This window comes from Chroicocephalus ridibundus, chromosome 1, assembly GCF_963924245.1.
Source record: "Chroicocephalus ridibundus chromosome 1, bChrRid1.1, whole genome shotgun sequence".
Taxonomy (NCBI): domain Eukaryota; kingdom Metazoa; phylum Chordata; class Aves; order Charadriiformes; family Laridae; genus Chroicocephalus; species Chroicocephalus ridibundus.
This window is the reverse complement of record NC_086284.1, coordinates 91,325,366-92,478,798: the sequence shown is the minus strand read 5'-3', so window position 1 is coordinate 92,478,798 and position 1,153,433 is coordinate 91,325,366. Positions and strand designations below refer to the sequence as shown.

General features: G+C 37.6%; 3 protein-coding genes and 1 long non-coding RNA gene across 5 annotated transcripts; 2 read left to right on the top strand and 2 right to left on the bottom strand.

Annotated features, from left to right (window-relative positions):
* Nucleotides 1–5,286: 5,286 nt before the first annotated feature.
* TASL (TLR adaptor interacting with endolysosomal SLC15A4) lies at nucleotides 5,287–14,504 on the top strand. Its single transcript, XM_063353105.1, has 2 exons — nucleotides 5,287–5,472; nucleotides 12,474–14,504. Exon 2 carries the CDS (start codon nucleotides 12,475–12,477, stop codon nucleotides 13,351–13,353), a length of 879 nt encoding a protein of 292 aa, XP_063209175.1. The 5' UTR covers nucleotides 5,287–5,472; nucleotide 12,474; the 3' UTR covers nucleotides 13,354–14,504.
* Nucleotides 14,505–55,202: 40,698 nt separating this feature from the next.
* LOC134519389 (uncharacterized) lies at nucleotides 55,203–133,774 on the bottom strand. Of its 2 annotated transcripts, XR_010072206.1 has the most exons (6): nucleotides 132,443–133,774; nucleotides 81,325–81,464; nucleotides 78,948–79,030; nucleotides 61,471–61,666; nucleotides 59,104–59,396; nucleotides 55,203–56,274 (listed from the first exon to the last, which is right to left on the bottom strand). It is a non-coding gene; the product is annotated as an uncharacterized LOC134519389 (long non-coding RNA). The 2 variants fall into 2 exon arrangements; XR_010072205.1 differs by having other exon boundaries at nucleotides 59,104–61,666.
* Nucleotides 131,555–134,289, top strand: NR0B1 (nuclear receptor subfamily 0 group B member 1). Its single transcript, XM_063343486.1, has 2 exons — nucleotides 131,555–132,470; nucleotides 133,784–134,289. Exons 1-2 carry the CDS (start codon nucleotides 131,852–131,854, stop codon nucleotides 134,026–134,028), a joined length of 864 nt encoding a protein of 287 aa, XP_063199556.1. The 5' UTR covers nucleotides 131,555–131,851; the 3' UTR covers nucleotides 134,029–134,289.
* A 127,480-nt stretch (nucleotides 134,290–261,769) lies between these two features.
* On the bottom strand, nucleotides 261,770–1,019,960 carry IL1RAPL1 (interleukin 1 receptor accessory protein like 1). Its single transcript, XM_063343473.1, has 11 exons — nucleotides 1,019,486–1,019,960; nucleotides 928,803–928,908; nucleotides 607,305–607,584; nucleotides 543,575–543,761; nucleotides 541,809–541,962; nucleotides 430,032–430,106; nucleotides 291,034–291,166; nucleotides 289,557–289,702; nucleotides 278,529–278,672; nucleotides 265,135–265,305; nucleotides 261,770–263,840 (listed from the first exon to the last, which is right to left on the bottom strand). The coding sequence occupies exons 2-11, from the start codon at nucleotides 928,882–928,884 to the stop codon at nucleotides 263,122–263,124; spliced, it is 2,091 nt and encodes a 696-aa protein (XP_063199543.1). The 5' UTR covers nucleotides 928,885–928,908; nucleotides 1,019,486–1,019,960; the 3' UTR covers nucleotides 261,770–263,121.
* Between the last annotated feature and the right edge of the window lie 133,473 nt (nucleotides 1,019,961–1,153,433).

The following is a 1,153,433-nucleotide window of genomic DNA, read 5'->3' as shown; positions in this document are numbered from 1 at the left end:
CCAGAGGTTGACAATGGAAAGAGGGCAGCCCGCCCAGCACACTGATGCTTGACAGGCCACTCGTGATTCACGCACTGCAGGCTAAGTAACAGTGCTTATATGCTTATGTGCCCATATGTGGTTATGCACGGAAACCACAGTATGCTCTCTGCCATCCATGGGATCACTTGAACAGTAAGGTACTTTATTCAGAATACATTGCTGCAGCAGTATTTATGACCTTCATTAAAAAAAAAAACAACTATGGGCAGAACAGTTTGACCAGTAAAGGTAAATGAAGGATTGTGAATGAAGAGAGGCTGAGATTGAAGGGAAAGATTTCTGAACAGTGACAAGACCTGGTTCGTGTAAATTAGTGAGAGGAGAAAAGAACATGCACTGAAAAGACTTCATTAACTGTCTATTCATGACCAGAAAAGACTAATGCTGGGAACATAATGTAGAACAGCTTCAATATGCTACATCCAATAATGCTGTCTTTTCTCATAGAAAGCTCCATTTGGCCTTGGAGATTTTAGCAGAGTGTGCAATGGTCTTGATTATAATTTTCTCATAGCAAAGGCCTTGCTTTTTGGTCTTGATTTTCACATAGATTGAACCTGGAGAGATGGCTGGATATAACTAAAATATTTATGTCAGCCACAAAAGAGAAACGAAATCTAACACGAGAATAAATTGTATATTTTGTTGACTAGAAGGATCATGTAAGGCAGCAAACGTTCCCTATTACATTGTCACTTGAAGTACAAAACGCATATTATAATGCAACAAGAAATCAGGAAATGCCTCTGTAGGTAACGAAAAGATTTAGTGGTAATTTGTATGATGAAATTGACTATTTCATTTTGAAGTATCAGACTCTGGGTGCACAACTTGATCGATTTAGCCACATGGAAGGTGCTGTGCTCCCTGACTCGGGTTCCTGGAGGAAAGCCCAAGCACAGCCAGGCTTCTTGGTGCCGTGTGGGCAGTCGCTGGCCATGGGCAGCTGCAAACAGTAAATACAGGTGGCCACCAAAAGTCCCCTGCCTTTTGCAGAGTGATAAGGCCCTCTGTGCATCTATGCCCTTTCTTTCCTCCTGGGAAGCGCATGGCCAAGAGGAGAATGATGCCATATCCACCTTTCTTCCACATAACGGGTGGAAGGCTGGAGTAATTAATCCAGGAAACTTCCTTCAGACTGAGGTATCTCAAAACCAGACTTGCCTGGCACTCATTTGAAAGAGGGGAATCCTCACATTTTAGGTAGAAAACTATATTGATCTGTTTTCTACTACCAGCAATGAAGAAAGAGGAAAGAAAAATGTCTATGATGGAGGCTTCTTCCCTGTTTAAAGACTGATATTTTACTGAAATAATTGATTATACTCGTGTAAGTAATGCATTGGAAACTGAGTTTCAGGCTGTAATCAAGTGTGGAATACTGGGAAGCTTGAAATATGACTGATGTTGCTGCTGTAAGGAACACAAATCATTCATGATTATTCTTTATGATGAAGTAATGGATAACGTGCTTACCTCCTTCCCATAGCCTCTTCCCTTCCAGAGACCAAAAGGATTCAAAATATCCCCTTTGTCATATTGCACGAAGTAATTATAACTAGGTGATAATCTTAAGGTGTTTCAAAATTCCTGGTTAATGGTATAGACATACCAAATGGGGAAAGTGCTAAAATTGTTTGATAACCTGATAGAGCTTACTGTGTACATACCTGCTTGAATATATGTACAGGAAAATAGATTTATTTTCTGCACTTATTTTCTATTACTTTTAACAAAAAGCTATGGAATATTGGTTCTCTCAAAGACTCCAAATTTATGATTCCTAGAATACAAACATTTCACCTACAAAGTGACAGGCAGCTGCCTTTGCAGTGTTTGAGAAAACAGGCCCAGGCTAAGCAGAGATTTGTTTATACTGAACCTCTGTGCTGGAGCCTGTAGCTGTACAGAAGGAACTTCACCCGTTTCTTGTGTTTATGGCAGTGTAGCGTTATCACAACCTATTGAGACACGCTAGCTGAATGGCATCGGTGGGCAAGGGTTACTCAGTGAAAAAATGACAAACTGTCTAGTACTATCCTGTAGATGGGTCCCTTGACAGCATTTTTCTGTTCGCTTACACCAGCCAATAATCATAGAATCATAGAATGGTTTGGGTTGGAAGGGACGTTAAAGATCATCTAGTCCCAACCCCCCTGCCATGGGCAGGGACACCTCCCACTAGACCAGGCTGCTCAAAGCCCCATCCAGCCTGGCCTTGAACACTTCCAGGGATGGGGCAGCCACAGCTTCTCTGGGCAACCTGTTCCAGTGTCTCACCACCCTCACAGTGAAGAATTCCTTCCTGATATCTGATCTAAATCTTCCCTCTTTCAGTTTAAAACTGTTACCCCTTGTCCTATCGCTGCACTGCATGATAAAGTGTCCCTCCCCATCTTTCCTGTAGGCCTTCTTTAGGTACTGGAAGGCTGCTATAAGGTCTCCCCGAAGCCTTCTCTTCTCCAGGCTGAACAACCCCAGCTCTCTCAGCCTGTCTTCATAGGGGAGGGGCTCTAGCCCTCTGAGCATCTTCGTGGCCCTCCACCACACCCATTCCAAGAGGTCCATGTCCTTCTTCTGTTGGGGACTCCAAAGCTGGACACAGTACTCAAGGTGGGGTCTCACGAGAGCAGAGTAGAGGGGCAGAATCACCTCCCTTGACCTGCAGACAACATTCAGAGCAGATGTCGACAGTGAAACAGTGCTGAAGCCCCACCGCCATGGTAGGTATGTTCTGGTGAGATTATTTTGGACTAGCTCCACTGTGGTCCCATGAAAGCCCATTGGGAAACTTGCCCATGGCAAATTTCAAGTATGGTCCTGGTATGTGTCCTCCTGCTGAGTTTCATCCCAAAGGAATCTGCTTCATGTGCTTCAGGAGGCAAACCCAAGCACAGTGAGGGCATACAACTGGCAGATTTGTTTTGAAAGTAAACTTTTGAATTGAAATAAAAGCTAAGATAGAGGTACTTGGGGTCAAAATTAAAGCAGTTTCCTAGAGGAAACTCTCTGCGAGTAGAAGGAACATCGTAGAGAAGGAAACAGGGAACTGTGCAACTTGAAATGTTTTTCTTTTTTTTGGGGGGAGTGGGGATAACACATTCTTGATGCATTGGACCTGCCATAGCGAAGTACACTGACAAAAATCAGTTGGTGTGGCCTCGGACAAATGAGCTACATTTACAGAAGAGACTGACTGAATGACTCCCTATGGTGCGAAAGCTTTCCCTTTCCTCCCACACCTATTCCTGGGTGCGGGAGGCACAGCCCATGCGGGGCACTTTGCGAAAGGGGTCAGGTGCCGCTGTGTTGTATAGTCTCCCACCTCATTCAGCTCTGAGTCTGGCCCTCAGAGTGCTGCGCTCGGAGCAGTTGATAAGCCACAACGTAAAAATCCATGTTGGACAAATGCTTCTTTGCTGAGGACAGCCCCTCCAAGGTCATGAATGAATGTGGAGAAGGGAGTGAATTCATGATTCATGAATGAATGTGGAGACTGGGAAAAAAATAAAGGCCACTTATTTTTTTCTAAATATAGGTGTCGGAAGGTAAGTCTTAAATCCATATTTAGGTATCTCTGTGAAAGAAGATTGATTTTTCAAGTGGTTCTGGATAGCTGTGCTTTTCTGGCTGTGGAAGCACTTTTTACTTTCAGAAATCTGTCTGTTTGTATCTTGCTGTTTTTACATGGATTTAGATGATTTAAAATAGGTTTTGAAAACTCTCTGAGGACTTTTACAGAAATGCTTTTTTATACTACCAAAGTTATTTCCCAACAGTCTAACTAGAAATATTGATCTCCTGCATATATAGATCTCTCTGGACCTACAGAAGAGGTAAAACTTCCTAGTGATTTATTTCTTGCTCCCCTCAATGCTATTTCAACCAGATATGGAAACACCAAAAAAAGTGTTGGACCAGTATAAATTTGACAAGGCCTGAGACTGGTCCATATTACCGATGAGAGATCAGAGAAAAAAATACAATGATGTTAATATTAATGTTAATGTTAATCACAGAAGAGTTGTCTGTTACTACAGTAGCTTTGTTTTCACAGGGAGCATTTTTACAGCAAAGATACCTGTTGAGATTTGCATTAAACTGCCAATTTTGTCCAGTTTTTTTGCTTTTAAATGCCGTTGATCCCAGCATAGCATATGATTTGGTACAGTATTATTTGATTAAACTGTTGTATAAATTAACTAGGGATGTGTAGGTAGAGCCAGACTGACATACGTATTTTTTCCATGCCTATGGCTAAGAAAACTTTGGATACTAGTTCTGATCATATGTCATATTGCAGCAAATATTTAGAAAAATTATGTTAATAGAAGCATTGTACTACAACGTATTTTCTGGCTGGCAGAGTTGGAGGCTTCTGAGAAAAAAAACATAAAATATCCTCAGTAAGGAAGTTAAAATACACTGAAAACGAAAAGAAATTTCTCTTATTGTTGCTATGTATGGATACCTGATGATGCCTTTTTAAGCAAATTCTGTACATCTTATTGGGATCAGTTCAAACAGACCAGTTACATCCTTCAAACAGTATTTGTCCTCTATCCGTTGAGGAATACTCCACCACCAGTCTCAAAGCCATATTCACTGCCCATACACCTCAGGCTTGGAGGGTGAACTCCCGCTTGCCCAAGGCATTTTTATACGCTGCCCCTGCCAAGACCAGCTGCCTGCCTGGGAATGGCAGGCACTGAGGCACTGACTGCGCCTCGAGTCCAACTTTCCTCGCAACAGATTTTGCAGATACCAAGCAAAACCCGATAAACCAGCTGAGCTGTGCAAGTTGGTGGAAGATGAGATGTATGAGGGTCTGCAGGCAGCAATGTGGGCCTGCTGTGAAATGCATTTCTGCTTTGGCATCTCACTCTTCCTACCTATTTGGGATAATAATCTTGACGTTTCTAGGTGTCTTGCCGTGTCCATTACAAGGAGAATGGTAGATAGTGGTTGAAATAGGGTACACTGTAAGTTGCCAACAAATGAGCAGTTTCTCTAAGATTGCCCTAGCTGTTCAATTCACCAGTTTGTTTTTTTTTTGTTTGTTTGGTTTTTTTGTATAATAGTTAATAAGGAGAAGTCCATCTGCCTGGACTGAGTGTGTTGCAATCAGCTATTTTAACAGTACACAGTTTCACAACGAAGTTTCATTTAGACATAAAAGAGGAAGCAAGTTCAGCGTGTTGCAGTTCAGTCAGTTATAAAATCCCCCGATCTCCTAAGGGACTTTCTTTCTATACTTCTGTGCTATAGAGAACTAGAAATAAAACGCATGTCCTCTTAGAAGTGTATTTGAAAAGGAAATACAAACAGAGCATTGCATTTTGGGGTAGGACAGACTCAAAGGAAGCTTTAAACTGGTTAGAAGACAACAAATTTTCTGTACCTGCTGTACCAGCTGCTGTATGTTTGGAGGTAAGAATTAAAATACATTATATAAATGTATGAAAATGTTGCTCTTGCTTATCAAAGTGGCTCGGTTCTCTTTGGGTGGGATCACAGCTGCAAGATGTACTTTTTCTGGTTTCAATGCGTGTGCGTGTTTGCAGAGTCTCGGCCGCTGTCCATGTGCAGTTTCTGTTGCCTTAAGAAGTGATGAGAACATTTCAAAAGTGCTATCTTCACAACTGTGACTGACCGTGATTGCAATGCAACTTCAAAATGCAAAAAATAATTGTTTCTCTCGCACTTCCAAAGTCTTCCATAAAATCATACTAAAAAATGTTTTTCAGAATACTTTTAAGGGAGTCTTATGAAGTGTGTTCCTTTCATCGTAATTACGGTATTTTTGTTGATCTTTCTGTGCATGTCAGTGTACTGTCAAAATAATGTCTTGTAAGTGGAGTACTCTATGTGTAGACTAGAAATAAAAATAGGCACCATGATAGATAAACATGGTCATCACATAAAAAAAAGGTTCATAGAAAAAAAGCTGAGAATTCTGTGAAAAAAGGATGATGTTAAAAAGTATAAACAAAGAAGCTTTATCATTGTATTTTCCTGATTCACAGTGAATTTCCTGGTTCGCTGCAAATTCACAGCTTGACATGGGTGTAGACACACAACGTGCACCCTCCCCCCTCTTCTTCGTACTCTACAGCAGATGTGGCTAACGTTGCAATGCTCGTTAGTGCACCGTTTCCCTCACTCCTCCTGGGAAACCCCTTCAGGCTTTCTGTCTTTCTTGCTTTACCTTTTATTCTTTTCACTTCTAGAAAGTGTATTCTCTTCTATAAGAGTGCACAGGAACTTATTTCCCCTTTACTTCAACTTCCTAGACACAAAGTATTGCAGCCCATATAGTTTAGTCATGACAACAACAAACAGCTCATTAAAATAAACACAGAATACAGAAACATTAAATGATTGCCACCCCAGAGAGACATAAAAGCACAGTGTAGAAATATCACGTACTCAAGTCATCCTTACGAATGTGGACCCCGATCCTTTCCTGCCTTATATTTCATGTTGCTTACAGCTATGGACATGAGATGTAAAATGCTATCAAACCAGATTGATGGTGTCCTAAAGCAACTCTATATGGGTATAGAAGATTAAGAAAAGTGTGTAAAATGATGAATCAGGCTCTGTACAAGGTTTCAAGGAACTTGAACTGAAAAAACAGACTTGGATGGGAAATTATTTGAGAGTTCAAGAAGCTACGTTTTCCCACATACTGTTTTCATTGTATTTTTATGGAAGCCCGTCCCTCTAAACTCCACTTAAAGATACAACAGCACTTAAACACAGTAAGAATGTATTTTTTTTTCCAGATGAAAGAAACCAGGTGCTCTTGAAGCTCACTGCCATCCATTTAGCATGATTAGAAATAGGTAGACGCTTGTATAACAAGAGTACATTAGACATATAAAGTATAATGTGCTCCTGGGGAAGATGTGTCTCTTCACTTTCTTTCTTCAGCCCGTCCTTCAACTCTGCTTGCTCCCCCCAAGACAGCCCATATTCCCCTGTGGGAGAGGTACTCCTAGCTTTCCTGCATCTCTTGAACTGTTGACATGTCGATAAAGAACATGAGCAGGGCTCATGTTTTCTTCTATGGGAAGACCAAAAGATCAGAGCAAAGAGAGCTGTGGGGAGGGGACAAGAGGGGTTTGGCTCTTGACCGCTGCTGAAGGAGCCTCACAGTGCAGTCCCACAGCTCCCAGATCTTCCAGAGCAGCATCAGGGAGAGGAAGTTACACATGCAGCAGGTAGCGTTTGGCTGCTTGTGCAAAAGCACCTCTTAGCTATTCCTCTTCTCTTCTGCCATGGGCAAAATGGGCTAACTCCTACCTCAAATAGCAGCCACTGTCATCATCGAATCATAGAACAGTCCAAGGTGGAAGGGACCTCAGCCTGGGTTGGAAAGATCATCTGGTCCAACATTTTGTGGGAAAGGGAGCCTAGATGAGATTATGTAGCACCCTGTCCAATCGCATCTTGAAAACCTCCAGTGATGGGGACGTCACCATGACCCTGGGGAGGTTGTTCCAGTCATTGGTTGTTCTCACTGTAAAAATATTTCTTTCTTATATTGAGATGAAACCTCTCCCAATTAGACTTGCACCCATTGCCCCTTGTCTTCTCCATGTGGCTCCTTGTGAAGCGAGAGCCTTTGTCTTCTTTGTAGCTTCCCTTTGAGTACTGAAACACTCTGATGAGGTCTCCCCATCCAGCCTTTTCTCCAGGGAGAAGCATACCAACTCCTCCAATCTTTCTTCATAGGGCAGGTTCTCCACCCCTTTGATCATCTTCATGGCCCTCCATTAGACCCTCTCCAGTCTGTCCACATCTTTCTTGAATATTGAGGACCAGAACTGGGTACTCCAGATGTGGCCTGACAAGTGCTTGAGTGCAGCAGGATGATCACATCTGTGTTGCTGCCAGTAGTGCTCCTGCGGATGCAGCCCACGGACCAATTTGGCTTTGTCGGTGCTGCGGTGCACTGCTGATCCACATTCAGCTTGTTGTCCACCAGGACCCCCAGGTCCCTCTCAGCAAGGCTGCTCCCCATCCACGCAGATCCTAGCCTGTACTGGGCTCTGTGGTGATGTCAAACCAGGTGCAGGGCCCTGCACTTTGTTAAACCTCATATTGTTATTGCTAGCCCGCTCTTCCAGCCTGTCCAGGTCTCTCTGTAATACCTCTCTCCCTTCTGACGCGTCCACCTCACCACGCAGTTTCATTTCATCAGCATTACCTTCACCCAAGCCAGCCCTTACAATTGGGGTTCAGATCCCAAAGATCTGTGGGTTTCAGGCATTAAGAAAGGCTGTATTCATCCATATGCACAGCTCGTTGTATTAGAATCTTTGTTCTCCTGATTTCCGTAGGGTGGCTGCACTGAGGCTTCCTGGGAGCTGTTTCACACCAGCCCCAGTGGAAGGTGAGATATGGGTCATGCAACATAGGCAGGCTTGCTCTCCAGCCTGTCCTGCTTGCCAGGTGAACTCTTGCATTCACATCCTGCAATCTGAGATAGATCCCAAACCTCACTGAAGGGATCTGTCTGTATCTCCACAGCGTGGAAAAGTATCTCTTAAAATGGGGAAAAATTACTACAGATGGATCCACAGGATTTGAGTTCCCCCAAGACAGGGAGACTTTGTCATCTGGGGTCCCATCTAGTAAGTCAGCTAGAACTTAAAGTATCATAGGTGTACCCTAGGATAAAACCTGAACTCCAGCTCCCAGCAGCACAACTTTAGTGCCATTCAGAGCCTTGCTTGGGGATCTGAAAGCCAGACATATTCAAAACAAGCTTGTCTCTTCTATGAGTTTCCATCCCCTCCTTTTGCAATGCAAAAGAATGTCCCTTTCCCCACCGAGCTGTGATCCCAGCTGGCACCGTGTTCTTTCCGTTCTCCCTAGCAACTTTTCATCTTGCTCGGGTTTTTATATAGGACACAATTTATCATATCTCTGTGTACACTTCTCAGGCTTTCCTTAAGCGTTTTGCTTATCCTGAGCCAAGAACTCCCGTTCTGTTTGCCTGCTCCCAGATTCTAATCTGAGGTCTTTCTGTACACATTGGCACCATCTCCAAGCATTATAACCCAGCAAATTTGCTGCCACTCAGAAAATCCTGGCAGTACCACTGGATTCTCCACGTGGCTTTAAACATTCATCCTGCCTTTAGGCTTTTCTTCCACTGAAGAACTGAACAAAAACCCCGGGCAAGACATATGAGTTTTTAAGATCATCTGGCAGTAATAAAGACTATGTCAGATAGAAAAGATAGTGTAAACCAGGCAGCCGTCTCCCTCTGTCTCCACTGGGATCTAGGCTTAGACAGAATGTAGTCAGCTGCCATTGCCAGGCCAGTAGCCACGCAAGGGAAAATCTCTTTGTTCGCCTCACTTGCAAGATGAATCAGATCAGAATTGTAAAAGGGACCGTTCCTTATGCAACGGAAGTCATGCAATTATTTTCAGGAAGAGGGAAGTGAAATCTGAATTTAAGGACCATGAAACCCAAAATATTGAAAAGCCTTAGATATAATCCCTGTGCACTTGGAATCCTGGTGTATATGTGTGTCTGTGGCATGGAAGGGCGATAAAGAGAAGGGGCAGGAGAAAGCAGAGTTAATGAAAGCTGTCATCCTTATCAGATGTAACATGCAAGAATTAAAGGCAACTCAATTGCGTGACCAGCCATCGGTAGTGATGGAATAACAACTTGACAGGGGTATATATTATATTAAGTACGAGCACCAGCAATATATGCACCTCTTTCTTGCATTCAGGCTGTCACCACTGCCCATCAAAACTTCAATCAGATTTCCTTGCAGAGCTGGGAACAGTCAGATTAGTGTGACAGCCCTCGCCAGCTTCAGAGGGTAAGCTTGTAACTCATTCAGCAAAGCACACAGCTCCTGAGCACCATACAGCTTAGTCTTTTTGCACTTGCCAGTTCTTTTGTTTCCACTCCTGTCTCAGACAGTGGGCTCTAAAACTCTTAAAATAAGCGTGGCAGAATGCAGCGCGAAGAAATGAAACCAGCGGTTTCGTTTCCCTAACGTATCACCTTATGGCAGAAACAACAGACATCTGGGCAGTAGGAACGGCAGAAGTGTCACATGCTACCTGAACACAACGGGTCTGGCGTACGTTGGCTGAGCAGCCAACGGGCCATATGTTCTATTTCCACCCATTTCTCAGAACCCGCATTAAAAATAAGCATAGGAATAAGTGTCTTAACAATTCCAGATTCACGCTAGCCGAAGTTAGCGGTGGCTTTGCAATAAAGCCATCAGGGCTGTGGACGGCTGGGGGAAGGGAGCAGCCTTTGCACTGTGAAAGGGGGGAACAGAAGCAGAAGAGAGTGTGGGGGTGAGTTGATAACCTGAGTAGCTCTAGTTTGGCTAAGATTTTGGTGGTGGCACCTTAATCACAGCTAAAACCTAAAGCAAGACAACAGCAGCATGCTGCGAGGAATGCCAAGCCCCAAACATTATTTTTTGCCCCGTTTGTATAAATAGATCACTTTTCATTAAATGTTACCTGCCTGTGGGAAATCTCACACAACTGGCAGGAGCAGAGAGGATCCAGGGTCCAAAGCAAGTGTTTGGACACATTTAATTTCCATGAATATTTCCTTCTGAAGGAAGTGTACTTTCCCTCCAACCTTCTTCTTCATAGCGTAGAAGTGATTTTTTTTGCCCCCCCCCGAGGAAAATCTTTTCTCACGCTGCCTCCTTCCTAACATCTGCTTAAAGTCTATATGCATGCTTAGACAGGATTTAGCCAACATTTATCATTACTGCAGCATTTTGCACTAGCATCTGTGACACACGAAATACTTTACTAAGAAATGAGAGTCCGTTCACTCTGGGAAAAGATAAGTCGAGCAGCTGACAGCAGCATGGGGAAGTGGAGCGTGTGCCAGAGAGATGCCACCTCCCCATTCACAGTTTGTGGGAAGATGTTCCCATTCTGGTGCTCCAGCACAGCGGGTGTTTTGAAATAGACAGGCAAACTGTCAAATAACTGGGACATATGTTCATATCTGCAGGGACAGTATCCGTTAAGGATTAAAATGATATAATTGGATTAAATTGTAAATGAAGAAAAGTACTTGCTATTGAAACAAAGGCAAGTTATTTTTTCCTCTATCACACAAGGTGTTTTGTACTACAGAAAGCAAAACACACACACATATATATAAATATTTATTTTTACTTAAAATATACTTTCTCTTTGTTGGACCACACACAATTCCTTTAGGACATCTTTCCCATTGATCGTCTCCTTGACATCTGTTAAAAAAAAAAAGACACAGAGGTGGACTTAAGGACAATTATGTGGTAGTGGAGACCACATAATTGGGCAGAAGATTTAGTGATGTACAGGTGCGTGTGTGTCCTTGCCAGTGAGTCCTGTCTTTCATTACCAACATGTCTACGCGGTTTTTGAGACTGAGCTGCCTGCTCAGAGAGCGGAGAGAGTGAGTGACCGCTGGAACCTGATTGTGCCTTTGTAGAAACGTGATGGAAACCGATTTCAGAGCTGGTGGTGCTCGCGACTAATCCCACACTGAAGGAGCCGGAGCGCTTCTGAAATATGAACTTTCCTATGCATTGCACTGAAATACGTCTCTTCAAAAGTACACCGCCGATTTCTTTTTTTCATCTAGGGTAGTCAGTTTAAGATCTTTTTATAGTAACTGGAGAGTGACAAGCAAATCTAGGGCACAATTCGTCTCATTTCGATTTAGGTGTCTAAAACAGGCCAGATGAGTCATGCTTCCAAAAAGCCTTGCTTTTGCCACTGACATTTACATGTATAAAAGTTAGAGACAATTAATTTCATCCTGCTTGCCATGCAGAAGTGCAAAGTGCTAATTTAATGATCTGAGATTTTTTTTTTTAATGAAAAAGTAACCACACCTGCAGTCATTGATCAGTCTGGAAGAGAAGGGGTGATACTCTCAATATGAATCTCAAATCAACATAGTTCAGAGGCAGCTGACAAACCACACACAACAAAAGTTGCTTCAAAGCATATGAAGAAAAGGGGGAAACCCCTTGGCTTCTTACTGACGTCAAGGGCAAAAATATACATATTGAAGTGTAAGCTATTGCAGCGCCTATTATCATAACAAATCACTTCTTGTTCCTCTCTTCCCAACTCATTTGTCGTTGGATGTATTGCACAGGCCATACGTTATGTTATACAGAATATGCTTTGATGTGATTGAGTTTAGAGCACAAAAGGGAGACTAGCTGATCACTTCACTCCTTGACCCAGGTCCTCTAGAAAGAGAGAGACGCTCTTGTTCATGTCCAGATTGTAAACATCTCTCTGCAGCTAGTAACAGACTTGCGAGTGTAATCACCCCTCAAGGAGCATGTGATGAACTAATGGTTTCTTCTTGTCTTTTCCCTGTCTGCTGGTGGTTCCTTTACTTTGGTGAAGGATGCTGTCAGAAGGTTACCTTTACACAATCGCCTACCTTTGTGAAGACCTGAGCCCTGAGCTCTACAGCAAGAGTTCGGCTGAGGAAATGGTGTACGAAATGAGGTCCATTAATTATTCTTCCATGGACGAAGCACAAGGGAAAAGTCTCCTTCAGAGATGCAGATCTGCTGGCAAGTGCATTTCCTCTGTCTGCTCTAGAGGCAGCAAGCACAGCAGAAGGCAGAAGGATAATCTCCTACAGCCTACACAGCAGCCTGTCCCCGCAGGGCAGCCGTCTCCAGCCGTGCATGTCTGCGAGGGGCTGGCAAGGAAAGACACCTACCTGGTTCCCTCTTCCTGCAAAAGCATTTGCAAAAACTACAATGACTTGCACATAGCCGGGGACTACGTGGTGCCCATTAGCTCAGTCACGACGGATTTTACCTGCGACAGCGGCATAGGCCCCTTCTTGGAGTCCTCGGAGATTCCTCCCCCCATGGAGTCCGTGAGGGTCCCTCCCTCCAGCGACAGCAGCCGCAAGCCGGCCCAAGGCTACTCCTCGTGCTGGCGGCTGGCCAGCTTAGTGCCCCACCAGCAGCCCCTCTCCGACTCAGCCCTGAATGACTACCTCGAGCAGAAGCTGCTGGAACTGTATAAGCAGTACATCATGGACAGCACGGCAAACAGGGCATCCCCCACTCAGATCCTGGCCTCAGAGCTTATCATGACTAACGTAGATCAAATCAGCATGCAGATATCACGGGAGAGGAACATGGAGACCACCAAGGCCAAAGACATTGTCATTAGCCGCTTCTTACAAATAGCCAGTGAAAGAATATCTTCAGAAATGAGCACACCTAGTCTGCATATTTCCCCATGTAGCCACACTAATGCGTAGTGTTTGAATGTCTGCCATTAGAAAGCTTTTATGTTCTGCAAAGTCAAGTTTTAGTTTCTTAAGACATTTTTCTGCCTCATAAAAATGCATTTACCATCTACCATTTAAATGAAACCTTCCAGTACATATTAAATAGGTAAAAATATCTGTACTGTGCAGCCTCTATTGTGGATCAGATGATTTATTGGCTTTTTCGTGTTTTTTTTTTTTGTCTTTTTAAAGACATTAAAAAAATTTTGTGGAAAATGACTAAGAGCATACGACATTCTTCCAGGTGCTCAGGTGTTCGCTTTCTTCCCCGCGTGCTTGACATATTTCAACTTTCCTCTGTCTGGAGTCTGCCATCCTGCCCCTGGGTCTGTGTGAAGCAAAGGCTTACCCCCACGCAAGCACAAGAACAGTGATGTCAGAGACAAAGAAATATGGGCTTTAGGATGTCATCTAGTTCATCCCCCTGCCCCAAATGGCTTTACTTATGACATTCCTCATGGAAATTTTTGTAATTTGTTCTGTAAGATATCAAGTGATAGACATTTATGCTTTCTTCCATACTAACCTTAAATATTTAATTGCTGTCTTCCTGTTTGAAAGTTACCATCCCTTTTTGCGAAGCAAAAGCTGTTTCCAAACAGGCTCCATCGGTAGGAGCGTGCGTGTGTTCCTGTGTGTTTTGCACTGAACTGAACTATTCCAATGGACGCTGGTGACCTGGGATGACAGACAGACACCACCTCTGCCAGCTGCTTACAGACCTGCAGCTGTGAAGTGGTCGTGCAGGGCCAGTGATGATAATAAAGAGGGAAGAGGAAGAAAAATTCACCTTTGTTAAGAGAGCTGCACATTGAAAAATAAAGGCTCATCCAAAGCCCATTTGATTAATGCGAACAGTGCCTTTAAACGCAGAAGGAAAGCTGAAGCGGATCGCTCAGCAGCATGGCTAACCATGTCTTTTTGTTGGGATCGTTGCTGTGTATCATAGGTCAAGGTCGTTTGAACCTGATGTATTTCTAATAGGAAGGTCCTTTTTTGTAAAATTTCACTAAGTCTTAACAAAGAAGAAATTAAAAAAAAAAAAACAAACAAAAAAGAGCTGCCTTGTGCCAAGGATGGGTACCTACTTTGAGTCTGTACAATGTGTAATATATTGTCAATGCCAGTCCTTCATTGGTTGAGTTTCTAGGTATCAATGTAATATAAATACTAATTTATAATAAATATTCATAAAATGTTTTAATGTTATTGATTCTACAGTGTCATTTTGGCCTTTGCATTCTTTTTATTTTCTTTATACGCAAGGCATGCCTTTGTGGATATTTCAAAACCAAACGTAAAGTAATATCAATCACATCAGTTTATTCTATTGCTGCTGTCTTTCCAGAGATTACTGGGATAGCTCAGTATATTTTCCTGCTTGTGCAATGAAGGGGTATCCAAAAAACAGTCGCCATAAGAACCTTTGATGTGTGAATCCAGAGACTGTGTATCTGTTGCCATAGCAACCTACCCAAATACTATTATTCAGCAATTCAAGACAGATAATAGCTGGCGTATCATATTTCTCGACTGTGATCAAAAGCAATTTACAAATAGAAAAAAATGCTATTTCTAAGAGAAAATAGCATTCATGGTAATGCATAGGCACACGTGTGTTCTGCATGCAAAATCCATTACCAGTTATCTCTCAAATCTCTTGAAACTCTCCCAGAATAAAAGGATACACTAGAACCTGTGAGAGTGGCTTGCAGAGGACAGCAAAAGCGAGCAAATGTAGTAGTTTTTATGTCCTACAGATACCCGCTCAGGCTTTTCAAAGCGCGGGGGTTTTGTTCACGCCTATTGATGCTCACATCACCGAATTTCAGTAGCAGAAAGCAGCTTGCAGAGTGGAGCGCATAAATCAATACCCGTGCCGAAAGATCTAGCACCTTCATCAGAGAACATAATCAATCCTTACACCCAACTCTGCCCACGCCACAGACCGTGTCCTGCGCAAACAAAACCGCGTTTTATCCTCTGATAAGTCAGAAATCCAGATCTTGATTTTCCTGGCAGGGCTGTGACCCGGCCCCGCTGCCCGTGCAGATCCCAGGCAGGAAACAGCCGGGGACAGGTGGAGAAGAGAAGAAGAGGGGCTGGGGCCTCTGCCCAAACCCAGCCGAACCCCTCACGCCACGGATGCTGTGCTGGGGGCTGGGGGCAGCCAGAACTGGGGGCTTGGCACTTGGGGGACGGTGCTTGTCACAGCAGCCCACCAGAGAATTGACAAGGCTCAGGCGCACAAAGGCACGTCTCGTGCGCGTAGAGGGATGTTTGATACTTACATTTGATTAATCGATCACCTACAAATCGTGCCATTCTCATGCAGCTTTCTTCCAAGCGAATCCCTTAACATAATCATACCTACTTTCAAATAAAGGTCTCACTTTGTGTTGCCAGATGGACGTTTATGAATTTTATTCATGGAAGGGTCGTAATCATTACAGAAGCTGATTTATCCCAGAAAGACAGCCTCAAACACTTCTTCCCAACGTATGGGTATTTTCTTTTCCCTGCCTAAATATGAATCCCCGTTTCATTTTGAGCCCCGTAGCATACCCGCTTCTCACATGAATTACATACCAGCCGCATCCCATTATCCAAAGCACACAAAGTACCTCTTGGATTTCAGGCAGTTTCTACGTAAACAAACAACTACTTACTTTCCACTGTGCATTTATATCTCTGTCCTTCCTCCATTTAAAACTAATCTTCCTTTGCACAGGTGCCTCTCCAGGTGTGGCTGTTTCCTGCTAAAAGCACTTGGATAGCAATTTGGCTGCTATTGCCATGAGTCAGGTTGTTATCTAAAGCGATTATCATCTCTCTCCTTCTCCTCCCCTCCTCTCCTCTTCTGCCTCAGGGTTAAACGTTTAAAGAGAGAGATCCCAATTTTTTAGTGTCTCTGTTAAATACAACTAATTTTTAGCTAGGGGTGCATCATTTCTTGACACGAGCTTACCAAAATGCTGATGGAGTGCCGGTGGCTGGGGAGCGCGTGCTGGAGAGGAGAGTTTGAACTCTGCCCTCACAATACTTCCTAGTAATATGGCTATTTTAATATGAATAAGATCACTTCAGAAGGCAAAGAAAATTATAGTGAATATTTCAGTAACTGTTTGGTTGTTATTTTGACCAACTGTCAAGTAACTCGTCTCAGAAGGGTAGTTTATAACCACCTGCAGCATACTCTAGCAGCTTCCTTAGGCATTTTTTTACAGGCATTTTTTACAGAACATATTACTCATGGCTGATAACATGCTTATAGCAGCAAGGAGTTTTATTGTTTATATGTAGCGTGACTGTGCCCCCAAGAGGCCAAGCCCAGCCCCATGGCAGATGATGAACATTATGTGTGTGTCCAGAAAGGCTGGATGTCCAATGTGAGGAGAAAAATCCTGGGCAGGAGGAGAAAAGAGGAGAAAAAAGTTGTCAGGTTTATTGCAATCTGTAGCTCCTGCATTTGGGATTAACCCCTTTGCTGGCTCTGATTTCTTGTCCGTACCAAGAAGCGGTGGGGGGAAGAAAAAGGGATATAAAATGCAGGCTGGGCTTTTTGCTGAACATGAAACCAAGCATTTCATGTTCCAATTGCTGCATCCAGATGCATGCAAAAAGCTAAGCACCTAAACCTGAAATAAATGGAGTTCTACAGCGCTGAGCCTGGCCAGGACTATTGCCGGGGTTTCACCATGGGGAAGCTGCTGCAGGGCAGGAGCAGGCTGGGACCCCCCAGCACCGGTAGGTTCAATGGAGCACCCTGAGGTTCATCTTGTTCCCCTTCTACTGTCCTTTCAAGGCCTGAAGCAATGGGGAGTTATTTAGGACTATCCCTTCCCTCAGCTTCTTTCTACCATGGCTTTCTCTTGGAGATAGGACCTGCTGAGGATGCAACCAGCTGCCAGTATACATGACTATGGGGTATAAATGGAGAGGGGTAAAGGGACTGCAGGTTTTGTTACCCTGTTTATCAGAATTGCTGTAAAATATCTTTTTTACTGGTGTGGACAGGGGAGACATCCCTTGTTCTCCCAGATGCAGGAGGAAGGATTACCAATTTAGGGATATCACCATGTTACCATGAGGACTTACTACAGATTTTAAACCAATATCGAGGTATGAAAGGCCTGCTGCACTTTTGCTAATTGATGCAGTTAACCTAGTTAAATGCAGCCTGTGTGGCTGCGACAGCCGGTGTGTGTCCACTTGGCATCTCTATGTTCACAGGGGCAACCCGTCTCTGACAGATGGATACGACGGCTACGGACGGTGCTCAGAAGGGGCAGGAATTTGGGGTGGTGAGGCACTGGAACAGGTTGCCCAGAGAAGCTGTGGCTGCCCCATCCCTGGAAGTGTTCAAGGCCAGGCTGGATGGGGCTTTGAGCAGCCTGGTCTAGTGGGAGGTGTCCCTGCCCATGGCAGGGGGTTGGAGCTAGATGATCTTTAAGGTCTCTTCTAACCCGAACCATTCTATGATTCTATGAGTTTCTCCAGCTGCATTAATTACACCCAGCGTGGACAAAGCAGGCAGCTTAAATCGGTGTGTTGACATCCACCGGTGCAAATGAGCAGGGCTGGTCTGTGGTCGGTGGAGCCGTGGCAGCTAACAGGGACCAAGACCCGGCTCCCGAGTTGTGTTGTGCTGGGTAAAACCATCGCTGCCTTGGAAGACCATTTACAGTTTAGAAATGTATAGCAAAAAATGACAAACATGTAAAGGAACAGAAGTTCAGGTCAAACCAGAATTATTCTGTGCACTGCAGCATTACTTCTGCTGCTGCGGTACCGGGAAGAGCTGGCTTGCCGACTCCCCAGCATTAATGCCAACAGGATTAGGGTGACTTTTCAGAATATTAAGCAGGCTTTCTAAAGGCTGAAGGGAACAGTGTTCCCAAGCCTCATTCTCAGACCTTCTTACGTCTCTTTCAAAGCAAATGTTGGATGAACTACCTTGCCTGAAGTGGAAATCCCCTCAAGGAACATTAGCAGTGCCTCATTTTGAATTAGCATCTGATTATTACTGAACTCAGTGCTGCTCTTCCCCCCAGCGCTCCCCTCCTGCTTTATCTTTCCACAGGGCAGGTCACTGTGGGCTCCTGCGCTTCTGCCACATTAAAACCTCCAGGACTCCCCCGGGGTTTCCCTCCCTCCTCCTGCCGTGCCACCCCCTGTTCCGTGGTTTTCCACACCCCACTTGCCCCGCTCCTGTGCTCTCTAACCTCCCCTCACCCCTAGAACCCACCTCACAGGAGGTGATCCTGGTTCCCCTGACAGCCAGGAGAAGGACCTGGCGCAGCCGGATGGATTCTGAGCATCTGGAGGGAAGCGCTGGCCAAGGGTGAGGGTGATGGGGTGACATCAGGAGGGCTGGGGGGTGGCCACAGAGTCCCTGTGGCAGAGGCGGGGGACCCCTGCAGAGGCAGAGGAAGGTTTGTGAAAATGTGCTCGGAGGCAGCGGGGAGCTGAGGAAAGAGGTTTCACAATTTTCCCCGTGAAGTCAAGTCTGAGGGGCGGCAGCGTCTCCAAGCCCCTCCCTGGCTGGAAGGAGCACCTCTGTATTTAAAAGTCAACATACTTGCCAGCTCCACCCATGGCATTTTTCAGCCTTAAAGAGTTGTAGCCTCCAATATGGGGGTTCATTCACTCCTTCGGCAGACCAGCGTCCTTCCAGCTGCACCCCACGGCCATGTGCCAGCACCGGCCCCCACCTCCGGGGGTGGCAGCAGGGATGGACCCCCGCCCCGGCTGGCTCCGCGCTGACCGCCAAATATTTTGCTCCTTTGCTGAACTTTGCTCACTAAGCATGAAGGGGAATAGGAGAGGTCTCTTCAGAGCAAAGGAGGGGACTGGGAAAGGTGTGAGGCACAGAGCCAGGCCCTGCAGTGGCTTTTTTCAGGATTAATTTTTGTGTAACTGGAGCTAGAACTATGATAATGAAATCATAGAATGCAGAGCTGATTTAGGTATTTTCATTGATACAGTTCTCCAGTTTTTGTCCTTGCATCCAAAATCCCTTGCCTAAAAGCAGATCCTGTTTGGAGGGAGGGGTAGAACAGAAAAAAACACAGTAATCATTTGAACAGCACCATTCTAACGCAGGTGACAAATTCCAATACATTTCTAAACAAAAACTATTTCTCGAAAGAAAGAAACATATTAAACATGTTAGAGATAAGCTTAGCAGCCAGTTTTAAGAAAGAGAGGTTAGAGGCTGTCTGTTCTGGCGGTTTAAACCAACTGATCTCAAGGTGTTACTGACCTATTCAGCAAAAGCTGGCTGAAGTGTCACTTCAGAAGCACAATGCTTGACTAAAGACGTACAGCTGAGAAGTTAAAAAAAAATAAATCTACCGAGCAGTCAGTTTTTCCATTAATAAGGTCATATTAAAAATGCACAGCCATGTTCTTTAAAGTCTGTAGAAAGCAAGCAGAAATTTGATTATTTGATTATGTGCACTTAGAATTTATTATTTCAAAAAAGCATAATCTAACAGGTGGGGAAAGGTTAGTCTATCAAAAGACATTTTCCAAAAATCAGCCCAGAAAGGACCAACAACTGACCCTGAAAGTGTCTAGGCAATCAATGTTAATTAGGGGCTAAGCATCAGAAAGTACGTGGCATAGTTTCAAAAGTGGCCCTTGTTTTTGCATCCATCCTTGGGAGAGAAAAGCGAATCGGGAGCTGGCAGAGCGGGTAACAGCTCTTACTGCGCTGGAGGGATTAATTTTTCCTGTCTCACGGATGAGAAACATCTAGAAGCACCCATCCCTAACTTCTAACTGCTTTAAGAAATGGACCAAAGATTCCTTATTTTGGCAGAGCGTGGCAGCCAACATCCCTTTGGTGTTCACAGACAGCAGCCAGTTTTGGGTGCCGAGCCCCTGCCGCTGCTGGCTCACTCAAGCACGTCTCGCAGGGAGTCCTCCCGGGGTGCCGTGCCCTCCCTTCTCTCTGTGCGTCACTGGAAGCCCTTGTGGAGACCCCGCTGCTCCGTGCCTGCTCCTCTCACACACCATCCTTCCTCCTGGCTGCCCTGCCCCGTTTGCACAGAGCCTTTCCCTCAAGAGAAAGTCCCTTTGCTGCCTTAGCAGTCCCAGGCGCTGAGAAATACTGATGGCTGCGGTTCTTAGTCCCAGCAATCCTGAACCTTTTCAAAAAAAACCAAACCCCAGCAATCGCTCCAAGATTCATGGTATGTTCCTGCGAAGCAGCATTACGTTCGTTGCCTGTGGCTCCCAAGCTGAGAGATGGGCTTAATGATAAATAGGGAAGGAATGGGCAGCAGTAGCCCAGAGGCAGGATGAGCTGGCAGATGCAAACAGCTGCGGACACAAAAACTCATGTGGACCTAATCAGCATTACTGCTGCATTCTCTCCAGCATATTCTGACTCTCTTACTATCCTGCCTTTCGGCTAGCTATCCAATGTCCCCAAATCCTCTTCTTTATGAGTTGGTTCATGATCCTAGTTAAATTCCGTAAATACGTCCAGTGCCTCTTCCCAGATGACACTTACCCATCTTCTAGACATCAGCATCTTCCAAACTCAAGGAGAAATTTCCATACTTCACGTAACCATGGCTCAGGACAATTTCTCTCTAATATTCACAGTTCACGTTTGCCAGGCACTGCACATATCGCTACTACATCCCCTTATCCTTGCTACTCCGTACACGTATCAGAAATGCTTCAGCTTCCTTCTGCAGGACCTCCCCAACTTCATTCTCACAGTAGCCAAATTTTATCCAGACCTATTCCAGCCCATGACACAAAAACTGTACGCTCAAGGCCATATGCAAATTATTTGGAAGTATGCAACTCAAATTGCTATTAAGACATTCGATTTCATTATGAAGCTGCACAGTTTGTAACAGACAGCTATGAGTCTAAGGTTGGGTGGAATGGTAGACAGCTATTTATTAGTAGAAAAAAGAACTAGGGGAGGTTGGTTTTAATTCACACAAGTGCTTTTGGTTTTTTTTTTCAAACTATGTTCTAAAACCCATAGTGACAAGTTTATAGTTTTAAATCCAATGAGTCTTCCAGCTCATAGTAAACATTTGCTTTATCGACTTCTCTTAACAGCCTTGATCTGTGAGATTTATTTAATTTAATTTTATTTCCTCTGGTCTTGCCATTTTCTTCTTCTTTGACTTTGCCCTTTGGATATATTCCTTTGGCCTTGGCGAGTTTTAATGTGCTCTTCTTTGAAATAAGGATATCACAAGTACGTTAGACAATTGACTTAATGATGATATACTGAGCAGCCCTAAGGTAGCTTTTTTTTTCCTTCTTCCTTCTTTTAATCTAGACCTTTACAAGCTGAACTTAGAAAAGAAGCTAGAGATTTAGTCACTGGAAAACCAATTAAAATGAATCAATTAGAACAACATACAGTTTTTAGAATACATATGGCAAAGTTTCTTTATTTCTCTTAGCCTATGGTCTATTGCAAAAAAATAATTAATTCCGGACAGGACACAGAGTCCACAGAACCACTATGGAAAACAGAAGGTCTGGTAATACCTATACTTCTGGAGACTGGAGCAAAGGAGAGTGGTACCTGCTAGAATCACATTCATTAAATCAACTTGAAACAATTAAAATAATAGATTTATCCCTTTGTGAAATAATATATTACCTTCCAGGCAGGAACATGATTATTTCCTAATGATTTCGTCATTATTCTAAGGCACTTGTGTAAAAGTCAATTAATCTGTTGTCAGTTGTCGTTACGTACACTATAACTGTTATTGAACCATTTATGTATACAAAATATTCTATTGTGTTTAAAGATCAAAAGCAGTTGTAAAAAGATAAAACAGTTACATTCAGTTTGCATGCCAGTTGTTGTATACTGTGAAGTGAAGTTCATTAGTGACCTTTTTCTTTATTCGTCTCACAACATGATCAGCAGCCTATTGGAAAAATCCGTGATACATATTCTTTTTTCTAATGAAGTCATACAGCCTCTGATCCTTGTCAATTAGATGTGACTAACGTACTTTAAACTGCAGTAAAGCAAAACAAGAGGAAAAAGAATGCGTGATCTTTCAAACACAAATTAAAAAAATTAATATTTTAAATACAAGGTTTTTTATGGGCAAGTTGTATCATCTTTACCACAATTAAATAGCACTTTTCTTTGCAAGTCATTAGCTCAATGAACTGAGTCATGGAACAAAGTATTATTCAGTTTAAGCAAGGGCATCAGATTCTAGCCTTTAATAAACAGAGAAATAAAATGTCTCCAAAATATATGAACAGTAACTTCAGTGACGTGATTGTAACTTGGAGAGAAGTTATGTGTTCAGGTGCTCCTACTTAGGTTGAAGTTCCCAACATGAGACATGCAAATCTGATAATTTTGGAGGGTAATCTGAAAATTTGTGTGTTTTCCATGCATCTGCTGTTGTTGTTGTTGTTATTTCTATTATTTATTTATTTATTTATTTATTTATTTATTTTGCTTTTGGTAGACGGGATATGGTTAGGCTGTGAGGAAATGTAACCCTATTTCTTTTATTTGTCTTTGATGACATGGAGGTGGGATAGCAATGGAGAAATGAAAAGAGAAGAATGATGTGGTCAAAACAAGGAATTAGTAAAACAATCTCCATAGAAGGTTAGGGAAGACAAGACTGAATTTGTCAAGGATGTTGTAGTGCTTAAGAATGCAGAAGCTGAGAACTTGGACAAGACCCATCTGTACCCATTCACGGACAGCTATTGTAAATGGCATGCAGAATAAACAGGGTAAAAGGAGAAGCGAAAGATGTAGTTATTGGGAAAACAAATAGAATTGAAAGTTTTTTTAATTGTTGTTTGGACAGAAGAGAATAAAACATCTTTATACTGTGAAGGTGAAGATGCAGGGGAGTGCAGGAGAAATGCAAACTAAATGACACTGGGGACATGAAGCCATGGAGAAAAACAGAGGAGATCAAATTAAAAAAGGAGGAAAAATTGTAGGAGAACAATGAGAACAAGAAAAGGTACAGTGGCCTGAAGGAAAAAATGGACGGGTAAACAGGAAGAAGTGTGATGGCAAGTAGAAGATGTGAAAGGGTCTGGAGCTGTGGTTAACGGAGTTGCAAAAGTAGAGTTATTTATCTAGGAAGACTGAGGAGTCATGACCGGAGCACAAGGAAAATCAACAATTATGCTCATAGGAGAAAGCAGAGAGGGTCGGAAGGGGATCTCTTAAGATGAAAAAATGTCGTTGCAGTTCAACGAACTGTGTGGCGATAGAAAAGGTCATGGTACTGTTGGCTAGCAACAAATGGGAAAGAAGCCCAGGCAATGACTAGATTGGAAAAACATAAACAGTGAGGGATCAGAAGAGGAGCAGTGTTTGGTGAAAGCAGCCCTGGAGAGCTGACTGGTGTGGTGAAACAGTGCCAAACGGTGTGGTCAAAAATACAGCAAAGGGGTTGTGTGGATAATTATCACCAGAGCTGTAGGCAGGGATGAGACTGTTGACAGAAAAAAGTGAAACTAGAATGAAATTAGAGAAAAAGACTGATGGGTTCAGATCACAGGAATCTGGAAGTATGAGGAGACAAGAGCTTAAAAAGTTGCATTCAGATAAGGAGAAAGAGCACAAAGAAAGAGACTGGAACTGTTGAATCAAAGAGAGAAGCCCAAGAAGCGCTTTGATCCAGGATGCACAATGTAAATCTGATACATGAGTACTACCAATTTTAAAGACATAATTCCTTGAGACAGCTAAGAGCTGAAGGAAATGTCTAGAGGCTCCAGATGCACACTAATTTTAATAAATGGAATGGTCCTTCCACAGATGGTAGGAGAATGGGAGGAAATAGAAATGAAGAGATATAATGGTTTTGATGTAACTTGTCATTCCTCACATACAGCTTCCACTTTTTGGCTAAAATGCAGATTACCACATTTCAGTATTTCCTCTAGAGATTTTCCTACCATGGGGTCCAAATGTCAGAGACACTTATAGCAAGTAAAGAGGTCATGATACCATGCCAAAATTCTTCTGAGCTATCTAGGACATGATGTCATACTTTTAATTTTATATTAGTATGCCAAGTTTGTTTTACAGGGTGAAATAATAATAAATAGAAAATAATCATAAAGAGAAAGGAATGCAGTTGGGAAGTATACTAATATTACGTGGAAAAGGCTTGATATTCTGGGATGGGGATTTTCTGCAAACTTTAAGTGAATCTTTGGATCAGAGCAATGGTTTGACAATGGAAGTGTGCCTAACCCCAGCAGCTGACTCTCCCAGCTCCCCGGGTGGGCAGGGAGAGCTGGCAACTTTCCTGCCGGCCTCCTTTTCCTGCATCCCTCCTCCCCTTCCTATTAAAAATGAAGATGGAGAAGAGAACATAAATAGCTAGTCATTTCTCATTCCTTACTTGCACTCGAAAGGGAACAGTCACGCTGATGGGAAAGCTTTTCCTAGGCAGAATGCCCTGGGGACTATTTTTAACAACTTGGAGTTAGTTAAATTTCTTTTACGTGTGCTACATACCGTGTCTGACTTCTCCGCTTCCCAATTTTCTCACCCTGGCCTGTGTGACCTGACGTGTCCCACATGAACACAGCTGCAGTGTTGCTTGCATCTGCTGTGGTGGGAGCCAGAAACACAAATGCTTTTGAAAACCAGGCCTCTAGATTTCATCTGGCTGGGGGAGTGGGGCACGGAGAAACAAACAAACACACAAAAGTGCTTCAGACCAGCTTGTCCTGGTTAAAGGCACGCTACCACAGAGGCCTTGGCATCCAATTTCATGGAACCTAATCCCACACACACGGTCCTTACAGCCTACTGCGACTGCATGCTAGTTTGCAGCCTTTGAAGGAATAGATTTATCTAAAGCATATATATTTTGTATGTGTCTTCATTTCCACATTATGGACAGCTGTAGCAATGCAGTCTGGAGGCAACAAAACGAAACGCACTATGTCCAGATCCATTTGCAAAAGGGAGAATGCTTATAGAGAGGACTGAAGACTCTTTGACACGATATTCTTTGATTGTTCAGACTGAGTGATGAGTTAACCTATTTTTGAGTTTTCACAGCACTTGATAAATAAAGATCAGTATCTTTCACAGAAGGAAAGGTCACAATTTTGGTGCTCTTTGCATGGCAAGCCTTCTAAGGGGAACAGGTATTCAGCTGAGTACTTCTGAATTTTAATACAACTAGAAGCCGTGGTTGCTCCCTACCTTGACAAATCCCTCATATAGATACTGAAGGAAGAAAACACGGTAGCTCATTGCCTTCACTGCCTTCTAAGGGAAAAGAATAGGTATGCAGCACTGTAGGCAGAAAGCATGTAGAAGTCATTGAATCTTACCATTTTTTCTCCCTGATCTGAATTTGCAGCTGGCTGTATTTTTATGTAAGCCCCAGAGAAGCTGTATAATATGAACAACATTTTGAAGCCATATTTAGTACTGTTTCTTCTCCATGTCTTGACCTAAGGCTTAGTTTTGAAGTATTACTAATGCACATCCTTAGAACTAATTTGAATCACTTTTTATCTCCCTGTTCAGTTTGTCTGTAAATTAACAGAAGAAAGGCATACTACATCTATCATGACATATTTTGATGAATGTAAAATGTCAGCTGGAAAGCTTCTCATTCCTTCAAAGTTGAGTGAACTGTTAAAAAATATTCTTTAGAAACAGAAGACCTATTAGAGTGTCTATAGAAACAAGTAGGAACTCAGACTGATCCATAGCACCTTGGGGAATAAAAAGATTTTGGATCACTGAACTGTCATCTCTTAACTGTATATTCGTGTTCCTGATGTTCCTATGAAAAAAAGAATAGATAACTCATAAAAAAATAACTATTTGAGAGGACTCAATTAATTTCTTTATCCAAGTGAAATACAAGATGGTATGGGAATGGAAGAGCACTTTGACAGTCTTCCATTCTGTTAAACGGTTCTTCAAAAGCGTATTGCAGTATGGAAAAGCAAATAATTTAAATTGACCAATGTCCACATTTTTTTCTGCATATCATTAAATTCAATTGGGAGGGCGGTTTTTTTTTACAAGAAACAATGATGGACAAAAAATTAAAAAAATTATTATAAGGTCAAGATGGTGGGTGTGCAATAACCACTAAGCATTTTTTGTGCCTAATCACAGGGATGAAAACAGGCACAAAGTGCTCAAATGAAACTAAAAGTGAGTGATATTTAAGTAAAGCAAAGGAAACATAGTCGGAAAAAAACCCTACCAACCTGCCATCAGAACCCTTCCACATTAAGCAAAAACTCCTCTTTCTTCCTTATCTTCCCTTTCATAATCTTAAATGTTGAATTTATCTCCCATTCTTAATATGGAAAATGTGGATTCTACAGTTATTTGCAAACAGCTGGACTAATTGTGAAGCTTATGTGCAAAGGATACTTGAAAGCATAATAAATATTTTGTTGATGAGTATTTATTCACAGATGAGTCTGCACAATAAACCGTGTATATACCTTGCGCGGCTTTTGATTCAGCTCTGGGTGAAATTTGAAACAAATATTGCCAATGAAATGCGACACAGAAGCTGAATTTTATATCTACTACAAGCATACAAGGAAGGAGTAAAATAACCTGTCTGTGAAGATTAGACCTTTAAATTGTGATTATATGAGTAAAGAGTTTTTAGAAAAGTACAGACGCTTCCTTTTTACAGCAGTCAGTAGCTGAACCAACAAAAATGTGTCACATAATCACCATAAATAATTAGCCTGACAATTCATGTTTCTGTTTAGGCTTGCAGAAAATACAGGGAGGATAATGTTGGTTTCTTGCATTTATTAATTTGAAAATATAAAAATAAATACCTATTGGCCTATTATTGCATTATGAATTGACTCTGAAGAGTGCCCTTTGAGTACTCAGCTGAAATTCAAGCTGTCTGTGCTGATTTGCCACATAAACAGAGTCAGATAGCATTGATTTCTTTCCTGATTGGAGGCTTTCCATAAGCTACCAGGACATAAAATCACTCAGAAAGAGGTAGCAGCTAGATTGGATTAGGCAACTTCAGAAAATTTTAAACCTCTCCTGGCCACGTGAGCCTTGTGTGAAGCATCTTCGCTAGACAGAAACAAATTAGAGTCAAGATTTATTGCTTGGATGCAGAGTTTAGGTTTAATTTTCCCCTGCCCCTTCCACCCAAACGTAAGTAATTCCCATAGCGGTGGCTCCCAGAGAGCTCTGGGCTCTCCGGCTTCAACAACACCTTAAACTCAGTGAACCGACTCAAACTCTTCAATGATACAGGCATGCGAGGCTGGGCTAAATGGAGCATGATTTAACCATCCAGGGCTTTGGGGGGGTTCAAAACTGTCCTAAGCAGTGTCCCATATCCTACCAATTGTGTTCTTTCTTATGGGAATGGTTGAAATTAGAAAGCTGAGCAAATACGAGCTTTTGCTGTTAAGTTTTCCCTCTTCTAGGAGCTAGCTATTAACCCTGGAATAAATTCTTTATAAAGATTATATCTTTATAAGATATAATCATCTTTAATGATGATTTTAGTTACTAGTGAACAACTACATGCTAATAAATCTATAAATGGAAAATATAGTGCTAAATATGAAGTCATGGTGCAGAAACTAAATAGTATGAGTGAACTTTGAAAGACTGGCAATTCCAATGGACAACCTCTTCTGCTTCCTTTTCATGGCAGCTGTTGTCTATAAGCTGCAGAGCAAGTCTTCACCTGATATACACCTGCTTCATCTGCAAGTAAAAAAAACCCCAAATTTGCATCAGAAAAGCTGGTTTTGGATCGTGTTTTAATTCAGTGTACACACTGCTGCAATGGTAGAGATATCATTGCACACAAGACATTCTGTGCAAAAAATCTAGATAACAATAATTAAAAGAAATACAAAAGCAAAACAAAGTTATTTATCTTCTCCATTTTATGAGACTTACCCTTCTTGAAAGACTCAACAGTGACTGGAGAACTAGTGAGCATTTAATCTGTGAAAGACTGAAGGTTAAGCAAAGCAAAATGAAAACCCTTTTTATTCAGGTTTGGGGGATTTCTTTATTTGATCTTTTCACTTTCATGCCTGGTGAACACATTGAACAAAGGGCATTAATATTAATAAGGAACAGAGGTATCTGGGTACTTCTCAGAAATGGAAAAAAAGTATTTAAGGGATTTTAGCATTAATATATGCAACAGACACAATTGAATTTGAGAGCCAAATGACTAATTTTGAGGAAATATGTAAATAGTCTTCCTCACATTAACAGTCTGATGTAATACTGTGGTTATATTTAGGATAGTGAAAGTATATCTAAATGCATAGCTAAAAATGTATTAATTTTCATGGCTCAGCCAATTTGGTTTTAAATTCTTTTTATAAGGTTTAAGCTATAATGCATTTAGAAACATGTTAACTAAATTGACCCGTGCAGTGGTAATGTTAGTCCACAGCTCCTGTAATTGAAACACATTGCATAACATGGTTTTAAAGATGAAATATTTGTTGGCTTAAATGTGTCCTGATTGTAAGGTCTGATTCAAAGCAATTTCCTTTGGGAGCTTTAGTCTCAAATGGTTCACAGTTTTAAACCAAACCTCTCATCCTCCTGAAGAGCCGTGTGAATTTGACGTGTCTTTTCATTATCCACAAGTTCATAAAGTACGGAAATGGGCATGCTGCTATGATTTATTTATCGATCAATGTGCAAGCTTGACTGAGGCTAAAATAAGTGTTTGAAAATCAGCAGTGAATGGTTGAAGTGAACATAGAGATAGAGACACAGGGACACATCTCAGCTTCTGATGGGATCATGCAAGAATTACAGCTAGCTAATTGAAAAAGTAATTTTTCATACAAAATGGTTGTGAAGGAATGTTTAGAACTTCATGTGATCATAACCAGTATTTTCTTATCTGTCTGAGTCTGCAGAGAGCCTGAAACAATGGCTCCGAGCAAAGAGACCGGCGTTAACACAAGTGTAACCAGTAAGTGCAAGCCATTTTCAAAGCTTGTTTTTGATGTGTGGACCAGAAAAAGAGAGGAAGGGAGAGGCCAAGCAAAACTAAATCTCCTCTGTTGGTGTTTCAAACGCGGGGAAGCCAGCCCAGCTTCCCCGCTGCGGGAGGGGGTTCAGGAGTACCTCTGCCGGCTGCCCCGATCCGTGTTTCCCACCTCTTCAGCAGCGGACCTGCTGTTGTTTCTCACTGGTTTCACCTCAAGAAGGGTCGAGTGACTCACAGCATTCCTTATTTCACCACCAGCCAAAGGGTGGTCACCCTTCCACTGGTTGCGCGTGGCCGCCTTGGTGTGACAGGCAAGGTGAGGGTGTAAACAGGGATGACAGGTTGGATGTAAGGGTGTGGGAATGGAGGGGAAAAAAAAAAAAAAAAAGAAAAGTGCTCATTATGTTTTGAACAATTTTTCTGTCCCACTTCAGGATGGGAAATCTGAGCCCATGCCATCTGGTTACCTGCCAGATGCTAATTTCACCCAGGATAATTTTCCAGAGCTTTTCCTGTGGCTGTATTTTGATGTGAGGATTTCTGAGCTCTAGCAGCTCTTAATTCCAGTTCAAATATTAGTGCCAGGCAGCCCATGGAGAGGAAAGATCTCGTTATTTTTCTTTAGGATACGGCATTTGGCAGGAGCTGTAGCAAATGAAATGTAAAAGGCTGGTGAAAGGGCGGATCATCATCCTGACGTGCAGTTCACACATTGCTTATGTTAAAATGCCACTACTTCTCAAAGGGGTTTTACTAGGCAGACAGATTTTGGAGGCTTTCTGAGAGGATGACATACAGACTCACTGTTGCCTGAAGCTTGCAGGTCCCAGATATTTCCAAAACCAGACCTCCCTGAACCCCCGCTTTTATGTGATGGAGCACTACCTTTAGGATTGAAGTGTCTGCAAATCAAAATACAGGGACCCAAGGAAGTAAAAGGTCAGAAGAAACAGAGGTACTCGGCTACTTCTCAGAAATGGGAAAAAATATATTTGCGGGATTTTAGCAGATTCAAGATTTCTTTATCTACTCTTGTTTTTAAGGTGGCAAAACATTAAAAATGCCACAGATGTAGTTCTCAGCAGGGCCAAAAGGAGGTTAAATTAATCTCCAAACTCACAACAGGGACGGTTAATTCTCATTTGTGAGCTGTTAAAGTGCCAGGTTTTATTCATTCCTAGGACTTTACAAACAGAAGGGGAGAACAAAGGAAGAATGGAAGACTCATTTGTTTTTTTCTTTCTGATGTAGAAATTAACGTTCATCAACTCACTTTCTCTAATTGCCTCATTGAGACAGCAAGAGAGTAAAAGCATCTCATTTTCTCTGCAGATCAGGACATAAATATTCTATCTCCATGCCACTGTAAGAAAGAGGCATTGCATGTCTCTTTTTTTTGGAGTTGCCTGGCTGTTTTACAGTGCATAAGCATAATAACTGTTATTTTCTGTCATTTTCCAGCATTCTCTTAAACATGCGTGCAGGCAGTTGAGCTCCGTGCAAACCCAGAAATCTCCATTGAAGTCAGTGACCCGGTGTAAACCAAGATGAATACAGAGCATTAACAGCATAAAGACTTAAGATACAGGGTGCTACAAAATGGCCATAAAGCACGTGTATGATGATTGTGGGAAAAAACCCCTTTCCTGCCTGTCAGCCTCACAGCACTGCTGGATGCAAGAAATATTCCAGCACCTGGGCGAGCTGGAATGCCGGTGGGGCGAGACTGGACATAAAAAAGCGGGAGGCGAGAAGAGGCTGTGGTGAACTTGACCTTGGCTCTTCTGGACCTACACGAGAGCTGGCAAAGCAGGGACATGACTGAGGGCTGGTTTAGTCTCTGTAGAATCATAGAATGTGTTGGGTTGGAAGGGACCTTTAAAGGCCACCTAGTCCAACCCCCCTGCAGTCAGCAGGGACAGCTTCAACTAGATGAGGTTGCTCAGAGCCTCATCAAGCTGGCCTTGAATGTCCCCAGGGATGGGGCCTCCACCACCTCTCTGGGCAACCTGTTCCAGTGTTTCACCACCCTCATTGTAAAGGGCTTCTTCCTAATGTCTCATCTAAACCTACCCTGCTCTCATTTAACACCATTGCCCCTCGTCCTATCGCTACATGCCCTTGCAAACAGCCCCTCCCCAGCTTTCCTGTAGGCCCCCTTCAGGTGCTGGAGGGCTGCTATAAGGTCTCCCTGGAGCCTTCTCTTCTCCAGGCTGAACAACCCCAACTGTCTCAGCCTGTCTTCATAGGAGAGGTACTCCAGCCCTCGGATCGTCTTTGTGGCCCTCCTCTGGACCCGCTCCAAAGGTCCATGTCCTTCTTGAGCTGAGGGCTCCAGAGCTGGACACAGTACTCCAGTGGGGGTGTCTCAGGAGAGCAGAGTAGAGGGGGAGAATCACCTCTCTGGATCTGCTGGTCATGGTTCTTTTGATGCAGCCCAGGATGTGATTGGCCTTCTATATGGGGGGCAAGTTCCCCGGGACTGAAAATGGGAGCTGTAAATTGTCACATCTTCTCCTCACTGACCGGCAGCACCGCTCGTGTCAGACAAGAAACCTCCCGGCAATGCTCTACCCACAGACCCAGGTTGAAGATGAAGTATTGAATGCCCCATGGCTGGCTGTGAAGTTTGGAAGGTGGGAGAGGTGGCTGAGCACGTGGTAAGACCTATCCTGCGGTCCTGAGCACTGCGCGAGGGAGGTGTTTCTGGTTTAAGGTGTGTTAGACAAGCTCTGTGATTTTTTGGATGTGCACCGCCCACAGCAGCAATCACTTAATGCATCATTAGATTTTGCAATAATTGGCTAGTATGGGCTCCTTTACAGGAGGAGAAGTGATTTTCCTGGCATCACATTTTATAGAAGTGCGCTATTAGTCATGTGCCGTTGCTGGTATATTTGCCTTGTTTGTTGTGTAATGTTTGAGGTGAATACTATCTAAGATTTATTTTGTAATTTTCACTATGCCAATGTAAAACATATAGTTTGTTGCCATCAGATTGGAAAAAAATTACCTCCTGATGCAAAAAGGGTGTCAAGATTTGAAACTTCCCTGTGATAAATGACAGAGACACCAAATATACCTTGTTCCTCTATATCGCTTCTTTGACTAGGATGTGCTTTTTATATAACACTGTGGGTTTCATTCGTGTCCCCAGAATACCCTTGGAACCGAGGAGTGCTGTCCCAGCAATGTTATTATGCTGACAAAAAGATTTTAATTTTTAGACAGTTATAAAATATATGAATGCAGGCATAATGTTTCGGTTGCATAATGTAACACCAGGAATAGCTCACCAGTCATGTTAATCAGATCATCATTCACTCAAAATCCCAATAATTTGCAGTATACCTTGTCTAAATGGAGGTCAGAGAAGACACTGGTAAGGTCAGCAATAAAAGCTGATATGGAAAGCTGGCACTCAGTAGATGGGACAGTAATTACAAACTGTATAAAACTCAAAATATTTTACATGAGAGGCTGCTACAGTCTTGAGGTCTTTTTTGGTTCCTATGAATTCTTATCTACTTGCAGTCATTAATGCTTTCTGATTTGAACACATCCACAAATTAAAGGAAGAGCTGTCTTCAAATCATTAGTTCTCCAGTCTTTTTGAGTTAATCCAGTTAATATAAAGTCACTGTTTTCAAACCTTCCAAAATCTGATCAGAGCTCTAAAATGACATTGCGCCACATCTGTTCCATTCAGTTATGCCTATTTAAAATAATTATAACAGAAATTCCTCCTTGCTGAGAAAACTCTGGACATCTGGAGTCTTCCCTTTAATCCACATAAAACTAACAGGCATCACTTCTTTCCTGTTAGCAATTCCGCATAATATTTCTCCTGCCAATTCAATTTAAAGCACCTGAAGTAAGGTCAGGAAGATTGAAAAGATGAACAAGTATGCTGTGTGCTTTTTTAATAATAAGAATATATTAAAAAAGTGAAAATATTTATTTCTTCATTGCAAGAGTAATTACAGAACTAACTTGGAGAATTGCTGTCTTCTTGAATAACGATTGTCTACATTATTCCCATCATTGGAAAGATGCTTACAAACTTCGGAAACATCAAGAAAAATTTTAGGTTATAGATCTAAGAAAAAACTGGTCGCTGAAAAGTTAGTTTATCAATAGTTCAAAGTAGTTCTGGGGAACATAATCTGTTGATTGGTGATGCTTTATCTACAGCTGTGTGGCTGGATGGGTTTGATTGCTCGTCTGTGCCACAAGGTGTCATTGTTTTACCAATATCAGCTTCTGAAATCCACACTAAAGGAAAATATGCAAAAATTCCTTCGCCTGGCGTTTTAAGAACTTGGAAACATACACAGATAATTATCTAGTTTTTAGCAGAATGAGGAACGTAGAAAATGGCAACTTGTCAAAGACCGAATCAAAAAGATCTCCTTGACACCTATTAATGTACGAGGGAGCTTTCAAGGTCTTCAGGCTGGTTTGTTTTCCCTTCCTTGCGTAAAGGCATGCTGCGTGGCCATTCGATTCCCTTACCTCGCTACGTGGTAAGGAATTTTATTTTAATTCTCTTTCAATGGCTTGGAGGATGACACGTGGCATTTTGACAGGCCCAGGTTTGTGTCCCACTCAGGTGAAGGCCAGGTTCACGGTGGCTGGCTTCATCCCCGCCTGGCTGCTTGCCCTGGGAGGGCTGCCCCGACGCTTGCGTGATGCCAGGACTTGTGCAGTCGTACTCCTATAATTGACGCAGTGCTTCGTATGACACTGAGCCTGTCACACAGGCACCAGGTAGGACAGACATGGCAAAGAAGAAACTCTACAGTTAAGCATCTATGGGAAACAAATGGGCTCGAGCATTAGTGCTATGACATTTTCTGCAAGTACATCAACCAAATAAAACCCCAGGATTATTTATCCACTTTCCAGATGATAGAGAACTAGTTGGTAAAACGTTTCTCAGAGAAAGCCTGTGGGATGTGCCCATCGCTTCTACGGGGCTTGTCTGGTGCTGTGCTGGCAGCTGGCTGCGCGGCCAGGGTTTCCCCTCTCCTCTGAAAGGCAACCACAAAAGGAGCTGCTCAGCCATGGCCCTGTTTGCTCTGTCCTCCAGGCGGCCAGAAACGCTATTTCAAAACGAGTTCATTATGCAAAAACCTTCAGAAAAGCTCAGGGATGAAACAGAGAGGGGAAAGGAGGGAGCAAGATGCTCTGTTGGCTCACAGATGCAGCGGGAGAGACCTGGCATTTACTTGCAAAGCTGGAAGAAGCGCTGGGAAAGGGGACGTAGCAAGGGAGTTGTAAGGGAATGTTGTGCGGTGGATGAGGAGGTATTGCTTGGGATTTTCTGCCCAGGTGCTTGTGACCTTGGAGAGAACATCTGAGTTCCCCACCAAGAGGTGGTTGAAGAGGAAACTTTGATGTGTTAATAGGAACCTGTTGGTATATCACGCAGGCATTCACTGTTGTTAAGAAGGCCAGATACGGCCATCCTATGCGTACCCATAGATTATAAAGCTAGCAACCTATTGCTGTCATAGAATAAAATAAAATAATAAAAAATAAAAATAAAATAAAATAAAATGTTAAAACAGATATCCTAGGCATTAGATCATATCACTGTCAGCTGAAAATGGATGTTAAAGACAGGGAGTAGATCCTTCATTTTGTAATTGGTCTTGGAAATCTCAGTGGACCTTCCAAAACTTCAAAACTATTGGAAATGTTTGTTCATCCTGGGATGAAGATTACTGACAGCAAGCTTTTCACTACATGTGAGAAGCTTGCTGGAATTTGCGGTCTAAATTACTACCTTTTCCGTGCATAAACACTGACCCTCGCTGAAGAGTGTTCAAGTATAGAAAAGAAGAAATTTATGTCCAGGAGTTTGCTGGATTACAGAAAGACATTAGGCTATGTTCTCAATATCACTCACATCGCCTTAGGGAGACGAAAATATGGCCCTGATGCCTCAACTTTTCTTGTGAATTTTAGCCCTGGTTGGTTAGACATACATTTTATTGAGCAGCCAGAGAGCTAAGCTCTTCCTGAGGATCCTTTCTGTAATTCAATATTGATTGTAAAAAAGTCAGTGGTACAAAAGCACACAGATTCTTCTCCCTGGGACTCTGGGCTTTTCTTTACTTAGCAGTGAATGTACCAAACATTTTTTTTTTTTTTTTGTCTTTGATTTCATACACACAATAAACCGCATTTCTTTACGCACTGTCTCTTATCGGGAGCTTCTGCGGCTGTTGTCACAGAGTGTTGGCTGTCAGCAGCAGTGAGCGGTCTGGCACCCATCGCACCTGGTCCTGCTTTCAGCTCGCAGGGGGGCACATCCTCTCAGGCAGGTTTCCGTGTGTCCAGCTTTCATCCTTCTTTTATTTCTGCTTTCATTGGGTTTCATTATCCAACATACGTATACTAGATATACTACTAAGCGTTTAACTGAAAATCAGTCTTCACAAAACCAGTGTTTACAGTAGCAATAATTTTAAATCTCTTACTGGCAGACGGAGCATGACTCAGAGTAACGTAGGATCTTTCTGAGCTGTGTAAAGCCTTTTCCCCAGGCTGCCAAGGGTGCCTATCACCTTTGCTAATGATTCCCCAAATGCCACTGTGTTAATGATCTCTTTTCAGCTCAAACCGTAAGCAACGGCCATCAATTTCCCAGGAGACAGGTGGCTTTCTTTGAGTGTAGACTGCACCTCGAACCAAATGGAAAATAATAAACAGTAACAACAATCCAGATGGAAACCGCCTTTCGCAAAAAGGCTCAAAATATCATGTAATGGTTACAAAGGTAATGTCTCACCCACTACAAAAAAAATAATACCAAACCAGGTGCTTTTACCACGCGCTTTATTTGTTCAGCCTAGGAAGAGGTGAAACTCCAGCCTTCTCTTTTGCCTCCTCGTCTGCCTGTGCCGCAGCGGTGGCCCTGGCCACCGTTTGCAGCTGTGGCTGTGACGGCGTGGTGGGGATTTGTGGAGCGGGACCTCAGAGAGCCGCACGGTCGCACCCTTCCCGGTGACACCCTCTGCTGCTGGCCGAGGGTCACGGCGCGGCTCCTTTTTATCTGCGACCCTGAGGAGAACAGCCCAAGCACTGCTTCGGCCTCACTGGAAACCTTTCTCTGGCATTGGGAAACGAAAAAAGAAATGCTCATCCTCCTTTTCAGGGCTTGACAAGCCTCATTTCGTAAAGGCTTTTTTGCATTCGCCAGATTTACAGTAGCTGATCAGGAGCTGTTTATGCAGGCGCAGCTTGGTCCCTGAATACCTTCCAGGCAGTGTGTTATCGTGTACTGGGTTTGTATGGCCTGCTTTTTACACAGTGGGTATTCAGTAGATTCACTGAGTACAGTCAAGCTGTCACGCATCAAAGAAAGGGACCAAAAAAATCAAAGTATTATTTGTCTTTTCAGACTCCTTCCAGGCTAAACAGGCTGTCCCCAGTAGCACAGGACAACAGCAACGCTCCATGCTCAGTCACATCTTGCTCTTGAAATACATATCCGTGTGCAATTACCACCGACCGCGGCAAGGGCTGGCGTGAGTTGCGGTGACACAGCGACAGAAATACTGAGGCAGCGAGTCTGCCCGATTTTGGTACTCCCTTCATCACGTCACGTAACGTAAAATGTTAGGAAAGATCTGAGTGCAGAAACAGGTGAGATACAAATTAACTTCAATGTGGGGAAGAGAAAGTCGATAACATTAGAGGGGACTGCACTGATAGTCAGATTTTGCAATCTCTAGGTTTAACCTGCTTTTTCAGCTCCAACCAGACTGTATTGCTTAACCAGACAGGTGAGTCAAGTGGATGATTTCAACCTGTGGAAAAGATAAAGAGAAAATGAGGTGACCCCTTAAAATAACTCGTCTCAGTATAAAGAGGCTGTTTCTGAAGACTGCTTAAAAACAGGTGTCTAATGACCAAATTATTTTTCATTCCTTCCCACTGTCATTATGTTAATCAAAAGAGATGCAGATGCTCATCTACCAGCTTCTCAGTAGTGTTCAAAGGAACTTAACTCCTATTTTTGCCTTTGAAAATTCCCCCCCATGATAGCTAATACATTTCCAGCAGTCCTTCATGCTCGGCATTTATCACATGCCCAGTAATCCCTGTCTTCTCCAGCTTCTGTGCTGACAAGTGTTAGCCCTATATTTCAAAAAATTAATAACCACAGGGACACATTTCAACTTAACAGAAGCTCAGGATTGTCTTGGTTTCCCAGAGCAACCATCAGGAATCCTGGAAAAAAATGGGTCAAATGAAAACATTATATGGCAAAATAGTAGGCAGAAGTATCATAGTCTTATTTCTGGAAAATGTCTGCGTAGTTGTTAAAATGGGATGTGTTTTAGACACCAATTCCTATAAATTATTCTAATTAAAAAAAAAATTGTACTGGAGGAATACTTGAATCATTTTGGATAGAGAGCAAAATTAATGGGTCAAAGGAAAGCAGCACCTACTTACAGTATTTGCTAGAAACTTATGCACAAAACTAAATCTGATTTTCCTGATTGGGGCATTGTCATAAAGATTATAAACCTGACAGTTAAAAACAACCCGCAGTGCAGATAACAGCAAAATATTGATATAGGAACAACAGGAATTTAATTTCAGGCCAGCCTTCTTTAACAGTATCCTTGGTTAGTAACTTGTGAATATCTTACAACTTTTCTTGCTGCTATTTGATATTTCATCACAGCAGCATTTGGGAGAATCTGTAATGCTCTAGAGAACTATGGTATGGAATACAGAGAGCAGAGAAGATTTTTTAAGATCCTTATGGTCTTTCCCCGGAGACAATCTGTTCTTTGCAAAGGGTAAGCTAAATATGCTAGTGAATGATGCTAACTTTTGAGAAAGTGTGAAACCAAACAAACAGGGTTTAAATAGATCAGGTACTTGGACAGAAAATAAAGTAGGACTAAATTTAGTTTGGTTTGGACTTTGGTTAATAAATTAAGGGAAAATCCCAAATTTTCAACCAAGTAGATCAAGCTTGAGAAAATATACAGGTTTAACATTACCACCGTATTTTGAGTAGGGATTGATCGCAATCTATTGAATTCAATGAAGAGCGTAAATGTTCCTCTCGATAAGGTGACAGATGATTGAATTTCAGTACACTTTGTAAGCTCAGGAGAGCAAAACTCTTCTCTGCATATAGTATAGAGCTTCGGTTTTCTTCAAAACACTTCCCATGGCTGAACACAATCAAATGCCCTCTGCAGAGTTTCTCATTTTTGAAACGTTAGATGCTTCTGCATTCACTGGACTGAATAGCGTGAAGCTTTATCAAAGAATGGTTTTATTTTGTTTTCTTTCTTTTCTTTTTTGCCTGGAAAGCATCGTCATACCCAAGACTTTTATTTCCAGTTGCATGCATCACGAAACAAAGCCAAAGATGACCTCTTTCCTCTCCTGGTTCTGTTCAAAATCGTTGCAGGAGAAAAGTGACATTGAACTTCTAATTTGTTTATTTTGGTTTTGCTAAATGCTTCCTCTGTCCTTTCTAGACCTCTCTGTCCTCTGATGACAAACACTGCTTACTGCCTACAGAGTTCTCCCTCTTCCCCTTTGGCTGAGTCCTGGCTTAAAACGTATTTCCCACCAAGGGCCATGTCCCCCTCCATGACCGGGACCTGCTCAACCACCATCCCGACTCCATAGAAATTCTCCCATGGGTCTGAGTGGAGCTGGGTGAAACCTCCTGCTTCTCACAGACCCTCATCCGGACTCTCCTCATATCCTCTATCGCAAACAGGGATCTTTGTTCTGATTCATGTCTTACAAGCATATGAACTTGAGGTTATTTTCTATGCATAATTTAATTCAAAGAGTATGGTATTCTGCTTTTACAAATAAACAGGAAAGAAATTAAGCACTAGGTACTGGCTGTTGAGCTTACCGTCAGCTATTTTTGGAACAAACTGTGACTAAAACTATGTAACAAGGGAATTTGCATAATAAAATTTACTTTATTCTGCATTATAATGTAAATTTCTTTGTCCTATGACTCCAGCCACAGTATTTTATAACAAAATAGCTGATGATGCAAACCAGATTTCACTATTGCTGAGACCTTGCTCTCTGATCTTTCTTCCATTCATTTGGGGAAAAAAATGCATTTTCCTTCCAAATGTCTCCCCCAAAAGCTTTTAAGAGATAAACATTCCCCCCCCCCCGCCTTTATTCTAATGTAAACTTGAACCCATAAAATTTCGTTAAAAGAGTGTAAATCTTTCCCCTCCAGAAGTTATCTGCCATGTTTCTTCTTATCCTTTGGATGACTGCAGTAATTTTTATACTGTGCTGTCGGGAGTGTAATGTTAAGTGCTTCATTAATGATGATTTGTGCCATCGAAAAGTTTAAAATGGGCAGATCCTGGCAAGGGCCTGACATTATTTATTTTCGTTCTTTGCATTAAACTCGGCAAAGAACATTTTAAGAGCAGTTTTGCTTCTACTTGGGGATGCTATAAGCAGTATTTCACATGCCATTGCCTCAGAGACAGCATTAATCAGGAGAACAATAATAATGGCTGCGCACATTGCTAATAAATATTTGCATTTATTTGTAATAAAAGGGATACATTTCATTGAGTGAAAGGAAAGAGAGAAGTAGAAAGATGCTTGTCTGCATTTGGAAATGATGACAATTCCAGCGATTTGCTGCTTGAAGGGTTAAGAAATACTAATTGGACCTCAAGGACCCAGGCCCCGCAGAGCGTGGTACGGCAGTGCAGAAGAAAGGAAATATATCTGGAAGCTGGGGAGTGCCCTGGGGGACAGGCTGGGGCTCCCTGGGGTACCTCGCTTCACAAGAAAGCCGTGGGATCACACTTCACTTTGGCGGTGGGGAGAGACAGGGAGGAGCAGGAGGTGGGAGCGGACGGCTCGACGCTCTGACGTGCTGATGGATTTAGCCCCTGAGCTGGCTCCTGGCTTGGGACCTGCTCCTGGATTTGGGGGTGTCCAGCTTGTTACTCACCTGGAGAGTGAACCAGGGGGCAGAACTCATGTTAAAATACAGGGCGGGTAAAATAGTCACAGCACAACTTAATGTATTGAAACTCAAAGACTTTTTTAACATTTCACTGTCTGTTTGAATATTAACTTTTTCTTTTTTTTTTTTCTTTCTCCCTGCAGTATATTATAATATAAGAGGAAACAGAGGCTCATTTGCTAAGCAAAATTAAATATTAAGAGCAATGCAGGGTGGTACAAAATGCATATCTTTTTGTTACTTAACTACAATTTTTGCATGATGTTGTAAAAATAAGAAATTCATTGGAAACAAATCTGGAGGAAATGTAACTTTTTGTCTGTTTGATATATAAATAGACTTTTTACTGCAGCTTAAATTTCACATGACCTCATTTAAACATCAGGCATAAGGAATGTCAAATGGCAGGAAATTTCATTTGTATGTTTCAGTTCACTCAGACTATATTTCTCTAGGCAGACTGGGGCTTAAGTATGTGCATTAGTAAACTGGAGAGAATTACTTCTGAAGATTTGAGACTCTTGTTTGTGAACTCCATGATGGCTTCTGGAAACAAAGAATGAGAATAACATGCTTTTCACAGTGAGAAAAAAAAATAGTAAAAAGTGCAGTGTCCCAAAGATCAGTTTTAGGAGCAGCATTAAATAACTTTGTAGGCAAGGAAAGGTCAAAGACAGTATTAAAAAGCTCTGAATTAAATGCCCTAGAGAAATTAAATTGTTAATAAAGACTCTTACAGCCCCTTTATGATTAGTGTTTCTTGGACCTTCGAAGAGACCAGATTGCCTGTGCAATGTAAAATGTCACTGGAAAAATATTTATAATCATGGATTATAAATATTTTAATGGATTAAATATATGAATATTTGCCTGGCTTAACTCAACTGCAATAATTTTCCAGTACACGTCTGCAGCAATCAGATACCAGCCTAGCTGGGTCTGTGGTTCACAGTTCAGTCCTTTGTTGTTTCCCCTGTACTGGAAAAATCCAGGAATATCTGATTTAGAGAGTGAAATTCTACAGAAAATACAGTTCCCACAATAGAAATAATAACACAAAGCTAGATGTAAGGGCCCCTCACCGACTTCAGTAGCCAGACTGCTATTTATTTCAGTACAACTGGGAAAAAATGTTCCCCACAAATGGGCTAACGGCAGGCATTATTTACTACAGATTGTATTTAATTTTACACTTAATCAACAGGCATAATTTAATTTAGCAGTAGAGAAACAGAGCAGGCGAGGAGGTACTTGCCGCAGGGGGAGGAAGCGACCCCGGGAGGAGAGGGGTCTGCAGGAGGGAAGAGGAAGGAGGGAAGTCCAGCTGGAAGAGCACACCAGCGCCGGAGCCCGCCAAGGGGATCCAAGCTGGGATCCCTCACAGCTACCACACTTCTCCTGACAAGAAAGAGATTAACTTCTCACTCTCTTTGCAGGACGCAGCAACCTTGACACGCTGCTAGTCCGTGGAATGATATGAAAGACAATAAAGGCAAGGAATGCGTTCACTCTGATTGTCAGGGAGAAAAATTAACAAAGGAGCAGCAAGGAAATTTTTATGAACTAAAGCATGCCAGGAGACAGGCCCACCTTAAGAGTTGTCCAAGCGCTGCTGTTCCCAGTAAATCCAATTAATGTGAAGTATTGACATTTATATCCAGGATTCTGATGACCTCACGTCAGCGACAATTTGCTGGCAGTGTTAACAACGGCAGAGCCGATACTCAGAAACCCCCAAAACATTTAAAGCAACGCAGATGTCATATGTCTACTCCCAGTTAGCAGTACAAGACATTAACAAGCTCAATGATCAGTTTAAAAAAGTTTTATAAAGCCTATATACATCCATTTGCCTTTTGACTAATGAAACTGCGTTGTGGGTTCATTTTCCCCTCCTATTTTCTCCACCTAAAAGTAGCAGTTTATAAGTCTTATTTCCATTACAGATGCTGTTGGTGCATAAAAGGAGAACGCCTGTGGAGAAAGCTCCGGATTAGACGTGCTCCCTGTGGAGCGCTGAAAAACCATTTCTGATAAAACATGCTATTTGAGTTATTTTTCCTTTGTAAAGAATCTTGCGCAAAACCGGGCTGCGGTTTGGTCACAGTATATGAAGTCTGCGGTGCCCAGCGCTTGGCGCACTAAGAGAAGCTACAGCAGCGCTGGGTAAAGGCCCAAGTACGGGGTCGGCTCAGGAAACTGCCCAATCACAAATAGATCTGTGAGGCATTTTTCAAACTAATTCATTACTCTCTTGAAATGTATCTATAGATAAATCAAAATCATTTGTCAATGTGTGCCAAATTTCATAAGTAGTTTAGCCTTCCACACCTTCCCTCCTCCCCAACTAGCATGCCAAATTGCAATTTTTTTTTAAACCTATTTTTACCTGGTTCTTCTTCCACCGTAAACATGGATCTGTTGGCATATTTCAGCCTGACCATGCTGTGGAAATCTCAGTTGTTATATTTTAACATATTAGGGAGCTGGGTAGATAAGGAAAATCGTGGACGGGTCCACTTTCAAAAGAGGCCGAAGTAAATGTTCAGTTTGAGTAAAGCATCCGAGGCTCCGCACAGAGAGAAAACAGGTTACACGTCCCAGAGGAGGGAAACACTGCAGGGGGAGTTGATGCCTCATCACCTTAGTCATCAGAGACTCAGCTATAAGAAATTAGTCCTTTGGAAACCGAATTTCATTAATTCCAGCCCTCGTGGCACTAGAATCTAAATAAAACTTCCAGACTTTTGTGTATCAAATGTTTTGAGATTAAATGGATCTCTCCCTCTCCCTTCCCAGCCCCCTACCCCCCCCCCCCCCCATATGCACCACAGGTAAATACCCTGAAAATTAAAGAAAATGTGTAATCTCCAATGCAGTCTTCCTTACTTTAGGAAGAATACCGAAAAGTGTTTCCTTAGGGTTACCCAAATCTGTTATTTTCCATTTTTTATTTCTTTACCATGATTTAGAGTATCTTATTTTCAGAGTTGCAACCAGAAACTGGAGTCCCATCTGCTTTGCCATGGTTACTGCAGAACAGCACGAGTGGTAAAACTTGTATTTTATTTTGTGCAGTGTCTGTAAAAAAATACCCATTTCCTCCCGTGACACCAGACTAGAACTGCTCCTTCTTTCCAAATCCCACGATCCAGAAGATGTGGGGAACACTGCGTTACTTCACGTGCAGTCTCCAAACTTGGGCAGGACTGGGATTGCTTATAGCTCTGCTGCCAGATCCGCCTCCTGTTGTCTGGCAGAGAATGTGATGCACTTCAAAACTGTGCTGTGGGACCAGACAAATAGAAAGGGGCTGAAGGAAGACAAAAACCTCTGCCTTTAACTCTTGGGTGAAAAAGAGAAAGTAAAACACAAGCAGTATTGGTGACATGCTGTTTTAAACCCCTTCAGAGGCTAGTAACAGACAACATAGTGGCCCTTTTGATTCCTGCATTTTTTGCAGATAACACATCATGGCCTTCTACTGGTAGACGTAAGGATGTGCTGAAAATGTGCTCCGTAGTCTGCGAACTGTGTGGCTACAGTAGGTCCAGCAGTGTCCTTAAACTAACAAGCCTGCCTGCTGGAAGGGTCACTGCCACACTGATGGCTGCATGAAGGTGACAGATGATACAGCTTTTGGCTTATGACAAAAAATGGGCAAAGTTACATCATGCCTGCCTGCAAAAACTGTGTCCTTTGTCGCCTTCATGCAGGCTTCATATATCAATCTTAAAAATAATGAGGGGTTTTTGTCCTTATCAACCATGGGAACATTATGCCAGGGTCTCCCCGCCCTGGAAAAGTGGGAAGAAAGCAAGCAGCAAACAAGTAGAGCAGAAAAAAGCGGGAAGCAATCATGAAAACAAAGGGGGGGAAAAATGTCATGCTCGTCTGAGATGAAGAATTTGCAGATACTGAGAAAGATACTAAAGGATGGCACAGTGCTGAATGGTGGGCAAATGTAGATGTAGGTTTTTCTCTTGTAGAAGGAGAAACTTTGGGAGGTGACCCTTATCTCACAAAGTTGTTTAGAGGGGACCAGACAATAAAGGAACAAAAAGCAGTGTACATGTGGCCTAAATTGGGTAATTCGGTATCCTTTTTTTTTTTTTAAGGTATTTCTGAATTTTTATTTCCTAATCATGAAATGTCATGGTTCCCCAGCAAATCCATGAAATATGAGTTTGCCACAATCAGTGATGATTTTGATAGATGGACTGAAAGCTTTTCATCTTACCTTAAAGAAGGGAAGTTTATTAATGGAATTTTTCTTCCAACTTCTTTACTTAGTCAACATATATTCAATGTTTTCTGGCAGTTTGCATAAAAACCCCATATACTGTATTAATCAAACTCATTTTCTCTTTCAAACACTGTTTTTCTTATGAAAAGTATCTGTATCTATGAAGCCTGAATACTTTCCATACTTTGACTACAGAAAATACAGATCCAGTATACCAACATGCCATGCTCATGAAATGACCGTGTGTCTACTTCAGTACTTTAGTTTGAACCAGGATTGCATTTTTGTCTCCACTTACTGCACCTCACGGCAGACAATTCTCTTGGAGGACATGAACTAGTTTCCTTGATGAAAGTGAACTGGCAGATACTGTCCTGGTGTGTACGTAAGGCACTTCAGCTGCTAATGACCAATTAATCCATAAAGCCAGAGTAAAGCTAGTCTGGCATAACCCCCTCTGAAATGCTTAGGGAACGTATGACAGCTACTTGGTGTAAACTGCTTCAGTCAGCAGATCCACTCTCATTCATTTGCATGACTTCTTAATGTAGACATAGCTAAAACGTGCCAGCACCTGGTGTTTGAGGGAACAGCTAACCCATGGGGCTGAAGTGCATTTCCCAGTTCAGGGCTTGGTATGCCCGTCCTGGCCCTGTTTGGTCTGTGTGCCACGGTGAGACCTCTGCGCAACGTAGCAGGGAGATCTGGACCCATAGGCAGGGGCTGAAGTATGGTGTACCTCAACACATACCTGGGTTGGAAAACTCAGGAGTCAATATGGTTGGGTATACTATGCTAATAGAGACCACCTGTCCAGGAGCATAGCCCCAGCTGGTGAGAAATAACTGCTCCTATGCTGAGTTGGAGGCACAGAGGATGAGTTATCTGGGGACAGAAGGTTTGTCTTTATGTGAAAATATTTCTCCTGAGAGTCCCACGTGTCATTCTGCGTGGTTTCTGTCTGACAAATGTAAAGCTCTGGGCGTGCTGCTTTTCAGAAGTCGCAGCTGCCTTAGACAAATAGGATATGTGTTCTAAACATACGTTAACCATTCCTATAAACTCTGCTTTACATTCAAATTAAACAGATAATGTAAGAGACGCCATAAGTTACTGGTGATGTGTACCAGAATGTTGTACCTTTTCAAGGCCATCACAAAAATTAAGGAAAAACACAACAGGGAATACAGGGAAGGCCCCAATTTACTAAAATAGTCTTTTCTTTTTTTTTTTTTTTCCCTCAGAAAAAATGTCTGCCTTCTCAGGTGTAAGGCCTCATTCCAAGGGCTTTATTTTTAATGAAAAGAAACCACCTCAAGGTTAGCCTTGAAAAAACACATAGTAGTATATAATCGTACTAGACAGACAGCTTTGTTAAATGATTTTTCCCTTCGTAGATTTCTCAGGTTTCTTACGCTGTATGTGTGAGCAATATAGCACGTACAGAAAACAATTTCTACCTGGACACAGAAAAAAAGGTAGAAATACATATCACCTTATAGACATTTGTACTCACTCATAAACATACATGTATACTCACGTGCACTCACAAAGAATCTTAAGCATCTTTTGCCATTCTGGTGTGCATACGGCTACAGAAGTACCTGCATCTATATCATTTTGCCCATCTATATTTCTTTCTATGAATGATAAATAATTAGTGGCGTAGCTATAAAGCTTATATATTTCTAGCCAATGACACCTTCAAGGTCCCTCTGCTGCCTACTGCTTGACCTTGGCTTAAAAGCACATAGAATGGAAACCTTGAAACCAAGATCAGCAGGATTCATTCTGACAGAAAACAGATGCAGTACAATAGAGAAAAATACACATTTAATTTTAATCTTTTTTTAAACAGTCTGACTATTACCAGTTCTTAAAAAAAATCCTAAGGTACAGGCTGTCCTTCACACAAGTAGCATACATTTTAATGCTTGAATTACATTTGGATTGGATAACATTATAACTACAATAATTATAGCAATGTCTACATTATTCCTGCCTTTAGAGACTGTAGCAGGAGAATACATATGTACCTGCAGAAGTAAATAACAAAGGGCTATGGCCTTAAAATGAGTCTTCTTAATGAAAGATTCCTGACTTCATAAAAGTACAATAAGAAGCATTTTATTTCATAATATTTGGACAGGGAGGTTATGAGGCTGCAATGTTGACAGATGACACGCCGTGATGTGACCTTAAAGATACTGCTTTTGTCTTACCTTACTTTTCAATTTTATGTTCTGTCTCAAGCCAGCTAATCTTAGATAGGGCTTAATAGGCTTCTTACTTGCGTTCTGAAAGGGAATGAAAACAATATCTTTACAAAGTGAGGGACAGAATTTGAGATCGTGTCACATAGCACTGACGCGAGTCCATATGAACAGGACAAAACCATGCCTGGCTCTCCAGCTGTACTTGTCCATGGGAAATGATCATGGAACAGAAGTCCGTCTCAGGTCTTCCCACTAGCATGACTGCTTTTATTGGGAAGAATATACAAACCTTTGCTGATATTAATTGTCAATGTCACAAAGATGAAAGTGGTGCTTAAATAAAAAAAAGAGGCAGATCACTCGTACAAAGCTGCCTGGATTGCTTCAGCTGCTCGTGACCAAAGAAGGAATGTCTTAATACCGCTAGAGCATAGGAACAAAGAATACAGGACAATGTTTATGAGGTTATCCTGGAAAGCAGCAACACTTTAAAGAATTAACTTAGAATGAAGGTAAAAAGGACTAGCATTGTATTTGGATGAAAAAAGAGGGACATACTAAAAGAGTAGAAAAAGATACTTATAATGGCATCTGTATGAACAATACTAGAAGACAGTGTACATATCCGAAGTCTCTTCTTCACAAGAGTATGTGGAGATGGTTTGTTAGGATAGGAACGTCCTGGAAACCTTTCTAATGGCTTGGGTAATTTAAAGAATCATAATGTGAGCATCTGACTTTTGGAGGCACGTGAAAACTAATTACATTCCACAAATGGCTGAAGACTCAATATAAGAATAATTATTAAACCTACTTTGATAAAGTAAATGATAGCTAACAAAATAAAAAAGTGGGTGGAATGGATTGCTGTGACAATTGAATCTTTCTTTCTGACATGCCACAATACCTTTCTGCAACAGAAAGGACTATTCCTTGATTTTACAACTGTAAGCATTGTAGACTCTGGTAATCCATGACTCAACCTTTCTCAATTTGTGGACATAAAACCATTTTTCAGAGCACATGCACCTTTTAGAAATTTCACATATGCAGATGGTTAAAGAATTTCTGAACTTGTCCCCTTCTGTGAATTACATAGAAGCAGCACACAGGCTTCCAGAGGTTTCTTCATCACATGTTAAATATCACACCATTCTCTTTTCTGTAATGGAGATCTCTATGGACCTCAAATCACTGATGTAGTCTCTTTCCAAACCCTTTCTCAGTTTCTCTGTTTATCCAATTCAGTGCTAGCCCGATGACGGTCTTAGCCCTATAATTCATCCCAATACTTTCAAATTCAAGAATTGCTTGATGTTTCATGCTTTCCTCTGGTGTTTTCAGGCGTTACTATGTCATGGCTGGTCTCCCAGTTCAGTACAGAACAAGCTTATCTTTTTGCCTTTTAATAGGAAACCAGAAACTTTAATTCTCCATTTCCTTAGGGATCACTGTCTTCAGGTATAGCCAGAGAGTCTTTGTCATACCTATTTTAGTCAGCTGTTTTTCCTCATTGTTTCCATTCCTGCGTACACACATACACAACATACATTCACACCCATACCTGGATATTTCTGAAGCTCAAAAAAGTTTGATTGTAAAGCTGAGTAAAATTTAGGAAAGAGGTGCTTCATTTATCCTAGGAATATAGTTACGTATAGCTGAATAGGAGGCTTGTCTGCTGTGTTACTGTACACAGCCTTTTTTTTTTCTTTCTCTTTTCTTCTTTATAAATTGAACTTTTCTGTGGGAAAAAGTGCAGATAATAATGAGAGCTTTAAGCACAGAATGTCTGATAACGACAAGAACAATGAGAAGAAGAGCAAGACGGATAAGAGAATAAAGACACTGGAAGAAAGGCAGAAAAAATCCTGTAAATCTGCACACAGGCCTGGGAGCATATTATTGAATCTGAACCATAAACTGTATTTCATGTAATTTTATCCACTGCACCTAACTACAAGGGTGAACGCAGGCAGAGGTAGGAAATATTGCTTCGGATTGTTATGCTTACTGTTTCTCTCTTGTATTTGTTTTTATTGTTAACCACTTTAAACTAAACTAATTTTTGTTAAGACCATTTTGTCTGTGAAACTATAAATGCCCTATAGCATGTTTTTGAAGGCAAAATAAGCTCCTAACCTGAGAGATGAGCAAGAGGAGCCTGAGGTCTTTTCATCAAAGCAGCCTAAGAAATGGTGCATTGCGGACTTCAGCTAAGATAGTGCAGTTAAAGGGAAAGTCAATTGATCAAGGGAGAGAAGAACAAAGATCCACATTTTTTATAAATTAGATTTCTAAATTATTGTGTGGGATTCATAGTTCACAGTTTTGGGAAAAGGTTAAAGCAAGAGATTTTGTTATGCAAGAACAAATACCTCTTGGGAAATCCATTGCTGTTTAAAGGATCCTCTGACCACTTTTCCACCATTAAGTAGCTGGAACAAAGCCTGGGGACCAGACTTCTCACCAGTGGTTACTGTCATGCTGGTTAGGATATGTTGTTACTTCTGCCTGTAATGAAGCACCATAAATTAGCTTGCACATGATGTATTTCACCCTTTAAAACAATTAAATCAGGTAGAGATATTATTTTTTTTTTGCATGAACTGTCCTTCACAGACTTATGAACTTGGCAAAACCTTTGTTTTATATTTCAGTTTTAGAGTGCTTCTTTAAGCTGCTTAATCACAAGTAGAAATTTCCCCTCAGAAGCTGATTATGTTGTTTTTGAAGAACTATTCATGGATGGGGCAAGTGTCAACTTCTTATCTTTTGAAGCGGTGTATCTCGGGGAGTCTGTTTCAGCTTTGAATTAACCTACAGCTCTTGTAGGCAAACACAAAGCACTGACAGCTCTATAAATAAAGATAACTCTATAAATAAAGAAAGACCAACTATGCATACACTCCAAAACGTAAACTGATCGCTGGGAAATAAGAAATGGACTTCAGCATATTGAAATGCATGAAAGACAGTGTCTTAATTAGATTCCTCTACCAATTTGGAGCTTAGAAGAATGTTCTCAGAAGGCTTGATTCAAAAGGAAAAAAACAGTACCTCTGGTTTTCTAAATAGCAGCCAACAGTTTCATTTTACTGTGTAGTGGTTTGGGCTGGACTGGCCACTGAAATGAACGACATCTTCTAGATTATATTTTGTCTTTTTTAAATGAAGGTCTGTAATAAGCCCTACATTACAGTGAAATAAAATAAGGCTTCAGCTTTGGCTTTGTTCAAGATCTTAAGCCAGAAATGGAATTTTTTATAACATTTATAATTTATCTTGAAATTAATATATTCAAACTACTGTTTAAACATTAATTAATATTAACTTTGCTTCCAAAATAATACAATTTATGTAATACTTGAAAATATGGAGCAGAGTGTGAGGCTCCTCCTTATCAGCTGAGTTAAGCTCTTCAGTGCATTTAGAAATTTTTAAGAAATTAACAACTTGAATCTATAATTCCCAGTCAACATGCGTATATGGACTTTGCCACATCTCTTTACTCACAGTGCAACTGTGTTGAAATGGTAACGGCAGCTGAGTTAGAAAGTGCTGGCTGAAAGCTACCGAGCCGCCTTTTCGCAGAGAATGGAGTCCCCTTCCCTCCTTCTCTCCGCCTGGCTCATGCTGGCATCTCTGCTGGTCCTTGCCAGGCAGCTCCTGGGATTCCAGCATGGGAATCATACTGTGGAGCCCTTTCACTGCTTGAGAGCTTTATTGGTTGGGTCTCCAGTAAGCTTTATTACAGTGTAAGACAGGCCTCTGGACATCCCTAGCCATGAAGCACTACCTATTCAGTTTCCAAAGCTGTTGTATATAATACTGGTCCGAGACAGAGCCAGCATTACAGAGCTTCAGAGACCTCAGGCAGCTGCCTTCCTTGTTGGTACTTACCTCCAACCAGGGAATAAAGAGACGTGAGATCTGAGAATCCATAGTTAACTGTAGCGCTACATTTGTTCTACATTTATGCAATAATCATAAGTCACTTTGGGCAGTCCATTTTCAGGAGATGACTGCCTTGCTCCCCGCACCGAAATCTCTATTCCCTCAGCCTTGTGACTCATAATGCACCTTTAGTCATATTTTAACCTTCAGCGCTGTACTCTCTGTCACATCTTATTGCTTAATACATGCTGTTGAGCACAGCAACATCACACCACCAGATAAACCTCAGTGACTTCTGGATGAAAGGCAAGTTCACTTGCCTGGTTTTTAATAAGAATTCCCCTTTAATATGAATGCTTAATATGAACGTCGCCCTTTAATGCGAATGCACGCCCTTGACATACTTGCTAGATAATAACAACAATAATGTCTGTATACACAAGGGTAAAACAGGATATTTTTTGGCATGCTGTAAATCCATGATGGCTTATTTGGTTTCATCTCATAAGATTTAATAATTATTTTTTCCGAGTCAATTGAGCTGTAAAACACAATAGATTTGGGGATGTTTCAAGAATGAATATAATCTCTTTACATTCACAAACACCTTTTCTACCTTCTGTGTATTTTATATGAAGTAGCGGTAGCTGTGGTGAGGTAAAGGAGCTCTGAAATGCAGTTGGTATTTCAGATGCATCAATAGTTTATTCTACGGCTTTACAAACCATATGACTTTACAAAACCATAGTCTGTGGCAAACAAAATGCCCTACGCTATTTCAAAAAAGAGAAGCTCTTGAGGAATATCATATGGGGTTGTTATTCTTCACAGGTCAAACATCACATTAAAAAAAAGATAATGGGAATTTACCTTATATAATCTTTAAAGGCAATTTTTTTTTTCCAGTTTGTCTTTTGTCTGTTTTCACACTTTGGAAGGAACCCATTTGTTTTCAGAAGGGTATAAAAATCCTAGGATCCCTATTCAGACTCTACCATGCACAGGAAATAGAGACCTTGCTATTTATTACTTGGTGAGATAACCCTTTTCTTTCCCTGTTTCCTGGTGTGTGAGGAGCTGTGATTTTCATTACCTGCTGTCCCTCTGGCCAGGATGCAGAGACGACCCATTCTGAGATTTTTCTTGGAGATCTTGTTTTGCCACATACCTTGCCGCTACATTTGCTTGTCATCATCCCAGCGCTGTCAGGGAGCTTCTGGCTCCCACCGGCTCCTTCATGCCAGCAGCTGCTGCTCACTGTCCCTGGCAAGCGCTGCCCATCACTGCTCATTCCCCTTTCTGCACAGCTCTGCTGTGGACGCTTCCAAATTCCTCTGACCCCCCATTTGATCTTGTATGGTCACGAAGAGGATTTTTCACATCAACTAATGTCAGGCTCCTCTGAGAGTGACAGCCACTTCATCTACAGAGATTAAGGAGCTGTGCCTCCAGTGCAGCTGGGTATAGAAGGTGCCTAAAACTAGTTAGAAGGAACAGTTGTCTTTGTTTGTTTCTCAGATCTTAGACGACATTCTTTTTCACTTCTCCAAGACATGAACATTGCTTTTATTGCTATTATGTCTGCAATTACATTGTTCATAATAACTGTATAATTGTACTTATTGTAATTGTAAGATAGCATACAGCAATAACAACATGATTGGTTATTTTACCCATTTAAGTGAAAGACTTGATATTCCAAATATGGTAACGTTTACTTTTCTAACACAGAAGAATGGATTGTTTTCAATATAGGCCAAGACTTTTTCCGAAAGGCCCCTCTAGTTAAAACTCCTCAATCCATTTTTAGGAAGTCAGTTACAGATTCTTGCTACCCTTAACTTTTGACAATGGCATTACTTACATGCTTGCAAGGAGAAAATTTTTCTAAATTTTAATTTTCATTTTTAATTATGTTATAAATATATTAGATTCATCACAGGCATTTAAAACACTATTTGCTATTTAGAAAGTGTAAGCCATGCATTTTCCTCGAGGGAACATTGAATGCATTGCAGTTTTTACTGAAATGGGACAGAATGCAACTCTACAGTAAAATTTATGGTTAAATTAATATCAAACAGCACTGGATAGAGGAAAAACAGCAACATGATCCAAATGCTTCATTCCAGGGACGCTGCTTTTGTTTCTACATAAGAATTTCTTATACTTCCTACTGATAATCTTAATGCAAAATATTTCACTAATGCAAAGATAAAGAGATTAGAAAATGTCTTTCAACCTGCCTTAACCTCCTTTCACTACGTGAGGAAACTGTATATCATATTTAAAAAAGCAGCAGAGGATACTGTTAGCCAAAGACCCATTCAGATCTTCAGATTATTAATAAAGGAGAGATACAGATCCAGTAACAAGTTAAAAGTTAACAGAGTCTGCCTTGCCCCTTTTTAAATACTTAGTTTTAGGCATTCCTAATGGAGAATAAAAAAAACCTATTGTATTTGTTTCATCTGTTGTATGCTGGAGAGGCTGTGGCAAGACTGGGAATTTGGGAGGAATATTCAGTGACAAACACAATCCTAGCAGGTGTCCAGTGCAGTCCAACTTTCAGCCTTTTGGAAGATAATGGTAGGGCCAAATTCTCGACGCTTCCCCATATTCTTTCAGAGAAGATGCTGCTTTGTTCAGTGTTCACCTCAAGTTCAGAGTCTGCTTATAAGGATCTAGGGAAATTCACTGGAAAACTTTCTCCTTGCGAGATGATGGCAGTGAAGACCTCACTGAGGTGATAAGCTTTATTCATACCCTAGTGAAAGACAAGGAGAGGCTGAGTGGGGTACTAGCAAGCACAGACTTATCTCTGCAACTGCAGCCAAGGAAAAGTATCATTAAGTTCTCTAGTCTTTGCTTCATTAGTAGGTACTACTTGTTATGGCCTTATTTTCTCACCAGAATAATCAGGAATGGGATCAGGGCCAAACCTCTGTAGAAGTGGGCTGTGGCGTGGGAGGCACGGATTACATTTCTGCTCCTTGGGTTACCAGTCAGATGCTGCTCCCTCAGATGCATTTTGTTTCAGTGGTGTCTCCTTCAAGTCCAAATGACAGGATCCTGATGAAAATGGTGATAGAGACAAAGAACAGATTTCCTGCTAACTCAGACAAGTTGTATCTTGGCTTGAACCACAGTCTCCGGCCATTGAAGTGATAACCAAGTGGCTGGCAGACACGGCTCCATCCCTTTTTGATGGGCTACAGCACGATTACATATGCCTAAACTGAGTTACTATAACCTTCTTAGTAGCCCTTCAATTAGTCAGAAGGTTTGCAAATAGCCTTCTTAGCTTTAATGTGCTTGCTTTTATCCTTTTCCTGCTGCTTTGATGGATTGCCCAGACAGAGTAAGCAAGTGACAAGACAAATACTTTCAGAGGTGGGAAAGTAACAAGTTCGCAGTCCAGAAAGTGCACGTCCTCTAATGCTGAGGTCTAAATTTTAATTTAGGAACTCCTATTTCTGGTAAAGAGTAAAAAGGTGTCACATTTCATCCAGCTTACTGGATGTGTTTGAATTAGCGTTTTAATTTGGATCTGGAGCACACTTTTGAAGTGAGTCTCTCAACCCTTCTTGCTCGTGGTGTTTTGGTGTGCATCGCAGGACAGCCTCAGAGCGTGTGGACTGGATTCCTTTCAGCTGAAACCAAACCCAAAGGAGTGATCCAGGAGAACACCTACTGTGCGCCAACCACTAATGGGCATTAATGGGCTACGCTGCGGTTTCTCTGAAGAAAGCATGCTCTGCGCTCAGAGGGTGAACACCAAGTCTCCAGCTGTAATGGTTTCACTCTATGGATCTGTTCCTACTGCCCTATTTGACTTGCTATGTGGCTGTAAGCAGACATAACAATTGTGAACTGTTCAAAGCTCAAACAGAGTAAGCAGTTCTTATTTATGCTGCAATAGAGCTGTCATGCTGCTTAGGTGTATATATACAGAGTGAATATATAGAGGCACCTCAGGCTGGAGTTGCTTCTATCAAAGGCAGACTTCTGTAAGACAAAAAAATTCTGAAACAAAGAGGAAAGTCAGGATTCCTGCATGGGGAAAGAAAATCTACTTTGCTTTCCATGTTTGGAAGCCAGAAACATAATTATCAGTGAGACAAATGGGCCCGTGCTATTTTCTAGGTGTTTCCAAAGACTGCATATAGGCACCTACAAAAAGATCACATTGTTATGTGAATATGGTTAATGGGGCAAATGGGTACTGTATGCAAAAATTTCATTTGCATGCTTCCTGAGAAGGTGGTAGCAAGATCAGCCCGCATGTCTTGTGCCATCAAAGAAGAGATTGTGCAAAGTATGTCTAGTTCCTCTTTAGATCACAAGACGTGTGAGTGCTCAGCACTTCTCTGAAGTCCAGAGGGGAATGACACAACCTGCAATAGACTTCTGGTGATTAAATACAAATATGTAAAGTAGCTCTAAGATGCTTCCCAAAATGTACTTTTACAAGCTTAGTAATTCTATTCAAAGCTGAAAATAACTTTTTCATTTGAAATTCATTAAGATGCTAATTAACAAATCAAGCACAGCTCGTTAAACAAGGACATAGTAAATGTTATTTTATTCAAAGCTTCACCTTGGAAAAAACCAACAAGCTCCTCAAATCACACAGGACTTGCAAGTACTGGAGAATACAATAAGAGAGAACTCATGAAAATCACACAGGTATACAGTTTCACCACATGCCTTCCCTAACTGGAAAAAAGAGGGCAGAAATGAAGAGTCCTGTTTTCTCTGACAGTTTTAAACAAAGACTGATGACAAATATTATTGAACCGGATAACAAATAATACTCTCTGTAATCTTAAAAATATCCTCTACGATGCCGTAGAACATTGTAGCTCATTAAAGAATTATTAGAATTTGCTATTAATTCTATGGGATTTTTCTAAAAGGTGAAACTATTTTAATACTATTTAATACACTTTAGTGAAAAATTATTCTTTCTCAGTAGAATTTTCAGGGGTTTAAAAGCTATCCAAACATTAATCTTTCATATCATGCATCATTAGCAGAACTAAAAACCCTCATAGTCTACAAGGTTTTGGAGCACAGCTGTAGAATACCCACAGCACACCTTCCAGCAGCAGAAATTAAGTAAGCGGTTGCATGGTTTCAGATGGACCTTGGCTCTATTATTCAAAAAGATTGCTAAATAGAAGAGAAATTTCATCCTTTCTGCTCCAGACACCAGCAAACCAGGTAAGCAGATGACACTCACTTTAAACCCGTACTTATGTTGTTTGCCGTATCAGGACCGCAGTTGGGGTTCTTGATCTTCAGCAGAGGATTATTGCTCAGAGGCACGTGGAGATTCAGACGGGAAGACTAGTGCCATAAAAGCCTGTCCCAGGTAGAAGAGATTTCAGGGGAAATGGCTTCAGAAACACCGTGGTGAGAGAATCAATGGACGACTGCACGCTGCCCCCGACTCAGCTAATGGTGGTTTGGTAGTGAGAAAGAGGGAAGCTGTGCCATGGTCACAAGTTCAGGTTACTGTGGATTGAGAAAAAGCAAGAGAAAGCAAGCAGCAATGTACACAACACGCAAACTCTCTTCACTCAGCTTAAAAGTTTAACAAAATCCTACAAATTCTAAAAAAAACAAGCTCACTTTTTGCACTACTTAGCAGAAGAGAACATTATCCTTCCCTAACGAAGAGTTAATTCTAAAACTTCCTCAGTTGGAAAGATGATAAACTCCCCAAATAAAAAAAAAATAAAAAAATTAATAAATGACGCAGTTCCTGGAACCAGCAATGACATGAAAATAACAACTACAAATTTTAAATGATAGTTTGACAAAGCACGAGAAGGTGCAGCTCACGATTTTAAAGACAGAATGTCTGTTTTCAGCACAATGTGGGGTTTTATTTGTAGAAATGCCCTTTTTTGTAAGTAATGCTCTTTCTGAAGTTTTTTTTTTTTGCATTTCTGCCATCGGTAAGGAGAATAGTGCACCTAAAAGCTTTATATGAAGGGCATGGCACTGTCAGAACAGCGCTGTTGCTGTGAAGATAGCTGGATACAAGAGCATGCTGCTATATATTTCAAATATAAAGAAGTAAACTGGTTTTTTAGCTGTTTTATAAAATTGTTTGCTACAGCGCAAGGGGCTCCGAGGAGTTCAGCCTTCAGGAAAGGTGGCGTTCCAAGATGCCTACAGTGAAACACTGTGAGAGCAGTGTGACTCCCTACAATCCTATTAAACTACAGCGTATCACTTACAGACTAAGCCATGTTTTCACATTTCTGCGGAAAACCACAGCAAATAGGAATTAGTGCAAATTCCAATCTACGTTGTGCTACCCTTAATATCTCACCCACTGCAGCACAACTGGATGCCTCTCAAAGCACAGCCATACTGTTACACAGAAGAAAATAAATGTAAATTAAAAAGGAAAACCTTTTGATTTTGTGAATAGCAACAAACTACCTGCAGTTACAAGATGAGGTGGATGCCAGTGAAGTAGTATCGAACTTGTAGTAGCTATATTTATTAAAAAAAAAAAAGCTGTTAAATTCTTTTGTGATCTTTGAAAAAAAATAACCCAAGAAACAACTCTTAAGAGCATTTTTCTTGGTAGCCCTGAGTGCTGTGATTTGAAATACAGCTTCAGTAATGTACTCAGCATAGAAAATTCTGAGTATTCCACTGGACATAAATAAATAGACCAAAAGGTTACTGTTAAACAATGAGATTCTTAAAGATATGAAGAGCATTCAGGACTTGTTTATGAGGCTGAGGAAGAAATATGTGAAGGAAAATGCTTACAATGTAACTGGTTTTTTAATCATCAAGGTCATAATAATCTCCTGAGCCTTAAATAATTGCATGCACATCGGTGTAGCCTGCTTACGATGGAGGAGAGAGGAAGATGACGGAACTAGCTGACTGCCTCCTTTCTTCCTCTAGAACTGGCTCACTACACAGTCTTAAAACAAGCTAAGCCGCAAGGGACCTCTGGAGGCCACCTGGACCAAAATCCTGCTTGAAGCAGACTAATTTTGATGTTAGATCAAGTTGCTCAAGCCTTGTCCGGTCCAGTTGTGAGTACCTTTTTCACCATGTTCCTGGGCACCTGCCTTCCAGCAGCACCAGAGAAGGAGGCAACCACTTGGCCTCTCTTAACCATAGCTGCAGGCTGTCTCTGAAGGAGCCTCTCAGGAAATGCATATCCCCTTTCCTTAAAGAGGTTTAAGTCCAATTCTCCATCCCTCACAGCTCTGTATAGGATATTTCGTCTGCCTCTGCTGGCCATATGAAATAGAGAGATTGGAGCTCCTCATCCTCATTCCGCCTGATACAGCAGAGAACCCTGTTCTGCCACCTGAACACAGACATTTTCTGGCTATGTAGCCCAGTTGGAAGCGGTAAAAAAAATGTGATCTCCAATGCAGTCATGTCAGCAGGACTTCCTAGTGAGTTATGCTTATAGTGCCAAAACTGAGGTTTAAAAATATAGCTTCTTTTACTGAGAATTCATGGCTCTACTGTGCTGGCTGTTCTAATAGAAACAATCCACAGACCAACCAGTATAACTGCAACTGTTTTCTTCCAGGGAAAGCAGCTCCTAAGATAGCTTCCCTAAGATAAACAAGATAATTTATTCTAGGAAAAGAGTGCCTACACCAAAAATTACACTGATGTAACTGTACAGATGGAGCAATAAGTTTCCTCAAGATTGATTCTTCACTGTACTTTCAAGACTGGTTGCCTGAAGTTAGATCCCTAAATCTATTTTCTGGCACAGAGGCAAGTGACCTGATTTTCAGGAGTGCTCAGTGCTCGGCAGATTGCCCCAGGAAACAGTTTACTTTTTAGTCACTACTGCCACTTTCAGAAATACTGCAAGACAGACAAATCTGGGTTGCAGGGATTCCTCCAACTATTTATATATGGTAATTTTTTTTTCTGCTCATCTTGCCTAAAAATAGAATAAATGCTACCAATTTAATTAATTTTCATTCCTTTAACTAAAAAAACCCCTACGCTTTAATAAACAGCATCTCACATTATGAGTCTTCTCTGTCGTCTGGGAAATGGTACAATCAAAATGATGTTCTTATCCCATGTGATGTATTATTCCTTCAGGGAAAGAAAGTCGAGACCACAGATAATACATTCTCCCTTTCTAGCTATTATAGACATTAGTTAGTACTGCGTACAACCTTTTGTCCAAGTATTTATAAATGTCTTCAATGAACTTTAACCCAGAATGCTTTAATATGAAAGATACAATTGTTATGGCTAGGTAATGGAGAGAAGATTAATAGTCACAGATGAAGAAAAACATGATTTATGATTTGTTGGTTGTTAACTAACCAGTACAGACAGGCCCACTCTCAAGCGGGAAGGGTGGCTCAAGAGGGGCCGCAGTGTGGGAAGTGCTGCCTTCTGGTTTCTTTCCCACTGTGGGGCACCAGCGGGATCAGGGAAGCTGCTGTGGGAAGGGAGGTATTTGGGAAGTTGAGACTGTTTTCCTGGAGCGGCAGTGGGTGATGCCATTGCTGCTTTGACATGGTTGGGGTCACCGATTTGCTCTTCAGTTGCTAACGTGATAGTGCTAATACATGTTGCTCTTCATTTAGGATTTTTGGCGTCATCACAGCCGAGTCCTAATAAAATATAAAACAGTGCACTGTAGATTGTTACTGTGCTGAGATTTTCAGAACGGTACATTCGTATCTTTTTATGTAGTTTTACTTGCTGCTATTTGAACACAATGAAGAAGTTTGTCTGCCTGCTTCAGTTACCATTTGTTGTGGGCTTTTTTTTAAAGTCATATCTGACCTTGTTCATATTGTTTTCTTTAGTGTCCTTGAGCTTAGCTTTAATCTTAAATAAAAGCACAAGAAATGCTACGTTTTCAAAGACAGAACTAAAAAGCCATTGACAACAAACGTTGTAATATTTTTATTCCACTTTACTAAACTCTTCCACTTGTTAGGAGCTCTGATTCAAGCAAGCTAACAAGGTTATCAGATTATATGTCTAGTGTCTTGTTATGACTTCCTTGGCTGAGTTCCTGCAGTAAACAATGCTGATGTGATGCTTTAACTGGAGGGAGCTGGAGGGAGGGAACGGTGCGGGGATGAGGGTCATGGAGCTGTCAAGGCCTCCACAGCGGTGGTGGGGCGGGGAGCGCTACCTGCAGTCAATATTAATCAGTCTCTTGCTACGTGTGCTCTAGGTAGTCACTGCCGGTCTGTGACAGCCGAGGAGCCAGGTCTGGGAAACTGCAAAACATCCTCGCAGGATAACAAGAGATGCAAGCAAGCAGTACATTGCAGACATTATTTATCCAAGCTGACATGCAAAAAAAAAACCTTTAAAGGGAGGTAATTAAAAACATTTAAAGGCATTAAACCTATGCATTAACTTAAAAATATAAATTTCCACTTGCCTCATGGTATGCCAGAGTGCCCAAGTTACAAGAGTAACTGTTTAAATTACCAGTAAAAAGGCAATGTGTGCAAATCATTGCACACTACCTTTTCTGCTCTTCTGTGTAAATGCCACCTGCATTCAGATTTCCTCTAAGTGCTGTCATAAACTTGCGGTCTCCCTGCTGGCATAATTAATACATACAGCTCTTGCTATCTAAATAACAGAGGATGCCAGGGCAGCAGCTGCACAGTTGGAGAACTCGCATTAGCATCATGCCAGTTGGCTAGTAATTCTGATCACTTTTTTGACTGTCCCTATACTTTGAGAAACAGAAAAGATATTGCCTCTTTCTACAGTATCAGTTAGTCATCCAGAAGTAACAGGAGAACCTCACAGGACTATGGCAGGATTTACAGCTTTCAGTATTTCATTTTTTTCTGGAATGGTGTACATGGAAGTACACGAGACATCATGGAAACTCTTGATTCTTTCCCCTCCTACTTCCTGCTCCTTGCCACTTTCAAGCAGCTGATGTAACTGTTCATGTTCTCGCCAATAACTAGTAACTACTTGAAGACTCCCATGGGTCTCTTTGCAGGTACCAAATAGAGATAGGAGACCTTGAAAAATTTTAGGGGTTTTATTCAACACCGATGAATGCTAAAATATGGGGTGTTTCTTTGAACTTTTTATGACAGAATGGTAAGAATACTCCCTGTGTTCAGCTCCACACTGACAATAAAGTTGTGGCCAGCATCCTGCTTCTGGACAGGACTGTTCAAACATTGTATTCAAACACGGTCACAGCTTTAACACACTCAAATTATTGCTGCCTGTGGGAAAAATGGGTGCGGACTAGTATCGACAGCAGTGTTGCTTGAGCTGTGTGTGAAGCCATGTCCTTCGGCGGGATTTTAGCAGCTGCCAGGACAGTGCCTGGCCCAGCGCCGCGTCCCATAGCTGTGTGGGCCTCCTCCCTGTCCCCAGCACCGTCCACTCCACCCATCTACCCCATTTCTCCTCCCCTGGAGGCTGCCGTTTGCCCCAGGGATGCCTGCCTGGCCCTGTGTGCTCCTGGGCGGCCACCGGCCATCCCTGCGGGTCTTGGAGCTGGCTGGAACCGTCTGGAGCCAGCTGGAACCAGTACAGGGCAGCTCATGGCCTCCTCCCGCCTGGGCGCCCTGCAGCCCCTTGGCCTGCCCCGCTGCCCCGCAGGCACATGCAAACTGCGCCATGTGCCCTCGCGTTTTAGCTCCTCTTTCCACTTTCTTCTTACATATGTGGTGATTTCCCGCAAGTTACCAGAGTGTTTCTTCAGGGGCCTCATTCTCTGAAGGATCTCTGTCCCTTTGGTAAGTGCTTTTTCCAGGGGACGCTGCCTCAGCTTGGGCTCGTGACTGCCGAAGTCTCTGTGTCCACCATGGACACTCTTCCTCACTCTTTCAGGCAGATTGTGGCTCAGATCCTGCTCAGTCTCTCACATCACCATAGCTCTTGGCTTCATTTTAAAAAAAAAAGCAAACCACAAATGAAACAACACAAAAACCCAACAAACAACCCCCTGATGTTTTATTTTGGTTGGGTGCCTGCCGGAAAAGGCAGGGAGCATGGGGCAGCCCTGCTGCGTACTGCCCCCAGGTCTCCACGTGTGCTGACGTTCCTCGGAGCTGCTGTCAGAGCGCCCGAATTACCAGAGATTCACCAAAATCAATCAGTCCAGTGCCTTCAAAACTGGGGGCAAACCAGCACACTCTGCACCCTTTCTGCTCCTCTCTGGTGTGGTAACGCTGGAAGCCGAAGGCGGAGCGGAGCCGAAGGAAAGGATGGGTGATTCCCGTCTTCCATCCACCCCCTGGGGCGGCACCTGGCCCTTCTCACCACCTCCCCCTGTCTCCTACCCTTGCTCTTCTCTCCCCGCGCCTGGGAAAGGGTCAGACACGCTGGAACGGTGCGTGTCCTCACCCAGGCACCACCCTTGGTAGGACAAGAGCTTCTCCAGTCAGTATTTAAAGAAAGCCTGCTGTAAAATGCTATCGAGGGTGCTTCCAGACTGCCTTTTTGGGTAGCAAGGTTCTCGCACTGTGTGCGAATTACGCACAAGAATAGCTTTATCATTTCAAAAAAAGTTCTCTCGCTCCCGACAAAGCCTCATTGAGTCACATTCATTTCAGGCCATTGTAGTAAGGAATTTAACTCTCAGGCTGTTTGATGTCGCTTGCTTCCTAATTTCAAAATCTATTTCACTTTCAGGTCAAACACAAACAGGGCACTTACTATTCATTACAACTAGGCATGTGTTACTAGCATTCACAGTGAGTCAAATGTGACTCTTTCAAAGGAAAATGTCAGAGGATCCTGAAGGTTTTGTGTATGTATTTTTCTTTTAAATGCTGTTTTTCATCTGACTTTCACCTTTGGCAATTCTCTTAGTGCCAGTAAAGTTACAGTGAATAGAGCTGAAAACAACTCACATGGGGACTTCACCAAAATGTCTTATCCCTATAGGAGCAGATAACTGAGTCCAGTCTTTGTGATTGAGGAATGGTGAGCTACACAAAGGGCACCAAATGCTTCAGCAGAGCTTTTGAGTCTCCAGACTCTTTGAAGATTTTATTTTCAAAACACAGCAAAATCGTGGTGTGAGAAAGGCATTACAGTTACAGACACCTGGGTGCGTAATTCATGACTGGCAAGTACAGAGGCGTCTTAGTCATTTGGGTTCCACAGCCTGAAATCCCTCTTGAAGAACTGCACTTCTAATCTTTCAAATCAAACACTCTGGCATCCCCTACGACCACCCATGAGACACTCCCCCCCCCCGCAAACACCCCCCCCCTCAAAAAAGGTGGGGGAGAGAGGGGGAAAAAGAGAAAAGATCATGTTTCACATCGGGAACACCTGGCTAGTAGCAGTCCTTCAAAAAGGATCTGTGAACTACAAATTGAATGTGAGTCAACAATGTCCTGTTGTTGTGAAAAAGGCATGCTACAGATTAGGGTGCATAAACAAGGCTATTGGTTTTTAAGGCAAGTCAAAGACTCTCCTCTTTGCACAGCATAGTGAGGACTTCGCTGTATCCAGCTCTGGACACTGTGCTAAAAGCATAGAGAGTGTGCGCAGAAAAGTACCAGGATGATCAGTATGGTACTTACATTGCTGGTAAGGCAAAACACAGCAATTGGGTGCATTATTCTCCATTCTGGAAATGACAAGAAGTCACAAGCTTAAATTGTCACAAAAAGGTGAAAAGACAAGATGGAGAACTGTGCAGCAGTAAAGCAAATTGCCCTGGGAAGTTGAGGGAAATCCGTCCATGTAGGTTTTTAAGAACAGGATAGGCATGCCTCTGGTTGGAGTGACATATACAGCTTTAGTTTCCTCAGGCAGAAGAGGAAAACTAATCTGTGTAATTCCCATTTTGCACAGAAGTCTTAATCATCAAACTTCCAGGTGAAAGGGAACGAGCCATGTTTTGTGAAGTCTGCTTCACATGCTCAATTGCGTCTGGAAAGGGAGGTACAGTTGGGACATTATTTGGGACATTATTTGTTTGTTGAAGTGAGTTCTTATTTTTCTGCTTGGCACTATACAAGCGGGTTTTTTTCAGCACATCCTGAAGTGTCTTCTATGTTCCTGTGAATGAAAGCGGGTAGTTTTAGATGTCCTCAAAGGTAAGGTGAAAGCAAGTCAGAATTTTGGAGATCTGCACTTTGGATGTAGATACTTAGCAGCTTTTGGTCTCCCTGCATCTTTTAGAGCAGACTGTTTTGGAAGGATAGTGGGCAAGAAGAAGATCCAGGGAACTACAGGCTGCTCAGCCTGATCTCCGTCCTTGGAAAGCCTGGGGAAATCTTCCTGGAAGTCATTTCCAGCCATATAAAGGACAAGAAAGTGATTGGGAGCAGCCAGTATGGATTTACTAAAGGCAGGTTGTGCCTGACCAACCCGATTGCCTTCTCTCAGGAGATGACTGACAGCACGGATGAGAAGTAGATGTTGTTTAACTTGCCTTTAGCAAGGCCTTTTACATGGTCTTCTATAGTATCCCTGTAGTTAAATTGGTGAGTTATAGACTGGATGTTGAGTTGAAAATCGTCTGGACTGTTGGGCTTAAAAGTTTGTGATCAGCAGTAGAAAGTCCAACTGATAGCAGGTTAATAGGTGCCACCCTCAGGGTTCATAATGGGGACAATACTGTTCAACATCTTTATTAATGATCTGGACGTCTGACTCGGGGAGCAGTCAGTATGAAGGAGGAGGGCAGGTTCGTTCAGAGGAACCCAGACAGGCTGGGGAACTTCATGAAGTTCAGCAAAGGCAAAAACAATGTGCTGCACCTGGCGGGGAATAACCCTATGCAGCAGTACAGGCTGTGGGCCGACAGGAAAGGACCTGGCGGACGAGAAGTTGAACGTGAACCAGCAGCAGGTCCCTGAAGCAGAGAAAACCAACAGCATCCTGGGGTGCAGCAAGCAGCTGTAGCGAGATGATCCTTCTCCTGTCTCTGGGCACTGCTGAGCCCACAGCTGAAGTCCTATGGATGGTTTTGTGGAGTACAAGGACAAGAAGGCGCCAGTACAAGAAGGACACTGGAGCCAGCCCAGCTCAGAGGTATTATATCAGACAGGGGGCTGAAGCACACAGCGTGTGATGAGTGGCTGACAGATGTGTGTTTGTTCAGCCTGGAGAAGAGATGGCTCAGGGGCGATCCCACTGCTACCTACAACTAATTGATCAGAAAAGATGGAGCCAGACTCTTCTCAGAAGTGCACAGTGGGAGCACGAAATGGCAAAAAGGGAAATTCTGACATGACGTAAGGATGTTTCCATTATAAGGGCAGTCAGACAGCGGAACAGGGGCCCAGGCAGGTTCTGAATTCTCCATCCTCAGAGAGATGCAAAATACGGCAGGACATGGCCCTGAGCTACCTGTATAACCAGACCCGCTTTGAGCAGCAGGTTGGGCCAGATGGCCTCCAGAGGTCCCTTCCAGCCCACAGGGTCCTGTTGTTCTATCAAAATCACTGGACTGGAGTTTCCTTAAACAGTTTACTTAACACGGGGTTGTGTTTTGTACATCAGGATGAGTAAAGGACAGCAATATCCATGTAATCCTTCTGTTTGAAACTAGTATTTAAATGAAAACTAAATGGTCAGGCAATTGGGGATTAAGACGTTTTTCCAGTATTGAGGCTGCTGTCATGTGGTATAAATGAGCAAAGAATCTACCAGCAAACCCCGATGATACATCCATCTTAATGACATTCACGCTCATATCTGCTCCCTAGCTGTTTGCCTGAGAGGTACGAGGAGAGAGAAAAGATCTCTGACATTAGATGTTTTCCTTTGATATTTGATTAGGCATGCTCGAATTTCTTAGCCTTTTCTATCCTGGGAGCACGTTGGTGTGCATCCTGTTTTGCAGGAGGCGATATATGCCTGCTAAATGTGCATCTGCTCCTCTGCCTCCCTTCCCTCTCTCACTTCTAGTATAGAATCAGGAATACACAGCATGAGTCCATAAATTTTTTAATATTATTGCATATGTTTCACAACGCAATCTGGCTGGCTTTTCACAGCTAAAAGACCAATCTTCAGGTTTCAGCAACATTAAAGTGTATCTTTTACTTGAAACAAGTTTTAATTTGAATCACAAATTCTTTCATGTCTGATTTATCAACAGTGTGTTGTACAGTAAGGGTATCCAGAAGAGAATCAGTTTCCAATTCAAGCTCTACAATACTATCAGCTTATTGAAACTATGTATATCACACCCTTTAGGCATTTCAAGTGCACTGCTAAAATTTCAGTAGACAATTCCACAGCATGCACTATTAAGATGAGCTGGTGCTTTATTTGAAGTTCATGCCTATCAGCCATAAGGCTGTGCCTGGCGCATGGCTCCGAATGCAAAAAGATTTTTAAAATATTCCTTTTAAAAGTTTTTGAAGGAGGACTACCAGACTGAGTCATTTGCAGCTGGACATAGATGACATGCCATGACCTGATCGGTGAAGGTAACTTCTTCAAACACACACTATAGAGCCCAACGTAATCTCAACTGGGATAAACAAAGCTTTAGGAGCCATCCCATGCAGGGTTTATAAACTGATTAGGAATGAGCTGACAGACTCAGGAGCTCCTGTCACATCTTAACTCAAACTCAAACAAAAAAAAAACCAAAAAACCCATAATTCGTGACACTAGAGTTTGGTACATTTTTTAAATTCTCCAGCATAGTTTCCTAGCAAAACGAAGATTTTTGTGAGTTTTCCATCTCCCTGTTAGTCCCTGTTAAACATTTTTTGAATGTTGGACAATTTCAGCAACAGTGATAGAGATTTAATAGCCTCAGAGAGGTTGCGTTTCTGTCTCTGGGCCACATATTTTATCGTCCAAAGCTATTATTTTTGATTGGTCTCATGCAGGATGTGCTTCCTGGGCCAAGAAATGAAAGAGTAGAAATTCCATAAGAAATGACATTCCTATAACATTTCTGAGACAGAAAAAAAAAGTCCCACATATATGCTATTCTGTAAGACTCTCAGCATAATTTTTTAGATTTCTGACCTTCATCCACACAAAACCACATACACAAACACACAGATATTTCTACTTACTTTCAGTGTTCAGTCAAACGTAAAATATAAGATTTAATTATCAGTATTCTTGGTTTTAGATCAGAGCTGCTGTGGGGAGTAGATACCAATAAATATAATAATTGAACACTATAAAAAATTCTGCAAAACTCTGGGCAAATAAGTCTTTATTGGCAGACCTCCCCTTCCAATTTCTGTCTTGTCTACTTAAATGGTAAGCTTTTCTAGAAAGGGACTGTCTCAAAATACATTTTTGGACAACCCTTAGCATCTTGATCTTGTCCCTCTGGGCATTAAAATAATAACAAAAAAACCCAATAATATTTTTTCACATTATTATGTGGGGAAAAAAGACAAATCACTTATATAGCTAGGATTAATGTTCTGTTAGGGTGGTAGACTCATAGCTTTGTCTTGCATGTGGCTGACTCGAATGATGTGTTTTCTCTACAGAACATAAATAGACCTTTGTAAAACGAACAAAATAGAAATCTTAATTTAAATCTCAGAAAAAACCCAACTTCTTATTTCACCCATCTATTCTCCCATTTTATTACAATTCAAGTCTTTAGGAAAACCTAAATATTTCCAGGCAGTCGAGATTTTTTTACTTAGTGCTTTTACAAAAAATAAAAATGTAGAAACAAGAAAATGAAGAAGAAAATAATTTAATGAGGATTATCTCTATGAAATCAAAGTGCTTTCATGAATATGTTTAAACCTTTTCAGTCATTAACTGTAAGAGAGGCATGAGTTTTGCAACAATTATTAATTTTAATTTTAGGGACGTGACACGTATAGGTTTGACCCAATCATTTCATGGTTTTTCTTTAATAAATTACTTGCTCTTAGCCTGCGGACTCTTTGGGATGAGAGCTGTTTTGGAGTCTGGTGTTTGCAGAGCCTAGCAATAAGCAATATAAATAATCATAATTTAGCCTAATCTATCCAGTTAAAATAAAGGTGATATTTGGGTCATCCTGTCCCAGAAACATTTTTCTTACCACTGCTGATTTAAAGCATTTTTGGCATTCCACTTCCTTTTTTTCTGTTTTTGTTGGGAGTCATTTGCCTGGGAAAGATTTCTTGAGGCTTGACTGCTGGGCGTTGTGAATGACTTCTTTTTCCTATCAGGGAAATAAAGGAATGGGACAATATGATTCCACATCATCTCAGTTTTGTGGGACCAGGGCTTGGAAGTGCAATATTCAGGTGACCTTCCATAACAGGTCAGGAAATAGCAATGTGCTCTTTCACTCTCTCAAGTGCCTAGGAAATTAAATAGTCTCTCTAACTTTGTGTAAGATACTAAGATATCTTTGGCAGTTATCATGAATTAAAATATAGTCCCCATGCGTACTTTCTGACTTTGGCCTTTTTTCTTTGGGATTTGACATGTTGGACCACGAATCAGACTGAGTCTAAGGCATAACTTGAGGTTGTTTTACTTCAGCCCTCATGCCCTCCCGGAGAAATGTTTAACATGCTTCAATGCAAAGACTATTTTATTTCTGGATCTGAAGGTCTCTCCTGCAGCATTCTGGAAAAGAAATCTCTGAAGTGCTTCCCTGTCTTCAAGGTATATCCAACAAGAACCAAAACAAAGTACTGAAGTACCCGAGGAAGCAGCAATTTTTTATATTTGTCTGTCTGCTGAGTTGAATCTCCTTCTTAGCAGCAGACAAAGTCAAAGGTTGGAGGACCTGTGTACATTTTAAAAGGTGTGGAAAATGCCCGTGATGTCACTGCATGAGTGGGATGCATTTTTCTGAGATAACATGCTGTGGGTCGTGCCGCACTGTTATTCTCTCATAGATGTATGTTCTCCTCTTTGCGATACACTCTGTAATATCCTGTCCTGTCCTTTGTCACTCTGATTATCACGTAGGCCAGTAGAGGCAGGTGGGAGGCTGAGTGTATAGTTAGATAATAACAAAATGTTCTTTCTAATTTTTCTGTGTGTCCAGTCTTTCTCTGGACAGAAATATGGTGATGAATTAAGGGTTTGGTTTTTGTTTGGATTTTTTTTTCCTTTTCTTGTCTGTTTTGCACTTTTAGCTATATACTTTTATAAAGAAGCATAGCCAGAGATGGACCTGAAACCCTTTCTCTTTTTCCCAGGTCCAACAATCCTGAATTTTGTGCATGTTTAAAATAAAGTCTGTATGTAAGGATGATAAATAATCCCTATTTTTACAAAAAACGCAAATAAAAAGAAGCCTTAAGCTGGAACTGTGCACACCACTGATGTTGGAAAGGATGGAGTTGGGGGTGAGCAAAGCTGCCGTATACTATCTGAGGGCCTTGATCCTGTGCTGAAATCCATCAGATTGCACCTTGAAATCCAGATTCATATACCGTGGCTTGCATTTATCTTATGCTTTGTGCGAGTAGAAGTTTTAAAGAACAGAAAGATAGCACCTGGCTATTTAGACCACAAATTTCTTCAGTTTCCTGTCTATTATTAAACTGAGCACTGACAGGGATCTTGTTAGATGCAAAGAAATGCTACATTTTACAATTCAATCCTGAAAGAAGCTGAACACAAGCAGACTGTGTGTTCTTCATGTCAATAGCTATACAGGTTTGCGTAGCTCCCCTCACCTTATGGCAGGTTAACAGCAGCTTCACAGTGTCTTAGTACTGGCAGCAAAATGAGATTGATGTTAGATTGTCTTTCCTCTTTTATTTATTTATTTTTTTAATTTAGTGACCTTAAAATTCCTTCAGAATAACAGTTACTTTGGTTTAAACTGTGAAAGGTTAATGCATTATCAGCTCATTCTACTGCTTATGCTAAGCGTTTCAGTTTTAATTATCTCCTGCTTCTTACAAGATTAACCACAAATGAATGAATAGAAATGCCAAAGCGGAGTGGATAACTGTGTTAATCAGCTGACTTTTTTGTTTTTTCTGCTTCACAATTTTTATTCATCCTAAGAGAGGACAAAAAATCATACAGATGCAAACGTTTAAGGCACGAGGCTAGTCTGCAATCTGGACACTCATTCAGCTGCTTGCTTTGAAACACACTGCTTGAATGACCTTAGGCTCTTGTAAAATGAAGATGATAGCACTCTGTAGCTCACAGAATATTGTGAAAATGAATACATTCAATTTTTTGAGATGCTTCAAATAGATGGGGATTAGATGGGCAATGAAGGTAAACCGTCAGGTGAATTTATATCTTGTTTTCTAAGGAGGAAACAAACTCTTTAAGAGCACTGAGGGGATTACCTAATAAATCAGTAAACCTCTGTTTCACAGTTTCATGTAAAGAAACTGGGATCAGAAATTCCATCAAAAGATGACAGGTTTAAGTTTTCAAACCTGTGGAAAAATATACCTTTTTTCTTTCCCTTGTCCCTATAAAATGTGAAAGATGACTTTATCACAATGTAAAAAAAAGTACATCAAGATTCAGAAGGAGCTTAATGCAATTTCAGTTTTCTCCAATAAGTTTTTCTGTAACACCACAGGTAATTTAAAATGTATTTGGACTTGTGTCCTGATAAAATAAACTTGTGCGTATTAGAAGGTAAACCCTGGGTCAGATGAATGTGCAGAATGGAATACAAAAGTCAGTTTATTTGTCCCTTCACGTACTGAACAGCAAAGTTTGGAGTATCAGAGGAGATTAATGAACCGCAGATTACATAAAAATGAGAGCTCAATGCAGAAGCATAAAACAAATGACACAATATACTGAAGAATCACGATTTGTTTTAGAGACAATTTCATTTGAGGAGTTCTGCTAGTACTTGTAATTGATTAAGTACGGCCTCAGCATATTTGTCAGGAGGAAAAAATAATAAGCTTGTTTTCATGGTATCTAGGTGAACAAGGTCAAACCAAAGCATGAAATTAGATAGTACCAATCCTACTGTAAATATGAGAACACTTTAGAGGCTAGTTAAAATATTATAATGACTTTTCCAAACGCTCCCCTCCTATGAGAGGTTTGACTGATATTTCTCTGCTATCTTTAAGGGTATGTGTTATCCACAATAAAACCTTGAAATTGTCCATAATAAAACCAAGATGTTGTAGTTTTAAGCATAATCAATATTTATTATTTAAGTAATCAAACCTAGCTTCTCTTCCTTGGAAGGGAGAAATGCTGTCTATTTCAAACCCTTCGAATTCCTTACTAAACAATGCTGCTGATGATACTGTTGCAGGATGTGCCTACTGCTATTAACAAACAAAATAAGAAAGGGCGTGGTCTTCCCTAAAATTTGCTGTTGAGTACTGCTGACGATGAGGATGGCAGCTGAACGACAGGAACTGCAAAGCGTGGCAAGGCGCAGCTCTCCCCTTCATTACCAGCGTGCTGGCTCTGGTGATAGCTCACTCCAGAAGTGCTTCAGGTGAAGGTCCAGTGCTTTATTCTGTAATATGGCTAATGTTAGCCTATAATAGGTCATAGTGAGAAGACTGACTTTTTTGATCATGGCAATTAGTTTATTCTCCAAAGCATTAAGATGAGTAGTTACCGAAATTGCTGTTTCTGCTCTGGCAATTGCAGATGCTGTTCTTTGCACGTTGTAGCCTTTTAAAAATCTAAGTCATTTGCCTCAAGTGTTTTCTATTTTCTGTTTGTTACCTTGTGTTTTTATAAAGTGCCCTCTTGTCCTTCAAAACAGGAAGGCTCGGTTGGCCCTCTCTGTTCTCTTCATTCTGTTGTATAACTGGCTCGTGTCTTTTTTGTGCTTTCTTTTCCCAACCTGAGTAATTAATCTTTTTTATCTTGTTTTAAATGGGAAAACATGCCCCCTTCATTTCTGTTCATCTTCCCACACTCTCATTTTGCTTTTGTTTTGTTTTTAGCTTGGTTTCCTAAGGCTTGTATGTGCACTCTCTTTCTCTGTAGATGCGTATATACCCTTATATGTCAATTTATAACGGCATTCATTTCACTGACCAATTTTATCTCAATGTGTCAGGGGACAGAGGTCTCAAAGACAATTAGTTTCCTATAAATAACTTTTAACCAAATGGTTAAGAAAAGGTAGCAATGTGACCTCACTTTATCAGACATTAGAGAATTCACACCTGACGGGGCTTGAGATTGCTCCTGGGGAAAGTGTCATTCAGAGGAGCTCGGATGCCCACCTGCAGACAGTCACCAGGACCTCATGGAAGTACCTGTTTTTAATGACGGGCTTAACTGAGAAAGAATGAGGAGCAGCCAGTGTATAGTGGAAAAATACTTGTATTTTCGCTCTTCTTCACCTTAAACAGCTTTTGAAGTTTTGACTTTTAGCTCTCTGCTGTGCAGTAAGGGGTCAAATCCACCTATCATCCAGTTCCTTGTGAATTCCTTTAACAAGACGACCCAGCTGTAGCAGCCCCACATGGCCAACCTCCTTGCCTCTAGCAGAAAGTGAGACCAGTGCAGCTCTCAGGGGCACTGGATACCTCTGGAACCCAGCCAGTAATGGTGACAGCTGTGAGCAATTCACAGCTGCACTTTGTCACTGTGCCTGCTCCTCAGTTTGCTCCTTGGTAGTGCCAGAATCAGGAACCTGGCAGTCATATAAAAACAGACTAGCAGTCATATAAAACCTGGTGGCTGCGATGGGGACAGTGTCAGTGCAGCAGAAGTGCTGTGTTATGAAATCAGTGCACGTCTGATGTCTAAGTGTAAGTCTAAGTGTAAGCCAAACAAAAAATAGGAGGTCGAAGAGGATGATAATGCTCGCTGTGTTGTCTGTATGCATCCTTAAGGAATATTTTGCACTTATTTTTTATTTTTTATACCTTTTGTCTTTTGTTCTTGCTACTACGAAATTTCAGCTTAGGCAATATACTTGATTATTCCTGGTACTGCTACATGCTTCTTTGTGTTAACCTTCGAGAAGAGATGACTCTAGTAAAAAATAATGCAAAGACAGGGCTTGTGAAACTGAATAAGCCTTACCCATGTGAGCAGTCTCAGCGAAGACAATTTTTCTAACAGTGACTATTCAAGTACTTTTTGCTTTGTATCAATTATCTTGTTTGCTTACTTTTTTTTCATACAAAACCTGTTCTAACTGCATGTGCTGTTTGACAAGTAACTTGATGCTTATTGAGAAAGGCTAATCCCCACAATATAAGCTGATCGTAGCAAAGAAGATGCTATTTTTCTATAATTGGAAAAAAAAAGGTTGCCTACTTCTACTTGAAACACACTAACTGCTTTCACCTCTTCAGTCACTAATACTCATAAGGCAACGTTATCAGTTACTAAGGTAACGTGGATGAGGAAATATATTTACTTATCTTCCAAGGCCAGTAGGTTTTATCATAGTTAGGAGAAAATGTTCCATTAACCAAAAATTTGTGCTGTATGTAACAGAAAACAATCTGAATTGTTTTGAATGTTTATTATTAATTATACATGACAATACAGCTTTTATTCTAATGACATCGGCGGTGATGAGGACTTGTAGCAGTGGGTGTATTTAAAACTATTCCACCCATTTGTATATATTTATCATCGATTTTTCTTTAACATTAAATGGCTTTTAAAAACACATTATTCTGGTGTGCATTCAATTCCTTTTGTGCAAAATTTGCCAGACAGGGCCCCTCCTCAAATGCCTAGGGAGGTTTCGGACTGGTCTGGCAGCCCCTGCAAATGGGAAGGGTAGAGCTGTCAGCCACGGCACCAGTTTACCCTTTGTGCAGATGATTTGCTATCTGCAGGGGCCCCGCTGGGTTCCCAAAGAAGTCAGTCTTACCAGCCTGCTTAAGCAGGTGAGAGTGGCCGTGCTAGGAAAAAGAAGACAGGTTTGACTTCTCTAGCAGTAAAATTGAGACAATTTTCAACATTATTTTTTTTATTTTGACAGCTCCAATAAATGTCTTGCCTTCCTCACAGAGATGCTTCTGGAGCAGCATTCCCTTGAAAAACCATTAGAATGACTATACCCATCAGGGTACTGTGTAAATCTTCCCAAGCAAGTAACATTCGTAGAAATAAATATAATATAATCATGTCAACATCTTTAAAGGGCTCAACAAATCAAAGGCATTTTCTTTGGAAAATAACATTAGGGTCATAGGGTCATTCAAGCAATATTTTCACAATCAGGGAAATTTGAATGTATGCTTTTTTTCTGTACCTCAAACAATTTAAGTGATTTTGCCTTTTCTCCACAGAATTTAGAAGAGAGTCGCATATAAAAACCATCATAGAGCAACAGATTTCTTTGGACCTGTTTCCATAACATGTTTTCATTTAATGTAGTTTTGTAGAGACAAATTCCCTGCTGCTAAAAAAGTCATAGCTCTCCTAAAGCCAGTGCTTCTGCAGTTGACTCCTGTTGAGGAAATGCATAAGATTCTGCGCATCTTCCACACACAGGTAGTAGCTACCTATATGGAGTCCAAAAGGCATGCAGTCCTGACGCTTTCCTCTGAACAGGAAAACCGTTTGTCTGAAGCCTGTCTAAATGAATCAGACAAATTCAGATCTATTAGGAAGAGCTTATATTTCAAAATGTGGCCATGTGCTTTTTTTGAAATGTATGAATTCAGCATAATTTTATGTTGTAATGATTTAATTATTTCTATTCCAGAATTTTTTCTTCAAAAATAAAAAAAAAATGTTTTAAAAGTTGCTGTAACAGAAAGACGGTCCCTTTCCAGAGACTCAGTGGTAATGCTCATCTGGTCACTGGGTCAACTTTTCTTCTGGCAAGTTAGAAGTTTTTGCATTAGTCAAAGATCTAGGGAAGTAGAGCAGGGAAGAACAGCGGAGTGGTGATACTGTTCAGAATGTCAATGACTGAGCAACAATGTGGGTGGATCATCTGGCAGAAATTCCAGTAAGGCTGCAGCTGGCCTGCCGAGCGGGCTGGGAATGTGAGCCTCCTGCCCCCAGAACAAGGTCTAGGCCTACCAGCAGCAACATGGCTCCAAGAAGAACATCTGCAAGACTCTTGTATTGCCAGGGGGAAGCTGTCCAAGTCACTAGAGAAGCCACAGAAGGAACAAGGTGAAATACCTAGAAATGGGAAGTCTTGATCCAATGGCTAGAAAGACCATTTAGGAATCTGTTGTCACTAGAAAATGTTGCTGTTTTATGAGAGGAGGCAAAGTCTGGGATGCTCCATGGACCAACGCTCAGATGTTGTGCTTAGAAGTGCCTGAAAACCACTGTTGGTGTTAGCTGTGCTTGCTTACCTGAGTATGTGATTTTTCCCTCTGACGTTCAGAATTTGACAGTGTTGGGAGTATTATGGACAGCGTGTGTTGTGGATCACACCCAGCCAGGGGGCTGTAAATGCAGACGGATGCATTTGGGCATTGGTCACAGTAAATGGGTATTCAAACTGAAGGAGGGTAGATTTAGATTGGATATTAGGAAGAAACTCTTTACTGTGAGGGTGGTGAGACACTGGAACAGGTTGCCCAGAGAAGCTGTGGATGCCCCATCCCTGGAGGTGTTCAAGGCCAGGTTGGATGAGGCTTTGAGCAGCCTGGTCTAGTGGGAGGTGTCCCAGCCCATGGCAGGGGGATTGGAACTAGATGGTCTTTAACGTCCCTTCCAACCCGAACCATTCTATGATCCTATGATTCCTTATTTGATATTCATATGACCTATATTTTTAAAAGGATGAAAAGAAACACAGGTGATTCACAGAGCCACACAAAGATTTCCTCTCGGGGCTTCCTGTGAGCACAGTGACAGGAGCCTGCGTCCTGGAGCACTTTTTGGGGGAAGAGTCACAGTCCTCAATTAATTGTGAAATGTTCATAGCAGTCAGCCCTCCACCGCCCACCTTGTATGGTTCCAGGTGTGTCATGGGTGGCTCCTGAGGTGGAAGGGTAAATCTGAGATTTGGTATTACCCATTCTGCTTCTGACACTTGAACTGGCTTAATATCACTGCCTACAGTGGATTGCAATCGTGCACGCCCAGCCTCAGGCACTGAGTTCAGGCCGCTTTTCCTGAGGGGATAGAAGTATCTTTCACCATGAAGAAGCCTGACACCTAGACTGTTCACACCCATGATTCTGCTAGAGAAGGCCTGCAGGAGGGTGTCACAGCGTACCGAATGCTCTCTGTTCTCCAGGAATAGCTAGTGTGAACCAAACAGCTCTGGTGTCCTACATGCTGTGCCAGTGAATATGATCTTCCTGCCTGTCCTCAGGAACCGCTTAGGGGGACGGTTGTGCTACATGAAGTACTAAGCACAAAACTTACTTGTGTCCAGATTTTGCACTTCAAGCAGTACCTTCATGAACTAAAAATCCCCGTGTTTTCTCTGGAGAACCTGAGGTCATCCAGAAATGATTTCCACTCTTACTGCTTTTGTGACCACAGTTACATCTAAGTTTTGACTTCTAGTCCATGTATTATTATTTTAATGTAGAATTTATTGAAATTCAGCTGTGGTTACACCCAAAGGGATACTATTTTTTTTTTCTGTCTACCTTTCACACGTGTTGCCAAAGGGAAATTAAGAGTGCTCAGTATAGGGAGCACAGACAGAAAATCTATGGCACATGTGTAAGAGCTTACTCTAGGAGACTACAGTGGTTCGTTTTAGCTTCTGTGAACATATGAAGCTATTACTTACCGTTGTAGTACTTGGTAAGACATCCTTATATTTTCTCTCATTAGCTGTTTTTCAATAAATATCAATGGTCTCATGATGGATGTTACCTTCCCTCCCCTCCGAAGAATTAACCATTAGATTTCAGTACAAAAGTCAGGGAAGAGAAAAAGCATACTGTTATGGCTATATTAAAATACTTTTACAGCTGTTTACTTGAGAAGATTTATTGTTTGGGTCTTAGAACAGTCACTTTAAACAGGGCTGGAGGGCAGCTCTGCTGCCGAGGCTCTGCCTATCATGTATAGCATTCCCCAATCTGGGTAAGTTTAAACAAAAAAGAAATCACATGTGTATGTGTTTCAAAGACGTGTTAGCCACATTGACTTTGTTAGAGATTATCAGAGTCTAAAATTTTTATTTTTTTTTAGTTTTCTTTGCACATGGGACACTCTGCTGCTCAGAGATTAGAGCACAGGCCTTCCTGATAGTGGTTGCCTCTGGCTGCAAGCATCCTTCTGCTCTGGATAACAGAACTGGGAAGAGGGTGTATGTCTCCATTATGTACTCATCCTTCCCCCTGGCAGGACTTGAGCAACAGGGAGGAAAAGAAAGAAGACGTTCCTCATTTTGCGATGTTCGACTTCAACTTATACAAAGATGCAAGCAAAAGATAACATTTAAAGTAAGAAACACTGGAAAGGCTTAAAGTTATGAGAAGGTAAGCTATCACCATTCCTTCTTTTTGTTTTTGTCTTTTACCGGAAAGCAGTAGCAAAGTGCTTCTTGGTTGGTGATATTGCTCATCAATCGCTATTGAAAGTCTGATCAGGTGGTGAAGATACCCTTCAGCCTGCAAGAAGGATTACAGTGACAATGACTGCTTTTGGGACACAAAGTAAAATTAACTTCTAGGTTATCCCCGTCAAGGACCATTAAGTCCTGAACTATGAGGGACACTGTGAACAAGTCATATTTTAACCTCCCGTGAGCACAAAAGCAGCAGGTTCTTCTCCTCCCCCCAACAAATCTGACCTTCGCTGATATTTATGGGAAAATGAAAAAATAAAAGAAGGCTGTAGCCCTGCCAAACTCTGATGATGTGACTCATTTTAATTACTGGTATTTGGGAATTAAATGGCCTGAGTTTCATTCGGTAGTTTGTTTCAGGAAGAATGATTTAAGCAAGCTCCAGAGTTGCAGCACCTTTTACAGCAGGTGTGAAGCAAGGCATTCATTTTTCTTTTAGCAGTGTCCTTGTAAGCATAATAACAATTAGGAAGCTAGGTCTTCATATCAGAATCTCCTGTGTGCTCTGACATTACCTTCTTGGGCTGTTTCATCACTTCTCATTTTCTCAACAAGTTTATCAAGTACCAGTTTCAGTAAAATGACATTGAACAACATTAGACGCACATGATTTCTCTAAAGGCAAAACATGTAAGAGACATAGACAGCTAGAACACATGCACTGTTAATGTAAGCTTTTTAATTAACTGAACTTCTTTCCCTTTGAATGCTTTCCCTTTATCAGCTTCGTTAAACCAGAATATCCACTACACCAAAATAGCAATTCTTCATTCTATGTATAGAAGAGCTGAGGAAACAAGAGTTGCCTTATGAGAGCAGTGGTGGGTTTCTTGCTATTGTTATTGCTTTTTTTTACATAGTTTTCTTCAAACATATGGAAAAAGAGAAAGAAAGGAACAGAGGAATATATAGTAGCAATAGTAACACAACCAACTAATTCTTACAGAAGTCACAATACATTTGTTCTTTTTAAAGCTAATCTGCCTATATTTTAAGAGTGACTTTTCATACATCTAGCCTGTCATTAAAATAGCACAAATCAGCTTCAAAAGATACATGAGTTTGCAGTGCTATCTCAAAGAGAGATGATGGACTCTCTTGGAGAGAATTTTCCAGTAGTTTTTACTGTTTCTTACAATTCTTTTGCAGAAATATAAATTCACACTTTCAAGAATATAAGAAAATGAGGCACAGCTTTCAGATTTAGGGTGGGGAGGAGGGTGTTAAATGTTAATTAGCTTGCGATTCTTATGTTTATTAAGGATGCTGGAATTATTTTGAATATTTTAAATACATTTAGACTATAATTTACACTGATGTTTTCAAATATGATGGTAATGATTTCTACTATTTTTATTACTGAGGAAATTGCACCAATTCAGATTGTTAAACACATCTTGTTGTCAGCTTTTGAAACTGTATTCTGTACATCATCCAACAACAGTAGGGGATAATCAAGGTATTTCTAATTGTTTGTTTTGTAAACTATGCTTTCAAAATGATAGGAGAAGTGAAATGTGTACTTTTTATTAAAAGTCATGCTTTCCTCATTGCATATCAGACTGAAGGACAAGACCAAAGGACTGAAGCACATTTTTAGACTGTTCACTAAAAAAGCTTCTTAAAAAGAAACAAACAACAAATCAGATTTATGAATACAAACAATGAAGAAATAATAAGAATCTTTAGATATGAGGCAGAAGTGAATGTGTATGTCTGATGTGTGTTGTTATTTCATTTTAGGAATCTGCTAATGTGAAAAGAACAGCATATATCGCAACAACAAAGGATATATATTTTGATATGACTCTGTACATACAGGTTTTGCAAAATAAACTCATTTCCTCATTTTCCTGCATCCTCATTTCCATGAGAACAGGAGGTGAAAAAATGTCATACAACCTAAAAAACAGGGAAAGAATTACAAATGGGCTTTGTAAAGAGAGGTAATGAAATAATTTCAGGGAGACATCATTGTAATATATTAGTCTGTATGTTCCTAAGCTTACGCCTGAAGACTAATTAGGAATTATTTATGAAATGAAAGATTTTATGGAAAATCAAACACATTTTACTGACAATACATAATTATCTCATTATAAAGAAGGACCTTTCATCCTCAGTTCCATACAGATTAAAACTTATTTTCTTTAAATGTTCTTCAATACTCTTGCACCATTTCAAGTTTAATTCTAAAGAAGAGTTTATGAGGGTCATGCTGGCTAAGTAGAAGCCGTGGAATAGTACACATTGCACATGAGTCCAGCAAACTGCAGAATCCTCAAGCATCTCCCTTCAAAATAATTTTTGTTCACAAGTTTTAAAAATATTTTAAGCAATATATTGCCAATAGTGGCTGGCTGAGATACGTACTCCCTTCCCTGGCATTTCTTCATAGTAAGGTCTGAGGAACTGGAGTTGTACTTTTGAGCAACAGCAGCTCAAGACAGGATTTGAAATGGAAATACATGGCTAACAGTTTCTAACAGAGCAAAGATCTCTACTTCTCTGTAGAATGGTTATTTGCACTGTTATCACTATATTCACATTTCCATTCCTGCATTTTTGGAGGGCTGATATTTTCCTGGTGTACAGTACGAATTTTTGGGAAGGTTAGCAGATAAGCACAGAGGAATACACCAACAAAATGAGGTGAGTCTGTTATATGGTAGACCTTATGTTGGGTTGATGGCTCTCGAGTCTCAGCGAGCACCTGGTCTGCTCCCCATCACTACTGGGCTTTGGAAAAAAAACCCCAGAGGGCATTATTTGATAATCCCTTGGGATGGAAACTGATTAAGTAGGAGCATAATTTCCTTTATACAAAGGATAGCTTAATCATAGTTCTGGTGACTCTACTTTGACAGCTACATCCTCCATTGATTCGTATTTTACTTGTATTCTTTGGCAGAAAGAATTTGATAATCAGTTTTGAGTTGAGTCTATAGTTCGGAAAAAGAGTACTGAGCTAGGTCTGATGACTTTGTTCAGCTAGAGATTCATTAGTGTCAGGGGTCTTGTGATGCACACACCTGTCCTCTAAAGCTGTAACTCTGCTCTCAAATTGAATAACTGCATAATTCATTAAAAGCCACTAATACAAGTATCAATGGAGATTATTTCTCCTTTGGTGACATATGAATTAAGGTATTCTATTAAAAATCATGCCACCGTGTTTCCTAGCACTGGGAATGTCAAAAGACTGATAAATTTCGCTTTTTCCACATTTTCTGTTGACTTTTGAAAAATACCTAATTCAGTTCTTGCAATGCAAACTGCATCAGGAAGAAAAGGTAGGGAAGAGGACCAGCCTGTGTTTATTGACATAGTGCTGTGATGAGATATAGCCTGTCAATCTTAGGTGCATACTTATATGGCCATTCTGATGACATGCACATGAAAAGAATGATTTTTCACATGAGGTAATCACCTTGAATTATTCAAAGTGCAGGTTCTTCCTTCCATATCTATCATATATTACTGCTGGGTCAGATAAGTCAGTGTTAGATGGTGGTGACATATTTCAGTCCAAAGTGGGCTTTTAAAGATGAATTATAAACCCCTAAAAATAAAATAGGAGTTTATCATGGGACCTTCAACTACAGAAGCACTAGTAAGCATAATTAATACTGAGCTCAAGAATGGGCAATCTGCTGCAGTCCTCCACTGGAGAAGGAACGTTACGTGAATTAGAATGCCTCATGTAATGAAGAGAAAGAGATCTATTATTACTATAAACTCTTTCTGGTTCCATTATCTTCACCTCCAAATCTGTACCAACTACCACAGTGGTATCTATGGAAGGAATATGATAATTGCCTCAGGAATTCTGAAATAAGTACAATCTGTGCTAAAGCTACAATATGTAGTGAGATACCAGCCTTTAGTTAACGTTCAAAAAAGATACAAGCACCAGAAATTAATGAAAGGTTAACATCAAGGATGAAACTGGGATAATTCTACCTGTGGTATAGCTTTATGGAGGGATAAAATTGGACTGGCCTTGCCACTCAAGCTACAAGGACTCTGATTAGACAAGCTGAGAGCAGGTAACAGGAGAAGTGCTCTTAAGATCAGGCTGAATCATAGCTCTTTGGAAAAAGCACTTTTAACAATGAAGAACTCTGTACAGCAGGATTTATAAAAGAGAAGCATCTTTTGTTTGGCAACATTGAAACACTGAATGTCAAACCTACCTTGAGCCTCATCCATGGATTCCTGAATAGTGGATTCCAGTCATACTTGACCCATCAAAACACAGCTCTCAGTTTTTCACACACCTTGCATTATTCTTGTATTCGTATCTATAGTTCTATGTGCACCATCACATATATTTCTAAATAAAGAGAAGCACAGATAAAGTTTACTGACTATTGTATTTAAGCCAACTGTAGATCTTTATTACCGTTCACAAATATCAGCACAGGCTATCTGAAATATCTGGCTAAAATGTGGGTAATTTTTCTTTGGAAAACAGCATGCGCAAAATAAGAAATATATATTTTTTAACACGGCTACACCTGTTTCCTCTTTTCTTCTAAGTTGCCTCTAAAAATTAAGCACAGGGAGAAGGAAAAGTGAATCTTACTATTTGGAAAAAAATGATAATACAAAAAATGTTTTCATTCTTTTTTAAAAAGATCCCCACCAGCCTCTTCTTGCCTCTTCTGTAATCTCCGCTTTACGTGGAGCATGTGATCTAGCTGTCCCTCACTTCCATGTATTTTTTATTTTAAGTTGTTGCGTGAAAGGGGCCAAGCAGTTTTGGCAGAAGATAAACCCCCTTGCATTCTAACACTCCTCACTGAGGTGGGAGGCCAGGTGCGGCTGGGTTTAAATTCTGAGTGATGCCCAATTGACCACTATCAGTCCAATTGCGTTTAATATGTATTAAATTATTACGATTTGGATACACTAATAGTGGAATGCACCTTCAGTCTAGTCGTGCTCCTGAACTAGCACGGCCTCTCTTGAGTCTTTGGTTGCGTTCAGTGAGAAACTAGCTACTTAAACAGTGCAGTTTATTTAAACAACAGATATACAGGTTCTTAGGTTTGCCGGTGATAAATACACTGTCTGCAAAGCACGTGCAAATAAAGATATTGTTAAGTATACAAAACACGCAACAAAGTTATAAACAGTACAGCCTGGCTATAAATGTAGGAAAGAGATTCTCTAGAGAGATTTCTAAGTTTCCCGAGGAAGGTGTCCAAAGGCGTCCCTATGGGGGGGAAGAGAGACTCAGCCCATCGGCTGATCTTGGAAGTCAGTGATGGAGTTCTTTGCGATGGTGTCTTCCCTGGGTATCCCCCCTCTCTCGGGCTATTTTTATACTATTTGTTCAAGGTGGAGTTTGAGTGACTTTAGTCATACATACTTTTATTATGATTGGTGTAAAACTCTCTCGCTTCACAATTAAAGGTACAGTTTACGAGAAATTCAGGGCGCAGACTCAAGAAGGAGTGGTCACACCTTGAAGGCGGGTAGCCTTCGGGATGGAGGTGTGTTTTGGTATTATAATGACATTATAATGAGCAAAGTTTGCACAAAGGACAGCATTTCATCAAAATTTGACAAAATGTTGGCTCTGAGTATTGAGCAGGCAGCTAATTGGCAGCTTATCTGTTTCATGGTATCATCCCATTCCCATATCTGCCATACATCATAAGGTAAAGCTGCGGAATAATTGCATCCCGTCCCGCACCTCATGTAGCTTCACAAGCATCCTTATCGGGGAAACACAGGTGTTGTATTCTTCATGCCAGCTGTGGCTGTTTTCTACCTCAGAAGCCTCTTGATTTTATACTTTTCCTTAATGTGTGAACAATGCTGTACTTTTGTATTTTTAGCCAACTTAACTTAGTAATTACTCCACATAAGTGTCCTTCATTCTTTTTTTTTTTTTCCTCATTTATACTTTCCTTGGCCACAAAGCACCAGGATTGTCTCCACTGCACCATATGAAATATATAGCTTGTTTTGTGTTTTTTTTGCTGCAGTTGATAGCTATAAGTACTAACTTTTTAAGTACAACTTGTTTTGCTATACTCTTGTAGTAGGGAAGATGCAAGGTTTACAGGAGAGAGATATCTTTTACTAGGAAAGCTGGAAAAAGTGTATGTATTTTCAAAAATAAAATTCTCAAATGTAACCTAATCGCAGAAAATTTCCTTAGATCATTACAGCTGCAGCAACATTACAACTGCAAAATTGCAAACATGGAAGTACAAGAATATGCATAAAGGACAAAGAATCTGAATCAAGTGTCATATTTCTGAAGGACATATTTTATATTTATGTTATACTTATTTTTCCAGACATCCCAGTCGGTTTTAGTTAAAAAATTTCCTTTAGTACTTATAGTATGCCTTGCTTTTATCCATTGCGTCTGCATCAATTCTACTACTTTTTTTAATATAGCCTTTACTTTAACTGATCTTAATTTCATTGTTCCTCATTTTCTATATTTTATATCTCTTACTATACCAGTAACTTTGTAATGTGTTATAGCTATTTCACCTTTCTAAAGCATCTACATTTTTTTTTCCTCTTTTTTTAAGCCACCCAGCACTTGAATGTATAAAAGCTGAAGCTTGAATTTTGGTACAGTTTAGTACAGTGCCCTTTTATCAGAAAAGCATAACATAGCTATAGGCTTATGCAACTGTATTATTGCTGTAATAATTTCTATTTGTCCACAAAAACACTGAAATCTCTGCAATCCCTGGAAAAGGCTGAATGCCAAAGGGTGATTTTGAACATTTAAACACTTTGAAATGTTTAAAAGCTCCATTTAGCAGTATTGCTCACCTTGCACCTTGGCACCTTGGAGAAGAGGGACTTGGGTCAGAATGATCTTATTTTAGATCTATTATTACCTCCTAAAATGTCTTAAAAGTTCAATTTAAAAAAAAAAAAAACCAACCTCAAGCATTATTATTCTGCTTGTGGTTTATTGTGTTAGGATGCCCTATTGCAGGCCTTAGAAACAAACAAGGAAGAAAAGACAGATGCATGTTTGGTTCTATCTGCCATTTCATGTCAAAGTGAACTAATCCCATGAAAAGCAGTAATTTCTCGTCTCTGCAGATAACATGATCACTGAAATCTCAGCCAGTGCAAAACTTCGGTACTGGCCAGAAATTTCATCTGTCTTTGGAGTTTTAATATCACTGTCACCAAGTCCCTAGAACTGCCACTCTGCAACACCTCTGTTGTTAACATCAGCAGCAAATTGAGTTTGTTCAAAGCCTACTGAAGATATCACACTGAGAGAGGTGCTGCCCCAGGTGCTCCATCACAAGACAGTTCAGCCAAAAACTGTTCTGTTTCCTGAACAGGTTCTATAAATCTCTTCTATTGGACAAAATGTCTTTTTACCTGTTTTTAAGAACTGTTTAAGTCTGTGTTGGACAATAAGAACATTTATTAAATTGCTGCACTGGAAACTTAAAAAATCTCTTCTCCTTGATGAGATACATGAAGCAATTGCTCATACCCCGTTACTGTTGGTCAGACGAGATCTGCAGGAGTGACCCTGTGAACTGCAGTAGCAGCTACACCAGCTCAGTTGCCTCTACGAAACAACAGACATTACTTCTCAGGCCACCACGTCCTTCTCAGAGGCAGTACAAAAATGTAGGGAACAAAAACACTTACAGAATGAAGGAATGCTACCAGAACAGGAATACAATACATGAGAAGACAAGCTCCTAGGATGGGAAGGGGGACTGCCTAAACATGAGACCAGGAAGCACATCCAATTTGGCAGGGATAGGGTAGGGGCTTGAAGTGAATTCTTATGATAGAGGGGAGATAGGGGCTTTTAACCTGGCCGTCTCAGAGGTTGTGGATCTCTGTCCTTGGAGACACAGTTTGTCTTTAAAGACCCAACTGTACAAAGCCCTGAAAAACCTGGTCTGAACTCAGTGTTGAACCTAATTTGAGCAGGAGATTGGACTAGAGGTGTCTCAAGGCTCCTTCCAAAATGAATGTTGCTGTAAGTCAATGACAGCTGTACGCGTGCGGGTCTGCAGTGGGAGTGCTGTAGCAGCAATAGGCCAGGGCAGGCTGGACTGCCTGTGTGGATTAATCTGTTAAAGCAAATGGAGTCCTACCCTTACCACAATTATCCAGATGGTAGTGAGACTGCCTACACAGTTAGAAAGGAGACTGTTGTGGCACAGGAAACTGAGTATTCAACATGTGCTATATGTATGCAAGGCATTTGACCTATAGAAGCAACAGAATACACAATTTTCCACTTAGGAACACACATTTAATATCACCTGGGATCTTGGAGGGGTTCTGCCCTTTGCTTCCTGTCTCTCTGGTGCCTGAGTTTGAGAGATGCTGGACTGACAGACCACCCTCTGCACCTCTGATGCAGCCAATGAACTTATGTATGTTATTACTCTACAGACCCAGCTGTGGACCATTTTCCTATTATCTACTGCTTTTCCCAACATTTTTGTGCCGAAGCTACTGGCGCTCTTTTATTTGATGTCATGTTTATATTTCTTGACACATTTGTCAACTTCTGGCTACTGTTCCATTTTCTCCACCTAACCCATTCTCTCCTCCACCAACCAATGTGTTAGTATTTACGTGAGTTGTATATTTTCCCCCTTCTAAATATTTTTGTTATTTTGAATCAGTTAAAGTTTGTTTAGCTTTCTTTCAAGGATTTCCTCTTTTCCTTTCACCTTTTCTCAGTAATTTTTCAGTCACATCAGACTGACACAAAGCCAGTTACAAGTAAGGGTTACAAATGTAAGAAAGCTGTTTAACTTGCCACCCTTCTGAAAGCATATCACCACCTGTGAGAACATATTGTGGGGACCATATATGGCTGCAATACTGCTTAAATTTTATCGTATTGCAGGTAAGATACTGTAGACCACAGCCTTGACTAGAACATTCATAATGAAATGTGACGGAGGAGATGGAGAACCCTGTCATCCTTGTATTCTATATTACACATTGTCATCCTGTCAAGTCAAATCTAATATAAATGAATCACATTAATCAGAAAATGTGAATTTCTATTTGACAAGCTAAAGGAGCATAACATCTTCAATTAGACCGGCTACCTAAAATTAGCTACTGACACAAGCAAGTATACATGGTCAATTTGCCTGCCTGAAACTGAAAATCGAGTAAGACATATTAGATAATAGATAGCCCCAGAGGGAATGCAAGGCTGTAACTCATCCAACAGGCCATGCTGACGTCACATGAAACCAAAATTAATTCCTCTATACATTCAGTTTGGGGTCATATGTTGGTGCATGATTTATAGTACATATTTTAACCTTAAATGCTTCAGGCTCTGTTCATCAATAATTCAGTTCTTTGGTTAGAAAAGATGCTAGAAGGTGAGCTCCATCTTGCAGGTGTATTCTTAAATCTTGTGCTGCTCTAGGATCCCAACTATGGAAAAATGATAACAGGCTGGATAGGCATTCTATTTATGCAGTTCAGTGCACAGTAGAAACATATTTTCCACAAGTTTATTAGGGTGAAATAAATGGAGAAAAGAGAAATAGGGGGAATACACTGCAGATATACATGAGCAAGGGCATAAGAGGCTTGAATGCAGAAGATAAGGAAGAATGGTTTCTAGATGCACTCACCCCGAAGCCGAGGCTAGAAATTGTGGACAACCTCACAAGGCAGGGTGCTAGCTCATGATCAGATGATTGCCCTGTGGCTGCCAAGTATTCTTCAGACCCCTGTCCTTGGAGAGCTGTGGGTATCTGTTCCCTTTTCAAATGGACAACACAAGACCAGTTCTCGGCACCTCTGTGCTCCACAGGTATCAACGTTTAGACTGTCATTAGCTAATTACTGACTTAGAGGTGTGTAAATCAACTTCTCAAGGCTAAGTTAGCTCTTATTATCAGTGTGGCAGAAAGAAATTAAACATACACTAGACTCTTAGCAAAGATTATCAGATATTTCTAACCTACATTCAGAGGATAGATTAATTGCTTTTCTTACCACTTGCCTGCTGAATCTTCAGAAACTAAATGTGTATAAGGCTAAAAATCTCTAACATTTCCAGGTTGATAATAATTATAGAAATAATAATTACAGAAATAATAAATATAAATTAAAAACCAAATAATAGTCCTGTACTTGCAACATCAACTTGCTTTACACTTATGCAGCCATGACTGAGTCTGATGGACACAGAGAGCTCTGTACCACAGCTAAATAAATATCTGCCCTCTCCCTTTTCCAGTTCTCTTTCTTGTCAGGCTTCTTTTCCCTCTCCTTCATGTATTCCTGGTGGCTCACTGTTTTTCACATATTTCTTCTCTTTCTTTCTGAGAGTAAATTCCTACAAGCTGTGACAATCACTTTGATCCAATATAGGCTACTTCCATTTCCAGTAACAGCTCAAACTCCTTGATTAACCTAAACCTCAGTTAGTCTGGCAGCTTAATCACTGCTAGAGAAATCCACTTCCAATAGAGAAGAATAAGCAGAATAAAGATGTATAGATTTTGAGCCCTTAAGGGACTACAATGATCATGTAGTTTGACCTGCTGCACAATGTAAAACATCACCTACTGATTGCTGCATCAGGTTCCTCACCAAGCTTCAAATCCCTCACTGTAGTCATGTGTTATAGAGTGAAGAGTTTTCTCTCTAGTTAGCTTTTCTAGTATGTCAACAGCTCTTCTCATTGTGTGAATAGCTACTCATCTGCACTTTAAAAGGGAGTTTGATAAATATCAGAACTTGTCCTGTGAATAATACATTAGGAAAAAAGAATGGCCACAGGCAAAGATTAAATACTTTGGGCATAAGGTGGGCAGGCAAAACATTGTTTTCCTTATTGTAATTGGACAAGGAAAACAGATGAATCAAGAGACCGAAGTTCAATACAAGCTGAGACAGTACATGTGTAGATGACCATGCCCTTTCAAATGTCTGTCTGCATCTACCATTTGACAGAAATGCAAGAATTTTGGTCGTGTAACATGGCAGAGGACAACAGGAAGCAACTTCAGACGCCAGAAATAACTCATTAAGCTGCCTCTGTCCACTCCAATACAACGTTGAAGGGAAACTTGGAGAACAGAGTATCAGTCCAGTTGTATGACAGAGGAGTTCTTCTCCATCCTGCAGGCTGCAGGCCAGTTTGAAGAACTGCTTCAGGGTTCAGGCCCATGAATGACTTACAGTAGCCCACCATGAAATTTTCCAGATTAAGTTTATCACGCTTATCCTAGGACATCAGTCTAGGATAGGATGAATGATGACAAAGGTGCCTCTCTCTCTGCACTGAATGGCGCCTAAATTACTTTGATTAAATCTGCCTTTTATTTGAGATGAATTCCACTTCATGCTCACATGAGGTGTGAGCTCATCCCTGTTGTAGTTCTCAATTTAAGTATCAGAGATTTGCCCTGAATAAAGGAAGGGTATCATGCAGTTACATTAACCCAGATGATGAGCAGTAATATAATAGGAAGCTACAATCTGACTGTCAGATCCTTACCAAATGGAGTTCTTACAACCCTTTGAGAAGAATTTGGACTTTTGTCTGCCGTGTCATCTTTTCTTTGAGAGCAGCAGTTCTTTATAGATAACATTTTCTGCCATAATTCGTTTGAGCAGTGTACTAGCAAAACAGATAATGAAGAGCTTCAAAACTGTACTTGTGATCTAAACCCATAAGACCTCTAATAACAATATCATTTATGCTTTTCTTGGCAGGGATATGCAGTATCTTTGGAAAGTTGCAGAAAATCCCACAACTTGGACGCAGCTTGGATCCCATAGTTAAATCATTCAGTGGGGTTCAGGGGAGACTGAAAATCTCACTGGAAAGTTTGCTTTAATATTTAATATTTTTTTCATGTACTTTACTGAGGAAAAAAAGATTAATTAACATTAATTGCACACGTAAAAAGGAGAGCTATCATTTTCCATTTCAGTATCTTTACAGTTTTTAATCAAATCCCTCTAGCATCTTCTGTCAGTTTTGTTTATGGTTTTTAACAAGTTAATTGAAGACAGAAACAAGCTTAAACAATTTTTTTACTCCTTTAGACTTTCTCTTTTGTACTTTCTTCTCTCTGTATCTCTCATAAATATATAATTGTGGGTTGTCGGGACAACCCTCGTTATCAATACAGGCTGGGGGATGATGTGATAGACAGCAGCCCTGTGGAAAAGGACTTGGGGATACCGGTGGATGAAAAGCTGGACATAAGCCAACAATGGCATTTGCAGCCCAGGAGGCCAGTGGCATCCTGGGCTGCATCAAAAGAACCATGACCAGCAGATCCAGAGAGGTGATTCTCTCCCTCTACTCTGCTCTCCTGAGACCCCCGCCCTGGAGTACTGTGTCCAGCTCTGGAGCCCTCAGCACAAGAAGGACGTGTTGGAGCGAGTCCAGAGGATGACCATGAGGATGACCCGAGGGCTGGAGCACCTCTCCTATGAAGACAGGCTGAGAGAGTTGGGGTTGTTCAGCCTGGAGAAGAGAAGGCTCCAGGGAGACCTTATAGCAGCCTTCCAGTACCTGACGGGGGCCTACAGGAAAGCTGGGGATAGGGGCTGTTTGCAAGGGCATGTAGCGATAGGACGAGGGGCAATGGTGTTAAATGAGAGCAGGGTAGGTTTAGATGAGACATTAGGAAGAAGCCCTTTACAATGAGGGTGGTGAAACACTGGAACGGGGTGCCCAGAGAGGTGGTGGAGGCCCCATCCCTGGAGACATTCAAGGCCAGGCTTGATGAGGCTCTGAGCAACCTGATCTAGTTGAAGCTGTCCCTGCTGACTGCAGGGGGGTTGGACTAGATGGCCTTTAAAGGTCCCTTCCAACCCAACACATTCTATGATTCTATGATAATACCATTATTACTTCTTATTATTACTTCTTATTTCTTCTATTACTTACTTAATTATTACAATTATTACTTCTTATTTCTAGTGCCTCCTTGGCTGACTGCTCCTCTCTTAGTTTCACTGAAGTTACAAGAAACCCTTGACATTGCTAGAAAAACAACATAATTTATTTGAACTACTTGTGAGTGATGCCGTTTACTTCTGAGCTATATAGCAGCTCACTTGAAGAGCAGACTGTTCAGGAGTTCACTGTTGTACTCCATTCTACTACAAAAAATCAGTTCTGGCCAAAAGTCTGGGATATTGTCCAGAATCTTAATTACCTGCATTGTTAGCAACTAATAGGGATTTCTACTGTTTTTATATTAATTTCTATAAGTAGCAGAAGAACTTTGTCATGCCTGTTTTCTGACTGACAATGTAATAGCCAGCTGTAAACATTTGCAATTCTATGCTGTTTGCATCTGTCAAATGATTGCACCTAATTGCATTTACATACTTTTCTGAAAATGGGATAATATATATGTCAACGTAAACAGGACGCTTTACAAGTTTTCTTGCACTCTTCATAACAGCCATTTTATCTTTCATTAAAATAAACCAGACATAATTGTTGTTGTAATATCTTCCTACTTTTTATTTTCATATTCCTTAGACTGATAGCGCAATTAAATTTGTATTAAGAAAAGGAACAGTTAACATGAATCAAAGCCAAATGATGCTTGTGGCTCAGTTGTTTGATTGTTATTACACATAGAAAGGAGAGGATACTGTCTATACAATAATTCATGGTATTATTAGCATGGATCATTATAATACACATTCATCACACAATCTTCACAAACTTCATTTACATCAACAAAAAGAATTCCCTATACCAAAGTCAAAATAACATCATCACGACACTGACAACGGTAGTGGTGTAAAGCTATTCTTGTTTTTTTGGCAAGTTGAATTCTCCACGACAGGAAAGTCAAAGATATTCATAAGCTAGCAAACGATGAGAAAATCATAAAGGCTCTTGCAATAGGGATCTTCGTATTTTCAGCACCCTCAGATTTACCCACTTCTGATTCTTCACAGAACTGGCAATAATAAGAAAAAAATGACTATGATGTAAGGTTAATTGCAAATATCTAAAGTGAACATTAAAAAAAAATCAGAAAATATTATTTTGAGAATATAGCTTATCAGTGGTGTCATTTCATGTAGTTGCTAGGGCTACTATGAAGACTGGGTGATGGGTCTGTAGAATATCACACTAAAGAATAAAAAACTCCATAGAATTTCAGCCTCTTATGTGATACAATCTCATCTGTACACAGTGTGGAGGATCTACTACTTCTGCTGAAATCAAGAGGAATCCAAGGCACGAGCACCTTCCCAGATAAAGTCCCCAAGTCTATACCTTGTTTACTTATAAGGAGAAATGGACAGGCCTGCCCTGTTCCAGTCAGCTCCCTACAATTTTAGCTCATGTTTTAGAAACCTCCCTCTCCTGGAGTCTGTGTGGAAGGATTGCTCTACTATGGATTGCCTAGGTTTCAGAACACTAGGCTTCTGTTGTAGTAAAAAATGAATTTTCCACTGTATTAAGACAGCTGTTAACATTCAACTTTGTCTTCACAAGTATGGGTTTTTACAACCTTGAGAATAAATGCATCAGACTGGAAACAATTAAACATACATTCCTTTAAAATTGGTAATGACTGTACTGCTCAGAAGGAAAAAAAAAAAGCACTTTAACTGCCTTTATGCCAGTTACGGTTTTGAGAAAAAAATAAATACAAGAAAAATTATATTTACTTGACTAGTATTATCAGGCACTGAGGACAAAGGAAGTTTATAGGCTCATTTGAGGATACAAGAAAGTTTGAAGAATTTGAACTACTATTTCCATGACCAGTTTGTTAGATTCTGAGTGCATGGTATTGTGCCAATATCTGGTCTGAATGAGAGACAACACAGCTATAAAATATATTAATTGGAGATGTCTGAGTGAGTCAGGAAAATCTCATATTTAAAAAGTACTTCTATCACGATAAACAAAATATCTTTAAGTGCATTGAAACACTATGCTTTCCTTCTCCTTTTTTCTTCTGGAAATTCATCTGGCCTGTATCTCAAATTCCAGGGTTGAAGAAAAAAAAATGTTTGGAGAGGAGAACTCAATATATTCTTTCCCCAGAATTTTCTGATAAGAGTTAATCAGATACAGTCTCTGATTTTAATCAAATAGTTCAAAAGATGAGCCCCAATATTTTCAACATCCAAAAAAATTTAAATAATTCAAATAAGACATTAAGAAATAAGATTTTAAGTAATTTTATCTCTTACACTTATGCATGACTGTGCCCTAGACTTTCACAGCTGTTTTGTGAGTTCCCTCACCTAAAGAGAGAAACACCCAAGGAAAGTGCTAGGTAGCCCTCCAGATCAGCAGTTCTTCCTGTTTTCCTGACTGTTTTAATTCCGTTCATATTCTTTTTCACTCCTACCCAATTAAGCAGCCTATGCTTCAATTCCTTTAATTCAAAGGGATTTTCATTACAGCTGTATGCGTCTGAGGATCTTCAATTCTCACACAAACTCTGGAATCCATTGCCATGTCAATAATGTCATGGATTAAATAAAGAAAAACCAAGACTGACAAACCAAAAAGCCAACCAGCAACAGCCATCAATATCAAAATAAACTGTGACACAAACAAAGGAATTGCAAGCCTCTGAGCTGGAGCCCACAGAAAGCTTCAGAGCTCATATGGAACTGAAAAATTAATAAAACTCAGTGGATATTTCAAAAAGGATGATGCACTTTTCACCTAAGACATCCGCGACCTTAATGATGTGACCATTGATTTTATCTTCATTACTGCTGGATCTCTGATTGCAGTGCATAAAACCAGGAAATATTCTGATGGCTAGTTCTTTTCCACAAGTTTCTCTCCTCTGCAATACTACCCACAACTGTAAAAAGTTTAAACCTCCTCGGCCTCAGTTCCTTGAGTGTACGGTTCCAGCTGTGACCTGTTCATTCATCACCACAGCTTTCCTCTCAGCCTTTACACTTTGGCAATAAATTTTGTTACGCAATTTTTGCCTTTTTTTCAGGAACCTTTTGTACCTATTTAACTAGGCTTACAACAGGGCAAGGGTTGGAGGGCCAAAGCTAAAAGCAGGCATAAAAATCCATCCAAAGTCAGAGGAACCCTAGAACACTGCATAGTGATGAAAGATTACAAAGTGAGCTTCACAGACTGGATGCATCTCAGCCACTGATAATGCAGAAAAGATCCTGTGCCTGTTTGCTGAATAAACATCACATGGAAGTCATAGAAAACCCTGATATGGCTTATGCAAACACGTTTATTTAGTTCACCTTGCCCAGGGATTTTCCACAGTGGGTTTGACAGGAAATAGATTCATTTAATGAGCTTTCCATTCATTTACAATGTGATTATTAAGGGCAAATGAATGTTTCATTTTCTCAGTCTATGTACTTCAGGTAACATACCACAGAATAGCTGTCAGCTCCACTTAGAATATAATCTTTAATTCATAGGAGAACAAATAATGGAGGAGAGGTGTAGGTAACAGGTATAAATTATTTTTGCAACTGACAGTTTTTCTGTCTCAGACACTGGAACTTCTCTCTCCTCTTCACCCCCAGAAAACCAATATATTCTTCAGTCGAGCCTCAGTTTTCTCTTGCTACCTTTCAGAATAGAGGGCTGCTCAACAATGGTTCTTCACAGGAGAACATTTCTGCATCTGCCCTACTGCTTGCTCAAGCTGTGGTTTCACTTACCTTTAAAATTTCTAATAAAATTTCTGCCACCACTCATAGGATCTCAGCTACAGGAGGAGAAGCCAAATAATGCTGATTATGATTTTCTCTGCTTTGAGGGAATTCTTGCAAAATATAGAATTGCTGAAGCTCAACTTCTGCTTTCACTTTGATAAAAGCACCAGGTCAGTGATCTTTCCTAATGTCGAGGATATAATTAAAAATCATAAAAAAATTTATTTACCTGAGATTAATGGGATTTTTTTTGGTAGCCATTCTCTTTATTCTCTCCAATGGCTATGAATGTCTATACAAATAATTTTGATATTGATAGAATTTATTGAGTCTCGCAAAAGCAAAGTAATGAAGTTAAACCACCTCGTTAAAACACATCCTTTCATCTGACCACAACACATGGTTTATCTTAGAAAATAATAATCTACATATAGTCTTATCTCTCCTTACTCAGCCTTCTCATCATACAAGCTATTCTCATCACTTGCTGAGGAATCTGGCACAGAAGCGTGTTGACCTGAGAGAAGACTGAATGGGAGAGGAAATGACATGAATTTAATGGTCATATTAAGACTAGTATTAGTGTGTGAAGAAAACCTGCTGTTGTGAAACTTTGGCATTACTGCTCTGTGCAGGCAGGTTCTGTGTCAGTAATTTTGAAAGCTTCAAAATATAGTTTTCCATATATTAATTTTTAGACATTTTTTAATGCTTGATAAAGACTTCAGACCTACTGATGTGAATGGATAAAGCAGATGTTGTGAGTAGCTTGGAAAAAAAAGAGCAACGGCTGTCTGGAGATATATGGACCGATAATAGTTGCATATAAAGTCTCCATGAAGTATTTAAAATACTGTTCTGTTATTTCTATCCAATGCCATAATTCTATGTGAAAATTCACAAAAATGATTTTTCAAAAAGAGAACTAGATCTATGTTTCACAGAAAGCCTATGCTGAAATGCAACCTTAGCTGTAGAATCACTCTCAGAACATTCTGCTACCTACATATCTTTGTCAGTCATCCTCCTCAGCATATTGAAGAACACACAGTCAATCCCTTTATCTTAAATAGGATTGTACAAGTTCTCACCTTTTTTTCTTCCTTTGAAGAAGTTTGGTTCAGAGAAGACAGCAGAGGTTCAGCTGCCTTCTCAGAGGAAGTTACACAAAGAAATTTAAGAAAAGATTTTCTAACTAAAACTGAGCTGTTATTTTGTTTCGTACTTATTACTGAAACAGTGTTCAGCATTCATTTTCAAAGACCAAACAGGATTTTTACAATCTATTTAAGATTTTCCATCTTGTTTCTAACATTTTTTTCTTTTTTTTTTTTTTAAAAAAAAAGAACCCTTCAGATTTCACTAGATTTTACTTACATTTTACTTTCCCTGTTCATCATTAGGTCTGGCTCTGACAATAAAATATGTACTGTACTGAGAATATAAGAACTTTAGTGTTCAAATATGGCAATGTAAAGAAAAGATCCTAATTTGTTTGTAAACTGATGTACCTCCACTGAAATCAATGAAGCTATGTGAGCTTCCTGTTAATCCTAAAGAGTTTTCAACTGAAATTTAGAATGAAATGAGATTACATACAAACTGGAAAAAATAATGTGATGTCATTTTGTGATGTTATTTCGTGATGTTATTTCTTTCAAATAAATTGTATTACCTATCCTTAAAATGGAATGTAGTCTGCTTTTATACCCTACGACAGCAGAGAAAGACTTATTTTAAGGTCATTAACAACAGGCAGTACCTGATATAACACAAATTAATCAGGCTAGCACCGTGAGAATGCTACGACCCTGGGAAAATGCACCCTATAGTGTTTGTTGACACTATATGTGTGAGTAACGGAAGTAGGGACGCATAACTTTTGAAGGACACTGCTGCTTGCAGGAATAGTTCATCATATATATATATATATATATATCCATCTCACATATAACCGACTGAAAGATAAGAATATGCAGCCTCTCACAGCAAAATATAGGAGCTATTTTGATTAAGGCCTGGGCAAGGTAAAATTACTTCATTATTTACTCATTGAAAGAAAATCAATGGCTGCAACATAATCCTATTGACAAAACCTGCATGGACACATGGCCTATCAACAATATAAACAATTACAACACTAAAATAAATAAGCATTCAGACCTTGAAAAAGACAAACTAGTCATTTTGGTTTTAGCATTAAAACTATCACACTACTATGTCAAACAGCCACCAGGTTAACAAGCATTTATTTCAATTAATTCCTGAGAATGAAAAGAATTCTGATTCATCTCTGCTGTCCTTCAGAAGTACTCCAAGCTATGACCAAAGGACTCTTAACACTGGTTCCTCCTAAAAGGAATACTATTGTTGGTGTCTGTAGTATGTATCACAGAAAAGAGAAAAGGCTATTTTAATTGAATGTGTGCTGAAATAACTAGCGCTTTCCACATCAGACCTGTCATGATCAGCTTCTAGAGTGGATAATCCAAACCAGCTTGGCAACACACAAATTTTTTAAGCAACACAGGACTTGGACATTACTGTAACATGCTTTAAAGCAGAATCATTTTGGCTATAATCCAAGGACAGAGATGTGTGAAATATATGGTAGTCCATTATCAACTGTCACGCCACCTGCATTTTAATCTGCTTCCCTAAGGAAAAAAATAATAATTAGGCGATCACCCTAAATTTGCTCATAGTCTAGTTGGCAGTAGCCCATCTTAGTAACTTTTAACTGTTTGTCCAATTTCAACCAAAGTTGACGCAAGTCACAAACCCACTACATTCCTATAATATGTGAAATAAGAAGGTGGGAGCAGCAGGAAGGAACTGTGTTAACCATCCTGCTTCAAAAAGGGCTGTTTATGTGTTTTTCTCTCTTTAGACCTCAGAATAATCTGTACTAGTACTTACTCAGGAGACCCAAAGGCAGACCTTGTTTTATTTTTAGCTCACACTGAGAACACTGTGTGGGATGCATGTTTGCGCCACAAACAGGAAGTATTTAAACACTTATTCTGGGGGCTTTTGCCTTTCTGAACATTTCAGAAATGCCTCGCTCTCTGATAATCCTGAAAATGCTTTTGCAGTATCTGGATGTCCTCCAAGAAACTCTTCAGGCAGTCTTTGAAGAAGTAATCTAGAATTTCATTTTGCAAGACAGATTCACTATGCTACTGAAGAAGTTTTTTAATGCATGCATTTAGCAGTTCCCAAACCTGGCAATTTCAGAAATACACCCACAGTATTAGAGAAGTTAAGAGGCAACACTGTAACTTCATCCTCCAAAGTATAAGATGACTGGAGCAGCACTTTGGGAACTCCATCATCACAGCCCCCTGGAACACATTTGCACTGTATAGCACCTATACAAAGATCAAGCATGTATGGATTTCAAAACTGTCTTCACTATAGAATTCTTGTTTGAATCCTTGACAACAATTAAAACGTTTCTTGCCTTCAATACAAAGGTCACAATTCTTGGTAAGGTTTCACTTTGCTTTTTAAAGGCTTTTGAAAGGGAGTGGCATTAGTTTTGGTCATGTAAAAATGAATAAAAAAATTAATAGAAGTCCATCAGATTTGGAAAAATGATGTGAAGGAATCAGAAACTCAGTCAGCTGTGAGGGATTCTTCAAAAGCCTCGTGAGCCATTAAGTGCTATCACAAAGGCATATTTCTTACAAACAGTAGATTCTAAGCATAATTATATTATATTACAGAATTTACTCTAGATCTAATCCATTTTCTTGTACTACCTGTTCAATGACTACATTTCCTGGATAATTCAAGAAAGTACCTCTGCATTTTTCACACCATGAAGGGTTTTTGGAATATTATACATATGTTCATCTTGCAATTAAGTATAACAGCTAAGGGAAAGAATTGTACTTAAATAGAAATTGGATGTTGATGTTGCATCCATCAGAGATCTCTACAGCATCAATGAGAAATATAAAACGATGAGTAGGACAGCTGAGAATGCATGAGCACATGTACAGTGTTGGATATCAGAAGTTTCAAAGAAGTAATGGTGTGGGTAGTGTAAGGGTGACTTTGGGAGTTAACTTTCTTATTAACTTTTAAAATTAAGGCCTGCTAAAGTTATTAACAGAAAAGTTTTTAATGACTCACAAGTTTAACTAAATTACTTCAATGTGCTATAATACCAATTCACTTTGTTGTGATTTATTTCACATAAGAAGCCTTTATAACAAAGACTGTTACTGTCTGTTGATCGATCATTGGAGGAATAATATAATTTAGGAGAAGAATCCAGTTAGAGAAAATACTAAGTGACATGAAAATCTGTGCTTCAGACTCTTAAGGCTGTCCTGAATTTTGAATGCAGCTAGAGTCGCAACTGCTGTCCTCTCCAGAGCTGAACCTAAACTTGCATGCTACCCAATAATATGAGAAAAGAAGGATGGAGATGAAATTTAGGAAAAATTAAAACAAATTTTAAGCTGTACACTGTGGTTGGAATTCTTCAAACCGCCTGGGCTAACCAAACTGGGCTAATTCTGTTCTCATCATCATAAGGAAACCTGGGGATAATGACTGGAAGGGATTACTCAGGCAGTGAGCACTGTTCACTTCTGTTGCAGAAGACATTGTTATACAGCCCTATATGTATCTGTTAATGGATACAGTTTAGGCCAATTCCAATGTGAAGGAAACCATTCCTAATGCAGATTCTATATGAATCGTGAAGGAGAAGATTATGCATGTGATTGTTCTGGTTCTTCGTGGATTTGCTAATTTTGTTAAGGCTTTTCACAGTGTCTTTTGTTGACTCCATACATTAGGGTTGTCACATACCTGTCAATTCAGTAAGCTACTCAAGAAACAGTATAACTCCCATATATGTGTTTGTCATTGTGTGCAGATTCCTTAGGGACAAGTAGTAACTGTTCATCTTCTTATCTATATTTGTGTAAAATGTGGCTTCAATAGGTGGGTTACAAAATATTATATAAATATATGGCAACTGAAAAAGATTAATTTTCAGGTCAGGAGCAGGAAGAATTTATTTGTGGAAGATACATTTTTGTTATGATAGTCCAAATTAGAATACCATTACTTTTTTCATTAGCATCAAGTGAAGGCTAATGAAAGACCTCATCGGAGGTCATCTTGGGTTTAGTGATCATGAAATGGTCAAGTTTTCAATTTGTAGTGATGTAAGGAGGGGGGTTAGCAAAACCTCCACCTTGCACTTCCAGAGGGAGGACTTTGGCCTGTTCAGAACACTGGTTGAGAGAGTCCCTTGGGAGATAGTCCTGACGGCCAAAGGGGTCCAGGAAGGCTGGACGCTCTTCAAGAAGGAAATCTTAAAGGCCCAGGAGCACGCTGTCCCCAAGTGTCGCAAGTTTAAAGAGCAGGGAAAATGTCCAGCCGGGATGAATAAGGAACCTCTGATGGGATTTAGGAATAAAAGGAGGGTTTACCACCTTTGGAAGAAGGGACAGGCAACTCAGGAGGAGTACAGAGATCCCATTAGGTGACACAGAGAGAAAATTAGGAAGGCAAAAGCCCAGCTGGAGCTCAACTTGGCCACTAACATTAAGGACAACAAAAGAAGTTTTTACAAATACATCGACAAAAAGAGAGACAGGGAGAATCTCCATCCCTTACTGCATGCGGGGGGGAAAGTTGCAACCAAGAACGAGGAGAAGGCTGAGATACTTAATGCTTTCTTTGCCTCCGCCTTCAATAGTCAGACCAGCTATCCCCAGGGTGTTCAGCCTCCTGAGCTGGAAGATAATCCAGGAGGAAGTAGTCAATAATCTTATTCTGCACCTAGATGCACATAAGTCTATGGGGGTGGATGGGATTCACCCAAGAGTACTCAGCGAGCTGGCGGGAGAGCTCACCAAGCCTCTCTCCATCATTTATCAACAATCTTGGTCAACAGGGGAGGTACCAGGTGACTGGAGGGTGGCTAATGTGACGCCCATCTACAAGAAGGGTCGGAAGGAGGATCCGGGGAACTACAGGCCTGTCAGCCTGACCTCGGTACCAGGAAAGATCATGGAGAGGATCATCTTGAGTGAGCTCTCACAGCAAGGGCAGGGCAGCCAAGGGATCAGGGCCAGCCAGCATGGGTTTAGGAAAGGGAGGTCCTGCTTAACCAACCTGATCTCTTTCTATGACCATGTGACCCGCCTTCTGAACACGGGGAAGGCTGTGGACATTGTCTATCTGGACTTTGGTAAGGCCTTTGATACCGTCCACCACAGCATTCTCCTGGAGAAGCTGGCGAATCATGGCATAGACAAGTGTACTCTTTGCTGAGTTAAAAACTGGCTGGATGGCCGTGCCCAGAGAGTTGTGATTAATGGGGTGAAATCCTCTTGGCGGCCGGTCACCAGTGGTGTCCCTCAGGGCTCAGTTTTGGGGCCAGTTTTGTTTAATATCTTTATCAATGATCTGGATGAGGGGATTGAGTGCACCCTCAGTGAGTTTGCAAATGACACCAAACTAGGTGGGAGTGTTGATCTGCTTGAGGGTAGGAAGGCTCTACAGAAGGACCTGGACAGGCTGGATCGATGGGCCAAGGCCAACTGTATGAGGTTTAATAAGGCCAAGTGCTGGGTCCTGCATTTTGGTAACAACAACCCCAAGCAACGCTACAGGCTTGGGGAAGAGTGGCTAGAAGGCTGCCCAGCAGAAAAAGACCTGGGGGTGTTGGTAAACAAGCAGCTTAACATGATCCAGCAGTGTGCCCAGGTGGCCAAGAAGGCCTACAGCATTCTGGCTTGTATCAGGAATAGCGTGGCCAGCAGGTGCAGGGAAGCGATCGTGCCTCTGTACTCGGCACTGGTGAGGCCCAGCTCGAGTCCTGTGTTCAGTTCTGGGCCCCTCTGGACAAGAGGGACATTGAAGTGCTGGAGCGTGTCCAGAGGAGAGCTACCAGGCTGGTGAGGGGTCTGGAGACCAGGTCATGTGAGGAGAGGCTGAGGGAGCTGGGCACGTTTAGCTTGGAGAAGAGGAGGCTGAGGGGAGACCTCATTGCCCTCTACAACTACCTGAAAGGAGGTTGCAGAGAGGTGGGTGTTGGTCTCTTCTCCCAGGTGAAAAACAACAGGACCAGAGGAAATGGTCTGAAGCTGCACCGGGGGAGGTTTAGATTAGATATCAGGAAGAATTACTTTCCTGAAAGCGTGGTCAGGCACTGGAACAGCCTGCCCAGGGAGGTGGTTGAGTCACCATCCCTAGAGGTGTTTAAGAAACGTCTAAATGTGGCACTTCAGGGCATGCTCTAGTGGCAGAGATTGTAGGGGTGGTTTTTTCTGTGTGTATGGTTGGACTCAATGATCTCAAAGGTCCTTTCCAAGCATGAAGATTCTATGATTCTATGAAGTAAAAGTATGTTTACCATTACCTAGATACTGTATTTAGTTGAGTCTGTCTAGCAGAAAAGAGCATTTTATCTTTTTATGTAACAGACATCCCCAGTATTACAGGATAAAGGAACTGAGACATGAGCCGATGACCTGATGAAATCAGTTATCAGATCTAAATAAAGGAAAGTCTATAGGTGTAACTTTATCTTAAAAAGACCCTCTCAAGACAGGGGTACTGAAAAAGGTGCCACATCATGTCCTTTCAGGTAAGAAGGAGGATTTTAAGTATTTTCAGGATTTTCTACCATTAAACACTGAGCTCTTATGACCCTCTGGTAAGATACAAGTGCATCACCCAAGCAGAAGCAAATCAAGCCTCTTTCACCTGGCCCTCCTTGAGGGACACCAATCATTACTGGTTTCTACTTGGACATTAAGCTGTTAACTGTAACTCTCTGGATGCAGCCACCCAGCCAATTCCTTATCTATTTAATAGTCCACCCATCAAATCCATCTCTCTCCAAATTAGAGGTAAGAATGTTGTGGTGGACCAAAGGCCATTTAACCACAAAGGCTCCATTCACATAGTTCCAAAACACCATTAACTTTATCTATGAATAGGAGCACTACCAAAAAGAGTAATCTTCATATTGATCATTCTGTATCTTCAAAATTTACTGCACTTACTGCAGAAACATCCAAAGAAAGAGAAGTGTTAGGTTTCACACTGCAGTCAGTTGATGATATTGTGAAGGTCTTAGTGATGTTGACTTTGCTCTCCTGGGGAACTGTTCCATGTTTGTTTTTGCCGTGAGCCTCTTGGGTATAGTACAAGTGCTCTGTGACTGGGCTACAAGCATTTCAGCATATGTGATATCTGTGGCTTGGCAGGTCACCACACAGACTGATTCTGTGTCTGCAAATCGTGATACTTTTTTTCTAGCCTTCAATTCAAAATCTTGCTCAACACCAAGTAAGTTATTTTTATAACACATTGAACAAATATATGAGAAACTATGCATGATGATTGATGCTGCTGAGAAAAACTGCATGCAGAGGAAGAAGCAGTGCCCTTCTATGACTGTCTATTTCCTCTAACAACTTTATTCTTTCAAAAATCAAAACAGAAAGTATCAGAGAAAGCAAAAATATTGCTGGCTTCTGCCTGCATCTATGCTTTTTCTTTTCAACCGGTTCTTGAACCCTGTCCTCGTTACATAAAAATGCTCCTTTTCTGAAGAGTTGTCTCCTACTGCTGATTCATGTCTCTCATAGGAATCCAGTTTACTCTCTTTTTCTCTCTGGATCCTCTATAGAATAGAGTTCCAAGAGCATCTTCTACACTGAGCAATTTAATTCTAATTGTTGAAATGTAGCCTTAACCTTCCTCCCCCTGGAAGGATTTTCTTTCTCATCTACCTCATACTGGGATCTACTACAAGAGCAGTCAGGCAACAGCTGTGTATGAGGGATGGATAGACAGTATTATATAAAGTAGGAATAGAATCACGCTATATCTACAGTAGCAAGTACTGCAGTGTAGCACAGTGGAAGACAGTGTGTAGAATCAAACAGTGCTGAGGATTTGGCATAGATACTATATGCGTTTCAGGGGTTTTACTTTGGGCTAGCTCCAGTTTGGTGTGTAGAACCAATCACATTAGCAGTTGGAGAGCATCAGGTACATTTCTGGGGGAAATCTTTCAGTTTAGCTTCACCCAGAAGAATCTAGTTTGCACAATTCAAAACCACTCTGCAATGCAAACTAAAACATAGTCTGTGGGGATATTGAGGAGATGCATTTTGACAATGTTGTTCTGAGCTAAACTACTGACTGGACTGCTGTATTAAGTTCCTTCCTTGAACTTCCTTTCTTCTTCCTTCTTCCCTTCTTTTTATCCTTCAGAACTGGGTGTTAAACAAACTGTCTAAGATAAATCAATACAGCGTTCTCTTTAGCAATAGCACCTGTGATGGTGGAAGGAACAGCTGAGGTAACATTATTTTCATCTCTATTATACTTCTCTTGATTTTCTGCTTAATATTTGCGAAGCACATAGTACAGCACTGTCTTGAAGAACATTGTTTTAAAAAAAGTGTCATGCAAAGACACGCATCACAAAAGACTAGAAGAAAACAGCTAAATCATTGTGAAAGAATATGTATACAGGAAAGCAAAATATATTTCAAATACCATCCTTAAATTTGACATTTATTGTGCCTATATCCTATTTTGAATATTTCTGAACTGTTAGACATGCCTTGTTCATTGGTATCAGAGAATTAGCTGTTTCTTAAGAAACGTGATTAATAAATTCAAGTAAACTGTCAGAGCTGTCTAACTTAAAAAGAAAGGAAAATAGTCGACCCATAACTGTCACCAACATTAAGTTAACATGGAATGGCATAGCATTAGCTATTAAATGAAGCTAAATTTTTTAAGAAGGAAAACAAGGCAAGGATAGTAGATATGTATTCGTACTCGTTTACCATCCTGGGCAAGGCAAATGAAGCAAAATTCACATTTAAGCTGACACACACAGTAAGAAGGAAGTAGAAAAGTGAGTGTGACTTGAAACTTGTTACCTAAAAGTTCAGGAAACCAGGTACATCAATTAATAAGCAGACAAAGGTAATTTTAAAAGTAACAGTCTGTAGACATGTAGGAAAACTTATTCCCGTTAAAAGCAGACTGATCTGTAGCCTCAGGCTGAAGGCTGTTTGCTGTTCGCACTGGAAGTATCGCTTTTACTTTTCATTTCACTTGCACTCAACCACGGATGAACCCAATAGGGAGGATGGCACAAGAAAATCCCAGGACATACCACAACTAAAGTGTCCATGTTTCACCTCAAGTCACTGGAAGAAATTATGAACAAATCAATCCATTAAAAATTAAGTTGATGACTTTTTTCCCCTTATAAATGTCACTGGCTTTATTACAATGTTTTTTTTTAAATTGATAATGCCATTTATTGAAAGATAGCTAATCTAGACACTGACCTGATTATCTCTGATAGCACTACACTGGGCAGTATGATTGTATTGTTATGGCTCAGCCAAGCAGCAGACTGGAAAGCCACACTGGCAAAACTATTATGGATTTCACTTAGAGCTATTTGGGGTATATCTGTGCATAGCACTTCATTCTCCTGTGAGAATAAAATAATCAAATAAAATATAAATAAAATATAAAATAAAATATAAAAATAAAATAATCAAAGCTAAACCAAAACAACCTTCACTCTGACCAACTCTGCTAGCTAGTCATTAAAGAGATAAGCTTTATAATGCCCATGAAGTGCCTGCTGCAGAAAGAGAATGAAAAGGCAGAAGCATTTTCCATAAGGAAAAATAACTCTCTTCATACACCTGGTTGCAACTATGTCAGCTACCTACTGCCGCCTGTTCCTTCTTCCAGGTTATTGCCCGCAGTAGCCTGGGGGCTCAGCTACTTATCCAATCCCTTCTTCCACTGTTTCAGTCAAGCTGAGTTGAAGTAGTAAGGATCACACATTTGTATTTTATGGGGGAAATAACACATCATGAGGTGGTACTGCAGTAAACTGCCTTGTCCTGGGCATCAAATTTGCAACCCCCTGCCCCTTACTCTTCCCTCCAAAAAACATGGATATTCAGTGCAAGACCTCCTTTGGATCACGTAAAAGACACATCAGAAGAGAAGAAGAGATATATTATTGAATGTATGCCCAATATCTAAAACTATATGAAGCCAGTAGGGCTTCACAGTTCAGGAGATTTGATACTTCCCTTATGATTTTTCTGCTCTCCATTACCTTTCCTTTTTTAAAATACATATAAAATCCATGATTTCCAAACAAAAGTTTAGAATACAAAAATTACACGGTATCATGGTTTAAACATGTAAAAGACAACTCAGGTTTCAAAATTTTGAAAACCTCATTAAAGCTTTACATGCATGTTTACTGCTACACTTTTTTATGTGCATAAATACAGGCTGAGATAAGCATGCCCATGACAGACTGTGCTAAGGAAGTAAAGGGATTCAAAACACAGATGTTGGAAAAAAGGCAAAATCAGATTCACAATGCACCAGTGCACATGCATTTCTCAAACAGATAAAAAGTATAAATTGCCAACAAATTTTCAGAAGAAAGATGAGGTCAGCTTGCCCTCATGTGCTATTAAATGCTCTCAGTCATGTAAGGCTAAGAATACTCTAATAGGTTGAACTTGTTGGGTGAAAAACTTTTTCCCTTGATGGATTCAGATTAAGATTTTCCTGGCCTTGACAGAAAGAGGCAATTAACTAGGAGTTTTTGCTCATCTACAGCCAAATTAAGGTTGGTCAGGCATGCTATTTTAGTGTCTTTGTGAAGCAAACATAGCAACAGTAGACTAACTCTTGAACAAAAAATTATGTTAGGAAACTGGCTGTGTAATTCCAAGACCTAGGCCTTGCCACAATTAATTTTTTTGTCTGCATAAAATTTCATAGTTAAAACCAAAAGATCCTAAAACTGCATTTGACCCAAATAATGGCAAGTTTTTTTTCTGTGTATCAATGTGCTCTATAAATTCCCTAAAGAAATGAAGATTTCATATTCCTAATCTTTTATCATAATTACTTTTGAAATAGAGAGAATTAACCACAATCCAGAAAAAATTTAGAAAACATAACTCCTTATCTACAAAAGAACTGGGCGATTTACTGATTTAATCACCTAAAAAGTAATTTCCCTCAGCAGTTTTTAGACATTTTCACTAGTGCAAACATTAATCCATATATCCCTGTATTTTGAGGAGAAATGTGGTGAAACTCTTCAGAAATGCTAAAGCACAGGAGGATGAAGTACTATGCATAGATATACCCCAGATAACTCTAAGTGAACTACCTTATACAGGGAAATTGGTAATAGCTTTGGTGGCGTGGCTTTCCAACCTGCTGCTTGGCTGAGCCATGCCAATACAATTCTATTGCTCAGTGTAGAGCTATCGGAGATAATCAAGTCAGTGCCCAGATTAGCTCTGCTTGTGTTAAGTTGTGCTATGTAGACTATTTCACATTGAGAACCTTAACTCTGTTATTTGAAGCAGATGGAACCCCAGATTCAAATTTTGCCCAGTTCTGGCAAATTTCTAAAGTAAATTCTGAAACCAAGGTGGATTCAGGCAGACTCCATCTGGATTTTCCATAAAATCTTATTCACTTAATTGTTTTCATTGTTTTGTATTTTGCTCAAAGCCTGGTACTCCCTGCTAAACTTTTTTTTTTTCTTTTTTACTTAGGTCTATACCTTTTTTTATGAAACAACAATATTTTTAACACTGCCACATAACAGTTTGCTGTGCAAATACTCCCATCTTTTAACACATTTTGATGCGAGTCAAAAGGCGTGAATCGTGAGACTGATAGCAAGAATTTAGGGAATGCCTAGGGCTATTAAAGTAGTAGTAGGTCTCATACTCTCTGTCAGGTATGCAACTCGGAAAGCACTACTAGGAGCAAAAGGCAGTACTGGATTAAGGTTAGTATTCAGCTCTGCAGCTGTGATTAAATGCACATAGAATTGAGCTGCTGAGTGCACTTATTTTTAACGTAGTCTTTCATTATAGCAGACTCTCACCTTGAACTATGCTTCCTCCAGAAAGCCTAATGAATGGTTTTCTCATTATAAGCACAGAGTCTAAGGGGAAAATGCCCATAAATTCCATCCAGTCACAGTATGCAAATATTAAACAGCAGAAATTCTTAACATACCCACTTAAAATATTTCTCTCCAACCTCTTCCTATGTCCTACTGGAAGCTCATGAGCAATATAAACCACAGATATCATAGTGACCCATGACATCTTTTGCCTAATTACTAATGAAAAAAACCTGTGGCTTACAGATAGGAGAAAAATTTACAATAATAAGAAAAAGCTATGAAGCAAGGGATCTGGTGAGGTTATCCATTGTCAGCTACATTTAGAGACATCTTAAGTGTTTGGCCACATTATCTTTTACCTTTGTCTATCACAAGATATGTACTCCACATAGATTTGCTTGCAATCCTTAAAAGGAAAGGTTAGTGAAAATCAAAGGTTTGTAGAGATTGGTAACTGAATTTTCTATAATTAATGCATCTTTTTCTTTAGAAATTACTAGTGCATAGTTTGGAATCATAGTTCCTGTTAGAAACCCACTATGAAACCTGTGAATTTCAGCCTTCAGACAAAGTCCCAGCTGCGAACAAACTTTATAGTTTTGAGTCTGAAACATTTGATAGAAAAGACTGTAACTGTTCATATCTACCATCCACAAAGTGGAAAATATCTTGAAAAAGATGCATTTCCTTCCTTCCCTACTTCCTTCCTTCTACTGGGGGTGATTTCTGACCCATACTGACAGACCAGCGTGTCTTAGTAGTAAGAGATGATTATTCATCACTGTTTGGAGGCGATCCTTAATCAAGCACAAAGTATACCACTTTGCAGTTCCTGTCTGGAGTGTACTCTCCAAAGACATGCTTTTATATTTTGAAGTCCATACATGAACCGCTACCACAAGATAATGCTAACAGTTGCCCTTTTATGTTCTTTTAAATATAATGCAAATCCTTACCCTATTTTGGATTATTTTGGTGATCAGAAGCTAGTAAGACAGCCTGAAAATAAATGAACTTTTGAAGTACCATCTAATGCTGCAGTGTGTTAATATTCATTTTTATAATTGGTCTTTGTATAGAACACCTGTTTAAGATGGTACAGTACCAGCTAAGGCCTATATTAGTCTGACCGTTTACATTTTATACACCACTGCAACTTTCTTATTGCCAACAACAGCATCTCTCATCCTCTTGCAGCTCTTGATCTACAAGATGCCGGCCACCTAAAACATGAAGAAACGCAAACAGAGCTGCCAGAAGATGGACTCTGCATAACAGCTAAAAACTTTGCGGTGCTTAGAGAACTGCTCTGAAAACAGAAGAGAAACCCTGCATGTTAAAAGAAGCCATGAAGTTCAGAGATCAAAATTGCTGACCGATGCCTATTAAAAGGCTGAGAAATACCTACTCCAAAGTCTATTTTTAGTCACTTGCATTAGCCACCACTGTCTTTCATGTATTTCAGGAGCTGGGTGTGAATTAACGTCAAAGCCTTAATACCGTCTGACCAGCTTCTTTTAGATATTCCTCACATGGAGAGTGTAATGTTTCATATCAAATTTACTTATTGAAAGATTATGTTAAATGGGATTTCTGGTTTAGCAGAGTGATACAAAACATATTGCATAACACAATATAAATGTAAGTTACGCTTAGCAAAATGCACATATAGCAATTGCAACACACAGTTCAATCACAATACCAATGTGATTCCCATTACTGGTCTCTATGTGTTCACCATCATGATGCTGGTATCCCCTCTCACCAGGAAAGCATACATCAGTTGAAGCCCATTGCTCTCTTCGAAATTCTTTTGTTAGTTGTTCAGGTTTTATACCCTATGTTTGGCTGAGCCAGGTATTCCCACTCCCCACACTGGTCTGGCTGGTGCTGGTCTGGCTAACTCAGAGAGACATTCACACTCTTCTAGTGAACTCAGGGAGAAACATTTACACCACCAGTTGATCCACTCAACTATATCAAGCTGTTTACCTAAAACAAAGGCCACTCTCTGGCCCCCTTGTTGTTGAGATAAGTCAGCTTCTTTGCAACGGCTGTGGTCAGTCAAACACTGAATTATCGTCTGAGCTTCATGGGCTCATCTCCTTGCCCCTCTTCTCTGAGCCTTCCTCCATCGTAGGTGTTTATTGGTCAGTCATAATTAGTCTTAATTTGTAGACTTAAAAAAAAAATCAGGGAGAGGAAATTCAAATACAACTGAAAAACATGGAACAGAAAGTGTGAGAGTCAGTGGATAAGGAAAAAGAAACAACATAGTATGCATATAAAGATGATAAAGCTGGAATTTAGCCATGCACTGAGGTGATGTACAGGACCAACCTGCTCTAGTAGGTGGAATACCTCCTTCCAAGGCATGCTATTCATTACCTGAGTCACCGCCTGGCATTACAGCTGGTGAAACTATCTAGTATCTATATAAACCTCACTGAGTAACAGTCTCAGTGTCATGAATAGACATTATTTTCAAAACATGCCTCTCTGGTAAGAAGATATTAGTCCCCCCTCACAGATGTGAAATTGAAGTCTGAGACAGACTGTTTTATCCAAGGTCAGTCACAGTATCTGCTGTCCGAGCTGGGAAACGAACAGACATCTCCACTGTCTTACACCAATACTCTGCCAACATCCCATCTAATTCTATCATTATGTTTATATTGAATATGACCTTAATTGAGACTTGCTATCGGCTTAAAATAAGCTGCTGCTTGCAAGCCTCCTTGCAAGCTTGTAAGGAGTTAACACGGTTGAAGCTAAAATTTTCAGTAAGTGTGAGTTATTTTAATTACAGCCCACAACAGTCTGATATTTTTTCTCCAAACAACAAGGACATATGTCTCTACACAATAACTTTTTCAAATAATTAAAGAGAAAACTAGGTCAATGTCAAGGATTAAGCGGTACAGCAACACGAAGTTAATCAAAGTTAATATTTAATTCACCAGGAGAATAATCCCATTTTGTTGTGTTCCAGACTATACTTTTAAACAAAGTGCTAAAAAGGAAATATAATAGTGTTTCACTTTATTTCTTTTCAATTCTTAGCAATTCTAACATGAGCTCTGTAATGTCACATCTTCCAGTGCTGTTAACGCACATAATACCACAGGGATCCATGATTCCTGTAGCACAGTAGAATGTATTAGATTTAAAATTTCAAATTTATAGTGCCAAATTCATGTCATTAAGCCAACTATATGGACCTTTATAATCAACATAACTGTTATAACACTTTCAGATTGTATATCCATAATTTTGACCTTCCTTGCATGAAGAAAAAACTTCAGAAATAACTATAGATAAAATCTCTTACTTTATGTTTTAAGATGGTGATTATCTAGACAGCCATTAACACATGGGAAAAAAGTACATCACCTAATGACAAGCAGGTGAAATAGCTGGTAAATAGAAATGAATAAAGGTGTCGTTAGGAAAGGACAATAGGCAAATTTAAGTCACTATTATATTATTGTGAATTTCTTTAATTCCTTCAATGCAGTGCCAGGATTTTTGTTAAATGGTGTCTTTCTTTTCCCTCTCTGAGGAACATTATATTTCTAATGTCCTTGGTATCTCTTCAGATTTTGTTATTATGAAATCATTTCAGAAGAGTGTTTCTAGTGAAAAGAACACTTGGCTTGTCACTGTTCTTTGTTTTTTGAATAATGTACATCATGTTTTTAAAGGTCATAGATGGAGCTTCTAGTAAGCAAACTTTTATTTAGACAAAATCCCCTTACTTAGGTGTACAAAGTCAGAAACATTTTTTGGTTTTCACTTTTCTTTACTAGACAGTCAAAGCGTAGACACTGAGATAGAAGATGAGCTTTTCCGACCATAACCATTTTAAATCTGAGAAAAATAAACTCAAAAAGCTCTCAATACAATCCCTAAGTCAAGGAAATAAAGGAAAGTGAACAATAAAAGAAATGGATAAAAGATGCCATTTTTCATTGCTGAGTTACAAGGAATAAGGCAAATCACAATATTACCATCGAAGTCCTAGTCTCTGTTGTTGCTGTATGTTATGATGATGTAGCTAATGAAAGTCATAGGAACTTAGGAACTGTTACGCACAACGTCCAAGCAAAGCTCCATTAATGCTACTGGAGCTCCGAGTAGCCTGGCACACCTGTAACAGATGCTATAAACCCCTCTGGACAGCGGCCTACGCTTTTACAATTCTGTGAATTACCACATAAATTTATAACATATTGCAAATTATCATATCATATTTTAAATACAAAATGCCTCTGCTTTGAGTGATTGCTTTTCCATAAAGAAAACATATCAGTCTGTCGTGCACTCTAAATCTCCGGACCTTTGCTCTTTTACCTTCATGGCACATCACGGTATAATTGCATATGACAGTATGTGTCTGTGTGCTATACTTGAAACCATTAGATTGACAACCAGGTACCATAAACTGCAGTCTAAAAATATCATTGTTAATGTGCTAAAACATTATCTTGTTGATGTTATTCAGAGCTATAATGTTTCCCTTCACCTTCCCTGTCTCTAAGCTCTGTGGTGCAGTTCTCAAGCACTGTATTTCTATTGTCCAATGATTGTCACAAAAGCGGGCATACAAAAAGGTGAATTTCAAGTAAACAGAAATGAAAAATTCACTCAAAGAACTGTGTCATAAAAACAATAGATGTGGTGCAATAGATATTTATGTGATTCAACAAGGAGTTGTGCAAGCTAATCAGAAAAAAATAGTGATTTTACGCACATTTCATGCAGTATGGATCAACATAAAATTGAAGAAGTGGCTCTAACAAGTAATAAGAATTTATTTGCCTATTCTGTTGCTTAAATTCTGTTTCCTGAGCTGATGGATGAATTTGGTTTTAATGCCATTCTACAGCAGATACAGTTTAAATGATCTGCTATTATTTTCCAAAGCCAAAAGAGACTATAGTCTTAGCAGTGCAAGATTTGGCATACTTAAGACTTTAATGTTCTACTCTGAGACAGTATTTGTGAGTTTCTGGAGGGTTTAATGCACTGAGAAACATGAAACTCTGCTGTATCCTTAATTCTGTTGTTGTCTTGCTCAGAATGGTAGATAAACCACAGGTACCTATTTCTCTTTCTGTAATTTGTTATAAACAATAATGAAAAGGACAGGCTTTGCCTGTCCCTAATTTACAACTTGTAAATAAGGAATGACAAGCAATACCAAAATGAGGCACTGATTTACAGTGAAAAAAACCCCCAACAAATAAAACCCAATAAAAAAACAGAGAGGTAAAATTCCAGGACATGTTGGTTTGAGTAAGGAGAGACTGATGTTGTGTCATCTTTATACAGACACTAGCTATTTACCCTCTACTGGCAATGCTGAATATTTTTCCTAAATATTACTAGCTTCATCACTAAGACTGCAAGTTGCTCATTGTTTTTTAGGAGACATAATCCTCTAATGAATCAGCTGCAGTTTTCATTGGAGCATGGACAAATTCTCTACAAATGGAATTTCAACAGGTAATTTACAGACAATAAGTATAGAAGACTGGGTACTCAGAAAAGGTGCAAGTCACCTACAGTTGCCTATATGCTAGCGCCATGCAGTTTGGCAGCGTTGTTTTTTGCACTTAGGTACATAGAATTTGCCCTTCCTTTGCTGATGTTATGAGAAAAGTTTCATAGGCTTGTATGAGAAGTAAGAGAAAGCCAGCACATTTTCATAATGTGCTGCTGATAAGAACGTCTGAACTATTACAGTCTAGTTGAAAATGTCCTTGGAGCTTTAACTTAAGCTTCTCAGGGGGAAAGAAAAGTCCTAATAGATCATTCTTCTAATAGTAATGATACCAAATAGAACTGATATCAGTCAGCTGTTGTATATCAGGAAAAATTGCCTCCTGTTTATTTTAAAATTACACAGTCAAACCACATCTGCACTGTCTCATCTCACACATGTTCTGGAGAAAGGGCTTCTCCTGCTCATTATTTAGTAAGAGAACAATAACAATAAGAAAAAGTCAGTGGAAAATGGGCACTAGAAATAACATGTGGAGATTCATAGTCTCTCTGCCTACGGGAACACTAAGTTATTTGAGACAGTAAGTGAAACACACACTATAGTCCTGCTTCAATGGTGATGCACGATGTAGTCTGCATTTCTCTTTACCCAGTAATGACAGGAACATATTACTGTCTACTAACTGAAAAATGGCCCAGGCATTTTTGTTTACAGATGAAATTTTTTTAAGGAGTAAAAAAAAGTTCTCCGTATTGTGGTAAAACAAATGGTTTTGAGTTAGGTTGAGTTAGGCCTGGCTGGAGATAAGTAGGGAAAAGCAAGCTTGAATAGTGAAAGCTACAGAGAACCCTGAACTAGGAATCATGAGGGAAGAGAAAGCTGAAGATAGGGTTACTGTCTTGCTTTGTTTTCTGATTATCACTAGATATTTCAAGTCAAAATGCATGAAGCAAACGTGTCTGACACAAGAAAATGTGGGTCTTTTTCACAATCCATGAGAAAAGCGATCAACAGCATCATTAACACAACAGTCCCTGCTCAGAACACAACAGAACTCTGGGACAGAGTCAAATCCCTCCTTGTGTGGAGATACAGAGGAAAAGAAATACTCTTTGTTATTGAAAAATCACATAACAGTATTTTTGGCCAGTGACATGCAACAATCTTGCCCAGAGATTTATATCCAGTGAGAAAAAAGAGAAGCTAGTTCATTTGCTCTTTGCATGGAGACTGACTAAAGTATATGGCCTTTTTTCTCCCCAAACCTGAATGCAGGAGCAATCTGGTTTTACTCTTTACATACTTCATGGCAAAGTCTTGTTCATGTCAGTACACTTCAGAGGAAAGGCTAAAAGGGGAAAAAAATATAAACCAAGAGGACAAAAAAGTAGTGAATTTGCCTCATGAATCCTCTTGGTACAATTTAACCATCAGCTGATCAAAACTAATTGTATGTGTAGACATAAAAGCTAAAGACTAATGATACAGTATGAAACTGCATAAACAGATTCTGGGGTACCTTCTGCCTCCCTTAGGTCCCTATCAGTACGAGTAGTATTACAGATTTCAGAAGAAAGATATGGAGCAAATGTTACTAGATGTGAGAAAATTCACCCTTAAAAATGAGAACAGTAAGTTAAGTTTTGAAATATGAGAATTCTGCGGGACAAAAAGTACACTCAAATGGAATGGATTTCATCTAGACACATTTACAAAATATGCATATCTATACATCTCTCTCTATATAATTATGTACAAACTATATGAACATATTTCAGAAAACTGAAAATAAAGTCCAGCCAAAAAATCACCTAAGAAGAACAAAGTGCTGCGAAGACAGAATGGGAGCAGGAGAAGCAAGACTGAACCCTGAAGAGTACAAAACATGCAAATAGGACAGTTACATTGCCTTCAATAACAATAAGTTGTAACAGCACAGAACACAGAGAAACCTGTAAGCTTTTTCGCCTGAACTTTGAGATGCCAAGAGTGTTTTCAAGGTCCTCAGTTTGGATACATACTCCAGCTGCACCCTGAATCCAAAATATGATGTGATTGTATCAAAACACATTTCGATCCTCAATCATGCCCTCATCCTCAGTGCCCAGGCTCGGTGCTCGGTGGCACCAGAACTTGAGGACACAGAGAAGTTTGTACTTGCTGCTGAAGCTATCATCATGTTCTTATTTCTAATCAGTCCAATGTGTGGCAATTTATGTCAGACTTTCTGTAACTGCAGGCCTGAACATCGTATGGATGATAAACTTAAGTAGTAAAAGAAGTATGTGCATGAAACCAGGCTCTGCCAGCAATGATGCAGCCTGTCAGCTATGGAAATGGATCTATTAACAGTTAAAAATCAATACTGCCAACCATCAGGGTGGAGAGCATCCAATTAAAACAAGTGAGAACATATAAGAAAGTACTTTATTTAATTTTAGTAAATCACTCTTTCCTTAAAAATGAAATTACTACTCTGATCAGAGCAAAGATGAACATTGATTATTTAGTATATTATAGACACAGCCTAGTGCCACATAAATACGGGCTGGAGGAGAAAGCAAAATTGAGTAGAACTCTAGCTTATCTATTAGTGATCTTGGATTTTTTCATACACAACATATTGTAGTGTTTCTACAGTTTTGAATTCTAAGCAACAGAATGGTCTAATGCTGTAATGAATACGCAAACTATCACAGAATCACACAATCACACAATCACAGAATGGCAGGGGTTGGAAGAGAACTCTGGGGATCGTCTAGTCCAACACCCCCGCCAGAGCAGGGTCACCCAGAGCAGGTTGCACAGGAACGTGTCCAGGTGGGTTTTGAATGTCTCCAGAGACGGAGACTCCACCACCTCTCTGGGCAGCCTGGTCCAGTGCTCTGCCATCCTCACAGTGAAGAAGTTCCTTCTCATGTTGAGATGGAACTTCCTATGTTCAAGTTCGTGCCCATTATGTCTTGTCCTGAAAACTATGCATCTTTTGCATTCTTTTGCTAGAGCTTCTTTTGCTCTAAGATCCTCTTTGTACCATTCCCATCTGCTCACAGTGATTGAACCCAGGGTAGAAAAAGCCCAATAGGACAGGTAGGTTTCCTCTGTTACACTGGTGAAAATGTCTCTAAGCAGAAGCACAGCCAAGAAATTAGGAATAAACCAAGTCAAATATCCAAATTTGTTTGAATCATTTGGTTTGAATTTAGGTATTACAGGACTAAGTTGCAAGGCTATGATAAAGAGGTGAACTGAGAGAGAGAGGTTTAATTTAATTAAATTAAGTCACAAAGGCTCGTTCTCCAACATTCTAAGTTTTCAAACATTATGCTGAGACCAGATTTGTTGAATTCATGGAAAATAATCATATGCCTAACGTTAAACACTGACAGAACTTTCCAAGGGTCTGGGCCTTAAGTAATACACTTAATAAACATGATAAAACACAGAGTGTGAAACGGAAAATTAAGGACTAACTTGACCCCATAAAGGTAGGATGCAATTTATATGAACACTGGTCAAGCTTCTGCTCCCCCCGATTACTGCCTGAGCATCTTCTAGGACTTGGCTCACCTATGAACCTTTTTGTACTGTACAGACTCTGAATAAATCAATAAAAAAACTCACCTTAACTACAGGATTAAGTAGAAACTAATTCAAAGACATCAAAAATATTAGCCATAAAATAAAATACTAGTTATTGAGGGAAAGGAATGGATGGATGCATGGATGCATGGGTGGCTCTCAGAGTCAAAGTAAAATGAGCTACAGGGCAAATCTAGGTGTTCACAACCTCTTAGAACAATTTTCTGATACAACTATTTGTCTGAATCACACTGCAGGTCATGAATTGTTTTTCAGTCACTCTTGTTATCCTGATGTTTTTTTGTCACCTCATAATCTGTTTTCTGGGTGGATGGGTTTGGGGAGGGTTTTATTTCTTTGTTTGTTTGTTTGTGTTTGGCCTTTTTTCCCCACCCATCCACCCCCATTTGAACATTGAGCTACAGGTTCAAACCATTTACCTATTCATTTTCAAAAATCCTACTCCTGTAACCACTGGGAAATGGATTTGTATTGTTATTACACACTTCCGTGATCTAAATAAAAAGAAAACCAAAGCTGGCACAGAAGGTTCTATGAAAAACTTTAAATCTGATAATGAATCAAATTAATCTGTGTTGCTCTGTGATCTTCACTCTAATTGATTAGAGTGTTTTAAAAAGCAATCAACTTTTCAGCAGTCATCAGATCTTGAACTTTTCAATTCATTAATACAGTCATGATCTGCTTCAGAAACATATGCATTGTTTCAGAATGGATAAAGTACATCCATATGGTGATATGTATGAATACATATTTTTGAGGCATATTTAATATCATCCCTGGCATATAAATCTGAAATTTATGGAAATTGCTTCTTTTGCCTTGGCATAAGCAAAAACCAAAAAGCTGGTTTGCTTCTTGAATGAGATTTTCTCCACTGCCCAGAGTTAGTCACTTAATTCTCAGCACCAGAAAAAAGGACTAAGCGCGTACGACCATATGACCATAGAGGTAATAAAGCTGCTTAAAGTAGAATATAAGTGTACTAGTTTATGGAAAAAAAGTCAAAAGAAGAATTCAGTCAGAAGCAACCATTTAAGGGTGAACTTAATGAAAATAAAAATATGCATAGATTTTTCTATTTGGTGTTTAATTAAAAAAAATCACATATCTCTTACACAAAATTAAACACTAAACAAATCTTTTGATATTCAGCAAACAGTCTTCTCTAGTGGGAAACTATAGATATGCTTTGACTATACAAATGTTGCTCTGCCTACTTATTCTATCCATCTTGTTTCCATTCCCTTCTGCATGGCTCTTGGCCTGTAATGAAGAAGCTAAACAAATGTAAAGCTGCTAAAGCAAAGAGCAATGTTGTTTCTCCAGGGCTCATTATTTTTATACCTGTTTACATCGGTTCACTATGGGACTGTTAAACTGTACTGTTTCACTGACCAAAATTGTTAGGCTGAGCAAAGTTACATGCCCTGACAGTAGATATGCGGTATGCAACAAGGTTATCATGCAGGTACAGCTTTAAAATGGGAAAATAAAGTCACTCCTTCTTCATTAAACACACTATTTATCACCAAGTTAAAACACTGAAGTTTTCACTCATTTTTTGACACTCAAATAAAGGATAATAGCATGCAAATTGTGTGTATTAAGTTGGAGTCTCACAATGTTGGCTTTTTTTTCCAAATAGTATCCTTGAGGATATTAAGCATATGCTTAATTTCACCATTATGCTAGGTTTCTGCATTAGAAAATCTCTGTCGCTTGATCTTCTTCCTGTTTGTTTATGCTTTCATTTAACATAAACAATTTAAGACGAACTAAAATACCACTCTGATGGCTTTAGATGATTATGAAAGAATAGGACCACCTATCCAGCTTTTCTAATCATATTTTCTTCTCCCCTGCCCCTCTTCCCCAGGAACAGTGCATGTTTTCAGGACATGTGACACAGATGAGAGATCGCATCTTCTATGTTTTGGAGAAACTACAAATATGACCGGATCCTGAAGTTAGGTACCCTGTAACGCTACACAAGCATTTTCAGAGAAGAACTCAGGCTTTTGAGAATGAACATCCGCATGAAACCACCATACAAAAAAATAAAGAAGATTCAGGAAAGTGGAAGGGGAAGTTTTGCAGAATTTAATCTGCCCTGGAATATTTACTGCGTGCAAAAGGGCTCTGGCACATCATTAGCGGAGGACAAATAGGCCAATGTTCCCGACGGTACTAGAAATGCTGATTACTCCATTGATGTTAACTTCCACTACTTCTTTGAAAGTGGTACTTTGATCCAGAACATTTAATAGCCAGCATGATTCAGACCTTTGTGAATAGTGCTCACATTTCTCAATGCTTCATTGATGAGGAAATTGGCTGACCTCTGTTTCAGCTGATTAGACAATCAACTTTCCAATTTGTTTTTGTATGTTCAGTCAAATGAACATACCGTATTGAATATGGCCTGCGATATTTTAAAATTAAGGTGTATGCTAGGCCTGGTGTAGAATGGGGAATGAAGCAAGGAAGCCATAATATGTGGGAAGAATCTTAGCCTTATTGAATCTAGGGGAAAATTTGCTGCTGGCTTAAGCAAAGCCATAATTCCACTGGTAGATTTGTTTCTCAATTCTGTTTTTGATTTGTTAAATAACCTCAGGCAAATAATTTCACCTCTTTGTTGCTTGTCCTCTCTGGCTTTGATCCTCTTCAGTCAACCGTGATAATTGCTGTGCCAAACTGTTGACAGTCCCTTACTACTAGCTACTGAGTTCCTAAGCACAATGGCACCCTTACCTCAGTCTTCAGTTATCATCATCCTGCTTAAATGACAGTATAAAAGCAGACTGCATCAGGAAATCCATGAGCACTCTGTATTTTCACTGGGGCCAGTTGCAGAATTGCTGGGGATAATGATGACTACTTACACACGAACACTCACTGAAGTCAGTCTTTTGATAGCTACAGACAGCAGCAAACACCTAACAGAAAACTGCAGTACTCTGAGATGCACAGCATTGAAAACTGTATTGATACAGAGTACCTATAAACCAGACAAGGTGAGAGAATTTAGAATAGGCTCTCTCATTACATTCTTTCCCTTGCACTTATAGCACAGATTACAGATGACATGTCTGTTTCTGTGTCACAAAGCCTACTGCATGTCAACACTTACTCAGAGCAGGGCAATTTAGGGTGACAAGTACTACTTGAAATATGTCCTTTAACTTTCCTTAATTGTCAAACTTTAAGAGTTATCTTAAATTTAATTTTGTTGCATTTAAGGTCTAGCTTTACGATGATATAATTTATTTTGGACATTACCGGTGACATTGTTCTGCCTGTCAATGGAAACATGAAAGAATATCAGTATAATGAATATCCATGGACTCACATAAATCACTCAAAATACTTCAGATATGCATGGAGATTTTCCATTGACCCTGTAATGACTTTAATAAAACTGTTTCAACATGAGCTGTGTCAGCAACAGAGATGTGAAATGATGGTGTTTCAGCAACATCACCTCAGCTTTTAAATGTTTCGGAAAAACACTGTTAATTTTCTTTTAGGAGTGTATCATCCTTCCCAAATTACAGTCTCACAGTACAGCATAGACACCATATGCCAGGAACACATGGGATTTCCGTTTTATGTTGCTTCATAACATCAGGGAGCTGTAGTTATTACTTGGATCAAACCAAAGATATTAGGAGTATGTCTACTTATCAAAATGAAGATGCGAAACCACTATCACTTTAATTTAGCCATAGGAATGAAGGTGATATAACTGAGAGCCTGGAGGACTTGGTCAGTGACTATCATTTCCAGCATGTTATAGCCACTCCCTCTAGACTTACTAAAACTAACCTTGTTTATTTTTGTGGGGTGGATAAAACCTTAGAGGATGGACTTTGAACAGTCAGAGGCACTGCAATTTTACATCAGCCCTAACACTGGTGTAATTCCAGTAATCTGAGAAGAATGCCATGAATCAGGGTGCAGTTCAGCATCTACCACGGAAGGGAATCTGACTCTTCATATCCTTTGGTGAGCAAGACCTTTGAAAAAAAAAGCAACCACCACTCACCCAGTTTCAGTTACAGTAAGGTAATTTTTCTCTGTCTTCTTTCCACATTTTTATTATAGACTGACCTGCTTCAGAGTGAACTGCTCTTTGTTACCAGGAAAGACTGGCAAAGAGTCACGATGGATATGACGTAGAAACTTTTATAAGAACTGAACTGCTATGGGATTTGAAGGTGGAAGGGAAGAAGACACTTGAGAGGAACAGGAGGTTTCCAGGGAACTTCTGGGATTTGTGTGTGTAAAGAACTAACCCTTGTCAAGTTTAGTAAAGAAAATCACACAAGTTTGCTTTAGAATAATTAAAATGAAGCTACAAAATAACAGATTAAGTTTTGTATGCTTTATGTGGTAACTAGTATTGTAAGGACAGAACATAGCTAATTAAGAGTCATACTTCAAATCAAAAGTAAACATGGCTGTTTTACTCCAAACTATCCCTCATGTAATTGCTAAAAATTTTAGATATTAACATCTACAATCAGCAACATCCTCATTTCACATTCTCAGACCATGCTCCTGAAGTTCTGAGATTAAGAGTCCAAGGTAATGATGTGATTTACTGCATTACAGGTGTATGGAGAAAACTTGTCCTTGAAAAGAGTGAAAGATTTAAACTGAATATGTTTCTGAATACAAGAAAGAGACAATAAAGTGTCAACGATGACATTTTAGGTTTTGTTTTTTTTTTTTTCTTTCTGATGTGGATCCCCTGCATGGTGCATACTGGTAAGCAAAATAAATAATGAAGGTGTGAAAGAAGGAATTCCCAATCTTCCTCTTCTAAGGTAACCACATTTTCAAAGCCAAAACCTGGAAAGACAGGCCTGGAGGTGATAGCAAAATTAGTGAAATAGTGAAATAGCCATATATTGGTGAAATTTCACTAGAAATAGAGGGGTACATCAAGCATGATTTCCACAGGTTGGAAGGAGAAAAAAAGGATACTTTCCTTCTCTAAATCTAACTCCCTATCCTGTTTCTAAACCGGAAAGAAAACAGGTTACCCTAACAGCAGGTTACCAAAAAGCAGAATAAAGGGAAATATATTTATCAATCTTTCTTATTTCTATGGACCAACTATCTTTATTCCGTCTGTCCTTAAAAGGTCTCTTCCTCTTGCAAGCTCTATTGTATTTTCAGTTCTTTTTTCTTTTCCTTTCTTTATTTCTCCTCACTTCAAAATTTTCCACTTCTAGTTTTCTAAGCTAAAGTTTTCCTCAACATGCCCACTTACTGTCCTTCATTTCTATTTCACGTATACATTTTATGGCTACTCTATCACCATCCAGTAGCAGTGCCTTTCATTCTGCTTTGCAGTGACCTATTCTTTTGCTCATTCACACATTTCTCCTCCATCATCAATGTCTCTCACCCAGCAACAACATGCACGTGTTTCACTGTACCTCGTCCCTCTGAACTAAAGCTGCTAGTATGGACATTGGAGACTAGCAATTTTTTGCTCAGTAACTTTTCTGTTCAATGTTTTGTATTTTCCAAGATATCCAGGAAAAAAAAAAAAAAAGCCTTCAGTAATGATAAACAAGGTCCCTCCTCTTTTAATTCAACATTCAGTATCTCTACCTTCTCCTTGTCATGGTCACTGAAAAAACCATAAACCCTTCATATTCACCAAATGTAGGAGTATAACTCTAGTCATTAATATTAATTTAAAGCTAATTAAATCATAAGAACATTTTTTTATTTCTGTTCCCTGAATCAAATTGAAATGAGAAAGGGATATATATACATCAATACCATAGGCTCTTTTTCATCATTGCTTCTAAATGAACCCAAAAAAGATAACACATAACATGTGTTATCTAAAAGTTAACACAATAAAAATGGCATTCTCTCATGGAAACACACTAATTTCTAGTTCTAAATTAAGTTCCTTTATTGCTTGATTAGTATTCATGGCAGAACAATCTAAACATGGCAGGGGGGTTGGAACTAGACTATCTTTAATGTCCCTTCTAACCTGAACCATTCTGTGATTCTATGATGATTCTATGATTCAAACTCTCACAATTTTTTCTTTTTTTTTCTTTGGTGTTTTTTTTTTTTTTTCATAATACTGTGTGCATCTTTCTAGCACAATGCATTGCATGCAATTTTTCAGTTATGAGGTGCCCAAATAAATTTTCTTCCTATTCTCTCCAAGGAACTACTTGCAACCTTTCTGCAAAGACAATAGCGTAGAGATATGGTGAGGTTAAACCCTCTCCACTGGAAAGTTTTTTTGCAGAAGATAGATGAGATGGCAGGTACAAGAACTTGTAGCAAAGATTCTACAATGAACAAACTGCCCTTACTACAAAAAATAATGTAAGAATTTTCTGCTTTACTCATTATTTAGAGAAACTAGAGAATTAGTGCTAAGCAACTCCGCTTTCATCTTCTGTCTTCTAGAAGCATAAACCACTGTCTTTTTAGGTGAGTTCATGATTATTGCTCAGCTAAGCCAACTGTGTGGATAAAGACACCAAAAAAAGATTTGACATGAGAGAGACACTAAAGAAATGCACACTCGTGAAAGTATAATACTTCAGTACTACTCCTTCAACAGAAGTTGTTTACAGAATCAAATAGCTTCAGCACACGCCCTTCTTTAAATTGACTGTTTAAGAAGTCTGAGCTTGGTAAGCCAGGCACAGATCTTTCTCCTGTACTCTATTGCCAGTCTCACTCAAAAACATAATCCTTGTAATTAAATATAAAGTACCATGAACAAGCCACAGCTTACTCGCATATCTACCACTCTTAAAGGAGATACTGCAGTGTAATTAAAAATGGCAAAACTTTTGAGACTAAAAAGATAACAAAATGAAAAGATCTTAAAGTATCAGTGTATCACTCCCGATGTTTAATTAATACCAAACAGTAGAGAAAAGAGGATGCACACAGTCCAACATGAAAACAGGACATGAATAAACAGAGACTTCTAGGTCCTGCCATTTTCTCCTGTCTTGTTTTTGCAGCTAGTAATAATAAGAAAGGAAATTATCTGTCCATATGACTCTGCTGGCTTGGCTAATATTTTTTCCTCCGAAGTAGTGCTTATGATGTTCACTAATGATGCAAGGTCACAGAGTAAGCATTGCAAGGTAGTATTAGCGCAAACCTTGGGGTGAACATCTGAGATGGAAGTGCCTGGTGCAATAATATCTACAACCACACATACTAGCAGCTACACAGTAGAAGACACACAATGCTTTTTAACAGCTCAGGAGATGCAAGAGGAATTACACTAAAATCAATGTACTACTGGAAAAGTGAAAGAGGGTATCTGAGAAATAACACGTTTAGAGCTATTGGCAAGAAGTTTTACAAATGTGGTGGTAATAGTTTAAAAAATAAAGGATATAAGTCAAACAATTAAAGGATTTGAAATAATGAAAGTTACTGTAAAATAAGACATACATTTGACTACTATACTGAGTTACTGTGTTCTAGCCAAACCATAAAGGTATTTTTAAAAATAACTGGCAAGTGTTGAGTCGGTGTTAATAGTTTCGCAATACTATCCACAGTATCTTAATAGTTATCTGCCTTTTAGACAGTTGATGATTACCACTTTAAGGTTCTGAAATGGCTTGAGTAGCCACATCTTAACGCCCAGCACAAAGTGGGACGAAGTTTGCAGCTTTGCCTGCATTCTATACCAACCAAGGCGGATTTATAACAATTCAAGTGATTCACTATAAGCTTGCAGCTCTGCTTGTCATTACATTTCTTAGTCACACTCTAGCTGCAGATCTACACAATTGTATCTTAGTTTAGCTGATTCTGAGAATGCTTAAATTGTCAGAGCCAAGAGTTCTTCTGAGATCTTTGACAAAAATGTCCAGCTCTTGATTTGGGTCAACCCCAAGCATGCAGCACTTCTTCCTCTTCCCTTCTTATTCCTGCACCTTGGCATCCATGGGAAGTAGCCTTGTTTCAGGAAGCAGAAGGAGCAGCCTTCTCTGCAAGGGAAGGTGAGCCGGAGACTGGGATCACAATGAGGTGGACAGGGGCTGTCTCCTCATCGACAAGGTGTGCATTCCCACAGTACCCCAACAAGTAGAGCGGAGCAGGTCCAGCGATGATGACCAGGGTCAGCTGTAGTCTGATGGTCACTCAGCAAACTTGTAGCAGGTCCATGGTCAAGCCAGGAAGTCAAGGCAGAGGGGTCAAAGTCAGGATCAGCAAGGTACGTGGCCAGACACAGGCGTATCTACAACATAGCTCAGACAAGGAACAGAGGTCTGAGCACAAAAGCAGCTCCTGAACAAAGTGGCTTCTTACAGCTCTGATCTAAGGTTACACAACTGCACGTATCAGAGCTCTCTTTGAGCACAGGCAGCTATACCCTAAGGGGGGGGGGGAAGATCTTGCAGAACCTCTTCACCTCACTAAGGGCCATGACACCTTGCATGCATGGATTAAAAGAAAAATACAGGGTGTTGTGGCCAAGTTCCTGATCTGGATAATGTGAACAAGGAGATCATAGAGCACACTATAATATACCACTCTGTCTAGGTCCAGCCAAAAGTAACCCCTCAGATACAACATTCTTTAGATTTCTGGTAAGGCATTTTCCTGAGTGACGTGACATACCATTGTAAAACATCAGCACTATGCAATACACCGATAAAGGACTTAAAGTCAAAAATTAAATGGACGAAACACACTTATCTAGAAGAATATTTCCATCTGTAACTCAAAGGATGCCTAGACATTCTTGGATGATGACGATCAATAGTGATGAGAAGAAGTAATCCTAGGCCAAAAAACCTCTCCTCTTGGATTGCTAGACCTGTTTATATGAAATGCATTACAATGCAGCCAAATGAAAAACTGAAACAAGAAAGGCATCCTACCTCTGTTAATAAACAGCTCTCCTGCGGAAAGAAGGAGATCGGAAAACTATTTAGGGAGTTGCAGCAGACAAGCAATCTAACATGAGTTCCCAGTGCAATAATGACTTAAAAAGGCTAATATGATCCTTTAATGTGTGAGGCCTAGAGTAATGAATGTGAGTTGGGGAATAACTGTATCTCTCTACAACACTGGTGAGAACAGTATAATTGGAATACTCCGTGCACTTCTGATGTTCACACTTCAAAGGGTGTTAGAAAGTGGCAGAAGTGTTGCAATGGCCACAAAGGTTATCAATGGAGTAGCTAAAATCTGTTTTACTTATTAAAAAAGGAGTTACTATTGGCAGGGATAATTCCTGTGTTCTTAAATTAGTATGGAAAGGTGTATCAGGAGCCTAGAAGTTATAAACTGAATCTGGAAAGTAGTAGCACATTGTTAATTTTATATAGCAAGAGTTTCCTGCAGAGGCACAGAGATAAGCAAAAGTTGCACTTCAGTCAGCAAAAGCTCAGTGTTTAACAGTGCCTTTAGGAAGTCCAACAAGGGGAGCTGATGGTTCCAGCCAGCCTTAAATTCTCTGAATCTCAGACTTGCCAAGGATGTTGTCTGGCTGCAGCTGAGATAGATTAAGATGTTAGCACTTCTCACTGTACTTTGGGTTATCAATGACTGCAAGTACACTAGATGTACCAGCATAACTGCTGGGTCACTCCCTAATCTAGTTTTGTTGAAATGATCTAGGTTAGCAAAATCCTTTCTTTAAAGATGGTAAGCTAACTGGATTATTTTGACAAAACTGAAGATGTAGTCTATCTCATCCGCCAGCAGAACAGAATGCCAAATGACTTTCCTGTTAGCTACAGAATGTGTACAGATTTAGAAACCTAGTGAATTGTGATTGAAGCAAAGAATGTAGCCAAAGAGATGCATATGCTATTTGAAGATCACAAAGATTTGAAATATAGATTTTAGGGTGAACCTATAAATCATTTATGCACCTGTCAAACTCATATATGAAGAAAAGTAAAAAGGAAATGAATATATCTTCTAATACCATAACATCAATCTGATTTAATGAGAAATTATATCACTGATTCACAAGAAGGACAGTATTTTTAAATATCCAACTTGGGTGAAATATATCTGAATTAAAACCTATGGAAAGATGTATGGATTTTAGAAGCCCTCACATTGATTTTCAGATAAAATGCATGCTAACTTATAAGCCTATTTGAATGTAAATTTTTTATTAGCAGCATATCCTATGATATTACTCACAAATGTAGGTCTATTTTTGAACTTCTTAGTCTCAGTCAATCAGCTGCAATGACATACATATTTATACAGAAATTTCAACTTAAGAATTGATGTAATGGATACATAGTGTCCTATTGCCACAGTACTGCTAGAATGTGTTTTATTCTTTATGTCACAACCTTGAACAGTGTATTGAAAAGCTTAATTTTCCAGCTTTTTGACTGCTATTCCTCTGTTGTTCTGTATCAGCAATGTACTCCTCAAGGCAAATGAATGTAATAAGCTCAATAATTGAAAGTTATTTCTACACTTATATTTTATAACACAATTCCCTTATCCAAGTGTCATTAGCAAGAGTACAGATCAATTTCAGATGGTATTTAAGAGATTAATTTAAAAAAAAAGATTGCACTTGCCCTCTCTCTCCTACCCCTAGTTTTTCTGCTCTCAAACTTTAGGTTTTTAACCTCCCTGAGGGAGCAGTTCCACATGAGGCTGAGTGGAATAACAGCTTGTAGCAGTGGTCCTGCTCTTTCCCCTTTCTCCTCCCACTCCTGGAAGGGAGGACAGGCCACTCCTTTCCACCTGCTCTGGCACTCATCTGATCCTTAGCTGAATGAGTTCAGTTCAGTAAACTGGAAGAAAACCACATGTTTTCTCTTGATGGGTTAGTTTTTTGCTGATTCATCCAAACAGAATTCTGCCATATCACATGAGTGTTACAGATTCTCAGGTTGGGCAGAAACTTCAAAAGCATCACTGGGGAAAATAAAGCAAGGAGAGCACATTTGAAGGTATCTCATTTCTCTCCTACCTTTCTTGTAATTACTGTTACAGAAGTGTTGCCAGCTTAGTAAAAGGATTTGGCTCACCAAGGAGTCAGGTGAGTATCAGAGCTGGCACAAGGAAAGCAGTGGCAGCAAGTGCCTATGCGGGAGTCACCTCTTTCAGCTCCAACGAGCTACTAGATTGGCTCAGCCAGTCTTACGGGACTGCATCTTTAAGCATGCCACACTGGCAGATGTTTGGGAACCATATGAACTCCCTTTGGACAAAAAAAAGAAATGATTACTTATATTTAAACACTGAGGTGTTCAACCCTCAGCAGCATAATTAAATGTATAGTTTTAGATTGCTGGGAGCCACAGCTCTTCTTTACAGCAGAGGTGCAAAGGACCCCTGTTAATGCTAACCTGTTAGAGCCCAAAGACTGATTGATCTTTTTTAATGGTAAGGAGCTGAGTGCCTTTAACTGGAAAAAGTTTACAATGTTGCTTCTCTTTCCCTAGTTTTGACTCCCCCAAAACCTAGTTGCATTAGATACTGTGAATTAGCATATGGATGTCAGAAAAAAAGGTCTGGGGTGTGTGAAGGCCTCCTTAAATTGGCTATTTGCCAGTGGAAATATGACAGTGAAGTCCAGTAACAGTAAATTTAAATTCAGAGTTCCTACCTCTGTATCCAAAATTCCATGGCCACATGATGCAGAGCACTGATATGACCAATAAAATAAAATAAATTACAAAGAAAAATCACTTTAGCAGGTTCAGACTTGTTTAAGATATGTTGAAGGGTTGTTTTTGCATCACTACAGTTTGTACCAGACTAGATATCACCTACTTTCAAGCAGCTGACACAAAGATCTAAATCTGGTGTAAACGCTTTTTTTAATATACTCTGGCTAATTCCATAAAAATGTCACCATATGCTCATCCTGATCCAGAATAAACACATACCACTAGCTGAGCTGGTGGTGGGATAGAGTAACGCAGTCAAATCACAACCTTAGGGCAGCTGTAAAAGCTCTGTAAATTCAGGTCAGAATCCCTTGACCAAGTGCACATCAACTGTCTTTGGCTCAGGCAGCATCAATCAGGCTTTCAATATGACCCTCCCAAAGAATCCACTTCCCATCAAGGAAGGAGGCAACAGTGCAATCAGGAATACATGGTACAGCGTATAGGTAGAACGTTGCTTATCGTGAGACTTCTTCCTTAATGCCCGCTTATTTTCAAGTAAACATCCCAGTAAAATAGGGAAACTATGACTGGTGGTCAATCTAACAAATGGACACTCACAATGAGAAATGCATGAAACACAACAACACAGCTAAAATCCAAACCCTTGTTTTAATGGAGTATTTCTCTTATACAAAAGACCTCTTGCTAATCATATCCTCATAACAATATTCCACAATCAACTCTTTTTTCTCCAGAGAAAAAATTAATTTATCTTGTGCTAATCACCAAATTGAGCCTTAGTTCTACATTTGATCTTAAGATCAAACTTTATTTTTTAGCACTTATACTGGGAAGAATACTAGGTATTTAGAGGATATGAGCATCCAATTCCTCACTGGAAAAAAGCTCCCTCTCAAGCTACTAAAGCACTGACAGCATAAAAACAAATGCTTGTTTGGTCTTGTTCTGAAACCGAAGTCTTGCCCTCTGGCCAAGAACCAAATGTGCTACCAGATGAGTGATATGGAGACAATGAAGAGCAACACCAAACAGTAAGACTGCCAAGACTGCACTGTATCACCTTCATATCCAAGGCTTTTGTTTGAGTTTAAAAAAAAGCACACAAAACCACACACACAAAAACCCACCCAAACAAAAACAACCAAAAAAGACACAAACAAGTAATCCTTTGTCTGGAAGCACGTAAATCTATTCAGGACCGTACCACAAGAAGCTTGGTAATACTCACATAACCTTAGAACTTTCAGCAGAAACTGGACACATCTGCTTTTTGCTAAAAGTGTTTTCACGGATTTTCCATCAAAACACAATTACCTGTCTGAGAGGGGTTTTATTTTCTTTTTGGTTTTAAACAGAAAGCTTTGCTGCCTTTAATTTAGCTTGAATGCTATGGAAAGGCTTGAAAATAAAGACTGTTCAAATTGTTAAATATCAATGTGAAAACCACTAACAAATATTTCTAGGACATTCTTGATGTTTTAGCTGGGAAAGAGATGATCTACCCTTAATAAAATGTCATGTGCATTAGGATACGTTAAGATACATTAAGAGTTAGAAAGAGAGAAATGAGTGCTTACCTGCACTTATGAGAGAGAGAGATACACTTACAACTACCGTAATGTGATTTGTGGCACTGCATAGTAAATCAAGTTTCAGTTTCAGTATGGGATACTCATTCTGACATAGTTATCAAAGGCAAAGACTTTCTGTGTTAGTTGGTTTAGCAAATGAACTGTGTCAGCAAAATCATTTTACGACAGTAGAATTGCATCTACATTTGAGACTTGGTTGAAAGAGAAATGCCTTGAAAAATTAAACACCTGCAACCAATATTGCTACATCAGGAAAAATTTCTATTGTAGACCTGGTAGAAAAGTTAAATATTGCCTTTGCTGCAAGCAGCATCCTCCCATCAGAAACTGAAAGTTCCCACAATTGGGAGTCCAAGGTTGAAACTGCAAAGGCAATGATCCGAGTCTTGAGTGTACAATGCTTTCCCACAGATACTTTCCAAGTTACAAACTCATAAAAACCACAGTTAGATCCCACAGTCAGTCTAGTAATGTGTACCTCATAGGAAAAGTGCTACTGAAGCCAACTAAAAGTTTAAAGATGCTCATTTTCTAAAACTTGGCAGGATTTATCTCTGAAGTTAGTGGAACACACCCTCCCCCCCAAAAGAAACCCCCCACAACAACAAACCACACACACTAAGAAGGAAAAAGACTAAAATCCTGTAAAATCCTAACATAACAATGTTGAGAAAACACTGATGAATATAACAATCTACAATGGTAGATTGGAAATGTTCTAGACAAATAAATGAGTTTTTTCCTATTACCAGGGATACTAATGAAATGAAAAATTTGGTAAAATTTGATATTATTGAAATTGTTTTGGAATTCTAAGCATTTTTTTTAAAAGGATGTTCAGTGAAACATCATTGTTTCCTACTCCAGGGACCCAACTGACCTGCCTGCAAGCTGTAGTCATCATTTCACTGGTGCAATGTAAGAGTTCTCCACTACTGCAAAGCCAATAAAGGGCTCTATCATATTTGGGTTTGCGGAAAAAAATGCATTTCATAGGTAAAACCAAAGGTACAATAATTTTGACTTTGGACAACCTGCATTTGGAAAAGAAGATTTACCTGGGACAGCTAACCCACCAGAGCTTTATATAGCTTTATATAAAAGTGACTTCTGTGTTGTTCGTAAATAATATCCCTTCTGAGTCCTATTGCGAAGAAATACTTAAAGAGAAAGGACTATATGACTCTATACCTATGTAAGCTGATAGGGTAGGACTGACTTCACAGGGAAAAGAAATTGCTGAGATCCAGTTTAAAGTTATTTTGTCTCTAAGAAACCCAAAGCGCTCAATGGTATTTGCTTAAAAAACACGTATACTTTCATTGAGAGAAAATACAGCTTTCCAGGAGTGATTTAGATATCCCTTAGTAGCAGATACTGATGGAGCAGGTACAGAAGGTTGCTTGCAACTGGCTATTTTCTCTAAACCTGTGCCAAGGTTCTTCCAGATGACAAGAAACATAAAATGTTTCTGGTTTAGCCCATATGCAGCAGGCAGAAGTAACTCTAAGCACTCTCTCTAAGCACTCCTCTCTGCTGCATCCACTTTTAGTTTGTCCAATTGAGAAAGTAAATGTCCTTATTTTTCATTCAAGAGTAAAATCACATTTGGGCAATCACTGTTCCCCTATCCCTCCTGTGTAAGCATCAAGGCCTGGAAGGATTATTTTCTTGCTTTGGAGTCAGAGGAGACGGGTCTCAGAAAAGTGGGTAGGTAAGTCTAGGAGGAAAGATTCACTTTGGGACAAGCAAAGCCTGAAAGGAAAATGGAAAAGTTAAACTGATGGATGGAACAACGTGAGATCAGAAACGTGGGCCACACATTGCGAAACAGAGGAAGGGAATTACTCACGGGGGATGGTTTCATAGGAGATCGACATTGATGCTGCAGGGGCACCAGCCCCAGGGCACCCTGATGGAGCCTTGCTTCCACCGCAACCTCACAGAGCCACCCTAGCTTGGTCAGGAACATGTCTGCTTCTCCTTCCCCAAACAACAGCCCAAAGGTGTTAATTAGCCACATGGGGCATCACTCCTTAGGACAGGCATATGCAAAAGCCCTTGGTATCATTAGCTGCATCTCCGTTTTCCCCTCCTGCGGGAATTTTATTCCGTCCCCCCCTCCCCGGCCTTTTCTCTCTCCTGCCTCATACCGGCCACACACCGGGAGGGCAGCGGGGCCGGTAGCCATTTAGCAAGGAAGCCCCGCAGGGGTCTCGGGGGGCGGCGGCGGCGGGAGCTGCCCTGTACGGTGGCGGCACCCGGCGGGGGCCCGCCCTGCCCAAAGAGGCCCGGGATCATATAAACCGGGACGGGGACCCGGGAAGAGGGGGAGAGAAGGGGCGAGGAGGGGGCGTTTGGCCGCTCCTCACGCCGCAGCCTATAGGCAGGGGCGGCAGGGCTCAGCGGCTCCCTCTAGGCATCGCTGCTTCGGGAGAGGAGAAGGAGGGTTTTCTTTATTCATATTGTTTTTTTTTTTTTTCTTCCCCTCCTCTCTCTCTCTCTTTTCCAGCCAGTAAAGAGTGTGTGCCCCTTTGAACCACACACACACACACACGCACGCACGCACACTGCCGGCGGCTATAAATCAGTTCGGAGCCGGGCAGAGGGCGAGCAGTGCGTGTCTCCCCGCGGGACGAGGCGGCAGGAAGCGCCGCCGAGCCTGCCAGGCGGCTCAGCCCGGCCGCTGGGTGCCCGTACCCCCGGGGCGCCATGGCCTGCGTGGAGCGCTGCTGCCGCTGCTGTGCGGACGGACGGCGGCACAGCAGCATCCTCTACAACATCCTCAGGAGCCAGGAGCGGGCGGCGGCGTCGCCGGCGGGGCAGGGGTCGAGGCCGAGGCGGGGGCCGGGGCAGGCGTCCCGCGGCTGCCCGTGCGGCGGGTGGCGGCGGCGGCGGGTGGCCCTGAGGAGCCCGCAGGTGGCCTGCAAGGCGGCCTCGGCCGTGCTGGTGAAGACGCTGCGCTTCGTCCAGAACGTGCCCTGCTTCCAGGAGCTGCCCCTGGACGAGCAGCTCCTGCTGGTCCGCAGCTGCTGGGCGCCGCTGCTGGTGCTGGGGCTGGCGCAGGACCGGGTCCACTTCGAGACGGTGGAGAGCGCGGAGCCCAGCATGCTGCAGAGGATCCTCACCACCCGCCGGCAGGGTGAGCAGCCCCCGCCGCGGGGACCGGCGCCGGGCCGGCCGCACCACGGCCCCGCCGGCGGTGGCGGCCCGCAGCTGCCCTCGGCCGGCGAGATTCAGGCCATCAAGGGCTTCCTGGCCAAGTGCTGGAGCCTGGATATCAGCACCAAAGAGTACGCTTACCTCAAGGGGACGGTGCTCTTCAACCCGGGTGAGTGACCGGACGGGGGCGGCGGGGGGCTCTCTCTCACGGGGCGTCGGGCGGCGAGCGCGCTGGCCCGAGGGCGCCCGCCTGTATCCCCAGCGACGCGGGGCCGACCCGGGCTTTTCCCTCAGGAGGGAAGAGGTGGTGGAAGGGGGCGGGGGGGCGCGGAGCAAGGTTTCACCCCGCTGTCCCCTCCTCAGGGCCCCGGCTGGCAGGCGGGCAGCCGTTAACGGCCGCCCCGGCTGCCGTTACCGCCGGGAGGGGGTCCGGCTGCGGGTAGGTCGGGGGTCCCGGGGGCCGGCGCCTTCCGCAGAAGTTTTCCGCCAACAGAACAAACCCGAGGCGATGGCTGAGGGGAAGTTAGGGGACGGCAGCCGTGCCCTGCTCGTTTCCGAGCCTGGCGGCCTCTCCTCAGAGCGGGACCCTTCCCGCCGCCGCCGGGCACCGGCCCTCCGAGGGTGGCGGGTCGGAGGCGTGCGCTCCCCGGGGGGTTTACCCGCCGCGGAAAGCAAGCCAGGCGAGACTCAGGGCTTCCAGGAACAAACTGCCGTTTCGCCTTTGTGTCTACCATTTATGAGGGTTTGGGGTTTTTTTGCCATCGCGTTACTTTATGGAGACTTGCATACGTGCAGCTCTGACAAGTGATTGCGTATCATGTCGGCGACTGACCTGAAAGGTAGCTGCCAGGTTGGAAGCGGCGCTTCCTAAATATCCCACTACTGTGTGAAAGTGGGTTATGGCTCTTCCTGCACTCCCACTGGCAAACTGTTAGACCGAAAAGGGCAACTTCTGCACTCTCCGTCCTTCAGTATCTTTACTATAGTTCACCAGGAAACTTTCCCTCATACGTTGCAGTTAATGCTTCTTGCCACTTGTAACCTGGAGCTACTCAGAAACAGTTGTCAAAAGATGCCTTAAATGTGAGCTTTGCGGAAGTGAACACATTAACAAGTTTTTTTTATTGCCTTCCCCACTGTTTACAGATTGCATTTGTCACTCTAAAGGTGTTTTGGAGAGCATTCTTCAATCAAAGTTTTTGTTTTATCAGCTGATTTATTTAACACTTAAGTGAATGTTGGCAAACATTGTATTTCAAGTTTGTGGAGTGAAGAAGAGTATTGAATGTCCAGAACACCAACATGATAAAATTTTGAACTGGCCTATGTGTTGATTTTGCATACAAGAAGTCTTCCAGCAATTGCATTTGCTTCGTATCTTGAGTGATAAATAGAATCTGTAAGCTGATAGTACTTGTTCTGTAAGCACGTTGTTTTATAGACAAAACCTATGTAAACGGAAGAATTTATTTTTCTTTTCAGATCTACCTGGACTGCAGTGTACACAGTACATTGAAGGACTGCAGAGGGAAGCACAACAAGCTCTAAATGAACATGTCAGACTCATTCACAGAGGTGATGAAGCCAGATTTGCCAAGCTGAATGTTGTTCTATCCTTGTTAAGATCTATTAATGCTAATGTGATTGCTGAACTATTCTTTAGGCCTATCATTGGAGCAGTGAACATGGATGACATGCTTTTGGAAATGCTTTGTGCAAAATTATAAAGGCGTGTAAAAGAATGAAAATAAATCCAATGCAAAGGAAGCCCTAGAGCAGAATAGTGTAAAGTACTGTAAATAAACTAACTTATTGTTTTTACATAGATAGTATTTTTGTATTCCATAATAAAATATTCTTCAAGTTCTGAAATTTAATTTTTATTAAACACAGTGTTTTTGGAATAAGATTACACCAAAACAAGCTTTAAGGTTGTGGAGAATGTTCGTATCTGAAGTCGACTGGCTTTTCTTTTACCATGTCTCTGAATAAAGATCACACTTACTATATTGTACTTTCAAGGTGACTAATCCCTCCTCTTTCAAAACAAGAAACAGTCTAGGTTTACATTTTAAACATAGTTGGCACATAGAAGGGGGAATGAACAAGCCGTTTACTTTGCATATTTCAGTAATATTGAACTAGGGTACTACAGTCAGTTCTGCTCATAGTTCACATACTGGCTGTATGAAGGGCTTACTGCAGCCAGTGAACTACTTCCATTGACTTTAACAGAGTTGAAGTCTACAAAGAATATTAAAGAAAATATTCACCTAAGGTTTTCGTCCGTATGAGAAAAATGTGTTGGGAATATTTTGAGACTTAAAGTAGCTTGCTCAACTCTAACACTTGCAGTAAAACATTTAATTTAAGACTTTGGGCTTCAGGAGAATAAAGTAACTCTATCCTCCAAAACAACAAGCAAACAAGAACACCTCTAAAAATACCCAAACAGCAAATGCTGAAGAGGATCAGGAGAACTACTGGTGTGGACTCCACACGTTTTTTTTTGCTTTCCATCTAGGTAATTGCTAGCTAGGTTTTCAAAAGGCAGATTCTTCAGACTATTTATTCCTATAGAAACACAAAATTATTATGCTTAAATAGTGTTTACCACTGGTACATCCATCAGAATTTGTCAGCTGGCATGAAGACATTTTAATTAAGCATCCAGTTTACACATTTTTTTTTTTTTGTCTTGGACTTGATCCTTTCTCCCAAAGCAGTTGTGTTTTTATTGAAAAAAAATCCTGTTTCGGAAGGGTAAATCAGTGATTTAAGGGGAATTTTTTTCATGGTTTTCCTTTTTCTGGGTGCAGTTTTCTAGCCTTTCCCCTGGGGAATACTGGTAAAAAATTGAGAGAGAAGTGTGACAGTGTTCCCAAAGTAAAAAAGATCAGTAACTTTAGGTATCATTCACATAGATATTAACTACTAGCAATAAGAGGTGTTTTTTAAAACACAATTAATGAAGCTGAGGCAGTTACTCTCCCTAATAGGAGGTGTGCAGGGGAGAGAGGCGCGAGTTTGAAGAGCTTTCTTTTGCTGCCACCTTGCGCGGAGGATAATCACAGCTCCTGCACTCAGGTAAGGAGCAGGGGGGACTCCTGTTGTCTTGTACCTACCCTACCTTTGGAGAGGTAGCCAAACATTTCTAGGGGGACAAGTTTGTCCATAAGTATTCTCATGGAGATCTGTATTGCCATGGCAATAAGAACCTTATCATGGATTAGGCTACTGTCGTTGAGCAAACAAAGGAAGAAACACAGCCTCCATCCTGAAAAGCAATGGTATAGCTTAAACACACACTCTTCTGGTGCTCACGTAACTCTAGGTAGTGTTGTGTGCCCTGAGGAGGTCCCCAAAAATTCCAAAGAACAAAAAGTATGTAAGTAAAGTGCTCGTCACTACTGGTCCAGACTTCAGTTCAGGCCATAATAGAGCAGGCTTAGTCTTTATGTTAAGTTGATGCTTTTATACGTACACACACATGCATGTAAACATAGATAGCAAATATAAACATTTGCATATGGAGAATATTTACTGTGTATGTATAAATATTCTCTGAGTTTGCAGTAGCTTCTGAGCTTATCTAACATCTCTGTAACATAAATATATGTATATGTTTGTCTCTTTCTCTGTAAACAGCATATGAGCTTACAATAGTTAGCTTTCAAGGGTGCCTGACAAAGAAATGTCTTCACAAAAGCACAAAGCATGATGATAAAACATTTAAGTAGTGATTAGTGGCAGAAGATGAATCCTGGGTAAGGACTAAAAATAATGAGACAGCGTCAGATTACAACAACTTCATGGCCACCAAGAATTTGTTAGTACATACACTAGCGTTTGGATTTTCTGCTGAGTGGCAGAAGAGTCTTGTTGGCAGTACCCCTAACAATGAATCGTAATAGCTGAACCTTGGTCACAGGCAAGGATTTTCAGCTGAACAGTCACCTTGAGACAGTTTGGACCTATTGTGCCACTAAATGCAAAAGTTTTCATGACTTGGGTGGACCTGCTTTCATCTCCAGAGTTGATAAGCAGAAATACCCCACTCTGAACAAATTCTGTATTCTGCTCAGTTTTCTGAAGCTGTCATGAAAAATATGGCTTCTGTGTGCAATGAATCCACCTTGAACTTGCCGTACTCTATCATATTTCTCTTGGACCAGCAACACTGTTAGTCATTTAGCTGTTGTCTATTTAAATGGAACCACCTGGGAACAGTAAGTAGGAAATCTGAACAGGAAAACCAATTTATGAAGGCTTTCTGCAGAGAACTGGTGAAAAAAGTGTCTCTTCATAGGTCAGAGCAAGAAATTAAAAAAAGATGTAGGAGGAACAAAGCTGAAGACTTGGAGAACCATGCAGGAATGGGAGAGATTAGACCAGTATGGTTCTGGAACAGAATGGGGAAGGGTCTGATTTTTAGTGTGGGGACAATGTGCCAAGAGCTGACTGGAATCAGGTGAAGAGACTGTAACTCACAAGACAAGCCAGAGCTTGGGCAAAAGGGTATCTGTGGGAGGACTCTGTGTCAAGTCCAGAAAATACTGCAGAGCAAAGAAGAACCAACCCCAGAAGCTGACACAGAGGAGGACACAGGCATCCTCACCAACCTGCTGGGACTGGGTGGCCTGTTCTGCCCTCCACTGGTGCCACTGCTGAAGAAGGGGCCATAGCGGCAGCTGTGCAGGTGCGAAGAGCAAGCTGCTCAGCAGTTGTGAGCATCTGGTGCTCACAGAAGTAAGCAAAAGCACACTGTTGCTCCAGACCTTTAACCCTGGGTGCTCTACGCAGCTTTCTACTGGGTAGGAGAAGTATTGGGCTAGATCCTTTTCTGCCCCAACTCTGTCCTGTGCAGGGTGTGTGAACTCTGAATTGGGTAGCCTACGTGTCCACTGCCACTGCTGTGACACAAGAGGTGATGTCTCTGGGTATCCCTGTCAGCAGGGGCAGGACAACCTGAGGGAGCCTTCAGGCAGGCAGGGAGAAAGGAAGGCTGGGCAAGGGATGCTTCCATGGTGATGTAGCCTTTACGGGAAGGAGGGGGGATCAAGACCCTCCTGCTTCAGGCGCCCAAAAGGGTAGTGGATGAGACCTCTCGCTGTCAGCTCCCTGGGACTCCTGGGGAGGTGAAAGCCTGCCTCCAGCCCCGTCTTCTGCTCAGCAGTGCTGCGCTGTGCTGTGAGCTCTGCGCTCTTAGGTGCAGCATTAACATTTCTCCTCATGCCCTTAAATGTACCAGTAAAGATTACTTTCCAGTTCAGGTTTTAACACGATTTCTGAGGATTTTAAAGCATTTTCTCTGTTTGCTTTGTCCCTGGCACTCTGGGCATGAATTTTTTTCATAAGCACATTTTTATTTATTTTTTTTTCAGCCCTCCAGGGTGTTAGAGATGTTTTAACTAAGAGCAGCCTCCTGGGCAATTTAATCCTGCAATTCCCACAGTGACTGTCTCAGCTAGAGAGAAGCAGCGCTGTACGAAATGCCATCCCCACCATTCCTCAAAGTAGATGCCCGTTGCTTGTGGTCAGGACAGCGACACCAGCAGTCCAGACACCGGCTTCTAATCACAAAGCACCATTCAGCAGAGGTTACTGCTGGGCGATATCCTTTTCTCTGAAGAGATCCGAGAAAGGATAATTTAGAAACCAACTTGCATTTTTTAGTTAATATGGTTGTGAGTGTTTCTTTCAGATAAGGAAAAGCATGGCATTTATTTATAATCTTACTTTTCCAAGTTTAATATATAACCTTTGTTTGGGTATAGACTTTCTAATAGTTTATTTTAAACTTTGCAGCAGTTTGCTGTTGTGGATAGACTATGAATGTTGTTAATGCCCAATAAGGAGTAACTTTGCTCCCAAAGGTGTGATTCTGCAACTTAAATTTTCTTGTTTTGAAGTGGCATCATATACTGGCTTGAATACATTACACTGTCAGTCATTTTCATTTCTCTTCAAAGACAGAATTTATTCCTCTAGTGGACGCTACGGACATTGCAATATATGGCAAAAATTAAAAGAAAAGAAATTAAAATAAACTAAAACAAAATGTCAGAGAGCCGCTTGGTGATCTGTTTTGAAAAAAAGTCCCAAGCAGTGTAAGCAAACATTCTATCAAAACATTTTGAAATTTTGAGATGCAGCTTGAGATCTGCATGCACACATAGCCGTAGCACTCTTACTTTAAATTATGGAGGTCTAGTATTTCAAATCTGAAATGTACACCAGTAAGATTCCATAGCTGAAACCACTAGAGACTGGCAGAGGAACTTTGACAAAAATGTCCTTAAATCAACAAGCACTGTGAGGACACAGGGCTATAACCTGTTAGACGGCACTGTGTGCAAATCCACAAATCATTCATGTTGCTGATATAAATCAGTAGTCGTTTCACTGCTTATGTCAGCAATCAAATTGGCCCAACTTCTTTTAGATATTCACACCATGTCTAGATGTAGGTAAATAACCACACAAGTGTTTATACAAGCACACATGGATACACAGACACCTTTTCTTCTGTGTATACTTATGTTATTTACTTATTTTACATAAGGAAAATGACACTAGTTTCAGGTTCAGAAAAAAACAACCCTGTCCTTTCATTTTATATTACCGCTCACTATTTTGTCACGTGGGATGAATTTCACCTTGCTTAAACTGAGCTGTTGGAAAATTTGACATCCAGCCTAGTCGGGACATCTAGGCTCTGCCTGGAGTGGATGGAAAGGCACAAAAGACCTCCAGATGGCGTTTGATCCCAGCATACCTATTTTAGGGTGGAATGGTTGGTTTGTACTTGGCAGACCAGGGCTAGATTCAGGTCGTACACTGAATTGTCAGGCACTGCAGTTCGGCAAAGTGGAACTTGGAGGCTTTGGAGTCACCCTCACCTCTGGAAAAGTGTTAGCCGTCTCCTTTCAGCTGAGACTGCCCTCCAGCTTCTCACATATGCACGTGCCTGTATGCACATAGATGTACATAGCAAAATATAGCAGGACAATTCATACCTTCTTTTTCTAATGAGGCTGGGATAAGAGAAAATACAAAGAAGTCAGCAAAGCCTGCAAGAGTAGAAGAGAGAGGTATTTAGAAAGGAAACTTCGATGTACATAACTACATTGATGCCAGGAGCCAGCATCTTCCAGGTTTTAAGTACACAATGAATATCTGCCAACTTTAAATAAGAACTAGCTAAAGAAAATTAATCAATTTCTCAAAGAAAGAGAGAATCCAGTTTATTTTGTCTCAGTTCACAGATCTTTTTCTTATTTTTAAAAATGAAATAAGCAGTTAGGACTGAGTGACCAAATGGCCAAAATGATCAGTACTGGAGTGAGGATGCTTTTTATTCTTTTTTTTTTTTTTTTTTCTTTTTTCCCATCTTATCATTACCAGGTCGGGAAGCCAGCCATAGGAACAGATATATGACTCTGTGTTCAAAAGGTCACAACTTAGTAGGCTGCAGTCATCCAGTGTGCTACTCCTTTGTCAAGGACTCTGGTGTCCTGATGAACCAGAGCTGGAGGTGATCTTTAGGGAGGACTTCTGGGAAGCTGAGGGGCAGTGTTGCATTTCTACTGTCTGGAACGATTAGGTGGAAACCCTCCTTCTCTATCAGTTGACTCTCAAATAAGGTAAAGAGAGCAAAATCCTGTTGCAGGTGGTATCTCAGCTGATCTGAGCTGGGAACAGCTCAGCTCTTCACCAAACAAGGTGAAATTAGTGAGGGAGCATTTATGACTTTGTACTGTATAAGTTATTTCTATCTAATTTCCAGACAAGCTAGATTGTGCAGAAACTGAGGGATGTAAGAATGACAGCTGAGTGGGCTCTGATAAAAGAAGTCCCAAAGCTCAAGAAGTTGCCACTTTTAAGCTGATTTGCAACACTTCTTTCTATCACTTCTGTGATATCTGAGTTGCAAATAGAAAACTTTTACTGGCATTTGCTATGGACAAATTATCACAGCCCAGTTAACATGCAGTAACTTTAAATTCAGCTAAGTGGATCATACAGATGAACTCTAAGACACTTAATGGGAATCAGTTGGAACTAGTTATTCTATGCAAAAATCCTGCTCAGAAACAGCTCAGACATTAAGACTCCAGCTCAGTCAGAAGAGCTGCGGGTGTTTCTGGGCTCCTGTGCCTGGATGCACATGCTGACTACAGTCCAGCTGTTCTCTGGGGAGAAACCACAGCGTGTGTGCCAGCAGTTTCCTCTCAGTTCTCTATGTCCTACTTGCTACCAGTAGTACAGTGCCTTGGTTTTGTAGGAAGGACATCAGATGTGTGGGCTGAAAGTAAGCTGTGACTCTTTCTGGTTAGGTTGTTGAGCTGGACAACCAGGAAACTGGACCCTTGGAGCACGCTGCAACCTGCACTTCTTCCTCAAGATGCATCGTGGAAGGGGCAGGTGACGGCTCTTTTCAGTATTGAGCAATACATTATTCTGTTCTGCGTATCTTTCCCTTTTTGTCACTTCCTCACATGTTGGGACAAACATTTGAGAGTATTTGCTACCTTATTTATGGGACAGACCCGGAGCCTTTATAAGAGTAAAGCAGTTACTGATAGCATGAAGTAGGCACTTGAAGTTTTGCCTGGCTCCCAGAAAATTCAGTATGCTTGGACTTGGTATGCTGTCAATGTTTCCTTAATATAAACTATAGAAGGGTAGTTCAACAAAGAAACCCTTTTTCTATCAGTTATTTTATTGCAGAACGGTAAAGGTGACAAGAAAAAAAAATGAAGAGAAGCAGTAAAGCTGAAACAGGTTATAAATTATAGTGGGTATACGTTCTGTTCTTCTGAATAGTCATATGGCTGGAAGGGATTTCAGGTGATCTTCTAATCCATCCTCCTGTCCTGACAGGATGAATTATTTACCATGTCATACCCGACAAGAGCTTGTCTAACCTGTCTTTAAAAGTTTCAGTGATGGGGTCTCTAAGACACCCCCACTCAGTCTGTTTCTGTGTCACTACCCTTAAAATTCGAAAGTTGTCCAGGCATCTAAGATGACCCTTTTTGCACTGTAACATAATACCCTATTTTCGTAATTTATTCACCAACCACATGGATAAACTTTATGGCAGAAAACCCTCGCATATTTGAAGGCTATTAATCTTAAGCATAATTTTGTAGAAAGCTACTTGCCTGGATTCTTTCAACCACCAATGTTTTCTAGACCTCTTACCTCCTCTGGACACCCATTTGGCCAACATCATTCCTGAACTACAACTTCTAGATTTTCTATTGGAATGGAAAAAAACCCAACAAAACACTTAGGAATTATATTCCTCTACAATTGATTTACACTATTTTGTCCTCTTTTTTTTAAACAGCACAGTGAATTCTTTATAAATATTTTATACTCATTTATTTTGTATCAGTCTAGCACTTTCTGATAGTCAATAACCAGGGTTAAAACATATTTTCCAGCTGCAGTTCTAAACATTCTGCATGGATATATATTGCATTTTGGTAAATCAGAGCACTTTTCTAACCTCATGGTTGTAGTACTTGATGTTAAAGGGAGATATATTTGAAATATCTCTTGGATTTTCTTTTTTCAAAGTGATCTTGACACTTGTGACATTTAAAAACTAGACTGGTCAAAACACTTAGAAATACCCTAGAGAGACTGTTCTTAAACTGTCAGTGTAGGGGGGTAAACTCAGTGGATGGGTAATTTTCAGTGCCTAATTGCCCCAAGTCTGTGAAATGCAGTGCATGACATCAGTTAATTACAATATCAGCATGTGCCATTGTCTCAATGACCATTATTATGTTTTCCTGAGAGAAACTGCTTCCACTTAACAGTGGATTTTAATTCACTTCCTCAAACTGTCTTAAACAATAGAAGGGAAAGAAAAGGAGAAAAGAAACCAAGTGCTTGTGTAACATAGCTGTTCCGCTGGAATTAGTATGCAGAGAATATGAAAGGAAAACAGCTAATCTCATTTGCAACATGCCCAAAGAAGAATGCTTCACATCAAAAGTTAAACACTATCATTACTGCAGACCTTTTACTTCACAAATAACATAGGCTGTTGTACATCAGAAATTTTGCTAGAGTTGAGGAAAAATGAAATTAAATAAAAAGCAAGCAGAAAGATTAAAGGAGCATATGACGGCTGCTATAGAGCCTGGCAAAATCTGCAACACAGCAGGTCCCTCTGTGTCTGCTCTGCCGTACTCTGTCAAAAGCAGCTCCCAAATGTGGTGAAGGAAATGTTAACATTTCTAATCTTGGAAGCGTTCAGTGGTGCCATCTCAGTTTCATCAAAAACCTGTAATAAAAAGCATCCAGAACGCTTTCTCTTGTGAGAGCTCAGCGAAACACAGATGTTGCTGCTCCATATTTTCCCAGAGACCCTCACTGACTCCTTTCACAGAGAGTCTGGGCTTCCCATAACCTCATCACCGCAGCTTGCCATTTCCATCAACATTTTGCTCTGCAGAACTGCTGACATCGTGCAACACCATGCTTTTCTGCACATTAAACTGGTTAAAACTAAGGCAGTAGTAACATATCATTGCTATTGCAGGGGAAGAAAGCAGATACTGTTCGTATGCATTCTAAGAAATGAGAAAAAAACCCAACCCCTAACTGAAGCCTGTTTCAGAACTTCCTTACAGAAATGTAAAAAAGCAGAGCCCAAAAGGCAAGAAAATTACACTAATCAATATTCACCTTATGGCTGTGAAAGAGCGATTGGGATCCGTGCTGACATTATCAAAAGCTTGCTTTCTTGCTCACGTACTTTTCACTATCAGGCTTATTTTCCTTCTCTCTTGAGACTGGAATAGCCAATTAAGGTTTTTAAACATCTATGGATTTTTCCAGTAATCTGCACAGTGAATATTAATCATCTTCTATATCTTACTGTGCTGTTTCATGAAAGTCAGAATTTTTAGCTATTATGTTCTGTGACATCTTTCAGTTTTTCTTGAAAACTGATTTTTTTTAATCTCTATTGAAGTATTATTTTTATCTTAGTTTAAATAGTTTTCTCCCTCAAAATATTTTGCATATGAATATAACGCAATGATTCCTATTGAGCAACATTTTCCAATATTATATGCAATTACACAAATTTTGGGTATCTAAGCAAGTTATTAATTTAGAAGAGCAATCACTGCTTACAGAAAGTGTTTTGAAAGGTACAAGTACAAGGCGTACCTTGAAGAACCTTCTTCCATTTGTAACTGAGCTCTGTCTGACCTTTCATAATCTAACCCTTAAATGGCAGGATGTACTAAGATGTGTTATTGTACTTGGGTAGCTTTAATGAGGAATTTAAAACCTGCACATTATGGTTGCCAGCACTGATTGAGGATGTCATGGCTATCATGGTGACCAGTGGACTCTCAGGGCAGACATTACTTCCGACAAGTGAAATAAATCTGTCTTGTCAAAGGAAAAGACTGCATGCAGGAAGCTAAGCAGCAGACCTGCTCAGATTTATTAAAAAATGGTGTCTGTTCTGTTAGAGGAATTTGGAATTGGAAATTCCCAATATATCATGATAAAGTATGTCATGCCAGATCTGATAGCTCGAGGCAGGCAAGGCTGCTGCCACTCTGGGTCCTCAGGCCCAACTGGTGGTGAGGCTGAAAACGTATTCCCAGCAGGCACCCGGACACAGAGCACCCACATGCACCACACATACACATATACAGACAGACGGCTGGCCGTGCACGTCACAGGCAGACACTCAGGGCATTCACAAAACACAGGCAGCACCAACGGCCTCATCCTGCTTCCCTCTCTGGCTGAGCAGGACAGAGGACCATTAGTGGGAGTATATATACATACACACCAGGTGCATCCATCCAGCAGCAAGGTTTATTCTCCCCAGCTGATGGCACCTGGACGTAGGAGCTCACAAGACTGCAGTCCCATTCTAGTTGCTGGCACCACAGTCCCCAGACAGATAGACAGACAGACAGACAGACACATACACACACACACACACAGAGTAAAGAGCCCCTTACTGGAAAACAGCTCTTGCTTACTTGCAAAAGGACCTTTTTACTCCCTTATCCCTCCATTTGTTCCTCCGCAAATTGCCTAAATCCTTTCCTTTTCCTCACCTTTCATTCCTCCTTTAAACATCCCACAGTAAATCCTGTGCAATCCTAAAATGTTCTTCCCTGCATCCCATAATGTGTCCCACCCCTAGACAGCAACCACCCTTAGTCCAAAAGGTGATCCATAGAGCTGTTCCCAATGACTCATGGTGATGGGTTTCACATCTGGACACTGGGACCGAGGCTCCGCTGGGGCAGCCCTGGAATGGGCCCAGGCAGGGTGTCCTTCCCTTTGAGTCTTCAATTCAAGTTCCCCCCTGCCTGCTGTTGTGCCCCTGTGCTCCTCTGGGCTTTGATGGGCTGGTGGCTCCTGGGATGGGTCTGGCACTGACTGGGCAAGGTTTTATTTGGACTACCCTCCACTGTGCCTCTGAGCCCCTTTGTGGGTGTACAGATGAGCTTATATCAGATAATCCAACACATTCAGTTTGTTTTTTAACTACAGTGACCAAAAATTCACTAAGACTGAAAAAATAGCTCTGCTGCAAGACAATAAAAGAGATAGGCCATCCTAACCACCTGCCTTCTGAGACAGATATGGTATCCCGTGGGCATTTGTTTTAGTGATAGATGATAACTATGATTATTCTATTATGGATATAATTTGCATGTTAGGCTAGTTTAATTCTTGTGTTTCAAAATTGTGGAATCACAGAATGGGTTGGGTTGGAAGGGACCTTAAAGACCACCTAGTTGAAAACCCCCTGCCATGGGCAGGGACACCTCCCACTAGACCAGGTTACTCAAATTCCCATCCAGCCTGGCCTTGAGCATCTCCAGGGATGGGGCATCCGCGGCTTCTCTGGGCAACCTGTTCCAGAGTCTCACCACCCTCACAGTAAAGAATTTCTTCCTGATATCTGATCTAAATCTTCCCTCTTTCAGTTTAAAACCGTTACCCCTCATCCTGTCACTACACTCCCTGATAAAGAGTCCCTCCCCATCTTTCCTGTAGGCCCCCTTGGAAAGCTGCAATAAGGTCTCCCTGGAGAGATGCGCTCCCACCACCACAGAAAATATTTTTTTCTTTATTTCTTTGAAAGGATGCAGGATGACAACATCTCTTGAATAAATTTTGGTAGATCATAGATAATTTCATCACCAAATTACATCAGTTATCATCCTGTCTACATTTGTTAGTTTTGGGGGCGACTTACTGAGGAGATGTGATGATGGTGTGTCAAAGTGTGCAAAGGCAGCTTTTGATTCCTCAGTACTTCTTAAAAGTAATGTTCCTCCATGTAACTTCACAGCGTCATTCTTACCACCTCCATTATACTTTGTCCAGCTCATTTTTACTGCAAACAATGTGAAGAAGAAAAAATTCAATGATCCACTGCGTAATTTCAACGCGATGTCAGTAGGTTAGCAAATGCAGGCTAAGACCCTTAGTTAGTATACATTCATGCAACTCCAATGATTTTTCTACAGGCAGGAGAGGTAACTTGAGCAGAACTTGGCCCAGTGCATGACTGACATTTCACACAGCCATGGTGCCACATCGCCCACCCCCCAGCCCCAGCGGTATTTCAGCATAGCTTCTGAGCACCTAACTCACTTTCCAGCTTCCATGCACAGTTGTGGTGTGAGAGAACTCAGTAAAAACCTCCTTCATGTTTGAAGAGTTTAACAGTTTCCTAAGAGGCAAATGCGTTAGAAGTGGATCTGAAAGACACCTATCCCGGCTTGCAAAGTACTGTTAAAACCAATGGGTACGACATGCTATCAAGCACCTGAAAAATGGCCTTTTCTACTCTGCCCCAGAGCAGTCCATAGTAGTTCTTGTTTAACATTGTGTCTAGCGGGTGTGCAAATGCTTCATAGAAGAGTAAGCTGTAAGTCATGTTATATGCTGACAGTATTCCCAGCTGCAGTGCAGCTTGAACTTGTGATTGAGGTCCTCTGGCACAACTGAAGTCACGGTTCAAAAAATAAAGCTTGATTTGAACAGCAAGACGCAGGATAATTTGAAGAGATTGTAGAGATTATACTAAGAAAGTAACAGTCCTAAAGTTAAGAGTTTCTCAACGGACATGTATAAAAGTGAGCTTTTGCAGTTGGTCATGACTCGTGCCCAGAACAAAATCCCCTTTCTTCTAATACAGATAGCCTCAACTAATTCTCTGAAAAATGCAGTCATAGCTGTTTTATATTGACAGCAGTTCTAATTTGCTCCTTTTGAAAATGAAATGGGAAAAAACAGACAGAAAAATAATATAATATAATGCAATTTCTTGAGCTGGAAGCTAGACATACTATCAAGGCTAGTACTGGAGAACATATAATAGGATTTTTGACTGATAAGGAACCAGTCTTATCTCTTATCTTCAAAGGAAATACCTCTAGCAAGCTGGCGTTTGCTACCACTGTGAAAGGCATGGATATAAGGAGCAGACCTGAGGGAAGCATACTGCCTAGTGAGTTACCAACACCTACACATTGCAGCATTTAGATTTTTTTGGAAGCTTCTCACCCAGATACTATCCAGCCCCATCTGTGCTCAGCTTGAGAGCTCTGCTGTAGCCAGAGCTCAAAGCTGCAGGCCAAATTGGAGATGCATGAACTGATCAAAATTTCCTCTAATCCCACCTCAAGAATAAGTGACTGAAATGAATTCCATCAACTCTATACATTTGCAGCAGTGCCACTGGCGCATTCAAGCTGATTGGCTTATTGCCATAATGGTTTCAGAAATATACTGCACTACAAATGCATGAGTTCTTCACAGGAGCGCATTACAATCAAAATTCCTGCACATCTACACCTGCTATCATTTAAATCGTTCACTGCAACTCCATTGAACATGGCACTTTATTACAATGGATGCTTAGCAAGAAAATCAAATAGGAGAGGACAAAGGGATAAAATTGCAAGAGAATGAGAGCACATAATCAAAGAAAAAAATATATAATGCTTTGGGATCTCCACTTTTATCTTCACAATATTAAATCATTCTCTTCTAGTCAGTAGGGGAGAATCTGAATGACTAAGAAGGCTAAATGCAAGTTTGCAATGCTGAAATAGACACTAACGGGGGAAAGAAACCATGTCTACTTAAAAATCATGATCAAGCCTCCCAGCAAATTCAGCATATCTAGGATTTCATCCCAAGTGACTAGAAGTGTCCAAAAAGGATTCCAAATAAGTTTAATACATTTTCTTACTCATAACTTGTAACACTATGCAAATCATACCCTGCTCCTAAAGAGGGAGAATAGATTCAAAAATATCATATGTATCTACTGTATTTTCCAGGGCTACACAGAGAAAATGTCTCTAGGGGGCCCATTCAGCAATCCAGCTGCCTGAAGTCTTCTGCATTTATAGGTAGCACAGGCCTGTGATTCCATTGCTACTTTTGTTTTTTCCTAATATATGGGCCCTAGTGGCTACCTTTCTTAAGACGGAACTTTTCAATCAGAAGAGCTAAAACCTCTGAGAACGCAGAGTTCTATCAATACTGAAGTTTCAAGAATTGTGTACGTTTGATGGTAATTTTATTTGAAAAGAAATCCATGAATTTTTTTTGATAGTCAAACATCCTTCTCAATATCACTGAAACAGGAGATCCATTTTTGTTTTCAAACCTTTTGTCTAGTTTTGTCTTTAACTTTATATTTTAATTGTGATGAGCACCAATATGAAGTAGCAAGAAGTAGGTTTGATTGATTCTTTCCCTCCCCCCTCAATGAGCTCTTTTACAGATTGTATTATAAAATGCTGTATTTCATTCCAGTTCAAAACAAAGACAATTTTGAAATTCCCAGTGAAACAGAATTTCCATATCTTGTACAGCTTTATCATTAGACTTCTCTTTCACTGATTCTCTAAATATCCAGTTTTGGTGCTCTCCTTACACCAACTAGCAGAGAACTGCATGTTTGTGTAATAACCTGCTGTATGCCTCTTCCTTTGCTACATTCATTCCCCTCTTTTAGGAATCCATCTGTGTTCTCCGATATGTAAAATGAACATATCAGTTTGTCACTATTACATTTCCACGGCATTTTCATTGCTGACTGTTGTTGAAGACTCAAGGGCCAGAATCACTTTATGCCTGTATTATAATTCTTAGACTGAAAAGACTAAAGCTCAAGTTTTTGTATATTAAGGAAAACATTTTGTTCCTATCTGTGTATCAAATGCAAACAGCAGAATATGTCAGACTCTTTCTTGATTACTAAATGTAAACTCTTTCTATATCGTATACAAATAGATTTATATCTCAACCCTTTCCAACTCCTTCTCTATAGGCAATCTCTCTGGTATTGTTTTTCACAGCTTAAATTGCAGGCATTTATGTCTCAATAATGTTCAAGTAATCAACTTGAAAACTGGAGTTCTTCTCAGTTTTAGTGTAAGTCTCTCCAGGAGCTGAAGTTATGCTGAAGTTATATTGAAAAAAAAATTATGTGAAAAGTTGCCCTTCTCTTTGTATTCAGTAAAATTTTCGCTGCATCAATTTGCCCCCAGGCCTGCCCCCTGTTTGTAAAGCACTCGTGGGCAAATCAAATACTTGATGTCTGAATTGTTTAAACTTTTTCATGAAAAAAGTGACATTATTACTTGAACAAATATACTTTGTGACTTGGCAATAAAAAGGGGCTATAACTGAGATCTATGAATTGCTAAACATCATTTGAATTATGCATGCAAACTTTATGGAACAGCCTATCAACTGATCATCTCCTTTTTGTCATTTGATGCATATTAATTTTATGCTCTACTGCTCCAGCTGCTATTTCATTAGAATGTTTACTGCTGTTTAAGGTATATTACTTCACTACAGAAATAAAAGTTGTTGTTACATGCAAATATTCTTTTCCCCTTCAGCATTGTAACCTGTGTAAAATTTATTTCCTTCAAAATTAAATACAAGAAGATAATGGCTACAATGATGTAAATTTTGTGATTATGCAGGTATATTTTTTTCTTTTCTTCCAAGTTTTTTAAAATTAATTTAGAAATCAACAATGGGAAAAATCCAGGACCTCCTTCTTAGGTTAAGTTCTGAATAATTTTTTTTTAAAGACGGGAGGTAATGGCAAAGTTGGGAACCAACAGAATTGACTTGAACCTGGCAACACATAGACAGATTACATAAATATTTCACTCAGAGATCCTGGATTTTTTAGGCCTAAAGGAGAATTAAATTAGACATGTGGAATTCATATATATAGATATACCCTACCCAAACACAGTCTGCCTCCAATCCATCCTCAGACTAGTTTAAAATATCTTCAGTTTTCAAAGTGATATTGCAAGAAACAAGTAATTTTGTTTTGCACCTAAAAATAACAAATTTCTCTCAATATGGTGCTTGATGTGCAGTCCTATTTTCAAAAAAAGAATTTATCTGAATGTCCCTGTGCCTTCACATATGAGCGGTCAACATTAGCCGTATCATTTCCATTGGGAGTGTACTTTTGAAGTGAGTTCAAAGTAAAGTATCTTTAAGGCCTATAGCACGAACAATAGGTCTTGAGCACAGTGTTTCACTCTACAGGTCCTCCTGTGCTGCTCTACTTCTAGCGTAGGCTTGGTCTTTGACCCTGTCTTAGCTTCTACCACAAGGTTTTGCTGCAGTCCTGGAGGCTTCATTCTTTCCTGACACGCTCTTGTCATCCCCCCCCCAGCAATAATCTTAGAGAGCTGGTGGAGAAAACCAAACAAAACTGAACCTGGTGATAATTGGTTAGGTTAATGCTTTACTAAATCTGTTTTGGAGAAAACAGCATTTCACTTAGTCATAGGTCGAAGAGATTATTTCCCTCTCTCAGCTCTGATTTTGATGCTATACCAAGGAAAAGGAGAATGAAAGATCCTTTGATCTTTGTTATGCCCATTTTGTGAGGAAGGGAAGACACTCTTTGCCTCTTTCTTTTCCCATTGCCTTCTCTGAGTGCGTGCACTGAACAGTCCTTCCTGTTGATACCTTGGATAATCTTCATGACAGTCTATCTGGCTTCATAAACAGGCTGGGTCAAAGCACTTGCAAATTTGTTCCTTTAGTGTAGGTATGATCTCCTCCATTTTGTTATATCCTTAGACTGATGGATGGAAGCTGATGCTTCCAACTAAAAAACCTACATGCCCAGAGCGAAATGCAATTACAAAGTCTGCATAATGAGATGACATCTACATTTGCATGATTGCCATAAGAAATTAAAAGAGATAGCTACCATCTACAGAAAGTACATAAACAAGGTATGTAACCTGGAAAGCTGAGATGTCTTGGGGAAAGGAGGGAAGGGAATGCAGCTTTCGGTAATTGAGCACCACAAGTTCTGGTGGTTACAGGGCAGATGTGTGTGTGGACCAGGTCAGTGGCCACCTGCAGATCACCCCACGTTGGCCAAAGTGGCTGGGTCACAATGGTTCCCTCCCCAGGAGGTCCACTGAAGGTCACACAGGCTCCCAAACCAATGGAAAGTGACATTTGTATGGCATGCTGAGGCTAAAGGTCCTAGGAGAAGTTAAAAAAACCCCAAAGAAACCTTATGAAAACTGTTTTCTTTTGATAGTTATGCCTAAAACTAGCAGTTCTCCGTATTGCATATACTTCTCTTAGAATATTAGGCATATTCCTGTAAGTGGAAGAAGATATGCTGCTGCCATCAAAAGATACAAAAGAAACGAGGACCATCTTGTTAAATACAATCACTACCCTCAGAGGAAATTTGTGGTATTTTACTGTCAGTGTTTAAACCAAGAAGAACATGGCTTCTCCTCAAGCGGTGCAATTTGTCACAAGGGAGTTTAACTTTTTATTTTGTTTTCTCACGCAGTATTTCATGACCGCTGTTTCTCTTGCTTCAGTTGGAACACTAAATTTCATGGAAGTGTGCCTTTTCCTTTCCAGTTGAAATACTAGGCAATGTGCATCACAGTCTGTTTCACAAAAATAAGCAAGCCAAAGAGCTCAGAATGTATTGTTTTAAATATAATATTTTCAATTTTTAAAACAAAACTTGTATTTTTAATTTCTAAAGGAAAAAGTTGTCTGAGTTTTCTGTTGTGAGAAAAAATCTTCTTGAAATGTTCCTTTTTATTCCAGTAATGTTAATGCAAATGGGAACCACAAAAGGCATGAAAGACAGTGAATCATCTGCATACCTGAATTAGGAATACTTCGGTTTTAATTCTGTATTCTATAGTAAATTGCCCAAATGATCAAACCTGACATGAAATAGTTCTGTCATGGCTGCTTCTAATACAGGGAAATACTTCAAATACAGTTCATTAGATGAGTGTCCTATGGAGTATTGTTTTTTAAAGTATATGGAAAACATAGCTCTGAAATTTCAAGAAGTTATTTCAAGATAAGCATTTATATTTGTATACTTATATTTACTTTTTCTAAATAAAAATATGTAATGTATTTATGTAAAAATAGCTGTATTAAATTAAATTTGTATAAAGTGATGTGTTTGCCTACGTTTACATTTATATGATACTCTTGTAGTGGTATTTTATTCTAGACTCGGTTTGGACTGTAATGCCTTATAAATAGCAAGCGGCAGGACTAGGAAAACAACTGAGCTTTTTGTTTTGGCCTTTGCAGCCCTGGCCACGTGCTGCTGCACTGTGATGAGAAGGTCTGGCCCCTCACAAGTGTGTAGTTGCAGCACGTCCCATGCACCTCTCTTAATTGCTGAGGATATGCCAGGTCCTGTCCACTCACTCTCTTTAAGGTCCAAGACCTCTGTTTTAGCTGCAGTGTAAATTTGGCTTTGATTTCTTACTGGAGCATCATCTGTATTTTAGTTCCGCGAAACAGTGATGCAGGATAATGTCACTGAACACTTACTCAGCAAGTAAAACTAGAACAAAACTTATCGCCTGCTTTGGAAAAGTGAAGCCACGCGTTTTGTACACCCACACCTGAAATTTTCTACAAAAAATGTAGAAATGAGCTGACTGCATTCAGGTGTTTGCTGTTTAATTTTACCTGAAGGGTAGAATAACCCGGCTTCATAACACGATTGTACTACGTCGTTCTGGTAAGGATCTGTCAAACGGCACCTGCCTGCAGACAGGCTGCTGAGGAGCAGGGAACTCGAGTGTGTGTGGGAAGGGGTTAGAGGAGGTGGTTGGAGGATGCCTTTGACATCTATGTCTAAATTGTCTGAGGACTCATTCTTGTTTGGCGTCCATTTATTACCATTAGCAAAGCCTCCCTGATTATGGGACACTGCCCTCTCAAGTCCCAGGCCTAAATTCCATTGTCTTGCCCCCTTGCCAGATTTCAGACACTAATATACCACTAAGACACATTTAAGACAGTAATTGTCTTGTAAGCTCTCTGTAGCCTACTGAGAAAGTACAATGATCTTTGCTGCACTCGTAGTAAAGAAAATAAACATGCATTAAGAAGGTGGCAGGGGAGAGAACAGATCACTGATTTTGTGAAGCACAATTAAACAGATTTTCTTCTCTTCTGCTTCAATGTGGCAGATGTGAAATGGGCAAAAAGCAGGTTTTGTACCTTAGGCAGTGCTTTGAAGAGTGAGGAGGTGAAAGAGTCAACGCTACGCTGCTAAAATAGTGGAACATGGGGCAAGAAGTGGGAGGATTTGCGGTATCGACATGTGAATGTACTTGAAGGCCCTGTAAGTACAATTTTGAGACAAACTAACAAATAAAGAAATATATCCCGAAATATGACATTTGCAGGGGACTGACAAGAAATGCTCATTGGCATATGGAAATGAGAATTTTGCAGACGTGGGAACAAGAGCGACAGTAAATGGTATTATTAAATGGATTGTTTATCCATCACCTCCTCTCCTGTTCACCTTCCTCGATGTTTTTGGACGGCTTATTACAGCAATAAACAAGAGTTCTGTATGCTCAGGAGGATACAAAATGAGCCTTTGACTTCCAAATCTTAAGGATGTTATTTAGTGTATGCAATAGTATTCGGGTGCTATTATTTCTCAAGCATCAGTAAAATATTTCACTCCTCACAGGTAACTCTCCAGATTTTATGCTCATTATTGACTTTAATCTATCTTGTAGGGTAGGCAGGACAATTTTTGCTTTTCATTAGCTTCCTAAATCCTCAGTATTTTTTTTCCCACTTGATCAATTATTCTCATATTTTTTACAGATTTTATAAGAAACAGTTACTGCAAATTATTACAAGTTATTTTATGGTCTTCTTTATCATTTTGTTAGGGTAGATGAATACTTTTATTACTTTACCACAAAGCCATCCTGTTTATACTAGTTAGCTCTCCTTCCCCTAAGATAATATTGTTTCCATATCTACTTTCTAAGTCTATAATTTTTATTTTTTAAAAAAGCAGAATTTGCACATATCAGCAACATTTTCAGAACACAGTAAGCAAGTACTTCAGAGCAGTGAGGGAAAACGTCAAAATGTAACAGAAACTTAAAAATAGCGTACCATTTCAAAGGACAGAGAAGCAACCCAACCTATAGCAACCACACAAGGCAATCACCTTGCTGGCTGTTAGATTTAAAAGACACCCATGAGAACAGCAGGCTGGGAAAATCCCTGTCAGAATACAAAGCCATACTGAAACATTCAGTGATACCTGCAGGGAAAAATAATTAAAGATATGTTACTGGGTTATAGACAATCTAAGTTTGGCAAATTGAAAAATTTGAGATGATTACGTCACTTTGTTTCTAGGTGCTATTATGATTGTATGGTAATAAAATTTAGATTATTTTAAACGTCTTTTTTGTACTTAAAATTCAGGAGCATAGTATATCTCTTGCTTTAGTATATGAAACTTGCATTCAAATACAGGATGTATCAAAGTCCTTACTTCACTATATGCTCAAATATAGCATAAAAATATCTACTTAAATACTGTATCTACTTGAATACATCGTAAAATTGGATTTGTTTTCTTGTTTCTCCAAGAATCTTAAAAGAATATTTAAAAGACTGAGCAAAAATAATTTACTCCATTCTAATTAATTAAAATTTTATCATTAAAAGTCATCTCTCTCTCTCTCTCTAATTTACCATAATTAATAACTTTAAAACCCAATTTCATCAGTTGTAGCCATGATCCTGGGGATCTACACAGATGAGTCTAAAAATTTGGAAGCATATTTGAAGAAATATTTTGGTAAAAAAGTAAGCTAAATAAAACTGAATCTTGTCATAGCAAGCTTACTTTTTTCCCCAGTAACAACAGAATTGTAAAGTAAATTAACATTTCTTCCACCATCTGATCTTTGAACTTTTGTTCCTAAATATTTCACTGTTGGTTAATTATGATGGTATTGTTTTTATAGACTGTAGTGAACTAAAGTTTTTTATTATCCATTACTCCATACATTTAATGAATTTCTGTCTTTTGGCAACTGTAGACTCTCTAGCTTTTCAGTTTTATAGGTTCACTATACTTTGGCAAATTACTGTCAAATACCTAATCTTCCAGAGAAAAACATAAACAGCCAACACTGTATAATATCATTATCATAACAAGACTTCTATTTACCAGTTGACCTATTACACAGGCTTACAAGATTCATTGGTAAGTCTTTTCATACTGTAAATTACAAAAAAAAAAAAAGGGAAAAAAGAGGAAAGCTATCAGCAATGTAGATTTATTGTAGATTGAAAAAGATATAAATTATAGCCTACTAAGCTATCCAGAAAGATTGCTATATAGGAATATGTAATTTAACAATAAAGATATGTGATAATAAGGGGAAGCGTTGTCTCTATGACCCTCTATGACCCTTTTTGATTTCATCTTCAGTCAATTCCTTATGCACGTCTCCTTAGTGCATTCGAAACCTCTTCATGGCTGGCAAGGTTTCACACTACTTTCTGATTCAGAGCGGCCCAGCTTCTAGCCTGTGAACCACAATCGGCGTATGAAACTGCACCCTTCAACCCATACATAGTTTCAGTTTTCAAGGGATGTATAGGCACATGCCAGGGAATAGTTATCCATTGCTCAGGTGGTGCCTAAAACCTACTTTTTGGACAGCCTCCATTCCTGAGCTCTGTTAGTACGTGGGGCACCACTGCATCCATATGAGAAGAACGGATGGTAAGGATAGTGTGTCTTGAAGGTGTTCCTAAAAATGTTTGTACTAGTTGTAGTTCCTAATAGTTCATACTGGGTGTTGTTCCTAAAAATGGCACCTAGTTCCTACTAGGTGTAGGTAATTACTAACGAATGACATCGACTTCTGTAGCCCAGAATCCACAGTATGCCTCATAAAATACAAATAGTTGCTTGTTCGTTCCTTCGTATCTTTATGTTTCCAGCACAAGGAGGCAAAAACCTGATGCTGTTGAAGCCAAATAGCTGTTTTGCTTTTGCTCCAGCAGTGCCAGCTGTTAGGCTCCCTATTTCCCTTAGGAATGCAGCTGCATTCCTGCCTGGAACCAAAGCACAGATTTTCAATTTAAACTTTGAGATGAAATTTCAGAAAGAACATGCATTCACCCACACGCACACTGCAAACGCCCCCACAAAACTAGTGTATATTAAGCGTGATGGTGGTGTCATTTATTTCTGGATAATGAACAATATTTTAAAGAGGGAGATTTTCTGCTGTAAAAATGGAATTATAATAATGACAGGGGAATGGAAGTAAAAATTGATGACTAGTCAGGAACATATTTGGGTGTGGTGAAAAGATATTCAACTACCATTTATTTCAAGGTTAAACTATCAAATGTTCAAATATGACTGCAACTGACTCAACAGCATTATAGATGAACAGACACTATGTGATCAGAATACATTATATACCTACAGAGGAAGCCCAGGAGGAATAATGCTGATAAACATGCCCAGATTAAGAGGAGTGGCAGAAAGACTAAAAATAAAGGTTTACGGCAACGTAAAAGTGCATTTTTCTAAGTGTCTTATTGAAAAAGGCCGCATTGCATCTGCCAGCATAAAAGATTATATAAAATTAATGGATTTCAGCTCCTGCTTCTTGTTCTGACAAAGCATCTGACTAAATTACAGCACCAAGCAAGTATTTCAGGGCAGAAATCAGGCCTCAAAAAATCTTAAGTTGTCCTGCAACGCTTGGTGTGATTCTTCTCACTCTTCCCCCACTCTTCCACTCGTTCCCAGGGAGGTTCCAGAGAAGGCTGTGCAAGGTTTCTTCAGTTGACTGTAGGCAGCCTCCATACGCTCAGGTTTTCTTTCAGTTCAGGCTTCCCTCAATGACACCTTGTGCTGCAAAGGCTCAGGAGGGGCAGAACCAACTTCTAAATTTTCACGTTTTCTGAGGCAGATTCAATAGTGTTGTCTCTAGCCTGACAGAGAGGATAAAATGAAATATTTATAGGTAGGATAATTTTTGGCTAGTGTTAACTTGTCTGGAAAGTGCAGCAGGAGGAATGTAAACTCCGTAAATTTTGTGTGGTTTTTGTTCACTCCTTTTCTCTTCTGCTATAGTTTAGTGTCTCATAGTTCACTCATGCAAATTTTACATAAACCAAAATGGTATTACAGTTAATTTGATAATTGAAAAAAAATTAAAAATGGAAAGGTATTAGATGAGAATGACTAGAGCAAAATAACCAGAACATCAGTGAATTTATAAACTCATCTCGGGATTACATTCTTGTTCTTCAGCGTCTGAGCTCTGGGGCTCACATAACAAACACCTTTGCCCCATTCCAGTTTGGATTCAGTTGTGACTGCAACTGTTTTTTAGTTTCAGTTCCAGTATAAACCCATCAGAACTTTGAAATAGGGTTTGGCCTTGTTCTGGTTCAAGACAAAAAGGAAAAAGAAAAAAAGACTGCTGTTTGCTCAACTCCCTGTTAGTCATTGCTCTGAAATTTGACTTTTTTAAACACGCATATTTTTAGGTAGAATAGGTGGTAGGACACCTTACTGTTACTTTAAAATTTGTGTCTGTGGATTGTGTACTTCCAAAGAATACTTTGGGTGAGAGCCAGTGTGTCCCAGCATGGATGAGATGACTAGATAAGTAAAAAACTCTTCCATAAAGTAAGTTTTATCATATTTGAAAGTGGACGGCATATTTGTCAACTTAGATAATAGAACATCCATTCCCAGCTTCTGTTTATATCTCAGATTTTTATTCCTGCAGTAGATTGAAACACGTCCCCGATTCATCAATACAAAGTGTAGTTTACACAATTTATTTACTGTCAGTCATAATATTAGGGATTTACCTTTGCACAACACCGACAGCTTATAGTGGTACACATGCTACTATGAACCTGGAAGGATATAAGCAATATTGAGGGAAAACACTGAGCTTTAGTTTGATCAAATTCAGCAGGCTATTAATCATCTACTTCTGCCCCCACAGTCTGATGTCTGAATAGTTGGTTCTCCTGCATATCTCCATGTTTTAGCTGTCTTCGGTTAGCATTCCCATCCAGAATGGTTGCTATGCTGTCATTCGTAGCAGCCGGCGAATATGTGAACAACATTAAGGACAGCAGCAGGAAATGCAGAAATGGTCCTAAACAGAATGTAGACTGAGCACCTTCCTTGAAAAGCAGCGTTATTTTTTCAGTAACCAGAAACATGCATTAAGAATTGAACAAGTCCATACACAGCAAACATTGAGGTCCATCGTCTTTACTGATTACTACTTCCAGACCAGATATATGTAGTTCACAATAGAAAACATACCCTGCGTTACATTTCAATTTGCTCCTAAAGTCCCTAGCAGGGACAAAACAGTTAGGGAAGAGGATATATATAGTCTTTGTAATAAAAATGGCCATTCAGTACTTCTACTGTGCAATCTAATGATAATGTTGAGTCAAACATGAACATTATCGGTGATGAAGATAATGAGGAAGGGAAATAGGGTGGCAACTTACAAACAGAATAAAGCTATGAAATATTTCTACCCTGGCAGAACAAGCTGAGCATAACCCTTGTCCCTAAGTAGTAATCAGCCCTGCTGATGTCAAACCGAGATAGGGCAGTAAAATTTGCATTCTTTTGATTAAGAGCACGGAGATTAACATTGGAAGTCTCCTCTGATTATATCTGAGAAGAGGGGAAGTCAGATGAGAACTCCAGAGGGAATGTGATAGCCTTTAAATGAACACATTTTAAATGGAAGCGATCGGGTCTCTCACTCCTTTGAAGGCAGGAAAAAGAATAGCTTCAGAGTGGTAGCAAGCAAATCTCATGCAGCTCATCTGATGTTCACTAACTATTTCAGGGCTGCTGCCATTCTAAAGGCCAAAGGACAATGTGATAGTAAGAAGCAAAACAAAGTGGAAAACACTGGTGGTGGGCAGCACACCCTTGTCTGCTCAGAATATGGAAGAATCCTGAACTGAATAAGAGAAAAATAGAAAGTCACTTTTATGATTAGTTTTGCTGATGTATTTCATGAGTAACAATGAGAATTTGCTTTTAGGCATAAAATGAAATGAAAGGAAATGAAAGAAAATATATAAATCCTATCCAACAACTTTTGATGAGAGAGGGTGTCTACATTTCTATCTCTTACAAAGCCAATTACAGACTCCTCACAACTTTAGAGTTGGGGTAAATGTAGGAAGACATCTATTTTGGTTTCCCAAAAAAGAGGTAATAGACTTATTAATGCAATTGCTTTTATCAGTTCTTTTTATCACTCTGCAATAGAAATTCAGAGTGACAAAATCTCTTTACTCATGTTCTGATATCTTCTATTGCAACAGTCTTCTCAGCCTCCAAGCCTGCACGCCAATCTTTTCAGTTTTTTTGGGAGAAATAACCAGCAAGATAAACTGTTTCTTCCTGCACATAGAATCACAGAATGGTTTGGGTTAGAAGGGACCTTAAAGATCATCTAGCTCCAACTCCCTGCCATGGGCAGGGACACCTCCCACTAGACGTGGTTGCTCAAAGCCATGTTACAGTGGAGAAAGTTCCATGCGTAGTCCATTATTTTGCTTAACATTAATTATAATTTACTAGACCTTTATTGGCCTTTTTTTATTCCTTTGCATTTGAGATTTTAGTATTGTATTAGGATTAGTTCCTGCAAGTATGCTCTGCTTTTCCTACAAATACAAGTGTAATGGATGCACTGTTAGGAGAAAGTCCACTGTACTTGGTTATCATATCCTTGTTAGCAGCAAATACGGATGTCTAGAGAACAAATACAAGAAATGGTGCACAAGAAGTCACAAAGAAGCTCAGAAATTTAGGGATTTCCTTGAAAAATTGCATCTAGACTATTCTCTTTAATAGCGTTTAAGGACCAGCTGCTCCCATCTGTGAAGCGGCCTAACTGTTTTCTGAAACCATATAACCCTGGCTTCACAGGACCCTGTGGCAGTAAGTTCCACAAATCAGTTGTACTTTTTGTTTATTTAAATAGTCTTCTTAATTATCACTTTGGTGCCTACCAGGGACTTTTTTTCTGCTGGTAGGAAATCCTGGATGCATGTTACTGATTTGACATCTCCTCACCACTGAAGATTTTTATTTTTTTTTAATTTGTGTTATGGAAAGAATTATTTTCCTTTCAGCATTGAAAACTCTTCCTTTCGGAGCACTGTGCAGCTCTTCAAACAACTCAATTCGAAAGTGCAAAATAAAATGCTCTTCCTTCTTCAGAGAAACCCTCAGATTGCTGGGCATGCTAGAAAAAGCCCATAGTCAGAAGAAATAATGCAAACCACAAAATTTATTCTGCGCACCCCCAACAGGTATTCAGGTGCATACTGCAGACTGCTGAGAGACACTGTTTTAGTTAGACATGGCTCTGCCTGAAGGAGACGACCGCGGTAACCAGCCCTGTTGAGGGATACAGGAACACAGCCTGTAGATGGCACTGCTCCCTCACTATTTCTCCTCTCCAGTGAGCCATGACTCACAGTTTGTACTGAAGATACTATTTTTTTTTTTTTTTCTCCTAGGGAGATGTTTACTTTGTGCATTCCGAGCCACAAACAGAAAAATGAGCTCTCCTTCAATGTGATATTAGAAATGAAAATCCCGTTAAACCTTTAAAGATCTGTATGGGCCATGTTTCCCTTACCTTTTGCATCGGGCTGCTCATACAGTTTTAATAGAATTGCTCTCCCTGGTTCAATGGACTAAAGCCCTTGCTTTCTGTGCAGTTTAGTGTGGAATTCCTTTGTTTCTTAAAAAAGGAAAAAAAGGCTTGGAGGAATCCACTTAAAAAGCTTACAAACCTTGCAGTAACATGAAGAATCGAGTGTTCCTTTAAGACAAGTAAAAATAATCTTTCAATTGATGAGCAAATAGGTGCATTAATGAAGGAATAAATTTACACACAGACAAAAAAAATAAGTAAAACTAAACCAACGTGTCCTACTTAAAGCAGCAGCTCGTGTTTGATCAGGCTTTCACTGGAGATACAAAGCTAGCAAGCATCCAGTAAATTGGACAAGGAAGAGTTTTCTTCTCTGTTCTCTGCAGTGTGGCACCTCAGTAAACAACACTGGGTAAAATTTAACACTTGATTGTGGCAAGGGAACCAGCATACTGTAGTAATATGGTGGCTGCATGCTCTCCTTTTATTTATCATAAGCAGGGATAGCAGTAATGCTTGCTGCTAACATTTCATCATGTTTTCAACACTAACATTAGATAAAGAGATGGTTTGCCTAAGTTACGGTATCTCCAGTTGCTTCTTCAGAAAGCCCTATTGTCTCTGTTTTTTAGACAGTGGATTTCTATTTTCGCAGAGGACTAATCTTGAGGACATAAAGGTGGCCATTACTTCTGCTTGATTATTTACACTGATTTGACCAGCTTATAAAGCCTTTCAAAAACCGTGTTCTTACATGCTTAGTAGAACTCTTTAGAGACTTGTTGTAAAGATCTTGGAGCATTCAATTTGCAGGTGGCATACACTCAGCTCTACAGCAGGCTCCGCAGGTCATCTATCTTGAGCATAGCTTAAAAAACAGGACAGAAGCTTGCCGATTCAAGTGCAGCTCCTAACACTGCACAGACAAAATTGCAAAAGCTGACTGCCTTAAGTGAACATGCACCGGGAAGGGTACCAGGAGGGGATTTTTACACCATATCCAGATCCCAAGGAGCTGATACAAATAGTTGCATTTAAGGGCTCCTAATAAGGCAGTGACAGGTAACCCATTTTATAAGGAGCCATAACTGGAGAGGTATGTGCACTTTTCGGTCCTTATTACCCAGTAGTCAGTGCTGACGCTGTTGCTGCTTTACCATGCTGCTTATCACAAGCTGTTTGCCAAGTTCAGGCAAATCCATCACCGCTTCTGCTCCTTCCCGTACCCAGAAGAAGAAGGGGAAACCCAAATTCATGACTCCTCGCATTTCTTTCATGTCCAGTAAGTTGTAAACCACTGGCAAGTTAGGGGGCCTGTCTCCTGTCGAAGACAGAAACTCTAATGGTTAATTTGCCCGGCATTTAGCCAACCACAACTGCAGTTGAAGTTATACTAGCAGAGTAAAGATGAAAGCAGATTGAATCTGAGATATTCCTGCGGAGCTGCTGAATATTTCCATCCTTTGCCTTTTCCCCTCACGCTCCTGTTACTCTTTTTCTGCTCCCTGCTTGATTTCCTTTTTCCTTGTGTTTGCCTAATGATGGCTGCCATTTCCCCTCTCCCCACTCCTCACCATGAACAAACAAGCTTACCATTTTCTTTAATGTTCCTATTTGAATTCTCTCTGCGTAAATTCACCAGGATGATAGAAGTGTTATTTTGCTATCCACCCCAACTGTGAGTCTTGCTGATTTAAACCCAAATACACTAAAATGAGTTTTAGATGATGATTCTTTGTTCTATCATCTCTACAGAATTCACTGTTCTAAATGTATTACTTTGGGAGGAAAAAAATAATTAATATTCTGTGCATGAGGCACTCTTGGAAGAAGCCAGTGCCTCATGTGTATAACAGGGAGATACTAATCCAAATGAAAATATGTCTGTTAGACATATGAAGACATTCTCTGCGCATTCTCCTTTGAAAAGCTGTCCTAGTCTCCTCCACCCCACCTCGTTTGCCTCTGCCTCATTCTAGTTTGACTCCTCTGAAGTTTCCTTGACCCTCCCTTACTATGCTCTCTTGACTTTTCCATTTCACGTCTTTATATACCGTAGATGAACAGTTTTCTTTGTACCTCTGACATCTTTTTTTATAGCCATCCCTGTGGTTTTGAACAGCATTTATCTCTGGGAAAAATGGCTTTTAACTGGATTATTTAAACACAGAAAAACAACAAAACAATTGATATGATGTTGCAAACTGAGGTTTTTAAGCAAGGAAAAGGAAAATATTTAGCAGGGCTGAAAGGTAAGCACTTCAGATAATGAAAGCAGATTGAAAATTACTGTTGTCTTTAGAGGGAACAATTGGACTGAGGTATTGGGAACTTAACTGATGCACTCACAAAGGTAAGTGCTAATTACCTTTTGAAATGAGTAGGTTTTAATACAGAGCAAAAGCAAGTTGACAGAGGACTTGACAAACTAGGACATGCACAGAACTATACATACATTGTTTTGTTAATGGTGTATCTAGGGTTGGCTTCAAGCGTACAGAAAAAAGGCAGTGGAGTGGGTCAGCAGACTAAGAGTAGGGAAAAAAAAGAATGGCGAAGTGTCCGTGCCCCACTGACCACTTTGCCTTGGTCAAGGTCTTGCAAAGACAAGGTGACTTCTACTGTGACTGTGAGAAAGCCTGCAGGATGCAAGGCTGTAAATATGGCTGTGAAGAAGTAAAATTCCTCTTGGAAGTATCAGTTTTTCTTTCCGTCTCTCCTGCCCTACCTCTGGTTGCAGCAGAAGCAGCAAAACTAGTTCTCCAGGATCCATTCGAATCTGCTGCTTCCAGAAAGTAAAAAGTTTTTCCTTCTGCCCTCCTCTGAGACCACCCTCATAGCTCTGCCTCTTCCTCCGGCTTCCTCTGTCCCTCTGGCAAATCAGCCCAGGTTTGACTCCGCCGCCTTGCAGAAGCACACCATCAATTCAACTTGACTCTGGATTTATATCTTTGCAACTGCTGTGAATGCATTACACGCTATATAGAAACAGATTATCAGAACTACCAAATCATAGGCTGTCAAATGTCGTAGGGAAAGTTGTTAGCAATTTTTTGACATGAATCGTTGCATGTTAAAGTCCAGAGCTTTCTGTAGAATGGGGTTTGTCTCCTTCTCATCTCAGCCACCACTGCGATGATGTGAACACAGTAACTGTCAGGCACTGAGATGCTGTAATGCAGATAGCTATAGAAAACCCTGTAAGGAAAATAATAATGCTTTATTTTCATAGAAAGGATTTAATAACATGCGGTAAACAAAACACAAGGCCATCATTAAACAGTAAAGAGAAATATATAATATATAAATACACACAAATACACACACAGCACTCATAAATAAATACATAAATACATCTATAAAATAGTTGATTCAGTTAAAGACCACCAGTCACCTATTGCTGTTAGTGAGAATGGGTTCCTGTGGAAAAAAAGAAAGTGTGTGCAACATGTAAATAAAGATAATCATAGCTGCAATATCCACATGCAGTAGGCAAATTAAAGTCATACATGGTACCCAATTCTTACCCAATCATTAACAATGGTCTTTTGCATTTTTTAGTTTCTTGAGTTGAAATTGGCATTTTATAAAAAGAAACAAAAAAGAAAAATAATCATCTGGCTATTGCAGTCTGTATCTCCATTACAGAGACCTAGGCCCTCTGAGCTGACAGAATTTTGGATAGAAGAGTTATCCCCTCCTCGGCAGAGCAGCACTCAGCTTGGGGCAAGATCCTTTACAGCGGGTTTCACAGTTATCAGCTGACAGCAGAGGAACCTAAAACTGGAGTCCTGTTTTCTGTTCCAAGCTATGGGCATATGTTCTGCTGGATATGTGTTCCTCTGCTTGTTTTTCTCTAGTACCATCACCTCTCCCCTGCCGCCTTCAAAATTTCCCTCCCCTAGTCCTGTCTCCTGAGATGCCTCAGCCTCCCCCTCCAAGGATTGCTCACCTTTCCCCTGCTGCCCTGGGCTTTCCCTCCCATCCCACATCCTGTGGGACCCTTCCTTGGTCCAGCCTCGGACTGCTCCCTCCTTCCTGCATGAGACCATTCTGCACCTGACTCCGTCACAGCACTTGTCAGGCAAGAGAAGGTTTAGGGGAAGAAAGCGCAGGTTTTTATATCACTCTCACGAAGCATGAGAGAGAAACAAGAGGGTAAGTTTTCCACATTTAATTTCATAACCTGAGTTTCCTCCAGCACACCTGGGAACAGTCCCTGCAGGAAAGATGTCCTCAAATCCTCATAGTCCTTTGCTGCAAGCTGCTTCTCTTCCTGCAGAGATGGTGCAGTCACTGTCTCCTCATCCGTGTGGGTTGAGAGGGGACGAAGTTATTTCCAGCTGAACAACATAAGTAATTCTTCATATTTTCAAAAGCTTATGTTAGTCCAGATGTCAGCATATTTTCAGGAGAAGGCTTGTACAAATCACAAAAGCCACTCCTGATATTGTCAGTTATGAAACCACAGCATTTCAAATAAAATATTTCTGCATTTTTTAACATTTGCTAAATAATGCGTTTTCCCTAGCTGGGAATAGATCAAATTTAGAAAGAACACTACAAGCACTTGAAAAAGGGAATTCTTATAGGGAATAGTGAACAATTTTAACAGTAGAAGTTTCTACCTTCCCTGTTTTTGTTAATTAAATGATGATATATTGATTATCTTTACCTTCGTATCCTTCAATATTTTCTTTGGATTTGGAAGGCATATTTCTAAGCAGAGCACTAAAGCTATGCACTGGTGCTGTCCCATGGAAAGAAGAGGATCACTTTGTAGGTAAAGAACTGTAAAGGATCACAGAAAATTAAGTTTTTCAGCTCCCACAAATATAAACTTAAGGATGTCCTTTAATCTTTCCAATCTTTGTTGCCAAAATACAAACTTTCTTGTATTTACATCTTATACTATTCTTCTAAAATAAAGCCCCCCTGCTGATAAAGGAAAGAAAAGAGAAGTCATTGAAAACTGAGCTTGCTAGCCACAGTTAGATGTTAGGCACCTCATTCCTTTAGGCTGCTTTTGAACTTATAGATCTAATTTGCAAGCTTTTAACAGGAATTACGTTTGCATTTACTTGTATTTATTTTTTTGGTTTTACTGTCCGCTACTTTTTGCATTCCCAGTAGTAGAGGAATGCTAAGCTAAGCTTAGACTGACTCCTATTGCAAAATAAACAACAGACAACTTGCAAGTGCAAATGAGCATTTTGATGCACGCCTATATAAAATCCACCTAAAAATGGAGTTGTATATTTTCCCACAAGAATATGTATCTCTTCAAATCGCTGTCACAATTTTAGACAGTCTGCTTGTAGTTGTCCTCAATATCTCAGGTCTTTCAGTCTTCCATGTTTCAAAATATCTTGCTTTTCTATCTTAAATTACAGTATGAAAGTGAACTGTACAGCATACCAACTAAGAAGGAAACTTTGCAAATTACAAATCAAATCACAATCTGACAAGATTGTAGGATTTAAAACACCTGACTTCCATGTTTATCTACCTGTACTTCTGTATGCCACACTAGGTAATATCTGAGTTCCAAAACATTTCTATCACCTATTCAGTCAATTATACAATGTCCAATATTGTGATGTTGTCCTTTGTAGTTGTATTTCTGTATTATCAGCAAATTACTTTCTTTGCTGTGCCTTTAATAAACCCAGTACCAATAATGACACATACTGTTTCTCTGAGACAGGCTGAGGCTGAGAAATATGCAGAGCATGATTAATTAGCCAAGTGAAAGAAACTACCCAGCTGACAAAAGTAATCATTGGCCTAAATGACCTTTGATGTCTCAGTGCTTTTGGCCAGAGGGTTTGGCAACTGCATGAGGGGGAATGCTAAAATAATCTACAACTAGCGCACGTATTAACATTCTGAAGACAGGCTATTTTCACTGCAGAAACAGAGTGTTTTCAGAGAAGCCAGTTCAGTTGTTATAAAGCCTGGTGGATTTAGTATTCTGGAAAAAGAAAGAGGAATTGGTACCTTAGTTTTTAAAAATATATTCTCCATTTCTACCGTAAAAAAGAAGGACCTAGACTTTTTATGACAGTCAATATATTTTCAGGCTCTGACACAATGTTAAGCCTGTGTGATGGTAAAATCCCACCATGTAGTAGTCAACTGTGAGAGTGATGCTCTTTAATAATGATAAACCAGTTTGCACCGAACTGAAATACCACATACTTCTAGAAACGATAAAGTTGAAAGACGGGATCTTCAAAAATGTATATAGTCAAGATACTGATCATTAGCTTCTATGGTTGATGAAACAAAGAAGCATTTCTGGAGAGTGTTTTGATGTACCTGTCTTAGACATAGATTTAAGGATGGACTGAGCACACTTCTGGCGGTGTTTCTTTTCCTCTCCACTGATACGGAGAGAGTAGATGTCTCACCAAGACTAGCTACCTGACTTGTAGGCGTAAAGTTTGGTGGGATGAATTCACCCAGAATTGCATTGGGGCAAGGGTCTGTAATGTATACGTGTGTATATACACGCTATATATAATTAGTGTATTGAATTGTTATTGCAGAAGGCCCTATGCAATGGAGTCATGACTCTTCGTTGGATCTCTTGTCACCACAGTAAAATGAACAGGACAAAAATATGTAGCATGTAGCGGGGCTAATATTGTGTCAGAACATCTTGAAAGAGTTTGCGGGAATAATGCTGGGAAATTGGCTGCTATTACCACTACAGGCACCTCAAACCACTACTGCGTGCTTCTCACTGGAGTTCAGTATTGGTTCGGGAGTGTGCTTTTGACTTGAATCTCATGACCATCCCCACCCACTGCGCTTTTTTTTATAGCGCAGAGCTGTCTTGTCGCATGAATTGGGCTCCTTTGGGATGAAATTAAACAGGAAGGTGTGCTCCAGGACTGCACCCCATGTGCTCCGGCCATTACGGGGTGTTTATTCCATGGAGCTAGAATAGAGCTAGCCTGAAGTAAAACTGAAAAGCACATTCTGTGTGGATGCCATCCAGCTGTTTTTGCTCTTTTGCGCAATAGTTCTGCTCTTGTAGGGCTGAGCAAGCTGATAATGTAGGCACAGCCATAACTTACTGCAGATCATGCTTGTTCAGTCATGCCCATCCAAAAAAGGTTTACTCAGCACTGCATGTGTCACTCAAGCTTGTTTCATTGGAGGAAAGGTGATGTGTAGGAAGGTTATCATTCCAGTGATCAAAAAAGAGCCAGTTTGTAGAGCTGAACCAGTCACTGGGAGGCAAAGATCCTGCTTGCCTATAGAAGCATACCTGGTTATCTCAATTTAATCCTGACGTGCATTCAGTGCTTGGCTATCAGCTCCTCTCAAGTATTAGTTATTTATTTCTTAATAAAGTATTTTACTCAGTAATTGGCTTAGCATGCCGCCCAACTAACACCATGTGTTTAGTCACGCACATGCCGTGATGCTCTGAATGAAACACTTTGGTCATTCCCTGGTCTGCACATTTGCCTTTAAGCCCTACTCTTTCCATGGCTGAGAAAAGACATTTACAGGCAGGCATCCTTATGGGATTGGTACCGACTCATCAGTTTGCTGTGCTCAGTGCCTTCCCTCCTCTGTCAGTCAGCTTTAAGGAGTTAACCACATAGATGACTTAAATCCTTTTCCACCCAACGTGTTAAGTCTCATCTCCTTTCTGCCAGTTCTCTGTTAAATCACAGTTGTGAGCGTAAAGTGCCCTGGGCCGCTGTGAGTCTGTGTAACTCACCCACCGTATTAAATGAGAGTCTTGGCTTTTGTGTTGCTACTGGCCTTTGCCTTCTAGCCTGCATGGTGTAATGGAGCGACATCCTAATCTGTAAGTATTGAAAGATGAGAAAATGGTAACGTTTGTGACAAGTGAGATAGATAAAAAGTGCATCTAGCTTAGATTTGGACTGTGAGAAACAGGTGGCCACTGTTAGTACTCCAGCATCTCCTCCTGTATAAAATTGGTCCAGGAATGCATGTACCTAAGTGTATATATAATGACATTTGCAAAGTTCAACAGAGTTAACCTCATATTTCTTAGGAATGGCTGACTTACAAAGTGCAGCTCAGCATCATCCTTCCCTGTGACAGCTTAGAAACCTTTCTGCTAAAATAAAATTTAGCCCAAGCGTCTAAATCAAGCCTTGCTGAGGCAAATGGCAGACTTTGAGAGAAGTCAGGCAGTATTTTTACTACAACAAGTAGTATCAAAAGACTACAGCAAATATCAGCTTTAAACTTTGCATAATGTACTGAAGGACTACATCACTGCAGTGCCCCCATTAAAGAGTCCAATGCCACAATTATATACCCTGTGTCATCTTTGTTTTACCTTCCCCAAGGATATAGATGCTGTCTCAAGGCCAGCAGGTCCTGAAGATACGCAGTGCAGGAAAGGGTGCCCATTAGCATGCAGCAAAGAGCAACGACTCTTTTACTTGCTTTGTTGCAGAAGTCACAACTCATTAAGACTGAAATGTAAGTGTCGTATTAGGGATTTGCCAATAAACAGGATGTATATTGTTGCTAAAATCCCGAGTAGATCTGCAGGTATAAAAATCAGATGGCATGACTTGTGGATGTTGTAATAAATCATGATCTGAGAAATTCTGTCTTACTTTAATATCATTAACTGACATTTTGTCTAAGGAGGATTTTTAATTAAGAAATCAGAGAAACTGAAAAAGCAGGGCACCAACTATTACTGTCCAACACAGACATCTCTGATTCTTTGGAAGCTGACCTTTTTTTGATGACTTATGCCTCTCATTTGCTACCAGGAATGACATAGTGACCTCCTTGGTATTTAGATAAAGGCAAAGCATTTCCGTTTATGTGAAGAAGGTCTTCTCAAGACTATAACATTTTCATCAGTACTGTTGAAACTTGTGGCATAGCTGGCAGATCATCACTGTTAAGCTAACAAAGCTATTTTCTTCTCGCAACTTGTGTTGTCTTAGAACCACAGCCCTTTTATACTGCCCGGTTGGCCTTGCTCCTTTTTTCCTTCTTAGAAAATACCTGAAATTCTTTAAATATTGAGGGTCAGAGAAAAGCCATTATTTCACTTACCTTAATTGCGTCTCTGAATGCCTATTAATTCCTTCCCTAAACAAACTGACCCACCTCAACCTACTGCTCAGATTTTTTATTTTTTTTTAAGTTGTGAGAAGGTTCTGCAGAACATTTGATATTTTGCTAGTTAACCAGAGCAATACCTTGGACATACTTCATAATATACCTACAAAGTATCTACCTTGTGAAGCAAGTGAAAGAGCAGAAGGATAATTAGGGTATAAAGAATTGCACTATGCCGGTGTTATTCCAGACAGCAATGTCTAATGAATGAGAACACAAAGGCATGCAGCAGCTGTCAGTTGAATGCATGCCACAGTGTAGAGCAGCTCCATAAATGCTTCTGAAAGATTTATAGACTTCTATTTCTATTCTGGTATTCTGTGAGCGTATTTTATTTGGAGGATAATGCAGGGGGAGATGGGATAAGGGTGGAAGAAAATGAGATCCCAAATTAGATCACAGATTAAGATGAGGGGTAGAACTGCTCGTGAATTATCATGGGCTTCATAATAGAGCTACTGTCTATTCCACACCCCAGAGAAGCACTTAATACCTTCTACTCAGTGCCAGGGTGATTTTGGCCAAAAAATTAAAAATTAGATGGAAATCCAGCTTGCCTTAGCTAAGTACACATTCAGTAATTAATGCATATTTGGAAGTGTTGCTCAGGGCTTCGTTACACTTGTGAAGCTGTTGGGCTGTTGTCCTGGAAGCCCATATACTGGGATACACATACATGTCACAGTATGTGCTCTCAAAGATCAGAACAGGTGTCTGTGCATGAAGCTGTGTCTGCAGGATGATTAAGGCAGTGACTACGATTGGAGCATATGGCTATGGAAAGATGTACGTGCTTCTTTTCAATTTTTGTTCTCATTTCTGTCTGGCATTCTCTGTCAGGTTTCCGTGCTTAGCTTTGTCAGTCTTCATTTCCCTATTAAGGCTCGCTGGGAGGAATTCAGCTCTGGGAATCAATCTCTGAAACTTGCTAAATCAGAGCTCAACTAAGCCACGTTCATCTGTACCTCATCCTTTTCGTGACAATCACCAAAATAATATCTTAGGAAAGGTTAGCAGGAGTTATTTAGTTTATCCCTCTGCACTAGGACAAGATTTGCTCTCAGGATTAAACCTGTACATGTTTTATCTAGTCTAATCTAGAGTATTCCTAGTGGTGGTCCCCCAATTACTCCTTTTGGCAAACCTTTCCATTGTCTAATTGGCTTTGCTTTTAATATTTTTATTCCTTACATGCAACCTAAATTAATTTTTGTTCTTCAAGTTTCAACCTGTTACTCCTTATTACATTAACCTTAATCACTTGAAGTAATTCCTCCCCATATCTTATGTTACTTCTCCTGAAGTAGTTAAATACAGTTATCATATCTGCTCTTTGCCATTCTTTTCTCAGCTGTACACATTACTTTCCTTTCCTGTCACTTCATAGATCATGCCTACTGAACTATTTATTGTTTTTTGCTTCCTTTCTTGCCATTTTCTCTAATTTATTCCTGTCTTTTTATAGTCAGGAAACCCAACACACGTAGCCAAACTAAAACCTGTTAAACAAAGGAAAAGTGAACGTGGAATCTCATTTCGTAGCAGCCATTTTAAGAAACTGTTTTGAAGGTTTATCAAGGTATTCTGTACCTAATTGCTCACTTTTACGAGTACTAAATCACTGTGTTCTGTGTCAGTGTAATTAACTTATGTTAATGAATCTAATAAGTAGTCTGAATAATCAACCTTCTTAAAAGTAAATATATCATTTAAGACGAAGTTTTTGTTTGGAAGTTGCTGGGTTTGTAATTATTCGGAGTTACGCAAATAGTCTTGGAAAGAACAGAAATTTCTGAATTAAGGAGGCTGTAGATGACACTCAACAGGAAGAGAGAAAATTCACAGGTGACAGAAGTCAGCTGGCGCCAGTAGAGATAACTGCACCTATGGCAGTGGGGAAGCAGCCCTCATTTATGTTGAGAGTGTCTTTCATGCAGCTTCAACTTGAGAGGGAGTCATATGTCAGAGAAGTCTCTATTAAAAAATAAATGTTATATAAAAGTAAAGCTTTGATAATCTTATTTTGTATGACCTTATTTTGTCCCGAGGCGGGTAATTTCAGAAACCTGCTTCATATTTCAGAACTGGTAGTCGTGTTTTAAATCCACACCAGCACTCTAGTCAACAAGGTATCTGATAAGCAGCAGTTTAGACGGGGCCCGTAGCGGCACAGAGAGGCTCTGGAGATCAGGCAATTGTCTCTAATGCTGCTTGAGCAGTTTTGTATAATCCAGAGTGAAGCTGGGAAGGTTTCATTAGGAAAGCTGCAGCAATTAGGAGCCCTTTGATGTTACTGCTGGACACTAGCATCAGGACAATCTCTTCATTGATGAGTTTATAACCGAAATATAAGACAAGGGAAGATGTTCAGGAGGACATTTGGAGAAACTGCTCATTACATCTACTTTGTGTTCCCAGGTTCCTGTGCATGTTGGATTATGTCTCTATGATGTGGGAGGAAAGACAGGTGAGTGTGCATCTCTTCCACTTATAATTTTCATTTCTACTGTCAGAGAGGGGCCATGGTATACTCACAGTATCCTGGTGCTGGAGCCTGACAGACACCATCCAGAGCAGGAGATGTGGCCTGTCATCTAGGAGAGTTCAGAACTGCTGCCGTGCCATTGCAAAGAGCACTTGCTAAATACTTCTTCACTTCCTGTAAATGGCAGTGAAATTTGTAAAAGAGACTTCAGGGATTTATTTTTCTTGTATTCCAGGAACAAGAATTATAAGAATGAATCATAGCTTTACCCCAAACTGTAGGTTCTAGTGACGGGCTCCAGGATGCTTCATTGCATGGCTCCGATCAGAAGAATGACTGTGTTTTATATTTTAAAGAAACAAAACCAGCAAGACATACTAAAGTCAGGCTGAGTTGTATGAATTTGCATTTTGATAAAAATAGATTGTGTCTTCATAAAAATCTTTTCAATGAAAGTAGATTTTGTTTTGGGTGTTCTGGTTGTGTGGTTTTGGGGTTTTTTTTTGTTTGTTCGTTTGTTTAGTTTGTTTTTATTTTAGAGCTAATGCTCATGGAGACTTCCACATTGTCTTTCTTTCAGTGGAGTCATGCCTTAAACAACATCACTTAAATAGGCACCTCTTATAGACCGGTGCAATTACATGGTCAGTCTTGCAGCTCAGAGAATTTGTATGTCCTCATTAGAAAATAAATTGTAGCTTTGCTCTCAGGGCCATTTAATACTGCATTAGTTACTCTCCCCAACCGTTGGAAGGTGCCAACTGTATGTGACAATATGCGATTTCTTAATTGAAATCTAGAATATAGCGTTTGCAAATGCTACGCATGGCATTATAGCACATTATTTCACTGCTGTTGAAGCAGTTCATTCAAGAGACACGTGCCTGTTTGGCTGCTCACTGGAGCTGGCCTGACCTGAAGCATATGCTACATGGACGAGGGAAACAGGATGAGAATGTGTGGGTGGGAGACCAGACTGAGATTTCCCCAGATTCAGGTCCTTCAGAGAAGCAGGGAGGCCATTTCATCTAATTTAATGGCAGTGTACCATGCTGGCAGCTTGCAGTCATTTCAGAAAACACAGTTGTGAGAAATGAAAAATCAACAAATATTATTGTCCATTTGAAAGCAACTATAATTCAGACAGAGCTCAGCAAATGGATTGCTGTTATTTAAGGTCTGGGGAGAGCTGCTCATAATGGAGAGCTGAGCTATACAGGCTGTTACTCCACAATAGCTGATGTGTTTCACACCTGGCCAGATCCAGATTTACTTTCCAGACCAGATAATTTTATCTAGAACCATCAGTCTGATTCTTCTTGCACATATACCATCAAAAAAGCAATGCATCTCATCATTTCCATTGGAAACCTTCTGATTCGACTCAGAAATTTAGGTTACAATAATAATGGCCTAAGAACATGCCTGATAGTTCAAGTGGGCATTCCCAATTAGTCTGAAAGAGAAAAGCTTAAAAGAGGAGCAATAACTCCAATATTCAGCAAATAGCATCAGTGGAATTTTAATCCACATTAAAGTCAAGTTTCAGTAGTAGTAGTAGTATGGATAGAACAGAATGACTATGCCATCACACTGTTTTGAAAAAAATTCTCTACGTATTCCTCTATGTGTGAGTGTGAGATGGAAGAGTCTGAAGGAAAAATCCATAGTGGAAAGGAACACAGTGTTTATCTGACCAAGAAATGCTGACAATACTTGGCCTCCTCTCTGTTAAAAATAACTCATTTGGATAACTGCTTCATAAACTCGATACATGAGAAAGTTTTTAATAAAATATATTTGTAGTTTCATAATTTATGTGAATAATTTTACATGAGAGAACAGATAATAACTTCTGGATTAAGAGAAAGAGAGGAAGCATGTCTTACTGGATAATGTTCTCAATACTTCTCAAATTATTACAGTTAATTCCTTCTGTCATTGTCATCATATTGTCACGTATTTAACAGTGTTTCATTGTTTAATTTCTATGGCATTGGCCCATGTGTATTTAAAACATATCAAGCATATTTCAAAAATTTTTTATTTCGTCGTGGTTTAAAAATCATTTTACTGTTGATCATGACACAGTTTTTCTAAAATTTGTCCTATTTGGAGGTCCAAACTCAATATAAACAGTGTTTGGATATTTGAAAAATTTAGATGATGCTGTCTTTTCACTGGTATCAATAAAGCCTCATTGGCATTGGCTTCTTCCAAATCTTTATATTTATATTTTTATATTTATTTACCTTGTAGTCAACTGCTGTAGTTCTGATAAGTAACTAAATTTGAGTTTAAAATAATCCTTGATGAAGGCCTTGAGTTGGCAAATGCCTTTTATATAAAGTAGCAACTGCTTCAACTTAGGTTTTCATTATTTCTGATGGAAAAGAATTAGTAATACACTGGAACTATGATATTCCAAATTGAACAGATGGAATTGGATGAAAATGACATAAAATTCTGTTTAATTGTATTTATTCCTTTTTTCTCTTTTACTTTGAAAGAGTTTAGTTGTCCGTCCTTTAAATGAAAACAATAAAGAGGATTTTGTAGGAGATAATAAAATTTAATCATATTTAATATGAAATAAGGCATTGCAAGTAACTCAGATATTACTGAGAATAACTTGATAGGGAAGTCCTCCACTGTACTTTCCCTCAAGAATACAAATAGAGTATAAAAGCAGCAGTCTGTATTCTTGTGAAGTTTGTTGATATTTCCACAATAAATGTTAATATGTTCATCAGTCTCAGAATGAAGTCTCTCTTGTTTTCTTTTTCATGTTCCACAAACTTGAAAACATCAATAAACAGAATCATATTTTGATAGTAAACTCTTTCAGAATGATTAAGTCATGATTGTGCTCTCATTTGTGCCTTTATAACTGCAAATTTATAAATCCAGATATCCCAGTGTGCATTATTCCCAGCTTACATTACAGAAGAAAAATTAAAAAGATCTTTTACAGTTCTTCTTCATACCGCATTAAGTAGAAGCCTTAATGATCTATTCCACGGTAACATCTGTAAGTCTCAATTAGATAAAATGCTGTTCTGTTAGGTCTTCTACAAACACACGGTTGGAAAAAGTCCAACTCCGAAAGAGCTCTCACTCTCAGAAATGCTTGAGGAAGGAAAAATAATGATTCACTTTTGGTAGCTGCAGATACGAATCACAGAAAGGTGATGTGACTTGCCCAGGGATATACATGCAGCCTCTGGCAGAGCTGGGATTTACGCTTTCATCTTGCTGCTCAGTGCCTTAATCAGAAAAACCTTCATTCCTCTTGCAGCCTGAAAGTGACACAGCTTTGCTGAAAAACATTTCTGTTTTTGAGGAAATAGCGTTGTCCAGCCCTTCTGAGCCCTAGTGTTCCTCGCGATCTGTCCGCGTGAGTTCCCAGTCTCAAAATCTCCCTAGCTGAATTGGGCAGAATGTAAATTTGAAGGTCGATTTGCGGGATTCACAATACACATTATTAGAGACAGAGGGGCTTTAGCCCAACTGTGAGAATATGTTTACAGCTGCCATCACATACATTAGCTGTAGGCACTGTCTGAGATCTCTCAATCTTTAAATTAGAAAAAGTGACTGAGTTCATTTTAAAAGCATTTCTTTGTTTATCTGCACTTGTATAGCTCTTACTCTGTGTTCTTGGCAAACTATCTTGTTCTTTTGTAATTAATAAATTTGTATTCTATGGAATATAGCAGCTGGGTTTAGCTCTTGTTATTACAGTATTTCCATTGATTACCAGCCATTGTCCTACAATGAGGTTTGATATCATATCAGGGCAAGGGGGCTGAATTTCTCTGTGGTTGACATGCTAACAGCAAGGTTTGAAAGGGCAGATTTTTAAAACAGTGAGCAAAATGATTAACACGAGACTGAAGGGCAAAGTAATAAAACTTTAAAACCACTAACTAAGCCTGGAGGCCATGTAAGAACACTGTAGTAGAGGCACAGATGGTGTGCATACCGATGAGCGGGAAAACATAAAAGAGAGAGCAAAACTGTATGGCTAAATGGAGAATTACGTAACTTTTACTGGGGCAACAGATGCATTATTTTCTAAAGCAAAACCCCACTGCAGACAGCAAAGAGAAACTCAGATGGAAAGCTATAGTAGATTGACTACCAAAAGAAAATCAGGGAATGTAGCTGTGGAAAGAACAAAGAACAAAGTAATGAAGTGACAACAGGAGATTTTGAGACACAGAATGGAGTTATGCTCCCGGGAGCATACCTCTGAGATTTTGGAATCTCCATTGATGTTGTTGACTCTGTCTATAGTCACCTTGTTGGGTTGTCTTGGCTGAATGCTGAAGTATTGCAGACATCAGCCCATGATCTCTTTTCTTCTAATCTTCTGAAGGTAGTGAGCTGCTTGGCTTCTGCCTTTGGCTCTGAGCTGTATGTGTTGGTCAACTAATGACACAGTAATCACTCTGGGAGGGAAATTTCTAAATCATTCCTTTATTGTCAGTCCAACTAAAAAATGCACAACTCCATCCATGTTATAACAGTAACAAAACATTCTGCCCTCCTACTCTCCTAATAGTGGTATCTTCTCTATTTTAAGATGATAGCTCTTGCCATCTACAGAGATGAAACTAATTACAGAAGGTAAAGATGCAAATTTCTGGAATTGCCTTGTAATAACTGCCACTGAGCCTGGTCTTTCATTCCAAAAATCTAAAGATATCTGCAACATTTACCATCATAAATATTCTCAGGTGATTAATAAAATGGTATTTATTCTGAATCTATGCTGCCAGGAAGTCCTGAGAGCCACATTATTATGGGACACACTTTTCTACTTGAAAGGCTCAGGTCTGGACGGGAGTACACCCCTGGGAGTCTCAGCTGTACATGTGGGAAGCAGAGCAAGGGGGAAGGTCAGTCAGCTACAGATATTACTGATCCAGCATTTCCCTTGTTTCCAGCAGATCTTCTGAAGCACCTGACAAGCCTCTATTCATTGGTTAAACTCTTAAGTGGCTACTGTCTCCAGGGAGCACCATCAACAGACGTTAATTGCAACTCTTGGGTTACTAGTACTTTATCTAGCCTATCAAAGGGCCTGCTTCACAACAATAGAAAAAGGTTTTCCATAGAAATGGAGAAAGTATCCCAGTCCTTCTGTACAACTTTATAGATACAGCGTGGCTTGCTTCACAGGCTTTCTTTGAGGCATCTCATTCTAGTCACCAGCTGTGTTCAGATCCTCAAAGCCAGTTCCTAAGTTTCCTTCATTTTTAAGCTTATTGCTAATCTCTGCTAAAATTTAATCAGTTCTTTCATCTCTCTCTTCACAGTTCAGTGCCTACACATGTGGAGCTCTTTTTGCATCTCCAATTTAGAAAACATTAAACATTAGCAATGTTACTCCTTCTGTTCTCAAGCTGACACAGTCAGTACTCCTTGACCCATGGGCATTTTCTGAGCTTCTCAGCTCTGCATCTGAACTCAGCACGGGGAAGTGCCAAGCACAATGGGAGAAGTAAGGAAAGGTGAAGTTAATGCAATTTCACATTTGTCTAATATTATACTGGTAATAATTGATCCGTGTCCTTGTGGATGATGCACTTGGGATCTGCAACTGGATTGTTACCTTATAAAGATGACTCCTGTTTTATTATCCCTTATCTATCTATGGATGCAAAATAAATTATCTAACTATATGTATGTGTTGTGATTTAACCCCAGATGGACCACGCAGCCACTTGTGCGGTTCTTCCCCTTTCCCCAGAAGCGCAGGGAGAAACGGGAGAAAAAGAGGGGAAAGGGAAAAGGAAAAAACCTCTCAGGCTGAGACAAAGACAGTTTAATAGAATAATAACAGAAAAGGAAAAATAACAATGAGGATAATAATAATAGTAGTAATCATCATAATAATGGTAAAAGAATATACAAGACACAAGTCACTCTCACCACCTGGTAAACTGGTGAATTAGCATAGTCCCAAGCAGTGATTGTGAGTACCCCCCTCCCCTGGATATCCCCATTTGTATACTGAGCATGACATCTATGGTACGGAATATTCCATTGACCATTCCATCATTCTGTCTATGCTCCTTACCAGCTTCTACGGGAAGCTGAAAAAAAGTCCTTGAAAACTATAAACATCACCTGGCACCAACTAAAACAATATGCATTATTGACATTCCTTTCATACCAAATCTGAAACACAGCAACCACTAGAAAAGAATTATTAACTCTATCCCAGCTGAAACCAGGACACTAAGTGATAAACAGTACTGCTGAAATGATGCAAAAGCTTTAGAGATGTCATTACGATCTTTGTTAATGGACATGTTTTCAGTAGAATTTTATTTTTATGTGTGGCTTCAAATTTCACAACACTTTAAAACAGATAAACAATGTTAGTAGCATGGGTGAAATATACTTAATGAGGCTATTCTGTGCCAAGTTACTCTGGCTGTAGCTTCTGCATGCTTTCCATGTTTTAGGCAGGAGGGATGAGACCCAGTGCTACGACTTGGCCAGTGGCATTTATGGAACTTTCTGCTATTTTGAAGCCATGTGCTAGTGTCTGAGCTCTGAACATACTCTCTGATCCCTGTGCTGAGAAAGTCCAATTATCTATAGTCCTCTACTTTCTTATAGTCCTCTACCTTCCACATACAGTACAGCTCACTGGACTGTGGCATCAGTACCATTCTGGATGTTGTGGAGGGCTTTCAGCAAAACCAGAGCATATTACCAGAAGTCTGCTGTGGAATATGGTAGAGAGCAGCATGAGTTGGGCTTAAATAGTGGAGATAATTATTAACAGTATAAACTTAACTACATAGCTTGCTTGGTCCTTCCACACAACATTTCTGAATTCACTAAATTATACTCATTGGGTGCCTTTTAATAGGCAATACAGCTCTGTTCATAAGCACTTACTTCTAAAAGGAAATACAAAAAACTTTCTTAGGAGACAAAAGTAGCAACAGTATACCTGAATGATTGCTAGGTGAATCACTCCTCTACCATAATACTGACAACAGTCTTTTCACGTGTTTCTCCACCTTATCACAGGCTTTCTCTGTTCCATTTATAAATCACCACATGCAAGCCTATCTCAGATGTCTACCACCTCAGCACCTAGTAATACATTAGGGCAATCCTGCTCTGTTAGAGCTCACTTACGTGCAGCGTGCAGCTTAGCGTGAGAGCCTCCTCCCTGCCGTCCTCCGACAGACAGCCTTCTCGCTGTTGCAAGGCCATTAACGCAGGGAGAGAGCAGTGAGCAGGATACTCAGTTACTAAAAGTCTCTTTCTTGCCACTTCATTTTTTCCTTCCCAATGCATTTTACTCTCTGACCAGTATACGGTGATTTACCTTGGCTCCTGAAGTGGTTTTGAGAAATCCTGGGTCAATCCTGTATGCACTGAGATGTGGGAGTAGTTCTTGGTGTGACCTGTCACTATCCCTGGCCCAGTTCTGCTCTTCACAGCAGGACAAGGCTTCGAGGGAAGGTCCCTGCTGCGGTCTGTCCCATGGCTCTCGCTGCTACCTGCCCTGGCCATGCTGTACCTCGACAGAACAGTCATGGGTTGCAGGCAGGAATCCAGAGTGGACACTGGCAGTTCTGTGCTGCTCATGCACCGTGAGGCTCTGTTCACAGTGGGTCAGAAGAATGGCCTGTGAGACAGTCATATAGATTTGCTTTGTCTTAGCCTTCCTTTCAGAATTGCTCCTTATGGTGACAGGATGGTCTAAGCAGGCTAGCTATCCACACACAGAATAGCACACAGAAAAAATACCACACAGAAAGAAGAGAAAAGCATTGGGGGCATGGAGGCCGGTGGATATTTATGGCAAAGGAATGGCATTTTAGAGTGGATTTTGCTGCTTAGTTCATCCAGCTCATAACCTTCTTTCCCTGCGTATCTTTCCCAAGAGCTCCTCAAATACCATCTGCAGGCATGACAAACTGCTCTGCTGGCACTGATACCTCATTTTCTGTCTTCAGTTTTTCCTGGGGTCTTGTGATTGCTCTTGATCATATGACATGCCCAGACAGGTAGTCATAAAGGAGAAAGGAATAAAGGGTTTTTGGAAAGATAAAATCTAGGAAGGAACTGCCTCTACCATTGCTAAAACAATTATTCTGGGTCTTCCTTGCATTGTGTCTCTGAGTAGTTCCCAGGACAGAGAGGTGCTTGCTGCAGATCATGTGGATTGCTCTGCTGGCTGCAGCTTATTTTTGGTTGCTCTCTACTCTGGTGCACCTCAGACATGGGCATGGATGGATACCAGGATGAGTGGACCTTGTATGGAAGCTCTGGAAATGTTAGGGGGTTCCTGTGCACAGGGTTGTCCATGGAAAATGGTCTGTGGCTCTTTCAGATGAAAATTGAGCACGCTCACCTCTAGCAGCCCCTAAGAACTACCTTCTGTTTAGACCTCTGCAGTGTCAGGTCCCAAAGACACAGCCCAAATTCAGCATTTTCTCAATTTGTGAGGGGTCTGCTAAACACTTCATGTTGATTTCCCTACCTGAAAAGAAACTGCACCCTAAAATGTTTATCTGCCATAATTTACTTCTCATTGCTTAACTATTTCCCAAGTACTTTTTGTTTCTGGAAAATAACTATTAGATTCCTACCAGTTTGGGGTGTTTCACTTTTATGAAAGTGATGGTTACTTTGCTTTCATAGATTGGCTAAGTGCTGAACCTTACTTGTTAATACAGGTGTTATTTAGTATATATAAAATTAATTTAAATGTAACTATAGTAAAAGATGTATCTTGCTGGTGTGTGTCTGTGTATCATGTATGCACCTTGTTACCTTACAGCAGGTTGTATAGTTTAATATGCAGATACTTTATAGAGGTCTCATATTCATCATTTTCTGTTTAAAGAGAAATTAGTGAGCCAAATAATAATCATTGTAAACACATACAGCAAAACATCTCAACAAAAGAGGTTTTCATGACTAGAGCTGATGAAAACGCAGGACTGTGTGGCTTTGGGAAAAAGGAAAAAAATAAAAAAAGACTTGGAGGGAAAAATATTCCTGGATCAGAAAAAAGGCACAAGGAAACATGCTGATTAAAAAACGAAGCGTGCCTGCCTTTTGATTGTTCCAAATTCTTTATCAGCCAAAAAAAAATTACATGCCTAAAAATTCTAAATATTCCGCATTAGATAACATTATCTTCTGCAGAACACAGCTACTGTTTCCAGCTGGTGCATACTAGGACTTCCTACATCTTCATTTTTTCCCTGGATGAACTTGATGAAGTATAGTGAATAAATAGAGTTAATATTTCAAATATTTTAAGCTAAGTAAACTAATTACCTTTGCTTAGTCAGAGTCTAGATATCGATACATAAAGATGTAATTTTTGGAACCAATATGAGGAGTGGTGCCAGGTGGTATATCTTGGAAAGCGCTTTCCTTAAATTTTATAGGTAACATTATGGAATTGCTTACTGAATATGTTACAATTACCTAAATATTCTGCAGCTGTAGAACCGAGAGCCTGAGCCTTCTCAGTTCTTGTTTTCCTTTGAACAGTGTATCTCTGCTTAAAATCTTCTAAGATTTTGAAACAGCAGAATAAAATATTCAGTAGAAAAAAATCTTGAAAAATATTGGTTTATGATAACGATATTAATAATTCCAATACTAAACCAGATCTTTTCATCTCTTCATAAAGAATTTATAGGTGAAAACAGCCTTTTTGATTATGCAGTAGTTCTTAGTCCTGCCAATGAAAAATCAGTTTGTGCTTTCATGTTTTTACAAGGTACATGCTGTGTATCCAAATATTTGAATACATCTCTTCATCCTTTATCTGCATCGTTATTATCTTTATATTTATTTTCAGCCTTCACCCGGCACTCCTTTTTTATTTTAAACATTGGGGAACTAATAAAAAATGTTAGCTTCTTCTATATGCTTAAGGACATTGTTGCTAACTTCATTAATATAATTCATAAAATCTTTAGCGTTTTGCCAAGAAGTTAATTGTTTAATTAATTCAGAAGCATTCAGGGAAGAGGAATTGCTTTTCTTTTAAAGTTGATGCAGAAATTCAAGCTCCATTTGCAAAAAGTTGGTCATTGTTGTCTGAAATTTTTCATTATCCCTACTTTTAAGTCTTGTAATTAGAAAAATCAAACTCTTCTCACACTTCACAAGCCAAAATATTATCATCTTCTGTTTTTTGTGATTATTGTGAAAAATATCTTCTATCCACTTCAAAAAGATAATGTAAAGCCACAGCAGGATTGTTGAACAACTCAAAAATCTTGGACACCTATCCTGCAAGGGGGAAAAATATTACTTACGTCAGTATGTTTTTTGACTATTAGTTGCAGAGATAACCATCCCTCTTTATATTTTTCGAGCCACAGGGGGAACTGGTTTATAGCAGTTAACGGAGCTGTGGGGTTTGGGGAAGGAGTACCTATTGCCACACTTCCTTGCAGCTGATGGGAGCGACCCAGAAGACTGGCTCAAACTTGGCCTGTCTTGCTCAGCTACCGCCACAGCAACCTCCCAGCAATGGTTTTGGCAGTGGGAGGTTAAAAACGCAGCCGGCAACTGACCTGTTTGCATTGAAGGTTTGACACAACAAAAGGATGGGCTTGGTGAGGTTACATCCTACTGGACCATGGCTTTCAGACAGACTGTGTCTCTCGTTCCGTGTATCTTGCAACGACTGAAAGACTTATCCCAGCCCTGGCTGAAGACGGAAACTGGTGGTGTTTCCTGGGTTACAGACTTAATAGACTATTATAATTTCTGCAGATGCTTCCACCTGGGGATGGAGACTGTATCCAGTGACAGAGCCCATACTGTTATTTGAAATGGCGTATTGCATGTAAAGATTTGTCAGCGCTCAACCTGCCATGCGCTGAGGCAGGAGCTGAGCAGCATGTCTGGCTGAGTGGGTACAGCAGGAAGCAGCATCAGCTGCCAGGCTTGAAAAATACTTCTAGGAGTATCCAGTCTTTGTCTCCTTTGAAAGCGTGTGCCTTCTGAGGTAGGATTGTCTCTAGGGAAATGATTCTGAGCAGGTTTATGCAGTCCAAAGCAGGCCTTTCTAGCATATGGAATTTCATTTAGCAGTGAAAGCTCCAGATAACGGCGGATATTTTTGCCTGAGGATTCCAGAAGCAGACATTGATGGCCAAAATAATGCCTTGTGTGGATCTTATGATGTCCTAAAGACGTGAATCTAGCCAGGACTCTCTATTATGAAATGAACAACTGTGCTGCATACTGCAGGACGTCCAGGCCAAGCAAACTGTGGGATGCTTTCAGAAAAAAACTGATGAAGGCCTGTTATCACCCATATTCCTGTGTGTTTTTAAATGTGGGAAATAACAAAATAGAGCTGAAGCACAGGGCTGAACAGAAATTCCTCTGGTTCGTATTTACAGTCTTGCAGGCTTGTGCTGCTCAGGAAGACCAGTTACAGCTGCACAAGAGGGACTATTCATAAAACAGAATGAACAAGCTTTGATACCAGTGGCAGCTGCCACACAGGTTTTTTGATCTTGTCAGGTGACATTTCTTTGACCCAATGTCAAACTGAAACTAAATAACCCCATCTGTGAGGTCCTCAGAAGGTCAGTGGGCTCTCAGAAGTATTTTTGGAAAAGAAATGAGAGCAGTGCTGCACACGGTGGTGACAGAAGAGTTGGCTAGTGAATGGCAGGGATGACTGATGCCAGGACAGTGCGGTACAGCTCAGTCCCAGCTGAATGCCGATGACACCAGTCCACACCTCACAAAATCAAAAAATGCATTCAGGTTAGAAGGGACCTCTGCAGGTCATCTAATCCAAACACCCTGCTCAAAGCATGCCTCAGGATAGGCTGAGGGATTGAGGCAGAGCAGTGACCCTGCTCTGGCAGGGGGGTTGGACTAGATGATCTCCAGAGGTCCCTTCCAACCCTATGATTCTATGATTCTATGATTCTATGATTCTATGATAGACGTCATATAAACATATGACTGCAGTGAAGATAGTTTATATGCTGAGCTTCCTAAGGAATACCTCCTCCTGTATTTTGTTACACACTACAAGTCTCAAAACAATTTTTACCCTACCTGTGGCTGTCTTGCAGGCAGTAACGGGCACAAACTTGAGCATAGGAATTTCCACCTAAACATGAGAAGGAACTTCTTTACTTTGAGGGTGGCAGAGCACTGGAACGGGCTGCCCAGAGAGGTGGTGGAGTCTCCGTCTCTGGAGACATTCCAAACCCACCTGGATGTGTTCCTGTGCAACCTGCTCTAGGTGACCCTGCTCTGGCAGGGGGGTGGGACTAGGTGATCTCCGGAGGTCCCTTCCAACCCTTGTCATTCTGTAATTCTGTGATTCTGTGATTCTGTGAAGTGGCATGGCACCATGCCAGGAAGTGGGCTGAGAAATAGATTGCATGTTATGATGGTCAGAAGCTATTTCTACCTGACAGCAAAACTAGTTACATGATCTCCCAAGTAATACATCCGTGCTGATCAGATATTTTGCATGATGTTGGTGGCTGGATTGCACGAAGGATGTGAATGACAAAATTATGAGTCGGCATATTCATTTATGGTCTGTCAGCAGGCAGCGCAGGCAAACCAGCACACTCATTATAGTAATTTTTCCTTAGAAGAGTGAACCTGACAACCACATCTGAATGGAGAGTCTGAGTCTTTGAGAGACAAGCCACATAACTCCATGCTTCTCATTCAAATGTTGCTGGATGGATAGCAATTCAGGCTGCAGGTGGTCGGCTGGGCATACAGCAGGTGACCCTGCTTACAGCATCCCCCAGCTAGGGGGGAGCAGCTTCCACCTGAAATGGACTGACGATGTTCAGAGCAGGGAAAGGGCTGTTCAACTGAAAGGAGAAGTTCTGGCAGTTCTTATAAAAGGTTCCATACCAGGATACTAGGTTTCAAGTTCTTGTTTAGTTTTGCCAACATGCCTGTTGTGTTCTTTCTTCCTGACCTGTGGAAAACTGGGTTGAGATTGTCATCTTAAAAGGCAGAAATAAAATCTGTCAAATAGCTTTCTTTCCAAATTTCTGTAGCATACCTTTTGCATTCTCACAGTTCAAATCTGAAAAGTAAAAACAACTCAAACAAACGCACTTGTTTCCCAGGAGTACAGCACCTGAGTAGGTAAGCTGATGCAAAAATATCTGAACTTGAGTTGAAGCAACATCTGAGAGAGGAGCGTATTTCATAACACAAATCATCCCAAACTTCTTGCATAGCGTACAGAATTAGTATGCTTATGTCTACACTTTCAGTTTTAGACTGAGGTCTTTCATCACCCTTCTGATGCAGGTAAAATCTTTATTGTGTGTTAGGACCTAAAGTATGCCAGAGTTTTGAGGTGAGTCCATGCAGATCTTTCCCACAGAGAGCTATTTTGTGTTCTAGTAAAATAAAGTATTTTCCTTTATGTTAGAGGATGATTAGAATGATTAGCTAAAATGATTAAATTAGAACGATTAGCTTTCTGAACAGAGAAAACTAAAACTAACTAGTAAGAAAAAGCAGTGAGAAATGTCTTAAACATGATTATTCCTCTATCCATTGTGTCCTTGCTTCTAGTCTTATTTTCAGTCAGCTCATTGTCTTGCTGAGTTTCAAGAAGCTCTACACACACAAGCTTCCTTCATGCCTTGAGAAATTTGACCTCGAGACCTGGTTTGTTTGCTTCTTGCTGAGAATTTTATTCTCCTGCCACACTCTGCAGCATCTAGAACGGTTTCTCTCCTGAGCAAGTTCATCTAACCTCCAGGGTATACCAGCTGCTGATTTTTTTTTCTCTTCTTTAAGGGAACCGAAAGCAAACAATCCAGACTCTGTTCTTCCCAGTCACATTTTTTAGGAATAGAATTAATTTAACGATGACTGCTGAGTTTATTTATGTTGCATTAGGTCCAAGTGACTTCCCTATTAAAACAAAAATATTCCTATTTCATTTAAGTCTAAAACTACCAAAACAAAATTTCAGCAACTAAGATTCCAGTAAATTATCACATTATGGTTTATCTGTGTTGTACTTAAAAAGTTATAATAAACTGACAAACATACAACTAGGAGTCAAGTAAGGCCCAGGCCCTCAAAACCACTTACAAAAAGCTGCAGAAGAAAGAGCAAATGAAGCAAGGCAAAACCTTCATTACAACACTCCGGGTCTGAATACAAGCATAAAACCCAATCATCCTGCGTTTTAAATCTGTAGATTTTGGTATCATGCCAAGATAATTGAGATAATTGCCAGCTTATTTTTTTCTAACGTTAAAATAAAATCGTTCAGCAAGCTTCTTCATGGTAATCAGGAGCACCTCACATCTGCATTATGAAATGGACAATTTAAAATATTTAGCTTAAAGCCACAATGCAAGGCAAATGGCATCCTGTATTTCACTCATTGAAACAACAGGACACCTGACTGCAAAAAAGAAGATATCATCATATCCAACGAGACAGCTGGCCATCTTACTCTATCATTTGAATTGCAGATATGCTTCTCAGCTTCAATTTTATCAGGTAAAGGCCAGGAATGCCTTCTCTTCCTTACTTTAGTTTTGGAAAAGAGAAGGCTTTTCCAAATTTCTGAGAAGAAATATTTCTTGATATCCCCTTTAGGGATGCTTCAGGATATCGTGTGCTTGTGGCTGTGTGGAGGCAGAGAGTGTCTGTTTCTACAGAAAGACCAGGGGCAGGCTCTCAAAATGAGGGCACCTCCTCCCAGTTGGAAGCCGCCATCCCAAGTTGAGATGAAATCTCTAACCTTCTCCTGGCCAAAGGGGCTTTCCTTTGTATTATCAGATAATGTTAGCTCTTGTTGAGACATTACCCAAGTCCTGTTTCTGGAGTTGGAGAGTGGTGTCCGGGATTTTGTGCTCATCCAGATCCCCTGTCACTAAAGGACATATGAAAGCTCCACCTGTGCAGGAAGGTGGTAAAGTCCCTTTGGCACTTTTCCATGCTGCCTAAATAATTATTTCTTGGGTTTGAGAGGAGCTTTTAGTTACTCACTCCATATCCTGATACACAAAATAACCCCTGGATGTGGATGATCTGGGTTCAAATCAGCATTCCAGACCAGAAAGAAGGATTCAGTCCCAGCCCGTGTCTTTTACATGAATGAGTGAGAGCCAGTTGTCAGCCACGCCGGAGTTGCCTGAAGGCTTTTTTGACAAATGTTCATCACACCTGTACCTTTCTCATGGAAAATTTTAACTGTTAAAAGTCTCCACATTTAAGAGGCTATCAGCGTACAGCATGGCTGGGACGAACAGTGGTGCGGTAGTGGGGCAGGGACCTCCTGCAGTGGCCCCATCCCACCAGAGGTAGCGAGCAGAGTTGGTTCAGGGATGGTGACCAGGGCAGGTGAGGCAGGGGCAGGCAAAGGACTGGGCTGAGTATAGGGTTGACAGTGTCGTAGCTCAGGCCAGGACCCGAGAAAGGCCTGAACTTAGAGGCAGCTCCTGGGCAAACAGGACAAAGGAGCATGAGAGGAGGCCACTGGTGAGGCTGCTCAGGGTCATCAAGACCAATTAGTGTGCTCAGGATCCTGACAATAAACTTGGTTTAGAAATATTCGTTGAAGTCAGCACCAGACTAAACATCCTTTCGTCTCCTACCAAAAGATGATGGTGTCAGTCAAAGGAAGAGTGCAGAAGAAAGACTGGGACCTCTTGGCATAAATGCAAATTAAAATATGTTCAAAGCAAAACATGTGCATTAATAAAACATATCCTACTGAGATAATTCAGCATATGAGATTATCTGTACAATAATGCAGCGAACAAACTGTCGTCTTCATTTTCATGTAAAAAGAAATAAACTAAAATCTTTTCAGACCAGTATGTAAATCAAAACCTAAATAAAATCATGGAATTGTTGGCCATCTGCTTGCAGAGGACGTTTTTGACTGTGATAAGCTATTTAATGATGTTGCCCATGCTAACAATGCCTATGAATTAAAGGAGTCACGTGCCTTGCAACAGTTTGCCCTTAAGTGTCTTTTCCTAAATACCTTTATTGTCGCTGTTAGACCTGACACTGGAATTTATCCAAAGTAGGGTGTAATTAAAGCTGGCTGAGAGCTCGGTTCTCAGAGCAGAATGTCAAGCTTGGTCAGATGAATGCTGTTTCAAGCTCTGCCAATGACCACTGGCTGATATTTCAGCAAAAGGCAATATTTAAAGTAATATAATGTACCTGGTCATGTTTTGCGGTACTGTCCATGGCTTATAAATTCTTACTTGAACCCAATGTGGTTTACTTTATCCTCTGTCACATAGAGTTTGACTATTCAGCTTACCACATGCAGCTGCAAACATTGCTCATAAGATTATCCGCTTCTTTTTAAACTCAGCTGTAGCATATGAAGGCTTGAGCTCCTCTAGCAGTGGATTGTGGAAAGCCTATCTGAAAATCGTAAGTTATATTCACTTTAAATACACACACTTGTTATTAAATGTATAGCATGGCTTACATGATTGCAAGAGAAACTGAATAAGAGATTTTTGTATTTTCATTTCAGGACACAACATCAAAGAAGGTGATATTACTGCCAACACATGGCAGCAGCTGAAGCGAGCCCTAGGCTCAGGGACCTAACTCCCAGGGAAAAAGAGGAATGTCGACTCAACAAAGCAGGATTTCTGAACTTGTGGATAGTACATAGGATGACGTTCTCCAGACTTACCTCTAATCTTCCTAGTATACTTGAGTTTTTACCTGTGGAAGTCAAATTAGTGGGTTTTATTAAAGGGCTGCTTCAGTCACCACATTACTAACAATGGGGAAACAAAACAAAAAGGAAGGATCCAGCAAAACTCATCTCCAAAAGGGTTCTGGGCCTAACACCGTCTCATGCATGCTGCGGTCAAGTCCGGTTGTTAATTACTTGCTTGGCTTGCAGCAGAGCTGAACAAAATGTTCCCAGTAATACTCCAAATGATGTGAAATATGCGTGTTTCTTAGGTTTCATTGCAAATGAAATCATTACAGTGGTTTTGTTGAGATTCACAAAAACCTTTTGAGTGAAAATGCGTCTTTGTTGAGAAAAGAGGAATTGATATTTATAGCAAAAGCACTGAAAAAATGCTAGTCTGCCGTTCTGATATGAAAGACAGTAAAACTTGCCTGAGCTTTATTTTGTACTCTCTGATCCTTCAGATGAACCTCAGGAGTTATAAACATAGGTGGAAAAATGAAACATGAGACTTTAAATCATAATTTATCACATTTCACCTTGCTTTATTCCTACTACTTATAACTAAATTAGTAAGAGAAGAGAATTAACTCATTAAAGGGGTAGAGATGATGCCTTACAGAACTTGAAAAATCTCATTACTTGCATGCAAGATAGACTGGGCTTAATTTGCATTTATGTAAATCCGCTGGAAGAAATGCAATTATACTAGCATAACTTAATGGGAAGATGAATCAAACTTGATGTCTTTCTTTATAGCTTTGGGGAAAAAAGCTGGGTTTCACAAAGACCCTTTAAGGTGAAACAGGGTTTCTAGTTGATGGGTTATTTCAATGTTTCTGCCTCAGGAAAACAATTTAAAAATCCTCTTTTTTTTTTTTTTTTAAAGGTAAAATGGGGGATTTACTGGGAATTACTTTTAGGTTACGTGCATATTGGTCATGTATATTTTGTAACTGAGCTAGCTGGTCAGCAAAGCTCAGGTTTGGTTGGGCTACCCTGCAAATTCTGCCCTTTGCAGCCAGTGACATTGGGCTCTTTTTCGCAAGGCCTGAGAGATATCTGGCCTGCCTGAAAACCACCACATGGTGTCACCTCAAAGTCCGATCAGAGACTGCACAATGCTGGGACTCATCCCCACAGCAAATGAGTGACGCACGCATAAAGCAGGGATCACAACCACAGTTACCCTCACATACTGCCTATGGCTTAACTGGACCAAACGTCACCTCTGAAGGGAAATAACCAAGGACCTGAGTCCACCCTTGGGCTGCTGCAGCCTAGCAGTTGAGCTGCAGCCTTTTTCGGGGATGATAATGCCTGGAAGACAGGGCAGTGCCGTGCCAGTGCGGGGACCCAGAGCCAAGGGTCCTGGCTCCAGGCTGGGTCCTGCAGAGCTGCCTTGTTTCCCACAGCTGATCACAAAAGCAAAGCAGTCAAGGTTTTGGGGGACTAGGGGAAGGAGAAAGAAGGACTATCTAGTACCCACTAGCAATTAGTGGGTAGGTAAATGTGCTCACCCTCTGATAGGATGAGGGGCAGTGGTTTTAAACTAGAGCAGGGTAGGTTTAGTTTAGACATTAGGGTGAAGTTCTTTACAATGAGGGTGGTGAAACACCGGAACAGGTTGCCCAGAGAGGTGGTGGAGGCCCCATCTCTGGACACATTCAAGGCCAGGCTTGATGAGGCTCTGAGCAATCTGATCTAGTTAAAGATGTCCCTGCTTACTGCAGTGGGGTTGGACTAGATGACCTTTAAAGGTCCCTTCCAACCCAACACATTCTATGATTCTATGATATTAGAGTCCCTGTTTGACAGACTTACTCACCAGGAATAGGCAAAGATGGACAGATGCTACCACAAATGCCCTTGATCCCTCACCCAGCACTCCCTCCCTCCTTACAGCCCCATTTATCCCTCTGCCCAGAGTACCTTCTCTGTTGGGCTCTCCGAGCATCCTCTCTGAAGCCCTTTGCACCCAGAGACCAGATAACTATTCATTTCTGTCATTCTGCTTATCCCACCACTGCTTCTACCACCCCTCTCCACTCACAGGGTTTTCTGGTGGTCTCCTGGCCCAATTCAGTGGCTCACCCACATTACATGTCACTTGACTAGATAAGCCCTTCTATCCTGGAGGAGTTTACAAAGGTCATAACACAGGTAATTATGCAAAGTCTTCACAAATAAGACAAGAAAAAAAAAGTTTCCCTCACCATCATTAGTAATTATATCAATGCATGGATGGACAACTATCCATGCAATTTTTTTTTCCCAAGTAAGAACACATGTTCTATATGCCTAAAATAAATTTTTTGAGAACAGATGTTTGAAAACACCAATCTAGGGAGGTGCCTCTCTCTTCCCTAAATTATCATTGTTAGGGAACAGAAACATGGAAACCTTAGTCCCTGTTTACTGTTCTAAATCTTATAGAAGACTAGTTCTTTAAAAGAGGAGCTCTTCAGGACATTCCTCCATATTTTTTGCTCGCTGGAGTCATTATATGATGTTCTTAGTTACAACCAGTACTCAAGGGAATTTTTGAGATGGGGGCAGAATTGAAAGAGCTGTCAGTCATTGAAATGACTCCTTAGAGTCAGCAAGGAAGTAGTTATCTGGAGATATATTATTTTCTTCATTTCAGACCAGACTTCTAAACCATCATTTTGCAGAACAACTATGTCATCACTCTATGTAAGAAGCAAACATTTCAGTAAGTAAATTGGGCATACTGTATTCTAGAAATTAGGGTCAGGAAAAGAATGAATTGTCTCCAATAGACCTAGCCTGAAGTCACACTGATGTGTATCTGTCTGCCTTTTATATATATGTCTAATCTTTATTTAGATACATATAATATATATATATATAAATGTATGAAGAGAGACATATCAACATATATCAACAATCAAATACATCAACATTTATATATATGTGCCTATATCAATATATCAACAGAGATACAATAGTATAAGTGAGAATAGAATCAGCTTCTTGGAGCTGGTTATTTTACTCAAACAGAAATTCTAATGTTTCATTGATTTTACGACCAGAAAGAAAGGCTGTTAAATAATCTCCAGCATAACACAAGAACATTCAGAAGCCACCTGTGAAGCTCAGAAAACATGATTGCAACAACAAGCACTAAGAGGCTACTTCTATGTTTCAGTGTAGTCAGCTTTATATTAGTTTAGCTCAGGTACCAGAAACAATCTCTTTGTAAGATACCGATCACACTTTGGGGTTTCCTCAAGGTTTGTGTTGATGAAGAGACACTATTTTTATGACTCATATTGGTGTGTTTATAACTACCTCAGTTGTCTCTAGGTGAGGGTGAGGTGTGGACAGGTTCCATCCTTTGATATACTTGGTTTAATGCATTAAGCCAAGAAAAAGGAAACCTAACGACCACTCCATCCCAATCACCACAACACTGCAACAGCATCCTTGAAGGTGCTGCAGAATCCAATTAGAACTTTCTTGTCTATGTATACTAATTGAGCCTCATTTTTTTCAGGAAAATTTTAACAGGTAGGTAATGGTAATCCTGTACAGGGTTCGTATATAATGTCAGAGACATAATAATGTGTACAACCATAACTAGAAGAGTACTGTAGCTTGTTGCAGTCTGAGAACTAAATGATGATTAAATTAAGTAACAACAAAAAACTCAACAATAGGAATGTACGAGTCACCTGATCATAAATTGAGTTTCTTACTACATTACCTCTCAGCATAATCCATACACAAAATGCCATATTTAATCAAGTTAGACTAGTTTAAAACCTCTATCCATTTTATATGTCCTCTTAAACTCATTTACTACTCAAATATAGCAAACATGGTTATGAAATTTTCATAGACTTTCATGTACTGCCTTATACAAGTAAACACTGTCTCATTGTTTTGACTGGTGAAATAAGAAAATGCAGTGCAGAAATCATGGTGGGAGAATAAATGTAATATCCTGCAATGCCATTTTTACTGCCACTTTTCTATTACTGAGCTTTAAAGATGCCCTGGTTTTGATCTGTGACAGAAGAACTATTTTAAAAACAAACTTTATTTCCCCAATGAAATTACAGGTTTCAGGCAATTCTCCTCTGGCTGCCATTCTGGCTGTCCATATGTAATAACATGTGATTAAGGTAACCTGGAAAACCTGTATTAGCAGATGTAAAGGTCTACTGTTTTTCATCTTTTCCCATTTCTTGTTTCATCTCATCTCAGAACCATTGATATAGTATGTAATACAATTCTTGCTATTGAACCAACAAATATAAATGTGTTATAATACTCAGGCTGTTGGGGCAGAAAGGTTCCTTCTCCAGGTGTGCAGAGAAGATATGAAATGCACAGGGGATTCAGAACACACACATCTATACAGCTGTCTCAGGAATGAATAAGGAAGGTGTTTTTAGGATAGCTGCAATCAATGACAGTTCCAGCTACAACTAAAATGCTGAAAGCAGGGAACAGAAAATGATTTTATATAGCTATACTACAAGAGACTGCGTATAGGCTGATTGGGTTGATCATCACACACTAACCTTGTGTGTGGATGAAAACACCTTCCTGTTGATACAAAGACAAGACTCTGTGGTATGCAAGTTAAGAGCCGACCAGAACATTGATTCAAATACAGCTGCTCTTTTCTAAATAGCTCCACCAAGTTGCCGTGGTCAAAGAAACAACTTGGAAGTTTGATTGGGGGACCTCTTGCTTTCAAGGGCAGGTGGAGGGAAGGGAAGCTGACAAATCTACTGTTCTCCCACTCCCCACAGAATGAGTTGTTCAAGAGGAGAATAGATAGCTACCAATTTCCTGACTTAGTGTCCCCTCTTAGTGACAGTGTGTATGCAGAAGGAACGTTACGTGTCCCACTGTGAGAAGTCTCTGGAAGCCACTGCATCTCCATAGCTGTAGAGCTGACTACTATATCTGTACTTCTACTTACTTAATAATTACTGTACAACCAGGCATTGACAATTTACAGCTCAATCTCAACAGCAGACTAAGCAATTGCTTTTGCAAACAGATATTTTTAGTGAAATTACTGTTTCAAACTGCCTATTCAGTCTTCAGTTTGAACTGAAGTGTGGGATATTAGATGGCACATTAATAAGCAGTTGACCAATATTGGCTCCAAAACTTAACACAAAATTAAGTTAAATATAATAAAGAAGGAAAGAAAATGAAATTTTCTAGAAGTAAATATAATTTTCTAAGTGTATCTGATATCTGTGGCATTGAGTTACATTTTTTCCAAGTATAGTTTGTTGCAAATTTGAGTCTTCTTGAGTAGGTGTGCAAGAATTATATAGAATTTCATTGAATTATCCAGGCCTACTAAAGTATGGCTCTTCCTACAGGTAATTTCCTAGTGACAAAGAGTACGTGCTACTTCTCAAGGCAGTAGGAAAAGATTAATATAGCCTGTCTATGGCCATGATTCCTGTGTGGATTTGATCTCTGAAGAATCCCTACAGGCCTGTCAATATCTTAGAGTGAAGCACCACTGAGACTTAATTTATAATTAAACACGTGCATTCCAGTAGTAGCTTTGACCCGAGATCTATCATACCAAAAGCTGTACAAACACAATTTGAAACAATTAATGGAAGAGGTAAACTGAACATACAATGACGGAGTGTGAACTGCATGGTAACATGGTGGGTTTGAGGGCTTTCTTCTCCACGATTCCCAGGGCTCTGCCACTAGCCCAAGTATGAACCTTTCTTAAATTCAGTGTCAGTTGGGGATGTTTGTTCAATTTGATATTCCTCCTTCCCTCACTCACCCATTGTCTGGGTGATTTAAACGCCTAGTTCTCCCTTGCTAGCTTTTCCGTTTCTCCTCCTGCCACCTAATTTCCTCAGCTCCTCCTCCCTCCTGCAACCTTAGCTTTCTCAGAAGTTTGAAGCACACATAGCTGAGGAAAACAGAAAGGGAAAATGGAGGTAGGAAACACTAATTTAATATCATCTTTTGTCAACTTCATCATTTTAGAAACTCATCAGGGAAAATCATATTGCTTAGGCAGAGATTAACATAATTGAACTAAACTACCCTAGCATAAGTGAGCTGCATGATTTATTCTAATATCTCCAGAGCCAGAAAGAACCCAGAAAAATTAAAGGCCCAGATGGAGACCATGGCTTGGTCTCGAGATGGCTGTGCTTTGAAATGTGGATCTTCACAAATTTCGGATCTTTTCTTCGGCCTGAAACTTGATAAGAAGGACACCCACCAGCATACTGTTTGTATCCCAGAAAAGATTTGAACTTTCCTTGCATCCCACCAGGAAGCTGCGCTGCTCCAAAAAACCTGGATTCCCAAGATATTCAGTTCACCTTAGGAGAATATACTAGTCAGGAGGAAAACCTGAGTTCATACCACAGTATAATACAAACCCCTGGTGCTTTCAAGTTAAGAGTCTGATCACAAATATTTGCTGCTCCCTACCTACAGAGTTGACCATTGAGATTTGTTAGATGAAGGAGAGATAGCACAGGCAGAAAGCTATAGAACTCATGGTACTCCTTCACAGGAGGAACAAATGGCCAGCACTGTTTTTTTTTTGCTGCAAAGGATGCTGAAATACCATTTCTGCTCCTCCAGAAATCCTCCAGCAGACTCCTGCTCAGCAGAGCAGAAGAGAGTTTCTCTTTTTTGGTAAGCAGGAACCAAGCAATGAAGTACTGTTGGAGTACTTTGTTTGACAAGGCAAAAAACCTCTAGGGAACCTTGTAGTACAGTGCCAGAAGACAAGCGGGAACTAGCTTCAGAATAACTTTCTCTGCCCTCCATCTCAAAAAAACCTATCCCACAATCCAGTAAGAGGAGACTGTGGGAGGAAGGAAAGGTCTGACTCACAGCAGAAACAAAAAAGTAATGCAAAAAGAACAGCCTCCATATGCCATAATAAAGAGACCTCATATGTCTTTAATTAGCTCATTATAGAAGGGTGTAAAGCAGATAAAGGAACACAGTATGGAATTATTAAATCAAATGGTATTTAAAAAGCAGGGAGGAAAGAAGTTGTTCATGAAACAAGTTGTAGTGTTACTGTGATCTTTTAAGCAGAAGGGAAAAAGAAGCGATCTGTAAAGGGTAAGGAAGAAGAAGGATGAAATGGAATAAAACAGTTTGGACATAATCTGATGTACTGGAAGTGTCCATAGGAAGTGAATGGGGAGATTATATTACTGCCACCATAATTTCGCATGCATGTCTGTATCCCTGAAGAGGACTTCTCTTTCCATACCCATATTCGCTTTCAGCTTTCCAAACGCCGTAATACCACAGGTTAAAGAAATGTTAAAAAATAATGTGGTGTAGCACGATGCGTCAGAATGTAGACATCAAGAATGTAACATTATCCTGACATTTAAAGATAAATGACACTAATTTCATGCTGTATCTACCTAGCCTCTGCTGTTGTATGATCTGCAATTCTGTAGCAAATGAAAGGAGATGAGCACTTTATGTACTGTAAGCGTTCTGGCTGCAGCACACAATCAGCATAAGTTATACTTTTCAGCTCTACTCTCACAGAAATGACCTGCTAGATATTTTGGCACATGCATGCTTCGTGCTACTTTATATTACTTCGAGTTGCCAAAACAAAGCAATAAGGAAAATAGGCTTTAGAGAGCATGGAATAATGCATTTAGACAAGTTCAGCAGCTTTTGCAAAAACAAGCAATCACAGAATAGTATAAGAAATGCAAAGAGCTGCCTTTGAACTTACTCGTCTCTACTCAATGCAGATGGAGTGGGAGGGTGGTGTAGTAACCTCCTCTGTGCCTCTCGATATGAGCTATGCTAGATAGTAGTTGGCTTAACTTGTATCCGAGATGGTAGGTATTTACTGCTTTGATCCTTTCGTGGCTACATAAGGGACTCCAGGGTTTGTACTGTTTTACTCCTTTGGCCTGCTGAGCTCCTGCACAGGGGAGAAATGCAGGAGTTCCTTCTTCCAGGCAGGAATGTCCTACTCATGAGTACGTATAGGACTTCTTACAATACTTCTACTATGTAGTACTCCCTGCTGCCTTCATTAGCAAATTACAAACAATACTGAAAAAAATTACCTAAAAAGGGGAAGATGTAAACTCTTAGTCTAAGGCAAGGGAAAGCAGGGGAAAAATTACAATTCTCAGCTGGCAGCATAGCCCTGGGTGCACCAGATCAAGATGGATGACACAATGCTAATCTGTCCCTGTTGTACCCTTTACTAGCTAAATTACAATGCTGACATCCTACTGGAAGGAAACATAGAGCTTTCCACTCATTTTGGGTGTGCGCTTTAAAATAAATAAATGCTGAGGACATTAGTACCTCAGAGAGTGACTTGTGAGGGCCATCTCCTACCTTTCAGCATCTGTGACCCTGTCCCTGTGATGCATCCCATCTTGCAAAGGGGCAATTTCTGGTTAGTTATTGAGAGATTAAGCTACGTGTGAGCCAAGTGGTATCTGATGAACGTACGGTATCCATATCAGTAGCGCAGGGACTTGGTATGCACATAGATCTGAAAGTATGCGACAGCCTAACACTTCACGTAGATCTCCAAGTACCCTACAGGCTACTAACCCTTCACACTTGCTCTGCACTGACTGGAAGGAGCTGGATAGTGAATAGGCAGTTGCTGAGAAACGGTGCACTTGATGTTACCCATACATAAATAAGTGAAAGGATGCAGTGCAGATGAGAACAGGATCTCACAGTCCACATTCAGGACTCGTGAGTCCCTTGCTGCTCTCTACACATTGTGTATCTAAAGAATTAAGATAGGCAAAGCACTGCTTACCTCTTAGCTTCATCTCTATGTTGGTGACTCTCTTTCCACACTCCCTGGTCTCATTAGACAGTTTAACCAACTGTAAGAAGACCCAAAAGAGGCAAATTCACCCTAACATAAAAACCAGACAAATTTCACACTGCACATAAAGCAGTTATTTAAATTGTGTGTGCAGCAAAGTATTTTAAAACCAATTCCAGTTACGAATTCAAAGTGTTGTGATTAAAAAAAGCATGGGTATTATATTTCAGAATTGAAACAGGATCCATTTGATTTACACTAATTTACTAAAATTTTAGATCACTGTATTTTGAATACTGAATTTGAAAGCTATTATATCTTAAAGTTCCTGTCTCTCTTTATTTGGATAAATTTTTCTGATGCTGCCTGGATAAATCTGGAACTTTTTATTCATTCCTCGCATAAGCAATTTAATTTAGCTTTTAACTAAACTGGTTACACATACTTCATGACTCTCAAGAGAGAAGAAACTCTTCAAACAGGAAAACATAATCTGTGCAGCTGCCTATGAACATGACTTTTTGCTCCCTTCTTTTTCTCCACTCTTCTATCTGTCAGAAAATGGAGACGAAAGGGACTTCCAGTTTCTTCTGTCACTGGGAACTAGTGTTTAACCTGTGTCCAGCCATGGCTGAGAGTTTCACTACTGGTGGTTTCACATCTAATTACTAGATTGGCCCGTCACCCCTCAATTCCCCCCATTCATCTTAGTGCAGTCAAAACCACCAGCTCTTCTTATATAGAACACTATAAATCATTGCCCCCAATTATTGCAGCTATAGGACTTGAAAAACATACATGTATTTATTCACACGGTTCGGTGCCAACAGTGAAGACCCAGCTTTGCTGCAGCCCACTGCCAGTGGGCAGTGAGAGAGCCCCATTTCCACATGAATGAGTGGGGGCACAGCCCCATACCTACACATCTTATAGGTGCTAACTTGCATCCTCTTCGTTTGGAGCCTTATTAATGCTAGCGTGAAACTGTCTACACATGCCTTTAGGGAAGAAGCTTGTTACGCTTCAGTGGCTCTTACCAATATTTGTGGCTTGTTCTTCCTCCCGTCAAACAGCATCACAGACCTCAAGGTCGGAGTAGCCCGTAGGAGGGTACCTTGCTCACTTCTCACCTGTCCCAGGCTATAAGTCAATATCTCATGAATGTTACAAAAAAAAAAGAAAAAAAGAAAGAAAGAGAGAAAGAGGCATAACTACTTCAGAACAAGAAAAAAGCCCAGATACTTTTAGACATCCAGGAAAAAAAGAAAAAAACATGCTTTGGTATGTCAACTTCTAAAAGAGCTCTTCTTTAAAACGTGCATATCCTGGGGAAATGCTAGGAATTTGTAGTGTCTTTCGAAACCACGGCACACAGATATACTATTTAACTACATGTGACATTCACAACAGCAATATGGAAAATGTGAGATAAATATCAAGGGCTTGATCCTGCCCTTTGGAATAGCAGCTGAGCATCATTTCCAGTTGTTCAAAGTCAGATTCTGACTGTATATGCCCTCAAAATGTGGGAGGCAAAACTGGAAAAACTCCTTTGGCTGTGCATATCTCAGCACAAAAGGTGATGGCATTTTATTCGGGAATTGCTGCAAGTGATTTTACCTTATTTTGTTATGTGAGAAATGTGATATTCAGTTTTAATTTACACTGCCAACACAGAGCAGTAATGCCACCACAGCAAAAATGTAAGAACAGGCTTTGTAAAGAAAACAAATCCAACCAGCCAAATGAACACTGCCCACACAACACAGTATCTCTCAAAACCACTGGCATTGTGCTTATTTTCTCCCCAGCATTTTTCAGAGATGTTGGTTAGGCTTTTTTTTTTTTTTTTTTTTTTTTTTTAACATGATGATCATTCCTGGCACCACTGAGCTTCACAAAGGTCTGTATTTTCAGAAAAATAGTTTTAAAATAACTCATAAGCACAGTTTGGGTGCAAAACAGATTTATCCTTATGCCTGGAGCTTCCGTCTGTGTCTGACTCTATTCTCCAAAAAAACTCCAGAAAATTACGTTTTTCCTACATGTGGCCAAGAATCCATAATATCTCTTGTAATGGAAGAAATATAAAGGGAGGGAGGAAAAAGGAATGAGTGAAAGGAGAAGTGAGACAGGACAGATTCAGACAAGTAACACTAATAAAATACCTAAAGAAAATGTAGGGGAACGGGATGAACAGAATAGTGAGTAGAACAAATGACGTACTGAAACAAGCTAAGCAAAGGAGTTAAAAATCTGATACGGGAACAGAGGTGACAGAAACAGAAAAGAAAAATGAAAGAATTAAGTAAAAAAAATCCCAGAGGAGAAGCAGAAATCCAAGTGCCTGTTCGTTCATTTGTGACACAAGCACTATTTTTCCACTTACTTTGATGAGAATGAGATAAGACTCTTAATGAAAAGTAGAGAAATAGAAAGTTTTCTTGAAGATGAAGGAAAGACAAGAAGAAAATATTCCTAGAGAAAAATAATAAGAATTAATTCAACATTTTGAAGATGAAAAGTACTCTAAACCTGATATATATTTTTATTGGGAATTGTAAAACACAAAACTTGGGAAACAGAGTTTATCACTCTATTTTAACAACTTACAGTGGTTTCTCTTTCTGTCATAGAAAAAGGTCTCTCAAGAAGAGCTGAAGTGAAAGGATTGCAGCTTACAGTTCTACCTCTTGTAAAGTTTTTGCCTTTTGCGTCTTCTTTCCTCTCCCTCTCCCTGATTAAGATCGACGGAAAATGGGTATCACTCTATGGAATTCACCTGGTACGTTGATCAACAGGGTATGTGTCCTTTTTATGCTCTTAAAGTATACTCAGAGGGCACAGGAGAAAAACTTGCCAGTTAAAGCTGCTTCCCTGTAGCAAACCTGGAAAAAAGACCAGTCCCTGACACGCCTCCTGAGCTGAAAATACTGTTTTTATGATTACCCTCCTATAAAACAGTGAGGCATGTGAACGTGATGAGGAAAAGGTGTTTTGTTGCTGTTACTGTACAGGCGCTCCAAGTGTCAGTGATCCAAACATAAGGGACAGTGTAAGAATAGGAGAGAGAAGAAGTAAAGGGATACATCCAATTCAGTCGTGGAGTTCAAAACACACCCAAGCACAATCCTTCCACTGACTCATGGATGTATTTGTATATGTACGTTTATTTATATTTTTGTATTTTATATATTTATATGTGTATGTTCTTATATGCATATGAAACTTCTGTCCTGCCCTTCCCATTGACTTTGCCTCTCCATAATCAGGGTTTTCTCTTTTTTCATCTTTTGTAACTACTTTATTTCCATCATAACGGGTGACAGACCCCCAGGAGTAACGGGGGATATAGCTATCTGACCACACTGGGGAAAACACAACAACCTGAGAAGCCCTGCAGGATTGCCTTGAGAGGGGAGGAAAGCAATGGACATTAGCTGAAAAGGCAGAAGCATGAAATGCGGCAGGGTCTGAGTTGCAGAACGAGACAGAGAAGACAAAGAGGAGTTTGGATCAAATCCCTTTGCTGAGAGGAATGACTATGAGCTGGGTTTAATGACAACACTATTAAGTGAAGTGTTTCTGCTGCAGCAAAGAAGCAAAATGTTGTGGGAACACATGTTTTGCTGGTAGGGACAGAGAGGAATGACTGGATTTCTCAGATGTATAAGAAATAGCAGCAGGATTTAATGGCAATACTGAGGGGAAAAGAAATGAAGAGAGAAGTTAAAAAAAAAAAACACCAACTTTGTGACACTGATGACTACAGGAGATGAGAGAGTTGCCAGCGGTGACAAACAAAGCTGAGGATTTATGTGAAAAATATGTAAGTTAACCTCCAGCAAACTGTGAAGTATCAGCAAAATCTGGGAAAGGAGGTATCTATTGGATGATTTATCTTGCCGAGGATCATCTAGACGTTGTGGTAATTAACTTCTGAGGTCCTTAGCTTCAAAACGTTTTAGACACCTACATTCCTGGGTTTTGCATTATTCCCTGATTAACCAACAAATCTGTAACTTGACTAATTTTGGTTTTATCTGTGTGACTTCCTGGGTGCCAAGTGAATTGATGAAAGGAAAACAACATCACAGAAGGTTGAACTTGAGAAAGTTCAGTCTCGTAGTGAAAGCAATAATTTTAAAATAACTCCCACTGTTTTCAGTACTTTTTAGCCTAACTTCTCCTTACTGACTCAGTTTTGCTATGTTTCAAGTGCTCCTTTTTGTCTTTCAGCTGCCATTATTCCTATACGAACTGCTGTCTCGTGATAGGAGGGAAAAGCAGCGATATGGGAATGTCTCAACATGGCATTCGCCTTACTTCAAGAAGCATTTGTGAGAGGGACTTTGTGTTCAGTTTGGGTAACTAGAGTCTCACATAACGAAACGACCTCAGATGTGACCAGTGCTCTGGGCTCCGGTCCCTTTTGTAGTATGCAGTGCTGGAGAGGTGTGAAAACAGTCTAAAATATTATAATCCTTCCTGGGTAAGATCCCCCTAGAGCAGCTAGAAAGAAATAGCAGCTCGGTGGAATCAGAAGTTTTAATGACTCCTTCTGCCTCAGTTTACCATTTGAAAAAAAAAGAATGCTAATTTACTGGCACTTTAGAGATACTGTGGGAGGTGACCTACTTGAAGTTTGCAAACCATTTTCCTTTATAATTTTTAAACAGTGTTATTTAGCTACGGGGAGGGCACTTGTGAACAATTGCAACCATAGGCTTGAAATCATAATTGTAAGGTATCTTTTGTTTAATAAATTCACACTGAGAGCATTTGTATCACCTTCACTGTTTTCAAGTACCTTAGTGAAGGCTTCAAACCAAATATATGCTCCCATCTTAGAGAAAGACCCTTCTCCTCTCATTGGTAGCCTAAAACATGAACAATAAAAATAGTAATAGTAATAGTGATAGCAATAGCTGTAGCAATAGCCATAGTAGTGATAAGAATAATAGTGACAATAATAATAATCATTATCATAATAATGAAGGACTGCTTTTGGTGACCAAAAAGCTTCCCATTGGTTTCAATGGATACTAGATATAAGCTCAAGTAATCTAAATTTAACCTCCTTGACTGGATCTTTGTATAAAACTTTGTGTAGTACTGTTGATGTCACTATTGTAGCAGGAATTCACAAAATATATTTTTCAAAGTCTAATGACCTCTAATGATACTAAAAGCCATAGATTCAATTGAGATATTGGTTTTGTGGCACACTGCAGTTTTTCCCAAGCCGTTTCCTCATACCTCGGTATTCCATAGGTGATAATTGCTGATTTCTCTTTTCATCCCACAGGAGCTGATGACCTTATAAACTCTTCCTTTCCTAACAGCCCCTTTTTCCTCACTGGTGCCCTCTACGTTTTTCTCTCAGATTGTCTAATTGAGTAGCATAATTAAATTAAACTCAAACCAGTTATTTCCACTCTAGAATTGCTTTGAAATTGCTACTTCTATTCCAGACCTAAAAAATACCTATTCTTTTCCTCTGCTTTTTTTTTTCCCCTTCAAATTTAGCTATGTGGTAGTTCAGATACAGTTATCATCTTTCTTAAAAATCTTGACTCGCTGAAGTCATTATCATCGTAACAGTGTAAAAGAAGAAAAAAAAAAGTATCTATCCATGTTTTCGACTGTATACTTTTTCAAAATGTTTTCTATAGTCCCAGTTGCATTCTGAGCAGTGTTATTCCGGAGAAGGATGGGAAGGCCCTGTTCTGTAAGTAGTCAGACTTTATATAATGCTGACAAAAAAATGAAAATGGAAATGCCTGGAGATGGTCAATCAGGGCACCCAGTTTCTGTGGAAACCTTCAAAACTCTATATCTCAGTGGAGGGGTTTTTCCCTATAGACAAGTACAGTTGTAGAAAGAAAGAAAAATTAGGACACAGATCTAACCCAAAAATGTAATGACATTAAATTTAAGTCCAATGAGCACTTCTGATAGAAGTCTAACATGTATAAATGGAGGTATCATATTATTATTATGCTCTATTACATTACTTGTTGTGACCTGAAATAAACATTTGTGAAACTGTCTACTCTGGCTCAAGGACAGGACAAAATGAGAAAGCAGGGAAATGTTAAGTCTTGTAAAGGAAAACCATGTTTTGGACTAACAACTATTTTCTTGTTTGTTTGTTTTCTCTAAATCACATAGCATTACAATTTTTTTGCTACTATCGTATATCAATTTCTGAGTTAGTAAGTGATCTGGTTTCCAAGCTATGACATTTACATTATTGGTCGTCCTGGTTTCCAGGAAATATTCTTTCTCTACTGTTCCTCAGGGAAGTTAAAGAGCAGTAAAAAGAGAAGCCGCAGTTACACTTTCTTTCTCCCTGCAGCTGGTGGAAGGAGCCTGGCTTGAAGTGAACCTCTGGGAGCAGCACTGGGCCCCAGAGGAGGAATTGCCCAGACCCTGTTTATGCCCTGGGCTTGGAGCGGTTTCACGGCAGCTCGGCACTGCTGCCATCCTGGCAGTTTCTGCTGTCAGCAGATCTCTCAAGACTGAAATACAGCCCCATGATTGCTCTCATTATATCTGTTATCCCAGATCCAACCAGATCAACACAGGAATAGAAAAAACACGGTGCTAATTACTCCCTAGTTATGACTGTGGTGGGGTAACAGATTCTTTCACATAAAAAGCTGTATCAGGAAAGCTGGTGAAAGTTTATGGGAATATAAATAAAGTGCTGACTTCCTTAGCAAAAAAAAAAATATGTCTCATTCCGCTTTTTAAAGAGAAAAATTAGCAAGAGTAGAGAATATCTCCCATGAGTCTTATGCCAACCCCATTTATTTACTTTTCTGTCACTGTTGAATGTCCACTAACCCTGCTTCTGAAAGATGTTTTATTTTGGAATCAGACTCTAGATCAAAAACTTCATAATAATTTTTCCAGTGTACCATGAAGTATGGGCTTGATATGCTAACAGGTTAATTCAGACACTGGTAAGCCCACCTATATCAGCTAGGTAATGATTGCCTTCTCCCTTTTAATTTTATTAAATTAACATAAGAAAGAAACTGCGATGCAGAGGCATGGGCATGTGCAAAACATGCTACGGTGTATGAATTTACAGACAAGTAATTAATCTATAGTAACTGCCCTGGGCAGACTCCTCTCCCAAAATGTATTTTGGGGTGGCAAATATATTCACTCAAAGGCCAGCAACTTAACATGAATTTGCAATTAGCACTGAATAATTGTGCAAACGACCCGACTTTGTGAATTCACTCTCTAGCTTGCTTTGTGATAGATTGTTCATAATTTCACATGCTAAAGCCTGACTACGAATGAACCTCCACATCTTCATCTCTCTTAGCAACACAAAAAGTTGCTTATATCGGGAAAGTTTGTACGAGAAAGTGGGCAAGTCATGACAGTAGGAAGCACAGGTACACTGGTATAACTGCATTTTCACTGGAATTGTAGCACAGTATTACTAGCCCTTTTCATGTTGCAATCAATGCAGACTAATGCGAAACTTGTCCATAGATCGGCACTAATATATATGCTAATGTACAATAGAAAACTTCCCCTCCTCTGCTTAAAATGATGAAATAATAAGCACACAGATCACCTCTCTAAGCAAACCCCCTCCCCGCATTTGGCTTTTGAGTGAAGTAATGATGACCAGAACTAAGATGGATCAAAGTTCATTTGCACCTTGTCACCTTCATAAAACTGACTGCTTGTATTTTTCACATGCCAAATTTTTTTTTGTAGATTGAAATACAGTTTAATTTCAAAAAAATTGATCCACAATGTATGACAGTAAATGAAGAAACAACTAATGAGCAGGTCATTTTTCCTCATTGAAAAGCAAACAAAGACCAAATAAATATTTTCTTCATTATTTGAAGAGTCACTAACGAACCAGTTCCCCTCAGCTTATTTGAAATGCAAACAAACAGTTTTACTTTACATGCACCAAGTACCAGCAATTTAATGGTATACACAGTCTTAATTTCAGCCCTGGTGTTTTGTCAGTCTAGCACAACATTCTCAAATGCAGGATTATAACTTTTTCTGGCACCAAGTAAAAATGCGGAGAGCTGCAAAATGTTAGAAAAAGCAGTACTTTTCTATTTGCCTAACGCCTACTTATACCACAAAGAGGAGATGCTGCTGTCGTTACTAGCTACAAATATTTACATAAAGATATATCAAGGGTACTGCAAAGTGCCTTGGAGTGCTGCCCCTAGTACAGATCCCATAGGGCAGGGGAATGAGCATTTACACCCACGCTGAATATCTGCAGAGAGTTCTCACTTTCCTGCCCTGGGGAAGCTGATTTCCAACCATCCCAGAGATTAGCTGAGAAGGGACTGCACTTCTGGAGAAGTCAGAGATGTTCTAGTACATCCAGTGTAGCCTGACACTCAAAAAAAGTCAGGTGCATGTAAGAACAAAAAGTCAATGGCAGTGGCAGGTACTTAGGACCTTGGGCAATCAGACCAGAAGGCGTTCAGCTTCTCTTAATCTTCCCACAGGGAGATCAAGTGGGTCAGAGGCCATGAATGGTTCAAAGCTCTTAGAGGAATGGGTGTACTTTGTCACTTTTTCGGTTCTGCACTCTCCCTCACCTCGCATTTCTGACATCTTTTCTAACTAAAACAGCAAGGGAAACAGCCTGCCCTGTAGCTGGTCTCTCTAGTTTAATTAAAAGCTTTATTTCTGCTTTGTACAGATTGTGCTAACTGGCATCAGTTTCAGCAAAGGAGAATACTGTCTTCGGTCCCACCAGTCATCTCCAGGTCAGCAGCAGAGGTACAGTCCAGTGGAGGAACAAGGACAGCTGAGATTACTTTCCATACTCACATACTTCTGTTTCATCTTCGTTTCACTTCTTCCTTCTCCCTTTCTGTGGAGGGTAAAATCTTTTGCTCTGCACGTTTTTTAACAAGTGTAGTGCTTTCTATATGAATAAACACTCATTTCCCTTGTCGCTGCCCAACAACATGTTCTCTTTAGCATGAAAATGATGCAGTGGTTAAGTAGAATTACTTCTCCGAAGTCTCTCAAATGGCTTGGAGTGGTTACAGTCTTTGATGACTCTACAGCTGTTTCATACTCACCGTAACTCTGGCATGCAAAGGTGCTTCTTCCTCTTCTGCATCTCTGAAGGTTTAAAAATAAATTTACCAGGAGCAAATATATATATAAAAAAAGCCCTCAATTGTCTTACCATCGTAAATTCTGTTGCATCCTAATGGAAGCTAACTGGCGTGAGACAATGCCTCACATGGACTGCATGTGTTAAGAATATCTGAAATATTTGCAACAATAATATCACAAATGCCAATGACAGTTTCACGTTTCAGCCCCTTGCCTTCAATCCATGCTCCATTGCAGCTCCATTTTTTTCTGGGCCATGCCAAAGCGCTCATTTTGCCTTTCCTAAAGCAGGATGCCAAGTATCATGGACTGGCTTTCTGCTTGGATTTGATATTTTCTCTCTCATAAACATTCAATGTTCACTGCTAGCTTTGAACAGTAAATTCAATATAAAATGATAATTCTTTTTTGGGTCCAAAAGCTGTTTACTTTCTTAGTTTTAAATATGCAAATTTGGCCTCAATCCCACAGATTAATTTGAATAGCATTATCTTCAGGTTGAACTTCCAGTATGCAAAAAGACTTTTACGATACATAATAGATTTTACAACAGGTTCATGTAGATTAAAAATGAATATTTTTTGCTGGACTAAGAATAAAATCAATAATGTGTTAGCTATTCAAGTCTCTCTGTTTCGTAATCCATTCAAAAGTCATCTAGACATGGTCCTAGGCAACCAGCTCTAGGCAGCCCTGCTTGAGCAGGTGGGTTGGACCAGATGACCCTCCCAGAAGGGACCAGATGAGGTCCCTTCAAACCTCAACCATCCTGTGATTCTGTTATTTTTAAGGATTAAAAGGCAGCACAAGAAACGAAGGGAACATCTCAGTATTCTGAAGATTTTTTAAAAGAAATTGTCAAGACCACAAAAATAGTTGGTTGTTAAAACAGAATTACAATTTTTGTTGGTGGTACCCAGATATTGATGGGTTTTGTGAAGAAGAATGATGTTAAAAACAGGCAGATTAGGGTACTTTTTCTATTCAATGAGGATTTTTAATATCATGACTGTTTCTGTTCTTATCTCAAAAAAATCTTTTGAAGATTTTCTCCCAGACAACCAGAAAGAGAGAGACAAAGTAAAGATCCTACTGCTTAGGATTTTCAGCTGACATACAAGCACATGTAAGTTCTATGCCATATTAGGACTTCCCACTTCCCACCTTTCTTATAAATTGATATACTGAGGGCTTCTTTTGGGTTAGCGATTTCTTTTGCATGATGCAGAGTACACTGAAGCGGACTCTTTCTTGTGATGCAAGGTTAACTGCAGGTAATGGTTCACAGAATCACAGAATGATAGGGGTTGGAAGGGACCTCTGGAGACCATCTAGTCCAAGCCCCTGCTAGAGCAGGTTCACCTAGAGCAAGCTGCACAGGAACGCATCCAGGAGGGTTTTGAATGTCTCCAGAGTTGGAGACCACCACCTCTCTGGGCAGCCTGTTCCAGTGCTCTGCCACCCTCAAAGTAAAGTTCCTCCTCATGTTTAGGTGGAATTTCCTATGTTCAAGTTTGTGCCTGTTACCCCTTGTCCTCTCCCTGGGCACCACTGAAAAGAGCCTGGCCCCATCCTCCTGACACCCACCCTTTAAGTATTTATAAGTGTTGACAAGATCCCCCCTCAATCGTCTTTTTTCAAGACTGAAAAGACCCAAATCCCTCAGCTTTTCTTCATAAGAAAGAGAGGTGTTCCAGTCCCCTAATCATCTTTGTAGCCCTCTGCTGTACCCTCTCCAGCAGTTCCCTGTCCTTCTTGAGCTGTGGAGCCCAGAACTGGACACAGTACTCCAGGTACGGCCTCACCACGGCAGAGTAGAGGGGGCAGATAACCTCCTATTCATCCTGTTGTTTCCTCACATCCTTTCTTTCCACTGAAGATATATGGCTGATGTACAAAGAGTTCCAGCCAAGAAAGTCTTTGATTTTTGTCTCCTGAAAAAGTGAATGGGATTTCTCACTAGCAAAATTGGGTCTTGCCCCTAAAGGCTTTGGGGACATGGGGCACTTTATCATGGGGCACTTGAGAACTGAAGGCTGCTCCCGGATTTAGTTAGGTTAAAAAAACACGGATGGAGGACACTGAGGTTCAAGACCCTGGTTTGAATGACAGAATTGATTTGCAATGTCAAACCGTTGGTTTCCTCTCTTATCACTAACCTACTGACTACTATGGAGGTGTCTACTGGTGGGTGGTTTGGTGGGGTGGAATTCCAGGAGTTCAAGATCCAAATTGTGACTATTTTTCATGTACTTTGAAAACAGCTAGATTGTTTTTGACACATCAGCATTTTCTGATTAAAGATTTATTCAATGTTTTCTAATTTCTTCCAAAGCTAAACATTTGGGACTTATGGGATATTCATATTAGGAGATTTTTACAGTGATCATCAGTGTTAATTACTGTTCTAAAAAATAAATGTATGCGATTACCGTTCAAAACTGAGACAAACAGGGCATTTCCTACCAGTACATGATATTTATTTTAGACACCAAACAGGTAACTTTCATAAGGTATTTGAAAGGATGTTCTTTCTAAAGATAAATTCTGCAGTAATCAAGAACAAAGAAAAGGATTCTCTCACAAAGAACAGATTTTACGGCAGCTGCAAAATCACTAAGGACAGGGGTAGACACACATTGCAAAATTAAACAATTAACAGTAATTATTTAGAATAACTTTGGAGTACTCTTTTCTGATTTCTGACTTCACTAGTGATTTTGTCTGGGAAAAAAAAAAGCAAATAAGGACTGAAGAATCTCAACCACCTGCCGCCAAAACTGCAGACACAAAGACTCCATAATGAGTTGCATCTTACTCGCATCTTCTTCAATGAAACTGCTGTAGCTGAAAGCCCTGACTGCAACAGGTCAGCAATCCTATCCATTTAGCCTTACTGGCAATAGCTGAAGAAAATCCATGGTGAATACCTCAAAAAAGGTCATCTCTTGTGCTTTTGATGAGCTGGTTTATCCAAGTCTTACCTATGCTGAATAAAAATTTATGTTAACTATGTCTGGAGAAATCTTGCTGACCACTCAAACAGTGCTGGTACATGTAGTAGAATATGGCTATGTTGGTATGTGCAGCTCCTTGCAGAGCACAGGGACCATGACAGACTCTGCCTTAACTAAAAAAAATAAAAAAGTAATGTCTGCAGCTGCATATGAAAAACAGATATGTTTCTTAGGTAACAGAGCGAAGGGCAAAAAAAATATAAAAACATGTTTGTGACTGAGATTGTACCTAACCTCAATAAATTTAGTCACAGATGTATAGATATGTTTCAGAGAAGTCAGAAAACCAAAAGCTGACATTACAGCTCGTTCTGTCTCCCAGTCAGCCATCTGTCCTCGGCCTTTGTTTCTGCTGAAGCCTTGTTGTCAGGCCCCATTTTGCCACTTGAGCTGTGATAATCTGTTTTAGTTCTACATCCAAGACAGCGTTATTTCTTCAGTTTCAATATCTCCAGGTAAGCGAGTCAGTATTTCTGTTCCTACTTATCTTCTGTCTGTCCCTAATACTAGCTGGAAGCTACCTTGATAGCAGTTTTCATCCAGGGCTTGGAAAGCAATTTTCTCAGCACATGGGCCTCTTCAGGGCCGTAAGAATTTTAACTGTGAAAGCTTTTTACCTCCTGTTGGCTTTTTCTCCCTAATGAAGTCCTGAGAACATTTATGTGGTGTCCCAGAATGACGCACCTATTTCATGAGATGGATGGGGGTGAGGAAACTACTGAAGTCCTCTCTTGTTGGCCCCTGCTCTGCACTACTGGCATAATCAGATGGGCATGGTGACAAGTGCACTCCCTCCCTCCTTACAGCACATTTGGTCCCAACATCCCTGTCTTTTATGGGGGAAAAGTTCAGTAAACAGGGGATCTACTCCTGGAAGAAGAGCAGCATGGAGATGGCCCTCAGCCGAACCTGTGGAAGCCAGTCAAGGAATGGGGAAGGAGGGTGGCAAGACTGATGGCCTCGATGCATCATTTCCAGGGAAGTCCGTTTGGGGACACTCTGACTCTATGAGCATACAGATGCTGATGTAATCGGTGACAAATGAAGGCTGATAATAATGATTATAATTGCATTCAGTACTGTTTTGCTCAGGTGCAGAAGCTTTTAACTTCCCAAAACAATTGTAAATGACTTTATTTAATTAAGTGATTAAAAAAGCCCTGAAAAGATCTGCACATAATGTGAAGCTGTGTGCAGCGTGTGCTGGTTTGGAGGGCTGCCTGCAATCACAGACGGGTTCAGTCCAAGACAAATCATACTGAAAAGTCATTCTGATGTCATCTGATACTTCTCACAGTGTTTGGGGAGACAGAAATGACTTTGGGCATTGAAATAGACATTTTTTCTCCCTTTGCAATATAATTTATTATTCTCAGCACATAATCAATCTAAAGGCTCGTTTGAATACAGGGAGACGTGCCATTGCTCTGCATCAGGAAAAATTTCTTAGGCTGAAACATTCCCCCTTGCTACTCCCCTGCCTGAAGGAAAAAGTGGGTAGAGCAGCCTTCGCATGCCTTCTTTCTCTCTCTCCAGCCAATTATTTCACATAAACCTGCAGAAAAATGTTCTGTCTCTTTTCTCTCCTCTCCTTTCCTCCATTTGTTTTTGCTCTGGACTGTATTTGGTGCCTGAATTACACAAAGAGCCCGAGGATGGGGGAGGAAACACATCCTGCTGTGGGGCTGCCCAAAGTCCTGGGTCTGCTCTCATCACGGGTCCAGAGTCCACGCACCACATGTGCTCCAAAAGCAAATTAGCTTTGGGAGTGGAAATGCAGTGGTTTTGTCAAAATGGTACTGCGCTGACGAGCCCTGCACACTGGGGCAGGGCTTTTTGTCTCATGGTTATGCTGCTTCTCTGGCTAATATTTCTGCTTGAGCACCAACAAGACTGCCCTTACAGGGAATTTCCAATGCAATCTGTGTTGGTATGCAAATGCTGTTAGTGATCATAATTGTGATCACTGCAAATAAATATATATATATAGTATATGGATAAATTCATGCGGATCTATATCTACACTTATATGTACGTACATATGTACACATTCCTACACACATGTACTCGCATCCTCCCTATCAGTTGTGCTGACACAAGCAAACCAACTTTATGATCAGTGACACAGATTAACCATATATTACATGAACAGAGGCATTTGCCTGATCGAGTGGAGCAAGGAATAAAGGTAAATTTGCCAATTTGAGGAGAGCATCTTGCTGCACTTAGTATATTAGATAGGTATTTTGTTCCACCATCTCTTCTATAATGCAGTTAAGTCTCTCATTGATTTGTACTTGGAAGTGTCAGAGTTCATCTAAATAATAGTATAGAAGTTGCGGGGGGGGGGGAATCTTTTCAGAGATGGTATTTAAAAGCATTTACAGGATTGATTCAAGGAGGGTTTGTTGGTGATCAGGATCTTCTACAAAGAACAGTAATTTCAGTTCAAACAACAACTCCCATAATTGTGAAAAGAGACCACTTTACAGAGGGAAAGCTTTTCTACAGTCCACAAAATCAGTTTTTAAAACTGACTCTAAGAAGTTGAGTGTTTTGTTCTGGGGAAGTTGCTTAGTAATGTTTGAGGTTTCCCTGACCTTTACTTGCCTAAGGGAAACTTGAACTGGAATAAGCACCAACTGTGCATGTGTGCATCGCCATATATTATGAAATAAAAGCTTCCTTTTATCCTTTTATTTGTGCTTGTGAATTAAACATTTATGAAAATATATGCTACTTGATCTGAGGTGTGATTTGTGTTTTGTTTCATGAAAAAGACTGCAGCTCAATTCATCCTCCATAAAGCTGCCAGATTTGTTAATAGAATCAGCAAATATAAGAACCTGGTACACACCAGCAGGTATTTTTTATAGTGGCACAGGAATTTGAATGATAAACCCCAAAGAAATCCTCCTGTCCTGCAGATTGAGTAGATACTGCAAACAAGCTCCTTAAATGTGAAGACCTGCTTCTCCCAGGAGAACTGGTGGAATCCCCAGTGGTCAACCCACATCAGACATGGTCAGCAAAACACTGGAAAAGGTTGTAGTGTAGGGAGGAAGTCTGCACAGGCCAGGGAATAGACTGGTGGACTGAATAGTCTTTTGCAACTCTTCTTTGATGAGGTACCATCAAAAATCTGCTGGAGAAATCATGATGGAATTGGTACCAAGATATAATTTTAAAGAAGTTTTAATGAAGAAAAATGTAACAATGGAGTCCTTAAATACTCTTTACCTTCTTGGCCTATGGATGAAAATTCAGTGTAACAAATTAAAGTCTTCCATTGGACAAGAAGTATCTTTGAGAAGCACGTTTTGGGGAAAAGAATAAGAATTTCAGATTCTATCTTTGATTTGAGATATGTGCCTTGGGTTGCATCTAATGACTATTGTAGTCTAAAGGAATAGTTTTATTCCATAATGTTTAGTCATTCCAAAAGCTATATGTTAAATTTTCAATCTTTTATGCTTCAGGTTGCATATCATATCACTTGATTTCTATGAAGATGAGGGTTTTTTTTCCACTTTGCTCATTGCTTGGTGAAGGAATGAGAGGGGTGAAGTTTACATACAAGTACTCGATGAAATTAAGACTATGCACATGAAAAATAATTACCCAGATACAGAAATGTTCGTGATGACTGCTGGTACTACAGTGTTATGAAGGTGTGACTAATGTAACAGCCACCAACCTGACCAGCAGAATCACAACTGGGAGAACCACATGTCCAAGAGGAAGGATAAGAGGTCTCAGGAATAGGGTAGGGGATAGCAATATAAGCCTGGTAGCGGAGGTAAGGGAAAGAGTGTCAGGCTGTGTTTCTGCCATGAAAATAACCTCTTTGTTAACATGCCCAGGTGGGAGCGGGAATGCTCCTTTTGCCCCAGAGCAACCCCTGCTCCTACATCCAGCCCTCCTCCTGCTACCACCTAAAAAGCCCATAACCCTTTCCAAAACACCCTAGACCAGCACCCCTTCCCCCTAGAAACTGCCTGCATGACCTGAGCTTGGTCATACCCTCACGGTGCCAGGGGACCTATCACATACTGTCCTGCCCTCTTCCCAAAATCTCCCACACTTTCTGTGCCAGTGCCACCATCTGGAGAGCCCCCTCTGTAACTGTTGGCCGGTGTCAGACCTCAGTGCAACACATAACGTCATGGATGTGTGGTCTTCCCTGTTTTATAACAACACACACGCAGAGACACAGAGACTGACGGGGTGAACTGGAGGCTGGGAAAAGGAAGTGGTCCAAGTAACATGGGATGTGTGCTGGCTCTGCTCTCACTGATGCTACAAGGCTGCAGACCAGACTCTGTTTTAGTATGCTCAGTGTCGTGGCTTTTAACATTCTGTTATGCTTTTGAAAACTTTCAGTCATGAAGAATATTAATCTGCATTTTCAGACTTTGGTCTGAGAGTCCAATGCAGTTAGACAGAGGGAAGGGAGAGGAGGGGAACTGTGAAGCATCAGACACAGTCAATCACCGTATAATGTGTGACACAGTCCACTGGAGAGGGAACGATAAATTACAGCTCTGTGAGCACCTCCACACCTTGCAGTAAGTTTGTGCCTGCTTCCTGATGAATTGGCACAGCTGCTTTGTACCAGGCTTGAAAAAACCACGCGACCTAGTCCCAGGATATTTTTCCTCATAATCCAAAGGAATTATCATATAAATTCCACTCTAAGGGTAGGGATTATATCCTCACGTAATGTCACCCTTTTCCTTTGGGATTCCCCTGAGTCACTGAAAGGATGTTAAGTATTTTCTAGTAATACCTTTCAAAATAAAAGTAAAATTTTCTTGAAAGAAGCTTGCTTTTCTAAAAAACATGGTGGAATATCTGGGTCAAAACAGCCAAAACCCCCTACTTTCTCCTCTGCCTTAAATCTTTGTACTCCAATTCTTTCAATTCTTCACCTTTTGAAATTAAATTAAAATAAATAAAATAAAGACATGGTAAAATAAGTAAATAAAGACAATAACAATCAGGAAATAACGAGTTGGAAAAGTTTGAATTAAAAAGCATCGAAGCATTATTTTTTAGTTTGCTTCATTTCTCTTACAAAACTGACATTAAATCTTTCTACTGTAAAGGGAAAATCACTACAAATAGTGAAATTTTCAGCATGTTTGAAAAGTTATTTTCCAGCAAAGAAAGCATTGGTGGAAAAGCTATAAACTATAGTCTATACCACTTAGTTTGTACCACAACATGAATTCTACAGATTAGCTGTAAATTGTCTAAAATAAACATTTCCTTTCACCAGTTTAGAATCTGAAGCTTTGCAGTTGCATAAGTTGGAATAAAGAGTTACAAAATGATTCATTTTATTTACTAAATACATACATTTTTATCTTGTTCGGTTCATTTCCACAGTAAACAGTCCTGATCTTCTTAATTAATCTGTTTGTGACTTTTTTATGCTTATATAATTCTTATTGTTTGTCACTGAACAGTCTCAATTTCTACTATGTTATATTTAATTTGGATAACCGGAGCCAAATACAGCATTCAGTGTGTGGTTGTACAATTTTATCTGAAGACTTTATGGCTTCAGGATTATTTCTATACCACTATTTATGCTTCTTGCAGATTTCCAGGTGCATGCATGTGATTTTACTGCCACAGCCACAACTGGACTGAGGTTTATTTTGAATGTGAAATGGTCCTTTACATTTATCTTAGAGGTTTGTTAACTTAGACTTCACCAAATCTACTGGGGTATGTCCAATTATTGTCTTGCATTTACCGATATGGAACTACAGCTGCCTCCATACTCTCTACGAGATCTAGCCAAGCAGCTTGGGGGTGACTATTTTTTCTGCTTTGTTTTCTGTCTTTAGCTTTTCCTAATCCCTGACAGTACTTTATCTTTCATATCATGACAAGTTAAGTTCCTTAATAGCTTCTTGTAATGTACTTTTTCAGAAGCTTATGAATAATATCTGATGAATCACAGATTCAAACTGCTCTCTGAACGTGCAGGGGCCAGGAAACAAAAAGGGAATCAGTAGATGAAAGTAATTTTGAATTGTGCCAGTAAATCCAAAACTGACTAGGCTGCTTCCTTAAGGAAATACTCTGTCCACTGCAGAAAAGACATAGGCTCTGAAACATGAAATGGAGTCTGAGGATTTTATTTTGTCATGGGCACTAATGCACCAAATTGTTGATCTCTTTAAAAGCCAATTGAAAAATATTCCACCTAACTGTCTAAGTCGTGTCTCTGGTTTTAACGTGGCAGACCTAGGTCTGTGTGTCTGATGGGTGATGCTGGGAAGGGCATGGAAACAGCATGGGAAATTGAAGAAGGGAGATGAAACACAGTCCTCATACTATCTAAAGCTTAGGTCCACAGATATTAGTGACTGAAAGCCTTTGACAGGAGGGGATTTGTAGAAACACAATGGGAAATATGATTACTGCTAAGGGCAGTTATTCATGTTATTGCAGTGCTTGGGGGGGTCCATTTAGAAGCCAAGTGTGTATTTTGCTCTGTGCCTGCACATAGAAAACAGGTGTCTTGAGGAATGGGTCAGCCACCTGAGGTTTGGAGACAAACCTGGCACAGAAATGGGAGCCAGGAAATGGGAGCTATGTACACCACCGGGTTCATCAGGAAGCTGAGGGTCACCAGAAACTAGAGTGACAAATCAGACTGATTAGGAAACAGTTATGTCCTTCCTTCATCCTCTTCTTCCACAGGTCAGAGAAACTATGACCTTTTGCTAAAAAACCAAACACTTAACAAATCCATGAGGAAGCAAGCGTATTTTACCTTAAGATGATATCACCACGTAATCTGAAAGTTGTAGTTCATGGGCTTGAAAGCCTAGGTGTCCCTCAAGGGATCAGTCAAATATTAAGCTATATGTACCCAAATCCACTGTTGTTTCCTTACCGTGATGGCCTCTGAGACATTGTCAGCCCTGGGGTCCTACAGCCAGCGTGTGGGAAGGAGCGGGAAACCCAACCCAGAAGAATTTGTTCTGGGAATACACTCGTCTTTCTTCTATTTATACCTCAGGGCAATTTAAAATTTCTTTTAAGCCTTGAAAATGGTATTCATCTCCCTTTCACTGTTCCTTTTTCTTTTTAATGTTAATTCTGTAATGAGATCTTTTAATGCTCCAGCTCTCCTTGAAGATTTTTTTCCCCTGGTTTCCCGAGTATTTATCAATGCAAACTACTAAATGAGAAAAATACAGATATGGCTGCCAAAATAACGTCTGCAGTAGAGACCCTACAGTAGCTGCAGATTACATAGGCATACCCAAAGTAGCTCTAAAATTTGCAAGTTTGGATGGTAATAACAGCTGCTTCAGCTGCTGAGTCTTACTGAGCAGCTTTTATAACCCCTGCAGAATCCGCTGCTGCTGCTGCAGACTCACCCTTGCCCAGTGCTAAAACCGTAATCAGTATTCACTTGGCCGCTGTGACTACACTTCTAGGAGGTGCAATGGTACCTTTGACTACAGTGTAGACATAACCGAGAGAGAGGACAAATCACCACAAGTAGTAAAATTCTCCATAAGTTAAGAATACAGAATAAAGCTGTTCTCACCTGCAAATTTCCATTAGAAGGATGAGAGCTTTTCTAAAACATAATCTTCTTGAAGGATAAAAAGACAGTGGTTCGCATGGTGATGAGAAGAAGGATATTAGAATGAAAATGTGGAGGTCTCTTGAAATAACTAGCAAACAAATGATCAGTAACGTTGATGTGAGTAAACACAGAACTACGGAAATGTATAGTTGAATCCAAAAAACAGGCACAAGACATGGGCTGCTCTGAGGGTCAGGAAACAGTTTATTTTGTGCTGGTTAGATATATATGACTTCTTTTTGTGTGGAAAAGCTATGTTAAGTTTAAAATAAAAAACATAAACCTCATTTTTATTGCTAGATAGGAATGTATATTTTTTACTTCCAAGTATATTTATCCTGAATTGTTTTGGTTTTAAAGAAAAAAAATCTTAAATTTACATGAAAGTAGTTTATATTATTCTATTAAAGTCCTCTTTTAAAAACCTTTCAGCAATTGCCATAATTATATTGCCTTTTCAAAGGTCATCAAATATATCGAGTCTGAATTTACACATTTGGGATTTCTCGAGATCGTAGTAGTGGTATAAAGTTTAAGATCAATTCTTGAATCTGCTAAAATTTTCAATATAGTTCATCCTGTAAATGTCTGTAAGCAGACATGTTGTTAACAGAATATTTGTGTAACATTTCTCCCCCCGGTTCTGCCCAAGGAGTTAGTGCATATTAGAGATTGTATGTATTTGGACTTTTAAATCATTTGGCTGCAGCACGGTAAATCACGACCTAAGTTTCAACTTTTCAGATATGTTCAATGACCAGATTTGAGGCATAACGAAAGAATGTGATTTTGGCAGAGAATTCAGACAAATCAAATATAGATACAAAATAATTTGGTAGAAGGAAAAATGTCTTTTAAAGGAAATATAAAATCCCTTCCAGTGTAGGTGAGAATGTGACTGAGAAAAAAACCCAGGGAGCTAGAAGAGAAGAGCAACCTGAGATCACATATCCATATCCCTAACTGGTCAAAAACTTCATGGATTAATCTGGCTTTCGACAACATGAAAGAGAAGTGTTAAAAACATGCATCCTTTCTTTGAGTCTCCAATAACCTGGGGAGAGCACTGCAGGGATTTGGGTTATCAAGGGTGACTGCAGCCTCTTTAAAATATTAGCTGCTTCCTTGCTTGCCTTATCGTTCCTCTCCTATGAAAAATCCACCTGATTTTGTCTTGGACTCTGTCAGCTGTTGATGTATTTAACCAGCCAGCCTTATTCACATCTTCCTGCTTGTCTGTTCTCCAGCTTTTAGGACCTCATGCAATTCCTGAGAGGCAGTATTTAGAACTAAATCTATCAAATGACCTCACACAGGAAATAATCCATTTTATTCAATTTCCTTTGCCATGGATTTAGCTTGCAGACTTGATATACAGAATCCTCATTTTGGTGTACTAAACAAGATCAAAGGTGACTCTGACTATTCCAAATTCCTTTGAAAAGCTAATCTAAATCATTATGCTTTAGACAACTTCTCTCCTAGAAGCCTTTTCTTTAAAGAACCATTATTCTGCATAGCACAGGATCCGCTCAACTAAAATAAACTGAAACATCTTAGAATTTTACAGCTGCTGCAATTAAAGAGACATTGTCAGTCCAAACTTTTCTAAATCCATGGAGCAGAATATTTTTTGTTAGATTTTTATATATATATATATACACACATATAAAATTTAGTGGATCAGTCAAGAACATCTTCAGAAATATTTTAAATCCAGATATCATTGTCTGTTGCCATATGCAAAAACTGAATAAGGAACCTAATTCAGTGTTCATTATGACTAAAAGCACTTTCGAGTTCATTGCTTTGTTCAAGCAGAATGCAAGAAACAGTCTTATGAAATTATAGGCCCTGATCCAGTGGATCTGAATTAAATTGAATTGACAATTAAAGTGAATTGAAATCTTTAAGCTCTTTGTCTTTCAGCAGGTGATGCTGCAGGTAGTAGTAGCATTAAGAGCATCTGATTTCTTCTGAAAATATCTCTGGGTAAGAATATCTCTTTAGTACTCCAAACATGGTAGCCGTAGGTACTAAAACATTCAAAGTATTGTCATGAAAATATTCATAAGACTAGTGCTTGAAAAGACAAGAATCCATTTTCCATAAGAGAGGCTGATTCCATTATCTGATTTCCTTTAAGAAAATACATGGATAAGTTTTCATGTTTATTTATAGCTGTTGCTTTCATTATATCTTGCCTTCTTATGTGCTATTTCATGCATTATGCAGGAGTGAAAATGAAACACAACCCAATGAAAATTTGACTGCAGAATAGCCCTGAATTTCACCAACTTAAATCTCCTGAAAGTGCCCTGTCTTTGAAAAAGGGTGTACTTTCTGTGGCTGGTGAGAGAGGTATGGGCTGAGCCAGGGCGGTACCCAGGAGCTGGCTGGGCTTCCCGTCGGCAGAGAAGGCCACCAGTGCCCCGTCCTCTGGGGAGCACACTGAAGAGGCACCACTCGGGGGTTTCAGACAGAGCAAACCCATGTCTCTGTGGCAATAAACAGAGAGACATGTCTGAAATATGTCTGTTTTTCCATACACGAGGGACACATAGCATAGTGGTTTTCTCTCTTGTTACCCAGATAACCTTCAAGTATTACTGCATCTAAACCGATGTATAGAATTTCCAGTGGTGGGTAGTTGATGCCTCCTTGGGCACGCCATTCATGCGGTGCCACTGACAGGACGTCTTCGCAGATTAACAGTGCTGGATATGAGTGACCAACTCTTACATCCCCTTTAAGAGTCTAGGGATACCCTTTGTTTTTAACAACTTTTAAAATATACATTTTTCTCCATTTTTTACTTAGCTGGACTTCCAGGAATTTAAAAAAAAACCACAAAAACATAAATCACACCCCCTAATTCACTTGACTATTTCTAATCCTTTTTAATCTGGCCAGACTTCAACCATGAGAAAGAGAATTTTATTCTTTTAACATTTGGTTTCACCAGTCTTCTGTAACTTTTCTGTTAGCTGAGAAAGCTCCATAAGGCATTTTATTACAGGTATTAATATGACATCTGACTAATACAGTCACCATTATAATTACAAAACCCTTGTTCCGAGAAGATAATTACATTTCATTTTCTTTTGATTCAATTATATTAGTATATTACACTTGCATATTAATTTTCCATTTTAAAGTGTTACATTACGATAAGAAAGTTTTATTTCTTTGCAATTTTGAATGTTTTTAAAGATTATATTTGATTTCAGTAATTAGATAATCAACAGAAAACATATAGCTGTATATAGAACCTGCTGTTACTGATATTAATATATTTTTTTCTGTAATTTTTTACTTCCAGACTTTGGCCAAAATCCATGAGAGTAAATGAAGTGCCCAATAAAATGTTAAAAATGAGTCACTTTCTGCTATGTGGCAACTGATATTGAGCTGGCCAAGAGACTGTCTGAAGTTATGGCAACCTTCGGTGTAGGTTCTGGGAACAGAATAGGTCTAAATAATCATTTGGGTAACTTTCTGTTAAATACAAGAACATTATCATTAACATTTTAACCTAAGCAAAACAATAAAAGTTACTGAGAATAATGTCTCTCATCTTCAGCTGATGTCTTCGCACCGTAGTTACATGTTTGGGTAGAAGAATGATGCTAGTCTTGAAAAGGCACATGCAGACACAAGAAATTTGGGGAGAATCCTTTACATAAATAACCTCCCACGAAACACGTCAAACATACAACCTTCACTTAAATCTCAATATCAGGCACTTCTGGCTGTGGCAAAGCTTTAAAAGCCAAAGACCTCATGAGAATTTCTCTGGGCAGAATTAACGATGTCAAGATTTATTTAAAGTAGCAGAATAGTTAGAAGATTGATGAAATCAAGGTTGTAAGCATCATATGCAAGTTAGGTATTTTTTTAATAACTTGAAGGCTTTTCCTTTTCCTTCCTGCCCACACAATAATTTTTGTTAAAACCCTTCCATAGGGTGTTCTGGATAAACGCCAAATTGACATTTTGGAGACATTATGGTCTCTGCATCTGCACAGAACAAGAAACAGCACAGAAACAAAAGTACAAATATCAATGTACTGCCCCAGAAATGAAGTGTCGGTCTGACTCTGAACATTTATAAATCAAAGAAGTGCGAGATTACTATCCAGTTGGAGGTTTCCCCTCCAGGGTACCCAAAAGCATGCCAATTAGTGCCAGTTGTGCTGACAGCTATTCATTAAGTCTATCAGGAAACCGCTCTGAGATTTAGGGCTTTCATTAATTCCTCTAAAAGCATCAGAGCGGGTGCTTTATCCATAGTGGGAAACCCGAATGCTTCTTTTTAAGATAGCTCATGTATCAGTGTAGTCGATAGCAATTTTGGTGAGGGTCATAAATGGCAGAATATGCTGCTTGACTTGCTCTTGCCTGCTGAACTAAAGCAACTGGCACTTACTGGCAGTTCAGGCCCTGACAGCGAGTCCTCTCTTTGTCTGAACTTCATAGCAGAATCTCACCATGCACACACTGCGCCCCAGCATGGGATGCGATCTGTAGTTTTCAGGCATAAGTTCAGATCATTCAGACAAGCAAGAAGAGTGACAGGAAGGAAATTTCCACTTTTAAGTGTTTTCCTATACTCCAGGGAAAAGTAGCTGGGATTTTCCTCCCTCCCCGCTTCCCAGATGGGTGCCCTTAGCACCAGCTGGCTCACCCTACAGAGCCTCTTCTCTCGTGAGGCAGCATTCATCAGTGCAGACCTCGACTACTTTGTGTTCTGGGATTCAGCTGGCTAAATTCTCCTTAGCAACAGAAATTACTATGGATGATTTTCCTCTTTAGCTTATGACATGAAGGATGAAAGTTTAACACTCGACGCTTTTTCCTGGCTGACACAGTATGGATGCTATCATTATCCACATAAAGCTCAAAGTTTCTTCTATGCCAAAGTTTTGAGCTTTGAGTCCCAATGATTGCATTCTTCTCTAGAAGTAAAGAAACTCTGAACACTGTATCCAATTTTTACTTATTATCTTTCCATTTTTTTGTCACCACTTTCTCTGTTTTATGGAATGTGTAAATTTGCAATGGCATCTGCTATTTTATGTGTCTCCATCAATGTATATGCCTTGTATGTATCTCTATCATATAGCCTTTGTCACATAAGCACATTAAACAGTCTTGGCCCTTGAAATCCTCACAAATAATTAATTTTTAAAAATTATTTTTATTTATTTTCTCTTAATTACTTCTTTTTCTGTGCTATGGCTTAAGGCAGGATGGTAGAACTGAAAATACTACCGGTACTAGGAAAGCAACAATAACAGATAAAATCTAAGCATATTCATCTAAGATCATCTCTATTTTTCTTCTTTCTTTCTTCAGGTTTGCAGAAAATTTGAGTTAAGACTTGAGAAACAGAGAATAAAGTTTGCCTCAATGGGAAACAATGTATGTATGGGTGATAATTTTTTCTTCTCATTTTTTTTTCCTTTTTAACAAAGACATTTCAATTTACTTTTATTCATTCAAATCCCAAGAAATATGTATTAGACAAAATGATTTCCATATTGTAGTTTTATATTCTCATATTTCAAATCTTTCTAAAAAGAACCAGCATATTTATTATTAATAACGCTAACTTCACAGGCTCCCCATTTGCACATTGCCATGGTCTTACATAGCTTTAACTGAAATAAGTGTATGTATACACATATACACATATGGATTACATGAACTCAAGAACTACTTAAGAAAGATGGGCTGCTTCCCCGCCCCCCTCCTCCCCTGCCCCAAAAGCATTAGATAGAAGTATCTACTTTGATGCCATAGTTTCAAAAGCCATTGTGTAACTCTTCAGGATACACTGTGAAGTTCCCGTTAACACTAATGGAAGCAGAATTAGTTTCATGAACCAACACTTCTGAAAACTTTGTGAAGAATCCACGTGTACAAATGCTTGCATGAACTCTAGAAGGGACCCAGGGCTTTTATTTTCTCCATCTACAAGTTGTTAACGCATTAGGCTGTAATAACTTTGACTTTTTTTTCCTCTTTCTTGATGTTTATGACATTTTTCTGTAATTTTTCCTCAGCACTGGAAAAATAGACGACTTGAGAAATCATTTAACATTCAGGCAAGTGTAATTGATATCTCTTTTTGTCTAGAATTTAAAAAAAGCTTTCGGTTGAGCTGCTTAGCTCCTTCTTTCTTTTCTTTGTTATTTTGTAATTGTTTATGCCCTTACTTCTTTTAAGTGATTCAGAAAATGACCTTGAAAATTAAGAGAATAAGGATTTTTAAAGAAATAAAAGCACTATATAAGCAGTAAAGCCTTGTATTACTATTTTGAAACTGTGTAACCACCTTACTGTCAGAGATCTAGACTGGCCCGTGGGGACTGGATGCCAGGGAGAGCTCAGCCACTGAGGGTGCATTCTCCAGGGACCACTGCTTTAACTCTTTATTACCTCTGAATCAGATTGTCCTCACAGGCTGCAAATAACCTTGCTCAGGAAGGACTCCCGGGGCAATGTCTTTGACTTTCTCTATGTCTAAGGCCAATTAGGGTCTGTTAACGACATTTCATGCCTTCTGGTCTCCCGTCCCCAAGAGCGTTACCAAAGTGTGAAGTTAGGGACAATTACACACAGAATTCATCCCTTGCTTCTTTGTTTTCATAGAATCATAAAATAGTTTGGGGTGGAAGGGACCTTTAAAGGTCATCTAGTCCAACCTCCCTGCAATGAGAAGGGACATCTTTAATGCGATGAGGTTTCTCGGAGCCCCGTCCAACCTGACCTTGAATGTCCCCAGGAATGGGGCATCTACCACCTCGCTGGGAAACCTGTGCCAGTGTTTCACCACCCACATTGTAAAAAATTGTTTCCTTATATCTAGTCTAAATCCACCCTCTTTAGTTTAAAGCCATCACTCCTTGTCCTATCGCAACAGGCTCTGCTAAAAAGTTTGTCCCCATCTTTCCTGTAGGCCCTCTTTAGGTACTGGAAGGCTGCTATGAGGCCTCCACAGAGCCTTCTCTTCTCCAGGCTGAACAACCCCAACTCTGTCAGCCTGTCCTCATAGGAGAGGTGCTCCAGCTCTCTGATCATTTTTGTGGTCCTCCTCTGGACCTGCTCCAACAGGCCCATGTCTTTGCTGTCTGGTCAGTAAGACCTAAGTAGATGTAGTCCAGGGCACACTTTCCTGAGTGGTGGTTTCGGGTAGGCTTTTCCACATAGCAAATGCCTAAAAGGATTTGGAATGGGACTGTGGCCGTTTTTGTCTAACTAAAGGTAATTTATGTCCATTTCTTGCTGGCTTTTGTTCAATTGTATCTGTGTACTCAGGTGACACCACGTATCCACAAAAGACCTCTTTATTCTTAGATGAAAACTGCTTTACTATTGAGAAATATAAAAGCAGAAACTAGCTGTGGGTCTGGTAATATTTTGTTATAACCCTGTTCTTTTCCACCATAGAACAGTGAATTTCAGCTGATCAATTTATTTGTGAAATGCTTCCTTATGCCATAAAGTAGTATAGGGGAGGATGGACTCTTTTCAAGATATGCATGGAAACTGCTGCCAAAATGTCTTTTACTTAAATAGAATTAGAGTCCGCTTTTAATAATTAAAGTGCTTACATGTGACAAAAGGGCATCTATAGTTGCACTGCCTTTCTGATTAATGCTTCCCAGCTACAAACCTAGCTGACCAAAATTATTATAAAAGATAAGATTTACAGTGCTGTAAATCTTTCCCCTTCTCCTAAAAGAATGAAACACTTTGTCTAAAATACTAAAAGCAATAATTTCTTAAGTTCAGTTGATAATGGGCATTTGAACAAAACGTAACCAGAAAAAAAAATTAAAAAAAAGAAAAAGAAGAAAGTTCCCATGAGAGATGTAGGTTTCCATTCTTCTAGGAACCACAGTTCTGCCTCAGATGTCCACATCCTGAGGCCCCCTTGCCACAAAGGGTAAAGGAACAAGCAGAGCTGCCCAAGACAGCTATTAAGAGATTTTGAAAAGCAGGCATCTCATTCTGACTGTGGTTCTTGCTCTTGAATCTGGTTTGAGCTTATGAGCTTGTGTTGCCCTTGTCCTGTAATATATGGAGAGCTGCGTATCTTTTGAGGTAGAGAGAGCAGAAGTGGAGACGGGCAGAAGAATGACAAATTTAGGAACCCACACCGCCATGGTGCTGTTTACTCAAACAGGGACGCCTTGCCTACCTGTGTGCACGTGCCTGACTAAGTCATTTAAGAATAGTCGAAGTCTCGGCCCCTTCGCAGCCTATGGGAGTTTATGCACTACTTTAATGGAAATGGGTTTTCAGTCAGAACTAGGGAACTTTCTTCACAAGGACATTTATTAGATTGGAATATAGTTTCCCATAGGAAGTGTCAAAGGCAATAATACTAATTCACTTCAAAAGCTTTTTTCCATTCAGCTTCTGTGATCCTATGAATATTTTGGTTTCCATTTCACTTACACTAATATATTTTTAACTCCAGCTTTGAGTCTGAGAAATTACATGTATTATATGCCCTATTTGGAGACACTCTTCCTTACTAAATACCACCAGATTAAACGGAGCAACATTTTGTTTAATAATCATGTGAGAAAATCCATAGTGTATATGGTTAAATATATAGCTAGAGCACTAGACCCAGCTCATAGTAGAATATAGTAAAATGGCATTTAAATTCTCAGTCTTATAGCGAATTGTGGTGACATTGCTCAATAGTTGTTACTAAATGAAGAATTTCAATTTACACTCAAAAAAAAAAATCAAAACTTTCTGTAGAGGAAGTAATAGGTCCAATTTTCCAACTAGCACTGCTTCAGAAAACTTCAATTATGAAGACCATTAGCCTGACCTCATTTACCATTACAGAACTCACATAAAACTGATTATAGTAGCAACTTATCTGTCATGCTCTTTTTAAATACAAAGAACAAGAAAAATCGAATCAATGTAGCAATTATACTAAAATATCTTCATTTTTCATAGTTGTTTCTATACATTAACAAGAAAGAACAATGTAACCAATGAAGTAATTACTTGTTTTTATCTGATCCCCATTTTTGTAAGAAAAAAATTAAACCCCTGAACTAATTATTTTAAAATTCTTCTTTTACCCTGCCTTACTTTTTATATCCTGGAGGAGAACAAAAATTGATGTGTTCAGTGAAATAGGTAACCTAAATGCTCCTCTTTTCTGCATGTATTCTTGTAACGTGTGTTGAAGAGAGGAAACAACAAACAAGTCAATGAACGGACTACTGTTGGAATTGAAATCTTTCTATTCTTTCCCTCTTGGATGACTTATCCTAGGCTGAAAGGAAGTGCAATTTGATGCCTTTTGTAACACAGTTTTAGATAGGGTTGCAGCTGGGCCTCACCAGCAAGGCACTTAGAGGTGTTTGCATTCTGCTCCCTTCCTCCTCCTATGAGCTGGTCTGAGAAGAGCAGTACTCTGCAGACAGTGCTTAGACACCCATGTGGGCATCCACACAAATACTGCTCAAAAGAAGTATCCCCCTGAGCTGGAATGGCTGCAATTTTATAGGCCAACATTGATTTAAGCTGAGTTTAAAGTCAGGATTTTCATTAGATGTAGGTTAAGGGAAGTAACCTGTTTCAGGAGGATGCGATGCGCAGGGCAGGATCGAAGTTGGCGCTTGTGTTCACTGGTTTGTTGAACGTTGCAGTTCTCTTCTGCAGTGAACACAAGTCTCCAGCTATGGCTAAAGGTGGTGCTGAATTTTACTGAATGTACAGCTGCAGATACATGTCTCTAGCTGAGTGCTGTGCAAGTCAATGTCAGAACCAGGGGATCCCTCTTTGGCTTCCGAAGTGTATGTAACCTGTTTCTGTCTCAGAGACACGGTAGGACTTTCAGAATCCAGCAACAAGTCCATGTTCTGTGAAGGCTGCCAGCTTGAGTCCTACTTCCGCACTTAATAACACAGCCCACCTCAAAACCACTCCTCCCTTCAAGAATTTAAGGAATTACAGATATGATACTCACTTATTCATCTCCTTCAGTTTGGAACTGTTCCTGAAACTTAACTTATATTCAGTCCTAAGTCAAGATTTAACTGTGTGAATGCATACATACATGTGTATATAGACATTTATTTTACACATACATATGTCTTTACATATGCACACACACGGAAACACACTCATGCAGCACAGTGACCACTATTACCCTGGGAATGACAACAAAGTATTCAACTTACTGACAGTTGCCCTCATCCAGTCAGGAGCAGCAATGAGCCTAACTCATCAGTCCCTAGTCCTCCAAAATGAATCCTTAATGCTGAATTTACTGCCATAGCCTTGTCACCCACATGTCCCTCCCTTAAATATTCCTGTTGTCACTAATCCTCATTCTAGTATTAGAATTTAGAGTATTATCCATGTAGGCACTTCTGGCTCCAAGCTTGACTATAGTACACACTACAGTAAAATTACCATTATAGTAGAGGACCTCGTTATCCCCTTAGTTAATGGTAATACATCTTTACAAACCCTTACTCTTGTCCTGTGGTACTTGGGTAAGAAATCAAGCATTTCAGGTTCTGCTGAGTTCTAACCCTCGAGTCTAATACCAAGATCAGTATGAAACTCGATTTTTCCAGAGATGCAGTAAATCCTACCTGCTGTCAGCACTATGCCACAACTTTTTTCACTTTCCAATGATGGGCTTCACGTGAGCCCTCAAGTCCTTGCACTTCCCAAAAGGAGAATGATGTCTCTTGCCTTAAACTCGAGCCTCATCCGTAATGTAACTTTAAATATAATCAGTCTCTAACTTTCCATAGGTTACTACCATACCCCTTGGAATCGGAACAGATTTGAAATTATTTGGTCCTGCTGATGTCCCTGATCCTCGTATTATCAGCTTGAGAGGATCTAGAAATTAATGTGCCTGACCAGCTGCTGCTTTCAGCCTGAGATCTGACCCATGACACTCCAAAATCACAGTCTAGTTGCACCAATGCAAGCTAGAACCATAAATCGTAATCTCAGCCCCTGCTGACACCCAGATTCTCAACTCTATAAATTTAGAAAGATACAGAAAAGAACCTAACTCCTAAACTGTAACCTATGTCTGAATGCCGAGTACCATCCTTTGCTTATTCATAATCCAGCAACCCTTTCTTGTTCAGGACTACCCTTCAAGATGCAACTACACCACTGCAGCTCGGCCCAACCCTGCAAGCCTTCTACCTTGCTTCTATCAAGAAGAAAACACTTTTTCATCTAACCTCTGCCTTTACACCTAAGATTATCATATTCCTTGTTACTAAATGTAAGCCTTTGTTTGACCACAGCAATAATCCTAGCTATTCATTCTTTCCTGACCTGAACCCTAAACTGAAGCTGAGCCACATCTTCCTCATCCAGAAATCATTAGTGATGCATTAATTTTTTCTGTACATTTTCATCATCTTAACCACAATAATATGATTTAAGCAGTAAAACTATTTCTTTAGACACTACCGCCTCAAAGTTTCACTCTGATATGCTTTGCTGACAAGGGGACATTTCCTGGTCCAGACAACAATATGACAGCTATTCCTCTCAACCAGAGCCTTCTCACCAGCCTAGCATGACCCTGTTTATTCACTATTCTTCTTTCTTTGGATTGTATTCAAGACACAAATCTAACTGCAATGTTTAATGTAGCCCAGTGACCAAAACTCTCCTAAAATATAAACCTAGGGTAATCCTCACCCAGAAACAATTGCACGTCTTAAACCAGTAATTTTCTTTCACATCTATGAATGCTCTTCCTTCCTGCTTTGGCCCTAACCTTCAAGCTAACCAACATCAGAGCCTATCTTAGCCAGTGATGGTTACTTGACTACTACCTCTAATAAATATGCTTGGCTCCTGCTTTTATGAATGCTAGCTGGGTCTTCCCTGAAACTGTGAAACTGAAAGCACATGTTTCTGATTCTGGTAACCTGTTTAATTCTATAAAGCCGGTATGACTGCCTCTGGGCTAGCTGAGGGCTGTGGCAAACAAGAAGTCTGAGGATTGATAGAGAACTGGAGATATTAACAGTAATGCTAGGATTTCATCGGGCAGAATTTCTGTTAGAGTTCATTATTAAGACGGGGGTGCTCATGACTGCTGCCCCTCATGAGAGCAAAAGCTGGTTTTCCCCTTGGGGTCTTTAAGAGCTATGGGAAGGGACTGGTGCTATAAGCATATAAAAATTATATCCTGACTCTGTGTGTCTGGCATGATATAGAAACACTTGGTTCTTTAAATCCTGTTACTTCTAGTCTTAACCCTAATGAAATTACAGTGCCACCACCCATCAGTTCCTGACAGTGTCTTAAAACATTCACTTGTGAAAAACTCCTACCCCAACCTCACAGGAGTGAGCAATAAATCTCCCAGTGCCTTCTTGCTCTCCTGTCCCCTAATTCTGTCTTAATCTATCTGTGACAGTATACAGCAGAAACTGTCACTAGCTCAAGAATTAACATTAAGCCACCCATGTTAGTGCCATGACTGACTTCTGTGAAAAAGCCCGAATACTTTTTGTCAGGCCAGGACCTGGAAGGAGATATCTGCTACTGCTGTCAGAGCTGCAATAAGATTTAGAACAGCAGAGCCGGCTGTATATTTTGGTGCTGCTAAGATCAATAAAGTTTGTTGCCGACATGGGCAAATACCTTACGCAGGAGGATGAATTAGAGTGGTTTTCATTATGGCTGGGGTTAGGTGTGGAACAATCCCATGCTTCTGCCTCCAAATGCTGCACGTCTAACTACGATGAGCAATCCTGTAGCAGGGAAGTTAATCCTGGGGTGTTTGAGGACTTCCAGATCATCCCTGGAAGGGGAAGGAAGGCTGGCCTTAATCCTGCAGGACACATGGAGAGATTTTTTTAACCCGGGGTTAAAACTAAGGATAGCAGAGGCTGAAGAACTAGATTAATTCCTGGATTATTGCTGCCAGATTGAGTTTATAATTGAATCTGAGACTGTAAGGGGTAAGTGCTTCATTGCGTTAAGGCTATGATTAGGCCTGTAGTTGGGGTTTGGGGCAGCTGAAGTAAGAGAATTAATGTTAAGTATGAATCCTGCCTAGCACACAGAGCTGGTAATTTTAGAAATATTTCGTGGTAAGGTCTGGGTAAAATGGAGCTAATAGACTACTATATTAAATGTAGGTTTGGTATTAGGCTTTAGGATCAGAGGGAACAAAAATTATTGTATTGTATTGGGCTAAGTAGCAGTGAATGCCTACGGAGGTAAACGCACTGTGATTTCTGCCAAGGGGAGGGTCGCTGGTCAACTTTGTTGAAGGCAGGGTTACATTAGAGTCAGACTTAATGTCAGTCTTTAGGAAAACAGGCTGAATTTAACTAGGGGTTAGATAATTGCTTGACTGTATGGGAATAAGCTAGCATCTAGTGAAAAACACGTTTGATCTTAAGATCCAGATGACTGCCACTGGAAGAAGAGTATGACTGGAAAGTACGGAATAAAGGGGAGCTGTGTGTTTGTGATTACTCTTTGGCTTAATCAAGGTCATTAAAGTATTATGTTCTTATACTAATGTCAGAGGACAGGCATCAAGTCTGACCATTGTGGTTCACTAACAGATCCTACAAAGCCCACAGAGCTAAGATGAAGGCCAGTGTCAGCCGTGGCATTTGGCTTTTGATTGATGCTGGGGCTCAGGAAGGTCACTGCACTTGTGTGTTAATGGTTGTGTTAGGACAGGCATTTGAAACAGCAGAGCTAGGTTTATTGATCGAATTCGTAAGATGACCAGGGCTAGGGTAGGTCATACTTAGTGCAGGGACTAACAAGAATTGCTGTTTGCTTTTTAAGTTGAATGTTAAGTTTGTAATTAGAATTTACTGTGTCAAGGACTAAAGAGCTGAGGCCAGCAGGCTGGAGAGGAATCAAACTGAGAAGATAGGTTTGTTGTTTGTTCTGGACGTAATTATCCCTGGGCTGTGGGATACCTGATAGGATAACTATGTGGATAAGTCTCCATTAAAAAAAAAAAAAAAAAAAAAAATAGGTGGGGTGGGATAGTCCAGGTGATGGAAAAATTCTGATAATACCCATGCCCCGAAACTGATTGCATAACCTTACTTCTAGTCTATTACAATTTATAAAGCTCAGACTACCCTGAATCGCTTTCACTTCAGAGCTGGAAATGTTGCCTAGCTCAAGTATAGTGTAGCAAAACCACATTTATCCTGCTCAGGTACAGCTCTGAATTCTAGCTAATAAGCCTTCTGAAATTCAGAGCAGTGGACAGCTCTGGCTGGGCACAGGCTCGTTCTGCACCTGAGGCACATCAGGACTTATTATTTCAGATGTAGCTGAGATTGCCCTGAAATACTTTTCTGTTCTAAAGCCTAAAGTTCTGGTGAGTTCTGGAGCATATCTTGGGGAAAAACAAAACAACACAAACCACCCAGCCTGTCCCGCCTCCCTCCCTGCCCCCCAAAAAACCCCCCCACCACCCAAACCCACAAAAAAACCTTGAGAACAATTTTTCAAGTAATTTAAGAATAGGTTACTTTGCAACCATAGTGTAACTGTTCTAACTAAAATACTACACCTGTGCAGTACTCAGAGTTGCCTTCTACACATATGGATTTGAAAGAGGATTTCTTTCCTAATGGTTTTTGTGAAGGTAAAATAATAAACAAGAAGAATAAATGATATTCATAATTCCATTACTGGAAACACTAATAAAATATTACTCCCTGGTTTTGTTTCAAAATGAACTTGCACTTTAAAAAAATAAAATAGATATTGCTAAAAGCCTAGAAACTTTTAATTTTGCTTCATCATTAATACGCAATTTGTAGCCATATAGCAGTTGAAAGGATCTGAATTAAACTGTGAAATCAGAGAGGGAAAAAAAGGTCCCAAATACTTTGCAAAATATTTTTAAACACTTGTTTTAAAGAGAGGCAAACAATTAAGATGAACTACTTGCTATTTCTCTCCACTGAAACAAAAACAATTGCTCTACATTAAGAAATAAGGTGATGTAATTTTGGGAAGGTTTTGCTGCCTTTTACATACGGTCAGTAGCTGAAGCCACACTTCCAAACCAGAAAAATTCAGATGGTTAACCAGTAGGGATTCTTCGCCTTTGATTCTGTGACAAGTGACAATGTACATTTGTACCAAAGCAGCACAGAAAACCCTCATTCCCCTCCATGGTGAAATGATAAAAATAATGGATGATCTCATGTTTAACATTCCAGGTGGGGCAATGAGGTTCAGTACGATGTCCAAGGCAGCAGTTATTATGCTGGTTTTATCTTTTCCCTTTACCATTGGTACCTATGGTGTTGCAAGGGAATTAGTAGAGCAATGAACGTCATGCAATGATCTGAGGATTATAACACCGTAAAAGACACTGCCACCTGATGGTCCACTAGTAGCCCAGAATACCCTGGTTCTTCACTGACTCTGGTCTCATCTGAGCATCAGAGAGCAGCTGACGTGAGCATTTCCAAGCAGCTCAGTCAGATTATGAAACAGCATTGATAATCATGTTTAGTTAATGAGGTTTGGGCTCGTTCTAGCTGTAAATTACAGGGATGAGGCTGGGAAGGAAAGAAAGCCAATGGTTAATGGTGAACGGCATTGACCTGAGCACAGAAATCTGGCCAAATGCCCGTTCAAGTCAATGGAGTGATATCATATACTTGCGTCCCTTATAAGTGAAAAAGAGGAAAGAATTTGGACTGGAAAACAGAAGTTAGCACTGATAGTAAATTTTTAAGGAAATTTTTTCACCTGCCACAAAAAATTTAAGTAGATGCTGAGAATGCGAATTTTCTTACTGAACTATGGTTGCCTATCTATTCAGCATATATTACAAGTTATGCCCCCTTTTCAACTAGAAGAGAGAGATAGGCATCCTCAGAAGGGGATTAATTCTTCATGTTTTAGCTATTGCATTACATTTGGACAGATTACTCTCTGGAGACACCTTAGCCTCCCAAATTTGTTTAAAGTAATAATGGAATAGGGAAGACAGTGTGTATGTTTTTACTTGGAATTGCCTGTTTGATTGCTGGAGTTGAACCATAATGTTGCAGTTGCAAGCACCCCAATATTAGCATCGTAACAAGTTCAAAGAGGTCATAATCCTGTCTCAGACATTTGGATAGTTTCCAAATTAAAAAAAAAAAAAAATCATCTGAGGAACAGGATATATTGTTTTGATCTTTAGTGTAGCTAGATCTTCTGCAGCATGCTCCCTTTCTTGCATTATTAGTGCATTCATCATCTTACAAGTGCATGCAAGTACTTTTGAAAATAACATATGAGGGTTGATGGGGTCTGCTGCCTCTATAAAACCGTTTTGTCTGACATTTTTATAAAACCTGCATCAAAAGCTCTCCCATTACGCTGTACCCATTTAGGTGAGGTCAGTATGTTCCTGTGGCTGTATGGTAAACCTACTCATCTTTCCAAACATGAAATGATTTTCTAAAAAAAGTCAATTGTAAAACAATCTTAACTGAGGTAGTGCAGGGCATGGTAATGGCGGCTGTTCTCCAAAAGAATTTGTGTCATCTTGTTCACTTACGTGAAAAGTAACAGGTACATATATCGGCTATAATCCTGATGTTTCAAAAATACCAGTCCAGCAGATATTAAACAGTACCCAGTCCCACTAATTTTATGAACATACATTTCATGTGTATGAACTGTATTTTATTGCACTTATGTTAGTGTAGAACGGTTGGCACTGGCTTTTTCCAGAGTTCATGTTTGCAGGCAATTTCATTTCCATTTCGTAACAACTTTATTTTTTAAGTACAAAGAAGGAAAAGGAGCGGTTATGTCTTTGTTTCCCAATCAGGTGTATCAATGCAAGCAGACTTGGAGAGCAAACCAGCTGATGCTGAGCTCCCCATGGCCACGGTATACATAGTTCAGGCAGGGGGAGGGGCAGGTTTCAGGCCAAGTCTTCTCTGGTTCCATGGACTGACCTCCCACTCGCATGTGGGGCGCTTCATGTGAACTCCTGGAGAGTTCACTGATGTTAAGTTATATCCAAAGGGAATTCAGATCAAGTGCTCTGAGCCACCTCTGTGATGGGCATCAAAGCATAATAAACAGGGAATGTTGGAGGAACACTTTGAAAGAGTACTCCTGACCCAAGTTAAATGTTAATGGAGACCCTCAATGAGAACAGGCCTCAGGAAAGTACTAATGAGAATAAAACAAACATTGTTTTCACCCACTTTCAATTTTGGAGACATAAGAGTCAATTTACCTCTCACCGTCACCAGCTGGCAAGTGAGATGAAGCAGACAGATTCCTTGCCTGTTTGCCTATAAACATCGAATTATCTTAATCTTCTTCTTAAATTCCGCTCCCTGGGATTATCATAGAAGATTTTGAGGCTCAGACTAACACTTCTAATTGCAGGCATAATACCAAAACATATCCAGATGTGGAAAAACAGTCCTTATTAGGTAGACAGCTGTAGAAATAGTCACTTTCTTATTGAGAAAATTGCTGATGCAGAGAGTCAGGTTATCCTCTTCTTTGTTTATCATCATGAGAAGAGCTAGGCGTAGCAAGGCACTCTGGTACTCAGGTACTCAAGGCAAGGTTTTTCCATTGTGAACTATTGAAATGCTAATGCTTCCTATTCTATCTGTTCTCACAAGTCTTTGGTGAAATCATCAAACTGGTAGTAACTGAAGAAATGTGTGTTATAAGAAGCAAAATGTCATTTGAGTTGGGTATATAACATCTGACCTGAGGACAAAATAAAATATGAAAAAATGAATTAAAAATATGTTAAGCAGAATAAATAGAAACCATGGAAGATATCTATATGGAAAAGTCTTTTTCTGATTAAAAATTTAATTGAATTTCAAAATGTTCCTCTCCAGCCAAATGCTGAGGAAGCTCTGTTGTGTATTCAAAATTTCCTGGATGCCCTAGAACTGATTGATGACAAGCATGTTATCATTTTGTCACAAAAGATGGTTATATATGAAAAGAAAAAGGAAACATTTTCTCAGCATGAAAACTGCAGGTGTATTTAGCAAGAAACTTGTTTTTAATATAGTGCCATTGCATTTTCTTAATAGGTAAGAAAGACATCTGTAATCAATCACTTTGGCCTGAACACTCAGATAGATTTTGAAATGCTCACATTCAGCAGACTAGCCCGTAATTACACTGGGGATATGAGTTTAAATGCTCTCATTTAGTTAATAGTAACATATTATGGTGTAATCAATACACAGAAGCAATTGTTTACTGTTTGTGATAGCTAATGATGTTTAATTCTGAGAACTAATGACTTGGATAAAATGAAGAGTAAAAGCAGAAATCTAATTTGTGAGTAAAGCAAGTTCCAGTTTCATAAAACTACAAACTTCAGAGAGTGAAAGACAAGAAAATGCCACTTCAATCACTACACATACATAATTTCAAATTAGAGGCCTTTAAGTACTGCAATAAGCAGCAAAGAATGATGAAAAGAATATTTATGTTAGCCAGAGCACAAACCAGGTTTTTAACAAAGTGTAACTAAGTCTCATAGAAGCCACTGGAAGGTTGTTTAAAATGTACAGTTTTGCTTAATGAAATTTACAGCTGTCAAGGACATTTGTTTTAAAGGACTTCATGTGACTTGCAAGTCACGCAGCCAGACATAGTCCATCATGAAATCTGAAGTATAAGCATCTTTACCTGATTTGAGACAGAATCAGGGGGTTTATCATCAGCTCCCTTATTTTTTTGTAGGCGGGTTTGTTTGTTTCTTTTTTCTGCTTTGGGAAGATATGCTGAACAGACCATAACCTCAAATGAAGAAGCAAACAATAGTATTGTTTTTATAGTTACTAAATCATACTTGCTATTCCTCCCGCGTCAACTTCCATTTTCTTTCCCACAATCTACTGCATTCACTTGTGATTTGCTATGAACTTGGTTAGCTATCAAAATAAATCAAATGTGTAACTTATTGGCACTAGATTGTCATTGTAAATATCAGTTAGATGTGCACTATTTTTAATTTTAAAGGGATAAGTCAATAAAAGCCAACTTCATATGCTACAGCATGTCCAGAAATATAGGCAAAACAACAACTTTTTCTCTCTAATGCAGAAGAAAAATGTAGGGTGCCATTGTGGTTAGTGACTACTGATACACTCTGTGCCTGTGCTTTTCGGGAACTAGTAGATCTGAACCTTTTTGCTATTTTAGGTTTAAACTTTGGAAAAATAAAATCTAAGGGACCATAAACAAACACCAAAATGAGCACGATTCTGATTAACTTTCTCTTTAATAAAGACGTTAACGTCTCTTTACAACAAGCGCACCATTGGAACTTGTCAAGTCAGCTTCCTGTCAGGAAAAAACACAATCAGTGACATGGTACTGGGGTATGTTCTCAGTGTCACTTGTTTCATCTAGATGCTGTGCGCGTCCTTTGTAATGTGGATGGTCATAAATGTCAAATTCCACTGTAGGTTGCCTCCCAGGTTGGGTAGGCTGCAGAGGAGGACGGGTGGCTGTGGGCAGCCCGGCCGTGCCTGCCAATTTGCCGAGATGCACACGGAGCGTTCTTCAGAGTCCTCAGCTTTGACAAAATACCCAAGGACTGAAAATAAATACCTCTGAAATTCCCTGTGTTCTAGGAAATTAAAGCAGGTAGCTTTCCATCTTCCCATATCTACCTTAAAGAACTAACTATACAAAATCTAGTAAGGAGAAACATTTTTTTTTCCCGAAACCTTACATGTAAATGCTACGTGCTTTCATGTAAAAGCTATATAACTATTGCCATCACAGTTCTGTCTTCAGGAGGAAGAAGGAAGTTGTGAAAATGAGTAGCAATCACATGACTGCATGATGGCTTTCACGATAACCAGCTTATTCGTGCTTTTAGAGACTAGTTTTATCCACAGTGAACACAAATCTAAGCTGAAAATGACCATGGACAAGAGGAGAGAAGGGAGGGGAGAGCAGCACTGTCCCCACTGCTCTTCCCAGCAGCTTCCCACATCCCACCAGTGGCAGAAACGTGTCTCGTGCCTCTCCATTACCCTCGGGCGGATATGTACTGCCTTGGCATGCAGAGAGAGCAATCAGACTTCAAGACCTTCAGGGACACCAAGGCAATCTATGCAGGCTTCTGTGCTTTCATATTCGGATGCTTCTGCTCTAATTCATAAGGATGAAGGCAATGGGTTAAAAGCATCCTTCTTGTAACTGCTCTGAAGTAGAAGCAAATCCTTAGCCAAGGATTTGAAATTACAAATATTTATCCTTTATTCATAGTCTAAGTTCCTCCAAAAATTTGGAAAGTTATTTTTTACCAAAGATTAAAGAGAAGCTAGTCCTGGTGACAAAAAGAAAACAGAGGAGGCAGACTGAAAGGGGCAAAAAAAAATGAAGATTGGCATGGAACTGGAGCTTCCATCCTCTGCAACATGTATTTGTGCCTCATCTTATTTTTAGTTGGTTTTTCCATTACTTATCTAGATGTTCCTGTTATTCCTAGCAAAACCAGAAATAATACCTTTGCCTCAGCTGCATACTTACCATTAGGCGTTCTTGAGGGATAATTCTCTCTCTGAGCTCTCCATAGCGTATAATGGAAAGGCGCTGCCACTGAAGCTTAATTATCTTCTATTTTAAAAAAAGTAACATATTTAATCCAATTATATCCATGATATACTAGGATACATAAATTAACCAGCTTTATATACAGGCTCATTTTCAAACAGATTAAAGAAAGTACTGATGTATGCCCACTGTTGTTGGGATTGTTCCCCAAAAGACCTGTCACATTAGATCATCGGTCCATGGCATGCAGCCTGAGTTCAGCTGAGTTCCAGCTGCTGACTGGCCCAATGTTGCTGCAGCTGATATCAGGGGGTTTCTAGGAAAGGATATAACAGTCTTCTGTGTTGGATGCATCACTGCAAGGGCATTTGGAGGTTTCATGAAGGGTCAGGAAAATCCATTTGTTAAGCGCGTGCTGGAAAACATCCTGAAGGGGACAGAATACAGTGGAGGTTTTCCCAAGGAGTTACTAGCAGGGGTTACTCCAGAATGCAGCTCAAGAGCACTTGTGAACAAACCTGGTAGCTAGCCTGCCTGGAAGGCAAGTCACAGCATTTCCAAAGTATGACCATTAAAATAATAATAATAACAGCCAACCCCCTCCACACACTAGAGACTGCTTGTTTTAGAGCCCACGTTATTCCATTTCACCTAATGCACTGGCATATGGAAACCATAGGCAAGACATGATAAAAAATTAGTCTATGGAATTATGTGCATATTTCACCTGAACTATACTCCCCGACAGTTCACCTGCGTGTTAGGTTGGACCCTGAATGGCTGCATAAGAAGTAAGGCAGTTTATAATCAGACCCACTGTGTTTTATACATAGTACAATTTTTGTTATTGTTTTATATAGCACAACAGGTGCATCTGATGCTTGACAAGGAGGGAAAGAGCTACTCTGTTAAACCTGTCAGCACGTTCCATACAGCTCTTTTAAAAATTGTGTGGAATTAAGCCACTAAAAAGCAGAAGTTTCAGAGACTTGGTGGTGGGTACAGCCTCGTGCTGAAGATGGCATCCCATTCCGGATCCTTTGAGTGCTTCTGGAATGGCCCATAACCAGGCTGCTCACAGCCCTCCCTTTATTTCTCCCAGACCGAGACCACAGTGTTTTAATCTAGATGGTGACATGGTTTATGGTAATAGTCTATCATGATGTTCATTGCTTTTCTGAATTTAGGCTCTCATCTAAGTTATGCCATTAGGGTCTAGCGAATGTATATCACATTTCCTAGTAAGGATCATGTCTAGGGCATTACAGTGACTAAAAGGGATGGGAATGCCTGTTCTGTTGCCTCTCTCTGAATACAAACGAAATGACAACCGCAAAATATAGTTTAGTTTTGTTGCTGTTTTTTAAAGGATTACATGCACGTAAATAGATAACATCTAATACCCCTGGCTACTTAAAGGTAATAATTTTTAGAAATATTCTATGTCAGTAACATTTAAATTCAGTCTGGCTTTAGTTCCATTTTCAGCACTGCTGAACTGAAATTTGGATTCTTTATTTTTATTGAAGACAGATACAAACTCTGACAGAAAGTGATTAAGCTATTTGTCTAGGGTAATTTAACATTTTGGAATTTTAGAGGGTTCAGGTTTTAAATAACTATAACGACTTCAATTCTTCTTAAAGTTATATACTTTTACATTTGAACTTCTACCAGTGCTTAAGTTTAAAATTGTGAAAGCAATTAAGTTTTATTAATTTATTAAATGGATTAAAATGTTATATTGTAAAAGATAATCTTCTAAATAAACTCTAAAACCATGAAGTTTGCTCTTCAGTTAGTTAAGTGGGACTACTGAAAATTGCTTAGGTCACGTATGCGTTATAATTTAGTAATTACTGCAAAATTAGTTTGAGACATTGTATTAAAGATGCTTCAGAAACACAATGTACTGGCCATTCATGTGAACACAAGAATGATCACGGAAAGAACTTATGGCTTTGTTTATACTGCTTATGAGGGTGATGAGTAAGGTTATGCTTTCTGTTGGCCTGAGAATCACTCTCCCTCTGTTACCAAAATGGAGTTTTTCCTACCTGCAAGCAGATGACATTGGCAAATATGGAATAGTGAGGGGGCAACAAGGGACAGATCAGTGTTATATAAAAAATCATCCATCTGAAAAAGGAATGAACACAGTTCTCAACAATAGTCTCCTCTGAATTACCTTCAAAGTACATAATCTCTTGTGAAATTTCACTCTGACCGTCCTAATTGGCAGACTCCAACGCCAAGCGTGCTCCTGGGAGGTGCGTTCATATTCATTACAGCTGCAGCAAGAACTGTCAGAAAGAAGAGGGAATGTGGACGCTGAGGCTGAATGTGAACCATGAGGACTAGAAAAACAAAATCATTTAAATACACGTACACATGCATTTTCAGATTTAGTTTTGTTGCTGACTTTATCTAACAAGAAATTATGTGTCCATACATAATGCTACTTAGAGCTACTTTGTAGAGTTCTTTTTGATATTTGGACACTTACCAAATGATCGTTTCATGCTTACAGTGCTTTAGGTTGATGCTGCATTTGCTCAAATCAGGGTCTGTTCTTTTATTCCCTTGGATTTTGTCATTCTTTCTGTGAACCTTTCATATTTGTGCTACAATAAGCTACTCCTTTACAAGGTATGCCATGTATTCTGCACCCGATAGATGCCAGAGAGCTCCAGCTGAAGGATGCTGTTCTTGGTGTAAACACTGCTGAAATCACTGTGCCTTACTCATGCCAGATAGCTGTCAGATCTGAGCTTGCTTGATAGCACAGAGCTTGGGCAGAGTGTGTTTTACAAGGCTGTGTACAAAAGATATGCAAAACCTAACATAAGAAACATAAGTCTGAATGCAGACTTTATTTGATTTTCAGTTCTCTATTTGTAGGACCAGTACTGTGGTCACCATTAGTGTCAGTACAGTATTACCCAAGAAAACAAGAAGCTAAGCGTGGTAAAAATTAGGGGTTTTCTGAAGACAAATATGAAGTCAGAAGCAAGACTTTTTGTCCTATTCTTACAGTCCATACCATTGTCTTCTTTAGTGCTTTTGCATCTGTGTCACAGTAAGCCTTAATAAGTTATTTCTTCACGTATCTGAACCTAATAACAATGAAAAGCTCATTAAAATATTTATCTGACTCACAGCAAATTACAAATTATTATGTAGTCATCTCCCTCCAGTTTAATATATCAGTTCTTGTGTTTGTTTGCATTATTATTCCTGTCACATACTTATAAATTCTTTGTTCCTGTTGAACATACTTTTTGCTGTTTAATCTTTCAGGAAATTCAGGAAGGGAAAAAAATCCAACACTAAAACTAAGTCACTTCTATTCAGAGAAAACAGCTAGCAAGAGATTCAGAGGCATTAGAGGCAAAAGGCAGGTATGTCAATAAATGTGAAACGTTCTTTAAGGTAGGTAGTCTCAGTATATGTATATTTTTTTTTAATGCCTGAACTACAGAATTTTTCTCAACTCTAAGGACACTAAATTAATGAATAAGTAAATTTGCTAGGTTTTTATGAAAACCCTCTACCTTTTCATAACAACAAATAAATCAAATGGAAGAAAGCACAATAAAGTAGTATGAGCAGAGAAGAAGGACTCTTGGGAGTTTGTAACCTTTAATCAAGGCTGTAAGAAATCCCTTCTGTTTGAGACAGCTTCTCAGACATGCTTCTGAAGAGGTAAAAAGTCCCACCTGTGGGATTTTCTGTATCCTTACCTCCCTCTGAAATCTTTGCATGCTTAAGTATCTCTTCTCAGCTATTAATCTCGTAAGTTGTCCCGTTCAGGTATATATTGCATGGATTTACAATGAAGTTATGAGGATCTTTTGGTAACTCAGCAGTAATCTGGTGTCAAATCATTAAAGTAATTGTGTCTAGGTGTCTTAAACTCCAGACAGAAACAAATTAGGGAAAAAAAACACCAACCCAGCAGTATTTATCATCTTGTCTTACAGAGCTAAAATTTAATGTTACTAATTTACTTAATTGTTTAGGAAAAGTACATGTTTTCCTATGAAACAATAAGTGGACGAAACAAAGAACATTGCAAAAAAATCCATTTACAAAACAAAATGAAGGCTAAATTCACTGAAAAAACCCCCAGTATATACTGCGATACAATGCCTCTTGGCATTGTCCCATGTTGCTTGAGAAAAAACTAATAGTTAATTTGCTAGGGAGGGTGAACCTGCAGACTTTAAGCAAAGTGGGAATGGAATGAAGGGAGAAGGTATATGAATTTAGACATAAACAAGCTCCTTACCCATAGGCTACAACCCCATTTTTCTTATGCTTTCTTTGGACTAGCGTATATTTAATTACTGTATGTGAAGTAGAACAGCTTCAATCGAAGGGATTTACCCTGCCTCAAAAATCCTTACCTGATAATGCTTAAATGAGTCCCATCACCCTAGGCAGGAACGGAGGAGGAAGAGAACGAAGCCTTCACAACCCTTGTTCCAGTCTGAGTTTGAGAAGTTTTCACAGACGCTCTGCTCAGGGGCTGAATTTCTGTTGAGGTCAGACAACCTGTGCTGGCCTGAAGGGAAATGTCTAACTCTGAGAGAAAAGTACACTATATTACTTGTGTTTGTTCTGATTGTTTCGTATCCTCTGGCGTAGATGTTCATTACTCCATGTTCTATTTTCTGTGATTCGCCTTCTTAAACACAAGGTTTTCTTCCTGCACGGTGCAAAGAACATAAACCCTCAGGAAGGGCTGTGAATGTCAGTAGGTAACTGTGTACCGTAAAGATGGGCAGTGTATTGTCAGTCTGCACTCTGAGACTAACTTCTCTTGAGCAGTCTCAAATTCCTCCATAAGGACACGATGTACACCTGTGTTTTGACAGGTGGCAGTGACCCTGGCACTGAAAGATCCAGTGATGGGCAGAGCATGCTAACAAAATTATACTTCTGTTTTTCCTTCTCCGTCCAACTTGAGGTATCAAAATCAATCTTTTCCGACCTCTTTCTTCATTCTTTGTAGTAAGTGTTCTGCAGGTCACATCATACCCCTGTGTATATTTTTGCAACCCTGCTGATTTCCCCATTCCCTTGGTGACAGCTGTGTAGTCACATTACCTTCATTTTATGTCAGCTGTGGCACCTAGGCGACCCGAGGACATCAGTAAATTGGATCATTGCCTCAGATTGTCTTAGACTCCAGCCAGTGATACTTTGGTTATTTCTGTGGAGAAGCCTCCACTTGTACCCAGCTATAGCTGGCTCTGTAGGACTGATAACAGCAGAAGCAATAACTACTACATTTGTTACCACATTTAACAGGTATTATTCTGAATAAGCATCAGAAATGATCCTGCTTCATAGGAAAAAAAAAACATTTTTAATTTAGGCACTTTGCAGAGCCACCTCCCTGTTCTCCGCCCCAGTACATTTCAAGAATTTGATTTAAGCTGACAGAAGATAAGAAGATTTAAAATAATGCCTGACACTTCATCCATAATCCTCACTGTGGTGCCATCTTCTTGCCCTCTTTTAATTTAGTTTAATACAGTGGCAGGTGGCAAGGACATGTTAGGTGCCTTCACTTTAGATTTCCTGATTCTGTTAGACCGCTGCGGTCATTTGCATGTCATTGGTACACTTCATAACAAGAAACATACTTCCTCCTGTGTGGAAAGACAATAAACATCGCCACACAGAGCAAATAAATCAATTCTAAACTGTGGGTATGGTGTTAAGATAAGTAGGAAATTAGGTAGTTGAAAGTTGCTTTACCCAGGTGAAGCAAAACAAGATAAAGTTGTATGACCTGTGCACAGATTTTGCAAGAGAAGTATTGAAGAGTTAAAATTCACTTAAAAGTACTTTAACTGATATTTCTTTGCCTGTGATTATTTGGTCAATATAAAACCTAGATAACCAGAGTAGGCACATTTTCTGCTTTCTAGAGAACAGCAATCATCTTTCAACATGATTCTGACTATATAACAACTGAACCTCTGTAAATTGGCACTGTTTTCCTTGATAAATACACAATGACAGTTTAGAAAAGAAAAAGGAAAGCTTCCAAACAAATGATCAGATGGTGTCATTGCAGATCACACTAATGGAATGTATTGGGTGTACCTGGCAAGGTCTTGGTAGCAGGGGGGCTGCGGGAGGGGTGGCTTCTGTGAGAAGATGCAGAACCTGCCCCTATGTCAGACAGAGACAGTTCCAGCAGGCTCTAAGACGGACCCACCACTGGCCAAAGCTGAGCCCATCAGTGATGGTGGTAGCGGCTCCGTGATAACATATTTTAGAAGGGTAAAAACTGCTGTGCAAGAGCCTGTGAGAGACAAGTGAGAATATGTGAGAGAAACAGCCCTGCAGGCACCAACGTCAGTGAAGAGGTGCTCCAGGTGCTGGAGCAGAGGTTCCCCTGCAGCCCCATGGTGAAGACTGTGGTAAGGCGGGCTGTGCCCCTGCAGCCCATGGAGGACCTCAGGGCCGAGTGAGTGGATGTGCCCTGAAGGAAGCAGTGACCCTGTGGAGTGCCTGTGTTGGAGCAGGCTCCTGGCAGGACCTGTGAACCTGCGGAGAGAGAAGCCCACACTGGAGCAGGTATTCTGACAGGACCTGTGACCCAATGGGGGACCCATGCTGGAGCAGTCTGTTTCTGAACCTTCTTAAGAAGCTCAAAATTCTTTTCAACATAATCAAATGGTATTTTTATGTAATGGGAAGCAGAGAGGCCACTCATGTCTTGGAAAAGCTTGTTGGATAGAACAAAGGAAAAACCAACCCCAAAACCCTGCTGACTGTTTTTTCAAATACAAAGTGCAAGATTTACTAACATGTGACAGCTTTTTATCTCTTTTTCTCATATTATACTGCTAATAATATATCTTTGTTTCAATCTGTGAATTAGCAGAGTCTGAATTTTAGATAAAATAAATCCCTTGTTTGGCTTTCCAGTTTTTTTTGGTTGTAGTTGGCTGTTCTTTGAAACCCAAGAAAAACATATTTCACAATATTATTTGTGTTGTTGCTTTGTGCTTTCAGTTAATCCATAACCTGTCACAGTCTGATATTTCACATCAGAAGATGCTGCAGGCTTTGAGAAGTATATGGGCTGGTTCATGTCCTAGTTCAGTTTTCTCTGTAAAAAGCTGAAGATTATAGTTAAATTAGGTCAGTAGTTGCACTGAAAATGCAGAAGAAACTACTGAAAACACTTTTCTTGTTTCTTTGGTCTTGATTCAGTCCACTGGCATAGAAATTAGGAGAAAATAACAAGCAGAGTTCAGAATACCATTCATGGAAAGTTTTGTGTGTATGTAGTAAGTGATAATTCTTTTTCTCCACTGGTAAATTTAAAAAATAACCAGCCTATCAATGATATCATACCGTTGAGCTGGAGGCAGCTACTTTCTGTATACTTTTGAATATAACATAACATTAATTCTTTCCATCAAATCAAAATATGTTGAAATTTTATTGCAATACGATTTCAGCTCTTATAAACAAGGAGAGTGCCAAGGGTTCTCTAGGCTGTTCCAAATTCCTTGCTACCTATTTGGGGACAGAAGATACTACGGCCTTCGTACTTGACCCCTACATACAAAAGAAGGTTGACTGTCGAAGAACTCATCTGAAATCTGCTTGGTTGCAAGATGGATGATGCTTAGCAATGTTGAAGTTTTATGAAGTCTGTAGTCTCAAGTGGTTTACAGTCTCAAGTATTCAAAGTTGTAAATTAGACCCCTCTCATCAAATTCACAAGGCTTTTACTATTATAATGGGAAATATTTCAGTCTCTAAACCTTCAGTATGTTGGTACTTAGTGTTTTCCAGATAATTTTTGAAATCATGAAGTTTGGGCATTTTTTTCTAAAAAGGATAGTAAAATTATCCCAAAATATTTCTTCCTGAGTGTTTAAGCTTTAAAATATACTCCAAAATGTGTGAAGCTCATTATAAGATTGTGAGAATTAACAACTTTCTGCCCTCGTTTGCAGTGAACATGAAGGAAGACCTGGGGAACACAATGACTCATCTGCACGACTTAATTAAACATTGCCTGTGGTGCTCTATTATCTCACTCTCACATTGTTAAAAGGTTCTCTGGCATGATTTTGCTCTGGGCCACCAAGGGCCTCTCCCAGTCAGTGCCTGAGCAAGTCTGCGTGACCATTCCTAGTAGACAATTTGGATAAGGCACCTCTTTTGCATGCCAAAAGAGTTTGAGTATTGATGCACCCATTGGCCCCAGGGCCAAAGAATGGGCCCAGTCACTCTTCAATTTGCTAGTTTCAAGGTGACCAACATGAGGAAGACTTGTGAAAACATATGTGGAAAAAGTATAGGGAAGAGCAGTAGGCTCATTGGGAAAATCCCTTCCTCAAAAAGAATAAACAAAAACCTCACTAAGGAATGGAAAAAAGACCTACATACTTGCAAAGTAAACTTAGAGGTCTCTACGGCCAGATAAAATCAACACTGGCAAGAGTCAATCTGAGTTAGAACTTGCAGATGAACTTATACAATAAAAATAGTAATATAAATAAACAAGAATGAGACATCCCACCCCCACCTCTGCTACACAGTAAGGATGGAGTAAAGATTAAAGGCAGTGTTGGCAAGAATTCAAATGCAAATCAAAGCTTTTCCTTTTTTCTGGTATGATTGATGAAAGTGACTAGCCAACTATCCCAAAAGATAATAGGAAAGACAGTAGGCAAATGGAATTGCTAAATCCAAGACTGAAGTAAAACTCAATTAGAAGATCTCCATCCCAGAGGTCTAAAAAACCTGCGCTTTAAATCAAGGTCAAATAGTAAGAGTTGTTAATACAGTCGAGAACTGTACCTCTTGGCTAAAGAATTGGAATTGGACTACCTACATTTAAAAAATGGAGAAAAAGTGACAAACGCATACAGACTCCTTTATCTGACTTCAGCAGTAGGCAGGATTTTGAAATATTTTAGAAAAGACTACTGAAAGTTATGGAGGCAAATAAAAAGGAAGTTGAATAATGTGGGTCTATCATCTATGCATTGTGCAACACTGTCCAGGTAAGGCCTCAGTTTTTTCTAGAAAATGGAAAGAAAATAAATCTCATCAATCCAGATTTCAGTAAAACAGTTAGCATGATGCTGTGTGGGAAATTATTGGTCAATAAAGATAAACTGATAAAAGAATGGATAAATGAGATTATGTTAGATTATGTTGAAAAGCAAATCTTTCTGTCAGGAGAGGCTGGTAATGGAGCTTTTAGATCAGTTTTGTGGACAGTCATCAACAGTGGCTTTGCTCTTAGCTGCGCTAAGGAAAAGTTCTGATTCACAACTTTGGGATGCATTTTCAATAAATAAGTCTAACAATAACCTGCATAAGCAACAGAAGACTTAACTAAAAGCTGGAAATTGATGAGGGATTATAACAACTCCCTCCAAAAAAAAGCAATGCCCAAAACCAACCCGTAACCCCAAACCCCACTGTAAATTCATTTGTAGTTCTGGAAAGAGGGTGAAGTTCTTCCCCTCCTACAGTTAAGTCACCTAAAAGTAGGAGTCAAGAGGAAAACCAAATTCTTTTCTGCTGTTTCTGAGTGGATTTTTTTTTAATGAAGACTAATATAAGGATGAACAGTTGCATAAGTTCCTGATCTGTGAACATAATCTCTCCAGGAACAGAGCTCTCTCTTTCCACTTTGGAATAAAAACTCCGTAACACTATCACTTGTGCTCCAGATTCTGCTGATGTACAAAGCATATTAGATGGAAAAGCTTAAAAAGTATCAACTTAAAGTTAATTCAGCTTCAGACCACAATAGTTTTTGTAAAGTTTTTCCTGTAAGTTTGAAGGCCAGACCTCATTTCTCAGCCCCACAGGACAAACTCTGAAGGGAACCTCCAGCAAACGGCATTTTATTTTAGCAAGAAAACAGAAATCAAGGATGGAATACCCTTCTGTTTTTTAAGTCTGATGGCTTTTGTCACTTTTGAATAAAATTCTTGATGATATTTAAGTACTTATTTAAAAGAATTTCCACTTCCATTTTTAATTTAAAATTATAAAATGCATTATTTACTCAGGAGATTAGATCAGAGCCATTCCATCCTATTTACAACAAAGAGAGCCTGTAATAAGTCCTTGAAACCCCTTCTAATGTATTATATAAATATTTATTTAATCAGTTTAAAAATGCTAATTATTTACCAGAGAGACCGAGGCAACTTCTACAAAGTTACTATGGCTGAAAAGAGTTTTTGAGGGTTTTTTGAATGTATCATGTACTTAATAGCTTGAAACTGTTCCTTTACAAGATGTTAAAATCTTTTTGGCAAATGCATATTTAGGTTGCTATCTTTTTATTGTGTAGCTATAATCTAAGGAGATTTTTTTTCCAGGCATCTATTGTTTACGTTAATTGCTAATTAACTATTTGCTTATAAGTGTATGTTCTGTGATTTCAATCATCAGAGGAAATGCTGCTCTTCACTGTTACTTATATTGCAAACTAGCCTCTGCTTTCGTACCACCACACCCTCACTTTTGTATACTCAAACAAATGTACAGTCCTTAACTTTACAACCAGTTTTCCATGATGAGAATGTCCTTGTAGATGTATTAAAACAAGCAGGATATCAAAAGCAAAAACCATCCTCCCAGAAGAAAGCAAAGTAATGCAGTATATTTTTAGTACACGAAATGCTGTGGCCAAGTGGAGTGTATCGTTAGGAGGTACATTCAGATGAGTTTTGGAAGTTAACTTGGAAGAGGTCACCTCTTGTGGTAGGGAGTGTAGGGGTGGCTGAGCTAGCACTGTGTGGAGGAGTTCAAATGGTGTGGCTTGGCATTGTCTCTGTCTCTCATCTCTCTGGGGCCAGAAACCTGGACCAAGCAAGGCCAGGTAGAGGCAATGAGGAATTTATCACGTGGGATGAGATGTCAACAAGCATAGGAGGAATAGCTCTTTTTCTTGCATCCCCTTTTGTGGTATATTCCTCCTTTCGTGCTTTGGTATTCAATCCAGTACATGTGGTGCTACTGTAGGGTGCAGGATGACACTAGCTGGAGTACAAAAAGCCTGTGGTTGTTGTTGGCAGCGTACCCAGTGCTGCTGACAGAGAAGCCACAGTGTATTCCCACATCAAATATCCGGGCTATGTTGCTTTTGACAGCTGTCTCCACCATAGCCAATACTAAATCTGATGATAGTCAACACCTAATTTCTCAAGACAGAAATGAGAGTGCCATATAAAGTAATCATAAAGGGCACAGGTTTTGTCCTAGATTCACCTTGCTCAGTGCATATTCCTCTGCAATATAAGTAGGAAGAGCATACTAAATTGGTTAAGTTTCATCAGCGTTCATAGCCTAGAAGAACAGTTATTTGATTTTGTGGCATGCATATTGATTTAAAGGAACGAACTGGATGTAACTGGAAGTAAATCACTTTAAACACCTCTGACATTTTCTGGAGCCTATTTTTCAATCTCTAGACAATGCATTTAGACATCACTCCTATGTTACTGTTTTATCTCCTCTGCTAGCATTATTCTCAGTACTGTAGCTCCTGTTCTGTTGAAAAATATGCTTACTGTTCATTTTACTTGTGACATTTGCTTTCACTGAGATTTAAAACTAACCTGTGTGTAATCCATGAGCCTGTTTCAGGTGAGGATGTGTTTCGCAGATATTTTGGAGAGATTTTGAAAACCTAAACTGCAATTACAGATCAGTTTGCATTGTAACGTTTCTTTTTCTTATTCTCAGCATCACCTTTGGTAGTATATGACTATCAGGCTGTCTTTTATGATTCTTAGCAGGTTGTTTAACAGAAGACCTTGTATATAGTCCTCCGGTTGAAATAAAACAGCTCTTTACTTACAAACAGCAGCTTTATTTGCACTTCAGTGGATATGTTAAATACCTGAGGATTCAATTTTCAGTTATGTACGTATTACTTCGAATGACATTCTGAGGTCCCTGATGCAGTAATTAACACAGGCTCGCAAGCGTGTGAATAGTTGCATTTCAGATCTCTGTTCAAGAACCCGTTTCAATTGCAGATAACGCACTGAATTCTTAAGAAGGCAAACCTAGTACTTAAAAGATGCATATTTTTTCATTTATTACCAAATTCAATTATCTATGCAAAATAAAGTAAATATGAAAAAAAAGCATGTCGGGAAAAATACAGTGGGGAAATAAGTACTCGTAAAGTAGAAGGAAAATCTATAATCCTATCAATGAATGAAATTGATTATAATAATAATTTGGTGATCCAAAAGACCCTTGAAAGCAGAGGTAGTTTCCTATGCTCCAGAACTTTGTTTCCAGTATTTGAGTTACAGCATGCTGAAGAGGAAGACTGTGAGAGGATGAGAGCTCATAGCAGAAGAAAAGAAAATAAGAATGACTCTATGTTTTTGTCAGGAAAAAGCTAACATGAAATGTAGAGCTCCAGGTAACCACTCTACGTGGTGCAGCTCAGGAGTTTCCAAGAAAGTTTTCCAGATGTACTCGAAGTATTTTGATCAGTACTGCAGCTTGTTGGTGCTTTTTCTCTTTCTGTTTGTTTGCCTCTTTCTCTGCCTTTTTCTCTCTTTATTTATTTATCTTTTGGAACCAGGACTCTTGAGTCCTTTTCCAAGCAATCTTCTTGTTTACTTACTTTTTCCTGTGGTTGTGTCTCTTCAAGCATGCAGCCCTATGTGGCTTCCCAGTATGTTTACATATGCATAATTTTGGGAAGGAATACCAGCAACTAATAAAATTTTTGCATTCATACTTGTCTCAGTCACGAGTCTAAGAAATGCAAGGAATGCAGAATAATGCAGTAAAGAATAGAGCCCTTTGTCTTCTTGATTTTTTTTTTATTAATGTGTATTCAATAGCAATATTTAAAAAACACAACTAAATATTCATAAGTAGTTTTTAAGTAGATACTATATTTCTGTGCACTTGACATGCTGGTAGTTGAGTAATCATAACTCTTATGATGTCTAACAGAATGCCAAATGCATTTTCTGCCACCATACCAGGCCAATGAATCGTGTCGATATTGGCGAAACCATGGTCATTTAATCAGATGATCTTACTGGTATTTCGTATCACAATGATAAAAATCTCATGAGAAACAGGGCAGCACACAGCTTCAAAGTTCAAAAAAGTGGCTGTCTGTAGAAACAATATTTTGTAATATAGGTCATCTTGACTCCAGGCTCCAGACTCCAGGTACAAAATACAGTGGTTGTATTAAAAATCTATTTAAATATGAGTCACTGCAGGTAAACTGATCCATTTGTCATGTCTTAAAAATCTTGTGATGCTCATGAGCTACAAAGACACAGGGTGGTCTATGGCCTGAGCCTCCAGGGAAGAAGATCACTACCTCTTCTGCCAACTTAACCTCTAGCTATGGCATGTGATCAGCCTTTGTAACAGCTGCTGTGCCCTGGTGCCTGTGTCTTATTGCAATGTCCCAGATTCTTGTGTCACAGAGGTTCAAATTTGGAGCAATTTCCCTGGAATCTGAGGGGATACACAATTAAAAAAAAATAATGAAAGAGTGGAAACATGTTAAGTGTTTCTCGCTTCTTTCAAGGAGTTGAGGAGATGAGGGTCTTGATAGAAAAGCGAAAAAGAAGGTGATTGCAATTCATGTGACTGGTACAACACGTGTATAAACCCATTGCCTTGGATAATGACACTTCTGATTTATGACGCTGCAGTTGAGAACCACAGAGCTTACACTCCATTCAGAAAACCAAGGATGGAATTTGTCCTGACCCAGGCATGATGTCATATTCAACAAACTTAGAAAAGAAAAGCATTCATACAGGTTTTCAATAATGCCTTTCTGCACATTTTCTTGTTAGCTTTCATGTGTACAGTGATAACATTACTGTGATTTGAGCTACTTCTGTTCCACTACAGTTCCTGTACCAGTCGGTGTCTTCCACTCTGCTCACACACAGCACACACACATGTTGCTAAAAAAAATTACTCATTACCATGTTACTCTATTCCCCTGTCACCCTGTGGTTCCAGTGGAGCTAAACAGTCATAAAACTGGAGCAATACAATAGTAAATCAAACACACACGCGTGCACCCGCACACGCACACAAAATCTTTCCCTCAGAGAGTTACGAGACTGCACTACTTGCTTTCCTATGAGTAAATCCAAAACACTTCATATTTTTAAAAGAAAAATAATATGAATAGAATACATATGTCCTAAAGAAATATTCTTAAGACACTAGACAGCAGAATAAGAGGAACAACAAGAAAGACAATATTAATAGAGGGATATTTACTGTTAAAAGTATTCTTAAGGAGAAGGTCAGGTTCTCAGCTGGTGTAAGCTGGAGCAGCTCCATTGCCACCAGTGGAGCTGTGCCAGTTTATCCAATGCGTATGCTCTGGCCCAGTAGGTCCTGAAGGTCAAATCACTGAACTGGAATCTTCAAAGCCTTCTCTACCATGCTATTAAATTTTTATTGCTATTAGCAACAATTTCTCTTAAAAAAAGTTTGCATACGCAAATTATTCACATTGCTTTATTTTTTCTTTGTCAGTTCACAAAAAAAGTATTTCAAGTTGTCATAACCTTGCATTTAGCCAGTGAAAGAGTAATTTGAAAGGAGAACATTTTTTTACAAACTGGACACATACCCTGTTTATTACTCTCTAAAATTTGCACACCATAAAGCAAGTAGGGTTTTTTGTTTTGTTTTAAAACTTTCTTCAGATATTATTATACAAAAATATTCATATGCAAGTAATAAAGATTTTTTTTAAACATCCAACTTTTTTAAACCTAAAGCAAAGTCACACCAAAAGGTTTTTTTGTTGTTGTTTTTGTGTTTTTTTAATCTAGACAAAGTACACCTTGTGCTTTAACAAACCTACGGCATCATGTGCTCTTTACAAGTATTGTGAATATGCTCATGTGTCATTATTCATTAAATAACGCAAAACTTGCCTATTTTGTGGATTTTATTTCCCTTAATCTTCTTTTTTTCCCCTATGTGTGTCATTTGTGTTTGTATATATGTGTGGAAAAGTTAAGGCAAGTGCAATCAAAGTTACAAAAATCAATATTTCTATTGCTAACATGTGCAGCATTCGTATTTAGTGAGCGATGTCTTTTCTCCTGTAACAATAAAAATTGATGAAAATACAAAAATGTTTAATATGTTATAGTCGTTACAATAAGCTGTTCAGTTTTATATACCAGGCTTGGTGATTTTTTCAAAGGTTAGGATAACATAAAACATATTCTTTTTAAAGTAACATACACTGAAACTAGGTAACATTTTGATCACGACTCTCTTGTTTCTCAGCAATGTGTATAGTATTACTACAAAAATGCAGTTGCTTTTAGCTATGACCCATCTAATTTTTTTTAAAAAATAAATATAAGTTAATCTCTTTAGGTAAAATATTTAATATATAGTAGGCATAAATATAGGCTGATGCATCTCTACTTAATTCCAGTGCTTATATTTTAACTTCAGTGATTTTGCACAAAGTGTATAAATGAAGAGGCATATTTTCCAGTTTTCAGTCATATCTGTAACCTTAAAGAAAGCCTTGATAAGAATGCATATGTTAATCTGTGGATTATACGCCAATAGTAATGAACATTTGGAAAAGGTAATGATGCTGGATCTTCAATTATAGAATAACCAGAAATCCATATTCACAAATTCTGGGCCTGATTCTGCTCTTTTTTGCACCAGTTATGCACAGCATTAATGATGCTGACTTGAGTTGAATTATTTTTGAATTTTATCAACCATTAAGCAAACTAAGAAGAATGATCCCAAAGCCTAGCTAGCATGGCACTTGTTTGCTTCATTCCATCAATGCAAAATGTTTTAGACTTGGTAAGTATACATTTATATCATCTGTGTGTGTGCACGTAGTCGATAGGAGCTACAGAGCGTTGCAGATAGGGTTGTTCCCAGAATAACAGATGAGAGTTTTCGTAACAAAGCGCTTTATCGAGATTCTTATCCAGCTATTAACTTTGAAAAGCAGGCTCCCAAGAAGGGAATACTGCTACTTGAGTTGTGCTGTGCGCTCTGCTCATGGACAGCCAGCTCCTCCTCAGCTGAGTAAAGGAACTGAATAACGTTAAAGCAACTAAATCCCCTAGACAAATTGTGGCTGGTAAGAAGAGGCTGCAGTTGACAGTAAATCAAACATTTCTTCACAGGTGCTTATTTCTTTCTTTGTATTACCTTTGCAGCGTTTTTGTAAAAGTGAAGGCAGTGAAATTTTTCTTCTACTATTGCAAGTAGGCACATGTCCTTTCTTGTAAAGGTCTTTTTGGTCATTTTGTTTTCTTATCTTCTGAATAAAGTGCAGTTATGTACAGTTAATAAAAATATTTATCTATGAAATGGTGCATAAGTTTAAGTCTATATATTACAAATAGTCACAGGACACTAGCAACTGCACAGACTTAATAGTGTGCTTTTCTTGCAAAATTCAAATGTGACACAAAATTGCTGAATCACAGCAGTGGATTTTAGATGTAATGCTGGGAAGATAATTTAATTCCATTTTACTGTAAAAGCTACGAAGAATATTTTGTCTTTTAGGTTCCTTAACTCACTAAATGTGTTGGCTCTTTCACCACTGCCCAGCACTGGGCAGCTGCCTACTTTAATTTTATTTGCTGCTGAACAGGGATAAAATAAAAGTGATTAACAAGTCTGCAAACTTTTATGATGAAGCCAAGATGTTATATTAAACTATTTCTGAGTTTGCTGACTAACATAATAATAGAAAACCTAGATTCTATCTTTACAGAACATTTAGAGTAAGTTATAGCTGGTGACTGACTAGGGCAGAAGGACAGGAGGAAAAAGAGGAAAAAGGGGCAGATTTGTGTGTTCTAGGCAGCTACTTGAAACAATCAACGATTGAAACAATCAGTGATTGAAACAATCCATTGATTTACCTTGGCTTTGAAATAGCCGATTTTATTTTATTTTTTGAGTCTTAGGAGAATATTAGCAAGCCAACAGATGTCAATCAGAAGGCCAAAATGAGAAGGAAACCTCAGAACCTCTCACAGAAACCTGGTCTCTCAGTGAGCATGTGGCATCAGACTCACTGTGTCTGAGACTCCATGTATTATGGCACCTGAAAGCACCATTTTCCCTTTCCAAAGCTCTTTGTTGGAGGGTCTATGAAGTGGAGAACTGACTGAAGTGGGAGCTAAGAAAATCCAGTAGCTCTTTGAACAGGTGCAATAGGGACAGGTAGGAGATTTATTCCTCATGTCTCTTTCTTTATGAAAACAAACAAACAAAAAAACCAACCAAACAAAAAACCAAACCAAAGCAGTATGAGGAGCTACAAGAAACAAAAACATCCTTGAAAATAATATGCACATGCAGTTCAGTCTGTCTCCAACCCTTTATACTCTAGATTGCCTTTTACCAGGGTCTTGAAAGAAGCATGGCAGGTGCGGTGCTGAACAGGGAAATTTTCTGCAAAATTCCATAAAGAACAACTTGACAGGTAGTGTCTTTGCCGCTGTTTCTCACTCTTCAAATATCTAACAGTAAAAAAGAAAAGTGTACGAATGCTGTTTGCTACATGGCACTGAAAGCTTTTCACAATCTCTTTTGTTTAGGAGAGTGAAAAGGTAAGCAGAGAAAACAGATGAACTGTACTGACACTAATTGTTATTTACAATGATAGGAACTCTGGCAGATATTCCTATGATTCAGGTAGATCCTGTCATCTAGAAAAAACATTTCCTACCTCTAACAAGGTTATACAAATGGCTTCAGATAGCACCCAGCAGGTGAAGGAAGTACCCGGTAAATTCGGCTATCTAGTGTCCTACAGGCAAAGGATGTCTCTAATCTCCTGTGGCAGCAGGACTAGCAGAGTGCTAGTCATGTAACACCTACCTGGTTGTGACGTGACCAGGAAACATCTTATCCATACTTCCACTCCATGTCACCCCTAGCTACCTACCTGTGTCACAGTGCCACCTAGCAATGGCCTGCTTGCAAGTTTGTCTTCTTGCAGCAGATGGAAAATATGGTCCTGCGAACTAACCCAGGTTTTTGGGACTTCCTTGAACTTTGTGAGACTGCTAATTATTTTATTTTGTTGTAATGTTCTACGATTAAATGATTACAAGTTGAAGTATCTATATATAGGTATTAAAAATATATAAAGTGCTTTTTGTAATGAAACTAAAATTTGAGAGTGCTTATTGCAACAGTTTTTCCCCAGATACCTGCACATTTTGCAAAGATTTGTGTGTTTTGCTGGGGAAGGCATAGGTGAGTGATCTCAAAGAAGGAGCCTGATGCCACTGAACCGTTTTGCTAAAATAGATGGAGAGACAGTTGTGTCACTGTTTTCCTCTCTGCTTTGTATTTACATAATTGTTCCATTTGACGCTGCCTGGGTTTTAAGAAGACAAATGTACAACCTTCTAATGTGATGCTGAAGGTACCTGTCTAATACTAATTGCTTAAATTTTCTACAGAAATGTCCCTAAGAACTTAATTAGGGCTGCAGTGAGCTGTTCACCAGAGAATATAAACTCTGGCAAACAATTTCTTCTAAGTCTGTAAAGTCATTGCCATTTGTGTTTTAAACTTGCAATGAAGAATGGGACTTTCTAAAAAAACATAAATAAAATCTCCCTGTGATTTACCTGTCATGCAAAGAACGAAAAGAAATTCTAAAACAGCGTCTCAAGTAATTTCCTACAAAACAGCAGGAGAAAATAACCTTCCCTGAAAAAAAAGATGTTTTAAATAGGTTTTAGTAATTGCATTGCTATTTTGCCTTTCTTTGTTTATTTTTGCTTTTCAAGTGTATGTGCAGGCCCTGCAGTTTAATGGCAGATGCACGAGTGAAGGTACTTTGAGCTCATGACTGATCTTTTTAAGACTTTCTTTTTGCTTCAGAGAAGGTAGAGGACAGTATCGGGATGTTGCCTTACACGAGCATTCTACAGGGATGTGAAAATGGTGTGTGAACTGAGAATAAAAATAAAATAGTTTTACCAACTAAAGCTTTGCTCCTGTAAGTCTCTTCTCAGGAGAGGAGACATCTACTCACCCTAAACACCTCTGCAAAGAGTTTTCACATGTACCCCAACCTGAGGGATCACAGGAAGCTTTGCGTGCTTGTACTTTTAATACAGCCTGCAAGGTAAATGGAGAGGAGAGGATGGGACGGGACGGGACGGGACGGGACGGGATAGGATGGGATGGGGTGGGGTGGGCTGGAAGCTGCTGTGAGGGAGCTCAGGTGGAGTGCTAGTTGATCAAGATGGCCATTTTCTGTAAATGTCATTTAGTGGATTGCACACTAGCCCAGCTAAGCTAAGCTAACCTCTTTCTATGCCCAGTGCTGGCTTTTGCTTTGCATACCAAACAAATGGGAAACATTGTCAGCTGTTTCTACTTTTCTGTCTGCTTTGCAATAGGGTATCTGTGCTCAGCCAGCTGATGGCACTCACGTTTACTGCCACTAACATCAAGGCTCACTGCCCACCTTCTCTGCGTGTTGCCTACAGCAGGTAGAAGAGTGATGGTGTATTGAGCCTATAGTTCCTTTTGCACCCACCTGACATAGGAGTAACTAAACACGAAGGCCAAAGGGCCCTGTGCTCCCCCTGCACGGGTGCAGGTGGTCTGCCCACTGTAGAGCTTCTCAGTCGTAGCCATGTAGTGCAGCACCTTCCTTTGGCTTGCACTTCTTTATCTGCCACCAAACGTGTTTGAGAGTATGGGCTTGGTAGGTATTCTTTTTTCCTGGATGATTTTTTATTTTTGAGGAGGATAGAGAGAGAGCTAATATTTGGGTAAACAGAGATAGAGAAAGGTAAAAAGCACATCCATTTTATTTTTGGAGTAATTTGTGTGTTCCTTCTGTCATGCCTTGATGGTTAAAAAAGATATCTTTATAAAAAGAATCAAGAATACCTCCATCAAATTCTTAGCTCTCAAATTTTGCTTCAAATTCTTTTCCTAATACTTTTGACCCAGCAAAGAGATGTTTGTACTTTCTGTAAGTTCAGTTCTAGGTAAAGATTATCTATTTTATTTAACATTTCAATCCTAGAGAATCATGTTACTCTTAATCCATCAAAATAAAAATCTTTTAATTGACTAATAAATGTTTCTGAAACTACATTATCTAGGATATTGGCTATTTAATGTAAGAATGCTGATAAGCTTTTGGAATGTGACTGGTTGTAATAACAAACAGAATACTTTCCTTCAGCAACCCTCAATCTCAATTTACTCATCTTTTAGTAATCTGAGCATCTTCATAATTTATACATTTTCCAAATAAGGCATCAGGCCTGCTTTTGTAATTTCTGCTCTAACTACTTCATGACTCTGTGGACTCTTAAACTCCCACCCGCAGAGCTTATTAGTCCAGAGCAAAGCTCAAACTTTGTCTTAAATAGAATTTAAACAAACAAAAAAGCATAGGAAAACTCTTATTAGTTGAAACATTCCTATTAGTTTCACTCCCCAGGGCAAGAATTCCAAGTTCTGGATCTTCAACCCCAGGCCAGCTGGAGAAGTGCGGTGCTGCCAACAGTCTTCTTGGAGGATGTAGCCAGAGTCGATGGGAAATCGCCCAGCAAAATTACATCACAAATGAAAACTCAGTATCCATACTAAATTCAGTGAATCTCAAAATGAAAGACATAATGGTGTTCTCCAACCTACAATCAATGGACTATTTAGGACGTGAAGAGTTGTGATTATACAGAAAAACGCAAGGGAACTTGCAGCATTTATTACACGAAGAGACTCACTGCTATGAAATTGCTTGCATTTTTTCTGATGCCAGTCACATTAGTCTCTTGCTCAGCTGAGAAATGGATTAAAAAAAGTGTTCTAATAACAGCAAACCAGACAAGGGGTGGGTGTGAAGGAATATAGTTACTCTGGATAATAAACTAAACCTGTTATGGAGAATTTTTTTTAGTGCTGACAGATTTCTGCCATCCTCTGTATCACAATAGAAGACACATCAAAAGTTCCCTGTGCTCGACTACCAAGTACAAAACCATTCGGCAGTGTATTAGACATACAGGGACATATTTGTGTTGCTGATCTGTCTGGATGGCCCCCAAAAATCCCAGTTGCTCCATGTAGGTCAGCCAGAGTACAGAGCTTTGCATGACAAAAAAAGCCACAATACAGTCAAAAACCAGGTGATTATTTTGACCTTTCTTCTCCATTGGCCTTTATCCTATTTTTGAGCTTACTTAACTGCTGTGATTTTTTTTCTTCTTTGGATTTTAATTAACCTCTCCTTAGGCTTGCTAGCTTGACATTTTCTTCTTTTTTTTTTTTTTTTTTTTTTCAATTTAAGAATGGAGGAAGCCTGTTACCAGGCCAGTTTTCCCCAAATCTCACTGCTTTATCTATAATTTACATGTGTCATTAATGCACAATATCCGAGTAAAATTTTTTGAATTTTAATCAGGCGGGTATAACAAGCTTCCCAATTATTTTGAAGCTGATTATCACCCATTATGTAACATACACATGGTTTTCACAGCTGTGCAGTAATAGAAAAATCTTACTTTGCATCTAAGCCTCACAGTATTTAGCTCTGAACCAGATCATATTGAAAGTGTTTGATGTTGGCTGCCAGGTGAGAACTGGGTCCGTACTAAAATGCAGAAGATATTTTGCTGCTGCTTTCCTTGCAGCCAAGATTTCAGCTTGTCACAGACTGCAAATATGAATTCCTTTTCTCTTTTCCAATTTTCTTCTCCCACAGAAATCAATCCTGCACTCATTCACCTTTATTAGATTTACTCTCAAATCATACTGCTGCAACTGAGAACAGAATCAGACCCAGCAATGCACTTTGCCTTCAAGATAATTAGCTGCATACTATACAGTCCCCTATTTCTGTCCAGCTATATGTGCTGTCCGGAGAACCTATATACTGAATTTCCACAGGTTGTGCAACAGAGTCCTTCAGTTTTATATCAAGGACTACCCTGATTGGAGAGAGCCTTATAAAGACTAAGCACCACACTTGGATAATTCATGTGCATAGAATCCACACACAGACCCGAAGTTATTGACCAGGCAGGGTAAGTTTTTCCGATCATCACGCTGTGCAGTTTTTAAAATAAAGTGCTATCTGCTTATGGCTAAACCTTATATGTGGCTATTGCATGCACACTTCAGGCTGCATTGTCAAAAAACTGGAACACCTTCACCAGAAAAGGATGGAGCCTAAGCACTAGGGCAATGACAGGTTTAGTTGTGGTTTGTTTTTTTTTTTTTAAATTTTATTTTGCGTTCCAACAGAACTTTTGTCAAACATAGAGCACGTGAACACACAACAGTTTCCTTCACTGTTTCCCACACAGCTGTTCATAGAGGAGGAAGAGTAAGGAGGAATGTTTCTAAAGCCTTAGACAGCTTCTGCATTTATTTCAGGTTTTGTTTTGTGGTTTGTTTCTCTTTTTTTTTTGTTTGTTTTTCTTTTTTTTTAATATTGTGACAAAACATTATAAGAAAAACTTTTTTTTAAGTAGTGTGAATATCAAATAGTATCCATCAATCCCTGAATCATGCTATTCAAAGTGCTTAAATCTACACTAAAAATAGAACAACAGAAAAGTACTCCCCATGTGGCTAAGGAAACACCTACCAATCGTCTAAATGTGACTGCGGTCAGACAGTTGCATTCTACATTTATTCCACATCCCAGTCTTTACTCCAGGGCATGTAAAGGGAAGGGAAAGGGGAAAAAAGAATGCATTGCTTTCAGAGGGTACTGGGGTATTTGGCATCCAGTTGAATGAAGTTGAATGCCATCAGTGCATCCAGTCGAATGAAGTTAAATGCCATCAGTGCCTGACAGGTGTCTGTAGGAGCAAATAAATAAGAGCGTTCTTACACTATGAAGATAACCAAATGTGCAAAGCCCTCTTAAATGTTTATCATCTGGCCTGGCAGCTTCATTTCCATTTTGTGGATGTTTTTGGCACATGTCCAGAGGGAGACACCATAATAAAGAAGAGATTGTAGAAAAGGACTTGAGCAAATTGTCAGAGGAATAAACATTTTTAAGCAAATAAAAATCAGTGCACATCCCAAAGCTCTATTAGCTTGTTATGCAGATACTGAGATTTCTTTACTTTCACAACAGGAGCATAGTCATTTCCTCCCACACTGTCGGTTCTGGATTACTCCCACAAACATCCCCCAAACTGCTGTTTACGCACTCTCTACCCATCACTTCTCATTTAGAATACCAAAATTTTATAAGCTGTACTTCATTGTGACAATCAGGATGAACAAACCCCACACATCCATTATATTGGCCAATATCATTCAGCTACCATAAAAATACCTAAAGTTAATTAATTACATAAATAGACTATAAAGGCTGTTTGCCAGGATACCAGTTACATTTCTGCCAGGGTAAATCAAACCCATGACTATATGACAGTGTGCTGCAACCAGTAACTCTACCCCAGCTCCTCTGCTTCTGCTAGCAGAGACTAGCAGAGAGCTTGGCCTGAATATGTTGTAGAGCTACAACACCAGTCCTGTCTCTTTCTAAAACCAAAAGGGACTTCTCCATTATTTAAAACATAAGAGTAAGATGCTTATTTCATTTGTCTTAAAGATGTCCAGATGTAAACATAATGGGTTGTTTTTTTTCTTCCCTGGCAGCCATGGTACACGCATTATTTGCAACTTCTCAAAGATAGAATCATACATAAAAAATAAAACTAATTTATTTATTCATTAAAGTGAATAAATTGTTTGTAATACTTCCAGGTCTGATTTAAATATTAATTTTGTATAAATAAAGTTTATTCTGAAAACAATTATATTTGTTGGCAATCATGTCATTTTTTTCTGCCTGAGTTCTTACTGAAATCATGTTGAAATTAATAAAGTTTTACTTATTGTTACAAGCTAAAACCAAATGAAAGACGACTTCTTAATCCTGAATATAGCATTTTAAAGCAAATACAGGTTTTGGAACATTAAAATACAAGGGGACTCTGTAATCCACAGCAAAATAATGTTTTGCTATTCCTTTTTAGAAAATAACACTTTCTATAATACAAAGTGACAAACCATCTACAATATTGTCTTTTTATTCCCCTTTGGTTTGGAAGTCATCACTGTAAATATCAGCAGGACTCTCTGCACTTCAGTGCCTATTGCCTCACTTGTCTTACTTGCCTGATGATTGCAAATGATCTTATTTGCAGGATTTTGAAAGGGGGAGAAGAAAAAGTTAAATGCTTAAAAATAAAATCCACAACCACATTAATACTTTTCCAGGAAGTGTTAAAAATAGGGTTTGCTTTTATATTTATAAAAGGGATACAATCAACTCATTCCTAAAATAATAATTGAAAAAAAAACCAAAACAAAAAAACCCAAACAAACCCAAGAAAGCAAAAACCAAACCATCTCTAGTTTCTACACACTCTGTAGTGACTACTGTGAAGCAACTGATACAGATTGGGTATATTCTGTTGTTCGACAGGTATCTACCACGTTACATGTTAGATGATCAGACTGTAGTGTTACCCCAAATGGGGGTCATTGTAAGGGCAGGGAAGGAGCAGTGCACATTACGGGAGTAGAAATGAAACTGGAGCTCTCAGTGAGGGATGGGGTCCTTCTAAGAACAAATATTCTCCAAAAGAGGTGAACTGCAGCAGGCATGGCCTTCAGGAATCAGGCTAGGCAGGCCAACAAAATGGATGGTGCTTCTGATATCAACATAGCTTTGTCCAAGCATTCCCAAGAGAGGTTAAAAACAAACAAACAAAAAGTCTAAAACTATACTAATGAAGCAAAAATGTTTCCTATCTATACAGCAGTCTCTTCATTTAAAAAAATGTAAATATACAAACTCCAATGACATATAAAACAAAGTCGAAAATGTGAATGGGAAGAAACATGGGTAAAACAGGAAGACTGATGCTACAAAGAAATTGCAAAAAACATATGTACAAGACCCTGTTTTTCCTCGTATGTTATCGATTGTAATGCATGTTTAACAGCAGCAGTCGAGGATGTAGTTCCAGGCACCGGACTGCAGACTCAGCTCCTACTCAAGGGGGTTGATGGCCCCTTGCATTTCGGTCACCAAATGACACTTGATATACTGGTCTCCCGTGGCAAGAGGGGCAGTATCGCACTGTTTGTGTGAGCCTCTTCCGGATTCTGCTCCCTGTTAGTTTTTGTCTGTGGCCGCTGCCCGTTTATAAGTGTCATAGGGATGTTGCAGTAGGTATGCTGGTTACCTATTGAGGTAAGCGGCAGGGTGCCAGTAGGAGGTACATCGTATTCATAGCTTCGATAATAGTGTTTCTGGCGCATCTGTGAATGATATGTGTTATGAAAGGTGGAGCGCAGGTCTGGATGGGCAGTGGCAAGAGCAGTGGAGGTGGCAGCAGCCATGGAAATTGCGGAGACTGTCTGCAGTTCCCCAAAGGGCCCCTGCTCACTGACATCTAAAACCTGCTCGTGTGTGATGGGTTCAATCCTCTTAAAAGGCATTTCGTACTGTAAACGTTTCCAGAACTTGGAATTCAACTTGTTGCATTTTGGTCCGTGCCATTTAATGACAGTGAGGAGCTTGATGGTATGTTTTAGGGCCTCCACCTCCTGGTAGTTCATAACTCCCCGTAGTTCACTGCATTCAATCAGTATCACTTTGATTTCGCCCGTGACTAACATGTTTCGAAGCCTTGTTTCCAGTTCAAAGATGCTCCATCCTCTTCTCACCACATAATTTGGAGTCATGACGATGATCAGTCGCTTGCTTTGGTCTACACATCTCGCCACGTCTTCAATGTAGGCTACAAAATAAGACAATTGCTCAAAATCCAATCTAAGAAAACACTCTGCTTCCCATAGACTGGGGAGAAACAACAGAGGCAAATCCCTGCTCCCAGAAGAGCTCACTGAAATACGCAAAAACATCACGTGCAAATGTGCCAGGTTGGTTAGCCAGGATGCGGTCCTGGGCAAATTGCTCTAGGTGGCACTGCTTGAGCAGGGGGACTGGACAAGGTGACCTCCAGAGGTCCCTTCCAATCTCAACCACCCTGGGATCCTGCAAAACAGCTATTCCTGCATGCACTATGGATTGTGAGTGTTTGTTCATGAGCTGTGGTTTTGTATCAATATCTATATCTTTATTGGAACAAGTGTGTCCATCATCATTTTTTCCTTTAAAAAGGCGAAGTAACCCAGGTAGGCAACAGAGAAGCAACTATGCGCTTCAGGGGCTCAGTCTGAAACCCAAATGATACTCTAAGGTATACTATAGGCTTGGATTCTTCTTTTCCTTTCATGTCCCCACCACACATGTTCACAAAAACAGTGTTGGCTCCTGCAAATTAGCGTTTAGCTTGCTGTAGATTTTAAAAATATCCATGTGATTGTTTGATGTTGTGCTTTGCCTACACCAAGCATCCTTTCTTATCATTAGTCAAAGATATTGATCTTAGCGGCTGTATATATGGTTACACCGAAGTTATGAAGAATACTGCAGCAACTTACAAAAAATTATTGTACGTAGGTTGGAATATGTGAAAGAAATAAGAAAAAGATCTACTTGTACCAGCTGGAATCAATTCTTGTTTTCAGCCTCTGAGAATGATCCAGTACCTCCATTACACATTTATCTGCAGCGGACACTAACAGCTCTGCTGTAAATATTATTACTCAACCTTTGCCTTAGTCCAAACACAACTTTTTCCTTCCTGTCTGAATTTCTGTAATACATACTTAGAATCATGGATATCTTTCTGGGAAAACTCTATGGAATAGAAAAGAAAGATCTCTGTATTCATTCCTAGATATGCAAGCTCTCAAAAAAATCTGTGTAAAAATGCTAGTCTCATTCATTTCCTTTCCTTATGCATGTCCTTTCTGCACTGTCTCACTTTCGATCAATATAATACAATTACTAAAAAATAATCCTCTTATCTGAGAAATGCATATTAAGTGTGTTTGGTGGCTTATCTTCACCATAATGGAGGAAAGATGAAATTCTGAAGGAGCAGGTATAGAAATGATACTAAAACAATCACTGCAATCATTGCATTTGCTGTTTAGAAAACACACAAGAATAAAGACATGACTCACTTCCTGTGGGAATCAAATCTCTGTCTGGTATGAACAACTTGTATCCATAATGCTTTTCAAGCATATCTGGTAGGATCTCAAGAGCAAATCTTTCTTCTTCTCCGGTTTCTTGATTCCACTGGTCAGGATCCACTTTGGTATAAGATAGATATGCATCGTAGTCTTTGTTGTCTAAGGAAAGAGAGGAAGAAAGTAAGTTCATTTATTCATTATTCTTGCAGATTTCCTAGATAATTCTTCAGGAATTATTTCTGGGAGAATTCCCCAGGAATAGGAAATTGTTTAGATAAAATGGCAAGCTTTCACCCAATCTCCAGATATGAATCCATTCACCTTTCCTCTTTCACCTGGTAGAGGTAATCCTTATTTACACATATGCAATAGAGAAGGGATCCCCTATCCATAAACCGAAGTCAGTTTGTGCATAAACATTTGTGTAAGAGGAAATCCACTCAACTATGGGGTGACAGCTTGTGAGCACAAAAGAAAAAAGTCACCGAAAAGAATTTGAATTCTTCTCTAGCTTTAAAAGGGAAAATAAAAGCATGGAAATATCTAAGCTAATGTGCAATTATCTCTGTTGCACAGCAAAAACATTTCAGTCTTGCCAGATCTTTACTATAAATTTAGGGCCTGGGGCTGAAGTGTTCTAAGCGTATGTGTAGCTTTACTTGTAAAACTTATTGGCTTTCCAGGTCTGAAATTATTGCCAAGCTTAAATCTTTGCGGCATCAGCTCCTGATAATGCAGTTTAAATCTCTTGAATTAGGTGCACTTAAATTTGCAAATTTAATGTTGCATTAATGTACATTTCGTTACTTAACAGTGTGTTATTTCATTTCAATATGAGAAATAAATGTGCCTGTTTCTTAAATGTACTTGGTGTGCCTATTTGAAAGACTGAATCAAAAGAGCCATCATTAATTTTCATTAGGAGGTCAATAATGCCAAGTGCTCTGGAACTAATTCAGTGGAATAAGAGGTCACGTTTTGACTTTTGTTGTGAAGAAAGCAGAAAAAAATCAATGGCAAGAGTAATGAAATGTTAACATTCTTCTAACTCTCTCGACAACATTATGCACAGGCTACGGAGAATATCAATTGATTGTAAAAGAGACCTGATTGAATACTCGACTGTGTGTCATATGTAACGTTCTATTCAGTCAATGCTGACTTCACTTATTTACTGACCCACTCCTTTCCTCATTTTACACCTTCTTGTACTCTGGTAGCATTATTTAGAAAAGCCTGCCAAAAGTAGGGTGGGTGCAAAAAATATGTATGAAATTAATGAAACGGTGTTAACCTTGAACAGTCCACTCTTCCTTCCGAGGAACCATACATACTATGCTCATTAACATTTGCAGATGACAAAATTAAAATTGGTTATACTGTTACTACTTTCAAACTTTCCAAACCCGTGAAATCACCGTGTGCTCATTCTCTCCCCTGCATGCTTTTTGTGCGATATTACCTATTGAATTGTTATATCTACAGAAAACAAAACAAACAAAAACTACAACAACAAAGAAAAATAAGAAAAAGAGCAGAAATGCTTTCTATGGTTGGTTCACTTTCCATTACTTTTCTTTGGAGTATTTGTGGAATCATGATCTTTAACAACAGACAAGGACCTAATGCCTTTGACAATGCCTTGAAATAACACTGAATGGATCAAGTATGAGATAGAGGGAGATTAAATAGCATAATTTTGCTTCTACAGTAGGACACTGTTAACCCAGCAACTGAGTTAACACACAGAGAGGTCAAGAAATATATGGGGAAATAATGACAACCGACAAAATAATGATGTGCTAATGCCATTTTCTCTTTCACCTTAGTAATGGTCATAACCATAGTACATGCTTGAGAGCACTATTGCTCTGTTGAAAGACTTTGAGTAAAGATGAGAATGTATCATTTCTCAAAGGGATAAATAATAAGAAATAATGCAGTATTCAAACTGTTTTAAAGGCTCAGGGTATTGTCTGTTAAGATGGTTTGCACATTCTTACTTAGAGGGAAAATTATTCATGCTATGCACTGTGTTCTTGCATATGTAAATATTGCACTAATGCATTTATTTGAAATACACATTTTTCATAACATGGAGGCTCCAGCATTTCCACTGACTACAACTCCATTATCCTGTATTGTAGGGAACACTTATTTCCACCCTAGTTCCCTAGTTTTAATAGCATTTGAAGGGCAAAGAATGTCCAGGATCTAGGGTATGTCTACACAGATGGGTTCAGGCATTCATGAATTTACTGAAACTCCAATCCAGCAAGATGTGTAGTCCAGTTTGGGAAACTGTTAGATGCATTAGCATTGTGGTTTCCCTGAGCTATTATACTCCCCATCTGTCCGTTGTTGTTTGTTTTTTTTTTTTCATTTTGTTTGATGAAAAGTAAAAAGTTCAGTTTTCAGCAGAATTACCTTATGTGGTAATTTTGTTATCCGATGGTCTCACATACTGACATGAGTGGACAAGTTGCAAAATTGAAAATGCTTGAGATACACAGGGGATGATCACATATGCCTTTGTTTTAGTTCTATGATATTTATGTATTAGTCTGCTTTTAGTTAATTAAATCTATTTGGGTTGCATTGTCAACTCTGTGAAACATTTTAAGAACTACAACAGGCAGATAGCTATGCAGCTATCTTTTCTGTGATGTGATCAAAGGGCTATGGCATTATTTACTGTTTTCTCTAATTGTTTGGGCAGTCAAATAATATAGAGCTTCAGCTGTAATGAAAAATGGGAAAACCCATAAGGTTTTTGAAATCTCCCATCTCGGGGAAAATATTTAAATACACAGTAGATTAGCGTCTCTGCCTGTGTTTCTTCTCAGTTAAATGGTCCCACCTACTCCTGCTTGTAATGGGTGGGACTGATGCCTACGTTCTAAAGAACACTTCTGATCTTAATTCATGTTTTTTGATGTGCTGTCCCAGTGGACTGAGAGGGAGAGATGGGAACCTGCAGACGTCCGTATCTTACGGCTGGGAGCTGGGGTTCGTGTCTTGCCAGTCTTTTGGCCATGTCACATGGAAGCAGGAGGCTCTCAGCTTTGCTCTCAAGCTCTTTGCTCTCAGGCTGTTTTCCACATAAGCCTTCCTTCGAGCAACGCATCCAGGAGTCCCCAGACTTACAGCAAACATGCAGGAATTCCACCACAGATCTGTGTTTTCTTGATCATTCAGTGGAGCTGATATTTTACCCATGAAAATATTTGGTGTCAGCGCATCTGTCTTCTCCAAGAAAAAAGCCACTCTGCCAGAAAAAACTTTCTAATCTGCTCCTAATCACAAATCAATTCATAAGGGACTTGATATTACTACTTATATTATTATGTAGTATGATAATTACATATTTGACTATGCAATAAGTTCAGATACTGGCTGGATCTAATAGTGTCAGAAAAAAAGGACAAAAATCCAAATTGAAAACTAAAAAAGCTGGTAACAAACTAAGCTTTTCTTTAAAATGAATATTTCCCTATTTCCCTTCATCAGCAAACAATTAAGTCTTCTATCTGAGAATCCTCGGAATGAAAATGTGATTGACTGTTGTTTGCACTTTGGCTTCAGATATAGATTATGCCATTTCAAAGATTTGTTTTTTCAGGCTCCTGTGCATTAGCAATAAACCGGAATATAGTTACTCACTACCTGTTTCCTCCCACACTTAGGAAGAAAAATACCTGCTAATAACCAAAGGCAGCGATGTTGATCATTTAATCTGAAACTTTTTTTCTTTCCCATGAAGATTGAAAGCAATTATCTACATATACTTTGGTACCTGAAAGCACTCTTATTCCCTTAACCATTTCAGGATTCTTTTTTAGAAACATACCAGAATAAGTTCATCTCACATTGCCTCCAGGTACGTTGCAGAGCTGTATTATGTAATGGCTGTCCTTTAATTTAGCGAACACAGCCGAGTGTGACATACAATATCATGCAACAGCAGCATTTTGAAACATTTTAGTGTAATAAGTTTCCTCTTCCCATTCTTTGTGGATAGACAAGTAATCCTTTTCAGTTATGTGGCTTGTAGTTGCTTTCTGCTGACTACAGGTAGTGTGCAGCTAGGATGGAGCTCTTCAACTCAACGGCCTCCAGTTCTGTGAAGTTTTATTGCATACATTAATTGAAAATATTGCAACAAAACCTAAACCAGACCTTGCATGGCCAAATTCAACCAGACTTGGTGCAAAAAAATGTCTTTGTTATTGTACTGTAGACAACCATGAGAGCTGGAATAGTTCATCACAATGGGGTCAAATACAGCCTGTGCTCAAGGTATGATGCATCCAGTCCACAAACTTTTCAGTCAGCCTAAAATTACTCATACTGCAAGGCTTTGGTCAAAACAGACTGTGAGGTACAAACTTTGCCATATGATTTTGACCATTCTGTACCATTAAAACCATTGAAAGCAAGGACACTGAGTATTGGTCATGGAGCTGCGCTCTGCCATAGGTCTGACAAAATTGTTTGGATCCCTCTTAGGGGTAAAAATTGAGGGTGAAATCCCAGCTTCATTAATAATACATGGAAACATTACTTCACTTAGTAGCCCAGGATTTTAGCCGAAACACCTGTTGCATCATTGCATCATGAATTCTTTAATGCTGTCCATTCCTTTCGGTACTCATCTAAATGTGGAATATGGTATCGTACTTCCTCTAACTTTCTACAGTGTTAATCCAGCAGAAGGGATATAAACTTTTAGGGGATGAAGTTGCAAATGCTGCTTGTTATTCCAAGGATGCGCTTAGCAGCAGCCACTTAAAGGCTCGATATAACCATAAAATGAAATCCAGACTCTATACGCATCTACTTTGTCACATGCAAATGGGATCTTTGGGTAAGTAAATTGCTATCAGACATCTAAGAACTCATCTGTATGCATGCTCTTTTAACAGCTACACATGAAGAAATGGTAAGCTGGTGCCTACAGAAACATAGATAAAACTTCCTCTTCTGCAGGGACCAGCAAACCGATTCAACTTTGAATTTGTATTATAGATGTACATGTTTCCTAATGATTTCCATGTTGTCCTTTGAGAAGCCAGCAGTTTGGGCCTTTGAGGGTTTATTAAGCCTTAAACATTGCAGATATTTATGCTAACGGGGGACAGAAAAAATATATATGGATGAAAAATTAAAAATTAAAGAAAAACTTCATAGAGTTGTTTTTTTCTTATCAGCCATGTTCAACTAGATGGAAAACTCTGATTTTCAGCTGGCACGATACGCTTTACCGCAAGACAGATTAATAGATCAAAACAAAGAGAAATCCCACAATGTCGTATTTCATAGTGAATCTTACTTTAATGAAGCTGTAAGACCTAGACACCAGGGCCAACCCATGCCTCTGTGCATCCTGAAATCCTCCAGAGTAATTAGCAGTGCCTTCAGAAACACTCAGTGCACTGAAGGCAGCTGACCATACGCAGGCTGCTCTGCAGCTAGGCGTAGCCAGCAACACATCTGGCTTGATCTGGCTTTATCTTCCATTTCTAGATGTCCTGGTTTGAGGGCAGATCTTCCCCCTATGGGGAACTGGACAGCTGATTCCCCTCCTTTGCCAGAGCACATGCCAGCCTAGTAAAGACTCAGATATTCATTACTGGAGTCCAGGAGCAATGAGCTGATTTAACTTGGAGTTTCAGGATTTCAAGTGGGTTCTTAGAACTGACAGGCTGACTGGATCCTCCCAGTGCTGCAGGGAGCTGGAGTCAAGCTGACGCAGGAGGCCTTCCTCTTTAAAAAACGTGCTGTGTTCAGGACAGTTTGCAAAGTACTGGGCTTTCAAAATTTCCCAGACTGTCATTGCTTCAAAATTACAATGACTATGGCATTTCATAATCTGTATTTGTTTCATTACTTGTGGGGCGACATTTAATGTACACATTGCAATAGCATTCATCATCCCTAATGTAATGAAAAATGTAATTTAAATCCTTAGTTAAGTAAAATGCCCAAATCCTAAGACTTTCAAAATGCTTATACTTTTTCTCACACTATTTACTGTTGCTTATGAAGCTCACCTTAACATTTTCTTTTACTTTTAAATGTCAAGCCCTTTTACTGTTAATAAAAATTAAGAACTAACAGCCCTAGCTTCTTCTACGGCGAGGTATTTGTTAAGTGTAGCATTCCTAATGATAGTTCATATCCTTGTGCAGAGTGGGTAATGGTGAATTGAAGGGAGGTTTTGTAAATGCAACACTGGGGAAGAGGTTAAAGAAACGTAATCAATCCCAAATAGATTCTGGAGTATTCTCAGCACAGTGTAGACCGGAAAAAAAAAAAGGTCCTTTGCTCGTAGTAGGCATATTTATTAAAAAAAAAAAAAAAAAGCAATGGACGTGTTTCTTTCCCCCCCCCTCCTTTTCCCCCCTTTTTTCCTTCTCTCCGCCCACCCTCCGGCCCCCAATAAGCCATATTAAATTTTGGAAGCCTAAAGACCATTAAAAAATAAAAGAAATACCAATTTAAAAGTTGATTTAAAAAGACTATTATTTAAAAAGAGTATTTATGAAAACCCCAAGATATCAATGCTGCATTTGACATTTCATGAAATTTGAGAGTGGTTCCTGGCAGATAAAAATTCATCCAAAATATAATTCAATGGCATGATTTCAAGTGTAAAATAAATTCTCTCTGTAAGCTATATTTTCCCTGGTTTTCTATAATTACGGGTAAAATTTGTCATTGATAGATACATAAGATAGAATATTACTTATTTAAACTGAATAACCTATTATTAAAGTTAATTTTTTGTCTTATATTTAGTTTGATTTTGTATTCCCAACTAAATGAAGAGTGCACTTCAAATGTTTCTCAGTCGTTCTCATCAACATGGAGGTTTAAATTTATTACTACTATTGAAGCCATTCTACTTTCAATATAAAAAACTGATGAAGCATTTATCTTAGAAGTTGCTCTTGACAGATATGAAATGTCAGAAGTCCTTATAAGAGTTTCAGCATATTAAAAAATTATGAAATTTAAAAAATAGTGATAGAAATTATTCTCTTGGTTGCTATGAGTTATTTGCAGGTCAAACACCAAACGAAGAAAAAATGTATTATTAGTAGACATTGAAAGACTGAATGGTGACTACCTAGCTGAAAACATAGCGTAGCATAGTAGTTATCTATGAAAGACTGGAAGAAACTAGCTACTATTTAAAAAAGAAGAAAGTATAAAGAGGCACTAATAAAGAGTGTCTTGTAAACCCTGAAAATGGAAGAGTACAATTCTTTTCTGTACTAAAGAAATTTCTTAAATAAAAAGTGTCAAGAAGTGATGGTATCATTATGGTCCTAATTCAACAAAGCAAGTAGTTACCTGTATAAAATACATGTTTATTTTTTGTATATTACTTAGTTCTGTTGAACTCTGATGGTACCTATATCTTATCACTAGGTTAAATATTTGGAAAACTGGAGTTAAGACGGCCTTGATCTAGACAAAAGCAGTGAAAAGTTAAGTAAATCATTATAAATACAAGCAAAACTCAAGGGAGAAATGGTTTGGAAACTGACTTTCAATCTAAGAGTCTTGACATCAGATGCAAATAAGCTGTGTTCATCTCACCTACCTCAGAAACCTGCAATGTGCCTTGGGCTTTGATAAAAAAAACTTCAAAGCTTAAAATGATTTGACAGAGCTGCTGGTTGAGGAACAGGAGATACCTCAGTCTTCATTGTTTTGTATATGGTAGTCTCTTTTTTTTCTACTTTACATCTGGACTTTCTAACCCATAACAATCTTTTAGTTTGGAATCTAAAGATGTTCTTGGTGATATTTTATTTTTTAATATATATATATTACACACGTACTCTAGATGCTATAAAATAGGAAGAGAGAAAAAAACCCAACAGGATTTTTTCTTTGAATTAATAAGTTTCAAGGACAGGATCTAGAAAATCCCATATTCAGTGGAGACATAAATTGAGATTTTGTTGTTTAATTGCAGTTCAAACGTAAATAAATAGCATAAACAAGAAGAGTTAAGAGAAGCAGTTCTCCAACAATAAAACTGTAATTAAGTAAGAGGAAAATCCCTTTTGTAACCAGTAATATTTAAAAAGATCAATGCTGCATTTTTCTAAAGGTAGTTTTAATAGAATTTGAAATTTGTATTCATAGAGCAGGATTTCTTATTGCCATGATTTGCCAATAAGAATACATATGCAGTGGTGAGGCTGCTATTGCAAACTTATTCTATGGGTCCCCAGGGAAGATTCTGTAATTGCGAAGTCACTAACTTCAGCAGTAATTTCAGTCTAGCTATACCTGCATAGCATAATCATTAACACAAGTGCTTTGGCAGTGCCTAAACCATTGGTAAAAGTTATATTTGAAATTATCAACTAAGTCACACTGAAACATAAAGAATCTCAAAGTGTTGCCTTTCCTTGCTGTGTAAGAGGTTTACTGGGACGAAACTCAGGAAACCACTAAGAGGTTTGTATTACCTGCTCTTGTAGAGTTAATAAGATATTATGTGGGCAATCCCATAGGTCTGTCCATGAACCCTGCTAGTGTTTTGCAGCTAACTAATAGTAAGGACAAAAATCAGTATTACCTCAGGGCTCCCAGGTGCAACAGAGACTTCAAGGCAGAAACTGTTTCATCAATCTCCTAATCTGAGCATTGATTTGCTTCCCCTCAGCAAACAGTAGAAACTCATCTCTTAAGAAAGCGCAACAAGCACAGCCAAGAAACTGCCACTATAGACATCATGTACCAAATCCAAACAAGATTTCCTGAATTTAGAGAGCCCAGCAGTGACACATTTTAATCAAGTTAGGAGCACTTTGTTTTATTTCAGGTGCCTTCCCTGCCTGCCCCGCAGCTGCACAGAGGCTGTGTCTTCCCTCAATTCACCAAGGTTTCCTTGGCAAGGAAAGCTGCGAATAAGATTGAGGACACCACGCAGAGCTCCTGTCCCACATTGCAGAAACAGCTGATGGGACCTACAGGCATCAAGGGTCATTGTGAAGGTCATCATATCAGCTACTCAGCAAAGCTCTCACTTTCTAGTTATCAGCTGCCTATGGGGCTTTTTTGTTCTTGAGCCTAGAGCTTACCTTCTCGTCAGCCTAGCTGTGAGAAAGGGTATTTATGTAAATTTCATTAGAACTCTATTTACAGCATATTTGTTCAGACTTTCTCTTTAATTGATAAATTAGATTTTTTTTCTTATCAATTTTAATGCTAGCCTTTTAATTCTACCTTTCTTCTTTTTTATGATAGTGTTCACCCCTTGCTTATTAATTCCTCCATACAAAAGCTTCAATCAGTTTAAAGGGTTACTAATGTACCCAGGTAATGGTAGGGGCTGGTGCCTGCAAAGTGTTTCTACTGCTAACTATACCATGTGGTCTTTTCTCTGAAACTGGGATTTGGAATATAAACGCATATATAAGTTCATGATTTTGAGTAATTTTGCCCATCCGATTATGTCCAATGATTTTCAGCCTTTTATCCACAGACTTCTGGGTTTATCCTTAGTATACCTTAAAGCTGAAATACAGACACCTGCACATCCAATCCCAGGTCTTGAAATGTCAAGAAAAAGTGGAAAATAGCTGTTTTGGTGACTTTGAGCCTCCTGGCCACTTTAAGGCAGCATCATAAATGGTGCTGCTTAGAGAAGTGCTCTGACTCCCCTCTCCACCCTCCCTGTGTCTGCTGGTGAGGAGGAGCAGTAGTCTCACAAAGGAGAAAGTTGGCCCAGGTGAAATCCTGGGAAAATTTCCTTAGATTTTAGGGGGCCTGGAAGTCAGCTTGTATGTAGGCAAAGAGCAGATTTCTATATAGTAGTACTTTCTCCTCTGATACAAACAGCCTTTTAAGGTGCAAGGTAGAAAAAAGTTGGGGCATGTGTTGATCACGGGTACTTGTAAATGTCTACTTGCATTTTTACTCTTCTTTGTTAGTTAAAGTACGATACCTGGTTTGTTCACCAAGTCATCTAAAAACTGGGAAAGGCAGCAAGAGGAGATCCTTGGAAAATAAAAATTCATAAACAGTAACTGCTAAAACACTCCTCAGAGGGTGAAGGTGATATAAAATATCTTGTATTGGAACAAAATAGAAGATATCATCACTTCTAAAAGTGGCCTTCACTAATAATGTGTTAGTTCATAAAGTGCACTTTATGGACAAGGCTTTTTAAAATAAGCTTTTAAGTTTAAAGTTGCAAACCTAAAAAGGTTGACAGACATTTAACAATGATCAGCTCTCAGAATTTCTTTTTGTTTGTCAACTTTGATGTTTTCAGAATAATACTGGACATTTCTTTGTTTGCATACCACTTCAAGGTACCATCTTCATTGTGTATGTGGAGAGAGATTGAACTGAAATGCTCCAGTTAAACATACTTGGGATTTTCTGCCCACAAAACTGGTAGGGGCAAGTTATATCTCTGAGATGCAAGGTCTGGCCAAACACCTTCTTTTCTTGTCCCTGTGCTCCAGCTCACAGGGGAATCTGTCAGACTTTCACAGCGAGGTCCCCTGACTGAACACCAGCACGTTGTGTTGCTCCACGCTGAAGGACACAACATGGTGTCCATCACGCAGTCCCCTGGGATGGAGTCAGCTCCCAGGCGGCTGGAAAGCAGGGCCACTGAGAGGGAGGAAAAGTGGTAAAATGTGAGCTGGGTTTGATTATATTCCCATTTAGTAGGAAGGGAATTAACCATGAAAATGAAAAAGGGGGCTTCAATGCCCATTCCCAGGAAACAATAAAGGCAACACTGAGCTAAAGTGCTTGCAGGAGAAAGAAGAAGAAAAAACAGAAGGATAGTCTAGTCCCCAGGATGAGAGTAAAGATGGGGAAATTCAAAGCTGCAAGTTAGAGAAATGAGGAATCAGCAGCTGTGATCACTTGCTTAATCTGCAGTACCCATAAAGAAAGTAATAAATTAAGTTGCATTAGCTGTAAGGGTTAAATGCTTTGTTTTCAAATATTTCTCACAATTTACCCATGCCTCCCAAAGAAATGCTTATGTTAGCCTGAGAAAAACTGATGTGTTTAGGGCTTGGAAAGGAAAGAGGAATTGTGATGAGATTTGACATCCTGAAGGGCTTGTTCTCTGATCAGGGAAGAAATGAAGCGTTGCATTTTAAAAGAGATTTTCAACTGAAAATTTTAATTGGACCTCACTTTTAAAGTGTTTCAAATCCTCTCTGGGTACAATACAGTGCACACAAAAAAGCCTGTGATATTTTGATGTTTGCTTATCTACATGCTGTCCCGAAGTATGACAGAACACGGTGTAAATTATGAATAGCGTGTGGGCGCTCTGCTGTTGCACTGCAGGAGATGCGGTTAGGAGAAGATTTTAGAGTTCAGCATTTTGTGTCTGTCAATAACAAACTAAGCCAAAGGAAAGAATCTGGATGTATGTCCGCAATTTATTTCTGCACAAGCCTTGTCTTGGTCTTCTGTGGGGCCTTTTCTCTCTGTTTTCTTGCTTTTGCAAGTGTGTAAGTGAAAGAGAGCGTAAAAAGTCCAGCTGCAGTAACTTCATTGGCACAATGGGTTTTATCCATGTTGCTAGTATACTGAATACAGTAGATGCTACAGGGTTCCATTAGGAATCTGCAAGTAGTATTTTTCTTCATATATTACTGCGGATAAGTACTCAAGCTATCAGTGTTTGCATTGGTCATCTAAGGAGAATCCATTCTTTATCTTCTTTAACAATGATCACTGGAGGATGAAGGATAAACTAAATGGATATTGGTTTTCCTCCTTTTGAATCCCACAACAGTATCCTTTAGAGGTCACTTTTGTTGTTTCAAATGCGTGATTGAAGTACGGTTGTTCCCAGGTGACCAGTGTTTGGGATGGGAGGAGGAGAGGCAAACGTGTAACACCTGGTAGAGTAAGTTTGCAAATGAATTGAAATTATTTGAGATAACAATAAATGCAATAAATGACGGCCGCAAAAGTAAGAATTACTGATCCCTGAGAGTGCATTGAATTGCGTCTATTTAAACAACTATTAATGAAACTGACTTTTTCTGTGTAATGTAATACGACTATTATTAAATTCACACAATTTATGCAGGTAAGCATGAGCTTTAAACCGGGCACAGCTTTGTGGAGAAGTGAGGATCTCAGCTCCTAAAAAAAGAGGTGTATGCCAAAATCTTCCATGAGTCACAGTCCCTCTGGGCCTCAGTTTCTTCCTCTGTAAAATAAGTAGAATAATCTGATTTTTTCCCCCACTGAGCTGCTATATTAATGCATCCTTTTTGTAAACCCAATAGAAGGATACAAAATGTTCTGGGGCTTGTTGTTCTGAGCATTTTCTATTTTGAATCCTTGTGCATTTTTAGATGGGAGGCAGAAGTGGGTCATTCCCGAGTGATCTTATTATGGAAGTCTTTCCCTTATATAAGGACCTCTAATTCTGCTGCCGCTGTTCTCCCTTATCGGTGACAAATTTGGCCAGCGCTTGTTTATCAGTCCGCATTTATTTTAATGTCACAGTGGCTTCTGCCCATAGGCTATTACCTTGAACTGTAAAATAACTTTTATTAGTATTTCAGTAAAAAAGAAGGTCCTGTCACCAAAGACGTAGGGGTAGCACAGAACATCAGGAACTCTGACCCAAGAAACCAAACCTAATTAATCAGCGCCTGCAGCTCAACCCAGTTCGCTGTTCAACAGCAGTTTTGATTAGTAGGGCTAGAGGCAAAGAAGACTTTTTCCTTCAGTGCTTAAAAAAGAGAAGAAAAGAAAATGCACGTATACCTTTGAAACAAGCTGGTGCATACTGTAAGGATTACTTTTGTTTAGGCTCGCTGGCCTTGAATCACAGAACAACTGTAATGGCCATTAGCCGCTTTCTCAGTGATTAAGTAAATGAACTCAAGAACATGAACTGCTGGGTACATTCCCAAACACTCGGTACAGTTTATTGAAACTGATAAGTTTAAACAAGCAGTAAATTGAGATTCACTTCAACCTCTACCTGCTTGGCGAATACAATTAGGGAAGACACTCCCTAGCTTACGGAGAAGTGAAGCTGGCTCTCAGTACTGACAGAAAGCAAAAACCTTTAATGCATCAATATTGGTAATTTACATTCAGTGTCAGGAATAAAAATCTAAAAGACACGTGTGTCTTCTGGAGCTCCAGAGAGCAGCATTCACATCAGCTCAGCAATTGCTGCTGCTAATGTGCTGCGTGAGGATCGCGTATTCAAGTCAGTGCCTAACGCAGTGAGAAATAAAAATTGCAGTTGTTAACACATCTTGAACTGAAATGAAATTTGGCCCTTAGTGGAGAGAAATAAAAGACAGGCATACTTTGAAAGCAGGAAACATACCAAGAAGCTGCCTTACCTCCGTCTAGTTCTTCAGCTCCAAAATGATTCCTGTAGAAGAGCATAATCTCTATCTTGTAACACTTGTAGATAGTCACTAAACAAACAAGCAGCAGCAGAATAGCACCAAGCCCACCAGCAAGCTCAACTGTGTACATCAGCTCTGCAAAGAATTACAAAACGCAATAACAACCACATTCCAAACCAGCGAAAGATTAGCAGCCGACCTCGCGCTTAAGTTAAACATTAAAATAAAATAATGAATGATAGGTTGTTTATGTATTTATTTAGTTATTGGGCCCTTGAGGAAATATCTAATTAATAGATTTTTTTTTCATTAATAAACTAGTGTTTCCTCTAGTACGCCATCTGAATTGCTCATTTAAAAAATAACAATCACTGGGGAGGGGTGTGGGGCTGTGTATGTGTATGAGTATGTGCATATATCTAAGAGATATTTGATAACTCTGTTTTCCTCTCTGTAGATAGATCATAGTTTGCTTTAAACAGATAAAAGTTGACATTCTACTTACTTACAATAAAAGCAGAGGTGAATGTTTCTTTTTTGGGGACTATAATGCAAACAAAACTCCTCCCTTATTCCACACACACATAAGATGAGTTTCAGTCTACTGGATAAGTTTACACTAAGGGGTTTTATTTTTTCCAAAATAAAAATATTTAAAACAAAACCCAAAAACTGAAGAGATATGAAGACAAATTATCCAAGGAACCTCACAGTCTCACATCTCCGTTATGTGTTAATATCTTTCATACAGTTTCCCAATGATCTGCAATTCGTCTTTATTCTCCCCTTTTGCCCATTGGGCTCAGCTTATGTGAAGTCACAGCAAACCACTCCGATTTGCCCATTCTGACATTCCCCTTCAGACCATGACCCCCTGGTGTCTCTGCTCCACTCTGACACTAGAGACTCACATGATGGATTGAGATCGTCGCCATGTAGCTCCGTTCCTGAGGATGAGGACTCCAGTCAAATGTGGCCACAACACACCACAAGTGTGGCCACAACTGTGTCTACCACCAGCAGTGTCTTCTGTGGGGCCACTTACCAGTGCATAAGTAATATGCCGTCATGAGCTTTCACCTCCCCCAGCTCAAGGAAGCTCACACAGGTATGTGGCATCCATTTTGTTGTTACTTTTCATTTGCTTATTGACTGAAAACAGGCAACGTTAAAAAAAGGAGGGTGGGAGGAGGAAGAGCGTTACTAACAATTTTGTAATTTGAAATGAATAATAGATGGCAAATCTTAAGACCACCCATACATTTCCATTATCGCTCCATTTTGAGGAATGCCAAGAAATCAAGTCTTCGAAATCTAAGACATACAGTTTGTTTCTGTAAAAAATCTGTACTGGAGAAAGCTCAGTTCCATGTTATTTTCACAATACCCTCTTACAGTGGGCAGCTTCTGTCGGAGTGCAGCAGGGTAGCCCTGAAGTAACCTTTTTTTTGTGTGTGTGGTTATGCAGATATGATACTCCAGCACAACAGAATTCAATTAGAGGAATAAAAGGTTAGAGGAAAAAGTGACAATTCCATTTATTTTGACTGTGTCTACTGAGAATCGCATACTTTTTTTATTATTTTGAGGCAACTGTAAGAAGATTTCATTGCTCTCTGGAAGACACTAAAAGTGTAATAAAATAAAATAAGGCGGCATTTATATTCCATGTCATTCTCTCCAAAACTGTGCTGGAAACTCCTTTGTGTTAGATATTTTTAAGACCGACATGGTTATTTCAGACTTTCCATACTTTTCTGGTTCAGAGAGGGGAATGTTATTAAAAACACCCAACAAAAATTTGTTTGCATAGACAAGTAATACAGTATTTTAGAATATAAGTGGAAATGGAAATTACTCTGCACTGGCTTACTATACCCTGTTTGTCATTTTGTACTGCAGGTGATGCAGCTGTTCAATGGTTACTAGAAGAAAGGCTTTAATATTTCGGGTTGCTAGGCACAAAATACTCTATTTATGTGCCTGATGTTATGACTCATTAAAGGCAAGGAAAAACTTTACAGCTGGAAAACGAAAGTTTTTCCTAAATTAATGATTTTGAGATTAAAAGGAAAAAATAACTGCAGGTAGTCATCTGTTCTCTGTCACTGTGCATGAAATCAGACTAATGCACTGCATCGCTTTACCATCAGTCCCTCTTAGTTATCTTTTTCCCCTTAAAATAGTTCAAAATTATGCCTATATTTTTTACTTCAGTAACGTCAGTCTGAACACGCATAAAACTGTCCTGAATTAGTCAACCAAAGGAAACAACTAAATTCTCTAAGTCACCCTGAAACCTACTAGAAATTACCTTTTCACGTGCTGCTGCTGAGCCCACCATGATCACCTATGAGCACAAGGATAAGATGGTTCTTTCTTACAGCAGATCTGTTTGCACAGTAAGTTTCACGCCCTATCCACCTAGCACAGCAAGCCTGTATTTTCCTCTGTGCTGAGCAACGTCTACCAGCACATGTCCGCTCTCCGTCTGGGGTGCTATTAGCCAGGGTTCAGAGGCAGAGGGGAGCAGTGAGGAGCCCGGCAGACTGCTGCATCCTTACCCCGGGCCCCGCAGACGCCCGAGGTAACCCCCGGAGTGCTGGCAGGGGGACGGCCACATCCGTGCAGCGCGGCGGAAGGCGGGAGAGGTTGGCCTGGGCACGGCGCCCTGCCAAGCCCGTTGCTTTCAGGCCCAGCGTCAGTGTTCCTGCAGGATGCTGAAGAGCGGGCAGGGGCTGGCTTCAAGCCGCCAGCGGGGATTTGGTGAAGAGCCTTGCCCTGTGTTGGGCCAAACCGGAGGTGCGAGGAGCGGAAGGCTGGGTCCTGCTGCCGCTGTCGGCCCCTGGGGTGACCGAAGCCATTCACATTTCTGTGCCTCCATTTTCCCAATGGGAAGAGGGGAAGGTGCTTCTGACTCCTTGGTAGGAGAGGTTACTCCTGAAGGTGCTCTGCGAATGCTGAGGGCATTGGTGACGTGTACGTCAACAATGACGTAGTGACTGCTAAAGCTAAGCTGAAGTGTAACAGCAAGGTTGGAGTGTAAGGTTACGTTCACAAAAACAGTTTTTCCTGCTGCTTTATTCTGCCTTTTGCACTGGGATTTGAGCACCGTTGCTGCGGCGGGCATTACACTCCCTTTGAAGTGTGATATGTTTTTCCTGCTGAAATTCAAGTTTCCTGTGGTGGCTCTACACTAAAAAGATTCAATTTCAGCACAATTCCACATCAGAGGGGAGAGACGAAAAGTGCAAACCTTTTAAAATCTATTTAGACCTTGTGTGAGCGTTGCTCAAATTACAGACCTGGCCCTCCTTAAGGAGCTGAAGCTGAATGTAGAAAATAGTAGAGGAAAATTACTCGTCTAACCCTTAGGGGGACAGGCATTCTGTTAAACACAACAAATGAGCGAGTGCCAGGGAGTTACATCCAGAAGCACAGCAATCATTTAGTTACAGGCAATTAACAATAGTTCTCCAGTAGCACAGGAACAGTTCTACTCCAAGGAAAAACACATTGATTACTGCTGCAGTAGTAGATTGGTTTCTGAATAAATAGCTTCAACTTAAAACAAGATTTGTTACAAGCATTTTGACCAATGGCTACAATTTTTATTTTTTTTTCCTTATCGGGAGGCTTTGTCCAAGCAACCCAGTGAAAGAGACAGCTAATTAAAACAAAGTACGCGTCCTCTCCAAATATCCGGCACGATATGGCTGGTAATAAGCGCACTCCTTTTATACTGATTCTATCCTAATTATTGGGCATATTTGTAGGATATGTCTTTGATCTTCACCTGGCTTCAATATTTGATAAACTTCCTTTCTCAGTGTCATGCAGGTAATTCACTTGTTGTAGCTGGAGTTGTAACAGGAAAGTAAACAAAAGGGTGCCTTCAAAGATTCATATCTTTTGACTTATAAGACATGCTTCAGGGACTTTACATTTAATGATCTGTGATAATTTAAAATTAATCTTATTCTATTCATTAGTCCACACACAGCTGAGCTACTAAGAAAAAAAATTATGTTTCAAACATTCATTTTTTGTGATTTATAACTCTTCGAGGATGTGTGATTTATATCTGTGTATTCAATGTCTGAGCCTTTTTCAAAATCCAATTACAGTCTATCTAAGGTTTCAATTTTGCAATCACTTACGCAGATTGCTTAACTTCACAGACTATAAGTAATCCCTCTGAAGTCAACAGGACTATTCACAGAGCTTCAGGTTAGTGCATACATAAATCTTTGCAACTTTGTGGTCTACAATCTTTCCCATTCTCTGCTTGTCTTGGACGATTTAACTCACAAGGCTACAAGGTTTGGTTAGAGACAGTTCTCAGTTTGTCTAGGTATACTTTCATAGACTTAAAACATTAAATGAAACATAAAGGTAATGAATATAATTTGGAAGGAGGGCAGTTGAAGACAACACTAAAGCTCTCGTGACAACACCTGAGAGAAGGTAAAGAAGGCAGATACTGACAGCCAACACGTCATAACATGCAGCTTTGGTTATAAAAGGGTGTGTTTCTTCTAAAGAAAGAAGGAGTCTGTCTAACACAGCATTCCTCATCTGAGTCTCATTTCAGACATCAGCAGTAAACCGTAGCCAGAGTTGAGGTTAGGAAGAAAGAAATCTATACGCACAGTTTAAAAATGGAGGAGTATGTGCTTTTTTTCTCTTCCCCCACCCGCCCCCCGCACCCCCTTAATACAGTATTCATTATGGCATGGCTGTAAAACAATTTGTCTTTCCAAAGTATAGCATATGGAACCACAGCTTTATACAGCATATGCATATCTAATATGCATATATAGATATATATGAAATCTATTCTCTATTTTTTAGGATTTGTATTTGTTTGTTTCAATGTGCCAAACAAAATCTGTTTGTATTTAAGGTGTCTTTATGGATGCTGTTGCAGACAATTACCGATTGATATTGCAGGACAATAATACTTCTGATACCAGTAGAAACAAATCTGGGATGTTCATTAGCTTGATTATGAAGCCATTTCTTAGCACAAAGTATATGCTTCCTGCCAGCATAGGCCACGCATGCCTGTAGATGTCTGCAGAATTGACTTAAAGTGGTTAAATTTAGTTACAGTTTTTAATATGGTTTTTAATGTGGTAGTTTCGTTTTATTTATAAGAACTATTGACACTTAGTTATCTCATTTTATTTTTTAGATCAATATGTAATATATATTCCCAATTCATCTTTGAAAAACAACTAGTCGGCTTCAGGATTCTGTGTACATAGTTGTGCAAATACTAGAAAGGGAACTTGTTAATCTGTTCATTAGTATGTCAGGCAGTATATCTGAGCCTTGGTGCTGTTGGATTTCTCAGTGTTATTAGAATAGAGATAGTAAATTATTGTAATAGAAGTATATTCTTACGAATGACATTTTTATTTCTTCTGAGAAGTGTGGGATACCCGTTTCCAGCAGGTGAATAATTACACCATCCCCAACAGTATGTTAGCTCAAAAGAGGATAAGTTGAAAAAAATATAGACGCTGCAATGTTACTGTAGTTTACCACACTTAAATACAGAACACTGCATTTTTAAGGCAGTTTATATTTCAGGTTGAAGGAAAAATGTCATCATGGTGCAGAATTGCATTAATCTCTGGTTAGCTTCCCTAAATAAGTGAATTGTGTGTGACTTAAAACCTTACTGATTAGGAGAACTTCTATTTGCTTATTGCACTACAGAAATCAGACAGCCCACACAATTACTTCTTTTAGATCTTCTGAAAGAAATGAATGTAAGAAGAACTGGGAGGTGCTAAAATGTTGGAAAAAATGGAGTACCAAGTTCCAAGGATGTAAGATCATCAAACATACTGTTTACATTTTTTCTGAGGATAGCATTAATGAATAATTTAGCTCTGCATGGATTATGGGAACAATTTGTGACATTTTATTTTAAAATATTTTCATCCCTGCCAATCAAGGTTAGAATTGCACTTAGACATTATATAAAGAGAAAAACTATGATAAAAGTGGTACAAAACCTGTTTTAAAAAGGAATCTGTTAAACAAACCAACTTGTTTGACACTTTGTCAGAGGAATGTTAGATTTAGGCACCTGCTAAGCAATCTGACTAACCTTTGTACTGGAGATGTCTTTGTCCATTTTTCTAAAAGATGAGAAAAACTTCATTGATGAGGAAAATGGCCTTATCAAGAGTTTCTGTCAGGCAATAGTCTTTAGTATTCTACAAATTTACTGATTTTTAGATGAGATTGAGTGTAAAAAGAACAGTCTCTTTTGGTTAGGTTTGGTTCAGGAAGGGAGGTGATATAAGACTTTTGTCCCAATGTCATAAACCTCTTGGGTGACTGAACCTTTGCACTGCCCAGCCCAGTGACAACCTCAAGGCTTCTTCAATGGCCACAGGGGGATGAAAAATTGATTTCCATCAAATCAAATAAAATTTCAATTTCAATTCTAAAACCTGGTTAGGAACTCAGAAAAGCTTTTTCTGCAGTGCAGAATAAAAACTGAATGCTTTATACACTGGAAGATATACATGTGTAAGGTCTTAACTGACCAAGTGGGTCAGAGTTTTACAACAGGTTTGTTTCCACTGAGACCCAGAGATTTGCTGGGAATGTTCAGGTAATTAGGACCAATTAACAGAAGTTGAAATATAGCTCATTGATCTCATTTCTCATTTGATCTCATTTCTCACATGACGAGCTCCCATTCAGAAACTTCAGAAGCATCGTGAAGCTTTGTGGCAAAGGGAGCTATAACACCTGCAGTTTCTTTGCAGAGGTTAGAAAAGAACTAGTGTCTTTTCTCTTTTAAGTCTCAGTTGTCACTCATCGGTATACCACTGATGGAAATCGTGTCCTAATGACTGAAAATGCTCATGAGATCAAAAACTTAACTTAATCAAGTCCTTAAGTAATAAAACAGATTTACACTATTATGTGAATTTCACTGTAATTTAAGGTGCTTGTCAGCAATTCCGTTATTGTTAATAACTGTATGAAGAAAATTCAGAATTACTTGCTATTCAGAATTTGCTATTAAATTGTACAGGAAATAAAAATATGATGTTTTTGCGTTAATAAATTATGAGTTTAAAGTATGCCTACTCAGTTGTATGTTTCCTCAAGATGCACTTGCTATAGGAAATATTAACTTTTTTCTTTTTCAAACATATATTCTCATGGGCAATTTCAAACAGAATAAATCTCTTCCTCTAAACAACTTATTTCAGTGAAAGTCTTTTTTTGTAGCAACAGAAAAAAAAGTTGTTTTAACCATCTCTCATTAGCTTATAGTCAACAAGACCCATATACGTCCATTAAGAACACCTATGACAGAGGAAAACAAACTCCAAACATAAAAGAGGCCCAGGACAGGAAATTAGACAGCACTGAGAAAATGGGAAGAAAGGGAAGGAGATACTTTGAAAAACGCATAAAGTATGTTACCTGCTCTTAGTTCTGGTGTCTGTCCCATTAAAAATACAGGTATATTATTAAGCTTTCAAAATCATATCACTAACATTAAAAAAATAATGCCAAGATAAAATTTGAGCATTCTTTCTCCTTATGCATTACATTTTTGTCTGCTACATTGATAGACCATGGGCTTGTCTTCTTGCATTAAAAACCTGTGAAAAAAATGGGATTATAGTGTGTGATCCACCCCTTATATCATCTGCAATTTGTGGTCTGTCGTTAATAAATTTGTGCTTAGCTGCTGCCAGTACCACTCTCAAAAATTAATTTCTATAAGATGCCTCTACCTGGCTGGAGATTAACCTGTAACTGCAACAGATGATCAATGATAGCTATCACCAATAAGTAACAAAATCAGCCTTGGATTATAACAAGTAGATTTCTCTTTCCTCACACAAAAGAGAAAATAACTTGATTATTGTAAAGGTGATAGAAAGAGATTGGGCCAACAGATGGAAGAAGAGAATGAAAGTTAAATCTCCTGGGTTCTGATCCCTCTCTTTTTCTGATTATTTATGGATAAATTTTGTAGGAATGGACCAGAAAAGGAAACAGCATTGGCATTGTCATGCTTAAAATGCTCTACTGCCTTTAGCTCTGAGTTAAATGCTCCCTACGCACAGCGACTTAGGAAAGTTAGCAGCCTAAAAATGGTTCGCTGGCTGCACAAAAACATAGATCATAGGTTTTCTCCGCTGGCAGTCAGAAAGTAGAAGAAGCTCAGAAGAAAATGGGGGCTCAGCTTCCCGAGATGCAGAGTGTTAGCTTCTGGGCTAGAAGGAGGTGCCAGTGGCTCCAGCTTTCTCCTGGTGCTGGATGCCCAAACTGGGTTCACTATTCGTGCAAGAGTAGCGTTGGAGTCTGAGGGAGCAGTGTTCTGCTCCCCTCCCAAAGTTCCTCTCAGGAAAGGGCAGGCTCTGGGTTGCCATTCATGTGCCATGTCAGGGAAGGCGCAGAAGCCCCCTCTCCCTGGCAGAGTGCACCAGGCACTGGTTTGTGGTGGGGACAACCATCGGATGGACCCGGCTTGTGTTTTCTGTGAGGTGAGTGTGTGTCCCTGTTGGGCTGACCGGCGGGAAGAGTGAGGAAGACACATCCAGGTTTTTGCTGATGATTTAGACTCTGAACTTCTTGCCCTTTCAAGGCCTATGTCACTGCAGGCATATCCAAAAGCTCCCCCTGGAAGTTTAAGTTTACAGAGAACATATTGACCCGGGCGAAGCAGCAACTGCAAGGGTGTTTGAAAGGATTAAATTGTGTACCTGAATCCCCACTGCAGCGTTTAGCCCCAAATACCTCTTTTCCCAGGAATGCTCTTTGTTCAGTAACAGAGCTTTCTGCTTTCTTGTCCCTTCTGAGATCCTGGTGATCACGGACCACATGTGAAGTTTAAGAAGGATTATAATTTCTTTTTCAGGTATCCAGTGAACATTTGAGATTCAGCATTTTTGTTGGCTTATACTGCTGGAAAAAAAGATCACCACCTAGAAAACCAGCCAAAACTAATACGTCTGCAAATGCCTCAGTGTTCAGGAAGAAAATTTACCTAACTGTTAGGTCCCAATTGTTCTAAGTGAGCCAATAATCAGAAATTAATAAACAGCTAGCTCATTCCTAGCAGAGACTAAATGTGGATCTAAACAAGGAAACCTAAAATGAAATGTTGTCATGGTGATATACAGGAGACTAAGCAAGTGGTGCAAAGCTCCTCTTCCTAGGAGACCTGAGAGACTAGCTCAAATTTTTCTCTGTCATGGTTAATTTATCATTTCACTGAAACAGTAGTCAACGTGCAAAGTATGTAGAAGGCCTGTAACAAGTACATTTTGTTTTTTGAGGGCACAACAGATTTTGTTTCCAAATCACAATTTCAGATTCAGCCTTATTTAAAGAGGAAGAAAAAATATTTGGGGGGGTGGGGTGTTTGCTATTTTTAGCTTTTTGCCATTTGTAAGGGCAATTAAATATTGAGATTACTTCCTCTTAAGCATGTCATCATGAGGCCACATACTGTGGTGTGTTTGACATACTGATTTCTCTAAGAAAGGAGGCAAGGAACGTAGACCCTTGCAAAATTTATGCATGCACGCTGTTAGATTAAAAAGCTGTTGGTCACAGAACAGAAAAGACTTACGTGCTGGCAGTCTTGGAGCTACTGCTTCTATGGAAGGGAAAATAAGGACTCACCATCAGCATGTGACTTAGTACATGCCGGTTAATTAAGTATTGGGTTTAAAGCATTTTAAGCCTTAAAAAAAATCTTTATTCTCAGTGTTCCATGCACTAATTTCATTATTAAAAAACAAGACATTAGATTTCAGTGTTTGTGCATTTAAGCTCTGGGTTCAAACATCTCTGAATTAGGAGTATATGACTACTAGCTGGTAAGTTGTTGAGGTTCAATTACTTAGTAAGTCAATTTCCCATCTCAGTAAATTCTGGAAAATATGGCAAATGCCAGGCTAAGCAGAACATCTGGTTATTTACATCTGCATGTCTTAAGAAGCAATGATAAGAGTTCAGAAAAATGTCTAAAAATTAGTTCTCTTAAATTAATTGGAGGTAGACAAAATACATTTAAATAAATGAGTCACACTACCTTGATTTACAGTTTCCTTTTAAACTTAGCCCAGCTTTGCATGCTACAAGACTAAAACTAGGGAAGATATAACCGCTTTGATGTAAATTGATATGCCACAAGTAGTTCAGCACCACAGTAAGAACCTGGTTTGCTCACCTTTGCAAACAGTCTAAAAAAAGCACAGTAATGACAGCGAAGTACAGACCCTACTCCTGATTATTCTTTGCTCTCTTAAGCCAGCAGGATGCTGCGTGAGGGTGGGGAGCATCAAGCCGCGGCATGTGGAGCACCCTCTGGGAGGTAAAGTGAACAAAGTGGATCCGGGAACCTTGCTTTGCAAGAGATTCTCCACCTCTCCATAATTATCTCCGTGGGAGATGGCTGTGGCCGTTAGGCAGGCTGGAATCACAGGATGTGAGTGGTGAGTAGAAACAGGAATGTCCTTAGAAGTTTCTGTTGTGATACTTCACTTCAGAAACGTTGGTGTTAAACAAATGTGTTAGAAGGAAAATGCCCCTAGTCAGACTATGCAGGAGCTCCCCTGGCATGGGGTTTAGGTGGCATTTCTGATAGGAGTGCATTTTGGTTGGTTTTTCTAATGTTCGATTTTATTTCTTACAGAAAATTTTTACAGTTTTATTACCTGTGGCTTCCTATTTTTTTTTTCTCTATTGAGCCTTTATGAGCTTTAAAGTTCATGAATTATTAAATGCATCTTTTATATAAATATAATTAAAAGGTATTACTCTATTTTTCCCAGTGACAGCCATAGTTAACAACAACCTTTCTGTTTTATTTTGGAAGTTGTACAAATGCTTGGGGGAAAATAATCATTACATATTAATATCTCAGGAAGTCAAATTGCCTGCTTGTATCAGAAGGAAGCTCTACAAACTGACCACCCCTATAATGTACCGTTTCATGGAGAAAAGCTGAATATTTACCCCTTTTATGTAGAAGAATACTGGCATGTCGGCGTCCATTCCCATTCTCAACGTAGCATGAGTAATTCCCCAGGTCTGCCTCTTCCACAGAGTCAAGGATCAATGAGATGGAAACCTCCTGTTCCCCAAGATGTTCCTTGAGAACCCTGAGAATAAAGCAACCAAAGCTATTCTGCTTGTATCATAGCAGAGCATTAGATAATCATGACATAATAATGCTACTTACAATTCACAACTCTCTGTCTTCAAATTTGGCTATGGTTTGATGAAATCTTAATTAAATTATATCATGCCCTTTTCTTCCTCACTTCTAATGAGGAGATTTGGCTTTGTAAATGTTAATGAGAGCTTCAGTTAATTGTCTTTAAGCAAGATGATGTGCACACTGATAATATATTATTGCACACTCTGATGGAGACCTTCATCAGTAGTGTGTGAAGTCTTGAAATGTTAGAAAAGAAAAAAGTGCAAACAGTTATTTTGGGTGACACTAGGCGTCTGGGCCAAACTATTTTGTGCACTATTTGTGCACTTTCTGAGGCTTTTCAACATGTCACTCAGAAACAGTGTGTTCATGCCAGGGTCTGAAAAATTATTTTGAATGTATTATAAAATTTGACTGTGCATTATAAATCATAGGAAGAACTGCAGAATCCCTGCAGATAACACATCTGTGATTATTTAGCTTCCTTTGTAACGCACACTTAGATTTGCCTTCATTTCTGGGTTTATCCATGATATATAGGCACAGTGATACACACACATGCAGAATTATAAATGAAAAAGGAATCTCTTCAGATCCAAGTAGATACTTCATATTGGAAAGGAGTTGGTGCACTATGTCAAGCATGTAATTCCCAATACAAAACCACTTCTTTCTTAATTTGTAAATGAGGCAGCACTTTCAGGAACAGTAAAAGTACATGGTGTGAATTGCCAGATCCTCTCCAAAACAAGAATTTCAGCAGATATAAGCAGCCCACGTAACAGGATGCTTGGCTCTCACAGGCCACATAACATCCCAGGGAACTCAGTTTTTTCCTTGAAGAAAAGAAATCAAAACATTTCAAAAAAGAAGCCAGACTTCAGCGTTTATTTAGGGCTCCATGTTTTAAAAGGCTTCTTTTGAGCTGTTTCCCTTGATGTATTTATTTTTCTTTGTTTCATCTCAGTAGCTGTCTTAATGGTTCTTATTGTAGATTGCCACAGCTGGAAAAAGTCACTATGCAAATTCCAGTCGGTTACACTACGGTACTTGTCGAGCAGCTATTCTGCTTTTGCAGCTCTCTAACATCAGGTGTGGCTGAGGCGTGCATTTTTCTGTTCTCTGCTGGTGGAGTTGAAAAGGTAAATAATGTATTTTGCAAAACCAGGGATCAGACCCAAAGTGTTCCTGAGTTAGTCCGTGACAACAAGTATTACATTAACTATGAAAAAAAGATATTGACTGAAAAAACCAGAATATTTTTTCTTTTACCTGATGTCACTTTCCCAGACTCGACTGTCATCCAAATCTTCAATAAACTTCTCCCCTTTCATCCAGTAGATTAAAGGACTGACATCTCCACTATATCCAAAGAAAGCTCGGCAGGTTAGATTAGCAGAACCGCCTGTTACAAAGAATGTAAGAAAAGATGTTATATTAAAATTTATAACAAAAGTTTCAGTTTTGAATCAGTTGCTTTTGTTGATTTAAAAAAAAAATTATATCTGTAGAGACCCTCAATTTCCAGCTCCTGTTGGAAACATCCAAAAGTATCTATTGTCTTGCCACTAGTGTTAAATATATTTTCTGAAAATAAATACAATAAAAATGAAATTAAATGTTGCATAAGGATTCAACTTTGTATGGTTTCACCAAGTTTCTATGCTTGGTAAGGAAATTAAAGACACTGTTTTTTCAAAAAAAAAGCTAACTTAACCAAAGATTTCCATGTTTTCTCTGAAAACAGATAAAGGTTAGGTAAAATAGACATGCAATCGCATCTGTGATAGTTCAACCTCGCAATGGTTTCTGCAAAGTGGTCGGTAGATTCCTGTGGGGTAACATTGCCATGGGACAGCCAGTAGAAGGATGTGCGCTCATGGCTACATTACCTTTGCAGAAAAGTATTAAACACTGAAACCTGAAAAAAGAACACACGCGAGCTCATTCTGTACGTTGTGGGACATGTGTGTGTCTCGCTGTGCGAATGGGAATAACCATTAGGTACATGCAGCAAGGAGCAGAAATTCTGTATATGTGCAGCATTACTTATTTAATTGTTATAGTGAAAATTAAAAATGCAATACGCCTTCACTCTGGTTTATTTTCATTGCGTAGTCTTATATTGTGTTAGTACCACTTGGCTTTGGGGTTTCAGCACATACAGGGATCGAAACGTTACTTCGCACATGTTTTGTGTGTTGGTTAGATCAGATAAAACTAACTAGAGGACAGCCTCATAGTTAAAGATCTGCCACTCACTGCTGTAAAGATGTTTTTCTCAACATGCACTAACTCTTCTACACTGCTATGTGTGTTTCTTTAGTGGATAATTACGCAGTGATTTAAGGAAGTGTTGTGATTTAAGGAGTGTATTTTTTCCCCCCTGAGGAGTGTATTTTCATGGAGTTTATATTACTGCTGAGACCAAACTCATATTTTATTTACACTTTCAATTTTTTTGATGTTAGGATTTTAAAGCTTACTGACCACAGCTCCTGGGGAAAAAAAAAAAAAAAGGCAGAAAAAAAGCGCTGGTGACACTACTTCATTCTGTACTGAGATGACATGACAAGTCCACGTGGGTTCAATGAATTTCCTCAAAAATACACCGCTTTGGGTCAGGACCTGGTCCTTCTCAAACATATGACATTAATATTTGCAAATTCTATTTACTTTTTAATACAGAAATAAATGCAGGATGCTGTATAAAAAGAAGTTGAGAATTATTAAATAAATGTATTATTTATCTGAAATGCTTTTTGGGTTTCTGTAAAAGCATCTGACTCCTCTATCTGGCTTGAACTCTCACATCCATGCCATAAAGTGTGCAGAACCAAATATTCTGTAATCAAAATGTGCAACATCAAGGCAAGTACCACCTATGTTGCTTTCACAAGCTGTTTAGGAACTGAGTTGCTTTTCGTCATTTCATGAACTTTTGGTTGGTGCCACACTCTGCCAGCAGCGCCCGCTAGAGAGACAGGAGTAGCCCAGAATTTGAAACTAGGATGGAGAGGACAGTCTTATTTGTAATTAAAAGGTATGAAATTGAATCTCTGACTAATGAGACATTTTGATAACCTCATCTCATTTAGGCCAAAGTCACCAAATGGAAGCTGAAAATTCTCAGTGAGAGGGCAAAAACTCTCTTTCTAAAGACAAGCACAGCTCCTGTTTCCACACCCTGGGGAGAAATGGCCAGGACACCTCCCTGGAAACCGCCTCCTCAAGCTCTACACAGCTGAAGAAGTGCCATTTAGAAGCACTGGAGAGAAAAATTTTTGCGATCTTGAAGCCATTTGCAAGGAATAACATGAGCATTGGGACACTGCTTAATGTGGGTCAAGTGCATGAAAACCTGTAATGGAATATGGTAAACTTCCTGGTTGTGCCCAGGACATCTTAACAGATGCAACCCCATTTTCTGACAGTGGGTGCATAGCAGATAAAAATGAAATAATTTTTTTTTCTTTTTTTTTTTTTGGTTTTGCATCATAATTATGGTAGATGAGCAAGTGAAAATGAAAATACAAAACGTTATAGGATTATGAATATCTCAACCACAGTCATCCAATCTAGCATGTATTCAGGGCTGTGAAATGCCTAGTAACTGCAGAATTGATGGACTCTGATCACTCTTGAAACAGGAGAAGGTATCTAACGCAAAAGCAGGCTCCTGTGAGAATTGGATAACCCCTATGCCATTATCTACCAATCTCAGAGAAAAGAGTGCTACCTAATACATCACTGTCACTTCTTAGGCTTTTTCTGGAGCTTTCCCACCAAGTCAAGGCCCAGTTGAAACTTTTTAGCTTTTAAGAGCTGGCAAGATCACAGGTAGAGGGACTGTAGCTTCTGGCCAACTTATCCAAGAATCACAGAGATTAGGCACCACAGGTGCTGAACCATCAAAGCTCTCCCGGCTCCTGCAGCTAACAGGCATCCACTGAGAGCTGATTTTTGCACTGTGCAGGCCTCTGAGCCTTTTACAGCTGAATATTAATGTGCACATGTTTTTTTTATTTAAAAATAAACATCTTTTGTTAAGGGCAAAAAATGCCAGAAAAAACAGAGTTTGTAAGATTAAGGTTTTTTTCCTCATTAAATTCTTAAGTTTCCCGCTCAATAAAATATGTAATCATATTTTTAAACACAGAATCCAAATTTTCCATTCAACATGAAATATTTACACCTAAGAAATAAATTAGGAAGGATGTAATGCCTCTTAGTAGTACTGTGTCGATTGCGGTCGCTGAGCAAAGGCCATTAGCACGCTGGGTTTTCAGCTATAAATTACCTATAGTGTCTACCTTGACCAATCTTCACAATAAGCCAATGGGAAGTTCATTAGCGGGTCATCAAGAAAGATTCAGTGACCAGCTAATGACCAACTGTGACCATTAATGAGGAGGTCTGTTACTCCAGAGCTCACAGCTCTTTGCGGAGGGCAGCGGAGCTCCTTTGGTGAAGGAGAGATGCTCACAGCTGCAGGCACATGTAAGTAATGGGCAAAGGCTGACTGAAGGGCAATATTATGAGTGGACAGAGTAGTTTGGGAGCGCAACTTGATCTCTGCTCCAGAGCTGCCCTCATATGAGTGAGCGTACTCTGTAGGGTGGGCTGTATTTTTCCCTAGAAGTGCACCTTTGAATCGAGCAGAGAGGATGCCCAGTTTGGCACAGAGCGGCTGCTCTGCATGGGCTGTCTGTTTTTAAGAAGTCTGCAGATTTTTAGAAAGCATGCAAAATTTAAGTACATAAATACAACAGCTGCTTTGCTTCATGTTTAAGCTGATGTGTAAAACAACGTGTCAGCCAATTAGTAGAAATCACTCACAATTAACCCTACAGAACTACATCCCTCCATGTGTTTTCTGTGCTGAGAAAAACTACCAAAGTGATATGAAAACTGTAAAAGTTTGATGAATGGATATGTAATGCTTTCTATGCCATTAATTTAAATTTTCCTGTAAATGCTGGATTATTACAGTTTTATAGTCTGTCTTTGAAGGACTTTAAATACACATTTTAGATTAACTACATGTTTTAAATTAAATTACTAGCGAAATACATCTCTCTCTCTCTGTCCCCTTTGCTGTGAGGTGTCGTAAATTCTTGAGAATGTTCTATCTCAAGTTATGTCCTGGGTAAACTGATTTTTTATGGACCCTGGAAAAGTCCAAAGGCACGAGATAATTCTAATCTAATTAAGTGAAACTCATAGTGTTGGTGTTTTTATTAACACCTACCCCCAGAAAAAAAACCCACCCCAAAACACACTCAAGAAAGGATAAAAATAAAAATGACGCTTTTGACTTTTCTTAATAATTATCATATTTTACTGTGAAATAATGCAATAGACACATAGAAGAACACTGAAATGCATATTTCTCCATCCCCCTCATTTCTGAAGTTGAATATGCTATCATTGCATTGAGCCAATTTTTGTAAAAATTGGAATATACATATTCCTGCTGCTCGCTGTGATAAAGTCGCACTGTCAACTCTTCCCAACTGGGTTCAAGTTAAATTAATAAAAAGCTCTTTGCCATCTAAACTGACAACAATTTTTGTTACACAGTGCGCTTTCAAGTAGAGCAGAATGCAAGGAGGGACCACAACAAAGTGTACTTCCTCGAAATCAGCAAATCCCTTCAGCAGAGCAACACAGCGTTTCTGTGTCCATTTTCTCTAATTGGCCACATTTGGGGCACTTTGCAAACTACTGCTATGGGAGCCTACGTCCAGGAGAGGGCACTGTCTAACTTCCAAACATTTTTAAAAAAAAGACAAAACAAAAACCAAACAAACACCTCAAGTAAACTCCTAGTGCATAAGCTCTAATTAAAAACATCAGCCTGCTAAGAACCTGCTAGTTGTAATTAGGAAATAGTGAATGTTTTGTGGTTAGTGAAATGTCATCTTGTACGGGCAGTCTAAATTACACTTGCACCGTTAGTCATACAAGTTAGCACACACCATGATGGCACCTGTTCTAGCCTTTGGTTTGACAGATTCTTCAGTGAAGGACGACCATTTTTGTTGGAAGCAATGATAAGTATCAGACGTCTTCTGCAACTGCTTTTTAGAAGAATCCTCCAAGAGATATTATGGTAGTGAAGCGCTTGAGACCCACGCTCAGCATCCGGTAATATTGAGGGCCAAGAGAGGGGAAAGGCTGCGTACTGAAATATGGGACTTTCTTTTACTGCACAGTGTAAACCATATTATGCACAGACAATACCTACACACTTATGAGTATGCCATTTATTTGTAATGTCAACACCTCAAAATGAAATTATAAAAGGCTGAGGCAAACACAGTCAAAACCTCTCACACACAAATTAAATACCAGTTTTTCCATTCACATTAGAGAAAAAGCACTGAAAAAATGTCAGTCTTCCAAGTGGAGGGGTGTAAAAGCTGTTAGCTTCCTAGATGTGACGGATAGGTCGTAATTCCTCATAAAGTCAATGACCCACTTGCTTTGCCAATGTCATCTGCCGAGTCCAGTGGGCAGATAGGTAGATGCTGCTCATGTTTTCCTAAAACAGTTTTAACAGTTCTTGAAAACCTTCTTGTAAACATGATTAAGAAAAAAAAAAAAAAAGGAAAATAAGGTACCAGGTAGTTTTAGCCATGACTCTTGGTCATATGATCATATACTCGGAATCTGTAAATCTTCCCTTAGCGAAGGATGAACCACAGAGATTCCTCTTGATTCCTTCCTTGCCTACGCAAAGCATAACCTACTGCTATGCTACCTTCCAGTTTACATACATATTTTCACATCTTGATATCTTGTACGCTCTTACCAGATTGCAACTGTCTTGCTGCATGTTTCATATAGCAGGTAAGGCCAAATTACAATAAATAAATGCTGTTTTCAGAAATATAACTGCAAGCTGGGAAAGGCTAAATTCTAGTCTCATTACTGAGCAGCAAGTTGTGAAGTCTTTGGCGAGGCATCAGGTCTTGCATCCATACTATTGTGAAGACACAATGTGGAAATTCCCTCTACTTTGAATTCAGTGGGTGTAGGTTTGAAAGGGCTGGGTATTATCATTCCGCTAAATATTATCATGCAAGCATCATACAAAGTGGTTCAATGTGATTACACAGCTATATTTCTTCATTAATAGACCTGTCCATATTTTGCTGTGCTGCAGAGCTGAATGTTGATTGCACAGGACTCTGAATCACATATCGAACCAGTTCTTCAGGCCATAAACGTGTAAATTTAGAGTATACACAACCATTCCTCCACCAAAAAAAAAAAAAAAAGAAAACCAGACATCAGCAGAAGGTTTGTAACAAGATCAGGGAGATATTGTAGCTTTTGAACTTTCACTGAGTTTGTAAATATCACTATTTATTGGAGAGGTTAAAAAATTACTTTCTTGAATTTCTGATTTATATTTTTAGTTGGGAAAAAAAGCCTAATTCTGCTTTGTTAGGGTTTTTTTTGTTGTATTTTTACTTAGAAAATAACCCTCCTTCACCACAGGGCTAAACTCCCTTGCCCACTCATAGCCATTCACTGCCGTATGGCATATGAAGAGCCCTTTATCCTGCAAGGCTTCCAGCTGCTGAATTGCAGTTCAACAGCGGGACACTTAATGGAGGTGTCTGTATGTTGCTGCTTACATGTTCCCTGCTATCAGCCCTGAGATATTTGAGTCTGCAACACTTACTAAGGTGCTATACTGAAACATACATCATAAGATCGAAGATTAACCCAAGAATATTAAAATTTTTTGGTAGACTGCTTCATAGCTTGTGAAGGAAAAGAAACCCAAATCCTTTCTGCTTTGAACGGGCTCTTTAGCAGCAGGGCTGTCGGAGAGAGTCAATGAAGACAGCAACCACTACAGCAGACTGCAGAAAAAGAAGTGATGTATGGGACTTTGGGCTCAAAATGCCCAGGACATCTCTCAGGTATGGATATTGTTAAACTAACCTTCATTTCACAAGAGGTAACAAAACCCCTGAACCAATAATCTTGATTTTCCTAACAGCGGGCCTCTCTTCTTGATAGATGGTAATGTCAGGCTGATAAATTAGTTGTTCAGCAAGTATTTTTCATTCTTTCCTCTTCAGAAGTACAGGCTGGAGTGGGAGACGACAACTAGCACAAAGCATAAAGCAAGAGTTGCTAAAGAAAGGAAAGTCACTGCAATTGTTTTACAAGCTTGACTTAACTTTTACTCTAGAAGCTCATATTTTCTCATGGGTTTTCTTAGACAAATGCATTTCTCAAACACTTTTTTCCTGTGCCCTCTCTGTCAGATCAAAACCTAATATCTGTTTTAAAAGTCTAGCTGCTTTTAGATATAAGTCACAAGAAAATATCCTAGGTAACAAAATAACTCCAATGGAAAAAAAAAAAAAGAAAAAAAAAAGAGGTGGATCTAAATGTCAAACTTCACATGGTTTTTGTCTCTTTTAGACTTATGACTTGGGAGCTTTAAATTTGTCCACACAGTGCCTAGCTTAATAATGTTCAGTGTTTTGTTTCGGGATTCTTTTTTCAACCACACTGCCTTTGACTATGGTGCTGTGGCTTTTGCATTTTAATGATGCTACATGGTAAAAAACCAAGCTTAGCTAGCAGCCTGAAGTTCCCTTTGCCAAAAGGAGTCCAGTAAGGAGTCCCATATGGGAGACCATGCTCCTTATGGTCTCTCTCTATGCCTCAAAAGCGAGGCAGGTAGGTCACGCACCCAGGGATGCCACTGCCCCTCAGCAGACTCTGAGCCCCAGAACTGCCTCTCGTGGCTTTAGCTTTGTGAAGTTCTGCTCTGGGTCACGTTTTGGGAAACTCCTAGAAAAGCAGGAGGGGGTTTCCTGTTTATCTTTTTACACTTCAGGAAGGTTAGATTAGGAAAAAAATTAAACTAATTCAATGTGTGTGTCTGTGGTAAAGAATATTTGTTAATAATAAATATATTAAGAACGGTAAACTCCTGAAGTTCTGCAGATGACCCTGGGCCCCAAGCAAAGCTGGAATAATATCTTTATTAGTTAAGGAAGACAGTTTCAAGCCATTGCAGTTCTCAACATTTTCCTCCTTCCCATACAAAATCCAGAGGCAAAGCAGCAGCAGACTGAAAGTGGGATTTAGGCATCTCCTCTGAGTTATAATGCAGCTGTTGCTAAACTTGTTTTGCTAAATGTAATGATAAATCCAGTCCACCCATGCCTACAATGACAATAATTTTCTAATACAGTATACTTGCAATAGCACAGCTCCCTTTTCATTTTGCTGTCTTTTACCTGTGCAAGCTATAGAAATAACTGGCCTTTTATTTTATTTTTTTAACCTAAAGAGTGTTGGCCCAACGGATGAAAACATTCAAATCTCTTGCCACAGAGGTTTTGTTATAAATCTTGTTTTCCCGTTCTTTCTGAACAGAATATAGTGGGTTTACAAGTGGGTCTCTTGTGGGTGCTAGTGCGCGTCAAAAAACCCTGCACACAAATCATGGCAACCAGCTGGAGTCCCAGTACCTTTTCCCAGCCTCCCCCTCAGGTGCACCACACAACACTTTCTGTACAAGGGAAATGCAGACTATGTCCTCGATTCCAGATAATGACAAATAACACACTTTTTTTTTTTTCCCAAAGAGGTTAACTCTGGGGAGCTTTAGCAAACGACTTACTGTGTCAGATCACATTTAAACGAAAAATTCAATAATCATAAAGAACAGATTCGGCAATTCAGTTTACATACAAATTAACGGCTATTCAACCTCTTGTGGTTATTTCAGCCCCTAACTGTTCAGCCAGTTTATTTCTTCAGACATAGCACTTAATAAGCAGTGTTAGAAACTGTGTTTTACAAGAATGTCTCGTAATACCTGCTCTTTAACTGCTTTGGGAAGAGGGATTGTAGTGTTTGTGCAATCATTAGATAATTCGAGTACATATAGCAAATTCTCAGCTTTGGAGTCACGCATATATATTAAATAATAAGTTCTGGTTTTATTTTCCATTGGCCAGCCTGACTAATCCTTTCCCCCTTTTTCTCTTTCTTCATAAACAAGCCTACCATGGATTGACTAGGTTGCTGGGAATTATTCAGGCAAGGAAGTATTCTGAAAAATACTGTAGAGATGGGATGCATATGGAAGAGTTTTTATTGAAGTAGAGCTTTTGGAAAGTAGCACACACAATGTCACCTACACCTGCTAGGTAGGTGTTAAGGAAATTGAGACTCCAAATAACGAACAACAAATAGTTAAACACTATATCTTCCTCTGGTGATCTTTACTCTTGATCACACACTGGAAACATTATCAGTTTCATGATTTTCATGAACTAACCAGTTTTATCAGCTCCTACCATATGATGGAAAATGTCATTTGGAAAGGACCCAGACTAGTTTGTCAAGCACATGGATGGGAAAACTGCCACTCTCATGAAGCAATATGACACAATAGGATAAACACAATTGAAATAAAATGCATCTTTTACATGAACCAAAATATTTCAATTTGGTTCAAAATTATGTGAAACTACTTTTCTGTTTATATTTTCACTAGGAAAGCCATTAAGCACCACTGAAAATTGGAGCCCTGATGAACTGAACCTGTTGATTATTGATAAAACAGATGAATAAAATCAAGGCCAACTTTCCTTTTTACTGCAAGAAAGCCTCTGAGGGTAGGAAGGCAGTTCATGCTTATTCATACTGGGTTTTTCTATGTAAACAGAAGAATGATGTAAATGTAGTTTAGATGTGCTTCTGCTTTAAATCGTGGTGTTCCCACCTTATGTCAGGAAGATATTGCAAAGGACAGAGAAAATGCTCTTAGCATATCCTCAGAAATAGCTTGTGCTTGCTATTTAATTAAGTATCACATGAACTAATATCTGCTTATATAATTTAAAAGTCCTAACACATCAAATATTTCTATTGCATAAACACGCGAATGCATGCTGTTTCGAACAGCACTAGGTTTTCCATTTTTATATCGCAGTCATTACACCATGTAGTCTTGCTATTTCTCTTGCATGTGTGAGTTAGTCCGCTGTTTTCCAGAGAAACCTTGAAACAAAATCCATGAAAACAAAACCCTCTCATTCACAAAGATGCAAATGGAGAAATTCAATTGCTTGTCTGTGACAAATACGCTATACTCTTGGACTATACACGTGCTGGAATCTACTGCTATTGATCAGCTTCCTTTCCACATGAAAGCCGACAGCCTTTTTCAGTGTATACCTCTATGTAATTGCATATTCATAGATAACACTTACTGAGAGCAGCTACAAAAATGCCACCAATGGAATAAAAAGAATCCAGCTAGCACTGCACATGGGCTACTTGACTTTAAAGTGAAAAAGTATAGAAATGGCAGCAAGCTTGATTTCTTGATGTTGGACCCTGCTTTCTGACCTTCAGGCTCACAAGTGGAGTTGAGGACCTGTGTTATAGTCAGAATTCCCACAGGAAAAGAGATGGATCTGTCCAAAAGCAAGATTACTGCCATGCTCTCCTGGCCACATAGCACCTTCTCCCTCCAGGTCCTTGCTCTGCATGAGCTTCTGCTCCATGGCAGGGCCTGCCCGCTGCTCCCAGCCCCAGAATCCTGCCATCTCTCGCTCTGATTTTGGGGTGGGTGAAGACCTGTGATCTCCATCACCCTCTACATATAGTAGCTGTTCTTGCACCACATGGCTAAGAGTGGGAGCGTTGTTCTTGCAGTCCTTGTCCTCGTAGGAATTAATCATAGAATTGCTTTGGTTTCTTGGTTCTTTGGTTTCTTGCACATATTTGTCAAAAGGAGATGTTCTTGAGTACTCAGGAGTCTGGACTACAGCAAGGCTTAAATGATTTGTCATCTTGCAGCAGCCATGTGGGCCTCATTTCTGTGGTCCACCTTCATCCTTCTCTAGTTGTAATTTCCATAGTTGCACTGTACAGGTTCCTACCAGCAAAACTCCTGAGAGATTTAGGGCTCCTGTATCTGAAGCCAAATACCTGAGGTCAGCAAGGAGAATATCAACCCTCATTACTAGCATAATCGTGAATTTCCTGATCAATTTACATGACCTACCCTCCCCCTACTGCACGCCCACCAATACTGTAATCTTTGTTTTAATTTTCTAAGTGTTCTGAGAGGCACGGGAGTTGTGACATTTCTTAAAAGCGTAAGAAAGTGAAGGGAAATTTCACCTTTCTTCATTCAAGCCCCAGCAATGCAGAACGTTGTCTACAATGTTGTTTGTGTTTTTTAACAGTTTTTGCAGGTCTCAAAGCAAGGACTAAAAGCAGAGTTTGAGTGACAATAGAAATACAAGGTACGACAGCTGCTGGTTACGGGAACAGAGACAAATATTCGTTATGCAATATTTATGATACAAACTGTGCAAGGAGAGAGGTGACAGGCTGGTGTTTCTGACAGCCCAGCTCTCTGCAGAGGTGTGGGGTGCCACCCCCAGCAGCAGCCCCACTGCTCACACAGTCCTCTGCCCCTCCACAGTTGAGGCTGCCAGTCACCCCAAGGTGCACAATGGCTTTTTAATGTGGACCCCTTTTCCCTTATGTCTTGGAGCTAGAATTTTTAATCCAGGTCTGGGGAAGATGAGGAGGGTGTGTTAACCCTTACACTACGTAGCCCATCATCATCAGATCCAAAGAATACCATTGCAGCTACAGGCTTTGATTTTTATTGATGCAATAATTTGTAAATGCTGTTAAAAATTACTGTGTAATAAAACAATGATGGATTTTCAGAAAGTGCTTAGCACAGTGTTTACTTTCAGTCCTTTGGCATCTAAATGGCATCTCTTTAAAAATGTGTTATAATTGCAGACATATGAAAATGAATATTGTTTATAAAACAGTACAAAATGAATGCCCTTAGGCATTAATTATTGCATGATTACATATCCAGCCAGTTTCCTAAATGTATAGTGTACACTCACAATAGAGTTTAAATCCATACTTATTTTAAATGAAGTCATATGGATTATCTAAAGTGAGAACAGTGGGGCGGGGGGAAAACCACTTTAAAATCCTCCGTTACAAAAATTATTTTTAAATGTTAATTGGGGATCATTAATATTCAAACACAAAAAGTGGGAAAGAGTAAAACAGCCATCCATACTGAATCAGAGAAAGGTCCACTCTCCCAGCATCCTGTACCTGACAGTATTCAATAGCAGGAGGGCAAATGTCTAGATACAAGAATCATAGTCCCTGAAAGCAGCCTTAATTTTTATGATGAAAACGTTGTCAGACTTTAAGCTACAGCAATGCCAATAATAAAAAGCAAAATCATATGGCTGTCTTCTGTAGGCAATTAATCTGTTCTAACAGGATGCACATATAAAACAGGACTAGTAATCAGCTTCATTAGGAGACAAGAACGGATAGAAGTTCAACAATGTGTTTTCCAACAAAAGCATGTGCATTTATGTGACAAGTTAAAAGATGGAAATGTATTGGTATGATAAAAAGCAGCTAGGTGAACTTATCCAGTTGAATGCTTTGCCCCCAACTTGCTATCTTTTATTTTCTCCAGGTTTCAGGATAATCAGAGATAGTTATGACTAAAGCTTGTTTGTCTTGTTTTGTTTTGTTTTGTCTTGTTTTGTTTTTTATTTCATTAGATTTTGGCTAACAAGTATATTAAACTTTATTTTACATAAATTATTCTCCTAAACCACTTTGTAGTGTGAGATGATAAAGTTCAGGTGTTAAATAAGAGAGAATTCAAGAGGTGTGAAAAAACAGGAGAAAATAATAAAAGGCAAAGGGAAAAAAGCAAAGTTGTTTCTACTCTAGGTGGTCATTTGAAGATGAAGTGAGGATTTTTTTCAGGACTTTGACGGCAGGTAGTGTTTCCTTGGTGTCCAAAGCAGGTAATGGGATGACATGGAGTGGCTGGTCCTGTAACTTTTCTATTTTCTCTGAGTCAGTGTCCAAAATGAATACCTGTCCTGATGAGTGTGAGAGAAAAGCTAACTCAATGGGAACCCTCGTAACTTTTAAATGTCCTCATGAGTTGTATCCCCTTATACTACAATAAGGGATTCTTGTAAAATCTATTTCCATCTTTAATGTTTAAGTCAGTATTGTGTGAAAGGAGTAGCTGGGAAGCAGAAAAAAACTGTTGCTGTTGAGACTAGGCCATGACCTCTTTGAGGGTGTGTATATGGGAAGCCAGAATATGGTAATGAGAAGATATCCTCTTAGAAATGGGTGGCTGGCACCTATCCAGTGACACTGCCATAGCCGAAAAGCAGGCTGCAGTAAAAGGCTGAGATGAAACAGGTGGATATAGTTTTTCCTCCTCAAAACAAAAGCCCACAACACTCCTGTTGCCCTGTGTTTACACAGTCACCCTTTCTCATTCCATCTCCTCCTCCTCATCCTAAGACATCTCCTGCAATCGCCAGCACCTTCCGGCCTGGAGACAACTCCAAGACCTAGATCAGGCGAGAGGCAGCCTGAACACTGTTAACATCAAGATACATCTTACACCTCTGTCTTCACACATAAAGTTATGACGGCTGGAATCTGCTAGGCCCCTAACATAAAAGATCATCAAATATTACGAAATTACTTTGTCTGAGGATTGATCAGGAAGGAAAAAAAACCACCCAACAAAATAAAGCAGAACATTGCAAAAGAGATGTGGGAGAACTGGCTGACGGCAGCTACTTTCCTTCATCCATGAGAAAGATTCTTCTGCTGTAGGTTTAAGAGTGGCATTACGAACAAGAACTAGCTAAGAGAAGCAGTTTGCCATCCTGAACAAAATGAATCATTCCTAATATGATTAGCACATGTTACATATTAGAAAGAAACTGAAATGTAAGCTTGAAAAGAGCATTTGTTGAAAAGGTAGAAGAAAAAGGTTGACATGACATTTTCTTCATCATAAATGAAGACTTTGAAGGAAAATAAAATCTACTTTTTATGTTCATTTTAGAGATATTTCTATTAAAAAGCTATTAGTTACTCAAATGTCACTTTTATGAATAAAAACTTATCTTGGTGACATGGGAGATATTGCAGATGAGCTGTTGTTTGTGTAAAGAGCTGCAAACCCCCAGGTTTTCACTAAGAAAAAAAATGCAGAGCTATTAGCTCACTCTTTCACTAAGTGGGAACATAAAAAGCTACGATAGATGATTTAAAATTACCAAGGCAAATTGTTAGACTGGTTAGACAGGAACAAAACCATATGTCCCATGTAATTTTTACAGTTTTATTTATGAAATGACCATAAATGAATGAATGATTCATATACTGGACACACTGGGTTAAATAGGATTAAGTTTCTGTAGTTTAGACAGTGGGATGGAAAAGCAGAGGTTTCCAGGAGACAGGATTTCTCATAAAAAACACTTGCCATTCTGTCTTCTTGGATTTTTTTTCTGTCTGTTTATTTAATTTGAATAGACTAGCACTTCAGAACTGCTAGCCCAGGATAGTCCCAAGAGCAAGGCTGGCCTCTTAAGCCAAGATGCTGGGATCTCTCCCAGGACTTGAAGGTTCTGAATTCAAATGCTGCAGGAGGAGGCTGGGAAACCCTGTTGGACCTTGGCTCATCTATGTTCCAAAAATTTTTAAACTCTCTGTTAAGGAGAGTAACTTAGTTGGGGCTGGGGATCCAAAGGCTTTACTGTTATCATGGTTCACTTCAATGTTCTTGAAAATTCTGTGTCTTTCTGCCTGGGAACATGGACCTTGGAAGTCCAGCTCGAGCTTCTTGAAGCTGTAGCTTCTAGGCTGCCTCCTTGTTGATCATCTCAAGACCAGGGATGCAGCAAGATCAGTGGCATACCAGTCATGTTGCACAGTAAGTCTGCTTCTGAGATGACAGTCATAGCCCACAGGAAATTCAGACTTCCAGCCTTACTGATCTGGTGTGAAAGGTCCCACGTGACTGTCGATATTAAAGACTGGGGCATTGTAAGCTTGGGGATCTCCACTGACTTGACATAAATCTAAGATGTTTGATTTGCCAAAATGCTGTGAAGCCCATTTGTTCTTGATAAGACTATTTTTTACCAAAAAATTTCTCACCTTGACATTTAGATGCAATTCCAGTGCTGCTACATGTGTTCTGTATGACTTTGGGATAGTTACTGACACTTTCTATTCTAATTTACCTGCCACCAGGGCTCATAGAAATTTGTCCTCCCATCCTCTCTTTTGTTTTTTGTTTAATTAAACTGCAAGGGCAGCAAGTCAATGAGATTCCACAATCGAGACTCCCCAGCATCAGCTGAATGAATGAGTAGGCCTCGTTAAATTACATAGTGAAACAATATGCAGATATAACAGCTGAAGTCCTGAAAGAAATATAGCTGTAAAAAGCTGTATTAGATCGTCCATACTGCTTCTGTACCAGATATCACTCATTCCAAACCACATCAGTGTTATAACTGTAGGATGCATTGCATATTGGGGATGTTTGGCATGGAGAAAAGGAGGCTGAGGGCAGATCTTATCGCTGTCTACAACTACCTGACAGGAGGGTGTAGCGAGGTGAAGGTCGGTCTCTTCTCCCAAGTAACAGGTGATAGGACAAGAGAAAACACCCTCAAGTTGCATCAGGGGAGGTTTAGATTGGATATTAGGAAAAATTTCTTCCCTGAAAGGGTTATCAAGCATTGGAACAGGCTGCCCAGGAAAGTGGTGGAGTCACCATCCCTGCAGGTTTTTAAAAGCTGTGTAGATGTGGTGCTAAGGGACATGGTTTAGTGGTGGACTTGGCAGTTAACGGTTGGACTTGATAATCTTAAAGATCTTTTCCAACATAAATGATTCTATGATTCTGTGATTCTATACTGTGGATCTATCATTACTCTTTATTCTGTAGGAACAGATTAAAATGGCAATGGGTCCTCCTTCTGGCGGAGGTCAGTAAATGTCACTGTGATAACAAGTATGGCTAGTTACATCTGTGATTGTTCATTTCCTCATCCACTATTTCTTCATCTGTTCCTCAAAGAGGTTACTTGTTTTGGCAGGCTATGTAAAGAAGTGTGAAGAAAGGGGAAGATTTATTAATGCATTTATATAAAGTGTGTCAAGTTTAATTCAGTATAATCTGCAGGGCAATATTACTTGCAATTTATTAGGAAAAGAAGAAATAAAGCTTGAATGGCTAGGCACTGGAAAGAGCTCTAAACAAATTGCTAGTGAAACCTTACCAAAAAGCACCCTTGTTATCCCTGTGGTCTAGGCTACACTTCTGCACTGAGGAAACTGCTTAACACTCTGTATGCTAGGAGATGACTCATATGCTTCAAATTAAGCATTTACATAACTGTTTATAGGCTGGGGGCGTTGGATCATAAGCTTCATGGGGGAAGAGAATAATTTCTCTCATGCTCATCACACACCTAAAACTTCATTCCTTTTCTAGAAATCTTCCTGCTTCTAGTGGGAATATCTTTGCAATATCTAACATCCCAGATACCTTTTTATGTCCTTTCCTTTTCAGTATTTACTTGTAGCAAACATAGTGCTTTCTGGATGCTTTTGGACTAGAAAGAAAGGCTTGGGTAAAAAGAAAAAAGGCAAAGTAGTAAAGATAAAAATCAGCGAAAACATTTTGTCATTTAATTCAACGTGCTAGAGAAGGAATTATATGTGGAATAAAAAAAAAAGTGTGCTGGTAACTAGTCTGTTAATCTTATAGTGATACTCTATGTTATTAACCTACAATCAAGATGAAAAATATAGTTGCATGTGATATAGAAATAGGCATACATTCTTATATGGGTGTTCACGTACTATTCAATGGTCCAGGTACTATGATTCCAAGTTTCTTCAGTCATTACTTGTGTAAGTCTTTTAAAATACAGCCTGGAAGCATAATTACTGCTGTGAGTGGTATTACAATAGGGATGAATTTGGACCCTAATGATATAATCTGATGGAGTTTTACTGGTTAGAGACAGTATTTGCTAAAAGATGCAGATGTGAAGAAATTGGAACATTCATCACAAAGTTAGAACAGATATTTGTGTGCTCCATATATTAATTCATAGAATCATAGAGTAGTTTGTGTTGGAAGGGACCTCCCAAGTTCATCTCATCCAATCCCCCTGCAATGAGCAGGGGGTTTTCCTATTTTTTCCTGGTTTTCCTTTTTTCCTGTTTCTGCAATCCATCTGGAAAATCTGGGACACCCAAATTACATGAACTTTGACCTGTTTCTTTTCACAAAAAAATTCATTTAATCTCTGCTTTTATGGATAGCATTTTGTATTTCTACACTGCCTTTGTACGGACCATCCAAGGTATGCTACAGTGCTCTTAAACAGCACAACAAGTTCTCTGATACAAATGGCTGGCTTTCTGTTTTCTGCCCAGTAGAACATAATTAATACACTTTTATGATTGCTAGCATGATGAGAAACCAATTGCTGAAGTACTGCCCAGGCTGACAGCAAAACTCCCATCCTAGTCTGGGATTTCACCTACTGTCTTCACAGCACCGCAGCATTTTGCACAGTAATATGCCATCTGTTGATGGCTGGCAAAATAACCCTCATCATTACCACTGCCCAGCTCAACAGCTGTAGTAGTGTAATGAAATATAAAACCATTTAAGGCTCCTATTGCTGTGAGATAAATGCATGAGGACAGTCCATATTACTCCTTCCATGCAAAAGTGTATCATCTTGCAGTCTTTTATTATGGGTGAGCAGCAGGCAAATGGAATTTGAGTGTTTATGTGAACTAAAAAGAAGGGGTTTAGTCAGTCTTTCATGCATGGGTCACTGAACAATTTTCACTGCTCGCAACAGTTAGTGATGTGCTTCTTTTATTTTTTTCTCGTGTTATCAAGGAGAGCCCTGTCAAATGCTACCTGTCTTCTACCCCTAAATGCATTTTTGATGACGGCACAAAAAAAGAGCGTGGTCAACTGGGAAGAGTAGCTCTATTGAGAACAGACTAAATCTTAGTCAGCTGGAGAAAGTGACTAATTGTGAGGAAAAAAGAACAAAATCAACCCATACCTTTCAAGAAAGTATTTTATTTCTGGTGTTAAGGGGTGAACACTTACTGTTAATCTGAAAGTAGTCATGGAAACACGGTGGTTGCAGCAGAGACCTTTCAGACCACTGAGCCCACATCCTTACTGCAGGATTCATACTTCTAACCTACTTAGTAGATATTAAACTGATGTTTCACTGGAGCTTAGCCAAAAGACCATCAAGAAAGTTGCATAATTATGTGAGAGATTTGGACAAAAGCCAAGTCAAGTGCTTTTGGATTAAATACTATATAATTAGTTTTTATTCACTATAATGCTTTAAAATTCTCTGGACTGTATCTCCTTTATTGGTAGATTGAAATATATCCCCTTTGGGAGAATACTGGAGGGAATATTTGCCCTCATGAAGTAAATACTTAGTCTATTCTCAGCTGCCTGATAACACAGTTGTGGATTGGTTCGTTTGCCAGCTTTTCCACTAATCTCCGTGGTTTTCTTGGATTCAAGCTGTATCTTCTTGGAGGGGTACGGATAATAATTCAGTTTAAATATTAATTCTTTCTGTGTCTTCTTCTGAATTCACAGAGAACATAAGGTTTCTACACATTAAAGATGAGGTAATAAAATCCTTTGTTTTTTAATGCATAAAAAGGAGGACTATCTAGAGACTATAACATCATGAGAATTGACCTATTTAGTATCCTCCTAAGAAAAACATCTTAAGTGGGTTAGAAGGTTCATGTATATAGATTGCCTGGAACCATTCAAGGATGATGATAAAAATAAGATGAAATTTGTAATTCTGTTGGTAGAGAGGGGAACATTTTTACAGATGGGAGAGACCAGAGTTGGTAGAAGGAAGAAATACCTACTAGTCATGAAAGGTAAGACTAAAGCTCATTCAGAAACAGAGAGAGGCAAGGTTTGTCCAAATGCTAAGCAGGGTGCATTAGCTCTCATTCAGAATTTTGAGAGTTCCGGTTACTCAGGAGACCGCAAAGAACAAAATTCCCAGTAAAAGACCATATAGACCATGACTAGGCCTCCTTCCTTGGATGTACACAAAGGTTTTATCCAATTCACTTTGCCTTGACCAAGGCAATGTGTTTTCAGTGAATATCCAGTTTTAGAAAACAAAGGAAGAAAGATGCAAAATTGTTTGTAAACTCAGATGGGTTTTAGCTGATAGACTAGAGAAAGGTAGAAAATATCAATAGTGTTCTTTTGACATTTTCAAATAAACTTAGTCAATATTTCTTATTATAATTTATTTTATTTTGAGAAATTACCTAGCCTAACAAATGAAAGATTTTTCAAAGGGGATTAAAAACTGTAAAGGAAATGCAACTTATTGTTTTGTGTTGAATGAAAGAGTTGGCTATTCCAAAATGTAATTCTGCATGACATCGTTGTCGCACCAAATATTCCTGAAAAGATTATTTAATTTCAACCCTAAAAACTGCACTTTTATTTCTTATCCATGTATTGAACCTTGACAGATTGATATCAAGAGGGCTGAACTGTGCTCACTAAGGTGTTAAGCCCCTGTATCTAATTTGTCCTTTCACCATCTCCTAGACTTTCAGGCAAATGGTATTTGGGAGAGCAAGAGGGAAGGGAGAGGTATTGTGTCTCTAGATGTTTGAGTTCTGTCAAGAGATGAAATATGTAAGCAAAACGTAACACTCCACGTGCTTTCAAGTGCCTTAGACTTGTACAGAAACATGAAGAACTTTACTAAAAAACTGTATGGGATTTTTTTCTGCCAGCCTTCATATCTCCAGATGTGACAGAATGGAAGTGGTATATACCTTAATCTTGCTCAGAATACACTTACTGGAAAGACCCCAATCTGACAGTCGAGAAATCTGCAGAGCAAGGTTTGTCTGGCAAAACCATCATCTCGGAGTTCAAATTGGCTTTAAAATATGCCATGCAAGTGATTCATAACAGATAACACGTTTGTATGGACATTTTCGTGCTGCTGGGATGAAGCGCAGCATGTGGACATTAAATTACACAGAGCCTAAGAAATCATAGAGGAGCCTGCATGGATTTTACTTGACTGCTCAGTATTCTAAAACAAGAGACTGAACCAAAGGACTTGGAAAGACAATATGGAAAGATTTTCTGCAGGTCCTGGTTTTGTCTGGGCAATGTATCACCAGAACAACAAAAATTTTACATTATTTTAAGCAAGAGAATATTGTCTGTTGCTATCTATAACACAAAAAAAAACCACATGAGAAAAAAGCATTTTGGTGATGTATCAAAAGCGAATTGGACTATGAATCCTTAGGCTTGGAGCAAAGCGTGCCCTCACAGAACATTTTCTATACAGCTTACTGTGCTTTCAACACTCAAGCAGAGGTCATTTTGACCTTTGTTTTAGCACTTCTATTCTAATAAAAAGCCAGGAGAATTACTTGTAAATACCGTAAGAACAGACCAAAGGTGCTAAAATTTCCTGAGCCATTGAGACAATGGTTTGTATATGGAGTTTGACTTGCATTTCAAATAAAAAATTGTTTTCTGACCTATTCCATGCACCTCTGTCATTCAGATTTAACCATGTCAATCAGAGTATTAACTGGCATGAATGACTAATGCTCACCATGTGGATCATTCTATCTGTTTGTGCCCTATGTACCTACACTATATGAGCTAGATGATAGAATGATATTTTTAATAAAGTTTTGCTTGGAGATTTTTTTTTTAATGTTCAGACTACTTTGGATTCATATTACAGAAGATGGGTTGAAGAATTGTCCTAGGCACTTGGAGTGCGATGCTGGGATTTCTGCCCTGTCACTCATCAGAAAAGTCTCCACCACAAAATGAGGTTACTAAGAAGTTTTCCGTGTAACTGTCGAACTAACGAAGAGCTTATCAAAATTCTCACATAATCACATAAACAAAGAGATAATTACTAAAACATGCAGCTGATTTTTTCCTGATTCCAAGGTGCTATAAGGATAACCCAGTGATGTGGTGAAACTGGCAAACAGCCATAATTAATCACAGATGTAGGACACTACCTTTCACACTGATCAAGTCTAAATACTCTGGAGATGAATTCTTGTTTTACAGCTGATCAAGGTTTTGATCCAAAGATGTAAGGAACATGCTTTTCTTTAAACATCTCCCTCCCATCCCTTCTGTACTCACACGTATGAAATAAATTAGGCAAAAATCACAGTTTATAAAAGAAAGTATATAATTAGGAGTTAAATTGAACTGTTAGCAAACTACCATTATCTAAGGGGAAAAGGTCATTTCCATCCACATCTCACTGTTGGTGTAATAAACATTGTAACAACACTACAGAATTATTAAAAATACATTTCACATTTTTGTTGTTGCTTGTAACAGTCCTTATTAAAGATGTTAAACTCATTCATCAAAAGGTTAGAAGTAAATTATAGAAACATATTAAAAGATGTACACAGATGTATGTGTTTGCTTAAATTTAAGTACCCGGCTGCCCCTACTGAATTATTCAGATTCTTTAGATTGAACAATGTTTTATTTTGTTGGTCAGCTATCTCACAGTTTTGAATTCTCCCAGTAGAGACTCTCTATAATTAAAGCTACACTGGGCTTTTCAAATTCAGTTGTTCTTAACTTCTGGAAAAATCCTTTCATCCATTTTTAAAATCTTCCAACAGTGGTCTCAGTCCCGCTCATGACCATTACCATTGCCTAATTAAGAACAAATGAACTTTATACATTAAGACAAAAAAAGTTAATCCAATAGAAAATTATACTTGGTAAAAATAATTATAGGCTATTTCTAGCATCATGAGAAGAAAACACTGTTTTTAAATCAAACTGAAAATTTTCATTCATGACCATTTCAACACTTTTCACTGTGACTTGAATTCATATAGTGAGAACATAGCCGTGGAAAACAAATTTTAAGCATAGTTTACTGTATTAGACATACCACATATCTGAGTATAGCAAAGTAGCACAATCTTTCAAAAAGAATGAATGTCAAATATTTGGTAAAAGTTACCATTTTAATGATGCTCAGGTTAACTAAAAGTGTTTCAGATAATCAAAATACATAGGATTAAGTATGTAATGTAGGGTAGACTCCACTGTTCTTTCATTAAGGATATTTAGGTCGTTCATGTCAAGGAAATACAGAGAAATACAGTTTTATGTTCTAAGCATTGGCTTATTTAATAAAGATTTTCATAATAACAGGAGACTGTCCTTGCTAATCATGAATTCCCTCCAAATCTGTAGTCTAATAATGTTCTTTTTTTCTTGAATGGAGAATAATTAACAACAAAAACATACCTCATATAGCACAGTAAGACTTCAATTTTAGAGATCCCAAAGACAGGAACTTAAAAATAGTAGGCTCAGCTGCGCTTACATGCCTACCCCTTGGTTTCAAATGGAAGTTGTAGGTGAAGAGAGAAAGACAGAGTCTGCTCACATGCAAGTTACTCTGAAATTTTTAATTTGTATAGTTCTGGCTTTCAGTGACTAAAGGCTAAATCTTCGGGTTATTAGTATGTCTGTATTTAATGTGTCCTTTATTAAAATGTGAATCATTTCAAATGACTGAAAAAAGTGTTATAAAAAGCCATTTAATCCTCCTCTATCTTTCCATCACATCCTGAAAGGTATGAGTCTATTCAGATACTATTCACATATGACACCATCTCTGAAAATAGACAGCATTAGGCTTGAGGGGTACTGTCATTAATAAAATTCTGAGCAGAAGGTGATATGTACCCTATAAAAAGGGGATTTCAGGCAAATACATCTGAAAATTTTCCATTGCTTGGAAGTTATTAGCTTTGTTGTTGCTCTGTTAGAAAAAAATAAATAGTTGATTTCTTCATGACCACAATCTGTGTATGACATTGGTTTTATATTGTTATAACAGGAAGTTTGAAATAGATTGACATACTGTGGTAGATACTACCACAATCTTCCTGGCACCAAACACTTGCAGAAATGGTTCTGTTGCTAATGCATGCCATAATTTCATCTGAACACTGGGTACCGTTTAAGCAGGCATGCACTCACTGGTTCCTTTTGACTCCTTATCTGTTTTTTCTGAGTAACTTCATAAAAGAGTTTCCCAGGGAAGAAAGACTACAGGCAGCAGCCCAGAAAAACAGGCAAGAAAATAACTACCTACCTACAGTGGTCAGATACTGTATAGCTCATGGAAAGAAATAAAAAAGAAATCTACTAGTACGGAGGAGAATTTTATTCAAAGTAAATTCTACATGGCCACAGCTTCAACAGTCTTCATTAAAAACCATGCTACTTAAAAATAAAGCACCTCACATGGACTTAAAAAACATGGGCTTAAGAGCAGAGCAGCTCTCTTCCATAGATGTCTACGCAATCATGGTCAACTAAAGAGAGACTCCATAACAATTTGAAATCAATTTACGTTACAAGAGCCATTGGACATCACTGTCTCATCATTTGTCACTAAATGAAGAGATCTGCTCTGTTCCTATTATTGAACATAAATTGCAAATCCTTTGCTAGTCCTAGACTTCCTTAGAAGTATGATTTAGGAAGAACAGTGATCTCTAGTACCCTGGGATCTGATCTCTTTGAATTAGAATGCTGTAAACACACTGCTCATAAAAATGAAGAAAAAGAAGACTCCACAGAGGGTAGATGACGGGGAGAGTAAAAGGGGAAATTACATTAAAGAAGTCAAAGGGAAATAGCTTAACACCTTTAAAGATTTGAATGTTTAGACATTTCTAAAAATTGGGAAGTCAAAAGTGAAAGAACTGGGTGGAAATACCATTTGCTTTCTGCGCCCACCTAAGGGAAAAGAAAGCATAATATGTCCCTTGACTGATGGCAGTTGCTTGTGTGTGACAGAAGGAAAGCAATTGTGAACAGATCCAGCTCTTGCTTTCTCATGCCGTGAATGTAGAATGAGTCTAAATCTTGTTATTTTCTTCCATGGCATTTGTGATATCTGCCCTTTCCTAACATCCCTAACCTCTGAAGATCCACAACATCTCGTCTAATTTTTACAACAGCTTTCTCTCCAGCAGTCCTGTAAAACGTTCTCACCCATTGCCATAAAAACCCGACTACTAAAAATAGCTTCTTTGAAAGCAGCGTTGACTATCAAAATCCTTCATGTCCCCACCTGCAGGGCCATTCAAAAGCACTTCCATTTTCTCCTTATTTAATCTTAGCATTTATTTTATTATCTAAACAGTTTGCCACTCTTAAATTGCCCCAAATAATAAAGTCCAGCAAAATCTTTTAATAAGGTAAACCTTTTGCTGGAAAAAGAAATAGATGTTTTGTTTAAAAATGAAAACAAAATTTTAAAAGGATGAAATCAAGATTATCTTGAAAAGCTTTGACTGTCTGACATATCTTGAGGTTTCAGTTCTTAAAAGCTTTTTTGATTTTGATTTTTTTTTATTCCAGTTGAATAATTTTTGAGGGAAAAAATCATTGTAGGACAAGAAAACTGCCTCTTAGCCAGTTATGGCTCCTTGTATAGATACTTGATTTTAAGTGGATATGTACACTTCCACTTGACAGAAAGCGCTTTTACTACTTCGTTTTCGTCTTAATCCTTTCCATTAACCAAGTTAAGAGGGGTTACACTGGCAGAACAGAAATGATTGATGTATTACCATGGTTTCAATAGATTCAGGATAAAAGTATAAATATCTAGTTCATAGCTTTAATTCCCTCCCTCCTGCCTCATGTTGCTGGTCTAAGGATTTGTAGTATCAAGTAGAACTGCCATTTTTGTCAGACTGTGGTGGTGTAATGTTGCAGGCTCATTGTGCCTTCCAGTCTCTAGGTCAAGCAGGGCACTTTGAAAATAAATGTTTTTTACCCAAATTTCCAGTGCTCCAAACTCACAGTGGGATCCACTACACCGCTTTCACATGCTTACTCTTCAAAGTGGAACAGTGTTTTAAAGGTAGTTTCATGAACTGAAAATTTGACATATCAGGAAAACTTCAGCGTAAGTCCCCAGCTGGATAGTATTTATCTCTGTCACACCAAATATTTGATGTCTCAGTATTCAGCTTCATGCCAGCATCCCTTCACCCACCATGGCCCCTTAAATTAAAATTCATATTTGAACTGCTTAGCTATATTGGTATCTGAGTAGAAATAGATGATATTTTCATTTTTTCCTTCAAAGGATAGCTGTATTGGCACACTATGGAGTTAATCTTACACAAGTTTATCATATGCAAGATAAAATTGGAATTATTTAGACCAGTAGTTTTAAAACTGTACGGTTTTAGTTATCCTGAAATATTTTTTTTTCCTTCATAACAAAACTCACTCAAGGGATATTAATATTGTCAACTTTTTTAACATCCACTTGCAGTTTGAATAAGATGCAAATAGTTACACCCTGAGAAATGAAGAAAACTAGGTTGCCTTTATATTTTACAGCACAAGGTTGAAATTAAACGTGCCATTTTTCACCAAAATATTGTTTCCCATTACTGAAGAGAAGTGATGGGCCTGAGGGCCTCATGCATTACAAATCTCATGTGCTTTAAATTGCTAGTAAATCACTTGCAGTTTTGCCTTTAGTAGTTTCTGCAGAGCTCAGCGTTTATTGCTTACAGCTGAATACAGCCACCTAAATCATCCATCATATTTTTATAACCTACTGTAGCTTTCCATTTCATACACCAAGGAACTGGCACATCTTCAGAATGGGAATAGGTGAACACACTCGATATACACTGGAGAGTACTGCACGTGCAGTTCGATGCAGTGTGTTTAATAGTACGGGGCAAAAAAAAAACCCTGGAGTTTGAGCCATCAGCAGCCGCGGGCGTTTGTGGTCACCTGCAGGGATAGAGATCCAGCGCCTGACTCTCCAGCACAGACCCTTCCCCACAGGTTGAAGTTCACACCTCTCGTGCTTGCTGGCATCACGTTGCTTAACTGTACATGAACACTTCTCGGCCTCAGTGGCCCCACACAGGAAATAAGACGAAACTTCACCCAGTGGTGCCAGAGATGCCAATGACCATGGAATACCAAGCAAACACACTTGGACCTGGTTTGCATGATAGGCCAAGATTTTGCCTGGTTTAAACTTCAGATTACCTTGGCAGGCCAAAGTCTCTCACTGGTTGTAAAGTTTCTTGTAGCTGGAGGCAGGAAAATGTCTGTCGTTAGCATTTAAGTCTCCCAACAGGAGAGGTTCAGAGGCTATGGTTTTCTGAGGCCTAATAAATTGGTAGATAGCAAAAATTCAAAAGTTTCAGTAGAACCAGTGTTTTACCAGGTCCAAAGTTGATGCCACTATGTAGTGCTCGTAGATCTAATTTAGCTTCATCACTTGCTGTTGAAGGCTCTCTTGCCATATATGTATTTTCTTGGGATGCTGGCATATTAACTCAACCACAGCCAGTTTATGGGCTTATGGCAAAAAGGTCTGATCCGAGTTCCTAAAATTATTTTTTTCCTCCTCAAATTGCACACCATCCTTGCATAACAGCAGTTGAGTTCAAAACTCTGAGGTTACACCTTATTACTCCAACTCTGAATTTTTCGATGGACAAAACAGGCTGTTGAATTTTTCAGAAAATTTTGCTACAAACATCATTGTAAAGTCTCATCTATCACAGGCTTTAAAAGCTGCCTTTTCATACTGTGTTGAACTGACCTTTTTTCATGAATGGGAAATTAAATGCATAACTTAATGGACATTTCCACACTTCTATTTTAAAATATTACTTTAGATTATTGCAAGTACTTTGCCTGAACAGCAGAATCACATCCTGTTTGCTTAGAGTTGGTAAAAAATTCCAACAGGAATTACAGAGACTTGATATCCAAATGGATATTGCAGTCAAACCAAAGATTCCATCCATTTACCCAACAATTGTAAAGTCATTTAGACACATTCTTAAAGAGAATAAGGGGTTTACTTCCCTGTAATTTGATTAATCTGTCCTTTAGATGCTACAGGTATAGATACTTACTGGTAAGGGATAAATAGTTTTACTGCAGATACACTATAAGTGGAATTTATAATTATCATCAATAATAATTAATAACTGCTATTAATCATTACTCAGTTACTAATCAGTAATAACCAATCATTTTTAGCAATTAATCACATTCACCTAAGTATTAATTATTCATTAATTGATCAGTATTAACCAATTAATAGTTTGTAATAAATTATTATTAACTACTTAAAAGCAATAAACTCTTCCTTCACAAAGGGATGTTCTTCACATTTTTCAAAACTTCTTTCACATTTATTTTCTTCATCATACTTTTAAAGGGGGTACCCCTGCTCCCAACGATAAGTCCTCTGATCCTTTTGGGTGCACAGTCTGTGTTTGGGTCAGTACCAGCCTATCACAAAAAGCCCTATATCCTTAATTTGTCCTGGTGAATTAACACACTCCAATAGACAGTGATGCATTGAAAAAAACGTTAAAAAGTAAAAAAAAAAAAAAAAAAGTAAAAAAACCAAACACAGTCACTGAGTCAGTACTTCAGTATTTCAATATAGCTTTTGGCATACTCCAAATAACCAAGTGTCACTTTAGGAAATTCCAAGACATCTTCAATCAAAGCCCTTTGGAATTCTTTGTTTTTTAGTGTTCTGACATACACTTTTAGCTTTCTTAATTCCGACTGTCAAAGTAATATCTACAGTGGTGCTAATGGGATATGCCACCCAGAATGCCCCTTTCAATGTGCTATCCAGACAGAGGCAATCTGATGCTTAACAGACCTTGCAGATTAGTTTGTGGAGAAGTGAAGACTAGCGTATCTGTTTCTTCTAAGTATTTATATAGCTTTGCATGTATATCCCAGTGTGCAGAGAGTCTATCAGGAAATACTACCTCATTTTCTCCGGGCATGATAGAAAAATGTTAAAATTGTGGGAGTCACGCTGAGCATTCAGGCTGTACAATGCCTACAGAAATACACGAGTCTTGATCAAGAAGACTTTACTAAGGAATAATAATATTGAGGTTTTGTTAAGGAAAAATAATATTGACATTCATTTCCATTCTTTAGTTCAAGCTGCTTCTGCTCACTAAATTCATATAAACCAGGATGCAAACAAAAGGAAAATGGATGTAATAGAACTTGGAACTCTGATTTCAGAAACCAACATGTATTACCCAAGGTACCCAAGGTTAGACTAGGCTCATAAATGTAATAATACAATTTATTGATACTGAAAAAAATTTACATTTCAAAAACCAACACAGGAATGCAGGCTGGTATATGACGACCCATTGATTTAGGGATGAATAAAACCCAAACCAAAACAAAAAAAAAACCCGCACAGAACTAAACACACAAGAATGAAATTTGCTCAGAAAAAAATTCAAATTTTCAATTGGTTTTCTACAAATAAAATTAAGGTTTAAATGATCCTGATTTGCATGTACCTGCTTATATGGCAGATGGTTAATGACACATAGCATGAGGGAGATCTCTGAATCTCCGATTAACTGACTTTCAGTTGTAGTTTGGGTCTTATCTTTTTCTTCAAGTAATATAAATGCTATAGCCATGCTGGATCTGTTTCAAACTATGTTTATTCAACTGCTTTTTAGACCGTAGTAGCTTTTCTGGCTATACGTTCATCCAAATATTGGAAAAAAAAATAGAAGGAATAAACAAGCCTGGTCCACAGCTGGTATAAATCAGCGCAGCTTCTCTGTCTTCAGTGGAATGACACCAATTTATAGCAGCTGAGGATTTGGCTCTTGGAGCCAAATTATGAGCCAGATGAGCACAATGGGATGAAAAAAGAAGGCATAATGTGACCATAAATTTGCTCAAAGGCTCTTCACATTTCAATGATAGTCTCTTTGTAGAATTCAATTAGCATTGCTGTTTCTACTCATAAAATATATGCCCTTCCTGAATCATTTTTTCTTGTTCTTCTACACTAAGCAGAGGCCAAATCTTACAGCTGCTACTGAGGCTAAGTTCTATTGATTTCACATGATGCCTTCAGTACATAGGCTGGACTGTTAGAATATCTATGTTAAACATTATAAACTTAGAAAGCAGTCTGTAAAGATTCTTTGGAGAGCAGAACCTAACATTTGTCAGATGTCTCAGTCCCTCACAGGTTCAACCCACAGTGATGTCTTATTGCAGTAATTTTATTTTTGCAATTTATCAATTACGTTTTATGTCGCGTTAGATTTTATGTGCTGTTTTCCTGATGTTGTTTTAAAAGTGTTTTTGTGTGTGTGAAGCATATGCTATAAATCAATAAATAACATAAAAAAGAGTCAGAACCAAGTATCTTATTTACTGTGTTGTGATATTGTAAAAAATTGAGAAAAAACTACAGGACTAGCTTTTTTAATCTTGTTTGTTGTACAGCAAGTGAGAAAGTCATTAAAAACAACCAGTTTCTGTTAGTATGCTGTTCGCAAACACCGCTGCCTTTAATGGTTTATTAGAATTTTCAATATATGTAATGTTCAAAACAGAGACAAAACCCAGCAATACATCATTACTGTTTTCATGTATTTTCCTGCCTATTTAATCTTAATAGCTAGTTTAAGCCTTTTGACTGAGTCTACAGCCTAGGAGGAGCAGTAATTGTGACCGAATTACAGTCCCTTCCTTGTCCTTCCTGGGCTGAAAAGTCATAGCAACTGCAAAGGTCAGATTGTTATCCTCCTCCTACTCTGCCATTAGCTGCATTATTTAGGTGCTAAATCAAGACTCCCTTTCCTGTCCACCAAAGAATGAAATCCCCAAAGTGGCTGATTTTCTCTGGCCTCTTCTATATACCACCCAGAAAGTTTTGCAAAACTGTACTGTAGGAAGGAGACAAAGCCACCATTCCTTGTGATACCCTAATATTCCATTTAGGGTACATTGTATGTTTGTCCTTTTTCCAAGCACAGCTTAAATTTCATCTTTCAACTTTTCCTGTCCAACTTTCTCTTTCCGTCCACTTTTTCACACACTTGCTAATGCAATGTGTGCCCGGTCTCTCCCCTCTCCTTTCAAATTCCTCCTCAACAACCCTTCTTAGACATCATCCATAAATTCTAGCCAGATGTTTTAATGGTATTACTAAGGAACTGACATGAATTATAAAAATAGTAGGCTAGCATAGTCCTCTGGATATGAACCTTTCTAAGAGCACTAGGAAAGAAGACTTATCAGCATTTCTGTGTGTAACGCGTACGTCCAGTCATTGCCTAGCTACTTTATCTGTAAGTTTTTAGGGTAAGAGCTCTGTCTTCTTTTCTGTTCTACAGAATGTGGAGCTGGTTGTGAGTGCTTCCTGAAGACAGACAATCACAATAAATGACAAACAATGCTCAGACTCCTAAGCAGTCCTTGGGCTGGGAACACACAAAACTTAAGAACATTCCAAAAGAAACTGCAAGATCTGGAGGATGTGACTAAACCACTACAACACAGGCCACCAAACTGTTGAAGAGAGAATAGATCACAGGGTGTAACATTTAGGAAACATACATCCATTAATTTATATAATATAAATATATTATAAATAAATTTATATATAAATTTATATAGATTTTTATAAATTTATTTAAATCACAGAATCACAGAATGGTAGGGGTTGGAAGGAACCTCTGGAGACCATCTAGTTCTACCCCTCTGCCAGAGCAGGGTCACCTAGAGCAGGTTGCACAGGAATACGTCCAGGTGGGTTTTGAATGTCTCCAGAGACAGAGACTCCACCACCTCTCTGGGCAGCCTGTTCCAGTGCTCTGCCACCCTCAAAGTAAAGAAGTTCCTCCTCATGTTTAGGTGGAACTTCCTATGGTAAAGTTTGTGCCCATTACCTATAAATAAAAATTTATAGTGGATTGGAAAATACTTGCCCAACACAGAAAACTTCAGAAAGCTAATTTTATAACCAAACCTAAAAAGTATGAAAAAAATATTGGAAAGAAAACCAAATATTAATTATGACAGAATTAACAATATTCTAACAGTTAAAATAATGACAAAATTAATAGTGCAAGAAGTCATAGTGAGTTCTAAGATGAACTCCACAAGACTTTCTGTTCAATTTTATCTGGGCAACAGAAGCTTCTCAGAAATATTTTAATCAATGAACTTCCCTTCCAAAAAAATGCTCTGGTTTGAAGGAGCGAAGCTGCCATTTGCTTTTGTGGTTTGTAGTTTTTCATTATGTCACCCAGTCTTACAATTCTTCAAACACACAAACAACTTGCAGATTTTGCATGTTGATTTATGTTAAACCAGTATTCAAAGTGAACCGCTGTTTTTGTTTGGTGCTATTGACTTTGGAACTGGCCAGGCAGCTCAAAATGAATTGCAGCAAGTTTTGGATGGTTTTATCTGGTCAGATAAATTCCAATCTGCCTCTTTAGACATATATATCGGAAATGGTATTTTTATTCTCTTCTCTGACAAGGGCTGTTACATACATGAGCAAAGAGCTACTTTAGCAAACAAAATTGGTTATGTACATGTGATCTTACTCTGGCCTTCATTCTTCATTGCTTGTGGCCATTTAAGTCTCTATAAAATGAACATAATGAGACTGTTTCATCTTGGCAGTATTTTATTCCCATACTGCTCTGTGAGCAGCCTTTAAGCAACAGGGATATGAGCACATCCCTTCCTTTCACCCCATTTGTGCAGCTAGGGTGCTACTCTCAGTATTTTTCCTCTTCAACAAACACAAAGACAATCCTTTTAAAAAAACCCTGTCAGAATAGGAGCTAAATTTCAGTTTCCATTTCTTTTTATGTTCAGTGATACCAGTTAGGCTCAGAAAATCCAAACAAAAAAATACTATACTTCCGTTTCCCGTACTTAAAGCTTTAATCGTGTGCCAGATTCTAAGTGAATTTGTTCTACTGGCACTGCCTAGATGCCTGAAAAGAAATCACAGGAGAACCTAAGTATTTTCTCTTCATCAGGCAGAAAAAGAAAAATTATCTCTTTCCCTCTCATCTTAACTTGAACTCCCTAAACTACATTTGGCAAAGAATGTCCTCCAATCCATTCGATTTTTGAATCTGATATTACTAATTAACTAAATTAAATAAAGAGTGAAGAGACTAAGAGTGGAAAATAAATTATTCGCAAAAACATCAGTCAGGTGAAGATCTGTCTTTTATATTTCATTGGAGGCTAACGAAGGCTATAAATAACATATGGTTAAAAAATATTCAAATGAACATAGTAAATAATTGGGATTCACCAGTAATATGTACTTATGGCAGTTTTCCATGGGTCTGGATTTTGGTTATATGGCAATTTTAAAACAGGAATTTCTCTTATTTTACCAGTTTACTTCCCATTACAAGCTTATACATGAGATTAAATCCAGATTGTGAGTGAAGCTGTCAATTTTCATGTCCAAATTATTAATGTTTGATTAAGAGGAAATATTGATACATAGTTGTGACCTTCTTTTACTAGGCTAATTATGGCTATATCCTGGAGTCCCACAACTGACTATAAAAATAAAATGATGATATTTTAATGAATCTTTCACAGAAATGTTAAAATAAAAATTTCCTTTTCTTTTCTTAGAAAAGCCATTAGAGATTTGTCTTTTCTAATGAATCAGGTTATGAAGGTTTTTAAAAATTCTTTTTAACTTAAAGGTATATATAATGAAAGCATTGACAAAGTCAGAGTCCATCATTGTTACATGAGATTTTTTAAAAGAATTCAAGTATGGACTGCTATACAATTACTACTCTCTCTCAGACATTAGAAAGAAATAAATGAAAAGCAAAAATTGAAAGCTTTTGAGAAACAGTTGCCACTTAATCATTTCTATCTGCTCATTATCATCTTGGTGTCTCAACCTCTGACCTGAAGGTAATGCTTTACATCTTTTCTTCAGGTTTTCCCAAGAGACCAGCATTTGGAATAGAATACAGATTCTAAAACCACCACCTTCTGAAGCTCACACGAGTGCTTTGATTCCTCTGCAAGGCTTGGAAACAGGAGAAAATCATTCCCTGGATATCAGAGGCTCTGCCTGGCACCACTGAAATCGGGGTGCCATGATGAACCCCCAGGTCCATGAAAAGTCACCCTGTGAAATCTGCAGAGAATTGGCGTCCCCCTTCCCTGGCTCTAACAAGATTTGGACCTGTGTGTTTGCAGAACAGTTTATGCATTCAAAACTGCTTCCCTCTAAGTTGTTTTAATAAGTAAGTCAAGGATGACCTTTATATTACCAGTCTTGGTTCATTTTCTGTTGTTTGAGTGGTATTATTCCGTGAAGTTTCAAAATAGTTATACACCTAATGCAATTAATTTCTTCACGCGGAAACCTTATTTGTCAAGGGACGTTTCTGTGAACAAGAAGACCCTTGTTCCTGAGGTATACATCATTTTGTATTGTGTGAGATGTGAAAGGAGAACACCATAGGTCATGTGCATGCTTAAAAACGTGCTGCTAAACACATATTGAGGTGTTCTGCTAGATGGCATCTGAAATTCCTGTGGCTATAGTAACATGGTATAAACATAAAGGGATAACTAAAGAATATTGGCAAATATTATGCCTTTTAAACAATTTCTAACTTACAAAAATGAAGGAGTTAAACACTGAATTTGCATAGTGACATTTGAGATCCTTACAATAACATTTTAAGTAATAATTTAATGTAAATACAGATTAGGCAATAGTTGGCTAAACTACAAGTTTGATGAGTTTACTAGATTAATAACTGCTTTAGGGGATTTTCTTCATTTTTCACTTTACATTTTTATGTTCTTGAAGTTTTTGTATCCAGTTCCACAAAACAATGTTACTGCCATGCCAGTGAAATCACTCGTATGTTTAAGGCTAGGTATAAGCTTAAGTGCTTTTCTTCATCAAAGCATGTCACATATTGTAACGGTCACACATCCCTGTACTTCCTGTACTTCTTTTGTGCCTTCTTTTTCTGTTTTTACTCATACATCTGTGACGTATTCTGAGATCTGCTCAGTGACTAAGCTCCCTGTATCTGCTTGTTGTCTTATTTTACACTCTAAGCTTTCCTGGGGAATGGTAATATCTCTGTAATGTACTTGTCTGTTGACTAGTACAATTGCCCCAGGGCACTAACACAATGCAAAGAAATACGCAAATAAAAAACAAATACAATGTTGCAAGTCTGTTCAGACCTTTTTGATATGCCCCATTTTTTTTAAATCTTGTAGACAACTGGGACTAATAATCTGTTGCTGAAGTTTTGCTTCAAAAATTCAGAGAAATATTCCTGTGCATTGAATTATACATATACATCATTTTTTATTCTTAGTTTTGACTCTTGTGCTAATGTCATGCTGTCTTTTCTTTTCAAACAGATCACCAGGATGAGAACACTTCTTCTCTAACTCCATGTGTCAGTGTGATTATTTCCAGTCACTGAGTGCCACATAAACTCTGTCATCTTGGTGCATTGGACTCACCAAATATTTAGGACCCCTGTGTTGAAAATCTGTCTCAGAACAGCTGTATTCTATCCACAGGCCACCGATTTCAAACATGTTTCAGACAAACTCTACTATTTTTCATCTTTGTCATTATATGACACTTATCTGCATGAAACACTAGGGACTCTTCCTTACAAGCTATTTCATAACTACTTTGGCTACTTTAAGCATGAATGATGTTCTAGCAGTATTTTTCAACTATAAAAGTAACCTAATTAAAAGACCTATGAAACTTTTCTTGTCTCTGATTGATTGAACTTTTTGGAGGTAACTTAAGGTAAAAGGATATATCTCAGATGCTTACGAAGAGCCTTAAAATCATCTTGGTTCCTTTCATTATGGTGTTAAATTTTTTAGTTTCAGGGACCTGAACGTTTGAAACCATGCTATTTTGGATGTGGGAGCGTTGGATAAACTTTTGTCTGTAATAAGCCAAGATGTTTTTAGGGAGCTATAGACTGGCAATGAAGATTTTTTCTTTTTTAATAAATATTTATTAATCTCCTACATAAAGCTATTGATGGATCCTCAAGTGATGCAAGCTGTCTGATCTTTACAGGAGGAATCACATGGTGAAGATATGACAAGATTGAGCAACTGGAAATATGTCCTCCTGACATATTCTCATTTATAATACCTCTGATAGCAAGGGTAGGAAAAAATGATGTTAATAAGATAGAAAATGCTGTTGTTCAGTGAATAATTCCTAAAAGTCTGTAAATTTTACCATTTTTTTTGTGTGTCACTGCTATTTCTAATAAGAGATATTGCTTCTTACCCCCGACCTCGTTTAGCGCTCAATCAGTGCACTGTGAACGCTGTCACACGGGGTCCCGTATCCTGAAGGACTCTGCATGCCGGTAATGCTTGACTGAAAACAGCAAAAATGCTACTTTGGGGCCAGAGCGGTGGGCTTGTGAAGAAGGATGATATTCTTGCCTAAGCAGCAAACTTCTGCCTGGCTGTTCCTGGACCACTGGGGAGCTGTGGTACCCCACTTGCTGCAGGCAGGTAGAGCTACACACTGCCACAAGTAACAAACATATCCATGCCCCAGCGCTAATTATTCCAAATTATTATAGAGCTTTGCCCAAGCTAAAAATCTCTAATTCCCAGCATGGCTACTTCTGCTGCCTGTCCCGGGCGGTGCTGTGACAGCATGCTTGTTTGTCTTCCATATCAACTGTGAAACACCTCTTGCCTGCTTTTCATCTGTCACATCACTAAAATCTTCATCTTGAGTTCATCTTTTAAGGCCATTATAGTAACAACCAACCTGAGATAGTCATTAAAGATACAGTTTTACACCCTTTCTACAGGGGGGAGGAAAGAACAGATTGGTATTTTACCCCAACAATTTCGGAACTGCGAGTTCTCTTTTGGAAGACGTCTTTACCTTGCTCCATAAAATCACTGGTTTTGGTAATACAGGTTTTAAATTCAGCTCTCACTGTGGATGATTGATAACTAGAATGAGTATGCAAAACAGAAGGATTATGGAGAAAAATACTGAAATGTGTAAGAGGTCTGAAGGGATTGACGTACAAGAATAGATTAAAATTTTAATATGTGTAGAGTAGCTAAACAAAAACTAAGAAGGGATTGATAGTCATGCAGGGAGTAAACACAATAACTGGAGGCAACTGAAGGAAATTAATCAGAAGAAAAATTAGTCAGAAAAAAATTAGGAAAAGTAGAATCGATTAATTTCCCAGAACAAAAGGGGAATTCCCAACACTTCAAGTCTTAAGTCTGATATAGAGGAAAAACATAATAGGATGTTCTCTTGGGAGAATTCCTGCATTGCAAGGAGATATTACTTTCTGAACTACTAGGTCCTTTTTATCGCTAATTTGTCTGTATATGTAATTAACTTTTGGAAGAATGCCAGAGAGAATACTGCAGCAAGTTCTGTAGAATACTTTCTCCTAATTTTCATATGGGCAAAGGTGATAGATATTAACTGTGACATACTATGGGAAACATGTACTGATTCTGTGATTTTTAATAAAATGATGGTAGACTGTAAGCCAGGCTGAAGACTTCATGAATATTTGAATTAAATTATCTTTTTTTCTTATCCTCCCTACTTTGCCACCTGTACATTGTAATGTCTGTTGCTCAAGAGGTTACCTAAATACAAGCTTTGGGAATATATTGTCCCTTGAGAAATGTAATTAATTACTATTGTTTCCCCCAAAGGATTTCACTTTCAGATCATTTATTTTCTGTAGTCACTGATGAGCTGACTGGGAAAATGAAACACTTGAGTTTAATTACCAGTTAAACTTACAGCTTTCTAAGCAGGTACTTCATCTCATACCCTTTTTATAATTGTCTCTTCTTATGATATAATATGCAGCTATATCTGCTGCCTTTCGCACTGTTAACAATGTCTTACTACCGCTTTCAAGGCAAAATGAATATAAGATGATTGTAAGATGACTTAAGTGTGGCTTTAGAGCTACTAAGCATAGCACAGTTTAATCTCTCACAGATGCTTACAAATTTTCCCAAGACTGGTGCAGAAATGAAGAAAGGAAATGAAAAAGTAAATTACCTGAAATGACATATTGACATTAAAACTTTAAGGTCTTTTCAAATTTTAGTTTACAAGATCTAATGCAAATGAGACAATGGATATAAATTGCATTATTAATTTCAGTGATATACTCAGTGACCACTGAATGTAGCACTTGAAGCCAGATTCCCAGTGGAGAGAGTGTGCCCTCAGGACCTGACCTTGCTCTGCAGTGTGAACATCTTCAAGGTAGGGTCATTTATAACAAAACATGTATCAACACTGTTAACTGCAAAAAGACTAAATATGTCAAGGAGTAATATTTTATTCACCCCTGGTTTTATAAGATCTAATTTTCTTCCTAAAGAAGAATAGCTTTCTTCTTCCTTGCTAGCTTGCTCAGGTATTTACAGACATGTTATTCTTTACATTGCTTATGCCAGATGATTAAATGGAGTTGCAGCTGATTAATTAGCTGAACTAATAGTTCTGCAGTCTTTTGACTTCCATCTTCTCATGTTGACAGCCTGATATTCTCTGGTATGACCTTTGGAGCATTATTCCTTCTCCTAGGAGATGGGAGAGAGGAATTCAGTGCGGATGAAACTGTTAAAATCAAATTCAGGAATGGAGCACACCAGAAGCCCAGTTTAAAATGCAACATTTCATCTACTCCAAGTAAGAAAATGTGTATTGCTATGAACTATACCTTATGATTAATTCTGGTATGTATCTAAACATACTTCAGGAGTCTTAGCCAGCTATTTTATTTTATTTTACATGTTTAGTTATGAATTAGAATTACTGGAGCTAAGCAAGCTGCTAATAGGATGGAGTTATCATACAGCTAATTGCATACCTTTAAGATGATAAACATTTTTCAGGCATGGATAAAATTTATTCTTATTAATTGCAGATGTGAATTAATGAGACAAATATTATGATTTGAAACCATGTTGTCTTTTCATTTGTGTTATGTGTTGCCTAGGGAGAGCAACATCTAAGAGAAAGACATAAGACCGTGTAAGTGTAAGGTCAATCCTTCGGATGTTTACAAACCATTGGATAATGCGCAGTTTACCAAGCTCTAACAGATGCACTCATAAATCAGAACTGAATATCTCCAATAGCATTACTGTTCATCTAACTGGCTTCCAAAAAACAGTCATTTCAAATTATTGTAATCCTTCTACAAATAAGAAAAACCTATGATGCTCAGTTGTTTGCTTATGTACCACTGACTACATATCACTTTACCTCTGTCTCCAACAAGAAAATTATATGTGCTTTTATTCCTCCAGAATTCTCTCTCCTCCACTGAGAAAAACTCTGCCCAAATCCACAAAGGACACAGATGTCTCTCCAACGTACTGTCCATTGCTGCACATTTCTTATTATGCACTACTTCTAGCTAATGTACGTGGTCATAGGCCTGTCTCAGGTAACCTCTTGAGTTTTGCTTTTGTTGGTTTTGGGCTAATAGAAAAAAAACCCCAAACCAACAACCCCCCCAAAAGATGACAAAATGCTGAAGTCAGCTGTAGAGACCACCCAGAGGAAAAAAGTAACTCACACACACATTCTCTGCCCCATCTCTCCTTGGTTCTAGGGTGTTTATTCCTTTTATTTTGATGGTGTAAATTTACCAGGATTTTTTTCAGTTGGGATTTTTTGGTTTTTCTTTGGTTTTGGGGTAGGGTTTTTTTGTGTGTCTCACACACACGATATTTCTTAAAGTTTTTCACATATAAAGCTGTTTATTTGATTTGCTAGATTTGAAAGAGTGTACAAGAGTTTCAAGTGAGCAAATGCTCAGAACAAAGAATTTCTTATGGTGAGTAAGGGATGTTCTGGGTAGTTTTGTTTGTCAACCTCTCCAGCCTCCCTGGTCTCCCCTTTAGTTTTCATTATACTATGCTTTCAGATTTCTCATTTTTTTTATTTGACTTGACTATGAATATTTTTGAAGGCAAAAGTAACTTTTTCACTAGCTTTTATATTGTTTTACTTTCAGAAGACAGGAGAGATAACATTATCTTAGCCACCAGGAAGGATACTAAAATCCTAAATATTCAAGGATCCAAATTAGGATGACAAGAAGCAGCACATTACATGTGAATGTGTTAAATTAAATAGAACCCTCTGAAACATAAGGTCATAACATATGATCTATCTTTTAGAATATTTTGCACAAAGAATGGGTTATATATCTATTATTCAAGTTCTTTATAGACTCCAGATAGATCAGCGAGGACTTAAGTAGGAGTCAAAGTGCTCAAGAGAAAACTCCACTTAAGATTTCGATCAGGAGTAATTTGTGAACAGAAAAACAGAAGAAACATCTTAGGTCACCAAATTTAATTCTCTCATCTTGTTGGCAAATAAAGCCAATAGCCAAAATTCAGCACAGTTTCCACAGTTCCAGCATCTATACCTTCAGGTTTAGATTAAAAACTTCACTAAACAGTGGAGACTCAAGAATTCACAGCATTTAACTAAGAGGCAGAAAGGAAAGAACTGGAAATGTGATTGCTATCTGCTTCCAGTTATGATAAGAGAATGGTTTTGTCTCAATAGATCATTAATAACCCTTGCAAAATGGAATATCACTCCTTCAGAAAGCAAGAAATTAGGCTTTAGAAAGCCTAATTTCCAAAGCAACTTCTCCCCCTTTCCCACTTCCATTACACCTACAGTGGTTGAGTACTAACCTTACGGATAGTTTAAAAAATTTTAAAAAACATTTCCAGTCATTGCAGACACAGCAAGCTGGAAAATCTTGTCAACCTTTTTTGTACGAAGATGCAACAATGTCACTTGTTAGGCCGAGCTAGAATTGGATATTTCACATTCACCAAATGAGGAATACCTAACTGTGAGGAATTTTGACCTGCCTCAGGCATTTTCCAGTGTTTGCTCAGAACCCTAAATCTGTTTGATTTTTTTTATTAGTCGTAAAATGTGCCAGACAGTAATGCAGCTGTTTATATTAAAAAAGTGTGTTTTTTCTTTTTTATCCTGCCATAATAATGGAAAACAGGGTAACAGCAATTTTATCATTATTATTTTTACTGTGGCAGCATTATTATTTTTACTGTGGCAGGACGACTGCCACATTTCTGTTGGCAGTGCATAAGCCCAGAGACACCAGAGACAGACATATTCCCTACCCTACAATGTCTAACGTCACGTGCCATTAAGTGGTAATCAGATACAGCAGCTTCCCATTTTGAAATCATGGGAATTTCAAATCTTAGGTAAGGGATTCTTTGGCAAACTTAGACCTAACAAAGCTTTCCTTTGCCTCCTGTTTTCAGGAAGGCAAACTCCCACCTGCTGCCATGTATTTCTGACCTAACACGGTTCCTGCATGGCTCACAGAGGGCTGCATTTTCCTCATCCCAACCTACCTCATTTGAATATGCTTGTTGGCACGATAATATACCATTGTCATTAATAATTAATTGAGGTGGAGTGAGTCAGTGACTTTTCTGTGTTATTCTTTTCAGCTCAGATCTTGCCCTGCAGAGGCAGCTAGTGAGCCATCAAAGGCAGCAAGATGTTACGAGACCCGTAATGCCCCATAACTTTGATATGCAGCTCTCACTGACACCTCATTCAGGCGATAAATATTTTAGAAGGGAAGCAGACAGATAAGTGAATAAGTGAATTACTTCACAGATTCTTATTTATGAAATACTTGCTCCCAGATTCTGTTAAAAATTTACTTAGAGAAATGGAAATTTGCTTTCATGAGATGACCATAAGCCTCTCCCCACCACAGACCCGGTGCTGCAAACGGCACGCAGGCTAGGGCACGATGTCCTTTTGAAGGCAGAATGCTCGCCCTGCATCAGAGATCGAAAGCCCTGACAAAATTGTTCCAGTCTCATCACATGATTTGTGTAAGCAGATATGCCTACGATTTAAGAATAAAAAAAAGTAACTTATTTTATTTATGGCTCATTCTCCTTGGACTTTAATTAACTTATAGAGGGTCAGAAATCCCGTTTATGCTTCAAAGAAAGCTGCTTTCCCCCTCTGAGATAGTTGGTCTCTTTCAACTTGTTCCCTGATAAACATATGGTTGTGTTGAGGCCACCCTTGTATGAAATACTCTTTCTTCTTTGTCTATCTGAGAGTTCCCTCGCTTGGAAGATATTTTTTTCTGCAAAATGTTTATCTATCCCTTCGTTACTGGTTTTGATCTGTCATGGAAACTGAATATATTTCCATTTCTCAAAACATTTACCAGTGAGACCTAATAAAAGATCCTTATTAGAAGCCAAGAGTAATGTATTTTAGACCATTCTGTTACATGAACTGAGTAGGAAAGTCTTCCCCTGACCCAAAGCAACAGGTTCACCTGCACCATCCCATACAGGAATATATCGTTACTTCCAAGCAAGAGGACCTATCTGTACCACGCAGCTGTGCAGGGATGGCAGCTCTTGTACTAAAAGTGTTATAGGCGTGCTGGCAGTTTGTGTATGAAGCCTTCTACCCTGAATGCAGTTGCTAACGCTACCACCAGTTTTTGGGCTAGTCCAGGTCTGTACATGCAGATGCTGCAGCACATGGTGCAGGTCTGCTCAGAGAAATGCCTTTCCTTCCAGCCAGGACTATTTGCCTGAGTGGTAAGTGGTAGTAGCATAAGCAACATGTCTCAACGTTTTGACTGATTTTTTTTTTTCCCTTTTTTTCTTCTCCTTCTTTGACTTCGGATATTTTTAAATTCTTTCTAATGGATATTTCCCACTACTGCTTCCCGTTTCTGAGCTGTGACTCGCTGTGTCAGCTTTAGTCTGTGCCCTGTAACATCTGTCTGTTATTAGCTGTCCCATGGTCCCTCTGTTCCATAGATAATTTTTCCTACTTTATATTGTCCTTGGGAATCTAGCATCTCCCCCATCTCTCGCCACCTTCCCACAACTGCAATAAATGGACAGTACGTGAAATACAATCAGTAGTCTTGGGAGCCAGAGCTGCTCATCAGGATTTCTCCCTTTGAGGTCAGTGCCCTCATCGCAGGCCAGAGAATCATGCTCTTTCATTTGCCCTCTTTCTGGCGCATTAAATAGTGCATTATTTCTTGACAAGGGCATATAGTTCCTAGGAACTTGCAGCTAAAATCCAGCAATCTTTTGGAGATAAAGGCAAATTTGGACGCCTGGAGTCCGCCCCTACTCCTTCCAGCATGCAGCAGGAGAGGTAACAGCAGAAATGGTCCCACCTGCATGTTTCAAAAGAAAAGACTGGTCCTCCACTCCATTTTTTTAAGAGAACGGCTTCAGTTTCAAACTCTGTGAAAGAGTTTAGGTGCATGAATCCCAATCTGACAGGAGTGCTTCTCTGCAGACCTGAGTTAAGCACCAAAGCCTCTGAGAAGAGTGACATTTAAGTTAAATCCTGCTCTTCAGTATTCATATTAGGTACTTGAAGTGGCTCTCTGCTGCTATGAAGCTTATTACAAATGTCTCTTTTTCCTCAGATGGGCAGTTTATGAGACGGTGTTTTCCACTTTGGATTCTAGTAACTACAAAATTGGATGTGGTAATGTTTATCTCTGCAGTGTTTAATACACTTTTTGAATTATTTTTGTGTGTTCTTTACATTCTTTAATCTTCATACTACAATCTTAATGTTTTCACCGATTGGTGCCACAGTGGTTTGGAAAATCTCTTCATTCAGTTGAGCTGCACTTTATTTTCCAAATCAAAATACATACCACTGTAGACAGACTGATTAATACAAATAATTCACCAAAAGAAACACCTATAGAGCTCTAATTGGTTTAGTGATTAGGACCATACACTCTAAAAATAAGAATAAAGATGGAGGGCTAACAAGCAGATAATAAACTTAACAAATTTTTAGATGAATTACAGTTCATTTATGTTTTTCTCTGTACAAAGCTGAAGACGATAAATTAATTTTCCATTTACTTTTAACATTTTGCAGCAGAGTGATGTTAAAGTAAATACACAAGCATTATTTCTGTGAGCATAAGTCTGTAATTAAAAGTTTGCATTATTTTATTTGTGATCACATGGACTGTGAATAACCCTACAATGTACAGGGTGCGTAATATTTCCCTATGAGCAAATGTCCCATGGCAAATCTTCTGTCCCTACAGTATCCCTTCAGCTTCAAAATAGAAACAACTGGGAACGGAGAACCTGAAGCTGAAAAAGTCTAAATTCTGAGAAAATTAGGATTTGGGGTTGGGTCTCTGGAAAGTATGGCTCACCTTCTCCAAGTAGGTATTTCAACTGTCCTTTGCTTTCGGAGAAGGAATCGAAGAACTTCCTTAACAGTTGTTCTCACTTTTCAGTCCTGTTTATTTTGTTTTTAGTAAGCCAGTAACATTGAGAAATACTGGTTCATTGTAGCCATCACTCCTTGATCAGTCAAGAACTTTTCATACTTCATCTGTAACCTTCTTTCTTCTTAGGCTGCCTTCAGTTTGCAGCATGGGCAACAAACACATATATTTTTATGTGAATTCTGTAGTTGAGACTTTCTTTTTCTGAACTAACTTAATAGGAACCGTCAGAATGATACAGCGAAGATTTCTGATATTACCTTCATCATGCTTGAGGCCTTTCTTTCACATCCCATGAGGTATAAACCGACATTACAATTTAAAAAGAAAATAGCAGCCAGGATTAAAATTTGTCAGCAGGAAGAAGCAGAAAGCATTGCATGTTTGTAAAGTTTAGCTGGGACAGGGATCTTTGTTTCAGTGATATGAAAAGACAGCAGCTGGACTGATATTGTAAGAGAGAGTAAATGAGAGAATTCTTAGCCAGATTAAATTATTTGATTTTATTTGAAAAGCAGGACCATGAACTCATAGCTACTATGACCAAAACAGAAGAACACCCACATTTTTAGGATAAATTCTCATTCCTTTTAGCAATATATTGTTATTTAAGTGCATGTCAGTCAAATCAGGTAGGCACTACCCTCAGCTGAATGAATCTGGGCACAAAGACTGTTCTGCTATGTCAAAAGCAGAACTATTTACCTCTCCTTTTCCTCCACCTTTATAAGTCTCCACTTGAAACTGTAATGACAGTATCACACATTTTACGTATTTAAAAAAAAATAAATTCTGCAGATTCCAAATGTATAATGCATACGTACTCCAAAAACCCTGCATGTCAGCTGAATTTTTAGTGCAGACTATCTGTACTTTTAAAACAAACCTTTGGAAAAAGCTCTGTTTTCTGGTAATACTACAAAGCAAAATAAGCAAGACACAGTACAATGACAAAAGGGGAAAATGCCACCTAAAAGTATATAAAAGGCAAAAAATACATCATTGTGAATTCACAGCAATATTTCATTTCAAACAATCTCCCATTCTTGAGTGCTATAAATGACCCATTGTTGAAAACGTATGTGATTTGTGACAGTGTAGTGTGAGAGTTCAATGTAGGAATCTGTAAACACACTTCAATTCCATTTCAGTAATTGCTGAAATGAGTATAGAAGACCATTTTTAAAGATTTGGGATTTTTAAAAATCTTTTTCTGTTTCTTAAATCCAAATTTAAGCAAGCCACAAAAATCCTTACTTTTCATCCTCATGTGGCACTCCTCACAAATGACACCACTCTTCAGGAGAGCATTAAATTGACAAGTTGCAACTAAAGCTCCCCAAAAATAAACACATTGCAATTTATTCAGGGATACAAGCATGTCTCACCTTGGCAGCTTTCAGACTGTTGTGCTGAGAAAAATAGGTGCAACTTTCCATTAAAGGTCTGCTTTAAGCCTAGTCATTAAGAACATAAAAATGGTACCTTAAAAATGGTTCTTAAATCCTAACTATGAACTGCTTAGAGCATTGATTTTCTAAAGTGCTGAGCACTCTGCAGTTCCCTTTAAAGTCATAGCTTGGTCAGGGCAAGATAACTGCCTAGTGATTTCTGGGTGTCCAGCTTTAGATGCCCATATATATGAGTGCTTTTGGTATTTAGGCTACATGCATAGGTGCTTAACTAAAGACATTCCTCCCTTCTTACTAAAGTTGTTCTATGGGGATTTGTAGGCTACAATCTGGCTTTCCCAGCTTTTCAAGGTGTCGGTGTGGTCAGCTAAAAAGCCCTGTTAAAAATTTTCAGATGTGAATTCCGTGAGCGTAATCAAGATGAAAACATGCAATAGAAGGATAATGGAGAATGACTGCAATTTGTTTCTCTTGTTTACCTGGTGGGCCTTGAGCCTGCTGATATTCACAGTGGACCTAGCTGTTTACAGGCAATTTTCTGGGTAAGCTGTAATACCTACATAGTGTGCTTGGTGTTTACACAACATTTTACAAATATATTGCAAAGCATTTTCTTAAAGAGCTTGCAGTGATAGTCAACTCCAAATACTGGGCAATACTAGGTGGGACGGTTATTCGTGATAACAAGGAATGACCGACTGAAGGAAGCTTGGGGGTCATCTCTGAATACTGGGAAAGAATAGCTGGAAGCAGATGACTGAGTTAGCCAGGGGACGAGAGGATGATAGGAAGTTAAGCCAAGAGAAGAAGAAAAAGAAACCAAGGGATAAGAAGGAGTAGGGAATGTGCAGATTAAAAGAAACTAGAAATAGAGGTATTAGCAAAGGGTTTTGTCATCAAGAATTAATAGCTTTACCATGATACAAAGGAGAAAAACAGTCAATAAATGGATTCAGAAAGGAGGGTGACAGAGCAAGAGAGGAAAAGAAGATTCCACATAAAAATGAGAGTGGCAGGCAGTGGGAGTGGATAACTTTGGGTTATCAAATCCAACCATGCTCAGCTCATAGATACATGGATTTCAGCAAAGCAATATAGTGGAACCAGCGGCTCCCGGAGATGTTAGAGGGGAAGAAATCACATATTCTAAGTGTCTGAGTATGTTTGGGTTTTAAAAACACATTGTAAACATACCACCAGTGGGTCCATACTTCACTGGAAGACACGTTTACATTGTAACATTAAATTTCTTCCAAGAACTTTGAATCAGGGACATACTGCAGTCTGTCATCTTGAACTCTAGCCCTCATTACCTTAATGGATTTAACTTAGACCCTTAATTGCATATAAAACTGTCCATTGCTGTAATGATATTCCTCAGTCATAGAAAGAAGATATATGGTCGTCAGCCTGCTAACAGTACCAATGGCCACAGCAGGCTGTTTCAGCTGGTGCCATGGCATGGGGTCAGGGGGACACAGCCCCGCTCACAAGTCCTTCTGTTCAGCAAAGATGATAACAAGGAAGCTACACTCTGTTTGGTGGCCTGGAACCTCATTTTTCTATTTGCAAATTCTTTAAGACTGGGTTAGGGAAGCTCTGGGAGAGTTGTAGCTCTTATCTGCAGGAGGTGATGCTGCTGCTGCTGCTGCTGCTCCTGTTTTCTGAGTGAGTGAGTCCCGGGTAACTGCCATCCGCCTTCACGCCCCAGATACCTGCAGGCTTGTATCGCTACTATGGTGGGATTTTCCACAACGGGAAAAAGCATCAGGGGAAAGAGGTTAATTAGGCAGAGAAGACTTCTGTCCCTAAACAGTGCCATAATGAAAGTCAATGTAATGAGGCAAGTAGGATGGACTTTGACACAGTGATCATGTCAGGTGGGTAAAATTACCCTGCTTTCCTTTGTACATAATAAAATATAATTTTAACTAACAAAAGCCTTAGCTCAATGTAGATCTTCCTAAATATAGATAACAAAGTCGTTCCTTTCCCTTTTTATTAATTTTTAAAATGTTCTCTCCTGTGCTCTGAGGCTATGGGCCACAGGTGAAAGGACGACTGCCGTTTATTCACATCACCTGGTAAAAGACTTGGCTGTTAATAGCGGTGTACAGTCCTTCCTATTGGTGGTGTGGATAGTTATGTTCCAGCTGACAGTTTATGTTTGGGAAACCTTACCTAACTGAAACCATTTGGCTCAGGTGAATTGTCTCTTTTAGCTCTGCTGCTGTCTATAGACGACTTTTCTGTGAAAGTATTACATGTAACTTAGCAATATGGTTTAAATTCAGAGAATCTTTTCCACCTCAGAAATGTCTCTGTTATCCCTACAGTGAATATTATTGATTGTTCCAGTACTCAAAATAAAGTCAGTAAACTATGTAAGTATGTTATTATTTATTTTGTTGAAACAGACTGACTAATTTTTGAGGGCAAAATTAGCAAAGCATGACAAAGTAATAAAGCAATCAAATCCCACCCTTTTTTAAAAAGAAATGGGAGGAGTCATTTTAGTGTAAAAGTAAATGGGGGGGGGGGGTAAGTATCTGAAGTATCTGAGGTAACTGGCAGTAAAATCAGGTACAAAAGCATAAAACCAAAGTCTCAGAAGAATCTGGCCTTCAGGTGTTGTACCAGTCAATTCAAGAAATCACAGAACTTGCTGTGACAAAGCATTGGTACAACATGACAGCTTCTGCTGTATCTGAACCCCAGTCAGGTTTCAAGGTTAAAGCCATATTTGTGTTTTCAGAGTTTTTCTTCGTAATTGGTAAGGTTATATCTATGAATATTATAATATCTAATCTGAAAATTTCGAAAAGGTTAAAAGGCAATCTATCATCATCTTTAAAACGTGATGTTAACAGCTTTATAGTTAAATTAGGCCATGAAAAATGGCTAAAGGTTGTCTGTGAAAAAGCTCTTTTTTATGACAAAGATAATTGAACCCATATAGAGGAAAGTATAAGCTGAAAATGATTTAGAAAATTCATCATGAAAGTGTGTCGTTATATTAATTTAGAGAGAAAATAACTTTTTTTTTTTTATTTACCTATCTCTAATGAATTCATCTTTATCCGTACAGACAGGCTAAGAGAATGTCAAAATGTTAATGATGAACATGTCAAAAGTTAGACTTTAACCTTGTCACATTCTGCGTAAGACTGAGCAGTTAAAAACAGTATTTCTGACGTGCTTGTAATGCAACATGAGATGAATCCATGGGCCTTTTTTTTAAGCATAAGAGAAAGATGTTTGGGAAAAATTGAATTCAGTCAATTAGTTAGCTTTTCTTTTTTCTCATTTCAATGTATTATGCAATGAAAGTGTTCTAAGAGCACTGAAAATTTCACTTCAGCCTGCATATAAAATAACTTAAATTATTCTCAAAGTGTGGTTTTTTATCACCACAACATAATGAAGATGACAGAACAGAATACGAAGAAGGGCATTTCAAGTCCTGTTACTGTTTTTTAGCTCTGAATATTACTTGCAGTGCACACTGACTCAAAATTTTTCCATTTTATCTGTGTTTGTCGAGTAATTTGTAGTCAGCACTATTAATTGCCCCAGTAATGAAACCACCGAGCATACCTCTACAATGAACAATAATGAGGCAGAACATCCAAAGAACTAGATGATAACTAAGCTGTATCAGACCCTGGAACACGTAACTTCTTTTTAAAATGAGTGTTCAAATATAATTTAATTGTTCCCTTAGACATTTTTCATAATGAACCTTCATTTTAGTTCTTCATTTTCTTAGTGTTCAAAGATAAAAACCATTTTGAGTACCTCCATCTAGTGTTAGGACTCCAAAGAATTTTGTGACTTCTCATAAGAAACAGTCATTTTCTTGTCATGACAAATGAGGGGTTCTAAACAATGAGCATGGGTAATATCTCATTTGTTAAAAAAAAAAAAAAAGAGAGAGAAGAAACTAAAAATTTTATTGAACCTAATGGATATTTTAATGTTAAAAATGTTGCTATTATTTCTTATTTCTATTTTACTGAAGTACTAGTTCAACCAGGAAAGAAGTTCTCCTCCTGAAAAAGTAGACATATATCTGGGGGCATTTAAATTTGACCTTGTATACCTCAAATACTCCATAAATATTGCAGTGTATTACGATGAACTGCTGACACTTAACAGTAGAAAACTGAGGCTGTTTCTGCTCTCATTTACATTGATTTCATATGTGCTTTTACTTCTGTTAAATCTATTTTAATTTAAATGAGAGTATGTGAACGTGAAAAGGGTCCATTTAGGTTATTTTTTTTTCCCCATTATGTGCAAATTTCTATACCTTTCATTTTAATCAAATCACATCTGAGGAGGTGTTATAATGCACTTGGTCGAAGTTCAGGACTGTTATGCCTCTGCCCCCTCCTCCCCCAGTTTGCTAAATTGAACAGACCAAAAAATATCTGTTCAGAAAAGTGCAGGAAAATAAAATACGTTGTTCTGCTTATGCTTCTGTGTCAGTAGCTGAATGTATTGTAAAGGAATTGCTGTGGTGATCCTGTAACATCTAAGCTTTTCTCCACAGAGAGAAAATCAATACTTGGATCACATCAGTTATTAGGACAGCAGAGAACAAGTTCCCAAGATACAAGGAAGAAAATTTTTGTGATGAAGGTGTTGAAGCACTGGCACAAGTTGCCCAGTAAATGCCCCATCCCTGAAAACGTTCAAGGTCAGGTTGGATGGGACTCTGATCAACATGATCTAGTTGAAGATGTCCCTGCTCGCTGCAGGGGAGGTTGGTCTAGATGACCTTTAACGTTAACGGTCCCTTCCAACCCAAACTATTCTATGATTCTGTGAAAATAACTTGGTCTGCAAAAATGGTTACACTTATGCATTGCCTCATTTTTGGTGTGGATGGAATTGCGTATACAGGGACACAAAAGTATGTCTTCCATGCACAGTTGATTTAAATCTAATGTTTGTCACTGGGGTACCTAATTAAAAATACATTTGTAACCAAGTTCAAGTTCATACAGAAGGAAGTCTATAGAACAGTACTCAAAACTCTGTCAAATCCCTTTATATAAGTATGTAAAAAAATATGAGCTTGCTTACTTCAAAGACAAAATAGTTCAATGAAAGATTTTAATTCATTATTTTTTTTCATAGATGATAAAATTTTGCCATAAACGGAGGGTCAGATGAGCCAAAGATATTATCACAAGTATAATCTGGGAATACCTTCGATTTATTTCCATAACAAAGAACTATGTATTAGAGATAAATGAGATGTTGCACCTCACACTTTTAGATGACACTACCTGTGGTGGAGAGCTAGCTGCAGATACTGAATCAATAGCCCACTGCTCTGTGAAGCTGAGTTCTAAGTTAATACAGACATATATTTTGACATCTCGATGTAAGCACAAAAAAACACATTTCAAAATAATAAGGTGTTTATCATTATCAGATAGAAAACAAAAATATCACTGTTAAAAATGAACAACTTGTGAAGTGCTAGTGATGAAAAAGGGACCCATGCCCCCAAATTTAAATCCACAAAAAATGGTATAACGCAATAGAAAGGAGAATCTAGTAATTTACAGTAATTCTCTCAAATATGTTGTTCCAGAGACATAGAATGTTAAACCTGGTTTTTATTATTTTGCTTTTTAATTAATAAGTAAATAACCTTATTAAATAATGTTCTTCAACCATTCAAACTAGTTTTCTCCAAGAAACACAATTGCTGAAGTCTCCGCATGAGTTACAGAGACAATTCCACCAATCAAAAAGCAAAGAAAATGTCATCTTTTATGTTTCATTTTAGGCATACTTTATCAGTCAGTACTGTTAAATTACTTTTCTGTGGATTAAATTCCTGGTAACTGGTTGATTTTTGCATTTCATTAACTCGGATCATTATTAATGTCATGATAAGCGCTAATGAAATACAGCTTCTTTCACTAATAGACTGTCACAGTAATGCTCAGATAGATCTTTTCCTTGTTAATCTTTCTCTGAAGTAAGCCTGAAATGAGGAAAAGCCTGAACATGAACATGCTAAGGTAATCAGAATGTATCTCTTAAAGCTATGCTTTCTTTCATAAAGATCGATTCATAGAAGAGCAGGAAAGCTGTAACTTCACTGGTCCTCGAGAAAGTGGAGATAGTACACAACCTCTCCTTCCTGGGTACAATTTTGCTTCTAACAGGGAATGACTTGAGGTACTTCAATCTTTACGTTTCTGTGTTTTTTCCAAAGATGCTTTTAAGTGGATAAACTTCATGTTTTGGAATGTAAAGAAGTTATACCGACAGAGTGGTCATCCTCCCTCAGACGGTCAGTGTCGTAAGCATCTATGTGTATTTTGGGTGTCATGGATCTCTCTGAAAGGCAACATTGTATGTACATATATATCCTCTTATGAATTTTAGACTTGTTAGCATACCTACTAGGAATTACCCCATATCTAACTACCTTTTTAAGATTTTCTTGAATACTTCAGCCACGAAACATGGTTATTTAGTCTTCTTTGCATCTGGCCATAAGCACAAAAGGTCTCACTGGGTGTCTCAGAATGTTGTATTGAAAGAAAAATGGCTACAGAAGCTTAGCTTGAAATGTGTCAGTATGGGTAAGCTTCTAATGAGCCCATGACATGTTTACCTTTCATAGACAAAGGAACTGATCACGTACAACTGTTTCTCTGAGTCAGGAAAAAGGCAAAAGATATAACTAGTTTTTACCGGTGTCTAATTAAGAATGAGATGAATAATTCCCTGGAGTCCGCTGTGTTGACTATACTTGTATTGACTACAACAGGAATGTAGGAGCTTGGCTCACATCTAGGCGCTCACAGGTAGTTATCTTACTCTGTCAATTCAATATCAATAATGAAATTGCAATGTCTGAAGAATTATTATGAGTGATTTTACGATTTATGAGGAGATGCTGAGCAAAAATTATTAAGCTGTGTAAGTACTCAGAGAACGAGGTAGTGGGCATAGCATCAGAACTTAAGCAGAATATTCATTTCTGAACCTTTTATATCTCAGGTATTTTGTCACAAAAAGTAGGGAAATAAAATGCACGTGCATCCTTATAGTCTTCCAGCTTTTAACTAAAAAAACTCAATGTGGAATAAATTGTTTATTTTTCGCAGGAAAGACAAACTGAGTCCATGCCCAGGATAGTCCCAAGAAACGTATGGAAGAAATCACAACCTATAGCATTTCAAACAACTTATTTAGAAGCACTGCATGTTTATCAAAAATTAATTAGTGACAGAAAAAAATAATAGTAATAGTTAATTCATGTTCAGTCTAATAAATGCACATATCCTGTGCCCTTGTAAAACTATCCCCAAACCTGCTTCTCAGAGGAAGCATTTGGACATTTTGCTTATGAAGATACCTGGAAACTCCCAGATTATTAAAAGATGTAGTTTCAAGACATGTTTTAAAAGCAAGATGGAGTCAAAAAAAAACCAAAGTTTTTTTTAAATATTATTTTCTTTCCTTTCCTTTCTTTTTTCCCTCTACTTTTTCACCACCACACCCCCCCCTCCCCCTTCCGACATCCTCTTCCCACCTGCCTTTTTCATTAACTGGAAAAAATGCAGGAAAGTTGAATATTATGTTAACTGCAATTAACAATTTTTCTCAAAGTTGTTGTTATTTGAACTCCTTCAATTACACCTGAAATCATTGTAATCACAGCTGTCCCATGGGCCTTGCCTTTTTGTCTTCTCTTACTCAGATCTCATTGTGACAGTCTAGATAGAGGACGCATTTTGTAGCATTTTTTCGAGCTTTTTCTTCTGCTCTATCTCCTACTGCTCCAAGGGCAGCTTTACCAGTGTATCCCAGCAACACAAGTGACACTGTTTCTTATGGATTTAATTCAGTCTTTCTCTTTGCTTCAGATTCCTCTTCCCCAATCTTACTAAGTCTTCAGATGATCCATTTTATTGCCTGCATTTCAGATTTCAGACCCTTGGGTCTGTTGTTCCAACCAAAGACCAGTCATAAAGGTTTCTATGCAACCAAATCCTAAAATGCAAATCCTATTTCTAATTGGGGTAAATTAAGAGGAATTAGAGTGAAGTACTATGGACCTCAGCCAAAGTGTCTTTTGTTTTCCACTTGAGATTTTAAGAACTCAGTTCTCCATATCAGTTCTATATGGCTGGAGTGATGTTGACCTGAGATAAAAATGTGTTCTGCAGAACAGGGGTTTGAGCACCAAATTTCTTCTAAATCCTATATTTCCTACACCCTTCTTACAGCCGTGTGGACATTGGAGACATCTAATTCTTTCTGCAGGTGACTATGTTTAACCATGCATGACACAAGAGAGTCATGTTCTCATTCTGCCTTTCCCCTTTTTTTGTGCATGGGTCACTCCAAAGCTTTTATAATCGTGACATCCTTATGAAGCTTGTCTGACAAAAGAAGGCACATTTTTTTGACACAGTTACACACTCCAATTAAACAAGTTTAAGCAGGATGTTTTACTGAATGGCACCATTCTACCACAGAACAACTCTAGCCAAGTGAAGATGACTTTAAGTAAGTGAATACAAATAAAGTTTCCCAAACAGAAATATTTAGTACTTTTTTGGTGCATTTCATTTACTGTAACTATTCCATGTAAAATATTTAAGAAAAAAATATTTAGACTAAAATAAATCCTAACATAAGTGGTTATTGAAACAGTCTTTTTACTGTTGTGTTCACATGGTTCAGACTGAGAAAGCATTGGGAGCCCTATACAGAATCACAGAATCTTCATGGTTGGAAAGGACCCTTAAGATCATCGAGTCCAACCAAACAACCTACAATCTCTGCCACTAGAGCATGCCCTGAAGTGCCACATCTAGATGTTTCTTAAATACTGCTAGGGATGGTGACTCAACCACCTCCCTGGGCAGGCTGTTCCAGTGCCTGACCACTCTTTCAGTAAAGTAATTCTTCCTAATATCCTATCTAAACCTCCCCCGCCACAGCTTCAGACCATTTCCTCTGGTCCTGTCATTATTCACCTGGGAGAAGAGGCCAACACCCACCTCTCTGCAACCTCCTTTCAGGTAGTTGTAGAGGGCAATGAGGTCTCCCCTCAGCCTCCTCCAAGCTAAACGTGCCCAGCTCCCTCAGCCTCTCCTCATATGACCTGGTCTCCAGACCCCTCACCAGCCTGGTAGCTCTCCTCTGGACACGCTCCAGCACTTCAATGTCCCTCGTGTCCAGAGGGGCCCAGAACTGAACACAGGACTCGAGCTGGGCCTCACCAGTGCCGAGTACAGAGGCACGATCGCTTCCCTGCTCCTGCTGGCCGTGCTGTCCCTGATACAAGCCAGAATGCTGTTGGCCTTCTTGGCCACCTGGGCACACTGCTGGCTCACGTTAAGCTGGCCGTGCACCAGCACCCCCAGGTCCTTTTCTGCTGGGCAGCTTTACAGCCACTCTTCTCCAAGCCTGTAGTGTTGCTTGGGGTTGTTGTGACCGAAATGCAGGACCCGGCACTTGGCCTTATTAAACCTCATACAGTTGGCCTTGGCCCATCGATCCAGCCTGTCCAGGTCCCTCTGTAGAGCCTTCCTACCCTCAAGCAGATCAACTCTCCCACCTAGTTTGGTGTTGTCTGCAAATACATAACCTTGTGCGTGCTTAAATGAAGTGATCCTTCTTGAGTCACTAGCTAAACCACTTCTGTGACTTAAGTGAAAGTTTGCTCTTTTTCACATTCATGTTTTACTCATATTTCTACTTCATGATCAGCACTTGACCTTAGCGCATTTGCTGTCTGACTGCAGAGTAATGTTAATTGAATAAAGGAGGATCTGGCAATCACACGTTGATGAGAAGTATCTGTACACAACAATTAGTGCTTTGCTCTTTTCAGTGTTTGATCATTCCATCATGGCAAGAGATACTGCCTATGATTCAGTTTGGATGTTAATGCTTGTGCATGGAGTGCCATTTCAGTTGCACTTCCACGAGACACTTTGTGGAATGTGTGTGCTTGATGCAAGAGGTTTGGGAGATCTGTGTCCTTGTAGCTGCAGAATGGATGGGATACCCTAGTCTGTCTAAAAAGTTGATTGAATCCTTCCCTACCTACCTTATAGGACCATTCACCACCCACAATTTCCCCTTAGTCAAAAGTTAGAATTTTAAGTTGGTTCTTCTGTTTATATTGCAGTAATACTTTGTTAGTTTAAAAAATGGACTGTTGTTTAAACCTTTTTTTAATGGAGATTTTAAAACTCACCACCACCTTTCTCTTCAAGGAAAACGTTCTCCACAATAAGCTAGAGCAGTGGTTTTGGTTTTGTGGGGTTTTGTTTTGTTTTGTTTGGTTTTGTTTTTAATGTTTTGTTTGTTTTGTTTCTGAGATACACGAACTAGAGTATGCTGGAAAAGACATCAGTCATTTCTGGAACTTTAGTCACAATGTAAGGACTATGAAAACAGTACCACTGCCTTCACTGTAAAGGATTACATAGTCAGTAATGAGCTCAGGACACAAATTATGCACATCCTATAGTCTGGCAAGCTTTGGCGCTTCTGATGAAGTTCCAAATTTGCAAAACACGATACTAGTGAGTCTTTCAGTGATACCTGTGACTCTCCACACACAATCATTTTCAAAATGTCTGGTTTAAAGGTCACCATGATTGACTAGGGCTGAGACTCCTCATACTAGATCAGATCGAAGTTCCCTCTACCCCAGTGCTGAGGCCCCACTGGGGGTAAATAGGAAGTACAGAGGTCAAAGCTACAGCAGAAACTATGCTTGTTCTGAGATTAAGAAGATCTCACAGTGCATGTCAGGGCATGTAGATTCTTGCTTGACCCTGCTCTCTATTTAAGCTTGTGAAAGTCTCCTCTTCCCTTAGCATTTAAATCTGAGTTATTCTGTTTTAGCTCTTCCTCTGCTATTTTCTGTATGGTGAATTAATACAAGGAGGGCCATATTAATAAACCATTAATCTATACCCCATTAGAAAGATTCTTCTTACAGATTTCATGAAGCTGTTCAGAGCTGCAGTGCAGTTCTGCGGGTAATCCTCTGCTCTGCTATATTTAGCATGTATAGACAAAGTTTTCAGAGGAGTCTTGATGTGGACTAAACTCCTTTTAAAGAAAATCCCACATGTGTCCCAAAACTGCTCCCTTTTGGCAGCTTTGAGCCACATACATGGAGGAGACATGCAGTCACAGGGAGTGGTCTAAATCTATTCTGAAGTAAAACTCCAAAATGCAAGCACTGCCAAAATTCAGGCCCCAACACACACCAGGTCAGTCTATAGGACTGCTGATATTACCCCAAATTGTTTATCAAGGTAGGGATGCTCACTGCCTCCAAGCTTCTGATTTCACTTTATAAAAGTGAAAGGGATTTTCAGCTTCTTAAATCTCAGAATTCCCCACACTGAAAGAGGATTGCATATATTGTATCTATCTTTCAGCTGTCAGTATTATTAAACCATTCAGGGGCACAAATACGGCTTTATATTTGAGATAAGAAAACAAAGCAGATAAAAGTGACCCTTGATGGCAAGTTGTATGCTAATAAAAACTCAAAAGATGATTTATGATTTGAAGTCCTTCCCAAACACCTTTCAGATTACTGAATTCACTCTCCATTTTTCAGCTTTCATTTGAGCACAAAACACAGTATAATTGTATGGAGGCTATCAAAGTTGTACTGGAACAGAACATTAGCTACAGATATAATATCTTTAATGGAAACTGGATCAAGATAAAATTGATACATAGGAGACACAAGGGCACTTGAGAAAGCCAGCAGTTTAAAAGCCTACATGTGAACTGGTCTATGAAGTTTTGAGAGGAAAAAGAATATGTAATACTCTTCTATGGGGAAAAGATGGAAAATGTAGTCAGATCATTGGAGAAGACAATTTTCCTCTGTAGGAAAAAAACATTTGCAAGAATGGTGGTTCACAGGAACTATTTATTCTTTTTTAATTCTCCAGTTCCTATAATTATATTAGGATTGGGAAGTTATGGAAACATCGGTTACCAGCTTGCTGAGTGGCACGGTGTATTCCAGTAATAGCTATAATGCATTTTCCTTTATAAAATTAATTAAGCTTTCTTAAACCCAAAGTAATTTATTTCAGAAAAAGACATATGGTATCTTGTGAAAGAAATCCATATAAATGCTGGAGGAGCTGCAATTGTGAACAATTATATCCAGTTTAGAACAGAATATCAATATCCTGTGGACACTCTCTGATAGCATGAAGAGGCTTGCATTCCCACCGTTTTGTCTGGTGCTACTTCACAGGGCAATAGAGCAAGAGACATTGCAAGAGGAACTTCACATGCCAGGAGGAAAAAAAAATCGATATAAAAGTGACAGAGCAAAAGGTCACCAAAGAGTGGCAGTTATACAATGGCTTTTAAATCTTAAGTAGCAGCACAAAGGATTAAAAAACCAGGCTATTGCAGTCCTCAGTCTCAGATTTCATCAGTAATGGAGAAACAGGGAAAGTCAGTAAAACTGAAAAAAATGAACAGCACTTTTCTTGGCACCATTCAGATTGAATTAAATGGTATCAATGCAAAGCTGTTTGCTTGTTTATCTTGTTTGTGCTTTGCAGAAAATGTTCAGAAGCAATTCATTGTCATGTTAAGAATTTGCAATTTAAGATTTACTGTGTAATATAGCCAGTGAGATAATGGTTTATCTCTAACCTGAACATCTTAAAGCTTGAAAAGATTTTTCATACTTTTTTTCTCAGAAGAACTCTTTCTTTATTTCTCTCCCTTTCCTTTTACTTTCTGGTTTAGACCACTTCCTATACTGTACTTGGAAAAAAGAGAGTGTTATAAGGTCTCTTAAAGACAAAAGCTGGATTCTGTTACATAAATGTGACCATCACCTCAGAGACACTAATCTGCAATCAGATCTGGTCTCAGCTGTGAGCCCGTAATGAAGTGAAGTATTAATCTCCTTTATTTGTATAAATGAAGTTTGAAAAAAATCATATCTGTTGTTTTATACCTTTCCGTAAAATATGACTTTTGACAAATGGAAATAATTTCCAATTGAAATATCCATATTGCTGTACTAGGTAAGAAAGAACATTTTACTAATAGGACTTGCTAATTGTTTAAGGAAGAGAGAGAAGATGCCTGAACCAACCCTGTCTAAAGGATATTAGCATTTAAAGAGAAATAAGAGCAACTGGTAGTCCAGGAAGGAAACTTCTTCCTGGTAAATTGTCTGTCAATATTTTCAAAGACAAGAAGAGATTCTTAAGTTAAATAAAAACATAAGCAATGGCATAAGTATGCAAGTTAGCATTCTCTTCTGTCCAAAAGACCTTTGGTATGAATGTGGTCTGAAGACGTATGGCAGGAAAATGTTCCTGACCATGCAGGGTAAGTACGTGTCTACAGTTTAGCACTAGTCCTAGGGAGGACTTCACCTAGCGTTACAGATATTTGATTCTGAAATAATCCAAATACTTTCTTTTCTGACACTTCTGTCTTTATATCCTTTGCTGATCATTTTTTTGCTTTTGTAAATTAATTTGTTTTCCTAATGGCATGGCTTTTATTTAGAATGCTTTCAAGATACATGGGTAACATATACCTGTAGGATATTGTATACTTCTAAGACATTCCTATGGGACACCAAATTTCTGCAGAGAATCCACAGCATACTTCTGCATAGATGAGTTTGAGAGTCAGTAGTGCAATGTCTAAATGGATGAAACATGAACTGGCAACTATTCTCAGCTAAGAAATTTCTCTGTTCTGAAGGAAGTTACATTTAAGGAGTACACTTAACTCTTGATAGGACTAATGGAGTTTATAATACAAGTATGCAAAATAAAAACTAAGATGAAGGAGTCTCATCAAGATTGGATTTTTCAAACTTGCTGGATTTCTCCAGCTAAGTCAGAGGACAAAGATGTCATTTTATACTTCTGAAATTACATATTGCTAGAGAGGAATAACAGCTACTTTTCAGCTATATAAAATAATGAATCTTCCATACTGATACTAATGTTTTCTTCTGCAAAGGTTTTGTAATGCTTTCTTTTGGATTGCAGTGTTGTTAAAGATGACATGGTAAAACCAATAGTTCTGGGGAAAAAAATATTAGAGGCAAAAGTTGTATTTCTACAAAGACATGTCAGGTACATGAGTGTAAGATATTTCAGAAAGAATGAATAACATAGAAGAAACACTGATTTTTTTTTTTTAATAGGAACAAAATAATAATTAAAAATAATTTTGGAGGGGAATGTTTGTAGCTTACATTAGATGTATCAAAGTTAAGTGTACATAGATGAATGAATTCTTCACTTTTGTATTTTTATTATTATTATTATTTTTCATCTTATAAGGAAACAGAGCAGTGCAATTGCCCTGCTAAGTAAGCAAATATTTACATTAGGCTATCGAAAGATAGAACAAGTGCATAAGAGAAAGAATAAGAAAGAGCAGTGATATTACTGTCTGTACTGACTGCAAAGTTATGGGAGGTTGTATGAGTGACTGCTTTGGAGACACAGTGTGATTTTTCTCTGCAGAGGAACTGGTCAAGGTGGAGCCAGCTGGGCTGCCTTGTACATGCAACACAGCTAAACCGCAATGTAGATCATCCACCCACAGATAACTGAGAGTTAACTGCTTTATACATCCTCGTTATCACTACAGCTATCTCACTTTCTTTTATATTTAGTATGAGCTAAATATGGGCAAAGAACAGTTTGGCATTCAGAAGATTTAAATTAGGCTGTATTGCTGATTTGTCTATGACTGTCTAATGCATGGGATGAGAGTGGGTTTATAACAATCACGCTCAGAATATGACTAAGAATTAAGACACTTTTAGTTAGGAAACCCTGTGCATTGTGTCCCTAGATATTTTTAGGCTTCTGCTGTTTGATACAAAGGGAAGTACTGAATGTATATGGGATGAGGCAGATCTATTATTGTAAAAAAATTGATGTTTAAAAGCACTAGATAGTTTGAATGCCTACACGTTTGCATATCTAACTTGCTATCAGTTTTTCTAAAGGGCACCTTGTCAAGATTTTGTGTAAGCTGTTCTACCCTTCCCTTAAGTTACCTTAGAAGCACCTTAGTGTAGACAAAGAGCACTTAAGTGCTCCAGGCCATAATCTATATGGATTCTGAAGCATAGGAGTGAGTAGGGAGGATGGCTCTAAACTCACCAAATTAATGCTATGAAATCAAATGTCCTTTTCTTTCTTTTTATTTTTCCCCCCAGAGCTCCCAGTCTCCTAAGGGTGAAGACAATGGAAAAATAATAGGTCACTTCTAATCAGAGTAAACAGGGAAGAACATATGCAAAATTTCATGTCATAAAGAGATAAAAAAATAAGTTACAAAAAAACCCATTATTAAATTAACAGCGGCTTCTCATTGCTTCAGATTGCTCTCAGTCTCAGTTAAAACTACCACTAGGAGGAGACACCACAAAAGAACAAGAAAATACAAGGACAAGAAGAAAGACAGGTAGAAGTCCTAGAGCAAAAGGCACTGTATGTAAGAACCAATGTCTCAGACAACAGAAATAATCATTATTATTAGCGCAGATTTCCCAGCAGCATCAAGCTCTAAAGCAGATGAATTTGGAAAAGTGACAGTAGTAAATGGCCTGCAAAAATGCTACTGACAGGAGGTCTTCCAGGCTGGTGTCCAAATGTTGGATGATGCCACATCAAAATAAACATTATATATTAAGAATTTCTATTTCAGAGATCTCCAACTTGTAAATTTTAACATGAACCTTCTGTATATACATAAATCTTACCTAATCTCATGTACCAGTACTGAGCTCACAATTTCTTGAGCCTCAGTCATGTCTTGCTCTTTTGTAGCGCTGTGTAAAAGATGTGGGCAAATCTCACCTTCGCATCCCCACAGCTGAGATTTGAGCCAAGGCCTGCAGTGGAGCCCAGTCACCATTACTTCTTGATCCAAAAGACTCAAAGGATCTTCAAAAAAACACCTGAAACTGTGTTTTATAAGACAACTACTTCTCTGGATCAGAACCAACCTTGAGTAAGAATAAGTAATGTGTAAAGCATTACTATCCACCTGTAATTCCAGTTTCTAAATCTCAACAGTTTAGAAAATTCCTGAAATAGTTCTTGCATCTGTTGAGGAGCCCTTCCATGAATTTCCTTCTCCTTTTTTGAAATCATTTGTATTTTTGCTCTGAGTCACATCCCAACGCACTAATCTTACAGCTGTTGAGAGCTGGTCAAAAGGAAGTAGTGGGGACAGAAGTATGTTATAGTATCCACCAGCATGCAGATATTAACTATGTGCTGTGATTTTTTCCCTCACAGTACCCAAAAATTGGTTATGTTTGCTTTTTTTTTTAAAAAAAAGCAACTTAAAAACAGACACAGCAACACCCCTTCCTCCCCACCCCTATTTTCTTGTCTTTAAAAACAAGGACACTATAAAATATTTAGAAATTAGATGAGACCATAGCTCAAACCACTCAATTCCAAATCACATCTTTTGTCTTTCTTTTTGTCTCCTTGATATGTAGGCTAAACCACTACCAATTTGCTGTCTTGAAAAAAACTCCAGGTACAGGAAAAAAATAAAATTCCTTGGATGTTTACTTGAAAATTTTGCAGGTGGGCGAGAGGGGAGAGGAAACTCCTGAGTTTAAGTTAATCTTGCTTGTGACCCCTTCATGAAAAACACTGTAAAAAGCCAGGGCATTTCAATTCCTTTTATAGTAAAGGAATAATTAATACAGGATCTTACTTTTTTAACATTTCCAAATCTATATTTCCAGTCTACCTTGAAGCAAGCTGGCCCTTTGTCAATGGAATTAAATAAGCCCTTGTAAGATGCAATTCATCTGACCTATTTTGGACACCACTTGTGTGTTTCTGTTTACTCCAAAGAACATCCAGATTAATATATCAGAAGAAAATATCTACACTGCAGATTCCGTCATTTGTTTAGATGACTTTCACCCTTTCTTTGGACCCTGAAGAACTTTACTTCACTGTATGGCAGAGATGGTTCTGAGCACGTGTGGAGTTACAGATGTGACTGGTAACCAAAACAAATAACTGCTCCCAGATAAAGCTGAGACATGCACACTTGAGGTAGCAATGAATTGCTATTTCAAAGATTACAATCGTCAACATAGAAGGCCTGAAGATTCCCTACACCTTTTAGTGCCTAAATTCTTGTATCTGAGTGTCTTTTGTAGGAGGCAGAAATAGGGTTTAGGATGCTTTTTTGTTTATTACACCTTGTTCTCAACCTCAGTGTCAGGAATGGACACTACTGGAGACAATCAAGTTTGGCAATGTGTCGATACATGGAAGGTGAAATACTCAGAGGTTAATGATTTGACCCTTTCTCCATCCCAAATTATCTCCTGAGGCTGTTATACAAGCATGGTTTTTGTTATTTCAACTACTTCTAAAAACTATATTGTTTAGCTTTAAGAGCCAAGATGAAGAAGAACTATAACAATCCTTCAGCAACCTGTGTATTTCCTGTTATTGGGCAAAACTCCATTTTTTATTATTTTAATTTTAATACGTAATAAAGGTTAGAAAACCATATTCCCACAGAGATGAGCATACTCTAAAATTGGCACAGCTAGGGTTTGCTGTAGGTTCCAAATAAGACAGAACTGCCTCATTTGGTTTTAAAATGGATACATTGAATACAGCACATGTAGGGAAGAATTAACTAACTGTAGCAAAATGTTTTTCTCAATTGCTTCTCTCTGCTGGAAATCCCGCTATCACACTTAAAATTGAAGATAATGAGAAAGCCTCTAAGCTGAAAAAGGACTACCTCCAATCATTTCAATCTTAGTTTAATATACAATTTTATAATACAGAAGAGCCTTCCTTACCCCAAATTCAGATTGAAATATTTTCTCTTCAAATTTTATTATATTATTTTGTTCCAGATTCTTGCAACACATTGGTACCCACACCGGCATCTGAGTAACAGCAAACAGAGTCTTGCTATTCTTGGGAGACAAAAGTGAACATGAATCATAGAATTGCTTAGGTTGGAAAAGACCTTCAAGATCATCGAGTCCAACCATCAACCTAACACTGCCAATTCCACCACTAAACAATGTCCCTCAGCACGACATCTCCATGGCTTGTAAATACCTCCAGGGATGGTGACTCAACCACTTCCCTGGGCAGCCTGTTACAATGCTTGATAATGTTTCTGGGGAAGAAATTTTTCCTAATATCTAATCTAAACCTTCCCTGGTGCAACTTTAGGCCATTTCCTCTTGTCAAGTGTACAAGAGCTCAGTGAAAAAAAAAGCTGGAGGTAAGACATGGGGTACACTTTGAGGTGTGACAACAAACAATACAACATGCCAGCAAAAGGCAATGAAAAGATCACGTGGATAAACACATTAGCAGGACTTAGTCTGAAATAGCTGGGGTAAGTGAGAAATACTGCCAACTCCAATGAGAGTTCTACTTAGTTGAGAGGAATACTCCAGTATTGCAGAGGTGGTGACCTTCCTTTTCTGTTTATGGCATCAGGGGGCACTAGGGACAAGCACAGAGCACAGAAGTATAGGATTTTCCAAGTATGCTACGTATAGTGTCTAACGTTAGCCATTTAAAGATAGGGTGTCCAGTTTAAAAAAATCTAGGTTTCTTCTGTTATCATAAGTAAACACTTGCTCCTTGGGGGGAACTTAGCCTTTCCAGGTTCATGTTTAAGGTGTGGTAATCCTCCTTTGGGAGATGTTCCTCCCTTGCCCTTAATTGCTATATATTAGCAATTCTAGATGCTTAACTTTCAGATAGTCAAAGCTAGGAAACTGAGCCCTGTCAGGTTTGGGGGCGGGGACCAGGAAAGCAGAAGAAGGGATGGAAGAGAAAAGGAAACATCTTTATATTCTTTTCATCTAGTATCTGATACTCAACTAGTAAATATTAATATTAATTCCAGCTAATAGCACATATGGCACATGAAATAAATAGTACCCCCAAACATACTGAGAAACATTAGTATTTTGACGTCATGAAGAAGTGAAGAAGTTCTGCATTCCTGAAAAACCTGGAAGCCACTTTACTTCACAGTCTATTGACTGAAAGTAAAAATAACTTTCAAAATCCATTTCTGTTCCACGCATTTTGTCCTATGAAGTGGCAAAATGGAAGACAGAGTGTATTTCAATAATGCAGATGAAGTTTCTGAGTAAATCCAAGCCTTTCTGCACACTGTGCCTTCCTGATGTCCCGGACCACTGTGAGATAGCATGCCAGGAGTCTGACTGCCATACTGGGATATGGACTGGAAATTTATTTATATGTTAAGTAGATCAACCTGACTTTCCGACAGATGTGAAATCACTTCTAAACCACTTTCAATGTAGCTGAAGAGAGTACTGAATGCTAGACATTTTGGTCTTCATTGGTGGGCTTGAAGGATATAGCTTTCATAGCCTGATAGCATAATAACTTTTAAAAAAAAACCCAAACTTTTTTCTCACCAAGGGGCCAGTGTTTATAAAAGTTTATTTTCACACTGTATTTGCAGAAACTGCATTACTGATCTGGATTATTTCATTATTGTAAAGTTAGACAAAACCATGTTTTCTCCTTGTTTTGGTTGGGATAGAGTTAATTTTCTTCTTAGGGGCCCATAAATTGCTGTGTTTTGGATTTGTGATGAAAACAGTGTTGATAACATAGGGATGTTTTAGTTATTGCTGAGCAGTGCTTACACAGTGTCAAGGCCTCCTCTGTCTCTCACACTGCCCCACCAGTGAGTGGTCTGGGGGTGCACAAAAAGCTGAGAGGGGACACAGCCGGGGCAGCTGACCCCAACTGGCCAAAGGGATATCCCACACTGTATGACGTCGTGCTCAGCAACAAAATCGTGGGAAAGAAGGAGGAAGGGGGGATGTGGAGTTATGGAATTTGTCTTCCCAAGTCACCGTTACGTACGATGGACCCCTGGTTTCTTGGAAATTGCTGAACACCTGCCTGCCAATGGGAAGCAGTGAATGAATTCCTTGTTTTGCTTTGCTTGTGTGTGTGGCTTTTGCTTTACCTAGCTTTATCTCAAACCACGGGCTTTCTCACTTTTATCCTTCTGTCCCACTGCAGGGGGAGTGAGGGAGCAGCTGTGCGGTGCTTATCTGCCTACCAGGGTTTAACTGTATGCTGTCTCATTACCGTCTTTACAGAGGCAGAAGTTTTACATCCAAACATGCTTTATGGAGTGCAATATCTAGCGTGAATCTAGCCAAGCTTTTGATGGATAGATTCTTGTAGTCACTTGTTTGCAGAACATTCAGACACAAGTTGATATAATTTTATATAATTATGTAATAATATCCAAATCTGAGGGTATTATTATTGAATTGCATAACAAACGTTTAATAAGATCAAATCTTTATGTAATAATTTGACTCTTCATATTTAGAAAATAAAATAAGGAATAATTAAGTAAACTTAAATTAAAATAATGATTTAAGTTAAGAATAAAAGAGATATCATCTGCACATATTAATATATTGTATACATATGAATTGGGCTAAACATTACATGCTTTAGATAGAGCAGCATTATAATGCAAGCATAAAACAGGGAGACAAGTTAATAACATTTGTGCAGTATATTCTTTTAGAAAAAAGTGTATGAGCTATTTCAAAAACATGTTGGCGGTTTGCTAGTTATTGCTTCTGGAAATAGTCCCATAAAATGAGTGCAAGCTGCCCTCTAAATTATAATGTAATTTTCTTATTTTAGTGAAAGGTAAGCATTTGGAATACCATCTTGTTTATCACAAACAGGGAGCACCACATTTGCTCAATGGAAAATTTTAATCAGTTAAGTGAAGTTTGTGGATTCAATTTAACCTTTGTTAGGATTCTATTCCAAATATTATACTACAGAATACACTCCCGTTCAATTGATGAAAGTGACCCGTCCGTAGAATTATCATTATTGCAAATGTGAAGCTATGCGCTGCATGAGAATTTTTGTACACTGTAGTATCAACTCTGCCTACTGGACTTATTTTAACCAGTTACAAAGAGAACATTCCAGAGTATAATAAAATAGGCTCCCAGAAAGGTTAAATAGTATCCTCAGATCCAACACATAGCCTTGTCTTTCATCTAGTTTCCCTAGAGGGGGAGAAGCAGGGATCTGGCCATTTCTCCAGTTACTGCACATTTGAATACTTACTTGTCTAAGATGTTACTAAGGTATGTTGGACCTACTGTCCTTGTATGACACTGAATAATAATTATAATTATTCGTATGCAGTTAATCCAATATATTTGCCCAGGCAAATTTAATGAGCATGCTAAGATCACTTTCTTTGAGAATGAACAGCTACAAATCCCCCCAGATATATCAAAGCCCTCTTCACTATAGAGCCCTCTTTATTTTGTACTTGTGTTGCACATAAGAACTAGGTCTTTTTTGTCCCAGCGTACAAGCTCATTGTATATCCGCTACTATATTCAAGTATAGAAGCTCAAGGCAGAAATATGTTAATCCTATCTGGAGAAGTTCTGGGCCCCTCTATACAGTTCTGGGGGAGCGTGTCCAGAGGAGAGCTACCAGGCTGGTGAGGGGTCTGGAGACCACGTCATATAAGGAGAGGCTGAGGTAGCTGGGCATGTTTACCTTGGAGAAGAGGAGGCTGAGGGGAGACCTCATTGCCCTCTACAACTACCTGAAAGGAGGTTGCAGAGAGGTGGGTGTTGGCCTCTTCTCCCAGGTGAATAATGACAGGACCAGAGGAAATGGTCTGAAGTTGCGGCAGGGGAGGTTTAGATTAGATATGAGGAAGAATTACTTTACTGAAAGAGTGGTCAGGCACTGGAACAGCCTGCCCAGGGAGGTGGTTGAGTCACCATCCCTAGAGGTGTTTAAGAAATGTCTAGATGTGGCACTTCAGGGCATGCTCTAGTGGCAGAGATTGTAAGTTGTTTGGTTGGACTCGATGATCTCAAAGGTCCTTTCCAACCATGAATATTCTATGATTCTATGATTCTAAGCTGAATCTCTACTCTGGACAGTCATATTTGGGTCCAATGTAAGTGAACCACAGAAGGTGCCACTATGCAGCTCTTGTAGCACTGAAGTCCAGAGTGAAGGAAAGATTTCCCTGTAAAAGGAACATTCCAGTGGCTTCATTGGGTGGTACTCAAGATGGCTCGGTGGCTTAAGTAATCCTGGGTAATCAGGGCTAAAAAAATCTCCAAGGGCTTTCTTCTCAGTGAGCAGTGGTCAAAGATTACCTTGCCCAAAGGTGTGCAATGTATGCAGGCAAATAATGAACTAACACTAGGGACAGTGCAACGATTTCAGTCACAATCATAATACACGTGAGGACTATGTGTTTTACAAATTTTAATGTTATCTATCTTCCTTACTAGTGCTAAAACAGAATGAGTTTGCAAAGCAGTATTCCTGAGAGTCAGAATCTGTTACACACATTGGACATGCAGTGCCAATGGCTTCAAAAGAGATTAATTGCAAAGGAAGATAATGTTCAGTATGCGAAAGGACAACAGAAATAAACCTCAGAAGTTTACCAGGTTTTTATCCAGAGGGAACCATTATGATCGTCCAAATTTGATTCCCAGCAAAACAGACCTAAAAGCTTCAACCACTAATTCCTTCACTGAGCCCACAATTCTGGTGGAGTTTGGGCATATCTTTTAAAAAGACAGGTAATCTTAATTTAAAGACTTTAAATGATGGAAAGTACACCACAACCCTCAGCAAATTGTTACACAGTTTAATTACGTTTTACTGCTGAAGAAGTCTACCTCATTTCAACTCTGAATTTATTAAACTTCTAATTCCAGCCACTGGGTCTCATTCTCCCTTCATCTGTAAGATTAAAGAGCCTTCTACTACCAGAAAACTTTCCTCATGTGGGCAGCTGCAGACTACAAACAATTCACCTCTTAACCTTCTTTTTGTTTAGTTAAATACATTAACTTTTTTTAGTCTTTTACAGTTGAGACAGGTTTTTCAACCTTACATTATTCTTTGAGTTCTTTTCTAAATAATTTCCCAACTGCTGACATCCCTTTTACACTCTTGAAATGAGAACTGTGCAAAGAATTTCAATAAGCTCTCATTAATATCGTTGATGGCGCTAACCACCTTACGCCTACTTGTTACTCTCACCTTTATAAAAACAAAGTCTGTGTTTGGCTTCAGAGCCACAAAATCACTTATGACCTCAGGTTCAGATGCTTGTGCCCTGTGGCCTCCAACTGCTCTGTTGGAACGGCTAATGGTCCTTTTGAAATTCTTTCATTTTAGATAGAGATCCTGTTAAGCTACACTTCTAAATAACTTTCAAATAGAACCATATTAAGAAATGCTTATATATATATAAAACTGGCAGACATGGAAAAAGCCATCTGCTCTTATGCATGTATTATCCCAGGAATAAAACCATTCATTAGCTGAATAGACAAAAATACAGTGCTAGATATAATTAATATATTTATTAATTATAAAACTTTACTTAATTAATCAGAAAAAAAATCAACTGGTTATAAATCATTGTTTACTATAAACAGTTTCCACTTGCATAACGTTAAAGCTAAAACCAGGGCATTTAGCTGAAGTTCTTATCCATTAAATGGATAAAGAACTTTATGTATCTTGAATAGTTCTGATGAACAGAGGTTTTAAACTACAAACGCCAGTCCAAGAAGTCAATTTATGTTTTTAAATATCTTCTCTGTATCTAGAAATTTTCCACTTACACTCAAACTGAAAGGAAAGCATTACTCCTCCTCCAAGTGATAAGCAAGCCAAAAGGAAAGCAGGTATTTTCAATTTTCTCTTTTACATTTATACCACCCATGCTTTGGTCCCTAAGCAGCAGAGAGTTGCTAGTTATAGTGGTTACTCACAGCAGGGCTGTTTAGAGCAGAGTTTCTGTCTTCACAGAATTTTTATGATTTATGCTACAAGACAACTTCTTAAATATGAATTAAAGTTTGAATCAGTGGCCGAATCAGTTTTGTTCCAATGCAAACAACTTTAAATGTGATTTTGCAGTTGTTATTTCTAGAGATAATGAAAAATTGGTCTTGGCTTCTACTACCATGATTGTCCATTTTCCTGAGGGCCAGACTGATCCTCTCCTCAGCAACATTTTGGTGTTTACTTCTTGTGAATGAGAATCTAGGGAACATATTTTCCTCTGTATCATACTTCTCCCAAATTCCTTCTCACTCTGCTGCACTGTGTCTTGGAGGGATGGGCAAAGGGCAGTAGTTAGTTCCTGCTACTGATTTTTAGCCTACAAATTCTCCCTCAACTAAGTTTGTCCAGAACTTGGAAAGAGAGTCATCTCCCTTACGTTTTTTTTTCAGATTCCTTATGGACGCACACCCACACAAAGTTCAGTACAAGAGCCACCAGGAAGGAACGTTATTACTTTCCTATTCCTACTTTCCCTCTTATTGTAGACATCCTAGGAGAACCTACAGGTTAGAAAAGCCAGGCTTGTGCTGCCCCATCCTCCACATGTCTGGTCTGGTCCTTAGAAAGCAATACTATGGTTGTTCAGCAGCTTGTATTTCTTCAATGTAATTACTGACATTTTGATATTCTGAGATATCCTCTTATTTTCACAGGGGTGAGAGAAACTGCTGCCTGTCTAGGGACTAGCGACATTTGGTAAATGAGCTGTGTTTTTTCTGTTCTGTTTCTAAAGAAATTAATAGAAATTGCTTCAATGCCACAAAACTGGGGACATTTTCCTTCCCTTCCCCATGACTTCTGTCAAATATTTAGAAAAAATATTAGCTGCTTTCTCAGCATTTTGTAGAGCTGTGTGAAACTGAATTCCTCACTTGCTGGAAAGAGTGTATTCAGGGTTTGGGTTTTTTTTTATTTTTTACTTTTTCATTCATGTTCTGCTTGTGCACGTTGAGATCTTCCGTGAAAGCCAGATTATAACAGATCCTAAACCTCAAACAGAATTGACAAATTTCAGTTGTCTTTGCATATATAACTATGTAAAGCCCTGAACTCCTCGCGGAATTGCAAACAGCATCTTAGTACACGGCTCACAGGCTTTGCAGAGCAGAGCCAAATATGGATGAATTCCCAGGGTCTGGACAGCCCTCCAGCTCGCCTGTAACTTTGTGAAATTACACTTGTCATATAAAGTTCTGCATGGTGCCAACAGGTAACCCTTTTCATAGACAAATATGAGATTTGCAAACCTGTAGAGTTTTAAGGTACTCCCTGTGGGGCCTATTTTGAAAATATCAATTGCAATCGATTAAATAAAAAATAATTATAAGCAATGCCGTAGTTAGAAAGATATCTTGATCTTGGGTCCTGGTTTTAGTAATAGAAAACAAAGCATTTCTGTTAAGAAACATTCAAAACCACTCAATGAATTCCGAGTATAAATATTTTCTGCTATTTCTAAGGATTACTTATCAAAACACCAAAGGATGCTCATCTCAGAGCAGTATCCTAGACTGAATGCATGTTCTGCACTGCTCCATGCTGATATATATATATATATATATATATATATATATAATGCCTGTCAGGCTCAGAATAAAGCTTTGTTTGCCTTCTGAACACTTGTATTACATGGTAGATTGATTTCACCCGCTGTCCATCATTAAGGTCTCTGGAATAAATTTTGGAATATTGCTAGTCTGATTCCTGTCCTTAACTGATAATGTGTTATTTTGCTGGAAGTGTATTTGTTCAATTTTTTTTTCAAGTTCATATTTTTAGGCTAAATTTCTAATCTCCATACATATACTAAATCTCAATATAAATTTTATTATTTCTTCGTAGTAATGTTACCACTGATATTAATTCTCTCTCTTGTTTTATATATCATCAGTAAAGACCGTTCATGTGAGAATCATTCCAACTTCCACAGCAAAAATTAAGTTATTAATCAAGATGGATAATAAAATCTATTCCTGTGGAAAGCCACTAGGCACCTCCAGTCAACAAAATGCTATTTATCCTAACAATTAGCTTAGCTGTCTTCTGAATAACGTAAAGCAATTTGTTGGCATTTCCTGCACAGAATCTTGCACTCCATAAAACAACCAGCATCTGCTGTCAGGAAAGGAAAAGGAAAAAATCATTTGTGAGAGTACCACAATCAGCTATTTATAGTTACTATGGAAACAAAGCAGAATCAAATAAGCAGCAGAGCTTGTGTGATCACACTTTCGTTCATTTGACAGTGTATTGAACCATAGGCCTGCTTCTAATAGCATTTTCTTTCAAATATTAATATAATATAGTGTGATGGATTTCACATTCAGGAGCACCTTATTTGATGATAGTAAGTGGAAAGATAGAAGATAGGAAGGTTTAAATTCTGCTAACCTATAAACACGAGCAATGTGCAATGTAGGAAGTTTTATGTGTCTAAAAGAACAAATCCCAAAGTAGGTTGTAGAACAGAAAATGTTGCTCCTCTTTGCCAGATGTTCTTTGTTACAATGAAAAAAAGATCATGTTTTTCAATTTATGAAGATGATTTCACTATCATGAAAAAAAAGCATTTATGCAGACCTTATTAAGCTGCATGGATTAACTGTGTCACAGATGAGAAGTTGGAAGCTTCTCAAGCTATGCTGAATCTGAAGAATATTTTTATGAATGGAAGAACTTAATCAAAATGCTTCGTCCATTTTAGCTTCTTTTTGCTAATAATACAAACATCATAAAGACAGTGATATGTGGTGGAAAGATTCCACACAATACTTTTGTTCCAGAATATGTTTTTGCTTGATAATGAATACTAATCTGATCATTGTCAAGCCTTATTGCAGATGCTCATGAAATTAACTCTTTAACTGTGTAACAAATTGACTGAGAAAATTAACTCCTTAACTGTGTGAGAAATTTATAGCAACACTATAAAAAATTGCTTTCTTTGTCATACCTACCTATCTACACACTTTTAAACTAAAATAAAGTCAGTTTTAGCTTTTCACATGGTTTTCAGACAAAAGACAATATACAAAGTGTATAAACACATACAAATAAAAATTGCATATATAATATAAAGATTGCTTTGTAGTCCAGTTTTCAAATAATTCTTCCTTTCTCAGTTTATATTCTTTGCTTGTACTATATTTTTGTACTATATTTTTATACTATAGTAATATATTATGTGATATCATACTATTTGCGTACATAACTTGTGTGCAGTAATAATGTGTGTGGAAGTAACCAAAGAAAAGTTTATAGAGTAGTTCTGTCACTAGTACAACTATTTGTCTCTGATCCCTCTGGCCTCTGTTGATTGTTTGACAGGAGACTTATTGAATGATAGAATTTTGAACAGTAGTACTTCTAAAACTGTGAAGGATACTAGTGAGATTCGTACACAGGAGTCTTTCCTGTAAACTGCAGAAATTGTTACCTAGTAAGGAAATTAGGGATTTTTGATTTGGATTTTTTGCATACATTAATTTCTCTGTCAGAATTTTAGGACTATCATTGCCTATCATGCAGGATTCATGAAGAAGTTAGATTGCATCATTTCTGGTTTGATTCTTGAAAGATTACAAACATCACGTTAGTGAAATAAGGCCATAAAGAATACCTAAATCTTTTTGTCTAATGGAAATATTTTGTGATATAATGTTTTCACCAATACTTTAGGAAGGAATTTGCCTTCTAATAACTTCACAATTTTTTAATATTCTGGTAACAACTATGATCTTAATTTCAACCAACTATGTAAAATGTAGCAGCAATATGATAGTAATTTGATTTTTGGATTAACTTTTTTCGCCAACTGAACATTGTCTGAACAATGCATGGATATTTTACTTAAATATAACAAAAGATTGTGGGTTCACTTCCACAATAATCAATGGTCTGGTTTTTTTAATTCAAAACCCTCATATAGCTCTTGGAAAAAGTGACCCCACAAAGAACGAAGAAGACTGGAACTCTTCCAAAAAATTAACATTGATCATGAGCAGCTGCTACCTATTGTAAATGTTAGCTCAAGCCCTGGAATATGGCATTAACTTGAAAGGGAAGTTATGTGTAAAAAAAACATCTTAACATCAGTATAGAAAAGGTTTTCTTAAGTGTGGGAGGAGGGCTTAAAATTTCATACTTCCTGACACCTCAAATACATTTGCTTTTTTTGCACTGAACAATTTAAGTTGATTCATAATTTAGATTATGTATTTTAAAAATTTCTAAAATTTTACATTGTGCCTTTGTTCATATTTTTCTAAGCTCAAGATAGGCAAAGGATGTGGCATGGATTTTTATTTTGGGACAGGGGCAGGTGTGTCCAAATAAAAGGCTTGGAAAAATACTGATGTGTGAGGTAACCTAAAACACGTGGTGCTAATGCTATGTAAATGAGTTACCAATTGTTGAGGAATCCAGTGTTGTTCCTCACGTAGCATTACACCCTGTCACTGATATGGCCCATGTAATTAGTACATCTCCTCCTTGGGCCTGAACAAGAGTATCCAGTTCATGGAAAACAAGGAGAATGCCATTCTGTTTCTTTGTGTTTCAGGATATTTACATTGTATGCACTTCGTGTACTAGGCTTCTGCAAAGCATAAACTCCAGGATTAATGCTTAGGGGGGAAAAAAAGTACATGCTTTAACTATTTGTGTTATGGTACAGGTGAAAGTATGGGTTTACATATACAATTGATGCACCCAGTCATGTCACTAAAGATAAACCAAGCGGCAGATTAAAGGGAAGATGTACTTGGTGACGTCTACGAAACATTAAAAAAAAATGTTAAGAACACAATTTAAATGTATGAAAGTAATTGCAGTATTTTACACGGTCCTTAGATGCAACTAATTTTAAATATATGAATTATTTGGGAAATTATCTCAATTTAAGGGAATTCAAATATGAAAAAGACATTACTGTCAACTTACTGCAATTCATATGTCCAGGCAGGCACAGGAGTGTCCCTGATATTCAGCACAGATTCAGATGTATTACATGTATTTACTGCTTTCACTGTTGTTACTGCTCATGGGCATTACCATGGCAGTAACCCCTGGGGATCTGTATCATGAAGGACAGTCAGCAACAGTTTGCTGTCTCACACATATGCTATCCATCATCCTGCTTTCCTGAGACTCATTCTAGCACCTTAAGTAGCTTCTGATTTTTCTCAGTTTTATCTTTACTCCCTTACTTGCAAAAGGAGGGAGTTCATCTCCCCACTACTGACAGAGAAACACCAGGATGCTGCTGCTGCACTGCTTCACTGCTCCTTCCACAAAAGATCACAGTAATAAAATGCTCTAAAGGAAAGACCACGTTATGGATCAAAAATGGTGCCCCCACACACAGAGGCCATGAGTTGTAATTGTAATGGCAGCTTTATGGCAAGAAGAAACAGAAGGTCTTGGTTGCTAGAGTCCAACTTGCTCCCACACTCAGAAAGATTCTGACTACAGCCTTTTCTGTATTTCAACTAATCACCAGTTTGAAGATCTCTTTCAGACACGTAAAGTGAATTACAGTGATGGCAACACCTAACTTTTCTAATTACAAGGGACTTGTATGTACTAAGATTGTAATCAAAGTTTTCAAAAATATTTTGACAGCATATACAGTGCACACATTACTGTGGTGTGGTGTACCACTTTTATTGTTATGACTTTGGAGAGCATCCTATCTCCCTTCCCTCCCTTCATGGTGATAAAAACATACTAACTCAGATTTCTTTTTCTTTACCACAGCTCTTGGTTCTAGTTGTCAACTGGGCTTGTGAAAAGGTCTGTATTTAAATCAGCTTTTCTATTAAGAAGGAAATTACTTTATGGATGACATCCTGGTTCAATTTACATCAATAGCAATATTCCTCTCCCTTCACTGGAGCCAGAATTTCATAATACAAGCTCAAATTAATTTTAAAATTATTACTGTAAGAAATGCAGCTTCCAGAGGCAGAATTTGTCTTGTTTCCAAATTCTTTTAATAACATAATGATGCACAATTCTTCACACTTTCACATAAGTAAAGCATATAGTTGTCCAGAAAAAAAAAGGACAATGAAAGACAAAAAAATTCTCAATTTTCTATGGTGATACCATAAAAAGGGGAAAAACAATTATTTAAAGAATAAATTTAGAATAATTGTGTACCACAAATGCTATACCACACTGGTCAATCTGATGTTTTTCTTGTAATGCTATTTCAGAAGAATGCTATGGTTTTATCTATGACATATTTCTGTATGTCCTGGTTTTCCATATTTTAATACATTGGATTCATTTTCACTATGATTAGAACTCCTGAATTTCCTCACTTTGGAAGTGTCATAAAATCCTTGTGATGTACTTTCCAAAGAACAACAGCTTTTGGAAGCCCTACTTGAATTCTTTTTTGGAAAACATACTTTTATATGTTTTAATGTTACCAAATGTTGACATCAGTCAAATCCATGCTTGAAAAATATTCCTATCATTTTGGTGATGAAATTGCTTTGGAAGTGTTGCTAATACCTTAATAAATAAATCACTTAATATCAGATTATTTTAATATTTTTTTTTCCAAACTGGAACTGACATGCACACAAAGGTCTTTGAAGGCCTGAAATTCAATAAAAATAACTGCATTTCTTCACCTCTCTTTCAGGTCTTTTTCACATTTGATTCTCATTTTTCTGTCATCTTTCTCCTCTAATTTCTGACAACATCATGTTTGATGAAAGTGAGTGAATCAGTAAGAAAGAATGTGTTGCAGAGTTCTGTTTATAACCCAACATCTGACTGATTTATAATATTAGAACATCTTGTCAGCTATGGAAGAAAGTATACATAATGTGTTTGTTAGCTGGATTCTTCATTTAAAGTGTTTCTGGTTTTGTTGATAAAAATCATTATTTTTCCAAATACTGTATCATCAGGGAAAGGAAAGAGAAATGTTTCCTCATCCTATTACAATTAAAGAAGGCCTTCTACTGCCAACAAATGTACATGTGTTTGCTTCTAAAGGCACAGTTCTTATGAAAGAATTACAATAAATATATTTTGGTTGGTTTAAACAACAGATGGGTGACATGTTTTACGCTTTCATTTTTCCATGGTATTTTACCACCATCTGAAAAGCTTGAATTGTAGCACTTCTTGCGTTTTTGTTGATTTTGCAATAGGAACCAATCTGGGAGTAATGACATCTCTGTGAAGGGTAAATGTTTTGCAGCAGTTTTCTGCACGTAAAGTCTGAGACAGTGAAAAAGAATAGGTAATCTGAAGGGTTTAGCTTTAGTTATGAAGCTCAGCTGGTGAGAAACGGGAGCGAAGAAAAACTAAGTTGGTAGGAAATTTCTAGAAATGGCAGTGTGCCTCTTTTCTCCTTATTGAAAAATGTGAGAAATTGCTGTAAATGTCCAGTTCTTATTGCTACACCAAGACCTTTGACTTTGGAAATAATTGACACTGTAAAAGCTCCTTTTTTCCTCTCTAAGCAATTTAGAAAGCGGAAAATGTGATGGAAAGCAGAATAGGGATGGAAAAACTGAAAGGTTTTTCGATGAAACAGAAACGTTTGGTCTGAACTCAGAAAGTCCTTAGGCGTGGAGTCCCCAGTGAAAGCGTTCGGATCAATCAGTAGAAGTAAAAATCTAAAACTTTTTCATAGTAAACAAGTGTTAGTCTGACAGACCTTCCTGTGAAAGGAAGTCATGCTACACATGACTACTTTCATCTCATGCTTCGAGTCAGGCAGTGTTGTGCTCAAGCGTAGCTCCGCAGCAAGCAGAGCTCATGTGTCACCACGAAACATTGGCAGCAGAGAGAGGCTGGGCCAAGCTGCCTCCACAGGCAGGAGAAGGCACCCCACCGTCACCATGTCCTCCCACCCCTTACCTTCTTCTTCCTCTCCACCACACCCCAAGCACCTTTCACACTTCTGTAGGCTTTAATCTGTCACAGTTTATGGACCCTGGCGAGGCTTACACAGAGTACATCATTGGCAAAAGCAGAATAAGTTGCTTTAAAGCAGAGTTAGTAAAAAATTTTTGGCAAGTGAAATTCCATCAAAATGTTGTTTTTTACAAAGCTGTAAAGCTGCCCAGAGATGTGTCAGTTTAGACAAAGATGAAATTTTTTAATAAGAAGCGTGTGAATAGAGACAGAGAGACAGAAACGATTCAAGGTACAGGCATAAATGTACCCACATTCTCACCCAAAATGCTCAGACAGTATAATTCTGTCCTTTGAAAGTGTTCAGGGAATTTGTTTACCTTCCAACAAGCAATTTCAAAAGAAAGAAAAAAACAAAACCAAAAACCCCCAACACCTTAAAATTTGATACAAAATAGAATTGAGACTGCTCAATTTTGAACAACTCTTCTTAAGGTGAGACAACTGAAAAGAAAAAACAAGAATTTTTTTGGCATCTTGCAAAAAATCCTGTAGTAATTTACCTGCAGCAGTATTCAAACAGAAATTTTTAAGCTCAATTACTACAACCTTTAAAACTTTAAAGATTTCTCTCATAATTAAGAGAGGAATCTTAATTATATTATTTTCTTACAAATACAGGGGAAAATATCCAAGTATTACCTCCCTGTAAGTGAAAATTAATTTAAGATTGTGATAATTTGAAAAATCATGTAAAGGAGTAGGATGAAATAATATTGCATTTGAACATATTGACATGTAGCTGCTTTCTTTTCTGGTTCTTTCCCCTGTTTCTTCAGCATTGCTCCTTATCAAAAGTATATCATGTTATCTGAGCTAAAGAACAAGCTGGAAAGGAGCTACATATATATCATACTCTTTATAAGTTGTCATCTTTGGGGCAAGGAAAACAAGAAGATCGAAGCACTGCAAAGTGCTTCAGTATCCAAAATATCCATATTGATTCAATGTAAAGATGTGTTAGGAGCTATGGTAAGTGATGTGAATTTACAACTCACTCAGCAAAGGAAGAAGTATCTTGGAGCTGAACATTTCCACTGCTCATTTCTCCACTGCTCTGAGATGTATAGTGACATTTTTTAATGGAAATCAATTGGCTTTAAAGACATTGGATAAAGGAGAGCAATATGGTGCACTAATCTCTCAGAAATACAACATTTTGCAGAAGCTTTTGGGAAAAGAAGTCAGCCATATTGATTTGGAAGGCAAAGAAAGGAACTTCCCAGTAGGAAGAAAGGATAAAGAATATGTACACAACTCAGAGACCAGGGTAGAATCTGGGCTGCCCTATACCTATGCATAGTCATGGATATACACTGTTTTTCCAGTGAGAATTCAAGGTAGCTCCTAATGTTTAGTTAAAACAGAGATAAATACTCTTTCAGCATTATTTTGGTTTTGTGCTATATTGTGTAAAGCTGGCTTGCCTCCCTTCTTGACAGAAATTAAGAGAATGAATAGCAACGGTTGTAGAAACCCTCTACAGGTACACCCTGAGAGAGGCTTGGTGCAGTGGCAACTAAGACAGCGACAAAGAGATCGCAAAAAGAGTCTGTCTTCATAACAGATGAGCTGTACCAATGTGAATTGGCCATCACAGTGATGGCAAAATGAAACAAAGAGGGACACGCTCTTTCCATGGCATACAGAACACAAGCCACTTTGGAAGGCCCTAACTGAAACTCCAAAGCAGACCCATTCTCCTCTTTTCTGTAGGAGACAGATGCTACTCCAGATGCAGACCTACACATGCCCAATGGAGGGGGAGGATCACTTCCATGAACATGCTGGCTCCACCACTGCCAATACAGCTCAGAGTGCTGAGGCTGCCTTTGCTGTGGGGCTCACTGCTGGCTCATGTTACACTTGATTAACACCTGGGCTCTCTGGACCTTTCCTTCAGAGCAGTTTCCAAGCAGTCAGCCCACACCTTGCGCTGCACCATGATGTTATTCCATTCCAGCTGCAATGTTTTGCATTTTGCTTTGTTGAAATTCCCAAGATTTTCTCCTGCTTATTTCCCCAGCCTCTCAAGTGCCACCTCCCAGCCCTGCCCTCCAGCAGATCAACTGCTCCCCAAAAGAGAGATGGAGGTAACAAGACTTCAAGCCTGACAACCATGTGTTTTCCAGACCAGGGCCTGACATTGATGGCTATGTGCTTGTGCTGTAGTAAACACTGCAGATAAAAGGTGTTTCTTTATTAGCTGTTAAACTTAAAAATAATTCTGCCTTTCCAAATCAAACCATAAAAGGATTCACGCTTTGCCCATATAAACCGTCTTTCAGTGCAGTACCTTCAGCTTTTCCTTCTCACCTTAAGAAGGGTCCATAGGTCACATGAAAGTAGGATATGAGAAAAAGCAGGAGGCACAGCCTCTTTAATACACAGAGCACAGAATGGATTCTGCAAATAGTTAGATGAAAGGCTGTCTGATGGTACCTTTCACCCAACATCTTTCCACACAGCTCTGGGAAAATGCATTTTGTTCTGCAAAACATGGCCTTACAGGTACTGGGGGGTACTTGCCTCCATAGATCCAAACTTTTATCCTTGGGATCAGTGAGCAGTGAACAATGGTTTGAATTCATTGTACTGCTATTTGTGCATGAAACTGTGACTACATGAGAGAATGGGCATGTGCAAAGCATTTTCATTGCTTCTTGTTAAAGCTCAGGACTGTCTCTATTTCTGTCCCTCCTAAAAAGATACTGGATAGAAATTCCAAATGTAATATGTTCTCCACAGCTAGAATAAATTAATCATAAAGATATACCTGTTTTTAGCAACTTTTTCATACTGAGGTAGTATTCCTATAAATGTTTGTTTTAAAGTGTGGGAAATAATGGAGTACTTTTATTTAATTAAGTGTCTGGATTTATTCAACAAAAATATACAAATTAAAAAGAGAAAACAAGAAACAATATGAAGTCTTGATGAATATAATGCAAAGGAATATTTTGATTTAGAACTTTAAAAATGAACTACTTCAGTACTCTAGTGTACTGAAGTTATCAAAATTATTAATAATGACACACAACTACTATTGTAATTGCTGTACAAATCATAGGGACATTATGCAAAATTCTTTAACAGGAACAACATCATTTACATGAGTGCTATTGCTAATTAGTTTGATGCTTTCTGCTAGCAGAATGATCACACACTACGAGCATATATTTAGAGTATTTTAACAAGGAATTTACTTAAGTATAATCTTCTATGTTTGGTTATGATGGAAGACTTGGGAACTTTGTTGAACACTGAATACTGTCATTGCCCTTTCCCGACTATGATAAAGGAGGGCAATGCATTCTCTGTAGTGACTGATGCAAAGTGGTGACAAGAGCCATTTATGCAGTTAGGAGAAAATAACCCCTAGCACTTTGTAAAAATTACATTAAGCAAACAAACATAGAAAACAATGACAGCCACAGGCTGTTCAAATTCATATCAATAATATCCTTGTTTTCCCTAGCAACTAAGAAATAAAGAAGAAACACAGTAAATTGGATTACAGAAAAGGTCCTTCTAAACCTTTGGTTCTAGGGAAAGACACCATTACCGGGAGGGTGAATTTGGGTTGGTATATTCAAGACATTCCTCCAGATGTAGGCTACATCCAGATAACTATTTAAAAATGTTAAGAAGATATACAAAAACATCATGCTGCCATTAAAGAGTTTTCAATCTACTTTCAGTTTTGCAGAAAGCAGGGTAACATTAAATTAAACATACATGCTTACAGTTACTTTGAATAAGGAATTGATTGTTGTTGCATTGAATATTTTAATAACTTTCATGAAGTAAACACTGCAAAGAACATTATAGCAGTCTCATTCACTTTAATTAGTCATATTATAAATTATGCGAGTGACACTGCTCAGCTGCCTAGCAGTAAGTTAAATGCCATTTCTGTATTCACATGTAAATAACTGTGGGTGACAATTAAGAAAATGTTGATAAAGGAGTATGTAATTACTGCTATTAACATCACACCTTGAAAACAATTGAGGACTGAGTTATACCTGTTAAAATAGAAAGGTCCTTTGAAGACAAAACCCAAAAGATTCTTTTCACATGCTTGTTTTAATCCAGTTGATTATTATATGTTTAATGAATGCACAATACAAACCAGTATGGAAGACAAAGCAATAAGGAACAAAGAAAAATATTTTCATTTTCCTGATGACTGCATAGAATGAAGTCTAACTTACTGTAATACAGATTTTAATAAGTCTATGTCTGATACAAAATGTGGATGAGAGGCAACTGCCTTTTATTTAGGTTTTGCTTTTCTGTTGACATATTTGATTTGGTAATTGTAGAAGCTTGTGAATAGATACGGACCAAATTTCCGTAACCAAGAAATATTTTGTTAATCCATTAATGAGAGACACATGCTATCTACTGATTTTCCCCAACCCTCCCTCCTCCAAAAAATCAGAATAGGATGAAGCCACAGTTCTTTGCCAAGCACGCTAAGCCCATCTGCATCTAGGACATCCTAATTGCTTCTTACCATACCAACAATGCTATCATGACTCACATGTTATTTATACTCCAACAGTTCTGCCCTGAACTTCTGCCAAATTTTCTTCATCACATCAAGTCACAAAAACACACTGAGATATTTCTCTTGATGTGTAGCAAGGATACATTCAGCTATGTTGTACATAGAACTATAGAATCATAGAATGATTTGGGTTGGAAGGGACCTTAAAGATCATCCAGTTCCAATACCCCTGCCATAGACCAAGTTCCACTAGACCAGGTTGGTCAAAGCCCCATCCAACCTGGCCTTGAACACTTCCAGGGATGGGGCAACCACAACATCTCTGGGCAACCTGTTCCAGTGCCTCACCACTCCCACAGTAAAAAATTTCTTCTTAATATCTAATCTAAATCTACCCTCTTTCTGTTTAAAACCATTACCCCTCCTCCTATCGCTACACTCCTTGATAAAAAGTCCCTCTCCACCTTTTCTGTAGGCCCCCTTTAAGTGCTGAAAGACTGCTTGCTATAAGGTCTCCCTGGAGCCTTCTCTTCTCCAGACTGAACAACCCCAATGTGCTCAGCCTGTCTCATAGGAGAGGTGCTCCAGCCCTCTGGTCATCTTCGTGGTCCTCCTCTGGACCCGCTCCCCAGGGTCCAGAGCCGGACACAGTACTCCAGGTGGGGTCTCACGAGAGCACAGTAGAGGGTCAGAATCACCTCCCTTGGCCTGGGGGCCATGCTTCTTTTGATGCAGCCCAGGATGTGGTGTTCTCTCTGGGTTGTGAGCACACATTGCCAGCTCATGTTGAGCTTCTCATCCACCAACACCCCCAGGTCCTTCTCCTCAGGGCTGCTCACAAGCCATTCTCTGCCCGGCCTGCATTTCTGCTTGGGATTGCCCTGACCCGTGTGCAGGACCCTGCACTTGGCCTTGTTGAATTTTGTGAGGTTCACACGGTGCCACTTCTCAAGCCTGTCAGGGTCCCTCTGGATGGCATACCATCCCTCCAGCATGTCGACCATGCCACACAGCTTGGTGTCTTCAGCAAACTTGCTGAGGGTGCACTCAATTCCACTGTCCACTGTGTCAACACAGATGTCGAACACCAGTCCCAGTACTGACCCCTGTGAAATGCCACTCATCATTGGTCTACACTTGGACATTGAGCCGTTGACCGCAAGTCTTTTAGTGCGGCCATCTAGCCAATTTCTTGTCCACTGGGTGGTCCATCTAACAAACACATGACTCTCTAATTTAGAGACCAGGGTGTCATATGGGATGCATGACATTGTGAAGGATGGAACACTCTGTACCACTACTGCATTTCACTCATCTCTTAGCATATGGTATGCTGAACTAGTCTAGTTGGTATGGGTCCACACTCAATTATGGGACATGAAGCTATGCCCAATCACCACATTAAACCTGATCTGTAACTATTCCTGAATGCTTAAGGTGTTCTATCTGAAATATATTTAGAAATACAGTAATTCACTCTTTTTCAAATTGCCCTACATTTATTTAGTTGTCCTTAAAAATCTGATATCAAATTGCCATTACTAATAGAAGTGTAGAGGAAGAAAATCTGTAGCAATTCCAAATGGAAGCACTTCAAGTAGAAAGATATGGGAGCCGCTGGGAGTACTTGCAGCAGTGACTGATGGGTAGAGATTGATCTCTTCTGTGCAAACCAAGCCTGCTGTCAGCAATAGCTTGTCTCTTTTTTGGCTGATTTCAAAAGCATTGCACAGAAAATTAGGTAACATGAAAGGTGATACTTCTCTCTTCTATATCCCACACCATGCACGATATAGAGCTTTATGTGATCTGGAAAATGAATGCAAAGCAATGAACTTGCAGGTAAAATTTGAGTGCACAATGGTTTCTAGCTGGGGAGCAGCATTAGAATTTACAGTATCTGTAGAGACAAAACAGGGTTGCCTGTGTCCCCTGGAAATATGGGAGTAGTTCAGGTAGGGCTACAGTAGTCCCTGGAGTAATTAATGATGACCAAGTAAAAAGAAATGCAGGAAAGATAGTTGAATATCTGATTTTGAGGACAGAGTGACAATGCCAATATCCTTGTGGATCATTAAGCTCCCAATCCAAGTATCAATGGCAGTGGCAGCAGACTTTTATTAGCCTTATCTTACTTTTTGACATATAAAACCCAAGTTTTTTGGAAGACTTTGTTGGAAAATTATTTATCTTAGGTGTTCCTTCATATTCCTTTATTTTGGTGGAATTCAAAATCTTTGGGAGTGGGCATGAATAACAAAGTAAATAAGTAATTTGGTCAGTAATTTGACACCTTTTCTTTGCTAACAAATGGTACGAACAGTAACACCAAGACATATATTGCAGCACTATACTAACCAACTTAATTTTGGATTCAAATGAAATCGAAAAGAAAATCAGTATAAATTCTACTTGTAAACTTTCTGCAAAAAGCAGATGAGATGTCATCCTAAAAAGTATTATTTCCATGTTCTTTCTTTTCTACAGAGATGGAAAGGGATCATTAGGAATATATATAACCCAGCAAGCAAGGGACTGTTATACACCTCTGCAAATAGCACATAATAAATCAGTGAACAAAACCCATGAAGACTCCACTGTTCGAAATATTTTTTTTTTTAAAATACCTACCCCTGCTATGACAGATATGACTGGGTGGTCTAGCTTAAAAAAATATCCCAAACAAATGAAAAAGGTTCTTCCCAGCAGCAGAGTCCTCTCATTACTTCAGAACTCAGGTTTGAGGCTTGAAGAAGCAGCAGTAGGGTTATTATCCTCTGTAAGATTCAGTCTCCTGTGACAATTTTGTGACAAACTCTAACAGGATAACAAGGTATGCAGGGCTAACACAGGAGGATGATAATGCACTTGAGATTGCCTTTTGAGTAATTATGTGATCCCAATTAAATTATTCTAGTTTAGAAAGTCTTAAAAGGCAGGTCAAAATTTGGTATTCATTGTCCATCTTTCTCTAGGAGTTGAAGTCCTGCTCAATACACTGCATAATTGCCATGAAAGTAATGATTACAGCCTCATTGTCAGGCTTCATTACTGAGCTTCCTTTGCAGCACTCACAGCTTAGGTTGCTCCCCAGTTTTTCTCACATTCGAATGCATCAGGTTCTGGTAATAAATGTCATTTAGGATATATAGAAAGTTACTGCCACACCAGAGATAATTCAATCCTAATTAAGCACTTGCAGTATTTCTAAAAAAAAAAAAAAGGGTTACTATTTATGCTGGTCTTTTAATAACTTATGAGTCTGGACTCTACACAGTCAGATACACCTTCTGATCATAATCAGAATGTGGATGCACTTTGGGAAAAGATATCCTTTGGTTAAAAAGGAATTGCTTTGCCAATTTTGTCTCAGAAGAGTTTTCGCACTAGTATTCCAGAAGTAATCTTTCAAAGAAGCACATTTCATCATGCAGGCATTTTTGATTACTTTTCTATACAAAGTACATAGAATATTTGTCCTAAAGGACTGCAACTGACAGTAAAGAGACTGTTTCATTTACTTTAAAGAAAAGGATTAGCATTCAAAGTATCATGGGATCTTGGATGCTCTCTTTTTTTAGTGAGAGAGCAAATGACTTGTATTTGAATATATGCATATCTGCTATCTAATTATTTTGATCAGTGAAAAATAACTAATCGGGTCTACAAGAAATGTAGGCCAGAAATGGTCAGTTAATTTGTTTTCGCAATTAACTGTACCCTCCTATGGTTCTCCAATTTTGCTACTAGAGCCCAAAAATATCCTTTTATTTAGCATCAGTTATATAGTTTATCATTCAAGTAGAAGAAATCGGTCCCTCTAACCGCGGTGCATTTTCAGCTCAGATGTCAGACAATGAGATGGCACCCAGCTATTCAATAGCAAATTGGATGCAACTCCCACTAGGCATGCAGTGTCAAATTGGTCAAGGTCCACAATTCGAACTTCACTTAAATGATGCCTTTCTATAATTTGAATTCAAAATATCAAAAGCTTCATCAGCCTGCTTGTATGGTGAACAATGTTTACCTCTCAGAAAACCCTCAAACCATTCCTCAGATAACAAGACAGAAATGTGAAAAGGTCACTGACAAAAACCTATGAGGGGCAATCGAAAAGTATTTATTAACATTTGCATTAAATAATAACTTCTTCTGGAAGGAAGAGCTGCTGACCCTTTTTGCGAATAACATTGTAAAACTGACTATTTAAAAATACTAGCTTCTCGCAAAATAAATCTCAGCAATTTCTTTTTTGTATATGGGTGTATATATAATCTTACATTAAAAACATAATTTGGCAGTGTGCTATACTGTTTAAGCAATAACTATCTACAACAGTTCACACTTCTTAAAAAGTTTTCATAATCCTAAGTATCCTGTTAGATGAAACAAAACAATCACAACATTGTTTAACCAAAAGCTTTTCTGAGTACATATACCTGGGCTGCACAACCTGAAGCTTACATCAAACTCAGAGGCAGTGATGGAAAGGGCTCCATGGGCTCGGGATATGGCTTGGTACAACCCTTGAAAATGAATTGCTACCACTGATTTCATAACTCACTTGTGAGTTGAAATCCAGAGGTGAAGCTAAGGGCATCTTCTAACCCCAAAGACTGGAAAGCCAAGTTTGGTACGCTATTGTTATTTCCTTAAATAATTTTTCAATTCTATTAAAAATAAATAAAATCCATCTTTTTTTTGGAGCATGTCCAGTGTGTGCAGCTGGAATTTTGTGATGGAAAAAGTATGGTGTAACATTTGAGTTGATACAAGATTGGCCTTTCCCCAAGAGAAAATTATAGATTTTTCCACCAATCACAATGTAACACACAGTTTGCCAGGCTTAAAGTGCTTAGCAATATTCTTGGCAAAGGCTGATATATAATCATCTGTCAATTACACTACTGCTGTGTGTGGGAAAAAGAATTCATTTTGACTACATTAAAATCTGAGCTCCTTAATCCAGGCCTTGATATCTTTGTTCTACAGGAATACATTTTTCTATGCAACATAAGACAGAGATTTCAAGCTTTTCAGATTATTCCCACCATGTATTACCTGGAGTAAAAATGAAAAGCGAGGGGAATACTTTGCCATTCAGGTTACAATAAAGCAAACTACTAGAAGCATAATTTAAATTTTTTTTTGACAGAAAAATGCATCAGTTTTAGTCCTAGCCTGTCCCAAAGAAGGAAATTCAAGATCCAAAGCTTAAGGGAAAAAAGCTGTTGTTCGCAGTATCACTTCGCAGGCAACAGAAAGTAGCCTATTGCAACAATAAAACACATTTGTGCCAGAAACAGAGCTTTTTTCCTCTTAGAATTAAATAATGTTTCCTTAATGTGATTTATGTCCATTGTTATCTGTGGAAAGCTTTGTGTTTTTCTGGTTTTGTGCCTACATATGCAAGCACCCCTCTGTACTCATCTCTAATAAACTAAACCTGTTCCTACTCCATGCTTGAGTTTCACACAGTTGAAGAGCTTGTGAATCCGCCATGGTGGTTGCATGTTAAACTTCTGATCCAACTTTCTGCATTGAAAAATATTAATGTGTCCTCAATATAATGTCATTGAGGAATTCTGAACTCTCCTGAGCCTCCTTTTTTTCAAGATTCAGATTTGCCTCTTATAATCTAACATACCAGTCCTTGGAGTTTTAAATTTGCTTTCTTTAAGCTTGTTGTCTCTGCTGTGGTGTCCTTTCTCCTTTTTTCTTTGAGAATCATGAAGCCTCTTGAGTCCGTGGTCAGTAGTCAACCAATTCATTTCAGTGATCAGAGTCAAACTGAAAAGGTCTTCCTGTCCCTCCCTTCTGCAATAAAAACCCAACAATTTCAAGCACTGTCAGACACTTTGTGCTTTGCTGCATTCTCCATCTGGTAGCTGCCTGAGTATGTCAAGTCCCCTCTTACTACTTAATCACGGATTTCTTTAATTGCTGGGAAATATCACCTTCATCTGTAAGACTCCTCCCTCCATAGGATTCTCCATTTTAGCATAAACACACATCTTTCTGTTGTACTAATGAAATGAGAATTCAGTGTTACTTCGGGGGGGGGGGTGTTGGTGCACACAAAAAAATAAATCAATAGGTAATTAGGAGATCAAAAGATTTTAAGTAAACTTTAAATGGAAACCTCAAATATTTACCTTAGCACTGGAAAGAAGAAAACATAAGTTGGGGAAAAAAATGTCTTGCTCACTCATTACACTGAAAGAGTATGTTTAATAGTCTATTTCATTTTAATCTTGCAGAATGTTAATAGTCTTTGCATACATACTACCTTAAATCCTACCTTATTTGCTTGAACACTATTCATATAGTGCTGAGTTACACAGACTATTTACATGTTGTATAAGGTAGAACATCTCATTTTAAACATGTTGCATTTTAATTTTGAACAGCCTCTTCTTCTGGTACTGAAAAGGGTTAATAGAATTTAGTCTATATCATTCATGATTTTATATATCACATCATGTAAAGATTTGCTTTTCTTACCACCGTAAATAGGATTAGTCTACATAATCTCATAAAATAAAAGCTTCTGCTGTTCCTGCCTCCAGACATATTTTTGCAGTACTTTTCTGAACTTTTCAATTCTATTTCTTTGTGAAATTAACTAAAATCAAACATGTTTTGCTATCAAGACTTGCTGTATTTTAGAAGAGGCCATCCTACTAGTTGAACGATGTTTCTGACTGTTGTTTGTTCAAGGTCGGTTATTTTGGAAAATTGTGCTAGTAATAATTTTCATCTATAACTTCATGACAAAAAGTCATTTTTTGTGACGGTTATTTAACGGACTGACTTATAAGTGTAAATCCCATTGCAAATCACTGAGACTAGGGATTAATGAAACTGCTGCCTCAGATATTCCTCTCCTTGCAAGGTGAATATTGTCTAGCATCTATTGTCATGGACTAATGAACTTAATTTCACCACTAGCATGTTAATTTCAACTGCCTTCTTGCTATTAGCCTGTCTCTTTTGAAAGGAAAGAAAATTTAGGATTTTTAGAAAAACAGGAGATGGGGTACTGGACTTCAGGAGATTGAGGTCCAAATCACAGATGCAACTTGAAGAAGGAAAACATATTTCAAACTCTACTTCTTTTATTTGCCAATTTCTCTAAACAGCTTAAAAGGTCCCTGCTTGCCCTTTCAGTCTATTCTTTCCAGGATGGCATATAGTCAGTCCCTTCACCTGAACCTTATTTCCTCCTCACTAACTGTGAAGAAGGATCTGTCCCTTCCTTTTCTGTAAGCTTTCTTTTTTGTCTTGAAGAGAGGGCCTCTTTGAACTCTCACCTGCATGCTCAGGTCTCTGTGCCACGCTATACAGGACTGAGGACCTGCAGGAGACCCATGCGTATCCAAACAGTACGTGCTGTTACAATAGAAGCATAGAATTGCCCAGGTTGGAAAGGACCTTTCAGATCATCTGGTCCAACCATCCACCTAACTCTGACAGAAACCATCACTAAACCATATGCTTAAGCGCTATGTCTACCCATCTTTGAAATACCTCCAAGGACAGTGCCTCAACCATTTCCCTGGGCAGCCTGTTCCAATGCTTAACAACACTTTCAGTGTAAAAAATTTTCCTAATATCCAGTCTAAACCACCCCTGGTGCAACTTGAGGCCATCTCCTCCTGTCCTGTTGCCAGACTCCATGGTGTATCATGGTATTTACAGTTGTACTCAATGATCTTAAGGGTCTTTTGTTTTTGTAGTTCAATTCCTTCTTGAAGCTTTCATCAGATGTGCATATTAGCTCCCTCCTAAGAATAAGTAAACTATATAATAATAGACAACAAATGTACATCATTCAAGTATCAGTAAAAGGAATAGAAATAACATATTAAGCAATCCCTTCCTTCACACACATGAGCACAAACACGCACAAACTGCACTGAAAATCTTGGTTTCCCCTTACAAGTAAACCTCACATGAAATCTCCAGGACAAATTCCTGGATGAGTGACTGTCTATATTTTCCCGAGCCACTTTGTTAAAATATAATAAAAATAATAATTATTTGGATTTAAGTAACTCAGAAAAGCTGCTCATTGTTTAATATTCTGTCATCACTAATGTTATCTTTCAATTAATTTTCTGCCATACGGTTATATGAGAAAAATATTTGTATGAAGTCATCTTTTTAAAATTCATTTCATTTTCCTAGCTGAAACAGACCATCTGCACAAACACGCTGAGAAAATGAAAGGAAAACTTCACATATTTAATTTTATAAATCAGAATTATTCATACGATTAAGCTTTGTTGAGTTTAAATAACAAGCTGATTTGACATGCCCCTAATCAATTTGCATAACTGTTATCTCAGGAAAGTAACTGAGATGCAGACTGCCCGACTGTACATGGAATTAAGCATAGGAAGCCTCGCCGGAGGAGAAGAGGGGTGGAGGGAGAGAGGGAGGGAGGGAGAGGGCCTCCACTCTTTCTCATTGCACAGGATTTTATATTTCCAAGGTGGGTGGTTGCCAGGAAACAGTAAATACAACCGAAGAAATGGATTCATTTGACGTGATTCCCATGAGTGGGGCGAGGGAGCAGAACAGCATGCAATGACTAAGCTGAGGATCAGTTCGAGAAATCCACATTTGTTCAGGTGATTAAGGAGCAAGCTACCCACAATAATTTATTTTCACATCCTTTCCTATTCTGTGTCCGTCTCCCGCAAAAAAGCAAGATGAGTGTAGTGCTGGAAGCCTCGTGGATTTTGAGGGCAGCTTTTCTGGGGCAGCTTTGCCTGGCACCCAAGAAGCGCCTTGATTGCTCTCACATGCCAGCGGGGACCTGGGGAGAGAGGAGCTGCCTGGCAGTGCCGATGGGGCAGCAGGGAGCTCCCCAAAGCCCCAGCTTCACTCCCACCCCTCTGACTCCTCTCCTGCCTACCCTGCTCTTCCCTTCTCCCTCATCTCTTCCTCCTTCCCACACTTAAAACTATGGAATTAACATCACATTTGCTTCCAGCTCTGCTTACACAACATTCATTTCCCATGTGTGTGTTTCATCCAGACTGAAATCTGCTGGATACAAAGCCCATATCCTTCTTGATATTTGGTTTTTTGGGTTTTTTTTATCTGGTACAATCAGGCGCTATTCTTATTTGTTTCCATGCATCATCACTGCAATAAACGTAAATAATAACAGTATGTGCACAAATTATCCATGATTAACTGTTTCTGGGGTGAGATTATCAGTTCTCTGGGCTACACTCCTCCCATAAGAAGTCTGTAATCTTATAGTAATATTAAATCATTGAAATGATTCAGAAATGTTAAAGCAGGAAGACTTCAGCAAGGGAAGCTGAAATCTGCAACTCCCTAATAACTGCTGTGACGTTTTTATGTAAAATTATGATGATAACTGGTGAGAAAATCTTGTGTCATGGCTCATATTTCTTATTTGTCTTTATTGTAATGTTGTAGACATAATATCCTAGGAAAGATGTTTTGAGTTGGGTAAAAGTATATCTCTATCTCAGCAGCTAAAATTACAACTACTTTTGCTCCCAGAGTTACCATATTTTATTCAAACACTCTCAAAAGTTTAGTTAGTAACTTTGACCTAAGTAGGGATAATATCCTTTATGTATTCAACACTTACCTGTAATTTACACAGACTGAGGACAGTAGGATCTTCTTGACCTTGAATTATTTAATCTCAGGAATATCAGGTTTAAGGAGTAGTAAAAGAGATTTTTCTCTAGTTAAAAGCTATATTACACCTATAAGAAACCAAGTTTTTCAGAGAAATTGGAAATTGAAAAGTGTAAATATATTTTGCACTGCGTAAACAACATTACATCAGTTTTAACATTAATGCATGCCCTCTTTTACTGCACACATTTTGCAGAGTTTAAGACTTGGAAAGGAGGATCAAAGCATAAAATCTACTCAGTATTTATACAACCCAGGCCCATGAGAAAGGGGGAAAAAAAAGCATAACTTCTCGTGAAGTCTGGATAAGAACTGCTTGTATGTCTTTGGTGGCTCACAGACCTGAAAAAGACACCATTTCCTGGAAGTGGTACCTGCCTTGCCGCCATAGGACTCTGAGCTATGGAAATCTGGCATATGCTCATACCCTGACTAATGTGGATGTCTACCAAAATAGAGAGATGTCATAGATGTATGACTTACCCCAAGTGACTTCCCTCATGTCAACGCATATACTGACAGGAGCACAATGACCAGAAATCAAAATTTCCTGAATTGCAACCCTGTATTACTTCTCTCAAATCACATTGCCAAAAGTGTTTACAGTCTTTACAGTAAGATTTGCCATAGGGAACTACTATCAAGGTAGGTCACACTTCAAGCCTAGCAATTTTGACAGTATCCTTTCAGTATGTTTCTTTTTTCAAAGGATCAGTGTGAGCGACTGCCACTTTTTATCATGTAAGAGCACTTGCTGATTTTACTAGAACCAGCTTCTTCATTGCCTGCCTTACTGAAAACGTGGTGACAAGGTAGAGCTGTCAGGAAACCATGTCCTGTAAAAATAGCTGACTTTAGCAAAGTACTAATTCATACTACTTCCATACTCTATTCGTATTCTATAAATATATATGTTCCAATGCATGCTTAATATACAAAACTATTATTTATACAATACAAACCACCATGGAAAAATTGTTAAAGTTTCATGATGTATATACATAGTTGCACAAATTACATCTCTATAGTGTTCTGTTATTGTTATTTTTGTTGGTGGTTTTGTTGTTCTTATTGTTATGAAATCTTACTTTGCAAATTGCTTGTAAATTGTCTCTTTAGTGTATGCACATGTGTGCATATACACAAATCCCTGGAATTACAAGGACAAGAACCTAAGAATAAAGCACCTTTTTGGTACCTTTGATGTTGTCCTCTGTTTATCATTGTGCTCATCAGGCTTTTCAGAATACCACTCATATTTTATTTCATTTTTTATTTAATTTTTAATCTTTACACATGAAAGTACTTCAAAAAAGAGCTCACCGTTATTGCCATTTAGTTGATAGGAAAAACGAGGCAAAGGAAGATAAACTGATCTATTAATGGTCATACAATGTCAAGCATGGCATTTGTCATGCCAGAGGTTCACCTTTCACTCTTCCACACATGTCAAGGTGATGCCCTCCTCCCTAGCTCTGTCCTCAAGAGTTCAGCATCTTTTCTGGACTGTCTAGTAGACTAAGTTCTTAAAAATTGTTTAGGACAAGAATCATGCAGAAAATCCTGGTCTAAGCCAATTCCATGGGAGTTTTGCTGATGACTCTGATGTCTTATTTTATTTTTTTTTAACCTGTTTATAATGTCCAGATGCCTTCTAAAAACGTTCAATAGCTATTTAAAACAGGGAAGGTGTTTCCTTCCAGGGAAGAGAATTCATTCATATTTGTATGTGTTTTCTTGTTCAGTTAGGCATTAGGCAGCTAGAATTTCATTGATTCCTTGGTTCCTGATAGTGCTCTTTTCCTAGCATATGTCACAAGAACAAGGCTGTGCATTCTTTCACTCATTTTTTTGTCCCTGCAATATAGGAAATACAGTGTCACAGCTGTGGAAAATAATTTCAACCGCCTGCCTGTAGTGGAAAAGCCTGGATAGATTTGACTTCAATAATTTGGAGATGTGAGCGTGCTGAAGTGAAGCAGATGTGGGATGGTTGAAATGCATTGGAAGGAATGTGAAGGGAATGAAGCAGAGGAAACGGGGACCCCCATTTACTCTGGCACTTTCTTCTAGCTGCTAAACCAAGGATACAGATGTCAATAGCATTCTTCGACAGTTCAAGCCATAAACCTATTAACTGCTGCCCTGCCAGAGACACTTAGATCCAGGACAATATGTTCCTATAGTTATTCCCAGTGGTAATTAAAATCAGATGCCATGGAGCTTGATGGTGGTAGTTTCTTTTACTATTGGTATAACCTAAGGCTTATTTGGTAAAATAAAAATAAAAAAGCTAGTATTTGCAATTTTGTATTATTTCAGAATACACTTTGAGAAAAAGATACTTCTGCTTAAAAAGAAACTAAACACAGCCATATGCTAACTTAAAAAAGGAATCAGTTTGGGGTTTTTTTTCCAACTTCCCTTTACAAATTTTTGAATCTCTTTGTATTTTGGAACACATGTGTCAAATCAAGAGTGTCTCTAGGTCAGGACATCCACATTTGTATGTGTATCCACATGTGTATCTAATATAAAGAAGAGTAACCTCAGTCTACGTACATTTTATGTTCGTGTACCTTTTCTGTAGTTAAACTGTCACTTGCTCTTACTTCAAAGACCTTCATAGAAAAGCCAGATGATGTCATCCTCTGCTGAAATTTGGCATAAACATCAAATGTTTCTGATAGCACATGCTGACCTTGCATGTTACTTTTACTTTTTCTTAATGTAGTATATAATCAATGGCTGTAGCATGGTTCCAAAGCAATTTAAACTACATCCCGATTTTTATTAACCCGGGAAAAGAAAAACATACAAAATTCTTTCAACAATTATTTTTTTTTGGTTTAAATGATCAATTTCTGTCTCAGTAATAAGGGATGGGAAGTTAAAATAATTCGATTATTTTAAATATTTATGGAAAATTAGGAGGTAAAATTTGCTTGCTTTAAATGAACACTTGACACAAAATTACAGAAAAAAATAACTGGTCTCTGGGCTAAATATAAATACTCAGATAAATACATTTGCATATATTTCAAAACATCTGTAAAAGCATCAGTAAATGTGTAACCTTAGCTTTCCAGAAACATACCCAGTAAGGAAAGTGGGGTCCTTTTATGAACAACTTTCCTCTGTATTATGGGCTTAAACTGCTTATGATACTGTAATGTAATGTGCAGTGAAAGCAGAGAAAATATAAACCAGCAAGACTACTAGAAAAAAATATGTTTTTCTTCTGAAGTCTGCTGAAAATTTATTCTGGAAAGGAGGTTGCAGGCTGACCTTTTGCAGTACCATACTATCAGCTTGATGTAAGGGATGTAAGTCAAATTCATGATCTCACTGGTATACATGTTTGTGTCTCACCCATTGAAACCAGTATTGGAAAACCTCAAATAAAAATCATGCTGATATAAATCTGGGAAGTGACATTGGTTTCACTGTTATCTATATGGTGTGAAACAAAAAATACAATGACAATCTTTTTTGGTATCAGTCGAGTTTAAAGGATTGGCTCACGTGGTGTGTTGATCCCAGCCAGCAGCTAATCACTCACATAAGTGCTCACTCACTCCTCCCCCATGGTAGATGGAGAGAGAATAGGGACACAAAAAGCAAGAAAAGTTGTGAGTCGAGATAAAGACAGTTTGATGAGCCAAGGAAAGAGAAAAACATTAGCATTGCAAACTGCAAAAGCTGAAAGGAGCCGCTAACAATCCCTGGAATAGAATGTACAGTAAGAAAGGGAGTGAGCAACGGATGAGGTAAAGGAGCAGATAGGTCAACATCGGGACCAGCAACAGAAAGTAGTAGCATGCCAAGTCACAGCTAAACAGATATAACAGCTATACATTCAGTCTAGCACACTTTGATCAGGTCAGTCATTTTCTTGAACCCCTTGAGCAGCACTTAGGGCACCAAAAAGAATTGTGGTGGGTTGACCCTAACCAGCAGCCAAGAACCCACACAACTATTCATTCACTCCACACTCCATCCGAACAGGGTAGAGAAAATGAAGAAAAAACAGGAAAAAAAAAATTGTGGGTCAAGACAAGACAGTTTATCAAGCGAAGGAAAGAGAAAAAAACATAAGCAATGCAAAGGAAATTGCTCACCATCTCCCATAAGCAGTCTGATACCCAACCAGTTCTGAGCAAAGGCCACCTTGGAAGCCAAACCAAAAATCCATTTTCCTCTACCTCAATTTTTGTTGCTGAGCATGATGTTATATGGCATTGAATATCCCTTTGACCAGTCTGGAACAGTGGTTCAGGCTGTGCCCCTTCCCAACTTCTCACCCACCCCCAGCTTGCCTACTAGCCTCAGGGGGAAGGGGTCAGAGCGGGAGAAAGAGAAGGCCTTGATGTTGTGCAAGCACAGTTCAGTGAGAGACAAAACATTTGTTACGAATACTGCTTTAGTCACAAATCCAAAACATAGCACCATACCAGTTGCTATGAAGAAAGTTAACTCCATCCCAGCCAGAGCAAGTACAACTTGCTGCAGATGACACTTAATCACTTATATTGCAAAATGAACAAAAAGATTAGCAATTAGCAATAGGGGACTGTTATATATGTCTATCAATGCAACAGGGTTTGTAAGCAAAGAGGGCCAAAGCAAGATCTTCCTAGGCCCTGGACAGGTCCCAGGAGGTTCTTGGACAAGTCCTGAAGGCCCCATCACCTGCAAAGGAGGGGGTTGTTTGAAGGAAGTACTTCCCCATGTGGCAGGTGCTTGGATGACTACAGCATTAGTTGACCAGACCTCGCTCACATCCTGCTACATAAATATCTGACTTGATACAGAGTCTGGATTCTGGGCTTTCTTGAATTTGAGTGAATTACACTAGACTCTTTCAATGGGAAATGCAGTGCTAACGTCACCTGACTTTAAGTGCCATCTTCAAGCTAGCATATCAAGGACCCCTCTGTAGTCATTGAAGGGTATAATGTATTTCCTTAGGGAATTCAGCCAATTACTTCACAGAGCTGTCTTAGGATGGGATGAATCACCCACTTTAGGTACTTATTGCTCTCCAGGTATTGAGGTTAAGTGCCAAAAAGCAGTATCAGAAAGAGAAACCGTGAATATCACTAATTGAAGAACTATCTTGAAAAAAGGTACAGCTCCAAAATATAACATTTAGCAAATCTGCCCAACGTAATCACAGTTTATGATTGATTAGGGTTTATTTGCTTTTGCTGGCTGACCTTAATGCTTTATTTTATTTATTTCTCCAAAGGGGAAATAAAACCCAAAGAACAACAACAACTCAACAATCAGCCAACAAAACCAGGTCAAATCCATGATCAAGAAAGATATATATAAATGCAAAACCAGAAGGCAGTTGAACTTTTCCAACTATAAAGTAAATTTTGGCCACCATTTTCTGTCACTTGAATGTGGTTTTGCAACACTAGCAAAATGTAGACCAGTCCTTTGTATATTGTGAATTTACTTCCAACAAACTGAATTGAGAAATTGTACAAAATGAACTGTTATCAAAACCAGGTGAAAAAGAATACTTTTAGGCTTATTACCCAAGACATAACATTTCAAAAATTGAGTTAACATTTCTAAAAATGGATTAACTCATTTTGCATAAAGAAATAGATGACAAAAAGTATTTCGATGGTTCTTATCAGATTCCTTTATTCCAAACACCTCAGTGCATTTATTGCCACTAATTAGTATGCTGCAATACTGTCAGAATAGCAACTAACTTACACAAAATACAAGCAAGTTGGTAAATAAAATCACTGGCTATGACAATGCTATAATCATTAAAGGTGAGCTGGCAAACAAAGTTATGAAATTTTCATCCACTTAAGTAATGCATACTCACACGGGCCTGGTGAAGACAGCTGTCCAAGCACATAACTGAGACAGACTGTTCTTTCCTCAGGTTTAGAAGATTTTTTGTTTTCGCTACATTAAACCCCTGTTCTGTTTGGAATTAACAGTATCACATGATTGTAAAAATAATTTGAATTATTCTAAAGGATGTAGCATAGGGCTGGGACTGAAAGAGGATAGGGAATAACGCCTAAAAGTTTATGAATATTACCTCAGTGACCACTCCTTAAAACCATGGGCAACTTTAACCTGGCTCCAGTCTCCTTTCTTAATTCGAGATAGCACGGAAATGCTCACAGGTATATACAGTGAGGGGATGCACCAAGGCTAAATGGAAGCATAAACTTTTGCAGTCAGCCTGTACAACAGGGGAGAGCACCTATCTGCAAGCTGTGATGCCGGAGCCATGCAGATTTGCCTTCTGGCCCGCGCTGCTCTTCCATTTAGTTTATATCTTGCTAACCTGAACTGGGACTGACGATAGAAATTACAGGTATGGGCAAGGTTTCTTCTACCAGTTGTGTTTTTTATATCAATAATATTAAAATCCTTATTCACAATTAACCTGGATTGTTTTTCTGGTAATTTCTTGGTTTTGAAGAAAATGAATAATTAATAGTCACAATTATAGCTAATAAAATAGCATTAAAAAGGGATAACAACATTTTTACAAATTAGAGCTGAAAATTTTTCAGATGACAATGACAACATAGATGCTTTACTGCTTGTAAAACATAAAAATAAATCACAGCATAGAAATAAGATAGTTTTTTTCTTAAGTGAAAGATTTTTCATAGTATTGTTTTCAATTATAACCTCATCAGTTTTATTTTTATTTTCATTCTTGGCATTATTTTTGGGGGAAAAATATTCGGTAAAATGTACAATGAAGGAAAGAACAAGTCACGGTTACATTAATATGTACTGCTGTAAATACGTAACTCTGGAAAAACAGTCTGTAGTCACAAAAGAGACAATGAGGAAAATAGACAAAATATAATCTATACTGTTTCTGTAATATTTTCCACAGTTCTTTCAGAAGTGTTACATGGTCTGTGAGAACCTGCAAAAGTTGCAGACAAAGCGTAAATGGTCTAGTAAATCCCAAACCTTTCATTTCACAGACTATCAATTGTCAAATGCGTGGGCTGAAATATAAGCTTTACAAGGCACTAATTCCATTGCAGTTTTTTTTGGAAATGTGACATTATCACCTGTCTCCCTTTTTTTGCTTTGGGTAAATTGAATAAAAACTCAAAGCTTTTTCCATGGTGCAGCCTTTATGAGAACTGTTTTCCATAAAGTGGTTAGTACTATATCTAAAATTAATGGTTCTCTTCTATGCAAATATGCAAATGATGTTATTATAATGAGAGTAGAAGATAATAAAACACTTAAAAATGATGTGACTGAGAAACTACACAAGGCTCATCATACTCCCAGAGAAGCTGTTCAGCAACTACTAAAATGAAAATCAATCCTCTCCATCTTGAAATTTATGGCCTGCTGCTTCTGCTGTCTTTGAAGATACCATCCTCAAGGGTCAATGTATTTCCATGCAATGTTGGCACTTGTTTGAGAATAGGCTATACTGCAACTCCTAAACCAGGCAGCCACCCCACGTGAGCTCCAATCTTTCCTGTGTTCTTCACTTTTCGCTACCTGGAGAACCCAGACAGAATTTAGGATTTTAATTTAGACTGTTTGGTAGTTATGTGTGACAAAAGAGATAAGTTTTGCTAATTAAATTTACTTTATTTTCAAGGGCAGGTTTCTGAAAGATGTTATGGATGTTCTTCCTTTTCATAAAATTTGTAGATAAAACAAATCCAGGCCTAAACTAAGGCCATCTTTAAATTGCTGGTCTCTTTCCTCACCTTTTGAGATTTACAGGACAAGATCAGATTTACATTCCGAAAAAGAACAGTAATTAGTATTTCAGTGACTATTCATTCTCTTCCAATGAAGGATACAGCTCAACCCCAGTCAGTCTAGACAAAATATGAAGTGGATTGTACATGAACAAGCAAATTTATTCCTAGCCAGTCAGAAAGAAACCAAGAAGATTCTACGGGAAATTAACAAACCACTACCAGTTCACCTAGGATTGATATCCTCTGCATAGAATTTCTGAATCATCCTATAGAGAGCATACATAACTACAAAAAGGCTGTAATTTTTAAATGAATGTGACAGGATCATCAAAAAAGTTTAAACTACTATTAAAAATCTTTTGGATGTCCGTTGGGCTTTTACATGGAATAACACAGCTCATCGAATTTGTGAATTTGGGTCCAATTATTTCAGTACAATTAATGAACATTACCTTGTTTTACACCCTATTAGTATTTAGGCTATCAGAATATATTTGGTACTGCTCTGCAAAAAAGACACATGCAGGACATTCTGGTGGGGGTGCGTGCAGAGCCCTATGTTCTCTTCATCTTTCTCATTAAAACAAAACAGGACAAATGAAACTAATTGACGCAGGCATCATGAGATCACTGCACTGGTTTTATACATTTCCTAGGTATTAAAAGAGAAAAACAGTGGATCATTAAGCTACTGCTTTTGATAAGACCAGTAAAGTCTTATCTGTTGTTTTCATCTAGAAGAGCTTTATTATTTCAGTAAAGGTATTAGATACCTTCCAAAATGAAGTTGTTATTCTCACCCTTGAACTCAAAAAACCACATAAAACTGCAACAACAAGTTTCTTGGCAAGATTTGTCTTAAATTTACATATAATGTAAACACCACAGACACCTTAGTTTTCCAAAACTCAAAATTTCCTTAGTATCTCACATTGACCTCTGAGCTTATTGTTCCAGACTCTCACAGCTTTTGCAGTTCCTGTCATGCCACATTCACAAGACTGAGGAGCTGAAGGTTTTCTAGGAACATGATTCTAAATGTTCATCCCTTACAAATAGGATTTCCAAACCTCAGCACGTTCCTGAATGTATCAAAACATTGAGAACTTTGCAAAGGAAAGGGAATCGGAGCTGTAAGCCGGTAATATTGGCATCATCCTGGCTGACAGGATAGTGAAGTGCTTATGAGATAAGAAAAGCAAAATAGTATGTTTTTAAACTAAATTCAGGATTCCACAGCAGGGAATGAGTGGTGGAGTCCTGCATCTGCAAATATCAGTGGCCTGGGCCCCTGCAATGGCTCTAGGTAAACTCTGCAGTCATGAAACTTGGAGAAAGAAGAAAGGGTCCAGGAACCATAGTAGAGTCTCTGGGAGAAAGACATATGTCTACACGTCAGGGAGATCCAGATAGTCACCAGTCCTGACTGTTATCCACTTACCAAGTTGGAACAAAACATTGGCTCAAAGTAAAACAGAGGAGTTCTGTTCAGGAAACAAAAGCTGAGGTTAATGTTATCTAACATTAGATGGGCACACTACAGACATTTACAGCTGAGCTGATAATCCTATTTTGTCTCTACAGTGAATCAAAATAATCACATTTAGACTGTCAGTCATCTGACTTCTTTTAGTCATCGATATTAGGATGAAACATGTATTTCTTTCTGTTGGTCATACAGAGTCCACACAAGTCAAAACTCTGCTTTGCAGCAGTCCATATTTGGCCAAATGAATGACCTTCATTTCTAAGGTCACTTTCTATTTGGTGCAGCATGGAATAATTACTAAAATAGCCAAAAATACAGCATTGTTCACACACTAAGGAAAGGTATAAAATCAAAAGGCTTCTAAGGTAGAATACAGCCGCAGCTGTCATGCAAAGAATTCAGCATCTGCGATTCCCTGTACAATATTGCTTGCAAAGCTACACGGGGGATGGAACGGAATGTGACCTTCTGTGGCCTTGCCCTGTGACGTATAGCAGATATGGGAATGAGCTGGTACTATGGAACCAATAAGCTGCCTATTTGCTACCCTGAGACAACATTTTGTCAAATTTTGACGAAATGCTGTCCTTTGTGCGAACTTTGCTCATTATAATGTCATTATAATACCAAAACACACCTCCATCCTGAAGGCTATCCGCCTCCAAGGTGCGACCACTCCTCCTTGAGTCTGCGCCCTGAATTTTTTGTAAACTATACCTTTAAATGTGAAGCGAGAGAATTTTACACCAATCATAATATATATTAAATGCGACTGGACTGATAGTGGTCAATTGGGCATCACTCAGAATTTAAACCTAGCCGCACCTAGCCTGCCACCTCGGTGGGGAGTGTTAGAAAGCAAGGAGGTTTATTTTCTGCCAAAACTGCTTGGCCCCTTTCACGCAATATGCTGTTACAGGAACTAGAGGGATACAAAGTTCAGAATCTTCCATAGGCAAAGTCATTTCCTTATAGAAGAAAATCAAGAAAGAACATTTGTAGCGAGACATGTCTCAAACTCAACAGAAATGTAAACAGTTAGGGAATACAGTAATTTTTTCATATTTTGACTTTTGAACAACATATTGAACATGTTGAGATTCTTGTTCAGACTCCAGCTGTAGTTCCTAGAGTCATTTTGCAAACTTCAGAATTTTTCACTAATATTTCTCTGCTTGTATATGTTTACTTTTCTTTATGCTTTTCATTATATATTCAGTTTATATGCATTTATAAAAATAGGTTTCATCACATAATTTTCTGGGTTTAACATATGTCTCAGCTGTATTTCCTCCTTTGTCAAATATACTGATTGATATAAAGTCCCAGCATTCACCAACAATTAAGGATGTTCACGCAGTTTGTAAGAAACCAATATTATATATTTCAGACACCTGAAACAGAAGTCATAGATTAGGACACAAAAATGTATCTGAGTAATATGCGTATTAATCCTTCTTTACTTCATGTGAGTCCTGGGAGTCTTCAGTACTTAGAAAACATTAGGATTCTTGAGTAAGTAGCAAGACAGCAGTGTAAAGCATTTATCCTAACCAGAATAATGTGACAAATGAGCTACTCTTTAGAGTATTTTAACAGTTTCAGTGAACTGCAACAGAAGGTGAAGAGACACCCCATTGTCCAACCTGTATATCTCAGGGATAGACATCAGCATGATTTATTGCAAGAGCTTGAACTGAGCCTGCAGCAACGGAGCAGCAGTTTCTGATCAGTAGGGAGGGCTGGGCTGGGATGACTAACAACTTCACTGAAGTCGATCACTCTTACACAAAGCATCTGTCAGGACTCTGCTACGAGACATTTACAAATCGCGGATCATGACAAGTACAGAATGTTCTGTGCTTCTACTTCTGTTTTTTGCCTGGCTGAAGTTAGCAGTAAGATGATTTGTATTCAGTACTCTTGTTTTTCACTATGTTACACCCTATTTTGCTTTAAGTACAGTTCAAAATTTCTCACCACAGCATAGCCAAATTAACCCAAATTAGCCAAATTAACTCAAGTTCTTTCCTGATTTTGCTTATGTAAAGGTATTATAGGAGGGACCACTGGGAACAGACACACTGCACATGTGCAAAAGTTTTTTCCTCTGCCACCTTTGCCCTGTAAACTGATTTCGGTGGATCTCCTGAAGCCAAAGTCTGCCTTCATAGGTCGTGGTTAGGGGAAAAACATACTATATGGTACCAGTTACTTAGCTTCTCCCTAAAAAATATCACCATTTTAACATCCACATTTAACATCCACATTTACCAAATCCTCTGTGTTCCTCTGTGCTTTTATCTAGTTTTCTTTTTTTTTCAGCAACTTCTGAATGTGATGAAGTATAATTATACATAATGAGATACAAAGTATAGCACTATTACTTTATGATGGTTGTCAAAATTGCATTTAGAAAACCATATGGGCTGCACTTCCATTGCTGCCCCAGTGAATTTGGCACTAAATTTTGCTAGTGATGCTTTAATGGAAAATCAGGAGATTAGGTATCAAAATATAAGAACTTGTATGACCCTCAGGTGTTTTTAAATGAAAGATGGCGACCCGGCCAGAGATTTTCATGGCTAAAGTTAAAAAAACCACTTCATAATTAATCCATTTAAACTGTGCTATACTTCTAGTATTTCACCTTTTTTTTTTCTTCTGTTTATTTGAACGACAAACAGTAGGAAGAGAATTGGTATGGCACTTCCATTATCATTCAAAATGCGGTACATATTTTATAAGGCAATGTACCATTTATTTGGTATGATAAATGAGTGATAAATGCCTATAATAATGTAGAATGAATCATGCTCGTTATCATATTCTTGATGTAAGAAATAAGAATGTTTTAACAACTACTAAAGCAACAAAAACAGATTACATTTTCTAAAAGCATATATTTACCCCAGAAAGAGGATAAGAAGGACAGTTAATTTCTACTGTTCTTATACTGGGCCATAAAAAAGAACTGGAAAATTAGGTATGAAAGAGTTTTATATTCTTGATGGTTTCATGAATAGTAAACAATTCTGAACCTGGCTGAATTACAGAATACAGACCACAGTTCCTTCAGTGTGGATGATAGCACCTTTACTCACTCTGAGTCTGTAAGGACAGGAAAAGGCGACAACTGTCAGTACTTATGCAACACTGTCAAACATTAAATGTGCTCCCTGCCAGGATTTGTCTTTTCAGTATAACCTCAAAATGTCAAAATCTCTCTGTTTCCCAAGTTTCCTGATCACCCCTTTTCCCAGTGAAGCCTGTTCCTAGCAGAAGAAAGGAAAGAAGAGTTTTAGTCTGAAGCAGAATGTGCCTAAGAATAAATATTCTAACACTCATTTCAAGAGCTTAGTTCTTGTCTCCTTTACACCGATTTTATAGTCCCGTGGTACTTTCAGCAGTGATCTTTGGGCCATTAAGTATAAGAACATCGCAGCTTGAAATATATATAGTTGCTAAAAAGTAAGCTAATGGACAGAATATAGTATATTTCTTGCCCAAAAGATGATAAAGAAGAGCTGAAGGTTTTGGTGGTTTTGTGCTCTAATTGGCAAAAGCGCAAAGTGTGCACTCGAATTTTAAGAACTGCATCCTGATTTCAACTAAGACATCACATTAGTTTGAGACAATTACCTAATTGACCTTCTCCCGGTGTCGCCAACAGATGAAGTATTCATCCCAAACTTAGACACAGGGAAAAAGATTGACAGCCAATAATGCTGTTTAAGGGTTTTCTTTTGTACTGTTTTTTGTCCTTAGTAATAAGACTAGCTTGCTTTCTATTCAATCTTTAGTACACAGGTTACATTGCAGTTAATATTCTGCGCTGGCAGATTGAAAGAATAAGAACTACAAGAACTATGTTCTCAGGGGTAATCCCAGATTTCATTCTACATAAGATCTTAATTAGAAATAAATAAAAATGATGGGCATTTCAACAGCTGAAACAGCTTTTCTAAGTTGTTTGGATTTACCTACATTAAACAAAGACAGAGTATATTATTCCTTGTGAAAAACGGAACACGTTGAAAGAATTTGCTTTTGTTCATCCCTCACGCACAAGCTTTGGAATGAACATAGCAGAAAGAGAGGTAATTCTATAGAGAAGGTTTGGATTTTTCTACTGCAAACCTAATGCCAATAGGGACACAGTAAAATATAACCAGGTTATCAATAATCAGTTTTGTACAATGGAGCCAAACTTTTTTGCTCTACACTAGAAAACAGGCTGCAGCACTGAAATCACTGCAGTCGCACAGATTTATACCAGCTAGAAATATCTACCAGCTTTTATTAGGCTGCTAATATTACAGCTTTCAATATGTGCCTTTTAGGCTCGAATCTGTGTTTTACAAAGAAAAACCTTCCCTAAATCTGCTCCCAAACTGATGTTTTTTAATAGGATTTTTTAAAGACTTTTGCATGGGGGAAACATCATGCATATTTTTCCCAATGGGATATTTGTAGAATGGCCTATATTGGCTGATACACCATATAGCATTATTATTAGTAATGTATTATTAATGATAATAGTTGTAGCACCACTGATGTATATTTGTAAATCATAGAATCATAGAATTCATAGTATATTTGTAAATGTTTGTATTTATTTACACATACAAACATATATGCAAATATACATACCATATATATACATACATATATGTATACATATGTATGCATGTGTATGTCTACGTATATGCACTTATATTTATATAGCTAGAAAAGCAACTATATGTTTAACCATATATATGTAGACAGATCTCAGGACCCTCAAAGTCCTTAATATGAGGAAATGTGTAAAAGCAGACACATAATTCCTGTGGCAGCCTAAATTATACACTACTCATGATAAGAGAGTCAGTATTACATGCATCTGCGACATGACAGATCACAGCTTCCTGGGGCTTTTACAAGCCTTTCTTATTTTTTGTGTTCACTGTATTTAAGTGTAAGTGTATAGTATTTCTCAGAAATGTGTCAATATTAGAAACTAAAAGAATCTGCTGAATTTTATGGAAGAAACTTATTACTAACACTAAAATATTTCATTTTCTTCCATTTTGATTTCTAAATGAATAATACCATAAAATAGTTACTTCCAACATAACCATAATACTGACATGCAATATAAACTCTGGTAGAAAAATACATAGTATATATGAAATTTCCCATCAGAGAGACTTTAAATCTTACATAAATGACTAATCTTACATTTTGTCTTTTAATGTGATTTGTGACAATCATTTTTCTTACAGAAATAAAAACATTATTAACTGAAAATGAATTTATGTTAATAAACACTGGTTTGAGTAAATGTTCTGACTCTATTATAATTTATACATATGTGCTTATCTGAGAATTTAATAAGTACTTTCTTCACTATTAATTAAATATTATATGAAAAGATAAAAAGCCGTAATAATAATAATAATAAAAAAAACTGAATGAAAATATTATATAATTCTTTATTTAAAATTGTACTTGAATAATAAGAATATACTAGATACCTCATTCTGTTTCTTTATAAATTGGCTTTTATGTCCAAGGAGATGGAAACTATAGCACAGTGGGGGGAAAAAAAAAAAAAAGCAAAACAAAGGATGCATCTTCAAACATAATTTCCTTAAACTGAATTCCAAAAGGTATCTCTTTTTCCACAACTTCATAAACTCTAGTAAGAACATAAAACTGGCCAGAAACCATTTCAGTGGTTTCTCTTCCTCCTAACAAATTGAATTTCCTTTGTGGGCAATGGCTGCTAAAGGAGTCCCACTTGCTGTCTTGAAAAACAGGACACCTCAGTAAAGAGCTAATCCTGGCTTCCACCAAACCTCTGGGGGAACTGAGAACCAGCTCTGTCAGTAGTGAGTAAGATGGAAAAGATGGCAGATAACAGTCATATTCTGAACAGAAAATCCTTGACGTCGCTATCATGGAATCATAGAATCATAGAATGGTCTGGGTTGGAAGGGACCTTAAAGATCACCTAGTTCCAACCCCCCTGCCATGGGCAGGGACACCTCCCACTAGACCAGGCTGCTCAGAGCCCCATCCAGCCTGGCCTTGAACACTTCCAGGGACGGGGCATCCACAACCTCCCTGGGCAACCTGTTCCAGTGCCTCACCACCCTCACAGGAAAGAATTTCTTCCTAAATAAATCTCCCCTCTTCCAGTTTAAAACCATTACCCCTCATCCTATCATTACACTCCCTGATAAAGAGTCCCTCCCCATCTTTCCTGTAGGCCCCCTTCAGGTACTGGAAGGCCACTATAAGGTCTCCCTGGAGCCTTCTCTTCTCCAGGCTGAACAACCCCAACTCTCTCAGCCTGTTTTCATAGTACAGGCACTCCAGCCCTCTGATCATCTTTGTGGCCCTCCTCTGGACCCGCTCCAACAGGTCCATGTCCTTCTTGTGCTGAGAACTCCTCCAGAGCTGGACACCGTACTCCAGGTGGGGTCTGATGAGAGTGGAGTAGAGGGGCAGAACCACCTCCCTAGACCTGCTGGCCACGCTTCTTTGGATGCAGCCCAGGATGCGGTTGGCTTTCAGGGCTGCAAGCATACATTGCTGGCTCATGTTGAGCTTCTCGTCCACCAACACCCCCAAGTCCTTCTCCTCAGGGCTGCTCTCAAGCCATTCTCTGCCCATCCTGTATTTGTGCCTGGGATTGCCATGGCCCAGATGCAGGACCTTGCATTTGGCCTGGTTGAACTTCATGAGGCTTGCACAGACAAACCATTACGTTACACTATATAGTGCTACAATCTGTAATATCACATCAGGGATTGCGTACTGAGGGGAAGTGGAAGGAGGATGTCGGTCACTGCAAAGAAAGTTACCTCAGAGGTGCTTTTGTGTCTGGCAAATCTCTTGTTCTTACATTATTGATAAACTATTTTTGTCCATTCTGACAAACTTTAAGTAATGGTTCTTAGTTTTAAAGGAACAAATTTGTTCTCCGCAGAAGCACAGAGTTCATAAATTGAGGGAGAAAGTGTTGCAACAAGTAGTTCTCTACTTCTTTTCAGAGTTGCTTATTTTTATTTGACAAGAGTACTGAACTGAAGTAAATAAATAAAATTTTCCTTCACACACAATAACAATCAGTTCTGGAGAGATTAGGTGCTTGAGGTTAAAACCATATACAAATATTCCTTATTGTACCCTAGGAAGCATCTTATATCCACATTATAGAGCCGAGCACTTGGCCTAGGGATGCTGAGGTGGAGGTTTTATAGGCTTCAGAATTACCTTCCTTAAGGTTATGAATTTGGCTTTGGGAACAATCATGAACACTAAGAAATACTTCCTGAATCCTATAGAATCAGGAGCATCTCAGAGGATGCTCCATGGCAAAGGTGAAAGGAAACTTTCTCATTCCTCTGGAAGGCAAGAGTGAGGAAATTAGAGGGATTTGTAACTCAGAGAAGATACCTGTTTTCTTGCCTAATCCTGAGACTAACTCTTTTTGTTCAGAGCACGTTGTAGTGTTGTGAAGTATCCCTAATACGTTTTCTTATGCAGCAGCAATATAAGGAAGCCTCTTGTTCTGGATGATGGTTATAACAGGAATGCAAACAGGGATGCTATGGTTATTATGAGAATGACCTATCTTTCAAAAAGAAAAAAATGTTGGAGGTGTTTCATTTAAACTTCTTGACATGTTTCAGAAATGCACAGTTGTTTTTCTGAAACAAAAATATACAAATTTCCTTATTGACTATTAAACACTAGTCTGCTCCAAATGCTTCAGGGAAAGACTATTAAATATGTTAGTTATTTGAGAGATCATCTGCTATACAATAGACATGTTTCATATCTTTTTGTGAATGAGTGGTTTGATACCTGAAGCATAAGATTAACAACTTCTTTTCTAAAATTCAACTTCTCCAAAATTCAAATTACCATTTAACTACAGCAACTCTGGATATTTTATTTCATAATAATTTCCCATTGCTTTTCAGTTACACAGCATTAATTTTTACAGATCTACATCATTCTAACCTGCATGTTTTGATTAAACTGGATTTCAGTTTGTGAGCTGTCTCAAATGTTTGATTTTCCTCTAGTGTTTAATTCGCTGTCTTTGGATCTTGTCTTTTACTTGAATCAATATGTTTATATTCCTCTTCCTGATCAGAGCTGCTAATTGATACATCGTTTTTCAACTATTAGCTCCTCAAAAGGCAAGTGTTTAAGGAATAAATAAAACTGATCATTATATTTATCTAAAAGAGGAGGCTTCTTTGCTGTGGGAAATGTGTCAAGCACCCTGTGTGGACAATGAGTGTGAATGTAAAGAGGGACCCTGAGGTTGGAGAGAGCAAATTCCTTCCTGCTCTTCAGGATACAGGTAGATGCCAGCCTTTCCTCCTTGAAGGGGCAAGCACCTCCCAAGCACAGGGAAAGCAGTCACCAGCACTGTCAGGACTTGCTTCCTAAATTGTCATGTCAACTTGTAGATACTATCTTTTAGGAGCTTCTTATGTCTAGGTTAACAATTTACAGTTAAAAGCCAAAATTTCTGATTTGATTACAGACCTTCTATAAACATGACCTGATAGTAAAATATAGAAAATTAAAAAGATTTTTCAAGCAATTTAAACTGAACATTCACATTAGTTATCTGTGCATGAACATTAGAGTATCTATTCTGCAATAATTATTTGAAAAAAAACCAACAAATTGTACATAGGAAAGTTTGCAGATAAGAAGAAAAATACAAACATAAGTTTTTAACTGAACATGTGTTCATGCCTTTTTTCCCCCCTCAATATTCATTGAACTCTGCTGGCAAGCTTTAGAAAACCTTGCAGAAATATAAACAGAAACAAAACCAATTCCTCTGTGTAATTTTGTATACATCCCTTACATCTCTGTACACTGTGTAAAAGCATGTTGCTGGAGGGTTTTCTGTAGCTCTTTTTAAACTGAGAACCTTTCAAAACACAGTGAAACATTTCCAGACGGCTGGGTTGCAAAATTTGTTGATTTTGGAATATATTATATATTCTTATACTTAATTTATATAGCCATGAAAACCATAATAAAATAATAAAACCCCTGTTATTTTGCAGTTATTAAAATATTTTAATATTAAGTATATGTCTTTTTAAAAGGTTGAGTGCATGTGATTTTGGTATATTCTGCCTGAGGCTCTTTAAGTGCTTTTCAGACAATGATTCTTTCTCACAACACTGCAACAGAGATGACAGCAAATTATTTTCCTCATTTTGTCACAAAGCAAACACATTAAAAAAAAACAGATACGTTTTATTAGATGACGGAACCATTGTATAAATTTGTGATGAAAGATTTCTATATCAGAACAGAAGCTTTTTATTTAAATTGTTAATTTTAACTTTTTTAAATCTTTTTATCGTCTGTTTTTTTTCTTGACTGGGAAGGATGGAATTCTGGCCAAATAAACTTCTGGTATTCTATAGGTCTGCATATAGAAATAGCATAGATAGATATAGCTTCATGCTTCTGTTTGAATCTGTCTCCCTCCTCATGTCTCTTTTAAAGATATTTTGCTGTGTGTGAATAAAAATACCTTTTTTTTCTTTCTTTTTTTTTTTAAACTAGAATCCGCCCCCCACATCACACAAGACTTTTCAGAATGAGGCAACTGTGATGAGGCATGATCCTTCCTCGTTGCTGTCTTTTCCACAAGGTTATAAACAGCTTTCCTCCCCAGTGATGAAACCTTAAAACATTTTATGAAACAGAATTCTCATTTTATATATTCCAGCTTTCAGCTGTAAATGCAGGGGAAAAAAAAGTCCCGGAAAAAAAATCTCTGGACTTTGACAAATGATGATAATTGGCATTACCATAATGTCTAAGAATTCCAGCCATGTAGCAGAGCATTATCATGGCAGACACTCTACAACACTCATAGATGGTTTTAAGCTTGGTGATCTTAAATCTATAATCTACATTTAAGATGAGAAGCAACAGATTGAAATAGGCAGATGGAAAAATGCAAGGGAAAATGAGGCGATGGCATTAAAAACAGCAGTTTTCACAGACTAGTAATCTATTTTCCAGATTTCATCCTAGCATCATAGTAAAGAAGAGTTTTAAGGAGGAATTTGAAAGAGAATGATAACGTAGCTCTGTGGAAAACCTCCTTAGCAGCAGCGACACCAAAAAAAAAAAAAAGGCAGAAAATATGTTCTTGATAATTTGCACCAGGGAAGTGAAGCATTCAGCTGAGGGAAGAAGAAAAGGTCTGAAGTCAGGGCATTACCCATGGTCTTCACCAGCCAGATGAAAACCTACACTGATTTGAAAGGCAAGATACATTAACTTACTCACTGTGCCAAGTGCAGCTGCATTTCTGGCTAAGCTGACATTCAGGCAAGTAATGTTGGCCTCCATTTAGAGGATGGAGGACATGGCATTATGTTTCTTGTGAAAAGACCTTATAGATGTGTTATAAAAGTCCTGATTGTCTAATGTCCAGACTACATTCTTTGTGTTTGGTATTTGATTTCCCTCACAAAACAGTTGAATAGCACCTAACACTAGCACACAAACAAAAAAATTTTTTTTTTCTTCAATGTAACTGTCAGCACTTGGCAGAAAGGTGCAGGGTTTGACTTGACCTAGGGTGATGGATCACTGCAGGTGAATCACCGCTACTTCTCCTTAGTAGGTGGCAAGGTACTTCTTTGACTCCCTATGGGCTTAACAGTTTCATCTGAACACAGGAGAGGAGCCATCTGCCAAAAGGTAACTAGTCGTTTCCATAGAATATACTGTATGTCCTACTTGATAGCTGAAAAAGCATTTACTTTTCATTTTCACAGCACTAATAAATACACTTTGTACTTATTTCCCTCTTTCACCCTTTTTCACTTAGTTCATCAGTGCAAAGTTTATGAATATACTTTTTCAAATACTGAGTATATGATTTAATTGTAATTACAAAGTACATATTTGGTAGAAATATTGGTAGAATTGACTTAAAGCAGAAAACATGAAGCAAAGTTTAAAAAAATGTTTAATTAATCATTATCACTGCCACTGAGATCCTTATTTACATTGGCACTTGCATTATCATTCAAATGAAATTAATTCTAATATAAAGCAAAGCAAAGGATATATATGGCTAATACTAAACATTCATGATACTGCTAATATTTAAAAGGCCTCACCAGCCCAAATGCTTGACTAACTTCCAATTTTTCTTGCTTTTCCTGGAAATTCTATTAGATGTTAGGGAAAACAGAAGCATAATCCATTAACTCACACTATGGTACTCTGACTAATTCAGTGAACACAAAAAATGTCTGTGCTTTTTTCCATCTAGTTCCACTTGTATCTTAAAAAGATGGAATTATTATTGTACTCCAGAGGGTCATGGATGTTAAGGAATGCTTTCTTGTTTTTTCTTTACTGAAACTTTTAGTCAGCAAACTTTAACGGAATTGAAGATTTTACAATTTGAGTTATGAAAATTTAGGTTCTGAAAGGAAAAATAAATGCTTTGTTACTGTGTTTGTTCCTTTGAATAATAAACCTGGACCCCCTGAATTCTTCTTTAAAATGGCAAACTTGATTATTTGGAGCTGGAAGGAGTCTATTACTGCCTTGCTGTGCAAGTGAAGGTCCTGTAAATGTGAAGTGCGTGTATCAAGGTGAGAACAGATTCTTCTTACATGTGGAGCGATGAAGCAAATTACATATACCATCTTGCATCAATACTGATAGGAGAAATATATGAAATGTATAATTGAAGGTTGCAGGTGAAGCTGAAGAAATCATAGGAGTTCAAAGGTGCAATTTATGTGAACAGCTTGCTCTTGATACTAAAGCGAGAGTTTGTCATCCACTCCCACAGACTCCTACTAAGAAAAGTGGCTTGATTTAAGCTTATCTCCTATCAGCATTATTCTGTATTCCTACACACTGGACTTCTTCCATCTCCTTTTCTAGCATTTCAAAGCTGACATCAACCCTTCTTGATAAAAGATGCTCTACTGGATCCTTACATGTGCCTCATTTTCCACCCTTTTCTACCCTGTGCTCCTTATCTCCCTTTCACAGTATGAGACTGTGTCTTCTGAAAGAACTGGATTTTACCTTGAGTTAGTCCCTTCTAGTATAAAGGGATGTTAACCTTACTGTAGGGCTTATCTATGGGCAGCTACACTCCACTGTGAGAATGTGCTAATCTTTTCACACTGCCTGCAACATTGCTCTGTTCACAGGCACACTTCCAGCCTCTGCCATCCGGGGCCAAATTCCAGTCCACGGTTTCCTAGTATAAGGTTTACTTTCCCATTGCCGCCTTGCTTAACCTTTACTTCACAAGGCCGGCTGAAGAAGGAGGCAAGGTGTCTGCACAGCCTTTCTCATGGATCTAGCCTCTATCTGTGAGCCTCACCCAGACAGGGATAAATTCCCTCTAACGGGTTACATTCCTTCATCCCACAGGACACCATGTGGCGTGTAGAGGGTGGACAGCTAACATGGAAAGGAGTAAATCTACAGATTATTAACATAAGAAAGACAAATAGCTATGCAGTTTATGGGCGTAATCTAGACAACCTAAATAAGTACTGGAGAGGTATTTCCAGAGAGCGATGGAGAGTAAGAAGCTACTCAAAATGCTCTGTGCTACTTTTTGAAAGTTTTTGGCTCTCAAGGGAGACGAGGCACCTAAAGAGCTGCACAGAGGAGCGAAGAACAAATATCCAAAATCCTTCTGAACTGTGAAGAAACAGCCCATAGCATATCCATGGGTGACAGAGATGGGTGAAAAGGTCATATATAAAGTACTGGGTAAAAGAGCTTTGGGCTTTCCTTATAATAATGCAGTTCATTACTGACCGAGAAAGAACCATGCTCTGTCACCTTCCCTAAGGACCAGACACTAATGTGTGACATGAATCCATACATTATGAAAAGAAGGTAGATAGGCAGCCAGGGCTTGTGGGCTGTTTTGACAGCTGTGCTGATGTTGCTGGCTTTTTTCTGAACTGTGAAAGAAGTAATGCCCCCTGCAGTGTCAGCATGTCCCATAAAACTCAGTATAGAAAGTTTATGTTCCTGAACATTGAGCATGAAAAATCATTTAACTGCTAAAAAACAATGGAATTTGACCGCAAAGTTAAAAAATCACTTTAAAGTACAGTGTTTATCATTTGTCAAAATACTGCATGTTCTCAGTGGTAAAACGATAGTATTCTCTAATTGACATAAGTTAAGAATTTTTATTGATGATTGAAATTTATAAAGCAAACTCCCATGAAAGCGAATTCCAAGCCCTAGTTAACAGATAAAATGAAATCTGAAACCTATCTTGGTTATGTTATCACAGTAGCAAGCAGGGATTTTTCTTTTGTCATTCTGTGTTGTGTTGCAGGGCAATGCATCATGTAGCCTAGAGCTGAGGAAAGAACAACCACAAAGCAAGAAACTGTGTTTTGTTGTAACCTCCAGTCTGTATGTCTCTTCTAGTTTCATTGTTGGTTTCCAGAGTACAAGGCATTCTTATTCTTCCTCCCTGAAAGGTAACAGTGTCATTTCTTGATAGTATATCAAATATGCTCTCGTAAAATCTATTTTAGTTTTGCTGGCCTTCTTTTCAGACTTGAAGGCTGCAGGTTTGTCAACTCTTTCCAACCCCTCTGCAGGAAACAGAGAAAGGGTGATCGAAACATTTCTACTGCCCTTTTTGTTCTGTCAAGGGAAAAAAAATCTTTAGCATTCCAAAATGTTCAGGTAGACCTATTCACTGATCTCATGTTCTCTGAAATGCAGCAGCAGCACAGTACAAAGATTCAAGCAGACATTGATCTTGTTTCATTACTATCCTGCTCTGATAACTCTGGGTCAGAATAAATTCCAGAGGGATTTGAACATACACTTTCATTTGCATCTTCCAGCTCTGTAACTTCCGCAATACTCTACTCATGTAAGGCCAGAAACTATGCATTGAAATCAACAGCGTTGTGTGAAGAACAGTGGAATTGGCCTATAAGTCGTCCTCATTTAAGGTTTGTTGGTTAAGGAGATCATCTTCAGCTGGGTGACTCCTATGGCCTACAGTGCTAATACTGAGGTGGAATATGTAAAGGCCCCTGTGATGTTCGTACATGGCGAAAGGCTTGCTTTTACCAGTGGAGGTACAGTCACTAATACTATGGAGACTATAGCTACAATGTGAACATGTGTACAAAATACTTGTGTGATTCAAAGAATACTCTGTCTCTTACAGTTTGCGCTGAATGACTTAAATTCAATTGATGGATCACATAATCTGCTCAGTTTTTTGCATTTGTGTCTACATTAGAATAACTCATTGTCTGTAAGTTTCATTTATAAATGTATTACATTAATACTGAAATAACTGTATAACAGTTTGCTCAACAAGGGCACACCTGAACTTTGAAAATTCCATTTCTATTAGCCAATAGATAGTACTTCAGTCTCAAAAACAAGGCACAAAAGAGTGCCTATGAAGGCAATTGGCCACAAAAAGTAGTTACACAAAAGTGGTTACGTATTTTGCCTACGTCTAAACCTAGGAAAACCGAAACTTTTCCTTAATCTATTAATGCTAGTCAGATAATATAATCGTGCCTATCTCATTGTTGCATGTCTAACTAAATAACAATAAATCAAAGAAATATCTTTCAAAGAATGCAAAGAAACCGCTTTCAATTACTCCGCAAAAAGAATTAGGTATTGCTGACTTAGTTTTCAAATCTACTGTCTTAAGCAGGGAAAGATTCATTAATATTGCATTCTAACTTAACAGATTTTAAATTAATTTTTCAATTATCTTCATGCATTGAGAGCACGGGAAGAGCTTACAAAAAAGAAGACCCCTTAGGACAATAAACCTAACATACTTAAAGGATGTATCCGAGAGCTACATTCAATTTTTTCAATTCATGCTTGTGATATGTGTTATTACATCTGCTTAGGCAGCAATTAAAGTCTAATTAATCTGTCATTGCAATTATACAGAGAAATTAGAAAATTTAACCTGTTTAGCCAATGGTGGCTTTCTGTCAACTTTAGGTATGAGTCCATTTTTAATAGCTTTGTTGTTGTTTACTTAATCTGTTGCTCTGTTCTTTCCCTTGAAAAATTATCTCAACCTCTGAATAACGCAAGTCCCTCTTCTTTTCTTTCCTGTCTTTTAGTTACATTGGTGCTGCTAGCAAATACATATGGACTATATACAGGTAGGAGCCTTCTCTGATGTTGTTAAAGACTCTTCATGGCACAGAACAAAGGAAACAAGCAGTTACCCAGAATAATCTGCATTTTCTTGTTATCCACTGAGACAATGTGTTTAATTTTCATGACACTTCTGATTTGAAGTAAAATCTGTTGTTATATCCTCATCCATTCTTCATTTTTCCCCCCAGTTTTAAATTCAAATGGATTTTGATTTTAAAGTGAAAGGACACAGTACTTGAAAATGGTTAAATATTTTTTGGGGTGGTGTGATATTTTACATCATCGTAACAGAACGCATAGGAAAAAGAGCCCAAACGATCAATAGCCCAGTGAGAAACATTACTGTCCCATTATGGAAATGAACTTTCAAGTGTGTACTTATATTTTTTAAATTTGTGCATTAATATGTACAAAACAACCACAGTTCTCTCTTTTGTCAACCTGATTTAGTTTTTGCTTTTTTCTTTGAGTTATCCAAAACAGGGAAAGCTCATCACAGCCACCACTGGCAGGTAGACAGAGATGTTCCTACCTGCGCTTGGTGCTGACCCTCAGCCCATATGGCCTTTAACAGCATCACAGTGGTATCATCTAGCATCTTCTGTTTCCTGCTCACCCCATGATTGCACAGGCCACTAAACACCGTGTCTTTACAGTGACCGAAGACTATGGATTAGTGAAGATACAGTCCTCAGAAACACATTTGCACATCTTATACCACAAGATAAGGCTGAGCACCATGCCTCTCCATTGGGCTAGCAGAGGAGACTTGTTCTTGCCTCCTGGCCCTGAAAAATGCATGGCTTTTAGAGAGACTTCCCAAGATGGACACCTTAAAAGCAGCTTTTCCTGAGCTGAAAACCAGGACTCTGCAAAGAAAGCCAACATCATATACACTTAGAAATGTGAGATCTGCTTTTCGGGATTTCAGTGAGTTGGTTGTAAATCACAAAGCTCCAGCTTCCTGACAGGGCTGTTCAATGCCTCGTGCAAGATCCTCCAAACCTCAGCCTTAGTACAGGCTGTCCAGTACAGCATGGAACCTGAACAACCACAAAAAGCCTCAGCAGCCTCTTGGTCATTTTTAAGTCCCTTTTTGCTTGCTGATGGACAGTCCGAGGGTACACACACGTAGTCACTAGAGTATAAGCACAAGTCTATCGTTAAATGTGCTCAGGGTAGTGATAGGATGTCACCACTGAGATGTTTCTTGACTTTCATATCCTCCCAAACACCCATGACTACAACCACTGATGCTATCAACATTATTTCTTGTTGAACTTCTTGCACAAAGTACTAAGCTAGGTCAGGGAATGATGGTGTACTGTGGCCAAGGCCATGTCAGTCTCATCCCTAATGTCCTTAAGAGTAGAACATGCTCCAGGGGTAAATTTCTCCCATAGCCTATGATGGCACTGGGGGTCCCTCCTTTCCCACCCTTTGTTCAAGTTATTGAACTCTACACAAACCATCCTCAGGACCCAGAATCTCCCCTGTTTGTGCAGCAGCTCCAGGATTTTGATGAGGAGGAGCATTATTGCAGCAAAGGGGAAACAGCAAATGTAGCTTCTGCATCCCCAACTCCTGGTACGGGGTGGGAGTGAGAGGGTTATTGCTCTAGATCTGGGGAAAGAGAAGAGGCACAGGGCAAGGTTAGCCTATGTGGCAGAGCATGGGACAAAAGCTGAGTGGGACACAAACTTTCTTTATCAAAGAGCAAATTGGGTGTCTTTCAGCTAATTCAAATTTAAAATCACCTTGTCGGTAGATTGCTTGTCACTAGTTTAACAGCTCTTTGAGACAAACCATAAAACAAATAATAAAAGAACAGCTTAAGAAGCAGCCATAAAGCCAAAGAAAGTAATAGGAGAGCAAATAGGAAAAGAAAAGAAATCTCTCCAGGATGGTGACAAAACATGGTATGAATATAGTGGAAGCATCCACCACCTCACTGTTACTGAGCAGCTTGTATAAATAGAGCATGTGGCTACAGCATTCTATTAGAGGAAGCCAGTAACTATTCAGCTGACACAAACACTCAGAGATGCAAATGGAGCAGGCAGAAGTATTAAATAGTTGTGAAGAAAAAAACGACTGCAACACAAGCGTTGATTCTATTAATTTACAATATGAAATTATTGAATACTTTGAATGCTTATCTCCTCTATAAAAATAGAAAGACATTGTTATAGTGTGAACTACTGAATTATGATTTGTTGACCCTTTTAGAGTGACAGGCAGTTCCTGTAGCTGTTATCCATGAATGGCCACATTGGACTTCTCTTCCGCAGGCCACTCTGACACATGAAACTGCAGACAAATCCTTTGGACCTTGGATACGAAGGAGCAGATGGAAGTTATTTGCTAGTATAAGAGAAACACTGACATCAGGTTCAATGAGAGCATCAGCATGTGGGCTTGCATAGGTAGAGCTGGCGTGGTTCAAAAAAATACATCTGCTACTCCAAAATGCAGAAATGTAGGCATTAGCATGCCGCATGTGGTAACCGAAACTAAGGAGTGTGAGCCGTGTTTACCAATGCAGGTGGCAACCTGAGCTAAGCAATAGGAAGAATCAGATTAAGGTAGATCTACAAGGCATTTTTTTTCCCCATGTTTTCCAGCTACTTTCTTTCACTCCTTCATCTGGAATTAGGCATAGATTTCAAGAAAATATTTCGATTGTAAAGTCTAGAAATATCTATGGTGTTTAAGAAAATCCAGGTGCACACAATACATGCAACCGATTCTTCAAATGAAACTGCTTGATTTAGATTCTGTAGGGAAAATTTGGCTAAAAGTTGGAAGACTTTAAGGTTTTATTTAACTTTAAAAACAAGGACCTAATATAAAAGATTTATCTTTGCTACACTAGTATGTGCAAAAAGTAATTTATATCCCCATAATTCAGGACATAGGAATTGGAAAATCCCTAAACTTTTCTGCTATAAAGGAAGGAATTTTGTCAATGCATCTGGGGAAGCATTGTTTCAAATGCTGAGGACAAAAGTGAATAGTGGTCTATTTTTCCATGGGGAGGCAGCATGCCCATAGCTTCTCTAATGTCTTTCCATGCTGCGTGCACAATAGAGCTTCATGTCCCAAGTTTTCCCAGCACCAGCATGACAAGTGAGCTTTCTATCTCCTTTTAACTCAGATTTTTACTCTGTGTAAAGAAGGACACATCTTTCACATACTGTAAATCAACAGAGAGAATGCTATTGCCCCCATTTGGGTCTTTTTTGACCTTAGATCACGTTTTAAGAATTCATTCTTCATCCTCTGAAAATCATGAAAGATCACAGAAAATATAGCATATGGACAAACTAGTTGATAGTTATTCCACCTACAGACAGGCACAGAAACCCATAAAAGCCTTGTGTTAAAAATGAAAAGAATTTGTAAATATTTAATTGAAGTTTATTTTCTAATTGCATTTTTAAAAGAACTTTTTACTGTCTGAGGACATCCTACAATAAGTAGCCACACTAATATAACTGAGGCTTCCCATTGTGCTTCTGCACTGTACTTCTCTGATGTTAGCCCTTTATCCCTGTAATGGAAAAGAGGTGAGTTGTTAAATATGTAGCTTTTATGTCTTACATTCTCCTGACAGAGATCTGTAAAAGCCACACAGATTACAAAACCCTTTGAAATGTTGCATTTATAAAATCATTTTCTAAACATTTTAGCAATTAAAAATGGGAAAAAAACCCAGTAGTTTTATATACTGTGAATATTTATTAAATTATGTTTAAATCAGGAGGATAGAGTGTTGCCAGTAAATATAATATGGCCAACACTATCTCCTATAGCTTTTAATGGACAAAAATTTCCCAGCTATCAAACCCTGCAGGTATAAGAGGAAACAACTACTTAAACATGATTTTCTAGTATTTTTTTTCTTTCCTCCTCTTTTAAAATATGTGTTTTTATTTTAAAAGTATGATTGTCCATTAAAACTATATTTATCCTATTTAACCACTTAGACACAAGCATCAGTGTTTCTCTTTCTGACATATCTCTTCCATTGTGTCTCACAAAGGTATCACCGCAACCAAACCTAGTGCTACAGGGCACTTTTTCATCAGGATTTTTCAAAATAGATTATTACGGGGAAACTGAAGAATGACACCACTAACCTTAAAGAGCAGCACCATGCAAGGAATTAGTCATCAGAAGCTCTGCAGCGGGTCTTTTCTGCTCTATCCTCTTTTCTAAGAAGGGGATAGCCCTGTATTTGTACAATGGAAGTGGGACTGTGGTAGGAAAGGGAAAGTCGCTTGCAGTCCACCACCAGCCTTGCTGCGGAAGTGTCTGCAGCTCCTGACCCTAGCCCATCTTGGTAGGTGACAGTAATTAATTTTCTCTAACTAACCTAAGTCTTTGCCTTTCTGTGAGGACTGCAAAATGAGTGCTGATGGCTCACAGTTAGACCCCATGTAAAAGCCTTCAGTTATTGCCTGTTGATTTACTGAGTTGGATTCATACAAATGACTCCCAGTAAAAGTACGTCATGTATTTCTCAACTGTTCCAGTCAGATGGACCGAACCTTTAATGAAGAATTAGCTCCTGGAAATTCCAGGACTCAGGTTATCAAAGCTTTGCTTAAGTGAGGATTAACATGACAAATCTGCTGACACAATTCCTCTTTATTTAAGAATTGTTTGTGTGTGTCAGTGGGTGAATACATACATACAAAGGGGCAGGGATGGATACTGAAATGTTAGTAATGGACTCCCTATTGCCCTCTAAAGACATTCCTGGACTGCATGGATTTGACGTTTGCACAGATTTTGCTAGCAAATACAGAAAAAGTGTGAGTAACACAGATTATCCAGTAAAGACTATCACAGTTCCATACAATATCAAATGCAATTTCCCATGGTCAATGTAATCCAAAGAGGTACACAGTCACTAGAAGGCAAGCATACCCTTTTGTAAAGGCTAGTGCGGAGTTCTCCTGGGCAGGGTCTACATCATCCTGCATAGTTGATTTTACTCGTGAGCAGCCATTCTTACAAATCTTACATGACAGTAATAAGCTTAAAACTGAAAATGCATAGTTAAGATAAAAGTATATGGAAATGCTAGTGCTTCAAAGGCCAAATGAAGAGTGCCCTATCAATCATTCTCAAAAGACAGAGCACTTGCTGACTGTCTTTTCCATCTTTTTTCCTCTTTTTCATCTCTCTTTTTTTTTTTTCTTTTTTTTTTCCCTGGCCAGGAAATAGAAGAATCATACTTTCTGATACATGCATCATATTTTCTGATACTTATACTTACTGAAATATGCTTTTATGTATAAATATTCATCAGAAACACAACTGGATAATTATAACCCAGCATGGTCTAATATAATTAGAAAATGAGTATACTTCATCCAGCAGAATTTGTTTACATTTCTTTCAGTTTTCATTTAACAAACAGAAGGAATCAGTATTAGCCTTGCAGGCTGGCATTAACCCAATTAGAAGATTATTAAGGAATCTCTTACATGATATCTATTGTAATCCTGGCAGCATGAGCAAGAGAGATTTTATTCTGATATGACCTTATGCCCTTCCATTACAGGCATCATGCAGTCCCCCAATACATATCCTCCTTCCCTTCTGCATTTTGCTGCTTCTTGTGGCACCCTACACCACCTCAATGAGGCAGTCTGGGGATTTTCCTTTCCTCTGTCACACAATGGGGACCATGTGTTGTCCTAATGATATTCTCCGTAAAGGGCTGTGGCTATGTTTTACATCACAATTCCCTCCTCTTGTTCTGCTCTTTCACAGTCTTTGCTTGTTTTTCCTCAACCCCTGTGAGGACTGTTTTCCTTGTTAGCAGAGGGTTTGTGTTCTTGCATTCTCACTGCCTGATGCCTGAACTTTTGGTTTTGAATAGCTTTGATTTTTCATTCTCCTGGAGGCTCTCTGTTTATGCCCGTTATACCTAGTCTCCCAATCTACTTATTTCCTACACTAATTACCAGACACATCTTTTTTGCTTTCTCAGAGCCAACTGTTTGGTTAGAGGTCTTTGAAGGATACCTTGATTATCTTTGAAGTTATTTCTAAAGTTCAGGCTGTTTACTGAAATTTGGACAGAACTCCAGACATAATATATTGCAAGATTTCAATTCTAAATATCATAGCTATAATTAGAAATCAATGTCTGATAACAGAGATAAGGAATACACGAAGTACTCAGGGGAAAAATCTGCCATGAATATGGAACACAGCAAAAGATGCTGTGAGCATATAAAAAGCGCTCACATGTTTCATTAAGCATTTCTACACAATGTTTCTTTCCATAACTACGTAAACTGCTAATGAGGAAGTTTGTGTGTGATGTCTCACAAGTTCATGCATGCATAGCTCATTAAGTCACAGAAACTACATTGCTGATACAACGTGGTCTAACAAAAGGCAAGCAGGTGCGCTGAATTCAATAGTATGCATTTTAGCATTTCTTATCAGTTTAGTCCATTCCAGAAGTGAGGTAGTGCCAGAGATGGGAAGACATTCTCTGTGTTGGCGAAATATGAATAGGCTTCTGCCTGCACATAATGATCATTTGGGATCAGTGTGGAGAAGAGTACTAATAAATACTGCCTTGAAATCTGTAATCACTACATGTATGCATGAAAAAGATTTTCTTTACATTTTATTTCCCATGAAAAATGGTAGTTTGGATAGATGATGGATGCACCCAAACACATGGTCTGATTCCTTGCAAAGCTGTTGAAATAATAAATGCAAGCTATGCTAAACAGCATATTTTTGTATCTTAGTGCAAGGACTCCTTAGTTTTGTATCTTAGTGCAAAGACTTACGCTATGACCTGACAGAGTTTTCAGTAGCCAGAAATGTCAAATGAACACTGCAAAGGATCACTGGTGGCTTCTCTTTTCATGGAGTCCTGTGGGGTGACTGGCACTGCAACATGCCTTCTAATAAGAAGGTTATTGAATAGATCATGTAGATTTTTTTATTTATCTAGTATCATTTCCAGAAATATTTGTACTGTATGGAATAAATTTTGCCCTTTTCTTCTTTGCCTTTCTGTTCTTGACTGGGAAGATAGTAGTGAAGGAAGAAGGAGAAGACAGCGTCCTTTACAGTGTTGAGACCTTTATAGGGTTCATGGAAAGGTGAGCACAGTGGAGAAGAGATTGAGGAGCAATAACTGTAATCTAAATCTCTTTGCCAGGAAAGAGCAAAACAATTATTGCTATTGTGATAACAGCTACTATGACCAGGTGTCACTAGTTGGGCATTGCTGTAGACAGTCCATACACAGTAGAATAGAAGTCTTTCCTCCAAAAGCTCACAGTTTTTGTTTGTGACAAACCAAACATATGTAAAAATATGTGGAGACTGTGAACCCAGAAAGTTTTAATTATTTCAGTTATAGTTTGCTCTTCCTGGCAGTCACTGGTAAATGTATTTCAGCAACGAGTAGTCTGAAAGAGGATGATACTTGCATTAGCTTTTTTTTTTGCCATGTATGAAATGTACAGGTATCTGAGTGTTGGAGGATTTTTGATGCTCCTCTGGTGAGTTCAGGTAAGGATGTGCAAAGATGAAGAGGCTTCTGAGAAAATGACTTCCTCTCGTTCAATGATTTATCTGTCACTTTTATGGAGGATCCTGGAGAAGGCGAAAGTCTCTTCTACTCTCAGGGTATTTGGGTGAAACGTCAGCAGGAGAGGAAGCCCCTTTCATTACAGGAACTACCATTTATGAAGCTTTTGCTGTTCCAAAAAATGTTCTTTCACGCAAATCTTTCTTGCTTTACTGCTGCCTGTCCCAGCTCTGCTAGTGGTATAGCGAAAGACTAATTGGAAACTGAATAGTTGTCTTTTAAATGTCTCTCAGATAGACAAGTGGAGAGCAGTCCATCACTGGCAGGTATGCTAGGAGTGCAAAAGGCACAGTGCTTGAATCCCAGATAATCCTTTGCAGTTACACTAGAATAACTCTCGGGAAATAAGAGTAATAAGTAAGAGAAGGAAGAGCCCAGACTAGAAAATCATCATTATTCAGCACAGGAGAAAAAAATTTATGATAATAAAATTGATTGAAAATAAATTATAGTTTCTGTGATAAGGAGGAGGTAGGCACTGCCGTAATAGAGAAAGCCAACTATTTGCAAAGAGAAATGTAAGAAACAGAACTGACAGAAAATTTGGTGGCTTTGGCCTTTATGTCAAGGATGCATATGTCAGCAGTATTGTATGTAAAAGTCTCTATTTCCAGCATGCAGGGAAGATTACCAAAGAGAAAAGAGTACAATGCCCTAGAGGGTGAAGCCTGGCAAGGAGAGAAGCCATACTTTATATATAGATCGAATAAAATATTGACAGTGCTTTTTAAGTCTTTTTAAAGAAACAATTATATTGTTTTTCCAGTACAGAATTGATTCATTTGTCCTCAGGCTTCTGAATCATTTACATCCGTAGAGAGATGCAAAATCTTAAATCTCTATGTATCTTATGTAATTGGAAAGGCTTTAAATTGCAAAGATATCTGAAGTTGATTGGCTAAAGAGAATCAGAGAAGTTAGGGACTGGAGAAACTCTTAGAATTCCTTTCAGTGCAGTACTTCTGAAATTAGTTTTATCATTACTTACATATGCTAGACGTCCACCTCACTTCTTTATTTTCAAACTTATTACTGCAACCAGTATGTTTTTAAAAAGTGAAGTTTTACAAGAAACATATATAATTTAAATATCCTTAAAAATATTATCTACTTTAATCAAAATTCTTGCAAAGATTCTGCCAGAGACACTTTCTCACAGCATTAGTCACTATTAGAAAAAAACCCTAACATCAATGCAAAAAAATTATTTCCTTTAACTGCATGTAAGAGATTGTCCCTCAAGCCACCTACTTTCAGTTTATTTCTGTTATCGTCTTTGATTTAGAGAGACAACACAGATCTTTACATCTTGACCTTTACTAATGATTAACTGATTCTTGATTCTTTTTCTTTCTTTCTTTTTTTTACCTTCTCCAATCTTTACTTAGAGCAAAATAAACATTCTTTCGATCAATGTTTTAAGTAGGCAGAACTCAGTAGCACAGGTGCATAAGGAAGAATGAAACCTGTTGTAAAAAATTTCCTTTTATTGTCTTTCCCCAGTTTAAGTTCCCATATTAAACTCCATATTTAACAGTAATGTATTTATCTTTTTTCTTATTTATTAGAAAACAGCCAGTTGATAAAATCCAACTTCTTCTTGTCTCTTAAAACATTTTTGTTGCTTACTACCATAAGGACAATGATGCAGGATGTGATTTCTCATCTGTGTGTAAGATAACATGTATTTTATGGATTTCTTGCTATTCCACACAGCCCGTAAAATCTAGAATTACTGTAATCTGCTCCTACTTGTGCCTTGAATCTACACTGGCAACATGTGGATGCCAGAATTCAACATTTTACCTTTAAAAAGCTACATTTAAAGGTAGACTGCTGGCTTTAAAACAATATATCCTTCTATATCCTTCATAAAAAGAATAAAAAATATTCTTATGTATAGAATTTACTAGGGAATAAAACTGATGACACTTACATATCATGTTGGCTTTTCATTATTTAGACTGTATAGTTTTACATTTCTTCTAGTTTGAACTGTAAAATTATAACAAAATACCAGTTTTACTTTTATTCAGATTTTGTTACTTTTATCTTCTGATCTAGTAGAATATATTTCAGTGCTGCAAAATATGACCTACAAAACCGCCCTGATGGGATGCACCTGAGAGTGCTGAGGGAGCTGGCAGAAGTCATTGCTGGGTTGCTCTCCATCATCTTTGAAAGGTCCTGGAGAACAGGTGAGGTGCCTGAGGACTGGAGGAAAGCCAACGTCACTCCAGTCTTCAAAAAAGGCAAGAAGGAGGAGCTTGGGAACTACAGGCTAGTCAGCCTCACCTCCATCCCTGGAAAGATGATGGAACAGCTCCTTCTGCGCATCATCTCAAGGCATGTGGAGGAAAAGAAAGCTATCAGAAGTACTCAACATGGATTCACCAAGGGGAAGTCACGTCTGACTAATCTGATAGCCTTCTATAATGGCTTGGCTGGATGGACAGATGAGGGGAAGGCGATAGATGTGGTCTACCTTGACTTAAGCAAGGCGTTTGACACGGTCTCCCACAGCATCCTCATTGGGAAGCTTAGGAAGAGTGGGCTTGATGAACGGACAGTAAGGTGGATAGATAACTGGTTGAAAGACAGAGCTCAGAGGGTCGTGATTAGGGGCACAGAGTCCAGTTGGAGGTCAGTGATGAGTGGTGTTCCCCAGGGGTCAGTACTGGGTCCAGTCCTCTTCAATATATTCATCAATGACCTGGGTGAGGGGATAGAGTGCACCCCCAGCAAGTTTGCCGATGACACAAAGCTGGTGAGGAGTGGCTGACACACCAGAAGGCTGTGCTGCCATACAGAGAGACCTGGACAGGCTGGAGAACTGGGCAGAGAGGAACCTTATGAAATTCAATAAGGGCAAGTGTAGGGTGCTGCACCTGGGGAGGAATAACCCCATGCACCAGTACAGGTTGGGGGCTGGCCTGCTGGAGAGCAGCTCAGCTGGAAGAGACCTGGGAGTCCTGGTGGACAACGGGATGACCATGAACCAGCAATGTGCCCTTGTGGCCAAGAAGGCCAATGGCATCCTGGGGTGCATCAAGAAGGGTGTGGCCAGCAGGTCGAGGGAGGTCATCCTCCCACTCTACTCTGCCTTGGTGAGGCCGCACCTGGAATACTGTGTCCAGTTCTGCGCTCCCCGGTTCAAGAGGGACAGGGAACTGCTGGAGAGGGTACAGCAGAGAGCTACCAAGATGATTAGGGGACTCGAACACCTCTCTTATGAAGAAAGGCTGAGGGATTTGGGTCTCTTCAGTCTGGAAAAAAGGCAGCTGAGGAGGGACCTTATCAACACTTACAAATACTTAAAGGGTGGGTGTCAGGAGGATGGGGCCAGGCTCTTTTCAGTGGTGCCCGGGGACAGGACAAGAGGTAATGGGCACAAACTTGAGCATAGGAACTTCCACCTAAACATGAGAAGGAACTTCTTTCCTTTGAGTCTGGCAGAGCACTGGAACAGGCTGCCCAGGCAGGTGGTGGAGTCTCCAACTCTGGAGACATTCAAAACCCACCTGGATGCGTTCCTGTGCAACCTGCTCTACGTGACCCTGCTCTGGCAGGGGCTTGGACTAGATGGTCTCCAGAGGTCCCTTCCAACCCTATGATTCTATGATTCTATGATTATTGTGTTTGGTTGGGTTTTTTTCTAATTAACTTGAAAATAAAGCCAAAAGTTTAATTCAAATACAATATCATGTTATATTTTAATAAACAAAGTAAATTTATGTGCACATTATTTACCCGTATGATATATAATGCATTTGGGGGTAGGTAAATTACAAATGTTTACGGTATGGAAATACACCCTTCAAATCTGACATATAAGTTATCATTGTGTATGCAAAAGTCATAAAAAATACATATAAATAGCCTCCTCTATTGAATGCATTTTTAAGATAGAAAGACTTAATGGTATGACTCTGCTTTAAGAAGAGCTAAGAAAAAAAAAGGAACTTCCTAGAAATCTCATTCATGTATGATAAATTGCTGTACTGCTAGCAGATAACAGAAATGAATATGAAAAAGATTTTGAGGTTTCAAAGTAGAATATAACATCTGATGTACTTTTGATGTACACAGCAGCGTGTGTGCACTTAAAATTCAGTGCTTTCCAACAGAAGTAAAAATGGCCCAGTCATTTCAACTATTTATCTTTACTGATTGTGAAGGAGCTGTATCTTGTTACATTCTGAATAGACAAAATAGATATTAAGAAAAATAATTCAGTAAGGATTCAGTATTATTCTTTAACTCATAAATGTGTTATCACAGTTTAAGGCATTGCATAACATCTTCTGTGCCACCGTAAGTGATAATGTGTACTGTTACCCATTTGAAAAGCATAAAAAATCCTGCTGTCTTAAACTTCATCAATGCTTTAGCTTGTATTTACAACGTACTAAATACATATTTCAGGAAATGCTGCTTGGGGTCAGTTACTGAGGCTCAGTTGATCTACAACAACTCAGTCACTTTTGAGACCCTGATTAAGTGACTTGGAAATAACCAGCAATTATACATATGCCACAGTTTCCATCTTCAGCCATGTCTAACTAATGAAGTCCTACTTTTCATCCGTGATTTGCTTGTAAACTGCTACTGGCAGTCCAACGCTTTTCTCTGTGTGTGTGGGTTGAGGAGTTGTAGAAGTAACACCTAACACACCAGGCACTTGTACTGAAGTAGAATCAGCTCCACTCCCAAATCTCTTTGGTTTATTCCTTACCTACATCTACCTGGGATCAAGATTACCAAGGAATCTTACAGTCGCTAACCACCACTGTCAGCAGTCTGATAATTAAGGCTTTTCTTATGGCGCATTAGATTGGTCTGCTGTCTCTCTCAGCTTTGTCTTTCTACTCTCTTCTCCATCTGCCTGAAACCTCTACTGTCCTGAGGATTTGGACAACTCCTTGAAAAGCTCAAACATGCTGAATACAGACCTAGAAACCTGCTTTAAATTCTCTTCTTTCCAAGAAGTTATGCTCATTTCAACCCTAAAGCATGGGCTGCCATCTGGAGGGTAATCCAGCCCCCAGATTAATATGGCCTTTTTATAAACCATGCTCCAGTGGACCCTCCTCCACTGTGGCAGTTGAGAGCTGCCTCCAGGCACAGCCTCAGCAGTGAAATATCCGCCCAGTGGGGTGACGGCCCACACAGATCCCCTCATCCATTAGGCTAATTCTGAACGAAGCATACTGAATTTAGGACATAAAACCTCATGAATTACATTTCATGCCTTGGGATATTATGACAGCTCAGAGGAGTTGGTCCACACCCACACTTGTTAACAGATTGCCACAAAGCAAAAAAGGAGATAGGGGCAGGGATACTGCAGAATACTAAGTGATAGATCGGTCAGTGGCACCATCTTGCCATAATAAGGCTAACAGTTCTAAATGACAAGCAAAGTTCAAAGGAGGAGATGTTCAAGCTCTGAGAGATACTGACTTCTCTTGGTACAGTCTTCTCTTTTGATCTACTTCAGGCTGGAACTCTACTTCTAATTACACAAAAAGCTTAAGCAAAATGGAGTTGAGAAAAAGCATGTGTGCAAACACTCGCTGAAGGCAGTGAGGGTGGGGGTTTGATAGTTTGGCACGTACGATGCAGACCACAGCAGCTCACTATTCTTACAGAACACTCTGGTTTCCAGTATAAAGAAAAAAAGGGAAGAATTTCAAAAGCAAAGTGACTTGCTTTTAAAATGATTAATTTGGAACCCTTTTCACTGATGATTGCCTATAACATAAAGTCAGACAAAGTAAAAATAAGATAACCCACAATCCTCAGATTAGTCATACGATAACTTTTCAGTGTATTGTACAGATAAAATAGAGCCAATAACCTTATTTGTGCATGTTGTATTAAAGTCAGTATATTTTTTTCCCATAACAAAGGAATATTTTAAAGACAGGAACAATCTTGAGATTATTTTTTTCATGCCACTAAGAGGAGCAACTAAAAAAAAGTCTGAAAAATAAATCTTCTGACATGACAATATTAAAAGACTGAAAGTTTACCAGTGAAAATATCATCTGCTAAAATTAAAATTGTCTTTGAAGTTTGATGAGCTATATATGACTAAAATCAACTCTTAAAAAGTATTTGCTATGTTGTTCCCAGTATCACTAATTTATCATGTATATTTCTGCTGAAAAACAAAAACCATCAACTAGTATGCTTTTTACTTATATACAAAGTACAAAGTACAAAGAAGATGAAGCAAGAACAACTGATAAACAAAATTAACTGAATATCTAATTAAAGAGTTTATATGACTAATATACTTTTTTCTTTTATCACAGTAAAATGTGCTCGTTGCTCTCAAGTTTCTGTAACTGGATACCAGATAGCCAATTAAGCAACACTGTGATTCATGTATAGCTTTAAATTACATCAAAATAATAATGGAATTATCCGTTGTGTTTGGTCATGGTAAATCATTAACATATCTCTGTTTATGGAGTTACATTTCAATGAATTTATCAGTCAAAAATACAAACATGCTAAAAGACCTGGGCTATAAATTTCTACGATATACCTTACCTATGACATTTCCAGTTACAAAATTCATGGTGTTCAAACCTCTATTTAAAATATTTTTGAAAGCCTAGCATTCACCTGCAATGTATAGGTATCATGAAGGAAGATATTCACAAACTGCAACTTCAGGTATGTCATCCCAGATGTTTAAACAGAGTCTAAAATCCTATGCAGTGAATGGAGTGAGTTCTCAGTGTGCCAGAGTCCAGACAAAAGCCACCTTGATGGGAAGACAGGTAGCTGCAGAGCAGTTCCACTCTGATGTGACACGATTTATGCCACACAGGTGCCTCTTGATTTATACCAACCATGTGGGGAACCTATTGTGACCAACTATTGAGTGATGTTTCATAATCAGTTTGGGCCAAAATACCTTTACATTATCTTCTCCCCACTTTTCTTCTGGCTGTGCACTCCCTCTCTCACCATGTCTTGTCACTAAGGTTTGTTGCACCCCTGTCACCATCAGCATAGCGAGCCACGTAGCAAAAATTGTTTTGTTTTGTTTTGTTTTTTTCCTTTGGGATTACTTTTCAGCCTTCTCATAATCCCTGTGAGGATGAGTGCTGAAGCTGGCTGAAAGAAGAGGAGAGTGACAGGGGGCAGGACTCAGGGCAGCACAGATTTACACCCCATTAAAGCAATGGTGAAACATCACACCATTACTGGCTAACCTAGCTGCCAGGTAAAGTTGTGTGCCCTCGAGAGGTTCCACTGACCAATTCAAGAACCTTTCGAGCCAGAAGTCTCAGGCTGGACAAAGTGAACAGTCTTCATAACATATAAATAGCAGGAACACAAAGGTATTGACAGCAATGGAAGTTAGGCATCTAAATATTTTTTTTGTGCATCTGACCCTAAATGGTTTTTTATGTTTTTGATAACTTCATCTTTCATGGTGACTGTGTCAGAAGCATTTTAAACAGGAAAAAAAAAAGAACAAAAAAAACAACAACAAAAAAAAACACCAAAAGAAGGAGTTTTCACGTCCAGAGATTCCAGGAAACAGTACCAAAATGCGCCTCTTTCCCAGACTTCTCTCTTCTGTAAAAATAGAAGTTTGTATAGTCCCTTTTCTGTTGAACTGTTGGTGTGTTGGGTCAGGCTGCCCTGGAAGCCAAACACCATTTTCTGATTACCCTGTTCTCCAAACCTCAAGGAGAGACTGATATAAGGAACTCCCAGAATAAAATAACTCTGAAAAAGGATGCAGTATCCATACAACTAAAACAGCAGTCAGGGTACCAATGCTTATAGAAAAGTCTTTCAAATATACTGAGTTATTCTTTGTATGTGCCAATCCAGTATATAATACAACAGCATTTTAATCCTTATTTTAATTTTTGACTTAAACTAGGTTGAACTGTAATTGTTGGCAATGCATTTGCATATATGTCTACTATAGTAACTAAATTATTCTGGACACTCTAGGCCAACTAAAGATTTTTCATTCCTCAACAGTAATTCCAAATAGTTTCAGTTTTGGACTTTGCCCTTTTTGTTTGTTTATTTGTTTGTTTTTACAACTAAGAATAAACTCACTGATTTGTGTACTCCCATGATGGGAGGTATTCATGTTTATAATAAGTCTCTTGTTTCCAGTGATATTTTACTTTCTTGTGTGGAAAAAAGAAAAAGTAACTAAGTAGTCCATTGTCAGAATTATACCTTAGGCAAAAGTATAAGAAATTAGAAGAGGACAGATTGTGGAAAATACTGTTGTGTAATCTTTTTCTTATAGCTGTCCAGTGCATTCTGAGAAGGATCTAGGGCACAAGTTATGATTGGATGTAAGTGTTAACACATTGCTGTTAATTTTTTGTCAAATATGAAATTTGGGCGAATGAACATATGTATCCTGTTATTCTCAAGCCTAACCCAAAGCAAAGGAGTTCACTGACCTATAGTTCTTAGTCATGCATTCGTCATTAGCAAAGTGTTACATGAAGGTTTACAATACATACCATAAATAAACTATTGCTGAAATTCTTTTTTTTTTAATCAATTATGCTATGTAGCATGAGTCTTTTTTTCATTATTTACAAGTTCTTCAGATATTAAATATAATATAAAATTAAATAGCTAGTGAATTGGCCACTATACGGCCACAGATTGAGTATGTCTGGGGGTACTATATCCTGTGTATTCATCCATAATATGCTACGTAAACAGACAAGAATAACACCTAGATATGAACAATATGAACTTTAAGTGTTACACATCTGTTAGTAAATATAAAAAGGATCCTGTTTAATTGATTGTTTCAGAATATTCATACTACTATGATGTTCTAAACTGTAAGAATTTATCACAAGTATTTAAGTCCCTCAGTGTTCCTTCAAATAACTTTCCATTTTGTATTGACATGGCATACTCTCAAATCCCCAATAATTATTACCGTTAAGAATGCATGCAGATATAGATGGATTTTTCAGAATGAAACCTGTGTACAGCACTAAACCTTAATACAATCTACAAAGCTATGGTACATCTAAGACAAAAACAATGTTCAGAGCAGCTTCTTGTAAAACCACTCCTAATTTGGAATGCATGAGCACATGCTTACTTCACCAATAATGCTGGAAAGCACTTACTCTAGAACTGGAAAGCAGACTAATTCTTGGGGAAAAAAATCTGTACTAGCATTTGTTGTTACACCACTAGCCCAAAGACACCTTTACTGAGATCAGCTTTATATGCGAAGACCATTGCGGCTCACAAGAGATCTGTATCTCTAAAGCAGAATATTCTGAAGGACTTCATTAGTTTAAAATTGTTATCAATCATTAACTTAAAATAGATATCAATGATAAGTACTTAGGACACAGTATTAAATTTTGATTTTGATATTCACTAATTAACATTTTAATGTTTTTCCACAGTACCATTAAGCGTTGTTTGTTTTGTCTGCAAGGAAACACTTGGGTGTCTTTCAACATTAGATATGATGAAGCGCCTACATATAATTTAGAAACACAAAGTGTAGCTTGAAGCCAAAACTCTGGCAAAAATGATCGCAGAATAATGTGACTCCTGATGTTTCAAATTTATGCAATTACAGTCTTTTTAGGACTATAGTTTCACACGGTGTAAATCATATACAGTATGCACCTACTTCTAAACTGCATTTCTTGGTATATACTACTTTGTATTTATTATGATTTTGGTTTCAAGAAGTTGTATCCTGCTGTCTCCCACAGAGAGTTATTGTAAAAGTTTTGCTGTACCTGACTATGTTTTATTCTGCTAGTAAGAGACATACGATTTTTGACTGTTTAAGAAAGTCTTTTCCAATCATCCAAACTTTTGGATGATTATCCAACTGATATGGAAAATCTTTTGAGGTTGCACAGTTTTCTCTCACATTATAAAAATAACTGGATGTTTACCACTTTAATGGGAAATGTGAAAAATTGCACAAACAGTCTGAAATAGAAAATTCTCATATATCTAATCTGTACGTAAAGAATGAAACATACATAGTTGCAGAGAAACTGAACAGACACTTTTTATTGCATTAAATCTTATTTAGATGCTTAACACAGAAAGTACCTCAGATAAGTATGGTGTATAGTCCCCTGTAGAGCTGACAATTCTCAATGGATTATAATCTAACATGAATAAAGAAGTTTTATTATTCCATCATTAATTCAGATAAAAGTTTTCTAAAAAAAGCATTAATAAAGTGAGATAGAATTTGTACAAATGCACTGTCAAGTTTTATCTATATGGGAATATATATATGTTACATATATATGGAGAGATTACGTATAGATGTATATGTATTTATTCTCAGATGTACATAGAGATGGAGAAAGAGAGAAAAATAAACATTTTAAATACACAGATATGCTATTTCTAATTATCTTAACTACGATCTTTTAGGGTTTGATTAAATTAGGAAAAAGAGTGGAAGGAAAAACTGTTGACAAGTTGTCACTGAGCTGTAACTGCAAACTTTTCATTTAGTGCATTTTAATGTCTCTGACTCGCTTATTCTCTGTTTTTTTGTAAACTATGTTTGGCCATTCATGGACAGCCTCACCTACAGAATAGTTGGATTAACGTAATCTGAAGGTTGAAAGTCTAAAGAAGGGTCTGTAGGGTTCCTAGGAAACATATTTCTTTTTTTTTAATAATAATCAGATCTTAGTGATTACATTCTCCCTTATTATTTTCTTCCACACTAGATTTTTTTCTTTTCTTTCCCCCTGAGCCAAAAACTTTGGAAGTCCTTGGTCCATTTTTACTTTGGGAACATACTTCTATGCTGTGCTTCTCCAATTGGAAAGCTCAGCTGAAAATGCCAAGAAAAAATTTGAAAATTATATTCTGTCTTTCCAGTAGATTGTGTAAAACGGTAGGGACCTGGAAGAAGTGCTCACGACGCCATTTTCCATCAGCAGTCCTGGCTAACCAGGGAGGTCCCAGCTGACTGGAAGATAGCAGATGTGACCCCCAACCACAAGAAGGGCCAGAAGGAGGATCCAGCGAACTTACAGGCCCCATCAGTCTGACCTCGGTGCTGAGGAAGGTTATGGAGCAGATCATCTTTAGTGCCATCACGTGGCACACACAGGACAAACAGCCCATCAGGCCCAGTCAGCATGGGTTTATGAAGCGCAGGTCCTGCTTGACTAACCTGATCTTCTTCTATGACAAGGTGACCCACTTTCTGGATGAGGGAAAGGAAAACCCCAATAAAACAAAAAAATATTTGATATGTTTGAAGTAAATTTTGAATTTACAGTTTTGATTATTCCCACGTGAAACTGTTGTCCATATTATGTTAATCTAATCATAGAATATATCAAAGAACTAAAGCATCCAACTGAATCACATGATTGAAAACAAGATCAATTTGGTTTAAAGAATGTGTGTAATCAAATAGATAAACTTAAAAATCCCTATATCATAATGAAAAAAATTCTATTCCTGTTACAGAGTGAATACAGTGTTTAGATGAAATATGTAGAGACAAAAATTAATAATTTTAGATATTATTTAATTTTAATTCTTATCGTGAATTGAGGCAGAGATTGCTAGTTCTTTCATATCACTTTAGTTAATTTACTTATACAGCTACTGATTAAGCTAGGTAAGAAGGGCTTTTATCATTAACAAGGCCAATTTGTAAGGAAGATTTTTTTGACAACATAGTGCTATAAATGAAGTAGCATTCTATTCTCCCTGATGATTTACCTCTGGAACGTCTTTGTATTCTTACTTTTGAAATAATACATTAAAAGCTATTTTAGTGATATTTTTTTCTTGAATATGTGTGGGGAAGGGGAAGAAAGAAGGAAGCTCCAATTCACTAAGTAACAGTCAATTTAATTTTATTGAAATAATGCACTAAAATCACATAGAAAAAAGCATCCACTACATATTTGGTCACAAGAATAATTTTCTCACGTTGGATGAAATTCAGGAAAATTCATTTCATTCAGATGACAGAATAAGTGCTTAGGTGCCTGTCCAAACTTATCTTTTATGTCCATTCATATAGTGTTGGAAATCCTTTACTTTTTAGTTTTCTCTAACATCAAGCCTAGCTAAAAATAATTCAACAATTGCTTTATTTTTCTAGGTGAATTTTGGCATTTCACATTACAGCCTTGTGCACAACCAGGAAACACATTGAAAAACGGGGAGGACAAAGGCTGATAAACTTGTTAGGTGTTTAAAATAATTATTGAGTTTGCTTGATTGTCTTTCTGTTGTGTTTTTTTTTTTTTTTTTTTAATTCAGATCCATTACTGTCTGTTGTGGAGACACACCTGTCTTCTTTAGGAACATGAAGATGGACCAACTGGGTACTAAAATCAAATTTTCTTGAGTCAGACTAAAAGTGTTCTTCCTGTTTCCTTGAGGAGGACAGATATTTCACAGTGCTGATGGGAAAAACAATGTTGCCTGAAAAACAGGTGAACCTGAAAAGACTCAGAATTTACCAATATAGAAAAACAGAACATAATTTTTATATAAATATACATATCATGGATATGATATATTTATATCATAAATATGTAACATCTACACTAGTCTACAATTAAAAATAAACTTATCTGAAGTTTTAGGATTTTTCATATGTAAGAAAAAATATTAGTTGATTCCTTTCTGAACAGGTCTGAACTGAAATTTTTGTATTTTTATTATTATTATGAGGGGGTTTTATATTAGAAGGGACCTGTTCATTTGAGTTTTTTAGAGTGTTGAGGGTAAGAGGAAGAATATTGTGGAATGCAGTTCCTTTGGTCATTATGTGGTTCTTTACCTGTGCCTTGCTTCCCCTTGCCTCTTGTTCCTTGCCTGCTTTTCTCCCCTCCCCAGCATACGCTGCTGCCAGCCCACAGAGCGTCTCAGAGCTGAGTGGGAAACACTCCTCATCTCTTTATAGCTCCAAGCTTCTTGTAGCCTGCATACTTCTGAATACGGTATTTGACATAATATTTTATCTGGGGTCATTATTTCCAGGGAAGCAGTTTATATTGAGGTCACCACAGCTACGTAAGAACCCTTTTAACAGGAGAATAGCTTAAAAAGAAAACAGTACTTTAACCCTTACAACGGGATTAAGTTATTGATTAAAAAACTGGAAATGAAGTTACACACAAAAAACATTAAATGCAGAACAGGATAAGTGGGGAACAAATCTTTCGTTCCTCATCTAGGGTTCTTCTGCTTTGTGTCTTGGCTGTGTCATGCTGTCTTTTAAGAAAAGCCTTTGAGAAATGAATTTCTCCTTCAGTTTCTACCCTGTGCTTCCACCTTCTGCTTTTCTGGTTACTATTCAATGTGATAAAAAGATATTTCAGATGAGCTCTCAAGATTTCTGTGACTCTCTAAGGTTGCTTGTTGCAGTGCAGCCATTCTTAACACTCTCCCAAACATCAGGTGAACAGCAGGACGCCTTTCCCAGGACTGACTGCAGATAGCAGCAGTCTGATGGGAGCCTGTAGGTTCATGAGACTGAGGAGTGCAGATTCTATGGCTTTAGTTTCTTTCCTTTTGTCTTAGCAAGTCAAACTGCATTTGCTTGTGCCATAGCACTCTTATCAGTCACCGCTTAGAGAAAAACATTCCTTCCTCTGATGCTGTTCTATGGAAGCCATGCAACACAATAATGCAACAAGTACTTGGTCCCATGACATTAGTTTTAATTGCTGGTGTATAGAAGAGACTAATGTACCTCAACAATAAATATCAGATATCTCTGTCGCTCAGCAGTGCTGGAGCCAAATGAATGAGATATGCCTGGAACCTTCCCACCTTGCCTTAGACACCGCATGGAAGTACCCTGTTTAAGAACTGAACTCCAGTAGCTCCTTCAGCAGCAAACACACCGGAATTACTGAGGATTTCCTCAAAAGTGTGCCCAGCACCATTCCCCAGAGGCCTGCCAGCAGGGGAAAATTTTGAGGTGAACCACCACTATTGACATTTCAGCACACCATGTACACCTGCGGAAGCACATCCCTGTAAATCATGTATCCACCCCCAAGGGCATGCCCTGACACTTGCAACCTGCTTCATTTCCAACTCAAGGTGGAGGACTGTGAGGTGAGAAGCAGAGAAATGTGGGGGTGAACGGGGATTGCCCCAGCTCCCCACCGCACTGACTGGTGACCTGCTAATGAAAACCCAAACTACCTCAAGCTTGGTTCCTTGCCCTCCCTTTTCTGTGCCACCCATTCCACTTTTCCCCTTTCCACCAACACGTTTATTATCCAAATAAAGACAAACACATCATCCCAAATGCATTATGGAGGACCAGCATGTTTTTTGGCAGTGTCTAGACCAGTCTGCAACATGTGGTCACCCCTAGCCTCTATTGAGTAGGAGGCTGCTGGCTTAGGTTACTGTCTAAGGTTTGGCTAAGTGAATCTTGATATCTTTCCAACATTAAAATATTTTGCATTTTTTGCAGGGTATGAACTGGCCCCTGGAAATGAACACTAGTTTTCTTCAGTGAAAATGAAACGTAGACCTTTCAAATGTTATCCAGCAGAACCAAGACATTAAGTCTAAGAGCGGAACAACATGATTTTCTTGTCAGGGAACTATCACTTTTTTGCACTTGCTTCAGTTCTCACAGGCTTTTTTACAGGCTTTTAATCAACAAATTAATATATTCTTGTAGCTTCTTGATATAAAGCTAAATATTATAGCTTCACATTCATTTACGGTCAGACCTTACCATCTGTATCTGAAAGTCATGTTTGCAAATTAACTCTTTCATATTCTTCAATAGCTATTTAGTTTTCTGAAATGTGTCTGTTACAAACCATGCACTTCTCAAATTATTTAATCTGTTTCTTAGAACTATGAGAAATCAAATATATGCTTGATTCTAAAAATCATAAATAAAAAGCCTCTAGTTAGCCATTAATACTTGCACTCTTATTGAAATATTCTCATGCATACAGTATATTTAGCAAGACAACATCAAACCCTAAAAAGGTTCTGCCTTTTGTTTTCTTCATCAAAAATATCTCAGTAAGCAACAGTAGTTCAGAATAAAATGTGTAGAGTCACTTCGCTTTCTGTTCCCCAGGCTTGTGTGCAAATGAAAAGGTAAAATCATCTAGGATTGTCATACAGGAAAAGTTTTCTGAGTTGGTATTTCAGAAAAAATACTTCAGAAGAACGTCAGAAATTAGCTCCAGAAGGAAATATGTTACATCTCTCCTTTTATATAATTGTTTCTGAAAACATGTATAACAGGATCTCAGAATATTGCTTCAACAGAATGAATCATTTTAAGTAATATTTTATGAACATAAAAAAAAAATAATGATGTATTATTCTCTGGCCACTATTGGCCATAGGCTGGCAAGCAGCATAAAATGTTCTGCCAATGACTGTCAGAATTAATTTGCAAGCCTTCTGCTTTTTCTGGTGTTGTGCTGCACAACGTACTGAGTTTTGCTTGCTTTATTTCTTTTTTTTTTTTTTTCCTATGAGATTTAGACAACCACCAGATTTTCTTCCATTTGTTTCTGTAGCTAACATGCTAGAAGATCTATCAACAGGTTACTGTTCTGACACCAAAGCCTAATTCCAGTGCAACCTACCGAGGATTGTTTGTTTCTTACAAGTTGCCCTCTGTGTCAATCCACAAAGGAGATGGATTGTTATACCCTGCAAACTCATGCACTTAGCTTTGGAGCCTTAATTACCTGTACAGCAGCAGGAGACCAAAGTGACAAAACATAACCACCATCAACTAGGCTAGAAAAAGTGAAACAAAATGTTCTTCGTGCGTCAGTTTCTCTCCACTCATCTTTGCATATATATTTGTACATTCAGAATAATCAGATGCTATTATGTTAACTTCTGAATGTTTGCTGGATGGTTTTAGACCAGCATAACGTTTATAATTACAGAACATCTTTGCAATTCCGTAAGTAATCGCCAAAGTAAAATTTAAACCACAAAATCCCACAGTAAATATATATATATATAAAAATGTACAGAAAAGGGGAAGTTTACAAAGAAAGTTCAGGTACACTTATAACTATAGGTTTTCAGCAAAGGTAAAAACCAGTATCAGTAATATTAAAAAGCTTAGTATTCAGTGTTAATTACTACCATTTTTTTGTGAACAACAATCATCTAGATATTATATGATACCTGTCTGCATGGAAATAAAGTATGTTTAATGCCTTTTCAATTAAATTATTAATGCCAACATACCATCACATTACCATCATACATTAACGTATCAAATACCTTCATACAATTTGAATAGAAATGATGTGTTTGCTACTTACCTAACTGGGTCTCCTGAATTGTTAGCTTAGTCTCCAAGGGGTGTAAAAGCTTTGGTGGTTTATCTGTTAGTGGTGCTAGAAAAGAAAGAAATTCACATATATAGTTTTCTGATTATTATTGGGTAGAATAAGACTTGATTTTATACCTAATGTTTCAGGAATGCTTCAGTTTTTCTTTTTTTTCAATAATGTTCATGCCTTCAGTAGCTGTAAATGTTTTTGCTTAGAGAGTAAATATAGCACCAAAATTTAGTGTCTTTCACATGCTAAGGTATTGAAGGCATTTTTGTTAAAAAAAGTAATCTCTTTAAACCTTCACAAAAACCATGCATTGACATGTTACAATTTTGTCTTTTCATAAATATTATCCAGCATTTCCTAGTTTGTTATTTAATTACTTTTTTATCAAATATAGTAATTAATTGAGAAATAATATAAACTAAATTGCTGTCAAAAAAACTGAATCTTTGATAAAATTTTTATTTAAAAAGATATTAGTCACTGAAACTTTTGAAAGTGGAGTACTACAAAAAAGCTCAGTTTTCAAAATCCAAAGGATGGATATAGTGAAATAATGTCAAGATTCCTAACAAGATGACTTCCTTCCTCCCTTTTGATCTACCCTGAAATGATATTAGTAGACTTAAGCAAATTGGAAAATAGGAGTTTTGTAGTGGTCAAAAATCTTCTGAAGATTTGATTGAAGCATGTTCAAACCATACAGCTAAATAGTGCAACTATTCTACTAGATTCATCATCTGTATACTTAATTCATAGAAGTGACATTGATTATTACTACTTTTGTTGTTGTCAGCAAGCATACTCTTTACTGATCTCTGACAGATGAGTGTATACTATATGAAAAAAGGACATTCATTTATTTTTTCTTTAAAATTGATAGTAAATGTTCATGGGAAAGCTCCAACTTTTGTAGTCACCTGGAACATTTTGATATTTTGCTTTTCAACATTAATTTGTACTTCAATCTTTAACACAGATTATGGGCTGTCAGAGATTTAAAGTACATTTGACATTTTGATATAACTCTATAATATTTGTTCCCTCCAACTTGTCAAAATCACTGTTTCCTTTCTTACTCACACACACACATCCACGTGTGTATGGGTTTAATCTACTAAACACTCTCGTCTCCTGTCAATTGAATTGCAGAAGAGGTTTAGTTCTCTTTACTACGTTTCCTATGCTCTTTGATTGAATTATCAGTGCCCTTCAAAATCTACAGTATTAATTTCAACTCTGCAGCAATTACAGAATGGATCCATTATCAACTCATATGTTTCTGCTATACAGAGGTTCTCCTTTTTCTCACCAGAGCATAAACCCACCCAATTGGTGTCTGGGATGTTGATCCATCAGATCTAGGACTGAATCAACATATCTCTTCAAGCATGGGAAAAGGACTGGATTTGATCCACAGACCCTCTTTCAGTTCATTTTTCCAACAACAGCTTCTACTCTCTACAGGAAATCATTCTGCACTACACACTTTGGAGAGAGGCACAGCTGTGAAAGACTTTTCGGCAACATCTCTGGGCTGTTACTTCTCTTTACAACAATTTGAATGCTTTTTAGCTTTCTTTGTCTCTTTTTTTTAATGTTTCTTTTTCTTGGAGGCTAAAGTGGGTGGAAGGGAAAAGGATTCAAAATATACTTTTTCTTAAACTGCAAAATTAGTCATTCCCATTTCTTAACTTCTCTGTAAAGGCTCATAATTTATCAGCACATTGCCATATTTTAAACACCATCCACTATGAATTTAAATTTAGTTTTGCAGTTCTGTCATTCTCAACTCAATTACCATTCATCAGATAATGTCTTCTGAGTCACTGTTGTTCTAAATCTGTTTTGAAACTCTTCGAGCAAACAAAGTTCTCTCATTGTAAGTAAAGATATAGTAACTGATGATATTATAGTAACTATAGTAATCCAAGTGTAACAAATAAGTAGATTATAAAACAGTATTTTCCTCAATTTAAGCAAAGATCGACATTATTTTTGTGGTCCTGTACTTCAGGTCTCTAAGAGGCTTCCTACTTTTAAACGAATAGGCACAGGATATTAATGTATGTATTATGAAGTTATTATAAAATTTGTGCCCAATTTAATTTTCCCATAACTTGTGAGATTCAATAGATAATATAACAGAGAAAATGTTACTGAAAATAATAAATTACACGCATAACTGATGTATCAGAATCACAGGAGCATGTAGGTCAGAAAGACCCTCTGGAGGCCAAGTGGTCCAACCTTCCCCTCAAAGCAGGTCCAATAGAGCAGGTTGTGAGCACCTCATCCAGTCATATTTTGAACATCTCTGTGAATGGATATTTCTCCACTTCAGGCATTCCAGCCCCCAACCACCTTGTGGCCCTGAACTAGACTCCATCCACTATGTCCATGTCTTTTTGTACAGCAGGGAGCCCAAAATTTGACACAGCATTCCAGATGTGCCCTCACAGATGCTAAATACATGTGAAGGATCATCCTCCTGGACCTGCTAAATTCTTGCCAAGAGCTGTGCAGTTGGCCTTTGCCAACTCATGTTCAACTTACTGTCCACCTGGCTGCCAGGACCTTTCCTGCAAAGCTTTTTCCTATTCAGTCACTCCCTGGTTCTACACTGTGCGCAGGGTTATTCCAATTCTAGAGCAAGACGTGTCATTAGGCTTTGTTGGACTCCATGACTTTCTGCAGTTTGTCAAACTCTCCCTAAACAGCAGCCCTACCCTTCACTTTGTCACCCATTCCTCCCATTTTGCTGAGACTGCACTCTGTCCCATCATCCATGAGTACGTGAAAATTCTAATCAACATTAAACCAAGATACACCAGAGATTAACTCTGTTGTGTACTTATTTTATAGTGATAGTTACCAATATTTGTGGCCAGGAAGAATAATTCTTAATACAGCAGTGCATCTCTAAGCTCTCTAAATTGGGGCAAATATCAGTATTTCAGTGTTGCATTCCCTATTGATGCCTACCAACCTAACAGCGTTGTGGGTATATCTATACTACAAGCAATCATATCCCCCAGAGCCAACTCCTTCACCCATCTGGAAAAGCAAAAGCATCCCTGGGTATTCTGCATTCCAGAGTTTTAGGCTGTAGAGGAATACTGTGAATGGGAGTAATATAGGCAAGGAAAATAATTTTAATAACTCGGTACTTTTAAAATATCAGATTTTCAAAGGAAATGTGTCCTCAGTCAATCAACACCTTTAGTGTCTGTTATTTTATTTTTTTTATTAGCCTGCAAATGTATGTATATGGACTGAGGCAGAGGTGGGAATTTTGCCAGCTCCCTTTTAAGTTTACACTCTCCACAGATAGCAACATTAATGGACAGCACAGAGTTTCTGTAATCCTCATGTTGTTTAGAAACTCTGAAGCAGACTTATGTGTCTCCTACAAGCTGTTTCATATCCTTCAAACCATGGGGTGTGACTTCTTGACTTGGTCAACCAATGCAACAGGCTATTCAAAATTAATATAATTTTCCAATGGGTATATAGAGGCACAGTTATCTACTAAACTGAACAGCAAAAACAGCTTTTAATCCTTTCTTCCTAAACTTCTATGAAATAGCAAGAATCCAACAAAAATTACAAAACTCACAATTGGTCTCTTAAACAGTTACAGATGGTCTCTTAAACAAGTTAAATACCTTTTTTTCTTTTTTATGAATAGGTGTAGGAAGGCAATAATTTTCACATCCTACAAAAATATCCGTGATATAAAAGCACTTCCTGTTCTGTACTGTATGCAAAGAACCAGAACTCTTTTGAATGTATTGAAAAAAATAAAGAGAGGGTCCTCTTCCCACCAGGTAGTAGTTATCAACATGGTTGTCATACAGGAGGAACAGTGTGTTCAGGTTCCTATTCTCAAGGGAATTCTCAAGTGTCTTGGCAACAATCTTAGTTTCTGGATGTTATTATCTACTGATGCATGCGTGCACTTCTCCCTCCTTCTCTTCCCATGCCCCCTCCCCTTTTCCTTTCTCTTTCTCTCTTTCCCTATTTTTTTTTTCCTTTCCCGCTTAAGAGTCAAGAACCTTATCCAAGAAAAAGCTAACAAAAACTGGTATATTCCTTTCAAAAAAATGGGGTTTGACAGGTCAGATTCTTTCAAAGAAAAGCTGTTGGATCATAAATCAAGTTTGCAGCCCATCTTATGTTTGATTACTGAACCTTCACTGATGAATGGTTTGAGAACAAATATGTGTCAAACTTGTTTTTCATTAGAAACAAACTACAGTAAAAAAAGCCAACAAGCATAAGTGAAGTAACCAATTCTGAGGCCATATTAACAATTAATATTTAACTTCAGAGATACCGTTCAGCTGCAGAAATATTGATCTTCCTCAAAGAGAAAGTGCCTAAATTCACATTCCATGTCTATCAGATTGGATGTACACTTAAAACACATTCAACAATTTGTCTTGCGGTGATGAAATTGAGAGCCACCACAATCAGTCACCCACTGGAAACTAGCCAGAAGGCAGTATTTTTACATCAGCCACCTACTTCCATACATTTGCTCTATGCAAAATTCTGTTATTTGAAGAGACCAGCCACCTGTTAGAATTTAACACAGCTAATGAAGAAAAGCTTAATCCAAACTGTACCTCAAAATATCACTAATCTGGACATCAAAAAATGGAACTGCCTCAAAACCCACAAGCTTTATAATAGAAAAATTATAATTCCAAAGATCTATGTTTATGTCTCTTCTACAAAGTGCTCTCAGATTCCTCTTTGCAAATTGTAATGATTACAAATAGTCTAAGTTTCTTACAGGTAGACAGGGCTGAGTGGAATTGTCTGCAACTCAGAAAGGCAGTTTATTGGCTGGACACTTCCTGCAAGGACAAAAATTCACAGAAATGGCTCCCTTACCTGGCCAGTCTGCATTATTTATATTTTTAGAACATTTCTTCAACTTTTTATTGAAGTAAAACTTACTTTCTGAGGATGAAAACCCTTCTGATCTCTCTGAGACTTGAGATGATACAATGAGATTAAACTTCTTATGTTTATGAACTTAGGCCATTTTTAGAACAAATGAATGACATCTCCCTGGAAGACACTGCAACTATAGCACAGGTTAAATAGGGGAAAGAATTAATTACTATGATAAGGTAAAATATTCCTACATTTTGAAATCAAGGGAAACCAGAGAGATGGAGTTCTTTTCTTGAAGTCCACACTGTTTGTTTGAATTCACCCCACAGTTCAGAAAGATCCCCCATCTCTTAGCTTGCCTCTAGAAACTGAGAGAATTCCTCATTACAATTTAATTTCCTGCTGATTTTCTGAGCCTGGGTTTCCTTTTGTCCTTTCTTATTCTGCTATTTTTGGCACAGGCAAATGACCTCAGGGGACAAGGCAGCTCTGTCAGAGGAGGGTTATTAGGTCTGATTGACTAAAAAGCTGAACCTTCAGGCACTTCTCAGCATAGTGCCTGGCACTGCTGCCTGCCCCTCGTGCCCTCAGAGTTGGCCAGTGCCTGGCTATGAAGCATATGTGGTGTGCTCACCCCTCTAACCACTGCATCTCAACATTTAACCAAGCATTGTCAAGCATGATGAACTCATACCAAGGGCAGTGGAGAGGATTTGAAAGGAGTTTAAGGCAACAGATTTTATTTTTTGGTATGTTAAAATGTCCGCTCCATGCGAGGGCTCTTGAAATAAAGCACTGTCATTGGAAAGCCATCATTTATGAAAAGCTGCCGTAGATGGCAATATTTAGCAATCACAGGTAAATTTAGAGAATAGGAGGAAAAAATATAGCTTTTCAGCTGATAACTGCAGTACCTTGGAAAACACTGGTGTATGTTTTTGGGTTTGATTTCTTTTTTTTTTTTTTCTTTAATAGTGATGTCTGTAAAAGAAATAATGCAGTAGCGGTAGTCTATACTAGGTTGCAATAAAATTAATTATGCGCAGCCTGAACCTGCAGTCTTGAAACATTAATATACACAGTCACTATCCAGATGAATATTAATATTGAGATCTCTGAGGTTTCTCAGAGCAATTGTGAGCAGAGCAAAACTGAAGTTATGCAATGCAAGGATGTTGAGTTTTTCTTTATTTCTCCTAACACAGGTATAGCCCTACATATTCAGATATATCACTAGAGAAATCGTTGCCTTTTAAAAAATAAATCTATGGCAAAGTCTTTCATAAAAAGGAAATTCTTTGTACCTGCTTGAGACTTCTAACAACGTTAAATCTTATTTCTCAGTTACAATCAGATTAGTTTTCATCCACAAGGGCATAATTTAAAATCACATACGCCATGAATCACACATCAGCCCGGTAAGAATATTCTGCCTCACAGTGTGAACAAGCCTGGTTATACCCTGAATCAAGCAGTTCAAACTGAGGGCAGACACATATAAGGATACTAAAGATACGTGTGTGAAGCCATAGGCGTATGACTGTAAATGAGCTGCTTAATGTGACTTAGTTATCACTATGACTGATTGAAGATCAGCTTTTATCTTCTGAAATGTTCCCATAAATCTTGCACTGAGAGACAAAAAATCTGCCCTCTTCTTTCAGTTTATGTCTTTCTTATTGTCTTCTCCTTACCACATTGATGTCCCTGCCCACGGCAGGGGGTTGGAACTAGACGATCTTTGAGGTCCCTTCTAACCCAAACCATTCTATGATTCTGTGATACATATTAAAAAAAAAAAAAAACACCAACCCTACAGCTCTGGGCATACAAATGAAAAAGGTCTTTATTTCTCATACCTAATCCTCTCTTCTAATGTTTTTCACAAACTGAAGTTATAATCCTCAATTCTTTTTACCTAAGAAAATTTTCCTAAAATAAGTATATAATGCAGTAAATAGAATATTATCACTTCCTAGGAGAAGGTGCAGAAGCAGTTAAAATGTTAACTAATAAAGAGGCCATTGTTATGTAAAAGCTTCAGTGGTGCATATTGACAAAAGAAGAGGCATTGCTAAAATGAAATCTTAGAAATCTTAGAAGATGGGAATAATATTTCCAAGAAGCCTTTTAAAAAGTTTTAAGCTTTGAGTCCCCTGTGATTAAAACCAGGTTGTGTACTGGAGGAGAAGAGCAAATACAACCAGATGCTGGGGTTTTCATTATCTGCTCATCTCTAATTGAATCTGACGCGACATTTGTGCTACACCTAGGACTTCAGAGAAGATGTATATATTGCTCTTTTGCTTTTTTCCTGTTAGTTTTGTTGAACACACAGTGGCAGTTCCCAGTGGTCTCCAAGGAAAAAGTACAAATAAGCAAAATGCTGTCATCACAGATGCTAATGCAGTCTTGAAATACAAAAAAAACCAACAACCAACAAACCAGTATATGCAGTTAAAACTATTGTGTGAAATATCAGTCGAACATCTTGACAGTATCAGTCTCTTTGTGTGGCAGATTTAGAATTTATATTTCGATCTTACAAAGAGGAAAGGAAGGAATAAAGCAAGGCTTTGATCCTAGAAGACTTTTTATTATAGGGACAGGACTCCTTCTCCCCCACAAAAAAGAGGAGACACAAAATACAAAAAGACAAATAAAAATATTAAAGGATCAAAAATATCCAAAATTTTTTTTTTTATCTCTTGCATAAAGTTCCTCTGCATTACACCATTGTTTCTGTACAAAACTAATCCCTGAAGCAAGACAATGGAAATCAGATTTCCTGGGTAGGTCTCTGAAAAGCATGTCATGCTGAAACTTGGTCTGCCTGCTTGCTCTGTTAAATTTGTTCCTTCACTTCCATCTAAGACACATCAGATCATCTGAAAAAAAACCTGAAAAATGGTGAAAAAGATGGTTGCTGCTGTTTTGCTATAAACAAGCATGTGATATATTATCTGTGCATTTAATTAAAATAAATACTCTTGTTAGCAAAAGAATGAAACTATGCATCCAGGGGCACTTCCACCAGGAGATGCTCTGATGTTTCAGCTTAATAGTGAAGCTCACCACCATTTCATTCAGCGGGATTTTTTTTTCTGTTTTGTCATGTTTATATTAATGGCTCATGTGAGTCCTCTAGGCTAAAATAGCCACGTGTCTTCCTGCCAGAGTGCCATAAGTGGATGCTTTGTGTGACCATTTTTATACTCATTGAGGAGGGCACCCACACCTGTTGCTTGTCACATGTAACAGGGCACTCTTATAAAACGTGTCAATGGAGTCTGACATTTTGTGTGGTCTCTACCTTCTCCCCTTGTAGTGGCAACACCTCATAGAACAAAATAGGACAAGGACAGAGAAGACCACTACAGTTGGCATATTTTAGTTCTTGTGCACTGTGCTCTTGGTTCAGGTTCAACTTATTGTACAATTTTATCTACATGGACCTTTGCCTAAAACATCCTTGTCTTTACCACTGTGCGAGAACAGGATTAAGCTAATCCAGTTCACCTCAGTTAAACTGTATATGCTGCAGTTTCTGCTGCTGCTCTATTCCAAGACAAATGAAAAATTTGGGGAGGTTGTTTCCTAGTACTTATTAAGTCTGGAAGCCCATGCTAATGATTTTTGGAGGGATCTACATGAACCATGACCTTTACTGTGACTACTTGTAGACATATTTATTTGCAGTTAGAACCCATAAGAGTATTTTTTTGCTCCTATACCTACATGTTAGGTTATGCCTTTGTTTAGAAGAGTCTTCGGTGAAGTGGTGTGTTGTATGAATCTTGTATAAGGCTTGTAAAATAAATAGAAACATACGCAGTGTTCTTAACAACTGGGCTACCTGAATAGATTACATATTCATGAAGCAAAACAGAGAGTTATATAAATCATGAGGTTCGGGCAAACATGTAAGAAAAGCCAGACTCACACATTTCACAGCAAGCAAGCGTTCTGCAATACACACTATTAAAATTTCTCTGCATATCATTATAGATTCCCTTTTCACATCATTCGCCTTCCTCTGTTCTCTTTCCTTTTCTCTATAGGTTAAAATATAGGAAATATAGGGGGGGCAGGGGGAGTATCACAGGGTTATATTCTCTGTGACTAGCCCAAACACACATTTTCTAAAGAATTACTCTATTATTCGTACTGGATGACTCCCAGAAAATCTCATTTGTATTGTCTGATTAATTACGTATACCTAGATTTTCTTGTTCAGCTTCACTTTCATGTTTGCCAGTTGAATTTTACTATTCACTGTTATTTCTATTCTTCAATCTTTTCACAATCATTAAAATTTTCCCCTGCATTTTATCATTAGTTTCCACTTTTGGCCTATTACTTTGTATACCCTGCCTCAGATTTAGGTTTTAAACCCAACTAACCGGAGTGTACTTTCCCTCATTTAAAGTCATCTATTGTAAGACACTGATTTAAGGAAGCGAATAGTAATACGTGTGAATCTCTTCCTGCCTTGCTTTTATTATTCTCTTTTTTTTGAGAGTTAGGGCAGATAGTTCTTGGAAATACTGTAGCTCATGACCTTTGAACACAAATTCTAGATATTCTATGCTTTTTTTTCATAACTAAATCTTTCTGCTGATAATGCTGACATTTCAGAATAAGATTTCTCAGCCTCTGAGGAGGCCTTTTAAAGGAAATAGGACCCTATGCACCCTGACCACTTCAACCCTTCCAAAGAGCTGACATTTAAAGGCTTTGCAATTAAAGTTTTTAAACATTGCATAGAGTTTCCTCTTTCTGGATTTGCAGTCAACCTTTTAATTCTGTTGCTTTGTTTCAAAATCCTCCGATATAAAAGGCAACCTGTTCTCATTCTCTCTGTTCTGGTTCTGTCATCAACCTGCACACCTCTTTCTCCAAGTAATTTCAGTGTTTTAGTCTTATGAATCATCAAGGAAGACCAACAGCACCCTGGGCTGCATTAAGCAGAGAATGGCCAGCAGGTTGAAGGAGGTGATCCTTTGCCTTCACTCAGCTGTGATGAAACACATCTGGAGTGCTGGGTCCTGCGCTGGACTCTTCTATACAAGAGAGATGTAGACATACTGTGAAAAGGACAGTGAAGGACCACCATGATGATTAAGGGATTGGAGCATTTCATACAAGAAGAGGCTGAGAGATCTGGGACTGCTAATCTTGGAGAAGAGGTGGTCTAGTGGGAGATGTCCCTTCCAATGGCAGGGGTGTTGGAACTAGATGATCTTTAACGTCCCTTCTAACCTAAACCATTCTATGATTCTATGATTCTATGGCTCAGGGGGATCTAATCCATGTGTAAAAAATATTGATGGGGGAAGTAAAGACAACAGAGCCAGACTCTTATCAGTGCTGCCCAGTGACAGAACAGGAGGCAATGGGCACAACCTGAAATACTGGAAATTCCACATAAACGTAAGAAAAAACTTCTTGTTTCTTGGTCACACACAGGAACAAGTTGCCCAGAGACATTGTAGATTCTCCATCCTTGGAGATATTCAAAAGCCAATTGCACACGACTCTCAGCAACCTGCCCTCACTGACCTTGCTCTGAGCAGGGGATTGGATCAAATAATCTCCAGCAGGTCTCCACTTGCTTTTTCAATTTTAGCAAGTATTTGCACTTACAATCAGGTTTAGAAAGTCTGGAGAATTATCAGGGTGTCCTGGGTGGTTAGTGACTATGCAGTAGACAGGATGGGGATGGAGTTGGGGGACACGCTGTGCAAATTGCACTGCACAACTCTACAGTTTATCATACAGATCACAGAATCACAGAATGATAGGGGTTGGAAGGGACCTCTGGAGACCATCTAGTCCAAGCCCCTGCTAGAGCAGGTTCACCTAGAGCAAGCTGCACAGGAACGCATCCAGGAGGGTTCTGAATGTCTCCAGAGACGGAGACTCCACCACCTCTCTGGGCAGCCTGTTCCAGTGCTCTGCCACACTCAAAGGAAAGAAGTTCCTCCTCATGTTTAGATGGAATTTCCTATGCTCAAGTTTGTGCCCATTACCTCTTGTCCTGTCCCCGGGCACCACTGAAAAGAGCCTGGCCCCATCCTCCTGACACCCACCCTTTAAGTATTTATAAGTGTTGATAAGGTCACCCCTCAGCCATCTTTTTTCCAGACTGAAAAGACCCAAGTCCCACAGCCTTTCCTCATAAGAGAGGTGTTCCGGTCCCCTAATCATCTTGGTAGCCCTTTGCTGTGCCTTCTCCAGCAGTTCCCTGTCCTTCTTGAACCAGGGAGCCCAGAACTGAACACAGTACTCTAGATGAGGCCTCACCAGGGCAGAGTAGAGGGGGAGGATGACCTCCCTTGACCTGCTGGCAACACTCTTCTTGATGCACCCCAGGATGCCATTGGCCTTTTTGGCCACAGGGGCACATTGCTGGTTCATGGTCATCCTGTTGTCCACCAGGACTCCCAGGTCTCTTTCCACAGAGCTGCTCTCCAGCAGGTCAGCCCCCAACCTGTACTGGTGCATGGGGTTGTTCCTCCCCAGGTGCAGCACCCTACACTTGCCCTTGCTGAATTTCAGGTTTCTCTCTGCCCAGTTCCCCAGCCTGTCCAGGTCTCTCTGTATGGCGGCACAGCCTTCTGCTGTGTCAGCCACTCCTCAGTTTTGCATCATCAGCAAACTTGATGTTCTGCCTGGTTCTGTACTGTGTGTACAGACTCTCCCAATGTAACGGCAGACATCCTGGCACAGGGGACTTCAGGTTTGCATTATTTTTATACAAATCTTGTCTGGAGTCTAAGCCCTGAAGTTATAGTTTCCATAGCTTTTCTGTTTTGTAACATATTAAGAAATCAAGGTCTACCATAGGACATTGAAACCAAAAAATTTGCACAGTTCCTGTAAGGAGAGGGAGGGAAACATGCCTGAGAACAATAATATCTGGCACTTATTGTCCATTTGATGTACTAAGCTTTAAATAAGCCTGGCTAAACAAACCCAGTATGGCAGATGTTATATTAGCACATATCACATGGTTACTTGGCAACAAACAGAGATTAGACATCATAAACATTTGGTCTGCAGAAATGTTACCAGAGCTGGTGGTTACACAACCATAATTTAATGTTTGGTGCATAAAAATACCCGAACCCTAGTTGTAAATATCTGTATATACTCATAAACTAAAATATCTGTAAAATATTTTTTTTTAAATAAACACAGTACAACCCCCCCCCCCCCTTTTAATTACAAACAAGTTGATAAAAAGCACCATTGCTGGCAAACAATGTATATCACATTGGATTGCTTGTTTTTCAGATACTGCAACTGGGAAATGATGACAGACTTCTATCTCTTTAGTTGACTTTTTTTTTTTTTTAAAGAAATCTTCTCTTACTTTCCTTTGGAAACAGAAAGCAGTGTTCGGACAAAGTTCATTTTATGAATTAAGGCAATTAATGCTTATTAAAGGATCTGCATGTCAGTTTTCTTTGGCCAGAAACTTATATGTTTTCTTTGCTGTCCTATTTCTTTGCAGAATCACTAGCATCATGCATTCTCAATAAGTCTTTTGATTGCCATTACTCACTCTTCAGAATCAAACATCTTAGGCCAGAGGAAGTGGGAATGGAAAGCTTCCCCTTAGTTTTCCCCAAACCTGTTATTTCTTCTGAACGTCAGGAGGACTTTGTAATGAAATGTACGGATTGTTTACACAGAAAAGGAAGGGTTATTCAGAAATTTTCTAATTCTGAAATTTTCAGTGGACATGTCTACTTTTCTTGACAGAAATATCTAAAAAAAAAAATAAATCTCATTACACATTATTTTGGGGTCTCTGGGGTTAAAATAGAAGTGTTCATTTTGCATACAACATTTAGAGTAAACTCTCCTTGATACTGCTCTTCATCTGCCAAGGCTTCTGCTTCTTGGTTCTTGTGGTACAAGCCTTTCATATTTCATAGTATTTTGGTTTGAATCAAGGCCAAAGCTAAAAGACCAGAAATACTATAAACACAAATTTAAACTGAGGGACTACCTACCTATGTTAGAATTTCCTAATCTATCTTGGAGTTTTTCAACAAGGCACTATTCAGTGTCATAGAGAGATGTATATGCACCATTAGAAAAAACATATTAGGACACCATTGTGTCTGGACTAAAATACTCTATTTCAGAAATTCAATAATCTGTGCTGGTGTGCAAGGGAAGAGTGCCCTGCTAACAAAACTATGCTGCTTCTAGCGTGCGAGCTACTTGCAGGTGTACAATACTTCACTGTAACGTATCATTAGTGATTTACGAGTCTTAATTCAGTTTTCAAAATTGTATAGGTAATTAGGAGCCTAAGTGTCATGCCAGTTCTCAAAAACTCTTGACTTGATACGGATCCTGTTTGTATAATTCCTGTGCTTTTATAAATCACACTTGGTACCATAATCCCTGTATATATCTAGAAGCAGGAACCTAAATAGCTGGAAAGCAAGTGAATTGGCTGAAAAGCATTCTTTGGCTGAAAACCCAGCAAACTAGACTCTTTCCCAATGAATTAAAAATCTGTAATACAGAGTCTGTGTAGAAAGTATCAGCATAACTCATTTTGCACACAAATATTCTTTGCTTTTGGTTTATATGGCTGACTTCCTTTGCATGTTCAAATAAGTGCATAACCTGGCCATGCTGGAGAAATGAGAAAAATAGTTGTCACTTCATCCACAAGATAATCAAACCAAACCTATTTATAACCTAAAAACGTAGAGCTGTAGCAACCTCTTAACAATTGAAATTGTTTTTACTGGAAACAGAGAAAGAAAAAGATTGAACCAGAAATATTGTACATTTTACAGATGCCAAACAAAATTGTAGAGAGAATAGGAAAAGTTTTTTATCATGAAAAAAATCCTCATTCTTATATTGATCAGAAGATTGTTCCTTGGAAATATTTCATTCTTGTGGCTTCTGCGTTCAGTTTTGATAGCAAGGAAATTTTCATCCCACAAACAGCTGTGAGAAGTAGATATTACATTACATGGCTCCAGCTCCTGTAGGCAGAGAAAGGCAGCAAATAACATTTACTATCCAGCTGTAATAGCCATACCTTTGCTATGCAGTGCACTGGCTAGGAGCAGTCTGACCAAAAGACTGGCATCTCAGAAATCAAAGAGACTCTATGTTACTATTAATATTTAGGCAGTAAACATTAGGACACAGCACTTCCCCAGACAGGACAGCAAGCTACTACATCGGAGGAAGAGAAGAGGATCTTCTGAGTCAAATGAACAACAGATGATATCTTCTGCTCCTACATTACATTCCAAGACAAAGGAAAATGAATTCAGAAAGAAGTAATGCAGCCAACAAAACCAGAAGACTAGCCTGCCCACTTTTTCTTATACTTTAAATAAAAAGAGATATACTCTAAGCATGACTTTATGGATGTTTTATATTCATAGTAATTATATTAGCAACTTCATGTACTGACAAGGGTGAGGGAAAAGAAATAAGCATTTTAAAGGTGTATGTTTCAATTACTAAAGTATGCATACAGACACCTAGGTGGATTCTCAAAGTCTCTGGATATCACATTCCCACTGTAGCCCACAGGTACTGGGTGTTTAGGAAAACTAGGCACTCTGTATCATGTACAAATGGTCAGAATATGTGTCAAAAGCATAAAGACTGTTCTAACATTTCCTTTCTGACTCAGTTATATCTCAGTTATGTATAGTCACAATATTTGTTGTTTTCTTCCATGTAACTTCTCCCACAGAGGATCCAGAAATTATTGCCTCCGTCAGAAGTTTAATTTACCTGTAACACTTGTTGGTGGCACATATGGATGTTTTCTCCTGTATTGTGTCATACTACCATCCATATCAGATGGGATAGTTTTTACTATTACAAGTGGGTTTCACTTCGACTTCAAAAGCTATCACAGGCCCTTCTCATGACTGATTCATAACATATAACCCTGGGAAGAAACACTGAAAGTATCAAATCAGTGCCAAAAGTAAATAAAGACACTATTTTTCAAAACAACTAAAAAAGGTAATTACTGTTACTTTATTTTTTTAGCTGTTTGAGAAGTGCCATGCTTACAGTGTTCATCTCTGCTTCCTTCCCCTCTGCTCAGCTTCCTTTTTTAACTCTGTTAAAGCCTCATTATAGTTGTTTAATGCTGATCACTGGGGAACACACAATAAAAGGTGATGTAACAAGGAATGATACCTCAGCTAGGATGGTGGCAAGCTTAATGGGCTGTAGTGCACTAACTTAAATTAGTCACTGGGTGGACTAATCACAAATCGAAAATGTAGAGACTGCCACAATGGAGTCTCAAAAGATAGTAAAAAAACACGAGTATACTTTCTGTGTTACAAATATGTATCTTTTTCAAGCATACTCAGTGACAGAGAGTAAGAGAATGAGAATGGAAAGCAAATCACTCCCAAATTCACTTTGCATAAGGAAGAGTGGAAGAAAGCATGATAACATCACACACTTCTGCTGAAATTAGCTGCTTCGTGTATAAATGCAAAGCTTCAAATTCTTGCGTCACTTGAAGCTTTCTCCCCTATCATTACTTTGCCACTTATTTTGATACAACCAAATTTATCAAGTGTTTGTGGCATCCCAAACCAATTCCGTATGTATATATTTATCCTTCACATGTATTTAAAAAAAATTCATCAATATGCTATAAGTTAAGCATTGTTCAGCCAGACTCACTTCTGATAAATTTGAAATGAATACTTTTCATGTATGCCAGCAACAGAAAAGCAAGTAAAGAAACAGATAACAAAAATGGTATGAAGCCAGATATATTATTCCGTGTTTCAGTTCTGGAAGTACAACTAGTTTTGAAGAAGTACAAGGTGGATTCAAGCTATCAGAAATCAATAAGCAAGAAATTGGAAAAATTTGTGGTGTGGAAGAACCCTGGAGCCGTGCCATAGTCATTTTCTTGGGGAAAACCTTATGCTAGGAAGCAATGTGGAAGGCAAAAGAAGTCACAGTGAATGTGTGTCCCTTGATGTACGCACAGCTTTCCTGCTCTCCTCCATCTCCTTCTTTTTTAAAGGGAAAGGTGAGAAAGGAGGAGAATTAGACTTAGTACATACTTCAAAGCAAACCAAACCGTATACACCAGAAAACAAAAAATGCAGTTGAAGGCAAAGCAAGGATGAGTATATAGCAAATCTTGCTAGGAAATTATCATGTGCAACATTGGACAGATTTAAAAAAAACACATTTCACAAACAAATATTGTAAAGATATTAAAAGCAGGCTGCAATAAGTCTTTTTGAACAGAAAGTGTTACTGAAAGATTTGCAATTTTTGCAAGTATATGGTACCTTATTTATATATTAATCAGAATGCCTCATCAATATGTGGATATTTCAAAGAGGGTTTCTAAGAGTGTGTTCATTATGTGAAATATCAGAATCACAGAATGGCTGAGGTTGGAAAGGAGCTTAACCTGGTGGTCATCTAGTCCAAAACCCCTGCTGAAAGCAGGGTAAAATAACCAGCTCACTTTCAAGGGACCTTAAAGAAATAATCTTTGTTGTATTAAAAATTTGTTATCTTCCTAATCGCCTTGCTGTATTTTCTATAATACAGATGTTTTGGGTGAAGAAGGGAGGCCGTTTTGTTCCCGTTCACCTCTGCTTTGCCCATGCCAGAACACCCTCGCATTGGAGTTCTGACACAAGAGCTCACACCAGAATGAGACTCTTTCAAACTTTTCTAAAACAGGTTTTTGACTGCTAAACTTTTTGCAAACAAAATAGGAGCCAATTTCCCTGCCAAGTATTGTCATTTTTTGAAAAAACAGACATACTAAAAGCTGCTTGTAAGTGATAGCCAAGTTATTAATAGCTGAGCTATTGGCAGTGGGACTTAGGAACATCTAAAATACGTTTTTAAACTCAAAAAATACTTCACACAATAGACTTTCTTAATTTTATGAATCAACACCAGAAAAAGGTACTTTGAAGCTAAGAACAATCAGATATTCATTCAGACAATCATTTGCATGCATCTTAGCATTTTTATTATTGTAAATGCACCTTAAAATGCACTTACTAAAATGGATTTACCTCATTAATAGGCATTTGCACTTTTATACTCTTCTGTATAAACCGCTTTCTTCACAGTCTGCGGATATGTTTTTGCTTCTCCATTACCAGATATTTAGGTAGCTATAATATGCATTTTTATGGTGTTTTGTAAATACACAAATGGAAAAAGACAGGAGTTGAACATAGAAAAGATAGACAGATGTCTATGTGCTGATTCTAAAATAAATATTAAGCTGTTAAAATAAAAGACGGTCAGATGAGGTTAGCAACTACAATGCCACATTTCTGTAATACCAGGAAGGCTAACAGTTGGAAGAATTAGTAGACAAATCCTACCGACCTCTAATGAAAGTAAGCAACTCAAGGAAATAAAATAGATTTTCTAATTGCTTCTTTCTATTAGCAGAAAGAACAGTTGTTTATGAGAAGTGAAATTTAAAATGTGCAAAATATCCATCATCCTTCTATCTGCTGAGAATTATTTGCTTATAGAACTATGAAACTACTCTGTCATAATGTAACTACTTAAATACATTCATTTTTCTTAAAGATTTTCCTGCTGCTCAGCACTTTTGTCTGTATTTTATATTCAACACTATAAATATTCATAGCAGTCCATACTGAACTCCTCAGCAGAAATAATTTACACAGATTTTTACAGTGGAGCCATATGCAGGACCCACAGCCCTACCCGTGGCTCTTTAGACCTAGAGAACTTTGTACTAAAATCATGAGCAGTGCTTACAACTTCCCTACTGATGCACAGAGAACAAGTCCTGCCTCTGGGCCAGTTGGTCCAGGCTGAGACCACTCTCACAATGTGTTAGCTGTTGCGAACCCAGTGGTCTGGTCTTCCTCTGTATCATCTGTGGGTAACAGGTCCACTGAGCAAACTAACTCTTCAGCATGGAGCTCTTCTTAAGTTGGTTGTTTCACTAGGAATGGAAGTCCAAGGTCCCAGAACAAAACAAAAAGGTAAATACAATGTTAAGAGATAGAGATGCACACTCAAAACTTATTTTCCTAACCATACTACAGGGGCAAAAGTTGAGGGCAGAGAGGAACCTAATGAAATTCAACAAGGGCAAGTGTACTGTACCTAGGGAGGAATAACCCCATGCACCAGTACAGGTTGGGGGCTGACCTACTGGAGAGCAGCTCAGCTGAAAGAGACCTGGGAGTCCTGGTGGACAACAGGATGACCATGAGGCAGCAATGCGCCCTTGTGGCCAAGAAGGCCAACAGTCTCCTGGGGTGCATTTAAAAGAGTGTTGCCAGCAGGTCGAGGGAGGTCATCCTCCCCCGCTACTGTGCCCTGGTGAGGCCTCATCTGGAGTACTGTGTCCAGTTTGGGACTCACCCATTCAAGACAGACAAGGAACTACTGGAGAGTCCAGTGGAGGGCTGTGAAGATGATCAAGGGACTGGAGTACCTCTCTTATGAGGAAAGGCTGAGAGACCTGTGTCTGTTTAGCCTGGAGAAGAAAAGACTGAGAGGGGATCTTGTCAATGCTTGTAAATATCTAAAGGGCAGGTGTCAAGACGATGGGGTCAGGGTCTTCTCAGTGGTGCCCAGCGACAGGACAAGGGGCAATGGGCACAAGCTGGAACACAGGAAATCCAATCTCAACATGAGGAGGAACTTCTGTACTTTGAGGGTGGCAGAGCACTGGAACAGGCTGCCCAGAGAGGTTGTGGGGTCTCCTTCTCTGGAGATATTCAAAACCCACCTGGATGCATTCCTGTGCAACCTGCTCTAGGTGACCCTGCTCTGGCAGGGGGTTTGGACTAGGTGATCCCTGAAGGTCCCTTCCAACCCTTACAATTCTCTGATTCTGTGAGGGGATGGATTGAGGAGGAGAAAAGTCTTAAAACCACCTCAGTGAAATCAGAAGTGATTGCCAGAAGTTAGCCCCATTTTTTTTTTTTCTGGTAGGCATCACTGGCTTAGGCATTTTGAAAAAAACATACATAACAAATGAAAACCAAATCCTAAATTGGAATTTGGACTGATGAAGAATCATCAAGAGATCCACATTTCCAAAAACTGGGAACAATACGGGGCTCAAAGCTGAAAAAAAAAAGTTCCCAGTTTGGACTCACAGTGAGAATATGGGAAATACTTTATAGGTCTTTTCTACAAATTTCTGGATCTTTTTATTCAAGCAATTAACATGATTAAGTACAGTTTTCCCATTTGATTTAATTAACTGTAATCATACCAAACTATTGTAAGTTGGGCACCAAAGATGTATGACACATCTTTCCAAATACGTGTACAATTATTGTGAAAATGAGTGTAATAGTAGCATTCACTAGCCCAAGGCAATTACGAGAAGTGCTTGTTTGGTAAAAGGTCACAATGGGATGTCTTGCATTTGCCTGAAATAGTCTTGTCACTGCTCAAGCTCTAACAATGAAAGCATAATTTTAAGAACCACGATTTAATAATTTAACTTTAGAACTAATTCCACGTGTTTCTGAATATTTTAACAGTGAAAATTTGCAATATATTATCTTGAAAGAAATGATGGATTAAACTTTTAAACTGTTTTTTATTTTTGTACTCAAGCAGTTTATACCTTTACCTATAGGCATATTGCAGAATAAAGTATGCCAGTTTTATGAAACAGCAACGCTATGACAATAATTCCTTAACGCTATGTGAATTGCTAAGAACTTTTTTAACGTCTCTTTCAAAAACACATTCATCTTCAAGTTTCTCCCCACCGTCTCCTGATTAATTCACTTGCATTTTGCTGGAGGCTGCTTGCATAGAGCCTTTGCCTTCAGTGGAAAGGCTGGGGAGGCTGTTTTCCGTACAGTTCACATCACATCAATCAAGTACCAGCGCTCTTCCTCCACCCAGCCACTGTGTATTAGTGACCTGGTTCTTGAAGCCAGGACTCTGCCAGAAACCAGTTTTCTAGCCTGCGCTGTAACACACTACAGCTGCAGAGGATGTAGCGCAATTAGTCACTTTAACATTTGCTGCCAGCAAGTTGTCAAACAGCATTTGGGGAGAGAGGAAGAGGAATAGTATAGAAATTGAGAGAAATCTTAATGTAGATTATTATGAAGATAATTATTTTTTAAGCATCATGTGCCTCAAGAAAGAAATGGAATGAAAATGGAAACTAAGCTGCCTCCTGTTTGAAAATCATGCATAAAATGACAATCCATAAAGTTCCTGTTTCACATAATGAATTAACCACAATAAACCCAACAAACACATTCAATATGTAAAGTCTAATGGGGGGGGGGAGGTGTTTATGATAAAATGATACTAAATTGATGAAGCATCCTTACTACAGCAAATGCTGGTTATTTGTAGTTGATTTTGCCAAATCTGTAGTAAACTACAAACTCCTTAGGAGACGGTTTCATTGCTTGCGCTTTTTCCCTTTTGATTTATGAATAAAAAGCCAAATAATATGCATAATTTAAAGATGTCATTACAAGCTGCTAGCAAAAAGTGCTGCAATATAAGTGCATACTGCAAAAATATGCTTTACCGCTTGCTGACTACACATACAGGTGAAATACAACACGCAGTGCTGTGTTTAAACAAGGCGTAGTCTACTAAGGCACAGTACAGATATTTGGGGTGACAATGTATCCTAACTGCACAAATAAGCAGAAGAGAAGAAAGAGAATACAATTACAGAATTTACATATTGGACAAAAGAAGGGAATCTACAACTTACTGAATTAAAAGTTTATTACCTTGAATAACATATCACAGGTGGTGACCCGTGTCATTATTTTAAGGACATTGTTTCATCTGTTTCACCTCCTCTTTCATTTTTCTTTCCATGTAACTAGTATATTTGACGCCACCTGCCTTCCTATGAAATCCTGGATCCTTTCAAAGTTCTGTTTTGATGAAAACCCATACACTTCATTTTCCTTTGGAAGAACGATTCCTCACTATCTTAAACACCTCTGTAGTCTTAAAACCTAAATATATCCAACATTTAATACACAAAATGCTTTAACCTGTGTATCAGAACAAGCAGCAAAATATATAAACCCTCATATTTTAAATTTTTCCAGATATTGCCCACATATGTCCCCTTTTTCAATGGGATTTTTCACACAAAGGAAGAAGCAACAAAACCAATCTGGGGATTTTGTTTACATCTACATTTTCTGAAATACAACCAAAATGTAGACTATTTGCCATTAAACTAATATAAATGTCTGGCTAATTTTCTTTGTGATCGAACTATTTATTGATTCACAGACAGACACACTGTAACTAATAATAGCCTTCTACTTCCCTCTGTACTTTCCTGTAAGTAAAAATAACATCAGGAAAAGTATTTAATCTTTCTATAAAAACAATTGGCAATGACATCTGAATGCTTTACTACCTCAACAAAAACAAAAAAAAATCATCTTTTTCGAAAGGATATGTTCTTCTGCATAAGAATCTATAATCTCTGTTTTCACTAAAAAATAGGCTTAATTCATGCATGATTTATAAAACTGTTTTTGTATTTTGAAATCATTTATCTTGCTTAGACACCCCGGACAAACAGTGATTAGTGTTAATGCACTTCCTATTCATAAACATGAATGACAAGTATTACAGGGGTATGTAAGTGAGAGCAAATTCATGAGGAATACAGGAACATCAGAGCAAAGCTACACCAAGTAAATTATTTTACCAACTTCTTTATGTGATATCCAAACACCTGGTCTCATCTGGAATTGCTGGAACTGGAGCTGTTCAAAATTTTATTTGAATTAAAAGCAGTTGTAGTTCGTCTATGTATTTGAAACCTTTCCTTAGTCATATTTACTTTTCTGAGCTCAATATTCACAAGATTGCGCCTTAAGCCTACACATTTGTTCACTAATTCAAGTTAAGCAATCGTTGAAGATGTGATTCTCCCATCTTTACCAGGTAATCAATCTGAGCACAAATGAATCCTTTCCAAACAAATTTTAGATACAACAAATATTATCAGATTGACCTGTCTTCTAAATAGCCAGGTTACAATCTTGAACATGAGGTTGCCTTTATTCTGTCACTCAGAGAAGAAAGACAAAGCTGTCACTCAAGAGTTTTTTCTTTTCTTCTTGGGAAAAAAACCAAACCAAAACAAAAATCTCCTGACAAATAATGTTTTTTCTAACACTGAAATGTCAAAGCTTATCAGAGTGCTGCTTATCAGTATTAAAACTTTGAATTTATTTTCATAGGTATAACAGATAGGAATGTCAAATGTAAATGTAAAAGTAAGTCAAACAAAGTAAGCAACAAAACAGCAAACAATGGAGGACAAAAATCCTAATATACTTCCTGTTCCACACACTATCCAAGTTCCATATTAGTGTTGAAATCTATATCAATGACAGTGCTGAAAAATATCATCAGCACATGCACAAACACGTGTTCTTGGGGCAGATGAAAAATTTGGTAAAAAAGCCATAGATGATTAGTAACAACCACGTGATTATAAAATGGAAAGGACTCGTGAATCCTTATCGTAGACAACTACCCTTACCTGATGTGCAGCGAGCCTTTTTGGGGAGTTATATTTTTAGCATAATTTTATTTTACTGCTAGATAATTAAAAACCAGACAAATATATATTTCAAAACCAAAATATACTATGTAGATTTCAGGAGCTCTGTTGCCTGAATGTAAGCCCTGTTTTTCTTTAAAGAGACTCTAATTGAGAGGAGACCATGACGTTAGAAAAAACAAAACAAACCCAATACTTTAAGTACCAACACTGGGAGCATCTTTTCCATGGAGTGGTGGGGAAGCAAAGACCAGGAATTGTTGTAAGGAAATATGTAGGCACACACACACCTGCTCCTAAATCAGACATTTTTAGGGCGGGATGTGAGAAGCAGGTTGCTGGCAGGTTCCGAAAGATGGTTAAAGACAAGTTCTAGAACTAATGTTGCTTTCTATCATCGGCCACAGATTTTGAAATGCAATCACTACAGACAGGAACTGTCCGTCACATGGGTGAGCAGGAATCTATGAAGATTTGTTCCACTGCACAATATATATAAACACTCAGGTATGTATATATATATGTATATGTATAGATATATATGTATATATATGTATACAGGTTCAAAAGCACATTTGCACAGGAAGTTCACTGCAACTCAGATAACCCATTTTTTGAACAACTGAAGATCAGAGAGATTTCTGAGCACTGGAACTACTCTGGATTAAGTCCCAAACAAGGTATACTCCAAATTTCTGACCATGTGAGAGGCACAAAGCTCATTTTTAAAATATGGCTTTTCTTTCCAAAGAAGATTATAGAACTAAGGTTGGGATACCTGGCACAAGGCTTTTTCAATACATATCTCTCTACAAATTTTCCTCCATGCATCACCATCCCTTGAAATAAACAAGCTCCTAAAGTATAAGATTTCTTTTAGAATAAGAAAAAGAGCATTCTCTCTTTTGCAATTCTGAAATAACATACAATATGAATCAGAAGTAAACAGAGCAACAAAAGCAGTCACGCCTCTAACAGCCTGAAATCATAAATGCTGAAAGTATGTGCTCTGATTCATCGCAATGAATTTCACCAGGAATTTGAAAAAGGTCATTCAAATATTAAACACGCTACTATTTCACTGAAGACAGACAGCCTCAACTCAAAGCACGCCGTGCCTCTATTCAATAATCCTAAAATGGTATCTCAGCCGACAAATGCCGCCTATACTCCCAGTTGCAGTTTAACTAATGCTAAGCCAATGAAACTTAGTTTTCTTCACTACTGCCTAAACTACAGCTAAACGTTATGAGACTGCCAGTGGTTAATATGCCTGACAGGAACAATTTATGCATTTAAATCTGGGGAGTTATTTGTAACTGAGAACTAGAAACGCATAGGCTGAGGTGCACCTTCCTCCCTTCAGGGCCAGGAGGGTGAGCCTCTAGAGCAGCAATCTCTGGCATGGCTCACTCCCCACAAACTGACCACGGGTCACCCTGTATAAACAGAAATTAAATATGCTCTGGGCTAAGGAAGCTTGTTCCAAGTTTTATAGGATTATGATATTCGAAACCATACGTGGTGCAATAGATGTCTGGTGGCAGGACTCCCCCTGTCCTCTCTGCCCAGGGACTGCAGGCTGCACACGGGCATGTGGAAAGGTCAGGCGCCTTTCCAGCTTTGAGCAGGTCTGCCTGAAGACACTGGCCACACGGACCTGAAGTGTCCTGTTGATCAGGTTGAGTTGTCTGTTACTGTCTTAGACAGATGACTGATTTCTAATCACAGTCGCACTGTATTAAACTTTTAAAAGGTTCAATAGATGAGCTTGAGTAGTTTTAACTTGATGAGACATTCTCAGATCATTACATCCTCATCAAAAAGCCAGGGAGCATTATACTGTCATTCACTCATCAACAGGTTGGGATGGAGACAATAGGAAACGTCTTGAATACAATTTCCTTGATTGCTTTCAAATCTGCTGCCATATACTACACACAGATCACATTCATTTAATCAGCTAATTAGATGCCAGCAACCTTTGATCTTTGCTACAGATTACAAATTATTAAAAATATATTTGTTAGTGAAAGCTGTCTTTAATAGAGCTCTTTGGATCTAAAAGACCATGATGTTTTTATCAAGTTTACCATGGAGACTGAATTTCTACAGTTGTAACACTACTATGTCCTATATTAAAGTCCAACTGATAACTGTTGCCATGGTAACCAAAAAGCTTCAGCGAGCTTTAAGAGTTTTCATACAAGACTTTCATAATAACAACTTTTTACTTCGTTTGGTTTTTTTTCCCCAAAGACAATCAGCTCTAAGCAAATGGTTGTTTTATATAAGTATATATATTTATAAATATATTAAAATAGGAAAGTGTCTTGCCAAATTAATTCTGTTCATTTATTTATTGGTAAAGTAGGTAGTTATGTAAATTCTTATTTGCAACGAAGTTAAAAAGATGTATTGTCTCATTTAGTCCAATAGGAAGGTACTTATAATTAGCTCAAAGCTAATCTTCCACCATTTGTCGCAGACAGTTAATAATATAAATATTATGCAATGATATTTGACTTAAGTGGTTGTACTGTTTGTCATCAATTACATCAGCAGACTGGGGATTTTTTAGGTTATCAAAAATTATTTAGGCATGCAGTACAAAACCAAACGGGATGAAGGTGTATGTCTTTGCTGCAAACACTTAGCTTCCCATCACTTTTCTGTTTAATGTGACCCCAGTTGGGAAGAAGAAAAGTTTAATAATTTGATGTAAAGTTAACTACCTCTATAAATCATGAAATTCATTATTTAACATTTCCTATTGGCGCATTTTCAGACTCTCAGCTATTATAATAAAGGAATAGACTGGTTCCAGCTTCTATTTAACTTCAGAAAATACGTAAGCCATAGATATATTTTCAACATTTTTTTTCTCCTCCATGAGTCACTGTAACATATATTCTAGACTTCACAAGGTTAATCTCCTTTTTAAAAAATCAGCAACAATAAACATCTATACATTATATATAAAGTCGAGTATTGTAGCTAAAACCAACCTTGCATTTTTTATCTATCATGTTCACAGCTTTAATAATACGCCTCCTGTAAAGCACGTATAATACATTGTATGCATTATATTTATATCCCACACAAGATTCCCCATACATACAACTATACATTCCTAAATTTGATATATTCTGTTTCAAAATTGTAAGCATCAAGGCATAATAATTTATATTAAAGCTCAAATGAATACAATAAAAAATTCAGTGTCGTACAGTGGTTCTAGATTATTTTATCAAAAGCCCATAAAATGCAATGTTATTATGCATGGGTAAAGAAATTGAGTAGAATAAAATATGGAATTCGCCTTGAATGACCAACCAATGTTCAAAATGATTGAATAGAATTTTAAAAAATAATTCCTTTCATATTTTCAATTCTTCCTTGTTCTGCTTCTCCTTGTTCCAGTTTAATGAGAAGTGAAGGGAAAATTGTTCTTGAAGGATTTTCACATTCATGCTGCAAAAGCAGTGGTTTAGAGTAACATCCAATAAACATTCTATATTTTAGATGTGCATTGAATCAGAAAGATATCTAACTCTGTGAAAAGCAGACTAACAATAATTTCTAGATATGCAATAACTTACCTGATGCAGATGAATACAGAAACTTTACTTTCTTTTTTTCTGAAGTCAACACTGTCACTCAACAGTGTTAAAAGAGTTGATACAGGCAAAAATCATTTAACTACTCGATTCCTGTACTTCAAGCTCTTCATACAGGTTAAAAATAAGAGCTATTTCAATGACGTGGTTTTGATGACATTTTAGACAAACAGTTGAACACTCATGGTCTAAAATGATATGGTAAAAAACATAATGAAATGCTGAAGTATTACAAAATTATGACTCATTTAAAGAGCAATAAGCTGAAATCATACCATCATGCATGGCAACCATATCTAGAGATTTCCTGTATTTTGCTTATAAAAAACTATTGCTGCGTAACATTAGGAGTCTAATATAAATGAGCTCCTTGCATGTTCATTAACTATCATATATGCAAGTGGAAATGAAAAGAATTTAAAAAATATGACCATCTATCATTTTCTATCAGAAACCCACAGAGATTTCCCTCCAAAGTAGACATGGAGGATTAACTGGTTCTTGGCCTCGTGACTCCCCCCCGTAAAAATCTCTCAGCTACCAAATCATGATTGCCAATGAAACCTTGGTCCACCTCAGAATAAAGTTTACCGGGGGGCTGTCTTCACATCAGACAAGACACAGGGAATATTTTTTTCCAAACTTGCCCCCTCCATTCATCTTGCGTGCATCTGACTGCAAGAAGCCTCAGTGCTTAACATGGACACTCAATACAGATGTCAGTGCTTAGGGCCTATTTTTGGGTGTAGGAAGACCTGAGTTAGCTGCTCAAATCAGCTACTGTCTGACAGAACTGTCTGTGCAAAACCCAAAGTCAGTAAGGTGCCTTCTTCTAACAGAAATGAAACACAGTCCTTAAGATTCGTTCTTTCTCAGGTCATGCGCGCGACAGGTCCACAAACAGGCTAACTCAGAAAGGCAGTCAAAGGAAAGACGAGAGAAAACAAAAGCAAATAGAAATCCAGTTTTCTTTAGTTTGGGGAGATGTTACAAATACGCAATCAAACATCAAGCAAACAAGCAAAAGATAATTTTATTTTTTTTTCCAGAAATGGCTGAACCAAATAGAGTATTAAAAGCTGTATGTTAAAAGTGGACCGATTACCAGAGTATATGTTCTTAAGTCAATATATGTTTATCTTGTGCCAAAAAGCAAAACATCCCTGAGCGGCTCAACACACTCACTACATTTGTGTAGTTTGGTCTTTGTAAGTACTCTGTTAATTAGCTAATGATTCTGAATTATTTTTAAGTGTTATGAAAGAGCCAATTACCCGTACGGTTATATTATTATATTATGGATCACTTAAAATACACATGTATACATGGTTTTCTTTGTTTAAAATTTTCTAGTGGATTAATTTTCTGGTTCTGATTTGCAACAGGAGAACGACAGGAAGTTGAATTCCCTCTGAAAACTAGTGAACCCAGTTCTGTTCTGACAACAAACCTAATGATGCTTTTCCCATTATATTTGTTTAGCCAGTTTGTTGGAATAGATATATTTGAAGGAGAATGATATCCTTTTCTACTATGTCCTGTACAAGGCTGAAATCACTACTATATTTGAAATTTTACATGATAATAATGCTTATACTAACAGCAAAGATACATAGTTAGACCTATTTGAAGAGTAATGTATTTAATAACTAATACCATGTATAATAAAGGATGGCAGACAACAGTTAAAAAGAGGGCATTCTAGTTCTAAACTCTATCCTGCTAGAAGCAGATTTCTCCCTTATACCTCCAGTCATCACGGAACGTGGGTTATTAATTACTCTTCACTATAATTCCCAAAATAATCGACTTCTACACACTGGTATCTTTGGTCTTATCAAAATATCATTGCTATTAGGCTCTTAAAAGTGTGAAACTGTCTTTGACCACGTGATTTAACGTATCTGAAATGAGAGAAGTTACTTGTACTGAAGTATTTGAAAAATCAGATGTTTTACACTTATTGGAATGCTAATGTCAGAGTTGCTGAAACTAGATCAGGGTACGGGACTGTATGTGGCTATGCACAATGTCCAAAGATGTATCAGTATGGTGTCTAACCCAAAGAAAACAGGAATTTTTCTGATACCAAACAGTTGTAATCAATAAAATCCCTGCCACCACGAGACTAACTCTCCATGTTAGAGACCAGAATAGATAAATTCCCCAGATTTTTCTCCAACCACATTACACCGAAAGTTACTACCAGTATGAAATCAGATAGCATATTATTTTTATTTTTTATTTATTCTAATTTTAGTTCTAGGCAGAGTAAATGACAGAACTTATTTTTGCTCTATGGCTTTTCAATTTGCATCCTTTTTTCAAACTAGTTCTACTCATGAGCATTGCCTGTCAGAGTTCAATTGAACATCATTAATCGTAGAAACATCAATCTTATGTTTTAGATTTTCACTAAGTTATCAATCCACTTTTAATGCTGCTTGGAAGAAACATTCTGCTTTTGAAAAACATAAAAAATTGAAAACATGATGACAGTCATAATCATGGCAATCTGTACTTTTTTTTTTTTCCAATTAATTATTTAAGGAACTTTTCTTGCACCACTGTAATTGGTGATCACACAGTGCTGTTAGCATATCACCTACCTTGTTCTGAATACCCTGCAGCAGATTTTCTATGTATCATCTGCTGAGGTGATCAAGCCGGGACTTTTACTTCTTTCTCCTAGACTTTCCAGCATATGTGTAAAATCAAACTGGCTCAAACAGCAGGAAAAGAACAGGATTTTTCTCCTGTTTGAGCCAGTTTGATCTTAATCCCTTAAATTGTTCGTGAAATCCACAATGAAAAAAGAACAAAGCTAGCTTTTTCATGCTGGAGGATCACTGGTACATTAAGGGCAGCCATCAGGATCATCTCTCATCATCTCTCAGCATAAGCAGCAACGTTGCTTCCACTTCCTTCCCGGTTCTTTCACAATTTCTGGTCTTCCCGTCCCGATGCCCAGAATTGTTCCTTTCCTACTGTGAAAGAACTTGCTCTAAAAGATTCAGCTGTGTACTTTGAAACACAACCAACTGCTCAGCAATCCTCTCTGAGTTTGGAAAGATAAATATATAAAATATTCCTTAAAAAGGGTCACTCGCTATATGAACAGTTCATTATTCTCCTCCCAGACAAAAGTAAAACTGTAAATACCACACCAACCACTTCTCTACACTATTTTACAGTTTGAAGGCATACGTAAGCTCTGTCCAGAAGCAAAAAACATGGACATTTACAAAAACTGTGAAAAGAAATGTTCCAGTGTTGGCTTTCAACATCTAAATGAAATATGTATTATATTTAAATAAAGCTTTAATAAAGGATTTGTGCTGAAGAAGGGCATCTAACAATAATATTTGCTACTCAGACAAATGTTATAGGTGAAGATGTTTCATTAGAGAACTCATATGCCATTTCCTGTTTCCTACTCACATGGCCAAATCAATCCTACTTAATAAAAGTCTTTTCTGGAAGTCTGGGAGAAAGGCTAAAATGATACTCTTTCACGGGTGGTTTCTCCACAATTAAGTAGAAGTGATGCTCTGTGCAACAGCTGTTTTAAAGCACAGTATGTGCTTACATTAAATGGAACAAATAACCCATTTGGGGGGATTTTTTTAAGTTGCCAGTGGCCAGTAAAAATTGTATAATATAACTACAATCATTTTACAGATGTGGTTTACATTGAAGAAAAGTGCATTAGAAATACATCTAATTAAATACTTTCGTTTATTAAAACAATTTTTTTTTGCACTAACAGAATAGTATTTCCTTAGTTGCTCAAAAATTATTTGACATTTCATTTAGATATCATTGTGAATGATTTGGCACAATGAGATATGAGCTGAAAGTAATAATTTGGAGGTCAAAGGTAAAACCTTTTATACAGCAGCATTGCTGGATATTCTTTGTGCAGAAACAATACTGAAAATAGGATATACAGCTAGGATATATCTCAAACCTCCTATGAAATATTCATATTTTGTTTCTTACAGCTTATAGTGACAGGAGCTTGTGTCATGAACCACATATTCTGCTTGCTAAAAGTCTATATAACTTGTCTGTTGTTGTCTCCTAGATGCAACTGTCTCCCATGTCAAGTACTCAATAAATCTGATGAAGTATTTTCAGAGTGTAGTATTCATCCTGTGGAAGTTCTGCAGAAAATAAATAGTAATTTCTGAATTGTTTTTCTAGCTCTCTGATGCAAAGGAGCTCTAAATTGATTTTGTACAGCTTTTCCTATTTACTTGGATTGGACCTATTGTTGCCAACTGTGTATTAATAGTTCCAGGAGACACAGGATAGCTACTTGTAAAGTTCATCACAAGGCAGGTATTTCAACTGTACCAGTGTCCTGTTGGTTGTTCATCAATGGCGGCTATTCTTAAGTAAACGTAACCCTGCAAGACCAGTAGGAAAGTTGCAGAAGAAATTCTTCACAGCAGTTTTTCTGAGGAAAGGAATAATGTCTGCCAGCATGACAGATATAATGGCAACATTACTTTTATCTGCCATTTGTGTCTGAACTCATTATTTTTTTATTCAAGAACTTGCTGAACACTGCTTGGTTTTTTTGATTACATACATTAAGCAAAAACAGTGAATTCCAGCCTTTGAGTAACTGAAGACAAATATTAAAAAACCCTCGACTTTATGACAAATTTATGAATAAAAATCTCACCAATACTGTGCTGGAAGAGATTATGTTGGCAATCTAACCATTTTTACTCACTGTGAATCAGTTAAAAGAAGGGAAACAATAAATCAGAAACACAAGAGACTGTCCCCATCATCACAAAATCTAATGCTGCGTAAGCTGCAGCACTCTAAAATGAGTGGTAAAAAGATTAAAGATGAACAATAAGCAAACAGCCAAACACAGTGATATGGCAGAAAAATGTGTACAGTAACAAGTTGCTTAAAAAGGCTAGCTGGAAATAGAAGAACAAAATCTGAGCATTGCCTGTGTTTTCTACTTACATTCCTAGGTGAGCTTCTAAACAACCTCAGACTTTTCTTTCTGACCCATGCATTTCACTCAGCAGTATGCAATATGAGTAAACCAGGTCTACGTACTCCTTCTTTCATGAAACAGTAAAAAAAAAAACACGTTATGATGTTTTCAGAGAATGAAAAATCATTGTAAAAATAAGTATCTGACATTCCAGATTGGGAATGTTTCTGTGCTCTTCTCGGTTTTCTTCAAGTAGGTTGATTTTCACAGGATGATCATCACAGAGGAGAGATATTTTAAAAGCTTTCTGAGAGCCAAATCTTGCCCCTTTGCCTGCATTGACTTTTGGGTACATTTGCCATGCAGAAAATGCAAAGGAAAATAGCGCCCACAATTTTTGTTGAGGGAGGTAATATAACCCCACAAACATAAATGAGAAAGTCTGCTTGAGACTCTTCCTTAAAGAATATATTTAGGTTACTTTGCTTCTGGAGAACTCCTAAAATTGAATGCTCTCACTGAGACTTGTGTAAGGGATGCTCATTTATGCCATAATTTTAAAGATTCAAATACACATTACAAATGTGGGCTGAGTTTAGGCATCCAATTTTAATTTATCTGTGACCCTGTCATACCTGGACTTTGTTACAATCTGTATTCAGACATACAGCATAGCTGATGTATCGGAGAGAAATCAGGGAAGACGCAGGTCACAATTTTATTCAGTTGATGTGACACATTTTGCAGAAATTTGTCCATGATGATCCCATGGAATTTTGTACCATTTTACTTCTTTTTTTTTCTCATGTCTGTGCCAACAACAAAAGGAATGAGACTGCCTAGAAAAACTGTTATAATAGCAACAGAAAAATCCCTCAGGTATTATGGTACATTGGAACTAAAGCAGAAAGTAATCACTCTGTGTGCACAAGTCTGTATACATTTATGCATATGGTACTTTGCCCCATGGACTTCAGACTTATTTTGCTTTCTATAAAAAAAAAAACCAACCTATAATTTTACTTTAATTTTCATGTGTGAATTCACTGCAGTGTGTTATTACAGAAACTATGTAATAGAATTTTTAAAATGCTATCAGTTCTATCTATCCTATTTTCCATCTGTAGCCTGTTCCTACAACCCTCTCCAGATGAAGGCTTGCTGGGGAATTGAGGGGAATAGAGTGACTAATTTCAAAACCGTAAGCGATAAACAAAGGACATCACACTCACAGCTCTCTGCTCCTGTTACAGCTAAACGATAAAATTTTATGCTAATAACTGATGGTGCTAGTATGACAAAATTTTACCACATAATAAGTTTATTTTGATAGTATTTTTTTTTTATTTTAGTTTGTCTAGATAAAACTATGCTGTAAGGCTCCCCAGCTCCTGTACCATAAAACAACCTTCACCAAGCGTTGCAGGACAGAATCTTTGGATAATCTGTTCTAGAGTATGCATACCAAATACATCCTTTTCAAGTTGTATTACCACATTATTAGTAAAATCTCACAGCCATGTTGTGCTGTAATCAACTTTGCTGTGATGTGCTGCTATTAAACAATGGTATTATGCCTGCTTTCTTTGTTTCATCTCTGAAGTCATTTACACCACCAGGATACTTAAGTGCAGCTCACAGTTCATCAAAGCTTTCCATTTAGATTAAAGTAGTTGCAAGACCTGAATGTGACCAGCGTGGAAATCCGTGGAAAAAATATGCAACTTAATAGTGTTTCTCTGTTAGAGCCAATGAAGCTGTTATCAAGAAGCGTCACATTACACACACACACCAGGTATTTTTTTGGTTATCGGTTTCTGGGGTGTTTCAAAATTACTTTCTCAGAATTGAGAGGGCTTACTGCAGTACAGAGAGGAGCAGGGGAGGCTGAAAAGAACTGTGAAGAGAGGAAATCGAAGACTGAGAGGTCTCCTTCTGAGTCTGTAGAACCTGCTAAGCCCTACTGAAGTACAGGTGGGAACATAAAAGGAAAATTGCCAGGTGGGGAGAGACAAAGAAGCTGTCCTACACATTAAAGAGGATGTATTTCATTTCTAACCAGTATAATATTTATTTAGCCAGTATTGACCCTTATAGAGGAATAATGTGTGTGAAGTCATGGGGACACAGGGTGTATATGAAAATGTAAAAAAAAGGTTTCTTTTTAAACAAAATTATTTTACAAGGCAAAATCCACCTGCTGCTGCCAGACTAAGGCATTCATCTTGTGGATCTGCACCTCACCAGTTTGTTAATCTCTGGAGAAAGAAAACACAGTGGACACTTTCTGTTGCGATGGGCTGACTGAAATCACAAGAACTCATGTTCTCTGTTTTCGCAGATCCTGGAATCACGGAATCACGGAATCTTCAGAGTTGGAAGGGACCTCTAGAGATCATCTAGTCCAACTCCCCTGCTAAAGCAGGATTGCCTAAAGCGCATCCCTCAGGGCTGCATCCAGGCAGGTCTTGAAAATCTCCAGAGAAGGGGACTCCACACCCTCCCTGGGCAGCCTGTTCCAGTGCTCTGTCACCCTCAGTGTAAAGAAGTTTTTCCGTGTATTTGAACGGAACTTCCTATGTTCTAGCTTGTGCCCATTGCCCCTTGTCCTGTCACTGGGAACTATTGAAAAGAGCCTGGCTCCGTCCTCCTTAAACCCACCCTTTAGGTACTTGTAAACATTAATCAGGTCCCCCCTCAACCTTCTCTTCTCCAGGCTAAAGAGTCCCAGCTCTTTCAGCCTTTCCTCAAAAGGGAGGTGCTCCAGTCCCATAATCATCTTGGTTGCCCTTCACTGGACTCGCTCCAGTAGTTCCCTGTCCCTCTTGAACTGGGGAGTTGAAGAAAATCTCCATCTGTACATTTCCAAAAAATCAAGCTTAAATTACATATATTTTCAGAATGTAATCACACACTACGGGTTTATCAGCACCAGATAGAGGGTTCTGCACCAGGTATCTCCTAAAAGTAGGCAAAATAGAAAAGCGAGTTATCTAACATCGTGCATTGACACGTAGGGACAAAGTGGCGCTTTGATTACGCTCTGTGTTGCAGTATGGAACTAGAAAAATCAGAGATTGTATGCCGAAAACAGCAGTCTGGTATGTCCAGTAAGGATGCTTCATTAAGGTATTGATGGAAACATAATGAGATAATGAGTATGCAACCTCCATAGCAGGATCAATGACTGTCCACACGCTAGCTTGTGTGCTAATCATCAGTGAAGAAAGATGGATCCAGACACAGTGCTGTAGGTTCTCTTTGTAATGACAATAAGCTATTAATTCAGTTTTAGATGAGAAATAAATTATACTGGTACAAGCTATCTGAGAAAATTAAAATAATCAAGCATAGTATCAAGATTTATATAATCTTCAGTGAAATGAAAAAGGAACCAAAATGCTATGACGTTTTTTCCTCACAGAGGAAGCAAAGAACACAAAATATGGTTTATATGATTTTAAAAAAATAAAATTAAAAGAACCTGAGATGCCCTGAATTCTGCATTTTGCAAGTCCTTCAGCAAATAAACAAATTTGGTCCTCAACAAAATTACTCAAGTATATTTGGATAACACATGAGCTTACGGACAAAAGTGATGACTCTCTGTTTCCACTTTGACAACAACTCACACAATGTACATTTGAAACACTCTGATCACACAAATAAGCATATATGTTATACAAGCACACAGCGTATCATAAAATGTAGCAGATGAGCTTGACAGCTGCATTACTTCCTCTTTGTAATGGCAACATGAAATAAATACACAATTATGATTAGTGCATAAACAAAGGCCCCAGATTCATTAAATTGATTGTTAATGGCAAATTTCTTCATTTTCCTCTCTGATGGGCACTGAGAGGAGTTTTCCTCACTGCAGGGCAGAATTTAAATACATCTCTATTCCTTCACATACTTTAGATTTTGTTTCCACTTAATCTAAGCAATGGATTTTCCTCAACTTACAAGTAGAGTTCTACTAATAACTACTTTATGGGTTTCCCTTTTCATTCACGAGCAGTTCCATCCGTAAAACAAAGGAGATGGAGATGTTGTGTAGCCCAATATGCATAGCAGTCATAAAGACAGTGTCAGGATGAGAAGGATTCCAGGCACTGTGATTGGAACATCTGGCGTGGGCTGGAGGACATCAGGATCCCAAACCCTGTTCATGTTAATAACCGGACACTGCTAACAGCTAGTCTGCATCAGTGACAGGTAGTTTAAACTGAAGAAAGTTTTGCCCCACAGTATTGGGGAAATTGCTATTGACAACTACTTTAATGTGTATTGTAGATCTAGATTGATAACTAGATTTATTTTTTTTAATATTTCAATTAATTAAATAATTTAATTAATATGAAAATTATTTTTAATATTTTAGGAATCCCTAGATGACATTTAATAGCCTGAAAACAATTAGGAGGAGTGCAGTCATGACAGTTATATAATTTTTTTTTTTCAGTAACCAGTACTTAAACATGAATAAGTAATTAAGTAAAGTTTCTACTAGTCAGTATTTTCGAAGAATTGTTTGTTCACACACATATCACTTTTAAATGCTTGATTTAAGTAGAATTGAAACTACTGATACATGATTTCAAATCAAACTTTGTCTTCATAGCATTTTTTTCTTTAAATATACTGTAAGACTACTGAATATATTTGCAATCGATATAAAGTGGAAACAAACGCTAAACCTTCCCTCAGAAGACATGCACTCAAGTGAATAAATAGATTTTTATGAACTCTTTGGACATTAGTCAATTATTTTAAAATTACTTAAGTGTATGTTCAAAATTCCTAATCACTTTATTTTAAAGACCTATTTCTAGCTGTCAGAATTGATGAATTTGTAACTTCTGTCTAAATGTAGAGTTACACTTCCTTATTTAATAACGTAACAAATTTCCCGCTGAATAGGAAGTAAACTGTCGTATGCAAGAATAACGAACTAATGCAATATGAAAGTGATGAGAGACATCAGTTGCTTTACTCTGTTTATAATCAGCTTCAAGGCTTCAGGTTTTCTATAGCGGTACTTCATCTGTTTTCTACTTTTTATACATTAATTGAAACAGACATATCTGGACGTGCATCTCAGGATGAACAGAAGTGTGAAAATTGAAATAAAAGCTTCATTTTGGTCTTTTAAAAACAGCAAATCCTTTCAGGAGACTTAATCAATATTAAGAACGATATGAAAATCGTAATACCTTGACTGAGAGTAATGGATTGATAGCTAAAGCAGGATAAAAAGGAAATTTCTCTTTCAGTTTGAGTTGTGGGTATGGTATACACCCAGCTGCAGAAAATAAGAACATTGATTTACATTTGCTTGGGTGAACTAATGGAAATTCTGATCAAGGCAGTGATATTACCATCTTCTGTTTGACAATACACCTTTACATTTGTCAAGAAGGCCTGGAAACAGGAAAATAAAAATGATTGCATGTTCAGAGCCAGACATAAACTGTAAAATCTTTGTACCTATATAATTAAATGAGAAAGTTCCCTTTTAGGCTAATTGCTGAAAAACACCGCTGTTTTTTACCACCTTCCAAAGGCTGAGATTACCATGCGCGTTAGTCTCTAGAGGATAGATGTCCAATTTTTACAAGACACTGACAAATTCCTCTGTTCCTGTAGTATTCATAGCAAATCAATCCCTATAGCAATTGGGATGAACACTTGCCACTCAGTTTCTCTGAGGCAAGGAAATAAGATATCAATTAAAGGCTTAAGGAACAAAAAATAAAAAACAGAAGATTTTGAAGACGATTATGGCTAACAGACATAAGCAAAGATAATTCATACCTTGGTGGAATTAGCTTATAACATATTGTCTAAATTCCACAAAATGCTGTAGTTCATTTAACAGGACTTAGAAAAGTTGAATGCAAAGACTGGTGGGCCAATGTAACACGAAAGTCGATGAATGAACCTGGCATGTTACACGTCTTCAGTTATTAGGTCCTTCCAACTTTTTAATTTGTGTGTGAACAAATGTCTTGATACAGACTAGAAAGAACCAAATTAGAAAGAACAGAAAACACTTAATTCTTTATGAAAATTCTGTCCCAATCAATTAAACCAATTCGAGATTGTCTGCTTTAATCATGGAGCCCTTTTTTGGACCTGACCAAAATAAAGGTAGTAGAACAGACAAAAAGAGAAAGATACACAAAATCAAGCTAAAAGGAAAAGATAAAATAGGTGTACAAGTAAATTGATTTTTCCATTTAATAAAATAAGAATTTAATCCTAATACAGGTTTTACTGCCAAAACCCTAACTGATTCATTACACACTCACATGGCAAGTGTTTTTTTGTTTCACTGCTAGTCATGATGGAGGTGCTTGGAAGCATGTGAACACAATAATTTTCTTAAATGAAAAGCCACAGTCTGATAGGATAGATTCAACTGCACCTTTAAATAAAGATTATACTATTATACATATACACACATACTCCCTGCACACATTACACTGTCACAATGCTACAATAAGTAACATGATAGAGACCTCATTTGCATATATTTCAGATTTGTTCAGTACAATCAAATATTCCTCTGTTGCATTGTCCTACACTGCAACACACCAAAATAACTAGCAACAAGAAGGTACCCACTTGGATGATTTCGAACCTATCATTTTCAGCATGTTTCACTCAGTGTTTACCAGACGTGAGTATTCATCAGACAGTATTGTTCTTTGTCCTATCTTGTATACAATACGTGGATTTTCTATCACAATTGCATAATCTGGAAAAACATATTTTGCAACAAAAAAAAATGTTTATGTTGAAACACAGTAGCCTTCTTTCAGCCTTTCTTCTACATTCATTACTACCAGAACTCAGTATTCCTAAACATTCCTATATTTTAATAGCACACTTTCTTTTTATAAGATGTCCAGCATGAAAAATCTAAGAGTTACCAGAAAAGGTGGAGATTGCCTTTGCACATTGTTACTGTGCCAGCCTGCAAGAAAATGAAAAGGGGATGGCAATACACACATTCCTGCATGAAAAAGACAGTAAGACAATCTAAAGAGGTAAAGAATAATTGAAAGACCCAGTCATGTGAAACTATAATAAAATTAAAACTCTGAAAACAATCCTTCCTCTACCTTCTCAGGTTGAAATATAATTCCAAGAACAAATGCTAGGATCAAATAAAATTATTTTGTCTAGAGTTCAAATTGTGTAAGAAAGTTTTCTAAAAAATAATAGGAAAATGAAGATTAAGATCAAGATCCTGATTATTTTCTTCACACGTAGACCCAGATTTTAGTAGGCAGTAGTTTTATAGCATCAAATACCATTTAAATGCGATATCATAATTTCTAAAAGAAACAAGCAATATGAGAATTCTCAGATTTAAGTAATTAGGTAATTAGATTTTTACAAAAATAGAAATACTTTGTTCGTTGTGTTTGGATGCAGTATTTTTATTCCATTATCCTAATCAAGTATTCTCCCTGGAGCTAAAGGAATAATAGTGCAGTGCATTTTTTTTAGATTTCTCACTTAAAAATGTTTTTAACACACACATCTTGATGATTTATTAGAAACATGATTCATGATTCCCTTAGACTGGTACTGGGATTGGTATGATATGGATACCATCAGATACAACTAATTATAAAGCCTGTACATAATCTTGGATCATTCTGTGATACTCTCATTAATATAGTTATAACACACAAAAAAAAAATCTCACATGAATAGTGTGAGGTGCCCACACCACCTCAGGGTGTGTCCAGCAAGACCAAATTTCTACCTTGGCAGAGTGGTGAGATCAGTGTGTGCTACAGTACTCAACCATTTGATCTCTCCTGCTGATTCATGTAGAGGAAGAAGTTTTGCATTTGTTTAGAACTTATAGTCTTTTCTCCTTTGCAGCTGTGCAGTTTGGGAAGTTGTATTACAAAAGAAATCTGACAACAAAATACATATTAGAAGTATAAATTAAAAGTGAAGAACAAACATCATATTTTAAGTGGAATAATCAGAGCACTCATAAAGTCATATTGTCTAAATAACTGTCCTTTAAGAAATGTTTTAGGTGTTTTTTTATTAGTTTGTTTTTTTCCCTCCTTTAACTTGATAAATATTGATAAACAGTCTCACACCTTATTTACAATTACATTGAATTCTCCAGTTTAATAGCTGGATTTTGGACTCATATCTTGGAGTTACCTTTATAATACATTTATACTTTTCAAATCTATCTCATTTTTTGCAGATGGAGTAATTCAGTTCAAATAAGACACGGCCTGGACATAAGAATTCTCCTGAGACTTCTCTCATCCCAGTTTCTCGTGGGCAGAACCCTAAGTCACTACATTTAAACACGGTTCAGTACTATATGTTTTGAAGTATCTTGTCTCAGGAGAGACAAGGCTAAAGTGGCATGAAAATAGGATTGTGGCTCAATAGTATCTGTAACTTGTCTGCTTCGCTTCCTCAGAACTGTGATCCCAGGACACAAAATCTAAAGGTGCTCACCCCTAACTAATCAGAACAAAATAAATAGCAACAGAATATTTTTGCCATTTTCATGCTTTAGTCTTTGAAAATAAAATTGTTTGTACATAATACAAAAGTCATGGAAAACCAAACTGTAGTATTTGTCTGCTCAGAATTGTGAAGAAAAGACATAAATGAAACACAGGACTTAATACAGGAAGAACAGCGTATAGTAACTTATGTGGATTTAATTTCTCCAATTCAAGTTTTTTACTTATTGAACATCTGCTGTCCACAAATTCTAAAATGAATCTTTTTTCAGTGCACCTGCAGGATGACTCTCTCTTAAATAATGATTTGTTTGGAAACATATGAAAGGGAAGTAGGATTTAAGAGAGTATACACAAAATGTTCCGAACCAAGATTTCTGGATAATTAAAGAGAACAGAAATGTCACTGAAGGATTTTTGCACTATGAATAAGTGGAAATATTCCAAGACATAAATCTCACAGGTTTTTTGACATGAACTGTAATTTTTCAAGTTCTAGTCTAATTTATCTTGTGATAATTATACATTGTTCTGGTAAATAACAACCATTAAATTCTCCTACAAGATAGTGACGTTGCTATGCTCTCGGTAGAACATCATAACGCCTTCAAACAGTTAAATTTGATGGATCTTGCTGAAAAGTTAGTTACATGCCCATATATAACCATGGTAACAATGAACATGTTTATCTAGCTAACAGGTTCAGAATTAGAAAACTGTCTTCAGGAATGAAAATTTTACTCTTAACCCACTAGCTTGATGTTTTATAGGAATAAGCTAATTAGGAAAACGTTAATATTCAAATTAGAACATGATTTGCATATGCATTCCATAGATAAAAATGTCAAAAAACTAATTGTTTAAGGTGTTAAAAGATAATTGCAAATTATCTTGTAGGAAGTGAAGATAAAACACAAAACAGAAGAAAATGCAGAATGATATGTTTACGGTGCAGAGCTTTCAGAAATTAACTTTAAAAGATTGTCAGTGTTTTTCCCCCTCAATATGCCAGCTTCTTTGTAGCAAACATAGAGGAATGAATGGCTCATCTATCCTTCACATTTCTTATTGATTCATTAGCATTAAACATGAATGGTTGTGACACAGTAGCAGTTAAAGACTATTTTACAAGGACACAATCAACATTTTATGTAGTAGAAAGACACTAATAGAATAGATGCTGGTTTGTTCAAGTCATTTCACTACTACTGTTTTTATAGTAAAACATGAAAATACGGTACAAGATTTACATATTTGCTACAATGAGTTTATTAGTTCAACAAGTACTTTCCCAGGTCATTTTTATATACAATGGACATATAAAAATATTTTTTCGGCTTGCCTTAAGGAAATTTACTTTCTTTTTTTTTTAAAAAAAAAAGCAAAACAGAACAAAAAACCCAAACAAATCTTGGACTGTACAAGTTGTACAAGACGAACAAAAATAATTTCCACACTGTAAACTTAACCATACAGGTATTTAAAGATAGTCACCCTTACAGGGATAATTTCAGCTACATAAATGTCACTCAAATTCATTTAAAAATGGGAGTATCTTAATTAAATTTATGCAAACATCAAAGTATTTTTCTATTGAGCAAATATTTTGTTTTCGTAGGAAAACATATAGTTCATCTGTGCCATAATAAATAACATTTTATGGTCAGAGTAACCATCAGTTCAAGAAAGGTTCAAAATAATGCCATATTCAGGTCTACAAGTTAGAAGAATTTAAAAAAATATATATTTATTTTAAAAGTTTTTTCAATAAAACTATTTTACAGTATAGTAGTATTTTATAGTATAGAAGTATTTTTATACTTTAAAGTACTTTTAAAAAGTATTTTACTTTAATAAATGAAATAGTAGCCATAAAATTAATACTAAAATATTGAAAAGCACTAGTCAAGGCAACAAGATCTTACCCTTATGTTATTAAGCTCAAGAAGGCATTTCAGTGCTCTGAATTCATAACTTCCTTTTACTATTGAGGTATGTAGGGAGTTGTGGTAAAATAAATTTGCTGTTCTGTTTAGTCCTTAAATTTTCCTGAGTCTTTTTCAATGGAAATTATGGAAGTGAAACTGGTCTCAGTAGTTTATTACCCTTCTATGATGAATAAAATGTTAGACAACTATGATGATTTCACATCTGTCAGAGATTTCCATAAATTTTTAATAAAATAGCATCAATATGATGAGTCTTCCACAGTTAGACGGTATTTCTCCATTCTTTTCTCCAATAAGATCTTGGAGGATAACAATGATCACTTGCTCAGAAGCAATGATATCTCCTGAAGTTTGGGAGCTGTAGAGATTGCATCACCTTTCTGTTTATTTCCTGTATGAGGCCGTTATTTTTCTAATGCCCCTGTGTGTTGGCTAAATTTGGGTGGGCCTTCTTAAGAGTTGAACTGGGATGGATTCTGAACTGAATGATAAACCAGTGAACTGTGATGAAAACATAGAGGAAAGTTGTTTTGGCCATTTTTTTCAAAAGGACCATCCTCCTTTTGAACACATCAAATGTAGTGTTAGATTTTGGTATGCGCCTTTTGGCATCTGTGGACATCTACCTCTTTTATCAGTTTTGAAATTGCTTGAAAAATTTGCTTATGTTGAAGGCTTTTTACCAAAGCCTGCTAATACAAACATGGCAAAGCAGACATGATAATACAACTCAGTGTCATGGCTGTGTCTACCAATAACCAGGGAACCAGTGTGAAGCAAAGCTGCTCCAAGAAAGATTTCAAATACAAGTAATGAACTTCAGCTATTCCAAATCTGAGAGAAGTTATAAAAGCACCTTGCCTGGCTGCAATCCCTGAGTCAAATGTGCAAAGCACACAGTGGAGAGATGAGATCAAGCAAATCTCGCAAAACAATAGTATTCTCATGGTAGACCAGCAAAACTCCCTTTGGTTAGAAGGCTTCACTTCAGACCTCCAGGGTTCTCGATGGGTGATGCACTCTTCCACTTATTCCCCAGTCTCAAATACATAGATTGCATCTAATTACTAATTTTCCAATACCAAAACTCCTGTCAGATCCTTCCAAAGTTTGCTTTGATCAACATCACTTTCTGCATCCTACAATACAAGAGATACTGGCAAAGAAGGAAAGGATTACCTCTTTTTTTGCCTATTACTACAGAACACAGCTGATCATGATCTGAAGCACTGACCAGCTAGATTTTCATGATTTCCCACTGACATAGACAAAAGAAGTCACTGGAACATATTCCCATCCCTGTACACATTTGGAAGGAAATGGGAAAGGAATGAGAAAAGAGGGAAGGACAGTGTGGGCAGAGCTGTGGTAGTACTGGCACATTATTTCCTGCCTGAGTGTCCCTCTCTTACACATCATCCATTTAAAGGAGAGGAGAGGTTATCAAAGACTTACTAAGGACAAACAGCAATTACTGTTTTGACAAAACCCAAACACTTCTGATAATTCCACTCAAAGGGCTATGCTGGGTCCGGTTCACGTTTTTTTCCTAATAAAATCTACCACAATCAAACAACACAGAAGTATCCCATGAAAAGAAGGATCTACAGGGGGACCAATCCTCTCCTAAGTATAAAATAACAACTGATTCAAGAAAACATAGCAAATCTCAAAATTATGTGTACATTTACACATTTACAGTAGACTGAAAGAATTTGGAATTTGCCCAGCCATCCAAAGAACAGTGCTGCTTCCCTTTGTTTAGCAAAGATTTGTATACTTAAGTTGAACCTAGTGGAATGACCTTTCCTAGATAACCGACAACATGAGAATAGTAAGAGGTGAATAGCGTGGAAAACAAACTTTCCTATCAGTCCCAAGTCATAAAAACCATAAGTATCTCTGTTACGGTGCTGCATGCAGGCAGGAAAGTCTCCCATGGTCCGCTCTCCAAGCGCAGAGCAAAGAGAAGGTCACATTTATTCATGTACCCTGGCATTAAAAAGGAACAAAAGAAAGGCAGGAGGCACCTGTGAAAGCATAAGGAGTTGGCAGGAGTGCAGCAGCAAATCATCATGTATGTCTGCAAGGCTGAATGGCAGGGAATATATCCCCCCTGTTTGTGGGGCTGCGCATCCATCACGGACAGCTGGGGACAGGTGGGACTGGGACAGCAGCGGCGGAGGGTGGGACACCCTCAGTGGTCAGAAACACTGTGAGACACTGTGAAAGAGAAATGCACGGGGGACATAAGGATAAAGGGGAGAGAATGTGCAACCTAAGAAATGGAAAAGAAGGAGGCAGAGAGTTCTTCTAAAAATGACAGTTCTGGTATGTAAACAGGTTTAGCGCTGCCTGTACGGTTTGTACAACCCCCAGCTATAGACGACTAAATGACAGCACCAGGTACTCGCCAGTATTCTCTCCAGATTGGATTTCAGTGCAGAGCTACCACTACAATGCTTTTAGCCCATCAGACTCAGAAAATGGATGAACAGTTCATATTTAAAACAGAATCAGATACTAATGTCATTCTATGTCCAGGGAACTTCACAACGCAATATTTGTTTATCTCAGACATGAGGTAGGAAATTCTCCGACTGAGTTTCAGAGACTTTAACTCATGTACCTAAGGTGCTACAGGAAGTCTTTGGTAATGCCGGAAAGCAAGATACAAGATATGTCACGCTCCTAGGCTAGTGTCCTAACTACACACCAAGCATTCAGGACAGACATGGTGTAAACTCAGTCAAGCACTCTCTAATCTATTTGTGGCTTTTCCTCCATGCTGTGGAGACATGTATTTTACTTTCTTCATTTAGGTCATAATGTAATGCAAAGCACACAAATCTTAAATGGAAATTTGTCAAGTATAATTTGAAGGAAGAAAAGGAAAAAAAAAAAAAAGTTATACTCTCATGGAATTGGCTTGCACTTAAGTTGACCTTATTGTTTATATGTCAGAAAAAAATCAGTGAGTAGGAATTTTCTGACAAGACATTTTATAATGAAGCCCTTGGTGGAAAACACTTGTCCTATCAAATGCCTGGTAATAAGTTCTGCAGCCAGAAACAAGCACAAATTTGTCACTAATCAAAGGTATCAGAGATGCTGTTTGAACTGCCAGTAGATTTTATCAGAAGAGGAATATTAAAAAAAAAAAAAACAAAAACAAAACCAAACAAACCCAACATTACAAACTAATTGTAAAATTCAGTGAGGATGGTCTCCAGAATTCATTCTCATGTTCTCTTGTCACAGACATGGGCAGATAAGACCTGGACCACAAAAGTTTACGCTTCTTTCTCCAGCTGCAAGGTTGTATGCAACACAGTGCTACGTACCTATGCAGCTCATGGAACTGCTGTGAGGAAAGGTGGACTGGGGATACGAGACGACATCAGCAGGCAGAATAAAATGACAGAAGGAAAAGGATCTTACTGTCACATTGAATCAGGATTAAACTGTGGCATATGGAGTTGTACCCTCTTGGCATGGACCCTGGATACAGAAGTGGAAAGGGAGAGTCTGTGTTTAGTTATTGCGCCTTGCTCTGTATCAGGGAAAGAGAACTGGGTTGGAAAAAAATAACTAGCAGAAGATTGAAGTATTTTTAAATCACTTGTCAGAAAAACCTGAAGAACTTGAAAAAAATCCCTCTCTATTTCCTTTTTATTTCAACTGAGGAAAATTTTACTATTGGACTCTCCCAGCCATCCCACCTCATTAGAGTTTGAAAAGGGAAAGAAAAAAAAAAAAAGTCATTTTTTGCTCTGCTTTCCCCAGGGGAGTGTCCGTACGAACAGCTTTTGCAGGCAGGGTATCGCTGCACCTGAGACTCCTGAAATTAGGCACAGCTGGGTGACTGAAGCCAGCTTTCAGGAAGTGGCTGGCAGAGTGCGTCTCTCTAGGCTAAGGAGGGAAGGAGCAAGTGAGATGAGAGTGAACTAAACCAAAGTTGCGCTGGAAAGCCTGACTTCTCCATCTGTCTTTTGCTTAGCTACAGCTACACTTTCATGTTCACTTCAGTAGTTATGGACACAAATAATCATTCCGTTTAGAAATAACTCCAGTCTCTTTAGCGGTACTAAGTTTCTAGCAAGCTTATCTTATTTCCAGTGGCCTGTGTGTTATTCCTTTTTGGCACGTGTTTAATATAGGATGTTCAAGATTCACATTAACAAAGTAATTAAAAAAAGTTCAAAAACAAAAAATAAAACAAACCTGGAAAATGGATCAAAACCATCTTAGTAATATCAAATATCTGAAGATAAAAGAAATAACAAATTTAGGTAGTAAGAACGCAATTAGTACTATGTGACATGTGGTGAGATTTCTGGTTTTGATTGTTAGTATTCCTACGGCTTTGTCAGCTCAGGAATAACAAGCATAATGGGGTGTTTTTCTCTGACTGCAGTCACAAGGTATGGAAATTAAAGAATTCTCTACAAAGTCTGAAATCTGAAACTACAAATAACCATGGAAGTCCTTCTGGACCCTGGAATTAACTAATGACGCATGCACTTTTTCTGAGAGGAAAACAAGCTTGCTAAGTGTCTTGCTACTGGTGTGTAAAACACTCTCCAGCTCCCATTCTCACTCTGACTATGGAACGAGCAAAAGGTTTTACATGGCAAGTCTATCTAGTTCATATTTTCTGCCTCACGATTTTTTTTTCCCGTTTTCCTGTATAGGTCATTTGAACTAAGGGTCTCAGCTCTACAGGAAGATGGACATAAAAGCATGGACCCAAAAGGTAATTCTGAACATGGTGTAAATGTGAGAAGAGGGCGCTACTGAAACCTCTCCTTAATTCTCTGAGGTGTGATGACTCATTAAGGAATCATTTCAAGATTAGGTTGAGAGCAGGGAAGAGGCACCTGTGGCTCATTGTCAGGAAGAACGGAGAGATTCTAATAAGACCTTGGGTTGGAGACTGTGAAGATAACAACCTTTCTGATGCACAATGTAATTTTTCTATTTCTTTTCTGGGAATTTCAACAGCTGTCTTCCCAGAACTGTTATACACCATATATTTTAAAACACCTTTTCATTTCTGAATTGAATTATTTGCTATAAAAGACTCTTTAATGACATTTTTGGATCCCTCTGTAAGAAATAAGGCAAACATATTATTGCATTCATGACATATAAAATGTAATTCTCACTGGACTTTTGGAGTTTCTTCATCTGCCTATTATCTTTTCCTATGAACGATAGCAGGAATTTAACACTTTCTCACCAAGATTCTTATGCAAACCATTTTTAAACGTGTCTTTTCAGACAAAAATAAAAGAAAATAAGGGGATTCTAAAACAATTACATAAACAGCTTCCCTTTTCTACTTTTTCCTTAACAAAGAGGTAGAATCAAAAAGTACCCTTCAGTCAACAGTAAGATTCTAAAGGTGTTTTTAGTGGAGAGATTTTTGGGAAAACCCTTACTTGCAGAGATAGAAAGGATGGAAAACAGGCACCTCACTGAATGCACTTTTTGCTCTTTTACTTTCTAATGTCTAGGGAATGCTTATAAATCAAATGAACATCATACTTGGTCATCTAACATTATTCCTTATCATTTGAATTTTGAATATTGCCTCGATTCATATATATTTCACAAGACCCAGCTCGCTCTAACAAGGCTAAGCAGTCATCCGAAAAACTCGTAAACAGTAATTGGAAGTAATTTTTTAAAGAGTAAAATTAGCTTAAATACACAATTCCCAATGAGTATTTGAGAAAATAACCCATTGGGCTCGTAACTTTTGCACAGCTTTGATTTTGGACAGCAGCACAAAGAATTCCCCCATTACACTCAGGAGTCTCAGACTTTTTGTGGAAGTGTCCTCTGTAAATATAATATATATATGCTCAGAAAAAAAACCCTAGTGCAACAGGACAGAATATGAGGTAAAAACTGTAACTGGAAGCAGTAAACCATGTGGCGGCTTGCCCACTGGGAACCCTGGGGAAACCATTCACCTGATTCCACGCATGGCTAATGCATCTCTGCAAAGGTTCCCCAAACTAATTGGTGTGTGGGCATTTTGATTGCAAGTATAGTTTTTAGCAAACCTGCACTTTTACAGAGTTTCTGTTTAAATAGCTCTTAAAACAGGACACCTAATTTGTCCATTTTTTGTAACCTTGTTTAAAAAAGTTTGTGTCAGTAGTGGAGGGAGTGCAAAAAGCCAGTGAAATAATAAGATAATATAGAAAAAACCTTGTAAGGATTACAAGACAGGAATACCTCTGAAATACCTCTAATGAATGACTATCGCTCTAAAGGACAAGTTATGTTTTGGACCAGTGCACCATTTCAATTCACAGCTGCAAAACAAAAAATAAAGTAGGAGCAAATACTTCGGTGTACATTTATGTGTAACTGATTCACAACAGATACATAACTATATGTACACATAACTACATAGATACATAACTATGAGCTCAATTCTGACAACCAGTCACCTTGACCTCTTTTTCTCTGATTTTACTCTCATCACAAATCATCTTATATTAGTAGAATCAGACATATTAAGCATATACCTCAAACTAAATTGAATGCATTTCATCTTAGGTGTGTACATTGCTTTAGTTTATGTTTGTATACGTACATCCTCAAAAGAATTAAACGTCGCAATATTAAGATTTTTAAAAACTACTGGAAATAATGTGATTCCAATTAAAAAATCAGAGAATGACAGAGTTGTAATTGGGCATGTGCACAAGGTGTAGATGAAATGGAACAGTTTTCATTATTATTTTATTTTTTAATTTGCACTTATTTATTCTATCCCCTATCTTCACTTTTCAAATTGTGGAGTGTTTGGACAGTAATCATTGATTTCAGAAGTCTGGACAATAGGGTTACATTTAGGCTGCATCTTCTAACTTTATTGACTAAAAATAATCAGGATATTCTGAAAATACATACTTAATCTAAAATATATTTTTATATGGCTGTTGAAAATTCATGAAAAAGTATAAATTATTAGGAAGCACTGTTTGATACTGAAGAACAGACAATGGAAAGCAAGTTTGATAATTATTACAACGCTAATGGAAGGAAGGTTTTCCACTTAATTTCTGGTTTGATAAGGAATGGAAATAAAGATGGTGCCTTTGAATATACTACAGATGAAGCAAATTTAACAGATACTAAAAAATTTTGAAGTTTTGTCTTAGTTTGACCTTTCTCTTGACTGCCTTCATGGTATTATCTTTGTGAATCAAATAATTCACACAAGTTCAGGAAGAGGATTACTTTTGTGTAACAAGGATTTAATCATGTAATTTCACTGAATTGGAACTAAGTTGGTTAAAAAATATATATAGCATAGAGAAACAGAAAGAAGGCAGAATGAAAGAGAAAATTAATCTTTTCTGTGGAGGTGATGTACAATATTATCATAAATGCAAAAAATACTGTTTTGCTGCAATAATAATTCCTATTAATCACCTGATAAGCATTTAGAAAGTTCAGAATATTTCTATATACCATCTAAGTTATCCTCTACTGATACAAAACATGAAAATGTTATTTGGCATGTTGTTTTCTCAAGAGTTAACATTTGCAACCATTTCGAACCATTTAGAATAACATACCTTGTCTGAGGCATCCAACGATACCTTCACTGAGCCTAGTACTTTCAAAGTTGAGTGTAAAAGTGGCCAAGAAAGGATACAACAAAGGATACACAATAGATGTGTAATTATTATTAAAATTTGAATGACACAGGTAAAGACATGGTAGGTAGACAGTGTAACGACACCTAGTGGATTGAGTTAAAAGAAAAACCTTGTCACCCAGAGGAGATACCTAATTCAATATCATTCAAAGTAGTCCCATGACTCTATTACGTAGATACACTGTTTGGAAAGCTGGTTGATAAGGTTGCTATATCTACCACAGCAATTTAAACCTGAAATCCATAACAAAGTCCTTGGACTCATTCTGGAGATAGTTTGTCTTAAATGGACAAAATCCATAACTACAAAGCAACTAACAACTGCTTAACAGACAAGACAAAAATCTTTTGACAGGAGAGCTGGGTGGCTCTGCCAGAAATTCTTTGCTGCGTGTCCTAAAAGTGCATTGGTACCATTTAAACTTTAAAAAGAAGTTTAAAAATTATATAAAATATCATTACCTTTAATTCAGTTCAACTGTTCAGCCCATGTATGGGTTGTTGGGTTTTATTTAATATATTTCAGTATTTCAGTTACTTGATTTTATCATGTTTGTAGTTTTGATTTTGTTTTATTTTTTATTTTGTTGACAGTTTTTAGCATGACAAAGCATGCCCCTGCTGTATGTGGGTTTTCCTACAGTGCGGAAGGGACTGAAGTGTGTTTCAGAAAGTGGTGGAACTAGTATGATGTAGGTGGCTTCAGTGGTAGGGCAGTCTAAAAACGGCTGTGCGGAACTCACTGTGGGCAGCAGAATTTTCCTTCTGAAATTAGTGCAGTGATATAAGGAGGTTTAACTGAGCTGGGAACAATTTGTCTTTGCCTGAGCATACAAAGGGAAATTCCTGAAGGTACATGGCTTTGTCTTCAGATGCCAAAACACGTTAACAATTCAATTCTAGCAGACTATTGCAGGACATCTGACAGAAAGCTTACAGCAGACAATGGCATTGTGCCCCAACCCTTCATACAATTTTCTTGTTTGTCCATCTGCTGGAAATTCTTCTTGAAGTTACGGGTTTCTATGGGTTAAGAAGGCTTTGTACATTTTATCAAAACTATTGCATAAGGTAACACTTAGTGATCTAGACGTGTGTGTCTTCACAGCCATATAAATATAGTTGTCTATGAGCAAATATAGAATATTCCTCATATTCAGACTCTTGATTGACTACATGAATCAGTGCTAAAAATACAGTTAATCACTTTCTACTCTTCTGCAACTGACAGACCAAATGTGGCAAAGATTACCCCATCATAATGTGTTAAACATGCTCTAAAGTTCCCACTGAAATGTATGATTCAGCTGCTTTGATATGCACATTTTGCTGAAACAGCACAATTAGTTATCTTCAGAAAAGTGTACAATTGAAAGAGCAAAGTCTGCTTTTGATCACCACTTTGAAAGCTTCATTAGCACAATTTTATTCAGAGCTGCAGCTGCTTCTTTTTGGTGGTGGAAACTAATCAATCAAACTGCAAACTTATACTTCTGAAAGACTACAAAGCAGCATCCAAGTATCAGTATATTTTTGGTGTGGCTTTAAAGCACACTAATAAGGATCAGAATATGTAATTCTCTTTATACTAAATACACTATTCACAGCAATGACAGTTAATTAGCAAGTAAAACACAAAAGTAAATATTTGGCAAGATTACAACTTTTAAGAAAAGGAGTATCAATGAACTGCTGGGGCAAGTAACAGATGTTTCCATATTGTGTACCTGACAGGAGGGCTTTTTAAATGAGGTCAGTGACAAATCCTTTAAATTATGGGTTTTGTTTTCAGTAAGGTCAGAAAGGATTACTAACTTGTCCCCTGTGATAGTCTGTAATTTATTAACTGGAAGCTGCTCTATGGTTGTTGGTTTTTATCTCTTGACTGCCTCAGGCTATAGGCATAATTGAGACTGCCAAAACCCAGAATTAACAGGAAGGAAGTTTTGAAGAAATTTGTCTGGGTTTTCGTCAGTGCATGTCTATGTACTAGCATGATCAAAAATTCTAGTGTGATCTTTGGCTGGACAAAGTTGACTTCCATCACTTATAAGGAAGATGATAACCCTTTATACAACATTGATGAGGATTTACAAATATATAGCAAGCAGCAAATTCTATTTTGGATACTTCTTTGCATGAAAATGTTATATAATCCCAATTAGTTCAATGGAACAGTGCAGATGTCAACTCTAGCTATGTATTAACTGGTTATGATTTAGATATGGGACAGGTACAGGTTTCTCTATATGGCCAGGTGGTGCACAGTGGAAACATAGTCCTTGCTAGACAGAATAGGGCTGGAAGTAGAGACACATTTTGCAGGACACAGCATCCTCAGAAAAGGGAATTATAAATTATTCAGGAGGGGAAAGTATTGTAATTTTGAAATAATTAAGAGGGGCAGAACTAGCTTGATCAATCAGGCTTCAGCTAACTCTTCTGCAGCACTCAGTAAACACTATTTCACCAGTAGAAAGGCAAACACAGCCACAAAGGGAATTCAGTTTGATACAGATCCCAGCCTGCACCTGGCTGTGAATAGAACAAGCTTGGCTGGGCCTGCTGGCTGTCCTGCGATGCAGGGCGTACCATCACCCAGGGCCCTGCAGCCAAAAAGGCCCATGGAGTCTAGGTTGATTCCATGATGACTTCCTTGGGATGCCACTGCAATACACCTAGCCATTTCACCTGGGCGTCTCAGCCCTCTGACTTTATACAGCCAGATTCGAAGTAATGAAAAACAGCAATAGGAAGGAAACTTCACAATGCTAACCAAGTATCAAACACTGTAGATAATCAGTGCAAAACCATGGTTGCATAGAAATTTTGGATAATGTAGATGTCTCCTTGTTTTCATTATGAGCGTTTAAAATAGTTACGGTAAGACTGAAGACAGCTGAGACTGCAGACATTATATTCCTTGCTCTAAAGCATATTTAAAGATGCGAAAGAAGCAGGTATAGAAATTCATAATTTTTAGGCTGGTCACTGAGAAGTTGCAGTGATTTTAGCAAAATTTTTAACATTCTGCAGTCACTGAGCAAGTTGATAGCATGCACTATGAAATCATGTGACATGGCAATAAATTCTTTTGCAGATCTGCAGGTCAAAATCCTTGTGTATCCTCGCCTCTATTCTCTGAAAACAAACCGTGCACTGATGAGATTTCCTTTATGGTAATCTGCTTTACCGTACCAAACCCACAAACTGGTAGTGATTTGTGGTATTCTTTTCTCAACTTCAGCAAAGAAGAAATAATACATCACCTGAAACTAAAAACTGTGGCCTGCACATATCAGGAAGTTACAAGGCACTGAAAAAAGCCTTTCAAAATGAAAACAGGCAACATGAAATCCAATAATACTTTCTTGAAAGAACATATGCAAGTGAATAACCCTTGTTCCGATATGTAGTTCAGCTAGCCCCTGGGATAAGTAAATGCTATGTGAATGAAGAAAAATTTGTAGCATCTGAAATAGTGGTTTTTATTAATATAATAGGCATATGAATAATGAGATAAAGCCCTCCCTTCTATTTCCCTCTTCAGGACTGTTTTCAAACAGTGATTTGGTTCTGTCATAGGCAATCTAATAAAAGAAGATATATTTTTCTTTAGATAATATTAAAGTAGCCTGTATAATTTTTTAAAGCAATTTGCATCAGACATTTTATTGTTCCAGAATTTTCATAGATGCCAGCTACTATAAAATAATGGTCATGTTACTCACAAATACAGGCTGCAGACAAACAGTTTTTCCAGAAATCCTGATCTCATTCTGTCATTCAGAAAGAACTCCCATTTTTCTAATATGTAGAAATCTTCACATTTAGCACAACGTGTACACCTATGATCAGAAGATGTGTTAATTTAAATGAACAGCAAGAGGTCCAGCAGACTTTGACCCTTTTCACTGATATTCCTTTGAGGATAACATAAGTAATGAACGGGGGGAGATTTAATTAAAAAAATGAACTCTTCCTGGTTATGCATGATTAAGTTCAGAGACCAATAAAGATTAACACTTAACATTTGCTTGTTTTAACAATGCTCCACGGGTCTGTAGAACCGTGTGAGGACAGCATTTTCTCCTGTAAGAGCTAACAGTATTACAGTGGTGAATCCAGGCTGATTCTGAAAATGGCTGGTAGAAGACTTTTAAGGTGAAAAGTTATCACGGGCATTCAAAATCATTCTAAGATTTTAGAAAATTTATTTTCAGTTTTGAAATAAGGAAAAAAAGAACCACAACAAAAAAACAAACAAGCAAACAAAACCAGTCAGGCTTTTGATGTCATCCTTCCCATAACACATCTCACCACCAAAGTTACAGCAGATAGAACTGTGTCAATGGGGCAGGGTTCCTTAATCTTTCCTATTTATGTGCAATTTCATATATATGCTATCAAGTCTGTATTTACAAACGAAAACCCCATTTTTTTGGTGTATATTCATTGTATGTGATCCGGATATAATTTCCAGCAATAGGGACAATCCAAATTAGATTTGGATTTTTTTTTTAAACATATATAAGGCTAGGTAATGCTGTCGTCAACACATGCAAATAAGAAAAACATTCTTTCCATGTGAAATTAAATAGTGTTTACAACCTCATGAAATGCTACATTGACACAGAACTCTAAAGCTGTAGCAAAAAACCCTAAAATTAATGCATTTTTTGTGCCCTTCAGCTTCAGGGATATAAAAGGTAACCAACTAAATTAATGTAATCAGAAGGTTTTCTACTGGAGTTCCTAGCATCTTAACATCCTAACAACCTACTACAGGTGTAGCAGTTAGATATTATTAAGGCCTTGTAGAGATGCCTGTCTGCGTCTTGTGAATATCGCAGGATTTATACACCAGATGCGTTCAACTCCCATCACAAAAACATAGTCCTTAAGACTCCTCAAACATATTAGACTATTAGACTTTCAAACATATTAGACTATTAGACTTTCAAACATATTTTACTACATATCAGACTATAATACACTAATAAATAAAATTTGCATAGCTTACAGATTCTATGGAAAGCCTTACTGTTCCCAATCTAAAGATCGTTTCTGAGTATGAAACCATTGTTGAAAAACAATTAAAACTGCTAAATTATGCTGTCTCTAAAGAGGCTCAGAAAGTTTGTCCCATCATAAGGAAACCTGAAGAGATTAGCAAACATCTGAAAAAGTCACAGTTGTGACTCAGCAGCTTCCGCAGGAAATTTCAAAGTACATAAAGTACAGCAATAATTCAGGAATACACTGCAATATTTGACCATCTTGAAAAGTCTCTGCTGCCTCAGGTGATGGAGAAGCTCAGGAAGGAAACTTGCATGTAGCCCATATAGCTCCAGACCAACCAGATCTTTCACAGTAAACAGGCTTTTCTGGCAGTTGGTGAGTGCACGGCATTCAGCTTCAGAAAGTATTTTGCTTTCCGGTGAACCGAAGCTAGACCTACAAACAAATTATATGCTTACTGGAGGATTTTCCATACTGGACTTTAAAATTGTACCATCCATTTCACGCACTTTAAATGAAGAACAAAATGTACACTAAGTACTTGTGAGGAGTTCAGTTCTAGCTGAAGCCTTATCAGGATTACAGAGCTCCTTGCAGCACTAATGACAGAAATATTTGTGTAGGAAGGGGCTTCTCCCCAGTAAGCTGCTCTCAGGATTCATTTCCATCGTATTCTGCCAATGATAATTTTACCAATGCAACCTTCCTTGGTAACATGATCTATTGCCAAAGTGTTCTTATTGTTATGAAGACATTCTTAATATTATATCTAACATTTGATCTGCAGCTCAACCGTATTACTTCTTCAATGTATTCATTGGAAAATTAGAATGACTGATCACTCACCCATTTTTTAAGAATCTTTTAGGCATATCATCCCTGAAGGGAATTAGTTCCTTTAACCATCCCCAAAAGTGTTTTTTTTTTTTTCCTTTATTCAGATGTTATACCATTTTGCTGCTAAACTCCCTTTTTTTTACACGCCTGAAATGTGGCAATCAGAATTGGATATAGTGATATAGTGGATGTTTGATATAAAAAATAGAGAAGTACACAACACAGAAAGCTATTTAGATGTTGAGTTTTAGAATCAAACATATTTTTCTGAGTATGGTGATCCTGAGAAAAAAAACCCAACAAAATACTAATGAACCTGAAATTCAGTGCAACTTACGGAAAATCTGTGTGAAAATGATACTACAATTAGACTAAAATGTAGAATTTTTCAAATGCTGTCATATAACTTCTTTTTAAACCAGACAAAAGAAACCAATATATCAAGAAAAAGGAATGATTTCATAGAATCATAGAATCATAGAATCGCTTAGGTTGGAAAAGACTTTCAAGGTCATCAACTCCAACCATAAACCTAACACTGCCAAAACCACCACTAAACCATGTCCCTCAGCACCACATCTACACGGCTTTTAAATACCTCCAGGGATGGTGACTCAACCACTTCCCTGGGCAGCCTGTTCCAATGCTTGACAGCCCTTTCATTCAATAATTTTTTCCTAATACCCAATCTAAACCTCCCCTGGCGCAACTTGAGGCCATTTCCTCTCATCATATCACTTGTTACCTGGGAAAAGACACCGACACCTACAACAACATTTCACAAAATTTTCATATCCCTGTCTTTGAACTACATCAGCATGGCAGAGATTTCATTTTTATAGGCTGAACATCTCTATCCGCACAACTTCAGTGGAATAATGCTAGGTTAACTGGGATAGACCAATTTACACATACTGAGTATCTTGCTACATTCATGCTGATCAGGCATGAATTTTGAACTCTAAACCTTCCTAACCTAATACAAAAAGAGGTCTATAACTGTTTTTATCTAACAATCACAAAAGGTACCACATGGTCATCAATTGCTTGTTTGCTTGCCTATCTGGTGAAACGAAGTGTGATCCTAAAGTTATATATCAGAAATCCATAATACCTCTGAGCTGCTGTGGCCACTTCTGTTAGCTTCTGGTATTTTTGTTAGCTTCTTGCCTAACTGGATTACAGTTAGGCACATTATGCACTTGCTTGACAGTGAAAGTATTTTCAACGGTAATCTCAATAGAGGTTGGTAATCAATGGAGACATCTCCACATATTTAAATAAGCAGCACAACCCTGACCGTGTAATGCTGTTAGCATGGACAGTCCTCTGTCTCCTTTCTTCACTGCTTGATGTTATAGTGATTCAAAGGTGTATGTTGTTAAAGTCAGACAAGGAAGGCAAGGGACAACCACGACCAAGGTTGACCCTCTGTTCTTCTGCAGATTTTTTTATGTTTAATATACTGGTCCATCTTTGAGTTTGAATTTTAAAAAAGCTGCCAAATTTGATATGCCACTAAGTGAAAGTTCTGAAGTACTGCAAATTCCTACTAACAATAGAAGACGTAGCTACAGAACCCTAGTGGGAAACCCAAACGAAGGCAAGTTATCCCAGTGTCAGAGACCCAGAAGCCTGCAGGATGGAGATGGGTTCCTCTGGACAGGGAGAACTCAGAGGAACCCAAACAGGAGCCTAAGCCTCACTTGCTGAGCTTTGTCCTGACACATCAGCTGAGCTGAGCTGCTAGCAATGTCTGGGGGAAGCAGATCATAAGAAGCTGGGCTACAAATGGTTTTTCAAGAAATCAGCAAATCAAGTATCTTACCTAGGTTCTGATGAGCTAGGAAGAAATCAAGTACTCTAGGAAAGCTCAAAGAAGACTCAAATACTTAAGATTAGTTTAAAATAATATTTAACAAGAATTAGCATCCAAATTTTTACAGATTATGCTATTTAGAGAGTCATCTATGTATCATCTATATACCATGCATACAAACAAAGATTGTTGTATACCTAAGTTCACCACACTCTCTTTCATTGATTCACGTGCTCATTGATAAAGTGTGTGTGGGGGGGAAATGGCTAACGACTAATCTAAGTTTTGATAGAGACATAAGAATTATATTTAAAGATTTCATCAGAGTTCCTGCTTCCTCACAAGAAGAGATCCCACAGCAACAGCAGTCTAAAGTTTTGCTGACTTGGCAGAAAATTCAGGAAAACGTTTTGCTGCAATACAATTAATAGTTGTGACAGCAAAGTTGACAAGCCCAGTTACACTTACAGCCTCCCTCTACTTTGTGTGTTGAGAGAATGAAAGGAACTATTACTTTCCAAATAAACTAATAAATATTAAAGTTACAACATTAAAACAGAACTTTCACTTCTCTAACTTAGACCCATTTACAGAAAGAAAAAAGTATAAATTGGTACAAAGTTGCTTATAAAGGTTAAAAAGTGTACAAGAGGACCAACACTAAACACAGTGATGGGACTATTTTCTTTTCCCTCTGATTTGGGATGCTATAATTTTGGGATGCTATAATGGCTGCTATAATTTTAATTTGCTCCAGATTTATTATTTATGGTGCCAAAAGATGATTCAGAAGCCCTTTTAATCTCTTGCTACAGTGCCTTTACAAATAAAGTTAAAATTCTGCAGATTTAAAATTGACCGAAATTTAAAACAATAGATATTAACCATTCACTTATTTTTTTAATATAATTTTTTTTAGGATTTTTTTCAGGGGATCAGACCATTGTTACCAAAATGTCTTGTTCAAAAGAATATGCCACTTTTTTGATTAAGCCCAAACAAATTACTGAAAGCACAGAGTATTCATTACATATCTGAAATAAATTTTAAAAAAGCAAAACTCTTCCCAATAAAATAACTAAAACAGCCAACTGATGTATATCTCCAGAGGATGTCTTTCTGTGAATTAATTTGACAACTGCTCTTATGATGAGGGAAGACATTCTGTTCATGTAGGTACAGATTTTACGTACTTAACAAGAAAATTTTCACTTTTCGCTTGCTCTTCCACTGGGAATATTGAAGCTGATGGGGAAAAAATGTGGTGAAAAAAAAATAAAATCCCTGTAGGAAAAATGAAAGAAGTTTCACTGCCTGCAATATTTAACAACTGCAGAGGGCACAACACTAAAAACTACAACCAAAATAACCCTCTCTATACATGATTTTGATCTTGCATTCCTTTAAATAAGTGTCTACTGACTGAGGAAAAAAAAACTTGCTATCTCAAGCCAATATTCAGCAAGGTGATTACACAAACAAGCGAACACATTTTTACACTATACAGATCCCATAGAGATTTGTATCTACTTACCATCTTATACAAAATTGTACCTTTATCTTCCTCTCAGATTCTAAGATGACTCTAGGAAATTAACTAGCAGAAGAACATTTGTTCAAACCTAGACAAGCTGTGATCGTATTGGTGTTTATGGAAAGATTAGGAAACATCTTCTAAGACAATGGCAATGGCCTAACTTTCGAAGATGGTTATGGCTACACCTGCCCTGTGACATCTTCAGGATAAGTTGAAAGTTTTGCGTCTCAGTTCTGCACTGCTAAAGGCTACTCAGGCATCAAAGACAGCAAAGCAACAGCCCAGGCCTGGACAAGACTTCACCCCTTCTCGTATCAAAGTCCTGAGCAGACCACGTATTTTGTGCCACAAGGCTTGATTACTGCAGCTCAGCACACCCAGGTACAAAAGCACCCATCTAGAAGAAAAGCCATAATTAGCACAAATGCAAAAGGCCATCTGCTATAGCAACCATGAGAACACATTATCCCTCCTTCTGTACACTTTCTCCCAGATGAATTGAGAGATCAACTCAAACTATCTGTTCCGATATCTAAAGCCATCTGTAGTAGTTGCCTCCCCATGGCAGCTATCAGCTCTCCCCTTGTAACCTGCTGCATTCTCCCATAATAATCAAGCTGTTGACCCACACAAAAGCCCCGTGAGCGCAAGGGGCAACCTTTGTATTTCAGATGGAGCGGCGTATGACATTTCTGTTGCTAAGATGCAAAGAGGACACAAAGTCGCACAACTCCCAGAACCAAAAATTCAATATTTCCAAAATTCAACTGTCCTTTCAAAATCTTTACATAGAAAAAAACCCAAACAAGCCTCATCGTGCCTGACATAAAAGATCAAACAGTGAACTAATAAAGCTAATTTTATAGGCTAGAGAAATTTCTATTATAAATCCAGGCAGCAGAACTTTGTATAATATAATCTGACCTCTCGCACAATACAGGCCAGGAGACTTCATTGTATTTCCTTCCACTTGAAATAAAAATTATCTTCTGCACATATTAAAAAATCAAATCCTCATTTAAATGGTATTAAAAAAAAATTAAAAAGCTCTAATCACTATTCTTTCCAGTCAAAAATTCATACATATTACAGGAATTCAATACTCTGATAGATTCACTTTATTCTCCATTGCACTGCTCTTACGTAAAATATTATCTGCCAATTAAGAGAAGTATTAAAAAATGACTACTTTGTAAAATCAATTTTGTATATGCTAGACTTCTAATCTACACCCCTCCTGAACTGGAGGTTCAGAAAGCACGTGGAAACAATATTAAGCTAGTTGCAAAATAAGTTTACTTATTTACCAGACAAAGAACATAATTGTTAATTAGATGTGTCTGTTCAAATGGAATGATGCAGCAAATCTGAAAACATTTTAACTTAAAAACAGGAAGGTGAGGACTATGTCTGTCCTAACGAAAACTTCTAAATAATAAATAAATAGATTATAGTAAATGACTGGACCCAAATACATTAAGATCTCAAAAAAACAGACACCTGCCCCCGCTCCGGTCCTCCATCCAACGCCCCTTGTTTTTCAACTCAGAAGTGCTTTGCTTTATTAGATTAAAGCTAGAAGGTTTAGTTATTTTCAAATAGAAACTTAAAGTCATTAGAGAAGACAGAGCTGCAGCAAGCGGTTTTCGTCCTTCTGTGCCTTTCTGCATGCTAGAAAGCCCCGATTTCCCTGTCTTAGTCAAAGGAAACTTCTCTTGACACCTGGGGATGGATGTCCTGCTCTCCGCAGCCCTGGGCTGTGCTGGTGGCTGCCCTGGGCATGGTTTGGCCGCTTCCTCTGCCATCTGCAGCAAGGACCACAGCAAACCCACCAGAAGCTCCCCAGACTTTTCAGACAGAAGTGAAAATACACACCCATCCACCGTCATTTTAATGATAAATAAAAGTCTGATCTTATATTCCACACCAGTCTTTTAGCTTGTCATTTTTGAAATACCGTGCTACTCAGAATTAAAGCCAATCTTTCATATTATTTATTTTTCTGCGGATTTTTTTCAGAACACAAATATACGGTGTAGCTCAATCTAAGTATATTAGGATAAACATAAATAGACGACAAAATAAAACTTTCTAGATTTTCACTGTGAGGATCTAAAAGTATGGAAACATTTACTCAAGTGAAGAAGTCTTACAACCTTAGTATCTGTATTGGTACTGATTTCTTGTCCTACGAAGACATTAACCATGAATAAAAATGGGCCATGCTATTAATGATTTACTGAAGCTGTTTTTTATTATCTTATTCCTGTTTTCGTTTTGAGGAGCTTCATGACTCATTAAATCAGCCAACAGTGCGAACACAATAGAATGTCAAGAGGAAATTATTTAAAAGAGATACAGATTTGTTAATAACAACAACAACAGAAAACTCACTATAAATGTTAACTTCTCATTAAAAATTGTTTTTGTCTTTATGATGACTGTTAAATCTTTTTCTATGCACTGCATAGTCACTTCTCCATGTCAACATAGGATGTTGTACATCTGATTGTTGGACCGTTTGCAATACACACTGTACTAAAATGTAATCACATTTTAACTTGTAAGGAAACAATTTTAAAGCAAATGCAGAAATATTGTGCCAACCTGAGAATATTTTTATTTAATTCTTTAGACAATTAATCTGCATGATATAAGTATCAGCATTTTGATGTAATAAAGATTATAAATAAAAACTGCTTAGGTTAATGCAAAGCCTGGATGGTGGCAGTGCAATTATCTTTTGCAATGAACTGTCATTCTTGTTTCATTCAAGATAAGTAGTAGAACTTCTAATACTTTTGATTTCCATACAGAATTTTAGAAGAAAAAAGGCAAGAGCAAAGTCAACAAAATGCACAAATAAATCTGTTGTATTAATAGTAGTGATTATTTCTTTTCTCAAAAATTTTACCAACATTTGGCATTGCAGATACTGATGTTAATATATGAATACCAGAACTCAGTAGTTTGTTTATTTAATTGTATATACATTTTAAATAAAAATGGGGGAAAAAAATGTTATTAGGTATTCAGAGGGATACATTCCTAAAACAGTTTTAGTGTTAAATATCCAACTCTCCATTGAGTATTATATACAATTATTTGAGAGTCCTTTCAACATTTCCTGGAGGTTACGTTAAAAACTCCTTGTGCTTTTATAATTCACTCTTCATTTAATTCATATAATTCATTCTCTCCTACAGAAATAAGAATTTGGCATGCATACTAAGATGTAGAAATGTAAAACAGATCACTCCTAGTAGGAATTTATGCAGAGCAATAAGTGTAATATGGGCTTGGGGAAAACTTTGCAGGGTAATAGATAAAACCACAGAGATATTCACCAAAGACTAAAATCATTGTTATATGTAAAGATGCGTTTATTGTCATTAATGCAGCCTCAAAAAAGTGGGTATTAAATAGAAGCACGCTCGTGTAAATTAGCTTAGGAAAAACATTCTGTATGCAGGGGATGACTTGGAAGAAAGCGTTTCGTATTTCCAGACTGATGCTGTGCCTAGAATTCAGAAAAGGGGATAAATGATACTGTGAGACATAAGCTAAGTGCTTTTTTCCAATTGTTTCCAATTAAAATATCTTTAAAAAAAGATAAAATGAAGTGTTAGATATGACTATTATGTGTGGCAGACAACTGAAGTTAGAGTGGATTTGTTTATAATAGATTAATTTCTGTTTAAATGGTAAATGGAGGCGTTTGTGTAGATCATAGCCTTGTTTAATCCCTCTTTTTTTTTTCCTAATGGAAAAATCTGGATTTATCTGGATGTAAATTCTCAATTTGGTAGTAAATATCTGAGATATAACCAAATACTCCATAATAATTTTCAGTCTGCGTAGTTTGGTCTAACTTTTTAGACTTTTCAGGTCTTAACTTTAACTTGATTAATAACATGAATCAAGATCTTAGAGACTACAGATATTTTCCCCAATATATTTACATTATCATGTAAAAAATCAATGTGTAATTTATGTATGTTGATCAAAATTAACAGAAGCAGTCATTACATCCATACTACAACAAATTTTACAAACAGATGAGAGAAGAGCTGTCAAATAAAACAGCTGGTGCTGAAGACCTGACTTGCGCACACACACCCGCATTTCAGGGTTCTGTTTTGTGTGTGTGGATGACTGCCTTTTTTAAAAAACAAACAAACCCCCTCAGATTAGCCGTATTCTGATCCCATAGATTAAATTACCATTAATAGCTTTAACAGCTGCAGTGCATTAACATGTGCGATGCAATGCGAGAATTAATGTTCATTGGTTGAAAGAAGACTTAAAGTTCCTCAGGTATTTTTTGTAATCTTTTTTTCATGGGTGTAGCATTTAAACTAGGTAGATAATGTCAGAATTCTTTTTTGGCTTGTTTGGACTAAGATGTTTTGGACATTTTTGTCATAAATCTGTATGATGTCCCAGACTTCAAGGTTACTGCTTGATCAGTCACTGTTTAACAACTGTTTAACAACCCCAGCATAAAAACAGTCATGGCAATATGTATTGTGAAACATGGTGAGCACAGTGTCACTGCTTCTTCAGAGTTATACAGATGATAAAGAGTTATTAACAATTTTTAGGGTACTGTAGTCTAAATATGGAAATCTGCTATGGCATTTGTAGTTACATGACACTTTTAGTCCAGTGCATATTTAGTGATATTATCAACATGTGAATTTCTACTTTTGATATTTTTACATTTCACAAGAATAAAAGAGATAATTTTAGTTTACTATGATTATTGCATAATAGTACTGCAGTAATGTAGGTTTGAATCCAAAGAAATTACCAAACTTAAGAGTTAATTTAAAATTAAAAAGTGAAGAATACTCTAAACAAATTGTTACAGAACAAAGTAACAGAATAAATAAAAAAAACCCCAGTTTTTTATAAATAACTAACAACTATTTAAATGTAAGCTGCAGACAATAGTTAAAAAATGTATAAGAAATACCACTCTATAACATGTGAAACATACTTATGGAGAAAATTACCCCTAAACCCACTGTTTTAATTGTAATATATTTGAACTGTAGTGAGTATTAATTAGTTTCCACTAAATGTAAAACTAACATTTTTTTTAAATAAAGAAATAAATGGAAACATTATTTTGCACTATATCTATGTAACTATTCTATGTCTATATTCTATATTTTTTGTGCATATTGGATAATATAGGCACACAGCCAAATAACAAGTAATACTGATCTAAAAGCCAGAACACAATACTTTAAACCACTTTCCCTCCCTTCTTTCCAAAGAGACTATTTTAATGTAGTGTCTAAATCTTCCCTCCATCTCATCTAAAACCCTTAGGTTAATCCAGCAGACAGTTATGTTGAAGCTGATAGTATGTTCTGCTCTGGATTTACGGGGCACTAGCAGTCTGTTTTGTTGAAAAGGAAGAAAAAGAGAGATTTATCAAATGTGATATTTTGAAATGGCACTGATTGCTTACCTAGTGAGAGCTGCACTAGAAGCATAAATGTTATAACACATACATAACATCAGTTCCACGAAACCAAATAGTTTTCTGAATACATAAATAAAACTACTGGACTGATGTAGACAAGTTTAAGAAAAGCCACATATGAGGAAAAAAGGTCAAAAACTCTGACTTATGAGAGAAAACATCTGAAAGATCATCGAATACAATATTCTGCTGACAAACAGAATTTCCCCCCTTCCCTCCAATCCACTTCCCCAGCAGCCACATCTCTGGCTTTCATCACATTTGTACTCAGAGTGGCAGTGACTGCCCACTGGTCCTGTGAGATCTCTATCGCACCATCAGAAGAAAAGATTTTGCTCAGTGATTTTCGCATTCTAAATTATTTTGCTCTAAATTCATTGTAATACTTGTGCTGGACAATGAATGGACAGGGTCCATGCATTCTGGCACTTGATTTAAAATCTTAATAGAAATGAACACAATAAATAGGAATAAAATATTTTAAAGCACTATTTCAAAACAGTGAAACTTCTCCAAAAGCTACTGAAAGAAGATATTTGAGATGCAGTTTCCTCTTACAATTTTTTTTAATATTCAAGTTTTAAAATTTAATTATTTACATTGACTATATCACTGAATATCCCTGTTATGACCAGATGTGACTACTATTGTCACTAAATATCACTGAAATATCATTATTTCAGATAACTTAATTAGAATAAATTAAATCATATTAGTTTGTCATTTGGGGAATAGTGTGGACTGGATTTTATTTTCTAATCCTGACTACATATAATAAATATTTTATGCCAAAATGAAAATGTGACTCTATCTTATCTCATTACAAGCTGTATTGTCACAGAAGTGACTGCTTACAACCTCTTCCAAATTGGATCTATTCAGAAAGTGATCAAATCTGACATCTCAAGAATCACAATATGTTAGCAGCACAGTCCAAAATTATTCTTGCTGCAATTTCTGAAGGTTATTGCAACCAGCTACAACTTTTAGTACTGCACATCAGTACCTAGGAAAATGACAAAAGCAATGATAATCATACTTTACAAACCCAAAAATATTTTTGAAAATTATTAAATGTTTATACTTAATGTTAACTTCATCTATTTCACTATAAATGTGCTCGTCATTAGTTAAGAAAAACTATATACTTAGTTTTGCAAAAATTGAATGAAAATTCAAGTGTACATTTTAAGACTTGAAGTATAGCAGAAACTATCCTTCAAACTTTATGAACCTGGATGAGCTTTTTTGCAGTTTCCTGACTGAATCAAATAAAGCACTTAGCCAAGAGCAGATGTGTAATGCTGCCATGGCAGTGGGGGCAGGAGAGCTGAGAAGTAACATTATTTAGTCGGTTTTCTCGTTCATAGTCTAAAGAATAAAGTCTTTCATTGACTGCAGTACTCATGACTCCTTCAGAATTTCCAAGGCTAATTATTTAACAAATAAGTTATAATAAGTTATTCAGACATTAGGCTGTACAATAGATGCAAACCCCAAGGGTGGAAGAAACTAAGTATTCTATAAGACAGAAAAATTTCTAAGTAATAACATCACAGTTTCAGTGTGACTCCATGAAGATGTGTTTTTTATTTGTACATTTAGGAAACTGTGTCCAGAGAAATACAACAGTCCTCATTAAAAAAAATCACACCAAATCTGCATATATTGCAAATTTTATTCTCGAGATAGTAGCTTACCAAAGCATTGCACAGAAATTGTTCTAGAAAAAAAAACATCAGCATCCTCGCCTTAAGTATGAGCATTTGAAATTTAACTTTAAGGGTAACAGAGCCTCCATTCAGGGTTACAATAATTCATCCACCAGCAGGTGTTATCTATTTAACAGGATGCTTATACTGCAAACACAACTGCTAGAGAGAGTGAGAGAATACACAGTGCTTTAGTGCATCTGAAAACTGGAAACCAAATGATATTCATATGGGTTCATGCCCTATTTAGGAGATGCATTTTTAAAGGCTACTTGGAAATAACTAACAGAATCTTGGAAGACAAAAAACATCCACTGTATGGCACCACTGAATAATGAATTATCTGATAACATGATACTCTAAAAGACCGCAACTTATATAGCCTGGATGAAGCTTGAGCTGCAGGGCGTTTTGGACTGCCCTGTGTGGGTGTGTGTCCAGGAGGGAAGTGGGGAGATCCCAGCAAAGGCTCACATTGAAACCCTATGCCACAGTGTGTCAAATTCTAATAGGCTTTCCAGGAAGAATTCATCTTTCCATTTCTACTTTTCCGGTGAAAGCAAGAAAGGGAGAGAATTACAAACAACCTTGGAAAACAAAATAAGTGGGTTTGGGTTTGGGTTTGGTTTTCTTGGTTTTCTTTTCTCCAACAAACAACTGTGGATAAAACACGGAAGACATTAAATCCCACTGTGCCTGGCACACCTTACATGACTCTATCTGGGTCTGCCAGAGCACAAGTTCGTGCTGTTCCCCACACAGCTCATTGATGGATTTTTGAGGGATTTTTTTAATGCGAGTTTTTGGGGGTTTTTTTGGTCAAAGTTTTTAAGAACTATTCATATTAGTAAGTTTGCTGGGCAAGAAAAAGGGAGACCTATAATTTGCTGGCTAAGATACCTCACTAAAGAAGATACTATATCAAGTAACTACCCTACTTTTTAAATATATATATATTACCATTTAAGAAGGAATGAGAGACACCCATTCCAGAACAGCAAATCTCTTGTGTTTACTGTAGGAAGTTTAAGTTCAGCTCTTTGATATGAATTTCTAACGTGTCTTTTAGTCAAACAATTTTTTTCAGGAAACTTTGTCCTGCTCCTGGGTTCCACTAGCACAGTTACTTTCCAGGTTGTACTAAACAGAAATAAAATATTTTCAGCCTCTCCAGGTTTAATTTTCTAATCCTTTCGTGATGTGTTTCTAACTTTCCCATCTGTCTTGAAGCATAGACCGTCTCCTGGACTTAGTCTGTTCTTTTTTCTTCCCTGTCTACTTTTAAAAGAACGCAAAGGCAGCAGACAGTAATACTTTCATTACCTGTCCATATTCTTGTGCTCCTGAGAAAGCTTTTCTGGCTCCCATTAACCTTTCCTTTCCCAGTGTGGGGATTAAGCACTCAATCTCTTTCACTCTAACACATATTGCTTCTGCTCTGACAAAGGAAAATGTTGCAACCTTATTATTTTTTTTTTTTTAACATTTGCTAACAGCAGAATCGATAAAAAATGGCCACAGAAAAGGTTCTAAAATAGCTGGGTTTAAACAAATTTGTACATACCATCTTTAACTTTTGGAGGTGTAAAGCCTATAATAAACATAACTGCAGCCTTGGTAAAATGCTGAGATTACAAACTGTTTATGATGATGACTTATTATACAAAATGCATTTTGCCATCACTCCTTGTAAACAGTACCATGCTGATTCATTAGTCTTTTTGTCTAACTTTCATATCAGGAAAAAAACATTTTGGTAATTGTATGTTCTCTGAGGTGCTTTCCAGAATAAATGTACTCTGTTGAAACAAGAATATGCTAGAAGATCAGTGAACTACAGTGGAGGAACAGGAAATAAAGCAAGTTTGACTAAACGTTGCTGCTTAGTCAGAGTCTCGTGTCTTCTAGAAAGGTGACTGGAAAATAAGGGAAATGTACACTGTAATCTCAACACATCTGTAATGTGAAGAGAGTTACATGTTTTGTACACTTAAACGTACCTCCAATAAATTATTCAAATACGTTCTTTCCACTTAAAACTTTTCAAAAATATGTCTATGCAGAAACTTAGCGGTTTAGACTAGGTGGCACTAAAGCCAGACCAAGCCAGCCAGAATTTCTGGGCCCATCAAGTGTATCAAATTACATTTCAGAAAGATGATGGTCAGCAGTAAGCTACTAATGCTAATTCTTCCAATTTTGATTATAGATTAGATAAGAATATTTCTTAGGTGAATCATTATTGTTATATTTTTCAATTATTTTTTTTAATATGAAGACAGAAGGCAGTTGAGACAAGCTGCATATATATACTGCATATATGTTTACATCAACTGTCGTTATGACTGCCACTCGTGTCAATCAGAATCTCTCCTATTTTTCTGCTAGTTCCATCCGGCAAACTTGTTTCTTGCCTGTTTCCACTTTTCATTGTAATCTCCAATTCACCTTTACTGCATGTTTCTTTGTCCTCAGAATGTGTTTCAGTTAGCCTACCTGCCTCAAGAACCTTAATGAAACTGGATCTTAACCTTTAATCTTTCTATAGCTTCTATAGCCTCAGTCTTGAAAAAAATCTTCTCTACTGCAACAACCTTTCCATGGCAAGATATACTTTCCCAAGTGTCAGCTTTGTCTCTCCTTTCTCCTGCTCTCACATCATACTCTCTTTAAAGAGCATGACTCCTTTACATGCCATTTGCATATATTGTGGCCCAATAAAGTGGCAGCTATGTTCGTGCAGTAATTTAGCAAGCAATGGTTAGCTTCTGTCTTGTCATGATCATTCTCACTTTGTGCTGAGTTGACAATTTGTTTGCAGACCCTCCTCACTTCAGCAGCTGCCATTTCCCTAAGTATGGGTCAGAGGCCTTTCCCAACATCAAAGTAGATTTAAATTTCCTATTGCCACTTATGCCAAATCTAAATTCCTCCCCTCCTCTCCTTTAATTTTCACTCTCCTTAATTGCGTCTTACTCTAAGAGTATAAGAGATGTCCAACTGTGTCAGAACAATGTTGCATCTAGCTCAGCAGCCTGGTTGCTTCTAGCTCGGCGGCAGCAACAGGAGATGTTTTTCAGAGCCTTGCCACTTTCTACAAACCATTCTCCCACAGAGATTATCCCTTTGTCCCCTTTCACATCACAGCACAAACATGCTCAAGTCCCCTCCACTTTCTAAAGAAAAAGGCATTCAACTTTCCTCTCCGGCAACTTTTTTTGTGTACTTTCTTTTCAATTTTTACAGCCACAGAATATTACAATGTCTACCCCTAACTGAGTTTCCACATGTTCTCCAGAAACTATTAAAACAAAGTCCTTATGATTGTCTGTATATTCTAATATTGACAATTGGTGCATTTTCCTTCTTTCATTTACTAGCTTCCTTAAGCCAACATTATTCTCCTGGTTTTGTGTTTCTTTTGCTTTTCTATCCTTTTTGAATTTTCTTTTTACCTCACCTGAATCACTATTTCAGTCTATCCTAAACACAAAAATATGAGCTCAAATCCTGTGGCAATTTTCTCCATGGTTACCAGAGTCCTCTTGGCCTTGTACATTTTCTCTTTACATTATTTCTTTCATGAAATCTCTCCAGAGTAAACAAATTTACCTTCTATTGTTACATGGCAACACATCCCAGCGCTGTATTCTTGCTGAAAATTTATGACGCGTAATTTCAGGTATCTGCAGTTTACATATCTTATACTTGTATTAGTAAACCACATCTCTCCTTACAGTCATTTCAGAAAAACCACGTTTTTAGGCACTGATCTGTTTTAATTGACTGTTTTGGAAGGAATGGTTTCCTAGTTTTTTCTTATTACTGCCAGCTATAAAAGAGTTTGGGTGGTTAGCTCAGATATTAATGTCAGATAGCCCCACTCAGATTATCAAAGCTAAGAACTCTGTTTGACTTTTTGATACTTGTTTTGCTGGATGCCTGGCTGTAAGCTTAAGTTCAGTTGCCTAAAACAAACTTTCCCACTGTTCCTCCTTGCTACCTTGTTCTCATCACCAAAAATCTCTCCCTATCTCCATCAATCCAGGCTTTTAACTTGGATATCATCTTCAAATCATATTCCTTACCTGATTCATCACATTGAGTCTATCTATGTCTTGACAAGTTTTATTTTTACAACCAAGACAATTTTGAATTTTTATCATTGTAATCTTTCTTAGCATAAAGCTGTCTTTTCCTTCTCAAATGCAAAGATATTCAAGATGCTTGTGCCAAATTCATAATTCACTCTTCTAACTTTGACAATATGAATTCCCTTTTTTATTTCTCTGTAGAATTCCCCTCTCTATCATATCATAAATGAAAGTGGAGAAAAAAGGATTCACAGTATATTGACAGTCTTATCATTTCTCCTTCACTATCAAGGATTCACCTTGCACTTCCCACTTATTTACAAGGTACTTCCTGCTCTGTCTCCCCAAGGGCAGTTAACCATTTATAGTTAACAATATCTTATTGTTTCCTTCTGACCTATTATGTATTAAACATAATACTATTATGGATGTTTTTTCACCCTTATGTGGCAGGATACTTAGGGAAAGAAGAGCTTTTCTTCATTATACAAACACCTGTTAAGTAGATCTGGACAAAACCTTCTTCTAATGTGAGAAGTACAAAATTATATAATTATATAATTAAAATATATCCCATTTTGATGCCTAATTTTTGGGTGCATACTTTGTATAACAGGAAAGATTCGTACCAAAAGGTCATTCCAAGACAAGGGGAGCCATTAGCTCTCTTCCAGCATGCCCAGAGGAGAGCTACCAGGCTGGTGAGGGGTCTGGAGACCAGGTCATATGAGGAGAGGCTGAGGGAGCTGGGCATGTTTAGCTTGGAGAAGAGGAGGCTGAGGGGAGACCTCATTGCCCTCTACAACTACCTGAAAGGAGGTTGGAGAGAGATGGGTGTTGACCTCTTCTCCCAGGTGAATAATGACAGGACCAGAGGAAATGGTCTGAAGTTGTGGCAGGGGAGGTTTAGATTAGATATTAGGAAGAATTACTTTACTGAAAGAGTGGTCAGGCACAGGAGCAGCCTGCCCGGGGAGGTGGTTGAGTCACCATCCCTAGAGGTGTTTAAGAAACGTCTAGATGTGGCACTTCAGGGCATGCTCTAGTAGCAGAGATTGTAGGGGTTTGGGGTTTTGTGTGTGTGTATGGTTGGACTCAATGATCTCAAAGGTCCTTTCCAACCATGAAGATTCTATGATTCTATGATGCCTCAATGGATGTTCCATGGCCCATGGCTAAGTGGATTAGCTTCACTCAATTGATATTGCCCAGCCCTAAATTCTCAGTTGCTATTGGAAAATTACTTTAGTTTTAGTAACACTTACAAAATACAATGCACAGGTATTCTGTGAGTTTTACTACTATATTATGGCAATTACTTCCATATAGATATTACATATTAATATAGTATTGAAAACGAATTAATAATCTTCTCACATGAATGCAGCATTTTAACTTTCTAGGGTTCTTCTCATTTGCAGGAAATTAAATCATTCCAGTATTCTGAGAGTGAAATGAAATACAAGTTCTTTTTGGTTTCTTTTTCCAATAATTGTGACGTAATTTTGAATACTAAAGTAAAGGGTAAAATAAGTGGAAAACACTTAATTGTTTGATTAATTTAATGAAATTAGAGAAAACAGTCCAGAAGGGAAAAAATGCTATCTCAGAGTGAAGAAACTTGTTATAATCTGTGTTTCTTTCCTATCATTGGAAGGGTACAGTAAAAGAGTGTGGGATCAATAGGCTGAAATCATGGGAAGGTTTGAAACTATTGCACAGGGAGATTATATGAAACACTTGTTTGGGGAATAACTCTACCTTGGTATGATGCAATACATGGATTTGCATGCAAAAACACAGAAAGGGCAAGTCACTGTACACTTAGATCACCTCTCGCCAAATTCACTCCCTTGACGGCTGACATCAAAGAGCTGTCATATGCAGGTCAATTATTGACATTCTGAGTGGAACTTTATTTCTGGTAACTACCTTTAAATTAAAAAATTCACAACTGGATTTAGTTTCAAGGCAGTTAATACAGCTTACGAAGAAATAACCGCAAGATTGCCAGCCTGGCCATCACTATGATGGAGGAACCGTTCATATATGACTAGTGTCATATAGTTGCATGAGGCACATAAGGAACATGTACGTGAAGCACAGCCATGTTTTGCAGCAACAGAGTGGGAAAATAAGTTTTAACTAAGAGCTCAGGAACCATTCTTGAACGGCAATCTTGACGGCTGCTTCTAATTTCTGAATCCTGGTTAAAAAAAAAATCTGCTAAGAGCTGAAGAAGGGGGCACCTATGCAAATCAGATCAATCTCTATACTTAACGTTCTGTGGGAGATATCAGTAATGAATCAATTGATATTTCCCCCTACAATTTCCTGAGTAGGTCATATAATGTACAAAAGCTGGCTCTGGGGATAGGAGGTAGGGACAGGAGGTATATCAACTTTAATATACAAGTTTCTGAGTTTTCAGAAAAACTGAAAAATAAAACTGATGATTGATTACAGATATTTTCTTGCAACTTGCAGGTTGAAACATCTCAGTATATTAAAACTATGAGTACATTCCTTAAAACTTATGCCTGTTATCAACCTAAGGTTGAAATTAAGAAAATTATTACTTTCTTTAGAATGTTTTTCACATATACATATAAATTAACTTTTATCCCCATCACAGTTTGTTTTCACAGCTGGTCTCTTGACTTCTAATCCTCAATTTGGCTCCTGAACAGAATACACACATCAGGTTTTTTATTTAATATTCAATCCCCTTCTCTAGCCCCTGTCAGAAACCAACTTTTGAAAACTAGGATTGGATAGTATATAAAAGAGTATTTTAATTGTTCATTAAAAGCTTTCTGTGCAATTTTTTGAGTACTAAGAGGCCAGCAAGAAAAACCTGTGCAGTCATACCCCCTTCCATGAACTTGTGGATTCTCACACAAAAGTAATTTTGCAATCTTTTCTACTAACCGTAATAGTCTATTCTTAAGACAACATATAAATGAAAGGTTTTCTTCTTAAGTACTTCATTTATATAAACTGTGTCTTTCACAAGATGGATTAATGAGTAGACTATCGAGAGATGATGAAATACTCTCAACAATATTTATACAAAAAGTTCATTAAACAAAGAAAGATGCACAACAGATTTTGATATTTTTTTTTCTTTTTATCAGAGCCCAGCTATCAATATTTATAAACAATTAAACTCTAATAATAGCCATTCTGTAAAAGCCTGTTGTGGTATTGCAAGGCAAAGAACTTTAAAATTTCAGATTTCAAAATAAAAAATAGCTTTAATTATAAAAATTCTCTGTTAGTGGCAAAAAGACTCCTGAGAAATAAAATAAGAACAATGGTTGCGAGATTATTTGATTCACAGACTTATCAAATATCACTTTTAATTATACAGAATATACCAATAAATCCATACTTACAAGATAATGCATTATTACTTTAATGACTTATTGTAATAATCACTTTTGATAAGACACATGAACTTTATTTATGTTCTTTGTTTCAATTTTTTAGTTCTTCCTTTTCATCAGCAATTACCAAAGTAGAGCAATAATACAAATGCATCATGTTACTTTACCCTATATGAAATACATTACTTATGTAACTTGTCAACTTCTTTCAGATGATGAAGAGAGATCCAGAAGTTGTTAATATTTTCCTTAGTTATTTTAATGGATAATTTTTCTCTTCTACCAGCTAAAAAAAAAGTTTTAATTTTCATGATGCAGTTCTTAAATTGCTCTTTGTTTGAACCAGAAACTAGGAATTGAAGAAAAATTGCCCATTCTTTGAGAGTCAACATCTGATCAACTTCAAAAATGATACCATGTAGAGAAAAAAATTATTTGGTTTTTAAGTATATATTCTTCCATCATTATTTTCCAGTTTTTTTGTTTAGTTTTTTTGTTTTGGTTTGTTTTTTTTCTTAAGTATAGCTATGCCTACAGCATTTCTGCTTTGCTCCTCCAAAGGCAGTATGGGAGCTGAAACTCATTAATCATGAAGGGGCTGTGCTTTACATCGTGACATTGGACATGCTAGCCCCTAATCAACCAAAAGCACTGGAGGGGCATTTAACTCAGTTGGAGGTCTAGAAAGGAAAACCATACATTATTCGGAGATGTCTGGAACTCAAGGGTCAGGAAGATAGATTGCACGAAGAAATACAAAATTAAAATAGTCTTAGGTTTTGGACATGGATGCAGTAACTTCAGAGTAGATGAAAAGTGTGGAATAACAGTAATGGAAACTTTATTTATTGACCAAAATCACTGTAGTACAAGTTTCCTATCTTAGTGAGCTATCAGATAATAATGATCTTCAGATGCAATTGACCTGAGCAAATTTAAACTTGTGACCTGAAGGTGACAGACCATATATCCCACTATGACTTCTTGAAGACAGCAATTTGACTTTGGGGATTACTTTTTTGAAATAGATAAAAGCATAATAAACTTTGCGTGGCATAAACAGGGATCACACAATAAATGCTAAAAGGTTGATTTTCGGCAACTGTTTTTGATAAAGATAAAAGATTAACAAATTGAGAAGCGGCAATTGTATAACAGAACTATTAGATGTTTGGTCATGTGAATTATGAGGACACAAGTTGAGAAGCATTCATAAAGCCATCAGATAAATTCCAATTATTTGTTTTATACAGCTACTTAGAAATACTTTAAAAATTCAAAGAAAAAAAAAGATCCATGGAAGAAGGTTATCTCCCTTTTTTTTTTTTTTTTTTTTTTAAATCTCTCTTTTTACCTTTTCGTTACCATTATTTCCTGGATTTTCCGGGCTGCAAGTCTGTGGAGGCACCTGGTCCACCCGTGTTACAGCTATATCATTCTGTTTTTATTCTACTCAAAAAAATTGTACAGATTATAAGAAAATAAGCAAATTGGTATTTCTGTTTGAACGGAATTATAGGAGTGGCATTTGTTACCGTATTGGACAAATAAAGATATTTTTCCCAAATGTCTTTAATATGATGTAGAAAAAGTGGCAAATGGAGACAAAAAATCCCCAACAAAACCTCCAACTACCATCCATTCATTCTATCTACTTCTATAAAAATCTACATAGAAGTACTAATGAATATGTTATATAGCTATTTTAATAAGTAAAAGTAATTATATTAATAGAGTGATTCCAGCACCTAGGCAGTGTCTTACAAAGGCTGTCAAGATATTCAGGTCACTGCTGCTCCCTTGTAAGGTATAGCAATACCTTGACCAGTGTTGCCAAAATCACAGAATCTTAGAATGATTTGGGTTGTAAGGGACCTTGAAGATCATCTTGTTCCAAGCTTCCTGCCGTGGTCAGGGTCACCTTCCACTAGATCCAGCTGTTCAAAGCCCCATCCAACCTTGAACACTTCCAGGCACAGGGCATCCACAACTGGGCAACATTTTCCAGTGCCTCACTGCCCTCACAGTAAATAATTTCTTCCTAATATCTAATCTAGATTTACCCTCTTTCAGTTTAAAAACCATTACCCCTTCTCCTATCACTACACTGCCTGATAAAGAGTCCCTCCCCAGCTTTCCTATAGGCCCCCTTTAGGTACTGGAAGGCTGCCATAAAGTCTCCATGGAGCCTTCTCTTCTCCAGGCTGAACAACTCCAACTCTCTCAGCCTGCTTTCATAGGGGATGGGCTCCAGCCCTCTGATCATCTTCATTACAGATCCTCTGGTTACATGTAGTTATGAGAATACTTTTTGTGGGACTGATTCGTGCCTGTTATCTGCCACACCACTAATGGGAGGCCCTGCAAAAACAGGGCACAGAACAGAGAGTTAGAGGGTGGTTGCTTGCCAGGATTCACATCTGAGGGGCCCCTGGGAGGGCAGGTGGCCAGGTGGGCACAGCCAACATGACGAAACACTCTGATGGGTCTTGCAGGGCCAAGCCATTGCCATGCCAGACACTCAATGCAGGTCACACCAGTGTAATATCCCTCTTGCAAGGCAGGTTTCAAAATCAAGATTCATTTAAAGTATAACTCCATAATGGCATTAGGTAACTTGTCCAACTTGAAAGCACAAACAAGATCGATGCATTACAAAAGAGTTTTGGGTCCTCTACAGTTTTAGTGAGTAAAGAAAAACAACATAACCCATTTTATGTAATTTTGCCTGATGAGTGTTCTCTAGATTTGTGTTTAAAAAAGGCCACTAAAATATAACTAGTAAGTTTATATATATAACCAAAAATCTAGGTCTTTCCTCATCTTTCTCATCACCCTTTTTCATTTACCAGGCCCCTTCTTATAACTATATCTCACTATGCTACACATCCAAATGAGCTTCACAGAAGCAGTTTTATAAAAGTAACTAACTCTATATTTCAGACTCCTTGGCTGTTGCATAGTACAGAAATTTCCACCAGTGCAAACAAGTATTTCAGAACGCCGTGTTGCTATCTTCCTTCCAAGATTAAAGCTGATAATTTTCTCTTCTTGTACAAAGCTCTTTCTTTACCAAATTTCAGTGCTTGACCTCTCGTGTTATGGCTGACAAGCTTGCCAAAACTTTTTTAATGTGTTTTATTGAAGGGTACCTGAGGTGATCATTATCTTGGTCTGATTATATTGAATTAGTCTACTTCAGCATGAACAACCATTCTGCTATTCCAGTTATTCTATTCCTATATGCAATTTCTTTAATTGGCAAAAATGGACAGAAATTGACCTTTTCAGCCTCCAGAGAACATTCAGCACTCCAAATGACTTAGTCTGCTTTCTTACTGAAAAATTGATGGTACCAGCTGACCAGTCATCTCTGATCAGGTAGCCCATATTTAAACAAACAAACAAACAAACAAACAATCTCTCTTCAGGAAGATTTGCATGTACAACAAATAAGAATATGAGATAAATCTGAAATGAAAACATGCACATGGTAAACATTTAAGACATAAGAAGTTATATCTCTCAATTTGTCTTTAGAAAAATTTTACTAATTCCTTTGCATATGTTAGAAAATGACTACTTAGCCTCTCCAGATTTTCTCAGCTAGTCTGCTTGTTCTCATTTATTTATTTGTGTCTGTATTACTATTGTTCATTGATAAACAAGTAAAACATCCTTTTCTACACGTTTCAAGGTCACCAGCAGCACTTAAAAAGCATGGATACCAAACTGTTCTTCTATCCTTCAAGTATACAGGTTGTTCTACTACAGATTTTTAATAGAAACTTCAGTTGAAAAAACTCAGGTCTTTATTTTAATCTCATTTCATTTCTAGTTGCTTGGTTTCTTGTTTCAGTTTATTTGACAGACAATGACTGATTTTGTTGACTGTTAAAAACCCTGATCAAATCTTATCCAAGAGAGCTGGACCTCTTTCTCTTCCTGAGACGCAGAATTATGCATAAGACGACAAATCTTGATGCCTTCCAGAATTTTCCTGTAACCCATTCTTTTCATTTGCTCTCAGAAATGGTGTTGGTAATGAATTGTCACTCTTCCAATTTACAAAACAGTAAAATAGCAAGTGGTTTTTTTTGTTGGTCACTATAGGTGAAATCCCACCCTAGGATGATCCAAAGTTTTCATTGACTGCTTCTGATACAACTTAAATGAGAAACAGATATTTGGGTAGGCCTTTCAGCAACCATTTCATTTGACCAACCAGTAAACTCTCTCCCACGAAATCATCATTCCCTATTCATATCCTCAAATGAAAATCAGTGGGCTTTTCAGCCAGCTTTCAAAGCACATTATCACTCAATATATACTGTGGCTTTACCAAAGCTCTGAAAGTCACCCAAGGTACCTCTAGGTATCCTCTGCTCTGCCTGTGCTTTACAAGCACCAAACACTCGTTCAGTGCCCAGTAAAACCACTGTAAAAGACAAAAGTTAGAAACGGCCACACGGTTGGCACTTCTTTTTCTAGTCTGCGTTTCCAGTATTTGGAAAGTTTCACAAAAGTTTAATAACCCCACCATTAAACCAGGCCCTCTATAGTAGCACAATATTTCTCTGCCAGAATTTCTTGCAGCTTGGAAGATGTCTCCAAAATTCCTGTAAGTGAATTTCCATTTAAATCAATGTTATTTACATCCTTAGGATATAGAGATGCAAATACTGAGAAAACCTCTTTCTTAAATAAAGTATCTTTACATGATAAATTGATGAACATTTACAGAGTTCAGACAAAGCTCAACAATATTAACATTTGTGAACTAAACTGCGCTAAAAATTAGTAACTGCTTCACCTTTCAAGTCTTGGGAGATTTTTCATGAAGCAAAGTCTCATATATGTATGGAATATATCCATGAATATATCCCTCATATATACAGAATATATCACTGAATTAATTCCGAAGTTAAAATCTTTCAGCAACTGCTCCCATAAATACAAAGATTTACTTAATGATTACTGTCACATTAATGCATTTACAAACTACCAACAAAGGAGCCGCACTGGCATACAGAGAGAGAAAACATGTTCCTTTAGTCATTACTAATGAAAGGTCAAATGAAGTGCATGTCCAAGTTCTTGTTTGTGCAGTACTGAAGAATATGGGATGTGTTTCTCCATTTGTTATAGTGGGTGCCCTATAATGCATTTGTTGATTTATTCCATCTTTGTTTAAAAAACATGTGTTTCTTAAAAAAGACATTACATGATATTTTATTATTTAAAGGGTTCTAGTACAGAGAACATGAATGGTACTAAACTCGTCAGTGCCCTCCTATCATCTTTAAGCAGAAGGATTATAGCAAAGAAATATTTTTTTTCTGTGCCTTATCTGCAGTCTCACAGGGAGAGGACCATGGCAGACCTAATTATATTCACAATGAACTCAGAGGAAAGTGGTTCAGAGGTGAAATTTTCATTAAAACAATTACTCATATCTCCATATGCTAATTCACATACAGATGCTGAACTGTAGAACAAGGAGTTTCTAAAATATGTATCAACTGTATTTGAGTGTTAATGAGCTTTCTGAATACTTGTCATGAGAAGTCATGTACTAAGAAATTTGATAAATCCCAGTGACTGAGAGGAATAGACTCATTCAGACAGCGAACCTTCAAATTACATTCAAAGCATGACATTTTCCTCTATGACGTATCCAAATTACCCCTTAACCAAGGTAAGTGGAAACAATCTGACACCAAATGTCACCAGCAACATGCATAAAGGTCATTAGCTTGTTAATGTTGTACTAAGCATTAGTGCAACATAGGATGCTATCGCTTGCATTATATGCCACAAGAAGGGTATGTTTTTTTAAAAAATGTTTTCTCTGAAGTGACAGAGAACAATAAAATATCAGGAGAAGGAGAGTTGCAAGTGAGTGTTCAATAGTAGAAAAGAGAATGATAATTGTACTTCACATTCAGAAGTTAAAATTGAAGACACAATTTTTTACATAAAAAACCTCCGCAACTTCAAGTTAAGAGTTTGTTAGCATTTTCTTCATGGTTATCTTGAATGGTATTTAGTGATATCTAATATTGCATGGCAACACACATATTTTTTATCACATTTGAAACTCAGGTCTAATAGTTATTTCTCATTGACATGACTAGGACATTACAAAGTTTTGCATCTCTCTTCAAATGAAGTAATCCCTTCAGCCTAGATGATATTGCAAAATCTGCTCCAGGCATTTTCTTTTTAGCACCATAAATGAGACAGTATTCAGCTCTCTTGCATACTTATGCTGCATATGAAAGTGAGGAATGCTTATAACATGCTGAAATAAAGTGATGCTAAAAAGTTTAAATTTAACCTTAGAAAAGTGAAAATCAATACATCTATTTCTTGATTTGCACTCAGACTAAAGATGCTTACAAAATACAGAGGATCTGCAAATGTCTGGGTGAGTTCAAAGAAGGATTAAGGAGTCCTGATGTCCTTAGCTGTATGTCTATGACCAAAATCATAAATGGGATTAGGTTACCAAGAGACAGGGAAATAAGTTGTTCCTACATTTGTAAAGTTTTTTGTTATTGTCAAATGCATATAAAATAATTGAAAAATATGCCATTTCTTTAAAAAAAAAAAAACAGCTTATAAGTTTTATTTCTTATATAATCATTTAGGGTCAGATCCTCAAATGCAATAGGCATCTAATATTAAACTCGGTTTAAGCAACTGACTCACAGTAAATATAGACCGCAGTGGAAGTTAGGCATTTTGGTATCTTTGGGGATTTGAGTCATGGTAAACAATAACAAAGCAAATTAAATGAGGTTCACAACATCAATCAGAGACAGCTATTTCAGAGGAATTAAAAAAAACCAAACACTGTGGATTGTGATAAATACTGTTATTTTTTCCACCAAAATCAGCATTCTTACTTTAGGGACTCTATTGTGAGCACTTAAGCACAAGCTTAAGCCAAAACATGCGGTTCCTGAGTGATTTATATCTTTGGGAGGAAGCACACAGACAAATTTCAGAACAGGCTCAATATACGTAATAAACTTTCTCTATACTCATCTGTGTTGGAAGTATATAGTTTTGGTCTTGTTTAAAAAGATAAATTTCTTTTCCCCACCAACCTCCCCTACATTTACCCCTGCAAATCAGTGGTTGATATCTATGTCCTCTCTGCTATTTAGATTTAATTTTATCTTATATTAAAAATGTACTTTGTCTAAAAGTGTTCTATATAGGTATAGAGGTATTGTAGTTTACTGCAGTATGGCTAAGGTTGTGTCCTCTAAATATCAGTTTCATCAGCATAGAATGAAAAGACTTTGAAGTGGCCGGTGAGATACACAGATGATGCAAAACATTACTTGCATTTTTCAACAACGCTGCTATAATTGTGACACAGCTAAGGCATACCACTCGTATCATTGAATATAACTAAAACATGCCATGCTTTCCGCTGCTGGAGAGCTGAGATATTGCCTATTCCACTGCCTGCTCTCTAATTCTCTTTGATATACTCGGCAAAGCAGTGAATCTGAAAATTATCAAACTATGTATCCTAAATAACTGATAAGCTATATAACATTTTTTATTTACCAATAGCTTGTAATAAGAGTAGCCAATTATGTTAATAAATATACACACATGTACATCCAGAGGGAGAGGAGAGGGCAAAGGGAGGAAGGGAGGGAAGAATCATTTCGTTTTCTACTTCAGTAGAAAATACAGATTTCTCTGGAATGAAACGAAACAATTAACAACCGTTCGCAAAACTGTATAAGACCGGAAGTAAATAACACACCAAATTAAAAGTGCAGGGGATAATTACACTTGGCAGACTGTAATTACCCCTACCGGAACCTGTCCAGAGCACAGCGTCCAACCCAGCAGCTCAGTTGGCCTGAAATCTGGCAGCAAAGAGGAAGTGCCCAGGGTGACTGTGCTCAACACCAACTTTCAGGCAGGCAGCTACTGACTCCTGAGCTCAGAGACAGCCCCATAAAGCCTGGCCAGTAAAGCCTGTGACCAGAACGGTGCAGCAAAAAGAGACCATCAGCTTCTATAAGGCAATGATAAAACCTCGTCTTTTTATTTTTTTCAGGCACACCCTTTCCGTGCAGCAGCTAACTAAATGATAACTATCACAATTAAAAATTGCTTCAGTTAATAGACATTGCATCTGTTTGATAATTTCAGTCAAGTTACAAAAAGCTGCCACTGACATAACTTCCTCTTTTTCCAACTGGTATCACCAAATTCTGGAAGCTATTATATTTACAACCAAGTTTAACCTAATATTTTTTGAGTGCAGCTGTCAGACATTTATTTTTTGTTATAACATTTACATCTTATTTGCTCTGTGTATGGCTACCTAATGTCTGTAAAGAACTTACCAAGAGAAAAGGAACATAAAAAGTTCAGACATAACCTAAAGTCAGAACTTTTTGTGCTTTTCTACCTGCTTTTGTATTTGCTTGGCCCTGACCTCAGCAGCCTCTCATTAAATAAATGAAAAGGATGAGGCAAGAAGCAAGGCACAGGGCAATGCTCAACAAAGTCAGGATTTTTGCATTGAAACTTGTGATCCACATCTATTCATTTTGCCATTTTTGGCTCATTAATAGATTTTCAAAGATTCACAGGCCAGATGAGCCCGGGAGCCACCTCTGGAGATTGCCTGGTCCAAGCCTCTGCTCAGAGCAGGGACCATGACAGCAGGTTGCTTAAGGCCATGTCCAGTTGAGTTTTGAATACCTCCAAGGACAGAGACTCCACAGTATCTCTAGGCAACCTGTACCTGTGGGTGACCACCTGTGCAGTGAAGAAGCTTTTTATGTTTAAGTGGGATTTCCCGTGTTTCAGTTTGTGTCCACCACTGAGAAGAGTCTGGCTCTATTGTCTTTACCTCTCAAACAGGTATTTATGCCCACGGATAAATCCCCCTGAGCCCTCTCTCCTCCAGGCTGAGCAGTCCCAGCTCTCTCAGCCTCTCTTCATATGTCAGATGCTCCAGATGCTTAATCATTGTGGCCCTTCACTGGGCTTGCTCCAGTAAGTCCATGTCTCCCTTGTACTGGCGAGCCCAGCACTAGCTTTATTTTCTAAGGAAAGAAGTAAAGCTGCTCTGTCATAGCCATCTGAGAAGTAGCTACAACTTAATGTTATGGTCTGAAAACTGCAACAACAAACCTAAAATACTGGTGCTGAAATTCCTTCATACTGTAAGTAAAAACACCATAATATTTTACTAAGGATTTTTCTAAATAAATGTATGAACATATTTTGTATGTAACTAAGTTTTTTAACAAAGTTTCTATTTTTGTTATCCACAGTTACTCATTTTATTGTGAATCTCTCTTAATTTTGTAACTTTCTTCTGGTTTGCTCCTTAATGGGACAGGTACTTTTGGTACTGCCGATTTTGTATATGCCACTACGTATGTAATAAGTTATTCAAACCTCCCTGATTAATTTTATTTTCATAGAAAAAAAACTTTACAAAAGAAAAGGCTTAAAGGGTATTCAGTCTCAAGGTATGTTAAACTGTGACAGCTTTATGAGTTTTCCTCCAGTTTATTGCTGAGGTAAAAGAGTATTTGTAATGAACAATGAATGGGCTTGGCACTGTAAAAATATATTGATTATATGATACCTGAAGTTTTATTAATATGTTTCAAGTTTGGATTTACTAAAAAAAATCATAGAAGTATCTACATAATTTTCTCATGTAAGCCCCGGTGTTTTGTTTGCCTTTTGCCTGGAAGTTTCAATGTTTCCAGAGAAAGAAAGTGATTTGAGGAGGAATAAGAAAGGTAAAGGGATAAAAATGCTTGTTATAAAATAACCATATTGATGTATTCTAAAGTATGTAAGAACAATATAATTATAGCCATGTCTCTTTTTTATCATGTTTATTCAAAAAGCATTGCCAGAATTAATTACCATAAGACCTATAAGTGCTGGTAAGAAGTACCATAAGTGCCGATAAGAAATTAGGTCGTTAATTGAGTCAACTATGGGAAGCTTTTCTTTCCGTTCCAGGACGGATCTAGCAGAGTATTTTGGAAAATGCAATAGGTATAAGGGTATGTACTGCCCTATGTGAACCCCTTTGACATACATATGGGAATATATTTATGAGAAGATGCAGTGTTGCAGAACTGGAGCAACAGTGTCCCTTTCATGCCCTTCTGAATGTCATCATTGGTATGACAAAGCATAAGGAAAGACATTTCCACCGAAGGATTTCAGACACTTTCAGTCATCAGCCTCAGGGAGAGATGCTGCAGACTGGAATTCCTCCGTGAAAGGGAGTTAAGTGAGAAAGATGAAGAAAAAATGGGGTGGGGGGAAGGAAAAAAGCACACAAGGGAAAAATAAAGGAAGAGTTTGAAAACTAGTATTAGGAATTTTACTGCTAAACACATCTGTAACATTTATCGGAAATTTCATTGCTGCAGTTAAAATTATTTCATATAGCAAATTCAAGCAGGACTTTATGTAACGTTTCAGGATGGCATGGAAACATTTTAAAAATATGTTAGAGAGCTTGTAGATTTCACCCTACTGTGTTTTGTGACTACCTGGGAGGTGTTGCTAGTATTTATGAAGTCATCATACCAACTACAGACCCCTACTGGAGACTATATGCCCTCTGTGAGAGCAGGAACAGAGCTACGTTGCTCTGTACAAACAAGAACCCATTTTCTGTGGGTGATTCTAGAGTATCACCAAAAACAGGTCACAACTTCCATCTAAAAATGCCAATAAAACTCATGTTCTTAAACACATATTACAATGGATCCATACAAATAAAATGTTGTTACTACATAACCTATTGAATTCACTGTTACCTTCTCTGAAAATCACGTACAACTCCATTTGGTTTTGCTAATTTGATCATATTTTCAGTTGCCCGGTAATTCAACTTTCTCATAAAGGTTAACAAGGACATAAATTGTAATCCTAATGATAAATCAGCCGTTAGGAAAAATATTTGTACTATCTTCAAGATAGCACTAGTATAATGGAAATACTTTGTAATTCATGCACTTTTACTTAAAATTATTTCATAATTTCATTTGAGTAATTAATGAGAGTAGGGAAGTTGTAGATTAGGACTTTAACAATATGAAATATATTGTACTTTGAAAAAAATAATAGTATCTCTCCAATCCCATTTTCTTGTCTTTCTGTAAAGTTATTGGAGAAAGAGGACCATCTTGACAGCATTCAAACCCTTCACAGGCTCTTCATTCTTAAAATGTACTTGTTGCTCAGTACTTTGCAGTTCAGTCAGAAGATGCTCCTCCTACCCACTTAAACAGTAAAAAGCACTGGGAATGTACAGAATATATTTTCTATTTCCTTTAACATGCAGCTAAATCCTTAAGAAATCTTACTCATCTCACATCAGAAACTATACATGCAGAGATGACAGTTTGGAAATCTGGACGTTGGATTGCAAGCACCTCTAGACTGCTGCATGTTAATCGGCACAGTGAGTTTAAAAAGATGCTGCACAGAAATTTACCAGGGATCTTGTGTGGGAAGCAGAGGAGTCATGTGGAATTCTGACATTGGTCTGTTATTGTATTGCAAGTTAGGAGCGCCTAAGCTAATTATTTCATCCCGTGGAGCCCAGTTGATAATATCCACTTTGTTTTCAAATATTACAATGGAGAAACCAAATAAGAGACCTCAAAACATTTTTTTTTCCTGACAATGTTTTGTACTTTGTTGGGAAAAATGAACCTGCGTCTACTATTTAACTGATTTCAACACATAAGAGTTCAAAAGAATTCATCAAATGACTAACAGTTGCTCTAAACCTGTAAGACAGTCTTTTTCTTATACGCATGACACTCTTAAACATTCATGCCAGCACCTGAACTCAGTTTTTGCAATTTGATTGATCCCACTAAGAGATATACACTGTTTAGTGTTCCAGGAGATAGATATACAGGAGGCAACAGTTGAAAATATGACATAGGCATTCAGTGGTTAACCACAGAAACTAAACATAACTAGATAAAATTAAAACTTTTGTGCTCATACGATTGTCACCAGATGACTATTAAGGAGTAATGACTAAAATTCAGCTTGTTTGTGAACTGTCTTTATTGTACTGAATTTTATTCTACTAAAAAAAAAATAAAATCAAAGTTTTTGTATATCATGCAGTTATTATAAAAGATGATAAATTGCATTTGAATAAAAAATAGTGCATATTGGTAAACTCTATCTAAACACCTTTAAGAGTGACAAAGGTAAACAGCAGGGTTCACAATAAAGATACTTTGAAATCTTCATAGATACTTGATTTTCTACTCCTAGCAAATCTTCAAAGCCACTTCTCCATCAACTGCTTTATGAATGAAAAATTCCATCCCCTGCAAATAACCACAGCAAAGGAAAATGGTGAAGAGAGAGATGGATTTGAGCACTGTTGTTAACACCACCTTTGATTTTTGAAAGCTACTGCATTTCCAAGAAGTCTGCATGCTTCAGTATAGTTTACAATTTTGTATCTGGAAAACACTGAGAGGAATAGCGTTATAGTCTGAAAGGATGATCAGTGAGAGCTGGTAGGAAAATATACATTCTTTGGTCCCAACTGCATTTTTTATCCTTTATGCCATATGAATTAATCAGCCAAACCAATACGATAAATTCATTAGGAATGTCAAGAATTAAAATATGTCACAGTTGTAATCCTTGAAATTCTTATTATTGTCTCTGCTTTTACTTGGAACAGATTTAAGGTTTCCATTACAGAAATTCTCCAATATTAGTTGCAACAAGTAGCATCTTTTGTAGGCATCAGTATTTAATTTTCAGACATAAGCCTGAGCTCCATTCATTGAGTGTTTAATGAGGTTAAGATACATATTACCAGATGGGAGTATTTCTTATTAGTGTTCTCCTCATAATAACAGTGTCATACAACAGCAACACTGTAAATTGTTGATCAGTTTCAAATCCTGGGCTAATATATTCTCTTTGAGTAGTCATCTTACGGGACAAGATCTCAAAAAACCTTTAATTCCTATATCCCATGGCATCCCTACATGGGAAGTACACGGCCTACATCTCTCCAGGGTGCTACTACATTTATTTTATGCTGGTCTAGGTATATGAATGAGAGTAAGAGTAGAGCAGGAAAAGGAGGAAACTGCTAAAATAGAAAAGCTTGTTCCAGTTTTGCCATATGCTGGACCTCTTTTGTCTTGCTTAGTGACAGTTGTACATTGGTCACTTTTAATGAATAAAAAAAAAGGTGCTTCATTTTTCTTCATTTGATGCTAACTCCTGTGAAATCCTTTCACAAAAGCAGCATCGAAAACTCAGATTATTTTGTGGATTTGGACATTCAGATATCTGAATAATTCGCTGTGAGCAACTTGATATTTAGTTTCTGGGTTGGGAGCAACAAGGAAGAGGGTTAGATGAAATATTGATGATTTCTGAGGAAGGTGATGTATCTTCAATCCATCGTGTCTGATAGGGAAGACTGTCACTTAGTACTTATGTTGCAGAACTTGCAAGAAACCTCAAACACAATAAAAAAGTAGAGAGATATACTGTCTGACAAGCAGGAGAATGAAACTACAATTGTGTCCTTTTTTCAAAGAGAAACAGAGGTATAAGAAAGGTAAATGTCAGAATGAAAAACAGTAGCAGAAAGCCGAGAATACCTGGGTACTTCAGCCATGAGTATGCTCTTCATCTTATAAACAAGAATTGAGTTGCCATCAGTTCTAAATGACTGATGATTTCTGCTTACCCCGAATGGATATAATTGCACTAACTGCAGCCATGTAAAGTGTATACAGTCTCCCCTATCTGAGGTAAGAGAGAAATGGATGCCTCTAAGTGGGAATCAATCACAAGATATTCCCCATGATCCTTTGTTGCTCTCCACTGTCTATGGCAAGAAGCTAGATGACTGCCTCAGACTAAGTACCTAGTGTTTTTCTAGCCTAGTGGCTAGAAAAAGGTGAGACAAAACTACACGTTGACTACCACCATACACATTATGTGTGTTTGTCTGTACTTTTGTGGAGTTTATTTCTCCTGAAAGTCTTCAAGATAACTTCAGCCTTTGGGAGCATATCTAGGTGACTGACATATTACTGGTATTTTAAATTGATCACTGTCTTATCTGTATGCTTTAACTTCTGTGGCTCTAAAAATAATGAAAATTTTAAGTAAACCTGGGCATAAATGCTGACAGATTGAAAAAATCCAAACCTGACAAACAAATACTGCCTTCACTTCCTTCTTGAGCACATTTAAAAACCCAGGATACAGACTTCTTGAGAGATAGTTTATAACTCACAGAATTATAAAGCATTTTAATTGGTTTCAGCATGCTGTGCACTAACATTTAGTTGAAGACATTTGAAATCACACACTTTTAGATCTGAGAACCAGAATATTCTATAACATCAGATGCATCTCTTTGAAGCCTCTGTTACAACTACAAAATCAACTTTGTTCTTGATTTTCAGCAATGTAAATTAGAATACAATCATTCGCTGTCGATAACTATTGACAAATTTCCTCAGAATGGCTTGTACTGATCATAAATATCAGTTTTACAACTAGCATGCCTTCAACAAGTGTCTTAAACTTTAAGAACTAAAACTGACCTGTCAAGATATTCAGCTAGACAGAATAGGCACTTAGGACCATATATACATACTATATTATTATCTTATTCTATCCTAAAGATGATATTGGAATCTCTCATGATGAGAAGAAAAAAGTTTTAGGTTTTTCCACATGAATTATTTTCACCATCAAAAAATCCTCAGCTACACAAAACGTGAAAAAATATATTAAGAAACAGTTCAGAAATAACTTAAAGTATTAATTTGATCACTGAAAGATTAAGGTAATATAGAAAATTAAAAAGAAAAAGAAGGCACAGGTAATGGAAGAAATGGCAAATCTCAAGTAACATGTTTGATCTTGTATAATACCTTACTCAAATATTCATTTTCAAATTTTTATACCTGAATATTGTTTTACAAAAATATATTCTTATATTCTAACATTCTCTTCAACATAAGAAGCAATGTTCATATGAGGAATGAGTAAATAATCTGAGATTTTTCACTCAGAGAAGAGATGGCTGAAGGCAGACATTAGAGAGGGCTACAATAAAATCATGAATGGCCAGAACAGCTGGGAAAGAACATTCACTAGCTTTTCTTATAGAAGAACTGAAGAGCATCAACCAAAACTAACAGAACAAAGTTTCAAAACAAACAAAAATATCATTTTTCACAAGATGCTTCATTAAAATAGTGGGATTCCTTCCTGCAAGATATTGTGGAGGCTTAAAGGGTACATAGGACTGGACAACTAAGTGAAACAGATTGGAAAGACTATTAGGTACAGTGAGCAGTGAAAGAATTCCCTGAACTTCAAGTAAGAGGAAACTGGAAGATATTCTCAGGGAATATCCTGGTCATACTTACTCTGTTCTTTCATTTCTCCTTATACAACTACTATACTCCACATGTGAAGATATGGGTTGATTCAGAGCAGAATTAATATCTTTAAGAAAAGCTTCTGAAGAGTTCTGTAATTAAATCCCAGAATCCTCTAACAGAAAAACCTTTTCCCAAGACTAAAAATGAGAAGAAAGCCTACTTCCATGAGCTACAGTACATGATAAAAGGAGTTTTAAATATTAAATGATATATGCAACCAAGCATAAACAAATTCTTTAGGAATATGTGCCCTATTTAAATTTCTCAGCATTTGCCTTCAATGCAGAATTCAGTAGCTACTTCATTTGTCTTAGACAAAGCTTAAACACACACTGTAACTGTTTTCTTATTACTTCAATGAAAAATTCATGCCTTAGACTACAAATCTATGTTTTGTTCACTAAGTTTGTTATCTATTGGGAACTTAGAATGTTGCAACTCTGCATATTGAATATATTTTGGTATTCAGGGAGAAGGTTAAGTGAGAACGCGAAGGAAAGATGATTATTCATCTCATTTTACATACATTTAATCCAATACCACTCATACATACTATTTCTCTATAGCTCTATGGGCAGTATCTCTGGTCAATACTGCCAGTTTTAATATGAAATCACATATTATTTAGTTACCACTGAAATACAAGGTATCCTTTTTTTTTTTTTTTGTAATCAAAATGTTCAGAGTTATTCAAAGATTCTTAACCATGCTAAAAATACAGCAATCAGGACTTCTGTCTAATTAGAAAGTGAAAGAGGTGCACATGAAAACTTAAAAAATCAGTTACATCCCTTGAAACACTATTATGTTAGAGCGATAAATAAACCAGGAAGACTTTATAAAAATAAAACCAAAACTTGAATAAATAAGTTTCTGGCATTGCTATGAATTAGTATCTTAGCATTAAATATATATTTGCTTTTGTATTAGAATATATTGTCTCTCTAAGTCATGTCATACCTGCTGGTCCAGAAGCTCCTAATTTAATACAGATGGTCAGTATTAAAATATATCAATTTTTTCCCTATAAATTATTTATTTAAAAGTAAAAGGCAGGCTAGCTTCCTTGTATTTCTCTTTTTCACTACTTTATACACTACTACCAATTCACAAGCAGAACACATCCATATTGTTATTACAATAAGTCTAAATTTACACTTTGGTTCTTATTTAACTGAAAGAATAAAGTGGATGGCAACAGGGAAAATAAGGAAAGTAAAAAAGATGAATATACAATGCATATAGTAAATACAAATATTATGCACCATTAAAAGTTATACTGCACATCTATTCAAACAAGTGGTTGCAGTTTTACAAAAGCTCACATAAAGATCGTTAATGCTTTTTCTTCCTTAACAAAGTTATCTAAGAGCCCTTTCATACTTTATGATCTGTACTAAAATTACTAATATATCTCTATGTGTTACACATCTTCTGGTTGAACTAAAAAACTAAAAATCAGTAACAGCTCAAATTCATGCCAGCTATTGGCAGCAGACTTTGTGATAACAGGGGCTTCTACTCAGTTGGATCATAGATTTATCTCCCCAGTGAGGATCAAACTATGCTGGAAGTAACTGATAGATGCAAATATCAGTCAATTCCAGGGCCAACTAACAAATAAAACAGTATCACATCAATACAAACCTTTAAAGGTTCTTTTGCACAAAAATATTTTTTTTCTAATGGAAGTTTAACAGAGTACAGAGTTTCTGATGAACTTAAACACCTCATGAAGGATGCTGGTAATTGTAGCACGGATATCAGTATAAACAGGCAATTATGAGGTGGTTTTTTTCCCTTCTTATAGCTAAACCTTATAAAAAATCACAATTAGGGCCCAGCTAGAGATCTTACAGTTTGAAACATAATTATGATACATACAAGGTAGTAAGTTCAGTGCTTATAAGGAAGCAGCCACCAATCAGTTATGCCAGTGAGATTTGGCTTGTCAAACCATGGCCCTACTGTCTAAAATTGACTCCATAAATTCCTCCATAAAATATGCTGTTGATACTAACATATACTCATCTGAGGAGCAGTAACTTTTCAGAGAGGAAATGCCCTACTGACTTCCATCTCTCACTATGAGGAAAGAACTATCATTTCTCAGACACTGTGAAACAGTAACAGGGAGAAAGCTGTTGTCAAAGGGACCTTTAATGCCACCCTGTTTTTGGCAGCATAAATTTCTCTTCTTTGAGAATACAGGTAAGATAATACACAAACTCATGCTCCTTTTTTCCCCCCTCTCTGTAGACCACTATCATTACTACTTTAACATCTATACCTCAAACAAAGCAATGAGAAAGAAACTGCTTGGAAAACTTACTGTATAGTCTCCTAACAAAAATAATAGTCCAAATTCAAAATGATTTATATATTAAAAAAAAACACAAAACCCAAAACAAAAGAACAACAAATGAAAAAAGAATCACAAACCAACAAACTTCCTTGGAATTTCAGTTGTGATGGTTATTTTTAGAAATAACAATTTCAGCAGCAGTTTAGTATCTCTAGTTAGCTGTAGCCTATCATATTAGAAAAGTATTTTGCCTATCTGAGACTTGTTTTAAATACCAAATACAGAGGAAATAGCCCTTCTACTTTCAAGAAGTTCAAGGAGTTCTGCTTCATATTTTCAGTTAATTACATTTTACTACAATTTTTGTGTAGAGACCAGAAAGAAAAATGTACGTTCTTTAAGGAATAGAAGAAAATGGTGAAGAAAATGTATTTAGCCTAACATCATGCCATTTTTCCCATTTCACTCTATTTTTGGATTTTTTTTTTGGTTGGTTGGTTGGTTGGTTGGTTTTTGTGAGGAACTGGAAAATATTGCAGACAGAAAAAAGATGCACTGTTTTGAAAAGATAGGACTGACATTCTACTTTGCTGCATCGCCGCTTTCCAAGGTTTATTTTTTTAAATAACTTCCTTCTATGTTTATAAAGCTTATTTATTTAGTTATTTATTGTAAAGCAAATTTTAAAAGATCAATCCCTTTTTCAATGTAATGGATAATGCTACTCCCCTTTGATTATGTTCTGCTCTTTTATGTGAAGACAGTTCTAAACCAATTCCATGAAAATTTATTTAAACGAAATCATAAGAGAATACAGTGAACCAATTTTATTTTTTTTAAATTTTTATTTTGCTGGTAGGTTATTCTAAACAAACCAGCAGTGCCGTAGTGAAGGGAAGGACTAGAACCAACTGGGTATTTAGAGTTATTATATTAAATGTGAGAATGATTGACAATTAAAAAATGTTTGCTAAGAGCCCAAATTAACATGACTAGCACCAGAGATGACCAGGAAAGATGTAGTCTTTTCAGTTTGGGTCAAAACTACGGGAAAAAATTGGGTTCATAGGAAGTACAGGTTCAAACAACTGTATTATTTATTCTTGCTGTCTTGTATAGGAGTGCGTGTCTTTGAATGCATACATGGATCTATGAATCTTGTGCCTGTTTTTCACTTTATAAGGTATCTAGTTCATTGATAAGCAAAAGTCAGAGAGGAAAGTATTACCTGAAGAAAAGTCAGAGTTTACAGACATCTTGTTCCTGATCCAAGGGCCATCTTTTGCTTACCCCAAAGCAGCACTAGTGGCAGAGAGAGAGGTATTTTTTTTAATGCTAAGCCTTGACCTCCTGGGGAAGCACCATGACAGTTGCATTTGGCCAGCCTTTTCATTGCTGTGTGAGAGGAAGGGAATGTAGTTCTAGAAATCGTCTGAGGGTCAGCGAGGGGCTAAGGGTTTTCCATGAAGGATGATGAACCAGAAAGGAACTGTAGCATCCAGGCAATGCCTACTGAGTAAATAAATCTGTAACTAACTGTCCTGTAGCTCTTCATATTTCTTATCTCTCCTTTTCTATGCCTGCAGTTCTGAAACTAAGAGTAGTATATTAATTAAAGATCCTTTATTTTTTTAACTAGTTGGTTCAACTTTTAAAAATAAAAGGTCTTTCTATAAATCATTCAGGGTGAATGCTACATTACTTTGATGCCCACATCCTGTTTGGAACATAATAAAGTTATGAACCTAGCTGGACTTACAGAATCTGAAGTAAGTATCTGGAGAATTTTCTTTCCCTCAGAATCCGATCAGAAGAATTTGTGACTGGAAAGACAAGCACACAAAGAAGCGTTGCATGTCTCTATTTGTAATAAAGCAATTGAAAGATGCTTCAGAGAAAATTTTCTGCATTTTACTGAGTACAAAGCTAGTGGTCAGTCCTAGCACTGTCGCATCCAACCTGTGTCCATGAAAGCCTGCAGCTGGCTAGAAAAATCTAGATTAGCTAGAAATGAGTGTCTCTTTCCTGCCAACACCACTCCTTGAGGTTTACCTGTTGCATCAACTGCAAAAGGTTTGACAGCTGCAGGCAACTGTGTATTGTACAGTTTGACATGTTGCTTGTCTAGAAGCACTGGCATCTTTAGACAGAGAAACAATTACCAAGTAGGTGCTGCCGGGAAGCAATTTGCAGAGCTCGCCTCAGAGGAGCGGGGCTGTGGGCAGCCTGAGATCCAGCAGGGAGAGAGACTGCAGCGGCACAGGAATATTTCGGCTGACCTTTCTGGAAAATTTCGATGCCTGTCTCAGCTCTCACAGCAAAGTTCAGTGTTTCGTCTTGCAGTAGTGTTGATGAGATAGGAGCAGTAGAAGTGTAATGCAGTCGTGAACTTTAAGGCAAAGACTTTACATTTGGGCAGAACACTGACAGCAGAGTACAAATGTTCTACCTTCCCTTCACATTTTGGGATAGGCAGGACTGGCTATCAGTAACAGTTATTCTGTTAGTTGGTGGGGTTTTCTTGGCTTCTTTGTTTGTTTTGAAGTAATGTTGCCTTTCTGAATGCTAATACTGAGTTTCACCCTATAAATTGCTATTTGAAAACAATTATCTAAAAACTGTGTAAAAGGACTAACAATTAAACCCGTTTAATACCATGAAAAATATATATATACCCACACTGATCTCATAACTGTCTCCAACTTAATTTTAAACCTGCAAAATTATTTTGTGAAACAACACCTCACAGAGCCTCCAGAGTATACCAAGTGAACTTCAGAATTCTGATTACAGCAATGATGAGTTTCAAATGCAGATAGCAAAGACCGATCAGCTCTTCAGGTCATTGTCAAGAGTCAGTTCACAAACTAATTCCTACGGTCAGCTGCTGAACTATGTGGCTGCAAAGCACAGCTGGGCTGAAGGATCGCCTAGTGACATAAGGGAATACCACAACTATTTTCTTCCTTTCTCTGTGAAAAAAAGATAATTTGAACCTAGGCAACACTTTAATAAACATCTCGATTTGACATTTGAGAGTTATTTTTTCAATTTCTGTAACAGCCACAGGCAAACTATTGAAAAAGTTTAGAAACAGGACACAGCCCATTTAATTGTAAATGAAGTTATTCGTCCTAAGTAGTGAATGATCACGATATTGCCAACCGAATTATTTTATTTATCTACAAACCAGAGCATAAGAGAAGGTTTCTCCATTCCTCCATGGCTAATGTACATTTGGGAGTCTGCCTCATAGAGAGGCTGGTAGCATAGCCCCCAAATCTATTCAAGTTTCATCTTCTCTGCTGAGATTACCAATGAGGCTGCCAATTATTGCTGACTGTAATGGTGTTTTCTGTGATGTAGACATTAGTCATACAAGAATCACAATGAGACAAGCCTGTTTATTTATAAACAGAAATGTAGCATCCTTTGCTCTCTCTCCTTATGAATCTGCTACAGATGACTGAGACATTAAGAGAGATTTTGAGTTTTGAGTCTGGATTCATCAGCAGTGAACTTAAAGAAAATTTTTTGAAAGATCTCCAAACCTGGAACTGTCTAGACACATCCAGAAAGCTCCTGCCTATTACTGCTCTTGTGATGCAGTATTATACCAGCTGCTTAGAACACGTTATTTATTTGTTTCGTTGGTAAAAAACCACTGTTTTTCAACAATAATTGCCAGACAGGGGTGACACTTCACCGACTTTAGCAGTGTCACAAAAGTCATCATTTGATGGAACCACTGTACAAGTAACAGAATTCTGTCACTCAGAACAAAGACTTTGTGAACAGTGTGATCTTTCAAGCAGCACATCCTAATAATTAATCACCAGTAGTATTACTAAAATTTTTTGAGCCTCATTTGCTGCAGTATCTGCCTTCTCTAACATATGACCTCCTCCCAAATTTCCTCACTTCCACACAGTTTAAGATCTTGATTATAATTTTTTCCATTTACTTCTGCATTCATGTTTCATTGACCATTAAGACTTGACTCATGATTCTGAAAAAAATGACATTAAATAATTTTACCTAATTTTTCCTGCTGTGTTAGGCAGAAATAAATCTCCTAGAAAGAAAACAAGGTATTAGCAAGGGATATTTAAAAGCCTGATTTATAATGTAAGCATTCACTTTCTTACAGATGAAACGTGAAAAAAAGATTAGAAGAATTCTAAGTGCTTGTCTAGTCGTCGAGCTGCTTCGGACTCACATTTACAATTTTTGCATCTTGCAATCTAACCCCTATAACAATGCCTGAGTGGAGTACCAGACATGTGGACTGAAATTCCAAAGGCCAGGCAAGGTTATTTTAAAACAATGTGATATGTGGACGCAAAAATACCACCTTACTTTTATCAGACAAAGTAAAAAATATTTCTCATTTTGCCTAGCTAAAGTGTTGGGCTCTTTTTTCAGTGTAGCAGGGGGAGGATGGAGGATGGCTTACAGGCTGTGACAGGTTATTTGTATAATAAAGCCACATTAAACATTAATTTCATCTTTTAAAAACCTGCTCTGATATTCTTTATGCATTTACATTTCTATTTTATTCAACATTTGTGTGTAAGATGCACTGGTATTTCTCAAATGTCTGTATAGGTAGCCAACAAAACCTTAGGGAGGGAGAAAAATAGGTTCATATATTTGACAGTGGTGTATGTTTTGCCATAATGCCATTTCTAGATTAAAAGCAACTAAGCAAGTAAACCAAAATCATGCAGTACGTTACATAGTAACAGTTTCAAAGGCCATTTGGAGCTTCTCACTTCTTATGTTACTTTGATTGAGGACAACAATTATAAAGCTTTTCAAACAGGAAAATGCTGCATAATGCAGTTGAAATATTTCATGATGACAGGTAAAGGCAAAGCTGACAGGTAAAGGCAAAACTCCAATGGATTTCACATAAATTCTAAAATGATTGTGAAAACTACCCTTTGGGAGGGAAAAATCATTATTTATTAAATAAGTAAATGATCCTAGCCCTGCTTTTAGCTGATGCTTTCACTGGATCAATCTATACAAACCTTGGGCAGTAAAATTACATGGAAGCATCATTTCAGTGAGATTCAGGTAGAGTACATTCTTCACCAGCTGAATGCAGAAATACATAACAAAGAAACTTAACTAAATATCCATCCCCTTTGAACTGCTCCCAGAATCTAAATAGTCATAATTCAACTGATAAAATCTTGTAAAATACTTGTCATAGAGCCTGTTGGTACTAAAACAAGAAATTAAAAGCCTAACATAACCTTTTTTTTTTTTTTAAACAGAAATTGGAATCAAAACTCAGTGTGATATCTCTGATAATCACAACAGTATCTCAATATACAACCTTCAAAACCAAAATCCATTTAATAGTTTAAAGAATGCCAAATAGTCTTCACTGTAGCTGTAGCAGTAATTTACTCTTCCCAAGTATTCATATCTTTAATTACTTTTCACAGCAGTTTGCCCTCTTGTTTTTCTCTCTGCTCTTTCTTTTATAAATCAGTTGTACAGAGTTAAAAGAAATCTAAGCATATGCATTCCACTTGTATTGTTTTCTTTAATGGAATGTGGACAACTATTGTAATTCTGGAGAGTTCCATTGTACCATGGACTGTTGAAAACTACAATGGGTTTTAGAAGCTGTGATTACAGCAGCCATTCACGATGGCAGATACAACTGTATTCACTTAAATGTATTCCCAACTTCTGGCTAGTTCACCACGGTCTTCGGTGTCAATACTGTCTTGTGAAAAATGGTAAAGATTTCCACAGTAGGGAAAATCATAAACACATTTACAGTAGGCCTCCTTCGGAAAAAAAGTCTTCTCTATGTGTATTTTTCTCATCCCTACCAGTGGAAGCTTCTTACTCCTTCCATCTTTGCATATTCATTTTCTCCCATAACCACTAAACCTTTCATGATGTATTGTTAAACTCTCCCGAGCTCCTTTTCCATGGTAGAAGGAAAGATATGTTTGTCTCAAACAAATACGCTGTTTATCCATTCTTGTATTACTGTCTTGCTTTGAATTCACAGCAACACTTTCCCCTGCCAACAGCAAAACTGTCATCTTATTCAGGAAAAGGAGTTTGTGCATCACTGTAGGCATGAAAATATGGTTCTTATCTCATAGAAGAGCTTTCTAATAATATATTTTAAGCAAGATTTTTAAAGGATCTTTCTCCTGTTAAAAGTGTCTTTTCCTTCCAGGACAGAAAGTCCCATATATTTCTTCAAAGACATTTTACTCAAAATTTGGTAAAGGTTAAATACAGCTAAATACTGTTAAAAATATAAACAAACACACACAAGCAACTTATTGTCCTGTCCTGTCCTGTCCTGTCCTGTCCTGTCCTGTCCTGTCCTCTCCTCTCCTCTCCTCTCCTCTCCTCTCCTCTCCTCTCCTCTTCTCCCAGGTAAAAAAAGTTTACAAAGATTTTGGAGAAAGAAAAGAGGACTTGTTTGAACCGGGAATGTTTTCTGTTGACTGGTAATCAATAAACTCCATCCAGATTGAGTCAATGGGTATGTGCATGTGTTTAATTCTGAACACTTAAATATTTTTAATTAAAATTACAACTGGTAAAATTAATTCTGAAAGTCATGTGATTTTGAAAGTCATGTGACTATGCTTTATATTTGAATAAGTAAAAAATCATCAAATGTCTCTTAGTTGTAGAAGAATGCACTTTTCAACCTCTTTCAAACCTTTTAACACAACAGCCCCCCCCTGCAGTGCGAATGACTTTATTTTTTATTTCAAAATCCTACCAGATTTTGAAATAGACTACAAGACTACAGAATACAATAAAGCAAGAAAATGCATATAGTGTCAATGCTCACCCACCTTAGTATTTTTATTCTATGACAGACCTATTCCAGCACTGGCCTAGCTTCTCTTTTAATGCCTGAAATTTCAGAAAACAACTTTTTTCTATCCTAACATGCTGATAATGCTAAAAGGCCTCTAACAAAATAAATATCCTTTTGCTATGCATGGTGAAGAAACAATCCAAAAATTTAACAGTATTTCAGTTAATTTAACTTGATGCTATCAACTGACATAAACAAGAACTAAGACCTCCTCCAATGCACTTCTTGAGTCAGAATTGCAGTTTGCACTCTACTCATTTCATTTGCTCTTCCATAATGTACATGAATAGGAACTATAAGGACTTTCTACACAGGTAGCTATTCATTCTGTAACAATTTACTTATTAAAAAAGTCTCCTTTCTGCTCACAAAATCCTTTTAAAAATCCCAAGAGTAGATTCATCATTTTCCTATTGACTCAGTATAGTATTTTTAATCAAGTTAATGCAAGTTTTCTGTCCTTTGATACTACGAAGCACTCAGTTTAATAAGGAAACTAGGTCAGCTGGCATGTTTTTATAGAAGAGTTACTTTGCCATACATTCAAAAACGGAAATAAAATTTTCAAGTCATGAAAGTCTTCTAATTTGGCCTGGAAGACCTAAGAGCATCATTTATATTGTCTGGGTTTATATTATCATTGCTGAATTAAGTAACATTTTTCAGAATTGTTGTTTTAAAAAGATATGTCATAAAAAAAACAAGTAACACTGATGACTAAAAGAAATTATCAAGTTTCTTATGGAATTATTAAGTAATAACAGGACCCTGAACTTGTATTTAAAGATAATATTTTCTTCCAACTTAGATAAACTACAGCATAAAGTGAGACATTTTCAGTGCTTTATGTTTTCAGTCCACCTCATAGCAGGCATATATACCTGTTTAGCTTCCTGAGTGGAGTTTATAAATTGCTGTACCCTCAGCTTTATGTGCATATCAAATCTATTATGACAGATCATGAGGATGTTCATGAACCACATAGACAAGAAGACACGTAGAGCAGAACAGTACAGAAATTACCTTTTGAAAATATGAGATGTAATCTGTCAACTAGCATTTATAATACATTAAAATAAGGCATTACAGAGGACATGCAAAAATATTTTGAAATGTCCTTGACTTTTCAGAAGCCAGAATAGCTCTTTCAAATATTTTTCTTCTTCAATCTTTTGAGCCTGCCTTTGTCAGAACAATAGCTGTATAAGATTACTTCTTATTAAGTGTACAGCTTATTTGTGCACAAGAGTAGAGAAAAATAAATGCTTTTCCTGTTATGATCACATAATTTCCAGTAAATGTCACATTATCCATATTTTTCAAGTGTCTTTTCTTCCTTAATCTCTGTTCCTGTCCTCTCATTCATCCTAAGAAACTGTCATTCCTCAAACGTGACCAAAAAGTCTAGATAGCGCTAGCTGTACAAAAATGACAAACGGTTCACCTAGCCTTATTTTCCTTTTTTCCTGAAGGTGTCGGAGTAGCTCCTCAGAAAACTGAATTTGCTCATAAAAATCTAGATATTTTTTTTTAAAGCACATGCAACCCACACAAAGGAATGAACCTATTTCTATTTAAATTAGCTTATCACAATGCATTTTTTGCCCTTTGCCAAGTTATTCATGAGTGACTTCTTGAATTCTGAATGCTAGCTCAAAAATTCAAAAAAACTAATGGAACTGTTTTGAAGGAACAAAACACCTGAAAAATCAAAATACGATTTCAGCAATGCTCTACCACTGCATGGAGGGGTGATTGCTCAGCCAGAGACTGTGGCTCCTCTGTTTCTCAGATAGGGGTGCATGGGTGTTCACTTCAGCCCGGCAGAAGCAGTGGTCCCTGAGGTCTCCATCTGGAGTGGATTATTTTTGCGCTGCCTTCCTACTAACCCTTGGCTTGTCCACTGTCGCTGTTTGAGTTTCACACAGGGGCAGAGTCCCAGAGGAGTGGTTTGCAGGAGGGCAGAAACAACCATAGCAGTGTTTGTAGTGAGGCAAGGTGGCCCCTGCGGAGGTCCCCACTGGTGCTGCTACTGAAACACGTCTCGGAAGCAACACCAAGACCCAAAGTGCTTTCAAAGGGCAGGCTTGGCAATGCGAGAGATGCCCATTTTGGTCATTGAAATCACAAACTGTGTCAGATTCAGAGGGGCTGTCATATTAGGACAAGTCCAGCACGGGATGCTATAAGGCAGCTGATGCTTGGGCTCTAGCGCCAGGCACAAAGCCGTGGAGGAAGTAGGAGGAAGTTCATGGCAAGTGATGCTTGCCTCCCATGCTGAGTGTGGAAGAGACAAGGTTTCCTGGCAGAGCTATATGACAGCAGAATTAAAATCACACCTCTCTCCAGGTTCTTCACACACCTAGGCATTAATGCCAATTGACAACGACATTAAAAATGCCCTGTTAGAAGACACACGTAAGTAGTGAACGGAAGTAGTAGTTTAAAATAAATTTACCATGTCTGCTCTGAAACATCGTAACCCACCTACTTACTAATAAAACACTTATTCTGTTCACTGCTGCTCTGAAATCAAAACCTTTGCTTTCAGAGAGGACTCAATTTTCTTTATGTTTGGTTTGAGTTGTATTCAGAATAGTGAAACATAAAAGGAAAGCTTTCAGTTGTTTTGTAACCACAATCATCACTTTCAAAGAAAGCACAGAATGGAGAAGGGTTGCATGTGAAGCACAGTTTATTCTAGCTGCCAAAAGGAATCAAAACAATAATATTCTAATAAAACCCCCTATACTTATTTTGCACAATGCAGCTAGCTTAAAGAAATACATGCTGTGATTCCATCCTAAGAAAACTTAAATACCATGAAAAACAATAATAGTAATGTTGTTGTAGACAGGATGGCTTAGAAAAAACAAGGTAGAAGCAATATATTTTATTAGACCAGCTGGTGTATTAAGCCCATGAGATCTGAAGACAGCCCTGTGCACCCAAAAGCTTACTTATATTTTTCAGCTGTACATCTATGTCGAAAAAAAAATAACATTTCTACTACAGATTTGTTCTTGTCTGCTTCAAAAAGCTGTCATTAATTTTTAGGCTTGTTTTATAACAACAAAAATATTATGTAGAGCCCGCTTACCTTTTCCAAAGATTATAAACATACCAACTGTGAAACCTTAAAGTAGGATTTATGTAATTTAGATACCTATATTATAAATCCACCTTTGAGTTTCTCACCTAAAGTTCCTTTGAGAGTCAAGAGATGGAAGTGGGACTTTGTGTAACACAACTCACCTGGTATTTTGTGCATTGGCATTAGGAGGAGACAAGTCATTCCACGGAATTGCTACGAAGAGCAACTAGCTCTTGGTAGATGCAGATGGGTGGAAGTATTAAAGTTAGGTGAGAGGAATCTTACCTCTAGAGAAAAAACACACAACAGATCATACACTCACCATAAATAAACCTCCCACAGCTTGAGTAGAATTATGCTGTGGGACCGTTAACTCCATAAAGGTCTTATTAAGGACTGTGTCTGGAGAAATATGTTTGTCTTGTTTAACATAGGAAGGATGCAGTGAGGAGAGACAGAATGATTTAAAAAAGGGAGAAAACTCACAGGCATCTTTCTATTCTGGTTCCTCCCTCTCCAATTTACTTAAAGAATATGGAGGAAATCCACTGATTTATATCACTCCTCAATCTTGTTTCTATAAAGTTATATCTCATATTTTTAAATTAATGCAGTTCTGGATGTGAATATAATACTCCAAAGTGAAAGGAAAAACTGTATTAAAGAAATTAAAAATGTCATTGCTAGTTCCAATTTCTTTCTCATATCCAAACAATTACCGTGTGTTATCAACTTCCCACAGAAAAAAAAAAAAAAAGCTGGTGAAATTGTTTTCCTATATTAAGCTCTCACACAGATAAGTAAAACATCAGAAGTTAAATTATGATATAATTTTGATTTACTCATTCCTGTTCCTTTTCACATATCATTCAGTTTTAAACTTTTTCAGATAAAGTACCCTAGAATGGAAAATTTGTTCTCTTGGCTGATTTATTTTATCCCTGTACTTTTTCCAGTAAGCCAGTAGGTATTTTATCCATACTGATTCCCGTAAGAATAGGATTAAACTATTCACCAAGTAAGTAAATTAAGAAGAACTATAGTTTCAGCCAGATCCAAAATTAAAACCTGTATTTCAGAGTCATGTAGAAATAGATGGGCAGGTTTCCCCCTTTTACTGTGGTAAAAAATATTTCATCTACTGTTCTTTCTGTTTTGGATGGTCACTATGCAGCTATTGTGCCTTTTTTCTTGTTAATAAAACATAATGAAGGTATTCTTAAATTTTGTTTTTAAAAGTAATTGATTAATTAACTAAAAGAAATTGCATAAGAGAATAACCAGTAAAACATCAAGGTGATTTGCAGAGTTGGATTTTTTTAAAATCTGATTTCACTTTTCTAAATGAGCTGGAGTTCTGATCTTTCTTAACAAAAAAGTCAAAAGATTAAATATTGGCTCTGTTAAGTCAGTGGGCAAATTACCACTGACCTCAAAGAAACCAAGATTTCACTCTTGATTCACACTTGTAAGTAAGACTTGCATTTGAGATGCACTGTTTTGCATCATGTATATACTGTGATGTTTTAGATGGCTAATCAATACTGTGAGGCAACAACATGAAAAAAAGCCTGAGCACTTATTTCTCTTGGGTGTGGTGAAGAGGAGAGGGCAATATTTCCAAGGTTATCTCAAGACATGAATACTATAAGTGTACTTTTGATACAGTGGGATACATCTCAGATACTTTCTACATGATTTTGAGGCTACTATTCTCTTAATGCTGTACCCAAGCAGGTAATGCTGCAGTAAAAGTGAGATGTCTTTCTTCTTCTTTAAACAAAGATGTTCTGCCTGTAATAACAATTGCAATGGTTTCAGATACACGTATTATCTGGAATTTCTTGATGAACATATGTACTACCAATACTGTTTCACTTAGTAGCTCTGAGTTAAGAATTTGACTTACCTAATTAAAAGATACTGAAAGCAATGGAAAATTGCCCTCGAATTTAAAGCTAAATATTCAGCTAGTGTAATTGTGTACATATTGTTTTTAAGGATATGTACACTTTTTTTTAAGGCTGGAGTCAACATAAGGTCTATATGTTATTGTACTTACACATTTTATACTCTAGTTTATTAAAATACCACCCTGGAAGATCCACTGTACACATAAATTATTTAAAGCTTTCAAAGAAAAGCTAGGGAAATGATAAATGCTTGGTTAGGACAATATTGTTGGATTTAACATACTCTAGGGGAACGTAAAAGTAAAATGAAGTCTTCTGATTCCATAGCAATAATACGAAACATTAACATTGAATGTCATTTAACTACATTTTAAAAGGTTGCTTAACAAGCACCTTGGGTGCCTTAAGAACAGATTTATTTAATTTTTGTAAGATCATATTGAACTAAGGGTTTATAAGTCTTTTATGTCTTTAGTAGTCACTAAAACAGTTTTGTGATGAACATTTTTGCCTACAGTTTCTTTCTCCTTACAGAATGGAGCTCATCTTAACTCCACCACACTGAACTGAAACAATGGGAAGCAGCACCATGGTAACAACATCCACTCAAAATGTTTATATTTCAATATTCTGATATGACTCATGAAGAAAGGGAAACTGACTCACACAAACAACCTCCCATCTCACCAGGAAATAGCATTTCCCTAAATTTTTCTCAACTGATGTAAAAATCACATTTGTTTGGAGGTGTTTGGGTTTTTAAGGAAGTTTTTAACCTTACACACATAGCCACAATTGAAAAAAAAGTATAACATAAATTTAAAAAGTCATCAGGTTTATAATAACAATGCTGCAAATAGAAATAAGCAAAAATGTCATAATTTAAACAACAGTATACACAGCAACACACTGAACTTGTTACATAATATCTAATTTAAGTGGAATTTTTCATTTTCGTCAGAGAATAAGAAGATTTCTTCTCCTGATTACCAGATGTTAAAACAACCCCTTAACTTTTACCGACACCATATTTCAAGAGGGAGTACAGGACTCCAAAAGAAGTCATGACTGCACCACCAATTACAGTGTTTTGTAGCATCTGCCCAAGTAACTATCACAAGTTAGACATGTTTTCTTCTATTTGTTAACATAATATGAGATAAGCAGAAGCATCAATGGGCATGACACACAGTGCAAAAGGATGATTAAAATAAGTTTTTAAATACTGAAATTTACTGTAACATACTAAACCTAAAACTTTCTAATATATCTTAGGATTTTATAACTAATATTCTATTTTTACATTATCCACATAAAAAGCCACAAGAGACTGATCACTTCTCCTCTTCTGAACATACATTATCAAGTAGAGAGGAAGATCTAAATTATAGCAAAGGAAGTGCAAAATAAGGTGTACTTGTATAAAAAGCATTAGTAAAATAAGAAAAGTCAGCAATAGCGGCCATGTCCTAAGGGATTTTTTGATAAATAGCAGAAAAAGATAGCAAGTAAGAAGGAAAGAATGTTATAGAAGGTATACTGTGCATGAATTAGGACTTCGTCCAGACTGACAAGCATGTAAATGTATCACCCAAAAGGAACAAGTTATTCATCAGATCTAATTTTAAGCAGAGGAAACTCTACTCCTCCTAAAGCCCACAGAGACTGACTTCTAAAATAAGTTCTGACCACCCAACTCTGACTACATCTCTGAATTACTGTCTAGAGGAGCTTCTCTCTCTCCAGTGACCATGGATGGGAATGATCTCCAATTATTGAAGCTGGCCTTTGTGAGCACCCCGATTTAGCATATCACAAAGGTAGAAATGTCAGAAGGTCACCAGCAGCAAGGTTCAAAATAGAGCTGGGAGGCTTTCTCCCTTTAACTTTTGCATCCATTCTTTCGTTAAGTTGCTGAAGTTGGCTTTCTAATTCGTAACTTCAACCTATCACATAAAGTACATATGACATGATTTGCACTAACTTTGAATTAAAACACATAAAGCTTTGCTCATTGCTGTCTTCACATAAGGCTGATTTTGAATAACCCACTAAACCCATTTACAATAAATATGTTAAATGACCATTTATAGAGAATGTTTTAATCAAATCTCTACATAACATTCTGATTATTATTACTCAAATGCACACGGGAGATTAATTTAGACCCTTGTTTTCAGCCACACAAAAATGATTGCACTGTAAAAGAAGATCACTCATTTCTAATTAAAAAAAAACCTTCCAACACACTCTTCAGCCATGAATTTGTTAAACCTACAGGATTTTATGTGTTATAAAAATGCTAGGTTGGTATTTTGAACATTCTGCTTTCATAATGAGTCTATTGTTTGCTTTATATTTTATTAGTCTTTGCACAGAATAATGGTAAATAGAATTTCGATCTGAATATGTTCTGGAGTTGAATTAAATTCATGATGAACAAAAGGAATGAGCATCAGCTCTGATAATTATTAGGATCAGCTGAAGCAAGGAGGGGCTGGGTGCATTCAAAATGGTTCATCCCTGTCATTAACTGCAGAAACCAAGCGGAATCTGTTCTCAACCTCTAAATGCTTGGAAAACAACTCCCTTTGTTCTTTAACACTTTTCTCGCTTAGCACCTGCTAAAAATAAAGAGGTACATGCTTATTGCAGCACCTTTCTGCATTCCAATGTACTGAGTGAGAAAGAGCAGCAGAACTGGAAAGATTTAAAGCCAACATTTTTGGGGAAAAAAAAAGGTGCACGTTTTAATTAACACGGTCAGAATACAGACTACTTAAAGCCAGCTAAAACCTTCAAAGTTGTCCACCCCCCTTTTAATTTTCTTCAAAAAATATGGTGACCGGCCATGAATACGAGTTCCGAAAGTAGTGAGCTGTGAGGCTAGGTATATAATTTAATTATAATTATTTCTTCACACTATTTCTCTTCACAGTCGACTTTTCAGCACTAAAAATACATACGTACATATAGTCATTTAAGATTTCCTACTATGATAATGAAGATTAATTCCATCAGAAATCAAAAGAGACAAAGTTTATTCAACAAATCCCAACCTTTAAGCAACACTAACAGAGTCAACAACTGTATAACTGTGAAACAGACAAATTGCATTCCTTTTTTTGCCTAAAAATCTAAAGATGAAAAAAGTCTTGGGTAGCAGACAGAAAAGAATAAACTGTCACTTTCAAGATTATTGCATAAATAATTTAACCAAGTAGGCTAAATTGAAATAATAAAAAGACTTGTATCAATTTACATTAAATTTCATATTGCTGTGGCTTGATTTTGAACACGCTCAAATCTCTAAATCTAAACCCGTGCTAATTCCAGCAGGAGTTGTTTTTAAGGAAACTAATCAATGAATAAAGACAATAAGGGGGATCTCTGAGGAAAGGCTTCAGGAGTAAGAACCTACTGATTAGCTCTGATTCCACCTGCGAGGTACAAGGGCTTCTGACTTTTAACAGAATGGAATAAAGATTTTAATATTTAAAACTAAAAAACTCATGCAGAAATTGAATAAGCAATGCTCCGACTGCAAGACTGATGGATTCTGTTTGCTTTATGATGTTCATCATGGAAAACTATTTGGTATTGCAGTGGGGACACATATACTCTCTCTCAGAGCCAAGCTGGATGTCAATTGACCTGAATGACATTCTGCAAAAGTGGAAAGAGTTTGTGCTTGCAAATGTCTTGGTACTGTAAGTAACAAAAAGATTATTAAACCTAACATTTAATTAAAAGAAATCACTGCTGGAAAATATTTTTGACCCATGTTGTGCACTATGACTAAATTAATACTATGCTGTTAAAATATGATTCTTTCTCAAGTCTGAACATACACTTAATTAACTATGTCACGGAGAGCAGGTATGCCTTAATTAAAATCCTACATATAAAAAGACCCCTGCTAATCTGACCAATGTGAAGGCATAAATGTCTACAAATGCCTTTGTAAATTGCAGGACTTTTTATAACATATAATTACATAACCACAAACAAACAACTATCAATTATGCTGTTTATGTGAATATTTTCATTAGTTACAAGCTAGAATAATCAGTGCATAGTTTGCATTTTGCAAAGCAGAAAAATTCTAAGTCAGATCTCAGAACAATAAGGAAATTTATTCAAATCACTTTGGTGATAAAATATTTTCAGTGTGAGATACAGATATTCTAAACAACATTAGAATCAAAGCAAAAAGAATTACCCTAATAAAAACCTGAAAGATACATCCATATTATAAGAAGAAATCATACTCTGGAAAAGAAGTACATACTTATTCTTGGTAAGGAATAGGTACATAACATTTGAAGATTTTGTGTATTATTTACAAATGTTAGTACAATGTTGCTGCCATTAACAAGACATTTTTCATAAAACCAAAAATGTGAGCAGTAAATATGGTTGTCACTTTAAAGGTGTACCTAAGGTGGCATTCAGTGCTTATAATTTAAACTAAGAAAGGGCAATTTGTTTTCTCATTCTTTAAAAGGAGGGAAAATGATCTTTTTCCATGGCTTAGGGATTTTCAACAGCTGTACTTACATGAGATGGATACCATTTATAAAGTGAGTTTGGCCTTTTTCAAAATGTGTGAATTTCCTTCTCTTTTTTCTTTTTTTTTTCAAGTTTAATTCTAAATCAGAACATGAACCATTCAATATTTCACTATGAGGCGCATAGGTATGTAAGGTGTAAAGCACTGAGGTTATCATAACAAGCATACATAAGATCAATATTGAAAATAATGTGTGTATGTAATTATATCCATAGTTTAATGGTCTGCAATAGCAAAAATGGTTTCCCTATAAGAGGCAGCAGGGCTGCCAAAGTGCATTGTGTGGAAAAATAAAGGGGATCCTGAAGTTAGCGATCTTCCACAGTTGTCCGGAGAGAAGGAGAGGAGAAGCGAGGAAGGCAGGCTGCTGCCTCGTCCCACCAATGCCGTAGCTGGCTCACCCTGCCTGCCTGAAGTAACACAGGAGCTCCTACTTAATTTACAGTATTGCAGTTGCTTATACATATGGCCCTGTTCTTCCAACAAACTCTTGCGAAGATGTTCTACCTTCTGCTCTAATTCCTATGCGTAATACTAGAGAGAGAGCTTTTTATGACTGTTTATAAGGTCAAGAAAAACATTTCTATCCTTTCTTATATTGTCTGAAGACATCCTATCTTTTCTTCTTCAGTAAGATTTATGTTATTCTTCCTTTTTTATTAAGGCAGCAAACCACTCCGGTCTTACCAATCACAAGGAACTTCAGGTTACTCTGAACGTCAGTGTACTTTCAACATACTTACAAGATACTTTCCTCGTATGTAGTTATGTGTGCATAGCACCTCAGTATTAGGTCTGCCATTCTAATTCAGGTAGATCCATGGTGCCCATGACTTTAGAATTGGAGATTCAAACTTGTGCATATTTGAAACAAAGAACAGGTGTATTATCTGCATAAAGTAGCACAAGTAGTCTGTGAGAGAAAGTTTTAGCATCTCTCCTACCCCACAAATTCAGCAAGGGACCATTCTCAGGAGGTCTCAATAGCTTTTTATTTCATTTGTAGAACACCTAAATTATCACTTGCAAAAAAGACTGTTTACAACATCTTTGAGACATTTGTACAAATGACCGCCTGGGCCCAAACTTAGTTTCCAATTGGAAGGAAAGTCTTCAGTAAAAATTGTTCAGAAATAGGCTATCCACTGAAATAATGCTACTTTCCAAAATCATCATTTTTATGTTTATTCCAATCTGAGTTTTCCAGACCCAAAGGAAGAGGAAGAGTACCCCTATAATTGTGTAACTCTGTGGATATTCTGCCTGTTTCTCCTTGCCTCTGCTAGGTAGAAGGAAGGATGAGAATGCTGCTTTAATCCATTTCTATGCTCTGCTTAACACACTGAACCCTGGTACGTCAACAACCAGATACTTATGATTTCTTAGCAAAATAATTAACCATTTCATTTCTTACTAGTCAACAGTAATTAATTTCTTGCAGCAGAGGTGGGTTTTTTTCTGTTCCTAGAGGAAAGGTAGTATATTCCAGGGGAGAAATGTAGAAAGTCCAAATTCCAATCTTAAACACATACATAGCACACAGAAAATGGAAAAAAATAAGTGACTGTGTTTTCTAGTGATGGGTGTATGATGGTGGCACACCCACCATTACCATACAAGATCATGCTAACAAATACAGAGAGCTATTTTTCACAAATTCCATTTTGATAAGCACATTACAAGTTGATAAAGACACTACAACTTTCCATATGTTCTGAGAAGTCTGAGGCAAATTGGTAGTTCTTACTCATATTTTTTAATTTCTTTTATTCTAACTAAAAAGTACGTTTGGCAGAGAAATTTCAAATGTGTCAGAAATAATTTTTTCACTCCTTGTGGAGCTGGGATTTATTGATGGAATTTGTCCTTAGCAATGGTTCACACAAATGTCATCATTTATTGATACTGCCTGGAAACACGTTGGAGACTATGTCAGAAAGACACATAATTCTTTTGTTTCAATTAATTGTTTTCATTAATACAGTAAAGCAATCAAATATCAATTTAATATTCTACTTTTAATTTTCCATTTGCAACATTTATTTTTCAGTTCCTGAATTAAAGTTTCATTCCTTTTTCAAAACAAAAAAAACCAGACCCTTTCATCCCCTATTTATTCTATAAATTCCTGAATGTATGTCCAGGGCAGCTCAAACTCTTTTCCAGCTCACAAAGAAAGCATAAGACAGGTACCAAAAACGTGAATCTCTTCCTATAGGTCTTATCAAGACATCAATACAGATGTAGTATAAAATTAGTAGTACTATGAGTAATTCTGTTTGTTCTGCTTAGCCACATAATACTATAAAGATGATATGAAGACCTAGAGTACTACCCAAGCAGTTTACTAATATGGAGGTTGTCCTTACATCTGCTGGTTTTGCAGAGGTGGAAAATGAATAATTCCCTCTGTATGTATTCATTCATTTTTAGCACATCAAAATCAGCCAAGTGTCTTTCTGTCTCCGTCTAGTTAAACATTAACTACTGAACTCCTACCTACACCACAAGTGATGAATTACATTTTTTGAACTATTACTACAAATAGTAACATGCATTTGGTTCCAATGCCTTTTTCTTTCTCCTTTCTGTCAATCCGAGTCTGTTTGAAATACTGCTGCGCAGTGGAGCACCAACCATAGGGGCAGAAGGGATCGCCTGAGGATTGAGGGAATATGCACTCTTCGAATTCATACATCACATACTGCAAAAGATATTTGACAACATCCTTCTGGTATAAATCAAATTTCTGAAGACTCTGTCTCTACTTTCTTCATATAAGAGTCAATCAAACAGAGTATATGGATGTTTACTGTGAGGTTAATCACTAGACAGTAATTGCCTGTCTGTAGAGACCAAATAAATCAATTCCCTACCAAAAAAAAATTATTAAGTGATCGTGGATATTGAGCTTAAACAAATATGATTGATTACTTGAATTGTCTCAAAACAACATAAACAATATGATTTCCAGACTAATCTACTGGAAGAAAATTACAAACCATAATTCACTGTAATTTCTGTTAATGTGGAGGGCAAATGGGGTACATCAAAATAGAAAGCAAACTTTTCACCATAAAGGAAACTGTTGCAATTCAGCCTAATGCACAACATAAGTGCTGTTACTAATCGTCGATGTGCAATAGATTTATATATTGGATACTAAAAAGGAACATGAAAAGCCCACAAAACTCCTTCTCTAAGATTTGTTTCTTGGTTTATTAAGTATTTTGAAGGTGCAAGAACTTATACATGCAAGACTCTTTGCCAAACATATGGATCTAGTTCACCTCCAGCTTGCCAGGAAAATACTGTTTCTGTCTTCTTTCAGGGAATGTACTGTGGAACTACACTGCATTACATAGATCATAATTCTAGAGGCTAATTTTCTGCCTTAGGTATATATTCAGCTGTATGCTTTACATGCTTGTAAAACAGAGGTTCGAGGTCTGGTGAGGAATTGAAAATTTAATGCACCAATCTTCATACTGTTCTGCCACTGCGGACATCACTATTACAGTATGCATTTTGTTTTCATCTATGATGGATTTTACATATTGACATGGCAGTTTTAAACGCAGATTATATTAAACGCATCTTCTTCAACTGCTGTTTGCTAAATTACAGACTTTATGTGACACAATTACTCTGTGGAATTTGATACTTCAAAAGGTTTTTGAAGCCAAGAATAAATGGATTAAAAAAATAATCAGACTAATGGAAAATACGTTAATTTGTAACCACGGCACATGACAATTGAGATCAGGAAGTTCTTGAACTATAAACTACAGAATGCTGGGAGAGAATAGCAGAGGAAGAATGCTACCATCCTACAGTCATGCGCTGCTCAAACACTAACCCTTGCATACTTGTCACCTACTTGTCTCACAGGGCGACAGCTACTGCTATTGGTTCTAGCTACAGCTATTCTCATGTCCAAAAGCAATTAGAGCTACTGCTATTGAGCTATAGCTGCAGCTATTTTTATGTCCCAAAGCATTTAGCCACATGAAGAAATATGATAGACTTAATGATCTTATTATCTGTTAGAGGTCGCGCTTGCTGAAGTTACCTGTTACTTGACCACATTTTCCATTCAAAAACAAGACCTACACACAAGCTTTTGCAATAGACCAAAACTCAGACTTGTTCGAAATGTTACACATACTACTGTCAAGTATTCAGGACAGTTTTAATTTATCAGCCATTGACACCTAGGCACACAGCAAACTTTTGCACGAAAGTGGTTTATGTAAGTACGACTCAAATATGCACAACTCAAATCACAATATTCAAGGTTTTTTTCTAAATATAAGAGATAGCAAGAGCCTGTAATTACCTGTAACTGTTAATTCCGTAGTTCTTCTGACAACAAAGAATCCATATTTTAACTCACAAGTGTAATTTCCAATGTCATCCTCTCTAACTTCCCGAATGACAAGAGTGTCCTTTTTAAACACAATACTTGATCTCCACGTCTTTGACTTGCATTCCTGTTTAAAGATAATATAACACTTCAGTGACTGTTTTCTTGCACTTAAATTAGACCACTGTTGACAATGCTACTCAAAGCCAAAGCAGCTAGGCAAGAGCCCAGGCTAGTTATGAACTTTGCATACACTAAATACCTAAAAATCCAGTTCCCTTAAGCGCTGATTAAAAAGAAAAAAAGACTATAGAACTTTATCAGCTGGCTTAATACTTGCCCTCTGACAAGAAAAAGAAGAGGAGCTGATTCCTTTGATGGTTTTCTTTTGACATTAGTTTGCTAAGGGGCTCCTATTTATTTTAGTTATTTGCCATTACTCTTATGTCTGTGATCCATGACTGTTATATTACCAGAAGCTACAGGTTGCAGGGGAGATTTTTTTAAAATCTAATCTAATTTAAAAAAAAATCATAATTAAAAATGTAGAGAAATGGAAAAATATGAGAATGAGGAGAAATGAGGATAAGTTATATATCTCTTTGTAAAAACATCTTAGAATAGAAGTTCTCTGAATTCTTAGTGAAAGGTATCTACAAAATAATATTTCAGTTATTACCACCAAAACATTACATTTTATGCTACAATAGAAAATATACATTTTTCCATGCATGTTTCTTAGGTCCCTAAAATGATTAACTTGTTTTTACTTATTAGTAAAATGGTTTTTTACTTACATGTTTTTACTTATTAGATAGCATGGTCTTGTGTACAATATTTAAAAGCATTTATGTTATCAGGTAAATTATCAGACTTTTAAAAAATAATTAGAATGCATACCAGCACATACTTAAACTAGGACTTCTATATACACAGACATCTACAGATTTTGTAGACAAAATACACAGAATCTAAATTTTACATTTCCTGAACTGTTTGGGGACTTAAAATTGTGTGCATTACTGTACTGAAGTACTGAGTATTTCCTGCAGACGGTAAGAAACCCAGAACTCAAGCTGCTGTTCATGGGAGCTCTAGAGCACTGCCCACAGGCATCACCTTTTGCAAGAACTTGTCCCTTAAGTAATGATCTAGAAATCGCTACACAATATTGAAATAAAGTTACTGATAAAAACAATGAAATGATATTTGCAAGAAAAGCTCATATGTAAAGACCAAAGTTTTGGAAGTCTATGCTGAATTTTATGCTGCAAAATTAAGCCATTAATTTAGATAGTAGCACGCATAGTTATCCTATGCATAGGTATCTAATTATATTTTTCCAGATAGATTTTATGCCTGAGTTTTTAGAAATAGATTCTTTAGCCTGGTATAGCACAAGCAGTTGCTGCACAAGCAGCTCACATGGCTTTACCTTAGCATATCAAACTGGCCCAGACTGCTAGCACTTTTCCTTTTTAGCCCTCTTGTTAGCAGAAAGCTGCCAATTTTTTGTGACATCCATAAATGGATATTAAGAAAATACCAGCACTGAAGTTTACCAGAGGAAGCATTTGCATTTCTCTCACACTTAGTTCATTCTTTGCTGTCTTTTATTCTGTTGCTTGTTCTTAACAAATTTTAAAACAACCTAAGCTTCATACCATATTTAGATCATGAAAATCATAAGAACATTGCATAATATCTTGTTGAAGGTGAAAATCTTTTGCATTCCTTACCTTATACCACAGAATTTCAGGCTCCCTAAATGGAAATAAAAAATCCTCAATTTCAGGGCATGAGATTTCCTTGCTTTTGCTAAGTTCAGCTTTTTCAAAATATTTCATCTTTGAATTGTAGCAGAGTCCAGTGTCATTTTCACCCACCGTCAGCGAAATGGACACTTTCATACAGTAAGTTGAGTTTCTGTAATGCAATAAAAATAGAAATAAAAGTCTAATATGAAAAAAAAAAAATAAATGCCAATGTACATGACATTGTTTTTAAGTCATTATTTTCATTTCAGGCAAAAGATATAAAATCAGACATTGTATTTTGTGTATGTTTTATAGCTATTCATGACAATTTTTCTTCTTTCTCAGCCACTAATTACAATATTTAGAATGTGTTTGTTGTCCTTACTCTATGACTAAAGGCTCATCTCTCCCTTTTGTCAAACTCCTCCTAACACCACTGTATTTGAGAAAAATTTCACCAAAAGAAAATGCACAATAAAAGCTCCATGTATTCAACAGTGACACTAGACAACCAACTTGCTGACAGATACCACTGTGACAGCTCTCAGGGGGGAACAGATCACGTTGCAGTACCGCGGGCAAATGCCAAATTGGAACCATGTGAAGAGCCACCTATTCATCAGATCTGAGCATGCTTTAAAGTGGAAGTGGTAGATTTTTTGCAGCCTTTAATTAAAATGAGTCTTGTGACCCTTCCAATTATAGTATAAAGGATGTTTTATCCTAACGGACCGCTAACTCGTTTACCCTAGCCTTCAATCCCCATACTCCTAGGCCAAAACATTGCTTCTGCATTACCTACAGCCTTTATTAGTTTCAGCTCTCTCCTGAAACTTGTTACTTCCTCTGCTGCTGGATGCTGATGTGCCAGGCAGCCAGAGACTAGGGAACATTGTCTTCCTTCCCACATTTCACTATGCAGTTTAATTAGGCTCAAAGACAAAATTACTTGAAATGATTATTTTTTTTTTTCATTTGAGTTTCCAGGTGGGCAGCAAATGAATGTGTAAAGTTGAGTACTCCCCAGGAACACACTGTGACAATGCAAGATTTCTCTCCTACTGTTTTGTAAATGCATTTGACCCCTGATCCGCTGAAAGAGGATCCTGCAGAGAGCACTGAGGAAACATTCATTTTCTTATCTCCTTTCTCAGACTCTATGAGCTGATTGCTGATTTGCAACAGTCTTATGTGTATCGGACATGGCAGATTCTGAAAGATGGCTACATTTTCTCATTGTCTTTAGATTTCTTCATATCTGTTTCATTTTCCTATTCAAGAAGAGGGGACAGAAATGCTTAAGGACAAAGAAGAGGAGCTTCATTCAAAGAACTCTATTGTCCAATTTTCTAGAGAAAATGTAAACCTGAAAAGGAAGCTACATAAGTACCCATCAAATTAGAGAATATTCTTAGAAATGTAAATTCTGGAACAAAATGACCCTTAGCTATCCAGCGATTTCATGGATTTAAAACAAACACAAAATTACTCCCTTATAAGGAAACTGTAAGTATAATTTATTACCCCATTCAAGAATCTGGCTGTATAAAGCAAATAAAGTTGTTTGAACTTTATGCAAAGCAAAGAGTGCATCTACTGAATATGGGTCACTCTTGCTGCTTTTAAGCTGTTTAAGAGCCAATCACCATTCTTACCTGTACATGCAATTTAAAATCATTCATTTTTTTATAGAACATATTTTCATTACTGTACATTATTCCTCAGTTAAGGAGCTACTTGGAATACTTATTTATTATGTGGCTTTAAAACATCATAAAAAGTCATCTAAGACAGTTTTTCCAAATTTGTAAAATTCTCTTTTTCTGTTCTTGAAAGACCTATACCTTGGAAATAGGGAGAAAGTGTAACAATTCATCTAGCTCTGACGGTCAAGGGTACACTAACCAGTGTAACTAATTCTGTTATTGAATGACAGGGAGCAATAAATAGGGAGGTAGTGGCTATTAATTTGCACATTTAGATATTCTCTTTTATTCCTTTCCAAGTGTTTGAGCATTATGTTGGGTTCACATTACAGAATCTCACAATTTAAAAACTTGTAGAAAGAGTTGGGAGGGGAAAAAAACACATAAAAACCCACTTAACTGTCATTTCTGTCTCTGAAGAAGCAAGCTAAGTAAAATTGTTATATATGTTTTTTTGTCCTTCTTCAGTATTCAGAAAAAATTGGACAAAAAATCTGATTTCTGTTTTGGTCTGCCAAGAGCTCTGTTCTGCAACAGTGGCAATGTGAATTGCCAGAGCTAGAATTCCTTCTGAGGCACATCCAAGTTTCCATCGCAATAGCAGATCCTTTACCAGATGCAGCTTAGGCTTCCTGCTCCATAAGAAGAGAGGTATTGTGGAAATATCTCAGAATGTTTAAACCCATTGTTTGAAGAGGATATTGGCATTTAATGACTCAAAGTTGTGTGTGTCTGATTTGAGTCATATGGATATAAGCCTCCTGCAGACAGAAACACAAATTGAGTGGGCTTTAAGGCAATTATGTTCCAAACTGTCAGATACAAGGTACTGAAACATTTTGGGTGGATACTTTGTCAGCTGCGTTCCCAAACAGAATTTTCTCTCAACAAACCAAAGTATCATCTAAAGAACCTAAAGCTCCAGATGCCCCCCAGTGACACAGACTTCCTTATTGCGACTCTAAACACTAACTGCACTGTCAATCTGACTCATCTCATACTCTGTCAGAAACCAAGGCTGTTGAGATGAAAGAAAACGCAAAAAGAATGATATAAAAAGGCAGAGCAACACACAGTATGAACAAAGGAAAACATGCTAATAAGCTCACAGAACAGAAAAAACAGAAAGAAAATTAAACAGTCCCCAAGTACAAATGAAGAAGAAGAAAGGGGAGATGAGTTTGCTGGTTACAGCTGGAGCGTGATGGATACAGTAGATGTGGAGCCCCTCAGGTAGCAGAAAAAGTAGCAGGCAGCAGAGCCCTCCAGCAAGCATGCATATACTGCGGAGGGTAAAAAATGCTCATGTGTTAGAACTAAGAAAATTCCTAACACTGATGAACAAAAATTATTTCACATGGTATGACAGAGGCGCCCCAGTATTTGACATGGACCCATGTGGTCATCTTCCCCCTAACATGTCATCTATAAACTACTGGTCTATAAGCATTAAAGTAAAAACAATACAGCAATCATATCTACTAAATACATTGATTCCATCATTGGGCTTTTACTTTTGTAGTCATCCTTAAAATTTTAGGTCTCCATAGCAATGGATGTGTGATTGGATCCTGTGATAATGATAGGACAGAAAAGTGTATATATAAACGGCTTAAATTCTCAATGACTTCTATATCCCAGGAGCAGTCACTCTAATGCCCAGCTTCCCACAGTTCCCTTGAATCAATGGTTCACCTTTTCTTATCAGATATTGGTTGTACAGTTGAAAAGGTCTTCATAGAGAATGAAAAGAACGTGGTTAAGTTTACAGAAGACCATGAAGTATGGAAAAGTCTTGTAAAGAAAACAAAAGTACAGTTGAGTAAAGAGAAGATTGTGACGAAAAGCAGGAAAATGTAGGTTAAACAGCCACAAATACTGCCACATTACAAAATCTCTTCCTTCTCCAGACAGTGACCCAGAAGTCATAGCAACACCCTGAAGACTCTGCTTAATTCGTGACCCAAGTTAGTAATTTCTAAAATAAGTTCAATGTTTATTTACATTCTTCTGAAATTCTCATTAGAATATACAGTTATATCTGCCTTGAATTAAATGGAGTTATAGCAATTTGTAATAGACGGGCATCTGCAGTGCTTTACTCTTGCAGCCAAATTCATTAGGTAGACGGCTTTTCAAAAACCTTAAGATTACAATTAACTATTTCTACAAAACAAACTTAAAATTTGAAATGACTATTAGCCTCTAAAACCGTTTTACAGCTATCACACATTCATCAGCTCAAGGAATTGCAGTACTTCTTGCTATTTAAAAACTTCATCATATTATGCAATTAGAAATTAAAGTGAGCCAGTGGAGTAAAGCTTCTCATCTACCTACATAAGCCATGTTTCATATCAGTATAATTACCAACAATAACATTATTGAGAACCTCCTGACATTTTGAAGAAATTTATTCTTTTCCTTCCTCTGTTCTTTTTCTCTGCTTAAGTTGACATCCACTTCAGGATGCTGTTTCTTTGAGATGTAGGCTGGAAAATACACACATGCATTTCATGTTTTTTTCTTAATTGTAGAGAAGATGGTCAAAGTATAAAAAAAGAAAGGAATGCATCTTGTCTTTTAGGAACCTAGTCTAGAACCATGGCCAACCTTATTGATGTGGATTTCTACACAAAGTAAAAAACACCTAAAGGAAAGACTGTGTGGAAAACTGTGGGACTCTTCTGCTAAAGTATCTGTCTCCATTGCTATTCATGTCTAGCAAAACAAAGACTCTTTATAGAGTTTATAGAAGTTTTTAGAAGTTTATAACAAAATACCTATGAAATCAACAGTGTCCCAAGATCTAGAGACTACCAGAATGCACACGTAAAATTCTCTAAATATTTTTGAAGTCTTAGCTTTTGAACATTTTTTCATATCTGGAAAGGGAAAGATGTACGCATTTCACACGTACGTATTTTTCTTTTGAAATAGCATTGTGATTATGAGAACATCGCAGAGGATACATTTGATCACTATTAGTCAGTCAAGTAGCAGAAGAGACATTGTTGACAAGAATCATGGATGGTGAATGGACCTGGAAATACAAACTTCCACTGATTAATATAAGGCTGAGATCTTGTCTATTCAAATACTAGTGAAGTGGTTCCTTGTTGAGCACAAATGATAAAAGCGTACAAATGATAAGAGCATACATGTGAAAATCTTATTTACAATGGATTTTTTTTCGTTTTTTTTTTAAAGCAAAAAGGCAGAAGTCTGTACTGTAATCCAAAATATCCATGAATGGACATAGATCAACTTGTCAAACTCCAGACAAAAGTCTATACAAAGAATAGCTTTGAGAAGCTTAACGAAGGTAGAACTTCAGGAATAGAAAGCTTGAGAATGAGTTTGCTTTAGTAAGATTAGATTATCTTTGATGGTTGTTTTAATTTCTTTGGGGTTTTCCAAAAGCTTTGCATTTACAAAGACATGAAAAAAACGTCTTTCTACTTGATAAAATCAGATTATCTATCTTTTTCCTCTAATACTAAACAACGTAACACATAACATTAATTCACTCTTAAAAGCAAGAATTGAAAAATAACTTGATGAATAAATAAGACAGGACATTGGAAAACTCTTCAGAACAGCCTGTGAGGGCAAAGTTCACACACAGCTGAAAATTACCTTTGCCTCCTTCTTCCCCATGGGAAAGAATACAAGGAATATGGATTAACCATGTTTTTCTAGAAAAACAGGAAACTTGTCTTCATATTTACAGCATTAATATATACCTCACTTCTCTTTTTAAAGGTAAGTATATAAAAATCTCTTATAGCTTATATACACTCTTTTTATCCTTTTTGTAGTTCTTAGGAGGCTTCGTGTATCTTTTCCCCTGCATTTTTCACTCCATCCTGTATTTCACCTGTACACAAGAACTGATCACATGGAAAGCATCTCCTGTAAACTTGGTGAAACAGCAAGCAGAAGAGAGAACAAAAAGGGATGGATTTATCACTCCGCAGAGAAAAAAAAAGTATCTCTGAAAAACAGCATTTGACCGAGAAAATTGTCATTTAATTGTAGTAGGGAGGAAAAAACACACACAAACCCCCACAAATTAACTTGTGAGCCATCAAAAAACATTATCAACTATTTTTTTTAATAAAAAATCAATAGGCAGATAGCCAACAAAATAGTAGAAACAAATCTCTTACAAATTACATATTAAGTCACTGTATTAAATTCTTTGTCATGTAGGCAATAAACAATATTAACATAATACTTCCAGGATAAAAAAAAAAAAAATTAAAAAGAGAGTGGTATATAAAAGTTAGGTATGTTTTTTTCATTTGGCTTTGCCTTGTCTTTTTACGTTGCTTGTGAGTCCACTGAACTCTATGTAATCAGGAACATTCTGCATGTCACCTTCATACTTTATTTTTTGCCAGGCTGCTGAGTTTTACATGGCACTGGAAGATACAGAATCCCACAACATTGGATGTGGAATGTACAAATGTATTTTTTGCCCTCTTATGGAAACCATCTGGTGCCAGCAACTTATGCATCATCACAAGAAAAACCTGGGCATGAAATTATTCCAGTATTTCTAAATTCTACCATGTCAAATATCTCCAAGACCTTTTTGACCTTCATATAAGATGTTGCAATTACATTTTCATACACTTACATATCTTGAAAATAAACACTGGTCAGCACTGACGGTTGCAGTAGTGCCAACACCATTTTGAAGTTAATACCTTCATAGGCCTGCCACCATGCAAAAAACTGTTTCTACTTTCCCTGTCATTATCATAAGCAAAATAAAAAGCAAATAAAAAATGCGCATAGGCACAGATGAGAAATTCATAGGCAGTAACATCAAAAACCTTGGTGGCTTTGATACAACATGTTACTTCGGACTTTTCTTTTAATACTATTGTACATAGGCCAATGTGGTATCAGTTAATCCAATATAAAAGTGTCAATACATCTGTACAACATGAAAATACAATGAATGAAGGAACATTAGGAAAGAAAAAAACCCCACATTTTTAATTTCCTACAAAATTCAATTTTGTGTATAATAGTGTTATAATATGTAGCATATAAAAAATTAAAAGCCATTGTAAAGTCCATATAAAAACAAACTAACGAAAAGGGGAGGTGACAAAATTATTACAAGTCTCATGGTCAGCATAATGTTCAATGTTTAACAGTTGCTAATGCACCAAAGACTCAACCAAGTTGCTAACTTCTGTGTCTAGGAACAGAAGAAAGAACTATCAATCTGAATTAAATTTATTTCATTTTTGATACAGATAGATAATGAAGACAATCATCACAGAACACTAGTAAATGCTAATAATCTATTACTAATAATTTTTTCCATCAATTACTACTGCCTAGTGATACCTGTACCATGTTACCAAATGTAGTTATGTTTAAAGCAGTAATAGATCCATTTCATCTGAATTCAGTTACATTCAAATGCTACAATATTATTAATAAGTTTTCCATACATACACAAATGTATCCTAACTCATCGACTGATCTGTGATCATTTGGGTTGTAATACGATTATTTGGGTTGTAATAGTAAAGAGCCTGTGGGGCAGGGAAAGTCAGAAACTAAGAAACTTAATATTTAATTTTTTTTTCCCCCACAATGTCTAATCTTGGATTTTGTCTGTTCCCAATCAGTCTATCTGCCATGATGTGGTTGCCGTGAAAAAATGGCACTGGGTAACCTGTATTGGCTAAACTAACTGTGCTTTAACTCACTTACCACAGGATACTTTTAGGAGGTTTCTTTTGTTTGTTTGCTTGCCTTTTTTTTTTTTTCCCTGAACAGTGTAATAAAAAGACTTGACAAGCTAGTCAGTTAATTGTTTCCTAATCTGTCCAGTCACAAATGTTCAGAAGTGTAAAATTACCTAGAACTTTTTCTTCCATATAAGTGAAGCTTTTCATTTACCTGTTTTATTCAATAGATTTTCCAGCACTAAAAAAAATGAGATCTAAATCATACAAAATACAAAAACAGGATGCAAGAAGCTGCTTGGGGATTTTTATTTAAGACAACAAATCCATTTAAATCAAATCTATCCGCAAAAGAAATTAAATCAGCAGGTAACTTGTCAGAGAGAAAAGAACAGGAGGAGGAGGAAGAGGAAACAAGGGGAAACCAGACAAGAGAACACACAAAGAGCAAGAACACTTTCTCTAAACTGTAGCACTTACAATATTGACATCTGCATTTAAAGGAATTGCTTAGAGAAATAGGCACTTAAAGCATAATTTCTTTATAAAATAGATCTAAAACGGGCCAGATGGGTTACTCTTATGAAACTGCTTTTTTCCTGCATTAAATAAGATCTTGTAATAGTCAATCTCCTTTTCAGCCTCACCAGAGAGAACTTGTTGGTGGTTTTATACAGCTCAGTACTCCTCAGCCAGCATCCCTCATCATCCCTATTCATGAGAGAAGGCGGGAAACTGGGACTTGTCCACTCCCGTGCTTTGCCATGCAGATAAGTCAGGGGGGGATAGCGTACAGCTTATACTGAAGACACACTGTCTTTGGGACTAGAAAGAAGTGCTCTTTGAAAAGTCCTCACCACTCTCCTGAAGAGGGAATTTTAACGCAACCCCTGTTTTCTTTTGTTTTGTTCTGTTTTGTTTTGTTTTGTTTTCTTTTGTTTTGTTTTGTTTTGTTTTGTTGTAGAGTGCAGCCAGCTTGCTTCTTTCTGTGTAAAGAAGCAGTTCCTCTCATCAAAGGTGTTCAGGATAAGACTACCTTCATCAAGTACACAACGGCAGCATTTGAAGGAGGGATGAACAGGGCAAATAGACCTCTGTTGGTCCTGGCATTGATCATCAGGCACAGCAACATCTTTATGAGGTTCCAAATAAAGTGTAATGCAACAACAGTACAATAACGATACCTGCAAATGCAGCTGAACCCTCTAACAATGGTTTTCATTTAAGACAGCAGTCTTAAGTCTTTGCATTCCTCTGTATACCCTTTATTTCTCCTTCGTTTTAAAGGGATGTAATACTTGTAGTACACGGCCTATCATGATTTTTGCAGGGTGTAGTAAACATGATGACTAATCAAGAAGTTAACTGGCAGCAGAGCAGACATGTTCTTTCAGAGTACATCAGGACAGCAAATTCATTTTTTACCTTTTAAGTATCACTGGAAAAATTGCAAGCTTTGCATTAATAGAGGTCAGTTGTTTGTACTGAGTTATGCTATAGTATGCTTATATACCAGGTTAAATGAAGTGGAGAGCAAACAGGAAGCAAAAAAATCTCTTTTATATTTCCCCTCATCATACAGTATGAGTGGGAAAATAACTTTATTTCCAACTCCTCCTGAACTGGACACTAAAAAAGAAATTCTGAGAAACGTCTTTTCTTCACAGTATTTTAAATTTTAATACTTGGTCACTGATGTCAATATCCACTTTCTAAAAATGGTCCATCCCATTTCAGGGTAAAATTTTTGTTGACTTCATTAATTTGATTTTTCATGTTTTTGCAGACACAATTCGGTCCTTTTTCAGTCCAAATAACTTCTGTTAGAGTTATTAGGATGCCTGAAAGCTGGAGAGAAAAGGATTCATTCAAGAGAAAAACAAAAACATGTTATTGATAAGCTACTTGCGCTCTTGGCCAGTGGCTCCAAAGGCTCTTTGTGAGCTTTAAAACTTTCGCACAAAAATTTTTAAAGCCTTTAGATAGCAGTGGGGTTGTTTGAGGACATGCCTGAAGCTTTGGACCACAGGACGAGGAAGGAAGGCCAGTGTACCCTACTGCAGACAGAATTGCTGCTGTGCACTGAGGTCCCCTTGGTGGCAGGGTCTGATGCCCTCAGCAGTCTATGGCTTCTGGACAACTTTTTCAGGAAAGCAGTTTTCAAACTTCTTTATGAAAGGTTTCCTTTTGTTGTTTTGTTGGTTTTTAGACCCCCACACCCTAAAATCTGGAATGGATGGCTCCCACACTCCCTGCCTCTGCAAGCTGAAGTCACAGATTACCTTTTCGACAAAGCTTCCAGAGCTAACAGAGCTGCAAGTGCTGGGGAGTGCTTCAGGAATCGGGGAAGAGTGAAGAAAAGTGGAGGGAGACAGACAGAAGCCAGGTGGAATTTTCCTCTGTGCTTTAGAAATTATCTCCTTCTTCCTTACCCTGGGGGGCTAACCCAATTTGAAAACTGCTTTTGACCTCAATTGAATTACATAAGCGCTGATTTCTTCCCTCAAGGGTCACCTAATTATGTGCATGATACTATGAAATAACCCACTGCACATGAGCCTCCAGGACTATTTGAATATCAATGCTTTGCAAGATACTTGTATTACTATGTTAGAATTAGTCACAACAAAAAATATTGTTTGGTTTTAGTGCCCGCTCCCATCCTTTTTATCTTCTGACACAAGTGTTATATGCTGACATCCCAAGTTTTCCCTTCTCTTCCGAACCATACCAAAAGAGAATGTCAAAGTACAAAGTCTAACTGCGTTAGAATAAGGCTTTCCTTGTGTTAGAGAGAGCTACTGACTGATGTGAAAGGCCTTTTATTGATGTTCTGGACAATAAAAATGAAATACAAATTAGCCTTTAGAAAGGGAATTGAATTTTCTCATCCGTATAATACCTTAAAGCTTCTTTTGTGAGTAAGCTAGAAAAAATATATATGTGTACACTTTTATGTTATTGACTTTTCTGTATAGTCTCTGCCTTTTTTAAAGTACAAGTAAAACCCATCCCTTTGTGAGAGCTGGAATCAATCCGAAATTGATTTCAATGTTTTAATAAAACCTCACTTTCTTAGTACGAAATGCTTGAACACAATTATGACAATAATCTTAATTAAGAACTTGTACTGACAATTAAATGGAGGGCAAAATTCCATAAAATTAACTAATTTCCCCCTAAAACATTTTCCTTAAAATTAAAGCTTCCTTTCAGATAAATTTAAAAAAACCCAAAATTCCATACTCTTACAGAACAGGAATATCTAAATGTTCCTACAGTGTAACTCTACTCCTACAGTATAGGAATATATATCTAAATACATTTTATTTGAAGTTAAAGCTTTCTTTCAGGTAAGTTTAAAAGAAAACTCTCATATTCTTAAAACATATACTCCTATAGTCTATGTCTATATACATATATATGTATAAATCAGTCATATGGGTATATTAGGGACTACAGAAATTATAAAACTAACTCAGAGAGAGTATGCGATTTAAGAAAGTTATCATATAAAGGTTTGTAAAGCATATTAATACTATACCTGTATGTTATTTATTGTGAGTAAAGCCCAATTTTTAAAACAGCTTTCTATTAAAATGTTTGGTACGTGAACTCCTTCAGAGAATAGCGCTTACATATGGATTGCAGGCAAAAATGTTACAGGTGGTTAAAAAGGATGGAAATAATCAAAAAAACATTGTACTTCACAAAGTATATAGGGTGGGTACTATATGAATTACCACTAGTCTGAATTTAATAGTACATTAAATATTTTAATTCTGGTTAAAAATTTATTTCTAAATTAGCTACCCCTTTCAGTGAGGCTTCTGAGGTTTGTTAGTGAAGAAATTTTGGGCCAGTGAGTCATAAAGGGCTAAAATGGAGATGTGTCAGAATGATACTGAATGTTTTCTCCGCAGCAGATCAATGTATATTCCCAAAAGAGAGAGAATTACGAGGAGCTGTGTGAGCGTACCTTATAGACGAAAATCCCTTTAGTTTTCTACAAACTGCAGTAGCAAGACAATACCTTAGCATGAAACGCCTCTAGGTAGACTGTCTCCTCATAATTCAGGAGATGATAGCACTTGCTTTTTCTTGAGAACCAATGATCATCAAGAGTAAATTTTATACCTTACCATATGCCAGGATAGCAGAAATGCAGTACTATGGCTTCTTTGGAAAACAACAAGTTAACAGATTTATTATTCCTCCCATTTCTTTCATTTATAGAATCACAGAATCACAAAATGGTTGAGGTTGGAAGGGACCTCTGGAGGTCATCCGATCCAAACCCCCAGCTCAAGCAAGGCCACCTAGAGCTGCTTGCCCAGGAACATGTCCAGATGGCTTTTAAATATCACTAAAGAGGAAGACTCCACAATATGTGCCAGGGCTCGGTAACCCTCACAGGAAAAACTGTTTCCTGATGTTCAGAAGGAACCTTCTGTATTTGTGCCCATTGCCTCTGGTCCTGTCACCAGCACAACACTGAAAAGAGCCTGGCTCCATCTTCTTTGCACCCTCCCTTCAGATATGTGTATACATTGATGAGATCCCTCCTGAGCCTTCTCTTCTCTAGGCTAAACAGTCCCAGCTCTCTCAGCCTATGCTCATAGAAGAGATGCTCCAGTTCCTTAATCATCTTCATGTGTCTTCATTGTACTGTCTCCAGTGTGTCCATATCTCTCTTGTATTGAGGACCCCAGAACAAGACACTATACTCCAGGTGTGGCCTCAACCAGCATTGAGTAGAGGGGAAGGATCACCTCCCTTCATCTGCTGGCAATGCTTGTCTCATGCAGCTCAGGCTGTTGTTAGCCTTCTTTGCTGCAAGGGCACATTGCTTGCTCATGTTCAGCTTGGTTTCCACCAGGACCCCCAGGTCCTCTTTTGCAAAGCTGCATAGATTGCTATTCATGGAACATGTGTTTTCTAGTTTTTTTTTTACTGGCAGGGAGTGGAGGGGAACTGTTAAACGAAAATACTTTTTCCAAATATTTATATAAAAGGAACAGAAAAAAATAACGGTATGAGAATGAATGGAAAAAAATGCTTACTTATTGAAGAGAGAGGCCCTTCAAATGATGTCTACCATTTGGTGCAACAGTGCATGCCCAAGCAGCTGTGCCTACACGGGGTTCTGCTTTCAGGAACAACTGAGTATTACTACATCCTGATGACTCAGAAGGACATAAAATATTGGAACACCTTCACCACAAAATCATCACTTTTGCAAATGCAATCCGCCTTCTTTTATAGTACTAAAACTGAAAGCATTTTTGGAAACAAAGATGCTGAATGGCTTCTCCCTTGTTCCCTCTCTTTGCTTGATGAATTAGCTCAAGTGCAACCTATGTTCTCACCTCAAGCTAGAGGAGGACAGATCCTATCATTCAGTCTCAAATGCTAAGTTAGATTCTTCTGTTCAGCTGTAAAGCAGCTGCATAAAGAATATCCCTTCAAGGTTTCTGTCTTGTTTCTGAACAATTAGATATTTATCTCTTGATAACTCTGCATGTGTTCTTTTCTGAATAGAGATTTCTCATGTTCCATTATCAGTGTTACTCATTAAAGGTAGATATGGGCAGAGATATCTAACAATTGTAATATTTATTATATATACTAGAAGAATGACATTTGCACATCAATAAGATTGCTTTGAAATTCTCTCCATAACTGTTTCCGATATCTACCCAGTAAAAATGGGAATAAGTATGACATGCTTTGAAAGCAGACACTAAACAAGAGAAAAAAATCATCACATTTATTAGGTTACTGCTTCAAGGCTGACTGTTTCCTAGTATACTCATGTCACCTCTCCAGACTCCTGGAAATTCTCAAATGAAATTGTATTGCAACTCTCAATACAAAAAGTAAATAATTACAATACTCATGACTGCTACATTTGTTAAGAAACAGTTAGTTATTCTTGTTTTACACTTACTTTCCTGTGAAGAAACAACAATTCAGAAAACAGTCAATCTTGTCTACCAGAAGCAGAATTAGAGAGAAGAAAGTCTCTTAAGTAGTATGACATCCCACAGATGAATGTGAGAGCATTGTTCTGTGCAGATGGAACTAGAACTCAAAAGAAAGTACCGCGTTTCTGCAGAAAAGTCAGTTTTTGGCAACACTTAATTCTTCTACCAATGAAAGGTGCAAGAACTTGATGAAATTTATACAACTGAATGCCTCAGAGGAAGTCCTGAATTCTCAAATGAGAAATTTACATGCTGAAAAGAGAGCAGGATTTGAAGAAACAGGTTAATAAAAAAGGGAATATAATACAATTTATATGTGTCTTTTACCCAAGGACCATAAAGTACACGGGAAATGTATCTATTAACTATTTTTGGCTGTATTCATATGAACAGCTTTACCACAAAATAGTTTCCAAAATTGCCTCAGTGTGACCTGTATCAACATAATAAATATTTTTAGTTCACTCCAATTTTCAGCCCTAAAATGTGATCCTGATCCACTTCAGGCTATTGCTGAAGATCAGAGTCATGGAAGCTCACGAAACAGAAACCCAAACTCAAATTGCATTCATAATTGCATTCATACTATGTTCATATCAACAGCATCCCTGAAGCCAAACATAGGCAAGCAAGCACTTCCACCCACCCCAGCTACCTACCCCTTCCGATGTTGAAAGTATTAGTTCTCACTCCAGCCTCCAGTGTTTCTTTCCAGTCTGCCTGTCTGCCCTTAAATGTACTAAAAGCTATCTTTATGCCCACAAGTTCAAAAGACAGTGCAGAAATGCAAGCTTTAGCAAGCACTCCCTCCATAGTCAAAGCCATAAAATCTCTTTTGCCAAAGAGACAGAGCGTCATTATTTCTTCTCACACCAAGAGGAACTGTTGCCCTATGGAGCACCTCCTAAAAATGTGATACGTATACCTGCACATTGTCCATGGTCTCCAAGACTGTAAGCAGAAAAATATACAACACCACAGAGAAGAAAACAGAGCTCAGTGAGCCATTGTAGGTAAACATTATTCAGGGATCCCTTGGAACTAATTTCTTGAAGTGGCTAGGACAGCCAGAGGGGCACACTTTTTGTTGCAAGGCTCTCAAAGCACAAGTGACTTAAGACTCCGTGTTAAAGAATGAGTAATTCCCTTCCTTTGTGGCATCCCCAAATAAATTTGTTCTTGTTTTCCTGATCTTCTTGACAAAATGTAAAAAACCAACAGCTGTGCACCTTCACCCCTCTCAGTGCCTGGTTTCCATCTCCAGTGGCCAGCCCCAAGGAGAGTGTGACGCTTTTGACAATTTAGCAGAGCCTCAAGTTTCAAATATATGAAATCATGCTATCCTCTGTCTCATATTATTATCAGCCACCAAGGCACATAACTCTGAGGTGAAAAATGAGAACGTTACAGAGGTTTCATCTGCCCCTACAAACACAGAGGTATGGGGATAAGGTAAAGACAGGTGCCAGACACAATAACTATATAATTTCATTTCTTGTTTTACTTTTCAAGCTTGCTGCTAGCTCTCATCCTCAGAAGCATGAATCATCCAGACATGAAAATCCAAACTCATGTGAACAGTGGCAATATGAATGTATGAAAGCATTTCTGCACAGACAGCTTTGAATGATTTTACCAAATTCAAGCGTGCCTGTGTAAGCTATTTTAGTTTGAAAAAATTAGTTTTGCTTTAAACATTTTAATTCACATCTCAAATTTAAAAGGTAAACTGAACAAGCCTAAATACATTTCAGAAAACTGAAAGTCACTGTCTCTTCTTTGTCGCTTGGACCCTGATCCAACCTTTTTGTGTCAGTATCTTTGTACAGTGCCTTTCAGCACAGATACGTGAGGGACAGTAGCAAAGACCTCTCACATATTGTTTCTTGGTGGAGGTCTCATAGAAAAGTCCACTTCATTTGTCAGAAATGCAGAATCTCTATTTTGGCTTGTCTGGCCGCTTCCTCCTGTAGCAGGACACAGCTTCCAGCTGGGCTGGTGCTGCCAACTTAATCATCTGCTGTCTCTTGTAACCTAGCTTCACCCCCAAATTCTCCACTATCTAAATATAGGAATAGCTGTATAACACAATTTAGTTCAGTTTATAAATACACTGCGGCTCAAAACCCTGCCATCGATTTGTATAATCGGTAGAGAATTGTCTGAATATATAAACTCCTCCTGAATAGAAAATTTAACCCATATTGTCATTTATGTACCATATTTTCTGTTCCACGTTTTTGTTTCTGTAATCTATTTCAGTCACAATTTCTTTCTTCAGGATGGGAAAGAACAAAGAGAAACTGTAAATTCCTGTACTGATTAAATATTTTGTCACATTTTTCATGGATGAATTCGTATCTATTTGCAAGTATTTTAATATCCAGAACAATTTGGTTTAGACAGCTATTTTCTTGCCCTTTGCTCTAAAGCATGACTTCTGCATGCACTCTTGATGTCTTTCTTAGAGGTAGCTCAACCCAGTAACCAGGTAGATGAGAAGATGCTGCAGCTCCGCGCACCAGTGTACACACACACACACACACGGCTGGTCACACAGACACCTCCACAGATGCCCAGTGCTCGTAGAAACATGAGTTGCAGAGCTGGCCCAACCCAGTTGCTCCCCTCCACTTGGTCAACTTGAAGTCAGCTAGTGGAATACGTACATATACATGCACACAACAACATGGGTGCCTCCAGCAGCTGGCCTTGGGCATGCAGCTCACGAGCAGGCCCCAGGTCCGCCACTCTCCCCAATTGCTGGCACTGGCACATGAGGCTTGCAGCCCCCACCAGCTGCTGGAGCTCAGACATCTTACCCTGCTCACCAGCCAGGCCAGCCTGAAGTTCAGTAGCATGCACCAACACCTGCTTAGCATAGGCAACACAGCCACGTGGAAAATAGAAATGCCCTGTAATAAGATGGAACAGTCTACAGGGCTCACATGAGAGTACTCACTGTCAGCCTATTTACACTGCACAGCCTTATATTTCCTTTTCCCCCTATCCCTTTGCCTTTTATCCTCTATTCCATCTATTTCCGACACTTGTTCTCAATATACCTTAGTCTCTTTCCTACCTATGGTCCTTCCCCTAAACATCCCAAAATAAGTTCCATGTGTCCCCAGAATCCCTTCAAAACATCATTCAGCAATATTTTTTACATAAACAGAAAACGCTTTTCCTCCCTGCATCCTATAGTAAGTCCCATGTGCCTTTCAGCCTGAAGATCTTTCCAGGAAGGAGCCTCTCCAAGTGATTTCTCTGGGTGGTTTCCACTCACAGGTCACAGCGGTTTCTTACCCATCACTGCTCCTCTGATCCTATTTGAGCCTTTGTGTTTTCTGCAATCATCTTCAGGCACTAAACAGTCTGACTAACTTGATGCTACATGTATGATAGCAGACAAGATATCAGTAGACTTATGTTAAAACTGAAGGCCACCAACCAGTTCTCAGAGACGAGACAGGGTGACATTCTTGACAGGCCGTAGGTATCTTCCAGGTCTCCTTTGTTTTCCCAGCTGGGTTTATCCCTGCCTCTCTTTCTAACTGGTCTCTTCTGCTCACTTGGTCACTCTCCTGGACAAAACTTCCCTCAGATTTCTCTCTCAGACTATTTTTTCTATAAATTTTTCACTGTCCCTTCTGTGCCATTCAATCTAAAGACTTTCTAAAGACTTTCAAATCATGGTATCTTGTGATTAAAGTAGTCACAATGTGTGCGTGTGATCATAACTACTTTTGAATGCATCATATTCTGGTAATCCTGTTGTCTAATGATTTTCTGAAACTTTCCAAAATCTAAAGTAGAAGCCTAATCAGTTTTTGCTCTTCCTAGAAAACGCGAAATACAACTTCTGTTCTCTTAATGTTCAGTTTCACAGTAGTATTTCTTCTACCTGATTCTTCTCTGAAAGTTATGATTTTCTTTTTACCTACCATTTTTACCCCCACTCTAATCTAATTAAAAATAGATTTGTTTATGTCTCTCATTATAAATATATAGATAATGTATCATTATAACTTCCTGAAGTCCTAAATATTCTCAAAACATTTATTTCTTAGTGGCCAAGAAAATAACAGAAATATTTATCTTCTAAGATAACCAGTTTTGGAATTTCATTTCAGTTTTGGAGCTACTACAAAAAACAAATACAAAATAGAAGCAAAAACGCCAGATAACATTTCAGGATAGCATAATTAAAAATGTCACCAAAAAAAATTGTACTGTGAGGAGAGAGAGAGAGAACATATTAAAAAAAATTCAGAAAAATCTGTTTCTTTCTGAGAAATTTAGGGGTTGTTTGTTTTTTAACAGAGCTTTTTATGGGAAATCTTCCATTGCAATTATGGATCAGCAACTGGTACTCCATAATAGTGAAGTTTTCTGTATAATTTCCCTTTTCTCTTTCCCTTTTTTTAGAGGAGAAAAATAACTCATAAATATTTCAGTTTACAATTACTGAAAGATAAAGAGCAACACTGAAATGCTGAGATCTTGAATAACAGCACAAATTGTAGTACACCAAACAAAATACGCAAGGAAAGGGTTTTGTGGAACTGTGCAAGGCACTGATGCAACACAAATGTTTTAAGGAACATGATTTTGAAGCCCTCACATTATACCCTGCTTCCTTCTTCTGCTGGTTGAAATTTCTGCGAGACTCTGGCTGCTATTGAGATCAATAGTAGAAGTCCTACAGTCTTCAGTCTACAGAAGGAGATTTTTCCTTTTTACGTGTATGCATTGGTGTTAGTGACAAGAATATCGTATATTATTCTAAAATGTGTTGACAACAGAATATTTGGCCCTTAAGAATTTATTTGTAGCTTCTTCAAGGAGCCACATAAAATTACAGACTTTTTCTGTTATTATATGAAATCATTTTTGAAATAGCTAATTTTTGAATCTCAGTCATTACAAAATACCAATGACTGTAGTACAGCTATTAATCAAATGCATAAATATATGTATATTGAAATATAGATTATCTCAGAAATGAAGGATTTGTTATCAAAAGTGGAACACTAATTGGAAGTTTTCTACATTTTATGTATGTTTGAGCCAAGGAATGAATAAGCTCATTCCTCCTAACACAGTTAGAACATCTGAAACATGGCAGCTTTATGTAAGAAGGCCAGAACTCAAAAATATGTTCAAATATATTGCAGCATAAAAAGAAGCATCAATTTTAACATATGGTAGCTCTGATAAACATCGTTATTACCCCAAGAGCCCTTTAGCATGACAGCAACCCAATCTCGTATTATGAAAGGAAAATACTTATAAAACCAAAGTTGTTTTCACACAACAAAAAGCACTCATAGGAAAAATGTATGAGAATAGCTTTTGTGGTTTCATATGTGTTTTTTAGTTTCTACAGCTATTTTTTAATGAGTGTTAATGGTATTACTCTTTCACAATAAACATGGGAAACTGCAAAAAACATAATAAACCGAAAAACACCTGTACCTATAAGTACTATTAGCACACGAGTATTATTTGTTACAGCAAGATGGAGGTTCAGTAGAAATAGAATATTTGATTAATCTGTACTCCTGCAGCTTCTCATTGCAGACTACCCAGCTAAACCAAACTACTAGGATGACTTAATTCCACAAATTGTGATTTTCGGAAGGTGTTCCTACAGAGCATCATTATACACAATTATTCAAACAAGATGTATGTTCGAAGGAAAAGCCATATCCCGTGGTTATACTTTGGTTAGAAATAGTTGAGGCTGTCTCAGCTGTCAGTATTTATAACCTAGTCCCAGAAAGCTCTTGAATTTCAGGCAACTGTCCCTCATCCTTAAATTAAGTGTAAGCTATCAGTTCCAGAGAAGCAAGACTGAGCAGAAAAAAGTAAGTCTTTTTTGGGTAGATTTTCCTTATTTGAGGAGATCTTCTCCATTTTGGTGAAAGCTAATACAGCTTCATATCAGGAGTTATGAATTTCCCTGCAGAGAACAGAATTGAATATTTTTTTTCATGGGAAAAGCTGTGTAACAGAGTTCTGTTTCCCGTATCAGTTCAGTGACAGCTCATCATTACTTTGTGACTGAAGGCTGCACTGAGCACTCTGCAGAACTGGGCTTATTCTGTTGACAAAGCAGAATTTTGCTGCAATCTGCTGAAATGCCTAACCAGAGGAGGGGTAGGCCACCTCTTCCCACGCACAGGTTCCTCTAAGACAGCTTCCTGCTGTAGTTTCCCTGGACAGTTAGACTTGTGGCTTAAATAAAAATATCATCGGTGGTGATTTCAAACAGCAACATGGTATGTGATATTCAGAAGCAGAGGAAAGTCCCTACAGTGTCATGCAGCATAGGCACATTTATATATACAGATATTTAATGTTTTAAAGGTAGGAGAATTTTTACAACATGATTTGTAAAAGCATTGCCTTCATTATGATGTCATCAATGCAAAAAATAGGAAGGCCCTGACTTAAATGAATACTATATAGGAAGAAATTCTTTCCTGTGAGGGTGGTGAGGCACTGGAACAGATTGCCCAGGGAGGCTGTGGGTGCCTCATCCCTGGAAGTGTTCAAGGCCAGGCTGGATGGGGCTTTGAGCAGCCTGGTCTAGTGGGAGGTGTCCCTGCCCATGGCAGGGGGGTTGGAACTAGATGATCTTTAAGGTCCCTTCCAACCCGAACCATTCTGTGATTCTATGATTCTATATGCTTTTAGCTCTTCCTTTCTGCATACTTACAGTATGAATCAGTTATTAGTTATACGATTATACATTATTTTTCACTGTGAACTTAGCTCATTTACATGCCCAGTGTAGACTAACATTTCCTAACTTTCTAATGCTTAACATTTCCAACTATGAAACATTCCTTTCAATACTTTCTCTAAAAACATAATTCTCAATTATTAAATCACATTGGGCATGTTGGAATTCAGAGATGTGGCTATCAGACATGCCATGGTGAAGCCCAGGAGCCCCTACATATAGCTTAGTTTATTCTGCAGGGGAAAAGAAAAAGGAAAAGGGTAAAGCGAAAACGGAAAAGCGAAAGGGAAAAGGGAACAGGAAGCTACTTCAGAGCAGAGAAAAAGTCACATTATTCTCCAGAAGGTCCCCTGGGCTACTGAGGCCCTCAAGTTAAAATACAGACATGTAGAGACCCTATATATCAAGTGTAGCTCAAAAGAGAAGAGAGTGGTTATATAAACCTTACATCCTCTTTCCCCACCAAAAAATCCAAGAATAAGATTGTTTTTGTGGAGAGAGTGACAGATCTGACTGCAGCACCACTAAAATATCATTCTTTTATCACTTGCCCTCATTTCAGTTTTAATAAGCTCTCTTGGCTCTCTTATCTTTTTATGTTCACTCCACAGCAATTAAACAGAAATGCAAATGTCATACCCATTTTTATAACTGTGCCTCTTATAAAACTGCAATAAAGTCAAGTAAATGAAATATTTGTTAAATGATCTGTTGTCTTTTTGTCAACAAGATCCAGCTAATATAAAGATAATGCCTGTGTATGTACCATATGTGTGTTTGCATGTTGTATAAACATGGGAAGATTATTAGTTACAATTCCAGCACAACTTCCGAGGAAGCATTAGACTTTGAAAGCACAAATCAGTTAAATAAGGCAGGAAGAGAGTTTATGAATATTCAGTTTGGATTTCAAAACAGCTGTTCTATTTGACCATTAAAAAAATTACCCCCTTTTTATTTACTATATGCAAACATCCAGTAAAGTGAGATTGCTATCACACAAATATCATGGAACTGACATGGAAAGACTACATCCCCGCTCATCCCAAACAGTAATATGACTAAGTATCACAAAAATAATTTAAATCCAATTCTGAACACTTACTCTCTGTAATCAACTCCCTTTCTGAATTAGCATGTTACAGGATGAAGGGGCAGGAGCCAGAAAGAACATATAAAAGAAAAAACTACATTCCTATTTTATTTGTAGCATATAAATACAACCCTTCCTTGTGACTCCGTCATTTTTTCCTCCACTTGTTCAGCCTTTACACAAACTATTCACAGGCATGCATAACAGCAGGGTGGTAACATCAGGAAAATGGCAGAGGTGAAATCAAGATGCAAGTGGCCTAAATAGCAGTGACTGAGCCTGTGTCAAACAGCAACACATCAGGGTAGATTAGAAGAACCAGGCAAAACGAAGGGCCGTATTGGGTTTACATGGCAAGGTGTTGGCAGTGGAGGGCTGCGGAGGTGGCCTGTGTAAGAAGAAGCCAGGGGCTGCACCATGCCAGACAGACACTGTTCCAGCTGGCTCCAATAGACCTACCTCAGGACATAGCTGAGCCCAGCAGCCAAGCTGGCCATGCACTTGGGAAAGCATATTTAGGAACGCATTTAAGAAAATCACTGTGCAGCAGCTATGAGAAAGAGGACTGACAAAAAAAAAATCTGTGAGAAAGAGCCCTGCAGACACTAAGCTTGGTGAAGAAGGAGGGGGAAAAGGTGCTCCAGGTGTTGGAGCAGAGATTCCCCTGCATGGAGAAAACCATGGTGATGCAGGTTGGCTCCCTGTAGACCATCGATTATCATGCTGGAGCAGATATCCGCACTGCAGCCTGCGGAGGACCCCATGTCGCAGAAGGTGGCCATGCCACGAAGGAAGTTGCAGCCTGTGGAGATTCTGCACAGGAGCAGCAGGTTTTCTGGAAGGGGCTGCATCTCATGCTATAGCAGTCTGTTTCTGAAGGACAATACCCTGTGGAAAGGACCCATGCTGGAGCAAATCTTGAAGAACTGCAACCCATGGGAAGGAGCGAAATTGGAGTAGCTCGTGAAGGACTGTATCCCTTGGGAGGGACCCCACACTGGAGAAGGACAAAAGTGCGAGGAGGAAGGAACGTCAGAGATGAACTTTTACGAATTGACTGCAACCCTCATTCCCCGTTCCCCTGTGTCACACCAGGTTGGGGGGGGAGGAGGTAGAGTTGAGAATGGAGGAATGAAGTTGAGCCTGGGATGAAGGAGGAGACTGGGGGAAGCTGTTCTTAGTTTTGCCTTTGTTTCTTACAATCCGCCTGTTGTTTTTTTTTTTTAATTGACAATAAATTAAATTAATTTTGCCCAAGCCAAGTCTGTTTTGCCCATGAAGGTAATTGGTAAGTGATCTCCCTGTCTTTATCTTGACCCCCAAGCTTTTTAATCTTATTTTTTCCCCCATCCTCTTGAGAAGGGGGAGAGAGAAGCTGGGTATCTGACAGCCAGCCAAGGTTAACCTTCCACAGAGGCAAATCATTAAGTCCCTACTGGCACTCAAAGTAGTCTTGATTCCCAAAGGTATGAGAAAAAAAAAATGGTTTTAATTTTTACTGCCACTTATTCTCTAATGATATTTTATTAATCTCACTATCCGCCTCAGCAATATCCTCATACATTAAAAAATGGCTTTGTTTTAGATAGGCTATTATATACTGTAATCTTCAAAAAGTATATTCATTAGACATGAGTTGTATGATTTTCTGCAGAGTTATAGAAAAAGAAGACAGAACCAACACAAAGATGACATGGTAGGCAGGAGTAACACTTGTTTAAGCATCACTTTCGGAGACTAGACAAGAACATCACTTTGATGTACCATACCAAGTATTATATTATAATTTTGAATACTAAAAGGCAGAAAAAGACCATAAAATGTAGCATGACTGAAAAGCTGTCTTTAAAAAGATCAGAATAACACTGCATTGCAAAAGAAATGGTTTGAATAAAATGTGGGGGCAACTATGAACTGAGAAAGGACTATAAAATACATTACCTACGGACAAACCAAACCAGAGTTCATCTTTTCTAAATTCAAAGTAATTTATTTTGTCTATTAAGTTTTAAATGTGTTTGCTACTTTCTCTTCATCTTGACTCTGATGCGACATTTTGTCTTCACAAAAAGCTAGTCTTCTCTGCTTTGCTCTCACTTTTTTCTTTTCCTTTTTTAAAATTTACACGTCATCAACAGCAAAAACATTTTTAATGTAATCCTAATCTGTCATATAATGCAATGAACAGAAAAATAAATGCAGAATCCCACAAGTTTTCAATAGTACTTCTCAAATGCTTTCAAAAGCAGTGGTAGCACAACCTCAAAGACTCTGTGCCTTGAGGTAGTGGAGCAGCTGGAGGTACAAAGCCATGTCTCCAGTATGCAACCAACTATAATAGCTCATTAACAGATGTAGTGAAAAAAACTGGGGTTTTGATAGAATATTTGGTGTTTCTCATAATAGATTTCAACCTTCACTTCTGTAATTAGTACATAATATAATAATAACAATAAACAACTAAAAGGCATGAAAATAATTCTCATCAACGCCTCGTCCAAAATAAACCACTTCCAAAAAATGGAGCAATCCTCCTTAGCCATACTTCAATGTTATCGTTCAAACACATTGCATCTGTCCGTGAAACTTCTATTTCTTCTTATATTCTGAGTAACACACAAGAATAACTGAAAAGGAAGCCAAGCGGGATTACTCTACAGCAGAACTAGCACAGAACGGTTACTGCTTTAGGTCCCGAGAGGTAGCGGTGTTACACTGCATGCAAACAATCCCGAGAGAAGACGACTGAATGGAACGTATCGTTCAGCATTTCTGAAAGGTTGAACCAAGGGTTTGGATGCTTTCATTGTCTCGCCAATTGAAGCAACTTGAATGCAGCTGCTATTTACTAAGCAGGCTGGCCTTTATGATCTCTTTAATAGGTCACAGTTAGATACTCAATGGTAGAGGCATATAAATGTTTACAACGGAACATAGATTTTACAAATCTATACCTTTCTGTACACATCAATTTTAAACCCACACTTACAAATGCCTTTATACTGAAAATAAACTTAAATCCCATGTTTTTCCTGTAGTTCAAGTCTTAGAATTGTAACATATTATTTGTATTCTAGTAGTGTCAAAATGTTCTGGTCAAAATGAATGCCTCCCTGTTTTAGGTGTTGTGTATAAACACTCAAGAAAGCCCATGACTGAAAATTTTACATTAGAAAAGAACTGACCTTTCAAAAAGAGGAGGAAGAGTGTTTAAGATACAAAGTTACATGTTTTTTTACTTCTTGTTTCTGAAACTTTACTTCTTTTTTCCTAAAACTGAAAAATAAATAAGGACGACTGTGCAGATTATAACTGCTGACAGGTAGATTACTGAGAAAAAAAATGAACTTTTAAAGTGTTTGAAACTGTTTGTATTTTGAGGAGAAGCAGAATGTAGGCAGGCCAGGCAGAAAGGCTGGCAGGAAGGGAGGCCTGGAGGAAGCCCGGCACGGAGATGAGTGATCTCTTAAGCAACACAGGAAAGGATTAAGGTCACTTTGTTCCTGATCTAAAGTCGGTTTGCAGTGAACAGGAACTTTTCCACTTAGTTCAACAGACTTGGAGCAGCGCTGGTTTTCAGTAAGTTTCTTTCCTGTCTGAGGAGGAAGAAAAGGTGGAATAAATTCTTTAAGAAGTCAGTCAGCTCACAACCATGTGCCTTCACAAGGGCTTAATTAGGCTTCAGGTGTCCTCAGCTCACTCTGCAAGAGCCGACATCCAAAACAGGAGTATAAAGTCTCCCAATTCATCTCTGTGCATCTCGTCCTGCAGATGCCATAACGTCGGTGCACTGGGGCTGCTCTGAGACCAGGCTCCCACTGGCACGCACCGTGCAGAGGAGACGGCACTGCCTCATGTAAACAAGACCTAGGCGTCTTTGAGGCTGTTTCTCAGGTTGCCTTTCTGAGGCTTTCAATATCCCAAAGTGAAATGTCTTGTTACAACTGGTACAGTGGTAGGGAATCGGATTCTTAAGAAAAATATTTCTCTAACCCAAGGAGTCAGGAGAAGCTGGTGCATAATATCCTCATTTCCAACAGCATTTTTGCTGGAAGAGCTGAGGACAGAAAAAATGAAAACCCTTAAAATAATATTAAATTGGTTTATAAAATAACTCCATGAAAAGTTGTTACAGAACGTGAAGACCAATATACCACTTACATATTTTAAGTAGATAGGAACATGATCAGCTGCAACATGGAGCAGACAATGTGTTCCAGAAACAAGGAGGAAAATATGTGTTTGTCTGGTGTGTAAGTTATAATTAAGTCAGCATCTCATGAGACACAAGTTAAAGAGAGATTTACACTTCCAGATAGGATACTTATAATATGGGAAAGAGAATACAAAGATGGCAAAGATATCCTAAAATAGCTTGTTATGTGGAATAAAATTTTAAATACCTTTCTGTATCATGTTAGTAAAAATGCTGTGACTATACAATTTCTTGTTCTCAGAGAAATGAAACAAACAGCTTTGAAAGCAGAGAGAAAAAACTCACTTTGAGAATTATTGCCTGTGTCAGCAGCTGTTATTCACATTTCTTACATATGGTGCCAAGAAAAAATATGCTTCTTCAGACATATTATAATACTTTGCATCATTGTGTAATTTTGACAGTCTGAGAGATATTTGTTTCTTGAATTCTGTTTAGAAGAGCACATATACCAAAGCTGAGCAGAATTTAAAGTGAACAGAGTAAAGACCCTTATGCCAATATACAACCCCGCCCCCCAAAATAGCAGTTGTGTACACAGACACAAAATCATACAGGACATACTAGGAAAAACATGTCTTGAATGACTGCAGGCAGACACTCTTCCACGGAAAAATCAAGGATTAAAAAGAATACTATTTTTTCATAAGAAAAAAATTATCTGCAATTACTCTGATGAAAACTATTTCCAAGAATATAAAAAAAAACAACCCAGACTGCTTTGCCAGTAGTCCATTCAAGTATGCTTTAGAGTTATCTGTGTGAAGACCATTCCCATGATTTACAGCAGAAGGTACTCTCTAAGGGAAGGTGAATAATTTCAGTAACCTGGGATTAAAGCATTAACGAGGATCGTGAAGCTTAGCTATGGAACTACTCAGAAATCAATACAGACTATGGAACAAAAATTCAAAGTACAACCAAGCAGACAAATGGTGAAGGAAGCACGATAGCTCTAGGTGATAAGGTACAGGCTCACGAGACCTGGGAGTTTTATACATTTTTTCCTCCACTACTTCTGCTGGTCTGTTCTATGATAATCTGCTTTTCAATTTTCTTATGAATATTAGTGAATATTATTATTATGAATATATTAATGCTTACATATTTAAGATAATAAAAAGAACTATGCAATAGTTGTGACTGTTCAGTCTTAATCTTCTTCAGTTTATACTGAAAGAAAAACAACTTACAACCTTGCCAAATGCAGAAGGAAAGGAAACTTCTTAGCTTTAGTAATTATTTGATCAGCTAAGAATATAATGATAGTTAAAAAAAATGCACCAAAGCATTTTCTTTGGTGACAAAACTTGTTTTGCAAAACTTAACTTAAGTATTTCTGGTTTTAAAATGAAATAGGATCCCTAGGCTTTGCTGAGTCTTGAGTACACTAGTCATAAATGATGAAAACTACGAAGAAAAAAGATCACTAGTTATTAGAAGTCTATTTGCTTTGACAGACCTATGGTGTTAAAAATCTAGGGTACTGGGGATGTGATATTAATCATCAGATAGAAATGCATTACTAGTATTCAAATACATACAATCTAACTACTTTGTGAATCTCTGTGACTAATGTTTCTTAAAGCCACTTAATAGGTGGTTTTCAAAGATACCAAGTTATAGTCTCATACGTTCTCATAGACCTCTTTGGTAATTATAGCAATTAAATACAGTTCTAGAATATGTTAGAGACAGAAATGTAAAAAATTGAGTATTTATAGTCAATTTCCATAGATTAAATTATAATACATGCCTTGAGTTTATTGAAAAATTTAATTTAAGATTTTAACTGTTGTATATTTTTCAGACTGTAAACTCAGAGTATTGCTACTGATATGAAATACTAATTGTAAATAACATTTTATTTATTTTTCTTTCAAATAAATGCTTGAAAGGAAATTATTAGATTCTTTCTTTTTTTTGGCTGTAATGTATAAAACAGAAAATACTGGTTTGCCAATGCGTCTTATTCCTTTCATAACCAGACTTCATAATCTCCAAAATTTTCCACGGAGAAGCAGTATGTATTTCTTTAAAACACATTTCCACGAGTAGAAACACTGAAAAACACACTCCACTACAATGATATGAGCACGGCCACTGCTGCTGAGCCATAGTTGGGGAAAGACATCTCATCTGCCAGTACACATTTCCTTGTTTTGTATTGTTATGTTTTCTCATTGCCCCAACTGCCCTTCACTTCGAAGTGGAAAGGACTCATTACAATTATTGTCACTTAATCTGAGAGTACTAGGAGTCTTGCACCATCATTTATTAGCAATGTCCGTCGCACCTTGCACAGTTTAATAATAAATGTGAGGTTTAATACCTTTCAGTGTAATAGCAACTTGTTCATTCTCAAAGTGACTAGCACACCAATTTTTTCAACAGATGTCTAATAGTACAGTGGAATAGCATCATGATGCATGTATGACATAGGACTAATCTGATGTAATGAACCATAATGGACAAGACAATACAACATAGACTTTAAAAAGGGGTATGGACATATAATTTACATGATGCATAGCATCACTGTAGTTTATGGAATAGATGATAAAACATTTTCAATTGTTTACGTGCTTTTTTCTAAAAAAAAATAATCAGTAATTGTTCTGAAGAACACTACCCTTTCTAAACCATAACCGTGCACCTCAGATTGACAAGTCCTTGAATAAACAGGAGGCTGCCATTTGTATAAGCATCTACCTGAACAATAAAGGAGATCAAATTATCTTGTTATTAAATAATACCCACACGTATGACTAAAGAACTATACTTCTGGAATTCTTTTAAATACTACCTAAGTGTAAGAGAATTGTATTAACATCTAAATACCCACCACCCTACCCCCATCGTAGAAATCAATATGTTTTAGTGACATTTTGAATCTTGATAAACATTTCAGAAATTGTTAAATTGCAGGTGGTAAATGACACTCAGAGTATTTCAATACTTAAGGATCATCATGCCCTTGGGGATGTAGCACTTGAAGATTGTATCACTGATTCTGAAATCATGCTTCCTTCAAGCCAGGTTAAGCTAAAAACAAATAATATTTCTTTATAAGATATAAAAATAGAAATATATTCAGAAAATACTATCAAAAGGGAGTTTTAAAGGACTGAAAAGACACTTAGACATAGATCTAGCTTGTATTTACGTAAGTTCCAAACAATCCTTTCACTTTTTACCTGTTCAGCTGAAAATCTAGGAAGAAATGCTTCATAGTGCCTCGTCTGAGAAGACTGTTGTTCAACAGTCCACGACCTTCGTGTTACTCTCATTAATAATGTCCATTTTTCGGATAAATACAGCTTTCCAAAGCCTAAATTAATCTTTAAGGTTCCTCAGATACTAGATCTGTAGTTTTCTACATCAAGTTTCTGGCTCTTTAACTTTATAACCAGAAATTTCTACCTGTAGATAGAATGTTATCTGCTCATTCTAGCTTTAGAAGTCATCATGCTTTTATATGACAATGTGCAATTATTAACTGGTCAGAGAATAGCAAGGATAAATGCCACAGCTTGGAGACTATTAAAAAATCATTAAAGAGGTAAGACTGACATTCTTGTCAAGGCAATATCAAAAACTCACTCTGAAGCCTTTCAAAATTTAATTTGATTTTTTGCATAGAGAAGGAAACTGACATTTTATAAGCAAAAAAATGAAATTAACGTCCATAGTTAATATATAGAGAATATGTTAAACTCAGGAGAATAAGCGAGCATTTGAGAGGTGAGGCACTTGGATAAGTTGAGCAAAGCTGAGTTAACAATAAGGCTTGTTTGGCCTTTCCTGAACATTTCTGTGCATATGCGTTTTAGAACGTCAAAACTACAACAGCTGAACTATGAATTAAATACCCTTTTGAACTATGAGATCCTTATTCCCTTCCCAGAAAGAAACCAAAGCAAAAGAGTGCCTATAAAGCAAAATGCTCAGTCTTTTAAAGTCTGTATTGCGGAACTGAAACTCCCTTTAGTAGCTTTTTGAGTGTTGTTATTATTAGATGGAGAAATTTCAGACACAGCTTCTTATTGCAAATTTTTTTTTTTTTTCATTTCAGAGGAAATTTCTGAAAAAATATTCCTCCATTTTCCTCCGGAACAAAAATATTAAAATATTGTCAGTTTGTTCAAAATAGAAATCACAGCTTTGGAATTTGTCAAGTTTGGATTTTAGTATTGCTTGATTCAAATTACTTGGTCTTATGGTTGAAGAGTTTAAGAAAAGCTATCTGAATAAAGTAACTCAGTTTTTCAGAAGGAATGGTATACTGGGAATCCTCAAAGGCAGTTGAAACACAGTATTTTCCTCACTATGAATATTCCCTATTTCCCCATTGGCATCTGAATCCCTTCCAGGGGAAACTGGATATATGGATAATGTTACACAATACTTAACTAGGATAGTCTGAATTTTACATTTTGTTTGGAGCTCCCTGCCATCCTCAGACCAGGGATTCAACTGCCTAATCCATAGCCAAATGTGTGCAGTGCAGCGTTGAGCCTTTGGCTTAGTTCTACTGAGAGAATTGTTTTAAGATGTGAGAGTATATGTAATCTAAAGCCATACAAGATTGGAAAAATAACTATAATTGTTGAGAAAATAATAGCCTACATTCTGCTTCTCATCAAAATTCCAGAGGAAACAAACTACCATGAAAGTTGTGATATTTTGAAAAAAAAAAACCAAAACCAAAATACCCCAACCAACCAACCAACCAACCAACCAACAACACAGTAACAGAGCAACTCAGCATGCCTGAAGATCAGCCCACCTCAAGGAGCAACAGAGGCCAACTTTTCCCTAACCCATGGCTGTCTCACCGTCAGTATCTCACATGTATCAGGGGTCTCATTCACGGTGTAGCTACATTAAAGGTTAGCATATTACTGCCAGTTGTCTACTGTATGCCTTGGTCAATAAATAACTGCTGAACTTCTCTGCACTCTTAACTTGTGCATATACCATATGCAGAGTCTGCATGTAACAGAAGATGTCTTACTAAACATGACCCACTCACAGGTAATTTCTATCTCCTCAGTGAAATCTTCTTTGGAAAACTGAGGCCTATTTGTGCAAAATACAATTAACCGGATTATTAGATACGTAAAGGTCTCTTGAAGATCTGGATTTTAGTAGGAAAAATTACATCTCTGTATGTTTCACAGTCTTGTCTTAAAACAGCAATATTTTTTGAGAGGGAGGAAAACTACACAGTTAATCAAGGTGCTGGTCTAGGGATTTAGTAGAGGCAGTTTCAACTTCCTCTGCCACCATAAATTTTCTGTGCAATTTTGAGCTAGTTCAGTTAGATACTTTTAAATGTTTAAACACTTGAGGTTCATACAAAGCAACAGAATTTAGGACCCTAAGTATCTAATTGCAAACTGCCCTCTCTGTGGTTCAGGTCCCTCTTCGCTCTCTCTGCCTCAAATGCTTGTTGCAAACGTGAAAGATCAAAAGCTGTTCAGATAATGTACAAGAGCACACACTACATTAAAAGTACTTAAAATCAACAGTCTTGTGTCAGGATGTATTTTGAATGGTATTTCAGAAAATAAGGTTTTTCAAACCACTAGGGGAAAAAAATAAATATCTAAATACTGTGTTGCAGAAAAAAGTTGCCAAAGGAACTCAGATACATTGTTTCTAATGTTTACCAGCATAACGAATACAGTCAGTCAAAATACAGTAAAGTGATTGAGACTCTTAAGATCATCAAGTTCAACCATTAACCTAACACTGACAAAACCACCAATAAACCATGTCCCTCAGCACCACATCTACACGGCTTTTAAATACCTCCAGGGATGGTGCCTCAACCACTTCCCTGGGCAGCCTGTTCCAATGCTTGATAACCCTTTCGGTGAAGAAATTTTTCCTAATACCCATTCTAAACCTCCTCTGGCACAACTTGAGGCCATTTCCTCTTGTCCTCTCGCCTGTTACTTGGGAAAAGAGACCGACCTCCACCTTGCTACAACCTCCTTTCAGGCAGTTGTAGAGAGTGATAAGGTCTCCCCCCAGCCTCCTTTTCTCCAGGCTCAACAACCCCAGCTCCCTCAGCCGCTCCTCATAAGATGTGTCCTCTAGACCCCTCACCAGCTTCGTTGCCCTTCTCTGGATCCGCTCCAGCACCTCAATGTCTTTCTTGTAGTGAGGAGCCCAAAACAGAACACAGTATTCGAGGTGCAGCTTCACCAGTGCTGAGTGCAAAGGGGACAATCACACGTAGTTAAAGAAACTCTTTAAATTTATAGATAAAAACTGTAAACGGACTTAAAAAGACAGGAAGACCTGATCAGAGAGAAGCCACCAAGTTCATCAGGCTGGATATCAGATTCAGTGAACTTTCATAAAGTGAAGCTCATTCACAAAACATAGACCTCAATGGAGAATATAGTGAATGAGAGTACTATTTCTTTGCAATTTAAAGGATACACGAATGTTGCAGTCATCAGAACAAATAATTTAAATATTTTAAAAAATGGAATAATACATCTCACTATTTTCTTTCTTTTTTTATTTTTCAATATTATTACTTGCAATTTCCATCTTTTGCAAACACAAATACTTAATTTTAAAAAATTATTGGAGAGTACAATTCTAATAAACTATGTTCATGAGAATCTATAATGTTGACAGGAAAAATATCTCAATTGTGTTTGCTTGTCTGTTTGGTTTTAAGCTATCAGGAAGAATCATAAAAAGCTCAGAAAAAGACTTATATGTTAACGAATTTCCGCTAATTCTTCAGCTCAAATCACATCAGACTACTTTGTACATTATATTTTGATGCTTCATGATATTTAAAAATTGAGATTTAGCATCTGGTCTCACTTTTCAGTATATTTTCTCTAGGAAAATAAGGAGACATTATCATATGCCTCTGTTTAACGCAGCTTATCTACTTCGTGGACAAATGAAGTTTGTCAGTGAAAGGCTTGCAGATCCTTATCTGCAAGGTACCGTATAATACAAATTACTATTACTGACAATAATTTTTGCTGACAGTGTTTATTCACTGCACTAACAAACAAAATTCTTGAGAAAGTTTGGCTATCGTGTTTAAACCATTAGCAATTTAGGATTCTTCAACTGCTAAATACAAAATGTGGGCAATTCTGAGCACTCTCTTCACTTTGATTTTTTGAACTAAAAGCCTTCAAAGATGGCTTAGATGGAGAGAATATGTTCTTTTTAAAAAAAAAACAAACAAACAAGCAAACTTTGGTAATATATTGTGTCAGACTGCCTAGAAAACTAAGCAACAAAATCACTAGCATATGAATAATTTTTGTCCAGTACACACTTCTGTCTGTTTCTTTCTTTTTGTTTCTTTTTCTTATATAATAATTACGAAAACTTGAGAACTCCATGCTGGTCCTTTCCATTAGGACAGGAGAAAGTAACAGTTAGAATCAACTAAAACCCTGAAAGATACCCTGCAAAGCAACAGAATGTCATCAGCAGCAGAAAAAGCTTTGCTGACTGGGCTGCTGTCTACTTCGGCAGAAGCCTATGCTCACTATATATATCAAACTGTGTGCTGGTGTATTTTGCTCCATGAAAACTGTTTCTTCTGTCATTATTCTTCCCTGAGCATACACTTATGACTGCAGCTCCTATTGATTTTCCCAGTTAGGGACAGGAATCAGGCTGTACACAGAAGTACTGCATTATCTCCCCTCATTCCTCAAATAGGGAAAGGGAAAGCAACTCAGGGAAATCAAATTATTGTTGGAGGTAAAACGTGGAAAAAGGAAGAAGGATGAGGGTGAAAAGTGAAGTGTTAGGTATGCCCAAGGATCTGACATAAGAAAAGAGCAGAAGTGAGACTGTGGGATCTCCCCACTCCTGCTCCCTGCCCCAATCCTCAAGCTTCTTCCCTTTTGTCCTATTGAGACCCAGCTTTTTAAGGCAAGGAGGAAATACAAGAGATGATGGGCTTTCAAAGGGAAATTAAAAACTAAAAAAAAAGGGAGGAGGAAAGCACAGCCAGCAACTCAACAAGAGGTCCTAGAGAAAACAGTAAGGAAATACAAAGCAGGATACTCAATACCTGTGTGCAGTGATTAGTAAATATAGCGGAACAGAATATAGCATTGAATAATTGAATTGCACACAGACAGGTGTATGCTGTAGCTTTGATTTTCATAAATAGAAATTTTATTTAACTTTTAGAACATAAAAAGGTATGTGATCTCTCTGCTGCTATATAGGTAAGCAGATCATTGATAGTAAACAATGATAAAATTGTTTTTCACACAGGCAGTTCCACAGTATAAAGCTGGTTCCATGCTGAAAGAAACATTGGATTTCCCTCATGTAATTGCTTTTACAAAATATATTGAGTGGTAATAATTGACTGATAACCTCAGAAGCTCAGTGCACTATGGTGAAAAGACAAAGTACACGTTTTTGACTGTATGAAATAAAATTTTCTTTAGGTTATCAAGTGACTTACAAAAGCATCCGTTTCACAAGGGGCCTGGTCATAATTCAAAGACAATATGCAGACTGAGAAACAGCCACGTATGGTATTAAATTTGTATTGCCTATACAGCTGCTACTGTACTGATTGGCAGTTCAGCGCGTGTATTGCATATGGATAAAAAATAACGAGTGCATTCATTATAATGAGTGATTCACAATAAAAGATAATTAGGAGGTAAAAATCATGATGCAATGCCTAAGGAAGAGTATGCAAATAATAGAAAAAAGGAGGATTCCAGGTTTGAATCCCGGCTGTTGGATAGTTTAGACTTCACTGATCACTACTAATTTCATCCTGAGAAAAGAAGATAGTATGTACGTTTGCTACTAGCCATTGTGTCTGAATAAGGTGCCCTGTGTGACAAGTCCAGATTTAAACCTGTCTTTAAGGTTTACCAGGTAAGCTTAGGATATTTTTTTAGTGTCAGAACAGAATACTGGAGCGATCGGTATTGACAGTAATTATTTTCCAAGTAGCTGATCCTGAAAGATCCCAGAGTAGCGCAGGATCTTCAGTATGCTGAGAGAAGTACCAGCCAAAATCCTAAATTACAATCCTATAAAAGGACTGCATGAGAAAGATAAGCCTGAATACATATTAAAAAAAAGAAAAATATTTCAGAATTTAAAATTCATTATGATGAAAAAATTTTCATTAAGATGTTAGTTTAGGTCCTGTCAATACATCATTACTGCTTGTGCCAGGAGAGACAACACCCAGGCCATCTGTGACTTCAGAAGTGTGGGCTCCACCATTACTAGAAAAACGGCACACTCATACCCCAGCTACAGCTTTTTATTTTAGGTTTCATGGCACAGCTCAAGAGAAGAACATCTCACCTTGCCTAAAAAAATACTTCAAGGAGCAGATATTGCAAACTGGAAAAGAAGCATGTTCAAATCATGGGAAAAAGCAATAACTGTCATGGAATATTTCTCAAGATTAAGCCATTCATTTTTCAAAATCTCATAAAACTTTTTTTAATCTTCATGTTTTCTAGGTTGCCCTCAAGATCAATCAATTTCTTAAGGTTGTATGATGAATTAAAGATGAAATTGCTGCTATCTGATCCAAAATTATAAAAACACACCCCCCGTGCAAGTAAATATACATGTAAATGGTTATGACAAAATTTGAAAAATGTAAGAAGAATTTATCATAGTCACTTTATAGATTTGCTCTAAAAGCCTCCACTGACTGTACAGGCAATGTCATTGCAAAACTACGGAGACATCATTATTTGCATGCTTTTTAGAACCATTTTCATTTAGCATTATGACTGAAAAACAATTAAAATTCAGGTCTTCAGAGACCCAATGGCAATGCCGTCACAACGTAATTTTAGACAATTCAATTTAGATGCAGCAGCTGCTTTTCAATGAGATTTTGATGTTTACCCAATTTTGCTGCTGGGTTAATTGAGTCATATTGAGGTCAAGTGGCTTGTCTGCAATCACCCAGATGTAGGCTCAGTGAGAATTACAGCTCAGGACTACCACAGCTATAAACTTCTGTTTCCTCTAATAGGGCAAAAATACAAACTGAAATAAAATAATCAATGAAACTCTGTCAGTAGAAAACTATGTCAGCTGCCACAGCAGAAGATTACTTGGGTTACTTGTATTACTAAGGAATAACCATTAAGTAAAATGGAAGAAAATACATTAACATGAAAATAAGAATAAAAAAAGAGCTAAATACTTTAGAATTTATCTCATCTTAACAAACTGACGTATTTTAAAACATGCCAACAAGTTAAACTTGAGTAATAACCCAACCAGCAGAGCTTAAATAAAATCTCCTCCTTTTGCCACAGGACAAAACAATTTCTTACTGAACTCATTACATAAATTGACTGCTCCTCTGTCTGAAAGCAGCATCAAACATTGTAGGCAATGTGAAAAAACACATGCTCAAAGAAAAACTTGAGCTTCTCAAATTCATTGCTGAATTCAGTTCAGCTGAAACTATTCTGTGAAAAGGTGTCAAGGAAAATGGTCCTATGTGCAGCTGCAATCTCAGCTGCAGCAATAAATAATTAAAAATTGTAAGTTTTACAGTGGCACACATAAATAATTAAAAATAGCATATTTTCACTCTGAGTATCATATTGCTCTCACAAAACCATATTTTAAACTGTCAAGTAATCCTAGTCTGGAATTTATCTATCTATCTATCATTAAGCTGGAAGTTACAGTATGCATTTCTAGCGACACGAATTTTGATAGGGTTTTGGAGTGAGGGGGGGAAATTTCGAATGAGTGTGTTCCCATGCACAAGTACAGGTAAGCAGATACTCCAGGACAGAACTGATGGGTCAATTAATAGCAAATGTGATGGAAAGAACATGGCTAAAAAGTCCAAGGTCCGAGAAGGAGAAGTGGTATATTTTTTAGAGGAAGAAAAGGTAAGTAGGTTGGTAGTGTCATCAAGACAATAAACTAGCAGCAGTGGTATTTCAAAATGCCTTAAGATAGGTGACACAGTTAACATCAAAATGAGGAAAAGGAGTCACAGAGATGAGGGAAGGGGAAGAGCTGCACACCTACATTACCATATTAATTTGGATCAAGAGTGCACTTTCAAAGATAACTTCTTGATCATGCCAATTGCTGTCTCAGGGTGTACAAACCAGGCTTTTTCAGAAAGAAAAAAAACAACCCAAAACTGAAAGATTGGTCCAAGATCACCCTTAATGTTCTCTGACCACCACCACCAGAAGTTCAATTCAAGGTGCTGGACTGCATCTAGGTTAAAATAAAACACCAGAAATACATGTAATGTAAATGTCAGATCCACAGCACGAGTTGCTTTGTTCTACATCAGACCCTACAGCCCTGAATTGTTTGCAGTCAGCCACAATCCTTTAAGAGCACTTAGGAATAGGTAGAACCTGAAATAGTTTCATTTTGAGAAAACTAGAGAAAAGCAAGGCAAAATTCTTTGCAACTTGGGATGACCCTCATCTTTTTAAAAAATAGAAAAGGAACGATATTAACCATACTTAATGTAATCATAATTTAGGATGACCTTCAGAGGCCATCAAATCCAAACCACTATTTACAGTGAAATTTAATAACAGACAAATTTGCAAGAATTTGACCATCTCATTTATTTCTGAGCGCAACAGAAGCCTATTAGCCCATCGTAGCCTACTCTGGCAGTCGAATTTTTCACGAGTAACGTTCATGTTATATGTGTATTACCAGTCTACCATACACCTATATGCACGTTCCTCAACACTTATTGAAAGCTATGGGTTATATTTCTTTCTTAAGAAAAATAAAAATCCAAATTTGTTTGAACAATTATTTAATCACCCCAAAGACACTTCAACCTGCATGCTTCTGTAATTAATGACTAAAAATTATACAAGAAAGGTTTATTTCAAAAATCTATTAAGAGCCTTCCATAATAAAGCAAATACACATCAACATTCTTTTGGAATACTTTTATTGCAGCAATTCTTGGAAATAGTGCTGAATCATTAAGTAATGCTATTCCTTAGAGACCTACCTGTAACACTGAAACATTAAAAAGTTACCATAGCAATTATATTTTGACATAATAACACTTACTTTTTACTTGTTGCAAATCAATAGTTAATACACTGATGAATACAAAGCTATGCACAAGAGGCAAGGATATAACTAATAAAGAAGCAGAAATCAAAATCTGCCACTACCTAGTTTATGTTTTCACACACACTTATGTATACACATATTAGAATACATATATAAAAACACACATGCACATATATATACATGCATACATATATAAAAGATATTGTTGGTATTTCATTTCAATAAAATGTTTTTTCCCATAGGAAACATTTTTCTTAAGGGTAAAAATATAGAATATGCCAATGTGTTTCCTTTTGGGCTAAGAAACTGAAAGCAGTACTTATTTCAGATGAAGCATTCGTCATTCACTCTGTTATCTTGAATCTCATCACTTGAAACTTTTGTCTGTGGAAGAATCCTTTAATTTGAACTCATACTTTCAGGAAAAATGCTAACAAACCAGTATTAAATTTCCCTCTGTTTTTAATTATCAATTGTTGACAATTACTGAAAGTTGGCCCACTCAAAAAGCATTTTTTACAGTTTAGAGCTTACCTCTGCTTTTATAATCCATTGACAACACTAACTCAAAAGTGATGCATGGAATTAAAACTTAACACTATACAGAACCAGGTAAGGACCAAACCAGTTCTTGTACGTGACTTTTTTACACTGGAACTGGAACTTTGCAGTCTTAAAATATACAAACTTTTTTGTTCCATTTCAAGTCTAATATTATAGCTGTTGGAACCATTAGTTTAGATTTTGGTCATATTGTCATGAGAAGAACATATTTTAGGAGTTGTTCTCTCTCATTTTAAAGACGGTCTTCTCCCTGCAGTATTTCAGCTGGTTTACCAAATTATTTCTCTGGAGTTATTTTGAACCAGAGACATCAAGGAAAAATCTGAACATTCTCTTATTTCCAAATAAGTGACATTTTATGTTTGTATTTAATGATTATGTGGAAATTTGATAAGCATCACCTTGTAGTTCTGGTGGAAATCTCTATTTAAAACAATCCACTGTTTGCCATTTAGATATTTGTCAAGACAAAAGGATAGGAAGATGACAGATAGATGACACATAGAAAAGAAAGGGATGCGTTCTGGTCTCATTGAAGTCAATGAGGGAATATAAAGCTTAAAATTCATTAATCAGACAAAAAAAAAGTCATTAATTAAATAAATGTGGTTTCTGTTTCATTTCCTGGTATAGAATGTTTCATCAGTTGAAATATTCTTAATCACAGATTTTAACATTTACTTGTAAGCATGAATAATAAAGACAAACAAATGAGAAATCATTGTATTTTCCTGTCTTTGCTACTTTATTTTAGAAGATACTTTAAGAGTTATTATAATAATTTTTGGGGGGTGAAATTGGTGCACTTGAGAACTGGCAACTGACAGAAAGAAGTTCAACTATTTCCAAATCCTCAAAAACGCCCTCGTGTGCAAAGAATCATTAACAATCTGTTGTTGAAATATGCTTTTAACTAATTTACACTATTAAAGTTTCTAGAATTTTAGAAATCTGAACTACTAAAACTCTAAAATGCTTCTATCACAGAAACAGATGCTGTAATATCATACAATGAGTAAATATCACCTAGACTGATAGTAACATGACTGTATATACTGGGGAGAAAAACTTTCAAACCCCCTTTCTCCTCCCCACTTGCACTCACTTTGGTTAGTGTTAGTAGTTTAGTGATTAGTTTTCTTGAATCACTCAAGTATTATCTAAACTAATCCTGAAATTTCTTGGTGTTCCTCTGAACAAAAAATTTCTCTTTTTCAGGTTTTCTATTTTTGAAACACCTTCCAAAAAGCTTTATGGTAAGGTAATGAAAGTCCTTATTGGGAAATGATGACCAAAGATTAGAGAGGCAAGCAGATCAGAGAAGCTATTACAGACTTGAGATCAGAGACTGATGATGCACAAGCAGAATTATTAGTGCATGATCATTATTTCACCGTAACTTTACGATAGCAAAACAGATAATCAAGCTTTTAAAAATGATATGGCCATTTCATTTTTCAAAATCCTCTATGTTTCTTTAGTGATTTTAGTTACTGACAGAGGAGAGTTTGAAACTTTGCTGTAAGAGAAATGTAGGAAAAAAATAAAAGTACTTGCACAAGAAGGCCTTGTCGGTTGATAGGGTGCTGTTTACTTCATTCTTTGGCACAGAGTTAAGCTTTCATGACAGCGGGAAAGAAGAGGAATAGAAAGAATGGAGCCACTTTGTTTAGCAACTGAGTGAAGCAGAGTCCCTTAAGAAAATATTGGGAAACTGCAGGCTAAAATAGCAGACAGGTTCAGAGAAGGATGATAAGCTATCGGTTATTTTGTTTAACAAATGGGCAATCTGCAGGAATACCTTCAGTCAATTACAAATCAAAGAAAGACCCTTTTCTTCTAGTTAAAACTTGTACTGCTTTGAGTGGAGATTCTATCATTCCTTCCATGCACCCTGTGACACCTCTTCCCTTTCTAAGGTGGGAACCATATCCTTAACTATGGTATTGCTCTAGAATATGACAGCAAAAAGTAGTTTCCATTTTAACTCTTCATTTGGTAGAAGAGGGAAGAGAGGCAACCACAAAACTGTTTTATTTCAAGAACACTTAGCTACAGTAATTTAACAACATTTTCTTTAAAAAAAACCCACAACACCACAGCAAAAAAAAACCCAAACCAAAACAAGAAGACCCACAACAAACAAAAACTTATTACAATAATAACCTTATTCATATCAGGTCTATATTATTTAGTCCAACAAGGAGAAATGAAAAGTCCTGCAGCTGAGGAGGAACAAGCCTGGGCACCAAGATGTCATGGTGGAATGACCTTGGCTGGATGTCCTCCTCAGCATGACAGGGTGGGAAGAAAATAAGATGAAAAAAACCCTCATGGGTCAAGATAAAGACAGTTTAACAAAGTGAAAGCAAAGTCTGTGCACAGAAGCAAAGGAAAACAAAAGATTTATTCTCTACTACCCATCAGCAGCCGATGGCCAGCCACTTCCCAGGACGCAGGGCTTCAGTACACGTAGCTGTTCTCCAGAAGACAAACATTGTAAATAATGAATGCCCCTGCTTCCTTATCCTTTCTCTTAGCTTTTATTGGTAAACAGACATTATATGATACAGAACATTCCTTTGGTCAGTTTGGTCAGCTGTCCTGGCTATGTCCCCTCCCAAGAACTCTTGGGAATGTTGGACATACAGCCTTGATGCTGTGCGAGCACTGCTCAGCAGTAGCTGAAACACTGGTGTGTTATCAACACCTTTCTAGCTACCAATACAAAGCACAGCACTATGAGGCCTGCTATGGAGAAAATTAACTTCACCTCAGCCAGACCCAATACAGATGTGCTGAGGGACACCAAGCTGGAAATTAGCATAGTAGAAAAGGACCTGAGGGTCGCTGGGAACACCAAGTTGAGCACGAACCAGCAATGTGCCCTTGCAGCAAAATAGGCCAATGGTATCCTCAACTGCATTAGATGAAATATTGCCACCAGATCAAGGGAGGTGATCCTTCCCTTTCTACTCAGAACTTGTGAGGCCACAGCTGGAGTATGGTGTCCAGTTCTAGGTTCTCCAGTAGAAGACAGTCATGAACACACTGGAGAGAGTCCAGTGAAGGTCCACTAAGACGACTAAGGGACTGGAGCACCTCACATGTGAGGAAAGGCTGACAGAGCTGGAACTGTTTAGCTTAGAGAAGAGAAGGCTCAGTGGGATCTCCATGATGTATATAAATACCTGAAGGGAGGGTGCAAAGAGGATAGAGCCAGGCTCGTTTCAGTGATGCCCAGTCACAGAAGAAGAGATGGTGGACACAAACTGAAGCACAGGAAGTTCTGTCTGAACATCAGGAAACTCTTTGACCATGAGGTTACTGAGTCCTGGCACAGGCTGTCCAGGGAGGTTGTGGAGTCTCCATCCTTGGAGATATTCATAAGCTGGACATGGTCCTGGGCAACCAGCCCTAGGCTACTCTGCTTGAGCAGGGGGTTTGGACCAGATGACTCCAGAGGTTCCTCCAGCCTCAGCCATTCTATGATTCTGTTATTCTGTGATCTAATCTAAACTGATATCTAATCACACGTAGGAAAAACATTCTCGCTCACATTAAAGCCTGCATTGCTAGACATGCTCTTAGGAGTCTCCAGAACATCTATCCTGGCTTAATAGAACAAGAACGCTCTCTTTTCTTTTCTGATGCAATTACAGCATTATATGTAGGATATCAAGCTGCATCAGGATTCAGGAAACATGGCTTCTATTAAGCCTCCTCCACCTGCTCTCTGATCACAGGGAAATCAGTGTACTTTTCCTCTTAATGCTAACCTTTATCTATCTCAGTTTTTATGTCCCATGCTCTTGAAATCAAGGCTGTCATTATGAGTCAGGTCCCCATTTGGTATAACATGTCAGCTGCCACAGGGTTTAGTTATAGCAGATTAGGATCATCTTTTGCTTGCAAACAGCTTCATGTCAGTAGTTTATAAGTGTAACTGCAAGAGAAATAAAGCCTAACATTAATTGCTTGTTCTTAGCACATCACACACACTAATTTTCGTGATACATGCTTTATATCTTTTTTGGGGTAGTTTGATACATTGAAGAAGCTCGGTTATTCTGGATGAGAGAGCATAAGCTGCTATTTTATTTAATGTTTGCCCTTCTAACTCGTGTTGCTGGTGCCTCAAGACTTGGATGGGTGCCTCTTCTTTTGTCATCGAAATTAATTCATAAATTTCTGTGTCAGAAGAACCAGTTTCAACCAGAAGATGCAATTGATCACAATTTTTAAAAATGTAATAGGAAACGGGGTGGAAAGCTTATCATTCTGACCTTGTAAGTGAATCATAAAAATAATGTTCAAAGGGATCCTCAAGTCCAGTGCTACATAGTGCATACCATGATTTTTTAAAGTTGTATTATTAATATTTGAATTTAACTTTTCAGCTGCAAACTTTGATCTCTGCTAATGAGAAATATGGTAACAGTAGTAGAACTGTTCTGATGGAGAGTAATTTTCTTTATTAATGCATCATGACAGCACAATCTTATCTTGACTTTTATGTACGGGCAAATGTATGTATACACAGACAGAACGTATATACTCAAGCACTTGATTTTTTTAGCTTGCTAACTCCAGAAACTTTAGCATTTGTTTCCTCTGTACTAGTAAGATTAAAGGATAATAATCATGTTGCTTGGGTATGCTAGGCAATAAATTGTTCTGGCAGTTGATTAAATATTAGACCAAAGCCAAGACATTTAATCAATGCATAAAGCCCTTTGTTGCCTGTACATTCCATCGTCATGAATTTTACTGCTACTCTGACAAAAATAAAATACTTACGGATAACATGGTCTTATAAGCTCCCCTCTCTTTACAAGCTCCCTTTGTTATTTTCAAAGCTTTAAATGTGATGTGATAGTGACACAATTCGTAATCCACAATGTACTCCACAATCCAATCTCAAAAGATGAATCTATCTGCATACGTAAGATTTTTTCATTGATTTCACATTATTTTTGTCCCTCGCATATACTCTCACATGTGTAAGAAAAAAAGAAAGTATATTTTCAGGTAAAATCACAATGAATCAATCTACATTATTTGTTTAATTTCAGAAATCCATAGTCTATCTTGGCTGCCCGTCCATTAATTTAAGTAAAGCATCTTGTTAAAATCACCTATGCAGTTTTGTCTTTTCATCTGTAATATGAATTATGTACAGATCACAAATAACACACAACATGAGACAAATGCATATAAATTCAGGATCTGTCAAATATTTGCAAGGATCTGCCTTAGAACTCCTGAATTTCTTCAAATGATGTAGGAAATATGTTCTATGTCCTGGAATTCTTTGGATCCTTTTCGCTTTCCTGTTTATAATTTCTTTTTTCATCTTGTATGACTGGACATTTACATGTTATGATACATACATCTGTCTATCAAGGTTCTCAACCTTATCCCCATACTTTCCCCAACATAAATCAGTTTATTAATTACCTCTGCTGGCCATTATATAACTGGTGCACTTCAACACATACTTGATTTCAACTGAACTCCTAATATTTCCTCATTAAATAAAAAATATATAATAATAATTAAGTAACTACATATGTACAGTCTTGACTACACACTTAAAATTTTTGGAAAACAAAATTTTCAAGTTAATTCCAAGATCCTTGTCTGCTACTTTTTCAAGTTTGTAATAGTGGCAGCTGTAGTAGTGTTTGCACAATAAAGGAAAGCCAAAAAACGTGGACCACAGTATGGTTATGTAAAATAACTATTTTCATATTATATTACTTTGAACTTAATATATCACACTCTTGATTTCACCTGGACTCAAAACAGCAGTGTATAAATGACCAGACTGTTTTCCACAATATATTACTAGATGTTTAGCCAGATATTTTTGTTTTGTTTTCTTTACTGAAATTAAAATTGTTTTGAGACATGATTAAGATACACTTATAATATGTTTTTAGGGTCTCTAAAGCTTATTCAAAAGCATTAAAATTAAATAAGACCATCGTCTCTAAACTGCCTAAATCACCGCTTAAATCATCTTCTATGAGAGTACTACATACTAGAATAACTAACGGGCTATGCACTAGAAGAGAATACCTGCAACTGTCCCTATTTCAGTGTGTGTTAACAACATAGACATTCTAGAGAGTTCTAAACATGTATATTCTCCTCTCCCTCCTTACCCATACATAGCCCAGAGAACTGGAAACTTCTTGTGTTACTATTTGCAGCTAGATAACCTGTCATATTTACAGAAGATAATCAGGACTGTGCATATTGCCTGATCTCTGAATCATGAAAGATTAAAAAAGGAGGAATCATTTTCATTGTCTCTGAGGAGAAAATTTATCTCTTCTAGGCTATAGGAAGAAAATTCCACAGAGATCATAGAATATCTCAAATTGAAACGTATCCATAAGGATTGTGTCCAACTCCCTGCTCCTCACAGGACTACCTAAAACTAAATCATATAGAGATACAGTGGTAAACATAGGAATTCTCAATAAATATAAATAACATTAATTAGGATATCCTTATTTTTTGTGATCTTTGGAGCTTTGGCTCATTTTGAACAAGACGTAGATTATTTTTTGCATAATTTCCACTTCCATCACTTATCTAAATGCATTAATTCATATAAAGTTCATGACCTAGCCAGGATCACAAATACCGTAAATATGGAAAGACTTTTTTGAAATACTCTGCATGTCAAACCCCTCAAATTTCTTTTAACTGAAGTGATAATTTCCTAATTAATGAAGCCGAAATGACTGGAAAAATAGATCCCCTTAAGCATTTAAACTGAGAATAGAAAAATGAACTGCAACAATTCTAACGTAGTACAGGATGAGTAAATCACCCCCATTTGCTTGTGATTGCTAACTATATTGCAACATGAAAATCACTCTAAACAAATGAAAATTACTTCCTTACCAGTTTCTATCAATTGTTGCATAACAGTTATTGAGTACCAGATAATGGTCCCCTTACAGTAAATATTTTATCCTTTATTTGGTGACAGAAAATCAAAATCATCATCCTACTCACAGTGATTATTTATACTTTTAAAAGAAATAGCACCCATGATGCAATTCAAATTTACACAAATACAAAGATATATTGTTTCTATATTGTAACTTGAAAAATTTGCAAATTTGATATACAGTGCTTCAACCAACATAAATTTGGCTCTCACACCTCTTCCAGACAGAGCTATTGAAGAATCAGAAAGGGTTAGATGTTAGTGCATATAAAATGCTCAAGAATTTATCACTCGTATAGCTGTCCACTCAAAAACATTACTCCCTCTTTAGCAGTCTTCACACTGTTTAAAGAAGAGAGTCTATAATAGTTATTCTGTCACTCAAATTAAATTTCTTTGATGCATTGTCTAAACACGAAAGAGTAAAACATGGTGGTCAAAGTAAGCACTGCACATCGATGATCTTAGTGTCAGCGAAGAACTGAAACACAAGCAGATGGCTTAGTTAAAGTCACTGTTTAAATGAGACTTCGAGAAGAGAGACCAACACCAGCATTTGCTGTAGTTTCCCAAAGTTAAGGTTTTCATGCAGTCTTTGCTGTTCTGTTTCATGCAAGAATGTTACACTCTAGTCTGCTATAGAGCCTCATCCACAGTTTTATTCACCCCTCCCAGCATTTTAGAGGGAAGACATACATGCTTGGACACCCCCCGTACCCCACATAAAACAACACTTGCTGTCCCATGTAAATCACTTTATGTGAAGTCTTATATGTGAGAGGCAGCAGGCACAGCTTAACTCATCCAGCAACCAGCCATGCCCGCTCTGCCCTGGTGGGACTGGGAGATTCTGATTTTCAGTGCTTGAAGAATGCCTCAGAAAAATCAAGATCATAACATATTTTTCTCATATTATTTTGTCCATGCAATTGCATCTTACTTTTTTCACTCACAGAATTTAACAGTCTTGAAAGCAGGTGCAAGTTACATTTTCAGACCCTACCAAATCCACAGAAACAGCATATACTGATTAATCTCATTGGTCTTACTATTTTGAATATAACCGCATATTAGAAAAAGGGAGAAAAAAAAAATCATCCAAACTCTTCTGGTTTAGCTGATTTCATTTCATTTAGCCTTTGCCAATTTTCCTCATGCACTGAACACCCACAAGATTTGAAGACATGTGGGAGGATTTTTTGCATAAATAGGAAAGTACAGTTTAAAAGTACCACTCTAAAGAAATTGTAGATTATTACATACACTGCTGGTTTATTGCTCTAATTACCAACTAGGTATTTTCTCTCTTGTGAGCAATATGAGAGGTTAACAGAGTCCCTGTTTTCATTCATTCCCTGTTAGAGACTCCCTGTGACCAAGAAGTCTAATGTTGGGACCTGTACAGTTTTAGGATGATTTCCAAAATAAACTTTCCTGCAAAAAATAAACAAACAAAAATCTGCTCTGATAAGGAAAACTATCCATAGTGGAAAAACTGACCAGTTTTTCAAAAGCAAGGGGCAACATTTCAGGCCAGACTACTGTTCTAATATAACACCCCTTGAATAATGAACAGACTTGAAGTTGAGTGCTCCTGGGGCCCATAAAGGAATCTGCACGCTGTTTTGGCTTCAGTGCTTGAGACCCAAATGGAAATTTGTATAAGTATGAATGGATTAATTACTGTCAGTGTATTGTAACAGTCCCATCTATCTTGCATTTATGTGAGGCCATTCTTCTCATTTCAACTGATGAATGGATCAATACGGCACTGCTCTCAGCAGGAAAAGCGATGCTACTGTGAAGGAAATCTTGTGGGGAGAGGGTATTTTGGCATGTAGCAGCCAATGCTCTGCAGTGGGGAGATCGGACGCACCCTCAGTGCCACCACTGGCATCACATGTGCCTGCCTGGGGACACTTGCCCTGCTCATTCCTATGCAGAGGCCTAAGAGAACAACACAGCCTAGAAATGGGAAAGCTGCGTGTGTTGCTATTAAATCTCATCACCATCTTAGAGAAGTTTTTTAAGAAGGACAAGGACTCATTATGATTTTGTATAACATTAATTCTATACAATATTTTAATAAATTTTCTACCTTTAGTGCTGTAGAGACTGCAGTAAAAATTCATAGGACAGAAGAACTGGAGATGACATATTAATTTTAACAAGGTATACGCACCCCATTAAAATTAAAACCATACAATTTTACTGCCATGCAATCTGTAGATTTAAAATGCACGAACAAAAAATGTGAAGTAAAAAAGTTAGATGTAAAGGAATGCAGTAATTAAAGTTTCCTTAATCCTGCTGCCCTGTGTGCCTGTATTACAATGTTATCTTTAAATAGCATGAGCACATTTCTTTTTCCCGTCTTTCCTCCACTCAGCCACTTCCTCTTCATATTTGGTACTCTGGAAGTACAATGGATGTACAATCCCCAGTAAATGTGCTCTGATCTCATCTTTCTTTCTATCTTGCCACTCAGTATGCAGGTCCCGATTTTACTTACTGCATATCCTGAACTGAATACAAAAGATTTAATTTCCTTATAAACTTGTATATAGTTTTATCACTGTACTATCAAAGTTTTTCATTAACCTTTCAACTTTCAAACTAGAATATTTGACTGCAAACTCGCAAGGAAGTAATTTTTCTTTTTTCTGCCCCATCCTGAAAATGAGAGCCAAAAAACTCATATAAAGCTACTTGTTTTCACTAGAGAGTTAACTGAAATTTTCTATTCTTAGATTAAATTCTCTCAAATAAACCTTGACTGAGTGAAAGTGAGCATTAAATGACATGTACTTGGAATGACTGCATGAGCAGCTTAAAAATCTTAGCTTATTCCATGTGTAACTTATGTAGACTCAGTTCCTGAGTTCCAGCTGCTTAAATGAGTACCCTTACATTCAAGTTAAGACCCTACGTGGTTAACAAGGACATTACCAGCAACACTTGAATTACACTTCAAATGAGAAGGAATGTGTTTGTATTTTATTAACAGCTCTGCAGGTTTTAATACAAGCTGATAACTGAAAATCCAGGTTCCACTGGAGTTATCAGCCAATTTCCAGTGACTAAGAAGTCAGAATCTTAGGCAAAACTCACACACTTTGGGAGGGAACATTTTTCTATTGAGGAGTACTCATATATTCTGCACTTTGGTAATAGCATAACCCCTTGCTTATTGGGGAAAGAATTGTTCCTAAAGTAAATGAGATTCAGGTGCCTTGAAGCCAGAACAGTGGCTACAGTTAAAGCCTTTATTTTGCTGCCACATTAGTTTAAGTGCACATTCTCAAGATACTCTTTTCCAGCTCAGCTGGGAGTAGTGGCAAAGACTAATGCCTGTTAGTCCTGGAATATTGCCTATCCAGTGCTCCTGTAGTGAATAGAGTGAAGATGTTTGTTTAGAAGCCTCCTCTTTTGATTTTTACACTTATTATTAGTGTTAGGGCAGTAACATACTGCAGGACACTGCATACCATGTTTCTTGTCTGTGTTCTTATAGAAAGACCTGGGGTTTGATGAGACTGAGGATGTGCTCTGTTCAGGAGGATCTGCTGAACAGATATAAAGCCAGGAGGTCTAGGCCTCCTTATCTTTCCCCCTTCACTGAGTGAAAAGGGATTCTGGAACCACATTTCCACTAAAAGGCGAGGTTTTTGGTTTTATTTTTCATTTGCCTTAAGTTTAAATATTATGCTGAAATAAATTTATTTTTTGCCGAAATTTCTCTTTTGCCAAAAATCCACAAGCAGAAAAACAATATAAGAAAACTGTAGCCAAAAGCAAAGATGTTACTAGCAAAGCTATTTTTAGTATGTAACACTAATCACGAACACAACTTCGAATGCATTTGATTCAGTCTTTGGCAGTAAAATACCATATTAATAGTCATACTTTAAACAATACCAAAGATACAATGAGCCACAGTTATTTTAGTAGATATAATGTTACATCTAGAGAAACTGCCTGTGACTGCCATTTACCTATTACCTGTAAAGAAAAAACTGTGCAGGTGTATTTGACTATGTGCTCTCCATTTAATAACACACCACAGCTGGAGGTCACATACTCCTACTTGTAAGAATAATGTTCATGAAATCTAGATTGAGAGTAGTTGTGAACCTGAGCCTCAAAGTCATTAATCTTATTATTGCCTGCATATACATATGTATGCATGTGTATCATATATAAATGTATTTATCTTCAAATAATATACATATATGCATATTCAAATCAATGCATGAAGGAGAAGAGTTCCAGTTATTAAGGAAGCAAAAATGCAGACGCATTGTGGGGGAAGAGAAATAGTTCTTGCTGGATCAAGAAAAGCAACAGTAACTGAAGCCCACTTTCTCAATGGGAGAGCACAATGTTAAATACAAGAATGCAGAACAACAGATGAAGTAAGAAGAACTCGAAATGGGGTCAATGGCAGCTGCTATGCACAGGTGAAAACCTGTAGTTTCTTGAATTTTGCCCCTTGTCATTGAAAAGATTTCTCCTGAAGTGCCAAAGAAATCTTCACTCTCCTTTTCTTTACAACCATTGATACCAATGAAACACTTTCCCTCCCTGAATCATCCCTCTGTCTTCTTCTCCAGGTCCTGGATAAGGCTGACCTGCCTATAGAAGAAAAATCACTTGTATCTTTCCTAATATCTTATCACTGCCAACACTTTTCCCTGCTGCTCTCTGCAAGCTTTTATTGAAATATTGTCCCATCAGTTATTCAGGACATGTTTTGGTGCTACAACACACAGCAAGACAAAGAGATACAGTGCTGATGTCTTGCATGTTGGACTTCCTCCTCCTCCCCTCCCCCTATGGGGTTGTTATAGTCATATTATTTGGGCCTTGAATGCATAATCCAAACGCTGACTAGTACCATGCAAAAATCCCCAGCCTGCCTGGCCTTGGCGCCACACATTAGAAAGAAGAATTCCTTTCAATTGTCATAAAACTTCATAAAAACACAGTAGATATTGAGGCAGAACTACACCTGGGACCAAACACTGAACCAAGCTGTTTATGTGGAATGGGGTTAATTGTAATGTCCAGAAAAGGTGGACAGACATTTCAGGGAAAAAAAAAAACACAGGAAAACATAACAGAAACATGTCATGAAGATGTCACTGAGAAGACATTAGTACTTGTGCTTGTTTGAGCAATCTCTCTGTCACTTTAGTAACCCACAGTTGAAGGTGATGAACTTTAATCTGTATGCTCTGCCCTTAGAATACAGCCAACTTGGTCTTAAAAAAAAATCAAGAACAACACAGAAAGGAAGCTGATTGTGCAGTTGATCATTCCTTGCTGCTAAACCTATCCAATTCACCTTGTGCTTGAAAGTGGAAAGATTTGTTTGAAAGGGGGGGAAAAAAAATCATAACTGTCCATTATTTGTTCTTTTCACCACATATTGTAAATAACTGAAAAGAGTTTATATAAAAATCAATTTCTGTTCTTCAAGGCTATCATAAAGCAACTTAACATATCAGACAAAAAGCAACCTTTTTAACTTTCCTTTTTAGACTACTTTTTAAAAAGTTTATTTATTTTTACACACAACCATCCAATTAAATTTCATTACCTAATTGCATTAAATATAAAACTTTGGGATATTTTTCACTGTCAAACAGGGATATGCATGAAAAAGAATCCAGATGAAACAGCTAAACCAGAAAAGCCACCTTATCTCCTTACACGTTGCCATGTATTTTAAACAGTTTCTGTCAAGATTTAGCATGCAAGGCTGAAAAAATAAATGCCAAAATCATGGAAAGGTCATAGTATAAAGATTTCCTGCTGATTGATAAGTTTAATCTGCATAGTTGTTACTATTATATCAAAGAAAGTATTGAAATAATGCCTTACAGGGGTGCAGCCTGAAAAAGAGTGGCCAGAATCCACAGTGCAACCTCAAAAAGAGAAAGGCCAAACTTGTTCCAATGACTTGGCCATATTCACATAAGAAGCCTGTGACAGATAAAAATTAAATCCAGCTTTCAAGCATGCCCTCATCAACTGTATTCAGACCATCCCCTCTTGTCTTTAATTCTTTCTTGTTTCACTATGCACATATATATGTATGCATATGCTGGCATGCAACTATGGATATGTGCGTATTTTGGTCCTCCTCACTGTCCAATCTTGATTAATTTTCTAAATGAAGTCCAAGCTTAGCACTCAAAGGCTATATCATAATGCTTCCTGCATTAAAAGGCTGCATTAAGATTATAGAGACAATCTTGACCTTTGATCATCTTCTCAGCCTCTGCAATTAAATACCTCAAGATTTGTTGGGTCCGTCTTGGCACCTTTGAAATTAGCAGCACCAGGCTAAGTTACTTTGACAGACGGTAGCACTAAGGAAGGACTAAATATGCAAGTGTCATTAGTTTTCCTCTATAGTGGGAATATATGCACAATATTATTTTCAGTTACAAGTAATTTTTACTTGCTAAGTCTGCTTGTAAGCTTTATGTCTGGAAGACATTAAGAAAATAAATTGCAGAGTCACTGATTTCAGACTACCATCAAGTCTGAACATATTTACTAGTAAAGAGTTACACTGTAGTGATTTTACATCACCACTGGAACTGATGAAAAAATTCATTATGAAATATGTTCATTGCAAACATGGATCTTTATTTGTCTTATGCTTACATGTGAACTCTGACTTTATCGTAATAGAACAAGAAAGAGAAACATTATTTGAATCCAAACAATTTCGGTATTACAACATCTCATTTTATTACTTCTAGCACATCAAACCTGAAGTCACTTTGAGGTCTCGCATGACTTGTCCAAGTACACTACCCTCTTCATGCTAGACTATTGATTCATGTGCATCAGCACTTCTACGGAAAACCTGCCATTTGACATTGCCAGACTTAGTAACTCACTTCTCATGCCCTACATTTCCAAGGCAATATTTCATTAACATACAAGCTGCATAAATGAGTATCTGCTTTTTTTCCTCTAGTTACCAGCTATCTCATAATGAGATCGTGAACCATTTGGGTCAAACATTTTATCCATATGTACTTTAATGGAAATGAGCATTTGCAAATGGATGCTACTAAAACAAGTTATTATTAACCAAAATATTTTTAAAATATATTTAATTCAAATCCCCCTCTTTCTCAGTCCTAGGAGATACACAAATGTAATAATACCCATTAACTGTTTTTCAAGATATTTGTTATTTTGAGCGACTGGATGTTCATTTTTCTTCAGCAAGAGTATTAATAAATAACTATACCATCTCCGTGAGATGTGCAGCATCTTTTTTTTTTTTTCAATAAGAAAAAAAATTGCACTTAAGTGTTAAATGTTATTTTTAGCAGACCAATGATGTATAGTGTTTCCAGTAGCAGCAGTTTATAATTATATATAATATATTATCATCATGATATATATTTATATATATTGTTACTTAAAAATGTGTATATAACACAGACTTGCTTTAACACCTATTCTCAAGTTTCTATTAGTAGACTTTCAGATAAGTAAATTTTGATGAACCCATCTGTGACTATTGGAAGATAGCCTTAAATACGGCATAATGAATCTTAATAGCCATCGCTGTTTAAAACAATTCTATGTAACACCCCTTGCCACAGTGAAAATAGATAAAATTCACAGGCTTCATCAATATAATCTATTCGAAAATTGTTTAGAGACATGATTAGAGAAACAGAGGGATTTCTTTATCTCTTTGAGACTTTAGAGACTGAAAAGACAAGCAAAACAAAATTAAGTCAGAACAAGGCTTTCCAATAAGAGAATATTGATAGCTTGCCTTCAAATTCTATAGGCTAACACATTTATTCTTTAGTTTCTTCATCACTTGTTTATCCCCCTCCCCTCCCTGCAGCTCATGTTGTTCCATCTTTTTGATGAGAGATACTATTTTTCTTCCGAAAGGATAGGCACAACATTTTTGGATGTTCAAAACCAGTGAGATAAGTCCTCAAAATAATCAAAACAGTTTTTCAAGGTCCCAATTACTCTGTTTATTATTATTATTTATTTGGTCTTCTTATATTAAAAACTTTGCATTTTGGTCATGTAGCATAGCTGATCAATTTTCACATTAACTTTTTTACAATGTCTTCTCATTAGCAATGAGTAGCAGGTACTTTTCTCCCAAAAAAAAACCCAAAACAAAACCACACAGAGAAATCTGGAGCCATGTGTATGAGCTGAGAGATATCTTATAAGCTTTCTCCAGTTCTTGCATTTTTATTTTTTTTATGATTCACTGCTTTCAAGATTTTCTCTGGAACCATATTATTACCATTAAAAGTTGTTTTTAAACAAATCAATAAATTAAGAACAAAAAAAAGAAACCCACACCTCAAAGTCTCTTACTAGTGCTTTTACCTAGGAGCCAGAATTTCAGTAAAATTATTTACTGGACTACCAAAACAAAAAAAAAGTCTGTTAGATGTACAGGAAAACTTAGATAAAAATTATATTATTTCACTACAGTCTACTTATTTTTGCTTGATACTTTTACCGCTGTTTTCCCCCTCAATGACTTTGTTTTGACTATAACAAGTTTCTAAATGTCCACCTGATTTGAATCTAAATTTTCTTGAAATATTTCTCAAAGGTCATAAAAACCCCGAACATTTTTCTCTTTTTTTAATTTTTTTCACTATGCCATCCTCTTATATTTACTGAGTATTCCACAGCATGAATGAACACCTCCTTGAGGTGTTCATAAATAAAACCTCAGCCTAATGACTTGCAACAAGGATGTTTCTCCTTTCTTCCTATATCAGATAAAGAGAAAGTCATAGGATTTTTTGCGATTTGATCAAAAGAGGGGAGAACCTTGAAGAGAACAGAAAGAGGGGCAAAGGCTTCTACCTTTCCAATCTTCTCTGCACTAAGGACCACACAACCTTTTCTTCATTTTTTGGTAATATTTGGTGCCTTTCTCTGATTTATGAAGAAAGAGAAGAGGAGAGAGAAAGAAGAATCAGAACAAGGACTTATGACAGAACTTCTGAACACTGATACGATTGCTTTAGATCAGTCTTGGTTTGGGGGAAATAGTCTAATTGCTGTGGAAAGCAAGAGTTGACGGAATCGTTCCATAAACATCCTGAAAACATAGCACCTTCTTCCCATCTTTACTCATTCCTACCATAGCAGCAGCAGAAAGTAGCCAGTACACAGGTTCTCTTCAGTCTCATGACTGTATTTGTAACCTTTCTGGGTAATGGCACACACATTCTTTTCAGATTCAAGCCTTCTGAAAATATCATGCAAGATTTCGCCACAGATCATCCAATATTTGATACTTCTTGGAGTCTGACTAAAGAATCGCAGCTGCTGCTTTTCTTTCCCTTTTCTAAAGGAGCATTTGTAATATTTATTTGTGCAGAAACCTTGGAAATGTTAATCTAATTACTAAGAAAAAGTCTTGTTTGTTGAACTGATGGCTTTTAAGTCAGTTCGATGAATTTTGGGAGCCTCAACCACTATTTTAGATTCGCATTTCAGAAGAGTTTAGATTATAAATTAAATCAATGACATTACATTCTTACATTATAGACTCTTCAAATAAGTTTAATATTCTAAAATGTCAGTTTCGTGACATAGCAATGAGTACAGAGATATATCCCTTAACTTTCACATCAGCCAGTGCATTTCAATGTATGTGATATGAATACACAAACAAAGCTAATTTAGTTTGGGATTCATTTTAAGACATTTCAGTTCTGTTATACCCTTACATTAATATACCTGTATATAATAAAGTCCTACTGTAGCTGTCAGTCTGGCTGATGGAGCCTAGCAAATGGTTTAGCTGAAAATCCAAAAAAGCTCATTTTATTTGCCTAAAAGTGGGTGTGTAGTGGCATGTGTCTTGCCCAAATGTATCCCACATTCACTCTCTTCCAGATCCAGTGCCATATATGTCATTTCCTTGCAAATGTCTTGGAAATGCCCTTAGTGCCTCTAAAATAGTATTAGAGACCTATCTCTTTGTAACGTAATCAAGTCTTGGCTATATTTTAACACCAGCTAAATTGCTCTCTGGCCTTAGAAGAATGGGAATTAAAGAAGAAAAAAAAAAAAAATCACATGCATCTGTGAAGCCTTACCTAAAACAATTCTCCAGACTAACACTTTTAATTCTCAAATTTGCTTACATCAGCCTACCGAGGCTCTTCCCTTAGAATCATAACTCTACCCACTGTAAAGATCATATGGCTCCTTTATCTACTCACCACCATGCTTTGCTTTGCTTGTTTTTCAGTGTCAAGTTCTCACTGAGCCAAGCAAATACACATTGGAATTTAGCACTATGCACAGCTTATATCACCTTAACAACGAGAAGAGTTACCCCGCACTCACCTCTTTATTTCTTCAGTATTCATTTTGTCCTAACTGACAGGAAAGGTATTTATCACGTACAATAAAGATGCTAATGTCAGACAGCTGACCTCCTGCAGGGTCAGAAGGGGGGTGTGGGGATGGGGGGAATGGAGAATGAATAGATTTCAATCACCTGACTTCCAACAAGCATTAACTTCAAGAAAATTCCAGATGTCATTTATTGCTAGGAATTAGCAACTGCTTTTTCCCATCTGTACAGGACACTTAATGTAAGCTCCAGCAACCCAACCTGTGTAATTTCCTAATGTTAGAATGAAGGCTTTTTCTACTCACCAAGGCATCCCTAAGTTACAGTGAAAAATTTCATGGATGTCTTTTTCCATATGAAAAGGAGATGGATCAAACCTTGATTACCATAAGAGACATTCCTTGTCATGGTTACAAAACATTTTCACAGAAGAAAAAGACCTTGGAAAAAGCTCAGACAAGCTTACAAATGGAGTGTAGGAATACTGAAGGCACAGCCAATTGCCTCCCCTACTGCCTACAAACCAAATCAACAAAAAGGAGGGGGCCAAGGAAAGTCCATCTCCTCTGGGCGATAGATGTTCTCCTCTACTTGCACACCACTTCAAGAGGCTATCAGAGTTGTTGACTTCTGTACAAAGACCTGTGATGGTGGATCAAACATTTAAATAACTCAAATGGTGCAGACATCTCCATCCTTATTTTTTTTCTGTTTTCCTTTTCCATCCCCTCAGCCATATGGCTATGAATGCCTATTTGCTAAAAGCTTACAGAACTACTTTCTTTGTGTGGGCCAATGCTCTAAACCAGGACCTCTGGGCTTCACTCACAAGCATCCCAATAAATGCAAATCATGAAAACTTGCAAATCTGCATTCCAAACTACTTTGGAGCAATTTTAAATCTGTTTCTAGTGCTCTTTTTCTGTTAATTACCTCTGTGATGATACTTACTTAAAGAAATTAATAGAATAGCAGGCTCTTCTGGGAGTTATTTCTGTGTATCGCTAGCACATTTGGTCTTCCTTTAAGAATGTTTATTTCTCTCATCCATTGTTGGATTTCTTTTTCACTAACACAATTAAATGTAACCAGGGATCCCATGCAGATCTAGGGAACACCATGTTTTTGAACTTATGAGATAAACTGCTGAAAGGCTTCATTTTCAGATATTTTCTCTTTTTCATTGTTTTTGATTTTCATTCATATTTAACTTCTAGTTGGTATCTGAACACTTACTCTTTTCTTAAGATAATAATTGGTAAAAACTGTATAAAGAAATGAAAATATTTATAAGCATATATGTCCAGGGTAAAAGCCTTTCCTACAGTAAGACAGACTTTAAAAATGCTTGGTACAATGAAATGGTAATTCTCATTTGTAAACATGCTTTATATTATTCAAGATGACAAAGAAATTGTGCTTGCACAAGGTTTATGAAAAATTAATTTGCCTTCTTCTTTGCTCGTCATTTCCTTCTGTAAAGCAAAGATTTCCTTACATATTCTGTATTCAGGATTTCTGATAATGCATTAAACAATTCTGTGCATACAATGCAATGTATGTTTTTTAGGAACCAACAAAAATATATAGAAATGGATATTCTTCTTAAAATGAATAGGAAAAGACTTCATAATATCTGGAAAAAACCCACTGTTAATTCAACAACTTAATGTAGAGGATGGTTAGGCTCTATAGCCTTTTAAAAAAAAAAAAAAACAAACAAAAGACTAAGGGAATTTTCTCTAAAAATAAGTTGCATACATTATTATTTTAAACTTCATGTTTATTACCATGTTTATTTCACAAAATAACTATGTGCTGATAATAGTGCATTGTTCATATAACTGCAATTATTTTATCTAGCCATACATAAACAAACAGTTAAACAGTTACATTTGTTAAGCTATAATTGACACAATCTGTCAAAACTAGGTCTGTTAAACTACAGAAAAACAATATTTTTTAATTTGAAGATGATCAGCACAGGAACACATCCTACCTAACAGAAGAAATTTATGTTATCTTAAATTACAATTAATTTTCATATGATGAAGATAAAGGACGATTTTTCATAAATTCACAGCTATCTCTGGATTCCAATCATTCCTAGGAAAAAAAAAAAGTATTATATATTGCCCTACACTGTGATGCTTTTCAAAGATAATTTGAAGCAGTTAGTTAAAAATTTTATAGAGAAAATTAAAGTTCTTTTATCTATATGTGTATATTTATATGTAACTTTAAAAAAAAGACCAAACCTGCTGCAAAGTTGAGTATAGATATTTAAAATGCAGCTAAATCGCAAAGATTAAAGCTCACCTTAAAAAATTAGTGAGAAACACTGTTATATCTGAAGCCCCAACCTTCAGATGCACAAGGCCATAGCAAGGATAATAAAGGTAAATACAAGACTGGAAAATAATATGACTCCTTCCTTCCTTCTCTCACTCTCTTTCTCTTTCTTTCTTTACTGCTTTCTCTCTCTCTCCCTTTCTTTCTCTCTCTCTTTCTTTCTCTCTTTCTCTATTTCTTTCATTCTTCATGCACTAAACGCAGAGAACTCTTAAATGCTTCACTGTATTTCAGTCTTTACGCTGTCTAAAATGCTAGATTGTGTGTGACTAATAGAAATAGTGGTAGACTCTCAAGCAGATGCTCAGGTTTGTTACTGACTGAGGCTGCAAATAGATTTGGACCATCTCTATAGTTGCTGTTATTCCCTGTTTGATTCTGGCAATCATCTGAATTTGAAATTTTAAAGCTGAATATCGTTGAATGAATGATATTTTTTTGGCTGATAAGTACATAATTAATTTATTTAAATGTGTTAAAGCTGGAGAAGGTTTTCATCTGTAATATAATTTATAATCATAGAATCAAAAAATCATGGAACGGCTTGGGTTGGAAGGGACCTTAAAGACCATCTAGTTCCAACCCCCTGCCCTGGGCAGGGACACCTCCCACTAGACCAGGCTGCTCAAAGCCCCATCCAGCCTGGCCTTGAACACTTCCAGGGATGGGGCATCCACAACCTCCCTGGGCAACCTGTTCCAGTGCCTCACCACCCTCGCAGTAAAGAACTTCTTCCTAATATCTAGTCTAAATCTGCCCTTTTTCAGTTTAAAATCATTACCCCTCATCCTATCACTACACTGCCTGATAAAGAGTCCCTCCCCATCTTTCCTGTAGGCCCCCTTTAGGTACTGGAAGGCTGCTCTAAGGTCTCCCTGGAGCCTTCTCTTCTCCAGGCTGAACAACCCCAATGCTCTCAGCCTTTCTTCCTAGGAGAGGTGCTGCAGCCCTCTGATCATCATTGTGGCCCACCTTTGGACTCTCTCCAACAGGTCCATGTCCTTCTAGTGTTGGGGGCCCCAGAGCTGGACGCAGTACTCCAGGTGGAGTTTCAGCAGAGCAGAGTAGAGGGGTAGAATCACCTCCCTCGACCTGCTGGCCATGCTTCTTTGGATGCAGCCCAGGATGCAGTTGCCCTTCTGGACTGCAAGCACACATTGCCTGCTCATGTTGAGCTTCTCATCAACCAACACTCTCAAGTCCTTCTCCTCAGGGCTGCTCTCATTCAGTTCTCCTCCCAGCCTGTATTTGTGCTTGGGATTGCCCTGACCCAGGTGCAGGACCTTGCACTTGGCATTATTTAAACTTCTATTTTTACTTATTTTTGTCTCGATCTTATGCTTACTTTATAGCCACTCTCATGTTTCTGAACAAGACTTCATTGCTTGTATGCATTTTTCTCCACTAAATATTACAGCTTACCAAAGCAATTAATGTTTGTAAACATCCAAACACATTAAGTCTGCACAAAGGCTCAACAACAGAAAAGTAAACGGGCCACTACTACTACCATTATGAAGAATAAATGGAGGACAAAGGAAGATGTTACATGTTTTAAGTCCAAACTGGTTTCTACAAGGGAAAATACATCATCTCTAGCTCTAATGTGAGAACAAAGTCATTAGTTGGTAAGAACATACTCAGATTCAGAAAGATGCTGTAATTGCCACATACATTGTATGTGGTGGTAAAGATGATTTCTAAACACTAACTGACATACCAATGCAAAACTCTAGATGAATCTACCATAAAAACCTATTTTCTTTTTTGCAATAGAACACATTCTATTATTTAGCATAAACCCCAGTCCAGCCTTCTTCTCGGGCCCTAATGATCTCAGCTGATTTTAGGTTGGGCCATTACTGGAGATACTGTCATAGAAGTTTCCGGGCAGGGAAGGAAAAATTAAAACACAAAGGAAATATCTATTTGACAGGAACAATATTTCATCTTTTTTGTAACATTAAAGCAGGCAGAAAATTTGACAGAAACTACTTAGAACATACATAGTTATAAAGATGTATATACATACATAATTTCTGGGAGCTTGAGTTGAATATATACATTAACTCTTTGTGCAGCTTATCTAGTTATATTTACTGACCATATATGATAAACAACAAGCAACCATGTGATGTGACGTCCACTGAAAGATTTAATATATCTTTTACTTCCTTAACATTGCAGAACACAGACATTGCAGCAGAATGATAGAGCGCTGTACCTGAAACAAAGTACATTATTTTCGTCCTTGAAAGCAGAGTATAAGCCCATATATTTTGTACCAATCATCTCATTGACCATAGTAAGCTGAAAGCTATTTCTAGCTGTCTATCTCCTCTTCTTCAGCTATGGGTGTGCTGCAGTGCCTTGATAATAAGGCTGAGTCTTGATTTTCTCAATTCGTTTATGGCAGCCAGCTTCCCAAATGAAGAAAAGCAGGGATGAGAAATTAAAGGTGAGAGTATTGCGAACACTAGTGAATGAGGTTGTCTCTTTGCTTCTGAATGAAAAAGAGCCAATCTTCACTACTATCCGTTAATTTCACTGAAATGTAAACATTTCTGCTCAATGAAACCCCCGCTCAATGAAACACCATGTTTCTACTGTAATGTAGTCACTGTAGAAATTAATTTGGTCCACTAACTACCCTTTTAATATTGTTCATTTGATCCCAGACAGACTGTTCCAGCGTGTTGTTCCCTACACGTCCTGTGCAATGGATATATGTCTCTTCTTTACTGTTGGCACAGGTAGCAAAGGCATAGAACTGTGAAGAAGGGACCTTCTGAGCAAAGAAAATAGCAAGCACTGGACTGTTCCACCCCTTCAAATAAGTTTGAAATAAAAAACTAGACAGAACCATTTATTCAAAGCGCAGTTCTGCTTTTGCCCATTTGCCCTTTACTGCCTCTCTTCATTACCTCGGAGGTACATCTCTTCTCCCTGCTCTCCTACTCAAGTTATTGCAAGCATCGCACTGAACATAAGTTTGCTACTGGATAATTTTAAGCCTCTCAACTGAACTTCAAAACTACAATAGCTTATAACATCATTCTGAAGGCGTTTAAAGCCTTTGTCATTAAAATAAACAAAAAACTTCAAATCTGTTCCTAAATCCCATCCCTGCAATTTTTACTTTGTTCCTTGAAAGAAACTACAGCTCTTGTTCATGAATCCTTCTCCAGATTCTTTGGTATATTCTACCAGTATCCAAGCATAAAGTGACAGCGGGGCTGAGTATTCTCATTTCAGTGATGAGACTAAAGAACAGGAAAGAGCAGTAGGCAACTATTTGATGTGAGAGGGTTTTTTAGATATTTCTGTGGCAATAACTTTGGAAGTACAGATAGAGTACATAATTTTGCCAGATGGCATCAGTTCAGCCTCGCTTTTTTTTTTTTGTCAGGTAATCACTTTATAGTGTAAGAATCTGAAGGACTGAGGGAAAAAAGGGAACCATTATATTGTTGAGTAATTAATTTTATTTACTTCAGATTAAAATATCAAATATATATTTATCTCTGGAAAACAACGTATTGTTTTAAATTTGATTCTAAATGGGCATTCAAAATTATTTGAATGTAACCTTTGACTGTATGTACAAAACATGCATAAAAATATATTTCTTTGATACTGAACTGAGGATTGTGTCTGGTACCAGTAACCTTCTTGATCATATGTTTGAAAGGTTCCATCCAACAAATCTAAATCTGAAACACTGATATAACAAGCACGGACTTCTTAGTCCCTTCTTAGATCCTTTAACCAATACTTGCTTATTCTAGTGGGTCTCCTCAAGGTGAAAGGCTTTGTAACTGTTCATCTTCAGGATCACAAGGTAATTAGGAATGTATTTTTTAAAATCTATTGTCAATCTGCAATGTATAAGCACTGACAGGTGGAAATTAAGCATGTGCTAAGAAACCAGGATGTAGTTTAAAGGAGATTAGAACATGCCCTTACCTAACTCCAGAGTAAAAAGAAATCCATTTAGAAAAAGCATGAATACAGGTTGACATGATAAACACATTTTAAATTATGGCTAATTATCTAAATTCAGCATTTATCTATAATTGCTAGAAAGTGCTATATTTATTTTTTTCTTTTATTTATTTATCTAAACAGAGGGGATTAATTATTGTATTTTAAATAACACTGGAGTAATTAAAAAAAGTTGCCATTTTCATGGCTACTGTTATACACTTACCTGAAAAAATATTAATCTAAACATAATTAAATATTCTCAAGTAGCATAACGTGCAGGTTTTTGTCTTTTAAAGAAAACCATCATCAGAAGAAGAACCATGTTGAAAGTGCTATTGAACAAATGATGTGATACAAAATGTCTCACAGGTTATGCAAAGAGCTCAAAGAACAAATGTTTTTAAAAACACATCATCTAGTAAAAATCTCCTTCGCCGTACACAACCCAAGCAGCATTCCCCCTGACCCTGCAAAAAAAAAAAAAGAAAAAAAAGAAAAGAAAAGAAAAGAAAAGAAAAGAAAAGAAAAGAAAAGAAAAGAAAAGAAAAGAAAAGAAAAGAAAAGAAAAGAAAAGAAAAGAAAAGAAAAGAAAAGAAAAGAAAAGAAAAGAAAAGAAAAGAAAAGAAAAGAAAAGAAAAGAAAAGAAAAGAAAGGAAAAGAAAGGAAAGGAAAAGAAAGGAAAAGAAAAGAAAAGAAAAGAAAAGAAAAGAAAAGAAAAGAAAAGAAAAGAAAAGAAAAGAAAAGAAAAGAAAAGAAAAGAAAAGAAAAGAAAAGAAAAGAAAAGAAAAGAAAAGAAAAGAAAAGAAAAGAAAAGAAAAGAAAAGAAAAGAAAAGAAAAGAAAAGAAAAGAAAAGAAAGCAGCAGACATTAAACACCTCCAGGTGCTGGTAAAATAATTTTCTTATTTTCCTTGCAACATCGAAATAGCTTCATTGTGTGTTCCTTGTCTAGCCACTCAGTTGCCTTACTCTTTCTTTTTGACTCTCTCTACTGTGTATGAGTAGCAACATCATTTTTATAGATATGCAGACGGAGAGAAACACTGCTTCATCTGTTCAGCTGCAATAATCAATTGTTTTAACAATTTGAATAATTAGTAGCAACTCTTCTCTGTACTTTTTATATCCAAATTCTAACTTGCATAATTTCATATCTAGTGAAAATCTAGTCTAAGGCTTTGAGACAATATGATGATCTTTTTTAACTGCAAAGGGCTGGAAAAAATATCTCGGTGCAAACCATTTTAAAGATGCAGAAAGAATCTGAACACCTCTTTTAGGAAACTGGAGGAAGAATCTAGTCCATGTTATGGTGATGGAGCTTGATGCATCAGAAGGTTAAATACCTTTGGAAAATATCTGGCACCCAGCTTCTATTATCAGGTTAAGCCAGATGTGACTATAGAGGATATATGTCTGCAAAAATGCTGAAATTTCACCTTCCATTTTCCTTGATGCATTTACTTTACATCAAATAACATTTTTTTACAGAAAAAAAGTGAATTAAATGAAACCATTACATAAAATCCACATAAAATTAAATCTGAATGTGAAAAAGAAACTTTTTACTCTAGGATAGTGATTGTAAGTGTTAAATTAGAATCAGAAGCAGGAACACATGACATATGTATCCACTTCCACCTATGTCATAAATTTTGGATTTTGCTATAAATGACCTAAATTTTTACCAAAAAAAATTTGAAAATGTTCAAGAAATTAAACCGTAATTTCTACTTAGGCATGGAACACTTCTGGGAAGGGAATACCAGGAGGAGAAGAAAAAGGAACACGCTCAGAAAACACGTTTCTTTGACACTATTATGAGCCGTGTTTCATATCTGGTTAATTAAAATATAGTATATTGAAATACAGTACCTTATAACACATGCATAGAGCCCGCTGTCTTGTACCACTGTTGGTCGGAACCAAATGGAGTCTTCTTCTTTGCTCATTCTCGTTCCGTCAAAAGCTATAGGTTCCTCAAAATCTCCAGGTCCAGAGCTTTTGTACCACATCAAACTAAGTCCAGCACTTTGGGCTAGGGAGTAATTAGCCCTAATATATCCGTAAAAGAGCGCACATTTTATACGAACGGGTTCTCCCACTAGAACTTGATATTTCTTGTAATCCACAGACCAGTCAGTGCATCCATCAGCTAAAAGAAAAGAGAAAATGACAAGAGATTATCAAAGGCTTCAGAGACACCTATTCAAACAGCAACCTTTATTGTGGGAAAGCACTGCCTTTGAGAAAAGTTCTGCTTAGCGAGCAGTACACTTTTGATCTCTGAAAAATTACCTGCATTTTCACACCGTTAACGTAATGTACTTGTCTATGCAGAACAGAGTTATTACGAGATTTTTGTGTTAAATGCTCATAATTTCTGAAATAACTGAGTAACTGCCCTTTTTTCTTTTGTGGAACTCCAGCGTGACCAGTTAAAAAATACTGGAGTGAAATTAGTGCAACACAGGTGCCATGTGGTATGCAAAGTGTCACAATCTGTGAATTGCATTAAACAAATACCTTCAGGGTAACCATATAAATGAAAGAAGATTTTAGTCTCAGAAAACATTAGGACAAAGAGCTCTGGCCTGAACCAGAAAGTGTGAAAGTTCAAGTTAGATTTGAAGGAGGAAAAGAGACTGTCTTAACAATAAGAGCAATGAGAGCAAACGTGCAAAAAGACAGTGCCAGGAAAATTATTGTCAGTGTTTTTAATGGATTATTCAAGACCAAGTTCAGATGATCTTACTTGGAATTCCTGACTTTCTAGAAGTACATTACAAATTACTTTAAATTAATAATGTTTTTGTTTTTTCCTTTCCTGATTAGCAATAATTCTAGAATAATTTTCATATTCTCCACTTTTGAATAACATCAGCCAGTACCAACACCATCCCACAATAACTGTTCATTAGAAGGCAATATTAGATTTGTTTGACTTTCAAAAAAAACCAAACCCCAACCAAAAAAAATTATCCATTAGTTTTAGTTGTAGCCCCATTATTTTTAGTTAAGAACACCAAAACAACAAAAGGTATAGAGATACAATGGTTTCCTTAAAAAAAGCTTATATTTTTTTGCTAAGGAATTTCAACCACGGAAATCCACTGTTAAATTAATTCACTTAAAAACTTGATGCCCAACCTCAGCTAGGTAATGAGGCCCCCATTCCAGTCAGTAGAAAGCAATCAGTAACGCCAAAGAACAACTTATTTCATCTTAAAATGCATGTCTATGACTCATATAAATATTTGGTCTTTGAATTTGCCACTTCTCTTTGTTAACTTCAAAAGAGCTTGGGCAGCTAGCTAGTTTAGAAAACCAACTTTCACACAGCTAAAGTCAAATGCCTCTCGCCCTGGAGTTGATTGAATACTGACTTTAATGGAGAATTCAAGCTACTGTGCATGATAAAGCACTATTACCACTTTAAAGATAGAGAATGTTTTAATCTCTTAATTGGGAGAATAGCATGCCAGTTAGTGACATTTGGATAATACCACAGCACTTATTATACGTAGTAAAATAAGAAAGACACAAACATCTGCACACATCCTGAAAGATGGAGGAAGTAAAACACCAAAACTTCAGAATCAAATTGCATTGTGAACAGAATTCACACAAAGAAATATTTGATATGTCTTTGGATTGTCTCCTCCTGTGTTTACTTTAAGACCAGGAAGGGACAGCAATATGTCCCTGTTCCAATTTTCCTACCCAATAGTCCCTAAAAATCAGTAATCATTACAAGGCCCTAATAAGACATAGATGTACTCTTGCAGAAATTGAAGTGAACCAAGACAAGGCTATGCTATTAGCATCCCCATAGGACTTAAAAAACTAACTTCCATTTATTTCAGAATTCATTTACGTCTTTGATCATTTCATTTTTTACCTTTCTGAAAGAGCATTCTCTCTCTGATCTGATTCTATTTCTCCCTGGTTCTAAATCCCCATGCCAAAAATGAATTAACATGCACCTCAAAGCAGCATTAATTCCATTATATAAGTTACTAGGTAATAGCTTCTTCATCATACTTTATTATCGAATTGTAGTCTTGCCTTTCACTGCCTAATTAAGTCAGTACACTTTAGTTTATAATATTAGTCTGCTAGTCATGTTTTCATTCTCAGGATATTCAGTTCTAATGGTTCCCAGCTCCTTGAGCTTGGTGAATCCATGAGAACATATTGCAGAAGAACACCAACTCTGTTTCGAGCCTTTGTATTGAATGAAGGATTAACTATTTCAGCATGCTATTCCTCATTAAAACGTGCTACGGATCACCTGCAGTCCAGTTTAATAAGCTTAAGCAAACATGCTAGCAGGTATTCTACAATCACTTGCAAAACCAGGGAGAACATTACCCAACTTTTGAAAATTAACATTATCAGAGTTCAGTTCCTGAGTTTTAAGGAGAATGTTAACAATAGTTTGAATATGTAGGTATTGTATTTACATTAATGCTCTGTGAAATAATAATTTCTATCATTTCTATGATTTCTATGGAAAGAGCATAGAAATCAAAACCTCTTCAATGCATAGAATTGTCTAAAGTTTCACATTAAGACTTCATATCACAAAGTACAACCAACATTACTTTTTAAGGTAACTATCTGCCGAACTATTTGGTCATTTGTTAGCACTAACTACATCAGTATTTCTCACAACATAGCTTAAGAGAACATATTGCCAGCAGACAGATGGAGGTGATCCTTTCCCTCTACTCAGCACTGCTGAGACCACACCAGGAGTACAGTGTCCAGTTCTGAGCTCCTCAATACAAGAGAGACATGGACACTGGAGATAGTCCAACAAAGGGCCATGAAGATTGTTAAGAGACTGGAGCGTTTCTCCTATGAATACAGGCTAAAAGCTGGAACTGTTCAGTCTGGAGAACTGAAGGCTCAGGGAGGATCTTACCAACATATATAAATACATCAAAAAAGGGTGCAAAGAGGACAGAGCCAGGTTATTTTCAGTGGTGCGTGGAAACAGGACAAGAGGCAATGGGCACAAACTGAAACATGGGAAGTTCTGTCTGAACACCAAGAAACACTTTTCACTGTAAGGGTGATGAAGCCCTGGCACAGGTTGCTCAGGGAGATTGTGGAGTCTCCATCCTTGGACATAATCAAAAGCCAGCTGAATATGTTCCTGCACAAGCAGCTCTAGGTGGCATTGCTTGAGCAGAGGTTTGGACCAGATGACCTCCAGAGGTCCCTTCCAACCTCAACAGTTTTGTGATTCTGTGATTTATTTCAGCTACATTCAGTGACAGTCTTAAGAAAACATTTGTCCTCTTCTCAATGTGGTCTTTCATAACAGTGAACATAACAGCGTTTCTCTTCCTACTTATAGAAATATACCAGTTAAACTCTGCCAACACTGACATTCAAGTCTACTTAGATCTGTATTAACCTTATTAGAGCTGGAAGCTTTAATACCTTCAAAATCTTCCAGGAAATAACTCACATGACTCCTCAGCTAATGTGCCTTCATCTATGAGAAGGTGCTAATGCAATTTTGACAGATATAATACACATTCATCATTCTCATCATAAGACACAGACACCCTTCTGTGATATTTTGTGGTAACAGTGATATTCCAGGAGATAACTGTCTATCTGTGCTTGAAATGCTCTTATTCCACTGTAACTGAGGAGTATAAACAGAGGCTTAAAACCAAATGATTGGAAGAAAAATAGACCATCATGTCCTTAAAAATGAGATTACTGTGAACACACACAGATGATAGCATGCATGCACTGTAACTGACGCTTCCTACATACAGTCTGCATGTGGTGTATAGAGTACGTGTGCATTTTTCATTCTAGGAATGTTTGGATGTACCAGAAACCCAATTAAAATCCTGATTTCCAACTTCCTTGAAGATACATTTTCAAAGAACCAAAGACTAATTGTACTCATGATGCCTTTTGCATTCATAGAAAGCTTTAGATTTTTCTATTGACATTTGCACCTTAAAAATGTTACATATTTGCATGTTGAACACCTGTGTTACTGCATTCATAAATGGATTTTTTAAATCAAAGGATTCATGTTCATCACGACTTGTTAATATTAAATAGATTGAGGGATTTATATGCAGTTTTGTATTCTAACAGTGGTCCATTTCTATTTTGACTAGATTTTCTTTCTTTTCTTTGTGTATAAGTAGGGTATTAACTAAAGAAAATATCTGGTGTCTCCTTTCCTAGTTATGGCTGCCACAGACACAAAATTAACACCTAAATTTATGCCGTCACAAAAACAACTGTGGAAAAAAAAAATCACTCAAGTTTTATCAATATTTTTTTTTATTTCTATCATCACATCATCAAGCAGTCAATCACCTTTTATTTTATTTTATAAACTGGAAGATACTTGAATAATTCAACAGCTTTGAAATTTCAGAACTGCCTTCAAATGAATGGTTGTAGTCCCTGATCTCTATTTTAATATGCTACCGGTTATTGCTACACATAATAGCACAATACAGGGTCCAGAATGTCATTCACTCAGTTATTTTCTTGAGTGATTTCAGGGTATGAGCTAAACCACACTACATCACTGTCCTAATAATGAGATTGTTCTGCTGGATAAACAAGCTTCTTGCGGGCTGTACCTGCTGATACGACCCATCACACTAAAATTTTAACATCACTGAGAAAGTCTTCCCCTTAATGTTTCAGGATCATATGTATCGTTTTCAAGGATGAAAATGAGAAAAAAATAAAGCTAATGACTCCTGGGTCCACCGCTACAGCCTGGATTCATACAAAAGCTTAATTTCAATTGATAGGTTTCAGAATTAGTAGAGGTTTTCAAGTTTCCAATATATTGGTAGAAATCTGAATTCTGGAAATCTAAACGATCTAGGTCTGACAGTTGAAAACAATTCTCCTAAAACATTTAAAACAGTAACAGTAAATTCTCCTAAATTTATTGCATTTAATGCTATTTAAAAAAATAAAAATTAACACATCCATTTTTTCCTGCTTATCTGTGTTTGTAGTTCTGTTCTTAATGTAATTTCTTTTGGAGAGGTTTATGCAAAGTCACTGTGATTTCTATTTATTTGTCAGCCACTTCAGGATTTTTGAAGACATTAGCAATTGGCAATGAAATCTGACAAAAAAGTGATCTCATAAATTTTGAAAAATGGATACCTAAGGGAGAAAGCACTAGTTCTTGTTCCTAGAGCCAAGAACTTGTGAAGGGCATTAGCAGATGCAGAAATAAGACAGTAGTACGTAGGGACAGTAAATATAATAGGTAGAGAAAGTGAACAAAGGATATTGTAGCAGTGCGGCTAAGATTTTGGGGTAGGGCGGAGAAATATGGGGCATAATCTGTAAAGAAAACTGCCTCTCCTTTACTGGCTGTTCATAAAAAATAAAACTTTTCAAAAGTTTATCAAGTGATTCATAAGATTAAGGATAATTTCCTTAAAACAATTTTCACAGTATTTTACTATCAAAAACACAAACTTAAAACTATCAGTCTGCCCTGGATTATCTCTTTTTACCTTGGCTGTTTCTTTTTGCTTTTTGCTTAGACTAGCTAGCATTAAACCAAAAATAAAAAAAAAAATTAAGATTTTATACTTCATACGACAGTCCGACAGTCATTACACTGTCTGAGCCAATTAGCTCTATGCAGCATAGCACATGGTATTTTAATGTGTGCTCTCATTATGAAGAAATGCAAAGGTTGTCTATTTTTGGTTTGTGTACCTTTTTATTTGCTATAAAAATGAACTCCAACAGGAATGAAGAAGCAGAGGTAAGAAACGCAACACACTATGCAGATGAGAAAGAGAATGCAGTCAGTTCCATTCTTAGACCACTTAGATTTTGTACTTTCAAAAAATGTACTTCAAAAAACAGTATAAAATTGGAAACATGAAAAAATATGGATTTATCATTAGTACTAATGTTTTCAAATGACCACATCAAGTATATTTTATACATGATTAAATTTCCTTTTGCACTATGACGGCTATTATAGCTTTGCACATTACTATGCTGCACTTCCGTTTGAGATAGCACTTTCATTTTGAAAACCCATTTTTCGTTATCTCAAAAACTCTTGCAAAAATTATGTTGTAGGCTAAAAACTTACACATTTCCTTCTCAGTCTAGAAGTGTGTAGTGGCTGGTATGGAGGGCTGACAGTAAGCGAAAAAGAAGATGTTTACAGACATCTGAGGGAGACAGAAAAATTATTTTGGATGCCATTGTCTGTTAAAGAAGTTAGCTCCTAAAAATTGAAATTGTCTCAGCCCCACCTGAGACAAGTTTTAAAAGTGTTAGATTTAGTAGTTGAGGAACCTTGTCAAATGAACTATCCCACAGGAAGAGGAGTAATGAAAAAATAAAGCTATGATTTGCCATAAATTAAGTAAAAATGCTGTATGTCATGGTTTCAGAATACTGCACCAACATAAAACAGATTACATATGTCCAGGTATTGGACTACTTAGAGGAAGAATAAGGGTGAGAATACCTTTATGTCTGCCTGGTGGGAAGTTTTTATGTCATTCTCTCTTTTACCTAAAAATAAATAGTATTTTTTGTCTGAATTAATACTAATTCTTTAATTATCGCTATCATGTTGTAGAAAAAGTTAAACCATGAAAGTTATTTTTAAGAAAAAAGTAGCATAAACATACTATGCAAGACAGAAGCAAAGGAAAAGCAAATGCCTGTGGAACTTCCTAAGTTCCTACTGTAAACCAAGAATTTTTCCTGATGCCTATTCAGTCCCTCTTTCTTCTTTCAGTCCCTTCTTTTCTGGTTCACTATATTAAGTAGAGTCTTAGTAAACACATATTTAAAGGTAGCCTAGCCCATACTGACCTACCAGGTTATGACGGGTTGACTCCAGCCAGCAGCCAAGCACCCATACAGCTTCTCAATCACTAAGCCCCACATGCAACAGGACAGGGAAGAGAACAGGAACAGCAAAAGCGAGAAAACTCATTGGTCAAGATAAAGATGGTTTAAGAAGTGAAGGAAAGAGAAAAAACCAAACCAAGTGATGCAAAGACACTCACCACCTACACAAAGACTAATGCCAGCTAGTCTCTGAGCAAGGGCTACCTTGAAAGCCCGAACCTCCTTGTATTTATTGCTGATCATGACATTATTTGGAGTGGAATATCCCTTTGGCCAATTCAGGTTAGCTGTCCCAGCTGTGTCCCCTCACAATCTCTTGCCGACAACCTCCAAGCCTACTTCTTTTGGGGAGCAGAATGGGAAAAGGAGAACCCTTGATGTGGTGCAAGCACTGCATCAGCAATAGTCAAAACACAGGTGTGTTATCAACACTGTTCTAGTCACAAGTCCAAAATGTGGCACCATACAGGCTGATATGAATAAAAATAACTCCATCCCAGCTAGACCCAGTACACAGGTCTCTAATCTCTTGTGTGCTTCTATGTGCTACCTTCTTTCAGTTATTCATTTTCAGCTCAGAGACCATCTGTACATTCACAGTTACAGCATAGAGATGGCAGCATAATGTCATCAACAGCCAAAAACCACAAGAGTTTGTTTACTAGATTAATTTCCAAAGCCTGATATTAAACTGCATTAATGATCAGTGCCCCTCTGAAATGAATTGTTTCTTGTTTGTTATATCTGCTATACATCCTTATTTGAGGACAGTTCTACATCCTCTGTTCCTTATGTGGCTATGCTAGAGTGTCTGCAGTTCTTTTTGGGCCTTAAGAATACAAGTCTCTTTCCTCCCTGCTCCCCAAACATGCTATGATTTATTTTGAAAGGTAACTTTTGCTCAGTGCCACTGTCATAACATTTCTAATGTTCGCTATGTGATTTAGATATGGAATCTCAACGTTACTATGTGAAGAAATTAAGTCTGGTACATATTGGTCTTTTATTTCCCTCTGGAACTGCAAATGACTAAAACAAAATACTAACCCAACCTGAAGACAAGCTACCATGTGAAGTGGTTACACTAATTCCTAAAAATTGAACATGCACACATAAGGATGGCTTTTAGAAAGAAGATTTCCAAGAAAAGAGAATCTCTGGACCATACTGGTGTATCATGTTTCATAGCAGATGGCAAATTGTTTAATCTCTTCCATAATCTCTTATTATTTAAACTGCATCTGAAAATACATTTGTTCTCCAGTAGCTTCATTCTGTAGATTAAGAGGAAGATCAAGGATTTCTTCATGGTGGAATTTCAGCAGCATTTGAACAGCAACTGCTGAATATCACAAACAAGTTGCTGAATATCAGCTGAACTGTGATAGCTAAATATGTGTAGACTATCCACTTGGAGTAAATATGAGAAAATTCAGCAGATTAGTTCCTAATACAAGAGGATTAAAATTAATCAAATTACGACATGTGCATCGGAGAGTGCAAACACCTTGTTGCTGTAACTTAGCTGCTAGACATTTCTTAAACTGCATTATCGTGACTACGTGACTAGGACCATGCAGAAAGGAAAAGAATTGCAGTGAGTGCTTCAGAAGAGCTGAAACCCAAAGAAACACTATTTCTTTCAAACAGACTTTGAATCAAAGGATCATTTTTTACTTTGAGGTTTCAAAGATTGAAAGATCTAACCATATAATTATTAAGTATATAGAGGCCATGAGGTTGCCAGCAATAGTACATATTAAATTGTTTTTTTACATATTTCTGTTTATTAATCTGTTCCACATTACTTTCACTCTTAAAATACTGGGAGAGAGTTAACATATTGAAACTGTGATCTCGGATTGACAATATCAATATTCTTTGTCAAAGCATATGTTAACTGCATACAACTCCTAGTGATTTTGATGACTCAAACTGTAGACACAGATTTATTTAAAGCCATAAATGTGTCAGACAGACATTTGTATCTATACCTGCAATTAAATAGAAGTTAAAATACAGTATAACATTTAAGAGCATAATGCACATCTAGGAAGGGTTTTCTTTTTCTTTACTCAATATGACAAAGTTATTTATTTCTCCCAAGGTTGACAAGGATTTTTAAATAATCTTCAGAGCGCATCACTGCTTCAATTCAATTAGCTGTGTGTGCATTTGCACACAAAAGACCTGACCGAGTAATTATGGTGTTCTTGGACAGGGACATGATGTCAATATTTACATCAATAAGTTAATACAAAAACATAGTGCCATCAGAAATCCATTAAGCAAGGCTTTGGCAGCCAACAGTGGTTTTGAGACACTCCAGAAACATTTTAAACACTTGAGGAAAAAATATCTTCCCCCCTAGACATTCTTGGGCCAGTAAGTGGAGCAGAGTTAGACCCAAAGTCTGAGCCTGGGAGGCGGGAGGGAGGTACGGGGGCACAGAACTCTGGAAGGGCAGCTGCTTTATGGCCTGGTTACGGCTGCCATGGCACCAACGTGTGGCCTGGCAATAAGCACTGTTGCATTGGGACACAAAAGGGTTTTTCCACAGGATAGGTCAGACCAGGATCTGTGCTGCCCTACCTTCAGACAGGAGGAAATAAAGATTAAAGACAGAAAAAAACCAAACAAAAACAAACTGCACCCTCCACATAGCTGTCTCTTCAGCAGATGACACATTTGCTTTAAAACATAGCTGTCCTTTTCAACAGAAATAGGTCTATTCTATGTTGTGTAATTACATATCTTAACAAATTGTAAAAAAAATACACTGCTAACAGATATTGCTAAATTTTTGGCGGACTACTTTGTGTATATGTGTATATGTATACAAGCATCCAAGGTTCAGAAAGGGACATATTTCCTTTCTCTTTTGCATTTCTTTTTAATCCCGAGAGCCCTTTAAAATTTTCTGTGTGAATGGCTCAGTGGAAAAATAAATTCTTGATATTGCTCTGAAAGTTACTACTAGGACACAATACAGCACCCAGTACCACAACAATTAGAAAACACATACTAGCCAAAATAAGAAACTTCTCCATTACCACTTTGGAATTTGTTAATTTAAATAGATTCCCTTTTATATTAAAACACTGTTATTTAATGACTACCAAAAGTGGAATACAACTGAAAGGGGAGAGAAAAAAAAAAGTATGCTTGTTCCACAAAACTAGAAGAAAATCTTCCATATATGTGCAACACTGGGGAAATTTATCATCAAACTGCTAAAGAAAGAACATATTTACTTGTGAAATAGAAATTAATTTTTAATTATAGAAGTTTTATGACATATGCTCTTTTCCTGCAGATGCTACCAAGTACAAAACATGGTAGTTTAAAGCTAATAGGAACCTCATGAAAGACTTAGCAAGGAACAACAATATTAACTGAACTTTAAAGAGAAAATATTAACTACAGTAAATCTGCACTCCATGGATTACAAAAAGTCATTATAAATCTGTTTGTACACTTTTTTTTTCCATTTTAGAAGAACCCATATTATTATAGCATCTGGCATTTTCCTTCTTTTTTTTTTTTTTGTCCATATTAAGTCTAGAAGCTGAAGCTTATGAAAGATATTAAATTTTGTAAATCTTTGCTCCCCAGTTTGACATTTCCTCTGTTCCCATATGCCATGTTTGCCACACTTGAGACAGCTTACCAAAGAGAAAGAGGTCACCAGAGTAATACAGTAGTTCAGTGCTTTAATCTCATTAGGCAAAGGAAATGAAAATCATTACTATTTGAGTTTAAGAAGAAAACTTTGCTGCTTTCACCAAAGCTTACTTTAAAGCTTAGCATGAATGTTTTGGTTGAAGCAAATCTAAAGAAATAGAATGGATTTAATTGAGTTAAGAATCCAAATCCCACAAGACTCAGATAAAAAGCTTCCTCAGGTACCTTTATATATGTGCCTAGCTGCATTGAATTTCAAAGGCAAAATCGAAACATCAAATCATTTCCCTTTCCCTTCTTGTGCTATATCCCAGAACATATCCAAAACAAAAATAAGAGTTGCTAGATAAAGCAAACAAAATAAATTCTAGTATTCAAATACATTTTTGCATCCTGACTCAATGAATAGAGTAGAAATATTTTTGGAATGAAAAGTTTTTGGAATGAAATACTGAGAACATTTTCAATCAGGAAAATTTGTCATCTTCAATTGAAAGAGAAATTTTTGATACATTATAAAATAAATTTTTCATTCCCATTTAATGAATAGACATAGAATATTTATCTGATCATGGGACTGCTTTTTCCTACAGCTCCACTGGGACTCATGATCAGGTCAGATGGCTTAGATTTGCCCTAGCAGCCGTGCTTCTTAGTGGTTATCTCATGCAAAATCCTTGCAGCCACAAACCTCATGATGACTGATGAAAACTGAATTACACAACTAGACATAGAAAGACATAGCATGAAAGTTGCACAAGAGAAGGGATTTGGACTTTGGGCATCCAAATCAAAACTTCCAAGGTAAACAAATAATACAATTTTGTGCTGATTTACTTGAAGAATTGTTTCAATTCACATCAAAATGAAATTCGAGGGATTGGTTCAAAACAACTTCAAAAGATGTATTTCAAACGCTCTTCAATCTAAAGTTATGTAATGTAGCAGACACTCATTGAAAACTTCAACTTTATAAATTCCACTGAACATAAAAGAAATCTATATTGAAGGAAAAAAAAATAACCTTGCACTGTCTCCACAGTTATAAGTTTGCATGCCAGATAAGCAAGTGCATACCAAATGCTTATTGACATTTCTCAACGCAAGAAGTAAAGAATTCAGCCCAGTGGTGTTCTCCAACTTCAAACATTTTCCTGGGTGTTTAACCTCTGCAATCAAAATTTGTATGACATTTATGTGGTATTCGTTACATTCCTATATTTGTTGTTAATCATCAGGATTCCAAAGAGAAGGTTTTTCTTTCTTGGTGTAACAATTTGTCTGGGAGAAGGGACAGCATTTGCCAGGAAAGCAGTGGTAACTAGCCATAGACCAAAAGAACACAGGACAAGAAATACAGATACCTCTAGAGAGAGTAAAGTTCCCCAGATACAAATTCGTGTGCCAAAATTGAGATTAAATTCATAGATAAAATTGGCATCAAGACTTACATTTCAGACTAAGGCTGAAGATATTTCTTTACTACAGAGTAGGCACTATGCGTGACTGCACTGGATAAACTTCATAAGAAATTTCTCCCTCTCTATGTTTTTAGTTAATTGTACAGCATATGCTCATACTTGAGTTACATGAAAAACTCAGCTACTTTTAATAAGTGAACAACTTTTCTGAATATGTTCAAAAACCTACTAGTGTAAAAGATTAAATAGAAATGTCTATGTTTTAAACTAGAGAAACTGGCCTAGAAACTCATATTACACCTTTCCAGTCACTGAAGGAATGAACATTTTTATAGAGGAATTCAATGAAATTAGAAATGGTTGTAAGAGCACCTTATAACCCAAATATTCCACTGAGAGTAACTTTTATTGAGTGATGCTTCACTCTGTTTGATCTCTGTGCAGCCTTTTTGCTACCTCAAATGCACCGAGGTAAAGAAAACGCTAGTATATTTTTCAAGATAAGGTCACAGAGCTGAAACAGATTTTGATCTGTGATTATTTAAAATTTCTTCAGGGATTGTTCAATTTAGTGACTAATTCACCTTCTATCTATCCTCACTGTCCTCCTCTGCACATATAAGCACACTTAAATGCACAATTTAATTATTAATGGTGAATTTTGCCGCACAGTATAAAGAATACCAATGAGACTGAAATCTGAGTGAGAACTGGAGCTGTGTAATTTGAGGGTCACTGGTGTCATAGCCTGCTGCTAATACTGTAGGAAGGCAACATGTGGAATGTACAAACATAGGCTCAGATTTATGCCAGAAGAGAGGAGATTAAGTAGACAAATAGACATAGATCCCATGACCTGTACAGCCAAAGATTAATTTCTGTCTGTATGTCCAGACTGAGAAGAAAAAGGACTAGGGACTTTTTCTGTCAGAAAAAGGAAACTGATTCCCTCTTTTTCTCTCTAAAAGGAATACAACCAAGGGGAATTAAGTAGAAAAAAGGGTATATTAACAGTATCAGAGAGAATCAAGACTGGATAATCCTGAAAGGCAGAGAAGATGACATTTGAAAAAACAACACAGTTAATAAAATTTCATGTTTGTTTATGAACACCAGTGCTTATACTGCTCCTTATTGTTTTGTTTTATTTTGTTTCTCCTCAGCATCCAAGTCTTTTTCATATACATTCACCAACAAGCAAGTGAAGTTCTCGGAATAGTTCATATTTCCTCCCCTAATTTCCTTTTCTGGGGTAAATAATATATATCAATTTAAAAATGTTCCAACACTAAGTTTATGCATGAACAGTTTGACTGCTTTATGATGTGTTAAACTTAGGGTGTCTCTCATTTTCTTTCTGGAGAGGACTGCAATTTCTGGTAGAAATATATTAGAAGATATAGAAGAGCCTAAAATTGCAACATTCACTTCTGAATTTATGGCAATTCAAATACAAGGAGGAAATTTCACCTGAATACAAGATCCTTCTTGATAATCCAGGTATTCATTTTGCTTGGACTTCCTGCGGTTCCTATGCCTTTGAATGAAAATAACTGTGACATTCTAGTTGCTTCAACGGGTGCCTACACAATAGTTTAACTGCCTGAAATGAGGATACAGCAATAGAGCGACAGACTACCAGGCCTCCCTAAGGAGCCAGGAAAAAACGCCCAGCTTATGTAAAGATAGAGATATAAGTGTTTTCTTTTTTTTAATTGTTGTTCCCCTCCCGCTCCCTGTATAAATATTCATACCTATTCCGAGTGAAAAAAACAGCATAGACATATTTATAAGGCAGGGTGAGGTTGGTTCACTTTAGTCTGGTCTGAGTTGACTGGACACGAAGCAGCCCCATATTAGCACAGAAGAGTGCACAAGCTGTTAAGTTTTGTACTACAGGTTGGGAGCAACTCTGTGCTAATGAGACTGCACAGTTTCCAGTCTGGAGAGCTGCAAAGCTCACAACTGTCAGTCTAAGCATCTCCAAGTAATGCATAATTTCTACCTCCCTTTCGAACACCAGCTCGGTCTCTGAAAGCAGTCAGAGAAGTAACATCAATCCCTCATTCATTTTTTCACACACCTCCCCCAGGGTTCTGTGACTGGTGTCACTCATTGTTCCATTTTATAGTAATAAATTAATGCCACTCCAGTAGCTCAGGATGGCTCTTCACATGGTATTTTTCGGCACATTAGCCAAACAGTAGGAGAAGTCATACGTGTCTCCCATTTGACACTTGAGTCTCATTTTACACTTGGGTTTGTAAACAGACTAAGAAATAATATTTATCAAGCTTCTCCTCAATAAAGTCTTCTTAATGTCAAGGGAAACTTGTCTTTGAGAATAAAATTGTCTCCAGCTGAGCAATGTTTTCTACACTGCTGTGTTGCAGTCTGTAAGTAAACTTAGCTCTTACATGGGTCATCAGCAGTTTAATTACCACCTTTCTCTAAGGCTTGATCTTTAATAGCAATAAACATACCTAAGGAAAAGGTTTAATTCTGTTCATGGCTTAGCCATAGCAAACAAAGTCTTCTACCAGCATAAATATAAAGATTACAATTTTATAGAAAAGGTCTGATTAATATGAATGATCCTGTTGTGGAAGATTTTGGTAAGAATCTCATTTTTTTTCAGCTAACTTCTGAAATTAATGCCACCGTTTTTCTAAAGGATTATTTTATTTAGAAAATTTCACATTAGGATACCCAGAGCTACAAACAGCAAGACAGAATAAAGAAAATCTAAGGTAAGATTATATGCCTCCTGAAATGGCAATGGCAAATCGGTTCTTTAATGTGTCACTAACCAAGAAAGGTAGTGAAGGAAACAAAACCAAAACTAAAACGTGTTTCCTGTGTAGCACGTGTGAAATTCGATGCAATTAAACCTCACTGTGTGGCATATCGTGTATTATTTCACACATGTAATAGAGCAAATAAATAGGATGAGGCACATAAGTATTAGTCCCAAGATTCTCACAGCCTCAGGAGTCTTGTTTTTTGTTTCCTCAGAAGAGATTTTGTAAATGGTTACAGAAGAAAGAAGGAAAGGCTATTTTTAATGGCAGGAATTGAATGATGAAAATTAAAAAATTATTAACTTGGAATACTTTACATCATTATATATGAACTCTAGATTATATTACTTTTTATTATTATAAAAATGTTATTACTAAGTCCATAGTTAAGGCCGCATTGAGATTTGTGCTGAGAGCAGGATTTTAATCCTTCCATTTCACACTTCATTGATTGACGCTCTTTTCCAGACTTAACACAACATCTTCAGAGCAGAACTGATTTTTTTTTCCTGGAAAATACTCTGTCTCAGAGAAAATACTATAATACTAAACAGGTCAGTTCAGGATTTCTGTATCACCTTCTAGATGCCTGCCATTTTTCTTCTCAAAATTACAATAATAACGCAGCTCAAATTTACATCATATATGCATGTATATAGCCACATTTTAGACGGGTCACATTTCAAACCACATTTTATTCCATTTATGCATTATAACCCCCACATAAATGCAGAATTAGTGATTTAAGAGCTTGACTTCTCTATTCAGCATCTGACCCTATCTCTATGACCCTCTCTCTATGACACACTTGCATCTTCAGCTTTTTGAAGAAGAGATAATTGCAGGAGCTTCAGCAGAATTATCTGTTCATTTCACTGAAATCAGGGTGCCTGTGAAAGGGGGTCAATCTTAATAAAAATTCTTTTTTGAAAGAAAGTTGGGAAAAAACCCAAGCGGACAATATTTAACATTAAACTCAAAAATATTTTCACTTTTCCTTTGAAATAATTATATTTTGTATTTATAATACTGCACAACAGAATTTAATGTAAAATATCAGCGCTTGAAATAAAACATTTACTAGAAATGAAATTTGTTTCTTTTTTTGTGACAAAATGGTCAAACATTGTTATTCATAACAAATTCAGATTTTAAAATGAACCCTCCTTCACAAAATTGAATTACCAGCTTCTGGACTCACCTTATCCAGTAAAAATTCCTGCATTCCTTTCATTGGAAAGTTCTTTATCTATGAAGAAGTTCCCTGACTCGACACTCAGTCAGGAGTCACACGACTACCTCCATATGGACTGCACAAGAAACCAGTCGGCCGCTGAAGAACTTTCTTTTTCCTTCCCTCTCAGCACCCTGCTTTTGACAGGACTGTCCTGTCTGTATTGGAGTGTGGTTTCTGATTAGTGGGAAAGAGGACATTCAGATTTTGCAACTATTACAGGCATACAGGTATGCCAGGCATACATCTCTCCTCTGTTGTCTTACATTTTGCCTATTCTGATGTTGCTGAAGGGGATCATCACAACAGATAAATTACAGCCCAGCTAGCTGGCAAATGTATTAAAAAATGTACTTGTCTAAAAAAAGAGAGGAGCCCACTGCAGCCAGGTATAGTAAAACTGTCAGAAAAGGGCAAAGTAATAAGTGACAGACACGCTCATGAGAGACTGGGGTTTCACTTTGGCAAAAAGGTTTTAGAAATAGAATGTTTTTCTGTTGCTCTTTGTTTTCCAGGCATATTGGAAATTTTCAGCTTGACAAGAAAATTAATTGATGTATAATGTTTTCACTTCATCTTTCACTTCTCCACTTTCTTTTTAAGGGATTCCTATGCTTGTTTTTTTCTTTTCCACCAGATATCCAACATAGCACTAAAAAGTTACAAAATATTGCCTGCAATGAAAAAAATTCAGTAGAATATCAAATAATTCCTATTATGATACAAATAAATACCTTGACAAGGAAATAGAAAAAAGTTTTTAGAACTAACCAACAGTGTTATGTGCCAGATATTTTGTTTCCAGACTGAAATATCCTGAAGATCTATTGTGGAAACCATGTTTAAAAGACCCATTTGAATATCTAGTCCCATCAAGGCATTCAAACTGTAGAATTATTCAAATGTAGAATTATTAATTCCTTTGTGAATTAGGACCTATTGAAAAAGTCACTACATAATGTAGTAGTAGAAGTATTAACCACTGCAGATAAAAGACATTGAAATTAAACTCTAAAATGTTAGAATTAAAAAAGTTACATAGTAAACACATGGTGATGCAAAATCATCCAAAAATAAATAAGAAAATGAAGATTTCATAAATTAATATTTCAGCCTTTTCCTTGAGTTGCCAACAGCTGTTTAGCTTTTAATTTAATCTGCATAGAAACGCATTTTTCTGTCTTTTATTAGACAATTCTTGATATCATAAGATCCATTTCACCAAAATTAACATGTAGAGATACTGGAGGTTAATGAAAACAACTTTTCACATGAAAACATGCAATATTTACTTGAATACTAAATAAAATGAAGTATACACAAATAAAAATGAAATCCATCGAGATGTATCAGAGAGTAAAACTACTCCTAAACACTATTGTAAAGTGTGCCTACTAGGTACAGACTTTGAAAGAAATAATAATAAAAAAAAACCAACACTTTTTCTCTCCTTTAATAAAACAGCCTACTGTTCTTAATGACAGGTCTGGGCCAGGTCTTCTGGGTCAATGGTCCTAGTTGTCTATCATCTTAATTTATATAAATTCTTATCTCAAGACTATTTATATACATTTTCTTAAACTCCTACTTGAAATTGCTTCATAATGTCCTTCCTCTAGTGTTTAGAAACTATCTTGTAACTCATAGCCCAAACTGTATACCTTCCATTTTTCCATAGTCAATTTAGATTTGCACTTTGTGCAAGTGTACCTCATTTATTTTCTCTGATTTGTGTCCAGCAATTTGGAAAATTCCTACAACCACCTTATGGTCATCTCTTATGCTTATCTGAAATGCAGAGGGGAGAAAAAATATTTTCATTCATCAACATCTATCTTGATTACTGTAGTACGAGGACACTCCCCTTTGAACAGGTGGGATATTACTAGTAGTACCAAGAAGCATATTTGTAGCATGAAATTCTATTAACAAAACAATGTTTTATCTTTTGAAGGCACATTAAAAATCTTGGAAAAGGTGTACTTTAAAGACAAAATTACAAAACAGCTGCACTGAAAATAATTTCTTCAGCTACTGATGCTACAAGTTGGCCTCTATCAGATGGGTCCAGATTTGACAGAACAAAACCACAACCTTACTAATTTTAATAAATCCTTAAAGAAATTCTTAACAATATCTTTATCAATCCTCAATATGGTCACATTAGACTATATTCAGTTATTTCCTTTAAGGGTTTCTCCATTTTGATTAAAACAATTTGAGTTTATACTACAGTCTGTAGAGTCCATAGAAAAATGTTGTCATGTCTCCTTTGCTTATTTTTTCCCTTGTGTCCCTAGCTAAACAGATTCACAAATACAGTTTCATAACTGAAAACATGATATGATGCCTGGAAGAATTTGAGATCCCTCCAAGAGAACAATTACACACAATTTTCATTCTCTGTTTGGTAATTATGATATATTATTGACATTTTAGATCTATTGCAAAAGTACACACAGAGAAGCAGTGGATTCCAATACAGGGAGAAAACAACACCATAAGCACTATATTTCCTTTATTTTACCAAGACGTAATTCTTAAGCCCGATCCAATTCAGATATTGCAAAACATATGGAAAATTATCACATTGGGGACTACTCAGACTGTCTACTTCAGGTATCTAAGTTGAGTGCCTAACAGAAACTTGGTTTCCTGTCTACTCAATAGAGAAAGAGCTGTGAGGGGGCAACCTGGAATGTGAAAATTAAGCACTTAAAATTAGGTGGTGACTACATTGCCTGTGTATGCAGATGGAGACCCTGAGCACTGAATCCTGTGAGGAGAGACCTCACGTTGGGGTGGCAATGGCAGCATCTGCCCCTGCTGTCCTGTGCACCTCTGCTGCAAGGACAGATTATCTGCCTGCATAGAAGCGAACGAACAAAGAAGAAATACAGCACAACAGATGAATTAAGACCAAGGTCATTGCCAGTTTATCCAATGATACTAGATTATGAACTGTGATAAGTCCTGCAACGAGGATAGGAAACCACAGAAGATGGTTATGCTGCGTAGCCACAGATAATAACCACTGCAATTTCTAAGACAGAGGGTCAGCACTTGTAGAGCAGAGCAGGTACCCACGTTTGTGAACAGACTTTTCCTTCTTGCCAAAAGAACATCATAACCCCCAGTTTCCCGGTGAAAGAAAATAATCTCTTATCTTTTTTGTTTTGTGGTCCATACATACTCACTAACGATATACTTCCTCATCCCTTTCCCCACACCCTTGCCAAGAGGAGGGTTGGAAGGGAAGAGAGAAAACCAAGGTGGCATTGCTTCTGAGAACCACTGGTTGAGCATGTTTCCTCTCCTTTCAGCAGAACACAAGATGACTCCCCGCTGTGAGTATGAGTCTCCCAAAATCGGCTCTCAGCAGCTGTCAAGCAAGAGTCAAGCTAGCTAGGCTGTGTGAAGAAACCAGGCAACTGAACCAACCCAGGGGTTGAAGTCATCCCTCAGTGCTCCACAGATATTCTGCTCAAAAACATTTCAAAATCCACACACAAACACATTACAGCAGATCGGTTTCACCCGGTGAGAAACAAATTAACATCTGTCTAGAAAATGATGCTCTGTTGTACACTTTGTCCTTCTCTGCAACTCCCCCTTCAGTTTTCATTCAATTTTAATTCCTGCGCAGTTCTGTTTTTCTGAAGAGTGAACAACTGAGGGATTGCAACTCTGAACTGCATGTTTTCTAGCTAGTGAAAAATATATGTGTTCTAGTAGGTGTTCTTGCCAAGACAAATACAATGTAAAAACATAGCGATTTTCATTAAGCCTGCTTTGTCAGATATGGGATTTTCAGAGTCCCTGAATTCAGTAATAATATTATCTGCTCTAAGAGATTAGGTAAGCAAGTGCTAATTAAACTGCTGGACCACAGCCAAGCTATCACTGCTAGACAAGAGTTACCTAAACAGATGCATCTCAAAAAAAAGACAAGAGATGCTGCTCTAAAATCGTGTCTGGTTTTTCAGTTCACCAAACCATGCAGATGATACAGTCATGAAGCCTGCAAAAATAATGGATTTTGTCTTTTTGTTTGGGAAAGAATTAATGAAAAAGTTGAACTAAAAAAAACCCTCACAAACCAAAACTCTTAATGGCATCAAAACTGCAACACAACAAACATGATTTCTGTAAACTCTGTAAGTTTCTGAAGACGGTCCCAGTACTTTGCCCCTTTCAGCTGCAGGAAAGGTTTATCTTTCACCCCCCTGTAGATCAGTGTAATACAATTAGTTAGAGACTCAGGATATTACCTACTAATTCTAGTATCCATAAATAATAACAACAATAAAAATAGTAATATAAATTAGAAGACAAACTATAGGATAGTGAAGGCAAAAATACACTTTCACAGACATACGAGCTACCTCACTGCATCTCACTGGCTATTTTAGAAGGGTCATTAGCTCACATGAATTCAAAATCTAAAGATACCTGTGAGTAAAGTGTTACAGGCAGCTTCCTGTTACCCATTGTGAAAATCAAAAATGGGATTTCAGCACTAGGATCATTTCAAGCCTTCTAAAAGGCCTTTACAATATTCAACTGGACCTTCACTTTGATGGCTAGATCTGTTCAGCACTTTTTACGTGCTTTTTCTAAATGTGATGCAGCTCTGGTAATGATGAAAAGGAGTACTTCAAATGTGTGGTACTCGCTTTCTCAAAGAGTAAAGCTGCTACATACATTTTTTAAGATGGAAGCTTTATTTACCATTCCATCAATCTCATCTGTACCCAAAGTATAAAATGGTATTTAATGAAAATGAGTGAGAATTATTAATTAGGAGGGTTTGAAAACCTGTTCCAAAACATGCAAATACAGATAAATCAAAAAATTGTAAAAAAAATGCATTGTTGCACAAGGCTGGCAAAAACATCTCCAAACTTTTATAATAACCAACAGTACTTTTAAGTGCCAATTTTTATTCTGTATTGGCAATGCAAAGTTTTACTTTTTTTAAAAAAAATATATACTGTGATTAGTATTTTCCTTTTTATACTTGGAGAGAAGGATTAAGAATAATTTAAAAATTAAGTTTCTGTTACTACTGAAGTATTTTCTTAACCTTCATCTATGCTTTTTGACCTTCATTGGAATAATATAATAACGGCAGAGTAAGAAGTAGCACATGGGTCTTGGTTCCTTAGTATCTTAAAATTTCTCTGTGAAAACTTAAAATTTTCAGGAAAGAAGTATTTTGATGATCTTAATTTTCTACTGAATATAAATCCATTCCATGACATTTCCAGCTATTAGGAATTCATAACAAGTCCTTTATAATGGGATTTAAAAGGAAAAATAAGATCATGCATGGATCTTAGTGTTCACAGGCTACAAATGGAATGAATTATTCTTACATCGCTGTTCATTGTAGAATAGAATGTCTTAAGGTAACAGAAGAGACAACCTCTATTTTCAGACAAGAAAGCTTTAAAAGGAAATATTTTTCTTAAAACAAAAACCCTCAAGTTAATGGTGTAGCTATGCAGCTCAGTAAATTACAAAGTCACAGATGAGCTGAGGCTGGCGGGCACCTCTGGAGATCATCTAGTCCAAGTCCCTGATCAGAGCAGGGTCAGAGAGAGCAGGCTGCCCAGAGTCCCGTGCAGTTGAGTTTTGAATATCTCCAAAGATGGAGACTCCACAACTTTGATGAGCAACACATTCCAGTGCATGACCACCCTCACAGTAAAGAAGTTTTTTCTTATGTTAAAGTGGAATTTCCTGTGTTTCAGTTCTGTCTGAACTCTGACTCTTGCTCTGTCACTGGGCACCACTAAGAAGCGTCTGGGTCTGGGAATGAACAAAAAGAAATAACCATATCTGTACATATTTTAGTTTTGGTAGAAAATCAATTCTTCCTGTTGGTCACCTCCAGGTACCCAGTCCAGTGACAATAAAAGATATACTTAACCAGGAAAAAAAAGGTATAATAGATAGCCTTTACAAAACAGCGTTGCTCCAATGTATGTGAATATTGCAATATTAATTAAAAATATCAATGATTACAAATGAATAACTGCCATATATTAAACATATTGCACATGAAGTATCACAAAGGAGCAGTAATACCGAAACATACTTTCTCTTCTTTGACAGAGAGGTTGAACTTCACGGGTATGGTATTTTAGGGTTACTAACTAAGGACTCAAAACCTCATAGCTTTTCCTTGCTATCTACACTTCATAATTCCATTTATCTTCTGAGGGTTCAGAAATCCCAAAACTGAACATTTCTAACCCTTCAGATTCCATATCTTATTACTTAAAAATAAGCGGCAACTTAAAAGTTGCGCTACTTACCTGTTTTTTAAACAACAAAAAAATTCACAATGCATGTAAACAAGCTTTTATCTGTATTCAGTTCCCCTTTTACACAGGAACGATTAGCTCAATTTTCATAATTTCAGATGACAAGCTGTCAAAAACATGCTTTTCCCCCTCCTGATTAATCTTGAAAAAGCACTACCTCTCTACCTCTCTCCTATTAAATTCTACAAAATCACTAACCAGAATACTTAGTGTGCCTTTTAAAAAAAAAAAAAAAAAAGAAAAAAGAAAGCATGCAGTACTTCATGACAAAGCTGCTTATGATGTATAGGAGTTTACATAAAAGTGCCATTTTTCTTCTCCCAGGCATCTGATCAAGTACTGCACATATATGACAGAATTCTCAGAGGTTATTAAAAGAGTATTGATAGAGAACAGGTGAAGTAATGTTTAAAAACATTAAGTATTGATTTATAAATGCAGTAAAACAAATTAGTGAATCATCTATTTCTTGAAATAATTCTGATCTTGCTTCTTTCCCTAACTTCCTAAATAGACATTTTTGTTAACAGACGAGACACTGTGCAATGCTGATACTCATGTAGGGGAAAAAACAGTTTATTCCCACTTCAGCTGTACTACGCTTGTAATTCAGGAAGCTTACAAAATACTTGGTGTTCATTTCTATTTTGCTTTCCAAATTTCTTTCACTTCCCTAGAAAGTGTATTTCTGCTCATTGAGTTCTGTTCTTAGTTGTATGAAGTTTTATTAACATTTTTCGTCTGGCTTTGTCACTTTAAGGGCTTGCTGAGGCCTCTCCCAGTGAGATCAGAACCTGACAAGGAAGAGGAGGAAGAGACGGATGCATAGCTGTCAGCGAGTGCCACTTTGCCATAGATTTGGCAGGTCTTCTCTAGATATTGAAAATTTGTTCCTGAAATACTTACACAAAGGCTTATTTTTAAGAAATTCCATGGCTAAAGTTAATAAGACCTCCCACATGCTGAGGGTTATTCAGACGTCAAACGTCTGCAAAACTGAGACCAAGCAGACTCTCCTCAGCTTCTTTTTCTTTCCGGCTTTTCCACCCTCCATTCTACCATTTCAAGCAGGTAAGAAGCTGGGAAGTATATTTGATGTAGTAAAGCACGTGAACACAAACAGCGTGTTAGTGAATGATATCTACAATTTATATTTGACAGGCAGAATGTGGTCTTCCTCTCTTGTATCTTTGGTTTACTGAAACCCACATCGTAATTCAGTACGCCGTTGGTGAGGAGTCCCATTTTCTGAAGCTTTTGCCAGAATAGGCACGAATGAGCCAGCATCGTGCAGCACAGAGGCTCTCAAAACCTTTCAATGCCTGAAACATCAGTAATTATTTAGTCAGGAAGCACACAGAGGAATTAATCCCTACCTAAGAAGCATTTATTGTTGCGGCAATAAATCCCCTTATATCAGCATGAGTTGTCCATACTTTCATAATTGAGCTCTTTTTTTTCCCCTGTAAGCTTCATGTAATTACATATTCAGAAAAATTCAGTGTAGCAGACTTCAGGTTTACCTATCATATGTCTTACAGACCTCATTAGGAAAAAAAAGGGCCTGTGTGAAGAAAATAATTCATTTTAAGGTTTCAAACACGTTAAATTTGCAGGTGGATCTTAGAATTTTGTATCATTTTTCTCTGGCATATGTATTCATTGTGTCTATATAAGTGTAAGTGTAAGTATATGTATTACATAGCTTAAAGAGTGTTAAGAATGCTCCTAATCTGGTAACAATGAACATTAAAGCTAGCAGATTTTTTTCTATTTCCTTCTATTTGCTTCCTAATTTCAAAGAAGGCCTCCTCTCCCCTGTGTTCATAAAGGAACAAAGAAAACTCAGAAAAAAACCCAAACACACATACACCAAAAAACCCAATCACTAGGTCTAAGATTCAGAAATTAACCCCCTTCCTAAGTCCATCAAATGGAAAACATCTACTCATATATAAGCTTTTCCTTTCTTGGTGCTGTTTTACACACATACATTGGGTTTATAACTTGGATTATGATTAGGTAAATACATAACACTTAACTACATTTTTTCCTTCCTTTATTTTTCCTCCTCCTATTATATTTAAACTGTGCCTCATTTTGTACTATTAGTTTTAATCACAGTTATAAAAAATCCACAAGATTCTCATAGTCTAAGCAAACATGGTCAAAAAAAAAAAAAAAAGCTCATTTGAAATGCTTCATTCATCCAACTCTTCCAGTAGCTTTTGTCAGATATAGAGCAGAGGTATCAGTAGCAACACCACAGTTAATGCTGTATCGAGTTGCACACTTAAAGTAGGAATTAAATTTTCCCATTTCATCCTTCGGTGATTAAAATTAGACTCCAAATGATGTAGAAACTCTTCAAAAGATAAGTATGTACCAGGCAATTTACAGATGAACATTTGAAAATAATTCCCTATTAAACATTTTCCCCAAGAGCCTTAATACGCTGCGCTGGCATCACCTTAATATCACAAATGCAACGATTTTTCACAAATATACCCTAGTCTTAGAAACTTTCAGATTCAAAATGCTTTTTAGGTAGGCGTTTAAACATTATTATTGACTTTATGTCTCTTTTTTCACGTAAAAATCAAACAAGATCATGTGCTGAATCATTCATCTCTGCCTAGGCCACGTAAATACCTCTGTGCTTTATTTGTACTAAAGCCTGGTCACCTCCGCAGCCGTGACTGTAGCTATTACTATAGTCTTCCTCCAGATTGATTATGAAAAGAATAAAATTGTGTCAGTACTATGAAGTCCTTAGATGTTCCCAACTTGTTTTACTGGAAAACCCAGAAAATTCTTGCAATTCCTTAAGCCAAGGAAAAAAGTATCATGACAGGCATCCTTCAATTAAAAATAATAATAGTTGTGCATTTTCCGTTGCCTTCCTCAAGTACCTCTTTCTCTCTCAGCTGAGGGGTGTTCTGAGGTAACTACATGGGCTGCAATAGCCCAGTGGGATCTGCAGGCAGCCAGAACAAACCAATTGCAATTCACCTCAGCCACAAGGTCATATATTTCCCGTGATCCAGATATCTTCAAAACCAGTTCTAACATATTTTAAAAGACATTCAATATTTCATAATAATATTCATATCTTTTAACTAGTTACAGGGTTTTTCTGTTTCAGAGTGATGGTGTCTTTTGTGTTGTGTTCAAGTAAAGAAGCAAAGAATACTGGATAAAAACAAAGCTTTAAAATTACAATGTTAAAATTAATCAGAGGTATTGAACAGATTATTGTGAATAACTTCAGCAAATCCACTTTGTTGATAAAATAATTACAAATAAATCAAGGTATTTTTAAAACTCTTCTTGCGTCCCATAGCAGAAGGGCTTTTTCCTACAGAAAGACCTTACTAGTTTTGTAAAACTACCGTGAAGCACATTTTAATGTGATTATATTTTCTGTCCACAGATACCAACATAATTCAAATGACACAGGTGTGCTATTGAATTTGTACTGTCCTTTAAGTTGAAGCCCCATGGTGTTTGCCAAAATGATTAAAAATTAATACCAAAGTAATATATTCCTGCAAAATTTATAGGACCTTGTCTAGCAGAGTTACCAGTGGTTCCTTGATTATAAATCCTAAGTGGAGTTATGCTGTGCAAACTGTCATTTTAATCTCCTTTAGCTTCTTTTACAAACTCACCCTGCCTATATTATTTGTTGAAACCTCAACAAGTCTCTCTCTGGGCGTTGTTCAAGATCACATAATAGTGTCTTCACAGTACCATCTTACTGTTTAACAGATGGATTGTTAGCACAGAGTGCAATAATTTTTTTCCAATATACAATGTCTGGTAGGCAAACATTAAAGCCATGAAAAAAAAAGTGACTTTGATACGGTTATTCTGTCATAAAATAAATTTTATTCAGTTTAGACACTCTTACAGTGTAAGCACCAGGGTGGAAATTACCAGTAGCGTGTATAAAAGCCCAACCTAAATATTTGCAAGACCAGAGGTATGCAGCATTTTAAAAAGAAAGATGGTGGTTCCTACTGAATGGTTTGAAAGAACCATTGCAGGTTGGGAATCTTAGGTGCTGTATAAGAACTCCAATTGCTTAACAGTCAATATCTGACTTCACACTGAGGCAAACCCATCAACAAGATTGCAAAAGCTAACTGGTAAGCACCTGACTGTTGTCAGATCCAGCTTTGCGTTTTGCATGAACAGTCGCAAATTAAGCTTTGGGCTTCTCACAGTGCTCTCATACATGGCTTCCCCTAGACAAATGGTTCTGGTTCAAGACCATCTGAAAGAAAATTACATAAGCTGAAAGACATTTCATTTTATTGACTTTATTTAATTTGTAGCTTATTTGTGACCTGTAGAGGTAGTTGGATCATCTTTTTCTCTGAGATAAAGTTCCCTGAGTATAAATTAGTTGGAAATCCTGCCATGATGTTCTTTCCAAGGGTTTCCCTGCTCTAGGTCTTCTTAAGCTTTACAAGAGTTTTAAGCAACCTAACATAAAGACAAACAACAATGTACTTGACTCGACCGGTACCCCAGAGGACCCCAAAGTGTATTTGCTATAGCTGTTCCCCAACAGTGATGCCAGACAGCTCGCTGATGAGTATTTGTGAAACTTTCCAGTATCCCAGTCTGCCTCCCAGCCTATTCAAATGCCACTGATTTTGAGTACAGCAAAAAAACTAACATGAATTGGCCTTACATGATTAATAAAGTACTTAGCCATCACAAAAAAAGTTTTTTTGGTTTATTTTGCTGCACTCAGGCATTCATGCTGCCAAAAAACAAATGATTCCGCTGGAAATCATATAAGGTTCCATAGAGATGGCAGGCTTTTTAAATTGTATTTAGGGAGAAGTAATTGCAGAGGCTGCTCTGCTTTCCAAAAATAGATATCTGCAAGACAAATTAATTTCACATTTGCATTTTATAGCCTCTTCACTGAAGTATTTTCCCTCAAAATATGTGAGTTCAAGAAAAGTAACACATTATTAGTCACTTTTTCAAAAACACCAAATATGCAATATATATTACCTAAAAGCCTCTGCTTTATTTTGTAGCATAAGTTTCTTCTTTGAAATGTTTTACATGAAATACATGACAGAATTGTCACCTTATTTTGGAGTTTATGATATAAACAAGGTCACTGTACAATTCAGAGCACAAAAGCTTGTTTTCTGATGGGGGAAAAAAATGAGTCTTAGTGTCACACTATAAAGTTAATTGGAACACTGGGAAAAGATATTTCAGGTAAGTAGCTACAGTAGATATTTCTTTGCCACCATGTATAGATATTTTTCTCTGAATCCATCAGTTTAGTTACATTTTCTCTAAGAGAGTAATTTAAATTATGCATTAAGCTTCTCTCTAACCTATTCTATATTGATATCAATAGAACATGCAGATCTTCATCAAGATGCTCTTGCTGGGAAACAAAGTTCACTGCAAAAGGCTAAGTTTACAAGGAGTTGTGAAGGCCAGTTTCTTGTTTTCTAGACCTGTTCTTCTCAGCACTAATTGCTCAAATCTTTGTTTTCAATTTGCTGGACAGGATAACTGTTATGCTTACACAAAGTGCTTTGCACTCATTCTAAGCGGAAGCACAGAGGTTACAGCCAGATGAGTCAAGCTCGAAGCAATTGTTCCTCATTTATTACTTTCAGTAATAACAACGTTCCACAACTTCTGATTATTGGTCAAGTCTTTTGGTAAAGTTGAAAACAGAGGAAGAATTAACTCATGATAAGAAGACAGGTGACTGAACCCTTACCAGGTATGATTTATCTATGGATGACTCTTGTGACTAGGATTAAAATTTACAGTAATGACATAATCAGATGACTCTGATGTTTCTTGTGATGAGTATTTAAAATCAGAAATGCTAGCTTAGACTAGGGGCAATTAGCCAAGCTTTATAGTTCCTTTATCTCTACCTGTTGATCTGATTTTAGCCTTATCTGACTTGCTTAACTTGTCAGCCTCCAGATGCAAATAACTTCCTGAAGAATGAAGAGGAAACACAAGCTTTATGTTTTCAGCAGAGTAAAGCAGAAGATGGAAATAAGGATAAGAAGTTTTACACATCCTGTAAGAGAATAGGAAGGATAGATTACTCAAAAGGATTTTTTTCCAAAGCACTGACAAAGCTCTTAGAGCTTTTGCCAAAATACACCTCTGAGCAGCGTTAAAAATGTTCGTACTATCCTTTCAGAAAGTATTAAACAATCTGTACAAATACAAGTACTTGTTATGCATTAGCATACATAAAAGAGCATTTCTGGTGCTAATTGTTTCAACTAGATTTTTCAATAATAATATTGGTATAACATTATGAGGTGCAATCTGGAATAAAAAGAATGACTGTAAGAGTGAATAGTAAGTTGCATGACAAACTACTTCCAGCTGGCAATGCTTTGCCTTAAGTGACTCCTTGAAAATGCAATGTAAATTAAAGGCCAGCTTCTGTAACAGAATTTGATATTAGTTCATTGATACACTTTTAATAGAAAAATTCCTGTCTATGAAAGGTCTTATGTAAACATTTATTTTTAGGCAAACATGCATCTTCGCAGCCATACAAAATAAAGAGGAAAACAAAACATTGTAATAACGGATAAAAAATTAATTTACCTTCCATTTTCTACACACATATGAGAAAACCACAAATCATTTTATACAGGACAGTGCTTTTTATATATGTGTACATATAAGAACAGTCTCTTAACATCTTTGCAGTTGTTTTTCTCCTCTTCACTCAAAAGAACCCTTTCAATATTAAGACTGAAATATCAGGCAGTGAAGATCTAGCTCTATTGCTAGAATCGTCATGCATGAAACCCACAGATCAGCTGCAAACACCTTCTGGATAAATAGTATTTCTTATGTACCTTTGAACGTCTCATCTGCATTATAATAATTAATATATGTGTGTGTGTGTGTCCCAAATTATTGTAACAATACCAATCTGTCTGCATCTTTTAGAAAGTATCCTATTACCAAACTATTTTGCTTTTTCTCTTCCAAATTTTGATTTTTTTCCTCCCACCGATTCACATTGTTGTGAGATCTAGGACAGGCACCACTCAGCCCTGAGCCTGAAAAAAAACAGAGGATCTCTTGATCCTGCTGAGTCAGAAAATGTTTCTTTATGCCACAGGAAGGGAGTAACTGGCAGCTTTACAATAGGATTCACTACAGGATGTAAACACAAAGCAGAGGAGTTACTTCACACTAGGTACACTAGTTTGCTGCTTTCAATTATATAATGTTACTGGCACAAAAAGAAAGAAACTCAGATGTGAAACAAATCCTTTCCAGATTATTGGAGAATATATTTGTAGAATGAATTATCTGATTACTAAAACTACATTCACATAAGGAAGTTCACCATTAGTCCCTTGCTGTGAGGCAATATAAAATTAAATCATCTAACATCAAGCACCTCAAGGTTGAGACAAAAAATTTCAAATTTTATGTTTGATGGTAAGTAAAATGAATAGTAAAGGTACTTCTGGTCTTATTACCTTCAGAAGGATGTCACTGCTGGCATTCAGTAGAGTCTGACTACGGCAAGGTTACATTGCAACCTTCAGCAAATTCTGCCCTTCATCGTTCTTCATATTGAAAATCCGCCTCTCACAGCTTTGTTTCATTTTGTTCCATGTGACTTACAAGATATTTGGGGCCGGGGCAGTGCCTTTATGAGTATGTGTACAGTGCTGATCACTGTCAGATTCTGAGCTGTACCAGACACTGCATGTGTACATGACACATGTACACTGTACATGACACAATGCTGTGATTATCACTTAGCATACTTCTTTCATCCATGAACAGTGTTACAAAATGACTTAAATTTATCATTGCTTTTGATACCCTATTTTTTTTTTTATTATGACAAATATGGTAAGACACTTGTAACTTGGTAACAGCTTCTTGAGACACAAAAAAAACCCCTAAAACCCCAAAAGACAAAATGAAATGGTGTTTTATGATAAGAACACAAGTAGAGAATTATGAGGAATAGAACACTCCTTTTAAATCCCCCTCTGTCAAACCCAAGAATTTTTTTTTATTTATTTTTTTTTGGGGGTATACAGATGAGAACTATTACTCCAATAAGGATAGAATGCCTATAAAATGGTATTTCTGTGAAAAGAAAGCTCAGGTAAAAAGAATGGTACTGAAAGAAATGTTGTGTAACATGGATTCTTTTTTAAAATAAATTTTATTGTCTCACTCCTTAATTTCCAGTAATGTACAAAATCAGTCTACAGCTTCAGCGCTCAGCAGCGTTGGTAAATTTGACCTAGAACTGGTTTCCAACTGAAAAACAATGTTGGATAAAAGCCGCCTTCTTGCTCTCTTCTTACCCACAGAGATGATCTATTTCTGCAAGTCAAGCTGTACATCACCTGTGCTGTGTCAGAAAGCACGCTCATGCACTCACACTGTGTCATATAAGTAAACAAGAGTAGTTACACTACCAATAATGCAAGACACCTCCACTCACTAATAGTTGAACTTCTCCCTTGATTTGCCTTGAAGGAAGGGGAAAAAAACCACATCAGTTATTGGCTCTTACTGTGATCATTTGACATAAGACACTCAGGTTCAGCAACATCTTACTTCACAAGTAGATTTTACTGTTATATATCCCTTATCAAGAGCATCAGTGTTGTAAAAAATTCTGCTTATCACAGTACATATTTCTATAATCTCCGACCTCTCTTGTGCTCTGAGCCCAGAATAGTCCCATATCCTTCAGCAGCAATTCTGTACTTTCTTTCACCAGGTATGATTGTAATATACCTTCCTGTCAGCTCCTGGCAGGCTGCGCGGTTGCAATTTTCATTTGAACTATAAATCTTTTTTTAAGTAGGTATTTGTTTAGCTTATGTACTCAATAAGTTGGTTTTGGTTTATTTTTCTTTTTCCTTCCCCTCAGAAAAAGCGAAAGTCTGAAATAGATATACTGGAATATTTCCTTCTTGTTTCTCTTTTTTTTTTTTTTTTTTAAGCAGTGAAGTCTGCAAACATTGTTGACATATGTAAGACTATCAATTTGCCTTCATTGTAATCTATCATACCAACCAGACTTGTTTAACTTTTTCTTGGCTCTCCTCCTATCGTTTTTTTTAAATAACATGCTGCTCTCATATTTTGGAATTTCAACCCTGTCACCAGGACCACCTCTCTGTGTATACATTCACCCCACAGCTATCTATAACTCTGAATGTACTAACACAATATAAATATCAGTGTAAGAGTAATGTTTAAACACCTCTTAACATGTTTGTCTCGCAATTTTGATCCTATTTGTCTATCCACATTCAGTAAAGTGGATGGTTTGTAAGCATTTAGATTATGAGCTTTACCACCAGCAGTTGTTCACAAGTATAATCAAAAGCACTGAAAAAATGTTCATAATTTAGCATCAGCAACCTTCTAGGAAATTAATCGTAGTTTCGTGAAAAAATGAATCTTCCTTCCTTCTCCTGTATTTCTTCAAGAGCTCTATCATCTTCAAGACAACACCCACAAAAGCTACTAAATCTTTCTTCTATAGTTTGAAAGAGACATTGACTTGAACTGAAATTTGACTCCATATTTTCAGAAAGGTTTGGAGGTGTCCCATCATTGCACTTGTAACTGGGTTGCTGATGCAAATCTGAGTACACAAATCTGATTTGAAAGGCAAAGCATTTTTCTGCCCAAAGTTAATTTTATCAGCACAAAAATTAAGTTTAGAAGGAAACTTCCACCCCTCCTTAAGTCTCAGAATGTCAGAAAGCACAATGTTTATAGTGCATTCTCCACTTCAGCTGACTACAAAGTCTTCCGTTACAAATTCTGTATTTTTACCAGAATGCTAACCCTGCAAACCGTAAAGTCACACAGCTCAGTAAATATCTGTACTACGATACAGTGATGTACTACAATTCCCCAGATTCCCAGTTCTTCTTGTTACCCAAGGCTAAGAGGTAATGTTACAATAAATTATCTATGTAACTTCTAAGAGGCCCACTGGACTCAATGATCATTTCTCTTTTTATGTAAGACTAATGTGTACTATGGAAAAAACTTGGCAGGTTTAGGATTTTAAAATGTTGCCAAATTATAAATTATTACCTACTTGTGAAGGATCCTTCCCAAATAAATAAACTCCTTGGGTTTATTCAATTCATTTGTACTTTCTTAGTTAATTTACTTTGCAATTTATCTACTGAATTTATTCTTGCCTGTATACAATTCCTCCCTTCCCTAGGCTCCCTTCACAAGGCACTAACAATTTTGTAATATGACATACCATACCACATCTTATCTCAGCATTCTGCCTATAACTTTCAAAATTAACAGCCAGGAGAAAAAGAGATTGGTGATGCAAAACATATATTTGCAGTAAGAGATATGCACATACAGAAGACCTGTATAATCCTATGCTGTATAGGCCTATCTATCGCTCTGTCAAAATTCTATAAAAAATTCAGAGAGACAAAATTCTCACCTGTCATCCTCTTACATAAATCTTCATCCCCTGCTTATCTGTTTAAAGTTACCAAAATTGTGCACACAGGGTAAATCTAAATAACTGAATTTTCCATACTATATCCATAAACTAAATAACTAACCACACTTTTAAAATCAATACAGGTAGACTAAATTGTTAGTGATAAAAACAGGGCTTTGTTTTCCACAATAATGTGGAATCATAAGAGACGTGCCTAGAAATTATCCAGATTATCCTGCGTAAGATGTTAGCTTTTAACCGTAGTGGAAGTGTGCTATAGGGAAGAAAACCCCCACATTTACATTCCTTATAATTCCGCTTCTTGTGGGCACACTTTAAACAAAAAGTTTTTACTCTCAAAGCTAGCTTGCAAATGGAAGGACAACTTGTTATCTTCAACAACTAATTATCTCACACACAGATCTGAAAAGCTGATAACCAGCTGTTGAGACTTCAGTTGTAGCAACTGAGAGGTTTCTTCATTGTAAATAGCAGAAGATTGGGTATTATGTTCCATAAAGAAAGACTGGGACAATGAAATGCTCTTACCAGAAAAGTGAGAAAACATCTACTGCAGATTTAGGGTGCTCAATTTTTTGTTTTCCCCGAGGAAAGAAAAAAAAAGATCTAGGAAACGATGTGCCATTCTGCATGCATAGAGGTATCCAATGGGATGCTCATAAAAGAACTGTTAAAGAACAACTTGTCCTACGCAGCTAAATAAAAGAGCATAAATAGGCTCTCACGATGAATCACAGCCATCTGTGCAGGCCAACATATGTAGAATTAAAAGGTGGTTCTGGAACTATTATAATATCCCATCTTCAATCTATGGAAGAAAAGGAAGTGACCTACTTCAGTCTCTCCCTAGGTGGATTAGATTGTCTTTTCCTTGAAAAAATGGAAAAAATTAAAGACATTAAAATGAGTATTAGAGAAATGCTTTTCTGATTTTTAAGATCATGTACAAAAAAGCATAGCTGTCTCCCTCCACCCATATAAGCCTGGATACCTGCAAATTTGACCTAGTCGTTTTAATATACTTGCAGAAAACCTTCCAGCCTGCATGTTGCTGCATAACCTTAACCCAAGACTGCTTTGGCCAGAGGAGAGCACTAAGGCTGTGAAGAAAATGTTTTCGTATTCGTATTTACATTTATGTTTACATTTATTTAAATATGTCACGGACTGAAAATTAGCTTTCATTATTTTTCTTCAGCTATGTTAGGCTACAACAGAATTACATTCTTGCTCATTTGAGAAAAAAAACCTCACAGACCTTTTCTTTAAAGTTAAATACTTAAGTCCTGGTGGATTGTATGACTGATGAGAAGCTAAGGAAACTCAGAAATGAGCTATAATTTCTTAAATTCAAGCACCTGTTCACAGCTCAAGCTTTCCAGCACTAGTTTGAGGTCCAACTTTACTTTTCTTCTAATCAAGCTCTTCTAATTCAACCTCTTCAATGCTCAGAAGTCTCCACATGATGGCACCATAAATATCTGAAACTGCTTTTCTTGACTGAAATAACGCGGAAAACCTGGTGCCAGTGCATCGAAGCGTGGAGACCATTGTTACACCATACCTGTACTCCACAACGTTATATCCGGCTACTGGTTAGTCCCTAATATTTTTAAGCAGTTTTGAATGTTTCTCTATAGTCAAGAAGCAGAGTATGATCATCTTCATGCTTTTTTGTTCTTTGACCAAAATAGTTGACAAGCAAACCTTTTTCCTCTTCAAAGACAAATAACTTCAGTAGTTAATCTGAAGATTTTTTTTTTCAGTAACTGTTATTATCCACAAGGTTTTTGACAAAATGAAGCAGGTGGAATAGTTTAAAGGTAAAGTCATTGTTTGAATTACACAAGAGGATTGTTTAATATCTTTTAAGATAGAGAAGTTGCTAAAAAATTCAATTCACTCCAAGCCTCTGAAGTCGGCTTTGTAACTATTTCAAGCAATAAGGAAGAACTAGTTATCCTTCTGTGTGATAATCAGGTATTTTTTGTTTGCTTATTTGTTATGTTTCTTCTGATTTTGCATTACCTAAACTATATTTAGAAGTTCCATAAGTCAGACCTTATCTGAAGAAAATTCTTTTCTTGCAAAGTTTTAGAATTTCAATTTAGGAAAAACAAGAGACAAGTTTTTTTTAAAATAAAACACGGAAGATTCCTGTATTTACAGCAGGCTCCAGAAGGCTTCAGAGAACTTTCATCGAAACAATGGAAACGGGTAACTTTCACTGAAGTTACTCAGTCACTTTCACTTCCTTCATTCTCCCAAATACACTCCACCTTCCACACTTGGCTTAGAGAAGTAGAAGGTGATTAAGTAAAACTGTTTTTAAGGTGACACCAGAAAAATGTCATCAATGGCTTAAAGAATTTATATTATGCTACTGTAACAATGGCTGGATCTACCAGAAATAAAAAGCATGCGATTTACTTTAATGAAATTAGAAAGTGGTTTGAAAGAAATCCAACAGTCTGTTTTAACCCAATGACAGAGCATTAGATCTTCTGATGCCCTGTCATCTTAAGATCCAGAATGAACATTTGGTCTACTCTTTTCCTCCTGTCTTTTTTTTTTTTTTTTTTTTTTTGTGGTACCTTCATTGGGTTGTGTGAAATTCCCTGTCGGGAAGACTAGATTTATTTAGCATCAGTAGATCTTTCAAGAAGGAAGTGACTTATGAAGAAGTGGAATAAAAATGTTGATCATACAGTTCCTCAAGCTTACCCGCTTGTGTGATCTTGAGAATCAAAATACTCTGCCCTCTCTGTCTAGGTTCAGAGCATAACTTTCCTACTGACCTTTACATTTCAAATCCTTTAGGCCTTTTTTTTTTTTTAAATTATATAGGTACTGTAGGAGCACCTCAAAGAACAAAGTTCATTATAGTATTTATCATCACTGAGGACCATGTCAACACTAAGAGAAGAGTCCTATGTATACCTAGCCTGTTTCTGAAAACTAACCTACAGTTGTTTCCATCAGAGGAGCAGAGCTGTTGGAGAATGTTCACATCATGAGATATAGCACCCTTTTCCCCCCTCATTTATGACATAACTCAGGACCTTTTAGCATAGCCTACAAACACAAACCACTAGAATTTCCACCCTGAAAATATTTATACAGACATCTAATAGCCACAGCTAAACCAAGATCTGACATTTACAGTTTCATAGAACTGCAATGAGCTCCCTGGTCCCGACTGCAAGAAGCACTAGTTCTGTCTCTTTGCTCATGATGAGCTATAACATCTCCTCCTACTGAGAGACATGTGTGAAAGCAGGGAAGACTTTCATACTGTTCCAAGAAGTTATTCAATAGTTTTAATCGCCTCTAGTGTGTCTGCAGGGCAGTAAGTAATTTGTTTAAATGCCCGCAATGATTTGAAATATAAGAGGAAAAGCCAAAATGGAAACAGGATATTCATTAACTTGTTGAATATATTTACATTAACATAAATTTCAAGGAATGTAAAGTGTAGTTCTTTAACTCAATATACAAGGAATTATCAAATATATCAGTACAGAAAGCATAGTGACAAAAAGTTAATGTCAGTAAAACCCAGTACAGCTTATTATAAACTCACAGGCAATTTGGAACATGAGTTTAAAATAGACTCTTTCAAATACAGTTGCTCTTGAGTGACTTATTTTATTTTTGCTAATGGAACAAGGTTAAAATGACATGATGATAAGGAGTCTCAACTTTTTAATTATGTATCTCCTCTCATTTTAAGCCTCCGTTCTAATATAATTTCTTTTCACTGACATACAGGCTCTGGCTACGCTGATGAAAGCAGACTCCATCTGCCGGTATTCATCAGCTGCACATTCACCGCCTGGGCCTGGGCATGGGAAGGCTGGTGCCATGGGAATTAGAGTGTGTGGCTCAGTTCTGGAAATACAGCCTTGTTCCAGTCATGCCAGGTCTTCTCTAGGGACATCATGGTCCTCTTCCTCACTGGACCTGAAACAAGTAACTAATGTACTCCCTTAGGTGGAAACCTCACACAGTCCTCCTTGCTGGAGGGTATATATGAGATCATCAGCCATTAAAACTAGAAAGGGTTAAAAATCAGTGCTATTTTTATGTCAAATGCAAGCATTTAATCATTACATATAGTGCCAGGACAATCCTGACTTCGTACTTGGGTAAATTAGCATATTTCCTAACGATTTTTATTAAAGAAATATTGAATTTTTGTGATTTATGCATAGACTTCCTCATTAATTATCAATTCTCAATGAAATACTTCTCTTACCAAGTGGCAAAAAGGTATATTTAAGTTGAAAAAAGGTTAATTCACACACATTTCTGTCCCTCCCCTCAGGAAGTTGAAGGCAGGAGGGAGAGCAAGGGTGTCTTTTCATTCCACATTTTCCCTCTCACATTTTGGGTCCCTTGGTCCCCCCTGCAGTGACAAAACACTTTTTTAAGTCATCCTTAGGGAAGCTCCTAAGTGTGAGAATGTAGAAATTCAGGTAAGAGGTATTGGGAATCAAGTGCTGTACTTTGCAGAGGCTGGGATTACAGATTACAAGAGTAGTTAATTCTAACACAGGACACGGAACAGCTCTGAGCAGCCCAGTGAACCCAGTGGTAATCCTTGGCTTCCCCCACTTCATACCTTACAGGGACTGTGCTGATTTTGACAGGCCATGCCATGGGGCACCTTGACAAGCCAGTCTGCCAAAGTGTCTCCTAGGACGCTGTTCTAACTTACATAAATGGGAACAATCTGTGACCTAGAAACAGCAAAAATGACTGCCGTCATCCCACCCAAGACAAATGCGAGCTTGCAATATGCTATTGACATATTAGCTGTTAGAACATGTGTTCCAATATTGTATTCCTTGAAGTAATACTTGCTGACTCATTTTTCAGTCCTGTGCAGCAAATGCATTCAGCATGGCTTCTCTAGAAATTGATTCATATCTGAGAAAGTCAGAGTTGCTAAGCACAATGCTGCTTTCATGACTGGAAGCCCTATCTGTTTTCTTTAAAACGTGATTAAATTAGTCATTAGTGCTCGTCAAAGGATGGTTCCACATCTTCCATCTACTCCACAGAAAATCTCTTCCTTTCTGTGAATAAATGGAAAAGCTGAAACATTGGGTTTGTGATGTTATTTCTATGGCTTGTGGGAGTTGCAGTTCAGAAAGCAGCCACACAGCTGTGAATGGCTGTTTCCCAGATGGACAAACATCTCTTGATTTACAATGAGTTACGGGAGAGACACCGGATTCCAACGCTAGAATAAAACTGAGATAGTTGTGTAAGGTAACATGAAGACGGGCATGAATACATACATTACCTTTTCTTACATATATATAAACATTGTTCTCCCCAATCAGCAAAATTTGCATTTGATTTTATGAAACTTGGAGGATTTGTTCTGATGATTCTGGTTTCCTTTTTGTTTATGCTCATATTTTCCTTTAAAAAAAAAGACAACAAATCTCTGAATCTAGTTCTTTGTCAAATATTACTGCAACATTAAGAAAATAAAATATCAGCTCTACTTCAAACATTTCATATTTTGCTAAGACTTTTTATGTTTCCATGCACTTCTAAATATCATAATGATTTAATTGTTTAATTATTATGCATATGAGAATTAAGTGACTGGTGTAAAAAACTCCAACATATCATATCACTTTTGGTTTGTAAAAAATAAATTCCATTTATTCCTGCTTCAATCAATATATTTACAGCTTTTAGGAAAAGTTATTGTATTTTAAAAGTTTTCTCCTACGAAACAGTAATCTTAATCTTGACAGAGAAAGAGAAACCCCTAACAATAGAAGTAATGGCAGTTCCATTGATGTCAACAATCAGTTTTCATTATTGGCTGGATATATAATTTCAGTTATTTAAATCCAGATGTTCTTGACCTAATTTCCTTTTATTTTTATCCTGAAAAACTCAAATATCTAGGAAAAGGCTGAAATGTTTCTGTAGGGATTGACAACATCAAGTATATGATGATATGAATATTACATGCATATATTTACTTATATGCTGCCACGCTGTTTGAATACAGAAAGCTGAATCAAATGAGGAAGGTAAGAAAAAGGCAAAGGAATGTCAAAGATTACAGTCTCCACACTGTTTCATGAGGGACACAAAATAAATAAACCTCAGCCTGATACCTCCTCTGGTGCTAAATTTTACTCAAATGCAAAGAAACACTCCAGCCATAAAGATGCTGGTCTGAAAAGCAACGGAAGAAAAGAGAGGTGCACCAGGGCTGAGTTGCAACCAACCCATTGCAAGAGAAAGTCAGTCTATCCAAGGAAGAGATGGGGTTAATTGCGCTAAAATGAACTGTCAAAACCAGGCAAGGATCTCATTTTAGGTAAAACTTGTAAGTATTCTCTGCTTTTTGGGTTTAATTTCTTTGTTCTGTAGGTTATGTAACTTGGGATGAATGAATAAACCACGCTTTATGTGGGAAAATCTTGTGGTTGGTTGGCTGTTGAAAAGCTGTTTCATCACACATTTATTTTTGGAAGGCACACGGGGCAAAATTGATTTGACCTCAGGCTAACGGGTTTTAAAACCAGCAAGATTTCAGCCTAATGATGCATTCAAAAGCAGCTAGGTGGTATGTCTTCTACTTAGAATGAGGAGAAGAAAACAAGATTTGTCATTAGAAGGTGCACTCAAGAGTAATTAAAAAGAATTTGAAGCATAGCCCTCTCTGGTACTGTAACATCTGTTTTGTATTACCATGTATTTGGAATAACAGTTGGTCTTTGCTCTTCACGGCTTTCATAATGAAGTGAACCTTAAGAGCTAATTCCTAAACATCACTGGTTTGGATTCCTAAGCATGCTCAATTATAAGCCTTCCCATACACAAAAAGGATTACTATTTTCTTGTTATGGGTAAAACATAAATATGGAGGGTACTACCACTTTTGCCAAGAAAGAATGCTTTAAAAGAACGATTCATATGTAATTTGGACTGCATGCTACAGCTGCAACTGCAAAGCAGCAATAAACACTTACATCTTAAACCCCTTCTCTTTTGCTAACATGAGGTGGGAATAAGCTGTCATTTAATCACATGAGTTAGAGTGGGGTATATTCTGGTAAAGCTTAATATTATGAAATAATGCTAGCTGCCAGATGGGTTTTAATTGGTATACATTTTTAAGCCAATTCCAAGCAGCATCTTTTAGTATCTTTTGTCTAATTTGAAAATGACCAATGGGTTTTCTTAAACTATGAAAACCTGCTGAATGCATGGCTCTTTGTAGAAAGCTTCATGTTTTTTAGAGTATCCATATAACTTAAATTCAATGTTTCACACATCATTTTTAAAAACTAATGAAATACAAAGATCATCTCTTGAAATACAGGGGGACAGTATGATGCTTCTGCTTAAGGAGTCACAGTTCACTTTTCAAAACACAAAATCTTTAAAGAAGAGAAAGGCAGAAAAAGGAAAATGAAGTCATCATTTTAAACTGATTTAGTTAGAACTTTATTTTATATTCATTGAACTTCACAGCAAACTCCCACTGGCATCAGTTTTGCTGGATTAGATATTAAGTGACACCTCTACACTCTGCAGTTAGACTGCCAAAGCCAGTGTGGTTTCCTACACAACTTTTAATCTTTATTTCATTATTTCTGACCATTTCTTATTGATATTCCTTAACCACCAATAATAGTTCCCCAGTTTTTAAATTGCTGAGGTCCCAGCGGCTTAGTTTCAAGTAGTATTACTCTGCATCAGTTACCAGCTCATCAGTTCCTCTTTTTCTATTACATTCAGTACACACAGTGCCTGCCATCATCACATATTTAAGGAGTTTCAGACAAACCTTTACTTCTTGCAATGCTTCTATTTTTTTAATTTAGATTTAAAACTTGAGTTTTGATATAATTTCAGAATGATAAACAGAACTAAAGCTTTCTTGGTTTTGTTTTTCTTCCTCTGAAATGAAGAATTATATCCAGATTGGAAAAGAGTGTTCCCTTCACAGACTGCCGTCATGACACTTGTCTTAAAAAATGAAAAACACAAAATAAGCTACTTAAGAAAATCTGAGCGTCCTGAGGGAACTGGCAGATGAAGTTGCTAAGCATCTATCCATCATATTTGAAAAGTTGTGGCAGAGTGGTAAAGTTCCCACTGACTGGAAAAGGGGAAATATAACCCCCATTTTTAAAAAGAGGTATAAGGAAGACCCATGGAGCTACAGGCTGGACAGTCTCACCTCTGTGCCCAGCAAGATCATGGAGCAAAAACTATAGTGAGGCACATGGAAAATAAGCCAACTTGGCTTCACTGGGGGAAATCGTGCCTGACAAATCTGATGTCCTTCTATGATGGGTTTACAGCATTGCTGCATAAGGGAGGAGCAAAAGGACTTGTGTAAAGCATTTGATTTTGTCCCACATAACATCCTTGTCTCTAAACTGGAGAGAAATGGATTTGATGGGTGGGCCACTCGGTGGACAAGGAATTGGCTGGATGGTCATAGCCACAGAGTTGTGGTCAACAGCTCAATATCCAGATGAAGACCAGTGACAAGTGGTGTCCCTCAGGTGTCCATACTGGGATCAGTATTATTTGTTAATAATAATAATAACATCTTTGTTAGTGACATGGACACTGGGATTGAGTGCACTCTCAGTAAGTTTGCAGATGACATCAAGCTGAGTGGTGTGGTTGATACTTTAGAGGGAAGGGAAGCCATCCAGAGGGACCTTGACAGACTAGAGACGTGGGCCCATGTGAATCTTATCAAGTTCAACAAGGCCAAGTGGAAGATCCTGCATCTGCATTAAGACAATCCCAAATATGTATACAGGCTGGGTGATGAGTGGATTAAGAGCAGCGCTGCAGAGAAGGACTTGGAAGTATTGGTGGATAAAAAACTGAGTATGAGCCAGCAATGTGCACTCACAGCCCAGAAAGCCAACCACATCCTGGCCTTCATCAAAAGAAGCATGGACAGCAGGTTGAGGGAGGTGATTCTACCCCTCTACTCTGCTCTTGTGAGACCCCACCAGGAGTACTGTGTTCAGCTCTGGGGCCCCCAACATAAGAAAGACATGGAACTCTTGGAACAGGTCCAGAGGGGGCTGGAGCACCTCCTCTATGAGGACAGGCTGAGACAGTTGGGGTTGTTCAGCCTGGAGAAGAGAAGGCTCCAGGGAGACCTTATAGTGGCCTTTCAGTACTTGAAGGGGGCCTACAGGAAAGATGGGGAGGGACTTTTTATCAGGGAGTGTAGTGATAGAATGAAGGGTAATGATTTTAAACTGAAAGAAGGGAGATTTAGATTAGATATTAGGAAGAAATTCTTTACTGTGAGGGTGGTGAGGCACTGCAACAGGTTGCCCAGGGAAGTTGTGGATGCCCCATCCCTGGAAGTGTTCAAGGCCAGGCTGGATGGGGCTTTGAGCAGCCTGGTCTAGTGGGAGGTGTCCCTGCCCATGGCAGTGGGTTTGGAACTAGATGATCCTTAAGGTCCCTTCCAACACAAACCATTCTATAATTCTATGATTTTATGATTCTCCTTTCTTCTGCTCCCTAGAAGTGGCTAATAGAAAAAGAGAACACAAGACGATTTAAGTTACATCTGAAACCAGTTTAGAAATTACTCCAGAATCTCACCTGGACCTAGATGCTGTCACCTTTTTAGACAGATAAAACTGGCTAAAAATCTAATTTCTCCAGCATATATAACATGAAGGGGATGCATATGAACACTGATTGAAAGGACCATAATGATTTCATTAATAAATACATAGGGTTAGGTAAGTGACCAAATTCTTCCCTGAGTTACACTTAATATGTGGGATACAGAAAGCACACACAATTTCTTCAGTGAAGCCAGGTAGTATTAAGACCTGATCATAAATCACTAAGGCTACATATACATAATTACATACTGGTATTACAATACCTTCTCTGGAAACATAACACCTGTTTTTGAATTAGACTTGTTAAAATGAGACATCTAATAGATGTAGGAAGTAGACTGTAGAAAATACTATAATAATTATTTTTTAAAATAAACCCATTAATTCACATCGCTCAGTCTAGTATAGAACTCCCAAACTGGACACATCACAAGGTATTCCAGTGATCTCTTAGCATTTCACTTAGTAGGTGATCTATGATTTACTACACTGATCATTGTCATAAAAATCCAAAATTCTTAAAAATCTTGCAAGTCAAGCCTCCTTGCATGGTTAAATCTCAAGATATTTTTTATTAGTTTTCATTGCTATACTTCAATCATTCATTGCATTTCATTGCACATAGTCTAACACAAAATGCTTCCCCCACAATGCATTCACCAGCTCAGAAAGTGTTTTTATGCCAAAATGATAAACCAAACTCTTTCTGCTGTCAAATAACTGGTGCTTCAAAATGTTGTCTGCATGATATCTACAGTGCAAAGAAATCAAAATCCTAACCTTTTGTGAAAAAAATTAAAAAATAGCTCTTCAAGAGCTAGAAAGTTTGCAGTATGTACTATGTGTACATAGATGCTTCAATTAAAGTTGGTACATTGCTTTTAGGAGAATTTTTTAAATGGGCAAGGAATATTAATAGCACCCTTCTACTAATGTAGACAGCCAGAAATTATCTAATGGAGTTGCACGTGGTTCTCTGTTCTCTGTTCTAACTCAGCAGAAAAAAATACTCTGAAATCAGAAGTACTCAGTTTCCTCAGCAGAAGCACTCCTTTCCTGGCTCTCTCTCATCTTCCTCTAACACATGACAAACTTAGGGAGCTTAATTGCTTATATGTTTTTTATCCACGATATATTTATTTCTACGACAACTGCACTGGCACTCAAAATCCCATTCTTTTCCCTCTAATTTAGTTTGTACACTTTCCTTATCATATTCCTTTATAGAAGCTCATTCCAGTCTAAGCCTCTGCAGCTAGAAAGATTTCCTCCACCATATTTTCTTGTTGTGAAAATATCTTTTCCTAATTGTAATTTTTTTTCACCCCAAGTTTCTTTGCAACCCAAGGTTTTATTTGAAAAGCATTAAAGCATGCTCATACAGAGTTGAAAAGAAACAGACAGGCAAAGAAAAAACATCCCACAGAATGACATGATGCTCAGGACACTTGCATCAATGTACCAACTTTGTGACCTCCATCAAATATGTTAAGTTTGACAAAGTCCTACACAACTTGTCTTTAAATCTCCAATGTTATAGCACACATCCAGGCATCTTTCCCTGACTTGAATACATAAATTTCAATTTCTAAAATACTGTGTATTTACTCATGACTCTATATCTCTGCTCACTTGCAGTATCCCCAGTAGGGAGATTTTTGTAGAACATGTTAAAAACAAAAGGAAAAAAAGCCTCTCAGAACTTAAAGCAATATATTTGGCAATTAATTGAAGCATACATGAATTAATTGAAACATACAGAATCTTCAGCTTCTGTCTGTTCTCCTGAATTCTGTGGATGGGTTTTAAAATGAGAAACTTCTCTCATGCATGTCATTGTAAGAAGTAACAGTCATAACACCCACCCTAATTCAGCAACTGTTTATAGGTGCAGGTCTGTCCCGCGCTTGCTTAGAGCTCCCTTGACTCAGAAGTGCTCAGCATGGATACCACATCTTATACATGCTCTGTTAACTACAAGTCCAGAGCCTTTGCCAGAACAATTCTTCAAAGATGTCAAGATACAAGAATCCTTGCCTTTTTAAAAATACTGGCAGAAATCCCACCAATTTTGCTTGAAACAGCATTTCACCCAAAATGTGGCAGTTAGTAGGTTAAAGAGCATCATTCTGTGTTTGTAACATGCTAGTCCAAAAGAGTTGCATGAGCTGAAGTTAAATGCTTTTACTTTCTGATACTAAAATATAGTGTTGGCACAAGGTCCTTTGAAGTCTCAACCTTTCTTCTAATGTTCTGAGATCACTCTTGTTTGAAAAGTATAGGAGAGAAAAGAAATCAAATAGGCATACTAAAATTACTGTGCCACAGTATTTTAAATGCTGGTGTTGAAAAATGAATGCAATTCCTTTTTCTGAAAAAACGAGTTTCAAACTTGACACGATCCTTTAGTCTTTCCTGTGGTCATTAATGACAGCATAAGAGTTCTTAGGATGAAGTTATTTTAATTACACTTTTGTCTTTTCCTGGGAGAAAAGGTAATATTGGGGTTTGTGGTGTCAGGAATGATCATAGTGTTGGTGTTCAGCATAGAAAGAAAAGCATTTATTAAAATGCAAAATGAAAAACCATAAATGATCAAACACCAAGTTTGAAGAAAAAGGGCATTGAGAATATGACAATGACAAAAACAGGTTAGGAAAGGTTTAAAAATGTCTTTTGTGAAAGAAGAATTCTTGATTCCTGTTTTGATTCCTCAGTTCTCAACCACAGACTTTTTAACATTCCTAAGCGTTCAGTTTTTATTAGAAAAATCATAGTGAGATCAAATTTGGCTTTAAAAGAAGTGGATTTTTTTAACCCCAATTTGATTTAAATTTCAGAAATGGGAGAATACTTATGTTATGGTTTTAAGGTTTCAATTATTTTGCTTTGATTTTGTTTTGAACACAGAACAAGTGGCACATGTTCTAGTTTTAAAAAGGATTATGCAACAATTCCACAGAGCAAAACAAGCAATCTGGAAACCCTGTTGTTACATGAAAAGGAACAGAAATGAAAGCGTCAGTAAAGGTCTTCCTGCTTTAATTGTTTCACTTAAAGGTATAGGCAAAGAAGAAAATTTATTATACACCACAAGTGGATACAAATAACTTCTCTGATTGCTGTACATATAAAAGTTCCCTTCAGGATAATTCTGGAACAGAAATTGAGGAAAAGGACACAAAACTTCAGTGATGGATATTCAACATATCTGTGTCTAACTCGTATTTAAAACTGTAGAATAAATGAGCAACTTAGGCAATGTTACAAAAATGACAGCCAACAACGTGCAAGCTCTTAAATACAGTTGATGCTTGTGCTATAGTGAACGATGATAGGATTTTCCCTTACAATGCAGAACATCTGCATACAGTCCAGTGATAGCTACTATTTTGCGGAAAGTACAAACACTGCTCTTCAAACAAAACAGATCATTATTTCTGAGGACATGAAAAATAGCTTATCAACATTTTGTAGTCAAAAAACATTATGGATCCAAAAATCCCCATAGGAAAACACACCAGCAGCATTGCTGCTCCAGAAACTTTATGTTGAATAGTTTTGTGTTTAAGACCTTGCAGAAGATTGCTATTTAAAAAGCTCTTGCCAAATTTTAGTAAACACCAAAAACATTTTTCTTCTACATTATGAGTTGAATTTCCTTCTACATTTTCTCCAGGATGAGTGTAGATTGATTACGCAGTCAAAACCAAACACTAACGAAATAATAGTGGAGATAAGCCTCATATTAAAGAAAGTCTGTTTCATTTTTCTTAAATTATAATGGAGTGAAGAAATCCTGAAAAGAATTTCTTAAAGAAGGGTTTCATAAATAGGTGTGAATCTTCTTAACAGGCAGAAATGAAGTGTTTTTCATTAAAAGAAGCCACCTCACCGAACACATTTTTTGTTAGCAGCTTTTTGCAGGTTTTACTGGAAAAATGTGGTTAAAATCTAAATATAACTTTACTTTTTTTTTTTTTCTTCATACCAAAACACCCTACAAAATAGATATCTCATTGCCTGTTCCCGAGGTGAGTAGACCAGAGAACTTGGCGAGCCCTGCAGACATGCAGCACGATGGAGCCAGTCAGTTTTGGGGTCAGCCAGCAGAAAAGACATCCTTCCAGGGAACGTCTGCTCAACAGCTTTGAAGCTTGATGAGATTGCAGCTGTGTGCACCTGGGGACACCTTCTGTGATGCTGGGAACAGAGGAAGGCTTCCTGGGTGCGACTCAGTATTTCTTGTCAAAATAAGTTGTAGGGAGGCGCTTGGCTTGGGGGGTGTGTTTTCCTGCCCAAGAGCAAGTGGATAAGGCTGGAATCAGACTTCATGGTTGCTACAGAAACCCTGGATGGAGATGACGTGGGGCAGGAGGACTTCCTGACTGTAGTGACTGTTTTCTGTGTGAGTGATCGTTTCTTTCTCCAGTTATTCTGATTACTTCTTTGTAGAGTAAATGCCTAGTACAGACACCACTGGCTCTGTACTGGTTTTTAACATTCCAAGATCTTCTCTAGGTACGACTGTATAGCCCCCATTAAGCAACATATGAGTACCTCATGATATACACTTAGGTTATAAAAAAAAAAAAAAAAGGTTATACAAAAAAAAAAAAAAGGTTATACAAAAAAAAAAGTTGCAGCGACTAAGACTGGAGCTGTGATATGATCACACTATCCTACCATGTTTTTAGTATGAATGAAGTGGCTCAATCTTAAATTCAGAAAGTAATAGTAGTCGCTATAAATGGGGAAAAAAGGTGTACTTCTTCCACCTCTCCAAAAAAAGGTTTTGGTTTTGTGTGGTTTTTTTTAGCATAAGTTTTCAATACTTTGCAATGCTATATTATGAAGTAGATGAGATTCACCATTTTCCCTGATAAATATGTTTGTTTGCAATAAGAAAAATTAAACTTCCTTTAGATTCACTCACAAATTCTGTGGCAAAGAAAAATCCAAATGCAAAATGAAAGCACATATTGCATTTCATCTCTAGAAGGAATTTCAAACAAATGAAAGTACAAGACTGTGTTGCTATAGTTCTAATTTTAAAGCTAGAACTACACCTTGAATATAGCTGCTGTTACAGAAATTACAGAATGCTGTCTTAGAATATATTATGAAGAAGAGTACCAAATGTGTTAATGTTAAATTAAGAGAATTTTTAATCTTTCGAAAGAAAGAAAAGCTATCCTTGAAGGTTAACTTCGGTGAATAAAAAAATTGTAGCCCCTCTTTTATTTTTCAATAAAAGTCAAATAATAAGGTAATTGCTTATGACTGTCTTTCCAGCTTTCTAATTTCCGAGCCTCCCTCTCAAATGTGCTATTGGGTCTTATATAAGCACCAACAGCAATAAACACCACAACACTTGTTTCAGTAACAAAGCTAGAGTTTTCCTATGATCATAGTTTCCAAAATGGTATTAGGAGTCTATGAGATGAAAAAAAGCACAAAACTAGAACATAGTTTTTCTCTTTTAGCCATTGCTGGCTAAATGAAATCTCTCTGCTTACCAGCAACTCATTAGCTACAAGTTTATGACTTTTCAAGGGCTCAGAACTGTTATCCACAGGACACCAGAAAGATGATATAAAGATGAATGCTACTGACATGAGAGAAAAAAGATCTCTTGACTGAGGAATAGGAGATTCAAATAAGTTGTTCATTTCATCATCGCCAATATAACAAAAAATTAGACTTCCCTGATTTTCAACTTTCTTGCAATTTTCCTCTAAAAAGGACATGCAGTTGATCAACACACACACACAAATAAAACCCTCCAGCAATGGAGGAAAGAGAAGACTAGAAGACCTTAGTGCCACAATGACTTTTAAGAAAACCGGCGAGAACAGCAAAGGCGCAACCCCTGCCTGCACACATATGCAAGTTTATCCCATAAGGACGGGAAGTTCAAAAGACAGTTGGGTTCCATTTCTTAGTACTTGATAGCCAAGGCCTCAGTTTAATAGTAAATCATTTTACCTATTGAAAGCATTATGTTTATCATACAGAAAGTATTCTGTTTGGCACACATTCTTTAGTAAATATTTTTCTGCATGCTAAAATTTCTGTAGAAACTGACAGAAATGTTAATTTTCAAATAATGTTTGAAACATGGGGAGTCAATCCAGATTTTAGATATGTAAAACGTAAAATGCAAAACCACAGCAATGCAGAGCTAAGTGTTCCCTAAGCCAAGAACGAAAAACACAACCCAAAATCTAAATTGTTATGTTTAATAACAGAAACATTACGGAAACATAATCTACAATAGAATCTAACTACAGTCCATGTCAGTACATTAAAATATTTTAATGCAAATTGAACTGATAATAAATCTGCCTGATAAAGAATTAAAATCGTACTCTTAGCAATAGTTGCATGCAATGTGCATATACATTATTTATTTCCCAAGCACTCTTCATTGACTAAAAGTAGAGAGTTTTTTAAGCTAAATGTGTGTGTGTATGTATATGTGTGTGTGTACACATAAAAATCCCTTAATAGAAATATGTTAGTAAAGAGTATATGAAAATTGGTAATTAAAAAAGTTTAGTATTAGGAATATAATTATGTAACAAATCCCTAAAAGCAATATTACAATTTCATTAAACAAGAATATCTAAAAGGTTAGCTATATTTACAATGCTGCAAATGAATATATTCTAGTAATGCTAATACTATTCTCATTGGGAAGAAAAAAAAAGTCATATGTATGTTTTTAGAACAAAAATGGAACAAAGTTATTAAATTGGCTACGTTATACTCTTCCCCTTTCCGCACAAATCTTGCTTCTTGTAATACTCTAACTAATGATCCAGGATATAGACCTCTGTGCAATTACAAACAGTATCAGCTGGCAGTTATCTGAGAGAAGTAGATAATCCACGTTCACTTCTATTACAGCCTAAAATCTATTTTTTCTTCTTTTTTTTTTTTTTTTCCAGTCAGATGCTCTGTGTCATCTAAAGGAAACAATTTGCATCACACAGGAATGAAAATCACTATGAAACATAAGGCATGGCAAATGAAACAGACAAGTTCCTCATTTATGAATATTTTAAAACAGCATGACTATCCAAGCAATGTCTTTCATGATTTCCATGACTTTTCATATTTCTCATGTTTCCTTTTTTCTCTTTACGTTTTCTTCTCTACCATGTCTTTATTACCAAAACAAAAAACAGCCAAAAAAACCCTCAAACCACCCAACCCCCCTCCTAACCCAGAATCACAGAATGGTAGGGGTTGGAAGAGACCTTTAGAGATCATCTAGTCCAACCCCCTGCCAAAGCAGGGTCACCTAGAGCAGGCTGGACAGGAACACATCCAGGCAGGTTTTAATATCTCCAGAGAAGAACCAAAACCGCATTTTTGTAAGAAGAGTTGCTGTTTACTGTCAATCTTATATTCTGCTTAATAGTACTGGGTGCTTGTTGGTGAGTTATTTTCATGAGGCAACGTTTGCATATGCCAAATACAGATAAGAGAACTCCCACAATTAATCATCCTCCGAAATGCCGCCTTTGTAAGCCAAATGTCAATTCTTTAGACATTGTCCAAATCCATGCATTTTATGGGAGATACCTGAAGAAAAAGCTTGCAGGAGGTCATGAAACCAGTCACTTATATCCTCCTAACGTTAGGAGAGACACATTGTAGTCTGCTGCTTTTGAACAGGTTGAAGATGCTGATTAAAAGTTTAATTCTATTGAAGTCACAATAGGATCTCCAATATTAAATACCTAACAACTTCACCATTCTGCTTTCATCTGCTGTCTTTGAAATGGAAAATAAACTTGAGACCCTCACACACCTCATCACTAAAGATGTCAGAATAGTTCTGATGTTGCAAGACCAGCATATCCCTACACAACAGAAGAGAAGAACATTCTGTTTCTTATCTAATTTTAGCACACAACTCCTTATTACTTGGAGCCAAGTTTTCAACTAGCTATAAACTTTCTAGAAATAACTAAGATGACATAACACCTGGTTGGAAAAGCACTCAAGATTGACTTTAAATTTCCCAACAATGAAGAAAAAGAAAATTTTGGATGTTATTCTAATCTGAAAAGTAGATGCTATTAATTGACTTTAACCCTTTTATCAAATGTCTCTAAAGTGTACAATGTGCAAAGCTGTCAGGTAAGGAAGCAACCAGAAACAGCAATTTGGATTTGATTACAGCCTAATTCGCCATATTTCTCAGAGTGAGTTTTCAGGCAAATTGGGAAGCCTGTTAGGTTGGTATGCACAGAAATCAGTGCAATCATGGTATCATTTATGTAAGCTAATACATATGTGATTGATCTACGGACCACACATAATGAAAACTTTACCAAGTGTGTAGAAATTTTAAAAACTAAAGAAATATCTTGTCATTGTGTATTCAATACCACTAAAATTGGGATTTAGCAATATGTATAGAGAGAATTCTGGAAATAATAAATCAACTAGGTTTCTTAAATGTTTAAGAGAAGGGTATGATAAAATTAGCTTACTGAATTCAAGACTGTTTAAGGGAATCTACTGCCACCAAGCCTTCCGCAAGAGATAATACAGATTTCATCCCCTCCCCACCGTTATAACTGAGGAAATGTTAAGGCCTAGGAGGATAAATTTAATGTTACATTCCAAATCCTTTTCAATTACTTTCTGCCACTGACAAAATATACTGAGATGACATTTATCTAGAGGACAAATATAAATGTAGGTTTAACACAATGTGTTTCAGAAGTAAACCTGAAGTTCAGTGTGGGATAACACAATAAAAAAGTAAGTCTAAAGCAGTGAGAACAAGCCAAAATATTTTATGTGTTTGACTGACGGGAAAACACAAAAGGAGTCTTCAAATGGCAACGTCAGCCTATTTTTAAAGCATACTTATAACCTTTGTTGCATTTACATTGTTTTACATCTGAAAACCCTTGTTTTGAGCTAGCTGTGTGACTGTTGTGATTCTCAGTGATGGATGAAACAAAAGATGAAAATTCAGTAGAAACTTTTTTTAAAAACATAGGGGAATTACATACATTCTTCCAGTTTGCTTTTAAATTCACTATGTTTGCCCTATAATTCTTCTCATAACACTGTTCCAACACTTTTAATGCTAGGAAAATTTGTCAGTTCTAACACATTTATGATCAATTTATAGCCACATGATCATGTACCAGCATTGTGTTTTTAAGTTATTTATTTCTTTCTTGATGTTTACCTTTTGGACAGCAAATCATATAAACACTTAACCTTTAAGAAGGCTAATGACTTGACTATCTCTTCTCATACGAAGAGCCCTGATCAGTCCCCTTAACCTATTCAGTTTAAGTTAATATTTTTGATTCTGAAAACCTGTAATTGTACATAAGATTCCAGATAAGACCTTGCTAAATTTAAACTTATTCTACCTAAATTTACACAGTAACCTTCTTTCTTTTATGTCAAAATATAGCAACGTCTACACTAGAGAGGAGATTCATGCATTTTAACTTATTTAGTATCTTCAAAGAAAATCACAAAGAAATCTAAAAAAGCAGTGTAAGGAAGTGCAGGTTTCTCAGTGGATGGCATCTTCCCTGAACATGCAAAGTTATGTCTTGTAATTTTATTTTCATCTTAACTCAGAAGCTGCAGGAGATGTTATGAAAATAAATTATTTCTTTCTGGTTTTAACTGTCAAAGAAGTATTTGGCTGCAATTTAAAATCTTAACATAATGCATTCCATGTTATAATTATGCATCATTCATGTTCAAAAGCAGTATTTTTTTGTATCACAAGGATATGAAATTAAGAGATCTAACCTAGTACTGCAGGTTAGCCACTTCTCTCCAGATATTAAAAATAGACCTAATAATCTTTGGTTACTTATTTGTGACATAGTAGGTATTTACAAATATAAGATATGGGGAATACCTGTCTAAACTAACAATTTATTTTGTTTTGAAACAAAGGACATTTTCATAGGCAGACCATAGCAGAACACACAATGCAAATTAAATAATCTATTAGTCATATTTAACATCATGTACAGTCATGAAACAAGTGTAGAAAGTCTTTAATTTCCTTGTATTTCCTTACCATTATTATGTTTAAAACCTGATCTCTTTCCAAATGGATATTTAAGGCTTACAATGTGTTTTTAGCAACCAAGCCTTTTTTAGCTTGATTTAAGAAAAATAAACTTAACAGGAAGGACTAGAAAAAGTGAGGGAAAGTAAAATTTATTTTTAATGTAGCAGGTTAGAGATATGCAATATATAAGCACTTTTTAACCTTCTGCTCACAGAAATATCTCTATTATGACCTTGAAAATGTAATCGTGCCATGAAAATAATTATAAAACTGAAATCTACAAAACTAAAAAATATTTCTGTAGGTTAAGAATTTTATCTCCAACACTGACAGATCTAAAACTTTTTTATATTTTTTAAAAAATATTTTTCCATTTCAGATTTGTTTTTTTTTTGGTTCTGTGTTGCTGATAAAGGTTCAGATCCATTACCTGAAGCTTTCACATATCTTGATATCTTGTTTAACATATTTCCAACTGCTTCTAAATACATATCTCAAAAAGTAAAAATTGCATGGGGATATCAATGCCAAAATTTCCATACTAAAATTTAAAACTGAGAGTTGCAAAATCGTTTCAAGTTTCCATCCAAGTAAAATTTTGAGAAAGAAAAAACTAGATACACATTATTGACCAGTGTTCTACATTACATTTCCAGATCTCTACTAGGACATATGCATAGATGAAACTCTCTCTTCTCACTCCCCTGTACTTTTTTTTCCCAGTCATACCCATATTATGAGAAACATTTCCTAGACAAAAAAAAAAATAAAAAAAAAATAAATAGGGCTACTTTTACAAGGACCAAGTACCTCTGTAGCGGGGAAAAAAACCTGAATCCAAACAAAAAAGTATTACCTTTTCATGTATTTGTATGAACAAAATTTTGTAAGTGTGATTTCTCTTATTTATTCTGACACAGGAAGAATAAATCAAAGAAACAGCTTCTGAAACAAATACTTTCATTAAGTGAAGTAGAATCAGTATGAGTCCATTAAATTTACAAATTAATAACACCATACAATTGTGATACGGAACTAACACAAAAATTTCTCCACTATCTCTGAGTAAGAGGAATTTAATTAATCTTTTCAAAGAACTGCAAGAATTTGTTACAGAATTGTGGTAGGCTTAACCAAAGATTTGGTTAAGCTATTCTTTAATGCAGTACTCCGTAATGCAATACAGTGCAAATGACTGAATAAGATCAGATTAAAAGATAAACGTGTCCAAGCACTTTTTGTTTTGGTTTGGTTTTTTTGTTTGTTTGGGAGTTATAAAGCACCAGAGAAATTTATTTTCTGTTTTGTGACTAGATATGATAAAAAGTATAATCTGAAAGCTAAGGAATGTAAAAAGGGAAGGTGAAAAAAATAAATGAAAAAATAAATTGCAAATCTTGTTTATATTTTCAAAGCAGCAAAAAGCCACTAAAGATTGAATTAAAAGAACTAAAAAATGCTAACACAAATTACTGAAAGAATTCAACATTTATACAATCTTTAAGCATAAACATGTTCTTGTAATAAAAATTTTTCTATTAGGTCTGTTTATCTCATTAAATATATATTTTTATTGATATGTCAGCTAGTAGTAATATTTGGTCTAACCTTATAAAAGCTTTACAGTCTTAGGAGAGTTTTTAATTTTTTATTTTATAAACATCTCCAAGTATGACATTGTAGCTGTATCTGATAACAGATATTATCAGTTTTCCAGAGTAAGAGATCTCCCAGAGTAAGAGACAGCACCTAAATTCATAAAGACTCTAGAACAGAACAGAAATTATATTCTCAGTATCATCTGAAAGCCGCTATTCAGAAACACGTTCCTAACACCAGCTCTAGAAGAAGGTAGAGAAAATGTTTCAAATATCTGAACTTATGATCCATCATGCAGTATTATTTCTTTTATGTTATATTCAAAAGCCCTTTGGACTCTTTTCAAAATTACTAGGTTAAATTTGTCCTGTCACAGCTCTCTTATTAATGTAATACAGATACTTTATTCAATATATCATTCACCAAATATTGGAACAAGATGTCCAAGAAATCCGTAAAATCTTTCTTTAACAACATCCATGACATATTATGCACATGTATAGCTTTCCCTTTTCTTGTGTGAATAAGTGGTTTATAAAAATACTTTAAGATAAAAATAAAAAAATACTTAACTCAAAAAAAACCCAGATATAAAAAACCCCAAGTACTCGGCCTCTGTTAGAATAGTAGGCACTGTGAATTAAAATGTTTTCGTTGAAACTTCTTAGCTTAAAAGTAGTTGTTTCCAATTCTGCCTCCTAAATGCCTCCCACAGAACACAGATTGATCTGTGGACACCTGAGGTTTGTGATAAATATCTAATGAGAATAAATACACCAGGATAAATCATGCTGAGAGTCAGTTGTATTTACTTCAGCTTCTGTCAAACTCTGAAACCCAAATGTGGACACAGTTCATACATTTTATGCTACAAAAGTGTTATAATACAGTGACTTAAATTGTTAGTTAATTGCAATTAATTAGAAAATAATTTGGCAAAGTTATAAGCAATCTCTTCCAAAAATGTTTAGTAATGTTTATATGCCATAAGCAATCATCATGCACTGTCTTTGTAGTTGTCCAGAGAGCTTCATTTATTATTATTTTTAATTGGGTTAAAACAACAGTTGACATCTTTTTGAGGTGTGGCACATGAAAAGAAACTAAACTTTCTGTTTTGTTTTGAATGAGATGATTTACTGTCATCCTAAGGTACTAACATATTAGTATTTATTATACAAATATCAAGGGACTAAACTGAACAATTAAAAAATTATCCTCCCTCAACTGTAACAAAAGACATTTATTACTGAAATTTAAAACCTTCTTGTGGGTGTTTTGTTTTGTTTTGTATTGTTTTTGTCTTGCGTTATGCGTTTGTTTTGTGGGTTTTAAGGGTTTTTTGGGGTTTGTTTTTTCTCCTTTCCTTTCCTTTCCTTTCCTTTCCTTTCCTTTCCTTTCCTTTCCTTTCCTTTCCTTTCCTTTCCTTTCCTTTCCTTCCTTTCCTTTCCTTTCCTTTCCTTTCCTTTCCTTTCCTTTCCTTTCCTTTCCTTTCCTTTCCTTTCTTTCCTTTCCTTTCCTTTCCTTTCCTTTCCTTTCCTTTCCTTTCCTTTCCTTTCCTTTCCTTTCCTTTTCCTTTCCTTTCCTTTCCTTTCCTTTCCTTTCTTTCCTTTCCTTTCCTTTCCTTTTCCTTTCCTTTCCTTTCCTTCCTTTCCTTTCCTTTCCTTTCCTTTCCTTTCCTTTCCTTTCCTTTCCTTTCCTTTTCCTTCTTTCCTTTCCTTTCCTTTCCTTTCCTTTCCTTTCCTTTCCTTTCCTTTCTTTCCTTTCCTTTCCTTTCCTTTCCTTTCCTTTCCTTTCCTTTCCTTTCCTTTCCTTTCCTTTCTTTCCTTTCCTTTCCTTTCCTTTCCTTTCCTTTCCTTTCCTTTCCTTCCTTTCCTTTTCCTTTCCTTTTCCTTTCCTCTTTCTTTCCTTTCCTTTCCTTTTCCTTTCCTTTCCTTTCCTTTCCTTTCCTTTCCTTTCCTTTCCTTCCTTTCCTTTCCTTCTCCTTCCTTTCCTTTCCTTTCCTTTCCTTTCCTTTCCTTTCCTTCCTTTCCTTTCCTTTCCTTTCCTTCCTTTCCTTTCCTTTCTTTCCTTCCTTTCCTTTCCTTTCCTTTCCTTCCTTTCCTTTCCTTTCCTTTCCTTTTCCTTTTCCTTTCCTTTCCTTTCCTTTCCCTTTTCCTTTCCTTTTCCTTTCCTTTCCTTTCCTTTCCTTTCCTTCTTCCTTTCCTTTCCTTCCTTTCCTTTTCCTTTCCTTTCCTTTCCTTTCCTTTCCTTTCCTTTCTTTCCTTTCCTTTCCTTTCCTTTCCTTTCCTTTCCTTTCCTTTCCTTTCCTTTCTTTCCTTTCCTTTCCTTTCCTTTCCTTTCCTTTCCTTTCCTTTCCTTTCTTTCCTTTCCTTTCCTTTCCTTTCCTTTCCTTCCTTTTCCTTTCCTTTCCTTTCCTTTCCTTTCCTTTCCTTTCTTCCTTTCCTTCCTTTCCTTTCCTTTCCTTTCCTTTCCTTTCCTTCCTTTCCTTCCTTTCCTTTCCTTTCTTTCCTTTCCCTTCCTTTCCTTTCTTCCTTTCCGTTCTTTCTTTCCTTTCCTTTCCTTTCCTTTCCCTTTCCTTTCCTTTCCTTTCCGATCCTTCCTTTCCTTTCCTTTCCTTTCCTTTCCTTCCTTTCCTTTCCTTTCCCTTTTCCTTTCCTTTTCCTTTCCTTTCCTTTCCTTTCCTTTCCTTTCCTTTCCTTTCCTTTCCTTTCCTTTCTTAATTAGATCTTTATCAAACAGAATACTCATCACCTGTAGAAACAGGACTATCTCTGCTTTGCACCTCAGGGCACTTCAATGGTACTACATGCTCAGGACCTTTATTAACAAGGCTACACAAACATAAATGGTCCACATAAACAAACAGTTGAATAAATATTTGTGTTTGTACCTGTGCTTCTGAAAATGTGTTAGCAAAGCTCTACCTTGGCAGGAGGCTTGCATGAAGCTCCCTATTACCCACTGTTTCACCTGTTTTCATAGCCTTAATCATTTCATATACGGAAAGAATACAAATCTAGGTTTTAAAGCATCAAACAAACCCTACAGACTAAAACTTCATAAATCTAAAAGTGAGATAAGAAACATTTCTCTAATTTGATAGCTAGCTTTGAAATATTAAATTCTGAATTCCATTTTTGTGAGACAGGACAAGCATGAGCAGGTCTTATCTAAATGTGACATAAAGTGACCAATATCCATTATTAGGTATCACTTCAAAAATCAGGTAGCTCTGCTGAATTCTGTTAAAAGATGTGAAAGATTCTCTTTAGACACTAAGGAAAAAAAAAGCTGTCGCTTTATCACTTCAGCTGCCTGTGAGAAAATCAGTGTCTTCTTAACTCTAGCCTGGTACACAAATGCCAAGATCAACTCTCCTCAAAGATTATTCAATTATATCCTTCTAAAAACCATTAAAAATAAAACTTTTTCATAACACAGTCCTCTTCAGAACTAGCACAAGAAATCATTAAAATATGTGATGAAATGAAATATTTACTCTTACATGCAAGAGAAAGCATACTGGTATTTTTGACAAGAAAGTGCAACTGGGAGGTGAACTGAAAAAGCACAGGAACCTCCTCCTGTACATTTTCACATGCATGTAATTACTGCATAGGTATGTTTCTTAAAAAAAGATTTTGCAGTTAGAATTTCAATTCTGGCTGTTCAATTGTCCCTAGAATCTTTTTGACAGCTTCAGTTTCCATTGCTCAGGATAGAGGCCATGAGGCCATACCACTATTTCTTTTTTTTTTTCCCCCCCATTGCTTTTATTATGTAAAGTAATTAGATTAAACACAAACAGTGGTATTCCTGGCACTTTCACCTTTAACTGCCCAACTGGACTGACCCGCAAAGAGTAAAAGTGAGCTCTGGGAGCTGCTGGTGATGACAAAGAGTTATGAAAAGGAGATGAAGATGGTCATGACAAATTTCTGTAGATGCAGAGACCAGATTTCCTACATGATAAAGGTGGTACACTTATTTTTAAAATGATGAACATAATGATGTGTTTGCTTGTTAATTTACTTTTATTTCAATTCATTGACATGGATAAAAAAATGGCTTGACGATGTACAAAAATTACACTTATTGACTGTCCTTCTACTGACCTACTACATTCTCACCAGTTGAGATTCATCCTGCCATTAAGTGGAACATGACAGTGTGACCTGTCATACATCTTAGCTACTCAGAACAGTTAGACTGTGAAAAGCAGATCCAAAAATCATATACTACAGGTGTAAAGCGGAGATGTATGAGAAAGATGACTATACAATCATTAAAAAGTAATAACCAAGCAATTGTTAAAGACCAGTTCACATACAAGTGAATTCAGTGGAAATTTTCTAACTGATTTCAGTTTGGAGTGGGTTTTAAAAACAGGTATTAAAGGATTGGTCATGGTTTCAGTTTGGGGATATCAACAATAAAGGAAATATTCAATTTTATTTTAAATTGTGCAATGATTTCTATTGAAAATTGGCAGCTGCCCACATTCCAGAAAATGAGACTGCTAATTTATGTGCCAAAATAGGAGCATTTAGCTGCTGAGAGACTTGATAAATCTATCTCTAAATGACTATTTGCTAAATCAAGTACATATTTCTAATTGTGTAAGATTATATTATTTTTCCCAGTGTGAAACTAAGAATGAGAAAGGCTTCCGCGTAGAAACAGATCCACTGGATTTAATCTGATCCCTTGCTTAATACTATAGTGCTTAAAACTTTCTAATGATAAGATCCAGCGTGAAGTTACCCAGATCTTTTTTTCCTATCAAAATAGCCAAGGAACACTTTATTATAACAATCAGGGATGCTATTTAATGAGGCAAGATTTAACTTAGAGTTTAGACTTAAGGAATAATGTTAATAATATTACTTTATTGTCCTTAATGACACGCAACATTAATAATGAAGAATGTGTCAAAAGACATTAGAATGCATTCTCCATGCAAGTTACTGTAAAATTTCTCTGGAGGTTTCAAATATAATATTTCATTAGCTAAAAAATACAAATAAAGGCACTTTGTTACTTTGGAAATATAAACAGTGACAGAAAACATGTAATGTACTGGATTAGAGTCCCTAAGCTTAAAACAATTTTTTTCTTATTACCTCTTCTAGTGATTAGCATCTGCAGAATAAATTGAAGTTAACAGGATAAACGTACAAAATCCAATTTAATTTTCATGCATGTAATAATTTTGTATCAAATTACAGTGGTAATGATGAATGTTAAATTCTAATGAAATTAAGTTAGTTTTTATAAATTAAATATGTTTAAGTTGTCAAACAATAATACCCAAATATTTAGTATCTTACAGATGAAGATGAGACAGTATTCTGCTAGAGTTCTCTAGTCATACTTTTAAGCAACAGCTAGTTTAAACGCTTGTTGTTATAGCAACCTTAAGATGAACTTTTCAACAAGTTGGTACTAAATGATTTTTATGAGCAGTTAAGTTAGAATACAATTTTATTGTTTTTTATTTTTTGTGTTCCTGGTTTAACTTGAAAGCTACTCGCACCTAAGACCTGAGTTTCACCAAATTCCTTTCACCTCATTCTATACATATAATATCAAACGTGAACCAGTGGGTTTATGGTAAAGTCAAAGTTGCTATGGAAGTAAGGGAGAAGAATCCCTGACTAAGAAGTCAGGGATAATTATTTTTTATTTTTTTTCACCAAGCTTGACTACAGCAATAGTTTCCATAAGTGTCAGAAAACACAGATGGTTTAGTAGCATGGCTTGATATAAATAAGTTACCTTGCTTTTCTGCATTGAATTTTCTGACTTCCCAGAATATCCTCTCCTTTGTGAGAGCTATTAATAAATGGTCTCTGGTGATCCTATGATTTCACTTGTTTGCATAACTAAAGGTGCAGTCAAGTTTGATAATCATGACTGGGAGTTGGTCAATTGACATCCTTTCTTGCAATAACTACTATCACAGAGAACAAAAAAAAGCCCTGCACATTGTTCCCTCTCTCTCTCCCTCCCCAAATGGTTCTATCATTGGCCTATTAATTTTACTCAGGATTGTAAGATCACAACTCATATTGTACAACACAGAACCAGCAGTTCATAATTCCACTGTCAAACATGTACCGTCCTTGATAAATATATGCACACACATTCAAACAGAAGAAATACAGGACTTACTAAAGAGAACGCAAGAGAATGCAAAGAGAATGCTGTGTGTGTATACAAACACATTTCACCTTTCTACTGATGATTTATGGAGCCTTTCTTCTAGAAACCTGATGGCATAAACCAGCTTGATAATGATCTGTTGAGCATCTAGGTTAAGACGAGACTTTAAAAGAAGCGTATAGACAGTAGTGAACTTAGCTCTGTTTTGAGTATTTCAGTGAATTTATGCAAATGGTTTAAGTAAGAAGAGTACAGCAATATTTAATTCAATTACATTAATAATTTTAGACTGATGAAGATTAACTTTTCATAAATACTTCAGAATTCATATTAGATATTTGGATTTCGCTACAGTACCAGCTCTTGGCATTGCAGCAAATATAATAGCAACTGCTAAAGCCAGTGCATGACATGAGGCAATTGTTTTCAGTTGTTTCAGGGACAGCCTATTGCTACTTAGGATGGAATTTCAGTAGGACTTTTCTTTAAAATGGTTAAAACTAAGTTTCTCAGGCAAATTAATTTTATTCATATATAATTTCAGACAAATTTTAGATTTTATTGTTGTTGTTTTGACTTAGCATTTTCTCTGCAACCTAATACAGTATATTTTTACAAGTTCTGTGTTCCTCTTTTTCTCTTGGCAATACTTGTCTTACTTCTAACAGATTCTATTCCTGTTTTTCCTTCTCTTTTCATTATCTATACTAACTTTGCAGTATTTCGTAAGTTCTGATTAGATGTATTTGCAGTGCCAACCTTTTGCTTAAAAGATCTTTCTCTTTCCAGTCTCCATAACCATAGAAAGCCACTGAAAGGTATCTTACAAATATAGTCTTGAGTATTTGACTTTCTCATCTTACACAGACCAGTGTCCTCAAAAATTGTATCTAGCAGAGTCTCTATTTCTTTCCTTTCTTACCACATTTCCTGTGTTTTATGCCTCCCAAGTTTTTCTTAAACCAACATTTCAAAAGATACAACTTTCAATTTGACAGCTTATGAAAATCCCTCAAATTTGTGATTTCTCAGAGAACTCAATGTTCTCTTAATTAAGTTGCCCTAATTATGACAAAAATTGAAGTGAAAATACTTCACTTTTTGAAGTGTCTTTAAGGTACTTTAGTACTGAGCTGGTATTTAACTAAGGCATTACTGATGAATTCAGGTATTTAAGCCCACCCTAACGGTTCAGGATGGTTTAGGAGCTTAATACCTAGGCACAAGTTACTTAATTCTCATGGAATTAATCCTTTTATGAAAGCCCTTTAGCTAACATTGTTTCAGTTTAAGGCTTTAAGGAATCTGTTTTAATTTAAATTAAATGAGTTCTTGAGTATCCAAAGTAGTTTATCTGTTATTTTTCAGCTTTTGGGAATTCTAAACTTGAGTCTCTTTTAATAGCAGTTATTATAAATTGCAGAAAAGGCTCAATATATAGTTCAAATGATTTACACCTCAAGTTCTACCAATGTTAAACAAAAGAAAAAAAAATAAAAATTGCCCTGCCTCCCTCTCCATGATTAACCTGATCTTCACCCACAAATGCAAAGCCTGTTGATGCCAGACAATGCCCTCTACACCTGTGGAACCACAGAAAAACCTCTCAGCAGCACCATGCAGGGACAACCTGCAAATACAGAACCTTGTTAAAAATGCCAACAGGAATTTGATGATTCATAAGCTAAAAGAAAATTCTTCGTACCATCCCTGAGCTGAGCTAGATCTATAGAGTTGATTAAGTGACAACTAATAGTAACATTTTATTTCTTTCTCAAAGAAATTAGATGTGATTGATAGATAATACACAAGGAGCAGATCTGATACTGCTTGTGTAGGACTTTCTTAATTAGGTCCCCGACTGCATATCGGCTTAATTTAACATGGTGAGACTCAATTAAGCTATTTTAACTCAGCCAAGTCCTTGAACCAGTTTAAGTCCTTAAAATGGTGTACAATCTGCTTTAAAAGTTTAATGAGTTGTAAGGTAGTGATTCAACTCCTAAAATGTGTCTATTGACATTTGGCATTTTTATTTTAAATAGGTCTTACAAATACAGAATCATCATTTATCTACTCATTTAACTGACTAAGCTAGTTTTACTTTTTTTCCTGTTTATTTCTGATGGCCCTGCATAGCTAATTTGCTGATGGGAAAGACAGCTGGAACCTCTTATGTTTATGAGTGGTAAGGCAAAACTCTGACCTCAGTTTAAACTATGCAGGATTACTGATACCAACAAGAAAAGTAAGAACATAATTTAAAGACAAGCATTCTGCACTTGCAACAGTTTAGATAATTTGGCTTGGTTATCTACTTGTCTCACAACATTTTGTAGTTTTCCATGCAAAAGGAGCAATCCCACAATTTATTTTGAATTATCCCCACCCCCCCAAAAAAAAAAACAACAAACCCAGCAGAAAAGTGAAGCTCTTGGAGGAGAACACAAACTGCTTTGAACAAAAAATGGTTGTCTGCATCTATAGATAGTCATAAAACACGATACCAGCAGTTTTAGGTTTATACCATGAAACGCATTGCAAAACAAGTCAGAACACAGCAGGATTTTTCTTGGTTTCTCTGCAGGGAAAACAGTTAAAAAACTTCATAATATCAAGTGCAAATTCCAACAGCTTTGAGCTGAAAGTCAATGACATGCAGCAAATATGCAATCCCAAAAATGCCGAATTAGGAAACACTTTCAGATGAGAGCCACTTGTGAGCAGGAAATGCTGTTTTAGTATCTAAAAAAAAAAAGTACAGCTTGTATTCAAAATCATTAGCTTCTTCTGAGGACCTAATAAAAGTTGGGACCACAAGACTGAGAGATATAATTCAAAATACCCATGAATAAAAAGACCAGACAGAATTTTTTGAGTCTGCATCTTTTTCCCCCTTAGAAACTCAGAATTCTCTGATTTATTTTTTTCTACCTAATTTTTACACTTATAAACCTCAAGTGTACCTTGTATATCACTCACATGTCAATACCTGGAGAAAACTGTGAAGCTTATACCCATTAAAAAACAATTTGTACTGTTTCTCTCTGTCCTCCTTTCCTGCTCTTTTCTGAGCCTACTGAGAACCCCACACCCAACTGTGGAAAGAGAGGACTGGGGGGCTAGGTGCAGGGATGCACACTGTTCTTCTAATCCCATTAGAAATTTCAGTGAAAGCCACAGCTTGCATCAACTCCATTCGTAGCTGGAGAAATACAGCAGTCAAGTCTCTAACAATACTGTTTGACTGAAACTGTAGTACTGAGAAGGACCAGTCACATCTACAACCTGCCACATTTGTCAGTCTCATGAAGAGCCGCAAGGCCTTCCCACATCCATCATGCTCAACAGAGCTCTGTAGGAAATAGCAGGAAGGTTTCTTAACCATTCGTGGTCACACTTTAGGCAATGGCTAGGGGGCTTTACTAATTTTCTGAACTGCGGCTAAGACAAATCAGACTTGGGCTGAGGGTTCACAGCATGAGCCAGTAAAGTATCAGCATGTTTTAATAAAGACTTACAGTGTTGAGGCTTTTAAGTCACAGAATTTAGACAAGTTCTTGAGCTTTAAATAAATTTTTCATGTAATTTTGAGTTAGAACACGACACTGAGTGTACCCAGTGTCTTAGAAAACTTAACCACCTACAGCAAATTCCAAATTTATAAGAATTCCCCAATTGTGAACAAATTCTTACTGGATATGCTAAATAGCTGAATACCACATTCTCTGAGGGAAATTAACAATTTTAGAGCAACATTTTTCCAGAAGCAGAAATAGAAGAGAAGATAAAAGATTGCATTAGAGGAGTCCAATAAAAATAAATCTGGTTTGTTATTTGGATATGGGAGAGAAGAAAATATCCTCAGGACTTTACTAACTTCCAGCATGTTTCTTCAGTTTATTTTATTTTTTAGTGATTAACACTCCTGTTGACAAACCCCTAATATGCAAAAAAAACCCATGTCTTATTAACCAAATAAGAAGTTCCATCCAGAAATATAATTTTATCACATGCAAATTGTGTTCCTTGAAAAATGAGAGTTGGGAAAGTAAATCATGCTATTTGTAAAGTCTACAAAAACCCAATGTCACTCTTAGTAGTTGTATAGACTAAGACTGTTACATAGCGTTTTAACTACCAACTTTACATGATAAAAGTGTCAAAGAAGAAGACTGATTCACACATTTGCACTAAGTATTTAACCTGTTTAAGTATAGTAAACCTAATAGTAAAATGACTAACCTACTGAGGATAAAGACCTACAGTCACGCTAAATGTTAGGGTTTCACTCCTCTTATCATGGTATGCTTCCTCTCCTAAGCTTTTTTTTTTTTTTTTAAGTAACTCAGAGAAATAATGCTCCAATGAAGGGTCTTGTTTTCAAGTCTTATCCCGTACTCCGTGAGGGTTAAAACATCTTCAGGGAGATTAAAGGAGGTTTAAGAGCCCTTTTTACAGACAAGAACCAAGACACAATATAGCCTTCACTTTAGTTGTCATGAGGATGAAGCAATTGAGATTTTTCAGGCATTTGGATGCTTTGGCAACAGAGGCTCTACAAACTCATAACTAAATTGCTGCAGTAGATAGCTTTCTGCCTCTGCCAGTGGATGCTATCTCCTGTGATCACACAGGGAAAACAAGCAGGTTAACCAAATGAAGCTTGTCATGTTTCTTTTTTTTTTTTTGACAGTTTCTGGTGTCCAGGCTCATGTGAATAATTCTGAAAGCCTCTTGCAGTATGAATTTCTACTTAGTTTCCCTGAAAAATCCGTAGGATTTCATGATGTGGCTTGGTAAAATGCACTTCATATCTTCTATATTACTCTTTCTTTCTTTTATAATCTATGTCCTAAACACTTTTTCAGTTACTGTGTTCTAGCAATAATTGTTACAGTGCTATGCATAAGCAACTTATTAAAGTGACAAAGGAAACCTACAACAAGAAAAATTGGTTTTAGGTGTCTGAAAGGCAAACATTTACAAAGGTAAGTACAACTCACGGTATTCTATTTTTCCCTTAAGTCTGTGAACAGGACGAGTTCCTGTGAGAAAAAAATAAGTTTGAAGATTTCCATCCAGACCACACCAAGTACATATTTTACTTTACATTTTCCTAAGTGCCTTTTGGCATATGCATGACTTTTTTCATTTTTGGAAACCTTGAATAGCTTTCCTCCTCCCACCTTTGGAGAGTCTTATCCAACATTTTCAATTTTCATTTAAACGTATCGCAGAAACACATTGACAGAATTTTCTTGGTCTGTCTTTTAGGTCATAAGTATCGGGGAAAAAAACATCCTGGCACATTAAAAGGAATGTGAGATGCTTCCTGTAAATATAATAATGACCCTAATTCTGAACGCCTTTTTTTTTCATGCAGATTTTCATTCCCTTTCCAAGTAATCACTCATATTTAAAAGGAACTGAAGCAGCATGGTGCATTATTAAGCGTAAGAACAATAAAATAGCCATTTTCTAAAACTCAGCTGTTTCTCTCTACTCAACTATTCACCTTCACCTTCTTTCTCACCTCTTCCCCTTCCAGTCATTTGTGAGCCTTTCCGCAAAACAGAAAAGTTTTACCTGGCATCTTAAACTGTGTTCATGCTCAGCTAAAATGCAGAAGAGAGAGAAGACAAACTGCAAATGTAGGACATATTTTTTTTTAGAATCTGTAAAATATTTCCAGCAATTACTTTTAAAAGGGTTGAATGCTTTTGGTTTTCTTTTTAAGTAAACCAGCAAGTGCAATGCCAACAGTTACAGTATTCTTTGAACACACAGGTGTGCAACAACGGACTGTAAAAGGTGGCGAAGATTTGGGCACCACCACCAGGAGGCCGGTGAAGGAGGAGGGAACTGCAGCCACCACCGACCTCTTGGTGCTCCAGCCCACCACCTGCTCCAGTGGAAACCGAGACGGTTTCTTTTCCCACCAGACACTTTTGTTTGCTAATAAGATCCCACCAGACCCCAGTCAGTACAGAGCATCCTCTTACTGCTATTACTCCCATTCACCTGCCTGAGCTTCTGCTGGAGCTCACCGGGATGAGTCTCTAGAAACCATGTTCATTTTCTGTTTGGAAAGGGCCGTGTTTCTGTATTTCCTTTCCCCCACCATATTCACAGGCAGCTGTTACGGCCAACATGCACGAAATTCTCATGGATTCCCAAACCACCACAAACACCAGAGAAAAAAATATCTTTATAAAAAACAGAGCAATCCTGTACAGTGTGTTATTTCTAGTCTGAGAAATCACTGGACACTGCAGAAAAACAATAGAGCAATTTTTTTTTTCCAAGTTGCATTTTAAAAATCCTACATGTTGAATTAATTAACCCTTAATTGCGTTGTCTATTCCTCCTCTGTTTTTGTGGCAATGAGGCAAACAAAAAACGGGGAAATGGACCAATGCCGCCTACTAAGGAAAATGTAATTGTATTATCTAAAAGTCAGGTGTAGAAAAGTTCTAATATTGGAAATTAAAACTAAATTTTATAAAGAACTTGAAAAGGGCATCTATGGTTTTGTACATTTTTTTGTTTTATAGACAAAATAGTTACTAAATATCTGCAGCTAATCTGGTTTCAAACATTTTTCACCTAGTTCAGGCCTGAGCTTTAAGCTATATTAACCATGCCCAAATTCCAAAGCAACATCGTCTTCCTCTGCATACAAAAGACATGCAAAAAAACCCCCACAGGTTAGGTATTTCTTGATATTAGCAGTGTAATTTTCTATTTCCAGTTCACCAATGCCTTCAGAAAACTAGCTAATCAAGAAACATCCAGAGTTTTTTCCAGTCCATTAAATCATTACCCTATGATTTTATGGGTGATAAATATGAAGTTTTATTTTAGACACACTGTCAGGAAGATGTTTATTTATAAATTAATATTTATATATGCATTCATTGTATAGTAAATTCTAAAATGATGGTACATGGTGCCCATAATTTAATGAGATGACCTTGTGTTTGTGCTCGCTGAAGGGACAAAAGGTGGAACTTTGCATTTTAAGCCAGGAAGCATATGATCACCCTTTTATAAACCATGGTTCCAATACAGTTCCCACTTAATTCATTGTAAAATTTCTTCATGCTTTGAAAATTATAGAATTTTCTATACATTACTTCCTTACACCTTGTTTGTGGACTGTATGATTTGGAAGAGAGGAAAGAGAATTTGTTCTCTGTTCTGTCCTCACCAGCATTATGAGGCCTGAGGAAAGATCACCTTTGCTTTTGTCCTTATATAGGGACATCACAATACCTATTCAGGAGAGTTTTCAACATCAACAAAAAAATTTTATCACTACTGCAGATAGGACAAGTAGGCACTTTAAGCTCCTTTGAGTGCCACTACAGGCATCCTTATTCCTCATGCTCTTCCTCCAGAAAGCTCCAACCAGCTCGTATTCTTCCAGTTCCACCTTGGTTACACATTATAAACTCAACACTCAACACAAAGTTACAACTTATAAACTCAACACAAACCTTAACGCTTATTTATTCAGAGTTTCTATTTGTATTTGATATGGGGAATGCACATATTCAACGATGGCAATCCCCATTCAACATGGTTAAGCAAAGGAAAAGAATTAATTTCTGTCTGATTAGAAGATCAAATCCTTTCATTGCGTTATGTGATAATATGAAGGAGGACAGAGGGACCTGGGCAAGGGGAGGACCCTGCCCTGGCCTCTACCCAGGATGTCACAGGAGATGACCAACCCCATGGCACCTTTGGGACTGAGGCTGGTCTGGGGAGGAACAAGTGTGGGAAAATAGAGGGATAAGGGGGTAAAGAGATCTGGTAACATGTAATCAGGGGCTGGTCACTGTGCTTGTCTGGCCATGCCCTTTGCCTGGTCTGTCCTGTCTTCTTATTAAACTCCATTTCTCGCTATTTTTCTGTCTGAGGGGCTCTCTATCTGTGTGCACATGGGTGTGGGGGTGTCTGAGTGGCAGCAATTGGAGTGGGATCAGGGCTTACTGGGGCCTGTGGGCCACCGTTGGAGCATGGGAGGATATGTGTGTCACCAGCAAACATCAGGGTGGACTGGCTGGTGACTTGGGTAAGTGGCCCGGGATCCAGGGATCAAAGAGGCCATAAGCCTGAGTGTAGAGGTGGAAGAGTCTGAGAGGTAGCTACTGGAGGGGCCAGGGGCTCTGTGCCAGCTAGTAGAGACACATGAGAGAGAAGTGTGTGTGTACACGCACATGCGTGTGTACACGCGCATGCACACATGTGAGGCAACTTGGGTTGAGAAGAACCAGGGCCCACTACTGGGCAGACTAAGTCTGACCCTACATCTATAGGCCAGTTACTGGGCGCACACACGCATTCATGTATGTGCTTACCCTTGGTAGCATCTGGACCTGGGGCTTGGAGCTGCAGCAGCTTCACCTCTACCAGATTCAGCTTTCACACAATTTATGCACGACTTCTCTGCATTTAAGATGTGTTTGCTATTTCAGTCTTGGAAGATTACCTTTGTTTTTAAATCTTTTAAAACAGAAAGGTTCTACTTGGCACACAAATAATTGAAATAATTCATTAACTTCTTGACCTTAATCAACACAAAATTATTCCTGCTTCCTCCTCAGTACAGCTTTTCTTATCTTCAGATATTTCACTAGATCATGTGTTACAAAGAGGAATGAAGATGAATAAGCTCAGTAAGATACACCACCAATCTTAACTAACACATCTCAAAATAAAGGACAGATGGCCTTCCAGAACATAGGAGACACAGTTTTCTCTCACAGTTTTTATTTGTGAAAAAGACCTCAAGGCTCATGAACAATTATAGAAGGTTGTCTTTTCAAAGCACCCAGGTACCAATTAAAAATTCATTTTTCCTTCAAAATCCCACTGTCTCCGGAAAGAAGAAATGCTAAGACCCACATAAGAGGCACCTTACCTTGCAGGGTAAATTTTATGTTACTGCTGTTCCACTAGTTCCATAACCTAACTTTCTCACTTCCAACACGGTCATCCAAAACAAACAAAAAAAACATCACTTGCTTTTAAAAAGCTATAACAAAACAAAACACCCCACTCTCCAAGCAATTAAAGTATTTTATCTGTTCTGGCAACTCTGCTATAGCTCCTGAGCTGTTCTTTACCTGGAAAATGATCCAGAATCAAGGACAGAGATGTTGTAAAATTAAAGCCTTTTATGAGAAAGGGCTGTGCTAATTACAATCACAGCCATGCCCAGTAAATGCAGCAGTGTCCCTGATTACAACCAGTCAAGAGTAACTTTGAAGAACACAGGCATCATTAGACTGCTGCAAGTAGGTAGATAAACATTTATGCATATACATATATATGTATACACAGACACACATACACACACAGTAAGATTGCAGGTAATCTATGGGAAAAATTACTAGTAAGTCTATTAAAGGCTAAATATACATTTTTAGATTTATAACATCAATGTTTACATTTCTACCTCTGCTTAGTAAGTAGGCAGCATGTATTCTCTTTTTGCCTTGTTTCTGTTTGTTCACATCAATTTGTTAAATCAATGACAAGCCAATGCATTGAATCTCGGATCACAAAAACACAATAACATTAAATTGGGCCCATCAGGAATAAAACATTTGAACTGCCTTATAGATGGTCAGTCAGACACATATCAAAAATTTCTGTGCTAGGGAGGAGGGCAATGATTTGAGGAGGGTGAGAACCTCCAAGGGACCTGAACAAAGATTTCGATTAGTAAGAAGTTAGTACTCCTTTCAGCTACTCTCTCTCTACTGTTGACAAAAATGTGAGGAATTGTTGCAACTTGAGGAAAGGGGAATACATGGTCTCCTTCACTTCATCAGAGATTGTCCAGTGTCTCCAGGTCTCCAAAGTTCTTATTAGAACAAATCAGATAGGAACAGGAGTCTCTTCCTCTTCTGGACAGTTCTCTTGTTCATTATTAGTAACTGCACCAGCTAATTTTCCTGCTTATTCAGCCACCAAAAGGCTTTCACAAGCTGATTAGAAGTTTTATTTATTCTTTATTCTTTCATTTATCCTTCACTTCACCATGGAAAGAATAATAGGATATGGGATATTTGTAATGGGATAACCTGACAATAGAACATCTAAATATTCATAAATGATAAGCAGAACTTGGGTCTGACAAAATAGAAGTGCCTGCATATGCAACGCAAAGAGTTTAAAAGTGAAGCTGTTTTCACTAGGAATTCATTGAAAAGGGCAAAGAAGCTAATAAAACCAGCTGAATATTGAGTACATTTTAGCCTTCTCCTATTATTAAAACAATTATGTATAATATAATGGTAGCACTCAAATCATGAATTCCTTTTAAACAAAATTGCATACTACCACAGCAATTTAAAGCAGACAGTTGTTTTGCATATCTCTTGAGATCTCTAATGTTTTAACTGTGTTTGTCTTGAGCAGATACTGTGAACTGCCTGCTTTGAACTTTTTTTGTTTTACAGTACGTCATGCTACAAAAAGGCTACTCTAGTAATCTTTTTTTTACTTTAAAAACAAAGTCTTCAGACTGTATTTAAGACCAATAAAACTTCACATCCTTACAATTTTATTTTTTTTTTTTTTTAAATCTTGCTTATAAAATATTTGGAGTATTTTTGCAGACCTTTCCATACATGTAAGCTCTTGGTACTTACAAAGGGGTTATCTAGTAACCACAAGGCAAGAGATATTAATTTTATTTACTTAGGTTAAGAAGGACCCTCTTAATGAAAGTCAAGAAGAGATTCAGACTGCTGTAAAGGGAAAAAACATAGGAGAACACTGAGCAGAGAATGTGTGGGGTTTTTGTTTTATCACACCAGAGCCAATTCTCAGTGTGAAGCCTCCAACAGCAACAGTTGTAGAACAACTGCCTAGATGTAGTGGTTCTGACCAAGTTAACTCCAGGAAAGCAGAAACAACTACTCGTCTGCCATAAGAGTTTCTACCCTAATTATTTTTTTTTTTTTAAATCTAGAAATAAAACATATAAGAAGTATCAGTAAGAGCAATCAAAATGTTTTATCAGTTCTAGAAGGCACAATTTCCAATGCATCTCACTTAAGTCATTCTTGTAGAGAAGAGTTTTTACATTTTCCTCCATAAAATACTACATACTTTAATTTCTAGCATTTTTCTCCAGGAATACTTACTCAGAAATGCTCAGGTAGGTGTGCATTTTTAGCCAGGGTATGTCATTCTCTACAGTATCTTTGCAAGAGAGCTACGTAGTGAGTGTGTGTGTATATTACTGGGTGCCTCACTTCTGGACCACCACTGTGTGTGGTGTCACCCTCAAGATCTACCAAGTCTCCCACCAGAGCCTTTCTGACATAAGACTGAGCACAGCTGTGGCAGAGAAAGAGAGTAAATTCCAGTCATTCTTCAGTTGGCTACCACCTCACAAATGGATGAGTAGAGGGAGCAATTTTCCAAAGAGGAGTTAAATCATAACCTTCTTTATCATGTCACACTAACTCTTTCTCTGGGAGGGAACAGAATGAATCCTCTGCCTCCACCATTATTAGTATAGGCAGAGATATTGTTGAGGGTCAAGGTCTTTAATACGGTCAAAATCCATGCCAATACACTGTGGGATTAAAAAGAAGTTGAATTTGTAAGCAGACAGGCATTTGCTGATGGCATACGTGTGCATCATAACACAGATTGTTTTAGAAATTCTGTTCTGCTTTACAGTATAGAAAGGTTTTGCTGCTCTCCAACATGACCTGTTAGGATGTCCTATATACATCTTTTTCTTAAATACAAAAGAGAAAATTATTGTATGGTAAATTCTCCAAAGCCGCTTACAAATTGAGTTTTATGGATGTAAAATTTTTTCTCACAAATATCTACCGATGTTTTTTTTTGTAATTATTGTTTGTTAACATCATATACATATTTAGTGACTTGATTTACATGCATCAATAGCCATCCCAAAATGACCTGACTATAAATCTGGAAGGAGGCCATGAAGTTTGGTTTCCCAAAATATAGATCAGTTCTTCTCTGTTCAATCTCTTCAACTTTTTGACAGCAAAGAATGCTTAAAAATGTGGTGCTTTTATTCTCTACCAGCTCTAGTAGTCTATCTCTTTGCAAAGTACTTTCACTCAGACTTCGTATAAATCAGAAAAAAAATTATTCTGTTCTATCACAGTTAACAAAATTCTTCCCTTTCGGTGAAACTTTGCACAAAAAAATAAAAATTTAAAAAGGAGCTGCATTATTTTCACTCAGTTTTCTTTGTTTGTCTCTAATTTGGAGATATTTGGAAGTATTTTATTATTAACATCTATCTGTGCAGTCATTACATTTTTAAACAATAATTTCCTGACCATATCTCTATATATGTGTATGCATGGAAATGGAGAAATAATGATTAAAGAAAACAGACAAATTAAGTTGGAGAAATAGTATTCTAGGAGCAAAAGTCCCTGTGTCTTCAAACGTGCGAGCCCTGTTACACATCTAGACTGCAGCTGGACTGTAAAAGGTGTATGGTCACACAGCTGACAAATTAGGCCTGCCAACAGCTACAAAGAGAGGAAAATGGAGGGGATTTCACGACACAAGAAAACGGCATACTTTCTTCTTTGAACTGAATTTACATAGAAACCTAGTGTGTGGTTTAAAACAAGCATATGTAAATAGAGTACTTTACAGAAACCAGTCCTCAGACAGAAACCCTTAATAACAAAAGCCTAATGAATGGAAAATTGAATCGACCTGAGTACAAATAGCCTGCTATCGCTCTCTCCTTCTTTTCCTGCCGACCCAGCGAAGCAGAATAACACCTCCCCGCCTTTACAGTCTTTCTGTTCTAGGCTGGGAAAAACATATACTACCTGACAGAGCACCAGATTCCCTGGTGCCAACCTTCAATTTAATTATACAGACAGAAAGGATTCTGAAAAGACTGATGTGTCAGTACCTATCAAGATCATTAGATCCAATCCCTATGAACAAAACGTTGAGTAATTTTCAAGAGGCTGAAATGGAATGGCTCCTGGCCTTTATCAAATAGGTTTTGAATCAGCGCCCAGTCAAACTATGCTTATCGCATACAGAAACTGCTTTTATAAAAATTCGAGCTGAAGAAAAGTGTTTGGGCCCCGTGTGAAGGAAAGGCTCCAGGGCTGCAGCCTGCACGCTGACAAGTTATTCGCCAGGTTTGCTCTATTTGCATCCCACGCTTAGATGAGCTCATTTGGTAGCAGAGCTCCCAGATGTACATTACTTGGGTTTCTGGACCCTGTGACTAACCCACATGCATCTTCTAAAATAAAAATGAATAATGAAAGTCTGCTTTCATTTCCTGACTTTAACATTTCCAAAACTAATACAAATTCATTATTGATTAATGAAAAAGTCATGAAAAAGTTTTAACTCCTGATTCCAGTTTCATCATGATGTTTCTGCAGTATATGGCCATTAAGACTATTGCAGTCGCTCCTGACTTATACAGACACATATAAGAAGATTTCTGACAATACATTAAGAGCAAATCTAAGTATCGGCCAGAAAAAAACAGAAAAAAGGCATCCAAGAACACATTGGCATTTAATCAATGATTCAATGATATGCATCCACAAGCCTAAGAATATATAGGTTTTTATTTAAGTGAAAAACTGAGTACCACATAGTATCACAGAATTCCGGATACCATGTCTTTATTTCACAGCTTTAAAATACTTTTGCTATACACAGCAATAAAAAAAAAGACAGTATAAGGATGATCACAGGCATATTTTCTGAAATGTGAGAAAGAAGGCACAAATAGTCAGTTAAATTTTGAAGTTCACGTTTGCTTACTGTTTTTCATATGGTTTTGTTGCAATTTCCTTTTACACAATTTTAAAGAGAATGACCCTGAATATATTTGAATGCATGGCTTCCTGTCACAATTATCCTAACCAAGATTTCACAGTTTTCAGCTTGAAACCTATAGACGTAAATGAAATGTGTGCCTAACTTCAATTAAAATCTCTCCAGCATGCCTGCAGAAGATTCAGAGAGCTGAGTCAGTATAATATAAGCAATATGCACACATATTACTTGAGGCCATAAATGGTCTGCCCGCGTCAGCCCTCTCCTCTAACATATGAAGACAACAAAGGAAGGGAAGATTGTATCCTGTTTCTCCTTCTTTTGTGAAATACCTCACTCCAGTAACAAACCATTAACATGAACTAAAACGGAGGTTAGTCTTTTTTCCCTATGGTATCCTTATACTCAGTATGGGAAACTGACATCATTATCCTAATAGAACAAGAGAGCTTTTTTTAATGTTAATTTACCCCCAAAAAATAATTTCAAAAATTTGATAATTACAAGGAAAAGAAAGTTTAGTGAATGCATCTTGTTTCTACTATTTTTGTAACACAATTGTGTCCACAACCTTTGACCTATTTATCCTTGCAATGAAAGCATGAGATGATTTTCCTGTTTTATGAAGACTGTAAAAGTTATAGAGACTACATCTGAGTTACAAGGTGTGTGAGTTTTCAGCCACATTCTGTTTTCATAGCAGAGTAACCCATGACTGCACAAGTTCCTCCACCTCTCAGCTGAACCATGGAAAGGAAGTGCAAATGTGTGCCTTGGAAAAAAATCTCAGAGGGTACATGCAGATGCAGCTAAAGATGCTAAATAGCATACCATAAGTGTCTGGAAGTACTGGAAAAGGAAGCTGGTCATATGTAACCCAAGTTCAAAGTACATTCTTCCGTATGCATGAAGAAGAACTTGAAGCAAGTAAGTGGAATTTCTCCAGAATTAAAAATGTGTGAGAGCACAATTAGACTTTCTTTGTTCTCTGCTGTGAGTTACCAAAATAAAAACTGTCAATATAGATTTCATTTTAAATGCATCTAGTTGAGATTACAAAGTGTGCCAATCTTTCACCCCCTATAGAATAGCATCACACATTAATGGAAATTAGGTCAAGAAAGAACTTTGCATATCTGAAAAATCTCATATATTACAGGACATTACATTTCAACAATTTATTTATCTATCTCTTAAGTTTAATAACTGGTAAGTTTTCTCTAAGTAGGTAAATACACTCAGTGTTAAAAAAAAATAGGCCTTACTTACTGTTTGAATTTGGCACCAGCTTGTAGGTACTGACTCTTTCTATATCTTTCTCCTGTATATTTCCTCTATATTACTTTTCTCCATAAAAGGCTATTTATACGATGAAATATAGTCACTACTTCATTCATTTCTTTTTTAAAAAAAAGGAAAAGCTGAGTAGATAGTGCCCTTTCTCAATGGCATTTTCACTGGATTTGTTGACCTCTTATGTGGGTTTGTTTATCCTCTAGTTTTCTAAATCCTTAAAGCGATCTGATGGTCATAAATGTGGAAATATTAGCCGTACTTGTGCTCTGCAGAGACAGAGAACAGAGCATGGACTGCAAAGTTTTCTTTTGGTTCAAAGTTTATTTTCAACCTGAAATTGAAAATGTTATTTTCAAGCTTTTTTCACCAATATATTTAGATATGATACTTATTATTGTTGTTTTTATGTTATTCCAGGATACAATAATGTATATTGCAAAAGGATATCATGTCAGGGTTGTATAATATGACATAATATAATAGTCAAAATATTATTTTATTTAAAAAAAATAAAGTAGCTTCCTGCTGGTATGACTCTCCCCTTATTTTCTATTTCAAATTATCTATAATTTTTAAGTGATTAAATATTATGTCACTTTTATATTTCAAGAAAATAAAAATGTGCTGAGGGGACTAGGAAGTGGAGAAGTAGTTTTCAACAGTGAGGAAAATAATCCAGGTTAACACAGGTATATTGACAACATCTGTTCTCCTAATTAGTATATTTAGTGATTCTTCTGCTACACTGTGGAAAGTGTCAAGATGTCAGAACAATTTCACACCCAGTTCCAGTAGCTAAATGCCTGGCATTTCATGTCTGTCGCTCCACTCTTCCATGAACTGCCTCCAGATGCTTCTCGGTCTTCACCTCTCCCCATAAGAAGCCACGACCAATGAGCCCTTTTTGTATTGCTTAATGGACTGGTGGAAATAAAGGGAATACGCTTGAATTCATTATAGAAAGTAAGATCCAAATATGCAGAATTTGAGTTCTACTGTCTGCCTATCTGCCCTCCAGCCCAGGTTTTCTCAATGGATGAGTGTCTTTCTGAAACCAAAATATTATGCCCTGGCTAATCCATGTTAAAAGCAGAGCTTCAGAATGAAATGCACTATTAACATGATAGGAAGCATTCATGTATGCTTATTGACTTCAAATCAAGCATCATCAAACAGTTAAATCAGTGAAGCAAAAGAAGATTAAAGGCAGGGGCTAAATTTCCAACTATGTTGTAGAAGAAATGCTGATCTAGATGTTAACATCTCTTGTCAAACTGCTGGCTAATGAGAAATTTTCCACCTATAGAGTTTTTATACAACACTGTTATTCCCATGCATTAAAGACAACGTGTTACATGCAGCTGTGAAGAAGATCTATGAGTAATGGACCACTGTGTGAATCAGAAAAGAAATCCCTATCCATCCAATTTTTGTCCCTTTTTACATTTTCTGTTATTAGTTAATTATGTTGTACATTATAAAACCAACAAACTGGAAATGATGAAAATAAAAAAATGCAAACAACTTTGATGTTGCATGAAGTTGTTTCGTTATACCCAGGCTATTGTAAAAGTAAGAGATAAACTATATTTTGTGATACGGCCTCTTGTACTGACCCCTCAAGAAGCCTACTCTCATCCAGTTTTCAACAAGTCGTAACTTGCTTTACTCTCGCTCTTGCAAAATAAAGGTTCAATTCCTCCTTTACCTTCCTTAAAATTATCTTTTGAGTCTAGTGAATTTGTGTTTCATTGAGTTGGAATCTTAGAATAGAAGTTTCAAGAAATTATCTTTCCTTGATGGCAAAAAGAACTTTGGGAAAATTAAGAAACTGGGCAGTTTCTAAAAATAAAAGGTAAAACTGATGACATTTCCATGGCTTTAAGAGTTGGGGAATGATTCTATTATAAAGAGGAAGAGAATACAGCAATCTCTTGAAAAATGTGATTAAAACCAGGTGTAGTTTCTCCTTCTGACACAGGGAAGGACTTGCAATATTAATTTTGTAATCTATGTATTAGTGATCCAATTTCTAAAACAAAATTCTAAATTAATGTAATGAAAACTAGTCTTCATTCTGTATTGTGTTCTCTTTCTTCATATTCAAATAATTCTATCTAATGCCGCATGTTGATTAAAGACCTTTAGGCAACTTCAGACAACTTGACCAGAATATTACAGATTTCAATGTGTGATAAAACATGTAAATGACATTTACTTTTTATCCACAAAATCCTTCAGTTAAAGTATAGATCTATTTGAACTCCTGCATACCTTTATTTTCCAAACATGGATAAGATAAAACACAAAATATGTCTATTTTAATGTCTTCTACGTATCAGGCAGAAGTATCTATTTCTTCCTTGGTTTTTTTTTTGGGGGGGAGGGTGACAGGCTGAAGAAATCCTTATTTTAATCATCCTTTTCTTGTGATAGATTGGAGCAAGTAGGTGCGAGTAGCAGCAGCACTGTTCGTTTTCTTTTCTCCTGGACCATATAACTAATTTTCTATTATCTGTGGCTATAAAAAATATTATTTTCATACTGACGTGTTTGATAAATATACCAAACAAAAATGAAAGATATTTATCAACTACATTGATATAAACTAGTTTGCACTGATCCAACACGTAAATAAATAAGTAGATGACTGAGATTTAAAAAAAAGGGAGGGGGAGGGAAGAAAACTATTTAGGCTGTATCATTGTAACTGTGAAAACAGTACATCAGTAGTTTATCATTTGGAAATGACATCTCTGGTTTGGAGATCAACATGTTATTTTAAAATGTACTAACCTTTTGCTTGTATTCCATATGAGCTACTTAGCTGCTGCAGCAAACTTATATAACATTCCTGTTTGATGAATAGAAAAGTACTTATGCTCAAAAAAATGCTCAGAAAACCAGCTTGCTAAACAAATATGATTTGATTACACTATCACTAGCTATAGGTAATATGCTAAAAAGAAACTTTCCTGGAAGAATCTTCATTTTAAGATATTTTGGCGGAATTGCACGTTCTCAGCTGAAGTTCTCAGCTGAACTATAATACAGGCAAATGCAGGTTTTAACCAGCTCATGCAGTAAGTGTTTTCCAATAAATAATTTCTGGCTCTAATTATTTTTGCTTCTTCTCATAAATAAAAACATATTTTCTTAGAGTCATTTTATTTTTTTCTTGGAGCCTTTAATACACATAACATTAATATCACCTTATTTTCAGAAAAAATTCAAAGCAGGACAATAAACATTTTTGTAAAGGAATAGCCCACTTTCCTTATCACAGATGACTTTATATATGATGTAAGTATTAAATACTACTAACTTATTACCAAAATATTAAAATAATATTTATCAATCTTTATTAAATGATAAGTAATAATTATATAATAATAAGTTATTATTAGTAGTAAATTATTAAAATTTAATAAAGCAGGAGCATCCAGCATGATCTGAGGTTCATACACATGCAGGTAACACTATGCATGCTCCTCCCCACTTCACAAAGTAAAAACATTTTAGAGAAGTATGTCCTTCTAAAATTTTTAAAATATAAGTTCCCTCCGTCATTGTAGTACAAATATTCCAGGATCCCAAGGATTAATTTTATTGTTTAATAGATAACTTTATTGCCACATACTCCCAAACCAAGAGAGTTCAGCTAATTTAATCTGCCATTCAAGTTTCTCGAGAGGTCTGATACGTTTTACCCAGGTGGCAAATAACTCTCTGGTTCCGACAAATTCATGCATCTAAGAAAATAATTTTCTACCTACAAATTGCCTTCTTACAACAAAAGTACTCTTTTGAATAACTTCAGTGAATGAGGAATGATCTTTTTCTTCTACAGCATGAATGGTATATTTGTATTAACAGGAAGCTTCTTCATGACTTTTGACATTTAAATTGACTGCGTTCTTTTGATCCACCCCCTCCAAGGGGGTGAGTCATGAACTTCCCTGTGCTGTCAGAACAAGCTATGTATATATTATAAAACTATCATCTTCACCAATACTTATTTGTTACTAGTCTTTCATCTAATTTTCTCAATAAGCTTTGGTGAAGATAGTTGGCTTAATCTGCCCCTGTCTCCACAAAGCCCACCTCAGAGTTGAAGAATAGCTTATATTATTCTGAGAAACACCTAGCTCTGGGGTTTTTTCTCACATTATGTTTTTTCCTTGCCATGGTTCTTTCCACCGAAACTTTTCATCCTTTTTGTTTCTCTATAGGGGACATTTTTTTGCCATCTTTCCTTAAAAGTGTTTAGTAGATAGAAGGGGTCAAATTCCAACAACAAATGGACGGACACACAACTCTAATTTGAGACCGGAGCTTTGCTGACCCTCATTACTTTTTCAGATATAAATGCTTTGCTTTCCCGCACTCTTTCAGTCTCCTCTGTCTGCCCCTTAATGTCAAAAGGAGGATGTTCTCTTATCTCTCTCATTAATCATCTCTGACACTCTGCTAGAAGCCTTATCCACAGCAATCTTTCTGTAGCTATAAGCTGGGTTCGCCTCACCATAGAAGAGGACACAGAGTCTTTGACACTGTGATCTACAGACATAGTCTAGGTGTACTCTTTTGCTCTGTCAGTGATTTTTATGTGGAATCTTCATCATACAGTGTCTTGTCTACCTACATTACCTAAGCGTGACAAGATTAAAGAACATCAGCCTTGAGCATGACGGACAGGAAAAACTTTCACACTGTTGTTTGATGACATTGACTGATAAAACTGCTATAATGAAAATTATCAAGCTTTCTTCACAGTAATTTCAAGAAAAATCTTATTGCAACTTTCAGTGCTCTTGCAGATTTTTCTTCCTCTTACAGACAGGTAAATAAGGTGTAATAAGAGTGTTATTATACATCACATAACACAGCTGCTTACGTATATTTATATACATAAATATACATATGTATGTTTATAAATGTATGTATGTATATTTGTGTATATAAATATGTAAGTATATAAGTACACTTATACTACTTGTATTTATAAACATATAAATTTGTATAAATGTCACCTACCAAACTTCTAATACTGCAAACAGCTTTATGTACTTAAAATGCTTTTTTGTCATATGTGGGATGAAATTTCACACAATCTCTGTCCAGGAAAATGTCACAACTACTACGAGTTTGGTATAAAAAGGAGAAAAATGTGACTAACCTATGAAACTCAGGAACATAACCTTACCTGTAGCAAAGGATAAAATTCATGGTCTTAATACTATTTATTAGACTAAAAAATATATCACATATTTAACATGTTAATTAGATTTTCTTCACCAGTTTACTTTGTTCATGTTGCAGGAGAATACTACTGAGTTGGTTAATTAGTCTGAATGTTTGCAACGACAAAAGCATTAATGCCCCTGAGTGGCATAGAATGCTCATTGGAAAGCTATGTCACAGCGTTTATTACCGTACAGTGTTTCAGAGTTACTTTTTTTAAACTTAAAAAGAAGCACATCATATCATCTAGATACTTTTTATATCAAAATATAATTCTGATATTTGTCTAATAAAACTATTTGACTCTTAAATGACTGTTTAAAAAAAAAAAAAAACAACAGTAAAAATGCATTTTTGAAGAATGTTGAAAAAGAAATTTTCCCAGTAAGGACATGTTCACAATTATTGTGCACAGAAAGATGTTATGATCACTAATAATGAGAACTTTCCCTTGTATATGTTTGGCAACCGTAGGAAAGACTAATCTGCAAAGACATAGGAAATATCTAAAGTATTGATTAGTATTTAAATAAAAGAAATTCTGTAATAGTCATATCTAATATTTCGACATTAAGAAATAACATGAACACAGTCAGAAATTATGTATGATTTTTGTCATGGCTGTTGCTCCAATGTGCTTTTTACTCTTGCCCCAGTTGAGCTGTAGACCACCATCTGTGAAATGCAAAACTCCAAAAGATCCTGTAAAACAGTGTCTTCTGAGAAGAGTCTGAGCTCTGGAAGTGGGGTCTGCTGTAAGATCTTAGTGAATGAAGGGAACCTGCACCAAGCGTATAAAGACCCAAGCTAGCTCTGTGTGACCTAGTGCTGAAAGCTGGAAATGAGATGCAGATCCCTTCAGCTAGCTCTCCTTGGACAGCCCCAAACCTGGAAGCAGACCAGGTGTGTCCATGCAATGCTGAACAGAAGCCCACAAAATTAGACTGCTTCCAGAAACATACTGCGCCCTCTGCAAGATGCTGGGCTGGGTGGATTTACCAGCCCAGATTGCTCCTAGCTAAAGGTCGGCAGAGCAGCTATGTAAACCAACCTCTTGCATAGGCACTGGAGAAAAGCAGCAGTGATCACCCAGTCCATTAATGAGACTCCCCTGTGGGACTGGTAACAGACTACAGTGAAAATAACTTTTAGACACACAGCATTGTGCTTCGGCATGTGAACAACTGTTGGTGAACAACTGAAAATTCATCGTTAGTCCCAAGAAGCCAAAGAAGTATAGGATCACCTGGCTTTAGCAATCTTCACCTGGACGTCATGAAAACTAATACTGTTCGTATCTGTATCATCAATTTCTAATGGGAAATACCAATCTATCGCTACGTGCTGAAACAGAAAACATGCTGGTTTTGTACAGAACTAAATGTAATGGCACTGTATTGATAATATTCCTAAAAGTATAAACCAGTAAAGTTTAGGCATTTTTTTGTAAGTATATTTTTCAAGAAATATCCTTACATTAACTACTTAACAATTTTTTTAATGTATCTCATGTTAATCCTTCAAGATACACAAGGCAGGTGAAAATTAATATCAAATGGCTATTAATCACAGAATTTACACTGACTGAAAGATGGAATATTTTTTGGTGCATCTTGAAAAAGGCATAATTTTTTTGTGGGTGTAGCAAAAAAATCTTACATTAAATTTTTCCTTTCTGTGTGCTTCAGGACCCTGCCACAGTCCATGCAGAGTCTTAAAAAATATAGTCCTTAGCAAAAAAACCCAACCCAAAACCAGTAGCCCATACTGAAAACAAACTAATAAACCAACACAACAACAAAAAAACCCATCTCATGATATTCTGTATTGGCAAAGGGAGAGAAGGGACTATAACTCACACCAATATTATGACTGATGATTTCTAAAATATATCACATCAGAGCGGCCAGACAACTATATTTATCCCTTTGAAAGAAGAAAAGACATAGTACATAACAAAAAATTCTGACTCATTATGGACCTATCAAAATGTCATTAAGAACTGCAATATAAATAAAAAATATGGCTCACAAGTGTTGCAGAAGAACTCCCCGTGGACCATACTAAATGTAAAAACAATGCTAAACAGTGATAGAGAATCTGAAAATCCAGTTTCCCACCAAGGACATAGCAAAAGAAATATACACTGCCTAAGCTCCATAACTCATGATTCAAAGCATTTCTGAAGTCTTTGCGTTTTCCCAAACTAGCTGAAGTGTTGTCAGTTCCTAAAATATGTTTCAGAACTAGGCATCATTTAGGAAATATGCAGTCATTTCGAAATGTAGTGACCTATGGCATATTAAATCATGAACATTTTGACCTTTGGTCTATTAAATAATACATCTTTGTGTAATGCTTTTGGACAGTGTCTCCAAAAACTATGTATACAAGGGCATAAGTTTTAGACTAGAAAACAGAGAGGCTTTTAAAATATAAGCTGTTATTATGGAACCTACCAAATAATTAAGAAAAGGATGGGGACAAGTGTCATGTAACAGAAAAACTGCTAAAGATTTTACTGCCTGCAATATAGACATACTCTAATACATTACAATCTGTTTACCAAATTGAAGAATATAGAAATGGATACTATGCATTCGTATTGAGAATAATAAGTGACAGGAATACAGGATTCAGACTTCACTTTTGAATTATTGCAACATGTGCCTGAGCTACAGAAACGGAGTTCAAGAGTCTATAGTTTCAGTAAGTCAAACAAAACATTCTGTCCAATTAATATTCTGATGAAGTACCTCTTCTCTGGAAGATGCTTACTGAAAATAAAATCCTGTATAATATTAGCAGCTTGTATTTAACAGTTTTAGATTACTTCAGACTTTCCAGTCTTTCTCAAATATTATGCACATTAGTCAGTTGACATGAATGGACCAAATAACATGGTCCAGCTGGAAGCAGATGTCCTCAGAAATGTTTTTCCCCTGTCAGCCTGGTTCAGCTGTAAGTCTGATCAACAGGGCCATTCCCAAATGCTCCCAGAAATTGCTCCATATTCTGACAGAACCTTTAAATAATAAGTCATCAAAAACAGATGACTTAGATGTTGCCCAGCAAAATTGTTTCTGTCGGACATATATCCAGTGATCCCCTACTGCAGCCTGTGAGTATCGTGGCTTGCACACAGCCACACTCCCAGTGACTGCTCTCAGAAATTCTCTTTAAAAAAGGGTTCTCACACAATTACTCTCAGTCTGGCCCCGGGCTTTATCCGTTTCAGTTTCCTTAGTTTCTCATGTGAAGTAGTTCTATGGGAAAATCAATATGAAATCCAAAGATAGGACACGGTAGGATCAAGGAATTTTGCCTTCTTTACTTGAAAAATAGTGTGTACAATATTTTCTCTATATAGCTGGGCAAATGGAGTCACAATCTGGTCTAACACTTACAGGGCAGTCATAAATAACTCACTAGAAATACATTTTGGTACCCGTTTTTTCCCATGTTAAACTGATTTTGTTTCTTTAAAGAGGTCAATGTAAAGTGTTCGCACCGCTGTATCTAAATATTTTCCACGTGCTTCTGGTAACAGTGATGAAAGAAGTAACGAAGTGTGAATTGTGTTGCAGACATCAGTAAGATGTCATTTCAGTATCAGAATTTTTTTAACGAGAGAGTTGCATTTCCCAGGAAACGGAGGCAGGAGAAAAAGTCAATGAAGTTAGGTTTAATGCATGAGTCATCTAAGCAAATTAACTGTTTCTCCTGTATATAAAACATTACTCACTTAAAGCCATAAATATATCATTAAAAATATAACAGTCTGCAAATAGAAATGCAAACACGTACTTCAAGTTTTCTCAGATAGCTCTGACACCTTACCTTAAAATTTCAGCAAGCCACCTCAGTAATTTCAAAGTACGTTTTGTGTAAATATTATAAATGCTGTATGGAAATCTATTCAGGGTATTACATGACCAGTAATACATTAATATGAACAAGTTTATTCACTTGGCAGAAACCGAAGAAACCCCAGAAAGCACCTGTGTTTCAGTATGAAAATGCAATTCTGTAGCACTAAAAGTAAGCTTATACTACATTCACTGAGTTGTGAAACCACAAAAAGGGGCTAGAAAACTTGAGCCTTTCACATGAAGGGGCCACAGAAGGACACGGCACCAGGGCCTCTCTGTCAGCGCTGGGTTTTCAAAATTGAATCCCCCTGGGACAGCTGGCCGCGCACTCACAGGCCGTGACGGTTCTCCAGGCAAAGCGAACCAAACTCGGATTACAACAGGTAAGGCAGGAGAAAGCAGAGTGGCACTGGATATAGAGACAATTACGTTTCTTCCCCAAGAAGTGTCTGCACTGCTCCCTCTTTTCAAGCTGAGAATGGGGAGGGTGGAGAAGGAAGGTCAGCGTCTCGCTCTGCCGTCCCCTCCTCTCCCTTGGCTAGCAGAGGTGCCAGACACACCGGCAGGGCACCCTGCACCGCGCTAAAAGACAAGTGATGCTCCTTGCCTACACTGAGCAGCTCAGGGAGATGCCCTGTGCTTCCAAAAGGCAGTGGCTCCTGGTGGCCTCACAAGGCAAAGAGAGATCTGCATCACCCTGACTTGATCCATCCCCAACCAGGCACGGTCTGGCACCCCAACAACCAAGCGGCTTCCAGAATGCAGCATGAGCACTCTATTTCAGTGAAAGTAACAGGTTTATCTAATTCATAAAGAGAAAATGAGGTGAAAAATTCCCACAGAACAGGTTTTTGTTCTGAAAGCCACGGCTACCCCGTGCTCTCTGTAAGCCAATCCACACCAGGGAAAGAATGTCCGAGTCTTGTTAAAGAAACTTTATTTGAACAGCTTGATTTCTATTATTGCAGTGGGAGTTTGGCTCCCACTTACTACATATGTGAAAGTAAGCATGGTGTGCTCTGCTTTATGCATATAAGAAACTTCCCCACAGTAACATAGTAAACATTGCACAAACTAGATATGGCCATGAAACCCAAGCACCTCCTTTCAGTGCCTAGCGCTTTTGAATGACTATCCTTGCTGATCAAGTTTTGAAACAGAAAAATCTTTCAATGAATTGCTATTAAAGTTACTGTGGGTATAGAAAGAGTGGATATATTTGGGGTAGATAAGGGGAAGGCAAGAAAACATAAGACAGATCTCTATCTTGTTGTGACAAGACAAACTGTTGATGAGGGGAATAAACAGACCACAGTGTAGGATCCAGAACATTTATACAGTCTTGATAGGTAAGGCCACTTGTACAGAAAGACTTTTATGCTGGGAAAGAGCCAAAACTGCCTGCATGGAACACTGCCCATGCTGCAACATGAGAGTACCGCACGGGGTGCTCAAGGAAGGTGCACTTCTTTTTTTAAAAAGTATGTAGTACCTCGTAGCTATTAAGTAATGCAGGATATCCTGATGCAGAGAACGTTCATAGAAGAAAAATCAAAGGAGATGTTTTTAAGGGCTTTTAGGGTCTACATATTTCAGAAGTATTAGAACATTGTCACAAGCGTCAAGAGTTCTTGTTCTGCGTTACTGGATTGCCCTCAGAAAAGGGCAAGGAAAGTGATCTCTGCTGGCACTGTCAACAGATGCAGGGATGCATCACAGTTCAAGGCTCTGAGGATGAGAATGCACATCCACAACTACACGTGATTTTGAAGTGAGTTAGGAGCAGAAAGGTTTCCTTGAATAACATAACAGGCATCTATTCAACCTTTGGATGGCTAAATATCTTGTAATATCTGTTCTACCCTACCAGACAAAAAAACAAAACCAGATAACTTTTATGTATTTCATCGCTAGCTACAAAATTGCTCTGAGATGGTGTAAACCTTTATACCTCCGACACAGAGGATGGGCTTTGCCAGCTGCCTACAAAGCTTTCTTCAAAAAGGCTGCTTACAAAAGATTAAGAGACTCCAACAATCTGAAAACAGGACACCTTTATTCTTTGAGTTGTAGGATCAATAATTCATTGTTACATATCGTGCCGCCTGTATCACCTTTCCCTTTTCCATGATTTTTATTTACTACACAGGCTTCTTTTCTTTGTCTGCCTTTTTCTTCTTTCATAGGATCTAATGGCTTAAGAGGATATAAATGGGTCACCTAGTTCATCCTGTTGAGTCAGTGTCAACTAGCCAGGCCCTGTGGATCACTTTTTCTCCCTTTAACTCCTTTTCCTGAAAAATGCTTCTTCCTTCTCTAGATTAACTGGTAAATTTTACAGCTTTACAAAACATAATGAAACTTTTCAATCACTTATCTGCATATTATGAAAAAACACTAAAAATCAGATTATCAAAAATTCTGCATCCAAAGACATACATGGCTTGTACTTTATTAAACTGAACAAAACAAAACAGAAAAAAAACCTCTCTGAAATAGGTTTCAATGTACATAACGTATTTTGCACACATTCTTCCAGTAACAAAGAAATATTCATTAACATGAGCATCTCTGTGTTTTCTAAGCAAATATGTTATAGGCATTGCATAAAAAGTTTTCAAATGTGCTCTGTTGCCCTAGTATCTTCAAGCAGTAGAATAACCAATGATTTATGGACTGAGAGAGTCTGAAGAACTTACACAGAAAACAGAGAAGAATAAACAATGGCAGAAAAGGTTGACAATGATGTATCAGTCAAGGCATTTTTTTTTCTTGGTAGACAAGGTACAACCATTTTTCTTGTAAATAAGAATTTCATCATATCTCTGATCAACCTGGTGATATCACCCTAGCCTTGATAAAAAAGTCTATAATATGCCTGAAGAATAAGTATCAGACACTAAATCAAGGCCCCTTTGTGGATGCACTGTAAGACAATGAAATATCATCAGAGCAGTATTTCCCAGTTTCCTTTTCTATTTCTAGTTCTTTGAAACAGACTAATTTAGATTTGTTTAAAAAAAATATAACTTCATAATAGCTTCCAACTACTAAAAATCAGAATAAAATAAACATTTTTCTATATTTTGTACAAGTTTCAGTTTTCATTGTACTATATTTTGTATGGGTTTCAACTTTGTACTACTTTATACAAGTACAGGGAAATTGTAAAAACTCACCGTAAACTTTACTTAGTTTCCCTTTCTAAAAAAAACCACTGATGTGAACTCACTTCCACATGCTTAAAAGCTTGATGTATGCATAAGCATTATGATGGATTAAGGCTGTGATTAATTAAAGCTGCAGGCTTAGCTAATGATCTCAAAATTTCGTATTCTTCACAATCCCTCAAACTTTAATAATAACATTGTAAAGAAAAGCTGACGTGACATCTTTTTGTTTATTTCCCAATCATCCAGAATGAGGGCCTTTTGTCAGCAGTTTTCAGGCAGGAAAAACTGATGAAACAGGGAGAGTTTGGAGTAATATCAGAAAAGCAAACCCAAAGAGATGATGCTCTCCAAAGACAGAGAGAGGCAGATGTTTCTGTCCTTTAAGGTTCTTGGAGCAATGCCTTACTCTTCAGTCATACAAGTAGCAAGAACTAACACCCCTAATCTGTCTATGTGCCAACAGCAGTCAACCTTAGCCTAAACGGTCAAGCGGACAAAGTGAACGCTCCTTGGTACAGAAGAAAAAATTAATATCTCCAGAAATTGCACCCATTTGCCATGTGCAATAGTTCTGAAAGCAATGCAGTGCTTCCTTAGGCATTTTCCATGTCACATGTATGCCTGTATTCTACACCAGGTTAGATATATAACTATGTATCAAAATGAAGACATGCGTTTTGATAGATCAATGATTATTACAATTTGGGAAAATTATGCAAAATTGTATTTATTTTCAAAAGTGGGTAAAGTGTCAAAGTTTCATAAAATCTTAAATCCAATTTTGCATTGGATTTAAAGAAAATCAGAATTTTTTAAAACGAATATATAATTAAAAGGTATTAATTTGTTTTTGTGTTGGAGGGTATTTATACAAAGCAAAACCAACATCCAAAAATAAATGACAGCAGGTTCACTGATAATGTAACATTATTAATGATAACACTAAAGCTAACAGGCTCAAACTGACTGTTTTCCAACCAAAGAAGGTAGTTGTAAGTTTAAAGTATGTCCAGAGAAAAATATTTTGAACTAAACTTTTAGGTAGTTCTGATTCGTTCAGTGGGTAAAGAACAAAACCTTTCTATTTTTGGTGTACAGAAAATGACAATAGAAGATGCAATGGCACTAAAGGAAAAATGGCCCATTTGATTTCTGCTGCATTCTTTATTTCCTGAGTCCAAACATGACTACAGTTTAGGTGTCAAGTAAAATTACGTTAGACAGGTTTTCCTTGTCCTTGTTTGTTCACATCACAGAATTGGCATGTTTCTCCAGTTCAGCTGGAAAGAAACAAGAGACTTGAACTAAGGGACTCAGGTTTGAAATGATGACAGTAAAAGAAGAAGCCTGAGCAGTATTTTTCTGCACCATACTTAAGTGTAAGTAGCTTGCAAAAATGTCTACTTTATGGACAAAGGCTATTTCAGAGTGGCCAATAACTACACCCTGAATCCTTGCATGAGGCAAAACATGACCTAAATGCTTTACTTTGACCCCATATGGTAAAAAAGCATAGCAAAGCCAGGATTTTTCCCCCCCCCAGATCCTACAGATACGTAGGAGAAAGGATGCAATGCTTGACAGTGGCTCTATACAACATACTGTTTCTCATCCCACCTCCAAGCAGGCAGTTTGGCAGAATTCTGACACGTTACAGTTTTGAGATCTTTCTAACAGGGAAGTGAAAGTTTAATAAACCTTAATCTAACTCTAGTAATCTTTGATTAATCAGTCTTTTCCTTCTATTTTCTTTTTTTTTTTTTCCAAAAACCCCAAATTTATTATCATTCAGGTTTTTAGAACAGCCTAATTTCTTTGAGTTTCCAGGGCTTTTTACCCCCTTGAAAGTGTGCAAGTAGCTGCAATTTAGCATCATTCTCCTGACACGTATTTCCAATGTAAGGGACCAATGGAGGGTGTACCTAGGTCTAGGTCTACCTAGATAGACATACGTCGAGATAAATCCAGGAGAGATGGGAGAGAGGAAACCTAGGTGAACAAAGTGGCATAAATTTCACTGCATTCACGGTTTTCAGCACCTCCCTTAAAGCGTGATTGAAATCTTTACTCTTGTAAACTTTAGTGAACTTCACTCACTAAAAACATGACTTTCCATCCCCTAAAAGCAGAATGCTACTGCATGTGTTTAAAAGTTATTTTACTATCCTGATGATCAACACTCTCATATGCTTCTGCCCTGCAGCCAATAGTGGATAATACTAGAAGATATGTTTTGATGTTAAACGCTTTCCCTGACCTGTGGGGGAAACAAAATCTTGTTAATCATAAATATGCTCTCTGATAAAGTGATTTCTTGAGTTGACCAGGCCTTTTGTTTGTCATTGCTGAAGATTGACTTGGATTCTCACCTACATTATCTGTACAGGGTATTGAAGAATATTTCAATAATGAATATGTTTCATTTATAGACAATGTTAGTTCACAGTCACATTAAGTCAAAAGAGAATGTTTTATTACCTCTGTGGTAGTGGGGTGACCGATTTTTTCAATATAATCCTGAAAATCATTAAGTATTCTCACACACAATATTAATGTCTACTCTAGAAGTTCAATTTTGTTGTATAGAAATGTCATTCCTTAATATTTTCAATGGAAAATGCACAGAATACCAAGAGCAATTGTTTTCCCTTATCTCAGTAAACATCTCGTCGCTGATCCAGTCACATCAGAGGAAGGTTCTCTGTATTAGACAATCATAGAGTAGCTGTGAGAAAGTTTCCTCTTAAATTTGAGAAACCAGAGAAAGTCTGATTTATGCCCTATAGCTTGTTTTACACATTTCCACATCATCAGTATATATTTTTTAAACACTATATCGTTTTGCATTCCATATCAATGATGAAGCCTTTTCTAAATGCCTGATAAGACATAGTGGCCACAAATTGCACATTTCGTGGGAAAAATGCTTTAAAAAAACCCTTCTTTTAATTACAATTTTTTTCTGTTATTGTTATGGGAAATAATAATATTCTTTACCTTTCCAATTACCTTTCTTCTTTCTGATGTACAATAATATCATCTTGCCAGTTTTATTTCCTTTGTTCCTTTCTTTCTAATAATTTTATTCTTATTTCTCTATTTCTTCTATACCTTTTTAAAGTGAAAGATATAATAACTACAAAATATTTGACGTGTGGACTATGCGGACTACTGATTTATTGCTTATTCCTCCCCCATCCCGATTGTTCTGTATGTCACCCACATAGCATATTTTGTGGATGAATGTAACATTAATTAAATTTCTTTCAGCCTGATGAAAGTTCTTTTTCTAGCAACTAGTCAAACAGACTCTAGATGATGGGGAGAATTTTCTGTGTTTGATTCACAGATTCTTCATTTTCCAAAATTACTATTTAACATGGAAAATAAACTTTTGAAGTATCTGTTTATTAAGAGGAAACTGATATGGCATTACAGGAAGGAATGAGTAGATTTGCACAAAAACACATCTGAAAGACACTCTAGGGATTTGAGGCTAGATAGACGTTGATGTTGATAATACTGAGATAAGTAGAAGAGAAGGAAAGAAATTATTTAACTGAAATGGCTGAAGTATATTTTTCAGTGTGATTGTTGCTGCTTTTTAAAACTTGAAAACATAAATCATCATAATTAAATTATAACAAGAGTTGTGTAAATTCTTTGTTCCTATTCACTTTTCATCTATCAAGAGTGAAGTTTTTCACTCAGCATTGCCAACGATTTCGTAACTCGAAGTCCTTACATCTGGGTATCTGTGCCTTATGGATAGAGCAGTTCTGAGAGCTGCTGCCCCTCTTAGACCAGCCTGTAGGTCATTATTCTTTCATTTTGCAGCTTTAAATTATGGTGTGCAAATTTGGACTCAGCTGTTTGAAGCTCCTGTAAGGTGGGTTAAAGCCAAACAGACCCTGTGTGTATACCTTAGAGAAGATCTCCAAGGACACATGCCTGAGACAAACAGATGAAGTTGTAATCTAGCTCTTTGAATGCATCAGAAATTAGTGCATGATAGTAGAAGACAAAATTTTGGTTCTAATTCTTTCTATCAGCCTTTTTCAATGGCTTACTGCATAGGCTTTTGCACATACCTTAACTTTACCTAACTTATTTTCCCTATCTGTACCACAAATTATTCTGAAGAACTTTTTGAGATCCTAAGTTAGAAGGTATATTGTAAGTGCTAAACATTATTATAATTACAGCATAATTATACATGGTAATATTATCTTTTTGTCACTATGAAATTACCTTACTACAGCAGAATTTTCTTAATTGCCATATAACCTGGTGGAATCAGGAATTCTCCATTGGACCAATTGTCCTAATTATTTGAGATCCTGAGAAGTATATTATACTGGAAGATTTTTTTAATTACTATAAAACCAGGCTTAGGTGATGGAACAAATACCTTTCTCTATGTACATGCCGAGTAACACCATAAAAACAAATCACAACAAAAAATGAAATCAGAAACAGTAATCCATTTAAATTCATTTACTGGGCTGAAGTACGTTTTATTCGATGATCTTCTCAACAGAGTGGGGAAGAGCTGAAGTAAAACAAAGGGCCAATAAAGTAGGGTATTTATGACTATGTAGAAAGTTGTTCCTGTTAACTTCAATGAATTAACTTTTGCCATTTAATCAGACCAGCCGTCACCTTCATCCATTGCTTTTAATTAAACTACTCACTGCACTGTTACTTCATTTTGCCTCTTCACCTTTATTTATTTCTTCTGAGTGTTTTGCCTGGACCGGGTGCTCTCTCATTTAGGTATCTTTAAAGCACTGACAAACTGCAAAACCCTGTTATATTACGTGTAAGCAGTTGCAGTGCAAATAAAGGCAATACCAGAGTACCTTAATCTCTTCAAAATAGTTCTCTTTATTAAGGTATTGCATCAGCTTAATTATTTTATACCAAAGGACTGATATATTACTGATGTATGATTATAATACCACTTTGTTTTGTTACTATCTTGCTTCTAATATACTAGTAGCATTCTCCACATATCTCTCCTGCTTTTCCTCTCCTCCCCCTCCCTCCCACTTTCCCTCTCTTCCTCCCTTCCTCCTTCCCTCCTTCCCTTCATAGCTTCTTTAGGAATTATGGGAGTCCAGAAAGAAAACGAATACTAAAAGAAGAAGAAGCACCTCAGAAATTCATTCTGATGTTGAGACTGGGAAATCAGAGACATGTAGACTAAGTCTAAAACCTCGTAGTTTTGTTATGAAGAAGAAAAAAAAATTGGTTTTTTGTACAGTCTTACAGACATGAAGCAGCCCAAAATACCCATCAAACCAGGGCATTAGCTACTGCACTGCTTTTGATGGGTAAGCAAATAGAGAAATGGTTTTCCTTCACACAAATGGGGACTTTAAAAATCTTCATAAGGATACTAATTGCTAGATAATGCACAGGGACCTTACTCAGGTTTCCTCCACCCCTACCCGCCACCCTTTAAAACTAAATACTTCTTTATTATTATTCTGGACAGTCATTCTAAAGCAGGGAAATGCATTCCTGTGCCATACCCTAAATTACACAATTTAGTTCTAATTGGCATGAGCTGACTCCTTCAGAGCAGGTGGGATGAGTGCCTGTCTACTAGTTGCAGGAAGCAGAAAAATACAGAAGGGAAGGCCTGGAATATGGTTTCTATAAAACATTCAAAAAGAATAATTAGTTTAAAATTACATTTTACTCAGAATGAATAAACACTCGTGTTCATGAAAAAGAATGAAGTTAAAACCCATTAAGTCCCACACAAGTTACAGACAGTACCACAAACACCTTCCCATCCTGCTATACATGTGAGAGTATGACTATCAAAGCAAGCAGGCAGAGAGCTCTCTAAGAATGAGGCTTCATATCTTTACTCAGTGATGGGTCTTCTCTTTTCCACCATGGGATACGTTGCTATTAATTTCTGTTTCCCCTTTAGGAGTCATGCTGCAGTATCAGTCACAGGTTTGCATAATGTGTTACAGTACCTGTTCTCACAGACTGAAGGGAACCCCATCCTGAAAACTGCCAAAAAAGTCCAGTTACAATCACATATGTCCATAAGCTCCACAATCTTAGCTCCCAGTCTTAGGGGAAACACCCAGAGACCCGAGGTCAGCATAATGGACTTCTTAACCCAGCAGCCTCCTGAAAGAGGAAACCCCTTCCCCAGACAGTGTGACTTTTGCTAGACACTACTGTTTAACAATTTTAATTGGGACCATGATCAAAATACCCAAAGTGGACTTCAGTCATCCCTCTGTCTAGGCTCTTAGTCTCTCCTAGTTTGAAACTGAGTGTCTTGATAGAAAATATGCTTTGGTCCAAGTACACGTACTTCGTTAAGTTAGGCTCCAAGATCAGTGCCAAGATCCTGTGATTTCAGTCACACCTCAGGTGAGAGAAGACATCCCTTTTTCTGGCTTTAAAAAAACATTACTTTTTGGCCTGTAGATATAAAATGAGCTGCTTATATGTTGGCAGTTCATTTGAGAACAAGAATATGTAATGTCTGCAAAGAAAATTTTCAGTTTCCTTCTACCAGATTTTTGCTGTTGCTTACCAACCACAAAAAGCATGCAAACCCAGGACCAATCTCTCTCTGGCAATTTAAAAATGGGGAATACAGAATGTCATGCTAGTTAGTTAGGAGAAACACAATACATTCCTGATGCACATAGAAAACATATGATTATTCCTTCAATCTGAAAATAGGACATGAAAATAATCAAGCTAAGCAAGTTTATAAAATCACCTGTTGCCTGTTAAGAAAGCCAAGAACAAGAGATGCCTGGAGCTATGTTACAAGCCACTTGTACATTATCTAGTAGATGCCCTTTTTCCCCCTTTTTTTCTTTTTTTAATTCTTTGTCTTCTTCACAATCTGAATTTTAGCTCAATTCCTCTCTGCTTGCCTAATGTATACATTAAGGATTAAGTAGATCTTCCAAAAAAGTGGCATAAAGTAAGTGCTTTTGATTAGGAAGTATCTGGTGAATTGGCTAGTTACCTTTCTTCCATTCTAAACATCAGCTAAAATATACAACTAGTTGGTTAATTCTAATCTACTATTTCATACACTTAATTAACTATTCATAGGTTCACGCAGCTGCTGAAGTACTGAAAAAGTTTAAATTTAGCACTCAGATGGTACATGTGGCATCTCAGCTGTTATTATTTTTTTGGAATATGGCTTTTAATTTAAATTCATATGTGATTGATGTGATATGACACGCTGAGAGAACAACAGATAGTTTAATCAACAAATGGTCCTTATGAATAATGTTGATGGAGAAGTTCCCTTCAACTTCATGTCACTTTCCTCATCCTAAAAATGAATTTCAGCTCTTGTTCAGCTCTTGACATTTAAATGCGTTGTTTTCTTTCATTACAAAACATCTTAAAACACTGAGGGAGGATGGACAGAAATGCAATTAGAACGTATGATTTCCTGTTATTTATGATTATTATATGATATTTATGAATATGATTATAGATTATGATAATATTTAGTGGTTTCTATGAGTTTAAATTCCATTTCTACGTGTTTCATTTCCATTTCTACTTATTTATCTTCACTGTCTTGGACTTGGTCCAACATTTTCTACCAATTACAGTAAGGTTTTAGATCAGACCCTATGATCTATTAATATATATAAAAATATGGAAGACAGTTGCCCTATTTGGCCTGAATATTTTTATTTACCATTCTAATGAGGGTTAGTAAAGTTCCTTAATTCATAATGGTTGAAATATCATGAAGAGGCAGAGCACTTATTTTCATGACACTGGAGAGGGGTTTGCTTTCAAGATACTATGGCAGCAAGAACCAAATTCTTAATAAGCTAGATACTTCCATGGAAACATAGAAGTGGCAAATGTCTTTCACACCAACTTTTGTTTTGTAAAAGCTCAATCTCAAGTACCTATTTCTTCAAAAAGTAGAGCAGAAAATAATGGTAGGATTAAGCTTCTTAGCTTGTGGCCTGGTAAAGGTAGAAATGCACGTATGATCTTCGCATATGCGGGCTACTGGAGATGCAAAATGTTACCTCCAGCATAAATGTTATGCTGTCATTTATAAATGAGTAAATAACTGGCAACCACAAAAATACAACTCTAAAAATGAAGATGAATACAGATCTCGGAAAAAAAATCACAGAAAGTGATTGACAAGCATTATTACTATGCATTTTGCTCACTGATAATGTGTAAAGACATTAGATAAAAGACACAGTAGGCTTTAATTTGCCCTTCGAATGCTGCCCTGAAGACATGCCCCCTCCTTCTGAAACCTCTTCCCCCAAGTGGGAAGGGAGTTTCCTACAAGCTTGCATCTGTACCCTCCTCCATCCACTGCTCCGTGTAGGAGCTTGTAGTGCTCCTTGGTGGAGGTGCTGGAGGCACTTCCAGGCTCTTCGCTTCTCTTGTCCCCACTTTACTCCACCCTTGCTGTTGCGCTAAAGCACGTGACTGGCATCTTTCTCTAAGAATGAGAACTAGGGTTAAGATATGCGCTTGGTATGTTGCTTTTTGTTGTAGGTAAGTGTCCTATTAAACGCCATCATTTGACGTTTTCAGTATGACTGGAGAGTTACACATACCACCTTTCCGAGTTATGATAGATAACGAGGAACTAATTGGATTTAAAGACATTATAGTGAAGACAAATTCGTTGGTGAGGGCAGATAAAGGCTAACGGTCTTTTAGGTATTGCTTCTTTGAGCAAAAAGCTAGCAAAATGTTTTTAACCAGCCATCCCGCTGTTCTGTTCCATTGGTAAAATTTAACTGTTCTAGGGAGTTTCTACTCAAATCAGAAAAACAAAACCTATTTCCTACGTTGACAGGGAAAAAAATCCCATGATCTTCCAAATACCTAAATTTTAAGAATATGTAAACTGATCTTTCACAAGACTATCTTGTTTTTCTTGTTACAGTTGCTGAAGACTTTATCACAGGTTACACTGAATATTAAACAGTGTTTTATTAGAATTCAGGCTTCAAAAACATGAATAAAATTTGAGAATCAAATAACGAGGAGTCACATTTTTAGACTAATTCTGCTCCTCTGTAAGCATCTAGATGAATAAGACTCTTTTATGAAGACCTTATTTTTCTTCAGTAACAGTGCTGCTGGAAATTTTGCTTTTGCCTAGAGATAGATAAAAGATGAGTATTTCAAGAAGTTGTAGATGTTAAATATTTTTTGAATATATGAGCCTTAGCCTGCCCAGAACAAGGTAATCGAGTGTAAGAATGATCTTGAGATCTTAATAGCCACTGTTATTATTTTATAGCAAGACATAAAAAAAAGTAGAGAAAGACACTGAACTCTACAGTTGTCTACCATTTGCTCTTTGGGAGCAGGCACTTAGAGCATGGATGTTCTCCCTCTCTCTTAGAAAAAAATACCTATTCAAGACACTGAAAAATGAAATGCCATAATTTGCTAGTTAAACTGACTTGTTGAGAATGCACACTTGAATAGGTTGAAAAATTGTTCTGCATGGGGAGTCTCTCTGAGACACAGAGACTCCTCAAGCGGAGGAGCAGATGGCATGATCTACACTTCAACATAGGGGCTGCATTCTCTGCAGAAACTTAAAGTGTACTTGTTATGCTCAAGATTTTTCTATTGGCAAAAGGAAAAAAAAAACACCTCCACCTTTTATCCAATGTCAAGAATTTATTGGTTGTGTAATTGAAATTACACAAAGGAAGAAAAAAAAAGAAAAAAGAGAGAGAGGGGTGGAAAAGAAAGAATACAATTTCAGGGAAAAGACTCATTAATAATACAGTTATAATTATTATGCAGACACTTCTTAGTTTGTACTCCTTTTTGTGGGTTTATTCTCACCCTTCCACTGCTTCTATAAGTCCTACAGTCTGCAGCATTAGTCTGGGAGTAGGGGACTGTAAGATGTCATCAGCATCCCAGGTCCTTCCTTAAGGAATGTCATGTTGATGTTGATAGCTTCTTACTCCTCATTTCAGGGTCAATTGTACACATTTCTAACACAGTTTTTTGCAGCTTGTTTGCTTTTTGGTTTTGGGTGGTATTTTTTTGGTTTTGTCTGGAGGGGTCCTACTATATCTGAATTTGCTATACATCAAACATCTTTTATATCTTGTATCCTCGTTCCTTGTTCTCCATGTTACTTCTAAAAAACGGTTTTACTCAGCTCTGAAGGCTGCATTTCTTTATCAATAGGCAATTGACCACTGATGAGTTGTTTATAGCCCTAGAACTTCTAGCATCACCATGTGCCACCTCTATTACCATCCGATCCCCATAGTCTCTCTACACTGCATGCTGTTTCCCCACTTTTAAGGGCTCTGCTTCATTCCCATGCTTTTATTCCATTACACTACATCATTATGCTAGGGTCATAAATAGTTCATTCTACACAGAATAGTTACTCGGTAGTAATAGCTATATAAAATTATGGTTGTACTACACAGTTACACAAAGCTCAGCAAAAGTAAAACAAATTAGGAAATAGCCATCTGGTCATTAGAATATTGCTTGTATAGCTAAACAATGTGAAACAGCTCTGGGCAGTCCAAGAGAAGTCCTGACAAAGCCTGAAAAGTCCTGAGGCTTTGCAGAGCCACTATGAAGCCCAAAACCTGTTATTAGCAAGGTCAATACTGTATTTATTAGGCTACAGGCTTCATTTTTGGATTGTCTCATATACATTCAGAATAGCAAGATTTGCCCAGAACATATGACTGACTTTTGTAGGTTAATATAAATACATATTAATTGACTTGGCAATGCAATGGAATGATGCACAACAAATAATTACTGAAGGTTCACAATTTATGATATGCTACTGAAGAAAAAAAGATAACTGAATGGCTCATCTACAGTATAAACTGAATAATTATAACTGGCAATTTTTGCACCAGAAAATGATTTTGATTAAAGGCCAAGCTTTGCCCTTAGTTACAGGTGCACAGCTGCTACTGATGTCAATTGTAGTTACGGTTGTGTGTATCTGAGGGAAGGATCTGTTTCTGAATAGGGATGGAAATTGTATTATTATTTGCTTTCAAGAAATAATAGCATTCTGGAACCTCAGATATTTCATATGCAACAAAAGGAATTGCTTAGAAGGGCTAAAAATCAATTGGAACAGATTCTATCACCTTTGTAGAGTAGTACCTATCTTCCTATCTGAAAAATAATCTTTCTGGTTCAGTAGAATTACATCCTATATAACAAGTATGCAACATGAATAACAGAAAGAAAAAAGAACTTGATCTTAGTAGCTATAAATGTTTCGCAAAGTTTAAGATGTATTATTATACAGAAAAAGCAGAACACTTTAGAAGAATTCATTTCTGAAACTCTTTTTATAAATGATGTAAATGCAGATTCAATCATTTTAGATTCAGATAGCACTCCCATGAATTTAAAGCATTCCAAATTTGATACAAAGCCACTTTGCGACTCACATTATGTAAAATTACCAGTACATATCTGAGTTGTATATTGACAAATTAGGCATTAGAAACTCAGGTGACCAAGAAAACAATAGCACAAATAATGAAAAAGAACTTTCAATTAAAAACACATAATCATGCCATTCTATGATTCTATGTTCTTACTTGCATTTCTGTGATAGAAATAATGCACCAAAATACTCAGTTTTATACAAGCAACAATGTAAACAAGCAACTATGGAAAGTACACCTAATTCACATAACAGTAATTTCAAGTCATAACATAAACATATATGTTATATAAATATACATATATATATATACACATATATATATACAGAAAACAAGTGTTAACATTTTTCCTCTCCTGTGAAGCTTTCTGCTAGCTGCTAGGAAGAGAAAACCATAACTTCCCTACCTTTCTTTTAAGATCTGTTATGTTCCTCCTTAATATTTGCCAAAAGTCTGCAATTTGATCCTAATGCAATTTGGTAAAAACAGTCACATTCTAACGTGTAGCCTGTATCTCTATTTTCTCATAACTCAGCTTACAATGTCAGCAATATAAGAATGCCTATTTGCAATGCAATGTATTAAAAGCATTTTAATACAAACAAATCAGATATTCAGTTTTCCTTCTTCGTATATAAACATCACCAAAATCCTTTAAATCCAAGCATTTTGGGAAATACAGTTGCTATATTGCTGAGTGTACCACCCTTATGCAAAACAATCATGTATTTCAATCACTGAGGAGGAAGTTGCCCCCAGAAGTACTTCGTAATTCAAAGGTTCTCAGGTATAATTTGTGCTTTCTTACCTTTCTGAAATATACCTACTCTTCTTTCATGTGTGCTTTTGCACTGGAAGCATGGGCCCCTGAATTTACTAGTAGTTTTTCTGTAAAATTGAGAGGGTAACTGTGGAGAGGTAAAGAGTAAGGTTCAGCGATGCTCAACCAGTTTGCACCATTGCACAGTCTTCTTATGCTTCTCCTAGGTATACTGAAATAAGGATATAGGTGTAATAATTTGCTGTACTCATAGTAAAACAATAGGGATTTATTTTTAGTTTGTTTTTACGCTGGTCATGAGGATGAGAAAGACCTTTCTGTGTTCTCAGTGTAGAAAACCATAGCATTGTCTCAGGAAAAGGGGCAGGCTCCTGCCCTCTCCCTTCAGTTTCCTTGGGCTATGGCTGAAGGGAGTGTAGAACAGTTTTCTGGCCTTTGCCTGGCCCTTCGTTGCAATCCCGAGTTACTGTTACCTCCTGTCTTTATGAGTGGGAATTTAATTCAGTGGTAGTGTCAAACTAGTAGAAGCGAAGCAGCACTTTGGGACCGATACCAGTGAAGACGGGAGGAACAGTAAGACTCCATAGTTAGTGGTGGTGAGCTGTTGCAACAGCTCAGTTGTTTGCGGAGCTAAAGTCTCAAGTCAGCAATGCACCTCAGTCGACATGAAATGTGATGGAAATAATAAAAACAAAGAGTATTTGTCAAGCTGACTGACACAGCTCATTCCAGAGATACAGCTTTTATGTCTCATTGGGCCTCAAATGTTTAAGGCACTGAGATTGTTGAGTGTCAGGGGCGTGCAGTCACTCATGTTACCATCCACCCTTGTCTGCATTCTTAACTCTTGAATCAATTAGCAAAGGGAAGGAGACATGACTTTAGGTCCAATGCCTGATTTGTCCGTACTTACAGTGAAAATCTGTCCTATGATCTTCAGCACGTGCTGACCATGGAGGAGTAATAGGCTTGGTGTGCACACCAGCGTTAGACAGAGATTCAGACTGAAGACTACTTAAAAAACAAAAAAAAAAAAAAAAAAAAAGGAAGTGTTTGAAAGAATGTCACTGTGAAAGGGTGGAAAGGGGGAAGCTAAAAAGAACAGGCTAAGCAAGTTTGCCATGTTATTAATGAAATATCATTTCTATGGTAATACCTCGCTGAATAGATCTGCAGCACTAAACTTCAGAGACAGTGCATAGCCAAGGACAGGGCAGTTCATTACACACCCAGTAATGGTTCGGTTTACCTTTGTTTCCTCTGTGCTTTCTAGACATGCTTCCACACAGGCACAACTTAAATATTTTGGAACTTGCCAACTGACAATCCCAAAAATAAACCCTCATATTTTATTGAGTCCCTCAGCTGAAGTTCGTATCAGCCAAAGCTGGTATAGTCTTTCAAAGCATTACATCTATAAAGTAACAGCGGGAGTTTGGGTATTTGGTTGTTAGATTTCTATTTTCTGTTTTAGCCACCTAGATTTAAGTATGATATATCTCATTTTGAAGAAGAAAAAAAAAAGAAAAGGGAAAAAAAAAGTGAGGCCAGATGTATCCAGCTACCCAGAGAAAAAAAAAAAAACCAAAAACAAAAACCGCAGACATTAGGCACTTGCTAACTTTCTAGCCTAGCTACCAGCACCAGTGTTTAAAGCACGTGAATGTGTATGTAACCTCAGAATCTGGGAGCTGCACAGCTCTCTTCTGGCATTTCACTTTCCAAGCAATTAATTTGTTCTGGGCTTTACTATACCGTGCCAAAAAAAAAAAAAATGGATATTACTCCTCCATGACTTACTTCATCGGGCTGCTGGGAATGTTTTACTGAAATATGTAGAGGACTTTAAAAAACATAATGATAGAGAAAACTTCTTATTTTAATTGAACACAGAAACAGGATATTGAAAAACGGAAGGGAAGTTTACCGCCCAGAAGAAAGTCAGCGGGCTGCTTCTGAAATTCCCTCAATATTAATTTGTCACCTTAGTCTGCTGTTGATAGCTAAGAAGTACGAAAAGCAAAGCTCCGTAGTCAAGGGGTTTTGTAATTTTGTTTTTGTTTGGTTTTTTTAGCCTGCCATAACTTCCTGTATCTTTTCAAGCAAATAATTTCAAAGCCAAAGTACGGTCCTTTATCTGCTTCTGATGCTTTGAAGCACTGACCCTAATAAATTCCCAACAGAATAAATTTAGATGTTATAAAACAAGCTATTATTACTGTAACCTCACATACACAAAAAAAGATTCCCATATGTATTTCTAAGACAATCTAAAGCTCAAAAATTACCACATTATATTCTATTGTTTGGAAAAATTACACAGATAAATCCAGTTGAGTGTCCTGTGGCAAAAGGTACTTATTTCTCTGATCCTGAGAGGATAAGACTACCCAAAAAGGCAAAAATAGGTATTAGAAAATATTCATAGCAGCTGGTTACAGGGGTTTTTTTGTATGCTATTAAGAGTTAAGGATGCAAACAGAAAATTTTTAGGAAAACTTATGCTCTGAAGAGAGCTGACGTCATTCTGTTCAACAGTAGAGGATAATCAGGTTAACATCCCACTTGGTAGTAAGCCACTTAGAGATGTCAACAAATATATTTATCTCGTTAGGGAAATTGCCTTGAACAACTGTGATCCTGAGATACGGAGAACAATCTCTCTGGACTAATCTGCTTTTAGAGATCCAGGAATCACGGAATCACAGATTTTTCAGAGTTGGAAGGGACCTCTAGAGATCATCTAGTCCAACTCCCCTGCTGAAGCAGGATTGCCTAGAGCACATCCCTCAGGGCTGCATCCAGGCGAGTCTTGAAAATCTCCAGAGAAGGGGACTCCACACCCTCCCTGGGCAGCCTGTTCCAGTGCTCTGTCACCCTCACTGTAAAGAAGTTTTTCCGTGTATTTGAACGGAACTTCCTGTGTTCTAACTTGTGCCTGTTACCCCTCGTCCTGTTACTGGGAACCACCGAAAAGAGTCTGGCTCCATCCTCCTTCAACCCACCCTTTAGACACTTGTAAACATTAATAAGGTCTCCCCTCAGCCTTCTCTTCTCCAGGCTAAAGAGTCCCAGCTCTCTCGGCCTTTCCTCATAAGGGAGACGCTCCAATTTCTCAGTCATCTATGTTGCCCTACACTGGACTCTCTCCAGTAGTTCCCTGTCTCTCAAACTGGGGAGCCCAGAACTGGACACAGTATTCCAGTTGTGGCCTCATCAGTGCAGAGTAGAGGGGGAGAATGACCTCCCTTGACCTGCTGGCCACACTCTTCCCTATGCAGCCCAGAATTCCCTTGGCCTTCTTGGTGACAAGGGCACATTGCTTGCTCATGGATAATTTACTGTCTACCAGGACCCCCAGATCCTTTTCTTCAGAACTGCTTTCCAGCACATCCGCCCCTAACCTATACTGGTGCCTGACATTCTTCCTCCCCAGGTGCAGGACCCTACATTTGTCCTTGTTGAACCTCATTAGGTTTTTCTCTGCCCAGCTCTCCAGTCTGTCTAGGTCACGCTGGATGGCAGCACGGCCCTCTGGGGTGTCAGCTACCCCACCCAGTTTGGTATCATCAGCGAACTTGCTGAGCGTACACTCTGTCCCCTCGTCCAGGTCGTTGATGAATATGTTAAACAATACTGGTCCGAGTATTGACGCCTGGGGGACACCACTGGTTACAGGCCTCCAACTTGATCCTGTCCATTAATCACAACCCTCTGAGTCCTGTGACACAGCCAGTTCTCTATCCACCCCACTGTCCTCTCATCTAGTCGACACTTCCTCAGTTTCCTAAGGAAGATGTTATGAGAGACAGTGTCAAAATCCTTGCTGAAGTCAAGGGATGACATCTGCTGCTCTGCCCTCATCCAGCCAACCAGTTATAACATCACAGAAGGTTATGAGATTGGTCAAGCATGATTTACCCTTGGTAAATCCATGTTGATCACTTCCAATGTCATCTACACACAAGCACATCTAAGTGAAGAGCAACTAAAGACATATTGGACAAGCTTTTTGAGTATTTAGTAGTATAGCTTTAAAATTCAGATACTGAAGGATAAAGATAAATAACAGCTGCTGGTTTTGGAGATGGAAACTCCGTGCATTTGAGTTGGGAAAAAAAGCCTGCACATCCAGGAGAAGTCCCTGCTTCTGGAGAAGCAACATAAAACTACATACAGTTAAGCACAGCTCAAATCACTCAATGATTCAACACAAGTAAACACAATTGGCAAAGCATTTTGAGAGTGTTTACCTGAGGAATTCTAATAAAAATTATAAATTAGGCCAGCTTTCTAAATGTATATGTTCTCCTGATGGAACAAAGGTAAGCTATACTTATGTTACATGTTGGAAAACAATGACAAAGTAAAAGTAGTAGAAAAGGACAAAGAGAAAGACAAGGGGGGGGAGGGGGTAAAAAAGAGCACTATTACAGGTTTGCTTTAGTAACAGCCCAAAGTTTTTCTCCTTTAATCCTCTGTGATCAGTCCATATGTTTTTGCCACAGCCAGATGATAAACTGCATTTTGTTTTGGTTTGTTCTGTTCCAGTAGTCTGGCCTATTTAGTAGTCACACTAAGAAAACACCAATCCTCCAGAGAATGACAGGAGCCATTCAAACAATTCTATTTGGGAAATTATAGAATCACAAAAAAAAAATAATTCTAAAAATAAGACCAATCATCGTCATTTTATTGAGACAATTCAGAACAAAGTATTTAATCTAATCTACTGGAATATCTTTTCAGGTTTTATTATGCTCGAGTTTAGAATGTCAAGGTTTTCAGGGTTTCTTGAAGAATCAGTAAAGTCAGAAAATTCTTTTGTAAAATTCTGCAAGTCAAATTACGAACTTTGGAAGTGTTTTTTATGTTGTTTTATGTTATTTTATGTGTTGTTTTTATTTTATTTTATTATTTTATTTTATTTTTATTAAAAGAAAAATCCGTTCTAAATGCAATGTTTTATAGTCTTTCCATATTTCATGCTCCCAGAATTGCCAGTTGCTATTGAAAACAGTCATTATCTTATTCCAAACTTTAACAGGTAGCTTACCATTCCTAAGTCCAAGAAACTTAAAAACATATTATTTCTATTGGATAAGATTATTTTTTCTCTAGGTAGTTTACAGAAGTTCTTTACACCTTTATACACTTTAAGTAAACTAGTACGGCATAAAAGTTCAAATGAGATAAGTAGAATCTATTTTCAAGATACAAAATGAAAGCTAAGCGTTCAATGTTTATCATGCTAAGCAAATCCCACATGATCTTTTTGCACCCAGAAAATGGTATATGTATCTCTATCCTCTGATGATTTGTATCAACAGGCAGATAAGCAGGTACCATTTCTCTCTATATAAAGGCTGTATGTACCAATCTCAAGCAAAACATGATACCTCAAAAAATGGCACTGAAAACTTAAGTGTGTGTGCAGTGTGTCAATGTTGCTGTTTTTTTTCTGTCCTTAAAAGCATCTCTTAGAAAATAATTAAAAAAAAAATAAATCTCAAAAGGGCTATATAGTAAGTTCTGTTCCGTATACAAAAATCAGAAATATATGGCAATGGGGAAAAGGTTAGACAAAAAAGAAGGTTCTTGTTCCGATAAACCACAACGAAAATAGAGAAACAATCTTTCAGAACCAGTGTATTACATGTATCGAAAAGAAGTAAAGCTTTTTTTACAAAGGTCGGTATACAAAAAATGAGGAATATGCGTTCTGTGAGATTTTGTAAATTTGCCATATTAAAAGGCTGACAAAATTCCTTTGATATAGTGAAGAAAGAGCACCAGAAAATTACACTGCATTACTTAATTTTTTAAGGTTCTAGCCAGCTAATCATTACAATGATGCCAATATTAATAAACAGTCAGGCTGACTTTCTCCCTTGGAAAGAATAGACCAAGTGCTAAAATGTATCTAAACCACTTTAACAATGCATAAACCTAATCCAGGTCTTTACAGCTTTTAGGCACAATGGTCTCAGAGGACCTACAGTGCAAAAAAAAGCTTATCAATGTTTAACAGACCTCAGTACAATGTTGAATATAGGATTAGAGACAAACAGGAACACACATCACAAGATCCTTAGGGTTTCTGGCCACCAGCAGCTAAATTTTTCTGTAATTGGTGCATATGGAATAAAACAGAAACATAAACATGTTTATTCTCCTCCCTCCTCCTTCTTTCTTTTCTTTAACCAAAAAGAAAACTTTATCTACAAATTATTTCATCCTTCATTCATTTTTCACAAATTTCAGCAATATGGGTGTCAAGCAAGAGTAGAGAATGACAGAACGGCTGACCAATTCTCACTTTAGAAAAAAAAAAATGTAGCTTTATGCTTTGTCATTGTTCAGGCTCAATTTCAAAGTAGCATTTATTAAAGACTTTTTAACAAAGGTATGTTCATTATAGCTGTACAGCACAATGCAAAAGATGATGCCTTTGAAAGCTAAGAACATATTTTTAAAAGATATAGGACTCTTGAAAATACTAATAAAGCTGAATGAAGCTATTTGCTCAGAGATGATAAAAAAAAAAAAAAGCTTGTAAAGTAGTTTTGGGTTTATTTGCAGCATTTTCTAAACGCTCTGTGCTACGGTTTCCTGCCCCTAACTGTGCCAAAACTAGGTTTTATTTTTGCATGTGAAATTGAAAAACAAAATTATGTGTTTCTTTCATTAAATATATCCTGTCTATGTAGATTTTTCTAAATGCAGATATACATGCTTGGTATTTGAAACTCACAAAAGGATATACTCCCAAAGAAGAAAGAGTTAAAGAAGTAAAAAGGTTGAAATTACAGCAGAATTATTTCAAATTAAATGATATCTGGAGGGTAATATGATAATAAAATAAATTTCTGAACACATGAGAGGGGACTGAAGTTCCAGGAAATTTGCTTAATTCTCCTAATATACATATTTTTTCTCTTCAGGCTTTATACACGTTCCACTCTTAGCAGCAGGCAAAAGTGCTGCCGTTGCTGTAAAACGCATTTCTGCAGTGTTTCAAACTTGACCCCAAGGAGGGAATACTATAGATCACATGAATTAATCCTCCTAACTTTTTAGGTTAGTTTTGAAAACTTCATCGACCTGTGACATTTGGGTATAATTAGTGAAATCTCCAAGCTTTGGATCAATAGTCTGAATTGCCATGCCTTTGAGATTTGTTAAATCATTGTCTTAAAATGTCATAAAAACTGAAGTGCTTGGTGAATAATTTATCCAAAGTAACTTCAGCAAATCACTGTATAGTTAGTCTTATTGATCTTGACAGCTTTGTGTGAGACATATTTTGACTTGGCTGAACTGTTCTAAAAGACATCTCAGAAGCATGAAGGTTTCTTCTTTCCACTCTTCTTCCCTGTTTGAGAAAGAGATGATGCTTGCCATGATCTGTGTTAGCTTTAATTTTTGATAGTAAACTTTTCACATATTCTGTTTTGCATATTTTAAGACAGAAATTCTGTGTTAAAGGCAAAAGTAAATATTTATTGTACTAATGCAACGGAATATCTTAGTGAGAAGAAACTTAGGAAGCACACCATCAGTGCTTATCCTTTTATCTCTTCAAAGTTATTGCGAAGGATTACAATTACCAAGCTGAAAACCTATTTAGAAAAAAAATCTTTTCACAAAATTAAGATCTAAGATTTCATTTAACATCTCCCTTTTTCAATCGTTTCTTGGGTGATTCTTTTCCACTGGTTGCCTGTTTAAAAAACAGAACTGTGGGATATAATTTAATTTTAATTTGAGAAGTGTTTCAAAAGGATTTGTATTTATTTTAGTTAGGCTTAGGAAGACTGGGCACTTTTGGTTATTATGTTTGGTTACAGGCCAGAGAAACAGGCAAGAATATTCTCACGTTGACAAATGTGAAGAATTTTTCAAACTAGCTTAATCCCTTATATGTTTTAAATTTTTTTGAAGTCTCTGTGCTCATCATTAAGAACTTAAATAATCTTACTAAGCTCATTCTTAAGAGTCTAAATTCCAGTTAGAAAATGGCAGCCAAATACTAAAATCCTGTTTATAATGGGAGGTAGTCTAATAAATCACTTATATGCTATTGAAAATATTGTCCTAATGAATAGGTTTAAGAGGACTTTTCTCCTATGGGCAGATGATGCAGAATTATCCACTACGAGGTTTCCCCTTTCTTCAAAAGAATCACCTCTGACTCCTGTTCCAGTTTTTCACTCAATCTTATTTTCCTTATACTTCCTTAGCAGTGAAGGTATTAGAAATCATTTTGATACATAGAATAATTTCCATGTGAGAAGATAACAGGACATCAGAAGATCATCTGGTACAACCTTTCCTCAAGGTAGAGCTAATTTCAAGGTAGAACAGATTACTTTCTGCTTGTCCAGTTGAGACCCAAGTAAGTCCAAGAATGAAGATTTCACAAGTTTCTGGGACAATGGAGGGAAAACTGAATATGTTACTGCATTAGCAATGCCCTGCATTAGCCAAATAGTCCTCTTATGCCACGACTAGTGGAAATGCTTCTGCTTCATCACTGCTTAGGTGACAGTTTGAACACAGACAATAATCACTAAACTTTCACAGATTTCAAATTATGGGCTGTGTTCCAAGAACTGTACTTAAACTTTTCTACATACTCCTCAGTCCCTCAAGCCTATTCCTGTCTTTCTATTCCAGAGTTTTCTCGTTGAAACAACAATATCAGCTTTATACATAAAAACTCATGCCCAGCCCTTTCTGAAGGCCAGAGTTATGGGCGCTTGTTTTAATCTACACTACATGGAGGTATAAAGAGAATTTAGTCTATAAAAGCTTTAACATATAAGGGCATCTAGTTCCTTTAAGTGATGAATATATGTTCTGGTTTATTACTAACCATATTCTTATAAATTTTGTATTCACATAAGCAATTTCATGTGCTTTTATTTGGACTGAAAAGGGCTGATACTGATAAAAGCTATATATTTGCAGGTAGAGAATGATCAAGTCAAACTTCTGTTATTTTTTCAAGAAATGTATTTTCTTCCTTCCATCTGTATCGCCAATACAATGTTGAGGAAACTAGTATATATGGATCAGATATGGTAAGAGACTAATAGTTTACTGATGTCTTTATCAAGAATGACTGCTGTCCTCAGAAGATGTCTTTAAAAAAAAATAAAATAGACATTTTTACTTCACCTTTTATTTCTATGTCACTTTACATAGTATTATTTATAAAACTCATAAATGCAAGATGAATATCGCGAGTTCTGCAGACATGATATAAAGCATCAGGTCTGGTAAAAATCTGTGCCTTTATTCCAAATGAAATTACCGCTCATGAAATGTGCTGGATTGATGGAACCTGGAAGGAAGTTTTTATATTTATCAACAGAAGATCTTTCACAACAGTAACAGGACTGTAGCATATAGTTATTCTGCAAACCACATATCAAAGATTCAATTCTATCTCCGGCTTCCACACATAAGGCACAAAAGACGGTTCATCTAAACCCCTTGTGGTCCGCTCCTGAGAAGACCACTAGGGCACTGAATAGAAACATCTGTGATGATGATTTTTGTAGCATGGATCAGGACAATATTGGATTTCAAATTATGGCAGGATTGCAAACAGATAGTAGCGACTTTCAATTATAATTTTTAATGCATCTGAATATCTTTAATGTGTGAATTCTCCTAAGCTTTCTTAACTCCATTTATTCAATCCACTTCAGAGAAATTTAATTTAAAAAAACAAACAAACAAAAAAAACCCAAAACCAAAACTCTCAGTATAATTCTGCACATAACTCTATTGCACCAACACTGCAATAGAGATTGGATGGACAGATATTACAAATCAAAGTATAAAAGGATATATTAGCAATTAAAAGTGATTGTTATCACTATTGTGTGGCCTTTCCCTCTAAGAATTTGCATAAATTTTCTTCATATAACTTTAATACTTAGAGAAATATACTCAAGTCATAAAAGAGTAGAGCAAAGAGAACGTACAAGAGAATGTATTTTAGTCATTTGAGTTAGCAGGTGGAGTGAAAGGAAGAAGAATGCTAGAATACTTTTTAATGTCTTATGGGCTTAATGGAGTCTCATAAACAGATATAGTTCTGAAATGTTTATTTCTACAAACTTATGATCCAAACAGAGAAAAAAAAACACAACAAATGTCTTTTAGTAAAAATGAAAGTCACTTACATAGGCTCCCTTCTTAAAGTTGGAAAAAATAACTTTGTAGCTAAACTTTATTAATTATTTGTGACGTAGAAACAGGGAGAAATCATTGGTCATTGTGTTTCAAAACTGTCCTGAAAAGTTGTCATTTGGGAATGCAGGAATATCTTTGGTTCTAACTTTCTAAAAGGAAAAACAAAGAAAGAGCACCGTGCATTCTCTCACATCTACCACCATTTAAGAGAATCGGTTCTCTTGAACCAGTTTTTGACCTGATGAAAAGAAGTGATGAGGACTCAGACAAGCTGTATAAATTCCTCAGCATTGATTTGCTGGTGGCATGCACAGATCTCAAGTTTCCTCATTACAGCACTTGCATGCTCTGATAGAGATGGAAGAAATAATTAGGAACATCTAGTTGATTTTCAGTCTTTTCAAATTCAAGGGCTATCTAGTTTAAGTATAGAAACATGCAAGCACATAGATATATAGTGCATGCATGCAGAGACGCACACGTGCAAACACACATATACACAAACATCCATCCATAATATGAAATAATGCCTAAAAAAGTTTTGATTCCTGCTGCGCTGAATATAGGTTACATTTTCAGTGTTCCTGTATTTCTTCCATATCACTCTGCTTCATTTATCCATCTTCATAAACGTATATTACGTACTTGCAAAAAAAATGGCATTTTGCTGCACTCCTCCTGAAAGCTTACGGACCACCATTGATCTGGAAATCACAACCCAATAAGCATTGCTTTACTCAGTTTGATGAAAGTATCTCAATTTTTTTCCTCTGTGAAGCCAGTACACTGCACTATTTAAATATATCCTTCATAATAATAGACTTTTCAGTTGTCATTGCTGACTGGTATTCCCGAGGTTTAAATCCAAAACCTAATCCTACCAAACTACTTGGAAACACAATTCTTATGCAAGCCCTGCAGGCCTTTCTCATTGCACAATGATAGAGAGCAGTGTCCCGTGACAGTTTTTAGGTAGAAGGGGAGGAAAGAAATCTGAACTATGGATTAGATGCAAGCAGGGATAAAGTTGGGATTTACATGGAAATGGGGACGTATATTTTCCTTGGCATCTTTTGAAAATTTCCTTCAAACTTTACAGACAAATGCTGAGTGACCACCACTTCATTTCCAGGAAAAAAAAGAAATACTAAGTCTATGAAAACAAACAGAGCTGAACAGCTACAGTGGGCTGTGCTGGGTTTAAGTGGTACTTCATTTGTTTACAAGTTTTTAATAATTGCAGATATTTTGAGCAAAGACACTCCTGAAGTCTACAAATGTGAGCCTCTTCCTCTCCCATTTTTTCTCTATGCTGTCCATCTTCTTTGATCGGGAATGTAACTGTTAGCCTACAAGTCTCTTGAGAACTTGAATATATAAAAATTGATATTAGCAATGATATTACAGTGTCTGTACTTCTCTGTTTGCACGTTACCCATGCGTAGAGCCACTGACACAGTACAGAGGAGGACGTGTAGGGTGATTAAAGAAACAGAAAACACTATTAAACGAAAGAAGGCTAATAATGTGGCTAGAAGGCTATCTTCAGCTACAAAACCAACAGGGAAAGATGTCTTGTGACATTTCCTTCTGGCAGGGAGTGGGAAGGAGAAAGGGTGAGAGGAAAGAGAAGAGCAACGAACAGGAAGCGAAAGCTGCTGTTTACATTAAAGGACCAAAGTGGCACAAAAATAAATGGGTGCAAATAGCCAAGAAGACAGGACAGTGACTTTGGACGAGTCTTCTAATAGGCAGGTAGATGATAAAACTAAGGTGGAACTTTACCAACTGGAAAAGGTGTGATACTCCAGAATTCAAAAGAACTGTACTTGATTACCCTGAATGTCCTCTTGTCCTGAAGAAGAAAGGTCATCCAAGTGTCTCTTCTTTTAGATGCCAATAAAAAGCCTAAATACTGATTGCCTATATGCTGATTTAAGTATACTTGCAGATGTACAGTATATGTGAAGCATTACAGTGGCAATTTCCTAAGATGATTTGCTACCTTAAGCAGTTGGATCCTGCCTGGCCATGATGCCATGAAATGCCAAAGACTCAATAGCCATGGTGACTATTAAGCAGGTATTCTTTATTGCAGTGCCGGATGCACAGGGGATTGCTCCACCTAATGTGCACTCTCACTGATTTAGATGTACAGTTTAAATACATACTATGTATGCATATACACTAGTTTTCCAAGAAATTATTACCTATTCCTTCACTCATTATTACAGGTTACTGCCCACTCCCGCATGCGCACTAGAGTCTCTCGGTGGTCTGCAGAGACGTCTGGTGGTCATTTACTTCCTCCACTCCTCTTCATCGTTGTGACCTTCTGGGTGAACTGCAGGCCTCTACTCTATTTCTTTATTCTTGCTGGCGCACCAAAAGTGTTAGCTTTGACTAGTCTCTGCATTCCTCAGTAATCCTGGGCCCCTTGTTTTGAGAAATAAGCTTCTACTACAAGGTTATGTTGTCCTAAAGCTTTCTTTCTTAAAAAAATAGGAGATAAGTTCTGACATTTAGTACTACAACTGCTGCATCTGCTCTTTGTACAACCTTAAGGCACCCAGTCTCCTAAATTAAGCTCCTACTCTAATTTACAGTTCTAATGTATTAAACACCTACTTCAATTAGTTTACAGCTTTAATAATATCAAACCCTACTTCAGCCATAAGTCATAAATACAGTACAGCAGTAAAACATTGTGTACTTGGACAATACATGCAGACGAAACAACAGTTTTTGTAAAGAAAGACTCGTGGGCATCACAAGGAGCAGGGCTTACTTGAAGCTTGGTACTAAAACCTTTTTCCCATGCTGAATTAGCAGTATTTACAGATACACATAGTATTTCCTTTTATTTCTGTTGTCCCTTCCCTCATTATTACCTTATCATCTAGCACATTGTCATCTTTGACAGACAAAGAAATCTTTGCTCATGTTTGATTTCCAAGTGTGCAATATGAACAAGAGCAGGAAGAGCCATTCAAGAAGATAGCAGCTGAATTTTAGTCTACTGCAAGAGCTCTAGCAGGTAGCATAAGGAAGTTTCACTACTGAAACATCATTGAACTTTGGCCTCTGGGTATCTATATTCGCTTTGTAAATGACAGCACAGCTGATGATGAAATAAGAAAGAGGGTTGTGAGAAAAAGTGTCTTAGTGCAAAAAAGCCTCATAAATATACAGTCACCCAACACAATAGACGAAAAGTCAAATTGGCTCATTGCACTTGGAAAGATATAGGAGAATAGCACTAATGCACATTTATAAATGGTGGAAAAAGACAGCCAATCCAATAAATGCTAAATGCTCCCTCCTCCTGGGTCCTCAGGGAACTCATCGCTTCATCAAAATGCCTACAGTACTTTGCAGAACTGAGTAAAGTAAATATAAAAGCATTCTGAACTAAAAATACGGTGACCACTGAACTCTAAAAAGACTAACATAAACTATAATAACTTATCTCTTTATCATTTGACAAAAATGTACCTTTTAGATGACCATCTACTGACAACTTATTGACTGTTGTATATTACTGAGTTAAAGAGGAAGGAAGAAAAGAAGAAGAAAATAAATCCTAAAATCAATTAGTGCAGTCTAGAACCAGGGAAAAAAAAAGAAATCCTACATGAAATCAACAGCGAACAAAAGTATTTGTTTTTATTTGTTCTAGTGATGTCAATAATTATCATTTTATAAGACCTCTCTTTTTTTTCCATTTTTTTCTTAAAAAAACCCCAAACATACGTAGAAATAGAAATTATGAGAATCTGAGCTTTTATTTTCAAGGCTAAATTTCTAATTTTTATAGCTTTGGGTAAAAGCTAGAAATACAGAAAACATAAATCCTAGAAGCTCAAAACAAAGTCCAACACAAAGAGCATTAACAATATGATTTCATTTTTTCATAGATTAAGATCAATATTATGCTAATTAGTTCCAAAAATTACTGGTTTGTGATTTTTGGACAGTATTATTTTTTATCCATGTGGAAGAAGAACTTTCTTAAAAATGGCAGAAATGGAAAAGACAACTCAAAAAAACCCATGGAAGCATTTGAAACTGATAAACAAGATGACAGGCAGACTTTTTGTAATAAAACGGTCTGAGTATTATCTTTTTGTAGGCAATGAATGTTGGTTCTACAACGACACACAGGTCTTCTCTCAGGAAAATATACTTGTGCCTATACTGTTCGGCATTATCATTAATGATCTGGTTGATGGGACACAGCATACCCTCAGTGAGTTCACAGAAGATACAAAACGTGGAAGAGTGGCTGATGAACCTAGTTGGTGTGCTGCTATTCAGGGGGATCTCAACAGGCCAGAGAAATGGGCCAACAAGTGCTTCATGAAGCTCAACAAAGGGAAATGCCAAGTCCTGACCATGGGGAGGAATCTCAGGTCCCAGTATATGCCCCATCTGGAAAGCAGCTTGGCAGGGAAGTCCCTGGGTGTCCCAGTGGACACCAAATTGGACATTAGCCCGCAGTTTGCCCCTGCAGCAAAGAAGGCTGCATTAGGCAGGTTGGTGGAGGTGATCCTTCTGTACTCAGCACTCCAAGACATATCTGGAGTGCTGGGTCCAGTGCTGGGCTCACCAGTACAAGAGAGACCTCGATATACTGGAGTGAGTCCAGCGAAGGGATATAGGGACTGGAGCATCTCACATACAAGAAGCTGCTGAGAGAGCTGAGACTGCTCAGCCTGGAGAAGAGAAAGCTCAGGGGAACATAATTATGTGATGGGAGGAGTAAAGAGAATGCAGCCAGACTCCTCTCAGTGAGGAGTGCCCACTGACAGGACAAGAGGAATGGCCAAAAACTGAAACATAGGAAATTCCATTTAAACATATGAAAATACTTTTTTACTATCAGGGCGGTCCAACACTGGAGAAGGTTGTCCAGAGAGGCTGTGGAGTCTCCATCCTTGGACATATTCAAAACTCAACTGGGCATGGCCCTGACCAACCTGCTCTCCCTGACCCTGCTCTGAGCAGAGGGTTGGTTGGACAAGATGATCTCCAGAGGTCCCTTCCTGTCTCAGCCGATCTGTGAGTCTGTGATTCTGTGTTTTAATAAACAAGCTGTACAACTCTCCAACTTCTTTTCCAGAGGACTAATTGTATCTCTAAATTGCAATCCCTTCTTCTATGTTTCTCTCTCATCAAACTTGTCAGTATGACAGATGTTTTTATACTGCTGACAGCAAATTTCTACCCACCTAATGCAGACAGTATTGCGTAAGTCCGAAAAACCAATTCTGATAAACAGTGGCAGCTCCAAAGCCACTACACCTTCCTGCTTTCCATCATCAAAATGAATTCTGATGATTTATTATCTAGAAGAACATGAAATGAATCTTTTCAGCCCTCTTTTCTTTATGCCTTGTTTTTCAATATTTTGATGCTATATCCACAGTGGTCACTGGCAATGTATCTGCACATAGGAGAGGGAATGCTCAGGTAGGCACTAAGGGAGACTTACATGGGCATGACTCTGATCTTTCTCAACAGATTTAGTTGCCAGTGTAATATGAGGACACAATGAGTCCCTCTAATGAGTTGTAACATAAAAAAAAGACTTCGGAAGAAGAAAACCTTTATCTTTTTAGAAATTTTTTTTAATACCTAAACAATTAAAAATAGTTTCACTTGATTCAGAGCTAGAGATAAGATATATAAATATACATATATAAGTACATATGTGTGTAAAAAATACCAAAGTTATGGCAAACTCCTGGAAGTGAAATTGGGAATTTGAGCACCACAGCAGGTGGAAGAGTTGAAAGAGATTTTTAATGTAACACCACATTCTGTTTTTTTTTCATCCCAATACAGTAAGACTAAGAAGTACTTTAGTCAAGATTTAAGCCACGTTGTTTTTTGTCCATCTGACTGATCTGGGAAGCCGGGACACTAGTCTTGAGAGCAGGGCTATTATTCCCAGAGGAGCAGAACTTAGCTTGGTCTGACTAGAGACTTCATGCTGGCAAGGTAGGTTGCTCAGATGGACATGGTCCAAGTCTCAGATCAATCTGAATTATCTTGTGCATGTATCTGTTAAAACAAAATGAGCTCATCCGATGTTTGGAAACAGCTGTTGCAAGTGAAAAAGTGATGTTTGGATGTCTGTCTTCTTCAACAAGCTCTAAAAATTGAGAAAGGAAAAGGACAACCTAGCCACTGTTGTATGAGGCAAACATAGAGACAAGTTGTGAGAAATCCAGGTTAGTCAGGACATGATGATTCCAACTAGTATGAAGCTGTTCATAAGTTTACCTGATTGAAGAACTGCTCACAGCTTGTCAGAACTTCAGAGCTCTGTAACAGAATTGAAATGAATATGTAGCAGCTTTCATTACACAGAAGCAAAAAATAATTGACATCGACCACCTGCTGAGAGAACATCAGCACTAATGTAATGAATTTCAATTTGCAGAAGACAAAAAATGCTTTGTCACAGTGATGAACAGATACTACTATGCACTTGACTTCAGAAAGTGTCATGAAGAGCTGGAGTCCTTGAAAAGAACACAGAAATAAATTTATGCTCCATGATAGCTTTACAGAGCTAGTCACCCTGGCAGATAGGGTCTGTGTGCCTCCTTCTATGCCTAAATATGCTATTATGAATATCCATAAATGCATATTCTAAATATGTTATGAATATATGTGAGTGTGTATACATATCCATACATATGCATACACTCATATACGTGTGCATATACATATACACATTTGTATTTGACACACAAACTTATGTAGTCACAGTATATATTCATTCAAGAGGCCAAGCACAATGAATGGTCATGAAGAATTATCAAAAAGAGTTCATCGTTCCCAGAAAATCCTTGAAAAAGAACTAAAGCATACATGAAAATACAAGAATTTTCAAAATAGATGAATACAAATATGTGGAGCTTTGCAGAGTCTCCAAGTGCATGAGGAGTTCCAGTAATAAACATAAGTAAAAAATAACATCGGTGTTGGAAAACCTTGGTATGCCCTGATAAAGGAAGGAAGATTCAGGACGAGTGCATTCCGTATAGCTCCCCAGAACCACCACACAAATGCAAAACTAACAAACTTACAAATCATTCTGTGGAAGATATTGAAAGAAATGACTCCTGAGCATAAAAGGACACTAAACTGTTTAACATTTAGTCATTCCTTAAACCAATGGCAATTAGAAGACAGAAAGTATTTCAATATTTGACTACACAGGTCCATGGGCTGAATTCGTTGGACTTCAGATGATGATGACAAATAAATCTATGTCACAGGAGCATCAACTTTACACTAAATAACGATTTGACCCACTAATGGTGAAAATGTCTCACTAAGGATGAATCTGGAGAATTATACTTGCTAGAAAGTCAGAGATTTTAGAAAACAATGGATTACAGCCTGTGTCCTTAACAGTGTATTGTCAAAAAAAGCATCCACGCGGTTCTGACGGTGGGCTCTAATGCACGAGCTGCTAAGAGCCACCAGCATTCCGCTAAGCACTTCTAAAAAAGGTTAGGACTGAAGCAGCAAGAAAAAAGAATATTTTTATTTTATTATACACCATTCCTTCATCCGATGTTTCTTACTTGAGCTGTGCTGCTTATTCTGCTCTACGCATTGAAGACCATCACAGCGGAGACCCCTTTTTTACAGAAATTTCATACAGACAGACCCGTTCTGTCCTTGAACACATACAGGGGAGAGCAAAATTCGGATGTATTTCTTCACCAACAAGGGAATGTATACAATTTTTTGTATTCTGTGCACACTATGTTGGGTAACAAGACTTTGAATCAGTCTTTGACAGTTAGGCTACCTTTTGGTGCAAAATTGTGAACACTTATTCAAGTTAGATATGTGTTTTTTCTCTCTGCACTCTGCAAAGAAGAACTAAGTCCAGACATTTATGTCTTTGGTGGAATCACAAGCAACTTTGAAAACTAGAGAACATAGAGATAAGGTTAGTAAAAGTATGTTACATAAGAATACACTCTTAAAATAATAATTAACAGTGTGTAATCAAAAATGAAGACAGCCACCTCTGAGCATAAGGTGGCTTCTGGCAGAAAAAAATCACAGTTTAGAATTATATGAGCACTAATATTCTAATCAACACCATACAAATGGTCAAGAAAGAAGTGACTTATTTACAGAAGACTAGTATTGTCTTTCACAAGCGTACCTAATTCTGTATAGCAATGATACCTGGAAATGGAATTTGTTCAAATTCCCATATTATATAATATTCAGGATAATTTGCATAATTAAAAATCTGTGATGTGGCAATTAGGTGAAAATCTATGTAGAAATAAGCTGATCATTTCCATGAATCCACACAGGTTTAAAAGGCGTCAATAGTCGCAGAAGTTCAACCCAGAATTGCACTGCACCGCCCTGCCCTAAACTCTCGCATAAGTTATTTTCAACTTTCTTTATTATAAGGACATGAAATTTAATTAACTGCAGATTAATCTACAAGAGGTATGAAGATACTTGCAGAGCTCTGGAACATGTTTTGAATATATATATATGAGAAAATAAACAGCGAAATAGTCAAATGCAATAGGAATGTCTTGTTGAGGTACACGTTGCCTGAATTTTCCAATTCAGACAGAAGGAAGGAATTCAGGTTTGGAAGTTATGTAAGTTTTATATATGTATTTCTAGAGCAAGAGAAACAGCCGATGGACTTAGTTTATTTTTTTTCAAAATCTGTATTCCTTACAAATATAATTCTAAGTGTCTCATGTTGTTTTGAATTTAGACATGTTGCCATTTAAAGCTGAGACTGTATCTTGCATGGTACTCCCTCCTATTCATTGGTCACACTGGACATTTTAATATAACAATACCCATGTCAATGCCCTTTTCCTTCCACACAAATTGCAGTGCACCTGTTTGAAATGTTGTCACGCTGTGTAGAAAAGAAAACACCCCATATTTAAATTTCCTCTCCCGAGCTCCTGTAATTCACATCCATTCCACGGAAAATGGCAAATTCTCTCCTGGTAGCTTAAAATGCAAACTACAGTCTTTTTGGAAAATGTGTGCCAGCCAAGCCATGAGTCCTTCTGTAGTCGGACAAAATTTAAAGGATTTCCTGAAGGAGTATCTTGATGTATCGTTTATAGGCAGTTAGATGAAGTGGCCTAATGGTCTTTTCTGGACTTGACTCTGTAAGACTATGAATACTATAAAACCATTTAAAAAGTCAACAGAGGAGTCAAAATCATTTCAAACATTTTGAATCTGATTCATACTACAGCTACAAATACATGCGAGCTATCAATATATTTGACTTTTCTGGTGGATCAATATCTCTCCTGAAGCAATTTAAATAAAGGACAGTTGAGGATTTTGACTGAGAAAACCATGCTGGATTAGGATGATCACTGGTCTCAGTTCTTTAATCAGAGGATCAGCAGTGCTGTTAGTGGCTTTAGTGTATCTATCACACCACCTCTGCTAGTTAGAAAGGTAGCATTGTCCACATTTTCAGTTGGCAAGAAGGTGCTAAATGATTTACTAAACACAGGACATAGATTTCCTCAAGATGGAGCAGGAAACGGAACTCTCCCAATTTTCATTTGTTTGTTGAAAATATTTTCAGTTATTAGACTGGCACTTTTAAATTAAAGAAATAGTGACAGCAATCTGCAATTCCAGTATGCAGTTGTGTTGTCCATTCTGCACAGTCAAGGAAAATAGTTATAAAAATAATGATTTCAGTGGCGCCCGGAGACAGGACAAGAGATAATGGGCACAAACTTGAGCATAGGAACTTCCACCTAAACATGAGGAGGAACTTCTTTACTTTGAGGGTAGCGGAGCAGTGGAACAGGCTGCCCAGAGAGGTGGTGGAGTCTCCGTCTCTGGAGACATTCAAAACCCGCCTGGACGCCTTCCTGTGCAACCTGCTCTAAGATCGCCCTGCTCTGGCAGGGGGGTTGGACTAGATGATCTCCAGAGGTCCCTTCCAACCCTATGATTCTATGAGTTGTAAAGCTTTTTCTCATAAGGCATTTGTGTGAAAATAGAAGAAACAACAAACTTAACTTCCAGCAAAAAAAATATTAATGAATACTTGCAAAGCTAGCATTAAGGGTATGAAATCCAGTATTATATAACTGTATAAGGCATAAAATGACTTTCAAGTACAGTCAACTGGCTTTTTGATATGCATTACCATGTATTTTCAGCTGGAATTAAATTCTCGTGCACTATAGACAGGAAATACTGTGCATACAGTGGATCATCTGCCATCTTATAGGAACTGCTATGCTGGAGCAGACCTGTGATTAGTTCGGCACTCTGTCTTTAACACTGGCCAGGGCCACATACATCAGAGAAAGATGCAACATACCCATGGTGGAAAATGATGGCATAATCTGCCATTTTAAAACATATCTTTGTGCTCTTCGTAGTTAAAGATTACCTTGTCCCCTGAAGAGCGATGGTAATGACTTGAAGGATGAAGGATTGAAGCTTCTTGTTTCAAGCTCTAAAGTGTGACAAATATAAAAAGAAATATACTCTCCAAATGGGTTGTAGCGAATACGCCTGCTACAGTATTCTCTGAAACACAATTGCTTTCACCAGTAACAGAGCGAAAATACTAGGTGAGATGGACTGGTCTTGTCTGGTTTGTATTTCCTTTAAAATATGGATAATTACTTCCTATCCTTCAGGTATTTTACTATACGATTTTGGTTTGTAGACAATTATCTTCTAGGAACTGGAATATGATATGCCATGTTTCTTTACTGACTGCACGAAAAAATTGCTAATGGCAGAGTTAAAACACTGAATCAAAATGCCTCTGTTTATTTTTATTTTTAAATTCTGAAGCCCATACTCAAACCTGAAATAAATAAGAATTTTTTTTTTTTTTTTATTAAATTAATAGTCAGAATGCTGGAAAAAAGTGTCAAAAGGTGCAGAAGAGTAATGTGATAAAAGTCGCTAGTACAACAGTTAAATACTGAAAATAATAAAATAACAAACATTGGAAAAAACAATCCTGATTTTTTACATGTAAACACTTAAGAGGAGTTACTGCTGATAGTTAATAACTAACAATTTTTAACCTTACTACTTTCGACAAACATCTTGCAATTATAATGAAGAGTTCTATGAAAATATTAACTAAAGAGTAAAAAAAAATAAAGACTGAAAAATAAAAAGAAAATGTTTAAGGATGATAAGGAAAGGAAGAAATAACAAAATAATTCTTGTCTTCATATGCCCAAAAGGATAATAATACTTGAAAAGAAACAAAGAAGGGCAGCAAGGATTCCCAAAGACATACAAACACTTCCATAGGAGAACTGACATTTAAACTTCAGGCATGTACGAGAGGCCTGTAAAATCATGGATACCAAGAAGAAGCTGAATAAGGAATGAGCGTTTATTGTTTGTTATGAAACAAAAATGGAATTACAGGACTGAAACAATCAGACTAAAGTTCAAAACAGGAGATATGCTATCACTTTGCTCGTAGTTAAACTCTGCATGCAGGTAAATGATTGCCTTAGTTTGCACAGGCTCAAAACACTTCTCCTAATTCCTGAGAGAAAAAAATCATAAAGAATGATTCAAGACAAGAACAGCTGTCTAATGGAGAGTATGAGTATACTTGAAAAATATATTAATATGGTTGCCCATTGCCTCTTCCCTGTCTGCTACAGTGTGATGTCAATATTAAGGTACTGAACTAGATGTAATTTTTTTCTGACCTGGTATGGCTAATGTCGTACAATATTATAGTAAGTTTAAGTGATTGCAATGCCTTTTCCCAATCTCTGTTTCCTGGACTGCTTCCTGTATCTTGCCCTCTATGAACATATCATCATCCTTGCTTTATTTCCTTCTTATTAAGATACTGTATTTAATTCAATATTTAGGGCTGTCTCATTTTCAAATGTTACCATAAATTTATTGATTATATATGTTTTATACATATATTTGAAGGCAAATATATATCTCAAACATATATGTATATAATATATATAAACACTAGAGTGTGATTCAACTTTATACAAATATAATTATTCTTAGGAATTTTCTGCTTTCTTTGAGGGACATTTTCCTAGGAACCACATTAGGTAGTTTGACGATAACAGGTATGGTTATAGAATTCAGTTCTGAACTTTACAGAGGAATTCATATCCTTGTTATATCAACTACTGAAATTCCAAGTGTCAGAAAAATAACTGAGAAAAACAGTCTTCCAGTCATAAGATTTTGGTTTCAGTTGCAAAACTTGACACTGATTTGAAGAAAAGCATTTTCCCTTCTGGCAAAATATTACTGCTCCAAAATAACAACCATGAATGTCAAGGAGATTCTCACAGCTTCCTGTAAAAGAATTTGTCCTAAATTCTGACAAGACATGCAGCAGAGTTGGTTTATGACTTTCCTGGTTTATGACATAGTCATATCTACTATTGATACTCTAGTCCAATATTTTTAAAGATACATATGCATTTTTCTGGCTCAAAAAAAAAATTAATATATAATCTGTAGGTAGAATGAAAGAAAGTTTACTTATTCCATTGCCTCTAGACTGATAAAATAAGCCAAAAAGTTTAATGTGAAACTTCCCCTTTCAGGTAGGAGTTCCCAGCTTTGTCTATTGTTCTTTTGGAATAAGAGCCCATTTTTTAATTAGAAACAACATACAGCTTAAATCAGGTGATGCAAACATCTAATTTTCCTTCTTGTTTCTCTGGTTTATATTTTAAAATGACTGTGGTACTTATAGAAGTTGCCTGATGCATTGCTCTGGAGATTGTGTTTGAAGGTATGACTTCAATGTAGTCTTTATGCTATTTGTAGTAATCCAAGACATACCACTGTTCACTGTTTTAACAATTTGAAGAAGCAGTGATACATACTTATTAAAAAAAGCCATCAGTGCAATTGTTTCATTATAGGCAGTGAAATTATGATCTGTAGAGAATCTTATGTTTTCTGAAAGCCTTCTCTGTTACGATGTTCATTATACATATACAGGGTAATACTGCTTGTTTCATTCACATAAACACACAATTATTACGTGTCATAATCATTGTTAAACAATAATGATACCTGACAATCTCAAATCACTTAAAGTTTTATGGAAACAAAGCACTTAGTATATTTAAAAATGGTGTCTTCTTGAGAATGCTAAAGTACAAGCTAGATTAGGTGAGCAAAGCACATACATATTCATAGGTGACAAGCTATACATAAAAGAATGTTTTTAGTTAAGACTAATTACGACACAAACTCAAATGTGGAAAACTATCATGAGCAAAACAAAGTAAGACTACTACTTTAATTCTATTTTGTTCACACTGGAACATAATGAGACATGGGTAACATAAGCATGTTTTGCAGAATTCATATTTTAAATAAACCTAGAATTTCTACATGGAACAAAGCAAAATTTTGGTCCAATAATGCAACCAGGTGAGAGGTTTATTACATGCTTAGGCAGCTACCATCCTTATCAGGAACAACCTACACCAGGAACAAACTCAGCCAGCTTATAAAAAAACCTATCCAAGCCAGGTCTAAACTTCAGTGAAAGAATTCTTCCCTTATTCTCCCCTTTCCACCTCTTCCACTTACATTCTCAGAGTATACCAATTAGTTCCCATCAAAAGCCTTTCAGAAATTCTTAAAGTTAATTCAATGGCGCAGCGCTGCCCGGTCGGGAGCTGGCAGATGGAGACCACGCTCCCTCCAAGCAGCCCCGCCGGCCACTGAACCGCCTCAGGTGGCTGCTACCTGTGCGTGGGTGAGAGCCCCCGAAAGATGGGCTCCTGTGAAACTCCCCATGCATTCGGCTTGCCGCTCCTTCCCTCGCTTTTGCCTTTGAATGCACCGCTGCCTTGCAACCGCTTTTCAGTGGCACAGCACAAATGTTTTCTTTTCATTTTCTTCCTTTTTTTTTTTTCCTTTTAATGTTAAGAAAATTGAAAGCATAAAATTGGGTAAGGTTATAAAAACTAACTTCCCCTTTTGTTATTGAGAATACGCAACATATGAAGAGCATACAGGAGGACTGTTTTTCCCTTTAGATTCATACACACAGTATTGCCAAAAATAAACAAAAAAACAAAACCGCAAAACAAATAGCAAGAAAAAACGACATTCCAGATCCCTCCTAAAAAGGTTTGGTTTTCAAAATGTTTATATTTATAGAACTGCCTCTATATTGCTGTTTTGTTTTGGTTTGTTTACTTTCAAAAAATAAATTTAAGAAATCCATCTGTCTAGTTACCTGGATGGTCTCTTCCTGGCTTTGATTTCGCTAAATATCATTTTCCAAGGAAATTCATATGTCATTTTATACTCAGTAGGGATTGACTGATGTTCCTTCCTCAACCCTGACAACCCAACATGACATCTAAGTGCCTGCTGCAGCATCAGAAGTGACCATTGTTTATTTGCCAGGTGGCTTGTAGCTTTGCAATTCTCTTTACCAGCTCCAACTTAGCACTGAGCTGTGCTCAAGCTGCATGTCATAAATGGCTCTGCAAAAACTCCTTTCAAATCCATCAAGCTCTTTTTCTGTGAGAAATATCCATCATAGCTTTTTGTCCATTATAGTGGACATGGTCTCACAAAGGCCATCCTAGATTACATATTATGGTCAGCTACTTCTTTTTTTGAGTTAGCTTATGCTGGCTGGGTGAAAGTGCTTAAAGCAGCATAGTAGAGCAATGAGACAGAGCTGATGCATGTTTTCCAGCTCTAAATATGTTTTTTAAGATTGTTGTTTTGCCAATTCAGTGGGCTTACATTCCAATGCCATATAGGGGAAAATGTAAACATGTCAGTGGTGGTCGGTTTGATAATGCCAAAATTTAACTTCCCTAACAGAATTTTGTAACTTTTTCTCCACTTGAAAGCCTGACTTCCCACATAGAGGTAAATAGCTTATATTCGATGCTGTTAATAAAGCAGGTTTTTATTCTGAAGTAATTTATGCTTAACAGTATTTCCAACGCCAGAGAATTGCTGTCAATTATCACAAGATAACCCCAAAAAACAACTGAAAATACACTATGATAGTGAGTGATTATTTTTTTCTTTGAGTTCAAGAAGTCATGTATAGAATTCCAATCTAATGGATTTATTAATGGTAAAGTGAGAAAGTAAAGGGTTAAGAAATTGTAATGCCTTCCCCTTCTGTTACCCATGCTGGATGTAGTATATATACTTTCATATTAATTGTGATATTCTCTACCCCCATGATTTTAAAGGTCACCACATAAAAAAATTTACCTTACATGTGGCTTTAATCATTTTGGTTTTCAGTTGAGGACATCAGCAGTCCCAGTGCAAAACAAGCTTTCACTCGAGAAGCCTTGGTCAACACAAAATCAGCTGCCACGATGGCTGTTGCTATTGCTTGGCAGAATGATTTTTTTTGTCTGATTGCTTGCATGGCACTTAGGCAGAGTAGCAAAAGATTTTATGATTGCAAGTCCTATTTCTTGGACTCACACAAAAACAAAATATGTTTTTAACATCACAAAGCTAACAGCAGGATAAAAAGAACTATTAAGCAGAGAAACGTACTGATGGAATACGAATATGAAGGTTAGGTTTCAACCCTCTCAGTTCGGTCAGTGTAGCCATTTCAAGCACAAGAGTTTTTGATATTTAATACTTGTAAGTATCTGCTGCTAAGTGTCTAATAAAAGTCACTGATTAGAGTGTCCTGAAGGAAAAGATTAAACACCATTTCTTTGATTCCTCACTTCCAACATAATTTCAGCATTTAGGTTACAATTTTCCTTTCTAAAGTTCAGCCTATGGCTCAGAATGAAAGCTGTGGTGAATGCATTTGTATCTACTGTCTATTTGAAAGTAACTGGTAGCCTGCCACGTTGTAATTCAGCATTTTAAGCCTCAATAGGCACTAAACTATTTTTTTTGTTGTTGATGTTATTATTATTATTAGTGGTAGCTGAAGGAATATGTGCACAGAGGTAGGTAGCTTGTCACTAACAGGGAAAAAACTGCAGGTGATGGCATATTTGCAGAACAGCTGGGAAGCTTACTTATTCAAAAACTCTCCAAAAATATAACAAACGAGATAATCACTTAACTATGCACTTATGGTAAATGACTTCTGGGAAATGAGTATGAGCAACTCACATCAAAGATTTATAATCCTTATTTTCATAATTCAATCTGCAAATTTCCCCATTTGAAACAAACGCACTCAAAGGACAGGATTTCCACATTCAAAGGTGGACGCTATTCTTTGCATTCTGGTCTTTGGGGTGTTACTTAGTTTAAAAATCTACCTTCAACAAACAGAAATACACACATAAAAAACCCACAAACTGCTATTTCCTCATCGTAGCTATGCCCACTCCAAAAAAAAATAATTGAGACCTGACAGCGATAGTTTATCCTTCAGTTCACCCACCTCCATCAGTCTGTTGGGAACAGGCACTGTTGCTACTGGGGTACAGAAGACAGAGTGGACTCTACTCTCCTCCCCAGTCACAGGGACAGTATATATGATAGTGACAGTTAATTAGAAGCTAATGATAATCAGATGATAACTAATTAGAAAAGTGGATTACTTGACCTTCTGGAAGCATCTACAGGATTTTGAATAATGTTATTAAAAGGGCCCTGTGGAATAAGAAGCAAGTTTCAGGCCGATGATTTATTATAAGAAAGGATGATTTATTTATGTACATTAATAAATCTGCAGAATTTTATAGACTATCCTAAGAGGAAGATAAACAACTTCTTTACAAGTATTCAGAAAAAATAGTTAAATTATCTCCAAAATAAAAGAGCCATATCTGAAAATACCTTTATTCCAAATCCGATGTTTTCATCTTAACTGAGGTAGGTAAGCATTGTGACATCTACTTATGTTGATTAACTTCCATTTTAACACATCTCTGAGGACAGTACCAGGAGTTTCCTCTTCCCTCAGCTTCACTGCTTACTGCCAATATGGTCACAATGTAGAGGCAAACTCCCACAGCCTCCTGGGGAACTTCAGCCTGCAGCTGTAGCCATACTTTGAGGAAGCAAGAGAGGAGAAAAGATTCCCCTATTGCTTTCTTGCTCTTTCAGCGTTTTGGACCAACTACATAAGTTCCTTCTTTACACAGGATTCTCCTTAGGGCTCCCTGACTCCCAAGACACAGAATCTCTGCCCAGCATAATCCTCCAAGATTAGCACTGTGTATACAACAGTCATATTTGTACTTCAGAGTTCTTGCATTTTGTATAATATCGTATACACCTAAAATACATTATATTTTATCTCAGAATCCCATCTTTGAAAGTTTTACGCCAATACTCCAGCATAACTTGTTGTCTTTTAACCAACATACTGCCAAAGAGTAAAAAAACCATCATTTTCAGAAGGGCTATTGCTGTTAACACCTTTATTGACATGAGAGCTCAGCATTTTTAGAGGTGGACAAGGAGGAAGAAAAAGGACCGACCAGCAAAATAAACCAAAAAATAGGTGTTCTTTCATCTGCCATCTTTGCTACATTTCAACACTTATTCACATATTCTTTCTGTCTCCCCATGTATTTTCTATGCTCCTTTAATTTTCCACTTCCTGATTTTTGTATTCCTCCATCATTTTCTGTCCCCTGTATTTGTCTCTTTATCTTCTTTTCCTATGTCTCTTCATCCTTGGTTTGCAGTTAACCTTAAGGCCTTCTTTAAGACCAGCTCCTTCCGGCATGTCAGCTCCCCTGACACTGCTGAATTATCAGGCAACAGAGACAGGAGGAGCGATGAACGCCACCCAATCGAGCACTGGCAAGGATGGGTGAGACATTTTTGTTATCAAATGCACAGAAAAAACTTGAAACAACCAGAAAGATGCAAAGAAGGCATTTTCCTTAACCACAGTTAAATACGAAGTTAATATTAAGAGCAATTTGTAGCAAAATAATTTTATTCTTTGTTCAGCTCTAAATGTGATTTCAACCTGAGAGTGCTCTTTTCAACTTCATGTCACCCCACATGCTCTAGGCCCCACTGGTTTATTTATGTTCAGTGTTTCCAAATCTGATTATCATTATAATTTAAAGGTTAAATTTGTGTTTGCTGTTTATCTCCTTATGGTTTAAGCTTACTCAAAATATTACTCTGAATTATGTATTGCCTTCTTTCGTGTATTATTAAATTCAGAAAGTGCTAGCTTCTTCTAAGAACTTGAGTGGTGAAACTTTTGCCCTTACTTTTTAGCGTCAGATTACAAGCATCAGACAAAAATTCTAACACAAGCTATTCACTATTTCACTCTGTGCCTGATGGTTAAAAGGTTTTTTTGCAACCTGTTCTGTGTTAGTACATGAAGAACGGGTGACTGGTTGAGAAAATAATTTTATTGCTGTTTTGAATCAAATTATACTGTTAGTACAGGGGAGTCGAGTGTTTCCAGACCCATTCCCTGTAAAATATTCTCCACTCTCTTTTTGGTCTAGTCTGACGACATGATTATTTAAGGCATGACTTTTCTGCATCAGCTGTTTTATTAGATGTAGGTTATATATATATGTATATATACATATTTATATGTATATCTAAAAATAATAAAAAAACCCCAAATAGAACACTAACTTTTCTCATAAGAGTTTGAAAAAGCTGAGATTGTAATGAAATGTGTAGTCATGCCCCAATTTTACCTTTCCCATGCTGAAGTCAGCATATAACGGCTCATAGAGTGGAGAATACTGAGATGCCAACTTGTCAAAGAATAAATCAGGGATTATCTCAGTGATGCTTCTGTGTCTTTGAACAAGACTCTCTTGGTGCTTAGCCAAGTAGTTGTTTAGTTACATATTTCCATGTCTATCTGTCGGCCTCTTTCAGAACATAATGGACTACGGAGTTTTGTGAGATTTTGAGGACTGTGATTTTTGCATCTTTCCCTACATATTAGGGAAATCATAATTGCATCCTTACATAAGGTATGCAGCCTAGGCTCTTTTTTTATTATTATTATTATTATTATTTTAGTAGCTGTCACAAATACTGTAGAATAAAATGTGAACTCATTATCCTCTCTACGTTGCACACCAGGAATTGTAATTCTGGAATGCTTAACAACTCTACCACAGAGTTTCCTCTACATTATACTTCACATCAATACATATCATCAGGATCAAGCTAAACAATATAGGTAGTGTCTCCTCCTGAGCATGGAAAGAAACAGATCTACAAATGAAATTACATTATTCTCTACTCACACTGCACCCAGGAAGGTCTCTTTCTGAACTTGAGTCATGCCTTCACACAAACCATACCTTCCTCTGTTATCACACCCTGTTATATTACATATGATTTCTAGACTAATTTTCTTCTGTATGCTTTTTTTTTCTTTGTTTTGCAGAGGAAAGAAAACCATTGTACTTCACAGAGGTACAATCCAGCAACTTTCCTAAGCGAGATAGGATCAATGCTATTTTTCTTACTTACGCACAATAGAGATTTTTCAAATAAAACCAGATCTAGATGACATTCCTCTATCAAAATTGTAATCATGTGGGTTTCAGTAGTTTTTTACTTGAATTATAATGTCCTTGCCAGTGAATCCTATGCTTTAGTAGACAAAATGTCATCCAAGTACATTGGAGAATAAATCATACCAGCCTACCCTTCCGAAGAGTAGATGGAAAGTCAGTAGATTTAACAATACATTGATTAAAATGTCCTTCTGATGGAAAAGGCATAATATAATATATCACAAAACCACACCAATTTTTCACATACCCTGATATCTCAGGAAAACTTGTTTCTATCACAGTTTTGCGTTGTTTTTTTTTGTTGTTTTTTTTTTTTTTTTTCCAGGGAGTAGGTGTTGAGAAAGTCCATTGCTGAAAATGATCAATTAACTACATTCATTCCTGTTAATCCTCATTTTACTGTGATTCTAAGGTGAGAGAGCATATACCATGCACATAAGGGATAATGCAGAGAGAGTGGGGGAGAAAAAAAAAAGAAAAAAAATCCTAATTTTTCAAATGCTATTTACGTTTTAAAAGCAACCACGGAAATTAAGTCTTTTTTTTTTTTTTTTTTTTTTTATTACGCCATGCCTCAATGGGATAAACTGAAACAGGGGAGATTTTACCTGGATTTAAGTTACAAAATGTCCTTGTGAGGATAATGAAGCACAGGACTGGGTTGTGCAGAGAGGTTGTGGAGTATACATCCCTGGAGGTCTCCAAGACCTGATACGACAAAGCCCTGAGTGGCTGGTCTGAATTCAGTGTTGTCATTGCTTTCAGCTCCTGATTGAGAAAACGCTGGGCTAGAGACTTCTGTGGTCTCTTCTCCCCTGAGTGACCCTATGATCTGTCAATGAAGAAAGGTTTACACCATTATTCATATTATTATATGGCAGTCAGGCAGTACTTCAGCATGGCATCAGGTATGAGCTGCTGTAAGTTTAAACTGCAAGAAAGAAAAAAAGCTTTTACTGGAAATTCCATGTTTCCATCATCTGCACTTGTAAATTCTTGTTCCATTTTCCTAGTGCTTTGATTCCAGACCCGCCTCCACCACTAAATTCAGTATGATTTTAAGGATGTATACTCCCTGGACCAGATGATTATCTGTTTATGTGCACATGACTTTCTAACTAATAAGAGTGATACCCATGTTTTTAAAGCTTTTTGAAAAAAAAACAAACAACAAAACAACAAAGCAAAACAAAATTAAAAAAAATCACTTCAAAATAAAATGAAAATAGAAATACATTAAGTACTTATCTAGTATGATTCTTTCTGAGACGATTTAAAATAAATTGGGAAAATTCCTGAGATCTGAAGGTCATATTTTTGCTGAGAAATAGATGACTGCAACACAGTTAGATACTGGGCTGTTTTCCAAAGTGCCTAATTGCTAAGATTCAATGGGACCTATTTGCTGACCTTATTTGAGCTCTTGTGAAAAATACAGCTATCCACTTACCTTCACTTTAATGAATGTATATACATTTCAAATTAGCCTTAAAGTAACTAGTGTTTGAATTAAAGGCTTAAATTTTTCATTACTAATTCTATAATCCTTTTTAAAAGATCTAATTTTTTAAAATCTACTGCTATAAAATTAAGCCTTTCTTCTGTCTTGCATTGACTGTTTAATACAAGCAATCGAAAGTACTACTTAAATTTGAAAAAAACATTAAAAATTACCTTGGCCTATAATTTTAGGTCTCCCTGAAACAAAAGTGAAGAAAGGCCATTACTTAGCTGCATTTCATTGTCTTACACTTGGTAGCCCATAGATTTTTCTCAAGCAACAAAGTTTGTTACACAATCATCATGTACATCTTGTTATCACAAGACACAAGGATGACCCTTGGACACAAGGATGAACAACATGAGCTGGCAATGTGTGCTTGCAGCCCAGAAGGCCAACCGTATCCTGGGCTGCGTGAAAAGAAGCGTGGCCAGCAGGTCGAGGGAGGTGATTCTGCCCCTCTACTCCTCTCTGGTAAGACCCCACCTGGAGTACTGTGTCCAGCTCTGGGGCACCCAACATAAGAAGAACATGGACCTGTTGGAGTGGGTCCAGGGGAGGGCCACAAAGATGATCAGAGGGATGGAGCACCTCCCCTATGAGGACAGGCTGAGAGCATTGGGGTTGTTCAGCCTGGAGAAGAGAAGGCTCTGGAGAGACCTTATAGCAGCCTTCTAGTACCTAAAGGGGGCCTACAGGAAAGATGGGGAGGGACTCTTTATCAGGGAGTGTAGTGATGGGATCAGGGGTAATGATTTTAAACTGAAAAAGGGTAGATTTAGACTAGGTATTAGGAAGAAATTCTTTACTGCGAGGGTGGTGAGGCACTGGAACAGGTTGCCCAGGGAAGCTGTGAATGCCCCATCCCTGGAAGTGTTCAAGGCCAGGGTGGATGGGGCTTTGAGCAGCCTGGTCTAGTGGAAGGTGTCCCTGCCCATGGCAGGGGTTTGGAACTAGATGGTCTTTAAGGTCCCTTCCAACTCTAACAGTTCTATGATTCTATGGTTTAATTAATCTGAAGAGTGGGGTTCAGATGCTAATGCACAGATTAGGCATGTCTGATGCTGTTCAGAATTGCTGAGGTATCTGGTAGACATGGACTGTAGTAGTACCTCACCTTCTGGGCAGGCAACTGGAGATGAGAAAAGGCACTGCGGAGTGTCTAATACAATGCTAAATGCTTACGTTAAGGCAAATGAATTGCTCACTAATAGCCCTTATGCAAGATTAACTCATTAAATATAGTGCTAAACAGTGGAATGTTAGTTGACAGACTTTGTTTGTGACTTAGCAACTATTTTACTTTCATTACAGAAAAAAAGACCTGACCCTTGATATCATCTATGTGCATTCACTACAAAAGAAGTAATATACCTTAATAAATATTTCTTGTTTATATCATCTCCTTGAAAAAAATAAAATAATGAGACTCTAGAAAGAAGGTATTCACCTACTAGTCTCCCTTACAGGCCATCTTTTGTAACTCCATTGGTTTTGTAGGTGACCACATTTATTCCAAAGTTCCTGTAGTTACACAGAATTACATAACAGTCCCCAATTGCTCCAGTAAAACAACCATATTTAATTGTGTCAGTTTTAGCACAGATTTTGTGCTTTTGTCAACATTTTGCCCACAAAATCTTAATCAGCAAATGCAACCACTGTGGGTTCATCCAATGGATAATACATCAGGATCCATCTTTTCTGTGGTGGAAGATGCAGCAATAATTCCTTCCATGCTTCATGGGCTCGTAGTGTATGCATAGCAATGGAGAATTTGTTCTGTAGTAGCATCTGGAGACACATCGCGCATTTTTTCAACATGTATCATCAAAGAACATAATATTGTAACTTCTTTGCATCCCTGTTATGAGTTTGTTAGGTCATATATTTACGTGGTTCCATCCCACATGACAGAACATCACATAAAATGAAATGTTACATCTTTCTTCCAACGTATGCACAGGCACTGAGTGAGGTTCATCTCCCCTTCAAGTAAGCCATCCAGGTCTGAGCTTTCTTTTTAACTAAACATGTGGAGAAAACCAGCCAGTGGCCCTGCTGACCTTTCTGTCTGTGGGTGGCATGAGCCGCCTTCTAGAGATGCCTTCTTTTCCGTGGACTATACAGTGAGCATCAGGTGGCTACATTTTGTTTCCAGATTATTAAATTTGGCCAAATGAACCCTACCCATACCTTCCATACCACCAGGAAGGCATCACAAAAATGGCTTCTTACAGTAAACATTACCTTGAGGCAGAAATAAAATATCAAACATAGTAAAACTTGGTGGTAAACAAATCTAGATTTGAATATGTCTTTTTTGTTTGGTTTTTTTTTTGTGTGTCCCTACTTTGAATTGTTTGCTGTGGTGACACCACTGGACTATACTGCAGATTACTTACTTTCCGTTCTTTCAACAAATGAGGAGCACTGATGGTGAGGGAAAAAAAACCCCCAACAATTCTCACCAGTTGCATGCAGGGCGCATACTCTTCACACACTCATCATTGAGATATGTGTGTGTATGTTTCTCTGATATTCAGGCACATAGACAATGATTAATTCATTTCAGAATATGAAATCAACAATGTCTGGTGAAATTATTATCTGTGCCTTTCAACTAAGAGTTATCTCCCCAAATCAATCAATCAATCCTGAGACTCTTATTTCCAACAAATCTATCAAATCTTAATTTATTATTCCACCATACCACTGTTGTCTATAAAACCTAGCAAAACACTTCTGACAATAATGCAAATTTTTTAAGTCCCTTTTGTGTTTATTGTTCCATGAACCACCAACAAATAATAAATAAAGTTGTCTCGGTGCAAGTAGATTTCTGCTGTCTGCAGTGAAGGTATAGCTCAATGAAATGATATGGGCTTAATAAATGGAAGTGTAACTATGCCCTTCCAAATATAAAACGATAAAACCCCAACAACCCCAAGAAGACATTGCTTAAGCAAATGCTTAAGCATTTCTATCCAGATTTGGAATTTTTAAAATTACTCTTTAAGGAAATAAAACTATATGATCTCCCTGGTTTTGGTGGTGATGGTGCTTGTAAGTGATGGAGATTTTTTTTCTATGAAAGTAATATGCCTTTTCTTCTAAATGGTGATTTTCACATTAGATTCTGTAAATAGGAGGAATATTGGGGTTTTTTTTCAGTGATGCCCTTTTGTGTTGTATTTTAGTTGATTTTACTTTCCTTTAAATAAATAAACCACATTCATTTAATGTTTAATCTGTATGCAAACCTGTCCTATCATTTGCTTAGATGACAGAAGCTTTATTTATGGTAACATTGACGTCTGGCCCTTAGTTTTCTGTGCCGGAAAAAATTGCATTTCCTTGTAACTTTTTACAAGTTCCCAAGTACTCCTAAAAAGAAACTGGCCTTGAAAAATAGAAACCCCTAAATGCTAATTTTCACTGCTCAAAAGAATGACGTCAAATTCTTTTGGTGATCAGCTTATCTGAAAAAAGTACCAATCATTACTTTCTTAAATGCCAACTCATGCCTTTGAATATGAATATTTTATTTAAGCTTTATAAAAAATCCTAAAATAAAATGAGGAAAAATGTTTTAATAAACAATTTTAACCACAAAATAATTACACTAGCATAAGGTGAAGTGAAATTTCTGTATGTCATACATAACTAATTTTTTCATAACTCAACCTAGCTAATACAATAGATATGATATACTTATTGGATAAAGTTAGGTATGATGCTACACCTTTAAATACAGAGGAAACATATTTAGGCACAAATCTTTGGTTTCAGAAAGGAATTGTAAATGAATCTATAGCTTATTAAAATAAACAATTAATAGATTGAGAATTTTCCACAATTTTCGTCATTTCTTTTTCATCTATCTGGTTGCTCCTGTAAGTTAGAGAGACATACCATATAATGTAACACGTTTTCTGAGAAAACAAGGAAAACATGCATTTAGAAATTAATTTTCTGTCTCACCCTGTCCACAAACAGGAACTATTCGAACAGTAACCAAATGCATTAGTGCGCATACTCAAAGAAAACTCAGGTGCTGTCTCTGGCAGATACTGGAAGAACTTTACAGAAGTGACAACATGTGTATCCTCCTACCATATTCTGAACAACAACAAATCCTCCTTTCTACAGAAACTTCAATAACCAGAAAATATTTTGTGGTTTTATTTTTTTTTACTTGATGCCTCAAATAGATCTTAAAAAACTAACAAGAAAATTACTTTTTGTCCCAGGTGAAATATCATTTGGAATTTGTATTTTCAAATTTTTGAATCAGGAGAAGAATGAACAATTTTGGAGTTGATCACAAATTGAAATGAAAAAGAAATATTTCAAATCAAGTCAATGTTTTTGATAAATTCAGCATTTTTTTAAGATGTATTTGGATTGACTTAACATTTTCTTATACAGTACATAAGGATGATGGCTAATGTGTGCGTTCCATAATAAGAGTCACTGGAGCAGTGGATTCTACATATACTTGCAAACCCCCATAACTGAAAAAAAAGCCACAATTTTTACAAAACAGATAATAAAAAGGATTTGGTTTGGTTGGCAGCATGCAAAGGAGAGCTCTAAAGACATAATTTCAATTGCCACCATTCACTTCTGGAAGTACGCAGTCCCTGTTGCCTCACTGGGAAAACAACAGCCAAAATGTTACTATGGGATTTCTCACACACCCTCCCCGCCAAAAATGTGAAAATTGCTCACGCACCAAAGAGTCTGCAAGGTGCATTGGTGACAATGCCAAGTGCAAGAGTACAGAGAAACCATATTAACAGAAGACGACTGATTCCTGAAGTTGTTCCAATGGAGCCAGAGCTACATCCATACACCAAAGTTCAAATGCCGTCCCCCACAGAAAGCTGGCTAGAACCTGTGACATGTTATGTTGCACTCTATCTTAACTGTTTCTTCTGGAAAATACACCTTGCTAAAGCTAACTTAAAAGGAGTTTTGGCCCTTTTACATAAGATAACAAATTAGATATGCTCTACACATAGAATCACTCTGCACAGTGATACTTTTCCAGCTGGGTAGTTGCTATAGCAGAGTACCAATTAATCAATTAACTTTAATTAACTCAGAGAGAAAAGGAAAGACAACAGAGTAATGAAAACACAGTTCCTGCAAAAGATGCAAAACCAGGGGTTAGCAGAGGATTTTTAGGTTCTTTGCGTATGCCTGTTAAGGGTATGGGGGAGGTCTGGAGAGTAAGGGAAGATGGGGGCACAAACTGGGCAGATCACATCATGAAGTACACCAGCCTGCGAATAATACTTGCTGAGATACATGTGAGAGTCAGAATGGAGGAGTTTCTTACAGGGCATGCACTTTCTGCCACAGTGATGGGAAAGTCAGGAGAGGAGATGGAGGTAAACAGAAGGGAGACAAACCAAGTGATGTAGGCCAGTGGGACAGAGCTAAACACATGGGAGGGAAATGAGAGCAGATGATCAAAAGAGCGTTTGGAAACACCAATGACAGCAGCTGCTCCTATTGCTTCTTTCTGTTCTACCATCTGCAATGGTGTCCTAGTTTGAGGTAGAACAGAACCAATTTTCTTTTCAGTAATTTTAGTGAAATTTCAGTAATTTCAGTAAGTTTAGTGGCCAGCCCAGCCCAAACCACGACAAATGTCTTGTCCCTTGAGAAGTGTCAGCATTTTCATGGGTTAAAGCATGCAAAAAGCCTACTCTGCACCTTTATTGGTGTGAATACAAAAAGCAACACACAGTCATTGGGAACGAATCCTGTGCACCTACAGAATTAAAAATCCACGAGGTGTTTAGTCTTTTCCACGAGTTAGAAAAGAGAGGTCAACTCAACTGCTTAAAAGATAGTAAAGAAAATAAATATAACAATTAAGAAAAAGATAAAACATTGGAGATAAAATGACCACTGAACTCCAATAGGGGAAAGAATAGCAATGAGATTCCCATACCTTCTAAAAGACGAAGAGATGAGCGAGTCCTCCACAGTACATGCGTGTTCATAAGCTACAGCCAGAAGCTCTTGGGAATGCAAGTAAGAATAACCCTAACAAATTACCAATTTAAAGGTAATACACATCAGATGATGCGACATTTTATTATCTTTGTGAGGGTTATGGTAGGAGTAACATTTTATAAAGGATAAATTATCTTGATCTGTTTTTTCTTGTTTTAGCACCAAGAAATAGTCAGATAATTTGGTATTTAACAGAATGAAATGAATCTTATCAGAAGTAAACATCCCTCTTCTAAATAAAAACAAAGAAATATATTTCCTTCACTTGCATTAATAGAAAAATTATTAATTAAAAATACATCTACTGTAATGCATGTCATCACTTTTGCTTATATCTCATTCTCTTCAGAAGGTTGGTTCTACGAAGTTTGGTCTAAGGCAGTGTCTTTAATTTTTTAAAGGAAGTCCCAGAATCTCCTGCGATATCAAATAAAAACAGTACTTTACTGCACTGAATGTCCTTCTCCCCACCATCAAAAATGGTAAGAACCATTTGCACCAGCATTTCATCCCAGGTAAGGATGAAACCACAGGGAGTGTAACAGTAAGAGCTTTTCATTCACTGGGGTGACTCAGATGCAATTTACATATGCCTAATTTCAAACAAGATAAATGTCTATATATAGAAGAAAACCATCAACTGCAGAAAATTTTGAAGGGCTTTCTTAAATGGGCAAACACATTAACCAATAAATGGAAAAAGAATGTTTGTCTTTATTTTACTATGCATTGCTACATAACATTACTATATCTGAAATATATCTGAAGTTAGTTGCAATTATTTGTATAAATTTTGTTACTACACGAAAATCAAGTAGTTTTATATCATGCAAGCCTTTCTGTAAAGCTTATGGGATAACGAATATCTGGGATACTCTCTTTGATGTCAGAATTCTACTTGTAAACCTTGTATTTCCTATGAAGTAGGAAAGTGATGGTGTAGATAGCAGATAGTGATGGAAGTGTCATGTGCCTAGACATTTCCACTCTTAAAAAAAAAAAAAAAAAAAAAATCCCTGTTTGGGGAATTCCTTAGCTGACAGCTGACTTCATCATTCTGTAAGGTTTGTATCAAATATCTAAGAAACATTATTTCTTGGTTTCATGAAAACCCATTGAGATTTGATGAAGTAGTATTTTTCACTTTCATGGATTGGGAAAGTACATGATTAAGCAATTAAAGATTACAGTATAATGCAGCTATTAAAGAAATAAAAAATTTCAAGAAGTGCTTTCCTTTTAAGGATTTCTCTTTGTAACTATAACATATTTATCACTTTTTTTTTCCTTTTTCCCATCCTAGAGCATCTCTATGCCTGTACTTCCTCTTCCTGACCGTATCTAGAGATGCTTTTCTGACAGAAAAATAGCTTATCATTTCTTAGATGGGATAAAAGACTGCTCCAGTGCGCTGCTCATCAAAACAAAACATGAAAGGGAAAGCCTGCAAATGTATTACAGAAGAAATTCAGTCTATTAGCGCAGGAGCAAAAACTATCACCCTATAAACATGGAGAGACACTTGGCAAACAGTTCATTCAAAAAAGAGAACACAACACTAAAACTATAGTTGGTAAGCTAAATTCTCCTCTTTAAAAGCATGGTATCCACATTGTTTCCCTTCTTCTTGTCTCCAGATAACTTTGTGGAGAAATTTTTATACGAACGCACAAACACAAACACTCACACACACGACCCTGTAAAAGTGATTATTGCCAACTGGTAATTTTAATTTTAGATCCCTGAGATAAAAGATCCTTGGTCTCTTCTTCCACCTTAGTTCACTTATAGTTGAAGTACTGGTGTTTTTTCTTCTTTAAAATTACAGTGCTCTGTGTAACAGCTGGGATTTTTTTTTTCAGATTTGCTAAGAATAGTGAAGAAGTGCCACTGTCCCTGATTTTAGTCACAAAGATGAGGGAGAATTTTGTAAACTGTGTTTATAAAAATCAGCATCATTCTAAAAGATCTTACTCTAATTTGTGTTGTGACAAGCAGAAAACAGTCTACACCAAAATAGTTTTTGTACTTTACTCATAAGACAGACAGAAGGAGAGGGAAAGTCCACAGAACTGTAGAGAGGATCTCAAATCCTCTCTACAAGTTTACAGCTGCAAGTTGTCAGATAGAGTGGAACTGAGAGAAGAGGTATTTTGATAAATGAGAAATTTTCTACCTCAAGATGCTCTTGGATAAAGATGACTCTGCATCCCTTTTGCCAAAATTGGCAGATAAGCAATGAAGTTCTGTGGCAGCTCATATATGCAAATGAAAAGCAAACATAGTTTAATGCTGCAGAAATGTCAGTACCTATATTTGGCCCACAGTCCAAAAAAGATGTTGAATAATTATTTTAAAATTTAGCGCGCACTGGCTAATCCTTTCAAATATTTTGCTTTCCACACTCTATATGTTCCTAATCCATTTATGTTTGGTGAAGATTTTCAGAGTTAATGCTAAAACAGTAGAGATTGAAATGTATCAGTAACGACCAAATTGCACTGTACCTCCTTTTAAAACTGTATAATGATGTAATAATAATAGCAATATAATAATAATGTTTTTATTATACTCTAACTCAATTGCCTAAAAACTGTCATGAAGTTAAGATTCTAATTCCTTATGTACAATCCATTTCTGAAATGAAAAGTTATAGCAAGGAAAGCTGAAATTTCTCAGTTTAATTTGCCTAATATTTCTTTAGTAGTACTCTATGGGCAAGGCCCCAAGTTCCCTAAATCTGAACACTAATCTAACATGCGCTGCTGAGTAAGTCCAGTACCGAATGCATGAGCTTTTTAGGACAAAGTCCAAAAATTCAGTGTTACTCCTGACTACATTTGGCCTATACAACCTCCACATAAACCACTCAAATGCAAATGTTCATACTTTTTCACTACTGTACTCAGAGTTGCTGCTGGGTGTTAATCTTTTTTTTTTATATATATATATATGTACACACATATGTACATTCTATGCAGTGCTCACTAAATCCTGGATAATGTCAATCTTCATGGTAAGATCCTTATATTATAGTAGACAGCACCAAAATAGGCCACATAACTTTCTTTAATACGTGTTTGCGCCAACTGCAGCAAAAGTTCTTCTGTCTCTAGTGTGTCCATCATTCAGTATGGTTACACCTAAGAGTCACGCATCTATAATATATGTTACTATCAGTTTAAAGACTGCCTTTCCTTTGTATTTCCTTCTATATTTTTCACATTGCTTCACAAGTTTTTCTAGCTGGAAAGCACAACTAGTTCATTCTATCACTCAGCAGAGGCTGTTGAATTATTACTGGTTGTATGTGTTAAACTTACCACTTTCTGACAGCCTATCTTCCTGATATGAAGGCTACAAGAGACGAAGAACCTGTCATCAACTGGCAGCTTTTTAGCCTTTGAACCTCTTCTTGTTCCCAGTACCAGTTCCAGAGGACACAGGGGAAGGAGCAGTGTTTTCCCTAACTTTGTATTCTTGGAGCTCTATATTTGTGTTGCCTGAACTGAGGTGCAAATAGTGACCAGGAAAGAAGAGAATAGTGAAGCTGTGTGGCCATGAAGATATTCCCGCAGTGCGTAAGAAAGAGCATAAGTAATTGAGCAATGCTAATGGTGGGGAAAGATGTCAGTCCAGATATAAACTCTTACATAATACATCTGTGTTTGCCTTAATATTTCATTTTATGCTTTTTAGAAGTTTAAATTTAATAATCTCCTGCCCTCTAAGTGTGCAAGACATGACTGAGCAATTTTTTTCTGTATCAACAACATTTTAAAGTAACAATCGAAATGACAGGCTTTTATTTGGATTTTAATCCACAACGCGCTTGTAGAAGTGATTAAAAAGGAACATCATGAGGTTAGTATTACCATTCCTTCATATGGCAAAAAATATCTATTTTTGGAGAGTGCTGAAGAGCAGTTGATTACATGATCAACATTAAATTGTTATAAGACTCTCGTGTAACCAAGTAAACCACTAAACAGAGTCCCTAGATGGATCTGAGAAAATCTGCAATTCTGCAGTTGTGATTTGCAGAATGAGAATAAGTGGGAAAAAAGAAATAACAGCAGCTAAAAATACCCATCACCCAGGCAAAGGGCAAACAAGGCTCCCAGTTCCTTGCTAACATGATGTTAGGAACCCGACACTGTGTATGTCCTGGAGGTAAAAAGTGATCTTGTCACATATATGGGGATGGACATGATTCTAGACGCTGGCAAACACCTGTAGAGCTGGATGAAGAACCAGCCACGCTGCAGAATAGCAGCTGGAAGGGAATTAATAGGGAGTGGAGAAGGAAATTAATGTATCATGTCTAATAATTATGCACTTCTGTTTCTAGGAGATTTTTGAACATTAGTATTTTCCCTTTTTGGTATGATTTTGAACAGTTCAGCTCAAGCTTTCTGAAAGTGCTATTCCCCTTTTTAAACTGCCATCTTTTTGTAATGTCCTAATGTCTCAAATTCATAGAATGTCACTGTCAAATGATTAATGGAGAAAAAAATTGGCTTACTTGAGGGATTGATATATATTATAGTTGTACACGATAGCCATAGATAAAAGTTATATATTTTTCTTCTTAAAAAAAAAAAACAAACAACTTTTCCAAATACTTGCAAGCACTTTTGAACCCTTTTGTGACCTTATCAAAGAAACACTGAAATGGAGTCACCTCTCTGAGACCACTGCTTTGCAGTCTAGCAGGAGGGTCAACAGGTATTTCAGATACAGTAGGCAAAGTAGAAAAAGAACACGCCAAAAGCAAATATACAAGGTAGGGAATGTATTTTGCTCAAATGTGAGTTGACTCTATGTGTCTTACATTTTTTCCCGCCATTTTTTTTTCCTAACAAATATATTGTGAGCATTCAATGAGAGGTCAAAGGCTGCCTGATGAGGTAAAACCTTGCATTTCTTTAGCTTGCCAGGGCACAATATGCAAGGAACAACATTCTCAGAAAACATGAACCCTATTTTAACGTGATTCATTGTTACAAACTTGCTTAAACACAACATTTTTCTTATACTAACATCAGAAAAAAACTTAAGATACAGCATTTAAACCGAAGTTTTCTGACAAATGTAATTTTTCAAATATTTGCTTGTAAACTCTAAGCAAGTTTAAGAAACTTTTTACACAGAGAACAAATATTTCATGATGTTACTTATTTTATAATGCTCTGATCACAAAGATTGCTCATCAAAAACTGATATATTATTTTATCATCTTAGCTTTTCTTTTGTCCCTCAGACATTCATAATGTCCTAACCAAAAAGGCTGAGAAAGTTGCCTATCCTAAAAGAGTTTGAGATCAGCTATCCCAAACTGTAACAAAAAATGAACAAATAAAATGAATTCGGTAGTTTACAATTTTCTGTTACTACAATTCAGAAATGTTTCACACAGATATTTACCCTTTTACTTCTTTTTTTAGGCATGAAGTAACCCTACTACCAAGGTAAATTTGACCTGGAATATAATTAACCTTTGATTTTGAAAAGTAAAAGTTTGCATTTTCATTACTTCAAGACTTAAAAACAGTGGCTTGAGTTACAAGTTGAAGGAAAACTGGCTTTTTGAATGAATGGTATCTCTTTTCCAATGAAAAATGTACCATAAAAATTCCTACCCATCCTTGTTACCCAGTGTTCACTTCTTTTCTTTGACTTGTTAATTTCTAACAATGTTTTCCTCAGTAGAACTAAATTCTATCCTATGGTTTCCAAACTAATGAGGAAGATAAATGGCAGGACAATACTCAGAATGCTGGAAGAAGAATGCATGGTTCAAAGAGGGAACATGCAACTTTTCACAGTGAATTCCTAGACCTGACTTCAGCTCTGACGGTACTTCCAGGCTCTATATCTATCTTTCACTTAAATATCACATTAAATATCACATTTTAATTTTACATAAATGGAAAGCAGAAATAAAAAGCAATATAAAAGAAATATAAAGCCACTAATTCCAACAGGAAATATACAGAAGACTCAAGGAATGAATACAAGAATAACTGTACCCATGAATGGTAGATTTTACATCAGTTCTTTACAGAAGTGTAGAAAGAGCAGGAAAGAGCGTCTAGAAAGTGGAGGTTCTGCTCTGCAATGGTAGAGTAGCAGACAGGTAGAAATAGCAAGATTAGTGGCAGGATGATAGGAAAAGTGCAACATTGGCACTGGCACATACCACAAGTAACAGAAATGTCTAGAAGTACAGTAATAAAAACAAAGAGGATTTTTTTTTAAAAAAAGAACATTTTGCTTTTTTTGAAAATGGAGAACTGACAAGAAGAATTTCCCTTAAAAAAGCTATCTCGTGGCTATGAAAAAGGCTATATTGAGGAGATACGATTCTCGCTCTGATGAGGCCGATAGGGGATGGCTAGGACACTGGGCTAGAGAGGCCCTTGTTCTGGAGGCAGGTCCCTGTTTGTAGCCTCTACAGTGAGCCTGAGAATGGAATGAAAAAAGGATTATTTATAATAATCCCAAGAGGGAACTCCCTTTGGACCATGCAAGGAGCATCAGTAGGGTAAGCTCTCTCCTTGACTGTTACAGATGAGCTTGTTTTGGGAATAGACAGGAGATACTAGTCTCGGACTGACACCTGCCTGGAAATTTCCAGTAGCTTTATATGAATTGGCATTTGAAACTATTATAAGAAAAACAAAAAACAAACTTTATGAGAAAGTTCACAACACTAGATGTTTTTTTTTTGTTTTCTTTCTCTCTTCTCTCTCTTTCTTTTCTTTTTCCTTGAAGCTTTGCTTTACATATGGCCTACACAAGATCAATCTCAGCAAGAGGTATTTTCTAAGAGGTATTTCAGAAGTACTATAGGTCTTTTGGAAGAAGAATGTATTTGCCATTGAAAATTTACTGGATTTTATTTAAAAGGACCAGAAAAAATTAGTTGTTCACTATTCATGAGAATTCTGCTCTAAACACAGGTTTCTAGCTTATTTTCAGCCCATGGATTCCCACTAATGCAATACGCTTTGTTCCTGAGTTCATACTGAAAGCCTCATATCTTCACTGTTAGTGTTCCAAAACCTCCCTTTTGCAGGTAAGGTATTTTTCAAAATCCAACCAAAGCCCTAGAGACCACTTTTGAACTCCAAAACATCTAGTTTCTTATCAGTTTTTTTCTTCTTGGTACAGGTTTGCACCAATTTTTACTCTCAGCTTGTTCCTTAGGCAACCTACTGTTTGAGAAGATTTTGGCATAAAATACAACTCAGGAGAAAATAATGTACATTAAAAATAGCAGGGATTTAGCAGACATGAAAGGCCAGCACTCACTTGTATTTACTTGGATTTACTTTTAAAGTCTTCATTCCAAGTTGTAGATGCTTTTATGAAACACAGAATAACAAAATCATAATATACAAACTTACCAATCACCTTTAACTGCATGTTCCCCCACTATGTTTCACATAAAGCTACTTCTTACAGAGACTAACTGTTTTTTTTCTTTCATATTTTTCTTAATACCTCATTCTAACCCACCATGGGAAAAATGAACAATGTTATATTATACCTCGAAGTAATCAAATCTGAGTTCTGTCACAGTAGAATAGCAAATTCCTAAATCTAGAGTACCTGACAGAAAAAAAAAGCCATCCTAAAAAGCAAATTAATACCATGTTACTTATATTTCCTTTTGAATGCAGTATTGAAATAATGATGAACTTATGCAGTAACACAGTTTGCACTGAAAGGAATTTCAGTGTGTGAGAATTTTAATATTGTAATTTCTTTTCCATTTGACACTTTTTCTTCCTCTATGCGTTAAGTTTATCAAAAGGGTTTTTGCTTTGTTGTACTTTAACTTCTTCCTTGCTCTAATGTATCTTTGGATCCATTATTTTTTCTACTCTGACGGGCAGCAGTCATTGGCTTTTTGTTTATTAATAGTCCTAAGAGATGTGGGATGGTCACGAAGTCAAGTCCCAAGGTTATGTGTAGGCCTGGACCTAATATTTGGTAATGAATTTCCGAAAAATTTTCAAAATAATTTTCAAAATAACTACTGTTGACAGCTATCCTTTCAGAAATTACTGAGAAATAAAAAGTTGTTTAAATCTTATCAAGACATTTCCAAAACAGAAAAAAAGAGAAAGGTTGAATTGCAAGATAATGAATAAAAGCAAAAAACAAAAAAAAACCTTGAATTTTATGTGTTTTCATTGGATTTTTCTATTGTAGCAATAGGCACAAGCTTTTAGAAAGATATTTTTATTTTAAAGGCTTCCAGAGGTCAGGGTAGAGTGAAGTAGTCCCAGCATCCTTGTTCTCTTTTCTCCCCAGTGGGGGGTGGGGGGGGAAGGTAAAACTGTACAGTTTAGTATAATGGTTATAGAAATCTTGTAGCTAGACACCGCTGACAGTTTTTTCGGGAGTGTGGCACCACCAAAAAGGCCCAGCTGACCCAACAGAGCATGGCTTTGGGCAATCAGTGTCCTCAGCAGACAGTGAGATGGCGTAAAGCAGATTCTCTAAGCTCATCTTTTATTTTTCAATCACTTTGAATAAAATAAGCTTTTGATCATTCCCGCCCTGTGGCTAGCAGAGTGCACATCTTGCCGCAGCTCGTGCAGCACAAGATAGCCACAGCGGTGTGGCACCAGCAACAACATCTGAGAAACAAATCTGTCACCTGGTCACCTTCTGACTCTTCCCAAGCATTCCTCTCTCTTACTTAGCATGCCGACTCCCCCAGTGCCTTTCTATAATCAGTGATTGAATTATCCTAGTACCTACCCTAATTAGCAAAGATTGATCAGCGTTAAAATGTGGAAGTTATGTTATTATTAATATAAATCATTTGGTTCCCTCAAATTTAATCAAATTAAACAGAGAACCGGATTCACCGGTGATTAAATTAGGCAAAAAACAAAACGCACAGTAGAAATTCACACTTTATATTCAGTTCCTTACACTGAGGAAAAAAATATAATGTAATTGCACAGCTTCTGTGTTTTCACCAGCTCTTACTAGAACTGAAAGGAATGTGATTAAATTTCAAGAGAGATGAAAAGTTTTCACTGGTGATAAAACACATATATACACATATGTATTCACCTCAGTCCAACAAAGCCATAAGCCTGGATTTAAATTTCTCCCTGCTTGGTAAACTACATAAAAGTGCGTTTACCTGTTTAAGGAATGCAGAAGAGCTATTTCCCTTGCTGCTGGCTCATTTACTGCTCACAGGAAAAGTAGTTAAATGATTGCCAAAACTCACGGTTCCCACGCAGCTAGTGCCAGTTAAAGTATGTCCAAGATGCGTGAACATACATGGGAGTGTGTGTGTGCTGGGAAAACCTTAACCTGGCTTCAGTCTAGTCATTGCTGCATTTAAAAAAAATTACAAAAGTCCCTGACAAATAGCAAAATGACACAACCTATTTGTATTTCAAGAGCTTCCTACAACCAGGGAACTGATGAGAGAGAGAGTGTGTATATCTATCCTCTTATCCTTTGCCAGGTAACCTCTACTACCAAGACAGAGGGATTATTAAGTTTTAATTCTGAGAAGAATTCAAGTTCTTTTAATTTGGACAACAGAGTTTATCCATCTTCCACTGCTTGACACCTGCAGTGCCAAAAGCGCTTATCATCAGATTATTGCGTTTATGCCTCTTTGCCCTACTTTAACCTGGTCATACAGCCATGCTGACATACTGTTTCTGTCTGTGCATCCCACGGTCCCTTCTTTCACCCTTTCTTGCTGTGCAAGTTTGCCCAGCAGCTTAGGAAATGTTGTACCTGACCTTTTCAAAAGGGCAAGGCTATAGCTTTGTTTATGCCACAGATCTCAGAAAACATGTCCTCCTCTGTTTCAGTAGAGCTAGAAGTAAGTAACTTGCAAACTTTAACACTGTTCTCCCAGCTAAGCAACCAAACTGTTAAGGTGATGTGGCTGTCAGACTTTTTTTACCCTCACACTGAACTTGCTTTGTACAAATGATGTTCTTCCAGAACACAAGAACCTCTTCAACTTTGTCAACTAAATTCTACCCTGCAGTTCTTCCTGTCACTTATGCCATTTTTACCACTTTAAGTATTTGTTTGTATTGCATCTGCAAGAACTCTGTATTTGCAGTTTGAAGGCATGTGTATTTTACAGCCTATATTAAAATACGAACTTCAGTGAAAAAGCAATAACATATGCTATACTATGAGACACCTTCCCTTCAATCTTCCTTCCCCTAAAATGTTCACAGATCCAAGAGTTTTTGTCAGGTGGGCTCTTTTCTGTCCTTCATGTGTTGAAGGTGACAATCCATAGTTTGAAAGTCTTTTTCATTCAACTGGTATCGAAATACGTGTGTGTGTGCATGCGCGCACATGTGTGCATCTGTATAAATATGTATGTCAGCTGAGGAAATAAAACCCAATATTTATCTTCATAGAAGATTGCAGCTAATTAGATACTAACAACATAGTGGGAGGTGTCCCTGCCCAGGGCAGGGGGGTTGGAACTAGATGGTCTTTAAGGTCCCTTCCAACCCGAACCATTCAGTGATTCTGTGAACATTGAGGAGGAAGTCAGATCAGAAAACCATGAACTGCAGGGCTAGGCCAAATGCATAATATTAAAATACAGTAAAAGGCACATCTAATCTTGACGATTAATAATTAAATAGGTGATCACCCTCTCTATTTTTCTACTTTTTCTCACTTGATACAGAGTCATAAATGCAAAAAGGAAAAAGTCTCCCCCTCCAGCCATTCCAAATGATATTCAAGGAAACTAACCCTCATATTTGGGCTTGCTTATCTGATTTTTTATATATTTCTTGTTCCCAGCATTAAATATGTTATGACACTGTAGGGGAAAAAAAAAAAGCCCTTCAACAAATTTAACAAGAACTATTAGCGCTGAATCTCTTATGGAATGGTTAAAGGCTAAAATACACTTACAGGGGAGTCATAGGTGGTGATCCTACCTGGAGGACGATTGTACTTTGTGTAATTAGTGACCCACAAAGCAGTTGACCTGAGCAGGCATTGGACACAGGATAAACTTATTTGACTAATCATGACGGACATGAGTGTACATGCTCCCACTTGGCACCTGGCAGTGACACCAACATCATAACCTGTCTTTATCTCATGTTTGTGTTCATCTAAGAAAATACTACAAAAAGTCTAAAGACCGCAGTATTTTGAACCCCTTCTTGGACAGGATCTGTGCAGCATGCTATGCCCTGAGTCTAGGTCCATCCAAAGCTGCACAGATCAGAGTTCCCAGCATCTGAAGGGACATAAGTTACTACCCTTTTTCTCTTTCTCATGATAGCTCAAATAAACAGTATTTTAATCCAATGGAGTACCTTTTTTACCGGGATTCATAAGGAACACCAGCATTGGTGCAATACCACCACATCAGGCCTCTTATTGCAAGTCTTACCTCACAGAAGGAGAAAGAAAAAATTTCAAATATTCAGCAGGTGATGTGTGCATGTTTGCTCACGCATTAACAGCTCATCTTGTATGTTAAAGAATATCTATTCCTGCATATTATGTGCATATAATTATTTATAAATTATGTAAAGGCAAATAAATAAAAGATAGATACTAACAAACACATACTATGAAGGAATTGAAGAATTGTCATTTCATCTCAGCAAATCAAGTTTCCTGGAAATGATTTGCTTCTATTTTAAAACTTACCAGATCACTTTTCAGTCAAAAGGTACATGAGTTTTTAAGTTACACTGAGTACATTCTATTAACTAAGGAAACGCAGCAAGCAATATGTTTTATTTAGATTAAGGAAAAAACAACCAAAATAGAATTGAAAAAAACAATGAATGAGGCTTATGTTGGCTGTGGGCTGTAAGTTACATATGAAGGATGAGCAGGTAATAACTGAAATGAAGAAATTCCATGGAAAAAGGGTATTGCCTCATACAGTATCCCAAAATGATAATTTTTTATACATTTAAGTATATAGTGCTACCGTCATATTGAGATATAGTATACCTTTCAGCAAAGATTAGAAAATAGTGAATTATCACATGATTAAACTTTTTTAAAAAATGTCCATGTTCACATACAATGATATAACCTTTAAGCCTCAATGAATTTTCTCACCTATAGAAAAGCCTAACACCTGGAGAAAAGTAAAGCAAATGTGATATCGAATAAGCTGTTCTATTTGCTAAAATAACAAAAAATGGTTAAAAAAATGAATGAGTCTTCATTTGCATGAATACATGGAGTTACAGACAAATTACCATGCTAATCTAATTACTACTGGACAGATCTCTGAGTACAACTGCAGACTTTTTGGTCAGAACTGAAAGAGAAAATAGGGAAAAATGTGACTACCTTTGTATTGTCTATATCCCTTGGGCAGCTGCAGTATAATTTGTTTTGTAAGACAGTGCAACCACAAAACTGCTCCAAATTATTTTGCCTAGTAATTGTCTCACAGGGGCTGTTACATTGCCCTCACCTACCAAAGCATATAGGACATTCGCTGCAATGCCTTCATTTCAGCCTCTAAGGAATTCTTAGTTTCCCTATTTAGGAAAATTTCTGGCTCCACATGCCATCAAGGTTTCATATAATTTTGGCCTATTCGACATTATTTCTCTTTTAAACTTCCATTTCATTTCTGCTTGTGAAATGGAAATAGGGCAAGGGAGAAAACTACTTCTTCTGTGTCATACTGAACAATACAATTTTAAGTGCTTAACCTTTCCTAATATGCTTAAAGCATCAAAAACTAAATAGCTGCTGCCCTTGTTTTAACTGTTCTTCAATTAGATAGCATGCTGTACAGAAAACCAGATTTTATATGAGATTACATCAGATTAAATGATTCTGAAGCTATTGCAGATATTTTAAAACTATTTATTATTACTTAAAAGGAAGCATTTGTGAAAAAATTCAACATATACTTAGGAAAAGCATCCAATGTATGTGTTTATTTTAAGCCTGGATTGTGTGTATTAAACCTGTTGGATAAGATCCCTTTGCAGTCTCAAAATCAGGGATCAAAACTCACTTCTAATGTGATAAGTCTAAAATTTGTCCTAGATTGTCACATGTTTCTTTGTTCCTCTTCTCTTTGGCACTTGGTATTTTGCATTTTTGCCTTTAAAAAAAATCACCCATCACGGGTGAATACATGCTCCCACCTCAGAGCAGAGAGGGGGCAGGTATGGGCTTCAACCCCTTGTACTGAAGAGGGCAGAGTCCAGGTCTCCCACAGCGTGGGTTAATGTAACGCACCATGAAGCTTTCAGATGGTAGCAGAGGGACAGAGGACTAAAGAAAAACAGTACTAAATTCCCATCATGGTTTAAAAGAGACATGCAATTTCTGTTCTGTTTTTTAAAGAAGTGACTTATACTCCTAAATTGAGAATATTACCCAACAGCACAGGGTATTTCTACACTCACAAAGTCTATACCAAAGACCCTCAAAGATGATAAAGCATTAAGACATACCTCTGTGTCTGACATTTCTTATTGACTGAGAAATTAGCATACAAGCTGTTACGACATTCTTCCTGAAATCACACTCACCAGACCTTGTAGAAGAAAGGGCCTAATTAGCCCACCCTGTTCATAGATGCCTATCCCAGTCTCAGTGCTCCAGAAACAGTCAGACCAAACATTCCCAAAAGTCCCCTTCTGAAGGCAGGAAGGGTTCATTGAATCTGTACAGCAAGTGCAGGTCTGTTGTCCCACGGTTTTGAATTTTCCCACAAGCTGTGCACCACTTTGGGCCCACGCATCTCTGTGTCCTTACAATAGAAACCACGCCACCCAGTCTTGCCTGCATGGGGACCGGATGCAACCCAGACATTGTTTTAAGAAATAGAAGTTGGAAGCTGTTCCAATATACACAGTTGAAACCATCTTAGAGCATCGGATTTTTTTTAAAAAATATAGAAATACAGCTTTATTAACAGGCTAATAGGTCTAAAATTTTAGCAACGAGAAATACCAGGTGAAACTTCAGAACTTCAGTTTAGCTGAGCATTTCTCTTATGCAGTTTATGTAATATAATTCTAAAGCAAATGTACTGCACAGACTAAAAGCTAGAATTGATTTGTATTCTATCGGGTTCTGTTAAAAGGGAAAGTATTAATAAGTTTCTCACTCTTATCTAACTGACATTTTAGCCCCAAATGTTGAGAGCACAGCTTTCTTAAGAGATCTAAGTGTGATCTAATACACAATAAGGAACTTAGCAAATACAGAAAGAAAAACTGGGACCAGTCATAAAATCAATATGAAAACAGAGTTTACCAATACTGTTCCTACAAATCCTTCCAGGCAACGACAAGCTCAGTAATTAGGTATCTGACCTTTCCTGTTGTTCACACTATTGAGTGTTAAACTTCCCACATTACACATTACTGTTATTTTTAATGATTAGGTCATACAGCTGTACAACATATTAACATTCTGCCCAGGAATCAAAATGTTCTTTCTTTCACCCACTCTATTTTTAGTAGTTTATCAATTTGCATATGACAATATTACCTTTTTACGTTAAATGCCCCCTATTTTTGGCTCAAATTTGCAATCATTCAGAATAAATTTCTTGTGTGCATTATTTCATTGCTGCAAGTTGTTGCACCAGAAAAGAATAATGAATTTGAGATTAGTAGAAAATATTATAAAATAATAAATCATTCATTTCCCTCTAAACTCCTTATGTTATGACTAATTTTGCTATGCAGCATACAAAGTTTGCTTCCTCAGATAATTGTTTTTCAGATGAAAAAATGTTCTGCACAAATAGGAAATTCTTACTATGAATAATAATTAATATTATTCAGAAAGTAGAAACTGCAATAACAAATTTTCTGTAAGTCACTACATAAGTATGAAGGACCATTTATAGCAAGGAAATGCAAGTGTAATACACTCCCAACTATTCTGAAAACATGACTTGCAATTTGCACAATGAAGTAAAGTTTTCAGCAGTAAAAGCTGGAAAAGGAATACATATTGCAAATGAAACAGGAAATTAAAAATAAAAAGGAGGTTATAAACATTCTTGCAATCTGTTTTGTCCTTATACCTCAACTCCTTACCCACTCTGAGTTTCCCCATCTCATTTCTCCATTTGAAGACATAGCTGCAGCACAGAGGACAAATTATGCCTTAGGTAAGGAACGGTATGTGTATGACTTATTGTACAAGTTTAATTTATTTTATTTATTGTGTACAGTCCTACCTCATTTAAGGTTTTCTGCATAGACCACTACTTACGTTGCCTCTGTAGACTAACGTACCTATTAAAGGGAGGAGGAAGCTTAATGAGATTGATCCACACACAAAAGTGAATAACGTTTTCCTACATAGTTTGACCTCAAAAGTTCATTATTCTTAGAGACTTAGTAACTCTGGAAACATGGAACTCTTTTTATCTTGACCACTTCTATGTTCTTGAACATTTAATCAGTATACTATGTGAAAGGGAAAATGTAAATGAACAAATTTATGTTTTATTAATTTTATTATATTTGTTTGAGATTTGTATGCATACAGACACGTACAGACATACACCTTTTCATGTCTTGTTTTCATGGACACCCATAAAGATCAATCAGAATTACCTTGTAAAATGGATTAGTTAAACTATATTAAACTTCAGCCTGGACACTCTCATTCAGAATTAAAAAGGCTTGATTTTGGTTTAATTTAATTTATTCAGGATGTGAATTCACTAATCTCCTTTAATTATGGTTCTCTGAATTCACAACTTTAGTCAATTTGGGTTAACTTTCCTGATTGCCTTTATGTAGACAAGTCCTAATGCAATTTCAAACCTAAAGCAGGATTACCCTATAACCAATTTAACTTATTCTCACTGTACATCCAAAGTCAAAATAAATTTCATGGGTTAGTGGATGGATTTCATGCGATCGTGCAGCTAGAAAGGCCAAGATGCAATCGAAATTCACAGAAGGCACACCATTTCTCTTGAGTCCACCAAAAAAACGGTTGAAACAGACTGTATTGAGGTAAATGTTTCCATCTGCAAGATAGGTGTGATGGACACTTTAACCATGTGGGTCACTAAGTATCCCATAACACTTTTCACAGGATTAAGAGTGTTATTCCCAAGATACCCTGAGTAATTACCTTCTGTCTTCCTAACTCCCCTTGCAATCTCAATTGAATGCAGTATTCTCTGCTCAGCAGGGTAAGAGAGGAAATGCTGCCACGCGCTCTTGAGCAGCTGCCACTTTGTGTTTCAGTGGCGGATGGATCGACCTGTATAACCAGCTGAAATATGGATAGCAGCCTCAGAATCTTTGGGAAGATATATTTCTTTATCCACATATTTTTTTCCTTTTTCATTTGTTACATTCCCTGAACTGAAGAGCACGGCATATTGCCATTTCAGTAAGGGGGAGATTTGATAGGGATTCTGTGCTTTACGGTATATCAAATACTTATCTAGATATGAAAAGAAGCCTAAATAGGCATTAAGGAAATCGCTATTAAAATTACATTAATTAATTGGAAATTTAATTAATGTTTTAATTAACATTTCAATTACGTAAGTATCAATGCCTAAATTTGGTAAATACAAACTTCAGGAAACTTCAAAAGTTTAAGCAGCATTTTTAAATTCCACCAGCCGAAAAACAACTGAGTTCTTCTCCAACTACTGAAAATAAACATTTTTTCTTTCACACCTGTATTTTGCCTTCTGTCTGTCACTTTTACACCACATTTTGATGTTTTCTTAGGCTGAAGCGTTAGCTAACACTATACCTGTTACATCTAAGCAGCAGGTGTTATTGTTTCAAAGTCAAAAGGGATTTTGGTTCTTGCATTTAATCACTTAAATTGATAAAAGGAATATAATGTTATATGGCTAAGCATAATGGCTAAATGACTGGAAAAATATACTAAAAAAATTAACTGTATTTACAGATAAAGTTATTTAAAAAGTGAATTACTATTCACATCCTGAGAGCCCCAGGATGACACCCCCCTATACACACACACACAAACACAGAGCATGGCATTCTAAATGCTTTTTTTTTTTAGAAACAAAGGCATATTGGACTTCAAACTTTCAAAAACTCTTCCATGTTGCCTATAAAAATAGGTTATTGTTTTCTTCACATGGAGACAGCTAAAAGCAGCAAGGACGCTGAAGTCAAAGTCCCCCCCCAAAAAAATCACCTGTGTGATGATTTTTCTTTTTTCTCTCCTCCTAAGTATTTAACTTACTGACACTAGAATAGCTGATTTTCATCCAAGAAACAGTCAGGCATTTTTTGAATTGCAGCTAACATTATTAATAATGTGTAGTATAGCGTTTTTTTTTTTTTTTAATGTATTATGCAATGACATGGACATCACAGTATGTTAACGTTTAGAAAATTGGTTAGGTAGTAGGCAAATGGAAACCTTGATCTCTTAAAAGCCTAATAAAGGCACTACCTACCTTTGAAATTTCTGCTACGAATGTCTTTTCATTATATATGCAGGGATGGTGAATGTAATTCTTCTACTTTTACAGTGCTCTTTAGTCCAGAGATCTGAATATACTATACAACAACGGGTGAATAATCTGTATTTTCTTTTTAAATACAGAGTAACTGCTGCATGGAGATAAAACATTTAATCCACAGTCAAACTAAATGGCTTATTCTCCATCACAGAATAGCTCAGTGGAGGTTATAGAACAGGACAGTATTCCGTACAACAAGAATCTTCATTTTCCTACAGAAGTTGTTATCATCTACCTGTCACATAGCGATGCTGCTGGGAACAAAATTCCAGTTTAAAAAGTTCAGGATGCAAGCATCTTTGAGTTAAAAACTTGTTGCATGGAAACTGCTCTATCAGCAAAATCTCAGAAAGGTTATTAATGGTAGCACTTGAGCAGGTCAGCTCTGCTAGGGACGTGACAAATCCTGTGCAGAACAACTAAATAGGTCCCTTGTGAGCGACCAGGAGAGGTCCGTGAACATAGTGCAGAGATAACTGAGGATTTGTAACTGGAGCACTGTGAACTATTATGAATCTACAATATTGCTTCAGATCTAAGGCTTATACGCAGGTCTCGCTGAAGAAGTCAGTGAGACATAACAATGTTTAAGACCTGATATTTTGAATCTAAGTTCCCCAGATGGATGATATTGGTCTTGTATTTTTAAAAATGACAGGGGGACCTTTTGCCTACTTTTGTCACTCTACCACTTATTTATCATTTCCTGTAGCATTTGAAGGATTTACAAGGAGGTTCTTTTAAAAATTTTTCTTTTAAGTCAGTCTAAAGCTTCTGAGCTCTGCTGTATCTCTAGGCATGGTGTGGTGCTTGGTTAGTCATCTGATCCGAATGTTCAGAAGAAGACAAGCTCCCATTAAGTACAGCTGTAACTCTACTAGGCAGTGAACAGAACTTCGTAGGCATAGTAGGTGGGATTTTTCTGGATAATGACTTTTCTACTATAAAACCTGAGCATACAGACCCTTGAGGATATATTTTATAGATATTTTTTGATTTAGATGAAATGTCACTTATTTTTAATGCAACTGCATAGGACCTTGATCATATCAAGTAGTGCTAACGTGGCCTTTGCTCTGTAAGACCCTGGGAACAGGGAGTATTTTTTCCTCTTCGTGTGATAATCAAGAATGAGATATCAGCACTTCACAGAAACTTTGGATACTTCTGTATTAATTCTGTACCTAAGCAACCATAACTCCTGCAAGTAAAAGCTAAGTAAATATATAATAAGTAAACATATTGGCATTTATGTATGTATTTATTTATTTATTTAAACTTCCAAATTTAATGTTTAAACTTGCTTTAGCAAACTACATATTTACATATTTCTTAAAATGTATTGTATTTCTGCGATGCATGTGCATATGTGGGAGGCAAGGAATTAACAGACCTGAAAAAACTTTAACAGAAAAAGGCACTGTATAATAATATTTTTTCTATTATTTTGATTTTCACAAATAGAAATTCATTTTTTCCTGCTGAGCTATTGGTTATAAGATGACCAAATCTATTTAAAACAAAGAGAAAGAGAGAAAGAAAATCAAGAGTTCCTTGGTGTGATATTCTGATTTATATTGTCAGGAAAGCTTATATTTGTCCTTGTGTCCACCTATTTTAGCAGCTGTTATTCAGTGTAGAACAGATCTTCTAAACACTCATATGCAAAATCAATTTTAAATAAGGAACAATGGGAAATTCTAAGTCCTAAATTCCAGGAAGTGAAAATAACTGGTTGCCCGCTGAAAGTAATCTGTATGCTTATTTTTGGTTGGCTTGGTCCTCTTTGGAGAATTTCCATGAACAGCTGGAACTGTTTGTAAAGTGGAAATGCCTTAAAGTGCAATGGAAATAGGGAAACATTTATGTAATGATCATATCTTTGTAGTGACTCTGTAGATAGTACATTGAGATTGTATTGCGAACTCACATATATCCTATATACAATAAAGTCAATCAACCCATTTACAGTCTTGATACAGCATAGATCACTGATGAAAAAGCTTAAAGCCACTCAGGATTATTTTTTCCATTCATTAAAAGTACCAAGAGGCAGGGTGAAGTGAGCTTGTTGAACCATTGTTTGGGATATCACAACAACATTCTTAAAGTTCTAATTGTAACACAGTGCCATGAATTATTCTTACAAAGTCTATGACTGAAGCCTTCCTTGATTGACCACAAGGACTTCTCAGGAGAAATACAATTACATGCAGCTGTAATAAGTACACTTTTCATTAGAGCAGCAGGCAGGAGAAACTGGTTGCTTAGCAATAGTAGCATGGAAGGAAAAGCGTCTGGTCCTTTAAAAGTATATAGGGGTATGCGTGCATTTGTGTGGGTGCACACACACAGATATACATATATCTCCTGTTGAAATTCGTATGGTATTTTTAAAGACATGCTTAAGGGGTGGGGGGGGGAAGAAAAGAAAGAAAGAAAGAAAGAAAGAAAGAAAGAAAGAAAGAAAGAAAGAAAGAAAGAAAGAAAGAAAGAAAGAAAGAAAGAAAGAAAGAAAGAAAGAAAGAAAGAAAGAAAGAAAGAAAGAAAGAAAGAAAGAAAGAAAGAAAGAAAGAAAGAAAGAAAGGAAAGAAAGAGAAAGAGAAAGAGAGAGAGAAAGAGAAAGAGAGAGAGAAAGAAAGAAAGAGAGAGAGAAAGAAAGAGAAAGAAAGAAAGAGAGAAAGAGAGAAAGAGAGAAAGAGAGAGAAAGAGAGAAAGAAAGAAAGAGAGGAAGAAAGAAAGAAAAAGAAAGAAAGAAAGAAAGAAAGAAAGAAAGAAAGAAAGAAAGAAAGAAAGAAAGAAAAAAGAAAGAGAAAGAGAGAAAGAAAGAAAAAGAGAGAAAGAGAGAGAGAGAGAAAGAGAGAGAGAGAAAGAAAGGGAGAAGCAGAGAAAGAAAAGAATGAAGGAATCTTAGTTCAACATGGTTAAAGGCAATTATCCTAACTAAAGAATTATTATCATCAATAATATTTTCCCTTAAATACTCCTGTAATCTAATATTGCTGAAAAGTAGAGGTTTGGGTTTTTTTTTCATTTTTAAGCTTTTAAACTATTTTTTTAGTTTAGGACATAGATTTTACTGATTCTTCACACACACACACACGCCCCCCCAAAAGGTAAGTTTTGTTACAGAAAGGCGCATTCACTTCAGTGCTCACAAGCTCAAAATAACAGGTACAAACTATAACCAAATAGTACTTACTGGTTTTGACATAGGCATATACAAGATGTTAGGGTTGGGTTTTTTTTCTTGTTGCTGCTGTGATGAAGATCCCTAAATCACCACTGAAGCAACACTAAACAAATGAATTGAGGATGATCACCTACAGCAATGCTGCAGTCCTCGACAGGACGCAGAGTAGCTTTAAGAAGCAAGGAAAGTAACAGAATATGCACCAAATTGAAATACTAGGAAAAAGGTTTTCTCTTTCACAATAGCCTCGGGCAAGACACTTACTATTCTGTCACAAGGAGTTTTATCAATAGTGAATGTAACAAAGTTACAGATAGCAGGGATGGCTTTTCCAATCAGTGATTGTACAAATCCATGTTCGTTAGTGATTTGCTGCAAAAACGGAGGCAGTTTATCTAATTTCCTTTGTCAGGCAGTTTATTGCTCTGTACTAGAAAAAGTTCAGGGCGAACTCCTCCTTAACATTTTGAGAGTGCAAGATGTCATTCTGCACTAAATTTTAAAATTTCAGAACAGAAGCGATCTTAAAGGTTAGCTGCCTCAGATTAAATTATTTTGGATATTGTTCTGCAAAATGGCTTTGCCTAGTCAGCATCAGCCTTCACCTGTCCCGGTGCAACTTGTACCCATTGGCCCTTGTCTTCTCCAGGTGGCTTCTTGTGAAGAGAGACCCTCCACCCTCTTTGTAGCCACTCTTTAAATATTTTGGTTTTGCTCCTCACTGCACTGATCCAACACACTATATTTAATTTATTTTCCAATAATTTTGGACCAAAAGCATCTGCACTGAACAGTGTAAGTGACATCAAAGCCTTGAATATCTGATTATTTTAACTTACTCTTTTTTATTTTCAAATTCGTTATAATAATTATTTTTTTTCATCTCTTTTTTAGCTTCAGAGACCAGAATATACACAATTCCATAAATGAGGCCTTATCAGATTTTTTGAGAGGTATTTTATATTTGCAGTTCGGTCATCCATAAGAGATTGATTCAACCAGAACTATTTCCTGAACTGCTGCCTCTAAATGATGTGCTTTTGGTTTGTATTGTTTTTCCTGATTATTAGCTATGAACTGCCCCAGTTCTCTTCAATATTACCAAAGTCCCCACTGGCATATTTCTTGTTCTTTCTGTAATGTCATTTATCAACACACTAATGAGGATGAATCTGAAAATTTATCGATGAAAAATTTCATTACTAATCCCTATCTGAAGAATTCTTTTAATATAAACTCTGCACACTCTTGCTTAGCCAGTTCTTTATCTCCTTTATATCTCTTCTCTTTGTTTACATCAGCTATAACTTCCAGTTTTTCAAAATTGATAGCATTTTACAAATTAACTTTTCTTCATAAGTAGACTTGTTTTGGTAACACTTTATGAAAAATGGCCAATTTGACTCTTTGTTTTCTTTTAAAATTATAGAAAATCAGATTAATAATCATGATTTTGAGAACAATTTCATTAACATTTTTTGGGGGAAGCACAAAATAGGGGATAGAAAAGCTCCATCTGAGGGTCTAACTACCTCATAAATGATGTGACCAATTGAACATGAGATGATATGACCAATTCAGATATAAATTGAAACTTATTTTCCAGTTCTTTAGCTGACTGTAATTATTTCATCAGTAATATGTCATTTGCAAGTTAAATTTTTCCAAAGTTACAGAGGCTGAGCTGAAGGGTTGCAGAAGGTCTTGCAGAAGCAGAAAAATATTTTTGTATATTCTTGCCTTTGTGTAAGACCTTATACTCAAATACTGATTAGAGTAAATTGAATGTTAAGTAATAAGGCATAATTACATATCCAGAGAGCTAATCATAAAGACTGAAGTAAAACAAACCGTAATCCAATCACAAAGGCAAAGCATGCAAATGAAACAATCAGGTTAAAGATGCTGAATTGGCAGTGTTAACAAAGATTTATAGAGAAAGAACATCATTTAGCATACCAGGGAAAAAAAAAATCTATTAGCAAATATAATCTCCCTGATGCACTTCTTTTTTGGTACATGTTAATTCTTCTATTAACAAATCTCCAGCGATTTTGCATTGAATATTCAAGGGAACTGAATCAATATTAGGGAATCATATTATTCCCTGCCAGAAAGGAAAGGATTCATTACAGCTATTGAGAATTTATTTAAACATCTGAAATAAAAAACTGCCAAGACACTGTATCAAGAAATACAGGATCCAAGTTCTCAAGACCTATGGAGTTCTCATGGTAACCACCAACCCTGAATCTAGGACGAATGATGTCTAATCTGGAAGCAGTATGCCTCATTGCTCCTGTCTGTCTTAAATTAGATTTTTGTTTGTTTCATTCAAATATTATGTTACAAAGTACAGCCAAGCTTTATCTGTACAATAAAGCCAAGAGATCAGAATATTATGTATTAGATCCTAATGAGGAAACCCTTACACAGCTGTTGTGTGAGGTGGAGTACCATGCTCCGTTTCTGGTCTGGGAAGCTTTAAAAGACCCTTAACTAATACAAAATGACATCCCTACCTCTTAAAATGAGTACAAATAACGCACTTTGTTGGATAAAGTATGAGTGGCTGATTGTGCACAGATGATCATAAGGTTACTTTTACATTAAGTTTAGTTTTGTATTTAAGAAAACGCAACTGCAAGAATTCGTTATACACCCATAGACTATCCATATTTGAGAAAATCTGTCAGAAAATCCTTTCCCTTTTTGCGCATCTCTATGACTAGATTTTGACTCATTGCAATTAAAACACACCTAACTAACAGTACCTAGAGTAGAATACAGGTAATTTGGTTTTTAATTGGCAAAAATGACTTGGCAACAGTAGGTATTAAGTTTCTACAGTGATGTCTAGAATTATTTATACACACTGCAATATGTTTCTCACCGTTGATTTCTAGCCAAAATAAGCATTAATTACCTCCTGAGAACGTTTATCATACAGTTACTGGGATTCTCCACTAACAAGCGATACACAGTGTTTACTGCTTCAAAAATCTTCAGTCTCTTCAGTCTGAATTAGGGAAGGGGTCTGCTCCGTAAGGTGTTAGCATTTGAGGTCCAAGCTAATAACCACAACTGACTTACAAAATATGATTTCCTAATATAATTTGTGCCACAGTTGCAGAGGGAATATAATTTTAGCTGGAATTCAAATGCTTGAATTTGGAACATGAGCTGGCTTATAGTCGGCACGAAACTGAAAGCATTTAATCTTCCTGAGGGACCAGAAATTATATTAGCTTTTCAGATTGTGTCCAACACTGCCAGACCGCAGTTACTGCTGAAAGACTCAGCACAGGACCTGAGCCCCTTGAAACCCATGGGCGATACTGGGCACCAGTGCTTTGCCATTCCCCAGGCAGGTTTTTGCCCACTCCTCGGTGCTTCTAGTCCACACCTAAACAATGAGAACCCTCACTTTAACACTTAATGACTAGGGAAAGGGGCAGGTGAGGAGTAGAGAGCACAAATTATAATTTTTATATCTCTAATAAAGCCAAATATGTCCATCTGATAATTTAGTTATTAAAAAATGTTCCCTCTACAACCTTGTTCAGAAAAGCACTTAAACATTCAAGATGTCACTCTGAAATTTGTGGTGTTATTCACACTTTATAGCTAAGTGCTTTGTTGGACAAGGGTCTTCATACAGATAATAAATTTATTTTTCCTATTCCCATCCAGCAGCTCAGGAACTTTCTTTTTGGAAGAACTAAGAAAATTTTTTTAGAAAGCCTTTTTACTGCAACAACAAAAGCTATTTTGACTTAGAAATAGGATAGAAAATTTCTGCCTTCAGTGAAAAGGCTAACTGAAAACCAAACCCCAAATACTGTTTTCTTCTCCTTTGAGGTGCCTGTTTTCTGTACCTTAGAACAAAGGAAAATGTTTTAAAGATATTTTTTTTTTATTTTATTTTCAGCCAAAATTTACATTTCATGGGAAGGAGGGAAGAAATTATCTGACAAAGACCTACTGCAATCAATTAGAAATTGTAGATAGTGGCTTTGAGAAGAATTTTTCATTGAGCTAGTTTTATTATGTCAACAGTCTTAGCTCCTGTAAGAGTCATTGTATTGCTACCATGGTGCATGTGTTTGAGAGTCTGCACGTGCTTTCTGCTTTTCTTTCTTGGTGGGAAAGAGGAAGCTTCTGTGCTGTGACAGCTCAACTACTTACAGTCATCCTGAAGTCGCACACAGAGAAACAGTGTATTTGGCAGTGACTTGCCTCTCCAGCAACTGGGTTGCTAAAACCAGAGTCGTAATGTGGAATCACAGAGGCAGAAGATCAGCAAACAGTAAGATATTCTGATATTGAAGTAATTTTTCACACCTCTAGTATAGTGAAAACATTACATTCATTCATCTGTGGCAGACCTTAATTGTCAACCTGCGTTTCAGGGCTTACATGGCTTTTAAAAATATTTGTCACATGAACACGTGCACTGTTACAAATTTCATTAAAAGCATATTTAAGACATGCCAAATACAGTTCTTGGTCACCAAAATTTAATGGTCCATTGCATATTTATCTAAGCAGCCAGCTAATCAAATGCAATGAAAAGCGACACAGCAATGCCTCGTTGGTGAACAAACACGTGTTTTTAAGATTGATAAACTTCTTACAATACTGACTACAGTCAGACTTAGCTAGTGATCAGAAATAAAAAAATTCAGCTCTCCTTACTGGTGTGGAGCTTTATTCGCATACATATATGTTTTATTAACTTGAGTTTTCTGTATTTCTTAGATGTAACAAGAACGTAGTGAGTTGGTGATTTTTAAGATGTTCTTCATGGAAATATTTAGTATTTCTGCACATAGAGATGAATCTCCTAGCTGGTACATTCTTTGCACTGCGTTCAGTGTACTGCAGTCGTTGTACTACTGTACTGTAGTACAATGTACCATACTATGTAGTTCTACGTACTGCCTTAGTGCAAGATAACAAAACATTAATCAACAAACCAGATATACTGTCCCAAGCCAGAATATACTCAGTATAAATAAAATAAAAATAATAAAAATAAAAATAAAAATAAAAATAAAAATAAAAAAATAAAACTCAGTATATTTCATGCACGTAGCTATTAAGAAACTAGTCTGCAACTGACAGAAGACTTCTATCATTAGGTCCATATTAAAAATCTCCCTGGAGTAACCTTTCTAGCAATAAAACTCCTTTGAAGTGGTATTCAAACAGTGCTGTGGGAATGAACCTTGGTAGTGTGCACTTTCCAGAGTTGGAATTATGAAAATATAATATAGATGCAATTTCATGTATGTTTTTGTAGGCAGCTATAGTCTAACCATAGGACAGATTTCAAGCCACTTCATTTCAAGGCAAATCAAAGCACAGAGGCATAATTTCCTGCCTCTTTGAGAGGGACGCAAACTCTGAACAGACTACAGTCACATTCTCCCTGGAAACTGTAACAGCTGCAGCAAACATATGGAGCTGCTGTGGAAGAAAAGCTGTTTGGTTTGTGGAGTGAGACCCTAATCAAAGTGACTGATGCTGGATATGATGCAGAAATGCAGCAGATATCCCTTTTGTAGGAAGACACTCGAGAGATAAATACAAAATGCTCTAATAAACGGGACAGGCTGAAACACCTGTAATACCTCTAGGGTAGATGTTGAAATCACTTAACATTATATTAGCAATGAATCATTTTCCCTAATACAAAATATAGAAGATATAAAGTAAAAATGAATCGCTGATCCAGTACTAACCACAACATCTGGATTACAGTAATTCCATCTTCCTGCCGTGCATATCTGATTTTTTACACTATTATTTTATCCTTTTGTGGTAGTCAGAACTGTTACGTTACTTACATGTTGGAAAAAGGTGTGATACAGTAATTTATTTTTAAAAGGATACAAAAGTAGGATGTAGTCATTGAATCTTGTGTTAAAGGCCAGATTCTGGTAAACTTGCTTGCACTGAATAATACCATCAAAGAGTAACTATATTAAAGCCATTGGAACTTTGCCATTGCTGTTGAGGGAACCCTCCTTTTCTTTTTGAGTAATTAAAGCAGGATTCTGAAGACAGAAGGCAAGATTTCCTCTTAATGAATCAACTGTACATAGGTATGATCAGTCATGCTACTTTTTGTCTTTGTTAAATAGACAGTAGGATGAGCGATAGCAGTTGCAGTTTCAGAAGTTCATTAGAGACTAAGAGAAGAGCTGAGAAATGTATTACTGACATATTATTTTCATTAAGATTTGGTGAACTCAGGAGCCCTCTGTTCCACACATACGTAAACTGAAAACATTATTTTTGTGTGAAAATGTCATGTCTTCTAAAACAGTTCTGACTGCCTTTCATGCTGCCTTTTTTTTTATCGCCACATCTTGTATTTATTATCCTATGTAAGGAAATGATAATTTTTTCTTATTAGGTGTTCATCTGACTGGATAGGATTATATTTAAAACAGTATTTGGAAAAGTCATATTCAGAAAACACTATTTTTTAGTTTCAAGTATTATTTAACATAGTTATAAACTGCAAGACCTTAATCTAACTATAAAGCAAATTGTGTTAGTTCAAGTAAATGACTAAATAAAATCTCAAGTATCAAGTATAAGAAGTATTCTCCTGTGTCTTCAGGTCTGAGGCCAACAGGTGGGTCTGGATCCAAGCAGACAATGTTCTGTGCATCCTCAGACCCTCAGAAAGTGCCACCTTGATGATACACCTGCTGCTCTGCTAGCAATAGCAGGCTATAGGTGAAGAAAAGACATTTAGAAACTACTATGAAACTGGAAAAGCATTGCAAGGAATGTGTCTGTATGAACACTAGGATGCCAAAAAATCTGAAAATTAAAAGTACTATATTTAGTTAAGGTGAAAACTATCTGTTATATTCCAGGCAGGAAAAAAATAACATGGATACCTGTAGAAGTTAATCAAGCATTATTAGGATTTCATGACAAGACTCCCTACTGTGACACGCAAAAAATGTTCTGTTTCTCTGTTGCCTTTATCTAAGTTCTGATCCTTGATTTTGCAATATGATATGGAAACAAGCTTCTCAAAAATAAAAAAAATAATAATACCCAGACTTTATTCATATGCATTAGATCATGCATATGCACTGAGCCATAAAATATGACGAGCACATAACTACAAATCCGTACTGGTAATTATGGAATTTTCAAAGAATGTCTTCTCAATAAAAATGCAGAGTAATGGATGTTTCAGTGTAAATAATTAAAGTGAATTCCCAACAGTAAATATAATCTATAACAGACAGAAAAACATGTGTGCAAATTTCAGAAAACTTATAAGAAATCTGCCAGTCAAATGAGTCTCAACTCCTATTAGATCATTCTAGTATACTGCTCATTAAGTTTCAAATTAAAATAGTCAATTACTTCAGCGACAGGACAAGAGGTAATGGGCACAAATTTGAGCATAGGAAGTTCCACTTAAACATGAGGAGGAACTTCTTTACCTGAGGATGGCAGAGCACTGGAACGGGCTGCCCAGAGAAGTGGTGGAGTCTCCAACTCTGGAGACATTCAAAACCCGCCTGGACGTGTTCCTGTGCAACCTGCTCCAGGTGACCCTGCCCTGGCAGGGAGGTTGGACTAGACGGTCTCCAGAGGTCCCTTCCAACCCCTACCATTCTGTGATTGTGTGATTCTATGATAACATTCAGGCTGCTAACTTAGCTTAGTTCACTTCACCTAACTCTAACTGTTTTGTTAAGCATTTAGTCTAAATTGTTTTTTGAAGTATTCCAGCTGTTTAATAAGGACCAAGAAGGCACAGAAAACAGAGTTGAGATAGCTAAAAAGAGAGATATAAATTTTCCTTTTGGAAGTTCTAGTCTCTCTCCTTGATTTTAAAAGACACCTACACAGCTAACTTAGAACAGACAACTAACTTCTAAATAGCTCAATTCAGGGAAGATATTTCCCAGTCACTATATCAGAATTTTCTGCTGTCTTCAGGGAGTTTCCTGTATGGATGAACACATTTTCTGTCGAAATAGTCCACCTGGTAAAATGATTGTCAATAAAAACTAGTGCTTCCAGATACAGCAGATCTCTTTCATATATTTATATTTGGCAAACGTACTGCTTTTAAAATTCTGAATGTATTTACCTCCCACTGAAGTAATCGAAACTCAACAATTCTCAGGATCAGTACTGTCAGGACTGGTAACTATAGGACTCCATAAAATTATTTCAGTTAAGTCCTTTCTTGTATAAGCAGGCTTTACCATATCCAAAATGAATTTCATTTCATAAATATTTTAACCGCATAGCAATCCGACTGACACCAAGACATCTTTGCAATCAAAAGCAGCAAAGGCTTTTTGGGCAACAAGCAAAGGCTTCAATTTTTCCTTGCAATACTTTTACTGTATGCTTCAAGCAATTATATATAATTTAACACTTATTACCTTCTGAAAGGGAAGTCAATAGCTTGCCTGTCTTTTGAACCTTTAAAATCTGATGAAAAATATCCATGACAGTTGCAATAATCCTGTATTTGGCCAACCATATATTTATGGATGAGACTACAAAAAGGTTTATGTTATAATTTTTCTCCACCTCATTCCTTTAAAGAGACTGATTTATTCAGAGATATGCAATTGCTAGTTGTGCCCTCACTGCACACACACTCATATGCTATCTTCACCTGAGCAGAGAGCAAAAAGAAATGCTTCACATCCTAACAGCAACTGCTGGAACTGTCTCATGACCATGGGACCCTTGTCGTGTCCTTTCACTAAAACGAATTTAAATGTCAACTAGTAAATTGTATGTAATTTTTGAAGTAATGTTTTTTTTTTAAAAAAAAAGCCCCATTGCAGAATTCTGCAAACGGAAGGAAAGATAGACAGTCTAACTCTCAGATATCTAAATTTAATTTTAAAAGTCCTTATTGCTTTTAGAGTAATATGTCTGTAATAGGTTGTCATAAACCAATGAGTTTTTAGGAACCTGAATCAAATTCATTGACAGGTAGAAATTACATCTGTGACCCTATCTAAAGTCTAATCCCTTCCTAAGACAGTTCCTTTTTACCTTCTCTTAATTTTCAGCTGCTTATACAAGCTCCTATAGCTTGCATTGGATTGATTTCCTATGTCCAAGATTTCCAGTTTTGCAATACAGCTTTTTTTCCAAAATTCCTGTAGGTTTGCTATCTTGACCTGTCCTCATTGCCCTCTAAATGTTAAAAAAGTTCCTTAGCAAGGTTCCTGTCTTCAGGCAGACTTTCAGTTCCTTCAGACTTTATCCATCCCTGTCTCTCAAATATAATTTACTTTCCCAAATCAACACAGACAAAACATAAGTTCTTGTCAACTCTTCCGCTTTCCATAATGACTAGGCTTTGGATCATTCTCCTCCAAGGTTTTACGAAGTTTAAAGATAAACAAATCTCTACTTACAGAAGTTTACAATAGTGCTTTCAATTAAATATTATTCTTTTTTACGTCCTAACATATGATGAATATAATTCTCAGATATGTATCAATATCTCAAAACTTGAGAATATTTTGATGCTAAAAATCCCAGTGGATATATTTAAAATGTGCTAGGATATTGACTGTTTGAAGGACAATTGAATATGGCTAACATTTCTGAATCATTGATTCTCCTTTATTTGTTGCCTATGTAAATATGTAAATTCTCAGGGAAGTCTAAACTTGTGTTAGAGCCTCTTTTTCCTCTCTACTTCTATTTCAAAGCTTCCTAATCAGTCTTTCTCCTAAACCCTTATATTTTCCTGTTAAGTAGAGTTTTTATTTGTGAATGGTTAAATGTCAGATATATGATTGCACCTTTGAGTTAACATATGCTTGTCATCCATGACTCACTCAGGTTTCAGAAAATTGGAAAGCTGACAAATTACACCACAAACTGAACTGCATTATCTCTGTCTAAGGAAAGAATGTACTGTTATGATACACAGTTTTATATATGTACTTTATGTATTATTATTATGTGCAGTTAAAAAGATGTCTGAGTTCAGTGTTTAAAAAAAAATATTGTAATTATGTCTTCCCTATGCTTCTGTAGAAACCAGAAGTTATTGATTAATTTTCAAGAGAGTTATCATTAACAGAAGAAAGGAATGTGAAATTCATAACCAGCAAAATAAATGAGGAAACTGATATTAATTTCGGTAGGAGTAGAGATGGATCTAAGTCTGATAAACTAGTAAATACAAGATCATATAGAGGATTCTCAAAGAACACTGAAGTTAAATGTCCAATTGTTTCCATCTGTTTTATTTACTTGGCTTCATTAGGAATTCACCCTCTTTTGAAACAGAAAGCAAAATCAACATACAAAATCCTCTAAACCTCATCAAGAAACTCATGAAAAGTAACATGAAAATAGCCACACTTTGATTTGGAACTAGGTTTCTGCACACATAAGTGAGAGGATAATCACTTATTTGAGAATTACAGCTGTATTTATTTGTCCTTGCAGATTTTGCACAAATGAGGCTTTACATTTATAACAGTTTTTGACAATGTGCTATCTGTATTGTAACACCACACAGATCATTAGCATTCATTTTTAGCCACAAACACAAGTCGTACTGATGAATATATCAAAACCTGTAAAGCCTATTAATTAGTAACACTAGCAGTTGTGTGATATCTTATTGTCATTCATCAAACAGCTTTATTTTGGTTTCAAATGATATAACTAAAGGGCTTTTTTCCTCTGTCATTCTTCATTTACAATCTCATGCAGGGACAAACCCACACAGACACAAACCCACACATAATATGGCCTTATTAACTGAAAGCGAATGCATCTGAAACAAACAATCTCTGCTCATAAAATAATATTTTAGCAATTTCTGGCAACGCAATAGATAAATTGCTAATCCAGCAATTCAAGATGATGCACATGCTAGGAACAAGTGACTTTAGCTGATAACATTGTAAATCCTAAACTTCTTTTGAAGCAACATTTACAAGAGTTCTTATTATCAGTACATAAGCCCCAGCAATATAGCCTGACTGAATGCTGACTGTAATAATATCAGACGTTTCTTTCTCTATCCATTAGAAAAGTTTCCATCTGTTTGGTTTTTTTTTACTTGGCTTCATTAGCAATTCTCATCTTACCTTTTTGAAACAGAAAGCAAAATCAAAGTAAAAATATTCTGAATCTAGTCAATTAACTCAGCAGCTGTACGGAAAGGAAACCCAGGTAGGTTGTAAAGTCAGTCCGTCAGTTTTAACATGAAGTCAGGAATATAAAATCATGCAAACACAAGAAATCAACATTTACAGATGCTGCAGTACGTGCTTCTAATAAGAACACACAACTCATTCTAAAGTCACAACCCGCTTTCACTTGGAGATGAATAATCTTGTCTAACTGGAATGACAGAAGCTTCTACCACAAAACAGCCATATACCTTTAAACAGATAGTATTAGGTAGCAATATTAACCAGTGGATCAAGCATTGCATTGGTAGTAAGGAACCCCTAAACAGTAATCTGATTCAACCACATAAGTATATGCATCTACTGCGAGATGAGAGGTATCCCTCCCTGACATCACCTGTTGCTTCCAGAGAGGAGCAAGTCTCCGCAGGCTGTGTCAGACACACCAGCACCAGGGTGCCTCAGATATCCCAGCACACCTCGAATGGCAATACATGTCTACATGCAAATCCTACCCCTAACCAATACAGGCAGTGGACTGAGGCAGAGATTCACTTTACTACTCCATGTGACCACTTCAGAAGGTGAGGAATTACTCTTTAAAGACAATGATTTCATGTACCAGGTCTCCATTTGTGATAATGAAATTTTGAACACATGGCAGAGCTGTAGCTACTCATGTAGACACCTGAAGACAGGTATCTTATTCTTGAATTGTATTCCTGCCTCAGACATCCAGTGTCTCAGTAGCCTACCTAGAAGCCCCAAAATAAAGACCCATACCAGCCAATGAATCTTAAATACAGTGAAGATTAATGAAATGTTTGCAAAGAGGTGTCAAAAAGAAAAGTGAAATTATATAAATTGTAATCTCTAATAGCACCAAGGATGAGTATGAAAGTCTAAGTGAAATGAACAGAAAATAAAAAACTCCACGAATGAATGGTTTCCAGGCTATGGAATAAAAATCTGTTGAAAATTATCAATGCAATTATGAAATGTTGAATTGTGAAGGAGCTGGAGAAAATTACTCTTTTGAGAAGCAGAAAAAGAAGTGTTATTTTCTTCTATTTATCTTCAGAAGTCATACAAAGTGTAAGTATTTAGAGTTTGAAAGGTCAAAGTAGATTCCCAGTGCCTTTTTCTTCCTCATGAAGAAGACAAAAGTTGTATTTACCATTTTAAGTCTAAAAGACAAAGTAATTTTGAAATATCACATCAGAAGTTCATTAGAGAAGCTTAATTTCAGAAAAGTCTTCTTGCTGCAATATATCACTAACACTTCTCAAAATAACTGTCTTCAAAAGAAGGAAAAATTCTTTCTTCTAAGGAGTAGAAGCACATAAACTATGCATAAAGGTTATCTGATAAAATCCAAATGGTGGATTCCCAGCTAAACTTCTTCAGGTTTTTGACCCAAAACATATCATTTGGTGAGAACATACCACCACCTAAAACAAGCATCTCCATATTGAGATAAAACTTATAAGAGCTCTCCCTCTGTAGTGCTAAGAAAAATAAAAATGTTATGAAATGTTTTCTACTAGAAATTAAATATTTGTACTTACAGTTGAAATATTGTACAGTTGAAATACCTCAGCAGAAAGAGCTTTGTATTGATCAAAAATGTATACTTACACACAGCTAGAAAAAAAAATCTGCCCCAATTTACCTGTCCTCTATGATTTGTATTATAGTTCAGTAACTACCACAATAATATTTGAAGTTTCATCTCGTAAAATCTCTGTTCTCTCTCAGATAGCTGTTCTGTTTTACAGAATATAAAACATTAACTAAATAATGCCTTGTGAATCTCTATTTTACCACATCGTGCATAATCTCTAATTTCCTTATGACCTGTTAAATGTCATTCAGTGCATAAGAAGCAAAAACACATTTGTTATGACAAGTATTGCCTGTGGGCTGTGGAGTACTCCACTTTCTGCATAAGTTTTGTCACTGTGTGTAATTTTTAATATTTGACTGGGAGTTGTCATAGAAAAAGATTGAATGTGTGATCTTGCACAGTGACATTATACTGGCTTATTTTCAAAGATGAATATCTTGAATTCCATTTAAAATGAGATGATGTTCCATGGCAATATATAACAGCCCATCTACTGGACAGGTGGAGGAAAACAAAGGCATTCATCACAAAGAGATCTGATTGCTTAAAGAGACAAAGGAAAAGCACCACTGATACATGGATTTATGTGCACTGGTCCAGAAGCATCATTGGTTTTGCTCAAGTCACAGATTTGGAATTTGAGTTATTCCTAAAATGAAATGATGAAGTGGAATCATGATCCAGTACTCTCAAAGCCTGAAGTACCTCATTGTCCCAAAATACCTGCCTTTTCTCCGGAATTGCTCTAGTATATCTGTCTCTCTATTTTTGAGATGGGACAGAGAGAGGAGAGGAGAGGGGAGAAGATATTCTTTAAAAAGTTGATCTTTGCCTTTGAAACCATTTTAGTCAACTGAAATTATGAACATTAAAAAAGGCAGACTGAGACTATATTCTGCTGCAACTCCACAGAGGAAAAACCTAGTGAAGAGGAGTAGAGGCACTGTCATGATACACCATAGCATGAATTCAGAATTTATTTTCTTCACTTGCTGGACAAGAGCACATTTTTATACAAAGCTCTGTTCATGTCCCATAGCTATTTAGGGTCTGTAGGAGGAAATGTTGACAGTCTCTTTCTTAAGCCTTCTTGTAGCTAATACTGCAGCCACTGCCAACTTGGCATTGCTTGGCTTCTATTGGACACTGTGTAGGATTTGTAAAGCCCAACAAATCGAGAAAAATACTTGCCTCACAGCAACTACAGGATTTTCTCTTAGGAGATAAGTATTATGAAATGTATGTTGTTTTAATGATTAAAATTTTCTAGCATTTAGATGGGCCACAAATCTATGGACTTACAGCGATTAAAATTTATACTTAAAAATATATCTTTGTGTTGGTAAAATCAATTTTATATCATTTAATATCTCTGCAGTGAAAATACATGAAGATTTGCAGTGATTCTCAAACAATGAAGAAGTAACAAGTATAATTTCAAGATGCTAAACTATGTATTTTTTTAGTTAAATTTACAATTAACATTATAGTACAGTTTATAGACATTTAACTTTTTCCTATTTTCAGTAATACTAGTCAAATGGGCCCTTGAAACACAGATAACTCCAGATCATTTTAGATGTTTTAAACATTAATCTATAGGAGAAATACAACTTACAAATATTGCCACTAACAGCCACTGTGCTGCACGCGTTGTTGAGCTCCAGAATGGTAAAGTATTTTGCATTTTGAATAGGCAAAAGATTCATGAAGAAGCAGAAAGTGAGGAGAAATTAATTATATTTTTGTTGCAGAACTTTATTATATATTTCAGGATTTTCTTTTGCCTCACGAAAGACACTCATGAAAGATCTGTTCTTACTGTACTTAACACATTTTCCGAAGGCACAGAAGAACACAGAAATGGCTGTGTTGAGTCAGATCAAAAGCCCGTCAAGCCCAGTCTCCTTCCCACAGTGATACTCCTTCCCAATAGCAGATACCTAAATAAGAAAAAAGGCACCGGAGAATGGTATGTGCCAGCACTCTTCGAGCCTCCAGTTCTGCTCTTCTGCAAGGAAACCTTTGGTTCAGATTTCATGAGAAAAGAAGAAATGTCTAGGCTGAGTATATGAAGCCACTTAACTATTCACTGTCACAAAGCAATTGTTGGCCTCCTTTAACACCAAACTGGAATTGAGCACTAACAGATGACAAGAACAACATTGCCTATTGTAAAGGGAAAGGACAAAAGCTGTTTCTTGAGTTTGTATGTCGGAGCAGTGTTGTGTCTGCAGGTTTTCATTTATCTGTAAAAATCCTGGGGGAGGAGCCACAGCACTGAAGGGAGGAGAACCCTGGTGCTGGTGGAGTGCTAACTGTGAAGACCCTTGTGGCTTTCCAGGCGCTGTGTGTTCATTCAGGTGAACTTTTAACGTAATACAGTACTCTTGCTGATATAGTTTAGAATGGACTTAAATCAAATCACTGGAAACTGTGGCATATGGTTAGGCCGTTGATCCTCCTCCTGGTATTCCAGTGAATACTAGGATGCAAACCTAATCCTACACTGTATTTTCAGCTATGAAACTGGTATTTTCAAGTACTGGTCTATTGCCATTCAGAGAGTTAAGCCATTTTCTGAAATGCTTACCACTACTCAAAAATGTTTTCAGTTACACTATATTCAAAGTTTTGTCAGATCATAAAATCCTGGGCTATTGATTCTCCTCATAGTCCTACATTTTTTTCTCTTTTTTGTTAAAGCTGCTGCTGTTACAAAAATGAGATCAAGCCGTTAGAGACACTGGAACCTGTATTTTGCATAGAAAAATCAGCTGCTGCTTTTACATGCCCTTGTCTCTTCAGAGTGAAAACCATTTGTGTTTCACTCTGAAACCATTGTCTGTTCAGAGTGAAAACCATTAGTAGCAAGAATTTACCTTGATATGCACCTCTGCTTTCTCAGCAACAGAGTTGTTTAAAAATTTGAAATGGAAATTATTTGTGAACAGCAACAGTAAGTGGAATTGAAAATGAAAATATCGCCTTTATTAGCTCTCTAACAGCTCCTGTCTCTCTGTGCAACTTCGGCAATCTTGATACTTTTTCTTCCAGGTGCTAGATGAATGTTTCACATTTGTAGCATGGCGAGCGGGAGGAAGGGGGAGGAACGACAGCTTATTATCACACTAAACTAGGTGTCTGAATTAAGAAGCTAAACTAAATCATCCACTTCCATCACCTCCATCATGGAAGTGATTTTATTTTTCCATTGTCTATAGAAAGACTGAAATGACATTAGACTCATAATTCCATTACCAAGAGTGTGAATATGTGACACACTGAAACCTGCTTAAACAACCATGATGATGCCAAATAGGCCATGTAAAGTTCTGCGCATCTTGCATCCCTATCCTGGTTTTGGCTGGGATACCATTATTATTCTTCCTAGCAGCTGGTATAGTAATGTGTTTTGGATTTAGGATGAGAATAAAGTTGATAATACGCTGATGTTCTAGTTACTGCTGAGCAGTTCTTACACAGCATCAAGGCCTTTTCTGCTCCTCACACCACCCCACCAGTGAGTGGGCTGGGGGTGCACAAGAAGCTGGGAGGAGACACAGCAGGGACAGCTGACCCCACTGGCCAAAGGGATATTCCATACTATGTGATGTTATGCTGAAAAATAAACCCGTGGGGAGATGGCTGGGAGGTGGCAGCTGCTGCTCGGGGACTGGCTGGGCAACTGTCAGCGGGTGGTGAGCAATTACATTGTCCATAACTTGTTTTGTATATTCTTTTATTCTTTATATAATTTATTATTATTATTTTCCCTTCCTTTTCTGTCCTATTAAACTGTCTTTACGTCAATCCACGATTTCTACCATTTTTCCGATTCTCTCCTCCGTCCCACTAAGGGGGAGTGAGTGAACAGCTGTGTGGTGTTTATCTGCCTGCTGGGTTAAACCACAACAAATGCATTAATGTTTCTGGGCACTCAATAATCATGCCTAATTGTACATATACATGTTTACAGAAGACAATAGCCATGAAAAAATAGGAAGGAGAGATTTAGTGTCTACAGTACTCTAAAATGGAAGGTATGACTCTGAACTGTAAATTTACTTTTATGTATATAAGATTAATATATACATATATATATATATATATAAAAGAAGGCATGACTACAGAAATATAAAAATCTATGTGATACTTATGTTCAGGCATACCCCAAAAAGTTATCTGATGAAACAGTTACTTCAGTGTTTCCAACCTAAGCTCTCCAAAGACTATACATATATTATGGAATGCTTGCTTCATCACCTTGTCTAATAACTAAAACTAATTTAAGAATTCATAAGTTCCATAGAATCATAGAATCTTCATGGTTGGAAAGGACCTTTGAGATCATTGAGTCCAACCATACACACACACAAAAAAACCCCTACAATCTCTGTCACTAGAGCATGCCCTGAAGTGCCACATCTAGATGTTTCTTAAATACCTCTAGGGATGGTGACTCAACCACCTCCCTGGGCAGGCTGTTCCAGTGCCTGACCACGCTTTCAGTAAAGTAATTCCTCCTAATATCTAATATAAACCTCCCCTGCCACAACTTCAGACCATTTCGTCTGGTCCTGTCATTATTCACCTGGGAGAAGAGGCCAACACCCACCTCTCTCCAACCTCCTTTCAGGTAGTTGTAGAGGGCAATGAGGTCTCCCCTCAGCCTCCTCTTCTCCAAGGTAAACATGCCCAGCTCCCTCAGCCTCTCCTCACATGACCTGGTCTCCAGACCCCTCAGCAGCCTGGTAGCTCTCCTCTGGACACGCTCCAGCACTTCAATGTCCCTCTTGTCCAGAGGGGCCCAGAACTGAACACAGGACTCGAGGTGAGGCCTCACCAGTGCCGAGTACAGAGGCACGATCACTTCCCTGCTCCTGCTGGCCACTCTGTTCCTGATACAAGCCAGAATGCTGTAGGCCTTCTTGGCCACCTGGGCACACTGCTGACTCATGTTAAGCTGCTCATTTACCAACACCCCCAGGTCCTTTTGTGCTGGGCAGCTTTCCAGCCACTCTTCCCCAAGCCTGTAGCATTGCTTGGGGTTGTTGTTACCAAAATGCAGGACCTGGCACTTGACCTTATTAAACCTCATACAGTTGGCCTTGTCCCATTGATCCAGCCTGTCCAGGTCCCTCTGTAGAGCCTTCCTACCCTCAAGCAGATCAACACTGCCACCTAGTTTGGCGTCATCTGCAAACTTACTGAGGGTGCACTCAATCCCCTCATCCAGGTCATCGATAAAGATATTAAACAAAACTGGCCCCAAAACTGAGCCCTGAGGGACACCACTGGTGACCGGCCGCCAAGAGGATTTCATCCCATTAATCACAACTCTCTGGGCACGGCCATCCAGCCAGTTTTTAACCCTGAGAAGAGTACACTTGTCTATGCCATGATTCGCCAGCTTCTCCAGGAGAATGCTGTGGGGGATGCTGTCAAAGGCCTTACCAAAGTCCAGACAGACAATGTCCACAGCCTTCCCCGTGTTCAGAAGGCGGGTCACATGGTCACAGATAGAGATCAGGTTGGTTAAGCAGGACCTCCCTTTCCTAAACCTATGCTGGCTGGCCCTGATCCCCTGGCTGCCCTGCACTTACTGTGAGAGCTCACTCAAGATTATCCTCTCCATGATCTTTCCTGGTACCAAGGTCAGGCTGACAGGCCTGTAGTTCCCTAGATCCTCCTTCCGACCCTTCTTGTAGATGGGCGTCACATTAGCCACCCTCCAGTCATCTGGCACCAGCCCTGTTGACCAGGATTGTTGATAAATGATTCCAAAGACCTTGTAGACTGTCAATAATACATCAGAGAGTTTCCTTAATAATATCTACATAATGCAATAATTGCATTTATTTCTTTACTGTTTGTGTGTGCAGGAACAGATTTAATTGTAAAAGCAAAAATATACAGCTTTTAGCAAATTACTAGTTTCATTCATTAAAGAAAAAAATAAAACAAAATGTACGCCAAACACTCTTGAAATCACAAACCCCTGGTTTCCTAATGCTACAACAAATAAACACAGCATTTAGTATGCATGTACATGTCAAATAGAAATTTGCGGACAATAGCATATTATGTGTTGCGCACCTGATGTCTATAATACAAGCTTTTTTGCACGTTTCAGTTTAGACTGGTTCTAGTCTAGCTCCACAGGCTGAACACACAATCGTGACTGAAGATTTTGGTTTAGTTTTATGCAAAAAGAAGCCCAACTGTTCATTTCAAGGCTGTCCAAAGATATGTGTCAAAGTACAGTGAGTAGGGAAAATAAGGACATTCACTTAAAAAGATCCCTCCTACCTTGGACTAAAACACTAAGGTAGACACAGACTAATTAATGTAACAACTCCTATATTTATTGCTGCTTTAGTACTACTGTAAAATGAAATGTCCTCACTAAGTTATTATTTTTGGTTTGCTTTTAATGAAAGGGGAATTATTCTAACCAATTACAGTTTACAGCATTTGATTAAACAGCTCTTGTCTATTTACACCGCTTTGACCGTGACACTTAAATTATCAGAGCAAAGGCTAAAAGTCACAATACCTGAGTAAACATCATCTACTTTAAGAATAAATAAGATCCATACGCTGTAAATCTGGAGTGTCTGAAGACTTGCCAATTTGTACAGAAAAAATTGCGAACTATTTTGAAAAAAATATGCTGCATTTTATTTGTAATTCTGCCTTTAAGCACCAATCAGTTAAACGTGACTCTAAATGAAGACAGTATATGAAAAGACTAATTTTTCATTCACAGGTTAAGAAAAGGAAGTTTTAAATTTCTTAGACCAATTGCTGAAACCAATTATCTATTTTCAAATCTATGTATAAAAAGTTGAAATGCTCATCTTCTGAAAATATCACTAAATTTTCTGGAATAGTCTCCTAGTCAAGCATATGACCCAAGGCCTAGAGCATATTCCCATGATCCACCATCCTCCCAAGGGGCACCCTTGCTGTCAGTTAAGCCATGTGGACCCCTAATGATGCCCATACATCCTTACAATTGGAAAGAGTAATTTGATGTTCCTTTTTTTATTCCAGTGCCAAAAAAGATCCAACCTCTCAATATTCTTGTACTAAGCAAAAGGTCTACTAAGGCCAAATAAAATCATACAAATGTCCAGTTCAGTAGGACAGAAGCAAATTAATGTCCAACCATTTAGTGAAATGAGTCATCATTATCTGCATCCCAAGTCATATCTAAGACTGAATATGATCATTTAAGCCGTTTTAGCACAAAATCATATAATCAAATATGTGTGAGTTTGTTTGGGTAAGGGGAGAAAACCAGAAGTTCTTTCCTACTTGATAACACTCTGCTGAACAGACAATACCTGTTGGTAGCATTGAGAGACACAAGCCTTTTTTCACAGGTAGTAGTAGGGTCCTGATTCTTCTCCATGTGCAGGAAACTTTGAATGGCATGCAATTAGATGTCAGTTGGAGGGATGGAGAACTGAGATCAGTTATTTTTATCTGACTGTGAAACATTTCAATTGTTTACAGGTCAGGATACCATTTGGGGTAACTGATATAGGAAAAAAGTTATTGACTAGAGTAATTTTCATTATGCCGTGAAAATGTGGACTGATAGGAGACATTTAAATGCAAATAGATTTCACTAAACCCAGAGCCTGGGAGCTACAGAGGCTTCAGTGATTTAGGAAGCCTGATATAGGATTTTTAGGATGTCTGCAAGGGAGCCATGTGCTCAGCCAAGCCTCCGGAATGTGAATATTTTGACACACCCTGAAGTGCAGCCATAGTGGACTTCCAAACTCCATGCTATGAGCTGGGAAGGTCTTCCCCCCTTCCCCCCAGCCCAAGAATCTATGACACTCAAGCCAAAATATTAAAAGCCTTGAAAGCATTTCTAGTGCCTCCAGACCTTGGGAAGCCTTGCCATAAAGGTTCTTTTGGCATTTTAGACTTACAATACAGCTGATACCCTGCGGTGATTCCACTTTGGCTGTGGCAAAAAAGTACAATTGGCTATTTTCATAACCAATTTCCCCTTTCAGAAAGAGGATGCTCAGTCAGAATATTGAAGCAAAGTAAAAAAGGTAGCATGACACTACTTGTGCACAATTAACTAAAATACCCCATTTTTTTTTTTTCTTTCTTATAAAATAGTACAGATCGTGTAAATCTTGCTGCCTTCAACTTTGGAGTACAATATATTAGGGCTGCCGTACGAAAGCATCTAGTTTGTTCTTTTCTGTTTTCCAGGTGGAAGTACTAATAGTATTATTCAATCCATATAAAATGTAATAAATACATAAACAGTATAAAGGTAGTGCACACAGTAAAACATCCATAAAGAACTAGTAGCTACATTTTCATTGAAAGTTACATGTTCCAGTTCCTAGTAATATAAATCTGCAACAACAATTTCTTCCAGAATATAAATATGCAATTCACACACACACATAAATCTTACAATAATATTGGTTTCTATTTATTCAACCAATCTTCCTGACAGAAGACTTCTATATTTGACTCATTGTTAATGAGTAAAAAGTCCTAAATATAACTCTATTTGATAGTCAGATTATAACTAGGGGGAAATTACCATATATTAATGTCACAATAAAATGTAAAAAACTACCAAACTGAAATTTTATTTTCATACAGTGCTGAATCATTATTTGTTCTGGCTATTACCTATATTCTATATTAGACAGTCTACATTACGTATTCTACCTCTATATTAGACTGTGATTTGAATACAGAGAAAAGACATATGGAATTTTACCATGAAAGGCATGCATAGATTTGGAAGATTTTGTGAAGATACCATTGTGACAATCTTTTCTGATTTTCTGTTTAAAATTTTTATTTTAAATGTAACATACCATTCAGAAAGTTTCTGAGAAGTATATAAAAAATAATCTAGTGCCATCTCAAGTTTAACTATCCATGTATTTAATTTCTATTACCAGGAAAAAAAGGAAAGAAAAAAGTGTTTTATCTGGCCTGACAATGCAGTAATAGCAGTTCTCATAATTAGATATTATTTTATTGCTATTTGAAGTATTATTACTCTCAGAGAACTCTTTTTCATTTGAGTGCTTACCCTCCTTGTGCAAGGTAGCTATCTTGTGTAACTTTGGATGCATTAAATAGCCTCTTTAGTCTCCTGCTGTTTCATTCTTTTCACTTTCTTATGAGACCTATATTGACATGCAACTTTTTTTTAGAGTAGCCTGACTTTTGTTATATTTTCTTCTACATGTTATTACATGATAACTGCAGTTTCTTTGAATTTGTATGATACAACTTAAAAGCCCCAAACTCATGGCGAATATTTTTTAACACAATGAACTGTGAAAAATTAAGTGTACAATAAGTATTAATGACCACACACTACATTTTGCATTACTCTGTTAAATATCCCCAGAAGCTAACTCATAAACAGGAATTACATGGGAAGAAAATTTGTTCTTTTTTTTGCGAGATGGTACTTGTCTTTAAAGTAACTGCCTATTTGGGACAGTTTTGAAACAGGTAATTGCTAGAAAGTCTATTCCTGCCTTTAAATTCAGTCACCTTATGTGCTAACAGCAACTGATGTGCAATCTAGTGATCTTGTTACATTCCAGTTGGTAGAATTGTTATTAGTGACTTGAACTGGAAAAAGGATTGAATCGCGAATAAACATGCTGTAGAAACAGATTTTACACGCACCATTGAAACTTATATAACGTCCTACACCCACACAGTCACTAATACAGAAGTTTACAGAACATTACAATCCAGTGATTTGCGCTAAAATATGTAGAAAAATGTCATGGAGCATCAAAGAAACAAACAGTTCTTTTTTACTGAAGGTGCATAATACAAAAATCCTACATCATCTACCCTTTTTTTGTGCATTGTACTCTGGTCTAGTACCTAATAAAAATAATATTGCTTTGAAGATGTTATATGAAGACATTCGGTACTTCAGTTTTTATTTGTGTAGAAAAAATTAAGAGCTTGATGCTCTATTTCTTTCCATTTGCAGATGCATAAAGCAGTCACTTTAGAAAATGAACCCTGCTAAATTTATAGCTAGTGTGTTCTCATTTAGTCTAATCTCTGCTGGCTCAGCGTAACATGATGCTTTTACAGAGTGCCTACTAGTAAACGCACCCTAACAGATTTTGTAACCGCAAAGGAAGAAAAGGAAAATCCTCCCTTTAAATGTTAGTATACTTTATAGAAATACAATGCATAATTTTATTATTTGCATAATAAAAGTATCATAAGAAATAAAATAAAGAAGTTATAATGCGTCTTTTCATTTAGTAGCTGAGCACTTGGACACAGAATTGTTCATTTCATAGCAGATTGATGTCAATGTTTACCTTTTTATATTAACAAGGACGGAATTAATTTTGACAAAATCATTACAGAGCCAGATAGTATACTGTCAGTTGTCTCTTATTCTCAGATAAAGTAAACTGCAAGCTTACATCATCTATAATCCATGGAAATTCCTTACATAGTGCTACGTTGCAACTCTGGAAAATTACCTTCGTGAATTGATTAAACTATCTAGATGTTGGATGCCACTGGTTAATCTGAAAACCAAAATTTTTCTTCCAGCCTTGGAATATGAATAATGTTTCCAGTGAAATGGTTTTAATCGGTAAGTACTGAACACCTCTGAAAAACTTTTGCATTTTAGAAAATTTTTGCATACTGGAATGTTCACCTTGCCAGAACGCATGTCTAAATAAGCACATCAAGCAGCAACGACATTTCAAAATAATGTCACTGGTTGGATCAAAAGCCGATATTAGTACAAACATCCTTAGATCTCTGTTGCATGGAGATAAAAAGCTCAGCAAACGTTAAGTACGGAATTGGCTTGAACTTCAAAGTTTTCTGACTCCTGCCTACGTATTTCAGACTGTACAATTAAGAACTCACATTCCTGCAAATCCCCTTTTCATATAGTAAGTTGCTATGAGCATCCTGGACTCAAGCCCTAGCTAAAATTACAATTCCTTCTTTATGCCCAAGCACGCTAAACAGTTTTGGAATCTTCCTCCATAAAAAACCCAGACTTCTAAGATCTGATGGGGGCAGCAGATCTGATACGGTGCAGATCTCTTATAACTAACAAAAACGTGGATCAGAAGAATATTTGTCCCAGTACGAGAACAGTCTCTGTTTATTCATTTGAACATCAATGATGCATTTACAGTTCTGATTATTTGCTTATATGAATCAGAAAATACAGTTTAAATTCATGCAATAAATCTTGAGAAATTCAATTCTAGATTCCACATGCGGGGAGAAGAAAAGGTTAAATACCTTTATCTGAATAGATCCTATAAAAACAATACTAAAAGAAAGAAAAAAAAAATTAACTACTTCAGCTAGAAGAGAAAATGCTGATTTTTTTCTTAGAGAACATAGACTTGAAATACATCCTTTCATTTATCCTCATATTATGTATGATTGCCGGTCTAAAAGGTAACCATTGATTTCTAGTTATATGAGTAAGTTAAGCAAGCCTCCTTCCTCAACAAGAGACTCACCTAAGGGGTATTTATCTTTGTTTAAAAAATGCTACAACAAAAAACCAAACCCCACCTTTCTGCACTACAGAACTTCAGCCTTATAAAATAAAATGTTCTCAGGCATGCTTTCCTGCTATTTTCCACATTTCTGTATCTAAACTACATACTAAAAACATGATCGGTTTTCATAAACCTATAGAAGGGATGCTTGACTGGGAATGCGAATATTTAGTATCACTTTTCCAATCCTTTCAATAGACCTTGTTTCTGTAATAATTAAGTTGAATTATCATCTCTGGTAACTAAAACATCAAAGTAATTCTCTAATTTTGGAGACTATCCACACTAACCAATCTATGAACACTACAACCAATTAATTTTTTTCTCCTCTTAGCTTTATATTTTTGAAATCTGTAACAATCAGACAATGTTTGATTAAAAATACAATATTTAATAGATGTATTATCACTAGATCATTGCTCTTACATAATCACAATTATTTAAGCCCAGGAAAATTGCATGACACATGGTAGTCTACTATGCATATTCTAGTAGTGGCATAAAAAAATCTAATTTGATTTTCAATGGAGTTTGATAAGTTTAGGAGAAAATACATACAGCTGTAGCAAACTGAACTTGATGACTCCTTTGGAAGGAGATTCATACCAACTTCAGACTTTTTCTCCCCATATATTTCTCCATCTCCATATAATAAAAACCACTAGAGGTTTAGGGTGACATCAAGAGACACATTGAGCGTGTTGGAAAAGTAAATCCTTAAAATCTTACAATTCCCTAAGCAGAACCTAATTAAATTTTGTTGTGCGGTTTTCTAGTCTGTACAACAGCTATGCAACTGTAGGGAAAGAAGAGGTAGCACCTTATGGTTAAAGGAGGAAAGAGCAACTCTACACACACATGCACACACACCCCCAACCCACCCCTCCCCCCTCCTCCCCCAGAGCCTGAAAACAAACCAAACATGAAAAAAGATGAATGTTGAGTCATCTTTGTCATTTCTTTTCTTAATTTGTCTTTTGCGGGGAACATACTGTACACATTTCTATTAACTTATTACTGAAACAGCTTCTCCATGCCTCCAGTATACAAAATTGATATGTCTGACTTAAGTATAGAGATTGAGTTTTAAATGGTCTTCCAACATATTTTTGAAGAGAAGCACTATCGATGTGGGCCTTTAGAGTGAGATAAGTTCTTCTGCTTTTAAGCAGATAAATTTTGAATGTAAGTGATGTAGGAAGACTACTTCACCCTTCCCATAGTTAGGAAGGTTGAATTTTGGCAATGCTTGTGGATTACATAAGGAATAACTTCTAGAATGAAAATGTCTCAAAGAACAAGTTCACAACAGTATTTGACAAGAGAGGATGGATACTACTGTGGGATTGTAGTAAAACAGAATTGAATAATATTACAAATTACTTTTAAAAACAAACAAAAATGTCCATGTATGATACTTTTACATTACATTCTAGGTCCTCAGACTTGACAATAAAGAAAAGCTGAAGTAATAGTGACAGTGATAGTGATGGTGACGGTGATGGTGATAATCTTATTTGGTTCTTCTTATCTTGCAAATACAAATTAGGAAGAGGGGAGGGAAGAAGGTAGAATGGAAGAAGCAAAGCTTAACACATGGAAAATGTCCCCTTATCTCAGTAATCTGTCTTTCAAAATAACTTGACCTCAATTACATGTTTTTAATAGGGTCTGCCTACCAATATATTATGTCTTTGTTTTTCTCTTGTCGTGGATACCAATATAACCATCTGTATTGTGCATTGGGGAATGTTTCCATGCTGTATGTCCGTTATTTCTTTTTAATATTAGATTATTTAAATCCATAACTGAAACAGAAAACTTAAAAAATGCTACATACATCTATGATAGCAGACAAAGGACAAAAAGCTACTTTTTTTATTCAGGAGAGGTGTTACTTTTATCTTATTTACATGAATTAGATTAATCTGAAAAACTGAGTTACAAATCTAAATTTCCATAGATTATAATTTCAGGTCAAATAATGAGACTGGTGACATTATAAAAGTTTAACACTAGAGAAAAGACAATCTTATGGTTTTGGTCAGTACACTTTGGAATGCAAAAAATTTAGGAATATTTATTCCAACATCATCAGCCAACACATCATGATCTGAGGATCTATCAGATCTACCATACCTGCTCTGTGAAATACATTTTTTGGTTCATAAATGTGTAAGAAATACTGAAGTAAGTACATTATATTTTACAAATAGATTACCCTTCTTCTTAATTATATTTTGGTTTAGAGAGAAAGTTTTCTATTCCATAACAACTTGTTGCCCAGCTGTACCTGTGTACAGCTAGGGATGACCAACAGTTGATCTACAAACAATCAAATTAATGATCAATAAATGATAACCAAAACTTTCCATAATGCTGGTTTAGGTCAGGCACAATTCATTCAATCTCTTAACAGTTCAGTAACCACAAAGCTATTAGTAAAAGTATGTGTATAAAAGTATACGAGTCAAAATCTGCTGATTTGTGCCTCAGTATTTTTGTGAAATATGGCAGTAGTTTCGGTCCAGTTCAAAATATGTAAGTATCCAAGCCATGATACTTGGATTGGCAAATACTGTGATGACTGAAACAGAGTTTGCACTTGTACAAAAGAAAGCTCTGTTACTTCATTATTAATTAGTCAGCATTCATAACTTAGAGGTGGCAGTAAATACTTCTGATCTTTCAGAAGCTAGTGCTAGGAAAAAAAAAAAGATTAATAAAATGCTTATTATTGTTGTGGCAGACTTAATTAAATAAAATTTCTCTTATATGAAAGCCTATTTTTCTAAAGCGCACAGTAATATATTTACCAAAAGACAATGTGTAGCTCCTTAAAAATATTGATTAAAGCTTCTTGCCTTTGAAGGCACAAATAATATGTACAGGCTCATGTAAAGCTTTCCTCTTCTTTGTTTCTTCTGCAAGACAAAGAGGTCTTGACCTCAAACAGTTCAAACAGTGACAGATGGAAATACCTACTTAGTTTCATATCTGAGTTTCTGGAAGTAATTTATTTAGATCTTCAAGGGTAAGTGCACCAGACGTTATGTGGCACTCATAGCAGCAACACGGAAAGTGTATTTGTGCAAGATAATAAGAATCAAGACCACAGGCTTCTGTTCTTAGTTTTGACTTCTGTATAGCCTTGGGCATGCAATTTCATCTCTTTACATTATGTTTGCAATAAGTAGATTAATAAAAACCTGATGAGTTGAGAGACTATAGGATTCTGAGAGAGTTGAAATGTTCAGGTTGCATTCCCAAACTATCACAGTGGGGACAGAAATCAACTCAATCCAGAAATCACTTATTAGACTCAAAGTAAATTGTGAAAAGGGTAGTCTGTTAACCAGCATCAGGCATGAATTCTGCAGAAATTCTGTGGTATTGATGGATTCTGAGGCCTTTTACAGGATTAATTCAATAGAAGGTGGCATTAAGTGCTGTTTTCTGTGTCCTAGAATTTGCAAGGCATCTGTGTTTGGCAGATAAGAATCTGTGAGAGACTGGCACTGCTCTGGAAAAGAAACCAGAATCCTGATGGGATAACCTAGGGCATCTAAGACACTAGACACTGTCTTAGGGCAGAGCTCATAATCTCTTTCTTTTACACTAATATTTACTATATTAGTTTTAAAAGTTTCAATTAAAATATCTCATGACTATTTGTTCTAGCAAACAGGAAGGGTAAACTCGCCTAGAAAAATTTTATTTGATATGAATTTTCTGTCTTCTTCTTGGCCATCAGCACCCATGCTGCAGGTTATGATAATGCTCAACGTACACTTGAGACTGAAATACAAGAAACAACAGCATGGATCCAAACTCCTTTTCTCAAGCCCAACTGACACACACACACTGACCCCCCCACACACCCACACCCTCCCAACAAAAAAACCCCAACCAAGCAATCAACGAACCAAAAACCTAAGTAGCACGTGTAGCTCTAACCAGTAATAACCACTGGTATATTCCATTTACATACAGTAGCCAGAGGTTAGTGGATATGACTTCTGTGGAATGTGTGTTCACAAGAAAAAATAAAAAATGAACATGACCTGCAAATTTCAAGTTTCATTATTTATCCCATATTTATGGTATGAATTTCTTCCCACTGATAGCATTGGACTGAGAGAGGTTTTGTAAAAAGAAAAGATGAAAATAAAAGCTAAATACAATGAGGCCTTTTAAAAGGCAGCAAGACATAAAAAAAATAATGTTAGAAATAGACATGTATTTCTCCTCCCAAATTTCAATACCACTGAACTGTGAGGCAAAGCTTGGATCTGTCTTTAATGACAGGATGATTCTTTTAATTTGATTGCAAAACTAATTCTTGGGATCCAAATTTCTGAAGAGTGAGTTGTTCTGGGTTGCCAAAAGTGGTCTCATTATTAATATTTTACTCCAGTTCTACCTGCTTATGATAGCTTTAGTTTGAAGAAAATTATGTAGCACCCAGAAACCAGCTGTACTATCTAAATCTGTAGCTATTCTAGTGGGAGATTTCATTATTTAAATCCTGTTCTTTAATTTCTTGTAGGAGTCATTATTTAAGCCGAAATCTCTGAAGTCAATACAATACGTACCATTACATTTCAAATTCTACTTCCAAAATTTTAGAAAAATCACATCTTTTCATTATGCTGGCAGTACACAAATGTGTCTTTTCACTTGCATCATCTTGTTTTCTCACCTGCAGGCTTGCAGAAAGCCTTACAAGGCGGAACAGATACAGGAACAGGGAGCAGTGCGATGAATTTAGGGCATTCACACCTAAACCTTCTACGGTTCTGCTTTGTGGCAGCTTCTTTCCTTAGGGGCTGGAGTAAAAAAAAACAGCTAGAAAAAGAACCAGATGATTTATGAATCCAGGATGTTATGGCTGTTGATGGCCTTAAGAGGATTTTTTGCAGCATTGGCATTGCTGCAGGGGTCACAAATGATTTACTTGTATCATCACTCATCTTGGAAGGATATGTTCTCAGTTTGGCTGCAGCAACTGGAGAAATGTATAGACACTGAACTCCTTGGAATATGTTGGAAGAACATAGTTTCCACAAATAAGTGCTTAAATGTTATACTTTTTGGAAATCCTGCCATCAGTTTGAGTTATATGGATATTACATCTAGCAAAATCAGAGACTATTTCAACAAACAGAGAATGAATTTATCAATAAAAGAAGCATATAATAAGAAACAAACAAACAAAACCCCAAACAGTTTCTAGGAAGTGACTTTGTTCTCAAGCAAATATCATGCCAACATGATCCCTGAAAAAGAGGAGGTAGAATATATCTTAGAATATGCAGAGGAAAAGGAAGTCTTTGTGTCACCAGAAGCAATGAAGAGGAACAACTGAACCTTTAAATACTCTATTTGCTTCTAGATAGAAGAAAAGGACGATCTCTAGCTACCAGAAAATAAAAAATACCATGGGAAGAGCCACCGAGCCAAATGGATACTGGGAAAAAAACGTATAGCACAAGCAGCTGGAGCTGGATGAGTGAAGGGTCTGTGTATGGCACCTGGTTAAGGCATTACATCTGTCTCAGGTCTTAACACCTGTCATCACTTTTTATATGAAGATAACATTGTAAGAGCCATTTTTCCAGGAAGTCTTATTAAACTTAATTTTTTTCTTGAAAAATTTAAAAATTAAGCATGGATTGATAGATTTATTGATTGATTGATGGGAACTTCGCCTTCACCTTTCCCATCTGAAAAGTCTGCAAAGTCTGTGAAGGTTATCTAAAATAATAAAATGACAAGAAAGGTAAACAGGTAAATAATGATATCTTCGCTAAGGAACGAGTAAGCTTCATTACTAAGCAGAAAGTTATCTTTATCATTTAGTGGAAAAATTATTTTAATATATAGAAATATAATATAATTTTCCCTGACTGATGTAGTACTAACATCAAACAAAAAAGAAAAAGGAAATTATAAAATATTTACTTGATAAACACTTATTTATTCCCTAGAACTATACTCCATCACAAAAATATTCAATCTGAAGCTCTTAAGGTGTAACGTTTGCTTGCATTTTGAGAACTATGACATATGAAAAGGATGTTAGTAACCTAACCAAAATGGACAGGATATTTCATGTTTAAAAGAAAATAAAAAAATGGGGTCTTTCAGAAAATAAAATGAATCATAACTGGAAGATATAATCAAGAAATGCCTAGTTTTGTACTCAAGCCTTTTAGTGTAAATTACAGATGGATAAATAAAATATAATAGACTGAATTATGTGAATCTGAATTATTCTTTTAGTTGTGAAACAGAAAGTTGCGGAGTTCAATGTTCAAACTTTTATAAGTATCAATAGCAACGTGGTGGCACCATTCCTTTCAATTATCAGAAAAAAACCTTTACCTTTAAAAACATGAAAATCTATCAAATTATTCGCTGAGATATTGATGCTTACAACTCTATCCTCTGCCCACAGTACACAAGAGCTGTACTGCTAATGTAGCTGAAAGTTCATGGCCAGATTCTCCCCTGCAGGTAACAAAGGTTGTCCACTTTATGGAAGCTAATTATCTGGCAAAAAGAAAGCCGTGCTCTGATAACCATATTGTGAGAATAATCTGGAGTGCCTTTTTTAAGATACATCTTAAAACAAAAGGTGTGATTCTGAGATATTCAGCTTATCTTCTGTCTAACCCTGAAATACTGTACTTAGTTATTAGTATCATTACTGTTACCTGAGAAGCTTCATGGCAGCTTCTTGTTCTGATGCTCCTTCTATGTTTGAACTTGTTCAAAAATACCTTGGTATTTGGGAATAAAATTAGATCAGGATCCAGGAACCTAAATTTTTAATCCTGAGGGAACGTGGTATGGTATTATGACAATTTGTAGTATCAGATACAGTTGTATTTTAAAGCAAAGCTGTAAGAAACGTTTATAACTACTAACTAGTATTGTCCTGTAGAGGAAATACATATCACTCCTCTGTCTGAAATTAAGGGTGGGTCACCTTGCTGAAAGGAACACAAGGATCAGGGTTACAAATAGTGGAGAAACAGGAATCTGACTTCGTTGCTTACTGGTAAATATCTTTATCTGGGAGAAGGGACACATGGGATCTGTTTCCTAGCCTCTTGGACTACTTTCAAATTAAACTACTAAATTTGTATAAATTTATCAATGTCCCTGAAAGCAAGGCATAGAGCTGATAACTCTCCTAATCATCTGAGTGATCCAACCATTACACTACTGGGAAAATGACTGTCATTTATATTCTCTTCCTAGCCTAATGAAACTTCCCTTCTTCTCCAGCACAGGAGAGCTGCACAAAGGAGCTGCAGACCTTTTGCACAGTTGTGGGACGAAATCCCTCCCAAATGCATCACATATAATCTGAGCCTCCTGGATGAAAGCTCAAGCTTCCAAGGAGCTTTCAAGGAGCTACCTGAACTGTGGAAAAAAGGAATTACAGAAACACATAACACATTTGTGTCTTACTGGATAGTTCTAATAAACACACTCATTTTGGATGGTTCTCAGCATTTTTGGTGATTTATGATCCTACTGTAACATGCTCAACCATTCCCATGCAATGTATGGCACAGTTCTCTAAAAAAGAACTCTGAATTTCTTTCTAGTGATTAGACTCTATATATACTATCACTACCTTTCAGGAATACAGAATACTGGATCCTTAATGGACTTAACTGGAACTATTCCTGTATCGAACAGCATCACACTCTGTCCTACCAGAACTGCAGCGGTCCCTCAGCAGCCCAGTTAATAGTCATCAGGATACCTCAGCCCAGTGGGATGGTATGTCACCCATTCTATTACCTTTCAGCTACAGGACAGAAAGGATGTAAAACTTAACAGCTGAATATCTCCGTTATGCCTGGTATTCATCACCGTATTCATGTAGCCCTAAGGTGGGATCTGGCCCTTCTTGCTGAACAGATTCCCAATAGTACGCTAAAGGATGATGACATCCTTTCTGAAGGCACTGATTCTTATTCAAAAAAAAGAACATTATTTTTGTATGACTACGTTCCTGATTCCTGCCGCATTATAGATAGAAATACAATAGATATTGAAAACATCCTGATTACTTGCATTCTTTACTTGTTTAGGATACCCAGAAAATTCCCATGCACATAAGCTTAGAAGTATGAATTCATGAGAAGAAATTATTTTCTTTTCCAGTCTTAATGTTGTTTTAACATATTTAGGGGTTTTGAAGTTAATTCTCAAGTTTACAGTCTGCTGTTAAAGAGAGCGCTTGGAATAGCAAACGCTTTGTCTTCCACACTGTAAATCTTAACAGTGCAGAGCACTCCATGTTTCACACACAACGTAAAAGATACATCATAGCCATTAACCTTCCCCTTAGTTGCTGATAAAGTAAAATAGGCCCATTCTTTACAGTAACAGTAATGTATCTGTTCAGATAAATATTCCTCTTGCTGCAATAAAGTGTAGTATTTTACAGCTGCATACCATCTTTGCAAACTATAAAGTGGCAATTAAAATTGAATATGAACAGAATACTAAGTGAAGATTTGAAGGCAAACAGAGACAAAAGAGCTTTTCCTAAAACTTCCCTTAGCAAAAACTGAAGTTCAACATATAAATTTATTTTTGCTTATGTGATTTTTTAATCTGCAGCAAAGATATAATATTAAATAAATTTCTGGTAATCACTTTCTGAAGGTTGTTAATTTGATATAGTTAAGCATCCAACATTTATATGCCTGCTACTTTTTTTATTCCATGCAAGCTAGTTACATCTGGAGGCTCTAACTGAAGGACTGGTATAACTTAAAATTTAAGAAGCTGTTTTGTAAATATATAAACAGAATTATACTTAACAATATTAATAATGTAATAAAATGCATTATTATTTCATAATTGTTTATAATTTTAAGTCTAGCAAGAAACTGAGATTCGGGAGGTCTAGCTTTGTCTTGTTTACCGTGTAGCCTTGTGCAAATCACTAACAGTCAGTTTCTCTAGATTAACAAGATGTACTTTAGCATCTCCCAACCAAGAAGCATATTTAGAACAAGATCAACACTCACTGTGAGGATCAGCTCATCACACTCATACATAAGAGTTAATTGGTGGCCTATAACAGTGAGATCCACAAAGTTACAGATCGCCTCTTTCTTCACGTTTATGCGTACAACGTGCATTCATACATGACTGATCCCAGCTAAAGATGTGTGATGCCATAATGCCTGAGGAGCTAAACATGCAAGATTTGCACTGTATAGTAATATTAATACTCCTGAAAATTAATACTAGTGGAACAACTAGGAAAAACTTTCAGCTTCTGTGCATCAACTGTCACTTTTTCTTTAAACCTTACACTATTATTAACTATTATTAAACTACTATATCAACAGTTTTCTATTAATCATTTCCCAGCACTGTGATGGAGACTGGAATGTTTATCTCTTAGCTGTTGTGAAATACACTGGAAATTAAAGGTGCCAAGAATTATAATAACTGTCATTCAAAATTTCACGGTTTGGCTATGTTATACTCGTGATACTATTCCTAGCTGTGAGTAATGATTTGCTTGCAGCCCGTTATCTCTGAGAGCTTACTGATGCTGGCTGCCTTATTGTTTTAGGGTGATCTACACCTACAGCATTGACTGAAAGGTAAAATCTGACTTCTTCCCTTGTGCTGGCATGGGCATTTGCACACCAGCCCACTGAGTCACATTAGAGACCTGACATGGTACCAAATAATCTTCATTTCTTTTCCATTCCTTCTTTAGTTTCCAATTCAGTTTTTCTAATAAGGTCTTTTTGGACAAATTAAAGTTAAAATGATATCTAAGAATGAAACAAAACTCAGCTGTAAAACCTATGCTGTTTTTACTTCATAATTAGCAAGAAGTTATATGTGTTAATCACAGACAAAAATGTACCCCAAGGAGTTAGAGAGCATCACTAGTTATGAAATTGTTCTAATGTTTTTATGAAAGCAGCCAAATAGAATGAAAAACCTTCACAAACTGGTAAAATGCTTTGGAATATATTGTTATATGTAATTACTGTGGAAACGCTGGACATCTGATTGGTAAAAAACCCAAAACTTTTACAAGATGACAGCTGCTCCAATCATAGAAGGAGAAAGAACAAAGCAATTGTGAGCACTGAAATGGAAATCAAAATAGTGCTTTCTGTGGTTAGGATGGCATTTTGGTAAATGCTACCAGCACATCAAAAGCCTTTTTTGCTTCTTGTTTTTGTTGTTCAAGAAAAAAAAACGTTCAAGAAAAATATATGTATATATGGTATAGTTATTTATTAGTTCTACTGTTCATTGATCTTACTTATTGAGAACGTTTTATTCTTATACACATTCTGGCGTAAGCAGGCCTAAGTTGCAACATATCCTTCAGATGCAAAATGTTAATTACTGATTCAGTACCTATTACATTGCAGTTATTCATAAAACCAGATTAGAAACGATCAAGATTAAAGGATAATTACAAAAGGGAGGCATCAGACCAACTCAGTGGTTGGACCCCACAGCATTCAGTAGTTTAGCAGAGGCAGATCAAAACAATGTGCAATTTCCTACGTTAGATTTCACTCATTGTAACATTTTGTGCCTCTATCACTTCTTCAATTTTACACTTATATGTAACAATTCTACAAGACTATGTGGCTGTAAGTAAAGACCTAAATAATTCTATGAAACACTCATCTCTGCTTGAATCACAGTTACAACTCGATGTTAGCATCTCACAAGTACGCACATAAGTCTATAAGAACAGTATCACTAAGGTGGTTGAAATACAAAATTCAAGGAAGACCGCAAGTCTTTCAAAAAAGAACTGTGCGCATATTGGTAAAAAGTAGCAGGAGTATTTTTCATTTTTTCTTTTCAGTAGAGATATGGAAAGAGAAGAGTTGGGAAGGAAGAAGAAGGAAGAAAAAGGCAAAAAATGAAAAACGTTCTGGTTTCTGTATCTGTGATTTCCATGTAGCTTCCCACCAGCAGATGAGGGACTGATTAAGTTTGAATACTAGATACATTCAGTTTGTTACAGGCAGGCAATCCTCTGTTGTTTAAAATTAAATGCAAATATACAATAACCACATTTAATTTAAGATAAATTGTAGCTTGACTAGAGGGAAAGGCTCGATATAGAAAGATCTTCAAGAAACTCCATCAGTGGCATTGTTCTTTGTATGCTGCTACATTCTTGTGTAAGGAAAGTTTGATTAAATGCAACTGCCTCTCAGCTTAAATGTTACAGATATGTAAATACCTGACTGTTTGACTACATCTGTATTAAAGGCTAGATCTAACTCCATTCCTCACTTCCACTAATGTTTCCTTGTTGGTTGTTAAAAGGCAGGGTCCTGATGCTGTAATTACTTAAGAAAAATCCTATTTCAAGACAGACTCAAGAATTTCATGCTTAGAAAGACAGTCACTTGTATGAATGAGGAATTTTTAGCCTGGAATGTTACATTCCACACTCCTGAGAAATGCCAAAATCAACTCGCAGCTAAGCTATTTGAACAATCTTTTTCAACTTCTTTGAACTGCATTATTTTAAAATTTTATCATAACTCATTTAATGTAAGTTTATAGAAAGTGATTTTGTTACTGCGCAAGCAGAGCATCTAACCCCATATTATTTAAATGCTCAAATACATAGGAAATTACAGGTTATTTCAGACCTATATTAATTCTATAATAAACTTTCTGAAATATATGTGTAAAAATAGGTATAAGAAACTGTGAAAATATTTTAATTTACTATGGACAATTTTTAATATTTAATATGTAAGTCACAGTTTATTTCATGTCTTTGTCAAGGCAGAAAGAAGTGAGGTAAGCCTTCCTTTGAGTCTTCACTTTTATGAAACAAAATCTTGCAATAAAGTGATCCTTTTACTGATAGTGATTAATCGTACATGCTATCAGAAGGCAATTTAGGAAAAAATAGCTAGAAAGAATCTTTGTTTATAAAGATTTACAAGACTTTGCATCGTTAGTCATGACTTGTGGAAAAAATACTGAATGACAACGGATAGCTTTTAATCCAAGTTAAATGTTTAGTTACAATTTGTAGGCAGTTCTCATAATCTTTCAGCAGTTTGGAGGCTTAGTAATTTTTCTCATTTAACAAGATCCTTTCCTACACTTCAAAACAAAATGATAATAAAAAAAACCCCAAACAAACAAACCAACACAAGCTCTGCAATCCCCTTTTATTCCTCTTACCATTACCTGGAAATATCCTAAATGTCCCTTGCAAGCTGGTTTTCGAAGCATTCCTAAGACTGTACAACAGTAAGGCTGAGCGGGGGAGGGTAAAAGGGACAGTGACTGATAGTTGAACAGTTACCTAGTGAAAGATCTGCACTCTGCAAATCTGTTTAAGAAAAGCAAAGGTTTTCATTTAACAAAGTCCAGATCAGATTTGCAGAAAACAGAAATGAAAAAATGGTAGATAGGTCATCCACTCCTGTGGAATGCGAAGAAGTTTCATGCTTACTTGTTCAAGGCTTATGGAGTTCATGTGAATAAGGACTCCACTTTATTCTCTGTTTATTCGTGAAAGTGGTATTTTTAGGAGCACGTTAAGTTATTTTACTGAACAACCTTTTTAATCTCATACAGTCAAAGAATTTAAATTTACATGAGAATTTTTAATCTTCCTATGAAAAATTATTTTTACACTGTTTTTATTGTCAGGTATACTTTCTTATATATTTATGTGGATTTTGATTTATCTTGCAAAATATTTATGATTCTGATTGTACAAGGCACTATAGAGATAATGAATTTTAGCAAATACTAAACATCAAAGTGAACAATATGTCATAAACTAGGAATATGTCTTTCCCCTGTGATATTTCTATCACTCTTTATCTCTAAATCACCATTTTTCGTTCTAAGTCATCCCAAGGTTTATTGCCTATGACAAAAATCTGATTCTAGAAATACTGATCAACGGTGATGGCTATTTGCTTCAGTTTTTGCTGTTTTCTCCTCTTTTGCTTTCTCTAGTCATTGAAAAATGGCTTTCGTTGCCAAAGTTTGCTCTCTCAATAGTATTAGAAAAATCTGTTACTATAGCTGTCGGTTTACTTTGTTGCAGAAGATAAGGAATAGCATAACTGTTCCAACAGTTTCCTTTTTGAAGGAAAGAAAAATAATAAATCTTTATCCAAGACTGACTGTCAGTGGATTGTTTGCTAAGAAAGTAAACTATTAAAATACCAGTAGCACATACCATGTTACAAAGTTAATGGTACAAGGATAATGGGACTATCATGAAGTACAAGACATAGGAGTATGCTGTAAATGACTTCTGATACAGATGCCTGGCCATTCAAAGTGACCATACCAAATTATTCATCAATAATAAATTTTAATTCTGACGAAATAATATGGTCAAAATAACATTTTTCATGACGGGTGATGAATAAGCATTCCAAAGATATTTAAGATACGTGGGGAACAGTGGGGATTTTGTAACAAAAGAAAACAAGCATTTATAAAGATATACAATTCTAGTTTATAAATCAAAACCTGCAGGGAAAGCTCCATTTCACGTCTAATGTTGAAGAACTGTAATTTACATAATGCTAGGAGAAACCTAGAGCTGGGGTTGTACAGTAAAGAACAGCAGATAAAGAGGATACCTGAAGGAGTAACTGGTCAAGCTGATGTATTACCCACTAAGGGTCTGACAACATTGCCACTGCAAAGCGAAAGTCCCATTTTGCAATTTTTAATCCATGAGTAACAAACGAAATGATGTTCAATTCTCCCAGTTTTGGAAATAAAGTACATACAACATTGTTCTTAAGTGTTGGAATTATTTCATTTCAATTAATTGGAACCGTAAAATGGTATGTTGATAAGAATAACATATGCAGAGATTGAAAATGAAAAATCCACAGATTTAAATTTTATCACCACAGAAAGCAGAAAATACTTCAAGGAGCAACTTCCTACCTGATTTGTGAATAATGGGAATATTTGCATTATATTTATTGTTATTGTGTGCCTTTATCACTTTTATTGTTGTGCTGCAGTATAGCTCTTTGAAGGTCTGCCAAAGCACTGCGGCTTGCTCAAATGCAGGGCTGAATTTTAATTAAGCTTAGCAAAATACTCATCAAATTTGCTGAGCCTGATTAGGCCAGTCATCCTGATAGACGTGCAGAGGGCATCTTGCTTACTTGTTTTAATAACTGACATAGGCAATTAATAATTTTTGTAAAATAGTTAAACGTGAAAAATACAGGCTGTCATCACCTCTTTTCACTGAGAACCTTAGCTTTTTTGAATTTAACATGGCTACAAAAGATTTCTTGGAATTACGAATTATGAATTACTAAAGAGTAATTCAGTATTCATATTTGTGAAGGGTAATTCTAAAAGATAAGCATTTTGTTTCACTAAAGAATTCCCCATAATATCACAGTCCAGTGAAGAGGAGTTTCCATGGTCTCTGCAGAGTATCGTTAAATATGCATGCAAGTGTATGACTTCTCACAGATGACTTCTGACTTTTTACTTTTTCATGGAAGTAATACTAGGACCTACCTGCATCTTATGCAGTTAGAATATCCGCTATATGTATATCCGTATCTTCAATCATTCCTGTGAAGCATGACTACGAATTGCAAAAACAAATATTCTTCTTTATCTCTTTCCTCTGTGAAAGTGACAACTTCACTTCTTTAGAAGTTTAACAGTCAGGTGGGTTTTGATACAGTAGCAATGTCCTTAGGACACTACTTAGGAATGTTGGTTTTGCTTTTTTCTCCTACCAATTTCCACACTAAGTTTAGTGTGAAAAAAAAGCTTGTGATGTATTAGAAACAAATGTACAATTGCTGTCCAGACAACCAACCAGTTCCCCATAGAACATTGTAAGAAAGGAATAAAGCACAAATACAGGCTGGGTGAAGAATGGATTGAGAGCAGCCCTAAGGAGAACGGCTTTGGGATGTTGATGGATGAGAAGCCCAACATAAGCTGGCAATGTGCGTTTGCAGCCCAGAAAGCCAACCGTATCTTGGGCTGCATCAAAAGAAGCGTGGCCAGCAGGTCGAGGGAAGTGATTCTGCCCCTCTACTCCTCTCTCAGGAGACCACACCTGGAGTACTATGTCCAGCTCTGGGGCACCCAACATAAGAAGGCCTGTTGGAGCAAGCCCAGAGGTTGGGCGTGAAGATGATCAGAGGGATGGAGCACCTCTCTTATGAATACAGGTTGAGAGAGTTGGGGCTGTTCAGCCTGGAGAAGAGAAGGCTCTGGAGAGACCTTATAGCGGCCTTCTAGTACCTTCTAGTACCTAAAGGGGGCCTACAGGAAAGATGGGGAGGGACTCTTTATCAGGCAGTGTAATGATAGGACAAGGGCTAATGGTTTGAAACTGAAAAAGGGTAGATTTAGACTAGATGTTAGGAAGAAATTCTTTCCTGTGAGGGTGGTGAGGCACTGGAACAGGTTGCCCAGGGAGGTTGTGGATGCCCCATCCCTGGAAGCGCTCAAGGCCAGGCTGGATGGGGCTTTGAGCAGCCTGGTCTAATGGGAGGTGTCCCTGCCCGGGGCAGGGGGGTTGGAACTCGATGATCTTTAAGATCCCTTCCAACTCTAACCATTCTATGATTCTATGAATACTAGATAAAAAAGGCAAAGAATATGTAGAAGGATGATGTGTGACAGCACTCACAGCAAGATGTTCTGGGTCCTAACTCAGGTGTGAAACATTAGTAGGGTGCTGCAGTACCCTAACCTTTTGTATAGCAAGCATGACCATTGATATGTTTTGAATTTAACTTCAGTATTTTTGTCATGAAAGGATATGAATTGTACACCAAAATTAATAGAGAGAATTTGCATTCACTTTGAGGGGCTTGGTAACAGGCTATAACTAAAAAAAAAAAAAACTATAAAATTAAAGATTCCTTATCCAGTGGCTGAACTTCAGTGATAAAAAATCCCAGAGAAAACAATAGTGGCTCACAGCAGAAGCAGGAGTGGTAAATAGATTACCACAACCTACAACACTTAAAGACTGAATTACCAACATCTAAGAGCTGTCTTCCTTCTAACTGGAAAACGTAAGAAAAACAGTAATGGAGATGTAGAGTTGAAAGGGGGAATATGTACAGTTAAAAGAAGGACAGTAAATTCATGGTTTAACATCCTTCAATACAACTAACAGTTTGCCTATGCTCACAAAAGTAAAGGGTGGAATAGATGGTGCTAGTATTTGATTTCACTGCTTAGTAGCAATTTTCATAAGTTTTGGTGTGCGAATTCTACACTGAGGGTGCCAAAAAATACAGAAGCACTTGGAAAAAAGATTCCATTACAGGACTTTGTCTCGGTCTACAGACAAATGCCAAGAAAAGAGAGTAATATGTCTTTCAAAAATATTGTTCATCACACACCTTTCCCCAACCTCTTGTAATTAATCTTCTCTGTTATTAATCAAGTTAAGAAGACACAAACCTATGTTGTCCTTACTATTATCTTATTAATTGGAATGTTAGTATGTCTAAGCAAAGGATTTGCTTTTAATAAGCATACCAGAATTGGACAAAAACAACATCAGAAAACAAACAAATGAAAAACCAAACGCAACAACACAAAGCCCTTTTACTGATTACTTAATGTACTGATAGAGATTAACTATATCATGTGACTTATGCAGAAGCTAGGATCATGTGTATTATACAGAAAATTTCTCGAAACATTAGCTAACAGAAAATTTTGCTTGGGCTAGGAGTATTAATCTTATTTTCTGCAATTCTATTGCCACATAAAAGAGGAAAAGAACATTTACATGTACTGTCATCACTGTGTTCACTGCTGCTACCCATGGCATCTTCACGTTGTCACGCTTACAAGGGTCAGCCATATCCCCAGGGTAGTGTCTTAATTGGGGTGAAGTGTTTATTGTTCAAAGGACTGGTGGAGTGTAGAAAATAATACGCATATTCCAAACTCTGACTTTACTATGTTGTTTACAGGAATTTCCCTTTGAGAGCTTTATCAATGATATGCAAATTCATTCCTGTGTCACTGCCTAGCTTCACTGATATCAATCTGAATTTATAAAGCAAAACTCACCATTACTGTTATTTTATCAAGATATATAAGCTTTATTGAGCTTAATGCAGCTCATTATTTCAATTTTTCACCTTATACCTTATTGCCACAGAGATATTATGTATTTTTTAATTAAAAAATCTACACGATTAAGATAAATATTACATTTTTCATTAGTCAGATCAAGGTCACACAATACATAAAGAAAGTAGAAGTAACATTACCTTCTCAAGAGGCCTCAAATAGATAATAATTGTTCAACCTTATGGGTTTTTTTCCCCAAAATGATCTGAAAAATGCTAGCATTTTTGGTGTATGTCTAGAAGAATGATGGCGTTATCCAACATGTTTAGGAATCATTCATGTAGAAATTAGTTTGATACAGTTATAGATACCTTTGCCAACAGTAATGCTTTATGTTTTGTTTTTCCACACGTACAAATAAACATTTTTTTTTCAAGAGATGTTGTGAATTAACTCAGTAGGTTCTCTTTGAACATCAAAATACTGAATCTTCTTTTTTCCTAAAGCAGCATAGTTTATTGTAAATTTTTTGAAATCTAGTCAGCTATCAAGCTATTTGTTCACAGTAGGTGCCTGCCCATCACCATCATTATAATTTTGGCAGGCTTCCAAGACAGATACCTTCCATCTGTTACAGTTTCATAGAAATGGTACCTTGAGGTCCACTTGACCTATGACCTCTAAGACTGTTCAGCAATTTAATAACAATTTTTTCTCAGTCAATTAAGTTGACAAAAAATGCTGCATGGAAACACCTCAGGTTCTACACTTTATCCATAAACAATTATCCGATCCTGGAGTTTCCAGGACCTCTCTGTCAAGCCAAGACATTCAGACTGTCCTTTGGCGCAAGAGTATCGGGAAGCCCCAACAAAAGAAGGTGTCAAAATTTTCCCTGAACCCTAAAAAAAAAAATTAATTCAAATGTTGTAAAGCCTGGGGTCTCATGGTCAAGGGCTGTGACTGACAGACTCAGCTGGAGGCTTAGGGCTTCAGGGTCCCTCCTTTACAGCCAGAGGCTTGGAGATTGCCTTTGATAATGTGAATAAATGTAGTTTCACAACTCATACATTTGTTGGGACTACTTGAGAATTACAAAGTTAGGGAAACGAACATAAAAATTTCTGTTACCACAAGCATGAATAATTCAGAAGTGTGATGGGATGTTCTGCTTCCCAATGTTTAACAGAGAATAAAATAACATAGTATTTTATTCAAAAATACTAATCGTACTAGTACATAACAAGAGATTTAAGATATGACACCACAGAAAATGTGCTTTTATTGTTCTGATAATAAAAAGCATAAGGCTTATGCATGCATGACACATTTTCTGGTCATCATTTCTTTTGCATTTATAAGTCAGAATCTGTTGATGAATACATATTGCAGAACTCTCTTTATTTTCGGAGGAATTATCATGTCTTGGGTTCAACTAAGCAACTCTAAAAGCTGACACTTTGACTTGGGACATCCCTATGTTAAGTTTCTGATTTGTTGGCAAAGGCTAATTGTTTGATTGTGGCATCATTTGTCAAAGACTGTGTCCTGAGTTACCTGGTTACCGAATTAATCTTAAAACTTCCAGTTACCCTACAGCAAAACACTAGGAAGAGAAAGAGAACAGTAGGAATGAAGGTTGATTGTTTCATTCTTGTCTTTTCTCTGGTCATTTCTGAAGGTCTGGGGAACCATGCTAAATTGGGAAGGGAAGGGAAGGGAAGGGAAGGGAAGGGAAGGGAAGGGAAGGGAAGGGAAGGGAAGGGAAGGGAAGGGAAGGGAAGGGAAGGGAAGGGAAGGGAAGGGAAGGGAAGGGAAGGGAAGGGAAGGGAAGGGAAGGGAAGGGAAAAAACTGAGAAAGAGAGAGGGGAAATAAGCTAAGTGTTTCATCTTGTAATTTGGAAATACTATAAATTCCCACCATTAGAGACAAGTTCTGGAAATAGAATGTGTATTTTTCAGCATGTCTACTTTGTCTTCAGAGTATCTGATGTAGCCTAGCTCCAATTATATTCATGAGAAGAGAAGCAGTCACTGACATTCTGATATATCTCAATACTATCAGCCTGCTTGGCAAAAAAGCAAAGAGAATTTGCACTATTTCCGGATAGCAAAAAACCTCAAAGAGGGAAAGGCTCACATACACATGCACATACAGATGCACACGCTGATTATCTGCAGTAAGAAACTGTATTAACAGAGTATTTGTTTCACAAGTATTAAAGGCACATCTCCATAGAGTGTACATTATCTATTGCCAATTGTTCTGAAGAGGGAAGCCTTAAAGCTATGAAACCAATTTTTCTTGAGGTCACTCTTCTTATAAAGTCACATGGAAAGTTAAATAATTTTCACAAATATTTCTAAGCTTTTTTACCTACTACAAAACATCTTTTTACTTATGAAATAATATGCATAAGTCAAGCTGAAGTACATATAACAACACAAGGGAAGCTGAAGTAGAAATTACAGTAGACATATTTTGGGTTATCTATTTTTATACATGTACTTGCATGGGTGTGCGCGTCTTTGTTCACAAAGAAAGAAAAAGAGAAAGAATGCTGCTGCAGAAGCTTGTTCTAAGGAGATGTGGGAAATCATGACTTACATTGCAACAGCCATGTAAGAACTGCATCTGGATCTGCAAATAAGTCCCCAAGTCTGACATAAACAGAAGCTAGTCTACTTTTCTGAGCATGAGTAGTCTTTTTTTGGAAATGTCAGGGAAGAGCACTGACATTTCAAAAGAGTACATGACAAAGCATTATAGCTTTATTTTCAAACATACGCAGGAGTTTTATTCAAAAGAATTTCCTTTTTGGTTACTTATATCAAAGTCCTTTTACTTTAGATCTTATCTCAAAATGTCTTGTTGATCTGGCAAATACATCAGTACTATAGGAAGAAGCAGAGGAATCCAATCTTGTTTAACGTGGCTGTCTGGTTTTGGACTTTATAAACAGAAGTAGATGTTCCTGAATTGAAATCCTGTCCTCATTCAAGTCAACTGCAAAATGTTATGTGACTACCTTGTCATCCAGACTTCCTAACAAGACCCTTTTCTAAAAACATTGTGACTGACCAACAAACCCCTACAATGGAAGAAGGCTCAGAAGAGAAGGGCAAGAGGATGAGCCCATGAACCTCAGGAAATAATACAAAGTGTGACTGGCCACAGCTGTTGTAAAAAAGCAGACTTATCTCAACACCAGGGGGACTAGAGAGTGGCCTTTGTTTTAGGTGAACAGCTATCAACAGCTGAGTTGATTTACACAGGTGATGTAAATGTTTCTCCCTGAGTTCATTAAAAGAGTGTGAATGGCTCCCTGAATTAGCCAGACCAACATGGAATGGGAGTGAATATGTGGCTCAGCCTAAGGTAGAGTATAAAAACTGAAATACTAATAAAAGAATTTTGAAGAGAGCAACAGACTTGAGCTGGTTTCAACCAGGTATGCCTTCCTGGAGAGTGGGGCTGCCTAGCATCATAACAGTGAGTGTGTTACAGAGGCAGGCAAGGGGAATTGCATTACTGTTGTGATTGAACAGTGTATATTGCTATATTTTGCTAAGTGTAACTTACATTTGTATTGTGTTATACAATTTGTATTCTGCTAAATCAGAAATTCCATGTAACATCAACTCAGCTGTCTCTGTATAAGTAAATTTGATATCCCTCCACATATGGAATACCTGTAAGAACCTGGTCAGGCAGTATTGGGCTCTGACAAACATATGTGAAGAAGGTACTACTCAAAGGAGTAAGACAATTATTTACAAAACATGCATCCCTCAATTTTCCATGCAGAACAATTACAGCATGTTTGGCTTTCTTAGGGAAGTGCCATGGACAAGACAAACTCATTACTTGAAGAACATAGAGAACGCATTTCTATACTGAATGACAGAAACCTATGTCAGTCTCTAGATAAAGCTTAAACAATATACAGCAAAGGTTTGTTCATGTTATCTTCGCAGAGCTACACATACCTCCAAGGGAGGGTACAAAACAATTCTACCATAATGGAAAGTCTGTAGTGAACACTCTGATACTTGTTACGATTTTCAAAAAAGCAAACAAGATCTACTGTAATATTAAATGCCAATATAGAAACACATTTTTTTTTTTTTTTTTAGCTCTGAGCTATCATAATTACTGCCAGGTTATAGAAAGAGTAAAAAAAAAAAAAAAAAAGGTGTTTGAGGCCTTTCAAAATCAGACCTCCATGCTATTTCCACTGCAGTCAGTTTACAATATTTCACCTGACATTAATATGAACAGCAGCAGTTGCAGTTCCTCAAAGAAAAAAGATGCTGGTGTATCTTAGGATATTAGTGTATCACAACAGAGTTTTGCTCAGATTTGCTTCTGCTTTATATAATAGTTTAAACATAAAATAAAGAAATTATGGTCATGAGTAAATTGTAGGAATAATGTTGATTGACCTCAAATAGATATGGATTTTTTTCCCTCGTCTTCCCTTTACATCCTTGGGATAAAGGTTAAGTTTCAGGAAAACATTGCTAGAGACTTTTTTTAATGATTCATTTGATCTTTCTTTTATGATTACTGCTCCCTAACTCCTATAATTTCCCAGAATTCTGTAGGTATCAGCTATGGTACACTTTTTCAAACAATTTCAGTACTATATTATCTGAAATACTACTGCTATTTCTTAGTTTAGCTATTTAGAAATACTGCAAATATGATGCTGGGGTAATTGATAGCAAATGTTGACTTTTTAATAGCAGCTATAAAAACAGGTGAGACTAAGGCCGGAATAGATGAGCTATTACTTCTGCAGCCTAGATATAAATGACATTCCTATGATTTAGGAGTAAATGTAATGCCTTTCCTATTTACTGTGCTTTGTAAGGAAAAGAAGTTAAAATGGAAAAAAAATAATTGAAATTCACACAATACAATGCTTTCAAAAAATCTAAAGCTAGAATATTCTCATATCCTTTTAAAAAGAATACAAAGTAAGATTAAACTTTTTTTTTTTCATTGCTGGTTAGGATAATGATTGCTTGACAACTTGTAAATGACAGATAATGAGACAAAACTTTCCCTGAATTTGTTTTTCTAGAAATAAGACTTAATTAATGTATTCCATTAACTGTTCAGTACCTGGTCTGAAAACCTCTTAACTGTTCCATCTTTAAATACAAAACACCCATAGGAAACATCTCACAAAAACTACTTAAAAATGAAGTAATACGCAGTGTCATACTTGCCCGTAGTACACTCAATTTCTGTCCTACTGCTTGCATAAATGCATACTCAATGCGTGGCTGTGAATGCACAGAGTAGGGATTGCTTTTTCTTCCTCCCTCCAGTATTTTTTTTCTGTGCCTGAAGCTTCCGACATCATAATAAAAATAAAGAAAATTAATAGCTTATCTTACTCCCCTTTCCAAAAAGCTTTACTTACACACTGCATATATCAAATCAAAGGCAAACAAAAACTAAATCCATTGTTTTCACCACATAGGGGACAATTTCGTGATGAACTAACTGGTAATGAAGTAACATGCAGCATCCAAACATGATCGTTTGATTTGGTCCTCTATAATCATTTGAAAATCTGTGACCACTTTATCTCTGACTGTAAGTAGCAAGAAGAACATGACAAGAAAAACAAGCAACCAAAAGGCACACAGGTATTTAAGATGGGACCAATGTATTGAAAAGGAAGCGGTGTGGATAAGAAGAGAAAGAAATTTTTAACAGGGACAAGAATCTGCCTCAGTTCTGATCAGTCTTTCAGAGAGATGTACTATAAGCCTTGTCTGAAGTCCATGTCCACAGACTCACAGACAGGATGAAGCAGGATGGCACCTCCAGAGATTACCTAGTCTAATCCTCTGCTCAGAGCAGTGTCAGTGAGAGCAGGTTGCTCAGAGCTGTGTCCACACAGGTTTTGAGTATCTCCAGGGATGGAGACTCCACAGCCTCTCTAGGAAACCTGTGCCAGTGTTTGCCCTTACAGCGCAAAAGTGTCTTTTGTGTTCACAAGGAATCTGATGAGTTTTGTTTTGTGCCCATTGGCACCTTGCCTGTTAGTGGGCACCACCAAGAAGAGTCTGGTTCCCCCTGTATTCCCTCCCATCAAGTATTTACACATGCTGGTAAGATCCCCCTGCGCTTTCTCTTCTCCAGGCTGTCCCAGCTTTCTCAGCCTCTCCTTGTATGTCAGATGTTCCACTCCCTTATTCATCTTTGTGGCCCTTCACTGGACTCACTTGGCTATGTCAATGTCTCTCTCGTACTGGGGAGCCCAGCGCTGGACCCAGCACTTCAGATGTGGCGTCACCCAAGGCTCAGTAAACTGGAAGGATCACCTCCCTTGACATGTTGGCAACAGTCGGGCTCATGCAAACCAGGAGGCTGTTGGCCTTATTTGCTGCAAAGGCACATTGCAACATCATGTCCAACTTGGCGTCTGGTAGGGCCCCACAGTCTTTCTCTGCAGAGCTGCTTTCTAGCTACCCCAGTCTGTAATGGTGGCTGGGGTTATCCCTCCCCACGGGCAGAACTTGGCACTTACTTTGTTGAGCTTTGTACCGCTCTTCACAACCCTCTGGGCCCAGATCTTCAGCCAATTTTTAGTCCACCTTGCTGTCCACTCATTTAAGCCATACTTCATCAGCCTGCTCAGAGACAGTCTCAAAAGACTTGCTAAAGTTGAGATAAATAATATCCAGTGCTCTCCCCTCATTCACCAAGCCTGTCATCTCATCATTGAAAGCTGTCAGACCATGTAAATGGAAGGGTTTAGTTCAGGCCTTTGGTTTCTAAGTGAAAGGAAATGAATGGATGAGGTGAGGATGAGAAAAAGAACATTCAGACCAGTTACATATTTTGCAAACAGAATTTTGTATTGGGGAAAAAAAATATTAGAGGGGTTTCTCTTTCTTGGCTGTTTTCTCAGCCTTGAGATCTCCACCATGCATACTTTTTTCTCAGGATCACAAGTCTTACTAGAAGTGGAAAAAGTCTTTAACCTTTGGAGACATGGTGGAGATAGATTTCATTAAGTCTCCAGGTCCCTGGGATGAGGGAATTAGATTGATTTTGGTTTAGAAAAAATAAGATTGCAGATGTGAAAAATCAAGAATTAAGCAAGAGAATACATTTGCTGGAATATTTTACTCTGCGGAAAGTGGATATGAGAATCTCACACACACAAAAATGTCCTTTAAGTAGGAAAAAAAAATAGTCAATCTGTAAGCTTTTATTTATTTATTGACAATATACTAGGATGAAAATACTAAATTTTAACTCAGCTCGTATATGACTCATATATAAAAAAAAAAAAGGAACATACTAGAACTTCCAGAATCAAGCCTGAAATGTATATTATGCAATTTTTATTTTTTTTTTAATGGACATACAGGTCAAATTGCTGAATATTCACAATATGTCCCAGTGATTTTAACTTCCTGCATGTTTTATAATGTAAGTTATCCAGGAAAAAATAACTCCCCCTGTCTCTATTATAAAGATATCTATGTTTTTTACTGGAATTAGAAATTATTAACGATTGAAACAACAACATAAAAAAAGATACGTTCTTTTAATGTGAATAGCCCCCAAGATGCAGTCTCATTTATTTAAAATATAAAACGTGTAATTCCTGTCTCTGTTTTCACATTCTAAAAGCAGTTAAGAAAAAGAATCTCTTGGAGTGAAATCCTGTTACTAGTGACTTGTTTCAAGTTCCACATGGATGTTAATGGAACCTGGATTAAGTGAGGTATTAGCAGTTCCCTTCTGATATGAGATACATATATCTGTTTAGTTGTGCCTGTGTAAAGGAGAAATTAATTTTTCTTCCTCTAAACACAATCTATGAGTGAAGATAGAGTGTATCATCAGCAAATTTAGAGTGTATCATCAGCAAGTTTGCAGATAACACAAAGCTAAGCGTGAGTGTTGATCTGCATGAGGATAGGGAGGCTCTACAGAGAGACTTGGATAGATTGGATTGATGGGCCAATGCTAATGGAATGTGCTTCAACAAGGCCAAGTGCTGGGTCCTGCACTTGGGCCACAACAACCCCATGCATCGCTACAGGCTTGGGGAAGTGTGGCTGGAGAGCTGCCTGGCAGAAAAGGACCCGGGGGTTCTAATTGACAAGCGGCTGAACATGAGCCAGCAGTGTGCCCAGGTGGCCAAGAGGGCCAATGCCATCCTGGCTTGTGTTAGAAATAGTGTGACCAGCAGAAGGAGGGAGGTGATTGTCCCCCTGTACTCAGCACTGGAGAGGCCACACCTTGAGTATTGTGTCCAGTTCTGGGCACCTCAATACGAGAGAGATATCGAGGTGCTGGAGCGAGTGCAGAGGAGGGCAACGAAGCTGGTGAAGGGCCTGGAGAATAAATCTTATGAGGAGCGATTGAAGGAGCTGGGACTGTTTAGTTTGAGGAAGAGGAGGCTGAGGGGAGACCTCATCGCTCTCTAACACTACTTGAAAGGACATTGTACAGAGGTTGGTGCTGGTCTCTTCTCACAGGTAATTAGCGATAGAACAAGAGGGAATGGGTTCAAGCTGCAGCAGGGTAGGTTTAGAACTGGACATGAGGAAAAAATTCTTCACAGAAAGAGTGGTCAGACACTGGAATAGGCTGCCCAGGGAGGTGGTGGAGTCACCATCCCTGGATGTGTTTAAGACTCGTTTAGATGTAGTGTTAAGTGATATGGTGTAAGGGAGAACTTTGTAGAGTGGAGATGATGGTTGGACTCGATGATCCCAAGGGTCTTTTCCAACCTAAATGATTCTGTGATTCTAAGATATATCTATTAGATATAAACCAACTCTTCTCAAAGAACACTTACAGTACTGCAAAGCTAACTCAGGCCTGAATATTCAAACCCCTCTGCATATGCACGTTTTATTGACATGGTAATACAGTATTTTTTTCCATGGAATTCCTACTGCATTCCATCATATAATGGGCGGTGGTTGTTTAATGACAAATTACTCAACACTCTCTTTCCTCCTCATTGTGAGACCCTTCAAACCATTTCCTGAAAACAAACTGCAACATCTCATCAACTTTTTTGACTCTTCACTGGTATCAATAAATTAATTTCTGCACCACTAAGACAAGAGTGCATTACAATCCCATTCTACAGAAGAGAAACAGAAGCACAGAAAGAAAATTAGAAGTATCTGCTAATTTCAGGTGTCTAAATTTACAACAAGCACTTGATATTTTCAGTGATATGTTGCCACTGGTTACTAATCAGACTTCAAGATCTGAAGTTCAAAACTTGAAAATAAGGAATCATTACTTAATAAACAGCAAAAAAAGCAGTTCTAAGAAACTAGTCACATAGGTACTGTCTGGCAGAGATGGAAAAAATCTAGCTCTCCAGGGCAATGGTTGATTTCCTTAACCATCTCCTCTTTTTTTTTTTTCTTGTACTACTTTTTCAGTAATAATGACCAATACAAACCCATAGACCAGTAGCTATCTCCATATTTTTTTAGATGAATGTGGACTTTTTATTTTAGGAATTGCTTACTGACATGCTCCTACTTCAACAAAGTCATGTGCTTAAAAAATGCCTCCTCCAAATATTTTTCTTCTTGCTCTTGCATGCAGGATCGGCTTGAATTGGACAATACTGACCACTCAGATCAGTACAGAGTTAGTGTTTTTATGAAAGATTCATAATAAATATGCAACTGCAGTAGAACTGAAGCTGTAAACTTCCTAATGACTTCCGATATTTCTACAATATTAATTTAAACAGCATTAAATCTATTGTTTTAGTACATTTTATACACTTAATTCCTATGATTTTAATATCAGTAAGTTAGAGAAAATACATCAAATTAATCATGGCTAAAAATACAAAGTATTCACAGATTTCTGAAACAGCAACTGGCAACAGTAGCAACTTACTGTCTACAAACGACTTAGTGAGGAACTGTGCTTTATATATGTCTATCTTCTAACAACAGAGCAATAGTGAAGCATGGACATAGAAGTGTCTTCAAATAAACATAGATTCTTCTACCCCATTTTCTCCAACCTTTCACTCAAGTCTAAAGTCCTTGCCTCAGACTCAGGCATTTTTCCTTACATGCTTCATCCAAACACAACTTTCCTAGGTATCATACCGTTTCCTAGTTTCTCCCATTTTTTTATATGGTTATTCCCCCATTTTTGTCCCACATTCCTTGATCCATGTTCATTTGCCCAGATCCCAGGCCTATTCTTGCATCTGCTTTCCCAAAACTGCCTCCAACAGTTGCTCTCCTGCTCACATCTGCCCTTCCAGGCATTACCTGTGCCCATTCACTAACATCAGTCTCAGTCACTTTGGTCCATTTGTCCATCTGGATCTTCCCATCAGACCCACCCTACTGAAAAGCTCCTTCCCTTCTCTTGCTCAAGTTTCTCTCTCAGACTTCTAGGATGATTTCAAGGAAGTCTCCCATGTCTCCCTGCTCCAACCCACCTCCCATGAAAAGGGTCAAGATTGCTCCCTGAGTTTTTCAATCCCTTTAAGCACTGTCCATTTCCTCACACCACCTTAGGGTGCCTCAAGATGGGCTGTTCCTCACAGCCTCTCCCTTGAGACTCACAGACCTCTTCTCCCAATCACGCTTCAGAGAGAAATATCAGTGGCTGTGAGAGAGGGAAGGAGACAAGGCTCTCCTACAGCCTTTCCCTGTTCACATAGCTCCAGAGTAACCCTACAGAGATGGGGTGGGTTGCTTTGGAAAACAAGGAGGCCATGCAGCAAAAATACAGAATTGCTGAGATTGGGCCTGGGCAGGTACAGCAAGAGAGCACAAGGACTGCAATCAATAATATTTCATTATAATCTTGTCAGTATCTAATACACTAGATTATCATAAGTATTCTCTACACTGAGAGTGAGGATATGAATGCATGACCCAAGGGAAGCCTCCCTCCGCCCCAGTGGGCCACACTCCAGGCAATCCAGGGTTCCAACTGCACCAGCACTGTCTGCACCCTGTGCAAAGCTCATGCCTTCGTCATCTGGGCTGCAAAGTCCTGGGGAAGGCCAAGAGTGCCGCAGTCTACAAAGTCCCTGACAAGGTTCAAGTGTCTCTGTAACGTGTGCTGGACCTTTCCAACAAACAATTGCCAGAACTATTATTTTTCAGCGAGTAAAGCTGTATCTTTTTTTCCCTGCTTTTTGTCTTGAAATCTGCTCACCAGTTTGGACCACAATGAGTCAAAACTGCCTTGAGGCAGATTAGCAGTTGAGCGCTAATCCCTGTGCCACAGAGTCTGGAAAGTAAGTAAGAAGGCAAGGAAAGAACATCCTCCGTTTTACCGCAGTCAGTTTCATTTTCCTTAGATATTTACTCCATGCGGAACACCTGTACACCTATAAAATCCATTTCAACAGTAGTGGCTGCATACTGGATCAATAACCAGTAATCTAAAGAGTCTCAAGAGGTTTGCTTTACATCAGTGTTACATAGACACACAATGTTTTGTTTCTGTGTTTTCACTTAGATCCCTCAGTTTCAGGATTAGGGAGTGCACAGGCCTGCACTTAGGGGTTTTTTTCTTCTTTATAAGGATATTTGAATTACTCAGCAGAATAAGAGAAATGCCATGGATTTTACTTCCTTTGCTAAAATAAAAATAACGAAATATAAAGCACATTCTCTGCAAGTCTAGCAGACTGGTGTTGGTCCCCACAGCATTAGTATTTTTAATTCTTCTGACAGCATTCCCTTTTTTCAGCTACTGAGTGCATGCTATTTTCTGAAGAATATTTTCTCTTAATCATTGCACTGATTTATATCAATAGTTTTGGTACATGTTCCTCAGTCACAAAACTTAACTTAGCCTCTCGTAATCACCCTGCTATAGACATTTTCCTTTCCCTACATGCTCATGAAATTTGCAGATATTTCCATTATTGTCAGTAAATTCTAAGTTGTCTTAGAAAAATAATCAGGTTTCTCTCTAGCCCCACTATTATTTTAAGATAATAGTCTATATTTTTTAATTTAGTATTTGCAGATTGAATAATTTAAAGTAGACATGTCCTATGACTCACAGTTAACAACTCAAAAAGCAGTAATTAATATTCTGCAAATTCCACTGACAATTCCAATTATATAGCACTGTATTCTCATTTGACTACATCTCAGATTATGAAGTGGAAGGAAAGGCAGTACTCTTTATTCTCACTTTGTTTTGGGCTCAGGAGGAATACAAGGGTGGCTACATATTTATATCATTGTGATTCTACGATTTATAACTCCCTGGCTGAAATGTGAATAATCAAAATTCTAATTTCAGAATCCCTAACTTTTTTGTTATCTTCCCCATCATTCAGAATAAGAAAGGCACTTGGGGACCTCCATATAATTTGGCATTGTCAGTCTGTTTTCTCAATTCACAAGTCTTTAATGTTATTTCCACTACCAGTTTTGATATGCGTGATCTAAATCTGTTGAGACTGGTCAAAAAGAAAAAGGGAATTATGAAACTTAAAAATGGAAGCTCAAAATTCAAAACACACAAACATGTAATAAAAACAACCAAATATGTTCAATAAAATATATTTTCAGTATGGCTTTTCTGTGAGTCAAATATCAAATTTTCAATATGAATCCAATTTTTTTTTTTTAAATGACTGTCTTCATAAACTGCTAGTTATATTTCAATACATACAATGAGCAAAAAGACAGGGTTTCCACTCTCTGCATGTGTGTGTTTCAGCTTATTGGATGAAGTCTTGTTGATTTTGTGAATTTATTCTTCTGCATTATGCTAATTTTTACTCTACTGTTTGCCTGGCTCAGGCATTTGTTGTTTTGTTAAGTAGAATAAAGGAAAAAAGTTTTATTTCAGTATTTGAGCATTATTTCAGGAAAGTTGGTACAATTTAAATCTGAGAACAATGCTGCAAAACTGTTAAACCCCAAAAGTGTTTCACATTAGTTTATCAAATACTTACGACAAAATTATTTACAAGCAAAATGTACATCTTTTTATATATTTTCATCTATAAATACTAAGAAAGAAAAGTTGTCAATAAAGATAAAAATTGGTAGAAGTTTAAAAATTCATGTCCCTTTTTAATCTCACACAAACATTAGGATCTCCAGTGAAGTCAGCAGAGTATTTCCAACTTATGTCAGTCAGTGCTCTGCCTATGAAAGGTAGTATTTTTTTCTTCCAGCATATCTAAAACACACATGAAAATATTTCATGATTATAATAGAGTCTTTTAATAATTATTACAAGAACAACATACTTTGTAAACAATATAGCCTAAAGTTCAGGAAGTGCACCAACGTTTTGTGGAATTTGTTGGTACTTCATTCATACCCAGTGATATATTATGCTGGTTCTCAAAATGTTTTCATAAAGTTCTCATATTTCCATTAAATCCTAAGGCAGCATAAAAAGATAACAAAGTCCCAAGATAAGTATGTAGTCAAAAATCAACTAACAGAATTCCAAGTACCTGTGAACTGTCCTGAATATTCATTAACTGTTCCTAACCTCCTATTGTAATAAATAGCTGTTAGAAGAAGTGTTGAGATTTTATATGAAGGCACAGATTTTGAAATGCTGAGGAGGTAAGCAATCACCTTAGACAAAGGCTTTTTATTCTTTTTCTCATAGAAACTTTCATGGCTTTTTCAACAAATAGAAGAAAATACCATATTATGACATCAAAATAGTATGTTCTTTTGGTATTTACATCAAACCAATTGTTAAAAATAAGACCTGATGTAAACATAACACTTTGCTTAGTAAGAAAGAATTGCATTGTCATGTTTAAACAGTCATTGGTTTTCTTCATAGAACAGGGAGGTTTGTATTTATGATGGTTTATGGCCTAATAGCAATCATGTTTGTTTATTCTATATTTCACAGCGTGGATAAAAAAAACCCCTAATTTAAATAACTGACTGCATTATTTTCCTATATAAGAATAAATATCTAAGCTTGAATAAACCCAATAAATAAATACTTATATAACTTATAAATACTTAAAGGGTGGGCATCAGGAGGATGGGGCCAGTTTTTTTTCAGTGGTGCCCAGTGACAGGACAAGAGGTAACGGGCACAAACTTGAACATAGGAAGTTCCAGCTCAACATGAGAAGGAACTTCTTTACTTTGAGGGTGGCAGAGCACTGGAACAGGCTGCCCAGAGAGGTGGCGGAGTCTCCGTCTCTGGAAACATTCAAAACCCGCCTGGACGCGTTCCTGTGCAACCTGCTCTGGGTGACCCTGCTCTGGCAGAGGGGGTGGGACTAGATGGTCTCCAGAGGTCCCTTCCAACCCCTATCATTCTGTGATTCTGTGATGCCAACGAGGGTTTTAAACTATATCATTATTTCATTGTAAATCATAGAATCATAGAATAGTTTGGGTTGGAAAAAGGGACCTTTAAAGGTCATCTAGTCCAACTCCCCGCAATAAGCAAGGGACATCTTCAACAAGATCAGGTTGCTCAGAGCCTCGTCCAACCTGACCTTGAATATTTCCAGGGATGGGGCATCTACCACCTCTCTGGGAAACCTGCTCCAATGTTTTACCACCCTCATTGTAAAGAATTTTTTATATTAGTCTAAATCTACGGTCTTTTAGTTTAAAACCATTACCCCTTGTCCTGTCACAACAGGCCCTACTACAAACTTTGTCCCCATCGTTCTTATAAGCCCTCTTTAAGTATTGAAAGGCTGCTATAAAGTCACCCCGGAGCCTTCTCTCTCCAGGCTGAACAACCCCAGCTCTCTCAACCTGTCTTCATAAAAGACGTTTTACATCCATCTAATCATTTTTGTGGCCTCCTCTGGACTCGCTCCAACAGGCCCATGCCCTCCCATCACAGGGGGGTTGCAACTAGATGATCTTTAAAGGTCATCCAATGGTCCCTTCCAATGTAAACCATTCTGTGATTCTTATGTTGGGGGCCCCAGAACTGGATGCAGTACCCCAGGTGGGGTCTCATGAGAGCTGAGTAGAGGGGCAGAATCACCTCCATCGGCTATGCTTCTTTTGATGCAGCCCAGGATACAGTTGGCTTTCTGGGCTGCAAGCGCACATTGTCTGCTCATGTCCAGCTTTGCATCCACCGGTACCCTCAAGTACTTCTTGGCAGGGCTGCTCTCAATCCATTCATCCCCCAGCCTGTACTGATACTGGGGGTTGCCCCTACACAATGTATCTCACTGAAACACTAACCAAATATATTCATGCAAGAGAGAGGTTTAGCCTGTATTTACATACTCTGTAAATATTGGCTTTTTTTTTTTTTCTTTTTTACTGGATTGTGATTTAACATCCCCAACATTAAAATAGGAAAAAACCCTAAAAAATGACAAAGTGTGTTCCCCTTATCACAACAGTTTACATGCAGATCCAGTGGTGATGCACATAACTTCTCTTCGGGAAGGCACCTCCCAGGTATCACCTCATAGTATAGTCAGTGCTGCTCTACTCTTCTCATATAAATTTTTGGTTAAAATTCTGTCTCAGAGTAGCACAGGCACTTGAAAAAACATTGCACTTTGCTTCAGAAGTCTTTCGTTGCATTTTGATTAAGTTTGCTTAAAAACCAAAGGTTGAAAATGCCATGTTACACATCAATTTGTATTGAGGACTTGTATTCCCAGTGAGGATGAGTATCTTTAAGCTTGAGTGCAGAGATTTGGGGTTTGTGGCTTTTTTCCCCTGAATTTTATGAAGTTTAAATCTTTGTGATGCCTGGTTGCACAGTTTAGAACAACTACAGAAGAGTTAGATAAAATACAAATAATAGCAACCAAAAAGGATAACGAGGATAAAATGTGTTAGAAGAACTAAGAGATGAAGGAACAGAGTGTGGTCTACAACACCTGAAAACTCCAGCCGATGGATCATATCTTCAATGTAACAATACAAATGAAGGAAATAAATTACCCCATTTCTGAAACAGTGAAATAAAGAGCAACCACACACAGAAGAAAAAGTGGACTGTGGTAAATTAAAATAAAAAAGAATATCATAATGAAAGCAGATGAAAAGCACCATACAAAAATATTTACACACGGTATGGATGTAGTCACTTAACTGACGTTATTTTCCTTCAGCAGCCAGGACCACAGACAAGAGACCTTCTCTCTTATGTTCTAAAGTCAATAGGTAAATCCTCTATGGGCACAATAACCTTCAAACCATGACAGCTCCCACTGGGAACAACAGCATCTCTTATGAATTGGGCACCACAGCCAAGTCAGAAATACTTGCTTGTTACTTGAATCAACTCAGATAGAAAAAGGAAAAAGAAACAAAAATCAAAATAAAATATGCATTATCAAAATGTAATGACAGTTCGTGACTCTTTTCAGAAAATCACCTGAAAGCGCTTTGATGAAATTAAACTGTGGCATATTTTGTAGACTAGAGAAAAACTGGTCTCAATTTTATTATTTAAAAAATACAGAAGAATAAGTTTTCTAAAGACTCTTTAAAGACTAAATACTTAAATAGGCCCCTGAATCCCTCTTATTTCATCGTTAGCTGTTTATAATACTAATGTTTCAACAAAAGTCATACAAAAAATGTGCTATTATGGACTGCACGCTAGTTTATCATGATGTCAGTATTTATATTTTGAGCGCTACGGGGAACCCACACAACCCAATTTTTACATGTCTGTCTTTTCTGGACCTAAACTTTCCCAAAATGATACCTCAAAGGCAGCTCAGTTCTAAAAAAACATGATTCTAAAATCCCCTGACGGTGCAGATTTATCTGCTTTTATTTTATCTTCAACTTTATATTGAATATTCTTATTTTCCCATGGAGAAGATATTGAGCTTTTTGGACCTTTAAATAATATGGCAAACAGCAAAGATCCACAATACCTCAAGATTACAAGAAATAAAGTTTTAATTTAAGTTGTACCTCTTACAATATTTCTGCAATCTTATTCTATCAAGACATCTCACCTGGATAATCTTTCAGAACATCTTAAAGGGGTACTTACGACTAAGGCACAAAAAATCAGTATTAAAGGAGACTCTCGTGAACGTTAAAAAATTACCCTTGGGTTAATTTACAGCTGATTGATAGTTATCTGCCAGGAAGCAGAAAAGAGTAGGTTATAGTCCCACTACAATCGGCCTTAGTGAATGGGAACACGCAGCTAAACTGTGCAGGCAGGACACTGGAGAAAGAAGCATGAAGCAGATTGAGAGCTCTGTTGTGCTTTCTTCAGCTCCCTGTGCATCCACACCAGCACCACTACCTCTACTGATAAATATGAGATATTTATTATGTAAAGTAACTGCCCATCTGCTGTTCGCTCTGTTGAATAATAAACTAGAGCCCTCTAAAGTCACTTTAATTCTGAATGAGATAGTCTGCATATGTTTTAATATGCTTAAATTTATGTAGATTCACTTCACATCTTGAGTGTTTAAAATAATTTTAACTAGGCTTATTGACTTTACCCATGAAGGTGATTCAGCTGATTTCACTGAATTTTGGTCTTAATAAGACCAAACAGTAAGGTATGTTTACGTTCATTCTCCCCATAAGAGAGTGCTAAAATACTTATTTCTTGTTAATACTTAATCTCATAGGTGATGAATAAGACAAATAAGATACAGCAAACTTGGAAGACTGGATCTGAAGAACTATCATGACACACAATTTAAACCAGTATCAATAGAAATACATTTATAAAAAAGTATGCATACATTTTATGAGGGGAAAACTGTATGTCACAAAAATCTTGTTTTTCAGGAAAGATATTTCCTTCCCAGTTTTTGGAATAAATTGTTTAGTATTACTTGTTCAACGTGCAGTTACTATATGTGCCAACTATATTGAAAAAAAAACAGAAAATCTATTTGCTTGAGATTAAACTAATATAACTTTCTATTATTTTATATTTGCAATTTATTTTGAAAATAACACAGAACATAAAAACTTCTCCCTGTGCCAACTATTTTGATAAAATGGGGTATTTAATAGACTAGCAATGGGAGAAAGAGTTCTGTTTTGGCTTAAGAATTCCTCTGACAATATAAACATTCAGCTGGCTATTTCAAGAGATGGCATAAAGAGAGCTCAGCGTAGATGTTCTCACCATATTTTCTGTTGAAAGTATAAGGACTGTCCCCACAGTCAGTATCATCTCAAAAAACACCCTGATATTTTACTTACTACTAGTGACTGATTGGTTAGTGTAATACTGCTAAATTTTATGAATATTATGAGGTTTTGAAATATGTTAGCATTCCAACAACAGTAATAGGGGAAAAAAGGGACCAGTGATCCATCTCCTGAGTACACCTTGCTAATCACCATACTGAAGGATTATGGGGTATTGTGACTCTCAATCAATTCCTTAGTCTCCTTCCACATCCTTTTTAACATATATGTTACAAAATTACATCTTGGACCCAAGAAATTATCCTATCATATAAAGAAACACATCTATATAAAACAAATTCTTTGATAAAATGTAAGTTCAGAATTCCTTGCTTAATTCCTTGCTTAATTCTTACTTCACAATCTTGCTTCAAACCTCAAATAACATATCATAACCATTTAGTAAGGTTTAAATAAATGCAAAATAAATACATAGTTCTCAAACAGCTCTCTCAAACAGTTTACAGTTTAATGATTTATATATAATTTATAATTTCCATGTGTTTAGTTATGATAACAACTATAGAGGGTTGCATGAGTTTTCACCAACTCTACTGAAAGAACAGGATGTGAGAAATGAAGATTAGGAACTGTGGAAAAAGATTAAAAATAAAGGAACAACTTATCAGTGATTCTGCCCTTTTATTTCCTGGAGGAAAATGCATACCAAATTAAAGACTAGCCCATGATTGGATCATAGCTCTCCACAATCTTCAGTACCTGCCTTTCAATTATTAATATCTAAACAGTGTCAGGACAAAGTCTTTGAAGTATACATCTGAACGAAAGAAGGGAGAGATTGTGCTTGGTAGCTGGTTAATTATATTGGTATTATGGATTATTCCCATTTGAATTTTCTTTTTGGGGTAGGGACCATAAAAGAACTCTAATGCTAGCTCCAATACGAGTAGCTGAAATGTCTGAAATTTCTATATTGAGATCTACATGGTAAATTGGAATAAAATCTTTTTTAAAGTATTTGCAAGCAAGATTGGACTCAAATATAGGAACATTCTATTTATTTTGTAAGAAGCACAGTATGTTAGCAACAAATATGGCACAAAAAGTATGCCAATTGATGTTTTGTTTAACGTAAATTTTAACATAAAATATGTTTTTCTATATTCTTTGCTGACATTTTGATGCATTTATTAAATATCAATATTTTAATCTGTGAGGGTTTATTATAAAGCAGGATGTACATATTGCATCAAGTATAGATATACTAATTCTGGAATGCTTATACTGCAGCTCATTTAGCTGTGTAAAACATTTCCTTTCATATATTGCTCCTTCTTTAAAATTTGCCCAGTAGCCAGCCACCAGCAGCAGGAAGAAAGAGGAACTCATTTCACTATTCAACACTAGGTAACAAAACATTGCCAGGGATTTGCCCTAAGGTTTGTATTCCTTTTAAATCTTACCCTGGATCTTACTCCATTTCCATAATTACAGGAATCTACTCTATGTACCATAATTTCATTATTTCAACTATTCAAGCTTTCTGAATTTAGTTCCTACAGTGAAATTATTTTCTACGCAGTATCTTCTGAAATGCTTATCACCATAGTATTTGAACACTTTTATTAAACCAAACAGTGTCTTTCCCCAAAATGATGCATAGCTAAGGAAAAAAGGTTTTAAAAGCGTACATTTGGTCATAATCTCATTATGGCAACTCACCTTCTGGGAAGCAAAGATATACCATTTTCTATTTACATGCTGAGTTTTTCAAAACCAGACTTTGGCTTATTCTGGTTCAATTCACAGACATATGTTAAAAGTTCTTTTAAGCTGTATATTGTTGTAAAAATACATTATTCTATGTCCCAGAGGAGACATAGTCTAAAAGAATAAGTTTTTAGGGAACTTTCAATAGCTACTCTCAGTTGCCTTGGCCGAATAAAACCTGTCTGCCTTGGAATTCCCCATACATAAACTGAATTACAAGCAACCATGGGAACATAGTTTTGATTTTTCTTTAGAATTTTCTATTTTAATCACGAGAAGTCCATTTCTGTAACTACTTTCTATAGCTGTCTTATTTCACAGTGCACCTGATGCTCTAATACATAAGCAGCTCTAATTGTAGTTTTAGTAAAGTTCTGTCTTTCTAGACCTTTCAAATATATGTTGGGTTTGGTTTTTTTCCTTCTTTTTAACTAAGCCAGAGATTATACAAATTTAAACACTATGGTATGTGATTTTAGCAACAAAAGGAGATTCACTACAGTTATGTTTACTGGTACTTCCATTTTTCAGGCTAGATCAATGTGGAAACAAACGAGTCACTGTCATTCATAAGTGTTCCAGGAACATGTCTCTGGCCCCTCCAGAAACAAAGTGTCCTTAGCCAGCTACATTGCAATCACAGTCAAAAATTCAACAGAAAATAACAGAAATAGGGCAAAATCAGTGCAAATGGAAGATCCCATTGCTAGCCTTTCTGAACTTGGCTTTGCTTTCTAAATCTTATACATGGAAAAAATGTGATTTTGACTGAATGAAAAAACATTAACATGATTTTAAATTCATATTCTTTTTTCATTCTCTGTGGATTACAATTCTTTTTGGATTTCAAATAGCTGCACTTACTATATGTTCTATTACTGATTTCAGAGGGAGGTTTTTATTATATTTATGCATTTGATTATTACTTACTAACACCAAGACATCTGCATGCTATAAAAAAATCACTCATAAAATAAATGAGCAGTATATGAGCAGAGGTTGCCAAACCAAGTTCTACCAGTGTACTTGGCAGATAAGTTCTTAAACGTTGCTGCTGCTGCTTTGTTTCACCAGGGCAGTGGAGATCTATACAAAACTAGCAGATAAAGTACAGGCAAATCCCTAGACGAAAGAGGAATATGCCTGCTTCACAGTTCCACAGGAAATTAGTACGCTTAAATAAGAATATTTTTCATTTCCATTTTGTTTCAAAATGTACAATGGATCAAGTATTGGGGATATAAGCTAAATCACAAATTATAAAGTAACTCAGATGTTATCAGGTACTAATTTTCAGTAAGTTCCCTAGTGTAATGCGTATGTAATACCAAAGGACTCTTACATGTAACTCTAATCCTCAATTTCTTATTTAAAGCCCTTTTTTTGTTGTTTCTGTGGTGTTTTGGTGGGTTTTTTGTGTTTTGTTTTGGTTGGTTGGTTTTGGTCTTTTGTGGGTTTTTGTTTGTTTTTGGTTTTGTTTTTAATGAGCCATACTCAGGCTTCCTTCTTAAAATGAAGTTTCCAAAAGGTTAAACTTCATGACAAACTTTACAACATCAGAAAAACCTCACGTATCTAGATTAAACATCATTTGTTATTTAAACCCATTATGTACTGACTAGAGGTAACACAACTGAGTGCTTTTTAATGTAATTTTAACATCTACTGCATATATAATGGGCACTGAACATACTTATAAAGAAAAAGAAAAAATAAGGTTTTCTTAGAGGCTCTGAAAGTGAAACAAAAGCCTGAAAGGTACATTTGTTTACAAAAAGCTTTTTTTTTTCAAATATTTCTTTTTGCCTAGTGATGAACAAATACACTAACAACTTAAGAAAAGCACAACATACTCTATTATATTTTCCCCCTTGGTTCCCTCTCTTTCATTTAAGTTTAACCTTGCTGGCTTAAGGTTGAGTTCTTTTTGTTATTTTTGTCACTATGTAATATACGGGAGTACCCATGCGTGCTTATATTTGTTTCTCTAGGATGGCTCTGAAGGGCCTATAGGCTATACATTTACTTTCTGTTTGACCTCATGCCTAACTTGTTAATTTGCTTTCCTTCAGGGTCTTTCTTCTGCTTTTATTTCTAGTTTATCCTAAATTAATTGAAATGTAAATTACATCAAGGATATGAAGTCTGGAAAAAAAAATCTGCCTTAAAAAATGAATACATTCATGTACCACGGATAAACCGTGCACATGGAACAGCAAAATTTATGGAAAGAAGTATTTTTCCCATCTGCCCAGTCCTGTAAAAAAAAAAGTTCACTTTAAAGAGATCCTAGAAAGACCAATCCAGAAAGGGAAGAAGAAGAAAGATATTCATAAAATATATGTGTTTCTGCCAATAACTATCTGAATAAATTGATACTGGAATTATACTGCAAAATTTAACAACTGTACATAAAAATTAAACAAAAGATTCTGAAACATAATTTACAAAAAGAAGTAGCATGTGGAATATTCTGCAACATTTACAAGTTATAGAGACAATTTTTCAGTTTTCAACACTCTTTTTGAAGAAGGATCAGCATCATAGCTGAATTTGGACAAAATAATCTCAAAAAATTAATGGATGAACTGTAAGTAATCATATAAAGTTTTATATACGATTTTTCTGAGAAAATTGTCACCACTTCCAGAACAAAGTTCATGTAGGGCATTTTGTGCTCTGACACCTTTGTAAATTTGTTAGGATTCAAAACTCAGCAAGAACACTCTGTAATTAAAGTATATAAAGTTTTCAGTTGTATTCCACAAAAGCATAGCTCATGGATATGCCATTGATGTGGCAAGCCACACGAACAAATATTCTTGCATTTGGAAAAGCACGCTAGGGCTGCATGTGATTAAACTGCTTTGCAAGGGATTGCAAGCTTCAGCAAATTCTGTGTATCACTGGTAAAGAGTATGACAACAGTGTTTCTGGGTTAAAGACCTCTCCTCAGAAAGAACAGAGAGGGCTTCAGGAAAGGTGAGGATACAGTAAACCAGCCACACAGATCCCACTATGGAACAGGTTACAGGTGCTGTATAGTGTAAGTGTATATATCACTACTGTATTGTGCTATTAATACCAAGAAAAAAAGACACAGTGAAAGGTAACAGGGTTAAACATGTATAGAGGTGTCAATTAGGGAATTGCACAAATTGCAAACATACCTAATAAGAACATATTACTGAGAGAAAATTATGTCTAATTCTTTGTTTCACTGAAAGTATGATTTCTTTTTGAAATGTGTTTATAAAATGCATGAGATAGGAGGAGGGATTTAAATGTTTTTAAATATAAGGTGAGGCTTCGAAAAAGACAAGCAGTAGTTAAGCTGAAACCTTCAATGCAAGTCATGCATCTGCATTTTATGATTCGGAAACATTCCCCAGATCCAGTTCTGAATGGGTCTGATGATTACTTAAAATGTGTCCTATAGCAGCACTTAATTTCCCACATCAGAAACTGCTCCCTTAGAGTAGCTAATATAAAAACTCTAAAATGACAGCCTTTATCCCAAACAGATCCTAATCTACTGATGAACACTGCAGGACTCAAACTTGATAATTTGCAATAAACAAATATGGTTAAGAACTGGTATGTCAAGGGAAAAAAGGTAGAAGAAGTCAAAATTACAGTTAAAAGTGTATAATGATTTACTACCTGTCAGAAAAATGTTACCAAAAACAAACGCATTGCAGGACTTAAACAAATTGACCAGAAAATACCTAAACCCTATGGTCTTCAGCAAAAACAGTGTGAGATTATTTTTTTTTAATTAGGACTGACATGTTAACCTTTAACTTATACGGTCTTAAACTTATTTCTGTTAAAATATGGTAAATATTAAAATTAACCCCCAGGATGGCGGAGACACCTGGCTATACATTAACTTGTGGGGCTGTGACTCTCAGAAACATGATGAAGAAAACCCAGACTAAATATTCACATACTGTGAATACTAAAAAGACAAGTTTCCTTCTCCACCCATCTCCGGTACACTGCCTCTTTGAGAGGCTGTTTTGGCTAGACAGTACAATTATTTTCTTATGACTGCCTGTCTGTGATTTATAATTCTGACTAATCTCTGTTGAACCTTCCAGAATGAGGAAATGAGTAAAAGAAAAAGGTGTATTTTGTTCGGACGGTCTTGGCTTAGGCAGAATTGAAGATGATTTTGCTGAAATGACAAGAATCAAGCTAGTATAACTTGAATGATTCCAATTTCAAAGGAAGGGTGTTTACCAGATGCTACCAGTTGCTAGAGATGGAAATGATAGCCTCCGTACCACCATGTCAAGATATATGCCTCATCCAATAGCAGCTGGGACTTTATAATATCTGCAACCAAAATACCTGTTAGAATTAGTCTAAAGTATATATTTTTAAACATTTGGCCATGATTTAACTTTTAGCATGTGTTTGAAGTTACTTGGTAAAGAAGTGAAATCCCATGCTCAGCCCTGTAGCTGGTTTGGAGCGCTTCACGGTAGCTTTAATTGGGCACCTAAAAATGAACAAATCACAGACATTTTTGAAGTATGTGGAAAATTGAACTGTAGAGAATATAAGTGATAAGTCTGGATGTCCTGGAATCTTGTAGCTTAACTTCTATGGAATACCCAACAAATGTATGCACATTGCTATGCAGAAAATCTCAACAGTAATATGATATTGCCAAATATCCCTGTAGTCTCTGACTTCTCAGACAGCAGTGCCTAATGTCCTCCTACACATACTAAAGTGTATTCTCACACCTTTCCTCTCATCTGGTTCTTCCTGTTGGAAACCCAACACCTCACAGCAAAACCTCCAGGCCCTCCTCTGGTTTGGAAAAATCCATCCCCATGCCTCACGTTACATCCTCCCTCTCCCATGATGAATTAAAAGTTCAGGCCCCAGGCAGGGATACATAAGGGAAAAAGTATATCCACTCAAATAAACAGTGAAATGAAAGGACCAAAGTTTTGCACCCAGCCATCATCTTATCCCTGCTCTCCACACACTTATAATTATAAATGTACATCTCCCTTTTACTCCTGTTAAACTTTACCAGAAATTAATTATATCTCATTTTATTTTCTGAAAATGTTCATAAAGAGCTATATAAAATCCGTGTTCCTAGTTCAATAAAAAATAGAATTAAATTTGTAATAGATGATGGTGTCTGTAATTTCTCCCCTTTTCATTTTTGGAAGGTGAAAATAATATTCTGGATGAGAGAAATGTTTATTTTCAAAGTTTTTCTCAAATATTCGATAGTACATCAGCTAGCTTTACCCTAATCAATGCATACAATTGCATCTTTCAAATGCCTTGAGGGGAAAAAAGTCTGACCTCTCCTTGCAAATCCAGAAAAAATCCATGATGAGAGTAAATGGTTATCATCATACTCCACTAAGTGATTGCTGATTACACCTATGTTTTGAGTCCAGATGCTTTATCCCTGAGTTCACAGTTTAATACAGAAATATAGAATGAAGATACTCGGCTGATACAAATCAACAGAGCCCCAACAATCAGGGGGCTCAATCAGGAGGTGGCTGAGCACTGGGCTTCTCTCCCCTGGGGGAAAGGCCATGACAGCGAGGACTCAGCTGGCCGAGCACCCTGTCTCCATCGCTGGCTAGTGGCTTGTGCCCAGCAAAAACTACGAGAACAGTCATATTCCAGCTGATCTCCAGTTAACCTGTCAGCTTCCAGCCACCGGTGGCCCAAAGACTTCTCAAGCCAGTGGTTATATTGTCTGGGTTTTTTTAATGGACTACTCTCTCATGTGCTAATCTTTTTGCACCCAGGCAAACTTTAATGATGCTCTGTAATGAATTGCTTCCTGTACCTTTACTCTGTGATAAAAGATCTCTGAGGATGATGACGAGGGTCTTACAGAAATCAAAGAATATAATATTTTGTGATCAAGAATCTAAGCACAACCTTTATAAAAGCATAAAAACTTATTATTTTAGTGTGGGAAAGCAGAGTGAAATGAATGAAAACCCAAAGATAACTTTGGCATCCAGTTCAATTAAGTGGTGAAATTTTAGTAGTACTATTTCAGTTTCATATAGCTACACATTCTATGATGTGGGAGTTACATAGAAAATATTTATGATGTGGGAAAGTATTACATGAATTTCAAGATACTTTACTTTCAATGCAACAATGAAGAAACACCATAGTGATTTTTAGCTGACACATATATTAACAGCAAATCATTGCACTCCTTTAAAACTGACTTGACGATTTTGATTACTAAGACTTCCTAAGCAAGGCTTGACATGAGTGATATGATACAACAATACACATTTTAAAAACTGTCTAGTCTGTCTGAATCAATGAATGAATTTTACTTCTTTAAATCTTTATTAAGTATGTAAGCTGCATATAAGTTGAAAACATAGTAAAGCATGTGCAAAGGAAAGATTCAATTTCAATCTCTGCCTCCAAAGACAGATATGTCAATGTATAAAAGAAGGTAGAGGTGAGGAGAAAAATGAAGTATCAGTGCAAACTCTGCTCTGAATTTCAATATGCTTACTAAATGACTCTACTATATTTTGATGGGATTGCTTCAAGGACAGGTGCTTCTTATTAAAAGTAAACAAGATTCTCTGTTGTAACACTTTACTTCACAGCAGCTAATCTGAGATAACTGACAAAACATGCTTGTACCATGCTGTAATTCTGCTAGTGCACCAGTGGTACAGCTGTAACTGCTAGATGTTAATAACAAGATGGTACCAAAGAAATCACAGAATCACAGAATGACTTAGGTTGGAAGGGATCTCTGGAGGCCATCTGATCTAACCCCCTGCTCAAGCAGGGCCACCAAGAGCTGACTGCCCAGGACGGTGTTCAGATGGCTTTTAAATACGTCCAAGGACGGAGACTGCACAACCTTCCTGGGCAATCTGTGCCAGGTCTTGGTCACACTGATGTTCAGACAGCACCTCCAGTGTTTCAATTTGTACCTGTTGCCTCTTGTCCTGTCACTGGGCATCAGTGGAAAGAGCCTGGCTTGATAATCTTTGCACCCTCCCTTCAGGTATTTACATTGACGAGATCCCCCCTGAGCTTTCCCTTCTCCAGGCTGGACGGTCCCAGCTCTCTCAGCCCTTCCTCATGTGTGAGGTCTCCCCAGTACGCCCATGACTCTCTTATACTCAGGAGCTCAGAACTGGACACTGTACTCCAGGTGTGGCCTCACCAGTGCTGAGTAGAGGGGAAGGATCACTTCCATCGATGCGTGGCATTACTTTGCCTAATGCAGCCCAGGATGCCATCGCCCTTCTTTGCTGCAAGGGCACATTGCTGGCTGATGTCCAACCTGGTGTTCACCAGGACCCCCAGGTCCTCTTCTGCCAAGATGCTTTTCATCTGGGTGTCCCCCAGCATATCTTGTTGCCTGGGGTTATTCCTCTCCAGGTGCAGGACTTTGCACGTCTCCTTGTTGAACTTATTGTACCTATATATTTCTATGTGTCTTCTAATGGATCATTATTTTTGTAGTCCCTAAAAGTATGAACATAAGACACAAGTAAAGGCTTTGAATCTGCAAACAAAAGATGAGATCAGAGGCCCCAGGGCTATAGACACAAATCACAAATGGTCAATTACTGGTTAATAAAGGACCTTGAGAGACTTGGTAAAGATGGTTTTAGGGATAACTGCTAAAGAAAGACCAAGCAACCAGGCTGCGTTATCAAAAGCATAAACATGATCCCAGGCAAATCTGCAGCACCCCACAGCCACAGCACGCTTCTACTGGTCAAGGACTGGGGACACAGACTACTTGCTGAAACTCTGCCCCTTTGCAATTCTGCTTCTCTATGGAGAAGGCTGTTGCTATTGAATTTGAGATGCAGAGGATCCAAAGAAGGGTAAGCGTAGCAACAGAGAAAGAATGAATATGAGAAAGTTTATCACTGTACCACTGTTCAGAATTAACAACATTATTAGTTAAGACAATCTGGAATTTGTTAGTTTCATTGCAATTTGTTGCTCTAGAGCAATTTGACCTCCACCTGCCTTCTCCTAAGGCCTGTGGCATGAGGACACTGACCTGAAGCAGAACTGCACGCAGCAAGCATGTTTCCTGTGTGCAACAATTCAAATCTGTTTTCCCGTTTGGTGTTAATGACCAGCAGAAGAACACATGAAATTAGATTATGTATCAAGGAGTAACGAGAAGATGGTGACCACTTACGAAAAAAGCAAAGAAGCAAATACATGAGGAAGAAACCCCAGCCAGGTCAAGTCCGGATTGATATAAAACCTTGTCTACACAACAACTTGCAGAGCTCACACTGTGCTGAGGCTCTGCCTGCCCACACAGCCCAGAAGGATCTAGGGATTTTGGAGTGTAGGCAAACAAGATCGAAACATCAGAAAAATCATGAATTGCAAATGGCAACATCTCCTTTGTTCCTGAAGTAAAGAGAATCCTCATGCCCTAAGAAACTAGTTTATTGAAATTAGCACTGCTTGGAGCAATTTGTACTAACAGTAATTCTTTGATTAGAATAACATTGAATTCCTAAGTTTGCATACAAGGTATACTTCTTTAGTTATCATAAATTAGACAAGATACTTGGTTTGGTAACCTGCCCACAAGGATCAGTTGTTAAATCTGAAAGTAACACCAAAGCACATGGCAAATCACAATAGCCTGCACTCCTTTTGGCTCTAACAGGGTCTAGTTCAAATTTAAAGTGCCAAGATCTTAATTTAAAAATTACTTACAGTCTTGAACATATTTTCTTCAACAAATCTATACTGCATCATTATTATTACATGCATGCATACACTCCTTAATCAGAAATAACTGCGCTGAAGTCAGTACAAATACTACAGATGCAGACAGGTATAATTCAAAGTGAAAAGTTGTCTTTCTACTTTTTAAACAACAGCATCTCTATATCATTTCTCAAGACAACAAATACTGGATTTTAGCAAACACATTACAAGAAACTGGAATTTTAAAATTTAAGGCATCCTAAAGTACTAATGGCTGGCACAATTTCTGGATATACAGCAGACAGTGAACATATGTTAAACACTGCGTGTTTGACAATTTTCAAAGTTAAGAATGATGTGACTACCAGCATTCCAAGGATTTAAAAGTCCCTGATCAGGAACCTGTTTTTATGACATATATATATATATATGACTAAGATCATTTATATACACATATAGTGTATATAACACATATTTATAGCATATATAGAGAGTGCTGAGGGAGGTGGCGGAAGTCATTGCTGGGCCGCTCTCCATCATCTTTGAAAGGTCCTGGAGAACAGGCGAGGTGCCTGAGGACTGGAGGAAAGCCAACGTCACTCCAGTCTTCAAAAAAGGCAAGAAGGAGGAGCCGGGGAACTACAGGCTGGTCAGCCTCACCTCCATCCCTGGAAAGATGATGGAACAGCTCATTCTGGGCCTCATGTCAAGGCATGTGGAGGAAAAGAAAGCTATCAGAAGTACTCAACATGGATTCACCAAGGGGAAATCATGTCTGACTAATCTGATAGCCTTCTATGATGGCATGACTGGATGGATAGATGAGGGGAGGGTGGTAGATGTGGTCTACCTTGACTTAAGCAAGGCGTTCGACAGGGATAGGGATAGGGATAGTTCGATAGGGAAGCTTAGGAAGAGTGGGTTAGATGAATGGACAGTAAGGTGGATAGATAACTGGTTGAAAGACAGAGCTGAGAGGGTCGTGATTAGGGGCACAGAGTCCAGTTGGAGGTCAGTGATGAGTGGTGTTCCCCAGGGGTCAGTACTGGGTCCAGTCCTCTTCAATATATTCATCAATGACCTGGGTGAGGGGATAGAGTGCACCCTCAGCAAGTTTGCTGATGACACAAAGCTGGTGAGGAGTGGCTGACACACCAGAAGGCTGTGCCGCCATACAGAGAGACCTGGACAGGCTGGAGAACTGGGCAGAGAGGAACCTTATGAAATTCAATAAGGGCAAGTGTAGGGTGCTGCACCTGGGGAGGAATAACCCCCTGCACCAGTACAGGTTGGGTGCTGACCTGCTGGAGAGCAGCTCTGTGGAAAGAGACCTGGGAGTCCTGGTGGACAACGGGATGACCATGAACCAGCAACGTGCCCTTGTGGCCAAGAAGGCCAATGGCATCCTGGGCTGTATCAAGAAGAGTGTGGCCAGCAGGTCGAGGGAGGTCATCCTCCCCCTCTACTCTGCCTTGGTGAGGCTGCACCTGGAGTCCTGTGTCCAGTTCTGGTCTCCCTGGCCCCAGAAGGACAGGGAACTGCTGGAGAGGGCACAGCAGAGAGCTACCAAGATGATTAGGGGACTCGAACACCTCTCTCATGAAGAAAGACTGAGGGATTTGGGTCTCTTCAGTCTGGAAAAAAGATGGCTGAGGGGGGACCTTATCAACACTTATAAATACTTAAAGGGTGGGTGTCAGGAGGATGGGGCCAGGCTCTTTTCAGTGGTGCCTGGGGACAGGACAAGAGATAATGGGCACAAACTTGAGCATAGGAAGTTCCACCTAAGCATGAGGAGGAAATTCTTTACTTTGAGGGTGGCAGAGCACTGGAACAGGCTGCCCAGAGAGGTGGTGGAGTCTCCCACTCTGGAGATATTCAAAACCCGCCTGGACGCCTTCCTGTGCAACCTGCTCTAGGTGACCCTGCTCTGGCAGGGGGGTTGGGCTAGATGATCTCCAGAGGTCCCTTCCAACCCTATGATTCTATGATTCTATGATATGTGTATATGTATATTTAAATTAGGAAAAAATTCTATATTCTCACTGAAATTCGAAGTTGGCTTCAAGAAATAAATGATGGGAGCTTTATTATAAATATTTTCTATAATCAAATATTTTGTAAGACATTTCAGACTCAGATGTGTGCATGGCTCTGAACTCCACCGCACACTTAAGTAGTCAATTCACATATTGAATACAACACACAGAATAGATAATTTTACGTTTCCCACTTCTCCTCTGAGTAATAAATACCACAAAGTCCATTAACCTAAGACAAGAACATGAGGGAGCAAGTTAAAAAGTACATTCCAGCAATATTATTTTTTTCCAGCAGTATTTATTTTTCCAAAGGGGAAGAGTAAAGAAGTGTGGGGATTTTGTTTCTTAGGCTCCGCATGTCTTTGTTTTCTCAAATGACCATAAAGACAGAGAGTAAGTATGACAGGTCTCCAGCAGACTTGCAGGGTACTTTAGCTCATACTGACATCGAAGTTGAAACCCTAAGCTATCACTCTTGAAATGAACTTAATAGACCTTGTTCTCACTGGCTTTGCGCAGAAATTCTGCTCAGAGAATCTGAGAAGCTTCATCATGGAAATCTCGAAATTCTCTCTGAGGAAATTTTCATTTTGATAAAATAAATTCTCTGGTGAAAATTCTTAATATAAAGAACAAAACAAGAAAACTAATGCCAATATTTACAGCAAAGTCTACTCAATAGTTTAAAAGAGTAACCTTCAATATATGCTATTTCCTCACCTTCCACCAATTGTAATAACGATTCTATGATTCTATAAATACAAGACTATTTATACCTTTTAAACAGAAAATACAAAATAAAAGCATACATAATGGTGGAGAGGGCTTTGGGCAGGCCAACTCAAATTTAGTCTTGTATATTTTACCAGAGCTTTAATCGTTTTCCCTCATGGACAATGACATATGGAACATATGACATCTTCTTAATTACTTCTTGGGCTTAAATTAGTTATTTTATTATGTAGAGTGTTATATTGCTAAGTTGTGTTTCATACAGATTTATAGATCATTAGCTAATTATATCTAATATGAAACATGGTAATTAAATTCTTATTAATGACAGTTAATTTGATGTTATTAAAAAAGTTATAATTTTATTCTACATAATTTTAATGCAGTAATGAAGTGCACTATAGCTTAATTACAGCTAGGCAAATAATTAAAATAAACTAAGAAGTCAGAAATGTGTTAATAATAGTATCTCTTCTCCTTTTAAAGACACATTTATTTATTTTGGTCTTAGTCTGAAATTCAATAACTTGCATTGTACCTCTTTAATTAATGAATAATTCAAGAAATCACAGAGCAAGTAGTACTGAAAGCACTGGAGATAAAGAGTTCTGGGATAATGTATTGCTTTAAGCATTTCCATATAGTAGGGAACAGAACTGCTCTCTCTCTGATACATCAATTCTATAATCTGTTATTTGTAAAGGAGTATTTCAAGCAACTCTCCACCTCTTAGAAGAACAAATATATAGTAAATACAGAAAACACAATGCAATGTAGATAGCACTTAAGACATTCAATGTTGTTGTTGTCATTGATTATTCCAGGAAACTTGTTGACATGCCCTAAAAATTTGTATTTATTTGTTTAGGATCTGATTCTGTACTCTTCTGAGGAGCAATGCATTGCTCCTCCAATTATCTTCCTAATTTCTAAATCAAAACTCTCTCTCAAACTTAATGCATAAATCAACTTTGCCTAAATGAAATGACCCAAACTCTTCCCCTGCATTTACTATCTAATTTTTTGCTATTTATAATGCCATGACATTATAGATCTGCAGAGCTCTTTAGGTCTGTACAACACCTTACGAAATCAATGAGTCTGGCTGTGTACATACCTGCTCCAAACACTAATTCTCAAAATTCCAATTTGCAATTCACTACTTCACTTACTGCAAAAATGGGCATTGAAATATCACCTCAGATGATCTAATGAAAGATAAATCAATATCTCTACTTTGTCTAAGTATACCAACCTTCATATGTAACATTAACTGTTAAATCTAATTACTGGGAATTCACCCATGAGGAATCTATATAAAAAGAGTTTCTACACAAAAAGTAACATTTCATATCTATATTGAATATACATGATTAAAGAGATCTGTCAAGGTGACCTCTGTAATACAAAGAGTTTCATAATGAAAGAGCCACATGTATAATGAAATCTCACCATGTCCCATAAATTCAGTAAAATATGCATGCTTAATAAAACTATGCATATAAACAATAAGCAGACTCAACAGTATAATTAATTATTATTTAGTAATCATCCCAAAGATGGTTTAGTGCTTTCAGAATCCCTCTTGATCTATGAGGATTCGGTTTTGTGACAATCTTTCAGATAATATTAGGAAAAAATAGAACTTACTACATTTATGGAAAACTGAAAAAAAATTCAAACTTATGACAGCTGCAGATCAAAATCTCTCATTAAGCAAAATCTATCTGCACTAAAAAAAGAGTAATTTCATAAGCAATGTTTTAATCCAAGACTGGCTAAGGACTTTAGTTATGCTACTGATGCCGAAAAGCAGAAATTTCTTATAAAAACTAAAGGAAATGGATTTAGAAAAAAACCAAACCAAATCCACAACATTTTTTTTCAATGTTAAATAGGCACAAGAGTTCCCTATGAAAAAAGAGAATAGCAACTGTAATTCAAACATTCTTACCTAAGTGTTCAACAATAAAGGGGAAATTGTATTTGTCAGAATACAGTTTAAGCATCAATGTTTCATACTGAAATCTTTTGTAAAATTGTGCTTGTAACTTTTTAAATGAAAGAAAGCATCTATCTTTAGTGATTGCATGTAACTAAGGATGTAGCGTTTCCCTTTTAAGAAAATAATTTTTTACAAGCTGCTTAACAATTACAAATACTTCAGCACTTAATATTAAATAAAATATTTTACTTTGTAACAATAATTTTTTCATACTCCCTCAATTATCAATGAACATTTTCAGATAATATAATTCAACAGCAAAGACTAAGTAAGCCTGCTATGGTGTAGTTCTCATCCCAAAACAAAATGGTCAGGCTGGGTGCTGGCAGAGAGGGTACTTGTCTCCATGGATCAATGAGAGAAGTTTTTTTCACATTTTCAGAGTTCAGGACCTGTGGGCTGCAGTTTTTCTTTCATAATGAAACTTGAACATCTAATTATTTTCTACCTAACAGCTTGAAGCCATGAAGTGTGCTTCAGTAAGCTAAAGAATGGTGAACAGTAGTACTGCAAACTTATCAACAAATCAAGCATGAAGAGGTCCTCCATATAAAGAACTTGGTTATCATCACAGCTGAAACTGGAGAACAAAATTTATACTGTTGCAACTGTATTTTGTTGAAATGTTTTGAAAAGCAGAACCAAATTCAATTTCTTGAAACTTATTTGGCAAAGCAGTTGTGGCTTAGTTAATTTCACAACTTTATCAAAAGCTCTCATCTACTTTGAAAGCAAAAACATTTTCAAACACAAAAAAACACTGGTTAGGCAGAAATGTGTATGTTGGGTATACAGCAGCTCTTAATGACCTAACAACTTCAAGGCTTCTTGGGGATCAAGACTCTGGTTTAGAATCTTAAATAAAGATAGAACATTTCAGTTTATAGCAAATAATACAAAATAATCCTAGGGTAACCAGTGACGCAATATTGCTGTTACTAGTATTTTCAAAAGCATGGGTTGCATTTTGGTAAATCCATTTTACTAATCAGATTTATGGGCATTTTTGCAGCGAGTTCTTAGAACTTAAAATTTTAAAAATGAAAACATATCAATAATGTAGCAAGGAAAGAAGAAAAAGAAAGCAAAGGCATTTCTGTTTTCTTGCATTTTATCTATTTCTTTTCCAATTTAATTTGAACCAAAGATAGCGTGGCCAGATCCTCATGCACTTCAAATAAGCATAAATCTATTAATATCAGCAGGTCCACGCTACAGAAAGATCCTCCTTCCTTCCTATGGCCATGAAAGAAAAAGAAGACACAAACAGAACATTTGCATCCAGAAGCAGTGAGATGCCACTATGCAATACTGGGAAGATATGTATTCTAACCACTGCAAGGATGCAATAAGACAGGAAGAGTTCATAATTCATGGGGTTTGATAGGGCTGAGCTACATGACCCATACTTCAAATACTGCAGAAATCTATAGATAACTTCTTGGGAAAGCAGTTACCTGTAGAAAGAATTTGGACTTCATCTTTGTTTCCTGGACTAAATTCAGTCTACTGTGTGGCTACCAGCAGACAAAGATAGAAAAAAATAATGTCATCAACAAATGTCTGTGTTCTCCCTCCCTTTTTCTGTGCAAGAACAAAGAAGTCAGTAACAGATTTTTGTGTACACATTTTGGAGGCATGGTTTAGGACTATGTTTATAGAGTACACTCAGGCTCAAAAATACAAGAATATACAATACTTTGTTTATCTTGCTATGATATTTACTTTCACAGCTATTCTCACCTTTGAGTCAAAAGATTATAAAACACATTTTAAATAATTAAGACTAAATTAGTGTTTTTATTGTGTCACTGTAATCTTTTGTGCAGTGTTCACCTTAATTTTGTAAGTTAAAAGAGAAATTAACTTATCATAACATGAAAACTAGATTTTTCACGGTGTAATATTTTTTGAAGTTAGTTATGTATTCATTAAACGTACTACTGAAGGTCATCTGAGAGATAAGCTCATGAGTGTCTAAGCAGCTTTGGAAACTTCAGCTTACATGTCATCATGTTTGTGTTCTTAAACTGATAGAATAATCATACACTTCTGCAATGAATGCGTGTAACTTTATGTAATTTCTGTACACATTAACATAGACTTCCTTCTTGAGTCATTTCACTGCAACTATTTCTTTCATTAGATAGATCCTGGAGGAACAAGGACAAGATCGTCAAAGACACTTAGGCACTTAATGATGCAGTTCAGCCATTGCTAGGTTTTTGAAAGTATGAAAGTCAGATTCCTACATGTAAGTGCCTGAAGGAAATTGTTTCCTAATAGACTATGGTATTTTACCCATTTTCAAGTGAACCTTTAGGTGTCTAAAACCTCCTGCAAATCTATGATTCAGTGAGCCTCTGGTAATTTGTAAGTGCCTAAGATTTTGATTTTGTTACACTAGTCGTTTCCACAGCATACCAGACAGCAGCACTGTATTAGAAGAAATGCACAGTGTCAAGTATAGACACTGACGCATGTTACTTATGCCTTTTTTCTTGTTTTTGTTTGAAGTAAGGAGAAACCTAACATCTTGCAGTGGCAACATAAACCTAAACCCTGACAAGGTATTACCTGAGTGTGAGGTTCTAAACCAAATATAAACCTTCTACAAGTTGAAGTAATTGATATAAATTAAAAGAAACATTGATATAAAGGAAAAGAAACAGTCCATAACTACTTGTAAGTAGAAAACGTTGCTCTGAGATGTAAATAGATACTTTGCATTGAAATTAATGATCTTGACATCATATTGTCATGACAAAAAGGACAAATGAAACACAAAATATTGTGAAAAAAATCTCAGGTAGCAAGGTTTTGGTTTGAATTTTGAGAAAGTTGGGGTTGTTCAGCCTGGAGAAGAGAAGGCTCCAAGGAGACCTTATAGCAGCCTTCCAGTACCTGAAGGGGGCCTACAGGAAGGATGGGGAGGGACCCTTTATCAGGGAGTGTAATGATAGGACACGGGGTAACGGCCTCAAACTGAAAGAGGGTACATTTAGATTGGATATCAGGAAGGAATTCTTTCCTGTGAGGGTGGTGAGGCACTGGAACAGGTTGCCCAGGGAGGTTGTGGATGCCCCATCCCTGGAAGTGTTCAAGGCCAGGCTGGATGGGGCTTTGAGCAGCCTGGTCTAGTGGGAGGTGTCCCTGCCCATGGCAGGGGGGTTGGAACTAGATGATCTTTAAGGTCCCTTCCAACCCGAACCATTCTATGATTCTGTGTGATTCTGTGAATTGAGTGCACTGGAGTCTATTGGTATTCATGAATTCAGAAAACTTCACAACCCACCACTGAGATTTGGCCAAATGAACATTTGTCATCATGCATATATTTTCTACTTCTTCCAGTCTTAAAACTAAGAATAAAGCTGAAGTGCTTTGCAAATCCTCAGCATATTGAGCAAATGCTTTCTCCACCAGAGATTCAAGAGCAAAAATTCATTAATAATCAAAAAGCATAAGAAGTGAGGGTAGGATGAAAGTGGAAAGAATGAAAGAAGGAAATTGGTAAGCATTACATTTTACTAAAGACTAGCTCATTTGTTTTTGCTTCTGCATGTGCACTTTTGATCATCTGTTCAAGACACACCCCTAAACAAATCCACATACCTTTACTGAAGCCAGTTACGCTTTACAGAAATCATAAGATAATCAGATCCTCATAAATCCTATAGCAATTTCCTGTTGGTGCTTTTATAAGTGGAAATTGAAAGAAATAAAGATTACGCATATTTGTAATGCCATATTTATGAGGAGAGGAAGACTGGGGATGTAAGAACCAGTCAAGTTTCATTATACCACACTGTCCTGCTAGTGTGGTATATATACCCCTTATCAGCTGTGAAAACGGATAAACAAACATGCGAACTAGAGCTTTCATCAGACTGACCACTAATCATAAATCAACCTACTCAAAGGGTTTTACAGATCAGTAGAACAAAGGCTTCTTAACCCTATTAAAATAGGTTTGATTAATAGAAAGAAATACTGAAGATGCAGAGGAAGGAGCTGAACTATTTTCAGTAAGAAGCCCAAATCAAAGTCATTTTGTAAAAATATTGTTTACTGATTCAGGAGTAAATGATGGAACCATTAGGGGAAAAATGAAGAAGCAGCAAATATAATGATTCAAAAGATGACATAAAAGACCATTGTAAAATGGTACATTATATATAAAACATGCCTCGGGCATTACAATTAAATGAGTGTTTTTGTTTTCGTATTTAAAAAAAAATGGGTAATGCAATTTGTCTCAGGATGGTCAACTGCACAACATTGTTCAATAACTTCAAAATAATTAGAAATTATAAAATTAGGCAGCCAGTGAGATTATGAAATTATGCATTAGTTTAGAATTTATTCTAAGTATGTAATGGGCTACGAGTTATTCAGCACTATTTGCAATATAAACATTTTCTGTCTAAAAGGTATGCTTTCTAAAATTCCTTATAACAGTGGTCATCAGTGGGTTTGGAGTACTTTAATTATCCTTTGCTGTTCTAGAAGTTTCGGCTTCCTGCTTCGGTGTTAATTTTATTTCTCAAACTATAGTCTGGAATGCATATATGTTGTGTAATTTTTCATATGGTTTGCCATATTTTTTTTTCATTTACTTATTTTAATATAGCTATACCTAGGAAGCCTGCTTTACAGAAAAAAAAAAAAAAGTGGATACATTTCAATACCTATCTAGATTTTATACATTGGTGATGTTTCAAATGCAGGCTAATTAAAAAGGGACACAACTAAAGATGAGGAATTACAGAGATGAAACTGGATGGTTTGTGGAGTAAAAGTGTTTCAGTTTTGCTTTTCTTTTTTTTTTTCCCCCCAAGTTGTCTATGCTTTAATCTCCCTCTTTGTGATTGTTATTAGAGCATGACATTTTAGAAGATATATTTATTCTTTATAGGAATGAACATAGCAAGCGTCTTGATAATTAAAAAGTCAGTGTTATTTTATCTATATTCAAGTAATCTATTAGTTTTTCTTCCTCTCTCTTTTTTTTATTTTTTAATTTTTATATTAATTATTGTTAAAAGCCCAGTGTGTCAGCTGTGCATTGATTGTATGACTACATGAGAAAATGTGGTCAATATAACTGCTGTTCTAAACTGTAAACTACAATACCGTTTCCACATTAAGATTTGGACTACAGTGTGCTCTGAAAAATATTAAAGAAAATAAAATCTATTTTCATGAAAATATACACATTATGCATTTCATAGCTTCCCTAAACTTATCAACCTCTATACCATTGCAATGTGGACACCACCTTTTGTGCTCAGTCATCACAAAAAAGGTTCCTTATCCATTTTTGTTATGGATTTATCATCTGGATGACAATTATTATTGAGAGACAAAACATATTGTATCATAGAGTGTTAGGACCTATACACATTTCTGAATATGATTCGTAAGAGTTCTCGTGGTTTAGCGTATTCCAGGATTAGTCCTGTGTGGAAAGAGCCCAGGTCTTCCCTGGCATTTTTTAGTTCAGAATTAATTGTGCCTTATGGAAATTCTGTACAGGAGAATGAAGCCTTTTTTATGCTAAATATCTGCAAGGGGCTGCACTGAACACAGACGACTTCTCATTCAGTGGCTATGAATTCATGTGTCAATAATTCTACTATTTTAACCCCCATTATTTCATTCTGATCAGGGAAAACTTTGGCTGTACGGACAAAATGTAATCATGCTTCTCTGCGAGGAAACTTCTTTCTATTTTATGCAGCTGTCATAAATAAATAAAATTCTTCCTGAATTTGTTCATCTTTTGCAGGTGAGTGCTGGTCTCTATTACTGATGGGACTTTGGCATTTCCCTAATAGGATGAAATTTTATTCTTTGAAATAGGCAGCCCTTTTCAGGGCCTTAAAAATGGAAAGGATATACAAACACTTTTAAAAAGTTATTGTTCTTTGAGATACTAATAAATGATACATCAGCAATGATACACTGATAGTCCTTGGCCCTGGCAGCAGAACTTAATTAATCTGTCTAATTTATTGATCAATTTAGATGTGAAAACCCTTCAGAGATAAAATTAGCCTTTCAGTCATTCTGAGTTATGAAGTACAATTTATTACATACCTTCTATAAGAGGGAAATTAAAAAAAAAAAAAAAATTAAAAAATCAGTCATCTAAAAGGTGCTAGCCAGGCTGGTAAATTTGCTTCTAAAAGCTATACCGGACTCTTAAATTCACAGTAGTTTCTATTTCATGGCAATTTGTAACAGAAACAGATCTGCTAGATCAGTTACTTTCTATACCTTCTAAATGGTATAATAGCTAACTGCAGTGTTACTCATGCTTTCCGGTTTGGAGGTTAAACAGCCACTCATAGGCCTATAAAAGAAAAATCTCTGAGCTATCTAAAGTTTTAAATTGTATAATGACAGAAATGGTTTACAGAACTTCTGATACTCAAAAATTCTCAAGAGAAGCAATGAAACCACACGTCCCAATACACCTTGACACGTAGAATAGAGTTTGTAGTTTAAGAGAACTTGAATCCCAGCAGTTTCATGTACAGATGAGTCAAATAAATTGCTCTTCAGCAAAAATAAGGCATTGTCAAAACATGCCTTTTATTGTGAACACTTATCTGTGGTTCAGTTCCAAATGCATTCCACCAGAACAAGTTTTCTTCAAGTATCATAAGCAATTTTAATGATATATATGAAGATGCAATAAAAATGTTTACCACACATAGTCTTATGTATTAGATTAACACGAAGATAGGCAGATAGCATTTTAAAAAAAAAATACATATAACTTTCAGCATTTTGATTTAACTAATGGAATTTTTTAACATTTAAAATCAGAAAGAAAAGCATTTTGTTTTCTTTTTCTTAACAACTGTGTTCTGACACACAATTTCAGTTAAAGCAAGATAAGTAACATCTTTGCTACACTAGTTAGCACTCTTCACATAACAGGTAGGGAGACCTTTAGCACTGTTCAGGTTGTTAAAGGATTTCATCTCCTCTAGGAAAGATGCAGTTATATGACCGAAAGTAAAGGCCAGAGGTAGTTTTCAAAGGCATCCCTAAAAGAACTAGATGGCTTTGTACTGCTAGTTATGTAGTAGATTTACTTAACGGCCTTGAGCATTCAAGACTGTATGAAATTCTTCTTTCTTTCAGGCATCTTCCTTCACTGAATTGTTTCCACAGAAGCTAGGAAGAAACTGTGGGATGCATCCTTTTGAAAGGGAGCCTACAAGGTAAAAAGGAAAATCACACCAATAGAAAAGGTGGCCAGGAAGAAGGGAGGAACTTTACCTTCTGAAGAAGAGCCCTCCTCAGAGCACAGCCAGAGGAGTGCCTCAATGGCTCTGTACAGCCAAGTCCCAGCTGTACCTGGTGTGTGCTCCAAGGTTGCCTGGACTCGTACCAGCCTTCAATGCTAGAACCACCATTAGCATAACACTAGATTTAAGTTACAAGCCCTTCATATGTCAACATGTGTGTAATCTACTACACACTATAACTTATAAAACATTATAAAACAACTTATAAAACTTTCTGCCTCTTTTGCTTGTTGTTATTTAAAAACTGTTTATAATACTTTACCTCAATATACCCATCATTCTGTCACAAATACCTAGATGTGGGAGATCAACTCTAGTAAGTAACAAAGAAGTTACAATATTTTATCTATGTGTTAGAACAGTAGCTTTAAGAATTCTTGACTAAGGAGCAGCAGAGTGAATATTAAGCAGAACTACACCCCTCTTCAAAGAAAATACAGTCAAGGGAATTGTGAAGACAAGCAAATACATTCTTTTATGATAGCAGACGTCCACACCAACCTACACATCAGGATTAAAACGGTCAATGTCCTTGGAGAAGCGGAGCTGACACTTATCAAGAACAGCGTAGAAAGTGATAAGCCTTATGTTGCTTACACAGAAATCTATGAGGAAAGAAAAATGACATGGTGAAAAAAGCTGGTGTATTCTTCTTCTTTTTTGATGTTTCAGTTACCATGACGGTAACTCATCACTAACATTTCTGGAAAGGCTTCTGTTGAGTGTGAATGAAGCAAAATGAATAGCAGCAAAATGACAAGCGGCAACTTAAGTTTATTCTTCACTGAAGAGAGATACGTTTTGTTTGCTTGCTTTACCAGCTGATAACAACAGACAACTTAAAAGGAAAGAAAATTATAAATAAATAACATGGAGGGATATAGAATTCTAAACATGCTCTCAAATTATTTGTTTTTTCCTAACATTATTAATGAATAAACCATGATGTAGTCAAACTATCTAACCTGGTGCAAAACAGCAAAGACAGCTATAATGAAACATTCTTTCACTATGAATTAGCACAGTGTAAGAGATAATTAGTGTTTGATAGGCATGCTCCCTAGAATATAGTTTACATTAGATATTCCTTTGCCAGTATATCTGAGTCCATAACTGCCTGAATATAAGTCACTTTGGGTGAAATATCAACAGCAGTGATGGATCCCTAGAGCTCTGATTCTTGTATCACGAGTCAAATCATCAGTTGTTCTGTATAGGCTTAGCTGACTTCAGAGAACAGAACCCTACATCAAGGGACTACTGTACATTCCCATTCTCTTCATAATGTAGCCCTCCATAGCCATTTTTTTCCCAATATCAACCTGAAATAGAATTTATTTCCCTGCAGATAATTTCTCTTAGCATAGTTGCACATACACAGGAATAGGATAATTTTGTTTCTCTTTATATACGTAGAGCCTTGCACAATGAAGTTGTTACACTTGACTATGACAGCACCACAATAACACTAAGGAAGGATTTCTCCAATTTCTTATCCCATGAGAGAGCAGCAAAATCAAAGCAAAATTGTACAATCCATTACAATTTAAGGTTTTTATTTGTTCCTAAAAAACCTTTCCTATCTGTTTGAATATCACACTATTTTCCCCTACATTACTTCCTCTAAGTCAGAATATATTTACAGTAATATTTAATAACTGAAGGAAAATACTATTAATATTTTTCTCTATTATTCTAGGGTGCTTATCAGCAACAGTAGATGCTTGTATACAGGTATGAAGATGGTTCTCTTTTGTAGTCCAAAATTACACAAAACAAAATATCTTAAAACCAAGTGAATTTTCTGGTTGTGTTTTTGACCCTCAACATGATAAAACTGAAAAAGATCATTATTAAATATGAGCAGGAAAAAAAATGGTTTTGTTTGGCTATGACAAATCTATACTGGGACAGCGATAGATTAGGCTTATACCAAGCACATCTAAGAAGCAGAGACTATCATAATTACTCATCTGTTGCATTTCCAGTTTTCAAGATTTGAATGCTATGACAAGCAAAAGCTGGACTGTCCTTTTCAAAACGTCACTATTGCAGCTGAATCTGCCTCATTGTTTTCCTCACCTACATTAGAAGAACCCTGGTATTTCACTTACAAAAAAAAAATACATTACATGCTAAATACAGGAACTGAAAGAAGCTGAAGTAAAAACTGAGTCATAAGTAGAGAATTAAAATAATATTTAAGACCATCAGACAAACACAATCTTGTCACAGAGAAACTTGCATGAACAATGATGACCTTTCTCTTCATGCTGGGATACTTTGTCATACAGCAGAATACCGCACTGCGCTATTCCAGGTTTGGAATGTTCATCTTTTGTTTTCCAGATTAAGGCGATTTGTTTGTTCTGGTTGTGATGCACCAAGGTTGGAGTTCTGCACTCAATTCATTTCAGCAGCTATTGAGCATAGCCCTACGTCTCTGGAATTTTCTTTTTGGTATTTTCCCATCTACAAAATGAGTAAGAGTTTAATTTTGGGAAAGAATGCTAGCCAGAGAAATAAAAAAATACTGTCATTAGAGAAGAGATAAAACCAAAAGGTCTAAGAAAGGAAAGGCAGAATAAAGAGAAACAGAACTGCAGGACCTAAGGACATATCAGATCACTCAGGAAAACTAAACATGTGGAAGTGAAGCTCCAAAATTTTCACATTTAATTTCTGCATTATTCAAGTGAATATAGACTCCCATTGTAACATGGCGGAGGAGAATAAGGAAAAGGTATTCCTTACCCGCAAAGACTCTGCAGAATATATAGAATTAAACATTTCCATTAACAAACAAGCCTAAACAACACATGAAATGTTGAATTATCTATTTAGAGGACTAACAATAGTTCTGCAAAAAGGCTTTCAAATACAAACAAAAAAGAGTTTGTATAAAACATAGAATCTCCCGACACTGAAAGAATATGAGGACGAACAGAGCTTTTTTTGTTTGTTAGCTTGTTTTTTGTTTAGGACATCTGTGTCCAGTATAATAAGCTGTATTGAAGAGACTCCTTACCATAACAGAAATTTTATAGATATTAATGAAATCCCAGGCTTGTGTGTTATGTATGTACTTATACAAGATACTAATTTGCTACCAACCCACACGCATACATCACACACAAGCTTGTCACCAAGATGGTGATTAATAGAGTGCTTCTTATTAGCATTGGCCCGCTAACTTTTTCTGACTCATGTTGGCAGGTGTGCCTCTATCGCTGGAGGCAACTGTGATAAAGACAGGGAGATCTAGAAGGAATCACTGAAACAGCCAGGTTTGGGAGTGAAATTAGAGATTTGCAATCTGTTATTATGATTTCAGTGATGAAGGAAATAAATCCAAAGATGTGAGTTTGAACTGTTGCACCATTCACAGCCCTTATCAGTATGAGAATGTAACCCGCTCAGAGATTTTTCACACACGGGTATTGTGAAGCTTTATTGTTTCTTTTGATAGCACAGGGATTGTGAGACTCCATGTGTCTCTATCCCAGAGGCAGCTCTCAAAAGCCCTACTGTCTCAGCTATGAGTCACTCAGACTGCCTCTGGCGCTCAGAAAGGCTCAGCAGTGCTGATGATACCATGACTCTTTGCCATCCAGATGAGATCAGTCCTTCAGACTGATGCAAAATGGAAAGAATGAAATGTGTTTTCGCTAGCATCCTCCTTACGTCTCACTGTACACACTCTGGCCTGCATGAGCAAATGAAAAGCAGAAAAACAACCACTTTTAACGCGAAAAATGAAATCACGGTAAGCAACACGTGATCTACCTACAAACCACTATGTATAAGCTATTCATACTATTCTGCTCTTCTAAATACCTCGGAAAGAGACTTCTGATGCACTCGGAGAGAGAATACCTCTCTGAATAATTCAAATTGAGCTTTTAAATGCCAAGCTGACGCGCAGTTACCCTAGCTGGGCACAGGAAGCACTCATTTGGCTACCAGGAAGACCAACCACATGAACAACAGCTGGAATTTACACGTGTGTTAATCCTACAAATAGTAACAGATACCATCAGTCTGGTGTTTTTTTCTGCGAGATGCAGCAGACTGTTGGCACAGGAGACAAAGATGGTCACACTCCTCTTGCATGCTCAAGCTGTGCTTCACAAGCCATATTGCCATTTACAATGAAAAATAAACTGACATTATGTAGAGTGCTGTGCAACCGAAGACATTACTTACTGGTTTTCTCCTTCTGAGTTTTAAATTTTACATGGGAACACACAGTAATATAGGCCTATATTTGCTTAGGTATCTGAGGAAGTGCCACTGCATCTTTAGAAATGTTAACCCAGTTAGTAAACTTCAAATCTCAGAGAACTAAAAGAAACTGTGAAAGGTGTGTATAAACAACGCACACAGATTGAGTTCATACAATAAAAAAAAAAAAAGTCCATCAAGTTCACATGCTGAAAGGTGACTGAGATAGAAAGACTCCCAATTAGCATACACTGCTGGCATGCCATTGTTATCTTGTAATGAAGGAACTATCTTACTGTTCAAAATTACTTCAGGATTTCATGTGCAAAATATGGTCAACAGAAATAGGTTTTACTCCCATACAAGAATTTTAAATATATATTTAAAATGTATGTCAATTATAACATAGGAAAAAGTTTGAATAGAAACTTTAATATTTTTAGTCATTCATTTTTCTCATCATACAGGAAAGATGGGAGTGCAATTTTTTTTTTGTCCTTGCCCAAAGACAAAGAAATAATCAGGAGCACTGGACGGATACACTTCCATTTACAACCATCAAATAAAAGACACTAGCAGTTGCTTGAAGGCATGAAAGACACCTTTGGGATTAGCACTTTGTAAAATTCTTTTAGCTTAATAGACAAATGGCTGTTTATATACAATATATGTAAGTTCCTATTCCTCAGACACTTAAATCCTCTTACTCAGAGAAAAGCTACATGCTTTGTGATTACAAATCCATTGTCACACTTACCAAGCCAACAGTCATAAATAAAAGTGGAAGAGAAGGAAGGCTTTGCTTCATTCTTGCAGATGTTACCCAAATCTGGGGCTAAATTTCAGCCACAGTTACTCACGCTGTTCCCCGCAAATATCTATTAGTTTTGCACAAATCGATTGCTTGTCCTATATTTGGCACTGAAACCTCTTTCCACTGTTCTTTGCAACACTATAACAAAGCCAAAAGGGGAAAATATCACAAACTTCAATCCCTAGGGTTTTATCTGAATCTCAGTCCTTGAGTTCTTGAAGTGAAATTGCCTGAGAAGAATAGGAAGAAAAAAGATGACAGACCTCTAATATGTCTGAGTTGGAGAGGGAGAAGGGGGTGGCAGGGAAGAGGAGGAGCCTATAGTTCAAGTCTAACAATGCATTTAGTCGCTTGCATTTGGAAATATGGGAGAATGTAGGGATGAAGATGAAAAAAGGAGAGAGATATTAAATGAAACCAGCCAAAAATACAATAGAATAAATAGAAAAAGGCAGATTTATTTTAATCTTGATATTTCTAATAAAAACTTTAATTTCCAGAGGTATGTAAGATAACCATAGAGCTTTAAAAAAAATACTGAGAGTCCACCAGTGTAGTATTTATTATACATCTTAAATATAAATATACTTTTTCAACAGATTAACAGACTGAATTGGGAAAGGAAAAATGTTCTTTGACAATTAGAAGTATTTCCACTGAAAATACAGGAATCCAGAAACTATTTTATTAGATCTTTTGACACCCTTTATGCATGTTGAGCAGAGTGGACAAAGCAATGCTATATTCATTCTACCTTTTAAAAAACTAACATATTATTAAAAACTGTATTAGGGACTACATTATACTGGAAGAAATGTATAAAGGTAGTTTTGTAATACTGAGGAGTACCATCTTCAGCTTTGAGAACAACCTAAAACTGTCAAAGTGTGCTGTTGTGCTGTGTTTAGCAACAATTCATAAATCCTGAAACAGAAAAGGGCCATTAATATGTCAACATATACACAAAACTAGCTATAGGACACTTTTGAAATAATTCCTACTTGAACTGGAAAATATTTTTAGGAGGAAAAAATTCCTTGTAGTGGGTTGAACTTCGCTGCCAGACACCCACACAGACATCTTCATTAAAAAAGAGAATCCACCACAATCGTTCTTCCAAAGGTTAAACACTCATACTATGAAAATGTCTGCCTGATATCTAATCTGATTTTCCAGCTTCAACCTTCAGCCATGTTGGAACTTTCAGTATTCATGATTTTTACTGCTACATCACGGGTATTTGTATTCATAAATGTCAGGGCATATTAGAAAGAATGATGCTTTTAAGCATTAATTTTCATAAATTCATTTGGTATTCACTGCAATAACAGTAGTCAGAAGAAATTTGTTTTGTAGTAATGTGGATGTCATATCTGTTTTAAAAAAAACTTTGTTCCAATCTAGCATTATTATAATATTAAAATTAGGTGCCAGCAGACACTTCAATAAAGATTTATGATGTAGATGTGTAATGTAAGCAAATCATTGACTGATTATTAGTTAAAAATGATAGCACAGAGGTTGTGTAGGCCATCTCAAAATTTACCATCAGGAAGGTTTAACTGATTAAATTCTGGAATAATGTCCTGTAAGAAATAAACACCCTGCAGCACTCAAAAATCCATCCCTGACTGTTCAGTTTCTGCCTAACAAATCTCCGATTTCTTTGCAAGTCTGCAAAATATACGTATAGAATTATCAGCCTGTCAGCTTTGAAATACTAAAATGCAATACACCTGCCCTTTCCTCTGAGGCTGTAATGAACTCCAAAGATCACATCCACTTTAATGAAGAAAGTACTGTTCTGCCATACAAACACTTAAAAAAAACCCCAAAAAAAACCAAAACCACACACAACAAAACAAGCAGACAAGCAAAAATGCAATTTGTTAATGGAAATGAAGGAATAAGGATTATTAAAAGTCTTATTTTAAATACCATAGAAAAGTGATGACAGATCTCTGAGATTAATTTTTGGAGAATTTTCAGTCTTGAAATTTCTCTCATTACTTCAACATACTTTTTCAAACTTTGTCACTTTAAAAAAAAATAAATGAATGATTAAATGCTAGTGGAATAGAAGGTTTTGGTTGTGTTGTTTTTTGGTTTGGTTTGGTTTTTTTTAATATGTAATTACCATCCCTTCAGAATGATTTAAATGTCAATGTCATGCTTGTTTTAACTAAATCTTTCACCATCACACAGTCAGTGAAGTAGAAATCAGGTTGTAAAATAAATGAGGAAAAACCTGCCCTCTACCAGCTGTTTCAGTGATTCACTGATTAAAGGTTTTTAAAACAAGAACAAACCAGAATTTCATGCCAGATTGCTCAGGTTAACTAGTTTCTCTGAAGAGTCAGAGTACACCCTGAGTGACAACATTTAGAAGGATCAGTTAGTTATCTTTTTACCCCAGAAATCATTAGGATACAAAAATATACAAATCTTATGCACGATAAAGACTGACAAGAAGTGGCAATAATTCCACAAAAGGATCAATCAGTTCTGCACGTCAATAGTACAAGCAGTACAGCAGAACAAACCATAATGTACTCCAGTGACCTGAAGGCTTATTGACATTAGATATTGGCGGTAGAGGAAGGAATAGAACAACAACAACAAAATTCTCACATTCAAAACAGCGAAGAAGCGAATTTTTACAATAGTGAGGTTGTGGATCTGCTGTCATGATTTCCAAAGATGAGGACACCTCCGCTGAGCAGGAAAGCTACTACAACAGGCTATAAGTAGAGCCTTATCCAACAGCCTCCAAGAACCTTTCTATTACTACAGTCCGCTGTGGATGTTTTTGATTGACTGCACATCTACATCTTTCAATGGACAGTTTTATTCTTTGTTGAATTACAGGCATTTATGGATGTATGTGGAGTTAACGGAAGATTTTTATAAGCAAACAACTTGACTGTGTCTCAGGAGGAACTATTTAGCTCTTTCAGTACTTAGGAACACCATGTATAATCACCGAATTTAGATTTAATGCAGCCTATGCGCCTGAAGTGGTTAATAACCAATGAACTTCATAAATCTCTAAAATCTGAGTTGCATAAGTTTAACATTAAATTTCCACTATTTCAGAATCTTAGCTATTGTTCATTGCTATTCAGAGGTTTCATAAACAACCCATTAGCTGTTCAAAGGATGAAATACAGAATTGAATGGTCAGACCAAGTAATTTTGGTTGTCTTAGAAATATTGATGATTTAGGGTTTCTGTTAATGACAAAAACATCAGGCTTCCCACAAATGGCACTCTATTCTCTGCCAAAGCACGACAAACAATAAAATAAGATGTTTTGAATATTAACATACCCTATGTCCCAGATCATAGCAGAGTATCGCCAATCCAACAGGAACTCCTGTTTAAAGATTACTATGTGCTTATTGCAAGAGCTCGGGATTTTGAGTCACAGTTGATTACCTTTCTTTAGAGTGAATCAGATTAAAAGTTAGGGGCTTTGGGGTTTGGGTGGGGTTTTTTTGGTTGGTTTGTTTGTGGTTTTTATTTTTTTAACAAGCACATAGCAGTACATAGGGAAAGTTTCTCCTTTGTGATACACCAATCTAAACCAAGCTGCTAAAATCGGGAACTTACTGGATTTGGACAGGACAGATGCCAAAAAAACCCCAAAGATAATTTCTGCACAATGAAAAATATTAGCAAATTAAAATACTATGGGGTTAGTGCACAATGTTGAAACAAGACCACATTAATCTTACAAATAGGCAAGACATAAAGCAATAAGAAATTATAAACAAATTAAAGGTATTCTTATTCTAGATCTATCAGGACTCTGTATGTTGTTAGAAAGGTAAATACAGAATACAAATTGTATTACCTTTAATGAAGGTAAGTGCTGTCGTGTTGCAATGTATTTTTATGAGAAGGGGATCTATTTGACTTGTGCATACATTTCAGATTCCCAGTAGATCTCTAAACTGCATAATTTCTGTTGAATCTATTGAATCATGACAGACAAGGAACAAAGAAGCCATAATATATATTGTAGCAATTGTTTATTAGGGTCACTGTCTCTTGTCATCTCTGCAAAAAAGGAATATACCAAATTCCATAGAAAATTCTCCCCCAAGGAAAATTAAGCCAAAAAAACAAATTTAGATTTCACTCTCTCTGTTTGCAGGTAATTCTAATGTTAAAGTAAAATGGAGGTATGGGATAAAAAGATGTTTGCCTAGTTTTCTTTAGGAATTAAGTACTGTTTGAGGAAAGAGAGACATGAGACAACTTATGAAGGGAGAACTAATCACAGATACAATAACAAATAATTATTTGAATACAGTATCATTAACCACAGACCTATGTGGATTTTATTTCTCCTATTACTATGTTTCCCATCTGGTAAAAAATAATTTCCATGGCATTCAATTTATATAAGCCAGAGTATCTTTCATGGATTTTGTTACAGTTGACACAAACCTCACTTAAATTCACAAACACACTGCTGCAATATGAAAGCCTTCTGCTTAAAAATCATTAATCAATAGTGATGCTTTCAGTTTGTCTGAATAAGTGAAGAAATTTCATCACATAAAAATGAAACCTGACCAGAAGAGGTGTCAAGCCTCGGTGCATTTGTCAGAGAGAGTGCATGATTTGGCTTCATAATTGACAGACCTTGTAGTGATCTGGAAAACATGAAGGAAAAGATAAAAAATTGGAATCTGAGCACATTTTCTCATTGCATTCTGCTTTTCCTCCAACGGAAGTTAACATTTGATAAACAGCTATCTCTAGTGAAACAATAAACGACAGAAATGCTGTCTGAGTGGTTTCTGATTGAGAAATGTGTTATAATAAAGGTATGTGTTGCAAGATGAGATGCCTGGAAATATTTTTTTACTGTTTTTCCCCTGTATTTTTAGCATTGCTGAATGTGCTCTATGTCTGATCAGGTGTTTTTTGTAAAATGCCTCTTCAGCACCTCAGGCATGGGGAAAAAAAACAAACAAGAAGTTAGGAGTGTGTTGGAGGGAGAAAGCTGTGGTTCCATTTAGGATTTGCTCCTTAACTTTGGGATAAGAAATCTAGAAAAAGAGAGAGAAATGACCTACAGCACTGGGCCAGTTGTTACTACTCAAAGAACCAGGGAAGCTGTGGGATCTTGACTCTCACAGGCAAGAATGAATAAACAAGAGAAATGTGGGTCATGGGAATAATTCACAGGTTGCCTTAAGGAAATTTGAAGAATGAGAAGAATGAATGTCAGAAACAGATCTGAATATGTTCTAGGTTTATCAGACTGTGCTGGATTACATTATTTTAAAATCTGGATAGTTAGTATAATCAAATTGACCTACCAAATAGAAACAGAGAAGGCTTAATTAAGTTAAATTGTGAATGGACTTCAAGAACGTGAACTGCAGTACAAATCCAGAGAGCAAAATACGTGATTATGAGCAATCTGACAATATCTCAATAACTAGTCCTCCTACTTGCTCACAACTGATTTGTCCCATGGTGTTTAGCATGAGTTATACTGATAAATACTCATGGATTATCAAGTCAGCAATGACTCTGAAAAGTTGCCGTAAGCTTTTTGAAAATGTTCCCATAATTGTTTTTAATTTACTCCAAACAGCTATACTGCTATCATGTTTATACAATCAGTTTAGTACTTAATAGGTTTTAATGCATTTCAGAGGAAATAAATCTTTTCTATGATTTGTCCTATTTTTTGGTATAAATATTTTACTGCAAATTGTCATTGCACCAACAAACTTGAAGCGGTTACTGATTGGATCTAGGTTATCCAAAAATCTGACTAACATGCATTTAACTTTGTCTTCAGCTCATGTTATTCTGAATATAAAGCTTTAGGAAAGATGATGAAATATTTTTTTTATTTTGTATGCCTGCATGAAAAACAAATAATAATGTTCAATGGCCCACTGTCATGGGACTGGGTAGAGGGGGTGGGAGATCAGAGGGGAGCTCTGTTCTGCTACTGTTTATACTGAGGTAACCAACCCTGTGGCATGATCCAGTAAATATATCCAGAGGATTTGCCAGTCCTGTCATAACAAGGATTTGGAAGTCAACTTTGTCAGAAAGCAAAGAGAGTCACAAGATGATAAAAATTTTAATCTAGCATACACACTCCTCTCTTCCTCAACCCTTAACCTTAATATAAAGAGAAAGAAATGTGTGCAGAAATATGCAGGGACTGAGTCTCATACATTTTCTTTTGGGGTGTTCAATTATTTTCTCTGTTATTTCTGAGAGCACCTAGGCACCCAGTCTGTAACATCAAGTCTAAAAGCAAACGCTACGCAGGCAGAAAAAAAGTGATGATGTATCTCTAGTTGTATGTGAATTATTCTCAAATGGGTCCTAGGTGAGAGAAGTTAATGATATTCTGACCTAGTTAAATTACAGGCTGTGAATCCTAACTTTCTTCCCAATTTTCTAGTAAAAAAGAGAGTCCCTTTACCAAAGAATCTACACTCTAATCAGTGATTTTTATGGCACTATTTTACATTTCCCTGTAATGGCATTAGTTGTAAGCTGATAATAATTCTGTCCAGAGCCCAAGGTTTTTGGTAGGACTTGCTCTCTCAGCAATACAGATACCTTTAGAATTGCCGTCTTCACAGTAGCAGTTCTGTGCACAGGTAATGGTATCAATATTCATAGAAGAAAATCATTGAGACAAAACCAGCACTCTATACAGATACGCATTATGTTGCAAAACATAATGAAATGCTAGGCAAGACAGTGAATGCCAGGGAAAAGGCTAAAGATACAGATTTCCATTTGACTGGTGTTCTACAGAAAGTAGAAATAAGAAACAAGGGTTATGTCACTGTTTAGTAAAAGCAATTTTTTGGCCCATTGGCTCTGTATATTTTATTGTAGAGTTCACAACTAAAGAGTATAAATTTTTCCTCCTTCTCAGGCTGCCTTAATTTAATTTTTTGTCTTGGTTTTTATGTCTAAGTAAAATGAGTTGGTAATTATTAGCAATGAAAGGAATAATTATATGTTCACAATTACTTCAGTGAATAAACTGTAATTATTGAGCCTTCTATGACAACACATTGGACATTAAGTTCTTCAAGTGTAAGTTATACCATGTACTCTTAAATACATGATTATATTTCTTTCTGAACAAGTAAAGGGAAGTGTTGATTGGATTTACAGTCTATATATTTCTTATATTTACAACTGAAGAAAAGCTTGATGTCCCAGCCCTTAGTAATATAAATTGACAATATTTATTGCAGCCTATAAGGACAGTAGATCTATACCAACTGAAGATGCATTCTACCTTATTTAAATGTTGATTTATAATGTAATGTATAAAGGAATTAAGATAATCTAGTTGTAAACTTTGTTTTAAAGCTTTGAAAATATACCAGATTCCTCTGTGAAAAAACAACAGCAAAAATTAACAAGAAAACAAAAAATAGAAATAGCGATGGATATTTATACACTTTTTCAGCTGAACCATAAGGTAGTAAAAGATAGGTACCATTTTAGGAATTTAACTTTTTAGTAAAAACTTTTCTTTTAAACAGCCACATTCAAAGGAACATATTTTCACCAGTTTCTTCTGTTTCCTATTCTCTCCTTACTTCAAGAATACTTTGTAAATAAGCTAGTATCTTAAGTGTGCTCTGCAAGCCTATTTTCACATTCTGCAAAGTGAAGGAAAAGAATCCACTTGAATGCATTCATTTCATAAAGACATCCTCTATTACCACCTAGGAAACAGAACTTCTTGAGTAAGTTTTTGCAAAGCATGTGCTCTGATAAATTGCTTTACAAAGGAGAAAATACGACTCGTATGAAAAATATATAGTATTAATAAATAGAAAATACGTAGTTAAATGTTTAAATGATGGGAAACTTTTTGCTGCATTAAGAATAAGGTTTCTAGACTAGGTTGCAATGACATAACAGCAGTACATTGTAAGTATTATTAATTTCATAAATGTTTTCTTTAAATCTTACCATAGAGAAGCCCTAAACCCCAAGAATCCTGATCACGTTCATACTTAACCCAGCAGTTTGACCTTAGAAGCTCTTTTTCCTTCTCTGACCTCCTCCCATTCTTCAGAGTGAGAGAAAAAATGCAGGAAATACAAAATTTTACCTCTAGAAGGACTCTGCTTCACCATATAGAAAGCATACTTTGCTTTGGTGACAGCTTTATTCACAGAGCAGGCTGGAAAGGGGCAACATGTATCCTTGGCTGAGGGCTGTCTCTGAAGGTTTTTCTTTCAGTGTATATGTATTGGGTGTACCTGGCAAAGTTTTGGTAGCAGGGAGGCTACCGGGGTGGGTTATGTGAGAAGATGACAGCAGCTTCCCCCATGTCCAACAGGGCCAATGCCAGCTGGCTCCAAGACAGACCTGCCACTAGCCAAGGCTGAGCCCATCAATGACATTGGTAGCACCTCTGTGATAACATATTTAATAAGGGTAAAAACTGCTGCACAACAGCAGCTGGGAGAGGAGTGAGAATATGTGAGAGAAACAACTACACAGACGTCAAGGTCAGTGAAGAAGGAGGGGGAGGAGGTGCTCTGAGTGCCGGAGCAGAGATTCTGCTGTAGCCCATGGCGAGACAGACTGTCCTCCTGCAGGCCATACAGGTTAACAGTGGATCAGCTATCCACCTGCAGCCCATGGAGGTGAGCCCCATGCTGAAGCAGGTGGATGTGCCCTGAAGGAAGCTGTGACCTTGTGAAGATCCCATGCTGGAGCAGGCTCCTGGCCCTGTGGAGAGATGCCCACACAGGAGCAGATTTTCTGGCAGGACTTGTGACCTGACAGGGGATCCATGCTGGAGCAGTTTGTGAAGAACTGCAGCCCTTGGGAGGATCCACTTTGGGGCAGTTCATGAAGAACTGCTTCCCATGGGTTTTTTGATCATAGGCTGCTATACGAGACACCTGACCTGCTAGTGGCAGGTGGGATGCACCTGTCCCAGAAGGGGAAAAGAATTTTGGGGCAAGAGTTAGCAGGGCCCACTGACAGGGCTTTAAACTAGATATGAGGGGGGAAGGGGAGATAACTGGGCCTGTCATGAATAAACCCAAGGAAGGCATGCCAGGGCTTGAAGGATGGTGGACTAGTGAGGACTCTCGCTCTGCCATTTCATTTGAGAGAAGGGACAGACGCTTAGAAATCATGGAAGCACCTGAGAAGGTTCTGGTAGGAAATGGGGCCCACACTCACAAAAAGGTGTTGGAATCATTAGCTCATCTGAAGTGCATCTATACCAATGCACGCAGTATGAGCAACAAACAGGGGGAGCTTGAAGCCACGATGTGCCAGGAAAACTATGACATAGTGGCTATCACAGAAACGTGGTGGGATGCCTCACATGACTGGAGTGCCACAACTGATGGCTACAAGCTCTTCAGCAGGGACAAACAGGAAAGGAGAGGCGGTGGAGTGGCCCTGTATGTTAGAGAATGCTATGAGAGCTCGGAAATCAAGTATACTGATGATGGGGTTGAGAGTGTTTGGATTAGGTTAAGGGCCAATAAAGCTGATATTGCTGTGGGAGTCTGCTATAGACCTCCCAACCAAAGCAGTGAGGCAGATGAAGCTTTCTATAAGCAGCTGGGGGAAATCTCGTAGTCACTTGCTGTTGTTCTTGTGGGGGACTTTAACCTCCCGGGTATCTGCTGGGAATACAACACAGCAGAGAGGGAACAATCCAGGAGGCTCCTGGAATGTGTGGAGAATAACTTCCTCACACAGCTGGTAAGTGAGCCGACCAGGGAAGGTGCCCTCCTGGACCTGCTTCTTGTGAACAGGGAAGAACTTGTGGGGGAAGTAAAGGCTGGTGGCCATCTAGGGCACAGTGGTCATGAGATGACAGAGTTTTTGATTCTTGGAGAAACAAGGAGAGGGGTTAGTAAAACTGACACCTTAGACTTCTGGAGGGCAAACTTTGACCTGTTCAGAAGACCGCTTGACAAAATCCCTTGGGAGGCTGCCCTGAGGGATATAGGAGCCCAGGAAGGCCGGACATACTTCAAGAGAGAAGTCTTAAAGGCACAGTAGGAGGCTGTCCCTGTGTGCCGAAAAACAAGTAGGCGGGGAAGGAGACCGGCCTGGCTAAATAAGGACCTTTGGCTGGACCTCCAGAACAAAAGGAGAGTCTATGACCTTTGGAAGAGGGGGCAGGTCTCTCAGGAAGACTATAAAGATGTAGTGAACCTATGCAGGGAGACAATTAGGAGAGCCAAAGCGCAGCTAGAGCTCAATCTAGCTACAGCTGTTAAGGATAACAAAAAATGTTTCTATAAAGTCATTAACAACAAAAGGAGGATTAGGGAAAATCTCCCTCCCTTATTGGATGCAGAGGGAAACATAGTCACAAAGGATGAGGAAAAGGCTGAGGTGCTCAACGCCTACTTTGCCTCAGTCTTTAGCAGTGGAACTAGCTGTTCCCTGGGCACCCAGCCTCGTGAGCTAGAAGACAGGGAGGGGAAGCTGAACGAGGTCATCACAATTAAAGAGGAAGTGGTCAGTGACCTGCTACACCGCATGGATGCGCATAAGTCTATGGGACTGGATGGGTTACATCCAAGAGTGCTGAAAGAGTTGGCAGATGTGCTCGCCAAGACTTTCCATTATTTACCTGAAGTCATGGCTAACTGGGGAGGTCCCAATGGACTGGAGGGTAGCAAATGTAGCACCCATCTACAAGAAAGGCAGAAAGGAGGATCTGGGAAACTACAGATAGACCTGTCAGTCTGACCTCGGTACCAGGGGATCAGGCCTAGTCAGCATGGGTTTATGAAAGGCAGGTCCTGCCTGACGAACCTGATCTCCTTCTATGACAAGATGACCCGATTATTGGACAAGGGAAAGGCTGTGGATATTGTCTACCTAGACTTTCAAAAAGCATTTGACACTGTTCCCCATACTATTTTCATGGAAAAACTGGCTGCTCATGGCCTGGATGAGCATACGATCTGCTGGATCAAGCACTGGCTCGCTGGACAATCCCAAAGAGTGGTGGTCAATGGAGTTAAATCCAGCTGGCGGCCAGTCACAAGTGGTGTTCCTCAGGGCTCAGTGTTGGGACCATTTCTGTTTAACATCTTTATTGATGACCTTGATAAGGACATAGAGTGTATCATCAGTAAGTTCACAGATGACACCAAGTTAAGCAGAAGTGTTGATCTACGTGAGAATAGGGAGGCTCTACAGAGAGACTTGGATAGATTGGATTGATGGGCCAATGCTAATGGAATGAGCTTCAACAAGGCCAAGCGCCAGGTCCTGCACTTGGGCCACAACAACCCCACGCATTGCTACAGGCTTGGGGAAGTGTGGCTGGAGAGCTGCCTGGCAGAAAAGGACCTGGGGGTTCTAATTGACAAGCGGCTGAACATGAGCCAGCAGTGTGCCCAGGTGGCCAAGAGGGCCAATGCCATCCTGGCTTGTGTTAGAAATAGTGTGACCGGCAGAAGTAGGGAGGTGATTGTCCCCTGTACTCAGCACTGGTGAGGCCACACCTTGAGTATTGTGTCCAGTTCTGGGCACCTCAATACGAGAGAGATATCGAGGTGCTGGAGCGAGTGCAGAGGAGGACAACGAAGCTGGTGAAGGGTCTGGAGAATAAATCTTATGAGGAACGATTGAAGGAGCTGGGACTGTTTAGTTTCAGGAAGAGGAGGCTGAGGGGAGACCTCGTCGCTCTCTACAACTACTTGAAAGGCCATTGTAGAGAGGTTGGTGCTGGTCTCTTCTCACAGGTAATTAGCTATAGAACAAGAGGGAATGGGTTCAAGCTGCAGCAGGGTAGGTTTAGACTGCATATTAGGAAAAAATTCTTCACAGAAAGAGTGGTCAGATACTGGAATAGGCTGCCCAGGGAGGTGGTTGAGTCACCATCCCTGAATGTGTTTAGGAGTCGTTTAGATGTGGTATTAGGGGATATGGTGTAGGGGAGAACTTTGTAGAGTGGGGGTGATGGTTGGACTCGATGATCCCAAGAGTCTTTTCCAGCCTAAATGATTCTATGATTCTATGGCTGGGACCCCACCATGGAGCAGGCGAAGAGTATGAGGAAGAAGGACCAGCAGAGACAGCATGTTATGAACTGACCGCATTCCCCATTCCCCATTGCCCTGCGCTCTTTGAGGGGAGGAGGCAGGAGTGAAATTAATTCTGGGAAGAAGGGAAGGACGGGAGTAGGGTGTTTTTTAGATTTGTTTTTATTTCTTATTATCCTACTCTCTTATTAATTAGCAATTAATTCAATACATCATTTAAAGTCGTGTCTGTTTTGCCCGTGACTGTAATTGCTGAGTGATCTCCGTGCCCTTATCTTGACCCATGAGCTTTTTATTGTATTTCCTGCTCCTGTCCAGTTGAGGAGGGGAGTGATAGAGCAGCTTGGTGGGCACTTGGCACCCAGCCACGGTTAACCCACCACAGTATCATATTGTTAATCTTCTACATTTTCCTGTTCTGTGTTCTATTATTTCATCTGGTGTTGTGAGACACTTTCCACATTAAACACACATTCTATTGTCTCCACTTTTCACCATACAAGCTATTATCTCTGATAAAGTTCTATGCGCAATATTCTGAATTCGAAACTTCACTGCTATATTTTGAATTCAGATCCTTTGTGGATTTTTTGCTGTGACAAAGAGTAATTTCCCACAAAGCTCAAAGAGCACACTTTAAATACAGCGCACACACACCTCACTCCCAAAAAAAAATCCTGCAAGTCCCACAGCCAGAAGACAGGAAGAGAGCCAATTACTTTACAGTATTAATACTGAACATCAGTCAAGAAGCAATGAAAAATGGACATAAAACTAGTCATATTTGCAATGAATTACCCATTCTTCTATTTCAGCTCATGCTGAACTGGGCCTTAGTTAATAAGTATTGCCACCAAGATGAATTCACTAAACACTTAGAAAGACTATTAGCAAGACTCTGAATTTTCTTGGCAGTAGAAAAGATTTGGCTTTGATTCCTCCGCTTGTCCAGAACCAAATGAAATGGAAGGTATTGCTTTTTCCCCCATCTCTTTTTCTAACATCATTCTTACATACTTTTATCCCTACTAGTTCAAATAAAATTCTTCAGATTTCTTATGCTTTGTTGATTTACTAACTTTCCCAAAGAACAGACACAGGAATTGTTATTTGTCTTCCTTACTATGCATGATGCACTTTCATACTACAAAGAAAAGTACAGATTTCTCAGATTAATAGGTACATTTGTTGGCTTTCTCATACTTGTCCAAGATCTACATCACTGATTATACAACAAAATTATCTCTTGGTGTTTTTTAGAACCTGTTTCATTCAGGTTCTTATTTACAAAAGTACACAGAGAGCAAACAGCTTTTAGAGAAAATTGTAAGTTCTCTTTCCTTTAAATATAAAAAAGATTTTGTCCATTTGTATAGAATGTATGCATATTGCACCAGGAACTAATTGTACTTAGTGGCATTTTAGAGAACACATCAAGAAGACACTGATACATTAAAAAAAAATATCTGTGATGGTGATAGCCTTTTTTTCCACCCAAACATCTTTCACTAACTAACCCATCAGAGACCTGTCATTCCTTTTTCTTTCTTACTGTTAATATTGAGGCATTTGAAAAAAACCTCCAAAACTACACAATTATAGATAGTAGTGGTACATCAAAAAATGTAAAAATGTAAATGTAAATACAAAAGTTAGTAACCTTAAGTTCTAAATCTGAATATTAAATGAGTCAAAGGTTAAAGACCCAGTTTTGCCCTCTGATTTTACAATGCAATGTATTTTATAACCCATTTGCACATATTGATTAAGATAGGAACAGCACAATAATCAAGAAATCACCCTTTCTTTCCTAGGTAGTATCTAGACTGAAATGCTAGGAGGCCTTTTTTAGCTTCAGAACTCCAGTGATTGAGAAATCTTCACAGAATTTTTGCATAAAATAGCGAGAATAAAAAATGTATAAAAGTCATCTTGTCTGTCTGATCAACAGCAAAGGAAAGGAATGGAAGATAGAGAAGCCACAGTAAGATTGTTTCAGTTCATTAAATTAAATAAAGCCAAACCCACAGCAGGGATCGATGTTTTTGATTTTTGAGAAAGTCAACAAAGTTATACAGATCAAATTCTCAAACACAAAATGCAAAACCTTCATGTTATGGATGAACTGCCCACACATTTAGTAATGGTGAAACACCACTTGAGTGGAAGTTTATCTCACTGACACGTCACTGAGTTGGAACACTGACCTGCTTTATTTGTTTGTTCACCATTCATTCTGTAAGTACTGACTTTGTTTTTTCTTTTTAAGGGTGAGGCTAAACACCAGAAAGGCAAGCTGCTTTATGCTGGCTGCTGCCCTTGGCTCAAATGGGACACTTCTGGGAGAAAAGGGCATAGTTCTCTTCTTGAGAGTAACTGAGCGAGCTGGGAAATAACTTCTGAGTACAAAAGCACAGCACAGAATAAAAGACCATAAACATGGGATCAATGAGCCAACACAGGTGAGAAGTCTCCTGTGAAGGCCATCAGTCCCAGAGGTTTCAAAAGTAATGAAGATCATGAAATTTTCCTAGGGATCCAGAGGAGGCTACAAAATTTTTGTAAACCAATGAGCCACTGAAAACCACTGGAATGAGAAGGACCCATCCTGAAAGGACACAGTGGACTGGGAAGGTTTCTTTTCAAACATTTGCATTAAACTGCCAGATCCAGAAGATCTAGTATTTGTCTATTGACAAAATTGCCTTTTGAGGTTGAATTCTAATGAAGATGTACTTCTGGTGATTAGCCTCTTTCACAGTGTTATTGGCTTTCATACTTAAGGGAAAGGATGGGGCTCTTCTCCCTCAGAGTCTGGTGATTCATGTTCCCATCACACATCGATTTTAGTAGGATAAGAACATTCTTAATGAACTGGAAGATTTGGTAACGGTTAACAGGTGCCCACACTGGTATAAGAAGCCTTTCCACAAAAGGGCTGTGAGAAATTAAGTGGAAGCATCTATTCTTCTGAAAACAGAAATTTTCCCTATATTATCCTTAATTTTTATTTTTTTAGCTAAACAAAAGTAAGTCTTCATTTTTTTTCCAAGAAAAAAAATACCAGTTTATGCCTTTAAACTTCACCCATGACACAAGAAGGTCACTGCTTTGTAATGAAGCAGTTGCAATGAGGCTTGATGCCAAGCTGAGGACAATATGGAAAATGTGACAAAATCAGAGGCTGCAAAGTCGAGGGATAATCAGTGTGAAAGCTGGGAATTCACAGAAGGAAAGTAGAAAATTGGCTGAGACAAAAGTTTGGGAAAGCAATAACCTCTACGAATACTGCAGTTGGTAAAGGCTCTGTTTGTGATGTGCTTCATCCTTAGATGACAATACTTATGTAGCCTTTTATACTAAACATCTCTGTAACTTTTTTAAAAGAAGTCTTATCTCAAAATGGAAACAACCAACCTGACACACTGCTGAATAAAAAAGACTTTCCTCATATCTAAGTATGGAATGTTGACCTCATCCTAATCTTCTCCTGTATGGAGAAGGCCATGGAAAGAAATCACACTCGTGAGGTAGATACTTTTTCATTGCATCAGATCTGTTTGTCCATGAGAGTTATGAGATGGCCAGACACTCTCTTGTCATCCAACAGTGAGGAACAGCAAGTCAGTATGGCCCCTTCGTACTGGGAAATCTAACACACTGACTTTCTGTGCAAGAACAGCAATAGATTGATCTATGGAACAGATTTCTTCAAATGGGCTCCAAAACTCTCACAAAAAATATCATAAAACAACTGTATAAAGTTTTTCATACAAGTGGTTTACAAACAAAAGTTTTCACATCTATGATGAAGCAATATGCTGCAATGTGCTACAACAGAAACCATAGATAAGCCCTTGATCAAACCTTTGCAAACCTAAGGTCTTCTTGGATATTGATGTTTTCGTTGATACATAATGTATTAGTGACTGCTGTGATCTGGACTGGAAGATCATGAAATGAACAACATGAGCAGAAATATAGTTTGCCACTGTCACCACCAGTTATATTCTTCAACCTGGCATCCAAGCAAAGACTGATAACCCTCAAGCTGAATCTTCCTTGCAGTTTGTTGTATTGGCATAACAATATGCATGCAAATCTTATAAGGAATGATCTCCTACTAGCAATTATTAACAGGATCTGTCTCTTTCCACTTTTGTTAGCACTCCTTTTTTTCCTGGCAAAGTCTGCATTTTCCAAGTATTCATCTGTACCAAACTTGGCCTGCAAGCAGCATAAGGAAAGAGACAGGCACTAAGGAAAGAGACAGGCACTAAGGAAAGAGACAGGCACTAAGGAATGATTCACTTCATCCTAAAAGTAGGGTAGTCTTCACCTCTGGATATAATCTTCTCTCTCCAGCCTTCAAACAGGAAGCTGGGATGACTTGCTTAAACCAAAATTAGGGAAGATCTGTATCACCACTCAGAAACATCTGTTTCCATGGGCTGATCAAGCCATCCATGAGACATGCTGATTTAGGTATAGGTTCAAATAAATGTACACAATTTCATATACATATTTCTACAGAAGACCCCTCTCTAATTTGAATACTTTCTTTAAATTTTTATTTTCAATTCAGGCCTTTCCAGGATGTCTGCAAAACAACCTCAGGTCATTCATATCAGCCATATCTGGGAGGAATGTGTGCATCAGTGCATTTGATCAAGATTCCTGACTCCCTTCAGAGGCTGTTTTTAGGATGCCTGTTTGCTGGGAAGTGGGCTCTACTCGTTTTATACATGCCAGTAAACAGTTGTCAGTTCTGAGGCATCAATAAGCCAGCCACATTTGAGGGTCAACTTTTCTGTGAAATATGTAACCTATAACATTTAAGTTAACCAACAATACTGTTAAATATTATTTTTCAGACAACCTGAAAGGAGCATTATACCATGCATTTCACTGATACAGTCAAAGCTATTTGGAAGTAAATATTCATGGCTATTTCCCACATCTTCTTTGTGCCAAGACAGTGAGAAAAAATATATGTAAATTACTGCCACAGTAGGATTCTTTGAGAAGTGAGTCATAGACGAATCAAGAAGAAAATATAAGATACCCAAAAAATGCAGCATGTAACAAGGGCCAAGATAACACCCCAAGCACTATTATCTCATTATCTTTCCAATATCCGTACAATGTAGAATCATAGAATCATAGAATCATAGAATTGTTGAGGTTGGAAGGGACCTTTAAGATCATCGAGTCCAACCTTTAGCCTACCCTGACAAGAGCCACTTCTAAACCATGTCCCTAAGTGCCCCATCTACCCTTTTTTTAAACACCTCCAGGGATGCTGAATCCACCACCTCCCTGGGCAGCCTATTCCAATGTTTAATAACCCTTTCAGTGAAGAAATGTTTCCTAATATCTAATCTAAACCTCCCCTGACGTAACTTGAACCCGTTTCCTCTCGTCCTATCACTTGTCACCAGGGAGAAGAGGTCAGCCCCCATCTCTCTACAACCTCCTTTCAGGTAGTTGTAGAGGGTGATAAGGTCCCCCCTCAGCCTCCTCTTCTCCAGGCTAAACAACCCCAGCTCCCTCAGTCGTTCTTCATAAGGTTTGTCCTCCAGGCCCCTCACCAGCTTTGTAGCCCTTCTCTGGACACGCTCCAACACCTCAATGTCCCTCCTGTAGCGAGGGGCCCAAAACTGAACGCAGTACTCGAGGTGGGGCCTCACCAGTGCCGAGTACAGGGGAATGATCACTTCCCTAGTCCGGCTCACCACACTATTCCTGATACAGGCTAGGATGCTGTTGGCCTTCTTGGCCACCTGGGCACACTGCTGGCTCATATTCAGCCGGCTGTCAACCAACACCCCCAGGTCCTTTTCTGTCGGGCTGCTTTCGAGCCACTCTGCCCCAATCCTGTAGCGCTGCATGGGGTTGTTGTGACCCAAGTGCAGGACCCGGCATTTGGCCTTGTTGAACCTCATACCATTGGTCTCAGCCCATCCGTCCAGCCTGTCCAGATCCCTCTGCAGAGCCAACCTACCCTCAAGCAGATCAACACGCCCGCCCAGCTTAGTGTCATCTGCGAACTTACTGAGGGTGCATTCAATCCCTTCATCCAGATCATTGATAAAGATATTAAAGAGAACCGGCCCCAGCACCGAGCCCTGGTGGACACCACTTGTGACCGGACACCAACTGGATTTAACTCCATTTACCACCACTCTCTGGGCACGGCCATCCAGCCAGTTTTTCACCCAGCGAAGAGTACACCTGTCCAGGCCATGAGCAGCCAGTTTCTCCAGGAGAATGCTGTGGGAAACGGTGTCAAAAGCTTTGCAAAAATCCAAGTAGATAACATGAACAGCTTTTCCCTCATCCACTAAGTAGGTCACCTTATCATAGAAGGATATTAGGTTTGAAAGGCATGAACTGCCCTTCACAAACCTATGCTGACTGGGCCTGATCACCCTGTTCTCCTGCATGTGCCGTGTAATGGCACTGAGGAGGATCTGTTCCATGACCTTCCCAGGCACCGAGGTCAGACTGACTGGCCTGTAGTTCCCCGGATCCTCCTTCCGGCCCTTCTTGTGGATGGGTGTCACATTTGCTAACCTCCAGTCAGCTGGGACCTCCCCGGTTGTCCAGGACTGCTCATAAATGATACCAAGTGGCCTGGTGAGCACCTCCGCCAGCTCTTTCAATACCCTTGGGTGGATCCCATCCGGCCCCATAGATTTGTTCACCTCCAGGTGCTGAAGCAGGTCGCTCACCGTTTCCCTTTGGATTACGGGGGCTTCATTCTGCTCCCCATCCCTGTCTTCTAGTTCAGGGGTCTGGGTGCTCAGGGAACAACTGGTCCTACTGCTGAAGACTGAGGCAAAGACTTCATTAAGTACCTCAGCCTTTTCCTCATCCTTGGTCACTATGTTGCCGGCCCTATCTACTAGAGGACAGAGATAATCCTTAGTCCTCTTCTTATTGCTAATATATTTATAGAAACTTTTTTTGTTGTCCTTGACAACAGAAGCCAGGTTTAGCTCTAGCTGGGTTTTGGCCCTCCTGATTTTTTCCCTACATAGCTTAACTACCTCTTTGTAGTCGTCTTGAGTGGCCTGCCCTTCCTTCCAGAGGCCATAGATCCTGTTTTTTTCCCTAAGTTGCAACACTAGCTCCCTGTTTAGCCAGGCCGGCCTTTTTCCCCGACAGCTTGTCTTCTGGCACATGGGGACAGCCTGCTCCTGTGCCTTTAAGACTTCCTTCTTGAAAATCATCCAGGCTTCCTGGGCTCCTTTGCCCTGGAGGACTGCCTCCCAGGGGACTTTGTCAACCAGGCTCCTGAAAAGCCCAAAGTCCACCCTCCGGAAGTCCAAGGTAGCAGTTCTGCTGACCCCTCTCCTTGCTTCTCGCAGAATCGAAAACTCTATCATTTCATGGTCACTGTTCCCAAGACAGCCTCCAACCTTCACAACCCCCACAAGACCTTCCCTATTTACAAACAACAGATCCAGCAGGGCACCTTCCCTAGTTGGCTCTCTCACTAGCTGTGTCAGGAAGTTATCCCCAGCACATTCCAGGAACCTTCTAGACTGTTCCCTCCCTGCTGTATTGTATTCCCAGCAGATGTCCGGCAAATTGAAGTCCCCCATGAGGACAAGAGCTCGCGATCTTGAGACTTCTCCCAGCCATTTATAGAATATTTCATCTGCCTCCTCATCCTGATTGGGCGGTCTATAACAGACTCCTACTACGAAATCTGCCTTGTTAGCCCTGCCCCTGATTCTTACCCATAAGATGTCATTGCATCTTTCCTAGTACAAAATGAGTAAAAAGTCCCTTAAACACTTAGGATCATATACATAAGCAACCTAAATAGTGCTGTGTATTACTGAAAAACTGAATAGTTTGCTCTAGTTTCTTTCTTCAGCCACATACACATTTGATGTCAGCATGTTGTGTATTTTTTTCGTGTCCAGAGTATGAAAAATCAGTATATCATTTACATGTGTCCTCTCAGCTACTTACCTGTGATAAACAACAGCTCAAACCATACTTAAAATTTTTCTTGATATTAAATGAATGGTCTGTCACAGATAAAATGAAACAAACTGCATTTCAGAGTTCGAGCAGGGAGACTAACACAAGAAGATATTTATTCACTAATGTTGCCAAGAGAGTTCCGTTTAGTAAACAGGAGTATTGCTATTTTTCTTTCTCCAACCTTCTCACACACCTCATTGCCCTTCCACACAATCTGCCCGATATAGTAAAGTAATATAAAGCACATCACATGTTTCCTCTTAAAAATCATTTTGGTACAAGCAAACATACTTGCCAAATCCAGGCTGCAAAGTTGCATTATATCTTAATAAAGATGTACAAAAATCTTGTATTCACTCATCAACACAACAAAGTAAGGAGCTCCACATACCAGGGATATCTTAAAGTATGTAAATGGATACCACCTGGTGATGAAATTCCAGGCAATATCAGGTTCTTTTGTTAATTTTGTTAAATACTGTATTTTCATCCACGTTGGTAAAGACACTGGTAAACATTTTGACAGTCATCCCTAAATATAGCCTCAGAAGTATTAAAAAAAACTCGAAGGCTCTTTAAACACTAGAAATCTTCCAATAGGCCTCTAGTATTTTTTGGATCCATATTCCTAAAGGCTTTTTGGCAGAGTGACTGCCAACTGCCAATATCCAGCTGACAAAAACAAAGAAAAAATAGCTTAATTTAAGTACTTGTTTTTTTCAAAAAAAACCCCAAAGCAAATCTGCAGGAAGAGAAATCCCTACTTGTTTAATGAATACACTCCACAGGACTTCATTTAGCAGGTAATCCTGAACCTTGAATTACCATTGAATAGTCACTTTAAACATATTATTTTTGTTTAAGTCAATGTCAATATTAGTATCCATATCGACATCAAAGCTGGATGCCGAAAACAACTTGCAAAGGAAAAAAAAAAGACACATGGATGGCTATTTTTACTACTGGCAGACTCATCAGAGCCTGCTATATTTTTTTTTTCCTTATTGGTCCATAATACCTTTTTCTAGCATGGGTTAGATGGTGATATTTTCAATGACTGAAATCAATAAAAAATGTTATTTCTTTCACAGATATCGGTAAAGAAGAATAAAGATAGATAACTTATGTTCATTGAGATCTTTTCACTGGGAAAACTGCTTCCCATATTTACGTTGAGATGCTATATTTGACTTTGAAGGGCCTGACCAAGCATCCACTGAAGTGTACTACATTCATTTTTAACAGACTTGAGTTTAGCCTCTAGAAAACTGGCAACTTTTACTCAGAAAATGAGTGCATTGTTACACTGACCTTCACACTTACAACCATGTTTGATTGTTTTTTAATTCTCAAACTGTTTTTTCATTACCTTTCCTTTCTCAGCTCAAAGCTTTCAACCTACTCGATAGCCATTCAATCCCTTCACAGAAGTATATGTTCGGTATCAGAGAACACCAGTTTAAGAATAAATTTGACAAACTGAACTCTTTTATCTGAGTTAGCATAAATTCCCCTCAAAAATTTTAAAAGCAGTAAATAATAAGACAGATGATACAAATTTACTGGAACCTGTGTAAGATCTCAATTTGTTTGCACCTTATATGGAGACAGAATTTCCAACATATTCCTTTATAGAAACAAAAACTTAAAGACTTATAAATAATTAATTTAGCAACAAAGATGGAGATAAAAATGACAGCTATTACAGTTCAACAATAACTTTCAAACAGCTATAATTATCTTAAAAGCTAATTGATCCACTTTTGTCTTAGAATAGAAAATTTAAGGTCTGGAGAACTACATATTTTTCTTTTAATAAGTTATCTTAGAGCCTCTATGCTGCACATTTCAACATACAGGGTAGCACTAACATTACTGTGTTGACCAAATGCAATAAGGAAGCAACTGTGATGTCTGCTGCACATGTTGAACAAGCAGCAAGTGCTAACTGTATGGTTTCTGTATGGAACTGTATGGAACTCTATGGAAATTGTATAAACAGTGCTTGAAACTAGAAAGAATGTAATGACCTATAGACACAAATGTAAAAATATATAAAAGTACTTAAAACTTTGTGTTCATTCCCAACCCCTCCTTTTTTTTTTTTTCTTTTACCCAGAAGCAAGCATTTTAAAGTTAGATATTAACCCCTATTTAGGAACCTTAGTAAAGTACATAATTTTCAGAAATGTGCAAAGAGCACTTCTAAGATGAAACAAACTTTTGAGTTGAAGATTTATTTTAGTATCAAATTTGATTTACTAAAAACCTCAACTGAATTCTGTCCAGAATTAAGATCGACATCATTACTTTAAAAAATGGCATTTTATCATGGAAGTAAGTTTCATAGGTAACTCAGCAAAGTCTGTGGATACCTTTTTATTGACCTCAGAGAATACCGAAACAAATATTTATAGTGGACTGATTTTAACGTTTGACTTAAAAAATTCAAGACGTGGAAATATCAGGAAATGCTGTAATCATCATGCAGTGCATACAATTTGATAAAATCTAACAAAAAACCCTCTTCTAGTGACAGGTAGCAGTCACACTTACATCGGATAGCAAATAAAAATTGCAACCATTAAAGCTATACGGTCTAGTGGCACCCACATTTTAACTTGGATAGAAAGAACTGAACTGATACAGAACGAGCCTCTCCATGGGAACTCCTGTTGGTTAACAGTAACTGTGTAAGTAGCAACTGATTAATACAGAGAATATAGAGACTGGACCAACACTGAAAGCATTGAAAAGTTCTTTGAAGAAAAAAACAAAATAATCAGGAAACTGAAGCCAGCAGAATTCAGTCTCCAATACCACTGTTGGAGAGTGTAAATACTGATAACAGCAGAAAAAAAAGATAAAAATAATCAGGTTATAGAAAGGGTCTCTGAACACTTTAAACTGACACTATACACTACCCTAGATAAAAAAGGTCCATGTTCAGCACTGTCGTTGAAAGGTACAGGAGGTACCAGGGCGTGTATGATGATGACACATTTGATACAAAACTATGCTAGTCAAATGTCATTTCTGGCATTTTAATGAACCCAAAATTCTATTTTCAGACCTGCAGATGTGCTACTTAGATTATACGGAACTTCCTGCACCATTGCTGTTTAAGATCTTCCCATCTACTGCAGAACCTCAGGGTAGTACTGCAACTTTGTCTTCTTTGTTTGCCACTCTCTACACAGTTTCATGCAAAAGTCAAAAACTTTAGGCCACAGTTCCATATAAATATTAGAGGGAGGATTTTTTGCCTTTTGAAATTTCTGTTTATAATGTCAAAGGTAAGACTGCCTCTTTTATAACCGGCAAAGGGGATACAAGATTCCTCTTGAAAACTTAGGGTACGAAGAATGTTATATTTACACAATGATAGAGAAACCTAGAAGCAGCGTGTCATGTTTTTCCTTTAAGGATTAGAATTTTACAGGGAGTTTTAAAAGGAAATGGCTTGTTTAGCTCCAGAACATGGAGATGATCTCTGTTCATTTATGAGCAAGGAAGAGCCTCTATCACAGAAGTTAGAGCCAGAAATTGATTATAACTGAAACTTTTTTTTGGCAGCTTCAGCAAACTACCCAAGGAGTAAGCAGGAATAGAAATTAAACAGTTCATCAGTCATGCCTCGAGTACTTTGATATGACAGAGCTATGTATTTGTGAAACAGAAAATGATAGAGTTTGCATTTTTAACTCCCTTATTTGCCAAAGAATATCCTTAATCTCATTTTTATTCTACTCTTGCGAAAGTGTAGCAATTTTTCTTCAAAACATAAATGTGATACTGTCATGTTGACTTTCACAAGTAAAAGACTGAACACACGGCATGTAGATGATACATGTTTGCTTCAGGAATTAAAGTACACAGGCACAGAGGTACTTACTAAGTAATTACACAACTGGAAAATCTTAATGATTAGGCTTGTACAGGAAATGTATTAAACTTATATTTCAATATATCTATTAATATATATTAAATTATTAAATTCTTTTTTTAAAATAAAATATTCCATTAGATTATTCAATTATTATATTATGCTTTTAAACATAACAGTACTGACATTAGATAGCTCATTATATATATGTAATATGCTCTTAGATATAATTCATTTGGAATGCTATTTTCCTTACCGCTACCCACACCCACTATTTCTTTCATTGGAGGATGGAAATTACAGCAGCCTCCTTACTGATCAATGTAAAAGAAATCCCTCACTTCCTGGCTTCATGGGAACCTTGGCTGCAAGCACATTCACTCCAGGAGTGCCAGACAGCGTGGCAACCCTCAGTGTTTTCCTATGAAGTGTTAACTTCTTGTGATCGCTATGTTGTGACTAATCTATAAAGCATGTATACACATAGGGTACAAGCAATTAATAAAAAATAAATTAAAAGTTGTAAATAAATTTCTATACATTAAAAAAACTTCAGAAAAAAAGCTAACAATCTGAGATTGGTCAAAAACTGAACAGTAGTCACCAATTAATTACTATGAATGATAAAGAAGTTGGGATTATACGTCTTAACTGTATCCTGCAGTCATCTAAGGTTTTCCTCTCCAATTCTTTTGTTGGCTAAACACAATTAACAAGATTTATTTCCCTATCTTTTCTTTTCATTCAGCTTTCCAGAAAACAAGGATACGACATCCTTGTTTTCATTACTCAGTCTCTTAACTTTCTTAAAATGTACTCAGATCTGGTAAAACGGCATCATGGGCAAAAAAATCCAATCTGACTAGTTTGTGCCATAGATCCTACATAGCAATAGTTCGTAATTGTAATTTACCCTTAAAAAAAAAATAGAAATCATTGCTTTACTTGCTTCAAACAAGCAGCATCCTAAAAAAAGTTAAGTATTCAATCATCTGCCAGGATGCTGCTACAGCAAAATGCACCACCAGAATTCAGGTACTTGTTTCAGCAAATAAATCTTGCATTTACTTCTTGATATTTTTATTGTTGTATTTTTTATTTCTTCCATTTACAAAATATTGCTACCATAATCTATAGTAAGGTGAAGTATGACATCCATCAGAAAGAAAACGTCAGCACTACCATTACCATGAATGTTACCATTCTGGTGTGCCTACCTTATTATATTGATTTATTTCTTCTTGTTTTGGTGCCAGAATTTCAGGTCAAAGGGGAGAACTTGAGTGGGTTATTTATGAGCTGACCACAGGGCTGGGTACTGCTGTTCCCTTTCTCAAAAAAAAGGAAGGGAAAAGAGGAAGGGAGACAGTAATGCACTAAATGTAATCCTGCTTTGTGGGGGAGCACTCTGTTGAATTTGTTGGATATAATGAGAGAAAGAACATATGGAAGTGATCATAAGGGAGCGATCATTCTATGATAATAAAATAATAAAACTATTTTAATCAACACGATTCTACTTAGAAAATACCTCCACAACAGGGATAAAGCTAAAACACCACCAGAAAACTTTCCACCAGCTCTGAGGAAAAGACTTATATAGTAACAGAAATCAATGTAAGATAACAACTATTTACAGCTGTGAAGAATGATAGTGCTCTGTTAAATGTAATTCACATCATTCAACTAATCTGGGCTAAAACAAAGGCTCCTAAAACTCTTCTGTTGGCAATTAGAGCTGGGATTACCGGATTACATGTATTCACTCATCCACCCAAATGTATCAGAATATTAGAGATAACTTTCTTTAGCTTTAATAGAATTTTTATTGAAGTATTTTATCCTCAATGCATGAAGTTTGAAGAGCTCAACTCTGCCTACAAAAAGATTATCTAGAAAAACAGAACGCAGCAGACTCAATTTACTGGGAATGAGTGATTTTGTAACTGCTTTGATTGGGATTTTAGGACAGGGTCATGCAGAGATTGCCCCTTTCCCACATTCCCCAGTTCTTCCCTAGTTACTCAAAATAAACTTCTACTTGACGGCTGAGTTAGCAAGTGCATTCTACATCTAACAGTATGTTAGTTTCTTTCAGGAAACATAACATTAGTAGCAGAACTGCATTTTATTGCATGATCCTCAACCATTTCATAATGATGTGACATATTCATTTCATTTGTTCTAAGAATATGCAGTGAAATTATAATACATGAGCTTTTCATATTGACTGCAAAAGTAATTACTTAATAATCTCTAGTAATGTTTCCAGCAAGGATCCCAGTTACATGGAGTTACATGTAACAGAGGTACTTACAAATACTTGCTCAGGTGAAGAACCATGAATATTCAGATATTATGTAGCATTATAAGAAAGGAAGGGGAGTATTTTCCAGTGGATCAATACCGAGCAGTATACTGAAGAAAGGAGAGAGAAGAAAAATGAGAGGCAAAAATCAAAGTAATGAGAGGGAAAATAATGGCAAGAAGTGGAAATAGAGGCAAGGCAGAAAAACCTCAATATTTAAATAGAATTGAAGAAACAGTACAAAACAAACAAGTGAGCGATATCGATGAATAAGTTAAAACAGTGCAGAGTGTATAAAAGCAGGTGATTATTTCAGTAAGGTTTCCAGCAGAGCCTGACCATTTGATATACAAGCCAGAAGAGGAACTGAAGTAATGTAAAAACAGTTTACTTGAAAGGACCCGAAGGAATGGAAATTTGCCAGAACACTTTTTACTACAATACTTTAGAAATTTGAGAATTTCAATATGATGCAAAACTGCAATACTATCTTGACAGAATGCTTAGCTATTTCAGACTTTTTTTAGAGGTTGTTTTTTTTTTCCCCCAGATATTCATGTTGTTTCAGTAATCCAAACACCATAATACAGCATTTTACCCTAACTGAAAAATCCTTTTTTTTTTTTTTTTTTTAGGTTAGGTTTTGCTTATTTTTTTATTTAAGGAACAATTACATGGTCCCAGTTCCTCCCCCACATTATTTCAAGGTCTCAGTTTTCATCAAGAGGAAGAAAAAATAAAAAAAAAAATTTAGAAAATAATTTTCTATTTAAAACCAAAATTTAAATGAAATACTTAGGACCAATGCCAACAACAGCACTGGACGGACAACACAGAACCAACAAAGCTACAAGACTTCCAAATGGTCCTTCTCTCATAAAGAATTTAAAGGACAAAACATTAAAAGTGAATGAAATTCGTTATAAATTTCATCTTAACAGGACAAGAAAGACTGTCCAACACTTGCAATGTTTCAGATATGCACACCAGATGTGCATAAGCACAGAACATTGCCCTAATCTTTAGTTTGGTATTTGATTAGAGGTTGGTGTTAAGATAGCTAGGCTTCTTTTCTTCTTAAATATAATTAGATGTTCACACCAAATATAACTACCTTCCACGCTTGTAGAATAAACTACGTTAATTTTCAGACCTTCTAAAATATGAAAGTTGACAAAACACTTTATCAGGTATACTGTTTGAACTTCTGAGTGACTTCAGCAGAAAACATCTGCTTTTGGAAGATTTCATTAACAGCCCCAAACTTATTCAGTTTTATTTGCTTTGTGAATAATCACTGATGGCATTTCCACCAACTTTTTCATGAGTGGGAATATTAACTCTTACCTACTGGCTCTGTTCCAAATAATTATATTATCCTCCTTATGTTCTTTTCTGGAGAACTTAACTCACATATTACAGAGTTCTTCAGGGAAATTACCCTGAGAACTTACAGAATGCTCAGCAATTCTGTCATCAGCATAAAAACCACTCTGTTGCCAATTTATTGAGTGTCCTATTATCAATGTAGTTTTTTAAATACAAAGATGCTATTCATTGGAACTGAGTACGTACAAACTTATTTTCAATGAATGACAGGTGAAATCTAAAATATCTATTTCTATTAAGTGCTAGTAAATGCAAATTAAATGTTTTTTAGGCACTTCTCTGAGTTAAAATTCTTAGTATTTATCTCTGGGAAGGATTCTACTTCTATATTATTTTGGCATCCTTTGTACTTTCTGTATTCCTATAGACCAGCCCAACTGGCCAAATACAAATGCTGCTAAATTCCATTACATCTATTATCTTTCCTAAACTAAAATAAAGAAAATGCACATACCATTAATTACACAACAGGCTTTTAAAGCAAATTGCATCTCTTTTGAAAAGGTTTTTATTAATACAGGAAAATGGATTTCTTTCAGAGAAATATTTTAAAATGATAAGAGTAGATATTTCAGTCTGCCATTAGAACTAGAAATATAATAATATTGCTTCACTCTCAACCTAGATCTTCAGACACTTCAGAACTTTCTCATATTTGGAGACAAATAAACTCTATTTTGAATGAGCTCAATTTGCCTTACCACCCTTCTCATTTCATCTTTACAACTTTACAACTTCTACTCGGGGAGAAGGGGGGTTGGGGGGAAGGCTCCCAAAAGTTAATAAGTTATTGAAACTTGATAAAGAAAACTGTATGCCAGCAACAGTTATCTGAGGGTATGCTTACTTAAGATTTTGGCTCGAAGAATTTTTATTTTTTTTTCCTATCTTCAAAGCTATGACTCAAGTCATATATTTGACAATGCTTTCAAAGTTTTTATACAGAAAAGCCCATACTCTCTTCTCTCTTTCAACATTGTGAACATGGCCTTGGATTCTTTATTCCCAATATGATGACAGCAAAGGTAAAAAGAGTAATCAAGAATGATGTGAAGATAGTTGTAAAACTGAAAGTAGAACTGCAACTGCTCTGAGGAAACAAAAGGCACCTTATGGCCACTACTTTAGTATACTCTCCTCTCAAGGGAAAGTGCTTTTGCTACATTTTTGCCATAGAAGACTTCTGTTAGAAATGTAACAAAAATCTTCACATCCAAATTGTAGCTTATGTAATGTACATTATAGTCAAAAGGAAAGTTTTATTCATCTATTCAATGGAAGATTAAACAACTTTATAATGACTTCAAGTAATTAGTAGAAGGGTTTAATTGAAGTGAGAATTATTTTTGTACACTATTTTTAGGATCTTAACCTCTTGGGCCACTGCCTACTGAAGTGCCCAAGAGAAAATCACCGCTATAAAATGCTAGAGGATAATAGTAATGATAATAATAATAATATCTTTCCAAAGCACAGAATTGTCAAAAGGATATTTCACTACTTGTCACTGGCACAGCTTTGAAAATGTGCTCAAGCTAATTCAGAAGACAGCGTCAGAAAGTAGGTTTTGTATTCTTATACTAAAGGGTGGAAGCTCTTTGCAATTTCTTAGTAGATCTTGCCAGCTATATTTACTAGGTAGAGTACTAGTGTAGTTAAACAGTAAGAAAGAAAATGTATGCAAACTATTCAGATTCCCAGTTGGAACTTAGCAATGCATGTAACAAAGTCCTCAGCCGTAAAGCTTATTGCCTTTAAGAAAAGATAGCCCAGCTGAAGTTAAACAGGTGTCCACTTGACCTGATTTTCTGAACAATAGCTCAAGCCTAATAACGAAGGCTTTCTTGTGACCTAAAGGAATGGAAAAAGGTGCAAGAGCATACCAAATAGTTTTGAATTATTCCCTCTGCCATGCTCAAAAGAATCATGGAGTTTTTATGTGCACAGATATTAATCCATTGCAAAAAAAATAAAACCAACATATTCTCAGAGTTTGTTTAACATCAGCATCCTTCCTTTTCCTGTTTTTACATGGAAATGTTAATCTAGAATTCCCTTCCACCAAGACAAACCAAAAAGAATTTGTAACTCACAGATGCCACCAAAATCAGCTAAGACTGCATTCTTGTGTCACACAGCTAAATATTACAATTTCTGTGACAAACATTAGCTCTTTATTTCACCCCCTTCTTTCTCTAAAACCACACAGCATTTGCTTTCCTCTTAGAATCAAAGTGAGACAAATAAATCATTACCTAGTTTCCATAGCAATAGGAAAACCACTCAGAAACACTCAGAGTACAGTAATTCCTCTCTTGCTCTTATTTCCAACATTTTTTAAATTTTCCTTTATTTGAATACTATGTCTATGATTTAAATATTTTATGCAAATTAGAAGTTAGCAAAAGAGAGAAAACTATCTAGTTCACAAATTATCCAGTTCCAAGCTCTCTCTCATTACTCACTTCAGAAGAAATCTGTTTTTTTTACTCCTCCGTTTCACTCCTTCTTTCCTCTGATTCAAGAATGGGTAATAGGGAAAAAATAAAACAAAAAAATCACCAGGGCTACAATCCAGCATATACCTAGCTTTTCACTGTCCTTAGAGTTATTTGTAAATGAAAGCAGTGCGGGATGTGAAAATTTGTAGGATATTTGTCCATAATATTTGCTGGAAGTTATCTAGATCAGTAAGAGCTACCAAGATTAAGGAGGTAAGTTTAAATATATATATATTTTTAATGAATCAATTCTAATTGCCACACTTCTAATATTAAGAACATGCTGTCTGTCTCAAAAATCATACATTAAAAAAAAAAAAAAAGAAAAAAGTTTTGTTAAAACTATTTGCGTATTAGCAGGTGAAAAACACAGGCAAACTTAGGTTTTTTTCACAGCACTCCAATTATGAAATTTAGAGTCTCAGTCCTTCAACCATCATTTCAAACAGGTCTCCTATTAATACCACTGAATCTTCGTCTAGTGGTTTGTATCACTACTGGTTAATAAGTTAATCCAAATCAAATAACTTAGTCAGTTACGAGTATTTTGTAATATAGGAAGTTTTCCTATAATGTTTATTTCAATAATTGCTGGCTTTGCTAGAATAAAAAGTACACATAAATAACCATTACTTAAGGTAATCTTTATCACCTGGTAGTCAACACATGACTGTCTGTTGTTTCATTTATATTAATTCCTGCCGACCTAAACCAACACAGAGATACCACAGGGGATAGTGCAATGGCTTTGATGGATGGACTTTTTCTTTAAAAACCCAGCTTGCTTTTAGGCATAAAGTGGGTTAAGTCATGCAGAGGTTGCAATATTAATATGTCATACAGAATACCCAGAGCGAATAGATGTCATAATATTTTCAATGTGTATCACTAATTTAGTAAAATATTTATTATATTCCAAATTAAGTCCAGTTAAATCATCAAAAGGCAACAACTAAAATGAATGTAAAAATGACAGAAGTTGAAACCGTATTTTATTTTTTAATTTTTATTTTCTTTTTTTTTTTTTTAGGCTGTAAATCCAGAAAAATTAACAGTTTTGAGCAGCATGAGTAGTGTATCACCAAGGAAAAGCGATTCAAACTGTTCCTGACTCTGAGAGGAAGATTTTCAAGACCTCATAATTTTATTCCTTGCATTTTTCATGTCAGTATCCATGGGTACTGCAGCTTATCTATATGTACAGCAGTGATAATTTACTGAATTTTGAATTTCAATCATTATAAATTATTTTAGTTGTTGGATTTATAAAAGAATTCATGCACTAAAATAATATTTAGTCAACATTAAGGACGTCTGAGTAAGAATAAATCACTACCCCAATATCGAGTCAGCAGTTCTATTACCCTGAGGTAAACTGCAAGTAAATATTGTATAATACAGCCATCAGTAACCTATGGGTCTGAAATGCCATTTCAAAGTGCACAATATTTTTTTCTAATTTTAGTGTCTGCATACCTCTTGGTGAAATCTCTAGGTTTTGACAGTAAAATTACTGACTGTAGATTGGTATTCTCTGGGGTGATTCATGCTTGCATTACATTTTTCATTATTTCCTCAAGCTCCCATTAAACATGGTGGTTACAGGCCAACTGTGACTTTTTCAATTTTCCTTCTAAGAAAGCTAACTGGGTTTTACAGAGGCTTCTCTGTGAAAAACATATATTTAACAAATACCTGTACTTCCTTAGACCTTTAGTGAAAAGAACTGCCACCAAAAAACCCGGTATTTGTCAGCACAAAAACCAGCAGATAGATCCGCAGATGATTGCACTGGGCTAAGGGAAGCATTACATGCTACATCACAGCCGGTTCACACCCAGAAATGAAGCTAGATCCTGATTTTAACTACACACATCCTTCAGAGGTAAATCACAGTGTGGATGTAGGGTTCACTCTGCACCTCATAGCCATACTAACTGATCCATGGAGGAAAGTAGTAGCATCCTTGCCTCTGACACATTCACTGCAAATTTTGAGTAAGTAAGCTTATCCAGGAGAAAGGAATTTTGCTCTGAGGACCCTGACTGTCTTTTTTCTTCCCAGAAGTAACATGGACACCCAATGTGCAACAGGAAAAATATTTGTTGTAGGAAAAAGCTAATAGCCAAGTCTCTGATAATTGGCCATGAAAATCAGAATTGTATTCCAGGTGGATTTCAATACCAGTTTCCATCATCTGTAGTCAAACACAAATGTCACAACGTTAGTTCTTACCAGTCTAAAAGCACTCCTGCAAACCAGACATTAACTTCAGCAGGACTGGAATATCTTAACGTGCTTTGAGACAAAGACACAAATCCCTGACATGCAACTACTATATTACAAAGTCATCAAGATCCCTGATGTTGGTGAATCCCACTGCCCTTCAGTGGGAGGAGGAGTGTCTGCATGCCCCAAGTGAAACAGCAGAAAAATCCAGTCCTAGGCCAGAGGGGGCTCAACTATCAGCTGGAACGTATCTTAGCAAGGATGATGCTATTATTGTGCAATCACTATTACCAGAAGGAAATTGTGCCCCAGAGGAAAGACAACTAAGCACCCGGTGGATTTCTACCGCTAAGTACAAGTTAAGTCACAAGATTAGAAAGTCGGCATTTTCTTACAGCTGAGACAATGAAACTCGTGCCTTTCCAAAACAATGGTACCCTGACCTTTCTTTTCTGTTTTAAGAAGATACTAATCATAGGCTCTTACAGATGAGGCTGTAGTGTGAGAGTGTACCTAGAAAATATTATAAAGGTCACCTGTAAAATAGTGTTCTTTTAGCTTAGATCACAGATATTTGTAATTAAAAAGTGAGATCAGAACACCTGCTCCTCTATCAATTGTTTTTCCACAAATTTTGGTGTAATAATTATACCAAACTAGAAAAAATTCAGATCACCACAGTAGCAAAGCAAGCCTCACTATTGCAGTAGTAAAGTATAAAACCAGCATTTTTATTGCATCAGGAATTGCAGTGAGCTTTGTTCTCAAGGTAAAATACGCTTAGTGTTTAAATCCTACAGTACAATAGTAGTTACAAAGCCTTCACAGTCTCCAACTTCATAAAATGCTCAAGGGTGAATTGAGTAACTGTAAATGTGTCTGCTCTGCAGCCTACTGGAATATTAAGCATCACAGTAGACTTCGATACAATAGATACTGAAAAAAAGATATTTTTTGGAGGGGTCGGGGGGGAAGGAAAAAATACAGGTCCTTCTCCGTAGAAGCTTGAAGCATCAAAAATACTCAAATACCCGCATTTTGACTACAACTCCAAACACTCTTTTCCATCTTATTGAGAAGTTGTGCTTCCTCTAAATCTCTCTGATAATTTTCTAGCATGTTGCATGCAACATAAGAAAGCCAATGGAAACAGAAAATAATTTAATACAAGAATATGACAGCATATGCAACAAGACAATATGTTTGAAATACTCAAGCCTCTGACACAAATTGCATTAATAACATGTATAATTAAAAAAAAAAAAGAAAAAGGAAAAGAATCACATTTGTTTGCATATATATTCAGAGTTTTATCTGACTCATCAATATTCCTTTTAATAATGGCAGTATCTCTGCCGGGTAAGTGGTGGCCATGAATACATCATTTATGAAGGGCTGCTTTGCCATAGTGGAATGATTTTCATCTTTTTTAATTGGAATGAAGAACAACAAATTCCATTTATGCCTTCTATTTTTAAATGCTGTTGTGCTTATTTTCTATTACAACTGCAATTTTATCCATTTGTTACAGAGTGGATTTGTTTCACAATGAAAGAAATATGGTGCAGTTACTTTGGATAATGTGCGTCCTATCCAGCCAGAGTCCTCTGGCTACTTCTTCTTTGACCTTGGGAAGTCACAAATACTCTGAATAGGGATTTCCAAAGAGATTTATGAATAAAAAAATTGGCCAATCCCTTCCCCATTAGTTTTCTAATTATTTGTTTTAATCACAAGCATCTAGTTTACACAGAAATGTCCACGCTATTTTTTTTTTCCCTTAGTATTTCTAATTTTATACATTGCTGTAGAGTTTCAGGCAACTCTACATTTGCTGTTCCACTCTTCTGTTCTGTTTTCTATAGCATGCTTCCAAGGTAATCTATGTCGTATCCCTTCATGAACCCTGGAGATGTACAGTTTTCCATTTTGAGCAAAGAAGATGGTTTGGTTCAGAGTAGAAGACAGGGACTACGTACATGATGAATATGGAAGTACAGATCTTATAAACTACTAAACACCCACAAGGAATTCTTTTCAAGTTTTGACTGTTATATTCTAGTAGAGGAAAATTTAAACACAAATGTGTATATATTTATATGTACAGATACACAGTTCAGCAGAAACTTAGATCTCACAAGCTTTACTTAGAAACACATGAATTAAAAAAAAAAAAAGCCTGGATGTAGTACTGATCAGAAAATCAATATTCTGTTACATAAGAAATATCAATGTTTTAGACTTTTTTATAAATTCCTAGTAAGAGAAAACACGAAACAGATTTATGGGGTTTGCTTTGCTTTGAATTTATCATTCTTTAAAAGGGCTACTGCCTACTACCTCAACCATTTACATAAAACATAGGAGACTCAGATTCATGTACCTGTTCTAAATTAGCCAATTAAAAATTTCCTGCATCCTGAATAAGCGTCCTAAACAGAAAAAAAGGTATTGGCTATTCTGTGCCATATTTCTTTCTTTTGAACTAATATTCTATTTCAACTCTGAAAACATTTCCAATCAAAATTTTGAATGTATATATTAGTATTTCCAGTCAAAATAAAAAGGAAAACAAAAATCTCAGAACAACCTCCCCCAACCAAATAAAAGTATATAAGCTATACAAATATGCATCATATTTAGGGTGCTGAAGGTTTGTGGTATTTTAATACTTGAATTTTTTCTTTTACTGGCCTCTTTCTAACATAAAAGATACCCAGTGGGGATTAGTTTTTTATTGTAATTAAACAGTAAAGTGTTTTTTTAAAGATTTTTTCCCCCATAAATAATTCCGGTTCCTGAGAAGATTTTTTCATATTCATGCTCAATTATATGTAGCTACATCACCTATTTACCAATTTTTAAACAGGGAGACATAAACTTTTGGTAACAATTGTGTTTTAAATTCATAGTTAATACATACAAAACCGATGATTCCTTTTTGCAATGGAAGTTGCAAGAAAGGGACCAGAGACTGCAGAAGTTCATGTACATAATATTATTTTTCTTTCCACTAAATTAAATAGATCTAGTCTTGTGCATAAATTTACTTACATAATCCATTTATAAGGATCTAAGTTCAAGCATTAATAAACTGGAGGAAATGAGACTAGCAGAAGAGGGTGATGGATTATTCTCTATTCTATCACCTCTTCCTGCTCTCCTCCACAATAGTACATTTATGTAGCACTTAATATTTTCAAAGACCTTTAAATCTTTAATTCTTCCTACAACATTGCTTTTAAGAATGTCTGTATGTTGTACATTTCTGTTTTAAATCCAAAGTGCTGAATTTGAACTTTTAAATCCATAGAGAAAAGTAATACTTTCCTTATTACTTTACTTCAGAGACCATAGCTCTCCAGAGAAGGGCAATGAAGCTAGTGAGGGTTCTAGAGCACACGTCTTATAAGGAGCGGCTAAGGGAGCTGGGACTGTTTAGCCTGGAGAAGAGGAGGATGTTAGCCTGGACAATTACCTGAAAGGAGGCTGTAGAGCAGTGGGGGTCGGTCTCTTCTCACAAGTAACAAGCAATAGGACAAGAGGAAATGGCCTCAAGTTGTGGCAGGGGAGGTTTAGATTGGATATTAGGAAAAAATTTCTTCACCAAAAGGGTTATTAAACATTGGAGCAGGCTGCCCAGGGAAGTGGTGGCTGCCATCCCTGGAGATATTTAAAAGATGGGTAGACATGATGCTTGGGGACATGGTTTAATGGTGATTTTGGCAGTGTTATGTTGATGGTTGGACTTGATGATCTCAAATGTCCTCCCAACCTACATGATTCTATGATTCTTAGGTGAAAAGATTGTCTTCCTTCTTGTGTTTCACATATAAGAGAAGTTATCTAAGGGAACCAAAAGTACACACAAACTGGATTAGAATAATGTTATCTATCTGAATGGTGTCTTGATTTTGGGGGTATATCTAAGGTTGAAAAGGCTAAAATTGAGTACTAGAGTGAATGACAAGACCATAGACATTTACTGGAAATTATGTTAGAGAAATACACTTAAATTATTACTAAATTAGTTAATTGGTAAATCTGTTCTGATTTAAGAGTATTATACAATCACAGGAGCCACAAAATGTCTCAGTCTTAGGCTCTGACTTAGAGGTTGCTTAAACGAATATAATGAAACTCGATCTTGAATATAAAGATGACAAGGCAAATATTTTTTTTCTTTTCTATTAGTTGCATCAAGATTTTTTATTAAATGGAAAATGTCAGAATTTTACACATTAGAGTATTAGCTTTTCCGCTATAAAACTACTAGCTAATCCTACTGGAAATACACTCTGAGTTCCAAATATTCTATCTATATGTAGATCCATTTCTATTTCACTCAGGAAGAGATTGTCTTACTCTAGTCTTGTATCTCCAATCACTTAACCAAATGTGCTGGTATTCAGACAATGGAAAAGTACAGTGATATTAATCTATGAAGTAACATGTAAAAATACCATCTTACTGAATTACGACAGGTCCTAAGAAGGTACTTTTTTGTTCCCATACATTATGAGACAAAGTTTTACAAATGGTTTGATACTATCTACCTATTTCTTCTCCCTGTTCCCAATCCCATCCTTCGTGGTATCTTTTGGGTTCTCCCCTCCTGTCAGATTAGTCAACCTGTGTGACCCTCTGCATGAACATATGAATTGCCAGTGCTGACACTTGAGGTGGCAGGTGAGGCAGAACCTTCTCCTCCAGTAGTAGCCTTAGATCAACAAAAATACCCCAACCTTAGCTGTGTCATCAGGGATAAAGGAATAAGGCAGAATAAACATTGAATTCTCTAGGGCGTTTGTAGAATCTAACTCAGCACAGTATGAACAATGGTCATTATAACATCTTGGCTATAAAACAAAACAAGCAATCAATCTACAAGCCATATTTTCTGCAGAAAAAAAAAAAATAAAAAGTGAGATATGCCACAATTCACACAAGCAGCCTAAGAGAAGGAGGCAATCAGCTCCAAGTCTCCCCAAATCCCAGGCTGGTTCCCATTCCACTACAATATTTAGTGCCAATAAATTGGCACTCTTAACTCACCCGTGCTGATTCTCAGTGGCTGTGCCAATGATTTAGTAACAAGCAAAGGGTGATGCCAGGAACATCAGGAAATGGAAACCTATCCCTAACAACTTCTGTTTTGGTAGGTGGCTGACAATGAAGTTGTTTACTTTAGAAGAGGATTTTCTAAGGAGAATACTCTCTTCAATTTTAAAATCTGGAGGTCAAAAAATGGTTAGGAGCCATGACACTTCTATGACTCACTAAGTGCATTTCAGTTTATCTTTCTCCCTACTTCAGTATTTCTTTGGTTACACATACAGCTTCAGAAGTTTGTAAAATACTTTTTTTCCAAATTGTAACTGTTTAATTATTCATTTTCCCTATTAGTAAATGCAAATATGCATCCATATACGCAGTGTTTACAGTAGTGCATTCAGTTGATGTACTTAAACGCCAACTAATACTAATTACGAATGTACACACATATTAATAGGAATATTGAATAAAAGAAAACATCAAGAGGTGATACAGCATATCCACTAAAAGAGAAGAGGCTATAAACTAGGAAAGCAGAATAAAGTTTTACAACATTTCACCCTTTGGCATACTTCCTGGCAGTCTCTAGAAATGACTATCCTTATTCTGAATTGCCTTCACCACACTCCTGTTCAGCTTCCTGGATTCTATCTAATCAACCTGAAAGCAGCTGTTTTAAGCACCCTACTGATTCTTAGTTTCAAGACACCTAAATGCCTTTTTTTTTTTTTTTTTTAAAAAAAGAAGAAAGGCCCCTGAAACTCAAATACCTATGTGCTTATAGTTGTTACCTTCATACGAGCATTTCTAGAAGAAAGCTATTTAGTTTAGGGTTTTCTTAAAACCTTATTTATCCTAAAGTATTCCACTTATAAGAGCATCAAACCAATTTTTATCTTGTTATATTATCATATAATATTCTACATTAGGTTGTGAAAGGTCAAGAAAATGCCTAATGTTTAACAAAAGAGTTAGTAAACTGGATGGCATGAAACTCTTGTATTTTACCTAGAAGCTTTTCATAGTCATAGCACCATTGGTCACTGTTCTCCTGAACCAGCTCCAATCCCACAGGATTATTTTACGACACTAAAGAGCTCAATACATGAAAACAGGAATGGGCTATTAAGGAACAATATCGTGAAAAGCAGAAAAGTCTACATAGGATAGAATCTACTTAGAGACAAACAAGCTTTTGTATTAAAGTATCAAAGTATTATATTGTATATAACTATTGATGGAAGAGAGAAGACAACATTTCTAAAACATCCACTTTAGTGACCTGCACATTCTTTTTGTTAAACTGCAATGCAAACATTAAGTTACAAATGCATTTTGAAGAAAGAGTGAAGATAATATTTATTATAAAATACCTGCCTATAATTTATTATTTTTCAAAGAGATGTAGCTTCAGGGCTGAGCATATTCACGGGTTTTGTTTAAAATGATGATTGTTCCTGCTCCCCATTTTACTGAAAATAATCTCTAAATGTATATGCTGTCTGCTTAGACTGATCAAAAAACTCAGCCTGAAATTCTTGCAAGGGACTTAATATGTTTCTTCAGAATGCTCAAAAGCTTATTTTAATTATAGAATTTTAAATATGTCGACCTACAGCAAGAAATTTCACCTTCATGAATCAAGATGAAATAGTTACATGTTAGGGAAAAAAAAAGTCATCATATATAGAAAAGCAGATGGTACTATGTATAGGATTCTGGGTTGGAATTCCCAGTAGTAGCTGATCTGCTTCAGCCAGCAAAGTTTTTACAGGATTACTACCTTTAATTTTATTAGTCGATGACTGTCTATTTGTTTTTTGTTTGCTTGTTTCAGAAGAAGCATTAGTCTTTCGCTGTCTCTGAGATGACAGCCTCCCTATTCTTCTATTTAGCTCTCCAGCTCCAGCCTGAATACTGCTGGCTCCTGCCTGGGGGACTCTATAGCTATCATCTTAGTGCCTCATCCTGCGAGGGAGGTGCAGCCTGCTTTAGCACCGCCATTTAACAGTGTGAATTAGAGAGCAAAGAAGAGACTGGAAATCAGTCAGCATAGTATTTTGGCAAAGCATTTAATTCATGCCATCAGCACAAGGAGAAAGAAGAAAAATAGTTGTGTGTCCATCTCTCCTATGGCTTTGTACACTAAAATGTAGCACTGCTTTGTGTTTGCCAGTATAGTTACACTTTCTAGGGAGGATTCATTTTTTATTAAATGGTGCTTTATGGACACATGTGAGAACAGGAATTATGCTGGTACACAACACACTTTTACTTATGAAAATCTTTCCATAATAAAGCTCTTTCAGTATGAAGGAAAATTGAATTACACCACTGCTTAAATTAAACAGCAGTACTTCAAATACAGACACTTCATTTAATACAAGGGAGGCAAGAAGTTGGTATGTGAACTAAGCATTGAGTTTATTACTAGGACTCATTCAAAAGCAAGAAATTTTTACCAGGTCATTTGATTATCTTAATCATACCGTCTTTGTAAATGTGTAATTTTATTAACTGAGATCCACCATAAATAAAAATGCAGCAATAAATCTTTGCTTTATGCTTTCAAGAAATTTGAGAAAACATCCTTCCTTGGTCAAAAAGAATATTCTTGGCTTAGCAATAAACTTTGTACAACATGTGATAAACAACTCTCTTTGGCTCAGGAAAATCTGCGGGAGGCACATATTACTTCAGCTCTACAATTTTACATAGATTACTTAAAACATCCTCAAACTGATTGTGAATACTTTTAATACTTCCAGTCTTTGAGTTGAGTTCAAAAAAAGCTATCTCTTGTTGCCCTAACTGACATAATCTCCAAGGCAGAAAAAAGTATCAAATCAAGTTTAGTTTCAAGGAGCCTAAGCATAAGAAAAAATCAACTAAAAAAAGACTGATAACTATATTTCCACAAATAACATCAATCTTTATGCATTTGGTGTTGGGTTAGACTCTCAAATTCCCACTCTTTCTTGAAACACTTGAATTTTATTCCTCTTTTATGGCAACCTTCTAGATAGAATTTTTTACAAAACATGCTGCAAAACATTCACAAAAACCCAAAAGTTTCTGAAGGATAAAACCCTAATTTGTCCCAGGCAACCTTGAAACACCTTTGTGAGTATAGTAAATGTAGCAATGAAATCTTTTAGGCACGATATGCATAAATTGAATTACAGCATCTTCAGTATAATTTCTTAACGCAAAAACTTTCATCCTTTCATCTTGTACAACTTTTGAGCAAAACCACTTTTGCTGAACACGAAGTTTATAATTTTGCCTTCCTTTGCTTTAAAAAAAAAACCAGATCAATTAGGCAGCATATCTTACGCTTTCTGGGTTGATTAAAAGAATGTCATAATCTGGGATGGTTTGTTTTACAATAAAAAAGCAATTATTACCTAAGACCGCTATCACAGCACATACTGAGGACAGAACAAACATCAATTCTCAAGCAAAACAATTCTTTGTACAAGTTAGCTCTGAACAAAATTCAGTCTGTACTCTTTCACAAAAAGCTCTGTTTATTATTTAATTTGCCCTTTCACGGTCCCTTCAGCTATACTGATAGCTTCTTACTTCAAGAAGCTATAATAAAAATAATTCATTACGATCTTTGTGAGTGATGAAATGCATGTTTCATGAAAAAGAGGACATAAATTAAACAAGTTCAGTTACATTATCTAATTTAACTCAAATCAAAATATCACCATATGGCAGATTCAAGAAGTTTTGAGAGCCTCAAAAGTGGAGCATGGAGGACATCCCACAGCTCCAAAGCACTGCCAAAAGTGTAATCGCACTGTAGAAAAAGACCCGTTAAACGATACTCAATCTATTCTCAGCAGTTCTCTCAAAATATGCTTGGTATGAGTCTGGGAGAAAAGAACAATACAGAATTCAACATGAAACATACTAAAACAATGGTCTCTGCTGGAGTGAAAGAAAAGTAATAAATCATTTAGTCTTGCTGAAGAGCATGAGAACTGATGCAAAGGTGACTGGTGCAAAAAGCTCAGTACATTTGGGAATGCTACAAGCAACTCCTTTTACGTTGGTGGTATACATGTGATTTTGCTCCAAGAAGTCATACCCTGACAGAGTCATACTCTGAAAGTACATTCAAAACAGGTGTATTATAGTGTTTCTGGAACTGCCTCAAGTAATTGCAAAGAAGGAAAATGAAACCCTTCTTTTTGTTACAGCCTAAGGTAAAGGTTTATGAATCACCTGCGAATTTTTGGGATGAAAAAACAATGAATTTAAGCTCCTCAGCTAGGTCAAATCAGTTTAAATGTACTGATTTTAGTATTTCAAAGTAAGTTAGCATCATACACTTCTTCCTAAAGCCAAGAGAAAATAATAGAACTTCATAAGCTCTATGGAAACATTTACATTCATTAAATGATTCAGCATGGCCAAAGCACTCGAATATGTCTACAGCTTAAGGAAATGATACTTATGCCTTAACATTCCTGGATTTTTAATCAGTCTTGAGCCTATAAGCTTTTCCATTCAGTATCTAGTGGACTTCAGCTCTCATAGACCTATATGTAGTCCAAGGCACTTCAAGAGCACGTGGAAAGGCAAAAATGAACATTTACTGACCACAAGTGTTTAATAATTCAAGTGACAGCGTAAGTCTGACTGTGATATAGTCTGAGTAGAAACTTGACTGAGAAAGTTAAACATTTGGAGAAAAATATAAGTGAAGCATTCACTCACTACAAGCATGAGAGAGTGTAAAAAACTTGCCAAGTTGCCAAAGGCTGCTAAAACCCTACAACCAATGCTATACATTACATTGACCTATGTATAGACATATTTCAATTTAAAACACAATGCATTTATTTTTCAAATGTGCAAAGCCAGCAGATTACTATTTGAAAAGATGACTGACAAGATACTAATATATTCCCGAAAGCCACATGTAATGCACTTTAACTTTCTGCTACTATTTATACAAGACACGACTGCACCAAAAGCTGCAGATGTGCCCTCTCATCAAAATAAACAGAACTTAAACTCTTTTTTTGTTTTGATATTTTGCGACTTTATTTTTTACTTTTTTCTTTTTTAACTTGTTAGTGGGGCATAAAAAGATTAACAAAAAGAGTATACTTTCCTTGTCCCTTGAGTCATCAGCTCACTGTTTCTCTTATCCTCAAAGCTCAGCAATTTTAAGACATGCTACTTTTGTCTTATTTTCCCTTTCTTTTGTCAAAAAAGCCCAAACAACTAACTTGTGTGATTACAGAGAAGAGCTTAAAAATTGAACTCTGAAAATTCAGAACCAGAGGAAGACAAAACAGTAGCTATAATCCTGGAAAATACACTCCCATTACACAAGCATGCAATTGACTGCAGAAGTGAATACATGGAAATTTACAGTTTGCACCATAAAAGATCAGATAATGTACTATTCCTCTTCAGGCTTTAATTTCAGAGGTTTTATTAAAACAAATCTTTTAACTAAAAAATTTCACCCAGTCTCATAGTGGCCACTGGGATTTCATACAGTTATCTAGACAAGGTTATTTTTTCATTTTTCCATGTAGAGTTTTACTACTAAAAGCAAACTATCAGTTGAGGATTCTGTCTTCAAAAAATGAGTTTGTCTGAATCCATTTCTTCTGCACTACTAGATAAAAAAAAGCAACAATAAATGTATTTTTATCATCATGCATGATGACAGCAGCCTAATTAGGGAGAATCAGGCAGGAAAAGATGACACCACAAGAACATTTTTTCTATCTGTGAAAAGAAAAAAACTCCACGGTCGTTACTGGGTATATTGCTACTTAATGAAATTTTAATTACCTAATCAGAAACATTGCTTAAGTGAGTTACTTTTAATTAAGCTACAAAAAAAAAAAAAAAAGAGAGAAGATATGCTAAAATATTAACGTAGCTGCACTTATCAATAAATAAATCTTTTCAATACTGCTGACAGGAGGGTTTAATTAACTGTATGTATAGCAAGAGCATAATATAAAATGTTTTCAAAGACCTTGCCAGTAAATGTAAAGCTATGGGATTTTTTTTTGCAGATTTCAGGGAAATGATGAAAAATGATGAAGACATCTTCACATCCTTTGTTTTTAACAAATGATTGAATAACCTAATTAGGTCATGCAAGCTCTCTACACACTATATTGAATCTATTCTTACTTACATTAAATCCTGAAATAGGGCTCCTAAAATCTAAGTAAACAGTCTTTAATCATAAACCACATGTGATCAATTTTGTATTGTAGTGGTAAAGTCTAAATAAAAGGACAGGAAAGGCTAATTTACTGCTGCGTAGATCTCAGGCAAACTAAGATACTTAGATTGACAAATTCTGAAAAGTCAGTCTTACCAACTGAACTCTATAATATCAGTAATATATAAAATGATTCTGATACTGATTCTTGCAAAAAGAGAGTACAAATTAAGTGTTAAAAATTGCATTCTGTATCATGTATATAAGATTCAATTTTTATTAGGATAATTTTTATGCAAAGCTACTCTGATTCAGTCCTTAAGTATTTCTGGACAAATTTGTTTATCTCCCGAACTGAATCTATTTAAAATTCTGGATTTCAACAAGTATTAGCTGCAAGTTAATTTATTTATAGACTAGCTCAGGGTATCAGGCCTTACACAGGTATAATTCCCAGACCATGCAGAAATGTATTGGTGGAACGAGAGGTACAATCTTAGACAATCCTTGGCCACGTTAGAGCAAATCTCACTGAGCTATTAATTTTCCAACAGAGCTAAAATGCATTGTCTGTTTTCTGGCAGAACAAAGAGTTTTTTACAGTAGTAAGGGTCTGTAGTGCAATACTCCTGAAATATATATTGTTTAAATCTCAGGAGAGGTTACGAGGACCATGTAGCAACACCAAACTGGCTACATATCATTTGAGATGTTGCTAAAGAGGATGAGAATTTTAATTTTGACAAGAATTACTTTTTTTAATTCCCCTACCTTCAAGTTACCTAACATTTTAAATTACTCATATGCTATTCATTAAGCATAAAAGCATAAAATATTTTAAAACATGACCAAACACCAACTCTCTATTTTTATAATTTCCACTGTATATAAATAGACACATTTGAAATATTTCCATTATCAGTAAAGTGTATACCAACTAATTTGACACAACAATACTATGAATAACATCCATACAGTAAACATTGTAAGTTAAACAAATATAGTTTCCTGAGTATCATCTAAAGAATATTACACTATCCAGTGTCAATTAAAATCTTGCATATGATTTGGGAGTGGCCCAGCATCCTAATGAAAAGAGACCCCTTACCCTCCTCCAGCAACTACAAACAGAATTGCCACAAGTAGTTTATACTGTACTTTTTCTCTCCCATAGTAGGTGCTAGGATCCATAAATATTCCCTGATAGCAAGAGTTCACATGATTGTCCTACTTATCCTAAAGCTGACAACAAGCCCATGCCTTCTTTCCATGAAATGATTTCCTGATTACTGGTGCTCATATCTTTCTCTGAAATCTAGAGTCCTAAAAACTGATACACCTGAATCACTCAAAAACGTAGAATTATACAGCATCTCCAATAAGAACACAGATTATAAACATTTTTATTGCAGCACCTCCAGCAGCTCATTAGGAGTTTGAGGATACTTTGACAAATGTCTGTCTTTGCTAGAATTGCATTTTCACTGCAATTTACTGTAAGACGATGAAAAGTCCTACAGGAAGTTTAAAAAGAAAAAAAGAAAAAGTTATTCTCCACTTAATTTTCCACAGTGTTATCTTATCAGCTTCTTGGAAAGAGCAGGTACATAGCCATGACGCAACCAAGAGAACCAAGCTTGTACCCACACTGTGTCCTTGATCAAGGCGAAAGAACAGGAGAGTGGGAATTATGTGAAGTATGAAGAATGCATTCTGTTTCGATTTGCAAATTTTATAAGTAAAGCTGTTATAACTTTTATAATAATCAAAGATTTGAAAACTGTTTTAATGATGACAACTATGGATGGAATTTGGGAATAAGAATTCAGATTCCAGATTTTCCTTGTGATAGTCGATTTTACCCTAAGCTTGAGAACGCCTCCATCTACCAAAAATTAATGTTAAAAAAACAATGAATCAATTAAATGAAGCAAATAATTAACTTTGCATTCATGGATTCATATTAATGATCTAATTTAATTTTATAGTAAAATGATATTCATGTAAGCCCTTCCTAGAAAAAGAAAAGAACAGCTTCTTTAAGTGTTTGCTCTACAACCTGAAAGAGAAGAGAAGAAAGCCAGATAACTAATGTATCCTAATTTAGTGACTGTTTTATAACAACTTTGATATAAGACATACAGTCTGGTGGGGGCGTTTCACCCTCAGTATTCATGAATGTGTGTCACACTTTTTTTTTTGCCCATCAAATGTTCTCTACCTTAAATGAAACCCTTCAGAGGCTCAAATACATCGAGTTATCTTTCTTTTTTTTTTTTTTTTTCTTTCTTCCTTTTCTTTGTCCCTACTGAAAAAAGAAACATAGTAAAAATTACAAGATGCACTGGTAGTGTCCATTAATTTTGAAGCAGCTGCAAATAACAGAATTGTACACTATAAGGAAAAGGTGAAGTAAATCTATTTTGAAACGTAAAAAGTAAGTATTTTAGGCTTTCATATTTGGCAACATAATACTGTAAGACTTAGGAAGAGCTTTATCTTCCTCATTTTCTCCTCTTCACTACAGAGCAGTGGTATGAGTAAGACCATAGTCAATTTTCTGTGGTGCACGTCAGTGGAGTAATGCTTTCTTTACCTCCAAGCCTTTATTCAGCAATTTCCTCTTGCCTCTTTTAAAGTTAAGAAGCAAATAGCTATGTCAAAATAAAATGTTTTGTTCTGTGCTCAGGCACAGTCAGCAGTAAAAGCTCCTGCCCCATTCCCAGAGCTATAGTATCAGGGTGTAAAAATGGGAAAAGGCCATTTTAAGTGACTTTTGATTTGCATTCCCTCAGAAAGTTACAAGAATAAAAAATATCTTCAGAAGTTCGCAATAAGGTACTATCAATAACAAAGTACAAATACAGTCTAGAAAAAAAATAGTATCTTGGCACACTTTCAAATTATGTCACAGAGTTTTGAATTCTCCTTCTACAAAAGGTTGTAAGCAAAGATTGTTACTCTCTGTTGTTTTTCTTTAAGATATTGAATAAAGGAAATCAGGAGTCACTAGTATTGTATAAAACAGCAAAAAAAAAAAAAGAAAAAAGAGATTATAATAAAGACCACAGAAAAACATGTTCCTCCTTCTGTTGTACCCAAATGACAAAGACCTGTGACTGAAAAAGAAGCTGAGAAGAATGTAGAACACGTGTAAGTGCTGGAGTGAGTTATTTCCATTTAAACTGCATGAAAAGAAAATTCACCTGTGATGACAAGTTAAATCACCAACTAGTCATCTAGCCAGTTCTGAGCTGAGCAAATGGGCTTTATAGCTTTTATTTACTGCATTCACTGATTCACCCAAAGATAAGAAGGAGAGGTCATATATTCTATAGAAAAACTCAGAAAGAAAATGTTTTAAAACAGTGAAGATTTGCTATTTTCTGTGTCGAACCTTTAAATTACACTCATATCGGGGGGTTATTCTGGTGGAATTACCTTAATATAAAAAGTCAGTGAGAGAAAAATGGGATCTAGAAGGCAAGAGATCCCTACATGCATAAAAACACACGCAGGAAGAGAAAGACTGAATTCAAGCATCTTGACAGAGCAAGTACAAATTATAAATATATAATATATAATGTTCTATTCTAAGTCTCTTTCCACAGTTACGAAAATTATAAAAGGAATGAATGGAAACAGGTAATAGTATTAGATTTGCTGTATACTTTCGAACGTGTCTTTGCTGACTCAACAAGACTGCAGTAGGTTTTGTGTATACTGTGTATTACTGTCATCTGTTGGCATGTACAGGGTTTAGGTCAGCGTAAATTTGTCCTATACAGCTATAGTAATTGAGAGAGGCACTGACATCCATTTGGCCAGAACTGTTTGATCCCTGGATTATTTGCTCCAATATTCTGTTATTGTAGTGCTCCAGAAATACTTTCTAATAACAATAATATCTTATTTTCATTGTTTTTATTTAATGTCCTTAAAAGTGCTAAACTTTTACTAGTGTTTAGAATATCTTTTGTTCACTTGTAATCCCATGGAGGACAAATAAAACTAAATTGAATTCTTACTGTTTCCCCTAAAGTAGTTTCCTTGGCCTAAGTACCTAAATACAGAGCCTACCTTTTCAAAAAGTCATCAATGACAAACAGCTTCTTTTTACTTCCAATTCAGTTAGTGACCGCAAGCAAAATGGTAAAAATGAATCAATTTACATACCTCCCTAAATTCAGTCTTAGTCTACCCCTGTGCACAAGTTTGGAGTGAGAAAAATAGCCAGAATATTTTATTCCATTTTTCCATGTTGTTCTCGAATAACATGACTAGTATTCAGAACAAAAAAAATATGTATATTTATAGCTTTGTAGAATCCTTTCTATTAGTTTATGAAATGCTAAGGGATGATTTTCCGAGAGAACAGCAGACCTTCCAGCGTACTTAGGCCCCTAATTTCCTGCCAGTTTCCTGACATTCACTGCCTTCTAGAAAGGAAATTAAGCTCTTCCTGGGTGTTATTCAATTACTCTCATCATTCATGCTGGATTCCTGCTCTTTGGGAAAAATCTCAGTTTTAACTACTCTAAGAGGGCAGATTAGCAGATAAATGATTCAAGGTTGGGGCACTTTCCCAACTTTTGCCACTCAATTTCCCACTGCACTAGAGGTAAAACTGACAAGTTTCTTCTCATCTCTTTCTCTTATGGACAATTGGAAAAAGCAAAACTCTAATCAAGCTGAGAAAAGTTTTAAAACTGTTTTCAAAGAGTTTGATGAAGGCTTTTAGTGACATTCAGGAAATAATCACTGGAGTTAGAATAAATACTAGAACGACTTTACTCATTTCAATTTTTATGATCCATCAACAAAATAGAAAGTCAATAGTTTCACATTGCAACGCTAACAAAAAACACAGAGATCTTGTTAATAATAGAAAAATATGTACCTTGAAAATGTACTCAGTAACAAAGGATCTTTCTTATTAAAAAGGTAAAGCTGAAACTACAAGTCCTGCTAGTTTCATATTCCAAAAATGGCACCTTCAGGTCAGGCATAAGACTCACATTTAACCGCATTTATGATAATTTTCAGTTTCCTTCGATTTCTCATACGCTTTTTCTTTCACCAAGACAAAGAGTTGAATTCTGCTTTGAAATATGAACATCAGTTACTGACAAAAGCAAAGACCATGCTTCTATCAAAACCTATTCAGCCAAGTCCTGAATTGTCCTACCACTATTGCAGAACTGTATATTTGTAGGCAAGGAAGAAAGAAATTCTGATTCTTTAAAAAAATTAATTAATTCTATTATTTTGACACCCAAATTATTAATATGCCTTTTTTCAAATACAGCACTATTTTATTTGTTTTCCAGAATTAACTGTGAAAACAATCATGCTGAAAAAAAAAAACAGGAACTGCATTAGTCTTCTCTTCTCCTTAACCCCTGTTTCAATTTAATCCTTGAGAGGAAACACTGCTGTGAAACAATTTGACATTCATACAAGTACAAGAGTGACAAGCTCAACTGTAATGACCTCTTTAAAAGCACTAGAAAACCAGAGATAACAGAATCTGGATTTGTCCTCAGATTCTTTAAAATTCCACAAACTATTCTGTTTCATTCAGGTGGACAAGGATACAACATTTTTCATTCTAGTCCTCAGTTAATGAGATCTCTGAGACTGTTATCGTGTATAGAACAACCTGGATTTATTGCAATACTGTTTTTACAGTTATGAAGATTAAGTTATTTCTATTGACTATCACAGAAAAAAAAATTAAATCCCACTCACACACTAGCGGATGGCTGAAATAGTAATGGTTGTGTGACTTAGCACATTTCTATAAGAGGAACTTTGAAATAAATAATCTTATAATACAATACCCTTAGGAAAAGAAATTAAATGAATAAATAATTAAAGTGTGTGATTTATTCTTCCTTGAAATTTGAATTAATCTTCATCTTAAATTAATAACATGTAAAGGTGTTGCATTTCATTTTCCAATTTCTATTAGCTTTGAAAGACTTTTTTAAAAAAAGAGTCATTCTATTGTAAAAAAAAGTAATGATGCATACTTACTGTAGCATCTCTTATTTCACTAAAACATGAACTATCAAAGAGCTAAGAATTTTTTTAATTTCTAGAGCCATACACTGAGCTTGCATTACCTAAATCTCTTGGAAACAACACATGTCATATTACCAGAGATCTCTCTGCTTGTATAGCAGAAAATATTTATGTTAAAATATCCTTTACAGACTTTTTTTTTTCCCCTAAGCTTTCAAAATTAATTCCACAGAATAATTTGTTGTTTCTTATTTGTCTTAAATTTACCCTTGTTAAAAGGATTATTCACAAGTGTGCACATAGTTGCTCAGAGTTTGATTTAGCAAGAGCCCACAGCTCCTAGAAACTTAAAACAGATACATAGAGTATAATTTTATCATGAAAGTGTGGACAGAAATGACACTGGAACACAGTTTTTATAAATGGTTCTGAACACACAGAAGCTAATATCAAAATCCATTTAAAAAAATAAAGTACTCCAATGAATTTAGTGAAAAAGTAATGCAGTTCTATTCAGAAAACTACTCTATAAAATCCATTTATATTGTTTAGCACAGGAATTACTGATATTTTATGTGCTACAGAGCGTATACATGAGAAACAGAAGCTCCATAAAGAAAGGTAAGGAACCATATAGAAACTGGATCAAGCATGACTGAAACTGTGCATCACAAGTCAAAGTTGTGCCAGGCATCATCCTGTAAATGACAACATATGCTGATGATACTGAAACAGCAGTCACACTAAGAAAAGGGAGGAGGCAGTAAAACACAGGATGGTTTACGTAGCACAGGAAAATAAGTAGCTCATACAAATCATCAAAAGAAATTAACGGAGACTGGGGAAAAAGGGGGAAGGAAGTGAATTCATTGTTTGTGGTACAGACAGATACTGGTAGACAGAAAAAAGGATCTGGGAATAGAAGCAAAATTCACAATTTTTTGCACAGTGCATAAAAGCAGTAAATAAAACAAAAACATAATTCTAGCATAAGTAAATAATAACATTGAACTACCCATTCTATTTTAGGACTCTAAGAAATAGTAGCCAAGTAAAACAAGAAATACTATGTTCCAGTTTTGGCATGTGCGTTTTTGCACATTAAAATGAAAATCATAGGAATAAAGAGCACAGAAGACGGAAACTAGAGGCTTTTAACTAACTCAAGATTAAGAAAGGAAATAGGATATTTTAAAGAGATCTTCCAGTTTTTCTAGAAATCTTGGAAACTAAATGTAGTTACTACTACTAAATTTAGATGCTTACAAGAAATCCAAGGATCACCACTGATGGAAAGAAAAAAGGGAACACTGGAAATGTACTGGTAGCCTAGAAATGTTATATCTGCTCATTAATAGAGATTTTAAGATACTCTGCATGCACGTTGGGGGAAAAAAAAAAAAAGTAAAAGAAATAGCCTAATAATTCAAGATCTTCCTGCCAAGACACAGGCTAGAACTATGCAAGGAAAAGTTGGAAAGATGGAGAGAAAGGAGCTCCAACCTATGCCATCCTGTAACCATAATTAAACGTGTCTGTAGCAGAAAAACTTCCTACAGCTACTGTGCTTTACACCATAAAAGGTGTAAGGATTTAATGATTGTGCACAGTTATGAATAACTACCTTTAGCCTGGCCCATCTAGAGCAAACTACAACACACAAACACAGGATGTTTTCAAGTACCTTTGAAAGCTTGATAATATGTAGTAGAACTGTGCTTATTTGATTACCTTCAACACCTTCTAGTGTGTTTCCTCAGGGCACAGGATCAGTCCTCAGTGTTAAGATAAGTTTTTGGGCATGCAGTAGATAAACACCTGCAATCAAGCACTGGGGTATCAAAACAATGAAATGGTAACATTTTCCAAAAGGATTTATGGGAGCATCCAGAAGGAGAAAAATCAGACCTGAGTGAAACTACAAAATAGAATAGTTGAGTAATCCTCAGATTGTCTCTATTAAAATACATTTTAAAAGTAGCAATAACAAGAAGAAATGTATGTCTACATTAAAAAATCGTCTTTCTTTTAAGACCATGTCTTAGACATGCATATTCCATTTCAGGATTCTATTTCTTGTATCATTTTCTCCTCTGAATTTCAGACAAAAACCCTTGAAATTCACTATGAAATGATTAAATTATACTTGCTTGAACATTATTTGATTGCAAGCCATTCCAATTCATTTAAAACCCCTAAAGATTAAGGTTAGACTTTTTTTTTTTTTTTTTAACCAAATCACTGGTATCACAGTAATGTTCATTGACTTGTCTCTAGCACTTATTAAAATACATAATATAACAATTTAGTTTCCTATTAGCATTGCCATATCAGACCTTTGTCTGAAGGTCTGACTCATGAGTAATCAGTAGATAATAACTCCATGAGAGTCAGGAAGACCCTGTTAAATTGGTACAAATTAGGAGAATCAGCCTACACTAGAGTGGTCTTTTAAAACAAGTCTCAATTATTTTTCTTTTCAAGTCTCTGAAGCTCTAGGGAAAGCAGAAATCAGAAGACTAAATCTGGCTTCCATTATAGCATAATAAACATGAAAAATCTCCATGTGTTGAAGGAAAAGAAAACATAGGAAATAAAAAATTGCCAGAAATAAGAGCAGAAATGATTGAAACTTACTGGAGTATATTTAGACATAGAAGTAATTTGCATAACTGAAAAACAAAGTGTTCCATTATTTTCAGTGAATGTACTTAAGTGAAAGAGTATGCTAATACTGACTGATTCCAGAACATAGAACCAAATACAGCAGCATGTAGAATCAGATATCATATAAAGTAAAACTTAATTTCCATAATTTCAATATAGTCAAGAAAGAAAAACCAAACCTAAAGAAATCATAATTCTGTGAATTTTCTTACACTGATTTTGACATCAGTGTGAGAAATGAGTACCATGTCCTCTTTAGCATTTGGTTTACAGCATAATTATTTTTCCAAGATTGAAAGGATCTTTCCCTGAATTTTTTCAGTGTCTAAAATATGAATTAGGAAGAACAGGGTAAATTTACTGGTAACAGTTGAACCAAGAAACTTCCTGCTTTCTACTGGCTATTAGCTAATGAATGCCTAATTAACTGTAAAAAATCATCCCCACAGGAATGATTCAGATGAGCATTGGTCTTGTGATGAAGCTAAATTGGCTGAAGATAAATTTAAAGAATTTAATCAAGTTCACAAGAAATTAGTGGAAATTAGAATGGGTGGTGTCCTCCATTCAATAACTGAATGGGAGGTCTCTGTGGAGAAGGCGACAGAGTATGTTGTAACCAAATCAATCATAATTTGTTATTTCTGACTAAACTAATGTGCCAAGTGGTTCTTCGATGAATCCGTCTGTAACTTCAAGTATTCATCTCTTTTATTTACAGCAGTGCTCAGATGTTTTTTTCTGCCTTTGATTGAGCTTCTACCAAATTCTTTGGAAAGATTCTTGCACAACACACCTGTAAGTGTTCAAGTGTGTTCTCTGTGTTCCCAGGTTAAACATGCATCATCCTTACTGAAAAGATTCTTGTTGCTTTCATTCATATACATGGGAAAGTACACAATCATAATCACATTTTATTACCTTGAGATGTCATGGGAAAGTACACAATCATAATCACATTTTATTACCTTGAGATGTCACTAAAGCTTGTGTTGGGAAAATAAAGTTAAACACATGCTTTCTTTTCTAAGGGGAGTAGGGGGAAGAAAGGAGGAAGGGAAGGCAAAAATGTTCATTGTTCTGCATCATTATAAGACTGAACTACAGTTGTCTTCTTTCTTCCAAAAGAAGTGAGAGAGGACTGGACAGATATTCCCAGAATACACCAAAATAGACGTGATTAGGCAACATAATGCTAAGGACACACAAGTGACAGAAATCTGGTTGGATTGTAAACCTATTGGAATTTTATATACATTAGCACCCTATGAAGCTACTTACTGTGCTTGGAAGTAGAGAGAAAACTACGAGCATCAAACTTTCCAAAAAAGAAAAGATACTTTCTGTGGAGGTAATTTGTTTTCTATTTCTCAGAATCTAAAAACTGATATTGATAGAAAGATGCAGCTTTTAAAGACAGTTTTGTAGGTATGCTTACTTCAAAGATAGATGAATTAAGTAATCAAAAAGATGAAAATATTGACTTAATTTCTCAACCTTTTAAAGAAAGCATGGATTTTAAAAATTTAAAGTCAACTTCTGAGGGTTTGAATAACTGATAGTTAAAATTAAATTGAGATATTTTCAGTGATTTTGATCTTCTATTCACTCTATGCATACTTCATTTAAGCAAGCAGGAATGGATGTCGTTATTATATAATTACAGTCCAGGAAAATATTTTTAAATAATATCATATATTTATAGTAAGCGAACTCTGAGAACTGTAGCTGAACAAGGCAAGCTGAAAGGCAGACAGATGCATGTAATAGTCAGTCCCCTGCCTGGGGAAAAGAACATAAAGCAACGTGCAACGCAGTCAGGAGGTCAGAGGGAAAAAACAAAGTAATTTTTTTCCTTGGAGCACTGAGATGAAGTATTGCACCATATTACTAAGCAAAACATCACTTTCATTAGACCACTCAAAATTCTTATGTGCAATGAGACAGATGTTACATGCTTTAGAAAATGCTAGTAGGGCTCACACTGCTGATGAAAGATGAAAAATAAGTTTGAATTAACAGCATTGTTTTCTGCTTTGCACATACATCATGGAAGAAATGTTTCTTCTTTGCAGACAATCAGATAGTTATATCAATTGACTAAATATTGGAGGGAGGGAAGTACCTCAAACCATTCATGGAAGTGTACGATACTGGCATCAATGAAGCTTAGATTTGTTATGGCATGTTGGGAAGCCTCCAAGGCTAAAGATCCATAGAGGTGTTCTGTCATGTTCTGCTCTGAACAAGGTGCCTCTTGCATGGCATCTTTTAGCCTTTCTGGATTTGAACGCTAGTGTCTAAACTGGGCTTTGCTCTTGATGGCAAAAATCAAGAGCTTCCACAAAACCACCATTGCTTAGACCTCAGTCACTTTTCTCTGCATTTCTGAACTTACTTTGTTGAAATGAGGATAAAATTTTGGAAGTTCCTAAAACAGTTTCATATATGTGATAGCCACGTGCATTATAAAATATTTCATCATGTCCAGACCTAAAAATAAAATCACTGCCTTTAAGACGAGTAATCTTTAATCCTTCTCTCAAAAAGAGAAAAATCGCTCTTAGTGTATGAAGCCTCCTTTAGTAGATTTTGTCACATTATTTTTAGTACAACATTGGAAGTGAAAATCCGCTACAACGCTACCTGCTTAACTTTGTAAAATTAGGATTGATAAAATTTATCTCTAGACCGAAAACAGTCCATATCCCAGTATCATACCAGTAACTCACTGAGAAGTAAGAGAACTCTGAAATATGTAAAAAAATTCAGTGGAGCTGAAAAAGATTTTTTCCTTCGTGCATTAATTAACTCAATGCAGTAACAATGTCTGTTGGTTTTAGGATAGCTTTTAATATTGCAGTTTCGTATCTGCTTTACGTGGACTGTGATACAGCGATTTTTTTATAAAACTGCAAGCTTATGCCCAAATCCGTATTCCAGTCTTTTCTTCCCTGCTCTGTTGAATACAAAGTCTAAATTGAATGCCACCTTTATTTTTAGAAATTACTATGTCAATTCTTTAGCTGTTGGTAATTGACAGGATCTCTACCATATGAGCTTCCATGCCAGAAAAGGATCAAAAATAGTTGAGAGGCGTGTTCTATCTGAGATTATTTAATGTGAGAAGCACCTGACTCCAAAATGCTATGTAACATATAACATTTAATGTTTAAATTTTGTCTCAAAGTATTTTGTAGAAACCACCTTCAGCTGAAGGGTGTTTGCTTAACATCATTCCTTAGTAACATAATGCTGCACGGTCACAGCTTTGAATTATGGTACATTTATAAAAGTCAAACATCAGAAAAGAAAATTACTCCTCCCTGTGATCATAACAGAAATTTAAAAGTGGAGCCAAATTTTATGGGCTTGAAAATGATGTGGCTATTAATTTAATACAATGATTTTGTAGAAATGCCAAACATGCATGACTGCAGCACTGCCAGTCCTCTCCAGCACAAATTGAACAGGTTATCCCATTGTGTTATTTTTGATCTACTAACATATTTCATACTATAAGGCACAAATATACACTACACTGAACAGAGTCAGAAGAAATAAATGTGATGCCATACAATGGAATCTCTCCTAGAACCATAACATTACAGGAAATGTTTTATTACTTTAGAAAAGTTCTCAAAAGACATACCAGGGATGTGCAGCGCAAGACAGTAAAATAAATTAAAAGGTATACAACCACGCCTAGAGAAACAAACAGAAAAATCCTCTTTGATGGTCAAAAGGCAAATTTCAGAAGTCAAATAGTGATTTCCAACATTTGACATTTATATCAACATTTTGTTTTTAAAGCAGTGAGTGGACTCAGTTCACAGCTCCACTGATTTAAACCTGTACATGCTGTTTTGCAAACACGGAAGGAAACCTAGCCCCTCACTAAGGTTTAGGAACTGTCTTTAAAGCATTAAGTAAACACACGAAAAGTGCAAAAGTTGAACATTCATTAATAATCTAGTTGAACTGCAAGCAAAATTAATTTAACATCACCACTTCATTATTTCTCATACTCTATTTTTCATTCTCTCCTTCTAGAAAGAAATGAGAATCGAGGGGCTCAACTGTTACAGAACAAGGCACATTCTCAAGACTAACATAATGCAACATTTCCCCTCATTCTTTGTTAAATCTGTCAAAAATGTGGATCAGGGAGCATTTCCTGGCTAGTGTATCAAAGCTAGAAAGACAGGAAAAGATGGTAGAGGAGAAACTGGAAACTTTGTGATGGTAAAATTAGGCCAGCAGCAATTATACCCTCCTTGCCCAGAGCAAGAATGACACAGGAGCTGTGACTCAGATACGTGCCCAGATTTTGATGCCTCTAGGGCATCTCATGAAATGATGCAGTTCAACTATTGCACTTGTTACGCTTAATAAAGGCAATACAATGCTAGAATCATTTATTGGGAGAAAATATATAAAAGTTCAGGATATTTTAAAATATATGGATGATCCCTAAGGGCTATAATTGATGAGTAATTTGCCATTTTGTTTCTTCTGAAGTAAAAGAACAAAGTGGCATACAATTCACTGGAAATCTGAGTTTCTTGAAACGGAAAAGATTTATATCTGCTATGAACCTATTCTAAAGATTCTTGAGGAATTTGATTGTCAAGAGCAGTGATCTTGAAAAGCAACTAGAGGAAGTACTTTCTATTCACAGAGATTGTCATGTTGAGAAGCTCAATAACAACTCAAACGCGAAGAGGGAAACCTGCCAAAAGAGATGGATTGTTGGATAGAGCTATTGTTGTATAGAAACAAGTGAATAGTCAGAAAGGAGGAAAGAGCACACTTGAAAAAGTAAAGAATATTAACATGCATTTAATTAAAATCTGAGAAATTATCTTAGTAGACTAAAGATTGAGATTTTTACGTCGTCTGCTTTTTTTTGTTAATCTTTTTTTTTTTTTTTCTTTTTAATACATATTCCTCATGGAAGTACCTAATTTGGTAAGTTAAAATTTTCTTTATAAAATATTTCATGTGAGAATACATTTTTCACGTTCAACTATACTCAAGTCAACATGTAAATTAGACCTTTTATTCATTCAGGATAAATAGTGTTTCCCGGATCTTCCAACATCTGAAAGGAATGCAGCTGGCTTTAAATAAGGATGGCTTGGCTGATATGCACAACTTATTGGAAGATTCGAAATGATTGTATTGGAGATCTCTTCAAACTAATGCTGCACTTGTATATCTCTCTCTCTCTAAAGCTTCAGCTGGTTCATTACATAGATCTGTCTCACGTGAAGCAGACTCATGCCACTGATGCTCTGTGTGGGACTTGCAGTTCAGTACAAGCCAAGTTTAAAGTTGCTCATCCAGATTTTGTTTTAAAAAATCAGCTCCCCCTTGATCTCAGAGTGCTTCACCTCCGCATAATCCCATGCTAGCTGCATTCAGCCAAGACTGAGAGAAAGTCAGTAAATGAACACTTCTAAAAAACAGTTCAAACAGTTATAATGTGAACTACTCTGCTTTAGGACTGTTTTGTTTATCATGTTCGTATTTTATTTTAAAGTGTCTTTCAAGACACAGACCTATAACTGTCTTCGGAACTGAAGAAAATAGAAAGTTACATAAAACAAAATTAATTCAGAATTCTCTTTTCCATTTTGATTTGTCTTTTTGTTTTTAAATCACTTCCTCTTCTACCTCTGGCCAGAGCTTTATGTCTTTTTTCCAGTGGAAGCAATTCAGCCCTTCTTTAAGACTCTGAGTTTAGCTATATATGGATCAAATTGATTACCTGTGATTAGCTTCTGAGCTGACACACTAATCCATTTGGATGTCAACCTCAGAAGGAAAGCAAAACTAACAAACAAAGAAAACCCCACAGAATCTGACCACTGTCTCAAAGGTCCATCCTTGAACATGATATCCTATAGATACCCAGCAGAGTCCTGAAGAAGGTAGTAGAATCTGGAACATCCCATTCAGAAGACCCAAAAAGGTCTCTTTTTACTTTTTAAGAAGTTTAAATTATAGATTAAAATGCTATTGAAAAGTGAATCGTGGCCAAGGAGATTTATCAATAAATATTTTAGTGCTTACCATGAAAAAAATTATCCATTGATCTAATCTGAAACAGACAACATCCCTAACCATGCTGGAACTTCTCTGTCCCTCCATGCTGCCACAATTTCCATCAGTCTGCACAATTCCATAGTTTTAAGTTATATATTAGAAAAAAAGATCCTAGGCATGTAGGTAGAGATATTATTAGAAAAACTAAGATATTAAAAAACATAATGTGCAGAAAAATAACATTCAGAAATATTTACTCTCTCTAAACAAGAGATGCGGGTAACTATAACATAAATTATACAATATTCAAGGTAAGTAAGCTTTTGCATGTTGAAGAATGCGAAAATTCTGTTTCTTAGGGACATTAAAGTCTTCCTTACAGTAATAACATACTCTTAAGGAATGTAAACTTGACCATGGTTACTTTTGAATTATAAAGACCAATAGAAATGGAGAAGTTTCATGAAAGTCCAGCTTCATTATTGTCTCCACTGAATTTGGGTTAACCCCTTAACAATTTATTTTACTTTTCGGTACATCCATGAGTTACATACACTCTCCTCCAGGTGATCTGCTTCCCCACATGACCTCACAGTCAGAAAGAAGCACCCATTCATCTAATTCCTAACAAACCTTTCCTTGTCTATATCTTTAAACAACCAGTGCTACAACACTATCACTACAAGTTACTAAAATTTACATATTTTAATTAAGAGTTATAATGGATTTCGCAAAATGGTAGCTGGTATTGCTGTCCTGTTAAATATTATGAACAGAAGCTTTACTGAAACAATAGTAAACAATGCTGTCAATACAGCTGTAGGCCCTTATTATGACTGGATATTTTATTGAAAACATTATTGTTGGATTCCTATGAAATTAAATACCTTTATATGTCAAAAAAATAAAAAATGGAGGGGTCCATCAGGTTTTTATTCACATAAGAAACTGAATTTCCACCAGCCTTTAACAGAAGCAGTAAATTGCCTTAAGGAAAAGAAAGAAAAAAAGCTTCGATATAAGCATACATACAGAAACAAATTATGCAGAAAGTTGAAGTAATCGAATATTAAATTCTCTCTTTTGATTTCATCATAGAGCTTTTTTAAAGAAAAATTTTCTATTTATTTTAAATTTTTGTTGGTATTTTACTGCAGATGAATTTTATCCATCAAGCCTGTTATCAACTAACTAATCTTGCATGTTTTCTTGTTTTTTTTATGTTTTGGTTTTTTTTATTTTGAGATCTACGTCAGGCATAGTTTTTAATTCATGCATTAGCTCATTCTGAACTATGAGAGAATATTTCGTAATAGGAGAGCACTAGCAGAAGGCAAGAGTTCAAAAGTAACTGAGTCAATCGCCCAAAGAATCTGTGCAAGCTCTATCCCTGGAGGTTTTAAAAGACTCACATGGATAAAGCCCTGAGCAACCTGGCCTGATCTCAGAGCTGACCCTGCTTTAAACTTGAGACCTCCAAAGGTCTCTTCCAACCTGAATTATCCTAAAAAAGAAATCTGAAGAATCAGAAGTACTTGACTCAGCCATCTTCAGCTCATGCCTAAATCTTTGTGCCAACAAAGTCACCTAAATTTGAAAAAAAATATTTTATTGTGGTCAAAAAAGCCATCAAAAAAGCCATCCAAAAAGCCCTCCAACATTATTCTAATAACAACTGTAGCACAGGAAATCTACAGCAGTTACGTATCTCACATTTAGTCGCATTTCCAAACAGACCTATTTTTAAATCATGCTGTTTAACCATATCCTCATGACAAAAATATAAAGATGCAGTGTGCAGAACAGTAATACAACAAACCACCTCTTCTTTCACTATAGGATAAATTACTCTTCTATAAGCAACTCTTGCTGATGTTTTCAAAATGTGATATATTATACTTACAATTAGTATATTTGGGAATATTTCTATTAAGTTAGCATCATTACATTATCTTGTTTCTGAAAAGTTTCTCAAAGAGTATTCCAATAGTTTACTTATGAATCAGGTTGCTTTTCTCTTTACCACCATCGTGACTCATTTTGAGAAGATATGTAAAAAGAATAAAAAGAAGCATGACCAGCAGGCCGAGGGAGGCAATTCTGCCCCCCTACTTTGCTCTTGTGAGACCCCACCTGGAGTACTGCGTGCAGCTCTGGAGTCCCCAGCACAAGAAAGACATGGATCTGTTAGAGCGGGTCCAGAGGAGGTCCACAAAAACGGTCAGAGAGCTGGAGCGCCTCTTCTATGAAAAAAGGCTGAGAAAGTTGGGGTTGTTCAGCCTGGAAAAGAGAAGGCCCTGGGGACACCTTGTTGCAGCCTTTAATATATAAAGGGGGCATAAAAGAAAGATCAAGAAAGACTTTTTATCAGGGCCTGAATTGACAGGACAAGGGGCAACAGTTTTAATCTAGAAGAAGGTAGGTTTACGTTGGATATAAAGAAGAATCTTTTTACAACGAGGGTGGTGAGACACTGGAACAGGTTGCCCAGAGAAGTTGTGGCTGCCCCATCCCTGGTAGTGTTCAAGTTGGATGGGGCTTTGAGCAACCTGATCTAGTCAAAGATGGCCCTGCCCGTGGCAGGGGGACTGGACTAGATGACCTTTAAAGGTCTCTTCCAACCTAAACCCTTCTATAATTCTATGTTTCTAATTAAAACTAATATATTTTTTCAATTAAAGTTCTGTGCATATATATATAACATATATGCAGTAGAAGATATAGATTTATAACTCCTTTTGAAAAGCTGTACAGCTTTCTACCAACAACCAACCTCATGTTTTTCTATTCTAATATATAATCACAGTTTTTCAAAATATTGAAAGATGTTTTCAACATCATTAGGTTGAAAACTGGAATGCACTGAATAGGGAACAATGTGTCAATATAAAATTCCTAACACGTATTAGAAAAAAAAATCCTCAGGGTCAGAATGTGGACCTCTTGCTCAGGTTAAGTAACCAACTATAAACAATCCTACTGAAGTTAAGTTATACTTAAAAAGTTACCTAATCTTAATAAAGAGATCAGACTTACTGCACTAAAAAAAGGCCTAAGGAATATGGTTAATGATAATTAAATGAGTCTGCATCCATTAAAATAAAAAGCTAAATAAACAAAGATGTGCAAAAAAACCAGTAATGGATAATCTACTCTTCTGTCTGCAAAAAAACCCAATAAAAGGTCATCGATGACTGAAAAAAATATTTATATTTTTGTGAACTCTGTTTCTCAGAATATTTGCTGTGTATACATCTTATCTTTTTGTCCTAAATCTTGCTGTGCAAATTTTTGTTACTCATGACTTCAGGTTCAGGACTACACAGTGCGCATAATTTATCAATAGGTATAAGCTGAGTGCTCTCCTATCTATTTTGACAGGAAGATGCACCTTAAGGTGGAACTAACCATCACAAGTACAAAATGAACAAAATAAAAAATGTAACATTACACGAGAACCTGTCATACCGTTACTTCAATAACGTTATAAAATTACAAACTTAACTTCAGATATAACAAGTAGCTAAAATTAAATAATTAGTGGTAGAGTAAGTACTTTATCCATTTTCACCTCACTCAAGTGGAAATTATCTTACTCATTCATACAATCTTACCAATTTTTCATACACACAGGCAACTTTAATCATTCGTATTTAGAATATGGTTTATGCTCCTGTAAATCAGAGACTTGTTCAGCAGGTATTACAATTTCCCCCCAAAGTGAACAAAATATACAGCACTGTATTACTTATACCAAAGCTAACTGTAATAAAAAAGAAATCCAAAACCAAAAATAACCCACAAACACACATTAAAGCCCAGGAAGAAAGAAAAAGGTCTTTAAGAAAGAAGGAAGTAAGCAAGTTCACCTTTGCTTTGACCGAAGTAAATGTAAACAGAAATTACTCTCACATGTGACTTATCATTGAGAATTCATCACAGCAGCGAAGGACTGTGAACAAAGCATACATAAGACATTATTCTGCTCTCTTGAGTGTGATGGAACTTGATGTCTGACCTTTCCCATAACAGGGATACAAGATTTAAAGCCTTCATACTAAATTTGGCCTAGAAATTAAGATCAGCCAAATGGGAGAGAAAATAAAGAGGTATTTGCAATGAACACGTTAATGGAACCAACCCAATAAAACAAAAATTCAATTCATTTCCTTTTAATAATTGCAGGTAGAAAAAGAAAGAAACTGCAAAGTTTTCAGAGCATAACAAAGCAGCTTTGATGTTAGCAAACAATTAGAGAATCAGATACTTTTAAAATTACATGGCAGGGAGTGTCACAGAAATTCACTTCCAAGCATTCCTGTTACTAACAGTTGCAACTGTCTCTATCAGAAAACTAGATTCATGTGATTTTAAGTTTAAATAAAGTTCTTGACAAAATTCAGAACTTGGACATAAAATCCTCAACAGCAATGTTTTTGAGGAGGACAGTTGTTACACTGTCTAGAGCTGTGTAGGAAATTGTGTGCGGGAGACAGGCCTCTCTCTTTGTTGATCACAATTGTCATTACCTTGAAGTTGATGAAAACATCTTGGCACAGAAAAACAGTTTTCAAACCCTTTCTACAGTTTCTCAGCACAGGAACATCTAACAATTTGCTGTTCAGTGATGGGCAACTACCATACCTTGTTACATCTTTCACCTTGTGTATCTATACTGAAGGAAGGAAATGGGAAAAAGTCTTAAAGTACCATGGAACGTGTGTTTCTTCCTCGCCTACCTTTTAGTGAAAGACTGAGTCACAGAGAACAGCTAAAACCAATCAACCAACCAACGAAATGAAGCCTCTTCTCTCCTCAAAATTATTAATTCTGGAGACTTAGCACAGGAGTTCTTATGGCTAGATTTACCAGAAAGGAAAATTTTACGTTTCAAACACACAATATGTTGATAATGAGAAAGCAACTCTGCTGAATGGTCACGTTCAAGCATGGTTTGAAATGAATGGATTGTCCCCACTGAAAACAGCAGCATTCATAGGTATGAGCTACAGTGAGTCCTAAGTCCAGCACCTACTCTAAACTTGGTATCAAGAGCAGCATTTTAACATAACTGTTTTCAATACCAAACACATACAAAACACGCTGCCTTTGTACATGTATGAGAATAGCATGACCTACTTTGAAATGCAGGTTTATTACACATGCATTACTTAACAGTGACAAAGTGAAACAGTCATGAATGAATAAAGCAGTCCACCTGGTTAAATATGAATAAAATTTCAGTCCTCTTAAGTTTGCCCTGAATCACAGATGGCATTGCACTAGTCAGATGATAGCAAGGACAGCTGCTTTTTAGTGGAATCTTATTGTGAAGAAGAGCTAACAGCTTCTCTAGGCACTGTAAAAGTGTAATCACACTGGAATTCAATTACTGCATTACCTCCTAAAAATTATCCTCTGCTTTTTATAGCAGATTAAGTCTTTTTTTTTTTTTTTTTTGGGGGGGGTGGTGGCGGGGGAGGGGGTGGGAAGGGTGGAGGGCCATTTTGATGTACTGTTGTAGTAAACTCCCACACTGATAAACTTTTACCTTATTAAATGACACCTTGTCCAAACTATTTTTATTAAATCATCTCATTATTTTTATGTCATTGCACAGACCTCTGATAATTTAACTAGGAATTCTAAAAAAGAAAGTTCAGATGATAGTAACAGTTAGCAGGTATTTCAAGGGAATCAATAAAATTTATTAATAGACCAAACTATGTTTGTCATGGATTTGTTTTCTTTGAAAAATTGAGAAAAAGAAATAATAGGTGTTTTCCTTATCTCAAATCTTATATATGAATTATTTTCAAGTATTTTTTATGGAATACATTTCGAATATATACAGAAAATTGTTATCATTAAAAAATATAAGCCATCCGATCCTATCATTCCTAATAATCAGAAGAAAAGAAATCTCTTTATTTTGGTTAAAATTATACTTCTGAGCTCTAATGCTGAATTTCCTGGGTTTGTAAATAATTAAGTTTTTCACCCTCTGAAAACTGTTCTACCCAACGTTGCATTTTGAGGCCTAATACAAAAATTTAGAAATGGACTACCAATGTTATTACCCTCAAGACTTCTATTTTGAACTTACTAAATACTATTTATTACAAGTAATCTAACACACACCCACAAAAGTCTAAGTCAAGTACTTTTAAGACATGCATTGATTTAATTGCTATCAAGACTCATCAAGACTCTAGACTGCAGATGAGGTACATGTTTTCACATGAGTTTAGGCAGAAGATACATATTTTTTTTTTATTTTCTTCAAAGGTCCTGAAATGTTTTGTGATGCCTACATTTTGATCCACAAGTAAGTGGATTTTGCATGCAGGTCCTATACAAGTGTCCTGTTGGCTGGACAACAAGGGCTGGAGGAGTGTAGATATAATAATTTGAAGTACTCAGAAGGAAAGACAGTAGATAAAGGTGTTAAATGATAGCAGAAAAAAAACAAACCCACAAATCTCAATGCGAAGCCATCAGGGAAATAAATTTAAATAAGTTAAACATTCTGTGCTTGAAGGCATTATGTTATGGGCATTATGTTTTGGATGAAGTGTTTCACAATTTGTTCCTCCTCTCCTTGACATGACAGCTCCTTTTCCCAACAAAGATGCATTTTCTAACAAATATGGTTTGCTATTTCTTCCCAGACTTTCTGTTTTAAGCTTCCTACTTCATCCATTAATAGTCACGTTTTGCTAAAATTTCACAGCAAGTAGTATACCATAAAATGAATGCATGCATATTTGTAAAATTAAAACAGCTTGCAATTCTGCTGAATAATTGTTTCAAAAACATTGATTAACCAACTAGAATGTTCTGTTACTGACCCTTATTCAATTTCCTAGAAAAATACAAAGCTTAAAATTTGATTTTGTCTCTCAAATTATAAAAATATAAATTATATTTAAAACACTGCCACTGGCAAAAATAAACCTATGATACAAAAAGTGATTTTGTTGTAAAAGTGGTCTGGCGCAGTCAGCAGAATGAAAGCAGGGCATTCGCTGGCCTCCAGGAGGCCCCTCGTGAACACAAAAGATATGCATTAGGCAGGTGAACTCCTTGTCATACTTTGCTCAGCCTGTTTGATTAGAAAATGCTCAGAGTATGACAGTATTGCTCCACGTTCTCCACCCTCCTTTTCTGTGCTGCACCCAGGCAATCACCTATGCAACAGTTTAGCAGCATCCCTAGGAAGACATTGAGACTTCCGTCATGGCACTGATATCTATGCATACATATATAGAGATTTTGCATTGTTCCTTGCCCGTCTCTCTGTTTTGCCTTCAGGATTCACTCTGGATTACATGGCCAATGACACTGAGCAGAAAATTTGGAGTTTCAGACATGCTGACCTTGTACTTTTTTGAAAAAAAAAAATAGTATTAACAACAGCTTTACTTCAGGCTGCACTCATCTTATCTGGACAACCCATGTATGTTGCTACTTTTCTCGGAAAAGAAAAGTTAACTTTATGGCCTGCTCTTTAATTTTTCATATCCCAAGTCACTGTCTTTGTTATACCTACTATGACAAAATTCATTAAAAAAAAGATCATAGTGAATGATATAAAAGTGTATGAAGGTAGCATGCCTAGTATTAGCCAGTTACTTTTCCCAGAAGAAAATACTATGTTTCTTGTATTATCAAGGATATTAACTATGGTTAAAAGTGAGGTGGCAAGGGAATGGGAAAACACGCAGTGCGTACACTCATTTTTCCACGTAGCTTGACACATGCCTCAATAATTGTCTTACGTTTCAATAAAGTTTGAATATCTTTGTAATTCCCAAGAAATAAACAATTTTACTGTGAAAGAAACTGAACATCCTGAACAGGTACCAAGTAATTTTAACTAACGCAGCCTCCGTGTAGGTCAGATTTTAGAACCTGACATGACAGAGGTCCAGGTGTTTCCTTGGTGTGTTGCAACTCCGCATTAGAGCAATTCAGAGCTACCATCCTAAACATGCCACAATTTCCACTGGGAAAAGAGGCAACCCATGACAAGAGAGATGTTTAGGGAAGTTCTAATCTGTAAAAATCGAGGGTCAGGGACTAGAGCATGTACATATACCCTCTAAAAGGTTTGCCTAAATTCCTTTAAAAAAATTGTTTGAAGAACAGTCCTGAAGTTGCTTAATTCAACTGCACACAGTCCTGAGCAACCTACTGTTACTGACATTGCTTGAACCAGGGAGGTTGTACTAGATGATCTTAAGAGGTCCCTTCCAACCTAAATGACTCTTTAATTAAAGCTGGAATTATCAATTGGAACTATTTTAATTGGAATTAATATAGATTTAAAAGAGAATAAAAATTGCTCCTTTTTGCAAGGATGAAAAAGAGTAATTTGTGGAAGTGGGCTACTCCAAATGAATTTGCAGATTGCTTCAATGCAATTGTCTGCTTTGCATCTGTACACTCGACAGTTTCCTGAAATGAGTTAAGCGTTCAGAGCAAGGCAAGAAAATTACAGAAGCACTCATCTTTCAACTAACATAACTGTTGTAATTTATTGCAGTCTGATAATTTTCCTTATAATTGCAAAAACCTGTTTTGAAAAACAGATAAAAAGATAATCTTAAAGTAATAACGGAGGTTGTGAATTTTGCATTTGAAATAAAGACCATAACAGGAAAAACAAGTCTGAGCAAGAACGGATGAAGATTTCGGTACTGCAATCTAAAGGACGACCTTCTCTTTTCATGCTAAGTTGCTTCCCATATATCTGTGTATGCAGCACTGATAGCACTTTCTCCCTCCATCTTTCAGAAAGAACAAGTCAGTATTTTAATCGAGGACAGATTTAATCAATTTTAATTTGCTTTAAGTGTAGTAACAAAACATATTCTAATGGGCAAAACTTATTATCACAGCTCTTATTTCTGTATTTTAATATTTCACAACTGACTACACTTAAATAAAAAAGACAAATCTATCAAATGGCCATTACTTGTCCTTGAGGTTTTTTTGTCTCCTTATTCTCAGCAGTCATTATTCTACATAAAACTGACAGTGTAATATTCAAATAAATAGATCTTCTGCAACAGCTATTTCTGATCAAAGGTCACTTGTTCTTTTACATCTTCTAGGCCATTTGCCAACAGATGCCAATCAGTGAAACAACTGGTAACCATTCGCCAGGGAAAACAGGGACTGTGGAAGCAGAGAATCATTCTAAACAGCTACTAAAACTCAATGACCAAACTACGTAAGAATATCTATTACTGTCCTTTTGGCTTTAGTTTTTGTTTTGTCTCCTCTACTATCATTAGTCATTTCTTAATATGTATTGCACACTATAAAACACTGACCCTTTGCTACTGCACGGACAGTCTTTTCACATACTGTGGTATTATTCAACATCTCCCAGGACTCCGAAAAGTATCACTATGGATCCTAGCAACAACAAAAGGTCATATAACTATTTTTAAAATGCCAGCCATCCTGTTCATAAATGCTCACAGGACAAGTAACAGTTACTGCTTTCACAGTGCCTCCAAAGCAAGTTATGTGTCACAAAGGATTTATGCTTGCAATGCAATTGTTCCTTATTGCCCAAATCCTCTAACGGCACAGAACTGTGTTTGTTTCTTTCTTTATAGTACAGCCCCCAACCCTGTATAGTAAACAATCTGCATCATTGCTGTTCATCTGACATTTTGAACAGTATCCTTAGCTTAAAGAAAATACAGACAATTGGAGCTGAACCATTCCCGTGGCCAAGCATCTGTTTAAGCTTACTAACAAAACTAGTCTTTCCAACAAGATTATTCTTCAGGGTCTTTCAAATGAGAACTATATGTTGAAAATTACTATATGTTGAAAACTCATACAACATTCTGTAGCTAAGGAAACATGCACTATTGTAAAGGATTATTCTTTTAAAGAAAAATGCACGCTTCGCATGTACAGTTGTCATCAGCAAAAAAACAGGTTCAAAACCATATATTAAAGGAACCCTCTAATTTCCGGAATATGCAAAATGTTACTAAATAGGTTAATTTTTAACTCCTACTTTCTTCCAACAGTCCTTGATTCACAAAAAGCAGGTCATGCCTTTTCTCCTAACAATAATCAAGTGGTTTTCTGCCTTCATAAATGAAGAAAGAAACTGAGAATCATATCAAAACTGGTGTAAAAGGTTTTGCCAGAATTGTCTACGTGATGGGGATATAGATACTTTTGCTGTCTAAATAAGGTGCTCAAGGACACTAATTGCTCTTTTGACATCTTGGTACCATGTAGAAATAGCAATTTCTTTTTTTCAGTGGTCTATATTAATTCCAGGAGGCCTCTCAGTTCTGTCAGATAGACAAAAGTTCAGGACGGTGAGTGAAAGGGTTGAAGGAGGCAGAGTATTTACACAGTCTTCGCATCTCTAGATCATCTAGACCTCCCTCCAAGCAGTCACAAGCAATCATTCATCTCAGTTGACCCCATTACTATATATTCAAGGGTATTGTTGTTGAAGATTTTCTCTTGTAAAAGAAATGTGCAAGTAAGAAAGCAAATAACATCCTCCCCCACTGACACACACTATACAAGCTGTGTAACTTGTGAAGTAATGAGGCAAAATCCAAGAAAGTTGACACATCCAGTTAATTCATTCTTCAACTATGAAGGGAAGGTTTTATCATTAAAAATAAAACTTACTGATTTCTACTACACGTTAAAATGGAGAGGAACAGCCATCTTTAAATTGGAACAAAAAAGGTGCAAAAAATAAACTAAAATATCTTTTATTCTAAGGATAAGAAGTAGAAGAATATTAGCGTTAATAAAATCAATATGGAATGACTTAATAGATCAAGATATAAGAAAATTGCCTAAGAATGAACAATACCATTTTCTGTTTATCTCCATTGTGGTTTTAATTGCAAAGGTTTTCCCTCATCTTTCTCTCTCTTCTACCTCAAAAAGAAAAATGTTTCACAGTTTTCCCCATTCAGTCCCACAGCTACAATCACAAAGACGACTATATATTTGTATGCCAATTCAAAATGAGTTTTTTGAAAGAATCCTCATATGAAATAAGGTTCACTTAACCAGGTCATGATGCAAAAATATAGTCGTCCCCCCAGTGCAGTAAGAAAGATACATACGTCTTAGCTCATGACTGTCTTTCACTATACTTTTGCTTCTTGTCACCAAAGAGAAATAGAAAATGGCTTTCATAGTAATAACAGTACTCTTAATTGTTCCAACTTAAAAAGTACTTGCTCATAGAAGTTAATCTTGTACATCAGACAGATAGACATAGATAGACCCTTAAGTATTATTTCAGGTTCTGTGTAACCACACAACAAGCCACAAGCCTCATCAATTAATAATGGAAAACTAACATTCTGTAGCAGGGTGGAAACAACAGCTAGGGGTCATTAATATCAATTGACACAAACTCCTATGGCTTGCAAGAAGCATGTCCTTTAATTGCTGTAAATGCTTTACTCCAAGCTCAGTGTACTTGGAGTACTGTATATGTGAGTGTTCTGCCTATAAATTTTGTAAGAAAAAAAAAATAACAGATATATGTCTATTTTTTTTAACCATCTGATTACTATTCAGTGCATATCAGATCCAATATGACATTCATCAACTAATTACCTTTTGACAAGGATCCAAAAAAAACCTCCACAAAAACTTAGCTAATACACAGACAGCATGAAAAAGAGAATGACACCACCGAAGGAAAGACGCTAAGAAGAACAGGATGATTTATGTAGTAACACACTTATAACACTAAGTCTCATCCAGAAGGGTTATAAAAAATAAATAACTAAAACCTACAAATACTCAAGTACTGGTTACCAGACCTCTGCTAAGCCTCAGCACTTAATTGCATGTAATTTCCTCAAAGCTGGATTCTAGATATAGCTATTAAATTGTTTTCTGTAAAATAGTGACAATTCAATTAATTAGGTACAAACAAGTAAAATAAATTCAAAAATTCTTCCTACCTGAAGAGTGCTCAAACTGTCTTGACTTCTGTAGATATACTCTTTACATATAGCACAGGTGAAGAATTTTCATTCCATGGATTTTATTTTTTTTATTATTTTCATTTTAATATATTGTTGAGTTCTCATTGTGACAATTGTCAAGAGGTGTAAAATTTTGGCTTTGTTGATGTTAAGGCCTACATTGCACAGATCATGTGGTCCTTTTCCAGTTAAAAGAAACATTTTTGAAAAGGAAAAACTGTCTTGTTTGTGCAGAAATATCCTTTATACAACTGATATTATTCTCTAAAACATACTAAATCTTACATGACAAATAATTCATAAAAATTTGTAAGAGAGATATAAGTTAGAAAAAATATCTGCTTATAGCTCTAAAGAGTATGGAATTTGTCAAACAGAATAACTACTTGAGATTTTTAGTATATATTTCCAGTCTGTTGCTCAGAATTCCCCTCACTCTAGAACCAAAAAAAATAATCTTGAATTATTTTTATCTAGTTAAAATTCATATTTTTCTTCTACAAAACTAACTAAAATTCAGAAATACCACCATTGCAATGTACCAACACCACCAGCATTGCATGGCTCTTTACTTCCTTTTTTCATAACGTTGATCTTCCATACAAGTACAAGAACTCGAACCAGCCATAATTATTCATAATAGCTAAGGCACAGAAATACTAGACATTAAAAAGCGAATGCGACATGACAAAATACATCCATAGACTGTCATTTCATCATGATGATGTGAAGGTTCTCATACATATCCTAATAACCCATCATTGGAAAGATTGTCCTTCCAGTAAACTATTCTATCATAGATTAAATTCAACCTAGAACAGAAAATTTCCATTCACAGTAGCAGAACTGAATACAGAATATTAATTAATAGACTCATGATGTATAATAATCTGTGGAAAAACAGAGAACTACAGACAGTAATAGCAACTTTCACCTTTTTTGAGACAAGGCAACACCAGATTGCTAGTAGGCAATGTGAGTGTATAATATGCCACTACACTAATATTGTCTAATTATACTGATCAAGTCATAAGTCTTTATGTAATAAAATCTTTTAGATACATTTTTCCCCCATTGTCCCTTTTAACAGATTTGTTTTTTAAGAAAAAAACCCTTTCTTTCCTTTGTCTACTCATCATCCTTGGAAAAAACCACCAGATGGCAATGCAGTGTTCAAGTATTTTATTTAACATACATGTTATAGGGAAAAAATCTGTACGGATCAGCATGAGGCTCTCCTAACCTACTCCCTCTTTGATGAATATTAAATAATTCATAAGCAAAAACTCTTCACCACAAGTAACTGATCAACTACCACTCAAACTCAAAAAAAACAGACTTCAAGAAACCTAGGTGTCTAAGGATGTAAAACCACATGGCTAAAAAAAAACCCGATTCTGTTCAAACTATGAAAAAGTATATTTTCCAGAAAAATCACTGAAAGAAAAACATTTAGAAATGCATTACCATAAAGTTCTCAAAATACTATCAAGGTGTGCATTGAGCAACAGACACCCAGTGGACTGCACAAAAAGTAGATCTACACACTTTTTAAGCATATTGTAAATTTATATGAATTTTGGCATCATGCTAAGAAACGGGCATTATTTCCTGTGCTTTTAAGATTTAAGCCAATTCCAGTAAAATCATGTGCCGAACGAAACAAAATATATAGGCTTTAAGTATTTATTCTTCCTTTGCATCAAGCAGGACATGGTGATCAAGCAGAGGAATTGTTTCATGAAGCAAGATGCTTTGGTGATACTTCAAAAAGCTGAATAGTGTAAGAGTCAGTTTCCTGTCTAGCGGATCACATCTGATATCCATTATGTGCCAAATCAAAGTTCATCTTTGCAGTTAACTGTTGCCAGCTCTGAAGCCTCTCCAGAAGTTTATGGGGACTCCACTGACTGCCTTAAAAACCCAGTTAACAACGATTACATCTATTCTGAAGTCAGTGGTTAGAACGCTAAAGCTTAAGGCAAAGGATCTTTTCTTTCTTACTTGAGAAGGTATTACAACTTGTAGGTGGTGTGCATTCAACTATAATTGACAAGGAAAGTTTACGTGTGCTTAAGTCTAACTTGATTTTTGCATTTGTGGAAGAAGATTCTTGCATCATTTGTATTTATTAATGGAATTGTTACTGGAACTGCTCATCCAGCCTTTCTTATGTAACAAACACAGTTATTACATGCTCTAAATGTAAAATAATTCCTTTCTATGTTAAAAATTAATTTGAAATTGTTCATCGTATTACAAAAATGATTTAAAATATTAACTGGAAAAAAAGCTGTATCTTCTGTCAGATAGAATCATACATACAAGATAAAGTGTTGAAGAGGTACTTCACACAGCTGTGAGCAAGCTAATTTAAAGTATGTTTTCCTGACAATCTAATAAATATTTGATTAATACTCTTCCCTTTATACCCTATATTATTATATTTAACTGATGAATAGAACACAGTGATACAAAGATTCAAGGACTGCCTTTAAGTAATGTCATTTAAGTGCTTTTCATAATGACAGCTCTCATGATCAGAGCTTTAATCCAACACAGCATAACCTCAGCTTTCTCTTGCAATGTTTTTTTTAACCTGTTTTTAAATCGACACAAAGACAAGAATATTATGTTGATCCTAACTGTTTACTTATATAGCTAATTATTTGATATAATTTCAGTCCTGAAAGGCAACAGACAGTCATAATTGTTACCCATTTTTTGAAATAAAATCATAATTTGAGCCTAAAAATTACTCCACATTTTTGGCACGCTGTGAATCCTCACTGATTTTCTGTAGGTAGGTTTTCATGTTCTTGATAGATCACAGAAGTGGTTGGAAATGTATTTCTACCAGACAGAGAAACTCATACTTTTATTAATCACTATCTTTTTAGCACAGCTGATAAAAAACCTACAAAGGAAGAGAGCTGAAGTACTCTAACGGGAAAAATCCAACTGACAGTATAGAAAAGACATTTTCAAGGATAGATATTTTTAACATAAAATAATGAAGTTAAATATATAAAGAACACAAGATTTGTGGTTTCAGGTTTAGTACTTAGAAATAAGCTCAACAAAAGTGAATTAGAAGGAATAAGTCACAATTAAGACAACTATTGAGCATACTAATTCAACAACTGGTTTAATGCATTCCTTTAATTCACATCAGAGAAGAAAGTACATAAAGGCAACAAATCTCTAAAAGGTGGATACTGCTACTCCATATTTATAATTGTAACACCTCATAAGTATAAAAATATGCCAACATTTTTATTTTGCTATTCATTTTACTTTAATGCTCATACTTCAAGGACAAAGTGCCTCACAAGTAGAACTGACTAAAGAGACGTAAGCCATGTCCTCACCATCCTCCGCCTCTGGTTAATATGTTCACGTAAAACAAAAGTTCTATTTTCCAAGTTGATTTTTTTTCCCCTACTTCCAATTATAAGTTGCATTAGTTTTAGGAAACCATTTCTATTTTCACAGTACAGATAAGTGAATCTTATTTTGCTAAAACTTCTGTTAAAGTAAATAAGGATTGTAAAATAGGCCTCCTGAGCACCCAAGGGAGGACAAAACCAAACCAAAACAAACCAAAGGATATCAACAACAAAAGTAAGCCAAGCAGCATCACACGTGTTATTACATTCCACCTACTTCTCCTGAAGCTCTTCAAGTCTGAAGTCACTAAACAACATGACCAAAGGCAGTAGGATCTGAGATTTTAGTAAATCAGAGATTTTTCCTTTGCACATACAGTATGACAAACAGCTGTCTTGGTGATACAGCTAATTGAAACTATATACAGGATAAGTAGATCTCATGTGAAAACATCAAGAACCCCATGTTACAGTAAGGTGTGATCCAAAGATTTCCACTACAGTTTTTCCTTTTTATTACAACATCACAATGAGAACATATTCTATACATCTTTAAAAGTACTGTATGCTCTTTCTTTTGCTGGACACCAATTATTTTACTTTCCCAAACAGAAATATTTACCAGTTTTCTTTGCATTGGTTAATCAGAGGAAGAGGATACAGGAAAAAATGATGAAATAAAATGCAGAGACAACCCAAATTGTTACTGTCACATTCAAGCAACAGGTATCTGATGACTATTTTTTTAGTTCCTTAAAAATGGATGTCATTGTAAAAGTTACTGTAAGATGAACAATAATGCTTATACTAAATTTGGATTAAGGAGCATCAACTTAAAGCTTACAAGTATTAAATCTTAATTAAACAGAACAACCTCACTCAGACACATTCAAAGGATACCTATGATATCTATCTCGGCTTCAACATCATCATATCACAAACACACCAACCCATCGCCAACTCCTTGGCTCTGCACACAGTCCATATATTCCAGTTTTAATAGCCCCAAAATATTTTAATCTCAAATCTTGGTTGAGGAACACCTTACTTTATAGTGATACTCCTTATTTGCTTTCCCTCAATCTACATTTCCAGTCACTAAAATATTGGAGACATACTCGGTTTCATAATGTTAAAATATAATCAATCAAAAATACAAGATATACTTTAAGCTGTTTCCCAAAACGTATACAGACCCGTGTCCTCCCTAAGCACCAGTTACAACTACCAACCAACTCCAGTTGGAAACGGATTTAAAGAAAACATAAAAAAAGAAATCAAAGCCAGACTTCTGAAACAGTACAACAAAAACTACCTAAAAACTCCAATGCCAAAAGGAAAATGACTAGTAACAACAAATCTAATTAACTAACTCCATCAACATGGGATTAAGACTTCCATTAAGGATTTAGTGTCCTTTAGTGCCATAGAGCAAAATGGTTTGCAGAAGTAGTAGCCTATAATTTTTTTCATTATCCAGTGAAAAGTGAAAGAGGGGAAAATTAGAATTTCAGGGTGACAGACAAAAAATGAACCCAAACACACCCAACTGTCTCAGTATTGGTGTTCCTTTTATTTACATATGAAGATAATTCATCTATAGTAACAGTTTGAAAGATGTTTGGTAAACATGTCATCCTCTGCTTACTTTCTGAAAAACCGCCTGTATTTTCTTTGCTGAATTAAACTCTTCAACCATGTATCAGATAGCCCTTTTAAAAATACATTTTGCTGTTCACCCTTCATGGTTATTAAATTTAACATGCTTGATCTATTTGTTGTATTACAAAAATTAGTAGCCTAAGCCAAAACTGCATGATCTTAATTTCCAAGAGATTCTTAACCATAAAGTATATAGTCAAAGAGATAAATCTAGTAATCACATTAACAACACTGACTGCAACGAAGTCTTTTAAGTAAGTTAGGTAGTTCTGGGAATAACTTTCCTTCAGCAGATGAATTGTGACATTGATTGTACATTCCATATCTGATTTTAACATTTTTGTTTTCTTCATCAAGTTCACATGACACAATATAGTCTAAAAATATATTGAAGCTGCTAACTTTTTCTGCTGCGGAATTTGAAATCCTCATAACTATGATCCAAACCACCATAACAACATCTTAGCATACATTTGCACTTCTTTCCAAACCACATTGTAACCACAGAGATAAATATTTACTTACCTGATCCCCTTTTGGTCACAACCTTCAAGCTCTGAGTTAGAGTAGCATACAAGAGTATCAAGTTGGGAATAGGAGCTTTCATTTTCTGTCTTTCCGTGGTCACTTCCTAGAGTACCAAAAAGAAGAAAGAAACACTCATTAAGCATTGGAACAGGCTGCCCAGGGAAGTGGTTGAGGCACCATCCCTGGAGGTATTTAAAAGACACGTAGACATAGTGCTTAGAGATATAGTTTAGTGATGATTTTTGTCAGAGTTAGGTGGATGGTTGGACTAGATGATCTGAAAGATCCCTTCTATGATTCTATATTGGTGCTGAAACAACCTTGAAGTAACTCATCATAATACTGACATTGTAGAAAAGCTGAATACAGTATTTGTGAGCAATTTAATGCACAAAAATAATCTATTGTTCCTGAAAAAAATACATAAACTAAAATCATCATAAAACAAACACATGCACACACCACATTTAACCCTGGAGCGTTAGTTTCAATTTTGCCTGCACATTGAAAATTCATTGTGTTCCTCCTGAATGAAATAACTTTAATCAATTTATTTTATGAAAAAAGTGTGATCTTTTCACTAAGCCTGCAAAATAACATCTAGTTTTTTCTTTTTATCATATAAGCTATTTCTCCTCCCCACCAACAGGAAAAAGAAAATAAGGTCCTTCTTCACTAGTTTTGCTTCCATTTATTAATTCCACAAATTGAGAACAAGATTCACAATGAACAATTAATTAAAAACAAATCTGGTCATCATCTTAGGAACAGCGAAAAGGGAAATGTAAGAGCGTACCGCAGGAACCAGCAGAGACACCTGTAACTTCCTTTTAAATGAGCTGAAGTCCCATGAGCAAGTTCAAACTAACATATTTACTGCACTAAATCAGAAGTGAATGTTATCAGGATGTGAGAGGTGGATCGCAGGTTGTGGTTCAACCTTCACCTCCAAGATGTGAATAAGAGTTCTGGATTTCTATAACTTGTGTCCCCAGGGATTAAGTGGCATGAGCAGCTGGTGAAAGCAGGGACTAAACATTCTGTTAATTCCCCGTATAACTACGAGGATGTCATCTAGTCATGATGATTATCAGCTTTGTTCTGGAATGGTTGACAGGACTGACATCTCACATTACAATGTGCTAAAAGGGGAAAGGGAGGCCAAATCTTCTGCCTAGTCAAACTAGACAGCAGAATCTATCTATTCTATCTATATTCATTATAGCATTTTATGCAAAAATATTCTTATCTAATGGGGTAAAAAAAAGGGCTGTGATCAACGGTTCTTTAGTATTATAAGTAAAGACCCAGACGAAACCAATGTGGTTTTGATATTGACCTCTGTTAATCACAGCACTGTACAGCAACTGAAGAAATTCTCCAAAGGAACCATATAGTACAAGTTTTGATTTCAAGAGAGACCATGAATCTTTTGCACTTTCTCTGACAGTCAGGTTACTGAGTACCCAAGACATTTTTTGAAAGCATTATCTTAAAATACCTTCATCTTAGAAGAGAACAGATTAGAAATAAGAAATAGTGGGGGTGTAAAGGAGCACATTATGTGAAGAATTACTTAAACAGTGATGACTACATATAGAATCGATCTTACAGCTTTACATTTTAAGACATTTGAGAACTAAGCACAAACCTACTGCACTCATGATCATGGCTTTATTAAAGATGAGGGAGTGAGAGAATACAGTTTGACAACATTTTGTGATACCTTATTTTTTTTAACAATATTTATACTCACAGACAAACACACAAGCATTAATATGTTTGCTCATTCATTAGCTGTGAACAAACTTTAGTATTTTAGCATCACGGGTGAAGGACTATCATTTACCTACATTCACATGCAATTTCAGAGAAATTAGGTGAGAAATTAGGCAATAAATTGCTTATCAACGTAGAAATTAAAATACGAAATACAGAATTTCTGTGAGTTAAATTTAGTGCAATGCTAACATTTTTACTTAAGTTTAAAATTTAACTAAGTACCATGACCACTAGCAGTTATAAATAATATAGACCCTTAGAATTTTAGAAGCTAGAAATGAAGGTTAATTTTCCAGGGGCAGAGTGGGTAGATATCACAAAGTGTTACACCACATTTTACTGCAGACCTGAGTCAAGCTTTCTGAAATCAAAATCTCATTTCTCAGCCACTGCACGAACTGATGCCGCAGGAAATCCTGAAGCTGATATCTTCAGCCTGCAGGGTACTAGCGAGAGTCAGCTCCTTGCTCTGTGTGAGCCCAATAAATACAGTCCAAAGAACCTCAGGATCTTACTATGCAATTACAAATTCACTAAATAGGTTCTGACTGTGAAAGCAGATCCAAATGCATCCTTTTTGACCATGCATCAAAAGATGATATTGCTGATTACAGTGAAAGAAATACTAATATATACATACATACATTTGCATATATGCATTTATGTATTCATATGTATTAATACATATTTTTAGATAAGCCATATAGTAGCTATAAAGCTTGAAATTACCAAAGAAAGCCTCAATAAATACAAGAATATCAATAAGAAACTGTTTAGTCAACTAAATCCTTCTTTTGATCCATGCGTATATCACTCATTTAAGTCGTCAAGTCAACAAGGAGAACCATATTTGTAACAATGGTATAGCAAGGTTTTCATTTTAAACACGTGGTGCCGCTGTGGAAGCCATTCTCATGTACATTTATTCTCAGAGATTCAGGTCTAGCTTAAAGGCATAAGCAAAACTGGCTGTTGCCTACATTGTTTGTGGTAAATCCCCAGAAAGTAAAGTCTGCTACTGTCTTTGAGATACCAGAAAGCACTTACTGCTAGAAGGAGGAAAAAAAAAAAAAAGGGAGGGGTGGCTCCCAGCACCAGCCACTGCCTCTTTGCAGCAATATGAGTAACAAATCAGATCTTACAGGGGCTCTCTCCAGAGTTTTCAAGCCTTTTCTTCTGTTTCCACTCCCTTTCCTGCAGAAGTTTTTCTTTTCTTAATTTTAAGAATCAAAAAGCTCAAATGAAGGAAATGGAAACACTTAAAGATCAGTAAAGAGGAGCTGGTGCCTTATGGCTTTGGAAGTTGTCTGGGAGGTTGGAAAATCTGCTTCACGTCATTCGTATGACGGATTCAAAACAGATCCTTAACATCTCATGTCCCCTGTTCCAGGTGAATGCATCAGCAATTGACTATTCTAGAAAATGTCACCCTAGTGAAATTGGTTGTAAAAACAAAATAAGCAAGTCAGAAGAAAATAAAACAGGAACATCCCAAGGAGGATCCCACAAGTTGTCCACAGAAAATGCCTTCACTGCTGCAATGAGTAGCCCTGAAGTTGAGATGCTGTAACATATTGAGTTAGGTTTTAAATTGAAAAACAAAATAAAAGGCATAATTATGAGAAGCCAGATTCTTAACACTAAATGGAGTGTGATATCTCATGAATTGGAAACAGCCTACTTTCAGCAATGAATTTTTTACAGAAGAAACTGTTTCAAGAGTCACCGAGCTGTAATTTAACTTTTTTAAACAATATCAAGAAATTCTGATTTTACTAAGTAAAACTAGTCTTCTGTTTCTTTAAGCAATAGGAGATTAACAGCCTACATACACATCTACAAAAGTCCTTTTTACTGTTTTGTTTTTTGTTTTTTTGTTGTTTTTTTTTTTGTTTTTTTTTTTTTTTGTTCTGGTTTTCAGTTCCACCAGAAAGCTAAGACACTATATGGGAGTTATAAACTTAACTAGTGCCTTTCAAGTTGCATCAATGTTAGCATGTTTTACATACTCTCTGGCTATAAGACTGCTAGACTCCATGGGTGAATAGTAAACTAACGATGTCTTTTAGAATTAGGGATTTTTGGTTACTTTTTCTTTATATGATAGCAAGAATTGAAATATTTTTCATCTTTAAGCAGCATTCACAACTTTAGATTTTTAGTTGTGGATTATTTGTTTGCATGAACCACAAAACTGAAAACACATTCAATATTCCTGGGTAAATATATTCCACACAAATTTTAATTGGGTATATTATTAATTTTTTAAGAAGTCTTTTCTCTAGAAGGTGTCATTGCTTGACATGAAAATGACATAGAAAGCCTCTAGTATCTGTATCTCGTCACCAAGTACCTCATTTTCCAGCTGAGACAGAAACAGAAATACAGCTGTATCTCAACACTAACATTCTTTGGAGAAATGCCAAGAATGCTTTTTTCCTTAAATTGTCATAAATACTCACTGTGAGGAAAATGCATACACATACAGACATGCTTCCCAAACCAGCTCAGCAGAGATTAAATTAACAATAGTAAGGCAATTCCTGATAAGGCAGGAATATGGAAAAGGAACTTCTCATTTGCTAATTTTACTTATGTTCATTTTGGGCCTTTCCCAAAACTTGAATTAAACCTAATTGAAGTAAGAAATTTTCCATTGGCTCAGTCCCTTACAATAACTTTAAGGGGTTGATTCTAAATTAGCCTATAAATGCTAGCTAGCTTCCATTACCTAATTATCTGAAAATCATTTTTCTTCCTGTGCTGCCTTTATAACTTTGAAGAACGTTCTTTTCTTTTATACATATTCAAAACTACTTCATTATCTTACTCCATCATATCCCCTTCAAAGAAAAAAACCAAAATTTAAGATACTGCAGGATCCTGAGAACCCTGAAAAATACTTCATGACTGTTCTGTGTCAATGTCATGAAAGTGCTGTGTTAGCTAGAAAGATTAGTCTGCTTTAAAACAAAGAAAAAAAACCAACCAACAACAACAAAACTACAAAGAAAACAAAAGTAACTCTTCATTTAGGCCTGTGTATTTTCATGTGGCAGAAAAGCCTTTAAGCAATAGTAAAAAATCTCACAGTTTTCAGTTTCCCTTCTTGACAAGTAACAATGAGGTAAGCACTGGAATTTTCTTTCTTGTTACCAGTATTGTGGAATAAGGCACAAACCTGTCCCTGCTAAATCATGAACAAGTAACAAAATTACAAAAAAACATCACCTGAATACATAAGAAACAGACAAGTGAACAAAGATACCTTTTCAGTAACAGTCTCTTTTCATGTGGCAGTTCTTCACAAACCCCAGAACAGCATGTCATTAGATCTTACAAAATGTAAAGGACAGTATAAAATATTAATATAGTATTAGTATGTCCAGAACTATCGTATTAGTACATCTGGTATTGGTACGTCCAGAACACAACTCAAACAGCTTGAAAACAAATAGTTTAAATTCTTAAATTGCAAGGATAAAGTAAAATCAGAATCAGCGTGATTTCAAAAACAAGTGTCAATTTGTTGTCATGATCTGCTACATTACTGTCCTGGAACAGAAGGAGAGCCCTAACAATACTTAAAATGTTAGCTAGAGAAAAATACACCTGTTTCAAAGACTAAAGTCTGTAAAAAATAGTCCCTTCCAGAGTCCCAGAAAACAAAAATATTCAGCAATCAAATTTTGCAGAACTCATGGCAAATCAGTCATAAGCACCAAGAAGGCAATGAGGTATTTGGTCTCCTTTGCAAATCGCTCCTAGTCCTCCATGCTAAGCACCATTCCTAAATTCAAGACAGCTGTGACTGTTACGACAAAAAAAACAAAAGGAGATAATTAAAAAAGCAGCAAAGGTTGAAGGAATGGCGACAGTGTTTTAAGCAGCAATAACCAAAAGCCAAAGTGCCACCTGTCCAGTGGAGCAGGCTGTGAATAGGAACTCAGCAGAGTCCTTTGGAGAGGTTTCCAAGCAACTGCATCATCACATTTCCCATTAAACTTGACACTCATTACTGCCTTCTTTTAAAGATACTTTTTATTGCTAAGATTTTAATCTCCTTAAGACTCCATCCATCACGCAAGGTACACATGGCAATATCACTGGAGAAATTTAAGATCGTTCTGCGTAGCTCTCTAAAAAAATATAATCTGCCATTCCCAAAAGTTTCCGTTAAGAAAAATGCATCACTTAAATGCATAAGGTAGTTAAAAGTTATTCTACAAGCAACAAACCTTTTGTCAGAACCAGAAGAATCCTGATGTCTGGCTCAATATTTATTTTCTAAGACTTGTGTAAAACATTAATGTAAACAACAGGATTTGCACTTAACGTGATTGACTAGCAAACATATTTTGCACACTGTTTACATTGCTTAAGGTGTTCCTGATTATTTCATTAAGTGACTTTTTTGTGTGGTAGGTAAGTTTTCTTGATTGTGTTTTTTCTATTAAGAGACAAATAAAGTGCAGCAGATTGCAGGTACCTGAAGTGTAACATATCATATGCTTGAGAATCCTCTACTGAAGAAACAGTTGAACATCTCATCCCACTGAACCATAGATTAAAATAGTTACATAGCTAAAACCTATCTGACACATACTTCGGGGAACTACTGTGGCTAAGAAGAGAAAGTACAATGTCAGGAGAGACACAAAAAAGGGAGATGACAGTGTCTTTCCAATGGTCTCATAGCACCTTGTGGCGTCCACATCAGTGGGGCATCCTTCTTGGTTCCAAATAATTAACCAGGGTTAGCTCAGTCAGTCAGAAAGGCTGATGGTACAAAAGGGGCAGGATCAGAAAAGCTTGGATAGTATGCCAGTGAGTTATTCACTCTCAGGGTAAGGGAACAATGGATGGACAGGAGTCTCCGTTCATTCCTAGGAGCCTTTACATGAGATAAAGGAACACATCAGCCTAGGTTTAAAACAATCTAATGTTGTTAGTACAAGTAGATGCCTCCTCCTTAATAGTTCTCAACTTATGATGAGAAAGAAAGAAGAATCCGAAACTGAGGAAAGGGTTTTGCAACGAAACATGCAAAACCAAACTGGACTGAAATACTCGATGGAAACAATATATCTAGCAGAATACATAAGAAATGTGTGCTCATGATGCTAATTAGGCCAAAGGGTTAATGGAAAAATCTAAAACCATAATTTCTTTTTCTGGAAAGAAAACAAAAAAATTATAGCAATCAGGCAGCAAAGTTACAGACAATACTCAGAACATTAGCTCAACAGCTATGTTTACAGAAACCTAGTTGGAAAATGGTTGTACTGTTACTTAGTTTCTGAAGGGAGATAGACTAGCAGAATAATTCCCCCTTTCCATAGTCTTGAGTATGTAAAGTTAGATGTGAAGAGGAAAAATTCAAAGATCTTCAGTTTGGCTTTGAAACACTGTCCTTCCAAAAGGTAAAAAAGCCTTCCTTCCAAATCCATGTGCATGCGTAATCAGAAGTCAACTTATTGTGGCATGGTTTTGGCTTGTGAGACATCTAACCTTAATTATTTGCTCCTGCATTGGTTCCTTGACCACTCCGTATCTTTGCTTTCTGGGGATGGGTAGCCTTGTTCTTGTATCCAGCTGAAATTCCATCCCTGGAAAAACTGATGAAATTAAGTTTTAATACTGCAAATATAACTTTATTGGAAAATTCTAACTGGCTGTGTTTTCAGGCAACTAAGTGAGCTCCTGAAATATTTACAATAGTGGTAGAATAACAACCTTGCTCTGCTAAGTATATTCACTATATGTGTTTGTGGAATTCAAACTCCTTTTCTACATATGGCAAATTTTCAAAGACTAGCTATTTGCAGCAAAACTAACAGCACAAAAGCTGTACTACTGTAGTTTCCAATATGAGTAGTTCTCTCCCATTTTCTATGTAGCCAAGAGTAGCAGTTAGGTACTCTGTTTGTACTCAGTTATGTACTATGTTTGAAAAATAAACTTGCAGGATGTAACTTAAGGTAAGAGAAGAACTCTAATTCTGGGCTTAAGTTAGGATAAAAACATTTTTTTTAAAAGTTCAGTCTTCCTGAAGCTTTCTGAATAGTTACTTGAAAAAATAAGTATGATGTTCATCAGACATTGACAGAAGACACTAGGTACTTTGATTAGCAATAAGCATTACAAGAATATTTAGTTCCAAAAATTCTCTAAATAGTATCTCCCACTTGATTCACTAATGAGAGAGATACTATCCCTCGAAATGAAGAAGGAGAGAAGGATCTGGAAGATGAAGCTCCACTGTGGATATTATAGAATCATAGAATGGCTTAGGTTGGAAGGGACCTTAAAGATTATCTAGTTCCAACCCCCCTGCCATGGGGTCTGACAGACATTTACACAGAGGATAATAAACCCCCCTCACCATCACTAAGATTATCGGTTTACGTAACATTAACATCACTGGTTTTCTTTTCTGTTATATACAGTAGGCTATATATTTTCCTTTTTCCACAGTTGATACTTGTAGCATAATCTTACTAATGCAATGTAATCTTAGACCCTTAGAGCATGACTTATTCCTAATTTAGTACTTTACCCTGCCATATTCAATGGTAGGTAAGTGGTCGGAAAGTCATCCGTAATTTACATTACAATTCATGCTATATGCCCTCACTTTGTACTTTTAGAGTCATGAAAAGGGAGAAGTGTGTTTCATTTATCCCTTCTCTTTCACAGTCTAACTGACAAACCCTTTTCACTTGTCCAAACCAGATTTTGGACCAGACCCTGAGAGCCTGAGAGCACTTTTGGGCCTGACTGTCCCTGCTCAGCCTCCCCTGGGGCCTCCCACCATGGGCCCACGACCCCATTTCTGCTTGGCCCGGGGCTGTCAGTCCCTGTCTCAGTGATGCTGTAGGAGTGCTGGTCTCCAGCTCCATCTCTGGCCCTGTCTCCTGGATTGTATCTACACTGGAGCCAGCCCATCTCAGCATCTCATCTCAGAGCGTACATACGCTCTTTCCATCCTTGCCTCTGGTGTCATCTCCTTGTGCTCCTGGTTAATACCCCTGGATGGCCCCTTGCCCTGGCTCACTGCTTGCTGTGATAGGGGCTGTCAACAGAACCCTGTAACCAGCCCCATGGAACTGCACCCTGGGGTGAGGGCACAGGCTATGCCAGTGTTGCCCATGGGGCTCGGCTTCCCACAGCAGCAGGGCAGTCAGTCCACACTGCATCCTGGCACCTTCCTCCTCAATAGGGTCTGAAATACAGAATAACTACTCACAAGTGTCTGTCTCAAACCTGTTTTGTTTCCAATGGGAGAACATTTCTCACATTTTAGTACTATAAATAACCTGGCAAGAGGCACTACTTCCCCTTGAAAATGCAGGGATTGTAAGTAGTTTTGTGTTTACAGAAATAATAATATAAAGCTTTAGAAGTTCACAATTTTACTGTTTTTTTTATCTATGATAGAATTATTTTAAGATGTCAGCCCACTATAAGAAAGAAGATCACATACAAAAGCATTCAGGTAGCAGCAATTCAGCCTCTGTGTGGAATTTCAAAGGCAACCTACTGCCTGATAAAGACAAAAGAATCCATATGATGAATTTACTGTTTGTACAAGAACAACAAGGACCTAAAGAGAAATATGCATACAAAGGATGTCAGCTTTACCATTCAGATACAGCATCTTGTATATAATAATTAAAAGCAGAACAATTTCTACAAGGATTATCATCATTAAATTGGTTTGTAAAGCATTCAAGCATTGATGATATATAATTATAATATATACCTTTGCAGTTTATTAAAGTTCTAGGGAGAAAACTTCAAGACTGGGTATGACTAAAATTTGTTCTGTCTACATGACAACTTGTTATGCCATGTAGGACTACTCAACACAGTGGCTGGAGACAATAATTATTTCAAAGGAGAGGAAGTCTTCAATTTTGTTTTATTTTCCTACAACAATGGTGGGTGTAGACACCATCACAGCAGCTTTTTCTTCTCTGTTCTGCACCCCATCCCTGTGAGCCAGCTTGTGTACAACACTGACAATCACATTACAATTTTTTAAGTCACGATATTTTATTATAAAAAAAAGAGCAGAAGGGTAAAAGGAAGAAAGGATTGCAAATGGTGCTAAAGCTTCTCCCATTAAAACTGGAAAGCGTTTAGCTGCACTGAACGAGATAACTTTGAAACTGCCCAAGCCCATCATTCAGTTTCGAATGACATTCCTTAATCCTGCTTCATTTTTAGTGTTGAAGTTGTTGCTCTGTTTGGCTAGCTTTTGAAAAGCATCTCTTCATGCTTTTAATTTCTTAGCCAAACTCTCCTCGCTACTTTACTGTCCTCGCGCCAACCAGCTACCTAATAATCCCAGTGCTAAAGAAACTTTAATTGCTTGAGTAGAAAGTAGCAGACCTATGACTCTATTGCTTACCTTCAGCTGTGACCTAAAACTATACTGAGATCCAAGGTTAGAAAGAGATGTCACTGGTCTAACCAACTACAACTTTTAAGTGCTGCTGAATAGCACTGCTTATTAATAGCTGCGATTTATGATTTGACACAAAAGGAAAGAGGACATTTTCAGATGTAATACCAACATGTGGCCATGAAATATGATATCCAAACTTAAAGCTACAACAATCTGATGGATAACAATGGCTGTTCCAAAGCCTCATAAAATTAATATCAGGTTATAACAATGGAAAAGATAGATCAAGTAAGGATTTACATATAACCAGGTCACAGGCTGACTATTGCACTGTAATTGCAGTACATTCAGCATGTTTCTGGCAATTTCTATAGCAGGGAGCTATTATAGTGACAGTCTTCAAAATCTTGATTTGAGAATAATGTTCAAAAATAAAAAAAAACTCTCAAAAATAACTTTCCTCTGGAAATTAGGAACATTGTCTTCCACCGTGACAGGTACTCATCCACCCCTTCAGAACTGGGATTTCAAATACTCATGTATCAGGAGAAGACTGAGAACCACTTTGGTCTCAGCTGTGGTAGATAGACTTGGGATTCCAATCCCCCTAATTCAAAGCTTTTTGTCTTAAAATGGATGCAATGCATAACAGAAGAAGAGACTGGAAGCCTGGGACTCTTCCTTTCCTACAAAAGTGTTATAACTATTAAGCCAGAATTTGTCTCCTTTTGCTTCTTTTTCCAGGCCCCTGAATTTAGTATGAACAGCTGCATGGCGCCTTGTTTTCCCCAGAAATTATAGAGATCGCTGCCATCAAAATAATTAGATGAGGCATTTGGGAAATGTGGGTTCAAATCAGCCTTCAAATCAAGACGACTTACAAACTAATGCTCCCATTTTCTGAGCATGTGCTGTAACTCCATAACACATATACACATTGTGTGCTTTCAAAGGAGTAGTTTGCGCCAAGTAAAATGTTATCGTGTAAAATAAATGCAGCAAATGTTTATGGGTAGCTCATTCAAAACTATTCAGTTAATTTCTACCCTGTTGCACAGAGTAGAATGATTCTTATCATATTCACTGAACATAAAAGTAGAGCATTCCATAAAACTTTATCAGCTCCTATTGTGAAAGCCCCCAGGAAGTTTTAAAAGCTCACTAGAAATGGATCTAGTTTCCACAGAATTCAAAGCTGAGCATAAATGCATTTGTCCATGAATCTATGCTATTGACTGACTAATATTATACCAATAAAATACATATATAAAATCTATATTCAGGAAAATACTACTGAGGTTTATCTCTTGGAAAAAACAATGTCTAAAATCTAAGAGTTTAGGTACATTTTAAAAATATATGCATCAACAGATGATGCTTTTATTATTTCCACAGGATTTTGAATTCAAGCACATACTCCCCCCATGCATGCTAAGAAAGACCATGACCTCTCACTCTCTAATAGCAGCCATCCCAGCCTCAGACAATGAACTCGGAAGGCAGAAAATATTCTGGGTTGCTGCAGAAGTAATAGGAGACCCCCCCAAGAAGTGACAGTCATCTGTCCGTTCCTGTCTCTCGATTGTTCGAGGCTGTTGTGCTCACACATTAACTGGGGGATTAGAAGTGGATGCATATCCAAGGTACATTTATATCATGGACAATGAACTTGATACCATACACACAAATCTTATTAACTCTTCACTGCTTATAATACCAGGATACTAGTAAGAGTTACTACAGGTTTTAAGTAAGCTAGAAGTAGAACAGTTTATGGAGTTCCAGCCCTTTCTTTTTCTTTCCTTTCTTTTCTTTTTACTTTTATTTAAAGGACGTTATTCTGAGGAAGGAGTTTGACCTAGGGCTTCCGAAAACGAATTCTGGCATGAGAGTCTCACAATTGTTTCATCAGGATGCCCAAAGGACAATAGTTTGGAAGGCCAGATACCAAGTGGACTTCTACACAGCCTGCTGTTAGCTCACTATTATCCATTAATCATTTACATGACGGGAAAAATACTTTGTTTATTACATTTCCAGATTAAACAAGGTGGGATGAATTGCAGAACCATTTGAGGTCAGGGTCAGTATTGAAATTTAATTTGACAGACCACAGAAATAATATGAAAAAATAGATAAAACTCTAGAGAAACAAGTGTAAATTATCAAATTAAGCAGATGTAATCAACTAAATACAGAAAGGATGAAGAACAGCTGCCTAGGTATTGGTTCTGTAGAAAAGGATCTATAAATTATAGTAGATTATAAACTGAATACCAGTCATACTGCATTTCCTTAAAAAGTTAATTGCTATCCTAGGATGTGCACAAAGTAGTGTGCCTGTGGAATCTTTATGTGTAAAGATCTAAAGATCTTTAAAAAAGTACGTTTAAAGTTTACACACATTGCCTCAGTACAGCTGACCTTGACATTGGGCAGTGGAATAGTTTTATTCCATGCTTTTGATTCTATGAAACATCCTCTGAAAATAATGCATCATTTAGAAAGAAACTAAGGTCCTATAAGACCTTCAACAGCTAATGCAGCCAACACAGGTTGAAATACTGGTTTTGTCTGATCTGTTCAACATTATTCAAAGACACGCATTCCTAGAATAGATACTGTCACTGCTGATGTTTGCCCACAGTTTTGGGATAAGAAATTCTGAGGTGGATCTAAAAGCAACATGTGTGTTTCCTTTGTTATGGCATCATGCCTCATGACAGTGATAACATTAAAAGAAAAAAAAAAAAATGGGGGGGGAGGGGGAAAGGGTGAATCCTGGTAATTCTTTGTTTAGAAAACAAAGAAACTTTATACTGAAATCAAAGAATGTCGAAATAAGGAAGTCTTCAATGCCTGGCCTATCTGCGAAATTAAAGCCTGTGAACTACGCAGCTTAGCTAGTGCACCACACTTCAGCAATTCCACACTATTAGCTTGTATTTTGTGGTAGGAAGGTGACCTTCACAGGATTTCTTATTTAAAAAAAATAAAAAAAAATATATGTAAAAAGAATGGCTTAGAGGAGATGAAAAGACGTTCAAGGAAGACCTTTACATCAGTGCCATTGTTTTATGGTAAAGCACAGGAACATATGTCACTGTGAGTCCAGGCATTATAGAGTGTAAGGGGCATAACTGGTGGGTGAAGAAGTAGGCGTTTAGCTCTGGAACTGTGAATCAAGCAAAAAGTAGCATGGAGGAAATGTGAATTTGGAGAGTGAAAAAATCAGAAGATCTGCTAAATTACAGATTAACAAACCATGAGGCTTTTATTTGTGGATATTGTATCTAGAAGAGACCATCATGCTTGAAACCCCCCCGCAGTAACTTCCATCCTTAGCCATGCTGGAGAGAATATAGGGAGAATGGAAGAAATACAGGGTGAGGTACCTTGCAGATCTGCATTAGATCCACTTTAAGCAAAACGTGTAAGTATAACATCCTTGCTCCTTGTTGGTATTTACATCTAGCCGTTGTCTTATATGTCCTGCTCACAGTTGTTCATGCTTTACTATGTAATGCCTAATAGCTGCAATCATTACACACAATGGGGCCAAGCTAAAGAAGTCAGGAGAGTACATCATTACTGACTTTGGTCCATTCAGGACAGAAACCTATTTTCTGTTTAACGTGCATGCAGTTAGTAATTATGTGCAAATGAACTGTCGATGGAGACAAGTGTAATAAGAAAATCCTGAAGTATGCAGAGGTTTTACAAGTGCAGAATATTAGCACAGCTCTAATGGAACAACTATAAGATACTCACCGAGAAGCTTTTAGCTCTAATATATAGGACATATCTCACATATAAGATATCTGCAGAAGTTAGATGCTGTAGACACTGATACTGTAAAAGCTTTGGCTATCATCTTGTATCTATCAACTAACTTGAACTTCAACTTTTAATACAAATATTCAATAAAATGTCTTTCGGTCCCATATGAATCAGTTCATCTTCTGCTTTCAAAGTAGGGGACATGATAAGGGTTTAGCATTCTCTGGTATACTCTATTTTCTGCATCTTCTGTCAGATAGTTACTGAAACTTTGTATTTTACACAGAATCTTCTCAGCACATGCAGTACTTCATGATATTTCATGAAGTCTATATTATTTAAAAGACATTAATTTTCTGTAAGGATAATTTTTTCTTTGAAGTATATATATTCGGACAGGCAAAGTAATTCTTTTAGTTTTATACTGTGTACAAGTTTTACGTTTCTTGAGAACTTGTCCAATGAACAGACTGTCAAAAAACTTTGCTGAAACACATACTAGTGTGAACAGAGGATGGTTCCCAAAGAAAGAGAGAAGCTGTCTATCCTGACAACAAAACCTTTGTTGTAAAGTTAGTTTTAAGCAAGTATAGTTCTAAGCATACTCAATATTACCTACGCAGAATACATCCCCTTTCAATGCTACTGATTTTAGGGCTTGTCAATACTACTTACTTTGTCCTGAGGGTGCAGGGGTGGATGAGGAGTGTATGCCTCCTACTTACCGAGTGCTGATGGCTTATGTTGGGCGCTGCTACTAACTCTGATGCCCACAGAGAGGCATGACAGTAATTTAATTATCTATGAATGATCAAGTGTTCTTAATTGTTTAATTATTGCAGGTCAGGCAACAAATAAAAAGGCTGCTTCCTGCACAAAAATCCTTTGCTATTTTGAAGAAAGGGCCTTTTTTTACTTCTTTTTTTCAGGAGAACCTGTTTAAAGTATAGCTAACATAGGACAAAGCTACAGTTTCAGGGATGAAGCAAGCATCCCAGCTTGCGTTAAGACAGAAATCCTCATTTTCTCCTTCTCACTTTTATGGTACGGTGACACAAAGTCTAGAGGAACATCCATGACAGTAAAGAGGTAAGGAACATCAAAATAATCTTTAAATTGTTTTCTAAACTGTATTTCTGTACTTCTTTGAAAACATTAAGCAAATTGTGCAAAACAGTATCTTCTGCTTTGACTGAGCAGACTCACCCATGTCTCAGGGCTCCATGAGGGCTGCAGCTCCCCACAGGCCAGGACCAGGAGGGCTCCCCACGCGAGGAGCATGAGGGCAGGGCCTGGCAGCCTGGGCCTGTCCCACCGCCCCGGCCAGGAGCGGGGCAGCCAGGGAGCTGTTTCGGTTTGGGCTGGGCTGGGCTGGCCACTAAGATGAACGACAGATGCTCTCTTTAATCTCTCTCCTCTCAGAGAAGGAGAGAGAGAAAACAGGAGACAGACTTATAAGTTGAAAAGAAGCTAAACTACTTCAATGAAATATTAATAGCAAAATAATAAAAAGGAAATGATTATAATAAGAAAATAATGAAATAATATATACAAAACCTGGTATTGAGCTCCCAGAATGCCGATCATGTCACTGTCAGGCACTGGGAAAGTCACAGATTGGACTCAGCGACGGACGGGAGCTGAACTCAGGATTTGGATTCAGGAACACACAGATCAGGATTAAATGCAGACAAACAGACAGAGTCCTTCTCCGACCCCTGCCATTGAAGAAAGAGGCCTGATCCTTTGATCCTTCAGCTTTTATACTGAGCATGGGGCAGATGGGATGGAATACCCCTGTTGGTCAGTTTTGGGCCACCTATCCTGTCCCCTCCTCCCCACAGGTGTGACCCCTCTATGCTTTTCCATTTCCAACCCTCCAATGGGGCAAATAACGAAATTATCTGACCATGGTTGTTACAGCTGTATTATAAGGAAGGGCCTCTATGTATATCCTTCCTTCGCATTAACTTCAGACCTTATCTGAGAGAAGCTGACACTGTCTGATGTTAATTGCAAAGAGTCAGAAGAGGCTTAAGTGAAAAGTAAAATTACTGAAAGGAAAATTGGTTCTGTTTTACCTCAAACCAGGACAGGGGCACGGGGGCAGCCCCAGCCCCCGGCACTGGACACCTCCTGGGGCTGGGGCCAGGCCGGGCCCTGGGCCTGCGGGTGGCTCCGGCTCAGCAGGGCCCACGGTCGGGCAGGGCTGAGGTGCAGCAGGGGCTGTAGCTCAGGCCCCGCCAGGTCCCGCCATGGAGCCTCACCTGGAAGCAGCGCCCACAGGCCAGGGATCGGCCCCGGCCTCCCCTCAGCATGTCTGGGAGCCTGTCCCCACAGCCACCAACAGGAAGGGGCCATCCCAGGCTGCAGCTGGGAGTACTGTCGGGGCGCAGGGCCGCCCAGTGCCCGGGAATCAAGCCCGAGTCCATTGCTGGATTCCTCCATGCATCTGGACACACATCATTGTGCTGGCCCGTGTATAGGATAGTTGCATCCGTGTCAAGCCTCTTATTTAAAGCTTTTTAGAACACCATCAAAATGTTATGGAGGTTTACAATCCACTACGCTATTCTGTAAGAGTTAATATGTTCAAATCACATGAAAACATTAGTTTATGGATACTACTGGATAAAAATCCAGTGTGAAAGGTAGATGGGTGTACACACTGAGGAAAATCTGTTTCCAAATTTCAGTTCGATTTAGTGAACTGATAGTCTTATTTCTAAGTCTTATTTCTAAGACTGTTTTTACTCTGTCCTCCGTCATGCTCTGTAAGATGAGACAGGACTTGTACCGAGGACCTTATCAAGGACTAGCCCAACAGCAGCATAATTCTTTTATACTGAAGAGTGTAAGATTAAAAGTAGTAAGCACATTCCAGAGAAAACTTATTTTCTCCAGCCTGTGTCTGCAAATATGCTCCAAAGGACAGCACTCCCCCGAAGCAGAATTTAAAACTGCTCTTTTGAAGAAAAAGACATCCTTCCCTCCCAAAAAGCTACAGGACTTGCACAGGCTGAGAGAAAGGACTCTAACAATGTAGGCATGAATATGGCAGAATCGGAGAAGGCACAGATGTAGGCTCGAGGCACCGCTGCAGACACTGCACAGATCAGCAGGAGTCTTAAAAAGGTGTCCTGCTCCATCACCCTCTGCCTCTGGTTCCCCTCATTGCATTTGGTGCTTGTTAAGAAGTTCTAAACACTTGAAAATATTTTCTTTGCTAGCATTCTAGTGCATCCCCAAAGACATGGCAAGTCTCCACCATGACAGGGATCGATGTGGTGGTGTGGTAGATAATTAAGAAGCTTTGCAGAGAGGTCTTAAGAGAGGGTGGAAAGCAGGAAAGTCAGGTTGCAAGATCACACTTCAAATGAAGTGGCTAATTAGCATTGCATGTGACAGAAGGCATGGCAGAAGCCAATGCAAGATGCCAGTTAATATGATGAAACTACAGCAGTTTGACAGGTGTCCACAAAAAGAAAATTCACTTAAATTTTCACAGGTAGATTAAAAGATTGATTTGTTAGAGTAAAACAAGTCAGATTCAACATCACGATTATAGTGCAGGTACATCCCTATGCTTACTTAATTAGACGTTTGTCTTTCAAGCACATTGTTGAAGGGACCCAAAGATTCTGTTGATTTTACCTCTTCATTTTTTCCTCATTTGATTCTACAGTTGAAAAATATCTACTTAGCAGTTCTACTTCCATTTTTGCCCCAATCCAGCTTTGTGCCAGCACTTAGCATACATTTCACTAAGCTGTGCAAGCATGCTATTCACTTCTGCTATGAACAAGGAATCTTCAAGGGTTAGATGTTAGATGTGGGAGGGAAAGCGGAGATGGAAATAGGTAGCATAACTGCAGCTGTCAGCATTTTGGTCTGCTTAGACTGACACTGAACCCCTAGCTTAATTCACCTATAAAGTTCATGATGCCATCCGTTTATCTTGCTGTCTGAGTACATCTTTGTATCAGCAAAGCAAGTTAGGTTAGTGTGCAACGCATTTGTTAATTTGTTAATAATGAATGTCCTGTGATATCAGACAGCATAGTTAACAAACATGAAGTTAGTTGCAGACAAAACAGTCACCCTGGAACAGAATTACATAGTCAGCTGGCTGAGAGGCCCAGACCACCTACATAAAAAAGGGCTCTCTCCAAACATCCAGCAAATGTTTGTGAAGTGCAGTTTCTGAAATGAAAAGACTGCATTTGGACTGACTGAGCAAAGCCCTTTAGCATGGATTTAAGGGCATGCTTAATTAGACCATTGTTAAACTAAATCTTAGTTCAACTAGTCTGCAGTTTTTCCACTTTGTTAGTAGATGAGACAAAGTACTTTTCAATATATGCGGCTTAAAGAAATTTTACAGGGGTATGAATCAGAATCAAATCAGAATGCTTCTCAAAGTCAGATTTCTTTGTTGAATTTTTACTTTTCAATAAGACATAAAATTTGAGTAAGACATTGAACAATTAATTGCTTGTGACTATAAACATGTATTTAAATGAGGAAAAAAATCGTAACCTATCTAAAGTTGCTGCTGTTGTAAGAAGCATTGTTAAGAGTATTGCACAGTCTTACAATGCCAATAAACTACAAAAACTTTACTGTAATAATTTAATGGAATAATTCCTTTACTGGAATAATTACTACTGAAGTATTAAACATATATATTAGAATTAAAATATACAAGTTTTTTGTTGTGTTACGTTTACCTTAGCTGGAATGCTTCGTGCATCTCTTCCTCTAAATTCCACACATTAAAGGGAAGCTTTGCATATGTTAAGTATACTGAGCATATGCAGCTTGTATGCTAAGGACATTCAGTTAAATATGCCAGTTAAAGAATATCTAAAATGTGGGTTGAATAGTTTATCCTGAGAGTTTTCTGCCGCTGTAAATCTGTCATCAGTAAAGGTTAGTTCTAATTTTTGGCAACAAGAGTTAAAAAACACGTCCATATATATTATTTTCTCTGGTTTATCTTTCACATCAATTTACCAATAATTTTGTCTCCCCCCTGTGAAAATATCAGTATTACAGCCAAGAAAGTCCTTCCTCTGACTGTTGCTAGTTTAAAATTATTTGTTTCACAATGTTCTCAACATCTCCTTTCTTTGTGAATATGTCCAATTGTCTATGGGAGTTTTATATATAAAAAGGATGACTTGCCTCAAATTGTAGTCTCTATTCATCCGAGGTAGTTGAAATTTTGGGCTGGAGAAAAGCAGACTGCAGCTCTCATTTAAATTCATTAATACTACTGTGAAATCATTTCGCTTTCTTATGTATTACAGTAGCTGCTAGTGTCACTTAAAATAAAATGGGAAGGGACCATTTTGCTTTCAACGGAACAGTCTTCACAGGCTTGAATTTGGTAGAGACATCATGCTATCCTTTGATGACTGTTCCCTGGATGACTGTCTCCCTAACAACAGATGATGCTTGTGTAATATTGTCTAAAACAAAAGGGCTTCAGTTTGTAATCCTACTCTCAGCACAGACTGATTACCAAAACAGGCAAGACAAGGAGCCAGATTACTGAAAAGTATCACCCTCTCACCACCACTCCTAAAAAACCCCTGAGATTCTTACTCAGAATATTGTATCTCACCTTAACGACCTCACTTCTTAGAATATAAGAGACCAGTTTTAGGATTAAGAGATCTCTCTTCTTGCTTCCCCTTACCATTTTTTAACAGCAAATTGCTTCAAAGAAGATGAGAACTCCTGTTTTATTCCTATAATCTGCATGCTCACCAAAGTCTCTGCAAAGTTTATACAGACAACCATCTGTATAAACTCCACCAGAAAATACTCAACTACTTCACATAAGAACATAGATATAAAATCTCAAGGACTTCTTCACAATTGATTTTCATGTCATGATCACCTTTTGGAATTACAGAATCACAGAATGGTAGGGGTTGGAAGGGACCTTCAGAGATTACCTACTCCAACCCTCCCTGCCAAAGCAGGTTCACCTACAGCAGGCTGGACAGAAACGCATCCAGGTGGGTTTTGAATATCTCCAGAGAAGGAGACCCCACAACCTCTCCGGGCAGCCTGTTCTAGTACTTTGACACCCTCAAAGAGTGTTCTTCCTCATGTTGAGATGGAATTTCCTGTGTTCCAGTTTGTGCCCATTGCCCCTTGTCCTCTCACTGGGCACCACTGAAAAGAGTCTGGCTCCATCCTCTTGACACCTGCCCTTCAGGTATTTATAAGTACTGATAAGATCCCCATTCAGTCTTCTCTTTCTTCTCCAGGCTAAACAGACCCAGGTCTCTCAGCCTTTCCTCATAAGAGAGGTGCTCCAGTCCTTTGCTCATCTTTGTAGCCCTCTGCTGGACTCCAGCAGTTCCCTGTCTTTCTTGAACTGGGGGTGCCCAGAACTGGACACAGTACTCCAGATGCGGCCTCACCAGGGCACAGTAGAGGGAGAGGATGATCTCCCCCAACCTGCTGGCAACACTCTTTTAAATGCACCCCAGGAGACCATTGGCCTTCTTGGCCACAAGGGCACATTGCTGCCTTATGGTCAACTTGTCCACCAGGACTCCCAGGTCCCAGGAACTAATATGTTCTCAAATGCATCTGTTTTCCAGGTTTCTTACCCTGCATTTAAAACAGGAATCTGATAAGGGAAGAAAGGTTTTAAAATATCAATGGTACCTATTAATTTCTTTCTGAATATCTAGACATTTCCTTCATTCATTGTGGTTCAGATATATATCCAAAGATGTACCCTCAAGCCACTAGTTCATAGTTCTGCTGCTGAATAATGCTCCCAATAACTAGAACTAGATCCATAATATTTATGATTTAATATTAAAAGTCAATTTTTAATTTCTGTAAGGGTTGCACACCCTCTTATTTATTATAAATAGTAGCCTCTATCCAGAACACAAAGGGCAGACTTGAAAAGAGTACGGAAATGCTCTCTGATAGCTAAAACAAAAATGGTAAATTAAAAAGAATAAGAAGGGAAAAAAAGATCCTAACAAAATACCCTGAACAGCACTATTTGCCAGCTTCACACTTATTCAAAGGTTGGAAAATAAAAGCAAAGCTTATTTGAATATATTCCGAATGACAGCCCTTGTGAGAGACTGAAAGGAGTTCATGAGATTTAATAATTAACCTTCACAGAGGATGTACACCATGCCAGATTTCTACTCTTCCTATGATCTGTCTTGTGCCTTTAGATTTTTACACTTCAGGCAAAAAGTCAATGAGGCACGGAATTCTCTGAGAACCCACTTAGAGGTCCCATTTTCATAGGAAAATACATTTGCCAAACAGCATCACTTATTCTTAAGCCAAAAACAATGAGTCATTTAGGAGTCTAAATTAGAAAAGATCAGAGTAATAAAACCTTTACAAGCTGTCGGATGGTTCAGTGTTTGGGTATATGACTTCTATGAGGGTGAACTTGGAAAATCCTGAATAATTCTGCTATAATGCTGTTTGGAACGATCCCTAACCTTTCAACAAAATCAATTATTTATGAAGAGTGAATGTTTTGTTTACAAAGGCATCTAGTTTTTTAGGGTGTGCTGGAGTAAACTTGATTTTGGTGTTTAATACCAGCCTAATAAACCCTGAGTGCTACAGCAAAGCGGACGAGAGAGAATAAATTCTCAGAAGTTTTAATTAAACACTAATATGTTTTAAGATTGTAAAAGTGTTTTGATAAATTGATGAATACAAAACAAAGAATTCAATTACCCATTCTTGCTTAGATTTTAGAAACTCGGTAAGTGTGTGTGGAAGGAAAAGAAATTAAACAACAAAAGGATGTCATCTATCAGATCTACCAGGGACATAAGGGGAGGGACGTGCTGAGCCTTGCAGGGAGTCTCCATTATGGTGCATCATTCCCTGCAGGCTGTGCCATGGCATCTGCAAGAATGCACTCTGAACTTTTATACCTAGCATAGTTCTGAGTACACAATGTTTTCTATAAATGGGAGAGGATTTTTAGATTCGTGTTAAAACGCCCAATTCTGACCTGACTTTAAGACAGGTGTTCTACATTTAGAATCACAAAAATAAAAAAGCAAGTTTCTTTTCAAACTTTTTATTCCCTTTTCCTGCTTGTTCAAATGAAAATGAATAAATGGTGAACTCAGTTTCACGTTTAGAATTATAGAAGGATTTAGTTTTAATTTCAGGTTAAATTGTACATGTGCACCCATCAGCTATTAATTTTAGAATTGACCATTTCCCTTAATGTTTCTCTGTGTCCTTACAAAGTTTTCTTATTCTTTAAGATCTACTGAACATCTCTCCAATTACAGAGTACATACATTTTGGCCATTTTACATATTTTTTTTCATATATTACATCTATTTTATAAATATATATAAATATAAAATATAAATATAAAAATATAGTCATATTCATGTAAAATATTAATATATTTTACATATAATTGGTTTTTGGCCGTTTTACATAATTAGCCAATTACAGAGTACATACATTTGGCCATTACCATATAGGTGTAAAAAGGAAAGCACATGATCTAAGTGCTACTCTTTCTACTTTGTTGATACTCAGAGATAAAAGACATAGTCAATAGTAGATACTGGAGTGAACAGAAAAGCTCTGTAGTCAGAATTGGCTTGGTGCAACAGAGAAGCCGAGTTCTTTTAATCTGCTCCTTAATGATTACAAAGGGCAGAATGGTGGGCTGGCAAAGTAATATATTTGTCAACTCACAGGAACTGTCCTCATGGGAATTAAGAATAACTTCCATACGATGCCCTATTCCCAGATAGTCCCTGCTAAATCGAAATAATTTTATGCAATTTTAACAACCCAAATCACACTTTGTATTTCTTCTTGTACATAGCAATAAAAAGAATACAAAAATTACTGGGATAAGCTTTCAGAAAATCACCAATGACCCACTTTATAAAAGAATGCTACTACATTGTCTTGACATGATTGCTGGGCTTAGAAGTTTGAATAACCTCAGTGATTTTCGTAAGGAAGCGTTAGTTTAAATTGCTAAACCCACTGAATAGCCAGCAATCATTAAAAGGTTTTGTAGTTTAATGGCATTATTTATCTTCATGCTGTGAACTGTACTTGGCAGCAGATTTCTAATGTTTAAAACATACACAACTTCTCATAAAAGCAGAGAATAATCTTCTAACATAGGAAATGTCTAACTTATTTATACTAGCAGCTGTACACTCTTTCAAGGGCTATAGCAGAAGGATGAGACTGTAGAAATCTAATCTAATAATAGGAACAAGAGAAATCAGCTGGAATCGCGATATTCCATAACGCTTTCCAAAATGCTTCTTTCCACAGGATTGTATTAAAAAAAAAATGCAGAGAGGAAATGTTAGTCTTTTTAAGGTATAATCTCTATGGCAGCACTAACAATAGCTGTTCATTTCAAACAATAAATAGTTTCTAGACCAATCTGGTTTTGTTCATTCCTTTTTTGAAAGAAGACCATTATGCCCTCAACTCCTGCAGCAGCATAACAATAGTAAGAAACACCCCTGCATATACCGAAGTAGGTGTGAGAGAGCAGAGTCAGATAATGGTCCAGTAGAGCAGTTGAGACATTCCACGGACAACACCTCCTTGATGACCTCTGGATAATACATTCTTCTAGGATAGGTACCAATTTCAATGTATTCCTCTACAGGAAGCCATACAGCGAATTGCTTGAGTGTATTCCCTTTTCTTTCATTTACATAGCAATTTGACTACAAAGATTTGGTTTCCTCTCCCTCTCTGTATCATCCCAAGGAGACAAAAAATTGAAAATCATGTTGAAATAGTCAGAACTCCCTGCCTTCCTTTAAAAAAAAAAAGAAATTTTCTGTTGGGGGAATAAAATGTACATGTTTCTATTATATTCTTGCAAATGAAGAGCTGCTTCCCAGCTCCTGAACTAGCAGTTGTCTTCCTGACTTCTGGCTGTCTTACTTAGAAGTTGTTGATATAAAATACAATTTTTCCTGTTCTCCCCAATTCTTTCAATTCCCAGACTGTATCCCTGGTAGTGTGTGTCCCATGCGTTAGTGCAAAGTAATTGTACTGCGTCACGAAATAGTGCTGAAATGGAAGTCCACCAAAAGACTAAGATCATGTCAGAAGGGATATAATTGTCATAGATGCAGGTGGCTTGGAAACTGTATTTAACTGTCTGGTTAAGCAAGGAAAGCTACATCAGATTTCAAGTATTCAGAATCAAGTATTTAAGCTACTTGAGCCCTTTGCCCAGTGCCACATGTACCTGTACTACATGTTACATGTTTTTCACATGTTGTTTAACCTCCTGTACACATGGCAGTCCAGTCTGAATAATATTGCAATGCCTTTCATTGACTGACTCCTCACTGAACAGGCCGATATTCTCTGATTTATGTATTGAGAGGGAGGACTGCAACATCAAATACAATGTAAGGTATGACATCGCACCAGGTCTTAGCACCACAGTTTAGACCAGAAAACCCCTCTGGTCAAGCTGTAGACCTAAGGAAGATATTGAGGGGATGCACAAGTGGAGATACAGCAGGAGACACCTGAGCTGATACAGCCCCCGAAGAGACTGCGGTTCGTGGAGGAACCCATGCTGCAGGGGTTGAGTGACAAACAGGGAGCAGCAAAAAGCAAAGGAAACACAAAACTCTGACCCCCACCTCTTGTGCTACCCATCGACTCACCGTGAGGACAGAGTATAAAGCGTGGTGAGGGAACTGGAGATGAGGAAACAGGGAAGAGAGGTGCCGGGAGTGAAGCTGAGGTATTCTTCTCTAAATGTATAATTGCTTATCTGTTTAGTAATGCCAGAATCGGTAATCAAAAGTTTATGCTAACTGGTAATAAATTAAATTTAATTAAATTAAGTGAAATTCCCTAATTTGAGATTGATTTTGGCCCACAACAGGTACTGCGAAGAAAAAGGTTGAAGACTATTAATGTACTTTATTTCGTGACTTTTTTACATTGGAAGAAAAGATATTTCGCTTCAGAAAACCTGTTTAGTTCAATTATACAAAAAAAAAAACCAAACCCTAAAACAATTCCCCAAAATCAGATTTAAAATGTTCTTAAGTACCAGGGGGGACGGGGGGGAATCATCCTGTATTAAACACTCCTAAAAACTTTTTTCTCTTGCACTTCAAAGGCTATAGGGTCCACCCCACAAATGCTCAGATTTGAAACAATGACCTTTTATCCACTGTCTTAAATTCTATGCAGTTTAATATTCCTATTTAGTAGCCACACCTATCTTCTTTGAAAAAGAAAAAGAGAGAAAGAAGAATGGGGTAAGGGTAAATAATCTTTCTCAAATTATTCTTGCAGGTCTATGATATTTACTGAAGTTTTAAAGGCAAACAGAGATAACTATAACAAAACCATTAAAAAGATAAGTACTATTTAGGTGAAGCTACGTGGCTGGCATTCAATATAAAAAAATGCTAAGACTGCTTAAGCAATTCTGCTGGTCACAGAACTCTGCAAATTACATTTTACAAGCTGTCTAGTGCAGATGGGCCAGAAAAAGCTGTATCAAATGATTTGTAATACACATAAAGGACTCGTATTGAACAAACAATAAATGAATCCAAGTGAATGAGACCTGATGTGTGCAAACAATGTCATTCAACTGTCCCTATACAGTATTTCTTTCCTATGTTACAGTCAATTTTCTGACTATTATAATAAATTCTTTGTGAAGTAAATAAATGGTTAGAAGATTTCCATTTATATGTCAATTTTTTTTAAAAAAAGTGTTTAAAACAATAAAACATTTCTGAATTACAGAGCACAGTACATTGCAACTTAATTCAGATGGGCTTTATCACACCAAGAAAACTAAGTTTTGTGGGTAGGAGGACACAAAAAGAGAGGAAGAAAATGGTAAAACTTCCTTTTATTTATTTATTTATTTATTTATTTATTTATTTATTTATTAAGGGGAAATGGGATAGGGGAACAAGATATTATCACCTTAGGACAGTCTTGACACATAGAGCAGTAATTATATAGCCTGCTAAATCAATACATAGGCTAAACAGCAGCAAACATGCTGCAGCCAGCTGATACTAAAAATCCACAGTAGAAAGTGTACATGTAATGAGATGACATGTAGTGGCTTAACAAATATTTGGGTCATAGTGTTACTGGTATAAATTTGTGCTATTTTGCTGACTTGAATGGAGCAGCAGAAATTTCTGTGAGCTAGAGTGCGAGCCGAGGTACGTGCTCATTTTACAGTGAAGTAATACACATTTGATTCAAACAGCCATGCAAAGACAAGATGCTCTATAAGCTCACTTTACAGAGTATAAATAAATAGTAAAACACTTAATTAAATCCGTTTCCCTAACATTTTGGCTGATGTACTTCTGTATCGTTCCTTTGGATGTTGACCAAATCGGGAATGGTGTTTAGATACCTCTAGATAACTCCCATGCATCATAAGACATCCTTGCAAGGTAAGGGCACAGTGCTTCCCTCCATCAGCAGTACATCTCTGTCTAATACTGAGATCCCATATGCTCCTTGCTGGCTCCTGCCAAAAATCCCACTGTACTGTGGAGAGAAATTCAGGATGGATTATTGGAGTCCCTGAAAGACAATGTTTATTACAATAATACTCTGAGGGGAAATGCTTCGTAGGTTTGGCTTGCAGAGTTGGATATTTGTGGGAAACCACTCACAAACTCAGTTTGCTCAAATAACAAAGACGACACCCCCACTCCCAGCGCCGCTCCCTGTCTCTCACACACACACACGCTCATTCACTTACAAGCATAACTGTGTTCCAAAGACTTCTTGACTTCATAATTTTCTAAGAATCATTTCGTTACGTTCAGTAGAGGATGAGGATATGGGTATGTAGTTAAGTAATTGAAAGGAGAAACAAAAAAGGAAACTCAGTTTTTTCTTCATATGGTAGCTTTGTCTAAAAGTAAGGCTGCAGGTAAAGCACATCAAAAATCCAGATAATATAGTTAGCTAATGGCCACTATTGACATGTAAAATCAATTTATGACAGCTACCCTAGCAAAGCCAAGCCAGTGTAATGCAACAGATTCTGCACCATTCACTTTTAAAGTTTAATCATAGTTAATATAAGGAAGATACATTATGCGTATACACTCAGTATGCATATATACAGTAGGTACCCAGAAGTCATGACACAATATAACCTAGAATGTATCCAGCCTACGTGTTGTCCTTGAGAGAGTAGAAAATTCAGCTTTGTCCCCGGTGTTTTGCAAATAGCTGTCTCCAGTTTTAAGAGCAGAACTCTTTGGTAAAGTCACGCTGGGACAGAGCACTGCTGCAGAACAGTCTGGGGCTAAGTGCCAAATATGACCTCAGTTCTTGCCCCAACAACGAAGGTCATTGTTAAGGCCAGTATTGACGATGTTCACATTTTCTTTCTTCTTTCTCTTACCATCAGCAAGAAACCTATAATCAGCTGTGTCTTTCTTGAGAACAAATGCAGTAAAGTGAGGTAAACAGCAACATTCTAAAACACTGAAAAGAGAGTTACGGTATTAAAAGCAAGCTCGATTTGCTTTTTCATAAAAATTGTTTGTCAGTTTATAATTAGCTCTATACTTCTTAAACCATATAGTTGTCAGCTTTCAAAATATATATTCACAGCAGGGAAGCACTGAGCTGGAAGGTTTTATCAGGTGAAACTGAAGCAAGCCTTTAGCTGGGGGGCAGAATACAATTGTCAAGATCCATGCAACCTTAAAGCATGGGAGTAATTGCATTGTATCCAGGAGTTTTAACTTCAACAGGATTGCTTGTGCAAGGAAAGATTATACAAGTGAATAAGCATTGGTAAATCAGTCCCAGTATGCATAATCTTTGAAGTGCATGCATTTCTAGAATAGAACTGGGAACACATGTCTTGCATGCGGAAGTATACTGTAGGTTTTTATTTTGCAACACTGCAGGTGTGCTAAAGCCAAAGATTTTGCATTAAATTATCATGTTATTAGAAACTGTATGACAGAGATATTTTTTTTTCCAAGCATGTTAAAAATATTCTGTAATGCTTTACGGTTACAAAAGTTACTGGGACAAATTTAGTACTGATATACGATCTCCAGAATTCTACCTATTTCAGTGAGATAGCAGAGGATATAAACCAGCACAAAATATGTTCTTTCTGCATTCAGTAGGCACGAAATTAAAGTATCAAGGAGACAGGAATAAAGTTTTTGAAAGCAATTAGGAGAGGGAAATAGACATATATCTGCTTTGTATGTTATGAATCTTTATGAGTGACAACATTGACCGAGCACTGAGTAAATGATTTAATTCTCTATGTACATTGATTTTACTCAGCTTTCAGATTTGTGTTGATAACAAAGCAAAAGATTTCAATGAAAACTAGACTAAAGATATGGTGTCCCTAAAGCATGGAACAAATCAGTGCCTTCACTGGGAAAAAGCTATATAGCATTCAAGAAAGTAAATTCCTCACCTTGAAACAGCAATACAAGGCGAGTATACAGAAAGGTGAAAAATAAGAATCGATACAGTCAGACAGAAGAATTAGAACTAAATGCTAGTGTGCACTGGGGTAGAACTCTCATCTTTTCCAGTGTTTTCCACAAACCTTTGTCTGTTGAGAAATAAAGTTTGCCTGTGGCTTTTTTTTTAAGACTCATGATGTAACAATTTACATTCTCTCCTCAGGGGTTAAATATGTTTCATGACACATTTCTACAGAGGCAAGAGAAACAAATTGTTGCCTATTAATGACAGCTGTTCTTCCTGTGACCAGGAACATCTCAAAGGGCAAAAGTACTTACTGCAATTCTTCCTGACATGCACAAAAGGCAAATAAAAAAAATATTTCCTAAGTGAATTCTTACAAATCCATGAGAAATTTTATCTCCAGACAACCACAAAAGTTTTAAATCTATGTTTTATTTACCATTTCATGTCTGCATGAAACATTATTTTCCCAGACCTCTCCCTCTCTCATATCCCCTTGTGATATGTGCCTTGTTACCTCCATGGCACCTTCTGTTCCAGCTTGGAGCATCTGAGAAACAGAAAGGCCCACAGTGTCGCTACGTCCCTTAGTCTTGCAGGTGAGCGTGTAGGTGAGTGGAATGCACTTCAAATCTAGTATTCCCTAAATTTGTCTGAGCTGAGCTGAGCTGAGCTGTGGCTCTCTGAGAAATTCAGTTAAGCCCAGTTATGTTTTCTGTGTCCTAAGGACTGGAACACCCTACAGTTTACCAGGTCATTCACAGATGGGTTTATCAACATGTATCAAAGATGACTGTTACTTTTGATTTATCAACACAAGCTCTGAAACGAATATTGAAAACAAAAAGTAGAAGACAAGAGAACAGATTTCTAGACTTTATTTCATTTTTATCTGACCTTGCTGCTTCAGCATCACCGCTTGCAGCTACCTGGCCTCCCTACAGTACCCCCCAAGCTCCCACCACAGCATGCCTACAAGTACTCCCTCCAAAGTTCTCAAGCAGTAAGGCAGATTGGAGGCACTATACAAAAAGTGGCCTTCTTACTTCAACAGCTAGACTCTCCCAAAGTGTGTAAATGGAGCTTGTAAAACAAACTTATCCAAAAATTATTTGGAAACTTGCAATGGAATTTTAATTTTTTTTTTCATGTAAAACAAACTTATTCAAAAATTGTTTGGAAACCTGTAATGGAATTTTTTTTTTCTTGATGGATATAGATACTAGATACAAATGAAATTGCATACTTGGCTATATTCTAGAATAGTGTACCATTTTAGTTATTTGTGCTAAAATGACATCTTAATGTTGTTTAAAAAGACTCAGGGGACATAAAATTTATATTCTTTCTTCTCTGTTTTAGACAAAATGAAGCAATGACTTTGTTAACATAGAAACATCCTAACCTTGAATAATCAGGTCAGTGGACTTCATGTCAAAAAGGCAGTAAAAGGCAGCAGTACAAAGTTGCTAACTTCCTTCGTGGAGATCTGCTGGAGTGGCAACAAGAGTTTTGCCAGTACATTTGACAGCTCTTTAATGGAGCTACTCACAACTCCACGTTTCCAGGGCTTGCAAGTATCAGTGCTTTATTATTTATAGAAATCTCTTCTTCAGTTTCCTTCTCTCCTAACCTTTTCTGACATCCATGGCTCCTGCTTAGTCTGTGTCATCTGCACTTCTTAGTCTTCTGTACTTCTGACAATATTCCCAGAAGCACTTGCTACTGATCTCATTTCTGTCTCCATCTACCATAGTATTCATATTTCCTCCCTTTCTTCTGCCACTAGACAATTATTTTTTTTTTCTATGTAGCCACAAATATCCTTGCCTAGATCTTCAAGTAATGCAGGACCTCCTGCAAGGAAGAACTGTTCAACTCCTGCAGTCATAAGCCATGTGAGGTCAACATAAAAACGCTTTACTAACGTGAAGCATCAGTAGATTTTTCAGAGACTTTGAATTACAGAAGTCTGTGTAGCTCTGTAGCATATACAGACTGATAAAACATAACGGGCACTTTCACAGGACGTGTTATGTATGAGGAAACTACATTTATCGAATTTCAGGTTCCTTTTCCAAAGCACAGAGGTACTAGAACATTTAAAATTATATGCAGCTTTTAATAGTTTTTTTTTAACTTTGAGTATTGCATAGCCTTACTAAAGGGGATTTTTATTATCAAAATAGTCTAAATATAAGTAACTTTATAACTACTTGTATCCAGGCTCTCAGATATGACTCCGTAGCATAAACTGGACATAAAAGTCCCACTAACTAAGCAGCCATACACACAGATGACATGCAAGCTATATCAATAATTCATTAATTGTTTCCATTGTCCCCTGTTTCTAAACTTAGTCCTTTAATATAAAATAAAACATAGTTTTCTCTCCTTTAATAGGAGAATAAGCAGCAATAGAGTGATCAAAGCAATATGAAGTAGTATGATTTCACTCAGTTCCTGGAAGCAAAACTAATTTTTATGTGGTACCTGCAGAGGCACATGTACTCTAAGCATTTTCTTTAACATATTTCATGTTATAACTCAAAATACAAAAGCTGGAACCTGAAACCATCAACCTGCAGTGGTTGATCAAGACAGAAGTAGTTGAAATCACATATATACAAAATGCATTTTATATATATAAAATCCGTTGTCTGTTTTCTGCATAAGAAGTCATTCGCATGTAGACTGGTATTGTTTTAAAGATAAGTTTATTGAAAAGTAAATGAATGAATTCAATTCGTTTTCTTTCCTTACAGCTTAAGAGCTATTATAAGATTTTCATAAACATAGTTTGTCCTCCATTTAGGCTTTACAAATCTTGTCCTTCTGAGGGGAATGTCTGTTCTCTCCATACTGTTCTCCCTCTTCCAAAGCCTCACAGCATCTCAAGAGTCACAGGTGTAACTGAAGCTAATTCAGTGTGCTCCAAAATCACATTTACACCATCTTTCCCTTTTCCTCCTGTTCTTTATCCTTGGTTGCGCGGGTGGAAGCTGGATGGGATGATGAAGATGGAGGAAGGCTGAGGATTTAAATGTAATGCCTTTTTTTCCAGGTCAGTCACCACTCATCATCTTTCTCAGTCATCAGCTCATGATTCACTGATGACTTTTTAGCCAGCTTTTTTTCCTGAGGGCAAGCAGATTGTCTCCTTATCTTTGCCATTACTTCCATGCTTTCTTTACACTAAAAAAATGCTTTTTTCTTGTAACTAAGCCTGAAGGTTATTACAATCTGCCATGCCCATCATTAACAAAAAGGGCTAAGGCCAGCCATAAGGCTTCCCATAAGCCTTCTCTCAGTCTCTAATAACTTGCATAGACGTTTGCACACACCTGAATGGATTTGCAAGCTTAATTCTTACAGGTAAGGCTTGTTTAAAACAATTTCTTCCTTTGCATTTTCCTGCTGTACTGTATCGCTCTCTTTTTATTTGAGTGATTTAGAATAATAGAGCTTTATCTTAAACTGTGTCAGTTCAGCAGAAGGATGAGTTCTGGCAAGGATCAGCAGACAGTAATAGGAATGGTGCAGCCTTCATTCATTACCAGAGCCATTCCTGTGATTCAATACAAAATGGTTATGAGAGGGAGAGCTTAAGCTTACACAATGCCAGAGAATGAAGTTCTTGGAACAGGTAACACATCACCCCAACAACAGCACTAAAGGCAAGCAATGAGTGGGCTTGTTATTATCCATCAGTTTTTTTTCACCCAACAAATATTCACAAAGATAAGGGACTGCATTTCATTCCTTCCTCTGCCTCCGAAAGGCCTGAGTCACTGCACTTCCTAAACCCTTACCTTCTTTCCTGGTGACTTCCACCTGTCTGAAAAGCTGTCTTTGTTTCTGAGGTTTGGGAAGGAGAGAAGAGCAGGAACCCAGTAAGTCTTTAAACTTATTATTTAACACCATACACAGAGAACAGAGCACACAAATGCATCCCCAGTTTCCACTGAACCCCTACTTTTTGAAGTACCTTCTCACAATTTAGATACCCACCACAGTAGTAATATAAGAAATAAAGTTCCACACGTTCTCCAAGCCGTTTATGAGGAAAATATGGTCAGCTCGCGGTGCAGCCTGGTAAACGGGCAGTGCCGGCAGCCTCTGGACCTGCTCACTCTTAGAAAAGCTTAGCCATACCTGTGCAGTGGCACAGGCATTTTAAGTGTTACGTCTTGTAAGATGTCAGTGGGGAGGTTTAATTCAGAGGTGATGCATCAATCAGATTTATAAACAGCAATCTACAGTGAATTGAACTGGGCATGCAATCTAGATCAGATGGTACAACAACTGGTCTAATAAGCTGCTTCCATACAGCTCATTGTACCTCTATTGTATGTTTCATTCCAGTGGAAAAGACGTAATAGCAGAACAGCCAAAGGCTGGCTGTTGGTTTGCTCCTTTTACTCTGCTCCAGCGCCAAAGAGAAGCATTTGCCACCCTGAGAGCAACTTTGCATCATGTCTGTGCATCCTTCCTTTGGAGAAACCTGCTTGGGAGGTGCAATAAGCAGAGGGCCTGTACTGGAGGTATGGGCAGTACTACAGTGCTGCAGAAGCTAAAGTAAATCCATGTATGTACTGCTGTTGTCCTACCCATACTGCTGCTTATTTGAACTGCAAGACTTTTGAGGGAAACAAAGTACTGCCTGCAACAGGGAGCAGATCCACAGGAAATTTTCAGAGGCAATGGAAAGAAGGTGTGATCCCTGTGGAGCTGGAGACATGGCACAGCACTTGCTAAAACTAGAAACTCACAGCAAGTTTTCAGTCTGAGACCAATACTGAAGGAATGGATTTTCCTTGCCGTGACAGAGCTGACATAGGACAGGCTGGTTTTCAAATTTGCTGTTACACACAAAAAAAGGAGAAAGCGATCCTTCAATAATTTCCCTACTCAAGCAAAATTGTAAAGCTAAAGCTAATAGAATGTATACATTGCTGTGGTACTATCCACCTCACTGCTATTTAGGTAACAACAGTGTCAGAATAAAATCTTCTCTGATTCACCTTTAAGTTCAGACCTTGCCAAGAAGTGAGAAAACAATACTGTATTTTCCTTCCCAGACTGAAAAGTCAGTGATTTCATTATGGAAGTGGCAGAATTACTTATTCTGATGAAAAAATTCATTATTTGTTGTTAATGATAGTAAAATGTTGTTCACTGTGGTCCTGATTATAAACAGGAAAGATATGCTAAACTATTCTTTTCTCCTAATTAAATTACAACTATTTCAGCTTATAGTTTTGAAACAAAAGAGCAACTGGAAGTCTGCTACACTCCTTTATATCATTCCAAATCACAGTTCTGTAACAGCACAGCTACTGTTTTAGTTGACTTAGGAAAAGGCAAAAGAAGACAAATTAATTCATAATTAAATCTCAATGATCAGGCAGTTAATATACTGTAAAATGTTTCTCAGGAAAGCGTGACACCTGTGGAACACGGCAAAAGCAGTGTGGTGGTTTCACACTATTTTATACATTAGTATTTTGTACCACTGCATGAATTAGTTGCAGGTTCATTAATCATTTTTTCAGCTGGAGTGTTAAACTTAAATTACGCCAAAAGTGAAAATGAAATAATTAAATAGTTACAGTCCTTTTGTGAAGAAAACAAGTTAAAAATGGTGCTACCCATATATTCAGTAAATTGGGTGTTTTGTTAATTTATTGATATGTTCCACTCTGTGAACTATGTTATACAGTTCTGTGAGATATGTTTTAGAGTTACCTCCAATGTATAACTACAATTCAGTTCTGAATCTTTACAGTACCCCTGTGAGACAGTTGATTCCTGTTCTACCTTATCAACAGAGTTGCTGCACATGATTTTTTTATTATTATTATTTATTTTAAGTCTGAGTGCTTTAAGCAGCCCAAGTAACCTATACGCAGCAAGACCATAAAAGAAAATGAGAATTTATGACAGCGTTTCAGGGTCAAACACATCAGATTATGTTGTTCTAGGCAGTCTTCACAGGTCTGGCCTGTTCAAGGCTATTTACAACTGGCCATACAGTGTTGGTCATCTAATTTAACAGAGCTCAGCTCAGGTATACTGGAAAGCTAGAAAGCTGCTGGGAAAGAATTATGTTTTTTGGTGGGTTCGTTTTTGTTTTTTTTTTCCTTCCCCCATTTTTCCAGGTATGCACTATTTGAAATTAAAAGGATGAGGAAAAAACCCCAAAAAACTTTTATGCAATTGTGGTTTTAAAGTTACTATTTTAAACACTTCAATTAAAAATTACGAAGTCACAAAATCTGTAGCTAAATACATAGATTATCCCAAGTCAGAGGTAAGCCAGAGAAGTTTGTGTTGTCTGCATTTCATTAATTTCAATGACATATCCAATTACTCTCTATATACATTATATAACAACATATACATTATTCTCTTTTTGAATCAGTTTAGTATTCTTTATTTACTGGAAAAAAAAAACCATATTATAAACTTCTCCTATGGGAGCAGTAAATTATAATATATTCTAAAAGATCAAACTACTGTATGTATTTGAAACGGAATTCAAATTTACTGCCTACTTAGCTGTAGGACATTTGTCATAAGCTGGTGATGGAATCTTTCTCTCAATATTTGAATATTTTCAGAATATTTTCAAGGAGGCAGAGGGAGGAGATAAATGTGTTGGCCAAGAAAGACACATCCAAAAAGGAAAACAATCTTGCCTCAGAGGAAGTGGATTTGAGTACTTCCTCTTATGTGATAAAGATCTGAGTCCCCTATTATGCTTTTTTTAGTATCAGCCAAAGACTTATACACCTAATTAGCACTTTGATGATTTCAGAAGCATTCAGTTTACAAAATTAATAGATTAAAATGCTCTACCCTCAGTGATCCCACATTTGAGTAGGTAAATATCTCTAGAGAACATTATGATGTTTATTAACCAATAATGCTATGCAAGAGGAGTCATCTTTTATGCATGGAATGTCTTCCTTTTGTTTATCTTGATTTTCAATCCCCAGTATTCCTCCTGTTTCCCTAGTTCTCTTCCTGGGTAACCATAACACCTGAATCTTGCCTGCTCTTTTATACAGAATGCACTATGCTTTCCTTATTAAAAGGTATCAAATGTTTGAAAACACTTGCTACAAGGCAACGATAATGACTTGAGTAATGTTATCAGTATATGACACATGTAGAGAACGTTTTCACAGGCGCAGAAAAGATTAATTCATATTTCTTACACTTTCAGAAGTGCTACATCGTTATTTCCTATTGCTATAGAAAAAAAAAATATTAAAAAAGAGACCTTTGCCCAACCTTGAATTTTGAAACATAAACCAGGCCAAATCCTGACAGGTACTGAGCTCTTCTGTCTTTTGACTGGAGCTACTGTTAGTACTGAATGCTTAGGACCTCTTGAAAGCTTCATAAGGATTGGGAAAATGATGGCTGAGAAGTAAGGTGTTCTCCAAGTAGGGTATTGCAAATCCAAACCCATTATTATTCTGTTTCTGCATTAAATAGCACATTCGTATGTGTTGTTTCATGATTGTATATGAATGTCAAAATCTTTTAATAAAGATGTTGTATCTAATTTCATAAACACGGACTTGCCAGGATGCTGAGTGCTATGAGCAGAAGCCAAAATACAAGGGAATCAATCGCAAGAAGTCAGTTGTAGCAGTAGACATATTTGGTTTTGTCTTATAACAACTTCTGAGCTACATGTAGCTTTTTATTCCTATCTGTCAAGTTCTTGTCTAAATTTTCCACCACCAGCAGATTTATGAGTTCAGGCTTATTTTTTTTTTTTGGTTTTCTACAGCTACGTCTTCCTATAAATCTTGATTACATTTCTTTAATGTTTGATTTACATTTAAAAAAAAACAAACCACAAAACCAAAACCAAAAAGAAAACATAAACCAACCTATCAACTGTTGCTTTCACTTGAAACTAACTCCTACGCTTAGAAATGCTACAGTCCACCTTCATGTAGAAATGTGTGTTATTCAGAACAGTTCTCTCCCTTTCTCTCCCCATGCAGACTTATTTGTTGTATTAACTATTCTTGAACATCTAAAATTCAGACATCTCTGTTACCCCTTTGCTGCCTGGTAACATACCTATCTCTTTCCCTCCCACTTGTCCCTCTTCATATGTTACTTTTTTGAATAATCTATGACAAAAGTGTTCCAGAGATGACTTCACTCATACCCACTGTTACGTGAGAAGAATGGCAATCTATAGTTAATAGCTTATAATGGGGATGGAAATTTAGTTTGGTTTTCATAATCTACTGAAGACACATGCATAATTAAGAAGCTTAAATTATACTCAAATCCCGGAACATACTAATCCTGTGTAAGAATAACACCAAGACTGTATTCCTTTCTTTTTGTTAGTTGCGATCCCACTGGGGAGAAGCCTGAAACCCAGTGCTGAGCACTTCAAATCTGAGTTAAGATTTGAATCTAACCAAGCCTAACCTGTATTTGAGTTGCCAGCCATGCTCGTTTAGCTATTCTGAAGTACAAAGATGTTCTTGCTGAACAATGCAGCTTTTCTTGCCTCTTCTCTGAAAGGTGAATGATGACCACAATATTCATTTTTTTGACATTTCACCAGTCACCTTGCAATCCAACAAAGTTTTCATTCATAACCATGAATGAAATATTTCTCCATTAAAGTGGATAGCAGTCCATCCTTGATATGATACTTAACTGGCCTGGCACACAAGCCTTTTGTGCGGCGCTGTATCAGCGCTTTTTGAAGTCCATGTACATTCTGTCCATGCTCTTCTGTGCCCTTGCTCCCTTTTCACATGCACACACACACACATACACACACAGAGACACAAGCGTTGTTAAACATGAGTTCCTCTGTTCATTTTGTACCTCTTCACCTTAATTATATCCTACCTTTGGGGGGGGGGGGGCGTGGGGGGTGGAATACCGTGATCCCTGAATATTTCTTTATTTTTTCCATTTTACTGCAGGTAAGGGTCTTTGTATCCCTGCAAACTGTTTAGTTACAGTGAAATGTTATAGATAGATAACTCCCAAAGGTTGCTGCAATATTTTTAGCATTCTGAATATGCCTCGTCTGTCTTTGTCAGTCATTAGACATTTTCTTGATCACCTTTTTTCTTCCATGAACCTGATTACTGTAATTATTTCCCCATATTTTTCTTGAGACAGGTATTACTTCTTTTAGTATATGTCACTCATCACCAAAATTTCCAAATACCACAGCAAATAACTTGCTATTTTTATTCCAATAAGTAGATGTCATGTTTACATGAGAAGAATCCCAAAGCACCTAATCTTTAAAACAAACCTACAAATAGGCAAGATGTCTTTTCCCAGTGGACAAAACATCCAGAGAAAATTATTCATCTGCTGTCCATTCTCCTTTTTCTCAAAGACTCAAGTTTTATTGCAAAAATAAATTACTTAAACACAAGATCGCTGCATCAGTCATGACCTTTCCTCTATGGCATGATTCCTACATGGTAATATTTTTACTATTATCTGCCTAAGGCACTTGCTTTGTCTCTTCTTCTTTCTACCCTGCATCTAGAACTGCTATACTAGCTTCACGTGCTTAATTTTAAGTGCCTTCCTGAATCAAGATCCACATGTGCATTTAATTCACAAGTATAACAACTGAAGTAAAATCTTCAGAATTCTTAAATTTCAGAGGAAATTTGAAAATTGAAAATCAGAATTGAAATGTTGTAGTGGTTTTACAATGTACAATATCAGAAATTAACCATAATTTTGCACATCATCAATTTCAGGCTCATTTTTTGTGACTGAATGGAATTTAACTGAATCAGTGGTACCTAAATGATGTGTGTTTTGAGGAATATAGGAAATACATTAACTTCGTCAAGTTAGAAAGAGAAAAATGCACTAAATGATTGAAACTAAGAGACAATTTAGCAAGATTGAATGTAATTAACAGTGTGACTAGGCCCTTCTTTAAAAACTGCCTGGAGATTCTAGCAGTTTGGATCATGTAGCTTTTTCCCCCTTATGTTGTATTAACCCTGAATATTATTCCCGTCAGGAATCCCACTGACTTATCGCAATCATATAAGCTATAGAATTCAAATAGTTCTCAATTATTGTAGTTGAACATCTTTTTCTTAACATGCTTGCTTAAATGTATGTTGAACACTGACTACTTTGAACTGCAGTTTCAAATAATATTTGCCCCTCCATCTTTTGCATGACAGTCATGGGAATTCATGTAATAGTCTACCTGGTTTGGTACAGGTGTTTAATACTTTTTAGTACAGTATATATATTTGACTGTGACTGACCATGAAAGGTGAATTACTTGAAATCTCTAACAAAAGGAGTCCAAACCCCCTATGTTTGCCTACTTCCTGTGAAGCTACTCTTCTCTGCTGTGTCCAGCTCTGGAGCCCTCAGCACAAGAAGGACATGGATCTGTTGGAACAGATCCAGAGGAGGGCCACAAAGATGATCCGAGGGCTGGAGCATCTCTCCTATGAAGACAGGCTGAGAGAGTTGGGATTGTTCAGCCTGGAGAAGAGAAGGCTCCAGGGAGACCTTGTAGCAGCCTTCCAGTACCTGACAGGGGCCTACAGGAAAGCTGGGGAGGGGCTGTTTGCAAGGGCATGTAGCGACAGGATGAGCGGCAATGGTTTTAAATGAGAGCAGGGTAGGTTTAGATTAGACATTAGGATGAAGTTCTTTACAATGAGGGTGGTGAAACACTGGAACAGGCTGCCCAGAGAAGTGGTGGAGGCCCCATCCCTGGAGACATTCAAGGCCAGGCTTGATGAGGCTCTGAGCAGCCTGATCTAGTTGAAGATGTCCTTGCTTACTGCAGGGGGTTTGGACTAGATGACCTTTAAAGGTCCCTTCCAACCCAACACATTCTACGATTCTATGATTCTATGATTCTGTGGTGGGCTGACCTTGGGGTACCCACCAAGCCGCAATATCACTCCACCCCCTCAACAGAACAGGGGGAGAAAATACAACAAAAAGCATGAGGTTTGACATAAGGACAGGGAGATTACTTACCAGTTACTATCATGAGCAAAACAGGATCAACTTGGAGAAATTAAGTGAATTTATTACCAATTAATAAAAGAGTAGGATAATGAGAAACAAGAGCAAAACTAAAAAAACCCTCCTTTCTTCCTGGGCTCAGTTTCACTCCTGACTTCTCTATGTTCTTCCCCTGAGCAGTGCAGGGAGATGGAGAATGGGGGTTGCGGTCACTTCATCACTCGTTGGGTCCGCTGATCATTCCTCCTCAAGCTCTTCCCCTGCTCCAATGTGGGGTCCCACCGATGGGAGACAGTCCTTCATGAAGTGCCCCAATGTGGGTCCTTCCCATGCACTGCGGTTCTTCATGAACTGCTCCAGCATAGGGTGCAGTCCTTCCAGAACAGACTGCTCCAGTGTGAATCCCCCATCCGGTCACAAGTCCTGCCTGAAATACTTCTCCAGCATGGTCTCTTCTCTCCATGGGGCCACAGGTCCTTACAGGAGCCTGCTCCACTGCAGGCTCTCCATATGGTCACAGCCTCTTTTGGACATCCCCCTGCTCCAGCATGGGGTCCTCCACAGGCTGCAGATGGATATCTGCTCCACTGTTAACCTCACCATGGTCTTCACCATGGGCTGCAGCAGAATCTCGACTCTGGTACCTGGAGCACCTCCTCTCCTTCCTTCTTCACTGACCTTGGCGTCTGCAGAGTTGTTGCTCTCACATATTCTCACTCCATTCTCCTGGATGCTGTTGCACAGCAGTTTTTACCCTCTCTTAAATGTGTTATCAAAGAGGTGCAACCACCGTCACTAACTGGCTCAGCCTTGGCCAGTGGCAGGTCTGCCTTGGAGCTGTGTGGAATGCCTCTGTCAGACAAGGGGAAGCTTCTGACATCTTCTCACAGAAGCAACCTCTGTAGCCTCACTGCTACCAAAACCTTGCCAGGTACACCCAATACATCTGGTTTAACTGCTATAAAAGACTTGGCCTTCTAGTCATTAGAGCCCTCAGAAACTACAAGTTTCAGGGTGGAAGGACTCACCACTAGTCAGTACTAGTCAGTCTGTTATGAAACCATCAGAACTCATTGGTTTTTTCATTATCTGTAATTATCTGGTTAAATAGTTATCTATTTCTGTCTTTACATAAAAGGATGTTTTCTTCATATCTCCACGAACAAAGTTTTACCTTGAGAAGATGGTATATTCATGCAAATAATGCCAGATTAGTCTATCTCACTCTAATTTTTCAGATTATCTTTAAGTCTATCCCTCATCAACTTTCAGAAATTGGCAAATGAAGTTCTCTGTTCTCAGTGACAAGGGTTGGAGTAATTTTTTATTTTTTTTTTATTTGTTATCACATAGAATAAAACAGCTTATTGTTATCTTGTAGACACTTCTGTCAGTTCCATCCTGCCCTAAAAGGAGGATGAATCAGAGATGGATATCTTCTCTGAACAATCACCTATCCAGCCCTCCTACAGAGATCAAAAATAAGTCATTATTCCTGTACACTAGCCCAGGAAAAATAGTTCTGCATTACAGCATTGCACCACAGCTGTAAAATTCTAAATTTCCTGTGCATCAAGTTTCAAAGCAGTTCAAAGTCAGGCAATGCAAAGTTACATACAAAAGCAATCAAACAAATACAGAAATATCCAGTATTAGAAAAATTTCAGCCCACTGTTCCAAAGAACTGATGTCAGCAGTCGGTAGACTGAGAGTAATTTACCACTGAACAAAGCATCAGAAATCTTTGTACGACTTCTAACAAGCAGTATGGATCTAATTGTCTAACCTTTTTTCCGTACTCATAAAAAACCACCTTTCCACCTGATACAATCTATCCTTCATGTTGTAGCTCTGATGCTTTCAGCTATGGACTGAGCGTCATTTAATTGCTTCATCTGTTAACCTTTACTTCTCTGAAACACTCTACTGAGGCAGCTTTACTTTCAAATACTCTTACTTATTCTTGAGTCAAATAACACATTGAAGAGTTTTCTCTAAATGTTTCTATCCAAGGAACACTTCTGTTTCCTAGAAGTCTGTAAAGCATATATTATAAAGATTCTATATACCCCATTCCATAAATACACTTTGTAATAATTAAACTACAGCTATGGGATGTGTAAAATACATACTAAGCATTTATTAAAATCTTGGTATGTAGAGAAGGAAAAGATACACCCGACAGTTTATCCAATAATTTGGAAATGACTCATTTGGTTACATTACAAATCTTCCTTGCTTTATCAGTACCTAAAATGGGCAGGTTGACATGTTGATTAACACTCAACTATCATTAGTTTTGAAATGTAATAAAGATGGGCAAAAATATAGATAGGACATTTATATTATTTTAGAAAAAAATATTGACTTCACTTCCGTGCTATTTATGATACTGTCTAATCACTGAATATTCCCATAGATGATTTACTCATATAGGAGTAAGTGTTGAATTCAAAAAAGGTCTAGTAAGCAACGAGTATCCATATGAAGTTTTGCACCAGAGGACACTTCGTTTTCTGTTCTCATAAATAACTCCTCTTGCTGGCATTCCTAACCTTCTATTCTACAAGCAGAAAAAATATGGGATGTTATATAAGGCTACACAGACTACAAGTAATAGTAGTCTAGAATTATAACTGAGATAGCATTTCCCATCAACTTCCCAAGTTGAAATACATTCATATAAAATGTTTAGATACCAATTTTCAATGCATTACAAATCTGATCCTGTTTACTTAACCCCACCATTTTTTAATATATGACAAAAATATTTTTTCTCTCCAGGATTTTCGTTAAGTATGACTTGACCAAGATCAGGCATCATGAACATTGTTTGTGTTTGCTCTTAAAGGAGATTTCAATACATTGCCTTCAAAACTTTATCCTTGGGTTTGTCGGGAGGAATAGTTGATTTATTATTAAATCCTTCTGATTGTCACAATTAAAAATCTCAACCATTACCTCAATTTTTCTGTAAATCTTTCAAAGTTTCAAAATTGTAAAACACTTGGAATTAAATTCCAAGGGAATGAAGTAGTGTGTGAAGCATTTCACACTTCTTAAAGCCACCCCAAAAGATACAGAGAAGCCAATTATAGTCAAGTTCCCTTTCCTTGCATTCACTGTGCATTCATTTTACACTTCGTATTTTACAATCTACCTGTATAGTACCACAAGTGCCAAGAATGTTAAGTAGTTATCTTCTGTTGAATTTGGTAGAAGCTTAACTTCTGGTGTTATTCCTGAAGTCCAAAGTGAGTGCTTAGTTGAATCTGATCTGAACAGGCACTCAAGGGTGCACATAGTTAAACTTTGAGAAAACAAGGGAGGTCATTCTCCCCCGCTACTCTGCACTGATGAGGCCACAACTGGAATACTGTGTCCAGTTCTGGGCTCCCCAGTTCAAGAGAGACAGGGAACTACTGGAGAGAGTCCAGCGTAAGGCAACAAAGACGATTGAGGGATTGGAGCATCTCCCTTATGAGGAAAGGCCGAGAGAGCTGGGACTCTTTAGCCTGGAGAAGAGAAGGCTGAGGGGAGACCTTATTAATGTTTACAAGTGTCTAAAGGGTGGGTTGAAGGAGGATGGAGCCAGACTCTTTTCGGTGGTTCCCAGTGACAGGACGAGGGGTAACAGGCACAAGCTGGAACATAGGAAGTTCCGATCAAATATGAGGAAAAACTTCTTTACAGTGAGGGTGACAGAACACTGGAACAGGCTGCCCAGGGAGGGTGTGGAGTCCCCTTCTCTGGAGATTTTCAAGACTCGCCTGGATGCAGCCCTGAGTGATGTGCTCTAGGCAATCCTGCTTTAGCAGGGGAGTTGGACTAGATGATCTCTAGAGGTCCCTTCCAACTCTGAAATTCCGTGATTCTGTGATTATGAGATGAAGTCATATGTGTGTCAAATATCTAACATGTCAGGCCACCAGCTGGAAAAAAATCTTGGTCTGTCTCTAAGGTATATGACTTCACATCAGTCAAACATATACTGAAGGAAGGAACCATTTCATTGGGAATAGGCAAAGTTCAGTGTCATCACTAAGATTTCCAGGCTCACTGGGGAGCTGATCAGCAGTGCAGCGAAAGTCACTAAGACGGCCTCTCGAAGAGCTGGCACCAGACCGGAGGGGACACACAGTTTGTGGAGTTCTGAGTTATTGGGGTTTTTTGAATTAAAGAAAAAAACCTCAACATAATTTACTGCTGCCTTCAGGACAGAGAGATAGAATCCTTTCCTTTTAAAGAAGGTAAGAGAAAATAACATTGACATAACACTGATAGTATTGCAAAATATATTATCAGATGGAATCTGAAAATCTGAACCAGAGTACTGCTAACACTCTACTGTCCAGATTGTTGTTCATGCTTCAAGTCACACAGACATAACAAATCCACATGGGAGCTATCTGATTTCCTTTTCTTGCAGCTGCTTATTCTAGGAACATAATATTATTTAAAACATCAGAATCTCACCTGCTTTAAATTCAGAATTTTCAACATACCTACATGAAAGAATGAATTATTCTGGCTCTTGATATATTGTGCAAGAAGTGCCAAACTATGCCAGATGTGATGCTTGATAGGAAAGGGTGCTTAGTATTCTTTCTAATTCATTCTCGTAATCTTTGAGTATCCTTATTCAGTTGATTTGGAAGTTAAATGTAGAAATTAGCGCACAGTGGTTTCACTTCAGAAAACACAAATTCAGCTTTTAATTTAGGTCACTTTATCTCTGCTTCCTTCCCATGTACTCACTTTCAGAAAACTGGAACATAATGTGACTCAGCTTGACTCTTCTGGCAGTATCTCCTCAACAGAGGTTCAATGTTAAGACATTTGCAGGTCAGGGCTGTTGTATACTGGTGGAGCGCTGCGAGCATTAGTGTCCTATCTGCTTTCACTCAGAGCTATTGGTGCTTTGCTTTTTATCAGGGAAAAGTTCATTCCTTTTCCGATTTATGTTTTGTTCCAATAATTAACTTCATAACGACATTTCTATTTGCTTAATGGCCCTTTTTTGACCCAATTCCAAATATTCCTGCAATCATTAGCCCTTAGCCTATGTTCCAGATTAGCGTCTAAAAGACCTTCTGCAGCTTTAACACTCTACCAGTCAAATGCATTATTTCTGCTGTTAACTGGCTTTTTAGCCTTGAAGTGGGTCAAGTGCATCTGCCAACCTAAATTGCTTTCTTGCAAACATGCACGCACAAATGCAGGTGCATTTGCATGTCTCTGACTTCTTTCTGGAGCAACGGGTTTTGGATAGTTAAACTACAATTCAGGTCACTTTGAGAGCATGCTCTTCTATGGCAGTGATATTAAGCAAATATCCAGCATGTCACTTTTCACAGCCTTCTCTTTTTAGCTTTTTCTGACATGTGCCTAAAGGGGTGATCAAGATACAAATGTCTCTTTAAAGAGAAAAGTAGTAAAATGACATAAGTGAGAAGAGGGAAAAGAGACATCAGACAATATACATCAAATAGAAGCTGAAAAGCCACACAGACTCCAGCAGCACAAAGCAACATCAGTATGTGGTCGCCCTACACTGAAAAAAAGAAAGCTTCAATAGAACACTGACAGCATGAAGTAACAAAACAGAGTTTGCACAGTAATGATTTTATGATTTCCTTTTAACTTCACTCAGGGACAGGAGAGAGCACTCTCCTGCTTTTCAAAACTAAGCGCTCTGCATCGCAAAGAACTTGCCTTTTTTTTTCCTAACAATTTCATTCAGTTTCTCATTCTGAAAGATAATCTCAGCAAAATTTGTATTTTTAATCTTTTTTTTCATTTCTCTTCCTATCATGTTATTTTATCTGATCGTAAAGTTGAAACTCATCTTCTTGCCTAAATGCATTAAAACTCCAACCAGTAAAAGCATGTTCATGCCAGTAGATGTACAAAAATCTAATTCAAAGTTTTCCAAGTAAAGCCTTGAACTTTACTTATTTTTTCTTAATTTTGAGATAATCGAGTTATAGTAGTTTGATACTTTTTTCCTTGGGATTCATCTACTGGCTGAATTTTTATATTTCTGTGTTTTCACGTATTATCACAAGTTATGTCAACCTATAAAGGCCTTCGGTTATGTATTACATGACTTATCTGCGTGTTCTTTCACAGTGGGGCAGCAGGGCCACAATGTAAAGAATAATACAGGGCCCAAAACACCCACGTACCGCTGCTGAAACAATCCATCTAATTTCTGTACAGTGCCTCAGGACTTCTAACTGCTGAGAGTCAGCATAGTGAACCTACACATTGAAAGCTGTTGCACTGGGCTTTTACAGCGCTGCCTCTCTTCACTGACAGTTTGCTTTTCTAAATCTCACTAGGTTCACACTATTATTCGTCATTCTCACTAGCATGTCACTATGACTCTTCAAGATACCCTTCCTACATTTCTAAAGCAAATTCTAAGTTCTACACGTCGTCTTCTTGATACACTTCTTGACCTTATGAATTCTACAGGATTAATACCTCTGTGTTTGTAGTAGGCTACGTGAACTATTTTCGTAAAAACTCTGGGTTTGAAACCAAAATGCGTTAGAGTTGTCTCAAAATACATTTACAACAGTGCTCTAATTATAAGAACAGCTGAAATGCAATGCCCTGAGATCAGAAGAAAGATCTTACCAAAGCACCCCTGTGTGATAATTTAAGTTTATTTACCAAGGGCAATTAAGTTGAAGGTGTATTTTGACAAAAGAAACTGCAGATTGTTAATATGCCCATATAACCAGTGCTACTAAAGAACACTTCAATAATTGCAGTATAAAATCAACATCACGCAGAGCAATTAGTTTCAATGAAAATAAAATATAAGTGAAGATCTAAAACATATACTCAGATCCTTAAAAAAACCCCAACCAACCATTAAAAAAATGCCAAAACCCAAACCATAGAAAACCAGTAAAAATAGCACTGCCTGTTATTCACCGTCACATCACTTAAGTACTTCTCCTTTGAAATACTAGTCCAGTGGAACTCACGTCTCTTCTGCTCATCGGGCAGGTGTAGCCTTACTTCATCTATTTAAGGCTTACTGCGTACCTTCTTCTATGTTCAATCAATTTTCTTCTAGCGTAGAGACCAAGAGGTGAGAAAAACGCAGGGAGAAGCTTCTTCACAATCACTCTGATAGCAAATGTAGCCTTAAATCAGGCTGGCATTCAGGTAAGTGGGAAAAAATATGATAACCCCATTCCCTGAGCTATGAACATAAATTACAGAGGAGCTAGGGAGGAAAAGATATTTTTTACGTCCTTTTTTTCTTACATACTTAAGAGATTCATTTTAGAAATAGGCCCCCAAAAAAATATGCTTGCAAGAGCATTTACTGTAGTTTTTAAGGATATTACAACTTGCTAAATAGGCAAGGTAAAGATCATTTTCTTTGAGCTCAAAGTCCTGTTTGCAGAGATCTTTGCAGAAAGCTAGAGCCTCAATTTCTACATGAACAGTTTGCAGTTGGTAGTTTTCTGACAGAAATAATTTGGAGCAGGTTCTTCCCTGTCACTTTCTGTTTGCATGTGCTTAAGCCTTGTTGGTTTTAGGATGCTTAAAATGCTGGTGAAGTTTGCACGGTCTGGAACAGCCGAAATTTTAAGTGTTTCACTGAAACTCATTCCACACCCTCTACTGCCTGAAGGAGTTCGTTCAAGTTTATTATACTGTAATGTTATAACAGTTCCTACTCCTACTCTATTTTCCCCCAAACTGACTACTTTTCCCTCAAACTGACTTATAATTTGCATATAAAGATTTTATAGAGAACACAGTAAGACTTTCATCTTGGTAAGAGGTTGGGTGATTGAGTAAAATCTCCATTTCTATATGACTAGATTTAAGCCTACTCAGACATTGACTTAGACACTCAAACATTGACAGAAACTAAGGTGCAACTATATTGCAGTCTGCAACTTTATAATCATATAGGTGTAGTCAAGCAGTGATGTGCCTTATGGAATGAGTATAGACAATGAACATCGCTGAAAGCTGGTCTGCTTGTTTCCTGAGGTTTCCCTCCTCTCCTCTACTTTGAGCAAAATTTAAAGTCCACTACCCAATTTCCCAACATTTTATTCTATTGTCTGTATCTTGGCTCATAAGCCTACCACTGAATCTCCTACTTCTTAGGGCTGGCCCTTTGCCATTCAGCTGAAATGCACTGCGTACTGCACAGAAAACCTCCTTATTGATACTATGCTTGGACAACCTTAATTTTTTTCCTTATATTTAGTAAGTTCAAGTGGTCATTACACAATTTAAATAGATTTCTTTTTTTTTTTTGCTTAATCTTTAGCTGATGGATGAACTCCATCATTACTAAATTTATCCAGTCAACCACAGTGTATTTCCTTGCACACAATTTTTGTCCTCAGCCACGTTCGCCAACTGGTATTGAGTGTTTGTCACACTCTGATGATGAATCCCTGTCATCCAGCACAGTACCAACCTCTCTCAACTGTATCACTGACCACAGCACTAAGGTAACACATCCTGAGCAATCCAGGAAACTTTTCTTTCCCACTTAATTCTATACCAGTTAGCTTTCTGAAGATTTTCTCATCCCATTGAAAATCTGTGTCAGTTATAAGACTTCATGGCAGTAAATACTGATGTTGGTCCTTTCATCCCATGAGGGAGACACAGCTGTGATCTCACCAGCCATATGGACACACCACTATTTAATGTTTAAAGAGGGCTTTTTTTTTTTTAATCCAGTTCTTCCTACAAAGGTATCCCTGCTATCAAATGGAGAAAAAACATCTCTAATTCACTTGCTTACTGATGGACTTTTATGAGCACCCCATTCCTCTTTAGAAATTTTGAGACCAGCAGGACCTGAAATTCCATAACCCCACCAAAATCTGACCATTGCTTTTATTGCACAAAATATTATATTATAATGATAACATTATTATATTGACTCAGGAGGAACCCCATGGTGTGACCATGTGACCATGTGACCATAGCTCTGGTCACACTGAGATGACAGCGTATCCCTGCGCAACAGATGTAGTCAGTAATCTGCACAGACTACCTTGGTGAGGTGACACTACCAAGCAAATGCTCCAGTAGTACTGTGACTGGCAAAGAGTTTCCTAACTGCTTTCCATCTTGAAAATTAATTGTTTAATTTGCATCATGAAGGAGGTGGTATTTATCCAGTATTCATTGCAAACCCGTTCCTGCATATTTGCTTCTGTGCTGACTCCTCAAAGTTGTCATCTCCTTTCCCTGTTTTTCTTCCTCCTCTTCCAGAAATGCTCTGCCTGCACCGAGCCCAGCCCTTCTCCCAGGACGCTAACTGGAAGTCTGACATCCAAACAGATTAAAAGCCAGACCTGTAACTGACTTCTGCAGAAAGCAGAACAGAGACTCAGCGCTGCACTTCACTAGGACCCCAATTCCTGATTGTATCTGCAGCCAAGTCAATGAATGATGAGTAATAACCTTAAGTAGTCGTGAATAATGCCATCACTTACTGAGGATCTGCAGAGGTAAGAAATGGATGTGGGCTCCCCTGGCAGTGTCATTCGTTAAACTAGAGTCTTGTAACTTTAAAACCTTGACCGATTTCCCTCCCCACAGATACCTCTTCCCATATTTTCTCAATGTTCTATTGTTTTTAGCCCTTCCACTGACCGCAAATCTCTAGCCATAATGTGATATCTGATCTCTTCATGTTGCACTGCATAAGACTGTCTCAAGGCTTGCCAATAGAGAGAAAATTTGTGTATCTGTTTTTGATGGCACTTTTTCCCTTCCTGGTGGTTGTCATCCTGCCAGCCCCTGGGAAGAGCTCTGAGCCCTACCTGCATTTGCTCAGCACCTTATTCCTCACTCGGTGTTTTGATTTCCTCTTTATTGTCTGGAGTACTAGTTGGGGCAGAAAAGTGTACCTTCTCATCCTGAGGTTGAATGGTTTGCCTGCTTGACAAATAGCCATCCCAGTAAAGGTTTGGGAGCATAGGGGAGGCACATTTGGTTGGTTATACACCATGCGATTTTACTGTGCAAAATTCTACAGTTATTGCTAACAGAAATTGCAAGGACCACATCTAAAATGCCATTGGAAGTACATCCTTCTAGTGTCCTGGTCAGCTGAATCTCAGTTGTTGTGCTGACCAAGTCAGAAAGATTTGCGAGTCTTGCTCACAAGGTCTTAAGAGTGTCAAATGAGACTGGTAATACTGATGGTCATGATCTCCACATTCCTCAAGGCACCTCGTGTCAGCTACTTTGACAGGGGTGACCCTGGCATTAACCCCAGTGAAATACTGCAGTTTGCTTATCCTCATACAAGTATCACTAGAGGCTTATGTCTGTAGTGTCTCCTGAAGAAATAGGAGTAGCATTAGTAGCCATGCAGCAAACATATGGCGCCGCAGAGCAGCTGGGAAAACACTGTGCTCCAGCTTTCTTGATGGAAAGCACTTTTCCTCTGCCAACTGCATTTTGTAAAACAGTTCAAAGCCTTTTACCAGCTTTCAGGGAGCTGCTTGCCACAGGGAAACGCTTGTGAAAGGAGTGGGCAGGCAGGCACCCAAACAGCAGAAGTCATAAGATATCTAGCTACATCTCTGCATCTTCCAGCTTCTTCACAGAGTGCTGGGAATAACTGCTGAGAGTGAAAATTACTTGCAGTGTCTGGATACAAGTAAGCCTCCTACAACCACAGGATGGTCAGTTCACATCATCAGATAAACTGAGCATCAGCCTTATAAACATGCATTCTCTAAGAATGATATTGCTAAGTCAGTCCCTTCCTGCCATCCACCTCTTTTGACTATGTCCCATTGAAATCAAGATTCTTCTGGGCCCACCTTTCTTCTCTGTGGTCAAACATCTCCTGATCCAGTATCTTGCCCAGTCTGTATTCATACTATTAACTTCAGGTCTAACATTCAAGCAAACGAAACCCCTTGGTAAATCCAAAAGGTCAGATGATTAGCATCGAAGAGCCCCCTTTTACCTTCTCTTCCACAGGCAGCTTCATTTCTCTACTAGGTTCTATCAAATACTGCAGCTGAACTTCAGGTAATGGCACTGTCTGTCTGATTTCTTGTCTGAGTCAGACTTAGAAGCACAGAACCACAGAACAGTCCAGGTTAAAGAGGACCTCAAAAGATCATCTGGTCCATCTATTGTGGGAAAGAGAGCCTAGACAGAACGGACAACTTTAAGAAAGGAGGAAGAATGTTATGAATATCAAGTCTATCAAGCCTTGCTGAACATAAAGGACAGTGTTCCCTCAAAATAAATGAATATATCCCATGATAATAAAGCACCACTCTATAACGTTGCAGTGAGACCAGCATCTTTATCAAACAATGTGTTAAAATTCCTCTTCTCTCTCAAAATGTTAAAGAAAAGGAGAAAAAAGGATAAGGTACTGCTGAGTCCTACATATCAAGAGATACAGGCTCCAAGAGATTCAGGGGGCAATTCCTTGGAAAGCAAGCCTTTCCTCCTTACCATCAAATAATAATGATTAAAAAAAAGATAGCTTGCCACCAACTTATCCTTTCTTAAGCAGGGGTACTAATTTCAGCTGTGACTGCACCGCACGTGTAGCCCTGAAACCAGGCCTTAAATCATATTGGGTTCTGTAGGTTGAGATTGGCATCTTAACCTCTGTCAAAAATCTAATCGGCAGTCAGTGAAAGGTACACAGCATTATGTGAAACAGATCTTAGAAACTGGCCTTCCGTATTCTCAACTAGTTCTATTTCCCAGACAGTGCCAAGATTCTATCTAACCACTTTGTACAAAGAAGAAAGGCACTACAAGTATATTCAACTGAATTGTTACAGTGCGAAAGCAGCTATTTTCCCTCAATACCTCACAGATCATATAATGTACATTAATACATTTATTTTGAAAAGAATCTGGTTCTTACACTTACAAATTGTGGTCAGGAGATCAAGCGGCATCCTTTCTTGCTCAACAACAACTACTAGTAGTAAAAACTGACTAACCCAGCTCTTATATTTATCCAATTCAATGTAATCTTTTTCTTCTCCTAAATGTTCATATGAGGGGAAAAAATTAGATCTTAGTGTTATGGTTTGAAGAACCCACAACAATTTGTTGTCATTTAGATGATTATTCTATCTCCTGATGACCCCTCCCCACCTGGGGAAGGGGAATCAGGAAAAAACAAAGAAACGCAAGGGCTGAAATATAAACAGTCTTAATAGAATACTAATAAATAATTAACATTAATAATACTAAAGAACAAATAGTGATACTGATACCAATATAAAATATATGAGGATTATACTCAGCCAGTTCTATACTCAGCACAGTAGGAGGCTGTGCACTCCCAGCAGTGGACAACAAATGTTGGACACTGTGAGCGCTACGGCTTTGGGAGGAAGGGAAGGGTTTCGGGGGTTTGGCACCGGGGCAAGGAGTTGTCAGGACCGCCACCATCATGGAAGAGGAGAAACTCCTCAGCAAACTTTCTAATTTATATTGAATGTGATGTTCATAGTATGAAATAATCCTGTTGGCCAGCTTGGGTCAAGTGCCCGGGTCTCGCTCCTCCTCATCCCTGCACCGGGCAAGGCTTGAAAACACTGAGACCTTGAAACCTGCACATCATAGCTGGCTATAAAGTAAATATTTTCACAAATTCAGTCACTAGAGTCTTCTCAAAATGCAGTTTTCCCTAGCATTAGAAGAGAACTTACTGAAAAGTAAAATTACTGAAAGAGAAATTAATCCTGTGTCTCTCAAACCAGGACACTTAGCATGAAAACTTAGTTAATATAATGCTAATTGTATAAAAGAAGGAATAATATCTCACTTCAAACCATATTGTCTCTGGAAAATTAGCATGAACAAAAACGTGTATTTTTCCTTGAAATGAAACAATAGGACTGAAAATCAAAGTAACAGGGAGCCATCTTTACAACGTGCCTTTTAAAGAAAAAGTGCTCTTCAACAGACAGATTATGTCAATGCCTACAGGAGTAAAAAAGGAGTGAGTGTATGACAAACCTCATTCTCCCTTTAGCACTATTAGTAAAGGAGTCGTAATTCAGGTAAGGTACAATATGAACCCCATAAGGGAATGGTATGGCAAATCTGCAAAAGCTTTTGTCATGGATGAGCGTGCCCCATAGTCACATTTAGTCCTTGAGTGCTCTGCCAACTTCCAGGAGACCTATACTGAGAGGTATGCAAGAGCCATGCTGGAAACGTCATTATGCTGTATACTGACATTTCATGTATCTCCTGATCTGCTTCTGCGCTCCTCCTAGAGCACTCCCTTGGGTCACACCTTATCCCAGTGTGCATCATTGCAGGAAAACTGTATGTTTCTTGTTTCTTTTACCACTGGTAAATATATGAAAAGCAAACAGACAAAAGATAACAAAACTTAATGGATGACGATATTTCAAAGCTGCATGTGTGCACATGTCCATACACTTCTAAGAACACACATATCAGCTAGTACTGATGGCACTAAAGATTTGTGTGTTTGGTTTGGCTGGTCCCAAATATTTTGTGTTTATACTTATACTGTCTTTTACATCTCATTTAGTTAAAAAAGAATACAAATTGTCTGCAAAGTGTTTGGGTCTGTGAAATAGGCCTGAATTTCTGTTAGTTACCAGAAGAAGTGTTTCTCAACTCTTGAAATGTCAGATCACTTTGATGACTTCGAGGAAAACAGCCTTTTTTGCTAAGAAAAGGTGAATAAACTTCGTACAACACCTATCCGAACAAAAATACTGTGTTTTTGTAATCCACTCATTGTTCTATGATCCTAAAAACAGCCAATACATAATCTCATAACTACTGTGTTGGAAGGACGTGTATTTGCTTAAATTCATTGCAATAACTATGTTGAGAGATAATGCCATTGTTTCAAAGACAACAAAAACTCTCAAGATTTCGTAAAAGGAAAGACACCCAATTGAAATAACGGAGGAAATGAAAGCCAATAGAATACAATTTTCTGACACAACAATTGGTTAGGGCAAGCACTATTCATCTAAAGCATCCCATACAATCTATAATAACCACTTGAGGCCACCTCTTTATTCCAAGGTCCTTTTAAAAGACAACAGCTTTCAGAAGCAACTTAAGAAGAGATTTTGGTGCTGAAAATATTCAAAGGAAAGACTGCCACCTACTGAAACTTTCTGTCCCTATTACTCGATAAATCCTGAGAACATTTCCCATCCTTTAAGCACTGGAAGGTCCAACCTGTTCTTTGCTAATCTTATTCATCGGGCAGGATAATGCCACGACTAAAAGAAAAAAGAAATAATTAATTTATTTTTATCCTATTGAAACTTCTATAAAGAGTTCAAAATTAAATATCGGACATGTGACCTTGGTTATTAATCAGTTTCTCTTTCATGATTAAAAAATACTACTTCAGGATGTAGATACATTATGTGCTAAATATATGTACTCTTAGTTACATGAAGCTAAAAAAGCCTTCCAAAACCATAGTACTTCTCCAGTAACTTCAAAGACTACCTTACAAAATAACCCATTTAGCATCTGTATTTATTTTCCTTGATTTAGTTTTCAAAATTAGGCCAAGGCCATTTTTCAAATAGTGGCTTGGCATATTCTTCACCTTACATTCTTAAAAAACACCCACAGTTCCAATAGGAATTGTTACATCATAGCTTCTTAGCAATAAAGACAACAGCAAGATTATGAGAAGAAAAACCGACTAGATTGGCTTTCACCATCACATAGATAGTATTTATCAAAAGAGATTAAAACTGAAAGTACAAAATGCATTATATGCTTGTAAAGTGTTACATAATACCCCCAATCTAGAGATTACTGCTCATTTCTCAAGATTATAGATTCAGTTATAGAAGGGCTGTTACTGGGTTGAATGAATGCGCCTTGACCTACCCAAATTGGGGAAGCCTTTTCTTTCTGTTAGCCCTCAGGCGGATGTACTGAAATATTCAGATCTCCATGAGTTACAATAATTTATTCATTATCTAACATATAACCAAAAAGCTATAAAATCACTTGAAACTGTTTCACATTAAATTCTATAAAAACATTTTCAGGGAAAAGGCAGGATTTTTCACAACAAATCTATAACGCAGGCTCTTTATATTTTATAACTCTGATATATCCATATTTAAAGGAAGAAGTAAATGTTTCTTTTACTCTCTAATCTGAACAGAAACATTATGAAGCTTTTCTTATCATCTTTCATTTGTTTCTACTAGTGCCTAGACAACTTGTATCAAATTAAATAATTTAAAGCACTGACTTCAGTCAAAACAAACTAAATAGCCCTTTTGCTACTCCCCTTTCTCTAGTTTGCACTGTAGACATTAACAAGAAGACCACAGAGTAGGTTTCATAGCTGAGGAACGACTAACATTACTTTTCTTCTACTTTTTTTTTCACCTTGCACTTATGCTTATCATCAATGCATAGCTCCTTTACTTAAATACAGGCTACACGAGACAATGTTTATACAGAATAAAAGCCGTCATCTTTTTCTATGGAGATTGCATCTCATAAATAGATCTGGTAAAATAATTTTCACATTTGTGATTATGAAAACTTTCTCTTCAAAATATTAAATGGTGGCAAGGAAAGGGTAGACAGTATGCCCAAAGAAAGTTGTTGTGAGCATGAATAAGGATGGAAGACCAGAGAGGGCAACCCTCTTTCTAGAATCAGTGATGGTGTAGAAGCATTTTTACTGGATACATTTACTGGAGAAGAGCTTTAAATTGCAATTACCCTTTCAGTGATACTGTGGAGAAGCTTGTCAATAATGTCAGTAGAACAACAAATGTATTACTTGAGAGATGTGATCTGATAGCTAGGAACTGTTTCGGTTAATCCAAGAATTCCCTCCAAATCATTTGTTCCTAGACTCTACACCTTCAGAGTCAATGAAACCCAGAGGCACTCAAATCAACATGTAGATACTGTGATGTGCTCCTTTCCTGCGTTTCCACAGGGTTCATCAGGAGCAAGACTTAGTATCTCTGAAAGTAATATTACGTAAAGGGATGATGTACATGGAATGAAGAAATCTATCTTCGCCAAAATTGTGATTTAATAATCTAATAATATTTCATGGATATTCTTTTGCCTCATGGACCAATATATCTGACCAATACATCCTAAATATATCCTATTATTTTCTTTATCTATATCCTATATCTATATTCTATACTTCTCTTTCTTTAGGGGCTGGGCTAGCTTTCCTTTTTTTTTAGAGTCCTTCCCCTCAGAGAAGCCCAGTCCATCAAAGAGTTTTCAAAACATGAAAAAAAAGGAATTTCCGAGTACTCCGACAGAAATAGACTTGCAAGTTTTTCAGTTTGAGTGATTTTTCTACATAAGAAGACATCCTTTGAGTTTCTACCTTATCACAGACCCACATATTGTAGAATACAATGATTTTGAATTGAAGCACATTACCATACCTCTGTTAACACAATTATTAAGGTCCACTTTCTCCAGATTCCTGACCAGGTAGCATGCATTAAGTTGTAGATAATCATTTCATGATTCCTTCATCAGACATATTCTGTTGAATATTCTGAAAATCATTTCTGTGCTTAGCTAGCTTTCTCTTCTTATCAGTCACTTTCTTCCATTGCTCCCTTTTACAGGACAATTCTTGAGGTTTAGACCATCTGCAGGTCTACGTTCAGCTCACCCAGATGCAGACACTTCCATCCAAGTACCAATTTGCTCTCTAGCTGGCACTGACTGTGTCAACTGGATCTCTTCTGACTACACTGGAAGCATAGGTGTTCAGTCTACCTAAATCTGGAGTTCAATCCCATACATACTGTCTTTTCTTTAGCTGGCTTGTAACAGTTTTTATACTGGAGGGGGGAGAGCCCAGTAAGGAGGGAGGGAAAGGGAAGGGGTCTGACTGGCAACCTCTTAGTCACCGTGAAGACCACTAGACTTAGTTAAACCTTTTCAAAAAAGCTAGCTTATATATTCCCTGTTATAATAACATATGTTGCTTAATTTGAAAAGTCTAAAATATCAGGTGCCCCCAAAATTAAGCATTGCAGTACTATAAACGACTTGTAGATAAAAGAATGTGTTTCCATTAATTGATAGGTCCTATATACTTCTATGTAAGTACAACAACATATCATCAATATCATGCAAGTCCAACAACTCTGACAAAAGGCCATAAAGTTTACATAAAATGGAAAAAAAAACCTATAGTAAACTCTATACACATATACATGACCAGCTCATGAACATTGTTGCAGTCTTACCACACTCTACATCTAAACGGGACTAAGCAAGGTACACACTTTATATTGTGCCTAGCAAATGCTTTGTTCATGAGGTCAGAGCTGGTATCTGGACAGTGGCTGATAAGAGCTGGAAGGTGTTAAGATCTGAAAAGGATTTATGCACTGTAAACTCAGAGAGAAGGTAATCTTTAGACGGTGACATACCGAAAGGCAGAACCAAATCAGACAGAAATCCCAGTCAGCAAAGATACTCAGTTGCTGTAAACCAAGACTTACAGTGTTTCCCGTTTGGCAACCTCCTGCCTAGCAGAGTTTGCATGCCTGACTTAAATGAACACGTTCCTCACAGGCTATAGGGAGATACTTTCTGAATCCTAAGCCTTGCATGTAGAAAAATGTAAGGGGAAGGTAGTATTCTTAGCCTGCTCATGGATTTAGGGGCCACAACCAAAGTAAGAGATTAAAGTTGAAACATGGAAGCTGCAGTTAACACCTGGGAGGAACCACGCTTAGATCCTATCTCTGCTTTTGCCTGAGTTTACATCACTCTCCTGCCAGATTAATGGTTTAACCACCAAACTGTTTTCCCTAAAATACTCTCATATTGTTTAAAAAATTCCATATCTGACCCACTGGGCCTGACATATAGTAAGTATTTTTTAGTCATTGTACACATCTGGAAGAGCTGAATTCCAGTTCTCGCTGCCAGCAATACTTAAATGTTTTATTCAATGGAGACTACATTTAACACATAATGCTAAAGAAATTATTACCCAGAATACCCTGCTATGCAGGCAAACATTTAGGATATCAGTGATCAAGTTCAGCCACTCGATCCACAGTTCTTGCTCCTTTACCTAATGCAGAAGGAATATGAAATGTTAGCTCCATGTGAGTGCCTCAAGCACAACGTGAAGAAATTCATCATCTACCTCTCCTGAATGTTTGTGTCCGTCTGAGTCATGCTCTCCTTAAGGGCATGCAACAGGAGCAAACCAGAACACGGGAGGTTCTCTCTGAACATCAAGAAACACATTTTTACTGTGAAGGTGACTGAGCCTTGGAACAGACGGCCCGGGGAGGTTGTGGAGTCTCCATCTTTGGAGATATTCAAAAGCCGTTTGGACATGGCTCCAGCTCACCCTGCTTGAGCAGGGTTGTTGGTCCCAATGACCTCCAGAGGTCCCTTCCAATCTCAGTGCTCTGTGATTCTGTGATTCATTACCATTACATTTGCCTTCTTTACAGTTTAGGTGAAGTGGAATGTCTATTCTGGGAATTTTGACACTGGGCTTAAATGGCAGATACCTGAGCTTCAAGATCTTTTGTTACTTCCACTAGGCTAATCACTTGAAAATCTTAGAAATATGTAATGTTGCATTAAAAGGTTTAATGTGACTGCTACCCATAGAGTTTGTAGTGGATAAAATGAATGACAAAGAAATCAGAAATATTTATTAGACTTCAGTCTGCACAACCAAAGTACGTATGAGGAAATATACAAGATCTGAAGGGAGAAAAGAGAAATGGAAGTTTTACCTTCAGGGATTCTTTCTCAGATGTAACACAAAACACAATGACAATTAAACATATTGCAATGTTCAGAGTAATAATGCCCCCATTATATTTCTCTATATTCTGCTCTGATCTGCTCAGTCCAGAAGAGATTTGTGTTTGATGACAGCAGGCAGTGTTAGTGATGTCATACTACAGTAATTTCTCTATTAGAAAATACCTTAAAATTACAACAGGGATTAAAATGAATTTTCAAGCCAGACTGCTGTAAGGAATGGGGACACTATCGCTTTGGGCCATTCCCCAGGCAGTGAAAGGACATGGCACTTCTAGGGCCATGAAAGGCTGCCGCAGACCTGATTGTGATCCTTCCTCCGTTTAGCTTTTCACTGCCTCAGAAATCCTATCCCACACAAGTAAACTGGCAGAAGCTGGAATTACCAAAGACTGAATGTTAATTGCCTGCTGTTGTATTCTGCGCCCTTTGCACTACAAGACACACAAATTCCGTCTGAAACTTGAGGATACACGATATCTTGATATGAGTGCAGGAGAGTGACAATGTCACTGCTGTTCAGGGTTCCAACAGTTCCTTGACTTGCTGGAGCTTTTTTCCTTTTCTTGCTTGCTTGCTTTCCCTTCTTCTTTTTCTTTCTTTGTCTCCTTTTATTTTTCCTTTCTTCCTTCCTTTCTCTCTGTACACCTTGATTACTTAAAGGATATGCAAAATCACTGCATCGAGCACTAAATGATGCATGAAAAGGAAATGGAAATATACTTGCCCTCTGTGTGGTGCTATGCAATCACTGCTCTGCTGCTAGGCACCGCTTCATATGTATATATCTGCAATATTAAGCAGGAAAAAGCCAGAGCCCTCAAAACTCATATGTAAAGAAAATAACTGCAACTATTTTCTCATCTCTCACAAGCAGCCAGTCTAAACTTACTCTGCAGTGTTCCAAGCAACACAGGAGCGTAAGACAAAAATGCCCTTCACTTTTGGGGGAAGAGAGTAAATACCTAAATCCAAGAGATCCTTCTTACAGGTAGTGAAGTCAGAGTGACTCCCTACTTCTTGGTTAAACATTCTGAAAGGTATTTTTCATGCTTGCCTTTTGAATTTGGTTCCATTTCTAACAAATACTAGAAACAACACGCTTGCTTACAAGCCGAACAGTGACGCAGACACATCGTCTGGCCAGTCTGCAAAAAAGGGAGCTTTTACACATTCCTCTGCTGTTACACCCATCCATGGCTGGATGACCTGTTTGATGAGCATAAACTAAAAAAAGGCTAGGATTTTTTTTTCTTTTTCTTTTTTTTTTGGAAATGCTCTTCGTGTACCAACATTTACTAGTCTGGATTCTGACTGCAGTCAGTACTATATAATTATACATTATTACAGCTCTAATGACTTCTATAAATTCCCTAACAGATGTGGAAATCTAGCTTTCTCCCCGTCTCCTTTAGTTTAATGTGATGGAATTTCTTAGACTTGTACTAAGAAAACTGAATTTAATCCAACATAGTAGGAATCATGAATAAATATTTTAAAAAGTGTGACACAGCAAAAAATGTCCTTTTGAATGGAAAAAGGGAAATCTTATCTCTTGATTCAAACAATAGCTTTTCAATCCATGTGTTTGTTTGCTTTTTAGCAATCACCACGACACAGTCTACTTTTATAAATGTGCTCATTCTCTGCTTCTTGGTTTAGCTTCAACCTGAAGTACAAAATACCAGAGGTGTGTACATTTCTCATCTGCTCACTAGACCAAGAGAAGCAGAATGCATTAGTAATCTGGTGATACTCCCACACCAATTGGCAGGTCTGAAAGGCTTTTGACAAACTTTGGCAATGGGCTTCCCAAAGACACAAATGAATAAACAAAACCTTCAGAGGGTCAACTATATCTCAAACAGGCAACATCCATTACATGTACTTAATAAATTAACCATCAATTTGTAACAAGCACTTAGAGAAAACGAATAATATATGTGTGGGGAAAAAAACCTCACACAATGTTTGCAAATGCAGAGAAAGCACAGAAATAACCTCCCTGGGGTGATATCCAGATAGCTGTTGTGATTTGTGTCCATACAGTGAGACACGAAAGACGGTGAGTGGTTTTGTCATCTCTTTCATGAAGAAAAACCAACAATAAACACGTAATATATTTTTATCATGGGAGAAGAAGGGGGGAAGTGGTGGGTGCTGGTTGTTTTTGTTGGTTGTTGCTGCTCTTGGTGTTCTTCCACAGAATTACCTCTTAAAACTGAAAGTTCAGTACATTGATAAAGAATGTGTCTGTGTAGCATAGCCTATATTTCTTAAGGTCTTGACAGGAATTTCTTTGAACGTGTAATAGAGCATCCATTTCTGGAATTATAAAAGTACACTGGAAAATCCTTCTGGGAGAAAAACAAAACAATGGTCCATAACACTCATCTTGCTATGTGAAAATAAAAGCTTCTGGTAGTATAATGAGTGTCTTGTTGACTCAGTGCAGTTGATCATCTCTGTTCTCACAGGTACATACACTCCACTCAATGGAAATGACTAAAGGAAGTACCGGGGGATGCAGTGAAAATTTGTCCACTCAAAGCGTGTATTTTCTTCAGTAAAAGGTAAATGTTATGAGAAAATACTGGAACCCTAGCTAGCAAGCGTGTATAAAAGAAATTCAGGTTTTAAATGACTTTGAAAGCTGGAATAACTGATATCTCACAACTATTCCTATTGATAGAAAACTGAGAAGCTGTTTTAAAAATAAGCAAATGAATGGAAAAGTAAATGAATGAAGGACGTAAAGTAAATAAGTCACCTTTACCCCAACCTTTACCCCAAACCTTGGAACTCTACAGAAAGTTGTAGCTGAGGGATTAGAAGAACAGTCTTATCAGTTTAGATGTAGTTCATCTTCTTCCTTCTTCTAATTTAGTGTAACTAGGTAACAGCTGCTTGTATTTGCAATTCAAATATATCTCTAGTCTGAAAAGTGATTAAAATGGTGCAATATAATTGCAATTTTCTGACCAATTATTTCTTACCAATTGGATTTAAACTAGAAATATGGCTTTTTGAATTGCTAGCCCTGCGTATACATCCCTAAATCTGAAAGCTAGACACTTCCTCTCCTCCACATCTCCCTAACCTATGTTTTTCCTTTCCTTACTTACCATCTTCTGCAGGTTTTGTACTAGTATCTTATCCAGAAGTTAAATTCAGTGGCCTAGAATAGAACCTCGTGGTTTTGCCTGAACTATATTGAATCCATAGTGCCAGTAGAAGTAAAAAGTAGTCAAAATTATCTCAGTGAAGTCAGCAGAGGTGACATACATATACACAAAGGACAGGCCTGTTACAGAAGATTCCCTTTTTGTACAGCATCTATCTAAGGAAGATTAAAATATTTCTCTAGAAAAATGCCTCCTTCTCAAAGAGAAGCAAAACATGGTTGCTCAAATATTTTCAGAAAAAAAAATAAAGTGATCTTACTAGAACAAAAGATACCATTGCTACTGTCTGAATCCATTATCAACATGGCATTTGTAGTACCAGATGACTGACAGATCATAAGTAAATGCATCTAAATAGAAGATTTTAAGCTTGCACAACATAAACAGTTTGATACAACATTTAAGAGTAAGACCAAACTGATTTGGCTTAAAGATTTCTTGAAACGCTACACACCAGTGAAATTCCTCTTCTATCTAAGCAGTCCTTCCTTACTGCCGGAGATCAGAGCCAGAGCAGTCAATAAGCAACAAAGATCAGTTTGATACATTCCTGAGCACAAGCCTGGCTTACTAACAAAAAAACCTCCACATTAATTTATTTTCTGATCCTCTAACTTATCTGTACAGTGACAGCGAATGCTGCTACTGGAACAAAAGACACAAAGGGGCAACGGATTTAAACTAAAAGAGGGTAGGTTTAGATTGGATGTAAGGGTGAAATTTTTTACGATGAGGGTGGTGAGGCACTGGAACAGGTTGCCCAGGGAGGCTGTGGATGCCCCATCCCTGGAAGTGTTCAAGGCCAGGCTGGATGGGGCTCTGAGCAGCCTGGTCTAGTGGGAGGTGTCCCTGCCCATGGCAGGGGGTTGGAACTAGATGATCTTTAAGGTCCCTTCCAACCCGAACCATTCTATGATTCTATGATACAACGGGGTTTATCAGGATCTTACCTTTTGCCCAAATGTTGTCTCTGCAAACACTATGTGTATACATTGATTTTTATATACTTCTAATTTTACCATCTATCTATACCCACAGTTTCCTTCACATATATGCTAATGTTGATTCAGAACACAAAGAAAGTTAAGCATGCACTTTGCTGGATCCTAGCCATAACTTTTAGACAACTCCAAGAAAATAAGCCTTTCTGCTAGAGAAACTCTTTGACCGATAGAGTTCAAAAACGTTATCCTTACCAATTCTCAAAGTGGAGTTCTTGCCTAGAATTGTTATATTTCATGTTTATAGGTTCAACCCCTAATGGCTGTGAAGATGACAGCTGTGATGGCAGAAAAGGATGCTCTAAGATGTTTACCAAGCTATGGGGATCCTGTCCTTGGAGACCTGCCTTTCTGTACAGAAGTGTGTGGTCCGCTGCCCCTTCTCCACACACAACAGTCGCGTCTGATACATTTATGAAGCCTTATTCCTTAATGCAAGCTGTGGAAATTGCACTGAAAGCCTGATGTACCTACATGAGCAATCACGTTTACTCTGTGTAAAACAATATCAAGCAGGGGATTTTAATATGTTGCAACCAAAATTAGCCATAGTATGATAGACAGGAAAATGTTAACAAATGCTGTAACGGAAGTTTTACCTTACGGAAGATAGTCCAATATTTGCAATTGACGTGTTCTGGTATGAAAAGGTAGATATTTTTCATAAGGGAAATAATTAGAAAGCTCAAAATAAATAGCAAGCTGATTAAAGAAGTGGCAAGAGAGGGAAACAAACAACAAAAACCAAGCAGTACATGCACAACATCTATGCAAATAATAAAAGCTGCATTACTCCCTGGAAAATCAGTCTATAAATGTTTGCGTTTGGGGGAGGCTAATTCCCACCTTATCTAAGCATCTCTTGAAAATCATGCTGTAACTGCTGGTGCCTAGCACTGTGAAAAGGAACTTCATGGTTTTGTTTTCTTTTGATGTGATCTGTGTAACGCAGAGCTGCTTGGAGAATCCACATTCCTTTCTAAAATTCCTGAATGCTGGAGGAAAGTATTATCTTATTAGTGTGGGGAACAAGTCCCTGCTATTATTTGCATTTTTTCTATGAAATTAATAGCTGTCAGTACCTGGGAATGCTAGCTACATTCTTTTGTCACTTTCTGGGAAGACGTGAGAGATCCTCTTTGCCCCCAGAGACCTATTCAAAATACACACGGTGGTCAAAGAGCAGCAGAAGATTACTTAAGTCCTGATAAACTGTATGTCGTATGTTCCAGTTAAAGTACCGCTCCAGAGCACAGGCCATTAACAAAAGACACGTCTCCCTCTTTTCAGACCTTTGCATCATCAGTTTCATGACACTTTGCCTTGGTATGTATCATTGCTTTGCTCTATATGCTTACAGCAAAACATATGAAAGACTCTTAGCCTGTAACATTTCACATTGGATGCTTTGAAAGCATCAGCATAAATAGCCAACTATGGGAAAAACAGAGAGATTTCTCTTAAAATCAATAAACATTTAGGAAAAGATTATGAGATAGCATACTTTAACACCGTTTGTACAGTACCTTTTAAAAATGACGCGATTGCATGCCTTTTTAAGAATGGCAAGGCTGAAGCTCCATGTTGTCCACGAAACACTGTAGATGTTTTATATCAGTTGCTAAATACTGGTCATATTTTATATGAACTTGTATTTAAGATAGGATAAATATGCATATTCCTGGACAGGAAACACTGCTAAGCAGCAGTATAATGAAGTTGGAACCAATAAAGCATCATGATTCATTACTGTTTTAGTGTGTGATACTATAATTACTCTGCTATAGCATAGCTATCTTGACCTGTTCTGCTTTTTTGCTGTAAATTTTCATTGATAACTCAGCTGTAAACATACGCTGTAGGAAAAAAAATATAATTGTTAGAGAGATCATTGTTAAGACCCTTTATCCTTTATCCTTGTTTAAAATTTTAAATGAACATATTTGAATGTTTGAGCATTTCAATTAAAGGTGTTTAATTTTTGGAAGGATAACTTTTCCTATTTTAAAAAAATACCAATAACAAAACAATAGTATGAAAGCATACATAAAAACACCCTTTCTTCAAATATTGTTATTTGCATTGTTAGTTCATAAGGTTCTTCCCCACCATGATAAGCTGCATACAAAGAGTTTGTCCTCATCCTCAGATACCTTTCACTCTGAGCATTACCAATTTAGGCCTAAACAAAAGAAACCTAACTTTCAGTGAATTTCAGTTAAGCTGTTTTGGGAACCCAGCCTACAACAACAAAAAATCACGTCTAGAACTCTCTGCCATACTTTGCACTAATGTTTGCAGCCGAGCTAAATTCTTGGGAAAAAGGAACGGCTATCTTTCTGTTTCTTCTTTTTATTTTCTCCTTTTACCATTGACGCAAGCTAAACAGAAGCTCACTGAATACAGAACTTGAATATTGTGCTCTTGCTGATCTCTACTGCATGAAAATAAAAGGCAATTTCTCATCTACTAAATATCGTCAATTATCAAAAATCTTCAGCTACAGAGGTAGCTGCTGAAGCACTTAATACTGGGGAGGTGCATGACTCTGTGAGTCATGCCTTTAAATCTCTTTTGGAAGGACTTAGGTGTTTGTAAAGATACGAGGCCTTGGCCCTATAACCACTTATCTGCATGAATAACCTCAGTTACGTGAGAGAACCTGATGAACTTGGCAACGTCATTAAAAACTCATAAAACTGGCTCTGAGCCAACACACGAAAGCCAAGCTGATATTCACGTTAATAGTAATGATCCTCACTGTTTTTCAAAGACATCAAATGAAAGGATGAACGTATTTACCTAATCTGTAAATAGGTGACACGAAACAGATGCTGCCTTTTGTTTTAATTAAAACACCTCTGTCTTTTTCCAAAATCATCTGCCATACTAAGTGCGAGCTCCGAGGAGTTGCTGGGGATGCTCCTGCTGGGGTGGGAGAAGGAGTGAGCCTGGTCTTCTTCCTGCTCAGACCACGGCTCTCTTTGCCCATAGCCCTTCCTCCGTCACGCTATCAAGTGGGGTGAAGGAGGCACACACGGCACGGTCCTCGCTTCTTCACCTCCCGTTTTGCCGATAAACCAGACGATAAAACCAGCATGAAGAATTAATTGCGAGTATCCTTAAAGATTTTAGTAATAGGATACACAAAACTTCCTACAATAGTAAGTAAATAAAAATAGTGCTATTTAAATAAAGGCATCCTACTCATGTCTTAAAGGTCATAGATCAAAGTAGACTTTCTTAAGGGGCCAGAGGCAAAATAAAGTCCTCTGCTCTATCTGTAAAGGTAACATGGGTTATACACAATTGTGAAACTTTCAAATGAAGTAAAACTGACTAGGTTTGCTAGTCCCTAAACAGCATTACTCTTCACTACTGTGTAAAAGACTGTAATATACTTAAAAAATGATCATAATCAAATGCAGATTAAAAAAAAGTATCAGGACATACAAATACGTGAACTTGTAGCCTGTGAACCCATCAGCCGCAAAAGCATGAATTTAATCCATTCTCCAACAGTAAGTCTTGAAATTCATACTCTTCACATTACAAAAAATGGTTTCATATTTTTTTTGTTCAGGCCTTCAAAACTTACTTTCAATCTTAATTCTTTTTAAGTTGAATTATATTTTCTTTCTCAATTATGTTACTTTATAGCAGATATTTCAATGCACTTAAATAAAAGTCATAGCAGATTAAATCCGCAAAATTGTCACCTTTTGAGGTCTGGAAATGTTCTGCAGAACATAAGTCTCCACTAATTCTTGCATGTTTCATCAAGGGTGACAAATTTTCATTAGCTATTCATTATATCTGTTCATATATTATACGTATATTTCATTAGCTATTCAAAGACCAATAATATGTGTAAAATAATATATATTGAAAGAATTTCGGCAAGAGACTAGTTTTTGACAGCAAACACAGACGATCTTCAATGTAAAATTCATCTTCAATATAAAATGCAAAAACTACTTCAGAAAGTCTTTTACAAGGTATTTCCAATGTGAATACAGAAAAAAAAAAGAAAAAAAAAGTTCTCCAGGATCAGATACTGCAAACCACTTGCTCTGCTTTGTGATAGTAACAGGGAACCACTAAGCGTATCCCCATCCTTGACTAATTAAAGTCAAAGAAGCTATAGGGATTCTGTCAAACGGCTCATCCTAAGGCAGTAAAGTAAATGAAATGACCTTATTCTAGTATACTAACTATACAAAGAAATATGTCAGGATTATGATTCTTTGAGAACTTTATTCATATCTCCGCCCAGCAAAACCTTCTTCATCTGCTTAACTCTAACCACAAAGAACGCCTGAAGGCTTGAGTGAAGCCATTTAATGAGTTGAGCATGTGCTTTGTTGCATGGAAGTTAGAGCACTTGGCAACCTATAGAATCACTCTTTCACATGTAAGAACAACAACAACAAAATCCCCTGTTCTACTGAATAGTTACAATCAACCTCAGTTACAGTTAAAAATCAAAAAGAATTAACTAGGAATTATTAACCAAGACATGCTGGATAAGTTCAGGCCGCTACAGTATTGTCTTTGTTTCAGGACTGTGACCTATTCATCACCTCTTTCTCGGATAGTCATTTTTGAGCATAATGAATACTCACCAACTTTCTTCAAGAATATTGATCAAGTATAGCATAGCTTTCTCTGAATGGCTATTAAATAGATAAGAACAGATTCTATACTTTTCATTTGTGAACTAGACCAAAAAAACTATGCGTGAGAACTATTTTGAACATTTTGTATAATGCTTAAATACATTTTCACTTTTATACTGCACGAATTTAACACAGTTCAATTTTTTTTCCTTGCTTTTCTATAAAATATTCTTTAAAAACATACTTTTTTTTTTTACCATGAATTAGCATTCTTTAACTCATTAAAATGGTTGTCATGGTTAAGTTTCCTGATTGGAAATGTGTCACACTGGACATCCCGAGATCCTGAGAGTACTGAACAATATACCAAGACAGTACAAAAATGCTCTAGAGCTTATGATCCAGGTAAAGTTACTTATTTTTGGCCAATGTAAATACAGTTTAGCTAACGCAAAATCATCTTTAGAAACCAAACAAAAAGAAACACACAGAGAATCAGTCTCGCAGATTTTTTAGCTCCTGGAGCTATCCCATGCACGTGCAAATTTGATTTCCAGTAAGAGGCAGTAGGGCAGGCAGTGATAAACCCAGGGCTGCTCAGAAAAACTCTTGCCTGTTCCCGTGATGTGCTGGGTACACCCCTTTCCTGCTGGGCTGCACGGGAATTCAGGCTGCTCTGTAACTGGCAGAAGCAGGACCCACCTTCTGGATATTTTTCTTGTCTGGAAGAGTTTTATAGTAGTTGCTTAGGAATTTCTTTAGTGAGACTACAGCATGGCTGGAACGCAAAGAAAAATGGGCCGGAGAAATCAAGTGTAACTGAACAGACCACTTAACGGGAGAATCGGATGTTCCATGCACACAGGGTACGAGGTGCCAAGAAACTACTATGTACTCAGGGCTCAATAGCTTTTATTAAGGCAATAATAAAGTAAGCCTTGTTTGTCTATGCAGCTGGCGAAGTCTCCTCAAGTCGCCGTCTTCCAGTTTCTACTCTAACATCTCTTCCCCCAGCTTCCCTTCAGTAAAGGAATGACCGTCGACTAACCTTATTAAGACAAATGGCATTTTAGAGTTAAGTTGCAAGCAGAAGTTATGTTGATAAATTCTTATGCATAAGATACCATTAAATTAACATAACTGCAACTGGGCTTAGCTCATGGCATTCAATAAAGCAATTACTGCAATTAAAATAACGGGGAACTGCCATTTGAGAACAAGCAAAAAAAGTTAAAATTTAATACATGCTTTGTATTTTTCCGATTAAGACATCATTTGCTATTAAGACAGCAGTGACTATTGGCTAATTCTTAAATTCATGTGAACCTAAACTACAGACCAATTTAGGACTCCAAATTTAAATTTGGATATGAAACGTATAATGCAAATAAATGCAAACTTATTACATAACTGCATACGCATCTCCAAAATTTCTTAGGTCATTGTAGGTTCTAGTAAGTGGTGCTACTTGAAAAACAGTCAGAAATGAAAACAAGCAGATGCAATTTTGCAAGTAACATATTAATTGCAAATATCATAGTTTGGCTGTACACAGTTTACAGCTGTCAAAATCTTTTGTCTTTTAATGCTGTTATTCTAATGGTGCAGGTCAAAACCAGCAAACAGCTGTTCAATAGCTGAGGATTTTACTAAATAATGGAAGACTACACAAACAATGGGATATGCACTGTAGCAGCCTCAGAGGAAAGCAGAAAATGGGAAAATAATTATTTTTAACCCTGTTACGGATTAACGGTCCATATTATATAATGAATTCCTTACGAAACCTGACAAAACAGTGCTAAGAAATGTGTAAATCTCCTCTTCCGTTTTTGAAATTTTTTTCTTTCTTTTCTTTTCTTCCTATGCCAAAGTGTGATTTCAGCTGTTTTAAAACTATTTGCAAAACTGGCTCAAATTCAATTACCAGTTTCTGCTTAAAAAAGTTTGGCTGTCAAATTTTACAAACCAGCTGAAGAAGTGGAAACCTCCTTTAACCTAGGAGGGCAGTGGGATGAGGCTGGAACACGCACGCACATAGCTGATGCTCCTTTTTTTAACAGGAGCAATGGCAGCTCTAGAAACAAACCTCAGGCTGAGCTCTTTAATAAGACTAGCCCATGTGGCAGTACTTTGTTAAATTTTTATTTAATTTGTTGACAGATGGTTTTCCGGAATTATGTGAATCATAAAAGCACTTACTAATTAGTACTCATTTTCATTTTCTAAAAAGTTAATTTCTTCCATAAAGGTAAAGGTGGTTCTTCATTTGGCTCACTTGACTTTATTATTTATGAGAGAGGGGTTTCGATCTGCGTGTGCCCAAGGTGCAGAGGTGGAGGGAGCCACCAGTGGTGCCCCATCCTCCAAGGCAACCTGCTTGGCACGCTCCAAAAGCTGCCTCGGAAACTGAACAACTTGCGGGAAGTGGGAACAGCCGAGGGATTTGTTGCAAGATTGTGCCACTGCTTCGAACCAAAGTGCTAAGGTAGACAGAGCCCAATGCAACAGGTGTAACTGAGAACTTCTTTGTGACCTTCAGCTTAATTGCCATTCATCCCATAGCAACATTCACTCCGACCCAACACAAGAACTGGCAGGCTGGTTTGTTGTCGGGGTTTTTTTTTGTTAGTTGTTCTACGGTGTGCTCTTTGGTTTTATGAACTTTGAATCTCTGAGTGAGAAGTGCGTTAATTCTCTTTAGAATCCTATGTAGAGAAAACATCGTACTTCATCTACAACATAACACTTCACTTTTCCTTCTATACAAGAGCAGTTTAAACTTTACTTCATTGAACAATATAAATCCTCTTTGCAAACTGGAAAAGAAATATTGTGAAATTACTACTTGGGGAAACATACTAATTTCCTGTATTCTCTGTGTAGTTTATTTCCTCTAGTGATATGGAAATGTGGATGTTGTTTACCTTGAAAATATTCAAAATGATGTGTAAATACCGTGAATACGATAACCTCGCATTTATTAACTTGGCGAAATGCACAATATTAATTTCTGCAGTGGAAAGTAAAACCAATCGAAAATAAAATTTAACAAACACCTCTCTATTTTTTTCCTGTCGTTTTTCTTCAGGTAGTGTCGGGGGAGATTCATTCGGCATGGCTGTATTACTACTTGCAAGTGACAAAATCGTTTTACCCAAGGGGAGGGGGAGAAGACATAAGCCTGAAAAATTACTGGCCTTTCCCTTCTGGAAATACTATTTCACCCCTGGCTAGCTTCTCCACACTTCTGCAGCAGCAGCCTTAAAGCAATCCTTCCTCCCCCCGCTGCTTCCTTAGGCAATTATTACATCTTGTGCCAGGATGAATACACCTTTGCTTTGCTGATTAAATATACTTGAGATTAGTAAGAAAAGCAATTTTTGCTATGTGCCCAGTAGTGAGACGGAAGGGCCTGTGAAGGTGCTTCCCGTCTAGATGTGTCTCATTTGGCTCTCCTCTGTCTGATGTAGGTAAGAACATATTGTTTCTGGATTGCTTTTTCCTATCTGTCCTTTCCCATCTTACACATTAACGAAGAAAAATGATACCATTTTTATGCAACATGGGACTTGTTCCTATATTATATCTTTAGTAATTTCTTCTTTAAAACTTCCTCATTTACTTTAATAATGTTACGTCAGTATTCTCACCGCTGCACCATATATATATATTAGGACATCCCTAATGCCCTTGATTTCTCCTGCTCTCTTTCTGTGGCACATTGTAATTTCTGGGGCTTTTTTTATTCTAATTAATTATAGGATGTTGAGAGTTATTACCTTGGAGCTCGTGACATGCAAGTGGTGTGGAGTTGGTGCTCTCTAGTCCTTTTTAAACTAACTGTGGATTATATTTTTGCGGTTAACCAGACTCCTTGGCTGCACCAGTGCTAAATGAAATAAAGCCAGGAAGGAAACTCAAGCGCTGGATCTGCAGCCGTCCCCACTGCTTCCCTTCTGGCACGCTCCCTGGTGTGGCTTTGGGTTGGGGGAACTGAGGCTCCCTGCCCCAAAGTTGGGGTTGTTCAGCCTGGAGAAGAGAAGGTGCAGGGGAGACCTTATAGCAGCCTTCCAGTATCTGAAGAGGGCCTACAGGAAAGATGGGGAGGGACTTTTACAAAGACATGTAGTGACAGGATGAGGGGCAATGTCTTCAAACTGGAAGAGGGTAGACTTAGATTAGATACCAGAAAGAAATTTTTCATTATGGTAGTGGTGAGGCACTGGAACAGGTTGCCCAGGGAAGCTGTGGATGCCCCATCCCTGGAAGTGTTCAAGGCCAGGCTGGATGGGGCTTTGAGCAGCCTGGTCTAGTGGGAGGTGTCCCTGCCCATGGCAGGGGGTTGGAATAGATGATCTTTAAGGTCCCTTCCAACCTAAACCAACCTAAACCATCTAAACCTAGATTCTATGATTCTGTTCCATGAAGTGCAGGCAGGGTGCAAGCGTAGCACCAGGGGGGTGGCAGTCAGGGCAAGAGTCCCTCTGCCCTACAGACTCTCTGACCAACACCCTGCAAGGTGCCGCATGCAAACATCCCTGCACGTCATCCCATTACACAGCACAATTCTTTCATTTATGCTACAGAAACACCTGTCCAAAAGGCTGCAACAAGGCCCTCACATCACGTCCAACATCTTCAACTGCAAAAAAGAAACACCCTCACAAAACCCAATAATGATATCTCAGGGAACAGGAGCCTTCCTCACAGGACTGCCCCTTTGGGTCATAAAGTTACTGAGCATAAATACAGCCTGGCCTAGGCACTTGGCTTCAGGGCCAGGGAATGGCCCATGGCTCTGTTTTATTCAGCAGCACAGGCACGGACACTTCTCCAGATGGTTTCTGGCACCTTAATCCTACAGTTCAAAATTATCTGATCTCCCTCCCAGTCTTACTCCTATACTTCAAAGCCATCTTGAAGCACTAAGTGCCTAACATAACTGGATTTTTTAACACTGGTTATGCAAATTTGAGATGATGAAATCAAGGCTGGAGGTTCCTAATATAGTTTTATTCTTGTGTCTGACAGATGTCACTGTTACTGATGATCCTAACTCACATTGGCTATACTGTAATTTTACATCCTCAGTAAAGTTTAATTGTATGTAAGATGGAAAGTTTTTTAACAAAAATTTGGTACATGATGAAGCCATGAGGCTGAGGAGCAGCTAATGAAATAGTTAAGATACTAATGAAAGTGTTTGCCACAAATACTCCATATAAGATAATTTACATTACTTCTAGCTAAACTTATCCAAAACCTGTTTTTTATACTTAAAATCATGCTGATACTACACTTCACAATCTCGTAACATTCCTAGGATCCCTTCTTCTGGAAGCTAATACTCTTCCTACACCAATTGTAATATTCTTCTATTTCTTGACTAGTTAATAATGATTATCTATCCTAAACATATGCCATGTAAAGTTTCTGTAAGTTTGAAAGAAAAAAATTGAAAATTTTCTTAGCTGCATTTGTGACTTGCGTTGGAATGCCAGATTTGCTGGCACGGTTTTATAGCTGAGAGGAGGGGATTTTTAAATAGTATCTGATAACTATAGGAACCAATGAGAAATACAGCGTCTTGTTATGGTAAGGTAAGACGTATTCTACGAGGTCTCTGCCTCACACATATAATTATTTCTGGTGATTTGGTGAAGGTGCTCACACTCAGTAATACTGACCCCTTCCATCTTATGTACTGAGACATTAGTAGCTACCATGATATCCTTTATAATATATACAGGAAACAGCACTAAAATCTGCAATCCTTCTGGTACCAGGATGAATTTTAAGCAGGCTTAAACTATGAACAATTAATGCCATTTCCCACATTGCCAGAAGAAAGACCACTGTTAGGAACACTTACAGGAGCAGAGAGAGCAATACTTTTGGCTACTGTTCAGATTCTAGGCAGATTCTCAGCATTAAACACACACTTAAGTTAGAGTAAAGTAAAGCGTTACAGATTGTCTGGGGCAGCCACAGACTCTCAGAAAGCTATACGCCGGATGTCGGAAAAAGCGTATGAGACAAGTACAATCTTCTAAATGACAAATCAGAATGACATTATCACTGAATAGCTGCAAACTTAGTATCTGTATTTTAAGACAGGTATGTGGGAGAGCTACTGCATACGGCACTAGTGAGACCTATTCTGGCATAATGCGGAGACTTCTGGCCAGTATTCTCCAAAAGATGAACTCAGATCACAAGAAGTGCATAGATGGCTGCTAAAGGACATAAAGGGAATAGGAAGTCTAACCGGAATAGAAAATTTCAGCTTGTTTATTGTGATAAATGTCAGAGAAGTTATGACTGCTTTCTGTTTACCACCAGGGAACAGACGACATCAGTCAGAAGAAAAGCCATGTCAATTAAAGGGCACTAAATCTTGGCTGTCCAGCAATTATTTTGGCCTTGAAAGTGAAACCAAATAGAAGGACAAACCCAAAAGAAAACTGTTTTAAGAGACAGTAGGGACTGCATAACAATAGGGCCCTGTCCTCTGTTCCTAAGGATGGGTACATACGTTCAGAACTGGAGTATATCCTGAGTAGCAAATGACAGAATTTACAAAAACAATTCACAATTAAAGTTTATGACTCATTGTAAAATAGATCTTAAAAAATAAATACAAAGATAACTTGTTCCAGGAATCATTCATCTGCTGAACAATTTTACTGTATTCTGGGTGAAACTTAATGTGGCACCAGGAACATTTATCTATAAATTCATGTGGTGGTTAGTATATATTCCACCAGTGTCCTGTCTTCCATGGAAATAACTAGAAAGAAAAAAGAATATTAATTAACTATATCTCATATGTGACTTATGTTAATTCATAGTAGAAATAGAAAACTCTATTATTTGTTTTAAGGATCTAACAAAAAGCCTCTAAAAAGGGGCTTTGAAATACTCACCTTCTTACTCAGCTTTACTGTGCAAACACCAATCATTCAGAAGACATCTTTATACAAATTTCTTCTAGTAATTCCTGTCTAGTCTGGGGATGGCTATTGGAGGACAATTTATAGGTCAATGCATTTTTCAGAAGCAGACATCATGATCTATGAGCAATACTCACAATTCAATTAATTCTTTCTGACTGATAAAGGTAATAATGATGATATACTCAATTTAGATTGTCATAAGGTGTTTCAACTGATACCATGTGACCTTCTGATTATTAAGAAAGTAAAATGACACAAAGTCTGCATTAAAAATTAAATATCCTTTAAATTCAAATAGATTAAAACTTGCTTATTAATAAGAGGTCAAACTCCCAAATCCAAACTAAGAGCCCAAATATTTTATTTAAATACTCTGAATACTGTGTAATAGGAAATTATGCTTACCTCTCCTCACTGATAGTTTAGTTTTCTGTTTTCTAAACTTAAAATGCCGGGATTTCACTGATGGGGGAAAGATTATGCCGCAGAGTTCTGAAAGGCTCACAGGAATTTGTGCAGAAATTTCTTCTTCCATAGGTAAAACCACCTTACAGAATCAACATGATTTTGAGCAAGTTAGTTGTTTTCATAGCCAAATGAAAACTGGGCTGTTGACTGATTTTTCTTAGGTGACATCTGCAGGTGTTCTGGCATCGTAGAAGCTTTGTGCTCTTCCTAGAGACAGACCTCACCCTTTGTGAGAATTGGCTGCTACAAAATTAAGCCTGAGGTGGCTTTTTATAGCCTTCCCCAATCATTCAAGCAGACGAAAAAGACAGTGAACTCCAACCTCTGTTCCTTGAAATCCCTTCTCTACTGTGATGTCTACGAAAAATTGAGAAGGAAGTGGTAGCTGACAGCTACTGTCAATAGCGTATGCCAATATGGTTTTGTTATTACCTTGTGCTCCCCAGCCACTCCTATCCAATTTCTATCTTTTCTGAGCTGAACAGAATGGGTTCTGAGCGTGCACAGCACAGAGGGAAATGGAAACTGGGTGATTATGGGCAATCTTGTAATGGAAGGAAATAATTCCTCCACCAACATTAAAATCCCTATTCCCATCCAAACCCTAACTACATTGTCTGCCTTTTCTCATGGCAGACACTATTGCCAATTGAGACAGGGCAAGGTAAAAGAAATTTTTCCACAAGTCCATCATAAAAGCTCTCTAAGGATATGGGCAGATGCACATTGTGTCTGTACGAAGTCATTGTAGGGAGTAATGTATGGAGAGGAACAAAAGAAACCCAAACAATTGCTGTGGAAAAAGCCCACCTTGGCCTTTAAAAGCAATAACACCTTTAATTGAAATCTGCTGAACAAACATGATATGCTGGAGTGCCAAGGGCATTTCAGTTCTTCTACAAATGGGAAATATGGCTGTGGCGAATTCTGTTTTTCAGTGGAATTGTTTCACCAAACCTTTGTTTCATTGGCTCTTTTTTGGCAGGACGATTTGTGGAAAGGAGTGTACAAGACCAAGGAGGTTCATAGCTTACTTCCAAAGAGCAGCTGTGTTACAGAGGGATACCCCAAATGGGACCTGCACTGGAGACTCCTTTGCCTTCCCGGATTTGCCATTGGAGAGCAGGAGGTGCACATCTGCCCATCCGGACCTGTCTCGACAGCGTGTCAGGATGGGAGTCAACTTTCTGAGGCTTTCCAAAGGGCAATAAAAAAAGAGGAACAGGCATCTTATAAACACAGACATAGCCAGACAGAGCTCCAAAGTGTAAGGTTAAGAGTGAGCTAATTTAATCTCAGGCTGTCCTGGTTTGAATTAAAACAGAACCAACTTTCTGTTCAGTAATTTTGCTTCTTAGCTAGGCCTCTTTTAACTCTCTGAAATTAACAGCATGTTGTGTCTGAAACGGTTCGTTCAGAGTGATAAGGCAGTTTGTGCCAAGGAATGGTATGCAGCAAGGCTCTTGCTCATACTTATTGCTATAACAATCAAGGTCAGCTAATTTCATTATTTGCCCTGTTAGAGGGTCGAAAGCGGAAAAGTGTAGAGGGGTCGCACCTGCAGGGAGGAGCGGACAGGACAGGTGACCCAATACTGACCAACAGGGTATTCCATCCCATCTGCCCCATGCTCAGTATAAAAGCCAAGGGATCAAAGGGTCAGCTCTGTTCCTTCAATGGCTGACATCTGAGGAGGACCCTGTCTGTTCATCTGCCTTTGATCCCGATCATTGTGTTCCTGACTCCAACTCTGAAACCTGGTTCCCACCCATCACCGAGTCCAGCCTGGGACTTCCCCAGTGCCTGCCGGTGACATCATCCTGGGAGCTTAATACGGTTTTGTATCTACTATATCTATTTCATTATTTTCCTTTTTATCTTAGTATTAATATTTCATTAAAGTAGTTTAGTTTCTTCTAAACTCGTAAATCTCTTTATGTCTCCTTCTCTCCGTGCACAAGAGGCAGGGGGGAGCGTCTGTTGCCAGCCATTGGCCAATTTGGCCAAAACCACAACACAGGCAAAAAAAATGTGTTTATAAATATGCTTTTCATATTTAGTTAGATTACCCCTCTCTATTTCACTCTTCCCTTTCACGTGTGCATGAGTTTTACAATGTAATAATTAGAAAATACCATCTGCATAACGAAATCCCCAGAAACAACTGCAGAGCCTGTGATTATTAGCTCGCATTTCAGAGGAGGAATACAGTGTGCATTAATGCTTTACTGAAGGAAACCCATCCGTCTCCTCAGGCAGGAGTCTGTCTTTTGTGCTCTCCTCAGACCGCAAAATGCCATATCTTACCATATCTTAACATCTCACAGTCTCTAATGTACCCTAGTGAGCCAGCGAGGTGAGGACTGCTATCACCCCCTTCTGCTCATGGGAACTGAAGTCAGGCAACACCTCTGCGCTGCCAAGTAATGCAGTCCCTGAGTGAACCCCCTCCCACAGCTCCCAGACCATCTACACTGCATAATGCCAGTTCATTGCTGGTGCCTGTTTGGAGTCAACAGATGAGGGAAGACAGTTCACTCCAAAGACCGCCTCTAACACCAAGCTGACAGGCTTGGTCCAGTCTGTATTGAACCATCCTCTGATCCCATCCCATCCCATCCCAAAGCTTATCCCTGCTCATGGTCTAGGAGATGAAACATCTACTACCAGTTGCGTATATGAAAAAAGCATCATGCTGGGGGGGGGGGGGGGCCTGCACTTCACACAACTGAAACTAAAAATACACCCAAAACCTACAGAAAAGACCAACAGTAACAGTAACAGCAACAGTAATAGTAACAGTCACAGTCATAGTAATAACTAAGTGGTGGTGGCTGAGAAGAGACTCAAGGCCCAATACTGTGCTAAATACTGTGGTCCTGGCCAACCTGCTTGAGAGGACGGGCACTGGGCCGTGTGGCTGTGAACTGCTCTCCACCACTTGGTGTCACCTCCTGGAGCGTGCTGTTCCCCCCCTCTCGGTGCCTGGCCAGCTGGCCCCTGGATGGACAGCCCCCCCAGCCAAGCCCCCTTCTTCACTTGGGAGCTGATGTTAAGCCACGGCTTGTTATCGAGCCTAGGAGGCAGGGATATCTCCCTAGGGATGATGTATGCAACAGAAAAGATCATGTTATCGAGCCAAAGTCATGCCAGAGGCCACTGACCAACACTCAGGATTTCTCAGTTTCGTAATTATTAACAGCCTTTCTTTAACATCCACCCTAGAGCAGCCTTCCCCATGCCCGTCGGCTGTTACACAGCACATGCGGTAACGACAGGGCCAAACAAGACGGGGAGGCAATGCTCTGCCGACCACCACCTGCGGCTTTCCAAGCAAACCCTCTGCCCACCCGTCTGGGGTTCCCGATGCGCTCCCTAGCATTGCCTGGGCACAGGGCACTTGCCTCTAGACAGAGGCTGAACTTTATCAAAGCCAGCCACATGATCTAATTATTTCACCGTTATTATTCATAGTTATTTTAACTGGCAGCTATACAGCTAATTTTCCATCTGCGTTATGAAATCTCAGGAACAACGTCCTATATAAATACAGTATTATCCTATACTATATGCGTTGAGTGCAGAAGGTAGTCACAGTCACTGTCAGTGACTGGTGATGGCCAGAATATCTCAACTGGTAGAGTTAAATAAATTCCACATTGCTGAAGATAATTAAAGTATTTGTATATCACAACACATAAAATACAGGATCATTTAAGGATGACTCCCCTATGGCTTTGTCTTCAAATAAAAGTTAGTGTTCACTTAAAAAAGATGTGTGGATGGCCAAAGAAAGTGAAGTCCCTATTTGCTCATGGAAACTGATAAAATAGTTCTTGTTTCATCCATGTATTACAGACTGTGGTCACCTTCAAAGCTATGCATTATGCACATCATATAACAGTAAAAGTGGGCTAGATTACCAGACATCAACAAACAATTCCTGCTGAAATCACTGATTCTGTAGGTCAAACACAAACAACCCTGTGTATAATAAAACTTTTGAGTTCCATATACTAAATTTTATGGCACCCCCTAGAAGTCTATACTGGTGTGATACTCAAATCAGTGATGGAGCTCCCTTCTGTATTTTAACTATTTCTGAACATGTAAAGGAAAGTGAGTGTTGCTGGACAGCAGGTTTTGTTTCATTTCATTCTTTGATAAGGACTGAGCAAAGACTGGGCCCCTTCATACTGAAGCTATTTTAAAAATAAGCTTTAAATAGTAAGAGGGACTGTCTGCCCTCCAAGATAAGCAGAAAGACAATTTGCACTTTAAAGCAAGTTACAGCCTTAAAGAAATGTGTATCTAAATTTAATTACAAAAAATTGCCTTTTTTCTAGTGTGCCCCTTTCCCTTATTTTCTGCGGGGGGGGGGCAGGAGTTAAGTCTTAATCCTTAAAAAAAAAAATCAAAAGTCTGTGGGTGTAAAAAAATAGTGTTATTTAAACATAGTCTTACTCTACTATTTTTCCTCCATCCTGCAATAACCTTTAGACTATAAATTTCCAATAAGAGAAAAAAATAAAGAAAAAAACCTTCCTTTTTAAGCTAAGAATACTGTGCCAACTTTGGTAGGAAAAAATACAAGATAATGTGGTGAAGAACACTCTGTGGGGTGAAATCCCAGCACTAAAAATAATAATAAAAGCAAGGATTGTAGAACCACAGTTCCTGCTAAACAAACACTAAATTCACTTACTCCCGTGTTTTAGGTGGCACTGATACAGCCCGATACACTTTGGACTGCATTATATTTATTTACATTTCCGTTTTTGCGTTCAGGTTTCATTGTTAGATAAACTGCAGTCTGACTAGATATATTGCTTCCAAGCAATAGTTTTCAGAGTCTGTGTCAGTGTGGGATTAAGCACAGCAAAATATGTGTTAAAATCTTGACTCCCACTGTAATCTAAACCCATCTACACAGCCAGCAGCTCCTGCCAATCTCTGAGATATACTGCCCACAGCTTCCCCTGTTGTACGACACACAGACTCCCTCTGAGTTATGAATTCAGGACTAACGCAGAGCCGGCGGCCCATCTTGCACATGTCAAGATACTGTCATTCAGCTGACTGGTGGCCTCTTGACTCCCCGACTTTCAGAAACTTCGAACCAGCTCACGTGGTGATGCATGAAGGAGCCCAGATGGAAAAACACGTGTAGGTCTAAACTAGACCTGCAGGTGAGACTTTGCGCAGTGGGTCTTGGTCAAATATTGCAATGTCCGATGCAGCGTTCTTGAATTCGATAAGAACAAATTAAAGGAGCATTTTCTGCCAAACAGTGAGTTGGAGCAGGCAGGAAAGCACAATAAAAGTGAAACTCTCATGGTTAAACAGCCCTTAACTTTGCGTAAATACAAAGATAAAAATAATAGTAAAGGTAACATAAGAAAATTGACATTATGGTTGCATTTTCAATATTAACACCTTTGATTTTATAACAAAAGACATGCATATACATCTATACCTCTGCTTATATTTCTATATATGCATATATATATATACACTGCAGCATTATTCGAAATGCATCAAAATTAACACAGATTAAAGCTAAAAGATTAATTTTGATATGAGGCATTTGACATGGCTGGCAAGCCTTATTTACACATTTCCTGTGTGTTATATATTTAAAGAAACATCAAAGGTTTTTAACAAGAAAATTATATTCTCACAGCCATAAAGTATACTCTTGTGATTGCATTAGAGTGGCTGTACAATATAACTTCTTTGCTTGCTGACAATGGGTTTTGCGACGTTAATTAAATAAGTAATGTGTCTGTGATCTTTATTCATTAAAATTAATGCAATAATATCTATGTTGAAGGTTCATATTGGACTCAGTCTGGCAAGCCGAATGAAACGGCTTCACTGGAGTTACTCTAAGCTTATTCTTGATGTAACACAGAGCTCTGACAGGAGTTTCTGTGTGAAATGGGTTTACCCTTGCTTCACTTAATATTATTCCCCATCAGCAAACATGAGTATCTTTGGAGCAGACAGAAATGTCGTGTATTAAACAAAGCTACGGAGACCACAAGTCTCCAGGCGACAGGTCATGCCGGGCACGGAGCCCACTGGCCGGCTGTATTCCTGTGGCCGGCTGTGCCGGGGGAAACACTGCCGGCATCACCGCTGAGCTCTGTGGTCCGGCCGTGGGTGAAAGCCATCAGCTGGAATTAGCCCAAAGGATGGCACTGAGCACGGTTTGTCATTCCTAGTAACGAGGCTCAAAACAAAGGGCAGAGGTTTCGAGTATGAAACCTGAGATCCCCTCGCCTCTGGGATTATCTCCCAGCAAAATGGGAGCTGCCCTGCTTCAGCGTCCCCTTTGGAAAAACTGCTCTTCACAAAGGCAGTACCCGTCTGTGTAGAACAGGTGATGGTCCTGCACCGACAGGCAAATGCACTGCGTGAAATGAGAGAAACTTGCTGCTAAGATTTTAAGATTCCCGAATCTAATTCGCTATAGACTGAAACCTACAGCAAGCCTCTTCAGCAGCTCCCCGGGCACTGGATTAAGAATTGATGAACAGGAGCAAACACAGGGTCAAAATTCAGCATCTAAACCATAAAAACCTATTACTATGAATATTTTTGTTCTGTTAGCAAGGCGGGTTACACCTGAACCCTGGCAAAAAGGAAGAACGCAAGCTATCTTTGATTTATACGCATCAATATTTTACATACAATTAATTCAGACAACATGGAAAAAGAAGATGATGAATAGTGAGGTAACCTTAAATTAAAAAGACTGATTAGTATTTAGGAAACAAGCAGCTGACCCAGCCACCCCCAGTAGTATGATTCATGGTACTATTTTCATATTTGTATTATTTAGCGTCTAAAGACCTCAGCTGAGAGTTCTGTTCTGCTAAGAACTTGCATTAAGTACTCTGAAATTATCTTCCCTGATTAATTTTCTACAGAAATCTAAGTACTAAATATAAAAAAAATATGAAAAAAACCCACCCTCTAACCAACGTCGAAACTACTTTTTTTTCTGAAAGAAAGTGAATACTTTCCATGATTTTCAAGGGCTGTCAGAAAATTCAATTCCACTGAGGCAGTGAGAAGAAATTGACATTAACTCTTCCTCTAGCCCTACTCTATGTATAATAAAATAGAAATCTTAAACAAAGAGTTTATATTACATATAGATGAACTTAAAAAGACAAGAAGGCAGGAGGTGTTTTTGTCTTCCAGAGTTCTGAGGCAGAAAACTGAAGCATGGGTAAATTTTGTAAAGCTTTACAGAGAAAAAATATTTGGAACTCGTGAAAGGAACTGATTTCAGGCCTTGGAGGTCCAATACCCTCAAATTAATTTTATTAAATATCTGACATCCTGGGAAAGTAGTGTAGTAAAGCAGTAACTGGATTAAATGTCACTCATCAGTAATTTCATTTTTATTTTTCTTAAGTTGAAGTATTCAAAATTCATTGCTAAGGACTTGTTTCTTTGATCCTCTCAGGAACATTCAGAAAGGGGAAAAGTTCATAGTGATACCACAGATCCTAGGGTTGGCATCCGTCTCTCAGTTGCCCCTGGAAGCATGTCTCCCTTCAGTAATGACACAGAGGGCATCAAGTTTTGTAAGCCTTTGTGGAAACCCATCTTCCTTTGTTACCTACCCTAATTATCTCTACCTTTGTTCCAAATCTGCAAAACTAATTTTAGGATGTCAAAGACATAAAAGACATACGTTACGTTAGCTAATATGGAAGTCTTAAGCATTAAGTACTACCACAAATGGACACAAACCAGAGAAAACACTAATTAAGGAAGGTCCCTTGTATGTGAACAGTCATAAATAGATGTACAGTATCTGTCCATTGAGCATGTGATTGTCCTTTAACAGAATATATATTATAAAGCACTAAAGAGTCAATAGGAAGGAGGATATGCTAAACTAACTAAAGATTAAAAAATATCTATAATTTGATTAACCTGCCGAATTTTTAGAAGGAACTAGCTCAGGATGTACACCCTATACTACATATATTTTTAGTAATTATTTTTAAAGGGCTTTATGATTTTCCCATCATTGCAGTTGAAACCACTGGAGACCAGCGATGGCCTAACAACCTCTCAAGAATCTAGACATTCCTTTCTACGAAGAAACAAAATATGAGGGTTGCATATCTCTTAATGATGGAAATTGATGGAACTGACTATGCTGTCAATAGCATAGTGAAGCTTTATTGAATTCTATCAAAGTTGATAAGATTTTCTTTTTCTAATCAATGTTAACCTATTAAAGATAAGAAGCAGCATGGTTTTTTTTTCACAGAAACTAACAAAACCACAGAAATTAGATTATAATGCTGGAGATTGATGCAAAACCTACTGAGTGCAGTGGGCGTCTTTCCATTTCCTTCAGTGGTTTTTGGATCAGAACTTTAGTAACGAGGACTTAAACAGCCAAATTAGGTTGCCCAGTCAGCACTAATAAAGTCTTTATGAAGCAGTACCACAACTGCCAGATTTGTAAACTGAACAGGCAGCGAAGAACAACAGTCACAAGAACACACCTACAGTCCATCTAGTTGGATAGTAGACCTCACAGGGAAGACAGCAGAAAATCCATTGGAAGAAGCATCCTTTAGCACTTTAGAAATCACAGACACACACATCCATTGATTGCACTGTAACTGGAAGATAGCAGGTGGTCCTTGGGCTACACAAGTTGATTGCTGCCTTATCTAACTATCTGTTACACAGGCTGATAATCTTATCTGTCTATGTATTACAATGTAAAATTTTAAAATTTTGTTTTTATTCATGGACTTAAACTATTCTATTGTACTAGACCTTTTTCTTCACTGTATCTTTGCCAATAAGAGCCAAAGAATTTGAATGAACTTTTAAAGGAGTGCTTTCCTTTGATTTGTCACATTTTAATTTTGTTGGTCACCAGGAAAACAATATGTAAGAGAACCCAAAGTATCTTTCAATAGCCTTCAGTATTTCCCACTGCATCCCCTATACCCCCATATCATCTATTCCTCTTTTTTCTGAATAATACAAAACCATCACCTCTTTCTTCAGATGGGAACCTTTTCATGTGGAAGTCTTCCTTTTTTTTGCTCTCATTCTCTGGTCCTTCCTTCCTTAATAGCTTTCTGGATAAGAAGTGACCAAAGGCAGACACATTATTCATATAGAATATGAGAGTCATCAGCTGGTAAAGCAAGCATTACACAAGAAATACTAAACCACGTTTTGCATTCCTTTTATAATACATACAGTTTCTTCTGCTATGAACTGAGCAAATACTCTGATCAAGCTTTTCCATAATAATGGACAAGAGATTTTCAATAGTATCTCATGTTCTGTTGGGGAGGTATATGGGAAACATTCAGATTGCACCTTCCAAAGTGTGTATTTCTAAAATCGCAGATGATACCATATAGCCCTGACTGGTGATCTTTGATAGTCCTTTCAAAGTATGATTCATATTTTGCATTCCAAAATAAATTTATGTTGCCTTCAAATATGCTGCATTTACAGATCATTAAAAAATAAATTAATACTACATCAACCCTCAAAACCAGCTATCATCTCATGGTCTGTTTGAATCGTGTTATGTTTCCTACATTTAGCATCAGAAATAACTAGAGTACTTTCTATTTATGACCTGCTCTCTTTATTCCTCTGTGCATGTATGTGAGTAAATGCACAGGCATCTGAGTAAATGCGTATGTATACGTACACATACGTAGGCATATGTTTTTGTGCATGTGTGTGTGTACATAACTAAATATATGTACGTACAGAGAGACATTGCCAGTCAGTGAACCTGATTTAACAGTGCTGTAAGCACACCAACTTCAGCTACACGACACCCCAAAGAAACATACAGTAGAAAGCCAAAAGGCCTTTTCTGCTTCATAAGAGGAGATGCTGAATAAAGTAAACTCTACGTATAATATATATGTGGATCTTATTGATAAATTGATACATAGACATACACATACATCTCCATTATGCATACAATTTGCCAGAATGGAAATGCCATGCATTTCCAGATGTGTTATTCTAAAACGAGCAAAGGTAAGATTTCCTGAAAAAAAAAAAAAAAAAGTTTAAATCTGGGAGGAGACAGCCAGGAAGCATTGAAGAGAAGTTGAGGATGCAGGAATGCCAAGGTGCTATATGGTAACAGCTGTGCTCTGCTGCCATCCTGAAATTCTGTGCACTGAACAGCAACCTGACAGACACAGGGCTAAAACTGTTGCCAGGGATCAGTGCCACACAAAAGCATCCTGGCCAAACACATCCCTCTGCAGACACAGTGGCTCCATCCCAAGGGTTCCATCATACCGACAGATCTTGGTGTAGGAATTATCCTTGAGGCACACAATCGACTGAGCTTAGAGTCAAATCTGGTAGAGATGCACTGCCAAATGGATGGAGGCAGGGATGAATGTACATGCAGGTCCCTTACACTGTCCAGGCACAGAAATTCTCATTCTCAGGCAACTGGTCTGGGAACCAGGTAGGTCACTGCCAGTTAAACTTATTCCTAAACTCACCTGCAGAAGCCTTTCCCTGTGCATCATAACGATGCACATTACTATGACTTCATTTTCCTTGAAATAGTCAAAACTTTTGGCTGTGACTGAGTTTACAGACATGGCTACTAACAGTCCAAGCACACATTATTAAGTGGAACTTAACAGGTGGAACTGAGATATCGAGGTTTTACGCAGCAGTTGCACCAGCTTTGTACGAGGCAGTCTTGTAAGTGCATTGTGAGATTTTTGCTGGAAATTACAAAAATTTGTGCTTTGTGAGAGGAAAATTTGATTCGTGTAAAATATCTGTATTTTCTAAAACAGCCAACAGGAAACAGTCTTTCTCTCCTGTTCCTGACATTAATTTATTGTTTTATGGAGAAGCACCTCAAGTTACCTCAACAGATAACATGCAGAGGAAACATGCATGTAAACAAAAAGGTGATGGCCCTTGCACTGAAGAGTTTAAGAATTCCAAAAAAAAAATTAGAGCAGTGGGACTTGGGAACTGCAGTAACCTTAAGCATCTGGGTCTCACTAGTGAAGAAAAGACAAAAGGAATATAGAATACACCCCATCTCTGAAGAGACAGGAGCTACAGCACCAATGTCTGTATATTTATACGCTTTTCTGCCCCTTTTTTTAACCCATTCTGCTGGTCTCCATCTTCTTTCTCTTTTAAAACGCACTCTTCATTGAGGACAGGTGTGAAGGACCAGAGAACAGAAAACTTTCTGACACCACTAGCCATCCAGTCACCAAATAGTATTAGCCCTTGTCTGCCTGCTGATCGTATAGATTTGTATAGATTGTATCGACCTTCTCAAACCTAATTAAGGTTTCTGTGTTTCTTTTCAGAAGCTACACTGAGGACCTCCTAAATTATGCCCCAATCTAAAAATAAAATGGAAATAATATCTATTGCATTGGCAAAAAATCTAAATGCTTTCACTTTTTCCCTTTCTCCTTCATCCACTATCAAAAAAAATCTTTGTGGGTAATTGCTGCAGTTGATGCTACAACCATTGAAGGATTACTGTATGCCTGTGTGCTGTTGTTAAAAACATGAAATTTCTAAGTACAGAAGGCAGTAAGACTGATGTCCTTGGTTCGTTTGTTCAGACCTACTTATTGAGGCATAAATAGTGTGCTGTATAACACCATGAAATGACACAGGAGTACCTATAATACACAGGTACAGTGAAACCTAGAAAAACAGAGTACCCAATGTTACAACAGAGAACCAGCAATACCTGATTTCTTTGCCCTGGTCTTCCATAGCTTTGGCAAATAACACGGGATTTTCCCCTGTTGCAGTAGAATGGAGTTCCCTGTGTGTCTACCTTAGAGGAACATGTAAAGCTTGACTATTAGCATTAAAAAACCACAACCTTTCGTCTTCATTCTTCCCGCCTCCAAAGAGATTTCTTCCAAATGTGCATTAATTTTAAGCTCTCACGAGTAAAATTCACCGCTGCATTTGGTCTGGTTATGTTTTAAGAATAAGAAAACAATACAAAAGTGCATGAAAAATGAGAGGTTAAACGCTCCCTCCTGAGTCACTGTGGTCCATCATCTCATATTTAATTACACTTTAAAATAAAACAAGCATAAACTTGAACTGACAGAGCATAATGGCTGCTTTGGTGCTGCTGTACATGTGCATGTAAAGACTTAAAGAAACACATGGATTACTGACCTGACAGGCCATGACAGTAATCCAAAACAGCCGTTACAGTCTCTACTGTAAATTCTTCGTATTTCATGGACCCCTGACACGACGGATGGGAACGAGATAGAGGTTTATAACAGAAATGCTGACACAACCTTATCTATAGCTGTGCAAATGGTGCCGCTATAATTAAACTTTACAACTTGAGCACCACTAGATAAGTTGCTAGTTTTTAATCATATTAATCAGAGCTTGGATGTTTCAATTGCCGTATATTATCATGCAGCGTGCACTATAAAAATAAGATTCCCAGCTGCTAAAGATCATAGCTGTTATGAAACGCAGAAGTATATTCAAACACTCCTCTGTAAGTGCAAACATACTGAATGAAAACCTCAGTCGGTTATCCATTTTTTGCTTTGTTTCCCAATACATGGGTTTGACATAATAGCCACAGAAAGTATTCTGAGTACATTACAAGAATATCACTGAATAGCAAAAAAAGCTTCATTAAGATCTGCCCTGTATGTTTCAAATTTTCCTATCAGCAGTGAAACAAGTCTACTGTCTTCAGTGATAACGACAGTCAGAAGCCTGCTCTTTCAGAGGCAGGCACTGAGATTATTCTTCATGCACTGCTGTTTTCTTTAAAAGCCGGCTTCCCAGCGCTAGCGAGGAGTGGGTGGCAAAACTCTCACTGCTTTCAGTGGTCTGAGATGTGGAGCCTGGGAATGTTTTATGTAAATATTTCTCTTCACATTTTCTCTTCATTTGTCCGAGTGATTTACAGTTTTACTTCAGCAAGGAAAGTTTCTCCCGGAGAAGCTATATTTGGTGCAAACTGAACGGATATTGCATTGGAGCTGAAACCTTTTATTTTTACCGTCTGGGTATTGCTAACTACAACAATGAAATTAATCTATAAATAAAACTTGCTCACTTACTGCTCTCTCTATTACCCTGAATTTGCAAATCTTTGCATGCTGCATGCCAGTTTACACGTACCATGCGATACGTTCCCACAGTGTCAATGCCTGCTCTTTTTACAGCACCAGTTTTGTAACACTTCCTGTAGACAATCGTGCTGTCCTTTAAGATGGGTGGTACAGGTATGTAGCCTGTATGTCACAAGAAGTCCTGTAAGGAATTCAAGGGAAAGAGTCTGCCTGTAATCGTGTGTGGCGGAACAGAGTATGCCATGGACATTTCTGAAAATTGTTAAGAGCTGTAGCAATGCATAGGAGTTGCCATAGTGTTATTCTGACCCCTGAAGGATGGAAACAGAGTTAACTTCATATCCTTTTTTTTTTCTAATTTACTCTGTATACTCTATGAATGTCAAACTCCAAACTACATTAGCAGGATTTATTAGTGCTTGCGCAGACTTATCCTCAAGAAATATGAAAATAGTCATGAACGAATGGTGAACCAACTTTAAAATACTGATGTTTTCAGGGAAGCAGAGGAAAAAGTGATTTTTCAGGCTGGTTCCATGGTAAAATTACTGTGTGTTTGATAGTGCATTAAATCTATGTGGAGATCATGTTTATCAAGAGATATAAAACCCACTCTGCCCTCACCTCTTCTTAACTGAAAAGTATTTTAGTGAAATTTTGCTAGAATGAATTCAGAGTGAAGTGGGGAAGGACATAGGCCAATGATGATAAGATCACTCATTTCAGCTAAGTTAAGATTTCATCAGGCTTACATTCTTCAGAAAATGCATCCATTAGAGGTATGGGGCCTCAGCAGTGCCTTTGCAAGCTTATCTGTCTTCAAGGAGTATTCTTCCCCCCCTGCTCTTCCCAAAGAGATAGGAACAGTGATTTATGATTCTAAAATGGATATTGAAGTAAAGTATATCCTGATAATACTATCTTTTGAACGATTCGCTAAAAAAGTCCTTCTGAGTTAAACCGATGGGACCCCTGTCACACCTTTGCTCTTCACCTACTCACAGAAGATGCTTGAAATGTGTTAACAGGCCACCTTTTAGGTTCCCTGTAAATGTACCGGGTAGATTAGGCTGTTATATCTGACAATACTTTTTTCTGAAGTCAGTCATGCTGTACTCTGAAATACCGAAGCAGCATCCTGCTGAAGCTGCCAGGCAGTCACTGCACACACCAGGAGGGACAACGCTATCTACATTAAGCGCTGCACACACTCTGGGTGAAACAGCACTAGCTCTGCCTTGAGCACTGGAAGAGGGTCAGCAGAACGCCGCGTTTGGAGGTAGGCGACAGCGAGGGGGGGGGAAGGAAGATCAATTTTAATTTCAGTTCTGTTCCTCCTCCGCTCAGCTGTTGCCATGCACTGAAGTCCCAGGTTGCCGTGTGACCTTGCCGAGGAGCAGGCAGCCGGATCTGCTCAATGGGACCATTGTGCAGCCTTGCAAGGGGCTTTTCTGGAGCCCAATCCACGGGTGTGGCTGAATGAGCGAGGAGGCAGCCTCCTCCCTCCTTGGTGAACTCCCCGTCCCGGGGAAACTCCACCAGGAGCACGCTGATGCAAAAGGCAGCCTGCAAGAGGCAAACCCCTTGTCAGGAGCTGAGCGAGGATCTCTCCTCCTCTGCCCAGGTCTCCATCCTTCTCCCGCTGCCGGGAGCGCTACAAAGTTAACCCAAGTGATTGATACGCTATTTGAGCGTATTATTTCACTATCGGCGACTGATGCCACTGATGTAATCAAGTTACATAATCGCTGTCTTTGCACGAATACATCCATCTTCCTACAGATAGATCTGCATATCTTCTTCCATCCATTATGCATGAACCCACCAGCAGTACATAAGGGTACATATTTTCGCACACACTATATAACTTTAGCATTGCAGTGCATTGCACTGCACAACGTCATCACTATCGATTCCCTCCACCTTCCCCCATTCCCTCTATCAGAATTGATTTTGCAGAGAAAGATTACCAATGTGCATTGCTTGGATCCCTTTAAATCTTTAAAGGCTGAAGTGCCTCCCTTGCTCGCTTCTGTTCTTAAGACGACGATCTTTTCTATCCTTTTTCTCCCTGTCTCGCTTCACACCACAACTAACAGAGGAATTAATTCACACACAGTCCCTCAGCCAGATGCATATATGTATGAAATACCGAAGATAGCATCTCTGTTTGCAAATCTTCCACTGCCATACACGTGGTCTGAGATTTCAGTAGGTAAGTTATTGGGTGAAAAAAATATAAGAGCAGGTGGATGAGAGATTTTCAGGCTAGTGACATTTACAATATTTCTCTACTATCAAGATGAGATTTTTTTTTCTCTTACTGTCCCTCAGTTTATAATTTCCTTGCAGGATTTACAGGCACAGTTGTAATCCCAAATTACCAGTGGCATTTAACCCCCTTAGCACCAGAGCACTCTACCACCATTAATAAGGATTGCCACCTTAAAGTTTAACAACTTGAAAAGCAGGATTTCTCTCCCTCCATTGCAGCTATGAAATGCAGCAGAATGCTGCACAGAGTTGGAAACATTTGTTTTCACCAGCGGATGGGATTCGTTCTCACACTAAATAGATTCCATCACAGAGACCTTTACTATCAAAAACCCTTTTCAGTCAAAAATATTACAACCGGGGGTGAAAAAAAATAAAAGAAAAAGTGGTAAAATTAAAGACTCCTTGCTTTTACAGCACTCTGCCAAATCCAGAGGGTGCAAGAATAGAGAGGGAGGAGGAGATTTCTAATTATTTTTTTTTTTAAATTATCGCAAAAAAGCACTCACCAGAAGACCTACTGCAGTTATTCCACTCAACTGCCAATAACGGCTGGAGCCCCTCGCATGAGGGTAATGCAGCAATCCCCAAAGTACCCCATTTCAACCACACGCCACCAAGTTTATCAATGCCGGGCTTTCGCCGGGAGAAAAATGACCTTACCCCACAGGAGCCTCCCGAAATATCCCTCCGGTGCGATCGGTCAGCGGGGCGAGCGCCGGTCACCACACTGCGCACTCGGCCGGAGAAGCCCCGTGTTTACTCCTGGGGCTGAGCTGGCCGCCGGTGCCGCGGACGCGGCGCCCATCCATCCAGCGGTGCCAGCTCCGCCGCGGGCGCAGGTAATTCCATACAGACTTCGGCGTCCCCCCACCGCAACCCCCCCCCCCCGCACCCCTCCAGAGTCGCCCCTTCCTTCCTAGTTCAGAAAGTGCCCGAGTCGCCGGCGGGAGGTACCATCCAGGTGCGGCGGGGGGGGTGGGGGTGAGGGGATAAGGCGGGGGGCGGCCGGCCCGGGGGGCCCCCCGCGGACAGCTCCGCGCCCAGCGCCCCGCCGCCGCCGCGGGGCCGGATCCGGGCTGCCGCGCACAAGTATCCCGGCGAGCGGCGGTCCGGGGGGGATTTTCCTGGTGCTGGGCGGCTGTGGAGGGGGGGGGGGGGAGGAAAAGGGGGGAGGGTGCTTCCCGGGTCCTAGCACCCTCACCGCCGTGCCAAAAAAAATAAATAAGAAAAAAAAAAATAAAATGGGGAGGTGGGGTGGGAGGAAGAAAAAAAAAATCTCCAAAGGGGAAAAAAATCGGTTGTCCGCTTGCCCCGAACGATACTAATCCCCGGTGAAAATGACAAGTGATCAGCAAAAGAAGAGGAGGTCTTGATTGATAACCACAATCCACCCAAAATATCCTAAGGAGCAGAGGACGAGAGGGAGCGAGGGAAGAGAGGCGAGGGAAACTGCAGTGCATAAATGATTCCTGTGTTTCTACGAGACGGGCTCGCTCGGCGGAACGCGCCCTCCGCCGGGCCGCCAGCCGGCAAGGAGGGACCGTGACTGCCACCCCATGGACACCCCGGCGCTCGCCCAGCGCCGCTCTCGCAGGAGGGGTGGTGGGTTCTGCGGGGGGAGGGAGCGAGAGGGGGAGGGCCCTTCGGAAGGGATCCTGGAGAAACTCCTGGGAAGCGGGCATCCCTCCTTCCCTCCCTCCCTCCCTCCCTCCCTCCTTCCCTCCTTCCCTCCTTCCCTCCTTCCTTCCTTCCTTCCTCCCTCCTTCCTTCCCTCCGCCCCGGCGCTGCCCGCCTCCCCGCGCCACCTCGGCCCGCAGCGCTGGGGCTGGAGGTGGGGATGGGGATGAGGATGGGGCTGGGGCAGGGGCAGAGTGTGGGGCGGGAGGCTGAAGATGCGCGGGGGTCAGCCTGCTTCTCTTTTCCTGTTGTGGTTTATTTATTTTTTATTTGTTGCCCGCGCCCCCCCCTCCCCCCGCACCCCCCCCCCCCCCTTCCCCAACACACACGCTTTCCCCTCCGGTTTCCGAAGTGAAGTGTTGTTTTAGGAGAGATGATACATTATCTATTCTTGGATTTTTATAAGGCAAACTGTGGGCCTCGCTGTTGCCATGGGATCTTCTTTGTGCGAACTCTCTGAACTGTGTGGGAACAGTTTTATTTCCTTCCCTTCAGATTTTTTTTTCTTTTTTTTTTCCCCTTCTCCTCTGAAACTCTTCTGAAGATATGTATCAAAATGTAACTGCGTTATTGCCAATTAAGATTAACAGCAGCTGCAAGGTGCACCTAATTAGGAATGTTAATTACTTCATGAAATAAATAGTCATTTGCAGATGTTTATAATACTAAACAAATGTTCTATAGAACGTAACTCTGTATAGTTCTGACACTCCCCCCAATAAATTCGATCACATTCCTGCATGAAGGTGCGGGGGAGTGGGCACCCCCTCTTCCATAGCCCCTGCCCTGCAGGCACACGCTTGCAAGAAGAGATGCTCGGGGTGGCCTGTTCATACGTTGGGTCAGAGGGATTTCCTATCCTTAGAGTCCATTGCGTGGGGAGGGAAGGCGGAGGAGCGAGGAATACCTGAGCAATGTGAGCTAAATGCTTACAGTCACGTACCCATTTATGTCCGTGCAAATGGTGCTCTCCGAAATGGGGGCAAAGAGACGAGGCGACATTCAGTGACCGCGAAATCCACCCTGGCTTCTTTGTAGGGCCATAGGGAAGAATCCAAACCGCTGCGTTTTCTAAACCCCCAACATGTTACAGGAGGAGAGAGAAAGAAAAGAAAAGAAAAGCAGCACGTTGGAAAGTGTGATTTTATTATGGATCATGATAAAGGATTATCGATAGGCAGATAACGTGCCGTGCAGAGTCAGTGGGCTGCGGGAGAGGTGGGAGCTGTTGCAGAATTTGTGGAGCTCGCTCACACCCCACCTCTCTTCATGATAACAGAACAGCATTCTTCACGTTGGATAAAAAAAATAGAAGAAACTAGAAATGAATGCAACAACCAGTAGTCAAAATTCAATTTTAAAAGACAGAAATTAATGTGACTGGTTAAACCAGGCATTCCGATACTACTATGATGAGTGATCCCTATGCGTGGGTAGGTAAAAGAGACATGAAAAACTTTATGGGATTCTCTTTGTGGATCAGTACAGGGCATTTTAAGTTAGCTAAATGACTCATGCTATCAACTTTAGAGCGCTGGTTTTGGGTGCTTGATTTAGAAGCCCAGGCGTCCCAGCTGGTTGAGTGAGGGAGAGAGAGGGAAAGAGAGGAGGGATCCCAACTTTGATTCTCACCATTATCCTTTTGGGAGAGCTGCTTTCTCACCACTGAGGAGCAACACCAGACTCCAGGCCCGCACAGGCTCCTCCATTACGTGACACCAAGAGTCGTCTTCGCGCCCAGACGGAAGGACAAGTGCTCGAGACTATTTGTGCTCTGCAATGGGCAGAGAGTAGGAAGGAGGTACTTGGGGTTAACATGTCAGCCAGGCACTGGGCAAATTTGCCTTCAGTTCCTGATGTTTTACAGATTTCTCCTCCACTGATAAGCAAGTCATTTAATCTCTCTATGCTTTTGTTCCTTCTCTGTATAACGTGAGTTGACACTGTTCTTATTCACAAGCGTGTGGTGAAGGTAAAGAGGCATTAATGTTTGTGAGGTGTTCATATACAGTGGTCATAGGAGCTATATAAGTTCCCAGAGAGGCTGATTAAGTGTCTGGCAGGAGAAAGGGAAAATGAAAAAGGGTGGAAGCCAAAAGATGTGAACGAAATACAGTGTAATTGCTAAAATGGCTGAAACCAGACTAATACAGAAAAGCTGTAGACAGTTCACACATAAAGAATACAAACCACCTGTGTTCTTGGGTTAAATTCATTCCCGGGTTAAGGAAACTGGATTCAGTTTGTTTCTCACTTACTGAATTGCTATGAATGACAATGCAGCTGTATGGACGCAAGTGAAAGAGAATTTAGATATTATTTTTTTTCTCAGCTACATACTGAATCTCTATTTGGCTTTGTCCTCCTATTAATAAGTATGGTGTGTATAATATACAAGGGGATGTCCTTTCTCCTCATGATGACTTGAATGTTTTCAAGATATTTCACCAAAGAGAGAAGCAAAATCTTAGCTGTTTTCTAAACATTGTTTTAATTCCGTAGCATTCAATGCATGCTGAATGAGTTAATATGAATAGTGTACCTTGTGCCTGCACCGTGTGTATCATCTTGAGGCATCATGTCCCTTGAAGTAAGGGAGAGGCACAAACTGCATCCTCGTCTATACTTCAGTAAGTGACTTTAAAAGGATTATCCCATTTAATGTGTATAAAGGAAAGCAAAACAGTGCAGTCAAAGTAAACTTCCTTTTCTAAAAGTAATACATATTTAAAATGAAAGGGCTGGCAGAGTACATGGCTCTGAAGAATGCTAACATGCAGAATGGTTTTGTTTAGTAAATTCAATCTGCTCAAATGGGTAGTACCCAAGAGCTAATGCCATCCCTTAGCTGCATGGTGTCCTTTGAAACTTTCTGGCCTCGTGCTCATCTTGCTGGTAAGTCTGTCCAGAGGGTTCAAAGACTGGTGGGGCGTGATTTCCCGCTACCTACCTGTGGACCTTATTTAATACATATGGTATTAAATAAAGTTTCTGTTTGTAAATAATGTTTCTGTTTGTGTATTTATGTCCCACTTTGTAACAAATGCAATGGCAGAAACAGGCTAAGTAAAACATCAGCACTCACACATTCTCTTGCTTAGAGTGCGTATACAATAGGACCATGACATTGTATCAGTCTAACAGCATGGAAAACAAGAATAGTTTTTAGGATGAAAAACATAATGAGATCAAAATTTCCAAAATATACCTTCACTCCCCCACTAAAAACTCCAAACAGAAGCCCTGCTCATGTAAAAATCTACATGTGAACCCTGTAAACTGCAGTCTCAATCTAATTACTAAACAATTTCAATAAAGCAAAAAGGTCTATCATTTTTTTCTGTTCCCCTTTTGCAAACACAATTGCATTGGTCTTATTAAAAAACAGCTTCCCTTTTGGTCTACTTTTGGCACGACTAAGTAGTCTGGAATGCTTCAGAGAGAACAAGGTAAAACCTGAAAACTGCTATCTGGTTAAGTTCTCAGAATCTCCTTGAATTCTTGTGTATTTTTTATATTTTTAATTTATCTATAGTTACATTTTATTTATGTTGTGTTCTTTATGTATTGTACATTACATATTACATATTTTTAGTAGGTCCAGGCAAGAATGTTCAAGAGAGCAGATCTTTTAAAAAGAATAATCTGTAATTCCATGTCATGTGAAAATTTCAATAGCCATTTCCTTTACAGGGGAGCCTGACGCTAAAAAGTACGTGTCTAGTCAGGGAATAATACTCACCTCATAACTAAGAGATTTAATCACAACAATTCTTGATTATGTTATATTATATTATATTATATTATATTATATTATATTATATTATATTATATTTATTATATTATATTTATTATATTATATTATATTATTCTCTGCATGAAATACATATACCTTTCCGTAAGTATAAGCATTGTGTACTCACTGCTGAGCTACGTTGTCTCAGATACTCCACTTTTACCATGTTTTTCTTGTTGGTGCCATTTTTGTGTGACTAATCCAGCCTCTGTGTGCAGAGCACGTCAGACAGCTCGGGCTATTTGATGCACAGCTCTGCCAGGCCCTTGCTGTCTCTATAGGCAGCTGAGACAAGCCTTCCTATGTCGGGTAGGCATCAGTTGTGGGTGGCCTGAACAAAGCACTACGACACCTATAGATGAAAAGTGACATTACATAAAAGCTCAAGTATCTATCTATCATGTTACTACTTGAGTGGGAGGATACTTTCATTCAGAAAGCCATTCCTGCAAAACATGCATTTCATTGATTCTGAATGTTCAAAGGAGATGGAATTAGATATATGTAAAAAAACTAGCTCGGTTGTCCTGCAACTTACCACTTTAACCTAATTTAGCAAAGGATAATGTCAAGATAATTAAATGCTCATCTCTTGCACATTTTAAATTTTGTAGAATAAATGATTACTTGCTGTTCCTCTAGTCTCTCATTAGGGTATCTCAAATGAAGATAATATCCATCCATAAGCTACTTAGAATATATACCTCATCTATTTAATTAAATAGTACTCTATCATAAGACGAGAAAACTAAAAAGATGGGGTGCATTCATGCATTAAAAAAGATTTGTGTATTTCATTTCAGAGTTGCTGCGTTGTTTTTTTTTTCCCAAGAACTCACAGAAGGCAATAATAAGGGATTATTTTCCCTTGAGGATCTGTTTACTTTTAGAATATTCAGCAATATCAATCTCATCCAATGCCTATAAAGTCAATAGAAAGGCTCCTACTACTTCAGTCCTAGTTACAGCAGGTCTTGCACAACTGTTACCCAATCAAAGATCATAAACTGGAGATTTTAAATATATGCATTATTTGGAAAAAAGTTGCATAAGGATGATTGACCCAGGTTAGGTGGGTAATCCACCTCTGCCAGTGATCTGTGCCCAGCAGTGGCCAGGACTGAATGATGGCAGTAGACAAAGACAGGGCTGATGAAAAGCAAAAATACTCACCTAATACACCTCCCGACTTGTGACGACCATCAGTTCAGGGGTTTTTCACTGTTTTTTTCATGAGAAAATGCCAATCACGGATGTGAAAAGTGTTAGAAATTAAGAGAAAAATGTGATCTGAATTGAAGGAAAAAAAAAAGGAAAAAGCAAGAAAGCAGGCAAAACCTTGTTGAGTCATCCAACTGCTTTGTGAAAAAATGACTCGTAGTCTTTCGACTGAGTAATTTATTTTTTTTTTCATTCTGAAAATTGCCACAAGGTGGAAAATGTGCCTTGAGAGCAGATCCTGTGGGCCGCAGCTCCCTTCCCGCTCTGCCGCTTCCCTGCCCGGGACACTGCCTGACACCTCCTCCAGCCCGGCCCACGGAAAACCCTCTGTCACTGCAAGATTTGCTCAGGAGTAAAGGGATTTTTTTCATGGCCTTCTGCCTGCCTGCGAGCAGGCCAGGGCGGGCAGCGGGGGAGCAAGCCAGGGCAGGCTGGGCTGGGTGGTAACGGAGCAGGCCGGGGCAGGCCAGGGCTGTGGGGCGGGGACCTCCCCCATCAGCGCCATGCCACCATGTTCGGAGGCAGCGAGCAGAGCCGGGACAAGGACGGTGTTGTGTCCCTCCAGCTGCCTGCTGAACAGCAGGCAAAGGCCAGGGCTGGAGTCATGCCCCAGGTCAGTGCAGGCCCCAGGAGGCTGGGCAGGGACAGTCAGGCCTGCAGCTGCCCTCAGGGCCCAATGGCGCAAGTGCCTGGGTGTGGGTAGTGGATGTTATACACAATTTAATAAATATTTATAATGCAGTGCTGGATGTCTATCAAAACCTGCCCACCGTCACTCTGAGATGCCATATGGGTACTGTTTGCATCATGGTGCTCATCATGTAGTTAATGGGTGCGTAATACTCATTTTCTTCCCTTGACTGCTGGGTCTTGCATTGAAGTGCTTCACTCAGCGCTAAAAAATGACTTCTGCAGCCTCGGTGCAGATAGACCAACCAAAACATGAAGTCCTGTAGGTCAGCGCAGTGGTGGGAATGTCATGAGTAGGGTGGTAAGGTGTAAGGTAAGGTGAGTAGGTGTAAGGTGCAGCTCCATATGAGCGAATTCCTAAAGAAGTACAGTTACTTCCATCCTCAAGTACATTAAGTACTGAACTTTCATATATCAAAGAGTGATTGACAAAAACAAAATCAAATCCAGAAGCTGCCTATGTAGATGTAAACCACTTTGACAGGAACAGACTAAAATTTAGCTGGTTTAACGTTCCTGAGTATTTTTATTCTTTGGAAAGTTATGAAGCAGAATAAGAGATCACTAAATCAAAGCTGTGTGCATTACCTACCCCACAGAGCTCATGAATCAATTACAATAAAGCTATACATGTCAAAAATAATTTACCTAAGAAATGTTTGTTATTCAGTGTTGCTGATTTTCTGTCTCCCTCCTGCATATACACATGTGTGCATACAGAGGCACTTGATTTTGTGCTTACTAATGCACCCAATTTAGCACCTGCAAAGATTTATCCCAGTTATTAATATAAATTACTAGGATTTATCTGCAGTAAACATGTTTTGTTGCTTCCTTTTGCCATTTGGATGCCATGGGGAAATCTGAATGTCTACATTCAGGTATGGCCTGTGCATGTGGAAGTATGTCCCCCTCTTACCTGAGGGCAAGACAGGGACAATGCACACAATGGAAAAAGGGAGGGGAGAATCAGGGTCTTTGTTACATGTATGACAGATCTTGATTAAAATACCTGGACGGGAAGAATGTACTAGTACAGCTATACCATGGACCACCTACCTAAGATGGTGACAATGACCGTAAGAGAGACTAGAGAGATTATAAAGGAAAAAAAATAAAAAGATGACAGTGATACAAAACCTCAGTTACTGTATGGAGACTAGGTAAGAGTTATGGTGGAACATGACATGGTGATTAAAGTTTAGGACATAATAATCAGTTGCTCTTTGGAACGACTAGGCAGAAAACTCACAAGAAGAGAAGCAGCTCTTCAGTTTTGAACAGTGCACAGGACCCAGTTCAAGAACCAATTATTTAAATGCCACTGTACAATAACCACTGTGAAGTATTCAAATTCCTGGAGCAAATCTCCCCAGATCTCTCCAAAAAGATATTAAAACAACCTCACCTTCTCTTGTTGAAGTATTGCTTTACTGTAAAGAGAGGCAATACCTAAAAATGTGGATGTTAGTTAAAATGAAGTTTAGAAAAAACACCCCAAAGGGTAAAACTGTTAGGTTGGTGCAAAGGAGACTGTTCTAAGACATGATGTTATATGCTCAATGAATGAACCCATCGATCCTGAAAAAAGGCTAGATTGATTCAGCAAAAGAGTAAAGGGTCTTTTAAAAATTAAAAAAGAATTGTTTGAAATATGTATATCACAGCCCAATAATTGAAAATTATATGTAGTAAATTAGATATAAAGCTATAGCAACTCAGCCCTGATAAAATTGTTGAGAATCAGCCCACTAACAGCATACTGCATAGAGAAAAAATATTTTCAAACTCATTAGAAGATGAAGCTTGTCATCACCGGTAACAGCAGATGATTCAGTAGGATGAGAACTAGTAGAAAAAAATCAGTGAACAGAGCTGTAACAATTTGCAAAATATCAAATTTATAGATAATATTTTTATTGTTCTAGTATGTAAGAGATAAACAACCCTAAGGGTGTTAAAACAATTATTGCTACCACAGTTTGAACTATCAGTATCAGTATCAAAGTTTCTCAAAAATGTCAGCTTAATGTCTAACAGTCTTCAACAAACAATCAAAACATCAGGAATGATTGGGTAAGAATTGAAAACAAAACTGGAAAAAAACATGCCACTGTATTAATCCATAGTGAACTTTGATCTTGAATATGACACATGATTAGGTCACCCTGTCTCAAAAAAGTTGTAATTAGTAATTAGTATTAATCAAGTAATTAAGTAATTAGTAATTAGCAAGGGAATAGCCAAATACAGCACGTTTACCCTGAGAGATGGAAGAACCCTGAACAGAGTAGGTCTGTTTGGTTTGCAAAAGATGACACAAAGGGAAATACACGTGAGATCTGTAAAGTTACAAGTAGTGTAAGGACAAATGTTTTTATTATACAAGAATGAGAAGACAGCCAGTGAAATTATGATGTGGCATGTTCAAAACAGATGCATAAAAAATAAGTAAATTGTATAATTCATTCATTGCCTCAGGATGTTTTGAAGGCATAAGTATAAATCAGTTCCAAAAGATTAAGTACATTCTTGTTGGAGAGGCTCCTCTTTTGTATTAAACAATAATCTGACCACAACTTCCAAGTCAGAAAATGCCAAAACTACGTACGACCAAAGTGGAAGGATATATCAGAAAGAGCTCTCAGTCTGCTTCATTTGTTTCTTTCACACTTTGCCAGGGCATCTTCTACTAGTCATTCCTAGTGAAGGTTTTGTGTTATTGAAAGAGTTAATGCACATTATGCAGAATTAACGCAACACAGAATCTGTAAAAAAATTACTAGGAATGTAGCTTGCCTGGGTTTATTGTACAGGAATTTCATTTTCCATTGGTGTTTACTTAGAGCTTTTTGAGTATAAGGAGTAAAAAACTGCTACAGAGAATTCCTGTATTGATTCAATGCTCATTTTTACAGATGTAAGTAAACATGCAATAGGAAGAAGGGCAAGAGATCCTGAAAAAGCATGAAATTCAGGCTGAATTTCAGTTCTGTCTGTCAGGCACTGTTAATAAAGATACTGAGCCGTATTAGGTACGCTAGCCAGTTCAAAATGACACACGTTACACTTTTACATGTTTGTTTGTTTGGTTTTTTTAATCAGTTTGTTCCTGCCCTGCAACCTGTAACCTTACAAGCAGAGCTTCTAGTATTTCAGGAGGGTTAAAAATGCTGTTTGTAGGACAGAAACCTTCCTAATACATCCTCAGGTTTGGAATGACTAGAAGTGCACGTGTGGGTGATGGCAGCGCGGCGGGGCCTCCGTGGCATCAGCCTCAAAGGAGTTAAAGAAAACATGGCTGTGGGGGGTTTTCTGTTGCTGTCTGAATGTTTCCTCAAGTCTATAGAGAAACATGAGAGCCTTGGTGGGAGAGTATTGTATGTTACTGAAATGCGTTGTGGCTACAGAACAACTTTACAGCATAAACAAATTTGAGGCTTCACACAGCTCAATAAGGGGGTAGCTTTTCCTGATGTGAATCTATAAATGATTTTGGCAAACACTTGTTATCCATATTCTGAAATTCAGTTTTCCCAGATCCAACATTTTCTTTCTTCTGTCTTTATTTCTTATGTTAAATATTCTCTTGAAATAAGAAACAGCATAAAGAAATGCTACACTTTTAGCGTGATTGTTGCAGAAGATCTGTGACAGCACAGAAAGCAAGCTGCAGACGATGAAAAATGGAGGATCAGCAATTACTAAGATTTACAAGAACACTCCTGTATAACTTTGTTCTGTGCGCCTGGAAGAAACATAACTTCCATTTCAATGTGCAGTTTTGCTTTGCTTTATCTTAAAAATGCCAGTTTGTTTCAAAGGCCAGCGTTCTTTCTTCTTACAGGGGGCAACAAGCTGTTCCTTATGCGAGCAGCTGCGACGGTGTAGCATTTCCTGGAAGAAGAGAGACGACTGTCAGTGCAAAGGATGAAAGTTTTGTTTTCAGCGGTAGAGATAGATGAATCAGAACAAGAAAGAAGAATAAAGGCAGAGGAGAGTGGCGGGGTCTGAAATGAAGGCAATGTGATCCGAATGTTGATGAAGAGGCATTGACAAGATGAAAGATCTCTCTCTGTCGCGCTCTCGCCCTCTCATTTCCAGTGTGTAAAATCTGTCCTGTTGACACACTCTTGTGCTCTTTTTATATCGCAAAACTGGAACAAATGGGATTCACAATCAGTGGTGGTGGCACAGCCCCTGTGACAGGTACTTGCTAAGGGAAGGACTCAGCAGCTGCCTTGTATTCTCCCTCCTTTTTGAGACCCTTCAGTCCATGGAACTGGACTTTATCAAGATTTGAGAATCCTTCTCTGTGTAATTCAAGCTGATTAAAAATATGGAAGGTTTATGAGGTACTGACAATTCACATCGACTCTCCAGGGAAACATACAGTATAGTTAAATACATTAGGTATTTTACCTATATGTTTTTTAAGTTTATTCATAATATAACATAGTTCTCTGTTGGATGTCAGTACTCAGAGAAAATCCTGTTTTGGGGAAAAAAGAAAAAAAGAAGCCGAACAAGCAGACAAGTCATGCTTGAAAATAAAAGGTTGACAAACTTTAAAAAATGTAAAACACCTTTATACTAGATATACCGAGAACTGTGAAGTTCTTGCTTCAACACATGCTGCTGTACTGGGGAAAATGCTTCCAGCTGTTGAGCCATCAGCTTTGATGGCGGTTCATTTCAAAGAACCAGGGTCTTCCACATGAGCGTGGCTGTTGCTCAGAATAGTGTGTATTCTCCCAGTAAATATTTTTTCCCAGTGTAAGTCCAAATATAGTGACATATATCAGTCTGTGTATAACATGGACCTGAATGAGTTGTCGTATTGTGAAGTACGCAACGTACAGGCCACAAAATTGTACAATGAGATAAAAAAATAATTTTCTAAAGTTTACGTGCTATCTGACGTAGTACCATCTTAATTGTCTTACTGAGTAACGGCTTTTTGTAGTACATCTGAAGCTTTTTGTTTTCCCCCCTCTGTAGTACAGCTACAGGGAAACTGTGATTTCATTGGAATCGATAGTGAAAATCAGGGAAACCAAAGTGCTATTTCAAACCCTGCACTCTTTCATAATAGGCATGTTCACTTTTGTGGCTGATTTGCCTGACTAAGAAGTGAAGAGTAAAAGTTAAATTATACATTTACCTGCATGATATATAGGAGTCATGAGGTTTAGTTAGTTAATACTCGTGTTGCTTTTCATAAGGTAAAGTACATTTGATAATTGTTGCATATTTAACAGTAAGGAGTAGGCAGAACAGCTTAGTTAGAATTTTTCAAAGGGAGTTACGGTAGGTTTCCCTGAAATTCAATAGGTCTTGGATGCGTTAAAGTCTGATATACTGAGATGCCTGAATCAAAGCAATTAAATTGGTTTTAATTAGCAGATTTGTTACCTTGATATATATTCATGTGTAAACGGTTATTTATTTTTTTTTAAAAAAAAGGTAGTTTAAATTTGCCTATGTATAGTTTTAAAAAATAAAAAAAAAATACTGCAATGGATGCAAAATAGCTAGGATATCCCAAACTGCTGGAAGGGAGTTGCCTGGAGCATCAGACTTCTGAGTACTATAAAATGGTTGTAGACTTTCTTCCTCCTTTGCCACGTTGGAGCCTTGTGAAGACCAAGTTTGCTGCTGGTAGTGACCACGTGGTAATGTGGATGTGTGGAAATATTTTGAGTCTGAGCCCTTAACTTTTGGGGAAAAAAAATAAAAATTAAGCATTCCACTGAAAAGCATAAATTTTCTCTATCAGAAACTATAACTGCCTAACTTCACCTCCATCTCCTTTCACACTTAAGACCACACTTTCCTGACACAGCTGGTGATTAAGCCAGCTAGGGAAGGCACCCTGCTGGACCTGTTGTTTGTGAACAGAGAACGGTGATGTCATGATGGGCACAGAGATCATGAAATGATAGAGTTTTCGATTCTTGGAGGGGTAAGGTCAGCAGAACTGTCACCTTGGAATTCCAGAGAGCAGACGTTGGCCTGTTTAGGAGACTGGCTGACAGAGTCCCTTGGGAGGCAGTCCTGAAGAGCAAAGGAGTCCAGAAAGGCTGGACATTCTTCAAGAAGGAAATCTTAAAGGCACAGGAGCAGGCTGTCCCCATATGCTGAAAGACAAGCCAGAGAGGAAGCAGACAGGCCTGGCTGAACAGAGAGCTTTGGCTGGAACTTAGGAAAAAAGGAGAGTTTATGACCTTTGGAAGAAGGGGCAGGCCACTCAGGAGGACTACAAGGAGGTCGTGAGGTTATGGAGGGAGAAAATTAGAAAGGCCAAAGCCCAACTAGAACTTAATCTGGCTACTGCTGTAAAAGACGATAAAAATGTTTCTTATAAATACATAAGCAACAAAAGGAGGGATAAGGAGAATCTCCATCCTTTATTGGATGCAGGGGGAAACATAGTGACAAAGGATGAGGAAAAGGCTGAGGTATTTAATTTCTTCTTTGCCTCAGTCTATAATAGTAAGACCAGTTGTTCCCTGGGTTCCCAGACTGCTGAGATGGATGTCAGGGATGGGGAGCAGAATGAAGCCAACATAATCCAAGGGGAAATGGTTAGTGACCTGCTGCAGCATTTAAACGCACAGAAGTCTATGGGGCCAGATGGGATCCACCCAAGGGTACTGGGGGAGCTGGCAGAAGTGCTCACCAAGCCACTTTCCATCATTTATCAGCAGTCTTGGCTAACCGGGGAGGTTCCAGCTGACTAGAGGTTAGCAAATGTGACACCCATCTATAAGAAGGGCCAGAAGGAGAATCTGGGGAACTACAGGCCTGTCAGTCTGACCTCAGTACCGGGGAAGTTATGGAGCAGATCATCTTTAGTGCCATCATGCGGCAAGTACAGGACAACCAGGGGATCGGGCCCAGTCAGCATCGGTTTATGAAAGGCAGGTCATGCTTGGCTAACCTGACCTAACCGCTAATAAGGCGACCCACTTAGTAGATGAAGGGAAGGCTGTGGATATTGTCCACCTTTGACACTGTCTCCTGCAGCATTCTCCTGGAGAAACTGGCTGCTTATGACTTGGACGGATATACTCTTTGCTGGGTAAAAAATGAGCTGGATGGCCAGGCCCAAAGAGTGGTGGTGAATGGAGTTAAACCCAGTTGGTGACTGGTCACAAGTGGTGTTCCCTAGGGCTCAGTACTGGGGCCAGTTCTGTTTAATATCTTTATCGGTGATCTGAACAGGGGATCAAGTACACCTTCAGTAAGTCTGCAGATGACACCAAGTTGGGCGGGAGTGGTGGTCTGCTTGAGGGTTGGAAGGCTTTACGGAGGGGTCTGGACAGGCTGGATTAATGGGCTGAGGCCAGTTGTATGAGATTCAACAAGGCCAAGCGCCGAGTCCTGCACTTGGGTCACAACAACCCCATGCAAGAGTGGGGAAGAGTGGCTGGAAACCTGCCTGGTGGAAAAGGACCTGGGGCTGTTGGTCGACTGTTGGCTGAATATGAGCCAGCACTGCGCCCAGGTGGCCAAGAAGGCCAGTAGCATCCTGGCTTGTATCATGAATAATGTGGCCAGCTGGACTAGGGAAGTGATTGTCCCCCTGTACTTGGCACTGGTGAGGCCACACCTCAAATGCTGTGTTCAGTTTTGGGCTCCTCACTACAAGACAGACATTGAGGTGCTGGAGTGCATCCAAAGAAAGGCAATGAGGCTCACAAAGGGTCTAGAGCACAAGTCTCATGAGGAGCGGCTGAGGGAAGACGGGTTGTTTAGTCTGGAGAAAAAGAGGCTGAGGGGAGACCTTATCGCTGTCTACAACTACCTGAAAGGAGGTTGTAGCGAGGTGGGGGTCGGTCTCTTGTCCCAAGTAACAAGCAATAGGACAAGAGGAAACAGCCTCAAGTTGCACCAGGGGAGGTTTAGATTGGATATTAGGAAAAAATTTTTCACAGAAAGGGTTACCAAACATTGGAACAGGCTGCCCAGGGAAGTGGTGGAATCATCATCTCTGGAGGTATTTAAAAGCCATGCAGATGTGATGGATTTGGCGGTGCTAAGTTAACAGTTGGACTTGACGATCTTAAAGGTCTTTGCAAACCTAAATGATTCTATGATTCTATGACCAACGTGTTACAGTACTATTAGTGCAGCCTCTTATCCAAGTCACACCTTAAACTGATCACATCTGTGTTGAGCAAAAGGCATGAATTACAAAAGAAGCTGTTAATTTTAATGCCACACTGAATTTATTAGCATAATTAAGAAATTCTAATCTTTGTTTTTAACAGTGTTTTGAAAACAGGGAAAATGCAGCAAAAAAACACAACCACAAAACAAGCTCTGTTTCGTTGGATTAATGCCTATTCACATGGTCAATTCTGAACTGAATACCCGTCAGGTGGAAGGACAAATTCAAATATTAGTTTTAAAAGGCAGAATGTCATCAAATTGGCTGTTGTTGTGTTTTCTATATCAAGTTATGATAAGGATAATTATAATTTCTGCCAGGCTGAGAACACTTAACAGCAATAACCCGTTTACAAAGAAAAAAAAAAAAGAAAAAAGCATAAATCACAGAAAGATAAAATATATATCTTTTTTATAACTGCACCTAGTATTAGGGTTTGGTACAAAAAGCACTTAACTAGCAGTGCATTTTCCCAGAACATGGGGGTTTGGAATTAATGTGTCAATGAACATTTTATATATATGTAATAATTTTACTATCTTTGGTCAGTATGTTCACACTGTATCACAATACATTTAAGTATTGTGTAGTAGGGATCTCTTCTTGCTGATCCACAGAGATACAATAGAGAAGGATTTAGCATTAAAGATAAATTGAAGGATTATAGATTGAGAATTGTTTTCAGGTCATTTGTTTCCTCTCTCCTGTTTCTTTTCCCTGCAGTTCTTCCCCATAACGCCTTATCTCTCACATATTTATTTTGTATGGTTTGACACTACATTAAAAATAAAACCACTGAAATAAATGGCCAAGATGTTACTGCCAGGTTGTTCTGAATCTATGACTTATGTTTGACCGCATCTCTATTAATTTTTAAAACAGAAATACTTACATTAAAACTACCAAACAAAAGTACAAAAAGCCCAAACCAAACCGAAACCCAACTCCACAAATCAAAATCTGTTTTAGTGCTATATCAACAATGATGGAAACAGTTTCAGGTGTTTCCACAAAGGCTTATAGTGTAATCCAAATATATGTGTGTGTGTGTATATATATGTGTGTATATATATTTATATATATGAAGAAATTAAAAGGCAGTTTCTTATGAGAAAAAGTGAAACATTCTTAAGCTAGTCTTCAATTTTAAGTAGAGACACGACTATCATTAATGACAGTGAAAATATTAAACTTCTTTGTCAGAGGATCACAAGTTGAATAGTTACTTAAATTGGTTTTAAAAGATTTGTCAAAATTAATACCAAGAAAACTTTGCAATGTATTGTAACAAATGAAAACAAATTTTCCGCCACCACAATTTTTGATGCCAACTCTGGTAATTAGGGCAGAACCAATCTTCTATAACTTTAGGCATTTGGAGTGTCGTCATTGTACTGAGATCATCATCCAGACTACCTTTGTTGGCACTGGGGAGAAATAGGAGCTATTTTAAAATGATTCAGCTCATTCTAATGTATACATCTTAAGTGAATCTCACCTTTGAAGGACCTATTTCTCTCTCTGAAGTAGACAGGAAAATGGATGAAAAGCTTGGAAACTGAAGGTATGACAGATACCTAAGTCTGTGTGAGGTTATTCCCATCATTAATTTGTAAAGAGGATGTAAAATAAGTAGAGGTGAACTTGCAATTTTAGAAAGTGATTTTCCAATAGTTCTTGGTACCTGGTAGTGTTTGAAAAGGTTTTTTACAGGACGTTAAAGGTATCAACTCTTTTGAGTCAGAAATTGAAGCCTTGTGTGCCCGAACCAGTGCTTCCACACACAATCTGATCAAAATAGAGCCTCTGCTTTATACGGCCAACTGCCACCTATGCATGCGGTTATAGCTCAGCCTCTGGGGCATGACCTTAAACTGTTTTGATGTGAATTTGTTTAGGCAATGACCACTGACTCCACCGCTTTTTCTCATTTACTCCATTTCTCTCATATGCAACGCATCTGACATACCTCAGAGACAAAACCCAAAGTGCTAGCAAGAAATACTAGTAAAATATATGGAGATTATATTAAAAAAAAAACCCCAACATATTTATACCCTTGTGTGCAATGCATTTTTCTATTGGATTCCAAAGGGTTGCTAAAAAACTACTTATTTGCAGAAATACCTTCTTTTATGCGTACAAACACAGAAAAAGACAAACATATTTTTTGTTATTGTTTTTTATGATGCTTTATGATGGCACCCTTATACAGACATTGAACAGCTTTTGCAAAGCCCAACTCAATACTAATATCCTGAAATCTCTGTACACCTGAAGGGCGAATAGAGAATTGTGACTAATGGCCATCAGATCTAAAAATAAACCTAAAAGCACTTCTTTTTTTTTTATCCACAAATAGATCTCTTCCTATACCTTCTGATTACAGCTGACATGATGCTCAAAGTCTTATAGGAGAAATCTATGTATTTCTTTAAAAAAGGAGAAGAAAATAAAGATTATAAAGTCTTTGTAAGCAGTCTCACAGTTGAAATGTGCTCCAACATCTACTGTCCTCTGTCACTGAAACTCAGGGAAGCATTTTCACTTATTTCAGTGCTTACTCCATCTCCAAATGGAAAACAACTCAAGTCACTCTCTTTTCAGGAACAAGCTGTTTGATGCACTTTCCCTGATGCCTTTTAATTAGCTATGGCCAGGGAATGTCATTAATTCTGCCCTCAGCTCCTGTACTGAAATTCCATTCATGGCAACTCCCTTAACAGCTTGTTTACGTGGAGCATGCAAGAAAGTTAAGACAAACTAGCTTAAGATACCTATTTTAAATTATATGTATGCTAAAGCACATTGTACGGATGGTTTCCATCAGAAAGTAGGTATTAATTATGACATACTTCTGGGTTCACAGAAGTATGGGATTATTCCTCAGGGATTTTAACTCATTTCCTTCAAATTTACAACTTAAGTTGCTTTAACTTTTACTAGTCATTCTAAACACTTATCTAAACTACATCAGACATGATAGAAAATAGAACTGGAGAAAGACTCATGCATCTCTTGTTAATGCCTACTTCTTAGGACATAGTCAAATAATCAACAGGCATTACTTTTTATTGGGGTTATGTCACTTTGGCTGGTATATTTTATTTACTTGAATTAATTAATGAATTTTAATTTCTCTTTTAAGTGTCAAGGTGCTGCAGTCTTCAATGAGACAAGAGAACAAAACTGGAAATTTTCATCAATAAAGAATATTTGTTGAGTCACTTTTTCTTTTCCCTCTTTTTGAGATTGAACTTGCATTTGCGCTCAGATCATTTGTCTGGCTTCAGAGATAATCACTGCTTGATGATATAATGCAATATTGGATGTAATGAGCTGGTAGGAATCGGCACATAGAAACAAGGTATGATGCTGGAGATTATACTTCCACACGACATAATACTGGCATCTAATGGCATCTATGGCTGTTGTTTCATTATGAAAAAAATAGCAATCTTTATTACTTGAGATTATTAATTTTGACACTTGTCACTGTAATTTTTCCCTGTATCTATATTTTCGGATACTCTGAAAGGTAATTATAAGAGAAAAGGATCTCACTTTTTAGGGGGGATGTCACCTTTGCCCGTAAGAGCCAAGAAAGAAACCCAAACCCTAATTAAAAATCTTTCCCCAAATTTCCCTCCTCACCAAAAGGACAAGATGACATAGCATAAATAAATTCTTAACTAAGATATAGTCTGTCAATAAACTTCCAATTTAATGAAGAAGAAAGACATCAAAGCTAAGGTTGTAACTCATTTGTTTTGTCAAGAAGTGGTTGAAAGAGCTTAAAATATCTTTGAATTGTAATCACTCTTCTCTCACAACTGCACTTCTTTTTTTTCTTGTGGTTACAACTATTCAGTCATTAACTGATTTTTTAAAGCTTGTTTAATTGTAAAATTTACCTATAAAAGTAACAAGTTTAGACTAAGGTAGAGAGACACTCTTCTATTAAACAGGAGAAGGCAGAAAAAAAGATACTTTGCAAAAATGAATGTATGCTTATCATCAGGAGCTCAGCAGCAGAGGTCTAGAAAAAGAAATTAAGGAAATTCCTATTTCACGTTTGAAATTTTTATAAGTCAGGCCTTCCTCCTTTCTTTTTGAACTCTGAACACACAGACACACAGACACAGACACTCTCCTTATATTAAACTAATTCTATTTTTCACCCAATTAGTGGTGAAAAGTGGTAGAAAGGACACTCTTAAGAAGAAATTCCACATTGCTTTGTGAGAGAATCTGATAGAAAATAACAGGTGAAACATGACAATGAGATAGAGGTATTGCGAGGGTATAGGTTATCTGCTGGCAATGTCTATCAAAGCATTTAAGCTTTATATCACCTGGCCAAAAAGAAAGCTAAACTGGTGACATGTAGAATAAAGTAAGTACGAGGCCTTATTTAAGAAAATGGTTTGTAAGGTGTTATTCTAAGTTATTCAAAGCTGAAGCGACTTGATAACTGAAGTGGAGTGACAATAATTTTGTAGTTTGCTATTCCCCATTAATTGTATTTAGAGCAGACGTATTTGCATCTGCTCCCTTCTCACGTTGCTGAACCTTCTGATTTCTCTGATATCTAAATTTCCAGCACACTTTGTGAGTCCTGAGAGTGCTGAAATTTCCCATTCATATCCCTAAGGACACATAGTACAATTTGCACATATTCTGCCCTAGTATTTTTTGTCATGAATGCTGTGTACTGTTCAGAAACTTGAAGTGCGGGCAGGATGTGCAGCGCTCTAACACCATCACGGTGAGTATTGTATCTGTTTCTTACAGTATTGAATCTATTACAAAGTACTGAACAGTTTTCCAGTCTCTTCTCCATATTGAAGGAGGATTTAGGACTTCAGTTTTGGAAACGGCACCCTCAACAGGCTTTGGGCTAAGCAGGCTCTGGGAAAATGATAAGCCACACTTAAGCCAATGCCAGAGAAAAGAGAAAAAGTGTAAGATTGCTTAAACTATGAGCGTGAGATGTCTCAGAAAGTCCTCATCAGGGAGTCCAGCGTACAGCCTGTGGTCATGCATCTCTCCACCTGAATGGATGAGTGGGAAGTGTGTCTCTTAGAAGAGAGGGGAGACAAACGGTGCCAGCTAGCCACTTGGCCCATCACAAGGTTGAGGAGTGGCTGCTCTGCGGTTGGTGTTCAGGCTGGTGTCCCTGAACACCTCTCTCACCCTGGAGAAAAGGGAGCAGAAGACACTATGACAATGCTGCTTCTTCACCTTTGATAAGAATTATGGCCAAACCCATAGGCATCCTTGCAGCTTCTTGTCCCTGTTTGTCCTTTTGCAGTTTCCCAAATGACAGTTTGTCACAGAAAGGATGTGCAGCAAGTTCTGTGAAGACACTGATGTGCAAATACTTTCTATTTAGGGGAAGACATGGGACTAGGTATGGACCTAAAGTGGAGTACAGCGTAAATGCTTGTTCGATGTCCTGGTGGAGCCACAAAGGCTTGTGCAGTGTGTATAGCACCAAGAGGGGCTGTGCCATCAGTGTTTCAGATCTACTCTGCGAACACATGATGTTGATCCAAGTGGAAAGGTCCAGACTGAGGCAACTACTACTGTCTTTGGGAATGTCTTCATTGCCATGTTCAGCTCTCTAAAATTGAGCTGAAATTTGTTCAGAGACCTCTTATGGTTCACTACCTTTACTTACAACTCTTTCAAGAGCTTCTGAACGGGTGATGGGCTAGAGGAAGACACCAGTATCCTTATTTGTACATGAGGATGAAAGAATTTGATAGCACCAATGTAGAACCAAGTATTCCCCATGTGAGCTAAATGCTGAGTAGGCAATCTCTGTTTACAAGAAAAAGATTCAGCCAAATCATTATCACTCTCCAGCAAGCACACTGTAACTCAGGATGTTCTTGGCCCAGTTAAGCAGTCATGCCTGCCCTAGATCAGTGGGAAGGCTGAAGCCAGATTGGGTCTTCTCATTTTTGTAATATTTAAAATAAGCTACATTTTGAAAAAAGGGCTTGTAGCATTTTTTAAAAGGCTGCATTTGAACCACTGAGAAGCAAATGCCTTTTAATCCTTTTTCTCCTCATCTTTCCCTTGGAATTGTTAGCTCAGAACACATAACAAAGAGAAGATATAAAACATCCTTCAACTTTTCTGTGAAGCAGCAGGGTTGCCAAAAATTCATGCTCAATCCATCCCCAAATAATTCTCAGTAGAGGAGCTTTATTATCACCTGTCCCTGAGGAAAAGGTAGCTGAGAGTAAGGCAGCTACATAGTAGCTCTCCCTCCCTCAAGGTGTCTTTAGAAATTTCTCACTCAAGAGAACCAGGCCTAAGTGACCGGGGGATCAAGACAAAATGCATGGCTTCATTCGGCTCCATGCTATGGATCTTCCTACCTAGCCCCAGGATTTGTTCCACAGCCATTTAAATTAACATAACATTAAAATATGATAGGATTATGTTCTACGGACTCATTAACACATTCCTCTGGTGCAATGGGAGACAAGGAGTGCTTGAACATTCAACCACCCGAGGCATGTATTAATGTGACTGACACCCCCTGCAATGTCTCAATACATTTAAATACAACTCCTATTGAATACAACTTTGCAATTTACATGCAGTTTTCCAAATGCACTGTGAATGTATTTATCTTTTCATTCCACCAAGTAATTCTCAGGTTTGTGATGGGAGAAGCAGCTCTTTCCTCTATGAAGCTACTATTAGATTATAATATTTTCCACATTCATGTGCCCTACCCTTCTGTCATCATTTTATTGCCTAACTCACATGAATTTAGCAAAGCAAGCTATGATACTTCAGGAATTTCATTTTTTTCCCTTGATGCCTTTGCCCAGCTGCTGCACTCAACAGCCCTTCAAAGGCAGTCTGAGATGCTTTCAAGCTTGTTTGTAGTTAGAAAGCTCAATGGAAAGATGATGACTGTTCCCCATTCAGCTTTTAAATAAAAACAATTCTGTATTTGTATTTGTAAATACAAACAACTGTGAAATCAACTAGCCACCTCTGAATGTCTATTAAGCCTACAGGCAGTGGAGGGTACAAAAAACTTGGAACCAGAAGACAACAGCTGTAACCTGCACTTAACTACAGATCATTAGGTGGCACTCTTCCCTCTGTCTTAGCCCCGAAACCAGAAGGTCAGAAAATGCAGCCTGGTGTTGGAGCAGCCATTGTTTTAAAAATACTAAGATACAGAACTGAGATTATTAAAATGTGTAGTTATTAAAGATGTCCAACTATTTTGAAAAGAATAAGTATCTGTCGTGGTTTAGCCTCAGACGGCAACAAAGAACCACGTGCCGCTCGCTCGCGCCTTCCTAATACAGGAAGAATCATAAGAAAAGGCAAGACTCTTGGGTTGGGACAAAGGCAGTTTAACAGGACAGCAAAGGGAACAGGCAAACAACAACAACACCACCACGGATAGGGGAATATACAAACACGATTACGGAACCACCACTCCCTGTCGCTCACCGGCCAGACCCCGGACGCCCCAGCCCGCTTTTAAGCAGCAACTTCCTGCCCCCTCCCCCGGCAGCTCAGGGTGGGCGTGGCTCACATGGCATGGAATACCAGGAAAAATTAACCCTATCCCCACCGGAACCAGGACAGTATCTTAAGGGGGCCTACAAGAAAGCTGGTGAGGGACTTTTTAGGATGTTGGGTACTGGTAGGACTAGAGGGAGTGGATTAAAACTAGAGATGGAACGATTCAGACTGGATGTTAGGAAGAAGTTCTTCACCATGAGGGTGGTGAGACACTGGAACAGGTTGCCCAGAGAGGTAGTGGAAGCTCCATCCCTGGAAGTTTTTAAGGTCAGGCTGGACGGGGCTCGGAGCAACCTGATCTAGTGGGAGATGTCCCTGCCCATGGCAGGGGTGTTGGAACTAGATGATCTTTAAGGTCCCTTCCAATCCTAACAATTCTATGATTCTATGATTCTAAGGTTGTTTCGCACAGTATCTTGACCACGTTCAATTAGAAAGTTCCTCTATGCCTGGACATACCATTTTGGCCTCAACTCTTGTGCATGCTAGCACAGGTGATCATGTAACAAACAGATGAACATGTAGTACATGAAATGTGAAAATGCATGGCTGTAACTTAACACCTAAATACCAATTGTTACATATGCCTACTATGAGTTTCATGTTCAATTTATATTGTTATAACCAGGCAAGAGTCCCCCCCAAACAAAAAAGATCTTCTTTCTAAAAACCTAAAGACATTTCAAAACCAAAAAAGGATTGAATATATTTCAGAGAACAGTTTAAAACAATTGTACATACTTTTTTGTCTACACACAGATGTACACAGAGAGCAAAACAATTCCTGTAAGCCATAATTTTCCCCCAGTATAGCATAATTTGAAGCCAAAGGAATGCGTGAGCCTATCTTCTTCTAGTCCTTAGGAGATAAGATAGATTATCCCCGTGGTCAATCAGATAGTTTGTAGCAAGGCCAGGACTTGAAGCAGGCCCATATATTCAGGTCTCTCCTTTCCTTACCTGTTATTCCCTATGACAAGGAAGCCTGCAGTGCCCTCTGTAAGATGTTATCCAAGTAGAACTTGATACTGCTTGGACTTTAAGTTTATGTTTGAACCCCTGGGTATCTACTGAGCTGTTTTATCCAAGACTGAGAAGGAAAGTTCGTTTTCTGTCTTTTGCTGTAAACGCTGTCATTTACAACTGTGTCTTAAGTCTAAAATTTATCAGTGGAATCTGGGAAGTTTTGTTTTAGTTCGACTAAATCTTTTCCTGCACCATTACCTGTGACTGCAAAAGACAGGAGACCTTGAGCCTTCTGGTAAATTCTAGTCCTATGTTTCTGTGAAAAAAGTTTTTCAACAGATTTGTCTTCCATTATCACTTTTTATCCTGCTGTGCAACACAGTCTGCATCTAGAAGAGTGCATGGCAAACAGCATCATACTTTGATCTTCCTTTGGGTTCACTTTGACCTTTTGAACCTTGTGGGCTGTAAATTGTACTAGAGGCTTCATAGGTTGAGAATCGTCACCTGATGGAAACAGGTTCCTGGAACTTCTCTTTACAACACAGACAGAAAACTGTGAGTTAAGCATCACAGGGGGAAATCACAGGATAGGACAGCAAAAATGAATTGGGCCCTATAGTGTTAGTGAATGAATAGTTGAAGGACATACTGTGTTGGTGACATTTTTGCACTTGGTTCCCCTCATCCTACATTATTACCTGTAATACAAATACATAAAGAAGCATAAAGCCTGTGATGAAATTAATGTCTCAGTCTGCTTTTGAATTTTTTTATTCCACTGTGAGTACATTTTATTTTAAAATCACACCTATTGGCTTCAGCATGTGCATGAAGTCAAAAAGCTGTGGTATTGTTTGCAAGTTTGAGCCAAATGTAGAGCTTAAAGATTTCTAGCTTTCATTATACACTGAAAATTTTTAGCCACTTCTCTCTGCATTTCAAAATAATGAAGGTGAGAACCTACCCTTTTGCCATCAACAGGTGCTCATTTTGCAAACAGCTGCTTCAGTTAAAGTCTTTAACACCATCCATATGCCTATCATCTTCAGCTGTGATGGTAGAAGGATCACATGAGCAGCCTGTAACCTCATTTACATGAAGCCAGCCAGCTAAGTTTATATACCTAAAAGCTAATTTGATTAATTTACTTGACTTTGTCTGAACTACTCACAAAGGATTTTATACTACCAAAGATATAGAAGTATAATGTCCTGTAGAGCATGGTGTATAAAAATAGAAGTAATATCTTTAATCAGCTATCTATCTTCAATAAGATATTTATCTCCTGAATTATTTATCCCTTGCTATTATTTATCTGACTGTAAATGGGGAAAGAAAAACTTATCTTGCCTGAAAATCAAAGTTTTTACTTCATGGATAAGGTATTAAGTAGATGTTAAAAACTGTGAATATGTTGCTTTTATCCTTATGAATTTTCAAGACAAGAGCTTTGATTGGCTTCTAATTCATTACTACATGCAACGATTAATGTTTTTATTTTGTTCTTAATGGGGAAATTTCATCAAATTTCGAGATGATGGTTGAGATGGTGGAGTTCAAGATCCTTAGGGTGGTGAGGGTGGAAGCACAGTAAGATTGCTACTCTGGGCTTCAGGAGAGCAGACTTTGGCCTCTTCAGGGATCTGCTTGATAGAATACTGTGGGATAAAGCTCTTAAGGGAAGAGGGGCCCAAGAAAGCTGACTAATATTCGAGGATCACTTCAAGGATCCCAACAAAGAGGAAGTTGGGCAAAAATGCCAGAGGGCCTGCATGGATGAACAAGGAGGTCCTGCAGAAACTCAAACTCAAATGGGAAGCCCACAGAGGGTGGAAGAAAGGACAGGTAGCCTGGGAGGAATACAGAGAAATTGTCCCAGTAGCTAGGGATCAAGTTAAGAAAGTTAAAGCCCTGACAGAATTAAATCTGGCCAGGGACGTCAAGGGCAACAAGAAAGGGTTCTATAGGTATGTCAGTGACAAATGGAAGATTGGGAAAAAAGTGGGCCCTCTGCAGAAGGAAATGGGAGGCCTGGTCACTTGGGATATGGAGAAGGCTGAGGTACTCAATGAGTTTTTGCTTCGGTCTTCACCAGCAAGTGCTCTAGCCTCACTGCCCAAGTTGCAGAAGACAAAGGCAGGGACTGGGAGAATGAGGAACCGCCAACTGTAGGAGATCAGGTCCAAGACCATGTAAGGAACCTGAAGGTGCACAAGCCCATGGGACCTGATGAGATTCATCCGCGGGTCCTGAGGGAACTGGTGGATGAAGTTACCAAGCCACTATCCATCGTATTTGAGAAGTGGTGGCAGTCAGTGAAGATCCCACTGACTAGAAAAGAGGAAACATAGGGTCCATTTTTAAAAAGGGAAGAAAAGAAGACCCAGGGAACTACAGGCTGGACAGTCTCACCTCTGTGCCCAGCAAGGTCATGGAGCAGATCCTCCTGGAATCCATGCTAAGGCACATGGAAAATAAGGAGGTGGTCAATGACAGCCAACATGGCTTCACTGAGGGAAAACCATGTCTGACAAATTTGGTGGCCTTCTACGACAGCATTACAGCATTGGTAGATAAGGAAAGAGCAACTGACATCATCTACCTGGATTTGTGCAAAGCATTTGACGCTGTTCCACACAACATCCTTGTCTCTAAGTTGGAGAGACATAGATTTGACCAATGGACCACTCAGTGGATAAGGAACTGGCTAGATGGTTGCATTCAAAGAGCTGTGGTCAACAGCTCAACGTCCAAGTGGCGAGCAGTGAAAAGTGGTGTTCCTCAGGGGTCAGTACTGGAACCAGTGCTGTTTAACATCTTTGTTGGTGACATGGATGGGGGAGTGAAGTGCACCCTCAGTAAGTTTGCTGACAACACCAAGCTGAGTGGTGTGGTTGACACACTGGAGGGGAGGGAAGCCATCCAGCAGGACCTTGGCAGGCTTGAGAGGTGGGTCCATGTGAACCTCATGAAGTTCAACCAGGCCAAGTGTAAGGTCCTGCATCTGGGTTGGGGTAATCCCAAGCACAAATAAAGACTAGGAGGAGAATGGATTGAAAGCAGGCCTGAGGGGAAGGACTTGGAGTTGTTGATTGATGAGAAGCTCAACATGAGCTGGCAAGGTATGCTTGCAGCCCAGAAAGCCAACTGCATCCTGGGCTGCATCAAAAGAAGCGTGGCCAGCAGGTCGAGGGAGGTGATTCTGCCCCTCTACTCCTCTCTGGTGAGACCCCACCTGCAGTACTGCATCCAGCTCTGGAACCCCCAACATAAGAAGGATATGGACCTGTTGGAGTGAGTCCAGAGGATGGCCACAGAGATGATCAGGGGGCTGGAGCACCTCTTCTATGAAGACAGGCTGAGAGAGTTGGGGTTGTTCAGCCTGGAGAAGAGAAGGCTCCGAGGAGACCTTATGGCAGCCTTCCAGTACCTAAAGGGGACCTACAGGAAAGCTGGGGAGGGACTCTTTATCAGGGAGTATAGTGATAGGATGAGGGGTAGTGGTTTTAAACTGAAGGAGGGTAGATTTAGATTGTATATTAGGAAGAAATTCTTTACTGTGAGGGTGGTGAGACACTGGAACAGGTTGCCTAGAGAAGCTGTGGGTGCCCCAACCACAAGGTGTTCAAGGCCAGGCTGGATGGGGCTTTGAGCAGCCTGGTCTAGTGGGAGGTGTCCCTGACACTTTCTACTAGATTAGGGGGGTTGCAAATAGAAGGACTCTATTGAAAGTCTTTGAGTTCCTTTCTAACTCTAACCATTCTATGGATCTATGAAATTTTAGATTGTAACTAAATAAGTAAGTCTTATGTAACAGTGAAACAGTGAAAAGTGGATTGCGTACCCATTATCTCAGTGGGCTTTTCTTTGACAACACATCCTCCTCCAAATTCATAGAAGTATGCATGATAAAGCAAATTTTTCAAAACACAGCCATGTAGACTTAGTTGTTCTTTATTATTTAAATCTTTTTTTGCTTGTGGTTTTGTTTGTTTGGTGGTGGGTTGTTTTTTTTATTTTTTGATAGTATCAAACATTGGTTCCTTGTAGTTATAGTACATCCAATATCCAAGGGCAAAACCACTCCATCGGTTCTAATGCTTCTTGAAATGATGTAGACTTATTCTAAAAAGCTGAAATAAAGTCTAAAAAGAATGAGTCAGAATCACGTGTATGATGAAATACTAGATGCCTTTTCCTTTTACTTTGTGTGCTTTTAGGCCTTGAGCTGTTATATATAAATTCAATGATTTGTAGTTTTGAATGTCAGTTGTACTTCCTGTCAGCAACAGAAAAGAGTAAGCAGGAAATATTTTTTCTGATTAGATAAATTAGTTAGAATTAGGCTGATTAAAATGTCTGCTTGGCATTACAGGTACATACACAGCTTGTACAATGCCATGTTGGGAACTGATTCATAATCAGACATCATGGCTGTTGTCCTCTTTTGGATTCAGTACCATAAGACCCTGGTTATTTGGTGTACACCAGCAGTTTTAGTGGGGTTCCCTCTGCAAGAAATGCTTATTTTTGCTAGTAGAAGAAGCAAACAGTGTTGAGGAAAAAACCTGTTTTGGGGGACAAACCATCAAGCTTCTTCATATGTGGTAAATATTTCACTCTTTTTTTTTTCAGTAAAATATATTTCTGTATTTCTGCACAGTCTTTTCATGAAAACACTTAAAAGTTATTTTCTAAATCAGATTAGGTTTCAGAGTACCTTGAATATTCTCTACAATCTGTCTGGAGATACTACGTCCGTGATGTCTGATGCGTGAACACATACGCTTTTCCCCATTCACGTTAGAAAGGAAAAAAAAAATTATGGAAGGTTTTCAGAAATAGTTACTAAGAGACATTCTTTACTAAAAATATTATTACTTAAGTACTAAAGAAAATAAATGGTTTTCTTATGGATTTATGTATATAGAGATGAAGAGATAGATATATATGTCTTTGGTTTGTATATATGCACAAGCTTATCCCCTCCTTTTGTAAGCAACGAAGGAGAGAAAAAAAAGGAGAGAAAAAAAACAAAAGAAAAGAAGAAAGAGAAAAGAAGAGAAAACAAAAAAGAAAAGTAATACTTGCCTGCCATGTTGTCTTTTCTCCCAACTGATACAGTATGATCCTTCCTGTATTTGCCATACATTATTTTTGAGTATGATAAAAAAACATTTTGAAGCTTGCAGTAAGAAACAAACCCTGGATATTATTTTATGAATATAAGAGAAATAGTCTGTAGCAGAAAGGTAATTAAACCTTGCCCTGACTGACCTGGCTTTTTAATTAGTACATTTAACTATATTTGGTAGAAGTACTGTAGCACAAAGTATCTTGACTAGCAATATATCATTTAGACATTCCAGTGCTTTTATCGACTTTAAAACAATGCTGGTTTAATTCTAAAAGAAGTACTTCTTTTTTCATCAGATTGTTCCTCCAAGATTGGTTTGGCCCCCCCTTTCTCCCAAAATTTCCATAAAACATTTACATCTCTAACGTTCAAAATAGCCTTTCACATATTTATCCTAAAAGGAAACCACAAAAGGCAAGATTTGGCTACCTTCAGGTGACTGAATATTATAAAACATTCCCATAAATTTGATAAAATTATTTATTGACTAACATTATTTGCTGTGAAGAGAGGTTGAAGTTTGTAGAAAGTCAAGAGCGTAAAAAGAAGTGTTTGGCTTCCAGCTCAGAGTTAATTTTGTTCCTGTGCTTTTTGCTTGGGCCCAGGCATGAAAGAGCAAAAGAAGGGGAATACAGTTAATTCCTTATATACTGTGTAACAGAGGAATATGAAAATTCTGTTTTTCGGAAAAATGTCTTGGAGCAATTTTCAGATCTGTTTTTGTATACTACTTCTCATTGATCATGGGTAGTCCTCAATATTTCCTATTCCTTCCATGCTTAAAGAACAAAATGCCAGAATGTCTTATTACAATCATCGTTTCTTAAAGCAATCATGGTAAATTATGGACCTCTTCAATCTTCCACCAAAGAAAAAAAAAAGTTAGAAAGGAAAGATTACAGTTCCTGCCAGGGATCTGACTAAGTGTCCAGCTGTTAGGACAGATGGAAAATTCTGTAAGTCTTTGCATGGTAGCCCTAAGAATTGTGAATTTATAGTCAACTTTTCATATTTCCTTATTCAGCCATCCTTGACTGAAAAGATGAGTAAGAGGAATAGAGGTAAAAAGAAGAATATTTAGTATTGTCATTCCATACCATTGTGGCAGATGAAGGAGAAAACGAAGACAGACTACTGATAAATCCTTTACTTTAAGACGTCTGCTGTTAATTTTGAAACTAAAAAAAAAAAAAAGATAATTAGGAAAGATTATTGTAGGCTGCAGATATAGCAAACAGAAATTGGCTGGTTTAATCAACTTTAATTGATTTATATGAATTTTTATCAGATGAGAATATATCCCATTGCAAAGATTTCTGGTGCAAAGCATCAACAATGTGTTTCTAGCAACTATTTCTCCTGAAAAACAGGACAAATAACAGAAAGATAACAGGAGATATAACAGAAAAATGAAACAGCTTCTACATTCCACCTCGCTGTAAAATATTGTTGTATATCGATCTGCAAGCCGTATTGTATAAACATCCAACAATGCCTGGCATCTAATATCAGCTCCTGTTTATAGTTCTCATCCCATGTTAGTTATTCTAAAAAGACTCTTACTGACTTAGTAAAACTGAAAATAAAGGAAGGAGAATGTATATTGTTGTCAGATAAAATGCAGACACTCTTGCAGTTAGTGGATTGTGACAAGCTAGCAAGGAGACGGCTCTGTTGCTTTTCTTAATGTGTTTTTATTGGAACAGTGTGATTTATGGGGGTTTTTTTTGGAAAAAAGGAAAGAATGTTATGACTAAAAGTTGTTAAATACGCAAGGGACTTAAAATGTTATATCTGTTTAGTATATAAACATGTTTTTGATGTATGCTCATGAATGTATTAATGCTTTTTTTCTGACCCTTTCACTCTCACGTATCTTTCTGATTAGCTAAATTCACTGAAAATCTGCTTTGGACAAATAAGGTTTGTTTTAAGACCATGTTTTTAGCCTCATTGTTAGATTTGTTTAATTCTAGACCATCAATTCACAAACAGTGCACTTAAATTTTATTTCTGAATTCAGAAACTCATACATGATATTTTATTGGCTGATTTACTGGACATGTCTTTTCCCTATATCTTTAAAGGCAACCTAAGGTCATTAGTTCAGGCTTTGGTATTTGGAAATTAAAGTAGATAACTCTTTGGTTAGCTATTTTGCTCCACTCTTTTATTTTCTAATTATAAGAAAATTTCCACACCTGTTTGTATTTGGTTTCGGTTCCAAAATCTCAGTGTGGCTCTCATGTTCCTAAGAACCTTTAACTGAGGTTCATTTCTGCTTTTTTTGTGTAGTGTTTTATTTCTTTGTTCCATGGGAAATTGCTACCATGCAGTCACTAAACATAAGAATTAGCAATACCATTTTAGAATAGCTGTAAAATTGGTCAGCCTAGTCTGAGGAATTCCAGATCGATTACAAAAATGCTACTGTGGATACACAGCGTCTATCTGTGCTTCTTTGTGGCAGTGAACATTCTTTCTGTAAATTGCTTTCCCTTCATCATTTTTCTTCGTAGTTTTATAACATGTGCTGTATCTACAGTGCCCATTTTCTCCCATTTTTCTCCAAAGACAGGTGGATAGATTTCACCGTAAGAGAATTTCTGCATATGAAGGAGCAAAAAGTGCACTAGTACAGAAATCCATCCACTAGCTTGGATTTGTTTCATTGTTTCATTCAACCCATTCCTAATTTCCACAGGTCAAATACACAAACTTCAAATTTTTTAACCGTTAAGAAAAAGCAAGTTGGATAAATATCTCAGTTGATAACTCCTGAGCAAACCTAAGCACAGAATGGGCTCCTGGAGGTCACCTTGCCCAGCCCCCCCTGCGGGGCCACCTGGAGACGCTTTCGAATATCTCCAATGACAGAGATGATGCAACCTCTGTGAGCAACCTGTTCCAGTGCTCAATCATCCTCACAGGATGACAGGCTACTAGTTGTCTCTTAATTGAATGCTGAGACTTGAATATAAATTAATAAAAACACATAGAGGATGTAATCAATTAATAAAAATACATAGGCTGGAATAACAAGAAAGAACCTGCCAATCCAATAACTGCTTTAGTAAATTAAAATTTTTTCAAGGTCAATCATCTCTGCAATCTCATGGGGTTATTACGTGTCATAGACAGCACTATGCAAAAATAACCACATTTACCTTAATAATTTACATACAAGAAAAAAAATAATAGAAATAACAAAATCCAAAAAGAATAATAAAGTTACTGAAATCTCTTTGTATGCGTCTCCAGAGAGACTATTAGCATAAGTCTACCTCACTGTCAGATTTAGTAGGCTGTAATTCAAATCATAACATATGGAAATAAACCAATTTTCAAATACTGAATTTGAACATGTCACTACTGAAAAATCTTTTGGACTACTTGAATTAACCTGAAAAACTGTAATCCTTAGGTAATCTTATTCCATGGTATAACACCATCAAGGGTGTATAAATTAGGTAAAATAAGTCACGCAAAGTGTTGTCTTGAGATGATAAGAGGGGAAGAAAAGAAATAATGTCAAATTAAAATCTTGTAATTTACTTTCTTTCAGATTTACTTCATATACCTTCTCCTGAATTAGAAGATGTAAAGTAATATGTTTTTTGAAACATTAAAATCTTCTCCATTAAATTACAATAACATTTCTGTATTTAATTAGTTATTATAGGCAAGACAAAAAATCAGTACTATGGAAATGCACCGCAGCCTCGTCTTAAGCAACACCATTGAAGTCCCAGCAATGCTCTGAATCAGGAAGTTGCTTTCCCTTGATGTTGAAATGTACCTTTTTTTATTCTCTCTTGTTTTACTTTCCTTGTTGTTCCTTGCTGACCAGTGAACATGACGAGCTTTGATAAATGTGGTAGAGTATAAAGTAGGAGCAGAGTGGAGACTTCTTGTTGAATTCTGAGTTTTCATAGCCTCTTCCCAACCTGTTTGTCTTTTATGGAGGAGAAAGAAAGGTACACCTGTGTCATACTAGAGTGACTGCAAAATTAGTTATTTTCACTCTCTTGTTAGCTCAACACCTTCTTAGGGGTTAACATTTTTTCAGTAGCACATGCATATTTTCAGGAACATGCGTAACTGTGATAGAAGGATATGAGAAGAAGAAGAAAAAAAATTATCTTTAGTTCTAATGAGATCCCCAACACATGAATGAATCTATAGTTTGCTTAATGATGCTCTAGCTGATTTTTAATAAGCATTGTTCTTGTAGAAATTTTTCAGGCTATTCCAATAGTGAAAGGAATGAAAGAAAATAAACTCTTTCTTAACCATTTCTTACTCTCAAGACTTCAGCAGGAACTGAAAATCTATTTCCAGTGAGTCCAAACAATCTTGCTTTTATATAGAATCCCCTATCTGTGGGGAAAAAAGTCCTTGAGAGTGAAGGAGAATATAATACTTAAAACATTTCTTGAAAGTATTCTTGACGTTATCTGGAGGTGACTGAAGTTTTTCTAAAGGAAGTAAGGGGCTTAAGTGTTGTCATATTTTTTAGCATTAAGAATTAATAATGTAGTTTTCTACCTAAATGTCTTCCATAAAACCACCTGTTGTGACTCTATGTAAATGTACAAGAACCAATTAATTTTTATCACAGATGATGAGAAAACTAAAATTTGAATGTTAATGTGATGTAATACAATTATTTATGCGTTTTGAAGAAAGGCTGCAATCTCACACACAGAAGTACTAAGAACTGCACTGTGGCTCACAGATATCAAACAGGTGGAATAATCAACATCTGTCAAAGATTTCTCACCACAAATTTTCTGTTTGCAAATTAAAGATGCTTAAGTGCTTCACTCCTAACTGGAGTATATATATTTATATTGGAAATTTCCTATATAGCTCAATGACTTGACTATATATTATTCTTCTAAAAGACAATATCTTATAATAAGAAGTTTTTTCTTTAAAGATGAAAAGGTTGGTTATTTGCATATTCATATTATTTAGGTATTGATACAAGTTTTTATTTAACATTCTATATAGGTTGCATAAGTTTTAGCCAGTGTGTTTATACGTTTTTTCCTAAACTAAAAGTTGAAAACATTAGTGAAGAAAAAAATAATTAAGATAGAACTTATAAAAGCTAATTTCAGTGCTTGCATAAATACATTTGGGTGTTTTACAACACTTGAGACTGTGTTTGGGTAGCAAAACAGAACTCTCCTAGGATGAGTTTAATTAGCTATAACATTTGCCACCACATTTTGTAAGCATTTTGTATATAAGAATTGTGTTGGCATCCTCACTGAACCTCAGTGGCAGTTTCTGCTTATTTTAATGTGTGTGCGGTTGTGTATTTTTTTTAAAAAGCAACACTTTTTAAAAACATTGAACTTTTATCCTAACACCCAATCAAGAGCTTTCAAATCCCTAAGTAGTAGTGGAAAAATAAAATTATTAATCATACATATTCTACTTGAATATCTTTAATCTAATTAATCTCTTTAGTGACAGATATAGTTTTTGGAGGGATCTATTGTTTTGGCTATTTAGCATCACTGAAATTGTACAGGGTTAGTAATTAAAAAAGAAATATTAAGACCACGCTTATTCCATTTACCCTTGCAATAGTATATTGAAAGATTGTGAAAGTGACAGGAAGGACAGTGAAAACATATATTAAAAAAGTCAGAAAAAGCAGTGGAAATATGAATGAAGAACAAACCAAGAAATTTCTCTGGTTAGTTCACAATATACCAAACAATGTGAAATACCTGTTTTAATGGGAGAGGCAAATAAGATTGAAGACAGAGTTTAAGTCAGTAAGGGACTTGATTACTGCATACAGGAAAAGGTAGCCTCTCAAAAGAAGAGTGAGAAATGCCAAGTAATTCTAACACTGAAAAAGACGTGCAAACATGTTCAGCACACCTGAAAAAAAAGGCTTTCTGCCCAAGAGGTGTTTTTTTTTTTTCCTTTCTCTCCAATTATCTTAGCTGAACTTATGAAAGATGTTATTTCTTTACGAACATTTCAATATTTAGCTTAAGGTATTCCCTTGGCACTAGGTACAATTAATCAAGGTGAGGACACTCTTCAATGTTTGCTAGATTATGACATAATATGCAAGCAAGGGGTCAGCATAAAATATAGTTTCAAATGCATTCCAAAGAGCTGTGTCAAATTCTTTGCAGTGGAACTACAGAGATTAATACAGAGAAGTAAACAGTTAAGATAATGCAAGTTATTGAATCCCTTAAAGAAATCACTTTTTCCCCAGGTCTGCAATCATTGAAGTCATTAGAAAATTTCTTTAGTTTTAAAAAGAACTCAGATTTGAGCAATACCTCTCCAGTACCCTGGGAGATGTTTGTCACTCTAGTTTGTAAATCTATTGTGGATAAAGGATGTAAGACTGCTCTGGGAAAAAATTTTTATGTGGTTCTCTGTAGCCCTCTTCTGCATCTCTAGTTCATACTGGTATAGAATAATGCAGACTATTACCTGACTTAGAAAGCACGTTCACTGGGAATAGATTAGAGTGTGATGTGAAACCAAGTGGAAGTGAGCTGTATAAAGAAATATTCACGTGTGAGGTTAGAAAGTACTGTCTGCTCAACAGTCTTGGGAAAATCCTTTCAAAACAGTCTTGTGTGATTGAAAACATATTGGTAAAGATGATAAATGCTTTTTTTTAATCCGTGTCATAACAGCTGTAACAGGATGCTATTACTAATATGAGTATGTCTGTTTGAATGTATTATTATCACAATGTATCAATGCTATTAAAGTCACCAAAACTGCAAATAGTTTGATTGAAACAAATAATTTAGAGTATAAGACACTGATGTAATTATATCCTCTCAAACTGTGTCAGGATATGTTCATAGAATCAGAGACTGCTGTGTCTCTGCTGAAATATATACCTACGCATACAACTATGATAACCAAATGTGTTACACACTCACTAGAAGTAAACAGAGGTATGTACATGGTTACCATTGCCATTGGCTAAATTCCAGGTTAAATGTCGTTTGAGAACCACATTTATTTCATTTTGTATGATCTGCTCTTTAAAGCCTAAATTGAGCTTATTTAATAAGAATAAACTATTTTATTTAGTAAGGGCAATCTCCAAATTCAGGTTTTTTATCCTCTCATAGGGAAGTCTGTCTTTATTTCAGTTTCTCTCACCCACCTTGGTGCGACTTAATCAGCAAAGGGTGCTTGTGGAAAGATGCAGACATCCAAAGTGAATAACAAGAGACCTGAATTAATGATTCCAAGCATTAAGTGTCTTACTGATGTTGAAACTTCAGACTTCTAATGAAGACCAAGTTGTCATCTAGAAACAAATACAATAACCAAAACCGCAGAGATTTCTTCCTGTAGGTAAAAAAAAAAAAAAAAGGTTTAATTTTGATTAATGTTCTATGGGGCCAAAAGTCTTGGGTATACAATTTTTAATGTAATTTATATGCAAATAACCGAGCCATCTGTGCCTTGATTTCCTAAACTAAGAAATAGTTTTAACTATATTCATTCTAAATGTCATTAACCTAGGCACCTTTGCAATATTGAAATATGGTTTTGATGTTTAGCTTCTACAGCCATATTAAAAGCAGCAAATAAATGTATTGCTCCACATTGAATGCACAGGCTTGTATTTTAAGGTTCAGACAATTCTTACCTAAGAAACAGTTACCAAAAACTGCAGATGAAGACAAGTTTTGCCAATAGAGCACCAGTACCTATGACTCCAGATCAGTTATCCTGCTCCAAAGTGTTCATTCTGTTCCATGAAAAGAAATAATTCTTGTTCTGGATGAATTCTTAGTGGGTTTTTCGTTGTTTTTTTGTTTGTTGCTATTGTTTGGGGTTTTTTTCTCCCTGGAGTATTTGTTTTAATAACCCTGTATTTATTGCCTTTTTGAAGGCTTTCACTTGGTGGGAATATGAGACGCAGCTCTGTGTTGTAGTCCTCACTAAGAGCTCTATTTTACCCGTTACAGTCCTATTTACTCGGATCTTGGAGAAAGTCTGAAAATCTTAGTACTGTTTCCTTTCCCAGGGGTGTCCCCTGAATCACAAGGCTGCAGTTGTACTCATAGGTTGTCTCTCCTCCTTTTACCACCAGCTTTGCTTAATGAATCCCTGACTACTAGCAACTTTTACAATTGGCAGTTGTAAGTAAGTAAGTGCACATCATTTTCCTTATTGCTGTGCTATGACCTCTTGCTAGCCAGACATTTTCAAAGAAATGTGTAAACTTATTCCTGATACGTTCTTCCTCTAGCAGATAAACTGGTTGATTCTGTACTGACTTACATAGGTACCTCCTGACAGCTTTATTACTGCATTTGCTTTTACATTCCTGGGCAAGGAATGAAGAGAAATGTCTACCCTGATTATTGTTTGGATAGTATTTAAAAATAACAGAAAAATAAAAAGCTGCTTTTCAAGAGGATATTCCATGTTTTGAACCTGACAACTGCATTTGAGTCAACCTGGATAACAGTGATTTACCGCAACAGGTCTGACAAATGTACAAATATACAAAGATACTACAACATGATATTCAGGGTTGGGGCTAGTTCGAACTATCACTGAAGTCTCTGAATGCGTTTCTAAACCATAGTTGAATAAATCAGTGAAACTGGCTCAATTTTGTTTTAAGAACACTTCCTCCCCCATCCCCAGAAAGGCGTCGTGTGGTCTCTAGTTCTTTTTAGAAAGCAGATATTTTCACTCTAAGATTTACGTTTAGCTGTTAATGTTTCAGAAACATTATTTTTGCAACTTCTTTCCACCCTAAGATTTTAACGCAGAAGAAGCTGCCATTGGAGTTTTAAAAATAATTGTCCTGATTATAATTAAAATCTCATCTTAGTTACTAGATCAGAAAACTAAATTTTGAAGCCCTTACAATACCTATTTTTAAGCAGTCAGTTTCTGAAAAGAGTTTGGCTGTGTTGTTCTTCTTTGAAATGCTGAAGTCATAAACCATGAAACAATTAATTGGACTACAAATTAAGTGAGAATCTTTTTCCATTGTTGTAGTTAATTCTTGAATGCCAGCTCAACAGGTATGAAATGGGCTAGTAGTGTACCTGTTACAGGCAGTAATAAACCATCTTTCAGCCTTTTGCCTAACACAGTTAAGATTTAGGTAGCTGATTTGGCCAAACCTGTTTAAAGCAGTAACATCTTTTTTTTAGGTTGAACAGTACATTCCACATGAGCAATGAACTGTTTCACTGATTGTGAAGAGAATACAAATAAGTATTAAAAATAAATTAGAAATAATTTGCTAGTCCTTAAAATACAGTACAACCCAAGATTCACAATCTGTTCCCTTTACAGTATTCATTTGGGTTCATTAAGAGACTATTTTTGTATGTAAAATGCTAGTTAATATGAATAGAGGTGATACACACAGGCTATACCTCCCCTCCCAAATATTAATAAATTATGCAGTATTTGGCAAGAATGGGAGCCTATTCCCTCCATAAAGTGTTAACATTACTGTGTTTTTGTAACTAGATAACAAAGTCCAGAATAAATACAACTGTTGGGTGGGCTGTTGCTTATAGTTAAATGCTAAAACGCTGACTTGTATATCCAAAATCATTCCCTCTAATCCCCGACCTGCCTGGTATTTTATCTCAAACCATGTTATTCATGTTGTATGATTCAGTTTACGGGGTGCTGTGGTTCAATTGTTTACTATGCACCTTTCCTCTTTGTAAAATGCATTTCTCCAATATTTGACAGACATAAATGCAAAGAACTCAGAACATTAGTATCTGAAATACTTTAAAAGTTAATTTATACCTGGGACCCATGAAGTTGGATGGAGAGGCAAGGGTAGAAAACCTTGTCTCATGGTAGCTTTTGGAGTTATGTCTCTTGTAAATTAAAAGCTTAGGTATGAAGTGGATTTGTATCAAAAGGGCAATAATGAGCATTTTTAGTGTACGGGATCCCAGAAGTACATATCGGGCCCAATCTAGCTCTCATAAATGTGAATAGAAAGCTTCCATTTTATTTCAGCAGGAGATGTATCAGGCCCGTGCTGCTAATTTCATTTTAGCCTGGAGCAATGTTGGCCTGAAAGTTAGCTCTGGGCACTACAGAGCTCCATTGAGTAGCTGTAGGAGTTCAGAGACTTGGATGCACACATTCTTATCCATTTTGACACAGATAAATTGATGATTAGTCTCATACAGAAAATAGACACCTGAATTCTTCGTTATTCAGCATTATGTCCTTTGGCGGGGAAATTTACTCCCCTTGTGTTTGGCATTTGTCACCTCTTGGTCACAGTTTTACCTCAATTTTTATTTCTGATCTAGTGATTTTTACCTCCTCTTCATCTATGCTTCTGACTTTGTCTCTGTCCAGATGTCATTTTTTGTGATTAGGTAATGAAAGCTCAGCTGCAAGCTTTTATGACAAGAACAGTGCTCTCTCATATGTATTCTAGTATCCTGCATCAAAGCAGACTTTCATTTCAGCACAACAGCAAGATGGATTTATCTTATTTTTCTCCATCTCTGTAAGTCAAGGAAGTAACCCACACACCTTTTCGGAAAAGATAAAAGCCTTTTAGACAAAGATAAATATACACGCCTGTAAGCAGTGCTTGCTGCTTTAAGAAAATCTAAGCTAGTTCTCAGTGAGGATAAATCACGCAAAGTTTTGTTATTGAGCAGATATTAATGAAATAGAAGTTCAAATGAAGAGGAAAAAAATCTCAAATTACTTATGATTTTAAAAGCTTAATGTTAAAGCTATAGGAAAAAATCTGAAGAAACCTAAAAAGGGAAAATAAGAGGGAAGGAAAACCCCCCACAGATGCTACATCAAAGGAAATACCTCTTCAAAAATTATGTGATTAAGTCTCCTTTTACTCTAATCTGCACTCTTGTCACTCAGTATATAATAATTTTTATCACCTGATTTAACCTGCTGTGAACTGGGGAAAAAACAGGTCCACCTGTCAGCACAAAAAGATTTCAACTGAGGATTTAAAGATTTATTCAAATTGAAAAAAATGAAAAATAGAAAATTCCAGAAAAAAGTTTCCATCCTCCTTGCTTCTTTCATATCACTAGGAGTTCTGCCTGTATTAATATATAAAATAAAGTGTTTCCTTTCTCTAACAGATATTGAAAAATGCAGGGCTCACTCAGTTTCAGTAGTCTTATTATCTAGTAAGTACTTATTTCACAGCAGCCAGAAGAAGAAATCATCACTACTTTTTCTCCAGAGGTTAAAGTGCTCATCCTGAGTCACTTTCCTCTTTCACTTGAGAAAATTCAGGCAAATCATAATGCTTACCTATAAAATAATGCTCTAAAGAGGTGATTAAATGAAACTAAACTGCTAGGTAAGCACGCACACTTCCTGCTTTTTCTGGTGTTGTAAGAGAAGCAGGTGGAAGAATCCTTGAGCTCTGGAGGGGATGCAGAGGGAAAACTAATTTAGCAAACCCAAAATGAATAGAGAATGAACTAGACTGGAATATGTCAGCATCTGTGAAGACTGAATCATGTTTCCGGGCTCATGCAGAAGCAGAAATTGAAGTGTCTGGAAATTTTGTAGAAAAGTTGAATGCGTCAGGATGACTGCTCAGAGTCGCTTCCTCCCTTGTGATATGAATTGTTACGTTTCATGTGCCATGCTGATGCCTGTTGGTGTCACAGGTGGTGTGTTTCTACTCTCCAGGTGCAAAGTATCTGTAAACCCTGCCTAACTTGAAGATACATGCTTTTGCAATGGCTTCTACACCATGAGAACAATGGATTTCTGCTGGCATGGTCTTACAAATTTGGTCCTTTTGCAAGAAAAAGGAACTGATTTGGGCAATATGTTTCACTTTCTGTGTGCTTAATGTAATAAATTGAGTTGTTCTGCTCTTCCTCAGTGGATTGGATTAAGTCAATTCACCACTTAAATTCACCACTTTCCTTCCCAAGAGGAGCTCTGGCTGACTGGTACTGAAGAGATGCTATCAGCTACACTTACCATACTCTGGTCTGGCCTCTACTTAAATAGAAAAATACCCATGAAGTTCCCTTTTCCATGTTAGTTTTGGCAGCTGATGATTGGTTTCCTTATTTTTGCAAAGCACAGTGAGATCTTCTGATGAAAAATCAACCTAAATAAGACTGTGTGAGTAAGTCTAGTTGCCTGAGATACTGATAAGTTCTCCTTTTTGTCAAAACTAAAACCAAAAATCTATTCTGGCTGACTCGACAAATGATAAAAGTACATACTCAGATTTCTAAAATCTCCATTGCAGTAGGCAATGGTTACTACATGCAACAAAAAGGATTAGTGTGTTCATCTAGGATACAGAAAGCCTAGATTCTCTTTTCATTTTTGCTTAATTATTCATGTGTGTTTTCCTAATGAGCAGGAGTAACCTCAAACCACTGTGTAAAAGACTATGGCACCACAGAGCTCGCCATCGCTACTCTGTTTTGTACAGATTAAAAGCGTTTATTGAAGAGATGCTTTTTCTGTTGTCAGCATACATAGTATAATGTAATTAAACTGGGAATTCAAGAGGAAGAGAGTACCTTATGTCCCACAGTTTCAAAAATCTAATCCCAGTATAATTTTTCAGCTGAGACTTCTTGGCCCATAGATGCCAAATTTGCTAATAGATTCCAGGGAAACAGACTAACTGTTTTTAATAGTAGAAGGCTGGAAATCGGTTAGTTGATATATGTATAGATACATGGTTCTTATGCATACAAATACATGCATATATACATAATTGGCGTGAGAGCAGCCCTGCGGAGAAGGACTTGGGGATGCTGGTGGACGAGTAGCTCAACATGAGCCGGCAATGTGCGCTCGCAGCCCAGAAAGCCAACTGCATCCTGGGCTGCATCAAAAGAAGCGTGGCCAGCAGGTCAAGGGAGGTGATTCTGCCCCTCTACTCCACTCTCATCAGACACCACCTGGAGTACTGCATCCAGCTCTGGAATCCCCAACATAAGAAGGACACCTGCTGGAGTGAGTCCAGAGGATGGCCATGAAGATGACCAGAGGGTTGGAGCACCTATGCTATGAAGACAGGCTGAGAGAGTTGGGGTTGTTCAGCCTGGAGAAGAGAAGGCTCCGAGGAGACCTTATGGCAGCCTTCCAGTACCTAAAGGGGGCCTACAGGAAAGATGGGGAGGGACTCTTTATCTGGGAGTGTTATGATAGGATACGAGGTAATGGTTTCAAACTGAAGGAGGGTAGATTTAGATTGTATATTAGGAAGAAATTCTTTCCTGTGAGGGTGGTGAGGCACTGGAACAGGTTGCCCAGAGAAGCTGTGGATGCCCCATCCCTGGAAGTGTTCAAGGCCAGGGTGGATGGGGCTTTGAGCAGCCTGGTCTCGTGGGAGGTGTCCCTGCCCATGGCAGGGGGGTTGGAACTAGATGATCTTTAAGCTCCCTTCTAACCCAAACCATTCTATGATTCTATGATTCCATGAATTCTTGAATAATTCAAGCCAATGTGATGCTTGAACACATCTTTAGTAGTGATTACATAAAAAGGATCATGACAGACACGTGAAAAAAAAAAGGTTATTGGTGTTTTATCCTTAGCTCTGCATTAACTTTGCAAAACTTAACATGAGTACCATGCCAGGCAGTGAAGTCCTCATCACTATACCAGAGCCAGATGCACTGTAAATGTTCATAGCTTCTTTGAAGAGCAACGAGTTCACTCTAGCTAGAATTTATCTCCACTGCTCCCATGCACTTTACTAATGGGAACCAAGTACTCTTTTTCATGTATGTGACAATGAAGAATTGATCCCTAGGAGTCAGAAATGTTAGATTCATGTAAAATGGATGAGGTGTTGTACTGACTCTTTTTTTCCTTCGTTTTATCACTCTGTATTTATGCCATTGATCACTTCTGATGGTGCTTTAAGTTATGTTTACTAGTAATGGCAGAGCAGCCATTCCACTACAGGCTCTGTGTAAAAGAGTGCAGTTCACATCAACTATTATTCCTTTTGCTTTCATCAGCTGAGGTAGTGGCTGAAGCTTGAAAACACTCCTCACTATGGGCAGCTGCTTGAAAGAACATGCCTTATACATATCGAGTTTCAAAGCTGAAATCACCTTCAACTATTTTTGACTTCTGACTAGAATTCTAGGAATTAATCTACTGCCTTTCAAGTGCATTGGGCTATATGTGCTGACTCCGACAGAACAACCTTTTGTCATTTGTGTTGGTTCATTTAAGATTCTCAATACAGTGCAGTAGCAGAGAGAAAAGGTTTCTTTTAGCAGTTTTTATTTGGGAGATACATAGCCTCTTAAGAGTGAACTTGGCAGCTTGCATCTAATGTAAAATGATTGAATTTAACTATTACACTGAGAATTACTGAAGTCTTTGAAGCTTTCTACTTCACATCAAATCAGGGATGATTCCAACCATGAAAAATTGATCCGTAGAGATCCTGTACTTATTGTTAAAAGCAAACTTCTAAACTCTGCTTCTTGTTGGGTTACAAAGTACGTAGATTGAGATTTATGAGGTGGGGGAATTTCTCACTTCTTTAAAGCTTAGATTTTAAAAAAAAATATTTACTTTCAGTAGTAAATGCAATTTTTAAAAACTATGCAATGTTAAGAATAAAAAAAACAGAGAAACTGTGCTAGTACCATTTATTAAATTAACAATCAAAACAAACGGAGGGTGCGCTGAACTTGTACATGTGCACACACACTACTGAAAAAGGGATAAATTATCAGTAAATGTTCAGAATATGTTTTTTTCCTGCTAATTTACTGGTGCAAAAAAGAATTTCCTTCTAGGATAGTTTGTCACAACTTAAAGTAGGTCTCAGTAAGCACAAGCCAGTTGCTTCCAGTGCTGCCCATGAAACCGTGCAGGTTAAAGCAGCTGAAAACCTAGCCATTGTATGGATGAACACTTTAAGTTTATAAGGGTAAGCTTGGTGCTCTAATGCTAGCAACTTCAAAGGAATATTACATGACAGAATACTTATCACACAGCTTGACACTGCACTGTCAACTGTTCCTCATCTCTGGTATTTGTTGGTGCTATTGCTGATATTTTCTTGGTGGCTTTCAGCTGCTCTCTATATTATAGAAGCTAGCAATGATTCCGTTGCATTAGTTTCTCAAATGACTTCCTGTTGCATTAGCAAACTACAGAGGAAAACAGTACTCAGTAAGAGGCACCAAAGAAATATAGAATGTCATTAGTGCAATAGGCTGTGATTTTCAGGTTGTATTTAAAAAGTGCTTAAAAGCCACAGTTTTCTTTTGTGAATCTGCTATCTGCTACACTCCAACAACTCTCCATTTCTGAGGCCACTGAGAAGGCCTTAGCCATGTAAACGAGGAAATGAAAACCAGTGCAGACCCAGTGCTTTTCCCTTATATGTCTATACAGCACATTCTCCATTGCTTAAAAAAATCAAAAGTAAAAGAATCACTTTTAATTCTCTATAGAATTAAAAATGAAGGCTTTAAAAAGCCTTTGCTTTATCTTAAATAATGAAAAAGTCCTTTTGCTTTCCTGTCACACAACACACATCTTCAATTATTGCCCACTGTTACAGAGTGTACTCTTACTGTACTTACTGGTAGCAATGTGATTCTGCTATCTCAAAATTAAAAATAAAGGTATGTTTTCTCTCCTCTGCTGAAGAGCACTAAATACATGCATGCACATGCAAAAGCATATTACGAAACCTCACCTTACTGCTTTTTTCCTATTGTTCTTTGTCTTAACTAGCAATCCTTTCTGAATACGCTTGGCTTCACATTCTAGGTCAGTGAGAATCACTTTGGTTGGTTTGCTATAGTTGCAACTTCATCCTAGTAGGGTGGTGGCGGACAAAAAGATACTGTCATTACATGCTTTTTTTTCCTTAGAGCAAAAATTATTCCTTTTCCTTGGCTTCTTTAAATTAGCAATAGACAACACTGCAAGGATTAACATAACTTTTCTTCCAAAAGTACATTAATCTCTGACCTCAGTCCTTCCCAAAGTTCAGAAGGGGTGGTCACAATGTGTATGTCCAGATTGGGAGTATTTTTGAGATGTAATTGATGTCAGACAGAAGACAAAATGCCTGATTTTATGCAAGATCAGTGACTCTTAATTTACCAAAGTGCTAATATTGTACAACTATTTGCTTTACTCATATTCTTATACCTTTTACTGAAAATTTCTATGATGGTAGTTTACCAGCATAGACTGAGACTAAGTACATGTGCACAACTATCTCTGTGGCCTTACATAGGCTCCCGAAACACCTCATATATACCGCGTACAGACCAAAACATGCTCCCATCCAAAAAAGTCAGAGCATGAAGATCAACTAAGTGAAGCAGTATCTTCATGTCTAAGTAGCATGGAGGTATCTTCTGAAGTTACTCTATAAGATGGCTAACAAATTATAGTCCTAACTAAGAAATTATAGTCCTAACTAAAACACATGGGTGAAGTTAGGAAGTGCAAATATTTACCTACGGTACAAGAGTGCTTTCAACATTAAGCCCAAAGGTGAAGAAAATGTAAAGGAAACTATGAAGGGAAGGACAGTAACTGCCAGGTTATCTGATGAAAGGCTATGCAGATGAGACACAAAGACCCGGAAAGGATCAGGAAAACCACCACCTGCACCACCGTGATAGGTAGAGGAACTCTAGTAACCTCATCGGTGAAAATCTAATTAGTGAAAATTACAGAACACTGAATCAGCTGCTCCTAAAACTATCAAAGGAGAAGGACCGGACCACTAATCCTGGTGTGTAACCCACAAATATGAATCAGTGAAAGAAATTCTTTTTGCAGTACCAGGTAAACTGGTCTATTGCCTATGGGATGCAGGAGGGAAAAGCATTTGGGCATTGTGTAAAACTTTTTATGGGGTGTTTTAAGGGGATTGTTTGGGGGAACGAGCAAGATAGATAAGAGAGGCACAAATATGAGAAAATAAAAGGAAAAGGAGATTAAAAGGGGCTGGTGATTTGCAAACAGGTTACTGGTCAGCGTGATTGTGTGACTGACCCATGCACTGCAGCACAGTTTATCCTATTCTCTCACTAAATCTCATTTCCAAGTGTTTTCAGTGCACATGGACTCTGTGTCATGGGTCTGTGTGCACGAGCACTGAGGGACACCAAGACAGATTAGCAGGGGACATGGGAGGTTAAGCTGAGTGCCAGCTCTGGAAAGAATCATGGGGCTGCATGAGCTGTGGCGCCCAGGCCAGCAGCTGGAGACACCCGGCTCTGGGGCCAGCTACTGGACATACTGCGTGTTCAAGACCAGAGAGTCTGCTGCGTGTGTCTCTGTTGGGCATCCTTGATTCAACGTGAAGCAAAGAGCTTCAAAGACTTCAGTAACTCAGCGTAACAGTTAAATGATGCAAGCTGCCAAGCTCACCCTTAAGAGGCTATGTATCTCCCAACTAAAAGCTGCTGAAAGGAAACTTTTTTCTCTGCGCTGTACTCTTTTGAGAATCTTAAATGAACCATCAGACGGGGATGGGAAAAATTACCTGCATCCTGAACTCCACAGGGTCTGGGTACTTCTAGCAGTAACGAGCCTGTGCAATTACTTCAAGGGTAATGTTGGGGAAAACGGAACCAACTGATCTTCTTCTGATTCACACCATTACCTAGTACCTTTGTATTTATCTTTTTTGAAAGTCAAAGTCAAACTGCACCTTGAATGACTAGGTAGACCCAAAGCTTTAGTGTTCAGACCTCAAAATGTGTCTATTTACAAAAAAAAACCCAAACCAAACAAATTGACTAAAATTCCAAGCATAGATGACTGAGAAAACCTCAATCATTAGTTTTATTAAATATTCCACTTAACTTCTTATACCCTTGCCTTCAGGCTTCCAGCTAATATAACTCAAATGCCATCAGTGTAATTATTCTGATTAAGGCACTGATTCAGCAATGTACTTAAATATGCTGCAAAAAATAAGCAAAGGTTAAACTGTGATGCGTATTGAGGGAGAATCTCGTTTTGTGAATCACAAAGAAAATATTATTCTTATAATAGTTTATGAATATATTTGTACTATGGATGGACACTTGCTCCAGCAAAGCATCATCAGGTGGGGTACCTATCCTTTATGGTGTTAAATCTGGGATACTATTCACCCAGTAATGATATCTTCTCATTATATGAAAAAATGGTGATCTGCATCTGAATGATTTTTAAGCACTTACAGTTAAAACATCGGAGAAAGTTCTCAGCTGCCAGATCTATTGTCCTGTCTCACTACACTTTAGTATCCTATTGACATTTTGTAACACCCATCTTAAACGGAATTTTTTGCAGTTCTTACAACTTAAAAAAGTGTTATCATATAATGAAAGGTAAGATTTGGGAGAGCATACAGGGATTTCAGATATGAGCGTGATAAAAATACTTACTTTTGTACCACTTTGGATTTTTGAATTTGTATGTGCAAGTCAGAGATTCCAATGAAGTCATATAGATTATGTGTGTGCTTAAAGATGTGACACTAAATACTTCCTCAAGGAAATATTCCTGTTCCCCAAGGACCTTTCAGTGACAGGAGACTTGGTTCTGAGATATGATATGTTAATATATAAAGATACTACAATTTCACACTGATAAAGTTGTTATCCAGTTTTTGGAGGAAAAAAAAAAAAAGATTGCAATTTAGAAATAATAAGCAATGCTATGTGAAATTAGAAATAAAACCTCTGTCATTTTTCAGGGACCAGATCTAAAGTGTTGTAAAGCGTTGTCCTTTCCTGAACTACAGATGTTAACTGCAGCTGCCTCATTCTCTTCCTCTCCACCTGCATAGATATACACAGATACAGAAATAGACCCACACATACATCCACAATGTCACTTTAAAAAAACAGATTGGGCCACTATTAAACGCAGCCAAATAATATCTCGGCTTATGCTTCTGCAATATACTTACATTACATTTCTAGATTTTAAGTGTAGATCCTGTCCCTATTCAAATAGAATGCTCTGTAACTTTACAAAAAGTTAAAAAATAGACACAGCTTGAAATACATATCATTATAAAGAACATCTCATACACTGATTACAAGATAAAATATCATCATTAAGAGGTGGGAGACCTGCATAGGAGTTGACTGATTAAAACCAAAAGACAAAACAGTTCTAAGACATAATTGCTTTCAATTAATTTCCCAAAATGAGCAGAAGTCAGTAGAGGTGCTCATTTAATGGAAACAATTCAGTACCCTAGAGATTAGCCTTAATTAAATGTTTTTTATTCAATATTTTGTCCTAGGGGGCAGGAAGAAAAGATATTGCTTCTTATTCAACTTCAAATGATTTCCAGGCATCTAATCTGTAGTAACAGAATTTTTCAATTTGTGATTATGATGTGGCCTTGGCCTTTTGCAATTACCTTGATTTTTCAGACATGATGAATACTTGCCATTCACATTAATGTGGTGTTTCAGAAAATGAAAACAAAAATAGAAAAATCAAGCTTGCTGGATTATTTAATAGCATAATCTCTTCATAAAGCAGTAAAATCTATTCACAGCCATTTGGTCAGATTAGAAACAGTTCACTTGTGCAGTTGCTGCGATGAACACTCAGGACACATACCCAAGACAGTCCTTAGCTGTTGGATTATAGGAGTGCTAGAAGTCTGACAAAAAAATTAATAGCAAAATCCATCTGTAGCAAGGCAGCTCCTGAGAGTTATTGTAACAGTTTATGTTGTCACCTTCCACTCTTACTTTTAAAGCTACTCAGGGCAGAGTGGAAACACCCAGATTCTGCTTAAAAGCAGCGTGATTTCAAGGGCAGATCAAAGTTGGGTAATTATTCTCCTGTCCTTTCTCATTTAATGCAGTGTAACTGTTTACAGAGAAGCAACAAAATGGAAATATACAAATGTCCTAATGTTGAAACAAAAAAAATAAAAAATAAGATGGCAAGTTTATCTTTTCCTCTGACACTCTAGAGTGACATATGCATAATTCAATTTCTGAAGTGAAGACTTTCACACAGTATGGCTTAGCTGCTAAACAGAAATGAAACAGGCACTACCAGGGCGTTCTGAAAATGCTGCTCTGGTTTCAACTTGTCTGTTAATATAGAAATAAGTAGCTCAAATTTTGTCTTGCTTCATTTTCTTCACAGAAAAAAAGGAGATGAGGAATTTGCTTTCTCTAAATACAGGCTGTGCAGCTATCTCTTGTTATCAGAAGGCAAAACAACAGGCTTTGTTACTTACCGACCCACTTCCCTGTGAGATATCTTTTGCCCTTTGCTTACAATAGTAATATGTGGCATTTTAAGAGACTGTTATCTTTAAATAATTTCATAGTTATTCATGTGTGACATTAATATTCATTGGTATGTAGTACTGATCTAATGCAGTAATGAAGACCTAACAAAGAATTTTATTTGACAGGAACTGTGACACAAGTTAATGGCATAGTTCAACGTAGATTTTAACGGATGCTGGAAGTCAGCACTAGGTATGGAGCCAGGTTGTGCTTAGGCCAAGATATATAATTCTTTACTGTGAAAATGTCAATTAAAATTAGAGATGTGGTCTCTGCAAATAAAACTACAGACGACTACTCTTCAACACTTAGGTCATTTTTCTTCCAGTTCCTCATTTTGTTTGTGACAATTTCCACATTTACCACCACTTTAGCAATTTGATTAAATGTTCAAGGTAAACTATTTTAATTTTGTCCTCTTAAACCTACAAAAAATCAGAATTTTGACTATATTATCTTCCTACAAATTGAGCTATACCCAGCAGTATGTATTTGTCCCCTAATATTATTGAATATCTTGATCTGTTGGATTTAATTTCTTCGTTGCTTGTGAACCAGGGGCTCCAATGATGCCTCCATAACTTGTTATTCTATTGCTATATTAGGACTGACCTCATTCTATGACTTTTACCATCATATTGATGATGCTTAGATTTCTTGTATGCCAAAATATTTCTGACATCATCTTTATCAACTGAAATCTGAAAACTCTTGATGTCTCTAACACCATTCTTTCTGTCATCCAGGCCTGTAATTGATAGTGTTTTACATGAACTTTGGCTTTGACGTATGCATCTGAGCAATCTTTAAGTATTTTTTGATCCATCTGCCATAAGATTTCCAAGATATGAACTTTGTTCTTTATGCAAATGCATTTTGCTCTGAGTATTAGAACTGTTTTATGTAAGTGTTTCAGGTATCACTCACTTTCTTGGCCTTAATTGTCTGTATGAAGTTTTTTTCTGTAAGATTTGAAAAAGCCACTCATCTCCACGAGGCACCTGTTGAACATCCATTTCTCTCCTCTCTCAGCATGCATTCCTCTGAAACTACAGTTCCCCTGGTGGCTTTAGATGTGTCTAGCTTCACTCTATTCAGCTGAGATTTAATTTTGCCTGAATTACAGGCAATCAGGAACTTCTAGTACACTTTTCCTAACACGCTGTGTGCCTATTGCACCCCAAATAGCAGCCCAAAGCTGCAATATTCTTCAGGACTGACCTGTGCCACATTGGTCTTTGCCAAGTGTCAGGAGTGCCGGCCGTATCACTTCCCTTACCTTACTACAATGCTGACACTAATCATTTGCATCAAAAGGCATCTGAAAATACAAGAATGTATTTTTCCATTAATGACTGAAAGGACCCATAAGCCTAAAGAAAGGAGAAGAGTTATATCTTTGTTTTTGTTTTCTCCTATTCAGTTGTGTCCTTTAGTTCTGCCTCCCTTCTTTTAGATAAACTCTGTGGATAATAAAAAACCACAAAACACTGTAGACTTGTCCTTAGAGATAAAGAAAGTGCTGTAGAAGTCTCTTTAGAGATAGGAGGAGAAGGACTGGAAGATCTATATGTACCCAGATATTATTTTTATGGACACATCACTGTTCTGGTTGCATTGTTTACTATTTTTATAAAATACATTTCATAAGTTCCTGTTTCTTCCAATCAACTGAAAAAGAAATCTCCACAACTGGAGAAACTGGTTTCCTTCCTAGCAGAAGGCATTAGGCAGGTGCATACCACTAGGGGTATCTGAAAGGAGACCCCTTCCTGGCATCTTCACACCTCTTAGTGGACACAGGTCCTCTGCCCTCTTTGGCTTTGTTGTGAGACACAGGCAGTGGTGCAGAGTGGGAATACTCAGCACTGAGGCATATGTAAGGGTAAAGGATCTACTAAATTGTCTTTAGAAAAACTTGGGTGCAAGAGCTGGTGCCAGGCCTGCTTCAGTCAGGTCCATGCTACCCAAAGGGGTAGTGAACCAGCCCCTCCAGCACGTGTGGGTTCCTCTGCCACAACAAGTTGCTGGTGTAAGCTAAAGCACACAGTGTCAGTTAGATGGTATGCCTGACTGGAACTGTGATGATACAGATGTTTTGAGAAGAAAAGTCAAGTCCTTATGTCATACCATAAAATCAGACTATAAATACTTTTGCCCTGAAAAATACGATCTCTATTGCACCTAACCAGATACGGAAGTAATTTTTCCCTAAAAACATGAGGTCTAATCCTTTGTTCTTACTGGAAAGAGTCTCCAAATCTTCAGTGTGTTTCAGTCCTTGTAGTTCTTAAGGGTTTGGGTGTTTTTTGACCCCAGAAATCTTTTTGAGGTTGAAGATAATCATTGAGTTGAAGACAGTCTTCGCCCCATAGTTCAAAATGGACTTCGAATCGCCTCTTCTCCTGTCCCCCAGCTTTTTCTGTATGTGTGAATGTTAAAGGTCATAACATGTTTTTTGAACTTAATACATCAAGTGCTTTCTGATGCTTACTTTGTGAAACACAGAAGTCCTAAATTATACATTACTTTATTTCATAGCTATTTACATAGTAATTGTCATTGTATAAAGCATGAAAAATCAGTTCACTGAGCTGAAGTCTGGTTTTCAGTATGGTTCTGACATATATTTTATTATTAAAATGATTTTTAAATGCCCTTTGTGTATTTGTGTAACAAGTTTTTTCACAGAGGCAATCTGAGCTTCTACACTGCAACGGAAGCTACAGCTTTGTGGCATCCTGCACGATTTTTTTCCCCTTGACCTCATCTTTCCTCATGGTGGCACTTAATGCAGCACAACAAAGGAGACACAGACCAAAATTTGAACACTGCATAACACAGATTGCTGCTGTCCCCACAGCCCTTTCCTTTACACCTGAGAACTGAATACAGAAGAGGTATAATGCCTGACTTTGAGAAGAATCTCATAGCTTCGGAACACTGAATGCAGTGCATGGGTAATTGATTTTTTTTCTGTATTGGGATTTGAAAGGTGGAGTGTACTGACATAGGTATAATGTCAAGCTTGTGCAATGTTGTTTTTTTTAATATTTTAAAATTATTCAAACTGTTATTTCAAGTACACACCAAATATTTTTGGGATCTTCCTTTTTCTGCAGTTAAAAAGTATATCTTGTCAAGTAAATTAATCAGCTTATTTTCCCAGGCTTAACATGAAAATGAACACAGTTGCTATCTTTCCTGGAGAGGCATATGCCAGTAAGAAAAAGGAATTTTGTGTAGATTAAAGGAAATGGTCTCTCAGACTTTTCCTTATACCTCAGCCTCCACGGCATACAAAACACTAAAGAAAATCATATCTGAATATTGGGTTATGAGAGGAAAAAGAAATTCTACACCTTCCCCTGCTGCTGCTAACTGTGCCGGGAGGAAGAGGCAGTTGTCTTGTACATCTGCCCTTCTGAGTATGAAGCTCTCTTAAGCTGTGGAGCAGCCTTACTGCCCTTCATTTGGAAATACCTTGAATTACGTTTCTGGTATATCACAGTGATGTCCAGCTCCAAGATTCCAGACTCAGGACAGAATTCTCTGAAAACAGCGTGTCTAAGATTTCCGTTTCTTTTCTTTATGTATTTATTTATTTTTGCTTTCTTCCCACTCTCCTCAAAGCCTGTCCTGAGTTATTCAGGAGTAGGAATTGAACTGAAAGTTCGCAATCCTGGTAAAAGCTGTTGGATTTTCATCAAGCTGATGTATCGGGTCCTCAAGTGCTGAATCTTTGTATGTTTGCCTAGATCAGGAAGCAGTTCCTCTGGCTCCATTCCCAGGCATGAGTTTTGTTTTTCTGATCCCTTTATGAAAATGAGACTCTAGAGCTGACTCCTCAGGCCTTTGGGGAACAAGCTGACTTGCTTTCCCTGGCTCACTGTAGTTAATGTTATTTGTGTAGATTTTCTTCAGTGATTCCAACCATAAGGATATTCTGGATACATAGTTGAAGAACAAGTTCATGACCTAAAAAGAATCCTCAAACATAATTACTTTCCCAGCTTTACCTTTACAGAGAGCTGTAACAGACTTTACATCCAAATCATTGGCTGGAGTTGTATCGCTAAATAAATGCATTTTTCTCTTTTCTGAGCCTAAGCGACCTAAGATGGTACACGTCCACAGAACACAGCATTCAACTCTAAGACAGCGCCCTATGTGCTGCCCCATGGCCCTAAAATATAAGTAATTTTTGTGAGTTGTGTTTTCAGACTGAAGTACCTACGATAATGGGAGGGCAAAGTTTCAGCTTAGCAGAGTGTTGAAACAGAAGGGAGGGCATGCAGCGATGTGCTAAGATACTGGCATACTATTAGAAGACACTACAGAGCAAAGAGGAACAAAGCTGGTGCACACTTGTCCACTATGCCTAGTGAGAACTGGTATCCCATACATTTGCTCCTACTGGTGCACACTCTTCTGTGAATCACATGCAGGCAGTGTCCTGCAGAGAGCCAGTTTTCTTCAACCACACTCGTGCTCCGTGAACGTGCTACTAATTAAGATGTAGGGGTGATCAGCCCCACAGCATTCAGCTTGCTCCTGTTTTAAATGTAACCACTCAGCTTGTCACCTGTCTCAGTGCTGCCCCCTTTTTGATGGCAGTTGGCTCCTCAGGCTTCTGCGTGTGTGTGCCACTGCTCACCCTGGGATCCTGGGCTGCCCAGTGCCCCCCGATTGTAGGTTATGGCCACTGTATGCCCAGAGGAAGGGTGGAGTTGCCTTACGTGGAAGCCAGAGTGCAAAGTGAGAAGGCAAGGTGCTAGACTCTGCCCCTGCCCTGGGAGCAGACACAGCCAGGGTATGCCCCTATAACCAAGAACTGAAAAACACATCCAAGGCCAGAAGTGCAGACACTGTCACAGTGAATCAGCAAGAACGTGTGTAGACTTCTTCCTTGCCCAAAGCTTCCTGTCTTACTCTGTCAGCCCCTTGGGTTTATGTCCTATCATGCACATCTGTTTCCTTGCTTTGCTTTTGTGCATTTTCTAGTGCCATTTCCTTTCCCTCTAGAGAAACCAGGGGAACAGCATCTCCTAGATTAAGCTGACTCATTACTCCAAGGTGTTTCTATTGAAAAATGTTGCCTTATTCTTTGTCTGACAGATAAATGACACACCTGTAACACACAAAGACTGACAGCTCTCTGAGATCTTCTGTGCTGTAGCGTTATCTATAACATCAGCAAGTCTCTATAAGCTGCTAATAGGTGGGTTATGCAAAGCATTCAAGTTACAAAAATCATTACAATTTTTTCTCTGCAGGTTGTGCTGCGTGCTTAATATAGATATGAATGCCACAAGGTGCTACAGAAGTCTTGGCAGGATGGGCCCCTTCTTCCATTTTCCCTAATAAAATGCAAAGTTAATATACTGAAACTTTGCACTTTTAAATCCATCCCTGTTCCTGTGTTTCTATTTCTTTCATGTTTGTTGAAATCATTGTTTTGCTTACTCAGGACAACACGTGAGCATGGTTCAGTGTCCCTCCCCATCTCTGACACCAGCAGCTCATACAGCACCGGCACGTGACTCCTTTCAGGGGCTCAGGGACACATCCTTGTGAGTGCCTCCTTCTTGGCATCACATCACTCATTTTGGATGAATTGTCATCATTACTTAACTGCGAGTGGACACTTCTTTAAAGAAAGAATGAGCCCTTTCAGAAGGGCTCATTTACAAAATCGTTGAACATTTTGAACCTATCAATTTCTCCATCATCTCATTCCACCTAAGTCAGTTTAAAGATGATTTGTGACTGTAGAACTGCCGAACGGGAATCTCATCACAAGGTGTGCTGTTGCTGTACTACACATCCTCTCCAGACCAGGATTTGTCTTTGTTGCTTTGGGAATTTTTTCATGCGAATAATATTTTTGGACTGACTGAGCACACTCTTTGTCTCCTAAGTCCCAGGGTGGCTGTCATTCTGTGCTAACACAACCCTCTGATGTATCTCTCTAAAGATAAAATTATATTCATGCAATATGAGAAAATCTAAAGTTATGAAAAAGGTCCTTACAATGTTTAGTAATGACTATCAAAAAAATATTTTCTGAAGTGGTGTAGTTTTCTTTATTTATCAGATATAGAAGAACATTTTCCCCAGAAATAATTATCCATACCGTGCTGTTTTCTCTACTGTGAATAAAGAAAAGCAGCAACAACTGCATCAGTAGTATGAAGTCTTGAAAGCAATTAGATAGGATATTTACCAAAATGTATTCTTGGTTGTAGACTTCCCTTTTTCTTAATATCTTGGTGGCAAGGAAAGAGGATAAAGATATTAAGGTGAGTAATTCTAAGCATTCTTTATTTCTCTTGATTGTCTCACACTTCCATGCTAAATTTTGTTGTACAGTTATTAAACTAGAAATTGTGTTTGACCACCTATATGTCCAGCTGAAGCAGTTCCCAAAGTGTGACATACTTGCTTGGAAAAGGACAACATTTAATGGTACATCTATTTATTGGCATTAATCTAGAAAGTTGTTTGACATTCAGTTATCTGGATAAACAGGGAACCTGGCAGTAGTAACTCTATTATGTCATAATGTGGCAATTTTAAGAAGTAAACTCTGGCTATTGTGGGTGCTACTGGTAAACTCATTGCCCAATACTTATATCCTGTAGTCAGCAAATCCTTGTTAAAATCTTTAATGCGTTTGAGAGGCCAGATAAAGCGAAGCAGCAATAGTCTCAGCAATTAAGTGAGTGACTCTTATTAAAGTTTTCTCTCACTGGAAATTAAATGCCAAGTGAGTGAATGGAAATCTATGATGAAGAGAAGTCAGAAGCAAAACTGTATAAACAACTTGGCTGTGCCTACACTCGTCATTCCTAATATATTTCTCAGCATAATTTTAACAGTACCAGAAGTGTTTGAGAAAATGTTCAAATGTTAAAAAAAAATTCCAGACACACCTGCAGAAAGTTAGTTAAGACAGCAGTGAAGAGACACAAGTGTCTGACAACTTGAAAGACTTTTATGCCTGAGAGTTTCATGAGAAGCAATTAAGATTATTTTGTTTTTAATATGGAGCATCCCTATATGGAAAAAAAATTCTGAGCTTGTAGTTTTCTAGTTTTCAGGGAGAAAAAATAAAGACAGATGTTAAAGCCATTTGAGCAAGAAGATAGCAACTTCCAAAGCTGAAGAATTTTTGGAGTACCAACAGGTTACCTAAATTCTAGATTCTAATTCATGTATGCTGGACTACATTCTTAGCTCCTGTATTTCAGCTGAACAATGATCTTGGCCTGTAAAGGTTGTAGAAGCCAATTTATTGAAAGATATAAGTGCAAATAATTACCAAAAAAGCCAGTGTTGGCTGCTGGACATCCCAGTGGCAGTGCTGAAGCTCCTGATTCCAAACAGAACATGTTGCATCACCCATTGGACAGCAGGTGCTTTGGCATCCAATTGAGCTAGGCACCATGAACTTCTCCAGCTCATACTTTAACGTCTCTTTTTGCAAGTGCACAAAAGGGAAGAACAGTGGCTTTTCCTCTGTGTGAATTCCTTCCTCTTCTGCCAGCAAACCTGTGGGCGATACCCCTGTATAATAAATACAATCAACTGTCATTAGCATTTCAGTCATTGCCGAGACCAGAGGCAGTTATGCAGCCGTTTCTCCACCAACCGGAGGAAACTACAGCACCTCATCTTTGGTTCTCTCCTCTGTTAATTCAATGGCATATATCTGCTTCTTAATAAAGGAAGTTTTTGTGAAGTAGGCTAATTGCCATAAGAATGTTATAACTGATTATAAATAGGAGTTTTATGTTTAAACTCTTGTCTTCATTTGGTGTTCTGTATCACTAATGTACTATTATCTTTTACATGGAAGAATGCATTGCATGGGTCTAAAATTCTGCCTGATGCTTTCAAATAGTTTTCAGGTGCTTCCATGCTGTTACTTCAATTTACTGTATAATTGTTTTTTGTTCCCTTTGCTCATATTTTGCCCATTGCAAACCATTTATTATGAGTTGGTTTTTTTCTTTAGATTTTCAAATCTGAACTACGTTGGGTAGATGGAACTGGTGATGTGGCTTGACTTGTATTCCATGTCTGGGTAAGTAGATACCAAACCAGGAGCAGAACTGGATATTTCAGATGGAAGAGCCACCATACAGGGATATATTGACAAGCTGGAAGATCTGCAAATCATACAAATGCATGATGTCTAACAAAGAGAAATGCAAAGTCCTGCACAAGGGTTAGAATAATCCCAACAGCAGTACCAGCTGGGGGATCAATGTCCGGGATGTAGATCTGCTGGAAAAGACCTGGAGGGCTGGTGAAAAGGTGAACACGAGTCACCTGTGTGCCCTTGCAACAATGAAGGCAAACTGTGTGGTCAGCTGTGTGTATCAGTGGGAATATATCCAGCAGATGAAGAGGTATGATCACTTAGGCCACACATGAAATAGAGTGCCAGTTTTGGTCCACCCTCAGTTCGAGAGACAGAAAAATTGGAGAGGGTGTGACAGAGAGCCACCAAGATGGTTGGAGACGTAGACATATGAGGAAAGTTTGAAAAAATCAGTACCATTCAGTCTAGAGAAGAGAAAGCTCAGGGGGGCCTAATCACAGCCCTCGAATACCTGAAAAGTAGCTACAAAGAAGGAGGAACTTCCTTCACAAGGATGCGCTGGACAAGAGGCTGTGGGCACAGGGAGAAATTCTGTCTAGATACATGAAATAATTCTTCATGGTGAGAACAATTAAGCATTTAAATAAGTTACTGAGAGAACTGGTGGGATCTCCTTCACTGGAAAAATTTGTACTTGACTTGATAGGGCCATAGATAACCTGATCTAAGACCCTGCTTTCAACAAACAACCAGACCAGGTGTTGTCCAGGGGGTCCCCACAGTCCTGGGCTGTTCTGTGATTCCGGGGCTCAAAGTAAAACTCCAGCATGGAAGAGGAGGGTTGAAGAGTTCTCTTAGGCCTTTAATCAACCAGGGGAGATATCAGATAATCAGGATTAATTATTGTTTTAAATGGTCAGAAACTTTTCCAGTCTGAATCACACAGGCCTTGCCTGAGGCACCAGTCCTGGAAAAAAATGATTCTATGTTTATTGGCAGCACAGTTTAAATGTAATTTTCTGTTGTCACATTGAGATCAAATAATTGCTTACACATTCCCTGGTTACAAAAGGTTCAGTAACATTCTTGCCTGGCTCATTTGTTTTATTCTGTACTAATTCTTTGGCAATGACAACAGGACCATATCCACAATTTGTACAGTATGTAAGGCATTTTTCCATCCAACAGAAAATATATCAAGGGTGTTTCATTAGTTGGATTATAATTTTCTGTCTTTATCCCAATCAATGATCCAGAGTAATTGCATGAGAGTTTGAGGCCCCAGTTGTTCTGGATGTGGCTGGTTCCTTGCTCAATTTAATCAACTCTGTGTAAACCTAAACCTAGTTTCGGGGAACTACAGGCCAGTCAGTCTGACCTCGGTGCCTGGGAAGGTCATGGAACAGATCCTCCTCAGTGCCATTACACGGCACATGCAGGAGAACAGGGTGATCAGGCCCAGTCAGCATGGGTTTGTGAAGGGCAGGTCATGCCTATCAAACCTAATATCCTTCTATGATAAGGTGACCCACTTAGTGGATGACGGAAAAGCTGTGGATGTTATCTACTTGGATTTTTGCAAAGCTTTTGACACTGTTTCCCACAGCATTCTCCTGGAGAAACTGGATGCTCATGGCCTGGACAGGTGTACTCTTCGCTGGGTAAAAAACTGGCTGGATGGCCGTGCCCAGAGAGTGGTGGTAAATGGAGTTAAATCCAGTTGGTGTCCAGTCACAAGTGGTGTCCCCCAGGGCTCGGTGCTGGGGCCGGTTCTCTTTAATATCTTTATCAACGATCTGGATGAAGGGATCGAATGCACCCTCAGTAAATTCGCAGATGACACTAAACTGGGCGGGCGTGTTGATCTGCTTGAGGGTAGGTTAGCTCTGCAGAGGGATCTGGACAGGCTGGACCGATGGGCTGTGACCAATGGTATGAGGTTCAACAAGGCCAAGTGCCGGGTCCTGCACTTGGGTCACAACAACCCCATGCAGTGCTACAGGATTGGGGCAGAATGGCTCGAAAGCAGCTCGACAGAAAAGGACTTGGGAGTGTTGGTTGACAGCCGGCTGAATATGAGCCAGCAGTGTGCCCAGGTGGCCAAGAAGGCCAACAGCATCCCAGCCTGTATCAGGAATAGTGTGGTGAGCCGGACTAGGGAAGTGATCATCCCCCTGTACTCGGCACTGGTGAGGCCCCACCTCGAGTACTGCATTCAGTTTTGGGCCCCTCGCTACAGGAGGGACATTGAGGTGTTGGAGCGTGTCCAGAGAAGGGCTACAAAGCTGGTGAGGGGCCTGGAGGACAAACCTTATGAAGAACGACTGAGGGAGCTGGGGTTGTTTAGCCTGGAGAAGAGGAGGCTGAGGGGAGACCTTATCACCCTCTACAACTACCTGAAAGGAGGTTGTAGAGAGATGGGGGCTGACCTCTTCTCCCTGGTGACAAGTGATAGGACGAGAAGAAACGGGTTCAAGTTACGTCAGGGGAGGTTTAGATTAGATATTAGGAGACATTTTTTCACTGAAAGGGTTATTAAACATTGGAATAGGCTGCCCAGGGAGGTGGTGGATTCACCATCTCTGGAGGTGTTTAAAAAAAGGGTAGATGGGGCACTGAGGGACATGGTTTAGAAGTGGCTCTTGTCAGGGTAGGCTAAAGGTTGGACTCGATGATCTTAAAGGTCCCTTCCAACCTCAACAATTCTATGATTCTATGATTCTATGATTTTTAAATCTGAGTAATTTAAATCTCTGTAATTTCAGAGGGGCAATATATGTTTTTTTGGGAGAAATAAGAATTAAAAAAAATGTTTGATTTGAAAGATCATATCAAAATCTCTTTCATTTTGCAAGGCTCTTTTCCTAACCATTTGTATTTCACATTGTAAATTTTTTGGAAACGAGCGTTGGTTTTCTATGTCAAGGTTTTCTTTTTAGTTTTGCTTTGTTTTGTTTTTCCCTTTTACCATCCATTCTACTTATCACCTTTCATTCCAAGTGAAAAAAAGGAGAAAAAAAGGAACAACAAAAAAAGCCAAAAAACCCATCAGCACTGAAAGTGTGGAAACTCATGCTTTTTCCCTCACTTTAATGTTTGAAGAAAAAACTTTAAAAGAAGTGCAATACGAAAAAAGGGAATCTGTCTTGCTTAGTACCTCAGTAACCTGGATGGTGGCATAGAGTACACACTTAACAAGTTTGCAGGTGACACCAAATTGGAAGGACCAGGAGAAAGGCTGGATATGGTCAAGGGCAGGGTTGATGTTCAGAGAAAACTCAGGAAATCAGAGGGATGGGTCTGCAAAGACCTTATGCAATTCAACAATGACAGACGTTAACTCCTGCCCTTGGGAAGGAAGGCCCTGGGGCAGCTACAGGCTGGGGGCTGAGGGTCTGGGGAGCTGCTCTGTGGAAAAGGCTCCGGGGCCCTGGCTGGCACCAAGTGGGACATAAGCCAGCAGCGTGCCCTGGCAGCAAGGTCACCCAGCAGAACCCCAGGCTGTGTTAACAACAGTACGGCCTGGAGATCAAGGGAAGGGGCCATCCCTCTTTAGACCCCACAAGGGGTGCTGCCTGCAGTTGGGTCTCCCAGTAGAGAAGAGACTTGGACAAACAAAGGCAAGTCCAGGGGAAACCCCAGGATGTTCAGGGTGGGAGCTGTAGCCTTGTGAGAAGGTGCCTGGGGAGCAGGGCTTCCTGCAGGGCCCCAACAACCACCTGCTCCTACCCATGGGGAGGCTGCTGAGACCTAGGACCCCAGCTTTTCTCAGGAGGGTGAGGGACAGTGGGCAGAAATCACAGGAGGTTCGAACTAGTCCAAGTGGTCAAGAAGTTAAGTACGTGGTCCAGGGAGGTTGTGCAGTCCCCATCCTTGGAGATCTTTCACGAAAAAGCCCTGAGCAGCCTGGTCTGATCTCATACCTAACAATGCTTTGAACAGGAGCCTGGACTAGAGACCTCCTGAGGTCTCTTCCCAACTGAATTATTCTGTAATTTTATGATATGCAAAATAAAGAGACCACATTAAATGTGAAAAGGAGAAAGAGAAGTGAGTTTAAAACAAACTTATGTGCACATATACACCCATCCCGCAAAGGAAATAGCAATTTGTTTCTGCTTTAAACTTTAAAAAATGAAACAAAGCTTTATATTCTAATAAAAATGGAGCAAAATTTTCCATTACAATATTGTGTTTTAAATTAAAACAGCTGCTGGAGAAAACAAATGTTTCTCTTCACGTCTAGTTTCCTAGTGCTTACTAAAACCACTGAAAATCTTGTCTTGCAGTTAGACTAATCATGCACAGTGAGATGATCACAAATAATCTGGGACAGGCACAGACCCTTACCATTTGGTGCCTCTGGAGGTTCTGGCTGTGGACCATATTTTCTTAAAACTTTAAGTGGCTTCTTTGAGTATTTATACTGCAGCACAAGCGTTTACACCAAACGAAATCTTGTACTTCTGAATCTTTTTGCAAGCAGTTGTATTTGTATATCCCAGTGAGCTAAATATTTTCAGTGAAGTGGAACAAGCCCCAGCTTTCCAAAATAAACATACTGAATCTTTGAGTGAAGAGAGGTGGTTTTTCTTTTAATCTCGTTTGTTTGTTTAGGTTTTTATTTGTTTGTGTGAATGATAAAATTCAGCTGCTGGGTGGAAATTGATAACATTTAAGATGATTTCATAGATTTCATAGATTTTTCACAGCTGGAAAATACATTAAAAAAATTAAATTGAACAAAGTGTGAAGAAAGTGTTCTCATTTTTGAGTGATAAACCATTCACTTGAGCTCATTCCACTGTAGAGTACATCAGGCATTGGAAAGTTAGACAGATGGCATTGAAATGATATCTTGATGATTACTTCTCACAATTTTTTTTAGATATTTCAAGATTTTTTTTTAACAGAGTATGATTTTTATGGAAACCTCCCTTACTGAGTCATTTGCAAGCAAATTATTTCATTCTTACAAGACAAGTGTGGTGCTTCTAAGACAATTACCTGAATATGTGATACTGCTCTCAGTTTATGCAAGGATGTCACACAGAATTCTATAGACATATGAGCTCCTTCTTCTCTTCTTTCATATGAAAATATCTTCCAAGCATATCTCCTATTTTATGTCATTTGCAAACAAGACTCTTCTAAAATCACTACATACAGTAAAAAGCTAAAGAAAATGGAAAAATGAATTTCCCAGTGGAATTCTTTAGATGAATGATTTTGTATTGTTACAATTTATCATATCAAGTCTTAGCATAAAATTTCACAGGATGATGTGAAATGATATTAGATTTCACTTAGTAGGGGACAATTTAGATTGACTGAAAAGTGTCCTGAGACTTCTTGTAAACTCATGTATCCTCTTGTAAGTCTTATGATTTACACTTTCACTCCGCAAAAATCTATAGAAAAAGATTGAAAGAAAATATCTAATTTTTTTGTGACCACAGAACTTAAAAGCAGTTTCCATTTCTGTCGTTTGAGTTGAGGAAGAACTTATCTGAATGCATCAAATAGAATATTGGTATCTTTTAACACCACATGCGTCATATTGTGTCTGTGGGTAAACATGTATCTTTGCCAAAATCTGATGGATTGTTACTTTTTGCATTCCCAAGTCAATATCTCCCATGAAAAAGTCTCAAAAACCTTTAGAGACAAAGTAATATAAAACTGTCTTATATATCCTAATATATTGTTGGGGTTTAGCCATCATTTTTTGAGACTGTTAGCGGGAATAATATGATGTAAATGAATATTTGGTTGTCCCATTAAGAATATCTTTTTTAAATCTTCAAATTTTGCAGGTTTTCCTTTGGCCAGTAGCAATTCTTTTAATGCTTTCTGATAGTCACAGGGAAAAAACCCGTTCATTTCACAAAATCTAAATCAAATCAGGATCCAAGCAGTATATTGATTTCTTAACAACATGTAAATAACTGGCAATCAGTGAACAATGCATTCAGGACTGATATCAGTAATATAGTAGATAACATTAGACACTTGCAAATATATTAGACTTTGCAAACATATTAGACACGTGCAAAATACATAATAAACAATAATAATAATAATAATAATAATAATAATAATAATAATAATAATAATAATAATAATAATAGTTTCCTAAACATTCTTCTATATCTAATCCTAAAACGTTCCTATCACACACGCACACACACTCACACATTTATGTTCACAGCTTGCTTCCCCTAGGACAGGTGGGTTAACAGTAATCCCTCACCCTCCCGGGCATGGGGGCTGCCCTGCTTGCATTGCCCTCCTGTGGGAGACGTGGAAGCCCCATCTCTGTGCGTACCCCTACAATCTGCTAACACACACACACACTGATGGGAAAGGACCCCTCGATGTTGCTTGCCCACACCTACAGTGGGGTCGTCACTTGCTGTCCCTACCCCATGGGGAGCAACCACTCACAGGGGCAGGACCCTCACGGCATGAGGCAGGGAGGATGCTCCCTCTGGTCTGGGCAGGGGCTGTGATGCCACAGGGCAACTTCTGGCAGTGCCAAACCAGGCTTCACTCCTGTCCTTTCCACTGCAAAGCCTCTTCCTCTGGTTATGAATTTTCATGCTTTTTTTATACTACACCCAGTGACTCCTTCTTTGTATCAAAAAACTCTTTATAATTTCCCTGTTACTATTTAATCCAGCTGACAATCATTCTCTTCTTGAGCATGATCAGTTTTGAGTGAGTGTTACAAAGAACACGCTCTCTATTCAGTATGTACACACACACATGCACACACGTGCACATACACATCTCTGCTCACACTCACATTCTCACCAGAACAGGTCACTTGCTGTGGGTGGGCTGTGGTGGCACTGATCACCATGGGAACAGCATGCGACTTCTCACCCTGTGCTGAGTTTATCAGGATGGGCACTTGTAGCATTTGGCATTAAGTAGTCAGGTAGCTAAATTTGTGAATTGTTCAAAATATTTCATTTGAAACCAGATTTTTCATCTCTTTTCTTCTTCCCAGGAGGAAAATAATCTTTTTTTTATTTCCACCTATTTCTCTTCACCAAGGTTACCAAAAATTTCAGCACAAGACCTAGGAAAATATTTATTTTCTTTACTTTCAAGAAAATAGGGTGAAAATACATTTTGTGACTGGCTTTCCAGTCAGTTTTACCATGTAGCAGGAACAAGAGCTTGCAGGAAGAGCAGCAACACCTTGTTGCACCCTGGCCAATATGAGTTGCATGAGGAGGGGGCACTGGGGCAACTCGGACTCCCGAAGGGGCTGTAAAGACTTCCGTGGAGCCCTGAATGCCTCAGCTGTGATTGAAACCTGGTTTGGTTTCATCCCTAATAGTTCTAGTCCAAGTGGATTATGGGTATTTAAATAAACAATGCGAGTAATTCAAGTTATATACCTGACTTGCTGCTCTTTTTCTGCATTCAGGACAGACATATCAGTGCAATTTCACTGCAGAAAGGAGCTGCAGGATAAAGTCATTTATACTGCCCAGTGGGACCTGTAGGTTGCTGGTAGGATAACCACATAAACCTGTTCATCTGTCCATATTATTTTGTTTCTGATCCTAGTAGTAACTCTGGCATCACATAAAAATCCCTTCTGAAAATCCTTGTGGTTATCTCCATATCAAAACTGAGCAGTGAAGCAGACTTGACACTTGACTGGAAGGCATAGATTTGTCAAAGAAAATCTTCAGGTCTTCGAAGTACAGTGTAATGACTCACCAATTTCTTTCTAACACACATCAAACACCATTTAAAACTCATTTCCATGCGCATTGCTGAAGTGAGAGGCTTTCCATCACTTTCCTAAGAGAACATTCCACTGTCTCAAAGGTCTTATTATTAAGAAGATTATTTTCTCCATGTTTGGCTTATGTTTGCCACTGTATTTCACCCTCAAATCCTAGTTCTATTTGCTCCATCTAATTTATTCCCAAAATATGATTGTCCTTTTCCCTCTTTGGATTTTTGGGGATGCAGGAGGTGTAACTTGAAGACTAACACATTTACCTGTAGGACTTTCTAATTTAACTGTAATCAGGCCCACCTGTGAGCCAGTGCTTACCTTATTCCAGTTTAAGATGTGTCATGGTGTCATAGATTTGATATGATAAGGAGCCTATTTTTCTCAAGGCCATCTCTGTTGCATTCTAGAAACTCCCCTGTTAATAATAATGGGTGTGTCTATCTCTAAAGTGAAAGCTAGACTGAGCATCATAGAATCATAGAATGGCTTGGGTTGGAAGGGACCTTTAAAGGTCATGTAGTCCAACCACCCTGCCATAAGCAGGGACATCTTTCACTAGATCACGTTGCTCAAAGCCCTGTCCAACCTGACCTCGAACACTTCCAGGGATGGGCCATCCACAACTTCCCTGGGAAACCTGTTTCAGTGTCTCACCACACTCACAGGAAAGAATTTATTCCTTATATCCACCCTTTTATACCTTTATATCTACCCTCTTTCAGGTTAAAACCATTACACTTTGTCTTGCCACTACAGGCCTTTGTAAAATGTCTCTCTCCACCTTTCTTATAAGCCCTCTTTATATATTGAAAGGCCACATAAAGGTGTCCCTGGAGCCGTCTCTTCTCCAGGCTGAACAACCCAGGTCTCTCAGCCTTTCTTCATAGGAGAGGTGTCCCAGTCCTCTGATCATTTTTGTGGCCCTCATCTGGATTCTTTCTAACATGTTCATGAATTTCTTGTACTGGGAGACCCAAAGATGGATGCATTACTCCAGATGGGCTCTCACAAGAGCACAAGGGGCAAATCATCCCTCCTGACCTGCTGGCCACACTTCTTTTGACACAGCCAAGGATACAATTGGCTTTCTGGGCTGCAAGCACACACTGCTGACTCATATCCAATTTTTCACCCACCAGTACCCCCAAGTCCTTCTTGGCAGGACTGCTGTCAATCCCTTCATCCCCCAGCCTGTATTGATACTGGGAGTTGTCTGACCCAGAAGCAGGACCTTGCATTGGCCTTGTTGAACCTTATAAGGTTTGCACGGGCCCACTCCTCAAGCCTGTCAAGGTCCAGTCTGAAGGTTACAGTCTTTTACCTTTTTTGACACTCTTCTCTTTCACTTCTGATATTTTCCAGGGTAGAAGGGAGTTGACTGAAGTATAGGAAGAAGGTGGTTTGAGTCTTGATTCTGTGTATTAATCGCCATGGCGGCTGAAGTATGGAGCCTGAGATTGAAATGGGGGAAACACACCAAGAAGGCAGGGCATAAACAGTGGTGTCCCTTTAACAGAGCTTGATTGTGCATCTAAATTTGCTTTTACATGTACAGTGGCTAAAGAAGAAAGGAATGAGTTCATTAGATAATATGTACTGATTAAAGTGAAAGATACAGAGCTACTTATTTTGTTTTTCTTTTAATAAATAACTATTCTCTAGAACCATCCATTTTCATTACGGTAGACAGATTCCAAACATGTTTCATTTCCTGAGGTCTAAATCTCATAATATTTTCATGTTTATAAATGCATTACTAAAAGTTGACTAAGTGTAGGAGCCACGATTCTCCACAACAGTAAAGGACAAATGATTCCACAGTGTAAACATCACAAGAATATCAAACTTAGTGCCCCAAAGAACAAAACACTAATGTACAAGTAAGACTTGTCCCAATGCTGCCAAATCTGAAGCTACAGAGGACTGGCTGAAATACCAGCTGATGTTTGCTGCACCTGCTAATTGTCTTACATACTGTTGAACACTGTTTTTTCATTTTGTCTGAAATATCTGTAGTAGCTAGTTTTATTCTTAGGGGGGATCAGGACACTCCTAGGTTTTCCTTGAACATGGCTGGATCCCGCAGTGAACTCTGTTGCCCACCACGCTTTGTTTAGTATTAGACTTTCATTCATTACAATATTTCTATAACTTCAACAAACACACAAACTCCTCTGGACTGGCAGTTTTAATGGAGACCTGGGAAATGGGGACAGTGGGATAGTGGAGGCAAAATCAAAGGGCTGGGGGTGGGAGCTGGGTCACGGTGACAGAGCTGTCATGCTCACCTCATGGCCAGGAAGGCCATCAGTGTCCTGGCAGAGCATCACCAGCGTGTAGAAGAAGGTGATCCTTCTCCTCTACTTCTGGAGATCTGTATTCAGTGCTGTCTTCCCAGTATGAGACATGGACATAATGGAGTGAGTCCAGCAAAGGGCCATAAAGATAACTCAGGGACTAGGAGCACCTGTCATATGAGGAAAGGTTGAGAGAGTTGGGTCTGTCCAGCCTGGAGAAGGGAAGGCTCAGGGGGACTTATCCATATGCTTGAAGGTGGGAGTAAAGGCAACAGAACCAGGCTCTTCACAGTGGTGCCCAGTGATAAAAGGAGAGCCAATGGGCACAGACAAACACAGGAAATTCCACTTAAACAAAAGAAAAAATAAATTTTTACTGTGAGGGTGTTCTAACACTGGAAGAGGTGTAGATTGTGGAGTCTCCATCCTTGGAGTTATTCAGAACCCAACTGGACATGGTCCTGAATAACCTAATCTAACTGACCCTGCTCTGAGAAGGGGGTTGGACCATATGATCTCGAGAGGTGCCTTCAGCTGTTCTAGGAGTTGTTAAAACATTTGTTTAAGATATAGGCAAGAAGCTTGGCTGATATAAATGAATATAATTCTATGGAAGTGAATGCCTCTATGTCATTTGTACACAAGACATATATTCTGTTACGAAAACATCTGGTGAAAACTTATGTAAGCAAAATTTTGAAATAGATTAATATTGTATCCATTGTTACGAAGAAACATACAACCTTTTATTAGAATTTCTGCCTGTACATCCCAGTCAACCATGCACACTGAGAAGAGGTAATATTGCATTTTTTTAAACAACAAATGCCTGTGGGTAGAGTACAAGCAAAAAAAAAAAAAGGTTAAAATTAAAGCAAGGCATGAAAACTTGCAGTAAAATTTTGATCACTTAATTAACTGTTCAAGAAAAGAAGCAGAATTGTAAAAGGCTACCAAATTTTGCAGAAAAAAACCCTTACATTTACAAAATGCTTCACCTTCTTTACAGTCATAGATAGGATTTTTTGCCATCCATATGCATGAAACCCGATACACCTTACAGTTATTATCTTTTCTAAAGATATTTTATCATCTCTATATATCTTTGTATGTTCTTTTTTGATTTTCAATGTGGGTAATAACTGTAAAACCCCTGAAGAATACTATTTTTCCATGTAAAAGAAAGTTCAACCGTGTCAGTCCCATTCAATTCAATTTGTTTTATGTAGAGAAGCAAACTTTCATATCATACTAGCCCAGCCAGACTAGAGCTCTAAATTGGAGGGCTATAGCCCAGTCACTAAAACCCTGTGGTAAAACAATAATGTGTTGCATATGCTGCTGTTCCATTGCTTCTACCCTGTTCACATTCATTTAATCAAAATGTAAGAGCTACTTTGTTGGCACTATCAAAGAAAGTAAATAATCCAGAGAAAGTTATAATACAAATAATTATGTGATAATAGAGGTTAATGCACTTGACTTGGTCTCATCTTGAAAACAAATGGGGAAAATAAAAAATGTGATTTACATACTTTTTTAGAAAAGAAATAAATAGCTGCTGTGACAATATGTATTAAGTAATTAGAATTTTAGAGGAAAGTCAGTCAAAAGTGTCTCAAGAGATAGCTGTTTGCAGGGTCCCTGGACATATTTCCCACAGCACCGTAGCTATCTTTTTTTTGTGTTCTTCTGTACATTGCATGTTTTTCATCTACTATTCTCCTCCATTGCAAGATTGTAATTTATATTATGATGACTTGGCTTACAGGGAACTTCTGTTGATTTGTTCATATGACAAGAAGTTGCTAAGAATTTATCTTATTTTTTCCCCTAGATGTTCTTTAATTTTAGTAGTAGATGCCTTCAACTTAATCAAGAACAAATTTTTCTCAGAATGGGCCCGTAGAGGTGGTCTCTATCCTTCAACATTGCCTAGATTTTCCACAGTTACTGTCTGAGGGATAAATATGGGAGATGAATATATGGGTGTACATGGTTTCCCAAAAACTTCCATAGACATCACACAGCATTTGGTAAGAAAAGCTTGGAAATGTGGTATGAGACTAGAGTCATGGCACGTCTTGTGCCAGTGTTGGGAATTTAGTAGGTCCAGCCACACAGATACCATGAAAATTAATGAATATGGATTTAATGCTTTCATCTGCTCCTTCATGGGTTTGTACTACTTTTCCCCTTAGTAAGAGAGAAATATTTTCATGCCATAGGGAAGCACTCAAGGTGTCCTAGGAAACGTCAGCTAGTTCATCAGTCTCATGTGATCCCTGTGAATCACCGTCTCTCCCTGTCTCCTCCTCTCTCTCATTTCTTTTGTGTTCACTCAAAAGGAATTGTATTACTGCACCGAATATGAAAGCGTAATTGAAAAAGAATGATTCTTCCACACGTAAGATGAAGGACTAGATGACCTAGTAAGTGCTTCCTATTTCTCTTCCAGAAAGGAAGAAACATAAAGACAACTTCCATTGTTTCTTCTTTAAAAAGACACCAAAAATTCTTGATTTTCAATGCTAAATATATTCTTTTAATGTGTTTTACTGGTTTTTTTTCAGATTTTATGTATATGGGAATATTGACACACATGCTACTTATTCATCTCTAGTGATGAACACATGTGAATCATTTTTCTTTTATAAATTCATCCTTCTATTTACTGGTTTTCTTTTGCTGTTTCCCAATTTGATTTCATACAGTGGAAAGACAAAAGAATAACAAATGAAAACAAGTCATGTAATGCTGCACTTTTTCCCTGCTTTTTAACAATACACTCCTATCTTGAAGGTTGGGTGAAAATGAGAAATTATGTATGATAAAAATCTCTTGTGTAAACTGTTCATATTCACTGTGTTCTGTGAATTCACCTCTGATGCTGCAACCTCCAACGTTATACACAGAAGGATTCAGCTTCCTGCAGCCAATATTGAGCTCATCATATCTTTTTAAATGAGTCTGGAAAAATTCCCCAGTTACGCATATGCCTGCTTTTCTAACCCATACACCAGAGGGTTAGGCTGGCTCCATGTATTCCTTGAGAACTGATTTCCCTCACTCTCTCTCCCTCTTCCCGCTGAAACATCTGCGCATGATTTCTATTTGTCAGCTGGCAAAAGGAAGCTGAAATACCTCTGTGGCACTTATTCACAGGCACACAGTTTGTATGATCCATCTGTAAAAAGTACTGTGTGTCATCTGCTTTCCACTGAGGACCAAGGACAAGATTTGCAAAACTATCTATCTCACACTATAATCGATCATTTTTGAGATTACAAATAACTGGCCCAAATCTCTTCAGTTTATACTTGATCACTCTTTAGATTTCTACTGAGGTTGCTGTGAAAACATTGCAGGGTTTGAATTTCTTTACATTAAAGAAGAAAATACAGAGGAAAAGACACAGAAAGGGGGAAAGAATGTATCTGATAAGAAGTGAGACTCATGAGAACTAAAATGTGTTGATGGTCATGGGGTGTAAGTAGTTCTGAAATTAATGTTTTTAAAAACAAAGCTCAGGTTCTAATATTTATTTTGAATAATGTTAAGGTGAACAAAGTTTTCATAGGGACTTAATTTTCTTGACAACAAGCTTTGTTACGCTTTCTATAACCTCATGCTCACAGGATGCAGTGAAAGGAAAACTTTTTTGTGAAGTTGACTACATCATACGTGAGGGCAGTGATCTAAAAGAAATGACAATGAGCAGGATCTTTCCCACATAGGCTCATTGAACGAGATATACTTCCTGTTTTAAGAGCCTGAACTGGGTTTAAGAATTGCGTGTGACAACTAATTGTGAATAATAATTTTTTAAAAAAGGTAGAAGGAAGCACAAGGTTTGTGGAGTGATCTAATCTGAGAGTTTTGACTGGATTGAGATGGGGAAATTGAGAAAGAGTCGAAGGATGCATGTATGAAGGTCAGAGTAAAGAAGTTAGTACAATGCATGGAAGGGAAGTGTCCCTGGAGTGGGTGATGATGAAACAGCTTACCTGAGTGACAAGGCTGCATAGCTGATCATTACTGGGTTCTGTTCTGTCTGGTATGTTAGTATAAATCTATAATAAAAGCGATAATATGTTGTCTTAAGGGATGTTATCTCTGAAATAAATATTAAGCCGTCTTCTATCTTAGGTGCAGGTCATTATTCCACCCAAAAAGATGGCACTGAAGTCAATTCTCAGTGGACAGAGAAATGATCATAATTTTACTCCCTGACTCATGCTACGGGAAAGGTTGTGAGTGTCACAAATAATGATAGCACTAAACACAGTACTGAACACTGACTGAACCTCAGTCAATTCATTTTCTAACTGGATGTTTCTAAGCCTTTACATTACCCAGCTAAAAGGAAACAGTAGCAAAAGTGCCTATATACACTTTAAACTGTATTAATCTGGACTAGGTACTTGATCTTCAATTGTTGTACATCCTTGATTTTATGTTAGTTGAAAATCTAAGTGTATTAAAGATTTGATCAATGTCTGGTGTTTACATTTTTTTACTCTTAGTTTCTTTGATTGAACGATGACCACAGTGGATATTTTTGCTGTATTAAAAACGTAAAAGAGAAAGAACTGCTTAAAGCAAGCCTCTCAGAAGTTGTTATCTTCTGTGAAATAAAATTAAAAACTGCCACATTAAAAACACTTTCTAAGTATAATCTATTTTCCTTGGTTCATTAATATATACTGTCAGAATTTTGATTTATGCACATTAACTTTCAGAATCAGGTATATTACTCTGATTTATATATGCTGCATATAAAACTTATTTAAAAATCTTAAACTTTGGAGTACTGATTTAGTATGTGAGTATATAAATCTTCCTGTTAAACTTTCAGTTTAGTTTCCTGATTTATATACACAAGATTTCATGCTATTTATGGATCGTAATGTTAAAACTCTAATTTAATACTGTAGTTACTGTAAGAAGCATTAGTACAATAAAATATGCAATAGGTAAGAAGCTAGGACGAAAGTAATCAATGATTTCTGCAGACTGCACCTCTGGCCCAATTTTAGCTCGTGTAAATCAAAATAATTTCTTCACTTGAGGAACTTTCTCAGGCTCACGGCGTTTATGAATCTTGCTCTTTAGTCATAATATGCAAATATAATTAGAAGCATTACATTTGGAATGGTTTAATGAAAGGAGATGTTATATCATAGAAATACCTTTTCTCTTTGATCTCAACTCTTTATGATCTTCATTTGCTAGTCATCAAGGAAAATATACCTAGCAGAGATGTGCTGTTACAGATGCTCTCATGAATATTTTGGTACATTAGCGTATACTTCATTTCAGATAAATGAGATGTTTCGATATTCATCCACTTTTTCATAAAAAATCAAAATACAATTCTAGGTCATAATTCACTGTTATGTTCAGTTTGCCCATAAGTTGAACTACTATATTGCTAATGTTTCCTACATAATATGATACAGTATAGTATAATAAACTATCGCATTTGGGTTTAAATAGTAATATGAGTTAGTCAAAAAGACAAACATGAAATCGTCCTTCTATGCAAGAAGAGATATTAAGAGAGTTTGGTCTGAAACACTTAAGGATTATTTGCCAAAAAACAACTACTTTCTTCTCCAGATCCATCCCACAGCCTGAGACCCCAAATAGCTGAGCGTGTGAGGGTCAGCTGTGAGGTCCCCCAGGCTAGAAGGACTTTCCTCTCTCTAACAATAATGTGCTCAGAGATTGACGTAGAGGCAAAATATCTCCCATTCCCAAACAACTATATCTTATATAAAATAGTCAAGGAAACTAAGAATTATTCCTGACCCATAAAATGTCATACAACCTCAATTTACTACTTTTTGTGTATGATGTATCTGGAGTACTTTTTGTCTCTAAACAATAATTTTACACAACAGAATTTCCACGTGCATACGATCAGTTTCTTTATAACTGAAAATATTTCTCTTTATTGAAAACAGGGTGTTGACCATAGTCAAAAAGAAAGGAAGAGCATGATGTTCCTCTGTATTCTACTGAACAGAATCACAGGATAATGGGGAAAATGTGTTTTGACGAATTAACACTTCAGAAACAAGCAGAGATTAAGTTATCTTATCCCAGTTAACTTCCATAGCCTAATAGAAAAAAAATAATGGTAGCAACAAAATGTTCTTTAATTCCTTTTCTCCATTATACTTATTTTCTGCTAAGGATCTTCTTCCTGATCCCATGTAAATGTTCTAGATATTTATACATTCCTGTATTTTCTGTAGGCAGTTGAATTACTTTGTATGTTTCTAACCCCTGGGACAGATTATCTGGCAGGGGTATCCCTAATTCTTGTGTTCCTTGTTGTATAAACAGATGCCTCTTCTGTGGGAGTTGCAGGCTTCCTACAATGACCAAGCATGACAGGTCCTCTCCTTCTTCATGAGTGGAAGTGGCAGTGACAGAAAATCTTTATCAACCCTTCACTAGTGTGGCTGCAGAGGTACGACATGCTCAGCTGGAAGAGTTTGACATCATGAAGTGTTGTTTGTTAGACTAAACTTGAGGCCCTGACAAAAACACTTTGGAAGCCAAAAAGAAAGTAACCCCAAAATGTGTGAGTTTGTCATGTCCAGTTTTAACTAGCAAGGATAACTACAACAGATTACAATATGGTTATTTGTTGTTTTTTTAATGTTAAAACTTTGCTGTAAACAGCCCCTCAGAGATGTGAAAAATGGTCATTATTAAGGGTGCACCTGTGAGTAAAAATACAAGAGGGGCAGGATAGTGCTTTTTGCAACTTGCTTGCATTTTTCCACTAAGCAGTCTTTAAATCCTCTCCTGCTTTATAAATTTGAAAGTCTCCTGCATCAAATTCAGAACTTCACATAACTACAGAAACATAAAACTGATAGCCATGAATTATACAGTAATAGTGCTTTGCTTAGAAGCTTGATTAGCAGCACCTCACAACAGCCATTTCGTGCAGTCTTTTCAGGCATTCTCATGCATGATTTCTGGACCAATAGTTTTGCCATCATCAAAAGCCTTAATTAAATGAAGCAAAAAAAAAAACCAAACAAACCCCAAAAAGCAAACCAAACCCAACCAAATGACAATAAGTACATGGGCTTAAAGCTGTTCCTGCATAAGCATGAGCTGATAATGTAAATAATGACTCGAGCAGAAAACATGATTTCTGGGATGTGTATATCCATAATATAGAAGTAGAATATTCCAGGAGACATCGTAATAACCCTGCCCTGCCATTGTTTTATAGATTTAGTCATGCATAAGCAGACACACATACACAGGCACACAAATGCTATCTGAGACCTAAGACCAGATTCCAGTGATTCCTGTGAGGGTTAATTTTAAAAAGTCAGCACTGCCTTTTGTGTTAGAGCTCATTTTCAGCCAAAATTTTTCCTGACTTACCACTGGAAGCTTCAGGAAAGCCAAGTATCAAAGCCTCAACAACCTGGTCATGCACCACCATGGCTCCCCATCCGGATCCTTTAATATCTGGAGGTGCTTGAGCCAGGAAGCTCCCTTCCTATTGCCCATCAATTGTTCAGAGACAGTACTGGATCGCGTGATTCCAGGCACTGCTCTTGTCTAATCAGGATCAACAGCCAGACTTGGGGAAAAAAATGGGAATAGACTAAATGAGGACTGAAAAATAAGGAAGGAAGGAGTAGAAAATATTACATTTGGCTGTGAAAAGAATAAACAACAGGAGAACTTCCAGAAAAGGATAAATTGAAGGATAAGAGATTGATGCATGAATGGATACTAATGGGCCAGGGAAGGAAAAGAAAAGAAAATGATTTATTCACTAATTTTTAAACTACCTCATGAATTTTATGAAGTGTATGAACACTTTTAGCACTCAAGAAAATTGAAAATTCAACTTTAAAATAGTATTTCAGAGTAAGCAAATAATCTTTGACTGTGATACTTCTCATATTTCAGATTGTCACCAAGAAAATTCAATAAAAACATACAAACATTGAATTTATGTTTAACTTGCATTTCTTTTAGGCTGAGTAATACAAATCTAGAGTATCAGCATAATTATCAAGGTTTCTAATACTTTCTTATTAAACACATTTAGAAACAAGAACAAACCTGCTTGAGAAAAAAATTCTTGGATCAGAATTAGACAAAAATAATATTTTCACCAAATTTGGAAATGTTTTTTAATGACTTTTTAAATAAATTCTAAATAATTCCTTTTGGAAAACTGTCAGTCAAAAAGCAAGCAGATATATTTACTTATGTCTATGGATGTACGTATGTGTGTGCGTTTGGGGGTAGTGTGTCTGCATACAACTGAAATCAGTATCAATGAAGAAAGTAATTCTAATATTTTTTTTCTGAATTTAATTACATATCCTCTATACAGGGTAATTCAAGATACTTAATTCAAGTTAACACACTGCATAAATAACAAGTGGTTTAGTTAAACCACATAAAATCACTGTGTGAAAGCTATAATGAACATTAAACAGGGTTTAATTCAATCAGTTTAAATCACTTCCAAAGTAAATCAAGCCAAATCAAATTAAGGTCATTACAATTTTCTATGAGACTGTCCAATCAGGGGTTGAACCCCGATTAACGACGTCACCTTAATAACTAATTCAGAATGATTTTTTTCAAGTGTCCTTCCCTGTTCAGACAAGCCTTTTGGCTCTGTCAGTGATGCCTACCTCTGGGGGATGCCCAAGCAGGCCTTCTGCCTGCTGGGTCACCACCACAGAGAGGGATGCCACAGGAGGCAATGCTGTTTTGTCAACATAATAAAGTTCACTTAGGATGCTGATGGATTATTTATACAAACACTGGCATCCCAAACTCACCTCGATTTCCCTTTTCAAACGCCAAGATTGCCTGTATAAAGGCAATTAAGCTAAAATGAAAGAAATGCATCTATAACAGCAGCATTCTTTGAAATTCAAGTATTTATAGAATCATAGAATACCAGGTTGGAAGGGACCACAAGGATCATCTGGTCCAAACTTTCTTTGCAAAAGCACAGTCTAGACAAGATGTCCCAGCACCCTGTCCAGCTGAATCATAGAAGTATCCCGTGATGGGGAATCCACTGCTTCCCTGGGCAGATTATTCCAGTGGCTGATTGATCTTATTGTGAAATATATATTGTGTCGAGTCGGAATTTCCCCAGGAGTAACTTATACCCATTACAACTTGTCTTTTCCATGTGACTCCTGGTAAAAAAGGAGTCTCCACCTTCTTTGTAGCCACCCTTTAAATACTGGAACATGGTGATAAGGTTTCCCCTAAGCCTTCTTTTTTCAAGGCTGAACAAACCTAGTTCTCTCAGCCTTTCCTCATATGGCAGGCTTCCCAGACCTCCGGTCTTCTTTGTCGTCTTTCTCTGGACCCTCTCCAGCCTGTTCACATTTTTTTTGTATAGAGGGCACCAAAATGGAACACAGTATTCCAGCCTGAAAAGCGCTGAGTAGAGTGGGATAATGACTTTGTCTCTTCTGGTGATGCCCTTGCTGATGCAACCCAGCATCCTGTTGACTTCCTTTGCCGCAGCAGCACGCTGCTCACTCATATTGAGCTTGTTGTCCACCAGGAGCCCCAGGTCCCTTTCCGTAGAGCTGCTCCCCAGCAGAGTAGATCCCAGCCTGTGCTGCACTCCTGGATTATGTTTTCCCAGGTGCAAGACCTTACACTTGCCCTGTTGAACTTCATAGAGGTAGCCCACTCTTCCAGCCTATCCAGGTCTTCCTGCAGGGCGTCTCTCTCTTCTGAAGTGTCCACTTCCTCGCTGTTGGGTATCATCACCAAACTTCATCAGGGTACACTTGATCCCATCATCCAGATCACTTATGAAGATACTAAAGAGCGTTGGGCCCAACATTGATCCCTGAGGGACCCCACTTGCGACAGGTTGACAGTTTGAAAAGGGGCTATTTACCACCACCCCCTGGGTGCGGCCTGTCAGCCAGTTCCCTGCCCACTGCACAGACCACTTGCCTAGACCGTAACACTCCAGTTTCTATAGGCGCCAGCCCCCGGGGGCGTTTCTAAGGCTGGAGCAAGGGCACAGCCACTGCGGGGAGTGCCTGGGGCAGGCCAGGGGCCGCCCTCGGGACTGGGCACAGAGGGGCCCGGAGCTGCCAGCCACGGCCAGTGCCACTGGGGGGGCTGCAGGGATGTGCTCCCGTCCCCGCAGTGCTCAACAACCTTCCCATTGCTGCCTCCGAGCTCCCTCGCCCCCTCTCCCACCTGTCCCTGGGCCTTTGCGTCTCCTGACCCCCCCTGCCCCAGCTGCCATCTCCCTCCCACCCAGCCCCACTGAGCCCCTTCTCTCCCTCCTCCTCCAGGCCATGGCTGTGGGCATCACCCATGTCCTGACAGTGCCGAGCATCATCCTGCAGTACACACTGAGGGCTGGTGACCAGCCAAATGTGGCCACGCAAGCCCTCCTGAGGCAGCACGAGGAGCTTCAGAACCAGGAGATGATTTGGCTGCTGCAGGAGGTGGAGCAGTGGAGCCAGGAGCCACGTGAGCTCTCCCAGGAAGGTGTGCTCCTCACCGCCTGCCAGCATTGGTGGCTTTGGGCCTCTGCCGAAATCCTGCTGGTGTTCTTTGGCCTCTAGTGGCTGCCCAGGCAGAAGAGCGCTGATGCTGACAGCAGCAGCCAACTTGGAAGCTCCAGCTGTGCAGAGGAGGAGGAGCAGGAGGAGGATGACTGGGAGAAGAAACCAGACCCTTCTGGCACTCTGGGTCAAGAGAAGTCTCTGGATATGGTGGGGACCTCTGCTGTGTTTGCCAAGCCCTTTCCAAGAAGAACTTTCTGACAGGGATGAATCCAACCATGGGAGCGGGCAGTGCCTATGAAGACCTGGCTGAGGAATACTTCCATGAGTACCCATGGATATTTAGGACTGTAGTATAGTCTTGTAGACATAGATAAGGTAGCTAGGAGCTGTTTCTTGCCAGATGCCAATACATTTGCTTGTTTGAATAAACACTCTGTCCCTGTATGTCTGGGCAAGTGTTTGTTGGGGAATGTGGGCCCCTCTGGGATGCTGCCACACTCAGCTGCTGACGAATCAGGTGGGCGTTTTGTGGAGATGCAGGTTCGGAGACACCGTTTTCACCCTCTCTGTAACTCAGCGTGGTGGTTTAGCCTCAGCTAAACTGTGGGCTGCTCACTCACCCCGCCCAGCTGTGGTTTGGAGGGGAGAATCTGAAGAAAAGGGCATAACTCGTGGCTTGAGACAAAGGCAGTTTTACAGAACAGCGAAGGAAAGAGGAAAAAACAATAATACTGATAGAGGAAAGGACAAACGTGATTCTGTACCACCGCTCACTGACCTGACCCGGGACGCCCCAGCCCGCTCCCAAGGGGTGAGTTTCTGCTTCCTCCCTGCAGCCAGCTCCGGGGCTATAGTCTGGGCATGGCAACACATGGTATGGAATACCTGTGTCCTGTGCCAGCTCCTTGGCAACATTAACCCTATCCCTGCGGGAACCAGGACACTCAGGTTCCCTGCCTGCTCTTGCTCCTCTGTCAGGGGGGAAAGCTGGGTGGGACAGGCCGGCACTGGCAGGTCCCGGGAGCTGGCAGCGCTACTCCCTGGGAGTCAGCGTGTGAGCTCACCCGCCTGCCAGGGCTCTGCCCGGCTCCGCTGGGAGGGGAAAGCCTCCTCCACCTCGGCTCCCTGCTGCTCCCACTGCCCCGCGTCCCCTCCTCCAGCCCTTCGTGCTGCTGAGGGCTGCAGCTCTGGGCGATCAAAGAGCCGTCCACAGGCACACGCTCACTTCCCCTCCTACGGCTGGGCAAGTCGTGAAACCCTGTACAGGTCTGTCACAGCTCCATTTCCCCCTCTCTCTGATGGGACTGTACGTGTCAAGTATCCTCTGGTCATCCTATGCCTCCGTACTCATCTTTAGGATCTTTGTTCATTTCCACCTTTGTAAATAGCATTAGCCCTGAAAGAGAAAGGTGAAATCATGGAAAAGTACTACTGCCACATTGTTGCATGGGTATGTCTTACCTGATCTGCCTCTTGTGTGTCTATATTGTCGTTTCCAATTAACGTACACACCCACACCTTTCGGTCCTGATGTTTCCCACAGTACCCTGAGAGCCTATCCCTGGCAGTTTCTCTGCCTCATGTTATTCCTCAATATTTTATATAAAATATTAACTGATGTGTCAAAGGTTTTGGCCCAGTTTTTGTGAAAATGCTGAAACGTTGTCTGGGGGCTGCTTTCGTCTCTGTCTAGATCCAGAACTTAGCCAAAGTAATTCATGCAGGATGACTTTACACTGAGATGTGCTACAGCCTAGCTTGTTTCTGTCTTTACCATACTTTATTGATGTATCCTAGAAGAGTTATATTTAAAGCCATTACAATTTGAATTACTCATCAGTTTCAGAAGCAAACTATATTTCATCATTCTTATTTCTATTGCAATACTAAACATAATCATACTTGATTTTTAATGAAATGCTCCTTATTAAGGGTTCTTTTTGTTATCCCTTATATTGAATACAAATGATAGCCTAGCTCTGTATGGTTTAATACTAGCTATGTGTGAAGAAATATCTGAATACTTAGTAAAATATTTTTTTTCTTTAAACAAATCATATTATATCTAAACATAATTACTATGTTTTTAAACACTGCAATTTAATAATTTCATTAATTATTCATATTTTACTATACATTTTTTAACACGGAAACTGATATTAACTTTAATATACCTGTGAAAAGAAAGATTTTGTGGAGTTTTTTTGTAGTTTATTATTTGGTTTTGTGGGTTTTTTTTTCTTCTACAATCCCACATTGGCTCAAATATTGTATAAATTGAAGACACATGCCAGATATTTATTTTGACCTTTAGGATTTAGCAGTCTGTTTTTAATCTATTTGAACAATTTAGTTTTGTAGGGGGACAAAGGTCAGTTCCAACAACCTCTATTTAATTTGAACAGAATGTCAGTGAAGCTTAGGAAATGTTTCTTCTACTACTGACAAAAGCTCAGTTTACTTATGTTCTTTACTAGTCGTGGAAATCTTGTACAATATTATTCCAGAAAGCCATTATCTACTGAGACTAAGTAAATGTAACAAAACTGCATAGAAGGAACTGAAACAGAAATTCAGAACAGAATAAAATGTGTCACCGTGTTACGTTTGTGACGGTCAATTATTTCTGCTTTTGCCAGAATTGGTCACAAGTAGTATTCACCAAAGTTTGAAACTACTTATTTGCTATCAACACACATCTATGGACAAATAGTTCAAGAGGAAACTCTTATAATACATAGCCTAACTATATAGTAAAAATTTGCGTTATAGATCTGTATCAAGGAATTGTTGAGACATCTGGATGAAGCTAGCACTTGCCTAATTTACTCTTAGAAGTTTCTGAGAAAAAGAAATTCTATGGGCTCCTTTGGACTGTATATTAAAGTGTTTAACCATTCTTACGCTTAGAAACATTTTGTTATGTTATATTCAAAATCTTCCTTGGCATAAGTCTGGCTGCTACTGCTTATCCTGTTCAGAAGGGTTCATGGCCAGCAGTTTCTTTCTTTCATCTTTGCACCTACTGTTGTCAGTCCATGTTTTGTCTCCTCTTCTCCAGCCTAAACAACCACAGTTTCTTTCCTCATAGATCATCGGTTTTACAACCTGAAGCAAGTAGTCCACATTAAATGATTAGCAGTTTCCCAGCCCTGCAACTATTTTTAGTTTACATGATCCTTATATAGCAAGTAAATAAAAGACTCATGCTGAAAGGCAAAGTCATATTTGAATACAGATGTGCCTATTTCAACTGGAATTCAGTCTTTATTTTGTAGAATCTTAGACTTAGTGTTTGTTTGTTTGCTTGGATATTCTCCAACATGGTAGTGTTTGGATTTTACTGTTAATCCTAATCTTGACTTTATGACAGTATCACTATAACGGAGTATCCTCAAAATGACTACTCTTAGTATGGTGCCCTATGACAACAATTTGACACATTCCTCTCCTTTGGCCACTAAACAGAGGAAAACCAAATCAGTGTGTTAAATATCATTGACTATATAATTAAAATACATGTATGCATTTTTATTTTTATACTTTCTATACTGAATGGAATGTATGTATGAGATCTAGTACATTCCACATCTGAAGGAAGTCTTCATCAATCATTAAAGACAGACAAATCAGAAACTAAGATCTGAATAATGTGTTTGCAAAACAGCTTGTGCCATTCTTGAGTTTTGGTTTTGAGTTTTCTATTCCCTAGCAACTGTAAGTCACAACATTACACCAAAGAGCAAAACAAGAAGTTCTGTATGTTAAATGGATGCAGACCTTCATGAATCTATTGAAGCCATGTTTAGAAATGCATTTTGAAAACATTTCCTTTTTTTTTTTTCCAGAGACAAGTGCAGAAAGGAAAAATTAGTATCCAGTTTTCATGTTTCAGCATAAAAGAGTTATATATTAAGTGATGATAATGGTTTATGCAATCACTATAGGAACTTTTCAGGAACCATGCATTTATTTATAACTAAAGGATATTTTTTCAGTAACGTGCTTCCTGGCTTTGACTACATACCAAAACAAAAAAAAATAGTAATATCCAGAATGCTTTATGCAAATATGTGTAGAACTACATGTCTTACCTTGCCTGTGAAGAAAGTTAAAAGTTGTAAAATGAAATCTATTGTTATTCCAGGATGTAATCTTCAGGGAATACTCTAAATGGGGCTGAAACACAAATAAAATTTGGTTATGATTGTCTGAAATGTGTTTTCAGAGGGGGGGGGTTATTTCATGAGGTGACACTACTGACTATATTCTGTTAATCTACACTATTACTAGTTGGCAAGAAGAAAACATTCTGCATAATGTTGCGACACAAAATTCAGTGAGATTATCTGTTCTGGATGGAGCAGTGTAGAAATTCAAGTTCAGCTTTGACTGAAAACTGAGTTTTTTGTGTATGTATATATACATAAACATATGCATAAAAATATTTTTACATATATACATAGTAATTTTGTTTAATATCTTTATCAGTGATCTGGATGAGGGGATTGGTTGCACCCTCAGTAAGTTTGCAGATGACACCAAGCTAGGTGGGAGTGTTGATCTGCTTGAGGGTAGGAAGGCTCTACAGAGGGACCTGGACAGGCTGGATCAATGGGCCAAGGCCAACTGTATGAGGTTCAATAAGGCCAGGTGTCTTGGTCCTGCATTGCGGTCACAACAACCCCAAGCAACGCTACAGGCTTGGGGAAGAGTGGCTGGAAAGCTGCCCAGCGGAAGAGGACCTGGGGGTGCTGGTGGACGGCCAGCTTAACATGAGCCAGCAGTGTGCCCAGGTGGCCAAGAAGGCCTACAGCATTCTGGCTTGTATCAGGGATAGCGTGGCCAGCAGGAGCAGGGAAGTGATCGTGCCTCTGTACTCGGCACTGGTGAGGCCTCACCTCGAGTCCTGTGTTCAGTTCTGGGCCCCTCTGGACAAGAGGGACATTGAAGTGCTGGAGCGTGTCCAGAGGAGAGCTACCAGGCTGGTGAGGGGTCTGGAGACCAGGTCATATGAGGAGAGGCTGAGGGAGCTGGGCATGTTTAGCTTGGAGAAGAGGAGGCTGAGGGGAGACCTCATTGCCCTCTACAACTACCTGAAAGGAGGTTGGAGAGAGGTGGGTGTTGGCCTCTTCTCCCAGGTGTATAATGACAGGACCAGAGGAAATGGTCTGAAGTTGCGGCAGGGGAGGTTTAGATTAGATATTAGGAGGAATTACTTTACTGAAAGCGTGGTCAGGCACTGGAACAGCCTGCCCAGGGAGGTGGTTGAGTCACCATCCCTAGAGGGATTTAAGAAACATCTAGATTTGGCACTTCAGGGCATGCTCTAGTGGCAGAGATTGTAGGTTGTTTGGTTGGACTCGATGATCTCAAAGGTCCTTTCCAACCACGAAGATTCTATGATTCTATGATAGTACTAGGTAATAATGCTTATGTTAGCAAAATAAGAGAACTTCCAAAATCTATTCCAAATTGACAAGTGTTCTATGTCCCTTGCAGATATGCATTCAGAGATAATATTTATTACCATACTCTTCATTACCATAATCATCATCATCACTAAAATATTGGTTATATTTACTGTTTGGCCTTTCTCTTCTCTCTTAAATAAGTTCTCAGTTAGAGGCCATATGATGACAATATTCTGATATCTCTGAGCTCTTTCCTCTTTACACTGATTCTATTCTGCCTCATTCCTTTTCTTTGTGATGTGCACTTCTTCCAAGAGACCTACATCACATTTAGTGTTTCAATTAAATATGGATTATGCTACCACAAACAGCGTTATGGAACCTTGACTGATAGAAAGCAGTTTCCCAAAGCACTTGCAGTCTAAGTCCCCGGTATGGCAGTTAGATCCTGAGAAGCTTTCATGAAATGGGAACAGGCAGGAAAAGACTCATAGGTAGGTATAGTAAACTCTTCTTTTGTTCTTTTCCTTTTGCCCTTCTTTGGCGAAACTAAACTCCAGTTAACAAAGTTGTTAATTTTGTTGACGGACTCACTTACTACTATTTTGTCTAGCAGTTTCTGTGCTTTTCTCACCCAGTTTGGGCAGAAATTACATCAGAGAGACAATTACATTACTTCTGGTTTTCGAACTGACCATAATACATGAATAATAATAATAAACACTACTACCTTTTGATAGTGATAATGGTGAGACTCACAGATTAATATCTTGATTAAGAAGAGGCAACACTGTTCACTAAGATTTATGATTAAGTCCATTAGCATTATTTATGTTATTTTCTTACACACTGTAATTTTATTTCACTCATCACAAACTCTTCTCCAATATTAAGAGTTGACAACGTCTTACTCATGATATTTAATCATTAGAATTTTTCCAGACAGAGAAATGAGTAATGAAAATAAGTTAATATAAAAGTCATGAGACAAGCACGATACATACTAAACTTTGCTTTTAGTTAAAAAAATATCCAATACCTTGAAACTGCAGTTACTGGATCTCTCAAAGGCACCTCATGATCATCATAAAAATCAATGGTAGCTTTACAGAGCAGACAGCATAAAAATCTTCTGTAGATTATACAGCTTTAGAGGAAGAGATTTAGATTTCATGTATCCTTTCTAAAGCATCAGATATATTGCTGGTTTTTTATATAAATAAGCAATAGAATAAGAATAAAATATTAATTATCCCCCTGTGTTAACTCAAGGAAAAATTTTATCTTAAAAATATTGTATCAAAAGTGCACTGAAACTACAAATGAAAATGACAGATAATAAGATACTGAAGAATTTCAGGAAATCTCATCATTTATTACCCCTTTTTTTGCATATGGCTGATCAATTTTTTGATAAATCTTTAAACATGGAAGAAGTACTAATACATAATTCAGAGCTCTTTTTGCTTACTACATGGAATTTATTACAAAAATCTTGATTTTTTGTTGGTGAAAGATAGATAATTTTTGGGACAGAAGTTCAAGTTGGATAAATATCAGAAACATAGGTTTGAATTATTTTTTTTTCTTAATGACGAAGTCTATCCATTTAAGAACATTCATACATATCAGACTGACACAGTAGCTAGTCCTGCACCAGACCAATCTGAAAATGTGCCATTTGTATAATTAAAAAAATCAAACAAAACCCGCAAAAAATCACAAACCCCAAGCAAAGCCTAACAACTTTTAATTATTTTCTATGTATGAAGAAACAGAAGCACTGAAAACTGTTAGAATAATAGGAGAAGGGAAGAGAAGGGGATAAATTCTTACTAAGTTAAGACTAGTTTTAGAATGATCTCTGTGTATCTAAGTAGAGAGAGATACATCTAGCAGCATTTGCAAAAAAAACCACAACAGCCCCCTTAAAAAATATATGGACAGTCTAAAACTGAAGAATTGGTAAATCTGTTTAAATCCTTGCTATGTCAATAGTTTCTTGGATGGTAGTAGTCAAGCTCTTTAGGATTAAAAGAGTGCCTAGATAACCCAGAGGGTATTTCATTTAAACAGTTTTAGGAGGGAAATAATCAGCCTTTGAGGAGACACTTCTTTCCACTGATTAAAAGGCTTAGACCAGATGCACAACCATTAAAAAGCTGGATTAAATGAGTCCCACTCCAGGATTAATTAACAGATGAGTTCCGGGGTCAATGTTCACAATTTATTAAGCTAACCTGAAAACTAAAAGGTCTTACTTAGAGATCCTTGAAGTTATAATCTTAATATTATAGGCAAAACCATCTTGTATGATGTCAAGATTTAAAGATAGGTGTGACTTTTGACATATCTGTGGGTAACTACATAGGTTTTTATAATAAAACCTGTAAATATTTTCCTATGTTTTTAGTTAAAAAAAAAAACCAGAACCAAAACGGCCCTGATTGCTCTCCGTATTTTTTAAGCCAAAATTATGGGGTTTTTATCTTTCAGCCTTACTTTGACATTGCCTTTAATTAAGGTACCTACTAAAATTCACTATCTAGGCTCAGAAATTAGTATCAATGGCTTATATATTTGTAGCCAGATGTTTAATGCAAGTAGGTTCTCTGTGTGTTCTTGCTTTTAATCACATAGTAAGGTTGACACACCAAGGTTAGAGGGACAGTGTGCTAGCGAGGGCCTGCAGCCTGTTGCTCTAAGACGTGCTGGCTACACTGCAGCACATGTGAAGTCTTACAGAGGTGAGACAGGGGCTCCTGAGGTAATAGGAGCCAACAGGGAAATGCCAGTGAAATACCCAAAAGGAATTAAGGAATGTTCCTCTAAGAAGGTGATTCTTCTGACAGCCCAGCTGAAGTGCCTCTACACCAATGCACACAGCATGGGCAACAAACAGGAGGAGTTGGAAGCCACCAAGCTGCTAGAAAGCTACAACTTAGTTGCCATTACTGAAACTTGGTGGGATGAATCCCATGAATGGAGAGCAGCTATCGATGGCTACAGGCTGTTCAAAAGGGACAGGTGAGGATGGAGTGGCAGAGGTGTTGCCTCCTGCATCAAGAAATGGATTAAATGCGAAGAGTTGTCTCTGAAGAATACCCATGAGCAGTTTGAAAGCCTATGGGTAAGAATTAGAGGCCAAGACAACAAGGGAAAGCTTGTGGCTGGTGTCTAGTACAGGCCACCTGATCAAGGGGAGCCTATTGACAAAGCCTTACTCCAGCTACAACAGGCATTGCACTGGCAGGCTCTCATCCTGTTGGGGGACTTCAACCACCCCGACATCTGCTGGAAAAATAGCACAGTGAGTTATAGGCAATCCAGGAGACTCCTGGAGTGCTTCAACATGGTCCCCCACAACATCCTTCTCTCTAAATTGGAGAGGTATGGATTTGATGGGGGGACTGTTTGGTGTACGAGGAATTGGTTGGATGGTCGCATCCAGAGAGTAATGGTCAAAGGCTCAATATCTAGATGAAGATCAGTGACCAGTGTTGTCCCTCAGGGTTCTGTATTGGGACCAGTACTGCTCAATATCTTCATCAGTGACATAGTAAGATCAAGAGCACCCTCAGCAAGTTTGCAGACAACACCAACCTGAGTGATGTGGTTGACACGCCTGAGAGATGGAATGCCATCCAGAGGGACCTGGAAAGGCTGGAGAAGAGGGCAGATGCAAACCTTATAAGGTTCACCAAGACCAAGTACAAGGTCCTCCACCTGGGTCAGGGCAACCCTCAGTATCAACACAGGCTGAGGGATGAAGTGATTGAGAGCAGCACTGCCAAGAAGGACTTGGGGGTGCTGGTGAATGAAAAGCTGGACATGAGCTGACATTGTGCGTTTGCAGCCCAGAAGGCCAACCGTATCAAAAGCAGCATGGCCAGCAGGTTGGGGGAGATAATACCCTGCCTGGAGTACTGCATCCAGCTGTTGCGCCCCCAAGATAAGAAGGACATGGACCTGTTGGAGTGGGTACAGAGGAGGGCCACAAAAATGATTAGAGGGCTGGAACACCTCTCCTATGAGGACAGTCTGAGAGAGTTGGGGTTGTTCAGCCTGGAGAAGAGAAGGCTCTGGGGAGACTTTATTGAAGACTGTCAGTACTTAAAGGGGGCCTACAGGAAATACGGGGACAAACTTTTTAGCAGGGCCTGTTGCAAGAGGAGAAGGGTAAATTTAGACTAGCTAGAAGGAAGACATTTTTTACAATAAGTGTGGTGAAGCACTGGAACAGGTTGTCCAGGGAGGTGGTAGATGCCCCATCCCTGGAAACATTCAAGGCCAGGTTGGACGGGGCTCTGAGTAACCTGACTTAGTTGAAGATGTCCCTGCTCATTGCAGCGGGGGTGGGACTAGATGACCTTTAAAGGTCCCTTCCAACCCAAACTGTTCTATGGTTCTGTGATTCTATGGCTTTGCTTTTTGTCATTTTGGTGTAGATCAGTAGCAGAAATGTCCAATCAATTTTTCATATTCCAGAGCTAATGAAAAATTAACAGCTATGCATTCTCCTTTCCAATAATGTATATTAATTTGCACTAAATTCAAGTATACACTTTTAATGTATGAAAATTCTTTGCAGTGATGATATAATTTAAGGAGGCAGAGTGACTTACCAGGTAGAGGTGTAATAACAAAACTCAGGGGATATCTGTTTATTATTTTATTCCTGAGTTCTCAAAAAGCAAGATTCACTGAAAAGTATATAGTAATATAAAAAAGGCCATAAATCCTTGAAATAATGTCCATGCTCCAAACTCCAAAACTTCACTTGACTTTCATAAAATGGTTTTCCACTCTCAAGACAGTCTGTAACGTGAAGCAAAGACTTCACCCTTATGTATTCCTAAACAGAATTATGAGTGCTGACTGATCTTTTGAGGCTCACAGCAATGTAACGTTCCTAAAAATAGATTTTTCATGATGAGAAATGAGATAAAAATTCTCACTACAGATTACCATCTTAAACACAGTACTGGATGATTTTATGTCCTTTCCACCCCCCAAAAAAGATGTTTGTGGATTGTTTCTTATTCCCGCAAAAGAAGTAGAAAAGATAGACTGAGTTTCTCCCCCACCTCTCCTTTATTTTTTTTTCTAAGTAGCAAGCTCTTGCCTTCTGCCCTTTGTTTATACCTCACTTCCTGAATAGGTCATAATGAAACTTCATTCTAATACTGTTATGCTCTTTCATTCAGGAATCAAGAGCTAAAAATGGTATACACAAGAGATTGCACACTTGTAGAATAATATTGAATGAATTAGAATATGTCTGATCTACCTTTCTAAAAAAAAGTCCCAAATTATTACTGACTTAAATATATTTAACTAGATTGTTTTGCTGTTCTGGGATACCATTTAGCAACAATTCTAACTTCCAAATTTTTACTTAGATCAAACCAATTTGTGAAAATAAAACCACTAGCAGTATAGTTTTCAGGGTGCTAACTTTAAAGTATCTAGAATTCTCAAGGTAGAGAACTCTTCAAATTGAAATCAAGAGATAACAGATAAAAAAATGTATTTTTAAAGCTGCAGCAAAGCATTTGGTAGAATTTTATGCACTGCTAATGTAATCTCTGCAGGATTAGAAACTGCATCTGTTTTTATCCTTTTTTCATTTGTCCAGAAGAGTAATTTATATGACGTTTAGAGAACTGGGGAAGAAGAGGGAAGAATCATATAATAACTATTTCAGAATATTGAGAGCAAGGTTCCCATTTTATTCTGTATGTCTCTATATATTGTAAACAAAGGTTGTTTCAGTTTGTAATTAAAATTTTTAGTATCAGTAGAACACTTGATATATTAAAGTGCACACTGGAATATCAACTCCTGTACTACACTGTGTGCACAGCCAGTCAAGCCCAGTATTCTGCCTCTGACAGTGATCTGTGGCAAAGTCATGAAAGGAATATGCAAAAATGAACTCTGTAGTGGCCAGTAATGAAATAATCTGCTGAGAGGTGAAGTTTCTTCTTCATAATCCCTATCAGTTAATAGAATTTGTAAGGTTTAAATCCCTTCATAAAAAAAAGTAAATTATTCTATGTGAAATAACTGTGAATGTTCTTATTATCCACATATGTGTCTAATCCTTCATTGAATCTTGCTTAGCTCTTGGCCTCAATTATATCTCGAGACAATGAGTTTTCAACGTATTACCTTCCATTTTCACTTAATTTATTTTTTTCATTGTATAATGAAAATGTTAAAAGAGCTAGATTAAGATTTACCTATGATTTCTGAACCTCTGTAGCATTATAGACCTGTCTACATTAACAATTTGGAATGAGGCAATAGTATGGTTTTGAATAGAATCCCGCGGTTATCTCCATTTCCTGCATTTGCGTTGCAGAGTGTACTCACAAAGAAGCTTTGCTCTATGGCACCTATTCCTTTGTGAAAAGAGCTAAACAGGAATCTCACCACAAAAAACAATCCAAATGCTCTCTACTGCTCAGTTGGGGACACCAGGCTGTGAACTGGGTCATAGGCACACAGGCACTAGGCACTCTGACACAGACTTTGTGCACATGCCAATACAAGGCTCTTGAGCTCTTGTGAAAACCAGAAGTGATTCCTGTGGGGCAAGTACTACGTTCATTGTCTTTCAGCCTTTATCTCATTTATGAGCCTGGAATTGCTGTCCAGTTGCCCTGTCATCTCAGAGATGTTGGTCATCACTTGGACTATGATACTCTTGCCCACTCTAAGATGGTATGCCACTGAACGATAAGAGCCATGGGCTGCAAAATTCACCAGGAGAGCAACCTCCCTCTTGAAGAGAAATTTAGGCTCTGGAAATTGGAAGGGAGGGTGACAAAGACCAGTTCATGGCAGGGGACCTCAACTGTTCTGTCACCAACAAACATTTCTGCACCAACTGGGCTGGTACCTCCACCAAATCACTAGAAAGGCAGATCTAGAAACTACTGTTTTGCTTTTCAAACTAAAGGAAGTATAACAGAGCTGGCATCAAATAACTTGGTGTCCTGCATTAGTTGCTGCAGTCAAAGGATGAAAGCTCCACTCTGACTCTTTTCTTTGGACACTGGCAAACTAGAAGAGGACAGTTGTGTTGGGCAGCAACCACCATGATTTTTTTGGGAACACACAAATGCACTGATGTGCTAGTGATCTATATAAAACAGATGAACAGACGCTGTGTTTTCCTCAGCAGGTATAAGGAAGTGTGTGCAGTCAAGGAAAGTTTCCATCTTCCATAAGTTTCCATCAAACCATACATGTAAAGAGACACTTGATGTAAACTCCATGACCCACGTACAATAGGAACATGAGGAACCACAGAATCATTAACTTTTACCTCTTGATCTACTCCTGTTGGATCAGGACTAACATTTCAATGAACTGCTAATACAAACATAGGCTGCACAAGCATCTCTCTTCCTTTTTCTGTGGTAAACATTTCAAACATCTCAGTTTCTGGAGATACTCTAAGCCTTTATTCATGTTGTCACATGATCCTAAAACTTTTTCATTTCACCTACCACTTTTCCTTAAATAGAATGAGAACCAAGCAATCTATTTCAGATGCAGATGCCTCACAGTGGACAAACTTGTACCATTGTTACTATTATTTTCTATTCTCTTTTACATCTGTCTTATCTATTATGACATCATTGCCATAATGCCCAAGTCTCTTTAGTTTCTGTTATTTTACAACTTACAATAAAGTATTCTTTCCAATACGAACTAACTGACGTGTCTAAACACACACTTTTGCATGTCATGATGGTACTCATTCATTTCATTTTGATGAGTCCCTTAGTTACCCGTTCAGTTTGTCTTTTTGTTTTGTTTCATTGACTGTCACTGGTCAGCTACTTTTCCAAACTGCTGACAAATTACATAAACAATATGCACGAATTTTACCACTACAGAATTGAGAGATATGTTTCATTTTTCTCAGCTAAAATGATTCTTTTTCTTTGTTTTCTATCTGCTACAATTGCATCTAGTACCTCATATTATACTGCATTACATTTTACTTTCCTTCATATAGTCTTTCGATCTCCCTTCAAGTATAAAAAAAACTTCAGTGAATTGTCAGCTTTTCTGAGCACACTCAAGTGATGTATCAAATACTACTGGTTCAGAAGCTTATTTTACTTCTGTAAAAGACTTATTTTGCCTCACAGCATTTTATTTTCTTTTTTCTCTCTGGAAGGTTTCAGTTAAAATCCCACCATTTCATAGAAGCCGGACTGACTTGACCTCTGAAGAGCTCTGTCAAGTCCTTTGTCCAAGTCCAAGATGCAAAGACAGTCTTTCTCTCAAAGCCATTATCAAAAGTCACAACTGCTTTCTTGAAGTGTAGAGAATATTCTTTCTCCTAGCATAGTCTGCAGTCATGTGCGAATCTAGATCTGTGCTTCTTCATATTCAGTGTAAAAGTCAAATTAACACATAGTTTAAAGCATTTATAACAGTGTAATTAGGGAGGAATCCAAGTATTTACTACATGTACTTAACACTTATGTAATTATTAAAAGTGATACATCTTAAATTACAGCAATATTGTGCTGGCAATGAGGTGCTCACTTACGGGACATGACATAAATTATAAATGCCTTCCCAAAGCATGATCATCAATCAAAACTACAGGTGCTAATATTGCCAGCAAAATTAGAAACAAGTTGTCAAGCAGCAAATCCAAAAATCATTAAGAAAGAAACTCAAGCAAATTAATCTTGGAGAATAGCCCCTAAAAATGACCTTTCTCCAGCAATGGCAGATGATAATGTCAGATTTAGGGGCATTTTATAATAAAAATTGAATATTTACCAATGAACATAATGGCTAATGAAATATTTACTATATAGATATATTATTAACCAGTGAAAACTTGGTTAAGAAAAGAGGCAGAAAGGGAAGGAATGACTCAGGAATGTATCACGTTTCAGCAAACTCTTCAGAGATTTCTAAAAACAGGAGTAGAAACATTGTTTTTAATGAAAAAAGTAGGCAAAAAAAAAAAGAAAAGGAAACAACATTGACTTAGTCTCTTCAACCAACTGTAAAAAAATGGGTTTCTATTAAAAAGGTTGATTTTTTTAAATCCAAGACAATAAGGAAGAATTCAAACCCTCTGCTACTCATAAGATAACAACATTTTTGAAGACTCAAACTACTGTCTGCCAAATTTTCATTGAGAAATGATTAAGCATTAAATATGAGAGATGTGTGCAGATTGTTTCTTGTTTCAAAATGTCATTTGTCTTAAAAATTTATTTCTACCTATAGAGTGTATATTTTCAACAAAAGAAAGGAAAAGAAAAGGAGAAGACAAAAGAAAAAGGAAAAGAAGATAAAAGGAAAAAAAAAGGTTGATTACTATACTTGTTACAACTATCACTTGAAAAACAGTTTTTGAGGCTTGAGCTTTTCCATGACCTTAAATAATTAACTCCAGGTTAAAAGCCTGTGCAAATATGAATAGTCAATTAATAAATGTTATTGACTTAAAAACCTGGTAACATTCCACAGTGCTATTTTACATTATGTACTTAAGTACATCTAAGTAAGCATTGCTCCCTAAAACTCCTTTTCGCCCTTAAAAAAATAATATAAACTAATCTAGTTTTGCAATGATAGTTCCTTAATGAAGAATATAGAAATATTCAGTTTCTTTTTGGATTGCTAGCTAGCATACGGTATGCCTACTGGGTGGTTGTATCATAATAAAATCAATCTCATCTCTCAAATGTGATATGTAAAGTTATGATTTCTTTTTAAAATTGAGGACATTCCCAGTAGTGTTTTAAATAAATAGCTCTTAAGAAAATGAAACCTTTTGTGAGCTTGGGCCTTTACTTGCAATCAGCATTTATTCAGTACACTAATGTTTGGAAGGCCTATTTAGCATCAGCTTCAACAAATATTGAAACAAAACAAAACAATTGAAAAAAAAAAAAGGAAAGCAAAGGCAGAACAGCATGCTATGGTATCTACAGTTTATCTCAGCTGCAGTTATGTAACTTTTTAACTCATGTCAGTTTTACCTAGTGAGAAAGATTAAATGTCATGCTTCTCCTACCAAAAGGAAAATGTGTAGTATTTATAAAGAAAATAGAGAACACTGCCAGTGAAAGATGAATGATACATCTGAGTTTAGTTATAATGCTCTCTTTGTGATGCCAGCTCTTTACCAAAAAATTATTCATATAGTATGATTCAGCTAACCAACATAAATTCCCTCCCTGCCCGTAAAGCAAAATTTATCCAGACTTGCTGCTGAAGCATCTCCAAGCAGCAGCCCATGTTAGCACTTACAGACCAATGAAAAAGCCCAATACTATTCAGTACAAAACTAATAAATAAATAAAAGAAATTAGCCAAAAAGGTGAAGTCAAAAAAGAAACCTTTCAATCACATCATTAAAGGTATTGTTTCCACCTGAATCTTCTTATTAACAATGCCATTATATTCTTATATCTGGAGTTACATCATGGATACTTCTTTTCTGGTAAATTTTCTAAGTGTTAGTATGGATCACTTTTCAACAAAAATTTGTCATGGTTCTAACCTTTTTACATAACCAACTGCATAAAAGTTTAGATCCAGATTAAGTGGTTTAGCATATTGTTTCATTTACTTGCACTGTAAGAATGACTTAGTCTCACATACATCATAAAACATCAGCATTTAGTTGACTTGGCCTTTTTCTTCTGAGAGATTTGTACCCTTGCTGTAGTGCCTCGTCTTAGTTAACTGCCAACATTCTAGAGCACAAACAATTTTTACCTTGCCTTCCAGAGGGCTGAATACAAAAGCCCTTGAGAAATTCTTGAGAGAACTGCTGAGTAGTTTGAGGTTGAAGATTATTCAGTTGCATACTGCTCCCACAGTATTTCATTTCATTCCTAACTCCTGGTCATCTCATCTGATCTCCAGCCAACACATATGATTGTGTCGTCGTACTTATCTGTAGAACACAGCATGAACAGAGAATACTTTTAAGTGCAAATGATTGCCAATGCCATCATGAAGGGGTGCATAAAAACCTGTTGTATTTCTATTTGATCGTTTTATTTTTGTTCTGCTAAACAGAGAAAAAAATAGTATTATTCATGTGCTCATACAATGAAGATACATAGTGTGTGTAACCTGATACTTTACACACCTCTTCCAAATCAAACCATAGTGACTTTGGAAAATAAGTACTTATGTGGGCTATTGAGGACATTTTTAGCATCTCTTTATGCAGCTGTGAGTCCTCCTATTTTCTTCTCTAAGTCCTGAGATAAATGAACAACCAGTGAAGTCTGTAATGGTTTGGGTTCCACTCTGCCACATAGGGTTATTAATATAATTTGTTCTGCAAAGGGCATGACAAGGCAGGATAAGAGGGTAGGATCTTCACCAGGGCTGTGAAACAGAAGTGACTGTTGAAAGTTGATGTAATGACACAGGCAGTAAAAGGAAGCTGCAAAATTCCGGTGCTGTGATTGTTCCATTTAAAAAATAGAGGTTATGGTTTTTGGCACCTGGGGAAAACGGATTTTTCGGATAGCTCTAGAGATGATGACCTACAATTGAAAGACTGGAATAGGTAATGGTTATTGGTACAACCCATGAGAAAAAAGGTAGTGGTTCTGTGAAGTGTAATGGCACCTAAAACTTACAACCTGCTGTGTAACCTCGCAGCTCCCAATAAACCAGCAGACAACATTTTTAGGCATGTAGAAATTTTACAAAAATAACCTATTTCCACAGAAACTGGTGCCTGCAGAGTTATTTTACATTTTTAAATGGAGTAAAAAGAAGGGAAACTACTTTTAAACATATAGTGGAATTGAACAAATGGACAGAGCCCTGTCAGTTTTATACAGGGCTCTGGTCAAGCCAGGAATTTATGCAGCTCATGTTGGAAACTGTTCCTGGGGAGCAAACAGGATGGAGCTGCGTAGTGAAACTGGTCTGCGCATAAAATGCACGTCAGCATTGTAGTTTTATGGTGGGCTAGTGAAGAGGCCAAGTATTTGCCCAGTATCCCATAAAAGATTAATTCAGTGGTTGGAACAGAAATTACACAGAGTAGGACGAATTACTTCTTAATTCTGTGTTAATGAAACACAATATTTGAAATCCTTTTTTTTGGTTCAAGGTCAAATCCTTTAGAAACTGCAAAAAATGGAGAATAAATGTCGCTCAATTCATTGAGTCAAAGCACAGCTCATTACAAGAGTACAGCAACTTACAGAGGATAACAGCTGACACTTTTGAATTCATTTTTCCAGAAAAATTACAAAAAAGACTTCATGGTTGGTAATTTTGAACTTCAGTGTGAATCAAAACCTCTTCTCAGGAGTCTGTCAGTAATTTCAGAGATCTTTTGCCATTGCTAGTGACTCTGACTTTGCTGTTTCCTTTTATATGAATATGGCTGCTGGTAAAATGCTAAAGCTGCTTAATTCCTACTTGGAAGATAAATCCATATACCAAATAATTTAAATATTATTTTTCTTGAGATTTCTCATCTATTCCTCACAGGTACCTTTCAAATATCTATATATCATCTCTAAAAAAACTACTGAATATTTTTGGAAGGTATATTAAAATATCAGTCATTAAAAACGTTAGATGCTCTGAATTCTTACCTACCCCAAATTGATTTTTTGATCACAGTTAGTATGGGGTGAACACAACTTAAAACTCAAATGTAGAAAAAATAACAAAGCCTATTGATACAGACAGAGTTTAGTCATCTATGATTAGTACTGCTATCCTGAAAAACACCAGTACTATCTGTTCCCTAGCCTTCCTTGTGACTAAATCTATGGAATGTAAATAATAATGGAATTCAATTTTTTCCTACAGCTACACTCATGAGGTACCTGAGTATCCGTACAGTGTTGTGATGATCAGCTCCTTATGGGAGCATTGCCTTACATAAAAAACCCAATAATTTATTATATAGAAATAAACAAGAAGGTGTAAATCAGTGTCTTCTTGAAAGATATTGCAATATATTTCATCTCATCACTGCCTTTTTGAAGAACAAAAATAGTTCTTATACAAAGCCTGTGAAGTAATTGTGAATGCTTCTGAACTAGGACAACTTCTAAATCAAAATGTGTAAGTGTAAATGATGTTTTGTCTTGCACTTTCTTAAAAATAATTAACCAAGAATGAAGCTTAAATATGTATTATATCTCTTCAAAGGAAAATTGAAATAATTATAAATAATAATAAAAAACCAGAAACAAATCTTTAAATATCATATTTTCAGTTTTGCGTCACCATGCATTTTGGTGTATTCTATTGTTGTCCACATGCTTTTCAGCTATGATTTATATACATTACTTTCATGTATTATATTTCATTTTTTCTTTTCTTTCCAAAGGGTTTCACAAGGGCCAATCAGCTGCCTTCCACCCCCTACCCCTACCTTCCAAACCTCACGAAGTATTTTGTTCTTTTTGCATAGACATATATGTTATTTAACAGCGTATATAAGTATACATACACATACATGTACATGTACATATATGTATATGTAACATTGTTAGTTTCTCAGACTGGGGTACTTCTTGATTTCCAGCTGTCTTTGTATCTATCATCATCATATTTCCCAGGACTTAGGCAGTTTAGAAGTGCTCAGAACTTGCTCATTCATTCTTCCACTTCTGAGTTGCAATGTGCAGAAAAAAACTCTCCTCAGACTTTATCCAAAAGCTTCTCAGCTTGCTAAGTGAGTAAAAGGTAGTGAATGAAGAAGAAAAAATATACCCACTGGCCATAGGTCAACTGGCAGAAACCTCAACAATTTAGGTAATATGTTTGACAACAGTAATAAGTAGGAAAAAAAAAGAAGAAAGGTGTACAGTGAAACAGAACCTTGTGATGAGTTTAAGTAAAAAAAGAAGTAGGTGAAAAAGAAACTGAACTTTTCTGATAAAAGAAGTAATATCAAGGAAATGAGATCCTCAGAATATCATCAAAGTCAAAGCAAAGCCAAAAATCATTGAACATTTAACAAAATATCACTAGCAGAAAATGCAAAGATTCAAGCAGAGCTGCTCTCCCCATGAAACCATGAAATCAAACAGGGCACGAGGACAACAAAGGAAAGACATCAATAGTATGGAGCACTTTTTAGACCAGATGCACAACCAGCCCACTGGAAGGTTAGCACAATGTTAAAGGAAATGCCAAATAAAAAGTGAGTATATTAGCTCTGCCAGTCATAGAACAACATTGTAAACTTCGCATAAGGGTAAAAACATCAACATTTGAATGAACTAGATACGGAACAAAGTGGGGAAGGAGAGGTGGAGGGAAAGAAAGATGGGGAAAAAAGACAAAGAAAGAGGGAAAGAAAAAGAAGGGGAAGGGGACAGAGAAAGGAAAAGGAAAAGGAAAAGGAAAAGGAAAAGGAAAAGGAAAAGGAAAAGGAAAAGGAAAAGGAAAAGGAAAAGGAAAAGGAAAAGGAAAAGGAAAAGGAAAAGGAAAGGAAAAGGGAAGAAAGAGAAAGTGTAGGAAAGGGAGGGAGGGAGGGAGGGAAGGAGGAAGGAAGGAAGGAAGGAAGGAAGGAAGGAAGGAAGGAAGGAAGGAAGGAAGGAAGGAAGGAAGGAAGGAAGGAAGGAAGGATTTAAGGCTTTTTTAATGCAAAAATTAATAAAAATATGTTTAATTTGTTAATCAGCAAAAAGGACATATCCAGATGTTGACAGATGACGGAAACGGATCTTGTGGTGTTTACAGTGATATATCATGGTAAAATCTAATTCTTTCAATATTCTGTGTAATGATTGGCAAAAAAAAAATAATCAGTTTAAGTTCTGATGGGGAGACAAAGAGAGAAAGATAAAGAACCAAAAGAAGTTTGTCTGGAGAAGCGGAAGAGGAGGAGAAACAAGAGAATAAATAAAAATAGAAGTGAGAAAACAGGGAAAAAATGGGGAAAACATTTTTTTTTTAACCAAGCCGAAGACATTTTTATAAATTACCTGTATGGCTGTGTTTTAGATGTTTGCAGTAGGGACACTAAAATGGGAAAAGAAGGTCTAATATCAGATTTTCAAAAGCCAGTCCAGGAATCTTGCTGATTGCATCATTCAGCAGTAATGTTTCCATGAAGGCAGCAAGCACACTCCATCTGAACTTCTAGTGGGATCATTTCATTCTTTAAGGACCACAAATTGAATTAAGGCCATTTCTAGTCAATGAGAAAATGCATAGTAGTTCATGCTACTGGTAAAATGACTTGCCTTGAGATTCCAGTATCATGCTATTGACAATAGGGAGAGTAAAGACTAACCTCCTAGTCAGCACCTGCTATAAATGCTGTGTTTCTAGGGAAATAATCTAGACATCTGACTCCACAAATTTTAGATTAGCATACTAGATTAGGATACTTCAGCACAGGCATTAATGTAATGTCAATGTTTGTCTGTCACCATCTAGATTATTGAAAAAAGAAACAATGGTAGGAAAGGAGAAAATGTACAAATACAAGTTTTTTAAAAGTTCTTCATAGCAGAAACAAAAAAATGTAGCAAAAAACTTAATGAAGTGAAGAAAAAAGGGAGAACTAGACAGAGTGACATATAAAAAAGAGAACAATAGAGAAAGCAGTAAGGGGTGAAAATGATGCCCTTAAGCATGATTCAATGTAAGATAGGATGTCAATAATTCATATAAAGAAATGGCTACTTAGAAATGCAAACATTACCTCAGCTTGGTATGGAGATATAGTCAGTATACAGGTATGACGGGGGTCTGACATCTGTCAGTAATCAATCAGTATTTTATACTAAATTAATAATAAAAAAAAAAGCTTAAATAATTTATACTAAGAGGTAGAAATTATTAGAGGTATAAACCTCTAAGAGGTGAACATAGTACCTGGAAGCAGCTGAGCTGATTAAATCATGAGCATAAGGAAGATGCAGAACAGAATTATGTCAATCTGACTCATAAGGCTGCCTGCCTATAGCATGGAAACATGTATGGTTGTGCCTATATTTGAAAACAAGAAGATGAAAATACATTTCCATGTCTAGCCTGCACTGAACAGAGCCTGAAGGTTATCAAGAAAGATGTTGACAGTGTGCCTCGTCTGTATGAGGATATATTACCAACGATGTATCCAGACCCTCTTTAAACCCTCAAAGTAGGACCAGTTTCTTCACTTAACCTTTCCATTCTCATCAGGTAAGGCGGTATCATGTTCAGAGAGAAGCAAAGAGTGATTTCCTTTTTAGAAAGGTAATGGTGTAACCACTTGTCATTTTCTACGGAAGCTAAGAGAGTACTGTCAGGTTGGATGCGTGGTAAGCCTGAGAATGTTACCTACAATCTAAAAAAAGATAATATCATTTAACCCATACTTTGAAAACATCTTGCTACTAAGACAGCTGCTTTTGTGTAATTGCCCTGAAAAAAAGATAAATCGTTCATGTCAAAGGTTACTAGAGCGTATATATCCCAGTCAGCAGAATATGAAGAGACACATCTGACACTGGAGTTGCAATGAGAGGACATAAAGACACAGCACCTAGTGATGAAGGATTATAACAGTTGTATAGTGCAAAAATGTAGCTCTGTGCAACAATGCATAACGTTTAAAACCACTTTAATTTTAATAACAGGAAAAAAATATTATAATGATGAAATATTTCCAGATATTAGGCTTATCTAGACAAGTAAGAAAGAAGTAAAACCATAACCCACCACTTTTGCTAAGGGGAAACATCAGGGAGTAGATTTCATTCTGTTTTCTCAACCATAATTACTAATTGTGCAAAGTTAGTTGTGCATTTAAATATCTTTCTGAATAAGAAAATCCCAATACATTAAGTCTGCATGTGTACTGGGTAACGCATATTGATTTTCCATCTTAATTTGATTTTGAATATTAGGATTAGGAGCAAACTCACTGTATAATGGTTTTAATTTTTATGGCTATAAATATCTTTCAAACGCATAAGGCAGTTGTAGAGAAAAAAAGTGTGAACATTATGAATATGACTATTCAGCACTTGCTATTGCACTTTTACTAATTAAAGTTATTTTTAAAGATCTGATTTAGCTCATTATTTCTGTTGCAGTATTTTTGACAAAACTTAATTGTTCTGAAGTGACAACTTGGAATTGGAGTCTCAGCGAAAGTATTATGTTGACACAGTAAATATATTTAATATTATATTGCATACATTTCTGAGAAGATACTTCTTTCTGGTTTTGGTGTTACATTAGCAATTCCACAATGCATCTCTGAGCAGCAGTTTTGTGAGTGTCTTTGGTTTTTTTTCCCTTTAATTCTTTTGGTTAACATACGTAAAATAAATTAAAAACACCATCAAATCTGATGCTGGGATATTTGCACAATGCTCATCTCAGGACAGTCTCTCTTGTCCCCTGTCAACCCCCCATTCTCCTCTTCACCAAGCTAAGCAGAATATAAATACATTCCATTTTCCAAATATTAAAGTATGTGACGAAAGTGCTCAAAAATGATCCCTTTGAAAAAAATGCATTTCACTAGTTTACTAGCTTTTATGATGTTGCTGCATGAGAATAGTAATGACTGTCTTCACTCTCCAAATTGCGCTCAGAATTCCTATGTAGTTGTTATATTTTGCTTTGAATCCACTAGCAGATTTCAAGCCAGCCATCACTCTCAAACCACATAATCACAACAGACAATTGCTCTATTTCCTTTCATACTGAAGCAGAATTTTTAATTTTATTGGGTATTTAAGCTTATCATGACATAAATCTATTCCATCATTACTCCAAGGAGTGCTAATGCTAGCCTACCAGATCAAATTTTAGCACCTATTGAGGCAAGCTTGTTTCCTGAGAGTTAACAATTAAAATAAATAAAACAGGTGAACAGCATGCTGCAGATGATTCATAAACATGTGAGTTATATTTTCTGTTTTCTTTTTGTTTTTTAATGTCCTCAATAACTGTCTGCATGTCTTTCCCTGAGATCAGGATTGTCAGTCACTTTCAGAAGAGTTTTACATGTTTGGGAAAAGTCATACTGACATTTTGAAAAGAGCTCATTTTTTTCCAGCAAGGAACGTGTTTTGGAATTAACTCTTTACAGGCCAATATTCATAACCTAAATCATTAGAAAGATGAGCTTCTTTTTCTAAGGTACAAGGCACAGAATATCTACAGAATATAGCTAGAGTTTTATACAGATTATCAGAAAGCAGAAGGTAGTCAGAAATGTATTTGATAGGAAAATTAAGGATTTGCTGACAATTTGTATAAACTGCAGTTGAAATTTTAAAAGGTGGTCAGGGTGTTATTTATTAAAATTCATAGCAAAAAGTATTCTGAATCAGATGTGATATGATGTCAGTATTGGACACTAGTCATTCTGCTAGTACAGTAGACAAAGTAAAACTTACTTTCTGACAATTTGTGACTGACCAAGGAATAGGCTCTCAGTGTTATTTACCATGTTACTTTTGAAAGAACTTCTTGCTTTCCCTGAGCTGGCACGCATTCTTGGGAAGTAACATGTCCTAGAAATGTAAACAAATCCAAACTTCATTGAGCTTCATCATAAGAAACCTTGTGGCTACTCTGACATTGCTGACATAATGTCTAATGACTTAATCTGATCAAGAATTTAATTCTACTTCTTTCATTGAGAAAATTATTTATCTTCTATTAATGTTCATATCCCTTCAAATGCTTCCTCCTGCATTTCTTTCTTTCACTTCCTTTTCTATTCTCCCAAAACACAACTAGATAGCTTGAGTTTATAAAATGAGACATGTTTATAATAGTCTGAAGACTTTCTTTCAAATCATCTTACACAGTTATAATCAAAAGCTGTGCAACCGTTATTCTACGTTAGGTCCATTATTGATAACAGTTCTCAGGGCAGTACCACTAGCTAGGACTGATGGAGTCTTACTTGGTCATTGTTATAAAAATGAAAATACACTTATCTATGACAGCCTTTGAATTTTTTCTCCTTTTAATATTTGCATATTATTTATTTACTTCACTACAACCCATGGAAATATTTTCTTACGAGCTTAACTTCTAAGTGTATGACTGATTTTATTGACTTCACAGTTAGGCATGATGTAAAAACTTCAGGTCCTCTAAAAGCAGGAAATAACTTTCAGTGTCTCTACAACATATACTGTTATTTGCCTTTTGTTAACACACATTCTAACCCTTCACTGAAGGTTACAGAAATATGAAAGTTTAATAAACACCAGTCCATCCATTATCAATATTGAATCCATTCATAAGAAAATCCCGCAGCACTGCATTTACCATCTAGCTGAACTAAAGCCTGGAAAAACAAATTGCCTTGGCATCTGAATAATTTTTGTCAGTCACATTTGTCCTCAAATCTGAACAGTTGATCTAAAGCTCAGACTAACTCTTCAATTCCTAGTAAGTCCCCACCTTTCAGAGGATGCATTCTTCCAGAACGGGATCAAGATCACTGCTTAATTCTTCAGGGCCTTAAATAGTCATTATATGCTAACTTCAGACACTAACAGCATGGAATCGTTTGGAAACCAAAACATGAGAGGAAGTGTATTTTATTGGTGATCCCTTGATTCATCAAAATGCGTCAGAACAACACTTTTATAAGATAATAAATCCACTGGAGAATTATCTAAAAATACCCAATTGTCATTAGATTTTTTTATTAATTTTCTATATGCAGCATTGATACTAACAGCACATTAAATATTAAAGAAAATATTCTAAGTATCGTATGGGACAATGTATTTAACATAATATCTTGGGCTTATACTATTGGCTGTCAAGTTTAATATCCATAAATAATATTCAAGTTCAATTTTCAGTGAAGGATTCTTAAAATATGTTGCAGCAGATATAGATTTCCAACATGGGTTACTGGGAATGAGAAGTCTGCAGCAGCAAATAACATCAAAATAAAAAAGGTTTTGTGTCAGTTCTCTGGTTTGTACACATCTCAGAATTGACAGGAACCAGACAGTCCCATAGACTCATCTTCCCAGGTACTGGGTATGTAGGATTCCCACTGAAGGCACTGGGACTCCTGCTACTGGGTACATACAAGGTCAGTCCCATGATATCGCTTCAATAGTACTCCAAAAGACTTGGAAAATACAGAATGAAATTTATTTGAATAGTCTTGGGAATTCCTATCTTCCTATGTTTCTGATTGCTTATTAGACAACGGTAGTCTTAATTTCCATTTAAATTTCATCCGTGTAATTTTAAAATGCCATTTCTTTTAATCTAAGATGTTTGCTGGTAACTGAGTTCTAATTGCTTAAAAAACAGGTTCCAGTGCAATTATTAAAGAAATCTTTGATTGCCTGAGGAAGATAGATATAATTTCCTAGACTGTACAAATTAGTTATCATTGATCTGCTTGACATTCCATGCATATCTATATATATGTGTGCGTATATATATATATAAATTTAAAACTCATTTAATAGCTGAGGGTTATTAGAATAATTTCTGATCATGATGATTCATGATATACATTGATAGTTTTTCTCAGTGGAAACTGACACTGATTAATAGGTAAGCTTAGAATTTGCTACTATCAATGTGTACATAGAAGCAGCAGATTCCTTTTTTAAGGTGAAATAAACTCATGGAACTCAAGGTCCTGAAACAGAAGCAAACTGGATGACTGAGTCTTGTTTATTGCTTCTCTACAGTGTTTCTTTGGAAATGTTTTTAATTTTTGATGTTATTTATGGTGACATGTTGGCATAAAGTTCGCTAACACCAGGCCATTCATATCTGAACTTTCTTATAATTGCCTTCAGAGGTGAGAATTTTCAGCATATGTACCTCATTCTTTTTTCTAGGGAAATATTAATTTACCTCTGTTTGATGCCATAGTCCATACTGGCTTCTGTTGTTTGCCTACTGAGTAGGTAACACAAGTGAAATGTTTTTATATTGCATGTGCATGAACTTTATCTGAAGTAATCTTTGTTTAATGTAAGTCTATATATCTCCCATATCTCCTCATTATCACCGATTCCTAACACTTCACAAGCTCCCTGTTTTGGTTTGTATTGTCACTCTTTGTATTTTTTGATTCCAGCAGGATATAAAATGACGTAAGTACCTAAAATAGTTCCAATGTTCTCCAGGCTGAGACACTTCTGGGTGTCTTCAGAGGTAAAAGGGAAGAATTTTAATGTTTTAAATGTGTTTTATGAATGTTAAATTCCCCTGTCTTTGGCCATCAAGTAAGCAGAGTGTTTGAGAATTTAAGCTTTTGATGATTAAGTTCTACCAATATCCTTGTGGGGATCTGGGTCTGAGTGAATTTGTTAAGGACACAAAAGGAAACCCAACAGATCAGGAATTCTTACCACTCTTAGACTAGTGTTCCCAACAGAGGAACTCTGCATTTCCTTAGTTTGGTTGTTTTTATAAACTCTGTTCTGACTTTGCCAATTCGGGATATTTGCAATCGTGAATTTGAAGGACCTATCTATTGGACACTGTGATAAAACAATTTTCTATAAACTCTCTGACAGTCATCAAAACACTAAAAACTTTTAGATGCTCTCAGTCTATTGTAGAATCAATGCAAATGGTTTCCAGTCCATTGAGAAAGTGGCATTTCAGAACTCTAATTTTATCCAATGCTCACTTGGAACTTGTAAAAGCTTTTTGCGTTAGTTTTTGTCTAACGCTTTGTGCTAGCTGTCTTTTACAAGGTGTCTAATTTGTGTCCATTCTGTATACCACATGTAATGATCTGAAAAGGTCTTCTGAAGAATTTCTGATAGTGCTTGAATTGCACACACATGGATGCTGGGCAAGCTTTTTAAATTCTGTTTTCTCAGTGACAGTCTGGAACATAAACAAATGCATTTGAATGGTTCAGCTGCTGCATTTCCTAGCTCATTTATTGCTCTCTATATAGAAAAGAAAAACCTTAAGAGATTTTCGGAGTCAAAGATCCCATATTTCTTTCTAAGCTTGATTTCATGCAAACTGTTAAATTGTCTCCTACATACAGATTATGCTGTGCAGTCTTACTTGGTATATACCATAACCAAATTTCAGTCTGACTATAACCTGATGGTTGTGGGTGTTTTTATCAGATTTATCAGGCCTGTTTATCAGGGATATTTATCTGTGTTGAATTTATCCATTCTGATGTGATATAGTGGAGGACTTCTTAGTGTTTCTAACCGTTCATGTTTCTTAGGTTGCCACACCCACAATTTTGGATAAAATGTCAGGCTTTACCAGCCTTTCAGGTACTGTTGCAGTCACTCTTGTCTTGAACCAGTCTATTTGAGTGATTCATGTCAAGATTCTTACTAGATTTTTTAGTGTTGAGTATTAATTTATTTTTCAATGAGAACTAATGCAAAGCTGAGCTGTGTTATTTATGTAGATTCTCTAATCATTAATGTAACAGCTGAAAAATCACGTTGTTTGAAATAACCCATTTACTGATTTTGTCTCATATTTATTCTGCATTCAGGTCCAACCATGTTGTCTTTTTTTTGGGGGAACAAAACAAACTAAAGCTATGCGAGACAAATTCCTAACTGAGATAAACTGACCTATTTCCATGTACCCAGGCTACATAAATGAAAACGAAGTGTTTGCAGCAGTCCAAAGAGGGACCTCAATTTGTTTAGAAATGAAAATGGAAAGTTTCATTGACAATCTCAGTTATACACATTGAACAACGAAATAATATTTAATGCTTAATAGAAGCAAATATTTAATAGTATTTGCTTCTATTAAGCTGTCAATAATAAAGATAGTGTTAACCTGCACGAGCATTGTCATCAAATTAAGCTCTATGACTTTTCTCTGTATTATTTATTTCTTTTCTGTTCCATTTCCTCTTTCATTTTCTACTGCCATTTTCTACTTTGTAGTAAGCAAAGCATGAACACTCATTTCCGCTTGCAAAACAGACCACTTACCTAATTGGAATATAAAGAGGTTTAGTACATTTACCACTGTGTTTTTCATGTAACAGACATAAAATATAGTGTGATCAAAGAGAAAAGATGTGGGCTACCCACTTAACTCTGTCTTAAGCATTTTTTATAGAAAAAAATGTATGTAAAGAAAAAGATAGTGTAATGAATATCACAACATGGACCTTTCTTCTCTGCTTTTCATTGCTATAGTGATGCAGAATAGCCATAAAGTTGTTCTGTCTAACCCTTTGAGAACGGTTTTGACTGATGAAATTTCTAATGGCAGATAATCAACATATCATATTCTGGCTTTGAATCATTGCTGGGAGAAAAGTGGCATGATAAGGCTTCTATTTTTGCTTTGTATACACAAATATATTCTTCCTTAGATAGTAATTTGGGATAGCTGTGAACAGGATGTTCTTGTTCGCTTAATGATATTGAAAATATTTCTTTTTACCATTGCAAGTATCCTTATATGCATTTTCTATTTATTTTCCATACTGAAGCTGGTCAGTACACAATACATATGCATAGTTTTATGAAGGTCAACTCCAGTAAAGTACTGACACGATCATGATTGTCCCAACATGTTCTTGCTCCACAGGCCCTGCCTGCTGCTCTTGAAAACTCAAAACAAAAAGGGCCTTTACTTTAGCTAGGCCTTCAACATGGCCTTCACTAGTATTCGCATAGCCAACTTAGTGAAACACAGACTGATAACTGGGTGCAAAATTGGCTGAACTGTCAGGCTTAAAGCTTGTTGTCATCAGCGGTCCAGTGTCCAACTGGCAGACCCCTCATGGATAATACCGTTTATCAACAGCCTGGATGGTAGAGTGGTGTGCATCCTCAGCCAGCTCACAGCTGATATCAAAATGGGGGAAGTGGTCCACTGCTATTTAAAGTGACCTCAACAAGAAGGAAAAAAAAAAAAAAAGTGGACAAAAAGCTTGTGAAGATTAACAAGGGTAAATACAAAGCTCTATACCTGGGACAAATAATCCCATTCAGCAGTACAAGCCAAGGCAGACTCACTAGGAAACAGCTTTGCCATAAAAGACTGGATAAACATCAAAGCTGGTCATGAGCTAACAGTGGGACCTGGCACCAAAGAGGGCCAACCACGTCCTGGGCTGTACTAGAAGAATTGTAGCCAGCAGTTCCAGGGAGAAGGTTCTTTATCTAACACCTATGAGACATTTTGGATACCTTGGTAGAAGAAAGACTTTGATGTATTGGAGTAAGCCCAGTGGAGGCCACCAGCATCATTTGGTCCTTGAACACATGATGTATGAGGAGAGGCTGAGAGACCTTGGTTTTCTCAGTCTCAAGAAGAGAGGGCTTAGGGGAGTTGTTATGTCTGTCTTCAGCTACCTAATGGAAGCAAATAGAGAAGGCAGGAGTTCTGTCAGAGGTGCACAGTAACAGGAAAAGAGGGAACAGATGTACAAGGTAACAGCAGTAACAAGGTAAATTGTAGGTTAGTAAAAACCCAGAACATGTGCTGAGAGGGGTTCTGGGATCTCTTGGAGGTACTCAAAACTCAATTGATAAAGCCCTGAGAAACCTTTTCTAACCAGACATGCTCTGAGCAGGAGACTGGACTAGATAGCCTCTGGAGGTCCTCTACAATATACATGATCCTGTGTTTCTCTTCACAGTAAAGGGCATAAAACGTCTGGACCCAGGGTGAAATCCAGGAAGCGTGTAGGTTCCCAGCTTGACATATGGAGGGAGGCAGATGCTGTGCAGAAACCTGTGTGGTCTGAGCTTTTCAGGGTTAGCTAATCAGCTACCACAGAAATCGAACACTTGAATAAAGCAAAGGGGTATCGATGTCCATGTTATAGATAGTGATGATGGCTTTCATTGGTGTTACATGCCTAAAAATGAAAAAAAAACCCACAAGGTAAAGCTTATTCACAACACCTCAGTCTTGTGATACTGTTTAGCACCTAGAGTAGTTATCTTAGAAACAGAAGATGGGTTCTGGGTCTTCTCTGCCCCCTAAGGAATTTTAAAATCATGTCTCTGATCTTCAAGAGCATGCTTTCACCTGATTTCACCAGGCTCTAAATCTTGATGTCATGGCTGGAGCTGAACCACTGTTACTGGAGATAGAGTAGGTTGGTTTTTCAGTATGTCACAGAAAATGAAAGAGCAAAATAGATGGTTGAGATACCTGGATGTCTTGACTGAGAAGGCAATATATGAAATACATTGAGTGTTAATAGGTAAAATAATCATAACTTTGCAGATTCTTGACTTATTTACCAAATCTTTCATTTTTTCTTTTTTTTTTTTAATTCAAAAATTCTGTAGTACCGTTCCCATGAGAATATGACTATAGGTCAATTATCTTACTCCGTAAATAGTGGACAGCCCAAGAGCCCTTTGAGCTCTCCTGCACGGCAGCGAGCTGCACGACAGGACGTCCCCTTGAGTGGGGATGCTCGCTTAAGGTTCTTCTCCTCGAGGTTGAGAGATACCTTGCCGCAACAGATTCTTGGTAAGTGACTAATAGCATGCTAAACTTTGAAATCTTAGCTAAGTGATATAAGGATCGATTGCGCATATATAATCCATTAGACATAAACCATTGACCAAGTCTGGGACTAGGACTGGATCCAGCCACACCTAGACTCCCCTCTGAGAAGGAGTTTAGAAAGCAAGGGCGTCCTTTCTGAACCTCATGACTCAACGGGAGGGTCTCCCTGAGACCTTGTCTGACCCTGGCCTCTATGCAGTAAATAATAAAGTGTATCCTGGCATCAAATCTCATAAAACACTGTCGCATTCACTACTAACTTTGTTAAATCACTGTTTTATGTTAATAAACATTTCACTACTCTCTCACAAGTGCAGTTATTTACTCCGTCCACGACAAGTACATCATAAAATCATCATGGTTGGAAAGGACCTTTGAGATCATCGAGTCCAATCATACACACAAAAAAAAACCCTAAACAAACAAACAAAAAACCCCTACAATCTCTGCTACTAGAGCATGCCCTGAAGCGCCAAATCTAGATGTTTCTTAAATCCCTCTAGGGATGGTGACTCAACCACCTCCCTGGGCAGGCTGTTCCAGTGCCTGACCACTCTTTCAGTAAAGTAATTCTTCCTCATATCTAATCTAAACCTCCCCTGCCGCAACTTCAGACCATTTCCTCTGGTCCTGTCATTATACACCTGGGAGGAGAGGCCAACACCCACCTCTCTCCAACCTCCTTTCAGGTAGTTGTAGAGGGCAATGAGGTCTCCCCTCAGCCTCCTCTTCTCCAAGCTAAACATGCCCAGCTCCCTCAGCATCTCCTCATATGACCTGGTCTCCAGACCCCTCACCAGCCTGGTGGCTCTCCTCTGGACACGCTCCAGCACTTCAATGTCCCTCTTGTCCAGAGGGGCCCAGAACTGAACACAGGACTCGAGGTGAGGCCTCACCAGTGCCGAGTACAGAGGCACGATCACTTCCCTGCTCCTGCTGGCCACGCTATTCCTGATACAAGCCAGAATGCTGTAGGCCTTCTTGGCCACCTGGGCACACTGCTGGCTCATGTTAAGCTGGCTGTCCACCAGCACCTCCAGGTCCTCTTCTGCTGGGCAGCTTTACAGGCACTCTTCCCCAAGCCTGTAGCGTTACTTGGTGGCGTTGTGACCGAAATGCAGGACCAAGACACCTGGCCTTATTGAACCTCATACAGTTGGCCTTGGCCCATCGATCCAGCCTGTCCAGGTCCCTCTGTAGAGCCTTCCTACCCTCAAGGAGATCAACACTCCCACCTAGCTTATTGTCATCTGGAAATTTACTGAGGGTGCACTCAATCCCCTCATCCAGATCATCGATAAAGACATTAAAGAAAACTGGCCCCAAAACTGAGCCCTGAGGGACACCACTGGTGATGGGCCGCCAAGAGGATTTCACCCCATTAATCACAACTCTCTGGGCACGGCCATCCAGCCGGTTTTTAACCCAGTGAAGAGTACACTTGTCTATGCCATGATTCGCCAGCTTCTCCAGGAGAATGCTGGGTGGGACGGTGTCAAAGGCCTTACCAAAGTCCAGATCGACAAAGTCCACAGCCTTCCCCGCATCCAGAAGGCGAGTCACATGGTCATAGAAAGAGATCAGGTTGGTTAAGCAGGACCTCCCCTTCCTAAACCCATGCTGGCTGGCCCTGATCCCTTGGCTGCCCTGCACTTGCCGTGAGAGCTCACTCAAGATGATCCTCTCCATGATCTTTCCTGGTACCGAGGTCATGCTGACAGGCCTGTAGTTCCCTAGATCCTCCTTCCGACTCTTCTGAAGTACATCACTGAAAGGAACATGGAACTTTCTAGGAGAAGTTATCTGCTAGTTATAGAACAGGAAATTAGTGCAGTAATGCCTAAAATAGCTTAACACAGACTGCAACATAATAACGCTTATGTAGAGGAAAATATTAACTGGAAAATATAAATATGGCTCTTAGCTAGAAGCTGCACTGAGTAATGGAATCCACAACAGCTCAAGCGATACATTTTATAATTTTAAGGTCTGCTACTTGCTTATTTTTATCACTTAATTTCTTTGGAACAAATTTGATTGAATTACCTAGGATTTAAGTCTATAATGACTAAAGTTGGTTGATTAATTGGTTTATTTGTTCTATTTATGCTTTTTTTCTACTAATGTAAAATATTTTTATTATTTTGTCCATCCAACATTTCTGACACTTTATAATCTGAAATGTAAGATGTCTGCAACACCAGCTGTCTGACACTCAACATCTTCTAGTCCCTCCTGATTAGAGAAGTGATGCAACCCCATTCTATTCATGGAGACATAAAGTTTTAGAGCGAGAGTTAGTGAAAGCTGTAGGGAATGGCTTCATTGTGCAGTCTCAGAAATAACCTACTATAGAGATATCTGAGTTGGCTTTGATTAGCTAGCTTTAGTACAAGCAGCAATCCTGTAGACCTGCCTGTAGTAGATCTGTGCAAGATAATTTGTTCCGCTACTCAATGTCTTCTCATAAGATGTTTATAGGTAGGTAGGCAAACATTTTAGGCACCTGAGTTCAAGAACTGTGATCATAAAAATAGCCATTCTGAATTTTACATTATGTAGTTATTGATTACTATGCCCATGGGGTTACAAGAACAGAATAAGAATCTAACACAATCTTCTCCAGCTTCCCCCTATACCCATCCATAAGTGCCAAGAAAACTAAACTAGCGAGTATTTGAACACTGTCTGGAACTATGTGAATCTTGAATTTCATTCTGTATATTGATTATGTAGAGCTTTGCACAGAGCTTGCATGGGCAGGATACCCAAACAGAGGTTTTTCAAGGCTTTGTTAGCTTTCTGACCATGAACTGACCATCCTTTCTTACTTACCTCTTTTTTACAGCTCTATAATATCACCAAAATAGTGTCTTTATTACATGGGACTGTTTTCTGTGCTCTTTACTTAGTGTTTCAAAGCACTTTGAATATCAGTAAGTGGTAAGTACATTTAGGCGTGCATAAGTAGACACTTTGATTATGTAAACTCCCATGTTAAGAGATTTCTAAGTATCTCCATAAATAAAATACAATTTGCTCCTCAGAAGAAAACATTTTATGTCAGTCCCTGGAATGCTGTAGTTGAATGTTACTTGTTTTCTTAATTGTCTGCTGGTATACCTAGATTTCTCTTGTCAATTATTCAAAATGAAATAAATTATATGAGCCAGAACTAATAAATTTTAGAGATTTCTCCTTGTTCCCAGAAAGAAAAGGACATCTGTGCACCAGAAGTTCTAACCAAATGGACAGAGAAAAGACTACTTATCAAAAAACACTAGGAGACATCCTACTGTCAGAGCTGATAGCTTTGCTAATATATTCAAGTACGTAAACTGTTTAATCCATAGTAACACAGGAGTTTCCTAAGAAGTGTCCCGTGGTGTTGAACATTTTACTTCATGAAAAACTTGGCAAAACCCCATTCCAGGCATGAATATAATTTGAAGAGAAAGTTGCATGTCTATTTCTAGAAAATGAAAAATACTACTTTTTCAAATGTAGAATCATATGCACATAGCAAATTAACAAATAACAATTGCAAAAATTTTAAATTTTACATAAAATAGAAATTCTAAGAAACCTCATGCTTCCAATTTCAAGCAAAATACTGAAATCTACTGTGATTACCTCAATGCAGTGTATATTACAGTGAAAAAATTGCTATACTTACCTCTTCATTTTTTGGAGGGCCGTGAAACAAACTTAAAATCTCCAAGTTGTCTGAACTAGATATTTGGTGTATTTTTCACCTTCACTATTCAGAATGGTCTTTTTAACTTTGTAAAATTCAGTAATATTACAAGATAGCTAGAAAAAGTTAAGGAAATTAATACAAGAAACAATTTTTGTAAATACAAATTTGTAGTTCTCCTAGGCCAGTTGTATGTCTTGGCCAAGAAAATCATAGAATCATAGAATACTTTGGGTTGGAAGGGACCTTTAAAGGTCATCTAGTTCCAACCCCCGCTGCAATGAGCAGGGACATCTTCAACTAGATCAGGTTGCTCAGAGCCCCGTCCACCCTGGCCTTGAATGTTTACAGATATGGGGCATCTACCACCTCCCTGGGCAACCTGTTCCAGTGTTTCACCAAACTCATGGTAAAAGATTTCTTCCTTCTAGCTAGTCTAAATTTACCCTCTTTTAGTTTAAAGCTGTTACGCCACCTCCTATTGCAACAGGCTGTGCTAAAATGTTTGTCCCCGTCCTTCCTGTAGGCCCCCTTTAAGTACTGAAAGGCCGCAATAAGGTCTCCCTGGAGCCTTCTCTTCTCCAGGCAGAACAACCCCAACTCTCTCAGCCTGTCCTCATAGGAGAGTTTTTTCAGCCCTCTGACCATCTCTGTGGCCCTACTCTGGAACCGCTCCAACAGGTCAATGTCCTTCTTATGTTGGGGACTCCACAGCCGGACACAGTACTCCAGGTAGGGTCTCAGAAGAGTGGAGTAGAGGGGTAGAATCACCTCCCTCGACCTGCTGGCCACGCTTCTTTTGATGCAGCCCAGGATACAGTTGGCTTTCTGACCTGCGTGTGCACACTGTTGCCTCATGTCCAGCTTTTCATCCACCAGCACCCCTAAGTCCTTCTTGGCAGTGCTGCTCTCAATCCCTTCATCCTCCAGCCTGTACTGATACTGGGCCTTACCCTGACCCACGTGCAGGACCTTGTACTTGGCTTTGTTGAACCTTATAAGGTTTGCACGGGCCCACTTTTCCAGCCTGTTCAGGTCCCTCTGGATGGCATCCTGTGCCTCAGGCATGTCAACCACACCACTCAGCTTGGTGTCGTCTGCAAACTTGCTGAGAGGGCACTTGATCCCACTGTCTATGTCATTGATGAAGATGTTTAACAAGGTACTGGTCTCAATATGGGCCCCTGAGGGCTTCTGAGAAAAAAAAAGTCTTTTCGTCCTCTGTGTAAGGATTCTATTATGTTTTCAGTCAAAGAAAAGAAAAGACAAACTGTAAAGTTGTATTGCATTTTCAATAGCGTGCCTTTTTAGAAGAAATCCCTGGCATGAAATATGCTTGATTGTTTTCCTTCATATAAACGGTCATTGTTAACAATCAGTTGATACAATAAATGTAAGTGTTGGTATTAATTTGCTAGCTATTCAGAGCATTGTTATATATGGTCTAACTCTTTCTATAGAAATGCCTGTATTCTACCTGTGTATTTAACATTTGTCCAGCGTACTATAGATTGTGGAGATTTGACATATTAGTGAGCTGAGTAGAGTTTCATCCTAATGCCCTTAGACTACTAGCTGCTGAGGTCAGAGTTACCCAAAGCAGTTTTGTTTGCTGATATGGTCTTCACAGCATCTCAAGAGCTGTATTAGCTGTATTCTATAAACAGCTTATTGTTTTAGTACCAAAAAAAAATTCCTATTACCAGTGGATAAGCTTGCATTTTCTTGTCATTTAACTTTCACTCCCCCACGTACGCATATTTGCTAAAAGTAAACTTTATATGTAAACTTTCCTTTAACAATGTCTATCCCTAGATATTGATGGAGCAAGGGTTTGGATTTAGCACTTCTATCATCTTCTGAATCATTCCCATCTGCAGTGCAAAGTCCCTCACCATCTGTACTATGCTTGATAACTTATGCAGGCAATATGAATACTTGTCTCTTATTTCCATCAAGGGCATTTTTTTTTAAACATGGACCATTTCTTTTGTAGGCCTTAATTCAGTAAAACACTGAATCTATACATAACACTCAACTATTCTTCATCAAACTGAATGACTGGTGAGGGGTTCTCTCAATTTGTTTTGGGGAAGGTTCCTGTCTAAGAATGAGACTAGTTAGAACGTACGTGAGATAGATATTTTCTCCTCCCTACACAGAGGACGCTTCTTTGGAGTAACAGACCATTAACTTGGCTCACCCTTCTGGTGTTTGTGGGGCACTGTGAGTATTAGGACTGACCTCAGAAAGGAAAATTTTGATCTGAGGATCACCAACAAGTACACAGGCTGAAATTTCAGCCAGTGCTTCTAAGCATCCTGAGATAAGGGAAATACCAAGTTCAGGAATAACCTTAGATACTAGGTGTTACTCATAGGTCAACAAAATAATCCACTTATCCCTAAAAGCATTTCTATAAAATGCAAGATTGGATAAATATTATTGGACCATAATGTGTTCTGTTCTTTCTTCTGCACAACAACAGGAGTGGTACATTTAAGTACCATAAGAAAAAGAGATAAAAATAAAACAGGGGAATGTGAACTTGTATAGTCAAAAAATCCTACATTTTCCAGTCATGTCGAAGGTATAATAGGAGACACGGATAATATATTTTCTTTCCTTGTTTTGTTTACAATGGAAAAATTGCGCCTAATCATTAGTCTTGTCTTGTCCGAAGAATTAAATTTTAACCCCACAGGAACTGGAATCTTATAAATAAATCACTGAGAGAAATCCATTCACTGGATTTACTTTGCTTCACCTATCTGGGTCGTAACCCTCAAGCCATCGTATGTATAGCCTCCCTTTGCACTTGGCCTTGAGTGCAATAAATGAGTACACTATGACTACATCACAGACGTCTAGGTTTTGTTTTCTTAATGTGGAGAGTTACAGAGGTGCTAAATATTTAACAGTTTACAGACTTCATTTAAAAAATAAAAGGATGAATGAAAATGCTCTACTGAGTGAGGTGGGACATTAGCTCATCCCTGTTACGCTTGTATTTCTCAGGGGTTGCTGAATCTTGTAGCTCTGCTGCAGCTCCCCACCCCAGGTCCAGTCAGCGATGAGGCTAGGCACATCTTCGTGATAGACACACATACAAACTGAAGTATGCAGCACATATGTACATGTCTACATAGGCTGCTGCAAAGATCTACACAACACAGGACACACAGCACTCACGCAATCACAAACAGCACCAGCAGCCTCATCTCACCGTCCTCTCCATCTGAGTAATGATGGAGGTCTTCCTTCATGAGGATGAAGGTCTGTCGATGGGAATATATACTTATACATGTCCAATGTGGATTCCCCTGGGAGCTGGGCTCAGACACCTGTTGTCTCCAGGGACTCTGGTCCCCTGCCTTGCCCAGCTGCTGGCACCTAGCACACAAGTCCCCGTGGCTACACTCCAGCTGCTGGAGCAGATCCCCTGCACCCAGTGACACAGGTGGTGCACATACACACACATGCAAACACACACACACATGTGCAGACAAGACATTGATCCTGATGCAGCTGGCCTTCAGCACATATTCCACCTGTTAGCTGCCCTTGGAGCCGCTTGTCTCTCGTCACCTCATGCACATACAAGTGGGTCTCTCAGGCGACGCACCCCACCAGCTCCTGTGGTCTCTCCAGTAGCTGGCATGGACCCTCTGGCCCCTCTGGTAGTCACCTATTCCTGTTGTCTCATGTACGCCTTTACTTGGCAGCCTCACGGTATACTTGACCCACTCTCCAGCAGGTCCAGCCAGATACTCACTGGTGACACACACTGACACATGCACGTTCACAGCAGCAGCCCACAGGCACACAGCCCCTGTAAGCTCTGGTCCCACTCTGGCTCCTGTCACTCAGAGATTCCCACATCCTTGTGCACACAGATAGAAAGCCCCTCACCCAGGAAAATGGTCAGATATGGAGTTTAATGAAAAGAAATGACAGACTGCGCTGATCAGGCGGCACAGGGCACAGCCAGACAACCATGGTAACCAGCCCCTGCATACACATGACTAACCTCTTTTATCCCCTTGTCCCTCTGTTTCCCCACACTTTTTCCTTCCCCAACCACTCTAAATCCCAAAGGTACCTGCAAGCCTTTCCCTGGCCACATGGTGATGGGCATCCCCCCCATGATGTGGGGCTGGTCACCTCCTGTGACATCCCAGGGAGGGGAGAGGAGAGGCTGAGGCAGGGTTCCCCTATGTACCTCTGCTCTCCTTTGTATGTGTGGTGACAAACTTTTTATCACATAACCTTACAGTGCTATCCATAGGTAAATCAAAGCATTTGAGAAGACAAAAATATTATGTTCTGAAGCACCGGGGAGATTGAAGTGTTGCAAACTTTTAAGGCACCAGAGCATAGAGGGAAGCAATGAGATGAGATGTGCGTGGATTATTCCAGTTGGTGATCAGCACAGATTGTGTCTGTGCTGCTCATGAAGAAAAAGCCTTCCAACATAGCCTACAGCAAAACTGTTCTCTTCTTCTAATCCAAACATCAGTTTTATTCTTACATTGAAAAAAGAAGTAAGATGTCAAAGAGGTGGGAAGGAAGATTTCCTGTTCTACCTCAGAACATTAATTCACCGTGTTTCATGGTCTGCAGATAGCATCTCAAAAACAAATACATATGAGAAATATATAAAAAAAGAAAATAAGAAGATATGCTAAGGCCAAAGCTATTACTGATGGTGAATGGAAGATAAATATCCCACTGCTGGGCTGCAGCGTATATGTATATACTGGAAAGATACATTAAAAAAAAATCTTGCAATCTTAAACTGTCATAACTAACAGATACTCCAATAATTTACAGCTGTAAACACAATTATCCTCACTGAGAAGATAATAAATCTTTTTTTTCAAGACTGATTCATCTAAATTCAATGTCCAGACATTTCTATGGATTTGTCAGCAAGGCTGAAAGTTTTTGTTATTATTAGACATAATTTTCACAGAGATCAAGTAATCTTCAAACCCTCTCTCAAATAGTCTGAATTGATTCAGTCTTAAATTTGACATCCCAAAATTTATTTTCCTAGCCCTTCAATCATTATTTTGAATCTTCTCTGAATGTTTTATAGAATTTCCATATAGTTTAACAAATAATTGTGCAGATCTCCAATTAAAAAAAAAATATTGTTGGATAAACAATCAAACTATGTCATACATCTCAATATCGCTGTCATCATTGTATTAGATAAATTTTGGAGTTACAGAGATTTTTGAGATGGCAGCACCCAGGTCTGTTACTGTCCAACATATGCCTCTGATGTCTACATATGGCAAGTTTTAAAAGAACCTTGAGATACGTGATCAGAGTACAGTAAAAGACTTCTAACAGGAAGTTACAACTCCCCCCTCCTCACAAAATTATAAATCAGACTCTTTATGAAGAGTGGCCTTGGAAGCCGTGGAATACAGCTTTTAAAAGCCCACAGATTGTCACTGGATTTCAAAATTTAATACTTTATTGTTTTGTCTGTGTTTAAATTGGCACTAATTCCTACCAACTTAAATATTTTAAATATTGGCAATATTCAGTCTTTACATCTTTACTTTTAAAAAACATTATAATAAATATTGGAGCAATACTGGGACAATTGGGAAAGAGCAAATGTCTTAATCTGAATGGAGGACAGATGTTTGACACTTTCCAAAGTGTAAAATAGGGCACTTCCATCATGTGTTGTCTGAGCTTCCTATTTAATTCATAATGCTATCCACAATGGATGTGTCCTCACATTTTCATCCAAGTACAAAGCAGAATTTAATGAGAGATTTTTGCTTTAGTACTTTTAATTTTATGATCTAGAATTTGCCAGTTCTCTAACGAGGCCAAGTCTCCATTTGATTTTATTCCCTCCAAAAATGCTTTCTTATTTTCTTTGTCTTTATTAGGTATTGGTTTTCTTTCACTTGTTTTTTCTTTTCTCTCTCAGGAACCTTTTCCTTATTTTTACTAGTTTCGGGATCTGCTGAACAATGCTGAATTATTTTCAGCTTTCACTTCTTTCTTTAAATTTTGTCTCCCCATTTGCCAACAGTTGCTTTAAACTTTATTAAAACTCTGTGTTTAGAGTTCAAAAACTAAATTTTAATGATTGTAATGAGCTACGAATGCCGAGTGCCTGTGACCATAGCCAATATAAGACTTTCACTTCAGTAGAATGTTCCGTTTTCTCCTCTTGCATGCCTTCCCCAATACGAAGTTTCTTATTTCTTTGATCAGCTTTAGAACAACCCTACAGTCCTGAGGTCTGCCTTTTTCAAAGTGAGGGGTTTTTTGTCTTTTCACCCCTGTCCGTAGTTTTGTTTTGTTGTTTGGTTGGGTTTTTTCATTTCCTGCAACCTCTCACCTTGCTAGCCAAAAGTTTCTCACCAGAATTCCCACTTTTTCCTTTATTCAGGCTATTGAAATACCGTTGGCCGAACTACAGACAGTAAATTATAGGTCTCCAGGAGTTAAGACTAAAACATAGTTTAGACCCCACTCCAAAACATATATATATACATATATCTTGTTATGTTGTATTGTGTTTGCTAATAGGTCAGAAAAAATGTGCATACAGTAAATACATGGAAATTCACATTCATGTAAACTCATATATACTTAGGGTCCCAAAAAAATCTGTGTCCTTCTCTTGCATCCTTGCTCTGTTTGGCTAATATGGGTTGTAAGTTAGCTTTTTAATGTAGATGCAGTAAAAACTCGTTTCACCTGGACTAGAAACATCATCATGTGCGTGCTCTAGACTATTAGCAACAGGCCATATTATTAGCAACAGCCTGCTGCTAATATTATTGCTAGTATTATGATGTTGCTGATATTATTGCTAACAGCCTGTTGCCTTAGTGTATTATTAGTAACAGCCAGCGATGGCCAGAGTTATAAAGAAGGGCAAATAGAGCCTGTCGTGGAATAGTGCTTATTATGACTGTTTCCAATCATGAAAACTTTCTTTTGGCACATTGTAAGCACTGGTAGTATTACATAGTAACAACTGGAAATGTGAAGGTAATGGCAATCAATGCTTATTCACTAGCCCAATGTGTTTTCTGAGCTTGTTTGGTTTTCTGACAGAGTCGTCTTAGTGCGAGTGTGTAAAGTGCTGTCCTTTCTCAGCTCAAGATGCATTAAGTGTTTGTTTATAAATCACACTTACTTTTACAAACATGTAACATTTTGAATAGTTATATAGCTTTTTACTGAGGTTTGGAGATACTGCTTGAATAAATACTAAAAGTTTGATGTCTTTTCAAAGCTATTTGGAATCTCATGAGTCTGCTTAGTTGTTTGAAAAGTCTATGTCAGTCTCTGGCAGTTTCAAGAATTCATGTAGGAAGTGCCAAGATATTTATCAAATGAATGAATAAATAGCATATCAAAGATTCGCTGGCATTTTATCTTAAATGAAGTTTTTATTTAATTTCAATTGTTTTTCCAGAATAGTCTGTTCATCCAGAATTTAAAGTTTTCAGCTGTTTCTTCAACCCCAGCTTTGTTGAGACTAACTTTCTTGTAAAACCTTAAAAGAGGCATTAAAAAAAAGAAAAACATATATCAAAAGGTATACGGAATATAGACACATTCCTCTGAGTAGTCAGATATATCTGATTTTTGTTGAATCAGATATCAGCTTCTTTTTACCTCTGTCACATACAGTGCATCGGTTTCCCTTTTACAGGAAATACTTTGTGAAGAAGCATCTGATCGTTAATCTGTGCACACCCAGAAAAAAGGAAACCTCATTCCTGCATTAACAACCTAATTTCCAAAGAGGATTACTCTCATATGCAAAGATCAATGAAAGTATTATTAAATCTCCTGGCCCTTGTGCTTTCCTGTGCAAAGCTGATGTTGCCAATTATTTTAAAGATGTCTAACTCTAATTTTAGTGGAATATTTTTGGCATGAAGTGGAGGGATGTTGAATATTTTATATCACACTGGTCTCAGAAGGAGTTCTAAACTATTTAATACCTTATAAGATGTCATTGGGCTAAAAGGATTCACTTTAATAACAATCCATCTCACTATCAATTTTGTCAACTGTATGGACAGTTTAATTTTTTTCCTAACAAATGCTTTCCCCTCTTTTTCTCTGATAAAACAACGAATCAATTGACCCCGGGTACTAATATTTCCATACTTATTCTAATTCTGGAGCATTTGAATAGTCTAATTTATTTCTTAGCTCAGAAAGTGCCTTAGATTATTTTCCTCTACAGTGTAAAAAGAAGTACTTCTGTCTAATATGCTTGAGCAAATGCATTGAAATACTTATGATGGCAGAAAGTATTTGGCTTACCTTGTACTGCGGACCCATGACCATGTTAACCAGTATGTGACTTCAGTTGCTTAAAACTTGAAATTTTCAAGTAGCTGGTTTCTTTATTTAGTCTATCTGGTTTTAGTAATGAAAAACATCCAAAAGGGGTAACTGAATTTGCACTTCAATATATTACACTAGTATGGGTCATCTGTACTTTCAAAACAGTTAACTATTTCACCTTGACTGGAAAGACCTTATGACTAGGTTCTACTCAAGGACTGACAAGTCTTGAGAAAATGAGTTCTGCCATGAACAAAGATGAGTTAAGCTAGTTAGGCAAGGAGTGGACATATAGCAAGTCAAAGGACAGCATAGGTAGTATTCGTCTATCCAGATTTGGACATCTACATCAAAGCTACTAATTTGGTTGATTTTACTTTCCATAGAGACTTTGAGAGGCTGATTCATCTATGTTGTTTGCCTGTCTTAGACTGATTATCTATTATACTTTAGTCATGTTCATTCCTCTCTCATTAACTATAGAGGTAGTCAAGACAACAATCTCAAATGCACATTAAACTGAAGTGAAACAAATCTCAAATTATCAGTCCTAAATATCTACTTCTACACATCCTGTAGAAATATCTCAACCACTTTCCTTTGTTCTTTGCATACTGGGTAATAGTAAAGGAGCCTTCACCTAGCCGAATACTTCTCTTTTGCTCCTTTCTTCTTAGTAGTAAATCCTTTCTATACTTTTCAAGACAATCCCACACATTTCCAAATCTTGTCAGTCCCTGAGAAGGCCAAAGGAAATTTTTAAATGATTGTTTCCTCTGTGACATATTCTGAATAAAGATAAGCTATCAAAGAAATTTTACAGATGTCAGTTAAATATAATACAAAATGGCACTTGAATAAGATAAATTAAGAGGATCAGCTTTAATACCCAAAATATACAGTAGTGCATAAAGACACAGTTTTAAAATTATACTTTGCAGATACCTGCACCTCAAATGTTAGGGGAGGGTAGGAAGCAAACACGCAAGCAAGCAACATCCAACCATCTTGGTCAGAAGAATGAAACCAAAACCAAACCAAAATAAACCCCATGGATTTTGGCAATTACACATTTTCATGATTTTATGCTACCATAATTCCCTTTTGATTTACTTAATCTGGCATGTCCTCCCTTGTGAAATACATTCCAGTATCTGCACAAATGGAAATAATTTCCCACAGGACAGTTAACGTTTTCACCATTTCAGGACTGCATTTTAAATTAACATTTCCCAGGGGCTGTATGTACTGAGACAACAGTCCAGATGCATAATATGCATAATGTCGGTGGCACACAGCTTGAGTTGGTGTGTCCTCAATCAAGTTTGAGAATAGTTTTCATTTATTAGAGGAAATAAGGAGGCCAGCTTGCCAACTGAAAATACATGCAATGGTGAACTAGAGACACCCATCTTGACTACCAGCACACATCCTACAAAAGAAGTTTCTGTGGCATGATAACCACTCTATCCACCTTTTGTTAGCTGTAAGTTTATGTTAAGAGAAACTCTGATGGAGGAGAAACAACAAAATAATGGATCATCTGAGCATCACAAAATAAATAGAACAAAACAAAATTATATTCCACAGTTTTTTTCTTAAGCTAAACACACAAATTTAAAATACAATGTATTTCTTAATAATTGAGCACTTTGGGTTGCAGGTTTTCATTATTATCTGCAACATAATGATTGTCTTATAACTAAAGAAGAAAATAAAATAACATTAGAAGAAAAATCTGATCATGCTGAGGGACATTTTGTTATTTCTCCTTTAAGACACACTATTGTTCCAAATTTAGCAAGTTAGCTTAATTAATAACTTAATTCATGTTTTCAGGAAGGAATCTTTCAATTCCATTGATCTACCTTATCCAGCAACTCTTCTTATAGCAATAAAATCTTTCAATGGAAAGCTGCAGACTAAGACAAAATAACTTGCCCTAGTAAGCATGTAATGAGTCTTTAAAATTACTCTTTCAAGAGATGAAATCAGATCTACTTACAAAATCAATTACAGTTAAGGGGATTTGAAGGGGGGTTTATGTACATATTTCTGGTGTGATCTTTGCTGAAATGATTGATACAGACTTATTTTTTATAAATTTTAAAAAATGTGTTTCTTTACTTTGTCCAAAAAAGTAAGACTGTGTCTCTCTTGTGCTGGGGAGCTCAGAGCTGGAGCCAGCACTCCAGATGTGTCAGCACTGAGTAGGAAGGAAGGGTTATCTCCCTTCAAAGGAATTTTCAGAAGAACACTTGTAAAACTCTTAAGAGTACCTATTTAACTGGAGAAACTTTGTTCCAAGAGACAGTTTGCCTTACCACAAAAATGAACTATCTAAGCTGAACTCTTCTTTTGCTGCTAAATAAACATCAGAAAATTTAGCAAAAAATTGGAACACTTTATAAAGCTAATCCTATGAATCGAGACTTAAAACAGATTAGAGTTTAGAAAGAAGAGGTTATTTTATTTTCTTTTTTTTGCAGAAAGAACAGATCAGTTCCTCTAGACTTGAGATGAAAAACAATACTCAGGAAGAAGGTGATGAAGGTAAGATCCTTGGCTGACATAAACAACACATACATTCAAGGGATATGAAAAAGAATGCAATAAAACATTCAGATAAATATTTTCTTTTGGATCTGAGTATTTTGTACCTGTTAAATTCCAGAGTCATTAGGTTTGAAACCATTTATAAGCTATAATTTATTTCCTTTCTGTATCATGTGTTACTGAAGAGATGACTAAAAATGGTATTCAAAATAAAGGAGTACCAAAATACTTATTAAATGCATGCTCATATCTGAACCTAGACTCTAGCCTAGTTTCACTGTATGGCATGAGACTTACGAAGGGTATAGTGCAGAGGAACAATATCCTCTGCAGGCTTCTTAGAAATGCAGTGCTGCACCTGGGCTGTAGTCATTCTTTGAGTAGTGACCACCTTGCAAGAGGACATTGCCTAAATGGTATTAATTATGAAAAATAAAGAGCTGCTGAAGATTATTCAGCTTTGTAGATTTGTTTTAAACCTAACTGACATTCATGGCTCACCTCTAGTAAAAGCACATACACAGTATAAGATGTCTTGTGGATTAGCTGAAATATTAGTGATCTAGGGCAGTGAATAAAGGATTAGCTATCTCATTAAATGCATAGAAAAGTATTCTTTTCCTGTGATAGCTTGTACTAGAGCATAATTTGAGATTGAAAGCTTCTAAGCAGGAGTCTTGATTCTATTCACTCAAACTCATGCGCGTGGCGTTTTGAAAATATTTCAGTGTTAATCATAACTTGATCATAGGTTTCTAAGCTTAAAAAGAGCTCTGGTCATTAGAAGTTACCGCATAGCAAAATTGTTGGCATACCTGTACTGTACAATACCATCTGGGTTTCCTTTACTCTTCCTGGAGGATTATAGAAAGGGAAATTTTTGATAGCAATGGTGATCAAAAGAATGGTGTTTGCTGCAAAGAAGATCAATTTATACTCTGGAAAAGCCTCTTTATATTTAATATAGTCACCTACATTAACAATACATGCACAGAACTTACAACCGAGTGAAAATAATGTTGCTTAAAAACAATTCTTTAGCTGAACAGTTTTCCCTTGCTTTGGCCATTAAAATTTACTCTGAAAGCTAAGGTGCTTGGTTACTGCTCATACACAGGACACTACCTAGAAATACAAGGTACTGTGAACACAGGCTTAAGGAACTATGAAAAAAATCAACAAGCCACCAAACCCCAAAACCTCTCAAAAGACAAAAATCCCTAAAGTAACAAATCAAAAGGTTCCTTTTAGCAAAGCTAGTAGGATCAAAAGGACTGATGATGTAAAGGATGGGGGACACTATTTTTCCTCGTCAGGAGAAAACAAATTTTTAGGCAGAGATTTAGCTATGTTGTACTACATTTTGATGTGTTTCATGGACCTTGGGCAAGTCTTTTTAATTCTCGGTGCTTCAATTCCTGCCCAATACATATCACATTCATGGTCCCCTCTGCCTAACTTTGCTTGGTTTCTTTATCTAGACTGTGAAATCCACAAGACAGAAAGATTTATTATTTCAAATATAATACACACATGTAGCTCCTGTAGCGCATTGCGTAACGTTCTTCAGAGCACTTTTTAATTATTTACAGAATTTACACATTGTTTAGAAGCAGAGCTAGTGTTTACATAGCCTGAAAAGTCTACATATTTCTTTTATGAGAGTGTACCTCAGTCTGTTTAGCAGCCCATGCTCTGCTGTGTCCTACCCCTTAGTCCTAGAGGAATGTTGGCAGAATAAATAGGAAAGACTCCAGGAACTTTCACTGGTGCAGAGCCACTTCCTCAGCACATCATGCAGGATGTGTCCAAATATCTGCAATGCAGCTTCATGAATTTGGATAAGCCAAAATTCATTTTTCTCAAAGCTGGAGAGTTGAAACTAAGTCAGTACTTTATTGTGGTTGCCATTTGGATTTGTGCTTATTTGTTTCACTTTTAAGTAGTTAAAGAGAAAAATATAATTCAAAAGTACTGGAATTCTGTCTGCCATTGAAAGCATAGTATGGAGCCTTTCTGCTCAGCAGCAGTCATAGAACCAATACTTCAGTTTTCCTTAATCCTGAAAAACTGGAATTGGTGACAAAATTTTCTCCATACTGGATTGTATGTTCCCCTCCAGACTTCCTCAAAACAGATTTCTCATCTGCTTCCTACAGGAAAGGACCAAAGATCTTCACAAAGACCTTCACAAAAAGGTTTTTAATATTTCTATATAAATCTTAGAATCATAGAATGGTTTAGGTTGGAAGAGACCTTAAAGACCATCTAGTTCCAACCCCCCTGCCACAGGCAGGGACACCTCCCACTAGACCAGGCTGCTCAGAGCCCCATCCAGCCTGGTCTTGTACACTTTTTTTCTCTTGTACTTTCCTGGGTGCCTCCCAAATATATCTGCATTTCTTATGCATTACAATTGTTAATTAGTATTAGTTAATATAATGATTTTGTCTTTAAATTGATGAAAGTTTCAGTCGAACAAAGAAGCCTAGATAGGTCCATAATATTGTTCATGTTTCTGTTTCTAGAGCTCAGACTGTGTGTAAGTGGTCATCGGCTTTCAGTTGCACTTGTGCTACTAGGAACATGCATCAGTCAGTGAGGAACACAGAGAGTCAACACCCTGGGAAAGAAATAGTCTATTTTGTTTAGAAAAAGCTTGAAAAAGCATATAGGTAATGTACTTGCAGTGTACTTGAAGAGTGTTTATACACTGTATTTATGGATTTCTTCTGAAAATTTGAGAAAATATTTGTTTCCTGATTTCCACCACCGCCCCCCCCACCCTCCCCCAGGACTAGGTGTGTTCTCCTGAGGAAAAAAAGAAAAGCATTTGCATTAGGAAATGTTAACGTAATCATTCTAGATTCTGGTTTTGGCGAGTTTTGAAAAAACAAACCTAGACAACAGGAAGGATGTATAAGTAAGGCATTATTTTTTTGTAGCTATGTTTAAGGTGAAGGAGCTTCTCCAACAAGCTATTCCTTGAAAAGCTCTTAAACCATGTTATTGAAAAGGAGAACATAGTGTGCCATTGCAATGCAGAAACGGAATTGGCCCATACTCTGCGTATGTGCATATAGGACATGGACATCCATGATCTGATTCAGCTTGAAGGCAGAAATCAAGTCCTTAAGTGTCCAAACCATTTGCATGGAGCTAGTAGAGCAGCTAGAAGACCAATAGATGTTTCAGATGTTTCTGGAGTGGCATATGGAAACAAGAGGGGAGAATCTAAGACATCTAGGGAGGTACTGGAAGGTGGTGCTGAGGCCGAGGAAAGAAACAGATCTCATATTAAGATATCTATATGTGTTTCCACTCAGGCATTGGATTCAGGTGCCTGGTGACATTTTATACATCTCTCCAAGCATTGGCCACCGCCAGAGGAGGGCACAGGTGTCCTGCAGGTTCTGCACACCTGTCAGCATCACGTCAAGGGCTTGGATTCCCAAGGGTATTTCAGATGTCACTAAATGGCCCTCTTTAGGCACCTAAATTACAACCTGAGTGCCTTCATGTGATCTAGGTCATGTTAAGTTCAGTGGAGATATTACTGATGCAGTAAACAGATTATTTTATCATATTCATCTGACCAAAGCCAGCTGTCTACTTTAGGGTAAATTGAACCATGCTACCAACTATAAATTCACTGAGTAACTCTTCATTAACTTTAATGAGAGCTCAGACATATGGAGGCACGCAGGAATTTACTAAGAGCACTAATAGTTTTTCCCAACTTCATATGTATTTATAAAATGGTGACATGATTAACAAGTAATAATAACAATTTAAAAAAAAAATAAATTAAAAATACCCTGAATTAGTGGGCTGAAGACCTGGGCAGTATTGGCTACACATAATCAAGAAAACCTTGTTCTTGCAGCAGCACTTCAACAGTGTTTGTTTTAAATCAAGAGTGCTACTTATTGGTAATCAGCTTTCTTCCAGCCCAGAGTTAAGATGCTTGTACAAAACTCTTACACTGTATGCCATAAACTATAAGTTCTCAGTTAGAAAAAAACAGCCTGCAGCATTATAAACCAATATAAGATCTTTTTCCAAAAAAATATAAAGTAATAAAATTTTAAAACCTAATGGTACTGATAGAAAAACAACAAAATTATGAGGTTGGTTTTATCTATTTCATTCGTATTTAGATACATTTAGTTGAAGGGAATTGGGTTGCAGAACACAGTCCTTCATACATTAAGCAATATAATCAGTATAAAGATATACACAGTTTTGGATTCATACTGCTGCCATAGAATTATTATGGTGATGTGTCTATGGCCACAGCAAGGTCTACTCCGATTGAAGAAGAATGTCCTAATTAGCTGATAATTATGTAAATATATTTAAAAAAATAGTAAATAGGTTTTCATGTGATGAGGTCAAGACAGTTGCTTTCCTTGCTTCTAATAATTTTATTAAGTATTTACAGCTTGCACATTACATCTTCAGACTATTTATAACTTTGATAAACAATTCATCATTACATGGTTTGACTGCTATCTTTGAATTAATCAGATGAATTGCTTGAATTTACTTTGAGCAGAATGGCACCTATTGTGGAAAACTATTTTCAGTTAGGCAATGAGCTGTTAATAGTAATGTTTGGAATAAATACATTTTATCAACATTTACAAAGGCACCCTACTAGGTAGCAAGCAGAAGAGTACATTTTCACTGTGCAATCTAATTTCCTTGTCCTAAAAATAGCTTCTTTCTTCCTCTTTCAAATTCATGAATTTTGAAATAATGTTGCATTTTTTTTGCCCCTAAGTACAGTTGTAAGACTTCAAGGGATGACATTTTGCAAAAAAAATGGATTAGTCTACCTTAGAGAAAGAAGTGTATAAAGCAGTTCACTTTTGAAAATGTATTTTTGGCAGAATATATTTTGGAACATATAGATTTTGATGGCTTTGGAATTACAGGTTTAGATATATAGATGTTTCCAAATAAAGAGCGAAAGACAGTAAGGTATTGAAAGGTACTGTAAATTCTGTAGACATTTATAAACAGTCTCTGAAGGCACTCGAAATCTGCAGCATCACTAAAGAGATGCTTGCTTGTATCTTTGGTGGTGAAAAGTTCGACACTTGCATGCTTGGAAACTTTAGTGGAAAGAGCTCAGAAGACTGTAAATTTGAGATAAGAGGTTCCAGTATTGTTCAAGTATTGTACTACAATATTGGAATTGTGATATTTTTAAATATCTTGATATAAAAGTGTTAGAAAAATCTGTCTGACTGTCACAAAGACTGGGGTGATAAAGAAAGGCCAGATGAACTACTAGTGACTTGGACTTTGTCGTTTTTGCTTGCCAGTAAACCAAATACTTCTGAATGCAAATAGATGATACTACATGGTTAAACACTTTGTCTAGCACCCTAGCCTCTGGTACAAATAATGTAAATCAAATAAATTAATATCTTGGGGGGGGGGGGGGGGGGAAGAAAAAAGTTAAAGGAATACAGAAATAAAGAATAGGTTTAATTCAATGCTTTTTCTACCACCTGATAGCATAGACTTATAACATGCCTGAAGTTTTTAAATAGCAAAGAACCAATACAAATGATACTGAAATCCTGTGAAACTCATATTCTATATTTTTAATTTTGAAAATGCCACATTACCTGATAAGACGCCATCACCATAGGTGTTATATTTACAGAGGTCTGCGATACATTGCATTTCTTATGCTTAACTTATTTTTTTATAAACAGGAACTAGGGCACGAAGCTAACACAACTTTCAACCTCAGTTCAGGAATATTTCAGATCTGAGTATGTGAATACTTAACCTTATGACTATATTACGTTTTATGTTATGTTAGTTTATTTTGTTGGAGTTAAATTATTATTTCACATTCTCTCCAGATTTTATGTGTATAATGCTTATTACTGGCTGAGTACAGAGACAGAAAATCTAAATATGGGCAAGAATAAGAAACAGTGAATAGGGCAATGATTTTGAAATAAATACAGCCTATTCTGGAAATACATGCTATATCTAAATAAAAATAAAATTATGTTGCTGAAGCCTTATATAAAAAGAATACAAACCCCAAAAATAGTTTCCACAGGTTTAAGCTAAAGACAAGATAAAACCTAACAAGCATGCATGAATGCAAAGAGCTAAATGATACACTCTGTACAAATGAAGTCAGCAACCTCTGCCTCCAAAAAGCAAGTTAAAGGTGAATGAAACTCTGTGAGGAAACAGCAAAAAATAGTGAAAGTTCCATACAAGCATGACATAAAAGTAGATAACCAGACCAAGACCAACTACAGAAAAGTATCCAAACAAATGCAATAACAAAACGTGGTGAATAGTAAAACAAAAACCAGTACTCTCTTTCAGCCACAGCAGAGGGAGGATCTGCAGTGGATAAGCAGCAGTATTGATGAGACACGGCATCCTGTGTGTGCTGGCAGTATGGTGTGGGAGTGGTTCGTCTCTTTCTATTTTTGCTTTCTTTCCATTCTTGTATGTTTGATTGTCTTTTCTACCCTCTTGCTGTCTGTTCTATGTTTTCTGTATGTTTTTTTTATTTGTTTGTTTTTTACTGAGTCCATATGCTATTTTTTTTTCCTTTTCAGTTGCCTCGAAATAAGTCCGCCCTGATTCTCTAGGCTGAAATCCATTATTGACCAGCTGTTGATCATTTGTGATTTGTGTGATTTATAGCATTGAGGTCTGCGATGTCCCAGTACTTTCAAGGCCTCTGATATCAACCTATGTTTATACTCTTGGAGGCCCCTGCTGCAGTATTCAGTGAATAAAAATGATGAAGGAATATTGATAGAACATGATTCTATGTGAAAATTTGGACTCAAAATGAGACATAATAGCTAGACTACCTAGACAGAATAGTGACCCAGTCTGTGGCATATTAAGAAAAATCAGAAAAGCTGTGAGTGCAGAAAACACTCAGAAAACCTCAGTTATTCTCGTGAAGATTCATTCATGTCAGAATGGACGTTATGCATAAATAATATTTTTAAGGCATTTCTTCTTAAATGATCTCACCTTAAAACAAATACTTGGAAAATATAAAGAGACAAGGTAGTCTTGATCAGTGTACAAGACCTGGATCAAGAAATAATTAATAAAAAGCTAACCTAAAGGATTACCATCATGCATTCAGTGTATGTGTAGGAGCAAAGAACTAAAAAGTAGGGAAAAAAAATCTAATATATTAACAAGTCGAAAATAACATCCTTGTAAAGATAAAGAAAATGGAATGAGCAGTCAAAAGGATGAAACTCTTGTGAGATAAAATGCTTGTATTGAAAATATTACTATTATATAATAATGTTAGTCTAAAAGTATACTTCTTATTAAAAAAAAAAATATATCTTTTATAGATGATGCCAAAAAGATGGTACGGCTAAATACAAATTGCGAGAGAGCATTAGAAATTAGAGAACTCTTATTTAAGAAAGAGAAATTGTATACAAATAATGAAACTTAACTGTAACTTAACTGTAAATTGCATTGTACTGCAACAGCTGAAACAAGACTTTAAGAAACATCTTGTTCTAGGAAAATATTTAACCCCCATTATACTTTATTCAAACAAATTCCAATGCCAAAACCAAGAAGCTTTCCAAAATTCTATATGGCCAAAGATTAATATGCTATAACGGGTGTCTAAGTAAATGAGGCCATAGGACAAAACCAAAATGAACTAATTACCTCACTCTGCAAGAGCTTGGGAAGGTCACACCTGAAAGCTTTTTGTAACAGAAGTCAGTGCTCAGGAACCGTCTCAGATGAAATGTCAATAAAAAGAGTTTTCGAACAAATTAATAAAATGAATAGCAGCAAACTTCCAGAAACAGATGTAGTCACGTAGAGTTCTAAGAAAAATGAAATATGAAAGTGGTGAACTGTTAACTATAGTGTGTAATTTATCACTTAAAATGTCCTTTGTACCAGAGGAGTTGAAAATGGCAAAGGCGATACAAATTTTTTAAAAGGCCTTTGGAGAAATATAAAATGGAAAGTCTATATCTGCACTCTGCAAACTGTTGAACCTATGAGTAAGAACAAATGAGTAAATATGATGTAGCAGGAAGTCAACACAGGTTCTGTAGTGTTGCCTCACAAATGTAGCGTAATTCTTTATAAAGAAGGCGGTAAAGTAGGCAAAGATAGTGATATAGTGATAGATAGTGATATATCTACTTGGTTTTGTGAAATAATTTTGAAAAAGCCCCTCTGTATAACAGGATGCCATGGGACAAGGGAGAAATCTTCCAGTAACCCTTAATAAGTGGTTAAAGAAGAAAAAGAGTGGTTGTAAAAGATGGTTGTTTTTACCATTATGGAGAGATCCATGGGAATCAGTGTTATTCAACATATTCCTAAGTGATCTGGGAAAAGGTATGATGGTTTTGACAAGTTTATTGACATGGTAGTTTTCAAGGAAGTAGGAACTATAATTCAGTATAAAAGTTTATGAAAGATATTGTAATAGTGATTGAGTGGGGGATGAAATGCCTAAAGTAATTAAAAGCAAAGTAATATGAAATCATAGGATCTACACTAGCTGTTGGCATTCAGGAAAAATTTAAGCAGTTGTGCTCAGATTTGCAAAATATCAAATGGATGCTCAAAACTTCATAGGAAAGGAAGAAACAAAAACCATCATGGTACGTATCACTGTATAAATCCACATAGCACATTCCTTTCACAGTTCTTCCCCAGGAAGTTCTCATTCTTCTATGTCAGGAAGGATGTAGTAGAGTTAGGCACTGTACACAAAAGAGAAACAAGTATGAAACGGGTTTTGAATGAGAAGAGACAAAAAAGACAAGAGCTCTCCAGCTGAGAAAAGAAATGATTATCACAGAAGAGAGCTGTATATAAAATCAGGAAAATCAGGGAAAAAGTGTCCAGAGTTTAATACGCAGTAGTACACAGGAAGGACAGTGACATTTCCATATTCTTTTCCTAACCCTCTACTTCTGCTCAGTATAGTTTTAAATGAACTTTCAGTCCAAATTAGTATCGCAGTTCTAGATAAAAAGATCTGAAAAGATGAAGGTACCATTTGATTTCAAACTGCTTTATAGTGTTTTGAAAGATTTCCTGGTGTTAATTCTATATCTTTTTGACCTTCCCCAGTTTGGTATGTCTGACCTGAAGAACCATGTCTTTTGGGACAACAGTCTGACGGTACTGTGTGCACATACATGCCATCTCACCCTAAGGCCATCAATATGCTACCCTCATTCCAGTGAGGGTTTGGTTTTTTTTTTTAAACACAAAGACCTCATAATTCCAGATAAGACTTCTGTGGAATTTGTAGATTGTAAAGCGACATGAAGGGAAGAAAGCTAACAGAACTTTAAATGTAAACCCCATGTGAACTTTCTATCCAGACAACAGATTGAATTATTAACCAAAAGTAATGTCAGAAAACAGGAATTAGCTCCCTGGTTTAGTTGTTACACATAGAGATTAAGAAGATACACACCTATTACAGAAGATAAAACGACCTCATTTTTTTCCGGTTTGGAAAAGTATTTTCATTTAGTTCATGTTGTCTGGTCCTCCAGGTTTAACACCTGTGTAACAGAAAGATATTTTTTTCTTCGATGTATAAATAAAACTAAGCTGATGATTGCTGTAAAATCTTTAAAAATTATTTTATTGTGTGATATAAACTAATTACATCATAATGCTTCTAAAAGGATTGTGTAATGAATTGTGGTGAAGATTCCTCTTTCCCCTCTGCCTTATTTTGCTTCTAAAAAAGCTTTAGTTTTTAATTCTTTCCCATTTCTAAAGGTCTGACTATAAGAACGGAAGCAAAACCATACAAGTTTTAAATCTAAAAAAACGTAAGGGCCAATTTTCAAACACTTTTTGCTCCAATTTCCATATGCTATAGTTGAGATCCTCCCAGTGAAGTTAGTATTAGGCAGTCATGTAACTGGTTAAGAACTAGCTACTTCACAGTTTCCCTTGAATTTTGTGCCTGTAATTGCAAGTGGTGTTATACACTGTGGTTTCTTTAGTGAAAAAGGACAAACACTGAACTTAAAAATCTGTGGTCAAGGTGTAACCTGTCTTTCTATGTCACTTCAAATCTGGATTATGCTAAACTATTCTTTAATGGAAAGTATGCTGCAAAATCTGCCTAGATCTTATGTGGATTTTTTTTTTTATTAAACTATTAAGTTACCTTTTATATTTTTTGTGTTTGAATGGTTTGTATTTTAAAAATAAGAGTTTTCTGCAGGAATTCTGGAGGCATCACTTGTAAGCCACTGAAGAACAGTTGAGTAAAATTTGCAATTTAGCCTGAATTGACTCATCAAAGAGGAAATCAAAAGGTTCCTGTGTAACACATTTGAAAGTCCCAGAATGTTGCCATAGTAAACTGAGACAGCAGCCACAGTCCAGAGATTTCCACCTGTGAATTACGGTACTAATTCACTTATATGTATAGTGGAGGTGTGCAGGTGCAAACCAAGAGAACACAGGCTTTAAACACTTTATGTTTCTATTTTTTTGTAACAGAAGTACATATACAATTCTGACCATAACCAAGAAATCTAGCTCATGTGTATACCAGGCACTTGTACATACATAGACAAGTTCCTCAGAACTGGTCCTGAGAAATGCCAAAATACCAGGAATTCTTTCTTTGTACCTATATCACAATGACAGAGTCACATTCAATTTCTGCTGAAATCAAGACACGTTCTCTTGAGCTATTGAATATTATGAAATCTTCTGTAGTATTTTTGGCTTTCTAAATATGCATGAATAAATAAAACAATTGTTGACAT

What these genes read in the sequence shown, in the direction of transcription:
- TASL (XM_063353105.1), top strand. Translation starts at nt 12,475, where the DNA reads ATGCTGTCAGAAGGTTACCTTTACACAATCGCCTACCTTTGTGAAGAC.
- NR0B1 (XM_063343486.1), top strand. Translation starts at nt 131,852, where the DNA reads ATGGCCTGCGTGGAGCGCTGCTGCCGCTGCTGTGCGGACGGACGGCGG. An exon ending in GACGGTGCTCTTCAACCCGG is followed by an intron (nt 132,471 to 133,783) that starts GTGAGTGACCGG and finishes TTTTCTTTTCAG; the next exon opens with ATCTACCTGGACTGCAGTGT.
- IL1RAPL1 (XM_063343473.1), bottom strand. Translation starts at nt 928,884, where the DNA reads ATGAAAGCTCCTATTCCCAACTTGATACTCTTGTATGCTACTCTAACT. An exon ending in GTCTGGGAAAGTGACATCAG is followed by an intron (nt 289,703 to 291,033) that starts GTAAAAGAAAAA and finishes CTTTATTCTCAG; the next exon opens with GGTTCTCAAGGAACATCTTG. An exon ending in TATTCTTCTACATAAAAGGG is followed by an intron (nt 278,673 to 289,556) that starts GTAAATATTCAG and finishes AATTCTTTGCAG; the next exon opens with AGCTGATGTACACAGTTGAG.